The following is a 1,153,433-nucleotide window of genomic DNA, read 5'->3' as shown; positions in this document are numbered from 1 at the left end:
TCGTGTTTGCTCCCAAGGGAGGGGTTCCTCTAACCTAAAAAATCCCCACCTCAGCGCCACACGTACTCCGCTACCCTTATAGAGGCTTCTTGTGTGCAGTGCACGCCTGACCTATTAGGGGGAACCCTACAGTTCTGAAGTCAAGAAATTCGCATCCGATACCGTCACAGAGCCGTCTGAACCTCTGGTTTAGACCTTTACTCTGCTCCAAACTAGAGGCCCGCGATCAACCCTGGGTACGATGCTATAAATAGACTGCTTAACCTGCAGTCAGCGTGCAATGGCAGTTGCCTTCACCAGAACAGCCAGCCGCTGAAAGGGGCCGAGGATGGCCTCAGAACCCAAGCGGCAGGCGTCATTCGTGCCGACATGTGCCACTACAAGCAGCCGGTTGCACCCAGTGTGCTCGATAGCCACCGGCAGGGCCTCCTCCACATCACGGATGACACCTTTCGGCAAACATACCGAATGCACGCTGGAATTCTTTCCTGCCTTGCCTGCTATATCCCTGAGGGGCTCCATCACCCGCCTAACATTGGAGCTCCAATGGCTAGCATACCCACCGTCTGTACTTGTCCGGACTCGGCAGGAAAATCGACCGCTGGCCCGACAGAAGAGGCATCCTGTGCTCGCTCAGAGTTATCATCAACACTAGGAATCACCTGTTGCTGAGACGTAGGGAGCCAGCAGCACGGCCTGCTCCCTCTTTCGCCTTCCGCCCAGTGGCACGCGAACCCACCACTGACTGCGACCCCACTCTGGAGCGGGCCGCGGTGGCCGTGCGTTTCTAGGCGCGTCAGTCTGGAACCCCGTGACTGCTACGGTCGCAGGTTCGAATCTTGCCTCGGGCATGGATGTGTGTGATTTCTTTAGGTTAGTTAGGTTTAAGTGGTTATAAGTTCTAGGGGACTGATGACCTCAGATGTTAAGTCCCATAGTGCTCAGAGCCATTTGAACCCACTCTGGAGTGAGGACGGAGCGGTCGGATGTAGCGTATCGGAAGCCGCAGCCACGTACGGGCCACCAGGGGATTCCAGTGGCAACAATGGTGTCGCAAGTCTCTTCACTGGCGCTCCGACGTCACGGTAACTTCGAGCATTAGCTAGCAGCTTGTCGACGGTAGCCAACGCAACTTCCAGCTGTTTACGGACAGCAGCCAACTCTCCCTGAGTCCGCTCACAACAATCCCAGTCCATAACTATATCATATTGTGTATAAAATAAATATATGGTCTCAAATGGCGCTACTCAGATTGAAAATATACCAAAGGAGAATAAAGTAGCACTAAGAGTTGGTGTGCAGGTTTCTCAGTGAACTCTGAGACCGCAAGCTATTAAACAGAAATAAATTTCTCTGCACGGAAAATTTACACTAGGAAGCCGCCCTACACAAGGATATTCACAAGACTTACGCAAAAACCAAAACTACGATTAATTTTCTAACCACTAGCCTGCACAGTAAGATACACACGTACAGTTCACTTCTTTGCAGAAGCACGTGAACAAAAAACAAAGTCTAAATTAACTTACAGTTTATCACACAAGTGCTGCTGCTGCCGGCCATTGTGGCCCAGCGGTTCTAGGCACTTCAGTCTGAGACCGCACGACCTCTACGGTCGCAGGTTCGAATCCTGCCTCGGGCATGGATTTGTGTGATGTCCTTAGGTTAGTTAGGTTTAAGTGGTTCTAAGTTCTAGGGGACTGATGACCTCAGCAGTTAAGTCCCATAGTGCTCAGAGCCATTTGAACCATTTTATGCTGCTGCTGCTCTGCTGCGCGTCCTCTCGGCTCAGCGGCTGCCACTACACAGGACTGATCCATTGTATCACCCGTATAGGTCCTGCCACGACGTCTCTACGCTTGTATTTACGAGGCCGTTCAATAAGTAATGGAACACATTTTTTTCTGAATGTTGTTTGATTTTATTCAGGGTCCGACATAATGTGGCGTCCTTGTACCACTTTACTGGGAGGGCCTGTGTGCCCGCCTGGTACCACTCCACTGGTCGACGCCAGAGCCAACATCTTGCTGGATCCATAACCTCTCCATCACCGTCATACTGCTTCCTGTGGAGCACAATTTTCATGGAGCCTTTGTTACTCTTTGTGGTCTTCTATTAGGCGACGAGAAACCCAACGTCCGCACACGTTTGAGCACCCCAACTGGTGGACAAATGTAACAGCACTACCAACAGAGACGTCCATTGGCGCAGCGAGGTGTCTGATTGTCATCCGACGACCACCTCAAATTAGCGTCTCCGCACGGTCCAACACTGCTGGAGTCACAGCTGTGTGCGGATGGTCGGCACACGGATGATCGGACATGTCTGCACTGCCTGGTTAGCATGATGACAGATGCCTCGCCCTACAGCTCACCGTGCTTTTGTCCACCGCCATGTCTCCGTAGACATTCTGCAAGCGCCTATGAATATCTGTGACTGCTCTCTGCCCGGAACGTACCTCTGTTGCACACGCCATTTTGCAGGTTACGTATAGCGCAGCCACCTATCGAGACTACATGGAACTATAGTGGCCGAAGCGGGAATGTTCCACTATATCCTAGAACAAATAGCGAATTTTTTCAACCCAAGTAGGCTTAGAAAAAAGTATGGAGTATTACTAACATAGAACGCCTTTTGTTCAAGCAATAGGGCCCGACCCCATACTAAAATGTACGTTTTGTCGCTGTGTATTGCGGTTAACTGTTTATCATTCAAGTGCAAGTGTAAGCCGCGCGGGATTAGCCGAGCGGTTGCCGGCACGGTAGCTCAGCGTGATCGGTCAGAAGGTTAGCTGCCCTCTGTAATAAAAAAAACTGAGTTAATCGATCAATAACGAACTTAAACGTATGTCTTACGACGTCCGCCCCGAGCTGATGCAACGAACGAAAGCGAACAAAATGGGATTTTAAAAAAAGCGGTGTAAGGCGCTGCAGTCATGGACTGTGCGGTTGGTCCCGGCGGACGTTCGAGTCCTCCCTCAGGCGTGGATGTGTGTGTTTGTCCTTAGGATAATTTAGATTAAGTAGTGTGTAAGTTTACGGACTGATGCCCTTAGCAGTTAAGTCCCATAAGATTTCACACACATTTGAACATATTTTTGCAAGTGTAATCATTTCGTATGTGTGGGACTATGAACCTGCCAGCCAGCGATGATCGCAGTCTGCCTTGTTCTCCTAGGTGTAGCTGTTTTAATACCATCAGTATACAAGTTTCCTCAGAATTCAGACGAAACTTCAGAACGAAATTTGCAATAATTACGGATAACTCTTGTGTGCAAATATGTGTGAAATTATGTTACATATGTGTTTAAAATATGTAATTCCAACATTTTTTTTAGGAAAGGACTATGTTGATAATTCTTATTTCAAATTTCTGTCACAGTTCAGTGTAATTTATACTGGTTACTAGCAAAGTGCTTATCAAAGGAAAATTCCACGCACAGACTTGGGTTAAGTGCACACAACACAATCTCGTACAACAAATGTGGAGTAATCTTATTACACGCATGATACAGGTGAAACTGCACTCAAACATCAGAGAGCTTCTTAGTCAACACACATATATTTAGATATGCCAATCACGATTCTGTATGTTATTGTCATAAACATGAAAAAAAATGAAAGAGCTTCCTGTGGTAAGGGGGGGGGGGGGGGGGGGGGGTTGTAGCATGACGTCCAGTGATGCTGATAATTGCGTAACTGAAACTTCCTGTCAGATTAAAACTGTGCGCTGGACCGAGATTCGAGCTCGGAAACTCTTGCCTTTATCCGGCAAGCGTTCTCCAGACTGAGCTACCGAAGCACAACCCACGATCCGATCTCACAGATTTCTTCCAATGGCACCTCATCTCCTAAATTCTGGAATTGCGAAACTCTCCACCGTCCGCGGCTTAGGAATGAGCGAGGAGACTGGAATAAGGGGAATAGAATGGAGGGGATGGATGGGAAGGGGTAGGTATGGACATGGGTAAAGTGGTGAGCGGTCAAGACTAAACGTCAGTTCGGTTTGGAATGAATTCTGTCTCTTGCTGGTACTACAGAATGGTGCTGAAAATTTTGTGCACTGGTGAGACAAGAAATGAGGTGATTCTCCGCAGACTCGGCGAACAGAGGAACATTGGGAAAAGCTGACAAGAAGAAGGGACTGGATGACAGGAGACGTGCTAAGACAACACAGAATAACTTCAGTGAAAAGGAACCGGAACGGATAAAAACTGTATGGGTAGACAGAGTGTGGAATACAACTTTAATTGAGAAAGTAAGGTGCATGTGCTTTTCCGAAATGAAGAGGTTGCCACAAGATATTATCTATGAGGTCTTTCCCATTTAAGTTGCTCGTAATTGTAATTCCTAGATATTTAGTCGAATTGACAGCCCTTAGATTTGTGCGGTTTATCGTATAGCCAAAATTTATCAGATTTCTTTTAGTACCCATATGGATAACCTCGCACTTTTCTTTGTTTAGTGCTAATTGCCTTTTTTCGCACCATACATAAATTCTCTTTAGATCATTTTTGTAATTGGAATTGATCGTCTGATGACTTTACTAGGCGGTAAATTACAGCATCATCTGCAAACAATCCAAGGGCACTGCTCGGATTATCACCTAGATCATTTACATAAATCAGGAACAGCAGTGGGCCTATGACACTACCTTGCGGAACGCCAGATATCACTTCTGTTCTACTCAATGATTTACCGTCTATCACTACGAAATGTGACCTCTTTGAGAGGAAATCAAGAATCCAGTCACCCAACTGAGACAATACTCCATATACACGCAATTTGATTAATAGTCGCTGGTGATGAACAGTATCAAAAGACATCTGGAAATCTAGGAATCCATTGAAGTTTTGACGAAGGTGGAAGACTGTGATCCAGATAACACTCTTTTTCTTTCTTAGTACGTACTGAATCTGGCCTGGTTAGTAAAGCTGTTACAAAACAACCAGTAAGCCATTCTGTCTTAGATTCAGTTTATACTTCTGGCTGAATGACACGGCCATTAGCCTAAACTATATTATCGCTTTGTCATTGGCTGCTTCCTAAGGCCCTTATTTAATTTGTCGTTACTAATGAGGGCAAATCCGAAACAGATTAAATATTTTACGAAAACATTCTTCTTTACATGTCGTATTCTTGCTATGAGGAACAGAACGCCTAAGTCTGGTCTTCTTTATTTCATCGGCAGTTCATTAGTCTCTCGATGCATGGCAATAACAAGCGAAAGTACAAAACTACCGTGCACAAAACCGTTACTACTTTGAGACCGCGGCTAGCGAAGACGTCCGGTCTTCTGCCGTGTCTCCCCAGTGGTGTAACCGCAGACTGCACGGGACTAACACGCCTGTTGCCTGAGTTGAACTGTCCGCCATGTTTTCCTCATAGTGTAGAATATTCATACCTTTTTCACATATGGTTCACGATGCGAGTGGAGATTTCTAATTAATATATTGAAGAATTAGTCCTTAATATGGGTGGCTAGTCAGCTAGGAATTGAACTAACTACAGCAAAAATGGTTTTCGCAAGTTTAGATTTCCTAGTGACCCTGAATAAAGAAAAAGATGAGCCATAAACTGCAGGAGAGACAATTGGGAACCACTCGGCACTTAGTTGTATATTGCAAATACATGATGGTAACAGTAGTTATAAAACTGAAACCATATGTGCGAAACTACGTTTCTTTCCAATCGAAAACTATACTGAAGCAGTTCACAGTTCGTCTCACCATTTTTTCGTCGCTCAGATTTTTTCGCATTTCGGAAAGTGAAGCGGAATATTTTTGATTTATTTATACGTCTTACATACGTACACTTACACACACACATACATACATACAAACTGAATAATACTTAACCACATTTTTACATAGACACTGCAGAACGACTGATAATTCAGATATTTTTATAACGGATTTGTCATCGTGCACAAGTATCATAACCTCAAAAGAATAGAGTTTTTACCACGACTCAAAAAGCAAAAAACCTGTTATGAAGTACACAAAATGAATACCGTTTAAGCAAAAGATGAAACTATTAATAAAAATTCGTTCCACTGTAAGATGAAACTATACTTTCTTCCCATCTCTGTTTGCGGCATTTCGAGTGAAACATAAACACCTCTTTTGCAAGTGGCTATATGCAGACGAAACTAATTAACAGACACAGGTTTTTACTGCATAACTCCCATACTTGAATATATTAATAATATTTACAAACTATTAATATTTACCAACTATTTTTACCTACTATCACGGAAGTTCCGAGCCTACGTTTTATAGCCATATAATATCAGATTTCAGCTTTTCTGTTATATGAAAAGGGTATTCTAAATATATCTATAAACATTAAATACTGCTTGGTTCACTTCAGACGGGCAATATCAAATATTTTATAAGAAATACCAAGTTGCGTTAATAGGTTAACCACGGACGAGGTAAACACCGCTGAATCCTCAGAGATGGGGAAAACATGGCGGAAGATTCAGCCTGTTATATAAGAGCTCTTCCCGGGACCATCGAGGTATACGGGCTCTGCGACGTACCTCAGAGCACGTTACTTTACAGGTCTTTCGAGGTGCAGCGACCGTCTCCAACGGGTAACGATTTACTGTTTCAGACCACTTTGCTACTTCCTAGCTGCGGGTTTAGACTCACGCTCTTGGTAACATATGGCAACATTAAGGACTTTATTGGGTAGCTTTCCATCGACATACTGACTTCCCACTTGGTCACGGACGCAGCCGAGCCTTCGCGGTGTTTGTCAGGCAAGACAACTAGTGTGACTTAACAAGATCGTTCCGGTGCCCGTGTTCCCTGTGGGCCTTGAGACAGCCTTTACTGACCCATGATGGAGCAAAATGTGTTTTCCGTGGAAAGCTGGAATACAACTCTTTGTTAAGCTGGAATACAACTCTTTGCATCACGAAAAAATGCTTTTCAAAAGGAGCCGGGCAAATATTTACTTAATTCGGCGTACATAATTTGAGATGTGACACCCGAAATCATTCCCCCTGGTTCTCCAAGTGAACAACTCTCACTTCTCTAATGACCAAATCCTGCATATACAGAGTGGTCCATTGATAGTAACCGGGCCAAATATCTCTCGAAATTGGCTTCAAACGAAAAAACTACAAAGAACGGAACTAGTCTGCTTGAAGGGGGAAACCAGATGGCGCTATGGTTGGCCCGCTAGATGGCGCTGCCATAGGTCAAAAGGATATCAGCTGCGTCTTTCAAACTAGGAACCCCCATTTCTTATTACATATTCGTGCATTATGTAAAGAAATACGAATGTTTTAGTTGGACCACTTTTTTCGCTTTGCGACAGATGGTGCTGTAATAGTCACAAACGTATAAGTACGTGGTATCACGTAACATTCCGCCAGTGCGGACGGTATTTTCTTCGTGATACATTACCCGTGTTAACATGGACCGTTTACCAATTGCAGGAAAGGTCGATATCGTGTTGATGTATGACTATTGTGATCAAAATGCCCAACGGGCGTGTGGTATGTATGCTGCTCGGTAACCTGGACGACATCATCCAAATGCCCGGACCGTTCTCCGGATAGTTACGTTATTTAAGTAAACAGGAAGTGTTCAGCCACATGTGAAACGTCAACCACGACCTGCAACAAATTATGGTGCCCAAGTAGGTGTTTTAGCTGCTGTTGCGGCTAATCCACACATCAGTAGCAGACAAATTGCTCGAGAATCGGGAATAAAAATTATCTATGTTGAGAATGCTACATCAACATCGATTGCACCTGTACCTTATTTCTATGCACCAGGAATTGCATGGCGACGACTTTGAACGTCGTGTACAGTTCTAGCACTGGGCACAAGAGAAATTACGGGACGATGACGGATTTTATGCATGCGCTCTATTTGGCGACGAAGTGTCGTTCACAAACAGCGGTAACGTAACCCGGCATAATATGAACTATTGGCAACGGAGAAACCACGATGGCTGCGACAAGTGGAACATCAGCGACCTTGGCGGGTTAATGTATGGTGCGGTATTATGGGAGGCGCTACAGTCTGGAACCGCGCGACCCCTACGGTCGTAGGTTCGAATCCTGCCTCGGGCATGGAAGTGTGTGATGTCCTTAGGTTAGTTAGGTTTAAGTAGTTCTAAGTTCTCGGGGGCTGATGACCTCAGAAGTTAAGTCCCGTAGTGCTCAGAGCCATTTGAACCATTATGGGAGGAAGGATAATTGGCACCCATTTTATCGATGGCAATCTAAATGGTGCAACGTGTGCCGATTTCCTACGTAACGTTCTACCGATGTTACTACAAGATGTGTCACTGCATGACAGAATGGCAATGTACTTCCAACATGATCTATGTCCGGCACATAGCTCGCGTGCGGTTGAAGCGGTATTGAATAGCATATTTCTTGATAGGTGGATTGGTCCTAGACGCACCATACAATGGCTGGCATGTTCACCGGATCTGACGACCCCAGATTTCTTTCTGTGTCGAAAGTTGAAGGATCTTTGCTATCGTGATCCACCGACAACGCCTGACAACATGCGCAAGCGCATTGTCAATGCACGTGCGAACATTACGGAAGGCAAAATACTCGCTGTTGAGAGGAATGTCGTTACACGTATTGCCAAATGCATTAAGGTTGACGGACACGATTTTGAGCATTCATTGCATTAATGTCGTATTTACATGTAATCACGCTGTAACAACATGCGTTCTCAGAAATGATAAGTTCACAAAGGTACATGTATCACATTGGAACAACCGAAATAAAATGTTCAAAAGTACCTACGTTCCTCATTTTAATTTAAAAAACCTACCTGTTACCAACTGTTCGTCTAAAATTGTGAGCCACATGTTTGTGGCTATTACAGCGCCATCTATCACAAAGCGAAAAAAGTGGTCATACTAAAACATTCATATTTCTTTAGGTACTATGCCAATATGTAATAAGAAATGGGGGTTCCTATTAAAAAAAAAACGCGTTGATATCCGTTTGGCCTATGACAGCGCCATCTAGCGGGATAACCACAGCGCCATCTGATTTCCCCCTTCAAGCTAGACGAGTTTCGTTCTTTGTAGTTTTTTCGTTTGATGCTTATTTAGTGAGATGTTTGGCCCGGTCACGATCAATGTACCACCCTGTATAGTAAAACTATTTTAAATTGAGGCTACACATTAGAGAGAGATCATAGAACTCACTATGTCGACATGTTTACTTTTTTAGATCGTTGTTTCTTAGATGTTCCTTGTCTTAGGAAACTCAATGTATTTACACATGTGGAGTTATAGATTTACTACGAGTTCCAAACGGGCGTCAGTTTAGTTTTATTATCATTTTTTTTTCATACGCCGATAAGTGAAGCGATAAATACGCTATCGTTATTGCTGTAACGTTTAGACCAAAATGAACTTCAGTTATAAACCGCTCATCCATTGCCTTCACCATTACATTTAGAGTTCCAGTGACCTGTTTTACGTATCTCATGCAAAAATTTAAGCTCGTGCAGTATGACATGAAACCAGAGCGACTCCGGGCTATGCGCTCTGACCGTGCCATCTCGCAACGCACCGAATAAAACCCGTTTAATATAACCGCATGCAGAGGACGAATACGCATCTTCAAATACTGATCGTGACACGCAACGCAAGTTTGCTGTCAGAAAAAGAATATTTTTGTTTTCAGGACTGACGCAAAAGAAAAACAAATCGCTGAACTGTGAATGACCTTTGACAGAAAACAGCGTAAAAACAACAGTTTGTGTGGGGAGCGCGCATCAGCAGCCCCTGAACATACACGCTCAGTGTACAACATATTCCTCACGGCAAAATTATTATTGCCATTTATTTTTATTTTTGGGACGCGGGCATCGTCGAAAAGCGACAACAACACTAGAACCTGCATTAGACACTTCAGAGAGCACGGACTGTACACTTTCACGGTAGTGCTTCCTTTGTTATTCGAAATTAACGATTTATTCGATCTTCTTTCATCCACATTGTAGAAATCTATGAAAGGTTGCATGTAGTCGTAATGTCTTTACTGGGATATGTGAAGTGGAAGACAAATTTAGTTGTCTGTAACAGTAATATGCTGCACGGTGGGGTCATTAACTAATGTCAAAGCAAGTTTACAGATAATACAGTGGTTCCTGAAAGTACCGCATTCCCAGTACAAATATAATCCTAAAATTGTTGATACTCTAATTTACTAGGCGTAGAAAAAGTAGTTGACTTGGCCTTTCATTTATGTTATTCGATAAGACAGCGAAAGAATCACAGAAAGAGATTAAACTTTTAATGACCCTATCCTTTTCTTCTATTAACCGAAATCCAAAATCCATAACTCAAAATTTAGAATAATTTCTTCCAGTCCACAGGGTAAAAGCACTAATGAGGCTTATGAGAATAACAATATGTCTTGTAACTTATAAAACGAGTCAAATATCCCCAAAGCATTCCGTCCTATTCACTTTGAACCTGAATGTAAGTTCATCCAAATCTCAGTTACACTAATTGGTATTGTACAATTCAGTTAATTAACTCATCTTTAACACTTATTCAAATAAATGTTCAAAAGTACCTACGTTCCGCATTTTAATTTAAAAAACCTACCTGTTACCAACTGTTCGTCTAAAATTGTGAGCCACATGTTTGTGGCTATTACAGCGCCATCTATCACAAAGCGAAAAAAGTGGTCCAACTAAAACATTCATATTTCTTTAGGTACTATGCCAATATGTAATAAGATTGTGCTCCCTGCCGCCGTTGGATAAGCAGCTGCAGCAGCAAGTCGTATAACCCTAGCTTACTTATTTGTTAGATAGTTTAATTAATTTCTTTGCGTGTTTTTGGGTACTTGCATTGTTAAATTCATATATTTCGGGCGTATTATAGTATTTGACAGTCGTATCATCGCGCTTTAGTGTTTACTTGGCAGATTCTTATTTAAATTGCGTGTGAGTTTCGTATAGGAGGTGCAATTTCTAGTTGTAGTTACTGTAATCGTAAATTCAGCAGATTGTAGCGCAGTCGTTAGGCATTTGTACAGGTTAGTTGATACATTCTTTGCGTGTTTCGCTTGCGTTATCTAAGCACGGACTCGTGTTTCAGTAACTGTTGTTCAACATCGATTAGAATGGACAGGGACTGCGATTGCTGTGTTCGGATGAGGGCTGACTCGGCATCCCTTCGCTCACAGCTGCAATCGGCGCTGACTTCGGTCGCGCAGCTTGAGGCTGTTGCCAATGGGCACCACTGTGGGGAGCCGGACTTGGGTATCACGGGGATGTCAACCTCGTCCCGTCTGTCCCCAGATCGGTCTGCCGCTGTGGTTGCCCCGGTTGCTGCCCGCAGTGGGGCTGAGCCCTCGCCTGTGGTTGATTGGGATGTCGTTCCAAGGCGTGGCAGACACCGAAAGGCGTCCCCGGAGGCTGATCAGAAAGCCTCCCCGGTGCGTCTGACAAACCGGTTTCAGGCACTGTCTCTGGCTGAGCCAGATGCAGCTGCCTGCCCTGTTTCAGAGGATCATTCTCAGCCTTCAAGGTCCGGGCAATCGCAGAGGGTGGGCTTACTGGTAGTTGGGAGCTCCTATGTTAGGCGCGTAATGGGACCCCTTAGGGATACGGCGGCTAAGGAGGGGAAGAAATCCAGTGTGCACTCCGTGTGCATTCCGGGAGGAGTCATTCCTGCAGGTGGTGGCACATGTCGGCACTAATGACGTGTGTCGCTTTGGATCTGAGGGAATTCTCTCTGGATTCCAGCGGCTATCTGATTTGGTGAAGGCTGCCGGTCTTGCTTACGAGATGAAGGCAGAGCTCACCATCTGCAGCATCGTTGACAGAACCGACTGCGGACCTTTGGTGCAGAGCCGGGTGGAGGGTCTGAATCAGAGGCTCAGACGGTTTAGCGACCGTATTGGCTGCAGATTCCTTGACTTGCGCCATAGGGTGGTGGGGTTTCGGGTTCCGCTGAATAGGTCAGGAGTTCACTACACTCAGCTGGCGGCTACACGGGTAGCGGAGGCTGTGTGGCGTGGACTGGGCGGTTTTTTAGGTTAGAAGGCCTCGGGAAAGTGCGGGATGGGCTGCAATGTCAAAGGGTGCTTGGCAATTACAGGACATGCTTGGATCAAGGAACAGTCGGAATTATAGTTGTAAATTGTTGTAGTTGCGCTGGAAAAGTCCCTGAGCTTCAAGCGCTAATAGAAAGCACAAAAGCTGATATCGTTATAGGTACAGAAAGCTGGCTAAAGCCTGAAATAAGTTCTGCAGAAATTTTTACGAAGTCTCAGACGGTGTTCAGGAAAGATAGATTATGCATAATTGGTAGTGGAGTGTTTGCGTCTGTCAGTGGTGGTTTATCTTGTAGTGAAGTCGAAGTAGATACTCCGTGCGAATTGGTATGGGTGGAGGTTATACTTAACAGCTGAATTAAGTTAATAATTGGCTCCTTCTACCGACCCCCAGACTCCGATGATACAGTTGCGGAACAGTTCAGAGAAAGTTTGAGTCTCGTAACAAATAAATACCCCACTCATACGGTTATAGTTGGTGGGGACTTCAACCTACCCTCGGTATGTTGGCAAAAATACTTGTTCAAAACCGGTGGTAGGCAGAAAACGTCTTCCGAGATTGTCCTAAATGCTTTCTACGAAAATTATTTCGAGCAGTTAGTCCACGAACCCACGCGAATTGTAAATGGTTGCGAAAACACACTTGACCTCTTAGCCACAAACAATCCGGAGCTGATAGAGAGCATCATGACTGATACAGGGATTAGTGATCACAAGGTCGTTGTAGCTAGGCTCAATACCATTTCTTCCAAATCCATCAGAAACAAACGCAAAATAATTTTATTTAAAAAAGCGGATAAAGTGTCACTAGAAGCCTTCCTAAAAGACAATTTCCATTCCTTCCGAACTGACTATGCGAATGTAGACGAGATGGGGCTCAAATTCAAAGATATAGTAGCAACAGTAATTGAGAGATTCATACCTCATCAATTGGTAAGAGATGGAACGGATCCCCCGTGGTACACAAAAAAGGTCCGAACGCTGTTGCAGAGGCAACGGAAAAAGCATGCGAAGTTCAGAAGAACGCGAAATCCCGAAGATGGGCTAAAATTTACAGACGCGCGAAATTTGGCACGTACTTCGATGCGAGATGCCTTTAATAGGTTCCACAACGAAACATTGTCTCGAAATTTGGTAGAAAATCCTAAGAAATTCTTGTCGTATGTAAAGTACACAAGCGGCAAGACGCAGTCAATACCTTAGCTGCGCAGTGCCGATGGTACTGTTATCGACGACTGTGCCGCTAAAGCGGAGTTATTGAACGCAGTTTTCCGAAATTCCTTCACCAGGGAAGACGAATGGAATATTCCAGAATTTGAAACACGAACATCTGCTAGCATGAGTTTCTTAGTAGTAGATACCTTAGGGGTTGCGAAGCAACTCAAATCGCTTGATACGGGCAAGTCTTCAGGTCCAGATTGTATACCGATTAGGTTCCTTTCAGATTACGCTGATACTATAGCTCCCTACTTAGCACTCATATACAACCGTTCGCTCACCGATAGATCTGTACCTACAGATTGGAAAATTGCGCAGGTCGCACCAGTGTTCAAGAAGGGTAGTAGGAGTAATCCATTTAACTACAGACCTATATCATTGACGTCGGTTTGCAGTAGGGTTTTGGAGCATATACTGTATTCAAACATTATGAATCACCTCGAAGGGAACGATCTATTGACACGTAATCAGCATGGCTTCAGAAAACATCGCTCTTGTGCAACGCAGCTAGCTCTTTATTCGCACGAAGTAATGGCCGCTATCGACAGCGGATCTCAAGTTGATTCCATATTTCTAGATTTCCGGAAAGCTTTTGACACCGTTCCTCACAAGCGACTTCTAATCAAGCTGCGGAGCTATGGGGTATCGTCTCAGTTGTGCGACTGGATTCGTGATTTCCTGTCAGGAAGGTCGCAGTTCGTCGTAATAGACGGCAAATCATCGAGTAAAACTGAAGTGATATGAGGTGTTCCCCAGGGAAGCGTCCTGGGACCTCTGCTGTTCCGGATCTATATAAATGACCTGGGTGACAATCTGAGCAGTTCTCTTAGATTGTTCGCAGATGATTCTGTAATTTACCGTCTAGTAAGGTCATCCGAAGACCAGTATCAGTTGCAAAGCGAATTAGAAAAGATTGCTGTATGGTGTGTCAGGTGGCAGTTGACGCTAAATAACGAAAAGTGTGAGATGATCCACATGAGTTCCAAAAGAAATCCGTTGGAATACGATTACTCGATAAATAGTACAATTCTCAAGGCTGTCAATTCATCTAAGTACCTGGGAGTTAAAATTACGAACAACTTCAGTTGGAAGGACCACATAGATAATATTGTCGGGAAGGCGAGCCAAAGGTTGCGTTTCATTGGCAGGACACTTAGAAGATGCAACAAGTCCACTAAAGAGACAGCTTACACTACACTCGTTCGTCCTCTGTTACAATATTTGCTGCGCGGTGTGGGATCCTTACCAGGTGGGATTGACGGAGGACATCGAAAAAGGGCAGCTCGTTTTGTATTATCACGTTATAGGGGAGAGAGTGTGGCAGATATGATGCACGAGTTGGGATGGAAGTCATTACAGCATAGACGTTTTTCGTCGCGGCGAGACCTTTTTACGAAATTTCAGTCACCAACTTTCTCTTCCGAATGCGAAAATATTTTGTTGAGCCCAACCTACATAGGTAGGAATGATAATCAAAATAAAATAAGAGAAATCAGAGTTCGAACAGAAAGGATTAGGTGTTCGTTTTTCCCGCTCGCTGTCCGGGAGTGGAATAGTAGAGAGATAGTATGATTGTGGTTCGATGAACCCTCTGCCAAGCACTTAAATGTGAATTGCAGAGTAGTCATGTAGATGTAGATGTAGATGTAGAAATGGTCGCCTTAACAAAGTAGTTCTCAAGAAACAAATTTGTAATGAAAAAACTCTGTCATTGAAACTTCCTGGCAGATTAAAACTGTGTGCCAGACTGAGACTCGAACTCGGGACCTTTGCCTTTCGCGGGGAAGTGCTCTGCCATATTTTTTTTTTCTGTAATCTAGGGTAGCGTACCATTTGTTTCTTTTTTGTATCTTATTGGGTGCAGATGATTTTACTCCGTCCTTTATTTTTTCCTACTACTTTGTTTCTGTCATGAACAAAACAAATTTGTCGTGTACATCTGTCTCCATGTTTAAATAAAGATAGCAGTAATGCAAAGAAATATGCAAGATACGACGTTGTGGAAGTGTAAATCAGATATAATTTAATGCTTTAACAGAAAAATAAGACTTGGTATGAATGTGACTCGAACGTTGCCGGATCTGTATCTTTACTTCTCATGGCATTGCCTTAACTCACTTTTTTTTTTACTCCTGACTTTATTGTGGTGTTTTTAGCGCGTTAGCGCTCTTTTTTGTTTTTTTTTTTTTAATTTTATGAATATATTTTTTGTTGTAATTGTAAATTTTTTTCTACCAACTTTTTTTATATGGAAAAAGGCGTCGTTCAGTGACGACAAACAAAAGTAGAATGTACATCCTTAGCAATAACAAAACAAGAGTTCCTTCTAAACTATGAAGTAGAATTCAAAACTAATAGTATGATGAAAGGTAATAAAGAAAGAAAAATGTAACCAAATCCGGCACGCCTTTCCATGTGCATGGCTCATCTGCGTACAGATTCCATGTTCCAAATTGATAAAACATTTCGCAGCGTGTGGAGCCCCATGTCGGCGGCCATCCTCTGCCCGGTACTCCCCAACTGTGAGGGGGGTTATCGAAGACACTGCGCAAATAGTTCGCAAATAGCTATCGGTATCGGGGTGTACACTCAAGTGTGCTATGACTGACCTGGAGAAATTGCCAGTAATCAAGTACCATTTTCTCATCATCTCGAAGCAGGTAGTATATGGACATGCCTTTAAACCATGTGAGAGCGTGAGTCTTCGCAGGTGGGAAATAAGTATCCTCTGGACAAAGGAGGAGCCGTGGCTCAATTGTGCGAGGCGCGAAACGTCGGTAGCAGGCGAGGATCTTCTGCACTAGCAGCCATACCTCTAACGCCGATCCACATGTTAAACGGTGTTCGTCAGTATCCACGAGGTGGCAACGTGGGCAAAGGGGCGAATCCGTCATCCCAATAGCGTGCAGCCTTTGTCATGTTACGACCTTCCCGTTCACCACCTGGTACCACGCGGCTCGTACCCGCGTGGGGATGAACGACTTCTGGACCGCTCTCCAAACTGCAGGCCATAGGGTGGTTGGGCTTTTCCTCTCAATCATATTGCGAGGGATGATGGACCTTAGCAGCAGCCAGTGAACGTCTCTCGCCTTGGGAGTGCGAGTGTTGGGGAGGTCTGGGTGCACGTGACTATACTCAAGAATAAATGCCGAGAGGTGCGAGAGTGATGGTGTAATGTGGGCAATGGTGACAGGTAGCAGAAGAGACACCGGCAGCAATTCCTCTAACAGATGTTCCGTAAGGGAAGCATCTTTGTGGGTCCACAATTTCATCACTGTGCACAATTATAACGCTGTAGCTCTCGCTCGTACATTTGTAAGTCCCAGTCCGCCACCACGCGGGGGGAGGGGAAGTGTTTCGTAGCGAACTTTGAATAGGTGTCCGGCGGTAAGGTAATATCCAAACGCTGCTTGAAGTCTGTGTGCCATCGCTGTCGATATCGGTAGGACCTGACCCATGTGGATCATCTTAGTCGCCACGTGAAGGTTGAGGTATTCCTCACGCTGTAGGAGGTCCATCTGTCGAAGTAGGTTCCGGCGAACTTCTGTGTGTATTGCCTGTAGTAATCGTGCATAGTTCATGGCAGCCGGGCGGCGCACATCCTGTGTAAATGTAATGCCCAAGAACCGGATCTTGTTGACTAGTGGGAGTGGGGCTAAAGCGTCCTCCTGTAGACCTCTCCCAGTGGGCATCGCTGCCGACTTGGCCACATTCATGAGGCTGCCCGCTGCCAATCCATAGCGATTGATCCATTGTATCACCGAGCGTACCTCGTCACCAGATCGGACAAGTAACAGAAGGTCATCAGCATATATCCTGCAGTGAAATGTGTGATCCCTCAATGACATGCCCGAGAGCCTGTTTTTTCAACCCTCCGACAAGTGGTTCGAGTGCGATCGCGTAAAGGATCATGGAGAGTGGGCATCCTTGGCGAACTGACCATCGGATCGGAAAGGGACCCGCAATCCGTCCATTCACCAGTACACGGGATGCAGCTCCACGGAAAAGGCGCTGAAAGATGTCGAGAAAGTCAGGCGGGAAGCCCATGCGGGCCATAACGGACAGAAGGAACGTGTGGTGAACTCTGTCGAAGACGTGATCGAAATCAATGGAGATCAGAGCAGCTCGAAGGCGACAGGATGTGGCGATGGCTATTAAATCCCTGCATTCGTTGGTTGCCGTTTGCATGTTGGTCACTCCGCCCTGAGTCGTTTGCTCCATGGAGAGGAGTGGGCGAAGATTTTATAGTCCGCGTTGAGCATTGTAATTGGCCTGTAGTCCTCGACCGTCCGACCTTTGGAAGCCTTATGTATCGGTATGAGGAGACCTTCCACGAATCCAGGTGGAACGTGGGAACCGGGGTCATCAGTTCTTGATACATGGTGGTCCATCGAGGCATTATTAGATCGCAGAAAGTCCGATAAAACTCTAGCGATAGTCCGTCTGGCCCGGAAGATTTGTCGAGTGCTCCCTTGTTAAGAGCGTCCTCGATGTCGTCCCGTGTAAGTCCAGCTAACAGCGTCGCCGCTGCTGCATCGTCGAGGGTGTGCGATACGTGCTGCAGTATGTCGTGCCCATCCGCTTCCTCTGTTTTCACCTCGCCGTAAAAGCGGGGATAATGATTTACAAAGTCATCTGTAACCGTCGCCTGACTCATTACGACCCTACCACCTGGCAATCTGAGGTCAGTGATCAGCTGCTGTCGGCGTCGGCGGCTGTCGAGCACGATGTGTTGCATAGACGGGTTTTCTCCTTTCGCTCGGTCTTGACGTCGCGATCGCACGACGACCCCCTCCAAGCGGCAATATTTTACCTTTAATTCGGCGGCTTTCCATTTGTCGGTTTGGAGATGGTGGTTGGCTGGCGAGTTCGCGGAGCATCGTGTAATAAAAGTCCAATGTGTGACGATGCCAAGCTGCGATATCTTTTCCGAACTGTGATAGCACACGTCGAAACGCTGGTTTGGCACATTCCACCCACCATGCTAGAGTCGAAGGGTATCGGGGAAGACGACGTTCGCAATCTATCCATGTTTTGGTGATAATCTGACGGCATTCCGGGTCTTGAAGATGTGTCACATTCAGCTTCCAGGGTCCTCGGCTGCGCCATATCCGCTGAGGCTGTAGAGTGAATGTGTTTCATAAGCGCTATGATCGGAGAAGGCAAGCTGCCAAAGTTCAGCGTCCAGTACTCCCGGAGCTAGAGCTCGTGAGATATAAATGAAGTCTAGGAGACTGGCTGAGTGACTAGTAAGATATGTCGGCCCCGGACGGTCACCGTGCACTGTCTCCCACGTATCGATGAGAAGCATATCACGAACCAGGAGCCGAAGTTCTTGACAAGTCGAGAAATGAGGGACTTGGTCTTGGGAGTGGAGTACACAGTCAAAGTCGCCGCAGAAGATATATTAATCGAAGCGACTGATAAAGAGAGGGGCGATATCCTCGGAGTAGAACAGCCATCGTTCGCGGCGTTAGTTCCTGATGGAGCGTAAATCTTAATGATGCGCGTGCCCAGTGCTGTGATCGCCAGCCCCCTTCCTGACGGAAGGTAAGTCACTTCTTCGATGGCAATTCCGTCGCGCACTAGTATTGCCGTACCGCTGCCATTTCGGTCCGCCGGTGACATATATGTCACATAACCGTAGAAAGCTGGGAGGGCCGCTATATACACTTCTTGCAACAGGGCAATGTCAACATCCGAAGAAAGAAGCATCTCACGCAGCAACTGGATCTTCACTGCCGTTCGTATCGTGTTGAGGTTAATCGTGGCGATACGATAAGCTTGTTGCCGAACCGCAGGTACTAAGTTATCCATTAAGACTGGAATTACCTGTGACGCTTCTGACTGTATTGACACCTCCGCATCCCCCCAAACCTCACCTGCAGTCCTTTCTAGAGAGCCGGCGCCAATGGCGTGGGCCCTGTTGGCGTAACATGCATGGTGCCATCGTCGTCGTGGTCATCCGCCCACGTCGGGGAACTCAAAGCCAGATCGGTTTCCCTGTCTTCCTCAGGAGACGGCATGGGTGCTTGCACTCCAGAAGGTGGTGGGCAGCATCTGTCCTGCGTATCGGCATCCGATTTTGCCACTGTAGATACGTGTGGTTGGTGTTCAGTTCCGTTCGGTGGTGCCACACTGCAACAAATGGCAGCTGCCTCTGTGGTAGCGTCGTCATTGAAGGTGGAGTCGTCGTCCTATGGAGGCTGTGTCGCATCCGTTCGGAAGTTGCTCTACGCCTCCGCTTCCGTCATTTCGGAGAGCGTTGCTTCCTGGTGTCTCCTTCTGTGTGAGACCATGGCAAAGATTCACGACGTTCCGGCACAAAGGCAGCCGTACGCACAATAAGCGAGTCTACGACCATGCTGTCGTCATGTATCGTGTTTTCCGTCGACGGGGACGGCTGCATCGGAGTTGAATCCGTAGCTTGTGGAACGGGTGTGTCGTCATGGCCTTGTATTGGATGATGGAGCCGCGACCCAACAGTGGATGTCGGCTGTCGTCGTGAAGTGGTAGCTGTCTTGAGAGCTGCTACATAAGTCACGGGAAGCAGCGTCGGCTGCGACGGCAGGTCCGCGGCAGCCGGCGGCAGTCGACTTATTCGACGTTGGATACATTCGGATCTGAGGTGTCCCTCCTTCCCACAACCAGAGCAGGTCTTCGGATGCCAATCGTACATGACAATGGCACGGCAGCCATTGATATTCAGATATGAAGGTACAGGTCTTTTAAGTTATATTCGGAGCAGGCGGACTCCGTTCAGCACAGGATATGTCTGGAATTGCGACCATTTTTCCGCAATATGATCATGCACCGTGCCGTAGGGGCGCAGCGCTGTCACGGAGTCCTCCGCCGGTAGTTCGAAAGGATGTTCGAAAAGTGTGATCGTGCGAAGTCCCATGCCAGAATAATCGACGTGCACAGACCCCACATTGCCATCAGCATGGCAGAAACGGAGGCCCTGTTTCGTTTCCCGAAGGATCCGTTCACACGTTGCGTCGTTGATGATCTTGACATATACGATACTACTCACAACGGACAAGTGAATGCCGAGAATGTCGGTCGCCGGGATTTTAAATTCTTCTCGTAGAAATCGTTCGACTTCGAGTGCTTTAGGCCGTGCAAATTCGTTGCGGAACGTAAATTTGAGCGTCGATTTTCTGTACTGGTGCGCCATAGTGATCTATATGCTGAGTACGGCACGCGCGAAACGGCCGAGTACGATGTAAACAACACGAGCGCTCGCTACGCGGCAGGATCACAAACAGCGCGTCCTCACCGCAGCACAGCCAAAGGCCAACTGCTACCGAAGCAAGACTCACGCACGGTCCTCACAGCTTTATTTCTGCCAATATCTCGTCTCCTACCTTCCAAACTTTACAGAAGCTCTCCTGCGAACCTTGCAGAACTAGAACTCCTGAAAGAAAGGGTACTGCGGAGACATGGCTTAGCCACAGCCTGGGGGATGTTTCCAGAATGAGAATTTCACTCTGTAGCGGAGTGTACGCTGATATGAAACTTCCTGGCAGATTAAATCTGTGTGCCCGAACGAGACTCGAACTCAGGACATTTGCCAGATGGTAGAGCACTTGCTCGCGAAAGGTAAAGGTCCTGAGTTCGAGTCTCGTCGGTCACAGAGTTTTAATCTGCCAGGAAGTTTCATATCAGCGTACACTCCGCTGCACAGTGAAAATCTCATTCTGGAAACTCTGTCATTAATTATTTCTGATTAAGAAAAGAACTGAATATTCGAAAGTTGTTTCTCGTACACAGTTGCTAACCAGATAACTACTGAAATAAGTAAAGTGCACCCAGATCGTTACCCAGCTCACTCATAGGCAATCACTCTCCGAAAGCTCAAAAACCAAGTTGGACGTCAATAAACACCGTCTTCTTCCCAAGCTCAGTTTGTAGTATTGCGGGACACACACCTCAGACAGAAGATAGTACTTAGCACCGAACGATCCGCCTGATCGTTTAATGATGCTAATGTTATAGTGGAGACCTTTGAATTGAAAAGTTTGACTGGACTACAGTCTGACTGTAGAAGCTAACTTTAATTTTGAAAAGGGATGTAACTCATGTGTAAACAAGTATAAACTCTAATTAACTTGGAAAACTGTTGTGACCCAAAACGCGAGAAAACGCATTTACTGTTTTCTGAGTAAATCAACTAAAATTATTGTGTTGATTTTAAAGGTCTCTCTTAATATAAACTACCCGTACCGTGTAAAAACTGACAATGATAGGCCCTAATGCTAAAAATGTGCAGCTTCAAAAACAGGAAAACTTAGTAGACTGTCTGTTTCGTGTAGGCAAAAACAACAATAACTGATCAACTTTAACATTGGTATGGACATAAATTTGAAGTTGTGTTACTGCATTAACTGCGTTACAGTACTAAAACCCTTTCGTAACTTCCACATACGACTGTGATCTCTCAATCATTTTTGTATGGTGTACACTTTTGATTGTAGCAAGAAAAGCAGATTAACTAATTAAGTGTGCATCTTTTCTAACTTTAGTTTGAATAAACAGTAAAATAGCTGAATTTACTATGATAGTAGTAATACAATGGAAAACACCGTTTCTGTCAAATACTTTCGACAAAATACCATTCGCTTTGTATACTGTTCGAAACATGCCGTTAAGTGGATAATTGGGCTGGGTCTTAAAAAAACTACTGTAAGTAGCCTGTATGTTGGCAGCGCTATAGACTGTGTTAATATCGCTGACAACGCTCTGCGCCCTCGGCAAGAGATTCTGTGGTTGGACGGAATAGCAGTTAGCGAGTGGGTAGGGAAGTGTATGGACTTCATATTCTTAATGGAGACTCTGTGTTGGTAGGACATGCGTTGTAAACTGAGATGAAATGATGTGTTTACAAGAAAATAGCAAGGAAATGAATGATGATGGATGTTTGGTTGATAATGTTTGGGCAATGGAATTGTTGACAACTATATAATTTTGGAACTGGATGTCACATGAATTACGTCAGTATTTACGTCATTTTAAGACAAATAATTATAGATATTACAAGTAGTATGTGTTTATCATCGTTAGTACCTCAAGGTAGATGTGGCAACAGCAAGCAATTAACGCTTATTTTCACCTGGGCAGCGGGTCAGGTGTCGAAGTGTGGCCGTGTGGGCGCCAAACAGTTAGTCTGTACTGAGATGCGTCGTCCATTTAGTGGTGCCGTTACGAAAGTTCAGAAAGCATCAGGTCGTAGAGTTTGTGGGAAGACTGTTCGACGCAGAGAAAAACCAACCAGCACATTGCTGTGTCTACATATTAAGGTACCACATGTAAAAATATCTACACCATGTATGTAAATGACCTCGTAGGCAGCGTCAGACGTTCCATGAGGCTTATTGCGGATGCAGAGGAATCCCAGTGCTAGGAACATGTAGCGAAATACAGGTAAATGTGCTTGGTGCAAGACATTGATCCTTAACATGTAATGCAATTCTCATAAAAAGGCAGGAAGATTCGTTATTTTGTGATTACATGATTGCAGAAACATTATTGGAAACAGTTGCATCTTATCTGGAAGTATACATACGGAGCGAGTTAAAGTGAGACGGCCACATAAACCTAATCGCCTTTAAGTCAAATACCAGTGAGGGTTACACTGGAAGAATCCTCAGTAAGAGTAGTCCATCCATAAAGAAGGTAGCCGACAGTACCCTAATTCGAAGGACTGAAGGAGGAAGTAGAGAGGATACAAAGAACAGCACGTTTCGACGTTCATCTAGTAAGCATGAAACCATCTCGGAGAGCCTCATCCAACTCCACTGCCAACGGTACGAAAGAGATGACGTTCATCGTGGTGTAGTTTATTGTTAAAGATCAGTGATTCAATCCTCTTCTGCATATCTCTCAAAAAGGCCACGACATAAATTCAGATAAATTCGAGCTCACACGCAGGCATACCAACTATCGTTTTTCCCGCGCACGCACCATAAGGCGTCTTGCGGTGTATAAATGTAGATGTAGAAGTCCCTGTTCCATCGCCCAGGTTGAGTATTTCGTGGTTTTCCTAAGTCGTTTAAAGTAATTCCAGGATGGTTCATTTGAAAGAAAAATAAAATAAGGACACTCCACGTTTGTCTTCAGCCAGCCTGTATTTGTATTGGGGGAATGGAACCTATTGCATTGGGGGCGGGGGGGGGGGGGGGGGGGGGGTGTTAGTAACCCCTGTCCAGACACTGAATTATTTGTTTTCGTTTGCGTAACTGCTGCCGGTGAACGCTGAAATGCTTTGTAAACAGGCCCCAACTTCTTCTTTGCTTCCACTCCTTCTGCACTTGGGCCAGAGTTCCATGTCTAAAGACATCCGTACCCATGTAATGTTACAGTCTGTAACGGATATACACAAATTTACCATTACCACAAGAACAAAATATATTCCAATCTCTCTTGCGTATCTGTATAAAATGTTTTGTTTGAACTGTTTCGTGTAGATTCATACTACGTACGACTGTTTACTATTATTACTGTAGCAATGGAAATTATATAGCGAGAAATTAAATGATAATGTAAAAGTTTATGTATAATATTACTCTGAATAACATCGATAGTTACATATCATTGGCTTGGGGAAGTGTGGTAACGTGGAAGGCGCGAGGAGTTAACACAAGAGCCAGAGCTTCAGCAGACAAAGGAAAAGGCTGTAGTATGCTGTCAGTGAAGTAAGAGCGAGTGAGAGTTGTCAGTGTGCAACGTCAGAACTTAGAGCAATTAATAGTTTGACGGCAGTGTGCAAAGTCATAACTTAGAGCAATAAATAGCCTGACTGCAGCTTACGTAATATGAATTGTACTAACTCAGCAAAAAAACTGAACAGTGGGTGCTCTGTGGTTATTATTTTGAGCATAAAGTAAATTTGGTTAATTGTAATACGAGTGCATTGTTTGGTAGTAATGTGGTTCGTGCTCTCGTTAAAGTGTGGGTAATCTACAACTGAGGCAAGAAGAATGTTAGAGCAAATGGATTGTGACGGTGTTCTGCTCTAGATACCTATAACAAGCTGCCAAAAACAATCTACATCACTTACAGCAAGAGGATTACAAATGCACACAACAGTCTTAAAGAGAATAATATGCTTACTCGCGCATTACCGTTATTAAATGGAGACGCTGTTAAGAGCAGCTACTATCTGATTACACAATTCGTCAGCCATGACCACCAAAAGGAAAGATCTAAAATTCTTGTACTTAGAACTGTAGCGGAGTGAAATTGAGTGTGTTTTGATTATTTCAAAAATTTAAGAATATTTAGTGTTTGTCATTTAATAATGATTACCCTATTAATCCTGCAAATTCAAGTAACACTGTGGTTACTTTATTTGCTTAATTAATGAATTAATTTTTAGCATGGCTTTAATGTAGCTTAGGGAGTGTGCAATTTTTCAACCTTCAGCCATTCACATAGCAACACTTATTCAAAATATTGAAATGATAAGTAACTGATTTAATGCATATAAGCTAGTAGGCATCCACGGCCGGTGTCATTTCGAATAAAATTTTCTTGGCTAGTGGACTCCGTCATTATAAAACAAACCTTATTATTGTAAGTAGCCTGTTTGTATATTGGCAACGCTATAGACTGGGTTAACATTGCCGTCAACGCTCTGCGCCCTAGGGAAGAGAATGTGTGGTTGCACGGACTTGCAGCTAGCGGGTGAACAGAGAAGTGTATGGACATGATACTCTTAGTGGAGACTCTGTGTTGGTAGGACATGCATTGTAAAGTGAGATGAAATAGTGTGTTTCCAAGAAAATGCGCAAGGAAATGTATGGTAATGGACGTTTAGTTGATTTTCTTTGGGCAGTGAAATTACTGTCAACTATGTAATTTTGGAACTGCATGTCACGTGAACAAGGTAAAATTTTCTAAATACACTCCTGGAAATTGAAATAAGCACACCATGAATTCATTGTCCCAGGAAGGGGAAACTTTATTGACACATTCCTGGGGTCAGATACATCACATGATCACACTGACAGAACCACAGGCACATAGACACAGGCAACAGAGCATGCACAATGTCGGCACTAGTACAGTGTATATCCACCTTTCGCACCAATGCAGGCTGCTATTCTCCCATGGAGACGATCGTAGAGATGCTGGATGTAGCCCTGTGGAACGGCTTGCCATGCCATTTCCACCTGGCGCCTCAGTTGGAGCAGCGTTCGTGCTGGACGTGCAGACCGCGTGAGACGACGCTTCATCAAGTCCCAAACATGCTCAATGGGGGACAGATCAGGAGATCTTGCTGGCCAGGATAGTTGACTTACACCTTCTAGAGCACGTTGGGTGGCACGGGATACATGCGGACGTGCATTGTCCTGTTGGAACAGCAAGTTCCCTTGCCGGTCTAGGAATGGTAGAACGATGGGTTCGATGACGGTTTGGATGTACCGTGCACTATTCAGTGTCCCCTCGACGATCACCAGAGGTGTACAGCCAGTGTAGGAGATCGCTCCCCACACCATGATGCCGGGTGTTGGCCCTGTGTGCCTCGGTCGTATGCAGTCCTGATTGTGGCGCTCACCTGCACGGCACCAAACACGCATACGACCATCATTGGCACCAAGGCAGAAGCGACTCTCATCGCTGAAGACGTCACGTCTCCATTCGTCCCTCCATTCACGCCTGTCGCGACACCACTGGAGGCGGGCTGCACGATGTTGGGGCGTGAGCGGAAGACGGCCTAACGGTGTGCGGGACCGTAGCCCAGCTTCATGGAGACGGTTGCGAATGGTCCTCGCCGATACCCCAGGAGCAACAGTGTCCCTAATTTGCTGGGAAGTGGCGGTGCGGTCCCCTATGGCACTGCGTAGAATCCTACGGTCTTGGCGTGCATCCGTGCGTCGCTGCGGTTCGGTCCCAGGTCGACGGGCACGTGCACCTTCCGCCGACCACTGGCGACAACATCGATGTACTGTGAAGACCTCACGCCCCACGTGTTGAGCAATTCGGCGGTACGTCCACCCGGCCTCCCGCATGCCCACTATACGCCCTCGCTCAAAGTCCGTCAACTGCACATACGGTTCACGTCCACGCTGTCGCGGCATGCTACCAGTGTTAAAGACTGCGATGGAGCTCCGTATGCCACGGCAAACTGGCTGACACTGACGGCGGCGGTGCACAAATCCTGCGCAGCTAGCGCCATTCGACGGCCAACGCCGTGGTTCCTGGTGTGTCCGCTGTGCCGTGAGTGTGATCATTGCTTGTACAGCCCTCTCGCAGTGTCCGGAGCAAGTATGGTGGGTCTGACACACCGGTGTCAATGTGTTCTTTTTTCCATTTCCAGGAGTGTACATTGTTTGCTCATCAACAAAATCTTTCTTTCGCTAACCATATGCCTCCAAGTAGTTAGAGTCTATAGTAGTCAGAATCTTTTTATTTAGCTGGCTGTAGTTGCTACTTGCTGTTATTGCCGTAGTTGTTGTGTTATGAAGATTTTCTGTGGGGTACGTGACTCACGAAAATGCATGTGGTTTGCACCGTTGAGATCCGTGATTGAAATGAGTTTAAGCAGTTAACAGAGTTGGAGGTGTTCTCATATTTCTTTAATTTTATGCTTTTGGGTATGTTTTATTGTTAGGATTTCTTGCAATTCAGGGCCATTCTTTTGTGTTAATTATTGGAAGTCATGTTGTCAATGTATAGCAGTCAGACTGCGTTGGGCTTGTGTATTGTGGGTAATAAATCTTTAGATTAACTTTGAGTTGTCTTTGTCAGGGAAAATTCTGTAGATCAGTGTTAAATAAAAAATAATTGAAGAGATAGTTTCAGCTGTCGACCCTTAGCCGAGGATACTTCACTTTAATCTTCTGATTTCCTTGTAGTTTGAATAATTAGTGCATAATTAGAAATTGTTTATTGTTTACTGCTAGCGCGTAATTGTATGTATGGAATTTCCTTTGTAGCTGCAGTTTCTTATTTTTGTACAGCATTGTCATGAGCAAAGTAGTTGTGGCCTGCATGTGGGTTAGCACTAAGTATCTCGCAGTCGCCTTGGCAACTAATTAGATATTTATTATTTTCAGTGCTATTTTATTGTTTCTCTTATTTTTGCTTTTCAAATTGTTTGTGTGTTATTGTGTAAAATAGTGTGATAATCATGGCGAGTGAAAAGCAAATTGCGAAATGACAGTGACGACGAGTGTAGCTTCTTAGCACCACCTAGTAGAAACTGACTAATGTTCAAGACAATAATTTGGTAACTGTGCATAGGACATGGCCTAGACAGTAAATAATGGGATAGAAATTGAAAGAATCAGTGAATAGGGAACAGTTGGCAATTGATTAGTCAGTAACAGTTCCCCCCCAAGGAATGCGAAATAACAGATCAAAATCTTGCAAATACCGCAGATTTAGGTTTTGCATCAATATACTTTTCTCAGTTAAGCCAAGACACACTCTCTGATTTTTAAAACACAAATATTGCCGGTGCAAACGAAGCGACGAAAAACACAAAGAACATGTTTCGGTCAGTAATGCATTGTTATTACAAATTAATTCAAAAAATTTGTTCAAACAGACCAAAAGCTTCAAAAGTCAGACACAATCGAATATAATCACAAACACAGAAACAACTTCGAAAGTTAGACACAACTGACGAAATTAAACAAACACTTAAACAAATACGTGAAGATTTAACCGCTGAGATGCACAAAATCAAATCGAAATATCAAAACAATTCTGAAGACGTAAAAAAACTAATTTGTGAGCATTTTAAGCCTATTTTTTGCTACATAAATATATATTACAGAAACATGAAGCAGCAATAAAAGAACTGCAGACCATGGTACACGAAAATTACGACACCTTGACACTCTAAAACTTGGCTCAGTAAAACACATGGAGGAAATCAGCACATTATCGGAAAAAGTAGCCGAAGTTTCGGATCAGTTAACAAATTTATCTACGAAGGTAGACGATGATTTGAATGATAGAAGAACGGTAGCGTTTACTAACACAGAGCAGTACGTGTAAATTAGGAGAATGTCAGTTTCCAGAAGGTCATGAGTTGTCCATGAAACGTGTTCTAAAATTCTACAACACACTCCCGCCAGTGACAGGGCCTAAAGCGTTTTTTGACTGTTCGACGACCGTTCTTGAAAACAGGAATAAGTTGCGCTTTGGTATTTTAGCCAATAACAGTACGCTGCTGCTAAAAGAGTTCATTCGTATACTGTTTGTAAAATCGCGTAGGTATCGTCAGGTCCAATGTCCTTCCCTGTGTTGAGCTATTTCCGTTGATTTCCTCCACCGCGGTCACTTATTTGGATACGTGTTATATTGAAGTTCGGGCAGTGGTTTAAAAGAAGAACCGTAATATGATCTTCCTCAGTTTAGCTTTCGACTTTCTGTGTCATTGTCCTCCGCTTCGATGCCATTACGGTCGCAGAGAAAGTGGAGAGATGGCTTTGATCCGTTTCCTAATTTAATATAAATCAAAACTTCTTAGGATTATCTGTAAGGTAGAATTTCACTTTCGAATCCTTTGAAAACTTCATCCATGGCTTTCCTTAATCGAATTCTGGCTCTGATCAGTTTTTGTTTCTCTGTGGCCCTTCGGACACTTTTAAATCTGCTGTGTAATTCTGTTTTCGGAGCAGCTTTCTGACATAGATGTCCAACCATTGCATAACTTTTCTATCCCTTAGAACTAGGCACGCACCTGTTTAAGGTCTACTGTACAATAGCTTACTCATGAGTTCTGTCCATCTATGCTCAATATTACCAGCCCTGAAATCTGACGTCTCATTTTGACTGCTCACTTACGCTTGCCAAGCATAAATATCTATCTACTTTTCTTCTCATTCCTAATTAGAGCCGTATTCAGTGAGGTTATAAAGATCTTACTATAGCTGATTCTCTGTTCTAAGTTAATTGAGTAGAGAAGGTCGGAGTTTTTGGTATCCAGGAGATCTAAGTTGTTACCTTCAGAGATCAGTTCTAGACTAAATGTGCAAGGTAATTTTTGACTAACAAGTCACACGATGCCCTGTCCCTGTTACCCGTTTAATCACTTGTCTGGACCCTTCACCTCCCGAACTGAAGTCCAGTGTCTTGAGCTACAGAGCCACGTCGACAGGTGAGATTTCTTCCATGCTGAAGTTAGCGCTTCACCTATATACCGGGATAATTCGCTCTAGGAAAAAAACCAAAGAATTAAGCTGGCTCCTACAGAGATTTCTGTGAGTGCTGCTCATAGCAATCGTTGGTAATATTGTCCTGAGGTGTCTAACAGTTAAATAGAAAACTGCCGCTTCAAAATTAGGATTTTTCTGTGTATTATATAATGGCAACAGCAAAATATAACATCTGATCGTACAGCTTTACAAACATAACACTTCTGATTTGAGATTAAGTCAGGGGAAACATATAACACACACCTCTACGAAGCACACTTCACACAGTGTCACTGCTTCCGTTGCAGCCAGGACACCAGTTGCACCACAGGAAACATTCCCAGTTGTCCACTATAGAATGTTTTCAGAATCTAATTCGTTGCAGGTGTGCGTAAGTGGCAGCACTAGTATTTCCCCGGTGGCCATACTCCTAAACCAGCGTTCTAGAGAAATCTGTGTAGAGCAAGTTTTGATTAATGCAGTCCACTGACTGCAGCAATTCCTGCCATCTTGAGAATCGGCAGTGGTTGATATAAACATTATTCTTCGGCCATCCCTGTCTGAACAAATTTTGAATTGTTGAATACACCTGTCTGCACTGTTAATTCATGTGCTAAACGGTGTTATTTGACGCATGAGAGAAAGTAACCTTGTAACGATCCAGAGAAGTTAACGCATAAAAGTAATCTACTGTTTCTTTCGGTCAAACTTTGTGCAAGTGCAACAAACAGTTTTAATCACAGCAACTTTCCATAGCACAGCGAGTTTTCAGTTTGGTTGTTAATGTTCATTGTCTCCTATATCACGTGACTTCGGTAAGTTCAAATGGTTCAAATGGCTCTGAGCACTATGGGACTCAACTGCTGTGGTCATCAGTCCCCTAGAACTTAGAACTACTTAAACCTAACTAACCTAAGGACATCACACACATCCATGCCCGAGGCAGGATGCGAACCTGCGCCCGTAGCAGTCGCACGGTTCCGGACTGCGCGCCTAGAACCGCGAAACCACCGTGGCCGGCCTTCGGTAAGTCCTGAGACTTAAAAGTAAGTGTCGTGCAGGTTTTTAATTACACCAGTAATACACATCCTGTAAAAAAGTACCGTGGATTTTGTACACATGTTTCATTTACATCTAAGCGCTTTTGAATTACGCCGGTAACGCAGACCCCGTATAAAAGAACCATTGTTGTACACATGTTTCATTAACTTATAAGTTGTTTGCATAGGATATCTGTACGAAATTCGCTTACAACACTGAATAGCGAAATGAAACGGCATTTCGCATGTTTATCGTTGCTACGTTTATTTTACAGGTTTTGTACTACACTTGATCGTAATGCTAAGCCTATGTTCTGATGAGGAACGCTGCGGTGAGTTTTTGATGTGGCTTCATAGAACAAGAGTCTGAAAGCGCGCAGAAAGACATCGAATTGGACTGTACGACGTGAAGCAAATTAGCAAATTTAAACCTCATGTTCGTCCACAACTTTCGTAGACTTTTTTTTAATTCTTGCCTGCAGTGTCATCTGCTAGTGAAATGCCAATTTGATACCAACAAAGAATATTGAACAAAATGCTACTGATGAGTGTAACGGCATAGAGCACTGTCCGGCCCACAATCGTAACTAGGGAGCAGCCCCTGCCAGCTGTCACAGTCAAGTAGCTGCCTGCCTGGCGACCCCGGCAACAATTAGATGTTTCCAAACCAAACTTCCGCAAGTAGACGGCTGGTTGCAGAAGCTTCTGCGGCTCGAAACACTAATGTGTGGAAACCGTCTAACCTCGGTCATTGGCCCCGCTCAAGAACCTCCCGTGTGACCTAGACACGCGACATCTTACACGTAGTGAGTACCCAACAATTGTATTTAAATCGCCTGCACAGTCGAATAGGCCCATCGGGCGCCGCCTCGAGATCGTCACCGTTCTACTGGCGCACTCATAATTGATACAGCAGGACCATGTTGTTCCAGACGATGCCGGACTTACCGAAAAAAGTGCCACTACCGCCCCTGGACCGTTAACCGACGACCACCCGGCGCTGCCGTGGAAGGGTCCACCGGCCATCCGCTGCTACCCTCTAGCAAACGGCCCGAGTATGCCCGTGAGAAAGAATGGCTTGACGAGAAATAAACTGTCTCTTAACAAATTTTTGAATTTAACTTTTAAGTCAAAAGGCTTAAACTCATCTTTAGGACGAGAAGAACCGCCGCCTGCCGCATTCCTAGGACAGCCCGGCGCCGTCGTTAAAAGACGCCGCTGTTTGCCTCATGCCGCTACCAAAGCCGTGTCCAGAGCTCCGGGCGCAGCGGCCTATTAGTCGAGACGGCGTAAGAAACTCCCTGACAGCTCTCAGCGCTGTTGTCACCTTCCAACGGCGAAGCGCTAGTAGCTGCAGGCGAAAACACGAGCCCTCTACAGAGCTGTGACAACACTGACGCATGGCCATAAGGACGTTTACAAAATCACGTTATGTTATTGGTTCAGATAGGCCCGCAAAGCTGCCGCTTTCACTCCATTGCAACTCTCAGGGATTAACTTACGCCGACACGACTATAGCCGGCCGTGGTGGCCGAGCGGTTCTGGGCGCTTCAATCTGGAACCGCGCGACCGCTACGGCCGCAGGTTCGTGTCCTGCCTCGGCATCGATGTGTGTGATGTCCTTAGGTTAGTTAGGTTCATGTAGTTCTAAGTTCTAGGGAACTGATGACCTCAGACCTTAAGTCCCATAGTGCTCAGAGCCATTTGAACCATTTTTGACTCGACTATAGTTAGTATGCAATGAGCCAGCATTCACCATATAAGCAGGCTCCCATCCCAGCTGAGAGCAAGTGCCACAGACCGCTTGCTGTGCTTGCTGTTCCAACGCCAGAATATTAAGAGACGGCGCACCCACACAGTGTTTTAAGTCGAAGAGAATAATAAAACATCCCCCAGGCTGTGGCTAAGCCATGTCTCCGCAATATCCTTTCTTCGAGGAGTGCTAGTTGTGCAAGGTCGCAGGAGAGCTTCTGTGAAGTTTGGAAAGTAGGAGACGAGGTACTGGCGGAATTAAAGGTGTTAGGACGGGGCGTGAGTCGTGCTTGGGTAGGTCAGCTGGTAGAGCACTTGCCCACGAAAGACAAAGGTCCCGAGTTTGAGTCTCGGTCCGGCAGACAGTTTTAATCTGCAAGGAAGTTTCAAGATCTGATATCTTCACAGTCGCTGTCTCTCTGCATCCGCCCAGGGCGTCCTCCAGTCTCCCTCGCCACGATCCAAACCCAGGACATCTCAAGTGGGAGTCGAGCACCTCCTGACAAGCACGAAGACAGCTCTCACTACCCAGCTGTGTTCATTGTAACCCTGACCTGCTACAGCTTTAATTTCTTTATGGCTAAAATTGAATTTTCTTGGGGGGAAAAATTCTGGAATTTGATTTTGACGCAGAAACGATTCAGCAACCAAAAGGTATTTGTCACATTGCTCTGCGTTCGTTTAGCGATTATTGTAGTTTGTTATTTTTCAGTTTCATTGATTTTGAGTATAAGGTGAAGCAGATGATTAATCAGTCATATAAGGTGTTAGCAAGTTCCATTCACTTCTGTTAGTTACAAGGACATTTTGATTTTATAATTTAAAAGGAAAAGTGATAGCAAATTTGTACTTCAGTAAAGCTTGGTAACTGTGATAGGGTTAAAAAAGAATGAATAATTTTATTGAAAGGAGTTTCAGTGTTAGATTTACAAGTTTGGGAAAATTGAATAAGTTCTACTTCCATTTACAGTCGTTCTCCCCCCTTTCCTAAATCACAAATATTTTGAATACTTTTTAAATGCAATGAATACTAAGAACAATGTTAGCAAATGATCAACGAAGAGTTGATAGGGTGTTGTCTTTCTTGACAAGCGGCAACTTGTAACACACAACGTACCGTTTTTCTCTTTCAGCTTCTTATATCGCAACAGCATTTTCATTAACAGCTGTGCTGATCCAGAACAGAATCGAGCATCCTTTATCAGAAACTAATTACAAAACTCATTTGGAAGAAGACTTCCTTGCTGCGTGCAGTGAAATAAATTATGCTTGAACACACTCTCGACAGGTAGTGTATAGTCGCTGTGAGTGTGCTTTTCGTGACAGGATCAGTTTAAACTAATACTACCAATGTTCAAAGTTCCTTTTATTAGAAATTTCCAAAAGAAATAACTTCCACGTTATTATAATTTTCCAACGTTAAATATTTTGATTTGATATTTTCACTTGTTTAAATAAATTTGTGCCCTACAAAAATGCTGCTTGTGAAATGTCAATGTGACAGCAACAAAGTAGACTGAACAAAATGACACCCGTGAAGGAGTTGGTTTTGACCACGTTGACCAAGTGGTGAAGACAATAATCAGAAGCAAAAATCCAACAAATTGTCCAAAACGAATGCACAGCATGTGTGTTGTGCTAATCTGATTTCCGTTCCTTGTTATTACCGTGCGCAGCCTCAGCGAGTCAGTTTTTAATTGATTTTCTCTCTCTCTCTCTCTGTCTCTCTCTCTCTCTCTCTCTCTCTCTCTCTGTCTCTCTCTCTCTCACACACACACAAACAAACAAATCTATGCTCCTTAAATGAAATCTTAAGTTGCCAGCATAATATTAACTTGTTTGCTTGTATACTCGTATTTGTCACATCAAATTTCTTCGCTGCAATTCTTAGTTTGTTTTCGATGAACATGTGTAATGTTGACTTTTATGCCTATATTTTGCAACCTCTTTGCAGTCGTTAAGGTTACATGATGAAGACCATTAAGATAATGAAGTTTCAGCCTCCAAAATGATTATCAGAGAATAATTTTACTTTGTTCCCTGCCTCTCTCACCAATATATCTCTAACTGGCATCTCTTTTAACCATGATTGTGAGATGCAGTGTCACCTGAATACGGGCTGAGTCTCGGAAATCGGTGAAGTTACAGTTGCAGAACAATAATAAAGTGTCTCGTGTTTGTGACTAAATAAAATGCCCATGCCCTAAATAAAATTAAGAAATCATTTGAACTTGAAAAGAAAAACATAAGATTTTCCTGTTTACGAAGTAAATGTCGTATGCTACTCGGTTTTACAAACGTCTCGAGCCCAAGGAGACACATTAGGCTCCTTTCGAAGTCGCTTTACATGTTAATGTCCCCAGATAACGCTCACATCCAGCTTGGCTAAGCCGTTAAAAGGTTTAAAAATGTATTCAAGTAAATCTTTGGTAGGTCTCTTCTTCATTTTCAGTTTTAAAAAAAATACTGCATGGAGATTTAAAAGAAAATCGATATTAAAAATTTACTGGAAAGCATAGATATATCGTACTCTTCCTGGCAAGCGTAAGGGACTAAGCTGAGTATGATACTGACAGAGACGTATTCAGTAACAAAACTGATGAAATAGTAGAAAATATAGGGTTGCGGAAAACTAATCAGTTGGCCCCCTAGATTAATCTAAGTTCGAGGACAATGAGTATTACTAAAGAAAGCCTAACAGGGTTTCATTAGCAGTCGAGAGTTTGGGAAGAGCTTCAGTGTTGATTCTGATACACCTTCAGGCTACCCACTTACGTTCTATAATTTCTGAGTTTTTTACGAGGTACTCAGTTTCTTCGTACCTATAGCGACCTTGTAAATTATATATGAGCCAACACCACTGTGCACCGTCCTGTTCCCTTTGTTTGTCTTGTCGTGGTTGCCTCCCTGTTCTGCTTATGCTACACTTTACGAGATCTTTTGTTTTACGTTCCATTGCTCCGTCAACGACACTCCCCCGTTAGAGATCCGTTTTATGAGGCTGTTCTCGGCCGAGCGAAATTTGCAGTTAAGACTTTTTTAATAGGATGGTAATGGACGTTGTTATTATATGCTTCCCCTGTTACCTTTAATGATTTAGGCAACTCACAGAACGCTGGATGGGCTGTTGAAGTACAACTCGAATCACCTCCACAATTCTCTATTATTTCAATTTCGTATAGCGCGCGGAAAGAACGAACACCTATATCTTTCCGTAGGACCTCTCATTTCCCTTATTGTATCGTGGTGACCGTTTATCTCTGTGTATGTTGGTATCAACAAAATATTTTTGCATTCGAATGAGAAAGTTGGTAATTGGAACTTCATGAAAAGATTCCGTCGCAACTAGAAACGCCTTTGTTTTAATGATGTCCAGCCCAAATCCTATATCATTTCAGTGACAGCCTCTCCCATATTCCGCGATAATACAAAAGGTGTTGCCCTCCTTTGAACTTTTTCTATGTACTCTGTCAATCCTATCTGATAAGGATCTTACACTGCGCAGTATTCTAAAAGAGGACAGACAAGTGTAGTGTAGGCAATCTCCTTAGAAGGTCTGTTACATTTTCTAAGTGTTATGCCAATAAAACACAGTCTTTGGTTAGCCTTCCCCACAACATTTTGTATGTGTACCTTCCAATTTAAGTTGTTCGTAACTGTAATTCCTAGGTATTTAGTTGCATTTATGGCCTTTAGATATGAGTGATACATCGTGTAACCGAAATTTAACGGATTCCATATAGCACTCATGTGGATGACCTCACACTTTTCGTTATTTAGGGTCAGCTGCCAATTTTTGCACCATTCAGATATCTTTAATAAATCGTTTTGCAATTTATGTTGATCTTCTCATGACTTTATTAGTCGATAAATGACAACAAACAACCTAAGACGGCCGCTTAGATTGTCTCTCAAATCGTTTATACACATAAGAAATAGCAAAGAGCCTATAACCCTACCTTGGGGAACGGCAGAAATCACTTCTGTTTTACTCGATGACTTTTCGTCAATCAATACGCACTGTGACCTCTCTAACAGGAAATCACAAATCCAATCACATAACTGAGACGATATTCAATAAACATGCAATTTCACTACAAGCCGCTTGTGTGGTACAGTGTCAAAAGCCTACTAGAAATCCGGAATCAATTTGAAACCCTTTGTTAATAGCACTCAGCACTTCATGCGAATAAAGAACAAGTTGTGTTTCACAAGAACGATGTTTTCTAAATCCATATTGACTGTGTGTCAATAGTCCGTTTTCTTCCAGGTAATTCATATTATTCGAACACAATATACTCGTATGTTCCAAAATCCCACTGCATATCGACGTTGATGATTTGGGCCTCTAATTTAGTGGATTACTTATTCTACTTTTCTTGGATATTTGTGTGACCTGTGGAACTTTCCAGTCTTTGGATATACACTCCTGGAAATGGAAAAAAGAACACATTGACACCGGTGTGTCAGACCCACCATACTTGCTCCGGACACTGCGAGAGGGCTGTACAAGCAATGATAACACGCACGGCACAGCGGACACACCAGGAATCGCGGTGTTGGCCGTCGAATGGCGCTAGCTGCGCAGGATTTGTGCACCGCCGCCGTCAGTATCAGCCAGTTTGCCGTGGCATACGGAGCTCCATCGCAGTCTTTAACACTGGTAGCATGCAGCGACAGCGTGGACGTGAACCGTATGTGCAGTTGACGGACTTTGAGCGAGGGCGTATAGTGGGCATGCGGGAGGCCGGGTGGACGTACCGCCGAATTGCTCAACACGTGGGACGAGAGGTCTCCACAGTACATCGATGTTGTCGCCAGTGGTCGGCGGAAGGTGCACGTGCCCGTCGACCTGGGACCGACTGCAGCGACGCACGGATGCACGCCAAGACCGTAGGATCCTACGCAGTGCCGTAGGGGACCGCACCGCCACTTCCCAGCAAATTAGGGACAATGTTGCTCCTGGGGTATCGGCGAGGACCATTCGCAACCGTCTCCATGAAGCTGGGCTACTGTCCCGCACACCGTTAGGCCTTCTTCCGCTCACGCCCCAACATCGTGCAGCCCGCCTCCAGTGGTGTCGCGACAGGCGTGAATGGAGGGACGAATGGAGACTTGTCGTCTTCAGCAATGAGAGTCGCTTCTGCCTTGGTGCCAATGATGGTCGTATGCGTGTTTGGCGCCGTGCAGGTGAGCGCCACAATCAGGACTGCATACGACCGAGGCACACAGGGCCAACACCCGGCATCATGGTGTGGGGAGCGATCTCCTACACTGGCCGTACACCTCTGGTGATCGTCGAGGGGACACTGAATAGTGCACGGTACATCCAAACCGTCATCGAACCCATCGTTCTACCATTCCTAGACCGGCAAGGGAACTTGCTGTTCCAACAGGACAATGCACGTCCGCATGTATCCCGTGCCACCCAACGTGCTCTAGAAGGTGTAAGTCAACTACCCTGGCCAGCAAGATCTCCGGATCTGTCCCCTATTGAGCATGTTTGGGACTGGATGAAGCGTCGTCTCACGCGGTCTGCACGTCCAGCACGAACGCTGGTCCACCTGAGGCGCCAGGTGGAAATGGCATGGCAAGCCGTTCCGCAGGACTACATCCAGCATCTCTACGATCGTCTCCATGGGAGAATAGCAGCCTGCATTGCTGCGAAAGGTGGATATACACTGTACTAGTGCCGACATTGTGCATGCTCTGTTGCCTGTGTCTATGTGCCTGCGGTTCTGTCAGTGTGATCATGTGATGTATCTGACCCCATGAATGTGTCAATAAAGTTTCCCCTTCCTGGGACAATGAATTCACGTTCTTATTTCAATTTCCAGGAGTGTAGATCTTTCGTCGGGAAACGGTTATATATGATTGTTAAGTATGGCGAAAATTCATCAGCACATTCTGAAAGGAACCTAATTGGTATATACGAGATGCATTCTTGTTCTAAGGCCTCCGATTTTTTTTCTCATTAACTACTCACCCGAAATCGATGAAACTGGCGTTACTTCTCGACGTAATCGCCCTGCAGACGTACACATTTTTCACAACACTGACGTCATGATTCCATGGCAGCGGCGAAGGCTTCTTTAGGAGTCTGTTTTGACCACTGGAAAATCGCTGAGGCAATAGCACCACAGCTGGTGAATGTGTGGCCACGGAGAGTGTCTTTCATTGTCGGAAAAAGCCAAAAGTCACTAGGAGCCAGGCCAGTTGAGTAGGGAGCATGAGGAATCACTTCAAAGTTGTTATCACGAAGAAACTGTTGCGTAACGTTAGCTCGATGTGCGGGTGCGTTGTCTTGGTGAAACAGCACACGCGCAGTCCTTCCCGGACGTTTTTGCTGCAGTGCATGAAGGAATTTGTTCTTCAAAACATTTTCGTAGGATGCACCTGTTACCGTAGTGCCCTTTGGAACGCAATGGGTAAGGATTACGCCCTCGCTGTCCCAGAACATGGACACCATCATTTTTTCAGCACTGGTGGTTATCCGAAATTTTTTTGGTGGTGGTGAATCTGTGTGCTTCCATTGAGCTGACTGGCGCTTTGTTTCTGGATTGAAAAATGGCATTCACGTCTCATCCATTGCCACAACCGACGAAAAGAAAGTCCCATTCATGGTGTCGTTGCGCATCAACATTGCTTGGCAACATGCCACACGGGCAGCCATGTGGTCGTCCGTCAGCATTCGTGGCACCCACCTGGATGACACTTTTCGCATTTTCAGGTCGTCATGCAGGATTGTGTGCACAGAACCCATAGAAATGCCAACGCTGGAGGCGATGTGTTCAACAGTCATTCGGCGATCCCCCAAAACAATTCTCTCCACTTTCTTGATCACGTCGTCAGACCGGGTTGTGCAAGCCCGAGGTTGTTTCGGTTTGTTGTCACACGATGTTCTGCCTTCATTAAACTGTCGCACCCACATGTCTCCTTCAACTGTCGATGAATTTCAATAAGTTTCACACCACGCAAATTCAGAAAACGAATGATTGCACGCTGTTCAGGTAAGGAAAACGTCGCCATTTTAAGTATTTAAAACAGTTCTCATTCTCGCCGCTGGCGGTAAAATTCCACCTGCCGTACGGTGCTGCCATCTTTGGGACGTATTGACAATGAATGCGGCCTCATTTTAATACAATGCGCTTGTTTCTATCTCTTTCCAGTCCGGAGAAAAAAAATCGGAGGCCTTAGAAGTTGAATGCACCTCGTAGTCTGGACCAGAAGACTTGCTTTTATTAAGTGATTTAAGTTGCTTCACTATTCCGAGGATATCTACTTCTAAGTTACTCATGTTGGCAGCTGTTCTTGATTCGAATTCTGGAGTATTTACTTCGACTTCTTTTGTGAGGTCTTTCCAGAAGGCTGTGTTTAGTTACTCTGCTTTGGCAGCACTGTCTTCGGTTGCTATCGCGCAGAGAAGGCACTGATTGTTTCTTGCCGCTAACATACTTCACATACGACCAGTATCTCCTTGGATTTTCTGCCAGGTTTCGAGACAAAGTTTCTTTGTAGAAACTATTATAAGCAACTCGCACTGAAGTCCACGCTAATTTTGAGCTTGTGTAAAAGATCGCCAATCTTGCTGATTTTGCGTGTATTTAAATTCCACATGTTTGTTTCGTTGTTCAGACCCGTTTTTTTTTTACCAAAGAAGATCAGTTCCGTCGTTTGTTAATTTATGTGGTATAAATCTCTCAATTGCTGCCAATACTATTTCTCTGAATTCAAGCCACTTGTGGTCTACACTTATAATATTAATTTGGAAAGAGTGGAGATTGTCCCTCAGGAAGATGGCAAGTGAATTTTTATCTGCTATTTTGAACAGATATATTTTTAGTTTATTTTTGGAGGATTTGGGGGTTACAATATTCAGTCTCGCTAATACAGCCCTGTGTCCGCTAATATGAAACGTCCCCTTAGAAAAATTATGATTACTCCGCTGGTAAACTTCTACGTTATTTAATACAAAGACAGCTGAGTAAAACTGATGTACTCAGGCAGTTCTCTCTTTACTTATTCTGATCATCACTAAACTGATACACAATATTTTTTTAGCGCAACACAATTTGACTTTCAATAATCCCTACTAAAGAATGGCCCTGACTAACAATAACCTATACCTTTCATGAATCATTTACCTCACAAAAATTTTCGTTACTCGGACTACTGCAATACATCGAGCGCCAATACTGCCAGCTAGATAAAAGATTCTAACGACTGAAGGCACTAACTACTGATAGGCATAGTTAGCAAATGAAAGATTTTGATAGAGAACAAACAATGTATATACCTTAACAGTGTTCAAAATTCATCACATACATATCTATCAATTAATAACATCCATCTTTACAAATTTCCTTTTTCTGGCGGACACACGTCCAGATCGTCCGGGCATCTCTCTCTTTCCACATCCACCACTACTGGGGTCTCACCTCCAACTGCCCAATAGTGATGGGGAGCTCGTAAATGAGTCGTTCAAATGAACCCTTCACTCCAGTGAAGTGTGAACTAACTACTTAGTTTCAATGAAACTGGTACTTCAAACTCTTCACAGATAGCACACTCCACACTTTTTCTAGTTCACTCACTCTCTTCCCCTCTCCCTCCCCCACTACATCGGTGCTACGTCACTCACTCTCCTTCATTCCGGTCTCCCTCTACTGCCTGTCGACGAATCGCGCGGTGTTTGTGGGGAACGATAGGTTTACGAGTGGTTGCGGAGGTGAGCGTCGAGGGGAATGCACTGTCAGCTGCTTCCTGCAGTGCTGACATCATTACCCGTGACTATTTGTGCAGTTATACTTTGCGTCTACCGTTGGCAGCGCTTGCAGACAAATGAATATTAAAGATACAAACGAAGAGGCTGGCTGTGTGAGCACGCACAGTTAACATGAAAATAAAATGCTTACCTTGTGAGTCTGGAACTGAAGCATACGTGGGATCCACGCTTGAAGGATAATCGTTCATGTAGGAATGTTTATCTCTTGCACATTATTGAAATAATTACACTAAATGATAATTTGAGGATGGTCCTAATTAAATTTTAAAATAATACACTCGCGAGTTCCTAGCGATTGTATAAGCGTGAACAGACACGAAAACTGCTCTCTGAATAAAGTAAAGAGGGATTTTACCTGACATCGTACCAATGACTACAGGTGACAGTTTACGTTTAGAATTTGGAGGGTTATTATTCTCAACAAAAATAAGATCTACAGAAAAACTTCTGAATAATTACTTATTGTAGGTGGCAGTGGTAAACATACTCATTCTATTTTCGATTAAATTTTGAAAGGAACATAAAATTGGACTGCATTTCGTTGGTAGCCCTAGTTTTCAGTCCGTGAATAGAACAAACAGTGTTTCACTTGGCAGGTACAGACTTTTTTAGGCGCTTCAGGAGAAAATGTCGAGCAAGATTAAACGTAATACCTTCTTTATATTTGACAGGCTTCTCTGTTTATCTTTCATTTGTCCCCTTCGACCATGCTCTATTTAAGTTAACTCAGACGCTGTAAGAGCGTAAGACGTTGCGTGAACGTTACTGCACAGTTCGGCCATCTGTTGGTAAAATTATGAAGTATTACGAAGCTTTATTGTACGACCGAGGCGAAGCGAGCGTAGCCGGGCGAACTAGGCAACTTCGCGAGGCTTCCGTACTTCATGAATGAACTACTTCACTTGAACGATTCTCGGCAAAGAGTGAAATGAATGAAGCAGTTCATGGGAATGAACGAGTTCGACCCATCTCTACTGCCCAACGCTATGCGCTGTTCACATCCAACTGCCCAATATTTTTTATTTTTCGAGATAATTCTTAGTTACAGCCATAAGAAGTATAATTTTAAGAGAAATATTGTTCCAAGTTATACAATTCTAACTTTTACAATTTTACTTGAGGCTTAAGTGTATATACATAGTCGGGACTACCCGAGACTTAAGTATTTCAGTAATTAAGTATTTCAAAAAGGTGGGTTAAGCCCATTCCTTAGTTATTGCATGTGTAACCTAAATAACTCATTAAATGAAACTTAAAAATTTCAAATTACATTACTAATGTCCGCATTAAGCGCGGGAACTAATTATTTCACCTTATATTACAATAATATTTCACCTTATATTAAAACTGTGTGCCCGACCGAGACTCGAACTCGGGACCTTTGCCTTTCGCGGGCAAGTGCTCTACCATCTGAGCTACCGAATTACAATAGCGAACATTCCAACAATGAGTCCAACCAGCCACAGACTGCACTCACCACAGTCAGTGATTTTTATACAGGGCGCTACGTGGCGTTACCAACATAAAAACCTAAACAGCCTACTCACGACTAATCCCTGTATCCGTTTTGATGCTCGTTATTAACTAAGGATTATTTGTTGCTAAGAGATCAAGTGTGTTTTCCCAACCGTTTACTATTCGCACGGGCTCACGAGCTACGGTAACTGCAAGAAATAATTTTCAAAAGAATGCTTTTAGCACAATTTCGGATGATGTTTTATGCGTACCTCCGTAGTTCTACATCTACATCTACATGACTACTCTGCAATTCACATTTAAGTGCTTGGCAGAGGGTTCATCGAACCACAATCATACTGTCTCTCTACCATTCCACTCCCTAACAGCGCGCTGGAAAAACGAACACCTAAACCTTTCTGTTCGAGCTCTGATTTCTCTTATTTTATTTTGATGATCATTCCTACCTATGTAGGTTGGGCTCAACAAAATATTTTCGCATTCGGAAGAGAAAGTTGACTGAAATTTCGTAAAAAGTTCTCGCCGCGACGAAAAACGTCTTTGCTGTAATGACTTCCATCCCAATTCGCTTATCATATCTGCCACACTCTCTCCCCTATTACGTGATAATACAAAACGAGCTGCCATTTTTTGCACCCTTTCGATGTCCTCCGTCAATCCCACCTGGTAAGGATCCCACACCACGCAGCAATATTCTAACAGAGGACGAACGAGTGTAGTATAAGCTGTCTCTTTAGTGGACTTGTTGCATCTTCTAAGTGTCCTGCCAATGAAACGCAACCTTTGGCTCGCCTTGCCCACAATATTATCTATGTAGTCTTTCCAACTGAAGTTGTTCGTAATTTTAACACCCAGGTACTTAGTTGAATTGACAGCCTTGAGAATTGTACTATTTATCGAGTAATCGAATTCCAATGGATTTCTTTTGGAACTCTGTGGATCACCTCACACTTTTCGTTATTTAGCGTCAACTGCCACCTGACACACCATACAGCAATCTTTTCTAAATCGCTTTGTAACTGATACTGGTCTTCGGATGACCTTACTAGACGGTAAATTACAGCATCATCTGCGAACAACCTAAGAGAACTGCTCAGATTGTCACCCAGGTCATTTATATAGATCAGGAACAGTAGAGGTCCCAGAACGCTTCCTTGGGGAACACCTGGTATCACTTCAGTTTTACTCGATGATTTTCCGTCTATTACTACGAACTGCGACCTTCCTGACAGGAAATCACGAATCCAAACGCACAACTGAGACGATACCCCATAGGCCCGCAGCTTGATTAGAAGTCGCTTGTGAGGAACGGTGTCAAAAGCTTTCCGGAAATCTAGAAATACGGAATCAACTTGAGATCCCCTGTCGATAGCGGCCATTACTTCATGCGAATAAAGAGCTAGCTGCGTTGCACAAGAGCGATGTTTTCTGAAACCATGCTGACTAAACATATATTTTCGCCAACATATCGAGGGTAAATTAAAGTCACCACCAACTATAATTGCATGAGCCGGCGAACATTTCAGAAATTGTATCATCTGAATTGGAAGGTCGGTAAAAGGATGCAATTATTATTATATTCCGGTTGCCACCAATGACTTCTGCCCATACTAACTCTCAGGAACTATCTACTTCAATTTCGCGACAAGATAAACTGTTCTAACAGCAACAAACATGCCACCGCCAACCGTGTTTACCCTATCCTTTCAGAAAACAGTTAGGTTATTCGCAAAATTGCGGCTGAGCTTATCTCCGGCTTTAGCCAGCTTTAAATGCCTGTAACGATTTGAGCATCAGTGCTTTCTATTAGCGCTTGAAGCTCTGGTATTTTCCCGACACAGCTACGACAATTTACAACTGTTGTACCGATGGTTCTTGTATCTACGTTCTTTCTGTGTTCGGCTTGCACGCTTTGTGACTGAAGCCCTTCATGTATTTTCCCGAGACACTCTAACCTAAGAAAAACACCCAGTCCACGCTACACAGCCCCTGCTATCCGTGTAGCCGCCTCCTGTGTATCGTGGACACCTGACCTATTCAGCGGAACCCGAAACCCAACCACTCTTTGGCGCAAGTCGAGGAATCTGCGGCCTACACCGCTGCAGAACCGTCTGAGCCGCTGAGTCAGACCCTCCACTCGGCTCTGTACCAGAGGTCCGCAATCGGTCCTGTCGACTATGTTGCAAATGGTCAGCTCTGCTCTCTGCTTTCATCTTGCAAGCAATAATGGCTTCCTTTACCACTCCCCCGCTCGAAACTAGAGAGTTTCTCTTCTCATTCAAAGTGACACACATCATTGGTACCGACATGAGCCACCACCTGTATATCTTTAGTATGTTGCAAATATCGGATGGTCGTTAGTTCATGGTAATTTGCTGTGTTGCAAATATTCAATTGATTTCATTTCGTGGTTTATTTCCCTGAAGCCGTCGAAATATCAGCCGGCAAATGCGCACGCAAGCCAGAAACATGTTCGTCGTGTCAGTGAGACTGACGAAGAGTGTAGACTGCGTTTGCAGGCAAGTCGAACAAGAATTATGCAATGAACACTTTCTTTTAAACCGGCTGCGAGAAAGAACATGCTAATCGCGCTGTAGAAACATGTGGTATTGTTTTCCTTGTCGCAGTCATGTTTAAAAGAGAACAGGAAAGTTGTGTTTATGGCTGACTTTATAATCCTACCTGCTCATAGATTAAAACTATGAGAAATACTATCATTAAAGCTACTATCCTCACAGACTCATAAGCTGTAAAGGTCGCTCTTCCACCCCGTGTACTAATCATTCCAACCGATTTACTCATTCATTTTGACTTCTCTTCCAAATCAAGCTTCCGTTTGCAATAACAATAAGGGGAGGGAGAAATGATCAATGAAAGGGGGGGGGGCGGATATAAAGAAGGGGTATAAGAATAAGTACAGAGAGATGAGGCAGGAGGAGATGGATAGATAGTGTGTGAGATAAGAGATGTACAGAGAGCGGAGCGAAGTTGATAGCAGAGACAGAGAGGAGGAGGCAGAGATGGACAAAAGGAAGGGGAAGAGGAAAAACAGAGGGGGATGAGAAGAAGATTAAGACGTATAACCAATTTCCATACATATTTAGCAATTCCGAAGCATTACCGGATTCGCTAGTATTGTTATCAAATTCGGCTGAGAACCGCGGGCCTTATGGATTCTTGATTCGGGTCATATAAGGCCCACGCGCTGCAGTTTGACGATCACTGACCTAAACAATGAGGAAAATGAAATACCTTCCTATTAAGCCCATCCCATCTCACATCTTGTTCCGATGTCCCTGTAGCGACTGAATTTCTCTCTTACGGAAATGACACCTTGCGAGGTTACAAACGTTTCTTGAAAAGACAGATTCTCACTCCCTATGACACATCTCATTAAGAGATAGAATGCAAATTAAAGACGAGACCTCAAAGAACAGTCAATTCCAACAGCATTAGGTAACAGTGAGACAAAAATAGTTATCTAAACGCCATTAGTGCAAACAACATCGTGAAGGTGGTGATAAGCACGTCTCTTGGAGATGTCTCTGGCTCAAACTACTTCTAATTTTAAACGACTAAGCTGTTCTGTAACCTGCTTGTTCATAATCCATGCACCACGTCAGTGGCAAATGAATTTTTCTGGTACATGCAAATGCGTTATTCTTGGAGACGAAACTGCTTACCTACCATCACAATCACTCACTAAATAAATTTATGTTTGTCCTTTGTAACTTTCTTTAACATTTGTATTGATGGGAATATGGATTAAATCCATTACAAATTGCATTTTTTTGTTATATTCAACTGCTAGTTTTCTTACAAATGTGCCAGATTGTGCACCTACCGTATTCAGAAGGAAAAATATAAATGTCTTACTAGTTTAAAATGTTTCTCGATACACTCTCGTAAATATAACTACTTCCTCCATCACTAATTTGTTTTTCAAGTAATACTATGGGATGAAAACACTTGCCTGTGTTAGTGAATGGTATAATTGGCAAATAAATGCTACCTTGAAACTTCCTGACAAATTAAAACCGCGTGCCAGACCTTTGCCTTTCGTGGGCAAGTGCTCTATGAAGTGATCCAAACAATAACTTCTGTGAAGCAAGGCAGGTAGGAGACGAGGTAGTGGCGGAATTAAAGCTGTAAGGACGGGCCCTGGCACGTGCTTGGTAGCTCAGTTGGTAGAGCACTTGCCCGCGAAATGCGAATGCCCCAGTTTCGAGTATTGGTCTGGCACACAGTTCTAATCTGTCAGGAAGTTGCAGATCACCGCACACTTCGGAGCAGAATGAAAATTTCACTCTGACAACATCCCCCAGGCTGTGGCCAAGCCATGTCACCTTTCTTCCACGAGTGCTAGTCTTGCAAGTTTTGCAGAACTTCTGTGACGTTAGGAAGGTGGGAGACGAGGTACTGGCGGAAATAAACCTTTGAGGCCGGGTTGTCAATAGTGCTTCGGTAGCTCAGTCGGTAGAGCACTTACCCGCTGACAGCAAAGGTCCCGAGTTCGGGTGTCGTTCTGGCTCACAGTTTTAATCTGCCAGAAAGTTTCATATCAGAGTACACTCCGATGCAGAGAGAAAATTTCGTTCTGGAAATATTACCTTGTCTTAATGCATATCTGAAGGATTTTGCAAAGTACATCGTAGAAACATAGACATTGGAATGCAGACAACGTCGCGACAATAATCGTAAGTCTCTCCATGTGCAGGAATCACAGCAATTGTGCGAGTATGGGACGCAGACAGACGGTGACGTATAAAAGTCTGAGTCGACCCTGGAGGCGTGCTCGGATGGGGCGACCGCTGGCGTAAAGCGGGAAACTGGGTTTCAGTTCCTGCTACCGTGGATTGCGTTAAGGACTACACACCGTGCTGTTACAAGTGGTGCAAATGAACTCTCAAACTTGCTGCTGTCTGGCTGTATAGCAGCAACTGCTAGGATGGTTAACAGTATGATTTATTCACGCAAACGTTTTTGAGCTAGCTCAGATTTAGCGATAGACCACTGTTCTCCCTTGAAACGCAAGGGCTTAGCGTGCCATCGGCATGGAGATCTTTACAGACGAAGTATAATTAGTGTCTAATTTGGTCGCAGTTCGCATAAGATTATGAATGTACCATTTTGTATTTGTTAAGTCACCATGTTTATTGCAATGTCCATTCTACGTAGTTTCGGAATTTATTATTTATTCCTGTTCAAAATTTGAAAAGAATCGATGAATCCATAGTGGAACACTACGTAACAGTTGAAAAATGTTTTTATGGAGGATGGTCGGAAGGCATCTAGCCCTGAAAAGTTTTTATGCACACCAAGGAAAAAATAAAAAAATTAAAAAAATAAACGCACCACGACAGAATTATCCGAAGGAGACGGATATCGTTATAAGTGTTGTAAATGTACAAACAAACAAATGATAAATTTTAGAATAATTAGACGATTTATTCAAGGAAAAAGGCTTCATAAATTGACCAAGTTAATTACCCGTTGGTCCACATCTGGCCCTTACGAAAGCAGTTATTGAGCTTGGCTGTGACTGATGGAGTTGTTGGATGTCCTCTTGAGGGATACAGCGCAAAATTCTGTCCAAATGGCTTTTTAGCTCGCCATAATCCCGAGCTGGTTGGAGGGTCAACCTATAATGCTCCAAACGTTTTTGATTTGGGAGAGATCCAACGAGCTTCAGGGTCAAGGTTAGCTTTGGCAGGCACTAAGACAAGTAGTCGAAACTATAGCCTGTGCAAGTGGGGATTTTGTTGCTGAAATGTAAGCCCGGAAAGGCATGACTGGACTCGCATTCGGGAGGACGACGGTTCAATCCCGTGTCCGGCCATCCTGATTTAGGTTTTCCGTGATTTCCCTAAATCACTCCAGGCAAATGCAGGGATGGTTCCTCTGAAAGGGCACGGCCAACTTCCTTCCCCATCATACCCTAATCCGACGACCTCGCTGTCTGGTCTCCTTCCCCAAACAACCCCAACCCAGAATGGCTTGTCATTAAGGGCAACAAAACGGGACGTAGCATACAGTCTACGCACCGCCGTGCTGTAGGGGTGCCGCAGATGAGAACCAAAGGGTTCCTGCTATGAAAAGAAATGGCATCCTAGATCATCAGTCCTTTTTAACGGGCCGTATGGCGCGTGATATTCAGGTTGGTATCCCATCACTGTCTGTGACGTCTTCAGATATGTTTCCGGGATTAAATCTCATTGACTACAGTGCAATTGTCTTCACTGATGAGTCCCGCCATAAGGCTCGACAAAGAAGGATGATGGTCTGGTTGTCTCCCGCGGCAGCCTTATACATTTGACATATCCTAGAATACTGCTCAATTGTATGGGACCTGGACTAATTACAGCTAACAGGGTAAATAGAACGGGTACAAATAAGTGCAACACGAGTAGTCACAGGTTCGTTTGATCCAAGGGAGAGACTCAGAAAGATGCTAAAAGAACTGAACTGACAGACGCAAATGTATCTGGTTACCTACATAAACTTTTATCCAGAGGAACCCTGCTTAGAAAGTTATTAGAAACAATTTTATGTGATAAATCTAGTAATATACTGTAACAATAGTAGACTAATTAAAGTTCACGCAGCCGCGTGGGGTAGCCGAGCGGTCTGAGGCGTCTTGTCACAATCCGCGCGTCTTCCCCCGTCGGAGGTTCGAGTCCTCCCTCGGTCATGGGTGTGTGTGTCGTCTTTAGCGTAAGTTAGTTTATGTTAGGTTAAGTAGTTTGTAAGCTTAGGCATCGATGACCTCAGCAGTTTGGTCCCATAAGACCTTACCATAAATGTCTTTTCAAAGTTCACGCAGAGTCGTTTAAGCAATCGTTCTTTTCTCGCTCAGTACGTGAATGGAGTGGAAGGAATCGCAAATAACTGGCGCCATGGTATGTACCCTAGGTCATGAACATCACTGTGGTTTGCAGAGTACAGATTTAGACGTAGATGTAGATGGAGAACCCTTCTTCCAGTTAGTGTAGTGCCGGCAGCGCTTCTCGGATACTTTTCTGGTGTTGGGCTCCGCCTCCAGAACTCACCCTCCATCACACGCATCGCAGTAAACTTTCTGCGACCGAGAAACCTCGTCGCCACTACGCCAGTCAGACAATAATCTCAGAGTTGCGACCGCACTGCCCTGAAGTCTCCACACAGTCCTCGACCAAGGGAAGCTACAAATCTTGTCCCTTCCCACAGTGTCTACTGCTGCTGGATGGTGCCAGAGTCTAGAAAGACAGAAGCGAAGAAGGAAAACAGTGATGACAGACTGATAGAATTATTTAGATTACAGTAAAATTATTATTTGCACTGAGTTAGTAATAAACTTCCCGACTTGTTTTCGTATCGGACGAGTTTTATTCATATATTTTAATTTATTTTGTTAGGAACCAACGGATGCCAGTGGGGTCTGCCAACGAACGCATGATGTTTCCTTTCTAAATTTACTTCTTGATGTTTTACTAGTTACTAATTGTGATCGATGCTCTTTAAAAATCTAATCAGTGTTGCACATTTTTTTAAAAAAAATTCCATCACTCGCGTAAATACACTACTGGCCATTAAAATTGCTACATCATGAAGATGACGTGCTACAGACGCGAAATTTAACCGACAGGAAGAAGATGCTGTGATACGCAAATGATTTGCTTTTCAGAGCATTCACACAAGGCTGGCGCTGGTGGCGACACCTACAACGTGCTGACATGAGGAAAGTTTCCAACCGATTTCTCACACACAAGCAGCAGTTGACCGGCGTTGCCTAGTGAAACGTTGTTGTGATGCCTCGTGTAAGGAGGAGAGATGCGTACCATCACGTTTCCGATTTGCTAAAGGTCGGATTGTAGCCTATCGCGACTGCGGTTTATCGTATCGCGACATTGCTGCTCGGGTTGGTCGACATCCAACGACTGTTAGAAGAATATGGAATCGTTGGGTTCAGGAGGGTAATACGGAACGCCGTGCTGGATCCCAACGGCCTCATATCACCTGGGTGCACGAATGGCAAAACGTCATTTTTTCGGATGAATCCAGGTTCTGTTTACAGCATTATGATGATCGCATCCCTGTTTGGCGACAGCGCGGTGAACGCACATTGGAAGCGTGTATTCGTCATCGCCATACAGGCGTACCACCCGGCGTGATGCTATGGGGTGCCATTGGTTACACGTCTCGGTCACCTCTTGTTCTCATTGACGCCACTTTGAACAGCGGACGTTGTATTTGAGATGTGTTACGAGCCGTGGCTCTTCACTTCATTCGATCCCTGCGAAACCTTACATTTCAGTAGAATAATGCACGACGCCATGTTGAAGGTCCTGTGCGGGCCTTTCTGGATACATAAAATGTTCGACTGCTGCCATTTACAGCACATTCTCCAGATCTCTCAACAACTGAAAACGTCTGGTCAATGGTGGTCGAGCAACTGGCTCGTCAAAATACGCCAGTCACTACTCTTGATGAATTGCGGTATCGTGTTGAAGCTGAATGGGCAGCTGTACCTGTACACGGAATCCAAGCTCTGTTTGACTCAATGCCTAGGCGTATCAAGGCCGTTATTGCGACCAGAGGTGGTTGTTCTGGGTACTGATTTCTCAGGATCTATGCACCCAAATTGCGTGAAAATGTAATCACATGTCAGTTCTATTGTAATATATTTGTCCAATTATTACCCGTCTATCATCTGCATTTCTTCTTGTTGTAGCAATTTTAATGCAAGTAGTGTACAATGGGGAACTGAGAAGTAATGTCTCCGATTTTTTTATTTGAAAACTCTTAAAGCTTGTTAATAAACTTTATTCACATTATATGCGAGTATCTCGATGCTTTATCTCTACATACTCGTAGCCTTCTGTCGCTAGAGGGATCCGAACTGTAGCGTCTAACATCGTCATGTGTTACGTAATTATGTCGGTGTTTGAGAATTATGTCGGTGTTTGAGAAACAGTCTACTGAAATCGAGAGTCGAATTCGAAGAGTTGCTGCACACATGGGGGACCCTTCCCTTGAGCATGATAAAGGCAGGTGGCACACGACCGCTGTGACATCTTCAGCAATCTGACACCTTAGATGCACTGTCATCGCTCATTCTTCATACTGTCCCGACTTGGCCCCATCCGATATCCATCTGTTTCCAAAACTTAAAGAACAGCTTCGAGAAGTTCAGTTTCATAGGGATTAAGCGGGGTAAAAAAAGGTGAGGTTGTGGCTCCGCCAACAATGTAAAAAACTCTACAGTTACGGTTTCAAGCAACTGGTCTCTTGTTGGAAGAAATGTTCGTCGCCAGCGTGACTCTTGAGAAACAAGTATGTAGACACGAAGAATAAAGATGTACAACATTAAGAGAGTTTCTTTTATTAAAAAAACTTAAAATGTTTTCACACAAAAAATTGGAATGCCTTACTTTCCAGAATGGGCTCGTATATTTAGGATACTTAGTTCCGATTTCTTCCGAATATAAATGTAGTTTAATGTATTTGCTGTCTAATGCGGCATTTGAACACTCCTGTATCTGTTATTGCACATTCTTTGTTTGGTGCCTTGTTTCTCACAAGTTAATGATGTTGTGTCAGTTTCTTTCATACACTCCTGGAAATGGAAAAAAGAACACATTGACACCGGTGTGTCAGACCCACCATACTTGCTCCGGACACTGCGAGAGGGCTGTACAAGCAATGATAACACGCACGGCACAGCGGACACACCAGGAACCGCGGTGTTGGCCGTCGAATGGCGCTAGCTGCGCAGCATTTGTGCACCGCCGCCGTCAGTGTCAGCCAGTTTGCCGTGGCATACGGAGCTCCATCGCAGTCTTTAACACTGGTAGCATGCAGCGACAGCGTGGACGTGAACCGTATGTGCAGTTGACGGACTTTGAGCGAGGGCGTATAGAGGGCATGCGGGAGGCCGGGTGGACGTACCGCCGAATTGTTCAACACGTGGGGCGTGAGGTCTCCACAGTACATCGATGTTGTCGCCAGTGGTCGGCGGAAGGTGCACGTGCCCGTCGACCTGGGACCGGACCGCAGCGACGCACGGATGCACGCCAAGACCGTAGGATCCTACGCAGTGCCGTAGGGGACCGCACCGCCACTTCCCAGCAAATTAGGGACACTGTTGCTCCTGGGGTATCTGCGAGGACCATTCGCAACCGTCTCCATGAAGCTGGGCTACGGTCCCGCACACCGTTAGGCCGTCTTCCGCTCACGCCCCAACATCGTGCAGCCCGCCTCCAGTGGTGTCGCGACAGGCGTGAATGGAGGGACGAATGGAGACGTGTCGTCTTCAGCGATGAGAGTCGCTTCTGCCTTGGTGCCAATAATGGTCGTATGCGTGTTTGGCGCCGTGCAGGTGAGCGCCACAATCAGGACTGCATACGACCGAGGCACACAGGGCCAACACCCGGCATCATGGTGTGGGGAGCGATCTCCTACACTGGCCGTACACCTCTGGTGATCGTCGAGGGGACACTGAATAGTGCACGGTACATCCAAACCGTCATCGAACCCATCGTTCTACCATTCCTAGACCGGCAAGGGAACTTGCTGTTCTAACAGGACAATGCACGTCCGCATGTATCCCGTGCCACCCAACGTGCTCTAGAAGGTGTAAGTCAACTACCCTGGCCAGCAAGATCTCCGGACCTGTCCCCCATTGAGCATGTTTGGGACTGGATGAAGCGTCGTCTCACGCGGTCTGCACGTCCAGCACGAACGCTGGTCCAACTGAGGCGCCAGGTGGAAATGGCATGGCAAGCCGTTCCACAGGACTACATCCAGCATCTCTACGATCATCTCCATGGGAGAATAGCAGCCTGCATTGCTGCGAAAGGTGGATATACACTGTACTAGTGCCGACATTGTGCATGCTCTGTTGCCTGTGTCTATGTGCCTGTGGTTCTGTCAGTGTGATCATGTGATGTATCTGACCCCAGGAATGTGTCAATACAGTTTCCTCTTCCTGGGACAATGAATTCACGGTGTTCTTATTTCAATTTCCAGGAGTGTATTACTGTGGCAGGACATAATTGATTCCCTTGCGTTATGTCGCAACGTGAAAATTCGTTCCATTCTTTGCATCTTTTTACTCATAGTTCAGTTCCATTTTCCGTTCGTTCATGGATACTGTTTGACTGATACTGTTAGTGAGAGATAACGTCACGAGTTCTAGTACTCGTACTTAATACACTGACATACTATTTTCGCAGTAATACAAGGGGCGTTCAATAAGTGACACAACACTTTTTTCTTAAAGCTCGATGGCTCGATGGTTTTATTCAGGATTCCAGTACACATTATTCCCCACTATTATTTGGCTACAGCACCCTATTTTCCAACATAATCTCCGTTTAATGCGACAGCCTTACACCACCTGACTAGGAGGGCTTGTATGCCCGCATGGTACCACTCTACTGGTCGACGCTGGAGCAGACGTCTTGCTGCATGAGTAACCTCCCCATACTCCACATTCTGCAGCCTTCATTGGGCCAAATAGATAAAAGTCGGAAGGTGCGAGATCCGAGGTGTAGGGCGGATGAGGAAGAACAGCCCAATGAACTTTTCCTAGCTCCTCTCGGGTCCGCAGACTTGTGTGAGGCCTAGCGTTGTCAAGGAGAAACAACTCCGCCCAGATGGTCCTTCCTTGCTCTGTATTTTCTTCTGTTATGCGGCGATTAACCCAGTGGGCATACACCTTTGATTAATCACCTGGTGGAAGAGTGCGTCATCACTACCAACAGACCTGTCCGGTTGTGGAAGAAGGCGTTTGATTGTCACCTGTCGATCACCTCTAATGAGAATGTCCAGCACTGCAGAAGTCTCGGCCGTGCGGGGTCGGCCGGCACGCTGGGAACGGACAGGAGGTCACTGAGATCTTGTTGTGATAATGACAGACGCCTCGCCCAACGATTCGTCGTGTTTTTGTTCACTCCAAATCTCCGTAAACATTCAGTAAGCAGCTACGAATATCTGCGATGATCTGGTTTTCCGCCAAAAGTTACTCAGTGACAGTTCTCTCCCTGGAACGCACCTCCGTTACAGATGCCACTTTCTACGCCTACATCTACATTTATACTCCGGAAGCCACCCAACGGTGTGTGGCGGAAGGCACTTTACGTGCCACTGTCATTACCTCCGTTTCCTGTTGCAGTTGCGTATGCAGTGCGCGCTCGAATCTCTCTAATTTTATATTCGTGATCTCCTCGGGAGGTATAAGTAGGGGGAAGCAATATATTTGATACCTCATCCAGAAACGCACCCTCTCGAAACCTGAACAGCAAGCTACACCGCGATGCAGAGCGCCTCTCTTGCAGAGTCTGCCACTTGAGTTTGCTAAACATCTCCGTAACGCTATCACGCTTACCAAATAACCCTGTGACAAAACGCGCCGCTCTTCTTTGGATCTTCTCTGTCTCTTCCGTCAACCCGACCTGGTACGGATGCCACACTGGTGAGCAATACTCAAGAATAGGTCGAACGGGTGTTTTGTAAGCCACCTTCTTTGTTGATGGACTACGTTTTCTAAGGACTCTCCCAATGAATCTCAACCTGGTACCCGCCTTAACAACAATTAATTTTATATGATCATTCCATTTCAAATCGTTCCGCATACATACTGCCAGATATTTTACAGAAATAACTGCTACCAGTGTTTGTTCCGCTATCAAGTAATCATACAATAAAGGATCCTTCTTTTTATGTATTCGTAATACATTACATTTGTCTATGTTAAGGGTCAGTTGCCACTCCCTACACCAAGTGCCTATCCGCTGCAGATCTTCCTGCAATTCGCTACAATTTTCTAATGCTGCAGCTTCTCTGTATACTACAGCATCATCCGCGAAAAGCCGCATGAAACTCCCGACACTGGCATAGCGCCAGCACCTATCGTAACGTCATGAAACTATATGGACGGAAGCGGGAATGTTCTACGATGTCCCACAACAAATTCCACAGTTTTTCAATCTGAACTGGATAACAAAGTCTTGCATTACTTATTGAATGCCCCTCGTGCTGTGAAATTCACAACTAAAATTGCGCAATCATTATTTCGAGGGATTTATGCTGCTGCACTGGGTGCCCAGTACTTTATGGCGGCTGACGTATTGTAGGCCAGTTGCCGATGCCCAAGCAGCCTTGTCTCTTAATTTCTCCAGCTCTGTATGATACATCGTGGCAGCACAGAAAAAGTCTTTCTGCAATATTTTTGTTAAATTTCCCTCGCCGGTAGTAAGCTTGTGCGCTCAACAATGGTACATGTTTAAACGCTCCTGTAGTTAACAATACTCTTGAGGCTTCAAATTGAACATCAACGGTTGCCATAACGTTGCTAGACCTAAAACGTACGAACAGTGTAATCAATAAATGTTCATTAACGAACGGAAAATTAAACTGAATTGTAAACAACCGAAATAATGGGAAGAATTTTCATGTTGCAAGTCGCCGTCGGAGAATCCATCTTGTACTGCCTTAGTAAAATCAAGAAAACTGTAAGAACAGGAATAAATCATGCGAAGCAAACCAACAATCTAAAATTTGCAATAACAGACGCACATATAATCAAAATCAACTGAGAAAGCAAATAAATGTTATAAAATGAGCTCACTAGACAAAATATTAGCCGTCCTCTTACAGGAAGAAACTGGTCTTTTCGAAACGCTATATCAGTCGATCACGTGATCCTCCACCTTTGATGTACGTCATCGCAGTGAATTGGTGTGCACGTGCCAGTCGATAGTATGGAATCAGCATAGTAAATGAAATGAGAGTATAGTATCGCTGGCCGGAAGGCCCTATCCGGGGGAACTTCGGCCGCCATGTGCAAGTCCTATTTCAGTCGACGCCAATAGACATTATTGACTAACATCTGTCTTTAATTAAAAGACTAAAAGACTAATAAATAATCAGTATGGAGGCATATTTACTAAAAAATGTAGATATAAAGTAGCTCGTTCCATATCATTAAGACCTATCGAAAAAATGATACGCAGAACATAAAACTAACTAACTAAGCAACTATTTAACTATTGGTATATCACAAAGCATTGGGTAGACTTCTGTACTTTGAAAACCTCAAAACGAAATTGAAAAGCAAAATGAAGCAGATGATGCATTGCAACTGTGATATGTTTGGTTAATTCTGAATAACTGACAGGTACTAGCGATAAATATTCGGGGAAAAGAAGCAAACTGGTTATTGGTTGAAAGGTAGGCCTATATGTTACACAGGTTAGGCTACCATAACCAAAAAATGACTTTCGTACATGTTGAAGCAAAGTATCCATTTTACAGTATCTAAACGTTTGAGACCATTCTCTTAATTGCATTTATAGTATTGCACATTGCTGGAACACGTTTAAAAATTATATCATGTTTTTACACTGTAGTTTGCTATTAACGTCACGCACTGAATGACGTTTAATACGTAAGACTACAAAGTGACAAGGATGTGTAAACTACAGTGACACTAATGCACTGACAATCTAATGAAAAAAGAGCTCTATTCTGAATGGAGGAACACCTTCTGTGTCTTTGAAATTTCAGTAATCGTTCCATTTGTTGACATGCACAAGACAGCATGCCTTGCGTCTTCCCTACAAAGACCTTTATGATCTGGCAAAGAGCACGTACGTAACATTTTTGCAAATGTGAACTTTAAAAATTTTGTGCATCCAAGTTGAAAGCTAAAAAGTAACCAACAATAAGCAGTACCTGTAAGCAAATAAGCATTGGTTTTGGGGCCCCAGCTTCATTTTCCATCTATTCAAATACAGTAAAAGTCCAGTGAAATGGCTTACGGAAATATTTTTTTTCATATCACTCACTTCTCTTCCTGATTATTAGAAATATAGCAACAAAAAACAAGTTACATTAACGAGGCCAAATATTTTAAACTACTTTAGATGAAGGCAAGCTCCGCCCACTCTGGCTTTAAAACAACGTAGAGCGTAAGTCTAAAGTGCCATCTCCCTTCTGTTTTTACCCCCATAAAGTTAAATAAAACTGATTGTAACCATACAATGTAGCTGGTACACCTGTCAAATAAGCTGTCACATAATTCCTGCTCTAAAGAAAAAGAAATTCAGTGCGGAAAATATCACATAACTAGTCATGTCTAGTATAATCAGCATTTATTACTCCAAGAACACTAATGGAGTTTCATTAAAACAAAAGACATGACCGTACCATGATAACGTACGGTTGTCAAACCCATATGACTTGCTCAACAAATTGTAGAATAGTGTTTTCTAATTAATGTTTACCTATAATGTTAGAAGTTTTGTACCAAAATTATGTACCATTTACTTACAGATAATCTATTGCTGTTTGCTGAAATAGGCCTATTGTAACGAATAAAACGATCTGACCTAGCAGCGTTTTTGGAATCGTAATTAAATAACATTTTCAAGTTGTTTGTAATCTCGATGTTAATGCGTTCTGAGGAAATTGCATATTGGTTCAATAATTCTCATGTTTACCAGATCAGACTCTGTCATCCTGCCAATATTAATGTAAATTATTCAACTGAAATGCCCAGGTCCTCCTACCATAAGCAGTCTTATCAAATAAAGTTTCCATTGTGTGCGGCAGTTGATTTTTCAAGTAGCCTGTTAACTATAAAGAGGTAATCTATCATTTTACTTGATCTGAAGTGATGGAATTAGCGTTAGTCTAATCCGCATAACAACGGAGCACCTGTTGAGCAAGTGGTCGTCTTCACAGCATCCCCGGCTTCTGGCAGTACTACCGTTATTTAACAAAGATAAAAGTGTGTCATGTTTTATTGGTAATATTTTAATAAATGCTTATTCAAACAATGGGAAGTCGAACTTGGGAGTCCAAGAATTATGAAAAGGATAGATAGCTACTCACCATAAACATAGCACGTTGAGTTGCAGAGGGGCATAGCGAAAGGACTGTAACACGCTGAGCTTTCTGCCAAAACTCTTTCATATAGGAAAACTAAAAGCAGGCCTACCACACATACACATGACTGCTGTCCCCGATCTTCTTTCTGACTCAGTATGCACTCCGCCTTCAGGCCACAAGTGGCCCATCGGAACCAACAGACCGCCGTGTCATCCTCAGCTGAGAATGCGGATAGGAGGGGCGTGTGGTCAGCGCACCGCTCTCCCGGCCGTTATGATGGTCTTCTTTGACCGATGCCGCTACTATTCGGTCGAGTAGCTCCTCAATTGGCATCACGAGGCTGAGTGCACCCCGAAAAATGACAACAGCACATGACGGCCCTGATGGTCACCTATCCAAGTGCCGGCCACGCCCGACAGCGCTTAACTTCGGTGATCTGACTGGAACCGGTGTATCCACTGCAGGAGTGCCGTTGCGTTTGTGACTCAGAGTAATACGTTATTAGTAGAATGTTATCGGTTAATGTCCTTCGTCGGATCAAACATGCGAAAATTACTTGCAGCTAGGCTACGGTTGTACGATGGGTGCCGCAACAGATTTTGAATATATGAAATTGTTACGGCAGCTGTATGAGGGGTTCATTAAACTATTGAAAATCAGAACTTTTGAAACCTTCTCTCTCCTCTTTGTTTTTGTTTTGAGTTTCAGATCTTGTAGTAAATCCGTAGCTGCCACTCACTGTTTGATCTGTCAGGAGAGTAATGAATCAGCAGTGGCCCTTTAATATCCCCAATTACTGGATATTCCCATACAGGCTCTACCATTCATTCTGTGGTCCGTAGTGATGGATTTTTGCCGCATTAGTTGTTACTATACAACTGAAAAAGTCTTATATTTCCTGTTCAGAATGCCTTAAACTTGATTTCAACTCTTCCAAACATTGCTGTTTGTGTTCGTCTGTTAGCTGACGTGGTACCCACAGAGCATAAAGTTTGTGGTAATTTAGAGATTCATGGACGGCTGCCAACGCTGAACCGGGGCTAATTTTCAAATCAAGCGCAAAATATCATCATTTCTGGCGTGACAGTCATCATGAATCATTCGTTCAGTTTGTTTGATGTTTCTGTCAGTTATCGAAGTGGATGGCCTACCTAAATCCTCTTCGTCACAGACAGGTACAGCCCACTTTTAACAAGATAAAGCCACTATTAAATTTCTCATTCATTAAAAAGCAGTCACCATACTGCTGAACCATATTTTAAGAACACTCCCCGCACCTCAGTACGGACCAGAAAAATGCCCATACTCACTGATTTGCCATCGTATTATTTGTAGTAAATGGTGTTCCATACATAGTGTTGTGGATGCAAATGTCGAAGTTGGAGAAAGTAAAAAAGTAAAACCAAATAAAAGGAATTTTTGGCGGATGAAGTGGAATATTCGATACTAGTCATTAAATTTGACCAGCGACGTAGGTAACCTGCGACAGATTTAGTAAGCAATTAGGCGATTAAAACGTGATAGCAGGGGCGATTTTTTCAAACGCGCTACGCTTTAGGTTATTCTGTCATCGAACAGGTGTTTTGCTTTCACGCTCATTGGATTTGTCAACTCACAATCAAGCTGTGAAAATACGTATCAAAAGGTGACGTCACAGTAGCCATTAACAGTGCGTCACCGGTCGAAGCCGGCGAGTAATATTGAATCTTGACCCGTTTTCGCGAGGGAGGGTGGGTGGGTGTTCACATAGTCGCACCATGGCCTGTGCACGTACGCATTAGACAAGTAGTGAAGTCCATGGCGACCAACATCAGCTGACTCATTGTTAGCGTCATTTGGGGTCCACTTTTGTAGTTGAGAGCGTAGTGTCGGCGGCAGCTGACTTGCCTTAATGTCACTTGCTAGTGTATCTGCTTCAAAAATTCGATTTTTTTTCATCTTAAATTAATGTTTAGAGTTTTGTGAACAAAATCGTAGTTAAATGAATCGATTTGGACATCGTGAACATATTTAAAACCAAATTTAAATATATGTCAGTATGCGTCAACGACCCTGTTTCCGATGCGGTCGGATGTCAAATGGCGTAATTATTATTTGCGTTGACGTAAAAGCGTCAGACGCGGAAAGAAACAAGGTTTCACAGTACAATTGAAGGAAAGGAACGGTAAGTGTTTAATTTTTAATTACATTAGACGCAAAAACAGATTTCCTCTGAGTTCCTTTAATCCGTTTTTCAGTCTGTATTTCCGTCTTTGAGAGCGTTTTTCCCTGGGAAAGTAAGAGTGTATTAAGTTGGGTCGGTGTTCGCTTGGTGGTGTCAAAGTTTGAAGCGAATATTATGCAACTGGAGGGCTTTAAGAAAAATAGTGAGTAACATATGAAATGTACCTCTGAGCGGAATTTCCCGAGAATCAAATCAAAACTATTTGAGCTAGAGGTCTGAAATTTTTTTGTGATATTTCAGGCTAGCATTTGGAGAAAGGTAGACTACAGACACCAGTGTACTATCACCAGGAGGAAAAATATACCCTTATCAATTATATAAAAAATCACCTTAATTTTGATTGTCTATTTTATGTATTTATAGTATAGATGGGTAGATCACATAACTAATGAGGAGGTATTGAATAGAATTGGGGAGAAGAGGAGTTTGTGGCACAACTTGACAAAAAGAAGGGACCAGTTGGTAGGACATGTTTTGAGGCATCAAGGGATCACAAATTTGACGTTGGAGGGCAGCGTGGAGGGTAAAAATCGTAGAGGGAGACCAAGAGATGAATACACTAAGCAGATTCGGAAGGATGTAGGTTGCAGTAGGTACTGGGAGATGAAGAAGCTTGCACAGGATAGAGTAGCATGGAGAGCTGCATCAAACCAGTCTCAGGACTGAAGACCACAACAACAACAACAACAACAGTATAAAAACTATTGGTTGACATCGTTCGATTGTAGTCTAGTTTTTCGATAACAATGTCATGAATGTGTGCACAAAGTTTTAAGCGCCTACGAAAAGTATTCAATAAGGCTATAGACTTCAAACATAGACTGGCTGAAAAATATTTAAATAACTGACCGACGTATATGTTTCTATAATAAAGTACATATCGAAGCTATTCTGGTTACTCAAGAGACTCATGGGTTCAGCAGTAGAGGGTAGGAGGAGTCGGGGCAGACCAAGGAGAAGGTACCTGGATTCGGTTAAGAAAGATTTTGAAGTAATAGGTTTAACACCAGAAGAGGCACCAATGTTAGCACTGAATAGGGGATCATGGAGGAATTTTATAAGGGGGCTGCGCTCCAGACTGAACGCTGAAAGGCATAACCAGTCTTAAATGATGATGATGATGATGATGATGATGATGATTACTGCTTGTCCAGCCGTTCACTGGCAAGTTACCTTAAAGCTGCTGCAGTTTCTCCTTGCTCGGAGATAGTAATAAGATTCGATCTCTGTAAGCCATGTCTTTACTGCCATAGAATGAAATTCTATGAAGTTGCCTCAGTAGACACAAACTGCACGCCCGCGAGTTGGACGATGAGGTTCAAGCCTGCGAGCCAACTTGTGTTCCACTTAAACCCTTACGCACATATGGATGTTATCATTGCTCCTTCAGAAGAGTATGACACTATACTTGAGCATTGGTTACTATTTATTCTATTGACTTTGTCATCTGTAGCTTCCGTTTCGCTACAATATGTTGATGGTAACAAGTTGTGTTCAAGAGCTACGTTTTCACATCATCGGCACTAACACTTCGCCACTGATTGGCTACGCGGTTCGCCTTTAGCAGTAAAATACTATTCGTATCCCCACTCCCATTCAAGTCGGCTTACATTTCTTTCCTCCCCAGGAGCTCGTTAGCGGGCAAATGAGCCGAGCGTTGTATTTGCCTTAAAGCATGTCAACACCATTAGGGGCTCAACACATCGGCCGGTGAAAACAATTAAGAGTATCAGTCTAGATATCCTGATACATTCCGTAGAGAGTCTTCTAGTCACGTGGTAACGTCTGACAGACACGTCAGGCGAAAATGAAGGCATTTCTCAACTACTGGAGCCGTAGAAGATATCGGAGTGGATGCTTGGGTTTGCTTCTATTAGGAAGGAACTGGAACAAGATCAGGCAAATGCTCACAGCATGCAGCACAAGCTAGAGTCTTCGTTCCTTTTTCCTCACGTCCTGAGCAAAAAAAAAAAAAAAAAAAAAACCGCGGTATGTATATCATATACAGTAAGACTTTTAAACATCAACAGGACATTCAGTATTAACATGAACAGTCTGCTTTTGTCTTTGTAAAGGTGGCCTCTATATTCTTACACTCTTACTATGGTATGTCACATTATTAAGATGACACCAAAGCGCCGGGAGCTGTCGTAATGAAGAATCAAGCAGAGGCTCAACCTTTGGCTTGCTTAAATCTACGTACTTTTTGCACTGTGTTGGAAGTTCTTGTGTCAGCATCTGGCTATCTTAAGTCTGTTTACTTTTCACGCTCCCCAACCAGGACGGGAAACATTCTACGACCTGGACCAGGCGCAGAGCCAATTACAGGGGTCCAAAATACAAACCTCTGAGAATGCACAAGAATAGATAGTTAGTAAAGCCACGACAAAATGTACGTCTTACTGCATGTGCCTCAAGTTATAATTCTTAACTGATCACAGATAAAGTTCCATCCACAGCGGGATAACGGCAAGTGGTCAGCTGAGGACCCTACCAAAAGTTCACAGCAACCGGAGTTCCCTCCCGCTCCACCAATGGCTTCGTGGTCCTCTATAGAGGACGAGATGCGGCCGTCCCACGGTCCATTGTTCGAGGTAGCTGCAGGATAATCCCTGAAAGAGCGTGCAAAACATTCTGCCTGTTTATGTCCCCAGAGGAGGGAAATTCTGTTGACCAAGGCCATACATAGTAAAGAGAAAAACTACTAACACAATGAAAAGTTTGATTAAGCGCAGAGAAATGAGTTATTTACATTGGTACAAGCTACTCCCGAACCACTCACGTAATCAGTCAGCAAAACAAGTGGGAAGTCGACAAATAAAAACCAAATTAGAAAGTAAATGAAACAAGAGGCTCTTGCATGCAATTCAGTATGTAAATAGTATAAAATGTGAGAAGAACACATGTAACATGCGGACGCTTCACAGGACAACAACACGAGTTAAATATTATCACATTGTATTTTCTAATGGCTAGGCAGATAAAATATCTATTTTTCTTTTAAGTGAAGCAGCAATGGTATTTAAACGATTTTATTGTCTTACAAAACATATTTTTTCATATTTTCCCTTACCAGCTTATGAGACCAGTAGAATGCAATCATGGGACATAACTTTAACGCGGAATTAACCACTGATCGTAGATCTCGGAAGACAAGATCTGGCATATGAGGTAAGACGACTTCTCAGGTTATCATTAAGCGAAGTCCAACTAAAATCGCTACGAAGATGAGGACGTGGATTGTACGAACGCTACTGAAAGCGGGAAAACTGGACGTAGTGAAAGACTAGATGAGGAAGGGTGAGATAGATATATTAGATATATGTAAGGCAAGACGGGAAGGGAATGGATATTTCTGCAGCGGTAAGTTAGAGTAGTTAAAATGGTGGTGAGAAAAGAGGAAAGCATGGACTGACAGTTATTAAGACAGAAGTATGATCAAATAATGTTTGCAGGAATTACCACGTCAGCGACCTGTTAATGATGGTAAAAACAGTACGCTTTTGACATTGGCAATAATTAAAAGGTGTTTCCCAACGTCGGCTGACGACGTGAAAGAATTAAAGACTATGTATGAAGATACTGAAGATCAAAACTTACTTAAAAAGAGATAATGTCTCAATAATTGAGTGTTTTTGATGCAGCAGTAAGATCCCATACAGACAATAAGAATAGAAAACTTTGGCTTCGGGGAAATTTTGTAGATTTCTGCAACCGAAATGATGTAGTTAATACAAAAACATTATTTGAAGTCCTACCTAAAAGAGCGTACACGTGGAAGGTGCAACACGAAAGATGATTTCGTTTAGATTATATGTCAATGAAGTTAGGCTACATGAGTCAGACAAAATTATACCACAGATGTTATGATCTAGGCAAAAACAATGACCTCACACTTCTATTAGCCAAGCATAGCACTAGATTTCAAAGAACCAACAGATCTATCAAAAATAAATGGAGAGTAGAGTTATTGTAGAAGAAGCAATACAGAAGACTTTGAATAAAGAGCCAGTAAAGTAGCTAATAAAAATGGCGAGCCAATGCTAAGGAATAATCTCAAGGTGGGGATAGTCGATGCAACAAATGGGGTTTAGGAAAAAGAAAACAAGAACCTAGAAAACATAGGGCAACAGGAGTAATACTAAACCTAATTCAGGAAAGGAATAATTTCAGAAAGGAAAACAGCGTATATGAAAAAATAAGGAGGGGCTATTACTTATTGGCGATGATGAGATATATACTCATTGGAAAGAATACATAGAAGAACTGTACCACTATAAAAACTTCAAGAACGGAAATAATATAACTGAAGACATCAATGAGTGTGAAAGAGAAATACAGGGTCCTCGAATCATGGGACATGAGTCTGAAGGAGTTTTTCGGTAACAACATTAAACAGCAATTATCCAGACTAATAAATGACTGCTAAGAAAGAGGAATGATGTCAGAAGACTTCGCGTACTACACCTAAAATAAAATAAGTTACATAACACTATCAGGTCATCAAGGACCTCCAAAATGCTCGTTAGTACCATTAAGAGCAGAACAAACGGAAATAAAGATACGTTTATTGGATTAAGATATTTATTGGAACTGGATAAGTATATTGGATTTAGAGAAGTCAGAGAAACAGAAGAAACAATTTTGGTCTTGCACGCGCTTTTGGAAAGAAGTATGGATATGAACGGAAGAATTTATCTTACTTTCATTGACTTAGATAAAGCTTTTGATAATATGAACAAGGTGCTACTCTTTAGACTATGGAATTCATAGGACTAGGCTAGAAGGATAAAGGAATGAATAATCAACTGTATCAGAACCAAAGCACAAAAGCCAACAACAAGAAGGTAGAGAAGAAGCAATGATAAGAAAAGGGATTAGACAAGGATTGGTTCACAAGGAAAAAGTCGTCGTGTAAAATTATCATCACCTTATATTATTTCATATATGACTCACAATTATCTCGTAGTACGTGATAGTAAATTCCTGTTAAATAACGTCAACATACGGACAATAACTACTTTCTATCAAATAAGACCCCCGTAGGTCAACCAGCTTTCGACAGCAAGTAGGGACAAGAGAGAAGAATAATTGTAACTTCCGTAGACCATAGATAACATAGAGTGCGAAAGCAAAAATCTCTGCCTTTTTGGCGTTTTAAACCAACATCTAAGTAACGTGACACGGGGCAGGAAGTTAAACTCGTTGCAGCAAGCCGAATCTCTGTCATTACACGCTATGCGAAGTGGAACTGACAGTTTTTCTTAATTATACCTGAAATTAAGCGTAGATTATAATAATAAAATGACTTGTCGTATTGATATTAAGCTGGTACTGCGAACTGCTGAAAGCAAGGGACAACTACAGCCGTAATTTTTCCCGAGGGCATGCAGCTTTACTGTATGATTGAATGATGATGGCGTCCTCTTGGGTAAAATATTCCGGAGGTAAAATAGTCCCCCATTCGGATCTCCGGGCGGGGACTACTCAAGAGGATGTCGTTATCAGGAGAAAGAAAACTGGCGTTCTACGGATCGGAGCGTGGAATGTCAGATCCCTTATTAGGGCAGGTAGGTTAGAAAATTTAAAAAGGGAAATGGATAGGTTAAAGTTAGATATAGTGGGAATTAGTGAAGTGCGGTGGCAGGAGGAACAAGACTTCTGGTCAGGTGACTACAGGGTTATAAACACAAAATCAAATAGGGGTAATGCAGGAGTAGGCTTAATAATGAATAGGAAAATAGGAATGCGGGTAAGCTACTACAAACAACACAATGAAGGCATTATTGTGGCCAAGATAGACACAAAGCCCACGCCTACTACAGTAGTACAAGTTTATATGCCAACTAGCTCCGCAGATGACGAAGAAATAGATGAAATGTATGATCAAATAAAATAAATTAATCAGATAGTGAAGAGTGACGTAAATTTAATATTCATGGGTGACTGGAATTCGGTAGTAGGAAAAGGGAGAGAAGGAAACGTAGTAGGTGAATATGGACTGGGGCAAAGATATGAAAGAGGAAGCCGCCTGGTAGAATTTTGCACAGAGCACAACTTAATCATAGCTAACACTTGGTTCAAGAATCATAAAAGAAGGCTGTATACATGGAAGAAGCCTGGAGGTACTGACAGGTTTCAGATAGATTATATAATGGTACGACAGAGATTTAGGAACCAAGTTTTAAATTGTAAGATATTTCCAGTGGCAGATGTGGACTCTGACCACAATTTGTTGGTTATGACCTGTAGATTAAAACTGAAGAAACTGCAAAAAGGTGGGAATTTAAGGAGATGGGACCTGGATAAACTAAAAGAACCAGAGGTTGTACAGAGTTTCAAGGAGAGCATAAGGGAGCAATTGACAGGAAATGGGGAAAGAAATACGGTGGGACAAGAATGGGTGGCTTTGAGGGATGAAGTAGTGAAGGCAGCAGAGGATCAAGTAGGTAAAAAGACGAGGGCTAGTATAAATCCTTGGGTAACAGAAGAAATATTGAATTTAATTGATGAAAGGAGAAAATATAAAAATGCAGTAAATGAAGCAGGCAAAAAGGAATACTAACGTCTCAAACATGACATCGACAGGAAGTGCAAGGTGGCTAAGCAGGGATGGCTAGAGGAAAAATGTAAGAATGTAGAGGCTTATCTCACTAGGGGTAAGACAGATACTGCCTACAGGAAAATTAAAGAGACCTTTGGAGAAAAGAGGACCACTTGTATGAATATTAAGAGCTCAGATGGAAACACAATTCTAAGCAAAGAAGGGAAAGCAGAAAGGCGGAAGGAGCATATAGAGGGTCTATACAAGGGCGATGCACTTGAGGACAATATTATGGAAATGGAAGAGGATGTAGATGAAGATGAAATGGGAGATACGATACTGCGTGAAGAGTTTGACAGAGCACTGACAGACCTGAGTCGAAACAAGGCCCCTGGAGTAGACAACATTCCATTGGAACTACTGACGGCCTTGGGAGAGCCAGTCCTGACAAAACTCTACCAGCTGGTGAGCAAGATGTATGAGGCAGGCGAAATACCCTCAGACTTCAAGAAGAGTATAATAATTCCAATCCCAAAGAAAGCAGGTGTTGACATATGTGAAAATTACCGAGCTATCAGTTTAATCAATCACAGCTGCAAAATACTAACCCAAATTCCTTACAGACGGATGAAAAAACTAGTAGAAGCCGACCTCAGGGAAGATCAGTTTGGATTCCGTAGAAATGTTGGAACACGTGAGGCAATACTGAGCCCACGACTTATCTTAGAAGCTAGATTAAGGAAGGGCAAACCTACGTTTCTAGCATTTGTAGACTTAGAGAAAGCTTTTGACAATGTTGACTGGAATACTCTCTTTCAAATTCCGAAGGTGGCAGGGGTAAAATGAAGGGAGCAAAAGGCTATTTACAATTTGTACAGAAACCAGATGGCAGTTATAAGAGTCGAGGGACATGAAAGGGAAGCAGTGGTTGGGAAGGGAGTGAGACAAGGCTGTAGTCTCTCCCCGATGTTATTCAATCTGTATATTGAGCAAGCAGTGAAGGAAACAAAAGAAAAATTCGGAGTAGGTATTAAAGTCCAGGGAGAAGAAATAAAAACTTTGAGGTTCGCCGATGACATCGTAATTCTGTCAGAGACAGCAAAGGACTTGGAAGAGCAGTTGAACGGAATGGATAGTGTCTTGAAAGGAGGATATAAGATGATCATCAACAAAATTAAAACGAGGATAATGGAATGTAGTCGAATTAAATCGGGTGATGCTGAGGGAATTAGTTTAGGAAATGAGACACTTAAAGTAGTAAAGGAATTTTTCTATTTGGGGAGCAAAATAACTAATGATGGTCGATGTAGAGAGGATATAAAATGTAGACTGGCGATGGCAAGGAAATCGTTTCTGAAGAAGAGAAATTTGTTAACATCGAGTATAGATTTAAGTGTCAGGAAGTCATTTCTGAAAGTATTTGTATGGAGTGTGGCCATGTATGGAAGTGAATCATGGACGATAAATAGTTTGGACAAGAAGAGAATAGAAGCTTTCGAAAGGTGGTGCTACAGAAGAATGCTGAAGATTAGATGGATAGATCACATAACTAATGAGGAAGTATTGAATCGGATTGGGGAGAAAAAAAAAGTTTGTGGCACAACTTGACCAGAAGAAGGGATCGGTTGGTAGGACATGTTCTGAGGCATCAAGGGATCACCAATTTAGTATTGGAGGGCAGCGTGGACGGTAAAAATCGTAGAGGGAGACCAAGAGATGACTACACTAAGCAGATTCAGAAGGCGTAGCATGGAGTGCTGCATCAAACCAGTCTCAGGACTGAAGACCTCAACAACAACAACTAGTACAGATTACCTAATCTTTCCGAAATTCCTAATATTAATGCGATGGTTATCGTTATTACACGTGGCCATTTGAAAAGTACAGACAGTTCTTTTCATGAGCGTCAAAACAAAAATTATTTGGCGAATGCCTATTTTTTGTTGCACTGTCAGTCTTAATTCACCGCTTCCGGAGGAGTAGGTTGCAGACGATCTTTCGGTTAGACAGGCAGCATTATTTTTTTTTATGATTCCTCATCAATATGTAATAAATGTTTTATCACCCTTTTATAGGAAATGAAATCTCTTTATATCCATAACGTGCACTTTTCCTATAATAAGCGTTTATATTTTATGACTTTTGCTTAATCTAGTACAGATACCAAAACAGTGGACATAATATACTAGAAAATATTCTAGAGAACTGCAGCAATGAGTAAAATATTAACCTTCTCTCATTTTGAAACGTTAGTCGTTCATTCAGATTTACATCTAAGGATCAACACACATTCTAACTTCCTATTTATGGAAATATCTCGGCATGTATTTTACAGTAGATCACTTCCACAACTGAGATTCTCATCAGTTTACCTAATGCCCAGGATACAAAACAAGACTTACCTGAGCATATGTGATGGTCTTTCCTTCAGCTTCTAGTAAAAAGCAAAGCATTTGACCTGTAACAAAACAATCATAAATTGTGCACTAAAATGCGTAATGGAATACGTACTCGGCTTCGTGCCCCGAGTCACATGACTTAGATGTTGGTTTCAATAAAAAGACGTCGTGCGCAGTCTACGTTATCCACGGTCGACGGTAATTTCTAAAGCACAGAGTCTCTAACAGTCACGGAACTTCTATCAACACGTGCTATTGCGGCTACTGTCCATTAAACATAATCTCTGGCGTGACTTTTATCAAACTATATACTGTATTACAACGTTCCCTTCAGGAATATTAATGATGAAGGCTTTGTGCCTCATGACATTTCCAATAAATTTTGCTTTTCTCTTTTTCATTTTCTTGAAAAAATTTTCCATCCGTTTACTTCCCTTAAGTTCTTCAGGTTGCTTTTCCTTTCCGCCCAGTTCGTTCTTGTCATGTTTCGTCATATCCACGTTTCACCAGCTTCAGATTGATTCCTTTACAGTTTACCCAGAGACCAACTTTTCACTTCCATGAAGCAGAGTACAGCTCACAAATAATTTTGCAAAGGATTTTATCATGTCTGTATTGATATGTTTGGTGGTTAAAATGCTTCTCTTAGTCATGAATGACTGTTTTTCGAACGCACTCATTCTCTGCACTCCCATTAAGCATCTGCTGTCCACTGTGGCTATACTACCGAATAACGAAATTGTTTCACATATTAAATTCCGAAGACATCAATCTTATATTGGTTTCAGTTTCTCCCATATTTTCCTTTTTTCCGTTTTCTAACTTTCAACTTGTATAGTTTAAGAATGTCTAACAAGACCTGCAGCATTCTACACTTTTCTTTTTCTGAACGTAGACGATAGCTCGGAAGAATTTCTGACTGATGACTGCGAAACTAGAATCTGCCACACGGCCTTTAAACACAACTGACAGCCACGCATTACTTCGCGGCGAATAATAGCTCCTGGTGCTAAGACCAGTTTATTCCCAATTACAGTTAGCAGACTCTTTGTTCTTATGGATGAACTCTATCGTTAAAAGTATCTTAAGTTTATCTCAGTAGAAACGTTAACTCGAAGAATAACAAACCAGAAATGTCTGAAATTACATTACCAATAATTACGAAATGGGCAGTATAGAGAACGAAGACAGTCTGTGTCAAATCTTGATAGCCAAAATGTTGGAAAGTGCTGGGAATGAGCGGAAGAGGATGGCCTGGGATGAAATATTTGGAACACCGAGAAAAGGGCGTTTAAGGTTTTTGTAGGTCCAATCATGGGAATGGAAGAAGGAGATTTTTGGGTTTGAAAATCAAGTGTTGCACTATATCTGAGCACACTGTACACGCTCACTTCAACCTTATTATTTTGGAATGTGTAAGTTTAATCCGGTTTACCGCCAGTAACATGTAAAACTCACTAATGACCCTTAGTGTTTATTTATAATGCTGGTCTTCAGCTTACGTGCACTAATCATTAATCGACATAACGCAGCTCTGAAAAACACGATTTGCGGTCGGACACCTTCAATACTTTTATGTCCGCCCCCAGTAGCTCAATGGTCAGCGCGACAAATAGTTAATCCTAAGGGCCCGGATTCTGTTCCCGATTGGGTCGGAGATTTTCTCCGCTCAGGGACTGGGTGTTGTGTTGTCCTAATCATCATCATTTCATCCCCATCGACGCTCAAGTCGCCGAAGTGGCGTCAAATCGAAAGACTTGCACTCGACGGGAGGCCCTAGCCACACGACGTAATAAATATAATACTTTTATAACACCATTCACAATTTTTATGTGGTTCTCCTCCCTCCAGCGAATGCTCTTCCTCCCATGCCATCAATACCGCAACTGTAGTTTTCTATTGCTCGTCTCTTTCAACAGCGGAACACTCCGCCACTTACTTCACTACATGCTACATTAAATCATGTTTCCACAGTCTCCAAGTCGACTATCTTCAGAAAAACTCGACTGGCTTCCTCTCTTCCATGTCTCTCAAGATAATACACAGTTAAAATTACGTCCGGACTCCAAATGGTTGCACATCCCCATTAAAATTTCCGATTCACTTTCACGTCTCCATTTTCCTATGGCTACTTACAGTTTCTTGTTTTTTGATTATATATTAACTGGTCCGTCGCATAACGGACACTTCCCGCACAAAGAAAGCGTGTAACACCCCTCTGTTCTTCCTCCATTGGTGTATCACATGGTGCTACGTCTTACCTGGGGGAGTGAAAGGAACAGTGAAAAGTAACCATCCTCTGCTAACGTGCCATACAACGCCCAAGAGCAACAAATGTAACATTTATTATGACCTACACAAAGGTAGGTATAATCATCAGGACTAACATCTCCCCAAACACGTTGTCCAGATATCTGGAATTGGACCTTTTCATTTGAGTGAGCTTTATACAAACGAGGGCTCCGATCAGTCAGTAAATAAAAACCTCACTAAAACTCCAGTGAAGTTTTACGCTGATGTGTTACGCAGTATCTATTGCTTGTCCGTCTATCGCGTCACGCCGCACTTTTCAGTACTGAGCGCACAGCAAGCACGTAAAGATGTCTAGAACAGCAATCTCTCCCACCTAGTGTGAGTTCCCGCTGAGAAGTTTCCCCTGATTTCATGCAGCCCCCATAACGTAACTGTGATGCGTTTCCTTCTTCGTGACAATTCTCGCTCGCACACTGTGGGAACTACGAAGACAATATTTTCGATGGGAAGTGTTTGATCACCCATAATACATCCCGTACTTGGCACTCTCTGATTTCATCTCTTCATTCACATGAACTGCTGGCTATAAGGACAGCATTTTGCCACAGACAACAAGCTGCAAAAATAAGTTGGCGAAAATCACAGGGAGAGGATACTGATGACTGTCTATGAGCTTTGTTATGAGCCTTCATTTCTCTTATCTTGTCTTCATGCTCCTTACGCGAGATGTATGTCGGTGGCAGTGCGATCGTTCTGCAGTCTATTGCAAATGTAGGTTCGCAATATCCTTTAGAGATCAACTATATTTTCCTAGAACTCTCCCATTGAGCCGAAATCGAAAATTCGCCTTTCCTACAATCAGCCTTAATTACTCGTTTCATTTCATGTAACTCTGCAATGTCACATCTACAAGTTTAGTGGACCAGACTGTGTCAAGCAGCACACCACTAGTACTGTACCCAAACACTACAGGATCTTCAGTCCTACTCGCCTTTAGTAACTTACATTTTCGCATATGTAGAGCCAGCTGCCATTCGCCGCAACACATAGAAATTATATCCAAGACATTTTACTTCGTTCTACATTCTTCAAACATGACAACTTCCCCCCACTATAGCGTCATCAGCAAATAGTCGCAGATTACTATTCACCCTATCCGTCAGATCATATATGTATATAGAGAACGACAGCGGTCCTAGTAAACTTACCTGCAACACTCCTGATGATACATAAGACCCCGCTGAGTACCCACTGTTCTGGATGAGATGCTGGGTTCTATTGTTTAAAAAGTCTTTGAGCCACTCGCACATCGGAGAATCTGTTTCTTATGTTCGGACCTTTTCTAACAATATGTAGTATAGCACCATGTCAATTTTTTTCGGAAATCTAGGAATATGGAATTTGCCTTTTTACTCTTCATCCAAGGTTTGTTGGATATAGTTTAAGAAAGGGCAAGCTAAGTTTCACACCACCTTAAGCCATTGTGATTTGTGGATATACGCTTCTCTCCCTCAAAGTAATATATTATACTAGCTGACAAACCAGGCATTACCCAGGTATTCATTTTGCCAGTTTTCTATTAAAACTCAAAATAAAAATGAGCTGTGTTTGTAGAGAAGTATCGAAAAAAATTCATTTCCGTGTATCCGTGAAAACACCTATGAAATTATGAAACGGTCGTACAAAAAATGCATAATTTACAAATGTGTAATTGCAGTATCCATATTAAGAAACATGATCCAGGATAGTTTCCATACCCTGGACTCAGTTGCTTCGTGTTTCTGCAGCGCGATTTTGTAAATGTCTCTATGTCAATGCCTGTTCATAGTTCTATATACTGCTGTGGTTTTCAAAAGCGCTGCCAAATGACAGGTATTTCCTTAAGTTTACTCGACTGTGGGAGTGTCTTAGTTGCAAAGAATAAATTTTTTTAAACTTCATGCATGTTGTCACATTTTTTCACGTAGTTCAGTGTTTGTGACGTCACATCTCTTGAAATACGTGTCATACAATGTTATATTTGTGTACGTACATTCAGTGGCATATGTGAATACTGTCAGTGAAATACGTTTCGAATAGAGTAAGTAGCACAGAAGTAATAAATTTAAATGTCTTAGCTGATGCAACAGTGTTGCACGCATCTCAATGTTTATAACGTCATATCTACTTATAAATAAGTCATAAGATGATATAACTTTGAAGATACATTCAGCGGCATATGTGGAAAGTGTCTGAAAAATGTGTTGCGAATAGATTTGGTATAAAAGAAGTAGTAAACTAAAACGTGATGCACAATGCAGCAATTTTTCACGGATCTCAGTGTTTGTAGCGTCGCACCCCCTGAACGCTGTGTGCCACTATGATATAGTTTCGTATGTGTATTTAGCGGCATATGTGGATACTACCCGCGAAATTTATTGTGAACACATTTACTACCTAAGAAGTAATTCATTTATACGTCATGCATTATGCGGCAGTTTTTCAAGCATCTCATTGTTTACGACGTCATTTCACAATGATAGGTAGGTTCAGGAGGAGATGTGGAAAACTCTCTCTCTCTCTCTCTCTCTCTCTCTCTCTCTCTCTCTCTAACACGTAAACTGTTTGGAATCTTCGAAGAGTTGAAATATCCATTCAGTTTTCGAGGTTTTATGAAACTTGTTTTTTGAGAAAACTGTATATACACGTACTCTAGGAGCCGAAACGTTATGACAACTTGCTTAACAGGGAGTAGACTGAGATATAATATTAGCAATCGATTATATGAGAACAATGTCGATCGCAAAAGGCTGCAACACACTTGTTGATTCTAACCTAACTTGACATTATGTAAATTCAAATTTTTAAATAAACAAGACATGTTTCTAACATCAATACAACGCTGCTAACTGTTCGCTGACTCCGTAGATACTAAATGAAACGCCTGAAACTGTATTTCTACTTATATGTAAGAAATCCATATTTCGAGTGCTGTAAGTAGGTAAATCCGTCATTCCATATTCTGCTACCATCAATTGAGATTCTACAACAAGAAAATATCGCGATAGGAAAGTATGTTTCATGGGGAACCTACTCTTTTGGCTAATTAAAAACTACACCTTGAATGCACAAAGTAATCAACTGCGCAATTTTGAAATCCGATTAAACGAAGTTTCCAATTATATAAGTCATTTAACTAATGCTAGAAGACAAAAATATTGTTTTACACCTACAACTAGGTCGCAAACACTTAAGGTGAATTAAGTAGAATTCTCAGCCACGTATGTAATAGCTCTTTGGAGCAGGGTGTTTTCCCTGATAGACTGAAATATGCCATTGTAAAACCATTGCATAAAAAGGGGGATATGTCGGATGTCAACAACTACCGCCCAATCTCTCTTCTGACAGCTCTATCAAAAATTTTTGAGAAAGTAATGTATTCAAGAGTAGCCTCCCATATTTGTAAAAATAAAGTACTAACAAAATGTCAGTTTGGTTTTCAGAAAGGCTTTTCAACAGAAAATGCTATATATGCTTTCACTGATCAAATATTAAATGCTCTGAATAACCGGACATCACCCATTGGTATTTTTTGTGATCTCTCAAAGGCCTTTGATTGTGTAAATCATGGAATTCTTTTAGATAAGCTAAATCATTATGGTTTGAGTGGGGCAGTGCACAAATGGTTTAATTCATACTTAACTGGAAGAATGCAGAAAGTTGAAATAAGTGGTTCGTGTAATGTTAAAACAGCTGATTCCTCAAACTGGGGTGCTATCAAGCACGGGGTCCCACAGGGTTCGGTCTTAGGTCCTTTACTGTTCTTGATATACATTAATGACTTACCATTCCACATTGATGAAGATGCAAAGTTAGTTCTTTTTGCTGATGATACAAGTATAGTAATAACATCCAAAAACCGAGAACTAAGTGATGTAATTGTAAATGATGTTTTTCACAAAATTATTAAGTGGTTCTCAGCAAACGGACTCTCTTTAAATTTTGATAAAACACAGTATATACAGTTCCGTACAGTAAATGGCACAACTCCAGTAATAAATATAGAATTTGAACAGAAGTCTGTAGCTAAGGTAGAATTTTCAAAATTTTTAGGTGTGTCCATTGATGAGAGGTTAAACTGGAAGCAACACATTGATGGTCTGCTGAAACGTCTGAGTTCAGCTACGTATGCTATTAGGGTTATTGCAAATTTTGGTGATAAGAATCTCAGTAAATTAGCTTACTATGCCTACTTTCATTCACTGCTTTCGTATGGCATCATATTCTGGGGTAATTCATCGTTGAGTAGAAAAGTATTCATTGCACAAAAACGTGTAACCAGAATAATTGCTGGAGCCCACCCACGGTCATCCAGCAGACATCTATTTAAGGATCTAGGGATCCTCACAGTAACCTCACAGTACATATATTCCCTTATGAAATTTGTTGATAATAATCCAACCCAATTCAAAAGTAATAGCAGTGTGCATACCTATAACACCAGGAGAAAGGATGATCTTCACTATGCAGGGTTAAATCTGACTTTGGCACAGAAAGGGGTAAATTATGCTGCCACAAAAGTCTTTGGGCACCTACCAAACAGCATCAAAAGCCTGACAGATAGCCAACTAACATTTAAAAATAAATTAAAAGAATATCTAGATGACAACTCCTTCTACTCATTGGCTGAATTTTTAGATATAAAGTAAATAATAATAAAAAAAAAACTTAATCATTAGTGTCATGCAATATTTTGTGTAATGTAATTTCTTGTACAGACATCTTTTATTAACCTGACACGTTCCACATCATTACGAAGTGTCGTATTCATGATCTATGGAACAAGTATTAATCTAATCTAATCTAATCTAATCTAATCTATTAACATAATATTTTGACGTGTTAATCTCAATATTTTGTTATCCATAACTTTGGAAATATGACTGTCGTATGAAATATAAGAACAGTTTTGGAGTCAGCACAACAATTGTTTCAACACAACACTTCATACTCATTTTAAATTTTGTAAAAAGTACACTTATTTTATTTTGTTAAGATGGCAGAACGGTTTGTGGATAGAATGGATGAGTTGAATATTATTGCTGCCACATTGTACACATTACAATGAATATATTTACAAATTGCCATCCCTTTTTATGTTAAAAGCACTATTAATTAAAATAATGCTTTTACCAGACAGCTGGCATCTAGGATGAAGGACGAATTTATACTTTGTTTTCGTGACCTCACAGCCCGTAATATGGTGAGGAGGGGAATGTCTGTACATACATTTTTGAGAGTTACCAACAACAGTTCAGTGTGAGTTTTCACTGGGGTAGGTCGTTACTTAAAATAAGTAAGTTGGAAACTCTGAAACAACATAGCCGACTTTTTTTGTGAATGGTGATTTCTGTGAACGGTGTTTACTAATAAACAACGTACTCTGAAATAATGTTTCAATTTATTTATTGGTTCTTGGGACATAGCACCATTAACACAAGTGAACCTAGGGACCAGTCTCCTGGGACGTTCTGCAGCCAATATTATCCAGCGTTTTAATCGATGAAATTCATCACTGTAAATGGACTTGTAGCATCACTTATTTTATGGGGCCACAGATTTTAATCGATTTTGGACATTCACTGGTTGGAAACCCTACAAGGGTCCCTTTGGAATGCAACATAGCATCGCCACTGTGTGGCGTGGATTTGATAAGCCCTTGGTAGGTTTTCCAAGGTATGTGGCATCATCTTTCTACGTACAGGTCAGGTATTATCGTCACTGGGGGAGACATCAATCAGGACTGGAAGCAGGTGGTCCGCAGAAATATTCACATAGTCTGCAGCTGTAATGGTGCCTTCAATTTCTTGCACAAGCCCCATGGCACACCAGGTCAATTTCTCCCATTGCACAATACTGCTCCCCACCGGCCTGCAGTGGTGCAGTTCAGATTTCGACCCACTGGCCGCCCGAATACCGACCTGTCCAGACACGACCATCGACCTGGTGTAACAAGGAACGTGGTTAGGCCAACCACACGACACTTTTCTATCAATCCACGGTCCGATCTCGAGATTCCGGTCCCCATAGCATTCGTAATTGACAACATTGTTGTGTCAATAAATAACACAAAGGGGCCATCTGCAATGAAACACGATGTGCGCTGAACAATATGCTCCGAAACACTTATGTTTGCACAAAGTTGTACTCTCTTGTCAGACATACCACAGATTACCACAGACGCCGGTTTACAGAGCGCATGGTGCTCAGAAGATCCTCTCTGTGATGAGAAGAAGACGTTCAACAGTTTCTCGCTTATTCTCGCTTTTATCTTCCTTGAGCCACTTTCCAAAGATGCGCACGATAGTTAAAAGTGAAAAGTTGGCCAGATTCACAATTTACGGCTCGTCAGTTTTTGGCTCATTATTTTATACTTGTACTGGGTAGATATTATTAAAGTGCAACCAGTCACATAAGTCCAGTGTGTGCTGTAATTATCGTACTGCAGCGAAACTTGGAAATATATATTGCATTATGCGGAAGCAATTTACGCTGGAACAAAAAGTTCCAATTTTGGACACCAGGTGCATATCAGGCGGTCCATAGCATCTCACGGATGTTTCTGGTCCTCAGATTGAAGAAGTAGTGTAAGAGGTGGTTAATAACAACATTAACATTATGCCTTTCTCACTTGTTTGGCCTTTACCGCCAACATTCCACGGCCCATGTCTTGTATTCACAGTTCCATATTTTCATCTGACGGCCAAAATTGGAACTTTTTTCCAGTGTAATCGGTTGCACATTAACGCATTATAATATCTACTAAGTTTCTCAAATGTATGGTATTTACAGCATACGCTCAACCTTTGTAAGTAGCTGCACTTTAATTATAAACATCCGGTACATTTTAAGAGAGGGACAAGAAGCAGGGGGAATTCACTGCTCCTATCCTGGACTGTCAGGGTGTTGGAGAAACTGTGGAGATGACTGCAGTTCGTCTAGCCTTCTGGTAGGTATATTAAGTTTGGTTCATCGTCATTCGAAATCGAATGGTTGGCAGTGGTGAGTTCACGGTACTTGGGCCAAAGGGGAACGTGCTACTGGCCGCTAGGCTGTCCCATGACACCTTAGGAACAGATACTTGTTACACATTGTTGTGACCATATCTGAGTCACTACTGATATCTCACTTGTTGGACCTCTGGCCGATCTGCCTGTTCGAACCATATGTTGTTATTAGAAGTTTCGGCGTTTGGCCTTTAATGCAGTCCCTCTAGTATATAGCTGTCAAATATAGTATGTATATTCGCTACATTTAGCGGTGATGTCACTACAAGACGTGAAGTAGCCTCCTATGGTTGGTTCTGGACAGATGCTCTGAATGACGCCTATTGCCTAGCGACAGCTGAAGCGGTGGAAAAGGCTAGTCTCCCAAGTAGACTGCGAACCTGACTAGTGATTTGTAGCATTTTAGCATTAATCAAACGTCGTCGTTGGGCTCGAACGCTTTTGTGATGATCTATGATGCAAATTTCTTGACCATTACAATCAGATATAGAAATAAAGGGCCTCTTAATTGGTCATACGCGCTTTGCGCACAGGGTGGAGCTTTCCCGGAGCGAAACTATTACAGTCTGGCTCCAAAGAGGAAATTATTTGTAGCTAAGGAACCAAAACCAAGCTACGCAGACATCAAATTACAGGAAAGCGTTAAAACATAGGAAATATCAGACCTTATGAGCTGAGAAAAAGTCTAAATACCCCATTATTTTTATCAAGAGTGTAGCCCAAAATGTAAACATAACGCCAGAAGACACATTTTTTTAACTTTTGTAGGCTATCGAGACAGCTTTAGAACAATTTGAGAATGTATTCTTCGACAAATGTTGGAGACAAATCATCCAAGAAAGATTGAGACAGGAGGTACACAATGTACAACTCAAAACTTGGTAGCATGCGTAAATATATGGAAAAGTATATCAGTAACCCCCCCCCCCCCCCATGAACCACGGACCTTGCCGTTGGTGGGGAGGCTTGCGTGCCTCAGTGATACAGATAGCCGTACCGTAGGTGCAACCACAACGGAGGGGTATCTGTTGAGAGGCCAGACAAACGTGTGGTTCCTGAAGAGGGGCAGCAGCCTTTTCAGGAGTTGCAGGGGCAACAGTCTGGATGATTGACTGATCTGGCCTTGTAACAATAACCAAAACAGCCTTGCTGTGCTGGTACTGCGAACGGCTGAAAGCAAGGGGAAACTACAGCCGTAATTTTTCTCGAGGGCATGCAGCTTTACTGTATGATTAAATGATGATGGCGTCCTCTTGGGTAAAATATTCCGGAGGTAAAATAGTCCCCCATTTGGATCTCCGGGCGGGGACTACTCAAGAGGATGTCGTTATCAGGAGAAAGAAAACTGGCGTTCTAAGGGTCGGAGCATGGAATGTCATATCCCTTAATCGGGCAGGTAGGTTAGAAAATTTAAAAAGGGAAATGGATAGGTTAAAGTTAGATATAGTGGGAATTAGTGAAGTTCGGTGGCAGGAGGAACAAGACTTCTGGTCAGGTGACTACAGGGTTATAAACACAAAATCAAATAGGGGTAATGCAGGAGTAGGTTTAATAATGAATAGGAAAATAGGAATGGCGGGAAAGCTACTACAAACAATACAATGAACGCATTATTGTGGCCAAGATAGATACGAAGCCCATACCTACTACAGTAGTACAAGTTTATAAGCCAACTAGCTCTGCAAATGACGAAGAAATAGAAGAAATGTATGATCAAATAAAAGAAATTATTCAGATAGTGAAGGGTGACAAAATTTTAATAGTCATGGGTGACTGGAGTTCGGTAGTAGGAAAAGGGAGAGAAGGAAACGTAGTAGGTGAATATGGACTGGGGCAAAGAAATGAAAGAGGAAGCTGCCTGGTAGAATTTTGCACAGAGCACAACTTAATCATAGCTAACACTTAGTTCAAGAATCATAAAAGAAGGCTGTATACATGGAAGAAGCCCGGAGATACTGACAGGTTTCAGAAAGATTATATAATGGTACGACAGAGATTTAGGAACCAGGTTTTAAATTGTAAGACATTTCCAGGGGCAGATGTGGACTCTGACCACAATTTGTTGGTTATGACCTGTAGATTAAAACTGAAGAAACTGAAAAAAGGTGGGAATTTAAGGATATGTGACCTGGATAAACTAAAAGAACCAGAGGTTGTACAGAGTTTCAAGGAGAGCATAAGGGAGCAATTGACAGGAATGGGGGAAAGAAATACAATAGAAGAAGAATGGATAGCTTTGAGGGATGAAGTAGTGAAGGCAGCAGAGGATCAAGTAGGTAAAAAGACGAGGGCTAGTATAAATCCTTGGGTAACAGAAGAAATATTGAATTTAATTGATGAAAGGAGAAAATATAAAAATGCAGTAAATGAAGCAGGCAAAAAGGAATACAAACGTCTCAAAAATGACATCGACAGGAAGTGCAAGGTGGCTAAGCAGGGATGGCTAGAGGACAAATGTAAGGATGTAGATGCTTATCTCACTAGGGGTAAGATAGATACTGCCTACAGTAAAATTAAAGAGACCTTTGGAGATAAGAGAACCACTTGTATGAACATCAAGAGCTCAGATGGAAACCCAGTTCTAAGCAAAGAAGGGAAAACAGAAAGGTGGAAGGAGTATATAGAGGGTCTATACAAGGGCGATGTACTTGAGGACAATATTATGGAAATGGATGAGGATGTAGATGAAGATGAAATGGGAGATACGATACTGCGTGAAGAGTTTGACAGAGCACTGACAGACCTGAGTCGAAACAAGGCCCCTGGAGTAGACAACATTCCATTGAAACTACTGACGGCCTTGGAAGAGCCAGTCCTGACAAAACTCTACCATCTGGTGAGCAAGATGTATGAGACAGGCGAAATACCCTCAGACTTCAAGAAGAGTATAATAATTCCAATCCCAAAGAAAGCAGGTGTTGACAAATGTGAAAATTACCGAGCTATCAGTTTAATCAGTCACAGCTGCAAAATACTAACCCAAATTCCTTACAGACGGATGAAAAAACTAGTAGAAGCCGACCTCGGGGAAGATCAGTTTGGATTCCGTAGAAATGTTGGAACACGTGAGGCAATACTGACCCTACGACTTATCTTAGAAGCTAGATTACGGAAGGGCAAACCTACGTTTCTAGCATTTGTAGACTTTGAGAAAGCTTTTGACAATGTTGACTGGAATACTCTCTTTCAAATTCTGAAGGTGGCAGGGGTAAAATACAGGGAGCGAAAGGCTATTTACAATTTGTACAGAAACCAGATGACAGTTACAAGAGTCGAGGGACATGAAAGGGAAGCAGTGGTTGGGAAGGGAGTGAGACAGGGCTGTAGTCTATCCCCGATGTTATTAAATCTGTATATTGAGCAAGCAGTAAAGGAAACAGAAGAAAAATTCGGAGTAGGTATTAAAAGTCCATGGAGAAGAAATAAAAACTTTGAGGTTCGACGATGACATCGTAATTCTGTCAGAGACAGCAATGGACTTGGAAGAGCAGTTGAATGGAATGGACAGTGTCTTGAGAGGAGTATACAAGATGAACATCAACAAAAGCAAAACGAGGATAATGGAATGTAGTCGAATTAAGTCGAGTGATGCTGAGGGAATTAGATTAGGAAGTGAGACACTTAAAGTAGTAAAGGAGTTTTGCTATTTGGGGAGCAAAATAACTAATGATGGTCGATGTAGAGAGGATATAAAATGTAGACTGGCGATGGCAAGGAAATATTTTCTGAAGAAGAGAAATTTGTTAACATCGAGTATAGATTTAAGTGTCAGGAAGTCATTTCCGAAAGTATTTTTATGGAGTGTGGCCATGTATGGAAGTGAATCATGGACGATAAATAGTTTGGACAAGAAGAGAATAGAAGCTTTCGAAAGGTGGTGCTACAGAAGAATGCTGAAGATTAGATGGGTAGATCACATAACTAATGAGGAAGTATTGAATAGGATTGGGGAGAAGAGAAGTTTGTGGCACAACTTGACCAGAAGAAGGGATCGGTTGGTAGGACATGTTCTGAGGCATCAAGGGATCACCAATTTAGTATTGGAGGGCAGCGTGGACGGTAAAAATCGTAGAGGGAGACCAAGAGATGACTACACTAAGCAGATTCAGAAGGATGTAGTTTGCAGTAAGTACTGGGAGATGAAGAAGCTTGCACAGGATAGAGTAGCATGGAGAGCTGCATCAAACCAGTTTCAGTACTGAAGACCACAACAACAACAACAACATCAGTAAAACTCTTTACGGGGCGAACCCGTGACCATGAAAGAAGTATTGCATATCCCTATACCGAAACTACCTGTCCCGGTCAGGGAACAGCTGGTAAACGTCTCTGAAGACGATCAACAAAATTTCTAGCCACTGTAGATTTCCTCGGCTTTTACACAGGAAGATCGAAAGAAGCGTAACACAGATAACTGTAGCTACTCTCCGTCATATGTGTGTGTGTCGGGGGGGGGGGGGGGGGGGTCGGAGGGGTGAATGGGGAGGGGGGTAACAAAATCAATGAATCAATGGTAATGGTAACGGGAATCGAAAAAGTAACGATTACCGTAACAAAAATGTATTAACAATGGCAATGGAGGTTATAGGCAACCGCAAAATAATATTGCGTATGAGAATTAAAACGTGAACGACAACAGTTAACAAGATGGTAACAGGAAGAGACGCGGAGCCGTCATAGGGAACAATGACCTTAATTTCCAGCCATCAAAAACAAGTGGATACAATTCTGATAAGTGGACAAATAAACAGGCAGGTCAACCTAATCCGAGTTGGGGTCCACCTGCTGGATCCAGTCAATACCGGAATAATCCGAAGCACATTAACGTGCAGGGAGAAGATTGTCACATGATGCAACAGCATCAAGAACAAAGAAGTAAGAATCGTCCAAGTGGTAGACGATACCTAACCCGGCCCATCTATACATATAAATTATAGTCGACCACCCCATCCTTTACAGTTGTGGTCTTGAAGAAAAGTGAAGAACCTCTATGAATGATATAAACATGTTGCGAAACAACGACGGCCTGTATATACGCAATGAATTATGCGCTGAGCCGAAAGTCTGTAGTGAGACGCGTAAATCCGTGGTGCAAGCTGCAGTGCACGCTAAGACAGGCAGCATACTGATTACTGTGATTTTAGACACAGGCAGCCGGCCGGAGTGGCCGTGCGGTTCTGGGCGCTATAGTCTGGAACCGAGTGACCGCTACGGTCGCAGGTTCGAATCCTGCCTCGGGCATGGATGTGTGTGATGTCCTTAGGTTAGTCAGGTTCAATTAGTTTTAAGTTCTAGGCGACTGATGACTTCAGAAGTTAAGTCGCATAGTGCTCAGAGCCATTTGAACCATTTTTTTAGACACAGGCCAACGAAAAGTGTCATGAGCTTCGCTTTATATCAAGAGTTATGTAAGGTACCAGGTTTTCCTGTACAAGGTTGTATGGCAGTCGGCTCAGTTAGCGCCGAATTAAAGGTATTCAAAACACAGGTGCAGATCGAGCTTTTAATGGGAAATGGAGTCTTCACATGCACGTTCATGGCGACAAAAAATTTATTAGTGGCCTGTATCCTGGATTGGGATTTTATCATAGAGAATTTAGCAAAAACAATAGTACTGGAAGAGATACATAGCAATTACTGCCAAAGTATCTATATTAAGTGTACCAGACTTCAAAATAGTTTTACGTAAACAGTAATTTGCCCATTCAGGGATAGTGTAGCTCACGAGTTAGTCAAAGCACGGAGATAACCGTCATTAATTCAGCAGAAGGTGGCCGAGTCCAAGTGTATAGATACGCAGCAGCAGCAGGCACAATTAATAAGTTCATTAAGCAATTATACAGAAGTCTTTTCTGAGAAGCCAGGAACTATCAAAGGCTATATTTATAAGATGGAGGTGTATTCACATGAAACATACTGCAGCGCAACTTGTTCCGTCTCTTTGACGAAAAAGGAAGCGGAACCAGAGAAATCAGAACGATGTTAGAGTGGAATATTACAGAGCCTTCCTACTGCCCGTATAGCAGTCCCCTACTGCCTATAGCAAAGGCAGATGGAAGCGTAAGGATAATTGTATCGGTACTCAGCAGGCCGGAAAATCTGGAGGACAAAGAGTTAAACAGAGTTACACAAACCTACAGCCCTAGACAACATACGCGATGGGTAGACTACTTGTGTGAATTTCAGCAAATACACCATCATTTGTCCCATTCTGCCACTGAGAATACATCAGCGGAGATTATGTTAGTTGCTAGGAAGAGAATGAGTAAGCAACCCCGGTACCTGAGCCAGTAACTCGAGAGGCAAAGATCAGTCAAACTTTAATTAAATCAACTCAGGAACGAGAAAAATGCAAAAGTATGTATGACAAGAAAGTAAAGAGAGTAAGAGACTATATCCAGCGAACCCATCCCAAGGCTTCGAGCCTTAAAAGGCAGCACAAAAGATAACAAATGATGTGCACTACTCCCTACAAACTTCTACAGATTACCCATGGGGGCAGCTTTAGGCTGACTCAACTTGATAGTATGCCTGTCAAACACCCGCATTCGTGTAAGGATTTCAAAAAAATTATAGGCCTTTCTAGATAATATTTGTTTTCTTAGCATATTTATTGTTGTTCGACATGTATATATTGCGCATCACGACATATAGGCAAAAACCTTACTGACAGAGAGCCTAACTCTTGCATATTCATTTAACAGCATATGTTCTAATGTTTGGCGTGATAGTGTGCGTTCCATGTTACATCGGATTATGAACTCTTCGTCAGAAAAAGGTGAAACTGATAAAGAATTAAGAATATTAGAAGCCGTAGCTGCAAAATAACGGCTACAATTCAAACATGATTAGCAAAATGTTCCAGAAGAAAGAAAGGAAAACGGTTAATAAAAAATGGCGAAATCACACCAGGTAGAGAAGTAAAAAAAGAAAATTTAAACTACACTGTCATGCCACACATCGAAGTGATCTCAGATAAAGTTGCACGTATGTTTCCGTATCGATAAAGCGTTGAATGACGTCATCCATCACAACACGCAGGAAGAGTCGCCTTTCAATAGATCCGGCATTTACAAAATAAACATCGGAATTTTTACATTGGCCACAAGGGGAGAAATTTTAACAAACTGTTTAAAGTACATGTCAGTCACAACGAAACTAATTCGTCCGCATTTAGTACGCTTCTGAGAGAAAGTAGCCACTCCGCGTTAGACGTAAACAAAATATTAAAACAGAGCAGATAAGGGAGAAACCATGGCTATCTTGGAAGAGATTAGGATATACGAGTACATTATAAAGCACCCAGTGGAAATCTTAAATGAGCAGATAGACTTGGAAAAAAGATTTTTGCAAAGTTTTAATCGTTTTTTGTGTTCCATGTGAATTAAGCAACAAAAGTGTCAATGCGGTTTTCTGACTCCTTTGATGCGACCAGCCACGAATTCCTCTCTTACGCCAACCTCTTCCTTTCAGAATAGCATTTGCAGCCTACGTTCACAATTATTTGTTGGTTGTACCCAATTCGCTGTCCTCCCCTACAAATTTTTCCCTCTGCATCTCTGTCGAGTACCATAGACGTTATTAGCCGATGTAACAAACCCCTGTCACTTGTTCTTGATAATGGTATCCATATGTCCCTTTTCTTCAACGATTATGCGCGGAACGTGATCGTTCTTCATCTTATTGGTCGACCTAATTGTCAACATTTTTCTGTAGTACCACAACTCAAACGATTTTATTCTCTTCTGTTCCGGTTTTCCCACAACCGATGTTGCATTGCTATACAATGCTATGCTCTTAATGTACATTATCAGAAATTTAAAATTATGGCCTTTGTTTGATACCCCGTAGACTTCTCTTGGCCGGGAATACCCTCTTCTCCCGTACTAGCTTACTATTTATGTGCTTCTTGCAATGTCTATCATCGGTTATTTTGCTTCCTAGATAGCAGAATTCCTTAACTTAATGTACTTCTTTGTTCATCAGTTTTGATGTTAAGCTTCTCGCTATCTCAACACCTATAACATTTTCCGGTTTTTTTCTCAGTCCATATTCTGTTCTCACTAGACTGTTCATTCCTTCCAGCGGATCCTGTAAGTCTTGTTCGCTTTCACTGAGGATATTAATGTTACCAGCGAATTTTATCATTGATATCCTTTCATTCTGAATTTTAACCCCACTCCTGAACCTTTCTTTTATTTCCGTAATTGCTTATTCGATGTATGGTTTGAACTGTAGGGGCAAAAGACTATATACTTGCCTTACAGTCTTAATGTTCCCTCTTGGCACTTGTGCATATTGTATGTTATTAGATATTCATCTCGCTTTACTTACCGCTCTATATCATCATATACTTTCTCTCTCTCTCTCTCTCTCTCTCTCTCTCTCTCTCTCTCTCTCTCTCTCTTGAACTTCTGCTTGCGATATCGGCATGTACATCTGAACTATCGTGGTCGTCATTGCTTTGCTCTCGAATCTGATGAGAACAATCTTATCAATGAACTGTTCACAGAGCTAAGAATGTGCCCTACCTTCCTATTCATGAGAATCCTACTCCCGTCACACTGTTTTCTGCTGCTGTTGAAATTACCCTATATTCGTCTGACCAGGAATCCTTATCTTCTTCCCATTCCACTTCACTGACCCTCACTACAGAGAGATTCAGCTTTTGCATTTTTCTTTCTAGCTTTCCTATTTTCTTCAAATTTCCTCCTCACCCCGATTCGTAGAACGTCACTGTCTCGTTGGTTATTCGATCGTTTTCTCATAGTCACTTCCCCCTTGGCAGTCCCCTCCAGAAGATCCGAGATAGGGAGTAACCCGGAATCTTTTGCCACTGGGAAGATCATTACGACACTTTTTTTCAATTGCAAGTCACAAGTACTGTGGATACATAGTATGTATCTTTAATGCAATGTTTTCCATTGCCCTCTGCGTCCTCATGCCGTTGATCATTGCTGTTTCTTCCTCCTTATAAGGGCAGTTTTCCACTTCAAGGGCAGTAGAGTTCCTTGAACCTCTATCTGATCTTTCGCCCTCTTTGGCAAGGCCGTTGGCAGGATTTTTAATCAAAATTTAAGCAATGGCTGGATTCTAAGCCGATACCCAGGACGTTCTGAACACAGGTTATTATCTTCATCAAATCTGTTCGGTAGCTGTAGAGGAATATCGTATTTCTGAATAGAAGTTGTTTTGTAATTTTATTAATGATGAACATTATTACTTATAATATACTGCTTTAGGAAAACTAACATATGAGACCATTTCAGAGAAAAAAAAATTAAATGCTGGACTGATGCATGTCTTTGTGCAGTATTAACGAATGTAAATTATGTACTAGTTGAAAATATTGTAAAAAGTTCTATCAATATTGCTAATAATTTTAACAGATGAGAGAGCGGCGTGACATAGGTCTTTAAACAGGTACTAGAACTTTTTTAATACAATGGCGAGAGACACTAACGTTGTACGACTACATGATTTGCGTAATGGCAACGAGCATAGAGGCTATATTCAGCAATGGCACACAAAAAACAAGACTTAAAAAAAAATTAATAATGCTTCGTAGCATACTTGCAGTAATAACGAATTTTTTATTGTAACGGTAATGGTTGAAGTAATGTTAAAGTTTATTATATCAAGATTTTAATAAGAATTAACGACATGTGCGCAACACATGATTGCAACTCCTTACGGCAGTAGCTTCGTCTCTACAAATGACAGCTCGTAGCAAACTCTGTGGATGATGCATGTTTTCCCCAACCTGTAACTGTTATGGCTATGTATGAATGCGTAAATGTACACTTTACGCTGTTAAACGAATATGCATGGCCTATTAATCTGGCTGTCAATAAGGTTTTTGCCTACACAACGTGTTGTGAAAGTTGTGCTTCTAGGGTGATTCGTATGTGCAAGACTATATTTGTGAGTATTTGTCCCCGCAGAACGCGAAACAAGCTTCATAAATGTGTCACACACATCGCCAACTTCATGTAAATAATTTAAACAACAATTGTAATACTCAAGCATAATGTTTTATCAGTAATGCGGCGGCTTACTTATTTATTGTATTCGTACAGTTTCTATTATACTGCAGACATCTGCAAATGGCGTAAGGGCAAAACTGGCCAGTAATGTAATTCATATGTATTGTCCATTAAAGGAATAAATGTGACACATACGGTGGTTAAAATGTTTCCGTAATTATGTCTTGTGTTTTCTTCATTCTGGAATTGGGACGTCTGAGACTGTTAACGTATATTAACCAATATTTTATATTTCAACTATTTTAATTCAAGTGATTTAATTAATTATTAATTAGTCAATAGTCACGCAGGGTGGCGAGTTACACTAACATCTTCTGTGTGGAAAGTACTGATTTGCATGTAATAACAGCAACTAAACTATACCACCAGCTACCAATTTCTTCATTTCCATCTCAGGGTCAACATTGAAACCTGGAGAATTCATGAATAAAAGAAGTGTACGCCTGGCAATGAGGATAACAGCAAACCGTGAGTAAATGTATAAGTTGTCTGTGTGTTGAAATGTCTTTCGTTGTTTTCATTATTGTTGTCTTGGGAGAATCAGTATCAGTGCTAAATAATGAGCAAAAAAAAAAAAAAAAAAAGGTATGTGCTTATGTGCTGACTGCACCTCCCTTTCCTGGCAGTCTCTTCGCCTGACGAAGCTGTCGCATATTTTCACACCCAAGTCTTAAACGTTGACATAGTGGAGCAGTGCTTCCCCTTACAGCCTTGTTTCGTAACTGCAAACCGTAGCCGTGTTTTTCGGTGCTGTAGTTTCAAATGGTTGTTGTGACACTCAGCGCCCAGTTCATCGCGAGCAGTCTCCAGCCTCCAGAAAAGTAAATCTTGTGTCAGGCAGCATCGAGTGAAAAGGCAACGAGCGCGACGGTGAACGGCAACAGGCTTCTTTCTGTCGTCGTTTGGATGTTCCATCGATCCTGGAATGGCGATGGTGAATGGCGGAGCGTTTCCTGCAACAAGGCCACCGCCAGCATTTTCTCCCACCTAAGCTAGTGCTATTCCTCTAAAGTTGTAGATATCGACAGATCGGTAAATTCTAGCCTTCTTCCTTCCTCCTTTCCTTGCTTCCTTCATTTCTTCCTCTCTTCTTCCGTTTCAGAGTTCTTTTCGACCAAGGAGGATATCTGAAATTAAATCGCTACTGTTGCTACGGCAGAGCTGAGTATTTGGTTATCGATGTTCTTTGCGGCACACTTCATGTCATTAACTTTAAATTAAACTATCCGGGCCATCACTGAACGACGTACTCTCTCTCATAGGAGGACTTACATTTTTATTTTCAGTAAGACGAACACGCTTTCCTATGATTACTAAGAAGATGGAATCATACTTAACTCTGCATTATCTTGTTGCATATCTACACGCATGGCCGGAACGGCCTACCAAGGTGTAGCTAAGGGGAAAAAAATCCTCCAGAAAGGAGATTTTTTTTCCAACAGGAAGTAAAATTTTCCAGAAGTGGATCTTCACAGATAAATAGACGCTCATGCTATATTTAATGATCTTAACATGATATCGTAAGCAGAAATAGTTCAGAGGGAGCATACTACTTAACACACTACTCATCCTACACATAATTCGAAAACTATAAATGAAAGCCTAGAGATAGTTCGGTAGGAGTAACGATATTTCAGTGAGTTGAATTCAAGCGCCACTTACCCAAATGAAGTAGGAGCTCTCACAATTGTTCCGTTTTACGTTAGTTATTTCGACCCATCCTGTCCGTGACGGGGAGTACCATAGGGAGGTTCTGAATGTTTTTAATTAATATACAGGATGACTCGAACTCCACCGACAAAATGTTCTGAAGTTTTTCTTGGGTATTTTTTTAGTATCTTTGTGTAAAGGAGCAGTGAACTCCAATCAATCGCCACGACGTAATTGCATTTCTTTTCATTTCATTCTCTCATTTATCTTCGCATACGTTTTACACTAAATATTATGTGCACAGGAATGTAAATTTTGACAGCATGCGCTGAGTATCTTGTTCGTAAGTCAACTACTTCCATTTACTCACAGTACTCGCTTTTGACAACACTAATGACCACTTTACTTTTCCGCTTCAAGCTTGCGTTCAGTACTTCTCGGTTCTGTCTCAGGTTTTATTCCGGCATTATTAGCTTACGCCAACAATGTTGCACAGCGATGTAGGTACGTTTACTGATGAAAATTGGACCTATATTCACCATATGTACAGCTTCTCTGAATGCAATGGGAAAATGGCCCAACCACACTATACTGAAACTTTTCTGCAACTCCGGCAACCACATCACAGTACTTCAGCGTCAATGGGTTGTTACAGTACTCTGTTTTGTATTGTATGTTTCGGCGATCACGTGTGACTTTTTTTTTTACTGTTACGAAAGTTTTTTTACAGAAACAAATGTAACTGGGATTATCAGTGGAACACATCTTAAACACATTGTTATTCAGTGACGAGCCATCCTTATACCAGAAGACTCAGAAAATATCCCCTAACTATCTTTGATATGTTGTCGATGAGGTTCAGCTTCACCCTACCTACAACACTCGTGGTACCTGGCATGAGATGCGCATTCACGAGATCGAGTGGAACCCCAATCACGCGGCAGTTCAGTGGAGTGCTGCTCTCCGCCAAGATCTAAACGCTGTCTCCACCTGAGTGCTGCGCATGAGTAGAATTACTATGGATAACATGAACAGTGAGAGGACTCCAACAGTCTCTAGATGATCTATTTGACCTTTAGGCGCCCTAAAAATAACACGACCAAACTCAGCTACGCTGAGATGACAAAGATGTGGGATACCGATATGCACATATACAAATGGCGGTAGTATCACTTAGATAAAGTACAAAAGGCCAATGCATTGGCAGAGTTTTCATTTGTACTCAGGTGGTTCGTGTGAAAAGGTTTCCGACATCGTGGATAAGCCCCACGACGGAAATTAACCGATTTTCAAAGCGGAATGGTAGTTGGAGTTAGACTCTTGGGACATTATATTTCGGAAATTGTTAAGTAATTCAACATTCTGACACCTACAATGTCAACATGTGCCAAGAATACCAAATTTCAGCCGTTACCCCTATCACAGACAACGCAGTTGCCAACAGCCTTCACCTAAGGACCGAGAGCATCGGAGTTTGCGTAGAGTTGGCAGTGCTAACATACAAGCAACACTGCGTGAAATAATCGCAGAAATCCATGTGATACGTACGACGGAAGTATCCGCTAGCCCAGTGCGGCGAAATTTGGCGTTAATGGGCATGACAGCAGATGATCGGCGTGATTGCCTTTGCTAAAAGCACGATGTCGCCTGCAGCACCTGACCTGGGCTTGTGACCACATCGATTGGACTTTGGACGACTGGGAAACCGTGGACGGTTCCGATGTGTCCCGATTTCAGCTGGTATGACCTGATGGTAGGGTAAAGTTTGGTGCAGACCCCACGAAGCCACTGACACTGTGTAAGCTGATGGTAGCTTCGTAATGTTGGAGCTGTTTTTTTATGTGGAACGGAACGGGTTCTCTGGTGCAGCTGAACCGCTCATTGACTGGAAATTGTTATGTTCAGATACTTGGAGACCATTCACAGTCATTCATGGAGTCCGTGTTCCCAAATAACGATAAAATGTTTATGGATGATAATGCGCCGTGTCAAAGGGCCAAAATTGTTCGTTATTTTGAAGACCATTCTGGACAGTTCGAGAGAGTGATTTGGGCACCTATAGAACATTTGTAGGACACAATGGAAAGATCAGTTCGTGCACAAAATCCAGCACCTGCAACACTTTCCCAATTATGGACGAGTATACAGGCGACATGGTTGAATATTTCTGCAATGGACTTTCGATGACTTGTTGAGACTATGCTAAGTCAAGCTGCCGGGCAAAAGCAGACAGAGAGTGATATTTCGAGGTATCCCGTGAGTTCTGTCACTTCAGTGTGTGTGTGGAGTGTGCCAATGAAGGACAAGGGAAGACCTGGATTGGAACCAATGGTATCGGTTTTTCTTCATCGATGAGTGCAGGACTCGTCTGACACCTAGTGGCCATCACAAAGTGGTTGGAGATGGTCAGGTACAGATGCATATCTCCGGCAGTAAGTCCGACTGATTTAGGATGGAGTTGGATGAGTAATATTTTAGGCTGTTGTGATTAATGGGTGCCAAACGCCTCTCATGACAGCTGTAATGGATTAGAACACATCCTGTGCTCCGTGCCTTACCCAGAGAGCTGGGACTCGAGCCTTGATCGTTGCTGGATAATGCTCTCTGCCCCTTCAACAACTTCAGCTATAGGGAGCCACTTCTGTGTGTCAATGGCCTGGACATTAACCAACCTTCAGGAAGCATCTGCGAGTAGACCTTATACCTTGTGAAGATGCTGGGCTTTACTGCCTCAGCCTCTCGGTCAGCAGCCATCTTCAAGACATTTCCCTGTGATACAAAAATGACCCCTTCCACAGAGTCAGCGCAGTGCTGCTGCATTTAAATCCTCAGTCCGGCCTGTCAGAAGGTCAACCAGCTGGGATATGCTGCTGCTCCCAGTCTGGGTTTGTTGCAGCCTTGGAGATATACCATAATTATGTTGCAGCTGCCAACATCATCTCCGGCCTGTAAACGAAATTCTACTGCCTAACTGTCCTTATACTTAGCAGCTCTGGTCTCTGCCACCTCCACGAGACTTTTCCAACGAAATCAGTCTCATGAGTGGGGCATGACGGGTTATCACCCTTGTCCATGAAGTTCGAGTTTGCCAGCTTCCCACTGCTGCTCACGAGCCATAGCTCCAGAGTTAGACGCCACAACCTGCCGCAAAGTTATAAGACGCCACTGGATGTCTTGTCTCGTGTCCATAGCAGAGTCATGTGAAGTGCGCTGACGATCACAGGCGACTCAGCATTAGCGTTCCAGCCACGCCGGGCTAGTGCGCCACTTTCTGAGCAGCAAATGCAACCTGCCGGCTGTTTAGTTTACCATTTTCGTCTGCCCCTGCGAGTAAATATATATTAAGCAGATGCCAAACTACACTAGAAATAATGGCACAACTAAATGACTGTTTGAATTTAATGGACTAATAAAGAACTGGAATGTTCACAGATTGTTTGTCTGCAGGTTCCCACAACGTCACACTTGTCTCCCGAGCCATCAAAAGAACTCAGGATGCCCCAGTTGAGAATCGAACCACTCCTGACACACTCCAACACGGACCCCCCAACAGGTGTCAGTCACTTGTACCCCCGACGTTACATTTTGGTGTCAGAAATTTGATCATCTAGAGAAGGCGATTCATCTGAGACATCAAAAAATTTGAGAATCTGCGAAGACTTTAGATTGTCACTCTTGGTTCTCGTATATTCCGATGTCTAATACCTGTTCCGTGTCTGCTCTTATAACTAGATATACCTGTGTAATAGCCTGCAGGAATAGCCGAGCGGTTCTAGGGGCTACAACCTGGAACCTCGCGACCGCTACGGTCGCAGGTTCGCATCCTGCCTCGGGCATGGATGTGTGTGATGTCCTTAGGTTAGTTAGGTGTACGTAGTTCTAAGTTCTAGGAGAATGATGACCTCAGAAGTTAAGTCCCCTAGTGCTCAGTGCCATTTTGAACCTGTGTAATAATTTTTGCTGTTTTACATGGAGGACGTTATCCACAACTTCTGCTGTTTTACTTGAACTTGTAGTTCATAATGTATAATTTCAATTTTTACATAATGTGATTTCATTCCTTCTGAACAGACGTGGTCTCGGCTTATCACAATTATGCAACGGATTGGCTGTACACCTCATTTTTTGAAACATTCTGGAATCTCTGCATCTTTCGTAGCCTTGTATCCTGATACCACTATCCTATTGTTGTTCACTATATCGGACTTAGATACAATTTTGTTTGGTAAAGGCTCGTGGGCCAAACCACTAACGCGAGTAACATGCAAGCATTGTAATTTCCCCACATCAAACTGACTCGTGCACCAAGTTGGAGAATGTAATTTGTTGTGTATACCACCGAAAACGTCATTACACAAGCCAGTATCAGCAGAGTACATGCCTTAGTGGGTGCCAAGAGGACTTCAGGAAAGACCAGAATAGCCATAAACTTTCCTTGTAAATAGTAGTTTTGTGGAGTAGAGAGAGTACTGTCAGCTACACCTACTCAGCGTCCCGCCTCCCGAGCAGCACGTGTATTCTGTTAGTAGGCTGTTTGCTTCACCTTTGTCGCCAATAAATAGTTTGGGTAACAGTATAGAAGAGCTTTTAGATTAGACTTATATTAATGAAATAAGTTGTTCCACCGAGACTTTATAGAGACGTTTAGTGCATCTTTCGAAGTCTCCATAGCTGTCCAGCCCGGTCCCTACACAAACAGAAGGGATAAAATAAAATTAATACGCTGTTCCAGTCACAAATTGAGGTTGCTTGTATAATTACAGGTTCAGAGGTAGTAGGCACGTGGCTGCAGAGCCCTTTATTAAAAAAACGATGAATTTAACTCACTTGGTTATGCATTAAAATTAATTTTTTCAAGCCATATGTAACTACAGATGACTTTCCCAAGTACAGGACTGTCAAATGATGGGGACGGAGTAATTTCTGGATTCATCTATCAGTTAATTCATAAATTACTCTAAATGGCGTAGAACTGCAGAAGATCCAGTGGCCCATGTCTTCAAAAATCTACGCCAAGGATACGGTTGAATGGTGTGACACCGGCCTCTTCGATAGCTTCACGCCAAGCGCCAGCCTGACCTGTAATATCAATCTGGGCGTGGGCGGATTGAACAGCCCCTTAATTGAAAGTCTAAGCGACCGTCGCCATTCCCTACTCCGCTCATGTTGGCAGCAGGTACCTTTCGCTCTCGGCGGTGAAGCACACAGTGAGCGAGGAGCTGAGTTTACAAAACTACTGACAGCCACCTTCTCGGTCTCAGTTCGTTGCAGTGCATGGAAAGCTCAGTCTGTTGCAGTGGTGGTAGGCTCAGTTCGTTGCAGTACTCAGTACATTCTAGGCTTTATTTCGTGAGCAGCACTTCATGTGTTCGTTTCCACCCCATGGAGACAGCCACGCATAATTATGCTCAGTTTCTATCAAGTCATTCACGACAGAACTCTCATAGCAAATCCGGCCGTATTTAAGATGCAAATATTCGGTTTGCACTGCTAGTGATCAGCATCACGGTCTTGTCAGTGTTAAATCGGTAGTCTTTGCCGTGCTACCCCAGCCTGTGTCGTCGCAACATAGTGCCACGTGTGGCTCTTTGCCATAACTTGTGATTCGAATCATGGAATTTATCTTTGTTAAATTTCATGAAAACTCTCGCTATGGACTGGACTAGTTATCGTTATCTTTGCCCGTATTTCATGTCCTTCCACGTACTTGTGGTTTAGCTCATAGCACGTCTGTGGATCGCCTGTGGAGTCCGAATTGTGGACTGTCTAGTTACCACGTATTTGTAAAGAGACTGCCACTCATTTCACTGTATTTACGAGAATATATCTGCTTTTCTGTTAGCTTACTGTAACTGGTCTGCAATTTCCCCAGGTTCTCTTCATTAACTGATTAATGAAACCAGCCGTGTAAATCCCTGCAGTAAGTGAAGAAGAATCAGACGCTATCGCGATCTCGAGAACGGCAGATTATCGGATGAGCTTCTAATCTGATGGTGGGGAAGACGGTGACAGGCAGAACTCATTTATTTCTTTCATTTCGATTCCTCCGAAGCCAAGAGAAATGACCAAACTAGAGTGCGAGTAACTGTGTTTAGCAATATGGTAGATACAAACGAATGGTCGTTCAGCACAGACCAAGCAGTACAAGGAAACATTTGTATGCTGGTTGTAAATAAGGGAATGTTTTGGAAGCATACTCATATTAGGTGACACGGTCGCAGAGCCAAGTGCCAGAGCAGTCAGGAATCCTTCTCAGTCCTTCTTAGTAGGCCAGTGACGGGGGGAGGGGGGGCGGACATTGGCACGGCTGGTACCAGCACGTACTTTGTGACACGCCAAGGCGCCGCAGTAGAGATGGACAACGCTAAGGACATCCTTTATCGACCATTCGTACAAATGTCTTACGAGGTCGAGTTACGATGGATTTTCAGCGAAAGGCGTTATGTCAGCCGAACGTAGAGAGCCGACTTTTTAGACGGACACTGCAGATCGCTATCTCGCAAGTGAAATGAGAGCCTCACGCTACGCCTTTCAAAACACTGGCGAAAGCGTAGCTCTTACAAAAAAATTTATTTAGGGACACAAGACCTCTGGACAAGGAATGGTTCGTCTAAACGTTTTACGGAATCACACACAAGCACAACAGTGCCTCACAGGCTGAGGAGAGAGACAGGAATAGCAAGGAATTATTTTTTTCAAAGGAGAATGGTAGAAGAGCAATCGTGGGTGCACCAAATAAAACATAGGACAGAGAAAGAGATCCACACTCTCTGAGCAGCATTTTGATCAATCAACATACGATTATAAAAACACGACCAAGTGAGGTTTCCTTGCTAGACACCCTCATAAAGGAGTCACTTCACTTCACTTGTTCTTCTTGCTTGTTGGTCCACTTCAGAACTTGTCGTCTAATCTCCTGAGCACTCCTGCCGCTCCGCCATCTTCATCAGCCTCAGCCACAAGCAGTTCGGGTGCGTTTTTGAGGACTTAGAAAATTTTAGGACCATCCAGCACTTTTCCATACGAGGCGGTCGCTGGCGCTGCTACTGATTGTGGTCGCAGTTCTTTAGTAACCGACAGCTGTACCGCACAAGATATAGGTAACGCCAGGTTCTAAGCCTTACTAGGAATACTTGCCTTGTGAATTCATAAGAAGTTCGCTACCAAAACAAAAAAGGTCCGACGTATTGCTTTCACTAGTTCTACGTATTAGCTACAGTAGTTCTATTCTTAAAAAAATCCTAAATGGCTCTGAGCACTATGTGACTTAACATCTATGGTCATCAGTCCCCTAGAACTTAGAACTACTTAAACCGAACTAACCTAAGGACATCACACAACACTTAGTCATCAGGAGGCAGAGAAAATCCCTAACCCCGCCGGGAATCGAACCCGGGAACCCGGGCGTGGGAAGTGAGAACGCTACGGCACGACCACGAACTGCTGACAGTTCTATTCTGTGCTAACCAATCTCACGACATTCATCCAGTACTTGAACGATTTATTCTCAGTTTTTCCTTCAGCCCTCAATTTACATTGATCAAATTTGAATTCACGCAGCTTGCTATTATTAAATGTTCATTAGGAAGTTCACAGAAACGCATCCCTTCCATGAAGTCAGCACAAGACTGCTGCATTTTAACCACCAGGTTTAACAAATAGCGAAATCAACCAGCTGGGCAGTGCAGCTGCTCCCTGCCTCTGGGGGAGCCATGCCACAACCTCGCGTGTATTCCACAGACTGTTTGATTCGGCTTTACAGCCTGTCGCTTCTAGGGTTCACCGAAATTACTGGCACAGGTCAATGTGTTAATAAAGAACTGTTTATGTCTACTTATTGTCTGAAACTAAACGTCCACATATTGTGTGTCTGCAGCTTTCATCAACAGGACAGCTATTGGGGTAGGTGGCAGTGACCATGTGATCATTATCACGACATAAAGGCAGATCTGGGTATGACAACCAGACGGTGGGGAGAAGCAATTATGTGCAAACATTTGCAACAACACAGAGCGAAGGAGTTGAGTAAGGAGACCGGTGACAATGTACAAGTTACAGACTGAGTGAGATTACAATCACGAGACGGGATGGGGAATGGCCGGCAGAGTAGACATGCCCTCCAAGGTAAGTGACATAATGTGTGTACGCCAACAGATGAAGCTAAGCAGCGGCGAAGTGAAAGTTAAAATCATACAATGCAACTTCAGCTGCGCCAACATGAAGCGAGATACTGATTGGTCGGAGACAGACATATATGGCGATAAATGCTAGGACACGTGGGAGGCAGAGTCGTTGCATTTCAATGCTTTAGGGAATGGGACAAAGTAGACGATTGAGGATATAAAGTTATCAAACAAAAATAAGTAAGTTCGAAACCCGAAGCCCTATTGATGGAAGAGATCAGGAGGGAATTAATTAGATCGTTATTACTATTCCCAAAATGAAGTCAGTAAAGGACTAGCAACATGAATAACGGAAATTCTTTATTATAATTCCGTCTCAGTTTTATTAAGCTACCGACTAATTTCGAACTCCCAAGCTCATTTTCAAGCCAAGTCTATTAAAGGTTAAATATAAAACATGTATAAGAACAATAAAAATAAAAATTAGAAAACACGAAAACCTAATTCTTAAAATTTCGTAGTTGGTCACTGAATTGTAACATACCTGCTAATAATGTTTGGTTAGGTGACAATGAACTCACACATAGGTAATAAACACCTTATACATTGTCACATAGATCGGCAGACCAATTTCACAATGTAGCTGTATTCATGAAGTGCACCTGAACTTGACTGAGGATTAGCGTTGAACACAGTTCCTCAGGAAAACAAGTGATATCGTTACAACCAGACATTCAGAATTCGAAATTGATTGGGTTCTCGTTCGAAACTACCAGATTTTTCCAAAGCATTTGTTAAGAAAGAGAAGTTTTACATGTTACTTTCAATTTGTTAGTTTGTTCTTTGTGTACTGTAATAAATCAGAATTGAAATATGTAGACAAGTGTATAGTGTAAATGCAAAACGCCAGTGAAGAAATGGATACTGCGAGACATTTTTCGGTTCTTGAAGGACCTATTATAATATCAGAAAAATTTATGGGAAATGTATACAAACTCATCACACCAGATTCAGACAAAACATATGGAATGAGATACGTAAGGAAATGTTAATAAACTACAATCTAAGAAAAGAGAGAGAAAAAGATGCAACACGAAGGAATTATCCAAGAGGAACGGAAATCGGTAGACGTGATTTACACGTACAAACAAGCAAATGATTACAGTTTCAGAAAAATTGGATGGCTTATTCAACAGAAAGAACTTCACGAACTGAGCAAGCAAATAAAGCGTTGATCCACTTCTAGCTCTTAGGGAAGCAGGTATTCGGCTTGGTATTGAGTGACAGGGTTGTTAGATGTCATCCTACGGGATACCGTAGCAAATTCGGTGCACTTGGCGCTTTATGTCGTCGAAATCCCAAGACGGTTGGAAGCCCCTGACCTTACTGCTCCAAACGTTCTCAACTGGCGAGAGATCTGGCCACCTAGCTGCCCGAGAACTTCGCAAGCACAAAGGCAAGCAGCAGAAACTCTCGCCAGGGACAAGCGGGCATTATCTTGCTGGAATATAAACCAGGATAGGGAGTGCTGCGAATGACAGCCAAAGGTGTCCTACTATGGCGCGAAATAGTACGGTAAGCCATCACTATCGGTTTTCGGATCGTTTGGCGGGAGACAGTCAGGATGGTATTCCACCGCTCTCAGGGGGGTCTCCAAAAACGTCAGTTTGATACCAGTCTTGATTTAAAACTCCCGTCAGTGCTCCTCTAAATCTTACCCTTTCGTCTGTATCTATGGAATTTCTGTTACTTTCTGATAGCCCTATTGGGAGTCTCGAAGGCTTTCGTGATTCATACGCTATTTCTAACAGAAAAGTTCTCTCGCAGGCCCTGCTGGTCCTCTGTCCAAAATCCTTCGAATAATTTCGCTGTTGTTGGAGTCAAATGTCTTCGTGAAACCCACGAAGGTTACTATCGCCTTTTTCTTCTTTAAGTCAATATTTTCTGTAAGATGAAGCTCTGTTCCTAGCATTCGCTGCCACTCATATACCCTGCTTGATAATCCCCAACTGTACTTTTCAATTTGTTCGCCTACTCTCTTGAGGAGGAGTTTCCCCACCGCTTTATAGCCAGTGTCTAGTAGTGCTATCCTCTTCAGTTGCTAAATACATTCTAAAGCCAAGAGTCGTAAATAATTATTTACTTAAAACAACCGGTTTCGACAGTATTTATTATCATCTTCACGTATTAAAAAATCTTTTTGTTATGAAAAGGGTTTATTTTAAGTTGAACCTCACGCCAAGTATTCATGTGAGGTACAACTTAAAATGGACACGTTCTGTAACAAAACGATTTTTTCAGACCTAAATATGACAACAAAGTCTCTCTAAACTGGTTGTTTTAAATAAAGAAACATTATGCGATCTTGGCCTCAGAAATTTTTTAGCAAGTAAAACAGGTCGGTCCTCCTGCCTTCTCAAATTGAGAAAACTGAATCCTCTTTCGTTGTCGGCATGCTTCTCGTCCCTCTTCAAACGTAAATCATTGTATAACAGTCCAATATAATGAAGCACACACACTGCACTGATCTCAATGCCACTGGGTCATTATAGTGTAAATCTCCATACTTTCCTGTTAGAAATAGCGTATGAATCACGAAAGCCTTCGTGGTTCCCGATAGGGCTATCAAGAAGTAAAACAAGCTGCTGTAGCCTCTGACGAGCTTGTAACCTGGTAAATTCAATTCGCCATTGCGGCAAGTGGGAAGTCGTGTAAGTGGTATCAAACTTTGGAGCAACCTCAGTGAGGCGCTCTGTGCTGTCGTAACGAAACACTCGCCCGAGAGGGCCTAGCGCCGGCTGATTACAGAGGGGCGGCTAAGCCACGAGCCTCGGGTGCCATCAAAGGGCACCCGCCAGCGGCAGCGGAATGCAGCAGGCAGCAGTCAAAGCAATTAGCGGTATTAACTGAACGCTGCGCCGCTATGACCAATTAACATTTCCGCTGTATTATCATCAGCTATTATGACACGTAATGTAAAGGCTTTATTAGATCACAGCACAAATGATGTCAGGAGAGATAAACCGCTCACCTACATTAATTCCGAAATGAAACCTACTTATCCGTTAAAAAATGAACGAGTTTTCATTTATGTGGAACGAATATTCACTATATACGTGATGTACCGGGTGATCAAAAAGTCAGTATAAATCTGAAAACTTGACACACATGCTTGGAATGACATGCGGTTTTATTAGAACTACGTCTACCGTTATCGGGCCTTTTTTCTTCGAGGAGATGCGTGATTCTGGTTTTGTAACCGCTACCGTGACGGGTGAGAGGTACGCCGATATGTTACAGAATCGCATCATCCCCGGCCTAGCTGATAAACACCTGCTGGAACGTACGATGTTTATGCAGGATGGCACTCCACCCCATATTGCTAGACGCGTGAAAGATCTCTTGCGCTCGTCGTTTGGTGATATCGTGTGCTCAGCAGCCACTTTCGTCATACTTGGCCTCCCAGGTCCCCAGACCTTAGTTCCTGCGATTATTGGCTTTGGGGTTACTTGAAGTCGCAAGTGTATCGTGATCGACCGTCATCTCTAGGGATGCTGAAAGACAACATCCGATGCCAATGCCTCACCATAACTCCGGACATGCTTTGCAGCGCTGTTCACAACATTATTCCTCGACTACAGCTACTGTTCAGGAATGATGGTGGACATATTGAGCATTTCCTGTAAAGAACATCATCTTTCCTTTGTCTTACTTTGTTGTTCTAATTATTGCTATTCTGATCAGATGAAGCGCCATATGTCGGAAATTTTTTGAACTTTTGTATTTTTTTGGTTCTACTAAAACCTCATGTCATTCCAAGCATGTGTGTCAATTTGTACCTCTCTATCTACATTATTCCGTGATTTATTCAGTTTTCAAATTTATACTTACTTTTTGATCACCCTGTATATGGAATACCTACGTCTGTTTTTAAAAAAAGTGTTGTGATTACTGTCCTTCGCTTCACATTTTGCACGCACACTAACAAAGTAGTAGTGTCTCATTATTATCATCAACTACACTGTTGGCTATCAAAATTTCAACACCACACAGGACAGCAAAAATCGAAATTTTACTCATTGTATACATCAGCTGAAAAATGTTCGTATCGGAACAAAGGAAAGGCGAAAATGCTCCTATTTAAAACACTCTGACCGAAAAGTGTCGTACCAGATGCCTCATTCTACCTTCCTCAATACCTTTAAAAATGTTCCCAAAAATTTTGGCAAGCGAATATGTTCCAGCTTAAGGAGATATTGAAGTAAACTTGTCTACCGCCTTGTCTAGCAGTACTGTTTTCCAACTTGTTCACAACTAACGTTCGTACAAGTTTACATGTATTGTGCTGTCTGTTTACATGTACATTCTTATTTCCTGCAATGAAACAAGGAGGACAAGCGTGATTACCAGGAAGTCATGATGCAGTTTTTCTTTACTTTACTTACTCGTATTTACACTGTCCCATGACAGAACGTGCTATAAATCAAGGACAGGCCCATTCATTACTCAGTGCTATACAAAGACGTACAGTACAATACGATGGAGCAGTATCGGTACAATATTTCCTGGTCGCTGAATTGGAAGTGGAGGTCCTATTCTGTGGGCTACGAGACACGTGACATGAATCCCCTTTTTTTCCAAAGAGATATCTGAAGTCACTTGTGTTTGAGATCCCGGTGGATACAGAGATGAACTTAGTTGCAGAATTGTAGCTGTCTGTGAAGTGATTCGAAACACAGAAGGGATATTTGTCGGGGTGCTTCAGAATCTTGTTCCCCGATGTCACGCTTGCATTGATTTGATGACCGTCAGTTCCAACACATTTTGAAAGATACAGTACAAATGGTACGTTCATTGTGTCAATGATGGTACTCGCAACTAACGAATGTAAATAAAAAAGTACACAGTAATGTGATTTTATTCGTATTATCTCCACAAGCTAGCTTCTCCGACCCCAGGTTCCCCACATCAAATTGTTCAGGGGAGCATCCTCTATGTCCTGTTAAATTTTTGCACGATCCTACGGACACACCCTGTATTAGTTGAATGACATTTTACAATTCATCGACCACATGAAGTAAAGATAACACCTGAAATTATTTAAGCGTTTCGAGCTACTTTCACAGCAGCCTACATATTATTATTAGTGTAGCGTTTTCCACACGAAGTCCGGTGGCAATATGATGCCGTTGCCATGTGACAATGATGTTGATCTTTTAGTTGACTTGCGGGAGAACAATTGCCAGTTTACTTTGGTGCGAACTATTGCAGAAGACAAACACAGATGAATACAAGCTAAGTGATGGTAAGTGAAGTGAAAAACTTGGAGTCGCAGTGAAGGCAACTCACGGAATCTTCACACACCTCCTCGCACCCGTCTTGTCAACCTGTGTTCAAATAGTTACGCTGCACAGCCAACAGCGGATTTAAGTGGACGCACACTTCCAATCATCAGACAGTGGCTTCCAGTTCCTCACAGTGTCGCAGGATCCACTGACCCCTCCAGTGTGGGTGTGTATTAACAGACAGCGCCTGGAGTTCGTTCACCGCCAGCGGGACCAGACAGGACATACAACTACTTTACTTCGTCATCGTTCACTGGAATCAGGAATAGACCAGTGTTCATAGTTATTGAAGTTGTCGCCACATTTGATTACCATATTTAAGTTACGTAATGTTCGAAGTTTTAATAAATTATTGTTAATTGTATCTTAAACTGTAACGCCAATACTATTCTGTTCCGTTTCCAGTGCATCACCTTTGCCCTCGGCTGTTTTTTGCTCCGTTCGTATCAAGCCACCTCATTTCGTCAACTGCTTTTTGTGGTAATGGGTTTTCTTCCTGCCATCTTTCATTGGATGCCAAGCGTATATTGGTCAACACAAAATCTTCCGCAATACTGGCAAGTTTACCAACGGGGCCCTTGAAGTGTGGGCTCGGAGGACTCTATTTGCCGAGGTTTCGTTTGAACGTCTTATAGTAGTCTCTGATGTTCTTCTTGAAGTCTTCTTCAATATGTATCCGGTGGTTCTTGTCGAAAGGAAGCGGGTAATTTTAGCAGTGTGTTTTCTCGCATTCAGGAATTACGTCCAGTTGTCTTCGTTCTTCTGTGACTTTTATTCTGCCGCACAAGTAGCCATTGTGTCAAAATCACATCAGAATGCCATATCTACTATGGATGTTTCTTCGGTTTCTTTAGTGGAGCTATTTCGCTAGCTGTTTTCACTGATGTTTCTTGCTGTTGCTCCCAGTTACCTGGCTCTTGAGATGTTTTTAACAGCTGAAAGCTGGGTTCAGAGGTGTTTCACACTGACGACGATACTTCAAAGTTTTTGAGTCTTGGATCCCGTAGTACTCATCAGATCCCTGACTTAACTTCCCGAAGGGTTAGTTACCCAATCTTCCACTGAGTAGCTTATTCCTGGAGTAGGAGCGAAAGATATTAGTTACATTCTCTTGCTGAACCAAGCACATTAACGTTGAGGACGGTTTGCAGTGATGCATCACATTCCCATTAACCAAGAACCACAAGGAATGATCACTTGTAGTTTCCAGTGACCATTTTAAAGTTTTATTACAGGTATATAAATTTTGTTGATCCACAGGCAAAATTTATTTTTCTAGTTAATAAACATTACTGTGTTGACTTTCATACTTGTGAGTTTAATAAATATTAACGGAACCTCCGTTTTATGTGTTTTCCTTAACAAAGTAATCCCTCAATGCCTGCAAATTAAATTTCTTATGCTTCAAAACGGCGGAATCACAAAGTGAAATGAGAAACCCACGCTCTAAACTTAATGAGACTCTGTAGCTCAGCTACATTTGCGGTTGGATGATAATAGCTGTATATGATTTTATACCACTATATTAGTTTATGTTGAATTTCCTATTAAGTAACAAGTTACAGAGCTTGAGGGCACAAACGCTTGTCCTAACAGCTTTGTCTGATGCTAATCCTAGAACATAAATCTCTTGGAAAACTAAGTAATCTGTAACCACATATCCATTAACGTCCTTTGCCGTTATCATTACTACGTTTTTCTTAAAAAATATTACAAAACTTGATTGTAATACTTGATTCATAGCGATGTCTATAAAAACGCATTTAACATCATTGCATTATGTAGTCAGATACATTCCTACATTAATATTCGACAGTCTGACCAGCTTGTTAAATGCTTTGTGGGAAATATAATCGAGAATACATCACTGGAGAGGTAAATTGAAAAGAATATAACTCAATATTATTTGATTAGGGAGGACAAATGTTATTTTTAAGTTTTTATAAATTTATTAATGTCATAAGTTCACGTGGTATTTTAAGAAACAACAATAAAAATGTATGTTGTAAGTAGTGTGTCAGAACCTCACATTACATTGAAAACAATCTAGTGTACTTAACACTATTCTTTTCATTGTGTAAGCACTCAGATATCGATAGTAACAATCTAAGGGCGAAACATGGGAGCGCGATTCTAAGCATTGTTGAGAGACAAGGTCTGTCTGGGAGACGGAAGTAGTAGTGTTCGAGGGCTGGGAGACAGAAGACGTGTATCATGCTGCCCTCACGTCGGTGATGGCAGAACTTACCAAACTCAAGGCCTGATTTCATTTATATGTTGTTGTTGTTGTTGTTGTTGTTGTGGTCTTCAGTCCTGAGACTGGTTTGATGCAGCGTTCCTTGCTACTCTTACTGTGCAATCTTCTTCGTCTCCCAATACATACTGCAGCCTAAATCCTTCTGAATCTGTTTGGTGTATTCATCTCTTCGTCTCCCTCTACGATTTTTATCCTCCACGCTGCCCTCCAATACTAAATTGGTGATCCCTTTATGCCTCAGAACATGTCCTACCAACCGACCCCTTCTTCTTGTCAAGTTGTGCCACAAACTCCTCTTCTCCCCAATCCTATTCAATACTTCCTCAATAGTTACGTGATCTATCCAACTAATCTTCAGCATTCTTCTGTAGCACCACATTTCGAAGGCTTCTATTCTCTTCTTGTCGAAAATATTTGTCGTCCATGTTTCACTTCCATACATGGCTACACTCCATACAAATACTTTCAGAAACGACTTCCTAACATTTAAATATATACTCGATGTTAACAAATTTCTCTTCTTCAGAAACGCTTTCCTTGCCATTGCCAGTCTACATTTTATATCCTCTCTCATTTAACTACTTTAAGTGCCTCATTTCCTGATCTAATTCTCTCAGCATCACCCGACTTCATTCGACTACATTCCATTATCCTCGTTTTGCTTTTGTTGATGTTCATCTTATATCCTCCCTTCGAGACACTGTCCATTCTGTTGAATTGCTCTTCCAAGTCCTTTGCTGTCTCTGATAGAATTACAATGTCATCGGCGAACCTCAAAGTTTTTATTTCTTCTCCATGGATTTTAATACCTACTCCGAATTTTTCTTTTGTTTCCTTTGCTGCTTCCTCAATATACAGATTGAATAACATCAGGGAGCGGCTACAACATTGTCTCACTCCATACCCAACCACTGCTTCCCTTTCATGCCCCTCGACTCTTATAACTGCCACCTGGTTTCTGTACAAATTGTAAATAGCCTGTCGCTCCCCGTATTTTACCCCTGCCACCTTCAGAATTTGAAAGAGATTATTCCAGTCAACACTGTCAAAAGCTTCTCCAAGTCTACAAAAGCTAGAAACGTAGGTTTGCCTTTTCTTAATCTAGCTTCTAAGATAAGTCGCAGGGTCAGTATTGCCTCACGTGTTCCTATATTTATACGGAATCCAAACTGATCTTCCCCGAGATCGGCTTCTACCAGTTTCTCCATTCGTTTGTACAAAATTCGCATTAAACTGACAGTTTCGTAATTTTCACATCTGTCAACGCCTGCTTTCTTTAGGGCTTGGAAATATTATATTCTTCTTGTAGTCTAAGAGTATTTCGCCTGTCTCATACATTTTTCTCACCAGATGGTAAAGTTTTGTCAGGACTGGCTCTTCCAAGGCTGTCAGTAGTCCTAATGGAATGTTGTCTACTCCTGGGGCCTTGTTTCGACTTAGGTCTTTCAGTGCTCTATCAAATTCTTCACGCACTATCATTTCTCCCATTCCATCTTCATCTACATCCCCTTTCATTTCCATAATATTGTCCTCAAGAACATCGCCCTTGTATAGTCCCTCTATATACTCCTTCCACCTTTCTGCTTTCCCTTCTTTGCTTAAAACTGGGTTTCCATCTGAGCCCTTGATATTCATACAGGTGGTTCTCTTTTCTGCAGAGGTCGCTTTAATTGTCCTGTAGGCAGTATCTATCTTACCCCTAGTGAGATAAACTTCTACATCCTTACATTTGTCCTCCAGCCATCTCTGGTTAGCCATTTTGCACTTCCTGTCGATCTCATTTTTGAGACGTTCGTATTCTTTTTTCCTGCTTTATTTACTGCATTTTTATATTTTCTCCTTTCATCAATTAAATTCAGTATTTCTTCTGTCACCCAAGGGTTTCTACTAGCCCTCGTCTTTTTACCTACTTGATCCTCTGCTGCCTTCACCACTTCATCCCTCAAAGCTATCCATTCTCCTTCGACTGTATTTATTTCCCCCATTCTTGTCAATTGTTCCTTTATGCTCTTCCTGAAACTCTCTACAACCTCTGGATCCTTCAGTTTATCCAGGTCCCATCTCCTCAAATTCCCACCTTTTTGCAGTTTCTTCAGTTTTAATTTACAGTTCATAACCAATAGATTGTGGTCAGAGTCCACATCTGCCCCTGGAAATGTTTTACAATTTAAAACCTGGTTCCTAAATCTCTGCCTTACCATTATATAATCTATCTGATATCTTCTAGTATCTCCAGGGTTCTTCCATGTATACAACCTTCTTTCATGATTCTTGAACTAAGTGTTAGCCATGATTAAGTTAAGCTCTGCGCAAAATTCTACCAGGCGGCTTCCTCTTTCATTTCTTACCCCCAGTCCATATTCACCTACTACGTTTCCATCTCTCCTTTTTTCTACTACCGAATTCAAGTCACCCATGACGGTTAAATTTTCGTCTCCCTTCACTATCTGAATAATTTCTTTTATTTCATCATACATTTCTTCAATTTCTTCTTCATCTGCAGAGCAAGTTGGCATATAAACTTGTACTACTGTTGTAGGCGTTGGCTTCGTGTCTATCTTGGTCACAATAATGCGTTCACTATGTTGTTTGTAGTACCTTATCCGAACTCCTATTTTTTTTTTATTCATTATGAAACCTACTCCTGCATTACCCCTATTTCGTTTTGTTACGGCTATCTGTGTCACCGAGGCACGCAAGCCTCCCCACCAACGGCAAGGTCTATGGTTCAAGGGGTTCATTTATATAGCCACGAGAAATTTAGATAGCTTAACTACGCCTGAAAATGAAATTCAAGGTAAAGTTCGCAAGCATAGCACAGAAGCAATTGCAGGGTTAGGCTCGTGATTGTTAGTCCGAGTTTGCAATAATCCCATGTTTTGCTTGTCAGCTAAAGAAGCCCCCTTATGCTCCAAATAATAATAATATGCTCCACATCTAATTAATAAATAAACGTTAATGTAACTTTGAAATTGAAATAATTTGTTAATCTGGCACTCAGCCATTATTGATACCCATGTCATTGTCATGATGATTCTGAAGTTTTAAATAGACTTAATTCATGAAATCCCTTCTCACAAGTTACTTAGTAGTTAACAAGACCCATACAAACTCTTTTTTATTACATTCATTCTTAGTAACAACAAGTTTTAGCCTCTTCTGCTGTATACTGCTATGAATTGCTGTAAAACACATGGAGAAACGCAATCATATAAAGAGGTGTGTGCAAACTTAGGGCCAAAACAGAGACACTGACACACCACATCATGACATGTACTCTAATCAAGTATATTCTGATGCACAATTCAGATTCTATATCAACTGAAAATTCTTATTCAAATATGCAATCAGATAGCTTATCCAAATGTTACTTTTAAGCTTTTGTTGTATCGATCTGTCGAGGGCTTAAAGAAAAGTAAACCTGACACTCATACAACACGCACACAGTGCTATGTAGGTTAGATTCCGTTTACTGATAGCTCCAGTTGCTTATTGAGACCAGTTTCATTAACGAACATAGGCTTAGCTACACACATATTTGTTGCATATACGTTACAATGTACTTTTATAAAACTTCTTCCATTTCACAGATCATTATTCCTTGTGCAGTTAGGAGGCCTGGAAGTCATTCTTGTTGTTGTACTCTTCAGTCCGAAGACTTGTCTGATATGGTCCTCCACGTTGGTCTATCCTGTGCAAGTTTCTTCAACTGCGAATAATTTTGAACCTGCTTACTGTATTCATCTCTCGGTTGCCCTCTATAATTTTAACACCCTCCCCCCCCCCCCCACACACACACACACACGCACACACACATTCCCAGTACTAAACCGGTAATCTGTGATCTCCCAGATGGTGTCCTTTCGATCGATCCCTTTTTTGCTAAAGTTATGACAAAAATTTCTTTTTTCCCCCAGTTCTATTCAGCGTTATTCTCTAGTACCACATTTCAAAAGCTTCTAAGTGCTGATGACCGTGTTGCTTAGCGCTTCCATCCACAAACCATCATCAAAAAGTTCTATTCTCTTCTTGTCTGAACTCTTAATAGTCCACATCCAACTTCAGAAAACACTTCCTAAAACGTAAATCTATACTGTATGTTAAAATTTTCTCTTTTTCACAAACTCTTTTCTTTCTGTTGCCAGTCTAAATTTTATATCTTCTCAACATCGACTACCATCAGTTATTTTTCTATCCAAACAGAAACTCATGCGCTAATTTTAGTGTCTTGTTTCCTAATGTAATACCCTCTGCGTTCCCTGATCTAATTCGACTACATTTCACTACCCTTGTTTTGTTTTATTTAAGTCGATCTTACCTCCTCCTTTCAAGGCAGCATGCATTTCGTTCAATTGTTCATCCAAGTCTCTTGCTCTCTCCAACAGAATTACAATGTCATCAATAAACCTAAAAGTTTTTATTTCTTATCCCTGAACTTTAATTCCCTCTCCCAAATTTTCTTTGGTTTACTTTACTGCTTACTCGATGTATAAACTGAGATAGGCTACAACTCTGCCTCACTCTCTTCTCAAATACTGTTTTCTTTCTTTGGTCCTCGACTGCCGTCTGGTTTCCGTACAAGTTGTATACGATCTTCCATTCCTTGTATTATTTTCCTGCTACCTTCAAAATTCCAGAAAATGTTCTAGTCGACTTTTACAAAAGCTTTCCCCAGATCTACAAAACTATAGACGTAGGTTCTCTTTTCCTTAGCTTATCTTCTAAGCCGTAGAGTCAGTATTGCCTCGCATGTTCCTACATTTCGCTGAAATCTAAAATATGGCAGTGGCAGTTTTTCCATTGTTCTGTAAGTATTTCGTATTATTATTTGGTAGCCATGACCTATTAAGCTCATAGATCGGTAATATTCACACCTGTCTGCACCTACTTTCTTTCGCATCGTAATTTTTAGTCTGAAGGTATGTCGCCTGTCTCATACATCTTGCATACTGGATGGAACAGTTTTACCCAAATTAATATCAGTTAATGACATAAATTAATGTTCAGCAAGCCTTCATTCGAGATTTCACTAGAGGTCAGTGTGGATCAGGAAGCTAGGCGTTACTACTTCCTCTCTAGTATGCGACTGATGGGTGGATGCTAACGTCAGCCCGTAGGTTAGACTGATGTAAGCTCTAGTACTATTGAATGTCAGTCGTCGATTACACTAGACACCTAATTGGTAACGGATATCAAATAAATTTTCGTACCCTGTATTAAAAAGTACCTTGACCATTCTACGCAACATACTACAACATTCTACGCAACATACTACAAACGATAGAGAATGTAACTACAGCACAATCATAAAAAGTAATTTGACAACAAAGAGTTAATACTTTCTAAGAAGACAAGATTCGGATAAAGTACAGAAGTTACTTATTATTTACTCGTTTGGGGAAAATCCGTTTATTACTATTGCTTGGGATTACTATATAATTTTAAGACACCACAAAGTAATCAACACTGGCGAGGCATATGTTTCAGTATGTCACGCCAATATTAATTAACCACACAATGGCTTCATAAAATCTTTTCCTCGAAGTTTTCCACACTCGATCTTATAACTAATAAATTAGAATAACCATCATTAATCAAGCTAAAATATTTTTTTTTTCTAGTCAAAAAAGAGCAGTTTACAACTCCAAAGTAGTTTCGCATATTGCTAGCAGCAAGGTTCAAAGAAGAAAACCTCTGTCTTACCTTAGATCCATTTTCCGCAAATATTTCCTCAATCATATATCAATAGACCTTACAAAACCGTTTAATCAGTATTTACCTCCGAGTTTTTTAAAAAATTTACACCGCGAAATGCGTGTACAAGCTTTATTATTTTGTCTAGTTACTTTTAACCAAAGACCATTACTAACACCGTCAGCGATATTACTCCGGTTGTCAAGATAATGTCAGTATCTCTATGTCAATGTTTACAAGGGTACGAGATTTCTCGTCAATAAATTAATGTTTATCTAACGACTTTTTGTATTGCAGGCTCTATGTAAGTAGTTAATGGTCTTTGATAGGATTATCATTAGCAGACACTTGTAATACTTATCATCCTCTACTGTATCACAAAGTTTGTAACACTAAATTGTAGCGTTACTCTCTCTTTCTTTCTTTTCTTTTCTTATTTTTTCTCGTTACTGAAACTTGCTTCTCTACCCAAGTCACACCAAGTTTAATGAATACTAGTTTGTGATCTTTCTGTGTAATAGCCTTACTTATCAATCTAACCACAGTTTCTTTATTTGTACATAAAATACTTTCGTATTCTCTTTACTTGTACTTTTTCTGATAGTAACACTATTCAACGTTATTTCCTTCTCTCACTTACAACTCAATTACCAAATGAACCTCTCAACAGGAATTCATTTTTAACACATCCACCTTCTCAGCTACTGATTCCTCATGGTTACAGTTAACGGTATACAGCTAACAACGAGTGACTTATATCTCAAATAGCTGGATAGAAGTCTAATCAAGTTCAATAAATAATAAAATAAAAGGAATAACTAAGTTACCACCACTGCTTAAACTTAATTAGTGATGTCACGAAGCTGGACCTTTACAGGCGTTGTCTTCTAACTACGACGACTCTTCCTCGAAAATTAATCCCAGGGTCACTTGTCAAATTCTGTTAACCAGAAGTCACAGTGGTTCCAAATAAAATTATCAATTCCTATGTAGCAAATGATCTCATATCAAAATGGATCTCTGTTAAAATGCGGATAATTACGTACGAAATTAGAAGTCCAGTGTCATCACCTTGACTCTATTATATCTAATAGTATACTCTGCGAGTAACCTCGTACTCCAGACAGTCTCTCACTACAACTTCAAGCCCATACGACGCCTCTATCCTCACGAGTACGTCAAACAAAATTCAAATGCGTATCTGGACAAATCAGACTCTTACCGATAATACTGCAATGGACCTGCGCAATATGCTTCGCTTGAAGTCTTTCGTAATTACTCATTTTTCTTAGACCAACACTTTTCTATTTCTACTGACAATTAACTAGTTTTTCTTCTGTAGGCTTGCTGAGATCAGCTACTCAGTAGCTTGCAAATAATGCTAAGGAACTTCCGTCAGTCGGCTTTACGACTAGTTCAGTCACAAAACTCTCAAAGTCAGTGATGAAACCAAATTATGACGACCAAAAATACATATTCCCTCCAAAAATGAGCATCTAATATTTTCCCCGGGAAACATCCGTCGTATTAGTTACCTAAGGATTGTTTACGATATCTGTTAACTTACTTAGGGTAGCAGTGGCTCCTACTCGTAACGCAGTTAAAACTAGATTACTGTGTGGCAACATAACACCATTTGGAACCATTTAGACTAGTAAATAAACATCATTAACAACATTTTTAACAGATAATGTATTTATTTTCGTGGCCATTTTGACGTCGGATAGCAGCCGCTGCACTGACTGCCCCTAGCATCTTTCCCGTACGGCATTGCGGCGTGTGATTATCTTTGGTCTCGTCCACTGTCGCGACGTAATCTCTCACATCTTTTTCTTTCTGCACCATTATAAATATGACAAACATATCACATCTTCACACTAGCACACTAATAATTACCATTCCACTTACTAATAAAAAGCGAAATAAATCAGTAATGACCCCTACATTTCAAACCGGCATATTACAAGGCCTCCTGCTCACTTTAGTGTATTACAGTTTCACATCTTAATATCTTATGAAGGCATTCTTTTGAGAACTCATTTCTTTATCTCTTTACACACTATTTAATCCATTTCTTTTGGATCCTACTTTGCCTGTGTAAAACTTATTAAAATTGTTTGAACTGAACTCATTCTAAATTCCAATCCTTAAGAAATAAATTTAACTTTTTTGTACCAAATCTTCCTTTTACATTGCGTTAGTTTCATATAGATTCTGACTGATTTTATCAGGTCATTATTAACATTTCAGACATATTATTTAAACTTCATGCTCCAAAGACATCCAGTCAAATTGCTCATTATGCTCTAATCTTATTCACACAGGTCCAAAACCCATAACTTCGTTGCACCACTATACTTCTATTACCGAACATTTTCCTCATTCCGTCATAAGAGTGAGCCAAATACTGAGTATTTGAGATTAGGTTCCATCTGCTCCAGACTTATCATCTTCCTTTAAAATTGCAACACACTTTTATTTGTCAAGGACTTTCTCACTAAGTAATAGCATCTTAAACTATTCTGGGCCATAACTCCTTAAATCGATAGTATTTCGTACCAGGTTGAGCACCCACATATATTACACCAAACTACAAAAAATGCATCATAGTACTCGTCTAACATCAAGACAGAACATATACATTAAGACTAGTATTGAAACCATAGTTACCACCAAGGCAATAATACATATACTACTAGGCACTAAGATACTTCCCTCTATCATGAGTCACTGTATGAATTCTAATTTTTTAAATCAGCTCTCCTATGCCCTTCTTCTTCATACTTTCGTATTGTCCTTCGTCATTTTATATATCCGTTCTCCGTTAAATTGTCACCTCTTCTTCTTATCACTACAGTACACTTAAATTCCGTAAGCTGTCGATTAATAATCTTCTTATGTCTTATCATATTTTCTGACTGTTTATTTACTAATTTGATAGTACATCGTATTCTTCAACACCAAGTGATTTCAGCATAGTCAGAATCTTTCTAGTTTCCTTAACTCTGTTGGTACCTTTATCTCGTTACCCTCGTTACCATGTTCCTTTTTCATGTCCATAAAGGTAATTGAAACTGAGGTACTTTTTTCTGCATCTAGCATGTCATCGTTACCTTTACTTAGAAAACCTTCATGTATCTCTAGAGAGACAGATACATACTTCCTAAACCTCAATGAAAATCTGTTCCCTTCATGACCATTCCCAATCATACCTACTTTTTCAACACTCCAGTCGACTTTATGTTGCACAAGAAAAATTACCACATCCTTCATTAGCTAACACTATCAGCACTAATTAACACACAGAAATAGCATTTAAGTTAAACAAATAAAGTCCTATAAATTATAACATTTTTGTCTAAACCTTAACAATACCATCGTAGTTCTGCGGCTTCCATGAGGAGACAAGAGTCTCTAACGTCCATCCTCATAGAACCTCCTTAAAGAACAACCTTCTCATATGCTCTCGGTCTCCGGCCTTCTATTTAAAATTTTTCTTCTCATAAAGCTTTCTATAAGTCAATGCCTTGAGTGATAATTTCTGAACTAGGTCTTTACTAGCGCCTTAACTGTACGATATTTTACTGTTATTAAATGTTGTAACTTTGCAGAATTTTTTTCTCACAGTCCCAGAACAGCTCTATTATGCCCAAGCTCTTCAGTAGTAATTGGTATAGATTCTGTTTCCCTAGTCTCCCCAATCTCAACCAGATTCTCATATTCTTGTGGATAACTATCCACTGTAAACTTAGTCATTTCTCTAAAAAAGTTCTTCAAGGAATTCGCTGTATTGGCTCTTTCCACCAATACCTTGCCCTCCGTTAGATGCTGCTACGTATTGTCTTCAGTCTTGTGAATGGTACTTGCCTGCAACTTTATCTGAACTTACATCATTACTTAAAGTTTTAGGTTGAGCTTCAGATTATTTATTATTCTTGTAAATTTTCTCATTCTTTCAATAATAATCCCATGAACACTACCTGTAAATTTTTAACGTCATTAACTCCATTAGGAAGAGCCACCAGATCTACTAACAGAGATCGCATAGCCATTACCTTATTTCCTTCTTCATTATATTTCGGATTAAACTCTGATTGTAGGTTTTCTGTATCTTGTCTTGCCTCCTCCAGACCAGTATTCATCGTACAATCCAACTGTTCCCTGTATTTTTTAACATTTTCAAATCCCTTTTTTCTGGAAAACAGCTGTTTCAGTAACTTTTTCACGTTTTCCTTCATCTTCACTTACTAATCAACTAGTATCTAAAAATGCTCCTTACTTAACACACAGATTACTAGTACATCTACCAACTACCAAGAAAACCTTCCTAATAATTCTCCAACACAAGGCAGACAATTAGCTACCGCTATGCTCCGTCTGCGTACGCCTCGGAAGGTGCTAGGGCAGCAACCAATCGTCGTGCCATGATCAGCCGACAGGATATGGAGCGGCATGTGGTCAGCACACTGCTCTCCCAGCCATTGTCAGTTTTCGTTACCGGAGCCGCTACGTCTCAATCAAGTAGCTCCTCAGCTGTCCTCACAAGGGCTGAGTGCTCCCTGCTTGCCACCAGTGCTCGACAGATCCGGGCACTCACCCATCCAAGTACTTGCCAAGCCCAACAGTGCTTAACCACAGTGATCTGTTATCACTGCAGCAAGGCCATTGACTGTCACCTTACAACACACACAAACAGGAAACACAAAAAATATATACTGTTACAGTTTTTCCTTACTCGTATTTCAACCTGATTGAAGCTCTAGAATTTTCCTCTAGTCTTCTATGCTTGGGACTACAGCATCTCTTTGTCTGGCACACTGCTTTGCTTTTGCCACTCTGCACACACTTATTATCTAACTTCGACTATTTACTTAGGTCAGAACTTGTGTTATATTAATGTTCCCTTCAGTTCCACGAACTACTTCGTTATACACTCCTGGAAATGGAAAAAGAACACATTGACACCGCTGTGTCAGACCCACCATACTTGCTCCGGACACTGCGAGAGGGCTGTAAAAGCAATGATCACGCGCACGGCACAGCCGACACACCACGAACCGCGGTGTTGGCCGTCGAATGGCGCTAGCTGCTCAGCATTTGTGCACCGCCGCCGTCAGTGTCAGCCAGTTTGCCGTGGCATACGGAGCTCCATCGCAGTCTTTAATACTGGTAGCATGCCGCGATAGCGTGGACGTGAACCGCATGTGCAGCTGACGGACTTTGAGCGAGGGCGTATAGTGGGCATGTGGGAGGCTGGGTGGACGTACCGCCGAATTGCTCAACACGTGGGGCGTGAGGTCTCCGCAGTACATCGATGTTGTCGCCAGTGGTCGGCGGAAGTTGCACGTGCCCGTCGACCTGGGACCGGACCGCAGCGACGCACGGATGCACGCCAAGACCGTAGGATCCTACGCAGTGCCGTAGGGGACCGCACCGCCACTTCCCAGCAAATTAGGGACTCTGTTGCTCCTGGGGTATCGGTGAGGACCATTCGCAACCGTCTCCATGAAGCTGGGCTACGGTCCCGCACACCGTTAGGCCGTCTTCCGCTCACGCCCCAACATCGTGCAGCCCGCCTCCAGTGGTGTCGCGACAGGCGTGAATGGAGGGACGAATGGAGACGTGTCGTCTTCAGCGATGAGAGTCGCTTCTGCCTTGGTGCCAATGATGGTTGTATGCGTGTTTGGCGTCGTGCAGGTGAGCGCCACAATCAGGACTGCATACGACCGAGGCACACAGGGCCAACACCCGGCATCATGGTGTGGGGAGCGATCTCCTACACTGGCCGTACACCTCTGGTGATCGTCGAGGGGACACTGAATAGTGCACGGTACATCCAAACCGTCATCGAACCCATCGCTCTACCATTCCTAGACCGGCAAGGGAAGTTGCTGTTCCAACAGGACAATGCACGTCCGCATGTATCCCGTGCCACCCAACGTGCTCTAGAAGGTGTAAGTCAACTACCCTGGCCAGCAAGATCTCCGGATCTGTCCCCCATTGAGCATGTATGGGACTGGATGAAGCGTCGTCTCACGCGGTCTGCACGTCCAGCACGAACGCTGGTCCAACTGAGGCACCAGATGGAAATGGCATGGCAAGCCGTTCCATAGGACTACATCCAGCATCTCTACGATCGTCTCCATGGGAGAATAGCAGCCTGCATTGCTGCGAAAGGTGGATATACACTGTACTAGTGCCGACATTGTGCATGCTTTGTTGCCTGTGTCTATGTGCCTGTGGTTCTGTCAGTGTGATCATGTGATGTATCTGACCCCAGGAATGTGTCAATAAAGTTTCCCCTTCCTGGACAATGAATTCACGGCGTTCTTATTTCAATTTCCAGGAGTGTATGTGCTGAGTCTTGTCAAAATTTAAGGAGAAACCATTTTCCCTGAACCATCTGTTGATGTTTTCAAATTTGTTGTAAGCTACCTTCTCACAATGACGAAAGGTATTGCTAATAATTTCTGTTCCAATATCATGTGCAGAGAGGACGAAATTTGTTCATCTGACACTGTAAGTGGAAGATCAAAAATGTAAGGAAGAAACAGTAGGCGACTCAAAACTACAAGCCTGCTCTACAACATATCTGAGTGTTTCAAATTGTGAGTGCCATATAATTGATTTCCAACTTAATTTTCAGTCATGCAAACACAAATTTTTTAACGTTCCTTGAGAATCCCATGATCCATACAGTCAAAAGACAAGTCATAATATATTCCCAGTGGGACAACTTTCGGTTCATTGATTCTAGTATATCATATGCTATGGTTAGTCAGCAGTTGGTTCGTTGATAGTCCTTTTTGAGATCTTGACTGTGCTACTGAGTATATTTCTTCTGTACTATCTATACTAACAGTTCATAAATTTTATTCTGCATGATATTTTAAAAACTAATTGAAAAAACTGATAATAATGAATACGATATTCTGGTTCAGTAGCTTTGCAACAGAATATTTTTATGTGCTAGGAAAGTACCACTACTAGAAGATTCGTTATATTATTAACTTCATGTATTATAAAGCTCAGATCACCATTTGATTATTTTATTACTGATTTCATTGTAACCAATTGAAGATCTGTTTTTAAAAGAGTTGATAACAATGAAATCTTGTTTTGCAGATGTAGATTGTAGCTAAATTTCGTGAGACATGTTTCGAACCATTTTTGTTAAGGAACTCTAAACTGTTCACAAAGGACATGCTCAGTCCTAAGTTATATCCACTAACAAAATATCGGAAATTTTGTGATTATCTTTGATCAGTTAATTATTTGTTTTAAAAGAAATTCCGTTCTTTCTGTGGTTCGTTTTCCAACCTCATTTTCTCCTATATTTCAGGTAATTTTCATCTTGTTCCTGAAGAAAATGATTTTTTCTTGAAAGTAGCTCTGTCGACATCAGTTACGATTTTAAACCACAACGTAGTAAGGTGGTTTCACCATGTCATCATCTGTGTCACACAGTGATCAATAAAGCTTTCATTGTGTTTTGCTGAATATTCTGATTTGTACTCTGGGATTTGAGAAAATTAATTGGCTTACTGTAGAAAATTGAAAATCAGTCAGAGAACTCACAAATAAGAGAATCTGCAACGGGCGCCAAAAGGTATTTATTTCAAAAGTCGTACAGGCAATTGATGTGCAGATCAAACAAATTAATTAAAGGATTACAAATGTAAACATCTACGTTCATTACCATATCAGTAATACAAATATAATTCCCAGGGCCGATTTGACTGATTATAGGCACGAATTATTAATTGACATGTAGAAGGGTGGAATGGACCACCTCGCCACTAAACGGTTTCAATTTTTGCGTGAAGGCGTCTGGGGTAGATGTAGGGTCCTTGCGACAAATCGAAAATCTCATTGTTGTGCAGCAATGAGTTATGTAATATCAGTACCCAAACAACCACAATTTTTTGCGAAACAACATTTAATTTCCGGTCAGGAAGGTATTTTTGAAGTTCAGAGGTGGGACAGGCAGTTTAATCATCATTGCCTTAATTTCGATTCTCAGATCTTTATATTAACTGATGTGCATATATTTTAGTCTCTGTACTCATTTTATCTTCTGACTTTGAAGTACGAGCGGATAGCAAGCTTTCAGCCACTGCTGTATCTAAATGTTATATGGCTGTCCACATATGGCACTGCTGCCAGAAAGAGAGAGAGAGAGAGAGAAAGAAAGAGAAAGATTAAGGTAACATTAACGGGGATATTTCTCCTCGTAGATATTTTCTGCAGTTTCAGTGAGGACAGTGTGATCATTATTTGCCTATACAGGGTGTTCGGGTATAAGTGCAGATATTTTCGTTGATGACTGATGACACTATAACTAAACCACATTACATCAGTATTTACTTCCTTTGCAGACTAATAATTATAGTTATTAGGAGTAGTATATTTTATGTTGGTTGGTACCTCAAAGTGCATGTGGCAAGAGCAAACCATTAATGCTTATTTTCCCTTGGGCTGCAGATCAGGTGTTGAATTATGGAAGCCTGGACCCGAATCGGCCAGTCTGTACTGAGAGATGGAGACCACTTAGTGATGCAGTTACGACCACGCAGGAAACGTTAGTTACTAAATTATTCGAAGTGTTTTGCAGAAAGACTGTTAGACACAGAAAAAACGACTAAAACACCGAAGTGGATACATATTAAGGTACCAATGATCACAATATCTGCACATAACACGTCACAAACCCTGTAGAGAAATCAAAGCAGGGTCCAACTGACATTTTTAACACCAGTTCAAATGAATGGAAAATTTTTAAATAATCCCCAGCTCATATACCTTTTCAATTAATTCTGAGATTTCTAATTTATAATATATGTTCTTATTCTTTTGTTCAGGGACGTCACAATTGACAGCCGGCAGCTTTCATCTTCCGTGTGTAGCGGCTTGAAGGCAACGGCCAAAAACGGCAAGTGATTCCGTCTTTCGCAGTGACGGGAAGCTTCGACTACCCCCCCCCCCCCCCCCTCCTGCCGACCACCTCCACAGGTTTCTCGCTCCGCGGAATCAGACGCTGTGCTACTGAGCTCGCGCTCTCAGCGAGCGACAGCTTTCCGCAGTAATCTTCTCGAAAAGTGTTGTTTGGAGGCTGAAGTCAGACAACGATGTTGCAGCTTGCTGTAGGATGCTTAAAAACTGAAGCACCTGACTGCAAGAATTCATCCATTTAAGGTCGAGCGGAAATAAAATATGTCTCAAAGTAGTAGGTATCTGACTGGCACTCAGTCCCAAGATGCAGTTGGCAACTAGCTGGCATGCCTCCAGAAGGCAAACTGACTCTTCTCTTTCCCGCCGGCTTCCCGAATATCCGATTGACTTCAAGCTCTGATTGAAGGAATCACTCTGAACCTCCCCCTACTACTTACATATCTCACATAGTGTCCGAGTTCCCGACGTATCAGTGTTGTCAATGGCAGGCCAGGTTTGCAATTCCATCCAATGGCTGACTGGCGTTTCATGATGAAGCTTCTTATTATTCGTGCGGTGTGAAAATTTCTTATCTTGCTGCGGCTAGTATGAGATGCGAGTAATCCCATTTTGTTCTCACGTGTAAAATGTGTCAGTTCCTAGTGCTTGCTGCAGTCTTCCCAGAAAATAGTTCAAATGCTTAGCTGCATTCCTAAGTTGCCAGCGAACCAACCATACAACAACAAACCCACTTGCATATAACAGGAACTACTGTACTTCGTTCATATACGTGCAGTGGTTCTTGACTTAGGAGCATCTGTCTTCCCTGTTGTACTTTGCTCAGCAAACCACTTGAGAAGCTATCTTTGAGCCAGGTCCTCGAATGTTTCATGCACAGGTTGCGGCTTAAATGGCCCCTTCTGTCCTCAGCGTCCAGTGTGAAGTGCTATTGGAACAAAACGTTCCAAGTCGACTGTGAATGTATTACAGAATGCACTGTATTTCACAGTGCATCATATTAATAGTAGGCCTTCACATTAATATTAGTTACTTCTTTGAGATGCTAGAACCTTATACATTATGAATGTGGTTTTGCATATGTACATCCAAAGACCACCTGTGGTGTCAGTTTCCTAATTGTTGATCATAACATCCACCAGAAAGTACATTTCATTTTTTAAGACGTTCAATAAAATCCGAATACCTCTTACTGTTGTTATGCTACTGTAGGCGTAACGTTATCCATCATTAACAGACCAGAAATGGAAGAGCACTCAGAAACAGAGGTACGTCGAAGGTGCAATATATCGATGAAATCAAAAATTACTTTACTGAGAATAATAATCGAAGTGATTTTCTTAGAGGGATGGGGGCTTTGAAAAGCGAAATTTTCTTAGTATGAGGAAGTAGGAGGGCAACGGTTACCTATTCTGAAACCAATATCTGTCCGTATGAAATGCATTAAGGTTAATGGCGTTCAGCTGAAACCCCGTATAGCTGTGCTGGCGGATATATTTACGGTTAACTGATAACGGTAAAAAGGTGTGTAATTTATATCATGACAATTCGTCTTGACATCTACATATTGGTATCCCTTTCGCGATAAATGAGAAGTTAATTTTCCTCGCTCGCTCGGATGAATTGACAATTGTCGGTTCCCACAGTCAAAACAAGTACTGCACAGCAGCTGTCTAAACACTTAATCTGGACCACCCGAATGTTCAATCTGTTGTGTAATTACTGGACAGGCGACAAACCATTAATGTTCAACACAGAGGGCAAAAGGAAAAACAGGACAATAACGCAATTCCCCCCAGAGCTCGAGATATTTCAGATGTAGATGCGAAATAACACACGCTGTGAGAATCGCTATTTTGTCGTCCAATATACAGAAATCAATTCAGCCTCGCTGGTCATATGAATAATATAGTGACTCTACCTGTGGCGAATTTAACTTTGTGGTCTAAATGGTGTTCTAAAATAAAGAACTAGCGTGATACAGTATACAATATTACTCAACATCTCATAACCACAGATACAAATGCTGGACCAGTGTTAGCACATTTACTGCTTACATTTCGAAAAAAAAGAGAGAGAATGAAGATAAAGATTTAACGCCCTGTAGACGACGAGGTGATAGCTGATCAGAAGACAGCATAACTTTCCATCTGAAGGCCGACAGTATCAATAGGGATCACGGTAATGACTGTAACTTTTAGCGCTCAAACAGTGTCATATGCTGCAGCGCCGCGGGGAGGAAGGGGGGAGCGTGAGGGGGGCGGGGGGAGACATCAGTTCTCCATTCGAAATTTGTGAAGAGTCTGTATTGTGCAATATAAAATAAAATAAAATAAGATAAAGTAAAATAAAATAAATGGGAAGTAACTGATGTCTAAGGTAAGTAAAGATACGTACCAACTAACTCAAGGGCAGCTCGTTTTGTATTATCACGTTATAGGGGAGAGAGTGTGGCAGATATGATACACGAGTTGGGATGGAAGTCATTACAGCATAGACGTTTTTCGTCGCGGCGAGACCTTTTTACGAAATTTCAGTCACCAACTTTCTCTTCCGAATGCGAAAATATTTTGTTGAGCCCAACCTACATAGGTAGGAATGATCATCAAAATAAAATAAGAGAAATCAGAGCTCGAACAGAAAGGTTTAGGTGTTCGTTTTTCCCGCTCGCTGTTCGGGAGTGGAATAGTAGAGAGACAGTATGATTGTGGTTCGATGAACCCTCTGCCAAGCACTTAAATGTGAATTGCAGAGTAGTCATGTAGATGTGGATGTACTAACTGGCATAGCCCACTTGTCAGCTTTTAATGACATCAAAACAATTAGGTTTGAGCCAACAGAAAAAAATAAAAATTATAGGTCTGATAAGTTAATACCTAAAACTCGAATTTACCTTCTCACTTCAAAAACCAGGCAGCTTGGGATTTTACACGTTGACAGAATGGTTAAGCATCACACTACCAACCCTAATTTACAGTATTCACTCCTTAGTCGCTTAATGATGCGAAAACGCCAAGCTACGTCGCGTTGCAGAGTCAGCTATAGGGTTCTCTTTAACCGTTTGAGTCACAACAATATAAAAAAATTTGAAATGTTTCAGAAAACTGACCTTCATCATCATAGTAAGCAATTACGAAGATGTTGTTATTGCTTTTCACAGTCTGGCGCAGAGACGCCTCTATTGCTGAAAACTGAGTCACAATGTGATGTGTTGTTCACTCTAACAGAAAATGCGGAAAATAAGCACTGCACAATGAAGGCAACAAACCAATGTTCACAGTAGGGACGTACCTAGGGAGGCATTGACCCCAAAGATAAGGTGCTTTTAGAATTAAAAATGAATAGAAAAATGATGAAAAATAAAATTGAGAAGGAGATATGGAAAATTATATGAAGTTGAAGAGTTAAAATAAATCTTTCTCAACGTTCAAACAATGAAAGATCGTTTTCTAAGTCATTCTGACATAAAAATGCGGGCGTCATGTACGAGGGTAAGTCAATTATTATCTGCAATTTATTTATAATTTTCTTTATTTAGGTAGTACTGTCGTTTTACGTTGATGGCGTATGCTTTATTTATTTATTGTTATATCTTTGCAATTTTCAAGCTGCTAGGTTAGTTTCGTTATCGCTGCCGTGCTGTTAATCATGGCTGCTCCGTTGTCTATTTGCACCAAAGAAGAGCAATGTTCAGTGATCCGTTTTTTTGTGGTCGGAAGGCGTATCAGCGGCCGAAATTCATCGAAGACTTTCGGTACAGTACGGAACAGTGTTTCACCACAACGGAGTGTCTATGAATGGATTGAAAAATTCCGAAATGGTTGCACAAGTGTTAGGCACAATGAAGGAGCCAGACGACCGTTTACAGCCACAAATGAAGAAACTATTGAGCGTTCACGTGAAACGATTCTCTTAGACGATTAACTGTTGACGAAGTGGCACGTCGTCTGCAAATTAGTCACGGTTCTACCTACGAAATCATCCACAACAGACTTGGGTTTCATAAAGTTTGTGCAAGATGGGTCCTAAAACAACTCACACAGTTGCATAAACGAACGCGCTTGGACATCTGCAGAAAATATTTGGATCGCTATGGTAACGAAGGGGACAACTTCTTAGACAGGATCATTACTGGTGACGAAACACGGATCCATCGTTACGAGCCGGAGAGTAAACGGCATAGTGTGGAATGGAAACATCCTAATTCGCCATGCAAGAAAAAGTTCAAGACCCAACCGTCCGCAGGAAAACTGATGCTTACGGTTTTTTGGGACGCACAAGGTTCAGTACTGGAACACTATCTGGAAAGAAGCACAACAATAAACAGTCTACGTTACAGTAAGATGCTTACTGCCAGACTAAAGACTGCAATTCGAAGCAAACGCCGAGGATTGCTGTCAAAGGTGTTGCACGACAATGCCCTCCGCATACTGCTGCCCACAACATTGAAACGCTCCAGAAACTCAAATTTGAAGTTCTGGATCATCCTCCATATAGTCCCGATCTTGCCCCTTCTATCACTTGTTTGGTCCACTCAAACAGGCATTAAGGGGCCGTCGATTTGCCTCGGACGAAGCAGTGAAAGAAGCGGTGCATTCCTGGCTCGCAGCTCAACCGAGAACCTTCTTTTATGAGGGCATCACGAAGCTTATACAACGATGGACCAAGTGCGTTGAAACGCAAGGAGACCTACGTCGAAAAATGATGTTCTTGTAAGTTTCCTATTTGATGACAATAAAATTTTATAACTACTTTGCGGATAATATTTGACTTACCCTCGTAGCTCATTTACGCTTGACAAAGATCGGTCTCCTTAGGATTCTTAGGATTGAAGTGATACAGACTTAGTGCTTTATTACCAAGTATTTTCCATCTACACAACATATGGCAAGGTGCAATATATAGTACATTATATAATAAATTTTGTGGTTTGTCATAGTAATAGCTATTATACGAAAAACCGCAAGGTGCTTTTTTAAATTTGTTGCATGTACGAGGGTTAAATTAGCACTTTTTAGCTATTGATTGACAACTCTTATTCGCAATGAAATAACTCGTTTTAAGAAATGGAGTAGGTGACAGATGCATAACTAGCAATATAACCTACCACCTGTGACAAAAATCTTAAAAATGAGGGACTTACGTTTTTCAGCGACATTTCTTCGTGACGTTACTATTCCTCTTCTGTTTCTAGTAGAGCTAATGTCGATAAGAACTTAATTTAAAGCCATACGGACGTGTCTGACAGAACCCAAGTCTGTTGCAAAAGGTGAGCGTAATTGTTTTTCCTAGCTAATTATATTTGAAATTGCTTTCGTCCTACAATGAGTTGTAAATGGTAATCTGGTTTGTAAATACTATCAGTACGAGAAAGGTGGTGCAAATAGTCAGAGGCTTGTTTGACTGATGAGGGACTGTAAGAGTGTAACTGAGATATTGATAAATCTTAACTGGGAGAACTCTGAGCAATACACTACAGATCTATCAAGAACCTGCTTGGAAATTCCAAGACTTGTCTTTCATTGGAGAAACCAAAGTTGTTGTTCAGCCCCTCATGTGTGTGGCCCGTGGAGATTTTACAGATAAATTTATAGAAATGAAAGCTCGCACAAACTCTGAGTGTCATTTTTTTGTCCCATGCTCCAGCTGTGAATGGCAGAGGAAAAAACTTTAACCTACGACTCAGTAAAGAGTTTCCTCTGCCATGCAATTTATAATGCTTCGCTGGGCACATATTGCTATGCCGATGTATAAGTTATGTAGAAAATTAAAGCATGAAATAAAATATTCACTTTTCTAAAGTAATGGACGATTTTGCACATACAGAAACCAGGACCAATTCATTTAAGAAGACAAAAATGTATGTCACTAAACAAATACATGTCATTAATAGTTTACATTATATGAAAACTTACGTACTCCTCTAAAATTATCTATTCATTTTAGTTTTGTGTTGCAGTAGCGAATTATGTACTATTCCAATTTTTGTGAAATTATTAATGTTTTAATTAATTGTTTTATTCATATTTTTAATCTCAACTTCTTAAGAAGATTGTCCTACTAATTAAATAAAGATATTCGTAAGAATGACTTTGGTTTTGTATTAAAATGTACCTAGTGTAGTGCAAAATATTTATTATGTACAATGATGGAGAGACAGTAGGATGTTTCGTGTATGGACAATCGGGGAACATTGTTAATACTATACAGTAGCACTCAAAAGTATTTTGTGCTTACGCTGTAAGCAGTATTGTTTGGATGCAGTCGCAAGAGAGCAACACATATAACTGTGTCACTCTGCCAGGAACTTCATGCCACTGTGGTTACACATCTAGTAAACAAGCAAGAACATACAATAACAACGTAAGTATTTATTCCTTTGGCTCAAAAATATTTTGCTGTGGCCGAGCGGTTCTAGGCGCTTCAGTCTGGAACCGCGGGACTGCTACGGTCACAGGTTCGAATCCTGCCTCGGGCATGGATGTGTGTGATGTGCTTAGGTTACTTAGGTTTGAGTAGTTCTAAGTCTAGGGGACTGATGACCTCAGGTATTAAGTCCCTTAGTACATAGAGCCATTTGAACCATTTGAAAACTATTTTGTGATTTGCGTTAGTGGTTCGATATTGATTAACTATCGTAGCGCAGGTATTCTGCCTGTGTTTGTTTATTTGTAGAGACAACTAAAAGCACTCCAAAGCGCAAGGAATACTCGGTTGATTTGAAACAAGCTGTTTTGGATGCTTCGAAGAAGGGAAAGTCGCAGTCTAATGTTGCAAGAGATTATGGCATATACCAACGACTAATAAGCGTTTGGAATAGACGGCGAAAACAGGAAGGACAGTAGCCAGTCAGTTACGGTCAGTTCGTCCTGGAAAAAAGGAGGAAGGTCAGAATGATTAGTAAGCAGTCAATTTCTGAACCAGTGAAAACGGCTTGAAAAATTAGGGATGATCTGGAGCAGCATTACGAATGAACGTACATGTTTCTACCGTAAAATGTCGCCTAGCAGCAGGTGATTTAAATAGTAGATAACCATCACGACAACTACCCATAAATGCAAAAAATCGGAAGGCAAAATGGATTGTTTTCTGCATAGCAAGATTTTAGAACAGAATACGGTGAGACATGGGCTGGAAAACGAATACGTATGCCACAATACTAGATATTTCAGCAGGACAGTGATTCAAAACATACCTCTAGCCATTAAAAAAATAATAAAAAAATGAAAAATAAACCTTTTCCATAATAATTTGAACTTTTGGAGGGGTCAAACGAGAGCCCGGACCTAAACTTAACTGAATACCTCTCCGATGCATACTCAAACAAGTATCAACTTACTGCTGCATTATTGGACGAATGATCGAAACTGCAATTTAACCTACTCTGAAAAGTATGTAGATTCAGTGGAAAATAGGTGATTATCTCTGGAACGTAATACTAGTTTGTTCTTCTGATTCGAAAATAGTTTTGTTTTACTTTTACGTTCTTAAATCTATAAATTACTTGAGCCAGCAGAACTATTATTTCTGTTTCGGTGTAAGATAACTTTGTTTAAACCAAATTTAGCTTTGATTTAAGTGGATTACAACTACATACTTGTCAATTACATACTGGTGTTTCTCTTGTATTACCCACTTACCCTTATGTAATTGTAGCTAATGCTTTCTGCAAAACAACTTGAGCGCTGTTATATTTCACTTCAAAATTTTTGAAATAAAATAGACGTTTTAAGGTTTTGTTGCCTAATTCTCTTTTGACTCAAATTGGAGGATGGCAGCTGGAATACTGGTGCAATAAAGTGTGTGTGTGTGTGTGTGTGTGTGTGTGTGTGTGTGTGTGTGTGTGTGTGTGTAGGTGAGGGGAGTTGGTGGGTGACTGCGAGGGACCATATGTGGCCGACGTTTTGTTGCGATGGGAATGCCGTTGAGTAGGACTAGACATGTAGGGGGAGGAGGGTAACCCATTTTATGTACTTGCCCTGGATCTTCATCAGTGTAGTTACGCCCCTGATAGTGTGTTGTTTTAACCTCGAGAGAGAGACCCCATAATCTGTGAGAATGAGTACTTCTTGGAACATGACTGTCTGTTGTCACTATTGGACACAACTCAATAGCGACTGATAAACAGCTTGCTGTGGACAATTTTCGACCACATATATCAGTAACGTACACTGAATCAATGGGGGCTGGTTGCACATCGTTACTTTTTAACCAAAATAGAAATACTAAACAATCCTTAAACTCTTTTTCCCACTATCGACAATTTTGGTATAAAACAAAAAAAATAATAAATAAATGAAGTGTAAATATATGAGAACGATCCCTTACGATGGAGATGTCCAAACAACTACTTGTTTGGACTTTTGACCATATCTTTATTCATAATAAGGTAACATATTTAACCAAAACGGCCCTGCTGTGCTGGTACTGCGAACGGCTGAAAGCAAGGGGAAACTACAGCCGTAGTTTTTCTCGAGGCCATGCAGCTTTACTGTATGATTAAATGATGATGGTGTCCTCTTGGGTAAAATATTCCGGAGGTAAAATAGTCCCCCATTCGGATCTCCGAGGCGGGGACTACTCAAGAGGACGTCGTTATCAGGAGAAAGAAAACTGGCGTTCTACGGATCGGAGCGTGGAATGTCAGATCCCTTAATCGGGCAGGCAGGTTAGAAAATTTTAAAAAGGGAAATGGATAGGTTAAAGTTAGATATAGTGGGAATTAGTAAAGTTCGGTAGCAGGAGGAACAAGACTTTTGATCAGGTGACTACAGGGTTATAAACACAAAATCAAATAGGGGTAATGCAGGAGTAGGTTTAATAATGAATAAAAAAAATAGGAATGCGGGTAAGCTACTACAAACAGCATAGTGAACGCATTATTGTGGCCGAGATAGATACGAAGCCCACACCTACTACAGTAGTACAAGTTTATATGCCAACTAGCTCTGCAGATGACGAAGAAACCGAAGAAATGTATGATCAAATAAAAGAAATTATTCAGATAGTGAAGGGTGACGAAAATTTAATAGTCATGGGTGACTGGAATTCGGTAGTAGGAAAAGGGAGAGAAGGAAACGTAGTAGGCGAATATGGATTGGGGTTAAGAAATGAAAGAGGAAGCCGCCTGGTAGAATTTTGCACAGAGCATAACTTAATCATAACTAACACTTGGTTCAAGAATCATAAAAGAAGGCTGTATACATGGAAGATGCCTGGAGATACTGACAGGTTTCAGATAGATTATATAATGGTAAGACCGAGATTTAGGAACCAGGTTTTAAATTGCAAGACATTTCCATGGGCAGATGTGGACACTGACCACGATCTATTGGTTATGACCTGTAAATTAAAACTGAAGAAACTGCAAAAAGGTGGGAATTTAAGGAGATGGGACCTGGATAAACTGACTAAACCAGAAGTTGTACAGTGTTTCAGGGAGAGCATAAGGGAACAATTGACAGGAATGGGGGAAAGAAATACAGAAGAAGAAGAATGGGTAGCTCTGAGGGTTGAAGTATTGAAGGCGGCAGAGGATCAAGTAGGTACAAAGATGAGGGCTAGTAGAAATCCTTGGGTAACAGAAGAAATATTGAATTTAATTGATGAAAGGAGAAAATATAAAAATGCAGTAAATGAAGCAGGCAAAAAGGAATACAAACGTGTAAAAAATGAGATCGACAGGAAGTGCAAAATGGCTAAGCAGGGATGGCTAGAGGACAAATGTAAGGATGTAGAGGCTTATCTCACTAGGGGTAAGATAGATACTGCCTACAGGAAAATTAAAGAGACCTTTGGAGATAAGAGAGCCACTTGTATGAACATCAAGAGCTCAGATGGAAACCCAGTTCTAAGCAAAGAAGGGAAAGCACAAAGGTGGAAGGAGTATATAGAGGGTATATACAATGGCGATGTACTTGAGGACAATATTATGGAAATGGAAGAGGCTGTAGATGAAGATGAAATGGGAGATTCGATACTGTGTGAAGAGTTTGACAGAGCACTGAAACACCTGACTCGAAACAAGGCCCGCGGAGTAGACAACATACCATTGGAACTACTGACGGCCTTGGGAGAGCCAGTCCTGACAAAACTCTACCAGCTGGTGAGCAAGATGTATGAAACAGGCGAAATTCCCTCAGATTTCAAGAAGAATATAATAATTCCAATCCCAAAGAAAGCAGGTGTTCACAGATGTGAAAATTACCGAACAATCAGTTTAATAAGTCACAGCTCGAAAATACTGACGCGAATTCTTTACAGACGAATAGAAAAACTAGTAGAAGCCGACCTCGAGGAAGATTAGTTTGGTTTCCGTAGAAACGTTGGAACACGTGAGGCAATACTGACCTTACGACTTATCTTAGACGCTAGATTAGGGAAGGGCAAACCTACGTTTCTAGCATTTGTAGACTTAGAGAAAGCTTTTGACAATGTTGACTGGAATACTCTCTTTCAAATTCTAAAGATGGCAGGGGTAAAATACAGGGAGAAAAAGACTATTTACAATTTGTACAGAAACCCGATGGCAGTTATAAGAGACGAGGGACATGAAAGCGAAGCAGTGGTTGAGAAGGGAGTGAGACAGGGTTGTAGTCTCTCCCCGATGTTATTCAATCTGTATATTGAGCCAGCAGTAAAGGAAACAAAAGAAAAATTTGGAGTAGGTATTAAAATCCATGGAGAAGAAATAAAAACTTTGAGGTTCACTGAAGACATCGTAATTCTATCAGAGACAGCAAGGGATTTGGAAAAGCAGTTGAACGGAATGGATAATGTCTTGAAAGGAGGATATAAGATGAATATCAACAAAAGCAAAACGAGGATAATGGAATGTAATCGAATTAAGTCGGGTGATGTTGAGGGTATTAGATTAGGAAATGAGACACTTAAAGTAGTAAAGGAGTTTTGCTATTTGGGGAGCAAAATAACTGATGATGGACGAAGTAAAGAGGATATAAAACGGAGACTGGCAATGGTAAGGAAAGCGTTTCTGAAGAAGAAAAATTTGTTAACATCGAGTATAGATTTATGTGACAGGAAGTCACTCCTGAAAGTATTTGTATGGAGTGTAGTCATGTATGGAAGTGAAACATGGACGATAAATAGTTTGGACAAGAAGAGAATAGAAGTTTTCGAAATGTGGTGCTACAGAAGAATGCTGAAGATTAGATGGGTAGATCACATAACCAATGAGGAAGTATTGAATAGGATTGGGGAGAAGAGAAGTTTGTGGCACAACTTGACCAGAAGAAGGGATCGGTTGGTAGGACATATTCTGAGTCATCAAGGGATCACAAATTTAGTATTGGACGGCAGCGTCGAGGATAAAATTCGTAGAGGGAGACCAAGAGATGAATACACTAAGCCGATTCAGGATGTAGGTTGCAGTAGGTACTGGGAGATGAAGAAGCTAACACAGGATAGAGTAACATGGAGAGCTGCATCAAACCAGTCTCAGGACTGAAGACCACAACAACAACAACATATGAATAGTGGCCTAGTATCTAACTGATAAACGAAGTGAATAATAACTTAAAACATCAAAGAGAAATCTAGCTACATATTGCAAATAGAGCATTTACAGACAATACGCGAGTGTAGAATATATGCTTGACGCCGCTTATTAATTCAGAAAGAATCGGTAGCAGAATTTTAAAAGTTCGTCACACAATTAAATCAAATTGTTATAACGCACCAAAACCGCCAAAATTCATAGCTGCTTACAAACAGCTAAATCGCGATAAATTTCACTAAATTAACCTTGAAATTTTTAAGTTCCATCCAGATTCAAAGTCCCGGAATATTTCTAAGTGTTTAACTCACTATCATCAAATACCTTAAATCCCATTAACTCAGCATGATTAACCAGCGGCGCCGTGGTTTCACATCGCGATACGAAACCTTACCAAACTGAAGACAACCCGACTAAAGACCTCTAACTCTGCTCTGCTTGCTTGTTTAAATGACCAGTCAAATGACTACTACTTTAGTCAATACATTGTCTTACAACATGAGCACCATTCGATAAATTTGCACTTAAACTTTGCATGTATACACTGTGTGATGTCCGGAATTAAAAAAAATGGGAGGGTGGTAATTTTTTTGTTTTTTTGTTTTAAGGAAAGAAAGAAAAAAGGGTGAATAAAGGTGAAGGGAAGTGGTTCTATTTTTACTGGAATGAACTTATTGATGGACATCACAAAAATTTATTTTACCTATTTTTTTTTTTTTTTTACTCATCGAAGAAGACAACACAACACATATAAAAGAAATCATCACACTAATTATATTATCCACAGAATGATCGTTTCACAAGACACTTTCTAGCTCGACTGACTCTTAAGACTGAACAAGACTCGACTGACTCTACTCTCTCTCTGGACCACAGCCTCTTCACGTCCCTCTGGACCAGAGATTTCAACTTTAATTAATCGTACAGCCGCTGGGCGCGCGCTTGGCGCGTCATTTAAATGGGGTTAAACGCACACCGCGAGAGGCGTGGGCTAGCGGTGTCTTACAGGTATCGCCACAACTGTAACACAAAAAAAATCGTCGTACCCCTAAGGAATTATCCGAATGGGACGGAAATCGGTAGATGTGACGTACATTTCAAACAAAAGATTGTTGTTGTTGTTATGGTCTTCAGTCCTGAGACTGGTTTGATGCAGCTCTCCATGCTACTCTATCCTGTGCAAGCTTCTTCATCTCCCAGTACTTCCTGCAACAGACATCCTTCTGAATCTGCTTAGTGTATTCATCTCTTAGTCTCCCTCTACGATTTTTACCCTCCACGCTGCCCTCCAATGCTAGATTTGTGATCCCTTGATGCCTCAAAACATGTCCTACCAACCGGTCCCTTCTTTTTGTCAAGTTGTGCCACAAACTCCTCTTCTCCCCAATTCTATTCAATATCTCCTCATTAGTTATGTGATCTACCCATTTAATCTTCAGCATTTTTCTGTAGCACCACACTTCGAAAGCTTCTATTCTCTTCTTGTCCAAACTAGTTATTGTCCATGTTTCACTCCCATACATGGCTACACCTCCCCCCATGAACCATGGACCTTGCCGTTGGTGGGGAGGCTTGTGTGCCTCAGCGATACAGATGGCCGTACCGTAGGTGCAACCACAACGAAGGGGTATCTGTTGAGAGGCCAGACAAACGTGTGGTTCCTGAAGAGGGGCAGCAGCCTTTTCAGTAGTTGCAGGGGCAACAGTCTGGATGAGTGATCTGGCCTTGCAACATTAACCAAAACGGCCTTGCTGTGCTGGTACTGCGAACGGCTGAAAGCAAGGGGAAACTACAGCCGTAATTTTTCCCGAGGACATGCAGCTTCACTGTATGATTAAATGATGATGGCATCCTCTTGGGTAAAATATTCCGGAGGTAAAATAGTCCCCCATTCGGATCTCCGGGCGGGGACTACTCAGGAGGATGTCGTTATCAGGAGAAAGAAAACTGGCGTTCTACGGATCGGAGCGTGGAATGTCAGATCCCTTAATCGGGCAGGAAGGTTAGAAAATTTAAAAAGGGAAATGGATAGGTTGAAGTTAGATATAGTGGGAATTAGTGAAGTTCGGTGGCAGGAGGAACAGGACTTCTGGTCACGTGACTGCAGGGTTATAAACACAAGATCAAATAGGGGTAATGCAGGAGTAGCTTTCTCTAAGTCTACAAATGCTAGAAACGTAGGTTTGCCTTTTCACATTTCTGAGGAATCCAAACTGATCTTCCGCAAGGTCCGCTTCTATCAGTTTTTCCATTCGTCTGTAAAGTATTCGTGTTAGTATTTTGCAGCTGTGACTTATTAAACTGATAGTTCGGTAATTTTCACATCTGTCAACACCTGCTTTCTTTGGGATTGGAATTATTATATTCTTCTTGAAGTCTGAGGGTATTTCGACTGTCTCATAAATCTTGCTCACCAGATGGTAGAGTTTTGTCATGACTGGCTCTCCCAAGGCCGTCAGTAGTTCTAATGGAATGTTGTCTATTCCGCGGGCCTTGTTTCGACTCAGGTCTTTCAGTGCTCTGTCAAACTCTTCCCGCAGTTTTGTATCTCCCATTTCATCTTGATCTGCATCCTCTTCAATTTCCAGTACATCGCCCTTGTATAAACCTTCTATATAATCCTTCCACCTTTCCGCCTTCCCTTCTTTGCTTAGAACTGGGTTTCCATCTGAGCTCCTGATATTCATACAAGTGGCTCTCTTATCTTGAAAAGGTCTCTTTAATTTTCCTGTAGGCAGTATCTATCTTACCCCTAGTGAGATAAGCCTCTACATCCTTACATTTGTCCTCTAGCCATCCCTGCTTAGCCATTTTGCACTTCCTGTCGATCTCATTTTTTACATGTTTGTATTCCTTTTTGCCTGCTTCATTTACTGCATTTTTATATTTTCTCCTTTCATCAATTAAATTCAATATTTCTTCTGTTACCCAAGGATTTCTACTAGCCCTCGTCTTTGTACCTACCTGATCCTCTGCCGCCTCCAATACTTCAACCCTCAGAGCTACCCATTCTTCTTCTTCTGTATTTCTTTCCCCCATTCCTGTCAATTGTTCCCTTATGCTCTCCCTGAAACACTGTACAGCTTCTGGTTTAGTCAGTTTATCCAGGTCCCATCTCCTTAAATTCCCACCTTTTTGCAGTTTCTTCAGTTTTAATTTACAGGTCATAACCAATAGATTGTGGTCAGAGTCTACATCTGCCCCTGGAAATGTCTTGCAATTGAAAACCTGGTTCGTAAATCTCTGTCTTACCATTATATAATCTATCTGATACCTTTTAGTATCTCCAGGATTCTTCCATGTATACAACCTTCTTTTATGATTCTTGAACCAAGTATTAGCTATGATTAAGTTATGCTCTGTGCAAAATTCTACCAGGCGGCTTCCTCTTTCATTTCTTCCCCCCAATCCATATTCACCTACTACGTTTCCTTCTCTCCCTTTTCCTACTGACGAATTCCAGTCACCCATGACTATTAAATTTTCGTCTCCCTTACCTACCTGAATAATTTCTTTTATCTCATTATAGATTTCCTCAATTTCTTCATCATCTGCATTGCATATAAACTTGTACTACTGTAGTAGGCGTGGGCTTTGTGTCTATCTTGGCCACAATAATGCATTCACTATGCTGTTTGTAGTAGCTTACCCGCACTCCTATTTTTTTATTCATTATTAAACCTACTCCTGCATTACCCCTATTTGATTTTGTATTTATAGCCCTGTATTCAGCTGACCAAAAGTCTTGTTCCTCCTGCCACCGAACTTCACTAATTCCCACTATATCTAACTTAAACATATCCATTTCCCTTTTTAAATTTTCTAACCTACCTGCCCGATTAAGGGATCTGACATTCCACGCTCCGATCCGTAGAACGCCAGTTTTCTTTCTCCTGATAACGACGTCCTCTTGAGTAGTCCCCGCCCGGAGATCCGAATGGGGGACTATTTTACCTCCGGAATATTTTACCCAAGAGGACGACATCATCATTTAATCATACAGTAAAGCTGCATGCCCTCGGGAAAGATTACGGCTGTAGTTTCCCCTTGCTTTCAGCCGTTCGCAGTACCAGCACAGCAAGGCCGTTTTGGTTAATGTTATAAGGCCAGATCAGTCAATCATTCAGACTGTTGGCGCTGCAACTACTGAAAATGCTGCTGCCCCTCTTCAGGAACCACACGTTTGTCTGGCCTCTCAACAGATACCCCTCCTTTGTGGTTGCACCTACGGTACGGCCATCTGTATCGCTGTGGCACGCAAGCCTCCCCACCAACGGCAAGGTCCATGGTTCATGGGGGGAGGAACAAAAGATTACAAGTTCAAATATTGGATGATTTTTTTTTCAAGAGAACAAGCTTTACAAATTGAGCACGTCAGTAACGCGCTGGTCCACCACTGGCTCTGATACAAGCAATTATTCGACTTGCCATTGATTGATAAGGTTGTTGTACGTCCTTCTGAAGGATATTCTCTCCAATTGGCTTTTTAGATGGTCAAAATCCCGAGCTAATTCAAGGGCACTGCCCATAATGCTCCAAACGTTCTCAATTGGGAAGAGATGGGGCGACATTGGTGACCAAGGTAGGATCTGACAAGCACGAAGACAAACCGTAGTAATTCTCGCCGTATCATCACTAATGGGGACAGTCAGGTTGCTATTCCTCCACGACACCGCTTCAGCCTAGAATTTCATTGAGTAGAATTGTCTTCAGTGATGAATCCCACTACGAACTGAGCTCCGATGACAAGGGAAGAGACAGCGACAGGATACCAACCTGACAGTCGGCTAGCATAGGGCCCGACAGAGAGGAGTCATGGCCTGATGACGTAGCAGGATTCCGTGGCACACTAACGGCTCTGTGGTACGTTGACAATATTTTACGCCCCGTTCATGGCAAGTCATCCTGGGCTTACATTTCAGCAAGATAATTCCCGCCCACATGCGGTGAGAATTTCTTCTTCTGCTTTTCTTTGTGCTTCCAAATTCCTACCTCGGTCAGCAAGGTCGCCGGATCTCTCCCGAATTGAGAACGTTGGAAGTATTATGGACAGGGTCCTCCAACCACCTTGAAATTTTGACGCTCTGACGCGCAAATTGGAGAGAATCTGGCACGATATCCCTGTAAACAACATCCAACAACGCTATCAACCAATGCCAAGCCGAATGACTGCTTGCATAAGGACCAGAGTTGGACCACCGCGTTATTGACTTGTGAAGCTAAATCTTGCATTTGTACATCACATCTACCGATATCCATCCCATTTCCCTCGTGGTTTGAGGTTTTTTGTCTTAGAGGATACATTTTACAACACGTGATAAACATTCATGTTCAGTTTGGGACTTCGTAAGAAAACATTTAAACCCAGATCTTGTAGTAACAACCAACTTTAAGAGATATATTCACCACTTCCAACGGTGCAGCCTTAACTAGACAAAACATCAACTTTAAATAAATATAGTACCCAATTATAGCTAAATAAACAGGGAATCAGTAGAACAATTCACAGGGATCCTCGTGTTAGTTTTGTTGTGTCGGCAGAAGAGCCAACACCGTGTTACTAGTGGAGGCCGAAATGCACGCGTTCTAGCTCACGCAGGTTGACATGAGGAGGGAAGGACTAACTATACTGATGTGAGGTCTGGAACATGACAAGGAATTAGAATTCAGAAAGCGGACGTAATTAGTTTGATACTTAACTTTAATTCATTAATGATGAACGTCGCTCTTGACGGTACATATTCACAATATTGTCTGTGCAGAATACATTCGTAGTAACTGAAAATGGGGCCTTGCTAGGTCGTAGGAAATGACGTAGCTGAAGGCTATGCTAAACTGTTGCCTCTGCAAATGAGAGCTTAACAAAGTCGGCTGTACAACTGGGGCGAGTGCTAGGGAGTTTCTCTAGACCTGCCGTGTGGCGGTGCTCGGTCTGCAATCACTGATATTGGCGACACCCTGGTCTGACGTATACTAGCGGACCGCGGCCGGTTTAAAGGCTACGGCCTAACAAGTGTGGTGTCTGGCGGTGACACCACAAGTTTTAATGAAATGTGTTCAAGTGGACAAATCTTAGTTTAGGCACATTTCTGTATACTATTCAATAACCTGTTTAAAACTATTTCCTCATTTGTTTACCAACGGAAATGATAGTTTGGGCCGGCCGGAGTGGCCGTGCGGTTCTAGGCGCTACAGTCTGGAGCCGAGCGACCGCTACGGTCGCAGGTACGAATCCTGCCTCGGGCATGGATGTGTGTGATGCCCTTAGGTTAGTTAGGTTTAATTGGTTATAATTTCTAGGCGCCTGATGACCTCAGAAGTTAAGTCGCATAGTGCTCAGAGCCATTTGAAACAATTTTTGAGCGTTTGGTCTCATTGGCCGGGAGACCCTTACGGGGCAGGTCCGGCTGCCTTGGTGCAGGTCTTATTACATTCGACGCCACATCGGGTGACCTGCACGCCGGATGGGGATGAAATGATGATGAAGACAACACAGCACCTAGTCCCTGAGCGGAGAAGATCCCCGACGCAGCCATGAATCAAACCCGGGCCCGTAGAACAGCAATCCGTCATGCTGACCACTCAGTAGTGATACAAACGATTTGCTATATCCATTACCGATATCTACAACTTTTAAACGATGTGACATATTTGTTCTTTGTGTGCCTACTACAATTTTCATGAATTTTGTAAACAACAATAATTACAAATTTAATAACTTTATCAGTGTCCGCCCCCGGCAGCTGAATTGTCAGTGTGACGGATTGTCAATCCTCTAAGCCCGAGTTCGATTCCCGGCTGGGTAGGGGAATTTTCTCCGCCCAGGGACTGGGTGTTGTGCTGTGCTCATCATCATCCTATCATCCTCATCGACTGCAGGTCGCCGAAGTGGCGTCAAATTAAAAGACCGGCACCCGGCACCATACAAATGAATGAATGAACTTCATCAGTAATGCATGATTTACTTTTCATGGGCTCGTCTCACCGCTGTGATACATAAGCTGTCATTAGATTGACCACAGCATATCTGTAAAGCATTATAGGTAATGCCAGTTAATATTACTATTTTTAATCTTTATTCTCGGTCACCGGGTCAGCTTAGCTCGCTGAATGAGCACGCAGGCTGAGTTCACACGGTATCAGGATTTCTGGCTGCCGACTCGCTGGTATCGGCTAGCTAGCACCAGGCCTGGGCTATAAAGGCGGCCAGAGTTGGAACCGCATGTTTGACAAGCATCTTTGCGCAAGCGTGCTTGCCCAAGCATGCTTGAGTGTGTATAGAATAAATCTGCGCAGCCATTAGGACTGTACAAGCAGCTTGCTGCTTGATCGAATTTCGATTATACATCTATGTGCAAGCGTTCAAGCTTGTATGTGCTAGAGAGTGTGTACTGATAATAGGGAGACGTGTGCAAGCGTTTAGTAGTTGTCCGACATGATTTACTTTTTGTATGGCACAGTTGAACTACATTCTGTATAAAAGTTGTACTGTAATGTAGATCAAGTCCAAGAATACAATACTACATGAAGAAAGAGAGAAGAAAATAAACAGTACTGTGTGTCAGTTGACAGTTTCCTTAGCATGTCTACCACGAATAGGTAATATGGTAACAGTAGTTGTGGTTCTTTGACATCTCTTTTTTACAGATATAACGTTTTCTCATTAGTTCTTAATAGAAGTTAAAAGGTTGTCAAAGTCAGCACTTCGTAGTTTGAGCTCGACATTTCCTGGTAAAGAATCTAATGCTTTTACAAGCATACTTGCACCGTGTACAGGCTTGCGCAAGCGTACTCGTCAAGCATGCAGTTGGCTGTGTGGCAGCCTCTAAGCCGCTGCTGTGTACACCTCCACGACTGACTCCTATAGCTCCCCTACATCACGGCAACTTGCCGGCCATAGACCGCCTAACCAAGTATTCAGCACTCACATCACTCTTAAGCTATCGCCACACGGGATTAGTTACGTTGACGTGACGCTCTACGAGTTTTGTGACGTCACTGACTGCCATTTCACGCTCAGGAGCCATTTCGTTATGTTAAACACGAAAGAAGTTCTGCGATATTTCGGCAACGTACCACGTAAAGTAGCATCAATAAGAAGCAAGAACGCTCTCTGATGTCACGTGCAGAACATGTGTGGCGCCGTATTTGTCCTGTTTAACTGAAACCATATATGGTTAGTTTTATGCTATAACCTACACTCTAAGAAGATATGCTGTTTAGAAGCGCCGGCACGTTGACTATCTCGAGAACGCGTCGCTACTGGTACGATTTGTTGTAATGAAATGTCGGGAAACGTCATACTGACGATTAAAGAATTTTCGTATTTAGTTACTTTCGTTTCATAACTCACTGGTTATGAAAGGACGCCATTTTAAGGCAACGGCACATTCAAGATACATCAAAACTGTGTCGTTCTTGGTCGTATTTGTTATCATTAAATGAAACTTAAGAACATATCGGTGATTAATCCTACTTTTAGTTTGTTAATGTCAATGGTCATTGTCTCATTTAAAGAAGTTTATGTTTTTAAAGAAAATACACTTTCTGAGTGTTATTTCAATCTGTTTATCGGCTAGCAATACGAACCCCGACTATCAATTTATTCTGTGAAAACCGCACGTCAATAGCATTCTACATTTCCCCAATATTTTCAGTGCAAGTTTTAGACGATTCACCCTGGATACCATTCTCTGTCCCTCCATACAATTTTTGTTCTTGATGTCTCTCTCCAGTACAACGGAAGTTATTCCGCGATATCTGAACACGTATCACCATCCTGACCCTTTTCTATTCAATGTTTTACAAGTATTCTCTTCCCCATCGATTCAGTGCAGGATTTGCGAGTTTCTTATCGTACAAATCCACTTAGTTTACGTCATTCATCTCTTACTACTCATCTGAAATGCTTCGTTTCCACTACCACACAATGCTGTTCACCGGACGTATATTCTCAGAAAGTTCGTCCTGTAATTAAAACCACTTTTGATACTAGCATACTTCTTTCACTGAGGAATATTCTCTTTGCCTACGCTAATCTCCTTTTTGTTATCTTCCTTGCTTCGTCCGCTGTATTTGCTTCAGCACCAAATTCTCTAATTGTTCTCTTCATTGTTTCTCCTTCCCCTGAATAACTGAATGACATTATTTTAGGTTTGATGGTTAAGAGTCTGAGGAAAATTATACATGTTGCATCAGCGTCTTTTGTTACAGCATTCACTCACCTATCGTCATATAGTCTCTGTCTATCATATATCTTGAAATCCATTAAAATATTTCCTTGGTCATTTGCCAACCTTTCACCTGGATAGATATCACACCCACTTCCATTTAATTTTGATTACAATCGCAATTTCATTTCTAATATAAGAATGCAGAGTCTCGCGGTGGTAACATTGAATGAAAAGTCCTCAGGTTTCCAGCCGCGCCAGGTGATGAAAATCACACTATCTTTCGCCCAAGCGCTCTTTGGCCGTTGTCAAGTGGTATGGCTGCAGTGACACATCTAATGCCGAATTTTTTATTTATTGTTATTTCATCCAGTTTGCTGTACAATATTCCGCTCTTCAACCACGAGCAATTTTAAAAATAAAACGAGGTGAGAAAAACATTAGAATGCTTTTTTTTAAAATTAAAAGTAAAAGACGGACCGCTAAAAAAAAAACAAAAAAATATGTAATTTTAAAAACACATAGTAGAATGCGGAATCTTCTCTAAGAAAAATCACTAAAGCACTGCACTTACACATGAATTCTAAAGGATCTGGAATGGGAGAGAAGTCATGTTCAGAAAAAACATAACAGTTTTAATGACTAGAAATAGGACGTTCATATTCACAGGACATGTACATAGTATGTTATGCAGAAATGATGAAAGCATTTCAGTCACCTCGGTTCAGCGTGTCTTGTTCCCTAGTAGGCACGGGATCTTCATGGGCCCTGAGAACTTGTTCTATGCTTGATGGCATCGACGCGTAAGGCCGTGGTATAACCATCCATGTTGAATTCACCTGGTTCCAAAGTTCATCTGCGCTGGTTGGCTTTGAGTCACAGTGCGGCACCCGTCCATTCACCAAATTCCACAAATTTTTGGTTGGCGACAAGTCCGGTGATCTGGGGAGCCAGGGCAAAAGGCTGACATCCTGTGACAACAAGAAGGTACGCACTAATGAAGCAACATCTGGTCGTGCATTGTCTTGCTGAAAAATGGCGTCTCGGTGTTGTGCGGAAAGGTAATACTATGGGTCACAGGATGTCATTCACTTAGGTCACTGAAGACTAAGAACTCTCAAATGGTTCAAATGGCTCTGAGCACTATGGGACTCAATTGCAGTGGTCATCAGTCCCCTAGAACTTAGAACTACTTAAACCTAACTAACCTAAGGACATCACACACATCCATGCCCGAGGCAGGATTCGAACCTGCGACCGTAGCAGTCGCACGGTTCCGGACTGCGCGCCTAGAACCGCGAGACCACCGCGGCCGGCCACTAAGAACTCTCGTGGATATGATGGAGTGCCTAGCAGAATATTAAAGCACTGTAAGGGTGTAGGGGTTGCACGCAGCTGTGCGGTACGTTAACACGTGATCGCCAGCCGACCTGTCTGGAATGCTGACGATGCGCTTGGTCAGTAGACGCGCGTCTGGCCGCACTGCGACGGACAGTATTAACTAGCGCGGCCCCGGGCGCGATTATGTCTCCTTTCTTAGCTCACCATGGAGCCTTTCGATACGACCGTAATTAGCCGGTGTTAGGATGTCAGACACAGTGATGACGGGTGCGCGTAGCTTGCGTGTTTCATAATCCGCCTTTGTTAATAAAACTGTTTAAAATTACTGCACATGTTAGCCCTGTACTTACCCATATTCGTAATTTTTCCTTTAGGAATGGTCAGTTTCCTGAACGAATAAAGTACTCAGTACTAAAATCGCTTTATAAAAATGGAGAAAGGGACAATGCAGACGAATTTAGACCTGTTTCTACACCATCAGTGTTTGCTAAAGTTATTGAAAAGGCTGGTATGTAAGGATAATTGATCATTTTATATCTCATAATTTGCTATCAAATGTACAGTTCGGCTTTAAAAGTCGTTTAACAACTGATAATGGTAAATTCTCTTTTATCTGTGAAGTACTGGTTGTGTTAAACAAAATATTTCGAACTCTAGGCATATTTTTTAATTTAAGTAAAGCGTTTGATTGTGCTGATCACAAAAAAATGCTCCAGAAGTTGGACCATTATAGAATACGGGGAGTAGCTGACAATTCGTTCACCTCCTACCTTAACAACAGACAGCAGAACGTCATTATTCACAATTTGAGAATGGCTGTGATGTGGGGTCCGAGTGTGGTACGGTCAAATGGGCCGGAGGGTGAGGGGGGGGGGGGGGTGCCCCATGGATCAACGTGGGTGTCACTCCTGTTCCTAATTTGCATAAATGATGTGCCCTCGAGTATTACGGGTAACTCTAAAATATTTCTGTTTGCTGATGACACTAGCTTGCTAGTAAAGGATGTTGTGTGCAACATTGGCTCGGCTTCAAATAGTGCAGTTCATAACATAGATTCATGGCTTGTAGAAAATAAACTAACGCAACGCTAAATCACAGCAAGACATAGTTTTTACAGTTTCTAACACACAATTCAACAAAACCAGTCGTTTTAATTTCACAGAATGGGCATATGATTAGTGAAACGATACAATTCAAATTTCTAGGTTTTCAGGTAGACAGTAAACTATCGTGGAAATCCCACGTTCAGGATCTTGTTCAGAGACTTAACGCTTCCATTTTTACAATTCGAATGGTATCTCAAGTAAGTAATCGTTCGTCACGAAAATTGGTCTACATTGCTTACTTTCATTCGCTTATGCCGTATGAAACGGGCGGTTCGGGCAATAAGTAGTGTAAGCTCGCGAACCTCTTCTCTTCGCCTGTTCCGTAGTCTGGGTATTTTGAAACTGTCATCTCAATATATATGTATTCTCTACCGTCGTTCCTTATTAATAATATCAGTTTGTTCCCAAGAATAAGCAGCTTTCACTCAGTTCATACTCGGCAGAAATCCAACCTGCATTTGGATCGGACTCCCTTAACTCTTGTGCAGAAAGGTGTGCAGTATACTGGTGCATCCATTTTCAATAAGCTACCACAAGAATTCGAAAATCTTAGCACCAACCCACGTGCTTTCAAATCGAAACTGAAGAGCTTCCTCATGGGTCACTCCTATTCTGTTGAGAAGTTCCTTGAAAACGTAAGCTGATTCTTATGCTATATTGTTGATAGCGTTTACTTAAACTTATGGCTTCACTTTTTGAGTTCATAAACATTGTATTTTTATGTGTTATTCGTTTTATGTTGTAATTTCATGTTACAACACGTTCCGTGACCTCGGAGATTTGCTCCTCAATTTGGTCCTATGGAGCTTGACGTGTAAATAAAAATTAAATAAAAGTCACACTGGCTACGGCGGACTGGTGACGCACCAGCTGTGATTTTTGGTTGTACCCAGACGCAGCCCACACCATAAGGCTTCGAGTTGGCGCTGTATGTGCTGTGCGGATGCAGTTATTGTGATGGCGCTCCCCCTGTCTGCCGGCCATCAGTTTCAAACAAACGGAACCTAGATTCGTCCGAAAACACTATCTGATGTTATTCCTGTCCCTAGTGACGTCGTTCCATTGCCGTCTACCTCGTTTCTGCACATTCGTCAAACGTAGGCGGAGAAGAGGACCATGCGCACGTAACCCATGTCACAATAAATGGTGATGGGCAGCCACCCCTGTTAGTGCACGATGTTTTACACTGTTCCGTTGTTGCGGGGAGGACGCAGATCTGTCCTGGAATTCCACTCGGATGAGGTGTCGATCTTCTAGGAGGTGGTATGGGTGACACAAACTGACACATCTCGTCTTGTTCTACGGCCTTCCGTGAACTATTCTGCGCACGTCCGTTGCACTGCCGAAACACACACTAGCAGCAATTTCCCGGATCGATGCGTCACATTCTCTCATGTCAATAACGCGCCCTCTTTCAGACCCACTGGTTTAACGGTACGCTCCGTGCGTACGAGACATCCTGCACTTCTGGTCAAGTCACACTGAGCCGCAGGCACATTTTACAGGTAGGTGGCGCTGCACCGCGATATCGATGTTGACCTGGAACTCGCGGGTCATCATGGTTCAAATGCTAATCATTTCTGCAGAACATACTAATATACGTACCCTGTGAAAATGAACGTCCTGTATCTATTCTTTCAAGTTGTTCTGTTTTTCTTTTTTTTTCTGGAGTGTATATCGCGAATGGAGAATATGTACCATAGCCTTGAGGAGTGTGGATAGAAAAGCTAGAAGTCTGTTGGGTAGGGACACTACGGAGATGAAAGCAAGTGTTGGGGTGGATATCGGGAAGGCAGTAGGTGGGAAAGGTAGAGGGTGAGGAGGATTTTGGTGTGGGGGCCGGGCAGTGGTAATAGGAGGAAAGGGATTGGGATGCATGGAGAGGGAAAAGGCGAAATGACCCCGATATGAGGAAAGTTAAAGTTGGTAGGAGGGATCAAAGCTGATGCAGATCTCATTGTCTGAAAGAGAGAGTTGGTTGCAGTTGCGTTGGGATAGGTTATGGTAGGTGTGTAGGTGTAGGGACGGTGGGGCGTGTTTGTAAAGGCGCGGCAGCACACCTGGGTTGGTGATCAGAGGGGGTATAGGAGATGTGGATGTGGATGAAGGATAGGCAATTCATAGGCTGGTAAAGGATAAATGTGCGGGACGGTAAACAGATGCGGAGTTCATGACGTTCGTGGATTTGGAAGAGTTCGAGAGCTTTAGTGGAGCGGAGATCCATGCAATATTTGCGCCGCAGAGTATGGATTGGATTAGGCATTTAGATGTGTGAAACACGCCGAGATACCGTATGAACATTTATGACGATGCCGCGAGCGCCAGAGACGTCACATCTGTCACCTAGTGTATATAAGGGCATACCAGCAGCCCACTGGCAGTAATGCGGCTTGAAAATAGTCAAGGATTATTTGGCAGAAATCCCGTGAAATTTCAGTCAGTTGAAATGGCCCGAGAACTTCTTATCCATACTTTCACTTGACTGTTCCTCTAGCCATCTGATTGTTTTAGTATCTTTAATAGTATGGGGGATTGGAATACGGTTGTAGGGGAAAGAGTAGAAGAAAGGTGTAGGGAGAATATGGGCTTCATGTTAGGAATGAGAAACGAAAAAGACTAATTGAGTTCTGCAATAAATTTCAGATGGTAATAGAGATTACTCTGTTCAAGAATCACAATAGGAGGAGGTATACTTGGAAAAGGCCGGGAGATACGGTAAGATTTCACTTAGACTACATCATGGTGAGGCAGAGACTCTGAAACAGATATTGGATTGTAAGGCGTACCGAGGGGCAGATATAGATTCAGATCACAATTTAGTACTGACGAAGAAGAGGAAGATGTTTAAGAGACTAGTCAGGAAGGATCAGTGAGCAATCCGGCCGCGGTGGCCGTGCGGTTCTGGAGCTGCAGTCCGGAACCGCGGGACTGTTACGGTCGCAGGTTCGAATCCTGCCTCGGGCATGGGTGTGTGTGATGTCCTTAGGTTAGTTAGGTTTAAGTAGTTCTAAGTTCTAGGGGACTTATGAGCTAAGATGTTGAGTCCCATAGTGCTCAGAGCCATTTGAACCATCAGTGAGCAAAGAAGAGGGATGCAGAAGTGCTAAGGAATGAAGATTTATGTCCACAGTTGCCTAAGGCTATAGATTCTGCAATAAGGAATAGCGCAGTTGGAAGATCAGTTGAAGAGGAATGGACATATCGAAAAAAGGGCAATCGCTGATGTTGGAGAGAAAAATGTAGGTACAAGAAAGGTAACTTGATCGACGAAAGAAGGAAGTACAGAAATGACCCGTTAAATTCAGGAATACTGAAATACAAGTGACTTAGGAATGAAGTAAATATAAAGAGCAGGGAAGCTGAGGCGAAATTGCTGAATGAAAAAACTGAAGAAACTGAAAAAGAAACACTACAAATGCAGTAGGAATTCTACTATTAAATGGAAAGGAGAGAGCGGATGGGTGGAAAGAGTACAATTAGGGTCTCTATGACAAGGAGTACTTATCCGATGACGTCATAGCAGTAGAAACACGAGTCGACAGGGAAGAATTAGAGGATCCAGTACTAGGGTAGCTCTGGAAGACTCAAAATCAGATAAGACAGAAGGAATAGATAACATACCATAGGAGTTTCTAAAAACTTTGGGGGAAATAGCAACCAGACGATTATTCAATTTAGTGAGACTGGCTACATACCTTGAGACTTTCGGAAAAAAAACTTGTCGATACAATTCCCAATATTTCAATAGCCAACAAAAGCGAGAATTATCGCACAGTCGGTTTAACAGCTACTGCTTCTAAGTAGCTGACAAGAATGGTAGCCTCGCGGGGTAGACGCGAGGTCTTGGGCGTCCTGCCACTGTTCGTGCGTCTCCTCCCGTCGGAGGTTCGAGTCCTTCCTCGGGCATGGGTGTGTGTGTTGTCCATAGCGTAAGTTAATTTCGGTTAGATTAAATAGTGTGTAAGCTTAGGGACCGATGACCTCTGCAGTTTGGTCCCATAACATCTTCCCACAAATTTTCAATTTCTAACAATGGTAAGCTAAAGAATCAAAAAGATAATTGAGGATCTGGTTAGGTTAGTAAAGATCAAGGCACCGCAGAAGCAATTCTGACATTGTAATTGATAAAGGAAGAAAAATCAAGACACGTCCATAGGATTTTTCGACCGAGAAAAAAAGCGCTCGACAATGTAAAATGGTGCAAGATGTTCGAAATCCTTAGAAAAATAGACGTAAGCTATAGAGAAAGAATGGTAATAGACAATATGGAGGAAACAATAAGAGTTGAACACCAGGACGAAGTGCTCGGGTTAAGAAGGGTGTAAGGAATGTAGTCTTTCTCGCCTACTGTTCAAAAATGGCTCTGAGCACTGTGGGACTTAACTTCGGAAGTCATTAGCCCCTAGAACTTAGAACTACTTAAACCTAACTAACCTAAGGACACCACACACATCCATGCCCGAGGCAAGGATCGAACCTGCGACCGTAACGGTCGCTCGGTTCCATACTGTAGCGCCTAGAACCGCTCGGCCACAGCCTACTGTTCAATATATGTCTAAGAAGCAATGATGGAAATAAAAGAAAGATTCATTTGTGGGATATCAATTTTAAGGTTCACTGATGGCTTTGCTATGTTCAGCGCAGTGAAGAGGAATTACAGGATCTCTTGAATGACATGAATAGATTGGTGAGTACAGAATAAGAACTGAGAGTAAATCGAAGAAAGACGAAAGTAATGAGAAGTAGCAGAAATAAGAACAGCGAGAAACTTAACATCATAATTGATGATCACGACGTAGATGAGGTTAAGGAATTCTGCTACCTAGAAGCAAAATAACCCGCGACGGACGGAATAAGGACGACAAGAAAGCACACCAGCACTGGCAAAAAGGACATTCCTGGCCAAGATAAGTCATATAGTATCAAACATAGGTCTCAATTTGAGGAAGAAATTTCTGAGAATTTGCGTCTCGAGCACAGTATTGTATGACAGTGAGAGATGGACTGTGGGAAACCAGGAAGAGATGAGACTCAATGCGTTTGAGATATGCTGCTGCAGAAGATTGTTGAAAATTAGGTGGACTGATAGGCTAGAGATTCTCCGTAAAAGCGGCGAGGAAAGGAATATATGGAAAACACTGACAATAAGAAGGGACAGGATAATAGGACATCTTTTAGCAGATAAGAGAATAACTTCCTTGGTAATTGAGCGAGCTATAGAGTGTAAAAACTGTAGAGGAAGACAGGATTGGGATACATCCAGCAAATAATTGAGGACGTAGGTTGCAAGTGTCATTCTGAGATGAAAAGGTTGGCACAGAAGAGGAATTCGTGGTGGGCCGCTTCAAACCAGTCAGAACACAGAGTTGCTCGTTGCGTAATCCTCAGTTTTTGAATGGTTTTTCCGAATCTGTGTCTTAATTACATAAGTCAGACTGCTTTAGCGCATAGATTTAAAACTTTCTGTTTCATACATACCAAAAGCTCTGTTTGGAAAATTGCATTTAGTTTTTATAAAGCGCTGCAGACCATTTTTACCCTTTGGTATATTTCTTTTGCTTTCGAACCGTCGTTGTCTTTAGTTTCACTAATTAGAGAAACTCAACAGCTGGTTATATGTCTTCATTATTAATACGTACAGTTTTCTTGTACTTTATTTCAGGCTTATTGTAAATGATTCACAGTCTTACTCTAAAACTTGTCCTGTCAAGTCCTTCCATACTTTGTCGAAGTTTACTTGCGCCGGAAGTAAAGAGGAAAAATGCCACCATCCACACCCCACAAAATATCTTACGGTGCGCGATGGGGGGTAATTCTAGTATCATTAACATTTCAATCCTTCCTGCTCCATATTCACATAGTGCATGAAAAGAACGATTGTCGATAAGCTTCCGTAGCTCTAATGACTCAGAATTTCCCGTGGCAGTCATATTGCGAGATGCGTCTAAAAGGCAGCAATATTCTGCCTGACTTCCTCTAACGTAAACAGCAAACCTTTACATGACGCAAAAAACCTCTCTTGAAGCGTCTGCCACTCGAGCTTTTCGCGCACTGTGAAACGCTTTCTCGAAACACTCTCGGACATACTAAACGAAGCAATGACGAAAAATGCTACTCTTTTAGGGATCTTCTCTCTATTTTCGCTATTAATGTTACCTGGTATGTGTCCCAGACTAAACAGCAATTTTCGAGAATGGGTAGAATGTTTTGATAGCAATTTGTTTTGTGAATGAGTTACATTTCCTTAGGACTAATGCAACGACTCTCAGCTTCGTATCTGCTTTGCTTATAATTAGTTCCATGTGTTCGTTCTACTTTTGGTTCCTCAGGGTGGCTACTTCTAGGTATTTTACTGTTGTCGCCGTCTCCAGTAATTCATCTCCAATAGTGTAATCGAATCGCAGTGGGTCTTTCCATCTATTTATGCACAATACTACACATTTATTTACGTTGAAAGTCAGCTGCAAGATCGTACACCGAACATAGTTCCTCTGCATGTCCTCTAGCATTTCACGACAGTTTTCTGGTATTGTTAAGTAACAAGCTGTGGCATGGCCACGAATAGAACGATGATCCCGAAAGATTAGAATAAATTTCTTTATTTAACGCCTATGATCACAAACTTGTAGGTCCTCAGACTATCGGTTTCGATCAGCAATGTCCATCTTCAGATCTGTTCTAAATACATGTCCTTACATAATAGAGCCATTCCAACTAATACGACATGGACCTGGGCGCCGACATTTAAGGCTGTATCGATACTCTAAACCAAGAGAGCGTCTTAGTTCTATTAGACTGCTATTTCCTAGAGACCTTGTTGCTTTTCGTCTTCGTAACGCGAGGATAAATCCGTAAATTTCAATCATTTTCCCCTCCTGATAGATATGAAAACTTCTTCAAATACTGTTAACAATAGCATTGATAGTATGGTAGAAAGTTCCGTTTGTAGAGTGCATTTAGTTTTTAAAAAGCGCTGCAGACCATTTTTACCCTTTGGTATATTTCTTTTGCTTTCGAACCGTCGTTGTCAAGTTTTCCTGTCAATATAGAATTTCATCAATCTCCGGACTTCCGACGGTATCCTACTACGAGAAGGAAATGAGTCAGTTTTTCTGTATTCCCGAAACTAGCTGGAACGATACCACAGCACATACTGCAGCAACTGGTCTTCGGAAACCGTTACCATAGAAGCTTGTTCCTCGGGAATGTTGCTGCTCAATAGAACGCCCCCACCTTATTCGGCATAGGACGATAACAAGTCATCTCACCTACCGCCAATGCTCAATGTATAAAAGCGTGGCAACTCATGCTAAATGTCATGTCCTACGGCAAAGCAACCTAGAGCACGATTCTATATTTACATGTCTCATGTGGGTGAAGTTGCATCTTGTCATTTAGCAAAATGGTTCAAATGTCTCTAAGCACTATGGGACTTAACATCTAAGATCATCAGTCCTATAGGCTTAGAACTACTAAACCTAACTAACCTACGGATATCACAAACATCCATGCCCGAGGCAGGATTCGAACCTGCGACCGTAGGAGCAGTGCGGTTCCGGACTGAGGCACCTAGAATCTCTCGGCCACAGCCGCCGGCTGTCATTTAGCACTAACATCAAGTAGTTGTTGCATATTTTATGCTTTTCATGCGATTTCAGGTACATCACTTCTTAAGGAAATGGGACAGGATAGAGGAAAGTGTAGAGCGTCCACTGGAGACTAGTTATAAGGTTGTTACTGGACAGTAACCTGGTGCCCAATCCAGAGTCGCTAATTAATCAATAAATTAAAGGTCTAGAACGGAAATAATAATTCTTATGTAATTTTAATGTACTAGTGACCTGACTCGGCTTCATTCAAGTAGCAACAAATATCTTTGGTTGAACGACTTGTCTGGCATAGAGGTAACAAATTATATACACAAACCGTCCTCGTGACCCATATAAAAATCTCTACAGTAGTTCCTGAGATCAGTCTTCACAAAGAGACAGAAAAACGCAGCGAGGGACTTCAATTCATGATATGTGGTGACAGATATACAGTTTGGTAAGAAACATTATTTAAAGGCAGTTACCGGTTTCGGCCTTTTAATTACGAGCTATCGTCAGAGTTTGCACTGTCACAACAAAAGTATGCAATATTACATAGAGCAACCAATGTTATCTTACAAATGTACCCCATTATTCTAATAGTTGTCACTCACTCCTGATACAAAACTTGAAACAGCCGCAGAAATATTAATTTATAATATCAGTATAGTCAACGGTGTTACAAATGACTTATATACATAATTTCCACAATTTTACTGTTCTTCTTAAGATATATTTTCATACTAAGCTCCAAATGTTTCTAAATTATTTGTAATAAACCATTTCCTCTTGTGAACAGTGATGTATTGCAGATTATCCACAATAACAAAATGTGACTAAATTGGCACCGATTCTGTAAACAACGCCCCTTTTATCTTTAATGAGAGATATCGACCTCCAGTGTTATACAAGTGTCAAGTACATCTTTGATAAATGACAGACATATCAGCCTGGATGTCTCCATGGAAACGGCGTTGCAATACGTATTTACAGGCACAAAAGATGGCACACATATTACAACGATGTATTTAGTTCTTTCTAGTGTTTTGTAAAGACTTCAAACAACTGGCTACTAATACAAATAAGTCAATATGTATAAATTTCGTACTAATACGCCATGCATTTGGTTACATTATGAATAACTAGCAGTAGCTATAGAACTAACGATCTTATAGTGCTAATTATTTCATCCAGACGACGCTCTAGGCCTCAGTTAACGAATTACACTAGGTTCTCATGCACTTTGTGTGACTGGCTCTAACACAGATCAAGAACCATAAATGAATACAAACTCGTTTCTTGATCAATTAAATTTAAACGATAAATATTTGAGAATGAAGACTCAAATGATACGTAAGTCGCTCCTCATTGGCTGACGGTGATGCCTTAAGCTCCGGAGCGCCGTCTGTCTACCCGACATAACTCGTGGCTGCTTGGCCATCAGCATCAGTTACAGTGACTGAGCCATCCTTAGCGTGTCAGGCGCCATCGATGTCATCCAGATCGGTTTAGAGTACACTTTCATAGCATTGGCTTCTCTGTGTATTGTAGCACTGTTCCTTTTATTATTGCAATGGAAACTTTGATGATGGCTCGTAATTTAAAAGCCGAATCCGGCCAGAAGTTAACACCGGCTGCAATCAAAACTGCTTTTAAATAATTTTATCACAATAAGGTCGCTGTTTTCGAAAATGTTACGCAAAATTATGGTCAGAAATAGTCTGAAAAGCTTTCAAGGATGTTGCAGGGTAGGTTATGCGGGGAAATGATTGTTCAGAAAAAAATTTGATACGAGTTAATTAATATTGAAATTAGACAATCAGGCCGTTTTGTGCGCAAATTCAAGCGGCCCGCCGGACGCAGTATCAGTTATGCAATTCTGTAGGCTTTCGTGGCCGTTGTCATAAAATGGTTCAAATGGCTCTGAGGACTATGGGACTTAACATTTGAGGTCATCAGTCCCTCCGGCCGTGGTGGCCGAACGGTACTAGGCGCTTCAGTCTGGAACCGCGCGTCCGCTACGGTGGCGGGTTCGAATCCTGCCTCGGGCATGGATGTGTGTGTGATGTCCTTACGTTAGTCAGATTTAAGTAGTTCTAACTTCTAGGGGACTGATGACCTCAGATGTTGAGTCTCATAGTACTCAGAGCCATTTGCACCATTTTTCCCATCAGTCCCCTAAATCTTATAACTACTTAAACCTAACTGACCTAAGGACATCACACACGCCCAAGCCAGAGGCAGGAATCAAACCTGCGACCGTAGCGGTCACGCGGTTCCGGACTATGGCCGTTGCCACTGAAGTTAAAATCTTCTGGGTTATTAGGCCGCGTCATATTTCTACTAAAATGATCGACGTTTCGACCCCTCTGCTGGGATCTTCCTCAGGATCTTCTGGTGTCCAATACTGCTAGCAGTAGTGGATCCCAGCAGAGGGATCGAAACGTAGATCATTTTAGTAGAAATATGACGTGGCCTAATAACCCGTAAGATTACTGCTAGTAGTAGTGGACACCAGACGATCCAGAGGTAGATCCCAGCAGAGGGGTCGAAACGTCGATCATTTTAGTAGAAATTAGACGCGGCCTTATAACCCAGAAGATTTTAACAGTATCAGTTGTTCTCATAGCCCACGATACCTCTCAGCCTTTGGCTCGGGCTCGATCCTTTCTACTGTCCCAAGTCTGATTTTTGCATCTCTATCATATTCCGTTTTAGGAAACCAAATTGAAGTCACGTTTGACGACACCGTCTCTGACGGGACGCTTGAAATTGCGCGCTCAACGGCCTCAGGGTCAATATTGTAATAATCGTGTACAAATATGACAAAAATAATATATAAAATTTGTAGAGACTGCGGAGCGGAAATGAAATATCTGTATACTGTTGCATCACATCGTTATGGCAGCGTTCCAGCATTTCGTGCAATCGCCGGCTTCAGCACACGCAACAGACAGATGAGCCGGCAGTGAGTCAGCCACTTCCACAGGTACCTGGAACGATGCTCTCTGATGTGCTGCCCACTGCTATTGAAAGATGTTTAGCAGAATGATCACTCGGCATCTGAAGTGGCCCACAGATGAGCATTCGGTTATCATCTGGCATACGTGGAGGGCAAGATTGTATTCTGAAAACTTCATCGTTCCCTTGCACCCCTTTCTGATACTTCTAGCTTTAGTGTCATAATAAACGTCTCATGACTGCGACCTCCTGCTGTGTTGTGGAACAAGTCAGTTTTACAATTATAGTACCTTTGCTCACTAAAAAATATGGAAACATGCTGACCATTTACACGATTGACTCAACCTGTGGTTTTTATCAACAGACAGTGATTTATAATTAAGTATAAAATTTAAGTTTTTAAAAACTCCACTGTATACAAAATACAATGTATTTTTTCTGTTTTTTACCAAGACATGTTTTGACATCTGTCATTTTCAGTGGGTCTCATTTTGATTCCGTAAAATATTATTCAGGGATAGGGATTTCTTATCTGTTACCTAGAAACTACAATATCAGCGTTTTTATTTTGTTATTACTACTGCCTTTAAATTGTTTGACTTGGAATGATGTATTTGTGTAATGTAGCATACTTTCATGGTTAAAGAATAAAAAACAGAAATATGTTGAGTTTTGCAACAGAAGGCGAAGTTTTTAAAAATCCAAATTTAATTTTCAAAAACTGAGAAATCGTCAAGAGCTTCCAACCCCACGAGATCGTAATTACGGAAGTTTAACGTCTCTCTCTCAACATCACACACATACACACACACGAGCGCGCGCGCGCTCGCGTGCGCGAATAACTTGTTCACAAGACGTGATTTCTATTTGTGCTTGAAGTTAATTCTATTATCTATTAAATTCTCTACTATTAAATACTCTACGTCAGTAAGCTCGCGTTCAAAGGTATTTTAGTTTGAATAGTTCACTCCTTTCTGTGCGGCACTGAGTGATCAGTAATGTAATTCGTTTCTCCTTCAGTTGTTATATTTATGAATGTAATTGTTGTTTCCTAAAAGTAAGTGATAGTTGACAGATTGTATAACGGGTTAAATACACTCCTGGAAATTGAAATAAGAACACCGTGAAGTCATTGTCCCACGAAGGGGAAACTTTATTGACACATTCCTGGGGTCAGATACATCACATGATCACACTGACAGAACCACAGGCACATAGACACAGGCAACAGAGCATGCACAATGTCGGCATTAGTACAGTGTATATCCACCTTTCGCAGCAATGCAGGCTGCTATTCTCCCATGGAGACGATCGTAGAGATGCTGGATGTAGTCCTGTGGAACGGCTTGCCATGCCATTTCCACCTGGCGCCTCAGTTAGACCAGCGTTCTTGCTGGACGTGCACACCGCGTGAGACGACGCTTCATCCAGTCCCAAACATGCTCAAGGGGGGACAGATCCGCAGATCTTGCTGGCCAGGGTAGTTGACTTACACCTTCTAGAGCACGTTGGGTGGCACGGGATACATGCGGACGTGCATTGTCCTGTTGGAACAGTAAGTTCCCTTGCCGGTCTAGGAATGGTAGAACGATGGGTTCGATGACGGTTTGGATGTACCGTGCACTATTCAGTGTCCCCTCGACGATCACCAGAGGTGTACGGCCAGTGTAGGAGATCGCTCCCCACACCATGATGCCGGGTGTTGGCCCTGTGTGCCTCGGTCGTATGCAGTCCTGATTGTGGCGCTCACCTGCACGGCGCCAAACACACATACGACCATCATTGGCACCAAGGCAGAAGCGACTCTCATCGCTGAAGACGACACGTCTCCATTCGTCCCTCCATTTACGCCTGTCACGACACCACTGGAGGCGGGCTGCACGATGTTGGGGCGTGAGCGGAAGACGGCCTAACGGTGTGCGGGACCGTAGCCCAGCTTCATGGAGACGGTCGCGAATGGTCCTCGCCGATACCCCAGAAGCAACAGTGTCCCTAATTTGCTGGGAAGTGGCGGTGCGGTCCCCTACGGCACTGCGTAGGATCCTACGGTCTTGGCGTGCATCCGTGCATCGCTGCTGTCCGGTCCCAGGTCGATGGGCAAAGTCCGTCAACTGCACATACGGTTCACGTCCACGCTGTCGCGGCATGCTAACACACGTGTTAAAGACTGCGTTGGAGCTCCGTATGCCACGGCAAACTGGCTGACACTGACGGCGGCGGTGCACAAATGCTGCGCAGCTAGCGCCATTCGACGGCCGACACCGCGGTTCCTGGTGTGTCCGCTGTGCCGTGTGTGTGATCATTGCTTGTACAGCCCTCTCGCAGTGCCCGGAGCAAGTATGGTGGGTCTGACACACCGGTGTCAATGTGTTCTTTTTTCCATTTCCAGGAGTGTATGATGTGAGGGAGTTGTCAAAGTTTCGAACTGTTTAAGGTGTGTCTAGAAGAGGTTCTAGAGAGGACACCACATATCATCCTTATTATACGCTTGTGTGCACTTTCTTTCTCAATGATGATTTACCCAAGAATACGTCATCATACATTAGTGTACGAAAACGGAAAAAGTAAGTCAACTTTTTTACATTTTCGTCTCCAAAATCAGATTTTGCCACTAAAGCAAAAATTGCAATAGTTAGACAATTAAATTTTTAACATGTGATTCCGAGTTTCGCTTTTTTCTCAATGTAAACATCTGTCAACATAGAAAATGCAGTTTCATTTATTGATTTACCTCACACAGTACCTCACTCTGAGACCCCAGCATCCACATGCTAGATACTCATCACATAGTACTCAACGTCATTTATAGAAGTTGCTCATACATGGGTAAACGAATCTACAAAACTTCGAGAAAATGTTATTCCGACCGTGTTCCGCAAACCTGGACACGGCGACAACGATGTGACCCGAGAGTGCAGTGTTCGTCTTTTACACTAGGAAAGCATGTAGAGTCGGTTGTAAACTAAGTCGAATTTCCAAAACAAGTATGTTAACTGGCAGCGCAGAATTGGTGCTGATAAACTCGGAAGCAGCATGTGAAGAACACGCTCTTCTGTTGTCCACTGTAACAATTCTAGTTCACTAGAACTGGTGCAGTCCACTTCTCGTCGATCTGCCACCACACGCTGACATGTGAGAAGAGTTAGACACGACCAGGAAATAAAATAATTTAAACTAAACTTTCTGCCACGGTGCTGACCAATAAAAAAAATTCCGGTGAAAGAGAGCTGCTGTTAATCCTAAATACAACCAAATTCCTGTCTGCAGTAATGTGATTTCAACTGATATTCAGCTGAATAAGAAAACGAAAACGTGTCATAGTTACTTATTTTAACTGTACGTCTAGTGGGCTGACATCATCTGACATTGGCACTCTCCCTCTGAAAGGCGTTGTTATGAAAGGAAAACGTTAACAATTAAAAACAGTGACTGCTTACGGTTTTTTCCTGTATGTATTGATTGTTAATAGAAAGGATAAAATGCTTAAAGCCTTAACACGTTGCGTTTTTCAGCTATGAAGTGTCTAGTACCTGTATGTCTTACGACTGTCGGGCATCGGACGTAGAACAGGGGGGAGCGAATCATGTTTCAGCTGTCCCCATCATATCGCCTGACGATGACCCTAATGACTTCAGATGCACCACCGAGATAGGTGGCACATTGCTCAAAACACTGGACTCATTTCCAAATCCTCAACTGAACAACAAGTCTTCTGTTTCCTGTTGTTACGTTGAATCGATCTAGGCTAATGCCGGGGTGGTTTCTTCGAAAAAAGTCAGATTGATTTCCTTCCCCGCCTTTGTTCTATACGACGTTACCACCAACGACCGTCACCAATGACCTCGACATCATAGATGCGCTAAGCAACCGTTTTCCTGTTCTTTTTTTTCATTTCAGAATGCGTCTGTGGATGTACGGATGCAGAATCCATCCTTAAATTTAATTATCGGACGCTGTACTGGTTGACCAAGATAAGGAGACCCCGTGTTATTTTGACCGTGACATTTGAAGCTACCTGAGTGTTGTTATTTCTTAACACTAGGGCGGCACTCGAACGAGTTCACGTGACGTCTAGTGGAAATTTGGTGATTCTTGCTACGTTGTCAATAGTCAGTTTGAAGCCTGTTGTGAATACAGTTCTGCTGATAGCCGTTTTCAGTCGCACCAAAGAGTGTTCATTGTTGAAACTTTTTTAGGATGTAAATCGTTTTACATGAAAGGTTCACGATAAAATATCCAGAGATAGCTGCTTCTGCAAAATGTTTTGTGCAGAAATTGATCCTAAATTTAGAGCAACAGGTTCTGTCGTTAAGGCCAAAGGTAACCGTGTAAAGAATGTTTGTTCGCCGCAAAATATTGAACTTTTTGACGACACTGTGGTAAGAAGCCCACGGAAACCAACTACACGTCCGTACTCCCAACTAAATGTCAAACGATCGTCATGTCAGAACATGTTGAAGCTGATGATACAAGTATAGTAATAACATCCAGAAACCAAGGACTAAGTGATGTAATTGTAAATGATGTTTTTCACAAAATTATTAAGTGGTTCTCAGCAAACGGACTCTCTTTAAATTTTGATAAAACACAGTATATACAGTTCCGTACAGTAAATGGCACAACTCCAGTAATAAATATAGACTTTGAACAGAAGTCTGTAGCTAAGGTAGAATTTTCAAAATTTTTTTGTGTGTCCATTGATGAGAGGTTAAACTGGAAGCAACACATTGATGGTCTGCTGAAACGTCTGAGTTCGGCTACGTATGCTATTAGGGTTATATCAAATTTTGTTGATAAGAATCTCAGTAAATTAGCTTACTATGCCTACTTTCATTCACTGCTTTCGTATGGTATCATATTCTGGGGTAATTCATAGTGGAGTAGAAAAGTATTCATTGCTCAAAAACGTGTAATCAGAATAATTGTTGGAGTCCACCCACGGTCATCCTGCAGACATCTATTTAAGGATCTAGAGATCCTCACAGTAACCTCACAGTATATATATTCACTTATGAAATTTGTTGTTAATAATCCAGCCCAGTTGAAGAGTAATAGCAGTGTGCATAGCTATAACACCAGGAGGAAGGATGATCTTTACTATGCAGGGTTAAATCTGACTTTGGCACAGAAGGGGGTAAATTATGCTGCCACAAAAGTCTTTGGTCACCTACCAAACAGCATCAAAAGCCTGACAGATAGTCAACCAACATTTAAAAATAAATTAAAAGAATTTCTAGACGACAACTCCTTCTACTCATTGGCTGAATTTTTCGATATAAATTAAGGGAGGGAAGAAAAAACTAACTTAAGCATTAGTGTCATGCAATATTTTGTGTAATGTAATATCTTGTACAGACATCTTTCATTAACATGACACGTTCCACATCATTACGAAGTGTCGTATTCATGATCTATGGAACAAGTACTAATCTAATCTAATCTAATCTCTCTTTCAAATATGCCAGCATACGAAGTAAGACTGATGCAAGCATTAGAAGGTACGAATTACGCGCAACGACAATGCTGTTGCGAATGGTTACTCATGCACGTCACTGATGGTTATCTAATCCAGATCTTTACTTCAACTCAGACGAAGCATGGTTTCACTTTGGCGGAGATGTGAACTCTCAAAACACACGCTGTGGTCAAGAGACAATCCCCATGAACACTTTTAGGCGCTTCTGTATGATTTAGAGGCAGGCATTTGGAGTACAGTTTCAATGCAATGGACTGTCTGCCCTATTTTCTTTAACAACTCTAAAGTCCATATAACGAAAATTTTGCAACCATTCATAGCACAGATAACTGAGGAAGAACGAGGGTATGCGTTTTTCCAGCAAGATGGTGATACGGCCGATATTCCTCGATTTTCAATGTTATACGTCCATAAAGCTTTCGGAGAAGAACGTAACAGTTTCTTCAGGTTTATGGCCTGGCAGATGGCCCGATCTGTCTATCTGTGTTTTTTATCTGTGGCGTAATTTAAAGAGTAAATTATATAGTAACAACCCGTGTGGAATTGAAGAGCTGAAAACAAACATCGCAACGCGATTGCGGAAATTACACCAAATGAATTAACTTAAGTTTCCAAAAACTAGCTAAGTTGTGTATCGAGGTTTTTGATGAATATTTTCAGCAGCTACTGTCAACTATCGACCTACTGAATGTTCAGTACGTTGTTTTTCGTAATAATAATTTACTACTTTGTATTCAGTATTTACAATAAACAAGTGAATAGTCTGCGTGTTGTTTGCAAGGCATAAGACCTCTTTCATTTTGGCCACCCTATACAATATACATAAAACAAAATAACCTCTCGTCGAACACATAGGAAATAAACAGTTAGAGAATGTTAATAGCAGTTGGATTACCATAACAGACTTCAGGACATTGATTACTGTCTATGGCAGCACAATTGTGGATCAGATAGTTTAAATGAATTTGTATGAACTTTTTAAACTGTACGACCTGCCGCTCCTTTTCATTAAAACTACTAGAAATAGTTTAACAGCGTCAGATAATTTCTGAAAAGTGGTTATTGTTCAGTTTCCTAAAATGGTAGGAGTACAGTAGAATATTCTCATTTATAACTCGAAACATTCAGCAACTTGGTGTTGACCTATGAGTACACTTTCCTTGTCATGCATCACTCTCAGTGCATGCATACCGAACATGGTAGCTTTTGGAGATATTTGTGTTCAATCGATACAGATACTAATACGCCGGATGTTTGTTTCGTTTTATCTTGACTCTTAATACGTACTGTATCTACTGAATGCCACAGCACGGTTGCTACTACGACGCTGATGCTTGTTTTTGTAATCCATACATCACAGTATTGCGTGAAAGGCGTCTTTTACTTCATAGAAAACTGAATAACGAACTAGTACAATCGTGAAAAAAATACAGGACTCATTTAAAAGTGTTATTGCGTGTCACTGGATGAGACAATCTAGGGGCTGAGAGCGGAGGACAGGGCTCAGAACCCGCCACCCTCCCACCAACCAACCTGAATAACTTTCTCCGTGGTTTCCCTAAAGCTCTTAAATCGAAGACCGCGGTCAGTTTCTTCAGTATTGCTCAATGTGAATTTTTAATTGTTCGAATATTATAGCACACTAAACTGTTCTGTTTGATATAAGCAATGTAAATTTTCCCCCTCAATCATAAGTAAGCATCTGAAGATGTTTCTGTCTTTATTCTGAGGCTGGCATGGTTTTATTACAGTAGGAGCGAAGACGAACTGGCCTTTCATGTATTTTAGAAATCAACGTCTTTGAAATATAATACATTAATTGTCAGTGGTGGTGTGACCACACTTTCAGATACAATGTCATCAGAGGTGTTATACCCTTACAGTCGTTTCAGCAGTATACAGCTGCCAGTGACTCTTATTTAGATGCTATCTATTCGCATTCTCAGTCCTTGGCTACAGAATTCCCTTACGGAGGACAGATGCACAAAATATGAAGGAAACAAAAAAAGGCTCTCAGAACAGTAACCACTGTAAAGATTTATGTAAAATAATGAGTATTTTATTTACACCAGAGGAGTGCATTTATCACTCCGTTAAGTACATCAAAAATAACCTTGATAATTACGACACAAACCACTCTGTTCACGACCATGAAACAATATCCAGTAAGCAACATCCAGTCCGAACGATCATTTACCAAGAATGAATAAATAGGTACTCAAAACAGTAATTTCTATGAAGCAATAAACTTATAAAATAATTTGTGCCAAAAGATTATTTAAAAAGGCAGTTATATAGTGCTCGTTAAGCAATACATTTTGTACAATATAGGACCACGTAAATACCACGGAGTTGGGACGTGGTAAAAAAATTAATCACAATTTTGATTTGTTCCGTTAGAAATAGTTGGTCAAAGTCTGCGGCTATAAAACAATTGGTTTACTTACAAAATATTTTTATTTCTGTTACCAGCCATGATTTCCTTTTATTCATATTTTGCGCAGCCCGTTTCGCGAAATGATTCCGATTTCAGGTGCGTTTTCTGTGTGCTACTCTGTTTATCCGTGACACAAACCGCACCACAGAAGCTAAAGACAAAGACAAAGGTATATCTAGAATCCCAAACATTGCTAATATGTCACAGAAGGTTGCAAATATCTTATCTTCAAAAACCATAAAGTGAATATTGGGTTACCTACATCTAATGAACCATAACAGTAAGTAAGACATAACATAAAGAGAAATAATGACCCATGTACAGACTTGGCTCCAAGTTCTGCCAAGGACAAATAACCCGAGATTTCAACACCAGGTACACAGAGCACATTAACGCCTGCACACAATGGACACACATCCTCAGCAATAACCACACATACACAAACGCCCATGACACAAGAGAGCCTTTGGAAAAGTGGAGCAAAAAGTCGTACTCTAATGACTAAATGAAAGTCATATAATGATCTGTTTGAAGGACTGGAGATATAGCCATATTACAAATATATGAGAATGAAATACTAAATAAAAACTGGAAAATGTAGGAGTGAAGTTCTGCAGATGCTTCGAAAGCGTAGTTAAAGAAAAACTGGGACGCTTAGAAAAAAATTCCATTGTGAAAAAATATATAAACAAATAATGCGAACTACAGCCTTATCTCTGTTGAGTTCATGTTAAGATAGGTTTGTAATTTTTTTTTATTAGTAGAATAAAACGTTCTCGGTTTTCAAGCCGCATCAGTTCCAATAAAATACTCGAGCTTTCGATGACCGTCTCCGCCATCGTCGTCAGGAGTTCACTGACTGCCGGGGCTGCTACAGTTTCTCGCTTTTAATTAGGTTGGTGCGTAAGTTCATAGCGTTTATTGTTTTTCTTGTTGCTATTCCCATGGACATGGGTTTCTCTATCGATTGTCATTTTTTATTTGTATTTCACTGTTACTATTTGAGTTCAAATATTCTTATTTTCTCATGTTGAGATCGTGAGTGGAGCTGTGTGCGCTAGAAAATGGGGTGCTAAGTGCAGAAATCGCAACATTTCCGACATATTCTTCTGTTTCAGTTTTGTTGACTGGTGACAGTAACGAAGGCAGCCATAAACATTTGCGTCGTATATGAGAATAATGCCATTGGACAAAGCGAGACAAGAAACTGGTTTTCTCGTTTTAAGGGGGATCGTTCTGACAACAGTGACTTTCCACGTTCAGAAAGACTTTTGGGCTTTGATGAAGATGATTTAAATGAATTAATCCACAATGATTCAAGTGAGCCTATTAGAGAACTGGCAAATGTTATGAACTGCGATTAGTCCACCAACGTGCAACGTTCGCATGCAATGGGGAAGATTCGAAAATGAGGTCTATGGGTACACCATGCTCTTACCAAAATCAAAGAATCAGCTGGTGGCCACACGTGCATCTGTGGTTGCTCGTCATCAATTGGGTCGTGAACAGCATAGACCATTCCTATCCTGTTTCGTTACTGTTGAGGAGAAATCGTGTCTTTGTGTTAACATAAGCAAAAGAAAGGAATGGTTGAGCCCAAACAATGCAACAACTACCAATACAAAGACCTGAGCACATCCTAAATAGATCAGTGTGGAGTACTAGGAATTGCTTCTCCAAAGTGTAACAATCATTCCTGACATTTATTGTGAACAACAGAGGCGTCTCGCAGGAGCAGCCCAAGTACAGCGACCAGGAAGAGTGTGTGAAGTAATGCTATTCCACGACAACGCCCGCCCGCATTCTGCTAGACTGACAAAAAACACCATACTGGAGATGGATTGGGAAGCCATACCGCACCGACCTTATTCACCTGTCCTTGCACCCTCGGATTTTTAGCTTTTCTGATCTCTCTCGAATAACCTTGACGGTACACCACCCTGGATGAAAATGCGCTCAGAACATGGCTCGACGCGTTCTTCACCTCAAAACCACGTGATTTCTTAAGTCGGGGGTTCGAAAAGTTACCCCAGTGTTGCCAGACTGCTGTAAATAGTGAAGGTGAATATATTATTCATAAGTAAAGTCTCTGTTATGTGTATCTGTTGCCGTTATTAAACTTAAAGAAAAACGCTACGAATTTATATAGTAGTCTAGTGTGTGTAAATTTCCTATTTCCATTGCCTACTGAGCACAGAAAATTCTGTGTGGTGTTTAATATGTGTGGGTTTCTGACCACAAGAAAACTGCAAATAGAAGTTCATCCTAAATTTGACCACAAACACCATAATATAGCATTTCACACATGGAATACATCACAAATAAAAGCCGTATCATACAGAAAACGCCCCTAAAAATGGGAAACATTCCCAAATGGGTGAGAGACTGCAGGGCTCTCTCACGTCTGATACAGTGTCATGCCGCTTAATGTTAATAGGGAAGATAATCCTTATTACGATCTGACTTCATAGATCATGATGAAATGGTGGGGAGTAGTTAGCGCTCTGACTTCTGTGCTCTAGTGAAGGAATAGCAGTAAGCTTTACTGAAGGAATAGCAGTAAGCTTTACCTGTGTTCAAAGTAATAGGGTGCCGATTTAAAGGGCGGCCGCTGTGGCCGAGTGGTTTTAGGCACTTCAGTCCGGAACCGCACTGCTGTTACGGTCGCAGGTTCGAATCCCGCCTCGGGCGTGGATGTGTGTGATGTCTTTAGATTAGTTAGGTTTAAGTATTTCTAAGTTCAAGGGGAATGACGACCTCAGATGTTAAGTCCCATAGTGCTTAGAGTCATTTTAAGCTTTTTTTGCCGACATGAACGACTGCAGTAAAAGAGTACGGCGACCGATGGCCGAGGGAAGCGTGTTTTTTTCTGCGGAACCTGAGTGAAAACATTTTCTGACGGCTGAGTCCCGCTGTCTCACTGTGCAGACACGTTTGGATGGCGCCGGTCGGTCGGCATCCATGTCGAGGTAGGCTGACTAGCGCCGAGGAGACACCACTGCAATGGCCAAGGCACTGAAGACTGGCAATAAAGCAGAGGATGGGCCCTTGTTAGGCATGAAGTCGATGAGACGACTGTGAGTGTTCTACGAACTTCCGTGGGACAGGTCACTGGCGCCCAGACTTCCAGACTCTGTTACAAAACATACACTCCTGGAAATTGAAATAAGAACACCGTGAATTCATAGTCCCAGGAAGGGGAAACTTTATTGACACATTCCTGGGGTCAGATACATCACACGATCACACTGACAGAACCACAGGCACATAGACACAGGCAACAGAGCATGCACAATGTCGGCACTAGTACAGTATATATCCACCTTTCGCAGCAATGCAGGCTGCTATTCTCCCATGGAGACGATCGTAAAGATGCTGGATGTAGTCCTGTGGAACGGCTTGCCATGCCATTTCCACCTGGCGCCTCAGTTGGACCAGCGTTCGTGCTGGACGTGCAGACCGCGTGAGACGACGCTTCATCCAGTCCCAGACATGCTCAATGGGGGACAGATCCGGAGATCTTGCTGGCCAGGGTAGTTGACTTACACCTTCTAGAGCACGTTGGGTGGCACGGGATACATGCGGACGTGCTTTGTCCTGTTGGAACAGCAAGTTCCCTTGCCGGTCTAAGAATGGTAGTACGATGGGTTCGATGACGGTTTCGATGTACCGTGCACTATTCAGTGTCCCCTCGACGATCACCAGAGGCGTACGGCCAGTGTAGGAGATCGCTCCCCACACCATGATGCCGGGTGTTGGCCCTGTGTGCCTCGGTCGTATGCAGTCCTGATTGTGGCGCTCACCTGCACGGCGCCAAACACGCATACGACCATCATTGGCACCAAGGCAGAAGCGACTCTCATCGCTGAAGACGATACGTCTCCATTCGTCCCTCCATTCACGCCTGTCGCGACACCACTGGAGGCGGGCTGCACGATGTTGGGGCATGAGCGGAAGACGACCTAACGGTGTGCGGGACCGTAGCCCAGCTTCATGGAGACGGTTGCGAATGGTCCTCGCCGATACCCCAGGAGCAACAGTGTCCCTAAATTGCTGGGAAGTGGCGGTGCGGTCCCCTACGGCACTGAGTAGGATCCTACGGTCTTGGCGTGCATCCGTGCGTCGCTGCGATCCGGTCCCAGGTCGACGGGCACGTGCACCTTCCGCCGACCACTGGCGACAACATCCATGTACTGTGGAGACCTCACGCCTCACGTGTTGAGCAATTCGACGGTACGTCCACCCGGCCTCCCGCATGCCCACTATACGCCCTCGCTCAAAGTCCGTCAACTGCACATACGGTTCACGTCCACGCTGTCGCGGCATGCTACCAGTGTTAAAGACTGCGATGGAGCTCCGTATACCACGGCAAACTGGCTGACACTGACGACGGCGGTGCACAAATGCTGCGCAGCTAGGCGCCATTCGACGGCCAACACCGCGGTTCCTGGTGTGTCCGCTGTGCCGTGCGTGTGATCATTGCTTGTACAGCCCTCTCGCAGTGTCCGGAGCAAGTATGGTGGGTCTGACACACCGGTTTCAATGTGTTCTTTTTTCCATTTCCAGGAGTGTATTTGCGAAGGCACGACGCTTTTAGGGTGTTTATGGCCCTTCTTTGGAAACTTCGAAATGGACGCAACAGGGGGATAACAATCTTTTTATGGAGGCCTGTGGTTCAGTCCTGGTCATGTTGTGTGTCATGGAGTAAATGCCTGAGAAAGAGGCCGTGAAGCTGAATCTTTTTGTTTCTTTTCTCCCAATTAACTTTAAAGTACCTGATTGGTCAAATCGGTGTATGCAGAGCACGGACCAGTCTCCCATCTTCGAACGCTGCGCTCCATCTCGTGATTGGCTTGTGCTAAAGCGGGAGCAATCTAAGATGTAAATGGGCTTTTTTATCGAGCTGGCAAGGAGAGCGGAGAAAAAGAGAAAAGGTCACTCTTGTACTGGCGCTACGCTAGTAAAGAACTGCAGTTCTCTACCTAAACTGTGAGACTTGTGTCCTTCGCAAGTGTGCCACTTAGAGCCTGTGGCAGTCATCTTCTGAGCCATCAGAGGTACTGCTTCCAGCATCACGCACACAACGAGTACTTATTTGTCTTGAGTCGGCCGTCTAAACATTTGATGTATTCAGTCACGCATAGTCGCGGGACGGAGTCAAATTGGTTTGGCAGATCAGCAAACGGGTCCACTTGCAGTTGGCATCCACCAGGGTTTCAGAGGCTCATAGAACACTACCTGTGTTCCAAATTACTTGCATTTTTTTGGGCGCACGCCATTAATAACAGATTGCTGCCGTCCATGACTTGCAGTCACCGAACGGTTATTGGTGTGCCGCACTGACTAGCAGATGGGTAGAGTATTCGCTGCTACGGCGTAGGGCTCCAATGTGTGTTTCTCGGGACCCTGTTCTTTCGAACCCTATTTTTCTTTTTGGAATAGTAGAGTACAGATGCTTGATGGTGGCGTAGTTTTTGTGCCATTCCCAGGATTCACGTGTATGAAGTCAGGTAAAGCGATCAGTGTTCTGATTATTGTCGTGTGTCGATCCCCAGCTGATCACTTTGACCACCATAAATCCCATATTAGTGAAAGCGTTTGTCAAATGAAAACGTTTGTGTGACGTTTCTTTAGTCAACTTTTTTTGTCTTGTGATGTTAAGAACGAATAAATCTATTGTCATTAAGATCACAGTTCCTTCCAGTGTTCTCATTAACAGTACCTTGCCATTTTTATTAAGTCCAGATTACAAAAGAAAGTATCAAGCTTTCAAGGCGTAGGACAAAATATAAATAAAAATCGTGACTGGTGGCAAAAAGAGTTATTTTATAAACAGACCCTTTGTAGCCCAAGGTAATAATAATAAAACACTTTTGCAATACGTTTTTTTGAAAAGCCTTGTACCATAGTTCTGCAATGAATAATACTGACATCGTATCCTCTTTCTGAGCTCAACACCTCTCGTATTATGGAGAGAGGTTATACAGTTCTTGAGGTACGAAAATGGGAAGTTGGGGTACACAAAATGGAAACAAAACATCATCTTCATCTTCACTTCAGCTGAGGGCGTGTGTATAGAGTATGTAGTGTGAGCAATGATTAGTCAGAGAAATAAGTGAACAGTGTTATTATTTTGAACCAACTTCTTTACAAAAGTTTATAAAAATTTTTTTAAAAAATTAGGAGTGTTTTTCATTTTGCATTGTCTTCCACCCCGTTTCTTCCTTCACTGGCCCAAAAATCTTTCTCTCAAACACCATCAGTTTCTCTCTGTCCCTCTTGGTGCCATACAGCATTTCTATGCCACATAACAGCACTGGGGCAGTTATTATATTATAAGCTTTCCTTTCAACTTCTGTTGAGATTACCTCTGATTTCGTGATTGGTTCTAGGCTGTTACATGATCTGGAAGCATTATCAGTTCCATGAGTCAGTTCTACAACCGAGGTATCGCCCCAAGTATTTTAAATTCTTAGCTGTCTTCAACTTCATCAGACCACTGTTCATCCCAAGGAATATTGAGGTTCCGCCTTCTTCTTAGTCCCATCACTTCTACCTTCCATGTGTTCAATCCCACTTTTCCTGCGCTGCTGCTCAATTTCTCTACTGGCTGTATCATTCCTTATCTTGACTCTGAAATCCACCTTGTCGTATCCCAGTTCGTATCTCCACTTCTTTGCCATTCCTCCTTGACATCTTAGTTTAGCTTTCGTTTCTTTTGTACACGCTTTTACCAGGTTGAATAATTTCTTAGTTGCTCGAATTACTCAGTTGCTTCAAACTTCCTAAGCTTATTGCTAGGTTTCAATCTGTGGATAATACAGTATGCGTTTGAAAAATCAAATACTGGTTTGTGAAATTCACAATACTTCTCTCGTACATGTCTCGCAGTAACTGAATGTCAGTTGTATATTTTCCTGATCTGAAACCTGCTTGGTAATTCCCTGCTATTTCCTCGAAGTATGACTACGTTTTTTTCTTTATTATCAACGATAAGACCCTGTAACTCTTATTAAGCAATGACTTTCCATTGTAGTTATAACAGTTTCTATTACTTTTCTACTTGTAGATTAGTACAATGGCATCTAACTCCCATTCTGTTAGTATCAGTTCCTTCTGAAATGCCATGGGATTAGGGCCTCCCATCGGGCAGACCGTTCGCCTGGTGCAAGTCTTTCGATTTAAATTTTAAGATTGCCTCCAATACGAGCTACTGTTCACCATAATAAGGAGCCTAAACAAAAATTTTGGAAACTTATGTTACTATTACCAGAATAAAAGTCATAGCTGGGGCGCAACATTCAGCAGGCGTCTGTGTCAAACACTGCGCCGTTACGGGGGACTCTAGGACCAGCATTTCTGAAAAGTAATTGTTTGACTCAGCTTCACGCACACTACGAAAAGCTACAAATAATAAATGGTCACATTTTCACATTGGTTCAGCTTGTAAAGTAAGCCACCAATCATTTATTTAGCATACAGTATTTTCTTGCAGTAACAGCTTCAATAATAGTCAATAATAGCCCTACAATGGTGAAATTATAAACAGGTCAGTCCAGAATGGATACAATATAGTATGTTATTTTTTGTTCTTTAGGACCCTGGACACGCATCAATTTATCGGCCGATGGACCGATGGAATACGAGGGCGTGCTGAGATGCAATTCCTCTAAATTTTATGTGAAAACTGTTACAACTTTTGAAAGAAAATAAACTTCACTAAAATTCTTTATCTTTCTTCCTAATACCTACAAATTTATTTATCAACATAGTTAACCTGGCGCGAACACATTTCTCCTGATACCAGTTTGTTGATACCGCCACTATGGAATGTTTGACTTCAACAATATCAAAGTGAAGTCCTCGAAGGTGTTCTTTAAGTTTTGGAAAAAAGATGATAAGCGCATGGGTCGAAGTCGGGGCTGGGAAAAGCGGATGGGTCCAAGTTGGGACTGCATAAGAATGGTCGAGACAGTGAACCCAATGCTCGGATTGTTGCAGAAGTCGCAGCGCTCGTGCCTGGTCTGGCATTGTCATGTGAAAGACTTAGCTGATGGACTTTTCTAATTCGAAACTCGATTACAGCACGCTGTCTCTTTCGCACCGACATAGTTACGTTATACACCGCCATGTTGCATGCTACAGTTCGCTAGAAGCAGTGTGTTGCAAATACACACATGAAAAAAAAAAGTTTTGGATCACTCCGGTTACCAGAACTCCTGAAGATAGACGTTGGGACTGTGGATGTTGTATCACAGACACAGTTGCTTTGACTATTCAGAGATGTCACTTCACCCGCCCGAACATATAAACAACCATGCATGAGCAGCGCCTATTAGACGGAGTGGGTCCGACAGCCGATCAGTTCCAGTCATTTCACATAGCTCGTGGTGTCTATAGCTCACCATGCCTAGACGGTCAATACCGCAGTTCGATCGCATCCGCAATGTTACTTTGTGCCAGGAAGGCCTCTCAACAAGGAAAGTATCCAGGTGTCTCGGAGTGAACCAAAGCGATGTTCTTCGGATATGGAGAAGATACAGAGAGACAGGAACTGTCGATGACATGTCTCACTCAGGCCACCCAAGGGCAACTACTGCGGTGGATCACCGCTACCTACGGATTATGGCTCGTAGGAACCCTTACAGCAACATTACCATGTTGAATAATGCTTTTCGTGCAGCCACAGGACCCAATCGTGTTGAGACTCAAACTGTGCGCAATAGGTTGCATGATGCGCAACTTCACTCCCGACGCTCATGTGAGGTCCATCTTTGCAATCACGATACCATGCATCGCGCTACAGATGGGCCCAACAACGTGCCGAATGGACCGTTCAGGTTTGACACTATGTTCTCTTCACCGATGAGCGTCACATATGCCTTCAACCAGACAAATATTTGAGATGTATTTGTAGGCAACACGGTCAGGCTGGACGCGTTAGAGACACTGTCCAGCGAGTGCAGCAAGGTGGAGATCCCCTGCTGTTTCGGGTCGCATTACGTGAGGCCGACGTACGCCACTGGTGGCGCCGTAACAGATGTACGATACGTGAATGCCATCCTCTTATCGATAGTGCAACCATATCGGCAGCATATTTGTGAGGCATTCGTCTTCATGGACGACAATTCGCACCCCCATCGTGCACATCTTATTAATGACTTCCTTCAGGATAACGACATCGCTCACCTAGAGTGTCCAGTATGTTCTCGAGACATTAACCCTATAGAACAGACCTGGGATGGATTGAAAAAGGCTATTTATGGATGACGTGACCCACCAACCACTCTGAGGGGTCAACGCCGAATCGCCAATGAGGAGTGGAACAATCTGGACCAACAGTGCCTTGATGAACTTGTGGATAGTATGCCACGACGAGTACAGGCATGCATCAATGCAAGAGTATGTGCTACTGGATATTGGGGGTACCGGTGTGTACAGCAATCTGGACCACGACCACCACCTCTGAAGGTCTCTCTGTATGGTGATACAACACGCAATGTGTGGTTTTCATGAGCAATAAAAAGTGCGGAAATGATGTTTATGTAGATCTCTATTCCAATTTTCTGTACAGGTTCCGAAACTCTCGGAACAGAAATGAAGCAAAACTTTTTTGGCGTGTGAGTTTATACATGAAGAATTAAGATGAAGAACGTTAATAATGTTTATTTCATTTAACAAGCTTTAAGAATTTGCACATAAAAAATTCGGAGGCATTACTTTGCAGCAAGGCCTCGCAATTTCGTGGCAACGTACACACTGCCCTACCGACTGTAGTCAGCTATTTCAACGCCGCCCAGTTTCTATCCTTGGATGCCAACTGATTTTACTGAATTGATTGAGGTTATGTTCCACAAGGGGGCCCTTAATATTACACAGACTCAAAAACTGGGATTTTTCCCTAGTGTTTAGAGCTAACAGCACCAAAAATGCCAAAGATAAAGCACTGATTAAAGAAATGGTTAATGTAAGAAACGAAATTCACCAACGCTCGGTGACTTGTGGAGATGCGAGCCGATGATTTTCGTGATTATTTAAGAAAGGATAAAACATACATTTCAGAGCCGGAGAACGCCATAAAAGCCATATTTGACGAAAAATAAGAGTCATGAAAGAACCTGTAAGCTGCGAGTACAGGCTGCAACCTACATTATAGTTTGTACCCAAGACCTCAAATTCAGTGCAGTCGTATCACCAGAATTATTACTTAAAATGGGTCCTGAAACCTGCAGTATAATTTGCAATTCCCTGATAAAGTACACTGGGTTAAATTAAAACAAATCAAGCAAATGATGATCATGCAAAATTTGTGAATTTATCTGTATATGTAGCAAAAAAGATGTCCCCTATACGTTTAACAATCACGTTTCTGATTAGAAGATGAAAGACTACAAATAGTGACGGTACATATCAAGTAACAAACAGAGAAACAGATACACAATAAATGAAGTATTTGACGAATATTAGAGCTGTAAAAATTATAATTTTTGTTCTTCATACCAGAAGGTGTGGCCATTGGCTCGATTTTTCAATACTTCTAACAACGAAACAAGTACAAATAAAAGTGTTTCGACTGTCTATTCCCTTTTTTAAGTTTTAATATCTTATACATAGCGGAAATGAAATCTACTCTGTATTGCGGTGTTAGATGTAATTTCTCATAAATCAAAAATCTAGTACCTCTTTATGTCGGTTGTCGGTCTCTTATACACAAAAAATATATCTTTTATTATGTCCGTGTGTCGCACTCTTATTCATAAAGTGTAGATATTTTACTGTGACCGTATGTCGCATCAAACCCTTTTTTATGTGTGCAGCCTTGTGATTGAAGGTTTGTGGGACTTGTGCCGTTCACTTATGTAATAAAATGAAACACCTCCAGCCGTCCTTTCGGTGTTATTTCTTACATATCAACCAGTTTCGGTCACTCAGGACTGTATGCATGAACAATAATGACAGCATCATCAGCTTACGAAACTGTTGTCCGCTTTGTCTAGATTGAAGGAAGGAACGGAGATTTGGTTTAACGTCCCGTCGACATTGAGGTCATTAGGGACGGAGCACAAGCTCGGATTGTGTCAAGGATGGGGAACAAAATTGGCTGTACGGTTTCAAAGGAACCATTCCGGCATTTGCCTGGAGTGATTTAGGGAAATCAGGGAAAACCAAAATCTGGATGATCAGAAGCGGGTTTGAATCATCGTCCACCCAAATGCGAGTCCAGTGTGCTAACCACTGCGCCACCTCGCTCGGTGTCTGGATTGAACCCTTTAGTGAGTTACGTATATGTTGTAGGAGAGAATGTGGTATTTTATGCGTTTCCAATACATATCATTAATTTATCATGTGGTTTATTGTTCAGATATTTTTTGTTACTTCATGGATTTACACTCTTGAGGTATCCTTTATACTGTACTGCATATTCGTAGTCCAGTGCTACTCTTTTTGGTATGGTATGATATAGATGATCAGGGTGTGACTTCTAGTGGGTATAGTTGGCACAGGGTAGCTACCTTAACATTTGTCTGTCTATCCTCTAATTATCCTTGAAACCTCAATGCCTGTGACATTTTCTGACGTTATTATTGACTGATTCTTTACTTGTTTACACACGCTCTACAAAGGTTCGCGTAAGTGATTGTCTTACACCGTTACAAATTTTTGCGACATTACCCAGTAGTGTACGTTGGTTGTATACAGGCATTCCATGATTTGTTTTATGACATAAATTTTACAAATATCCTGGCTATATTTGACCACATTCGATACAAGGTGTGTGGATAGGTCATACACATTTTTTTGTGTTTTGTGTTTGATGACCGCTTTGTCTGGATAGGAATAGTGGATTACAAACATATTATTGAGTATAATACGATTTTCCATCGATATCTAATTTTTTGTTATAACATTGGATACGTAACAAGTTTTTTCGCCTTTGATGTTACTTATAACGTAGTATATGACCTATGGATACTTTACGTTATGAGGATGCATATTATTAGTTAGTGACATTTACTTGAGTTAGATAAATTTTGGTATTTGATTTATGATAGTGCATGGTGTATGAATGCATTCACATATGAATGTTGTCACCCTGAATAGCGTCTTATGGACATTTCCATATGTTGTGCATACGTTATGATATAAGTGGTTTCAGAATTTGGTCTTTTGACAAGTTTTGGACACACGTTTTATGCATATTACGCAAGTATGCCCCTCTACAGTGTGTACTGAGCATTTTGTAACTATGACATGACATATAGATGTATTTATAATGTGATAGATTTATGAACATTTACACTTGGATTTTGTTGATATTGTCCTTGTGCAAGGACTACTTGCACAGACACTGATGAGTCAAAAGCCTGTGACCACCGCACACCGTGACGTTGAATGCCACCTAATGGTGTTAAGGGCACGTGACGCAGTAACAGAAGTATGTAAGCGGAGCAGACACGGACGCGGCATCCCCCAAGCGAAGCTATGAGCTTCAAATAGGGAAATCCACTGAGATAAGCGACTTTGGTAAAGACCTCATTATTATTACGCAGGGCCTGTGAACTAGTATCTCGAAAACTGCGAAGCTAGTCAAATGATCAATTCCGACTGTCGTAAGAAACTACGGGAAGAGATAGAAGGACAGTGAAACTACCACTCGGCGCTAATAACTGGACGTCCACGACTCTTCATAGAACATGGGGTTCGGTGGCTTGTCTGCTCTGTAAAGTAGGGTAGATGTTGATTTGTGGCATCGCTGTCGAAAAAGCACAATACTGGTGCACGCATAAGTGTTTCGGAGCAGAGTGTTCATCTTACACTGTTGAACATGCAGTTCTGCAGCAGACCATCCCTACGTGTCCACATGTTGACCCAAGGACATGGTCAATTACTATTGCAGTGGACCGTCGATCAAGCGAAACGTGTCGGATATCTGGGTGATTCACATTTTTCCTACACTAGGTCGACTGTCGTCTCTACAAACGCCGCTATCGAGGTGAACGGCGGCTCGAAACGTGCAGTTGGCCACGGATGCAGGCTGGTGGGAGCAGTATTATGCTATGGGAGACGTTCTCCTGCTCTTGCAAGGGAGCTGAGTGAGCCGTTGGGGGCTCGCAGTCGATTTCGCGTGCCTTGATTTCAGGCATTATCAGTGGCGCTATTATTGACAGCGCGAATCGATTTAGTTTTGTCGCTAATTATCTTTGGCATAGCGAGTCCTAAAGTAGGCCTTGAGCAGCGTTGCTGGGGCAGGAAGCGAGAGGCAGTGAGTGACAGCGGACGAGAGGATATCACGGGCCAAGTTCCGGACGTAGCGGGCCAGTCGGCCGATAGCTCCGTTAATGTCAAGACATGATGAAACCAGTGAAGTCAGAGTTACGACACTGAACTAAGTACGGCATCCTTCTGCCCGTGTCTGCTTATTTGTCCGGCTTTGATACTCCATGCTGCGTGGCGCTGGGAGCTGCACTGGATGTCTCCAGGATTATCAAATGTATGGCACATCTTGCGTTTATGGTCAGCATTTCTCCTGCGACGATTTGCCCGCCTGCGTTTGGTGGTTTGCTGAAAAATTTGTTTGAGCGTAATAATCTGAACTAAGGCTCTGTTCTTTCAGATTATTTTATTTCTGATCGGTCGACTATTTAGCTGAATATGTAACTGTACCTGTATTGGGTATTCGTGTGTACCACTAAGAGATTCATTTCTACACGCAGATTGAAAGATTAAATTAAATGGTTAATCTTAATGTTGGATTTTCCCATTGATATGGCCGTCTGCTTTCTTGTGCCGTAGTAATCTGGGAAAGTGTTTTAGCAATAAGCCGTCCATCTGAGAAAATATCCATTTGCTCTCGTCATTTTATCAATAACATCAATTCTTTGAAGGCAGAGACCTCGGAATTCGAGGTTAGTCACCCCAGTCGTGATCAGGCTAACCAGATAACTGTTCTTGTAGAGCAGTTTCCCGATGTATCGACTACTAAGTTGAGTTCAGTACAAAATCCGCCTGGCCGACGGTATATCAGTACGGCAAACGTATCACCCCACATCTCCTAAGATGTGAATACTGACACAGAATATTAATGATATGCTGTGGGATGGAGTTATTAGACCATCAACTACACCGTATCCTCCTATATTTCTCGGTCGTAAGAAGCACTGTGAGGTTATAGGCCATTAGTCGATTATCAAGCCCTTAATGAGAAGATTATTTTGGAATTAGTTCCCCTTCCTCATATCCATATTTGTTACACATGGTTTGCTCGTGCCTGCTATTTTACCGTAATTAATTTAAATCAAGCTTACTATCAGATCCTTTTTGGAGAGGAGTCTAAGCATGTTACTGCATTTTGTACGGATTGGAATCTGTATGAATGTAATGGGATATCTTGTGATTCAGAATTATTTTTGATTGTTCTATTTGTTTATTGATGCTTTTACGTGGTGATTAAATGAATGTAACCATTCAAACAACAAAAGACAGTGATATTCTGGGTTCGCCCTTCTAACCTTCCTTGTCCTATCTCATCCTGTGTTCAGGGAGCAGAACGTGGCTGCGTTCTGTTCAGGCGAAGGGGGAGAGGGTTAGAACTGTCTTCCCCATTAGCGACATTTGCCGTCTGAAACTCGAGAATTTCTTTGCTTAAATTTTTTGTGCTATTTCAGGTAGCCACTTATTGTCGTGAAGGCCAAAGGTTGTTTGGGCGTATCGTATCTCAAGCATGAACACTTTGAGTATGAATTATATGAATGGCGCATTTTGTGGAAGGTAGCTTTCCGGAACAACCGGCCGGGTTGCTCGCAGCATTGGATAAGCCTCTTCACATTTCCCTTGAGACCGTTGTAGAGGTAGGTGGTGCTATTTCTGCTGCTTCTGTAGATTCGGAAGAAGTGGCTCGAAATCTGAAATTTGTAGAAGGCAGCCAACCTACTTAGGGGCAATTGTGCAGGGTCCAAGCCCATTTGCTCACTGCAGTAACCATCTTGCTGATATAAACTGTCTTGAGCTTAATGATCAGCAAAGGGAGCCTTTTAGGCATTTGCTGCGTTAAGAGAAGAATCGACAAGCTAGAAGTGGATCACTGAGTTTGGATAGAGATATGGATAGTTTGGACCAGTGCAGTACGGCCAAATATCAGTTACCGATATTGCCCCCCCTTCTTGCAGCGGTGTACCGTAGGTCTCTAGAAGAGCGAAGCATTCCAAAGGATTGGAAAAGGGCACAGGTCATCCCCATTTTCAAGAAGGGACGTCGAACAGATGTGCAGAACTATAGAACCTATATCTCTAACGTCGATCAGTTGTAGAATTTTGGAACACGTATTATGTTCGAGTATAATGTCTTTTCTGGAGACTAGAAATCTACTCGTTCGAGTATAATGTCTTTTCTGGAGACTAGGAATCTACTCTGTAGGAATCAGCATTGGTTTCGAAAAAGACGGTCGTGTGAAACTCAGCTCGCGCTATTCATCCACGAGACTCAGAGGGCCATAGACACGGGTTCACAGGTAGATGCCGTGTTTCTTGACTTCCGCAAGGCGTTTGACACAGTTCCCCACAGTCGTTTAATGAACGAAGTAAGAGCATACGGACTATCAGATCAATTGTGTGATTGGATTGAGGAGTTCCTAGATAACAGAACGCAGCATGTCATTCTCAATGGAGAGAAGTCTTCCGAAGTAAGAGTGATTTCAGGTGTGCCGCAGGGGAGTGTCATAGGACCGTTGCTATTCACAATATACATAAATGACCTGGTGGATGACATCGGAAGTTCACTGAGGCTTTTTGCAGATGATGCTGTGGTGTATCGAGAGGTTGCAACAATGGAAAATTGTACTGAAATGCAGGAGGATCTGCAGCGAATTGACGCATGGTGCACGGAATGGCAATTGAATCTCAATGTAGACAAGTGTAATGTGCTGCAAATACATAGGAAGATAGGTCCCTTATCATTTAGCTACAAAATAGCAGGTCAGCAACTGGAAGCAGTTAATTCCATAAATTATCTGAGAGTACGCATTAGGAGTGATTTAAAATGGAATGATCATATAAAGTTGATCGTCGGTAATGCAGATGCCAGACTGAGATTCATTGGAAGAATCCTAAGGAAATGCAATCCGACAACAAAGGAAGTAGGTTACAGTACGCTTGTTCGCCCACTGCTTGAATACTGCTCAATAATGTGGGATCCGCACCAGATAGGGTTGATAGAAGAGATTGAGAAGATCCAACGGAGAGCAGCGCGCTTCGTTACAGGATCATTTAGTAATCGCGAAAGCGTTACGGAGATGATAGATAAACTCCAGTGGAAGACTCTGCAGGAGAGACGCTCAGTAACTCGGTACGGGCTTTTGTTAAAGTTTCGAGAACATACCTTCACCGAAGAGTCAAGCAGTATATTTCTCCCTCCTACGTATATCTCGCGAAGAGACCGTGAGGATAAAATCAGAGAGATTAGAGCCCACACAGAAGCATACCGGTAATTCTTCTTTCCACGTACAATACGAGACTGGAATAGAAGGGAGAACCGATAGAGGTACTCAGGGTACCCTCCGCCACACACCGTCAGGTGGCTTGCGGAGTATGGATGTAGATGTAGATGTAGATTGAAAACAGGTCGGTGCTCGAGGTCTTAGTTGTTTGGGCTGTGATGCATTTGCTAAATTATCTAACCCGATCGTATATTTGTTTAGTAGTATTTGCAACATATTCATTGGTCACTTAGATCAAATTCGACAACTGTTGTGGTTACTTGTCCGATCTGAATTTCTGAGATATTCAGAAATCAACGCAACCTAAGTGAGCTCAGAACTCATATAATAGAGAGAACGCTATCACCAAGTACGTGCAACGAACTTCAGTGGATACACTTATTGGCAAGCGAAAGCATCTGCCGAGGCCTTGAGTCAGTATACTGAGCGTATTGAAATTGTTGTCTCGAGTTTGAATATGGATGTTACCAAAGAGGACTGTATCTCGAAAATTTTTGGAAGCCATGAGGCAGGAAGATCGGACGCGTTTTGCATTTGCGCACAAGCCTATGACTTTCTCTGAGTTCAATGAGTAACTTGGTTCTATCGAGGCACTTAGATTTTCAGATGAGCAACGACATCGGGGTAAGGGTTTTCAATGTTAAACTCATATCCGAAATGGCAAACACCAGCAGTCGCCTTCTGATTCATTTCGGTGCGGTGCCAGTAGTCATCTCCAGCGCGAGTGCGCAGGTAGGCATGGTCCGAGGCCTAATATCTTACGCCATTTGGTGCCGCATTAAACTCTTCCAAGAAAACTTCACGCTTAGTGTGCGTGTATTCGTGTTCTTAATAAAATTGCTGTTTCGTACGTTTGTACTCGGATTAACTGGGAACCTCTTTGCCTGCATCTGGAATCTGGAAGTTCCGTTTCCTTGCTCCACCATATAATTTCGTAATTTATGTAGGATGCCCCCTATGTACTCCTCTTCTCAGAGATATCGCGTGGCCAGTGGACAAGAACTGCCTCTGGTGGGTTCTTCTAGAACAGTTTCCCGATTTATCGACTAGTAAGTGGGGTGTAACCTATCCGATTCAATACAAAATACGTCTGGCCGACAACATCCCGGTACAGCAATACTCCGTATCGTCTCTCACTTCCTAAGATGAGAATATTAAGATAAAAGATTAATGACATGCTTTGGGATGGAATTATTAGACTCTAAACATTCATGGTGGTGTCTGATTGTTCTATATCGTGTCTCCCTACCACTTTCGCGCAACGACGCTCTGAGCGTGTTTTTTTAGGGAATTGACTAGTTTGAACCTGAGGACCTGTTGTTGGCAAGGAGACGCCAGACCACACATGACATGTAGAATTCAGAAGAGTTCAGTGAGACTAGCGACGACATAACCAAACACTTAATGATCTCAGCGTCAGCTCCACTCCACTCCCTGTAAAAGAATCTTAATACTAACTAAATTTAGTGGAAAGGGTTCAAGGCTTTCCTATTTTTAGTTAGCTGGTAAAATAACGTCGAAAAAGCAGTTAAGTTTACCATTGGATATTTTATTCTACTCACAAAACATCGTTTGTAAATTGCACTACGGATAAAAGGAAATGTTTCAATACAGGATGGTAAAAACCAACTGCGTTCAACAAAAATGTGAACGAATATTCCCTAAATGGGTTTCCAAGTTCTACAATCGATCGAAGGATGACCTATGCCATATCACATCTATAATCTAGGTTTAAATTAAGTTTCACAAAAGAGAAAACTATCAAAATGGTCTACAGTGACCCTCAATTATCTTTAATTACTTATCTAGCCTGTCGTAAATTACAGTGGCTGATGTGGCTTCTCAATAACTATATAACAGAAAAATTATCGCGTTTCAGATTTTTACTTCAAGTGGCAAATGTGAACACCATGAGTTTTAATTGACGATCGGCACTAGTATTACGCAAAAAGGGGGTGTAACAGATGAGAGTCCTGCAGTTCTGAGTGAAGCCTTTTGCGCTCAAAAATGCGGCATCGCGTGCGTACATTACCTTATCGGTGTTTAGGCAGCGTCAGGGCAGCGGCGGGCAGCACAGCTCCGCTCACCTCGCCATCTCAGAAGCAACTCTCCCCTAACTTCTCCTTACTACAATTTACCGAAGTTGGTTTAAAAAAAAACTATCTGACCAATCAGGGTCTCAATGTTAACCTTAAGCTCCGCCTACAAAAATTCTGTCTATCCAATGAGAAACGTTATAGATTTCGTGGTGGGGCAATATTTTTAAAGTTTGCAACGTAACAGAGACGCGAAAAAGTCTCACGATAAAAACTGCAACTGGTGTGGTTCTTTTAGCGTTATCTAAGATCTATACTGTTCTTCTGGAGGGCACTATCTTTTAACATGGGCTGGGGGTGGTCCTAATGTAACAGACATGCAAAAAAAGTCTCACGCTGAAACTTGCGCTTGGTATTGGCCCTTTTGTGTTATCGTAAGATCTATACTGTTTTTCTGGAGGGCTCTAGCTTTTAACATGGGCTGGGGTGGTCCTTGACGTAACAGAGACGTGAAACAGTCTCACGCTAAAATGTGTGGGGGGGGTAGTCTTAGAGGTAGGCCGGCGACGTGGGTGTCCAGTCCGTCCCTTATCGTAGGGCCTTCTAGCTTAACACGGTTCTGCTCTCGGCTTCAGTTCCCGTTTCTCCCCTCGTAACTGCGTCTGCCTCACGGTGGGAAGGTACGACATGCATTTAGGTATTCTTGTGTTAGTCTGTGGTATTCCATTTGCTTACTCGTTACTCGTATTACTTTGGTTAATTTAATGTCACGATTTATTCGGAGCTATATGACATACTACTGGATTTGCTTATCATGTCAGGGTTGCAAACCATTGAAGAGATCCGTATCTGTAACAGCACCAGAAAAACAAGCAATTAACGAAGATATTACGCATTTTTGAATCCAATTACAGGCGGAAAGTAACATAAGTGAAATCAGACAGCCTGCACCGCGGGTACGCGAAAGTTACAGTGGACAATATCCAATGGATCTACCACAACAGGAAAGAACGACGAGAGAAATCATCAGAAACAAAAGTGGCGAAGAATCGCGAATTTCATATGGTACTATGACGAAGTACGACAACGATCATTTCCAAGGAGTCAGAAAATTTCAAGACTTTCGAGAAGGAAACTCATTACATCCATGAACTTTTATTGATCAATTCCGAGTAGGATCACCAGAACACTGGACGCTAGCACACAAATTAGAATTTATATCTGCACACATGTCAGGAACAGTCGCAGAAACCATGCAAAATGTTGCAGCGACATGCCGATCGTACGAAGATTTCAGAGAGAAGTTTCTCGCACGATATTGGTCCAGCGAAGCACAGAACAGAGTGAAGTACGAATTATTACAGAACCCATATTTTGAAAATTCAGGAGAGAAGAGTCCCGTGAAATTTTTCGAAGTAATGGCAAACAAAAATCAATGCTTAGATGTACCATATAGTGACGGAGAGTTGATTAAATTATGCGCGATGAAGCTACCATTGAAATACCAGCAATCATTAGTAGGTCGCAGAGGCAATGACGTCGAAGCATTTAAAGGTATTCTAAGGGAACTAGAGTTCATATTTTCGGAAGATGACGCAAGAAAAAGACGAAGCTCACGTGAAAACGAAAGCAAAAAGCAGTGGAATCCACAAGACACAGTACGAAGAAACAATAATTACGAAGCACGTGATAACTTCGCACCAAGAAACGACAATAGATTTCAACAAAGAACCGATTATGGATTTAGAAGAGAATATGGCAATAACTATAATTCACCCAGGAACGGCAACAACTATTACAGAGGGAATAACGACAACCGGAACGGGTACTGGAGAACCAATAGACCGACAAATTATCAACCAAGAAACCACTATCAACAAGCTGAACAAGAAAAGCGAATACAGATAGAAGACGTGGAGGTAAGACCACCAAACCCCAACAAAAGTTCGACTTGACAGCTAAGCGCCCATGCCAAAGAGAATGACGCACCGACCCAGGACAATTGCAGCACCTTGAACAGAGAAATCAAAATCTTATCACGAGAAGAGAAGAAGAAAGAAACATATCCGCAGGGACCAGATGAAAACGAAGAAGAGAAAATAACAATATCGTGTTGGGACGAAATTAATTGGGAGAATACTGACAAAGAAGATGAATTATCAGAGACATGCACAACGAATGTAGGAGGAAAGGACGAAGTAATGAATATTGCACAGCTATTTGAGATGGAAAGCAGGGAAAGCGAATTCAATGAGGATAATGCGCAGTCGACAGAAGTTGAAAATAAGTTACAAGTGGGCACACAACCCAACGTATATAATGAAGGAAGTTATGAAGCGATAATTAGAGCATTTAGATGCGATTATGTGGAAGTAGCGACGAAGAAGGAGAATATAGACGAGGATGAGGAAAAGGTAGAGGATGCAGAAGAAAGCGTAAATGAAGGAAGAAATAGAGAAGAGGAAATAAAAGAGAGAGAAGTAGCAGTCGAAGCTCATCCTACAGAAAGTTCGAATTCACAAGGGAAATTCCTAAAAAGACTCATGTGTGATTCAGTGGAGGATTCGTTGATGCAAGAGGAAGAAGAACAGAACCAATCCTTTCAAATTCAACCAATTGTGAAGGCAACGGTAAAGCATATCCCAGTCAATATTGTAATTGATAGCGGAAGTGATCTGACTGAGATCTCAGAAAATTTATTCATGCAGTGTAATGCCAATGAGGAATTGCCAGTTCTGAAAACACGTAAGATTAAAGTAAGTGGTCCTATTAGAAACAATGCTGCGGAAGTTACCAGACAAACAAGGTTAACTCTTTCGTGCCAAGGTCAAAAGATCGAAGCCAACTTCGTGATTCTACATCTACATCTACATGACTACTCTGCAAATCACATTTAAGTGCTTGGCAGAGGGTTCATCGAACCACAATCATACTATCTCTCTACTATTCCACTCCCGAACAGCGAGCGGGAAAAACGAACACCTAAACCTTTCTGTTCGAGCTCTGATTTCTCTTATTTTATTTTGATGATCATTCCTACCTATGTAGGTTGGGCTCAACAAAATATTTTCGCATTTGGAAGAGAAAGTTGGTGACTGAAATTTCGTAAAAAGGTCTCGCCGCGACGAAAAACGTCTATGCTGTAATGACTTCCATCCCAACTCCTGTATAATATCTGCCACACTCTCTCCCCTATAACGTGATAATACAAAACGAGCTGCCCTTTTTTATGCCTAAACTAACTGTAGATTTGATTATAGGTGCAGATTTTTTAAATGAGAGACAAGCGATAATAGATATGGGGAAAGGTAGCGTAACATTCGGGATTGTCACAGTTCTCTTTGAGCAAAAGCTAAAATTAGAAGAGATACCAGTTATAAACAAACAATTAAGAATGACGTGAGATAAAGAGGATGAAGAATTAGAATGGTATGCACAAAAGGGGGAATCGCCTCAACTCATGTTAGAAGTCCTAAAGAAATCGACGAAAAACTGCAAGTAGTTCAAGGTATTTCGAAACACAGTAAAAGAGAATTAGAGCATATTTGACGAGATAAAGCAGAGGTATTTTTACCTAAGACTGGCAGTATTAAACACTTTCAGTATAAGTTTGAAGATTAATTTTATTACTGGTAAATAATCAGCACAATATTTCAATATTATGTTGCAGATAAGATCGTCAGGAGAAAGAAGAATGAAGAGAGAGGAAGGTGGGAAAAAGAAAGTAGTTTCAATAATAACACCAATAGTACCATAGCTTAAGGTGAAGGGATAAAGCGTAGATAGTCTAACAACATGAAATACTAAAATACTATACACCGCGACACTACACAAAAATAAAAAACGAATTTGAGGATTCTTGAGTAGACGTTAAGACTCCAAATATCTTAGAATTGTAACATGGAAAGGGTGCCGAAATTTGTAAAGCTTTTTAAGAAGGCTTAAAACAAGTAGATACTAGATATATGTTAGATGATTATAAGTAAAACTTTTTGTAAGAACCATTGTAAAAACTCCAGCAAGGAAGAGATGCAACGACCCACAAGTTGTAACGCGAGATGTATCAAGAAAGAAAAGGATGTAATCAGCAAGACACGATTCCTACATAGCAGGAGCATCGAGAGAAGGGAAAGGACAGCGAAACTAACAGACGGCCCTTGTACAGAAAGTGGGCAATAAATTTGCCCACTAGGAGGAACCCTGCTGGGGTGGAACACCGAGCCACACAGTGACAGACCCCTGCAGAGACGCGACGGAACGCCGAACGTCAGTATGGACAGACAAGAAGACACCCCACTTTCGCCGCTCGTAAACCCCAGGGCGCCCCCGATTAAGCGGAGTGAGCAAAAAACGGCCGGACGAAAAGACCGCTTGCGCAAGCCACCGCTGGCAAAAAATATGCGTAAAAGTCACACTACTGCTATTAAACAGCACGCTGATGCACGAAACTGAAGGAAACTTCAACAAAGCAAAAATGACACGCCCAAACAACTTTTCAAACTGTTACTAGGACGAGAACTTCAAAGCGACTAGTTATCAGTAAATATTTCCATATCCTGCCCAGAGAAGAACCAAGAAGCAAGTAAGAAGCAGAGAAAAAGTGGGAAAAACAGAAGTTGAAGATTCGCAAGATTGAGACCAAGAAAGAAGATGGGTGAAGAATAGACGACATACCTTCCCAAATCCCTATTCTATTGTAAACTAGTCGTCTGCGAAGTAGTACAACGACAAACGACGGCTTTCAGCGACACATAACGATGACTTTCACGCATACAAAGCCAGTAAACCACGAGATTCTGGACTCACAGCTCCATTCCATTATGGGACCTCCATAACAGCAACACACACTTGCAAAGCCAACAAGGAGCGACGAACGAAGCTGTACATCAAATACTTGCCCACATCCATCTCTCTCAAGTCCATCACCTTCGTGCAAAAACATTCGCCAACCTCATGCTTGAACATTCATAGGATTGTGTGAGTGTGTGAAATCAAATTATGTGATGTAGGAATTGTGCAAAAGAAACGTGTGAAAAACTAAATAAGTTAAGCACACCAGACAGCTAATAAACCACAAAATAACAGTCATTGACTATGGACTTAAGTAAAAGATAGACTATCGATAAAAACAAGTCATCAGTTCTGAAATGGACAGTATATAAAGAAACAATATGCCACTTATTTTCTCCTCATGAAAATAAAAGAATAACTATATTTTACTTAGTTTCTCCTTATAAAAACAAAGAATAAAAAATTATCTTGTTGGATGTTTTCATTTTTTTAACATTTGTACCATTTAGTAGGATAATATCTCAATACTTGTGTATGTATATTTCTTTGTCAAAGCAATTCTTGGAAATAATTCTTCTTTGTTAGTGTAATAATGTTGAAATGAGTGTCTAGAAACAAAAACATTTTTCACTTGTACATGATATTTACAAAATGTGTTAGGAATAGATTTTACCTAATTACTATATTTATAAAAATAATGTTTCTAAGAAAATCGATGTGAAAGATTCCTCACTTTCGATAACAAACTTCTTAAAAAACAAACATCACACTTAAATAAAGAAAGAAAATAATTAAAAATTAATAATAGTATAAAAATATTCTTCTCTTGTCATTTTTAATTATAATGTAAAAGAATATAAAAATATAAATTAGTAATACAAACTAGCATAGAACAGAATAATGTGGCTGAACAATATGCAACAAAATTTAGATAAATTAGAAAATTTTTGACTGACTTAGACAACGATTTAATCATTGCCTAAATTCAGTGCAAAAATTAAGTTCGAAGGGTGGTGATATGTAAGGTGTCAGGCAAATCCTACCCTTCCATGAAAACCCTGACATGATAAGCAAATCCAGTAGTATGTCACATAGCTACGAATAAATCGTGACATTAAATTAACCAAAGTAATACGAGTAACGAGTAAGCAAATGGAATACCACAGACTAACACAAGAATACCTAAATGCATGTCATACCTTCCCACCATGAGGAAGACGCAGTTCCGAGGGGAGAAACGAGGGCAGAAGCCGAGAGCAGAACCGTGTTAAGCTAGAAGGCCCTACAATAACGGACGGAGTGGACACCCACGTCGCTAGCCTACCGCTAAGTCTACCACCCGCACGTTTTAGCGTGAGGCATTTTCGCGTCTCTGTTAGGTCAAGTACCACCCCCAGCCCATGTTAAAAGCTAGAGCCCTCCATAAAAACAGTATAGATCTTACGATAACACAAAAAGGGCCACTACCACCCGCAAGTTTTAGCGTGAGACTTTTTCGCGTCTCAGGTACGTCAAGGACCATGTTAAAAGATAGAGCCCTCCAGAAGAACAGTATAGATCTTACGATAACGCTAAAAGGACCACACCAGCTTCAGGTTTTAGCGTGAGACTTTTTCGCGACTCTGTTACGTTGCAAACTTTAAAAACATTGCCCCACCACGAAAACTATAACGTTTCTCATTGGACAGACAGAATTTTTGTAGGCGGTGCTTAAGGTTAATATTGAGACCCTGATTGGTCAGATTAAAACACAGCCAGATATTTTTTTAACCTACTTCGGTGAATTGTAGTAAGGAGCAATTAGGAGAGAGTTGGTTCCGAGACGGCGAGCTGGATGGCTGGTGCGCCGGCCGCTGTCGCCCTGACGCTGCCTAAACACCGACAAGGTAATGTACGCACGCGATGCCGCATTTTTGAGCGCATAAGGCTTCACTCAGAACTGCAGGACTCTCATCTGTTACACCCCCTTTTTGCGTAATACTAGTGTCGATCGTTAATTAAAACTTATGGTGTTTACATTTGCCATTTGAAGTAAAAATCTGAAACGCGATAATTTTTCTGTTATATAGTTATTGAGAAGCCACATCAGCCACTGTAATTTACGACAGGCTAGATAAGTAATTAAAGATAATTGAGGGTCACTGTAGACCATTTTGATAGTTTTCTCTTTTGTGAAACTTAATTTAAACCTAGATTATAGATGTGATGCGGCATAGGTCATCCTTAGATCGATTGCAGAACTTGGAAACCCATTTAGGGAATATTCGTTCACATTTTTGTTGAACGCAGTTGGTTTTTACCATCCTGTATTAAAACATTTCCTTTTATCAATAGTGCAATTTATAAACGATGTTTTGTGAGTTGAATAAAAATGTCCAATGGTAAACTTAACTGTTTTTCCGACGTTATTTTACCAGCTAACTAAAAATAGGAAAGCCTTGAACCCTTTCCACTAAATTTAGTTAGTATTAAGATTCTTTTAAGGGAGTGGAGTGGAGCTGATCCTGAGATCTTTAAGTGTTTGGTTATGTCATCGCTAGTCTCACTGAACTCTTCTGAATTCTACATGTCATGTGTGGTCTGGCGTCTCCTTACCAGCAACAGGTCCCAGGTTCAAACTAGTTAATTCCCTAAAAAAACACGCTCAGATCGTCGTTGCGCGAAAGTGGTAGGAAGACACGATATAGAACAAACAGACACCACCATGAATGTTTAGAGGTTGTGTATTTAATTATCTTGATGGTGTAGTAGTCTGTAGCCTCTACTTTGATGAACATCTATTTCATATTGAGCAGGTATTGTTAAAGCTTCGATCTGGCGGTTTAACTGTCAGGTGATCGAAATTTACTCTCACTAGGCAGCAGATCTCTTTCGTGCGTCACCTGGTTTCCAGGGATGGTATTAGGGTTGATGAAGAACGGACTTCCGATATGAGAAAATTTCCTTCCACAAAGAAACAAAAGGGGTGACCGGATTCATTTGTGTGGGTAATTATTTTCGGAAGTCACCACCTAATTTCGCCTAGTTTGCTGCTCCCCTTAAAAAATCTGAGTAAAAAGTGATAAAAGTTTGTTTTGGGAGAGAGTGAGCAATCCTCCTTCGAAGCCGTTAAGACCACACTCAGGAACCGTCTCGTATTCGCTATCTCAGACTTCGGAAAGAGATTCATAGTGCTGGCTAATACTTCCAATGCCGAAGTTTCTGCTGTATTTTTATAGGAAGGTTTAGGTGAAAGGCGCCCTCTAGCTTCTGTCCCGAGGAGATAAGTAGGTCCTGAACTTAAATACTCGCCCGTAACTTGTCGCTCATAATTGCTCGTGTTTATTGCATTTGTCTATGCGTGCTATTAGTTGGTGGTTAAATAAATGTAACCATTCAAATGAAAAACAATGCTGCTGTTCTGGCTTCGCTCTTCCATGCTTTCCTTGTCCTACGCTTCTATATTTAGGCATTTCACTGTGGTAGTTATCGACGACATGCTGACAACTGCGAAATGCCTGCATCCCTTCATGCTTGATGTCTCCCCCGAAGACGATGTCATTTTTCATCAGAATAATTCTCCCTGTCTCGGAGGCAGAAACGTGCTACAGTGATTTGAGGATCATTTTAGTGAACTCTCGTAGATGTCTCGGCGAGAAAATTCGCCTGGTGTAAATCCTCTGGAACCCACGTGGGTCGCTATAGAGTGCCATCACTGCATATGCAAATCAGCGGCCAGTTATTTACTCGAATTACTTGACCTATGCGTACACATCTGATGTCATATATCTCCACAAACCAACCAACAAACTGTCGGATCCCTGATACGTAGCATCAGTAATGTATTTTGCTCTGAATGTGGAAGCACAAGCTATTAAGCAGCCGGTCATTACGTTTTGGCTCGTCAGTGTAAATGCATATATGTTGTTCATCCTGTACATTATATTGTGTCCATATATTCTGTGTATTGTATGACAATGGTCTTCTGGTATTTTTCTGGACATTCGTTTTATGCTTACGACGTAAATATGCATACATAAGGTTTTTACCTTAGCATTATTTTTCAGCTTTAGCGTGACGTATGCGTGTATTTATACCATCATTTTGACAGTTATACTTGTATTGGCACTTAGATATTGTTGATGCTGTACTTGTGCAAGGACTAATTGCACATATATGCATATTTTTTGGTTTACATATATCTCATATTGTAGTTACTTCTACGTATCTATCAATTTCTGCAGTTATTTTTGTAAATTAGTAGATCACCTTAGGATTTTGCACTTTGATGTATCATCCAAATGACCAGTTTTAATCGTGGAATATTTAATTAATGATTTCATTAATTCAGAGTAAATTTTTTCTATGTATAGAGTGGAAATTCGTTATGGTATACTACACATAATTTTGTTTTAGATACATATGTGACAATGGATCTGTTGGTTTTATGAAATGATTACTGTAAATATACTTGTATAGTGTTGTCCCAAATGCTTATTCTGTTTTGAATCTGTCTTTGTATTTGCACTGGGTTGTTAGCTCAAGATGCTATCATTTCTGTTTATGCACACAGACCTGAAGATGTTTTATGAAGACACCGAAACTGGTTGCTATATAAAAAGTAACATCGAAGGGACGGTTGGAGGTGTTTATCGAAGGGATGACTGGATGTGTTTCGTTTTATTACTTTTTTTATGTCATCAGTTTGATGGGGTCCGCCACTAACTCCACTCCTGTGCCAACCACTTCATCTGTAAATAGCACTTGCAAGCTACGTCCTCAGGTATTTGTTCGATGTGTCCCAATCTCTGTCTTCCTCTACAGTTTTTACTCTGTGCAATTCCCCCTAGTACCATTCAAGTTATTCCCTTCTGATGTCTTAACAAATGCCCTAGCATTCTATCCTTTCTTCTGGTCAGTGTTTTCGATATACCCCTGTCCTTGCCGATTCTGGGGAGCACTTCCTCAATGCTTACCTTATCAGTTCACTTACTTTTCAACATTCTTCCGTAGCACCATATCTCAAATGTTTCGATTCTGTTCTGTTCCGCTTATCCCGCAGCACATATTTCATTACCATACAAAGCTGTGTTCCAAACGTACATCATCAGAAATTTCTTCCTCAAATTCAGATCTATATTTGATATTAGCAAAAATTCTGGGCAAGGAATGCCTCTTCTACCTGTGCTAGTCTGCTTTTTATGTCATCCCTGCTCTGTCCGTCATGGGTTATTTTGTATCTAGGTGCAGAATTCCATAACTTCATATACTTCATGAGCACCAGCCCTGATGTTAAATTCCTCGCTATTCTCATTTCTGCTGCTTCGCATTACTTTCGTCTTTCTTCGATTCACTTTCACTCCATATTCTGTATTCGTTAGACTGTTTATTCCATTCACTGAATCCCGTAATTCTTCTTCACTTTCACTGAGGATACTGATGTCATCAGCGAATCTTGCCATCGATATCCCTTCACCTTGAATTTTAGTTCCACTCTCGAACCTTCCTTTTATTTCCGCCATTGCATCGTCTATGCATAGATTGAACAGTAGAGGTGACAGACTAATCCCTGTTTTACACCCTTTTTAATCCGAGCCATTCGTTCTTGCTCTTCCACTCTTATTGTTCTCTCTTCGCTTGTGCGAAAATTGTATATTACTGGTCTTTCCCTACAGATTTTTCTCAGATTTTCTAACATCTTGCACCATTTTACATTGTCGAACGCTTTTTCCAGGTCAACAAATCCTATGAACGTGTTTTGATTTTTTTTTAGTCTTGCTTCCATTATCAACCAACCGGCAGCGGTGGTCGTGCGGTTCTAGGCTCTGCAGTCCGGAACCGCGGGACTGCTACGGTCGCAGGTTCGAATCCTGCCTCGGGCATGGATGTGTGTGATGAACTTAGGTTAGTTAGGTTTGAGTAGTTCTAAGTTCTTTGGGACTGATGACCTAAGATGTTAAGTCCCATAGTGCTCAGAGCCATTTGAACCATTATCAGCCGCAAGTACAGAACTGTCTCTCTGCTGCCCGTTCCTTTCTTAAAGCGAAACTGATTGTCATCTAACACAACCTCAGTTTTCTTTTCCATTCACTTGTGTATTATTCTTGTCGGCAATGCGGATGCATGAGCTGTTAAGCTGTTTGTGCGATAATTCTCTCAATTGTCTGCTCTTGCAATCTTCGGAATTTTGTATATGATGTTTTTTTTCCGGAAAATCTGATGGTATATCGCCAGTTTCATACATTCTACACAGCAACGTAAATAGTTGGTTTGTCGTTTTGTTACCATTTCCCCCAAATGATTTTAGAAATTCTAGTGGAATGTTATCGATTGCTTCTGCCTTATTCGATTTTAAGCTTCTTTAAATCTGTATCTCTTCTATATCCAAACCTCTTTTGAATACTCTTTCTCATCTATATCGACCCCCGTTTCTTCTTGTATCACGTCATCAGACAAGTTTTCCCACTTATAGAGGCCTTCAGTGTACTCATTCAGCTATCTGTTCACTTCTCTGCATTTAATAGTGGATTTCCCATTGCACTCTTAATGATAGCACCCTTACTTTTAATTTCAGCCGATGTTGTTTCCACTTTTTTTGTATGCTGGGCGAGTGCTTCAATCATCATTTCGTTTCCGATTTTTTCACATTTTAATGCAGCCATTTCGTTTTAGCTTCCCTACACTTCCGATTTATGTCATTTCTAAGTGGCTTGTATTTCTGTATGCCTGAATTTTCCTGGAAATTTTTGTGCTTCATACTTTCATTAATCAACTGAAGTATTTCTTTTGTTATCCATGGTTTCTTCGCAGTTAGCTTCTTTATTTCCAACTTCTTTGATAGCTCCCTTTAGAGATTTTCATTTCTTTTGAAATGAACTGCCAACTGAGCTATTTTTTTTATCGTAGTATACAGCTAAAAGCGTACCTCTTCATGCCTTAGTGCTTCTGTATCACAGTTCCTCCTGATTAGTCTCTGAAACTTCAGCCTATTCTTCATCACTATTAATTGTGATCTGGGTCTATATATGCTGCTTGGTACGCCGTACAATCCAGTATCAGATTTCGGAATCTCTACCTGACCGTGATGTAATCTAACTGAAATCTTCCCATGTCTCCCGGCTTGTGATTCTAAAACAGAGAATTCGCTATCACTAATAGAAATTTATTGCAGAAGTCACTTTGTCTTTCTCCTCCCTCATTCCTACTACCTGTCGTCTACTCCTTCCCTACAGCCGCAGCCCAGTCCCGCATTACTATTAGATTTTCGTCTCTCTTTGCATACTGAATTAACCATTCAGCATCCTCATATTCTTTCTCTCTCTCTTCATTTTCAGCTGCCAGCTTCGGCCTGTATACCTGAACTATCGTTGTCGGAGTTGGTTTGCTTCCGATTCTGATGAGAACAATCATATCACTGAACTGTTCACAGTACTCACTTCCTGCCCTACCTCCTTACTCGCAACGAATCCTACTACTGCTGCTGTTAATAGTACCTATATTCATTCGACCAGAACTCCTGGCCTTTTTCCATTTCACTTCACTGATCCCCACTGGATTGAGTTTTATCATTTCCCTTCTCAAATTTTCTAGCTTCTCTACCACGTTCAAACTTCCGACATTCCACGCCCCAATTCGTTGAAAGCTATCCTTTCGTTGATTGTCCAATCTTTTTATCATGGTCACCTCCTCCTTGGCAGCCCCTAATCGGAGATCCGAATGGGGGCTAGTCCGGTATTTTTCGCCAATGGAGAGATCATCATGACACTTTTTTTCAACTATGGGCCATATGTCCTGTAGATGCACATTATTTATGGTTTCTGCATCCATTCGCCGTTGATCATTTCTGATTCTTCCGCCTTTAGGGGAGTTTCCACCCCAGAGGTAAGAGAGTGTCCAGAACCTCTAGCTCGCTGCTCCACCCTCTTGACAAGGCCGTCGACTGAATGAGTGTAACTTCTTACGCTGGAAGTCTTCGGCCACCACTGCTGAAGAAACCATTACGGACTCGTTAAAAAATGAAGCAAATGCTTCATTATTTGCATCCGTATTGCTGCGCTCCTCTCACACGTTTCCCACAAACGTCTGCAGCCTTTTAACTCCTTTAGTAACTCTGTCATCGCCTCGCACTTTCGACGAAATTCTGTCGAGCTTTGAGGCGACAGCACTGCACACGGCACAGTTTGTTGTTTCGAAGCATACCGGATGGGGTAAAGTGGGGGGCGAAGAGGGTAGCGCGGAAGAGGAGAGGTGGTTGCAGTCGGGTGGTTATACGCAAACGACCGCCAGACTAGAAAAAACTCTCGGTGTTTCGGCGACCACGCCTACGTACGAACAATTTGTCCGTTGGACGGCCGATTAATTTGTGCCTGTGTAGGGCCCTTTAAAAATACGTGGGCTGGTGGGTTGTGTAGTGCCTCTTGTTCCATGGCAATCGTTCCGTGCCTCCACCGCGTCCACATATTTTCCGAGTACTCCATTCCACGAAATACGATTATATGTGGTGGCTCGCCAGTCCTTTGCGGTATGCATGCTACACATTTCCCCACAATTATTGATAAAACAATCTTTTCCTGCCTGTTGTCCTTCTACCTTCTCTGAGTAACCGTTTAAGATTCATTATCTTCTCTTTTACGTTTTAAGATTAAAAAAATGCAACTGTCTCAAGGAGAAGGTCACCTTATTGGCAAGTTATGTGGCAGATTGTAAAAAATTGTAGGTCCACAAGATAACAAATTCAGAGCAAATGAAACATACACGTGTACTCAAACGGTCGGAACTGTATACAGTGTACCCTCCTATGGCGGCAATGAGAGAATCTATTCTCGCCGTACTAACGATATTAAAGGTGCCGAGTGGCATCCCGCCGTAGATTCTCGCAAGCGTCTTGTGTAACAATTCGGCAATATTTCTCGCAAGCCAAAGAGAACGATTAAGTTCCCGCATCATATCTCGCATATGTTCAGTTATCGAGATCTCTGGTGATTTTGCTGGTCAGGGCGACTGCTGTACATCACGAGGGGCAAAAGCCGTATATAAACATGAATTGATATACTGTAACAGCACGCTACATCCCTGTCGAGGGAATATGAAGAACGAGCTGATTAAAGATTACCAAAAGTAGCCGGTATCGATTACTTTATCCTGCAGAAAGACCAAATTTGACTGCGAGCTGAAACTGATGCCCCTCCCCCACACCCCGCCCACCACTTCATGACGACTGGTATCGGACCTGTTCGTCATGGACAAATGCACTTTGGAGGACGAGGAGGACGACGGTTCAATCCCGTCTCCAGCCATCCTGACTTAGGTTTTCCGTGATTTCCCTAAATCGTTTCAGGCATAAGCCGGGATGGTTCCTTTGAAAGGGCACGGCCGATTTCCTTCCCAATCCTTCCCTAACCCGAGCTTGCGACCCGTCTCTACTGACCTCGTTGTCGACGGGACGTTAAACACTAACCACCACCACCAAGCACTTTGGAATAAATAGCTCACCAGCTCTACACCATAAACGTGTGCATCATACAGAACCTACTCTCATCGATGAAGTCAATGGATCGCCATTCTGCTCTCCAGTCAACTCTTTCTCGACACCAGAATATCCGTGCTGGAAGTTTTTGTGGTGTCAGTGGTACCCTGGTCAGAAGCACACGTGACCTCAATCCTGCTCCAAGCATACGGTTCCCAGTGGTCCCTGATGATACAGCAGGTGCAACATTTGACCGAATTTCGTCTCTGGATGGTGTTCGGTTGACCACCACTGTTCACGCTATGCGTCTATCTTGAAGTGCGTCTTTACTAAGCGGACACCCAGAGCCTGTTCTCCAGGTGTGAGCTTGTTCCACAAAATACTATTGAAAACAGCGACAGATAATCTATACATTATGCCCAACATGTGCAACAACCCGACGATAAGTCCAAGCTGCTTCCCACAGTCCAACAACACGACCGTTTACAAATGGCTGAAGCTGTTCAACAGGAGTACATACCCATCGGTGGTGCGTGGTTGTACCATAGAAGGAATCTTATAAACAGGTGCACCTCTAAACACAGAGTAGTTACTGCCTACAGAATCAGAACAGAGGGTGCACAGACAGGCATCTTGAGCGCCTTCTGATCGTCGATTTACGTGACAAATGATTCACTAACATTACAACGATTCAGTATGCACATATTATATTCTGGTGCCACTGAACATAGTCCTTAAAGGCGTTGCATTTTTCCCGGCAGTATATTCTAGGCTGGGAGTAGGGGGGTTTAAACCACATGTGTAATTGTACCGTCACAATACTGATGTGTTTCTTCGTACCTCCACACAACTTATGACAAAGAAATCCAGTGTCGCCATGGAAGCGGAACAGACATCTTGAACCACGTACGACAGCGCAAGTAACTGATCCCCCTTTAGCCCTCTGGCAGGAGGAAGGAATTAACTAGGATTAACCAAACAAATTAAACTTAAATGGAACGTCACTCGAAAAGGCTGTTGGGGAACTGCGAGTTTTTTTTTTTTTTTTTTCAATTGGAGGCCGAAGCCACTTGGTGCAATGATAATTTTTTTTTAACTTTTGTAATGGCCAGTCACAGGGAGAAGAGCATTGATGGACACTAGAGGAAAACAAGTGCGAAATGGACCTCGCCATTTCTGCTGTTGATATATAGCCCCCGTTGTGGGTACCTCTGATGGATAGACTCTGTTGGAGTCAACAAATGGTCACTTCCGCCGTCTCCTCCTCCATTAATGCCGTATGATAAACGCACTAATAGCCTGACATAGTCCGATAATATGCCTCAAAGCGCAAGAAAATTTATATACCTAGCCAAAATGATCCTCAGATGACGAAATGTGGACCACCTAATGTAAAATTAATTCGCTTTAAACGCATTCATCAGACATGCTCCGTTCTGACCTATTCATTTTCATCTGAACCTGGAGACTGAAATAATAAAAAAAAATCTTTCAGTTGTTGACAGCTCAATCGGATATAATTAGTTCGGCATTAAAATTTGATTCTGTGATACGTTTGTTTACGCTGCTTGCAGCTGGCGCATCTAATTATATTTTTGTATTTAACAGGTGTTGCCACACTGAAGTGCTCATTTTAATTAATTCGCTCACGGAAAATGGTGCTCACCTTGTATCAGTGTCTTTGTAACTGCGTTAATATTTATTTTTTTTTATTTTCGAATTTGATTACATTATTTAAATGGTGTGCAGGTACTTTTGCCGTTACGATTATTGTTTAAGTCGTTAAAGTCAAATAATACACCTTTAGTCGCATACCATGCTCTTCTTTTAAATCTTGGTGACATATTTTCAGGAGTTTAACATCATTTAGTCACAATTATTTGTCTATAGCAGTTTAAATTTATGATGAAATAATTATGACCAAAATAAACTGGTTTTGTTATTCGTTGCACAGACTTTAATTTCGTGTAATTTACGTAGTAAAACACAGTCAGCTTATTCCACACGATTACCTTTTGACCACCAGTGTGCGTTATATTTTTTGTAAGCGTGTCTAACAGTGACTGTACACAGCTGTAATGCGTATTTGTCCCTTTTCTAAGACGTGGCAATAGTTAAGACGATATGTTCCCATAGACTTCAGATGTGACGTGTGTGCTGTTTATGGTTGTAACTGTTAGATTGTAATCGGTTTTGAGAAAGAAATATCAGTAGAATTACTGAAGTAACTGTGGCTGTTTAAATCAGTTTGCTCACTTATGAAGCTTCAGGATGGGTTTTCTTTGTACAAAGGTATTTCGAGTTGTACTAATAATCATTTCTACGAGAAGTACAGTGAAAATGATATGAATATCTTTAATCACGTCTTTATTTAAGTACGTGGGGTTACGAAGTCTAATTTTGCTTCTGCTGAAGTGTGTTCCCAGTTCTGTATCCTGAAGTCTTGGCAAGTACTTATTTTTCACTTTTGTGGTATGGCTACAATTTTATTCATTTTTACATGTGACATATCATCTTACTTTGCTCATGTTGAGCACCACATCTTACAATTAGCAATTTTGCTGTCATTATACACTCTCCATATTCTCAACTATAAGTAAATCACTTTAAGTTGTTTATTCTGCTATTACTCAATTATGTGATAGCATTCCGGAACTGGGCAATAGCATTCTGGAACTGGGCAACACCTTCAAACAACGAGCGCGTCTGAAGTAGTCCTACTGAAGAATACCAGAATGTCATCCATTGGCAGTAAATTCCCTGCACCACCAGTCCTTTAAGAAATCGAACTTCCATATGTAAAACAACTACAAACGTCTGATTGTTTTACAAATAAGTTAATGTGATAATCCCTTAGTAGTAAAGAACAAATACATTGAAACTTCAAGCATGACTGTGTTGTTGTTGTGGTCTTCAGTCCCGAGACTGGTTTGATGCAGCTCTCCATGCTATTCTCTCCTGTGCAAGCTTCTTCATCTCCCAGTACCTACTGCAGCCTACATCACTCTGAATCTGTTTTGTATATTCATCTGTTGGTTTCCCTCTACGACTTTTACCCTCCACGCTGCCCTCCAATACTAAACTGGTGATCCCTTGATGGCTCAGAACATGTCTTACCAACCGATCCCTTCTTCTAGTCAAGTTGTGCCACAAATTTCTCTTCTTCCCATTTCTATTCAATACTTCCTCATTAATTATGTGACCTTCCCATCTAATCTTCCGCATTCTTCTATTGCACCACATTTCGAAAGCTTCTATTCTCTTCTTGTCTAAACTATATATCGTCCACGTTTCACTTCCATATATGGCTAGGCTCCATACAAATACTTTCAGGAACGACTTCCTGACACTTAAATCTATACTCGATGTTAACAAATTTCTCTTCTTCATAAACTCTTTCCTTGCCATTGCCAGTCTACATTTGATATCCTCTCTACTTCGACTATCATGGGTTATTTTGCTCCACAAATAGCAAAACTCATTTACTAATTTAAGCGTCTGATTTCATAATCTAATTCCCTCAGCATCATCCAATTTAATTCGACTACATTCCATTATCATCGTTTTGCTTTTGTTGATGTTCATCTTATATCCTCCTTTCAAGACAATGTCCATTCCGTTCAGCTGCTCTTCTAGGTCCTTTGCTGTCTCTGACAGAATTACAATGTCATCGGCGAACGTCAAAGTTTTTATTTCCTCTCCATGAATTTTAATTCCTACTCCGAATTTTTCTGTTGTTTCCTTTACTGCTTGCTCAATATACAGATTGAATAACATCAGGTATAGGCTACAACCCTGTCTTATTCCCTTCCCAACCACTGCTTCCCTTTCATGCCCCTCGACTCTCATAACTGCCATCTGGTTTCTGTACAAATTGTAAATAACCTTTCGCTCCCTGTGTTTTACCCTTGCCACCTTCAGAATGTGAAAGAGAGTATTCCAGTCAACGTTGTCAAAAGCATTCTCTAAGTCTACAAATGCTAGAAACGTAGGTTTGCCTATCCTAAATCTATTTTCTAAGATACGTCTTAGGGTCAGTATTGCCTCGCGTGTTCCAGGAATCCAGAGATCGGCTTCTACTAGTTTTTCCATTCGTCTGTAAAGAATTTGTGTTGGTATTTTGCAGCTATGGCTTATTAAACTGATAGTTCGGTGATTTTCACATCTGTCAACACCTGCATTCTTTGGGATTGGAATTATTATATTCTTCTTGAAGTCTGAGGGTATTTCGCCTGTGCCATACATCTTGCTCACCGGATGGTAGAGTTTTGCCTGGGCTGGTTCTCCCAAGGCTATCAGTAGTTCTAATGGAATGTTGTCTACTCCCGGGGCCTTGTTTCATTTTATGTCTTTCAGTGCTCTGTCAAACTCTTCACGCTTAGAACTGGTTTTCCATTTGAGCTCTTGGTATTCGTGCAAGTGGTTCTCTTTTCTCCAATTATTCTGTAGGCAGTATCTATCTTACCCCTAGTGATATACGCCTCTACATCCTTACGTTTGTCCTCCAGCCATCCCTGCTTAGCCATTTTGCACTTCCTATTGATCTCATTTTTGAGACTTTTTACTGTATGCATGGCGAAAGTATAGTAGAAAATAAGCTTTTTTTCCTATTTTGTGGACGAGTATCTGCGAGAAAAAGTTTCAGATAGAATTGATATTATGTGTAAAGTTTGGTGGGAGATCCTCTGTGTCCCATTCTAAAATACTGGATGAATATACAAGTAGCCTGTGTAATTTTCACGCCTTGAGTTAGGCTGTCTCAAGGCATACATGCAGTTTGTAACTTGATTACTTGTCTTACTGTGTCAAATCCTGAACGCTGGAGGGCATGCTGAAATGTAATTTTTTATCTGAAACACTTAAATGTTTTCAAATAAAACGAATTTTATTAACATTCTGTATCTTCACTCTTCAGCTCCACATATCTGCAGCACTTTGCCGCTAGAGGGTTCTGAATTGGGCCGTGAACATGGCGGTGTGTAGCGTAACAATGTTGGTGCATGAGAAACGGCGTGTTGTAATCGAGTTACGGATCTACATCTACATCTACATCCATACTCCGCAGTCCACCTGACGGTGTGTGGCGGAGGGTACCCTGAGTACCTCTATCGGTTCTCCCTTCTATTCCAGTCTCGTATTGTTCGTGGAAAGAATGATTGTCGGTATGATTCTGTGTGGGCTCTAATCTCTCTGATTTTATCCTCATGGTCTCTTCGGTGAAGGTATGTTCTCGAAACTTTAACAAAAGCCCGTACCGAGCTACTGAGCGTCTCTCCTGCAGAGTCTTCCACTGGAGTTTATCTATCATCTCCGTAACGCTTTCGTGATTACTAAATGATCCTGTAACGAAGCGCGCTGCTCTCCGTTGGATCTTCTCTATCTCTTCTAACAACCCTATCTGGTGCGGATCCCACACTGCTGGGCAGTATTCAAGCAGTGGGCGAACAAGCGTACTGTAACCTACTTCCTTTGTTGTCGGATTGCATTTCCTTAGGATTCTTCCAATGAATCTCAGTCTGGCATCTGCTTTACCGATTATCAACTCTGTATGATCATTCCATTTTAAATCACTCCTAATGCGTACTCCCAGATAATTTATGGAATTAACTGCTTCCAGTTGCTGACCAGCTATTTTGCAGCTAAATGATAAGGGATCTATCTTTCTGTGTATTTGCAGCACATTTCACTTACACTGATTCGAAGAGTTCGTCCACACATCGCGCATCCCGTCCTTCGGCATGACATTGATGACCACACATGAGCGCTGTGGGGTTCACTGTCATCGATCACAAGCCGTATAGTCTCAACTTGACCCCATCCAGTTTTAATCTGTTTCTAAATCATAAAGAACACCTTCAAGGACTTTGCTTTGATAGTGTAAGAAGTGGTGCAAGCAGAGATGAGGCTGTAGTCCCGTCAAGAACGTCAAACATTCTACAATGACGATATCAACAAATTTGCCTCTCGATGAGAGAAATGTGCTCGTCGCCAGGGTAACTAAGTTCAGAAACTAATAAATAGCCATGAAGAATAAAATTGTATAATGTTAATAAGGTTTGTTTTATTTAAAAACCTGAACAGTTTTCACATAAAATATTTGGAGGCATTATTTCTCAGCACGCCCTCATAAGGTTACACGCCCTTAACGAGTAGATTATGACAGCATTTTAAATTTTTAAAATCGGCGGTTATTTATATAAAATATTGAAAATCAAAGTTTAGTTGCCCCTGGAAACCATTAGATAGAATGCCAGCAATTGGGATTAAGTGACTATGTTTGGCTTTACGTTTCACAGGTCTCCATACAGTTTTGCATCCTCAAAAATGGTTCAAATGGCTCTGAGCACTATGGGACTCAACTACTGTGGTCATTAGTCCCCTAGAACTTAGAACTACTTAAACCTAACTAACCTAAGGACATCACACACATCCATGCCCGAGGCAGGATTCGAACCTGCGACCGTAGCAGTCGCACGGTTCCGGACTGCGCGCCTAGAACCGCGAGACCACCGCGGCCGGCTAGTTTTGCATCCTCTTTTGATATAATGCCATATCTTTTCCCCCATATGTTTTTTGCTGAACGTTCCTCATTTGTTTTGCTTGGTTTGCTATAGCTGAGAATTTATTGTATGTTTTTACATGTCTGCAGTATTTTACAAAACTCTCGTCGAGGTAGTTCTTTCTAGCATGCTGGACAATGGCTGTTTGTGGTTCTGGAGATAACACGACTGCGTGAATTTATCGGCTTTACTGTTTGTATTGCATCTTAATAGCTAAGCTCTTATTTGTGGGAGCTGCTATAAGAGTCGATCAAATACCTGCTGTTCGAAGGTCGTACAGTTCCGAATCGGTATGCCACTTACTCGAAAATCACGATAAACATAGAGGCAAACATCCTACCGACGCACCGGGTTGAAGATAGCCGTTTGGTAATCACCACGTTCTGCTGCATGAAGAAGTCCGTAACAGCCTGTTTCACATCTTCGTCCAACAAAAATCGTCGACCATTCAAGGCCTATTTTTAACAGGGGATCTAAGGCGTGATAATCACAACTACAGGGCTTCTGCTCGGGTGTCTCCCACTTAAGTCGGTCCGTAACGTACGAAGCTTGCTTTCCAGATCGACCGGTGTCCTGTGTCGAATCGCCACCACACGGAACTTGGCACACTATTCCACAACAGAAGTTTTCGACTGACATGCTGACCCATACTTATTCTTCATTATCCGATGAACGTGTACCGATCTTTGTCCTCCGGCAGCCAAGAAAAGAACAACAGCACTTTGATCCTATTTGGACGCATTTGGTAATAACGTCGTCATGGTTCACGTTTTCGCATTTACCGCTGAAACGATGGAAAGGCACGAATGCCACATTAATCCCTTGGCTACATTTTGGTGCTTCTATACTGCTATCGAACTGGCGCCAACGCCCTTGAACAAACTGGAATCTGATAAAGAAACTAGAATTGTAATGCAGAAATAGGAATCCGAACCATATAAAGAATTTCTTAATGAGCGTAAATTATACATTAGGCTTAAGGTAGATTGTAAGAAAAGATTTTTACACTCGACTTCCTGCAAGAAACAATCATCAAGTGCCCACGGCAATGCGGCGGATGACAACTGAAAATGTATATAGGACATAAATGGATGAGATCAACAATTTTCTACGATGCGGATGCGCCGGCAAGGGCATGAGAACGATGGCGTTTTGTAACCAAGCCAACCCTTGTACCTTATTGCGGCGGGAACCTTGCCGTGATAAAGAATGTACAAGGAGGGTGGATGAGCAGCAGAAGATCAGTATAGGGTCCAGGCCTTGCGAAAATTCACTTCCGACCGATACTAGAATTGGAAGGACTTCAGGGAACGATGGTCCACAAACAACGAAACAGCTTGCAGCGTGCGAAGTAAAAACAAAAGGCCTTGCCGAAACCCCAGCTTGGCTGAGGCACGGTTTAGCAAAAAATTACGTGTAGAATCGCACTGTCGCCACCAGACTGCGATATCATATAGAACTACATAGCTGAAGCAAAAACAGGCATTCAATGCTGAACTACACGTCCAAATCAGCGATTGAAGCACTAACAAATGTAAAACTTCAAAGCAACTAGTAGTCAATAATTTCCTGTATACTGCCCAGAGAAGAAACAAGGTTCAAGTCTGAAGAAACGGAGATGCTTTGAAGTACAGCACATGAATAGTCCCAAGACTGATGTTGAAGAGAGAAGATGGGCGACAATGTTCCGAGATACACTTTTCCAAATATCCATCCTATTGTAAACTAGTTGTCTGCGAAGTGCTACACAAACATAAATACACTCAGGGATGTCTTGAGAAGAAAAATATACGGTTGTAAAACCAATACTCCATGAGACTCCGCACTAAAACGTCTACACTATTACGAGGGCCACACCAAACTGTGGAATCATCCTGTTGGAAAATTCGACGAAGAACGATGCTGCCCAGCCAAAGGTTTGCTAACTAGCATCTCACACAAGTCCTTGAGCGTCCTTTGAGTTGTCTAAGGAATTTGGCTGTCTGTTGCGACATGGAGCAGCCATTTGCTATGGTGGACACTGAAGTTGTCTGAGCATAGTTTTCTGGTACTGTTTTTTTTCTATATCGATGCTTTATATCTATTGGCAACTTACATTAGTTGAATTGGTTTTACTTCTAGCGTTTGGACCATGTCAAGTGAATGGCGTTTTGTCCGTTCTGTGAAGCATGCTCTTCTTGTGAATGTTTAGATACATGTTGTTACTGAAATTATGATGTATGTTAATGTTGCTTTTGTGTAAATTATCTCGAGAAAAGATTGAAGCAGTGCATTTTTCCTCAAATAACTGTTTCTATCAAAGCGCGGAATATTGACATTTCTTCCATACGAAGAATTCCGAAAATTGTGAAAATCATGAAATCTTTCGAAATATGATCAAACTACACAGTAGTGGAAGCCACACAGGAAGAGCATTTGTCGCCAGCTCGTCTCACCACTCGGAGCGCTGCACTTGCTAAGCGTTTTTTAATGGACTCATTCGCTCAAGCACCGTGTTGACAGAGCGCCACTGTTTTCGTTAAAGTGAAATCATGACATAAATCTCGTGTCAGCACTCCGTGTTTGGTCTGCGACTATTGTGTCTCATCACAGCATGACGTAGACATTCTCATATATTCGTCTCCTGGTAACAGCAGACTAAGTAAAACCGTCGACGTATAAGAATACCTCTTTTGGTCAATTTTGAAAAAGAGAAGCAAACGGCCCATAGCACACTGGAAATAAAGACATATATAATTTTCTTCCGAAACTGCAAATGGTTTTTTTTCTAGCAGTGTGATTGTGATACACACAGTGACCGACTAAGTGAAACTGCAGCAATATATTACCGTTTAAAGGAAAAATTTTGCAATATTGTGAAATTTGACATTTTCTCTTCATTCGTGTGTAAAGTTAGGCTTGTGAAATCGGATTACTCTTTTTCAGACGTCTTATATTAATACTTACGTGCAATTAATATGCTATATAGAAGAAATAATACTGGAGACATGTTTCTCATATGTTTTTAACAACGAATGACTTCAGGGTCAGTCAATTTTTCAAGTATTTCACCATAGGCGTCGACGGCGAAACCATTTGTGGTTCGTTCTGGACCAAAAAATCTTGGATCAGTTACCTTCAATTTAGAAGTCTTAGCCTTTATTCCCCATGTTTTGGCTTCTGGTTTGACAGTTTTTAGCAGGTTGACACCATCCATTATGTAGGTTCTTCCCTTATGTTCAAATATTTCATTACATTCACTTTCAAGATAAATACCTTTAAATCATTTGATATATCTCTATTTCTCTTCCTAATGTAATGTGTATACCGACACTCTTCTAAGGTATCTCTGTGGTAGTAATTAGCCCATCATCGGCCTGTATAAAGTAATGGCTGGTATTAGAAATGGTAGAATCTAAACAGCATCTCCTGTTCGTGGCTTTTAAAGCTACTCTTCATAACGGTATGCGTAAATGGTGTAACAGCCTAGGCTTAAGAATTGTCGATCTGTTCTTTTGTGTGGCCAGTAATAATTGCTTTAGCTCTGACTAGCACCCTTACTATTGAAGTCATAAATTTAGTGATACCTGCACAGATATTCAAATTCTGCTCTTAAGCTGTTTTCATCAGCGTGTACAGTCCCCACTGAATGCCGTCCTCCGATCAAACTAAAATCATTTGATCGTCTGCAAAAGACTCACATCTACAGTAATATCGTTAACTTTCTCTGCTTTTTTGATAAATATCATGTTGTATAAATCGTAAAAATCATCTAGATTTTGTTTTTAAACTAAACTGACCCAGGTATTAAATTTGTTGCTTACGGAAACAGTCAAGCTGCATATTGTTATGACTCTAAATTCAAATCGACGAGATCAGTTGTCGCTCCACCATTCCCAAACTAGCATCGTCTGAGGATGGTGCTCTGGAGATGAGTGCAAGTCAAGCAAACCGAAATATTAGTGCATATATTACGACATTGTATTTAATCGGACCCTACAAACCACTGGCAACGGCCTTGCCGCAGTGGATACACCGGTTACCGTCAGATCACCGAAGTTAAGAGCTGTCGGGCATGGCCGGCACTTGGATGGGTGACCATCCGGGCCGCCATGCGCTGTTGCCACTTTTCGGGGTGCACTCAGCCTCGTGCTGCCAATTGAGGAGCTACTCCACCGAATAGTGGCGGCTCCAATAAAAGAAAACCATCGTAGCGATCGGGAGAGTTGTGCGCTCACCAGACGCCCCTCCTATCCGCATCCTCAGCTGAGGATGACACGGCGGTCGAATGGTCCCGATGGCCCACTTGTGGCCTGACGACGGAGTGCTACAAACCACTCACTGACCATTTCTGTACTTCTAGCCTATTAGCTAGTACTAGTGTCTTGTGGTTTGCTGACTGGTGTAGTTATTTCGACGTGATTTCACTTCGGTGATTTACGTATCAACGACGTTGATTCGCAAGTCATCCAACGTCCACAACGTCTTATTCGACAATACTGCGACACAAGCACACATTATAAAGGTAATATTCAGGAGACATCAGGCTAATGCCTTGTAAATGCGCTCCTAGCCATGGTAATGGCCTCAGTTCAGCGAGGAAGAGAGACCACAAGTTTCTTCACGTAAACCACTCCAGAAGGAGGCAGTCATGCTTGATTACGCCCGCAGATCTAAATGATTGCATTTCTGTGGGTTTAAGAGCGGACGATAAAAGCAAAATGAACTGTATGAGACCGACGTAAGAAGCATCCGATGAGTTTGTAAAATTTTGTCAAAAGAAATGACTAAAGGCGCTAAGATGTTTCGGTCTTAAGTGAAGTCCGTAAACGGATCAAAATCATCTTTGCAGTCGCTCAGTGACCCCACTGGCACCGAAAAAGAATATAATTGACAGAAGGCCGTAATATTATATTTGCTCTTCCGAAATTGTTGCATCGTAGTACAGTTCGTTCTTTCAGTCATTATCGCAGCATATAAAATTAACTAAAAGTGCTCCACAGTTGTAAGGCAACTTGGCGGGATGATATACCCGTGAGGTTTTACAGAAATTAAGTGAAAGAACTTGCTGCTCTTCTAGTAGTAGTTTATCGTAGGTCACTGGAGCAACGAAGGATGCCTAGCGATTGGAAAAAGCGCAGGTCATTTACGTTTAACATAAGGTTCTTAGATCAGATGTGCATAGTTACCTGCTATGCTGGTTACGTCACAATGTTGAAAAATTATAAATTATATTTTATGCTCAAGCATTATGACCTTTCTGCAGAACGAAAATGTACTCTATAAATATCTGCGTAGATTCCGCAAATAGTGATCTTCCGGAACATTGCTCGCTCCGTTCGTCCACGAGATATACTAGGTGTTTCAGCACACATGTTACAAAGTTTCAAGAGAGATAGTGTACAATTAGACGACACAAAACACGCAAAAAAAGGATACGAACAGGGCAGAAAAGATGGCTAGTGCAGCTAAAATTCCTGGACGGCTCTGGTTGGAGTACGCGGCATATGACGCTACGTGAACCGCAACGTCAGATAACGCAGTATGTGCGCGAACGTTGCAGCTCCGCTCACTGTGCAGCTTCATTTCGCCCGCCGACGGAGTGAAAGTAGGACGTCACGTTACACGAACCCGGAGCTCGCTGATATGCATCTGGCATACGGGGTCGCTGTTCTCAGTGGGCGAAGCGCACAGCGATTGTACGTCCAATGTTACTCCACGAGGCAAACTCCCTGCCACACCTTCCTCGCACGCTTGTACAGGAGGTTGTCCGAAAGGGAATCCTTCAGGGGGGGGGGGGGGGGGGGAATGGGACGCAACAGTGTGGGGGAACTGTTACAACGCTAGCCAACGAGGTGTCTATGCTGGGGCTGGTACAGGGCAATACCGGTGACACTGCGTGGACCATCACTAGTCACGTCGAGATTTCTCATAGGAACGTCTGGCGGATTCTGCAAGACAAATCCATGGGCAAGAACCCATGCAGCCCACAGACGATTTGCAGTTACTGTATGGACCGGTATCATTAGGGATCACCTCGTCAGGCCACACCTGTTGGTTCAAATGGTTCAAATGGCTCTGAGCACTATGAGACTTAACAGCTGAGTTCATCAGTACCCTAGAACTTAGAACTACTTAAACCTACCTTGTCAGGCCACACCTGTTGGTTCAAATGGTTCAAATGGCTCTGAGCACTATGAGACTTAACAGCTGAGGTCATCAGTACCCTAGAACTTAGAACTACTTAAACCTACCTAACCTAAGGACATCACACACATCCATGCCCGAGGCAGGATTCGAACTTGCGACCGTAGCGGTCGCGCGGTTCCAGACTGTAGCGCCTAGAACCGCTCGGCACCCCGGCCGGCCACACTTGTTGCCCAACTTTTCTTCAACAAGTATTGCCGCAGATTGTTTTAGCATGGCGGAGCCCCCCTCACATTACAGCCTTGATGTACATCCCCACCTGAATTCAACATATTGTCAAGATTGATCGTCCAGGGTGGTACTGTGTGTAGACCAGTAAGATCGACAAACCCCACTTGCTTTCATTACTTTCTCTGGGGATACGTCAATACAATGTTGTGCCAAATCCCCGTTAACGGTGCTGAGGAACTTGTTGTACACATCGTGGCAACTGCTGAGGAAGTCTGGGATACGCCCCATATTTTCCAGAGCATCAGATATTCCACACCCCAGAGACGTGAGGTCTGTATCACGGTCTGGCATCGTAATTTCGAATCCCTTGTTTGGTGACTATGGTCGCCTGTAGTTGTTCTTGTCTTGGTTTCTGGTGTACTAAGCACATTAAACACATTTTCTCACCCTGTTCGTGTCCTTCCTTTCCTGTAATTTGTGTCGTCCCTACCGCACAAGGAAAGCGTTTCAGATCACGTATTGATTTAATAGTTTCCATCGTATAGGTGTACTATATCTCTCCTGAAAGTTTGTAAACGCTGTGCTGAAACACTCTGTATAAAGAAGGATAAACAAGGGCGCCCAGATTAATGCCTCCTTCATTGACTTCTTGAAGGCGTTCCATATCACTGAAAAGCCAAAACACCCGCCTCTACATTGGATGCCACCTACTGGCTTTGTGAGCACGTGGTGCGGTAGCAAAATTATTTAAGCGAAGCAGACACGGACGAGGGATCTCCCTGGCAAAGGTATGGGTTGTAAATTGGGAAATCCCTTGAGATAAGCGACTTTGACAAAGGGCTGTATTTATTATTACGCAGAGCCTGTCAAAGAGTGCCTCGAAAACGGCGACGCTGATCAAATCTTCATGTGCTACTCTCGTGATCATGTACGGAAAGAAGTAGAAGGACAGTGAAATTACCACTAGGCGCTGAATAGTTGAAGATCAACGACTCTTCACAGAACGTGGGTTTCGGAGGCTTGTCTGTCTGTGAAGTAGGGTAGATGGTGACTTGTGCCATCTCTGCCGAAAGAGTACAGTGCTGGTGTATGCACAACTGCTTCAGAGCACTCATGGTGTGTGACAATGTTTCGACACATCGAAATTAAACACGTAATCAGTTTGTATTTGCCATACACTTCTTTATTACAAACATATTTCGCTTACCATATTCACAGTGGCAAAAGTGTCTCACCAAATTTCATTAATTAAAACAATGTTCATAAGAGCATCATTAATCAAATATGACTGCCGTTACTAAGCATCACAAGCTTCATAACTTACATTGAAACTCTTTTTCATATAATTCACATCAAAACTCTAAAATACTTCCACAACTAAGGGGATGCATTAAGTCCAACAAATACAGATATTTCAAAAATTGCTTAGCTAACTTTAATTAATTAAAACCAAATTCATAAAACCATAATTAATCAAATCTCAAACATGTGTCAACTAACATAGAAACTGATTTTCATGTAACTCAGGACCCGGCTAAGAACATTAATCCACTTAGTCTAATAAGCTCAGGTCTTTCCAAAACTGGTCTTAAAATTTCCGACAAATTAACAGGATTATAATACATTCAGTATAATAATAACATACGAAATCGTCTTAACATGGGACCGCCTCAACTTTACAATAAATTTGTAATGGAAGTGAGCAAACCGAAAGGTTCTAATAAATACAGGAGATGCACGGACCAGATGGTGAAATAAAAATATACTCTATAAGTAAGCTTGCGGAAAACCACAACGCGTCACCGGCAAGATGGAATTGCCGAACTTTAACCAGGTAACCAGAGACACCGATCCAGGTCCGTAATTTTCACTATTCCACCGTGATACCTCAGTAGGAGCTAGCTCGCGTCGACCACCGCCAATTATCTGAAACATAAACACATCAACGGCAGGCAACATTCTGACGCAAGAGATAAACAAGGATATTAACCCAACCAGTTATCAATGAACCTTTAATTCTACGCATCACAAATGAACCTTAAGCAGACTTAACATACGTGACAGTGGCTCTTAACATTTGATTAGACAACCCCTAAAATAACAAATAAAATTATAAAATAGAAAAGGAATTAGGGGAAAGAATTCGGCCTGCTTCTGAATGCCAGGCACAAACTTACGCACTACTCGGTACGCATTAAACACGGCTTCATGCCTATTGGTTGTGCGTCACCAGCACTCCCTTAAATGCCGTCAACACATCAGCCAGCAAGATCAAAGGTAACTGAAACAGCCAAGATGGTTTCCAGTGCACAGTGGTATTCAATTATCATAAACAGAACCCAGCAATGAACACTTTGACGGCTCCAGTTCATTGAGTTTGAATCACATGCGAGAGATACGAAGAAAATCTGTCCTTCACGTATCCAAGAAACCCCAATCACCGTCGGCAGCGGATCTGCATTACAACGGCTAAACACGCCGCAGCAGCGGCCCACGCTCCTTTCCTTCGTGGAACCGACTCGGGCACTCGCCACGCTGCATACAGGCGCAACGCCACACGTGACTGTCGCTGACACAGCTGATACCCGAACTCTGAAGCTCTGCTGCAGACCACCCCTATATTTTCACATGTTGACCCAACGACATCGTCAGTTACGGTTGCAATGAGCATGCGACCATCGGAATTCGACCGATCAGTGGAAGTCTGTCGGCTCTTGAGTGATCACATTTCTGCTACTCTAAGTCGTTGGTCGTCTCCACAAACGCCGTCCTCAAGGTGAAAGCCCGCTAGAAACGTGCAGCGCGCCAAGGACGCAGGCTGGTGGGAGCAGTATTACGCTGTGGGAGACATTCTCCTGCGCTTACATGGGACCTGTAGATTTAATCGAAAACACGCTGACAGCTGCGAACCACCTGCATCCCTTCATGCTTAATATCTTCCCCGATGGCGATGACATCTTTCAGCAGTATAATTGTCCGTGTCTCAGAGCCACAACGGTACTACTGTGATTTGAGGAAAATTATATCGAAGTCACGGCGACCAAATTCGCCTGATGTAAATCCGTTTGAACCCATCTGAGTCGCTATCGGGGTTCATCACAGCTGACGGCCGCGGTGGCCGAGCGGTTCTAGGCGCTTCAGTCCGGAACCGCGCGACTGCTACGGTCACAGGTTCGAATCCTGCCTCGGGCATGGATGTGTGTGATGTCTTTAGGTTAGTTACGTTTAAGTAGTTCTAAGTTCTCGGGGAATGATGACCTCCGATGTTAAGTCCCATAGTGCTTAGAGCCATTTGAACCATTTTTATCATCACATCTTAAGCAGATCAGCGGCCCGTTATTTACACGACTCGCGCGTAGTCATATCTCCACAAATCTCCCAACAATCTGTCGGATCCCAGACACGGAGAATCAGTGATGATTTATTTCGTTCCAAAGAAGGACAGACAAGCTATTAAGGAAGTGGCTATAATGTTTTGGCTCATCAGTGAAGTTCCGCACTGTGAGAAAAAATGGCTTACACATTATGGTGCAACATTTGGGAACGGATAAAATTTACTTGCTCAACACTTCGTTCTTAACGGTATAAAATCCGCAAATGTGACTACAATTGTAGGAAGTGTTATGGGTTTGTTGCTGTTTACAATTTATATTAACGGTCTAGTGCAGGGCCGCCCACGTATTGCGTGGACCAAGGCGTGGCCTGTCACACGGCTTTGCTCGATCCTTCTCAGAAGTACACGGAACAGCGCTACATTTCATTTAGCATTCCGGTGCAGCATTTCTCGGTCGGCGCAACTCTCTGCGCGCTGTTTACCCTTTACTATTTGTTCGTTGTATGAAGGACATTCACGGCTCCATGGCTGTTTGCGAAAAAAGACAGGCTGGCGACCTACACTCACAAACCTTTGAAATGAATGGGAATGACAGAAGAGAGAGATGACAATCCTTAATTGGCATAAGCGACATGTACTTCTTATTTGCTACGAAACATTACAGTACCACGCAGAGAGACTTTAAACGCAAATAAGGAGCAAAAAATTACGACGATCAACAGACGAGATTCATTGTTCTGTACATCAAGGCGCGCTTTGTGCTAAATTTACAGGCATGGAGCACTTGAAGAACTAGGTGATACGAATAGTAGAATTCCTGGAGTCGCACCAATCAGTCCATTATCAGTTGCAACTATTTTCAATGGAAATTAGTGAAGAGTACGGAGACTTTACATATTACTGCAAAGTACGTTGGAGACAGAGTGCGGTAATGAAAATTAGAACGCCCGAAATGGATTCCAGACTTGGCGTTTTAAATGGACTTGATTGCACACTGCCCACAGTAAAACACTTTCTGATTTGATGGGGAAGCAGAATTTAAAAAGAAAATCGCCCTACAGAAGAGACGCATTCTAATAAAGGTAGTCCAGTTTCCTAAGCTCGCAGGCGCTAAAAATAGCGCAAGGTTTCATGAATTCGTTGTGGGCTTGCAAGAATTACAGAGCATAGTTTTATAAAGCTTCTGAGGCTGTTTTAGAGACCGTTTGCCGTTAAGAGCGCCACTTTGCATGTGCAGATGTAACTGATTGACCTGCAAGGTAATTACAGTTTCAATGGCATATCTTTTTACGCTAAAACTGTCCATGACGACTACATCGCTTTCATCAGCTAGATTTTTCAAGTCTCCATAATGAGGTTGTAGGAGTGCTGCAGCGTTTCGTTCGACATATTTGTGTGAAAGTCCTTTTTTAAGATTACTAAACTAAATAAGTCACGATTACACGGCAACTTGAGTGCGAAACTCTGTGAAATTGTCTACGTCTGTCTGTATGCCGACAGTTTGTAGCAGATAAAAATTATATTCTCTCTTCAGTGCGTCAAAAATAATTAATTAATACTGAAAAATTGTTTTGTTTGTGATCAATGTTGTTGAGGAATACGAAACAAAGTCGCATGCTGTGCGACTGCGCTGACGTTTAAATGCGGAGGGATCGCTGTTTTCCCCTCTTCCCCTCTTCGCGCTCAGACAGCATGGCGTGGCGGTGGGGGAAAGTGAAGCTGATTGCTTTGGCACTCGGGCACCGGCATTACACATGAGCCGAAGGCTCGACTAACCGCTGGTCTAGTGGATAACGCTGGAGGCTTGAAACGTCCCCTCTGAAAAATTATTACAAGACTGTGCTTAAACTGACACACAATATTTTTAGCGCAACGCAATCTGACTTCCAAAAATCCCTACAAAAGAATGGTCCTGATTAACATTAACCTACACGTTTCACAATTCACTTACCTCACAAAAATCTTCGTTACTCAAGCTACTGCAATACAGCGAGCGCCACTACTGCCAGCTAAATAAAAGATTCAAACTACTGAAGGCACTAACTACTGATAGGCATAGTTAGCAAATGAAAAATTTTAATACAGAACAAACAATGTGTTTACCTTAATAGTCATAATATATATATAGCAGTTCATGACATCCAGTCTTACAAATTTCATAACTCCGCCATCTCTCTCCCCACGTCCACCACTGCTAGCGGCTCACCTCCAACTGCGCAACGCTACGCGCTGTTAGCATCCAGCTGCCGCTGCCCAACACAACAATGGCAGACAACAATGCAAACCAGCCTCAGACTGCACACGGCACAGCCAGTGATCTTCAGACAGAGTGCTACTTGCTTTTACCAATAAAAAAACCTAAACAGCCTACTTACAGGCTCCATGACACTACTGCCAGACCATTCTGTTGTCAACAGCAAGGTTGCAATACCAAAGGACTAGCGACATTCAGAAAGAACTGCACAGCAGACGACTGGTGCTAGGTGTGCCAGTTGACACTGCACGTAAATTAGCACTGCTGCACGTGCTGCACTCGGTCACCTGAAGAGTTCTACTATGAATGCACTATCGATCAGTAACTGGTGTTGTGATGCTCACATGCATTATCCTAGGCGCTCAGTATTCGATAGTACCTACCCCGTGTACGTCTCTGCCGCGTTGCTGGGACTCTGGAGGACGACTGCTCGCGAGACGGTGCGTGAGTGGCGGCAGACTGTAATAAAGGGGCGTGCTCAGCAAGCAGTGGTAAATAACAAGCTGGCAGTGGTGCGAAGCGCTGATGATCCGGTTGTGCGTAGGATGTGCAAGTACGCTGTTGGGTCGAACACAGCTGGAGGGCAGCGGCCTGGCTTGTGGAGTGTTACTGGCGCCAACACGCCGGCTGATGTTTTAACTCTCAGATATTCTATCGTTGGAGCAAGCGATTTTGCTCTAGGAGCAGTTGCGTACCCATATTGTAAAATATTCCGGAGGTAAAATAGTCCCCCATTCGGATTTCCAAGCGGGGACTACTCAAGAGGATGTCGTTATCAGGAGAAAGAAAACTGGCGTTCTACGGATCGGAGCGTGGAATGTCAGATCCCTTAATCGGGCAGGTAGGTTAGAAAATTTAAAAAGGGAAATGGATAGGTTAAAGTTAGATGTAGTGGGAATTAGCGAAGTTTGGTGGCAGGAGGATCAAGACATTTGGTCAGGTGACTACAGGATTATAAACACAAATCAAATAGCGGTAATGCAGGAGTAGGTTTAATAATGAATAGGAAAATAAGAATGCGGGTAAGCTACTACAAACAGCATAGTGAATGCATCAGTGTGGCCAAGATAGATACGAAGCCCACACCTACTACAGTAGTACAAGTTAATATGACAGCTAGCTCTGCAGATGGCGGAGAAATACACTCCTGGAAATTGAAATAAGAACACCGTGAATTCATTGTCCCAGGAAGGGGAAACTTTATTGACACATTCCTGGGGTCAGATACATCACATGATCACACTGACAGAACCACAGGCATATAGACACAGGCAACAGAGCATGCACAATGTCGGCACTAGTACAGTGTATATCCACCTTTCGCAGCAATGCAGGCTGCTATTCTCCCATGGAGACGATCGTAGAGATGCTGGATGTAGTCCTGTGGAACGGCTTGCCATGCCATTTCCACCTGGCGCCTCAGTTGGACCAGCGTTCGTGCTGGACGTGCAGACCGAGTGAGACGACGCTTCATCCAGTCCCAAACATGCTCATTGGGGGACAGATCCGAACATCTTGCTGGCCAGGGTAGTTGACTTACACCTTCTAGAGCACGTTGGGTGGCACGGGATACATGCGGACGTGCATTGTCCTGTTGGAACAGCAAGTTCCCTTGCCGGTCTAGGAATGGTAGAACGATGGGTTCGATTACGGTTTGGATGTACCGTGCACTATTCAGTGTCCCCTCGACGATCACCAGAGGTGTACGGCCAGTGTAGGAGATCGCTCCCCACACCATGATGCCGGGTGTTGGCCCTGTGTGCTTCGGTCGTATGCAGTCCTGATTGTGGCGCTCACCTGCACGGCGCCAAACACGCATGCGACCATCATTGGCACCAAGGCAGAAGCGACTCTCATCGCTGAAGACGACACGTCTCCATTCGTCCCTCCATTCACGCCTGTCGCGACACCACTGGAGGCGGGCTGCACGATGTTGGGGCGTGAGCGGAAGACGGCCTAACGGTGTGCGGGACCGTAGCCCAGCTTCATGGAGACGGTTTGCGAACGGTCCTCGCCGATACCCCAGGAGCAACAGTGTCCCTTATTTGCTGGGAAGTGGCGGTGCGGTCCCCTACGGCACTGCGTAGGATCCTACGGTTTAGGCGTGCATCCGTGCGTCGCTGCGGTCCGGTCCCAGGTCGACGGGCACGTGCACCTTTACGCCAACCACTGGCGACAACATCGATGTACTGTGGAGACCTAACGCCCCACGTGTTGAGCAATTCGGCGGTACGTCCACCCGGCCTCCCGCATGCCCACTTTACGCCCTCGCTCAAAGTCCGTCAACTGCACATACGGTTCACGTCCACGCTGTCGCGGCATGCTACCAGTGTTAAAGACTGCGATGGAGCTCCGTATGCCACGGCAAACTGGCTGACACTGACGGCGGCGGTGCACAAATGCTGCGCAGCTAGCGCCATTCGACGACCAACACCGCGGTTTCTGGTGTGTCCGCTGTGCCGTGCGTGTGATCATTGCTTGTACAGCCCTCTCGCAGTGTCCGGAGCAAGTATGGTGGGCCTGACACACCGGTGTCAATGTGTTCTTTTTTCCATTTCCAGGAGTGTAGAAGAAATGTATGATGAAATAAAAGAAATTATTCAGATAGTGAAGGGAGATGGAAATACTGACAAGGCTATAAGATGAGGCTATAAGATGAAAATCAACAAGAGCAAAACGAGGATAATGGGATATAGTAAAATTAAGTCGGTTGATGCTGAGGGAATTAGATTAGGAAATGAGGCACTTAAAGTAGTAAAGGAGTTTTGCTATTTGGGGACCAAAATAACTGATGATGGTCGAAGTAGAGAGGATATAAAATGGAAACTGGCAATAGCAAGGAAAGCGTTTCTGAAGAAGAGAAATTTGTTAACATCGAGTACAGATTTAAGTGTCAGGAAGTCATTTCTGAAACTGTTTGTATGGAGTGTAGCCTTGTATGGAAGTGAAACATGGACGATAAATAATTTGGACAGGAAGAGAATAGAAGCTTACTTTCTACAGAAGAATGCTGACGATGAGACGGGTAGATCACATAACTAATGAGGAAGTATTGAATAGGATTGGGGAGAAGAGAAATTTGTGGCACAAGTGACCAGTAGAAGGGATCGATTGGTAGGACATGTTCTGAGGCATCAAGGGATCACCAATTTAGTATTTGAAGGCAGCGTGGAGGGTAAAAATCGTAGAGGGAGACCATAGATGAATACACCAAGCAGATTCAGAAGGATGTAGGTTGCAGTAGGTAGTAGGAGATGAAGAACCTTGCACAGGATAGAGTACCATGGAGAGCTGCATCAAATCAGTCTCAGGACTGAAGACCACAACAACAACATAACTTTTAACTTGCATCATTTGAAAAATGGGAATTTCCTGAGTCCTTGCATGGCACTAAAGGCCTTTACATAGGTTTTGCCCCGCCTCTATCATGTGTGGCGTCTTTAAGTACTATTGTGAGTAATAGCCTTTTTGAGGTACATGATTCCAGATGTTCATTGGCTGCTCTTCCCTTGCAACGTTCTCCCTTAAACTGGTTGAGATGGACCTGAACTCACCATCATCTTTTCCATCATTTCCATCATTTCCGTGGGGTCTCTGTCTCACTGCGATGCGGGGTCGGCCATGTTACTATAGACTTGGCAGTTTTAGTTGCAGAGGGTGGCCGACTACAACACCATTTTCGAACTCACTTAAATCTTGATAACCTGCCATCGTAGCAGCAGTAACCCATCTAACGACTGCGCCAGACACTTGTTGTCTTATATAGGCGTTGCCGACCGCAGCGCCCTATTCTGCCTGTTTACGTATCTCGGTATATGAATACGCATGCCTACACTAGTTTCTTTGGTACTTCAGTGTAAATGGTCTCCCATCATATGCTCAAGAAGGAATATTCCTGAATGAGATTTCCACTCTGCAGCGGAGTGTGCGCTGATATGACACTTTCTGTCAGATTAAAACTGTGTGCCGGACCGAGACTCGAACTCGGGACCTTGGAAGGTAGGAGACGAGGTACTGGCAGAAGTCAAGATGTGAGGACGGGGCGTGAGTTGTTCTTGGGGAGATCAGTTGGTAGAGCACTTGCCCGCAAAAGGCAAGGTCCCTAGTTCGAGTCTCGGTCCGGCATACATTTTTAATCTGCCAGAAAGTTTCAGGAATATTCCTCTTTGCTATCGGTGAGTTTATTACAATCAAATTTTAGAACATTGGCGCTTGAAAATGAATAAAATGGTTCAAATGGCTCTGAGCACTATGGGACTTAACTGCTGAGGTCATCAGTCCCTATAACTTAGAACTACTTAAACCTAACTAACCTAAGGACATCAAACACATCCATGCCCGAGGCAGGATTCGAATCTGCGACCGTAGCGGTCGCGCGGTTCCAGACTGTAGCGCCTAGAACCGCTCGGCCACTCAGGCCGGGTGAAAATGAATACATTTTCTCGAAAATTAGTAACTGGTTCTCTGCACATGGATTGTCAGAGAACTAAGATAAAACAATCCATCTTTAGTAGAGCAATGCTTAAGTCCTCACCTCAACATTAGAACTTACTAATTCATTAGGGCCAATCAATAACATTCCACATTTTTAGGCGATTATATTAATAATGAAGTTTAATCTGCAAGTGATCTGGACGTCAAATGTTACACATGCTCTTAAATATCTAAAATCTGCATTTTGCCATTGATGATAATATCGGGGTTTTGAGTTTAAAATCCCAGGAAGTAGACTTACTTTTCGGTTTTCGTTTGCTAATTTCTTATGGCATCATAGATTGGCTAACTCGAGGGAGGTACTTGTTGAACAGGAAGATGTTGTCTGCGCCAAAACTTCTTGTAAATTCTTTAAACAGTTGGTTATCTTGACTACAGAATCAGATACATTTACTATATTACGTAGTTTATTGTCAAGAATCATTCATAATTCGCAAAAAACAACAACATTTACAACTAAACTACGAAATGAGTTACACTTTGTGCCACTCAGTCTTAGTGTGGCACAGAAAGGAGTGAGGTATTCAACCACAAACCACTTAAATCAGTAACCCAGTGGAGTAAATAATTTAACATATACTAAAATTCACTTGAAACACAAACAAATTACATCTGTTTCACAACTTCTTCTACTCCATAGAATTTCTGGAAGTGTAATAACATAACATGTCTCAGGTTCCCTTAAGTAAAAGCTTTGTTGGCAAACAAAAAACTGAACGACGCCAAAATGCTTGTAAATAAAGCAATAAACAGAGAGTTCAGTGATTCAAAAGTAAAATTTTGTGTTCTGACCAAATATGCTATGATTTTTGGTTACATAAAATCAACAAGCGGGCTGAAATCATTTTTTTCCAGTTACTTAGCGATTATTTTGGCATAGAAACGGAGGAAGATAATGAGAAGGCAGAAGCACTGCATTCCTTTTTCTGAAGTCATTTCACAGTGAAAGATCAAAATATAGTTCCTTTCTTCAACCATGCATGAACCCCAAAATCGTTGAGACAACTGGTCGACAATTAGTAATTCATTTCAAGTAGCTCAACAGTTGAAAGGCAACAGGACTGAAAGAGAGATCTGTGAAATTCTACGTAGTCTACATCAACATACTTGCTCCTTTTCTAGAAACAGTTTATCGTAATTCGATAAACCATTGAAGGTAGCAAGCGATTGGAAAAAAGAGGTAGTCTTGTGCATTATTAACATTTTGGAGAACGAAACTTACTTCACAGAATTCAACAAGGACTTCACAAACAGAGATTTTCTTAAACTCATTTCGCTCTGACGACCATTGATACAGAAGGGTGTTCACCTTGCTGCCATGTTCTCTGAATTTCGTAAGGCATTCGATATATTTGCAACCATGTGTGTGGGGGTTAGAACCTTCCAGCTCCCATAGGAGCGACGATATAGGAAAAAATATTTTTTTAATCCCTGACTTGTAGGTTACCCTGTAGAGAAGGTACATTACATGGGAATGGTATCGAACTGCCTTATCGACCTGCTCTGCGGGGCAACAGCCGATATTTCTTTGCTCCTTATAATTAAGAACAAAATTTTTACTTGTGTGATAGCAATAATTTCTTTCGTATAACCGGCATAATTCATACTCTATTATAGTAATGATTTCACTATACAACTGTTTCATGTAACCAGGTAATGCTCAATGGTCTGAGGAAACATTAAGATGAAAGGAGAACTGAATTGATACCACCAGCTACTGTTCCAGTTGATGACCTTCATCTCGAGAAACTAATCATTAAGATGGATCCTACCACAGGCGACGACATCGCCTGAACCACATCCTTTAGTCCATCTCACGTGGTCACTGTCTGCCGTAAAATCCAACCAGTCCCATAACACAACCCCTAATAAACTCTATCGTATATTGTTTGTGAAACAGAAACGAAACTTTTATTTTATTGCGACCATTTTATATATAATACCGTCATGACGATATGTTAGCTACATGAACAGTTAAAGTGATAAACCTCTATATATATGTATGACAAGTCATGTAAAATATTAATTATAAGAAACATTAATCGCAAGATCCCAAACTGCTAAATCTAAATACAACAAGTTACGGCAGTAAATGTTAATTGTGTAGTATGACAACTCATCTTTTGAAAAAACGGTAATTATTAAGTTATTATTCTATAAGGTGTACCATATATACTGCCAAAATGCTACACAATATGTAAAGATTATGTGTTTAAACAGGTCTCATAGTAAGAAAACCTCGTCTGGTTTATTTGTCTAATACTATTCACAAAACATTACAAATACTGTTAATAAAGTAATTTCTAATCTGACTTAATATAACTACTACTGTTATGTAGATACACTGCACTTAAAGGACAGTCCCTGAAGAGTGTGTTAAATGGCTTTTCCAAATTCTGTAACAGACTTTGTCCTGTCCATTCATGGGAGCACTGTATAAATTAATTTACATAGCAAGGTCATAAATCTGATCATTTTGAGAGTCTAACTAACTCATATTGTTGTACTGAATGTAACTGTGACTGCTTTTCGATTATCGTCTGTATGAAAAAAGTAAGAAGTATATCTTCCTTCTTGTCACTTCTTATCTCACATCCATCACAAAGTATGCACACCATTTTCTTGCTTTCTACAAATTTTCCTTTAATTAGAGAAGTAAATCACTTGTGCTATGTTTTTATACCTTTGAAAACGAACGACTATCCCTTAGTAATAACATGTAAAGTCTTTTTTCGTGTTTCAGTTTTTAATGACTTTGGGAAAAGATTGGTTTGGTGCCACATTGACTGAGCTCAATCCATGTGCCATTGCATGCACATTTAATTTTTTATGAGTCGAACATTGTCTCTCAATTTCTTATCACGAAGCCTGATTACCGTTTTTATTTGTGTAATGCATATCATTCTGCTGCATCGTATATAATATTATTGTAGTCTGTCGTCACCAAGCTTCTCTGCTCCCTGACAACGACACTGCACCTGACTGCAAAGGAAAGAATGATGTCAACAGGTAACAGCGCGTTTTCGCCATTTTTACCTGGATACCTTACAGGGGCAAGGAATGGTGTTTGAGCGACTAGTGTGTAATCTGCCCTGGTGACAGGTGTGTAGTATTGGAGAAGTATTGACCTGCCTTATCAACCTGCTCTGCAAGGAAACCGACATGTCAAAAGTAAGAGACAGATATCAAGCTCCTGAAAAGTAGGCTGCCAACCATGACATGCATGTTGTGAGAGTAGTACCAGCCTATTTCCCAGGGACTACACGTGTGCATAGACATGGCTAGGCAAAGCTAAGATGGATAGAATACTGCCCGGATAGGGATGTAGAGGATTTGGGCAGGAGGTTTGGCCCAAGAAGAAAAGAGGGGATGCACAAAGAGAGGTGGAGGAGGTGATGAGTAGGGACTGGGAAGGGAGATGGATGGAGAGTAGAGGCAGGAGGAGATAGAGAGGTGGGAGGATGGTATCAATAGGGAGAGTTGGGAAGGAGGAAGTAGACTCAGAGAGAGATAGAGAAGATGCTAGACAGACAAAGGGGGGACGAGATGGAGAGGGAGAGGAAGGGGGGGAGACGATGGACAGAGAGAGAGAGGAGAGAGCAGCCTACTGAGATATGAGGGAGGAGAAAGAGGTAGGGATGGTAGGGGATGTTCAGAGACAGGGGAAATGAATGCAGGGAGGTGGAAAGGAGGACGTGTACAGCAGAGGGGCAAATAGACAGGGAGACAGGGATGTAACAGAAGGACACACATGCCGTTAGGATAGGGAGATGGGGCAGGAGGCGATGGACAGGTACAGAGACTGGGACAGGAAGGATGTGGACAGAGAGACAGGTGCAGAAGAGATCAGCAGACATGCAGTGAGGATAGGGCGAGAGTGGCAGGATGTGATGGGTAGGAATAATGGAGCAGGGGAAGTGGGTCAGACAGAGGTGGGTCGGACAGAGGGAAGGAGAAGGAAGTGCAGACAGAGAAATGGGGACAGGACAGAGATACTGGGAAGGAGAGGAAATGGACAGATAAAGATGGGAAGACGCGGTGGACAGAGAGAATTGGGGAGAAGAGTCGATCACAAAAAGGGGGTAGGAGGAAATGTGTGCAATATATGTTTCTAGTGCATACACACGTGAATCCAAGGAGAGGGCTGGTAAATGTGCAGATGAGCTGTTGGGTAATGACGGAAATTCCATGAGGATTTTCAGGCGATTATGTTGTGCACAGTAAGTCTGCAGAGGTAGAAGGCTGTGACAGAATACAGGAAGACAGGCAGAGTATCGGCGATTGGAGCAGGGATTGGTAGTTGATCCTGAACTTGAATAAATGTAATGCATTGCATATATACAGGCGAAGAGATTCTTTAGCGTTCGATTACGAAAGATTGGAAACAGGAAGAACAGTAAAATATCTTGAAGCAATAGTTTGGTCCGATGTAAAGTGGAATGACCACATAAAACTACATTTAGGAAAAGCACATGCCAGACTAAAATTTATTGGAGAAATCTCAAGGAAATTTTTATCCATGAAGGACTTGTTCTTGAGTATTGTTCATTAGTCTGAGGTCCGTATCAAGTTAACTATTTTTCAGAACTTAGTGGACACTAGCGCTCGTACATAATATTTCAATAAAAGGCAGACCAAATTTTTTTAATTACTGATAACCGGTTTCGGTCCATACGACTATCCTCATCACAAAATTTTCTCAGATATGTAGCATTCATTATGGGTCATATATAATAAACCTTACCCACTTTAAAAAGCTAAGAAAAACTTGTGCATACAAACAAACCACTGTAATACATGTTTTTATGCAATCAAGACATTTTTAATTTGTAACTTTTACAAAAATTTTGTATTGAGATCATTAACGTATAAGCAACGTTAGCTACCATATAAAATTACCACATGAAGTGCGGAACCGATGCGTGGAGACACTGTGTAGTACTGGCTGGCACCGGTCACGGTTTGCTGACTAGCTGGCAAAGACTAGTACAATACAATGTTCTTCTAATACACAGTAGTTCTTACTACAAATAACGAAAGAAAATGTGTACGGAACGTCGCTTTCACTACGCCTCCCTTTGCTAACGAATCAGCAGTTCATGACAATCACCTGTCCGTACTATATAGCAGCTTCGTGCAGTTTACTCTTCGCTTCAACTGGGTAACATATCATTTTATGCCATAGATAAAGTTGTTTTTATATTAGTTTTTAAGGTGGATAAGTTTTGTGAAAGGTGGACCAATATAAATGTCGTATATTTCAGATCCTTTTGTCTCATAATGTTATTGTGGACAGAAAACAGTTACCAGTGAGTAAATTTTAAAATAAAACAATTCGATGTGGGCTGCTTTTTATTTACAAAAAACTTATCAGGGTAGATTAATGTTGGTGACGGAGAAGATCCAACGAAGAGCTGCAGGTTTCACCTTGGGTTCATTTAGTAAGCTATAGTATATGATGGAGACGCTGAACAACCTCCAGTGGCAGACTCTACAAGAGATATTTTGTGCATCATGGAGAAATCTACTGTTTAAGTCCGGAGGATGTACGTTCCAAGAAGAGTCTGGCAACATACACTCCTGGAAATCGAAAAAAGAACACATTGACACCCGTGTGTCAGACCCACCATACTTGCTCCGGACACTGCGAGAGGGCTGTACAAGCAATGATCACACGCACAGCACAGCGGACACAACAGGAACCGCGGTGTTGGCCGTCGAATGGCGCTAGCTGCGCAGCATTTGTGCACCGCCGCCGTCAGTGTCAGCCAGTTTGCCGTGGCATACGGAGCTCCATCGCAGTCTTTAACACTGGTAGCATGCCGCGACAGCGTGGACGTGAACCGAATGTGCAGTTGACGGACTTTGAGTGAGGGCGTATAGTGGGCATGCGGGAGGCCGGGTGGACGTACCGCCGAATTGCTCAACACGTGGTGCGTGCGGTCTCCACAGTACATCGATGTTGTCGCCAGTGGTCGGCGGAAGGTGCACGTGCCCGTCGACCTGGGACCGGACCGCAGGGACGCACGGTTGCACGCCAAGACCGTACGATCCTATGCAGTGCCGTAGGGGACCGCACCGCCACTTCCCAGCAAATTAGGGACACTGTTGCTCCTGGGGTATCGGCGAGGACCATTCGAAACCGTCTCCATGAAGCTGGGCTACGGTCCCGCACACCGTTAGGCCGTCTTCTGCTCACGCCCCAACATCGTGCAGCCCGCCTCCAGTGGTGTCGCGACAGGCGTGAATGGAGGGACGAATGGAGACGTATCGTCTTCAGCGATGAGAGTCGCTTCTGCCTTGGTGCCAATGATGGTCGTATGCGTGTTTGGCGCCGTGCAGGTGAGCGCCACAATCAGGACTGCATACGACCGAGGCACACAGGGCCAACACCCGGCATCATGGTGTGGGGAGCGATCTCCTACACTGGCCGTACACCTCTGGTGATCGTCGAGGGGACACTGAATAGTGCACGGTACATCCAAACCGTAATCGAACCCATCGTTCTACCATTCCTAGACCGGCAAGGGAACTTGCTGTTCCAACAGAACAATGCACATCCGCATGTGTCCCGTGCCACCCAACATGCTCTAGAAGGTGTAAGTCAACTACCCTGGCCAGCAAGATCTCCGGATCTGTCCCGCAATGAGCATGTTTGGGACTGGATGAAGCGTCGTCTCACGCGGTCTGCACGTCCAGCACGAACGCTGGTCCAACTGAGGCGGCAGGTTGAAATGGCATGGCAAGCCGTTCCACAGGACTACATCCAGCATCTCTACGATCGTCTCCATGGGAGAATAGCAGCCTGCATTGCTGCGAAAGGTGGATATACACTGTACTAGTGCCGACATTGTGCATGCTCTGTTGCCTGTGTCTATATGCCTGTGGTTCTGTCAGTGTGATCATGTGATGTATCTGACCCCAGGAATGTGTCAATAAAGTTTCCCCTTCCTGGGACAATGAATTCACGGTGTTCTTATTTCAATTTCCAGGAGTGTATGACGTTTTCCGACGTAGGTCTTGTGATATGACCACATCGAGACAGTCAGAGAAATTAAATCTAATTCGGAGGCTAATTGATAGTGATACCAGAAGTACCCTCTACCATACACCGTAGGGTGACTTTCTCGGAATATTTACCAATGTAAATAATATGTATGTGTGTGAGGGAGAGAGACCTAAATATAAATCACTATATGAAAGAAAGTAGCATAAGATAGTCGTGTAATTGATCAGCAAGTTTTCGAATTGTTTTGCTGTTAAAGTGTGCTATAGCCGTAAGACTGACTTGTTCCGCAATACAGGGAGATCAAAATTGTGATCCATGCAACGTGCAGATATATAAACTAAACTTGACCGGTACGCTCTTACTCCTATTTGATACAGGCGTCAAACACCTGAACAACTGGCCTTATTTTGCCAATATTCCATCAACGAACCGTAGTGTGCTACGCGCTTTACCTACGATTGGACATTGGGTGACACAACCAGTTGCCAGAAAAAAACATGCCAGAGTTTTGGCGGAAAACCCTTGAAGAAATGCAGTTCAGGCACGAAGGAAAAGGCTTACGGAGCACTCTTTCGAGCGTTTGATAAGCTTTTAGTAAGTACGTAAGTTTAGTCTTAAAATTTCGAGAGTGTGCGTTCATAGATGAATCGGACAGTATATTAATTCCTGAGACATACATCTTACCACACGACCCCAACAATCACTGAAATTAGAGCTCATATGGGGATTTACTGACAGTCGCTTTTCCCACGTATCTTTCGCGAATGTTACAACAGAGGGAGATCATGATTGAGGCGTCAGGACAGACAGCAATGGAGGTGAATTTAGGGAACTGATTTAGTTTCTCGATGGTGTACACTGTTCCGACGTAACATCGAGCGCCGGCAAGTCGGGCTGGAACGTGACAGGCGGGAAGGTCGCGCGACGACGTCAGCCTGCAGAACGTTGACTAGGACGACGACACCATGACTGGAGCGGCATCTGTACGAAGATAGAGTAACGGCCGCCACAGCTAGCCTCGACAGCACTGGAAGAGCCGCACTAGAAGACGAGCCGTGATCCAACGATTTAGCCGTGACTTGTGATCTATATTTATTGCCTGCTTGGAGACTGTGTATATTTTTTATTTGCATGTCTCCAATTGCTTGCGACACCTCATTGTAAAAGGACAAAGTTAAGTATTGTCAATACAATTTGCTGTAATGAACTCCATTAATAAGATTTGCTTGTATGCTATCTAGCTATCCGAGAAAACAGCTTCCTAGGCACCCTATATTGCGCTAGTGGGCATGACACCACATATGCCAACCACCACCCACAATATAGTTTTAGGTTGCTTCATTCAGGAAGAACGATTGACGCTGAATCCCATAAGATACAGGTCCCAAAAAAGGTACAGATTTTTTTTTCTCCTTTTAATTGCGTTGGTTATTAGAAGAGGTGCCAAGATTGCTTATTCTGTTGTTGGTGCTATTTTTTAAATATAGTCCATTATGGTTAGTCCATATCCATTGTTTAGTGTGATAATGTTAATCAAATTAATCTCAGCATCGAGACTTTCATCAGATAAAGTAGTGAAACGGAAGAGTAAAAAAAGGTTCTTTTGTGAGGGTGTGTTGAACAGTACGATACTATCTGACCAGGGCAGGTTTCTTCACGAAAAATACTGAAAAAAACTTTTGTTATCAACAAGACAGACGTTAGAACACAAACATTTATTCACCTTTAGTGTTATGAAAACTATCAGCTTTTGTAGACACAAATAATATTACAAGATTACTTTACCTGCATGTGGATAGAGGAACTTTATTTCTGTTGGAGTGTGGAAAGTAGTATCCAGAAATTTTTCAGGAAAGAAGCATTAGTCAACTCAGTTTGTTCATTAACGATGTGGTCAGGGGACTTGTTTTTGTGTGCGTGTGTTTCTATTTCTTTTAACAGATTTACTGTCTCTCCCTTTTCTGCTAATTGTAATATTTTCATGTTTTTCTCAATGTTTCGCACTGAATGCTTTTCTTCAGCAATGTGGGCTGCAAATGTAGACTTGTTTCAATTGACAAGTATTAAAGTACCAAGGTGTTCTTTGTGTCTAATTTCAGAACTTCTAACTGACAAATGTACGTTTTTGGCATGAATCACACCTGAGCATGTATATCGTGATTTACTGTTATGGTTCTTGGATGGATTTACATCATGGATTACTTTTTACTGTAATGTACTATTAGTAGCGAAGTTAATTTTAATGGTCTTCTTGTTAAGTAAGTTTGTTGTTTGGTATTATAGTTGGCGTACATGTGGGATAACAGTATATTTAGGTTTGGCTGTTGTGAATGACTGACTTGCTTTGGACTGAATGTTATGTGAGTTGTCATTCTGTGGACATCTGGATTATGTTTTCATTTTATCGTGGATTTTATCTGTTATTACAGGATTGTTGCCATTACTATAAACTACTTTTTAATTACATTTTATTTTAATGATTTGTGGGATTCATAGTTACTTTTTGCATTCGGCTTAGCCATTTCATGGTGGCTGGCTTGACACGATCAGTTGCCAAAACTGGCGTCTGTGGTGGTATGTTTTCTCTAGATACTAAATTGAAGTTCATGATTACTATTACGAATTTTAAGACCAACAAAATTTATGCTTAGTAATCTTCCCTGAACAAAATTATACTCTCTTTTTATCTATGCTTAACTGTGAATATAATATTCTTATGCCTTTTGCTGAAGTCTGCTGCCATTGCATCAGGTTAAATGTTTTTACCATCAAAAACATGATTGTATCATCAGCATATCTTCTGTAGCAAATTGTTTTTGTTTTTGATATGTTGGTTAGTTGAGACGTATTGTTCTTCTATATGGCTGATGTAAATATCAGCTAATATGTCCAGCGACGAAAATGTAGCTGTCAGTGTGATTTGGACGCCTTCGGCAAGTCAGTTAATATCCCAGCCAAAGTACTTCCCATGGCCAAGCATGGATGAAGTTAAATTATTTGTGCTCCAGGACAAGTGCAAGCACTTCTATGAGTTTTCAGGTCCCTGCAGTGCTGTTTTTTTACACTTAAGCAAATTTCTTCCTATAATGTTAAATGTCTCATTAACAGCGATGCTCATATATAAACTGAATATGTCCAGCGATGAAAATTTAGCTGTCAGTGTGATTTGGACGCCTTCGGCAAGTCAATCAGCCCATATATGTTATTTATGGTGTTACTATTCCCAAAAGCATACAATCTGGCAATGAAGTTTCTGACTTATAAAGCATACACAACGTTTCTCAAGTTAATTGTTGGTTGAAAGTAGGAATTTTTTATGGCATTTTGGTTGCACATGCAGTTTTGAAGATGAAGGTTTCACTGTTGTACTGTTGCATACTTCATATTTGTTCAAAAAAATTGCAATTATATAGTGACTTACAGAATTTAGTTTCAATTTTCATTTTGTTATCACACTTTACTTCAATAAGGTTGGTGCTACAACGAAAGCGTAAGGTTTTTTTCTGTATATTTTTCTTCATGCAGCATGACTGTAGAATTTACTTTAACTAAGAGTGCTATTCTTTCAAGCAAATTTTTGTTAATATTTTTCTGATATTTTAGTTCAGTGCTTCTATAGGCATTGTTTTTTTAGACGTTTCATTATCAGTTTACTTGACTTAAAAGTAAACCAGCCAGTGCATTTTTTCTCACATGTGTCTAGTTTAGCTGTGTCACACGCAAGTTTTGTATTGTTTTGAATAAAGTGATCGAAAACCTATTTGTGACTGGTGCTGCTGCACACTATTAACAATGGGTTTGACATATTATCCATGGTCTTAATGCATGTCTTTATTTGAAAAAACTATTTTAATTTGTGTTTTAGGCATTTGATTGTGATGTATCTTTGAATTACACAGCTGATAACTACAATTACTGGCATTAGTTAAAACTACGATAAAACATAGAAAATCAGTTCTGTGTGCATAAATATTATGACAGTGGATACTGTGTTATATACCTGACAGATTATTAATTTATTATTGTATATGTTGCATCTGTTTCGAACACTTACTTGTGCTCATTCAAGCTCTCCATCATTACGTATCTGGGTAAGTGTTCTACCAGAATGAAACATCTGATTAATCCCCTGTTACATATGGGCTCAAACCAGGATGTGTCCTCACATCAACACTGTCTGTCCAGCACCTTGCAGCCATGCTTTATAAGAAATTGTCTGTAAACAAAGCAGGAGTAGAACTTCAATACAGATTTGATGGAGGACTGTTTAATCAGTCAAGACTCCATTGCAAAAGGTTCATAAGTCGGTAAATAAACTGCTACATGCAGACGATAGTGCTTCTCCAGCTCATTCGCCCATAGAGACTCAGCTGTCTATGAATCGTTTCAGTTGTACATATGAATGGTTTGGCCTGACCACCAACATCTGGAAGGCAAAGGTACACGCACAACCAACTCGTTGAACTGCCTTGCTGGATGTCAATATTTAAATTTCCAATACACATTTGCAAGCAGCAGATCACTTCCTCTATCTAGGAAGACAGTTATCAACCAGTTGCTCATCGGAAAAGGACGCGGAGAGCGGAATACGTGCAGCCCACGTTGCTGCTGGATGTCTCACACATCAGGTCATCCTGAATAAAGATGTGACGCTGTGCACCAAATTGTGTATCGAGCAGCTGTTGCTCCTGCCCTGCTCTATGTCTGCGAAACGTTGACGCTATATCGCCATTGTCATAAGAAACTAGAACGCTTGAACTAACAGAAGCTTCGATGTATTATGGTCAAATGGATTGACTTCTTATCAAACACAACTGTTCTTGAGTAGGCCCGGCTGCAGAGTATAGAAACCACCACAACTGGTCACCAAATCAGATGGCTTGGACATCTCCAGCAGATGACGGACGATAGATACTCTCGACACATATTTTACACTGAAGTGAGCACAGGTAGAAGACCTCAGCGGTGCTAATCTGAAGCGGTTTAAGGACTATTTCAGGTAGAACCTAAAGAGACTAAACAGTGACCCGAGTAAATGTTGTGCAACAGCAGAAGATCGTTCTGGCTGGCGGGTATCTACCTCAGCTGCTGTTTTACATTCTGAGGGGGAACGTCGGAAACTGAAAAAATTAGAAACGTCACAGATGCAAATTTCACCAGGCCCAGTCACGACCTCAACCCTGTCACTGCGCATTTACTCTCAGCGACTCCCGCCCCGTGCGCTATATTTTCACCCGGTGCGTATATATACGACTGTAGCAGTCTACCGCTATTATTGAGATAAAATGAGACGCAAAATCCAGTATTGTCGGAGTAAATCGTTTCCTTTTTTTTAAATCTTTGTTCAGAAAGTCTTATGTTGTTCAAAAAAGGTACTTTATTAGGAGAAAGAAATACAAAAATATTACATTAGTAATACTTCAAAGTCTGATATCTCTCGAAACAAAAATTCAAACATAAATTTACACTACATTTTACACAAATGTATCTTGTGTCACTTCGTTTATCATGTTTTGCACATACAATACACCTTCTCTGTGCGGCCTTCTTCTTTGAAGTTCCTGGGATGAGCGAGATAAAGTGGCGCTCGGTTAGGCGTAAGGGATTGTCACCATCAGCCAATCTCCTTCCACAACGTCCCTCTGTTTGCGGTTGGTGGTGAATCTCTAGGATATCATTGATAAGTTTCTGTTGAAAATCAGATACTGAAATAGTTCGTCCCGTTTGAGTTTTATATAATGCATGCGCATTGAGCAGAGACAAATCCACCAAATGAAAAAATACTTTTTTATACCTTTTTACAGTTTTTCGTACACATTCTACTGAACTTAGCATCATGTCCCTCCTGTGGCCCCATATTTTCAGTGTAGGTTACGATGCAAGCTGGTTTTGCTTTTGGTTCATTCGTGGTTCTGTAAGTTTTGTCAGTCGCTGTAATTTCGCTTGAATGAAGAGTCGAAAGCATCCTCACTTCCCGCTTGTCCTGCCACTTCAGAGCAAGAAGTTTATCTGTTGACATAAACTCGATCTCGCCTTTTCTGAGTTTTTTTGATAAAGCAGGCATGTCTTTGCGGTTTGTTCTCACAGTTCCACAGGCATTAGTCACTCTGTCATGCAAATAAGAAAATAACGTTGGGCTAGTGTACCAATTGTCAACATATAATGTGTGACCTTTACCAAGGTTATGTTCAAGTAAAGTGAGAACAATGCTTCCAGGTATTCCAACACTTACAACAAAGTCAGTTTCTTTTTGTACGTCTGTTGCTGCACCCACATAAATAGTAAAGTCAAGAATATAACCAGTTTCACAATCACGTAACACAAAAAATTGTACACCAAATCTGGGGCGTTTGGAAGGAATGTACTGCTTGAAGAAGACACGACCTTTGAAGAGAACTAAACTTTTGTCAATGCACAAATTTTTAAAAGGATAGAAAGCACCTGGAAATACTTTTCTTAAGTGATCCACAATTCGACGTAATATCCAGATTTTGTCATCGCCAGGGTCTTTACTGTTATCAGAAAAATGTAACATTCTAAGTAACATAAGATATCTATCTCTCGGCATGATTTGCGCAAACATTGGAGTAGACAGTAACTAATCATTGATCCAATAACTGATTATTTCATTTTTTCTCACTTGAGCCACCAGAAAATTTACAGCAAGAAAACAGTAAACTTCGTCACTGTTTGTGTTTTTTCAACGTCGCAGTCTTGATTTTTCACTGGCATCATTGCAAAGGTGTTCAAAATATAAATTACATTGCTCAGCTATGTAGCTCACAATTTCCTAGCTAAAAAAACTTGGAAGCAGTCACACACAGTACATAAATCATCTAACTTGACGATTTTGCAACCGGATCCACTGTTATCGAAATTATACACTTTAGGCTCCAAATCAGAGTCTTTCCATCTAAAATCAACTGTGCCGCTTAGGAGATTTTTCAGGCATACGCTCAGGCTCTTCTTCGGAATCGGAGAAAGAATCGACGATAACATCAGAATCTCGATCTGCATTTACTTCTCAACGTTTGTTGGTTCATAAATATTTTTTATATTTGTGGTGACAGATTGAAAGTTTGCAAAATAATATTTCAGAGCTAGTTCAGAAATGTAAGGACTATGGTATGAAGATTAGCATCTCCAAAACGAAAGTAATGTCAGTGGGAAAGAAATATAAACGGATTGAGTGCCAAATAGAAGGAACAAAGTCAGAACAGGTGGATGGTTTCAAGTACTTAGGATGCATATTCTCACAGGATGGCAACATAGTGAAAGAACTGGAAGCAAGGTGTAGCAAAGCCAATGCAGTGAGCGCTCACCTACGATCTACTCTCTTCTGCAAGAAGGAAGTCAGTACCAAGACTAAGTTATCTGTGCACCGTTCAATCTTTCGACCAACTTTGTCGTACGGGAGCGAAAGCTGAATGGATTCAGGTCACCTTATCAACAAGGTTGAGGTTACGGATACGAAAGTAGCTAGGATGATTGAAGGTACTAGTAGATGGGAACAATGGCAGGAGGGTGTCCACAATGAGGAAATCAAAGAAAAACTGGGAATGAACTCTATAGATGTAGCAGTCAGGGCGAACAGGCTTAGATGGTGGGGTCATGTTACACGCATGGGAGAAGCAAGGTTACCCAAGAGACTCATGGGTTCAGCAGTAGAGGGTAGGAGGAGTCGGGGCAGACCAAGGAGAAGGTACCTGGCTTCGGTTAAGAATGATTTTGAAGTAATAGGCTTAACATCAGAAGAGGCACCAATGTTAGCACTGAATAGGGGAACATGGAGGAATTTTATAAGGGGGCTATGCTCCTGACTGAACACTGAAAGGCATTATCAGTCTTAAATGATGATGATTATGATGATGATGATGATGATGGTGGTGACAGATTTATCTACCAGCTTGTCATCGTCATTATCTGTCCTCCCACAATCAGCTGGATTGGGCATGATGATGTCCTCGTCGTCACTTTGGTTTAGAATACTCAGCAGCTCATCGTCTGTAAACGGATGGTAACGTTGCGACATTTTATTCGGTAACGCGGAAACGGCAGCACACAAACTAGGTAATATAGCGATACGAATGAACTCAGCAAAAAGAGAATTCAGCATTCAATAGTCGTTCAGGTATTTCCTAGTATTCCAATAATTAAACTGCATACTTGCGCAACAATTACCTCCGACGCGCTGGCCCGGTTGTAAGTGTTGTACGTAACTATACGACTGTAGCAGGGAACCGCTGCAAGTATTTTTTATAACAAATAGTATATATACGTCTGGAGCACTAAAACGATTAGCGTATATTTACGTCTGGAGCAGTGAAAGGGTTAATCCTTTATTATGTATGTATCATCTATGTGGCCGCTTGTTTCCTGCCAGGATTTGCCTGCAAAGTCATCAAAGGCATCTCCAATCTTATCTGCGGTGTAGCAAAGGTCATACAGGACGTAAGTGATAAATCGGACATGACTATCACCCGACGACAGCGATGACGATCGTTATACTCTGAGTAGTAAGAAAATGATGAAAGGCAATTCTGAATACACAAATACTGAGGCAGTGAATACCACCTAAAACACTGTGAGAGCTCTTTGGCATCACACACTGTGAATTGCATAAACTAAAGATAAAAAGGCAACATGATAATCTTTTTTCCTTAATGGACTTCAGTCCCCTGATGACTGTCAAGAACTGCATTGCCATTCCGTCTGCACCAGCTTAAATCAAAGTACCGGGTTATCACAAAGTCAGTACAAAATTGAAAACTTAATAAACCACGGAATAATGTAGATAGATAGGTAAAAATTGACACACATGCTTGGAATGGCATGGGTTTTATTAGAACAAAAAAAAAACAAAGTTCACAAAATGTCCGACAGATACGCTGGACAGCAAAGCGTCAGTGACTGCACATGACAATCGTGTATAAAAGGAGCTGTAATGAGAGAGAGAATCAGATGCGCCAGCAGTCGCAGTAAGTTGACGTTACCTGAAAAGGCGCTTTTAGTGACGCTGTATTATCAGAATGGGGAATGTGCTAGCTCAGCGTTACGATCCTATCGCCATAGGAAGGGGATTCGAACGGGTAAAGGTCCGTTGACAAATGCAGCTTTGGCAAGAATGATTTCGAAGCCACGGGTTGTTCAGACGATAGACCCCGTAGTGGCCGACCGAACACAAGGCGTAAAGCTACTGAGACAGTTCAGGAAGAAATGGAGACTAACGGGTTCGTCTATGCACGGGGAAGTCACCGCTCGTGCAGACGCACGTCGCACCGTCATTCCATACACTACTGTTTGGTTGGCACTTAGGCATACCCTCCGATGCTATCCGTACAAAATCCATCGGCATCATGAACTGTTACCTCGCGGCTTCGTGAAGCGGATGGCATTAGAGGTGTGGGCGTTTCAAAAGATGGCAGAATATTACGATTGGTGTTCTGGACCGACGACGCTCATTTCACGCTCCGATGGTCTGTCAACGCCCACAACTGCAGAATTTGGGCTACCGAAAATCCTAAAACGGTCGTGGAAACTCCATTACACGACGAGAAAGTCCCGGTATGGGTTGGATTTACCACATCTATCGTTATCGGGCCTTTTTTCTTCGAGGAAATGCGTGATTCTGGTTTTTTAACTGTTGCCGTGACGGGTGAGAGGTACGCTGATATGTTAAACAATCGCATCAGTCCCAGCCTGGCTGATAAACACCTGCTGGAACGTACGATGTTTATGCAGGATGGGCGCTCCCATATTGCTAGACGCGTGAAAGATCTCTTGCGCGCGTCGTTTGGTGATTATCGTGTGCTCAGCCGCCACTTTCGTCATGCTAGGCCTCCCAGGTCCCCAGACCTCAGTCCGTGCGATTATTGGCTTTGGGGTTACCTGAAGTCGCAAGTGTACCGTGATCGACCGACATCTCTAGGGATGCTGAAAGACAACATCCGACGCCAATGCCTCACCACGACTCCGGACATGCTTTACTGTGCTGTTCACAACATTATGCCTCGACTACAGCTATTGTTGCGGAATATGGTGGACATATTGAGCATTTCCTCCAAAGAACATCATCTTTGGTTTGTCTTACTTTGTTATGCTAAGTATAGCTATTCTGATCAGATGGAGCGCCATCTGTCGGACATTTGCAGAACTTTTGTATTTTTTTGGTTCTGACAAAACCCCCATGTCATGTGTGTCAATATGTACCTCTCTATCTACATTATTCCGTGATTTATTCATTTTTCAAATTTATACTGACTTTTTGATCACTCGGTATCTTAACACTGGATAGTGCGATCGCACTTGGCTCATCGTGTAGTCGGTGATGGAGGAAATTTTTATCTCGAGTTTTGACTCGAGAGTGAAAGACACGATTCTAGGCGGGTCCTGACTTAACTCTCAAAAGCCTAATGCTGCATTTACCTACAATGCGTTCGCTCTTGTAAAGACGTCTAGCCGTTTCAGACGAAGTGTAATGGGTATTCAGCAGTCATTTACAATGTAAATGACATTCTTGAAAATAGAGGATTGAATTGTAATTTCATTACAACTTCCTATTTTATAATTTGTCTTTTTTCGCTGAATTCAGTATTCCGCCTAAAGATGACAAGTAAGAAATTCGTTAAAACGTTGCTTACCGATGATGCTGCCACTATATGGTCCACCAGAGAAGATTTTAAAGACTACTCATTTAACACACGATGCCACGGAAGCAAAAACAGGTAAGTTGGTCTCTGAAGTAATAAACAAGGTTCCGTCTGAGGGTATACTTTTATATTTGGAACAACACGGTACCAATGCATTTTGCTGACAACTATAGTACATAGGCTTTCCAGGAATTACGCTGTTCCCTTATTACTACACAGGTATGCGAACACCAAAAATTTGTAACAAGTAGCTTCTGTCAAAAGTGGCCTGTATTTTGTCTACTTCGTATTTTGAAGTGACAGTATGTGGGCAGGAACGCATACCGTCCGATGAAATGATGCAAAATAATTTATGAACGTATAAAATAAATAACATTCTTCGACTAAATATTGCGTTTCTTCAGCGTTTTATAAAACACGAAGACAAAATTATATTATTTTTTCTAAGAGAAGTTTTTTGTTTCTTTCAGTATCAGCTAACTTACGTAAACTGTATCAGTCCTGTAAGAGGAGTATAATTTTGTGTGCATCCTTTTCAGTGTGGAGACCTTTGGACATATATATATATATATATATATATATATATATATATATATATATATATATATATATATATATATATATATATATTGTTATGGTCTTCAGTCCTGAAACTGGTTTGATGCAGCTCTCCATGCTACTCTATCCTGTGCAAGCTTCTTCATCTCCCAGTACCTACTGCAACCTACATCCTTCTGAATCTGCTTAGTGTAGTCATCTCTTGGTCTCCCTCTACGATTTTTACCCTCCACGCTGCCCTCCAATACCACATTGTTGATCCTTTGATGCCTCAAAACATGTCCTACCAACCGATCCCTTCTTCTGGTCCAGTTGTGCCACATACTTCTCTTCTCCCCAATCCGATTCAATACTTCCTCATTAGTTATGTGATCTACCCATCTAATCTTCAGCATTCTTCTGTAGCACCACATTTCGAAAGCTTCTACTCTCTTCTTCTCCAAACTATTTATTGTCCATGTTTCACTTCCATACATGGCTACACTCCATACAAATATTGTCGGAAATGACTTCCTGACACTTAAATCTATACTCGATGTTAACAAATTTCTCTTCTTCAGAAACGCTTTCTTTGCCATTGCCAGTCTACATTTTATATCCTCTCTACTTCGACCATCATCAGTTATTTTGCTCCCCAAATAGCGAAAATCGTTTACTACTTAAAGTGTCTCATTTCCTAATCTAATTCCCTCAGCGTCACCCGGCTTAACTCGACTACATTCCGTTATCCTCGTTTTGCTTTTGTTGATGGTCATCTTATATCCTCCTTTCAAGACACTATCCATTCCGTTCAACTGCTCTTCCAAGTCCTTTGCTGTCTCTGACAGAATTACGATGTCATCGGCGAACCTCAAAGTTTTTATTTCTTCTCCATGGACTTTAATACCTACTCCGAATTTTTCTTTTGTTTCCTTCACTGCTTGCTCAATATACAGATTGAATAACATCGAGGATAGACTACAGCCCTGTCTCACTCCCTTCCCCACCACTGCTTCCCTTTCATGTCCCTCGACCCTTATAAATGCTCCCTGGTTTCTGTACAAATTGTAAATAGCCTTTCGCTCCCTGTATTTTACCCCTGCCACCTTCAGAATTTGATAGAGAGTATTCCAGTGAACATTGTCAAAAGCTTTCTCTACGTCTACAAATGCTAGAAACGTAGGTTTGCCTTTTCTTAATCTTTCTTCTAAGATAAGTCGTAGGGTCAGTATTGCCTCAGGTGTTCCAACATTTCTACGGAATCCAATATATATATATATATATATATATATATATATATATATATATATATATATATATATATATATACTTGTTTATTACGAGACAGTAGTACACTGTAGCCATTCAGTATCAAGGACGACGTTTTCACTGTCACAGTAATCATCCAATCGTCCAACAAACACGCTACGTTGTTGCGAGTATGACGTGATATATTATATGCCAGTGCTGATGATAGATAATTTCCAATAAGTTTCGGCAACTTTCGTGGAGCGTTAGTTAATTACATGTGTGCATATAATCGTTAACGCACACCGCAACAGCGTTTTGGTGACGACTAAATTTAATATGAGCACTGCAAATTATACTGCTGTCCGACCACAATGTTTGTGTATGAGCGCACTTAATTAGCATTCGAGGTCAAGTACCGCAAATTTATTACAGGACGTTTCTGTTAACACCGACGTGTATTTTGTTTAGCCTCCTCTCAAACTGATGTGACAATATGTGGGCAGAGACGATTAACTTGTTATTTCATGATTGTGTAGAGAATTACACATGTCGTACTTAACGCTGCTCCTAGCTTTCCGTCGACTGAAAATTCACTACAAGCTAAAATTACTATTTAAACAAACTGACGAAATTCGAAATATGGTCTCACGCTAGAGACACCGTTATTTGTCATGCAGAGACAATTTACATGTTAGTAACCCCCATCCCACGCTCATAAAAACTCTTGAAAGGACTACATGAGCCGGCCTGGGTGCCCGTGCGTTTCTAGGCGCTACAGTCTGGAACCGCGCGGCCGCTTCGGTCGCAGGTTCGAATCCTGCCTCGGGCATGGATATGTGTGATGTCCTTAGGCTAGTAAGGTTTAAGTAGTTCTAAGTTCTAGGGGACTGATGACCTTAGAAGTTAAGTCGCACATTGCTCAGAGCCATTTGAACCATTTTTTTTTTACTATATGAGTGTCACAAATAACTATAAATCTTTTTAAATAATGTTTCAGAAAAGGAAAGAAAAAGGGAGAAAGGTAAGGGAACAAAAGAGAAAGAGGATAGAGGTAGAGGAAAGAGGAAGAGGAGGAAGAATGGAAAAGAGCAGAAAGGAAAGAGAAGGAAGGAAGGAACGAGAAGAAAGTAGAATTTACAGCTGTGTTTGGAATAGATCAACGACAGGATTTTCGAGGTCATCTTAGTACTGAGATATCAACAGACCATGCACCCTGCCTTTACCTCATATGAGTAATGTGTTAAGTCACAATTTACTGTTGATTATCGTAAATTGAGAAACTGAAACGTTGTAGACTTACAAGTGTTATGTGTAACTTTGACAAAACACTAATATTCCATCGTTTACCCTGTATCACTGTTACTAAGAAGACTTTGTCAGTCTGTAGATAGTACGATTCTCTTTGGGAGTACTTGGTCACAGGCTCACTGATGGCCTGACAATAACAAGTAAAACTTCCTGGCTAACATAGACATTTGGTGCCACATATCTCCGGGAGCCTACAGCTATTCGAAGCTACACTGCTGGCCATTAAAACTGCTACACCACGAAGATGACGTGCTACAGACGCGAAATTTAACCGACAAGAAGAAGATGCTGTGATATGCAAGTTATTAGCTTTTCAGAGTATACACACAAGGTTGGCGCCGGTGGCGACACCTACAACGTGCTGACATGAGAAAAGTTTTCAACCGATTTCGCATACACAAACAGCAGTTGACTGGCGTTGCGTGGTGAAACGTTGTTGTGATGCCTTGTGTAAGGAGGAGAAATGCGTACCATCACGTTTCCGACTTTGATTAAGGTCGGATTGTTAGCTATCGCGATTGCGGATTATCGTATCGCGACATTGCTGCTCCGTTGGCCGAGATTCAATGACTGTTAGCAGAATATGGATTCGGTGGCTTCAGGAGGGTAATACGGAATGCCCTGCTGGTTCCCAACGGCCTCGTAACACTAGCAGTCGAGATGACAGGCACCTTATCCGCATGGCTGTAACGGATCGTGCAGCCACGTCTCGATCCCTGAGTCAACAAATGGGAACGTTTGCAAGACAACAACCATCTGCGCAAACAGTTCGACGACGTTTACAGCAGCATGGACTATCAGCTCGGAGACCAAGGCTGCGGTTACCCTTGACGATGCACCACAGACAGGAGCGCCTGCGATGGTGTACTCAACGACGAACCTGGGTGCACGAATGGCAAAAAGTCATTTTTTCGGATGAATCCAGGTTCTGTTTACAGCATCATGATGGTCGCATCCGTGTTTGGCGACATCGCCGTGAACGAACATTGGAAGTGTGTATTCGTCATCGCCATTTGGCGTAGCACCCGGCGTGATGGTATGGGGTGCCATTGTTCGCATTGACGGCACTTTGAACAGTGGACGTTACATTTCAGATGTGTTACCACCCGTGGCCCTACCCTTCATTCGATCCCTATGAAACCATACATTTCAGCAGGATAATGCACGACCGCATGTTGCAGGTCCTGTACGGGTCTTTCTAGATACAGAAAATGTTCGACTGCTGCCCTGGCCAGCACATTCTCCAGAACTCTCACCAACTAAAAACGTCTGGTCAATGGTGGCAGAGCAACTGGCTCGTCACAATACGCCAGTCACACTACTCTTGATGAACTGTGGTATCGTGTTGAAGCTGCATGGACAGCTGTACCTGTACAAGCCATCGAAGCTCTGTTTGACTCAACGCCGAGGCGTATCAAGGTCGTTATTACGGTCAGAGGTGGTTGTTCTGGGTACTGATTTCTCAGGATCTATGCACCCAAATTGCGTGAAAATGTAATCACATGTCAGTTCTAGTATAATATATTTGTTCAATGAATACCCGTTTATCATCTGCGTTTCTTCTTGGTGTAGTAATTCTAATTTCCAGTACTGTATTAGCAATTGGATGTATGGAAGATCGTTACTATTTGGTGATGAATTGTTTGATCGTCTTTTAGATACTTACTCGTGCCTTAAAGAAGAGTGTAGACAACAGTCAGACTAATAATACAACGATGTGTCTGTACGTACGAACCAAAAAATGTATTGTAATTAGTGGTTTCATTTTTCAACTACGACTTGTAAAAAAAATAAGAATAAATCAGTACTAGCAGTGGTTCGTTATTTACTGTCACTTTCATCTTTCACATTCTCAACAGTGTCAACTGAAGTTCGAAAACCAATGAGATTGGAACATGAAACTGGATGTAAATACTGTCTCCTTATATCATAGAATCCACATGTTCCTAAAACATTATGTACGGCAGAGGCAGAGAGAGAAAAGTAATTGCAAATTAGATCAAATGGTTTTTTTTAATAGAAAGTCATCTTGAATATGGAGGGAACCCGACGACATAATGAAAGAGCGCTTCGAAAACCTTTCTCTTCTAGAGTGATAATGAAAGAATTTTACTGACATAAATGTTTTAGAAGCGAGATGTCTCTGACAGTCAGCAACCTTGATGCGCCTAGCCAACAAGTTCACTAAATCCTACAAGAAAAGTACAGCTGTTTCTGTATTTCAGTACAAGCAGCATCTGTCTTGGTAGCCTTAGCACTTACTGATACATGTATTGACAGTTCGTATTAAGATTACCAAATTGAGTTTTCTAATTGTCAAGTTCACTGAGATTCAAAAGTTTGAAGAAGAAGCCAGTAAAACTTAAATAGGAACTAGAAAAACTTAAAACAGAGAGACTGGCAAAGCGCTGTGCTCATAAAACAGACAACCTAGCTAAAAAAAATTTCAACATGGTGGAGTAAATGAAGACCGGGGTCAAATTAAATCTGGTATATACAAAGCAGCAGAGAAGATAGTTGGCAGAACTGAACCCAAAAACGAGAGGAAATGGATTACATCCGTTATTATTGAACTTATAGAAAACAGGCGATTATACAAAAATGCAACTGACGAACAAGGAAAAGCTGAATACAAAACACTAAGGAATTTAGTTAATAAAGAAGCTAGGAGAGCAAAAGAAAATTTTCTTGAAGAAATGTGCAGGGAAGTGGAAGAAAATACGCAAAACGAAAGAACTGATTTAGCCTGCAGAACAGCAGATCAATTTTTTAACAAACTTAAAACAACACTCTCAGGCACAATAGAAAATAAAGAGGGGAAAATGCTGTTTGGTGAAGACATGGTGAAGAGATGGAAAGAATACATAGAGGAGTTGTATGCCAGAACACCTCTTTTGGAGGAAGTAAGAGAAAGAGAAGAGCAAGTAGACGAAGATGACAAGGGAGATGTCACTCTGCAAGACAACAAAGCAGCGGGTATTGATAACATCCCTGCAGAACTAATAAAGAATGCTGGTGACAGCATGAAAATGATGCTGCTTCAACTTATTAGGTCCATCTATAACACAGGAGAGATACCGACAGACTTCCAGAAATGTATCATTGTTCCTATACCAAAGAAGCCAGCAGCTACAAAATGTGAACAGTAACGAACTCTAAGCCTAATATGGCGTGCATCAAAAATTCTCATAAAAATAGTTCTGAAGAAAATTGAAGAGAATGTGGAGGATATGCTGAGTGAAGATCGGTTTGGTTTCAGAAGGGGATTGGGAACATGAGAGACGATTCTGACATTGAGATTCGTTATCGACAAGCAATTACGGAAAAATAAACCTTGGAAACCACGGAAAAGGCATTTGATAACGTTATCTGGCAAAAGATGTTCACAATGCTGAGGAAAAGTGGAATAAAGTACAAAGACATCCGTGTGATACTCAGTTCCTATAAGAATGAGGTGGAAGTGATGAGGAACTGTCACAAGGAGCAAAAAGCAAATATCAGAAAATGGGTAAGACAAGGATGTGCTCTCTCTCTCTCCTCTTACATCCAATGCTTACATCCAGGAAGCTATAGACCAAGTTCGAGAAACCACTGAGGTGGGGATCAAAATTAATGGGCAGAAGATAGAATGCTACGTTATGCAGATGATATTGCTATAGTCACGGAGACAAAAGAAGATCTAGAGTAAGTTTTCAGAACAATGGATAAAATTCTATACAAAAATCAGTGTGGAATGAGAATAAAACAGGAAAAGACTGAAGTGGTGGTATGCAGTACAGGAGCAGAATATGAATCTCTGAGAATTGGAAGAGAGGAGCTGGAAGTGATAGAGGAATTTACTTACCTGGGAAGCAAAATCACAAGGGATGGTAAAAGCCGGAAAGAAATTGCGGGCAGAATAGAAAAGGCCAAAATTGCGTTTAATCGGAGAAGGAACTTACTCACCAGCAACAACATCAGTCTGGCAATAAGGAAACGTATCATGAAAGATTTCGTTTAGAGTGTGGCCCTCTACGGATGTGAAACTTGGACAATTGGAAGAGAAGAGAGAAGACGGCTAGAGCCCATGGAGGTGTGCTGCTATAGAAGGATGATGAAGATCAGCTGGAGAGACAAAGTAACAAATGAAGAGGTGCTTAGAAGAGTACAGGAAACCAGATCTCTGTGGAGGCACATCCAAACAAGAAGAGACAAACTTATAGGGCACATCCTACGACACAACAACATCATTGGAACAATAGCAGAAGGAGCTACTGAGGGAAGGAATCGGCGGGGGAGACCAAGAATATCATACATGCAACAGATCATGAATGAAGTTGGATGTAACACATACGTGGAAATGAAGAGGAAGGCAGACAGGAGAGAGGAATGGCGCTCTGCTGTAAAACAACCTCAGGGTTGAACACTAAAAGAAAAAGTTGCCAAGACCAGTATCGAAGCAATCTTAAGTGCTTCAAAATCAAATAATGCACGAGACTACGTAAAATCATTAAATGTGTCCGTCGTTATTTCTATAGCCAATACGGTTATCTCACAGAACAAATACCCTGAGATTTACTACTTAGGAAGCCACATACCATAAAGACGCTCACCCTTGTTAGCCTTCAATAAGGCAGATACCCTTCACAGTGCCTGTCACCCAATTCCGGAACTTGTGTACCCTGCAGCGTTACTGACAGCAGGAAGTATTCGAGACGCACTGTTCGTCCGTTAGCCAGAAAAGTCCCGTTTTATTCGTCAACGGCGTAGCACTTGCTTGTCGATGACGTCAACACTACTGTAAACTGTAGGTTCGCTTAGACACACGTCGGTGGGGACAAGAGGATGCGCTGGTTTCCCCTGGCTGTGCGTCAGCAGATGCACCTGTCATGAAAGCAGCTACACTCGTGTTTCTGAAGGCAGCTGTGCCGCGTGGAAATGGTCGGGAAAGTGAGGAGTAGTAGGGTTACAGTTAAACAAGGAAAGTTTAAGCACTATCGATGACACGAAAGAGTAATTTGTGAAGCTGTTGACAGCTTTAATACCAACTTTTAGTACTCGTGAGTCCACTCAAAAAGTTATTGACTGTGGTATCACATTCGTCTTGCGTCTTCCAACGCTTATATGGCTTCAACGAAATTCTATATTAATACCGGTCAAGGTAGTTGAACGGGTCCCTTTCGAGATGCGGGAAGGTAAACCTGTCCTGGATCAAATCCGTCCTGCGGATTAACGACGGGGCCTGGTGAACCTCCCCAGCCTGGATGTGGTTTTAGAAGGTTTCCTCGCATCTACCTAGGTAAATATCGGGCCAGTATCCATGTCCGTCCTCAGATAACCGCTAAGCAAGCAATTAGAAAACTCTCTGACATTTGCCTGTGAGATTTACACAAGATGCAGACAGATGGGGTTCATAGACCACGGTGATCCCGTAGAGTAAAGGGAAAAGGCAAAGGAGTTGAAGACGAAAACTAAATTGCAAATTAATTTGAATTTCGTACATAAATGTGTAGTGCTATTGTTTCAGACTGCTATATTTTATTGATACTCACGCGATTGTGAGTTTTCTAAAGAATTTGTGGTTTATTGAGTGAGGGAACACGAGCACGCGAGTGAGGTCCGATTATTCCGAAGTTTCCTGTATAAATTCCAAGGAATATACCGAGTCCGATCATTCAACAAGTTCAGGGCTGTGTTCCATTCGCTTTCTTCTCAAGCCCAAGTTAGTGATCTGTTTGCAATGACTCCAATGTTGACGTGATTTTGATAAATGTAAAACTAAACAACTGCGTACGTTCCACAGCATTACTTTATTTAGTTAACCAGTTTTCGACTTACAAGGCAAACCTACTTTTATAACATTTGTAGACTTGGAGAAAGCTATTGACAATGTTGACTGGAATATTCACTTGGAAATTCTGAAGGTAGCTGAGGTAAAACACAGGGAGAGAAAGGTTACATACAGTTTGTAGAGAAACCAGATGGCTCTTCTAATAGTCGAGAGGCATGAAATGGAAGCAGTCGTTGCGAATGGAGTGAGACAGGTTCATAGCATATCACCGATGTTACTAAATCTGTACGCTGAGCAAGCAGTAAAGGAAACCAAAGAAAACTCAGGAGAAGGAATAAAAGATCAGGGAGAAAATAAAAAATGTAGAGGTTTGTCGGTGACATTGTAATTCTACACAACTTGGAAGAGCAGTTGCACGGAACGGGCAAAAACGAAAAGAGGGTAGTGGACTGTAGAAGAACTAAATCAGATGATGCTAAGAGAATTAGGTTAGAAAACGAGACACTTAAAGTAGCAGCCGAATTTTGCTCTTTGGGAAGCAAAATGATTGATGATACCCCTGCTAGAAAAGATATAAAATGTAGACTGGTAATGGCAGGAAAAGGCTTTTCTGAAGAGGCGGAATTTTTTAACATCAAGTATAGATTTAAGTCTTTTCTATAAGTAATTGTATGTATTTTACCCCTGTATGGAAGTGAAACATGAACGATAAACAGTTTAGACAAGAAGAGAATAGAAGTTTCTGAAATGTGGTACTGCAGAAAATACTGAAGATTAGTAGGATAACACACGTAACTAACGAGGAAGTGCTGAGCAGAGCTGTGGAGAAATGAAAATGGTGGCACAACTTGACTAACAGAAGGGATGTGTTGATAGGACGCATTCTGAGACAACAAGGTCAGCAGTTAGGTATTGAAGCGAACTGTGGGGAGAAAAAAGTAGGAGAGAGAGACCCAAAGATGAAAACAGCAAGCATATTCAGAAGCATGTAGAACGCAGTAGTTATTCGGAAATGAAGAGTGTTGCACAGAAAATAGAGTAGCATGAAACCTGCATCAAACCAATCTTCGAACTGAAGACCATAACAACAAGGCCACCATCAGACTATAACAGACCAACGTCACCAAATAGGATACAGTCCTGGAGCAACACTTCGAAAAAGATTTTATGTGGAGAACGTGACGCGCTAAAAACGAGTAAACATCATCTTTCATTGTGCAGTTGTCATAATTCTCAATGCTTAAGACAGCAGCCAGTAAATGTGAAGGGAACAAACAAAAAAATATTAAGAGTAAACACTCAGAGCAAGTAAATGGTTCACATGGCTCTGAGCACTATGGGACTCAACTGCTGTGGTCACCAGTCCCCTAGAACTTAGAACTACTTAAACCTAACTAACCTAAGGACATCACACATATCCATGCCCGAGGCAGGATTCGAACCTGCGACCAAATAAATGGTTCAAATGGCTTTGAGCACTAAGGGACTTAACACCTGAGGCCATCAGTCCCCTAGAACTTAGAACTACTTAAACCTGACTAACCTAAGGACATCGCACATATCCATGCCCGAGGCAAGATTCGAACCTGCGACCGTAGCGGTCGCGTGGTTCCAGACTGAAGCGCCTAGAACCGCTCGGCCACTCCGGCCGGCTCAGAGCAAATAAGAAGTATTTGTTTTCCTGATTGTGTGTGTGTGTGTGTGTGTGTGTGTGTGTGTGTAGGATGAGATGGAAAAGGCTGACGACAATATGAACGGGTATATTGTACTGTGTGTGTGTGTGTGTGTGTGTGTGTGTGTGTGTGTGTGTGTATGTGTGTGTGTGTGTGTGCGTGGGTGAGTGTGTGTTTAGAATGAAGTGGAAAACGATGGTAACAATATAAGAAAATATATTGTTGGAAGAATTCAAAGTCTGGCGGCGACAACACTTAATAAAAAGTTATCTGATTTCCAGCAGCGTCAAACGATTAAAATATGACGAGTTTTCGGCCAAGCAGGGAATAGCCATTGTGAAGTAGAATGACTGCCGGTTGACTGCTGCTACGCCCCTTATCCAAACTAACTGCTGGCTGTGACGTCACTGGCGCTTGCAGCATCGCCAGATATGGGCAAACATTGATTCGGCGTTCGATGTGTCCCTTTCAGCCGCCGGATCGCTGAATCCCACGTCCTGCTGAGCTGCATGCCACCTACAACACCCTAAGTGGAGAAGGGCGCCGGCAGCTCAGCAGACATAGGCTCTAGCGATCGTGCAACTGAAGAGGGCACATCGAACACAGAGTTAGGTATGCGCATATATGGCCATACCGCAAACACCAGTGACGTCACAACCGGCAGCTAGCGTGTATAAGGGGCGAACCAGCAGTCCACCGGCAGTCATGCCACTTGACAATGGCCAGTAAGTGCTTAGCCAAAGGCTCGTGTAATTTTACTGGCTTGATGCGTCTGGGATCCCGAAAATTTTTGTTCAAATATATTGTTGCTATAGTCTTCACTAATAAGACTGGTTTTATGCTTTTCTCCATGTTAATCTATATCATGCAAGCTTCTTTGCATCTGTGTAGATGCTATAATCCACACATATGTGATAGTGTCCTATCAACCTAACAACTTCTATTAGTCAAGTTGTGATATTAATTCCCCCTACCCCCTCCTGATTCGATTCAGTACCGTCATTAGTTACTCGATCTACGTATATAATCTTCAGCATTCGTTTGCAGCACTACATTCTATCCTGCCTGTATTATTAATCCTATACCTTTCATTTCTGTACAATCCTACGTCCCGGACAGATGTTTTGTGAAAAGAGTTCCTAACACTCATGTTCAGATTCGATGCTAACATTTCTTTTCAAGGAAGCGTTGTTTGTCATTGCAGTTTGCGCTTTATATCCTCTTAACTGCTGCCGTCGTCAGTTATTTTACTGCCCAACAGCAAAACTAGCCCTTAAACTTTTACTATCTTGTTTTCTGGCGTAATTCCCTTAATATCACTTACTTCAACAATATTACCCATGTTTTACTTTATTTTTTTATTTTAGTTCATCGTATAACTTCTTTTCAAAATAGAATTCATTCCGTTAAACTGATCTTCCAAGTAATTCACAATATCTGACAGATGTTACTGCCATCGTCAAACTCTGAATTTTAATTCCTTTTCCAGATTTTTGTTTCGTTTCCGTTGCTGTTTGATCTGTATGCAGATTGAATAACATTTGGGTAAGTTAAAACTCGCTTTCCCTTTTCAACTTCTGCTTCCTTTCCAGGCCTCTCGAATCGTAACTGCAGTCTCCTTTCTCTGCAAGTTGTAAACAAAAATACGTGTTTCCAGTCTGATTACTTAATCTTTTAAAGAGCGCACAGAGTAGAACATAAATAGGGTCTCTCTTAGCATTAATACCGTGGTGTTCAGCTCTCATACCTGTTGGAGGCTGCACTTTATAGGGAGTCCTCAAAGTCAGATGCCATATTCAGTTCTGTAATCTGCAGCTACGTACGTAATCTGTGATCTAAAGCCCATTACTTTCGCATTGTTACTGCAGTACTCACAAACACTAGCGTATTTATATGCGTAGCGTCTGTTCTTTTGGAACGGGCAAACACCATTAACGATTTTGACGAAACAGAAATTTCGCGTTAACCACTTCTGACACTTCTGACATCTGAGTTCGATGTGTGGTGTCTGTTCTTTTGGACATGTACGAAAGAACAGATACCATCCATGATTCTGACAAAACAGAAATTTCGCCTGAACCACTTCTGACATCCGAGCTCGCTTTCTGTTCAACCAAAATTCCCACATTTCGCACGCTACAGACGTGGTCAGTTATGCTTATCGCTCGCGCATCGCATGATTACCGCCAGAGGTCGAATGAAGAAAGCATCCGCACTGAATGTATCACTGTTGGCCGTCAAGAAGCATACACAACGATGAGCCAAAACATTATGACCATATGTTTAATAGCGTATTGTTCCACTTTTAAAACACACTACAATTGAGTTTCTGCTTGGCATGGATTCTATTAGTTCTTGAGAGGATTCCAGTAGTATATAGCACCAGATGTCGACGCCCAGATCAAGCAGTTCCCGAAAATTATAGGACAGTGGTTTACGTGCACACAACTGGCGCCCAATATGTGTTCCAATGGGCACAGATTAGGCACATTTGCTGGCCAAGAAATAATGCTCCTCAGACCACTGTAGTACGATTCGGACTTTGCAACACGGACAGTTATTATGTTGGAAGATGTCATCGCCATAGGCAGAGACTTCAAGCACGAAGCGATGCAGGTGGTTCGCAATAATAATCACGTAGTTCGCTGCTGTGGTTCAAATGGCTCTGAGCACTATGGGACTTAACATCTGTGGTCATCAGTCACTTAGAACTTAGAACTACGTAAAACTAACTAACCTAATGACATCACACACATCCAAGCTCGAGGCAGGATTCGAACCTACGACCGCCTTGAACCGCACGGCCACGCCGGCCGGCTTTTGGTTCATCAGTGTAGTTTCTTCGAGCGATGTCTGTTGTCTCGGAGATCACTCTTCATTAGACCTCTTGCGGGAATCAGATGAGACTGCGAGCAATGAGGGTAATGGACGAGAGACACTACATCTGTAGTCTACGACATGTAGGAATTTAGGTTGGGCAGGAAGCGAGCTCGAGTATCCGAAGTGGTTGAGGTGGCAGCTCGCGATAAGTGCGAAATCCAGGTGAGAGTCCCGGTGTGACACAAATTTTCACTTGTCGCCATTCGATTTATTTCGATGCCTGATTGTGGTTGATGTCGAAATTTCTCTTTCTTTAGGTGCTAGTATACTTGTCGTGTCAATCTTTATTGGGGATTGTGGCTCTGTGGCTCATACTGTTGCCAGCTACTGCATTTAGTTCACAGATGATATTATCCAACGTACTGCTCTCCAGCTGTTCTATTGGTGCTTCACTAACTTCGACGCCTTTTTATATACAGCGTGGTCCATTGATCGTGACCGGACCAAATATCTCACGAAATAAGCGTCAAACGAAAAGACTACGAAGAACGAAACTTGTCTAGCTTGAAGGGGGAAACCAGATGGCGCTATGGTTGGCCCGCTAGATGGCGCTGTCGTAGGTCAGACGGCTATCAACTGCGGTTTTTAAAATAGGAACCACCATTTTTTATCACATTTTTGTGTAGTACGTAAAGAAATATGAGTGTTTTAGCTGGACCACTTTTTTCGCTTTGTGGTAGATGCCGCTGTAATAGTCACAAACATATGGCTCACAATTTTAGACGAACAGTTGGTAGCGGGTAGGTTTTTTAAATTAAAATACAGAACGTAGGTACGTTTGAACATTTTATTTCGGTTGTTCCAATGTGACACATGTACCTTTGTGAACTCATCATTTCTGAGAATGCATGCTGTTACAGAGTGATTACCTGTAAATACCACATTAATGCAATAAATGCTCAAGATGATGTCCGTCAACCTCAATGTATTTGGCAATACGTGTAACGACATTCCTCTCAACAGCGAGTAGTTCGCCTTCCCTAATGTTCGCACATGCACCGACAATGCGCTGACGCATGTTGTCAGGCGTTGTCGGTGGATCACGATAGCAAATATCCTTTAACTTTCCCCACAGAAAGATATCCGGGGACGTCAGACCCGGTGAACGTGCCGGCCATGGTATGGTGCTTCGACGACCAATCCACCTGTCATGAAATATGCTATTCAATACCGCTTCAACCGCACACGAGCTATGTGCCGGACACCCATCATGTTGGAAGTAGATCGCCATTCTGTTATGCAGCGAAACATCTTGCAGTAACATCGGTAGAACATTACGTAGGAAATCAGCATACATTGCACCATTTAGATTGCCACCGATTAAATTGGGGCCAATTATCCCTCCTCCCATAATGCCGCACCATACATTAACCCGCCAAGGTCGCTGATGCACCACTTGTGGCAGCCATCGTGGATTTTCCGTTGTCCAACAGTCCATATAATGCCAGGTTACGTTACCGCTTTTGGTGAATAACGCTTCGTCGCTAAATAGAACGTGTGCAAAAAATCTGTCATCGTCCCGTAATTTCTCTTGAGCCCAGTGGCAGAACTGTACACAACGTTCAAAGTCGTAGCCATGCAATTCCTGGTGAATAGAAATATGGTACGGGTGCAATCGATGTTGATGTAGCATTCTCAACACCGGCGTTTTTGAGATTCCCGATTCTCGCGCAATTTGTCTGCTACTGATGTGCCGATTAGCCGCGATAGCAACTAAAACACCTACTTTGGCGTCATCATTTGTTGCAGGTCGTGGCTGACGTTTCACATGTGGCTGAACGCTTCCTATTTCCTTAAATAACGTAACTATCCGGCGAACGGTCCGTATACTTGGATGATGTTGTCCAGGATACCGAGCAGCATACATAGCACACGGCCGTTGGGCATTTTGATCACAATAGCAAGACATCAACATGATATCGTTTTCCGCAATTGATAAACGGTCCATTTTAACACTGATATTGTATCACGAACCAAATACCATCCGCACTGGCGTGATACCACGTACCTATACGTTTGTGGTCCAACTAAAAAATTCATATTTCTTTACGTACTACACGAATATGTAATAAAAATGGGGGTTCCTATTTAAAAACACGCAATTGATATCCATTTGACCTCTGGCAGCACCATCTAGCGGGCCAGCCATAGTGCCATCTGGTTTCCCACTTCAAGCTAGACAAGTTTTGTTCTTTGTAGTTTATTCGTTTGATGCTTATTTCGTGAGATATTTGGCCCGGTCACCATCAATAGACCACCATGTATACATAACTCTTAAACTGGACTTAAAGGCTAAGACAGTCGCCGCACCAAGGTTATCCACTAGGGATGTTGTACAGAGCGGAGTGAATCAGGACAAACCAAACTTCGCCGCTGTTATCCGCTTTGGTTATCGCTAAACTGCGGAGGCATCAGTTATGTAAACAAATTAGGATTAACTTTGCTAGATATCCGGAACTGGGTAAACTGCTCTCATCTAATAACAGATAGGATACTGACTGTTAGGGCGTAGCTGTTGGGCAACTTAGATACTCGCCGAGTCAATCAATCGGCTAAGATCTTCTACGTACCTGAATCTGTGGACAAAAGTTTTTATTTACAGTTGATGAAAGCGACAGTCTGGTTCATGTGCGCTATCATCGAGAGGAACAATTTTGCTTCCGTCTCTGTGCGTAATTTAGTGAGTTGGAGATTCTGAAGTTTTGTTTCTATGCGACATGATAACACACTTGCAATTTAAGGAAAGAAGAAGCTAATTTTGAAATCAACATTAATTGTCGAGCACAGATAGTTATCATATATGAGCGATGGGTAGCTAAAACATTTGACACAATTATAATAGAGATTTAATAAGCCTAGTCTCGTAATATAAGCAGCCTCTCTGCCTAATGTTTTTGTGTTGCTATGGAAATTTAGTATTACATTTACAATACAAGGAAAAGGATTGATTACTACTCACCATGGAGACGACACCTTGAGTTGCAGACAGGCACAACGAAAAGACTATTACACTTTCAGGTTTCGGCGAAAGTCTGCTTGAGAAAAGGAAACACACAGATTTCATGAACACAAGCAAGCGCAGCTCCCGCACACGTGATGTCCATCTCCGGAAGATCGAACCAGCATTCCAGTTTAATGGACATAATCCAGCAAAGCAGATGGCAGACTGTGGAGTAGCTTCCCATACCCAACTCACTCATCAGTGGCGCGCTACTGCACTGCTCAGAAAAGCGCATGTTTAGTAAGAGTTCACTTGCGATGTATCTGCATTTCGCGCTATTTCAGTGGTCAGTTTTGTTTCATGCGGATCCACACATTGTTGAGGTGACTCCAGTAGTCGAAGAGGAGTGCCATAGCCCTAATTCCTTACCGAGTACCAGAAAGGTAGCGCGCCCGGTTAGCCGATCGGTCTAACGCACTATTTTCCGGGCGGGAATGCACGCCGGTCCCCTGCACGAATACGCCCGGCGGATTAGTGTCGAGGTGTGCCGGCCAGCCTGTGGATGGTTTTTAAGGCAGTTTTTCACCTGCCTCGGCGAATGCGGACTGGTTCCTCTTATGCCGCCTCAGTTACACTACATCGGCGATTGCTGCGCAAACATTGTCTCTACGTGCGTGTACACCATAATTACTCTATTATACAAAGTTCCAGGTGATGGGGGGGGGGGGGGGGGGGTCCACTGCGGGGTCGAACCTCACAATAACCCTGGGTTCGGTGTGGGGCGGCGGTAGGGTGAGTGGACTGCTGTAGCCTGTTAAGGGGGTGTGAACCACTGAGAGCTGTGGTGGGGACGAAGCTTCTCCGTCGTTTCCAGGTCCACAGTTCAATACAATACAACACAATACAATCAGAAAGGTCAACAGACCTTAAACTTTTGTTTTCTTGTGTCTTCGGTTGGATGCGTATGGATGTGCTGAATTCTTGGCCATACTTTTTAGGCCTGAAACTGAGAGAACTTTTTGGTGTTCAGCTTCAAGTCCCCTAAGAAAAGTATTGCGTACTTAACGTATAATTGTTCGCCTCCGTATCTGAGTTGGTAGCGCGGCTGACTACGAAGCGGAGGACCCAAGTTCGATTTTTAGTCTTGCGTGGGAGTTTTGCTCAGTGGTGTACTGGACAGGGCGCACTCAGCCTCCTGATAACGACCGCGTAGCTACTTTACCGCCTAGTAGTGGCTCCAGGTCATGAAAACTGACATCGTCTAGGAGTGTGGAGTGGGGAACCCACGCTTCTCCAAACCGCAGCAAATTATGCGACTGGCCGAAGATTAAGAAGGGGGTTGGTCGGTATAGATGGGCCCGCCAGGCTCACGCCGGAGTTTATGGACTTAGAGTACAGCTAATATGTTATTTGCAACAGGATCGGCAGCAACCACAAATTGTGTGAATCATAACATCCTACCACACTGACTGCCATCGGGTGGATTGAAATATCCCTCTTTCCGTGGCACATTTTTGGATGTGAAACCATTTTCAGACGGTCTGCATTATAACACATGATAATGGATATAGTTGGGTTAGAGTCCAAACAAATATCAAGTCACACAATGATAAAACCTCATGGGGACGGCAGATATACGCAACCGAAGATGTGGAACCAAGTTTATGCTGAATAACAGTGATGTAGCATACGACTTGGTTAAAAAAATGGGTCTGAGCACTATGGGACTTAACTGCTGAGGTCATCAGTCCCCTAGAACTTAGAACTACTTAAACCTAACTAACCTAAGGACAAAACACACATCCATACCCGAGGCAGGGTTCGAACCTGCGACCGTAGCGTTCTCGCGGTTCCAGACTGTAGCGCCTAGACCCGCACGGCCACTCCGGCCGGCCATACGAATTGGGCGTGTAAGAACCACTCTGCGATTAGGTAAGTTCTTGTACTGTAAACCTATTATGTCCATATTAATAGACCGAGAGAGGTGACGCAGTGGTTAGCACACTGGACTCGGATTCGGGTGGACGACGGTTCAAACCTGCGTCCAGCCATACAGATTTAGGTTTTACGTGATTTCTCTAAATCACTTCAAGCAAGTGCTGGGACGGTTCCTTTGAAAGGGCACGAACAATTTCCTTCCGCGTCCTTGACACCATCCGAGTTTGGGCTCCGTCTCTAATGACTTCTATGTCGACGGTACGTTAAACTCTATCTTCCTTCTCTCCCCCTTCCATATTAATGGGCTATACTATAGAATCTGAAATTTTCTTCGCAACTAAAACAGTGTTGTAATAAGAACAATAGGGTAACTTTAATCCATCCAACGGCAGGTACTGTGGCAGACTGTTAATTCTCAGATGATGTAAATCTCTTCAGTCGAAGACATTTGCATGGAGTATCTAACAACGTGCCTTTTTATATCCCAATTAAATCTCTTCTTACAGCTTTCCATGTCTTCTAGAATAACCGTATCCTTCAAATTTACTGCTTACTTCATGTTTTTCCGAGTCATCTTACGACCCCCGTCAATGGCAATCATCAGTTGCCGACCAGCTAAACAGTGTGTGGCCGCACACCCTTCACCGTGTCCGTTTCTCGTTTAGAAGTCACACTAAATTACTTGGCTCTTCACTTAATTCCTAGCCTAGTTGAGATGTGGCCGTACTGAAAGCCTACTAGTTTTTGGAAGCCTCATGCATTCTTTTGTACACAACTCATCTGGGATTAATTGTAGTTCTTTCACTGTATCAATTTATTTTGTATATCATTTATTTCGAATCCTCAGCCTACTTTCGAATCACGTAACTATAAAAAATGTTTTTTACTCTGCAGCGGAGTGTGCGCTGGTATGAAACTTCTTGGCAGATTAAAACTGTATGCCGGGCCGCGACTAGAACTCGGGACCTTTGTTTTCTGAGTGCAAGTGCCGTACTGGCTGAGCTACCCAAGCACGACAGACGAGTCGTAATCATATATTGTTTCGCAGTACCTCAAATCCTACCTTCCAAACTTCACAAAAGTTCTTCAGCGCAAGAGAAGTTTGGAAGATAGGAAATGAGGTGCTAGCGAAAGTGTGGCTGGGAGGACACCTCGTCAGTTGTACGTGGGTGGCTCAGTCGGTGAAGCTGTTGCCAACGAAAGGTAAAGGTCCGGAATTCGAGTCTCGATCAGACACAAACTTTTAATCTGCCAGGCACTTTCATGTAACTATACAGGTTGGCGCCGAATTCCACAGACAAAATTTCGAAGGTTCTCAAGGATATTTTGTATTTTTGGCATAAGGAAACTGTGGTCTCCGGTGGCTCGTTACAGAATAATAACATATAGTTTGATTTCTGATACCCATACATATTTGTAACTGTAGCAGCACTAAAAATACGTATATCTGTACGAAAGTGTAAACGTCGACAGTATGTGCTGGGGTTCTTGGTCGGAAACAAATTAGTTCCGCTCACTCTACTTGCTGCTGACCATAGTAATGCCCACTTTACTCATCGCCTTCTGTCCCGCATACAGTGCTGCTCGGGTTCGGTTTAGTCGTACATTAACAGTGATGCACGACAGCGTGAACAGATTTTGGTGATATTACAGGTTTTATTTCACTGTAGTGGAGGCATTTTCACAGAAACAAATCTAATACTGCGCCGCCGGGATTCGGGCAAGCGCACTGCCCTCTGACCGAATCCGGTCGAATGCTTAAACAACGGGAACCGGCGATGCGCCGGCCAGCCTGTATGTGGGTCCCAGGCGGTTTCCCATATCCGGCTCGGCGGGTACCGACTGAGCTGTTACCCCACCCCCAGTTACGCGACTGGCAAACATTTAGAAAACGTTAGCACACGTTTACATGAGATAATAGCAGACGCAGACGAAGTGAGGCACACCGTCTCGGTGGAAAAAGAGTGACGACAGGAATGGCATTAGACCACCCTATAGCACCAACGTTGCCACATCCAAAAATTAACATTCCGATCCCGTGAAGCCACGGCATAAAGGACAGGAAAATGAAGGAGAAAAAACCGAATAAATCATAACTGCATTGTTACTCTGCAACGAGCAGCCGGTGATCACGTATCCCTTAACCGCAACACACAGAAAATATCCCTGAACAGTCTCCGACATTTTGCCACTGGCTTTTTGATTCACCTACTACAGCATACAGACAGCAGCGGCACATTTGAAACGCTCATATAAGTACGAGACGATACACGAAGACAAAACTCCGCTTCACGAAGCTGGCTGTTACTTTTCCGAGTTATCAGAAGGGAATGGCAGAAGTTTATATTCACCTGAGTACTTCTCATTGCGACTGCACAGTTGTTTACAGTCTGGTACCGCACCGAGAGACGTTGCCACGGCATTCACTCCAGCAGCGGTTTTCGGAAACGTATTTTCTGGTCTAACAGTAAGGGGCGAGTCTGCGCGTATATTTACATTTACATCCACGTCTATACTCCGCAAGCCACTTTACGGTGTGCGGCGGAAGGTACTTGGTGTACCAGTGTCACTTCTCCATTTTTCTGTTCCAGTCGCCTTCCGTTCGTCAGAAGACGGATTGCTGGTAAGCCTCCGTGTGCACTCGCATCTCTCTAATTTTAACTCCATGATTCTATCGTGAGTTATGCGTAAGAGGAAGCAAAACTGTTTTTGACCCTTCTAGGAGTGTATGTCCTCGACACTTTGACAGTAGACCATACTGTGATGTACAACGCCTCTCTTACAGCGTCTGCCACTGAAGTTGGCTGAGCATCTGCGTGACGCTTTCGCGCTTACTAAATAAACATGTAAAGCAAAAGTGCTGCTCCTCTTTGCATCTTCACTATTTCTTCTACGCATACAAATATACATACATACGTACATACATACATACATATACACTACTGGCCATTAAAATTGCTAAACCACGAAGATGACGTGCTACAGACGCGAAATTTAACCGACAGGAAGAAGATGTTGTGATACGCAATTCATTAGCTTTTCAGAGCATTCACACAAGGCTGGCGCCGGTGGCGACAACTGCAACGTGCTGACATGAGGAATGTTTCCAACCGATTTCGCATACACAAACAGCACTTGACCGGCGTTGCTTGGTGAAACGTTGTTGTGATGCCTTGTGTAAGGAGGAGACATGCGTACCATCACGTTTCCGACTTTGATAAAGGTCGGATTGTAGCCTATCGTGATTGCGGTTTATCGTATCGCGACATTGCTGCTCCGTTGGTCGAGATTCAATGACTGTTAGCAGAATGTAGAATCGGTGGGTTCAGGAGGGTAATACGGAACGCCCTGCTGGATCCCAACGGCCTCGTATCACTAGCAGTCGAGATGACAGACATCTTATCCGCATGGCTGTAACGGATCGCGCAGCCACGTCTCGATCCCTGAGTCAACAAATGGGAACGTTTGCAAGACAACAACCATCTGCGCAAACAGTTCGACGACGTTTACAGCAGCATGGACTATCAGCTCGGAGACCACGGCTGCGGTTACCCTTGACGCAGCATCACAGATAGGAGCGCCTGCGATGGTGTACTCAACGACGAGCCTGGGTGCACGAATGGCAAAACGCCATTTTTTCGGACGAATCCAGGTTCTGTTTACAGCATCATGATGGTCGCATCCGTGTTTGGCGACATCGCGGTGAACGCACATTGGAAGTGTGTATTCGTCATCACATCTGGTCTGGAGGTCCCACTGCCACTTTTATCACTGCCATATAATCACATATTTGTGTTCTCGCCTTCCACACACTGTTTACTATGTTTCTGACACTTTTTTGTGGTGGACTATTGTTCTTTTGTCACTCGATACAAGTGTTTCGTCGTGCACTGTTTTTTACAACGTAAATATTGCGAATCCATTACATGTTTCATCTTCTTTGGTATGTTTACCTATTTGTTGCCAATCTAACGAAGTATATGTTCGAGACTAACTTCTATTTATGATGTTTATACCGTGTGTGTGTGTGTGTGTGTGTGTGTGTGTGTGCGTGTATGACTGAGAGAGAGAGAGGGGGGGATAGAGCCTACGAGCTTTTTTGTGTTGTGGTGGTGGTGGGGGGGGGGGGGGGGGTGGAGGAGGTGTATTAGCTGTTAGCGAGTGGTTGAAAACTTATTCTGTAGATGGGTTCATGGATGAGTGAGTGTAAAGATGTTGGGTTCTATTATTATCATTATATTGGATTTTCCCCTCTGTTTTGGTTTTATGTATGTGGTAATTTTCTTGCATGGTTAGGAGGTCTTTTTTATTGTTGATTCTAATTATTTTCATGTCGTCTTCTCGAGTGGTTGGTTTGTGGTGATTTTCTCTTAGGTGTTCTGCAAATTTGAGTGGTTTGTCCCATATTGCCAAGCTCTCATGTGTCCTTTGTATCTGACATCAAATGTTCTCCCTGTTGGCCCTATGTATGTGTCCACCACAAAAAAGAGTGAGAAACATGGCGAACAGCGTGCGGAAGGCGAGAATACGAAGATGTGATTATACGGCAGAGATAAATGTGGTAGTGCGACCTCCAGATCAGATGTGAGGGAATGCAGATCAGCAAATCGTAAGTAATTACTTTAAAAAAATCGTGAAGTGAACTGTTTAATAATCTAAAACTAACAAAACTGTATCGTTATAGATCCCACTGATGCCTTAGGACAGGAGAAGGTGAAACGCGTATGGAATGAACAAAGTAACTAGCAGTAGGAAAAGGCAGTTTTATTTACAAAACAAGTATTTATATGCTTGCTGCGTAGGATGGCCACACAAACAAACTTGTTAGCATAACAGCAATTCCAATACTGTTTCTTATGCACAGGTACTTTTAGTAAGTAATTTAGTCCTTTCAAATACTATTGTGTAGAGTAGGCATACAGTAAAGGCTGTCCTTCCTCCAAACTACATCGACATAACGTTTCTTTCATTATTATTGTTGTTGTTGTTGTTGCTGTTGCTGCTGAATGTAGGCGAAATGCTACGCAGGCAGCGGAACTGTACAGAGAGCGATATCCTGACAAGAACCCACCTTCCGGACGATGTTTTCTCGTCTTGTTGTGACGCTTCGGGAAACGGGAAGCTTCAACCCACGACAACGCAATCGTCGTTGCACTCGCACAGACAAAGCTACCGAAGTTACTGTTCTCGCTACAGTTGCTATGAATCTACATGTGAGCACACGACAGCTTGGACATGAGATTGGCATTCCTAAAACCAGTGTACATCGTATTCTTACACGTCACCGGCTCCATCCTTACCATGTACACACCTACATCAAGAATTGCATGGGAATGATTTCCTGAATCGTGTACAGTTCTGTTAGTGGGCCAACCCGAACTTCTTCTCCAATGTTATATTTATCAATTAATGTTTCTTCTCAAACAAAGGACAGGTAAATACAAGGAACATGCATTACTGGTACAGCGACAACCCACGATGGCTTAGACAGGTGGAACATCAGCGTCAGTGGAGAGTTAACGCCTGGTGTGGGATGCTTGGTACTACAATTATTGGCTCTTATTTCAGCAATGGTATTCTAAACGGCACAGCGTATGCCAACTTCCTCGGACGAATTCTTCCTCCTCTCCTGGATGAAGTGAAGCTAAGAACCAGAATGCTTATGTGGTATCAACACGATGGATGCCCAGCAGATAATGCCTTGCGTGCACGTCGTGTTCTGAACCGAAGGTATCCTGTCAGATAGATTGGTCGAGGAGGAACAGTTACTTGGCCTGCTAGGTCACCTGATTTAAATCCTCTGGATTTTTTTCTTTGGGGATGCATTAAAGTCGTTGTCTATCGTGATATTCCAACAACTCCAGAGAACATGCAGGAACGTATCGTACTTGCTTGTAATTCTCTTCAGCAGGCAATACTGTAAGCAGTAAATAATTATTTCATTCAACTAGTGCACCAGTATATCGGTGTCCAGGGTCACCATTTTGAGCACCTTTGAATGTTCTACGCCTGGGCAATGTACAGGAGAGTCAAAGTCAATTTTTTGTTATGTTTTTACTTGGTTTTTACTTTTCTTCTGACAACTCCAGCAAGTGGATGAGTTTGTGACCCCGGTCTCAAAATCAATGTGTTATGTAATTAATAACGTTGCGTTTCAGTGAATGGTACATTGTGACACATTTTTGAATAGGTCTTTAGGAGAGGAATTGAACTACCGAATAAAAAACAGGGTGGCATTTAAAAAAGTAATACCACTGTTCACATCTTTGTAAAAAAAAAAAAAAAAAAAAAAAAGCTACAACGAAATAAATCACGCTGATTGATGACCCCCTTACGGCTAAAGAACATTTGCTTGAAACATTTTGTAATTTGCATCTGGACAAACAGTTATTTAGGGAGGTCAAGATAAATGGGACACCTTGTACTGTAACTAGCCGTACATCATGATCAAACAGACCATTCTTCAAAGGTCAAGTTCTCTATCGGACGCTCTCAGAAAATCTACATTGAAATCCCCATAAACAATAATTTGCTTTCCTCTGTGTGACAGATAGCACAACGAAGAATCCAAGTTTTTCAAAACTAGTTGAAAATTTCCTAATGAGGACCTATACACTGATACAATTATAAAAGTGCCTTATTTAGTTGAAGCTCACACGCACATGCTGCTATATATTCCTCTACACAAAATTTTTTAGTTTCCAAATTTTTCATATTATGACGGATTTTAACATATATAGTGTCTCTGCTTACAAGTGCTGTTAACTTATATCCACTTACATTTGTCATTTCCATACATGTGACTATATTATGTTCAGACAGGCACAGTACGTCTATTCCACCCTCAGTTTCTAAATCTTTTAAGATGTAGTATACTAACGCTATTTTTCACTGTGTTTTTATGAGAATCTTGTGACATACTAACATTATTTTTCAATGTACTCTTATGAGAACCTTGCGAAATTTCAACATCTCTAGTAACTGTCTGACTGAGTTTCACATTAAGCTTATTAGATGATTGCTCTTAGCCCAAAAAAGAAGTCCTGTCTGGTATGCATCCCGTACTGTAGAGCACTATCCGCGTATTGGTTGAAAGAGTGTTTTGTAAGCTATTTCCTTTGTTGACGAACCTTATTTCCTGAGGATTCTTCCAACGATTGTCAATCTGGCATCTGCCTTATTCGCGATTAATTCTGTGTTTTTGGTCATTTTCAGTCGCTCCGCACGCGTTATTATAGATATTTTATGGAACTAACTGCTTCCAGTGATTGTTCTCCGATTTTATAATCACACAATAATCTATGTTTTCACTATACGTTACATTTCTTTATGTTAATGATCAATGTTCACTCCCTGCATCAAGCGTCAATCCTCTGGGGGTCTTCCTGTATTTCACTGAAATTTTCTAGCGTCGCCATTTCTCTGTATACAACATCATCATCCTTCAAAAGCCTCATGTACTAGGTCATTTACATGAATCGTGAAATGTAATAGTCCTATAACACTCCCCTGAATCACACCAGAAGCTACTTTTATGTCTGAAGTCTTCTCGCCTTTCAGAATTACATGCTGTGTTCTGTTTGCTAGAACCTCTTCAGTCCAGTCACCCAATTGGTCTGATATTTCCATAGTCTATTTCCATACACTCATACTCTGTTCATTAGCCGGCAGTACGGAACTGTATCGAATGCCATCCTGAATTCAAGGAACACACCGTCTACCTGGGCGCCTGTGTTTACTGCTCTCTGCGTCTCGTGGACAAACAGAGCTAGCTGAGCTGGGTTTCACACGATCATTGCTTTTGGAACCCACGTTGCTTTGTACAGAGGAGAACTTCAATCTCCAGTGATGTCACATCACGTGATCACAGAACATGTTCCAAAATACTATAACAGACCGACGTCAGAGATAAATGCCTATAGTTTTTTGCGTCACTTATTTCGATATCTGTCACTTTGTCATTCGTGCGACGATTATAGTCTGATTTTCCTCTGCGAAATAGTTTTGGTAATAGACGTTTAGTACTTCAGCCTTTTCTGTGCCGTTACGGTCACAGAGTGTCTCGACAGATGGCTTCGATTATGTCCTGCAAGATTTCGTGTTTTGACAGCGCGCGTCTCACAAACGTAAGGAGGAAATGGAGGAACTAGCCCAGCCATGGCGAAGGAACTAGACACCAGCGGACTGTTCACAAACTGGACAGCGGGGCAGTCCGGCGATGCTCATTAATTCGGCTCACGTTATCTGGCTCAGCTCGCCAGTTGGGAGCCCGGAGTTTAGCGCATTACGGTATCGGAGCAAGCTATCCCGACATTCCTCCGAAGGAAGGAAGCTTAGAGTTCAGCGTCCTGTCCCCATCGCGATCATCCCAGACGATGCGCTGGCTTAGTTGCTCAAAGGTGTGCGGAGGAACAGGGCGTAACTTTACGTTGTCGACAATGTCAAGTCAGCCGAAAGTGATTTATGGAGACTGCAGGAAACCAAAGCCAGGTTATTGCAGCAAGTATATGACCTCGTTCCCCTCTAGACTGGCCCTGGTAAGAAATTTATCATCAGAATTCGTCAAGGAAATATCTTTTAGAGTACTGATATCCTGTACTGTATTGTCAACTAAACTTTTTCTAATTGCTTCTTAGCTTCTGAAAATAAGCTGCCCTTGGTAATACACCTCATTCTGGCCCCAGGCGAATGACTTTAATTTTTATGAAGATCGTTCTTCTAATACTGATTTCATGAACTGTATTATTAGTTTCAAAAATATTTCAGTATTTATCATAAATTTCATTTTGGCATTACATGCTTTACTTGCGAATTCAATACTATCTTACACGAGCTTGACAAACAGCTGCTGCATTAATTACTATTTCTCAGTGCATCTATGTCTAAATGAAATATATCATAAGTGGTATAACCAATTATTCATTTCACAGAATTAATAGCACGAATAGGAATAATCTCCATAAAAATTATAAGTCACTAACTTTGGGCCACAAAGGTGACCAGTATCCGTGACGTGCATTTCCAACAGCTTACGGCAAACATAGGAAGTTTAGCTACCAATATAGTACGGGAAGAGCAGGATTTAACATCGCGTCCACAACGACGTTAGTAGAAAGGGATCGTAAGCTTCAAGAGCAATAGGAAAAAAACCGATCGTGCCTATTGAGATGAACGGTCACAGCATTTACCCTAAATGATTGCGTAAACCATGGAAAACCTAAATCTAGAAGTCCAAAAGGGAATTTGAACCAACATCATCTTGAATGTGAATCCAGTGCCTTACCTCTCCGCCAGTGCGCTCAGGTGCTCATTAGGCGGCTGCGGAAGGATCTAATCTAATCTACAGCAGCAGCTCGTAATTATAACATCTGTCTCTGTGGTAATAACTTTTGGCAAATTAGATACGTTGATATATATGATTACATTCCTGAATCCAGCTAGTGAGACGACCTCCAATGCGATACTACTACGGTTTTATTGTAGACCTATTAATGTTTTTTGTCTGCATACCAATCTTCACTCTCTTTTTCCATCACAACGACGACTCGTCAGTGTACGCTAGATTAGGATCCTGAAGACAGTACGCTGCGAAACTCGTGTTGCTAGTCTAATTAATAAACAAATACTGAGCGGAAAACTATGTTTGATTTATCGTAACTAACTGGAGTGATATCTCTCACTAGTGTAAATTTAACAATAGATTTACACCTGCTGGATCTAATTTCGGCTAATATTGGAGATAATATGATTTTTATTTTCCAGGGCAGATAAGCGGAATATTTCTATAAGAGAGCGCGTTCCGCAAAACCCTTCTTCTGCACAATATATAAATGATTGAAGAATATAATTAGGACAGTCGTTGAAATACTGAGCAGAAAAGTACAATAATCAACTCAGTTAGAAGCATAGAAATATAACTTTTTTAATTAACAGCATCTCGAAATGTGACTTAAATATTTGATAATATAGCTGCGTCTAAATGAAGTAGAAAGGAAGTAGATATTTCTGGTCAGAAGAATATAGAGTAATATCAGTAGCAGCTGGAAATTGTATAACGTAGGTAACTCTCGTCATGAATAGAAAGGTAGGGCAGGTAGTAAGATATTGTGAACAGTTTAGTCATCGCTATCGATAATAAATCAACATCAACAGTGGTTCAGGTATGCATGCCGTCATTACAACCGGAAGATGAAGATATAGGAAGAGTGGACGTGGACGTTGAACACTCAACACGTAAAGGGAGAGATAATCTGGTAATCGTGGGGGATTGAAATGCGACAGTCAGAGAAGTTAAAGAAAAGAGTTACGGGAGAATAAGAGCTAGACAGAACAAATGAGAGAGCAGAATCACTGAGTGCTGCAATACCTTTTCAGCTAATAATAGCGAATACACTGTTCAAAAATTGCAAAAGGAGAAGCTGTACTTGAAGAAGACCTGGACACGCGGGAAGATTGCAGCTGGATTACATCATGGTCAGACAGAGATTCCGAAATGAGATATTGGATTGTAATGCACACGCAGGTGCAAAATATGGACTCAGATAACAATTTAATAATGACGAAGAGTAGACTGAATTCTACGAGACTAGACCAGAGGTATCTACCTGGAAAGAAGTGAAATACTGAGGTACTCAGAAGTGATGAGATTTGTTTGAAGGTCTCTAATGCTGCGGACGGCATCACCCTGGACAGCAGACGGCGACGTGCGAGCCGATGTGGTCAGCATTCTAGCGTTCTGACGCTGACTCTGGCCCCGAAGTTGGGCGATATATTGCTGACGGCGTAAATAGCCACACATACTGGTGTAGACGCGCAGGTCAGTACGAGATGCACCGGAGTGTGCACACTCAAATTGTGAACAACGCAGACAGCGACAGTAAACAGCGGCAACGTGTGCCCGCACGGGCGATGACTGACAGCAACAGAGGTTGCCCGCACCGGGCAACTAGCAGCAATTGTGTTTGCCCACGTATGTGAGAGGACTGGGCAGCGAAGTGGCCCAGGCAAGAACTGTGGACCGCCAGGGTAGTGGGCAGTGGTGGAAGTTATCCAGCCGATGGCCAACCGGCTGGAAGACACAAAGTCAACAGTGTACACCGTTACCATAGGCAGTAACCTGCAGCAAGTGGAGACAGTGTCCGTCGGCGGCAGCTCGTTCTCTCATTTCTAGTCGTAGACTGGGGTACAGCTCTCATCGTAACTGGCTGCTGGTGTCAGCTGACACCGACTGTCGAAAATGTGTAGTATTTATACGAACTCGGTCCGCTAACGTATCTGAAACGGTAGCAGTATTCCTCTCCCCCTAAGTCACAACAGAAGAGAGGTGCGAGTCGTAGCCGTTGGGCAACCATGACGTCACTACCCAAGCCGTTTCGCTGTGACAGCAATTTCACGTTTCAGAGTCCTGGCCGTGCCGTGTTGGCGTAATAATTTCGCCTTTCTGGAGCGGTTTCTGTGATTTCAGCACAATCCACTTACTCAAAATACCTAACTCGCCCCCTGCCACGACCTACCCCACGAAGTCGGTCACGGAATTTTTCTGCTTTCACAGGCCGGACTTTCGTAGCGTTGACTCTGGCCATAGGACAAGAAAGGGTGAAAACGTTTCACTGAGTCACTGTTACATTAACATATTGCACATTTATAAACATTTTCATAGTTTTAATATTTTCATAGTTTTACCAAGTTTACAACCTGTTCTCTGTATAAGAACTGCTTTTAAAGTTCATATAAAATCCAAACAATTATCAAATTAAGAAATCTGAAACATGGTAATCATTCATAACAGGAATCCAGAACTAAGAAAACTTTCAACACTGCTCAAATAACCAAACTTGCCTGTTATTTATTTAGGAACTTAACAGATCTAAGGAAATTAAAGTTTACTTAAATTACTTTAAGACGGATAAGAATTACTCATCAGGTTATGTGATTGCCAAGGAAATCCTGACACAGTAATTGGCACTGACCTGATATTTTTTTACCGTTTTCTCTGTACAAACCCATAATCTTACTGAAAGTCCTCATTGTAGAAATTAAAAATGTTCGAGACAATTACGCCAGATTGTACTGTCAGCTGAAACACTATAAAGATAACAGTGAGTTGTACAGAGCTCTTCAGACTTTACTAAACTCACAGATAAACATTCGAAATGGCTTGGTGTGGCAACCACTAGTGAACATGGCAAACGCTCTATCCATTTGAGCCACCGAGGGGACAGATGAACAGCGCGACCTCAGGTACTTATCCCTTGCAAGTTGCCCGTGAGACCCACATTCTCAACTGTCCTCACTCTATGTGCGTAATGTTCTTAACAGATATTTGCCCATAGAACAGAAGTAATTATTTTTGAAAACAATACTGGAGACAGTCATCGATCAAAATAGAATATTTGAAATTAGCTGTAAAACAGTCTGGATCGCAAAGGTACGTTTATTACAAGGTGACAGGTTTCGATCAACATATAATCATCTTCAGACCTTCAGAACCATATTTATTGACAACCGCTATACACTGAGCTGGAACCACTGAAAGACAATTCGCAGGACGATCCACAGAACTGTAGATTGCCTACATCTCTGGAAAAGATCTGACAACACATCTCATAGCTTGTTGCAATGACATCGCTGTGAATGGTAGACTTTTAAAGGCGCACTGCATTCATTACCACAGGTAGCAGTGCCAGTCGCAAAGGGGATGTCAGCAGCTGGATGTTTATGCATTTTGACTTGCTTTGTTAGCACGACTGAAGCTTATTTTTTGTAATTGATTGGGCAGGATAAGAATATGGTGATGCAACAAGAGGTTTTTTATGTAATCGGTAGTGTATTTATGGGTATAGATAACGAATAATGGCTCTTCTGAATGGGAGAGTGATTACAGCTGCCTTTTTCCAGGTAGCGTCGCAGCCAAGCATGGCCACAACGTGCATCATAGTTCTAGCAGTTTTTACATGTTCATTAAGGAGGGAGTAGACCCATTGCAGGATAAAAGACTGGAGAAAGGGTTACTGTTCTCCAGACGAGAAGAAGCCATCCTAGCCAGCTTTCGTTGGACTGTAAAATTAACATTCAATGTCTGGGAACTGAGAAACGAAGTACAGGGTTGCAGGAAACTATAAACCATGCGGTTCATGGACCATTGACTCCTACACTGTTACGTCCTAAACGATTAGTGGCTGGCCTATACGGAAGGCCCAGAAGGAACTGTCAGCTGAGCTAGAACTCACCGCGACATCGCACTAACAAACACAGTTATTATTTTATCATGTTAAGCCGGTTGGAATCGATACCGATCGTGCTCGACTCTTTGCTCTGGTCTGACTTCTGAAAACGTGTATCAACGCAAAATGTTTTGCAACCCAGCCCGCCGGGGAAAAGAGAAAGCCTTGGAGAATCCCGTACAAATGAAAATGAATTCAATTTCCTTGGAAGGAAAGAATTATTTGCTGATGTGGGCAGATGAACTCGTTCGTTGTCAGAGAGAGTGTGACACGATGCGCCCCAAACAAGCAGTCCAGACCGATGCAGAGGCTAGCGAGCTGAAATTATTTCTAAGAAAAGCAGGAGCTGTAGGACGCTCAAAGGATATACTGGCACCATAATTTCATTATCAAAGGGCAGGTGAATTCTGGGTATATTCCATTTACAAACTTTAAGTGGTTGTTGCTAGTTGCTAGTTGCTATGAGCAAGCTCGGCATAGGGGGTATGATATTAGTGGAGCTGCAAGGCACTGATTTGCTAATTAACGACGCGACTTGTGACGTCTCAGGACCAACTTTTCGTCTTTCAGCTACCGTAGCTGTGACTGTTATTGTGACTGCAACGCAGGCTTTGCTGTACTAGCTAGATACACCCTGAAATCACTTCCGCCCCGGAACGAATCCTACCTCAACGACACCTTGGCATCCGACCTTCTCATTTGATGCACAACCTAAGAGCAACTCAAAAAGGACTCTTTACTGTGGAGAAGGTGCTCAGCACGTGCAGCAATACCATAATGATCGGCATTGGAGATTCGTAACGACGAGCGTCTCATTTTAAGGTACCATTGTGGCTGTGACTGCTTCTTACAGCCTGTGTATATCTGAGGCTAACAACCACCCACCCAACTGAGCTCCCAGTGCATCGGTAGCCAGTTGACTGGTTCAGTCTTCAAAACTACTGGTTCGCTCAGTAAACAGCAAATGAACATTGTGGTTCATGCTGGATTAGCATAAGAGGAATTGGAATGCACTCTACACATATGTCAAGCTATGAGATATGCTGTCGAGCTCTTTTACAGAGATGTAGGCAGTCTACAGTTCTGTGGATCGTCCTGCGAATTGTCTTTCAGTGGTGCCAGCTCAGTGTATAGCGGTTGTTAATAAATATGATTCTGAAGTTGTGAAGATGATTATATGATGATAGAAACCGGTCACCTTGTAATAAACATACCTTTGCGATCTACACTGTTTTACAGTTAATTTCAAATATTCTATTTTGATCGATGACTGTCTCCAGCACTGTTTTCAAAAATAATTACTTCTGTTCTATGGGCAAATACCTGTTAGGAACTTTAATTATGTAGAGTGTGGACAGTTGAGAATGTGGGTCTCACGGCCAACTTGCAAGGGATAAGTACCTGAGGGCGCGCTGTTCATCTGTGTCCTCGGTGGCCGGCCGCGGTGGTCTCGCGGTTCTAGGCGCTCAGTCCGGAACCGTGCGACTGCTACGGTCGCAGGTTCGAATCCTGCCTCGGGCATGGATGTGTGTGATGTCCTTAGGTTAGTTAGGTTTAATTAGTTCTAAGTTCTAGGCGACTGATGACCACAGATGTTAAGTCGCATAGTGCTCAGAGCCATTTGAACCATTTTTTTGTGTCCTCGGTGGCTCAGTTCACAGTCTGCCTTCGGCAGGGCAACAGAGCGGACGCGTACGTGTTGACTTCGTGCGGCGCGCCAGCTCGCCTTATTTACTTTCTGACGGCCGTTGCTTAAGTGCCGGCTTACCTTGTACGATCCATGGCGAACCATTACCGTAAATCAATACTCCAATTTACTTTCTCCAACGATTATGCCCGACCCAAAGCACTCGAGGTGGAACGTTTTCTGCGAGAGGAAGTGAAGATCCCGGCGACCGATATTATCGGCATACTTTTGTCCATCGTGAGCAGCACGGTCTATGTGAAAATCATTAACAACGCGGCGTGCGAACGTATACTACGTTAGACCAAGCAGGGGCTCCGCTTCTGTCACGCTGATGGCAATGTGGGGGAGCTAACCGTCGACCACGCAGGCTTAGCTATGCGAACGATACGCATTTTCGAATTGCCATTCGAACTTCCTGCTGAGGAAGTCGTTGCGGCACTACGCCCATACGGCACAGTCCACGGCCACACTGCGGAGAAGTGGACACAGTTTCGGAAGTGTCCTGTCCTAAACGGGGTCCGGCAGGTCACCATTGATCTCCGAAGCCACGTCCCGTCCTACTTACAGATCGGCGGATGCCGTGCAATAATTATATACGATGGCCAGCCTCGGACCTGCTTCTTGTGCGGCAAAGAAGGCCACCTCAGATCCGAATGCCTACAACGGCGTATTACGCAACTTCCAGCTGCCGAAGAACCACCCACGTCGCAACCTACGGTGCTACCGGTGACCTAAGCCGCTGCTCTAGCTTCTCCTACCCCTTTGCAACGTCGCCCGGTCACCACAAACGACGCCACCAACGAGCCCGACCGGACACCGACGGAGAGCGCCTCGGAAGACCCGCCGCCTCGGCCGCCCATCGACGCCGCTCCGAAGGTGCCGGCGCAACCGGATGCTGCCCCTGACCTCGGAAACACGGTGGAGATCGACTCGCTCATCGTCCCTACAGCGGCCTTTCTGCCAGAACGACGCGACTCCCTTCCGTCGTCGGACACGGAGGGTCGCACAAGGAAACAACGTTCTCCGAAACGTCGCAAGCGAAGACGTCGCACTGTTTCTGGCCAAGAGGAGACGTTACAAGTCGAGGAAGACGTAACCGTCGACCATCACGAGGCCTCAGAACCCGCCACTGCTGACGAAGACGTTACGAGCGTGGAGACATCTGTCGGCGTGCCTACGCCCCGTGCTGACGCTGAACTAATCATGAACGTATCACAGGCGACACTACACCGCGCACCATTACAACATCTTCTGCAGACAAAATGGACGATACACCAGTTTCCGCTCCCACGGCGTGGCACGAGAAGGAGGTCGAGGAGCAGGACCCGTTACGGGGCCCTGCGCCGTCACGGTCGCACCGCTAATCATGCTCTCCCCAGACTCCCCTGCGGACCAGCGGGATAACGTTCCGCTGCGACGCCCACACCCTTGCGCAGACGGCGGAGTGGACCAGCCTCCAGCAATCCGACACCAGGCCTACCGGATAGCAACCATCAACACCAACAACATCCGTTCCAGGGTGAAAATCCGCCTTATGCAGGAGATGTTCTGGGCTTCGGATACTGATTTCGCCCTTCTGCAGGAAGTTCACTTGGCTAGTCTCCCGGATATCAATGGCTATACCGCCCACGCCTCCACGAGTGATCCTATGGGCCGCGGAGTGGCCATCTACGTCCGCCACGGGATTTCTGTGACCGATGTCGCCTTCCTTCCATCAGCTCGGGGCATGGCACTCACTGCCATGGGGACACGCATCATTAATGTCTACGCTCCCTCAGGCACCGACCGACGACATGAAAGAGCCCAGTTTTATTCCGAGAACATCGCTCCCCTGTTTTTAGGGCGTTATGACCATTGTCTACTAGGAGGTGATTTTAACTGCATTCTGCATCCTAAAGATCAGATTCCCCACTATACTACATGACAGGAGCTACGTATAGTGGTGCGAGACCTCCTGCTTCACGATACTTGGCAAGTTCAACGCGGCGACCTTTCTGGCCATACCTTTCTTACAAGTTATTCCGCAAGCCGACTAGACAGGATATGTGTCTCACAAACTCTTAGATCTGCGATACGGGGTGCCGAACGCTGGCCGCTGGCCTTTTCTGACCACTGCGCTTACATCTGTACGGTCCTCCTTTCGCCGCAATCAGTATGGCGCAGCCGTGCGCCATGGAAACTCAATACCTCACACTTGCATGACCTGGCGTGTCGCCAACAAGTCACTGAAACGTGGACAGCCTGAGAACGACGCCTTCCCCGCTACCACTCGACATTGACATGGTGGTTGGACTGCGCCAAGCCGGCGATCCGGAGGACACTGGTGAGATACGGGAAGGACATGGCCGACTGGCATCGCACCACTGTTGACTTCTATTACGCGATTCTCCGAGATCTGGATGCTCACCCGCCAACCCCGGACAACCAGTTGGAACGGCAAAGAACTAAGGCGAAGATAACTGCGCTGGCACGCCGGCTCAAATGGCTCTGAGCACTATGGGACTAAACTGCTGTGGCCATCAGTCCCCTAGAACTTAGAACTACTTAAACCTAACTAACCTAAGGACATCACACACACCCATGCCCGAGGCAGGATTCGAACCTGCGACCGTAGCAGTCGCACGGTTCCGGACTGCGCGGCACTCCGGAAACTGCTATGGGTCGTGATACGGACGCGGCGCCACGATCCCGCGGATTTAGAAATTCCATCCATGCATGATATAGTGTCCAACAAACGAAGGCGTCGTTGGCAGATCATCAGCACTCTGACCACGCCTCATGGAACGCAGGTGACCACTCAGAATGACATCGTCCACGCATTCGTCGAGCACTACCGTCGTACTTATAGTGATGGAGACACTGAAACTGCAGCAGACGACTCCATTTTGCATTACGTCACGCGCATCTTCCCCCACACGGACGCGGATGCTTTGACAGTGGCGGTCACGCTAGACGAAGTCAACAACGCAATCGTCAAGAGTGCAGTCAACAGATCGCCCGGCATTGACGGCTTACCGATTGAATTTTACCGTAAATTTCGGGACCTCATGGCACGACGGCGGACGACTATGTTTCAAGAACTGATTACATCTGACCAAGCAATCCCACCCGCCTTTTCTAGGGGCATCATTATACCAGTCCACAAACCAGCCCGTGGTTTAATGGTCACGAGTTACAGACCGCTCACCCTACTCAATGCCGATTCCAAGATTTTCGCGCGCTTACTGGCAATGCGGTCCCGAACTACACTCCCTCATATCCTCTCGCCAGAGCGAAAGACGCCTGGCGGACAGGTTAACATACAGACTGCCACAGGGGAATGCAGCGACTTAATTGCGATAGCGGCGGCCTGCAGACTCCGGGCAGCGGTCGTCGCTATAGACTTCGATAAAGTGCGTCATCGTTTCCTGTTTTCGGTGGCAGCCCGAATGGTCATCCCCCCTCCGTTTCTCGACGTCATCCGGCGTCTTTACGACAGTTCCAGTTCACGTGTCCAAGTCAATGGACGATTAGAAGGGCCGGTACCTATCTGCCGTTCGATACGGCAGGGGTGCCCCCCCTCTACCCTCCTGTATTCCATTGCCCTTGAGCCCCTTCTTGGTGGCTTGACGACCAAGCTCTCTGGCCTCACCCTACGCCAACACACTTTTCGCTGTCGGGCATATGCTGATGACCTCCTCCTCCTCATTCGCTCCGGCTCTGAGATTCGGGAAGTCCTCGAATTGATTACCCGTTATGGGGCTGCCGCTGGCAGTGCCATGAATGTCGCCAAATCTTCTGCAATGCACATTGGACGAGGCCTCCAGGAGGGTGAAGTGGCACCCCTGCCGCTTGTGCGGACTTTCCGGTACCTGGGCATTACCTTTACCCCCACGGTCACACGCACAGCGGCAACGAATTTCCATCGCCTGTTACACGTCATCCGCAACGACGTCCGCCAGAACCTCTTGCGCCGCCAGGACACACTTCTACGCGTTGAGTTTATTAATCTTTATGTGGGATCAAAATTGGTTCACATTGCGCAAGTTCTCCCTCTGGCGTGAGGTTGGTCGCTCGACGGCGCGTTCGGCGCGGGCCCGCCCGTAGCCGGCGCGCCGTAAGGCACGGAGGCTCGCACTGGGGCGTATCGCTTCCAGACGGGCGTGCCGCGGCACTCCTCACAGGGGAAGTGATGTGTCTCTTACAACCTCTCCTTCCCAAGTGGCTCTTTCCGCCTTCCCGTGGTGCCAGACGTTAAGCTCGGCATTTTGCCTTGCGACAAAAGGGAGAGCTGCGACCCAACCCGATGCGAAAGCGAAGGGTGCGTGGCACAGGGGGAGCTGTGTCGAGGGACGAACATCTGTCCCTTTCTGTTCGCAGGGCCCAGACCAGCAGGAGCTCTGCATGCCGGCGACTTCGTTTGTCGGCGTGGGATCGCGGCGCGAGTCGGCAAGGGTGCTTCGCCGCGCCCCTGGGTAACCGGGGCGTGTTCTGCCAAACCCAGGAGGTGGTGACATCGCCTGGGCCAGGTTAACTGGGTCCAGACCGCCGAACGTCTGGGGGACCGGCCCGCCACCTGAGTAGGAGTGGGTCCTTGGCCGTAAGGTGGAAACTCGGGCTAGTAGGCGGCGAAGGGCGAGAGGTGCATCCGCCTCTCCGGAGTGCGGGGTGCAATTGCCGAGGAGCGTCGCGTGAAATCGCCGATGACGAAGCCATCGATGGGGACCAGTGCGCTGGCAACGGCGTGCTGAACCCGGCAGTTCGATAGGGCCCTTGACCTTGGGGCGAGGTCGGTGGGCGAGCTGCAAGAAGTCCCCCCCCATGCCAGAGGAGCCGGTCCGGGGCAAGAGACGGGCTCCCACTTTCTTCTTTATCACTCGTTAATCATGGCTTCAACTATAACGAGTGATTCGAGTGCGCTTTCGAGGGCTTCCGCTGTGCCTGATCCCTCTCCACAAGACGAGGTGGGGCAGGCAGACGTTGATACTGAAACCGTCGCACAGAGGCATAACAGAATCGCCCTGTTGATTGATCAGAATGTGAAAAATGGCAAGATCAGTCAGGCTGCCTTGACCATTATTAAGAATGAACTTTCGGCCTGGGCTATTGCCCATGCAAAATTAGAAGGCCGTTTAGAAGAATTAGAAAAAGAAAACAGCAGGCTGCGAAAACAACCAGCCAAATCCTGGGCGGCAGTGGCTGCGCAAGCGCCCATTAAGCCAACTACCACAAAAGATACAATCGACAGGGTAGCAAAGAGACAAGACACGGCAGTTTTTCTTCGGACGCTGCCAGGACAGGACACAAGTGTAAAAAAGCTACAAGAACTTTTAACTACCACAATAGATCCTGTAAAGGACAAAATAAGAATCAAGAAAGTTAAACCCAGCAAGAACTCTGTAATAGTAGAAGTAGCCTCAGAAGAAGATAAGGAAAAACTACTAAAAAACCAAAAACTGAATGCAGTAATGAAATGTGAACCTCCACGGAAAAGGAATCCTTTGGTGATATTGTATGACGTGCCAACTATAATGACTAACGACGAGTTAAGCGAGACAATAAGGGGACAAAATTTTGAAAGCATGAACGCGGAAGAATTCAATAATAAATTCAAACTCAAATTCAAAACAGGACCCCGTGATCGGGACGTTGTCCATCACGTGGCCGAGGTGAATCCACAAATGTGGAAGCAAATTACTGGAATGGGCAGACTATATATCGGGTTTCATGCAATTAATGTAAGGGACTACATCGTGGTACCTCGTTGCCACAATTGTGGGGACTTGGACCACATTCTCAGGCACTGCACCAGGGGGTCGGCGTGCTCCAAGTGCGGTGACAATGGACACGTACGAAAGGACTGCAAGGCTGCCAGTGTTTGTATTCCCTGTAAGAGCAGAGGGAAAAAACCATGTGGAGCTACAGGACGGAGTTGCCCTACATACAGGATGTTAGAACAACGCCTAATATCCAGAATTGATTATGGTTGAGTCTGACACAACCTACAGGATGCCAAAGCGAAAATCCCCGAGCAAGAGAAGGAGGGATGCTATGAGGGCTCACAAATTCAGGGAATTTTTGAGATCGCTTTCGAGCTCAGAAGTCGAAACAGCAGACACTGCTGTCCAGACAGAGGCATTCATGGTAGACAAAGGACAGCAAACTGAATTTCCCATGCCACTCATGGCTCCCTCCCCTCGAGGCCGGGGATCTGAGCCGAAAACAGACCATCCACGGCAAGGGCATCCTGTGGTAGTGGCAACACCCAAGGAGAAAATTGAAAAACCATCCATACAGGAAAATATAGTCACAAGTTCGAGTGTGGGTTGCACCACTGATACATCAATTGTCAGGCTTCCGCCTGTCGATCCGGTGAGGGTGTACCCAAACCTCGAATTTACGATGCAGCTGGCAAGACTGGAGCAGCCGGCAACCCTGACCACTGCCTTGAGACATGTGGTCCGAATTGGACATGAGAACGGTAGAAAGGTAACCTTCTCGGTGATGGAGGCTGTAGATAGAATACAGCTAAAGTCGGTGAATCTCCCCACGGACTTCGGAGCCCTGCGTGACCTGCTAAAGAAACTGTTTGAAAGACGAGGAGAGAAATTTGACTTAGAGGATATATACGTCCAATCAGTGTTGGCAAACGGAAGAATAACTTTCGATCCGAACAAGACCTGGCCATATGACCGAGTACACACATATTATCCATGACGACTAGGACATCTGTCGGCCAACTAAATACGCACAACAGTCGACTTGTGATGCAGGAACTCCGTAGGGAAGTGGAGGAGAGGAGACTGGATGTACTCTGTTTGCAGGAGCCTTACTCTCTGGCTGGCAAAATTGCTTTTGTGGCCACCACATGGCAAGTCATCAGCTGTGGGGATGCCCCCAAAGCAGCTGTGGTAATCACCAACAAAAAACTGCAGGCAACCTTACTTTCGCAGTACTCAAACAGTCACTGCAACGTCATAGAACTGCAATCTCCAGCAGGCACTATAATACTCATTAACATGTATTTTCAATATGGAGATGATATCGACATACATTTAGACCACCTAACAAGAGTAGCTATGGCGTTGCAGGGACGAAGAGTTGTCATAACTGCGGACATAAACGCGAAGTCCCCCCTATGGTACAGTGGCACAAGGGACGAAAATGGTGGAAAGGTGGAAGAAGTGATTATGTCGTTGCAGCTTGTGGTGGCAAACAAACCGGGAAACTCTCCCACCTATGCGGCGGGAGGGGGGCAAGGCACGAACATCGACGTGACCTTGGTCACGCCAAATGCGGCAAACCTAATACAGAACTGGAAGGTGATAGACAGTGCCACCACAAGCGATCACAACCTTATCACTTTTACCTTAGGGAGCAGGGAGTGCCACTGGGCCATGGGGTGGGAGGTGCAGTTGAACTTCAGGAAAGCCAACTGGGAACGCTTAGCCAGAGAGTGTGACATTCCTCCGTTACCGGATGGTGACAGACAAATTGACATTGACAACAGAGCTGAGGAACTGGTGTGTGCAGTGACTAGAGCGATGAAGGCGGCCGTGCCAACTAGGAGGAGGGCCATGGCGGCCTCGCCGACACCATGGTCTCCTGAGCTGCAGGAGCTGCGTCAGTCTGTCAGAAGGCTGCGGAGGCACTACCAGCGCAGTGTCGTCTGGTGGGAGAAGCAGAGATGGTTACTGCTATACCGGGAGGCAAAGGAAAGATTTCAAAAAGAATTAAAAGCGGTCCGAGTTAGAAGCTGGGAGACATTCGTGACCAATCAGCTGGCCTTGGATCCATGGGGGATTCCGTATAAACTAGTAAGAGAAAAGATCCGCTCCCCTATGATGCTGTCCACAGTCAGGCATGGGGATGGGATGACGGACTCATGGCAGGAGACTGCTGAGGTCCTACTCCGATCCCTGTTGCCTGACGACGACAGAACAGAGGATACTGAGGAACAGCGACGGTTGCGGGATTTAGATCTGGGCGACTATACAAATGATGAGGCAGTCCTCCCCTTCTCGGAGGAAGAGGTCGCTGCCCTCATAAAGACAATAAAGAGAGGGAAAGCCCCCGGGCCAGACGGCATTGTGGCGGAGGTGGTGCAGTTCTTGGCCCCACAACTGGTCGCTCCTTTAACCCAGCTGTACAACGAGTGCCTTCGGCAAGGCAAATTCCCGAGGATCTGGAAGGCAGCAAACGTTGTAATCATTAAGAAAGGCCCCGATAAAGATCCAGCTGAGGCAAAGTCTTACAGACCCATCTGCCTTCTGGATGTGCTCGGGAAAATCCTTGAAAAGCTGCTTGCTGATAGGCTGACTGCCCACCGAGTGCTGCACGGGATGAGCGACAGACAGTTTGGCTTCAGGCCTGGGCGTTCCGCATCTGATGCGATCGCCCTGGCGGCCGAGGTCTGTGGTTCGGCCCCGTGCAAGTACATCGTCGGCATCATGGTGGACATTAGTGGCGCCTTTGACAACCTGTGGTGGCCTTCGCTCTTCTCCTGCTTGCGGGAGAAAGAGTGCCCAGGGCCGCTATACGGTTGCCTTAGGAGCTGTTGTGTAGATCGGGAGGTCTGGCTATCATCCCCTAGCGGGAGGATTGGAAAACCCATAACAAAGGGATGTCCCCAGGGTTCCGTCTTAGGTCCCCTATTTTGGGATATCCACATGGAGCCACTCTTAAATGCATTGCAACAAAATGAAGATGTGCTAGAGGTGATAGCCTACGCTGATGACCTCCTTCTACTGGTTGGCGGCCGAAGTCGCGAGGATATTGAACCAAAAATAGATAGAGCCATGACGCAACTACTATCATGGTGCCGTAATACCAAGATGACCATCTCACCGACCAAATCAACCTATCTATTACTAAAGGGACAGTTAATAAGAAACCCGACTGTAAGAATTGAGGGCACACCAGTACTCCGACGACGAGAGGGACGTTACTTAGGGATCATCATCGATGAAAGGTGGAACTTCGGAAAGCACATTGAAACCGTGACACAAAGAGCTCTGCAAATTCTCAATAACCTCATCACCATAGGTCACAAAAGATTTCATCTCCCCCCTCACCTTATCAAATTGTATCATAATAGCATACTAACATCAATAGTGGGTTACGGCGCGGGAGTCTGGGCACACAGGCTCACGAGGGTTGTGCCCGCCATGTCGGTGAGAAGGGTTCAAAGGAACATGATATTAAGATCTGTGGGGGCATACAGAACATCTCCGGGAGGGGCCCTATTAGTAATAATGGGGCTTTGTCCTCTGGATATCAAAATCAGGGAACAGGGTGCTTGGTATTGGGCAAAGAAAGGGGACATAGAAAAAGTAGAAGACATCTTGGGAGTTAGGGTTAGGGATAAGGGCGAGATACGGAAGAGGGGTGAAGAGCTATGGCAAGAAGTTTGGGAGGCAGAGGAATCCGGCAGAAGAACTTTCAGCTTCCTGCCGAATGTGAGGGAAAGAATGAGCATGGGTTATTTTGAACCAACTAGGGGTTTGTTCCACTTTCTCACTGGACATGGGCCTTACCCGACGTATCTATGTCGGTTTGGGAAGAGGGCAACGCCTACGTGTGACTGTGGTGCATCGGAGGGAACTCCCGACCATGTGGTCTACGAGTGCCCCCTTTTCGATGATGTAGCAACTACACTTAGACAGCAACTACCCAACTATGACACTTATATGTTATTAAGACAAGACGAGACCTTTCGACTGCTAAATCAGTTGGCAAATGAGGTATCACGAAAGGTCCTAACTCAATATCTGAGAGAGCTTTAAGACTTAAAAAATTAACATACTAGGTCAATACCCCAATCCCGTACCGCCTGTGCGTGGACTGGTCGACTGGTAAAGTTGGAATCCGCCACGTGCAGGATAGGGGGAGAGGGGCGACCATACCGGATTTGACAACGCACCGATTCTGACTTAGAATAGTTCATTAGGTTAGGAAATTAGAATAGGAATTAAAATAGAAACCTGCAGCGAATAAAAGTATTGGCCTGCCCTGTGCCAGGGCGCGTTCACCGGGGTTAGCTCGGTGAGCAAGGCACACAAGTAGGATTGTATATTTACTGGCATGTTTGTAACGCTGCAGGCAGTAGAGACTAGTGTAAGTAGTAATATTAGGAGTAGCAGATTTGTTAATTAGTAGGTCTGCCCATTCAACTAACACACTGTCTGTAGATTAGAATTAGAAATGTATAAGCCGTACCTAAGTAATGTATTATATCATGACCCACTAATTCATAAGGTGGTGGGTTTTATTGTATAAAATATTTTGTAAGTTCTCCCTCTGCCAAATGTAATTGGGCGTAACCTTCAGGCGGCTTTTGGCTATTATCTCACGGCTGGTTCAATGTTTAAAGTCCGTTATGAGACACTTACCTTGCCCTCACGGTATGGTAGCATCGGGCTCGTCAATGTCCGTACGCGAGCTGCAGCCTTGTACATGAGTACCATGAGAAAACAGTGGATGGGCCAGGGTACGTCTCTAACACGCAGCTTGCTTGAGGTCCTCCTACCTGCTACCACCTCACCACCGGTGTCTGTCGCCATATCGTGCCTTATCTGTCCCACATTTCGACCTTTTTCGTCGACTACAGTTACATACATAACAGTCTCCCAGATACACGCCCACCTAGGACTAAGGATTTTTACAGCCTGTTGCTGCGCTGTGTTCCCCGGAATGTGATGGAGACCAAACATCCCTCCATCCAGTGGCCCATAGTGTGGACTACCGTCCACCAGCCCTTCCTCCCTACGAATGTGCGGGCACTGTGGTATCACATAGTCAACAGGAAATTTGCCACGAAGCAGCGCCTGCACAACATTGGCTTGTCAGAATCCCCTCTTTGTCTCCTTTGCCAGCAACTGGACACTGATGAACACTGTCTGACATGGGCCTCATCGCAAGATGTATGGCGCTTCGTGCAGCAAATCATTGCCTGCTATCTCCGGGTGCTACCAGACACAATCGAACCTCGATTGTTTCTATACCCGGAGGACCGACATTTTCCCGCCGCCAAATTTCATGCTATTGCGTCGGTCAAAGGGTGAGCGGTCGCTTATCTCTTTCATGAGGGACCTAAATCCCGCCTCGAATTCTGGACCTATTTACGAACAGCCCATACAGCTCTCGAAAACACGCCACGTTACCGAACATTATTTGCTAACTATCTTCCAGCGGTCTTTGTTAGACCTCCTATTGAGTTGGGGGGGGTGCCTGACTCAGAGGGCACCCACCCCTCCTACCCCGGCGGTGTCGGAGTTTCAACCGCCTACGATCTATTCTACTTCTTACCTCCGCGGATGGGAGAGCGCGTCGCAGATTGCGCGGATTTTCTTTCTTTTTGCTTTTCCTTCTTCCCTTCTTTTTCTTTATCCAGAATTTATATTTCTTTTCTCTTTCGCCAATGTTTTCCTATAATTTCATGATATTAGTGAATCTTACAAAAACACACGCAAATAAATAAATTACAACGCCTTCCACTACTGTTGAATCCTGTGTCTCCCACTTCCCTAAGCACCACAGGCTCGGTGGTGGTGAGGAGGACACTGTGGCCAGGCCTCGGGTTTCGACCACTGCCCACCTCGCCCCCCGAGCCCCCACCGGTGCACTATATTTTTAAAAAAAAATTTAAAAAATAAAAAATAAAAAAATAATAAAAAAAGACTGATGATAGTTTCAAAAAAAAGATGGATAGAGCGTCTGCCATGTAAGCAGAAGAACCCTAGTTCGAGTCCCGGTCGGGGCACACATTATCAGCTGTCCCCATCGAGGTATATCAACAACACCTGTCAGTAGCTGAGGGTTTCAATTAACTCTCATTAACTTGGTATGTGTCTTGGTTCCGAATGACGAATTTATTGCTTTTACCCTTGAGGGTATATGGGCTTTTATCACAATAAGATTGCTATTCTCCGACAATGTTATATAAAATTATATGGGCTTGTCACCATCGCCTATTGACCTGCTCCTGTGGTTCCAAGCTTGGGGAACAACACGAAACTTTTTGAAGGATGAAAATTTCGGGGCTCGATTGTTTTTCAGTCACGATATTAAATTATTTTTTAGAAAGTAAATACTCTATTATAATTATTTCATAACATTCTAATACTGATTAAACGATTTACCAATAACTTTTTCAAAAAATAATATCGTTAACATGTGAAACAATATGGTGGGTGTTACAGCTTATGTAACGAATGTCTAAACAGCTTCCTCACATGGACCACCCACTAAGCCATATTTTTTACCATCCATCTATGACATGATGGTGGTGAAGGGCTGCAGTCAACTTCCGCAAGAGGCTGGTCAGACTCGCTGAGACATCAGCCGGGCGAGGCAACATGTTCGGTACCTCCGAGGTGTGGCACTGCCTCAGGCCCTGATGCAGGACGATAAGCGGCAGCCAGAGTAGGCAGCTGAGCCAACTGGTTAAAATATACAGCTCGGTACAGGATGTAGCAGAGCACGCAGAACTTTTTGACCCCTGTACATAGGGCAGCTACTCAGTGGTGACGTGTGTCACAACAGGAGATGACAGACAGCAACTGGGTTTGCTTACACCCTTGTGATGAACAGCAAAAGAGTTGGCGCACACAGGTAATGATGTCTAGATTGCTAGATGGCCCAGGAACGAGCCTTGATCCCCCAGGATAGGCGACCGGCGATGGATTAGCTAGCAGCTGGCCTGCCATTGGGAACGCCCCAAGTCAGCAGCTTTTAGACATGGCACAGACAGCACAGCTCTACATCTATCTACATTTATACTCCACAAGCCACCCAACGGTGTGTGGCGGAGGGCACTTTACGTGTCACTGTCATTACCTCACTTTCCTGTGGTGAAAGCATCTAATAGTGGCTGCTTGTTTTCCCATTTCTAACCATAGATTAGTGTACCACTCCTCGTAGCAGGCTGTTGGTGGAGGCTGCCACTGACTGTCTAAAATTCATGTTATAATTTAAATAAACTCGGCTCGCTATTTTTACTGAAACTGTGGTGCTATTCTCTCTTGTCACAACAGAAGCGAGGTGCAAGACAAGGTCTCTGCCCTAAGTTTCGTGTTGTGTTACAGTTTCACAGCCCTGGCTATGCCACAGTGGTCTAACACACTCACCTTTCAGGAGTGGTTTCTGTGGTGCCAGTATAATCCGCTTACACCGTCTCACGCAACGACATCTAAACTATAGGCGTAGCTAAAATATCGATTTATCGATACTTTTTCTATATGTCATCGGTATATCGGCTGTTTCATTGATTGGCTGATTTGTGGGAGGGGGCCAAATGGCGATGTCATCGGTCCCATCGGATTAGAGATGGATGGGGAAGGAAGTCGGCTCTGCCCTTTCAAAGGAATCATTCCGACATTTGTCTGAAGCGATTTAGGGAAACCAAGGAACACCTAAATCAGGATGGCCAGACGCGGGTTTGAACCATCGCCCTCCCGAATGGTACATACGGGAATGTGTCGGAAATAAAATAAGAAATGCATGTCGGAACCAAAGAGAAAAGGGCGGTATTCTCCTCACTGAGCATTTTTAGCCAAATTTAGGGGACCAGTAATTCAGAGTGGTTTCGTAATATCTCCACTTGGCGTGTCGCTTGAAAACAACCCAAGAAAGACTAGACAGAGCACGAGTACCCGCATACGCCGGTCGAGAACGACTAAAAAGGCTATGAAGTGCGGCCCTCCATACAATATACAGTAGATCATCAGTTATGTAAATGAGGATCCGGGAATAGCTTCAGGACTAGCGAGTTGACTGAGATCGGGTTTGTCTTCTGGGCGCGTTTACATATTCAAACAGCACCATACTGAACCTATTTCCGCTTCAGACGCATGTGTTAAGAGAAAACGTCGAAAAGAAAGTACACATTGTTAGACAGGCTAAGTAACGTTTGCTAAGCGCTGCACTTCACGTCAAAGTCAGGGTAAGTCAGTAAGTATCTGTAGATTGGATGTAATTGTCTTTAGGCTGGCTACGGCTTTGTGTGCTCAGCAGCCGCTAGATGGCCGCGTTGTCTTCGTCTGTAGTAACTTACAGCGACACCACATCCGTTAACTTTATGTTGTTACGAGGCACGAATTTCTATTTGTACCATAGAAGAAAAGCGTTCGCTAATCGTTTTTCTTTGTTTATTTATGTTTATCTGAAGGTATACCAGAAGAAGCAATTCACAGAAGACTTTCAGCGCAATACGGATACAATATTTTGTCACGGCGAAGTGTTCACCAGTGGACTGAACAGTTCAAAAGTAGTCGAAAGAGCGTGAAGTATGAGAAAAGATCTAAGCGTCCAACTGCAGCCACAACTGGTGCCAATACTGAATAAGTCCGTGCTTTACATTCTGAATAGCACTTGTTGACTATTAATGTGGCAAACCATATGCAGATCAGTCATGATTCTGCATATGAAATCATCCATAAAATGGTCAACTTTCACGAAGCCTGTGAGAACTGGGAACAAGTTGATGTAGATACGAGAGTAACCTGGTGAAAATCTATCAGCACATATTGGACAGTAATGCTAATGAAGGTGATACGTTTTAGGAACGAGTCGTCACTGGAGATGAAATATGGATTCATCACCTCTAACCAGTAAGCAAACGCCAAAGCATGACCTGGAAGCACCCCGAACCTCACATCGAAAAGAAATTCAAGAATCAACCTCGTGCAGGAAAACTGATACTCGTAGCCTTTCGTGATTCACGAGGACCAGTCTCGGAAAAGTACCTTGAAAAATAGTCAACAGTAAACTGCGAACGTTACACTAACAAGCCGTTAAACAATTTAAAACCTGCATTTTGCAATAAACGAAGAGGTCCACTATCGAAGGCGTTCTTTTATTGCATGAAAATACACGTCCACATACTGCCGTTCATACTGCTCTCACTCTTCAGGGGCTGCGTTTCCAGATGTTTGACCATCCTGCATACAGTCCCCAATTTACCCCGTCGGACTACCATCTAATTACGCTTTCAGAGACCATCGGTTCAATTCCTACCATCAAGCAAAGCAAGCGGTGCATATGTTTCTTGCTGCAAATAGATTGCCTCTACATTGTTGTATGTGGTCGACGTCGATGACCTTTCTTCCCGATCAGCATCACTCATATATGCGCGGTCTTGGACAATTGTTCGCACCATTTCATTACGGCTGAACGCTTGGTCCGTATACTTCCAGAATCTTCCAATACAATTTAGGCCTGTAAGTTCTGCCCCATGAACTGCACTGTACCGTGTACTTCAGCTCTGGAATATGTTTCCAGTTGCCACGTCATTTCACTGGCACGCTCTGACCCACCTGTTATCCTTACCGCAGCAGAACTGTGTCTCCAGGAAATGCGGAACATATGTACTGTCTTCCGACCATCCCCCGCGCTTGTTTTGCACTGGTCGTAGCTTGAGATGGCAAGTATAATTTACTTTTCAAGTCCTTAGGCACAAATATAGGCAAATGGTGCAGTTTTGGCACCACGACAAATGATTCATTAACAAATAGCTGTACCACTTCTCCCTACTACACAGGGAAACAAGTTAGTAGCGCCCAGCAGTACAGGTAAAGTGAGATGTTGTTCTTTGCTGTCTGGTACATGCCAAGCACAGTCCAAGTAAAAATATCACGACCTGAACGTTCGATTTCCAAAGTGACTATTTCATTCTTGAGCTCCTGTTTTGATTAATGTTTATATCGGGTTAGCACCAATAATAATGATAAATAGATGCTGCGAGAGCAAAAATTCTGTTGTTAGAATTTACGTTTCGCGCTCAGCTATCATGGTGTCGTTTTCTGTACGCATTATCCTCATATTTCAACTGTTCTGTCTAAAAAAGTATTGTGATTTCATAGAGAATGATAACTTCGTGGACGTGTAAGTTGGAAGATTTCATCTTTCTCTGTTTTACGGTAAGCTATTTCGTCTCTGCTAATCTCTAGTCTGTTGGTTTTTGGAATGCAATCATTAAGGTATCCGTTTTCAGTACCTTGATACTTGACGTCATATCTCTGAACCATCTCATTCGGTGACATCGTTAGCGTAAAATGTTTTAAGAGTGAATCAGATTTACTCTTCGACTGTCTTCACTTCATACATCTACATTTACATCCTTACTTTACACCCAGGGACCTTTCTAGGAAACTAGAGCACTGTTGACAAAATGAAAGTCCAGATTTGTGTCCCGAACTTCCCTACAACCTCAAATTGCCAGGAAGTTCCACAACAGTACGTTGCAGTTCCCTGTCACTTCAGAAGACGGCAGTTACTCGCAAATGAAATAAACTATTAAGCTTTATACATGCGTATCAATTTATTTATTTATATTTTTATTTTATTTTTTACCAGTCTTCTGACTAGTTCGATGCGGCTAGCCATGAATTCCTCTCCTGTGCTAACCTCTTCATCTCAGAGTAGCACATGCAACCTACGTCCTCAATTATTTGCTTGACGTATTCCAATCTCTGTCTTCCTCTACAGTTTTTGCCCTCTACAGCTCCCTCTAGTACCATGGAAGTCATTCCCTCACGTCTTAACAGATCTCCTATCATCCTGTCTCTTCTCCTTATCAGTGTTTTCCACATTTTCCTTTCCTCTCCGATTCTGCGCAGAACCTCCTCATTCCTTACCTTATCAGTCCACCTACTTTTCAACATTCATCTGTAGCACCACATCTCAAATGCTTCCATTCTCTTGTGTTCCGGTTTCCCCACAGCCCATGTTTCACTACCAGACAATGCTGTACTCCAGACGTACACTCTCAGAAATTTCCTCTTCAAATTAAGGCCGATATTTGTTATTAGTAAACTTCTCTTGATCAGGACTGCCCTTCTTACCATTGATAATCTGCTTTTGATGGCCTCCTTGCTCCGTCCGTCATTGGTTATTTTACTGCCTAGAGAGTAGAATTCCTTGACTTCATCTACTTCGTGACCATTAATTCTGATGTTAAGTTTCTCGCTCTCCTCATTTATACTACTTCTCATTACCTTCGTCTTTCTTCGATTTACTCTCAGTCCATACTCTGTACTCATTAGACTACTCATTCCGTTCAGTAGAACAAGTAATTCTGCTTTACTTTCACTTAAGATAGCAATGTCATCAGCGGATCGTTTCATTGATATACTTTCACCTTGAATTTTAAGTCCTCTCCTGAACCTTTCTTTTAGTTCCACGATTGCTTCCTTGATGTACCGATTGAACGGTAGGGGCGAAAGGCTACATCCTTGTCTTACACCCTTTTTAATACGAGCGTTTCGTTCTTGGTCGTCTACTCTAATTATTCCCTCTTGTCTGCTGTACATATTGTATATGACCCGTCTCTCCCAATAACATACCCCTACTCTTCTCAGAATTTATAACATCTTGCACCATTTTACATCGTCGAACGCTTTTTCCAGATCGACATATCCTGTGAACGTGTCTTGATTTTCCTTTAGTCTTTATTCCATTACTAACCGCAACGTCAGAATTGCCTCTTTCGAGCTTTTACCTTTCCTAAAGCGAAACTGGTCGTCACCTATCGCATCCTCAATTTTCTTTTCCATTCTTCTATATATCTCAGCCAACATTAAAGGAAGTAAGAGATGCAATCAACAAATTGAAAAACCATGAAGCACCAGGATCAGATTGCATAACTGCAGAATTAGTTAAAAATGGGGGACAGAAAATGGTGGAAGTAGTCCACAAAGTGATAACTAAAGTATGGAACTCAGAGATGATACCCGAAGAGTGGCAGGAGTCGATTCTGATCCCAATATTTAATAAAGGTGACAAAATGGATTGTAGTAATTATAGAGGGATATCGCTATTACCAGTATGTTCCAAAATTTTCTCTAATATTTTGCTAATCAGGCTTACACCATCGGCAGATGAAGTTGTGGGGGATTACCAAGCCGGCTTTCGGAGGAACGGATCAACTATAGACCAAATATTCACTCTGCGTCAAATTTTGGAAAAGAAATGGGAATACAATAAATCAGTTCATAATCTTTTCATAGATTTTACAAAAGCATGTGATTCAGTATTGCAATCAAAATTGTACAGAATTCTTTGGGAACTTGGAATACCAAATAAATATGTTAGACTTATAGAAGCGAGTTTGAAAAACACAAAAGGTAGAGTACACGCAGGGAAATTGGAGTCAGAAGAATTTGTAATAAAGAACGGACTTAAGTAGGGAGATGCCCTGTCTCCGCTACTTTTTAATTTAGTCCTAGAATATATTGTACGAATGGCAGCAGATAATTCAGAGGGTGTGGAGTTAAATGGAAATATTAAGATATTAGGGTATGCAGATGATCTAAACATCATTAGCGATAGGAAAGAATCTGTAACAGCAAATGCGAATGCGTTAATCGAGGCTAGTGAAGATGTAGGGCTAAGGATAAGTGAAGACAAAACTAAATACCTAGTTACTACTAGAATGCCAACAGCAGTAGATCAGGAAATGTTAAGAGTTGGAGACATGCAGTTTGAAAAAGTGAACCCATTTAAGTATCTAGCCGTGGACATCACTTCGAGAAATGATATTGAATCCGAACTGAAGAAGAGATTAGGGGAGGGAAATGCGTGCTACTTCTCACTGAATAGATTACTTTCATCACGGATGTTGTCTAGGAATTTAAAGATTAGAATATACAAAACTATTATTCTATCAGTTATGCTGTATGGGTGTGAGACTTGGTATCTCACTGTGCAAAATGAAAAGCCGTTTTGAGTATTTGAAAACAAAATTTTGAGGAAAATTTTCGGAGCGAAAAGGGATGACATTAGCGGAGAGTAGCGAGAACTGCATAACAAAGAGGTTCACGAACTCTATTCAAGCCCTGACATAATCAGTATTATTAAATCACGTAGGCTGCGATTTGGCGGGTCACGTAGCTCGAATGGGTGAGGGCAGGGCAGCGCACAGAGTACTGGTAGGGCACCTAGAAGGAAAACGTCCTGTGGGGAGATCGAGGCGTAGATGGGAGGACAATGTGAAGGCTGATTTGAGGAGCCTAGGTACTGAAGGTGAATGGAAGGAAATAGCCCAAAGTCCGCAGCTCGTGGTCGTGCGGTAGCGTTCTCGCTTCTCGCGCCCGGGTTCCCGGGTTTGATTCCCGGCGGGGTCAGGGATTTTCTCTGCCTCGTGATGACTGGGTGTTGTGTGAAGTTCTTAGGTTAGTTAGGTTTAAGCAGTTCTAAGTTCTAGGGGACTGATGACCATAGATGTTAACTCCCATAGTGCTGAGAGTCATTTGAACCATTTGAATTTGAAATAGCCCAAGACAGGGACAGATGGAGAAAATATGTTGCTGTGGTAATGGACTCTCGAGTCCTGTATGACCAGTGAGTAAGTAAGTATTCTTCTATATACACTCCTGGAAATTGAAATAAGAACACCGTGAATTCATTGTCCCAGGAAGGGGAATCTTTATTGACGCATTCCTGGGGTCAGATACATCACATGATCACACTGACAGAACCACAGGCACATAGACACAGGCAACAGACCATGCACAATGTCGGCACTAGTACAGTGTATATCCACCTTTCGCAGCAATGCAGGCTGCTATTCTCCCATGGAGACGATCGTAGAGATGCTGGATGTAGTCCTGTGGAACGGCTTGCCATGCCATTTCCACCTGGCGCCTCAGTTGGACCAGCGTTCGTGCTGGACGTGCAGACCGCGTGAGACGACGCTTCATCCAGTCCCAAACATGCTCAATGGGGGACAGATCCGGAGATCTTGCTGGCCAGGGTAGTTGACTTACACCTTCTAGAGCACGTTGGGTGGCACGGGATACATGCGGACGTGCATTGTCCTGTTGGAACAGCAAGTTCCCTTGCCGGTCTAGGAATGGTAGAACGATGGGCTCGATGACGGTTTGGATGTACCGTGCACTATTCAGTGTCCCCTCGACGATCACCAGAGGTGTACGGCCAGTGTAGGAGATCGCTCCCCACACCATGATGCCGGGTGTTGGCCCTGTGTGCCTCGGTCGTATGCAGTCCTGATTGTGGCGCTCACCTGCACGGCACCAAACACGCATACGACCATCATTGGCACCAAGGCAGAAGCGACTCTCATCGCTAAAGACGACACGTCTCCATTCGTCCCTCCATTCACGCCTGTCGCGACACCGCTGGAGGCGAGCTGCACGATGTTGGGGGGTGAGCGGAAGACGGCCTAACGGTGTGCGGGACCGTAGCCGAGCTTCATGGAGACGGTTGCGAATGGTTCTTGCCGATACCCCAGGAGCAACAGTGTCCCTAATTTGCTGGGAAGTGGCGGTGCGGTCCCCTACGGCACTGCGTAGGATCCTACGGCCTTGGCGTGCATCCGTGAGTCGCTGCGGTCCGGTCCCAGGTCGACGGCACGTGCACCTTCCGCCGACCACTGGCGACAACATCGATGTACTGTGGAGACCTCACGCCCCACGTGTTGAGCAATTCGGCTGTACGTCCACCCGGCCTCCCGCATGCCCACTATACGCCCTCGCTCAAAGTCCGTCAACTGCACATACGGTTCACGTCCACGCTGTCGCGGCATGCTACCAGTGTTAAAGACTGCGATGGAGCTCCGTATGCCACGGAAAACTGGCTGACACTGACGGCGGCGGTGCACAAATGCTGCGCAGCTAGCGCCATTCGACGGCCAACACCGCGGTTCCTGGTGTGTCCGCTGTGCCGTGCGTGTGATCATTGCTTGTACAGCCCTCTCGCAGTGTCCGGAGCAAGTATGGTGGGTCTGACACACCGGTGTCAATGTGTTCTTTTTTCCATTTCCAGGAGTGTATATTCTTGTAAGCAACTTGGGTACATGAGCTCTTAAGCTGATTGTGCGATAATTTCCGCACTTCTCAGCCCTTGCCATCTTCGGAATTGTGTGGGTGATGCTTTTCCGAAAGTCAGAAGGTAGGTCGCCAGACTCATACATTCTACACACCAATGTGAATAGTCGTTTTAGTGCCACTTCCCCCAATGATTTTAGAAATTCTGATGGAATGTTATCTATCCCTTAGGCCTTATTTGATCTTAAGTCCTCATAAGCTCTTTTAAATTCTGTTTCTAATATTGGATCCCCTATCTCTTCTAAATCGACTCCTGTTTCTTCTTCTATCATATCAGGCAAATCTTCCCCGTCATAGAGGCTTCCAATGTATTCTTTCGACCTATCCACTCACTCCTCTGCATTTAACAGTGGAATTCCCATTGCACTCTTAAAATTAACAACCTTGCTTTCAATTTCCACGAAGGTTGTTTTGAATTACCTGTATGTTTAGTCAGTTCTTCCGACGATTGTTTCTTTTTCGATTTATCCACGTTTTGCTTGCAGCAATTTCGCCTTAGCTTCCCTGCACTTCCTATTTACTTCATTCTTTAGCGTCTTGTATTTCTGTATTCCTAAGTTTACTGGAACATTTTTGCACTTCCTCCTTTCATCGATCAATTGAAGTATTTCTTCTGTTACCCATAGTTTCTTCGCAGTTACCTTCTTTGTACCTATGTTTTCCTTCCTAGCTTCTGTGATGGCCCTTTTTAGAGATGTCCATTCCTCTTCAGTTGTACTGCCTGCTGAGCTATTCCTTATTCCTCATTATCTACAGCCTTAGAGAACTTCAACCTATCTCGTCATTCCTTGGTACTTCCGTATCCCACTTCTTTGCACATTGATTCTTCCTGACTAATGTCTTAAACTACAGCCTACTCTTCATCATTACTATATTGTGATCTGAGTCTATATCTGCTCCTGGGTACACCTTATAATCCAGTATCTGATTGCGGAATATCTGTCTGACCATGATGTAATATCTTCCCGTATCACCCGGCCTTTTCCATGTATATCTCTTCCTCTTGTGATTTTTGAACAGAGTATTCGCTAATTCTAGCTCAAACTTGTTACAGAACTCAGTGAGTCTTTCTCCTCTCTCATTCCTTGTCCCATGCACATATTCTCCTGTAACCTTTTCTTCTACTCCTTCCCCTACAACTGTATTCCACTCCCTCATGACTATTAGATTTTCATCCTCCTTCACATACCGCACTGCTCTTTCAATATCCTCATACACTTTCTCTATCTCATCATCTTCAGCTTGTGACGTCTTCAAGTATACCTGAACTATCGTTGTCCGTGTTGGTTTACTGTCGATTCTGATAAGAACAACCCTGTCACTTAACTGTTCACAATAACACACTCTCTGCCCTACCTTACTATTCATAACGAATCCTACTCCAGTTATACCATTTTCTGCTGCTGTTGATATTACCAGATACTCATCTGACCAGGAATCCTTGTCTTCTTTCCCTTTGGAAATTTTCTTGTTTCCCTGCCACGTTCAAGCTTCTGAAATTCGACGCCCCGACTCGTAGAACGTTATCCTTCAGTTTATTATTCTGTCTTTTTCTCTTGGTAACCTCCCCCTTTGTAGTCAACTCACGGAGATCCGAATGAGGGACTATTCCGGAATCCTTTGCCAATGGAGAGATTATCATGACACTTCTTCAATTTCAGGCCCATGTCCTGTGGATACACGTTACGTGTCTTTAATGCAGTGGTTTCCATTGCCTTCTGCAACCTCATGCCGTTGATCATTGCTGATTCTTCCGCCTTTAGGGGCAATTTCCATCCCCGAGGACAATAGAGTGCCCTGAACCTCAGTCCGCTAGAAGCCCTCTTTGACAAGGCCGTTGGCAGAATGAGGCTGACTTCTTTTGCCAGAAGTGTTCGGCCGCCAATACCGATTATTAATCAAAATTCAAGCAGCGGCGGGATTCGAAACCGGGACGGAAGACGCTACCCCTAGACCATGGAATCTATAAAAAAATAGTTAACATCTTCTGAGTTATGAGGTCGCGTCATGTTTGTTCTAAAATGTTCGACGTTTCGACCCCTCTGCTGGGATCTTCCTCAGGATCCTTTGGTGTCCATTACTGCTAGAACACTGTGTTCTAGCAGTAGTGGACACCAAACGATCCAGAGGAAGATCCCAGCAGAGGGGTCGAAACGTCGAACATTTTAGAAGAAATATGACGCGGCCTAATAACCGAGAAGATTTTAACTTCAGTGACAACGTCCACGAAAGCCTGCAGAGTTAAAAAATACACAAGTTAAATTTCAAAAGGTTATCACAGGAGCTATATTTCGCTTATGTGGTCCGACTAGCCTAGGGTAGTATCAACAGCAGCTGAAAATTGTGTAACAGAAGTACGATTCATCATGAATAGAAAGATAGGGTAGCGGTTGAAGTATTGCGAGCAGTTCAGTGAGAAGGTAGTTCTTATCAGTGTCCATATCAAATCAGTGAGCAGGCCGCGGTGGTCTCGCGGTTAAGGCGCTCAGTCCGGAACCGCGTGACTGCTACGGTCGCAGGTTCGAATCGTGCTTCGGGCATGGATGTGTGTGATGTCCTTAGGTTAGTTAGGTTTAAGTAGTTCTAAGTTCTCGGGGACTGATGACCATAGATGTTAAGTCCCATAGTGCTCAGAGCCATTTTGAAATCAGTGACACTAGTTCAGGTATAAGTGCCGATGTCACAGGCAGAAGGTGAAGAGAATGAGGAAGTATGTGAGAATATTGGACTATTAACTCAGTATTTAAGGAAACATGATACTTTAATAATCACGGTGGGGAGGGGGGGGGGGTGGATTGCGGCAACAGGGGAAGCAACAAGAAAAAGTTTTGGGGGAATAAGGGCTAGGTAGCAGGAATGAAGAGCAAAGAGACTAATTGATTTCTGCAGTAGTTGTCTCGCTATTAACAAAGAACATACTGTTGAAACATCACAAGTGGACGTGGAATGCTTGAAGAAGGCCTGGAATCAGCGGAAGAGTCCAGCTGGATTATAATAGGGTGAGACAGAGATTCTGGAATGAATATTGAATTCTTACGCGAAACCAAGAGTCGATATAAGCTCAAATCACTACGTACAAATATTGAAGAGTGCAGTGAAGAGTGAAGTTTAAGAGAATAGTGCGTATTTATCAATAGAGAAAAAATGGGACACTAGTAGTGAGGAATGATGAGATGTTTTCGATGTTCTCTAAGGCATTAAATATTGCGATTATGAATACAACAGAGTGCAATCCAGTTGAAGAGGAATGGACGACTCTAAAAAGGGGAAATCACATAAGTTGGATATACGAATATACACTCTAAGACAAAAGAAACGATGCACCACGAAGGAATTACATGTACAGACAAGAAAATGATAACAATTTCAGAAAAATTGGATGATTTAGTCAAGAGAAAGAGAATCGCAAACTGAGTAAGTCAATAATGCGTTGGTCACCTCTGGCTCTTATGCAAACAGTTATCCGGCTTGGCATTAATTTAATTCGTGCTAAATTCTGTCCAGCTGGCAGCGTTAGATTGTCAAAATCCCGAGTTGATTGGAGGTCCCTGCCCATAACTCTCCAAACTTTCTCAAGTGGGGAGAGATCTGGCGACCTTGCTAGCGAAGGTAGGGTTTGGCAAGCACGGAGACAAGCAGTAGGAACTTCCGACCTGTGCAAGTGGACATTACCTTGCTAAAATCTAAGCCCGGGATGGCGTGCCTTGAAGGGCAACAAAATGCGGCGTAGAATATCGCCGTGATACCACTGCTTTGTAAGGGTGCCGCAGATGACAACCAAAGGAGTCCAGCTATGAAAAGAAATGGCACCGCAGACCAACCGCTCCTGGATTTCTGGTCGCATGACGGGCGGCCAGTGATGTTGGCATCCCACCGCTGTCCGGACCACCTTTAGACACGTCTTCGACCTGGAATCTCATTGACTGGAGGAGAATTATTTTAAGTGATGAGTCCCGTTTCGAACTGAGACCCGATGACCAGCGAAGACTACATCTTTCCGTCCCATTCGCATAATTCCTTAGTGGTGCGTCATCCTTACCTTCCTTTTGAGTGTAAGTGCAAGGAAGGTAACTGCGAAGAAGTCTTTGATAACAGAAGGCTAATCTAGCTATGAACCTTTATCCTATGCAGAAAATAAGTTTTTTAGTCCGGTAGGGCTACCAAAAAGCTTCCATCAATCTCCTAGGGAAAATATAAATCATATTATTATAAATATTCCTCGGCCTTTACCCCAACAAGTGTAAATTAATTCTCAAATACATATAGGAGAAACACACCATTTCAATATCTTATGGTAGACTAACAATAATTTTCCTCTTCAGTCTCTGTATAACACACTACTGGACATTAAAATTGCTACATAAAGAAGAAATGGACATGATAAATGGGTATTCATTGGACAAATATGTTATACTAGAACTGACATGTGATTACATTTTCACGCAATTTGGGTGCATAGATCCTGAGAAATCAGTACCCAGAAATCCACCTCTGGCCGTAATAACGGCCTTGATACGCCTGGGCATTGAGTCAAACAGACCTCGGATGGCGTGTACATGTATAGGTGCACATGCAACTTCAACACGATACCACGGTTCATCAAGAGTAGTGACTGGCGTATTGTGACGAGCCAGTTGCTTGGCCACCATTCACTAGACGTTTTCAGTTGGGGAGAGATCTGGAGAATGTGCTGACCAGGACAGCAGTCGAACATTTTCTGTATCCAGAAAGGCCCTACAAGACTTGCAACATAGGGTCGTGCATTATCCTGCTGAAATATAGCGTTTCGCAGGGGTCGAATGAAGGGTAGAGCCACGGGTCGTAACACATCTGAAATGTAACGTCCACTGTTCAAAGTGCCGTCAGTGCGGACAAGAGGTGACCGAGACGTGTAACCAATGGCACCCCATACCGTCACACCGGCTGATACGCTAGTATGGTGATGACGAATACATGATGCTGTAAACAGAACGTTGATTCATCCGAAAAAATGACGTTTTGCCATTCGTGCACCCAGGTTCGTCGTTGAGTACACCATCGCAGGCGCTCCTGTCTGTGATGCAGCGTCAAGGGTAACCGCAGCCATGGTCTCCGAGATGATAGTCCATACTGCTGCAAACGTCATCGAACTGTTCGTGCAGATGGTTGTTGTCTTGCAGACGTCCCCATCTGTTGACTCAGGGATCGAGAGGTGACTGCACGATCCGTTACAGCCATGCGGATAAGATGCCTGTCATCTCGACTGCTAGTGATACGAGGCCGTTGGAATCCAGCAGGGCGTTCCGTATTACCCTCCTGAACCCACCGATTCCATATTCTGCTAACAGTCATTCGATCTCGACCAACGCGAGCAGCATTGTCGCGATACGATAAACCGCAATCGCGATAAGCTACAATCTGACCTTTATCAAAGTCGGAAACGTGATGGTACGCATTTCTCCTCCTTACACGAGGTATCACAACATCGTTTCACCAGGCAACGCCGGTCAACTGCTGTTTGTGTATGAGAAATCGGTTGGAACTTTCCTCATGTCAGGACGTTGTACGTGTCGCCACCGGTGCCAACCTTGTGTGAATGCTCTGAAAAACTAATCATTTGCATATCACAACATCTTCTTCCTGTCGGTTAAATTTCGCGTCTGTAGGACGTCATCTTCGTGGTGTAGCAATTTTAATGGCCAGTAGTGTAATTCGTATGGAGTGTAGCCATGTATGGAAGTGAAACATGGACGATAAATAGTTTGGACAAGAAGAGAATAGAAGCTTTTGAAATGTGGTACTACAGAAGAATGCTGAAGTTTAGATGGGTAGATCACAAAACTAATGTGGAAGTATTGAATAGAATTGGGGAGAAGAGAAGTTTGTGGCACAACTTGACTAGAAGAAGGGATCGGTTGGTAGGACATGTTCTGAGGCATCAAGGGATCACCAATTTAGTATTGGAGGGTAGCGTGGAGGGTAAAAATCGTAGAGGGAGACCAAGAGATGAATACACTAAGCAGATTCAGAAGGATGTAGGTTGCGGTAGGTACTGGGAGATGAATAAGCTTGCACAGGATAGAGCAGCATGCTCTGCGTCTCGAAACTTCCACCCATTGCCGAGTAAAAGCTGAGGATGAAAACATGGTGAGCGTTACAGCGATATAGACCAAGGACGAAATTTTCCTGGAAGGTATCGGGGAAAATACAAGTCCCTCGGCACTGAGCTTTCTTTCCGTGTTAACGTAACTGTTGCCGATCTTATTTTGAACAGATTTTGTGTTTGTGTCACTGCTCAGCGTGAAGGTAACCTCGAGCTTGACACTCACGCATTATCAAATGTTTTCCGTTAGTAAACGAAAATCCCGTTACACTTGCACAAGCACCAGTTTGTGCTTTAGAATATGTGGACGATTTTGTTTGTTTCGGCCGCCTTTGTCTTTGTGATAGTGGAAAAAAAGGAAGGAAACGAGACATGTGAGATAAAGAATTGTTAATGTAAAGATAAAAGTAGTCTCAAGTTAACCCACACAATTGGCATAATTATTTCAGGTTGGATACAGAAACACAGTTGGATCTCTTATTACTTGCGACAACGTCGACTGAAATCAGTACGCACTAGTAGAGAAGCTGTAACACCACGAGGAAGGCGAATAGTAATGCTGCAGTTCTCGCGTGCTGTAAAGGGTTATGAATATTTCACATACACTACCTGCACACATCTATAATATGAGAGAGTTGAATCACGTATTTTATCTCTTTGTACGTGCATTAATTAATACATTCGACATCTTGTTCCTCTTATCGTTGGTTCTGTAAGAATTTATATGTTTAACAATGACTTGTCAACATCAGTAGCGAGTCGAGAGCTGACAAGACCATCTTTCGAGGCTGTGATTGATCCTGTGCGTAGCTGCACAAGGAAGCAGCAAGTGAAAGTGTTTGCAGATGTTCGGGACAAGGAAAGCGTACTGGTTGCATTTCCTTTTTCATATTTATGTGAAAAGTGCAGCCAGATGAATCCAGTAACAACGTTGACAAATATTAAAATCTTTACAAATTGTTATCAATATTTCTCTATGTAAACTCACTTCCTGCACTCCCCCTCCCGCCCTTCCCCCTCCAAACTGCGTGCTTCTACCGAACTGAGCGGCGGAGACACAAGACAGCAAACAGACCATCATTAAACCTTAACTTTCTGATCTATGTGGCGCAGAACCACCGCACCGGTAGAACAATTGACGGGTGAGTTAGGAGCTTCTATAGGCTAGGACAAGAATACACGCAGGTAATAGTGGAACCAATTTGCGTCTACAGTGACCACTACAAGAAATTAAAAAGAAACTTGTCAAAAAGAACGCCGTTGTGTCGTGAAAGGATTTGCATAAAAGAAAGAAATAAAACACATTATAGAAACACTCGCTGGCCCTTTAAATGATGGTGGAAATCTTATACAGCAACTTACATGCTCATGCGGTAGTGACGTAAGGACACAACTGAGCGGAATTCCTCCAAACATCAGCCGGCACTCTGATTATAAGAGTTTGCGTTAAACATTGAACTTCAAATTCTCATTGGCCAACTCATTTACTGTACATGATTTCGAGCACCAAAACTGTTCAAATGTGTGTGAAATCTTATGGGACTTAACTGCTAAGGTCATCAGTACCTAAGCTTACACACTACTTAACCTAAATTATCCTAAAGACAAACACACACACCCATGCCCGAGGGAGGACTCGAACCTCCGCCGGGACCAGCCGCACAGTACATGACTGCAGCGGCCCAAACCGCTCGGCTAATGCCGCGCGGCCTCGATCACGAAGAAAAAGCTCCTGTGTCTCAAGTTATACTGTGATTTAATATTTTTTGACACTTCATTTACATAGCTAGCAGCAGCTGTTTGTGAGCTATTTCAGTTGTTCCTCAAATCGCTAAGCAAGTTTTTGTTAATTACCCTTATTACTTTCAAACAATTACCTTTTTTGAAACTTCCTGGCAGATTAAAACTGTGTGCCGGACCGAGACTCGAACTAGGGACCTTTGCCTTTCACGGGCAAGTGCTCTACCGACTGAGCTACCCAAGCACGACACACGCCCCGTCCTCACAGTTTTAATTCCACCAGTACCTCGTGTCCTACCTCCCAAACTTCACAGAAGCTCTCCTGCGAACCTTGCAGAACTAGCAGTCCTGGAAGAAAGAATATTGCGGAGACATGGCTTAGCCACAGTCTGGGAGATGTTTCCAGAATGAGATTTTCACTCTGCAGCGGAGTGTGCGCTGATATGAAACTTCCTGGCAGATTAAAACTGTGTGCCCGACCGAGACTCGAACTCGGGACCTTTGCCTTTCGCGGGCAAGTGCTCTACCAACTGAGCTACCGAAGCACGACTCACGACTGGCAGAAGTAAAGCTGTGAGTACCGGGCGTGAGTCGTGCTTCGGTAGCTCAGGTGGTAGAGCACTTGCCCGCGAAAGGCAAAGGTCCCGAATTTGAGTCTCGGTCCGGCACACAGTTTCAATCTGCCAGGAAGTTTCATATCAGCGCACACTCCGCTGTAGAGTGAAAATTTCTTTCCAAATTACCTTTTTTGTTTTTTACAAAGCTAGACCTTGAGGTGGTCAGTTTAATAACTCATTTCTCCATTATCCAATCTTCGTTTGGCTATAAAAATTCAAACATTATCCTTCAGATCACTAATATTTTTTTCTTTATTACCCTGAATACTTTCGAAGAATTAAAGCTTTTTCTGCAAAAGTAGGCCCCTACGATGGTTAATTTGATATACTATTTGTCCATTTCTTCCGGCTATGAAAATTCGGACAAAAATCCATTGATTAATTTCTAGGAAGTCTTTTTCTCGCTCCGCTCAAACATTTGCCCAGTAAGATTTTTTTTTTTTTTAGTAGACCTATATGTCGTTTCTCCACCGGTTACACCTTTGGTACGCTTGCAGGAATGAAAATGACTCCAGCGTCAAGCTACTTGGAAAACGCTAATTCTTGAGCGAAATTATGCTACCAGACGGTCAAGCACGCGTACACCAAGCGCTCGTCACGTGTGTTAATGTGTAGCTAACAGCCGGCTGTTGTTTTCGAAAGCGTACCACCTGGGTAGTGGTACCGGGGGCAGCCCCTGCGCGACGTGACGTCACGGTGGTCAAGAGCCGCCCTCTGTCGCCGTCACGAAGTGCTCCGCCAATGGCAGCTCCGAGCGGGCCCGGCGGGAAGCCTTCATGGTAGTCGGCGGCGACACCGGTGGGCCATTGTAGCGGTAGTGGCGGACGCGTGCTGATCTGTCGAGGACGCGCGCTCCTGCGGGCCTCCACGGCAGACGACGCTGTCTCTGCAGCATTCAGCCGACATGTTCGTGACACAGTGATCGAGACGACAGTGTTAGGTACCCACCAAACGCCCCCGTCACGACAGTCATTCCCCACAGACTAGCTGATTCGACAGATCTCTGAACAGCCACTGCCATGGAGTCTGTGACACTGGCGGCGTGCGGCGCACCGGAGGGCATCAGGACCGAAGTGTTGCTCCAGGCAACCGCTGCGGATCCGGGCAACGAAGAGCTGGGGGTGGCGACCTCCGTGCACGGGCCGTCGAACGAGGTGGCGGCAGAATCGGGCGAAGACCTGACCCCGGAAACCATCCGTGCCGCCGAAGAGCGCTTGGACAAACTTTCGTTACGTAGCGTCTCTCTCCCGGCGGCCCCTGTCCTCGTGTTCTCGATCGACGGCCCTATCAAACGTTTCGTCGAGGTACCTGACGACAGCCCTCCGCGGAAGTCTGACAGACAGGACAATGGTGGAGATAGGGAGCCACTCAACTTGAAGATGTGGATGGTGAAGAACATGGCGGCGCTGGGCTTGGCATTTATGGTCCATTACATAGCGATGAAGGGTGCCAATAACCTGCAGAGCTCTGTCAATGCGGAGGGCGGTCTCGGCACCTCGGCGCTCACAGCTTACTACTCCGCATTTATTTTCTCCAACGCATTCTTGCCCGTCATCATCATAAGGTATGTTCGCTTCATAGTTAATATATTTCTCAATTCTAGCTATATAAATAGTACAAATTATGTCCGAATTATATATATGAAACTTCCTGGCAGATTGTCATATAACTGCAGATAATTACCAGGTAATTTGTCTCATTGGAGGTACGCAGTTCAATCGCCTCATATTTAAGAGTATGTTTCTGTGTCTAATTGCTGACTTCTCCATTTCACTGCACAAAATCTGAATTTCTGGCCTTTTCGCAATCGCATGTTGAAAATTATGAACATGTATACCCAAATCATGCGGTCACGTAAATGTTTGTATCTTTACACGACGGTAATGACGTAAAAGTTTAAGATGTAGCTTGTAATTTTCCGCAATAATTGTTATATGTGCTTCAAATTCATTAAAATTGCAGGAGCCCGCGAGGATTAGTGACATTTAGTATTTTGATATTATTTCGTCGTTTCAATACTAACATTTTCCTAACTTATAAACTGTGTGCTGAAGTAGTGCCTTTCAGAAACTTTATTATCCACTTCTTAATCGGTGGTAGACAGTACAGTCCTCACTAAATTTCCTTCGTAGGGTTTAATGAGGCCTGGTTTCAAAATTGTCGCTATTCATAGTAACGTTGTCTTTTTGTGTTAACTTAAACGTAGATTTATCGCATGTACGTATTACTACGTATTCACATCTCTACTAGCTACGAACTAACGAGATCACTCCATTGTTTATCTGGGATAAGTAGTTGGCACAACGGCATTGCCGCTGGGTGTCGTAATTTTGGCTGCATCTGTAACTTTGTTTACACTCGCTGAAGAGGTATAACAGCATTTGTTGCTGTTATTGACCTGACTGCTAGCTGTCGATGTTAACCGTGGCGGCAAGAAGAAAAATTCGAGTTACTCGTTCGTTAACTTAGCCGTCCACCGTAACTATACATGTCTCTACTTACTTATGTCAAGTTATAGTCTGCTAAAATCATGACATGAGTGCAGTGTTAACTTCTCGAAGTTTGATGCGTTACTGGTAAATCGGTATAGCAGTCCGAATATAGTAGTTTCGTAAATGGATGTTACCCTTTTTTCTGTTGGGTATGTAACTTGTATGGTGTCACGATAAAAGGTTGTGGAATTTCAATGAAATACCACGCGGAAAAAAACTACTCGAAGCTACCAATATGTGGTGCCATAGTGTTGTTCGTGAGAAGCGTAGGTTCAGATTACCGAGCAGTCATTAAACTGTCGCAGTATTCGACATATAAGTAATGCATGTACCGGAGAAGCCTTCTTTCGAATTACTTCAGTTTAGTTGAAGTCCGATGCTGTTTCGCCTCTCATAGTGGGTGGAATAGCTTTTCATGGTTTTCCCAAGGAACTCAGTAATTCTGTGGGAAATATTTCATTACCCTGCAAAATTCTTCTTGCAATATATCTCGTCTACTTCCGTTTCCCATTCAGTGCCTACATTTCCTTTGTATAGCTCTGTGTGTTCCTTATAGCTGTCCTTTTGCTTGCTACAGGTTTGCCATATGGACTTTACATTCATACAGCTGCTTCTCTTTCCTCCAAAGGTCTCTCTAAAATTCCAGTAGGCAGTATCTATCATTCAACTCTCTTCTATAGCCATGAATTTGTCGTATAGCCATTCCTGCTTAGCTATTTTGCACCTCCTGCCATTATATATATATATATATATATATATATATATTATAGTCGCTTCAGTTCCTGCACGTTTGTACTTTCATCAGTTAATTATCCCGTGTGTTATCAAAGGATTTCTATTGGGCTTTCTCTTTGTCGACTTGGTCCTTGAGCTGTTTCATCTATACTCATTCGATTATATTTATTTCAATTTCAGGCAATAGTTGCCAAACACTAGCTTTGAAACTATCATCCCCTGGTTCTTTCAGTTCATCCACGTCTTACCTCAATTTGCTACGTTGCTAAAACTTCTTCAGCTTTTAGCTACAGATCATACTGAATATTCAGTCCAGATCGGCCCCCTGAAAATGTTTCGCAGATTGAAATCTGGTTTCGAAATCTTATATAATCTGAAACCTGTAGTTGCGATCGACATATACAACTTTTCGTAACTACTCATTCACTGTATGTACATACCCTCATGAAGTCGGTTGTAAATAACCCACTACAGTTAAAAAGTGATGTGCATAATTAGAATACCTTAAGAAAAAATGGCATTCATTATAACACACTAAATTGACTTTAACCCAATTGTTACAATTTTTTCATTTACCCAGTTAAGTATTCAGACAGCAAAGTTCAGTCTGAAAACAAGGAGTTTTCTCTTGATGACTCTGTTCCGAAGAATTTCTATTTTTATAACGTATAAAGGGGTGGTGGGTTGGAATTACTGATATACATCGCTGTTTAAAAAGTAGAAATAAAAAATAAACACTTGTAAATTATCAGCATGTAGCCATATTTGCATGAACAGTTAATCATTCTCGAGATTGATCCGTACGCTTCTGCGTTTGATTTAGGCGGAAGTTCTGTTGGTGATACACCGTTACCTCCCTCTGACCTTCGAACTGACTTATTCAGCCAGTAATAGAACGTACAGTTTATCGTGGCCTCAGAACCACGATGCAAGTTGATATTTTTTCAGTTTAACAAACACTGCCTGAAGTGAAAGAAGTGACATACCAAAAGCCTAGGAGTAACCAGGCATTAAACCCATGCCCAAGTATCTGAAGCCTGGTATTTTACCGCTGAGCCATCGGCACACATTTTACAGACGACCGCATAATACAGACGTAAAATCACTCGTTTAACATAATTACAATTAATCAAATGATCCATGGAACATGAAACTAAAATGATTCTGAAACAAATTACTAAATCACACTCTGTGCAGAATTCTACCAGACTACTTCCCTTTTCACTCATAGTAATTTTCCTTATCTTCCATCCCCAAATATCGAATTACAGTCGTCCGTCACAATTAAATGTTAGTCTCTTTACCGAATAATTTCGTACATCTTCTTATACATTAAATCAGTCTCTCATCTGCGGAGCTACTGTAGTTGGCGTATAAACTCCGACCTCTTGATGGCTATTGACTTCACGTCTATCCTGGTTACGATAATGCTTTAGCTATGCTGTTCTTAGCTTGGTGGCATTTATATTTCCTTATTCACTATTAGACCTATTCCTACGTTACCCCTTTTTATTTTGTTATTGTAATTCATTATTTCTGAGCTTCTTGGCGTTTTGATAATATAATGAAATAATAAGCAACTAGTTGCACAAAAATTTCTGTATCGGTTCGGTCCACTTAGTGCTCTTTTTCATAAGATTATACCTATCGCATTGTTTGCCAGTGTCAACAATTAGCTGCATACAGCAAAATGCTATATGCACTTTATTATTGACAGTCGCAAATAATGGGATAGTTATAACCTCCTGAAGAACAGCCTAGGTGTCCGAAACTGATAAAAAAACTAAATTTTTTATGAAACTGTTTGCTTAATGTTTCATTATGACTGCAGTTGCTGAGGATGGATAAAATACTATTTTGTTTCAATAGTTACTATTCTCTAACTCACGCTAGCAACTTGGAGGAAGTCTAAGACGGAGTACTTGCTAGGTCGTAAAGGCTTTTCTGAAAGCATTTGGCACTGAAATTCTTACATATAGAGGAAGACTTTATCATTGAATTTTACGGAGATTGGTGCAGTGTATAAGAGAGAAAAGGCAGTAGCTATTTACGTTCCTCCTGTTAATCACATATTGTATGCTTCAATATAAATGTGAGCTGTTAACAAGTGAGAAGTTTGAGGGAAGTAGAGCATGAAATTCATGCATGAACTCTGCAGCTCGTGATATTTCAGGTATTACGTAATCCTCCGTAATTTCAAATGATAAATCTGATCATCAATAGCGAACATGCCTGCATCATCAGATGAAGACGACTGTCAGTTCTAGAAATATTCCGCAGAACAATTAGTTTTCCTTTAAATTGGAAGTCCGGAAGTTAAGCGTTTAAAATACTTTTCCTGTCATTTTCCTTAACCATCAAAGGTAATGATCGGCACTTCACTATTTGACATGTGTGAAACACTACCTTACTCGGTGACTGGGGATGGATGAAGCGTTAATCTTCGAAACGACCTGACATTACAGCTTTCTGCCTTTAAGATACTGACCAGCAGCTGTTTTCTCATGCAACGAATTGCCTGTAGTTCTGATAATTCAGGCGGTTGGTCTTTGGTTTTAGTTTTATTTATTGATTCATCCAGGGATCATCTCATGAGATGGGATTTATAATACAATAATACAGGTGATCGGAGTGGCCTTGCATACTGAAACATCCCAATATTTGCAAAAAATGATCTAGGAAACCTAAATCGGATGCCATTCTCTCGAATGTGTATCTTTAACAAATGCACTGTCTCATTTGGTTGTTCCCTATTGTACAATGTGCTTCCGATTACAGACTATTTGCACAGGTTAACTTAAAACAAATATAAAAGTTTCACGCTGCATCACAACGCACGCAATGGACGCCCGCTGGCGAGTCAGACTAAAATTTTGTGGTGTACCCTCCTGCACTCCGTATTGTCTGATCGGAAAACTATCTCCAGGCCCATAAACATGCACATCCATGGTCCATGCATGTCTCCACCTCCTTTCCGCAGTCCGTCTCGAAAACTGAGCGTGCTCCCCCGCCCCTCTTCCAGTATCAGTGAGATGTATATATCAGGAGGATTATAGAACATTAAAGTCGCGAATTTAACATTGATTTTGGGTGTACCATAAGTGTTTTAACAGTTAAGATTATGATACTGAGAATGGAAACAAGTGCACAGCTCTAGAAACCGTTAAGATACAGTTCCTACTCATTGCTCCAAGTGCGTTTCACGTTGAGGCACATCCGTGAAGCTTTCTCAGGAGGCCTGGTGAGTTTTTGGTACATTAGCTTAATCAAATGTCAGCTTAAGTGTCTTCAAAGAAAAAGTCGATGACGTTCTGGTATTTTCCCAAGGCGTTACGGAGAATGCCAGAGGGATAAATGCTACTTTGTCGCTGTTCACTTGGAACACTGGGTAATACCTGCTCTAATCATTATTTTACCTTCAGACCCGTTGAAGTTGACAGTGTTCGTAACGACTATTTAGCGGACACTACTTCGTGTCTTCTAAACGTGTACAGGATGCAGAAGTCGATCAACTTGTGTGTCCGACGAAAGGAGAAACGTCCGTTCGGTTTGTGAATATTTTGCACTGTAAATATCTATATAAAATTAATCATTAACTATGAGTGAGATTCTGTGAGCTAACTTTTGATCTCATTTCGAAGTGTCAACCACCACTACAGCTAGAAATACGGACCGCTTTCTTCGACGAAGAATTCATTAAAATAATACCAACTATATAAAACACATTGGATACTGGGTACAGAAAAGTGTTGCCAAAGAAAGAAATCTAACACATAGCTGAAACACAAGAGTACATACATTACATATTGGCGTACAGGTTGAACACTGATTCGTCAATGGCATGCGGCATTAGACATTAAAAAGTACTTAAGCTGAATGTCAAATGCCTTTCCACCTTGTGCAGATCTCCAGCGTTCTCCAGCTCAGGTGTAACACTGTAGTTAAGAGTATGTTGTCTTTGTTACTCATAGAAAAGGGATATTATCAATAACTTCCAATCTACATTTGATACTGTTATACGGTCTGATACAAAGAAACTCGGTAGTTTTCTCGCATGTCACTCATTGTATCACCGACAGCTTACGAAGTTTCCTTAATACAGAGGTAAAGAAACAAGACGACTTATGTTCTACCTATTTGTGCTAAACCATGCTCAGCTAGAAAGTAATTATTGCGCCAGGACGTAAAATTGAAAACTGCTTGAGTTCCTTTAACAGATCATTTTAATCACGATGACAGTAGAGTGAGGTACATTACTGCGTATATGGATAAATGTATATTACTAGATTTCCAAATGGAAAATTCTAGTCTTCTTAACACTATTGAGGTATGTTTTGTAGTTAGGTGTGTCGTTCGATCCTGAAAGAGTTCAGTCTTTCAACGAGACTAAACAGTTACACAACCCTCCCCCTCCTCACCAAAGCGGGATTTACATTCCCTGCCGGAGTAACCCCTTTTACCCGTGGGTGTCCATCTCTCAGCGCGAACGGAGGCATTTCCTACCATATCCTTAGCGTCAATCGGACTGTCAGATAGCAATGAAGCTGAGCACAGATTTGGTGTACGACAGCAAGGTACTGTTTAACTGAAATCTCGGTCCCCTCCCCCTCATTCTGACACGCTAATAATGTAATAGATGGCGTCCTAAAAACTTTTCAAGATGCCTTTTCCTTCACAATAAATTACTGTCCTGCTGCGAAGTCTAGTTCTCATAAAATCATGCTGGTGCATTTTTTATTTCTATATCGTCGGAACAGACTACTATGCTAGCTTCCAAACTTACCTGAACGTAAAATAACTATCGTTTTTCCTTATCTCCGAACAGCTGTATTTCATTCCACCAACGGCAGTCGTTTTGAAAGCCATAAGGTTCATGCTCAGGCACATCATGCAGGAATATATGTATTAAATTTCTGCTAGTGTGCAGTATTACGTAACAACGGAGCAGAATCTATCCACTAAAGGGGATCGATGACCAAGTAGTTTGGTCCCTTCCTCTTGTAACTTCCCCTTTTATATTGATTCATTGTAAATGAGTGATGCTCAGGTTCCGGCTAGTTCGCGGTAGAATGTTTGCTAGGAAAGTAACAGAACTGTCTCGCTCCACTGTATTTACGCCGTGTGCGTGTTAGTTGTGCTGGCTTGCTCTGATTAATATTTGCTCCCCGACTTGTATGAGCCTAGTTGCACGTAAATGCATACGAATTGAGATTATTGCCCTAATCATGATTATAGTCTATATACATCTAGAGTTCATCTGTGAAAGTTTGCAATCTGCGTGGGCTAAGTAGTCAGAATCAGTACGATAACTTTCTAGAGCGCTAAAGAGTATCTATGAATGCTGCGCTCCGTTGATAATCTGTGTTGAGGCACAGATAAAATGGTTCATGGGCACGTAATATTAAATGGGGTGAAAGAAATTTCACATTGCACGTTCACTTTGTTGGTTTTCTAGTCTTTGCACATCCTATCGTTGTCTTAAAGACGTATCCTTTCTTTCAGATGGATATAATTAGTTACGTAAATTCAGCCAAAGAGTTTACAGAAAGATCCAGATCACCCTATTTACTTTCACGCAGTTTAGGTATATTCCTCACAGTTTACACTATCAATCATTTCCTATCAGTTGAACTATTGTCTGTCAAATTGGGTCCAAGTTAAGTCTTTCGTTGATAATAATCAAATTAAGACATATTCGGTTAGTTTCCTAGCCTGAATTACTTCAAAGATATTTTAAAGTTACTGATTTACCTCTTTTAGTTATTAACCATTTCTAGCAGATCGCAAATCTCCAGAATGTAACGAACCATCTCGTATCACCTATCAATATTACGTACGAGAGCACAAGTTCAATTACGACACAAGGCAAGCCCCAGAAGCACATCAAAAATGTAAAACTTTAGCTTCTGTATTTCGGAGTTCCCTCAGAGTACTCACAAGTACTCTTTGAGGTCACTTGTTATTTTCCGTGATGTAAAAGTCTACCACCTTGCGGTCTATTTTACCTTGAAACTAAGGGATTTTATTTCTTTTTTATTCTTTTCAAAACATTAAGTTACTATGTTACCAATATTTTTATATTACTTTCTTTTCAGTTTACTTGCTACTAGTCATGCGATGTTAGTACAAAGGGACTTTTTTCTTTTTATGAAATATGGATTTTGGGCGCCGGGCTTGTATCGGATTGTGAGGACTACATTTGTATTTTTCATTTTTGGGTGCAAAGGGTAGCGGCTTTACACTCTACCTCCCCCCCCCCTTAAACCAACTAACCTATCAACAAATGGGAGTTGATACAACTCAACTGGCAAGGTCAGCTACACTGGGGAACAAAACTTAATGAAGAAACAAACTTCCTCATTTATCACTGCCAAGTAAACATAGCAGGCACTCCATCTTCAGGCCACAAGTGGCCCATCGGGACCATCCGACCGCCGTGTCATCCTTAGTTGAGGATGCGGATACGAGGGGCGTGTGGTCAGCACACCTCTCTCCTGGTGGTTATGATGGTTTTCGTTGACTGCAAGTAAACGTAAATCGACGAATATTTGGACAATGCTTCCAAAGAATCGTTGCAGTATATGACAGCATGTAACTGAACGAAATACGCAATGGAACGAACAGGAAGGGCACTTCCATTCAACGATAATGACACTAAAGTCACCACGATTTATGGTGGTTCAAAAGGCGTGAGTGATCCTTAATAGGGCGTGTGATCACCCCGGACGGCACTGCATGTTCTGCAACGTTCTTGCGTGCTGGCCACGAGGTAGGTAACGAGTTCTCGTGGTACGGCACTCCATTCCCCCCACAAGTGCGCTTGACAACTGCTTGATGGTAGATGGTGCATGTGGACGTGATGCAATTAGTCTCTCCGACGCATCCGAAAGGCACTGTAAGAGATTGAAGTCGGGGGAAGGTACAGGCCACTCCATTAACTGAATATCCTCAGGTTCCAAGAGCTGCTCCCCCTGTACTGTTCGAGGCGATAGTGCATTGTCATCCATAGAAGTGAGGTGCGGTGTGGATGTATAATGTTGCATGGGGATACTGATCTCTAAATCTTTGTGCGTGGTGTGACAGTCCATTAATATTTTCACATTGTACTTCTTCCCCATGCGCATTCGGCCCTCATTTCATATCTATGAATGACAGTGCGCGACCGCAACAAACAACGCGGAGGGAAGATATGTTGAAACGAGAGGATATTGACGAACGGACCGGCATGGGGCCCTATTCTGTATCGTTCATATCGATCGGTGTAGTTGGTACGTTTCGGTAGTGTCATTTCCTGTTCTTTATCGAAATATCCCATTCAGCTTCTGAGACCTGTTACCGAAAATTCCTCCCACCTACTTTACGACAATTGTACCGAGAGGTTTTGGATTTCGGTGTGGCCCTGTCTATCGGTGAGCTGTGGTTTATGTACACCTATAATTTATTTTAAACGTATTTAGCGGTTTTAGCTTTGGATTTAGTGATTGTGTTACTAAATAATCACCAGAGGACGCATCCGGTTGGAAAATGAGTTCTTAATAGACTATTTTCCTTTGTTAGAAATGTGGCTAGATTGGCACTGTGAATGATTACATCCAAAAAAAAACTCTTTCGGTCAATATTCTTTCCAAATACGTGTTATTTTTATGCGAGTAAGAGTTTAAAGCCCATTGAATAGCAAGTGTGAACTGATGTTACTAGTGACTTTGTGTACTTTTCCCCACAAATGGTTTAGTTAGTAACTATCAAAACGTGTTTACAACTTTCAAGTAACAAGGGAAAGCAAATATGTGAAGCCTGATATTAGAAACTTTCCAAACTATTACGCTTTTCTAACTTACGCAGCATCGTTTGGCAACGAAGTCAGCCAACGTTCCTCCGGAATAGTAAAAGAATTAAGCAACGTGAAGCTCTAGCCCACGGTTTCAAGTGTTCGGCTTCAGAGTCGTGTGTTACACACCTCTGTCGGCGTCGTACCATTCATACGGAATCAGAACATTACCTTAAAGGCTATCCACTTATTGCAGTGGAAACATACCGATTCTTAGGACTGGTTTTAGATGCCCGATTCACTTGACTTCCTCAGCTCCGTCAGCTTAAGCGGAAGTGCTGGCAGCACCTCAAAGCCCTCCGCTGCCTGAGCAACACCAACTAGGGTGGAGATCGTTCTACGCTGCTGCTGCTGGATCCAATGGCAGTCACGATACCGTTGATTGCAATGGCGAAGAGGGTTACGCTCGTAGCAGATCTGTGAGAGATCTCAGTTTCCTTTAGGTACTGGTCGCTGAGGACTGAACCGCTGAGGAGCCGAAACAATCTGAGGGGCAGTAACTTCTGGATGAAAATGGTTTAAGGGGGGGGGGGGGGGAGGTAGAATGTAAAGCCGCTACCCTTTGCACCCAAAAATGAAAAATACAAATCTAGTCCAGTTCCGCAGTGTATACAGAATGTTATAACAGAGGACTTGTTCAATCCCGCCTTGACTATGGGAGTCTGGCTTGGCGGCAACCTCAGCGTTGCATTTACTCGACCCAGTGCACCATTGCAGCGTTGGGCTAGCGACAGAAGCTTTTAGGAAGAGTGCGGTGATCAGGCCTCCTGGTGTAAGCTGGAGTCCCTCCATTGCAGCAATTGCTCTCCAGTTACGTTGCACACGATCGTAGTTCTCCTGCGCATCCGAATTACCGTCTCCTTTTCTCGCCGACGGCAGTTCAACTCCCGCGTCGGCGGCCCAGGTCAGGGTTCACAATTCAGTTTGTGTGCCCTCTCTTCTCTCCGAACTAGTACTTTCCTTTACCACCTATACTGGAGGTTCATTCGTGAACACCCCCATGGTGTACACCCAGTCCGCGGCTTCGGCTGGAGAGCTTCTGTAAAGTTTGGAAGGTAGGAGACGAGATACTGGCAGAAGTAAAGCGTACCGGGCGTGAGTCGTGCTTCGGTAGCTCAGATGGTAGAGCACTTGCCCGCGGAAGGCAAAGGTCCCGAGTTCGAGTCTCGGTCGGGCATACAGTTTTAATCTGCGAGGAAGTTTCATATCAGCGCACACTCCGCTGCAGAGTGAAAATCTCATTCTGGAAACAACAATCAATTTGATTTTATTTCAGTTGCGTTTAATTCAGTAAGACACTAAACCAACTCACTTGCTTTTTAACATTGTGCGACTTGATAAACGATGGACTGCAGACCTAACGCGTGCATCCTGGTGGATTACACTACGTTAAACCCTTTTTACTATTTCGATTAAACCACCAATGTGTGTTAATTTTGTTTTGAGCTGTTACAGTTGATACGTCTGACAGTAATGTGAGAACGGGTTCGCAGCCTTAACTGCACAGTAATGAAATTAAATTGATACTTAAATAGATCGAATAACAGCTATTGAAGTAGAATAACGTTCCCACAGTTAGTGATGGCTGCAGGCCATTTAAAACTAAAATATTCCTGCAGAGGTGTTCTGTGTTTCCTTAAGATACGTGAAAGTAGTTCAATGAAGGTGGAAAATTACACCACAAACGGTGTGAACAGAAAGGGAAATCGACAGTTATGACACCGGTTAGGAACCACGTCGGCTACTGAGGTCGCGCGCGCGTCCTTGAGAATTGTCGTGAAGAGGAAGCGTCGACAAACACGAGGCAGGCAGATAGGTAGAAAGCGCCCGGAGACTGCGCGCCTCGATTCGGACTTACGATAGTCTAAGAGGTGAAAAACAGGCTGTTTTTATTTCGGCTAAATGGTGTCCACAATCGGGAATGTCTAATAAGACAGCCTGCTACTTTATCGGCTTGACGACTGCCATTAGACATTATCGCGGCAGAGGCTGTCTGCTGCCTCCGATAATTTGCTACTTTAGAGACTTTCAGTGGCTCTCAGATTTAATTATTGCTCGTTCGATTGAAGACAAATTAACTTATGTTGCAAATTTAATTGCAAGGAAACTGCAACTGAAGTAGATCATCTGTAAAATGAAAAGTCCACGTGATGAAGTTTAGCTAGGAAATAGTTCGCTCCGTTTCAAAACGGTACTTGAATTGGGCTTGTTAAAATAATTAGAAATTTGTTAAATATACTGTTATATCCTCATAAATGCGGCCGCAATTGATAAATGTAGTGGATACGGAAATTCAAACAGCAAAATCGCAATTGTCTACTTGAACTAACGTGATTAACATTTACGTTCTCGAGCAAGGGCTCCATCATGCTATACAATTGCACCTAGAGCACACGAACACAGTATAAAAATTGCGACATCTTAGCAGAAATAGACTAAACCCAGCCATCCACCGCAAACAAATTGATTTGTCTGGAATCTGTAGTGTGCAATGCTTTCACCCATCGCCAAAAACTTATCGCTGTGTTCTTCGATCTACGGAAGGCCTATACCACCTTGTTATAACATTCTGTATACGCTGCGGAACTGGACTAGATTTGTATTTTTCATTTTTGGGTGCAAAGGGTAGCGGCTTTACACTCTACCTCCCCCCCCCCCCCTTAAACCATTTTCATCCAGAAGTTACTGCCCCTCAGATTGTTTCGGCTCCTCAGCGGTTCAGTCCTCAGCGACCAGTACCTAAAGGAAACTGAGATCTCTCACAGATCTGCTACGAGCGTAACCCTCTTCGCCATTGCAATCAACGGTATCGTGACTGCCATTGGATCCACTATCTCACCGACACTGTTTTGGCGACAGCTGCCTGCAACACGGTTCTACATCATTCTGCAATGCAGAGCATAAACTACAAAGGCATACAGAAAGTAGGTAACTAGTCCTTGAATCTCGCATATAAATTTTCTGCTGCGAAAACTCGCATCATGCACTTCTGTAGTCTAAGCACCAACACCGAGAACTTTACCTCGGTAGCCAGTTATTTGAAGTCTTTGAAACTTTCAAATTCTCTTGCGTCTTATTTGACAGTAAGTTAACCTGGTTACCACATGTATAGCATAGCATGGAAAATTGCACGAAGAAACTTAATGCAACTAGATTTCTCAGCACCATCTCCAGGAACGCACATCACACGTTTCTCCTGCGATTCTACAAAGCTGTGATGTTACTTCCTGACCTTTGGATGTGTTGCTTATGAGTCGGTATCAGTCAGCGCTGAACTTGTTAGACTCTGTCCACCGCTGTTTGCAACTGGGACTTCCCGTATAATCCTTGTAGACAGCTTGCGGATGGAAGCTGGTATCCCACAACTAATAATCAGTCGCCAGCAACTCTTGGCGAACCTGCTGGTACGATTGTTAGATATCTGCCCAACCGTGTTACTCCACTCGGTTCCGCAACAAAGAGTTTACGAATGGCCCAAAAATTAGTAGACAATCTGGAAGCTCTGTGCAAAGATCTTGTGTCCTCTCTGTATTCCGAGAGTCGCCTCCTAGTACATCCAATCGTACGTACAAAGTCCTATGATGCTGATCGGCTTGCGTAGCACTACGAAAAATGCAGGTATAAGCATTATTAGAACCCCTGTCCGTTTGATTCTCCATAACTACTCATATTCGACTTGGATCTACATTGATGAATAAAGTCAGTGTCATAGTCGGTTTTGAGCTAGTACAAGCAAGAGGGCACGAGATGTTTTTCAGAGTGCAGAGAATGTATCCACTCTTAGAGTTGGTCTATCAAGGGCTTCGCAGTACTTTAAATCTGTCGCCACCAAGACTTCTTGGTTGGTAGTGACGCCACGAGGTGCTAACAAGGCATATCTCAGTGCTACCCCAAAATCTTTCGGTCCCTACCATCAAAGATCTATCAATTGGCGCACACAGCTCTGATATGACAGTAACACACAGCTGGACACCGAGCTACGTGCGTTTTCCGGGAAATGAACTCGCAGTCAAATTAGCTAAAGAAGCAACCCAGAAGACAAACTCGGAGCACCGGGCACAGGCTTAAAATTGCAACTGCGACATAACTTTTTGATAACCTGCGTATGGAATGGCAGACTACCACAATCTTCAACAAGCTGAGAGCAATTAAGGGCGCCACCAAGGCATACCATACTTCTCTTTACGACTCTCCGAAAGATGTCATACTGTGGTGACTGTACATCGGCCCGCCAGACTTAAACCACGAGGACTTCTCTCAATGCAACTGTGTTGAGCCTCTCACAGTTGCGCCGAGTGCGGACTGTGGGTTGATCAACCAGTCTCTCTAATTCTGGTGCTAGCTCATGATGGATTAGCAGGGTGGTCGTTGGGAGTAACTGAAGTCGCAGCCCTGCCTGGCTTCAGGCTGGTTTCTTCTGCACTACCGTGCGTTTTATCTACTTAAGAGGACATGCTGGAAACTGTCTCCGAATTTATGTGAAAAACCTTAAAGCGTTGTAAACAAAACAAACTTTTAGATTCTTCATCTTAATTCATCTCCACATATTTACTTCTCAACTTTGTCGACGAACATGTATCTCCCAACAAGACTAGTTTGACACCGTCGCTGTTGAATGTCTTACTTTGACGGAGCCACAACCTCACCTCTGCTTGCAAAGCTGCGTCACTATCAAAGTGAAGTCTTCCTTGGTATGCTTTAAATTAGGGAGCCGATGAAAATCAGATGGGGTCCAAGTCGGGACTGTATGGAGAACGATCGATGACAATGAATCCAAGGCGTCGGATTGTTGCAGATGTCCCAGGGCTCGTGTGTGGTCTGGCGTTGTCATGCTGAAAGAGATTGCTCAATGTATGGAAGAACTCTTCGGTTTTAGCAAGCTGTTTCTCACGCACAGGCATAATTACATTACACAGACATGTTGCTTGATACAATTCGAAACCCTGTAACGGCAGAGGGTTGCAAATATGTATACATGAAGCACAAAAATGTAGAATGTTAATAACTTTAGTTTTATTTAATAACCTTTCTCAATTTTCGCATAAAAATTGAGGCATGACTTTCCAGCTCGCCCTGGGAATTTGTTTAATCTGTTGTTGTCAGTGCGTCTGCACTTCCATTCCCATAGCTTCTCGTCCTATTTTATCTGTAATATGACGACCATTGAAGAATGGCCAGTCCCCCAGGGGCTCAGCATTCACTTGCTGAGTACGGGCTTGGCGACCCCGGGGTCCTGAGCTGGGGACTGGTCTGCGCCGCCAGTGTCCTGACACCGTAACCCCCGGACATGCTTCAGCGACCACCGTACGGCGCGGCGGTGAAACGTTGTGTGCTGCGGGGAATGGTAATCTTGGCTTGACCGCCTGGATTGCGAGGAAGGCCAACCTCTATAAAAATCCCTCAATCTTTCGGTGTGCTCCGCGCCTAGAAGATGCATGGCTGTTGGGGTGGAACAGTCGCAAGCGGGCAACCTCTGGGGCACCTGCCGCACCCCAGTTGTATAAGGCTTACTCAGGCACGCGGGGCTCTGTCTGAGCGGACTTTTAGTTCCCTAGCTGCTCGTGGGACCACAATGGACCCTTCGACCTCTACTTTTCCCCCTACCAGTGGCTTGGGTGGGCCGCTGGTTGGAAAACACACCCAATCGAAAAAGCGGCTACGCGCTGCGAGTCCTCCAGCGCCTGGTGTTGCTAGAGATTTAACAGAATGTAGTAACGGAGCACATGCTGATCATCAGAATGTGTTTTTGATTATTAAAAGGAAGGAGGGTAGCTTTGAGAGGGTTTCTCCCTTTTACATCCACAAGGGTCTTGAGGGAATTGCAGGAACGCTGAAATCTGTAAAGCGACTGCGCAATGGGACTCTGTTAGTTGAAACTTCTAGTTCCCGTCAAGTCGCTGCCCTTCGGAAAGCAAATTGTCTAGGAGAGTACGCTGTCGAGACCGAGCTCCACTCCACTTTGAACTATAGTAAGGGTGTTGTGACGTGTAGGGACTTGGTGGATATCCCCATAGACGTGCTAAAATCTGAGTGGGCTGACGAAGGAATTGTTGACGTGCAGCACATTATGAAACGAGTCAATGGGGACCTCGTCAAATCTGACTCGTTTATTCTCACATTCAGTTGCCCGAGACTCCCGGAGCATGTTAAAGCGGGGTTCTTACGTTTGTCCGTACGGCCATATTTCCCCAACCCAATGCGCTGTTTTAAATGTCAGCGCTTTGGGCATACTACGTTGGGGTGCAATGGAATAGCCACGTGTGGTAAATGTGGTCAGCCTGCCCATGACGGAGCCGATTGTTCCTCGCCTGTGAAGTGCGTGAATTGCTCTGGGAGTCACCCTGTCTGGAGCCGGATCTGCCCCATCTATCTCGAAGAGCGGAAGGTACAGGAGATTAAAACCTCTAAGCGCATCCCCTATGGTGAGGCCAAGAAGATCTTTAAGGCCATGCAACCTCCTGTTTTTTCCACATCTTTCGCTTCCGCTCTCAAAAAACCGGTACAACTGGCCACTGTTGCTACACAAACGGAGGTTGCTAGTGTTAGCACTAAAACCTGCGCTTGCCAGTGCACTTGTGCTGCTGCGGTTGTTTTGCAATCTGCGGCTCTCCCCGCTACATCGGACAAGGCCGTGGTTGCTGACATTGAGGTACTTCCAGCCTCCCCCCATATGGCGCCTTCTGCCCAGGCGAGTCAACCTCCAACTGTTGACAAGGCTCTGCATTCCAAGCCCCCCAAGACAAAGCCTCAGAAGCTGAAGGTTCTGCCACCTGAGGAGACTAGTCAGCGTCGGTCCGATGATGATGCCATCGTACTGTCTGACATCTCCCGTGGGTCGTCATCGGATCTTATGGACATTGATGTCGACCGGGGGCGGTCTTCTCGCCCCAGGAATAAATCTCCGGCCAGTACGGTCTCTCCTCCAAAGCACAGAGGCAGGGTGAAAGTTCAGCCACCCTGATCACTGGCTCCCATATTACAGTGGAACCTGAATGGTTTCAGGACGCATGTGGCCGAATTACAACTCCTCATACGAGAGTGCCCCTTGTGCTTATGTCTCCAAGAGACACATTTTCGGGCCACTGATTCTCCTTCTTTACGCGGCTATACCGCATATCGAAAAGATGATCTGACGGGGCAAAGGGCAAAGGGTGGTGTTGCAGTTTTTGTCCGTGATGTGCACCCCTCATCTGAGCTCCCTCTCGTCACCGACTTGCAAGCAGTTGCAGTTGACATTCTTGTGGGTCGGAGGCTCACAGTCTGTTCTGTTTATTTACCACCTCCGGATGCGATAGACACTGAGGCTCTCACGGACCTTATTAGCCAACTCCCTCGCCCATTTCTTCTTCTGGGGGACTTCAACGCTCATAATGTCTTATGGGGCTCTCCGACTACTTGCCCCAGGGGTCGCATTCTGGAAAGCGTCATGATGTCTGAAGAACTGTGCCTCCTCAACTCTGGTGCTCCCACTCATTTCTGTACTGCTTCCGGATCGTCATCGGCTATTGACCTTTCCTTTTGCTCTCCTGCACTCGCGGATTCTGCTCTGTGGGAGGCTGCAGCTGACCTCCATTCTAGTGACCACTTCCCCCTCTGGATTCGCCTCCTGGATGAGGCTGTGGCATTACCAGTGCCGCCCCGGTGGCACCTTTGCAGAGCTGACTGGACACTTTTCAGCCAACTGGCTGTTTTGGAACACCGTGCCAGCGTCCACGAATGGGTAGACCATGTTGCAGCCGTGATCTCTCATGCTGCTGAATTGTCCATCCCACGGTCATCCGGTCATCCCAAGAGGCGTCCTGTCCCTTGGTGGACCACTGAGTGCCACTCAGCCATCCGCGCCCGCCGTGCAGCACTGCGCCGCTTCAAGTGCCGTCCCTCAGCTGACAATCTTGCGGCCTTTCGAGTGGCAAGGGCCAGAGCGCGGCGGGTGATTAAAGAGAGCAAACGACGGTCATGGCAATCGTTCTTGAATTCCATCTCTCGCTCCACTAGTTCTACGAAAGTATGGGAAGCCATCAGGAGGATTTCCGGGAAACTCAGCCAGCTACCTGTCACGGCTTTGCTGCATCAGGGATGTCTCCTCACGGCGCCGAGAGACATTACCCAGACACTGGCCATGCATTTTGCGGAATCTACCGCCACTATTAACTGTGATCCAGATTTCTGCCGCTACCGCACTGCCGTCGAAAGGGGTCACTTGGACTTCCGGTCTCTAAATTCTGAACCCTATAACTGCCCCTTCACAATGTGGGAACTGGATTCTGCGCTGTCTGTGGCTCATGATACTGCGCCTGGTCATGATCAAATGCGGTACAGCATGCTGCGGCACCTGTCGCTGCCATCCAAGGAAGTTCTCCTGAACTGTTTCAATATGATATGGTTATCTGGCACGTACCCTGACTCGTGGAGGGAGGCAATTTTGATTCCCCTCCTCAAACCAGGGAAGGACCGAACGCATCCCAGTAGTTATCGGAGTATTGCCTTGACGAGCTGTGTTGGGAAGACGTTGGAACGCATGGTCAACCGCCGCCTGGTTTGGCTGCTCGAGACCAGGCAGCTCCTTAGCCCCTCTCAGTGTGGCTTTCGGAGATGTCGTTCCACTATAGACAACTTGACCCTGCTTGAGGCCGCCATCCAGCAGGCCTTTCTACGTAACCAGCATTGTCTAGGGGTCTTCTTTGACATTAATAAGGCGTATGACACTACTTGGCGCCGCCTTATCCTCAATCAACTCCATGAGTGGGGCTTTCGTGGCCGTCTCCCCATCTTCATTCGGTCCTTTCTTTCTCACCGCCTCTTTCGGTATCGGGTTGGTAATGTGCTATCGGATTTGTACGTGCAGGAGAATGGTGTTCCTCAGGGCAGCGTTTTAAGTGTCACCCTCTTTGCCGTTGCTATTAACAGTATCACGTCCACTATCCGGAGTCCTGCCCAATGCTCCTTGTTTGTGGACGATTTTGCTGTTTTCTGTTCTTCCTCCAGTCTTGTCAGTGCTAGTCGGCAGTTACAGCTTACGATAAAGCGCTTAGAGGCATGGACTGCAAAGACGGGTTTTACCTTTTCTGCAGACAAATCTGTGTGTGTTCATTTTAATCGTTCTCGGCGTCTTTTTACCTCCCCTGAATTGCGTCTGAGGGACACCGTTCTTCCTTTTAGAGACACTGTGAGGTTCCTGGGCCTCACTTTTGATTCCAAGTTGTCGTGGTTGCCTCACCTTAAAGACCTCAAGGTGCGGGCCCTGAAGGCACTGAATATTTTGAAGTGTCTGAGCCATCGGTCCTGGGGAGCAGATCGGGCGCGTCTGCTTCAGTTTTATAGGGCTTTCGTCCGATCGCGTCTTGATTATTCTTGCACCGTGTATGGGTCAGCAAGGCCTTCGTATCTGAAGATCCTTGACGCAGTACACCATGAGGGTATCAGGCTGGCCACTGGTGCTTTCCGTACCAGTCCCATCCCCAGCCTGTGTGCTGAGGCAGGGGAACCGCCGCTCGCCATCCGGCGGAAACTCCTCATGGTGCGACGGGTGTGTCATTTCCTTGCCTGTCCTACCTCCCCTGCGTACCCTACCGTTGCCCGACCGCCTATGGAACGTCTCTTTTCCAGTCGTCCCAGGGCAACAAAACCATTTGGGATTCGTGCCAAGCATTTGCTTGAGTCCCTTGGTGTGGAGCGTGTGGCCCCCCAACGACAAGGTTTTACTCGCCTGCCTCCCTGGTTGCTCCAGAGGCCCAGCATCCTTTTAGACTTGTCGGAGAACCGGAGGAACTGCACTCCGGCGTTTGTTTTTACCTCCTTATTTTACGATATTTTAAATCAGCATCCGGACCATGTACCTGTATTCACAGATGGCTCTAAACAGGGGGACACTGTTGGTTGTGCTGTTGTTTTCCCTGATCGAGTCGTCAAGTTACGGCTTCCTGCGGTGTTTACCATCCTCGATGCCGAATTATTTGCAATACTGCGGGCATTGGAGCAGATGAGATGTGTTCCCAGTATTAAGTTCCTCATCTGTTCTGACTCCCTGAGTGCCCTTCAGACCATTCAACACTTGTACCCAGCGGATACGGTCGTCCAGAACATCCATGATGCCTTACTCCACCTGCAACGGCAGGGGAAGGAGGTTTCTTTTTGCTGGGTGCCGGGGCACGTGGGTATTAGGGGCAACGAACTGGCGGATGTGGCTGCCAAAGATGCATGTTCCCTCCCTCACGTTGTTGAATGTGCCGTCCCCCTCCATGCTGTAACCTCCCTTTTGCGTTTTCGTGTTATGCATCAATGGGAAGAGGAGTGGTTGGCAGTTTCTGACAATAAGCTGCGTCTGGTAAAGGCCACTACGCGACCATGGCGTACGTCCTACCAGTCATACAGGCGGGATGAGGTCCTCCTCACTCGCCTCCGCATTGGACACAGTCCCTTCACGCATGGTTTTTTACTCCGGCGGGAGGACCCCCCAATCTGCAGTGCTTGTGGCGTCCAGATTACTGTCCGCCACATTTTACTTGACTGTCTTTTATTCTCTGACCAGAGGGCGGTGGTTTCCTTGCCACCGGATTTGCCCTCTATTTTGCAAGACGACGCAGCGACTGTGGTTAAGGTTTTACGGTTTTGTGTCCTGTCCAATCTGTTGCCTCGGATTTTAGGGAGAAGGTTTTAATGTGCTGCTGGGTGACTGGCTCACCCAGTTTTTAGGTAAGAGGTCCGCCAGTCACGATTACCTCCTTCTTTCACTTCGGTATCTATTCTCTTTTCCTTGTGTTTCCTTTCCTTTTTTAGTGTGTTTCTTCTCCTCTTGTTTTGCCTCTGTATGTGCGCATTTGGAACTGCGTTAGGCCTGTGTCTTTTAGCCGTTCTCCTTGTTCGGCGTCCGTCTTCGTCCCTTCACCGCCTGTGTTCCTGTTTCTATGCGCTTGGGCGCTGATGACCACGCTGTTTAGCGCCCGTAAACCTCAAACACACACACACACACACACACACAAGAATGGCCAGCAACAAATTTTAGCTGCCGAACTCTGTCTCTTAAATATCATCCGCAGCTCGTGGTCGCGCGGTCGCGTTCTCGCTTCCCGGGCACGGAGTCCCGGGTTCGATTCCCGGCTGGGCCAGGGATTTTCATGTGCCTCGAGATGACTGGGTGTTTGTGTTATCCTCATCAGTTCATCATCATTCGTGAAAGTGGCGAGTATGGGCTGAGCAAAGGTTGGGAATTTGTAAAGGTGCTGATAACCGCAAAGTTGAGCGCCCCACAAACCAAACATCTTTTAAATATCGTGCTAAAGCTGTCATGCACATTTGCAACTACGGTACGGTTACAAACCCTGGAACTGACAAATCTCCTATTCTCGTGTCACATTTTCCCCTTACTTTCCTGTGAACAGAGGGACTGATAACAAAGTACTTAAGTCTCTACAAACTCTTTACTGTCATCAAAACTGAGTCTGATGTTAATTATTTGAACTAAACAGTATAAGTTGAAAAATTATTAAAGAAATAGTTTCTTCCTCGGACAAGCACAAAGGCCAGGGAGAATTTTCATTACACATACTCAAATAATTTATATTTACAACCTTTCTATGGAGGTCTACTGCCTCGAAAAAAATTAGAAATGCCGCCCCCACGGTGGTCTAACGCCGTTCATTGGTTAAAAATGCGTACCGCATGATGCGGACTCCGGCAGTGTGGGCGCAGCGTACCAGCTGAAATCCGCTGCCATTCCGAAAAGTACACAAATCTAATAAAGCTAATGAAACGCACACAGAATTCGGAGCGTCGCACACGGTGAAACACCTCGCAAATAAATTTCAAGAGCGGAATTTATGAAGCTACGCAGAGAAATAATAGTTCATCGGAATGCAAATGGAAATGAATGCAGAGCTTTGCTTCCTGGACCAATTTAGAATCATCAGTCAACTACAGAATACATAATGAAAACTTAAGTGCCTTGCAGAAACCAGATGCGTTTTTTTCTTTCATACAAAGGACTCTGTAGCTAGACTGTGAAGTTCATTGTAAAAAAGACCGATCTCTGCATACTGACAAGTTGGTGCTTTTCGTGCAGTTATCAACGGAGTGCCGTCGCTTTAGATGCACTTTGTGGCATAACTGATGGAACAGAGAACACGATTTACCGACGCATACTGATTCAGTTGATTTCCATAGGAAGCAAATTTCTTTAAATTCTCATTAAAAAAGAAAACACTGCTCCCTAATGGGAGTTTCAGCTTTTGTTATGGGCGCCAGGCCGTAGGGATTTTAAAAACATTTTCATTAGGTTTCTATAAAATTCTGACGAAGTATTTGGTAGGTAATTATTACTACATGATTTAACTTGCTGTAACTCTGCCTTATAAATTATATGAAGGAATGTCACTTCCTTACTTTCTGAATGACCATTGCAGTGGAAGCAGTGGGTGGTTAGACTTTTACTAACAGCGATCCAAAAGTGGGCGGAAGATAAAAAAGATGGACAATCGCCGTTGTATATAAAGAATAGCAAAGGACCTGTAGCAGTTCCCGGGGGATCGCTGGTCATCACTTCTGTTTCACTCGATGTTTTCTCTAGACTATTCCGTACTGTGGCCTTTCCAACAAAGAAATCACGAATTCAGCCGCACAACCTAAGAGATACTCCGTAGGCACACAGTATAATCACAAATAACTTTAGAGAAAAGGTGTAAAAATCGTTCTGGAAATCTAGAAGTATGGAATAAATCTGAGATCCCCTGTCGATAACACTCGTTACCTCGTGCAAATTGGAGCTAGTTGTTTCACAAGAACGTTATTTTCTGAATCCGTGCTGACTATGTCAATAGTCGGTTACCTTCGAAGTAATTCATAATGTTGGAACACAGTATATGTTCGAAAATCGTACTGCAGATCGACGTCAGTGACGAGTCCATAATTCAACGGATTACTCCTATTTCCATTAGGGGTGAGACCTCTGCAAATTTCAACTCTGTTGCTACGGATCCTTCGTCTAGCGAGCGGTTGTATGAGGCTGCTAAGTACGGGGCAATTTAAGCGGCATACTGCGAAAGGAACGTCATTGGTGTGCCACCTGGACCGGAAGAGTTGCCTTCAATAAGTGCTTTAAGGTGCTTCCCTACACAGGTTATGTACCTCTAAGCTACTCATGTTCGCTAAAATATCTCACGTGGTTCAAACCATGTTAGAAAATATGAAACTGAGGCCTGCTGGAGGTGGAAGAACTGTAATACTGCATGCCCAAAAAAGTTGCAAGAGCCATCGATGTACGAATTTAAGGATGCACCAGTATCAGTCTGTGAGACTATTGCAACAAATTTCCGTAACCATAAGGGAATACAAAAAGTACTTGTCAGTTATAGTCTCATACGTCGTAAATGGTATTCCCTGTACATGCATCATCTCTAAAAGCAACTTAAATCCACCATTCAGAGATATTCTTAGTAATTGATTCTTTTATTAAAATATTGCAATACGTGAATAAATATGAACAATTTGTCAGCTGAGTTAAGTTATTGTGCGGTGTCACTAAAGTGCTGATTTTGACTTAGGTTGCTTCAGCTTCTTCCCACTGCAGAACAGCTCCCTGCTCGTTAGCTAATTTAAATATTTGCACACAAGCATCCTAGCTCACCTGTTACCAATTCTAAGAATTCAGCACTTGCTAAATAACAAGCCTTGCCCCCCATTACAAACGTCTTCCAGTTAAGTCCCTCACATCTTGCGTACAAACCGCACATTCTCATATGTCGCATTTACAAAGCATGTGGTGTGAAAATAACACACTAAATCCCAATTAAGATTGTATTGTAAAATGTCATCTTCCTGGAATAAAAGCTAAAATCTGATTTTTTTTCTGGACAACATTTCGTTTCCATCCTCTTACTACACACTACTTCTCAGCTGAAAGCGCCATTATATTGTTACAAAGGCAAAGATACCACCAGCGTCATTTTTCACCATAGCTGAAAATTTCACCCGGCCGTAGTAGCCATGCGGTTCTAAGCGCTACAGTCTGGAGCCGAGCGACCACTACGGTCGCAGGTTCTAATCCCTCCTCGGGCATGGATGTGTGTGATGTCCTTACGTTAGTTAGGTTTAATTTGTTCTAAGTTCTAGGCGACTGATGACCTGAGAAGTGAAGTCCCATAGTGCTCAGAGCCATTTGAACCATTTATTTGAAAATTAGTATTTCGCAAAGCAGAAAGAGGTGTATAATATAGTGGCGAATGGTTTCGATAGATAAGGTTGTGTGTTTTAAAATTAATGACTAACTTAAAATCGTACTACTACAGTTCGTAGGTTTCATAGATTATATGCGTAATATTTTAAATACAGAACGCAGACAAGTTGCAAATGCACTTGTTCTAAAAGACACTCATGAAATCACAACACAATGTCTACATTTACTTCTCTCTGAAAATTTAGGTACAAATTTAGGTACAAATTTAGGTACAAATTTAGGTACAAATTTAGGTACAAATTTAGGTACAAATTTAGGTACAAATTTAGGTACAAATTTAGGTACAAATTTAGGTACAAATTTAGGTACAAATTTAGGTACAAATTTAGGTACAAATTTAGGTACAAATTTAGGTACAAATTTAGGTACAAATTTAGGTACAAATTTTGAAACAGAGCGTGAGACTTGCAGTCTCGTAGACTGTAGGCAGTAAACTAGTGCACCACTTGCGTTGTATAGGAGCTTGTACTGTGCATATATAACACGAAATTCCGTTATTGAGCTGAAAATATTTCTCATTTATCTTGCAGTGTGTTAAGTCCATCGCTTGGATTTAGTTGTAAACATGTTAAATTTCAAACGGAAGCTTTGCCGTTCCGCGTCCTTTTATTTTGTCACGAATTAATCAGTAATGGTCCTTTGAGGTTGTTGAAGAAATACGTGAGCAACAAGATATTTAGAAATGGTCCTTACATTACTGAAAGATTGTTCCAGCTGACAATTACTTTCGGTATTACTGATTTACCTCATATTAAACTGGATGCTGCGGCGACTTATTTTAATGGATGAGCGTCACAGCGAACAGACAATAGAATTTTCATTACGCACAAGCCGTACAGAAAGAGCTTAATACATTTCGCCATTCGTGAAAATGTAATTATCTTCTGGCATTCGTATGTCTGCATTTATATTCTGCAAATCACTGCTTGTACGTGAGGGTGGGTGCTTTTTGTTACAGCATATATGAAAGCTAACCCAGTTCTATATAGCGGTGGCGCGTGGGAGTTACGTCTATTCATCTTCTGTGCTAGCTGTTAGTAGTGTCCCATCTTAGCATTTCCTAGAGAAATTTTCCAAACTCGGGTTCGCGGAACGCTGCTGGTGTTAGTAATGATTTAAAATTGGAGTAATCATTGAATTAAAAAAGTTTCTCATTCTTAATTTCATTAACCTTCGAAATAAACAAGTTGTTCCATCAAAGTACCAGGCTTCTCAAAGTGTACCGTTAAAGAAAAAGGTTGGGAACCCCTGCCTTGGAAGAATATGTAAGCTGTAGAATATTCTTCTTATTTGAAAAAGTACCCAATTTTATACGTAGGCTAGGCAGTATGAATTTTTCCTTCCTCATTTGCATTTCCTATATTCTACGGATCTGTGATAAGTGTCTTCCAAACAATTTAAAACATACGATTCGCTTGACACAGGTAGAGAGAGAAAGAGAGAGTTAATCCTTTTATTCACCAAATCATTGATAAGAGAAAAGTAATGTCTCCTAACTATGTATGTGAAAACTTTGAGGATTTCAAATAAAACTAACGTTACTTTCTAAATTTTGTTCTTAATGTCTAGTCCTTTATTTCTCAACTAGTCACCCTGGTGAGCAACACATTTCAGCCAGATTTAATATTTCGTCCTCAGTGCAGCAAAATAGATTCTCTGCCTTAGCTTGAGTTGAATGTTTCTTTTATCGTTGCTTTCACTTCTCTAACGGATGCCTTTGAAGTTTTCATTCTACACCAACTCCATTCCTTTATCAAATCTTAGCTTCAATACAGTCAACTGGAGAGGTAAAATTGATATCGAAATGATCTTTCAAAACTTCATCACTACCCTTTCTCTTAATATTGTAAACGCTGCTTTGTGGAATGGCAAATCCAACTTAGAATAGATTTCTTGGTTCACCTTGGCCGGCGTCGTCCTACCAATAGCGAATAAAACAGAACGGCTAGAGTGTCTCCATCAGTCCTTCAGTGCAAGTAAAGCCCTTGGTTCCCTTTGTATTACGAAAACCGAAAGGCGGTATGTACTGCAAAGATCCAGTGGAAGTGTAACCTCAGTTAAGTCCTATATGATAACTGCGCTAATACACACTCCCGTCTTCTGTTAAACTGCGTCTATAGAGGCAACAAGTTCTGTAGCTACCTCGAAGCCCAACTGTTCTCTGTTCGTCTATTTTGGTGGACGCGTCAATCCACTAAAAGTAAACCTCCCTAGGCTGACTCAAGAAGGCAATGGCGTCGTTTACAGCTACAGAAAGTTGTCCTGATTCGAGCACTACGAGGCGGGAAGTGTTACCAGCGAAACGAAACTGTGCGCTATGTTACCAGAAACTCGCAACTGTGAGTACCGTGATACAGCAGTCAAAGTTAAAGTGGCTTTAATACACGTTTACTCCTTTTTCAGACGCCAGAAGATAAAGTTCAGTAAAATAAAAAACGCCTGTGGCGAAAAATATTATAAATGATGCAGACATAGTGTGTATTGTTCCATAATCTGTACTCACTTTGACATAGATGCGTATCTGGCTAACTATGCTGACAATCGGTAGCAATGTCAGAAGAGTTGCCGAGACAGAGTAAATGCACTAGATCAACGAACATTGCGCAAGAGAGACCACGTAATCAATTAACTACGGATCCGGGTTGGAGGATTTTCAAGAGCGTGACTGATCGCAATTTCCTTCAGGTGTATTAAGACATAAATGTCTAAACGTAACCATGGTGAAAGCATTGGTAGCAGGACACTGTTCAGCAACACAATACTTAGATCCAAGGAAATCACACAGAGGTTGTATATGTAATGCCAAACTCGACAGGTAGTTAGACAGGAAACGTAATCATTTGATCAGCATAGTGCCAATTTGCATGGTGAACTTATAGCAAATACAAGTGTGCATAGTGTGTAGCACAGCTGATACCTCTTGCTAATCCCTTGGGCCACAGAAGTAAGTTCCCTAATTCGCTGAGATCCTGATGTATTACCATTACTGGAGTCAATGTAGCTGCCGTGTGTTACGAGTAAACTGTCAGATATTTACACGGCTAACGCGTATTTGAAACGTCACTTAAGTGATGTCCACGCTCTACGTGCTCTAAAGGGCACACGAAGTATATTGATGTACCTGCAAGCAGTGGGTCAGACTCTGTTAATATCAGCTAGGCGGCACAAAATAGCAGCGATGTTTCTCGTCTCATTCCCTACCTTCCGTAAAGACAAGAAAATAAATTAAACTGTCAATTCGCAAGAGCCGCCGGACGTCTTGATGAATAACATTTTGTTTTGGAAACACTCCTAATTACATTGCAGCTTGGGAAGCTATCAAGTAGAGAGTACGATAAACCCTAAAGAAATAAGAGAAATTATTAAAACTTCAACCTAGCAGGACCTCAGCAGTATGTAAATAACCTAAAGCCTAATGAGACTTCGACACACACACTCACTCACTCACTCACTCACTCACTCACTCACTCACTCACTCACTCACTCACTCACTCACTCACTCACTCACTCACTCACTCACTCACTCACTCACTCACTCACTCACTCACTCACTCACTCACTCACTCACTCACTCACTCACTCACTCACTCACTCACTCACTCTAGATCTTTATTATGTATTATCATTTTATTGCAGAAGACTTCTAAACTCGGAACCTGAAGACCTTCATGGTTATCCGGCACTGGCAGAGGGATTCGGGGAAGGGGATTCGGCTCTCCTTTAGTCCAGGCATTCTGTGACGGCCCAGTCTTAATATTTTAAATTTTATCTCCTGAAAACAAACAATATGAGCTTATGGGCATTTAACTTTTAAATAGTTTCTTTCTAATGAAACTAGATCCAAGAAGGCGAACACTGTCAAAACAACAAGTTTCAAGAAATTGTTCTCTTAAAAGAAAAGCTATAGCTTCCATAGAAAAATGTTAAAGGACATCAGTTTGTTGACAATGTCAATCAATGAATACGCCATCTGTTGAAACATTTTTATTTTCGTTAGGGCTTGAAAATCCTGAAGTAAGGATCACACATGAAATCATTTGGATTGATTCCTTGTTTCGATTAACAATTTAGCCCTCTTCGTATCATAAAACATTCTTGATTAGTGTTGTATCAGTATGGCTTCACACGTTCTTGAAATATTTCTTAAAATGTTAACATCAGTACAGGAGATAATTAAAACAGGTTTTCATCGTTCTGGACTGAGCAATTGAACGATGGTCGGAACACAGGTGCCTTACGTCGCTACGATTTACTGACTTACACAACCAGTATTTACATCATTTCGTAACACAGATAATAACTTATGTTTCTGTAACATAGTACAAATTAATAGTATAGATGCCAATTACAAAATCCAGGAAATGCAACATGCGGAATATACTTACTAAACACGTGTGGCCGGTGCTGTAACATGTATAAAAGACGATCTGTTACTGAAGGATGTAAATACTGATTGTATAAGTTCCTAAGTTGTAATGGCATGACGCCCTTGTTTGATGACCATCGTTCAATTATACTGGCCACAAACCGTGAAAAGCGGTTTTTAGTTATGTCATGTACGGATATTGTCATTTTAGAAAGGTTGTAACTGTGTGTGAAGCCTTAATGGCACCATCACTGAAGTTTCATGATTTAAATATGGCTATGTTGTTAACCGAAACTAGTAATCAATCCAAATAAAGAAGATTCCATGCGCGATCATCACTTCATGGGTTTTCAATGTCTAACATAAATAAAAATAAAGTTGCAGGGCTGAGAGATCCAGCAACTGTTATTTTGTTTTTTATAAGTGTCCAATGCTTTACGGTTCGAGATGTATGGAAAAGTTAATAATCGGGTTCTCTGTAACGTTAGCATATTTGCTATCCACTGTAATTATACCCCGCGATAAGTCAAGACAGAACATCTTCGAAAAAAATTTTAAAAAATATTATCAAGGTTCTAAGATGTTACTCCAGGCGCCTGTGAAATGAACGTGCGCAACGGAAATACTTAGTGTGTACCCCTGAAGCAGATCTTAGTATCTGTTAAAGGTGATTATCTCATTCTTGCTCTTTAACATATAAATTACAACACGAACATAAATGAATAAGGGAGCTAATATCTACCAAATGATAAATGCTGTTTCTCCTTATACATTTTTTATATTCCAAAGCTTTATATATCAATGTCCAATGGACATAAAGTTATAAATGTATTTCCTAACTAATACGATTGGTCAGTTTATAGCGACGAGATCTAATCTAAATGTCAGACGACTGACATCTAAGTACCAAATACTAGAAGACATTACTTTCAAAGATCGTCTACAGTGGTGTGCAACCTCAGTGTAAATAAAATTTACGTGATCAGAGCTGTTTAGCTTTACAGTCGTAATAAGACGAAGCAATAAGCAATATCACCGTATGTACTGCATCCAGTGCGTCGGAGTGATGGTTCTCGTCCACGTCTGCGACAATGGAAGGACCTCCAGCCGCCACAATATAGTTCTCGGCTGTCCCTCTTATGCCGTCTCAACTCCATCCGTTATCGGGGGTTACGTCTTGCGACCGGAGCATTTTATACTAGTCCCGTCGAGAGTCTTTATGCTGAAGCTGCCGAATTACCATTGACCTACCGGCGCGACGTACTGCTTTGTCGGTATGCCTGCCGGCTGTTGTCAATGACTGACCACCCCTCTTATCAGTCCTCCGTCGATTCTCTCGACCGTCAGTATGGGTTGTGTGTCTGCCCTGCTGCCCCCTGGAGTCCGCTTTCGTCGCCTGCTTCGACAATTGGATTTTGCCCTCGCTACCACCTTCAGAGAGGGTGAGAGCCCGACACCACATTGGCTCCAGGCTCCGGTTCACATTCATCTTGACCTCAACTCGCTCCCGTAGGAGGGTACTCCGGATGCAGTGTATTGCTCACTTTTTGTCGCACTTCGTGCGCGACTCGCCAGTAACACTTTTATTTACACTGATGGCTCCAAAACTGACAATGGTGTCGGCTGTGCCTTTGTCGTCGGGGACGTCACCTTTAAATACCGGCTCCTACACCAGTGTTCCAGCTTTACGGCCGAGCTTTTTGCTCTCAATCAGGCCGTTCAGTACGTCCGCCGCCAGCGCCATTCTCCGTATGTACTCTGCTCTGATTCACTCAGTGCTCTTCAGAGCCTTGGAGCTCCATATCCGGTCCATCCCTTGGTGCAACGGATCCAGCAATCCCTCCATTCTTTTGCTGACGATGGCTCTCCTGTTGGCTTTGTGCTTTCCAGGCCATGTAGGAGTGCCTAGGAATGAGGCTGCTGATGCTGCAGCCAAGGCTGCAGTCCTGCTGCCTCGGACAGCCTCCCTTTGTGTCCCATCGTCTGACACTAGTGGGGTTGTCTGTAAGAGGATTGTCATGGTGGGATACTTGGTCGTCACTTCAAGAAAATAATCTCCGGACCATAAAACCGTTCCCAACAGCTTGGACAACCTCCTCCCGACCATCTCGGCGAGAGGTTATTTTGTCCAGGTTGCGGCTTGGACATTGCCGGTTTAGCCACCGCTACCTGCTATCCAGACACCCCGCAGCGCAGTGCCCTCGTGGTCACGCATTGACAGTGCGCCATGTTTTACTCTTATGTTCCCGTTTTAATAAATCCTTGTTGTCCTGTCTCTGCCATCTACCCTACAGGAAGTTTTAGCCGACGACGCTCGAGCAGCTGCTCGTGTTCTTCGTTTTATTACTTTGGCGGACTTGTCAAGACATCTCTTTTAATTATTTTATCAGCGTCTTTGTAAGAACTTTCTGGTCTCTCCCCCCCCCCCCATACACACACACACACACACACACACACACACACACACACACACACACACACACACACACACCCCTTGAGTTTTACCAGATTACATGTGCACTTACATTTGTGACTGGGCGCTAATGACCTTAGCAGTTGAGCGCCCTAAAACAAAAAAACAAACAAAAAAGCCACAATATAGAACTCTTTCAAACACTAGAACGGTAGAAGGCGGTCCTCAGAGTATTACAATGTAATACGTCTTCTCCTTTCTGTGTTCTACAGGCAAACGCGAACTCCTAGCCACAAGGACGGAATTCAGATAACGTCTGTACATCAGTATAGACAGAACAAGGGCTCAATCACTGAACGCTGCATACTCAACTCCCTACCCAGAGGCGAAGTCCAGAATCGTAAAAGTTCGCAACAGTACAGTGTCTAACCGTTCTAACTATAAAATCTTCTTAGAGCAAAGACAGCAAGTCCGTCTGTACCAACAAAAGCTGATACTGAGCGCCCGTCAAACCCGGGCGCTCAAAACGGACTACTTCTCTCCACCACTGGCTTACCAACAATGTTCGGCTCCTCTCCCTCGTAACTCAGAAGCCCAATCATATTCTCGAATCCACGGAATATTCTCCCCCTACAGATCCTTCCGAACACCGACCAACCATATTTTAGTCTTTAGTCTTTCTGTTGTCCAGCGCGGAAAGTTTGCGAGGAAATGCCTATACTTATACAATGGTACGCTTCTCTGAATAAAAAACCTCGGAAATAACCCAGCCTGCAATTTCCGAGGTAACGCTTCCTCGTTGCTCTCTGTTGCATCCAAGATTTTCAGAGTTTCCGAAGTATTATCCGGTTATCCTTCCGGCCCTACTTAACACCGGCCGGCCACCGCTGTATTTTGCTTCCGCGCTCAGGTGCCCAGACCGTCCGTCTTGGCACTTTGTGTGTGAAGCAGGACCAACACACCTGTGCGGGCTTTCCCACCCAGGGCTTGAGTTACACCTGCCGTTACATTTGAACTGGCGTTCCAACCTCTATGTATAGGCAATCATTCATTACGCTGTTTTGATAATAGACACTCCATCACCTTCCATGCAATAAGCGTTAAAAACTATTTACAAGGTGTACATGACAATGTCAGTCTTCTTTAAATATTCATATATAGATATAGAGCCTATCAAATGATGCCTAATCGATATTGTAAATAAAGCAAAGTATGTAGATGACACTTTTAAGGTGCGAAATTATAGCCACCTTAGAAGGTATATCGATATGTGAAAAAAGGCACTGTCGATAATTGGCTAGGCGTTCTCAGTGGATGGGCCTACAGTAAGGGTTTTAGACTTGTTTTCTTCACGAATAGTTCCGCTACTCTTCTAGTAAACTACCGTATTATTAGTTGTAAAAATGAAATATTGACTTTGAAAAACTTGTATTTGTTATGTATGTTTTAACAGCCAGTTTTTATTTTCTGAAAATAGCTTTTAAAGAAAGACGCTTACGTTCTTCATGAATTTAGGAAATTTTTTATCGGGAGCTTTCTATTTTAAAAAAAAGAATTATAGTGAATGCCATTAACATTTTACAGTGATGCACTTGATGGAACTTAAAACTGAATACTTGAGTTTTCAAATATTTTATTGGTTTTTAGTGTTAGTAATAGAGTAACAAAGTGATAAGGGTGAACGCGGAGTGGGTCAGCTGTAGCAGGTGGCGGAGTGGAGGGAACCGGCGCACACTCGCACTGAAATGTAAATTACATAAAAATTATTTCAGGGGCTGTTTTGCTGCTAAGGAGGCAATGACCATAACATTTCTATTATCTCGTCAACCTACCCCAAAGTAGAAAAGCATTTTTAATGTAGTCCAGAAGCAGAAATATGAAAGATTATGCAAGCGCGGGCCATTTAGGACCAGTTCCCCTCTTGGCCGCCCGCTGCAGCTGACGCACTAGGCGCTGGCACGCATTACTGAATTACTAACACCAAAAATCAGAGATTTGTGTTTATTGAAAACGTAATTATTCAATATTATCTTCCATCAAGTGCATCGCTGTAAATATTAACTGCGTCCACTAGATTTTTCAAGCTAGTTATTTCGGATAGAGAAGGCTGTAGGAAAAATTTATTCTTTAAATTCATGAAAGTTAGCAACTTTCTTTTATAAGTTATTTTTATAAGTAAAAATTTGGTTGAAAACATGCAACGAAAGTGCATGGTTTTCGAAGTCAATTTTTCATCCTTAAAATGACTAAAGTAGTAAAAATTACTTAATAGAGTGGAGAAAATAAGCCTAAAACCACTACACTATGGCCATAGGCTGAGAAGACCTAGCCAACTACCGAGAGCGCCTTTGGTTTGTTCTTTTTTCAAAAAGATACACGTCTAAAAATTCTATTTTATTTCTCAATTATCTTTACTTACGGCGGTCTATAATTACAGCGAATACGAAATACGGAGAAGTTATTGTTGACCAGTTCTAGAGAATCTGATTTTTAATGGTTTTCCGGTATCTCGGAACGTAACGAAACAGACGATCATTCTAAAAAATCAGAAAAACCGTCAATGGATCTTTGAGTCCTACAAATTTAAGATTTCGATAGACGCTATAGTTTAAGAGGAGCCATTTTTTGCTATTTTTTCGGATTCTTTTTTTTCATGTTCGCCGTCTTGTATCGAGTTCATGAAAAAGAAACGAAATTTTAATTTCTGGAATCACTCCTCCATAACGCGTGGACTACATGTCGGCGTGACATGCAAAGGCGGCTCTCATGGCTCTCCGAAATGTTAATGTCCTGTAAAAACTTGTTAAATTTGCTATGGAACAAGGTTACATTAAGATTGGCTGTAAGGAACGGCTCAGTATCACTGAAAGATTAAATTCAGGCGTTACGGGTGATGTCGACCACGCTCGTAAGGAGGGAGGCGAGAGTGAAAGGGGTGTCTTATTAGTCATCCAAGGGGTGTGATGCGATGCACCATGATTCACTCTCCTGAACCATCCTTGAGCTGAGAGACGCATCAAAATCCGGCTCGCTCAAATGCAGAGTGTTCTTTCCTGATAATGTGCCCATACTGTTTTTCATACTCCATCGGTCGCCCAATAAAAAAAGAGGCCACTTAAGTCGAACAAGGTTCTCGGTCTCGACGGAAAGCTCCTTTCGTAGTTGATGCCTGCCGAGAATCTCTTGCCCAACAGTGTGGCTGAAAAAGAGCAGGTAACGAAAAGGGAATTGAAGATCAGTACTGTCGAGGTCAGTCTGTTGCATGATCCTGGAGTACATCTTAGTGTAAGTTCAAACATTAGCACGACATTTTGTAAACAGATGCATGTGAAGAGAGATAATCTGTCTTCCTAGATCTCCGGAAGCCGACTACTACCAACAAAGATCTTAGCAAATATCTGACTAGCTGGGAGGTATTTGGCTAGCAGAACCCAGTGTGCCATACTTAACGGATCTTTCACAGAAATGAAAGCAACGTCGGCTGTTCCACAAGAAAATGTAAAACGGCCTCTAATGTAGTCAGTATACATCAAAGATTTATTAGGTAGGGTCAGCAGCACTAAAAGATTAACGGATTGTGCTGTTGTGTACAGGAAGAAATCGTCGTTATCTGACGATACGCATACGCAGAAAGGTTCCCACAAAACTTCAACTTGCTGTAATGAATGGTTGCTCTCCTTAAGTGAGACTGAATGTAACATATAGCCTATATTCAAGAGAAAGAACTGGATAGTAACAATTACAGGATTAGTTGTGACCATAATGAGTACGTCACATAGTGAAAATATTGAGGGGCACTGCCCCCAAAAGGAATGGAAATAGGAAGATCAAGTAAAATCAGAAATTTAGAAATACTGGTAAAGCTTTGAATACTCACAAAGCTGGCACGAAAACAGACATGTGACAAATTCAGAAAAGATCTGCTTGGATGGTCGCAAGACGGCATAGTCCATAACAAATGTCAGGGGACATAAATGAGAAACCTCGCGCAACATTGATGATTAAATTTACAAAACTATAGTGGAAGATACTGTGCGGCCGTTGTACTGTTGACGTATTTCGCGTACCGCTTGTGAAGTCGCATTTCCCTCGCTCAATACGTAAGTAGAATAAGACGAAAGCGATGCATCCCCACCATGCAGTGTCCCCTGGCTTGAGGAATATACAGGGTGGTCAGAAACGGTCGTTAAAATTCAACAGTGCAGGGTAGGTTTTGCTGAAAAAAGGTCGTGAAGAAACAATTCGATACCTGGCCCTGTTTTCGAGTAATTTAGCATGTTTGTCACAGGCCGGCGCATGCGCAAACCTACCTTACAGCATCCTTCCAAGCTTCTCACAGCTGAACACCCTGATATGTAAATTAGTTTCGGTAAGAGACACTCTACATTTCAGTCAAGATCAAACACATCCACACAGTCCTGTACCGCTGCCGTAGATTGTCACAAATTTCTCAAGTTAAGCCCGATGTTCGTTGGTTTAGCAAGAAATTCCCTATTTTCCCGCGCTAATTTTCTCCTTCAATATTGTTTAGAGTGGTATTGGCTATTTTGGTTCTAAGGCAATAGACTTGCTTGTCTTCCCTTACTACCTGCGCCCCCAGTTTAAATGTTGACTTTATGGCACATATCATTTCCGCTTCTCCCAGGCGCGGATCCGCGGTTCAGTTCTATGGGGAGTGTGTTGCTAACGAGGGACAGACAGCGGGTTCTAGTTTTACTGTTTACCACTCCTCCCTCCTCACAGTACAATCAACATAACTTAGCCTTAGCCTTACCCTTACCCTTAATTTTACGATTTTAATAACAAAATGTCCAAAACGTTGCATTACAATAATTTATGATCACAAAATTTATAAAATACTGGTGGTGAAATTGAGAATGAAAATGTTAAATACAAAAAAAACATAAAAATAAAACGTCCTAGAAATTGCAGTTCACAGAAATACAAACTAAGGAAAGCAAACCTCCAGAGAGAAGGGCTTGTCTCGCAGTTAGAGCTACAACAGCAGCCTCGCTCGGCTAATACTCATAACCTTACTTAAAAGGCGTAAAAGTTGCAGTGAGCACTTACAGTGAGCAGTATTTCAGTGAGATTGTGAACAATGGTGTGCAAAGTGTGTTTATGGGCGTGTAAATAGTGGGGAATGCTGTTTAGTTCAGTCGTTTCCGCCCAATCTCAGCTGAGTCAGTCTTTCCCTTATTCTCGACTTCCCATAGGTTGACTGTCCTGCTTTTGAATTCACGAACCGCGTCGGATCTGTCGTTGCTGGGAAGTAGGTCAGTCGGCCTACGCATGTTTCGCCTCTGCAGGCGGCCAGGCATAAAGCCTAACACTTACGAACGCAACTGAAATGTCTTTGTTCTGTAAATTTCTAGAATGGCTTGCCGTTTTCAAACTAGATTCTGTTGGTGCTTCCTTCTCCAAAAGTGAGTGGTGAAATTTGGAAATCGTGTATTTAAATAGGTACTACTGACAAAAATGTCCCGAGAAGAGGTTAGCTTATTTGGAGTAGGGGAACGAACAGCGAGGTCAGGAAGTCGGCCGTGCCCTTTCTAAGGAACCATTCCGGCAGTTGACTGAAGCAGTTTAGGGAAATTACGGAAAACATAAATCAGTTCGAACCGTCGTCCACCCAAATGAGTCCAGTGGGCTAACCACTGTGCCACCTCGCTCGGTTCCGGAGAAAACATCGTCAGGTTTGTAATTGTGACGCATACAATAGCATTAGTGCTGTTTGTATTTCACGTTGCTACCAGACCCGGTAGGCCATACAAGGGGTGTAAGCAGTCAGTTTGAGTGATCACTGAAGCATTCGGACGTCGCGTACTCAAGCGAGACAGCGTTATAAGCGCTCAAATGTTTCAGAGGGGTGTAATTGTGGGTCTTCATATGGCCAGTTAGTAGCCGTGAAATCTCCTGACGCGACGCATTCAGTGTGCCAGTGGCCCGATGTCAGACTGCATGCATACCCGTAACGGTGCCAGTCGACCATGTCTGACCACAAGGAAGGATCAAAGTATTATTTGCCAAGCAGTCGTAACACTTTCACAGTTGCGTCTGTCATCTGAGAATAAGGACTGGATATTTCGCAACATTGTCACCCTGTACCATTGGTCCCAGATTTCCAGCAGACTGTCTAGGGAATTACGGCCCCGTGCATAGGTTGCCGTTAATACAAGGCAAATGGCTGCGTTTGGAATGGCGCTGTGACAGAAGCATGGACTGCTGTTGAATGCCGACGTGTAGTGTTTAGCAATGAATCGTCTGCACTACCCTCGATGACCATCGTCGGGAATTATGGTGTTGGATTCTTAGTTTTGGTGAGGCAGAGTGATGCTGCTCCTGTCACGGGCCGGTACGACTTCAGGTCGTTGCTGGCAGTGATTGTAGTGCTACCTCTCATGGAACATAATGTCATGCTATTTTTGTCCACACATTGCATGTGTCTATGGACAGTCTGCATGATGTCAAGGCTCCCATGGTCAGCACAATACGCAAAACTGATCCCAAAAGAGCATGTATGGGACTAGCTCGGACGAAGTGCCAGTATCCAGATATGAAGGAAGAGTTACTGAAGTTGGGGGTATGTTTGCCTCAGGAGGGGATACAATTACTTTTCACACCTATCCTAATCAAAATCAGTGCATGTATACTGGCCAGAGGGTGCACCGTCATACTACTATGTGTGCTCTTACTGCCGAGTTCTCCAAAAACTTGACCAGATTCCGTAATCAGTGGAGCTTCATTTCGTCGCCTTCTCGGTACTTTACTTTTCTCAAGCAGTGTATGAAATTTAGTAAGTTTTAATTACTCTGTCCAAATCGGATTCTCAACGGACTTTTCATTTCATTCATCATGCCATTTAATTCTGCCTTACATTTTTTGTCCCTGAAGGAGTGTCACAGGCCTGTTTCTTATACTGAAGACTCTTGTTGGTCCCCCACCCTCCCCCCCCTCCCTGCCCCCCCCCCTCCCCACCTACCGAGGGGGATAGCCACTGTTTGGAGGGTTAGTCCTTGGCTATCATGAGACCTCAGCCTTTACAGCATTTTTCCCTTCTGTGCTGCATATCTATCCTCTTGCTATCCTTTTCTGCTCCCTTGAGGAACCTGTCTGGATTGTTATTGGGAATGTTCTGAATTGTCTGCTGCTAAGAGTAACGTGTAATACCCAGCCTCGGGTTGACAGGTAGGGTTTGGACATACCCCCTGGAACAGGCCAGGCACAGAGAGGTGTGATTGCCTGAGCTGCAACCTTCCCAAATCGGCGATTGGTCCCTCTGTCAGGTGTTCAGGAAGTATGACCATAGGTGTGAAAAATCACTTCAGGACGGTACGACCCCTTCTGAAGTGGGCCCCAGTTAGGAGCACACCATCGGAGACGCTGGCAATCATGCGGATTTTCTTGCAATGGGTCAATCATCTTCTCAATCAACATCTACAAAAAGCAAACGTAATGAGGCTAATGACTCACACTTCCTTCTGCACCACAGTTCCTCATGGTCTCAAATACTGAAGACACAGTCCTTCACCACGGTAAATCCTTTTATTATTCAGAAAGGTGTTGATGCAGTTGCCGGCCCTGTGAAATCCTGCTCTCGTTTACGGACTGGGACTTTGCTTTTGGACAATACTTCAGATTCTCAAGCACAACTGCTTGCTGCCTCGCCTATCCACGGCTACAGTGTTTGTGTCGAGGCCCACAGAACTTTAAATTCTTCCTGTGGTGTCATTTACACCCATTCACACCAGGCTGCTCGACGGTCTAACCAAAGCAGAAATCCAATCTTACCTGTCTGATCAGGGCGTCATTGCCATCCATTGTGTAATGCTATAGGTAGATTCCTCCTTAATGCCCCCCCCCCTGCACTCTTTTCCTCATCTCTGATAGTGGTGCTTCCATCCAAGATCAAAGCAGGCTATGAAATTATCACGGTCCTGCCTTACATTCTGAACCCAATGCGCTGCAAGTGTTACCATTTCAACCACACACGAACGTCTTGTTGACAACTAGCGGTAGGGATGCGCATGAGGAGACTGTCCACTACCTTCTCCCCAATGGATTAACTACAATGGCGGCCATGCCGCCGCCTCCTCGGTATTGTCCCATATATCTTGATGATCCGGCTGTCCAGGTAAAGGAAAAAGGGCTTTACCCAGTAGCTCGCAAGTTACTGGTTAGTCGCAAACCCTGCATTCTCCCGTCTGGCACCCATAGTTCTGTTCCTGTTACCCTTCACTCCATAAGGAGATGGCTACACAGACGTGCGACCTCCAGTTGAGCTCTGAGGTTGTGAAATCGCCTAGTGTCAATGTAGCATCACCATCCCCCTGTCCAGCTGTCAGACTCTTGCTTCAAGGGGCGAAGCCACCAACTACACAACCAGTAAGCCGGGAAGGACAGGTTAACGCCCTGGAAGATGTCCTCTGTCCCTTCAGCAAACACCCAAGTCTTCCTCTAATCAGAAAGGCTCAAAGAAGTCCACCAAAGGTAACCAGTCTTCTCCTTCGCCAACTCGAAGATCCTGTTCGACGGTGTCGCCGTGTGATACCTTACCACGGCGGCCTCCATGTCGCTGTTGCGTACCATCAACCGTTTTTCAGTGTTGGAGTCCACCGACCAACTGCACAAGCAAGCCGATGCTTCTGTGGACCCCGTGGAGCACGATCCTCCTGCTTCTGTGTCTGTAGTAGACTATCTACAATGGCTGTCACCTGGCGGCCCCTGAGTTGACACCCCTACACCTCTTCCTCCTCTTGACTGTCATCTAATGGAGCGTTTGTGGCCTCCAGTCGCAAAAAGGGTTTACAGTTGCTTTTAGTATCATACCATCCCCTGTACTCTGCCTTCAGGAAACTAAATTCCGCCCTTATGGCCGCTTTGGGCTTGTACATTTCCTACCAATTCGTTCTGACCTTTCCCCTGAGGTAGGCGTTCCACCACATGCTGCTCATATGGGATGACATTTATAGTCAACCCATCTGCCTGACGCCAGCCTTCAAACTGTTGCACTTATCCTTTTCCTTCCCCACCTGACGTTTTCCCTCTGTATCATTTATGTCCCTCAGTCATTCGATGTCACCAGGGCAGACTTCATTCAGCTTACTCGGCAGCTACCTCTCCCATTTTTTGCAACTGTGTGACTTCAATGCACGTCATCCACTTGGGCTCTCCCAGGGCCTGTCAGAGAGCTGACCTCTTGGCTGACCTTCTCAACCAACTTAACCTCCTTTATCACTAGAGCGCCCACTTTCCTTTCTGACTCCTCGCACACCTATTCCCATTTGGACCTATACTTTCGCACTGCTCAGGTTGCCAATCATCTTGAATGGTCCGTTCTTTCCGACACCTACTCAAGCGACCATTTCCTGTGTTCTATCCGTTTCCTGACTCCTACCCCCATACGTTTGCACGCTGAAATGGCAGCTTACTAAGGCTGACTCGCACCTTCTCTCTGGCGACGTGGAAAGAACAAGAGTTCCCCAGTTCTGATGACCAGGTACAATCTCTCACATTGTCCTTCCTGCTGCAGGACGGTTCATTCCTGGCACTTCTTCACCACGTCAGTCTCCCAATCGCTTTGTGGACTGAGGCATGCCGCGATGCAATTCGTGCACAAGACAGAAATTCATTCGCTAGGTCTTCCAACAGTCACGCTCCTTCCTCTGTTGTGTAGGGCCGAACTTCAACGGCTCTGGGACCAAGACCCATTCCCCATTTCCGGCCTGACAGTAGCATATCTTGTCCTCGTGGACTCTATTGCTATCTACAACACCTGGAGCCACCATTTTGCGGCAATTCCGCGCTCTTTCCTCCATCGGAAACGAGCAGAGGCGGCCTAGGTGAATCTTGAGTACTTCAATGACGCCTTTACAATGAGGGACATAGATCGTGCTCTGTTCATCCCAATGTGCCTTTGTCACTGACAGCTTCTGGCACACTACTCAGTATTTACAGGCAATCACCTTGCTGTGTACCAAGGCACGGAGTACATCCGGCGACACAGCCTTTTCGATTCTGTCCTCTGCTCAGACTCACTCAGTGCCCTTCAGTCTGTGTGCTGTACACTGCCCATCCCCATCTCTTAGTGCACTGGGTCCAGGAAAACTGTCCACTGTTCAGTCTTGGTGGAGCCAGTGTGATGTTTCTGTGGAGTCCTGGTCATGTCAGTCTGGCCGGAAAGGATGCTGTTGACGCTGCTGCCAAGGCTGCAGTCCTCGTGCATCAGCCCACGAGTACCTGCATTCCCTCTGATGAGCTCTTTGTTGCCGTCTGTCAGGAGGTGGTGTCCCTTTGGCATCGCCAACAGTCGTCACATCACGGGAATAAGCTCCGGCCTATTAAGCCTCTCCCGCAGCGAGATCGTCATGTTAAGTAAGCTGCGTATTGGGCACTGCCTTTTTAGCCATCGTCATTTGATAAGTGGCGCTCCCCGCACCACCTAGTACATATTGCGCCCAAGTTTTAACCGTCTGCTACTTCCTGACGGATTTCCCACTTTTTAACCTTTCACATTCCAAGTTGGGTTTGTCGTCTGAGTTATTGGCCGTTGTAGTAAATGACGTGCAGGCTGTCGATCGCGTTTCACATCTTATCCGCCAAAACAATATGACGAAAGCCATTTCATTTTTAGTTTTGTACCTCCGTTTCTGTATGGTGACTTGTTTTAGCCCTTCTTCCACGTGCCTGATTTTTGGCTGTATTTCATTATGTCGATTGGGACTGATGCATAATCGTTTCTGACTCCTCTGTCTTTGTAGTCTATAGCGTGACTTGGCCGCGTATGACCCCAGCTGTTTTTTTTTTGCGCCTTAAAACAAAACAAACTCCCAGCCTTTGGTACATAACAGACTTGATGAGGAGTATGTGGCTGTGCCCGGACAGGTGGCTGGGCTGTAAGTGGACGATGGCGGCGGGCATCTTGGGCTACGTGCCGTACATGGCGGCGCAGTTCTGGCCGTCGTTCTGGACGCTGGTGCCGGGCGGCCTGCTGGCCGGCCTGAGCGCGGGCCCGCTGTGGTGTGCGCAGAGCACCTACCTCAGCCACGTCACCGGCCACTACGCAGACGCCACCCCGCCGGCGCCGGGCCGCCGCGACGCGCTCATGGTGCGCAGTTTCGGCGCCTTCTACATGCTGTACCAGATGAGCCAGGTCTGGGGGAACCTCATCTCCTCTGCAGGTCAGTGCCCTCGCATTCTCTGTAATACTGACGTTCACTGTAATGGTGCCATGTGTAAGGATTCCCAGGTACAGTAACGTCTGTCTGGGTCAGCTTCGGCTTACGAAACCACCTGTCAGCGTTAAACATTCTTTGGTTACTCTAGTGACGAGCGAAAATAGTGAAGTGATCTCAATTTTATAAGGTCGCTTTAGTTATAAATGTATTTTCCTTGATTTCAATTTTGTGCAGTTAAATTTAGTTACAAATTTATTTTCCTTTTTGTTGTTCTTGTGGTCTTCAGTCCTGAGACTAGTTTGATGCAGTTCTCCATGCTACTCAATCCTGTGCAAGCTTCATCATCTCCCTGTACCTACTGCAACCGACATCCTTCTGAATCTGCTTAGTGTATTCATCTCCTGGTCTCCCTCTACGATTTTCACCGTCCACGCTGCCCTCCAACGCTAAATTTGTGATCGCTTGATGCCTCACAACATGTCCTACCAACCGGTCCCTTCTTCTTGTCAAGTTGTGCCGCAAACTCCTCTTCTCCCCATTTCTATTCAATACCACCTCATTAGTTATGTGATCTACCCATCTAATCTTCAGCATTCTTCTGTAGCACCACATTTCGAAAGCTTCTATTCTCTTCTTGTCCAAACTATTTATCGTCCACGTTTCACTTCCATACATGGCTACACCCCATACTAATACTTTCCGAAACGACTTCCTTACACTTTAATCTATACTCGATGTTAACAAATTTCTCTTCTTCAGAAACGCTTTCCTTCCCATCGCCAGTCTACATTTTATATCCTCTCTACTTCGACATCATCAGTTATTTTGCTCCCTAAATAACAAAACTCCTTTACTACTTTAAGTGTGTCATTTCCTAATCTAATTCCCTCAGCATCACCCAAGTTAACTCGACTACATTCCATTATCCTCTTTTGCTTTTGCTGATGTTCATCTTATATCCTCCTCTAGAGACACTGTCCGTTCCGTTCAACTGCTCTTCCAAGTCCTTTGCTGTCTCTGACAGAATTACAATGTCATCTGTGAACCTCGAAGTTTTTATTTTTTCTCCAAGGATTTTAATTCCTACTCTGAATTTTTCTTTTGTTTCTTTTACTGCTCAATACACAGACTGAACATCGGGCAGAGGCTACAAACCTGTCTCACTCCCTTCCCAGCCGCTGCTTCCCTTTCATGCCTCCCCCGCCACTTTTATAGCTGCCATCTTGTTTATCACGTTTCAGTTGAACGCTGTAAGGCCAAGGTTAATTATTTCTGCAAGTTCGATAGGAAGCCGATGACTGGGTCAGTCAGGTCACGAAGTTTTATGCCAGAAGTCCATTCTACACTCATGCTCATAAATTAAGGGTAACTGCAGAATATGGTGCCACACAACATGGCACTAAACAAAACTGGCGCTAATAGCATAGGCACATAGGGAACACACACGACACAGATCTGCAAGTCCACGGTATTGGTGAGAAGTTTAGAAAACAGTCCCGAACACATGTGCTACGAAACGCCACTGTTTTCCGCGCATGTACCCTGACATCAATGTGGGGTATGATTACCATGCACACCTACACAGGCCGCACAGCGGGTCGGCGTACTCTGGATCAGGTGGTCGAACAGCTGCTGGGGTATCTCCTCCCATTCTTGCACCAGAGCATGTTGGAGTTCCTGAGGTGTCGTAGGGGTTTGAAGACGGGCAGCGGTACGTCAACCGAGACCATCCCAGACGTGCTCGATGGGGTTTACGTCTGGAGAACAGGCAGGCCACTCCATTCGCCTGGTATCTTCTGTTTAAAGCTGCTACTCCACGATGCCAGCTCGGTGGAGCCGTGCGTTGTCATCCACCAGTAAGTAGGTGGGACCCACTGCACCCTTGAAAAGTTGGACATACTGCTGCAAAATGACGTCCCGATACACCTGACGTATTACAGTTCCTGTGTTAGACATGCAGGGTGAACGTGCACCAATCATAGTCCCAACTCACACCATCAAACCACGACCTCCATACAGATCCCTTTCAAAGACATTAAGGGGTTGGTGTCTGGTTCCTGGTTCATGCCAGATGAAACCCCGATGAGAATCACTGTTCAAACTATACCTGGACTCGTCCGTGAACATAACCTGTGACCACTGTTCCAATGACCATTTACTGTGTTCTTGACACCAGGCTTTACGGGCTCTTACGACCAGGGGTCAGTGCAATGCACCTTGCAGGTCTCCGGGCGAATAAACCATGCCTGTTCAGTCGTCTGTAGACTGTGTGTCTGGCGACAACTGTTCCAGTGGCTGCGTTAAGGTCCCGAGCAAGGCCATCAGCAGTACTCCGTGGCCGTCTGCAGGCACTGATGGTGAGACATTCGTCTTCTTATGGTATTTTACACTGGATGTCCAGCACTGTAGCGTCTGGACACGTTTTCTGTCTGCTAGAATCGTTGCCACAATCTTGACATCACACTTCGTGGCACAAGGAGTGCCCATGCTACGACTTGCTATGTTTGACTAGCCTCCATTCGCTCTAGTATTCTACCCATCATAACGTTATCAATGTGTTCTTTGAGCCATTTTCAACACAGTCACCATTAGCACGTCTGAAAACGTCTGCACACTTACTCGCTGCACCGTACTCTGACATGCACCAACACACCTCTGCGTACGTGGACTGCTGCCAGCACCACCGTGCGACGACCGCAGGTCAAATGCACCACATGGTCATACCCTAGTTGAGTTAAACCCGCAAATCTCCCACCAGAGTTGTTTCACCATGTATCAGCATTATCCTTAATTTATGAACATGGGTGCAGTAAGAACAGACGGATAAATGGGAGACCTAAGATTCTATCCGTCAGCTTTAATGTATCACGATCATACATCACCCCAAGCATGGTGCGAAAATATAGACATCAAAAAAAGAATCTTAAGAATTGGTAGCAAATACTGAAGCTAACGAAACAACCAAAGGAAAATGGATGCTTTGCTTGGGGACAAACTATGATCTAAAATAACCGCGAAATCACGCTAACAGTAAAATATGCAATTTTAAACTAACAAAAATGTAAGAAACAATGTTTGATTTCATTGATGCAAACACAAACTCAACGGAAACCAACTGTAAATGGTATCGCGAAACTCACGTTACTTATTTACTTCGCTTTGAAGACAATACAAACCAAAAACATAGCAGTACAAAAATCCAAAGTAACCAATAAACATTTAAAAAAAAGAACTAACGAAACAGTATCGAAAACGTCGCTACCTCTGTAGTTCAATTGAAAGTACAGATACCGCTATAAAAATCCAAAAACCGATAGCAGTACAAAATGTAGCCAAGAAACAATAACTTACGAAATGTTGTCTCTGAATAAAACAAAGGGTTAGTAAACTGAAGCGACAAAGAAACTGGGACACCCATGCATATTTAAACACCCAGATCTGTAAACAGGCTGAATACTAAGCTGTGGTTGGCAACGCCTATGTAAGACAGTTGTCTGCCGAAGTTGTTAGATAGGTTACTGCTGCTACAATTGCACGATATAAATATTATGTGAGTTTGAAGATGGTATTACAGGCGGCGCACGAGCGACGGTAAACAGCATCTCCGAGGTAGTAACGAGGATTTTCCCGTGCGACCATTTCCCGAATGCACCGTATCAGAAATTCTCAGACGTCGCTGCGGCTGGAAAAAGATCCTGCAAGAACAGTACTAACGATGACTGAAGATAATCGTTGAACATGACAGAAGTGCAACCCTTCCGCAAATTGTTGCAGATTTCAGTGCTGGGCCATCAACAAGTGCTAGCGAGCGAGCCATTCAACGAAACATCTACATGGGCTTTAGGAGCCGAAGGTCCACTCGTGTACCCGAGATGACCGCATGATAAAGAGCTTTACGCCTCTCCTGGGCCCGTCAGCACCGACATTAGACTGTTTGACTGGGAAAATGTTGCCTGGTCGGACTAGTCTCATTTAAAATTGTATCGAGCGGATTGCTGTAAGAGTATGGAGACAACGTCATGAATCCATGGACCCTGCAAGTCAGCAGGGGACTGTTTAAGCTGGTGGAGCTTCCGTGAAGGAGTGAAGCTATGCAGTTGGAGTGATATGGGCCTCCTACTACCACTCTAATAGGTGACACGTACGTGAACATCTTGTCTAGTCACCTGCATCCATTAGCGCCCTTTGTGCATTCCAATGGACTTGGGCAATTCTTGCAGGACACTCCACACATACAAAATTGCTACTGAGTGACTCCAGGAAAACTGAGTTTAAACACTTTCGCTGGCCGCCACACTCCCCAGATATGAACATTATTGAGCGTATCTGGAATGCCTTGCAACGTACTGTCCAGAAGAAATCTACGCCCCCTCGTATTCATGTGGATTTATGGGCAGCCCTGCAGGATTCATGATGTGAGTTCCCTCCAACACTACTTTAGTCAGTCGTGTCCACGCTACTTCGTGTTGCGACACTTCTACGTGATTGCGGCGGCCCTACGCGGTATTAGTTTCTTTGACTCTACAGTGTAGATTAACATACTACAAAACTCAGCTTCAATCTTTCCAAGTAAAACACGAGGAATAAATTTTATATTCTAAAGGAAAAGAAAGCAGGTGTTGACAGATGTGAAAATTACGGAACTATCAGTTTAATAAGCCACAGCTGCAAAATACTAACGCGAATTGTTTACAGACGAATGGAAAAACTAGTAGAAGCCGACTTCGGGGGATTAGTTTTGATTCTGTCAACATTCAAGAGGAACTCAAAACTTACTTATTAGGGACGGCATAGCCACCATTGTTGTGCCCCTCCCATTTCTTTCTTTCTCCCCTCCATCACAGCTTCGAATTTTACCGTTCTATTTCTCTTCCTCTAACCTATCTACCTCTTATATATCTCTTTCACCCCGTTCTATCGTCTTACGTCTCAGCTCGATGAGAATAACTCACAAGCTGCAAGAACATAACGAGAAAATTCCCAACTAACAATGGGACTGACATTCAGAAAAGAAAAGTGTTTACTTTCATATACATAGTCATTATTATTATATTATTATATTATTATTATTGTTATATTTATATTATATTATTATTATTATTATTATTATTATTATTATTATTATTATATTACTATTTTATTATTGATTGTTATAATTATTTTTATTGTTATAATTATCATTGTACTACTGTTATAATATCTATTTTTTCTTTAACATCAATACTGCATAATAGGCTATATGTCCTTAATGTTATGTAGAAACTGTAACTCGTTCAATCTGAGTATGCCTCGCCAATATGCTGCTGATATGGTTGCGCTATCGGTCGGAGGATGGCATTCACGTATAGCACAGCCGTTACGGTGCCTTCCATCAGCACCAGCGGCATACGTCGGCCTCGCATAATGCCACCCCGAAACAGCAGAGAACCTCCACCTTGCTGCACTCGCTGGACAGTGTGTCTAAGGCGTTCATCCTGACCAGGTTGCCTCCAAACACGTCTCTGACGATGGTCCGGATGAAGGCATATGCGGCAAAAACTGGTGAAGAGGACTTGATGCCAATCCTGAGCGGTCCATTCGGAATGTTGTTGGGCCATCTGTACCGCGCTGCATGGTGTCGTGGTTGCAAAGATGGACCTCACAGTGGACGTCGGGAGTGAAGTTGCGCATCAAGCAGCCTATTGCGCACAGTTCGTCGTAACACGACTTCCTGTGATTGCACGAAAAGCATTATTCAACATGGTGGCGTCGCTGTCAGGATTCCTCCGGGCCATAATCCATAGGTAGCGGTCATTCACTGCAGTAGTATCCCTTGGGCGGCTTGATCGAGGCATGTCATAGACAGTTCCTGTCTCTGTATCTCCTCCATGTATGAACAACATCGTTTTGGTTCAGTCCGAGACGCCTGGACACTTCCTTGTTGAGAGCCTTTCCTGGCACGAAGTAAAATTGCGGATGCGATTGAACTGCGGCATGGTTGAACTACAGACAACACGAGCTGTGTACCTCCTTCCTGATGGAATGACTGGAACTGATGGGCTGTCGGACCCCCCTCTAACATGCGCTACTCAGGCATGGTTGTTTACATCTTTGGGTGGGTTTAGTGACATCTCAGAACAGTCAAAGGGATTCTCTCTGTGATAAAATGTCCACAGTCAACGTCTGTCGTCAGAAGTTCTGGGAACAGGGGTGATAACTTTTTTGATGTGTGTATTTATCATAATGGATCACTTTTCCGTATCCACACACATGATTGTTTCTAAATATCAAATCCGAAGACTAAATCAGAGTAACGACCCAATCAGTCGTCATATATTCACTTTCCTTACAAACAGTACTTTCAATATGTCTGTTATCAGTAAGCTGCTCTGTCACAGCTGTAATTTTTGCTCACAAACCATAATTCACGCTGTTTGCGCTACCCATAATTCATTATCATTCCTAGAGCGCGCCTCTCTCCAATGGCAAAAGTTACCCACACTCAGCGTGAAACGTAGTAGCTTACATACAAATAATGAAGAAAATTTTAATTGGTTTCTCAACCCGTCCCTTAACCTTATTTAAGAGGACTTCATTTTGATTCCACTTCTGTACCTTTGTTTCACTTCGTCTATTGTTAACTCATTCCCATTCGTGCCGAAAGAAGAAAACAAGTCACCCTGCGTCTATTTCTACATATTGAATCACGTCAGGGCACAGTATGGCCTGTGATAGCATCTCATTACATCTCACTGATCGTGACAGTTACCAACAGAAATTAAGGGCAAACTGAAATATTACAAAACTGCATAAAGAAGCAGTGGCTAAAGGTGACATTTTTTGGGTAGGCTGAGAATTAAAAGTTTCGAAAAAAATTGTAAAAACAGTATCTTGTAAAATAGAAACATTGCAAAGTAACTTAATTACGTGTTTCTGCTAGGGTTGAAACGACAGGTATTTCTATAAATAAATGCATAAGAATATTGAACAGCTACACATTAATCAAAATATAACACATAGTAACCGTTACATGTTCCTATAAATTTGTTCTATCGCTGTCAGGTGAAATCGTGTGAAACACTACCTCTAGCCTAGGTAAGAGCTTGAGCTCGGCAAGAATGAAGATCTAAGTTATTTCAGGTAAGCCATATCAAGCTGAAGCCACTCGAGGATCAGCTTCCATAGAGCTACCAAATTTCACGGATATTTTGTTGTAAATAATGTATTTCAGCTATCAGTCACCCTTTCTAAATTTTGTCAGATCTAGATTTCAGCTAGAAACCAGCCATTCTCAATGCACTATCATTTTTTATCAATGCATGTAATGCCTGTTGGTCGGGCTTCTTCCACAGTTCATTGAATACCACAATATTCAATGAATTGCGGATGAAGCCCAACCAACAGGCATTACATGCATTGATGAAAGATGATAGAGCATTGAGAATGGCTAGTTTCTAGCTGAAATCTAATCTGCCAATAAAATTTAAAAAGGGCGACTGATAACTGAAATATATTATTTACAAGTCAGTATAACAGTCGCTGCGTACAGCAGCCTTCTGAATGGAAGGTAACCTGATGGATATTTTGTTACTACATTTTACCTGTCTTTCTATATCTCAAACATTGCCAGATAATTTCAATGAGAGTGACTGGCTGATTTTGTGGGTCATTTCTCGATGTGACAAGATAGTGTTCATTAAGCTGAGAATGTGTGCAGATGGCCCTGTGAACACGACTGTTACCTTGGAAAACGCTTTGTTTACGGCAGGCGCATCATGAAAATTTAAGAGAAAATGTAACCTTCGGTAACCGCGGATGTTGACATAAATTGTAATGACTGTTAATGGTAAAATAAGTAGGCTCCACTCGTAGTACAAAAAGCACCCAAATACATTTCAGAACCACCTCTGGCTTGAAATACCCCTCCAAATACTGTGGGTTGTTCAGCACCTTCTCTTGAAGAGGTCAAAACTTAAATCGCCGAATGACATTACTTGCCTCCAGTCACCTACTGCCCAATTAGTGTTCTTCGACCCATTGAGGACGGTGGTGGTGGTGGTTGTTGTTGTTTGTGGGGCGCTCAACTGTGCGGTTATCAGCGCCCATACAAATTCCCAACCTTTTTTCAGTCCAATCTCGCCCCTGTAATGAATTATGATGAAATAACACACACTGTCATCTTGAGGCAGGTGAAAATCCCTGACCCCGCCAGAAATCTATCCCGGCACACCAAGCTCGGGAAGCGAGAGCGCTACTGCGAGACCACGAGCTACGGATTGAGGACGTGGAGCTTAGTATTAATAGCATACAGATCCCTAGCTAAGTTAGCTCTGAAAATATTATAGATAGATCTGCATTCACTGTCTGTAGCAATTCCTATCGGTTTTGAAAACGATCGTCATCAGAGGGTAGGACATTAGTCTCTGGTTCCTGTCAGTTGGGATATTTATAAGACTGCTGTTCTTACGCCATGTTACATGTCTGAGAGTGGTACGCCATTCCTTGAAGACACATTAGTGAGTGTTGATACTCCAAGAAAGCAGGAATCTTCACATTGTGATCATGGATGCTTGTGTTAGTGCCACTCGACCACTTAAAACCAGTTGCACATCATCTGCAGCCTCCAAAGTGATCAGTCTTTTAAGAAAATTTTTTTGTCTCTGAATAGCTTCTACTACAGTTCAGCATTTCTTCTTCCTTCAAATTACTGAAATCTGAAATACCAGTTAATTTAAATAATTGATACTGCAGAGGCAACCACACGCTACATGATCCAAAGTGTCTAGACACCTACTAGTGGACACAAGTATGGGGTGTCTGAATGTCTGTGGAAGAATAACAGCCCATTCTTCCTCTAGAGTCGAAATCAGATGTGGTATAAGAAGTTGGGACTAGAGTCAATTCAACGTTCTACTTCATCTCAACGCTGTTCCGTTTGGTTCTAGTCGGCACTCTCGACACGCTAGCCAATTTCACTAATGTTGTTGTCATACTGTTTCCTCGCAGATTGTGTTTTGACAGTCACGCTGATAGTCTCGGAACAGTTTCCCTACGATGAGTAGCAAACACTACTTACTTAAGTGCAGTAAGTGACCCACACCCTAACTACGAGAAACGTCTCCACCCTATAACGCCACCTCTTTTCTGTACTGTTTGCACGACACATGAGGCCAGTATCCATTTCCAGGCACTCGCCATTCCCAAACCTATCGGTCTGGCACAGGGTATAGTGTGATTAATAGCTCCAAATAGTTTCCAGTCATTCGCTGTCCAGGGGTTACAGTGTCTGTGATGGATTTGTTACTCAGGAGGCAGCCAATGACAAGTAAGATCTGTCTCTGAGGTCTCCTGACCAGACAGTTCTGCAGTTGCTGGTTCTCTACTGACGACACAGTACTCGCAGCCTCCTTATAAATTGGCAGGCCCACTTCTTTCTATTGGTCAATGCCGGATGCCGTAAGTTTGTTTGGATACTTTCGATCGGACAGTGCAGCTACGGAAGGGACACTGATCCTCCATACATTCGTCCCAATCATCTTGCAACTTGTACAGGACAGGGAGTAAACAAACGAATAACTTACCCAATGATAAGCGACAAGTATGCTGCTTTGCTCTTCTCACACACGTAAAGCGGCCACCTTATTCTGCTGCAGTGCTGTCCTTGGACGACCACGCTAGCGAAGCGGTGGCGCCCACGACGCCGGCGTCGCCGACGCCGCGCTGGTCAGGGGCAGCAGCGTGGCCGCGGTCGCCACTCAACGCGACGCAACCCAAGGAGGTGTGCGGCGCGCGCTTCTGCCCCTTGGCGTCGCGCGGGCCCGAGGCTCACGGGCCTCCGCTAGAGGTCTCTGGCATATTCGTCATCACCGCCATCTTCATCGGCTGCATCGTGGCCGCCTCCGCTACCGTCGCCATGTTCGTAGACGCCATAGACAGGTCAGTATATTCAAAATTGCTTCTTTGCTAACGTGTAATCAGTTGGCTGCAAGAAGAGGACTTAATAAAGAAATGAAATTTAGAGCTGTACCACATTTTCCGTGTTTTGTGATATTTCCAGTTAATATAAAGACATTAATCTTTAGTCACAGTTACACATCCTTCATATGTAGAAGAGTCTATTAGATGCTACATGAAAGGATTTTAGATATGCACACTGCTTGGATTCCATTGTGCTTGGCTCAGAAAGTGATGGTCAAAGACCATTGCTCATCCTTCCTGGTTATAAAGACGTCTAGAGTTTGGGTGAACACATTGATAATGTATAATGCTATCTCAGATACACAGTATATCTTTGTCACAGGAGTGCCAGTGGATGACGGTCAAGATAAATTTTTCTTATATGTACGTGGTGCCTGTTGTTTCGGACATGTCCTAGACTGGCCAACAATCCCTTCAGTGCAGACGCAAAGCAAGCTCTAATTCTTACAGGTTCGCAGTAATGCCTAGAGTAATAAGGATAGTGGGCAAGGGTACTAAGTGACCATTCTCACATCAGACCTCCGTTAATTTGTAATAATCGTTTGCTAAAAAAGCTTTCTTTCGTAACGACTCCTTTTTGTTTGGATTTTCTATGGTTTTGTCGTACCAGATCCGTTTTTCTCCTCTCACTTCAGTAAAACTATTCTCATTCGTTAATATTACGGCAAATTCTCGAAGTTCAGATATGTTAAGTACGTTTACACTGTCTTGTAAAACAAGTAAACAAGAATGGTTATGAAACTTCGTGGCAGATTAAAACTGTGCGCTGGACCGAGCCTCGAACTGTAACTTTTGCCTTTCGCGAGCAAGTACTCTACAAACTAAAATCGATGCACACTACTCAACAGAATGAAAATGCCATTCCTTAAGAACGAAAATCTACGATGCACAGTTGCTGTCAGCATGTTTATAGCAGTTGTTTCCTCTTTTATTGTGTAATATATCATTCATGCTGAATTTTTATTTAATTATATATGCAGAAATGGTTTTAGACTCTTAATGCACTCATCCGACTTACGCACATGTCATTTGACAATAAGAACGTTTTTACCCCACAACACACCTTTTGCGTTAGTTTTAAGCAACTGTTAACAACCTGCAATCACTTTGAGGCGACAGGTTTGCAAGATTTAATAATATTGGCTTGTTTCTACTAGCCATGAGACAAGTAGTTGCAAAACCACTTTACGTAAAATCATTGTTACTGCCTTTTTGTTCCAACATAGACCAGAAGACGATCTGCAACGCAGAATGAAACCGGTAGTCTGTAAATAAGTGATCCATACGGTGCTTGTTTAATGAACCGTAACAGAAAGCAAGAATTCTAAGACACGGCGTCAGTTACGAACTGTAGAACCGTTTCGTTGATACGTCAGAGCGTCGGCAAACATTCTTCCAAGAGGGTGGAACGAGGGGCTGCGAGATTCAGAAACTGTCAGTTCTGATATAAATGATTCAGCGAGCCAGTGTGTGTCACGCCCCTAGAGAAAAACATTCTCAAATAACTATGTTAACGTGAATGCCGTTTCCTTTTTGATTCAACGATCTAAAAGCGCATATTCATATGATCAAAACCACACTGTTCGTAGAGTTGCGAAAAGACCTAGGAGATACTCAAAGTTTCTTTATTCCCATAACATTAGACTGAGAAAATCCTGCTGAACGTCAACAAAAATAACCAAGAGAATTAAACAGGTCACGCTACCGTGCAACCTTGACAACTGGATAAGGAATGAGGTAGCTCCTACAGCTCGTTGCATCCCACCGCCAAGACAGTTCGGTTCCAATTCCTGGAAAGGACATTTTTTCAGTCGAGATTTTACTTCTCCTTATTCTACCACAGAAAACAGTATTGTTCTTTCTGTGCCTCTTTTAGTCTGTTGCAAAGTTATTCCGTGTTAAACAATGTACAATGAGCGACCCATCACATACCTTCTTCGTCCTCAGGCAGGTAGCAAACTGCTATCGTGATTCCGCTGTGGGAGTGGGATGCCCTTAAGGTTATGAAATTGAGTTGGATGCACACTAGGCCTATTGCTTCCTTTGAATTCCGCTAGGAATTTTCCCTGAATTTCGCATGACAGGACGCTGGATTAGCTCCTTCCATCAGCTTTATAACAGATATGAGGAAGTAGCGGAAAAGATGTGCAGTCTTCCTGAAAGCAGAAAATCACTGAAACCGCCACCATACCATGGAATCGGTGAAGTGTTCTATCAACAGTGTGACCACGAACACAGCAACTCGATGTGGTATGGACTCAACAAGTCACTGGAAATCCCCTGCTTAAATGTTAAGCCATGGTGCCTCTATAGTAATTTTCAATTGCGAAAGGGGTGCCTGTTCAGGATTCTGTGCACGAAATGCTCTTGATCCTCCCACATACATGTGCAATGAAATTCATTTTGGGTGATCTGGGTGGCCAAACCATTTGCTCAAATTGTCCAGAATGTTCTTCAAACCAGTCACGAGCAAATGTTACTCCATGACGTGACATGACATAGTTGTTTGGCAACATGAAGTCCTTGAATAGCGGCAAATGGCCTCCAAGTAGCTAAACATAACCATTTTGTCAATGACAGGTTACGTAGGACCATAGGACCCAGTTCATTCCATGTAAACACACCATTATGAAGCCACCTAAAAGACCAATTGGTCTAAGAGTAATGTATGATTAGTAATGAAAACATTCTTGGTATGAGTTCAAAATCTACCATTACTTGAATTTTGATTAATAATCAACATTGGAGCTTAAGATTTCCAACATAAAAATCCTCATTCTGCCAATGGCCTTGTTAAAGAGGGCAGAGGAACAGACAGGTTCAGGGCACTCTTGCTCTTGGGTTGGTAAACTGCCCCTAAAGGTGGAAGTTTCAGGAAAGATCAATGGCATGAAGATGCACAAAGAAGAGGGAATGACTTCATTAAATGCACATAATGTGTATCCACAGGACAGTGGCCTGTAATTCAAAAGTGTCCATGATGATCTCTCCATTGGCAAATGAATCTGGAATAACCCCCCCCCCCCCCCCCTCCCCATTCAGATCTTGGGAGTGGACTGCCAAGGGGAGGTTGCCATGAGAAAGAGATTGAGTAATCAATGGAAGGATAACATTCTAAGAGTTAGGGCATGGAATGTCTGAAGCTTGAATGTGGTAGGGAAACTAGAAAATCTGAAAAGGGAAATCCAAAAGCTCAGTCTAGATATAGTAAGAGTCAGTGAAGTGAAATGGAAAGAGGATTTCTGGTCACAGGGGTATAGGGTAACAACAGCAGCAGAAAATGGTATAATGGGAATGGGATTTGTTATTAATAGAAAGGTAGAGCAGTGTGTCTGTTACCATGGACAGTTCAGTGATAGGATTGCTCTTATCAGGATCCAGAGCAAACGAACAACAATGAAAGTTCAGGTATTCATGCCAATGTCACATGCTGAAGATGGAGACAAAGTATATGAGGATGTTGAAAGAGTAATACAGTACATAAAGATGATGAAAATCTAATAGTCATGGGGTATTGGAATGCAGTTGCAGTGGGAGGAGGAGGGGAAAAGGTTTCAGGTGAATATGTGCTTGGGACAAGGAATGAGAGAGAATGACGACTAATTGACTCCTGTACTAAATTTCTGCTAGTAATAGTGAAGAAAGTCACAAGAGGAGGTGGATTACAGTTAATTGCATCATGGTCAGACATAGATTCCAAACTCGGGTACAAGATTGTAAGGTGTACCCAGGAGCAAATACGGTTGAGATCAAAATTTAGTAGTGATGAAGAGTAGGCTGAAGTTAGAGGCTAGTCAGGAAGAATTGATACACAAAGCAGTGGGATATGGAAGTGCTAAAGAATGCTGTATGATTAGATTAGATTAATGCTTGTTCCATAGATCATGAATACGACACTTCGTAATGATGTGGAACGTGTCAGGTTAATAAAAGATGTCTGTACAAGAAATTACATTACACAAAATATTGCATGACATTAATGATTAAGTTTTTGTTTTTTTACTTAGTTTATATCTAAAAATTCAGCCAATGAGTAGGAGTTGTCATCTAGAAATTCTTTTAATTTATTTTTAAATGTTAGTTGGCTATCTGTCAGGCTTTTGATGATGTTTGGCACAGAAAGGGGTCAATTATGCTGCCACAAAAGTCTTTGGGCACCTACCAAAGTCAGATTTAACCCTGCATAGCGAAGATCATCCTTTCTCCTGGTGTTATAGGTATGCACACTGCTATTACTTTTGAATTGGGTTGGATTATTATCAACAAATTTCATAAGGGAATATATATACTGTGAGGTTACTGTGAGGATCCCTAGATCCTTAAATAGATGTCTGCAGGATGACCGTGGCTGGGCTCCAGCAATTATTCTGATTACACGTTTTTGTGCAATGAATACTTTTCTACCCCAGAATATGATGCCATACGAAAGCAGTGAATGAAAGTAGGCATAGTAAGCTAATTTACTGAGATTCTTATCACCAAAATTTGCAATAACCCTAATAGCATACGTAGCTGAACTCAGACGTTTCAGCAGACCATCAATGTGTTGCTTCCAGTTTAACCTCTCATCAATGGACACACCTAAAAATTTTGAAAATTCTACCTTAGCTACAGACTTCTGTTCAAATTCTATATTTATTACTGGAGTTGTGCCATTTACTGTACAGAACTGTATATACTGTTTTTTATCAAAATTTAAAGAGAGTCCGTTTGCTGAGAACCACTTAATAATTTTGTAAAAAAACATCATTTACAATTACATCACTTAGTTCTTGGTTTTTGGATGTTATTACTATGCTTGTATCATCAGCAAAAAGAACTAACTTTGCATCTTCATCAATGTGGAATGGTAAGTCATTAATGTATATCAAGAACAGTAAAGGACCTAAGACCGAACCCTGTGGGTCCCCATGCTTGATAGCACCCCAGTTTGAGGAATCAGCTGTTTTAACATTACACGAACCACTTATTTCAACTTTCTGCATTCTTCCAGTTAAGTATGAATTAAACCATTTGTGCACTGCCCCACTCAAACCATAATGATTTAGCTTATCTAAAAGAATTCCATGATTTACACATTCAAAGGCCTTTGAGAGATCACAAAAAATACCAATGGGTGATGTCCGGTTATTCAGAGCATTTAATATTTGATCAGTGAAAGCATATATAGCATTTTCTGTTGAAAAGCCTTTCTGAAAACCAAACTGACATTTTGTTAGTACTTTATTTTTACAAATATGGGAAGCTACTCTTGAATACATTACTTTCTCAAAAAATTTTGATAGAGCTGTCAGAAGAGAGATTGGGCGGTAGTTGTTGACATCCGACGTATCCCCCTTTTTATGCAATGGTTTTACAATGGCATATTTCAGTCTATCAGGGAAAACACCCTGCTCCAAAGAGCTATTACATACGTGGCTGAGAATCCTGCTTATCTGTGGAGAACAAGCTTTAAGTACTTTGCTGGAAATGCCATCAATTCCGTAAGAGCTTTTACTTTTCAGTGAGTTTATTATTTTACTGATTTCAGAGGGAGAGGTTGGTGGAATTACAGTTGTTTCAAACTGCGCAGGTATGGCCTCTTCTATTAATAGCCTTGCCTCTTCTAGTGAAGATCTAGATCCTATTTTCTCCACAAGCTTGAAGTTATGTGAAGAAACCATGGATAAGAGAAGAAACATTCAGCTGATCAATGAAAGAAGTACAAAAATGTTCAAGGAAATTCAGGAATGTAGACATGTCACTGAGGAATGAAGGATATAGGAAGTGCATGGAAGCTAAGTTGAAATGTCTGCATGGAGAAATGTGAAGAAATTGAAAAATAAAGCCTTCTTGGAAGAATGACTCAGCATGTAGGAAACTCAAACCAAGCGTCATTGGAATTAAAAGCAAGGGTGGTAGCATTAAGAGTGCAATGGGAATTACACTGTTAAATGCAGAGGAGAGAGCGAATAGATAGAAAGAGAACACTGAAGGCATCTGAGGGGGAAGCTGTGTCTGATGGGATAAAAGAGATAGGGAATCCATTATTAGAATCAGAATTTAAGAGAACTTTGGAGGACTTTAGATCAAATAAGGCAAAAGGAATAGATAATATTCAATCAGAATTCCTGAAATCATTGGAGAAGGGGCAACAAAGCAACAGTTCAATTGGTGTGTCGAATGTTAGTGTGGTGACATATCATCTGGCTTTCAGAAAAATATTACCCACACAACTCCGAAGACTACAAGAGCTGACACATGTGAGAACTATTACATGATTAGTTTAACAGCTCACACAGCCAAGAGTAATACACAGAAGAATGGAAAATAAAATTCAGGATGTGTTAGATGACAATCAGTTTGGCTTTGAGGAAAGGTTAAGGTGCCAGAGAGGCAATTCTGACATTGTGATTGATAATGGAAGCAAGGCTATGGAAAAATACACATTCGTAGGATTTGTTGACCCAGTAAAAGTGTTACAATGTTAAATGGTGCAAGATGTTCCAATTCTGAAAACGATAGGTATAAGCTATAGGGAGAGATGGGTAATATAAAATAAGTGCAAGAGTGAACGAATGGATGACAGAGATTAAAGTGCTTGATTTAAAAAGGGTGTAAGACAGGGATGTAGTATTACTCCCCTACTGCTCAAACTAGGCACTGAAGAAGTAATGATGAAAGTAAAAGTTCAGGAATGGAAAGAATGGGGAGTTCTGTCTAGAGTTGGAGAGGAAAGGAATATGGAAAACACTGACAAGGCGAAGGGACAGGCTGATAAGACATTTATTAAGACATTAGTTGATACATCACAGAATCACTTCCATGGTACTAAAGAGAGATATAGAGAGAGATTCGAACAGCAAATAATTGAGGACTTTGGTTGCATGTGCTATTCTGAGCTGAACAAGATGGTACAGGGGAGAGATTTATGGTGGACATATCAAATGAGTCAGAAGATTAAAGACTCAATAGGAGCCACCACCAGCTTGCACTAAACCTTGTTGACAACTACAGTTCACAGCTTAATGGAGTCCATACTACACTCGAACCCTACAAACAGCTCTTACCAATGGAAATCAGGATGCATCTGACCAGGCCATGGTTCTCCAGTTCTCTAGGGCCCAACCAATAGTCACAATCCCAGCAGAGCCAGTGCAGGTGATCTCATGCTATTAGCAAAGGCACTTGCAAATGGTCATCTGCTGACATAGTCCACTAATGGCAAATTTCTCCACACTGCCATAACAAATATGTTCATTGTATATCCTGCTTTGATTTCTGCAGTAACTTTCCACAATGTCAGTTGACTAGCACTGACAGCTCTGTGCAAATGACACTGATGTTGGTCATTAAGGGAAGGCTGTCAGCCACTCTATTGTCCATAGTGAGAGGTAATATCTGAAATTTAATACCATAAGACTATTTGTACACAGTGCAGCTCAGAATATTGAAATTGCTAACAATTTCTGAAATGGAATGTCCCATGGAGATGGTTCCAAGTACCATTCTGCATTCAAAGTCTGTTAATTCCAATCATGTGGCCATAATCACATTGGAATAAAGGCTCTGCTAATGCAACTACCCTTCTACACACCTTAGTTCTGAGAGTTCCAGAACCTGTACAGATAATTGGAATAAAGATCAACATAAACATAATTTCTGCCCTTTTTATTGCTCCTGAAACCCACACAGTTTATGTTGTACCACCGTGCTCAAGACCTTCAGAGGTGGTTGTATCTCTAATCCCTAATAGTATGTCCTCTTGCAGTGATGCATTTGTTGTGGAATACTATCGAAAAGTTCATCAAGGCATTGTTGGTCTAGATTGACCCACTTCTCAATGGCAAATAATACATGTGAAGGAATTGTGGGGATGCTAATCCAACTTGGTGCCAAGTGCTACAAGAGATGCATTGTGATGATCTGGAAGCTCAATATATCACTTCCTCCTACACATCCCTATATATTGTGAAAAGATCAAAACAGTAACATTAGAGAATCAAGCTCACAAAGCTTATCTACTTTTTTCCATGCATGTCTGAGGACTGAAACATTTGAAAGTGAAGTGTCAACAGTACACAAAATAACCTCTGCTTAAAATGTAATCACCTCTCATGGTCTCTAGAAATACTTGTTTCGAAGTTTCTTGAAGCTCATGGTCTGGGTGTCTCTCTCTTCACTACCTTTATCTCCACCTTAGAGAAGTCTTACACTCCCTGTAATGTCAGGATCAGCTCATCTTGGTTAATCATTTCTACTACATGATGTGGTTAAAACCTCTAAGAAGACATATCATTTTCTCTGTAAAACTTGATACTTTACTAGCCATGTGAGGTTGCTGCCACTGGTTGTGTGTTTTAACAATTGTATCTTTATCCATATCTGAATCATTATTACAATAATATTTCTGAATATAAATTTTGTAAATAAAAGTTTAACATTTGTTTACATTTCTTACATAGACTTTCAGGTGGACACTACAGTAGTCATAATTTGACTATATTCCATTATTTAGATCCAGGTAGCTCAGTTTCATTAACTCAGTTAACAAATACTTTTACAATGTGCATTCATTGTTAGGCAAGCTCACTTGCAAACCTAGAGTTAGTAACAAATACTAAGATGTGGTCAGTATCACAGCCATTCTGTGTCCTCCCTCTACATTACTTTATCCGCTACACAGTGGAATGTAACTCAAAGTATGGACGCAGATATAAAAAGCTACAACAGAATATATCCAGCATATGGGTGTAGCTTAACTACTGGTATAATGGTTATACAGAAAAGTGCTGTGATGGTGCTGTAGACATCTAAGTTGCAGGGGGATACTAACCTTGCACCAGTCTTCATATGTTTCTGCATTGAGTTTTCACTGGCTCATTCATCCTGAGCAGTGTCTACACTTGGATCATTTCCTGTCCTTTGGTCTGCAGCCTCTTTCTGTGTATACTATTTTGCAGTTAATCCCATCCCTTTTCTTACCAAGTGTCCTCACTTGGTCCGTTTGTGGACAAAGATAAATGTATGTAATAATGTTGGATGAGATCTCATGTCCACATTACATACTACTTAATTCATAGTAACAGTTAACACAAATCAGAAATTAAACACACCGTTCAAATGCAGAAAAAATGGTTTCTCAACGTCTTCCAACAGTATCGGCTTTGATTAGACATCTGCATTTTGGTATTACAGCATATGTGACTGGCTACACTTCTGTTTTTTGCTTTCATTTCTTTTTTCCACCAAAACAAAGAGAAATGTCAGCATTGTGACAAAGACTGTTCAAGCAGAATTGTGGTTACTAATGAAAGGTAAGTCACTTAAGATGGGTGTAAAGTGCCAACATTTACACTGTTTCTTAGTAAAAGAATGAGGTATGTCACTTACCATAGACATAAAAAACTTTGTCGTCATAAGCAGGCATTTAAAAGTTCAGCTTCTAAATTCAAAAAGGTACTGAAATGGAATGACTGCTTTATCATGGAACATGGGCCTAAACTTTGTTGCTGTCAGTAGTGAAGGACAGTGTAATGTTTAGGAAGAGGTATGTGGGCAAGCCACTTGAATTGCAAGCAAATGTGTAGACATTCTAGTGAGGAAGTGCTCAGGAAAGTGTGTGAATGGTGAAAGAGGAAACTGGCTGTTGATGCACACAATGGTAGTGATGCATTTTTAAGATTCCTGTAAAGATGGAACATGGACCAGCTGGTAATAATATTCTACACAATTCATTAAAGTTTACTTCACATTTATTTTAAATTGTCATGGCTTAGGTATGCGATAGAGAAAAAAGCAGCAACATATAATGAAAAATTTGATATAAATTTTAAATGCCACTGCAAATGGAAAAAATGTATGAAGAACTGGACAAAGAATAATATAAATGTCACAGAATAAGTGTTTCTCCTTAATGTCATAACGACAGCAGAGTTCAAATTCATGGCAATCTGTTTGTAGATTTAATTACTATTTAATGTCCTAAGACAACAAAATTATGAATCTAGAAAGTCTGACTGTAATAGCTGTTGGCATTGCTGGATATGTAGATGTAGCTTCAAAACATACAACTTTTAAAAAGTCACTATGGTGGTTGCAATATATTTGTAAAATATATTTAACTTTTCAATTTTTAGGAAAAAACAAAATGACAAAGGATCTTCAGGTGTGAAGCTCTTAGTAACAACAATGAAGTTATTGAAGAACCGCAAACAACTTCTCCTCCTCCCAATAACAATGTGGCTTGGTGTCCAGGATGCTTTTGTTTCTGCTGAATACACATCTGTGAGTAAATGCCAATAAACACACAGCATAAAAAGTAATTTAGTGATAGAATGAATCAGTTATAAAGTCTTGTTGGATAATATTTCATTCTGCTCTTCATGAATGTATTACAATGAAGGAAGTTAATCATCTTCCTGTTACTACAATCCATATTGCGACTTCCAGTCTCACAAATTTATAACATCAAAAATGCATGGCTAGCACTATTTTGTACAAATAATATTGATAAAATGATTCATGATTTTGTTTGTAGCTCAATATAGTAATCGCCAAATTTTTGTTAAACAGAGAAAAATTCTGCTATGTTTCACACTTTTACCCAATTAAGTCGGTGGTACTAAAGTAGTCTTCATATAGTAAAACTCTTGCATGACAGTCCAGGTTCTTGTGCTGTATGTGAAATCTACACTAACAGTGTTTCCCCACCATAAATGGCTCAACTTTTTTGTGAGGAAGTGCATGATGAACATGAGGATCCTTCCTTTCCTACAATAAAATTTTCCTCAGATTCTGTACAGTAACCTACCTCACTCATTGAAGTAAATTATGGCTTTATCTGCTTTGGTACCTTCACTTTACATAACACATTTCAGTTAACTTCCATTTGGTCTTGATATCTGGGTTTGACCTCAGTCTTTAACACAATGTTTGGGCCTTGTAGAGGAGGTGCCCATACCCACCAAGGTAACCAGTCCATGTGTTGAGCTTTTAAAGTATCTGTGCCTGATTCCACAATGGTTGTGCTATTGATGCCTGAGCTGTTGCCTCCATTTTCATACCAGTTTTAGGTCACTGGGACTCTGGATGCTGGATATCGTGCCAGGTGGTCTTGGCTGTAGTTAAGTGCACCTATGTGAGAGCTTTTATTTGGAACAGGCAGAACCATCACAAATATATGCCAACATGAAATGACTAAATTTGTCAGCTAGTTACCCTGAGCCTCTTCATAAACTGCATATTAGTGCGGATATAACCCTAGGAATTTTCATTCATTGGCCACACCTTAGGAAGAAAACATTGTCCAGCAACTTTCACACACTACCTCCACTCAGCTCCTGGTTTGTACCTAATCATATGGAGGGTCTTTCCCCTGTACTAACCGTTTTTTTTTTTTTTTTCTTTTTTTTTTTTTCTTCCATGGTGGCACTGAGAACGTATTTGGTGAACTTGCTTAGATAATAAATTGAGAAGTGATTCCATCTTAAGATCACAAATCCAACCTAGTTTTATGCGTTACAATCTTGTAAACTTGTAACAAAATAAATAGTACAGTGATTAATACACAGAGAGGGGGTGACAGGCTGTCCCTTCTCATGCTTCCTGTAGCATAATCTTTGGGAAAAACTTCCTACACCTGGACATAATAGCAACATTCTCCTTCAGCATTCATCAGTGACAGTGATCCCTTTTGGCAACAAATTCGGAAATCCAAGGATCAGCAACCAGACATTAGCCAATAGACAAATGAGCCATTGACTGAGGTTCCCAGGCCTGCCTCTGCTTGTCTTCTGCCTTATCTACACCTACAGTGGATAAGCTCTCACAAGAATATCAGCTGCCACAAGTTGTGAAACATGATGATGATGATGATGATGAACTTTGGAAGTAAAAGATGTATGAATGCACATGACCTTAGTGATCTCCATTTGTAACATTTATCTCTAAGCACGGCACTTACTTTGAGACAAACACTCAGTCTATTTCTCTTTCTCAGGGATTTTGAAGTGCACCACACCCAGTGAGCAATACCATGACATCTGGAGGGAACTTTCTGATTCACAAACTTCTCTCCTGATTTTGATCTCTCTTGAATTACAGGGCTCCTAATCACTTCAGTGCCATCCATGGTGTTTTAACTATAGAACTTGAAGTCTCTTCCCCCAATCTCAAGGCTTCACTACAACTGTTATTGGACAATGACCTATCAGGGGGGCTCGCCACTCTTTGGCGGGTTCATGCTTGGCAACCACAGGGCCCCAGCCTTTGCAGCATCTTTTCTCTTCCATGCTGCATGTCTATCTTGCTGTGCTTTATCCCCCCTCTTGAGGAACATGTCTGGGATGTTTTTGGGACTTCTGAATACTTTTGATGTCAGAACAGTCTTACCTTTGTTTTTCATTCCCTTTTCCTTTCTTTGTTCCCTTCTCCTCTCATTCCTCTGCTTTGGCATTTTATGATCCTCTTTCTTCTTCTTCCTCACTGTGCACTCCTGAAGGCCGGCCCATGCATAACAAGTGACTGGGTAACGCGTAATTTCTGACCCGGGGTCACTAGGTAGCATTTGCATGTACCCCTTGGTAGAGGTCTGGCCCAGAGATGGACCCTACCCACTGCACCATGGTTCCGTGTGGTCTCACGTACTGAAGACAGTCCATCTGTTTATTATTCAGAAAGGTGTTGATGCAATTGCCAGTCCTGTGAAATCCTGCTATCATTTACGGAATGGCACTTCGCTTTTGGAGACTACTTCTGATTCTGAAGCACAACTACTGCTTGCTACCACACTTCTCCATGGTTACCTTGTTTGTGTTGAGGTCCATAGATCTTTGAATTTTTTCCATGGTGTAATTTACACCAGGCTGTTCAATGGTCTAACGAAAACAGAAGTCCAATCTTATCTCTCTGATCAGGGTGTCATTGCTGTCCATCACGTAACAAGAAAGGTAGATTCCTCCTTAGTGCCCACCTGCAATTTTTCTCTCCTTTGACAGGGTGGTGCTTCCATCCAAGATCAAAGCAGGCTACGAAATTCAGTCTGGCCATACATTCCAAACCCGATATCTGCAACGAGTCTCATCATTTTATCCACACTAGACTGCCTTGTCGACACCCAACCAAATATGTAACCTGTGGTAGGGATGCACACGAGGGTGATTGTCTGGCTCCTTCTCCCCGCTTATCAATTGCAATGGCAGCCATGCCACCTATTCTCGGAATTGTCCATGTTCCTTGATGAGAAGGCTGTCAAAGAGATTTGGATAAAGAAAAAAGTGCTTTACACAGTAGCTCGCTAGTTACTGGGTAGTTGCAAACCCTGTGTTCTCCCATCTGGCACCTACAGTTCTGTTCTTGTTACCCCTCGCTCTGAGGGACATGGCCATGCAGACATGCAACCTCAAATTCCAGTCTGAGGTTGTGAAATTGCCCAGTGGCAAGGTAGCTTCACCATAGCCATCAAACTCTCACCTCAAGGGGGTGAAGCTACCAGCTACACAAGCAGAAAGGACAGTAGTAGTACTCCTGTGAAGACTGTCCATCCCTCTAGTCAAACAACACCTAAGTCTTCCTCTAACTGGAAAGGATCAAAGAAGTCCACAGTCTTCTCTTTCACCAATTCAAAAATCCTGTTCGACCGTGTTGCCATGTGGTACCTTAGCCCGGCCGGCCTCTGATTCACCAGTGCGCACCACCAACCGTTTTTCAGCATTGGACTCCACAGACAAACTGCACAAGCAAGCTGATGATTCTGTGGACGCCATGGAGCAGGACCCTCCTGTTCTGTGCCCTGTAGTAGTGACTCCACACCAGCTGTCACTGGGTGGCCACAGAGTTGACATCCTACATCTGTTCCTCCTTATGACTGTCCTCCAATGGAATGTTCTCAGTCTTCTGTCACACACACAGAGGATTTATGGCTGCGTATAGCATCACAGCATCCCCCTGTACTCTGCCTTCAGGAAATGAAGTTGAACCCTCATGACCACTTTGAGATTCCACATTACTTATTGATTCGTTTTGACCTCACCCTGACATCAGCATTCCATCTCATGGGGAGCATGATGCTGCTCATGTGGGATGACAGTCACCCTATTACCCTGACCACCCATATTCAAGCTGATGCACTTTGCCTTTTCCTTCCCATCCTGACTTTTCCATCTTTACCACTTATGTCCCTCCATCATTCAATGTCACTACGGTAGAATTCCTTCAGCTTATTGGGCAGCTACCACCCCAATTTTTGCTTTTGAGTGACTTTAATGCACATCGTCCACTTTGGGGTTCTCCTAGGACCTGTCAGAGAGGTGCCCTCTTAGCTGACCACCCTAACCAACTTAACCTCTTCTGCCTTACCATTGGAGTGCCCACTTTCCTTTCTGACTTCTCACGCATCTATTCCCATTTGGACCTACCCTTTTGCACTGCCCAGCTTGCCCATCATCTTGAGTGGTCCGTTCCTTTTTCTTCCTGATGCCTACTCGAGTGACCATTTCCCATGTGCTCTCTGTTTGCTGACTCCTACCCCATCAGAGTACATGCCAAAACGGCATCTTACTAAGGCAGCTGGCAGCTCTACTCCTCCCTGGAGATCTTCAAAGAAAAAGATTTCCCTAGTTTTGATGACCAGGTGGACTATCTCACCAACATTATCCTTACTGCAGCAGAATGTTCCATTCCCTGTACTTCATCTTTAGTCCATCAATGGGCTGGGACACAGTGTGCTGAGGCATACCATGATGCAATTCATGTGTGGAGATGAGCTCTCCACATTTTTAACTGTCATCCTACATTGACAATCTGCATTCGTTATGAACAGGTGCGTGAAAAGTGTAATCATATTCTTCAGGATAACAAAGGGGCTAGCTGGATTTCATTCATTAAGTCTTCTAACAGTTCCACCACATCTGTTACGTGGGCCACCCTCCAATGGCTTCCTGTATCAGATGCATTCTGCCATTTGTGGCCTCAGTCACAGACGATGTTATTGTGGGTGCTGTTGCTATCTCCAACACCTTAGGGCACCATTTTGAAGCAAATTTTGAGCTATTTCCACTATCGTCCTGCATTCCTCCATCAGAAACAAGTGGAGGTGGCTCAGGTGATACCCTTTTCTTCTTTGAATCGTGATTGCTACAGTGCCGCCTTTACTATAAGGGAGCTAGATCATGCTCCCAGTTCATCCAGATCCTCTGCTCCAGGGCCGGACACCATCCACATTCAGATGCTGCAGCGCCTTTCTCTTGTGGGCAAGCACAAGATGAAGTGTTAGTTCCTTGGCACATCCTGATAAGCACTTGTGGGAGACTTCACCAACAAGGTTACCCATGCTGCTGAAAATACTATCCTGTTTTTATGGGCCTAGTCTCTCACTTGCCAGTGCCATGGAGGACCAAAGATGTTGCAACAGCTAGTTAGTTTCATCGAATGGCTATATGTGATCTCAGGTGACATCCTCCAGACGTACTCCATCACTTGTAACTGGCTCTGTGCTAAGTAATGCTAGGAGGGCTACATCTCCTTCTCGGGAATGTATTCAGCTTCATCCCAGCTGTGAATCAAGCTCTGTAATTGATTGGGTTGCCAAAGATAAATAGCAGTCGGGGTTCTACTGTATACCTACCAATGTGTCATTTCCTACCAAACATCCCTGTAGCAGCTCCCTTTCTTAGCAAGTTGAATATGGACTGCAACCTGAGTCTAAATTTTTATGTAGTTAGACTAGTGTGAACTACTGTTATTGTGGGCCTAAAATAAAAATACCTTGAAAATATTAATTTAAAAGCATGAAAATCATAACTGAGGCCAGGATATATAACTTCGGCAGTGGCAGGGCTGCGCAGAGGCATTGGGTTGCTACCAGGATCCTGATCTATGGTTGTTCATGAAATTTTATTACTACTCAATTCATACAGTCATGATGGTGCTCAGGCATGCTCAGAGTCCCCTCCCCCAACCCTTGCCCTCCTCTGCTAAGGATACATGCTGTTTATGGTGTGTAGAGACATTTGCTGTCAGCAGGTTGTCATATAGGTGCTGACCACCACCACCACCACCACCACCACCACCACCACCACCACCACCACCACCCCCAGCAGCAGCAGCAATGAGGGTGCACAGTGCATCCAAGACAGTCTGGCTACCTTAAGATGCAGGGTGCTGAGGCACTCAGAATCCAGTCAGTGTCCCTATGCTAGGGAGATTGGTTTCATCTACAATGCTCGCACATGCAAGTGGCAACAAGCAATGTCAGTGGCAAAATGAGTGAGCACCAGCACAGCCCTGAGCTCTAGCTGTATGACACCAAGGTAGGAAGTAGGTGGTTGGCCTGCTGGAGACACACTAGGCAGAAAGCACTAAGTCGTCAGCATTGGATTTAGTGCAGCTGGCAGTCCAATTGCTAGCAGGGGCAGACACAGTGGCAGCTAGTAGACACACATCAATTTGTGAGTTGGTGTAGCTCTCTCCTTGTAGATGGAGCCTGCCAGATTGCATATATCTATCAAATAATGTGAGTTTATACAGTCTTGACTGGCCCTGTTGTGCCAGAGTATTGATTCCTATTATGTAATCCATAAAGATGCCCTACCCCAGCTGTGTGGCACAGACATCCTGCTATTCACTGTGCTGATAGCATTACACCTCTAGCCTGACATAAATTCACAGTGCTGTGGGGATATTTCTTGCTGTGTGAACATGTCAGACTTGTTATAATTGTTGGTCCAACCCTATTCTGCCCTCCTCCAACAGGCTTTTTGCAGTGGTACTAAGCAACATCTGCTTTATTCAACCATCAGAATAAAATGCACCTGATTGTAATGTTCCATTACTCTGAGCCTGGATCATTTCCAAAAGACTAAATTATAAAACACTGCCCCATATAGCAATTAGAAACAAAAAGAAATAGCACCCTCTGCAACAATTGGAAGTACAATAATCTTTCCCTTAATTTAGTTTGTAATAGAAACCATGAACTACTGAGAACAAAAAGTGATTCATACATAAAAGAATATTTCATAAACTGTGCCTGGTGGGATTAAGTCATAAGTTTTTAAATCAGTGGCACAGAAGTAGCATTAGCCTTTGGTTAATACCCAGATCCCAAATTAGGGCAGATATGTTTAAAGTACCTAAAGTTTCACTCACATGACCTTCCAGCATCTGTTCCTCTGTTCTTCAGGAGTACCAGATCTTTTGCTGTGTATGTGTAGTTTTTTACGGTGAAGCTTAAAACCATTAACAGGATCCTGCATTTCCTTCAGCAGACCTTGCTCAACTATGTTTTAGTTTGTAGTGACTCAGTGACCTCTCTCAAGGCTTAACCTTGTCATCCTGTGTTATCTGCTATTCATGACCTTTCCTCTGATCTCAATCATACTGATTGCTCAGTTTATATGTGTGGGTACCAAGTCGTGGGTATCCCAGGAATGAACTGGCTTATTGGCTAGAGAAGTGATTACTTGCCCAGTATTCACTTTGATGATACCAGGTGTGGATTGGAGGGTGCAAGTAAAGGTGTCCCTTATTTGAAGGTGGAATGTGTGGGAGGGTACTGTGCACTCCACCCAATCAAGGCTACTGGTGCTACATAGTGCTGCTGCTGCTGCTCTGATGGATTCTGCCATCCTGTGTTGTCCCTGCATTGGCCATACCAAATTAGCAAAGTTTTATTTTATGCAACAAGTGCCTTCCCCCCCCTCCCCCCCCCCCTTCTGTACAGCCGCACCTCCATCGTCGTGGAGGCTTGCCTCTAATATGGGAAGATCATTCATGAACAGTTAAGCTGGTTTTCTGTATTCTGCATGAAAGTGATTTTCATTCTCAGATGTGACATTTTAAATTGCATTTAGGTTGATCACAGGGTGATGAATTTTGGTTGTCTACTGCCCCATGTTGGGTCTGGGAACCCTAAGGACTACCTTCTTTGGCAGCTGTCTTGGTCATCCAAATTTTACTCTGTTTAAATTGCTTTTGAATGCAATTAGCACCTTCTGTCTCATGTTATTTTCTGTTTTAGGTGTGGTACTCCAATGAATGGTAAATACTGTTGGCATATTTAGCAACTTCACACAATGGATTGGGGGTGGTATGGCTGTTAAAGAAATGCTTGTGACATGCAGAGCTGGGGGACACTTGCTCAATTCTACCCAAATGCTGCCTGATTATTTCTCTCACTTCGTTATCCAGCTGAGAACCATTACACTGTTAGCCTCCTCACTTATGCTTTTACAAATCTGCAGCCGAGAAGGCATTCTTTAGTCTGCAACCCTCTTCATCCTCAATCAGGTTATTGGTTTGGCAGGTGTTTCTCTTGCCATAAATGAGTGCTAGGGGACTGCTTGCCTGCTCTGACCTAATTATCAGTGATCCTTAATCCTACTTTTAAAAAGTAGCAATGAGGCACAGCAGTGATTAATTGGGTAAAGATAACTAATTTCTGGTTACTGGCAGTTTCCCTTTTAAAGATGTCAGCAAACAGCATTTAAAATTTCTCACATGGAACAAAACTACTACTGAAAGATTGTTAATAAGTAAATGTACAGAAACAAGATTTCTCCTTTTTTGTGCATCGTACTATTTCTAGGAGTGCCTTTAAAAACTACTAATATTGCTGGAGAATGAATAACCTAAGATACGCATTTGAGAAATGCACATTAGGATATTTTTGTGGCATTTAATGAGAGGTCTTTCAGAAAAGACCTCATGTGAATTTAAGAAGCAATAGTACTCCTTGATTTTTATTCCACTATAGAGTGAAGGTACACTTTTTAATTGGTCAGATCAAATGGAGACTGGCCAAATTGAACAGGAACATGTTTAAGTACTGTGATGTTGAAGTTGATCAAACTTTGAAATATCATTTTCCCTTTCTACTTATTTTATTTCTAGGATAGGTAAAATATTGATTATTGGTTTTACTTACAAAATAAGTATTAAAATAATTCCTTCTTATGAACAGGCATATGTTACGTGTGGATGGGGAATCCAGAACATTGGATATGTGATGATATGTTTTGGTGTGACCAACTCAGCTTCAGCACTGTTACTTGGATGGGCCGTCAAGATCACTGGCCGCCTACCCATAATGGTGACATCATTTGCCCTTCATGTGGCCATATTAGCAACATTATTAATCTGGTATCCACATCCAACAAATCACACAGTTTACTTTGTCATCGCTGGTCTGTGGGGAATTACAGATGGGGTGTGGCAAGCACAAGTCAATGGTAAGAATCTCTCTCAATAATTCTTCTAAATTAATGTACTTACTCTCTGAAAGACAGCAGAGGAATAAAAATCAGACCAGTCTGTACAAAGTTGATGATGATGATGATTCAATATTTTGCAAAAGAAGTAAACAATTAAGTAGTGATTCTGAACTGTTAGCTTTTTGGCATCACTGTGCCATAGGTCAGCTGACTCCTTGATTGCATTTACCTGCTTCATAAAAAAGGTTTGGATGTGTTCTCAAATTTTAACTGTCAAATTTGTTAAATGTTTTATGGATAGTGGCAGTTTTCCTTGCTCACTACTGCAAGTTTTAACTACATAATACTGCTGGATATGAAATTCCAAATAAATAAACCAGTAAGTAATACTACATGTATATGCTTTAAATAATGATTCAATTAAGGAATGATATGTTTAGGTGCCCACTTCCTATATCTCAGCAGGACAATGTAGCAAGTGAATAGCCTGTGACCAGTTATATTCAGTTGTTCTTCTAATGGCCACACTTATATTAAAATTAAGTTTTTGTATACTATTCATTCAAATAAATGAAGCCATAGAAATCATTGACAGTGTCATTATTTTCTGGTACTAAATTTGTAGAGTCATTGCAAGATAAATTGATTTCTGGCAATTATGGGTAACCATTTTAAATAATTTTTGGTAATCATTTAGTTAAATGACCAAAATTTAATAAATGCAAATTGAAAACACTTCCATTTAAAAAACAGAAAATTTCTACTGCAACACGATCATTTTTGCTTCTTTCCTACTGATGTTTTGAATTGCTACTAACAAAAATACTTTTTTAAAGATTTTCTGCAATTCATCAGTCTGCTATGAATGATTATTGTGACTAATAAGCAGAGTGAGACAGAAGCAATGTTGCAGACAATACTCAAAGAACTGATTACACAACTGATGGGTACAATAAAGCAGTTCTGATAGTACTTCATGGTGACTGCAAAACATTATTTTGTAGACTATTCCGCATCACTTTCTCCTTAAACACAGTTGCAATGTTAAAAACTGAAAGTTTTGAAAAAATAATCAGACTATAGATACTATGAAATTATTGCTACTTAAATTATATGACCATAGATGATCATAATATCCAGCTTTGATTCGTGCATCTTTGCCTATTTTAGTTTCTAGTAGATTGCAACTAATGTTTCCATCTCCTCTTAGGACACCAAACATATTTTGCATCTTCTGGTGAATATTTGCATATCAATTTAAGTATTCATTCATCTTGCTTTTGGGTGTGTTCATGACATTTCTTTCTGTACTCTTCTATTCATCTGTAGTATAGTGCTGATGTACATTTCATTTCAAATTTCTTACAACCACAAATGCCATCATTCATTAACTACACAAACTGAATCTGCTTTTTGAGAAATAGGCTGTCATAATCACGTTTTTATGTTCACAGCACTTTATGGACTCACCTTTCCTGGGAAGGAGGAGGCAGCATACAGCAGCTTCAGATTGTTTGAATCACTTGGTTACATAATTGCCTACAGTTACAGTGCATGGCTTTGCACTTACATAAAAATATATAGTGTGCTTGGTTTGTTAGTCCTTGGATTTGCTGGGTATCTAGTCATTGAAATAGGAGTGATCCACAAACAAAAAGCTCTTGCAAGTAGTTAGTGGTTAAAATTTAAAAATGAGTAATAGCTGTAACATCTTGAGCTCATGTACTTCAATCAATGACAACTGTTTTTACAGTAAAATAAAATAAGTTGTAAGGATTTTCTTTATTAGAGCCACTGCATGGTAGGTTGTCATTGTATATCATTATGAAGATGTCTTTCAGTTTATTTTGTGTTTGTAGAGCCTAAAATGTTTTTCCCTGAGTGTCAGCTTTCTTGCAAAGATATTATTAAATGAAATGAGAGGGAAAAATTTAACATTGTGGTTTCACTATGACAGTGCTCTTTCAACATCTTAAAAATATAGGTAGCCAAAGGCAACAGACAGTAGTTTTAAGTTATATGATGTAATTTGTTATTTTATTACCACTGCTGACTTTCAGTTGAGCTGTATCTGCACCTTTAAGCACCACTGATGTAGTGTTACTTCCATGTACAATTGTTTAATTATATTTAAGTTAATTTTAATTTTATACTTAATTTTAATAATATTGTGTGAAAATGTTAGTTTAATGTCTTTCTTCTGTTATCATTACATCCTGCTTATTAAACCATTTAAATATGATGAAAAGGCCAGAAATTTCAGTTACACACTGTCTCAGAAAAAAATCAGTCCACAAAAAATTCTTATGTACTCAGAGACTCAAAATGATGATTAAATATTACACATGAGTATAATTAATGAAAAAAGCAAATTGTTATGTTAAGGATTGAAAATGTGCTTTTCAATGCTAAACTCAGTCAGCATAGTTATGCATGTGTAACACTGCCAGAATTATTGCCATCAGTAATACTGTATATAGTGATGAAATCCTTGAGGCCTGTGTGAAGCTACATCCCTAGCCCTCTTCACTGACACTCTCCAGTATCAATTGACTTAGGCTAGTATTCAATCCTAGACCACCAAAATTGTAAATGGAGGTTTTCTAAATATACTGGCAGGAGATGAGACACTGTTATTTCTGTTAATTGTTTAAGCATGTGTATCTCTGTGATAATTTGTAATGTTGTTCTAAATGTGCCTAAACCATTTATTCTGATATCCTTGTACTGATAAATTATAAGTTCTTGAAGTAATAAAATATTTAACTCTTTCTTAATCACCTTAATCTTTCTTAATCACCTTAATCTTTCTCATACCTTCCACTACATTCTACTACTACTACTACTACTACTACTACTACTACAAATACATTTGAAAACTTAACAGTAAGAATAAAATTTACCTCCACTATTCCCAACTTAAAACTACCATTCTTCAGGAGCAAAGTATGAAGTAAATAAAATATTTGACCACCATATTTGTCAATAAGCTACATAAAAAATTGGAGAGCTTCAGGATTAATGTAAAAGTCAATCACGAAAAGGTAACAGAAAATGGGCTTCGTTTCACTGAGATTTTTTGTAAGCCTATTAACACTATCCCATCACAAAATACCTCCATAAAACTCAAGAAACATGGAAATAAATCGTCAGTGAACAGTAAAACAAATACTAGAAACTGGAAACAAAATTCAAAACTACTATGTAATTTATAGCCGCAACTGTAAACAACCACTAATTATTGACTTTGTGGAATAATAAAACCTGAGTTCACTTCAAAGCCAACACACTATGTAGTGCTCACTCTCTTTGAGGGGTCTGGAAGAAAATCAGCTACAGAGTTCAGTAATTAATAGCTCACAATGAAATTGTTTGATGTTTTCAATCTCCAATGTGCTGACACATGACTCAGCAAATACTTCATTGCAATGGTTATTGTGAGAGACATAACATACAGCATTGAATTAGGATATCTTGACATCTTGTAATGATGATGGTCCTGTGTATTTGCTGTCTTCATTCAGAATAGGCTGGTAAAATATTTGCATTTTCATAGAATGGTAAAGACATTGGTTTTGTTTAATCAATGCTACTCTACATCCTATTAATAGCTGCCGTTGTTGAAAGTTCATGGAATCACAGGGCTGAGAGATGATACACAGTTTCATAGATGTATTATGAGGTAAATGTAGGGAAGAAGTTAGAACATAAGTACGGTACTTACAACCACTACTAATATATTAATGTTCCTTTGAAAGTTCCTAAGGGAAACACTCTTTGGGATTATGGAATAAATAGGAATCCAGCTCAACTGATGAAAGCAACACAATCATGTGTACTTAAAGTAGAATAGTGGAATGTAATTAGGAAATTACAGTGAGGTACACCACCATAGTTGCAAAAACAACAAATTTACAATGTTAAAGGAGTATGTAAAGATTCTATATGATGAACAGTTACCAGAGCAATGGAGGATAGGTTGTTGAAAAAACAAGGGACATAGTAATTCGAGCAGTTAGATAGTGGGATATAATTTTGACTGTCTCAAGGAGCTGTATTAAGAGCTACTAAATTTAATGTGAAATAAAAGGGTCTAACAGACACCCAAAAGGTCAGTTTTTCCAGATTTTATGCCCTTTGAGTAAATGTTTGATTGTAACAAATGCTCATCTGGTATGGTACAGTCCTAAAGTGTTCTCAAGAAATTATGGTCCAAAATGTTCTAAAAGCACAGGCATATTACACAGAAGTACATGCCACTGAACAATAGCATTAGCACAGATGGCTTAGGTAGAGTACTATGTCTGCTTATACTGCTTTTCATTATTCATTCATTCATTCAGCCACCAATCAACTAATTCAATTAAAGTTAAAAAAATTTGTAGTACTTAAAGATTAACGTTATTTTCAGTTTTATTTGGAGCTACAAATTTTTTGTACATTATACCACAGTTATTGAAAGGCAAACCTGTGGTTCAATTAATTTTCAAAGCAGACTTCTCAGTCTTTGGTTGTTTTGTATCTATAATGAAAACAATGTTAAGTCCACTCATCAAAACCAATCTTGTCAAAATACTGTCTTAGCCTGCCTGGCTATCTGTGTGGTCTAACATACTGCTCCCCAAGCAGGAAGGCATGTTGGTCCTGGTACGAATCTGCCCAGTGGGCTGTTTCCCCTTATTCTGCCTGAGTTCCACTATGTCAGTGATTGCTGCACAAATACTGTCTCCACATATGCATACACCATAATTACTCTACCACACAAACATTTGGGGTTACACTTGTCTGGTAAGAGGTGTTCCTGGGGTCCACTGGGTCCAAACTGAACAATAACCCTGGGTTCAGTGTGGGGCAGGTGGACTGCTGTGGCCTGTTGTGCGGTTGTGAACCACTGAGGGCTACAGCAGGACAAAGCCTCTCCATCATTTCTAGGACCCTGGTTCAATACACAATACTGTCCTGGTCAATCATGAATAATAAGACTTCATAAAATGTAACAGCTATTGGTTCTCTTGTCAACATTTATGGATGAAACATAGTATGCATCATCCAGTAATTAACATCTTCATTAAAAACTTGCTTAGAGGTTGTGTAGCATTCCTTCTGTAATGAGACCTCACTTCAGCTTCCCTTTAATCAGCATAGTTACAACAGCAGTGTTATCATCAGTCAGAGATGTTGCTGGCCAAATCCTGTGACTCTCATCTTTCGTTGACACACTTCTAGAAAACAGTTTGTGAATCAAAGATATGCTTCGAATGAATCAGGTATACTGGACTCTTGTTGTTGAAAGTAATGATGCTATATACCACTGGCTTTGTAGGGCTACTGTGGGCTATCACTTTAATGTTATGTAGTACATTAGTCACTGCCCAATGCTAATTTCATCAGTTCAGAAAGGTTTATAGTTTACTTGCCAATGCTCTGGAGACTGATAGCAGTGACTGATCATGGGGCTGCGGGGTCACCACATCCCTAAAAACAATCATATGGATGAAAATGGTTAAAATGGCAAATTATGAATAATAGACTGGCAGGGAAGTGGAAGATTGGAAAAGGGCTTGTGAATTACTTGCTGAAGCAGAAATGTGGTGGTGGTGGTGGTGGTGTGAATGTGTGGTTGAAACACAGTATGAAAACGGGTCCAAATTATCATCAGAAGGGTGGCAAAAATAAAAATAAAATTACATTACTTTTGGGGGAAAAGCTATGTGGACAGTGCAGAAATTGTGGTTTGTAACATTACAAAAATGACCTATGAAGAACCTGAAGTTGTTCATTGGGGTTTCAGTATATATAGTAAATAATAGTGTTTCACACAGTATGTAATATTAATCTCCTTGTACCTTTACGTACATGATCTGCAAACCACAAGTTTATAGCAGAAGATATTTCCCATCATATCACACACATGGGTTTCTTCCTATTCCATTAGTCTGTAGAGTGCAAGAAGGAGGACTTAAAATTCTTTACTCTTATTACTCATCCTTGTCTTTGTGTACATTCAGCACTGCCTGTCAGCACCATTTGGTATGGGACTAACACATGATTAGTATTCTATGATTAGACACACAAGTGATTTGTATGTATTCCCCTTCATACAATGACTAAATTTTCCCAGAATCTTGCCAGTGAACTGAGTCTGGCACCCACCTTTCCAATGACTGAGTTCTTGCGGTAATTACACTTCATGTTCTCCAAAGTTGTCCACCCAAGCATTGTTGTGATATACTGATAAAGTAGACAAAAGATAATGCTTGTATGCATGTGGATGATGGAGATCGAAATACCATATGATGAGATAAAAGAAATAAACGGAATAATTAGAACACGCATCAGGCTAGCTGCTACAATACCTAACAACCAGTGGTGAGGGCTGAAATTCAACTGTGGCACAAAATAACACTACTTGTATGACAAAGCCACGGTTTACTCACGCCACTGTCCTTTAGAAGTTTATTATATATCATCTGAGGTAATTCAATTTAGTTAGTTCCTAAAGAAATTCACCATGTCCAATAGTCACTGATTTTCACGACGATAACATTCCACAGTAATTGGCACATCACTGTTTCGACATTTTGGCTTATAGAAAATGTGGGTTGTCAGAAATTTAGAAATATTCATGGACATCATTCTCCTCATGCAATGTGAATCCCATATATATAAGTACCGTATCAAAGAGGGTTGTAAATTACATGAAATTATTGTGTCATGTTGTGCATGAAAATTAAAGTAACAAAAGTCAATAGTCAAGTTAGAATCCAGCAATGGTTATGACAAAATCTAATTGAAAGCATGATTGCCTATGAAATTATAATTTGTCTCCTCCAGTAATTACCTTCTGATAATTTAAAGAACTTTCATGTAAAATTTTAATTCCACAGCTATCTTTTGGTGTGGGATATGGCATGGAATTATGCTCATTAGTCCACAAAGGTTTAACTTTTAATTAAATGTGACTTTTAATTAAACTGCTCTCTAGGCAAGCTAATGGATCAGTGAAATCAATGCAATCAAAGCAAGAAAGTGAATAATGAATTCAAAAGAAAATTAGTCTAAATAAGGACTTATTTTTAAGTAACTGTTAGATAAAAGTAGGTAAATATATGGCAAGATAAAAAGCTTATTTATTGCACAATCTTATATCTTTTTAATATGAACATTTTGTTGTTGGTTTTTCAGTCTTGTTGTCCCCTGTTGTATCTTTTAAATATTTGTATATTGTTGTCTTTCCCTCTAGCTCACTCCTGCATTTCTCAGAGTTCCTAATGCCTTGCACCATTTTACATTGTTGAACATTCTTTCTCGTTTAGTGAACCTTACAAGCATGTCTTGATGTTTCTTCAGTCTTGCTTCCAGTATCAAATTCAGTGTCATAATTGCCTCACTGGTGCCTTTAGTTTGACTAAAGCCAAACTGATCATCATTTAACAGCTCTTCAGTTTCCTTTTCTGTTCATCTGTATGTTATTCTCATCAGCAGGGGATACATGAGCTGTTATGGTGATGCTGCTTGTGCTATAGTTCTTTCAGTTACCAACTCTTCTTATCATCACAAATGTGTGAATAATATTTTTTTGGAAGTCTGATGGTATGTCATCAGTCTTAATGGTTCTACACAAACATGAAAAATTGTTTGTCTGACTAAATGTTATCTATCTCTTCTGCCTTGTTTAATCTTGTGTCTTCCAGAGCTCTCTCAAATTCTGACTCTAATATTGAATCCTCCATGGCTTCCGAATTGACTCCACATTCTTCTATCATGCGATTGGACAGTTGATGTATTATTTTCCTCTATCAGCTCTGTCCTCTGCATTTAACAGTGGAATTATGACTGCACTGTTGATGTTGCTGCCCTTGCTTTTAATTTTATCAAACATTGCTTTGATATTTCTTTACTCTGAATCACTTCTTGTGACTAGCATTTCTTTTTCAATTTCTTCACATTTCTCATGCAACCATTCTTCCTTCTCTGCCCTGCATCTCCTGTTTATTTCATTCCTAAGTGATTTATATTGTTGCATTTCTGTCTTTTCGTGGACACTTTCATACTACTCCTTTTGTCAAGTGAAGTACTTCTTCTGTTACGCAAGGTTTCTTCACAATTACCTTCATTGTGCCTATGTTTGTGCATCCAACATATGTGGCTGTCCTCTTTAGAGGTGCTCACTTCTTAGCTCAACTACCTATTTTGGTATTCCTCATTGCAATATCTTCATTCTTAGTGAACTTCTGTGTCTCATCATTCCTCCATACTTCAGTATCCCACTTGCTTCTACACTGGTTCTTCCAGACAATTTTCTGAAACTTCAGTCTATTTTTTATCACTACTAAAGTGTATCTAAGTCTACGTTTGCTTCTGGGTACTCTAATGTTCTGACAACTTAAAGTGTGAGTGTGGGTGTGAGTTATACTGATTTATTTCCCCAAACCACATTCCACTTCTTTATGAGGTGACATATTTGGAATTTTGCAACCCCTCTTCTTTGTGGGATAGTCAACTACTGGAAAATCTCTTGACTTCTTTTCTGTTGAATAGAGCTAGGTACAAGAACTTCTAAGCCTCTTTCTACTTATAAAATGAGTAGACACACAAATTTTCCTTTTCATCAGTTAACGGCGTATTTGACTTTCCTGCACAACATAATTCACACTTACAGCATACATAAGCAACTTTCTGTAAATACCTCATACCGACAAACTTTAGAAACAAAATGAGCTACAGTTAAAAGAAAGTTGGCTTGACTACCAAGACTTTCTGAAAATGAATCCGAAAATATATGTTGCCTCCACCAAGGCTGAGTCAAGAGTCTACAAGAGTACTTTTTCAACTGTTCTTGTTATAATTAACAATAGTCAATGACACCATAAGCACAGATTGGTGTGTAAACTCCATGGTTCCTCATTACACACTCACTAACACATCTATGGATTGCCCAACAGACATTTGTTGGTGCCATTCTTCCCACGACTAATTTTAAATATGCGTACACAAACATGTGATACACCGTAGGTACAATTTTACCATCCCACACTTGTATCTAGAATATCATGTATTCAAGATGGTAGAAGGCTGAGTGGTTCTAGAATTTACACAGAAATTCTCGAGTCACTAATATCCTCCTTCCCCCCCCCCCCCCCCCCCCCCCACACACACACTCAGATCGAACACGCAATATTTTATACATAATCATTATGCAAGTAATATCACTCATAATAACATTCCATGTCTTAACCATATACATTTCTTACATATATTTGTGTACATCTCTCTCCTTTCCATAACATTTCTCTTTCCGTGATTTCCCTAAATCACTCCAGGCAAATGCCGGGATGGTTCCTTTGAAAGGGCACGGCCGAGTTCCTTCCCCATCCTTCCCTAATCCGATGAGACTGATGACCTGGCAGTTTGGTCTCTTCCCCCCCATACAACCCAACCCCAGCCCATAACATTTCTCTGTCCTTTCTGGGACAATCTTTCACTTATTGTTTCTCTATTCTTTTCTTACTTTACATTGTTATTAAAACATGAGCATTTACTCATGGTCTTAGTCAGCCTTACTGAGGGCCAACCTTTATCTTTTACGAAAATGCAAATTATGCTCACACATGTTAATGGTAATTAGTCAGACATGAATAAATGAATTTTAAGGAGTCAGATGACAAAACAATAGGGGAAGTAAAAATATCCCAGCTTACTTCATCACATCAGCCCCTCATTGGATTGACCAGACTGATATTGCATATAGTTAACTGGGCAATTCAATGACCACAAGTGACCCGAGACAGTGGGTTAAAAATCTACACACAAAAAAAATATTACATAAGAAATCTTATCAAAAACTACAGTACATATGTTTTTTTTTTAAGTCCCACTTATATGAACTGGCCATACACACTATTTACATACAGTGTATTGTACAATTGCATGAAATATTTACTAGTTATACTTTTAATAAAAATTATGCATCTTCATCATAAGTTATGTCCTTTTTGGTTAAACAAGGATAACATACTAAGATACTTATCACTTTATGCAAGTCCTGTCTTACTTTAAAAAAAAAAATAATCCTCATTGGTGACAAAAGTTAAATTACACTGTGCATTGCATTTCACTTTTGAGACAAGCACTTTCACACTTTTAATGAGTTTTTACACATTTTCTCATCAAGTTGTCCACACCTTCAACAGACCCAAGTGGCAGTCAGGAAATGCATTGCTGTCAGTTCCCTTGGAGGTGGTTCTCCTCTGCTGCAGTACATGAAAAATTAGACAAAATACCCTACTTTAATACACTTACTTTTTCTTCTAACTGAAGTCTGAGAAAAAAAAATCAATGGAGTAGGAGGAGTTGGCCACCAATAAATCCTTTAGGTTGCTCAGCTGCGGATGTTCTGCCAACAGGATTGTTTGAATTTCATTGGTTGTTAAGCTTTTTATGGCTGCTGGCAAGTTATTTAAAATGTGTGTTCCTGAATAATGCACACCTTGTTGTACAAGAGTAAGTGACTTTAAATCCTTGCCAAGATCATTCTTATTTCTAGTATTGATTCCATGAACTGAGCTTTTGGTTTGAAAAAGTGATATATTTTTAATGACAAGTTTTATTAAAGAATAAATATATTAGTAAGCTGTAGTTAGTATCCCTAGTTCCCTAAACAGACCTCTGCAGGATGTTATAAAGGTTCACATCACATATAACTCTTATTGTGTGTTTTTTTGCCTGGAAAACTTTAGCTTGGCTTGATGAATTACCCCAAAAAATAATTCCATTTGACCTTATGGAGTGAAAGTAAGCATAATATGTAAGCTTTTTCATTTTTATATCCTAATTTGCATTGCAAATAGTGATTTATTTAGACGCTTCAGCAGTTCTGTGGTGTGCTGCTCCCAGTTGAACTTATTATCAAGCTGTAATCCCAAAACCTTAACACTGTCCACTTCGTCTATCTACTTGTCATCAAATGCTAGGCATTTACTTGTGGGACACCCCTTACAGATTCCGAATTGCGTAGTGTGTTTTTCCAAAGTTTAGTGACAAAGAATTGGCTACGAACCAGTGATTAATGTCCACAAATATTCTACTAGCTGATCTTTCTAAGACTATAATTGATTTCCTATTTATTGCAATATTTGTATCATTGGCAAACAAAACAGACTTGGCTCTGATAACGTTACTGATGAGAGGTCATTGGTATACACAAGAAAAGGTAAGGGCCTTAAGATGGAGCCTTGTGGAATCCCACATGTAATTAGTTCCCAGTTGGATGATGCCTGATAGCTTAATACATGTCTCTTTCCTAACAACACTCTTTGTTTCCTGCCAGAGACATAAGATTTGAACGATTTTGTAGCATTTCCTGTTACACCATAATATTCTAATTTACTTAAAAAGATATTGTGATTTACACAGTCAAATGCCTTTGACAGATCATAAAATATACCAGTTGCCTGCAGTTTTTTGTCTAATGAATTAAGTACATTTTCACTTCCCAATATCAGAACCCTTTAGAAATCCAAACAGTGACTTTGACAGTATGTTATTTGTGATAACATGCTTACAAAGCCAATTGTACATTATCTCTTCTAAAATTTTTGAGAGTGCCAGAAAAAGAAAAATTGGACAGTAATTTGATGATATTTCTTTATCTCCCTTCTCAAACAGTGGCTTAACTTCAGCATATTTCAACCATTCAGGAAATATTCTACTGATAAATGACTGGTTACACAGATAACTTAATATGTTACTTGACTCAGAATCACATTCTTTAATTAACTTTGTTGATATTTCATCATAGCCACTAGATGCTTTTGATTTTAAAGAATTGATGATGGATACTACTTTTGCTGGGGTAGTGAGTGTCAAATTCATATTATGGAAGTTACTTGAAATATCTGGTCTGAGGTATCCCATGGCAGCATCTACAGAAGCTGACAACCCTATCTTTTCAGTGACAGTTATAAAATGTTTGTTAAAAAGCTCTGTCATGAATGTATCATTTGTTCTTAATGCTCTTTGCCCCTCTTCATGTCTGTTTCTGCCAGTCTCCTCCTTCACCATATCCCATAGTGTCTTTATTTTTTTATCTGATATGACTATCTTTTCCTTGTAATATATTTGCTTTGATGTCCATATTACATTTTTTAATATTTTGCATTATTTCTTGTAATGTGCTACAGAATCAACATCAGAACTGTTTCAGATTGACAGATACAGTTTTCTTTTTGTTTTACAAGATACCTATATTCCTTGAGTAATCCATGGCTTTTTTTAATTCTTTTTGTTTTACAAGATACCTATATTCTTTGAGTAATCCATGGCTTTTTTGAAGACTTTGCTCTAACCTTGGTTAGTTTTGGGGGGGAACCAGTGTTCAAATAATGTAAATACTTTATTAACAAAGCTTTTATATTTTTCCTTCATGCCATGAGCATTGTAAACATCACTCCAGTGAATGTCTCTGAGGAGTGTCCTAAAATAATCAATTAACATTTAACAAAAGGAACTGCATGTCATGGTTTGAGAGACCACTGACTATTGGTTTTGTAATATAATTTTGTTCATTGGACTTTTCTATAAAGATATTATCAATGGCTGTTTGCGAGCAATTGGCTACCCTAGGTGGAAACTTGACAGTGAAAATTAAGTTGAATGATAGTGTTACTAACTCAAATAAGTTCTTATAGGGAAAGTCTTTAAGGAAATCCCTACTGAAGTCACCAGCAACCACTATTTCTTTGTTTTTGGTTGTTAAATTGGTCAGTACAGCTTCAAGGTGGTTTATGAACAGATTAAAGTTACCTGCTGGTGCTCAATATACATTTATTATTACCAAGGATTTTTTATGAAATTCTACTCTCATTTCACATGCTTCCACATGCTGTTACAAGTAAAATTTATGAATGTCTATGTTCTTAAATTTATGACAGTTCCTGGTGAATGTGGCAACTCCTCCTTTCTCCATTTCTACTCTAAAAAAATGAGTTGCTAACCTAAATCCCGTAACACTTGAAAGTTCTATACCAGTGGTCACATGATGTTCAGAGAGGCAGATTAAGACAGCTGGGTTTGAGGACTCTAATTCATCTGTGCAGATAATTAATTCATTAATTTTATTTCTCAGTCCTCCGATATTTTGATGCAATAAAGAAAGCTGACATTTCACATTGACTGAGTTAAAATTTGGTAGAGTTGAAATTTCTGCTGATTGTTGAAAATTCTTAACCAACAGTTGCTTATGCTAATGTAATATGCTAAAATGGTGTGTTTTTGGTTTCTTTCTCAAACTGAAGGTTTGTCTCAGTCCAAACCTGTCTTAAGATTTGGTTTCTTTCTGTCCTCCCTACTCTAAAAAAGGGTCTTTTCTTAACCCTATAACCACTGATATTTTATCACTCATGACAGTGCCTCCCCCCTTCAACTTTCCTGTAATTTTCCCAGCCAGTTTACCCTTCCCTTTCCTGTTGAAGTAAAGGCCATGCCTAGTATAATCCCTACTATTTCGAGAACCAACAGGAACCACAACTATGTGAGACCCTGCACTCGACATAAGCAGCCGTTCCAACTCCAAATTAACTCTCCTGACAGAAGAGTTCAAATGAGGTCACCCATGGTGAACGAGAATAGATACAAACTCAACATTAGTATGCTTTGATGTGGATGCAACCTTAGTCAGATCACACTCTATACTGTACCCAGGATCACTATCAATACTATTACCTGTCTCACGCACTATAACCGTAGTGTCTTCCTGAGTGAAATACTTCCAAAGTGATCCTAAACCCTCTGTCACCTGCTCCAGACCGGCAATAGGTTTAAAAAAGTTGGTGATCTGGTATTCTGATCGTAGTTCATCCTGCAAAAGTTGCCAAACACATCTTCCATGGGAACTACCTAACAACAACACTTTCTTTCTCTTTACTGATTTCCCTACATTCTCACTTTTCAATTTTCTGCTGAAAGTTTGTTGTGCCCTGTGTACACCTGCAACTGCTTATGGCTCACCAGCTTCTAACTGAAGCAATGGGTCAAATCTATTTTCCACATTCACGATGAAAGCTGTCAGACAAAGTTCTAGGCCTGTTCCTCCTGTTGCCTGTTGCGACTTCCCACCTCTCTTTACCCTTCTTCCTCCTCAACCTATCAACACCTCGCCTGACCTTGTCTAACTCAGCATGAAGGGCAGCAATTTTCCTCTCCTGTTCTATTATCTTCCTATTTTTACTACATATCCTACAAAATCACTGATGAGTCTCATTTACTTCCCCTTCTCCCATGCCACTACATTCATCCACATGGAAAAAACTACAGTACCCATCACACCAAAGACCTGACCAAACATATCTATGGCAAGCCAAGCACTTTTCACTAATGATAAATGTAATACTTTATTAAGAATAAGTCATTTAAATTACAGATAAATACAAAAATATGATTCCACAAATTTGGTGTACAGACAACTGTATGTTAACAAAAACAACAGTGCAAAGTTTCTGAAACAACAACTTAAAGCTTATGCTACATTCCATAAATTTGAGTTAAATAATGAAGAAGTACACTACAGCTCAATTGATGGAGAGAGCAAAGAACAATTAAATGAAAGTCTATAGATTTGTTGCAGTAAAATGTAAACAGAAAATATGACTATAAAATGACCGTATGATCTTTTCACATTTTCTGCTATATTATGTAAAGAAATGTGAAACCTTTCATGGTATGCTTAAAAAGCTCATTAATATACCTATTTACCACATAATCAGTACTAAACTAAATGTTGTTATAATCTAAAATGACTTATCTTTACAAGAACACCAAAACTCGCATTGATCACCTGGCTGCAGGGCTGTCAACAACTGCCCTTCTTCTCCACTCAACTCTTATTCAACCAGAAAAATTAAATCCTCACAAAATCAGAAAATGTTACCAAATAGTTAACTTGTCAATTTATTCATGTCACTCTAGCACCACAATTATCAGTTAATCGACAAAATTATTTTTTTGTTGTTCCAGTATTACCACGTTAAGCTCATAATTCCACAGAACACAAACAGAAGTTTTCGGATAACCTATAGATCCGATGATGCAGTATTATATGACTTGAACCTCACTAAAGTATTGCTCTTTCTGTTGAGCTCTCATTCCCAGCTGCAGTGTTATGAATTGCACATTATACAAATTACCCAATGTTGCCTAGTTCAAAATTTAGATCCTCAAGATAGTTACACCACATTTGTTTTGTATACAGTTATCTTTCTCATTACTCAACCTTTCTGTCAGTTTCATTATTTTTACTTACATTTCTTAAGTCGATATCAAGTGGAGGGCATTCCCAAAAAATATCCCTCTGCAGAGACAGGCTCCCTAAACATTAAGACCCTAACTTTAGTCATTATTTTATTATTTCATCATTATTTAATAAATAAATACCTGCTCTGCTTATCTGATGCGAAATTGGTTCTCCTGAAAAACCTCCACAGTAAGAGATCCTTATGCTAAGCAAACTTATCCCTCATTACCAATCAGACAAAATTATCACTTAGAAAAACTATTATTTCACTGTACTCCATCAAATTGCTTAAGATTGTAGCCTGAAGTGTGATATACATACAGACCTTGCTTAGCCTTTTCATACACATTACTCCAGGCAACTATGTTTAAAGTTATAATTCCTTAATGTTGGAAATTGCTATACCATGATACACTTCTATAGGCAGATAGTTATCTCAATATACTGACTGAGCTGAACATAAACACTTCTATTATACCACAGTTAATATTAAGATCTAGTATTACAGATGATATTTACTGCACATTATCTCTGCTGCTACACCCATGAGCAGAATACTTCAGATGTCAATTATAGTTTTCAGATAATCTGCACCTTCTCCTCCACATATTCTGATACCTATCATTTTCTCTTTACCTTACCTTTCTGTTTGACAGAAATTCTTTAACCAGTTTACTTTGTTCCATCGTCTTATGATTCCATTTCTTATAACTAACACAATATAATACATATACAGATAACACTGGAGAAACCTTTTCCAAAATGTGCCTACACTAAAGTATCCAGCTGTACAAAATCACATGGAAGTTGAGGATAGAACATTTCTGATTCACTTATAAACTACAGATAGGATAGGAGAAGAGTTTGACTGTTTCAGGAAACACGAAAAATGAAACAGACAGCTGGGTAAGCATTATTGCCACATAATGAATCCAACACAGAATCCCCTACTTGCTTGTACCTCTTACTTCTGGTTCAATGCACACTCCATTCTCCTAACAAAATCAATACTATCCAAGCTTAGAAACATTTTAAACTCTTGTGGATTGATATTCAAACATCTAATGATATACATGCAAAAATTTCTCTATCTCATCATTTACTTTGCTATATTTTTCTTTGGTTTTGATGAGGACAAGGTCACCTATTCTGAAATGAGTCAGATTCAACCCTTTGTCATGTCTTCTCCTCCATCCTGCTGCTTTCTTTTTCATCATCTCTTTAGCCACTCTGATCTTTTTGTCTTGTGCTACTTCACTTACCTGAGGGAAACTCACCTCTTCTCTGATGATGTTGCTGGGTCTCTCATTGAACATAAGCTCACATGAAGCAAATCCTGTCAATTTGTTCCATAAGTTGTTGATAATGTTTTCAAAATGTCGAATATGACCCACCTAAGCAGTGTCTTTCTTATTATAATAAGTAAATAAAATAGAAAGAAACTTCCACATGGGAAAAATATATTAAAAACAAAGATTCCAAGACTTACCAAGCGGGAATGTGCCGGCAGACAGGCACAATGAACAAAACACACAAACACACACACAGAATTACTAGCTTTCGCAACCGATGGTTGCTTCTTCAGGAAGGAGAGGGAAAGACGAAAGGATATGGGTTTTAAGGGAGAGACTCGTAGTCTCTGCTGGAAATATCATTTTGCCATGAAGAAAAATAATCCTGATCCCACTCAATTATCCAACTCCCCAAGACTCTATCCAAATTGAACCCTGCCTGCAACAGTTCCATCCTCCATCACAGCGGGACCCACCTCCTCTTCCTCAAAATCACCCTCTCCAAACTTTCCAGGAATTTCTCACTTCCAGTCTCGCCTCTCAATCTTTCTTGAAAAACCTTAATCCTACTCCCAACATCACCACAGCCGAAGCCCAGGCTATCCGTGATCTGAAAGCTGACCGATCCATCATCATTCTTCCGGCTGACAAGGGTTAGACGACCGTGGTACTTGATCGTCGGGAGTATGTGGCTGAGGGATTGCGTCAGCTTTCAGACAACTCTACATACAAAGTTTGCCAAGGTAATCCCATTCCTGATGTCCAGGCGGAGCTTCAAGGAATCCTCAGAACCTTAGGCCCCCTACAAAACCTTTCACCTGACTCCATCAAACTCCTGACCCCACTGACACCTCGCACTCCTACCTTCTACCTACTTACTAAAATTCACAAACCCAAACATCCTGGCCGTCCCACTGTAGCTGGTTACCAAGCCCCCACAGAACGTATCTCTGCCTACGTAGATCAACACCTTCAACCCATTACATGCAGTCTCCCATCCTTCATCAAAGACACCAACCACTTTCTCGAACGCCTGGAATCCGTACCCAGTCTGTTACCCCCGGAAACCATCCTTGTAACCATTGTTGCCGCTTCCCTGTACATGAATATCCCACACATCCAGGGCCTCGCTGCAATGGAGCACTTCCTTTCACGCCGATCACCTGCCACCCTACCTAAAACCTCTTTCCTCGTCACCTTAGTCAGCTTCATCCTGACCCACAACTTCTTCACTTTTGAAGGCCAGACACACCAACAATTAAAGGGAACAGCCATGGGTACCATGATGGCCCCCTCGTATGCCAACCTATTTATGGGTCGCTTAGAGGAAGCCTTCTTGGTTACCCAAGCCTCCCAACCCAAAGTTTGGTACAGATTTATTGATGACATCTTCATGATCTGGACTCACAGTGAAGAACAACTCCAGAATTTCCTCTACAACCTCAACTCCTTTGATTCCATCAGATTCACCTGGTCCTACTCCAAATCCCATGTCACTTTCCTAGACGTTGACCTCCATCTGTCCAATGGCCAGCTTCACACATCCGTCCACATCAAACCCACCAACAAGCAACAGTACCTCAATTATGACAGCTGCTACCCATTCCATATCAAACGGTCCCTTCCCTACTGCCTAGGCCTTCGTGGCAAACGAATCTGCTCCAGTACTGAATCCCTCGACCATTACACCAACAACCTGAAAACAGCTTTCGCATCCCGCAACTACCCTCCCAACCTGGTACAGAAGCAGATAACCAGAGCCACTTCCTCATCCCCTCAAACCCAGAACCTCTCACAGAAGAACCCCAAAAGTGCCCCACTTGTGACAGAATACTTCCCGGGACTGGATCAGACCTTGAATGTGGCTCTCCAGCAGGGATACGACTTCCTAAAATCCTGCCCCGAAATGAGATCCATCCTTCATGAAATCCTCCCCACTCCACCAAGAGTGTCTTTCCGCCGACCACCTAACCTTCGTAACCTCTTGGTTCATCCCTATGAAATCCCCAAACCACCTTCCCTACCCTCTGGCTCCTACCCTTGCAACCGCCCCCGGTGTAAAAATTGTCCTATGCACCCTCCCACCACCACCTACTCCAGTCCTGTAACCCGGAAGGTGTACACGATCAAAGGGAGAGCCACGTGTGAAAGCACCCACATGATTTACCAACTGACCTGCCTGCACTGTGACGCTTTCTATGTGGGAATGACCAGCAACAAACTGTCCATTCGCATGAATGGACACAGGCAGACAGTGTTTGTTGGTAATGAGGATCACCCTGTGCCTAAACATGCCTTGGTGCACGGCCAGCACATCCTGGCACAGTGTTACACCGTCCGAGTTATCTGGATACTTCCCACCAACACCAACCTATCCGAACTCCGGAGATGGGAACTCGCCCTTCAGTATATCCTCTCTTCTCGATATCCGCCAGGCCTCAACCTCCGCTAATTTAAAGTTGCCGCCGCTCGTACCTCACCTGTCTTTCAACAACTTCTTTGCCTCTGTACTTCCGCCTCGACTGACATCTCTGCCCTTACTCTTGCCTAAATATGTCTGCTTGTGTCTGTGTATGTGCGGGTGGATATGTGTGCGTGTGTGTGTGTGCGCGAGTATACACCTGTCCTTTTTTTCTCCCTAAGGGAAGTCTTTCTGCTCCCGGGATTGGAATGACTCCTTACCCTCTCCCTTAAAACCCACATCCTTTCATCTTTCCCTCTCCTTCCTGAAGAAGCAACCATCGGTTGCGAAAGCTAGTAATTCTGTGTGTGTGTTTGTGTGTTTTGTTCATTGTGCCTGTCTGCCGGTGCTTTCCCGCTTGGTAAGTCTTGGAATCTTTGTTTTTAATATATTATTATAATAAGTCCTATACAGCCTATTAATCACTTTCATAACCCTGTAACTCATGTTACTTTGTGAAAAATAGGTAGAAATAATTATGTGTTTTATCTTGTGTATTGCCATACAGTGTTCAAACCTCTCTGAAACAAATTGTTGACCATTGTCAGACAAAAATGATTTTGGTACCCCTACATTGTAAAAGTAATCAGATGTCAACTTCTCAATTATGGTACTAGCATTTGCCTTCTTAAAATTTCATACAGTTTTACTTATTCTGAGAATGTGTCCAAAACAATGAAACTATATTTACAACCTCGTGTAGATGTAGACAGCGCTTTTAGTAGATCAACTGTTATAAGCTCTTTAGGTTCACTTGGAAGGACAGAATGCATTAAGCCTATTGATGGCACACCAGTTGTCCTTACTCTCTGACATTTCTCACAGCTTCAGGCAAAAATAAAACAATGGAAAATCCAGGATGGAATGTAACAATACCAGAGAAGGAAAGTTGCTACTCACCATATAGCGGAGATGCTGAGTCACGATAGGCACAACAAAAAGATTCACACAATTATATCTTTCAGCCTTTAAAGCCTTGGCAGCAGTAGATGCACATACACACACTCACACACACACACTCACGCAAGCACAACTTGCACACATGTCTGCAGTCTCAGAGAACTGAAAACACACTATGAGCAGCAGCACCAGTGCATGATGGGAGTGTCAACTGGGTGGGGGTAAGAGGAGGCTGGGGCAGGGAGGGAGAGGGATAGTATGATGGGAGACGCGGACAGTGAAATGTTGCAGTTTAGACAGAGGGCAGGAGAGATTGTGCAGAGGGGGTAGGGGGTAAGTAGCAGAAAAGAGAAATAAAAAGAAATTAAAGGACTGGGTGTGGCAGTGAAATGACGGCTGTGTAGTGCTGGAGTGGGAACAGGGAGGGGGCTGGCTGGGTGAGGACAGTGACTAACAAAGGTTGAGGCCAGGAGGGTTACAGGAACATAGTGAGCCGTGTGTGGCTTATGTTCCTGCCATCATGTATTTTACACCCTGTTTTTAACATACTTCCACCTCACTATGTTAATTTAAATTACTGGTGTCACTGAGTTGCTGCTTTGCCTAGCCGTGAGCAGCACTAGCACCATGTATCAATATATCCCCTCTCGTAGTATCTTTGCTTGACTGCTTATACTTCCCAGTCATTGTCTGTCGTAAGCCAGTTCGGGTCATGAGTTTGGGCTGCCAGTAGTTGGAACACATCTGGAGTGCAGCTCAGACCTACCAGTTGTGGAGTTGCAATGTTGCACTAGTGCAGTAGGGTTGGAGCAGCAGTGAGGTCTGCGTTGACATGGCTCACCCGACCATTGCCGCTACGCATCACTTGGGCCAGGCCACGGTCTTGGTGGATTGTTGGTTGGTCATCCTACTAGATGACATGTTTTGGCTCACTGATCATTCATGAGTCGGCTGTGTGTGTGTGCGCATTGACTCCTGGTTTGTCTTCATGTGTGCTTAGTTACTGTTGGGTATAGTTCAGGTCTTTGTGCAAGTGTTTGCCAGGTTGTGTGTGTAGATTGACTATTTTAGATGTTGTTGGCATTCTGAGAGGAGTTGGTCAGTTGGTGCAGACCAGGGAGGATACCTCCATGTGGTGCAGTTGGCTGGGTCTACTGGCAGTCCCTGTGCAGTGTTGGAGTGTGTGTTGAGCTGTCTCATCGCTATGAGCTTCATGGCTCACCGACCCAGGACGTCAAAGTTGAGTGGTTTCTTAAGTACCTTTATGTAGTGTGGTTTGTTTTGGTGGTTTGCTGTTGGGGAGGTTTTCCTGTGAGCAACACCGAGTGTTTGTATTGCTGAAATTTAACTGCCATCCAGTGGAATTAACTAGATTGGATGGCTACAATTAAAGTGCACCAGTGGAATTTTCTGCCTTGTGGCCATTAGTGTTCCAGTTACCTGCTTTGGCCACTAACATAATTTCAGGAAGTGTCCTTTCCTCACCCATTGTCGCTGTCCAACATGGTATGTAGTCTTGACAGCTTCATACAAATACATATTTGATTGTGGATAAAAATGTCCATAACATTTTGGCGTTTGAGTTCTCATGTACCAATCGATGGCAAGCAAGTTCTTTGTTGGTCAGTCTGTGGCTGTCCCTTGTTTGGGTTACCAATGGATCAAATGTAGTTTGGCTCACTACCTGTCTCACATAAGTGAACAAGAGCAGACCAACCTCATGGAGGCTTCTGAGTGCTGTTGTATTCACTGCCTTTCTCTTGGGTGTTTAATTGGCTGTTTATAATCTACCTTAGCCAATGATTTAAGAAATTCTTGGTTTTACTGTGTTTTATGTAAATCAAAGGCCTTCAGCCACATATAAGTAAATTTGAATTCTGGCTAGTGGATATTTGCTGAAAGGTTATTACCATTGTGTTGTCTTCCTTTTTGCTGCGCTTTCAGCCACTTGAAACTTAAGGCATATGGTTATATATATATATTTTTTTTTTTAAATTGTGGAAAATTAATTGTGGGCCTTCAGCCTCTTGGAACATTATTCTTAAAATTTCCTTTCAAGCTTAAACATTGTGGCCTTCTGCCCTTAAAGGTTTATGGTACTTTTTGAATTTTGGAAAATCAATTGTGGGCCTTCAGCCACTTAAAGCCTTATTCTTAAACTCCCCCTTAAGTGAAAGTATTGTGGCCTTCTGCCTTTGAAATGGGCATCTCACGTAGGGTGTAATACATGGAAAGTTCCCACCTGCACAATTCAGAAAAGTTGATGTTGGTGGGAAGGATCAATATGGCACAGGCTGTGAAGCAGTCATTGAGATGAGGGATATCATGTTTGGCAGTGTGTTCAGCAACAGGGTGGTCCACTTGTTTTTTGGCCACAGTTTGTTGGTGGCTGTTCATGCAGACAGACAGCTTGTTGGTTGTCATAGAATGCAGCATAGTGTTTGCAGCTTAGCTTGTAAATCACATGAATGGTTTCACAGGTAGCCATGCCTTGATGGGATAGGTGATGTTAGTGACCGAACTGGAGTAAATGATGGTAGGAGGATGTATGGGACAGGTCTTGCATCTAGGTCTATTACAGGGGTATGAGCCATGAGGTAAGGGATTGGGAGCAGGGGTTGTGTAAGGATGGATGAGTATAATGTGTAGGTTCAGTGGACAGCAGAATACCATGGAAGGAGGGGTGGGAAAGATAGTGGGCAGAACATTTCTCATTTCAGGGCATGATGAGAGGTAATCGAAACCCTGTTGGAGAATGTAATTCAGTTGCTCCGGTACTGTATGGTACTGAGTTACAAAGGGAATGCTCCTCTGTGGCCAGACTGTGGGACTTTGGGAGATGGTGAGAGACTGGAAAGATAAGGCATGGGAGATTTGTTTTTGTACAAGGATGGGAGGATAATTATGGTCTGTGAAGGCTTCAGTGAGAGCCTCAGTATATTTTGAGAGGGACTGCTCATCACTGCAAATGTGACGACCACGGGTGGCTAGGCTGTATGGAAGGGGTGACAGCTGTTGAAGTGGAAGTATTGCTGGTGGTTAGTAGATTTGATATGGATGGAGGCATTGATGTAGCCATCTCTGAGGTTGAGGTCAACATCTAGGAAGGTGGCTTGTTGGGTTGAGTAGGACCAGGGGAAGTAAATGGGGGAGAAGTTGCTGAGGTTCTGGAGGAATGTAGATAGGGTGTCCTCACCTTTGATCCAGAGAGCAAAGATGCCATCAATGAACTGGAACCAGGTGAGGGGTTTTTAGGAAGGATTCCTCTAGATAGACCATGAATAGGTTGGCTTAGGATAGTGCCACGTGTGTGCCCATATCCGTACCCTGTATTTGTTTGTATGTAATGCCTTCAAAGGAGAAGTAATTGTGGGTGAGGATGTAGTTGGTCATGGAGACTAGGAAGGAGGTTGTTGATTTGGAATTCATAGGGCATCTGGAAAGGTAGTGTTTGACAGTAGTAAGACCATGGGCATTAGGAATGTTAGTGTACAAGGATGTGGCATCAACGGTGACGAGCAGGGCACCATGTGGTAAAGGGACAGGAACTGCGGAGAGTCGGTCAAGGAAATGGTTGGTATCTTTTATTTAGGAGGATAGGTTTTGAGTAATAGGTGGACTTTAGAAAGCATGTAGAAGGTAGGAGCATGAGGAGTGGTAAGGGTAAGTAGAGAGATGGACACTAGGGGGTGGTTGTGGGATGGGCCTAAGGATTTGCATAGTGACTGCAGATCCTGCTGGATTACTGGAATTTGATCACTGTAGCATGGTTTGTAGGTAGAAGTATCTGACAGCTGATGGAGTCCTTCTGCCACATAATCCTTGGGGTTATAAACAACTGTCGTGGAGACTTTGTCTGCAGGTAGGATTATAAGGTTGGGATCAGTTTTTAGATGGTGGACTGTGGTTCGTTTTGCAGATGTAAGGGTAGTTTGCATGTTGAGGGATTTGGGAAATGATGGTGAGGCAAGGTTCAAGGTTAAGAAATTCTGGAAAGTTAACAGGGGGTGGTTTAGAGGCAGTGGGGGTGGATCATGGTTGGATAAAGGCATGAAATGAGTTAGGCAAGGTTAAATATTGGTCTTTGCTTGTGTCTGATTGGTCAGGTTGTTGGTGAAAGAGTGTTTCCACTGTAGGGACTGGGAGAAGGAGAGGTCTTTAACGAGTCCTGCATGGTTGAATTTTGGAGCAGGGCAAAAGGTGAGGCCTTTGGAAAGGATGGATATTTCTGTGGGACTAAGGCTTCTGGAGGAAAGGTTCATGAATGTGTGGCGGGTCTGTTTAGGTTCTGGGTTCTGTGTGGTGGTGGGAAGGAGTTTTGGAGGGTGGGATAAGTGTAGTAGGTCTATGATTCAGGATTTGTCAGCTCTGAGGGGGCATGGGGGAAGTTTGGGGGTTGTAGAAGTGGTGGACAGTGGTACTCTGAGGTGGTAATAGGATGTCAACAGGATGGAGAGCTTTTTGAGGTGTCATTGTGCATGTTGCTCAAGTTCCTGCAGGGCAAGGGTTTCAATGTGTGTTATGGGTCCAGGAATTTGGGATTACATAACAGGAGAATTTTGTGGATGGAGAGAAGGTACTGCAAGGAGGATTGTGCTTGGTTGATATGGTTTGTTGGTGAGGGCTAAGGATTGGCAGAATCTGAACAGGTGGAGGTCATTGTGGAACGAGGGATGGCAACCAGAGATGGGTAATTTGATGGTAAGGCCATTAGGGGGAATTTCATGAGCCAACAGCAATGCAAGAACAGTATGTGGTACTGGGATCTGGCTAGGGATAAGGAAACTTTCCTGTATTAATGCAAATGGTAGGAGCAAGGGCCCATGATGGAGCAAAAAATGAGAAAAATTACGTAAGAAAGTAGAATTACGTTCAAAAAATTACACTAAAATATGCCGAAATAAGTATGAAAAATGCGAAAAGAACAAAATGGATGCACAAGGGGAAAAAGCGAGATGAAATCCTTATTCTCCTCCCTTCTTATTTGGTTTCAAGTCCTTTTAATAAGCTTCTCACCCTTCACTCCCTGCAAATAAAATAACCTTACTCATTCTTCACAGTTTTCACTACTGTCAGTATCCTTCTTCCCTGCTGGCATCCTAGATAATGCATAAGTTAATATGATGTGTTTCAGCCTGCACTTGTGAAGATAATTAAAAGCCTTATAATCTGTACACACTATGGTCTTACATCCATGCAAATAGTACTCAAACTTTTGAAATCCAAAAATAATTGCCAATGCTTCTAATTCTGAAATGTGATAGTTCTTTTCATGTGGCTGCAATGCTCTATTAGCAAAATCAGTAGTTTCGTGTTTGACCCCCATCTCAGCAGGTACTAATTGGAAAATTTCTGTCCCCAAACCACAAAAACTTGCATCAGTTCTCATACAGAAAGGCAGTGAAAAATTTGGATGTCCTAACATCTTACTGTATACTAATTCTTTTCTCAAAACTCTGCAATGCCTCTTCACACTCTTCTGTCCAGTTCCACCAACATTCTTTTTCAACAAACTACCAAGGCAAGAACAGTTAAATGAAGTGAAACATAGCTTTAAGATCCTTTTTGTTCTTTGGGAGTGGGAAATCTGCAATAGCAACAAGCTTTTCTGTATCAGGCTGTATATCTTCCTCATTAATCCTGTGACCTAAAAATGAAATTTCATTCTTTACAAATTCAGATTTGCTTAATTTTACTTTCATACCTCCCCTATACATAGCTCTCAGTACTTCATTGACAATCTTACAGTGACTGAACCATTCTGCACTTGCTACGAGGATATCATCTATGCAGACTGTTATTTCATTGATTAATACCTCACCTAGCACCTTGTCAATTAGCTCTGATATATATATATATACACACACACAGACACACAGACAAGGTCAGACCAAAAGGCACCACACAGTATTGGTAACACTTACCTTCATGTAAAAATGCTGTATGTGGCCTAGAATCCTTGGCCAAACTGATATTCCACTAGTCACAAGTCACATCAAAAGAAGTCAGAAATTTACATCCATGGAACTTTTGCAAAATTTAATCTATGTTAGCTGGTTTGTCACTCTCTCCTACTACAATTTCATTTAAATTCCTGGCATCCAGAACCAACCAGACACCACTGTTCTTTTTCTTTACAACCACAAGTAGGGTGAAATTTCCTGGCAGATTACAACTGTGTGCTGGACTGAGACTCGAACTCGGGACCTTTGCCTTTCACAGGCAAGTTCTCTACCAACTGAGCTACCCAAACACGACTGAAGCCTTGTCCTCACAGGTTTATTTCTGCCAGCTCCTTGTCTCCTACCTTCCAAACTTTACAGAAGCTCTCCTGCGAACGTTGCAGAACTAGTACTCCTGAAAGAAAGTGGGTTATTATACCTACTGATTGACCTTCAAATAATCCCCCACAAGACCATCTTTTGAGTTTCTTTTGTCACTGCTTCCTTTTTTGAAAATGGAATAATATAAGGTTCCTTGAAAAACATCTCATGATCCTTAAACTTCTATTTGCACTCAAAATCTTTTACCAAACCTGGTCTGTCCAAAAATGCCTCAAAGTTGCTCAGAAGAATACCTTTTAATTCCTCTCTTTGGCTATTTGTAATACCTTCAATACCCTCAACACTCTTTATTATTTCCAACCTTACTCTCTCCTCCTCTTCCTCAGTAACCTACTCAGTGGACAAAACTCTTAATGGCAAATCTAATTCAGTTTGCACACACTCGTCCATACCTCCCAAAAATGATACTTTGTACTTAAAACTAAACTTACCACCAGCAAAATCAATATTTGCACACCATTTGCACAAGAAAATAGTTCCAAATATTACATTAATGCTGAGATTTTGAATCACCAAGAAATTACACTCCAACAGCTGTCCTGCCAATTCCACAGTAATACAACCCCTTGTTTCACACTCTTTGATAGCTTACCAGTAGTGCAAATAACTTTATTCCAGACACATGCATCACCACCACACCATCTGTGTTCTTAGAAGATTCAAAAAATAACTGTGAAATGCCATTCAAATCACAACCACTGTCCAGTAAACACTTAACATGTATATGTTATACATGTGCTGTTATTACAGGGTACCACACTTCCTTTTTACTTACCATGTAATTTTCTTCATACAACAAATGCTCATTAATCCTTTCCCTGGAAAAACTATCATCCTGCTTACCAATATAATTATCAGACACAGTGAAATGACAGTTTGCAGGGTCCTCTTCCTCATTACCACTCTCAAGTTCTAACTCTTCATTAAGCCTAATATTATCTTTATTCTTTCTTTACTTAGCACATTGCCATCATTATCAATTATAAATTCAAATACCTCATCCTCATCACTGCTGTATTCACCACTGCTATCATCATTATAACTACTGTCAGCATCAGACCCACTGTCACTTTCAATATCCTCAAATACTTGGCTAATTAGTTGATCCTTGTTTCCAAAGCAAAACACCTAAATTCCTTACATTCTCTTAAAAATTTAGCATCCATTTTGACACTTTGGACATCCTAAGCAACAGCAACACACACTGTCTGATCACTTGATTTTACTATAGTAAGTTCCCCCTTAGTTTTATGGAATAAACATTGCTACCCACACCATCATTCAGCATCTCACTAGAATTAGAAGTTACACTCGTCTTACTACTATCATTTACAGTACCCTTACCTGTGATTACAAGACATTTATATACACATGGCTCTTCATCACTACCTGCTCTAGTGTGAGCCAAAATTGGATCATTATCCAGTTTAAATGGTTTGATCAAGAATTAAAATCATCTCCATTTCTTTTACTAGAATTTCTCCCACCATTACTGTGTCCATTCTGGCTATCCTCCACCCAGCCATTCCTTGAATTTATTCTACAATTAGTTCTGTTCATTCTATTGTCATCAAAATTTCTCATAGGATCTTCCACTGAGGGCTTCACCCTCTCCACTTTATCAACATAATTCAAAAAATCACTAATATTACCCATAGGGTTAGGTACAAGTAGTTCTCTAACCTTCTGAGGCAACTTAGTTTATAAAACCATAATTATTGATTCACTACCTAGCACTTTGTCCAAATATTTCAGTTTGTTTACCCAAAGCTGACAGAAACCTTTCACAGTACTCATAGTACCCTTCCTAGAGTCAAATCTCTCTCCTCCCCAAAATTCACTCAACTTTCTCTGCTGCTTATCTTTTGATCAATATTCATCTAAAAAATGCTTTCTCAAAGCTTTTCCATGAAGTACAGCTATCAGCTACCCAAGTTGCGCAACCATAAGCATCCCCTTTCAAAAAACCTCTCACAAATGACATTTTCTCTTTGTCATTCCATGTTTCAGACAAATCATTGAATTCTGTAATGAAATCCAGTGGATGCACTTCCCCATATGGTTCAAAATTATTAAGTTTCTTACAACTAACAAATGAAGGACTGTTTGGGACACTACATACTCTATGCTTTAGATTTTGCATCTCTTCCATCTTTTTCTCTATTTTAGCTAATTTTGAATCTATATTTTTATTCACTTTTACCAGTTTTTCCTATCCACTACTGCACACTTGGTTTCTACCTCCATTTCAAAATTGTCTTAAATCTGATCAATTTGGTTCTCAAGTTTAACCCTATTTTCAGAACAAAATTTCCTGGCTGCTTTGACTTCATCTTTACACCATTTTCCAGCAGCCTCCACCCTCCTACTATAGTCACCACAAGTTTCTGTCTCTCTTCTACATATTTGCTACTCATTAATGTTAATTTCTCATTACTATGCTGCTCTACTTTTTTTATCTTCTCATCACAATCTTTAAATACTGCCTCAGTGTTCTTATTTAATTCTGAAAGATTAGAGCTGACTACCATAATCTCCTTTTTAATTTCTTTCTTCAGTTCATCCTTTAAGCTAACCATGTCAGTTCTGATGCTACCAGTTTTCTTTTCCATCCTTATAATGTCTTTTTTCATGCTACTAATGTCTTCTTTCATACTACTAATTTCTTCTTTCATATCCACATTACTCAGACTACTCATAATTTACCTTAACATCACTTCCACATTTCTGTCTACCATTAGCTTTTGCTCTTGCTGACATTTGCTACTAGATTCCTCCGCTTTAGCCTTGACGATCTCATCCACTTCAGTACTGTTTTCGTCTCTTTCGCTCACTTCACCACACAATGCAGATGGCGCTTTTATCATTTCATCTACAATATGACTTCCATCCCCAGCATTCAGAGTTACATTCATGTCTGATTTATAGCCACTATCATCTACAGAACCAGTCCCTTGTTGTTCATTGTCTCCCATCGCACTGTCTTGTTTGTTAAGGCCATTCATTATGCATTACTTAATATAAAATGGCTTTTGCTATGAAATTAAATTATTCTTATTCACTTGTCTCTTGCTGCTGCTGGTGGTGCTGCTGTTGCTGTTGTCATCTTGATTTGTCATCTGCATGGCTGCTGCAAGTTGTAGTTCTCCCAGTGAGGCGTCTTGTTTAGACTGGGCAGATGAGTCCACCTGCATGCTGATTGGCTGCTCCTGCACTCAATGGCTGCTTCCATAGAACCCACTCGCTGACTGCCTGCTGTGCTACTGTGACCATGAAACCCATGCACTGGTTGGCCATTGCACTTCCTTCGTTAAAATCACTAGACTGTAAACCGTTCTTGAGCTCACTGTTCAAAGTTCACGAGTCCAAGTTTATTGTGCCCATATAAAATTGTCCTCACCCGGAAGGGCACCATATGTGACATTTGCCTGCTTTATGTCTTTATTGATGGTCTTCGGTGTTAAAGTAAAGCATTGTTATACTGGCTGAAAAATAGGGGAGTGTAAGTTCAAAACTGAATACTTCAAATGACATACCCAACAGTTGCAAAGTTGCTTTTCATAGTTCTTTACTTTCAATGTTCACAACCCCCTCCACACCCCCCCCCCCCCAACCCCCAATAATACATGGTTAATCAGGCCAGTTCACTATTCGTTAATTTCAATAAGCTGCAGTAATAGTTTGCAGGCATATCTCATCATACTTCTACAATAGTTTACTGTTGAATATCCATGAGCAATAAAAACCTAACCACACAGTTATTGCAGAATAATACAGTACGTATTGAACAGACACTGTCATTGCTTTAACACATGGCCTAATTGTGTTACACTTATTCCACTATTAAGTTGTATTGTTGTTATTCTAACCAGCACAGATTCCTCATCTGAAAATCGGCTGTGGACTGACTGACTTGGGACCAAAAATTGGGTCTTTATATATCATCACAATAACAGGTACTGAAACTACACTCTGTTTGATGTTTAAGTTACAGAAATTACAATTGAAATATAACTCATTCAATTAACTGAATACAAAGAAAATTTCCATATTTTTAACAGTTTCTTCTATTACAAGGGTTAAATTGTATTATTTGTTTAAATCATGAAATTAACAGATACTCTTAAGCAAACTATACTTCTGACAAAACTGGTAGTTACTTTGGAATTAATTAAGGACTGTCTTTGCTAATATGTTTTCAAATAGAGCAAACAAATACTTAAAGAGTCCTAGTGATTCTTTTTCCAAATATTCATAATTATTACAGACTTTATACTTAATTATAATACAACAGTAGAGTCTAAGTCACTAAAAAATTACTTGCTTCGCCCTATAATGAAAGATATTATTAACTAGTAATAGTCAAAATAAATTAGGAAATTGATGACATACAGAAAACTGAGCACAAAATTAGATCTGATGCTGTATTCTCTAAAACCTTTCTCTTTTATGAGAATGCAGATTATACTCACATATGTTAATGGTAATTGGTCAGAAATGAAAAAAATTAATTTTAAGGATGCAGATGGCAAAACAACAGCTTGCTTTGACACACTCTTCAGGAAAGGTCTTGTGCTCAGATTATTCTTAGGACCAAATAAAGGCTGAAACCTGAAGTGATAATCTCTGAGTTATTTAGTAAGTTGTGGAACATGTATTGGAAAGACAGATAAGAGGCCATGGCAGGGAGAGATTTCGTTGCATCTGACAAAAATATTGTCCTCATTGAGGTCGAAGTTGAGTGTGGCAGTGAAGTTATCTGGTCGTGTATAATAGGCGTATTTGAAACCAAGTTAATTGCTGGATGTTTTTTAGAGACACCCAATTCTGCTGTGACAGTTCTAGAGTCATTCAGAGAAAGTCTATGGTCAGTAGTGCATAAATACCCAGACCATGTAGTGCTACTTGGAGGTGACTTTAACCTACCAAATATAGACTGGGATGTCTGTGGATTCATTGCAGGGGGGTTCAGACAGACCAGCATGTGAAATACTTTTGAACACATCTATGAAAAATGTATTTAGCAGCTAGCTTGGCAACCCACACATAATGGAAATATCTTAAACCTTGTAGCTACAAATATGCTGGTTGTTATTGACAATGTCAGTATAGAAAGAGGGATTAGCGATCATAATGTCATTATAGCAACTGTGGTTACAGAACTTAATAAATTAGCCCAGAAGTCTGGGAGAGTATTGCTGCTAGATAGAGCAGATAAGCAGCTGTTAGCATCTCACTTGGACTGTGAATTGACATCATTTAGTTCCAGTAACATGGACAAAGAAGAATTATGGGCAAAGTTTAACCAGATAGTAAATTGTGGTCTGGAGAGCTATGTGCCTAGTAAGTGGATAAAGGATGGAAAAGACTCACCCTGATTTAATAACAAAATTTTGAATGTGCTGAGGAAGCAGAAGCTGTTGCACAATTGATTCAAAAGAGAATGCACAAATGGTGATAAGCAAATGTTAATAGAGCTTTGTGTGTCTATGAAAAGACCTATACATACAGCATACAACAACTACCACTGCCATACCTAGCAAAAAATCTAACAGAGAACCCAAGAAAATACTGGTCCTATGTAAAATCGTTAAGTTGTTGACCAGTCTGGTGTGGTAGTTGAAGACATCAAAACGCAAGCGATAGCTTTAAATTTCTCATTCAAAAAATCATTCACACAAGTGAATCAAACAAACATACTGTCATTTGACCATCAGACAGATTCACATGTGGACAACATAGTGATAAGCATACCTAGCCACAAAGAGACAATTGAAAGATTTGAAAACAAATAAATCATCAGGTCCAGATGGATCCCAATTCAGTTATACAAACAGTAATCTACAGCATCACTCATGCAAATCTCAGCTTGGTCTTTTCTCACATGGCATATTGAAAACTATGAATGAAGGGCAACAGGCAGATTCCACATTTATATATTTCTGAAAAGCATTTGACACAGTGTCCCATTGCAGACTGTTAAGGAAGATATATGCATATGAAATAAGTTCATAGTTACATGATTGGCTCGAAGACTTCTTGAGTAATAGAACCCAGTAAGTTGTCCTCAACGCAAGTGTTAATCAGAGATGAGGGTATCACCAAGAGTGCCTCAGGGAAGTATGGTAGGACTGCTGTTGTCCTCTATATACATAAATGATTTGATGGAGAGTGTGGACAGCAATCTGTAGTTGTTTGCTCATGATGCTGTGGTGTACAGTAAGGTGTTGAAGTTCAGTGACTGTAGGAAGATACAAGCTGACATAGACAAAATTTTTAGTTGATGTGATGAATGGCAGCTAGCTCTGAATGAAAAAATGTTAATGTTGATGGAAAGGAAAACAAACCTGTAATGTTCAAATACAGTATTATTCATTCCCTGTTTGAAATAGTCTAGCAATATGAAATAGGATGAGCATGTGAGAACTGTGGTATGGAGGTAATGTGGTTGAAATCAGTTTATAGGAAGAATTTCAGGAAAGAGTGTTTCACCTGTAAAGGAAACAGCATATAGCATGCTTTTGCAACCTATTCTTGAGCAGTGCTCAAGAGTTTGGAATCTGTCCAGATCGGATTAAAGGAAGACACTGAAGCAGTTCAGAGGCAGGCTGCTAGATTTGTTACCAGTAGGTTTGAACAATATGTAAGAGTTATAGAGATACTTCGAGAACTCAAAAAGGAATCCCTTGAGCGAAAGTAACATAATTCTCAGGAAATACTATTGACAAAATTTAGAGAACTGGCATTTGAAGCTGATTGCTTAACAATTCTGCTGCCACCAGCATACATTGTGTGTAAGGATCATGAAAATAAAATACGAAAAATTACAGCTCATAAAGAGGCAAATAGATAATCATTTTTCCTTCACTCTATTTGCGAGTGGTACAAGAAAGGAAGTGACTAGTAATGGTGTGGGAACGCTCTGCCATGTACTGTGTGGTAGCTTGCAGAGTGTCTGTGGAGATGTAGATATAACTGTTCATAATAATATCATAGTGGGAGCTGGGTACTATTCACTTTGGGGGGCTATTTATCTGGGATCATAATGTTGTACATTAAAACACTAATACTTGTGATACATTTTTAGCAACATTTATTGAATGGAAGTGAAATAAAATAAAGTAAATACAGTAAAGAAATAAAGGAAAGTAAATACAGAGAAGAAATAATACTTGAAAAAGGAGATGATTTGAAAATGGACATGTTATAAGAATAGATTTTGGACTTAAATAATATAACCAACAATTGAACCTCAGACAAGAGCACATGTAAATTAAGAACTGGTTTTATATTTATTTGTTTAAGAGTGTAGTTTGTTTGAGTACTTTGTCTTGCTGGTCATGTGAGGGAATATAGTGAAATTATTTTTCAGAATGACAAAAACAGTGTGTGACAAAAATGTAGATGACAGTGGATTTGTGGGGGAGAGGGAATGCTAAATCAGTCTTCAGAAGAAACAAAGAAATCAGATATGACAGAAATGTGCAGAATACTAATGGCAGATGAAAGTGAGCAGTGTGAATTCCATTGAACAGTACGAATAATTTATTAGTACACACATCAAAAAAGTTTTACATCACCATGGTTCCCAGAACTCCTAAATGTAGATGTTGACTGTGAATATTGTATCACAGACACAGTCCCTCTGACTGTTCAGAGATGTCACTAAACTCACCCAAAGATGTAAACAACCATGCCTGAGCAGCGCCTATTAGATAGAGGGAGTCCAACAGCCAATCAGTTCCACTCACTCCGCCAGGAAGAAGGTACATAGCTCACATTGTCTGTAGTTCAACCATGCCTAGATGGTCAATACCATGGTTCAATCACATCTGCATTGTTACTTTGTGCCAGGAAGCGCTCTCAACAAGGTAAGTGTCCAGGCGTCTTGGAATGAACCAAAGTGATGTTGGTTGGACATGTTGATGACATGCCTCGCTCATGTTGCCCAACACTACTACTGCAGTGGATGAGTGCTACCTTTGGATTATGGCTCAGAGGAACCCTGACAGCAATGCCACCATGTTGAATAATGATTTTCGTGCAGCCACAGGACATTATGTTATGACTCAAACTGTGCGCAATAGGCTGCATGATGTGCAACTTCACTCTCGACATCCATGGCGAGGTCCATCTTTGCAACCCCAACACCATGCAGCATGGTACAGATGGTCCCAACAACATATCGAATGGACCTCTCATGATTAGCATCATTTTCTCTTCAATGATGAGTGTCGCATATACCTCAACCAGACAATCATCAGATACACGTTTGGAGGCAACAGGGTCAGGCTGAATGCCTTAGACACTCTGCCCAGTGAGTGTACCTGTAAATAATGTTGAAAGTGTATTATGGAATTTGTTTAGTGAGGAAGGGCATGTATCAGTGAATACTATTACTGTAGATCATAGCACTGATCATCAGAAACTTGTGAACATCTTGAAAACAGTGATATTAGGGTATCATAAATGAAGAAAGTGAAAGAGATAATGATACTGGAATTTTTGAAGAAGAGAGTGAGATTTATGTTGAAATAAATGAGCAAGAGCTGACAAATTTCATGATGGTGAAGTTTCATATGTGGATAGGATACTAATGAAACTATATCTGATTAACAGTTGTTTCCTGTTGGTGCTTGTTGAAATGAAGCAATAACGTTAGGATAAGTATGACATTAAGTGTTGACCTGAGGTGTCAGTCTGCCATAATTATAAACTTACATAAATTTTGTAACAATCTTATTTCATTTATCTGGCCATTTTAGAGCTTACTTTACTATACTGATTCATATGCTGACATTAATTTTGTTTTGACCTTAGCAAGTATACAAATATCTCTTTGCTGTTGTACTGTTTCTAATCAATATTTGAACATAAAAATAAAAAATTCTCATTTTTGTAATTCTGAATAGCTTTAAGAAGAAGTGAAACTACTTTGTTAGTATTTATGGAAATAAACTCAAGCAAATATTAGGAACATTTTCCAATAATCTTCATTATGTAAGCAAAGTAAGAAAAAGCATTGTTATTGAACATATTTTATGAATTTCAATACTAAAAGCTAAAGGCCTTGTAAAATGTTATATAATACATATATTTTTATTTCTAATAGTGGATGATGTAAACAGTGATTGTCAGAAATATAAATAAAACAGTGACAAATCAGCCACCAGTGGCTCATTTTCTAAAAGATTTTTGTGAGATAGTTTTGTTACAGTTTTATGCTAAAATATGTGGTTCTGAAAGAGAACGTCATGTCAAACTGAATTTATTGAAATTTTTCATGGGACTACCAAATCATAAGTTACATTGTCAAGAACTTGGAATAAGTTTCGGTGCGCAGATACTCACAGAATATAGTCAAGAGAATAATAAGAATGTGGAGGGTTAAAGTATTAATGATGATGGTAACTTTAATCTTTATGGTACAAATAATCTTATGAGTTATGAATGTGTGGGAAGTGTGATTGAATCTGTTTGTTCTTATGTTGAAACTAGTGAGTGTGGCCATCTTGTACCAAAAGGGGAAACAGAGGAGTTAATTGTAGTGATGAGGCTGAAGAGGCTGATTATGTTTCTATAATTTGTGAGTTTGAAGAGGTTAATATGACCCTACAATTTGAGAGACTGGTATGGTTGATAATGACTCTACAATTTCTGAGGCTGACGAGATTGATGATTTGTATATACTGTAAGTGATCATGTTGTAGGTGGCATTGATGATGATTTGGGAGGTGAGATTTTTTTACCATGAGTTGGATGGGATGATTTATGTGAAGATATAAGATGCTGTTTGGAAGGAAAATGATGATGCAAAAAGGCATGATGTTTCACAGGTGAGGGAAGGGATGCATATGATAGGGTGATACAAGAAGATCATATGATGCAGGTGGATGTCAGAAAAGCAGAGGAAAACTTAACTTGCATTGAGTACAAGGTTTAGAAAGTTGCTTGGGGTCATTACAGAAATATGTATAGTAATGTTAATGTTGTTAAGGAGGTAGAGAAGATTTGCAGTGAACTACATCCAGTATGGTAGAAAGAGAAAAATAAAGGTAATTTAGGGAAATCTAATATGCCTGAGCTTTCTGGCCAGTTTCTGATAACAAATGTGACAATAATCAAGATGAGTGTGATATTCGTTATGGAGATGTAGAAAATGGTTTGTTATTTAAAAAAGAAGGTAGAGATGATGGGGAGTTACAAGGGAGTCCTTACATCTTTAACAGTCTTGAAGTGGTTGCAGCATCAGTGACTCCAGCCATAAATATAAATATTAAAAAAGGTAGGAAGATTTTTCTGTTTAGCAAAAGTGACAGAAAGCAGATTTCAGAGTACTTGATGGCTCAACACAAAAGTTTTATCTCAAGTACAGATAGTGTTGACGATCAGTGGACAAAGTTCAAAACCATTGTACAATATCCATTACATGAGTATGATCCAAGCAAAACCATAAGAGATGGGAAAGAGCCACCGTAGTACAACAACCAAGTTAGAAAACTGCTACGGAAGCAAATGTCTAGACACACTGTGAGAAAAATGGTACTGAAACAGTGGATGACAGACTAAAGGCTAAAATAATAAATGTCTTTTTCCATAGCTGTTCCACAGAGGAAGACTGCACTGTAGTTCCTTCCCTACATTGTCCCACAGATGACAAAATGGTAGATATCAAAATAGATGGTAGAAGGATAGAAAAACAATTAAAATCACTCAAAAGAGGAAAGTCTGCTGGACCTTATGGGATACCAGTTCGATTTTACACACAGTATGTGAAGGACCTTGCCCCCCTTCTTTCAGCAGTGTAACATAGGCCTCTAGAAGAGCGTAGCATTCCAAAAGATTGGAAAAGGGCACAGGCTATTTCCGTTTTCAAGAAGGAATGTGGAATAGATGTGCAGAACTATAGACCTATATCTCTAACATCAATCAGTTGTAGAATTTTGGAACACGTATTATGTTCAAGTATAATGACTATTCTTGAGACTAGAAATCTACTCTGCAGGACTCAGCATGGGTTTTGAAAAAGACAATCATGTGAAACCTAGCTCGCGCTATTCATCCACGAGAGTCATAGACATGGGTTCCCAGGTAGATGCCGTGTTTCTTGACTTCCACAAGGCATTTGATACAGTTCCCCACAGTCATTTAATGAACAGAGTAAGAGCATATGGACTATCAGACGAAGTGTGTGATTGGATTATAGAGTTCCTAGATAACAGAATGCAGCATGTCATTTTTCTGAATAAGAGTGATTTTAGGTGTGTTGCAGGGGAGCGTCATTGGACCATTGCTATTCATAATACATATAAATGACCTTTTGGATAACATCGGAAGTTCACTGAGGCTTTTTGCGGATGATGCTGTAGTATCTCAAGAGGTTGTAAAATGGAAAACTGTACTGAAATGCAGGAGAATCTGCAATGAATTGATGCATGGTGCAGGGAATGGCAGTTCAATCTCAATGTAGACATGTGTAATGTGCTGCAAATACATATAAAGAAATATTCTTTATCATTTCACTACAATATAGCAGGTCAGCAACTGGAAGTAGTTAATTCCATAAACTATCTGGCAGTAGGCATTAGGAGTGATTTAAAATGGAATGACCATATAAAATTAATCATCGGTAAAGCAGATGCCAGACTGAGATTCCTTGGTAATTCCAAGGAAATGCAGTCTGAAAACAAAGGAAGTAGGTTACAGTACACTTGTTCACTCACTGCTTAAATCCTGTGGGATCCATACCAGATAGGGTTGATAGAAGAGAGAGAGAAGATCCAATGGAGAGCAGTGTGCTTAATTACAGGATCATTTAGTAATTGCAAAAGCATTACGTAGATGATAGATGAACTCCAGTGGAATACTCTGCAAGAGAGATGCTCAATAGCTCATTATGGGCTTCTGTTGAGGTTTCGAGAACATTCCTCCACCTAGGAGTCAAGCAGTATATTGCTCCCTCCTACATACATCTCACAAGGAGACCATGAGGACAAAATCAGAGAGATTAGAGCCCATACAGAGGCATACCGACAATCCTTCTTTCCACGAACAATACGAGACTGGAATAGAAGGGAGAACCGATAGAGGTACTCAAGGTACCCTCCGCCACACACTGTTGGTTGGCTAGTGGGGTATGGATATAGATGTGGATGTAGAACTGGAAAGGAAACTGTTTGGTGGGCACTGGTAGTTCAATCGTTAGAATTTCTGAGAAGTTGAGGGTCAGAATTAATAACAGTAAGAATTGTATTGGGTAACATGTTATTGGTGTCAAGATTAAGGGAACTTGTGGGTGGAACAGTAAAACAGCAAAGTTTCAAGTGAGGCTAGATTTTGAACTTCATGGTGTAATCTTTGTACAAGGTTGTCTCGACATTCCTGAGCTTAAAGAGAACTTAACTGTGGGGACTGATTGAATAGTAAAATCAAAAGTATGTTTAACATGGAAAAAATGGGGCACTCATTTACTGAGTCAAAGACTGGGAAAAAATATTATTAATTTTAAATAGTAGTGCTTAAGTTATCAGTTAAAGGGGATTGCTTGTAGTAAGGACAGGGGTATCTAATTGAAGAAGAAGATAGTAATATAGAGGAACATGATGAGGATAGGTATAAGTCAAAACTTAATGAAGCTAGTAAGTGTGAGCATGAACAAAAAAGAGAATTAAAAGAATTTTTATTTGAATATCACGACATGTTTAGTGAGAAACCTGGAAGAGTGAGGAACTGGGGACCCAGCCCTGTACCATTTGCTTCTGTCATTTAGCGTTCTGATGGAACAGTTATTCTCTGACTATTCTTTTACTCTATCTTTGATGCTGAATGTCAATTTTCATTTTATTAATTCTGTGGTGAAGAATTTGAAAGAAAAAACCTTGTCACATAGAAAATTTATTGAATAACAAAAATGAAATGTTAATTTTACAAAGACACTCAATCTTTCTACCAAAACTTTATTTTCTTCCTGTATTAATTTCGTCTGATTTGTATTCTGTGGGTTTGTCAACTACGTAACTATATACCGAAAGTTATGTCACAAGTGGTGTTACATATGTGGGACACATTTTGCTTGACATAGGAACAGTTTTAGAAGTTGTAGATTGTACACATTAAGAAACCTATTGAAATGTGAAAATACAGCCTCTTAATATGGCCAGGAATGAAATAAGGATAGGCTTGACCAATGGGTATTTGGCACAGTTCATTCACTGGTACAACAAACAAATTTATTTTTCACTGACTAAATTACATTAAACTTAATCAAGATTGTAATTAAACAACAATTGATATGATTAATTAATGATAACTAGTGAATGAAAGAAATGTCAATTATAACTCACACACAGTCACTGTTTGCCAGATGATAAGACACAGGACTAATGATACAAACTTCAAGTGGCTGTTTAAGAAATAAAAATTACCAAATCTTCATAAGCAGAAGACACCAGTTAAAAATTAATAAACTGAATTGACCACACAATAGGCCACTGTCAAAAGAATTCTTACACTAAAGTACAAAGTGACCAAAGAAGGGGAACAAAATATGTAATACCTCATAAAATATATGTGTTAGCAAGACATATAGGGTTGCACAATAATATTCAAATAATTAAAAATTACATTTATTAAGAATGACTGATGAGATCTCAACCACTAGTAAAATGTTTAAATAACTGAAAGAATCAGTAAGGTTAAAAAAAAGGATGGGTCTTTTAATTAATAAATAGAATGACTCAGAATTGCTCTAAAATTTCAATTTATCTATAAACAGCTGCATTAAGGGCTACGACTGTGCTTGGAAGAAACAATACTGCAGAAGACAGAAAGCATGAACTTTTGGTGCCCAAGGCTTGTGCACAGAATCGCATAAATAGGTGGCTGTGTAAAGCTACTGGCTCCAGAATGGGTGGACTTAACAAGTATCAGTAAACAGCACTCACACTAGAGCACAATCAGTCTTAACAAAACCCTCTGCAGCACAAATAAATTCAAAATGGTTCAAATGGCTCTGAGCACTGTGGGACTTAACATCTGTGGTCATCAGTCCCCTAGAACTTCGAACTACTTAAACCTAAGTAACCTAAGGACATCACACACATCCATGCCCAAGGCAGGATTCGAATCTGCGACCGTAGCGGTCACCTGTTTCCTGACTGAAGCGCCTAGAGCCACACGGCCACCTTGGCCAGCAAATAAATTCAAGCTCAGGTCACAGCAAAAATTATATAAATAATGATTATGCTCCCATTAGTTAATGCAATTTCTTATGGTGTGGTACTTGAAAATTAACAGTTTTTTTTAAGAAGTTAGCAGAAAATTTAAGACACCACTTAAGTTGGCTTAAGGAAATTTCAGAACTGATTCTTGAGTTTCTCCCGGCATATTTGATAATCAAAATATCCATGGGTGCACTGCTGGTCTGTAGTGTACTACGGCACAATATTTCGGCGATCATACATGTCACCATCATCAGCATCAGATGATGGCGAAATGTATGATCGCCTAAATATTGTGCCCGTTGGACACTGTAGACCGACAGGACACCCATGGATATTTTGAATAAATTTCAGAACTGATTGATTATTCAAAATAATACTGGAAGAATGATTAAGCCAACCCTAAACCAATTGTCTTAAATTCTACTGCTGCTTAGTATTTACACAGTCCAGGGCAAGCTCAGAACAGATGATGTGTCCTAAAACAAACTAAAATTTCCATATAAGCTACTTATATAAAATAAATACATTATATACATGACCTGAAGCAGAATAAGCAGTACTTTGGCCTCAATGTATAAGACACAGTGGAGCAAAATCCTGAAAGACAGTTAATGTTCCACCAAACAACTACAAGATGAGCACAGCATTTATCCAAAATGTTCAAATTAAACACAAGCCAGACAGTTCTTAACACTAATCCTGACAGCATTTGTACAACTTGAAAGTTGACTTTAGCACCAGGAACAGACAATCTGTGATAATATTAAAAAATGAGCAGTACCATGCACCAGAACTAAAAATGGCTCAAATGACTCTGAGCAGTTTGGGACTTAACTGCTAAGGTCATCAGTCCATGAGAGCTTAGAGCTACTTAAACCTAACTAACCTAAGGACATCACACAAATCCATACCCGAGGCAGGTTTTGAACCTGCGACCGTAGCGGTCATGCAGTTCCAGACTGTAGCACCTAGAACCGCTCAGCCACCCTGCCCAGTGCACCAGAGCAAATATCAGCTGATAGTTATTTGCTTCAAGGAAGATGAGAATTAATATCAGGCACGTAGAAGTACTTAAACTCAGATAAATACTACACTGCCAGTGAACTTCACGAACAAGCATAATTGTGTAGGTGGACACTAACATTAACTCTAATTAAGGGTGCCACAGACTTCCAATAAGATGAAAAGCAATATACAAAGAACTAATTAAAATATTTAACATACCATAAATTCTTGCTTATACAATTCAGCCTGCAAATTCCATGGAGGGGTGAGCTGCAGTACCAAAATTAGAACCAGAGCATCCAGAAATTCCAGTAAGCATGCCTCTCACATCTTGGCAGATTTTCAGTAATCCACTCCTGAAGTTCCTTGGCACTGCAAGCCAAACACATGCCAACCTGACCCCCTGCATATCCTTCCAGGTTTATGCCAACAGAGAGACAGGTGAGTGGTGGCAAAAGACCTTTTTTCTGCTTGGTTGCTCCATTGATACTCTTATCATTGTGCAAACTGCCATAGTGCCCTTGCAGGGCCAGTAAGGTGGCCCTCAAGCCCATGCCAGAGACAGCTGCACTTGCTGGGCAACATCTTAGAGCCAAAGATACACAAAATTTTTATTATTAATTGCACAATCAAATGCTAATTCTTAAATTTATTTCTGGAGTCATTTACAAAATAATGATATATTTTAATGAAAATTCTTCTTTGGTCAAGAAAGTTTGTAAACTCAGGCACAATGAAAAAACTGTGATGAACAAATATAATTAAGTGGGTGCACATTACATTACGTGTAGTGATGGCCCTAAGAAATATATAGGACAAACTGGTAGGTCATTTAGAGTAAGATTTCAAGAATACCTTAAATAATCCCCTCTCTGCATTAACAGTGCACCTACATGAAGAGGAACACAACATCTCAAGCCCTTCACAAAATTTAAAAATACTTCACAAAAAAGAAATAAGCAATATTTTGAATATATGAGAGGAAGTGAAAATTTTTAGACATGAAAAAGAAACCATACAGTTCATGTTGAATAACTAGTTGGAATTAAAGTAGGATAGCATTCTGGCTAATTTTGATTGTTTGTATGATTAGGTGCTAGTATGTAATGAAAGTCTGTGCTATTCTTGCTTGTAAAGGTAACAACACAGCACTCCTATTGTACGTATATGATGTCGCACTGTCCACATGGGCAGCTTCTGTTCTGACAGCCAGCTAGTCTCTCTTTGTCTTGCCCTCTACTGAGCTGCACTGCCATCATACTGGTAAGACATTCTCAACTGATTCTTTCTTCATTGTAATTTGTGTGTGCCATGACAAATCATGTGAGCAGTGACAATTCCTTACCACCAACCTGGCCACTTTTTAAAAGAATTTTATCATATGCTCACTTTTAATTTTTTTCTTTTTAAATGAGGGTAAATTTTTTTAAAAGAATGGAGAACTTTTACTTTATCTTTCACTTGTCATAGTACTGATGATATTCCCTGAATAATAAATTTTGACAAGGAGTGATGGGTATGCCTATAATCTTTTAACATTGTGAGTATATTTTAGGCATTCCTTTACTACTTTCAGTATCCACAAAATATGGTGACACTGTACTTTACTTTATACTGTATAGGTTCACCTGATGAAGCAGCTTAAAGCCATCAAACTGGTCATGTTTTAATAAACAACAGTTTTACCAGTTGTAAGTGGAGTTCTTCCCAACACATCGGTTAGAAAGGACAACCATCTTAATTTCCATCATCTACACATTAAATTCATAATCTACAATGGAAGACCACTAATCTAAATGTATATGGTACACTTATGTCATTATAAAAGTAATATAATTGCTTAGACACATCTGACTAATCACCCGATTTCTGGGTGACACTAGTAGAAAAATTGTCAAAGTATATGACATTACACTGTCCACATGGACAGCTTCTCTTCTGCCAGCCAGCTAGTCTCTCCGTCATTCAAGTGCGTTGCTTTTGTCTTGACCTGTAGTGAGCTGTCCTGCCATCATACTGGTAGGACACCGCCACCTGATTCTTTCTGCATTATAATTTGCATGTGCCGTGACTAACCATGTTAGCAGTGACAATTCGTTATCGCCTATCTGACCTCTTTTTAAAAAAGTTTTATCATCTGCTCACTCTAAAATACTTCCTTCTTTCTTTTTAGATGCATACAAATCTTAAAATAATGGCGCACTTCAACTTCACCTTTCCACCTTTTGCTCGCCATAATATTGACGATATTCTCTGGATAGTAAATTTTGACTAGGAGCAATGAGTGTGTCTATGATCTTTTAACAATGTGAGTACATTTTAGGCATTCCTTTATTAATTTTAATATCTGCAAAGTGTGGTGACACTGTACTTTGCTTCATACTGTGTAGGTTCACCTGATGATGTGGCTTAAAGCTGTGAAACTGGTATTGTTTTAATAAACAACAGTTTTACCAGCTGTAAGCAGAGTTCTTCCTAACATCATGCTTTTCAACAGCTCTGGTTGCGAAGAATATAAAATACTTTCTAACCAATGATTGGTCTGAACTTAAAATCACCTACACATTGGGTGACATGTCACAAGGAAATCTTGTCAAAGCATCATTCTTTTATGATAAAAAATTGCACAAGACACTACAATAAGTGTAAACTTCCTCCATTTGTTGTGAGAAAACAAACTAGATGAAATTGGTGTTAATTTTAACCATGACATACGTAAGTGAACCCTTAGATGTCAATGTAGTCTTGGGTACAACAAAGTTTTAGCTTCATGCCTCTTGCTATTATGTATACATAGAGAACCTAAACCAAATGTCTTATAGTTTTTGAAAGCGTAGGTTTTAAAATTATAAAAAAAATATTTTGTAAATTTTTTTAATATGTTATTTTATAAAAAATTAATTTAAAGTTAATGTCAAAATTATTTTGTTCTCTGACTGGGCTTTTATATATTGTAAATAACAATTGGATTTTATTTGGCACAAAATAATTATATGGAATAATATACCAGTATCCATGCTTTTGTCCAATGGAAGACAGTATTATCTAATCACCCCACCACAGTGGCATATGTTGGGCTTATGTAACAGTTAGAATGTTAACACTGGTTCTCTGTCAATTACCAGCTGCAGATCTGTGTTAGCAGAAAATTTACATTTCTAGCTTTCGGAACTTTGTTCCTTCGTCAGGGAGGAGAGAGGGGGAAAAAAGGGAAGAAGGGAAAGTGGATTAAGTTACTCACAACCCAGGTTATGAAGCAACAGGGAAAGGTAAACAGGGAGGGTAGCAAGGATGGAGGCATGGTTGTCAGAGGGAAGCCAAAGATATTCTACTGTAAGTACTGTGCCAGCTTCAAACCAAAGAGGATGCATACAGAAGTAAAGAGGTATATAGTATAAAGAGAAACACAACTATGTAGGATGAAAAAAATGTGTGAATGGCTAAAGAGGAGAAGGAAAAAGGAGAAGACTGAAGAGCAAATGGGAGTAATTTAGTGTCAGTCAGTTCAAAATATCAAAAACTTTTGAGGGTGTAGCGATAGTAGAAAATTATCCTTCTGCAAGGTGGCACTTGTCAAAAAAGTTTATGAGATGTTATGAAACAATGGTATTGTTTGTTCTTAGTTGGTACTTTTGGTCACTATGTGTAATGAGAGATGTATTTTATGCATTGCCTTTGTAGCTGTCTTTGTAAATATTAGAATAAATCTTGAGAAATACCAAACATTTAGTGGTGACCCCAATGTGATCGCAATGCCTGATGAGTTAAACAATCATGCCAGCTACAGCATATGCATTAACCTTCTGTGATGTGATACATACAAGTAACAACTGTGCCACTTACTTCTCACACAACTTACAGAGGGACCTAAACTATACTCATGTCAGAACCAGTAGCTATAAGCAAGATGCCAGTGATCTCAGTAGTCAGCTGCATATCTGTAAAACTGTCTTCCTTTTGGCAACAAAGCCCAATGCTTTGGTTTGCTCAGTTGTAGAGCCAGTTTGTGTTGGCACATATCACCACCAATGAGATGGAGTACAGCTATGTTGTTGCAGGACTAAATGAAGCAATGGGCAGTGAAGTACATAATATCCTAGCCATGCCCCCAGCCATGGAACAGTATGCAACAATTAAAAGCACACTAATCAAATGCCTGTGACAATTAGAGGCCAAGAGACTGGAGAAATTGCTACACACAGAAGAGCTCAGTGATCACACATAGTCACAATTATTACATCATTTGCCCACTATGGTAAATATTACAGTCAGTGATGACATACTGAGGAGCATCTGGCTGTCATGCCTGCCTGTGGATCCACAAAAAATACTTAACAGTGCGTTCAGGAGATTTAGACGCACTTACAGAGACAGTCTATCATATAGTGACAGTGTATCTGTCTGCAAGTGTGGCAGCTGTCATATGACAACCAGAGAGTCCCACCACAACAACATTCGAATCGCTACTGGCACAACTAGCAGATCTTACAGCACAGGTTGTGGCTCTGCATGCAAGTACCAATTGAGGTTGGTGCCATTGTTCCACACTGGGTCATAGCCATTCAGCATCAACCATGAGAGTGTGTTGGTGCCACAGGTGATTTGGTACAGAGGCCAAGAAATGTAACCCACCATATGAAATGGGAAGCAACGACAAGGGCTCAATGACGACAGAAACTGATTTAACAAATAACAATGGTTGCTTTTTCATCACTGAGCAATACACAAAACAGCTATTCTTGGTGGAAACCGGAGCAGATGTGTCACTTTACCTGGCCAATGCCTACCTCACTATAGTTGTGGTGACTGTAACCTGTTTTCCACCAATGGCTCCACCATTAAGACATATGGACGTGTGATGTTAGCTCTCAATCTGAGTCTCTGACATTGATTTAAATGGCAATTTGTAGTTGCTGACATAGTGCATCTGATATTAGGAGCTGGCTTTTGTCATACTTTGGATTACTTCCAGATCTCAGACACCACCATTTTCTGGACACGACAACCAATCTAAGCAGCCAGGGTCAATTTTATCACAGTTACTGTGCCTTATTATGAACAGTAATGGGTGATTCATTGCATAAGACTCCTTCAGCAGTATCCAGAGATTATGTGGCAGCAACCCAACCTTGCACCAGTAGAACACAATATGGTGCACCATCTATTAACAACTCCTGATCAATCAGTCCACACACAACCATGGCTTTTGAGCCGGGTAAGTTTAGAGCAGAAAAACAGGAACTGGTCTTCATGCTAGTGCAGGGAATCTACTGACCATCTAGCAGCAACTGATCTTCACTCTCCACATTATGCCAAAGAAAACTAATGGATGGGGAGCTCTTGTGGTGATTACCAACAGCTCAACAAAAAGACTGTTCCCGATTGATACCCTGTGCCCCACACTGAGGACTTCACACACAACACTTGTGGTAAATACATCTTCTCTACTATAGATCTAATGTGGGCTTACTATCAGATACCAGTCACACCAGAGGACATCCCCAAAAAGGCAGTATGCATTCTATTTCAACTTTTTCAATTTACCAGGATGCTATTTGGCTTATGCAATGCTGTCCAAATTTTCCAGTGGTTTATGGACAAAGTGACACATGATCTTGATTTCTGGTTCATCTATATTGATGATGTTTTACTTATGTCCAGATCAGAGACAGAGCACCTAAAGACTTTACATCAGCTTTTAGACTGTCTTCATGCACACGGTTTACTTATAAATCCACTGATGCGTGTTTTCAGAAGCAGTACCTGGCCCACAACATCTACACACATGGAACACGGCTTCCACAAAAGAGAATAGGGACGATCTTTAATTACCCAAAAGTCATAACAGTATATGATTTACACCAATTTCTAGGTGTCATGAACTTTTATAGGCAATTTGTTCATAAATGTGCCTTGGCACCTTTAAGTGAATACCTATGAGGGATGCATAAAGCTGGTGAGGAAGTGTAGTGAACTGATGCAATACCAGAGGCTTTTGTGAAACTGAAATCTGGTATCACAGATGCTACACTGTGGGCTCACCCAGCTCCACAAGCACCTCTTGCCCTCATGGTTGATGCCTTTGTGACAGGAGTCAGTGTATGTTGCATCAGCAGACGAACCAGTCGTGGCAACCATTGGCATTTTTCAGCAAGAAATTTTTGATGGTACAACATCACTGGTCCACATAAGGCCGGATGCTGTTTGCTGAACACACCACTGTTAAGAAGTTCTGGTACACGCTTGAGGGGCGGCAATTCACCCTAGTTATGGACAACAAACCTCTCAAGTATGCACTTCAACAAAAATTTAAAAAAGCCTCACCATGCCAGCTCAACCATTTAGATTTCATTGGACAATTCACAACTAAAATTGTATACATCAATTGTAAGAAGAAAGTGGCAGCTGATGCTCTATCTTGCATTCATGAGACCACAAACACTGTGGACTATGAAACCATCAAAGCAGCACAACAGCTTGATACAGAGCTGCAAGAGATTTTGGCAGAATACTCCTGTCTACAGCTCCGACACCTTCCACTGCCAGTGCCAAATGCCTATACATACTGCAATGTGTCACCATCAAGAGCACATCCCTTTGTGATGAAAGTTCCTTCCAGCAAGCCATTGCTTCATTGCATCAGCTGTCACACTCAGGAGTCCGTGGAACCACCAAGCTGGTCAAATGAACTTCTGTATAGCTGAGTTTGAATGCAGGCTATAAGGCTTACATACATCAGTTCACTGCTTGCCAGTACAATAACATTACGTGACATGTTAGTGCACCACTTAGCACATTTCACCACCCAATCAATATTTTGAGCATATACATTTGAATGTAGTAGGACGTTCCCCACCATCTGAAGTGTTCGGCCATAATAAGTCAGTTCACACATTGGCCAGAGGTTTTTCCCATAGCAGAAATCACAGCAGGGTCTGTAGCTACCACCTTTTTCTGTTGGTGGATCACTGGATCACCCATTTTGGCATTCCTCTACGCATCACAACTGATCAAGGTAGACAATTTGACTCACATCTGATCAAGGCCCTCACTTTGCTGCTAGGAGCAAAGAGGATTAGATCCACAGTGTACCATCCATCAGCAAATTGACTTGTGGAACTAGTGCATCAAGAGTTAAAGATGCCCTACATTTTCACAACTCACAATGTTGGACAGAGTCAGCACTAATCGCTCTACTAGACATCTGTGCAGCTGTAAAGGAGGATGTGAGAGCCATGGTAGCCAAGATGGTATATGGAAAAATGATTCATCTGCCAGGTGAATTTTTTTTACAGTACTCTGAGTGCTGTGGTCAAGGCCTTGAACTTTGTTACAAAACTGCAGTCACACATGCAGCAACTCTGCCCCATGGCACCAAGAGAACGACAGACTTATCATTCATTTGTATTCCATGAGTTGTCAAGATGCAAACAAGTTTTCATTTAGCACAATGCCATGCGCAAACTGTCACAGCCCACTTATGGTGGACACTACAATGTGCTCAGTAGAGGCAACAAACAGGTTAAGGTGGACATTGGTGGTAGCCTGACGACAATTTCAGTTGACAGACTTAAGCCAGTTTATGGCATTACCTCCACCAGTTAGGACAAGGCAATTGGACAAACCAATACAGAAATGTTGGCACGGATTCCCATCCCAAACCCAAGTGTAGGTGCAATGCCACCTAGGTTAACCAACAGTTCTAGTGACACCAAAGAAGCAATACAACTGGAAGCACTGCAAAGCAAGTTGTTATGCAGCTGGGGCATTATATGAAATTCAGCCAACAATATCATTGGCACAGAGGGTTGGGGTATCCTGCAGTGATAGTGGAAAATTATCTTGCTGCAAGGTGCCACCTGTCAAAGAAATTTGTGAGACGTTATGTGGTCATAGTGTTGTTTATTATTTATTTTTACTTTTGATCACTATGTGTAACCAGAGATGTATTTTAAGCATTGTCTCTGTAGTTGTGCTTTGTAAATCTTGGAATAAATCTTGCCAAATACCCAACAAGGGCACATCAAGAGCTGAGACTGAAATATAAAACACTCATTGGGAAATATTGCCTAAACCAAGGCAACACTTTTGTCAATGGTCATCACACACACAAAATGTGATGTGTGCTGAACAAAAGGTGCAAGAAAGCACTACATGTAAGTACAGTTCCAGTGATACCACAACAAATAAATTGTTGCCTTAAGACTCTGATTGTGGTCATGTAACAAATACAGTGACATGTCTTGCAATAAAGAGCCAAGACAGAGCTCTTCAATGTAAAGATTCACCAAAGGACTCTTACTGTATGCCAACACTCATAGAAAAGACCAGTCCGCATACATTTGTGGAAGGATGTGTTCAAAGCATGCCATTTTTGGCTATGCCTTGTGTCATGTTAAATGCAGTGGCAGAGAATATTACAGCAGTGACTATAGGTAATTGCAAAGACACACATAAAAATGAAACCAAGACAGCCTCATGGCTTATTGCTGAAACTGTGACTGACATCATCACAAGAATGCCAGTGACATGTTTTTCCACAATGACTGGGTCCAAAGAAAGAAGTTTAGTGCCACAATTCTGAACTAAAAACCTGTATGATAAGTTTAACTATTCATATTTGCTAGATCTAAGTACAGTGAATCATGATGAAAACACAAGCCATGGATTTCACATGAGCGAAACAGAAGGCCAAGCTAGTTTGCTATATAAGTGAACCGTATCTCAAAATTAGTGAGGATGAGGATTCAGTTTCCATAGATGACAGCCATAAGGAGTTTTTAAAACAAAGAACCATCATACTATTATTCATGAATTCATGAATGTAGTTCAAATATCATGCATTTTTTTCACTTGAAGAAAAGAAAGCTGGTGAAATAAGTGAGAAGTTATTGGTACAAAGTCCTAAAACCCAAGTTATTGCCGTACGTTATTGTAGAAAATTAACTTAAATAAATGTGATTTTTGCGAAGTGGTAGTACCATTAAAAAGGATGCACTTAAATGTTCAGTAGCACAAAAAATAAATTAGACTTACTGCAAGTGTTTCTAGAGGAACACTCACCATACTTGGAATAAACTCCAGTGAAATCATATAGATTAAATTACAGTGGTAGTCATCCTGGTCTATTCTGACCACTAGTGTGCAGTCCAGCTTTCATGGTGGGTGATAGGTGGTAGAAGATATTTTCATTAGGTTTACATAAAATTATGGCATAAAGTATTTAACAAGTAATTAAACAATGGAAAATCCAGGATAGAATGTAACAATATTATGAAAAGGATAATTGCTACTCACAATGTAGAGGAGATGCTGAGTCACAAACAGGCGCAATGAAATGACTATTGGAAAGTAAGCTTTCAGTCAACAAGGCATTTTTCAAAATTAGACAATATGCACACACACACACACACACACACACACACACACACACACACACACACACACACACACACACATACATACATACATGACCACAGTCTTTGGCAGCTTCAGCTGTGTGTCTGTGAGTTGGATTTGCATGAGTGTGTGTGTGTGTGTGTTGTCTCATTTTTTAAAAGGCCTTGTTAGCTGAAAGCTCACTTTCTGACAGTCGTTTCGTTGTGCCTATTTGTGACTCAGTATCTCTGCTATATGGTTAACACCAACTATTATTTTTGTAACATTGGCAAGCAATTATTATTGTCTGTTTTAACAGGCTGCAACTCTGTGTATGTAGTAGTTACTTCCCTACTTTAGAAATTACCATTTCGGTGGAACAGGAGGGAATTAGAAAATTTTAGTTCTAACAGAGATAAAAAGACTGGATTGCAAATGAAAAAGGTTTACTATCCCTGGAATAGAAGGTTACTTAATAGCTCATAGTTATAGCAGGCAATGACGTTAAAAAATTTCTTTCATGAACTCCACAATGAAGAAGAATCAAACAAAATAACTATTGCTGTGTCCCACAATAACAACCATAAGTCACTTAAGCACTAAGTGATTGGGGTGTATTGCCTAGCAAATGTTGATGTAATGGTGTTTATGAATAGACTTGGTAGTCCATTAGGTCAGATTTGTCCTAATGACCTTACTATACTTCATGACTTTAACATGCACATATCAAAAAAAAAAAGTTTTGCATCACCCCATTTCCCAGAACTCCTGAAGATAGGTGTTGACTGTGGATATTTTATCACAGATACAGACACGAACCCTTTGACTGCCAAAAGACGTAAACAACCATGCATGAGCAGCACCTATTAGGTGGAAGGGGTCCAACAGCTGATCAGTTCCAGTCATTCCACCAGGAAGGAAGTACACAGCTCATGTTGTCTGTAGTTTGACCATGCCTAGAAGCTCAATACCATGGTTTGATCATGTCTGCATTGTTACTTTGTGCTAGGAAGATCTCTCCAGGCATCTTGGAGTGAAGCAAAGTGATGTTGCTTGGACATGCAGGAGATACAGAGAGACAGGAATTGTCAATGACATGCCTCATTCAGGCCACCCAGGGACTACTACTGCAATGGATGACTGCTACCTATGGATTATGGCTTGGAGAAATCCTGGCAGCAACACCACCACATTGAATAATGCTTTTTGTTCAGCCACAGGATGTTGTGTTATGACTCAAACTGTGCCCAATAATCTGCATGATGTGCAACTTCACTCCTGAAATCCATGGTGAGGTCCATCTTTGCAACCACAACACCATGCAGTGCAGTTTAGATGGGCCCAACAACATGCCAAATGGACTGCTCAGGATTGGCATCATGTTTTCTTCACCGATGAGTGCCACATATGCCTTCAACCAGACAATTGTCATAGAACTGTAAGGAGGCAACCCAGTCAGGCTGAACGCTTTTGATGCATTGTCCAGTGAGTGCAGTAAGGTGGAGATTCCCTGCTGTTTTGGGGTGGCATTATGTGGGACTGATGTACGCCACTGGTTCTCATGAAAGGCACCATAATGACTGTATAATATGTGAAAACCATCCTCCAGCCAATAGTGTAACCATATCGTCAGCATACAGGTGAGACATTCATCTTCATGGATGAAAATTTGTACCCCCATCAAGCACGTCTTGTGAATGACTTCCTTCAGGATAATGGCATCGCTCAGCTAGAGTGTCCAACATGTTCTACAGACATAAACTCTATCACACATGCCTGGGATAGATTGAAAAGGGCTGTTTATGGATGATATGACCCACCAACTACTCTGAGGGATCTACACCAAATTGCTATTGAGGGGTGGGACAATCTGCCCAACAGTGCCTTGATGAACTAGTGGATAGTATGACATGACGAATACAGGCATGCATCGATACAAGAGGACATGCTACTGGGTTTTAGAGGTACTGGTGTTTACAGCAATATAGACCACCACCTCTGAAGGTCTTGCTGTATGGTGGTACAACATGCAATGTGTGATTTCATGAGCAATAAAAAGGGCAGAAATGATGTTTATATTGATCTCTATTCCTAATTACTGTACAGGTTCTGGAACTCTCAGAACTGAGGAGATGCAAAACGTTTTTTGATGTGTGTAAAAGCACTTTCTAATAGTACAGTAAACTTCAAACTCAATGATGAACTAAGCTCTTACAGTCTCATATATACAGTAATACCAGACACTAGAGTAACTAAAGCATGTTCCATTGGAATGGGTTATCAATTTATATGTATAGATATATTAAAAACAAAGATTCCAAGACTTACCAAGCAGGAAAGCGCCGGTAGACAGGCACAATAAAATAACACACAAACACACACACAAAATTTCTAGCTTTCGCAACCAACGGTTGCTTCTTCAGGAAAGAGGGAAGGAGAGGGAAAGACAAAAGGATGTGGGTTTTAAGGGAAAGGGTAAGCAGTCATTCCAATCCCGGGAGCGGAAAGACTTACCTTAGGGGGAAAAAAGGATAGGTATATACTCGCGCGCGCACACACACACACACACACACACACACACACACACACACACACACACACACACACATCCGTCCATACATGGGTCGCATGGCAAAAGGTTCTGTACTTCTAAGCAAAAACACAGAGAGAAAAGAGACAGTTAAAAATACATGAACAGACCTTTAACAAAAAAATCCATGCTCAGGCACCAAGGGTTTGTATGATATTTAATATTCACTTCTATAATTCATTGTATTGTCTCAATCCAAGTACAAATGAGCTAAAAATTAAATTGGTGACTTCATGTCTGGACACATTGTTATATGTACTGTATTGTCTTCCTTTTCTTTACATGTTTATTGGATACTAAAAACTGGATACGAGACCATTGGAATACACTAAATTAAGATCAATTGTATGTCAACACCTGAAATAATGCTGCAGTTGTGGATACAAGGTAAGACACCACATCTTTAAATCAGCAATCTTGCCCAAGCGCTTTGTATTATCATGGCTTGCTTGGTAGATCTATCACAATTTCCCATTTCCATAGCAGTGATTTAAAGCTACATTGTGGTTACCAAAATGATTTTAATTATTCATACAGTGCAACAATAGTTTTATCAATTCACAGTATGGCTGACTTTAGTTCTGTGTGACATAGTATGGTGTGCAGCCATTAGTGTTCAAAATTCCACCTTTACTTTGACAACTATTTTCTTGTTCAGACATTGTTGCACAGTGACAGTAATTTTTACATTTATTCTGACTACACGTGTGAGTTTGAATTTGTATTGTGTCATACATTATGTGTGGCATGGTATTGACCAGAAAACAATTAGCAAAGATGGAGAACCAAAGACTGCAAACACAGATGCAATTCGACTCTGACACGACATTAAGTAATGATAGTGACATTACAACTGACTCAAATAATAATGAGTGACACATTATTGATGATTCTCATGATGCAGATTTAGAAAATGGACTGTCCACCAGTAATATGCCTAAATCTAGTTCCGAACCTATTTTGGTATCTGATGTCAAGTCTAACGAAGTGGCGGGAGAGGAACAGTTGCACATCACTAATATTGTCAGTACGTTTGATGCTATTATGAATCAAATGACACAACATAAACAGGACATTGATGCACATATTGACCAACAGATGATGTCTATATGCACAACTTTGAAAACAGCTCATGATGAGATGAAAACATGGCATGATGAAATTAAATCAGATAACTCAATTAATTAATTCCAAAGTAATTTCCAGTTTAATAAAAAGTATTGTTTGTGTAATGATATCTGTTAATTTCATCATTTAAACAAATAATTCGGCCTAAACCTTGTAGCAGAAGAAACTGTTAAAAAAAACAGAATTTTTCGATGTATTCAGTTACTTCATGAGTTAAGTTTTAACTGTAATTTCTGTAAATTAAACTTCAAACAATGTGTAGTTTCAGCACTTATTGTTGTGAGAATATATAAGGGCCCGATTTTTTATCCCAAGACAGTCAGTCCACAGCCGAGTTTCAAACGAGTTGGTTAGATGAACAACAATGCATCCATGAAATAAAGTGTTACACAATTAGGCTGTGTGTAAAAACAATGACACTGACTGTGTCCATATGTACCTTTCTATTCTTCAACACTTGTGAACTTTGTGGTTAGGTTTTTTACTGCTTGTAGATGTTCAACAGCAAACTATTGTAACAGTATGTGGATGTTCACCCGAAAACAATTAATGAGGCTTAAGGGAAGTTAGAACATTAGTGAGTGCACTGGCCAAATTAGATTGTATATGTGTATAAGTGTCAAAATTTAATTGTTTTATATTTCAGAAAATACTGTTAGTACTAACCCATGTATGTTTTAGTTCTCATGTTTAGTCATTGTAAGATTGTTGGGTGACATGTCATGGCAAAAAGGTTCCGTACTTCTAAGCAAAAAGTCATCCAGTTCAATCCACCACTGTCTTCAGCTAATGTCTTATTGTGAAGTACAATTTTAATCAAAACAGGGTTAAAAATACATGAATGGGCCTCTAAAAAAAATCCATGCTCCAGCACTGAGAGTTTGTATGATATTTAATATTCACTTCTATAATTCAATGTATTGTCTCAATCCAGGTATGAATGAGCTAAAAATTAAACTCTGTTGATATTATCCCACACTCATCTGACCAGAAATCCTTGTCTTCTCTCCTTTCACTTCACTGACCCCCACTATATCTAAATCGAGACTTAGTATTTCCTTTTTCAGATTTTTGAGCTTCCCTACTGTGTTAAAAGTTATGACATTTCATGCCACGACTTGTAGAACAATATTCTTCTGGTGGTTATACAATCTTTTTCTCACCTTACATTTTGACAGTCTTCTCCCAGAGATCTGAATGGCTGATTAGTCCAGAATCTTTTGCCAGTGAAGATATCATCATGACACTTTAAAATCACACGCTACATATCCTGTGCATACACATTATGTGTCTTTAATGCTGTGGTTTCTATTTCCTTCTACATCCTGAAGCCACTGATCATTGCTGGTTATCCCATCTTTTGAGAGTAGTCTTTACAATTTCCACTACAAAATTGAAAATTACATTGTTATTGCCAAACACAAAAACACATCCGATCACATGTGAGGTGTGCCCACTACTACCAATCTGTGGAGCTAACAATATTCCTAAGAGTTTACAAATTCTCTTGACAAATGACTTTCTTTTTATTTACAAATGAATCCAGAAATAAAATAACAAATATTGTCAGACTGCATAATTATTAATAGAAATTTTAAATGTGCTGAATAATTCATAATTTCAAATACTTCTAAAAGAAAGTAATTTTAACTGTACATACAAAGCTAGCACATATTGATTGTAACAACAAAAATAAAGTTATTTCATTTTATACATTTCTGCCTGAATGAGATAATACTAAACCTTTTAAAAAGGTAGAAAGTATTTTTGGTATCAATAACTTCTGTAGAAGAAAGTAATGTTAGAGGAGAGTGTCCTTTTACAGTGGCAAATTTGCTTCTCACAATATTGTTACATTGTGACATTCCCTCCTTGATTTTCCATTGTTAGAACAAGGACTATGTTACTGGAATGTCTCCTGATCTAGTAAAAGCTTTTTATTGTGTTAAGATCACCATATTACTTGACAAACTGTGGAACCTTGGCATTGGAGGAACTGGCTATGAGTTAATAAAATCCTATATGAGCAATAGAAAACAATTTGTCTTTTTTGAAACAAACAGTGAATCTTTCAAATCCAAAATTACTTATATTGAATATGGAGTGCCTCAAGGTTCTGTCTTGGGACCTCTCCTTTTCTTGATTTACGTTAATAATATACAGTATTGTTTTCCTAACTTTAAAAATATATTTTATGCAGACAATACATTAATTGTGTGCAAACATGAAGCCTATGACAGTCTGGAGGTGTTGTACAACAGTGTAACCAATGACAACATTATTTAATTAGATAGATAAAAAAATCTACTCCCCAAGTGGTGGCAAAACAAACATAAGGACTACTGTAATTGGCAAGCTTTCAGAGCCAGTGGCTCCTTCTTCAGGCAGAAGGGTTGAATGGAAAGGAAGAAGGGTGAAGGAAAAGGACTGGAGAGATATAGGAAAAGGGGTAGATTTAGCAAAGTCACCGAGAGCCATGGATCAGGGGAGACTTACTGTATGGGATGAGAAGGGAAGACTGATTGTTGGGGACTGCATCAGACAAGATTTGAAAACCTGAGAGCATAAAAGTGGAAGACAGGATAATATGCAAGCCAGATATTACTACTAAAACATCAAGCACGAGTTACTAAAAGTGTAAAGCTAAGTGCATTGTACATAACAGAGGTGGAAGGGGGACAGTGAAAAATAGATGGGAAAGACAATGAAAGGCATAGAAAGCTAAAATGGAATTCAGCAAAGACTAGTTACAGTGAAGAAATGCTGAAATGGAAGAAATTAACGTAAATTAATGCCAGGTGGGTGACGAGAACCAAGGACATGTTGTAGTGCTGGTTCCCTTCCCCCAGACAACAGTTTCTTAGAACTCTGCAGGTTGGAACTAGCACTACAACATGCCCTTGGTTCTTGCCACCCACATGGCCTTAATTTATGCTAATTTCTTCACTGTAACTACTCTTTGCTTCACTTTGTTATTGTTTGCTACATCTTTCATTGTCTTCCCTGTCTATTTTTCATCATTCCCCTCCCACCTCTTTTATGTACAGTGCACTTAGCTTTACACTCTTATTAACTTGTGCATGGTGTTTTAGTAGTAATCTCTATCTTGCATATTATCCTGCTTTCCACCTTTAAGCTCTCGGGTTTTTAAATCTCATCCAATGCAGTCCCCAACAATCAGTCTTTCCTTCTTATCTCGTCTGGAAAGTCTGCCCTGACCTGTGGTTCTGGGTGACTTTCCCAAAAACTACCCCTTTTCCTAGATCACTCCAGTCCTTTTTCTTCACTCTTTGCTTTGAAGACTGCAATATTGGAATGTAACACAAGGAAACAAATAGAATTTGGCATGAAAATATCATGGAGAAGTTCTTAGGTATCACAGTCCAGGACAACTTCAAATGTGACATGCATATAGATTCCTTAGTCTGTAAGCTGCCAGGGACTGTATTTGCCATAAACATGATTAGCAAATATTGTGACGATATGTTTGTACTATAAACTCCTTATCATGCACCATTCTCATCAAATTTAAACATTGCTGTAGGAGTGTGGGGTGCAACATCTCAAGCCAACCTAAGCACATTATTAACACTACAGAAAAAAGTTATCAGAATTATTTGTGTTGCTAAACCTAGAGAATCATGTCGGAAGTTGATCCCAAAATTAGGTGTGCTTACCATTATAGGTGTACAAATATTGAAAATTATATTGCTCATGAAAACAATACATCCAAATTTCAACTGCGTCTTGCACCAGCATGATACAAGACAAAAATCTGGATGCCATGAAAATAGCCACCAAACAGCTTTACATGAAAAAAAAAATGCACTTCATGTTGGGCTGAGCCTAGCCAATGCCCTACCAAAATGTTTCACAGCCCTTCCTACTAACAAATTTAAAGTCTAGCTAAAAGGAATTCTAATTGAAAAGCCTTTTAATTCCTTAAATGAGTACTTCATCTTTATGAAAATGATTTGCATCTATCTCAAGTTCATAGTTTTAGGTAACTAATAACTGATCTAATGTTGTTTGCAACATTGTTATTTGTACATTACCAAATGTAAAATTTATTAATATATATATAAATCTTTAGTTTGTAACTTATGAATTGACATATTCAGAAGAATAATCTGTATGACATCCTGAAACTGTATTATTTTTAAGGATTGTATTGTATTATTCAATGTTGAATAAATATTTTTATACTTATTGTTATTATGTATGTTTGTTATTATGTATGTTCGTAGACTTAGAGAAAGCTTTTGACAATGTTGACTGGAATACTGTCTTTCAAATTCTAAAGGTGGCAGGGGTAAAATACAGGGAGCAAAAGGCTATTTACAATTTGTACAGAAACCAGATGGCAGTTATAGGAGTCGAGGGGCATGAAAGGGAAGCAGTGGTTGGGAAGGGAGTGAGACAGGGTTGTAGCCTCTCCCCAATGTTATTCAATCTGTATATTGAGCAAGCAGTAAAGGAAACAAAAGAAAAATTTGGAGTAGGTATTAAAATCCATGGAGAAGAAATAAAAACTTTGAGGTTCGCCAATGACATTGTAATTCTATCAGAGACAGCAAAGGACTTGGAAGAGTAGTTGAAAGGAATGGACAGTGTCTTGAAAGGAGGATATAAGATGAACATCAACAAAAGCAAACTGAGGCTAATGGAATGTAGTCGAATTAAGTCGGGTGATCCTGAGAGAATTAGATTAGGAAATGAGACACTTAAAGTAGTAAAGGAGTTTTGCTATTTGGGGAACAAAATAACTGATGATGGTCAGAGTAGAGAAGATATAAAATGTAGACTGGCAATGGCAAGGAAAGCGTTTCTGAAGAAGAGAAATTTGCTAACATCAAGTATAGATTTAAGTGCCAGGAAGTCGTTTCTGAAAGTATTTGTATGGCGTGTAGCCATGTATGCAAGTGAAACATGGACAATAAATAGTTTGGACAAGAAGAGAATAGAAGCTTTCAAAATGTGGTGCTACAGAAGAATGCTGAAGATTAGATGGGTAGATCACATAACTAATGATGAAGTATTGGATAGAATTGGGAAGAAGAGAAGTATGTGGCACAACTTGACAAAAAGAAGGAACCAGTGAGTAGGACATGTTCTGAGGCATCAAGGGATCACAAACTTAGCAATGGAGGGCAGCGTGGAGGGTAAAAATCATAGAGGGAGACCAAGAGATGAATACACTAAGCAAATTCAGGAGGATGTGGGTTGCGGTAAGTACTGGGAGATGAAGAAGCTTGCACAGAATAGGATAACATGGAGAGCTGCATCAAACCAGTCTCAGGGCTGAAGGGCCACAACAACAACATTATGTAACCATTGAACTCCTACAGAGCTTAGCAGAGGATAGAGAAGTGTTACCTGTCGTGGAAGGTCTAGAAATTACCAGCCATGAAAATGCACCACAGAGTGATGCCAATCATGAGCACATGATGCCACTGCCACCTGCAGTATTTGACCTACAGGATTTTCTAATTCGAAAGCTTAAGAAAAATGGCTAACAATATAAGAAAAGTGAGAGTTCACTTAAGGAAACCAATGAAAGAAATGAGCTGAGAATTCAGAAAAATGAAGAGAAAAATGACAAATAGTTTAAGACTAAAGCATGTCTCTAAAAACGCTAAAACCTCTTAAGGAACAGTGAAGAAACCAGAAACATACAGTTTGAGAAAACTAAATAACAGGCTAAAAACTTAAACAAGAACCTAGACAAACAGATAAGAACTGTGAATCAGAAACTAGAAGATCATATAAAGAAATATGAGGAACAGAACAAGACTTTGGACAAGGAGATAGATGACAAGACATAAAAGGTCAAGTCAAAAGCAGGACCTTAGCACAGGAAACTAAAGGGACAAGAATTGAATTAAGGAAAGACATCAGTGACAAGACAAAGACTACTGACAGTAATATGTAGAACATTTTCGGGCAGGAAGGCATGCTGCTCCCCAGCACGAATCCAGCCAGCGGATTAGTGTTGAGGTCCGGTATGCTGGCCAGTCTGTGGTTGGTTTTTAAGGTGGTTTTCCACGTGCCTTGGTAAATGCAGACTGGTTCCCCTTATTCTGCCTTAGTTACACCATGTCAGCAACTGTTGCGCAAACACTTTCTCCATGTACATGTACACCATAATTACTTTACCACATGAATGTTGGGGTTACACTTGTCTGGTGTGAGACACTCCTATTGGGTGTCCACTGGGGCTGAACCATACAACAACCCTGGTTCAGTGTGGGGTGACAGTGGGTTGAGTGGACTGTTGTAGCCTGTTGTGGGGTTGTGAACCACTGAGGGCTATGGCGGGGATGAAGCCTCTCCGTCTTTTCTAGATCCCCAGTTCTGTACAATACAATCTGTAACATTGAGGCCCACACAAATATCAATGTTAATACTAAAGATATTATATAAGGTAAGTCATGCAGGGAGGAGTACATAAACTTGCAGAACAATACAGTGGAGAAAGTGGTAGAGAAAGTCAAAGTTTTAACCACCAGCACAAAGCAGGTATTGAATCATAATGCAGCATCTGACAGAATGGTACCAGTAAAAGTAAGCAAACATGCTGAGGTAATATATTTAGTCCAATTTAAGAATGTGCAGGCAACCGTTAATCACAGTAACCGAGGAGCGTTAGACATGCTCCTGAGAGAAAAGGAGAGTAGTACTTTTTCGAGATGAGAGAAGTGCTGTCACATTCTGATCCACCAGTAATTACCATTCTGACCAAGAAACAGGGAATGTCATTTTAGAGGGAAAAAATAAAATGTTGTGAATTTTGTGAATGAGGGACTCCAAAAATATGCTTTTTGATGTGTAATATCCTAATTTAAGATTGGTAAATTTCTGCTTCATTACAGCACATTTTGAAATTTTCTACAAAAGGATATAAATAAATATAAAGTCAACCAAAATTTGCTTAAAAAGTGTTCAGCGAACTCAAGCAATTTTATTTATATTCTATTTCTATTATCAAACATGAAAAACACACAGAAAAACATAAAAGCTTCAGCCAACAATATTCATCAAAAACTGCTTCAATTTGTTCCTAGGAATCATTCTCCTGCTTGCTTCCTCACTTCTAATGTATACTTCTTGTTCCTCATGAGTATGCACTTCACAAGAAGTTTCTGTTACTTCTTTCAGATGCCTCTCTATGGACTGTCCATGACATGGCCACTTTGGAACTTGCTTTGGCTCTTGTATAAATTTTATTATTTCTGATAGTTTGAGTTTACAAGTAGTGGAGGTTCATACACATTTTTCTGGCCAACCCTTCAGTTCCAAAAGTGAAGTTGCATTTGGATTTACTGGAGGTATTTTCCTAGGTTGAACAGATAGGTCTCCAGGCGTTTTATCAACTTCATACCTCATTTCAATTTTGTTCTGGACCGTTGCTTTCCTTTCTTCTTACCAGGAAAGTACTTGGGCTCTAACAAACACAAATACACCAAAATTGTGTGAGAAATAATGTAAAGGTCTCTTATTGCACAAGTGATACTCCCGCATCTGCAAAACTCTGCAGTCATCAGTTAGAGGCCTCTGCATATACCATGCTGCATTGCACACTGACCTGCCGGTACACCAGTCGGAACCAGTAGGGATGGTGCAGTGTGCCTCTTAAGTTTCATTTCGTGACATTATTTGTGTATTAAAGTATCAGATGACTCGGTGATTGGTAATCAATCCTGCTAATGTATTGCGATTAGCTGAGATGAAGTTATGAAGAACTCTTCTTCATGAAGGTGGTATGGGCGTAGAAGACGAATCATTTGCAGGTTTTCTGGTATCTATTGTAGTGCAGAAATATGAGCATAAGTTAGAAACAGATACTGTTGTAACACTAACACATACTGATGATGATAGGGATGATAATGATGAACAACTCATTGCAAACAGTAGTGCTACAGCAAGTGTGGGGAGAGGCGTTGGAAGCAGTGACAGTGAATATCAACCATCTCCCAAGAATAAGGTTAAAGTTGCAAGTATCATCATGGCGTTTGATGACAACACACTGGAGAACATGTACAATGATTATTACATAAGAGGTTTCGACACATACGACAAGCTTGTGAAAAGATACCCTAAACTGAAGTCTAAAAGCAATATTAAAAACATACTGGATTACATGGCAAAGAAAAGAGAAGGAAATACAGTTTTCAAAGGAAATCATACACTGCAGTTCAAGACCATCAAGGAGCGTGTAAGGGTGAAATTCGATGAAGTGCGAGAATGCAGTTCCGCCATTCATTACTGGCATTTACAATATTGGGCATTGGACGTAGCCATAAATCTCAGGTGTACAAACTTTACAGCTGCAGTAGTATTTATTACTAATTTGAAAAAGGAGTTTAGGATAACATCATGCCATATCACTATGCTCCAAGCACGAAAAGATAAGGATGACAAAGAAGAGCTGATTGAAAGAGCTCAAACGTTTTTTGCTGACGTCAATGAGCATATCACGAGAGAAAACATCAATATTAGTTCTGTATGGAACTATGATCACAGTCAGTTCAACTATGAACTTTCTTGTGACAGAACACTATCCATGAAAGGGGAGAGAAACACTGTCACGATGTTGCAGTCAGTTAACTGTGCAACACATAGTTACATGATCAATGTTGCTATATCAATGGATGGACGATTGGCAAACAAACTCTATATTTGCTTCCAACAATCCAGTGGAAAGTTTGGACCAATCATGTCAAGGGAAATAGAAACGCGGTGCCCTCCAAATGTCATTGTCGATGCAAGTGTGAGTGGGAAGATGACAAAACAACATCTGAAGATATTTTTCCTATCAGTTTTGAATCCACATTTGTCGAGAAAGTCATTAGTACTTTGTGACTCCTGGTCTGGACATAAGGGTGAACGAGTATTACTGGAAGCATCTGGCAGAAAACATATAGATTTAAAAATCATTCTGCCTAAAACTACAAAATATGCACAACCTCTGGATGTGTATTTCTTCAGGCAATATAAAATATATGCTAAGAGAATAGGAGACTTCATTAAACTATGTTCCAGTAATATGCAGCCGAAATTGCACAACAGATTCTTTATCATGAATATGCATTCTGTCATTTACAATCAGTTATCTGCAGGAGCATACAGACCTTCAACATTGATGTTATAGAATGTGCAAATACGCCATGCTATCAACTTGCATTTCTTCACTGTGCATTTTGCAGTCATTCGTATTGCTCAGAGCATTTTATTGACATTCCGCATTGTAATGTAACCGTCTACTGAAGAGTGCGATACCACCCTTACCGCCCTTGCAGGGTCAGTGCTCCAATTTCATTTCTATGATTTTTTATTTAATATTATTGTATGTAGTACTTAATTTTGCCCAAATCTTTTTTATTATATTATTCTATAATGTGAACTTTATTTGTTTATTTCTGGAGAATATGTTGGCACCAGTGTGAGCCAAAGACATTCGTGTGTGAAAGGTAGAGAGTTGGACATTGTTAAGGTGACGGTTGGAGTGAGTTAGTTGGACTGTTGTGGGGAGAGCGTGTTTTTTTGAGGTGGACTGTTGATGGGAGTACGGAAGGAAGTCTGTCGTCTTATATAGAGAGTATCTATAAATATTATCTGATATGAAGATGGAAATTATTGTGAAAAAGTTAAATTAATAAAAATGAAGAATCAATAGTAAAACAAAAAGCGAGTACCAGTTTTCATTAGCACACAAAGACCTGGACCTAATATTAACAATGTTAGATGGATGGAACGCACCATGGCGAGAATCAAGACAATGAGACGAAAATCAGCATCTAAAGGTAAGGTATTTTAATTAGTTTTAGTATTCTGTGATGTATCATTCTTTTGTCTAAATATTAAGCTTAACATCATCTGTTGTAGATACAGACCACCCAAGCTGGCGGGGTGTCGTCAATTGATCATCATAATCTCAGGGTTTGAAATAGCATTTAAATGAATTGAAAGTTTGTCGCTTGATATTTGATTTTCATCCCGGACAAAAGAGGGTACATTACAGCATTTACATTTATAGTTAAGATTGCTGCATTGCGTATGGCATCTACAATTACATCTAGAGTGATATCTAGAGCATGACTGCAGAATTTTGCACAAAAACGACATCCACCTGCACATTCAGAGGTACATAATGGTCCTGCAACCAAACGTTCGTACAGATCTGTTTGTTCAAGCCCAAGTACTTTCCTGGTTAGTCTTCCGAGCATAAAAGTGTCTGAAGCACCATTTCACTAAATTCAAGTCACAGTTAACATATGAGTGGCAAAAAATATCTTCTGGGATTTTAGGATCTTCAATTGAAAAAGAATGTATTGGGATCTTTCCACTTGTGACGAAGCAAGCTGGGATATTTGTATTTCCCCTCTTGTTTTGCCATCTGCCTCCTTAAAATTCGTTTTTTTTTCTTTCATTTTTGACTAAGTACCCATAACATATGTGAGTATAATTGGCTTTTTCATAAAAGAGAAAAGTTGGCCCACAGTTTTAAAGAATATTATACCAGATCTAATTTTGTGCTTAGTTTTATGTATGTAATTGATTTTATAATTTATTTTGACTATTCCTAGTTAGTATCATTTGTTAAAGGGTGAAATCAGTAACTGTTTTGCAACTTAAATTCTATTGCTGACTTATAAACAAATATAAATTCTATAATAATTATAAACATTTGGAGGAACAACAAATAGCATTATTTAAGTATTTATTTGGCTATATTCAAAAACATGTTAAAAAAGCCAGCCCTTAATTAAGTAATTACCAGTTTTGTCAAAAGTATTATTTGTGTAACAATATCTGTTAATTTCATCATTTAAACAAATAATTTGGTGTAACTATTGTAGTAGAAGAAACTGTTAAAAAGAAAGAATTTCTCCACATTTTCAGTTAATTGAATGAGGTATATTTTAATTGTTATTTCTGTAAATCAAAAATCAAACAATGCATAGTTTCACTGCCTATTATTGCGATGATATATAAGGGGCCAATTTTTTGTCCCAAGACAGTCAGTCCATGGCTGATTTTCAGACGAGGAACTCATATTGGTTAGACAAACAAGAATGCATCAACTTAACTGTGAAATAAGTGTAACACAAATAGGCCATGTGTTGAAACAATGACAGTGTCTGTTCAATAGGCACTGTTTTATTCTGCAAGTACTGTGAACTGTTTGGTTAGGTTTTTACTGCTCATAGATCTTCAAAAGTAAACTACTGTAACAGTATGCTGATGTATGCCTGGAAACTACAAATGAGGCATATCGAAAGTTGCCAATAGTTAACTGGCCATATAACTGTGTATTATTTTGGGGACGGGGTCAACATTGGAACTAAAGAACTGTGAAATGCAAATGTGCACCTGTCAGCTACATCATTTAAAATAGTTAATGTTGACTTTCCACCCCCCATTTTTCAGATATTATAGCAATGCAGTATGTGGACACTGAGGGAAATCAACAAAGAAATAAAGCAGATGAAAGTTACACACTCTAGAGAAATTTGATGTAATTGTAAACCAGCAGAAATAGCAAATGCCAATAACATATTCCACAAGCAGTTGCATTGCCTCCAAGTCATTGCCTTTAAGGTCATGATTTGACACCAATATGTGACAAATCTTATTTGCAGTTGTTTACTACTGAGAGAGGATTACAGGACCAATTTCTAGTATTGCCAGATCACTTCTAACTGCACTTTCCCTTATAGCTTGCATTATCCTATAACAATAATCCTGATCTGTAGAGAGATCTTTGACAATAGTGTCACTCAATGGAGCCAAAGGCTCTGGAAAGAACATTTTGAAAAATGAGGGTTTTATTTGGAGTTCTATTGCACCGTCAAGCTTGTTGACAATCTTACCACTCCACTTATTGTTAGACAAAGTTTTCCCAGTCAACCATTTGAGTGTATGGTGCAAAGGCAGCTCAGTGGTATGAAGAGTACAAACTAATCACATAAGTATATGATTCACTTTGTATCACTGCAATGCATGCCTCCTCATACCCAAAAAGTGTTAGTCACTACCAGTAGCATGCAACCTTTCATCATTGCTGGTTTTATTTAAAAAATCTGAAAGTTGGTTAGCAATAGTTTCAGCAGGTTTCCTTCTCTTTCTCTAAAGTAAAATATCAAAAATACTTTCCACCTGGCTCAAAGCTAACAATGTAATACTCTTCTTACACAATACTAGAAACTGATGATTTGAGTTATCTGCTTGTAACAGAACTTTAATGGAATCTTGGCATCCATCAAAGAAGATACATTCGAATTTTGGCTATCCTACATTGAGCATTTCTTAGGCCCTTCTTACTTTATTGTGATGAACCACAAGTCTCCTGTGTCCTTCAGTAATTAATCCAGTATCTAAATGTGGAGCTTTTGTATTGGCAGCTATAGAACCTGGACCAAAACTGTACCTATCCTCTGCAATGCAACATTGTGCAATTATAATGTATTATATTAACTTGTACTTGAACTAGAAGGTACATCAGAATCATCACATGGTATCTGCAAAAGATCTTCAGATTCTTCATCTTTAACATCAGTTGTCTCTTCATCTTCTTTGGAAAAAAAACATTTCATTTACTAATAATGTTAATTCTTACTTCCTTTTCTGTTTGTATTCAGGAATTATTCTTAACTCATCTACTTGCCTCCTCTGTTTTTGAAATTGCATTCTTTGCTTAGGTAGATCTGGTAACACAATTTGATTTTTTCCAATGGATCCATCTTTCTCTCTTTGATCTTTATCAAACATTAGTTCTTTGAAAGGGTTCTTCACATCCTTACAACATGATCAAGAGATGTACACTTCATCTTCGCAGTCAGTACCACCTGAGCATCAACCCTCAGATCCTGAACATAGTTTAATTTCACACTTGCAACTGAGGATTTCAAAGAGCTTGTCTAATTTTGCTTTGAAAGGCTCTTTTTCTCTTCCAGATTTCATATGCCAAGCGATAATTTTTGATCTTCTCCCAGTTTTCTTTTATCTTCTTCAGGACTGTTTCTCTTAAATTGAAGATTGGTACCACAAAACAGCTGTTTGCTACATTCCCCTGTTCAAGCACTTTTGGATAAATATCCCTTGCAAGACTGGAGCGCATGTCTTTGAACATCACACAGAATTGGGAGTTCAGAAGGCAACGTTTCTCAACCAGTTCTAATGAAATTACTCATGTGAGTGGAGTTGCCAGTCTTGTATTCCTTTTACTAGCCATGGTTCTTGATTTTCAGATTTGACAAGTGGAAGAAACTATTAGTGTCTGGAAAAATAAAGACAAGAAAATGTCGCTATGTGTACGATATTAATAAAAAGACACTCTGCTGCAAATGAGTGCTGCTAGTTTAAAAACTTTTACAAATGGCATTAAAACAGTTTTCAGATTTTCTGATGTATTCTTATCCTTAGAGCAGAAGTGTAGACAAAAATTATGATAACAAGGGACTTATCAGAAGAAGACAGTTTGCTGCAAATTTTATATGAAATATTAAAATATTGTGAAACTGAAGTAGCTGTTTACCAAGCAAAACGTTCTAATAGCCTTTTCTTGTAAATATAATTGGGAATTGTTAACATAAACACAACTTTATGACACCCTTAATTTTTTGAAAAATTAAACCAAAATATCTGACATGCTCTAACATAAAAATGTTACCACGCAGCATGGATGAGAAGCAAATTAGGAAGCAGTTCACGTTGGTAAAAAAAAAGTTTTCATTATTTCCAGGTGCTACAAACTGCACCTGAAGCTCTGAGTTGAAGAGTTCCACAAAAAATTATCAAAATCATGATCACATGCTTTAAAAATTAAATTTGTATTTGCTCACTTCAGACAGGAGGCAGTGATGAAAATGTGACACACTGCAGGACAGTGCAATGCTTATGAAGAATTTGCATGTGCCTTTCCCAAAGAATATTGGTCAAAGGAATGCAAGAACAATAAAGCTGGGGATAACGATGACAGAAAATTACAGAGCTGAGGTGACTGGATCCCCATGCAGTACTTCAGAGAAATGGTAGGGAGTAACTGGTTTCTAGATGAACCTTATGGGCCATTGGAAATCTTGCACGTTTGCTTGATGAAGCTCCCACTTCAAATTAAGGAAGAAATAAAGATTTCTTGCAGAGACATGCATGACATTTGAGGATACCCAAGTTATTGATTTCACTTTGATGTATGGCCTTGTCCCGAAGGTGAAGGTGGATCTGATTAATAGGAAATGGTAATCTAGTTCCCAGTGCTGGTACGGATTTGTTTTAATTGAAACCTTTTTTTCCCCTCTCTCTGTTATACATGCCACTTTTAAAAGAGGAATTTTCCTGCACACGAATGTTCAGTGTTATTATATCAATTTACAATAACTGTGCTAATAAAATGCCATGGTAACTGATGTCTAGTTAAAGCATCTTGGTCAGTCCTACCATGATTCCTGCTACTCAGGCACAACTACTGCTGGTTCCTGGAGAGCTGTTCAATTCAATTTATTGCGTGTAACACATAATTTTACATGCAAGTGCATTTTCAACAAACTATAAATTTTTTACAATTACAATTTTTTTAGTTTGCATTATTTCTTATTACACTGTAATTCATGATTAATTCAAGTTATAAGGGCAGTTTTGGATAAGTCACTGGTTGACTCACTTTTTAAAAGTATCTCCTGTCAATATCTTAACTTCATTTGGTAACAAATTATTAAAAACACCTCCTTTGACATATGGGCTTTTTGCTGCTAAAGTTAATCTTCTATCAACCATATGAAAATCTTTTCTATGCCTTGTCTCACTGTTGTGAATATCTATGTTTCTTTTTGTGCTCTTAGTGTCTTCTTTCACTAAAATTATAGTTTCTAGTATATATATGGCACAAACTGTGAGAACAGTGTTTCTAACAAACAGAGGTTTGCAAGAACTTCCTGATTTTACTTTTTCTATTATCCTCAAGACTCACTTCTGCAGTATGAAAAGCCTTTTCACATTAGTTTGGCACACCCCACGCCACAGTACTATTCTATAAGACAAGAAATGATACACTAATCTATAATATACCATCCTTAAGGTTTCAGAATTAAGATAAGGTGATAATCTTCTTAATATGTATAGACTGGGTGTTATTGTTTTACAGGCATAATCAGCTGGCTACCTCCATGAAAGTCAATTATCTGTGCATAAACCCAAGAATCTACACTCTGTATAGGTTTCTGGTAGAATTTCATCGATCACAGTATTTTTTTCTGTTAGGACCACTTGGTTTAAAATGAATAATATTAGTCTTTTCTATGTTTACCTTCAGATTCTCTCTTATCTTTTACTATTGAACGTTAAATGTTTTGCTTTGCATCCCTCTCTAGGAACAGTTCCATCTTGGTAGCAAGAGCATGTTTGGGTATTTGGAAGCTTAATTGAGAAAGGTAATTGGGCATCATTTACCATCAGTTTAGGGTGTTACATGGTAGATTTCATTTTTTTATGTAAAATTGTTGTGTGTCATTGCTAGCCACTTGTTTATCATTTTTTGCACTGTTGCAGGTATCTTGTCTGCAGTGGCATCCCATGGTGTGATCAGTGTTGGCATGCTTAAGAAGGAAGAGCTTAAATATGAGTTAAAAACAAGAGGACTCAGTGGAGAGAATGATGTTAATGAATTGTACACTTGGTTGTGCATGACCCTGGCTCTTCGTGTCCAGTCCTCAGCAGAATGGGTTGGACAGATAGTTCTGTGCATCAGAGAATTAGGAGCAACAGACAAGAGTATTGAGTTTCTCTCAGTAGGGGCTCCTACCTGCACTCATATGTATCAGGTGCAAGCCCAGATCTCACATTGGTTAAATAGAGTAGAGGACTTGAAGGTAGTGGTCAATAATGTGGCTAATACAGTTTAAAAGTTGCTTTGACGACTGCACAAAGAAGGTTGAGTTCTGTGGAATGGAAAGAGCATCACATGGGGTTGATGGAGAAGCACAGATGGGAGATAGAGTGCAACAAGCTGTTACTGAAACTGCACAAGATTTAAACAGAGGTTTCCAAAGTTTTGCTAAGTTACCCAACCCATTGTTAAGTGTGCTTCATGGTGTGGTGCTCATCACTGATTCTATGGAGAACCTTATAAAATTCCTGTGATTTTCAGTCAATTTGGAGAAACAGATAAGAATTTTTAAATTTCTGCGGCAGGTAATGACACAGCTCATTTACCCGCTATCTAAAGGTTTGCTGATTGGGTCTGTCTGTATGCCTAGAAGTAAGAGAGAGAGATGTGTAAACTGAGGTCCACTCTCCTACAGAGAAGATTACCCCCATAGTTTAGGAATGAGTTGATTAACAAAAATTTCTTTCATGTCCAGCTGGAAAGGGAGCCCCTTTTGCACCACATTTGGGAAGTGTTTATGGCAGCACAAGCCCTTGAAGTGGCTTTATTTGAAGCCAAAATAGTTTTGACCATTGTTCATGGAATACATCCAGAAGATCAATTCCATATTTTGTACATGGATGGATCCTCCATATTTCAAGAATTAGAATTGTTAATTTCTGATGTTATTGGCATTTCACAAGCCAAGGCAAAATATGGATGTAGGGGAGATGTTAAGCAAACTGAATATGGGATTAATTCGGAATATGTTGCCAGTATTGCTACTCAATCCAACAGATGTTATTCTGTGCAGAGTAGGTACTTTTCCTGGCAGCGCAGTCATCAGTTGAGTATGGCACCAAACAGCTGACACCAGAATATGGTCAGATAGAATAGCCAAAATAAGATACCACTTGCCTATAATCATCTCAGTGTGGCTAGAAACCTAATGTTGCCATTTGCCTGCACCCATATTAATTATGAATGGATATATGGGTTAGTCCCCCCCCCCCCTCCAAATCATGGACCTTGTCATTGGTGGGGAGGCTTGCATACCTCAATGATACAGATAGCTGTACCATGGGTGCAACCACAATGGAAGGGTATCTGTTGGGAGGCCAGAGAAACATGTGGTTCCTGAAGAGGGGCAGCAGCCTTTTCAGTAGTTACAGGGGCAACAGTCTAGATGATTGACTGATCTGGCCTTGTAAATTAATAAAAATGGCCTTACTGAGCTGATACTGTGAACGGCTGAAAGCAAGGGGAAACTACAGCCGTAATTTTTCCCGGGGCATGCAGCTGTACTGTGTGATTAAATGATGATGGCATCCTCTTGGGTAAAATATTCTGGAGGTAAAATAGTCCCCCATTCGGATCTCCGGGCGGGGACTACTCAGGAGGACGTTGTTATCAGGAGAAAGAAAACTGGCATTCTATGGGTTGGAGCATGGAATGTCAGATACCTTTATCTGGCAGGTAGGTTAGAAAATTTAAAAAGGGAAATGGATAAGTTAAAGTTAGATATAGCGGGAATTAGTGAAGTTCGGTGGCAGGAAGAACAAGATTTCTGGTCAGGTGAATACAGAGTTATAAATACAAAATCAAATAGGGGTAATGCAGGAGCAGGTTTAATAATGGATAAAAAAGATGGAATGCAGGTAAGCTACTAAAAACAGCATAATGAACACATTATTGTGGCCAAGATAGATACAAAGCCCATGCCTACCACAGTAGTACAGGTTTATATGCCAACTAACTCCACCGATGACAAAGAAATTGATGAAATGTATGATGAGATAAAAGAAATTATTCAGATAGTGAAGAGAGACGAAAGTTTAATGGTCATGGGTGACTAGAATTCGATAGTAGAAAAAGGAAGAGAAGGAAATGTAGTACATGAATAGTGAATGGAGTTAAGGAATGAAAGAGGAAGCCGTCTGATAGAATTTTGCACAGAGTATAACTTAATCATAGCTAACACTTGGTCCAAGAATCATAAAAGAAGATTGTATACATGGAAGAAGCCTGGAGATACTGGAAGGTGTCAGATTATATAATGGTAAGACAGAGATTTAGGAACCAGGTATTAAATTGTAATTCATTTCCAGGGGCAGATGTGGACTCTGACAGCAACCTATTTGTTGGGAACTGTCAATTAAAACTGAAGACACTGCAAAAAGGTAGACGTATAAGGAGATGGAACCTGGATAAATTGATAGAACCAGAGGTTGTAGAGAGTTTCAGAGAGAGTATTAGGGAATGACTGACAATGGGGGAGATAAATACAGTAGAAGAATGGGTGGCTTTGAGAGATGAAATAGTGAAGGCAGCAGAGGATCAAGTAGGTAAAAAGTTGAGGCCTAGCAGAAATCCTTGGGTAGCAAAAGAGATATTGAATTTAATTGATGAAAGAAGGAAATATAAAAACGCAGTAAATGAAGCAGGCAAAAAGGAATACAAACGTCTCAAAAGTGAGATCAATAGGAAATGTAAAACGGCTAAGTAGGGATGGCTAGAGGACAAAGTAAGGATGTAGACACATACATCACTAGTGGTAAGATAGATACTACCTGCGGGAAAATTAAAGAGACCTTCAGAGAAAAGAGAACCACTTGTATTAATATCAAGAGCTCAGAAGGAAAACCAATTCTAAGCAAAGAAGGGATAGCATAAAGGTGAGAGGAGTATATGGAAGGTCTATACAAGGGCGATTTCCTTCAGGGGAATATTATTGAAATGGAAGACGATGTACATGAAGATGAAATGAGAGATATGATACTGCATGAAGAATTTGACAGAGCACTGAAAGACCTAAGTCAAAACAAGGCCCCAAGAGTAGACAACATTCCATTAGAACTACTGATAGCCTTGGGAGAGCCAGCCCTGACAATACTCTACCATCTGGTGAGCAAGATGTGTGAGATGGGAGAAGTACCCTCAGACTTCAAGAAGAATATAATAATTCCAACCCCAAAGAATGCCGATGTTGACAGGTGTGAAAATTACTGAACTACCAGTTTCATAAATCACGGCTGCAAGATACTAAAATGAATTCTTTACAGATGAATGGAAAAACTGGTAGAAGTCGACCTCAGGGAAGATCAGTTTAGATTCTGCAGAAATGTTGGAACAATTCAGGCAATATTGATCCTACAGTTTATCTTAGAAGATAGATTAAGGAAGGGCAAATCTACATTTCTAGCATTTGTAGACTTAGAGAAAGCTTTTGACAATGTTGACTGGAATGCTCTCTTTCAAATTCTTCAGGTGGCAGGGGTAAAATACAGGGAGCAAAAGGCTATTTATAATTTGTACCGAATACAGATGGCGGTTATAAGAGTTGGGGGGGCATGAAATGGAAGAAGTGGCTGGGAAGGGACAGAGACAGGGTTGTAGCCTATCCCTGATGTTATTCAATCTGTATATTGAGCAAGCAGTAAAGGAAACAAAAGAAAATATGGAGTAGGAATGAAAATCCATGTAGAAGAAATAAAAACTTTGAGGTTTGATGATGACATTTTAGTTGTGTCAGAGACAGCAAAAGACCTGGAACAGCAGTTGAAAGGAATGGACAGTATCTTGAAAGGAGGATATAAGATGAACATCAACAAAATCAAAACAAGGATAATGAAATGAAGTCAAATTAAGTCAGGTGATGCTGAGGGAGTTACATTAGGAAATGAGACACTTAAAGTAGTAGATGACTTTTGCTATTTGGGGAGCAACATATTTGATGGTCGAAGTAGAGAGGATATAAAATGTAGACTGGCAATGGCAAGGAAAGCGTTTCTGAAGAAGAGAAATTTGTTAACATTGAGTATAGATTTAAGTGTCAGGAAGTCTTTTCTGAAAGTATTCGTATGGAGTGTAGCCATGTATGGAAGTGAAACATGGACAATAAATAGTTTGGACAAGAAGAGAACAGAAGCTTTCGAAATGTGGTGCTACAGAAGAATGCTGAAGATTAGATGGGTAGATCACATAACTAATGAGGAAGTACTGAATAGGATTGGGGAGAAGAGAATTTTGTGGCACAACTTGACCAGAAGAAGGGATTGGTTGGTAGGACATGTTCTGAGGCATCAAGTGATCACCAATTTAGTATTGGAGGGCAGCATGGAGTGTAAAAAAAAATAGAGGGAGACCAAGAGATGAATACACTAAGGAAATTCAGAAGGATGTAGGTTGCAGTAGTTACTTGGAGATGGAGAAACTTGCACAGGATAGCGGAGCATGGAGAGCTACATCAAACCATTCTCTGGACTGAAGAACACAACAACATAGGGGTTAGTAGATTTGGGAAGCTCTGTGTCACTACTCAGTTATGACTAGTATGTTAGACATATGCATATTTGTAAGCTTGAGCTGTTGCACCTGGCATCTGTAAGGTTTCATGCTGCCAATCGTCAGCAACTGGTTACTGTCAGAGCCTTGCAAGTCTGTTGCAGTTTTGCAAAATTTTCTTAGCCACTTTGGATCATTATGATTAAGGATTTGAGTTTATTAATTTTAGTCTGTGACTTTATGGATAAAACTGGATCACTGTTGGTTTATGGTTCACTGTTGTTTTATTTCAAGTTCATGCTCACAACTAATTTGGTCTTTCATCATTGTAGGAGTGACCACAGGGTACGTCTGGTAGCTGCTAGTTATGGGGAGCTTAATTTTCAGCATCCATTAGAGGTGGAGGCACAGCACATGTGTCAGATATTACAACAGTTTCCTCACATACAGACTAAAAACTTGGGATGAGTAATAAGGTGGAATACCATATTCAGCTTAGTGTGATACTCCTGTTAGATAGTCAGCATATCATATGGCCCCCTGAAAATGAAGGCCTTGCATGCCAAGATTGAGTATAAGTTGGGTGAGTATGTTATTTGGCCATCCACTTTGCCCCATATGCCTGCAATATTTTTAGTTAAGAAATGTAATGGGGCAGGGGTTAGACCTGTGATGGACTACCTTGTGTTAAATAAGAAGGTGATGTTAGAATCCATTCCTTTGCTAGATCTCCACCATGGTTTTACTTGGTTCACTGGTGTGAGGTACTTCACAGTCCTGGACCTCAACCAAACCTATTAACAGATTCCCATAGTGGAGGCTTCTAAGGCCTTTGCTACAGACTATAATTTGTATGAATTCCATGGAAGCCACACTCTTTTAGTGCCTGTTGGATGCCATCTTGCAGGCCATAAAATTCTGGTTCATATACAGTTATTTAGATGATGTAGTCACATACAGGAAAACCTTCTCTGAACAGCTGGAGCTCCTCTGTCAGGTTTTCAGAAGGTTGGGAGAGGCTGGTTTAACCACAATGCCATCCAAGGTCAATTTGGTCCATCAAAAAATCTCATTTAGGGCATTTAATATCAGTAAATGGGGTTCCAACAGATTATTCCTATACACAAGCCATTTTGAATTCCGTCCTCCAAAGAGTAAGAAGGGGTAGCCTGGTTTGTGTGAATGATTACATTTTTTTTAAAGAAATTCCCAAATTTGCTGAATTAGCAGCCCCTCTGAATGTACTGCATAGGAAAAACAAGGAATTTACATGGACTGATACCCAAAAGGGGGCCTCTGATGCCCTTAAGCATGCAATGTGCAATGCTTAGGTTTTACAAGTCCCTTATTTTGACTTGCCTTTCATCCTTCAGACTGAAACATCAAATTCTGCAGTTGCAGCCATGTTGCTGCAAGAGCATGACAATCAGTGATGTCCTGTGGCTTAAGTGTTGTGTGCCCTTACTACTGTTGGGGCCAAATATTCCACCTACAAACTGGAGGCATTCGCCGTACTTTTGGTTCCAAAAAATTTTTATTCTGCCTAGAACACCATTCCTTCATGTTGGAGATGGAAAACAAAGCCCTGTCATGGGTGCTGGCACCTCCCGCAAGACCTGTCAGATTGTGAGGTTGGCCATCAGAATATCAGTGTTTAAGTTTGAGGTCAGCCACATCAGGGGTTCCAACAATGTGGTTGGTGATGCCCTTAGCAGAAAGTTTGAAGCTGATGCTGAGGAGGACCCTACAGAAGAGGTAGCCCAGCTAGTGGCTTTGGTGACTGCGGTTATGGGTGAAGTGCCTGAAAGTTTTGGAGATCTGGGGCCATGCCAGGATTCAGATCCTAATTTAGGAAAGATTAAGCAGTGAATCCGGTTTGGAGAACATATACCAGAGTACCAGGAGGTGGGGAGGTGGGCTTCGGAAAATCTCTCTTCCTAGCAAAGATGTAAAGCAATTAGTTAGACAGTGTTAGGAATGCAAAAGATCTAATCCCAGTTTCAGACGTAAGTGCAGCTTTCTTAACTCCACATGGACAGAATTTCCCAGATAGTGACTTTTTGTCAAATACATAGGCCCACTTTCCCACACAAAGTCTGGTTATAGGTATACTTTTGTTGCTATTAATGCATTTTCTAGGTTCATGTGGTCAATATCCAGTGTTGTTTTGGCAGCGGGAGCCAATGTGAAACTGCTATGTAAAATCATTTCATGGTTTCGTCATCCTGTTACACTGATGAGCAATAATGTCTCAGCTTTTGTTTCCTGAGAAATTCACAGGTTTTGTTAAAAAATGGCATGAAGCACATGACTACAACATCTTATTAGCTACAGTTGTCCTTTCTGGAGAGGATTAATAGGAATTTGAAGATTGTGCTTATTGCTTTTCATGCTGGCAAAATGGGACTAGTCTTTGCCATGGTTGAACTTCGGGTTTAACATGGCAAGACACAAGTTGAACCCAGATAACCTGATTTTGTTGATGTTTGGGCATCCAGTTACTTCCCATCTTTCTAACATATGGTGGGAATCTGAATTGTTGGCAGAGGCGGTATTCAGGTGAACTGGCGATGAACTACACCCAATATTCCTTGGGCTCATCATAAGGAGGCACTCCATTTCAACCAAGGCAGAGTAATGAGTTTTAAGGTTGTTGAAATTGTAGATGTGCATTATGTCACAGGGCATTGAGGGAAGAGCAGGAAACCCAACAAGTTTACCCCACTCTCTATGGGACCAGTATGTGTCATCAAGTTGTCCTGCTTGGTTATGCTGCAGGTGCGAGATGAGGCCTTGAGTGCCATGCACAGGGTGTGCATCAGCCATGTCAAGGATGGCAAAGTGGGGTATGGACTGTTTGACCTACTGTCCCCCCCCCCCCCCCCCCCCACACACACACACGAGTCCAGTTTGTGGAGTTGTGGGGGATGTTGAGCCGATGCCGCTCACACATTGTTGTCAAATCTTATTTTGATATTTTTGGTGATCTACCATGTCCACAGTCTTGCCTCCTTGGACAGCATTGGTTTTGAAATTGTAAGGGAAGGAGTGAGCAGGTATCACTTGGGTGGTGGGTGGTGAGCATATTTGTGGTAACGAGCGTATAAAGAGTGTGCCAAGATGGCGTCTGTTGAGAGCTGCACGTGGAAGCTTGCTGGCTTAATGGACCTAGTTGTGGCTGTGTGACATTAGATGCCCACATTATGCTGGAGAGTGGGCAGTTCTGCTTGACTCAGTGGGGATTGCTAACTCAAACTGAAGTGGTCTTCTGCTTTATCAACTGTGGATATAAAGCTGAGGCTTGGAATATTGACTAAGGGTTTCTGGCCACAACAGCTCACTGGCATTGTATTGCTTCTTGTGGTCATCTTTGGCAATTCTGATTGTTTCAAATCAATTAGCATTTAAGATTTGCTATGTATTTGTTTTGTGTCGAACTTGTCTCTTTGGTGATCCAGTGCTGGCTCAACCTCTCAGTTTTAATGCTAAGTTACCTTTGTACATTTTGAGTACCAAGATGTTATTGGTTATTAAACCATGGGCTGTAACCTGTCTTACTTACAGGGTATATTTCATATTATAGACTAGTATATTCTTAGTTGAACTCTGATAAGAAATTTGTTTCAATCACTGAACCATACACTTGTGTTTCCTCACTTGTTCCGGGGAGCTTTAAACTGTCTCTACGGTCTGAAAGTTACTAGTGCTTATATATTTCTATTCTCACTTATATATATTGGCACACTGCCTTATGACTAGTAAATTCTTGTAGGGTATACACTTATGTACATGCAGGTTATAGTGTTTCACATAGTTATACATTCATCTGTGTGGTGAATCATCCTTATTATCACCCACATAGAAACTAAATGGTGATGTGTGGCTGTTCTGGCTGGGCATTTGTGAGAGGGGGGAGGGGCTAGTTGGGCTCCCTGTTGTCCAACACCACAGAAGATCCATAGCGTGGGTGTGGTCTGGTGATTGTATCGAATGGTGTGGCCATTGTCTATGTGGGTTGTCTGTTGAATGAACACTTTTGGATGCACCATTAAGTGCAGCCTTAGTAAATTTTGTTATTCACTTGTATTGCTTTCTTATTTCAGTCTCAAAGTTGCGTTTCAGTATTAACTGCTGCAGCTGTTGTAGTTTTGTTGTTTTGATGTTTGACGGATGCCCAAGTTTATGATTTCAATTTGAACTATTTCCTGATTTCTCTTTTATACTTGCCATTTTTTAAACAGGAATTTTACTGCATTGAATGTTCAGTGTTATTATACCAATTTAAAATAACTGTGTTAATAAAGTGTCGTGATAAATTATGTTTACTAACACAGGTCATAACCCACAACACTGAGCATAGAAGCACAATAACCATTCAATTTTAAGAGACACTATTTCAATTTATTCCAAAGACTGCATTTAGAAATTAAATGTGCACAGCCATGACCTGATCATATACTTGGACTTACATAGAGTAAGGTCACCAATGCGGTGTACATCCATGTGGAACAAATGAGGAAAAACATTACTCTGTGGATGATCCTGCATCGCAACCAGGTTGCCTTAGTTCAGACTCAGACCCATCCGCTACAGTGAACTTAAGCTACTTTAAGAACCATATACCTCTCTCATCCAGACTGTTGTTGTGGTCTTCAGTCCTGAGACTGGTTTGATGCAGCTCTCCATGCTACTCTATCCTGTGCAAGCTTCTTCATCTCCCAGTACCTACTGCAACCTACATCCTTCTTAATCTGCTTAGTGTATTCATCTCTTGGTCGCTTCCTACGATTTTTACCCTCCACACTGCCCTTCAATACTAAATTGGTGATCACTTGATGCCTCAGAACATGTCCTACCAACCAATCCCTTCTTCTGGTCAAGTTGTGCCACAAAATTCTCTTCTCCCCAATCCTATTCAGTACTTCCTCATTAGTTATGTGATCTACCCATCTAATCTTCAGCATTCTTCTGTAGCACCACATTTCGAAAGCTTCTGTTCTCTTCTTGTCCAAACTATTTATTGTCCATGTTTCACTTCCATACATGGCTACACTCCATACGAATACTTTCAGAAAAGACTTCCTGACACTTAAATCTATACTCAATGTTAACAAATTTCTCTTCTTCAGAAACGCTTTCCTTGCCATTGCCAGTCTACATTTTATATCCTCTCTACTTTGACCATCATCAGTTATTTTGCTCCCCAAATAGCAAAACTCCGTAACTACTTTAAGTGTCTCATTTCCTAATCTAATTCCCTCAGCATCACCCGACTTAATTCTACTACATTCCATTATCCTCGTTTTGCTTTTGTTGCTGTTCATCTTATATACTCCTCTCAAGACACTGTCCATCCCCTTCAACTGCTCTTCCAAGTCCTTTGCTGTCTCTGACACAACTAAAATGTCATCATCAAACCTCAAAGTTTTTATTTCTTCTCCATGGATTTTAATACCTACTCCAAATTTTTCTCTTGTTACCGTTACTGCTTGCTCAATATACATATTGAATAACATCAGGGAGAGGCAACAACCCTGTCTTACTCTCTTCCCAACCACTGCTTTCCTTTCACGTCCCTTGACTCTTATAACTGCCATCTGGTTTCTGTACTAATTGTAAATAGCCTTTCACTCCCCGTATTTTACCCCTGCCACCATTAAAATTTGAAAGAGAGCAGTCCAGTCAACATTGTCAAAAGCTTTCTCTAAGTCTACAAATGCTAGAAACATAGGTTTGCCTTTCCTTAATTTTTCTTCTAAGATAAGTTGTAAGGTCAGTATTGCCTCAGGCATTCCAGTATTTCTACGGAATCCTAACTGATCTTCCCCGAGGTTGGCTTCTACGAGATTTTCCATTTGTTTGTAAAGAATTCGTGATAGCATTTTGCAGCTGTGGCTTATTAAACTGATTGTTTGGTAATTTTCACATCTGTCAACACCTGCATTCTTTGGGATTGGAATTATTATATTCTTCTTGAAGTTTGAGGGTATTTCACCTGAGCCGGCCGCGGTGGTCTCGCGGTTCTAGGCGCACAGTCCGGAACCGTGCGACTGCTACGGTCGCAGGTTCTAATCCTGCCTCGGGCATGGATGTGTGTGATGTCCTTAGGTTTAAGTAGTTCTAAGTTCTAAGGGACTAATGACCGCAGCAGTTGAGTCCCAGAGTGCTCAGAGCCATTTTATTTCGCCTGTTTCATACATCTTGCTCACCAGATGGTAGAGTTTTGTCAGGACTGGCTCTCCCAAGGCCATCAGTAGTTCCAATGGAATGTTGTCTGCTCCGGGGGCCTTGTTTCGACTCAGGTCTTTCAGTGCTCTGTCAAACTTTTCACGCAGTATCGTATCTCCCATTTCATCTTCATCTACATCCTCTTCCATTTCCATAATATTGTCCTCAAGTAAATCACCCTTGTATAGACCCTCTATATACCCCTTCCACCTTTCTGCTTTCCCTTCTTTGCTTAGAATTGGGTTTCCATCTGAGCTCTTGATCTTCATACAAGTGGTTCTCTCATCTCCAAAGGTCTCTTTAATTTTCCTGTAGGCAGTATCTACCTTACCCCTAGTCAGATAAGACTCTACATCCTTGCATTTGTCCTCTAGCCATCCCTGCTTAGCCATTTTGCATTTCCTGTCAATCTCATTTTTGAGACGCTTGTATTCCTTTTTGCCTGCTTCAGCTATTGCATTTTTATATTTTCTCCTTTCATCAAATAAATTCAATATTTCTTCTTTTACCCAAGGATTTGTACTAGCCCTCGTCTTTTTACCTATTTGATCCTCTGCTGCCTTCACTACTTGATCCCTCAAAGCTACCCATTCTTCTTCTATTGTATTTCTTTCCCCCATTCCTGTCAATTGTTCCCCTATGCTCTCCCTGAAACTCTGTACAACCTCTGGTTCTTTCAGTTTATCCAGGTCCCATCTCCTTAAATTCACTCCTTTTAGCAGTTTCTTCAGTATTAATCTACAGATCATAACCAATAGATTGTGGTCAGAGTCCACATCTGCCCCTGGAAATGTCTTACAATTTAAAACCCAGTTCATAATCTCTGTCTTACCATTATATTGTATAGAGTGTAGCCATGTATGGAAGTGAATCATGGATGATAAATAGTTTGGACAAGAAGAGAATAGAAACTTTCGAAATGTAGTGCTACAGAAGAATGCTGAAGATTAGATGGGTAGATCACATAACTAATGAGGAAGTATTGAATCGGATTGGGGAGAAGAGAAGTTTGTGGCACAACTTGACCATAAGAAGGGATCAGTTGGTAGGACATGTTCTGAGGCACCAAAGGATCACCAATTTAATATTGGAGGGCAGTGTGGAGGGTAAAAATCATAGAGGGAGACCAAGAGATGGCTACACTAAGCAGATTCAGAAGGATGTAGGTTGCAGTAGGTACTGGGAGATGAAGAAGCTTGCACAGGATAGACTAGCATGGAGAGCTGCTTCAAACCAGTCTCAGGACTGTAGACCACAAAAACAACAACAACCATTATATAATCTATCTGATACCTTTTAGTATCTCCAGGGTTCTTCCTTGTATACAACCTTCTTTCATGATTCTTAAACCAAGTGTTTTAGCTATGATTAAGTTGTGCTCTGTGCAAAATTCTACCAGGCAGCTTCCTCTTTCATTTCTTAGCCCCAATCCATATCCACCTACTACGTTTCTTTCTCTCCCTTTTTCTACACTTGAATTCCAGTCACCCATGACTATTAAATTTTCATCTCCTTTCACTATCTGAATACTTTCTTTTATTTCATCATACATTTCTTCAATTTCTTCATCATCTGCAAAGCTAGTTGTCATATAAACTTGTACTACTGTAGTAGGTGTGGACTTCTTATCTATCTTGGCCACAATAATGCATTCACTATGCTGTTTGTAGTAGCTTACCCGCATTCCTATTTTCCTATTCATTATTAAACCTACTCCTGCGTTACCCCTATTTGATTTTGTGTTTATAACCCTGTAGTCACCTTACCAGAAATCTTGTTCCTCCTGCCACCGAACTTCACTCATTCCCACTATATCTAACTTTAACCTATCAATTTCCCTTTTTACATTTTCTAACCTACCTGCCCGATTAAGGGATCTGACATTCCACACTCCGATCCGTAGAACGCCAGTTTTCGTTCTCCTGATAACGACATCCTCTTGAGTAGTCCCCGCCCGGAGATCCAAATGGGGGACTATTTTACCTCCGGAATATTTTACCCAAGAGGACGCCATCATCATTTAATCATACAGTAAAGCTGCATGCCCTCGGGAAAAATTATAGCTGTAGTTTCCCCTTGCTTTCAGCCGTTCGCAGTACCAGCATAACACCAGACTATGACACTAAAATTCACGTGTAATGGACTCGTTGTGCCTTGAACTGACATTAGCTTTTAATGATGCTTTTTCAGGTATGATGCTTTTGTAACTTTTGTACTTCATATGTTTTTCTAGAATATAGACTGATCTGTAGGTCTTACAAATGAACATTATCAATGAATTGTGAATTTTATCTGTCTCTGTCTTATATAATTACGATTTTCTTGTAGAACTTATTTTTGGAAATGTTAAACTCAACCAGATTATAATTTAATACCAACTGAAATTAATTGTACTTAATTTCACACACACAGTGACACAAGTGTACTTTGTATATAGAAATATGACTTTGATATGTGTGCTTGAAATGATATTATTTTACATGAGCTTGTTATTCTATGTATTCTACTTTATGCAAATCTTGTATTGTGCACTGTTTTGAATTTTGATTTATTTTATGTTGATATGTATAGGCTACCTAGAATTTTGAAAATGTTTTATTTAAATTTTAGAAAGCATTCTGTAATTACAGCAAAGCAGCGATTGGTATAAAATGCTACAAATCAAATAAAAACAGTCTTGATCACATACTCAGAATTTTATTCATTAGCAACCAGTTTCATCCCTTTCCTCAGACCATCTTCAGGCTTCTTCAGCCCATAATGGCTCTTGGTGGTGACAAACAGAGTGAGATCCATAGAAGTAAGCAGTGGCATCCTTACTTCTAAGGAACTTGCTCTAGCTGCTGCCACCAGCAGCCATAATGGCAGGGAAAAGACTGAAGGTGGCCTGAGGAAAGCACCAAAAATGTCTGCTAGTGAATAAAAATCTGAAAATCTGTTTGAGATTGTTTTTATTTAATTTTTAGTAGCTTGTATTTTCTCCACTGCACAACACAATTAAAGGATCACTTTTTTAAAAATTCCCAAATTGTCTCCCATTGTGATGCATAAGTTTCAAATTTGGCTCAAGGTTGCATAAATCTTCATCTCTAATTATGCAAAAGTGTAGCACCCTGCAACACCATTCTTGGGCTCTACAACACTTCATACAGCAAGCAAAAAAAGGCCACAGCTCAGAAGTTCATGTTGTAATGGGTCACCCTCCTCTAGAATCACTTTTTCTCAACAGTAGTAGTCGATACCAGTTACATTTTTCAGTTTTTGGACAGGTCACTATTATCTCAGCTGCTTTACTGAGAAATTTCATATAATTTTATACACAATATGTTACATTTCAAGCTAAAATTCATGAATAAAAATTATTATTTTGGATGTTATAATCAATAAATACAAATTCTGAATGCACAGTTAAAATTCTCTTTTTTAATTTTATTTATATACAAAAATTTGAAATTATGAATTATTTGGCACACTCAAAATTTCTTTTATTAATTACACAATCTAGTACTGTTTATTATATTTATTTGTGGATTCATTCATAGAATAACAATTAAACTAACAGAAATTCATTTGTAAAAAAAAATGTAAACCCTTTGGAATATTGTTATCACTACAAAGTGAAGTAGTAGTAAGCATGGGTTAGATGTGATCAGCGATATTTTGTATTTTCGGTAAACAATATAATTTCAGCTTTGTTAATGTGAAAATTCAAAAGACTATGCAATATAGTGAAATGTGACAAATTAAATTAATGTAAAAACAAAAATTCTGCAACAACAAGCTTCAAAATTATTTAGATCGATTCAATGATGTGGACCTAAAATGTGAGAATTTTAGGTTTAAGAATGAGATCTCCACACAAGAAGAACTGAAGCCAACTCTACAAGAAAAGACAAGTAAACTAAAAAGTTTCTTGTAATCTTTCTCCTCTCAGATATGCAGAAAAGACATTGCTCATCATGGACAACAGCAGCTAACAGGAAAGAAGGGGGGTAGATTACAATGTGATGTGTAATAATGTGTGTTAATGGAGTCACATTGGCAACAAATGTTATTGCAATTGTGCCCAGTGCCATTGTGGATGTGTCATATGATAGGAAGGTGGTCAAAGCCCTCTTACCCACATTTCCCTCCTTCTTTTGATGCCTTTGTGATAGATTTTAGAACTGTCATTCCCAGTGCTGAAATCTCGAAATTTTATCTGCAAGTGACTGAGGAAAACATTCCAGACACACTGCCACTCAGTGATTAGCATAAAGAGCATCAATGAAATCAACCCTCTCCCTGGGGCACTGATAACCACGCATTTCATTGGCAAAAAATGCAATTCACTGTGCAATGAGCAACATGAAGACATTTTTGACAATCTCAGACATTTCAGCCCTTCTCCAGGGACACTGTTTTGCTGTATCCCCATTAAATATCATCTGATTCCTTTGGTGGGCCAAACAACAACTTTTGCTCTTGTTTACAGGCTGACACTACTAGGGGCCATTCAAAACAATCCAACAAAATCTGAATGAGATGCTCAACAGGAAAGGATACTTATGCATTTTCATCCTTCCTTTTTCACATCCTCCTATGGCATGACCATAGGGGGTACAACATTAAGATAAGCGTAATAAAATGGCAAAGGCTCTGTCTAAGACCACTGATTTGGCAACACTCTGGGTGCCACCCATGCACCTTAGTTGGGCACAGACAGTTGCTCTTGTGGCTGCTGTAGTGCCTGCCTGAATATAGATAAGCACTGCCTAGGGAGGGGGGGGGGGGGGGCTGATGGGGTTGCCAAACTCTCAGCTGCTAGAGTAGCCTGGAGGCTTATGTGTGTTAGTTTCAGACAGGTACTTTTGTAGTATGGTCAACAAAGATGCATGGATGGCACCCAGGGTGTTGCTTAACTTTAGGTTGTTAGAGGGACCCTTTGCCATTTTATTCATTTGTAGCTTCATTTTGCATGGCATAAGAGGGCATGAAAAAGCAGGGATCAAAATGTGTAAGTATCCTTCCCTGCTGCAGATCACATTCATATTTTGTCTAATGCCTTTTAACAGCCCCTAGTGGTTCTAACCTGTACACAAGAGCAAAACCTGTGGCTACATTGTCCTCCAAATTGGTCCCATCACGTTTAATGTGGACGCTGCCCCAAAATGTTCATAGGGAAGGGATGAAACATCTGGACTCGAATCATTGTCAAAAGTTGTCAAGAATGTATCCCTGTTGCTCATCATACTGTGAACTCTTCTTTCATTTAGTAGCCATTAAACTCCTAATTAACTATTTTGGAGGGTGTCAAATTTATTTGTCAGCTCACAGGCCCAATTTACAAACCTCCACTTTCAAAGATGATTAGCGTCCCTCTTACAGTGTGCTGAAAATAACAAAAGTGGTTCTGCAAAAATCAGCTCTGAATTGATCAAACATGAACAACTTTAAATATAAGGTAGCAGAAGAGGAACAGGATTCTGGGTACAAGTGAAAGGATCTGATGGCAAATAGAATGAGTTGTATTCAACCATGTTGGGTCATTATGACTACTGCTGCCAAGTCAAAGAAACCCAGAAGGTGGTTAAACATTGCCAAAGTGAAAGTAATCCTGGACTTAAATTCCCACCAGGTCTGATTAGGTCAGGCAAAAACACACATGATCTAAAGCTGCTTTGAAAAGCTACCACACTGCAGATTTTTAAGAAAAAATACAACTAGGCATACAGAAATTTTAAAATTAAAATTGATAACCTAAGCAATAGAGTACTCCGATGATCTGGGAACCCTCATATGAAACCTCTCTGGTTTCCAAATGCAATTTAAAAAACTAGGAGACACAGAGACTTGCAGTTTGCAGCATCATGTAAAGCAGTTAAAAAACATTTGTGTAGATTTTTTCTAAAGGATTCCTTTTGTTTTGTTTCAGGTGCTAAATAATTATTAGAAATGACTGCATCTTGAGAGAGAGCCCAATGAGTGATACGGTAAGTAGAAACTAAATCAATCATTGCTGTCCAAAGGAATTTCTGACATGAATTTCAAATGGAGCCACCAGATCTCCAGATAATTAAAGCATGACAAGTTCCTAGCCACTGGGAGTGTAAACAGACAGTCAGGTTCTGGCATAAAATATACATCTGATGATGTATCTCATGCACACCTCCCACGAGACCCACATTCTCACCTTGTGTGTTCGCACATTACATTCGTAGTGTCCCACCCCAACACACTCATTACTCGTGGAAGACATTCTTACCACGTCTCATAAGAGTTTGGGGAATATGTGTGCATCCACACAGAAGAAGGTCATGGCCGGTATTGCCAGAACTATATACTTACATGGATATGGTGTCTGTTGTTTCAGACAGACACCATATCCATATAAGTATGCATTTCATGTTATGTTATATGTTAATGAGTCATTTATATTTTCATTTTTGTATTTCTGTACTTTAATATATTGTGCCAGGAATAATAGCATTCCACTTGTTATCCTTTCTTGACTTTCTACTGCAATACTGTCATCTCCTGTTATTATTGAGCCTAGATATTTAAATGCTTCCATGCTTTGATATTCTTTCTTATTTATTTTTATTGAAGTATCTTGTTTATTCCATCAGAATTTCTCATCACCATACACTTTGTTTTGCCTGTATTCATTTCCAACCCTAACTTCCACAACATACCTTCTAATGCGGTATGATTATCCTTCAAAGCTCTGGCATACCTTGGAATTAACGCTACATCATCAGCGTACACCACCAGCTGGGGCTGCTGATTAAATATAATACTGATCACTTTGGATTTGTTGGCATATGCCAAATCAGCTTCTCTAATCCTAAGTTAAAGAGCAGCACAGAAGTAACATCTCCTTGCCACAGCCTCTGCCCTTCTTCCCCCCACCACCCACCTTTGCATGGAACTCTCTTGACAATGTTTGTTCTAGTCTGATCTTGCAAACTGTTTCTTTCAGTGTCATTTCCAACAGCTTAATTAATTTTAGTGGGCTTCTAAAATCTTATTCCTATCTAGGCTGCTTGTTTAAAATCAAAATATAACTGATGCAGTTGCTTGTTATATTCATAAAATTTCTCTAGCATTTGTGTCAGTAAAAATATTTGGTCCATAGTGGATCAACTTCTGAATCCAGCCTGATAATCTTCCAGTACCTTTCCACCTAGCTTAGAGGCTAAAATCTTACTGAACACCTTATATTTCTTACCTTAGAGTGTATTTCCATGACATTTACTCCGTACTGACTTATCACCCTTCTCGTGCAATACCAAAAATCTCAAATGTTAACTCAAGGCTTAGCCAACTTTACTTTGTTATCCAGTACATTCATTTAGTTAATCAAAATCTGATGTGAGAAGTTTACCTACAAACTGTGCTAACTACAAATATTATAATTGTAATTTGTAAAAAGACAGCAAACAACAATAGCTGAAAGTAATCTTATAAAAGAAAGGCTTCAGAGAGCCATTTTAGTTGGTTTGCAGCAGGTTATAAAGTGAACAATATCTGTGTCTAAAAATAATCCACAAATGAACTATCAAAAATTAAAACGTGTGCAGTGTGCTGAGTTTTATCTAAATTTTGCATCTGGGAGATATTTCTATATTTCAGTGACTGTTTCCCAGTGACTGACTGTGAGTTTGCAGATAATCTGAAGAACTGTGCAGGACTGCAATAATGCATTCTGCAAACTGTGACAGTAGTATTGAACAATGAGCTGTGTTATGCCAAAATATTTACTATGCACATCATTTTTCATTTAAATATACTGAAGCTGCACAGAAATGATTTTTCTGTTTTCCTCAATGTAGCAACAAGCAATGCAAAGGAACTCACAATTGATCTTAAGCAAAGACTGAATGAATTCAGAAACACAAATGTGATTTTTCTTTCAGTTGCATAATGTCCAGACACACTAAACAGGTCCTGTGTATATAAGGGAGAGCAAAAAGCAAACAAGAGATTCAAAATATCTGATTACTAGCAAGATTTTACAAGTAGTGGGGAAAATATTAAGCCTGGAGCATGATAGCTAGAAAGTCATACCTCTCATGTACAAAAGTGATGTGTTTAAGTCTAGAAATAAGAAATGTGTAGTAACATACCTATCCAACAATATGGAGCAACCAAAGAAATATGTCAAAATTATAGGGTGCAAGAAGCAGACAGCAACATAGGAGGAAGCCACATGAATGGATATCCAAGGGATAGAAAGCACTCAAAAGTCAATGAGACAAAAGAAAAGTCCCAACACCTGCACAGATTTTTTTTTTTTTTTTTTTTTTTTTTTTTTTTTTTTTTTTTTTTTTAATGGACAGAATCTCTCCAAACGAAGCTGAGGTTAGTGGTGTAGTAAAAATGTTCTTAGGAAATTTGGATGTTATTTTAAAATCCAGTATACATTTAAACTGCAGTGACAAGTATCTCTCCATATACCACCAGTCAAAAACCAGGTTTTACACTTTGACATTTTGCTAAATAGTGAGCTTCATTTTGTCAGCATTCTATGTCTGTTGGAAGACTGGTTAAAGGCAGATTATATTGATTCATTTTTATACCAGACCAGACACTTGAAGCAGAAATCATAAAAATGGAATTATTTTGATTTTAATTAACATGAGTCGAAACGCAAAACTGTTGACCGATTTCAGTACCTTGTTAAAGCAATAGTCATAGAAATCAGTGAAGCAAATATAATTGTCATGTGTATCTATTGTTCTCTAAATGGAAACCTACACCTTAACACTGATTTTTGTGCAACAAGCAGGACAACAAAATTATTGCCCCTACGTAACAGATATTTTTGATTTAAAAACAGTAACAACTATGAAAAGAATTACAAAAACTACTGCCATTATTTGCACCAAATACTTGTTAATACAACCTGTACTGCCAAATGTGTGAATACAAATTTTATTGATCATGAAGCTGAAGTGGTAACCCTCTCAGGTTGTTGACTTTATAGCCACAAACATAAAAAGAACTGTGACTGCAAGAAGGTTCAACTCACATAAGTAGAAACATTCAGTCACTTATAATCAAAAGAAAGCGTGGAAGAAGTTTCTCAGATGCATGTGACCAATGAAAGATGAAAAGTTCTAACATTACTTTGAAAAACCGTTTCTTCTCAAAACATTGGTTGTAAGAAACAAAAATCTAAAAGCAAATATGCAGGTAACAAGAAGCACAAAAATCTCAAACAACACAAACAGAGAATAGCTCAGTTGCAGAAAAAAACTACAACATACCCCCCCCCCCCTCAACAATTAAATACATTCAGATTTATAGAAGAGTCATATACCAGGCAAATAATAATTTATAATCATGAGTTAATATCAAAGTCAGAAAATAAAAGCAAAGTAATAAAGTAGGCAGAAAATAGTAAAAAAGGAAATATCACCTTGAACAGTGACAACAAGAGTTAACTGATCCCCAAACAGATTGCAAATCTCTTCAGGCAGTGTTATGCAGACAATACAGAAAATGTAATAACTAACAATAAGAGTGGGGATCCAAACAGTCACCAGAACAAAGTAAACTCTTGCCGCCACTCAATCTGTCTCCATGAAATAACCCCAAGTTAAAATCATTCACACAGAAGAAAACTATCAATAAATGTTCTCTTGAACTGATGATATTCCTGACTTTATTATAAAGGAATGTATTATAAATATTGGAATACCCCTAGCAGACATAATCAACCTACTCTGTTTCAAAAAGGACCTTTCCTGACTGTCTTAAAATTGCCTAAGTGATCACTATTCATAACAAAGATGTCAATGAAAATTGAGAAAACTGTAGACCAATCTCTTCATTATCAGGTTTTGTCAGAAACCACTGAAAAATCGTGTATAACAGATTAATAAAATTCCTGGACAATAACAAAATCCACACTGATGGCGAGCATGGTTTCTGGAAAAACAAATCTGTGACTAGTGCCATCTACAATTTTTTACATACCTTTCTAGGACTAATGGAAAAGATATACAATTCTGCTGATATTTTCTTTGGTCTAAGCAAAGTTTTTGGAATCTTAAGCCACAAAACCCTACTGGAAAAGCTCCAAAAGTGTGGCATTAAAGGCACTGCATTAAAATTATTTTCCTCATACTTAACAATTCAGAAACAGGGTATTGTAATAACAAATGAACTAAATGATAGCACTAGAATATATTTCAAAATTCTTCTGGCACATGGGTAATGAGAATTCATTTATTCCATATGTATTGGCAGGCTAAATAAAGATATTTATAAACATCCTTGTTTCAATCAATCTAAAATATACTTTAGCAATCTACATCCCTCATAATTTTAACATACCTAACATTTGTTTGTGATTTCTTTGGAATCAGCTCTCTGCCCTCCAAGTCATCATTTCCCCCTTTCAAAATGGGAAAAAGATTGTAAGATCCATTCATGTACTCCTGTGCAGCCTCAAAGTAGCTATTCCTCAACAAGTGTGAAAGATTACAAGTATATTGTGCATATAACTAAAAAAAAATAAAAAAATAAAAAAATAAAAAAATAAAAAAAAGCGGATGAGTCAAATCCAGATGTAAGTAATCATTTTGTGAACTCCTACTTGAAATACAATTATTCAGTAATATATTTTTATGTTAACTTCTGCCACGATATTTCCATTCACCCTTACTTAATACAGAACATTTCTTGAGATGTGTCTCTAGTTTAATATATAATTTTTCTTTGAGATACAAATCTGTGGATGTAATAATTTTTATTTCATTTTATTGGCTAATTATTAGCAATGAAAATCACCATAGCAAACAAAAGCACTGTTTCATATGTCATGAGAACTCCATAACACTTGTTGTTCCTTTTCCCCTTTTTTTCTAATTGTTGAGGCACCAGTCAAATCGGAAGCCCAGTACCTTACAAACATAATAATGACATAAATTTTCATTTGTAACTATGTTTCATTTGGTTGATGGTAAAGTTTGTATGTTGTTTGATATAAATTTTAGCACTTTGAAATGTAACAAGGACTATGCACATGACTACAGTAAAATTTATCAGAAACATTGTACTTCAGAAAATCAAAACAGTTACAACACATAATTCTTCTCAAAAAAAGTACTCTGACAGTGTGCAATTTAGTTTTATCCTCTTTTTTAATAAATAAAAAGATGAAATGTCTATGTATTACAGACTTTGAATCTCTGGTAGCATAAGCATACAACAAATAACAGCACTCAAATAAGTGTGTGGCAGTTAGACAGGTTTCTGTCAAAATGTATGAGTGCATAGTATGTTTGGGAAATGGAGCTGAAATTAGTTTTTAACTTAAAAATATAGTAGGAACTTCGCATCTAATATTGGCTTACTTTCATATTGCTTCCGTTACAAGTTTTGAACCTACTGCTGATTTTACATGTCTTACAGAGCTACAGATACCAGATATTCTTTAAGCAAAACATTTTGTTGTAACAATTCTCACACAGTGTAAAGATCTGATGAAATAGCTGTGGATTTAACCATCCATTTACTTTTCTCATTGTGAAACATTTTAACAAAACATGATTGTTATGAAAGAAGTAAGAGAATGGAACATGTATAAGTATGATATTGACTAGAAGAAATAAAGTAAAATAATTTATAGTTTGTATGAATCCTGCTTTTCTTCATGGATATGAAAAATTACCCTGATTCTAATATAAGAGGGTTGGAACTTTATTAGCGGCAACTATTTATTTATAGCTTGTACAAAGTAGATACGTATTTCAAAGTTTTACTGATCTTCAGAGTAGTCACCAGCGTTGTGTATAACCCATTGCCAGCAATGTTGAAGTTGTAGGATGCTCTTAGCAGTGTCAGTTGTGTTGACAGTTCGTGCAGTGCAGTCTACTGCCGACGAATTTGTAACACTCCTGAAGCGAATGGTGTGAAGTGTTTCCTTCAGTTTAGCAATTGAGTTGAACTCACGAGGGCTTAATTTAGGGGAGCACAGTAGGTGGTATAGAACTTAGCAGCCCCATAAGTCAAACAAATCAGTAACAGATTGCACTGTATGTGCTTGAGCATTGTCCTGCAAAATAATGGTCATGTCCTGCAGAAAGTGTCACCACTTCTGTCTCTTTGCTGTTCATTTTTGGAACAAAACATACGACCAGCTTATAGACAGAAGTGATGACACTTTCTGCAGGACCTGACCATCATTTTGCAGAACAATGCTCAAGCACATACAGTGCAAGCTTTTGACTGACAGGGCCGCTATGTGCTATACCACCTACTGCACTCCCCTGACTTAAGCTCTTGTGAGTTCAACTCAGTTTCTAAACTGAAGGAAACACTTCACAGCTTTTGCTTCAGAACTGCTACAAATTCATTGGGCAATAGACTGCGAAGTGTGAACTGTCAAAACAACTGACACTGCTGTGAGTATCCCACAACTTCCACATCACTGCCAATGGGTTATACACAATGCTGGTGACAACTTTGAAGTTCAATAAAACTTTGAAACACACAGCTATTTTGTACAAACTGTAAAAAAAATAGTGGCCACTATTAAAGTTCCAACCCTCATATATGCAGCATGAGCAGTACTTATAAATATCTTGTTTGCAAGCTCACTTTATTCATATTTTCTGATGCAGTTTGACTGGAAAGGTGTCCTTCTCAGTAATTAAAACTTTTCTAACATCTGTCAGTCAGTTACTGAATACATACAGCCATTAATCATCATATAGTTGGTTCTTGATAGAGAAATACTAGGGCAAAAATGTATTATACAATTTCACAGATTAATTTTTGAAACAACTTTTATTGTCCCTGCAATAAAAAGATCAAGAATTTCACAGCTCACATTATCCAATATGTCATCAAGAAACAAAAGATATAAATAATACATGTCATTCTCACTGATGATTCCATAAACATAAGACTAGAAGCTCACCACTCTGTTTATGTGGAAAAAAATTTCCAGATCATAACACTTGAAAGAACTGTTAAAATTGCTTGACTTTTTATCTACAACTGTGCTACATTTACAGAGTTCTTTTAACAGTGTCCCTTCTACTAATTCACAATTTAATGTCAGTTTTTCCTGATATATTGCCATTCTTTCTATATACTTATCTACACTGTAGTCATTGCTTGGATGTGATTGACAAAAATGTATGTAGTGAGTTCACACATGTTTGTTCAGTAAATCAACAGTCTGTCAAAGCCTGGTTATGAAGACCTATGGCACAGTTCACACGGTTTATGTTTCATTATAAGAGTTCACATATCATCTCACTAATTTCTGACATCAACACTCTTTGGTTTCTTCAAAGTAACTTTGTAGAGCATTTGTCAGGCACCATCACAGTAGTGTACACCACAAAAGCAGGCACCAATTAAGCCACACCTTTAGACATCATACGAACAGTATTCTTGAGGGCCTGACGTTTGTTGCAAAACCAAATACGTATCACCTCACGCTCATATCCCAACTGATGGGCAAGTGCTGTAATTTCAGTTCCTAAAGAAATAAAAAAAGATAATATTAGCTGATTTTGGATTTCAGTGCTTAAAAACAGTGTAATATTTAAATAAAGTATTTTAAGGGAGTGCAAACTTAATATGCACATGTAAACAATTCATTGTGGGAACCATAAATTAATTTTTTTTTATATAGGTTCATGTTTGCAGCATACTTGCTAATGACAGATCTGAAATAGGTTACAGCTATTTAATCATAAGTAGTGAATTCCACAATTCTTGACAGAAATTTCTGTAATAGATGACTTGAGCTCTTTTTGTAGCATTCATACAAAGGCATGGTTCTGGATTTGAGTCCTGGTCCTCCACTTAACTTCAATCTGCCAGAAAGTTGTGTTAGTCATTTTAGCTATTGTGGACCCATGCTGAGCAATTTTGTTTTCAAGAAATCATTAACTGTGCTCATAGATGGGTACATCATGGTTAGTGCACAAATATTGTTCGTTCAGTAATATTGCAGTAGTGCATATGAGGTGCAATCAGCCTCTTTAATTAAACAGAAGATGATACTTGCATTTTAAGTAATTTATTGTGTGTGTGTGATTGAAGTAATATAAGTAATTCATCACTTCTGTAAATTCACAAAAATAATGTAAAAAATGGTTTTGATCTTTGTTTTCCATTCACTGCTATTTTTCTACATTATCCTTAAGTTATACCTCAACCATAATAACAAAATGATTGACAGAAAGCAGCTGACTGCTATCACACCAACAAAAAATCTAAGAATGAGAGTGGTCTCACCCTCAGTTCTTTTCACTATTCTGTATTGTTCTTTTATATCATGTGTCTGGAACCAGTGTGTTGCAGAAAACGTGTGGAGCTAATTTGCTTATTTTGTTTCTGTATGCAGCATTTTTAATTTGCACAAGATGATGTCTGGAGTTAGCAGCAAAATCTACTGGAATACTGCCAACTGAATTCAACAATGCATGCTAATAAGAGAATATGTTGAATGAATCCAGTAGAGAGCCAAACAGCTGTAGCTGCTGCAGCCATATTGCAGCCACAGGTAACAGCAAACAAACACCACCCTTCCCACATTCAAAGGTGCAGAAATGTCTGTCACTTGTTTCTTCTGATCCAGATGCAACAACATTTTGTAAAGTCATATTTAATCTCAAAAATTAATAGTTCTTGTAAAATTATCCTGAATACAAACCCATAAAGTAAAGTGTAGCAAAATTGCAGTCAGATACTATTCTTCTTAAAAGAGGTACAAGACTAAAAGCAAGATGGAGCAAAGAAAATGAAATGATGGTACATTCCTTCTTGCTTGTATAAATCATATGCTAAAAGATCAAAGTCTTCGTTCTAAACAGAGAGAATGACCCTGGTGCAATAGTGGGAGAGGTCTGACTGCACTGTAATCATTTGCAAAGGTGTAATTTAAATGTTTATGATGGTAATCTCAGATATGGGTTTGGCTGGATTAGCTACATATCGTTAAGAGACAGTTTCAAAATAGTGTGTATGATAAGCACAATTTTATGTGACTCACAAGAAAACTATCTTTGTTTCATATATTATAAAAAAACATTAATGTGTGAACAATCTTCAACCAATTCTCCTGGAGTTAAACTCATATATAATATATCATTCAGAGTGCTCACCTGATGGATGTGTGTTTCTTTCAAAGTGTGCATTTAGCAGTTCGAGAGCTTGAGGAGTGAATGATGTACGACGTTTTCTCTTTTTTGAGGGCTCCACTCCAATGAACTCTGTTAGGTGATTTTGTCCACTCTTGTATCTGAAAGACAAATATTCTTGTTTTATGAAAATTGATAATATTTTTCTTTCATGGAATGATATTGGATATTTGGAGCTCTGATGGATGGTATAGGAAATTTGCTCCGTTATCTATGTACTGGGAAATAGGCTCATTTTTACTGTAAGTGTGGTATACTGGTGACAACACTGTACGCAAGGGGCCTTTTGGAGTGAAAGACATACTAGCTGTCATCATTTCTAGCTCATGTGCTTCATACAGGTGTTTTAGGACCATCAGATTGGTGGAGATTGATATTCCAAAACGTGGATCATTAAGCAGAAGAGGACAAGTTAATGCACTGGAAGGCAAGTGTGTTGGGGACCTGGAGGAATAATGACAAAGTATAGCTTGGTCACATGTTCAGATCACAAAGATTTTATCAAAATGTGAGTCAGAGGTTCAAGGTTTTTTGGTCAGGAACAATGCCTCTAGACAGCTTCCAAAACAGGATGTCAAGAAGGGAACCACAGTAATTCCCATGTTTCAAGGAAAAGTTGTTGGGTAAAAAGATGTCATTCGTCTTTTTTATGGGACTAAAGGAACTGGGATTGGCAGGAAACTGGGGGATATGATAATGTTTAGTCAAAACTGGAGAAATGATACTGTTCAGTCATAGCAAGGCAATGGGCATGAGGAATCCAATGCTTAACTTGCCTACCTGTTCATTCTCATAACAATTTTACCTCACTTTGTCTAAAGATTTTATCAAAATGTGAGTCAGAGGTTCAAGGTTTTTTGGTCAGGAACAATGCCTCTAGACAGCTTCCAAAACAGGATGTCAAGAAGGGAACCACAGTAATTCCCATGTTTCAAGGAAAAGTTGTTGGGTAAAAAGATGTCATTCGTCTTTTTTATGGGACTAAAGGAACTGGGATTGGCAGGAAACTGGGGGATATGATAATGTTTAGTCAAAACTGGAGAAATGATACTGTTCAATCATAGCAAGGCAATGGGCATGAGGAATCCAATGCTTAACTTGCCTACCTGTTCATTCTCATAACAATTTTACCTCACTTTGTCTTTCTTGAGATTTTCATTGCAATCTTCCCAGTCTTTCCATTTCTAATCCCTCCTTGATGTTCTTTATTTGTGGTGATTGTCTACTGTCACACTATGGTTTTTTTTTCAATTACATATTTCTAGTATCACTTTAATTCTTTGATTGAGGAAAATCATACAATCGTTAATTCAATAGTATTCATAAGTACCTTTGCAGCTTCAGAAGATGGGTGCACGCAAGCTACAAGACATACAGAAGCTGACATGTATCAGTGGTTGAACATCCCTCCAAATTTTTAACTCAATTTACAGGTGTAAAGCATGACAGAAGCCTGCTTTGGAAATCTGTTCATTGAGTTGCCTATCTATAAGTGTGACCTAATATGATACTATAGTATGAGCAGATGACCTGCCTCCATTTTCTGACATACCTGACCCCTAGCATAACTATGCTATAGTGAGTATTACAAATCAGAGGGTGGAGAGATACTCTGTCCATTAATATGGGACTTTTTCTGTGTCTCTTGTAGTCTTTGCAGTTTTTTGGGCTTCTGAAATTCTGAAGGTACTTATGAATAACATTGCATATTGGCATTGAATTTTGCTGAAATGAGATTCAAACCCTGTGGTTTCAGGTCAATACCAAATGAGTTCCTTCAAAAGCCCAGTGACCATTTCCTTTCTCACTCTTATCTGACTCTTGATGTCAGCAAGATATTAAAAATCTGAAGTCCCTTCCTTTAAGACTATGAAAATTGCAATGTTCATTCATTTATTCATTCATTCATTCCACATGTTCCACAGTTCCCACCAAGAAGGTGAAACTTTAGTGATATGGAACAAGCAAAGGCATACATTAAAAAAGACAAGTATACCACAAAAACTTAATCTATAGACTGCATTAGTACTGATCAGCACTATTCATACTAATGCCAGCTAAATTTAACTATGTAAATTAGAAAGAAAGCTGATATTTAGAAATATCTGGTGTCCTTGATATATTAAATAACTGAAGTTTCTCTTCTATTGTTTTGCTACAGAATTCTTGAGCATATTTTTTGTTTGAATTCAATAAATTTTCTTGATGGTGAAATGCTTCTACTCACAAATCAACAAGGAGTAGAAAGCATCGCTTGTGCTGAACACAACTTTCCCATTTCTCCCACAATATTCTGTGAACCATGGATGAAGAGCAACAGGCAGATTCCAGATTACTAGATTCCCAGAAAAAGTTTGACACAGTACCACACAGTACCACACTCTTAATGAATGTCTGAGTATACAGAAGAGGTTCTAAGATATGTGCTTGGCTCAAGGACTTTTTAAGTAATAAAACCCAGTACATTATCCTTGATGGCGAGTGTTCATTGGAGGCTAAAGTATCATCAGGATTTCCTCAGGGAGGTACAATATGACTGCTCTTGTTCTTTACACAGGTAAATGGCCTGACAAATATGGTGAGCACTCTACAACTGTTTTCTGATGATGTTGCAGTGTACAGGAAAGTGTTGTCTTTGAGTGGTTGTAGGAGGACACAAGGTGACTCATATAGAATTTCTATTTGACATGATGAATGGCAGGTTAATCGAAATGTGGGAAAATGTAAATTAATTCAGATGATTGGGAAAAACGCTCAAGTAGTATTGGAATACAGTATTAGTACTGTGCTGCTGGAAACAGTCAAATCTATTAAATATCAAAACATAATGTTGCAAAGTGATAAGAACTTGAATGCGCACATAAGGTCAATCATAGTGAAGGTGAATAGTCGACTTCAGCTTATTGGAAGAATTCTAGGAAAGTATAGTTCATCTATAATGGAGATCATGTAACTATCATTTTTGCAATTTCTTTGTGAGTACTGTGTGAATGTTTGGCACCCCAGCAACTTCACATTAAAGAGAAACATTGAAGCAATGCAGAGGGGTGCTGGTATATATGTTACTGGTAGATTTGATCAATATGTATTACAAAAATGCTCTGTATACTTATACATGAACACTTGGAGGGAAGAAGATCTTCTTTTGATGAAACACTATTAACAAAGTTTACAGAACTATTACTTCCAACAGAATGCAAAGCATCCCTACAGCCACTAACATATATTTTGTATATGAGCTGTGAAGATAAGATAAGAGAAATCATTGTTTGTATGGAAACATACCGTCATTTTTCCCTTGCTCCATTTGCAAGTGGAACAGGAAATGGAAAGCCTAGCATTGGTATGGGATACACTTCACCATGGTGGCTTGCAGACTATGTATGTAGATGTGAATGTAATATTTATTTGACTTACTGGCATTTTTAAAGAAAGTACTTATTTACATCTATAAACTCAGAGATCCGTTTAGAATATATTACTACTGATCATGTGGCAACAGAACTTTTCAATCCTTGAACCTAATAAGAAAGACTAATGATGTTCGCTTTTAATTTTCTTTTGGACCGGTGGCTTTCACAAAATAAAATGGAACAAAAACACGTTAGACTAGGTGTCCTCATCTTACATTAAAATCATAACTTTTCTCAGTGGCTGTCCCATCTCACAACACACACAGCTCTAGGCCACATCCTGCTGGTTTGCTGTGGGCTCCAAGTGTCAATTTGGTGCTTATTCAGAGCTCACAACAGCCCCTGGAGCTCTGCATATGCTCTCAACTTGACACTCTTGGAACCAGTAGCAGATTAACAGGACATGGCCTGGAGCTGTGTGTTGTGTGAGACAGGTCAGCCATTGAGAGATGTTCTGATTTAAAATTAAGGTGAGGACTCATGGTCCAATGTATTTATATTCCATTTTATTTGTGAATGCTGCAGTTGTGTTTGTAGACTTTTTAGCATTTTAACTTCATGAGCTAAATCGTACAAGCTGATGATTAGAGTATTGTCTCTTGAAACGTATTACTGAGTTGTGTGAAGGACAACAATTACAACTGAATGCTACTAATTCTTACTGCAAGTTAACGCAAACTTACATATTTGTAGTGATCTAGTGAGTTAAAATGCAAAAATAGCTGGATCAAGCTATATTTTGGACCTACCAGAAAGTCTATGATAAGTACTATGTGAACCCTATTCAAAAATAAGTAACTGAAAAGCAAAAGCAAATGAAGGAAGTCTCAAATAGTATCAGCTGCCCTATGTGCAATATGAGAGAATACTTCATAGGAAGTAGAAGGATATACAAGCAATGCAGAAAAATAATCAAAGCAAAAGCAAAGATAGGAAATTTAAAAAAGGAATCATAATACCTGGACCAGTGCCTGTCACTGAATAAGGATGACTTCATTTGCAAGTTGCATCAGGTTTGCAAGAGAAACTGGAAGTGACCATCTTGTTACAAAAAATAATGACAAAACTTAAATTTCACATAATGACTCTATAAATGAAATGAGAAATTTGGGGTTGTGATAGTTGCAGAAATATTTGTGTGACCATAAACATGAATATAAAATACTCTCTATAAGTTAATGTATGGAATTTGCAGTCTAAAATTGTTTGGAGTTATTCTATCAAGTGCACATTAGTTCATAAGACAAAAGAATTTCTTCTTTTTGCTTGCATGACCGATAAATGAATCAGGGATGGCAGAAATAAAATTTCAAAATAATGTCACCTTTGTTTCAGACATACCTGTTTCACCATCTGGGAAATAGATATTGATCTTATTTTATATACTGTTACCAATTGCTTTAATACTATTTAATAAGCTTGTTTTAGATAGCCTAGCCTGTGACTAAGTATTTGTGTTGAAGAGACATGGACTGAGACCGGCGTTCCAACCTGCCTCCAAGATACAAGATATGTTATGTCTCATTAAGGACAACATACGTTTTTGAGTTCCTGGTGTGTAAGGTGTCCCCTGTGAATGTGGAGCATTTACACAGAACAAACTATTCACAGTGTTGCTGAGCAGATTACTCATGATATATCAAACAAAGAGAACTTGAGAAGTCGTTCATGGCTGAACATTGCCTAGAAAATGGACATAAAATACAATTTGGAAAGATGAGAGTTTTGGCTCCAACATCTTCCTACTGGGTTTCTGTTATAAAGTAAGTGAAAATTGTAATAGAGACCAAGTGAACACACTTATTAGCGCAGGAAATGGGGCTTTGGATATCATGCAAAAAAAACATGGAGCCTTGGCACTTGTAGGGCCGAAGGAGTGAAAGTTTCATATGTGACGCCAGCCCCTCATACCAAGTGATATCACTGAGTCCCATGGGAGGACAGAGCTACTGTGAGTACCCAACTTGCCTTCTGCACATGCATCACTTCGGCCTTCTCCAGGAAGTTGCTATTGTAGCTATATATGCAGAATACTGTGCCAGCTGTGGCAGTCAGTGACTATAACTGATAATGATGATGATAGAGCAGACAGCTAAGAAAAGATCAAGTGTTTTATTCAAAGTGACACAGCTTGTAAACTGAGAAGTTTTTACTGAAGCATACCAGCATGAAAGGCACTGAGGCACCCTGTGATTAAGTTGGAGAAAATGTCCAGGATAACAACTGTAATTAAGAAATGACTTTTAGACCAAAGAACTATTCCAAATTTTTATCTAGTTGTAGTGTAATTCCTATTTCAAAAAGTATTTTACTTATATTCAACTTGTGTAAGAGAAAAGCTTACCTCTCCTCTGCTTCTTTCATCCACATTTCTAAGACAGGTTTGATTTTCTGTGCACTCTTCGGAGTTATGTCTAGCTTCTCAAACCTACAAATGCAATTTTTTGTGTTAGTATACCATCATTTACATTCATAGACAATTTCATTAAAACCGTATTATTTACATGCATCAAATTAAGTGGATTTCATGCAGGAAGGTGTAAGTCTAATAGCAAGATTCATTTGTAAGTTGTATTAATTCTATATATTAATGTCAATGAAAATGAAAACTATATATTGATAACCATAAAGAATAACCTCTCTAGCATCTGTGTAAAGTTCTCATATTGATCATTTTATAGAGAAGCTCCAATGATTGCCTTAGTATGAAAGCTAAACAACTTTTCAGTTATACTCCGTGTACTTAAATGTTGTTTGTGACTATTTATCCAAAGTTAATGGTATTCTGTTGTTATTGAAGGTGTAAAAGATTTGAGTAATAGTGTCATATTATATGCTTATTTCTACTCTTAGATTAACTTTTTTTCAGTTGCAGACTCTTAGAGATTGTGTAATTGACCAGTTTTGATCGGCGAGGGAGAAGAGATGAACTGTAACATTGCTCAACCAACCATCACCCTGGAATGTTTTCAGGGAAGCCACATTTGTTAAGGTGGCTATCTAACTCAGTTCTTCTTTTATGCCGTGGTTACAGTTTATGAAATGTTTTTGTCTTAAAATGTAGTTGCTCATTTCTCTGTAAACAAAAATTAATCATTCGAAGCACAGTTCTCACAGGTACAGTGCTTTGTTGTATGCTCTCCTTATCAAAAACTATCATGACTGATCTTAAATTTTAGCTGAGTTTGAATGTATTACATTTCATTAAAAATATGTTGTAGGTCAAATGAAGGTAAATGCAATTTGTTCAAATAATTACTCATGATGAAATGTAATTAGTGCATGGGAATATTAGATAAAAGCATTTTTAGTTGAATCAGCTTTTCATCAAAACAGTTACATGATACATATGTATAGTATATTGCATCTGCTTGGAGGGAAAAAGGAAAGCACTGTGTAAATTGACACCTAGAGAAACAAATGTCTTTGTCAGATATAGATCTTCATAGCTCATTAATTTTCTCTAAAATAGGCTCTTTTAAAATTGTATGTATTCTGTGCTGTCGTTTGCAATTAATCTGGTTCCCTACAATATAATAAAGAATCATTACTGCAGTCTGTTCCTGCATTACCATAAATCAGTGTAAATAAAATAAAATAATTGTTCTTATAAATATGCTCTTAATAATTGACTGATATCAAGTAAAAAAAGCCACATAGCAAACTAAATTCTAGCAAATACATGCACATCTAATTTATAAAAACATAAAGAAAATAATTCTGATTACAGGTAGCAAAATCACTTATATTATGAAAGCAACATGCAGTTATAAGAAGCACTAAAAAGGAGTTAAGCTGAAATGGTTACTCAGAGGCCAGGCAAGAAGATTGTATAAATTATTTGACATGCACCAATTTACAGAACAACTAGACTCATACTACATGCATAAAATTAACATCCAGGGTTGCCAAGCAATTTCAGTCTCATAACTGTCATGTTTATTAAAGCTGACTGTAAATTCTACTGAAATATTGCTGATCAACTGAACAAGTAAAGTTACTGTTGTAGTGCACAGAATCTCCATTTTACTCAATAATAATGTTGGCAACCCTGAAAAAAATATTCACTAATGCCAATGCCCTGGCTCACTGATGAAATAAACATAAATCAAATGATGTGTCAAAAATCTTAGGAAATTTAATTTTATATAATGTTTAAAAATCCAATGCTAAATCCCTTGCAACCATCACAATGTAATGGACTGTGAAATTTTATTGTCTAAATAATTTTCCTCTTTCCAGTCTGTTATTAACAGGCACATCATATGAAACAGCATTCCAAAAAATAACAAACATCAAAACAAAAGTGAGTGGAGGGGTATTGGCTTTTCCAACAAAAACGTAATCCACTTTGTTGTGAAGATTACGCTTAAGTTGTTTGAAGTTTGCGTGCTGTAAGTTTTAATTTATTTGTGAAAGGGATTAGGCTGAAACAGTAAGATATGTTAGGTGCAGTAGAAGTAAAGAAGATAACCAAACGTATGAGAATAACACGTACATAGCCTGTTGCTGTGACGCAAGGTGTGCAGCACAGTACATCTGAGTGGCCAGGGCACTGGGGACAGAGTAAAACACACTTACTGAGAACTTTATTGCCACTTGCTTTAACTTTTTGCCACAACACATGCCATACTAATATTATTAACTTCTTGTAAAACTGCAGACACAATTATATGGTAACGTGGGAGGAATGTGACATCTGGCAGACTTACCAAGAAAATCTGTATTAATAAGAATGAAAGTTTATACATCTTGCATGTTAGTGTGTTGCTAAAGAGACAGTACTAATCTCCAGAAACACATTACATTAATTCAGCAGTCACCTATAAATACTAGTTGCTTTCCGATTTTGGTTCGAATAACTAAGATCAGATTTTAGATCTCTTCTTTTGTGCCCAAAAGCTTTCCTTCAATGGAGTTGGAATAATTTCATAATGGTCATTTTTAAAGATACGCAAATCATGATTGAGTTCTCTTAACATTTCTCATTTACAGGCAAAATAAAAAGAAATGCTCTCACTTTCCAACTTTCGCAGCCCATTACCAGATGCACTAGAAATAATTTTCGTGATACATTCAGTAAGTTCCAGCCCTTCATAAAGCATATAAATGAGTATTGAAATTAAATGACGTATTCTTTGAAATTTCACGAACACTGAGTACTTCTTTAGCTCAGTATTGCTTTTTAATTTAATTTATTTCATCAATGTCATATTCTGTCAACAGAGATACCACAAAAATTGAACCTTTAGAGGTATTTGCTTAAAGGAAGATGCTTACCTTTGGGAAACATTAGTAGTGTTGGCTTGAACTGCTGTGCTTAGTATTTTAATATAAAACAATCTTTTGTGTTTCTTAGCTTTGAGATTTAGTTCACTTACAGCAGTATGTGCACGCTACCACTAACAATGCAAAACTTGACAAACCCTCTTCAAAAAACTTGTAGCCCCATACTTTTCATACAAAATGTAATGATGTTTATGAAATAAATTAATTTTTTCTATCTCTTTACAGTTAATGAAACATACAATTGAGAGACAAGAAAGCACCAACAAACCTGACATTATTTCTATCTTACCATAAATATGTAAAGGCCTGGTCAGAACACCAACAATTATGAAAAGGATAGATTGCTACTCATCATAAAGATGAGGCACATTGAGTTTCAGACAGGCTCAATAAAAATATTATTACACACTGAACTTTCAGCCAAAGCCTTCTTCAGAAAAAAAGGGAAAACACATAAGCTCACACAAGCACACACATCTCATGCACGTACAACAGCAGTCATAGGTGCATGAGGTGTGTCTGTGTGAATGTGCACGTGTTTCCCTTTCTTTTCTGAAGGACACTTTGTGCAAAAGCTCAGTGTGTAATAATCTTTTCATTATGCCTGTCTGCAACTCAATGTGTCACCTCTACAGTGAGTAGAAATCTATCATTTTCATAATTGTTGATACTACTATAAATTATACAGTACATCCATTCTTGTTTACAAAGTGTAATGGATAAGAACTTCTTTCATCTATATTTACAAATAACAGAAGCAAATTGGAAATGATTATAAAGATGTGGTTTATATCACTCTTGTGTGTATGATAAAATTCACACAGATGTTATGGAAGCTATCATGAAAGCTTTTTACTTATTTATGAGTATGATGGACAAGAATTATCAAACAATGGAAACTCCTGGTTGGAATATCAACAACATAAGGAAAAAAGAGACAGCTACTTACCATAAAGATGAGACATTAAGTTGCAGACAGACACAACTAAAAGACACTTACATATTAGCCTTCATCAGAAAAAGAAAGAGAAATATACACACATTCAATCACACAAGGAAGCATCATCTCCAGCAGTTTGGACCAGAATGAGCATTTGGTCTGAGCTGCCACAGATGAGGATCATGTGTGCATGAGGTGCACTTGACAGTATGAATGACTGTGTGTGTGTGTGTGTGTGTGTGTGTGTGTGTGTGTGTGTGTGTGTGTGATGAAGACTATGGTCAGAAGCTAATATGTGTCTTGTAATTGTTCCTGTCTTCAACTTACAGTGAGATCTTCGTGGTAAGTAGCAATTTATCTTTTCCTTACAATGTGGATAGGAATGAGCAGTATTTAAATCATCCTATCATTCCTTCAATTTACGTAATGTGGCTGCCCACCATTCAGTTTAATGCTCTCTCTCTCTCTCTCTCTCTCTCTCTCTCTCTCTCTCTCCCTCTCTCTCGCTGCAGTTGAGTCAGTAATCTTCAGACATTTAGAAGATGGTTGTGAATGTCTACATACATACTCTGCAAGCCACCGTATGGTGGTATGTGGCGGATAGATTAGAATAAGAAAAAAAAAAAAAGGAAACATAAATAGCTGTAATTTCATGGAACAATTTACATTAATTTCTACACAGTTCCCAATTACTATTAAGAAGTTGTTTGTATAGGTTATTATCAAACAGAGAAGTGTGTTCCAAAATGGCAGAAAAACATTGTGTTACAGATGAAATAAAAGGAATACTACAACTGAAATTAAATGAATGCTGTACTATTTGCTAGTGCATTAGGCAAATATTAGCAGCAGGCTGTAGAAAGATCTTATGAATAAAAACCAAAATGAACAAAAATAAATAGGGCTAGCAACATCAATTGGTACAAATTCTCGACATATGCTAATAACACCTTTGTACCAAAAGATTAATATGTGAAGACTTTGCCTGGTTACATGTATGGCACCAATTTCATGATGATAAATATAAAACTTCTGGACAGATTAAAACTGTGTGCCAGACTGGGTCTCCAACCTGGGACCTTTGCCTTTCGAGGGCATGTGCTCAACCAACTGAACTACCTAAGTACAGCTCAAGATCCATGTTCTCAGCTTTACTTCCGCCAGTACCTCATCTCTTACCTTCCAAACTGGTACCGGTTGAAGTAAAGCTGTGAGGATGGGTTGTGAGTCATACTCAGTTGTCAGAGCTCTTACCCGGAAAATCAAAGGTCCCAGATTCATGTACCAATCCAGCACACAGTTTAAATCTACCAGGAAGTATCATAACATCACAAACTCAAGTGCACAGTGAAAATTTATTCTGGTAACTAGACCTGCCTGATTCATATTGAATGATTTGAGATTTCAGACCACATTTTATTGAAAGAACATTAACAGTGTATCTGAATGTAATAATAAAATCTATTATAGCTGCAAGAATGTGAGGTTCAAAGAGACACACTTACATAAGTGATCATAAAATGTTATCACCAATGTGCACTACTGATAATGGAAGCAAGCAAAGATCCACAAGTTTTTAAGAGCAAATGGACAAATGTGATGTTACCTATGCACTTATGGTAATATAACAATTTTTTTTCTTTTTTTCGCTGTGCCCAAAACATATTTTACAATGGTATGAAAGGACCATTCTGAACAGACTAATGATTTAAGTGAAGATAGCCAAAAGATGTAGAAGAGCAACTGAAAAGTTCCAGAGTTAGATGAAAAAGATAAAGGTATAAGAACTATTCAAAATTAGTGTCTTCTTCTAGAACTGGATAACTTCTAAAGAAAAAAAAAAAGACTTAAAACATAGGTGGCCAAAATAGAAATTTGAATTACACAACATCAGCTTCATCAAAACAATGTAGTCTGTACATTACCCTTCTCATAACTGTATCATTGCATAGTTTTAAGTCTCTTTAATTCTTTCACATTTCATTATTTTATTTCAGATTGGCATTTAAGCCACATGATTTCCTTTTCTCCATTTGGGTTTATCAGGAGCTCTGAATATCTTCCAAATTATTTAAATGTATATACCCTGACAAAAAAAGAAAGAAAAAACCTGCAGCACCAAGAAGGAATTGTGGGACATGAACAAAAATTGGTAGGTATTTTTCTACTACTGAAAGATGATGACTATTCAAATTTCACACCAGTCACATTAGACTGGTGCTAGTAGGGCCACTATGAGGATGTAAATCAGGTTTGATTTACATACACACTGTAATGGTCATGAGTATTAGTTTATCTCTGAGATGGGACTTGGTGATTTGATGCTAGTCAAAAATGCCTTTAAAGCAACAAAGACACCATTATAAGGATCTCACAGCATTTGAACAATGTCACGTATTAAGGCTATGAGAAGCTGGATGTTCCTTCTGTGATATTGCAGAAAGGCTTGGCAAGAATGTAGCCACTGTACATCATTGCTGGCAGTGGTGGTCATGGAAAGGTATGGCCACAAGAAGACCAGGCTCCAAACGACTGTGCGGCACTCCCAAGAGGGAGACCACTATGGTCAATGTACAGCTCTGGTGTACTGTACTGGATCTGCAGCAGCAATCCCAGCACTGCTTGGCACCACAGTGACACAACGAACTGTTACAAATAGGTTACTTCATGGAAGCCCCAAGCCAGATGACCTGCAGTATGCTTTGCACTGACCCCAGATGAAATCCAGGGAGTGTTTCCCAACGGGAAAGCACTCACCCACACACAGCTATTGTAAACCAACATTCTCTATGAGTGGCCTGTTTGATCACCAGATCTATCTCCAATTGAGCACATATGGGACATAATCGGAGGACAACTCCAGTGTCATCCACAACTACCATTAACCATCCCTGTATTGACCAAACAAGTGCAACAGCCATGGAACTCCATCCCACAAAATGATATCTGGCACCAGTACTACACAATTCATGCACATCTGCATCCTGGCAGTTAAACTCATTTTTAATGTACCAGCACTTCACGTTTCCTATAGATCTTCTTGCCCTTACATTAATTAGACAAATGTGATCTTGAAATTTCATTACTCTGTATTTATTATCTTTTGGTGTTGTGATTTTTTTCCAGCAATGTAGATACAAATATTGCCTGTATGAGGTTCACTCTGAAAATTTTGAAGGTATAATCTGAATTTCTTCTGTTGTTTTAAAACTTTGTTTAATATTTTCTAAAATTATGCTTCTGTGTTTCGTACATATATGCCTCCAAGGAATGCTTCCTAGCGCACACAATTGCTTCTAATGGCTTAAAACACTGCCTTTTGATGCTATCTTAAGTTTTGGAAACATAAATAAATCAGATGTGACCAGATATTGGCTCTGAGAGGGATTCAGTGTGTCTATATTTCAGAACCATCCAGAAATTTATGTTTTGGCTGCACTTTGAGTTGTTACATTGTTGTGATCAAACAATATCCTACACAATAAAACCTTTGACTATTTCCCACAGATTCTTTAAAAAAACAAAACCTAGGAACACATACCCCATTATGCCAGTCTATTTTTATAGCCGTACCTTCTTTAGGTGTGACTGTGCTGATGTCTCTACTTACAGTGAACACCATTCCCTTCCCCCACATTTCCTGCTTTCCTCTTGTTAGATGACTGTCATCTGTCTTTCTCAATCTTTCTCTGAGCACACAAAGTGCATTTTCTACAGTAGATGTATCTAAACATGTGAATTAACCTTTATTTGAAGTGAATTTATTTATTTCTGAATTCGTTTTTCCAATGGACAAAACACAAAAATGGTCACTTGAAGGTCTCCCCATCATGTTTACCAGCATTGACTCTTGAAACTGAGTCACCAATTACAATTTCTAATACTGAGTTTCATTTTTCCAGAATTAAACAGATCAAGATGATGTTGATGGGACTTTGTGAACTGAATAATGTGCTATCTGCTCACTGCACAACTTCCTAACAAGAAGGCTCTCATGGGAGATTTTAACAATACCCACCAATTTAGCCCAAACAATAAATTTTATGCACTGATGGGTGTAGGCTTCCTCTTCAATCTATCTCTGAGTGCTCAAAGTGGAGTTTCTTTGAGAGGAGATGTTTCTTTTGAAGGAGATTTGTTTATCTCTCAATTCACTGCATCAGTGGATAACAATGGCCAATGAAGATGAAGCATCCACAAATAGCCAATGTAAAGGCCCAAGGAAATGATCTACACTAAAACCCAGTGCAAACTTATAAAAAATACTGCACAAAAATGCTCCTGGTTTATTTCCACAGTTGACAAAAAGTCAATACATTAAAGTATATTCATCACTTTTATTGGTGCACATGGTTGAAACATGCAACAACTGTTACATTGCATTGATCACACAAATTGGTACACTGGCTCAAATGCTGGACTGCTGTTCGAGAGGAGTGATTTCATTCCCCAGCAAGTCCATGACTTGCAAATTAATTAATGGAGTTGTCTCATTTTTGGTGAAAGTGTAGCTTAAAGTCCAACTTAAAGATATCACTGCAGGTGTTCGAAATGGTCACTATTAACATCCACATACAAACGATGCCACCAAACTGCAGCACGAACTGCTGACTGCAACGTGTTCTGTTGGATATTTGCACATGAATGTACGATGGATTCTCGAAGTTCATCCAGTGTACATGGCTTTTGTCAATAAACCACATCCTTTAGTGTTCCCCACAGGTAAAAGTCCAGAGGAGATAGGTCTGGTGAATGTGGTAGATGCTCCACAGCACCTCTATGGCCTATCCATTTCCTGGTAGATTTTCGTCAAGATATGCCCTAACACGATTTTGATAGTGGGCTGGGGCACTATCTTGTTCAAATTAAACTCTTCCATCTCCATACAAGTTTCGGATGGCAGGTAAAATGGATGTCTGAAGCTTCTGAAGATACAACTCTCCAGTAACTGTGCCATCAAAGAAGAATGTCCCAATCAAGCCCTGGTAAGACAATCCACACCACACATTTACTCCTGGCAAATTCACAGCTTTGTCTACATGGTTGTTTGGATTTTTGGTGGCCCAGTAGATGCAATTGTGGCAATTTACTGTACCATTGAGTTTGAACTGTGCCTCATCAGACCACACAATCATCTCTGCAAACACTTCATCATTGCGCACCATGTTAGTAAACCACTCGCAGTACTCCATTCTATGATCTGTGTCGTCCTCATTCATTCTGTGTAGCAATCATGGGATGTAGCACTTCCACTTTTCTGTCTTCAAAATTGGCCGAACTCATGAGTGGCTCACTCCAGTTTGATGGGCGCACTGTCTCACAGACTTCTGTGGTGAGCAAGTGAATTGTTGTTATACACGACAGGAGTTAGCTGGGCTTGTTACTGTTACAAGTCATCCAGATTATTGTTTGTGCACATCTTTAATGCAGCCTTCGGCTTCAAATTTGTCTCGAATGTGACAAATCATTAAACGTGTCGGTGGCTCTTTTTGCCATTGAACCTCATTAATGTTTTTGTACTTAAAATACCACTCCAAAACTGCTTCCTTTCATCAAATGTAAGCCTTGCACAAGCCATGTTTACTAGAGTAACTAGATGCAACTAAGAACAAAACACTGACTATCTGGTGACTGGCATCTGACAAAACAAAACAACGCAATACAATGCTTGTGAGGTGATTGCTGGAACTACAAACTATTACACTACCAGAGATGAGACAAATCCACCAGTCAGTTTGCCAGTTATGGACTTTTAAACAGTGGATACATTTTTTTGGACCCCTCTGTATGTACTTTAGAGTGCCTTGCAGAATTTGGATGCAGATGTACATCATTGTTTTCAAAATGAGTTATAGAGTGTGTTTATAGAATGTGTTTTCATTAGTTATGAATGCGTTTGTATGTATACGTGGACTGCATTTTAAACATTGGCTTCTTGGATAGGAAATGCTAAAATTTAGAACATATAGCACTAATAAAATTATTCAGTAATAAATCATGGATGAGGGAGATACTGAGAGAGATTGTACTGTCATCTTCAACCATAATGCACATCCACATGTCTTTACATATGCACTGCAATTTGGACATATGCTGCAAAGGCACTGTCAGGCTGCTTTTCAGTCATTCCTTGCCTTTGGAGAATTTAAAGCATGTGCTATGGGTCTCCATAAACTCTTGCTACATAGATAAAAATATCTGCAGTCATCTGAACATGGAGAAGGTCTTACCACAAAAGAGTTTTAATCTGGAACTCTAAATCACTCTTCATAATCTGTTTTTGCTGACAATGTTACATGAAAGTTACTAATGATCTGCAGTTTTAGTTATTGTCCCTCAGAAAAGTTCTCTTTGTCAAACTGATATTATGACAGTCTAAATTCCATGGTACAAACAAGACAGAAACAAAAAACAAAGGAAGACAACACACCTGCAAATGAATGTTTGGTGATTTAAAGGCATGCTTAAAAGCTCAGAACATTGCACTAACTTTCAAGCTTCTACTCTGATATCAACTCACACCTTTCCTCTTTAATCTCTCTCTCTCTCTCTCTCTCTCTCTCTCTCTCTCTCTCTGTCTTCTGCTTTTCCTTGCACACAAAAACACACATTTACAAAGATGTACAATGTTCTGTTCATAAAACTGTTATCAGCTTATCTGTGGAAAAAGGCAATTGTATTGTGTTTCCTCAAACCTTGCATGCACAGGATGCATAGGATACATACAATCTTAAAATCAGTACCTTAACATTAAGGCAAAAATAAATCTGACATGATATAATGTACTGTACTGGACACTGGTATGGAAAAGTACCAGACATGCCTCGTGAGCTCTGGACTTGTGTAAACTGAATATCACTCAATGCTTTTTCAGTAATAACATGACCATTCAAGTCCATTTGCTAATTCAGTGGGCAGAGTGAACTACTGTCAGAAAATAGTGTAATTGATATGATACTGGAGGACTCCAAAAGATAAAGGAAATGACCATAACGTATCGAGGGGATTTCTTAAATTTCTAAGAGAAGCGAAATCTGATGCACCAGTTTAAATACCACAACTCAACAGGAATTTTGTTAGAAATGACCGTTTAGCATCAGGTCTTGCCCTACTTACATCAAACATCAGGCTCCTAAGCCTGTGAGTAAATTAACAACTTTTAAAGATTTCAACAACATATAATAAAACTTGAGATATATTACAGAGGACAATGTGATATCATGATTTCCTAAACTGTGTTTGCAGTTAAGCACAGTTATAAAATTATGATTCTGTTTTGCATTGTGTGACAAAATTTTGAAATCAGCACTACAGCAGTATGTTCAGAACACTAGTGATGTGGGAAAGATTTAGGAATATAAGGGAATTCACTTAGGAAAGGAATTGTTTGAAACTCTGGAAGAATCAGGTTTTATGTATGTTCTGGTAGTGAAGAAAATAGTTGAAAGTCATTTATAGTACTGTTTAGCTTCAAGTTGCACAAACGGTATCACAGTGTTTGTGTGACCAAACACTGCAAAACATAATAAAAGAATTTTATTTATAAAATGATCACCGCCTTCCCATAAGGCAGTACTTCTAGTCTATATGAGAAAATGGTTTTTTCATGTACTGTGTTTCCCTGTTTCATATTTCATACTATTCTGTTCTACATGAATTTCATATGAGTCATTAACAGATCATCATCAACTGTAGAGAAAAGACATAACAATATTCTGTTTGGTGTACAGTTCCATTTTCAGCTAGCTTAATATCCATGAACTGCAGGCAGCCAAAATTCTCCTCCTAGTAAAAACCTGGTTATGGCAATAGCTTTGCATAACCTTTCATTGTGTTTACTAATGATTTGCAGTTTCCACAGAACAGTGAATTTTGAGAGGATCATGAATGTGATATTGCGTCCATAAAATTCTAGTTACACTGCGTAGAGGTTAAGGAATCATGTACATATTTTGATCGGCCACAGAATCTGAGGTTGCTAATACATCATGCATTAGAAATGAAAAACTGAGTGTAGTCTCTAACCTGCAAATGGCACTCTGACTGTATGCTGGACCTTCTGTGATGCTGAGAGCTTGCCCCACTTGTGTCTGAGTAAGACCCAGAGAAAGGCGTCGCAGCTTGAAAGCCTTGGCAAATTCCTTGATTTCATCCAAGTTAATGCCATCAACGACATTGCCACTTGTTTGATTGATTGTTGGTTGATCTATGACCACAGACATTGAAGCAAATTCAATCATCCAAAAATTTATTATTTAATCATAACTAGCAAATACAATCAATGAAAACAGAATCATTTTCTATCTCATGTGAGGAAAGAGGTTACAGCATACACAGAACTGATGGTCTCAGGTATAAGACATTGGTTCTTAATATGTTATGACATATAAAAGTTCTCATTTTTTACCTATGTAAAAATGGATATATTTATATTAAAGCTAGTTATGTCTTTAAAATTATATTTTTATAATGATGCAATCAATATGTGATACCCAAATTAATATGTGTTAATACTACCACCTGTTCTCTCATTCTGGTGTCAGAATGATCTGTCCCTCCTTTCTAACATTCACCAATGTATCCTCCTCTGCCCCCAGAGGAGTTTTTTGTGCTTTAATACATGTCTATCACCAGTACTTAGGATAGCCCCTTCTGAATTTTTAATAGCATAGGGTTTATGAAGCATTTAATATGTTGCTTCCTTTCTACTCATCAAGCATTTCATCCAGAATGGAGGGAATTCTTTTGACATTAACAGCATGATATCATAATGTGGTTATATTCTGTTCAGTATGTAGGTAGAAGTTTTTGATTAATGATTTTATAGTAACATTACTTTTTAAAAGTCCTTTGTATACACAAGCAAACTGCCACTTTAGTTTTTTACACTGCTCTGGTTTCAGAACCAGAAATTTGACATATAATCAGCTAGATTTTGACAGCCATAAACAAATTATTCATGTAGTAAAACACAATGAAAGAAAATTTCTCTAACACTGGTAATAATAATCAATCACATTTCTAGGAATTAAAGTATAAATTAATATTTGTTATCTTTTTTATGCTTTTGTTAACACAAGTAAAATTAATTATATATCTTCATTGTGACTATTTGTGTCTCCCCATTAAAGTGTGTCTACCACAGAAACAAAGATCCATGAAAGACGTGTGACTTTTTAATGTGTGATCTTTACTCACACTAAGATAAGAAAATATAGCAGGACCATTGACTGAGAACATACAACTTGACTGTGGAGTGTGGATTATCAGAAGTATTAATATGTGACCTATGCTTCCCATCTACTGGTACACCAATTGTGTGTGAGCACAAACTCTGGTTTTGAGAGCTTCAACAACTGAGGGTCATGCTGATCAAATTCAAAATCCACTGTAGTTGAAAATACTGTATCTTTTTGTATTGCACAGCTAAGTTTTGAAGCTTATATCTCCATCATCAGATGGAGATATAAGCAGGCTGGCCAGTCAGTCATAAAGGATTAAATGTACAGTTGTATGTCACATGTGAGCCTGCTTTGCCAGCCACCATGGAATTGTGTATAGGATAAAATCTGCATTAGTGACATATAGTTTTTCTTCCCATGTTTTTGGTTCAGATTTGTTGATGAATGTGTGACTATCTAAAATATGTGTTATAAACTACAATTGCTTATAACATTTTATTGGTGAGAGGAATGAGAGTTCCTCATATACTTTGCATATTTGTCTATTTTCAGTTAAGTATTTTACTTTAAAAATTTTCAAAAACCTTGTCTACAGATTAATAGCAGCATACCAAGTACCCCCCAAAAATATTGAAATAAATTCAAAGTGTTCTTATCTAGCTATACCATTTGTTTGTTATCTAACTGTCTTGATTATCAGCCCTTATATACCTGCCATTTTATGGGCAGTAATGTTCCAGCAGATAACCCTGAAGTCTATTGAACACAAAATAAATTTATTCTCCTTATTAAAAGTGCATCCACCCAATTTACCTAAATAAATATGAAGTATAACTAGGTGACATTTTAACTGAAAAAGCGGCAAACCTGATTTCCCTGACAATACTTAAGTTACACAACATTGGGAGAACATAACTCTCTCTCTCTCTCTCTCTCTCTCTCTCTCTCTCTCTGTGTGTGTGTGTGTGTGTGTGTGTGTGTGTGTGTGTGTGTGTTATAGTTACATATTTCTATAAAAAGTGTAGTTAATTACACTGTTAAAGTAACATAAATAAAAACTGAACAAAGGAAACACAAAAACATCATATCAGAATAAAATTAATGAGACATTAATCTTACTTGGAGAATCAGCAAGGAAATCAGTTGTGGGACTGCTCCTGTTGTGCTGTGAGTTGCCATTGGTGGAACTCTTGTGCTGACTCTGATTAGATATTTGTGGTGTTGTAGTAATGGTAATATCAGAGTTATTAGCTGCTAATCGATTTATCACAGTCATTGATGTTTCTGAACCATTCATCATGCCATTGTGATGATGATGTTTCTCCTGCAAGACCTTAACAAAGACAGACAAGGGTTCAATAAAAAAACTGAAAGATATTTATGGAAGCAAACATATAAAATGAATCATATTTATAATAGATGGATTATGCAATCAAATTCATTGCACTATTCTAAATTAATATGGGCAACAACTACAACATTCAACTGTTTGACATTTTTGTCATGACACAAAATGTTAGCTGAAATGGAAAAATGTAGCAACCAGGATGTGGACTTTTAACATTTCTTGACAAGCATAAATCTTAATGTAAGAGGAGAAATCAAGACTGTTGCAGTTTCAAAATAACTATAGGAACAAATGTGGTCAACATCCTTGGTAAGAGCTCTTGTATGTGTTGTGTAGTAAATTTCTCTATAGATATGCCATTCATTTCACAAACGTCAGTTACAATGTACAATACACCACCTAGCATCTACTTCTGTCTTGTAAGTGAAGTCATGTGGCCTTCTCCAAAATTAATCCAAAATATGTCCCTCCCTTGTGTTTCCTTCATCATTTGCTTAAAACCCATATTTCATATAAATACTTTGTATTCTTGTTATAGTTTACCCAGGCTCTCAGATTGGGGTGGGGGACAACTCATATTACATCTGGGGTGAATGAGAAAACAGATACAAGTTTTCATGGCAAATAGTTCTGGGTGCACTAGTCAGTATCCACTTCATGTCCCAACTTCATTTAAACTGATATCAAATTGATATGTCTCTATGTTTGACACAGTTTGATGTAAGTTCAGTTCACAAGATTTATTTTTGGTGCATGGTGTGAGAGGTGGTACAGTTTCCCTTCCCTGTTCTCTCAAAGGGTACACTCTTGGTTTACTACCTGACGTTTTGTGGTGCTTCCCCAATTTACTTAAGGCATTACAAGTATCTGAAATCTTTGAGCAGTAAGTTATAACAACAAATCCTTAACTACATTCTGAAATTAACATCGCTTCCATTTATAATTTTCTGCTGTTCTCACGTACATTTTCATAACCAATAAAATTGTAATATATTGTCTGCTGTCGTACCATTGGAGTTTCATTATCACCACAACCACAGCCATTATCACCATCAGCTATTTGGCTTCTGCTGCCTTATAAAGGATTACTCAAACTTCTCCATGATCTTCAGCTACACACATCTATTTTGAACTTTAATGTTTTCTAGTGGTATATACTCACCTACCTTTAGATCTCTTCTCAGTTTTTTCTTATCTCTTGGAATCAAGCCAAGTACTTTCTCTATCCACCTATCATAGATTTACTCACCTACATGTCCTGTCCACCTCTATGCTGCTTATGATTCATTTGTTATTGTCTGTCACAGTTATTTTCATCATCTATGTCTCTCCACATTACCAGCCCTCAGTATTTGAGTGGTATTTCCGTGGAATGTCCATGTCTCACTGGTACAAATTAGAACTGGTAATACTTCTGATTGTCAAGAGATACATCAGAAGCTTAGTCTTCAAAGCTATAGTAAGTTTAATGAAAATACCTGAGGACATTTTTACTCTTTATGTTTACAGCATTTCTCTTATATCCATCCAATTGTTGTAACTCTTCAGGCTTTCCCGGCGATCTAATGACATCTTGGGTTGTCGGGTGTTCTGCCGGATATCAGCGTCATACTTGCACGATATGATGTCATTAGATCGCAAGGAAAGCCTGAAGAGTTACATCAAAAGTCTCTACGGGGAGGAGATGTATCAGAATATCAAGAAGCTTGACAAGCTTCAGCAGAAGAAGGGGAAGATGCTGAGTTCACTCAGATTTTTGCTGAGGTGTTGAGATGGGGAAGTAGTACCAGTATTTGCCAGAATTAAACATCATATCAACTCCAGAGTGGCAAACAAGAAAAAACGCAGAGCCAGCATGGCACTGGTGAGAGAGAGGATTCGAGATATGCGCCACAGGTTAGATGTTGTGGCCAGGGAGCTGTTACACATTCATCTGTACATGGCAGCCTCCTTAACAAGAGAAGATTGGGATTGGGTAGACAGTGCCTCCTGGTCTTTAGCTGAGTGTACTAGAAGGAATGCCTCATCTTGCCAATCTGCAAAGTTTGACCGCATGAGTAAGAAAGCACAGCAGATGGAAGAGACACGCACTGTGACGAATCTGAGTGGCATACAGCTTGATGATGCAACCTTAAAGTTACTCAGCAAGGGTCTCAACTTTGCTACGAACCCTAGAAACGTACCCATTTCAGGTTTCGTCAGTGCAGTAGAGCAAGCTGCAGCCACACTTCCACCTAATGTGGCAGAGGAAGTCCACCGAGAGACCTGCAGGGCCCTCACCAAGGCTAGGCCACTGAAATCGAACATCACAACCGAGGAGAGGCTTGCACTCAAGAAACTCCGGGAAGACAACAGCATTGTGGTATTGCCAGCAGACAAAGGGAACTCCACTGTCATCTTGCAGCAGGTGGATTATAATGAGGAAGTATGCGAACTTCTGGAGGACTCTGCATACAGAATTCTAGAGTGTGACCCCACGGACAAGGTGGCCAAGAAGACTAGTGCTCTCTTGAAGGAAACAGGGATGCCCGATAAGATCATCAGACAACTACGGGAAAAAGCGCCAGTGCCACCTAGACTGTATGGTCTGCCCAAAATACACAAGGAGGGCGTGCCCCTACGTCCAATTGTCAGTAATATTGGGACACCTACATACACAACAGCCAAGTACTTGAAAGGTCTCCTGTCTCCGTATGTGGGGAAACGTATTCACCACATCCGCAACTCAGAAGATTTCCTGCAACGCCTCAAGCAACTGCACATCACAGATTCGGACATCATGGTTAGTTTTGATGTGGTATCGCTGTTCACCAGGGTCCCACTGAAGGACTCACTAGAACTGATTGCAGAGAAATTTGACGGTGCTCTGTCGGACCTGTTCAGTCATACACTGACATCCACGTATTTCCTGTACAGAAACCAATATTACGAGCAAACTGAAGGTGTAGCTATGGGCAGCCGACTGTCCCCTGTGGTTGCCAACATGTTTATGGAGAGTTTTGAGGAGAGGGCATTGGAGACAGCCACATTTAAACCCACATGCTTCTTTAGGTATGTGGATGACACCTTCGTGACCTGGCCACATGGGATGGACAGGCTCAATGAGTTTCTTGAACATCTTTACTCATGCCACCCTAATATCAAGTTCACCATGGAACTGGAGAAGAGTGGCCAGCTGCCATTTCTGGATGTACTAGTCCAGAGGAAAGCAGATGGAACAATTGGTCACAGTGTGTACCGAAAACCAACACACACTGATTTATATCTGTAGGCCAGCAGCTGTCACCACCCTGCACAGAAGAATGGGGTTCTGAAGACTTTGGTCCACAGAGCACGTGCCCTGTCAGACCGAGAGAATCTACCTATAGAGATAGAACGTCTCAAAACAGTTTTCTCCAAGAATGGATACACAGACAGACAAATTGAGAGGGCACTCCAACCAGCCACTATACCACAGGTTCCTGAAGAAGACCCAGATGGAGCAAAGAAGGTGGCATATCTGCCCTATGCTGGCTCTATTTCTGCCAAAATCAGTAGGATCTTCCATAAACACAATATCAAGTGTGTTTTCTGTCCATCCAACAAGATCGGGGGACTACTGGGGAGTGTCAAAGGCGACCTGGGGTTACGAAAACCAGGGATTTACAATATACCTTGTCAATGTGGCATGTCCTACATTGTCCAGACGACAAGAACTGTGGAGATCAGGTGCAAAGAACATCAGAGGCACACTAGATTAAGACAGGTAACTAAGTCAGCCATTGCTGAACACTTTCTAGAACTAGATCATGCCATGAAGTATGGGGATACCAAGATTCTAGCACAAACACCCAGATTTTGGGACAGTGTTATAAGAGAATCGATAGAAATAAAAATGGCTGACGATCTTATGAAGTGACACAGGGTACCAGCTAAGCAGAGCCTGGGATCCGGCTCTGGAATTGTTAAAGGAGCAACGGGGCCAGCTGCAACACTACACAAACAGAAGAACCAGAGACATGGAGATGGAAACCGAGTCCCTGACAGACTGCCAGGCGCACCAGACGGAAGGTGGAACACCCAGAAGTGGGACTGGTGGGCGCGGACCGTAGAGGGAACATCCAGAGCCGCAGCGGACGAAAAACGGAGCGGCAACGCTCCAACAGGTCGTGGTGAGCAGGCGCGGACCGCAGGGGGAACGCTTGGTACCCCAGACCATAGATGAAACCCCCAGGAGCGGGTCTGGTGGGTGCAGACCACAGAGGGAACACCTAGAACCACAGCGGATGGAAAACAGATCAGCAACGCTCCAGCAGGTCGCAGGGAATGGGCGCGGACCACAGAGGAAGCGCCTGCAGCCGTTGGTGGAGGGAGAAGGCCATAGGCATAAATACTGGACCAGGTCCACTCGAGGAGCAGTCTCAGGTCGCACCTGATAAAGGTTACAGGCTACGTGACCAACATATCGTGCAAGTACGACGCTGATATCCGGCAGAACACCCGACAACCCAAGATGTCATCCAATTGTTGTTAACTGCTCAAGATAAAAAAAACTCGTTAATTTGGTCTATGACTTCATTATTGATCTGCACAATTTTTATATGTTCATTAATAATCACTTCAGCCTTATTTTAAGATGTGCTTTTAAACTTGTGCTCTAATGTTACTTCATTAATTGTTATTTACTCACTATGGGCAAATAGTACAATGTAAACAGCAAAATGTGGGCTGTTCAGGTCAGTTCCATTAATATATATTCCTTCTCTTTTTCCAGATTAGGAATTAGAAAACTTTCTCTAGCACTGTTCTGAATAGGTCTGGCAGACTGGTATCAGCTTTCCTCCACTTTCAATTCTAAATTTTCCTCTAAACTGAAGAAGCATTAAAGCACTTATAGCATTGGTGTACATATCCTTAATATATAGTAACAAAGGATTAATCAGTTTCTGGTTTCTCAAGAGCTGTACATACAAACTATGTTCAATTCCAGTGAAAAGCTTCTTCAGCTTGGCAAAGTCGTAATCCATACTCATTCATGCATCATGTAAATTCATTCAAGGCTTACTAATTATCACTTGTGCTAGATACTCAGATAAAGCCAGTTCATTCATTTGCTTTATTAAAATTCAATGTCTTTTCTATTGCAGCCTGCTGCATACTGCTATAGTGCATGCAAGTGTGATTGTGCCAATTGTAGTGATGCCACACATGTGTATTTAAATCAGCCACCAGCTGTATCAGTGCAGGCTGGCCACTAGAGGCCACCTGTAGCAAGCATGCATATGGCCTCTGCCAAGCTGTCTACTAGCTACCTGTGTCTGTATACACAGGGAATAGCATCAACTCAACTCTCACTATGTTCTTTTAGCTTGTACTGCTCACATCAGTTGTTCTGTGTATCTCTTATAATTCAGAGATTTAAGAATAAAGCCATATTTGTGTCAGTTTTGTATATTAACTTGAATACTACATAATTGGTGATCAGTTTGGATTGGTTTCCGTGTGTGCAGTCTTTAAGAGTGGTTTCATCAGGTTTAGTCATTACAGACATCATGCTACTGGCCCTGATTCAACAGCTTATTTCAATGCGACCACTTATAAGCTTTCATTAATAGACAGGGCACCACTGTGTCAGTCTATCCATCCACTTTTCCTCTGTGTGATGATTCAGCCATGGATTGGGAAGCTATGAAGAAAGACTCAGACAGTATTTTTGGCTTTTGGTTTGATAGACTTGAATTTGTACAAAGCTTTATTCCACCTAAGGTGTATTAAGTACTGTTCCAGCTTGCCCCTTTACAAGAACCAGTAACTCTTACTTTTGATCACATATGCAGTTTATTGTTCAACTAGTATCACAAACAAATGCATGTCACAGCAGCGTGAGTTGTATTCTGCTGATGCCACAAGAAAACTAATCAGTCAAAAAGGGCTTGGGCAGCCAAACTTCACAGCCACAGCTGTAAGTGTCAGTTCATTACTGATGCCCATAATGACTCTTATGCATACTCTCACGTGTGGTGCAATTATATGTTTAGCTTCAAACAAGGAAGGGTGCCAATAGGCTTTACTCTTTGAAACCCGCATTGACATAAGTTTTGCAAATAGCACAATCTTTTGAAGTTTCTTATGCAGTGGGTTCTATATTGTCCTTTCTGTCTTGTCCATCATGAACATTTGGCATGCCCCAAAAGCTGGACTACTTGTAATGCTTGCCAGAAGAAAGGCAGCATTGCCTTCAAGTGTCATTCACCAAAGGTTGTTCAGGATATGGAAGTAAACTGTGTGGCTACAATGCTTTTGACTTCAACTTTGTTTATCAAGTTAAGTGTTTTTTTGCAAAATGCTCTGGCTTCAGATCAACACAGGTGCTGCAGGTATGTTACAGAATTCTCAAGCCTATGTGAGTTTAGGCTTGATTCCATTGACACTGTATCAGCGTGGGCTGGCCACTAGACGCTGCCTGTAGGAGGTGCACACACAAAGAGTCTCCACTGCACTGTCTACCAGTGACTCGCCTCTTTACATGCAGAGCAGCACTGATTCACTGATTTAGTTTTGTTCCACTCACATCAAATGTTCTGTGTATTGTTTACATTGCACCTTCTGTATGATTCTTTTGCCTTGTTATGTGTGGAGTTAAGAGAAACTTATTTCCATTATTGTTCAGGGATTTGTGAATAAACCCATATTAGTGTTACCTGAATAGTTTTCATGTATTACCTGGGTACTACAGAGTGAGTAATGATTTGGTGAAATGCTTGTACATTATGGAGTGAAGGCTAATGGGTCTACAGTGTTTTGTAACTTTAGTGTCTCCTTTCTTGTGAAGAACAATTATAGCATGGTTCTAGTTTTGAGGACTTGACTTCCTCTGCAGGTATTATTCTTGTTTATATTTACTATTAAGTTTACTATTCAATTTACAGTTGTGTATTAAGGTGGAGCTGCTACAAGTTGTGTAGCAGCAAAAATTAATTTGAATGATGAAAATTCTGTAACAAAGTGATAACTTCATTGCTTGATTTTGCACTGTTGTTGCTTGTAAAAATGGATGGATGATTAAACATAGATATGGAAACATCTGACATGGTAACCATTCTCATTAGGAATGTACACTATCTGACTAAAAGTGTCTGGACACCCCTGGGTAGTGTAGAATTGACCACTAGATGTCATAAGAAGTGGATCCACAAGTATTAAAAGAGGAGGCACTGACTATTGTGCTCTCAGAAGAAAAACAGTAAAAGCAGAGTGAGTTAGAGGGCTCAGTGACTTTGAATGCAGACTAGTTATTTGATGTCACCTGAGCAACAAGTCAACCACAGACATTTCTGTCCTTCTACAGCTGCCGAAGTCAACTGTTGGTGATGTGAGTCTGAATCTGAAAAGTGAGGGAACAATTACAGCTAAACCAAGACCAGGCAGACCTCATGTACTTGGCAAACAGAGATGAGCATTGCAGAGACTGGCTGTAAAAAAAATCACATTAAATCAGTGAAAGGAATCACCCAACTGTCCCAAAGTGCTATCAGCAGTCAACTAGCACAAAACTGCTTATAGCAAGTTAAAAATAATGGGACATGGTGACCAAGCAGTTCCCCATATGCTACAAATTTCTTTAGTTAATGCTAAGTGATTTTTGAGATGGTGTAAGAAGCAATACCACTGGACAGCGGATGACTGGAAATGAGTAATATGTAGCGACAAATCATGCTCTACTGTGTGGCAATCCATTGGAAGTTTTTGTGTTTGGCAAATTACTAGAGAAAGTTACCTGCCATTATGTGTAGTGCCAACAGTGAAATACATAGAAGATAGTGTTACAGTATTAAGGGTGTGTTTCATGGTTAGGATGTGTTCCCCTTATTGTACCTAAGACCATGCCAAATGAAGATATGGACACACTTTACAGCATTTTTAACTGCATACAGCAGAGGAAGAGTTTAGAGAGAATATTTTTTTGTGTTCGCATGACACAAATCATAAATCATTACCTGTGGGCAATAGTTAGTGGACATAACATTCCTTAAATGGAGTGGCCTGCCCAGACTCCTGAGCTGAACATAATGGAACACATTTGAGATGAAAAGTGTGCTTCAGGGTGCCCTGCTGAGTTGTTGTTTCCATTTTACACACAAGTTTGAACTACTGTTGGTCACACATTGCTATTTATAGCTGAGCTCATTTCCTGACACCTGCTACATTCTTTGATGTTCTATTTTCAGAGTCAGCGTGGGTATTCTGTGAAACATAAATTCTCTCAGCATCTTCCAACTCTGGTTGGTGTCATTCTCAGTGAGATTTTAACACTAAGCATTATTTAAACTGGAACTATTGTCTCAATTTATTGGGTTTTATGAAAGCTTAATTTTGATAGACTACTTAATTATGCTTTGCCAACCGTTGCGGCTGAGCAGTTCTAGTCACTTCAGTCGACTGCTACGGTTGCAGGTTCGAATCCTGCCTCGGGCATGGATGGGTGTGATGTCCTTAGGTTAGTTAGGTTTAATTAGTTCTAAGTCTAGGGGACTGATGACCTCAGATGTTAAGTCCCATAGTGCTTAGAGCCATTTGAACCATTTTGAGTTATGCTGTCCCAGAAACTTGGTATTTGTACCGCAATATTGATCTCAACGTATTTCATTTTATGATTACGTTTGAGGCAGAACTTGGCCATTTAGATGGTTGTTTTACTCAGGTGTGTCACTGATGTTCCTTGCATCTCTCCTTGACTGCTCTGTCCCATGTAAGACATGCCACATTCGTATGGAATGTGATACATGCTCAGCTATTGGACACCTAAATCACCTTTAACATTATAAAAAATACTTTTTATCCTAGATGAATGAAGTGGTTCACACTAGATGCTATTTTTCTATAGGAGTCTACAATCTTTCTGGATATTTGGCCACCTTAAGGTAGATAAACCATTTTTGTTTTCTCTTCCTCGGTCTCAGTCTCAACTTCTGTCTCACACATTCTTGATTTTGGTCACACTGCCTAATCAAGTTGGTGATCTGAGTACCCATTTCTTTGGAGCACTATTTGCAGGTGTTGTAATTCTTCAATGAGGGTTTCTTTTCCTGAAAGTGTTCAAGCTATATGGACCAGTGTCTTTGTCTTTGTGACAAACTGTGTTGGTTCTAGGCATGGAGACAGAAGTCATTACAAGTGGGATCTCTTCATACTCTGTGTCCCTTGGAAATGTCCATTCTTATTAATCAATGCTGAGAAAACCTGAGAGATCACATTTGGAATGAGTTAGAGCATCAACTTTGCTCCAGACCACAGCATCCAAACTTTCTCTGGTTTCAGCTCTTAAACAAAATGGCCAGCCACTCTTCCACAGACATCCATACACATCATTGAAAATGTTCCCTGCAGAGTTCAAGCTGCTGCAAAGGTGGAGGGTGGAAACACTTCATATCAATATCCACTAGTAGATGTCTAGATACTTTTGATCAGATATTTCATCTTGCTCTCATGGAGGTAGAATGGAAGAAATACAAAAGTAAAGGAAGAAGAGAAGAAAAATTATGTGGGAAATATAAAACTCACATGTAATAAGAATCATCACAATAACTTTAAGTAAGTCTGGTGCCTCTTGCTACTTAGCTTCCATCTCCAACAATACAAACATATAAAAATCTGGTTTCTTTTACCTGTTGAGATACCTCTTAGTTTAATAAACTCATCCAGAAAAATTAATAAATATCCCTACACACAAGTGTGTGTGTAGAGCTTTTTCAGATTTTTTTGGTGATGCACAAATAATGTTATAGCTTATTTCCAACCATTTTGATTAGCTGCAATCTAATGAAACAGGCACAAGAAATTTCAGAATTTTTGTAGGTCAGCTAACACTTTGTTTTTACTCCTGTTACTGAAAACTGTATGAATAGCAATACATGTAATATAGAAAATATTTGTTTCAAATAATTGATAATTGATGGAAAATAGTACCGGGTAATGTTGTGGCTGTGAATGCTGTTGTGCACGTTGTTGCTGATGTTGATGCTGCTGCTGCTGCTGCTGTTGTTGTTGCTGTTGCTGCTGCTGTTGCTGCTGTTGTTGTGCTTGTTGTTGTGTTTGCTGCTGTTGCTGCTGCTGTGGTTGCTGTTGCTGAAGCTGTGGCTGGTGCTGTGGGGACTGCTGTGGAATCTGAGATGTTGCCGGCCCTTGATGAGGATGTGGATGGGTATGAGTATGTGGTGGCTGTGGAGGAGCAACCATTGCTCCAAGTAATTGTTGAGCAGGACTTGCACCATTGCTTAGAAGGTGAGGGGGCAGTGTTGGGGCTGCTCCCTGGCCTAGTCCCAGTCCAGCGGCACCAGGAGGTTGAACTGTAAATGATATAAATTTAAGTGCAATACGAATCTAATAGAAATCCCTTAGCAGTTAAGCCTAACAATCTTAATTTTGACTGTTGGTTGCTTAGAGATATCTGCACTGTATGTCCTGACTCAAGTTTCATGTGAAGGAGTCTTTAAGTTCTAAGTAGACTGTGGTAATCAATTTATGAAGTAAGTACAAGAAACAGGAAAAAAAGTTGAAATGTAACTAAAAAAGTTAGCAAAAATGAAAGAATGCCCCACAGATCAATCAAGTATAAGAAATTCTTTAGTAGGCAGCAAAGAGCTATAGTAACTGAATTAAATACTGAAATTTGCCCAGACTATAGTACTTATTGAAGCAGTGATCTCTTGAAGATTAAAAGACATCATAACATTGCTTGGTTAGAAATTAGTCAACAGTTATTTCTGTCATGCATTTTACTCTCTGTCCTTTATTTTAAAAAATGAATTTAAAAATTGAGATGCTTTATTGATACAAATTAATTTTTTTAATATATTTCCTAAGTAATATCAGGTGTTTCAAAATGAATATAGTGGTTTAAAGGCTTTGTAGCATTTATTACAGTGTGCTTGCATATATGCCATTCCCTGGATATTTCATTAGAAAATGCTAGTAGCAAAGATGGCAAACAAAAAGCTTTTTATATCTTACAGTTTGCAAGGACAGAACCTGTTGCTACAGGGCAATGTGCATTCCATATTAAGTTATGCTGTCATCCTCCAAGTAATAATAACATCAGTAGAGGGTATCACTAGTGAGAAGACACCAGCTGTCTGTGCAAAGAGAAGAGTATGGAATGACTAAGAGTGACTGAAGTATGTGTTGAACAAGTAGCCCCAAGAAATCAGTTTGGAAGGCTAGTTGTGAATTAGCAATTCCAGTGAAATTAGAGAGTGGACTTTTAGGGAGTTGCTTACAAGTATGTCCTTATCGTTTGCAGTCATTACAAGCTCTAAAGCCCACAGACTTCAGTTTATGTGGCAACTCTGCAAGCCAAACGTTGTTGCATGATAATGAAGACTTTTCTGGATAGTGTTATCTTCAGTGATGAACTGACATTTCACCTAGATCAAAATGTGAACGCTCACAATGTGTACATCAGGGAGGGTCAGCATATCCCCATGAGATGCTACGTTTACAATGAGACTCGCCTCAATTGAATGTTTTTTGGGCCATATCCTGGCCGTAAGTTTTTGGGCCTATAATTTGTGATGTTCTTTAAGTTATTTTATAGTTTACATAATTCTTTGGTTTTTTAAAAGACTCAGTGTTAATCTAATAAAATACCACATGTTGACTCTTCATAGTATCATATGATCAGTGAATGACTTAGTTTTAGGTTACGGTTTTAGTATTTTCATTGTTTTAAGCTGTTTTAATGGTATTATTTTTACCCACTCTTACACACACATCTCGGCGTACAAGTACTGCCCTCTTGTCCAAAACTTTCATTAATCTAAGAGACACAGCAGTTTGACACCAATTTACTAGTTACATTTGTAAAGTACTGTCTAATGACAATCAGCAGGATTTGTATAGTTTAGCTGTTATGGAGATGAATTTTATGTTTCATATGTGCCTATTGGTTACAGTTAAATGTGCCACTGCACCATTATGTATGCATGTATCGAACTGTGGACCTAGAAATGATGGAGAGGCTTTGTCCCTGCCATAGCCCTCAATGGTACACAACCCCACAACAGGCTACAGCAGTCCGCTCACACCACCGCAGTCCCCAATGTTTGTGTGGTAGAGCAAGTATGGTGTACGCATATGTGGAGACAGTGTTTGCACAGCAATCACCAACATAGTGCAACTGAGGCAGAATAAGGGGAACCAGCCCGCATTTGCTGAGGCAGATGGAAAAAATCATTCATAGGCTGGCCAGCACAATGGAACTTGACACTAATGAGCCGGGTGGATTCGTGCCGAGGATCGGCATGCCTTCCCACTCAGGGTGCAGTGCAGTAGACCACATGGCTAGCCAGGTGGGCAACATTATGTAAGTAGTAAGAGTAAATAATTTGTCACATGCTAGTGGGTTATTTTTTCAGTTTTTCTCTATACCTATAATTTAACATGTATATCATGTTAGCAATTGCAAGTCTAATCATTGATCCTTCTGTAGAAGGCATTTTAAAGATGTGGAAACCTAAGTCAAGCGGTTTGAATAAGCTTTTCATTTCTGCAACTGATTGGCTGAATTTCACTTTACACTCATGAAATAACTTACGTTTCTTATGTTGATGTTCTATGGCTCTTTCCTCAATTGGAAGAATCTAAACTTTATTTGGCAACAAAATGGTGCACTGCTTCACTGGCTCAGTACATTTCTGGTTAAACTACATTGCACTTGACTGCTGGATTAGCCACAAGGGGCTGGATGACAAAGCATGTTTCTCATGGCCACCATGTTCATCCAGTCTGATGCTATGCAATTTTTACATTTGGGGGTTCATAAAGGATCATTTGTATGTGCCTTAGCTGTCGGTTGATCTACCCAACTTAAGAAACAGGGCTGAAGCAATTGTTGCAGCAATTACTCCAGACACATTGATCAAAGTTTGAGAAGAACTCACGTAACAACCTGAAGTGTGCTTTATGATGAATGGTGCTTAAGTAATGCTTGTAAGATAAGCTGTTTGAGTTGCTCCATCATTTGATGTGTTAATTATAACTGTAAATTGAATGTAACATATGCTACATTAAAGCACCCAGTATTATGGATAGAATGGGTTCTGATGTATAGTTTTTCACTTATACTTCAATTTGTTATACATTAAGAAGCATTTGTAATGGTTTAGTGTTTCATTATGTGTAACATGTTAAAACTGTGTGCAACAGCAGAAAATCAGATCCCTGTCTTTTATAGGCAGTGCACTACCAGTTACGCAATTCAAGATGTCTCGTTTATTGAATCAGGGCTTCAGCTTATCATTGCCTCTAGTTTCACTATTCCAAGTGAACATACAACTACAGCAGCACACACATGACATTGAGTCAAAGAATTAATTCTTTGTAGTGGGTTTTGTTTAAAGCCACAGACAACAGGGAACCGAAACTGATGACTTTTCTGTCATTAACTTCTTCAGTTATTAAAAACCTCCTTCTTTTAATTCTACTATGTATTTCATATTGCAATGACATCCTTTTACTTATTTGTTTGTTATGAGCCTTCTTTATTGTCATAGTGAACTAAAGTACATCCACTGAAAATAGGTTTCTCAAATATCATCCAGTGCAGACCCCAACAATCAGTTTTTCCTTCTCATCCCTTCCAGTAAGTCTCCCCTGACCGAGGTTCTTGATGACTTTCGTGAACTCTATCACATTTCCTAAGCCTCTCCAGCTGTTTTCCTTCACCCCTCTTCATTCCTCTTCAGCTCTTCTACCAGAGAAAGGAACCAATGACTGCGAAAGCTTGCATATGTAATACCTTTTTCTTATTCGTATGTTTTCCTGCCACCACTTGATGAGTAGCTATTTTTTCTATCCAGTTACATCAGATTTAAGGTTTGCTACTCTCTGGTCAGTACACTGATGGACAAAACATGGAACAGAAGACAAATTGCAGTTATTGACATCAAGCAAGGAACCCTCACCCTCAAACTGATGAAAAAATTGGAAGTCTGATTAAAAGCTCCCCAGAAAACTTGGTTTTAAAAAAAAAGAGAGAGATCATGGAAAGTTATGTAAGACATCAACAATAATACTAAAACTGCATGAACAAATTCCGATTATAACAGTGATAAATAGAACAAGGGAAGTTTCACTCAGAAACTACGATAAGAAGTAATAAAGTATTAAATGCTCAACATTCTTTTCTGTCATTTTTGACTGTTTAACAGTAGCTGCTGTTCAACAAAGAAATACAGCCATCAATTAACAATTATTCATAGAATAGAAGAAATAATAGAAGAACACCAGTTGGATCTATATTTTAATTATTACATTACTGAAAGAGAGTGTCAGTACTTTTTATGGGTCTCAATGCTGAAAATCTGTTTATGAACCACTTGAATTACATCTGTATAAAAGAAATAGCACATTCCTTTATCTATGCATCCATTCACTGTTTTAGATATCATTTTCATGATCCAATGGGAAAATGTCTTAGTGAAACGTTCAAAGACCCTTAGCTTTATTCCTGGTCAGTCCTAGGATTTGTTCTAATTCTGCATTGGACGTCCAACTTTAGAAATATTTCAGGTATGTGAAAAAGGCACACTACACTATAAATCATCTTTCATGTTAAAACAATACATCCACTTGCAGCTGGTTGACACAATTCGAAACCTGAAAGCTGACAACGGTGTACAACCTCCAGTAGCACCATACTTAGAAAAGCACTATGGTACACAAACCAGCCAAAACAGTCATTGGCATCTGTAATTTACATTGAAGATTTTTAAATTGGCCAATGACGAACTATATTTTTTCTCCAAGCAGTGTCAAGAAAGTTATCAAGTTTACCAAATTTTGTATTAAAGTATCAGTTATGGGTTAAATGGGGCCCAGTTCAGAAGGGTTTATACTGGTTTATTGGCCATTACTCATCAACAAGTATGTTTATTACAGTCCACGTAATAGGGAAAAATTTCTTGTCTTGGTTGCATAACTAGAGATACTTAGCCTTTTCTTTCTCACAGATATATGCATTAATCATTACACTTTTTTCAAACACATATGAAGTAAATCTCATACAGTACTCTACTTGAGGTTGCACAATATCCATAACATGGTGGTAACATATATCTCCAAGATCCTATAACTTTTTGCATGTTGTAGCACATAAAATGGAGGCTATGATAAATTTACTTGACCATTTATAAAACAATTTCCAAATTAAGATACAATGAAAATTGTTTAATGCTTGTATTTTAGTACTTTTTGCCAATGACTTAACTTATCTTGCAAGAAAAGTGTTTCTGAGTCCTGCCATAAAATTTATAGCTTAGTTATTACAAAGAGAGCATTAAACTTGTAATTACTGTACCCATAGGATGAAACTTTGTGTTTCTTTGTTCATGTAAGATGTGAATATTTCCTGATAGTTTGTTGGCATCACTGAAAATTATGGCCTTCAATATCAGTGAATGTTAGGAATCATTTACATAAAATACAAGTAAAAAAAATCAACTTTTGAGTAATACACATTTGCATATTATGAAAGCCATCTGAAAATTATTAGCACCACCACAAACTGACATCATTTTTGAAGAAAAGAAGGTTGATGATTTACCTGTTGCAGCAGAAGGTGGAGTCAGCAAGTGATGTGGCTGTGCCAAGGTCTGCAAATTTGCTAGGGTCGTTGTCACCACTTGTCCATTGCTTAGTGCAAGGTTTACCATCTGCCCACTTGTTACATGATTCACAGGGATTGTCAGTATGGTCTGTGTAGCAATACCTGCATTATATGAACAACACATGTTTTGTTATTGTGTGTCAAACACTAGTAGAAGCTTCATGTAGTTTAATGCACTGAAGCGCAGTCACAGATTTCTCCTTTTTGTGCAGTTTTAGACTTGAAAGTACATATACACCTGAGAGAATTTACGGAACATATAGACTTCATCAAAATGTTGTAATAAGATGCTCTACTTCTTATTTACAAAAGAGCCCACAGGCATAATCACACATGAAAAACAAAATGTTGCATTGTCTCTTCATTTGAATAAAATATTTGATCTTATCAAGATCTGGTCTGGTCTTGTCAAAATGGAAGTTCTATTCTTCCTGCTTGAGTAATTAAAATGTTTAATATCACACAATGGTAGCAATAATATGTCAGTTTAAAAAGAAAACATTTTACTAGTCTGTTGCAGTTTGTATCAGATAAAAAAATGATACGATTAGGTGTGGACAAAGAGAAAGAGAAAATACGATGTCAGTTCCAAAATACCAAAATATTTATAAAAGAATCAGATGTGTTGTACTATTGGTATTTCTGTCACTGGCTAAAAATGAAACCAATAGAATAGGTGCAAATGTTACAAAATAATGGTGGATGTTTCTTCTTGCTACAGAAATTTAAATTTCAGCTAGTCTAATGAGAACTTAAAGTGTAGAAATATATTCACTGGAATGCTACATCACACATTTGAAAAATCATATGTTATAACTTCTTCACATAAAACATAAAATTGTGAGAAAAGTTTTGCATACCCTCATGGGCTGTATTATTTACAAGTATTTTCTTTATTTTTATGAAAAACCTCTTACACAACACTGTTTCACCATAAGAGCCTGCTACACACACACACACACACACACACACACACACACACACACACACACAACATCTTTATAATGGAGATAAAAGTAAGCATCCCTTCTCAGTGTTGAATCTCCAATAACTGTGAACAGGACAATACACCTAGTGTATATTGTTCTGGTGTCAAAATGTCTTAAAGGGTCATTTCTCACATAGACAGTGCGTACAGTGTCACTTTATGGGAAAGAAGTTTGTCAACACTGGAAGTTCCCTGCCAATTTGATGCACACAAAAGCCATGCATCATCCTAGGAACTCACATTGCATGACCTCAGGATGGTTGCTGTTGAAGAGTGGGATAGACTTGAGCAGTAACATCTTAACTGCCTCATGGACAGCATGTCAAGGAACATCCATGTCTATGACAGTTCATTAGGTGGGGCAACAGGGTATTGGTTCATATCCAACAGCACATTTTGATTTCATAGATATGTAAAGATTTGCACTTTTGAGCAGACTGTCTTTATTTGGGCTATTTTTTTGGCAATAATAATGATGTATGACTCTATGGCCTGGCGCACATCTTTTACTTGCATGTTTTTGAACAGCAGCACCCAATGTTTTCTGGTGGTCACCCACTCATTGGTGACCAGGATTTCTCTGATCCCTGATGATCATCATAGAATATGTGGTCACCCTTGTCCAGACAAGAGGTGGGTCAGTCTTATTTTGAACCAGTGTCACATACAGATATTAGGTGCCCCTTTTAGCTATCAAGAATAGTTTGGGCCTGATTATGCTCAATTTGGATCATCAGTCGAGAACGGTGTTTCCAATCTGGCAAGGTCATTGGCAAATTTTTTTGGTATTATAAGTTTCATTTTTTCATTCATTTCTCCTCTTGGAGCCTACACATAATCGCATATCTCAGGTCATGCAAAACATTTTTGAGCTGTTTATGTTTATAGGAACTGCTTTTACCTTGTGATGTAGGTATGAGAAGTTGAGCTCCTTGTATTCCCTGGATAAGCTGCCCTGAAGCGAGTATGAACTGTGGCATGGCAGCTGGCTGTGGAGCTGCCAGCAACTGTGGCTGAGCAGGTGACAGCAGCGGAGAGCTGCTTGCACAGGAAGTTGGTACTGCACCACCTGAAACAGTGCACATCAATCAAGAGGTCAAAGTACCATGTATTTTGTTTTTTTTAAGAGAGTCATTAGACGTTAATTAAGGATCATCTAGCTGAGACAACAAATCTGTTCCCAGTAGAGAAGTTTTCATATCCTAAAAATCTTCCTGATAAAAGTGCAATTGCAGCATGCTTGTCACACTGATTGTATTAAGGATAAACCAATGAAAAATGAAAATGATGGACAAAAGCAGAAATCAGATTAGTGAGTTACTAAAGATGTGAAAAGGAATAATGTCCATGGTATTTTGGGAAACTTCGGTGGGTAAAAATACTAGGGGGAGATAGGGATTTGAATATATCCAACACATAATAGAGGACACAGAATGCAAGCATCACTCTGAGATGAAGAGGCTGGCATAAGAGAGGAAGTTGCGGTGGGCCACAGCAAACCAGTCAGAAGACTGATGAAACTGAAGTAGGCAGTGGCTGAAAAAGTGAAACAATCCCACTGGCAAGGGAGCAGTATTCCAAAAGAATATCAGATTAAAGAGACATCGGAAGCAGACTGTCACGGCAGAACAAATCTTCCTTGCATATGATCTGACAGTCAGCAATTTATGAAATATTATTGCATATTATTCACTGAATGAGAATTTCGTGACATCAGCTGCAATGGGTATAGATGTATTACCCATCTGTGAAGTATTAGTGCATCTACAGACATTGCAGCTGATGACATGAAAATCACATCCTAACCTGGTTTTCCTGTTTATATGTCACAACTGTGTAATATATCCATACCCATTGTCACTGATGTTATGAAATTTGCATTCAGTATATAATTTGGTATAATATTTGATACAGCCACTCCTCATCAAATCATATGTAAATTTCAAAAGTCAAGATGAGATATACAATGATAAAAATGGTCTCAGTTCCCTGTCGTGTGTCATCCTACCTTAGTGGGAATCAAGTAATGTAGCAAGCTCAAAGAAAGATGTACATGAGACTATGATCTAAGGATGTGGACTATGACATAAGGAGTTTTTGGTCAGAATGAGAAGCACACACTGGTAGCTGAAGCTGATAAGGCAACTGCTAATGATAAATAAGAAATACAGGTCCAAAGCCAGGTCTGACAAAAATTTTCACCTGTCATAATTGGATAAGACATCTACAACCATTGCAGCTGATGACATGAAATTCACATTCAGCAAATGACTTGGAATAATAAAGCTTTTTCATGAAAAGAGCAGAGCTGGACTCAAATACTGATACAAAATGAAAAGATAATTTCTTGAAACCGTTAGTCTGCACACAGCACTGTGTGGAAATGAAAACTGGACTACAGGAAAACTAAAGAAGAAGAAACTGAAAGTATTAGAAGGAGCTTAAAAGTTAAATGGAAAGATTATATACAAAATATGAAGGTACTAAAAAGAAGCATGAAGTAAGCTAGATTAAAAAAAAAAGGCAGAAGAAGGAGTGTTTCATACAGTATAAGGAAACTGCCAGCATACTTGCAAAACACAAACACACACCTGCTCCACTGACACTGAGGTTGAGTGGCGCATTGAGCAGTGGAGAGCCAAGCCCAGCAATACCCTGTAGGCCAGCTGCCAGTGACGCCACCTGTGGCAATGACTGCTGCAGTGATGCGAGGTTCTGCAACGTCACCATACCTGCCACTGAAACACAACATGACCTGTCATCACTTCTGTGTCTTTTCTACAAACCATTATCAGCTCTTGAAACTGTTAATTTTTTTTTCTCTTGTCCAGGCAAAGAATAATGCACCTCTTTAAGAAAATACCTGCTAAAAGTATGATTTTGAATAGTGGGAGCAAAGTGTGGGAAATGATATCTGAGAAAGCAAGAAACAAATAAAGTGTGATGGATCTATGTCCACAACTCCATGTTTTCTATGCAAGAGACCATTTTATTCACATCTTGGAGTAGCATGTCCAGCTTATTTGAATAGATATCACACTGTTATTATCTACAGAGGCCATACAAATTCCCTGTGGTTTGTGCTGTCATAACAAGTTAAGTCTGTAAGTGTGAGGTGGATTACTGATGACTGCCTTGTAGGACTAGTTTTTCTCCCACTAACCCACACAGATAAAGCATATCTGCCCTTTCTGCAGTACAGACTTTCTCTCCTGCTGCACTGTCTTCGGTTGTATGGAAGGCCATTAGCTGCTAAATTATGGTGCTCTTATCCACTTCTGCATTACAGTGTACCTTGAAAACATCTTCATTGAGCATTGGATCAGATGAGGAATTCCAGTTGTGTGGCCCTTCTGGTCACCAGACATCAATCCTTTGAACTTTTACCTGTGGTGATACGTTTCATGTACTGAGATGTGCAGACATGGAACACTGCATTCATGCTCCCTTTAATTCAATTCAGATGCAGGCTGTTGCATTTCAATAAGTGAAGTGGCCCATATTGTGATATATACATACATGCTCAAAACTTCATGGAGGCCACTTTTGACACCTCTTGTGGGAGACATGGCAAGTCACTGACCACTGTAATAAGCTGTAGAGGGTGCTTCATACTACAAATAATTCCCAATAGCATGTCAACCACATTTTTCCTGACAGCCATTTACTAAACCCCCACTTCCCAAGCATCCAGAAGTGCCGCATGCACAACATGGCATGGACTCGACTAATGTCTGAACTAGTGCTGGAGGGAATTGACACCACAAATGCTGCAGGGCTATACATAAATCTGCAAGAGTACAAGGGGGTGCAGATCCCTTCTGAACAGCTCATTGCAAGGCATTCCAGATATGCTCAATAATGTTCATGTCTGGGGAGTTTGGTCACTGGCACAAGTGTTCCTGGAGACACACTAGCAATTCTCAGCATGTGGGGTGTCACATTGTACTGCTGGAATTGCCCAAGTCCATTGGAATGCACAATGAACATGAATGGATGCAGGAGACCAGACAGGATGTTTACTATGTGTCATCATATCTAGATGTATCAGGAGACCTATATAACTCCAACTGCACATGCCCTGCACCATTACAGAGCCTCCACTAGCTTGAACAGTCCCCTGCTGACACGCAGGGTCCATGAATTCATGAGGTTGTCTCCATACCCGTATACGTCCATCCGCTCAATACAATTTGAAATGAGACTCGTCCAACCAGGCAACATGTTTCCAGTCATCAACAGTCCAATGTCAGTGTTGATGGGCCTAGGCGAGGCATAAAGCTTTGTGTTGCGCAGTCATCAAGGGTACACAAGTGGGTCTTTGGCTCCAAAAGCCCATATCAATCATGTTTCATTGAATGGTTCACACACTGATACTTGTTGATGGCCCAGTGTTGAAATCTGCAGCAATTTGCGGAAGGGTTGCATTTCTGTCACGTTGAATGATTCTCTTCAGTTGTCATTGGTACCATTTTACAGGATCTTTTCCAAGCCGCAGTGATGTCGGAGATTTGAAGTTTTATCAGATTCCTGATATATACTCATTAAGTCATCATACAGAAAAATCCCCACTTCATCACTACCTCAGAGATGCTGTGTCCCATTGCTCGGCTGCTGACTACAACATCACGTTCAAACTCACTTAAATCTTGATAACCTACCATTGTAGCAGCAGTAACCGATCTAACAACTGCGCCTGACAGTTATTGACTTACACAAGCGTTGGCAACTGCAGTACTGTATTCTGCCTGTTTACATGTCTCTGAACTTGAATGTGCATGCTTGTACCAGATTCTTTGGCGCTTCAGTGTGTATTCTAATGAATTTTTCCTGTAGTTAGTGTCAACCATTAAAATTGTTTATACTTTTGAATACATTATTATAAGTAGTTGCTAAGTCCAGAGTCTCTGCTACATGCAATACACACAGCAGCTACATGAAATAGAGACTTATAAGGTATCTACACTCCTGGAAATTGAAATAAGAACACCGTGAATTCATTGTCCCAGGAAGGGGAAACTTTATTGACACATTCCTGGGGTCAGATACATCACATGATCACACTGACAGAACCACAGGCACATAGACACAGGCAACAGAGCATGCACAATGTCGGCATTAGTACAGTGTATATCTACCTTTCGCAGCAATGCAGGCTGCTATTCTCCCATGGAGACGATCGTAGAGATGCTGGATCTAGTCCTGTGGAACGGCTTGCCATGCCATTTCCACCTGGCGCCTCAGTTGGACCAGCGTTCGTGCTGGACGTGCAGACCGCGTGAGACGACGCTTCATCCAGTCTCAAACATGCTCAATGGGGGACAGATCCGGAGATCTTGCTGGCCAGGGTTGTTGACTTACACCTTCTAGAGCACGTTGGGTGGCACGGGATACATGCGGACGTGCATTGTCCTGTTAAAACAGCAAGTTCCCTTGCCGGTCTAGGAATGGTAGAACGATGGGTTCGATGACGGTTTGGATGTACCGTGCACTATTCAGTGTCCCCTCGACGATCACCAGAGGTGTACGGCCAGTGTAGGAGATCGCTCCCCACACCATGATGCCGGGTGTTGGCCCTGTGTGCCTCGCTCGTATGCAGTCCTGAATGTGGCGCTCACCTGCACGGCGCCAAACACGCATACGACCATCATTGGCACCAAGGCAGAAGCGACTCTCATCGCTGAAGACGACACGTCTCCATTCGTCCCTCCATTCACGCCTGTCGCGACACCACTGGAGGCGGGCTGCACGATGTTGGGGCGTGAGCGGAAGACGGCCTAACGGTGTGCGGGACCGTAGCCCAGCTTCATGGAGACGGTTGCGAATGGTCCTCGCCGATACCCCAGGAGCAACAGTGTCCCTAATTTGCTGGGAAGTGGCGGTGCGGTCCCCTACGGCACTGCGTAGGATCCTACGGTCTTGGCGTGCATCCGTGCGTCGCTAGGGTCCGGTCCCAGGTCGACGGGCTCGTGCACCTTCCGCCGACCACTGGCGACAACATCGATGTACTGTGGAGACCTCACGCCCCACGTGTTGAGCAATTCGGCGGTACGTCCACCCGGCCTCCCGCATGCCCACTATACGCCCTCGCTCAAAGTCCGTCAACTGCACATACGGTTCACATCCACGCTGTCGCGGCATGCTACCAGTGTTAAAGACTGCGATGGAGCTCCGTATGCCACGGCAAACTGGCTGACACTGACGGCGGCGGTGCACAAATGCTGCGCAGCTAGCGCCATTCGACGGCCAACACCGCGGTTCCTGGTGTGTCTGCTGTGCCGTGCGTGTGATCATAGCTTGTACAGCCCTCTCGCAGTGTCCGGAGCAAGTATGGTGGGTCTGACACACCGGTGTCAATGTGTTCTTTTTTCCATTTCCAGGAGTGTACATGCAGGTGAAGCCATTCTGTCTGCAGCGCTTTTAAAAACTGTTGAAAGTGCTTGGCAGAGGATCCACACAGTAGACACAATGATGAGATGATTCCAAAGACAATAACTGTTTAAGGTCCTGGATATCGCATTTTCAGCCGTCTTCCAACACTTCACAATGGAGTAGGAGCATAATATTACTGAATAGTCCTATGTTGTCTAGGAAAGGAAACCACCACGTAAAAAATAACGCACTCTCGAGGGCTGCTTGATGATCAAAATGGTTATGAGTGGCATCCATATGAGTATCCCATGTCGTGGCATGAAAAACTTTTCTGGAGTATGCAGTCCACAAGACAGCAAGAACACTTTTATATTCTAGAAGCAATGGTTTCAACATATTTACTCTCCCGCGTGTCAAGCTCAACATGGACGACTTCATCTACCATATGAATATAAACAGAAGTAAGAGGCTGTCTACGGGCGTGGTTACTTGATACGACAAAGGCTAGCAGTTACAGTCGTGACTCACTGGTGCCGTTGAGGTGGGCGGCGCTGGCAGCGGCGACGGCGGCCGCTTTGGCGGCGGCGGAAGGCGAAGGATCGGGCGAAGGCGGCGCCGAGTGCGCCGGTCCGGGGCCCAGCGAGCCGGGCGTCGAACCGCGGCCGCCTGGCTCCGGAGACGCGCTACTCTCACACGTGTCCTGCACAACAGATACACCACATTCTCACCACAAACATACCTTCTCAGTTCAAAGCGCGACATTTGCAGTTCGTGCAGCTTTTGGAAACGACGCAGCGACTCATTGGAGGTCAAGACCCGTTCAAACGAAAGTATAACATGTAAGGCAATATGATTTCAAAGTTACGATACAGCAGTGGTACTTGGATTCATTACCGTTGCAAAAAAACTTTTACCGGCAGAAAATTAGATTCATGTTCAATAACAGATGGGATTACCACGTGACAAACAACCTCATTCCAAAAAGAGTCCATGTTAACAGTAGCGAAACCGAAACTTCCTGTCGCATTAAAATTGTGTGCCGGGCCGAGACTCGAACTCGGGACCTCTGCCTTTCGCGGGCAAGGTTCGCAAGAGAGCTTCTGTTAAGTTCGGAAGGTAGGAGACGAGGCACTGGCAGAAGTAAGGTCCCGAGTTCGAGTCTCAGCCCAGCACACAGCTTTAATCTGCCAGGAAGTTTCATATCAGTGCACACTCCGCTGCAGAGTGAAAATCTCATTCTGGAGTACCGAAACCATTACCTTTGGCCACCATTTGAAAAATTCGCTTGCAAGTGATACCTGATCCCTCTCCGAGTATGTTACAGAAGACTGTGCTCAAGAATCTATGAAGACTCCGAAAGAAACATATGACATAACATTGATAATCAAACAGTACAAAACAGTAGACATAAATTACGAAATATCTGTACCTGGCCACAAATTGTGAACCATATAATTTTTACATTTTTAAATGTCATTATCTTGTAAGTAAAACAAACGAGGTCAACTAACCACAAAAACAATTTTTCTAAACTTTCGATTCTGTAAACTTTGTTATAACTTCCTTTAAATTTACTTGTTCAGCAATTTCATGCTCAACTACCAGAGCGCCCAAAAGGTAGTCGAACGTAACTTTGTAATGTAACTCAGTATACTGTTTAGTTTTTCTTTTATACCCAAAAGCACGGATACTCCAGAAATTTCCTCTGCTAGTTCTTCCCCATTTATGTCAACCGAATAACCAAGAGCTAAAATACATTCTAAATGCTTACTGTGTTTTAGCTGCATTTCTTTGGCCATTGTATTTAAAACGTATACATTGCATAATAATTGCTACGATTACTAATTTGTTCAAATCTATCACCTAGTGCTTTTGGTGCCTGATTGATCCTAATTTTTTTTTAAATGTATTTTATATTGTTCTATCGCATCTTTGATGGGTTTCTCTCATGCTACGTATGAGAACTTCCTTTTTATTCTTACGGCGTATGAGACAGGCGAAATACCCTCAGACTTCAACAAAAATATAATAATTCCAATTCCAAAGACAGCAGGTGCTGACAGGTGTGAAAATTACCGAACTATCAGTTTTATGAGTCACGGATGCAAAACACTAATACAAATCCTTTACAGATGAATGGAAAAACTGATAGAAGCCGATCTGGGGGAAGAGCAGCAGGGATTCTGGTGAAATGTAGGAACACACGAAGCAGTTCTGGCGCTAGGGTAGGTTAAGGAAAGACAAACCTACGTTTACAGCGGTTGTAGACTAAGAGAAAGCTTTTGTCAGTGTTGACTGGAATACTCTCACATTCTAAAGGAGGCGGGGATAAAATATAGGGAGCGGAAGGCTATTTACAATTTATACAGAAATCAGATGGGAGTCATAAGAATCGAGAGTGGCGAAGGCAAGCAGTGGTTGAGATGGGAGTGAGACAGGGTTGTAGCCTATCCCCGATGTTATTCAATCTGCATATTGAGCAAGCAGTAATGGAAACAAAGAAAAATTTGGAACAGGAATTAAAGTCCAGGGAGAAGAAATAAAAACTTTGAGGTTTGCCGATGACATTGTAATTCTATCAGAGACACCAAAGGAATTGGAAGGGCAGTTAAACGGAATGGATAGTGTCCTAAAATGAGGATATAAAATGAACATCAACAAAAGCAAAACAGAGATAATGGAATGTAGTCGAATTAAATCAGGTGATACTGAGGCAATTAAACTAGAAAATGAGACACATAAAGTAGTAAATGAGCTTTGCTATTTGAAAAGCAAAATAACTAATGATTGTCGAAGTAGGGATGATATAAAACGTAGCCTGACAATGGCAAGAAAAACGTTTCTGAAGAAGAGAATTTTGTTAATATCGAGTAGAGATTTAAGTGTCAGGAAGTCCTTTCTGAAAGTATTTGTGTGGAAAGCAGCCATGTATGGAAGTGAAACATGAACGATAAACAGTTTAAACAAGAAGAAAATAGGAGCTTTTGAAATGTGGTGCTACATAAGAATGCTGAAGATTAGAAGGATGGAGCACATAACTAATGAGGAGGTACTGAACGGAACTGGCGACAAAAGTAATTTGTAGTACAACCATACTATGAGAAGGGATCGGTTAGTAGGGAACATTCTGGGGCTTGAAGGAGTCACCAATTTAATGCTGGAGGTGTATGAGCGGGGGGGGGGGGGGGGGGGCTGGGGGGGTAGGGGGCAGGAAAGGGGTGAAAACCGTAGAGGGAGACCAAGTGATAAATACAGTGAGCAGATTCAGAAGGCTGTAGGTTGCAGTAGTTACTCGTAGATGAAGAGGCTTGCACAGGATAGAGTAGCATGAAGAGCTGCATCAAAATAGTCTTTGAACCGAAGAGCACAACAGCAACAACTATCGGCATTAGAACACAGAAATATCGACAATTCTTTTATTTACTTTCTGCAGAGACTGTAACTGTCAACACCTCTTGCTACTTTTCACTGCTCAGCTGTGTTTATTCTTTGAATTTTTTCAAGTCATTTTCGACGCAAATACAGCTTTATCTTCAGGCACTGTAGTACTGTTAACGGTGTGATATACCATGGTAAGTATATTCTGTTATTGTACCTCAGCATATAAGACTGCCAAGTTCTTCTAAGATTGTGGGTCGTTTGAGTGATACAGTAAAACCGTTTCGATCCCCGAGGAAAAATACACACGGCAACTTCAATCAAGCTAACACCAGCTGCATTAGCTTACAGTTTGAAAATAAAGATTTCTTTGTATACAGAAAGACAGGAAAGTGCGAATCACCCAGCACCTCGTTGTTATACTTTCACGTTAGTAAATAAAATCAACATGAAAGAAAGTTGTTCCATTTTCTCGATAGTAAGTAAAATTAATATGACAGAAAATCATTTAACTATATCTCTTTCCTTTTTTTCATGAAATGGGATTATAACCTTCAAGCCATACGGAAATTCAAGTGAATGTTGTTTAACTCTTCGAAGTGAAATTAGATGTCAATTGTCAAGCAGTACGGTAACAAAACGAAAGAAATTTCCATCGAAGAATGTAGTTACAATCGATTCTTGTTAACTCGAACCACGGTAAATTGAATTTCTCGATAAATCTAACTAAACGTAGTGTCCTTAATGAAAAGATAAACTGTAGAGTAGAAATTAATAACGGCCTAAGTGCCAATTTTTGTTTCAGTTAGATCCGAAAAACCAAGCTAAGTCAGTTGCCAACAACCAGAAAAGCGGACAAAGTCCATATAAGACCCGAAAGATAGCATGAGCGGTTAAGTGCCGACGTGAGGCTGAAGTGGGCTAAGTGCCACAAAGCTTTGTAATTGTTAGCAGCGAGTGACAGAGAGTTTGGTCAGATTGGAAAACGTAACAGGCTGCCAGAATGTCAAGTACCTAAGGACCTTGTAAAACTTCTGGAGAATTCGACATCAGACAGTCCATTTGTGGTTATTATGCAGCAGACTTTTTATTTTAATAACGCAGCCGATATGCATATTAACATAACGAAAATAAATGTTTCCAAATGTAGTTGGATTCAAGTGAAAAAAATTGCACCTTATGCCGCCAAGATGAGAACAAAATTTAACGAAATTGAAGACCGCTGCACCTGCAAGATTTTCGACAAAGGGATTACCACTGACGTAGTAACGAACTTTGTTTTACCGCCACAACACTGTAAAAACAACTTGTGAGCTGAAAAGAAAAAGGATCTGCAATAGATGCTGCCGTATTTGAAAGCAGTTAATAGAACCTTTTTCGAAACGTTAATCAAATAAAATTACTTTGTACTCTATAAAATTAAAAGAAGGGTTAAAAATAATTTTATCACAGGGTAGCATATCTGTAAAATGTTTATTATTAACAATGATAAATGCTTGAGATTTCTTTCATTGGCACTTCCCAATACCTCTACGGCATTTAGTAGCTAGTTCTGCGTTTTCCAGAATAAAATATTTATTTTCACTGATAAAGGGAAAGCGATTTAAAAAAAATTTCAAATGTTTTGCGACTCTGACTGTAGGCAATAAATAAAAAATACTGTTGATGTTTTTTAATTAAAATCTTTTTCTTAAAACAAAAAAGAAGAATAACTCTGAATCAGTCTTTTGGCACTCAGCCCGTTATTGATTTCCAGACTACAAGTTGTTTTGGTACATTCCATAAATCGAAGCGATTGCATTACATACCACAACGAAGCACTGTAAATTTGAAGTTAGCAATTATCTACCACTCGTCAAGTGTTTCGACATTCAACTCTTCACGACGTTTATTTGTTTAGTCAACAACAGATATCGTACTACAGTACGCAAACCAATTGCAAAAGTAGTTCCCGGATAGCAGTGCCATATTCCAGACAGGAGAAAATGTGACTTTTGATGATTTCGTACATTTTAGTGCTTATGTGGAAAGAAGAAAAAGAAAGCAAAGTCGATTCGATCTGTGACTTCAAAAGATTTGAAATCGTCACTGGGAAGATGCGCTTATACTGGCGTACTGCTTTACAGTGAATCACGACTTCGGTGACAACAGAAAACCCGCTTGGCCATACGCGCTGGAGGTTGCGGCGTAGAAAAAGTCATTGTTGTCTTTTTTAACTTTTTTACCGCATATCCTCGTTTCGTTTAATTCTTGATTTCAGTTTCATTAGTCAGACTACCGTTAAATCGAAATCTCAATTATTCGAATGTTTTCTGAAATCCGTTGAACTTTGAATTAACGATACTCGACTGTGTTTATACACTTCATTATCGCCAGTCACGACTCTGCAAGTAGACCCAAGTGGAAAGCTGTCTGAAACGTCTAATGGACCATTTCCTGAAGACCCCGAGACCATCTGTCACCATAACGTCGCACCAAGCACGGAGATTCAGAGGGATGACCTGTAGTCATGAATCAAGTGATAATCTGCAGCTCTCTGTTAGACATGGAGCGTACTTCACAGCTCGTACCGACTCCCATAAATAAAGACGCTGCTTGTAAACAACATTCTACGTACGGGTAATAAGTGAACGTCAGGAGAGCATCTCATTAGCACCTTCGTGCCGGCGAGAATTATGGTTAGACGGGAGAATGGGGGATCGATGGGCGCTGTTGTCATAATATCCGAGAAACAGAGGAGCGTCTCATTAGAGGGCTAGCCGGAGCAGGCAGCCTAATTCAAGATAAACAGAATAGTGTCAAAGCCATTGCAGGCGTCCATTATGGTCGGACGGAGGCCTTAAGCCGTGACGCTTTCCGACACCAGGCGTATATTTTACAACGTCGTTGTTCCCCAGAGTGGAAGCGCTCCTACACGGCGAAACGTCGAACGCAAAGGGAACAAAGTTCGTTTGCTGGTCCAGTTTCCAGACTTAGTTTTTCAGTCGTTTTCGCAACTCCTTTCAGACGTATGGCCGCAACACCTTTTTACAAAGGTCTCCGCTCTTTCTGTCCAGCGCCAACTAACTAGTCTGACAAACTTCTATCCACGCCACAATTAACAGTGATACAATTGTCTGGATTCCTCACTTTTCCGACATTTATTGTCACTGCACACGCGGCAGGTCGCTGCGCTGTGTACACTGCTATTCAGGGGCTCCGGCATCAAGAACCGAACAAAGAGATAGACAGTTAGCTTCGCATATAACAGGATGTCACTACATCCGCCTCTTTGTTGTCTCTCCCTCTGGCAGCAGGTGTTCTTAAGCACTCTGCTAGCAGTTGTACAACGGAATTTACAGCAAAATAGGTGGAGATAAAACTACGTGTTTGTTCCCAGTTACGACGCAACACAACGGAGAGTGCTTTAATGACGTCGGAAATATCCCTTTCGAACATCGTCATATTTTCAAAATAGATTCTCCACCCTTTCGCTCTTTTTTCTGTCGCTTCCTTGATAAACAGACATATGTCTGTTAATAGTTCGTTTTTCTTGTAGTCTTTAAACAGCCCTCACAGAAATCAACATCAGAGATATTCTAACAATTTAGCAAGTTTTTCTTTTAAACTGTAACGTACAGAGAGCGTCTCCACAGAACTCGCCATTAGAGGTGTACGCAAAATTTAGCCAGTTTTAACATCTGCAGAGAGGAAACCAACATTTGAGATACTCATAAAATTTAGTCAGTTTTAATATATACAGAAAGGAAGCTTCCGGTAAAAAAAATTATGGTTCCGTATTTAAAAATACTGAAACAGCATACAATACTTGGGGACATGATTCTTCGCGTAAAGACTAGGAGAAATATTCATATCTACGTGGATCCAAATAAGCTTAGCTTTCGAGCTTCACACATGGCATGCTTTAAACGCAACTGTTCATTACACATTTCATTTTCTTTATTTTACGAGTAGTTGGCAACATCACACCCAAAGTGACAACATTTCACACGATACTATCTTTTATTCGTCGACACACAGAATTCTGAACATGCATACATCTAACGTAGTGCTTGCTTTCTCGCACACTTTCACATCGCAGTCAGCTGCTGCGTAGACCGTTCTGATGTAATCCTACTGCAGTTAGTACAATGGGTGTAAGTCAGGAGGATGTAGACGCGCTACGGTCGCAGGTTCGAATCCTGCCTCGGGCATTGATGTGTGTGATGTTCTTAGGTTAGTTAGGGTTAAGTAATTCTAAGTTCTAGGGGACTGGTGACCTCAGATGTCAAGTCCCATAGTGCTCAGAGCCATTTGAATCATTTTTGATGCAGTCGCCAAGGAACTGGTCAATCGCTCTAGTGATAATTGACTATTTCGTAACTTTAAAACCAAGCATTACCTAGTCCATGTTGACAGAACCTCCCTATCTCTGCAGGAGAAATGCGATCCCTGTGTACTGGTTAGGCTGTTGATAATTTTTAAAACATTGTGAATCCGATATATCGATATTTAAAACCAATCATTGTAAGTCTTCGGTGTATCGAAAAAGAATCTATTATCACAGGAAAAATGTCAGCGTATCAGCCCATAAAAACATCGGTTGCACTTTGTAAATATTTATTATTAAATATTCTGTACATCAACGAGCTAGCAGTCTACCAACCCCGGTTACACAAAGAATTCAAAGAAAAACGTTTAATTTGAAAATTTGTAAGTTAATAATGGGACTTTGTGTAGATGAAAAGCTTGTCTTACAATAGTTTTTTGTTCGACTGTTGTGTAGTTAATTATCAACTGTGTACATGGTGCACTGTGATGCAATATTTCATTCCAGTTGACCTCTCATACTTTATTTTCAAAGTTTGTCATTGGCTACATGTCGCAATAAGCCTTTTTTCATGCTTTTGTAGGAAAATAGCGTGGTGAAGCTAAACATTGCAGTTTCCGTTGGTAGCGCCGATTACCTCAGGATTTCCCCTCATACGTCTCCACCCGCCACAAATCCCAATCTTGTCATATAGATTTTTGTTCGTAATTTTCAGCAACTGTTTCTGAAGAATGCTGATGTGAATAATTAGTACACTACTTCCGTTAAAAATTGTTTTTAATGCGACTCGTGTGCTACTTCTTCACACAGGAAATACTGTTTTTCCAGTCTGAACACCACCACCCAGTGAAATCGGACTTCTTCTTATGTGCCACGTATACTTGCATCACACAGAGGAAGACTGGACGTGATGAACGCTCAAAACGTGTTATAATTCCTTCACACGGTAAAGGTAAAATTTGTTCTACTACAAGTTCAAAAGAACAATTACAAACATTTACCGAAAATTGCAAATAAAATATAATACAAAATAAAAACATCGGCAACCGACATTGCCATTTTGATATCGACATATCGATATATATGGTCCTGATATTTCGCCGATTTGTATCGATAAGTCTGGAGAAATATCGATGTATCGGCATTTCACCAATAGCGCTGATACTGGTCACTATTTCCGATGTAGCATGTGTAGCGCAGATTTTGAGTTCATCGCCATGAATTTCTTGTGTGCTTTCTCGGGCTCCTAGACGTTTCACATCTACTGCAGTAATGGAATATTTATTTCCATAAAAAGTATCCTGTGTCCACAGTCTGAGTAATGGGTAAAGCAGAGGATATACGTCGGAGCACTGGCTTTTCCAACGGTGGGGGGTTGGGGGCTACGAGTCTACAAACATAAACTATACTGCAACAACTAAACGAAATGTTTAGCGGAATTATAGAAATAATTTGTACATGTATGTGATCCGCGCCTAATAGGATTAACAGGTGATACTGGAGCTGAACAAAGAAAGGCAACACGGGATGGTCACAAACGTTTTTGCGTAGGACAGCGTCATGATGATGCTGCTGAAAAAACTCAACTGGCAGACGACTGAAAATATACGTATATCAGATGAACGCCTACTCACGGAGTTTTAAGAACCGGTTTTAAGTGACGAATCTACAGTCCTTTACGCATCGCTACCATATGGATTACAGTGACTATATTGGACTAGTTACAGCGCGACCAAAGGCGTTTAAGTTGTCAGTGTTTCCACGCTCCATTTGCCAACTGAACTGGAAGAGTCCCTAATAACTGGTATCTTCTGCTATGCATTTCACAGTGGTATGAAAAGTGCACTTGTAGCTGCAGGTATATGTACATAGGTCTGAACATGGAAACCGTAGCTTTGGCATTTACATACAGAAAGCTGCGTATGCTTGAACCAACGTAAGTAAACTCCTAAAGAAAGACAAGAACCTATAATTAGCGGCATGGAAAAACTGAAATATTTGTAGATGAAAAGAAAATGATGAAAATGTTTTTTGCTTAAGGCAATTACATCAACTTCTTTTATAGTATGTATCGTCATCTACTGATGCTAACATCATCTGAAATGACTGAAATAAAAGAGGTGACCGTAATGGTAACGTGACCTTCTTACGAAACAACTGAATAGCAAGTCATTCGGCAGGAACTAAAGAAATATTGTGCCGAGTTTCTTCCTGTACCGGTGGGAAAGCTGCAGCCAGGGTTTCGCTTTCGGCTGATGACCGAGCAGTTTTTACGTGAGACGCGCGGACGTGTCGAACCTTCGCCCTGATTAAGCAAGAGTCGGCAAGCTAAGCAAAGCTCACTTCGCATTTGCGGTGTCGCTAACCTCGAAGGCGCGTTCGGAAATTAAACACTGCACACTGCTGAAACGGCATCAGCAGAAAACGCTATTTAGACGATCTGCAAGAAAGAGCGCGGAAGCAGCAGACAGTGTTTCATCCATTTACAAGGCAGGCTTACAGTGCGCCTCGTCATGCAGAGAATACGTTAAAATAAACTGGTTATTACCGAACGATAAGACGCACGGATGGTGACAGGGGCCACGTAATCAGGAGCAGAACTAGACAACCCCGTCCGACAACCTTAACTTAGATTAATCGAGAATTCTCTGGTCCACTACCGTCGTGTAGATTCCACACAGCGCGGTTATAATTAAGCTTTCGCTACTTGGAAGAGCCTCCTTGAAAAACAAGTGATCATAGAACAATGAAACATTGTGGAAGCCTTTGTAAGGACATGTGGAAGAGAAATAGCAAATAAACCATTGAAAGAAACCCCTTTTAATTTCCACTTGCGAGGAGATTAAGGAAAGGCAAACCTACGTTTCTGCCGGCCGGGGTGCCCGACGGTTCTAGGCGCTTCAGTTTGGAACCGCGCAACCGTTACGGTCGCAGGTTCGAATCCTGCCTCGGGCATGGATGTGTGTGATGTCCTTAGGTTAGTTAGGTTTAAGTAGTTCTAAGTTCTAGGGGACCTCAGATGTTAAGTCCCATAGTGCTCAGAGCCCTTCTTTTTTTTAACCTACGTTTCTAGCATTTGTAGACTTAGAGAAAGCTTTTGACAATGTTGACTGGAATACTCTTCCAAATTCTGAAGGTGGCAGGGGTAAAATACAGGGAGCGAAAGGCTATTTACAATTTGTACAGAAACCAGATGGCCGTTATAAGAGTCGAGGGGCATGGAAGGGAAGCGGTGGCTGGGAAGGGAGTGAGACACGGTTGTAGCCTGTGCCCGATGTTATTCAATCTGTATATTGAGCAAGCACTAAAGGAAACATACGAAAAATTCGGAGTTGGAATTAAAATCCATGGAGAAGAAATAAACCTTTGAGGTTCAAAAATGGTTCAAATGGCTCTGAGCACTATGGGACTCAACTGCTGTGGTCATTAGTCCCCTAGAACTTAGAACTACTTAAACCTAACTAACCTAAGGACATCACACACATCCATGCCCGAGGCAGGATTCGAACCTGCGACCGTAGCGGTCGCACGGTTCCGGACTGCGCGCCTAGAACCGCGAGACCACCGCGGCCGGCCTTTGAGGTTCGCCGATGACATTGTAATGCTGTCAGAGACAGCAGAGCTCCTGGAAGAGCAGCTGAATGGAATGGGCAGTGTCTTGAAAGGAGGATATCAGAAGAACATCAACAAAAGCAAAACGAGAATAATGGAATGTAGTCGAATTAAATGAAGTGATGCTGCGGGAATTAGATTAGGAAATAAGACTCTTAAAGTAGTAAATGAGTTTTGCTATTTGGGGAGCAAAATAACTAATGATGGTCGAAGTAGAGAGGATATAAAATGTAGGCTGGCAATGGCAAGGAAAGCGTTTCTGAAGAAGAGAAATTTGTTAACGTCGAGTATAGATTTAAGTGTCAGGAAGTCATTTCAGAAAGTATTTGTATGGAGTGTACCTATGTATGGAAGTGAAGCATGGACGATAAATAGTTTAGACAAGAAGAGAATGGAAACTTTCGAAATGTGGTGCTACAGAAGAATGCTGAAATTTAGATGGGTAGATCACATAACTAATGAGGAGGTATTGAACAGACTTGGAAAGAAGAGAAATTTGTGGCACAACTTGACCAGAAGAAGATATCGGTTGGTAGGGCATATTCTGAGGCATCGAGGGATCACCAATTTAGTATTTGAGCGCAGCGTGGAGGGTAAAAATCGTAGAGGGAGACCAAGAGATGAATACACTAAACAGATTCAGAAGGATGTATGTTGCAGTAGGTACTGGGAGATGAAGAAACGTGCACAGGATAGAGGAGCACGGAGAGCTGCATCAAACCAGTCTGTGGACTGAAAACCACAACAACAACAACAACAACAACAAGAACAGGGTAACATTTGTTAATTGCGTACCACCTTTACGTTCCAGGTTACAAACGTTGATTAGTGTGACGACCATTTGAATCCGCGACAGCCTGGAGCCACGCTGGAGATTGCTCTACTGCTGCTAAAAACATCTTAGATGGGATGTTGGCTACTTCCCTCGCTATGCTCATCTTCAACCTGCAATGTGTGTTAGTGTCCCTTCGATAAACCCTGTCCTTCAAGTAACCCCACATTCAGAAATCACTCGAGTTCAGATCTGGCGATCTTGGTGGCCAAACAGTTGGGAACGATCGGCCAATGATTCGGTTTACTCGAAATGTGCTGCGGAGCAATGCGTCGATAGTCGCGAAAGCCAACAGCTCTAACATAAAACAGCTTTACGAGTAAAGCCCTGCTTACCTCGTCCAGACCTACGTTGACCGTAACTGTAATGAACTCTGTTGCTTGTGTTACTGCCGTACCAGTAACAGCGCCTAACGGCAAGTCATGGCACTAAAATGTTGGATCCCCGTACGATAAATAATTTTCCGCCTACATTGGCTCAAGTAGCGAATGTTTAATTATAAAAACTGTGCACCCAAAGAATGGTAATGAAGAACGTTCTAAGTGCCATTTTTTTTTCAAAATTGCGTTTTCAATACTACTGTGTTTTCGGTACTCCGTTGCACGATCCTAGATTTGTTCCAAGTGTCAAATCATGAAGAAAATGTTACAAACTAGAATGTGCACGGTCTTTGTGCCAAATTAGAAGGTGCATGATCTTTGTGTCAAGCAGTGCTTCCCTCAAGACTTCCAAACTTCATTCCAATGCATACAACGGACTTCTTTGATTTTAAAGATGCTGCTGAAACATGGTTGTCGCTGCGGTGTAAGATTTCCACATGCACTATGATCACAGTGTCTCATACTTACCCATCTCACATAGCTATAAGGGATGCTAACTCAGAAGCACAAGAATGAATAAATGTCAATCCATTCAAATGAGCAAAGTTCATTACAGATCTATATTACGCCGTACTCCATCTGAATGCCCACCCATGTTTATCAGTGGCAAAACGGAAAAACCTGTCGACGATGTTGCCATTCCGTCCTCAACAGCATAGGGAGCTTTACAGTGAACTTTGCTACATCTGATCACAAGAATGGAATTCATCAATAAGATGTGTTTTTCGTGTTTGCACAGGAACATCTTGATCAAGCTTCTGAAGACAACTCACACTATGTAGTTCAATAAAAATTGCCTAGTTCATAATGTAATTCCAAACTGTACCAAAAACTCTGTGAATAGCATGTCATCTGCACCAAAGAAAGGGAAAAAGAAAGCGGCTTGGAGAAAACGGTGTTTTGCATAACTGGCGGACCTTACATCCAACAAGAATGGAAATGCTTAAGAAGAAGAAGTCAGTACTGTAGAATTTTTTTGCCGTTTTCTCATTAAAAACGTAAACGAAATAGTTTTTGTCGACTAGAGTTTTGCTAGTTAAAATATTACTGCTCTATTTCTGTATTTGCATTATCACACAAATAAGACGTGGTGCCTACGTATTAATGCACTTCGAACAAAAACTTTCTTATTGGCACGTAGAACCAGTCAGCTTCCTGGTACGGCACATAGAACGTTCATAATAAATAATTATTTAATTTTTCTCATTATTTTTTGCAGTGATGAGGTGAGCAGCATAATTTTGTGGTATCAGAATAATTCAATTTTTTTGGCTACAAATAAATTTTGTAGAAAAGGAGGTACATCGTTTTTTTGAGTCTCCTGACAGTTGTGAGATTTGGCACCTAGAACTTCCATTCTTCAAATAATTGGCGAGGTTGGATGCTGGCGGATATTTGGTGACCGTCGGTAATTATAGTGAAAGTGATTCATCTGTGATCAATAGGCAATTAAAATGAAAGCTGTCAGACGTTTACAATAACTAAAATCCCGTCAATACTGCCATAAGCCAGAACCCGGCATTACAATAAAGATGTAACTTCTATATGTCCCATCTAACGATGAGCCTGCAAAAAAAGGCTCGGAAACTAGATTATGGGAAGAAACAATTATTTTCAAAAGTGGTTCACAATAAATTCTGAGTCATGTGTTCTGGACTCCTGCTCGGCCTATACCCTCTGTATCGCATCCTAAACGACGTCAACGGAACATAGCACTGTAATCCTTTTTTCCTTCGAATCGTTTTTCATCTGAATGTAGACTAGTAAGAAGGACCAATATGTATTTGTACGTCTAGAGAAAGCTTTCAACAGTACTGATAGAGCCACGCTTCTGGAAATTTTGAAGATTGTAAGGATAAAATGCCAACGACCTTGCCGCAGTGGTAACAACGGTTCCCATCAGATCACTGAAGTTAAGCGCTGTAGGGCTTGGCTAGCACTTGGATGGGTCAACGTCTGGATCTGCCGACTGCTGTTGGCAAGCGGGGTGCACTCAGCCCTTGTGAGGCCAACTGAGAAGGAGCTTGACAGGAGCAGCGGCACCGATAACGAAAACTGACAACGGCCGGGAGTGCGGTGCGCTGACCACATGCCCCTTCGTAATCGCATCAAAAAATGGCTCTGAGCACTATGCGACTTAACTTCTGAGGTCATCAGTCCCCTAGAACTTAGAACAAATTAAACCTAACTAACCTAAGGATATTACACACACCCATGACCGAGGCAGGATTCGAACCTGCGACCGTAGCGGCCGCTCGGCTCCAGACTGTAGCGCCTAGAACCGCACGGGCACTCCGGCCGGCCGTAATCGCATCCGGTGTCGCCAAAGGGCCGAGGCGGCCGGTGTGTACCGCTGGTCATTCAAGGCCTGTTCGGGCAGTGTTCGTTTATAAGAATAAAATGCAGAGAACGAACGGTCATAATAAACTGTACAGAAACCATACTGCAGTTATAAAAGTCGAAGGATATTAAAGGGAAACAGTGATCGAAAAGGAAATGAGAGAGGGTTGTAACCCATCACTGATGTTACTCAGTTTGTACAATGAACAAGCAGTGAAGGAAACGAAGGAGAAATTTGGGCAAGGAACTAACGTTCAGAGAAAAGAAATCATAGCTTTGGGCTTTGACGACGATATTTTAATGTTTTAACTCTGTCGGAGACAGCAACGGACTTCAAGAGCAGCTGAACAGAACCGACAGTGAAAACAGATTATAAGGTAAATCTCGACGATGGTAATGGAACGTACTCGAGTTAAATCGGGCGATTCTGAGGAAACCAGGTTAGGAAATGACACACTAAAAAATCAGAACGGTTTTTCTATTTGTGCAGCAACAATTAATGATGGCCGAAGTAGAGAGGATATAAAATCCAGACTGGCTATAGCAAGAAAAGCATTTCTGAAAAAGAGAGGTTTGTTAACAGTGAATAAATTTGTTAAAAATGAATAAATCTGAGTACTAGGAAGTCCATTTTGAAGGTATCTGTCTCGAGTGTAGCCTCGTACGGAAGCGAAACGTGGACGGTAAGAAGACAATAGCGCCGTACAGAAAAAATTCAATACAATAAAGGGCCATGAGACAACCACAACATTTATGATGATGCTAAAATATTACTTTCAATTACAATTCTATAACTGCCAAAAAAACGGAAATGAGGGAGAGGTGTAGTTTAATGTCTAGTCGACATCGTAGTGCTGTGGAAGAAAGCCTCGCAGCATTCGCCTAATGTTATTTGGGGTAATCACGGAAAAGATAATTCAAGATAGACAAAAGGGAATTCTACTTTGCCCAATACGAGTACAGCGTGGTTCCGGAAGTGTCTGTACTTCGGAGTCTTAAAGATAAGCCTTTTGTATTGTAAGTTGGCAAACCAGCCCCAGCAGGAGTGGGCAATATTTGGGGATATGGCAGGAAAGATCATTTAAGAAAAAAACTACATATTAACATACGTCCTACTACGAATAGTTTCAGAGGTAGAACACATTTAATGTATACTGACAATTATTTTCTGTACCATTTAATACATTGTCATGTTTACAGACGTACCCACGTATAACAGAAGGTAGACGTCACAACATGCTCAAAAAAATACACTCCTGGAAATTGAAATAAGAACACCGTGAATTCATTGTCCCAGGAAGGGGAAACTTTATTGATACATTCCTGGGGTCAGATACATCACATGATCACACTGACAGAACCACAGGCACATAGACACAGGCAACAGAGCATGCACAATGTCGGCACTAGTACCGTGTATATCCACCTTTCGCAGCAATGCAGGCTGCTATTCTCCCATGGAGACGACCGTAGAGATGCTGGATGTAGTCCTGTGGAACGGCTTGCCATGCCATTTCCACCTGGCGCCTCAGTTGGACCAGCGTTCGTGCTGGACGTGCAGACCGCGTGAGACGACGCTTCATCCAGTCCCAAACATGCTCAATGCAGGACAGAGCCGGAGATCTTGCTGGCCAGGGTAGTTGACTTACACCTTCTAGAGCACGTTGGGTGGCACGGGATACATGCGGACGTGCATTGTCCTGTTGGAACAGCAAGTTCCCTTGCCGGTCTAGGAATGGTAGAACGATGGGTTCGATGACGGTTTGGATGTACCGTGCACTATTCAGTGTCCCCTCGACGATCACCAGAGGTGTACGGCCAGTGTAGGAGATCGCTCCCCACACCATGATGCCGGGTGTTGGCCCTGTGTGCCTCGGTCGTATGCAGTCCTGATTGTGGCGCTCACCTGCACGGCGCCAAACACGCATACGACCATCATTGGCACCAAGGCAGAAGCGACTCTCATCGCTGAAGACGACACGTCTCCATTCGTCCCTCCATTCACGCCTGTCGCGACACCACTGGAGGCGGGCTGCACGATGTTGGGGCGTGAGCGGAAGACGGCCTAACGGTGTGCGGGACCGTAGCCCAGCTTCATGGAGACGGTTGCGAATGGTCCTCGCCGATACCCTAGGAGCAACAGTGTCCCTAATTTGCTGGGAAGTGGCGGTGCGGTCCCCTACGGCACTGCGTAGGATCCTACGGTCTTGGCGTGCATCCGTGCGTCGCTGCGGTCCGGTCCCAGGTCGACTGGCACGTGCACCTTCCGCCGACCACTGGCGACAACATCGATGTACTGTGGAGACCTCACGCCCCACGTGTTGAGCAATTCGGCGGTACGTCCACCCGGCCTCCCGCATGCCCACTATACGCCCTCGCTCAAAGTCCGTCAACTGCACTACGGTTCACGTCCACGCTGTCGCGGCATGCTACCAGTGTTAAAGACTGCGATGGAGCTCCGTATGCCGCGGCAAACTGGCTGACACTGACGGCGGCGGTGCACAAATGCTGCGCAGCTAGCGCCATTCGACGGCCAACACCGCGGTTCCTGGTGTGTCCGCTGTGCCGTGCGTGTGATCATTGCTTGTAAAAGCCCTCTCGCAGTGTCCGGAGCAAGTATGGTGGGTCTGACACACCGGTGTCAATGTGTTCTTTTTTCCATTTCCAGGAGTGTAGTTCAAATGACTCTAAACACTTTGGGACTTATTATCTGAGGACATCAGTCCCCTAGACTTAGAACTACTTAAAATTAACTAACCTAAGAATATCACACAGCCATGTCCGAGGCAGGATTCGAACCTGCGACCGTAGCAGCAGCGCTGTGCCAGACTGAAGCGCCTAGAACCGCTCGGCCACTGTGGCCGGCTTACAACACGCGTTTTACAAAGTATAAATTGAAAACCATGTATTTTAACACATTCGCCTCTAATCAGTTCACAATAAATATTTGAATATTGCACCGTCAGTTGCAGTGCATTTGTGGACTCCTGGGAGAACATGTTGTGTTTCTTACCTGAATGCCTTCGCACGTTCTCTAATGAGGACAGCAGCGTTCATGCTGCGACTAAGCAGTTCATCTCGCATATTCATCTTTCGTTTGTACACTTCAGACTTCATCCAAACTCACATACATGCTAAAACAGTTTAAATACGCCTATTACATAATTACAAAGAAAATAATGGCGTAAGATCTGGAGATCCTGGTGGCCATGTAATTGTGCTATCACGCCTAATCCAGGATAAGTGCGTTTGAGATTATTTCCTCATACGTCTCGTAAAATTTGTTTGGATACCATTATGAATAGGCCACACATCCGTATGAAGGGTTTTGGTTCAAATGAGCGTTTCTGTTAGACCCTGAATACTGACCATACCTCTTCGGACAAGCTGCTTGGCTTATCTAATTGTCTATGTGTGATTCCCAATCTTGCTAACAAGACTGGAAAGAGCAGCAGTGTTATTCACAACCTATGTATAAATTACGACATGTTTTGTGTAAGGTTACTTTCTCGCACAGAAATACCTGATTTCGTTGTTTAACCGAATTTTTTGAACTGTGTGTTTCGTTATTTTGCGCTGAAAAACAATATATGTTCCACACAGGTCCACTTCTGGTCGCTTCTACTGGGTTCTTACGAAAAAGTATTTCAACATGTTCCAGTACAATGTTCCTGGACAACAAACTGTAAAAAATGAAAAAGAATTCAACAACCAGTCGCAAGTCCTATGCGTGTTTTTGTTGCAAATCTAGATTTCAGCTATTGAATAGCTATCTTCAGTACGAACATCAGCACTTAAAAGATTGAAATATTGTGCAATAGTAATGAGAAAGTTTGGTAACGTTTAAATCGAGTCATATAGAGTCGTCAAGCTTGTGACAACACGTGTCACTACACGACTCGAAGACGAATGTGGCCAGATTCTAACTGAGACTGTCTTGTGTATAGAGCAAAGCCCTCTGTACCAGTAACATCAATGCACAGTTACCAGTACAATTTATATATAAAACTGATATTAAATTTTTTAAAAAACTGAAACCAATTAACTTTCATTAATTTAACGATTTTGGCAAAAAGGAAATTACATGCTAAAAATTACAGCTACGTAGTTAGTGGAAAATTAACATACTAAATAAATATGGAGAAAAACTTTATCATATTGTAAAACATTTTAATGAAAATTTTTATAATTTATAACTTTGTAATTTAGTATATTAAGAAAAATTAAGCACTTGAGATTAATAACAAGAAAACGATTATTTTTACTTGAAGAACTGTTTTCTGGCGTCTGGACTACTACGCAAAAACACCATATTCCTCGTGTTATCAATCTGAAGTAACTGACAGATCGCCAGTGAAATTTCTTACAACATATAGTACATACAAAGCAAAGTGTGAAAATGCAAGAAAACCTAGACCATGTGAGAGAAAGCACAGAAATTTACATGATAGGCTGAGAATAACTAAAAATCTATTGAACAATTTACGACATTTAATTATAGGAAAAAGTAGGAGAGCAATATGAATCTTGCCGGGAGTGTACTAAAGGCACTGAAAGATTCATCGCGAATCGGTTTTTGTGTGTGCAGTAGCTACTTGAATCTGAAAAGAAACCAGCCATCGACCTCATCTGAGTCTGAACGAGTGAAGCAGTAAACGAGAAACTGACACGCTAACCATTTATCCATCGCCAGCTCCAATAATAATAAGAACAATCACGTACCTGTGTAACGCGAGTTTCTCCCGGCGTGTAAATTGTTTTACAGATATGATGACGATACTTTTGTGTTTTGGCTTTTTAGAACATCTGATTTCAACCCACCTGACTATTCGCTTCGTGATGGAGGTGGAAAAAGATGGCTGATGTCCGTTTCTTGATGTGATGGTCTATTACAGAAAACAAAAAGGTTGATAATGTCACCATCCAAAACAGTGTGAAGTGATGCTTCATACCTTGGTTCATCGGATCCCCGTTATCGAAGGCCCTAAAAGTTTGTCAGCTGAGTTAGCAAATCTCAAAGTCACCTTCCGTCAGAATGGTTATAGCGAAAGACAGATCAGACTGGTGTTGCGCTATCGATTAACCGTGAATCGGGTAAGTGATGATAATACGAGGGCTATTCGCTCCACGCTGCTCTGCAGCTCGTGGTCTGTGCCCCAAAGTGTTGTCTTTATAGTACCAGTTCACGTACGGTGAAATGAAACTCAGAGGGAGCCATATCCTGAGTGTACGGTGAGTGATCAAACATTTCCCGCCGAAAACGCTGCAGAAGCATCTTCATTACCCTAGCAATGAGCTGCCGAGGACAATTATCACGAAGAACGTAACGCGTGACAGTTACGTTATATAGGCTGCCAGAAATCAGGGGAAATCTCCCAGTAGGTACCCATGCTTGGTGGAAGACTCTTTATTTTCTAGGCATCTTTACGGGTTAAAGCTGCGTGCAGAATTGAAAAGCACGACGTGACACGATCGGCGAGCATGCTAGAGACACTGCCCAACACATACGTGCAAAGTTTCATTGGACTTTCACTGTGGTTTCCACTTTGTGAACGAGCGGACCTTAATATACGAATAGCCCTCTTAAGGAGGTAGCACCTCAGTCTGCTGCCCTTACGCGTGAAGCATTTTCAGCAGGATTGATCGTACTTTGCACAAATATGATGTGAAATGTACTTTGCGATCGCCATCTACTGTGCGATTAGAGGTCTTTTGTGATCCATAAGAGATGATTTTGGTTTGCATAATGTGAACGTCTCTTCCTTGCAGCTATAACATATCATATATTATCGGTCAGACATCTGGACCATGAAGGACCTTCGAGGAAATTCAGCTATTTCAGAGCATTGCGTTGTGCACCGGTCGTCCTATGGAATACAACAACACGGAGGTTCCTCTGGCATGCACTTCCAGCTGGAGGATCGTGTTCTTAAGGAAGCAGTTGAGATAAAATTAGTATATGACCTTATAGATAGAGATTGAGATTACTGCTTAAATTCTGCTTAAAGTCCTGCTCCCTCCATGGTCAAACAACAGACGGACAGAGTTAAGGCTACTTCATCCGTTGGTTGCTAATATTGATTATCGACAACTTCTGACGCTGGTCATCTTTGGGGTGTATGAGTGGTGGCGATAGTGTTCACAGAGTTTGTCTGTGTTATCTCTGCTTTCTTGGAGAGCGCTTTCTCGTTGCATTTGTGTCTAAAAAATGAGTCTGTGCGCCTGTCGAAATATCGACGGTTGTCAGAGGCGTCGCCGTAAGTTATTTGAACAAATCACATAATTATCAAATAATATTGAAGGAAATACGAATACGGATTATTTACAAGAACCGAGCACGTTTCATATGTAAATGAAGAAGAAGAAAGAATAAAAAGTATTTTTAGACGTGTAGCAACACTCTCACTTTGCACATGTTAGTTTACTATGTTGCCTGGAGAAACACACTTGTAAACACACTGTAAACTGAGATACGGAAATTATGGAGCTTTTCTGAATTTCCTACCAAATCTGGCCGCCCTACGAGGTTCACCGAGCGAGGTGGCGCAGAGGTTAGCCACTGGACTCGCATTCGGGAGGACGACGGTTCAATCCCGCGTCCGGCCATCCTGATTTAGGGTTTCCGTGATTTCCCTAAATCGCTCCAGGCAAATGCCGGGATGGTTCCTTTGAAAGGGCACGGCCGACTTCCTTCCCCGTCCTTCCCTAATCCGATGAGACCGATGACCTCGCTGTCTGGTCTCCTTCCCCAAAAACAACCAACCAACCAACCCTAAGAGGTTCGCGGTAGAGCCCTGCGTACTTCCTGGCAAGCACTGTGCTGCGTTGTATCAACCAACAGTCCTTGATGTATCACGAAGTGTGAAGTACACGCTGTACATTCCTTTACGCCTTTGTGGAAGTGGCGGCCATTCTTCAATGTGTTCCTCTTCTGCACCAGCTGGCCAGTGAAGTAATCTCCTCATAAAAATTTAAGGTGCGTCAAAGAACATGTTAACTGAGTCGCTAATGGCAATGTCGCCGTCCTGTGACGCGAGAAATTGGAAAGCCCGTCTTTCGCGCTGTTTTATTTACTGTTCTCCCCATTTTTTTCCCCGCTGTCCTGGCCGCAGTAGCATTTGAAATTTAAGAACGAATATTTCTGTTATTTATCCGGCGAGCGGACACGGTATCGGCGAATTGCACTCGACCGTGTTGTATGACTTGTAGATGTAGTGTGTAGGCTTTTTAAATAAAAAATAGAGGGGGGGACCAGGAACGACGGCAGACGAAATCGAAAGGGGGTGGGAGGAGTGAGTGAGTGAGCGAGCGGAAAAAAAAAAATACGCGAACTGCGCAGGCGGAGCGAGGGCGGGCGGCCTGCGATCCGATACGCGCCAGTGTTTGTTTATTAGCGGGTTCTGTTCTGTAGTTGTGTGCCAATAAAACAGGCCGCGTGACAGGTAATCCAACGAGCCCTGGAGACAGCGGCAGCGGCAGCGCGCCGCGGCGAGGCGCGCCCCGGGCGCCAGACAGCCGGCCTTCAAAGCGCCTGTCAGCGCGCCAAGTTTTCGAAACACAAACAGTTGCGAGCAGAAGCGGCCGCCGCCGCTACGGTTGGCTACCCTGCGGCTGACCGAACGCACCCCCTCCCCCACCCCCGCACTCCAATCCCACCACCCTCTGCCGATCCACATCCCCTTCCGGATCTCCCGCCGGCGGGGCCCACTCGCTCTGTGTCCAAGTGGATTTGCAGACAACACATGCTCACACACGTACATACAGAGAGAGAGAGAGAGAGAGAGAGAGAAAATGTTGTAATTGAATATTGGAAACGAACTCCTTTCCCGACACTTCCAAAGCGTGGTTTTAATCCCCTTTGCTCATCGTCGGAATGAGGTGAGAGCGAGATACAATATATATATAGGCATACATATATCTGACGAAATTTCCAATCAGCATTTTCGTATGCACGTTTCGTTTGTCAAGAACAAAAAGAGGGACCAAAAAAAATTGAGGGAAAGAAAGTGTCCCGGGGCGCGCCGCCAGAATATCGAAGGCAAATGTAAATTATTTATTTAGAATAAAATTATTATTGAACTTCGGAAAGGAACGAATGATCAACAGACTCCGAATGGAAACCAATATTCTCTTGCGCTATGACATTTTTGTTTTCGTTTTGTTTTCGCGCAGTCTTTATTTGGCGCCGACCCTCCGGCTGCAGAGAAACGTGCTGGATGTTGCAGTCATAACAGTGACGCGTAGCAACGGTTCCTGCAGAGGCGATTCCAGTGATTCTCGACTGCAACGGCGGGTGTCGGCAATATCTGCAGCAGAAGTTATAGAGATCAGACAAAATCACCTCTGTCAAGCAAATATCGTTGTTTTGTAAGCCAACAGCAGCAGCAGCAGTTACCAATAACGTTTCTAATTAAACACTATAAACAGTTTTAAGATCAGTAGGGAACATTAATCTTGGTATGCCACAAAAATGGTACAAATGGCTCTGAGCACTACGGGACTTAACATCTTAGGTCATCAGTTCCCTAGAACTTAGAACTACGTAAACCTAACTAACCTAAGGACATCACACACATCCATGCCCAAGGCAGGATTCGAACCTGCGACCGTAGCGGTATGCCACACCCACTCCTGCAGTTAAGCAGTGTACGTATTACTGCCGGTCTATGTTTTTCCCATATCGTTTCCTTCGCAGCTAAATTTGTTAATTCCTACTTACGAAGGAAAACATCGTTCTATTCTACGACCAGTTTCGGAGTTAGTTTTTGATGACTTATTTTCCAAGTACATATGTTATTTTTATCTAATTTATTTACTTTTCAGTATTACGTTAAATATGAAAGTGGAACTATAATAACGTTATATTTATAGATATTACACGCCACATTTCTTTCCATTATTGTGAGAAAGAAACTTTTACTTCAAAATCTGTTGATCACTCTGCAATCAAATATAATTGAAAGATTTTTGAAAACGAACAATGTCTTTACTATTATGTCTTCTTTCAGTATACTACAAAATGGTTCAAATGGCTCTGAGCACTATGGGACTTAACTGCTAAGGTCATCAGTCCACAAGAACTTGGAACTACTTAAACCCAACTAACTAACCTAACTAAATACGATTTGTTGCGCAAAAGTGTCAGGAAATGTGATATCGACGAATGCGACTGTTACCAGAGAGGAGCTCGTGGTAAGTAGGGTATTTTCGTCTGACGTCGTATCTAGAGCATCAATTCTTTACGCGAAAAATAAAGTGCCGCTATAAGGCTATGCGCGAAACTCACTCTTGGGAAAAAAGTCAAGCTCCAGTTTCTGCATTAAATAGCTCTCAGCTACCAGTAATGGTATACAGCTGGCTTTAGATTTCCGACCTTTTTTTTTAATAGGAGGACGAGGGAAATGCCAAATTTTGCTACATTTCATACGAGCAAAGCAGCGATTTCGCGATAAAGCCATAAAACTAGCCGAGTTCGCATTACGTTCCATTTGTTCGTTTATGCGAAATTTTCATGTTCTTAAGTCATACCTTCTGTGCAGTGCCATGTGCTCTCGATACGAGCTTTGCGTACGTATTCCACTGACAGAGGTGATTTTATCTGACCACTGTCTTCTCAAGCAGACATTACCAACACTCGTCGATACAAGTGAGAATTTTTAGAATGAACTTTGTAATGACTGTGCGTCAGCTTAGTCAGCTTAACGTCTGCTACATCAAGCTCATTTCAGTTTGCGATAGATGCTCTGAGAAAATAAAAGGAAAACAAAGATGTCATAGTACAAGAGGATACTGACTGGGTAAGCTAATTTAAAGATCTAAAGAAGGCAAAGGCAGACCCACCCCAATAAGACGACGCGTAGTAAGGCGCTGTAGTGTTCAAACGAACCTTCGGGCTGGTTAAGACCATCTAGCGTCCGCGTAATTTTGATCCTATAGGCTCAGGGAAACGTGCATATGCTTCGATTTATTTGTTATGTGAGCCGTGCACAAGATTCGATATACGATCACATTATAAGGGGTAGTCTTAAAGTTTTGATTATCACATCGAAAAAAGTTACGTCATTATTTTTATTTATTGTTTGCTGGTTAAAGTCTGCAGTCCCGGTACGTACACTGAAAATCGCGCAACAAGTAAAAAAATATAAAAAATAAATAAAAAAATAGAGCAGCCAACTACATTTTACAAGTGTGTGTCGCCGGGATTTCAACGTATACCAGACCCGCAGACATTTACCAGGAAAAAATATAACGACGTAAATTTATTTTTTCGAAGTAATAACTAAAAAAATGTATGAGTACCAGCCGTGTTTTCTGTAAATCCTGCACGAATATACAATGGTTACCTTTCAAAACGATCTATGCTGTCAAAAATGGTTCAAATGGCTCTGAGCACTATGGGACTCAACTGCTGTGGTCATCAGTCCCCTAGAACTTAGAACTACTTAAACCTAACTAACCTAAGGACATCACACACATCCATGCCCGAGGCAGGATTCGAACCTGCGACCGTAGCAGGCGCACGGTTCCGGACTGCGCGCCTAGAACTGCGAGACCACCGCGGCCGGCCCTATGCTGTCACCTTTCGAATGTTGGAGGGGCGTTCAATAAATAAGGAAACAAGTTTTTTTCTGTTTGTTTCGATCACAGCATCGTGGGCTATTCCCTCTTCAGCCCCAATAGTATCATCAAGTCCCGATAGGTGGCGGTTCTATACGTAGCCTTCAAAATGGCGTCTGTGACGGAGGTGTATTCCAAGCAAAGAGCTACGAACTGAATTTCTTTTGGAAGGTAACCAGAGCATCGCAATTATTCATAGTCACTTGCAGATCGTCTACGGAGACTTGGCAGTACACAAAAGCACGATGAGTCCTTGGGCGATGGGTCTGTCATTATCGCAACAAGGTCGCGCAAATCTATCTGATCTCCCGCGTGCCGGCCGGCCGTACACAGCACTGCTACCGTCAGCAAATTGAAGAAACTTCTTCGTCTCAATAGCCACAAAAATCGAACGAACTTCTTCTCCACGACAACGCAAGACCTCACACAAGTCTGCGCACCCGAGAGGAACTCATAAAAAATCAGTGGACTGATCTTCCTCATACGCCGTTCAGTCCGGATCTCGCGCCATCGGACTTCCATCTGGCCGAAAGAATGATGCATCCCGCGGGAAGCAGTGCGCGGATGACGGGGAGGGGAGTAAAATGGTGTATTGAAATCCCGAATACAATCAAGCAGCTTTCAGTTAAAAAAAAAAGTGCTTCAGAAAATAAGTGTTGCATCACTCATTGAACGCCCCTCGTGAGTCCGTTTCGTCCTGGGAAACAGCCGAGTGCCTCAGTAGTACCACAGCATCACAGCAAGAGAAAAGAATTTTGCTGAGTTTAGGGTAGGTAGACGGCGCTGCAGGGAGGTGAGCTGTAGTAGTCAGTGGCCAGGAGGGGCGTCGCGTGCGGGCAGCGGCAGCGGCGACGGCGGCGGCAAGTATAGCGGCGCCGACTGAATAGACTGAATAACCGACGAGCGGAGGTCGCGTGACGCAGCTGGCGCGCGCCGCCGCCGGGACGCGCCACTTGCCGACCGCCCCGTGCGCAGTTGGTGCTCAGGTTCAAACAATTACACAAATGAGTTTAAATTGGATATAACGTATTAATCAAGGTAATTACCAAGGGTACGCCTGTGCGTGCGTATGCGTGGCTGGTTGGGCACCGTGAAGCGGGGTCGGAAGGGGGGGGGGGGGGGGGGGGACAGCAGCGGGTCGACGCGACGTCCACGCGGACTCACGTCCGGCGTCCAGTGGCCCCTACGGTACGGCGACTCCGGTTCGATGGTAGAAACACAAGTCAGTCACCCGAGACACGTGGACTCCAAGCATCCCCTGTTTAACCCTCGAGCACGTGCGCTTTTGTAATAAGTACAACAGCAGCAGTTTTTATGCCAAATCGATGCCTTAACTTTGAGCTATTGCCCTATTGCTGCCCTGTATTCCATTGCTTATGTTTCCTCGACAATGTTAAAGTGGTTTCAGTTCATTTGATTAGCTGTCTCGGTTTGTTTTCTGAACTGTAAGCAACGACGTGTCGAATGTTGTAAAAAGTACAACGCGCGCCTGCTGGTGTGACAGTTGCAGTCAATGTCCAGAGGAAACTGAACTACGAGGGTCACTCCAAAAGAAATGCACATTATTTTTCTAAAAATACAGCTTTCATTCTGCATGTATGAAAGTTTTACAGTATGTAGATGCATCCTTCCCGCTTGTTTTCAAACTTAGTTCAACCCTTTTTCGTGAGTGGCGCCGTCACAACATATCTTCAAGATGGTTGCTACACTTGACGTTCGTCAGAAGCAACGTGCTGTCATAGAATTCCTGTGCTGTGAAAACGAGACAGTGGGAAACATCCACATGAGTTTGAAAAAGGTGTATGGAGATGCTGCTGTCGATCGTAGTACAGTTAGTCTGTGGGCAAGCAGGTTACGTGATGAAAGCGGGCACGGCAATATTGAGGATTGTCCTCGCAGCGGCAGGCCTCGTACTGCACACACTCCAGACAGTGTGCAGAGAGTTAACGAATTGGTGACTGCTGACATACGCATCACAGTTAACGAATTGTCATGCTACGTTGGGATAGGGGAAGGAAGTGCTTGCAGAATACTGAAAGGGTTGGCGTTAAAAAGTGTTTGTGCCAGGTGGGTTCCCAGGGTGCTGACAGTGGCTCACAAAGAAACAAGGAAAACGGTGTGCAGCGAACTTTTAGAACAGTACGAGAATGGTGGAGATGAATTTCTTGGAAGAATTGTGACAGGTGATAAAACATGTCTCCATCATTTTTCACCAGAGACGAAGAGGCAATCAATGGAGTGGCATCATGCAAATTCACCCAAGAAAAAAAATTAAAACCACAACTTATGCTGGAAAAGTTATGGCTACGGTGTTTTTCTATTCCGAGGGACTCTTGCTTGTGAACATCATGCCACGTGGAACCACCATAAATTCTGATGCATATGTGGCGACACCGAAGAAGCTCGACTGAGACGTGTTCGACCACATCGGAAAAAGCAGGATGTTTTGTCGTTGCACGACAATGCATGGCCACATGTCAGTCAAAAAACGATGGAAGCCATCACAAAACTCGGATGGACAACACTGAAACACCCGGCTTACAGTCCTGACCTGGCTCCATGTGACTATCATCTCTTTGGGAAACTCAAAGACTCTCTTCGTGGAACAAGGTTTGAAGATGATGACTCCCTTGTGCACGCTGCCAAACAGTGGCTCCAACAGGTTGGTCTAGAATTTTACCGCTCGGGTATACTGGCGCTGGTTCCAAGATGGCGTAAGGCAGTTGAGAGGGATGGAAATTATGCGGAGAAATGAAAATATTGTTCCTAAATGATGTATCTATACACTGTAAAACTTTCAAACAGGTAAAATAAAAGATGGATTTAAAAAAAAATAGTGAGCATTTCTTATGGAGTGACCTTCGTAAAAACTTAACTATACCTGCTCGTTTTTGTTTTTTTCGTTTTTATAGATGCACATTAAACTTTACTTTCGTTACAGCGACATCTGAATATATTTATTCATTTCATTACTTTGACGGTTTATTCCAATTCAAAGGGTGTATCAAACAAAGAAATTCGAAAACTGCACGAAGTAGGTGACAATAAAGTCTATCCAGACTTTTCAGACTTGGAGGAAAGTAAAGTAGATTTGAGTGATGAAAACACTGAATAGGACCATGTCTGTGAATCTGAACTTGAAGGTGAGGATGGTGATGATCCTGAAGAGACAGCAGATGTACGAGTGTTCTTTATTGAAAAGGTTTCACGTTGGTGTAAATGTGAGTGTGCTAAAACATCAAAACCTACAGAAAAAACATTGTAAAAATTCCACCAGATCCGAAGAGAAAGATGAAGGGTATGACTGATGAAGTTAGTGCCTTTTTGAAAGTAATGCTGTGGTGTATCAAGAGGTTGTAACAATGGAAATTTGTACTGAAATGCCGGAGGATCTGCACCGAATTGACGCAAGGTGCAGGGAATGGCAATTGAGTCTCAATGCAGACAAGTGTAATGTGCTGCGAATACATAGAAGAAGATTCCTTATCATTTAGCTACAAAATAGCAGGTCAGCAACTGGAAGCAGTTAATTCCATAAATTATCTGGGAGTACGCATTAGGAGTGATTTAAAATGGAATGATCATATGAAGTTGATCGTCGATAAAGCAGATGCCAGACTGAGATTCATTGGAAGAATCCTAAGGAAATGCAATCCGAAAACAAAGGAAGTAGGTTACAGTACGCTTGTTCGCCCACTGCTTGAATATTGCTCAGCAGTGTGGGATCCGTACCAGATAGGGTTGATAGAAGAGATAGAGAAGATCCAACGGAGAGCAGCGCGCTTCGTTACAGAATCATTTAGTAATCGCGGAAGCGTTACGGAGATGATAGATAAACTCCAGTGGAAGACTCTGCAGGAGATACTCTCAGTAGCTCGGTACGGGCTTTTGTTAAAGTTTCGAGAACATACCTTCACCGAAGAGTCAAGCTGAAAATGCTCCCTCCTACGTATATCTCGCGAAGAGACCATGAGGATAAAATCAGAGAGATTAGAGCCCACACAGAAGCATACCGACAATCCTTCTTTCCACGAACAATACTAGACTGGAATAGAAGGGAGAACCGATGGAGGTACTCCTCACAGTACTCTCCGCCACATACCGTCAGGTGGTTTGAGGAGTATGGATGTAGATGTAGATGACTTTATTGATGAAATCGTAAACTGTACTAATACCTATATAACTAAACAGCGAGACACACATCAATTCTCGCGCAAAAGAGGTGACGAAACAATGGCTGTGTTCGGGACTTTTTTCTTTTTTTTTTTAAGAAGAAGAAGAAGAAGAAGAAGAAGAAGAAGAAAATGCCATCATGGTAATGTACTGGAGCTCCGGGCAGCAGCTGGAATAGGAATGCTTCTGCTTAGGATTAGTTACAGTAAGTTTCTATTTTTTCTAAGCTGTATGGGGTTTGGACAATATCGGGTATTTAACGCTCCTGAGGACATAGTGAAAAGATACGTGGTGCCTATAAAAAGTTCTAATAGGAACCTTACAAATGACAACTGGTACACAAGCTACCTCCTTTCGGAATATTTTCTGCACAAGACTTTCACCTGCATTGGTACAATGACGAAGAACAGACGTCAAATTCCTCCAGAATTTCTCCCAAACAAAATAAAAAAATTGTAAGTGCAATGTTTGGATTTCAGTAGGATAAGACCTTGGTTTCATACGTTCCTTGTAAAAACTGCTCATCTCTCAGCGGTCTACGCTGCACAAGGTGGTCAGTCAGGCTTTTGACAGGCGAGCACATTAATGCGACAGAACAGTTCATTACCAGTTTAGGCGATTATTTTTCAAATAATAAACAGTTTACTTCCTTTTCTTCCATGTGTCTCGTTTTCATTTGACTGTTGATGGAGTGAGGTGGCGAAGTGGTTAGATCGTACATCCGTAATCAGAAGAACGCCGGCTTTAGGTTTTCTTTCAGTTCTTAATCACTTTGGACCAATCCCGAGATGGTTCCTACCCTGTATTCACCCCAGCACGATGTAATGTGACCTGGTCGTTGAAGGGACGTTAAACCCTTGATTTCTCTTCTGTTAAAAGAGTTCCACAAGCCAGGGTCAGGTGGCATGAGAACTTCTTCGCCGAGATAGCCCTGTTGCAGAAGCAAATCTGTTCGAGACGACATAACGCCACTTCGCATTTTCTGAGGCAGGCGCCGACGTGTCTCTAGCGTGAGTTCACAAGAGACAGTAGAGAGACGTTAAGCGTGTCGTACGTCGACGCGTCGTCGGTGGGAGGCGTGATGCGGCTGAGACTAGAGGCGGAGATCACAGGCGAACTGGATAAAGCGAGTTAATTGGCAATTACTTTCCGTTCACGTCAGCTTATGCAGATGGTGCAGGAAGCTGGGGTAAACGCCCCTCCTCCTTTTAAGACCAGGAGCAGGTGCTGCAGCCAGTCTGTCGTCAACACAGCGTTAAACGGGCGCACTGCGATAGCACGCTCCTTCTTGCCGCCGATATCCTCGTTCTGCGACACCAGCCTTAGAACTCTCACTGTGGCCAGTTCAGTCACGCAACCGTCTAACTGTAGAGTTCGCAGCAGACCGGTAATGTGAGGAAACCAGCAATCTGCGCAAGACAACTGCAAGCACCACTTCGTACGACGGATGTTCAGTTAGTAGCGCAACTCAATGTTTCCTCAGTCAGTTTCGATTGAAAAATATGCGGAATTTGTTATGGGGTATCGTGGAATATTTCCGCTTCAGCCACTATTGTTTCATGGAGTTCCGATAGGTGACGGCTCTATACGTAGCCTTCCAAATAGCGTCTGTAACAGAGGTGCGTACCAAGCAGAGAAATGTTATTGAGTTTCTTTTGGCATCGCAGATACTCATAGGCACTTGCAGAATGTCTTCGGAGGACTAGAAGTCAACAAAAGCACGGTGAGTTGATGGGTGAGGCGACTGTCATCATCGCAACAAGGTCCCACAAACCTGTCCTACCTCCTACGTGCTGCAAGCCTCACATGCAATGTTGGAACGTTCAGACACTCTCATTTGAGGTGATCGATGTATCACAATTAAACACGTCTTTGCTCAAACGGACGTCTTTGTTGGCAGTGCTGACACACTCGTCCATCAGTTGGGGAACCCAAAAATGTGTGCCCATTTGGTTCCTCGCCGCCTAACATAAAGAGCATCGCAGGACTGTCTTCGCGGAATTGCTTGGGCGCGTTACGAGGCTGATCGTAAGAATTTTTTACGAACATCGTCACAGATGATGAAACATAGGTTCATCACTTTGGACCGGAAATAATATGGGAATCCATGGAGTGGCGGCACACTATCTCTGTTCCGAAGAAAAAGTTCAAAGCCGCTCCTGCAGTCGGTAAAGTCATGGCGAAGGTCTTTTGGGACTCTGAAGGGGTTATTCTGATGTCCTCCCTCATGAAGCAATGATCAACTCCAGAGTGTATTGTGCTACCCTCAAGAAGCTGATGAAACGAATTCAGCGTGTTCGTCGCCAAAAGAACGCTAGAGAAATTCTTTTTCTCCATGACAACGCAAGGCCTCACACAAGTCTGTACACACGAAAGCAGTTCACAAAACTTCATTGGGCTGTTCTCCATCCAATCTCTAGCCCGGATCACACACCTCCCGACGCCCTCTGTTTTGCCAAATGACGGATGCACACCGTGGAAATAAGTACGTGGATTATGTGGAGATCATTGATGCTGCAAGACGTTGGTTCCGACGTCGGCCAGTAGAGTTGTATCATTCGGGCGTACAGCCCCCGCCCCCCATTACGGTGGCGTAAATCCGTATCATTGAACAGAAATTATGTTGAAAAACAGTGATTTGTTGTCAAAAGAGTGGGGAATAACAAGGTGTATTGGAATCCTGAATAAAACTGTTGCATTACTTACGGAACGCCCCTCGTAGATCACTCGCCTGCGGTGGAAGACTTTAACAACAAAGGAACGAATCAGTTTTCATGTTTTGGACTATAATCGAAAACATAACTGAATAACTCAAAAAGATAAAAAAGTTGGCAGAGAACAACGCGCTACAGGTCATCCACGATTATAGGCCTATATCGCTTATGTCAATCTGACGAATCTCTGTCTCTCTCTTTTCCTCTCTCTCCCCTTCTCCCTCCCCCCCCCCCTCTCTCTCTCTCTCTCTCTCTCTCTCTCACACACACACACACACACACACACACATACACACACACATATGTTCGATTTTTATCAGTGATAATGAACGACATAATCTTATCTCGTGGTTCGAAACAGTGTTTTCACGAGATTTCTGTTGGTTGCAAGACAAACCCCTGAACTGCTAACCCCTTCCGTCGTAGTTCCAGTTGGAAATCCTTCTTTGCCACTAACAGCCCTTCTGAAATTTCGCTGGAAAGAACCGATCTCTCCAATGTCGTAGAAAAAGAAAAAATTGTACTATATTTCAAATTTCTACAAAGAGTGTATCAAAGTCCTTGCATCAAACGTCTAGGAGCTATATATCACGTCATGGCTAACTATTTTTGTTAGAGACACTAGGATTCCTTTCACAGACTAATGAGAATGATGGGATTTCACCGAACTAGCGAAGTCTATTAACCAGGTGTCTGCATTTGATGGTATCTACCTCTGTAAACTGATTAATTTTCAACAATAAAATCTTATGAATGTGTGTCTCTAATCAAGTTAAGATATTTTAAAAGCTCGGCTTACCCCCTTTCACGCGGAGCAGATGACTGAGTTATAGGCAACACACATTGCATAGGAACTCCGCAGAGAACCTCCACCCTGACATCTCTCAGGGCAAGAAACGATTGTGTACGGGGCAATCAAAAAGTTTCCGTTACGAGGCAATACAAACGGAACGAGTCAGGCAAAGTCGCCATGAGCACTGAGGCAATCATCCCACAGATGCACCAGGCTGAAGACACCCTCTTCATAAAACACCGTGTCCCGCTGCTGTCCCGCTGCTTGAACAAGTCTTTAAGTGCCTTCTGCACATTTTCGTCCAACAGGAATTGTCAACCCTTCCAGGGCTCTTTTAAGGAGCCGAAGGCTCGTTAATCGCATAGGGAGAGGACTACAGAGCGGGTGTTCGAATGTGTCCCACCTGAGTTGGCGTAACTTCTGCTTTATGATATTTATCACACGGGGACATACGTTATCATGAAGCAACAGCTCCCCTTGTCGGAGCTTTCCACAACACATTCTTCATTCTCCGATGGATGTCTGCCGGTGTTTGTCCTTCTTCGATAACCAAGAAAAGAATTACAACACTTTGGTCCTGTTTAGCGTCGCCATAGTTTACGTTTCCGCATGTACTGCAAGCGCGTCCACGAGACATGAATGTCGGTGCTTATTTACTCGCATCAGAGTCGCGCTACGAAGCAATACGCTGCAGCAACGCCCTCAAACCGAAACTTTTTGATCGCACCTAACAGAAGACGCCTGCCGTCCCCGGGAATCGTCAGCGAACGTTTTGTCTCAAACAGCACGTAAGTCCCCATGACGTGATCTATTACAACTAGACGTTTTAAGCGAAGTCACCTTGTCTGTATTTTTTTGGAAACCGAAAATCTCTATAGTGATTAACATCAGTTCTGCAAACAACATCTTGTGACACTCAGCTCGCTTTATTCGTCCGCAAATTTCAAAAGTCTGTTTATCTGCGCTGTTGATTCCTTGACTTCCGCAAACTGTTCCGAGGCAGCACTGTACTGTCTTCCAGTGAGCAAAATACAGCTTACCTGATAATGGACAAGCTTTGTGATTGGTTTGAGATCTTGCTAGCACATCATCACGTAGTTACAACGGAAAGAAATCAGCGTTTGTGGAAGTAGCTTCCTGCAAACCCCAAGTGAGTATTGTAGGGCCGTTATTGTTGACGACATATGAAAGTTATCTGGCAGATAACATGGGAAGTGCCGTGAAACTGTGGGCAGACGAGGCTCTTGTTCATTGGAAAACTGAAACGCCAGAAAGTTAGAACGAAATCAAAAAGGTCAGTACAGGATAAAAACTTGGTCCAGAGACAGAGAAATGACACTCAAGATAAATTAATTTAACTATGGCACATAAATATTGACTTTTTTATGCTTGATGGTAAGGCAATCCCCAACGGGAAACCCTTCTGCTCAACTGCCAGCTCACGTGGTATCTGGCCGAAAGGAACCGAGGCTGTATAATGGGCCGAATCTGAAAGAGAACGCTCTATCCCTAGGAAAAAAAGGCTAAAGACCCGTTACTGTTAGATTACACGACTGATTGTTGAAAAACAACCATAAAATACCTAGGATAGACAGGGTGGTCAGAAACAGTCTGACATTCTAAGGGTATTTCAGGGTACGTTGTGCTGAGAAATAGCTGCTAAGAAAAAAGCCAATCAGGCCGTTGTCCGGAACCGTGCAACTGCTATGGTCGCAGGTTCGAATCCTGCCTCGGGCATGGATGTGTGTGATGTCCTTAGGTTAGTTAGGTTTAAGTAGTTCTAAGTGCTAGGGGACTGATGACCACAGCTGTTAAGTCCCATAGTGCTCAGAGCCATTTGAATCAGGTCGTTACTCTCAAAAAGCCAAGCGGCCCACCAGAGACGGTGTCGCCAAACATATTCTTCGTTTCGTTCCCTAAAACCTAATAAGGCAGCGATACAAAAATAGGAGATGGGATGATAGTAAGGATCGAAGCCGAGCCAAAGGCTGAGCAGTCTCGTGCGCTATCGGCTACTCTATGAGTATAACTGATATTAATGGTATCTTGCGGGCCGCCTGAATCTGAGTGCGCAACCGCCTGATTGGCTAATTTCAAAGCTAATTAACTTGAAAACGGAGCCAAATATCGATTTTTTAACAATTATTTTTCAGTAGAACCTACCCTGCACCACCATTACAAGCTGTATATCTTGAATGACCTAAGAGGAAAGAGCACGTACAAGTAGCTACGGCAAACAGAGATAACAGATTGTGACTGCACTGACCCTACAGAAATGTAATTCACCCACGAAAGGGGTACCTTACAATTCTCTCCTTCTGAGTGTTGCTCTTCTGTATGGCACCTGTGTCCAACAGGATTAATAGAGGTGATACAGAAGTGTCAAAGAAGAGCTGTACATTTCATTGTGGATTCGTACAGTAGTTGCAGAGCTTCAAGGAAATTCTCATCAAACTCCACCTGCAGACGCTAATAGAAAAGAATTGGACATCAGTGAAAGGTTAACTGTCCAAATTCAGGGAGCAAACGTTCCAAGGAGAGCCGCGTAAACAATTACTTCTACGTGTACATTTCGCTAAATGGCCATGATGCGAAAATCGGAGAAATTAGAGCTCATACGGAGGCTTACCCATCATTGTTCTTGCCGCAACCAGTCGCGCATGGACAGGATACGTAAGAGAAAAATGGTAGCTGTATGCGAATACCTCTCCGCTGCACACAGTAAGGTGGTTTGCGAAGTGTAGATGTATAAGAAGGATTAAAATGGAAACGAACCAGAGGCTGTAAAATGAAAATCGCTGGTGAGATCGTAACAACAATGCTGCTGAAGAAAGTATGGTCCCTGGAAGAGCGACGATGTCCCGAACTCGGCGCTGGAGGGATACGAGCGTGACGTCACAGCAGGCACGTCATCTACACTCAGTCGTGTTGAAAATGGTGAAAAGGGGTTTAGCGCGTAGTCCGGGGAATGACAAAAGTGAACGAAGAGCACTGTATGACCGTTGCAAGAGGAAATGCGTTGCACAAGCGATTCAACGAAGGGCTGATGTCGTTGGCCGACGACGCATGATCTGGAACGGCATACCGCATTAGCGATACCATTGTCCAGAAGGTGGATGCCCTCATTATTGAACACAGGCCAGCTACGGTGTCAGCCATTGCTCCTGATGTTGGAATGAGCGTCGGAATTGCAATGGATGCGCAGTGCCTTCCGTACACTTGTGCCCGTCTCCGACGAATTCCCAGCGCTCCTTTCTCTATAAGGAAACGCTCTACACCTCCTTGTTCCTCTTCTGAAGCCTCCATTTCTTCTTTAAGCACTATTCAATGCATTGGATGGACGACAAGTGCATGTGCTCGCTCTGTCAATGACATGTCCCTTTAGCGGCGAATCTAGGGACTTGCCATTCTTGTAGGGACCACGCCTTCTTCCGCAAGCAGTGGCATTGCGATTCCTTCACCGATTTCCACATTACAACCGCCGGCTAGTTTCTTTTTGAAAACGCCTTGTAAATGTAGAAGACACTGTGTCCTTGACTCGGTTATTCTATTTGGGGGTGACTGATTTCCCTGTCTTACTAACAATCGCTCTAGGTGTTGGTCACCAGGGTGTCTCATGAGGAGTAGCAAATATTTTAGGGGCTGGCATTATAGACTAATTCGAATAAAACATTCGATACTAGACGTGTCAGATTTTTATAACATATCGTCATATAAAGGAGGAATGTGATTTTCCGGTCTAAACAGGATTCAAATTTTATAGACGAGTTGGAAAGGAACGGTCATGTAACTTTTCTTTCATCCCTGTCTTTCTCTGCAGTTTCTACCCTCTACAGGTCCCTCTAATACCATGATAGTTTTTCCCTGATGTTTTAACGGATGTCCTATCATCTTGTCCCTTTTTTTGTAAGTGTTTTCCACACATTCCTTTCCTCGGCGATTCTGCGAACAACCTCTTCATCCTTTCCTTATCAACCCACCTAATTTTCGTTCCCCTTTTCCCACAATCCATGTTTCACTACCATACAATGCTGTGCTCCAAACGACCATTCTAAGGGATTTCTTCCTCAAATTAAGGCCTATGTTTGATACTCGCAGCCGGCCGCGGTGGTCTCGCGGTTCTAGGCGCTCAGTCCGGAACCGCGCGACTGCTGCGGTCGCAGGTTCGAATCCTGCCTCGGGCATGGATGTGTGTGATGTCCTTAGGTTAGTTAGGTCTAAGTAGTTCTAAGTTCTAGGGGACTGATGACCTAAGATGTTAAGTCCCATAGTGCTCAGAGCCATTTGAACCATTTTTGGCACTCGCAGACTTCTCATAGCGAGGAATGTCATTTTTTTCCAGTGCTAGACTGTTTTTATTGTCCGCCTTGTTCCTTCCGTCATTGGTTACTTTGCTGCCTAGATAACAGAATTCCTTACCGCGCGACCGCTACGGTCGCAGGTTCGAATCCTGCCTCGCGCATGGACGTGTGTGTTGTCCGTAGGTTAGTTAGGTTTAAGTAGTTCTAAGTTCTAGGGAACTGATGACCTCAGAAGTTAAGTCCCATAGTGCTCAGAGCCATTTGAACCATTTGAAGAAATCCTTAACTTCATCCACTTCGTGGCCATCAATCCTCACGTTAAGCTTCTCGCTGTTCTCATTTCTGTTACTTCTCATTACTTTCGTCTTTCTTCGATTTACTCTCAGTCCATCTCCTGCACTCATCAGATTGTTCACTCCGTTCAGCAAGTCCTGCAATTCTACTTCACTTTCACTGAGAATAGCAATGTCATCAGCGAATCTTATTATTGATATCCTTTTAACATGAATTGTAATTCCATTCTTGAACCTTTGTTTTTGTTTCCGTCATTCCTTCTTCTACGCCGGCCGCGGTGATCTCGCGGTTCTAGGCGCTCAGTCTGGAACCGCGCGACTGCTACGGTCGCAGGTTCGAATCCTGCCTCGGGCATGGATGTGTGTGATGTCCTTAGGTTAGTTAGGTTTAAGTAGTTCTAAGTTCTAGGGGACTGATGACCACAGCAGTTGAGTCCCATAGTGCTCAGAGCCATTTGAACCATTTCCTTCTTCTACGTATTGTTTAACAGCAAGTGTTAAAGACTACGTCTCTCTCTTACACTCTTTTCAATCAGAGCACTTAATTCTTGGTCTTCTAGTGTTATTGTTTCCTCTTGGACCTGTACATAGTGTATATTACCCTTCTTTCCCGATAGCTTAAAACTATTTTCATCAGAATCTCGAACATTTTGGAGCATTTTACATTGTCGAACGTTTTCTACAGGTCGACAAATCCTATGAACGACTCTTCATTTTTCTTCAATCTTGCTTCCGTTATCAACTGCAACGTCAGAACTGCCTCTCTGGTCCCTTTACCTTTCCTAAAGCCAGACTAATCGTCATCTAGCAGATCCTTAATTTTCTGTTCCATTTTTCTGTATATTACTCTTATCAGCAACTTGGGTGCATGAGCCATTAAGCCCACTGTGTTATAATGCTAGCACTTGTCGGCTCTTTCAATCTTCAGAATTGTGTGGATGCGTTTTTGCGAAAGTGTGATGGTATATCGCTAGTCTCGTAGATCCTACACACCAATGAGAATAGTAATTTAGTGGCCACCTCCCCAAATGATTTAAGAAACTCCGATGGAATGTTATATATCACTTCTGCCTTATTTGATCTTCCAAAGCTCTTTTAAATTCTGATTCTAACATTGGATCCTGTATGTGTTCCCTATCGTGTCCTATTTCTTCTTCTATCCCCCTCACAGAGGCCTTCAACGCACGCTTCCCACCTGCCTGCTCTCTCCTCTGCATTCGACAGTGGGATCCCCAATGCACTCTTAACTTCATTGAAGGTTGTTTTGCGTTTTCTGTATGCTGATCAGTCCTTCCGATAATAATTCATTGGAAGGGGTGGCGGGTGCGGGTGGGTGGGTGGGGGGAGGGGGCGTTCCCTGGCTCCTTCAATCTCCTGATGTAGCTCGCTGGATTTCAGTGCCCGGGGCCTCTGCGAGGACATTGATTACAGAACAAGGATTCGTGATCTGATAGATCTGAGACTACTGATCTATGCCGCAGTAAAAGCCATAACACCTGTCATCCTTATGAACATGTGGCGAAAAGTGGAGTACCGTTTCAGTATCTGTGGAGCTACTGACGACAGTTTCGTTACCTGTGGAGCTCTACACGGTGCCCACATTGGACTGTACTAACATGAATAAAAATGTTTGAGCTCCTGTGTCCAATGTTGGACAGATAAACTTATAAACCTTTATAGGTACTGAAATATAAACAAATGTTTTTATACACCTGTAGTCCGGACACGGTCTACAAATACTGTTTTGCCCTAGGGCTACATGGACTTCCCGGACACACTGTATTGGTATCGGACTGTTCTCTTCTTCGTCATAATCTTCTTTGGAAGAAGACGAAAACGAGTAGAGGTAGTGGAAGATACGTATCTTATCATTAAATAACTACATATTTTTAATAAAAATCTATCAGGGTTGCAAATGCCAAAAAAGACAGCATTTTGCGGAGAAGTTACAACGCATATTACAGTGTCAGTTTCGTAGCGTCGCGAGAACAGAAAAGCAATCTGTTGCCCACGTTGCACGCCTGTACGGGTGCTACAAGCGCGTGCAGAACAGGTGCGGCTGGCCGCTCGCGCCGTACTGAGCGTTTAACGCGCAACGAGTGGTAGCAACATATCTGCGATGCGCATGCGCACACAGACTTTCGCCGTGAATTAACTGCAAGCGAACGCATCGCTGCACCAGTAGCGGGCCAGATAACGGTCTGTGCAGACGCTCGCGTGGGCGAGCGGGCTCGTTGCACTCACTGCGTGACTTCGCTACCGCTGCCGAGGCAGAATGCAGCTTCGGGGCGCCGCATTCATTCTGACACTCTCATCGCAAAGCGGGGTCATTCCGGTGCCTGGCGCAGCCACGCCCAGTGAATACCGACGGTCCAACCACCACGTATTTGTTTTGGAAACAGACGCTGCACTGCTGCGTTATTTTATATATTCGTCATTCCTTCTGGCTTGGGGAACGTAGCGAATCTTTCAGGCATTCACTACTGCCATCAGCCAAGTCGTTGGCAGTGCTTGTCGCAGCCAGTGGTCATACCGGATCCTGGCTCACTGGGCCCCCCAAATTACGATCGCAGCCTACATCTTGACTACGGCAGGAAAGATTGCTTGAAAACGGAGCTACACTCCCGAATTTAGCAACAATGAACAAGGAAATAAAACAGAGACACTCAATTCGTGAAACTCTACCAATGCAATATCTAAAGTTAACTTTATGGGAGAAGTACCTCAGTCATTACTTTTAACTGCGTTCTAGAAAAAGTTGCAAGAATCTGGAATTTTGAACTAACAAAAATCATAAAACTGAACCAATAATTTTTGGAAAAAACAGTTGGAATTAAGGTAAACTTCTTGGATTATGCAGATATTTTCAGAAAATCCGACAGAAGCCGTTTCCCAAATAAATCTACTGGCAAAAATTAGCAAAAAGGCTGATCCTGAAATCTGAGCTGAAGAAACGAAATTCATGACAAATATAGAAAATACACCAAAATACATAGAAAACCAAAGATGTAAAATAGAGTGAGTTAGTAAATTGAAATACCATGGAGAAACTGCAACAAAATGGACTAGAAAAATAAGAGTTGATAAAATAGAAAGAGCACATTATTTGATAAAGAAATGTATCTGTAACAATAAATGCATATTTAGGAAAACAAAACTAAAACATTATACTACAGTGGTAAGACCAGAGAGTTTATGTCCCTGTGAGAACTTAACGGTGAACAATAAGTTGGTCAGAATAGTGAAACTTCAATGAGAATTATTAGAAAAGTAATGACGCAATACAAACCACACATGGTTGCAAAATGAAAAGTAATGAGGAGATCTACGAACGTATAGAGAAAATGTCAGAAGTATTGGCAAAGCGTCGATTAAGCTTTCACGGACACCTTTACCGAATGAGTGAGAACAGGCTAACGAAGCAAATATTCCTGTATTTGTTGAAAAAGAAATCACCCCCGCCATGAAAATTTGGTGTGGTGTGGCAAACGTACATGCGATGTGAAACAACTTGCAACGCTGATATACCAAATGTTGTAATATTTTGAAGCATAAGATCCGATGATTACTGTACAGTTCTGTCGAAATGTATCATCCAATAAAATGCTTTTTTAGTGATCTTGGATTGTGAAATTTTCTTCAGTTACCATACATTGCGGATCGCCTCCACACTGACCGTGTGATTACAGAAACAAGAAAAGTACTAGAAAGAAGCAACATCAACGCCAAAGAATCGGAAACATCGGAAGCAAAACCTGATAGTAAAATACTACGTTTACAAGACCTTCAAGACAGAAGAAATATGAAATCGGAAGCTTGGGCAGGAGAATGGAATAAACAAGGAGAGAAGATGAACGAGCATTGGTTAAACGGGAAACAAAGTCAAAGAAGTAAGAGAAATTAAAACTGTTACGTGATTCTAGTCACTCAATGTGAAACTAAACGTCGTATCTTTGGAACGTCTATTTCCAAGACAAATACCTTATCAGGTGCTCACCTGCCAATATAACTAGCCTTGAAAATTAACAGAGACGATCATAACTAACAATGTAGTTCCTGTCCGGCAAACTGTCAGCAAATCCGATCTCCTTAAAAAAAGAAAAAAAAGTTATATGGCTGTGCAGGTGCTATCAGGCTTTAATAGGAAGGCGAGGTCCTTTAAGTTTCTAAGGAAACTAACGGAGAAAATTAACTAAAATCACGCCAAACTAGGAGGGGGTCACTAGCAAACGTCTCTGGGATGTGCTAAAAAGATGGAAACTGGTTCGAGTACTGCTGGTGGGTAAATTTCGTACCCAGTATTTTGCCGGCAAGGGCCAAAGATCATCAGACAGTGTGGGAAAGTACTAGATTAAATACCATATCTCTCTGCACTACTTGATACGCTTTATTTCATGACTGGAATTGTAGGATAGTATTCACCATTATGCAATTCATCTGTTCATTTGTACCACCACGAAAGCAACCAAGAACCTATACGCTCAATTTTTATCAAATTATTCGCGGTAGAGCGCTCGTAGCAAAGCCGACACTGTTTAAGATAGAAATATTGTTTTGCATCGCAAGAGATTACCCTCACCATTTTATTAGTATTAAATCGGTAGACTTTGACGTTCTGCCCCAGTCTGTGCGCACGCAAAGTGTTTCTACTTATGGATTTTAACTTTAATCTGTGATTCGAATCCTGGAGTTCGTCTTAATTAAGCTGCATCTAAACACCCTGGACCGGAAATGTTATCGTTATTTATGTTTGCATATTGTATCTTTTTCATGTACTTGTGGTCTGGCCCACAGCAAGCCCGCGGATCGCTTAGGTAGTCCGAAATTGCGGGCCGGCTCGTTACCAAGTAATTGTATCGTGGCTGCCTCTCAATTCAGTGTGCTTACCGATTATATCTCCTCATCCTCTAATTTTCTGTTAATACAATGTTGTATTGCCCTGTTCTCTTATTACTTTCAATCAGCAATCGAAATCCCTGCAGAGCGTGAAGAAGAACCCGACGCCATTACGGTCCAGAATTTGAAGGTAGGTAAGACGCTGACAGGCAGAACTTAACCTTTTTTTCCCCTTCTATCCCTCCGAAGGCAAAAGAACAAGCAAATTGCAAGCTTCAGTGTGGTGACCCGGTTGGGACTAATCTAAAGGAGTAAGCTATGAGTTTCATCCGGTCTCTTGATTTTCACAATTATCCATGAGCAGTGCTGTGCAAAATACGTCATTGTTATAGGCGTCTTTCTACTGTTATTATTGCAGAATTTGGCCAATACTAGATCCCTTAGAACCTAAGACTATGGGACGTTGTTTTTCTTGTTATCTTACCAGAAAGCTTGCATGCGTTTCTTTCAACGCTAGTTCGATCTGTGTCATAACCACTCAAAATAACCGGTTTCTGAAGTAACCGATTTTTATTTTTTTATTCATATTATTTTCTGTAAGAAATGGAAAAATCTAACAATGATTGAAAAATTTTGAGTAACTCAGTTACAGCATACGTAGAATCAGAATATTAAATTAATTAGGTAAATAAAAAAAATAGTCCTTCCATCGTTCACTGCTTTTCTCGAAATGAGATAAGGGATTATATACTGCAAAAAGTGACGAGTACCGAATCTGATCGTTTGAAAATCTAACATTATGTTGTAATAGAGGATCATATCACTATTTGGACATTACGAAAAGTCAGCGCGAACAGGTGAAAACTGAGGTTAATTTGTCCTTTTTCAAAAGCCACAAGCAGGTAAAGGCTTATTAAACAGACACAGCAACAAATCTGCTACTTTCTATTTTTAATGTAAACTATGAACGAAGTGTTAAGTTTTATCCTTGAATGACATCGCAAGTTTTTTGTGGCTCCTCCCGTTTCTATACTTTATAAGCAAATGATTCATTGTACATCACTGATACTGCACTTCGTAAAATACTTCCAGTCTAGGGAAGGTGCCATTCTTCAATACAAATAAGGCTCGGCGACAATAATGAGAAACTTCCACATAGACCAGATGGGGCAAGTCTCGCACTCTGCACGTACTACACACGCAGCAAAAGGCAACGCCACATAATAACACGTTTGTAACACGTACAATATTGTCTCAGCATTGCTGTACCTATTATTATGCTATTTGTTTGTTGTTCGTTTCTGTCGGCATTGTTACTAAAATAGAACTGATCGCTTTTCCCACCTTCTGTAATAACGCAATATTCCAAATTAGTGGAAAATTTACGAAAAAAATTACTTCTTTTTTTTAAAAAAAGTGGTAGAAAGAACCAAAAACTACACCAATGTTGCTATGGCTAATTGATATTTCGTTTTTTCCACAGCTATAGTAAAAAAAAATAAACTCCTTTTATAACCAAGATGAAACAAATGCTAAAAAATATTGGCCATTCAGATTTAAAATACCGCTATCCATCCCTACTATTCCCTTAATAGGCTCGAAACTTCTACTGTGCGCTGTAGTGCCGGAGAGAGGGCGGATGTTTTCTGCTCTGCCAGTAAGTATAGGCACAGTAATGAGAACAGATGATTGTTTGGTTTGTCGGAGGGGCGGCGGCGGGCTTCTGGGGGAGGCAGACTGATCGCTTTCCATCCGCACAAAGAATACTCCCCCTCCCCTCCCCCCCTTTCCCGGCCGTCCCCTCCCTCGTCACCCCTTCTCGGACGGGCCGGCAGGCTCAATAAGAGCTCGCAATCAAATCCGCACGCACAGCGCCTGCTCCCCGCCTCTAGCGACCGCAGTCTGCACGCCTTGCTGTTAACGCCGTTCACTTTGCGCCTTCCTCCCGAGACTCACTCAACAGAAAGGGAAGGAGGTCAGAATTTTAACGTCTTTTCGACAATGAGGTCGTCGCGTCGGAGACGGAAAACAAACATAGATAGAGAAAGACAGGGGAACGATTAAACCGTGACCTTTCCCCAAGGTTATTTTAGCCCTAGCCTTTAATCCATCGCTATCGACATGAGGTAGCGGTTGTTCTACAGGGTCATTCAAAAGAACAGATTTCAGTTGTTTATTGCAGACACTGCGCATGTCAGTGGATGGAAGAAGGTTCGCAGTTTTATATTCGCACAGAAACTGTAAACTCAACATGAGCACGGTGCGTTGCTCAAGAAACGTCGAAACAGTAATCCATTTCATTCCGCACAAGAATCAACAGGTCCCTGTTTATTGAATCGACAGCTTCAACAATTCGATGTCTGAGCCCTTGAATAGTAGCTGACATGGGCAGGACAAAGTCTCTGTGTTCTATGCACCCTCACAGAAAAAAATCGCAAGGTGTGAGGTCTGATGAACTGGAAGGCCAATAGTATTGAACAAAATTTTGTTTTCCAGCTCTTCCAGTAAATGCTGGAGGATGGTGTTGTTAAGATACCGTCGCACCTCAAGGTAAAGGTGAGTTTGGACGCCACCATGCACAAAAATGAAATCGCTTGAATCTTCGTAAAGTTGACGAAACAACCAATTTTGTAGCGTGTCCAGATATGACATTCCTGTCAAAGTTTCCTCCACAAAAAAGCCGATTAATTTTGTGAACAGAAACGCCGCGAATGGAGCACGTGGAGGAAGTCTATTATTAGACCCTTTTGTGTGGTCGAATCCCTCTAATTTAACTGAATAACTTCTCTAAATTTTAACAGTAAACCGTACAATAAGGTGACAAATTTGTGGAATAGCGATATGCGCATATACAGATGGCGGTAGTATGGGGTACACAAACTGTAAAAGGGCTGTGCATTGGCGGAGCTGTCATTTGTACTCAGGTCACTCATATGAAAACGTTTCCGACGTGATTGTGGCCGTACCCGGGAATCTTAGTTGGAGCTAAGCGCATGGGACATTCCTTTTGCCGGTCGGGGTGGCCGAGCGGTTGTACGCGCTACAGTCTGGAACAGCGCGACCGCGACGGTCGCAGGTTCGAATCCTGCCCCGGGTATGGATGTGTGTGATATCCTTAGGTTAGTTAGGTTTAAGTAGTTCTAAGCTCTAGGGGACTGATGACCTCAGAAGTTAAGTCCCTTAGTGCTCAGAGCCATTTGACATTCCTTTTCGAAAATCGTTGGGGAATTCAATATTCCGAGATCAACAGTGCCAAGAGGGTGCCAAGAATACCAAATTTCAGGCATTTCCTCGCACCACGGACAAAGCAGTTGCCGATGGCAGTAACAACTGAGAGCAGCGGCGTTTGCGTAGACTTGTCATGCCAACAGACGAGCAGCACTCGTGAAATAATCCCAGAAATCAATATAGGACGTACGGCGGACGTATCCGTCAACACGGTGCGGCGAAATTTGGAGTTAATGGGCTATGGCAGCAAACAACCGGCGCTACTGCCTTTGTTTACAGCACGACATCGCCTGCAGCGTCTCTCCTGTGCTCGTGACCGTATCGGTTAGGCCCTAGACACTGGAAAACCGTGGTCTGGTCAGATGAGTCCCAATTTCAGTTGGTAAGAGTTGATGGTAAGGTTCGAGTGTGGCACAAACTCCACGAAGCCATAGACCCAGGTTGTCAACAAGGCACTGTGCAAGCTGGTGGTGGCTCCATAATGGTCTTGCCTCTGTTTACGTCGAATGGCCTGCATCCTCTGGTCCAACTGAACCGATCATTGACTTTAAATGATTATGCTCGGTTACTTGGAGACCAGTGACAAGTTGTGGGCTTAATTTCAATGGATGACAATGTGTAATTGTTTTGAAGAACATTCTGGACAGTTTGAGCGAATGACTTGGCCACCAAGACCTCCCGATGTAGATCGAGTGTGCACTGTAAGTATCGTATGGCGTCGAAACTTCGTAGATATGCTAATGCGTTAAAGCCGAACCGATTTACGCTGGAAAAAATTTGGTTCCTACTTTGGTCACCACGAGCAGATCTGGCGTTGTACACCGTGTGTATGACGGTACGACAAGCACGCTGTCATTTGATAAGCCATAACGTAAATGATCAGTGTGACTGTCGTGAAGAGAGACTGTACGCTGTTAGTGAAACTGTTTAATGTGAACGGCAGCAGTTTCACTGTTGCGTTGAGACAGTACCGCCAACTGAAAGACCTGAAGAGAGGTCCTATGTTGTTAAATGGCTTAAAGAAGACGATAATGAAATTTGAAAACACAGGTGTGGCACCTGGAAGAAGAAGGCGTGCTATGCCGGTGGAAGCTCTTAGACGAGATTGCTGTTGCTGTAACTGACCATTCCGTTCGTGCCCCAGGTAGTGCTAGTGATCGTTCAGTGTCACTAGAATTGCCCATTCCAGGGTCAACAGTACGGAGTTTTGCGGCTATTTTACACTGGTGCTCGTAGAAGATCCAAACAGTGCAGCAACTGAAAGCTCATGACCCGCGGCAACGTTCTGAATTTGCTGTTCGGTTTCTGGTACGGATCGAAATCGAGGAAATATGGCCGCGCAATATTCTATGGAATGACGAGGTACATTTTACACATTTTATTCTACAGGGTGCAGTATATGAGATACTGTTAAACCACGTGTTGTGCACGAGGAGCCATTACACTCTGCGTACTCATAAGTATCTTTATTCTCGGTCCGTTCTTCCTAGCAGACAGTACACTCAGATGGCCAGTCAGGTTTACCGTGAGATCTCCACGTTATCGAGACCTCCTTGTACAGTATGTGATTTCTGCGTTGGAAACTGTGAGAAAACAAGGCTGAGCTTGATGGGCACCTGGAAGAGGATGCAACATCTCGTCGACATCTTTGTTGCTGTGTATTTTTTTCAGCACTAATTGGTTCCGCATTAGCCCATTAGAATATCTACCATACGATGCTTGGTTTCGCTGCCATACGACAATTACAGCCCATACTGGACGTACGTGAGCCGGCCGTTATTGCCGTGCGGTTCTAGGCGCTTCAGTCTGGAACCGCGTGACCGCTATGGTCGCAGGTACGAATCCTGCGTCGGGCATGGATGTGTGTGATGTCCTTAAGTTAGTTAAGTTTAATTAGTTCTAAGCTCCAGGGGACTGATGACCACAGATGTTACGTCCCATAGTGCTAAGAGCCATTTGAACCATATGAACCTCCGTGAGTAGCTGTACTTCACCCAGTGTCGATGAGAACCTTAAAATATAGGCAGCCCCTTACCTCTCGGACACAGTCGGCACGCTCGCTTCACTAAACGTACATGCAAATTGCTCCCTATGCACATTCAATAAGCCTTAAAGCAATGTTCACATAACACAGCATTGCATTTCTTTATTTTACTGTCAATATATAAAAGTAATCCCACAAAAACCGCTAAAACAAGAACAGCGTTTCTGCGAATACAGCAGCGTACTTTTACCTTTAGTTGGTCCAAATGGTATCAAGTTCACGTCACCTGAGTCAACATTCGTTCAAGAGGACTATCTAGTGTACAAGTGTCGGTTATACACATAATTCTTGAAAAAATCGGCGTAGTGAGTGTTACGGTGGTGCACATTGCTGTATTAGACAATTAATTCTGGTATTGAGACTGCTTTGTGATTTTTAAAATTTGTTTTAAATGAACGCGACAATCCGTCTGTAAACGCGATTCGTAAAGGACAGCTGTAGGATTCGGTGCAAGCATAAAGTGTGACCCAAGCATAGCTGTGGCATGCACAGAAAGTGTGCTCTGGTGCGCTGTGAACCAAGAAAAGTCCAGAGGACGGAGCTGCGTGCGTCCCTACTTGCTGTATAACGCCGCGACAGCGGTTAAAATTCATTGCCAACTTGTTGCTGAGCCAAGGTGTCCCTCTGCTTCATGATAACGCCCGGCCTCAGTGCTGCGGGCTACGGAGGGTGTCTGTTTCAGTTTACATTACACTTTGAGGTGCAAACTGAATATACTCTCAGATATAAAATCTGCATTCAGAGTTGAAAACTAATGCAAAATATTTGGCGTACACTTCTTCAATGACAAATATTGGTCCTACGCTTATATATATATATATATATATATATATATATATATATATATATATATATATATATATATATATTCTGTCTCGACTGAATGACGAAATGTGGCTTGTAGTATCCAATTCAGCTGCAGTACTAGGAAATCCGTAGAGTACAGTGGTTCGGCTGCAAATCGCGAGTAGTCAAGCAGCTCAGAAATAGCACAATTAGCTACTGTTGATGCCCTAGAACATGGAGCGAGGTGGCGCAGTGGTTAGCACACTGGACTCGCATTCGGGAGGACGATGGTTCAGACCCGCGTCGCCATCCTGATAAGGTTTCCGTGATTTTCCTAAATCGCTTCAGGCAAATGCTGGGATTGTTCCTTTGAAAGGGCACGGTTGACTTCCTTCCCTAATGTAAAGGGACCGAAGACCCCACTGTTTGGTCTCTCTCCCTCATCAACCAACCAATCACGAATTCTCTAAATCGTTTAAGGTAAACTTCGGAATATTTCCTTTGGGTAGATCACGGTGGAATTTCTCTCCCTATCCTCTTCCAGTCCAAGACGGTGCTCCGTCTCTAACCACCTCGTCGTCGATGGAACGCTCAGCTCAATCTTGCCCTGTATTCTAGTGTTTGTAACACAGTATCTCACAGAAACGTTGTCATGGTACTGATATGCCCTAAAATCATTCTTTTAATTAACAGTGATCAGCAGAGTAACGATATATTTATAAAAAATGTCACTGGCTTCGTACCGCTTCCATATGAAGCGAGGACAGAGTAGTATGCCAATTTGCGTCATGCTTATCTTTTCTTCCATCCTTCCTTTATATCAGAAATCGGAAAGAGAATCTTTCGCGTCTGTGATTTTATGAGACACAAAATGTTAACCTTAACAAGCAGAGAAACAATGTCAGTTTTTAAAACCATTACAATAATACTTTGTGTATATGCAAAAGGTCCGAAAACAGCTTTTCAGAAAAAAAGTTGTTCGTAACTTCGTAAATACCACTGACTATTCGTATTAACAGATTGAGAAGGTAAACGTTCCTAGCAATTTAAAATTCTGTGGAATTACTAAAGCCACGCTCTGCAGCAATAGCAGTACTTTTTTTCTTAAATTGTCGTATTGCCAGCTGACAATTAGCGATCTTGTTAAACGATTTTATAATAATTCAATACGTAACAACCGCTTACATATAAACGGCGTTCGAAGGTACCTAACCGTATTTTTTGCATAGTCTGTACGAAGCTCTTTAGTGGATGTATCACATGTGATCACTGATGGCCCTTGTTACGAGTCCTTGTTACGATTCAAATTTCGAGCTTCCGCTATTTGGATTTACAACTAATAGTGTTCCGCATCGCATTTCCCTCTCCGTTTAATTAATTCAGAATTAAGCTTTGGTGTATTCTGCGCAATTACACTTCGGTGCTGCAGTTTATGGCGTTTAAACGCAGTAATTAAATAACCTAATTATGTAGGTGCTCTGTCAAATCAATCCTCTCAAGACCATTGAAAGTCCTCTGTGGACGTGAAACACTGATAACGGATATCTGCTATTTATTACAATCGTTCGGGAAATACTTTTCGATCTTATTTATACCTTTTGTTACATAAAGAAATCAGGATATTTACAATTAAAATGCAATAGAAAGTAGTCCAATTCTTCTTTTCTTTATAGCTTCAGCTATCCCAAATTCAAACTGTTTGTATCTGCATGATTATTCGGAAGCAGTTCTTCAAGTCATTACTAGCAAAATGCTACTTGTCTATGCTTCGACAGTGTTTGTTATTCTCTGTTGGGAGATATCTGTTTGCAAATCATACTCTCCGTTGCCGATATATACATCTCTGCAATGATAATTGTTCAATTCCTGAAGTGTCCTCATAGCGTCCGATTCTCAATTTTATAGCTTTGTACCGCTGATGCAGAATATTCTTTCCTGGAATACGGATAATGATAGCTACTTGCCTTTTCGAATGTAACCGGACGACAGCAAAGCTGTGCATGTTTATCGTTACGCTGTGTGAGAGACGCTGCGAGCTCGAACGCGACAGAAACGCGATGTGTTTTTGAATCGTGCTCTTCAGTTCTTTAGTATATTCATTTCTCGGAAGACAATTAAACACAATATTGACAGTAGGAATTTGAGTATTATTTCTGTACGTAGCAACGTGATACGGGCTAGTCTGTCAGTCAGTCTGCCTGTTAACCTGAACAGAGACAGGGGCAGTTCGACATCATTTCTCCACGCAAGCGACTTATTCAAATGTCTCTGAGCACTATGGGACTTAACATCTTAGCTCATCAGTCCCCTAGAACTTAGAACTACTTAAACCTAACCAACCTAAGGACATCATACACATCCATGCCCGAGGCAGGATTCTAACCAGCGACCGTAGCTGTCGTGAGGTTCCAGACTGAAGAGCCTAGAACCGCTCGGCCACACCGACCGGCAAGCGACTTATTATCAGGCGTCCCCCCCCCCCCCCCCTACTTTCCTTAGTATAGTTTCACCCGTGTCAGTTTACACTACCAGTTGTGATACGCGCTGTATACAATACTTGTACCGGGGAAGACCTGGTGTCGCTATCAGTTTGGTGCCCCCGTTGGCGGCTTTGATCACTTGGGCCTTAAACCGGCCCTGAACAGAGAAACAGCATTAGTTCGAGATGCGTCGATGTCTTTTAATAAATCCACAATTTGCAGAGTTCGTTATCTGGGTAGTGGCTTCCAGTTGCGCATGTTACGGATTCATGTGCGACTCTTCGGTATGTTAGCGTGCAAAACTTAAAAACGAAAGTAACTTTCGCTTGACGTGTCACTGCCAAGTAACACAGATTAATGAAACTTAGACCATACATGGAAAGAATTGCGACAGTATAGCACAGACGGTAACTGAAATAAATACGCATTGAGACGAACAGAAACGATATTTTCATTTAAAGACACTAATCACACTGAAATAACGGCGATTAGGGATGTACCCCCGAACATTACAAAAGGCGGGACATGGCCAAAGAAACTGGAACACCTTCCTAACATCGTGTAGTGCCCGGCAAGCACGCACAAGTGCGGCAACGCAACGTGGCATGGAATCGACTAATATCTGAAGTAGTATGGAGGGAACTGACACCATGAATCCTGCAGGGCTGTCCATAAATCCGTAAGAATACAGCACTTTGCAGTGCATCCCAGATATGCATAAATAATACTCATGTCTGGGGAGATTGGTGGCCAGCGGTTTAAACTCAGAAGAGTGTTCATGGAGCTATCTTGTAGCAATTCTGGACGCGTGGGGTGTCACATTGTCCTGCTGGAGTTGACTAAGCCCGTCGGAATGCAAAATGGACATGAATGGGCGCAGGTGATCAGGCAGGATGCTTACGTACGTGGCCCCTGTCAAGAGTCGTGTCTAGACGTATCAGGAGTCCCACATCACTCCAACTGCACACGTCCCACGCGGAAGCTGGTGCTGAAGGCCCCAGGGGAGTCGTAAAGCTTTGTGTCGTGCAGTCATCAAGGGTACACGAGTGGGCCTTCGGCTCCGAAAGCCCATATCGATGACGTTTCGTTGAATGGTTCACACGCTGACACTTGTTGATGGTTGAGCTTTGAAATCTGCATCAATTTGCGGAAGGGCTGCACTTCTGTGACTTCGAACGATTCTCTTCAGTCGTCGTTGGTCCTGTTCTTCCAGGATCTTTTTCCGGCCGCAGCGGAATCGGAGATGTGATGTTTTACCGGATTCCTGATATGAAGTCACAGCTATTTATGATGTTCCTTCGGACATAACAAACGGCGGGACAAATTTCTTAATAGTGTGTGTGACCACCACAGAGGCAGTCCATAAGTTTTGTAAACACCAGTGTGTTTTGCAACATGGATACACCACGTTCGTTACTTTCTTCACTATAATACTCTTCTATGGTGTCTCTGAAACCCTGAAAAACTGTCGACTCTGTTGCAGATGCTGAATGCACTTGGAATATTCTGCGTGAGATACAAACCCGATAGCGTCAACGGGTTTCCTTATTGTAACAACAGTGAGATTTCCCTAGACCTCATAATTATCAGAGACAAGCTGGCCAGAAATGAACGATACAAAACCTTTTCATTCGTCAACCATTTCAGTTACCAAATAGGCATGACAAAGTATTTATTGACCTGTTATTTAATAGAGTATAAAGTAGTTCCAGTTATAAGTGAATTGTTTAATCACTGACAACTGCTTTCATCTTTCAACGGTGCCATTGAAATGCCGTGTGGCTGGGGCCTCCCGTTGGGTAGACCGTTCGCCTGGTGCAAGTCTTTCGAGGTGACGCCACTTCGGCGACTTGCGTGTCGATGGGGATGACATGATGATGATAAGGACAACACAACACCCAGTCCCTGAGCGGACAAGATCTCTGACCCAGCGGGGAATCGAACCCGGGCCGTTAGGTATGACATTCCGTACGCTGACCATTCAGCTACCAGGGGCGGACAACAGTGCCATTTTCTAGTCGTAACAGAACATGAATCGGTACAGACACATAATTCCAGAATGAAATCGGTCTTGGATGGTTACACAAAGCAGTCCCAAGGGAACTCTTTAGTTGTCTCATAATCGAGAACAGACGAACCTCTATGTAACGTACTCAAGATATAATGTCCATGTTTATTCAACGTTTTCATTCTTACAAAGCACAAATCCATCCCTCTGAGTTTTTTCTTCAAACATTGTTTGGGGGCTGGGCTTTTTAAAACACTTTCATGCCACTGTAGCCCGCACTCGTGGTCGTGCGGTAGCGTTCTCGCTTCCCACGCCCGGGTTCCCGGGTTCGATTCCCGGCGGGGTCAGGGATTTTCTCTGCCTCGTGATGGCTAGGTGTTGTGTGCTGTCCTTATGTTAGTGAGGTTTAAGTAGTTCTAAGTTCTAGGGGACTGATGACCTCAGATGTTAAGTCCCATAGTGCTCAGAGCCATTTGAACCATGCCATTGTAAATTGTAACTATCTCTCATAAAACCAAGGTTTTGTATCAGTAGTCACATATTCAGCCCAGCCAGATTGTAAATTTGACTCCTTCGCATGGAAATCAAAGACAATATACTTTTAAACTGTGTACGGAGCTTTTACAATACCAAGTCACCATTCTGTTCCTTTGCGCGGGAGCAGTTGTTTAAAACACCAGATTCAATCTTGCAGTTTAGTAGGCTTTCAACACCAGATTCAATCTTGCAGTTTAGTGTAGCCTATCAGCACGGTTCTAAAAAAGAATTTTTTTAAAATTTAAACTGAGCACTCTGATTTTATTTGTTTCGGATTATTACTGCTGTCTCGTTACATCCTCATGGTCACTTCATATTTTCCCTTCGTAAGTGTCATTACATTTTTATTGCAAATCTGTTTCATGGATGTATATGTAAGTCGAAAGCGTGCTTTGATGCGAATGTGCGAACGAAAGTTTCTATTTTCTTTTATATGTGTGTTTGAAAACTCTGTAATACATAAACACACATATATGTATCAGGTGCTTCTGCATAGGCTTTTACAGTGTTCTGCATTCGTTGTGAGTGGAGTTTTGTTACTCGATTCTGTCTTTGGCGATCTGGGCTACGAGAAGTCCGATAGCGGACAATTTGAGTTGATAAGCCTGTCATACATCGAAGTCGACAGCTATATTGGTACCTCTGTCTTTAAAATAAACACACGGGTAACGGTAACTATTCACAATGGGTCGAATTTTATATAGTACTTAATAGATATTAATAAAGAGATCTGCAAGATTAATTAGGGAAAGTCTGTCGGATCACAGTCTCTTCTCCACTTGCTGGCCAAATACTGACGAAAATTTTGCCGCCATCAGGACATGAATAGCTTCCACCTTCAGGTCAAATGCCAAAGCATCGCCGCGGGTGAAAGAGCTCGGCTAATGTTGTTTTACCTAAAATTGTGCGTTCTCTGCAATTTTTGAATATTTATTTACAATGCGAGGCAAAAGGTGACAGCCCTGACGTACTGTGAGACCTTGAAAGAGGGGAGCTTCCCGACTGTCCTATTGTCTAGTCTGTATTACAGCAGCACTCTTTTCTGTCACTGTCCAAGAAAAGCATACCTGAATGATAGCGCCATCGAAGCTGGAATTATATATCTGATCGTCGCTGCAGCAAACATCGATTACAGAAGTCAGTATTTATGAGTAAGTAAGCTTATATGTGACTAAACCTACTTTATACGAAACTGTAAGCGTGTAAACGGATCGGAGTGATGGTGCCAGGAATTCGAACTGTCGGCATTTGCGTGGCTGCGTGCTTATAGGTATTGACATTTCCAGCTGATTACGAAAGAAAACTCATCCTAAATTAACAGAAATGGTGCCGTTGCGTGTTGTCCGTCTAAACAGTGAATTAATGAGTCTAAATAATTCCATCCAAACACAATTCCACAACCCAATAAAGACATAGGCTACAAGGGTTCGTTTTTTTTTTTTTTTTTTGTACGAACAGTGTTTGAAAAAAACTAGTAAGTCTAAGATTACATAACAGACTAATTATAGAGGCTAATGATGTTTCATCCCAAAACTGTACTACACAATCACGAGGACTCTCATACATTTTGAAAAGACTACTGTTAACTTCGTGAAATGATCTGCGCATGTGCAGTGATTACAATTAAACAAGACACCACAATAGACTAGAACGGATCATTTTGTGGGACACAGACGTCTGAGCCTAACACGTTGTAAATGCCTCGAAAGCGGTCACGATGACTGCGCAGTTTGACTGACAGACACTGCTGCGGTACAAATGATTTTTTTCCGTTGAGTGTCGGTCATCAAACGTCAGTATCAAGTCATACAACTAAGCTTAATAACCGCCACAGTGGCGTAGAGGTTAAGATCAGCTGATGATGTCGCCACGCCTCACAACAGATGCCCCACTACTGTGTCAGGATTTTCTGTAGAGGAAACGTCTGGCCTGGCACGGGGCGGGAATGAAATTTCTCTTATCTTCGAGGAACCGACTAAAATGCTGCTAAATAAGCAGTGACGTTGACATGACGCAGAGCGCTTCAGTCGCATAAGGCGTGAAATAGGTGGTGAAACCTCTTATTAAAATATTTCATTGTGAAAGCATATTTGTAGCTAAAATCTTTGAAAATTAGTATCTGTGTTTCACAGTTTTTAGAAATTCAACCCTAAAAGAGTGAAACAAAGCTAGAATGATTGCCTGAACTATTATTGCCCAGCCCAAACCACTAAGGATATAAACTTGAAGTTTGGAGAGGGTGTCGAACCACTGAGAGCTATTGTTATTTAATTTTATGAACACAAGACGATAACGAGGAGCTACAATTTACATGCACGTACAGTCAGGAGCTCAACTCCACCGACACATATAAATCCCTAAATTTATAGCGCATAATTATAGTTACTTGATTACGCATCATAAAAATTCCAATGTGTGTCAGTGAATTGTGACCGATGGTTTAGGCCAAAAGTTAATGAAATATTGTTTAAAAAAATTATTAATAGCTTTTGCACATACGACGTTTCAACATTTAAGTATATAACAGCCTGAAACGGCTAAAAAATTGTCATTTACTTTTATTTAACTTGAAATTAAATCCACGAACTAAGGAAGTTAAAATACGAGTACGTCTTTCAATGAGAAAGGATAGTTTACAATACAAATCATACTTATTCATTTACTATATTCTAATGTAGAAGAATAAAATAAAAAGAAATCTTTTTCTTATTTGTCCTTCTGCCAAAATATCTTACAGGAGTTTATATACTTTTATGTGTACTGTCGATAAAAAGTCTGAACGCTTGTTTGTATGGTATTGCTATAGTACACCAGACGCTGCATTACTACCGTAGTTTCTTGATACCTTCTGTCGTATCCGAAGACAAAGTGGTTATCATCTTCCTCGCTGCCGGAATTCATATGCAAAAGATGGGATCATGCTGAGGCGCTAGAGATGTTGCTGGAATCTCCCCTGATTGAATCTAAGTCGTGCCGTGCCATTGTCACTGTAACTTTTGTTCTATATTTGGAATTTGATATGGAGGACGTGATGAGAGGTAATGTGCCACAGCAGCAGTGTGTCTCCATTTAATTTCCCAAAGAACGCGTTAGTTTTTGTGCCATTAGGTCCTGATTCTACTTCTTGTGGCACTACCGTATACAGACAGATCAGGCATACATATGTAAAGTGCCTCAGACTGTCTAAATTATAATTTTACAGCTAATTCTGTCTCTATAGGGTTCAAATGGCTCTGAGCACTATGGGACTTAACTTCTGAGGTCATCAGTCCCCTAGAACATAGAACTACTTAAACCTAACTAACCTAAGGACATCAACACACATCCATGCCCGAGGTAGGATTCGAACTTGCGACCGTAGCGGTCGTACGTTTCCAGACTGTAGCGCCTAGAACCGATCGGCCACCCTGGCCAGCCTGTCTCTATACAACGACATATTTTTCCAGAATATTTCACATCATTGTACCGCTGGATTATACATCAAGCGATCCTGCTCACATTAATTACGACAATGCATCTCGGCATTTGGCAGTTGTAAACTACTCAGTGTGTACTGTTTTGATCTGAAGATGTGTATAGGCAAAAATAGTTGTTGTTGTTGTTGTCTTCAGTCCTGAGACTGGTTTGATGCAGCTCTCCATGCTACTCTATCCTGTGCAAGCTGCTTCATCTCCCAGTACCTACTGCAACCTACATCCTTCTGAATCTGCTTAGTGTACTCATCTCTCGGTCTCCCTCTACGATTTTTACCCTCCACGCTGCCCTCCAACGCTAAATTTGTGATCCCTTGATGCCTCAAAACATGTCCTACCAACCGATCCCTTCTTCTAGTCAAGTTGCGCCACAAACTTCTCTTCTCCCCAATCCTATTCAATACCTCCTCATTAGTTACGTGATCTATCCACCTTATCTACAGTATTCTTCTGTAGCACCACATTTCGAAAGCTTCTATTCTCTTCTTGTCCAAACTAGTTATCGTCCATGTTTCACTTCCATACATGGCTACACTCCAAACAAATACTTTCAGAAACGACTTCCTGATACATAAATCTATATTCGATGTTAACAAATTTCTCTTCTTCAGAAACGCTTTCCTTGCCATTGCCAGTCTACATTTTATATCCTCTCTACTTCGACCATCATCAGTTATTTTACTTCCTAAATAGCAAAACTCCTTTACTACTTTAAGTGTCTCATTTCCTAATCTAATTCCCTCAGCATCACCCGATTTAATTTGACTACATTCCATTATCCTCGTTTTGCTTTTGTTAATGTTCATCTTATATCCTCCTTTCAAGACACTGTCCATTCCGTTCAACTGCTCTTCCAAGTCCTTTGCCGTCTCTGACAGAATTACAATGTCATCGGCGAACCTCAAAGTTTTTACTTCGGCTCCATGAATTTTAATACCTACTCCAAATTTTTCTTTTGTTTCCTTTACTGCTTGCTCAATATACAGATTGAATAACATCGGGGAGAGGCTACAACCCTGTCTCACTCCTTTCCCAACCACTGCTTCCCTTTCATGCCCCTCGACTCTTATTACTGCCATCTGGTTTCTGTACAAATTATAAATAGCCTTTCGCTCCCTGTATTTTACCCCTGCCACCTTTAGAATTTGAAAAAGAGTATTCCAGTCAACATTGTCAAAAGCTTTCTCTAAGTCTACAAATGCTAGAAACGTAGGTTTGCCTTTTCTTAATCTTTCTTCTAAGATAAGTCGTAAGGTCAGTATTGCCTCACGTGTTCCAACATTTCGACGGAATCCAAACTGATCCTCCGCGAGGTCTGCATCTACCAGTTTTTCCATTCGTCTGTAAAGAATTCGCGTTAGTATTTTGCAGCCGTGGCTTATTAAACTGATAGTTCGGTAATTTTCACATCTGTCAGCACCTGCTTTCTTTGGGATTGGAATTATTATTTCGCCTGTCTCATACATCTTGCTCACCAGCTGGTAGAGTTTTGTCATGACTGGCTCTCCCAAGGCCGTCAGTAGTTCTAATGGAATGTTGTCTACTCCGGGGGCCTTGTTTCGACTCAGGTCTTTCAGTGCTCTGTCAAACTCTTCACGCAGTATCGTATCTCCCATTTCGTCTTCATCTACATCCTCTTCTATTACCATAATATTGTCCTCAAGTACATCGCCCTTGTATAAACCTTCTATATACTCCTTCCACCTTTAGTTAATAAATAAAATAATTGTGATCATAACTATCAAAATTTCTCTGAATCCACAGATTAATGTCTTGCTCGTCACTACGGCGGAAGTTGTGAGTCCTGCCCTCCAAGCCGTCAGTATCTGGAAACGGAGAGAATGTAAAGAAGGCGAGAGACGGTGCGGAGTCGTGTGCCGTGAGGTCGTATCGAGAGATAAAGGCACCGGGCCGCAGCCTGGAGCAGGTTTGCCGATTCTTTTGAGTAAGTGTCGCTTTTTAGCTTTTGCTCTGAGCAGCTCACAACTTGTGTGGTCGATTGCGAACATATATAGCTTCTTACGTCAGATTACTTATTTGAATCTTCGATCCGTTTTTAACTTCCGTTTGTGAGCTTCTCAGATTTGGAAAATCACTTGCGGTACCATTGCAGTCTTTCATTTACTTTTGAGGTACCTACCACCTGTTAACACAGCAGTCTGTCTCAAACAACTGCTGTTGTTTTGAAGGTCACTTCTTGAACATCTAGAAAACCATGGCGTCCAGCGAAAGCGAACCCCAGTACAAAATTGAACACATTATATTTCCTATCTGTAGGAATGCGTAGTCCTTGAAGGCCAGGTATAGAATTGTGGGTTGCATAAAGCGACATCGGTGGCGGCAGTTGAATGACCCTGTACAATTGCCTCCTTTTCACTCGAGTGTTTTTCGTAATAAATGTCTGTATTATTTTTCACTGATTCATTGTACCTAGCAAAGAAGTGCGTCTGAAAGTATTCAGTGGCTTTTTTTTTCGGTTTCCTGCGCCCAGTGACTCTACATTCGTTCACTGCATTTCTTTTTATGTTCTTCTGTCCTTCCTGCATTTTTTTCTTTCGCCCTATGATCCCACAGTAAAATATTTCTTCAGAAATGCCATTTTTTTAGTCTTTGCTAACTTCCCTCAGCTAGTTTTTATGGTTTTTCATCGTGAGCCCGTTTTCCATTCAACGTAGGAGATTGTAAAAGCATAGTCACCCTTTCTGGGTGGTAGCTGTGGATTTCTGTGTAACTCGATAGATCTCTGGAGATTTATTTTTTATCCGAATCCCATTTTAGCATTTTGATCCCAAGATTTATTGGTGAATTTTTCCTTTCCTGAGTTTCGATGATTTTATTTGGCATCTGCCACTAACCAACATGGATCCAGATGGGGAAAGAGCTTTTGTTTAACATCTGCAATGTAATGTGATTTTCCCCTTTGCGATGAAGTTTTTTATCTTGTCTATTTCCGGTGAGTCTGAATGCTCTTTGAAATGTTCCACATTTTTCTTCGTTAGCTTCTCGATTTAGGTCCGCCGCTTCAATAATTTCTGCTACAAACGAGACATGCACAATAAGTAACGCATGACTTTTTTTTCGAAAAGCTGGCTGGTTTTATTTAGGTTTCCAATACACCGTATTATAGGCTACTGTTTGGGCAACAAAACTCTGTTTTTCAACATAATCTCTGTTCAATGCGACGTCCTTACGCCAATCACCGCATGGTATCACTCTACTGGTCGACGTCGGGGCCGACGTCTTTGTGCATCATTAACCACCCCATCATCCACGTACTGGTTCCCGTGGAGTGCATCCTTCACTCAGTCAGACGAATGGAAGTCAGTAGGTGGGAAATCCGGGCTGTAGGGCAGAAAACGAAGAATAGTGCAACGAAATTTTGTCAGCTCCTCTCGGATACGGAGACTTGTGTGAGTCCTTGGGGAAAGAAGTTCGTTTGCATTTTTGGAGCGACGAACACGCTGAAGCCGTTTCTTCAATTTCAATTTCCTTAGGGTAGTATAATACACTTCAGAGTTGGTCGTTGCACCGTGAGTGAGGACGTCAAACATAATAATGCTTCCAGATACCCAGAAGACCTTCGCCATGAGTTTACCGGTTGAAAGTGCGGGTTTGGACTTTTTCTTCGGAGGTGAGTCGGTGTGGTGTCACATCATGTATTGCCGTTTAGTTTGTGGTCTGAAGTGATGAACCCATGTGTCATCGCCTTTGACGATGCTCGACTAAAAATTGTCATGAACAGCCTCGTAAGGCGCAAGCAATTCAGCACTGATGGCACTTCGTTGCTCTTTTTGGTCTTTTGTTGGCCGGTGAGGAGCCCAGCTGGTAGTGGACGAATGTGTTAACAATCTCAACATAGACGTCCAATTTTCAGCAAGGTGTTTGATTGTTGTTGTATTCTCCAACAGTTTACTGAACGTAACTTCTTCTACAATACAATACTGGCTGTACAATAGATGTAGACGTCCGTCGATCTAGCTGGAGATCTGGTTCCTCTCGGTCGGATGGTACTTCGATCGGCGGTGCAGTATAGCGGCTTCGGTGATATCTCCTCGGAGACTCTGCTATAACGGTTGCCATTAGCAGCGGACGAAGACTGGTCCGCCTTCGACCGGCCGGGCCTATATAGTGAGCTGGAGCCAATAGATACCCGGCGTAGGAATCCGTGGCCGGATATGTCGCGGGGACCTCTGCAAGAAAAAGTTCCTATTAATCGACTGGAACCTTCGGCGTGTTTACCTGATGTCTTCGCCTGTTTGGCTGTTGGTTTGTTTCCCTCATAGCGCGGCTGTTATGCGGTGCTGCCTGCCATTTAGGGGAACCCGATGGCAGACAGTACAATTGTGATCCGTCGATCATCTCGAATGAGAGTGTCCTCACGTTCCAACATTGAAGGAGTTACAGCTGTTTGCGGCCGGACGGCACGCAGGAGATCGGACATGTTTGCACTACTTCATTTCGATGATGACAGACGTCTGGCCAACGACTCATCGAGCTTTCGTTCACTGTCGTCTCTCTGTAGACATTTTACAAGCGACCATGAATATCTTCAATGCACTGGTTTTTCTTCAATAGAAACTCAATTACAGCTTTCTGTCTGGAACACACCACCGTTACAGCAGCCATTTTGACGGCTACGTTAAAGTGCTGCCACCTATGCGAACTTCGTGAAACTATAGGGGCTGAAATGGGAATACTCCACAATGCCCCACCATAAAAAAAGGTTCAAATGGCTCTGAGCACTATGGGACTTAACATCTGAGGTCATCAGTCCCCTAGAACTTAGAACTACTTAAACCTAACTAACCTAAGGACATCACACACATCCATGCCCGAGGCAGGATTCGAACGTGCGACCGTAGCAGTCGCACGGCTCCGGACTGCGCGCCTAGAACCGCGAGACCACCGCGGCCGGCGTAGAAGAAGGAATGACGGAAACAAAAACCGCATGGCCACCGCGGCCGATCCTACGATAAATTCCGTGTTTTTTCAATCGAAACTGGCCGCGAAAAAATGTGTCGCATTACTTACTGAACGACCCTCGTACTTGAATACGTCAAGTTGGGAGATTTTGACAAATTTGTTGATTAAAAGTTGATTGTAGAATCGCGATCCATATAGTGCTTTTGCTCATTATTATGATGTTGACAGGCTGCTTTATTACTTGCACTGTCAGTACAAAGAACACCAAATCCGACCGAAATTAAACGAGTCGTGACGAACGAGACAAGGTGCGGCACCGTCTGCAGTTGGGATTAAGATGTCTCCTGCTGTGTGAAATACAGGCGGCCGTGAGCCGCGGTTGTTCTCATTTTCAGCTTAATGGATGGGCGGGATCCGACGCCCGCTACGTTCCAGACGCGCCAGTATTACGTCCTAACGTCTGTGTCGGAGGGGCGGCCGTTCTTTGCGGCGAATTCATCAAGTTATCAGGCGGAGCGCGCAGTGCCTTTATCTGGGCGGCCGCGGGCGCGCTACCTGTTTTACAGTGGGTCTGCGGCGTGCAGCTGCCGGACAAGCACCCATTGTCTAGGCGGGGCTGATTAGTTGCGCCCCCCTACCCCCTCCCCAGCCCGCGCCGGTCGGCTCCGCTGCGGCCCTCCTCTCGCTACCTTATTTAAATGCAAATGAGCTTCATTTCGCGATATTAATGCGCTCCCTGCCTGCTACTCGCCTTGATTTAGCGGGCGTGGGAAGCATGTCCGCGCGCTTTCCGAGCGCGCACATGCATACGAACTCAACGCACACACCCGCAATCTACAGACGCACATACGCGCACGCACGTCCCCTCACACGCGCGAGGCGCGCGTGGCGAGTTGGGTTGTAGGGTTGGGGGAGGGGGATGGGGGGGGGGGGGAGAGCGGGCGTCCGCCTCCAGCGCTGCCACTGGTTGTTTATTGGGCCCGCAGCTCCCGGACAGCCGATGAAAAGTTGTAGTCGTCGCGCTGCGAGCGGGATTTCGCAGCCAGCTGCGTGGGTGGGCCCAGGGCGACCTCGGATTAGCCGCCCCGCTTCTCACACGTGCCTGTGTGTGTGTGTGTGTGTGTGTGTGTGTGCGAGAGAGCGAGAGAGAGAGAGAGAGAGAGAGCTTGTACTGCTACAGAGCCCGACTGACGCGTGGATGCAGGGTACTGAGACGTGGCGATGACGCGGTGTAGACCCGCCGTGAACACCGCAACGCCCTCCTTGCATTCTCCCGTGTGGAGAACAACTACCTAGACATGGTTTCTAAAGGCGTCTTCACACCTTCAATTTGACTACGTTATTTATGTTATGTAAACTGAAGGGGGAGGGTGGAGAAAGGAAAGGGAAGCGATTACTGACGTCAGCTGCATCGTTCATGAGAATCAGCGAAGACCAGTGAAAATGTGTGCTGGCCGGGATTTGAAACCGGCATCTCCTGCTTACTAGGCAGTTGCGTTAACCATTGCGCCATCCGGACACGATGTTTATCGGGAATGCGCAGGGTATCTCGGCGCGCATCTCAGCCTACCTATCGCCACCTGATCTCACTCCCGGGTCATGTCCTCTACGCTCGCTGCGTCGAGATTCATGGGTTCATCGCCCATCGAGGCGAATAATTTATATGAATGTGAATTCATATGCAGTTTATCATTCGTGGCTGCTGGTCTGTACTATTACAGAGGGAACAGCGTTCACCTACGCGATGGTCTCGTCTTTTGCGACGATACACTGCGCAGTTCCCTCCGGCGGTCATACAGTTCGCACATACTTGCCGTCGTCAGTCATCTTGACTTGACCGTTTGCCGCCACGACCTAAGTGACAAAAAAGGTGAGCTTTCAACTTTTACTCAAGTTTACCAGAATCTTCCTGAACTTTGGGAAATAGAACGTGCGTCAAATTCTAATCGGGGCACAAAAAAAAGCTGCCACCTACGATGTTTTAATAGAGAAACTGAAACTTCTGAAGGCTGGCGCTACTGGTGATTGGGAGTAGTGGAGGAAACAGAGAATGTCGGATTCATTTTCGGAAAAAATAGATTTTCCAGTAAACAAGAGTCTTCAGACAAACAGTTTGTGAGATAATTGCGAACGAGTGGTCCACTAGCTGCCACTGGCTTCAGTATAAAATATTCATGTACATCTACATGATTACTCTGCAATTCACCTAATTAGGTGTCTTGCAGAGGGTTCACCGAACCACCTTTAAGCTACTTCTCTATCGTTCCACTCTCGAACAGCGCGCGGGAAAGACGAACACTTACATCTTTCCATGCTATCTTTGATTTCTCTTATTTTATTATGATGATCATTCCTCAAAAATGGTTCAAATGGGCCTGAGCACTATGGGACTTAACTTCTGAGGTCATCAGTCCCCTAGAACTTAGAACTGCTTAACCTAACTAACCTAAGAACATCACACACATCCATGCCCGAGGCAGGATTCGAACCTGCAACCGTAGCGGTCGCGTGGTTCCAGATTGTAGCGCCTAGAACCGCTCGGCCACGCTGGCCGGCGCTAGAATTGTTACCGGTAGTTTCGAACAACACGCAAGTATTCCGCAGATGCTTCGGGAACTCAAATGGCAATCCCTGGAGAGAAGATGTTCCCTTCGAGGAACACTATCAAGAAAATTTAGAGAACCGGCATTTGAAGCTGACTGCAGAACGATTCTACTACCGCCAACACACATTGCGCGTAAAGACCACAAAAATAAGATAGAGAAATGAGGGCTCATACCGAGGCATATAGACAATCCTTTTTCCTTCGCAGTATTTGCGAGTGGAACAGGAAAGGAAATGGCTAATAGTGATACAGGACAACCTCTGCCACGCTCCGTACGGTGGCTTGCGTAGTATCTATGTAACAGTAGAAGCTAGAACAACACATAATTTCAAGTTTTTTCTGCTTACGCTATATTTTAAAAAACCAGAAAAAATGGTTTTTCTTTTAATATTTAGTTCTGAAATACGAGGAATGTCTGTGTAGTACTTATTTAAACGGAAATAACACACCCATTTCCTCGGTCACTAAATTTATATCTATTTTTAAAAAGATCGTACTAAGAGCTCATGGAAAGGTAATTTGTATCTGAAGGAGGAGGGCGGTGGGAGGGGCGGAGGCACAAAATGATTTGTCGCTCTTATGTTGAAAGATGTTCTTGAACCGGTCCTGGACCCACTGTCACTTTATCGTAACGAACACAGCATGGAAGACCAGAACTTGGAACGGAACTGAGGGGAAGCTCAGTGTATCGTACAGTTCAGGTAACTGTAAACTTGAACGGAAACCTGCGCAGCTATACTGAACGTGTGCAAGACCCTTAATACTGACAACTGTCACCAACCACATCTTTCACTCTGATGTTAAAAAGGCGCACATGCGATTCAGAGGACATGTGTCTATCGTCTGATACAATGCTCTAATAAATATTAGAACTCCACAGCATTACTGCACGATCCATCAGTGCAGTGAATTGTGTTCTACAGCATGTGTTCTATGTTAGTGTCTTGGGGAACTCAAGACTCTGCATTGTAGAGGATCATGTATCGCCATGCCGCGTCGTTTGTTAGACAGTTAACGGGGACGGCTGGAGCATGTTGACGTTACTGTGAACATGAAGAATAACCAACACGAAACTGCAGAGAATAGCGGAAGGAAGAAGTAACCATGCCATGAAAAACAATAAATTTAGGAGTTTCTTAGGCTCTAAAGTGGCCTTCTTTGGAGCGAATTTGGAGGTATGAAAAACAAGACGAAGGCTTAGGAAGTAGTTCGTTCATGTTGTCGGAGACTGGTGGAAGTATATGGGGTAACATGTCTTGTGAGTTAAAATTTTGATAATGATTTAAAGGATTGTTAGTTTAAAAACTGTCATATAAAATCTATGTTATATACGTAGTTTTCTGCATGAGCAAACAAGTGGTCGTGAGAAAATGTCCAACACAATAAAAGGAAGAAATAATAGTAAAGAAGGAATAGATTATTGTAACCAGATAATCACTCCATGAAAATTACTGTACCTGCGCCCACAGTCCCGTAACAGTTTGGGAATGCAGCACTTTCCGCCTGGAGTGTTATTAAGCGTACTTACTCGCCACGATCGCGATTTCGGCCTGTTACACTATTTTCATATGACAGCTCACTATGACGTGCGTCAACCCCCCCCCCCAAAAAAATTAAGTTTCTTTATAATTATTTAACCTGTTGTCAGACAAAACCGATGGTGAACCGTCGAGAACTATGTGGACTGCCCATACGTCAGCAAATGAAGGACATCACGCTAACGTACGATGTACGGGTAGGTTTCCTTCGATAACGTTACACATGCTTCCTACACGAAATGTTGCTTTCTCTCTCTTAAATTTTTGTTAAGAAAGGCACAATAATCTCTGAAGTCTTCATAGGACATCAGACTTTCAACAACAGGAAGGTTTTTTTTCATATTTACTTATTCGAAAATCGGTATCGAAATTCATACCAATTCGGTTTATACTCCAAAAAGGTTCCATCAACTAAATTTTTCGAATGAACATCAGATGTATTCCCGACGAGGCTGTTATCTGTCAGTCTGCATACAACTGACACAATGGTACAAAACAATTTACTGACGTAGTCACTTTTAAATACGTACGATAATACTGCATGGTATTTCTGGAGAACCCAGGCACTGCAATATCGTATTTATCCGCCGACACCGGACAAGCAACTTTCTATTAAAATGAGTCCCCTGTACGGGCATATACATAATGGATGTACACTGCAGGTTGTAGACACATACGGAAGTTTCGGCCTGGTAACGAGTCATTCTAGGGTAGAGTAATGGTAAGGTGACCAGCAGCTGGAAATCCGGGTTCGAGGCCCCCTCAGCACAAATTTTCATTGTCGTTATTCCATTCTACACCTGATGGTTGTCCTTATTATTTCATGTTCTTTTCTCTGCACGCAGATAATTTTCAATCTATCAGCTTGAAAGATCTTGTAAGCTCCTTCCCTGTTATCCACTCAGTGACGTAAGTTCTCATGTGAGTTCCATGACGAATCGGGATCAGACCATCAACTGGTGCACAGAATCGCACTATTTAACTCACTTTGGCTCTAAACGAGCTTTATGACGTGCCTAACGGTCTAGATGAAGAACGCAGGGACCAGAAGGGACAACATGCTCCGTTAGAAGCAGATCGTCAGTCGCTACACTTCCATAATATCATGGAGCTTTCTGTAGCAAAAGCAAGTCACACGAAATAGCAAAGTGCTGAGCAACGATCTTCTGTGTACACCATGCTGGGCGGATGTCTTCCTGGAGTTAGTGAAACAGTAAGAGTGCCTCATCGGACCAAGCTAATAGTTTCCATGTCGAAAAGCTCCTTTTGCAACAACTTGCAATAAGCGTTAGTCTTCCGAAGCCCTTCTGCATTATCCGTGCAGTACGCAGGTTACGACTAAGCCAAAGGTATTGCATATTATGTTTCAAATAGCTGCTGTGCTTTAGACATCCAAAGATGAAGCAGAGTTTCACTGTTTACCTACTAGCTGTTTCACCATCATCCATCCACTGTCAAGTGGTTCTAAAGGTATGTTTACACTGGGATACAGGTATCGCAACTTATATGAGCGTCAAGTCAGCTTGACATGTTGCGGTACAGCATCTCGTATAAAAATTCACTCAACTTGCTTGCTGACCTCCCTGCGAATAAAAGTTGCATATACAATTTGTAAGTAGCTTTTTCGCGATATACACGACAAGTTCGCAGAAGTTGAGCATGCGCAGTACTAGTCTTTCTTGGCGCCGTGCCGCAATGTTTGTTTACAAATGCCTGTTTGATCTTGAGCATCCTGTGGAGTCCGTTGCTGTACTGGATGCGCCTTGTGATATTGTGCTTTCTTCTTTCTTTCCATTCTTCACCGAAAAGGGCAAGCGCACCAGCAGACAAAAATATAAGTCTTCAACATTATTTTGGGAAGTCATCGCGAATTCCTAACATCTACATCATCTAATGCACTGACACAAATCACCAGGTGTAAACGCATGATCATACATGTGTGACTTGGAAGTAGCGCTTTCATAGAAGTCGCATGTATGTCACGAATACTTGTGCCCATACAAGTCCCAGATGTAAACGTACCTTAACGACGGCACCGCGTGAACATTCAATCTGTACGATAAGGACCGACGGTATGCAAACAAGTGTCCTGCTAAATAACAGCATCAAGCAGAAAGTCATGTTGTGAATTGTACTGCATTACCGGCCGACATAAGCTGTTTTCCAGCAAAAGAAAAAGAAAATGCTTTCCGGTGGAAAGATTCTAAGGGCAAGGTTAAGGAGTACAGAAAAAAGTTAATAGCAAACATTAAACAGCTAGTTTCACTAGAACACGCCGTTCGCCATTAGTAACTGCGTGTAATGGGTGTGTCAGTTGCATTGTAGTCTCTGAGACAACTCAAGTGTTGCGAATGTTTCTTTCCTTCCACTAGAGAAGAAACGAATAGCAAATGTCTGAATCACTTCCCATTCGTAGCTGGACCAAGGCCACTCGTATATTATGCCACAAGCGCCCCGAGTTACAACACGCCCTTCGCGGAATTGCCTGGTTCTAGGCGGAACAGCGGACGAGTGCGGGTCACACAGCCGCAGCCTGAAGTTCTCGAACCCGAAAATGTCAACCGCCCTCGGTGATGGCAGGTCCCTCGGCCAAACATAACAGACCTCTCTGTATTGGACATCCGTCAATTAGACTTGTTTTCGATAAATAATGTCGGGCCATTTTTTAATTGGCAGTTTATTTTGTACCTCATTTGTTTGCTGTTCAAATAAAGCCACCCCATCACGGAGGCGCTTCTATGGCTGCCTGAGAAATTTCGTTCATTTTTCAGTACCTATCCTGCGAATTCCAGTGGAATATATAAAGTAACAGCTATTACACTTTTCATTCTACTCACGACTGGTCTATTACACTTTCGTGGACTTCATGAAAACACCTTTGCGATACAGTTAAAAAGTATGGATTTTCACACAGGCTACAAATTATTTTTCGAAGGAAACGTTACGTGTCATTATGTCAACAAAGAACTGCAGTAGACACATTTAGGCTCAATTACATGCTTAATCACCGTACATCTTAGGTGTAGCTATAACGAGCATACGATGTTCCTGACTCTTGAGCAGTTTACAATTCGTGCTGCAGATTTTTCGGTCAAAACGTTAACTAGCTGACTCCCTTCTGCACTATAACAAATACTCCTATTAGTGAAAAACAATCTTTAAGCTGCTGAAGAAGTATCTCTTATTTAATAAGTAGTAAGAATCTTACTTTTTCCCGCACCTGACATTAGTTCCTAAACTGGATATTACATCATATTCCCAAATAACTCCAGATTAAGCGTTATTATTTTAATTGTTATTATTACTTGGTTATTGTTCCTAATATGAATTACTTTTTCAATGGTCCATACATACATTCCAGGATCGCATGTCAGTATTACGGTGGTCGTGCACAGTAAACTAAATAATGTTTACCTTTACTTTTACTTCCTCTTCTTCACCAGGTGACGCACAAATTATAAGTTTGGACCTCTGAAATAATACGGAGTATGTGACCCACTTTATCACTGCTCTAGCATCGCAGATTAGAAAATGTTCATTAGTTTTTCCCATGCCAGTAAGTGATCTTCCAAATACGTTCTTCTCGCGATACGCTTTTCACCAAGAACAGAAAACATTAAAAAATTTATATTTCTTCATTATGCACAACATAACAACATTCGGAGCATTTGTGTACACAGTTCCAATATATCTGCTGATGACATTCTGAAAATATAATAACGATTTTGAAGGAATTCATATACTTAAAACAGGCTACTGTTGTATTTAGTACATACACATGGTTACCTATATACTCGTACATTAAGACACACATGCACGCACACCAGTTTTAACCATTCTTTGGGTGAAACATTCCCGTCTCAGCTTCAAACCACTTTTCCCTAATAATTTTACAACATTTTTACTGTCTAAACTACAAAGTCTCTCCCATTTATTCCTAACTGACGCTTCCCTTGTCCCATTACCAGCTATGGTAAGTCCTGTACGTCACTGCACTAGTTTCTGAGTCACGTTTAGTGAAACTTCTGTTAGGAGCAGAGATAAACGGAAGTCAACTCGCAAGATACTACAGAGTTTTCTGTCTGATGGAGGTACTCTTCCAAGCCTACGAAAAAATTCTTCAATGCGTTTTGTTACAGTATTGAGGGGCTGCCAGGAAGAATGGGAGGTAAGTGTTGGCAGAAGTGATCAGTTTCAGACGATTTAAACAATAATTACCACATAGCACGCCATCTAGCGGTGAAGTGTCATTCTTGCTTTCACGTCCGGGAAGCATGACACTTCCGCGGTTGTTGGCCCATGGTTTAAATGAAGTTCAAGACGAGTTCAAAATTTTGAACACGTAACAGAAGGGAGAAATTTTCACTTAATACACGATGACGGCTTTCTGGACACTGCCGTCATCACGGAGAGTGACACGTTTCCATTAATCCACGGTCCACTGCCTATGATCCCGTAGTCACTGCAACTGTCACTGACGATGTAGATGCTGTACGCCTTGTCGCCGGCTCTTAGTTTCACCGTCTTTCAGCCACTTTCCATGAACACGACGGTAGTATGTGAACAGCCGATCAGCATCGCCGTTTCCGAGCTGATTCCCAGGCGCTGCGCCACGATCTGTCCTTTGTCAAACACGCGTGTCTCCATTTGGGACCCAATCGTCGCCAGAATGATTCCCCATACGTCTTTGCTGGCTTATATACTTACATACTTATATATACACATACGCATATATCTATACCTATACTCCGCCAGCCACCTTACGGTGTGTAGCAAAAAGTACTTTGAGTACCAGTGTCATTTGCCCCCTTTCTCCGTTCCAGTGCGGTTTGATCCGCGGAGTCGACTTAGCATCCGGAATCGACTTAGCATCTCCGCAACGCTTTCACGTTTTCAAAATTAACCTCTAAAGAAACGTGCTGCTGTTCCGAGGACCTTATCTATTCCTGTTTCCCCTATCGATCATATCTGGTGCAAATCCCAGACTGGAGCAATATTCAAGTAATGATCCTATGTTGATGGAATAAATTTCCTGGCGACCCTTCCGATGAATCTCAGTACGGGATCTGCCTTATCTGTGATTAATTTTTTTGTGATCGTTTCACTTCAGATCGCTCCGCACACATACTCCTACATATTTTATGGAAGTAAGTGCTTCTAGTGATTGTTCTGTAAACTTGTAATCATACAATAATGGGTCTTTGTGTCTACGCATTTGCTATAGATTACATTTCTTTTCGATCTTGAGGTTCAGTTGCCACTTCCCGCTCGAAGCATCGATTCTCTGCAGGTCTTCCTGCATTTCGCTACGATTTTCTACCGTTGCAACTCTCTGCATACAACACCATCGTCCAGGAAAATCCTCAATGAACATTCGACGTTATTTACTGGGTCATTTATACAGGCTGCCCAAGAAACGTGGCGTCAGACTTCGGGGGCGGGGGGTAGAAATTACGTTTAGAACAAATTGAGGACAGGAACCCGTGTCTGGAAAAGTCATCCAACGACGCTACAGAAGTTCGAAGTTATAGGAGCCAGCGCCTGCCATTAGGCCACCTCTTCAGCAGCAAACGTGACTTTGTACGCCGACAGTCCATAGGCGGAACCTCTCGCAAATGATGTTTGTTATTGAGTGATCGCGACTGATTGCCACGATAGCCAGTGAAGGAGGATAAACTACCTGTTGTGTAGACAGTTCTTGACTCCTATGACTGTGTCGCTCTGTTGTGGATGATCGTTTTGGATACGGGTCTCCATATATAGTTTATTTTGCTCCTGTATACTGAAAAAACTCGAGATTTTACACGGTTCCAGGAGAAAAATAAACTGTGTATGGAAAACCTTGTGTTCGAAACTGTCATCCACCAATGTAACTAAGCGTCGAATTCATAGGAAACAATGTGTGTCTACGTAGAGCCTAGCTCCATCTTCTCCACTGGCGATCGTGGCAATCAGTCGGGATCACTGAGTAATAAACAAATTCAGAGACATTCTTTTTACAGCCCGTCAGAGTACAAAGTCACGTTTGCTGACGAAGGTGCGGCCTAGTGGCGGGCGCTGGTGCCTATAAATTCGATGCTCTGTAGCGTCGCTGGATTCAAATGGCTCTAAGCAGTATGGGACTTAACAGCTGAGGCCATCAGTCCCCTAAACTGAGAACTACTTAAACCTAACTAACCTAAGGACATCACACACATCCATGCCCGAGGCAGGATTCGAACCTGCGAGCGTATCAGCCGCGTGGTTCCGGACTGAAGTGCCTAGAACCGCTCGGCCACCGCGGCCGGCGATGACGTTTCCAGACACGGGTTCCCGTCCTCCATTTTTTTCTCAAGACATCCTCTACAACAACTCGAAGTGCGTCGCAATATTTTTGGGACACCATGTACGTATTGTGAAATAATAGTGCTGTAACATTCCGTTGGCGTCCACCCGAAGTCACTTTTACCTCTGAAGACTCCTCTCCGTTCAAAATGATAGGCCTTATTGTAGAATAAGAAATCAGGGAGCCTATAATGCTTCCTTGGGGAGCTCCATACACAGGGTGATTCTTATCAACGTTTTAAAACACCCGAAGCGCTGTAGATGAAGATGAGACAATTAATATGACACATGGGCGGCAATGTTGGGAAATACCCCAAAAGTGGATGACAAATGTTGAACATTTGACGTCGCGAGATGTCGTACCTCGCCGCACGTGCAGTGGTTGGAATTGTCGATCGTACTCTCTCCGGAGGGGGGAAGTGCTGCACATCATTCCACTAGGCTGCTCTGTTTTCGTTCTTGCATTATCCGATGTGATGTGATAGTGCTCGCGATATTGGTAATACAAGACTACGATTAATCGGTTTACATTTACGAAGATAGAGTAGCCTAGCGGGACGATATAGAGCACTGCACCCACCAGTGAGAGTAGGATCGACAAGCCCGACCGCTGCACGTGCGGCGAGGTACGTCATCTGGTGACATCATCACGTTGTTGCATTTACGCCACATCGCCGACCACGTTTATCATATTTTGTTGCTGTGTTTTAACGCAAGTATAGGATGATTTTGTTACGGGATGGTAGCAAGCAGGTAGGATCACAAAGCAGGTGGTCTCATAGCGTGAGAACGGCCAGGTGAGCAAGAGCAGTTTCGTACTGGAACAGAGAGACGCAGTGCTAATTCACCTACGGCGCTGGGCGCGAAGAAGCGAATGTTTTATTCTTTAGTATTTATTCTTTTCATAATAACATACAGCTCCAACCGTGCTGATGACGTTATTTGCCCTGAAAAAATGGTTAATAATAATTTCAATACCACTCAGTTCATCTTGAAATGATAATTAGAAATTTTAGTTACTGTCATTGCTTCTTGATGGTTGGTTAGTTTAAAAGAGAGGGGGAAGGGATCAAACTGCGTTTTCTTGATGGACGAGATGGACCAATCACAATTGCGTCCTGAGAGGCTAGGGGCAAAACTGCTAAGATAGCTCACTACTAGTCTACGATAGGTTTTCGAGTAGGTAATACATGAATCTGGGTGTACAATCTGATCTCATGTAAGGAAGGGACAGTTTTTTGTAAAATTGTCTTGGATGACGTACTTGTCCGATGTGTTGATCCAAGTCAGTCTACGATCGGTGCTCGCATCTCGTGGTCGTGCGGTAGCGTTCTCGCTTCCCACGATCGGGTTCCCGGGTTCGATTCCCGGCGGGGTCAGGGATTTTCTCTGCCTCGTGATGGCTGGGTGTTGTGTGATGTCCTTAGGTTAGTTAGGTTTAAGTAGTTCTAAGTTCTAGGGCACTGATGACCATAGATGTTAAGTCCCATAGTGCTCAGAGTCATTTGAACCATTTTCTACGATCGGTTTTCTGAGTGGCAGCACATGAACTAGGGTATGAGGTGCACCTCCGTGTAAAGACGGAATTAATTGTTAAATTTGGCTCGGAAAACGTATCTGTGAGATCTCATGTTGATTTTACGGTCTTGTGAAGTAATGTAACTATTGCGGTGCTCGGTAAATAACGATTAATGACCGGGAATCTTGTAGAATGAAGGCTTTCACGACCGGGTGACATGGCTGTTGATATACTTTCCGGGATGTGAGGTCGTGGTCCAAGAACTTTTCTGCTCCTCACGTTTCGTCCAGGACTGCGCTGGACTTCCTCAGAGGCGCTGCTCCGCAGCCGCAGCCGGCAAGACTCAGCGGAGCAGCGCCTCTGAGGAAGTCCAGCGCAGTTCTGGACGAAACGTAAGGAGCAGAAAAGTTCTTGGACCACGACCTCACATCCCGGAAAGTATATCAACAGCCACCGGGAATATTGTTATGAATATTAACGACAGACTAGCTCTCAAAATCTTTTCTTGATTTTTTGGCTTACGTAAATAGAAACAAAATCCAGCGGCAATCCTACAATCCGCAATTTCAGTTTTAATGGCACTGAATTCTTTCCCATTTGTCATTTGTTTATGCACTGTTTACTGCATGCACATACCGGCCGGCGACCAGCGGAGTAGAAACGACTTGGGACGACAGCTATATGGTTCCAAATGGTTCAAATGGCTCTGAGCACTATGGGACTTTATATCTGAGGTCATCAGTCCCATAGACTTAGAACTACTTAAACCTAACTAACCTAAGGGCATCCCAAACATACATGCCCGAGGCAGGATTCGAACCTGCGACCGTAGCGACCGCGAGGTTCCAGACTGAAGCGCCTAGAACCGCTAGACCACACTGGCCGGGACCACATTATAGTATTTGAGGGTAACAATTTTCATGGTTTGGGGATTATAAGCGACGTACATTCTTATGAATACTTTACAACGTGGTTAACACTTGTCATCCACTTTTGGGGTGTTTGCGTCCTCATGTGTCTCACATTAAATTTCTCGTCTCATCGCCTTCTACGTCGCTTCTTTTTATTTTTTTTTCTTTGTCATCGCCTTGTATAATTCAGTATCACAGATGACTTCCCGTCAGTTAGTAATAAGGGTTGTTTTTTCTGTTGCGTATTAAGTCCACGCTAGGTGTTGGTGACGGGAGGAAAATGAACTGCAGTGCCTTTCCCAAATCGCGATCTCCAAGCGTGGGGTGGGTGGAGGTGTTACGAATGTCAAGAGCAGCGACGCGCAACGACGCCACCAAGACGACCGGCCACCGCGACGTCCCCAGAGGCGAAGGGCCAAGGATGCGGCGAGCGCAGACACAGTGTTTCGGAGGCGACGTTCGACAAACAGAGGCGGGCGTGTTTTGCGAAACAGGCGGCAGCGGAAGCGGCGGCAGCCTAGCGGCCACCGACTGGACAAACACGTCGCGCAGCACGGCGCGGGCCGTCCGGCTTAGGTCAGAAAATTGCTTACAAATACAGCGGCGCGCGCGACGGTGACCGTTTAAATAAACACGCCGGCAGTCCATATGTATCCTTTGTCCATTCCACACTCACTTCAATACAAATCATAAGCTACCACTGCTTCCGCAGGCGGGGCGCGGGAGCGGGTGGGGCGCCGAGGGGGGTGCGCGGTGGCGGAACGAAATAAAAGTACAAAACAAGCGAAAAAAATAAAACCGTGTATACACGCACCCTTACACAGCAGCCCACACACACATAGTCGGAGATCGGCGAACTTGTGTATACTGTAGGCAATCCTTGCATCTCTGCCATATTTTTCCTTCAATTAAACAAAAATATTATGAAATGGTGGAAAATATTTCAATAAATTACTTGTCATGTAACGATAGCCTCCTGCTCCGCCCCCTGCTACCGCCGCCACGCCTCCCGGTTCCTCTCTCTCACTGGCGGCCCTCCTACGGGCCAGTAAACAAATAAAAAAACAAACACGCGCGGGGGCAATCTCTCCAGTTGTACAGGGAATGCAATATTTCGTTTCTATTCCGTGCCGCCCGCCCACACACGCACACACACACACGCTGTCCGCCCGCTCTGCCCTCTTCGACACACCCGCGCGCTGCCTATAATTCTCCGCGTCTCACACGGACGTGCACCACGTGTGTTCTCGCTGCGGCTGTGTGCGAGCTCCGGTCGTCGCCGCCGCCCCCGTATATACGGGTATGTGTACAGCGTGTATTTTTCTTCGGCAGAAATTCCATAATAATTTCCGGCCGGTTTGGCGCTCGGCTGGCGCGTCCACCGGCAGAAGCTCTCGGGTCCGGTAGGAGGCGAGCGTGTATGTGTGTGCGTAAGTGTGTGTGTGTGTGTTTGTGTGAAAAGGGGATGGTGAGACGGTGGGAGTAAGGGGTGGAGGAGGGGGGGGGGGGGGCGGCGAACTGAGTGCCCCCAGGCCTCCTCTCGGGGACGCTGCTGCCGCGACTACACCTCTCGCCATATTGTTAAGTAAATACGCCCGTTATATAAATACGGCACTCGGCTTTTCCCTGTGTATGGTGATTACACGCGGCTCTGAGTCCGGTTATGTCAGCTGTGTTATTGTAATGAACGAGTGCAGGCGAGCGCATTGCCGGACCGGGCGACTCCTGAGGATGGGGGCGGCAGCAGCGGTCTGCTCCGGCAGGCCGACGTTTTAATATTGACCGAGTGATTTTCTGGCAGCATATTAAAAATTACATATACAAACACACACGCAGGCGCGCGCGCGCCCGTCAGGCTTCGCTTCGCTCGCGTTCTCTTATTTGTACCTAGGTGTAATTAGAATAACAAAAGTTATCGTTTATGTAACTCTTTCCTCTCATTCCCCCCCCCCCCCCCTCCCCCACTTCCTCCCCCGTATGTACGCTTTTCTGCCGACCGAGGAAGAAAATTAGCTACGAGTCACACCGCGAGCAACGGGCAAAGCGAGCGGACGAAATTGAATTACGAACGTTGCAAAATGAGTTCTTTTTCCGGTTCTTATGTAATAAGCTCCGATATCGGACTGTATTTTTAGTTAATATGGCAGGTGAAATGGGGGGAAGAGGCGGTGGCAGAGCCTCCATTATCGCGCTTAATGAAAATGTGACAATAATTTGATCGACTCCTGTTTCCATAATTACGGCGTCGGCATTAATTCACAAAGGAAATTAGGGATAGCTGTATTTATCGACACTTAACTTTTCCACTTCGTTTATTTATTGCCTGAAATAAACATTCATTAGTTCGCGCGCTCGCGCCGTTGACAACCGTGTTTCGCAGACGAAATTAGGAAACAAAACACACGACGCGCAAACGGGTGTGCTGATTTCTCTTGTGATGAGAGCGTTCTTTGGCAAGTCTATGCAGAAAAAAAGCCGAACGTCGACGATCGTGCGACGTTCCGAAAGGCGGTGGCATTTTTACAACCAACTAGTGTTACCTTGTCCTCGCTGGTATTGTATAGGTGACGCTGTGTAGTGAAAACGATATGATACTCTACAATAGTATCTTTTTATCTCTTTTTTTTATTCTATGTTCATAATAAACAATCAGTCAAAGAAGCAAAGAACCAAGAAGTGAAAGGGCACCAGAAAACAGCAGTAGCTATATTTTTAATATCCTTCCTCGCTCTCTCGAAATCTCAAGCTTCAATCTTTCCCGATTTGCAATTTTCTCTCCACTTCTTTTTCTCCTGTTTGTTGCTCTTACTCCTCTTAAACACATAAAAACAACACTTTCTAGGAGATATGTGAAATAATGTAGGCAATTTTTTGTCAGCTCGCCACTGTATCAAACAAAATATTGTATGAAATTCGACGGCGCTTCTGGCCTGCATTCAGTCGCCGCAGACCAAGAATAAAGTTATATAATTTTTTTTTTAAAAAAATTCCTTTAGACATCGGTAACAAATGAAAATGAGTCAGCAGCAAACATATATTTCCTAGAGCAAGCGCTTAATCATTATCAAGAGAAGCATGAACGATAAAATGTTAATAAATCACAACCACAAAATTAAAGAGACAGTGACATAATTGAAATTACTACATTATCTGCAATCTTGCCTTGAAATAAATTCAGTGGCGAAGCGTGTAAATTTGTGCCGGACCTGGACTCGAACCTGGATTTCCCGCTTTGCAGGAACGGTCCCCTTAATTTTTCGGCTATCCGAGCACGCCTCCCATCCAGCTTTTTTTAACCAACACAGGTGTTAAAAAAGTATAAAAATTAAAGTGAATGTAATGTCTCCTGGTCCGCTGTATCTATATTTACGTAGAATCCCCTGTTTATTATCCTCATTGCTCACAACCTTATACAGATTTCCGCAAGAGGTCGGACGAAGAGTGCATCTTCAATCAGTAATCATTAATTGCCGTCAAGGTGCTTCTATTTATATGTGTGGTATCTGTTCATTCGGACATGATATTACTCAACCTAAAGTTCTCAAATACAAGACTTTATGCTAAATAGTTACAAGTATGTAGATCGGAGCTTTCTAAACTGTCTCGACAGCCCGCGGTGTCGCGAGTATGTCGCGAGAGTAGTAAATTCACATTTGCAATGCTCGTCAAGCTCACGTGAGTCACTGAATTCGTGATAGTATTAAAAAGTTATATGTTAAAAGGTGTGTAATGTATATTAAACTTTACCTAGAAATGAAATAGAACAATTAATATTTGTTTGCGGTACTATCTGCTAAAATAGAATCTACTTTATTAATATTAGTGAAAGGGTTTCTCGTGAAACTGTACATATTAGGGAATTCACCACGAGGAAAGCTCTGATCTAGAGAAATAAGACTACTATCTAGTCTGCGTAGAAAAGAAATAACTTCAGTAATTTGGGTATATTTATTGATACACTTTGTGACAAACTTGGTATGTAACGTATCAAATTTGTTTATTTGTAACAGACAATGGAATTGATTTTCTTTCGGTTAGTTTACTTTGTCGATTAAGTAAATACAAAGAAAAAATAAGTTTTTTCTTTAGTAATGCTGCATCTTATTCTTCCCTATATACGATAGCTCGATAATGTACAATTGAGCAATACGAAGATACGGTAGTATCGCCTACGAGTCAATGTGATGATGCAGAGGTTCTGCGAGAGAGTACACTCGGTTATATGTGCAGGTTAAAATATCGTAAATACACTCGGTTATATGTGCAGGTTAAAATATCCTGAGAAGTCAATCATGGTTCTGTGAGTTATATCAGTACAGAGATCAAGATGCACCAACTGCCGGAATTTGTGATTTATTTAATTTGAAAACACAACACATTCGCGAAAACATGATTCCATTACCGAGCACTACGTACAAGGACAAAACGAATTATTATCTCTCATTCTGTCGCATACACTATCTGATGAAAAGTATCCGGAAATCTATTGGTGGACAATGATATGGAGTGCGTACACTCTTCGCTTTGGCCAAACCGATGTGGCCATGCGGTTCTAGGCGCTACAGTCTGGAACCGCGAGACCGCTACGGTCACAGGTTCGAATCCTGCCTCGGGCATGGATGTGTGTGATGTCCTTAGGTTAGTTAGGTTTAAGTAGTTTTAAGTTCTAGGGGACTAATGACCTCAGAAGTTAAGTCCCATAGTGCTCAGAGCCATTTGAACCATTCTTCGCTTTTATAACGGCTTGAACTGTGCTGGGGACGCTTTCAATGAGGCGTCTGAATGTCTGCCGAGGAATGAAACCAGTAATGGTGATATTTGTGTAAAGATATAGCAATATTAAAGATGGGTAGTTGCTGTCTCGTTCTTTGTAAGAATCGATTTCTAAAAATTTTCTTATTGACTCTTAGAACCAATCAGTTTCCTGGAATAGTACTTAGAACGTTTTTAATAAACTGTTTTCTTGTGTGTCTCATTATTTATTGCGATGATACGGTGAGCAGCACAATTTCTAGCTATCAGGATACCTTCTCAATTTTTTGTGTACAAATCAGCTATGTACAAACAGAGATATACTGTTTTTTTCATTCTCCTGACAAATACCAGATTTGACATTTAGGTCGTTTTCCACTTTCAGTCTTCGCCTGTTGACTAAAGAACCGCGTTGGATTCGTTGTCAGCAGCAGGTACTGTCAGCCTGTGAATGTGAGCCTTTCTCTGGCTCAAGTTATCTCTGCATCAGGCGAGTCTACAAACGCATCCAGCACTCAATCGAGCAAGTGAAAAGTGTCTTGTGCTAGGTAGTAATTTCGCCAATTTCGAGAATGAAAACGTGGTCCAAGTAGCTTGTATTCTTTTTATTATCTGTAACATCGGCCAGTTTTAATTTAAGTTTAAGAAACGTGCTTGAAAATGAACCGAGGTTGAAATCGGCCTATCACACAGATAATAAAAAGTATACAAACTACTTGACAATGTTTTCACTCAAAAACACATTGAGGTTGTAGCCCCACATAAATATAACATTTTGTAGATTTTTTGCCATATTGAGAGTCTTATAATGCTATTTTAATCTCCTAAAATTATCTAAGAAATATGAATATTGAGGTACACTGAGACAGAAAGATGCACCGTTCGTGCCTCAGACGGGCGAATCGGGACTGAGTGACCGCCGTGTCACTCTCAGCCAATAGCGTCATTTGGATGCGGTATGCACACAGCTCTCCTGGTCATCAACGTGTTTGCAGACCTTCGAACCGCTCCTGCTAATTCAAGCAGCTCCTCAGTTGGCATCATGAGGCTGTTCCAGTCCTCTCAACAGGGAAAACTCGCTGACAGAAGTCAGTCACGGTGAACACTCTGTTACAGCGTTGGACGTAGGTAAAAATATAGGTCTGTGAAAATCTGTCACATATTGTTACAGGAGAGAGTATTGGTAAAAGCTAGAAGAAAAGGTTTCGACAATGAAACACTGAAGTGACTGAAGTCATAAAATTGCGATATGCACATTTACAGATGGGTGTAGTATCTCTACACAAGGTGCAAGGTGGGGCAAATAAAAGTTGCTTGGAAGAGTGGATAAGATTTGTGGCAACATTAAGGAAGGAGGAAAAGACCTACAGTTATTTCCAACAGGGAGGAACAACTATCCATACACCCAGACGGATCTTAGAACACATTTACACATTCTTCACGCCAGACAGAGTTATTAGCAGAGGTCAGTTTGGTCACGGCATTAGGTAGCCACCTAGGTCACCTGATTTGTCAGTATGCGATTACTCTGTGTGGGGAGCCCTCAAGTCTAAGTGTATGGCAACAACTCTCATAGTCTTCCCCATGGACGATGCAGTGGCTGACGGTCTTTGCTTAACGACTGAGAGCAGCGGCGTTTTCGTGAGTTGTCAGTGCTTACACCTCATTGACAGTAGCTAGACTGGACTGCGTAAAACTTGGACTGTGTAAAAATTGGGACTATGTACGGGCGCTGATGACAGCGCAGTTGAGCGCCCCAAAAACAAAATATAATCATCATCAGTGCTTACAGCCAAACAACACTGCCTGAAATAACTGCTGAAATTAATGTCGAACGTACGACGAACGTATCTGTTAGGACAGTGCAGCGTAATGGGCTGTGGCAGTAGAAGACCGATACGACTACCTTTGTTAACAGCAGGATATCGCCTGCAGCTCCTCTCCTGGTCTCGTGACCGTGTCATTAGGACCATGTATGACTGAGAAACTGTGGCCTGGATAGATGAGTACCGGTTTCAGTTGGTAAGAGGTGATGGTAGGGTTCGAGTGTGGCGCAGACATCACGAACCCATGGGCACAAGTTGTCAACAAGGCACTGTGCAAGCTGATGGCGGCTCTATAATGGTGTGGGCTGCGTTTATATTGAATAGACTCTTTCCTCTGTTGCAACTCAACCGATTATTGTCTATAAAGGTTTATGTTCGGCTACAGGGAGACCATTTGCAGCCATTTATGTATTTCATATTCCCAAATAACGACGGAACTTTTATGGGTGACAATGCAACATGTCACTGTTCGTGATTGGTCTGGACAGTCCTAGCGAAGGATTTGGGCACTCATATCGCCCGACATGAATCACATCGATCATTTGTGGGACACAGTCGAGAGATCAGTTCGTGTACAAAATTCTGCTCCGGCAACACTTTCGCGATAATGGATGGCTGTACTGTAGAGGCAGCCTGGCTCAATATTTCTGCAAAGACTTGTTAGTCCATGCCACCTCGAGTTGCAGCACTGTACTGGGCAACAGGACGTCCAGCACGATACTAGGAGGCATCTCATGACATTTGTCACTTCAGTGCAAGTCCAGAAACTAGCATTTTTGAGATATGGATTAATTTATCATTTCTATTTGTCTGTAACTTATAAGAAGACTCTACAGGCAGCGATGTAGGGTCTACCACGCACCGTTAAACATCCTTCAGCTCTTCTTCGTAACGAATCACACATTCTTTCAAATAAACCTGGCCCCATTCCGATTGGGTTACATCCATTGGTCACACACACCTGTAACATCTACACATTTTGTCGATGGGTTGGGCATACACCAATGCTTTTAAATGTCACAATCTCCAGAAATCCAACGGATTCAAGTCCAGTGAACAGGGAGGTCATTCTACAGCGATTCCTACACCAATCCATCGCCCACAAAATACTGTGATGACGTCAGATGTGTCTGTTGAGTCCCAGTCGTGATTCTGGAAGCGCAAGAGGTAAGCTCGTTATAAAACAAATCTTTGTTCATAAAGACGAGCTTGTGCAGTGCTCGTTCTTTTCTCTGGCTTCGTAATGTAACTGACAGTTGAGTCTGGCCGCTGTATGACACAAAAACACTGCTACATTGAGAATGAAGAATTGTGCGTACAACAGATATTTGTTTTTTGTGAGTCGCCTAACCATGGAAAAGTCGTAGGACAGTGAACGATCTTGAGACTAAGTCAAGAGTGATATTAACAGTTATTTATTTCCTCTAATGATTGACACAAAATTGCAGTAAAATTACCGAGACAAAAATACTCTAAAACACAAATCAGATTACGAAAAGACTTACACTGTGGGATGGCAAAAAGAGTGTGAAAGGCTGTATGGAGAAAGCGCGACAAAATCCCCTCATCAGGCCAGCTCACAAAATGAAAGAAAACAACAGAACAAGATTTCACGAATTGTAACTAAACTAAGTAAGTCTAGTTGTGTGGAAAAGTAAGCAAGTAACAAACTGCTCAGAGTAGAGATCATCCTACTACACGGTGCAACATTCATATTTCGTTCAAATGACTCTTAGCACTATGGGACTTAACATCTGTGGTCATCAGTCCCCTAGAACTTAGAACTACTTAAACCTAACTAACCTAAGGACATCACACACATCCATGCCCGTGGCAGGATTCGAACCTGCGACCGTAGCAGTCGCGCGGTTCCAGACTGAGCGCCTAGAACCGCGAGACCACCGCGGCCGGCAACATTCATTCTTCTCCAAACCAGCGCCAGTCAGCGCAAGACGGCAGCTGGAAATGACTCCCTCTCAACAACAGCCCAGAAACGATTACTCTCTACTTTGAAAAACTATTACATGGACGGTACAACACAATGCTGTTATCGATATGACAACAAATATCGCTTATTTCCCGAAAAAGAGGGTAACGCAGCAGAAACTCTCCCCTATTGGTGTGACAAAATGCACATTAACAAACACAAGGTTTGTACCAGCCTGGATTTGATGGGTCCTCTACGCCAAGCGAAATGGTGGAACAACTCAATTCGATTCGGTAGCAAAAATTTTGAACTGAAAGAAATCGTCTTTCTAAGGCTGTCTAGGAGGTGCCGTGGCATCTCTATCTGCGAAGTTCGTCCAGAAAAGGTCAAAAAACGTCAAACTAATCTCTAGAGGCAGCTGTGGCAGCAAAGCAGCCATTGCCCACAGCTAGGCCAGGCTGCTGGCACTGTTTCTCAGAAGCAGAAAGGAGGCAACAGAATCATTTTCGCGATAACGCCCATGTCAATGGGGAGGCGCGCCTCTCCTAATGAGATTCACTGACTGCCGTCTGCCGACAACAGGAATCTGAGACCACACTGTCAGTCTCACTGCGAAGAATGTGAAGCTTTTCTCTCAAGCAGACAGGTGCAATCCTAACAAAATAGTTAACATGAAATAGTGGCAGAGAATAAACGATATCGCATAGCGATATGTGACATTAATATCACAAGTTTCTGTCATACGATCGGTAGGAAATAATGTGGTGGGCTGATCGTGCGTAAACCATAATCATTGTATCCCTGCAAGGATAATGTTCTCCATAGCACAGGTAATTCATCTCAAAAAATCAGTTATACACAACATCTGTTAATCTGGCCATATGATCTGTCAGTGACCCTGACGCCTTCCGCCTGTGACTGCTGCAGGATTTGCAGTTACCTGTAGTGAGGTAATTTACTACGCCATCTCTAGTGAAACCTACCTCCTCTGTAAACAACAAAGAGGCTGTGAACAGTGGATCTTCAGCCCTTATCTCAATGGGTGTGGTTTCTGAACGCACAATTATGGGAGTTTTCCTTCTAGTTTTGTCCAATACTACCTTTTGTACAAATACGAATATGTTGATACCTTTTCTTTCTTTTTTTCAAACACTGTATAAACGCTTTAGTAAAATGTTCTTTGGGGACGGAGGAGCTGCCATGATCAGGCGCCCAGCCCAAGCTCAAATGCCTTCAGAAAAGACTTCCAAACATTTAAATTTATATACGATACATATAAGTAAAAGTCTTAAGTGCGTGAGTCACTTGTTTATTTTTCCACTCCACATTTCGATGGTTCACACCGTCTTCAAGCAGAGAATTTCCTTGTTAAATTCTTTAATTAAGGCTGCTACTGTCGGAGGGACCCTGTGCACTAAAGCAAAACCACGACTGTAACAGGTTCGAACCCTGCCTCGGGCATGGATGTGTGTGATGTCCTTAGGTTAGTTAGGTTTAACTAGTTCTCAGTTCTAGGGGACTGATGACCACAGATGTTAAGTCCCATAGTGCTCAGAGCCATTTGAACCATTTTTTTTTTTTTACTGTAATAATAAAATTATCCAACTGAAGATGATGGTGTGAATTATCGAAATGCACAGTGCGAATTTAAACATGTGGTTTACGCAGTAAAATCTCTTACTTATATTTACAAACAGTCGCAGCCCTCACAGACAGTGCCGTCAGTTATGTCGCCGCCTTTCGTACAGCAGCCAGCGCGTAAGGACTATAAAGATAAGATCGAGAAATTAGGGCTCATACGGAGGCATATAGATAGTCCTTTTTCCCTAGTGCGACCTGTCCTTGATTACTCCTCGAGTGTTTGGGTTCCAGGTCGGATTGATGGAAAGCAACGAATCAGTTAAGAGGCGGGCGCTAGATTTGTTACCGGTAGTTTTGAACAACATGCAAGTGTTCCGGAGATACTCCCGGAACTCAAATTGGAATCCCTGGAGGGAAGATGTTCGTTTCGAGGAACACTATCGAGAAAATTTAGAGAACCGGCGTTTGAAGCTGACTGCAGAAAGTTTCTACTACCGCCAACATACATACAGTGCGGCCGACCGCATAACGGCCGATACCGCACAAGTCTGCATTTTATATTCCGTTTATGTTGATCATCATCGGTTATTTTTCTGCCCGAATAGCATAAATGATCTACAGAAAGACAGCGACGGTTACTGTAGTGAATAAGGGAAAAGAGTTACTGTAATAAATTATGGACATGCTCTGAGGCGCCATATTGGCTCATTTCCTAATCAAGCGGTTTCACACTTTTTGGCTCCCTTGCCCTGAACATGAACACCTGCGGCACCTTTCGCACACGACATTCGACTCGAAATGTGGGATAAATGAGTTTAGGTTTCGGGAAAAATGCATAAGGGTAGTTATTTATCAACTGTTGACATGACATACCAACTTTTAATATTATTACATCTTACTCCTTTCGCACATGATATCCGACTCGAAGTGTGAGGTAAATGAGTTTAGGTTCCGGGAAAAATGAATAAGAGTTGTTATTTATTAACTGTTGACATGAAATATCAACTTTTAATATTATTACATCTTATTTTTACAACGAAGTCAGTGGGAAATGTGAGCTTGTTTCTTCATCATCTAGGCACAACATTGCGAACTCCGACTGGTACCTCTTTCTCCACATTCATTCGCTGTCTTTATTCCGCACTGATGACTGAAAGTACTGAGAAACCAGTCTAACAGAAGTACGATGTTGCAAAATGTACCAAAACTCTTAGAGTCTTGTTATTTACTTGCGAATAATCCTTTATCAAGCTCCAAATCTCAAACGTGATGGGGAAACTAATTTCACTTCAGTGTGGAATCTGAAGAAAATAAATTGGTGTTGTTCTTCAGTGGTAAATGTTGATGGAAGTACTGTTCTGAAAGGGTCTTTGATCCGGTAGTTTTAACAAACTTCTTCTGGAAAGTACATCAGTTAGTAACCATTTAGTTCAGTTAAATGATTCACAAATACATAATTCACTTCTTCATTCAAAGTCACTGTCTTCTGTTTGATGAGCAGCGAAAACATAATGCATGTCTTTATCATCCAACTTTTTTGTCCACAATATTCGTTTCGTTCTGAAGGCTACAATATTGCCTGAAGGTTGTAAAATGTTGGTGTTATTACGATGAGTAGATATTTTCTAAGAAATGAGTTTGTCACAGATGTTACGAAGATACTTCAGTTCAAAACACACTCAGTATCTACAAACATCTCGGAACCCAAAGGTTTCTCTCTCACTACCGAGTTCCTATATGCTTTCACAAGACAATCGCGCCAGAATGACAGCGGGGTTACTGTAGTGAATAATGAAAAAGAGTTGGTGTAATAAATTAGGGACATGCTCTGAGACCCCATATCAACGTAACTGATAGTTAGTGAGAGCGTTAAAGCGGCCGCTTCCGCGAGATTGGGAGCCGCGCCGGGCCCAGATCGAATCGGTTAAAAATGGTGGCCGTTGTGTCACGCAGCATGGATGTTGTTTTTAAACTGTTTTGCACATCCAGTTAGATAAATACCGGGCTGGTACCCACGTCCTGCTTGAGACACATGATATGCAAACAATTCGAAAACATTCTCACACTTGAACGTGAGTTTTACTCTAGACACAGAAATTGCATCCTTGGATGAAACTGGTGGCATCAAATGGGCATCCGACCACCAGTTACCACTAACATTGCCATAACCAATATTACTCGCCGACTCCGTAGACGTAGGGACATGCGGAATAGGAGAAGAATAGGAAAAAAAGAGGCTCGGTAGTGCAGATTCGCCTTCTTTGACCCACACTAACTAGCACAAGCGTTCTTCCTTTAGTCGGAAAGCAACAAACCAAATTATTATTTTTACGACACCACCCCGCGACCGTAGTGTAAGGCCGCAACGTCCCTGGAAGGAGCGACGCAGAGTTTGGAGACCCCTGTCCTAATCTAATTCCCTCGGCGTCGCCTGACTCAATTCGACCAATTGATAATGGCCCTTATGAAATTTACATCTACAGATATACTCCGTAAGCCACGTGCGGTGTGTGGTGCAGTGCGTGGCGTCGTGTTCTCTGTACCATTACTAGTCATTTCCTTTCCTGTTTCACTCGCAAATAGAGCGAGGGAAAAGGTATGAAACCTAATTTCTCGTATCTTACCTTCGTGGTCCTTATGTGAAACGTATCTTCGCAGCTGTAGAATTGTTCTGCAGTCAGCTTCAAACGCCGTTTCTCTCAATTTTCTCAACAGTGCTCCTCGAAAGCAATGTCGCCTTCTCTCCAGGGATTCCCATTCTAGTTCCCGAAGCAACTTTGTAACACTTGCATGTTGTTCGAACCTGCTGGTAGCGAATCTGGCAGCCCGGATCTTAGTTTCTTCGATGTCTTCCTTTAATCTGACCGGGATTAAAAAGGGTTTAAGGCAGAAATGTAGTCTGTCGCCCCTGTTGTTCAATCTATACGTCGAAAAAGCAATGACTGACATAAAAGGAAGGGTGTAAGAGAGAGATTAAAATTCATTGATGGCATTCTTATCCTCAGTGAAAGTGGAGGTAGATAGTGTTAAGGAATTCTGCTACCTAGGCAGCAAAATAACCCATGACGGACGAAGTAAGGAGGACATAAAAAGCAGACTAGCACTGGCAAGAAGGGCATTCCTAGATAAAAGAAGTCTACTATTATCAAACATAGAACTTTCTGAGAATGTACGATTGTATGTATGGTAGTGGGACATTGACTGTGGGAAAACTGGAAGAGAAGAGAAATGAAGCATTTGAGATGTGGTGTTACAGATAAATGTTGAAAATTAGGACCACTGATAAGGTAAGGATTGAGGGGACTCCCTGCAGAATCGGTTAGGAAAAGAATATGTGAAAAACACTACGAGAATAGAGAGGGTGATAGGACATGTTACGACGTCAGGGAATAATCTGCATGGTACTACAGGAAGCTATAGAGGATAAAAACTGTAGAGGAAGACAGAGTGTGGGATATATTCAGCAAATAACTGAGGACGTAGGTTGCAAGTGCTACTCTGAGATAGAAAGGTTGACACAGGAGGAGAACATATGGCGGGCCAGATAAAACCAGTCACAAGACTGACGACTTAAAAAAGAAAAAGAAACCCGACCTGGTACAGATCCCAAACACCTGAGCAGCACTCAAGTACTGGTCGCACTAGTGTCCTTTACGCGGTCTCCTTTCCCAAAATTCTCCCTATAAACTAAATCCGGCCATTCTCCTTCCCTGTCATAATCATCGCATGCTCGTTCCATTTCATATCGCTATGTAATACTAGACGCAGTTATTTAAACGACGTGACTTTATCAAGCAGGACACTACTAACGCTGTTTCCGAACATTACGTGTCATTTTCCCTACTAGTCTGCATTAAACTCCTTTTTTATATTCTTAGAACTAGCTGCCATTCATCACGCCAACTAGAAATTTCGTGTAACTCATCTTGTATGCTCTTATAGTCACTCAACTTCGACGCCTTCCGTATACCACAGCGTCATCAGCAAACAACCTCTCCGCCATATCATTTATGTACATAGAAAACTAGCTTACCTCCCGCTGCTTCGCTCGCGTAAATTGTATAGTCTCCTCATATATTTTTTTTATTTTTCTGTAACAGATTTTTTATGTTGTTCACAATTTGCAACAATTTCTAAACTTTTCATGCCAATTAAGGCCATATAATCATGGTCTTTTCCGCATGTGCTTCTGACAAAAAGCCATTCTGCTAGCCGGAGTCCAAGGATTTTGTTAATCATGTCTTTCGCTTTCTTGTGGTGATATTTCCATAGAAACTTTCATCCTCTAACACATATTCCATTATCTCTAGCCGAGTAGTGAAATAACAATTTTAACTTTAAACTTTTTTAATATAACAAAATATTTTCCAAACAATTTTCATCCCCTATTTCACCCCTTTAGACGCTGAATTTCCAAAAACACTGAAACACGTATCATTTTATTTCTAACTGAGAAGTCAAGTAGCAATTTTCATAGCTATAACTTTCAAAACGCTTTAGTAGTTCTTCAATACTGATGTATTTCCGAAAAGACTTATCATCCACTATTTAACCCCTTGAAGGTTGAATTTCCAAAAATGCTTAAACAAGTATTTCTTTATTTTTGACCGAGAAACTAAATACCAATTTTCATAGGTCTAGCTTCAAAACTGTCTTGATAACGACTTTTTTGGAAGACCTTTCATCCCTTCTTTATTCCACCCCCTTTAGGGGCGGAATTTCGAAAAGTCCCTTCTTAAACGACTGCTACAGCATGAGATCCACGCCCTCTCCAAATTCAAACTTTCTATCCTTAGCATTATGAGCTGGGCGATGAGGAGTCAGTGAGTGAATGAGTCAGTCGGGACATTACCTTTTATATGTAGAGGTAATAGTCGTACTATCACATTTCCCTGGGGCACTCCTGATGATACCCTTGTCTCTGATGAACACTAGCCATCGAGGACAACATCTTGAGCTCTGTTATTTAAGAAATCTTCCAGACACTCACATATCTGGGAACCTACTCCATATGCCCATACATACCAGGTTACGCTTACAGAAGGTGAGAAATCAGCTGTTAAAGTAACCGCCATCGCAGCACACATCTTGAGCTCTGTTATTTAAGAGATCTTCGAGCCACTCGCACATCTGGGAACCTACTCCATATGCCTGCCCATACATACCAGGTTTCGCTTGTAGTAGGTGAGAAATCAGCCGTTAAAGTAACTGCCATCGCAGCAAATGCCGCTCGAGACGGCATCCGCGGCGCTGCCGGCGCTGCAAGCACGGCACGGCGGGCTGCGAGGTGCGCGCGCAGAAAGCGGCGAAACCCGGCCGCGCCGCAGCCCGGGCCGACACGCTGCGATTAGCATTCGGCCTCCCCGAGTACAGATTGTCTAATGAATAAACATAACTCAATCCAGACATTATGCAGCCCGCTTCCGTGTTCGGCACGTTCCAATTAGAACACATTTCAAATTCGGCCGGAGCGCTGCGGCCCTCCACCGCGGCGCCCCGGCCTACCGCTCCACGCCACGGCGTCTCCATTCCCAGCGACGAGCGCAAGCGTCAGCTTTGAGCAGCTGGCGGTGGACTTCCCTCTTAAGAGTTACTTTGGCCAATAAACAGCTGGAAAAGTCAATGTCGCGGCACTTACATAGTAAGATATTAATTATGCTGTTGCACAAAACCAAACGCTGAGGAGTCATTTCATTATGGAATCCTCCTTTGACAAGTTTAACCCTTGAATGCATAGTAGCTGCGCTCGCAGAAATACATGAGTCTGTAAGACTCCTACCTAAAAGAAAATAAAACATGTTGACACCAACAGAAATATTATCAGTTTTTGAAGGGGATGATGACAGAGAATGAATAAGAGAGTACAATAACGGGGAAAAAATCGCAACACCAAAAACTAATTAATATAGAGTAATGAAATTTCTGGAATACATTTGTTTAGTTAACATGTTTAAACAATTAACACTGTGTGATAACATGTTAATATAAGAGCGAGACAAGCCATTGCAAATGTGAAATGCTGGTACACTAATAAGCGGTGTAACTGCCAGAGTGTTGAATGCAAGAATGCGTACGTGCGTGCATTGCGTTGTACATGTGCCGGATGTCAGTTTTTCGGACGCAGTTCCACGACTGTTGCACTCGATCGGTCAATACAGGGAAGGTTAATTCTGTCTGTAGATGATGCTGGAGTTCTCGTGCGATGATGTTCCATACGTGCTCGATTGGAGACATATGGTGATCGAGCAGAGAAGGGTTCATGTCGACACTCTGTAGAGCACTCTGGGTTATAGCAGCTGTATGTGGGCGAGCGTTATCCTGTTGGAAAACACCCCCTGAAATGCCATTCATGAATGGCAACACGACAGGTTGAATCACCAGACTGACGTACAACTTTGCATTCAGGGCGCATGGGATAACCACGAAAGTGCTCCTGCTGTCATAGGAAAGCGCATTCCATACCATAACTCCACGTGTAGGTGCAGTGTGTCTGCAGACGAGTTGCAGGCATTAACTGGCCTCCCTCTAACCAACACAGGGCCGTCACTGACACAGAGGCAGAACCAGCATTAGTCAGAAATGACAACGTACCTTCACCTTGCTCTCCAATGAGCTCTCGCTTTTCGCCACGTAAGTCGTAAATAGCGGTGGTTTGTGGTTAGTGGAATGTACACTACAGGATGTCTGGCTCGGATATGTCCTTGAAGTAACCGGTTTGTAATAGTTCGTTAAGTCATTGTAGTGCCAACCGCTGCTCATATTACTCTTGTAGATGCAGTGCGACGCGACAGAGCCAACGCTGAAACCTGTGACCTTCCCTCTCGGTAGAGCCATGCAGCCGTCCGTAGCTCGTCCTTCTTGTAACTGTACATATCGTGACCACCGCTGCCAGTAATCATATACAGTGTCTACATTTCTACCAAGTCTTTCTGCAATATCCGGAAGGAACATCCGGCTTCTCGCAGCCTTATTTCACGTCCTCGTTCAAACTCACTGAGCTCGTAATAATAAGTGTCTTTATCGCCTTAAAGGCATTCTTGACTAACGTTAACTCATCAGGTCCAATACCAAAGGCAACTAATGCTTCCAACCGTTACAGCGTTTATTTAAAGTAAACCTGGTTTGTATCCTCATAGTGACGTTACTAGTGACGCTCTTATGCGACTGGCTTGAAATCTGAATAATCATCTTCGAAATGTAGAAACACCACTACCAACTTTCGTGTATATCGCACAACTCCTTGGTTTTACGATTTTTTTCCCGCCGGTGTAATTGTTATAATGTTGTGACCTTTATTTTAGAGTAATATAAAATACAGTATCAAAGTACGTTGCAGTTTTCCTGAGACTGAGTAAAGAACTCGCGGTTTTAGCGATCATCACCAGAAGATTTGCTCATTAAAAATAACACTCTTCAGAAACAATTTCACCGTGGCCTTTCACGTATTTTGTGTGCCTCTGCGGAATGTTTGAGCACTTTTTCTATCCTATCGATATGGACACTTGAAGCATCATTTTTCTGGTGACCTTCCAGTTTCCGTAATCTTCATGTGTTTTCATGCCTTCAAGAGGTCTGAGATGCCGATTCTCCTCTCTATATAGGAAAAATTCTCCTTTTATCAGATCTGCTCCAAATGCGTGGAATATTGATGTGAAAATAATGCAATATATTTATTGCTGCTACATTTATTACCTTTGTGCATAAGACAAAATACAATCTTCTTGACTGCCCCTTTTAGGTGCATGTACATGACTTCTGGTAAAGACAATCACCTCGTGATTTACTTTCAATTGTTTTTACGTCACCTACACTAGTAGCAGAGAAGCAGATAACATAGCGACATCATATTTTTTTCTTTCTGTCCACGTAACTTACGATTTTCAAACTGTCTTTCCAAAAAAAAAAAAAGATAAAACTATAGTATTTTATCCATCTTCAGCACCTGCAGTTATATATATATCGAAATAATCGACAAATAACGCGATAGTAGCACACTAAGTGCATGAAGCCGGTTAAGAAATTAAATTTCTTTTATGCAGCTGATTGCTGATTATTTCGATAGATCATAAAACTACTCTGAACGTAGAAGCCTTAATTCCTCGTGGAATTTCATTTTCGTTTTGCTTCAGTACCTCTTACTGGACTAGGAAGAATTTTCATGATATTGTGCTCACGTATTTTGCTCATTGGTGGCAGTGATTTACTCTGTTGAGTTCCATCATTGCCGATCAGTTATTAAGTAGTCTGTATCATTTAATTCTTCACTGCTTGTTTCACTTGGGACGCTAGCGGACGAGAGTTCATTATCCTTGGGACCATTAGTGTCTGAATTTACGCCATCTTCCTGATAAAATACAGCTTCATCTTCTAGCCATTCAGTAATAGCTGATTGAAAATTACGATCACTTATGTTGAGTTTACATCTTTTGTCTCTTACACGTATCAAGCTATACATGTTCGAAGTAAAGAATAAAATTAATTTACATAATGATTCTGCTTATGAAACTGAACTGATGTCTTCTGAAACTATTTTGGCAATGAGAAATACACTTACCTCCAAGAGAGTACTCGACTGTAGCTTTTACAGTACTTCTGACAACAAAGATTATGCCTGTGCAGCACTGATAATTGTTATTAGAAACTTCCAACTTTTGTCCATCATTCAGATCAATGATAAATAATTGGAAAGACTTCTTGTTTGATAAGAGATGGTCTAAAAGGCCCCCTGTCGTGTCCTGTCGTGTTTTACGCTTGAAGGAATAGAAAATTCATAAAATCATATAATTAATTTTAATTTCAATATGTAACATATTTGCGAAGAAAGTAAAATCTATTTCCAACGATTACGCTGGATATTAACTGACATAAACTAAGTTTAAGACAATTTATTGAGAAAACTAGAGGTCATCGCATGTAAAAGGTATCTGTTGTACATCGAAGTGTTAAATGCGAACATTTTACGTTATGCTTGTTGTGACCTTTACGAGAATCAACGGAGGAGTGAAAATGCCAAACGTTTCAATTGTTCTGGGTGCTATTCCATCTCTTCCAAAACGTGTTGTCGTTGCTAGTGTGTTTTCGGTACTCTGTTGCAATTCCATAAACTGGTTCAAAGTACCAAAACATGGAGAAAATGTTTCAAACATTCATTACCTGATGGGGCATGGTCTTTGTGCCCAGCTCTGCAAATCACTCTAGTACCAAATGCCGAGAGACCACGTCTCCCCATCTAGTTGGTACACGGTTTGTGTGGTAAGAAAAAGCCTCGTAAGCTTTTGTTTGTATAAATAAAACATTTTAGTAATGGAAGGAGATAATTTGGGTTTAAAAAATACGTAAGACGTGAACAGATAAAACGACACGTGCCTGGAAAATTTTATTTAAAGCCATTTCTTCGCCAACAGCACAGAGAGTTCTACATTAAACTTTGCAACATTTGATGCCAAGAATGGAGCTGCATAAGACGCAAAAGTAAATCCTGCAAGATTTTTCTTCTTGACTTTAATTTTGCTATTCTCTTGTAAAAGAAAATTTAAAAGATATGTAAAATTGTTTTGATGATTGTCGTTATACTAGTTAAAACATTACTGCTAATATTATGTACTTGCACTTCACAAATAAAACACAGTGCCTCAGTACTGATGGTTGTGTTGTTGTGGTCTTCAGTCCTGAGACTGGTTTGATGCAGAACTCAGAAAAGGGCAGTTGCTTGGTAAGACTCTTAGAACCTCTTAACAAATTATTTATTTTCTAATCTGTCTCATTTTTTGCGGTGATGAGATGAGCAGCATAATTAAGTGGTATCAGAGTATATTCTCTCGTTTTTATGCAAATAAGTTCTGTACAAAAGACATACATTAAAAAGATTTATATTAGTTGTTGATTCTTCTGGCAAATGTGAGATTCGGCACTTAAGAGCGTTTGACATTCCCATTCTTCAATTAAAATTATAATTTACTGTCATCTGTCACACTTTATTATTATTTCTACGCACCTTTCAGAGAATGGATTTATGTCAGTTAAGAAGGCCTGTATGTATATTGGTTCTCTAGGACGTCCTGACCGAGTTTTCAGAGGATACTGGGAGTGGAGGAAGCAAGTTCTGCCCAACGAAGTGCAAGACATGGAAAGCCGAAGCGCGAGCGATGCTGTGAGGTTACAGACTACTCTTTGATCCAGCAGTACTGGCGCTACCTATGTCCTTACTCATTTGGCAAGACACGTAGGTACTGTACTTTACTTTAAGGTCGCTAATGCTGGCAGCGGCCAGACGCAAAACACTTGTGAAGCGAGGACCACGCATTTCTACCGGCCTTCAGTCAATCCAGAGCTAGGGAGCTCTCTTTCAGGGCGTTGTGAACATACATACATACATACATACATAAGGACACAGATATGTACATATTGCTTTCTTACGAGGGTTGGATCTTAAACAGTGGCAACTATTTATTCACAAGTGATAAAAAAGAGTTACATGTTTGCCCCTTTTACTGTCCTTCAAAGTAGTCACCAGCGTTGTGTAGAACCCGTTGCAAGCGATGTGGCAGGCGTAATATACCGTTAGCAGAGCCTTCTCTGTTGATAGCAGTCTACTGCCTGTCGAATCTTTGGAACAGTTCTGAAGTGATTCCCTCGAAGTGGTTCCTTCATCTTCGGAATCAAATCAAAGTCACAAGGACTTAAGTCCGGGGAGTATGGTGGATGGTACAGTACTTTCCAGTCCCATCGACCGAACAGAGCAGCCACAGCTTGGGGTGTATGCGCCCGTGATTGTCGTTCAAAATGATGGGTGGGTTGCGCAGAACGTGACGCCGCTTCTTTGGCAAAGCTGGTCGCAGGTGATGCTCCAAAAACTAATAGTAATACTGTGCATTTACGGTCTGCCGTGGAGGAATGTAAAGTGTTAGGATAACACTACCACAATCGTACACGAGAAGTACCATAACTTTAGACCGCTCCATTCGCACCATCAACAGAACAGGCTCTGCTAGTGGTATACTACGCTTTCCACATCGCTGGCAATAGGTTCTACACAACGCTGGTGACTACTTTGAAGGATAATAACAGGTCCAAACATGTAACTCTTTTGTATCGGTTGTGAATAAATAGTTGCCAATATATCCGTTCTAACCATCGTAACTGACATAAATGTCGCTGGTGGTACAGGTGTAACGTTTCAAAATGTGTAGTGGAAATAATAAATTTGTTGTGAGTGGTTACAGTAATTTGTAGTTTCAATTGATGAAACAAGAGTAATAGACTCTAAACGTAAGGTGGAATAAAGTTGACATCAACAAGGAGGTAAATTTCAGTACCAAAATCCGACGTCCGAATTCACTTACACAGCCCATTGGAGGGCGATTTACAGTTTAACGAGGACTCCGAGCCACAGTGCAGTCACATCAACAAACATTGCAAGATGTGAAAGATGAGTTAAGTGGCACACAAAAATCCTAGGACTGGCTAGTAATCCAATCCTTGGTGTTTGGATCCGTAGACCCGCACCTAACTGATGAGTGTAATCGAATTAAATTAGACGATGCTGAAGGAATCAGACTAGGAAATGAGACTCTGACTCACTAAATGAGATAGACAAATTTTCTTATTTGGGCAGGAAAGTATTTGACGATGTACGAAGCAGTGAGCATATAACATGCACACTGGTCACAACAAAAAAGCGTTTGTTAAAAACAGAATTTAGCCAATATCTAATACAAACACAATTGTTAATACATCTTTTTTGAAATAATTTGTCAAGAGTACCATCTTCTACGAAAGTGAAACGTGGACGATAAACAGTACAGACAAGAAGGGAACTGAAGCTTTTGAAGTGCGTTGCTGTAGAAAAAATGCTGCACATTTGATGGGTAGATCTAATAACTAATGAAATGGATCGAGAAGAAATGAAATTTGGGTAAATGAAGGGATCGGTTGATAGGACTAGGAACAAGCAATTTGGTAAGTGAAGGAAGAGTGGAAGGCCAAGACTTGAACGCAGTAATCAGGTTCAGGTGGACGTAGGTTATGGCAATTTTGCTGTAATGCACAAACGGTACAGATTACAACGTATACTGGTGCGAACAGCTAATTAACTAATTCCCCCCCCCCCTTTCCTAACACTATACCGCTTAAGGCGAACACTCGGATAATAAGAACGAAATTTCGGCCCCGACAACCATGTACATGATGATATACTATGTGTTATCGGACAACACTTAGTTCGGTTAGCACTGATTCGTAACAGCTTTCTGGTACGTTGCGTTATTAGATATTTTTTCATTTAACGTGAACTTTTAAATTTTTTCTCATTTTTTTCGTTATGTTTTTCTGGTGGGGCTGCGTGAGTAACATTACTCGACGCTCGCGATCAACAATGACAGCAATCGCGATGCCACAGCGTGATCAATAAGTTTCAATCAATAAATGCAATTCTGTTCTCAGGTATCAACAATTGCGATGCCAACAACGTGAACAATACGTTTTAGTCAACAAATGCAATTCTATGCTCAATTATACGGTTTTATATTTTAAAACTGAGCTAGTGACGTTACAAGCAGTAATAGGGGAGTCATGGCCACGAGAAAGCACAGAAGCATAGATCTGCAAATAAATCAAAAATCCTAGACGAAGTAGGCCATCTTCAGCCTTTGGATCAAGGCCTTATTGCTCTTATGAAGAGTCGTATCGCAAGCGCCGTGAAAGCAGCAATTCACGTTGCTGAAAAGGAGAAGTGGAAACGCAAACTCGGAGTGTGCTTGATGCAATAACAGTTATCGCCGCACCATGGATACCAGTGTCACCAAACTTACAGATCTCTGCATCCTGGATATGGTGTGACGTACAGAACTCTTTTAGCAAAGCGTGGACACATGAATACGCTAATCCTCTTGACGATTTAGATGATACCACTTCAACCGAAGAATGGAATACTATACAACACGTTGCGAACCTGGGAGATAGTTTCAAGAAGTTTTCCAAAGCAGACGATGTTGCCGAGTGTGCTCCAGTGAAATCTGATGTCAAAAGAGGTGTGTCTGAGGGGAAATAAACGTCACCAGAAGAAAGAGAAAAGGACAATATCATTACGCCTACTCGCCACAAAGTGTTACACGTCTTCGACACTGCAGAACGTTTCGTTGCAACATCCGACATGGGCGCTAGTTCTACGGAACACATTTATTTTTTGTGTCATTACTGCAAATTGATATTACGCTGGAAACTTCGTTTTTAATCTTCCGAGATAAGGGAATAATGAGTACTCGCCTAGTGTTTTCTATGACGATGTACATAATATGCTTTAGTACGTATGTATTTATAAGCGTGTCCGGGCTAGAGGTATACAAAAACATTTGTTTATATTTCAGTACCTATTACAGTTTGTAATTAATTTGTCCAATATCGTACAAAGGAGCTCAAACCTTTTTATGCATAATGGTGCAGTTCAATGTGGCCACCATTCATACATAGCTCGAATCCGTTGTCTTAAAACTACCAGATCTCGGACTCTTGTTTTGTAAACCATGCCCTTGATAAACCCCCATGCACCGAAATCCAGCGCAGTCAGATGGGGAGATCAAGGAGGCCAACCAACGGTGACCCCCTTCCGATCCAACGTTCAGGAAGCGTGTGGTGGAGAAACGTAATATCCCCATAATAGGAAGAGGAGGGGGAGGCGCCACCCTGCTGTAAAATGAGTCAAGAGGCATCTGTGGACCTGCACAGTTCGCCAACACGTCAAGATAGTTGTGCCCTGTCACTGAAACGCTGGCGCCATGTGACTCAGCGCTGTGAGGATCACATCTTGGAGAGTGTTTCTATCGGTTGCGTGTCTACCCAACAACATAAAATATTGAGTTCGTTATAAGGATCCGTTTGTGTATATCTCTAGTTCGGATACCCTGTATAGCATTAGTGGTTCATGTGTAAGTAAAAATGTATCCCAAAAATAGAATTTTGAGTCCCCAGTTATCAAGAATTACTTTAATACGAACTCCTGATATTTTGTTCCCTTGGGATTCGTATTAACGAGGGTTTTCGGTATATATCACAACCAGTTAAGGATTATTTAATCTAAATAATTATTTTTGTTTGTGCATTTGTACGTAATAAACATTATTCTGTAACTTGGCCACACACGGAGCTGGGATTACTTGTACCCCCTTTTCTGGGGAGAAGGGGGCGGGGACTCGGCAAAGTCATGGCGATTGTGACCACCGAGTGGGTTTAACTTCAAATTCTTTTGTCACAAAAGTGGCAAGTTCTTTTGTCAAAAGAGTGACAACTAGCATTAGCGCAAACTAAGCTGACTATCGGTGCCCATCCCCTATGGCTGAAAACCCTTCCGAAGTGCTCTGCAACAGGTACTTGCTGTTTCCCAGGATTGCTGCAATGATCTGCTTATTGTGTGAACATGAGATTTGCTCCTTGCTTACGTATGAGGTATTACAGTTAATATCTGAGAACGAAATAAATAACTGTAGACTGAGATTCCCTAAAAATGACAAATGAGATTTTTACTGGGCAGTAAGGGAAATTTCAGCCACAGCCTACAGACCGTAATTTATTCTGAAGTTTTTTTCTGCTATTTTTAGAGACCACGGTTGGATGAGACCGAAAAATCACTTTGCGATAATGCCTACTCAAGTCTGGTGAAATATTTTTCTAGAACGACTGGGAAAACATCGTAATGCTACCTGCGTGTTTATTTTGTATTGGCAGAAATGAGAAGATAAAACAAGCAATAAAGAGCGTGAACTAAGTCAAACAAGCAGTGCTATCTCCCTCCCCCCTCTCTCTCTCTCACACACGCACACACACACACACACACACACACACACACACACCACACACACACACACACTGAAGGCACATCGGAGAACAAAATCCGTTCTGCATTTCGCACGTTTGCCGCTCTGCCGAGGATTGAGGACGACAAAATGTTTATACTTGGTATAATATCCAGCCATTTTCTGTTCTATCCTATTCAGTTGAAATTAATGCTGTTTTTTTCTTTGTCCTTAATTCCCCCAAATAATGAAGTCGAGTGTGTTTCTTAGCAACAACAATCTGAAGTCCCTCCCTACAATTAAGACTGAAAACAAAAACCAACGACGGATACAATGTAAAGTAACGTATTCCACAATGTTAGATTCTTATGGAGGCCTGTATTCAGTCGCCACAAGAATATGAAGTAAGTGCGGACATACTGCGGAAGTTTGGAACCATCTGTAAGGAATCCCTCGCCTGTTCTTGTCTGTCTGACTTTTGTATCACAACACCTCTTCTTCCAGTAGTTCATTGATAATTAAAATTCATCAACTCAATTCTCACCAGCTTTGCAGAGCCAATTTCACCTTACGGAAGGAAGCTGTTTATTATGACACAGTTAAGTAAGGTATGAGCCTCTTCGTGAAGCGAACCTTCGTTTATACCGATTTATCATCCTTCCCGTCACTTGTGAAAATATATGTTGGTTGTAAGGCAACAGTACTATTCTCATTCCATGGCTTCATGTTTGTGTAAAGTACTAACCATATATCATTTTCTTTATACTCTTTTATAAATAAAGGTTCTGTCACACTTCCCTGAAGCGCACTAGACAGTTACTATGCCATTGTGGCTTTCCTCCCGTCGGAAACGGAGTACTGAGGTAACTGTGCCAACCAATCACCAACGTATTCGCGCACAACTCCTCAAACATTCGACAAGGACATACTTGACTTACGAAATGACCGTGTTAAAACAGATCAAAGATAATGTTTTTTAAGTTAGAACCGCCTGCATGGAACTGAATAAAGGCAATACTGACACAGAATTAACAAATCACCAATATAGATCTAAGAGTTTCGGTTTTCACGTTATTCTGTTGACATCAGGGCAGACAAATCAAGTCAGTTCGAACTTCCCAGGCTGCATATTTTCATTCATTTTTTCTGCAAATCGAGGAGAAATTTAAAGCACAAATTTCGTTGACATTCACGATAAAAATAAATGCGCTCGCAAAAGCTATGAGGCACCCACAGTGCACACACTTTCTTCATCTTCAAATCCTCATTGATGATGGGTTGGAGGACTCCCTTTCATAGACCTGGTCCCTTCTTTAGTTCCAGAAACGTGAATCGCCTATGCCCCATTATCAAGCCACTGACACACTGGACATTGTTTAGTTTGCGTACAATTGCTGGACGCACAGTGTTTCTGCATTTTTCAGCACAGTCCCTGCTATCTCCGAATACTGATACCTAATGAAACACGGATTTGCGACTTATGTTACCGATGTCCACCAGCGTAACTCGGAAGCCGAAACACATCGACCGAGGTAGCGCTGTAGTTAGCACACTGGACTGGCATTCGGGAGGACGACGGTTCAAACCCGTGTCCAGCCATCCAGATTTAGGTTTTCCGTGATTTGTTTAAATCACTGCAGGCACATTCCGGGATGGTTCCTCTGAAAGGGAACGGCCGACTTCCTCCCCCTTTCTTCCCTAATCCGTTGGGACCGATTTCGGTTTCTTTTTCTCCTGGAATCCTCTAAAATCACCAATGTTTTTCGGTGCACAGAAGAAAAATAAACAGCGTCAGCGTAAAAAGTCACGTCTGCTGCTGCAGCGTTGGCCTAACGGCAGGCGCTGGTGCCTGTAACGTCGTTGGATTACGTTTCCGGACACGAGTTCCTATTCTCAATGTGTTACTCAAGACACTTCTACATCCCGTCGAAGTTTGTTGCAACATTTGTGGGATATCCTGCACATGTGTGTGTGTGTGTGTTTAGAGAGAGAGGTTATAAAAATCTTATAATGATATATGGGATGACATGCAGTTGTCTGGACTGGACCTAACCTGATGTTTAGTACAAGAAAAATAGCTTGCAAGCGAGACAGAATTGGAGGAGTGGCGTGAAGGACAGATTTCTTTAATAATAAATGATTTAGGTAAAGTTGAGCGACAGGGTGTACTGTTAAGACATCGTACTCGTCTTATTATTTAACATGGTCAACCTTGGAGATAAGCGACATGTTGTTAACATTGTTCTCGCATTCAGGGGAATCATTTCAAGTTCCAGGTTGTCTGTTACTTCTCCACACTGCTTAAGGCAAATACCAGAACTGTTCCTTTCAAAACACAGCCCATTTCCTTCCACTATTCTTCTACAATGCAAGCTTGTATTTGGTTGCTGATGACCTCTCCGTGTTTAGGACCCTACAACTTAATCCACCTTCCTATTGCAACACTAGATTCACGAAAGTGAGACATGTGGACATATGTCACTTCGGAACATTTAGAAAATGCTCTGCTTGAAAGCGTCAGTTGTGAGTGGTCCTCCGCAGAGCAAGCGAGTGCCTTCTTCAGGCAGCTGCGGAGGCGGCGACGCTGGGCTGCACGCAGACGCACCGCGCTGCGTCAGCCGTTGCGCTCGGCGCGCTCCCACTTGTTTTCGCCCTGATTTCGCAAACGGCTGGCTTAACTTATACTGCGCAGCGGTGCAGGCGATGGATCTTTATGCCCGGGGCCGGCGGCTGCTAACCTCATTTACAAAGACGAATTCAGAATTCTGTAATTAACTTTACCCTATAATCATATGCAAATTGAGAGTCGGTAATTGCCATCGACAATATTTACCGAAAGAAGCGAACAGACGAAGGTATAATTAGTGAGCAAAGGGAACGAAGTAGGGCCACGAAGGGGTAACGGAAAGGAAGAGGAGAGGGGTACGGGGGAGGTGGAGGAACAGGAGGGGGAGGAGGGCTGCAGTAGGGTTGGTCGGACAGCAACCCCCGGCGAGCCCGAATTACATACAACTTCCCAGAAACTGCGAGTGGTAGTTTCAATGTCCGCCGACACATACCAGTTCGTTAGCATGCCATGAATAATTCATTCGCGCATAAAGGCAACCTTAATTACCAATCAAAGACAACGTCTTTGGAAACTTCTTTCCTACGACTCCCCGAGCTCCTCCCGGCACTAAAGTTCCGTGCCGGCCATTATAATTATTTCTACCCTCATTAACAATTTTTTTGGTGCCCGGCCGCGCTGACACCCCGGCGTCCGGGCCCCCGTGTAATAGGCACGGGCGCGGGCCGGTGGGCGGGCGCCGTTCCCACCATTGCGCTTGTAATTTTCCGTCATTTGTGTGTCACCGCGAGTGATGTATGGCGGCTAAATTTGCAGACGCGCCCGTCCGGCGGGCCGGCCGCGGGGTGAAATAAACGCGACGTGCCGCCTCTATTTGCGCAGTCGCCCACTTACATTACGGCCGCCGCCCGCCGTCGCCACCTTTAATTCTGCTAATTACAAATGTGCCACACTCTATGACCAATCATATTAATTAATTCTAATTAGGCGCAAAGCCGCCTGCAAATTAGAGTGCGCGTCGCGACGGCAGGAATCCGACTGCGGCCTGCGAAGACGCGAGCGAGTTCTGTTCCGGTCCTCGTACGTATACCGCGCTGCTGCACTCCACGGATCGGGTCCTCGCTTCTTCTGCTCCTGCCGGTAACACCTGCGCAGTAGTTCGATCCCTGTCCGGCAGTCTTGATTTAGCAAAATAACTCTCTCAGCCCTCTGGCCACTGAACTACTATTAAAAATCAGTAAAACTGTCTCGATCGCAACAGATGACCCCCTCTCCCCCCCCTTTTTTTTTTTTTTAAGCCTGTTTTGCTCTGTATTGTAGACCACATTCACGCCGTAAGCACCATTATGGCAGCTAAACACCATGATGGTTGCTGGTGGCGGTGGACGGAAGAAGATCTGCAAGAACACGGACGTCAACTGTTTTGCTGATCTTGTACCGACCGCCATCACCAGCCACCATCATGGTGGTTAAGGCCAGAAGATGGTCTAAATTACAGACCGAAACCGGTTGCACTCACTCCGTCTTACAGCCGGTTTTGCTCTCTGCTGTAGACCACATTCACGCCTAAGCACCATTATGGCGGCTAAACACCATGTTGGTGGGTGGTGGCGGTGGACGGAACAATATCTGCAAGAACACGGACGTTAATTGTTTTGTTCGTACCGACCACCGCCACCAGCCGACATCATGGTGCTTAAGGTCAGAAGATAGTCTACATTACAGACCGAAAATGGTTGCACTCACTCCGTCTTCAAGCCACGAGTGGCCTACCGGGACCATCCGACCGCCGTGTCATCCTCAGTGAAGGATGCGGATAGGAGGAGCGTGGGGTCAGCACACCGCTCTCCCGGTCATTATGACGGTATTCTTGACCGAAGACGCTACTATTCGGTCGAGTAGCTCCTCAATTGGCATCAGGAGGCTGAGTGCACCCCGAAAAATGGCAACAGCGCATGGTGGCCTGGATGGTCACCCGTGCAAGTGCCGAGCACACCCGACAGCGCTTAACTTCGGTGATCTCGCGGGAACCGGTGTATCCTCTGCGGCAAGGCCGTTGCCCCGAAACTAGTTGCCAGGCCAAATAAACATCGTTGCGACCGAGACTGTTTCACTAAATTTTAATATTTTACACCGATCGCTGTTCACTTTCCGTTGAAACAGTGCTTTCTAAAACTGATGTGCTAGTTTAGCTTACATCCCATAGTTTGTAGTGTACTATATATCACTGTTTATGGTATTTATAAAGGAAGTGTTGATTAGATAAACTACAAATTATAACGTGTAAGCCGTAACGCATTTCTATGGATGTTGAGAGAAGCCTGGGATACAATTTGAGTGATATTAGATGCATGCTGCCGTAGGTAATGGCACTAAAACAAAAGGTGCATCCAAAATTCAGTAGTAATTAAACTTTTATAGATAAATAAGAACAATTTCTAATACCGGTTTACCTAGTGTTATTCGGTGTTGGCATGAAACCGGAACGTCCTCTTATTCAGAATGTTCCACAATTCACGTTACACACTTTTAGATATTGTAGAGGGGACTGAGTAGATAAACTTTTATACAGGGACCCATGTCCGGAACGTTTAGCACGCCGTTTACCACACCTTCGGTTTCTTAAAAAAGGCCTTGAAGGGTTGACGATTCCTGTCGAACGAGCATTTGCAGTAGGCAGTTACGGACTTTGTTCATGCACATGATGGTGTTTTACCAAACAGCTGTCTTCAACCCGATGTGTCGCTGGGATGATTGCCTCAATGCTCATGGCGTTCTTGTCTGATTGGGATACCGATTCTGGACTTTATGGCCGTCGAAGGGAAACTTTTCGATCGCCCGTTATGTGTATAGTAAAGCTAGGAAACTGACGTGAAATGCTTGAAAACCTGCAGAGGATTGGCGCTAGATGCAGATATGGGTATTTGACCTTCAACACAAATATAAGTACCGCCGAGAGCTTAAGTAGGGAGAAAATCACTTTGTGTATGATTACACGATTGCCGAACGATTATTGGAAGTACCCACTGCTGTTACATATCTGGGAGTAGGTGTATGGAGCTATTTCAAGTTGAAAGACCACACACAACTAATTGTGAGACAAGCAAATCCCAGACACAATGACTGGAAGAACGTGTAGTCCACTCACGAATGAGGTAGTTGACACAACACTGGAATATTATTTGTCAGTGTGAGACCGTTACTAGACAGTGCTGATACATGAAATAGAGAATATACAAAATAAGCAGCATGTTTTGTCATATTCTCGTTTAGTATGCGCCAAAGCACCACAGAGATGCCCATCCATCTCCAGCGACAGCGCTCGAAGAAATTTTTGGAAATTTGTAGTAAGATCCTATGGGACCAAACAGCTAAGGTCATCGGCCCCTAAGCTTACATACTACTTAATCTAACCTAAACTAACTTACGCTACAGACAACAAACACACCCATGCCCGGGGGAGGACTCGAACCTCCGACGGGGGGAGTCAAGCGGACTGTGACAAGGCGCCTCGTGCACAGCGATGTTGTCCACTGTTAGAAATCCGGGAGCGTATGTTTCTAGAAGAGGCAACAAGTAAAGTACTTCCACCTTGGAATTTCACGGAAAAGATCATGAAGATATAAGGGGCAATCAAAAAGTTTCCGTTCGAAGGCCGCACAGTCCACAATCGGTATGCCAATCAGGCAAACTCGTCGTGATCAATGAGGTAATCACCCCATCGACGCACCAGATTGAAGATACTCGTTTGGTAAAACACCGTGTCCTATTGCGTGAAGAAGTCTATAACTGTCTGCTTTACATCCTCGTCCCATGGGAATCGTCGACTTTCAAGGCCTTTTTAAGGGTCCGAAGACGTGCTAATTGGATGGGGAGAGATCAGGACTATAGCGCTGGTGCTCGGGCGTATTCCACTTGAATTAGCGTAACTTCTGCTCTACGACATTTGCGATATGGGAAAGTGCCTTTTCATGAAGTAACAGCACCCTTTGGGGCACCGTTTCATAACGGTGATTGTCGACGGACATGCTGCCCCATACACATTCTACATTCTCCGATGGATGTCTACCGGTATTTGTCCTTCGACAGCCAAGAAAAGAGTAATGGCACATTGGTTCTGTTTGGACGCATTCAGTAATAACGTCGTCATAGTTCAGGTTTCCGAATTTACCGCATACTCGTCGGAAAGGCACGAATGTCATACTAATTCCTTTCTAAAAGTCGCGCTAAGTTGCATATACGCTACTGTAAAGGCCTCAGACGGAAACTTATTGATCGTCCATTATAATTTACAGAGATCAGACTCGCCCGAGGCTTACTTACAATTGTTATCTCCATCCACCATTTGCGACTGTAATAGGGAGGAAAGTGACAATGATGTAGCAGTGTTCTGCGTTCCGATCCAGTCTGTGTAGCCTGGCCACCAAGAGCTGTTGCAGGACGATGTAATGCCGTAACTGGTAGCACATATAAATTCATAAAATAAAATAAACTTCTACAAATCATACGGCTGTTGGTAAATTATTGCATCAAGAAGTTCATACCAGCCGTAGTCCCACGATCCATAATGGATCAATAAAGACTCACAGGAACAGGTTGAACTAAGTTTGAAAACAAGCGGGAAAGATGTATCTACACACTGTAAAACTTTCAGACATGCAGAATGAAAACGGCGTTTTTACAAAAATAGTGTGCATTTCTTTTGGAGTGACCCTCGTATATTTCACTGACGCCTTTCGACTATTTTTTAACGTACCTGTGCCACAACATGTGATGCAGTGGTCCATGTTTCCCTCTGACACATTTAAAAACGCTGAAACCACGGTAAAGGGGTTTTAATAAACCTTCCAGTTTGCAACTGATTAGCTGTTTACTATTTCTACTAATTGAAGACTCCTCGTAGATATTTATCTTACGGGCGAAGTATTATTACGTTGTATAGTAACCTACGTGCGTCGTGTGTATTGCAAGCTTACTGGACCACGGCAGTCTTCGCCGACGCGAAAGAAAAGAAGCATTTCGACACATATCTGCAGATCCGGCACCTGCAAGTGCTTTGCTACAGTTTATACCGCTAAAATATTTATTTTCCTGCGACGGAATTGGAGGGTAGCAAAAGGAAAAAGCTGCGTACGAACCAAGACAGTCGGCAGCCGTCCTACTTGGCGGACCGTTCAAAAGAGGGTTCTCCTCGGAAGCAGGGGGTGCGGCCGGTTCGGTAAAGGAGGCGGCGGCGGCTGCGGATTCGGCTGCGACGCGGCGCGCGCGGCTGCGGGCGCGCAGACACGGCCACGGCCGGCCGCCTTTGTGATCCAGCGGCGCGTGAAGCGGCTGGACGCGCCGCCGCTATTAATAGGAGGACGCACCTGCACGCTCGCCGCCGCCCCGGGGCCCGCGTATTAAAGCGCGCGTTGCCCCGGCCCTACTGCTCCCTGCCGACCTGCTTGACTTCGGTCGGGCTCCCCGTTCGTGAATACTTTCGAGTGGAGACGCTCAGACCTGGAAAGGAGAGCATGCGGACTGGCCCTCTTTCGGTTTCTTCATCTTTCGGGAGTTGAAGGTCCTATGGCAGTACGATGCGTTCCTCAAAAACACTTGAGAAAATCGAGTTTACGCAGGTTGGTTTTATTCAGGATTCCAATATACCAAATTATTCTCCACACTTCTGGCTACAAAACCCCATTTTTTCAACACAACTTCGGTTCAATGCGAGTTAGACCACCTCACGGGGAGGGCCTGTTCAAATGGCTCTGAGCACTATGGGACTTAACTTCTGAGGTCATCAGTCCCCTAGAACTTAGAACTACTTAAACCGAACTAACCTAAGGACAACTCTCACATCCATGCCTGAGGCAGGATTCGAACCTGCGACCGTCGCGATCGCGCGGTTCCAGACTGTAGGGCCTAGAACCGCTCGGTCACCCCGGCCGGCGGAGGGCCTGTATTCCCGCATAGTACCACCCTACTGGTCGACGCCGGAGCCAAAGTCTTGCTGCACCAGTGACGTCCCCATTATCCGCGCATTGCTTCCCCCAGACTGCTTAGCTCATTAGGCCAAACAGTTTTTCCCCCCTTACTGTTATTTCATCCCTCTCGCCCCACACGAGCAAGGGGTGGGCTCTCAGCAGTGCAATTCTCCGCTCTTCAACCAAACAAATTTTTAAAAATTACAGTGAGAAACATGAACAAAACTCGGGGTTGTTTTTTGTTTCAAATTCAAAATCGAAGGCAGACAGTTAAAAAATGGAAATATGTACATGTTAAAAACACATCACAGGAAGGCGAAATTATTCTCATAGAAACACCTAAGTACTACGCTTTTACTTAAAAACTGATGCATCTGATCTAGGATGAGAGGTATTCCTTAATGTTAAAGGATTTGGGTAGAAAGACAGTGGTCTGTTAGATAGGAAAAACTATGGAGGTGCGAGGTAGAAGCTCAAGTGGATCGTGGGAAATACAGTCTTTGGCGAAGACAGTGGGTAGGAGTAGTGTGTCTTGTACGTAAGGCAGTGGTTGCAAGACGGAACAAAATGGCTTTAAGCATCTGAGGTCACCAGTCCCCTAGACTTAAAACTACTTTAACGTAACAAACCTAATGACATCACACACACCAATGCCCGAGGCAGGATTCGAACCTGCAACCATAGCAGCAGCGCGATTCCGAACTGAAGCGCCTAGAACAGCTCGGCCACAACAACCGGCTCGCAAGAGGAAAGCGATGAACGTGGATAGAGAGGGAAAGGGGAAAGGAGCCCTGATGTGATGTGGAATAGGCAGAGAAGAGTTAAGGTTGGTAGGCGGGATAAATATCAGGGAGGATCTCGATATCTGGGAAAGGGAGTAGGTTGAAGTAGCGTTGGGATAGGATATGGATTGTATGTAGCTGTAGGGACGGAGGGATGTGTTCGTGAAATCGCGGCAGCGTATCAGGGTCGGTGATCTGAGGGGAGATAATGTGGTGACTGGCATCTAGTATGCGGACAATATAGGAGATGCAGAGATGTTCGATGTGGGTGAGAAGGAGTGGGAATTTGAAATGGTATAGGATCCATGTAGGCGAACATAATGTGATGCGGAAAACGAGACAGAGTGCATGGCGTTAGAGTATTTGGAGACACTTTTAGAACCTTGGTTGAGCGGAGACCCACACAACATTTGCTTAGCAGCGGGTAGGTCGGTTCAGGACTTTGTAGGTGAGGGGAACAGTGGAGGGGTGTAACCCCCTTCGGCCAATTAGTGGTTTCAGTACTTTTAGTTTATTGTGGGCTTTCTGTTGCATGTTTAGTACATGACCAAACAGGTAGTCCTTCATTGCTCTTTACTATCTTCTGTTATGAGGAACCCAGCTAGCCCACACCTTTCGCACAACAACTGGACAAATGTGTCAGAACTACCAAAAGGGACACCCAGTTTTGCAGCGAGATGGTTGGCTGTGATCTGTCGATCACCGTGAATGAGAGTGTCCGCACGTTCCAATATTGCAGGACCCACAGCTGCGTGGATCGGCCGGCACGCTGCAGCGTTACAGACGCCACTTTGAAGGCTAAGTATAGCACTGCCATCTATAGGAACTTCATGAAACCCAAAACAACTTCCATACATTTTAAACCGAAACTGGCCAAGAAAAAAATGTGTTGCACTACTTATTGAACACCCCTCGTAAGTAACTTCCAGCGCTGTTAAAAATAAAATAAAATATTACAGAATTTTGAACACACCCGTCCGTAGATAGGTGCGTAGCGTTATGGTTCAAATGGCTCTGAGCACTAAGGGGACTTAACATCTGAGGACATCAGCCCCCCCAGAACTTAGAACTACTTAAACCTAACTAACCTAAGAACATCACACACATCCATGCCCGAGGCAGGATTCGAACCTGCGACCGTAGTGGTCGCGCAGTTCCAGTCTGAAGCGCCTAGAACCGCTCGCCCACTCCGGCCGGCAGCCTTCTCGTCATGCAGTCGCGAAGTTCTTGTCCGATACTCGATTACGCAACTTATTTTACTTTTATATGAATTCTATATATACTATAAAATTGAAATGCCAACTAACAAAAACTGAATCATTATTTTCTGGAAAATATATCATACTTTATTTTTATTAATCACGTGAAAATGTCAGTAAAACCCTCTTTTACCAGGTCTAGGTGGGATCGTATGTCATCCGGACTAGCGCAAAAACAATTAGAACGACACGCGTTACATGCCCTAAACAAACACGTCATAATTATTTTCAACATAATTTTTTATCATATATTGATAGAAAACGTAATAAACTGAGTTTTTCGTATACTGAAATAATCAGCAAGTCTTTTTTTGCAGCTACATTCGTATGTCATTTGTGTACAACAAGATGACGTAGGCTTTTAACCAGCATTAGCTCACCAGAAGTAATTTTCACCTGGCGTTTCAAATAAGTCATTATTTTATTAATTGTGTTGTTGCTCTGTACGTGTCACAATGTCTTCAGATCAAGCGCGAACATCGTTAGCTAAGCCATCACCACTGTTGTCATTGTCAGACGACGAAACGGCAATGATTTCGTCATCAGAAATCATATCGTAGCAGCTAGTCATTTACATAATTAACTTTCATGTCTGAGCATCCTTTTTGTCCATGGACTAGACTACCAGCTTCCTTTTCTTCATGATGGTCAAATACTGTACACAGTTGGTATCCTTAAAAAAAGGCTCAACCGACAAAAAAATATTTGGTGTAAAATAGAAAAGAAAATATTTTTTTATTTCTAGAGATTACGAATAAAAATAAAATCATATTAAAACAGCATTACTACTTATTGTATTTCAGAGTCCATGCAGACCATACAGAATCCGATTTACTTCTGAAAATGACGGGGAAGGAAAATGCCCCCTTTTGTTTTCTCCCAGAGAATCTTTCATACAGTTCCGTACCCTTGTCGAATATGGAATACCCGAACATACAAGGTGTGCCCGGAGATTGGTCAGCATTCAGGGATTTGACACCAACGATGACTTGAAGCAGAAAACTTCATATGGACATATGCTAGACCGAACAGTTTCTGAGATAGAATATAATTTATGTACATTGGTCATTCAATTTCTGTATTATTCAACACATTGTCAGGTTTCCACATGTACAAATGAATAAAACTTAGAAAACACTATGAAGGCGTTTTACAAAGTATCAATTGAAAAACACGTATTTTTACCACATTCACCTCTAAGAAATACCATACACGTCACATTACAGTTGTCGTGCAATTCACAATAAATGTTCGAATATTCCATCGTTAATTTCAATGCATTTGTGTACTCTCGACGAACATTTTGTGTTGCTTGTCTGCATTTTCCCTTATGAGCGCAGCAGCGTTGATTATATGACCAAGAAGTTCATCTCGCATATTGATCTTCCATTTCTGCACCTCAGACTTATCACAACGCCACAAACAAAAATCTAATGGCGTTGGGTCTGGAGATGTTGGTGGCCAGTTAACTGTACTAACACGAATAATCCATCGAGTATGGTTAACGGCATCAGCCGAAAGAAAAAATGGTCAATAAATTTACTGTATCTCGGAAACTATTCGAAATAGGGCATACGCACATGTGAAGTTCTTTGCCTCAAATGGTCGTTCATGTCACATCCCTGAATACTGCCCTTGTGGAACACCCTACGCTGAAGACATCAGAGCTAAGACATTTGGTATGCCACTCTAAATGCGGAGATATCATCAGAAAGTATGGTAACATCGGCGAACATCAAGGTGGTGTTATTCGACCGTTGCTCTTCAAGACACAAAAGACGTGCCACATAGTATATGTATAATTCTGAGGATACTAGCAGACGATGTACGTGTGAACACGGAATAGACATTTTTAGGACATCAAGCGCTGGCGATAGAGCTCTATAATTACTTAGAAAAACAAATGTATAGGAAAACATCAAAGACAATAATATACAAAACAACAGTGAGACCAATTATGACATACACAGCTGAGACAAGGCCTCAAACATCAGAAGCTAGAAGACTTTTGGAAACAATGTGAATGAAAAGACGACGTTGAGAGACACGGAGAGAAGCGAAAGCATTAGAAAAGGATGTAAAGTGAACTCAGTTAATGAGCTGGTACATCAGAGAAAGCGTGAATGTAACGAACGCACGGACAGGTTGATGTACGGAAGATTGTGAAAATCTTAAGAAATAAATCAGCAGCTGGTGAAAGAAATACAAGCCGTCCAAGGAAAAGGTGGAGGGGTTACCTCAGTGTAGTCTGAGGTTCACTGAAGGAAACTAGCTGTAGCCGAAGAAGAAATGAAGAAGAAGAAGAAGAAGAAAGAAAGAAAGAAAGCGAAGCGCTTGAGATTGAGAATAGGGATTATTTTTGCGGGAAGAACTGTTTTCTTTCGTGTGGACAACAATGCAAAAAAATCACCATATATCTTTTGTTGTCAATCTGAAGTCATTGACAGACCATCAGTGAAGTTACGTTACATAATGAATGCAATGCAAGAAAATCGAAGATTTCGGCGTAGTTACGAGTCAATTTATGTTTCTTAATCTATGGCCACATGAGTGAAAGTGCAGAACAATGACAAGAGAGGAAAGAGTAATAAGACATCCAATGAAGAAAACTTTAATATAAATGGCGAAACAAGGGAAATTAAATGGCACTATCAGCAGACGAAATATTAATAACCCCTTAAAAGAGAAAACTGGTCGCTTTGGCGTGCTGTAGATGTTATGGGATTGGTATGAGGCAGTCACGCGACTATCTACTGCTGACGTACGTCATGGAAATTAAGTTTGTGAGTTTAATACTTGACGTTAAGCACGTAGGCGAGACAAAGTGTAGAAAAAAAGATTTGAAAACATGTGTAAAGTTTGTTGTAATGCGCAAAGTGCGCTCTTTCTCAAATGATGGATGACTATAACGTAGGAAATCTGCGTGCCTTGAGTTACGCTGCCTTAACACTATACATAGTTTGTAACGATAATACTTTTCTTACCGCGCTAAACGTTTAACATAAGATGATAACTCTTAATGAATCTATTATGACAGCATTTGAAATCGTTAAATTAGCTCAGTAGTTACATGAAATGTGTAAAAATCAAATGTTTATTGCCCCTGGAAGCCGTTTGTTGGGCAACCTGCAACTGAGATTGTGCCTTAAAATGGTTCAAATGGTTCTAAGCACTGTGGGACTCAACAGTTGAGGTCATCAGTCCCCTAGACTTAGAACTACTTAAACCTAACTAACCTAAGGACATCACATACATCCATGCCCGAGGCAGGATTCGAACTTGCGACCGCAGCAGCAGCAGCGCGGTTCCAGACTGAAGCGCCTAGAACCGCTTGGTCACAACGGCCGGCTTTGTGCCCCAGGTTATCCGTTTAGTAAAGGGTTGCTTTTTTGAAACCACTATAATTTTCTCCCACTGCGACGAAGTAGCGTGAAATTTGGCTCAAAGGGGCGTACAGCCTTCCTCTGTAAGGGTGAAAAGCATGACGCCCTGAGATATTACCCTCGGGTTCGGCGGCTCTTCAGACAGCAAAGCGTCGACACATGCGGAAAAAAATGGTCAGAGCTCAGAAGTTCTTGTGATGTGTAAGCTGGGCTAATGATGTCACATCAAATTTAACCACAGTTCTGCCAGCGCCAGCGTGAACGTGTCACGCGATGGGAAGGTGTCCCCCCCCCCCCCCCCCTCCCCCACATACCCACATCTCATCCCTTCTCTTCACGCCTGTATGATAGAGGTAGGAATCGCGATGCCCAGAGTTGAGATCACGCGGTTTTCTTAAGGGTGGTCGAGGAAAACATGTCAGTCACACCGCCGCAGAGAATCGACACGAAAAGGACCGTAGGAGTTGGCATAAAGAGCGTTCATCTACAGACGTTTCGCGGTCACAAATGACAGTTTGCAGTGCGATGTGGAGGGATAAATGCGTCTGGAACACCTTTGTACATGATCTGGCGCTCTGGTATACATCCTGGGGAACCACTAGAACCTTTGAAAAGCATTTGACGAAATTTGAAGGTAGTCCGAAGCAGCAAACGGATTATGCTTTTTCAGTCCTCGTGATTCGGGCAGCCACTTGTGACAAGATTTGGGGAGGAAGGGGGAAGGCGTTGTGACATTGCCATTTGTTTAAATAAAACACCAAAAGTTCCCTCTAACTCTTTCCCCACCACTGACCCCTTTCCAGTGACATCCTCGGCGACACTCGCGCACTTTCGTTCAGCTCTTTAAAATTTTTATTGATTGGCGACACCATGGCGTGTTGTGTGCACCACGACCAAATAGTGGATAGAATTGGAAGGAAATCAGCATTGGCCGTATTTTGTTATTTTATTGTCAGCAAAATCGATTTTCGGTCACTTGGTAACCATCCTCAGTGCTGTAATATACAATTAAAATTGGTAGGCACTGGTATCAAGCCATAACTACAAGCTTAGAGCGATCAAATAACCCGCGCCCGGGTTCCCGGGTTCGATTCTCGGCGGGGTCAGGGATTTTCTCTGCCTCGTGATGACTGGGTGTTGTGTGACGTCCTTAGGTTAGTTAGGTTTAAGTAGTTCTAAGTTCTAGGAGACTGATGACCATACCTGTTAAGCCCCATAGCCCCAGAGCCATTTGAACCATTTTTTCGATCACATAAACTGAGGCCGCTGTTTACATGCACCTGTACACCGAGGTCTGCTGTACAGGTGCATGTAAACAGCGGCCTCAGTTTATGTGATCGCTCTAAGCTTGTGTTTATAGCTTGATACCAGTGCCTACCAATTTTAATTGTATATTACAGCGCTGAGGATGGTCACTAAGTGACCGAAAATCGATTTTGCTGACAATAAAACAACAAAATACGGCCAGTGCTTATTTTCCTTCCAACTCTTTAAAAATGTACCTGTACGGAGACAGCCCTTGACCGATTTGCTAGGCGCCTGTGTACAAGCAACCCCTCTTCCAGCTGAGTGGCACTGCGCTTCTGCCCTAGCAGATGCTTGTAGGCGACGGAATCTATGCAAATGATCGTTTCAAGGGAAGCGGTGATTTCATCGACGCCCTTTATGCCACTTTCTGAGGCCCCTTCGTGGCGATTCTAGATTCTAAACACCGATGTGCCTGAAATGCTTTCGTCAGCCATCCATAAGCAATACGGAGGGAGGGGGGGGGGGGGGGTGCTGTGGTATTGATCATCGTCGTGGAGGCATAAAAGAAGGGGTGAAATGTGGATGAAAGGGGACACAATGCGTCCGCTTGGCACTAGGCTGGTGAAACTGATGAACTGAGCTACGGCCTCTTTTTCGTACGTGTCCACTCCCTGCTGTTTGAATCGTCGGCGAACCCGCGGATGACGCCGTAGGGCGCCACGCCTTTGTACCACTACAGAGTAAGGCTGTAAGTAGCTTCGTGCCAAATTTCTAACTTCTGCGTCGCAATATGGGAAAATGACTGGATTTCAAATTAGTGACTCTTTAACTCTTTCGTGGGCAAAATTATTGAGCAGTTTTCTTTACTGAATGGAGAGCAGATAGCAGTTAACACATAGGTATATTTATCATACAGAATATCAAATTTGCTCCAACTGTGAAAGTGAGGTCACACAACAAGGTGGGAAGTATTCTTCCCACTGCCCTTCCTTGGAGTTAAATGACAAAAACATCTTTTTCAACATATGTCATATTTATTTGATAAATTTATTTTTCTTGTTACAATGACTGTTCACAATTACTTGCCATGAAATTTTCTGAAACATGGGTGTATGCAAAGTGGTATTTGACAATATGCACAAACACAGCGAGTGGTCTTTTCCGCAGCTTTGGTACTACAATGACGGCACGACCAGTAGGTTTCTTTTCAATGGGTTGATGCTCCCCTACAGCCACATGACGAAAATCGTCAAGTACTTTACCCCTTTTTGCCAGAAAGACAGGTTTTTGTCCACGCCTTTTTTGGGATGAGAAGCCAGCGATCAATTGTCTGGCTAGATGGATCTTGTATGTGGGCTGATCGTGACGTCCACTTTCTCTTTTACTTATTTTTCCACAGGATAAAACTGTTCACTGCAGCAACGTCCACCAGGAAATAAAATATTTTCTGCCAACATTTTACAGAACGTCTGCCAGTAGCGTACCTTTCTCGTAACTGATCAAACTTATCGACGCCACCCATTATTTTGTTGTATTCTGCCACAACTTCAGGACAAGAAATCTCTGTACTAGTACCATCCTTGTTTTTCCTTTTCACTGTGGCTGTTTCTCATGGGTCATGAATTGAGGACAGGAAAGTGACTGGACCGTTATCCAACCATTTTACTGCAGAAATGGCTCCTTTTGTTTTAAACTGGAATTCCCCTCGTTCCAATTTTACGTTTTCCTTAATAAATTTGGGCAAATCAAAAGTATTTACCTTATACTATAGCTTTGAGGGAAAAATCACAAAATGTCACGCAAACAGCACTGAAAGGCTCATCTACAGAGCAATGCCTCTGCGCGAAGGTACAGCAAAAACGGCGGGTACTTCCGATTGGAAGCAGTACCCTATACCGTTCACTAGGTGGTAGCACCATACAGACGTGGGAACCGTGAATCCCACGGGGTTAGGAGCGAGTTCACAGTGGGAAGTAGGGATGGGCAAACTGAAACACGTAACTGTTTCGAAACAAATGAAACAGTACAATGTAACGTTTCGATACGCTGGTTCGAAACAGTGAAACAGTTTGTGTTTTGCAATCTAATAAACCTACACATTTTATTATCTTCAATGTCTACTGTATGTCAATATAAACACAAATGAGGTGCGAGAGCGCTAATCATATCGTAGAAAGTATGAAACTATCACTTAGGCGTCTTGCCAGTTTCGTATTTCCTGAAGCAAATGCGCTGCTTTCGTGTCGTGTGACTTCCATACTTTTCAATTGGCTGAGTACAGCCGTAGCTGAAGGCAAAAGAACCACCACGAACGGAACTGCAAAACTGCAGAAACAACGGATATGCTACTGGGATTCCCACATTCCGTTAGTACGGGTAATATACCCTTCTCCTAATTCCCATGCACACAAAGGGAATCATTGTGGATAATAGATTCACAAATAATTCGAATAAATAACAAAATATAACAGAAAATATTTTGTCTTTCGAGATGTTTCGAACCGTTACTATAAATTCACCATGCTTCCCAGCCCTTCCCGTTCACCATTACACTATCAGTGATATACCAAACAGATTGCTTGCAATTATAACTACATCAAATTTATGTATATGTCTAATAACTGACACTCTACGCCTTTTTTTATTCAAAATGTTGTAGGCTTACTTGCGTTTCTTAATATGATTACTCTACATGACCAGAGAAACGTATGTTATAAAAAAAAAGTGTAATTTAACTGGGTGATTTTCACATATTTTTTATTTTGAATGTGAATAGTGTACGTTGTTTTATTGTTTGGTTAGTGTTTATTAATACAACAAAAAAATGGTTCAAATGGCTGTGAGCACTAAGGGACTTAACATCTGTGGTCATCAGTCCCCTAGAACTTAGAACTGCTTAAACAAAATTAACCTAAGGACATCACACACATCGCCGGCCGCGGTGGTATCGCGGTTCTAGGCGCGCAATCCGGAACCGTGCGACTGCTACGGTCGCAGGTTCGAATCCTGCCTCGGGCATGGATGTGTGTGATGTCCTTAGGTTATTTAGGTTTAAGTAGTTCTAAGTTCTAGGGGACTAATGACCACAGCAGTTGAGTCGCATAGTGCTCAGAGCCATTCGAACCATCACACACATCCCTGCCCGAGGTAGGATTCGAACCTGTGACCGTAGCAGTCGCGCGGTTCCGGACTGAAGCGTTTAGAACCGCTAGTCAACCGCGGCCGGCATTGATACAACACAACAGTTGTCTACAGGGAAATGAATAAATAAAGCAGATGTTACCCCATTTCGCAATAGGACAGTCAGATAGAAACGAAGCTTTATTTTCGGATATCTTAAGCTTCATGCTATTGCTTGTCAAAAAGATTTCTACACTCTTGGAAATGTTTCACGAAGTGGTATGTCGTGTTTCCGTTCCTGTGCCGAGCCCGAATCTCGTCCGACAGAGAGCGGAATGAAACATCGCTGTTTCGATACAATTAGTCGGTTCCAAGCACAGGTGGACTGAAACAGCCTATTTTGAAACAACGATACAGTTTCTGTGTCTGGTTCGAGATCGAATCTGGTCCGGTTATCCGAGACAGGGGCGGAATGAAACACCACTGTTTCGAAACAGTGAACCACAGCCGTTCCGAAACACTGAAACAGTTCCACGTAACGAAACACTGTATCGAAACATATAAACAGTGGCCAAGTATAGTGGGAAGCACGTTTCCCACGGCTCACGAAATGGTTAATTTTTTGCCCTGTGTAGATATTCCTGCTTTTTATATCACGGAAGGTATCTGATAAATTCACTTTGACAGCTGGTTACTGGTCTAGGCGAAGTGGCGCCGTTTCTGTTCCATTTACTGTGAACCCACCACCATTTGACGCCGCCTTCACTCCGCTCACGCCCGGTGTGAATCAGCCTTAAGTGGTTTCATAAGTCTGGAACGGGCTGAGGACGAAAAGCAGCGACGCGCCGTGCGTGTTGGGAGAGGCGGCGCGGCTGCAGCACGTGGGGCGGCGCGCCCCGCGGTGCCACTTGTGTGCGCACTCCTCTCCTCCCCATTGTTCTCGCAGCCCTCCCCGCACGGGCAGTGTGCCGTGCTCTGTTTTTGTGCGGACCGCCGGCAGCACAGACGTCGGCACGGGTAGCGCCGCCGCCTCAATGACGCCCTGGGAGCGGCGATTAGCGACGGACGCTGGTCGCGCCGCTGCCACCGCCGCCCGCTCGTGACAAGGCGCGCCGTCGCCGGATAAAGCGCCCGTAATAAACATGGACCGCCCTCGGCTGCTCTGCCCCCATCCGGCACCCTGCTGCAATTACCTTTCTTGTTCTGCGCTACACTACTCCTCCGAAACACTCCTTGGCCAGAGTCGAAGCCAGGATTTTGGTCGGATGAGGGGGGCGCTGACATCATAGAAATTTTGTATCACAGTGCTGACATCAAATTCGCTAAAGGAAGGTGTTTTCTTATGTGTGTGCGTGGTGTCTGTGCTTTTGAACATGTCCGAAGGAACAGACACTATGCACCATACACCTGTAATTCACGACCGCCCTCAGTGCAGATGCACAATTACGTTCGACTTCCTGCGGGAATCTCAAAGTAGCGAACATGGAGGACATGGGCAGTGACTGAAGATATGCGGAGCTACGTGGGAATATGGGTAGAACGTGTGGCGTGCTGAGATAGTCCGCGCAATTGCAATAAACCATGGGTCCAGATAGCGCAGTGGTTTACGCAGCTGCCTTGGTAATCAGGAGACCCTGATGTCCAGTTCCAACCTGACACACATTTTCACTCTTCCCCAATGAATCCACATAAAGTCCCAATGAAGCTGGCATCAACAGTTTCTTTCCTTCCTTCCCCTCCACCTTCAATTTACTTATTTAATCTATTTTAATACCAAGTACAACAACAAGAAAATTTTCAGGGGTGTTAAGTCTGAAAGCTATGTTGCAAAGAATTTCTCTCATCCTATTTCTTATTTCTTTTTTTGTACAACTGGTGTAATTCTGGCGGAGAGGGGGGGAGTAGAGAAGTGGGGGGGGGGGGGGGGGGCACTGCAGCCCTATAGACCCTCTCCCTCCCTAGATTCGCCTTTCACAGTCTCCTCCATAGCTGAAACTCCGGCGGTAGTTCTAGATTTCGAGGTAGCCGCTCACGATCTGTTCACCCTAGTAATACGGGACATCCATTATTATATCTACGTCTACACCTACATGTACACCGTCTCATGAAAAGTATCCAGACACCTATTAATGTATCAGCGGGCATTGATAACGGCTACATCCACCGCCTTCATGATGGGCTCAATTCAGTTGGGGACGCTTTCAATGAGGTGTCTGCATGTCTGTAGAAGAATGGGAGCCAGTTCTTCTTCAAGAGCCGACAGCGGAAAAGGCTGGGGTCTGGAGTGAAGACAACGTTATAACTCGTCCCGAAGGTGTTCCATTGGGTTCAGGTTGGTATTCTGGGCAGGCCAGTCCAATTCAGAAATGTTTTTGTGAGTGGTGTAAAATTTTGCCGATATGCAACAATATGATAGTCTGTAACTTTTTGACTTACAAGATTTGTAATCGTAATTAAACACAATACATTAATTTTATGTATATAAACTGAATTGATTAAATGTAGCTAAATTTTACAATTAATCGTTTAACATTGCGAGCAACAGAATAAAATGACACGTTGTTGTCAATTTCGCATTATAGAGAGGTGTCCACACATTTTTGATTCAATAGCATATTTCCGCAATCCAACTTGTCTGGCGGACGCTACTTTTAGCACCATATTAATTCCCGCAACCTGAAGTGGTATGCCGGATCTCCATGATACCAATTTCTCTGATCTCGTCGTGGACATTTTGCGAAACGTATGTGGAAATGTGAACCAAAACACTATGGCGACTGCCCATGCGAGACTGAAAGCCGCCATGTTGCGTAGAGGGTACACGACGCCGTAAAGAAAATATATAAGCGGAGCAGAGACGAACAGGGCCTCGTTCTTGCGATGTCACACGCGGCAAAGACAAAATACACTGCTGTAAGAGACTCAGTCCGGAACTGCGCTGCTGCTACGGCCGCACTTTCGAATCCTGCCTCCGGCATGGATGTGTGTGATGTCCTTAGGTTAGTTAGGTTTAAGTCGTTCTAAGTCTAGGGGACTGATGACCTCAGATGTTAAGTCCCATAGTGCTTAGAGCTATTTGACCCATTCTGAACCAAATTCGCCAGCTCTGAACCCGATGGAACACACCATCAGGAGTCAGCTTTCCGCCCACAAACTGTTGCCCATCATTTAAGAGAACTGGATGACCTGTACGTAGACATCTGCTGCCACGTATCTCCGCAAACCTACCTGAGGCTTTTCGAATCGATGCCACGCAGTATCGCTGAAGCGTTGCAATTCGAAGGTGAATTCATCACGCTTAGTCATCATATTTCGGATCATTAGTGTATGCGATACATGAAAGAGAGTTAAATTAGAAGTTAGCGCCATCTTGCTTGCTACCCTTTACTTACACTGAAAGTAGTTGTATAATTTCAGGATGTAGGAAAAACTCTTTGCTCATAAAACGCGAAGGTTCAAAAGCTATCTTGACTAAAGCCGTAGTGTAAGACGTAGCAACAGTCAAAAGGGATGTCTGAAACAATGGAGGCAATGGTGAGAATGTTAGCGATGTAGTCGAAATCGTGCATCCGTACAGGAATCTTTCACAATATTTTTCTTCGATGTTTATTAGGTTTTAACGACTCGTCAGCGGTGAGATCATTAGAGGCGTGGCACTAATTCCGTTTGCTGGACAAGGCCCCGGGGACGGAGCAGGTAAGGAAATCGGCCGCAGCCTTGTAAGCCCATATCTCGCCAAGCTTCTTGAGTAATGTACGCGGACTATAAATTGTGATGGCTGTAGCAAAATTTGAAAAGGATTCCACTGTCATACTAATGCTTCACACGAATCAGAAGTTCTGTTGCTTTGCTGCCTATTTAATAAGGTGGCTGCGGTGGTGTAATGCTTAGCGCTGCTCGTTACAAAAGCGGGTGTCGGGTTGCAATCGTCTGGTACCAAAACATGGGCTCAAAACTCATACCTCAAGATTGAAGAGCTATGGGCACTCGTTCAGTAGAAGACATGGTTATCACAGTAGCGTAGATGAATAAGTGCTCATAGCTCTTAAGGTATGCATTTTAGATCCAATGAACATTTGACATTTTAATTGCTTTGGTCCGTACTACACCCCTGAAAGTTGCCTATCCTACAATCTTAGAAACAACAGTGTTCGTACATGTAGACTCATCAAAAAAAGTTTTGCATCACCCCGGTTCCTAGAACTCCTGAAGATAGACTCTGACTGTGGATATTGTATCACAGACACAGTCCCTCTGACTGTTCAGAGATGTCACTAAACCCGCCTAAAGATGTAAACAACCATGCATGAGCAGCGCCTATTAGACGGAGGGGGTCCGACAGCCGATCAGTTCCAGTCATTCCACCAGGAAGGAGGTACGCGGCTCGTGTTGTCTGTAGTTCAACCATGCGTAGACCGTTCATACCGCGGTTCGATCGCGTTCGCATTGTTACTTTGTGCCAGGAAGGGCTCTCAACAAGGGAAGAGTCCAGGCGTCTTGGAGTGAACCAAAGCGATATTGTTCGGGCAAGGAGGAGATAAAGAGAGACAGAAACTGTCGATGACATGCCTAGCTCAGTCCGCCCAAATGTTACTACGGCAGTTGATGACCGCTACCTACAGATTGTGGCTCGGAGGAACCCTGAGAGCCACGCCACCATATTGAATAATGCTTTTAGAACAGCTACAGGACGTCGTGTTACGACTCAAACTGTGCGCAATAGGCTGCATGATGCGCAACTTCACTCCCGACGTCCATGGCGAGATCCATCTTTGCAACCACGACACCATGCAGCGCGGTACAGTTGGGCCCAACACCGTACCAAATGGGCCGCTCAGGACTGGCATCACGTTCTCTTTACCGATCAGTGGCGCATATGCCTTCAACCAGACAATCGTCGGAGACGTGTTTGGAGGCTACCCGGTCAGGCTGAACGCCTTAGACATACTGTCCACGAAGTGCAGCAAGGTGGAGTTTCCCTGCTGTTTTGGGTGACATTATGTGGAGCCGACGTATGCCGCTGGTGGTCATGGGAGGCGCCGTAACGGCTGTACGATACGTGAATGCCATCCTCCGACTGACAGTGCAACCATATTGGAGCATATTGGCGAGGCATTCGTCTTCATGGACGACAATTCGCACCCCCATTGTGCACATCTTGTGAAAGACTTCCTTTAGGATAACGTCATCGCTCGACTAGAGTGGCCAGCATGTTATCCAGACATGAACCCTATCGACATGCCTGGGATAGATTGAACTGGGCTGTTTATGGACGATGTGACCCCCCCCCCTCCACCCAACCACTCTCAGGATCTACGCCGAATCGCCATTGGAGCGGGACAATCAGGACCAACAGTGCCTTGATGATGCCACGACGAATACAGGCATGCATCAATGCAAGAGGACGTGGTACTGGGTATTTATTAGAAGTACCCGTGTGTACAGCAATCTGGACACCCACCTCTGAAGGTCTCGCTGTATGGTGGTACAACATGCGACGTGTGGTTTTCATGAGCAATAAAAAGAGCGGAAATTTTCTATACAGGTTCCGAAGCTCTCGGAACCAAGGCGATGCAAAACTTTTCTTGATGTGTGTATATCTCTGTCAGAGGTAACAGAACGATTTTTGCTTACAACTTTCGATTCAGTCGTTTCTAGAGGAGGATTCGTTCTCTTAAATTGATACATTTGCCCTTCTCCATCATCCCTGAAAGTCTACGACATCACCACGGCATCACCATGTACAGGTGTTTCAAAGTCTTTGCGTTAAACGTCTATGTTGATAGGTCACTTGTTGATAACACAAGCTGCGTTTTCGACAGACAGGATAAAAAAATGGTTCAAATGGCTCTGAGCACTATGGGACTCAACTGCTGTGGTCATCAGTCCCCTAGAACTTAGAACTACTTAAACCTAACTAACGTAAGGACATCACACACATCCATGCCCGAGGCAGGATTCGAACCTGCGACCGTAGCAGTCACACGGTTCCGGACTGCGCGCCTAGAACCGCGAGACCACCGCGGCCGGCACATACAGGATATTAACACGAGTAAACGTCTTACTAATTTCATGGTTATGGTGCCTTTGTGCCTTCGTTCATATTTAGACGTCTCGGCGTCACTGATTAATGGCATACTTCCGGGTTTGGAGCTGAGTTATTTCAGGCCCAATGGTCATGAGCTGCTGCGAGTTACATATACTCGCTTTCCTGTACCCAAACGAATAATTCGATCGTACGCTCGGAGGCACGCCATTACTTTCGCAACTTCGCGAACTCGGATGAAGTTGGTGCAGTAATTTATATATTAACAAAAAATGTTTTCCACTGGAAGTCCTACCACTATATGACTCAACAGCAAATTTTTCTACAAATTTACACAGTGTCTCGTAGAAATGAAAACGCTATGAAAATGCACAAGCAGCGCTTATGTTTTTAAAAGTACTGCAGGTATCTGGTCTTAAATTTATTGCAGGCATCTGGTGGTGAGTTGTTGGCGTATGAACCAACAAAAAATAAATCGAATAGCAAACTAGTATAGTGGGTGTTATCTATTTTACAAATTTGTTACCTTGGACGCACGACAGTGATAGAGGGGACCGGCAGTGAAGCTCATTAAGAAAACATGAATCCACTCGTGTAAAAGGTTTAATGGGCTTTTTTTTCTAATCAAAATAGTCTGCAGAGAAATCGAGCCGAATTATTCCTGAATACAAATCTTACAAATCTGTCGCTGTAGCAACGCGCTCATTCCACTCTGGGCAGTGGGGCAGATTTATAGTCGGCCTACAATGAGTCTGGCAGACAGAAGCTGTTTCTTAGGTCTTTCATTTGTTTACCAACAGTGACGTTGGAAGCGCAGAATGCTTCTTAGATGGAGTATGTGGCGAACTGGCGGCGGGCAGCAGCGCAGTGAATGGGTGATTTGTGCTGCCGCCACGGCTCACCAGGTTACCGAGTTTCTCCAATGAGCGTGTGGGGGAGGGAGGTGGAAGAGGAGGAGGAGGAAGAGGTAAATGAGGAGGTGGAGGAGGACAGGCCGCTGGCGAGGGTGAGGAGGGGTGCAGGAGGGAGGGGCGGGAGAAGCGGGGAGGGATCGGCAGGGGACAGAGAGGAGCTGCGAGAGGGAGAGAGAGGGAAAGAGAGAGACGATAGCCGCGCCGCCATCTCATTTGAATTGCTAACTAGGAAACCTCCATGCAATTATTGGATTAATGTAAATTACGGTAGAGTTAGAAGCGCGGGGGTATAGGATAATTAAAATCCGTTGATTAATATGTAAATTTAATAAGATTACAGCGTCGTGCACACGCTCTGCAGAGAGGGCGCCAGCCTAGAGGAGGCGAACAGAGGGCCAAAACCTAATCTAGACTCGGCGGCGCTCCGGCGCACTCACGCAAGCGCGGGGTTGCTGTGGCGGGAGGGAGGGAGAAAGAGAGAGGGAGAGAGGGGGGGGGGGGGCAGGGTAGTGGCAGAGGGACACCGGGAGTGTGAGAAAGAGAAAAAAAGGGGGCACAAAAAAGTTAATCCGGGCGCAGTGTACTAATGTGGCTAGCAGAGGCGGCGGCGGCCACGCGGTCCGCAGTGTGGGGGGAGTGCCTGGCTGGCCTGCCGCGGGTGTTATGATGACGAGCAACAACAGAAATTAAACACGGGACGCTTCCTGCGGCTGCCGCAGATTTCCTCCGCTGGCGCGCGTTCGCGCTCGTTAATCTTGGCGCGGACCCACCTCGGGCTGCAGCCGGTCGCTTTGGCCGGCTCTCTCTAGGGTTTCCTCTCGACTGGGCAAGGTATTCGCAGGTGCTTCCGGCTTTCTTCGGGCGTAATGTGCGGAATTAAAGCGACCCACGTTACGAATTGCACTGGCCGACATTGTTGCTGACACTTCCAGCCGTACACGGCACCACTGTTGCTTTTACCTCCAGCGACTGAATCATCATTCGCTATAGTTAAATTACGTCTGTCACTTGCTGCTGCAGCGTTGTCACATCGGCAGCCGGCTACCACTCGGTTATAGGTAGGGTGACCAGATGAAATTGTCCAAAAAGGAGGACAAACAGCTTCAAAAAGGAGGCCAAACAGCTTCAAAAAGGAGGACAAAGGAAGGAAAAAGAGGACACATCAAACGGGTCAACTGCGGGTGAGGATACCACCCATCAGCTTTGGACAAGTCACCTGACTGCCGGGAATTCCCGGCAATACTAGTTGTTAATTATATATATGAAGACAGTAAATGTTCTCGAAAGAACAGATACTGTAGGCGACCGTGCAGCTTTTTCCTTGGAATAAAAGATGACTAACCGACAGGTGTTGTCGCTGTACCTCGATGAGGGTTTCTGTTAGTCATCATTTAGTATTTAATTGTTACTGATGGTCAGGCGGTGGTTAACTGAACAATATTTAAAAAATCAAAAACATTGATTGTGGTGACAGTGTGGCGTCAATTGTTTTGTTATGTCAACAACACGGAGTTGTTGACAAAGCGAAAAACGTAAGACCATTCACCTCCCTTCATTCGACGCACCGCTACCATCATCTTCAATTCAAGATGCAGCTGACGATATCTAACTGTACTTTAACCTTCCGAATACAAATAAATTGAATGACTAAGAAACAATTAAATAAAACCATGACAGTTAATCTGTCGAGTTATTTCTTACCTTTCTTGGACGCTGAGACGTACGTTCCAGCTCCACATACCTTACATTCCGCTTAAAATTCATTTCTCCCTTTCTTGAAAGCCGGATATTTGCAGGAAAGGACATTAGACAATGCATACTTCCGTTTATGCATTGCCAAATATTTTACGTAACTCACTCGGTTAAAAATTACACTCACAAATCACATGGACACTACAAGAAGCCGAGCCAAATACAAAGCGAAGATACGAAACGAAAATTTTAAACAATCGATATTTGCATTCACTTATAGGTCGATCAAAGATAACGTCGACGATCCTGGTGCGACATACTAACACCGACTTCGAGCGTGTTTATCACGAAGGCTGTGCTAATAGTTAAAGTATTTAAGAAAAGAGCAATAGAACGGGACGAATTGCAAATTTAACTGTATTACGCTCAACTTCGCGAAAAAGCCGGACACTGTAAAAATCCGTCCGGACCCCGGACAAAGAGCTACAAAGGAGGACATGTCCGGATTAATCCGGACGTCGGGTCACCCTAGTTATAGGTGGCACAGAAACACGGTGGGTCGTTTCACAAATGCTGTTAATGTGTTAATACGGAGCAATGCTGGAAGCAGTCGCCGTCGACAGCGAACTGTAATTTCTGGCTATCATTCATTGGTTACCTGAAACTGTCCTTACACTGGCTACACAAAATGCCGCTTTATCAACCGATGAACAGTTCTGTTTGGCACTTGGTTGTAGATTACAAACGATGCTGGCATCTTCCGGGTTAAAAATGTATTATAAGAAGAAAAATAACGGAAAAATAAAATAGTCAGTAAAACTATGAAAAGGACGCGGTAAAGTATTAGAAATTAAAAATATTACATTTAAATTAATTAACTGAATAGAAATAATAATGAAATTCTGTCCTTCACGAATTTCGAACCTACGACCTTTCACACGACAGGTTCTTGTGATAACCACAACGCTGCGATAGTAACATCGTTGAAAGCTTTACATTTATGACTCATTCTGCACTCGTGGCGTGAACAATTCGTACGTAACTGTCGAGCATCCAGAACTCGAGACTGGCTTTTCGTGCGCCACCATGTATGTCTTTCCTATCTTTCTGTATCTTAAACTTCCTTAAAAATATACACACTGTCTGACAAAAAAGTTGAGGAACCAGAAGATTTGGTCGGACGTCATTGTAATTTCGCTCATGTACACATCATCGACAAATGTATAAATGGTTAGAGTCGCATTTCTCTATGACCAGTAGAAGGGCCACAAGGGTGCATTACTGTGGTTCGTGTTTAGTCTTGTTAAAGTGCCCGGTGAACTATACGAGGGGGGTGACCGGCATCAGATGCTGAAGGACACGGAGATGCCGCGTACTCATGTGAAACGGAGTTATCAGCACCTGATACGAGTTTTAAAGGGACTAATTGCGCTCGCCATTAGAACACGTCAATGCGTCCCAGTGCCAGTGTCCAAAGTATCAAGACCCAGTTACCACAGTACTGGGCCAGTTTGCCTCAGGAGCGAACAGAATCACTTTATGATGGCATTCCCAATCAAATCAATGCATGCATTTACGTCAGGGAGGTGCGTCATGCAGATAAGTGGGCTCAACTGCCTAAGTCCTTTGTGAATTTGAGTCGATTTTGTAATCATTGAAGTAATGTCACATACAATCTCAAACTGTAAAGTTTCATTTCGCTCCTTCCTTTCCTTCTCGGTTCCTCACTGTTTTTCCTGCCAGACGACGTATTTTAATACTAAAATTTCCTCTTACCTCCCTCTATCAATAATTTTTAATTACAATACGCTGCAGAGACATGCCCTCTAAACAGGTCACTACACAAGTCACTTTCACGTACAACGGGGTAACGATGTGTTTTGTCAAAATTACAAATGTAGGCAAAGCATACGCAACAGTTAAGAAGCGCACAACCCGCCCCTGTAATATTCAGGCGGTGTGCCAGGAAATCGCAAGTAACAGTTAAAAGAAAAGGACCTTACTACAAACTATTGGAGTACCATTCGATGATCTCCAAAAATGGTTCAAATGGCTATAAGAAATATGAGACTTAACATCTGATGTCATCAGTCCCCTAGACTTAGAACTACGTAAACTTAACTAACCTAAGGACATCAAACACGTCCATGTCCGAGGCAGGATTCGAACCTGCGACCGTAGCAACAGCATGGTTCCGCACTGAAGCGCCTTGAACCGCTCGGGGACAATGGCCGGCGAAATTACTAAAACTTAAATAAGTAATTATATGTCAAAAAATTATTTTTTATAAGGGAACTTCTTGCTACTGCCAGTCTACATTTTATATCCTCCCTGATTCGACCATCATCAGTTATTTTGCTGCCTCAACAGGAAAAATGAGTTACTACTTCCGGGGTTTCATTTCCTAATGTAATTCTTTCGGCATCTCTGTTTGTATTAGGCGAAAGTCAATTACATATGTTTTACTTTTATTTATATTCATCTTATGACGTCTTTTCAAGACGCGATTATTTCCATTCAACAGTTTCATGTCCATAGCAAACCTCAAGATTTTTATTTTTGCTCCCTGAGTTCTCATTCACTTTCCAAATTTTACCTTAGTTTCTTTTACTGAATTTTCAACGTACAAGCAGAATAACAACGCTGATATTTTACAGCTTTAGCTCACTCACTTCTCAACTAATTCACCCCTTAGATACCTCGCGTCTTCATTATATTTCCGATAATCAGAGTAGTCTCGGATAATCATTAGGTCATTATGAAATTTGGCTGCGAGTGTGTTTACAGTGATGACTTCACGTTTAAAGAAAAGGAGGGTAAAAGCTGCCAGTTATCTCTGATGAATATCGTTTGTGTTTATGAGCTGTGCCTTGCCCACGCAGCCTTTGCATGTCTGTCAAATCACGCACGTGTCAGCCCAGAACACATCTCCATTAATCAGGCTAACAGAGGTACGCTGCAATTAATAGGCGTGGTTCGTCAGCACTTGCAGCATGAATAAGAAGGCGTCCCAGGCTATGAAATATCTCAGTTCCACAGTGAACCAGAGTTCCTAAACAATTGTCAGATACACCAAAAAAAAGCCAGCAAATTACAAAACAATACTAAATAGCGAAAATAAAAGCAAAGCAATGTGGAAGGTTGTAAAACAAGAAACCGAGACAGAATCGCAGTAACTTTCTGACGAGAGACATGAGTACGTCGATAAATGTTCCACAGAAACTGTCAGGTTTTGAGAATGAATATTTTTCTGGTGTAACAGATAAAGTATAACAAAAAAATTTAAAATTAAATGTTGTTTCAGTAAATAAATTATGTGACAAGTACAATGATGTTGTTGCCCACTACACAGTATAAAGTCAGGAAAACAGTAAAGGAATTAAAAATTAATATGTCAGCAGACATGGGTGAATTGGCAGTCTCTGTGCTTAAAGGCTCCATCTTTACATGTGGAATCATTTTTATGGGGTCCCATAAATAAAAATGGAAGAAGTCTTCAAAATACAGGAAAGGTCAGTTAAAAACTGTGTGCCGGACAGGACTCGATTCTGGGTCCTTTGACTGCCACTGGCAAGTCCTCTATCGACTGGGCTAAATTATTTTTTTAACGATAGCGATACAGCTATTGCTTCATAAAACTGTTAAATAAATAATAAAAACTTACAGCCACATGCTTCTCGTGTAAACAGAACCAGAAAAAATCTGCTACAAAGTGTGTGATCAAACATTTGAGCCCCACACTATAATTTGGCAACTACGCTAAGAAACATGCTTTAGAAAAGCGAGTGATGGCATATCTTAATACTTGACATATTCATGCCATCATCTGTAAGTATGTATAATCAGTGTAGCATCCTTAGGTTGCACAAAAAAAAATGCTTACCAGTCAGAAACAATCACTCACAAAACAGCTCCTCAGATGCAGAGTGACATTTTTGAAATATTTCATTACCTGACATGTACGTTCACTAATGAAGTTGTCACATTTGATAAGAAAAGTGTGCCTGTAATTTACGTAGTCAGTCGATTTCCATTCCTCTCGGTACATAACACAAAACCATTGCAACATCGTATGTATCATTCCACGTAAGGTTATCATTACTGTATACTGAACAGTCGAAGGAGGCTTCATCCGGTGGGTCGGGTGGTCCGTTCGCCCTGGATGCAACTGTTTGCTTCCCAGCCGTCTTATGCAGCTCGTCGAATTCTTTGACATGCAACAGAGAGATTGGCGCGATTTTGTCGTCGTTCTTTCCTCTTTTATATAATTTGTTATTTGAGACAGAAGTTTTTGATTCTGCTATCCGTGCACGTTTCAACACCCTCCCTCGTAGCTTTATTTCTGCCGATACCTCATCTCTTGCCTTTCAAACTTCAGAGAAGTTCCCCGGAAACTTTACGGGACTAGCACTCATAGAAGAAAGGATAATGCGGAAACTTGGCTTAGCCACTGTCTGAAGGATTGCTCGAGTCAGGTAGGAGAGACAGTTTCAATCCTCCACTACATTTCATATCAGCGAACACTCCGCTGCATAGTGAAAATTCATTCTGCGTACGGAAAAGGACCATTAGAACAATAACCGAAAACAGTAACCGAGCTCCCTGTAAAGATATATTTGCATAGCTGGGGGTTCTATCTGCAACAGCATGTTGTGAGCACACTTAACGACCGATTATGCATATTACGAAGAGCTTCAGCTACTATTTCACAATCAGCAGCATTCGTAATCACGGAACAAAAGCCAGTATAAATTTACATTTACCAAGAGTAAACAAAGAAAAGACACAAAACAATATTTTCTACAATAGAAAAAAATTTACAGTAAGTTTCTCAACGATATTAAAGGAACAACTAAAATCCAAATTCATACAACAAAGTTAAGGAGTACTTTGTTAACACACAGTGCGAAATTATAAAAAATTACCATTATTTAACAATAAACAACTGTTCGTATACAGTAAAGTGTCATAATTTAATGTATCTTACTGCAAAATCCTATGTCCCGGATCTTAGATGGGAATTCTAACCGCTTCCCTTTTTCTGGTGCTCAACATCTCATTGGTTGTGGTGAGGTGATGACTCAAATTTGTGGGTCTCTCACAGTGGTCAACAGGAAGAATTCCATGGTATGGCATAAGTATCACCAAGGTCCTGATGTGTGTGTGTGTGTGTGTGTGTGTGTGTGTGTGTGTGTGTGTGTGACAGTGTAGTTTGTGTTTGTGCGCAGTGTGGGTAGTGACCAGTAATACTGAATGCATAAATCATAATTCATTTTTAAATTGCTTGTTTTTTCACTTAAGATGACATGTCTAATCCCATTTGTAAATGATATATGGATGAATAACTTAATAGCAACCTGACGGCCAAATGTTATTGAATGATGGTGCTGCATCACATAGTGAGCACTCACTATGTACCTACATGTTTAGTTTGACGTTGATATTACATCAGAATATTTTATGATCTGAAGATGGCAGTAGGTGAAACCGGTAATGGGGAAGTGTAAAAGTTTGGGTGATCAAGACGGACCTGTAAAATAAATTGGAGCTATGCGTTTAGTTTATGGTCCATCACGATGTCAGACTGAGATTCACTGGATAAAGTCTCAGGAAGTGCAGTCTGTCCACAAAAGGAAGAAGCTTGCAAAAGCCTCTTTCGAGCAATATTTGATTATTGATCGTCAGTCTCGGATCCGTACAAGATAAGATACATAGTGCAAATAGAAAAGACCCGAAGAAGAGCCGCACGTTTCATTATAGGTTTCTACCGTCCAGTCACATAAGTGTGACCACCTGTCAAAGGCCGTAAGACGTGCAGGAAGAGAGTCAACGAGGTTCTAGAAGGTACGGACAGTGACGTGTAGCCCTGCCGATTCCAGTACCGTGGCCAGATCACTAGGTTTCTCGCCTGAGGATCCATGGCGCGAACAGCCCGATCGAGATGGTCCCACAGATTCCAGACTAGGTTTAAATCAGTGGAGCATGGTGGCCAGGCGAATGTGGTAAACTAATCTTGGTGCTCTTCGAACCATGCACGTACGCAGCGAGCTGTGTGACACGTTGCATTGCCCTGCTGCCACACACCATTGTGCTCAGAAAAAAGAAACTGTTCATAGTGGTGGAAATGGTCCCCAAGGATAGATGCATACTTGTGTTGACCCATTGCGCCTTTCAAAATGACGAAATCACCCAAGGACTGCCACGAAAACATTCCCCAGACTGTAAAGCTCCCTCTTGGCTCCAGAACGTTTGCTGTCGGACGTTTCACGGCGTGCAAGTCAAAGGCCATCTGTCACATGGAGTATAATAAGTGATTCGTCTGGAAAGGGCACTTGTCGCCATTTACAGGACGTACTGGCGTGCAAATTCCAGCGTTCGACGTCGACGAACAGTGGTCAGCATGGGCACATAAACCAGGCGCCTACTGCAGAGGTCCATACGCAGCAACGTTCGCTGAACGGTTATTGAGGAGATACCGTTGGTAATCCATTGGTTCATCCGGGCGGTCAGTTGGTAAACAGTTGCTCCGTTATTCGCCCGTACATATCTATGCCTCCGTTGGTCACGGTTGTCATATACGGCCCGTGATGCGCCAGCGTTGCCTCGGCGCCTGTTTTGGATAGCGCCATTTTGCCACGCACGGTACATATTAACCAAGACTCCCAATGAACAGTTTACAAACTTAGCCGTTTCGGAAGCGCTTTCTCCATTGATCATGCCCTTCTAGACGTCAGACATATCGCTCCGTTTCCGCATGACAAAGACTGCACTGTTTTCCACGTCCCCTCGACACGTTTTATATGCCCTACACGGCCAGAGCTGCTTCCTGTTGTCAGTGAGTGACGTCGAACATAGGCGGTGGTCACATTAATGTGAACTGGACCGCGTAGTTGGTAAGAGCGAAAGCGTCACGGAGGTGCTCAGCCAACTCAAGTGACAGACGTTGCAAGAGAGGCGTTTACTTTTTCGAGAACATACCTTCCTAGAAGAGTCAACCAATATATTACTCCTTTCCGCGTATAACTCGCGAAAATAAGATGAAGGTAAAATCAGAGAGTCTCGAGCTCACACAAAGGCTTACTAACAATCGTTCTTCTCACGAACCATTTACTACTGGAAAAGGTAAAAAGAGGTGTTGGGGTTGGGGACAGTATTACACAAGTACCGTTAGCCACACACCGTAAGATGGCTTGCGGGCATAGATGTATATGCAGATGGAGGAACTATTGGATGCAGAAAAGTTGCGCAGTAGGCGTTACCATAACTGGAAGACATTTCTCACCTAGCATAAAAACTTGAGAGAAACTCAATCGCTCAGTCCACAGTGAGCTGGCCGAGATTCTCGAAAAGAATTGGTCGGACTGTTAAATTTAAATAGGCGGTACTGGACTGTAGAATGTCCAAGACGAATGAGTGGAGACTGTGGTAGGTGTGTACTTGCTGCATCATCAGCAAATGACGTGTGCTAGTGGTTGTGAACTCACGCAATTCAGTATTGTCAATGGATTTCGTTATAAATCATACACTGAAAGTGGCAGTCGTCGCTTAGAACAACTGCTATGAGCTGAAATTGTTACTGTAATATCTAAATTGTTTATGTACACGAAAAACTAACATTCATTTCCTACTCTTAGCACCTGATCTCAAAATACTCACTTTGGGATTCTCTAGAACACAATAATTTTTATCGTAAATGCTTGGTGCAGCCTATATATACATTCTTCCTCGGAGCCAACCGCGAATTCAACACAAACTATTGGTACTATATACCCTCAAACATGCGCTGCACAGTGGCTGGTGGAGTATATATTTAAATGTAGAAGCCATATTACTGAGCTTTATGCTATTACCTATTTTACAAGGGGGTAAATTCGGAAGATAATGGTATTGTGATGCCGACTATGGAGATTGCGAAATTTGCTCGCTCCATCCTGTACTTAGCTGACTACCTGTGTTGACTTAGCTTTACCAGTGTTGTTTGTTTTCTCTTGTTGAATACGCGTTCAATTACTACCTTAAGACAACAAACCAAAGGAGACTGTGTTCTGAATTTATACCTTTGTCGCACGTCAACGGGCAACAGCTCTGTGCCGTTAGCTGCGAGTGTTTCGCGAACCATTACCTTCGTCGCGGTCTCCTGCCAGAGAGACATCGTGCCTTTCAGACGTTGGAGGCTAGCTGCTCGCACACGCACAGTAGACCCTTGTGCGCCGCATTTGCAGCTGACAACTGTAACACATCGTCAGACTAGTCCCACTTAGAGGCGGCTCCTGTTCGGCTCACGAGAACTTCCCTCCACTTAGGGACACGGCATCGAACGAAAAGTATCGATACTTTACTCATGCGTAATTAAGTACTCATAAAAGTATCGAAACAAAAGCATTGATATCGCGAAGTACCGAGACACTTTAACAAAAAAAAAAAAAAAAGGAGAAGAAGAAGAAGAAGAAGACAGTGGCGATTCTATTAGCTCCCGTCTCTTCAGCTATGATTTTAAAATGTAGCAATAACAGAGAGAGAGAGAGAGACGGTCGATTTTCACAAGTTTTAAATAGAACAATACACAGACTTGTCAAACTTAGTCTGCTTTCATATATGTTCTGCCAAGTAACGTAGCTCGATGAAACTTCGACCATACATGGAAACAACAGTTACAGTACAGTGCGGAAGGTAACTGACAGGAATACGTAATGACACGAACTGAAATGACACCCTTATTAGAAGAGAATTACACTGAAGGTGCCGAGATTCATGATGGTTCCGTGAAAATTACAAAAGGCGGATCAACGTTCCTAATAAGGTATGTGATCAGCGTGGGCGGCAGTGTTTGCTCTGCAACATGCTCCCATGTTGGCCAAACAGTTGATAAGGAGCTCTCGGTAGGGCGTTCCATTCCTCCATCAGTGCAGTTGTCAACTCCGGGATGGTCACTGGTGTATGTAGACTTACTGCAATACGTCTTCCAAATGCATACCACAATTGATCGTTGTGATGTAAGACGGGGCAATGGGTTGGCGAGAACATTCGCGGAATATCCTCTCGTTCCAGGAGACCATCTATTTGCGCTGTTCAATGATGGGCCTAAAGTTGAAGTCAGGAGCAATCTCACCACTGGAAAGACGCACTTGTGGAAGGAGCACAGTACCACAATAAAACTGACCGTTTAGTGTATCGTGTTCAAAGGTTTGGAAGTCAGTACGCCCATTCATCATTGCGCTACCCCTCACCATAAAACTTGGATCACCAAAACTATCATTTCGACATCGCTGTACGTACCCTCAGGCGGAAACACGTATTGCTCCCAGGAACACTGTGGAACATGATCGTTTTGGTGGTTGACATGCTTTGGTGTGGGAGGCATAATGTTGCATGGGAGTACTGACCTTCAAATCTCTGCACTTGGTACACCCACCGGCCAACGTTATTGTGAAGCTGTACTCCTTCCCCATGTGTGTCTTTTCTGGTGCGCATTCATCCCAGACTTCATTTCTAAGGATGGTAATGAGCGATCGCCTCGAACAGCGCAGGTGGAAAAGCTCTTGGAACGAGAGGATATTCGGCGAATGGACTTACAAGCCACTTCCACCGACTTACATCTTATCGCGAACTGTCGGATACGTACGTCCACATGCGCCAACGACCATCCAACAGATGTTAACCAAGCTTTTGGAGGAATGGAACGCCCTAACACCACAAAAACTTACCAACCTTGTGGCCAGCATGGGGGCACCTTGTAGAGCATTGCCTTCATTCGTGATCATACACCCTTTTTAGAACCATGTTCTGCCTTTTGTACAGTCCATAGAACCTTCATAAATTGAGCTTCTCTTTCAATTACCTTCTGTACTATGCTGTAGCAATTCTCTCCATGTGTACTCCAAGTTTCATGCAACTATGTTACATGGCAGAAACACATCATGTGAAAGTTACTTTCGTCCTTACGCTTTGGACACCAGTATACAAACTACAAATCAAGCAATGTTTTTATTTTCATTAAAGATACAAAAAAATAGAACATGCAATATGAAATCGCAGAGTATATTTTCGGAATCATAAAAACATAAAGTAAATATATCAAAACTTATCTAAACTTCCCATTCCTCCTCCGAACGGTCACTCAAATCAATATTTTATCCAATCGTTTCATTGACAGTTCGTTTTGCGACAGTGAAAACGTACTGCCTGTCATTAAGAACAAACTCAGCGAGGGCACTGATGTCGCTGGAGTCGTCAGTCACTCGTTGGGAAGCTTATACAACTAGAGGGGAAAAAACCTTCACGTGTTCCCATTCGTCTAAAGGATTAGCCCACAACCGTGACACAGCTGCTGCCAAATAAAGGCTCATTGCATCTTTTTCATAAACCAGAGTGGATTCGAAAACTGCTAGTGCTCCACCTTTTTTCTTGTCTTTCCTGTGTGCTAACATCTTATGATGACTGACGAGATCCTATACCGTTTGAAGCTGCTAGAAACGTAAGGGTCGCAAATAATTTCGTACACTCACACTGTCGTTCAGTTGTTGGCCTCTTGGTGCTCGCACGTTCAAATGCTGAAAGTGTTGCAATTGTGTTATTCGTCCAGAATGTTGGGAAAATAACTAAGATGTAATAAATCATTGCTAGGGTCATTCGATACGATGCCTTGCAAAGTCCTGGTATGTGGAAAAGCATCATCAGCTGGAAAAAGTATGGATATCGAGGTAAAAATTCTCTATACCAAGAAGTGTGGATACTTTTTCCGTGTCAGTTCCCCTTCTGCTAAGCTAGTAAGATGCGCCAGTTATTATTATGCCCAGCTCTTCTTCCAGCTACGCTGAGAGGCTAGAAGAGCCTGCCCAAGATCTTGAGGGGCTGTCGGGAGGCTGCGGCAGGATGGTTGTGAAAGAGGGAAATGTGTAGGGAACAAAGCACAATTTCTTAAGAAGTAAAGCGCAAATCTATTGGAAAACTGTATTTATTAATCACCAAACGGCCTAATGCTACCACTTTTAATGTACTACTTGCAATGTATTTAACTAAGAGAATTTAGTTTGCATGGGGCATGAACATATTATTTTGCTGTCAAGCAGCTAGTATTCATAAGTATTCACTTTTTTATCATTTTCTTATTGGTTGGTAAAACGAGGAAAAACCACCGCGTTTGAATGTTGTACAACGCTAGCGGAAGTTTTCAAGGTCCGGAGTCACGTGGCATTTTCAGTCTAAAGGAATTTTTTTCTTGGTGGAGGGGCAGCATCAAATGGTTCAAATGGCCCTGAGCACTATGGGACTTAACATCTGTGGTCATCAGTCCCCTAGAACTTAGAACTACTTAAACCTAACTAACCTGAGGACATCACACACATCCATGCCCGAGGCAGGACTCGAACCTGCGACCGTAGCGGTCACGCGGTTCCAGACTGAAGCGCCTAGAACCGCACGGCCACACCGGCCGGCTGGGGCAGCATCTCTCTTCTGCCACACACTGATTGCACTATTCTTGCCTAGAGGCGTAGGTAATCATTGTTTTTACGCTTTGCCGGCCGCGGTGGTCTCGCGGTGCTAGGCACGCAGTCCGGAACCGTCCTGCCTCGGGCATGGATGTGTGTGATGTTCTTAGGTTAGTTAGGTTTAAGTAGTTCTAAGATCTAGGGGACTGATGACCACAGCAGTTAAGTCCCATAGTGCTCAGAGCCATTTTTTTACGCTTTCTATCATATTACCGAGTGGTAAGCTTTTGCAATGAAAATTTGAAACGACATTACACCACAATTTAAAGAGCACAGCATCTCGTCAGCATAGATCCTAGTCAATTTCGGTTATCTTCTTACGTAACAAATCTTATCCATAATGATCACTATGTCAAATTTTATGATGGCAGTGAAAATCGATGTCACATCCACGACTGTGTAAATTTAATCTCTAAACTCGCTACGTATTAGAGATCGCTAACACGCACTTAGTGCGTTGTCGCTCAACAGCGAAGTAGCTGGCCGCAGTTGGAGGAAACGAATTAGCATTAGTTCTTGAATATCAGAAAGTCTGTGCTAATCCTTTATTAAATTCCACAACTCTTCACAACATCTCTTCGACCGCAACCATGTGACGCCGTTTACAATGATGCGCCTGAGGGATGTGGATTTTAAGTTCAGCGGTACCCTCATTGCTATTCGAGAACAAACGTCGATTTTTTTCTTTCAGGGCTCTACATTTCATTTCTGTGGACACCCTTAACAACACAAACACAACAGTACCCCGGCACAAACGTTCATTGCAGCCATGCATGCGCCTCGGTAGACTAAACTAAGTGAAGAACAAGAGCATGGCCGGCTGGAGTGGCCGTGCGGTTCTAGGCACTACAGTCTGGAACCGCATGACCGTTACGGTCACAGGTTCGAATCCTGCCTCGGGCATGGATGTGTGTGATGTCCTTAGGTTAGTTAGGTTTAACTAGTTCTAAGTTCTAGGGGACTGATGACCACAGCAGTTAAGTCCCCAGAAAACGCATGGAGAAACGTCACAATGAAACGTAACATATGATTCCATTAACACATATTTTTACTGCTCTCTTTAACAATTACTCATTTCAAACATTTAATGTTTTACTCATTTTAAACATTTAATGTTCTTTCATTCCACTACATGGAACACTTCTTCACAGTATTTAAGAAGTCTTATAATTTCAAAAATGCCTTGCCGAAATAGGTGCGAACTTCATAAAACGTTATTACAACATAGAAGCAAAGCTTCTACTGATCAGTTGCAGGCATCATGTTACTGCAATTGTTCTCAGAAAATTCATCAGTTGGGTTCAAACAGTAGCGAGCATTTCACAAAAATTCAAAGATCGCCTTTAGATTATTTAGCAGGTAGCATAAGCATTGCAATGAAAGTAAATACCATCTGGTTTACTATAATTTTTGATGAACTGGTTTCAATTTGATAAATGTATATCTCCAGTCTAGTGCTGCAAAACGCAGTTATCCACTTGAATGGCTGCAGCATGTAACTATTGATCTCAGTTTCTCCTGACAGTGTCTTCAATTCACCATCTTCATCTACATGTTTACTCCACAATTCCTAATTAAGTGCCTGGCACCACCTTCAGGCTATTTCTACACGTTCCATTCTCGAAGGGCGTGTGGGAGAAATGAACGTTAAATCTTTTTGTGCGAGCTTTGATTTCTCTTATGATCATTTCTCCCTACGTAAGTGGGCGCCAAAAAAATATTTTCGCTATCGGTGGAGATGGCGATTGAAATTTCAGGAGAATATCCTGCAGCAACGAAAAACGCCTTTGTTTTAACGACTGCCAACACAATTCATGTATCATGTCCTTGACAACCTCTTTCCTATTTCGCAATAATACAAAACGAGGTGCCCTTCTTTGAACTTTTTCCATGCACTCCGTCAGTCCCATCTGGGTCACCACACGGCACAGTAAGGCCGGACAAGCGTGGTGTTAGCCGTTATTTAATAGATCTGCTGAATTTTCTAAGAGTTCTGCCAATAAATCGTAGTCTTTGGTTTGCTTTCCTCACAATATTATCTATGTAATCGTTCCAATTTGAATTATTCGTAACTGTAGTCCCTAAGTATTTAGTTCAATATACAGCCCTTAGATTTGTGTGATTTATCGTGTAATAACGGACTTCTTTTAGTACTCGTGTGGATAACTTCACACTTTTCATTATTTAGAGTCAATTGCTGCTCTTCGCACCATGCAGATATCTTGTCTAAATCATTTTGCAGTTGATTTTGATTAAGTGATAACTTTCAAGGCGAGATTTAAGCTGGGGAGTTCCGGTAAACAACGTTTAGTTTACTTTAGTGGCAATGTCACCAGTGACATTACTACTGTTATCGCTTTGTGAAGGTCTTGATTACTAAAAAAAATAGCAGAGGTTGAGCTTACCTTGAAAGTACTTTAGAAATAATGGTTTCAATCTTTGTGACGTTATCACTTGTCCTTGAATAGAGAAAATGATATAGGATATGAGAGAAACGCTGTATAAAAACATGAGGATTGCTCAGACGCACTAAGACAAAGATGCACAGCGGCAAACGAGGCAGGAATTTGAAACAAGTTGAGTGAATTGGCCGCGGCCCGAGAATAGCCGAACCCATTTATGACTGCCACTTCTTAGCTTATTTTAGACCGTGCAGAAATAGGTCATCTTCAGCGCTGCAGAGCTATCCGGACAGGACAAAAGTTTCGGGACAGGTACCTAATACCGTACGCAAATCAGTACATTTCGACGTACTGCAGTAACTTCACACTGCGTCCGTCCAGTGTCGAGACGGAAGACGCTTCTCCAGTAATAACGCCACTCCAACCGTGATTTTAATAAGCTGCCACAGCGATATCGGTTATCATGTGAAAGACGCAGGTTATATGGTATAGAAAATACTCGTAAATCATTTGATGACTAACGACCACAGATTGTAGAATAATGGTGCACGGTTCGAAATAAAGCTATTTATGTCGAATGCAGCATTTACGAGTACCACTGTTTCAGTCACTAAAAGACAGCAGTTTTTACAAATAATGGACGACAAGTATAATGTAAAGCAACCATAAAATGGTAACGTAATAAAGACAAATTGATTTTAGGGTTGTTAGATAACACCACGTTATACCCCATGCCGCTTGGCAACTGAAAATACTAATTGCGCATTTTATAATGATTCTCTGCTATTCCAATCTCGATATACAGACTAGCATTCGCGTATCTGACGATCCCGGTGTTGTTTCACAATCGAGTAATAAAACAGAAAAAAAACTGAATCGAATTCCCAGTGACGTTTTGAGTATGAGTGATTTTTAGCTTTATGGCGTGATTCACCTTAGGAACTAGACGTGCATGAGAGTTCATCCTCGTCACTTTCGAGAGCAACAGTTTCAGATGAATATCGACTGCAGTCATCATTTACTTTTGCGACTCACAATGAATTACGAATAACATGAATGACTTCTGTAAATACCTGTACTGGGAGCTTCTACAGGTAACGAACATACTCGTATTTTAAGAGGTGATAGTATGAACCATTAATGCTACTTTTTCTTAATAATAAACGTTAAAAAATTTCAGTGCCACATCGAATGTTGCACAAGTTTATGTAATGTTTTCCTTCCAAACTGCTCCATACGACCACCTTAACATACCGTTGTGTAAGACAGTTTCCCTCTAAAATACCCCTGCAATTCAAATTATTCGAATTCACATCTACAGTGTCAGTTCTCAAGTTCTGGTATCTCGCAAGTATTCTGCATGACGGCGAAATCCTTACTTTGAGGCAAGCTATTTTGAAACTTACATGAATAGCTCTTCATCCATAGTTAATTATTTTCAGTGGCCATTTCGTACTTGATATATGTATGAAGAATGATTCAGAATTTATTGTGCTAAACGAAGCTGTTACACATAAAGGAGACTGGAAGAAAGGAATGAGTTGCCTGAAGAAGGTAAAGGACTGTGTGTGCAGGTTGAAAATGGGAACGGGAAATATGTCGCACTTAGACAAAATGTGCAAGAACATTCTTATGTTAGAGTTGATGATTACTGACCTCGTTGATTGAATGCAGGTACGGCGAATGGTCAGATGAACGGGCACCATAACCAGAGTGTCCCTGAAACAAAAACAAGTTGATAAGCTGCCTGCCTCTGCCGTTGATAATAAATAAAAAGTTTGACTGCAACATAAAAGAGTATTTCTTCACTTACTTACTGACAGACATACACATCGCGTTCTCTCTCTCTCCCTCTCCCTCTCTCTCTCTCTCTCTCTCTGTCTCTCTCTCTCTCTCTGTATCAAACACACAACACACATACACACACACACACACACACCTTCATACATGCACTGTTATTCCACGAAGGGAATATTGTTGATATGAGCAGTATTTAAACCATAATTTTCTTCTGTCGCTGCAATAGTAGCTTACATTTTCTTTGTGTAGACATATAACATTTGTATGTAATCTTTGTTATCAATTATAGATAAAGTCAACTGTAGTCCCGGGGAATACGATTCTTTTTAAATCTATCTCTCTTCACTAAATAATTCCAACTATCTTTTTAAGTCCGTTGGTTTTGTTATAACTATTGACAAATACTACATTTCATTTTTCCCAATGAATTTTAGTTTTTAGCATTACTGTCAAAACTCACGTCGATTACTTCACAAGTGGTGGTGTTTTAGAGTCTTACTGGCAATATTTGTTTTCTGTGAACGATCAAGTAACTTTCTCTGGCATCCCAGAAACTAGTGATAATTAATAACTCAATGAAATCACTTGTATTGAGTTTTACACGACAACGTATGTACTGCAGAACTGACGGTGGATTTCCAAGACAATTACAAAGATGTATTTCACTGAAAAAAATACGGCAACCAGCCACTTTTTAATGCGTTTTTTTTTATTTACGCCAATATGCATTTCGGTATCATTATCCACGGCCACGGAGCTCAACGGTCCAAATAAAATGGACAAATTGTTACAAAGATGTAGTTCTTCTCCGATGGTATCGAAGGTGTTGAACTCGGCAAAGGAAAACTTAGTTTTAGCAATACTCATAATAGAGTGTACGCGGGAACAACCCGAATAACGCAACCACAGAAGAAATGGTTGCTGTGCTTGTCTTCCATTCGCAACTGCTGACCAGTCTGCGCTCAGTGCTGTGCCAAATACATTAAGCCGCTTTTGTTGCTGCTGCTGTTGCCCAATTGTGTATTTCGACTTTTCATGGTCTGTCCTGCATCGTTACTAACAACATTACCGCTCACTACATTTGGTGCCATGTTAATCTCCAAGTACACATGTCGGAGCATAACATGAACTACTCATATTCAAGAAGGTATAATTCATTTTATGTTGTTCCTTGCAGCAGCACATCTCACCACCTACATTATTACTGAGGACTCAGCTACCATCACAAGCAGAGACATAGTTATTAGCGCATTTGTAACTGGCTGCCGCGTTTTAATGTTCGTAGCTGTGTCCACTGATAAATAAAATATAGAGGAAATATATTCTTCTCGCATTTACTGATAGCAGAACTGTAAAATGCTATTTATTTTCTAGAAACACGATTTCGTTCACGGACTGTGTTGCTGTTTTGAATACAGATTGTGCCACTGATAATTCGCTCCTTCAAGACGCTGTTGGGTGAGGAATAAAGTAATCAGATTTAGTATAAACAATAAAAAATCGTTGTACAAAATATTGCTGTTGAAAGAAGTGCTTTTGAAAGAATGGCGACATTTTTGAAAACTCTATTGATTCTGGAAATTCAAGGAATGCAAAAATGTTGAAAACTGAACAAGTTCGCATCAGATAATCAACTTTTCCTAATACGAAAGAACATTGATTGGCCAGATGCGAGTAGGAATAGCACACTGAGGGTTCCGTTAAAGCTTTACCGGGAATCGTGAATCTCGATCATTTTTGCCTGTTATCGACGTTGATACTGAAAATATATGGGTTCTGGGATTTCTAAGATTTTCGAGGATGTTGTGATTTCAATAATATAAATGTGAGAAAGTCATACAGGAGGCGGGCGACTATTACTACACATATCAAAAAAACGTTCTGCACCACACCGGTTTCCAGAACTCCTGAAGATAGACGAGGAATGTGGATGTTGAATCCAAATTCAGTCCGTTTGAGTGTTCCAGAGATGTCACTAAACCCGGTCAAAACGTAAACAAGCATGTATGAGTAGACCCTATTAGACGAAGGGGTCCGACAACGATTAGTGCCAGTCATTCCACCAGGAAGGAGGTACACAGCTCGTATTGTCTCTAATTCAACCATGCCTAGACGGACAATACCGCTGTTCGATCGCGTCCGCATTGTTGCTTTGTACCATGAGATGCTCTCAACAAAGGAATTGTCTGGGCGTCTCGGAGTGAACCATGGAGGAGATACAGAGAGACAGGAACTGTGGATGACCTGCCTCGCTCAGACCGCCCAAGGGCTACTACTGCAGATGACCACTACCTACAGATTATGGCTCGGAGGAACCCAGACAGCAACGCTACCATGTTGAATATGCTTTTCGTGCAACCGCAGGACGTCGTGTTACGACTTAAACTGTACGCAATAGGCTGCATATGCTGGATTTCACTCTCGACGTCCACGGCGATGTCCATCTTTGCAACTACGACACCGTACAGCGCGGTACAGATGGGCTCAAAAGCTTGCCGAATGGACCGCTCAGGATGGGCATCACGTTCTCTTGACCGATAAGAGGCGCATATGCATTCAACCAGACAATCGTCGGACACGTGTTTGGAGGCAACTCGGTCAGGCTGAACGCCTTAGACACACTGTCCCATGGAAGTGTGTGACGTCCTTAGGTTAGTTAGGTTTAAGTAGATCTAAGTTCTAGGGGACTGATGACCTCAGATGTTAAGTCCCATTGCGCTCAGAACCATTTGAACACTGTCCCTGCTTTTTTGGGGTAGCATTATGTGAGGCCGACGTACGCCGCTGGTCGTCACGGAAGGCGCCGTGACGACTGTACGATACGTGAATGCCATCCTCCGACTGATAGTGCAGCCATATCTGCAGTATATTGGCGAGGCATTCATCTACATGGAAGACAATTCGCGCCCCCATCGTGCATATCTTTTGAATGACTTCCTTCAGGATAATGACATCGCTCGACTAGAGTGGCCAGCATGTTCTCCAGACATGAACCCTGTCGAACATGCCTCCAGACATGAACCCTGTCGAACATGCCTGGGATAGATTGAAAAGGGCTGTTTAAGGACGACGTGACCCACCAACCACTCTGAGGGATCTACGCCGAATCGCCGTTGAGGAGTGGGACAATCTGGACCAACAGTGCCTTGATGAATTTGTGGATGGTATGGCACGACGAATATAGGCATGCATCAATGCAAGAGGACGTGCTTCTGGGTATTAGAGGTACCGGTGTGTACAGCAATCTGGACGACGACCCTTGACGGTCTCGGTGTATGGTGGTACAACATGCAATGTGTGGTTTTCAAGAGCAATAAAAAGGGCGGAAATGATGTTTATGTTGATCTCTATTCCAATTTTCTGTACAGGTTCCGGAACTCTCAGAACCGGGGTGATGCAAAACTGTTTTGATGTATGTATAATAATCAGTAGTTCTCTATTTTGGATGACTGCGTCGGAATGATCAAAGTCAAACATCAAAAAAATGGTTTCAGTGGCTCTGAGCACTATGGGACTTAACTTCTGTGGTCATCAGTCCCCTAGAACTTAGAACTACTTAAACCTAACTAACCTAAGGACATCACACATATACATGCCCGAGGCAGGATTCGAACCTGCGACCGTAGCAGTCGCGCGGTTCCAGACTGTAGCGCCTAGAACCGCTCGGCCACCCCGGCCGGCAAAGTCAAACATCAGGCAGGAATGATTTTCACTACAGCCGACGTAATCGTCTTGAGAGAATTCTGCTGGAAAGAGGTTACAGAGGAGCACGCAGAGGCTTTGGAAGATGGAGGAGAATGTGATGCAAATGATGTAGCTGTCATCTCTACAGTTTCAAACACTTTTGCAGTAACTGATGTTAGTGTGGGTAACACTGTCACGTGAACCTGTGTGTGAAACGTCTAGAAGAGATGCAGCAGATATGGTAGGCTGTTTGCCTGTTCTTGAAGAGTGAATCAGCTGCAAATGTGGAGTTATATGCATGGTCTAAAGTTAGTTGTGAACCCCAGTCGTCCGAGAAATGGCTTTCTCGTGCAGGTATATGGTTATTGGCATAAGCTGACATTGATAATTTCATGTTGTTTTTTTTTTTTTCGAAATGTTTCAACGAAGAATTTGTGTCCCTGATTCATTGGTATGGATATTCACCACCTCATAACTCATAGTGGACTAAGATATACAAACTATTGTCAAAGAGGGCGTGGTGATATACTTTTCTTCTTTAGGGGCAGCAGCATAATGTGTATCAGATAATGACATGATTATTAGAAAGATGCACCAGAATACATGCTTGTAATAATTAATCTTTATTAACGACAGACTTTCGCGGCATTATCGCCATTGTCAAGTACCTGAATACGAATATAAGGGTGAATGTCATTTATATTAAAGTGACTATTCTGTACTCACGTCTACAATGATGTGCCTCTATGTTACGTCGTTAGAGAACTGTCTTATAACTGTCGGCGTTTTAATTATATTGTAAATGACGTAAATATATGGAAATAATTCTTAATGATGGTTTGATAACAGTTTGACAGTTCTACTCTTACAACGTAATACGTTTGCAAAGATTATGCTGAGGGACAGGCGGACAGCGATATTATTTTATTAACTGAATTCCGTCGTGATTATCTTTGGTTTCAAATTTATACATTTTCGTGTTCTAAAAGTTCAGTATGGTATTTGAGGTAGCAGCCTGCTTGTGTGTAAATTCTGTAAGCTCATTTAGTATTCCTTGTGCGTACTTTCTCGTGTGTAAATAGATTTTCAGTTCTTGAAGAAAGTTCATTGCGAGAACTTTTGGTATTCTGCGCAGGATTCTGAGAGTATCTTCGATTGTATCAGCAATGTGGTTTGGTTTTTTAAATGTAGAAAGAAGCTCTAGTCTCGCTGTTTCTAAATGTGTTTTTTAAAACCGGCGTCAAATTTTTCTTCTATTTGGCCAATGGAAAAGTTACTACAGATGCTACAAGTGATTTTATATGTACCTAGGTTATATTCGTATGTTCTAGCGTTGACGTAACGTAATGCGTCGTGGTGGATAGTACGTTTTGCTACTTTAAGCTTTCATACCGTAGTCAGGTCGTTATAATTAACCAACATAGGTTTGAACAGGGGACTACTGATTACACCATTGTTGCGGAGCACGGTGTGCGCTTGAAAACCACTGCTTTGCGTTACGCCGTTTTCCCCCGCTTTGCGCCTCGGGCCACGTGGAATTTGAGCGAACCGCCACGCGGTGCGCGCCATCTGTTGGTCGCCGCCCAAAGCTCCTCCTCGGCGCCCCTCGTGACGTAAGGCGTGACGCCTTCTATTCACCCTTCTTGCCTCGTACCCCGCCTTTATGGCCTAGCATAATTACTAAATTTAACCAAACTAATTAGCCAAGCTGCTTGATTAATGTTAACAAAGACGCTTTAAAACACACAAGAAAATACACACGCAGCACTGTTCCCTCTGTGCTGCTCCCACTTAAAGGTGAAACCAGCACTGTGCTTTGCAGTGACAGGCGTTTTATTAAAAATAAAAGACAAAAAAAAGAGCAAAGAGAGAGGGAACTGTTAATTAAAAGACGCGATATAACAGGGAAGTGTGAAGAAGGAGGGACGCGGCGGTGAAGGGAAGTTTTATTCTGATAATTAGGGCTACAAAAATATTAATGACTTGACTCCCTAATGTATCCAGTCGAGAAGCGAGAGGTGGGCTGGAAGGGGCAGCAAGCGATTCACAGGCAGGAATGTCTGCGCGCTGGGACTGGGGAAAATTGCCTGCAAAAGAGCATCCCGCCACTTCGTCAAACAGAAGTCGCGGGACTCTGTTCCAGTGAACTTTTGCATTTAGGTATATCGCTTCTCCTGAGTACGAAATCCGAGTAGCAAAATTGTCATATTCAGTATTCATACGAATATAAGAGAATATTAGCGTTGTACGAAAAACGATGTAGGGGAACGAAACGTAGTCTTGTGGTGCATTTCCCTAACGATGTTTTTCTTTTGTTTGTTTTGACTTTCAGTTATCTGAATATCACCTATTTACAGTCTCTGACACGCTGGCGAAGATGAATGTCAGCAAATTGAAGGTGGGAGACGCAAATCATCGCAAAACGAAAGTCAACCTTAGTAATCACTTACCATGCACACAGAGTGTGAATGATGTCATTACCACTATTAGACCGCTTTAAGGGTAGCTAGCTTGTCGCATTTCCTACCGTTCGTCAGGACTTCACAGATAAACATTCTCCCAAAGTAAACTGTGTACATGGAATTTCAATGTTAGAAATAGTTTGGGGAAGAATTCCTTGGTTCACACGCACGAAGTGACCATTTCATATCTTCGCTGGTGATTGTTCTTAGAAATCCAACAGACCCTATTAATTTTTTCTTAATTCTATCATAGGACAATCAGATGTCTTTAGATTTCCCCAGCATTCAAGCCTTTACTTCAGAGACTTTTTGAAAGAGCATGTCTGTTAAAATTAGTTATTAGTGTGGAAAAAAGATAGAAATCTAACAGAACCTATTAATTTTTTTCTTAATTCTACTACAGGACAATCAGATATCTTTAGATTTCCCAGCATTCGAGCCTTTACTTCAGTGACCTTGTGGAAGGACATGTCTGTTAAAATTAGTTATCAGTGTGGAAAATAAGATACTGAAGAATACACAACACCAGTGCTTTAAGAGATGCAATCATAAAACTAGACAAATAACGCAAGTAACTATATAAAAGTGTCTGTAATTATTTTATGTCTAATTTAATTGGGAACCGTGTGCAGCACAACCTTATTATTGTCAATATTTTTGGATAAATGGGAGCATCGGTGGTAAATACTGAAATACTTTATTTTACAATCAGAACTAGGTCTAAAAAAAATTATAGAGCCCTCCGTCCCTATCTCAACTGTAAATGCAATTTTCTCATAAAACGATTATTTAGATCAGCCGATTACAGGAGAAACATGTGCCATCATAGAAAATTTTCTTACGTTTCTTACAGCATTTGATGCTATACGCAGTTATTTCTAGAAAACTTGTAAAGTTTCAGTGAAATTCTGAAGAAGTTTTTAAGTTCAATGATGGTAACAATATCCTTAGAGTGTATGCAAGTCCGAACGATCAGTGTACCGTCAGCCTGGAACAATGAGAGTAAGTGAATTGTGGCTTGTCCCTAAAATTCTCAGTAACGTTGAGTATTCGAAAATTCCTTTATACAAACCATCTTTTCATCATGCGATCAGTTCAGTCCTGACTTGGAGGCATTTACCATATTTAGAAACAGTCGTGAATTACCTTTGTTTCCGTCATACAAAGCCACTCAAGTGTTTTGCCTGGTAAAAGACAATTCTTGTACATGGCAGTCTCTCAATTCCATGTCCCTGTCTCTATGACTTGGATACCACTGAGAAATCACTCAGTTTCGGGCTACAAAACACGATCCATGAACCATTATAACGAGTCTACTATTGTTATTATTATTATCGTTATTATTATTACTTACGATATTGTAGTCTTGTCCATTATTTATTTACACCATAATGTAGGCGTTTGCAGAACACTGGTCTAAAGTAAAAAAAGACCTGAAGAAACTAATCTGCTCACGTTAATATAAACAAATAAAAAAGAAGAATACAGAATCTTCCAAGATCATAATGCCACTATTCGGATGCAAATATGGCCTTTATTAACTTCCCGGGTGAGTTGAGATGACATTTCTAGCCTGCTCGCTATAGAAACTAGACCTATGTTAGGGAGCTACTGAAGTCAGTATGGAAAGGAAAACAAAATTAATGACCTAGTGCCCTTCCGCATCATCTCTCAAGAATCGGAAACAAGTTTCCCTGTAATAAATTGTAGTAACTTCAGAATTTGTATGCATCTAACCCCTGGAGAATGCATTCAGCACTACGGTTTGCATCATATGGAATCACTGTACAGACATTATGACTTGGCTTATCTTAGGAAACAGGTTGGAGAAAGAACACATATTTAAGGCTACCTTATATATATTTAATCTATGATTACTTCAGAATTCCACAGAGCGTACTACTCAATATTGTCATTGGCTTATATATATATATATATATATATATATATATATATATATATATATATATATATATATATATATATATATATCACACTGACAGAACCACAGGCACATAGACACAGGCAACAGAGCATGCACAATGTCGGCACTAGTACAGTGTATATCCACCTTTCGCAGCAATGCAGGCTGCTATTCTCCCATGGAGACGATCGTAGAGATGCTGGATCTAGTCCTGTGGAACGGCTTGCCATGCCATTTCCACCTGGCGCCTCAGTTGGACCAGCGTTCGTGCTGGACGTGCAGACCGCGTGAGACGACGCTTCATCCAGTCCCAAACATGCTCAATGGGGGACAGATCCGGAGATCTTGCTGGCCAGGGTAGTTGACTTACACCTTCTAGAGCACGTTGGGTGGCACGGGATACATGCGGACGTGCATTGTCCTGTTGGAACAGCAAGTTCCCTTGCCGGTCTAGGAATGGTAGAACGATGAATTCGATGACGGTTTGGATGTACCGTGCACTATTCAGTGTCCCCTCGACGATCACCAGAGGTGTACGGCCAGTGTAGGAGATCGCTCCCCACACCATGAAGCCGGGTGTTGGCCCTGTGTGCCTCGGTCGTATGCAGTCCTGATGGTGTCGCTCACCTGCACGGCGCCAAACACGCATACGACCATCATTGGCACCAAGGCAGAAGCGACTCTCATCGCTGAAGACGACACGTCTCCATTCGTCCCTCCATTCACGCCTGTCGCGACACCACTGGAGGCGGGCTGCACGATGTTGGGGCGTGAGCGGAAGACGGCCTAACGGTGTGCGGGACCGTAGCCCAGCTTCATGGAGACGGTTGCGAATGGTCCTCGCTGATACCCCAGGAGCAACAGTGTCCCTAATTTGCTGGGAAGTGGCGGTGCGGTCCCCTACGGCACTGCGTAGGATCCTACGGTCTTGGCGTGCATCCGTGCGTCGCTGCGGTCCGGTCCCAGGTCGACGGGCACGTGCACCTTCCGCCGACCACTGGCGACAACATCGATGTACTGTGGAGACCTCACGCCCCACGTGTTGAGCAATTCGGCGGTACGTCCACCCGGCCTCCCGCATGTCCACTATACGCCCTCGCTCAAAGTCCGTCAACTGCACATACGGTTCACGTCCACGCTGTCGCGGCATACTACCAGTGTTAAAGACTGCGATGGAGCTCCGTATGCCACGGCAAACTGGCTGACACTGACGGCGGCGGTGCACAAATGCTGCGCAGCTAGCGCCATTCGACGGCCAACACCGCGGTTCCTGGTGTGTCCGCTGTGCCGTGCGTGTGATCATTGCTTGTACAGCCCTCTCGCAGTGTCCGGAGCAAGTATGGTGGGTCTGACACACCGGTGTCAATGTGTTCTTTTTTCCATTTCCAGGAGTATATATATATATATATATATATATATATATATATATATATATATATATATATATATATGCCATTGAGCCGTTGACAATGTTGAGTAGTACGCTCTGTGGAATTCTGAAGTAATCATGGATAAAATACAGGGGGCGAAATTTTATCTACAACTTGTACAGAAATCAGACTGCATCTACTAGGGCCCAAGGAAATGAAAGGCAGGATGTAATTGAGAAGGGAGCAAATGCAGCTGCTGCCGATATGTCATATTACTGAATCTGTAAATAGAGAAAACAGTAAAGGAAAGAAAATTAAGACATATGGGGAAGGAATTAAAGTTCTCCTTTTTTTCGTGCCACACCTGCGCAGGGTCGGCACGGTTAAGAACGCATTTATCATAGTTAATTTAATAGGTGGCCGGATGTCGTCGCCGGTCCACGCCCCTCCCCCCGTTATCCACGTCGGGGCAACTGTCTGCGTGTTGTGTCACTCATGTGAAAGTGTGCGAAAGTTTTCGAAATGGTTGCGAATCGTGTAACTGACGCGGAACCTGGGATCAGCCCGATATTCACCTAGTGGGATGTGGGAAACCGACTGAAAACCACATCGAGGCTGGCCGGCACACCAGCTCTCGTCATTAATCCGTCGCACATTAGGTGAGAATCCCCCGAAAAGTGGCCATAAATAAAACAAAGTCTTTTACCAGGTTGCCTAGAGTTATGTTGGGACTATTGAATCTCGGCGTTAACAGCGGCCCAAGGTTGAATTTCAGATCCGACGCGGCATTTATTTGTGGACCGCGCTCAGAGTTACCAGGGTGGAAAAGTACTGCGTCGTTCGGATGAAATATTTTTCTTCAGCGACATCACACCAAATTTTTATAAACGGAGGCTGTTCCACGAGGCATTTACTTATTTGCAAATATTTATTTTTTATTTAATCAACTTCTTACCGGAATGAAAACAAGAAAATTGCAAAACGCGGGCGAAAAAAGGAGATACGGTTTAGATTCCACTACATTGTATCTTTTTCATTCCATACGTTAAGTATGTACTATTATTTTTGCGTACCTGCCTTAAAATCAAGCTACTAACCGTAACTCCGGCTTTCAGCTATTTTTTAAGTGACAATTGCAAAATAGAAATTGATGTCGAAAAATTTCAAAGCTACGCCATAGCAGCAGCCAGACATTATGTCAAAGAGTACTCATGATACAACATGCCAAGAGGAGCCCCCCACGTGCTAAACGCAATTGCTTCTACACTTTTGCCAATACATCAGCTGTTGAAAGATGCGCAGCCATCGACAAACAAATTAATAAGGCAATATCGCCTAAGCTTTGCTTGAAAGTCTTCTCGCGTGAAAAATATGGATGATGTGTTCCGGCGACTTCTAGCAAAAACCGTTCTCTCTATTTCTTCTTTGCGGAAACCATCTCCGAGGAAAGTGAAAACTTTCTCGTTGGAAGCTGTCGCGTTTTGTTTGATTGTTCCAGCAGCTTACGAGGAGTCAGATGCTGCAGATGATAATGAGGATACAGATATCGGTGACGAAGAACATGAAGAAGCAAATGAAGATGAAGAACAAGTAGTACAAGAGGAAGAAAACGTTACTGATACATATTTCCTGTGATAAAGACTGTAATAGAGGCAGTTTTGTAATAACGTTTCCCATTAAAATAATGCCTGTTCACCGAAAACATTTTTGTTCACGTCATTAATTTTTTCCAAATTCTTATCACCATACTGGATCCGCCACTTTGAATTGTTCAATTATGATATAAAAATCGTTACAAGAAGAGTCAGAAACCCCATTGCACACATTTCTGGTCATATTGGAAAAGTTTTGAAAATTTGGCCAGGTTTTCAGGATTCTGGCCCAATGTGGCGCCGCGTGAATTCGATTCGGCTCTGGCTCACCTCCCTGTCTCGGAAGCGGCGCTTTCACACGCACGACTGTTCAGAGGGGTTGGGAAAAGAGTTAAAGTTCAGGAATAGGATAAACAAAGTTAAGGTTAGCCTCTATCAGAGACGGAAAACCACTTGAGGTCAGTTGAAGAGTCTGGATCGTGTCTTGAAAAAAGGTCGTAGGATGAACATCAAAAGTAAATAAACGTTAATGGAATACAGTCAAATTATATTAGGGGATGTGGTGGCAATTAGGTTAGGATGTAACACACAAAAAGCAGAAAGACAAGCTTTGCTATTTATGCAGCAAAGTAAGTAACAATAGACGAAGTAGAGGATATAAAACATAGACTGGCAATCGAAAGAAAAGCTTTTCTGAAAAAGAAAAAGACTATTAAAATTGAATATAAATTTAACTGCCCAGAACTTTGTTTTAAAGCATCCGTCTTGAGTGAATTTTTATATCGATGTGCAACGTGGATCATATAAGCAGTACAGACAAGTGTAAAATAAACGTGTTTGAAACGTGGTGTCGGCCGAACTGGCCGTGCGGTTGTAGGCGGTACAGTCTGGAACCGCGCGACCGCTACGGTCGCAGGTTCGAATCCTGCCTTGGGCATGGATGTGTGTGATGTCCTTAGGTTAGTTAGGCTTAAGTAGTTCTAAGGTCTAGGGCTGATGACCTCATAATTTAAGTCCCATAGTGCTCAGAGCCATTTTTTTGAAACTTGGTGTTACAAAAGAAATGCTGCTGATTGGATGTGTTAATAGAATACAAGCCTCGCAAGGCCCAACGGAAGCGACCGACCGCCGTGTCATCCTCAACTACTGGCGTTATTGGCTGCAGGCACGGAGTGGCATGTGGTCAGCTCTCCCGACCGTTGTCGTTTTCGTGATCGTAGCCCCTACTTCTCCGTCAAGTAGCTCCTCAACTGGTCTCACAAGGGCTGAGTGAATCCCGCACGCCAACAGCACTGGGCAAACATGGACGCTCACCCTTCCAGTGTCAGCCAAGCCCAACAGCGCTTGACTTCGGTGATCTGACAGAAACCATTGTTAACACTGCGGCAACGCCGTTGACTGGGTTCATGAAAAGGTCCTGAAAAAAAACTGAAGAGAAAATAACGGCGAAACTCGAATAAAGGAAGGGACTCATTCTGAGGCATTAAGGAAGAGCTAATTTGGTGTGCGGTCGTTAAAAATTATGGGAGACAAACGCTTGACTACAGTAAACAAGTTGAATTGAATATAGGTTGCAGCAGTTACACAGGTATGGAGAGGTTTGCACAAGACAGGGTAAGGTGGAGACCAGCATCGAACTATTCTTTACACCAGAGACCACAACAACAGCAACAGTGTGACGAAATTTATTTCGGAAGAGGAACTGTGTGACCACCAGCCTTCAGCCTGGGAAGAAGGTGAATCACCTGCATGTGCGTCGTTTCTTTCACAGATCTGACAGAAACCATTGTTACCACTGCGGCAAGGCCGTTGACTGGGTTGATGGAATCTTTCATGAAAAGGTCCTGAAAAAACGGAGGAGAAAATAACGGCAAAACTCGAATAAAAGAAGGGACTCATTCTGAGGCATTACGAAATAGCTAATTTGGCAATGGAGGGAGTGCGGTCGTTAAAAATTATACGTTTCACGTACTGACACCTCGCTGGGCAACAAATTGACCCCTACTGGCTGTCATTGGCCACAGTATTTGGAAGTTCTCTGTTTCGTAGTCGTCCCGCAGAGGCACCACGCCCTCGTCTATCGTGACATCCCTCCAAGCCACGTCGGCCGCCGAGCTGTGCGCCGAAACAGATGAAATAGCGGGTGAGGGAGCGCTAGAGGGGTGGGGGATGCGAAATTGTCTGATACACAACTGCCGGACCGTGCCCGGCCGTCCGCGTTCCAATCACAACTGAAATCTCCCCAAAGGCAGGGCCAAACTACATTATGCCGACCGAGTCCATCTTGGCGTTTCCATCGCGCCCACACAAAGACAGCGGCAGGAGGGGAGGGGGCGCTGGGCAGGGGGAGAGGTAGAGGGAGGGCCTAGGTGACAGTCGCATCGCATACGGGACGGGTGCCTGCGGGACACAACGCTGCCGCCGAGACGCCCAGAGCCAACAACGCGCCAATCGCCGAATTACTTTAAAGCGAATTACCGTCAAATATTCATGTATGCTAATTGCGCGGAATGCTACACCAGTCTAAACGAACAATTGCATCATTAATTAAAGAGTCAATTAGATGTATTTTCAATGTTTCATTAGTTTATAAAATACGCTTTGCATGTGTGCCTACGAATTCACTGTTGTGTTTACCACCAAGACGTGGACTGCAGTATGGCCAGGCCAGCACTATTTAAGCATCATATTTTTCTCGCACGTTATTTACGTACACAGATTCAGCAATATGAAAAAAAAAAAACATCCTCGTACGTGATGCGGTAGCTGTTGGAAACAAGGACAGTAGAGAACTGTCCGTAGTTAGGCTATCATACCATTTGTCTGAAGCGATTCAGAAAAATTATGGCTATTTATTCCAAGATACACGGATAGATTTCGAACGTAAATACCTCATGAAACGGCTGCTCTGTCTCTACCCATTAGTCACAGCACTAACTTCTCTTCTGTTGCGATCCTCTCCTTTTTACGCAGTGCATTATCAGTAAAATGTGAAATAAATTAAGGTTTAATGTCAAATCGATGACGAGGCAACTAGAAATATAGCAGATGCTTGGATTAGAAAAGTACCAGTAAGTCCCTACCCCCGATTCTTCAAAGAATCGAACTCCCATCCACAAAACGGCACATCTTCCGAATTACGTCTCCTACTATGATATAATTTTGTAGGTACGTTCATTCAGCGGTATATGCCGATACTGCCCGCAAAACGTGCTGCGGATAGCGTTAGTCGTGCTACTGCATGGACAGCGAAAATGAAGTAAGCGACAAACTTCTTTACCTTCATCATTTTGTGGGGGGATGTCAGTGAGCTGGTTCTGAGCACTATGAGACTTGACTTCTGAGGTTATCAGTCCCCTAGAACTTAGAACTACTTAAAACTAACTAACCTAAGGACACCACACACATCCATGCCCGAGGCATGATTCGAGCCTGCGACCGTAGCGGTAGCGCAATTCCAGACTGTAGCGCCTAGAACCGCTCGGACACTTCGAGCGGCGATGTCAGTGGGAAAGAGTTTCGTAAAGGTATAAAATTATGTGTAAAGTTAGAAGCCGCTTAGAGCTCTCATTCTCTAATACTGGATTAATATAGTCTGGGTTATTTGCGCGCGAGTTACACGACTTTAAGCCATACATACAGTTTCGAACTGTAATAATAATTATGCTAAGCCTTTAACATAGAAATATTAAAAATCAAATTATGGCACAGAGGCATCCGTGCATATTCATTTGCAATGTGTTCAGACCAATACGTAAAAAGAAAAATAACGACAGAATAGTCTGTTTCCCGTGGGTAGTTTTCCGGAGCACCTCGATATATGGTGGAGCACCCGTTGCTCAGTTGCAGGTTTGCATGCCTCGTGGAATATCATCGATGAGACCATCGAGCAAGCCCTGTTCCAGATTGTCCCACTCTTTACTGGCGATTTTGGAAGCCGATTCTGCGTAAGTCGAGCAGAGTAAGTGGTCGTTGTCGACATCCAAAACGAGCTCTTTTCAATCGATTCCACACAGGTTCGATTGGGTTCATCTCCGGTGAACAGGAAGACACTCCGTTCTAACGATCCTAGCATGCTGAAGGAACGTGTCCACGAGAACAGCACGGTGAGCACGCGAGGTATCATCCATCAGGATTAAATTTTCACCAAAATGTTGGCGATACGGCCGCTCTATTTGTTGCAGAATCTCGTTCCTGTACCGTAGAGCAATTGTCTCCAGATATGTTGTCTGCGAGTGTCAGGGTACAAACAAATCCGAGGATAGTCAGTAAACAACAGCTGACGCCAATCTTGGGGCGGCCTTTACGTGCGATTTTTTGTCCTCATGTAACGGAAACAATGGAATTGTGGTGTCTGACGTTGTGCTTACTGTGGTCGTCGGGAACGGAGATTCGCATCAGCCCCACTCAAAAGTCGTAGATATCAATCATCCTATTCACCTGTCGAACGTGGACGGCCTGTGTGGTGTAAGTCCTCAAGACTGTCAATTGGAACCAACTGCATGACCTCCACACATCACTTTGACTCCGGTGCACACATCGAGTTACTTCCCTGGTTGACAAGCTTTCTTCGCGTAATGTGATGATATGGACCTGGTCATTGGTCGCGACTGTCCTTCGTGAGATCATGAAGTTCACTCTAGTGTTCACAGAAGTCTCTAATGCGACCCTACTGATGCTTTGTTTTTAACTGGAAAGCTGCAATAACAGATGTAAAACTATCGTAAGCTATCATAAGTAAGAGTAGACTACGGCAGTTTTCCTAGTAACAACGATCAGTTAAGATCGTAAGCACGTTACATGTGCATTACGTGTGTTGGAGACCTATCGGATGTCACCTCATTACGATCCCTCTTTTTTTTTTTTTGCGTATGCGTTGAGTGCCTACTAGACTGCACTAGTAAGCAGAAGCTGTGAATCGTCTGGGAACTGAATAAGGGTATAGAGGGGGCACTTTTGTTCTACGCCGGCCGCTGTAACCGAGCGAGTCTGCTGCTACGGTTGCAGGTTCGAATCCTGCCTGGGGCACGGATGTGTTCGATGTCCTTAGGTTAGTTAGGTTTAAGTAGTTGTAAGTTATGGGGACTGATGACCTCAGATGTTAAGTCCCATAGTGCTTAGAGCCATTTGTACCCTTTTTTTGTTCTACGTAGTTGTCTACCTCACTGTTACTTAAACAAACATTATGTACGGCAAAACTCGAATTATCAATGTTTAATTCAGGTTTTATTCCACAATTTGTAAACAGAAACAGAGGGATGTTGTAGTAAAAATAAAAAATACTTCAGGTTTATCGTATAGCGCTAGGAAATGCAATTTCCTGTAAAAGGTCAAATAAAATTTAAAAAAAAAACATAAAACGAAAACTTATCAAACCAAGCTTCAGTACTTCGTCGAACTTATTCATTAACAAATTTCACACTTATTAATAACAACAGGAAACTCTTGCCTTTGGTCATGACGAAGAACGTTCTAGAGTATAAAATAACGGCAAAAATCATAAATATTTTTTAATATTTGTTCATGTAAACTGTACTTGATAAAAATTAATTGATTTGGTTACATAAAAGGGCAGAAGTTACAAAATAAACTAATTTCTGTTACTTACAAAATGTCTGTGAGGCCATAAAATTCACAATGGACTAACACCGAACGATGTGCTGTTCTAATAATGTGCAAAATAAAGAACAAAGAAATGTCGTCAGCTCGCAGTTTCTCTCTCAAACAGTCAATTATGTTTCTCCCTACCAATGGTACTAGACTACTGGTAAATCTATCACTTATTACTCATTTATGTACTGTACGAAAACCACCGAACCGAAATTCTGGTAGAGCGCAACTCTAGTTGCAATCCATCCGAGAGCGGCATTCTGTCCGTAGGTAACTGTGAGTATGTTTACAAAGGCAGGGGTGACTTTCAGATGGATACAGCAACATTCACAATAGCAACACACCTGCATGACATATCGAGGTGATGCAACACTTCTGTTGATGCGTGTAGGTGGGGACGGAAATCGACTGTGCGTTTTGCAAGTAGCCATCCCCTTTCGCCCCAAGCGACTTGAAGAACCCACGGAAGGCAAACCTGGAATGCCTTACGGTGATTTAAAGTGCCTTTCTCCAGAACGTGAGTCCAGTGTCGTACCACTGCATCACCTCTCTTGGTAATAAAACATGAAGTTGGTTCTCATCCTTACATCGTCTGGAAACGAACTGGAGGGAATTTGGGTGGAACTAAATCCTTAACCATTCACGCAGTTCCGGGATATAATTGGTGGTAACTGATCTAAACACATTTCAGACAGTCTGCTTGTGTAGCGTATCACAAGTACTGTTAACAACTACGTGACAAGTGAGTAAGGACGGTTTACGGAAGCAACAACATCCCGCCGACAATCACGCGTTTTGCTCGGTTTGTCTGCGGATTAAGACGCATGTGTTGGGAGCGCGGAGCCCTCATATTTGCTGAGTAATCCCCGTATTAAAGCTCGGGGCGAGTGGATCTGGCGGCGGGAGAAAATGCGGTGGACTGCGGTAGGTCGCGCGCGAGGCTTACGTGGGACTTGATGAATGGGGCGCCCTGGCACGCTCCCACTCCGTTGCTAGCATACGCGTCAGCAGCAACACTCGGTCCTCGCACTTCTGCCACCACACCACTACTTTCGTCCTTTTTTTCCTCTAGATTTCCATATGGTTCTACATATACTTGTTGCTGCAGTCTTCAGTCCGAAGACTGGTTTGATGCAACTCGCCACGCTAGTCTATCGTGTGCCTCTTTGTCTCTGTATAACCACTGTTACCTAACAGTCTCAACCTCTTCATTGTGTTCAAGGCTTTTTGGCTCTCCTCTTACTGTGCTCAAGTCTTTTTGGCTCTCCTCTACAATCACCTCCCCCCCCCCCCTCTCCCTACACACATGTCACTATTATCAAACTGACGACTCCTTAAAAAAATGACATTTTCGAATGGCATTGTTGGCCGAGAGAGCCAGTTTGGGATTATCGGTCATCTGGTGTAAGTCTTTTTATTGACGCTTCTTCGGAGACTTGCGTGTTGAGGATGAAGATAAAACACACATCTAGACCCGAGCGGAGAAAAAAAAAAAACCTTTTTTCTTTAACAATGATAAATATTAAATTGTATAAAGTTTCATGGTTGTTAAGGAAGAAAGAGCCTTGACTTCTTCAACAATCTTCCTCCACATTTTTCGTTTGTTTGCTGCTCTTTTCCATATATATTCGTTATTAAGGAACGTTACATTATTTTCATTTCAGATTTCCTTTTAAGCTTTCTTCCTCTATTACATTTTCGTTGAATATCCTTTCGATGTTTACAGTTTCCAAGTGTCTGTTTTTGGAACGGTTTCAGTCCTTAACGTCAATTTTTCTCATGTATGCGTTTTTTGTTTGACGATTAATGTCAACAAATAATAAATTTTGTCTTTCTAGCACAAAGATTTTTATACAACACAAATGTATGGGAGTAAGTTGGCAGTCTGCACTGTAGCTAGTCTGCAGGGGAATCTGTAGTATATTTTGATTTTTGGAGTACTTCATAGTTTGGAGGACCTTACTGTATGTGGGAAGGGTGACACCGACATTTATCACAGTGGCAATGCAAATTAAAAGCATTTTATGGATATAATATGACTTACAACATTAGCATTATTAAGAATTTGACAGAGAGACTATGATACATAATGAAACCTAAATGAAGGGAACATGGAGAAACACATATTGAGGGGTAGTTTAAGTCAATCATCTTACGTTTAGAGTGATTAGGCATGAGATTTCAGAGTAGAATTTAGATTTTTGTATGAGCGCGTTTTAGCATAGTAATTTTGTTAAAATAGATTTAATTTAAGCAAATGTAAATTAATAAAGCGAACCCAGGATCCCGTGATCGAGAGTCAGCAACGCCGACCACGATTCCTTCATGCCACAGGATACTTCTTATCAATCTAGGTGTTATTTTTGTTAAGTTTTGCTTTAAACATATTTTCTCGCTAACTGAATTCAATAGCCCTTTATCAACTATCCTATCTATAACAATTTTCACTTTCCTTCTATAAAATCACGTTACATCTGCTTCTATTCTCATATTTTCTGTTCTTTTTATCGTCTACATTACACCTTTGTACCAGGCTACGCTACAGACAATAAACTTTCAGAAAACACTTCCAAACATTAAAATCCAAAGTTGGCACTAAGGAAGTTACCTACTTCAGAAACGCTTTTCTTCCTACTGCCAACGCATGTCTTATATCCTCTTTATTTCTGCCATCTTCATTTATTTTGCTGTCTAAATAGAGAAACTCGTCTGTTACTTTTAATGCATCATTTCCTAATCTAATTCCCTCGGCATTGCCTAATTTAATTCGACTACGCTCCATAACACGTGTTTCTAACAACACTGTGTCTAACAATATCACATAAAGTATGATATTCTAATGGAGCAGAGTCGCCTGCTATTTTATCCGTTTCAACCGTATCTAACGTTCCTCGTCAGCTCACTGCGGAAATACTAGCCTTAGCCTTGCTGAGAATCATGCATTACTACTAATTAGTAACGAGTAACTGCTAAATAGTAACAATGCATGATTCTCGATGAGGCTAATACTACTATGCTGCACATTGTTATAAAGATGACCATTTGATACAGATGAAATCTGTCACGTAAGAAAATCTATAAATGTAATTCTGTAGGAAATAAACATTTTAACAAATATATGACATATACTGTGTTTTTTTGTTTGTTTTATAGTCGAGTTGGTCACTCCGATTTTCACACGAAAAACTGAACTGCCAAAGCGGCTCGAAACCGGAATACGCAGTTAATAAAAAACTGATAAATTACGTGGTATAGCCAATTTAAATTACACTGACGGAAAAAAACTCAACAGCAAGAAGGAGTTGTGCGACATAAAAGAAAGGTGATAGGCATGTTTCTACATCTGAAAGATGATGTTTATTCGAATTTCACGCCAGACGTATTAGGGGCCGTTAGTAGAGCAACTATGAGGATGCAGATCAGGTTTGCTGTAAATACGCGTTGTAACGTTCGTGAGCGTTAGTTGCCTTTGAGATAGGTCGTGATGAGTTGGTGTTAGTCAATAATCCCTTTAAGACAACAAAGACGCCATTATCAATACCTCACTGAGTTTGAACGAGGTCGTGTAATAGGGCTACGAGAAGCTGTATGTTCTTGCCATGATAATGCACGAAGACTTGGCAGAAATGTAGCCACTGTACATGACTGATGGTGCTGGTGGTCATGAGAATGTGCGGTCGCAAGAAGGACGAATAATTACTCTACGTTAATTATTTTTTGGTGATGTGATATTTTTTCGTTAGTGTATATCCACGCGGGAACTGCCTTTGTCATTAGAATATGCTGGAGGATAAAATAATAGTGGATCATGTTGACGGCTGTTCCAGATTCTATATGAATAAGAGTTAGACCCAGAAGAACTCTTCCCTCTTCTTTTTTCTCTAACATCTCTTTACCTCGTTGATACTTTATTTGTCCACTAAGTTCTAACATACTTCTACAGCATCACAAAGAAATGTATGGCACATCTTGATTAAAAGTAGGGGACAGTTTTACAGGACACATCACGAGACGTCAATGAATAGTTAGTTTGGAAATAGAAGGAGGGTACAAATAGTAAAGGGAGACCAAGGCTTGATTACAGTATATTTTTCCAAAAGGATGCAAGTTGTAGTTACAGGGAGATGAAGAGACTTGCTCAGGATAGACTAGGGTGGAGAGCTGCAGCCCATGTTCTTCAGACTGAAGATCGCAGTTACAACTTTCAATTTTTGTAGACTAAATATCACGGGAACTAACCATTGCTGGAGACTTGCATTCTCTTGGATATGTTCAGCTGCTAGAAATATGGCACCAGTTGAAGCCTATGCGGAAATATTCTCTTACAACAAGCTTTCATTTGAGATACTTACAGTTCTCACACATTTTTCACATCTTACTGACGCGATTATCTGCCCGAGTCGTATACTACTCTAAGGAAATCCTTAGTACTGATGGATGTTCTCCTAATGTACTCGATTTCTCTTCAATTAATTGGCAAGGATTACTCTGTATGATTTATCAGGCATAAGGAAAGTATCTTCAGCCAAAAAATCACCTTCTTCGCCGAATCATAGCTGAAAGCAAGTTGGTCTACGCTTAGACAGTTCCTTCGTGTAGTGCGCATCCGTCGGCCATTGCGATACAGGAGCGGTAATCTAGTTTCTAGGACATTACCGACCACGGGTCGCGACTAATTAATGAAGCGTGTTCTCTGGGAAGCCTTATATTAGCGGCCAGAGTTGGCCGCTACTCCCTGTGCCAGCAAGCGAGTTAATTAAGCTTAATTACGAATCGAGCCACTGCTTGACCGAACGGCGACTGTCGAGTTAGTTGCAAGAGCGGTGCGCTGTTTTCTTACAGCCGCTCAAATGGCAAGTAACGCTCGCGAGAGGTCCGGGTCACTATTCTGTACTGGCTATAGAAATGATCCCTTCCTTAGAACAGCGAACAGCATAGCTTAAGAGACGAACATATCTGCTACTGCGGATACCTCTCTTCTTCCCAATGGACTTATACAGAAATCAAGAGAGGCAGAAATTTAGTACCAGCAACACAAATCTAAGTGACGGTCAACCAGCAAAAAAATTTCGTAGATAATTCGTAATGTAAAATGAATCCAATTTGTTTCATTCCTTTAAAAAGAATTTAGCGGATCGCTTCTGGTCGCAGGTACCAGTAGAAGTCCCTTCTTAAAAGTGATCAAAATGTTGTGCATACATTTCAAAAGGCGGTGGCTGAGAAATTTTTTCTACTACCTGCTCGTTAACTTGTGAAATGCAGCAACAGACAAAATGTTTCATTTTCCTCATGCATTCATGCCTCGCGCTTTAAATCACTGAGATTTTGAGTATATACGACCAGTGATAAAAATGCTTATACTGAATAGTGTAAAGATTGCTTCAAGAAGCTAAAGAAGACAATTTTGCAATTCTAGCCTAGAAAGAAATGAACTTTTTTAAATTGTCCTTCACAATAATTTCGCCTGGTAAACAAAATTGATAGTATTGTTTAGCAGCAAAAGCAGAAGCACAATATCAGGGTGCCGTAAAATAGCAATCCTGTAATATCAATAAAAGATAACGAGAGAGAGTCTTTCTGATTTAAAATTCGAAAAAAAATAAAGCAATGAAATTTGAACATAATAGGAAAGGAAAAAGAACAACAGATGGATGATTCTCTGGAAGCTTTCACTTTCAAAGAGCACTCTATAATGCAAAACACTTATCGTTAACCCCACTCAATAAAGATTTTTACGTATGTCAAAGAAACTGAAGCGAACATTGAGCACTCGTCGAAGTAAACTAGCAATCTCAAATGATTTCACAAAAAGTACGCCTATACCATCTTCACCAAGATACGGATATTAACTTTGTATATTGTAAATTTCTCAGCTGTATCTTGCACAATGGCGAATAAAAAATCTCTCCTGTGGCGGACATATAATAGCTATAGTAAGAACGATATCTATACAGAAGTAGAAAAAGCGAAAGCAGGGTCTAAATTAAACAACCTTACATCTTCACCAAATCTTTCAAACCTCTCAAATTTATGCAGTTTTGTCATACGATGACATAGCTGGAGACCGTGGCTGTTATTTGAAGACAAATGTTGATGGTGTTGAGACAGCAACCAGCCACAAATTTATTTTCGGTTCCTTTATTTCAAAGGTAGCGTTACCGATTTCGAATCATTACGATTCGTCTTCAGACGGTTTACATGCTTTCATTAGAACATGTGGGCCTTTTTTTTTTTTTACAGATTCTAATGAAAGCTTGTAAACCGTCTGAAGATGAATCGTAATGATTCAAAACCGGTAACGGCACCTTTTGAATAAAGGAACTGAAAATAAATTTGTGGCTAGTTGCTGTCTCAAGACCAACAACATTTCTCTCAGATTTAAACTAACAACTTCTACTTGGTGTTAACTTGGCGACACCAGCAATTATTTTTGAGATCTAGTTTGAGTTGTTCTTTCCACGGTAATGCAGAAGCAATAAGCAGAATTAATCAGACATACCTCACATTTCTCAAGTTGCGAAAATATGACTTTTTTCAGTAATTTCCATTTTCGAAATGAACTACTGCATGCCAAGGCTCTCTGCGGTTTCGAAGAGTTCTACCACCGAATCCGTGCAATACACCAACGGCGCACGTACTCGTCGTCTTCAGCAGATGATGCTGCAGTTAAGTAGTGTCATAATCGTGTCTATTGACAGAAAGTAACCAGAGGGACGTAAAATGCAGGATTCGAGTCCGGACGAAAATACGTTACCACTTATTAGGTTGATGAAGCATACGCTCTGATGAAGAACGAAACATTAATTTACCTTAAGAAATACTTGCACGTCATTACTTTAAATATTGTTCGATTGCAACCGAGCTATATCCAGCTGGACGAAGAGAAATACGGAATATCTACAGGTAAAGACGATATGAAAAGCAATTCGTCTGAACAAGCCGCTGTAGCGAGTTACAGAAAAAACTAGTAGCAACAGATCTAAATTACTGCAAGGAATCTAGGAATGCGCCACAGAGTTCGACGAAGTTCAACTGTAAGAGCAGTGGCCATAAGAATAGATTATAGAGTTATTTTAAACCGTCGTTCTTACTACATGTTGTCGGTCAGTTGAACGTAATAATCATTCTGAATGAGGCACAATGAAGAATACGACCTTCGGTGATTTGACAGTCATTTGCCGGTTACTGACGTAATTAGTGTTTGCGTGCCAATCCACATAGCTGTCATGCCACCAGCGAATACAGTTCACGGTCTCCCGTATTTCTCAGTGTGCGTTGAGAGCGGAGCCAGTTATTACGTGGACGTGATTGGCGTGGTTTGTGTATTCAGCTTACCGACACTCAGCGCATATAGGCAGCGGCTCCGCATTCCTACCAGACGTCGGCTCATCTACTTGCGGATATGACTCCTAACTGCAACACATACACCAAAGTTGCAGCGTGGATTTCGTCTGCCTAATTTGACAAGAATCCAAAATTTGGCGGCTCCAGAAGTAGGTGGGTGACGAGATGGGAGCCCAAGAATGTGGCGTAAGACAAGAATGAGAAGTTCAGGAAGAAAATCTTTCGTGAAACTCGATAATAATGTAGAAGAACACTGAAACCGTAATGAGCGAAATGCTACTTCGAACCGGAGAACAACCTTCGGAATCACGGATACTTTTTACGATATTCACTCGCGTAAACATCTTGCTTATTCTTCTACATATGCACAATTGCAAGAAGCATATTTGGTGCCGTGGAAAAATTTCTTATCACCCTGCCGCAAAGAACTCGCCGGCTGTGATCAGCCAGTTTGAAGTTTTCAAACCTCTACGGACTTCACGACGTTGACTTTGTTGATATGAGGAAGAGATACAGGGTCAGAAATGAAAGCAGGTGTAATAAATGTATCAGCACGGCGTTTCGAATCGTCTAGACACAGCAGGATTATTATAATTTGCAAAGTATACTCAATGAACAGATGAAAATCATCCATCCAATCTTCCAATGATCGCGTACCGAAACGGAGAGTCGCACAGAGAGGGCACAAGTACTGAATTCGATCTTGTGAAATAGTGTCACTGCATAAGAGGCTAATATGGTTCCTACTATCGTACTAATGCCAAAGTTACAGATGTTGAGATAAGTAATCGTGAAACCGAAAGATGACGGAAGTTGTTCAAACTAAGAAAGATGACACGGTCCGATGGGATACTCGTACAGCTCCATGTAGAATATGCGAAAAAGTCGTTCCGTTTCTAGCACATTTTATCTTAGGCCGCTGCAGTAACCAATCCTTCTAAGCGACTGGAAAGCACCATCAGGTTATTCCTTTTTTTCTGTGTGAGTTGTCAGACAGGCACGCATAACTATATTACTAACGTCAATCCATTGTAGAATAAACAGTAGAACACGATTAATGCTCAAACATTATGGCCTTTTTTGTGACCGGAAATCTACTGCCCGGAAATCAAAATTGATTACCGAAACAGCCTTCTAGTGAAATCTAATCCGCTCTTGCCGTTATTGTGATCCTGGTAGCAGTAGATAATAGCGCTCAGGTTGATGCTGTGTTCTTTGACTTGCGGAACGCATCCGATACAGTAACGCTCTGTCGCCTTGTGGAAGATATAACTCTACAGTAAGCCTGGCCAATTTTGTGACAAGATTGAGTCTTTCTCGCAGATATAAATCAGCAGGACGGATGTTTGGGTGTCAGATCTTTGGGTGTACGCCGAAGAAATGTTATAGTGCAGTTGTTGCCCATGATATACATAAAAACGACCTATCTGATAACTAGAAATATGTACAACATGGAGGTCTCCCTTAGTAACACCAAAGTTACGGCCTTCATCACGAAAGACCACAAGAGAGTCAAAATTTCAATACAAAATACAACCCCCGAGCATCAGTTTTCAGATACCTAGGATACAACTTCAGCAACGTTAAAGAATACATTACGTAACACAAAATCATAAACTTCACGAAAGTCACCTTACACTACACAAACAGCTAGCTACACACTCTGGGACAGGAAAATGTCTGATGATATTCTAAGGAATTTCCAAGTGAAACAAATTCTCAACACCGTGCAGAACTACCGAACATCTGTGAAAGACCGTAAACTACGGATGAAGACCTGCCTCATCCTTCGAAAAATCTTGAAAACCAATGCAGAGGTAGAAGAGATGTAGGGAAGCCAGCAAAGACATGGGATGGTTGCAGGCCACTAGGCCAAATACTGGGTCCTCAAGGCCTGCTACTGGATAAGAAGAAGAAGACGAAGAAGAAACTCCAGTGGAAACATAGGAAACTCAATGACGCTGTTCGCGGAATATGCTGTCGTACATAGCGTTGTCATTACTTTGTACATCTACACCCCACAAACTACTTTATGAATTGTAGTGGAAAAAAATTTTGTTTTCGTTGGAAAGACACGAAAATCCGGTTACAGTATGGTCGGCCTTCATTGACACATTTTATGCTTTCAGTAATACCGCTGGTTTTCGGTGTCGATATGTTGGATCACTTTTAGGTACTTCAATGTTCCGGTTCAACAACACCGGTACAGGTACGTCTGAAGATGAAACCGTTTAATTTATAAGTCGTTCATTCGAATTAAATACTGTCAATGAAACAGATGAAGGTATTATCCAGTAAAGTTAAAAGTAACTTACTGCATTTAAATAGGCGCAAAGACTTATTATTGTTCTGTTATATGACTAGCGATGAATCACATGAAAATATCTGAAAGAGGGCGTCTGAAATGATCTACTATCTTCCATATTATTTTTGAAGGGGAGCTGTGTATTGGTCATAATCCGATAATGTATTTGCTTCGGAAACAGAAGATATATGCTACTAGTTTCGGGGTCATAGTCGCCTTATCAAACCCTCATTCATGTAGACGCCGTCGAACTGGAATCTGGCACCATCATTAGTCTATCTGTGATCAATGAGGATTCCAGCTCGACAGCTGTATACATGATTTAGCGACTGAGTATGGGGCTACCATATCGAAATATATAATACAAAGTGTAGTTGCGGACCTTCTGTATCCAAAGGAAATGTAATTATCACAGGAATTCGACAGATTCTTAGTACTGGGTGGGAAGCTGGGACACTCATCCGATAGGACTAAAAGAGGAGGCAAACAAGAGTCAAAGACAAGGGGAATATTTCGTCACGGATTCTTTTAACTAGCACAGGAGCTATTACAGAGCTGCTCATCCTATTGCGATGACGGACGCTACAAGAAAGGCATTGCGCGCAGCGCAAAACTTTACTATTGAAATTCAGTGACCGTACTTGCCAAGAAGGGACAGACAATATATTAGTTCTTGTCACGTACATCTCGCGAAATGAACATGACGGGAAAATCAGACAAATTCGATTTCATACGAACGGCTACCGACAGTTGTTCCGCCCGCGCACCATCCGCTAATGGAATATGGTGGGCGGGGGTAGGGAATGTGGGAGAGGGAAAGAGGGGATTGGTAGTCCTTACGCTTGTGACAAACATATGTAAATGTAGATGACTGTACTGCTACACTGGCGAGTGTAAGAACTCTCGGATGGAGGACACGGAAACAGGTGTCCCCGGCCATGAATATCAACTGAAAAAATTGAAAACAAATAAGTCGTCAGGTCGAGATAGAATTATGTTTCGGTTTACCGAGCGAGGTGGCGGAGTGGTTAGCACACTGGACTCGCGCCCGGGAGGACAATGGTTCAGACCCGCGTCCAGCCATCCTGATGTAGGTAAATCGTTCCAGGCGAATGCCGGGATGGTTCCTTTGAAAGCGCACGGTCGTTTTCCTTACCCGTCTTTCCCTAATCCGAGCTTGTGCTCCGTCTCTAATGACCTCGTTGTCGACGGGACGTTGAACGCTACTCTCTTCCTCCTCCGCCTACTGTTTCGGTTTTACAGATAGTAATCTTCGGCATTGGCCTCATACTTACCTAGCACGTATCGCCAGCGCAAAGTTACGAGCAATAGTAAAGTGCGCAGGTAATTCCCACGTATAAGAACAGTAAAAGAAGACACCCGGAATATTACAGACTATGTCCAAAACTTTAATTAGCTGCGTCATTCTTGAAAACTATCTACTTTCAAATATAGGAAGTTTCATTGAGAGAGTAAGGCTTGACAAATCAACCCGGATTTACAAAGCAACGCTCGTGCGAAACTCATCTTCTCCACCAAGATATCCTGCAAACCACGGATGAAGGACAAGAGGTTCTCAGATATGTGAGTGGCTTGAAAACATTTTAAGTAAAAGAGCTCAATGCGTTGTCCCGGGTGGTGAGAGTTCATTTGAAACATCGGTATCGTCTGGAGCACCTAGGCTAGTGTGACATAACCGCTTTTGTTCTCTATATACATCATCAATTTAATGGATAGGATGAGCTGCTATGTAGTAATATACGAACACAGCATTAGTGGTATGCAGCTCGACACAGGCGCGTCGATTAAATATCTAGGCGTAACACTGCGAAGCTACACGGAATGGAACGACCACGTGAGTAAAGAAGGCGAATGGTCGACTTAGGTCAACTGGAACAGTTGTAGGAAAACGATGTGACCCATTGGTAAGTACTACTCGAGTGTTCGGGATCCCCACCAGGACGGATTAAATGAAAGCATTGAAGCAGTTCATTGGCTTGGTCAAAACATGGTTCAAATGGCTCTGAGCACTATGGGACTTAACTTCTGAGGTCATCAGTCGCCTAGAACTTAGAACTAATTAAACCTAACTAACCTAAGGACATCAAACACATCCATGCCCGAGGGAGGATTCGAATCTGCGACCCTTGCAGTCGCTCGGCTCCAGAATGTAGCGCCTAGAACCGCACGACCACCCCGGCCGGCTCATAGGCTTGCTGCCAGATGTCTTAATGGTAGGTTTGATCAAGACCGCGAAGACAAGATACATCAAGTTTCGTACGCAAGCATATAGACCAAGGGTCGTCAAACGTTTTTGCTCACGAGGCAATACTGACATCGTGACGCGGCACCTCGGACCGCATATAAACCAGTCTTGTTATTAATTGATAACCAACTTAGTATGTTATGAGCCCACAACTGACTAGCTATTACAAGGTCGCGATAAACTGGCTGCTGGCCCCATTACTGATCATAAAGAGTCAGAACCTTTCGCAACACTTCGTGCGGACTGTTCTTTGTTCCAGACCGCTGCCTTCCTCAGCGACTCCAATGATGTGTCACTGTCACTGCATGACGAAGAACTGTTTTGATGTCTGTGTGAGCAGGTGACTAATTGATTAATAACAGTAATTGTTAATAAATTTAAATACATAATGAAATGTGACACATGATCACAATATTTTATTAAATCATGTGAATTATTTTTCTTCTACTAGGTTGCGTTCTATTACAAGAGTCTCAGTTTATATTCCTTTCTGCGAATATGTGACGGATTTGAAGATCACCTTGGTAATATGCATTCAAGAATCCGTGTTACTTCCGTGTCTAAGTTTAAAGCAGTGGTCATCAAACTTTTGTGCTTAAGACATAAGGGCCAAGGAAAGAATGCGATGGTGAGGGGCGGGCGGAGGTAGCCACTCAAACAAAACTTACAATTTTGACGAAACCATAATATGCAGATTCAAAATGTGTGAGTAATAAGCTTCTACCACGAAGCCAGAGACTGATTCAAGAAATGTAACGTAATTAATTCAAGATTGTCACAAAGGGATAGAAACACGGATGATAGCCTGGTAATCAATCAAACATTTGTAATATATTGGAAATATATTATTTTTCTGAAGGCTTTCACAGTGACGAATTTCCCGCATGTAAGTGGGTACTGTGGCCAGTGCCGTCGCAACTGGATCCCATGTTTATTGTTCCGATTTCTAGGTACTTTTTCTGATAATCTTCGCACCCCAGTACCTGAAAGAATGCCAAGTGGCTGCAGCAGGCCTTTTTTTGTATTCAGCCAAATATAACAGGCCAGAGACTGTTTCAAGAAATGTAACGTAATTAATTCAAGATGGTCACAAAGGGATAAAAACACGGATGATAGCCTTGTAATTAACAAGTGTTTAGAAGTCAATTTTGTCTGTTGTATTACACGTGTTTTTTGAAAGCGACTAACTGCTATTGGGGTGCACACTTTTGCCACTTGTTATTAAGTGGTAATCTACATAAATTAGTATGTTGTTTTAATTAATAACAGTGGCTGCAATATGAAACACGATGACAAATATTTACTAAAACTTTTGAATGTCTTTTTTTTTAGTGATTGCATTGTATTACAGTGGCATTAATTTGAATTCATATTACTTGCTACAAGCATGTATTAGATTTGAAGATGACTGTCTCTATAATGCGCAGTCACAAATACATTTTATTTCCGTTTGAGATTTATACCATAGCAGCTGATCGGTGCTAGCTGCACAGATATCTTAGTCGTCAACATAGAAATACAAACAATAAAATATTTTCCCCTCTCACTTCTTTAATCTTGAAATGGCCGCTCTACATATCACTCTGCCTCTGACGAAAGAGGCAAACTTTACTTACCTCACGACCAAAATCGAGAAGGAGGAATTAGTGTAACGTCCCGTCGACAACGAGGTCATTAGAGACGGAGCGCAAGCTCAGATTAGGGAAGGAGGGAGAAGGAAAGTGGCCGTGCCTTTTAGAAGGAAAGATCCTGGCATTTGCCTTAAGCGATCTAGGGAAACAACGGAAAACCTGAATCAGGGTGGCCGGAAGTGGGTTTAAACCGTCGTCGCCCGAATGCGAGTCCACGACCTAAATCGCCAACATCAAATAAATTTGAGCACATCTTGAAATGTTACTGTGTCCGTAAGTATTTTTATTCGTCACTGAGCAGGATATGTACACTACTATGAAGTTATTAACGTTAGTTGACATTTTTGAATTCTGCTGTTAGTTGCTACTGCATGTTATTATAAAAATACGACTGGCAATCGCCGCACGAACACTTGATTGGGGCTGCATGTGACCCGCGAGGCGCAGATTGACGACCATTGGTTTATACCATACCACCTGATCGGCACGAGTTGTGAACGCCCGTGAGCCCGTCAGCACATATAGACTACTGGCCTTTAAAATTGCTACACCACGAAGATGACGTGATACAGACGCGAAATTTAACCGACAGGAAGAAGATGCTGTAATATGCAAGTGATTAGCTTTTCAGAGCATTCACATAAGGTTGGCGCCGGTGGCGACACCTACAACGTGAGGAAAGTTTCCAACCGATTCCTCATACACAAACAGCAGTTGACCGGCGTTGCCTGGTGAAACGTTGTTGCGATGCCTCGTGTAAGAGGGAAAATGCGTACCATCACGTTTCCGACTTTGATAAAGGTCGGATTGTAGCCTATCGGGATTGTGGTTTATCGTATCGCGACATTGCTGCTCGCGTTGATCGAGATCCAATGACTGTTAGCAGAATATGGAATCGGTGGGTTCGGGAAGGTAATACGGAACGCCGTGCTGGATCCCAACTGGCTCGTATCACCAGCAGTCGAGATGACAGGCATCTTATCTGCATGGCTGTAACGGATCGTGCAGCCACGTATCGGTCCCTGAGTCAACAGATGGGGACGTTTCCAAGACAACAACCATCTGCACAAAAAGTTCGACGAAGTTTGCAGCAGCGTGGACTATCAGCTCGGAGACCATGGCTGCGGTTACCCTTGACGCTGCATCACAGACAGGAGCGCCTGCGATGGTGTACTCAATGACGAACCTGGGTACACGAATGGCAAAACGTCATTGTTTCGGATGAATCCAAGTTCTGTTTACAGCATCATGGTGGTCGCATCCGTGTTTGGCGACATCGCGGTGAACGCGCATTGGAAGCGTATATTCGTCTCACCGTACTGGCGTATCACCCGGTGTGATTGTATGGGGTGCCATTGGTTACACGTCTCGGTCGCCTCTTTTTCGCATTGATCGCACTCTGAACAGTAGACTTTACATTTCAGATTTGTTACGACCCGTGGCTCTTCCCTTCAATCGATCCCTGCGAAACCCTACATTTCAGCAGGATAGTGCACGACCGTATGTTTCAGGTTCTGTATGGGCCTTTCTGGATACAGAAAATGTTCGACTGCTGCCCTGGCCAGTACATTCTACAGATCTCTCACCAATTCAAACCGTCGGGTCAATGGTGGCCGAGAAACTGGATCCTAACAATACGCCAGTCATTACTCTTAATGAACTTTGTTATCGTGTTGAAGCTGTTTGGGCAGCTGTACCTGTACACGCCATCCAAGCTCTGTTTGACTCAATGCCCAGGCGTATCAAGGTCGTTATTACGGCCAGAGGTGGTTGTTCTGGGTACTGATTTCTCAGGATCTTCTAACCCGAATTGCGTGAAAATGTAATTACATGTCAGTTCTAGTATAACATATTTGTCCAATGAATACCCGTTTATCATCTGCATTTCTTCTTGGTGGAGCAATTTTAATGGCCAGTAGTGTATTTGTTTCGACAGCCTCAATGCGGTGTGAAACAATAGCGACATTTAGGGATCGGTCCCAAAAGAAATTCTCCGCAGTGGCCTCTCGGTGAACACAGCCCGTGCGAGGAGTGGCAGCAAAGAAGAGACGCTGAAAATGCGAGTCGGCGGCTGTGGACAGCGCGCCGTGCGGCAGAGGCACGGCGTCGACTTTTTCGCCGGCAGGGGAGGCGGCCGGCGGTGCGCAGCAAAGCCAACAAGTGCCGGGCCCGGCCCTAATATTGTGCCGAGAATCGGCCACTCGAGTGGAGGGAGTCGTTTATTGATCTGAGTGGACGACGGTCGGCGGCGGCGGCGGCGGCGGCGGCGGCGGCGGTAGGGCGGGCTGCAGCTCGCCAGGGGCAGCGCCCCTCCGCGTCTTGACTGGCCGGACCTCGCGCCATGCCGACCTGCAACCCGGCTGCCGGCTGCCGGCTGCCGGCGATGCCCGCCGCCCCACCTGCCCGTCAACGCGGCGCGGTTTTCGCTCATTACAACTCTTCCTCAGCTGGGTCACTGTTCTAAAATGGGACGTTCTCCATGTTGCCGCATTATATACATTGCGGTTATCATTCCCATACTGACATATACATCGACAATAAAATTTTGTTTGTGGTATTAGGGGTCATAGTTACGACACACAAACGCACGCACACACGCACCCACACACACACACACACACACACAAACACACACACACACACATACACATACAGGAAAATCTTGTATATTAATAACCACCTCAGCTGTATTTAGTTCTTCTTTACTTGATCATACCGGTTTCGTGGCACTAAAATCCACATCCTTAGTTGAAAAAAATGACTAAAATATAAGAGCGGAAAAGCAACCGAACTTTTTCCCCAACATTCGTTGTCCCTCAGAACCAAACACCGCTAAAAGGCGGAATGTCATAGGGCAGATTCCAATATAGTGGATAGTTCCGCTTCTCCGATCTATACGGAATCGCGAACAGGGAATGCGGCCGCGTGCGTACTCAGTACGCGGTCGCGTCCGCTGTTCGTGATTCCGTTTAGACTGGAGAAGCGGACACGTCCACTATATTGGAATTCGACTGTTTTATTCTATGACATACCGCCTTTTAGCGGTGTTTTGTTCTGACGTACAACAAATGTCGGGTTAAAAGATTTCGGGCTTGTCCACTGTAATGTTTTAGTCATATGTTCACCTAAAGATATGGCTTTAACGCCACGAAACCGGTAGTGATGCAGTAATGAAGGATTAAATGAAGAAGACACGGTTGTTAATAGCTGTCGTTGCCCTACCTACAAGGTTGTGGTTCCAGTGGCTCCGAACACAATCGGACTTAACTTCTGAGGTCATCAGTCCCCTAGAACTTAGAACTACTTAAACCTAACTAACTTAAGGACATCACACACATCCACGCCCGAGGCAGGATTGGAACCTGCGACGGTAGCGATCACGCAGGTCCAGACTGTAGCGCCTAGAACCGCTCGGCCACCCCGGCCGGCTACAAGGTTGTTTTCAGACAAGAAAATGAACAGTGTGATTATTACTAGCGTTAAACGGGCATGGATGTGTGTGATGTCCTTAGGTTAGTTAGGTTTAACTAGTTCTAAGTTCTAGGGGACTAATGACCTCAGAAGTTGAGTCCCATAGTGCTCAGAGCCATTTGAACCACTAACGTTAAAAAAACCGAAGCGGGGTGGATGACGATAAGACAACTAATTTAATATAAGACACATACAGCCGAAAATTTTGGGAATTACCCCAAAAGTGGATGACAAATGCTGAATATGTGAAGTCACCAGATGACGTATCTCGCCGCACGTGAAGCGGAGATAAGGGGGCATTTTTGAGCAGGTGCGTGAAGGGGTGAATAAGCGATGCAATATTTGCATTCAAGCAACCTGTGCAAATTTCGAAAACCTTTTGTAAATGTGACCTGTTGTAAACTCAGAAGTTACAAAATTATTTTTCTCGCAGTAACCAAGCAAAAGCTGCTTTTATTTTGTCTTTCTTTCCTTTCGCCCTTCTGTTTTCGTTTACAAATTTTGTTTAGTAAAGAAAATATAGGCCAATTACTGGTAGCGACGCAGTTCGGAAGCTTATTTTCATTTACCTGTGACGTAATACGATAGATTTTTATTATATTGTAGTTTGCGGTTAACCAGCAGAGACCGCGAGACTGGCGAATATAATAATAAATCTTACCTCAATGTAGTCATATAACTAATGCAATGCAAAAAAAGAAAGAAAGAAAGGAAGTGCCTGCCAGACACGTGACACGTTCCCTAAGCCCTACGCGCTGATTGCTTGATTCGGGTTGGGATGATCAGGTATGACAGAGACTGACAGGCTCAAACGCTGCACATGTGCTGAGGTAGGGCATCTGGTGATGTATATGTTGAATTTTTGTGATCCACTTCTGAGGTATTTCCCGACATTTGCGCCTCCAATGTGTCTTATATTAAATTGCTCGTCTCAGCGTCATCTACGTCGCCTCTGCGGGTTTTAAACGTTAATAAGAACACCCTATATAACACCTTGTTATCCCTTTAAGTAGGTATGTCGGATATATCCGAGCATGGCCTACTGGTTCTCACCGCGTTCGACGGAAATTTCCGCGCGCAATATTCTGTGACGTGTAGCTAACGGGAAAGACGAGTTTCAGGCCGGCAGGTTTTATAATATTATCATTTCTACCTTCACCAGATGGTGCCTCCCTTTAGTCAGGATAATGCTTGGCAAAAAAGTGAAGAACTCTGGAGTTATGGTCAGATGTCAGTGTAACTTCATGCACGTACACACCATCAACGGGTATATAAATGATTTAGAGCTGCGATTCTCTGTGACAGGTAGAGTGACCACCAAAGTACATTAGTGCGGTCGGTGTTTAGATGTTTAGTGTTATCACCAGGCCTCTACAACTCGCCTCCAATCATTCCTATTATCTTTAGACTTCCTTCAGTTTCAACAAATTACTAACAATCGTATTTAAAACTCTTCATTTCCATTAACTAATTTAATTTTGATTTGTAACTCATTATTATTACTTCGATTTTCATTACTGAAAACAATGTTTGCTTTGAATAAGGAAGAACATGAGTTATCGTACAAAAAATTGTAAAATGTACGACCTGTTTCTGGAACATTGCGCAACAGGTCTGTAGATATGCAATAAATGAAATGATTGAAGAGTGGCATCCTACCAGGCTTGGTAGGGTTTACAAGGGGCGTGAAATACGTCAGATGTTGAGTGATCACTTCGAAGGTCTCTGAAATGCCACGTACTCGTGTGAGACAGCGTTATCAGTACCTAACACAGTTTGGAAAGTTCCTCATTATCGATCTCTAGTTGCTTGGTGGTTGAATCGTTTAATATGTGGTCTTGTGGGGCATTCGGATGTGGAATGGCCCTGTTTGGGATTGCATGGGAACTTGAGTGCAGGCATATTCGTCATCAAGGTTCCACGTCTGACCAATTACAATAGAGGAACCCTTCACAATATACCTGCTATTCAAGAACAAGTGGTGCTCTCGTCAGCATTCTGTGTCCTCCCGCACCAGTAGTTGGAGACTAGCAGCAACCAAACTATAGGATTATCGTCGCATTCGTAGGCTGCCTTTAACACCACAACACAAACGGCTGTGTTTGGAGTGGTGCCGTAACAAAGAAGCCTAGGACGCAGATTAATGGCACAGCATTGCGTTCTGTGAAATCGCGGTTCTGTAGTACCTTGGATGACAAAAGTCGGCGAGTATGGCGGCGATATGGAGAGAGGTCTCATACTTTCATTGTTTTGGAGATGCACAGCAGTGTTACTCTTAGATTCATGTTGTGGAAAGCCATCGGGTATGGCTTCAGGACACGGTCTGTAGTGACTCCGACGGCACAACGGTACGTCGTGGGCATCCTACGTCCTCATGTGCGTCCTCTCAAGCGACAGGATCGTCATACCATATTTCAACAGCACAACGATAATCTATACTTGGCACATGTTTCTATGAACCTTCTGTGCGGTGTTTAGGTACTTCTGTGTCAAGAAAGATCCCCATATCCGTCTCCGATAGAACATGTGTGGGACCAGTTCGGACGTGTACTCCGTTCTATTGCCGGCATCCAGGACATCGCAAACCGGTTATAACGGTTGTGAGTCATCTTGCCTCAGGATAGAATACAATGGCATTATTGCGTACCTCCCACACGAATCAGTCCAAAGGGGACGCAACGTCATTTTTTAAGTGGACTCATACTGCATTCTCGTTGGAAATTTGACTGGATTCTGTAATCACTGTAATAACATTACGAACCTTCTCAACCAGTGGTTCCATTTCGTTTCCTCCTCCACTTCTGAGTGCTAAACTTTTTTGTCAGACGCTGTATCTTCTGCACTGTGAGATAGTTCTTATGGATATATAAGGGACTATATTGTTTATGCTGCCAAGGAGACATTTTATGACAGTCATTAGCCTAAAGAGAAAGTATATACTCGAATTATTTTCAAGTCTGCTCACGATTTGCTCATATTTTACTGTATTTACCTCGACAACTGGTACACCAGACCAGATTTGGTTGCAATCTAACTAGTAAAAACACGGTCGCTGTCGGCTCAATGAGGCAAAACAAAAAAGAGTTGCTTTACTTCATGACAAATGATAAACAAGGGGAGAAATTCAGAGTATGGCGTGGTCCAAAAGTTCAGACCATAGCAAGAACACTGGAGCCGTGGATAGGAGCAAATCACAATTCCAAAGCAACCAAGTGGCGAGGAGCAGAATGAACAAATATTAACAAAGAAGTTTTCGACGTTTATTGGACGTTGCATGCTTCAATGCGATGTGACATAAAAAAACTTTTAAAAATCATGGCATGAAAGTAAGCTAATTGGACTTTTTGATTAGTCTGTGGAAACAATCTGTTGTATCTTCCCCTGAAGGGTCATCAACTGGACACACAACTTGAATATTCTAATCGGTTGGTCTTACAGCCAGACATTTTCCAGAACATTTTTCCAGTATAATGAAGAAAAGAGCAACAACGAGATCTGCAGTAAGCACGAGAAGACGCCTTCGAAAAGAGACATCTTATTGGTGTGCATAATGAGAAGTTCCTCTATGTCCAGAACCAAGTTTTAAAATACTTCACTCTGAAAACGACCTGTAATTATCTGAATATGTACTATCATTCTCTTCTTTAATACCGTCTAGTCTACGTTAATTTACTTTAGCTTTGGCCCGTAAACTAAAATCAACAAACTAATGTACAGGTGGGCGAGTAAGGAAGAGACAGAGGAAATTAGATAGAGGAGCGCACACGAAAAATACCCACTTAAAAGGGTTAAGATATCCGATATCATTAATGTAATAGTGAAGTGACAGTGAGCTTCTCAGAATTTTATCTCAATAGAGATATGTCATGAATTTGGTCAAAGTACTACTACATATAGAAAAAACTCCTCGGTCTGAACACTCTGAACGCTCAGAGACGCATATTTAAGAAAAGCAGTCACAATTTTTAATTACTATCTCGCTAAAAACACATTGTTTCCGAACGCGCATTTGCAGATGACGGTGTGACTGTGGGCGAAGCTCTGAAAGAGGTGATACATATCGATTTATGCTAGAAAGGAGCACACTAGATTTACCGGTCAACGATGAGAAGACAAAACACATGGCAGACGCCATCAGTATAGACGATCATAATTTTGAAAGAGTCGAAACATTCAAATACTGCACTGTCGAATAAGTGTGTGGTTGAGAAGGAAATTCGACAAAGAATAACGAATACGAACAGGCTGTGCTACAGATGTAACTCTTCAGGGTGTCCCAACGATTTGTCGACATGCTGAATCATCGGGTCTTCCGCCGGTTGCTCACGTCGTTCTCGCACGATATTTCGACGGCGTAGCTCACTTTCTTTCTCAGGTGCTCTTGAGACTGGTCCTTGGGTGGTTCTGGTTAAGTATTTGTGCTTCGATAATGCTAAGCGCTCCGAAAGCATCTGAAGAAGTTACGAGTTACACCGTCGAAATATCGTACGGTAACGACACGAGCTACCGTCAGAAGGCCCGATTATTAAACATTTCAGGGTGTACTACTTTTAAACCACCAATACATGTCAAGCAATGTATCCCAGGAGAGCAAGATACAGCTGTACATGTCACTAGGGTGACCGGTTATGTAGTGTGGTTGTGAGATATGGGCGTGTACGGCACACAGACAATGGAAGAGCACATCCTACAGCCAGCATTGAAGATGCCTGTCACAGAAGTAAATTGGCAAACACATGTAATCAATTTTTGTCATGTTACAATTCTATTTACTCACGATTCTGGGGCTGCATGCATCGATTATTTCGTTATGTTTTATGTTTGAGTATTTGTATATTTTTTCTTCTTCCAAGGGCCTAAATGGCCTGTTTGTGTGCAGTAAATGATAATGGTCATGAATGGATGAATTAGAGCAGACCTAGGTTACAGAAATCTGCAATTTGTCGTTCAGGAAACGTTACACATCGGAACACGTGATTCTGAAGTCACTCAGTGTTTTCTTCATGTGAGGAAAGAGGAAGAATTCATTTTTAACCCTTAGAAGCACCAGGTCTGTGTGCTGGGCAGAAAGAACGGAAAAACTCTGTGTGGCATTATTCTGTGTTTTTGTGTTTTACGTTTTAGTGATTGCATATTACCAACTTCTGCAAATTTGCGAAATTATTTTCAGAAAACAAGATAGCTGCAAACAGACAGAATAATTCATAATTACATTACTACCATGTAACGAATTACCAGAGACCACATGGGCTGCTCATACCAAAAGGGTCAGAAAATACGAAACAGCATCGCCTGTGTTATTAAGAAGCACAGTGCAATATTCCTTCAGGTACCGTAATGACTACAGCCGTCAAGATATACAGAAAATGTATTCGAAATTGCGAATATGAACCACCGTCGGCTGTATTGACAGTGAAAATTTCTGCCAGAATTGTACTTCTTAATAACACAGGCACTGATATTTCGGATTTATTTGCCATTCCAGGCCCTCGACTCTCAATAAATGTGTCTTGCGTGGACGAGAATATACGTAACGTATTAGTGCAGGTTATGACATCTGGACGACAACATATGGAACTTTGAAGTCTGGTCGTGATTCGTGCACGGATAGCCGAAACAGTTAAGGCTACGGCGCGCGTAAAGCAGGAAATCCGGTTTCGAGTCCCGGTCCGGCACAAATGTTCACTGTCGTCATTCCGATATACAGCCGATAGTGGTTCATATTCACAATTACGAATATATTTGCTGTAGTCAGAAAATGCCCTGAACAACCTCAGAATGTGTATCGGTGTAGTCGGATTCAGCTTGTAGAGGTATGTACTATCTCCGTGCTATGAGCACAATACCTTATGTCTGATTAATGACTATGACGGCATTTTCTTGGACCGGACTGCACGTTGGACGGTGCTGGAGCGTTAAGCTAGACAAAACTGCTGTTTAGCAAGAAAGACGCTTCCCAGCGCGCGATCGCAGGCGCGGCACGTATGCAGACGAAGAGCAGTCGGGATTTGTGCGGCCGGCGTGTGTCCGGGCATGCAAAGGACTCAATCTGCTTGCCGTCCGCGCAGAGATAGCCTTCCCTGTTATTCTCCCGTGTCCAGCTCCTCCCCGTCCAGAAACGTCCCCTTGTCATTTCCGGAAATAGGCTGCCTGATCCACCCCGCTTCTTCTTCCCTCCGCAGACAGGGTTTCGAAAGCCATGGCAGCCAATTTATCCTGCAGTGCCGCCCCACTGCACCCCACAAGTCATCTTACGAACTTGCCTTTGTTTATCTGCTATAGTCTGGTTATTCACCAAATGGTATCCCAGTGTACGTGGACGTTTCGCTAATACAAACGTGTTCTAGCGTTACACGAGTACTAAGTGAGTACGATAGCACAGATGCTGACTGGTTCAAACCTCGTTATTTGATCGCATCATGGTACACAATAGAAACTGTAGTTTCTGTTGATACTACATATGGCACTGACCACGAAGGGGCAGCTATTTATGGTGCTCCATTGCAGCTGCATGTACATACTGCTGGGTCATAAGTCAAGCAGAGAGACTGAGAGTCAGAATTTCGTTTATAGTTGCAACAGTACTCCACAAGAAGACCCCGTATGAAGGATGGACGAAGAGTGTTTCTCATGACATCGTTATAGAGAGAGAAGATTGTTAATGGAGTACCTCGAGATTTATAGGCAGGAGCTTCTCAGTTACAGGGAAGCATGTCCTATATTTACCTTTCGCTAAATAACGGAAACGAGCTCTTGGTTTGGCTTCGTAAAACAACGAGGTCGTGGTGAAAAGCGCTGCCTTTGAATTTTTTATGTGAAAACTTCTAAGGCTTTTTAAATAAAACCAACTTATTCTACATCTTTATTCTCCATGTCTACATATTTGTTTCCCATCATAGCCACCATGGTGACGAGCACATTTCTCCAAACCAGACACCTCTTTGTTCATACTGTCACTGTATAATGTTTAACTTCGTTGACGGAGCCACAGCTACACTTCTGCCTGCACCGCTTCGTCACAATAAAAGTGAAGTCCTCGAAGGAGTTCTGTAAGTTTTGGAAACGGATGAAAATAGGATGGGGCCAAATCAGGACTGTATGGAGGACGATCGGTGACAATGAATCCAAGGCGTCGGATTGTTGCAGATGTCGTAACGCCCGTGTGTGGTTTGACATTGCCATTCTGAAGGAGAGGGTGCCCCATGTGAGGACGAACTCTTAGAATTTGTGCTTTCAGTCTTCTGTGGTTAGAATCTCGATTACAGCGCACTGTTTCTCACTTACAGGCGTACTTATGGTACACACCACCATGTTTCATGTTACAATTCGGAGCCCTGTAGTGGAAGACGTTTGCATCTTGCGTCAACAAAGCGGGAAAGTCGAGCGAGTAATATGCATGACATGTAATACCTCAACCGGTTCTGAGTACAGAATAAAAAATTCGGACCCATTATTTTTCAGTACGCCCTCGTGTCTTACTGCTGCCTATCACAGAAACACCAATGATCACATTGGTGAGGTAATAGGTAGGAGTTCTCGTAGCCAGATTGTTTCCGAGAACGTTTCGTTTCTATAGCATGATGGTAACAGGAGATAGAGTTTTAGCCCTTTTATTTCTTAGTCCGATAACATGTGTCATCTCCCCAGTTTATTTCTATAGTTCATTGAATTCAGCTTTTAATCTTTAGATGTATTTTACTGCAAATTCAGCCTTTGAAATGACAAAGTATAAACGTATACAATTAAATTACGAACATCGTATTCCAAAGTATTGAACACAAGTTAGAGGTTGAAAAAATTGCCAAATGTAAGTTTTACCTCCCAAGATAATAGCAAATAACGTGAAAAAAAACATACATATGGTATTAGTTGCGGTATACTGCAATACAAACGAAAGTTAATAAACAACACGCTTGACAAACGTCACGTAATTCGCTGCAGCATAGTAACCAAGAACAGAAAGAAACAACTACATGAAACATTAACTGACATATCACAATGCTTGTAGAATTTGGTATTACCCAGAATTTTGAAGAGGAGTGGTTCCACAGCCATAAGTGTAATTATTGAATGAAGTCATCCCCTTTTTCTAAAAAAATATTTCATTTATTCTGACTGCAATTTTGATACACAGTTATTGTCGATCATTATGAAAGAAAACAGTCATTATCGATTATTCTGAAGGCGAACAATCACCAGATAAAATACTCTGTTGTTAAAAACTAAGTACCTTTAGAACTGAAAACATAAGGGTACTTTCTTGGGATACTGAAACCTACTTTACAACATAAAATTGTGACATGTTGGAACATGGTTCCCAGTAATATGAAAACAAATACGTACCTGTGGTCGTGTAAATCTACCCAATGCTCCATGCTCAGTGTCAGTGTAATCCATATAGCTAATACAATAGTAGCGAACACTTAAGACGAAAGTAAAAACAACATTTACCATGTCTACAGAAGCACAATGCTCATGTAGCCAACATGGTGGTTGGGTTACAATGGCGGTAGCTCAAAAGGTAGGTTTTGTAGGACTTCACAACATCGTCTCTCGCGCTGTCCACCGTCTGTTCAGACAAGTCCGGTTGGCCCGAACGTTTTTAACCGCGCAGTTTTCATCCTCCTCGAATTTATTCTTCAATCTGGCTAAACTTTTGTGGATTGGTGATGTGAAAATTGCCACTGAAATATCTTTGCTCACTAACTACCGATTGGTAACAAGCAAATCCTAGCATACAAAATTTTTCCCTGCATTTCTACATCTAGATGACTTCTTTGCATTACTTCTTTGCAATTTACATTTAATTGCCTGACAGAGCAAACCATCTTCAAACTATTTCTCTAGTGTTTCACTCGCTAACAGCACATGGGAAAAATGAACGCTGAAATCTTTCTGTCCGCGCTCTGATTTCTCTTATTTTATTACGATGATCATGTCTCCTTATGTAGATTGGTGGCAGTAAAATATTTCGAATGCAGAGGAGAAAGATGAAGACTGAAATTTCGTAAAAAGATCTCGCCGCAAATAAGCGAAAAAACAAAAAAACACACCTGTGTTTTGATGAACTCCACCACAACTCTCTTACTACATCTGTGACATTCTCTCCCCTACTTCGCGACAATATAAAACGAGCTTTCCTTCTCTGGATTTTTTCTATGTCCTCCGTCGATCGTAACTAGTAAGGATGCCATACCGCGTCGCTTTACTCTAGCAGAGAACGGAGAAGCATGGTGTAAACACTCTCTTTAGTAGGCCTGTTGCATCTCCTAAGAATTCTGCCAATAAAAAGCAGTCTTTGGTTTGCCTTCTTCACAACATTATCTATGTGATCGTCCCAAATTAAGTTTTTCATAATTGTAATTCCTATATCTTAGGCTGAAAAGACAGCCTTTAAATTTGAGTGATTTATCGCGTAACCAAAATTTAACATATTTCTTTTCGTACTGATATGGATGATCTCACTCTTTTTTTTTTTTATTCAGATAAAACTTTCACTTTTCATACCATAAATTAATCGAATCTAAGTCATTTTGGAATTGTTTTGATCTTCTGGTGAGTTTGCTAGACGATAAATGACAGCATCATCACCAGACAATCTAAAATTGCTGCTCAGATTGCCTCCTAAACTATTTATATGGATTAGGAAGAGCACAAGGCCTTTAACACTGATTTGGTGAACGCAAGATTTCTCTTCAGATTTACTCGAATGACTTTCCGTAATTTACTACCTACTGTGGCTTTCCGGCAAGAAATCAGGAACCAAGTTACACAACTGAGATGACACTCGATGGACATTCAATTCGATTAGACGTGTCTCCAGAATGCAGTTTTCACTCTGCAGCGGACTGCGCATTGATATGAAACTTCCTGGCAGATTAAAAATGTCTGCTGGATCGAGACTCGAACTAGGGACCTTTGGTTTTCTTTCAGAAGTGCTAGCTTTCAAGTTCACAGGAGAACTTCTGTGAAGTTTTTAAGGCAAGGGACGAGGTAATTGCGGAAGTAAAGCTATGAGGACAGGTCGTGAGTTGTGCTTGGATAACGCATTTGGTAGTGAACTTGTCCGCGAAAGACGAAGGTCTCAAGTTGGAGCCTCGATCCAGCACACAGTTTTAATGTGCCAGAAAGTTTCGTAGATGAATCTTGTGAGAAACGGTGTGAAAAGCCTTCTGGAAACTTAGAAATATGGAATCAGTTTGAGACCCACTGTCGACAGTACTTTTTACTTCCGCCGAATAACGAGATAGTTGTGTTTCACAAGACCTATACTTCTTGAATTTGTGTTGTATGTCAAGAGCCCGTTTCCTTCGAAGTAATTCATAATGTTCGAAAACAGTACATGTTCCTAAATCCTACTACAAATCGACATCAGTGATATGGGTCTGTAATTCATCGGATTACTCCTATTTTCTTTACTGAGTATTGGCGTGACCTGTGAATTCTCAGCAATTACGGCCGATGACGCCTCAGTTGGCAGTTTTCCAAACTAACTTGCCTGTACCACGTTCAAAAGAACTTTCAAATTTCCAATGCACGTACTGTATCATTTGTTACGTTATGTTTAACCATTTAGTTATACCGATTCCGTAAAATATTTCTCGGCTCATTTTGAAACGTGTTCTCGGAAGTTTGGGATTCGAGAGGATGACGGTTCAAATCCGCGTCCGATGATCCAGACTTAGGTTTTCAGTAAGCAGCACTTGCCTGGAGCAATAATCGCTCCAGGCGAGTGCCGCGATGGTTCCTTTTAAAAACGACATGACTGGTTTCCTTCCCCATCCTTGATACAATCTGAACTTGTGCTACATCTCTAATGATCTAGACGTCGACGGGGCGTTAATCCTAATCGTCTTTCCTGCTGATTCGGAATTTTGGGATTAAGGTTCCCAGCAATGCATACCGTCTCTCACTGCAGTTTTTTGAGCGTTACCGTAACACTCTGATGTTGCTTAAACAAGTCACTCGTGAATATTGCAAGTATTCATTTAATCTTCTGTCTCTTCTGGTAATCCAATTTGAAAAGGGGTCTAAGAGCAAAAAATAATACTCAAGTAACGATGGTCGTGTAAGCAACCTCTTCCGTGCGTGAGCTACATTTCCTCGGGTTTCTTCCAAAAACTCTGTGTCTGTCGTAAGTCTTCCCCACGGCTCCATCCAAGTGATCGTACCATCATAAATCGCTCTGCACAAAACTATATCATCTGCGAAAACAATAAGAATGACTACTTTCCATTGCGTACTCTTCACCGTACACCATAATGTGGGTTTCAGAGTGAGGATGTACGAGGGCCACACTTTCTTTTCTAGTTGGTAAAGTAATAAATTTCACTCACGCAAACCTTCATCTATAGTCCACTCCAGTCACAGCATACTACACAGCATAGGGCCGCATTGTATAAGTTTAAAAAAATGTCCAATATTGAAATTCGTATAAGATGGCTTTCTGTGATTGAATTTCTTCCTGCAAAAGTTGGAACGCCCCATAGACTTTCTGAAAGGCTTAACAAGAAGTTTGGAGACGATACGGTGGACGTCATCACCGTTGGATGATGAGCTCGTTGCTGTATAGAAGCTGAAGGCAAACACAGTTGTCCAGAGCAACGCGGAGCGGTCGACCAGCAACAACAGTGACTTCACACAACGTTCAGCATGTGGATCAAAGCACTCGTTACGACGGCCGAGTGACAACCGATGACCTGTGTCACCAGGTATCCATTGGTAAAGGCAGTGTGGTGGGAATTACTGAAAAACTGGCTAATCCAAGATTTGTGCACACTTGGCTGAAAGTATTGCCCCAGCCATCATGTCGCCCGGGCCTCGTGCCATCAGATTTCCATCAGTTCGACCCACTCAGATAAGCTTTTTTTTCTTTTTTTTAAAAAAAGAAAAACGGTAACAAGAGCGGGTAGCTATACAGACAACTCATCTGTATTTTATGACACTGCGAGTATCAAAATATGTTATGAAAATAGCCGTATGTTTTGACTCACTGACTTAGAACAGGGCTTGCTGAGATTTCGGCTCGCGAGCCCCGCTCTGTCTCAAGTGCCATAGACTCATCGTGGCTGTAAATTTCCCCTGCCGCCCTGGTACGCTGTACGAATGTGAAGAGGAGGGATGGCACGAATGCGCCACATTTAAATGGCAATGAAGCCTCACCGCATACGACTTGCTTTTATATTTCACATTTCACAGTAACATAGGTCGCAAATAAAATTAGTTTTCCGTATTATTTAATTATTTTTGGCGCGCTCAAGACAATTTAATTTTTATCTGGTAACTGCCGGCATAGAGACAGACGCAAACAGTTTCACAGATTTTGACACTCAGATTATCACGTAATGGTGAATTATGCAGTTTCGTAATCTAAAAAGGTCTCTCACACACATATATTGATCGAGATATTGTAGCAAGTTTGCAACCACATTTTGGAGACGTGGACACTCTACCTGAGGGAAACAATGCAGACGTCTTGTACCGTTGTATAGTAAAAGGATTTGTTTCTAAAACGAGAATTACATTGTAGATCATTCAGTTATATCCGTACAAGCACAGGCGAACTTTCAACTGAAACGACAAAGTGTCTCGAAAGCAGATGTAAGACTGACATAGTCCTTGTAATCCTTTCCAAAGCCACAACGTATTCTTCAGACTGCGCGTTTAATTTAACGCCAGTGAGCTGAGGGAAATGGACTGTGTTTATCAGAATTTGTCCCTTCTACAACGCGATTTTCTTTTTAAATGCATCCCCACCAAATCAAAAACAAGTTGTGCCATACTGTGGGCACTGTGCAGTCAAATCCTTTTAAAACGTGATGTTTGCACTCCATTTCGGACGTTCTAATTTTCGTCCCTGCATTCTTTTTCCTAAATAAATACAATTATAGGGGATTTTAAATCGAAAAATCGTCCCAGGCATACCCCTTCACTTAACCAACGTACTTTGCAGTAATACAGAAAGTCTTCATACTCTAAGACAGGTCTGCCGGCCGGAGTGGCCGAGCGGTTATAGGCGCCACAGTCTGGAACCGCGCGACTGCTACGGTCGCAGGTTCGAATCCTGCCTCGAGCATGGATGTGTGTGATGTCCTTAGGTTAGTTAGGTTTAAGTAGTTCTAAGTTCTAGGGGACTGATGACCACAGCAGTTAAGTCCCATAGTGCTCAGAGCCATTTGAACAATTTTTTTCTAAGCCAGGTCTATCGAAAACTGTTGCAACTGACAGTGGAATAATGCGTCCGACTCCAGAAATTTTAATATTCGTACCACCAGTTTCTTCTTGTGCTCCATGTTTTCAAAGCTAGCACAATGCTTCTTGATTTACAGATCAATGAATCCCGTCTGCCGATTGTTATCATTTTTTGCTCTTTCATCGTCAATTAAATCTTTAAATTCTTTCTGCATTGTATCTTAATGTCATTTCATAGCAACTTTGCAGTACCCGTCGATATGGGAGTGAATAATTTGAGATGTGATCAAAAAGTACGGTGAACATGAGTAATTTCATTAGAAACCAAGTAATAAGCTCAAATGGAATTTGATTTAATCTCCTCCAAATTACAGTCCTTGGCTATCAATGCACTTATCCCAACGGTGAATCTCTGACTGGAAGCATTTCTGGAAGGCTTCTTTTGAAAGAGCATTCAGCTACTCTGTCATGGCCCTTTCAATGCCAGGAACGGTGTCAAAACGATTCCCTTTAAGGGTGGTTGTAATGTTTGGGAGAAGCCAGACGTAACATGGTGCCAAATCTGAGTAAGGCGGATTTCGACAGACAGGAACACTCTTTCCGGCCAGAAACTCGCGAATCAAAAGCGAAGTGTGGCACGGCTCGTTGCCATGATGAAGAAGGAAGCCACTGACACTTTTTTCGTTTCTCTTTCTTCGTACATCGTTTCGCAGACGGCGTAGAACGCTCTTGTAAAATTAAACGTTTATAATTGTTCCTCTTGGAACGAACTCTGATCGCTCTACGCCCTCAGTAAGCTCTCGAATAGTTATTTACCTGTCGGAACGAACAAATTTTGCCACTTTTCACAGATTTTCTTCTGTTTTTGTCGTTAAAGGACTACCCAAATATTGCTCGTCTTCTGTCGACTCCTGTTTTTGTCGTTAAAGGACTACCCAAATAATGCTCGTCTTCTGTCGACTCATTTCCGCTTTTAAATCACTGAAACTACTTCACTACTTGCAAACACTCTTCGAATTCACAGCAGTATTGTCTTACACCAAATTCAACAACTCATGAGCCTCTTTGGCATTGTTTTTTCACTTGAAACGGAATTTAATGTTCAAGCGTTGTTCGAAATCTGTGATGCGCGACAGACACGGTAAACCCAACTTCTTTCCAGCGTCTCTGGACGCTGACTGACAAGTGAGAACGTGCTCTTACTTGACGTTGCTTGACTCAAAGGATCAGGCTATCGGACAAATTACAGTTGCTGCTAAAAAAAAAAAAAATCATTCACCGTATTGTCTGAGCACGGCTCGAAGATATTGAGCATTCTCATCCCTCTCTTCTGTCATTCTCATCCATTTTAAAGGTTTGTGACGATAGATCACTAGACTGCCTCTTTTTGTGCAAGCGGCATTGGACATGTGAACGTCCTTCAAACCACGAACAAATAGCGAAGGGTAAAAAGCACTGATACCAAGATTCTGCCGAACTGAAAAGAGATGTGCCGACCGAAAATTGCCACATCGCAATACTAAATGAAATCTCGCGCTGTACCGGGTACAGGACCGAGCAAGGCCGGTGTGCGGTATGGCAAACTGTGGCCGTCCCTGACGCAGGAGCTTTATTTCTTTCTAAGGGCGCGTAGACTTTGGTATTTGACATAAATTTCAGTTTGATACCTGTATGTCCTGAGAAAAAGGGACCTTAACGGACGGACAGACACACGGGCAACAAAGTGATCTCATAAAGACTCCTGTGTTCCTAGTCGAGGCACGCAATCGAAGTGGAGAGCGCCTCGTCTTTGCTTGCTAACTTCCCGATCGGTTGCTGCTTTCGCAGGGGATAGCTGGTGCTCGTGGTGCCCATAGAAAACGCGTTCTTAGAGATTAGGCCGGGATGCCGACTTAGTGGAGACAGCCCACCAGGCCTCCCGGAAAGCAGCAGGTGCCGGCCGGCGTCCGCCACTTCCCCAGGCAATCCGCTGTTTTCCTGGAGATTTCCGGGGGTCGGCTTAAAGCTGATTACACTTCTTCCAGCAGAGTCGCCTCACGCCAGAAGACTTTTCCTGCTAGCGAGTGCCCCTCTCGACGCAGAACCTCCGTGAAATCCGCACTGCTGAAGAGAGGCTTGGGTTACACCGTCGTGATGGTCTAATTCTCACTCGAGAGCTTGTTACGAGTAATAAGGTGTTTTAGGGAGCATAGCGAAATCTGTAAATAATTACGAAAAAAAGGTCGTTAAAGAGGCTGATGTTTGAAGATGTTCCCCTCCATGAATATATTATGATCCCGCCACGAGATGACTGTTGTCAGAGGGGCGAGAGACAAGGAAAGAGGAAAGGGTCTAAAAAATGGCTCCAAACACTGTGGGACTTAACATCTGAGGTCATTAGTCCCCTATACTTAGAACTACTTAAACATAACTAACCTAAGGACATCACACACATCCATGCCCGAGGCAGGATTCGAACCTGCGACCGTAGCAGCAGCGCTATTCTGGACTGAAGCGCCTAGAACCGCTCGGCCACAACGACCGGCGAGGAAAGGGTCTGTGTGCATGCTTAGCGCGAGCAGCGGAGTTCTATAAGGTAAACATAAGACGTTTTATTGTTGGTAATTGCACCAACCTTTGCAGTTCAGGCTGTAGCGTCGACACCAGCTGATACTACTACACGCCGCTGCTGTTTCTCCTGGCGCATGTGCAGTACAGACCACGAAAACTAAGTTGGGAGTTTGTGTTACAAACAGGTTATTACGAACCTAGGAAAGTTGCCCGGAAAAGTAACTTTCACTGCCCTCTAAATTAAATACCATAACATTTCAAGAAAATTTATTGGAGCAATATTTAAGCTACACAATCATCACTCAGATTTTGATCATTTATCATATCTGTTAACGAATCGACAGAGTCCCTTCTCACGAATACTCTGAAACCTCATACTGCAGCCAGCCTGTGATACTCGTAGCATATTCAAGTTCATCAGATGCAAAGCGCTGGGAGCCAAGGCACTTCCTTCGTGTGCATGAACGTGTGAAAATTAGTCGCAGGAAAGTCTGGGCTGAAGGAGACATTTTTCGTCAGTTTTCTGTACCAGTTCGTCGCTGACTGTAGACATTTCACGTTGTGTGCGATCGTTACCCATCTATACTACTAAATGGCCTAAACGATGCACGGTCCCATTTGCGGGTTATCTAATGACTTTCAGAGCTGCTCTCAGGAATATCTGCTATATCTGGAATAAAATTCGCAGTCCAAAAAAGAAAGGGAAGCATCCAGAGGGTAAAGAGGAAACGAAATACGTTGAGAGCGCACGTGATGTTATTTCAGTAATTAGATAACTTAGTCAAATTTACAGTGAACTCTGCAGCGCGGACCCACTTGCACTGAAGAGCCAAAGATACTGGTACACCTGCCTAATATCGTATAGGGTCCCCGCGAGCACCCAGAAGTGCCGCAACACGACGTACACTTGCCCAATATCGTGTAGGGTCCTCGCGAGCACCCAGAAGTGCCACAACACGACGTGGCATGGACTTGACTAATGTCTGAAGTAGTGCTGGAGGGAACTGACACCTTAAATCCATAAGAGTATGAGGGGATGGAGATCTCTTCTTAACAGCACGTTGCAAGGCATCCCACATATGCTCAATAATGTTCATGTCTATGGAGTTTGGTGGCCAGCGGAAGTGTTTAAGCTGAGAAGTGTGTTCCTGGAGCCACTTTGTAGCAATTCTGGACGTACGGAGTGTCGCATCGTCCTTTTGGAATTGCCCAAGTCCGTCCGACTGCACAATGGACATGAATGGACGCAGGTGATCATACAGGATGCTTACGTACGTGTCACCTGTCAGAGTCGTATCTAGACGTATCAGGGGGCCCATATCCTCCAATTACACAAGCCCCACTCCATTACAGGGCGTCCACCAGCTTGAACGGTCAGCTGCTGACATGCAGGGTCCGTGGATTCGTGAGATTGTCTCCATACTCGTACACGTCCACCCGCTCGATACAATTTGAAACGACCTCGTCTGATTAGGCAACATGATTTCAGTCACCAACAGTCGAATGTCAGTGTTGATGGGCTTAGGCGAGGCGTAAATCTTTATATCGTGCAGTTATCAACGATACATGAGTGGGCCCTCGGCTGTGAGAGGCCATGTCGATTAAGGCCATGTCGATTAAGTTTCTTTGAATGGTTCGCATGCTGGCACTTCTTGATAGCCCAGCATTGAAATCTGCAACAATTTGCGTAACGGTTGCAGTTCCTTCACGTTGAACGATTCTCTTCAATCGTCGTTTTTCCCGTTCTTGCTGGATCTTTTGTCATGCCGCGGCATGTCGCAGATTTGATGTTTTATCGGATTCCTGATATTCATGGCACACTCGTGAAATGATAGTACGGGAACGTCCCCATTTCATCATTGCCTCGATGATGCTGTGTCCCATCGATCGTGCGCCGACTATAACAACACGTTCAAGCTTACTTTAATCTTGATAACCTGCCATTGTAGCTGCAGTAACCGATCTAACAACTGCGCCTGACACTTGTCGTCTTATATAGGTATTGGCGACCGCAGCGCCGTATTCTGTCTGTTTACATATCTCTGTATTTGAATACGAAAGTCTATACCAGTTTCTTTTTGGCGCTTCAGTGTAGTAGTATAACGCTGCATCTTTTCTGGCCTGTAAGCACCCACTAATCCTGCGGCGAAGTGAATGATAAAGCCTTTGTATCCTCTCCTGACGCAAGGTAGCCAATAGCTTACTGGTTCTTGATATCCTGGATATTTACACTGGGTCGGAGTAGGTATCTAAGCTTGTCCCTCATATGTTCTACCTGGTGATGTTGCTGGCCACGGAGGTACATCGACATCACCCAAACAGTTCAGAGATAATCGTGCCACGTGACGACGAGTATTTCCCTGCTGAAAAATTTCTCAATGATATTGTCGAATGAGAGGTAGCACATGAGGACGCACGATGTCTGTAATGTACCTTTTGGGTCATCGGAATTACCCAGCCCTGACCTGAAGGCACCCTCGATGACTCCCCGAAACCTTCGCTGTGCTTTTCCGAAATGGTGGAAGAATCGATCTCTCCGCATGTCGCCGCCATACTTGTCGACAATCGTCATTTGAGGGAATATAGAATCTAAATTAGTCGCAGAACAGAATGCGACGCATTTCCTCAGCAGTCTATACTTCTTGGTAATGGCACCATTCGGGACGTGCCCAGTTTTGTTGTGATGTTAACGGCAGACTATGCATGGAATGAAAATTCCTTAGCACGGCTGCTGCTAGTCGCCGTCTAATGATGCGAGGTGACACAGAATGTTGTTCTCGGGTTTGTGATATGCTTGGCCCACAATACGGTGATCCTGTCTTGCGGTTATCAGACGTCGTCGACTGGAACCTTGGCGACGATTATGCCTACCCTCTTGTTCGCTTGCAGTTCAGCATCGAGCCACTGTGACATCTGGATGCCCCACAAATGCAAATACTGCATGATTCGACAGCCAGTCAAATGGAGACCCACAATGAGGCCCCTTTAAAACTCTATCAGCCGCCGGTAACGCTGTCTCACACGAATAGACGTCATCTATGTGCCCTTCACAGAGATCACTCAACATCTGACGCAGTTCATGTTCCTGATATGCCTTACCAGGCACAAATTACGAGCCATACCCATGCAGTCAGCTGACCACTTTACTTCTCAGAGAGAACTGCAGCTGTAATCATTTGCATAGATGCTGATGATGAGTATGCGCAAGAAGTTAAATTGACATCAAACCATGTCTTATGGGTGCTTCACTTTATTGTGAGGAACTGTGACTACATATGCGGTTGATAGATGTCTGAAGTCGTTGGTAAGAAAAGGAAGGGGGCAGTGAGTAGAAAAGTGTTGCAGGTGTGCAGTCAGTCAAGCCTAGAAAGCTCGAGAAGTAGCTGCGACTGGCTGGCAGCTGGCCCCCTATGAATCGATTCGTTGAATTGTTAATAACAAATTCAATGACTTCTTACAGCCGCTATAAGATGGGTGTTGTGCATCACAGACAGTTTTACTGTTGGGATTCCGAAAGCGTACGTCAAGAAAGAGTAGGACAAGACATTACTTCTACCCACAAACTATTATGCCAACGGTCTTGCGGCAGTGATATCACCGGTTCCCGTCAGATCACCGAAGTTAAGCGCTGTCGGGTTGGGCTAGCACTTGGATGAGTGACCATCCGGTCTGTCGAGCGCTGTTGGCAAGCGGGGTGAACTCAGCCCTTGTGAGGCAACTGATTGACAAGTAGCTCCGGTCTCTAAAACTGACATACGACCCGGAGAGCGGTTTGCTGACCACACTCCCCTCCATATCCAAATCCAGTGATGCCTTGGGGCTGAGGATGATACGGCGGCCGGTCGGTGCCGTTGGGCCTTCAGGGCCTGTTCGGGAGGAGTTTAGTTTAGTTTTTACAAACTATTATGCATTACCTGATTAAAAGTACCCGGAAGCCTATTTGTGGTCATTAAGGTGTGGTGTGTCCACTCTTCGCCCTGATGACGTCCTGGATGTCTGCTGTACATACTTTCAGTGAGGTTTGTGAATGTCTGTGGAGGTATGGCAGTCCATTTTTCCCCATGAGTCGAAACCAGAGAAAGCACGGATGACTGACGGTAGGTTTAGGCGCGAATTCGACGCTTTAATTCATCCCAGAGGAGTTCCATTGGCTTCAGATCGGGACTTTGGACAGAATAGGCCATTTCAGAAATGTCCTCAAAGATACTGCTTTATAACAGGTACACCAGAGCAGGGTAGCACAGTGGTTAGCGCACTGGATTCGCCTTCGGGAGTACAACGGTTCAAACTAGCGTCCGCCCATCCTAGTTTAGGTTTCCCACGATTTCCCTGAATTGCTTAGGGCAAGTGCAAGGATGGTTCCTTGGCAGCTCATGCATCCAAGATGCTGACAACAGTAACATGCAGAAGAATGGAAAAGAAAATTGGGAATGTGTTAGATGAAGATCAGTTTAGCTTTAGGAAGAGTAAAGGCACGGGAGAGGCAGTCCTGACGTTGCGGTTGATAATGGTACCAAGACTAAAGAAAAATCAAAACAGTTAATAGGATCTGTTGACATGGAAAATGTGTTCGACAATGTCAAATGATGCAAGATTTTCGAAATTCTGAGAAAAATGGGGGCACGCTATAGGGAGAGGCTGGTAGTATACCATATGTACAAGAGATAACAGGGAGTAATAAGAGTGGACGACCAAAAACCAAGTGCTCGGATTAGAAAGGGTGTGAGACAAGGATGTAGTCTTTCGCCCCTACTGTTCAATCCGTAAGTCGAAGAAGCAATGATGGAAAGGATATCAATGATACGATTCACTGATAATGATGCTACCCTGAGCGAAAGTGAAGCAGAATTACGTGATCTGCTGAATGGAATGGGCAGACTAATGAATACAGAACATGAATCGAGAGTAAATCGAAGAAAGACGAAAGTAATGAGAAGTAGCAGAAATGAGAACAGCGAGAAACTTAACATCATTATTGATGTTCACGAAGAAGATGAAGTTCAGGAATTCTGCTATCTGTGCAGCAAAATAAGGAATGACGGAAGCAGCAAGGACGACATCAAAAGAAGACTAGCACTGGCAAAAAGGGCATTCCTGTCCGAAAGAGGTCTACTAGTATCGAACATAGGCCTTAATCTGAGAAAGAAATTTCTGAGAATGTTCGTTTGGAGCACAGCATTGTATAGTAGTGAAAGAAGGACTATGGGAAAACCGGAACACAAGAGAATAGAAGCATTTGAGGTGTGGTGCTACAGAAAACTTTGAAAATTAGGTGGACTGAGAAGGTAAGGAATGGAGATTCTGCGCGTTGTACTGTTTCTTTTTTTTTTTTGCAGTGGAGGATTATGGAGGTGTTGTGTACATAGTCCCGCGTAGTCAGCGGGTACACAACTTTCCCACTAGAGCGCGCCCCGCTAAGCACAACAGCGCAGGCGCAGCGCTCGTCCGTCTGCGCACTACGAGATGGCGCTGCCATAAAGATGGACCAAAGTCTGCTTCCGTCGATCCGCATATTAATATGTTATGCAGCCAATGAGATTGCTGCTAACGTAGAACCTTTTCTCCTCGCGGATCACATTCGCGCAGTGATACCTGAAAGCGCGATGTATTATAACGAGTGTACAGACTTCCGATTGGTCAGCCTGCAATTGTCTGCACTAGTCTACATTAGTCAGTACCAGTCTATAGTCAAGTTTCCGTCTGCGACTAATAAGATTGCCATATTCCTGTACATAGCAATGAAGATAAATGTATAGACACTTTGTCCAGTATCAGAGATATGTGAGAATAAGATTAACGTACCAAGACCAAAGAACCTTCAGATTGTCAATTGTAAATAGCATCCAGAATCAAGTTAAGTAAGGTTTATACTTGTTATTATTTTAATAAATGTGTGTGAAAATTAATCAAGTTGGTCACCGTCAATCTGCTATTCTAAGTGTGCAAGTGGCATTTCTATCGTCTGACCTAACGGCAGAAGATAAACACACCACGATAAGACCACGAGACATTTTGCTGACACTGACCTACTTCGTTAGAGCGACCAAGACAAATAATCTGATGGTGTGTGTACCGAAGGTCTTACAGTATGCACACTATAGGAGGAAAGAGGATTATGACCCCCACCCCCATCCAATTCCCCCCCCCCCCCTCCTTTCCTGGATCAACACCTTAAAATTTGAACAAAACCGTATTACGACACTGGTCACGACAGACTCGCAAAGCAGCCTCAACCTATCCCACGCTGCCAGGTATCGTCTCTGGCTGAACAGCCCTACAATACCTAATGTTCTCGCCATAAATGTTACTGAACTTGTCGGGACGCGGGAGTGATTCTGGTCAGCAGATGGCGCGACGAGATGACGACGACGGGAGCGGCCGCGGCGACCGGCGTGACGTGCAGAATATGGGCGGAGCGGCGGGCTGCAAGTATCGCCCCTTCCGGCGCGCTCTCTGGCGGCGTGTGCCGCTGACACGCGACACGCCGCGACAAGCGACAAGCGGCGCCGACAGGCGACAAGCGCGACCGACCGGCCGCCCCTCCCCTCCCCCTCCCCACCCCCCTCCCCTCACAACGCCCTCCACACCTGGCGGCCAGCCGCGCTCTCCAAATGACATAGCGTCTGCAATTATGCCTCTACTACACTCGCCACCGACGGCCCGCCTCATTATTAATTTTGCGACGACGAGAGCGCGAGCGGAGCGCGCGACGCATGTATTCGTGTGTGCGTGTGTGGGTGGGTGCGTGAGAGAGGTGCGTGGATGTGAGGTGTGGGATGGCGGGGGAGGCGAGTGCGGCGCGGCCGCGGCAGCGCGCTGGAGAGCCAAATCTGACACGTGTCAATGCGTGGCAGCGAGTGCATGCTGGAGGCGGCCGGCCGCGTGGCAGGTGCCAACGCCGCTCCAGCAGCGGCCCGGGCTGACGCACCGCACACCGCTCCAAGTGCTGCCCGCCATTACGCCCTGAATATTTAATGCTCCGCTTAATACGGACCGCGGGCTGTAAGAAAATCTCACGCCTCCGGCGTTTACCTAAATCGCAAACCCGTGCTCTGCGTCCGCTCGAAAAGTAGTGCGTCGCGCAGAAAATTCCCGGACATGAAACTATGTTACTTGTACGGCATCTATGAGAGCCGCACTTCACTTGCGAGCGTGGAGCCTCTTATCAGCGCCATAAGCATATGAAAAACGGTAGACAACACGTAGAAGAGCCAATGCCCTCGCGTCAGCTCTGCCGCACAGGCGAACTAGGCGGCGGCCTGAAATCCGTTTTACATGAACGACATTCTGGTTAAAACTGACCATTCGTAAACCAGCAATCAATGACAATGTGTCTACGACGTCAGTGATCTATAGAGAGTGCCGAGTGCAGAGTTCTAAATTTTCGAGTACGCTGCGCTCTGGGCATGTCCAGAAACGGGAGAAAAAAAATTGTTCAAATGGCTCTGAGCACTATGCGACTTAACTTTATCACACACATCCATGCCCGAGGCAGGATTCGAACCTGCGACCGTAGCGGTCGCTCGGCTCCAGACTGTAGCGCCTCGAACCGCACGACCACTCCGGCCGGCGAAACGGGAGGCTGTGAGGGCGTCTACTAACCTCTGAAATTAACCTATTCTGGCCGAGCACAATCCTGTTGCAGAAATGGATTTTGGTTTTCGTGTCTTATTCATCTTTATTGTGTTATCTGCTTCGTTTTCGTGACACAATGAAAAGTTACACAAGATCTTCGTACTTTTTCCCACTGGTGTTCTACAAAAGAGACGAAATATCTCAAAGAAAAAAGGCATTTACGTTTTACAGAGAAAAAGTCCACACTATTAATTAAAAAGAACGTAAATAGTTAAACGTATTTTAAGGAAAATTATTTCAACAGCAACTCAGAACTATTTAACAATAAAAATAATTTTCGATGTTATTTGACTCTCAGCAAGAAAAGAAAATACAAAGGTTACAGCAAAAAGGCGCCCTTTGTTGCGATCTAGATACTGGTTCAAATGGTTCAAATGGCTCTGAGCACTATGGGACTCAACTGCTGTGGTCATTAGTCCCCTAGAACTTAGAACTACTTAAACCTAACTAAGCTAAGGACATCACATACATCCATGCCCGAGGCAGCATTCGAACCTGCGACCGTAGCAGTCGCAAGGTTCCGGACAGCGCACCTAGAACCGCGAGACCACCGCGGCCGGCTGTAAGATACTGTTCGTTGTGTTTGCAAATATATATTTTCTTCAACAAATAAATCTGTATGTTCTGAAATTCATGGATGAGAATTTTCGGAATCTTTCAATTCCCAGAATTGTACAGAATTTATCAGATGACCTGTGACAAGAACCTCGTCTATGAATTCTGCTTTGATCATTAATAAACTCTGTTATCATTGTTTTTTCCTACATTTTGTACTATATTTACATTTTTGCATAAAAAGGGTGGTCCCTCATAGGCTCACTTTCTCCGTTCGGATGCGAAAGTGCATAGCAGGCAGCTCTCAAAACACATGCATATTTGCGCTGATGTGTAAACGAAAAAGGACCTTTCGAAACAGACAAGACTCAGTGGAGGAATAAAACACAGGTGGTGCTGCAGTACGGTTACTTGTCTGCAATAGTCAACTGAGACGAGGAAGACGATCGTGCAGAAGTGCCTTCTCGCTACGGTGACAGTGGCACCGACATCGGTCGACCCCGTCGACAACCGACATCGGCCGAAGAGCAATCTTTACAAATCAGTACGTCAGTAGTTGCGCGGTATTATTTGCAACCGATCTCAACTCCCGAACGCACAGACTTCTAACGACAGTCGGCGGAATTCAGATCAGTTTATTACCTTCTGTCGAACAGGGCGATGTATCCGGAGATGTCATCAGTAATGGGGACAAGAGGATTGGAGTCGGAGGTTCGGGGGAATTCCCCAGAATTTTCCAAAAATATTGAAAATAAAAAGAACATTGTATGATAAATACATTCCGTATATTTCACCTGTTTTTCAGTAAAACAAAACATTCAGCAGCAGGACTACCTACAGAAAGCATTCAAACTAATCACATAACACAACCGGAAATTTTCTTAAACAAAAAATCATGACTAGAAACTATCTTTATTTACTCATAAAAAAAACTGAATACACTTTGTAAAAACAAGTATAATGCTCCCCAAACAAAGAATACAACAATGAGTATATCGCTAGTGGTTTGGGAACTGTGGTTGCAGTTGCTAAAAGAATACTCTGGCAGACTTTTCCTGTCTAAAAGAAGCAATTACAATAAATTTTACATTTGACTACCCATGCCTGAAAGAGACTAAACGTGCTACGCTATTGCTTTAGACTCGACAGTGACGTCACAGCGCGAACGTACGCCAGATCGCAACATAACTATAAGTTCACGCACCGACAGTAGTCAAGTGAGCGATTCACCACTGTGGCAGGGAAGTGTTAGGTATATTACATGGTCTGTGTTAAACAGATTTAATTACTTTTGAACTAATACAGGTTCACAAAATAATACAACGAAAAACACAGTGCTGTCAAACTACCAAAATAAATAAAATAGCTATTTCCGTAATTTTAGCATAAGATCGCAGTTTTATCCTAGAAGTCGTGATAATTATGGACAAATCATGCGAAAGCACATGCAAAACATCGACTGTGAGAAATTTTGACGTGAAAAACTCTACCCGCTTGTTAGTCGGACTTTCTTGTAAGACGAAATACCGTTAGATTTGAATCGGTAATAACTACGACACTAGTAAAGCATAAGCAGTGGTTGAGTCCACAATGGGTAGATCATAATTGTACGTATTTATTGCAAAGTATTCGTTTTCCCTGTGTCATCATCGTACCAGTGTAGGCATATTTGCGTGACTGTTACGAATTATGGTTCAAATGGCTGTGAGCACTAAGGGACTTCTGAGGTCATCAGTCCCTAGAACTTAGAACTACTTAAACCTAACTAACCTGAGGACATCACACGCGCCGGCCGGAGTGGCCGAGCGGTTCCAGGCGCTTCAATCTGGAACCGTGCGACCGCTACGGTCACAGATTCGAATCCTGCCCCAGGCATGGATGTTATTTAAGTAGGTCTACGTTCTAGGGGACTGATGACCTCAGAAGTTAAGCCCCATAGTGCTCAGAGCCATTTGAACCATTTTGAACATCACACACATCCATGCCCGAGGCAGGATTCGAACCTGCGACCGTAGCGGTCGCGCGGTTCCAGACTGTAGTGGCTAGAACCGCTCGACCACTCCGGACGGCGATACGAATTAGCTATGTGTAAAATTATAAATTGGTGTGACGTGGAAAGGCGTTTACCTAGAAAACTGACTCGGCTGTCTTATAAAGAACGTACGGAGTCAACTAACATACAAAGTGAGGCAATAAAAATATTCTCCAAAATACATGACATTGGTATTAAACTGAGAATGACAAAATATTAAAAGATGTTGTCTCAAATGACTCGTAAATATGAAAGGAATTAGAGAAAACTCAGTCCGCAGCTCGTGGTCGTGCGGTAGCGTTCTTGCTTCCCACGCCCGGGTTCCCGGGTTCGATTCCCGGCGGGTTCAGGGATTTTCTCTGCCTCGTGATGACTGGGTGCTGTGTGATGTAGTTCTAGGGGACTGATGACCATAGATGTTAAGTCCCCTAGTGCTCAGAGCCATTTGAACCGTTTGAACAGGAAAATCGTGTAAGAAGAAACACAGTGTCGGAAGGAAGCCAAAAAGTCTAAAAAGTGAAGAGGCAATATGAGACCTACGTCAGCGATGAAAGGAAAATAGAAAAAACAGCTCAAAGCGATTACGTAGTTGGTCCATCGGGAATACAACGGTCAGCGACAGTCCAAACTTTTGATTCATCTACTCTGTAACTATCATGTAAGGGACAATCAAAAACTTTCAGTTTGAGAACATTCTTGCAATGTATATCTAAGACCAGCGCTACACCGATGCGGGTATAAAAGCACCGACATATAGGCAAGGAGTAAGTATGGTCTTCAAAGGAAACCCTTTGATCGCCCATTATACGTCTCTGTAAAATCACTGTATTAAGAGATTGATAATTAAATTACATATTAATATGCATAATGTGTTAGGTGACGATCAGTTCGGTATTACAAAAGGTAAAGGCATCAGAGAGGCAATTCTGACGACGCGGCTGATAATGGAAGAAAGACTAACGAAAAATCAAGACATGGTAATAGAATTTGTCGACATAGAAAAAGCGTTCGATAATGTTAAGTGGTACACGTTGTCCGAAATTCTGAGAAAAATAGGGGTAAGCTATAGGGAGAGACGGGTAATATAATAAGAGTGGACGACCGAGAACGAAGTGCTAGGATTAGAAAGGGCGAAAGACAAGGCTGTACTGTTCAATCTGTACATCGAAGAAGCAATGGTGGAAAGGATGTCAATGGTACGATTTGCTGATAACGTTGCTACCCTGAGTGAAAGTGAAGAAGAATTACGTGATCTACTGATTAGAATGAACAGTCTAATGAGTACAGAACATGAATCGAGAGTAAATCGAAGAAAGTCGAATGTAATGAGAAGTGTCAGAAACGAGAACAGCGAGAAACTTAACATCAGGATTGATGGTCACGAAGTAGGTGAAGTCAAGGAATTCTGCTGCCTCGGCAGCAGAACAAACACTGGCGGACGGAGTAAGGAGGACATCAGAAGCAGACTAGCACTAGCAAAAAGTGCATTCCTGGCCAAGAGAAGCCTACTAGTACCAAACCTAGGCCTTAATTTAAGGAAAAAATTTCTGAGGATGTAGTTTGGAGCACAATATTGCATGGTAGTGAAACATAGACTGTGGGGAAACCAGAAGAGATGTGAATTGAAGCATTTGAGAGTGCTGGAGACGACTGTTGAAAATTAGATGGACTGATAAGGTAAGAAATGAGGAGGCTCTGCGCAGATTCGGAGAGGAAAGGAATGTGAGGAAAACACTGACAAGGAGAAGGGAGAAGATGTTAGAACATCTGTAAAGGCATGAGGGAATGACTTCCATGGTACTAGAGGGAGCTGTCTGTAGAGGAAGACAGAGATTGGAATAAGTCCAGCAAATAATTGAGGTCGTAGGTTACAAGTGCTGCTCTGTGATGATGAGATTTGGATAGGAGAGGAATTCGTGGCTGACTGCATCAAACCAGTCAGAAAACTGAAAAAAAAGCACTTGTGATTTTATCTCGTAGTTTTCACGAAAAATCTACGGTGTACATCCGAGCTGTGCATACAGTATTTTTTTTTAGTTAAGCAGCCCGTGGCATCCCGAGGACGAGAAATATAGTAAAAGGTATGTTTCCCGCGATCTATGGTTTGAAATTGCTGCTGTATCCGAAACTACAGCCTCATTTCAGCGTCGTATCTGTACTTAAAATGGTGCAAATTTGCAAATTGGTGGGGCATTCGGATGTGAGAGTGGCTCGACGTTAGACTTCATGGGAACGTGAGAGCAACGTTCTAATGGACCGCGTCTGACCATCTCAAGGGACAATCGCCGTACTGTGCACCAAGCACATCGTAACTGCTTCACTTCAACGCCTCCCTTTCGAAAACAGGTAACGGGCTCCTGCAACATTCTGTTATCCCACACCATCGGCAGGAGATTAGCAGCAGCAGACAAGGTAATTACATCCCATGCCTAGGCTACCGTTGACACCACAACACAAACGGCTGCGTTTCGAGCGGTGCCGTGACCGGGAAACATGGACTGTTAATGAACGATGACAAAATATGTTCCGCGATGACTCACGGTTCAACACTACCCTGCTTGACGATAGCAGGCGCGTTTGGAGCTGACTTACGGAGAGGTCTCATTCTTCCAGCGTAGAGAGGCATAGCGGAGTTGCTTCTGGCGTCGTAGTGTGTTGCGCTCTCGGGTACGACTTCAGGTCACAACTGGTAGCGACTGAGGGGACTCTTTCGGCACAACGTAATCACGAACAACCTGCGTCCTCATACGGCACAGTATCGTGGTGCCATTTTTCAACAGGACAACGCTCGTTCGCACTTGGCTCGTGTCTCTGTAAAGTACGTGCGTGATGCTGTGGTACTTGCGTCGGCAGCTGTCTCCGGAATAACGCACGCGGGACCAGCTTAGGCGTCTCCTCCATCTCAGTGCCAACGTTCAGGATATTAGGGACCTGTTACAACAGTTGTAGGCGTTCCCCACCAGGAGGATCTGCAGCGAATTGACGCATGGTGCACGGAATGGCAATTGAATCTCAATGTAGCGAAGTGTAATGTGATGCGAATACATAGAAAGATAGGTCCCTTATCATTTAGCTACAAAATAGCAGGTCAGCAACTGGAAGCAGTTAATTCCATAAATTATCTGGGAGTACGCATTAGGAGTGATTTAAAATGGAATGATCATATGAAGTTGATCGTCGGTAAAGCAGATGCCAGACTGAGATTCATTGGAAGAATCCTAAGGAAATGCAATCCGACAACAAAGGAAGTAGGTTACAGTACGCTTGTTCGCCCAATGCTTGAATACTGCTCAGCAGTGTGGGATCCGCACCAGGTAGGGTTGATAGAAGAGATAGAGAAGATCCAACGGAGAGCAGCGCGCTTCGTTACAGGATCATTTAGTAATTGCGAAAGCGTTACGGAGATGATAGATAAACTCCAGTGGAAGACTCTGCAGGAGAGACGCTCAGTAGCTCGGTACGGGCTTTTGTTAAAGTTTCGAGAACATACCTTCACCGAAGAGTCAAGCAGTATATTGCTCCCTCCTACGTATATCTCGCGAAGAGACCATGAGGATAAAATCAGAGAGATTAGAGCCCACACAGAAGCATACCGACAATCCTTCTTTCCACGTACAATACGAGACTGGAATAGAAGGGAGAACCGATAGAGGTACTCAGGGTACCCTCCGCCACACACCGTCAGGTGGCTTGCGGAGTACGGATGTAGATGTAGATGTAGAATCGTTTTATGCATACAGGCCAGAGAGGGTGCTACGTCATACTCACAAGGGGCTCATACTGCCAAGTTCTTTGTCAATTTGACTGATTATTGTAATTACTGAAATAACATCATATTCTCAACCTATAAAGTTTTATTTCGTTTCCTCCTCCCATTGTGGGTGCTTCAGTTCTTTGGTCTGTCAGCGAACATTTAGAAAATTAATAAAGTCTGTGCGGATTAGTTCTCCTCTTTTTCTCGGGAGTGTGCATTACGCTTCAATTTTTCTATTCTTCTTATCAGAAGTTCACTAGCTTGACTTGTCAGACTAGTAGTAAGATAATTTTCACACTACTCCGCACATACGAAGCATGTTCAGAAAACAAGAATATTATATTTTTATATTTTTAGAGGATGTATATTTGAAAAAAATACAGGGTATTGTTGATACACTTGTTGACTATTTTCCCATACAATCGCCATCCCGTCAAATGCACGTGGTGAGGAGTGGCACAAGCTTTTTATGCCCTTCTTGAAGAACTCTCCCGTCAGCTCCTTTTTTCACTTCAGAACCTCTTTCTGCACATGCTCGTCGGTTGAAAATTTAATTCCAGTCGTGTGTGTCTTCAGGGAGGTAAAAAATGATAATCTAATGGCACCGAGAGGGCCATGATGGCAAAGACTGTGCGAGGACGGGCGTTGTCGTGCAAAACTCATCTCGTCATCGTTTCAGTCCCTTTGTTTTCAATGTTTCTTGTGAGTTTTATAGGATCTTACAGAATCGTTTTGCATTGATGGTCGCCGCTTGAGGCAGAAAAAAATATAATGTCCCTAACCATGGAAGCCATGGTTTTTTGCTCGAAATTGTGGTTTTGAATTTTATGGCAGGCGGAGAATTAGTGTGACGGCACTGTGACGACCATCTTTTTGTCTCAGGGGCATCATGAGCCACCCACTTTTCATCTCCACTCACAATACAGCTCAGAAAAACCTCATCTTCCGATTCAAGTCGCTCAAAAAACTTACGGGCCCTATGACCGGATTTTTTTCTTGTGTTGCTCTGTCAGCAGTTTTAGGACGCATCTTGAACACAACTTCCGCTACCCCAGCGTTTCTGTGAGTATCTCGTTTAAGAGAGTTGTGGAAACATTGTAGAAATTTCATCCACTGTCAATCGGGCAGTCTTTACGAGCAGTTTCCTCAATTTTTTGTACCATCAGTCAAAATGGAAGGTATCAGATTCCTTTGTTCGACATCAACATTTGTTCTACCTCCATTAAACTCCCTACACCACTTAAACGCATTCGTTCCGTTCATAACAACTTCGCTGTAAGCCGTTCAGATTCGCGAAATAATGTTCGTAGGTGTTATTCCTTCTGCGAGTGGATCACAGACCGGACTTGGCGGTATTTCTTACCGACATCTTTCGCACAATTGGACACTGCAACGTGAGTTTACGTACTAACTTGTTCCTGCGATGCTCGCTCTGGTCAGGGGATCCCCCTCTACCACTCATTGTTGCCAGTCCTCAAAAACCAAAAAACCACAGCACGTAATGTTCATTGTATAGTTACTTTCTCAACCTGTCTCGTATCTGAAATTTTAAATACGAATGACTTCATTGCATCGGAAGATATTTATGGAACGTGACCCACTTCGGATAGTGCTGTGATGTGTTCGCTTTCAGGGATTCCGGGACATATCGGTTGGCGACAGTGGTGCGGTCGTGGCGTTCGCCAGCGATCGGGCAGCGGCTTACGTAACGCGTGAGCTGCGCCGCTGGCGTCAGCGTCAGCGGGCATAATTAATCAGCGAGCGTCCTCAGCCATGCGGCGCCGCTGCGGTAATTTGTACGGGCTCCACCGCCACCGCCACCGCCACCGCCGCCGCCGCCTCCGCCGCCCCCGCGCCACTCGCACAGTCACCTGCCTGACAGACGTCTTTCGCAAGGCCTCTCCCCACTGTCACGAAGCACGCTGTGCCCGTTTCGGGACAGGCGAGCGATTATGGCAAAGACCTAAATAGTGACAGGAAACGTAAACTCGAGGAACGGTTTTACGATGTAGCTCATAAACCTGCCCGTGCCGACCTCACTGACTCAAGAAAATGCCAAAGCACTTAGAAAGAAAGACTGATGAAATGGAGATTTCTTTTCAGGGAGACGCAAAATCTGTGTGGGTTCCGCGTTTCTCGACTTCCGAACAGATTGCGACAACTCCGAATTGTCGCCTAGTAAACACGACACAACGCCGCACTTTATGCAGGTAAGCCAGGTACACATTCTTACAAGCTCATCAAGAGACCTGTGTACTGACAAGAGAAGGAAGTATGTGCTTTCTTGTAATCGATATGTCACAGTGTGATAAAACACTGCGGCTACCGAAAGGCTGATGTGGTTGTGGAGGTTTTCATTACAAATACTGGTACTATGTGACTCCAGTTTAATCTATTCTGTGCCAGCCTCATCATCTCTGCCTATTTACTGCAACCTTAAGTGTCGCGTCCCGACACAGTTTCCCTACACCACTTTTTTTTTTTAATTCGATGTTATCTGCGAGTTGCAAACAGGACATAACGAGAATTTTGGTTTTGTCAGACTGATTGTGAACCTTCACACTGGGGATGAGAGGGAGATGATCTTCTTGGTTGGGATGGGTATTCGGTTAAAACAGTTTAGTAATTCTTGTGGAGCTGACATGATTAATCTGCAGCAGTAGCAAGTTATTACTTGTAGTCAATTCTTTTATTGCTTTTCATCTTTCCTTTATCAGAATCGACTGCTTTCGCTGCCACTCCGTCTGCTAACTACTCGCCACCTGGCCTAAATCATAAGCCATCAACACACTGAAAAAATTCACTATTAATCATTACTTCCCCGAATGCGTAATTTCTATGAAGCGCGTGGTCACCAATTACATTTGCTTAAGGGCTTTGAGAACACCAAAGTCTACCACAGAAGCGCCAGCGCTAAGATAAAAGTAAAGCTGGATCCGAGGAATTCTCGAAGTGTGAGAAACTTCCGAAATTGACTGTCCATTGTTTATCGTCAGGCTATCACAATCCGATAATGCTTTCTGTAGAGCCATAATCACTTTATCTGAAATTCCGGAACATATTTTAGAGTTCAAGTCAGGTAAATAATAACTCTCTGACTCTCCACTCACATTTTCACTAGTTGGTAACACGGTTGGACTTCTTTTTCTACGTACACTACCATCTCATACTATGCCGCAGCGTAGGACTCATTAAACCGACAGCGGACTGGGGAGACAGCCTTCGACGTCATCAAGGCTCTCCAGCAGTAAGATTTCAGGAACGTCTCGCACTTTCCAACAGTGAAGTGGGGAAATCAGTTTACGTCACACGTTCAATAGCACCTATCTAACAACTCAGCTCCATCAACAAAACATGACCGATCTGTCTTCCAATGATTCTCAAAACTAAATTATTGCTATCCCTTCCATTTACGAATGTAACTCAGAGACGGAAAAGACACAGCAATACAAAAATCTACCTTTTCTGTATTACTCGTAGGACATGTTCAGAAAAAACGTTGATTGTTCATGAAGAGCTACACGCTGTCAGTGAATTAAGAAACTTCACGAGTATACCTTCCGATTGTGTGTGCTATGTAGGCGAAGAAAACGCTATCAAAAATGATCAGCTGATGGGAACACTCTGGAAACACTGGAAAGTCAATTTTTTGACAATGCTGTTATATATTCAACAAGTATTGTCAATTTGTTTATTCGCTACTTACACGAAACCCTCCTAAAATATAGCCCGCATCTCGTGGTCGTGCGGTAGCGTTCTCGCTTCCCGCGCCCGGGTTCCCGGGTTCGATTCCTGGCGGGGTCAGGGATTTTCTCTGCCTCGTGATGGCTGGGTGTTGTCCTTAGGTTACTATGCATATTCTGCTAATCTGAATATGAGGTAACATTTTCCCCACTTTCCTGCTTCTCCTTACTGATCCGGGATCTTATAAATTACTAACACATGATCCAGTCACATTAATGTGACCACGGCTATGTTCGTCGTCAACGTACAGTAACCACTCACAGACAGCGGTTAGCAGCACTAGTAGTGAAGGGTGCCTAAAGTGTGTCAGGGAGCAGGAGGTAAACACTGCTATCGCTATCGCAATGAGTAAACAGAGCGATTTATCTGACGTCCAAAAGGCATCAAAACTGGTTTTCGAGACAAGGGAGGAAGCATTTCAGAAACGTCTAAGTTCGTACGCTGCCTGCTGTTCATCGGCTACGAAGGCTGGAATTTGCACGCCAGGACCCCAACTGGAAGTCCACGGAAAGCAAACGCCCTGCAACAATCGTCGGAAGGGTCCAGGCCGGACGAGGGACCATTATGGTCTGAGAAATGTTTTCGTTGCATCCCTGTGTGATCTAGTCATTCAGAACGGCACAATAGATCAACAGAAGTATGCATCTATCCTTGGGGACCGTGTCCACCTTTATTTTCAGCTATTTTTCCTCGGAAAGAGCGTCTACCAGCAGGACAATGCAACGTGTCACATAGCTCGCAGTATACATGCATCGTTCCAAGAGCGCCAGGATGAATTCACCAAACTCCCCTTGCCACCAAACTCCCCGGATTCAAACCTAATTGAGAATCTGTGGACCATCTCGATCTGACATTTCGCGCCATGAATCCTCAATAGAGAAACATGGCGCAGCTGGTAACAGTACTGGAGCCGACATGGCTCCACATCCCTGTCCGTACCTTCCAGAACCTCATTAGCTCATTTCCTGCAAGTCTCGCAGCGGTCGCGCTTTTCACGGGTGGTCAAGTTAATGTGACTGGGCAGTGTAAAACGGTCGTATCGGTTTGAACAAGCTAATCTCCAGAACTACTGGACGGATTTTCTCAGGTAACTTTAGCGTAGCTTGGGGCAACTTTGTTTTATTTCATCAGAATTGTGTCACTGAAAAGGACATATTGTGATTTAAAGTTTTATCTTCAAGTGTCGTGTCTCTCTGTTTGTTTGCTTGAACACGCTGATCTCCAAAATGACTAGACGAATTTTCACGGAGTTTCCAAACGAGGCTTGAGTGTAGCTAGGGTCAACATACATGCTCTACTCCATCAAAATCGGAATATGGAAAAAATGATATCGTAATTTAAAGTTCTGTCTAAAATCGCCTGTCAGATTAGTTGTTTAAATGTTTCATCACCACTGCATAGTACACCAAAGAAACAACAGATAGCTTCGTAGTGCACCAAAGAGCTAGCACATGGCGCTGATAGTTTCGTTTCAACTTAGTAAAATGCGTATTTTCAGAAGTCAGTGACAGAATTAAGCCAACGGCTTTGCCGCAGTAGTAACACCGATTCCCGTCAGACCACCGAAGTTAAGCGCTGCCGGGCTGGGCTAGCATTTGGATGGTGACCATCCGGTCTGCCGAGCGCTCTTGGCAAGCGGGGTGCATTCAGCCCTTGTGAGGCAAACTTAGGATCTACTTGATTGAGAAGTAGCGGCTCCGGTCTCGGAAAGTGACATACGGCCGGTAGATTAGTGTGTTGGCCACATGACCCTTCATATCCATATCCAGTGACGCCTATGGCTGAGGATGACACGGCGGCCGGTCGGTAACGTTGGGCCTTCATGGCCTGTTCGGGAGGAGTTTAGTTTAGTTTTTAGTGACACAATTAAGCGCTGCATGCTATTCTTAACGAATTCAAACTAACAGCGAATTTACGCAGCAGGGACATGTAGATTTACTGATTTCACTCATTACTTCCCTTCTTTCGGCAGATCTTGTTTACATTCTTGACGAGGAAAAACTGATTTATTAAGTTTGCTTTATGATTTGTCTGATTTCGTTTTGTTTACGAAAAAGGATGACTCTAAAACTGCCGAGGCTTTCTGGAGACACCACAACGGCTAAAACACTGAGGACTATTCAGTCTCAAGAATCCAATGAAGATCGTGAGACGACTCTTGCTGCGCTTGAGGACATTAGGTTTTAAGTTACTCTTTGGAAACTCATTCCGAAAACGAGGCGCGACGTAATTCTGATCGAGAGTGTCATGCATCAGCTTGCACCTCAAAGTGCTTCTTTCCCCAAGGCTTAAAGTGATTTCCCTCCAATGTAATACTACATTACAATAATTTTATTTTATAACTATAATAAGGACCACAAAATTTTGTAACTAGAAAATTTTCCCAATGTACACAGGTAGCTCCATTTGTTTCCGTTGCCCTCAGCGGCAGGTAACCGCTTCCTTGAGTCCGGTTACTGGACAACATACGCCATTTGGTTGTTCGATATCGTCCTGCAGTTATATTAGACTTTTTACCGTAGCCTTGATGCTGAAGGAACAGGTGATTCACAGCAATGAGCGCCGCAGCTGACGAAATGAGGAAGTCATCAGCCGGCTCCCTCGCGTAAGGCGTAAGCAAGCAAGCCAGCGCGCGAGCAGGAAGCAGGGGAAGCCATCGACTGGCGTGAAAGGGGGTGCGCCCTGACCGAGTCGCAGCGAGCAACAGGAGGGAAGCAGCGCTTTGTCCCACATAAACAAACCGGCAGACATCCGGCGGGCGCACGCCGCCGTCTTTTGTTTGTTGTTGGTAGAACGCCTAGTCCATCTACAATACTGAAGAAGCTTTAGACGCTGCGTTAGGCGCACAGGCGGTGTGCAGTGGTTAGCAATAGGTAACGTAGATTCACGCGAAACAATGATTCCAGTCTCTCGGTTGCGACAGAAGTGATGTGGGATGCTGATGTGCAATTCAGGACATCAGCACCGACCTGAAGATAAGCAGAACGCTTGATCTAAAGACAAAGGGAGTAAACACAAATGAGTTCTGCAAGGTCACGGTAGTTCCTACAGTGGCACATTTCGCTTCGTTATTTGTATTCCGAAGGCAATAGTAGCTAAAGATTGCGACTGAGGAAAATTTTTTGATAAATGGGAATTATTTTTTTCTTATCTTCTCCTGTATAACAACTCTTTTACATTCAACTTTCGATGTTTGTGGGTGTGTAGTTCCTACATCATATCGTTACCCACACAATGTGGAGTGTGTGAGTAAGATTTCGATTTATGGTATGTCTTTCCCGCTTGTGATTAAAAAATATAAATAAATAACCAGTTTTCAGCATCTCTACTCATATCTCCATATTAAATAATGTTGTAGGATATTTTTTATATCTAAAGATATAAAGAGATCTTGCTCAGATGGGCTGTTGGTGAATAGCACAAGAGAAACATGAATGACTGACATAGTTACGCACAGTTCGAGTAAGAAGGTTGTGTTATAAGGCCCAGCGTGCAACATCACAAGGAAGAATGACCGTCTACATTTAATTGAGGTTGCTTGGATCGCTCTAAAGTTGCAACAGTGTAGGTAGAATAAGAAATGAAATAATCACATAAAGCTAGTTGTAGGAAATGCAGATGCCAGGTTTAATTCATTGGAAAAATCCCAAGGAAACGTAATTCAACCACGAAAGAAGTGACTTACAGAAAACTCGTTCTCCTGTTTACTGCTCATCAGTTTGGGGCGTTTACTATGTTCGTTTAGAAGAAGATACAGAGAAGGTCCAATGAAGTGTAATTAGCGCTACGGGGTCACGGGGATGTAACTGCAGTGACAAAAACGACGAGAAATGCGTTATGCATCACGAAGAAGTTTACTATTGAGTTCCCGCGAGAGTACGGTCGGAAAACATATTTCTTCCTCCCGCATCGATGTGCGCAGCTCGACAGATGCCATCAGACGGTCAGTTGCAAGATGGAATGGCGCACCGTGGCCTTCAGCGATGAAAGCAGATTCTGTCTGCACGCGCCAGCCGGAGTGGCCGAGCGGTTCTAGGCGCTACACTAAGGTCGCAGGTTCGAATCCTTCCTCGGGCATGGGTGTGTGTGATGTCCTTAGGTTAGTTAGGTTTAAGTAGTTCTAGGGAACTGATGACCTCTCAGCAGTTAAGTTCCATAATGCTCAGAGTCATTTCTTTGTCTGCATGCGAGTGATGGTCGTTTGTGTGTACGACGTAGACTTGCTGTGCACTGACTCACTGAGTGCGTTCGCCCAAGCTACACTGGGCCCACAACAGACGCCTGGTGTTCGATAAGCTACAACTCTCGTTCGTCTTTCGTGTTTGTTAACGGGACACTAACCAGCGTTTTGTACAGCAAAATGTTGTTAGATCCGTTATTTCCCCGTTCTTGCAACAGGAAGGTCATGTGTGTTCCAACAGGATAATACTCACCCACACACTACTCTTGAAGCTCAACGTGCTCTGCAAGACGACCAGCAACGTCAACCAACAACTCCTACAGATATAAGTGAATAGGTCGAGTGGGCATGAAATAATGTATCCCAGAACACTATTCACAATTTGCGTGATCGCTTGCATGCCGGAGTCGGCGCCTACGTTGCTCCACCACGTAATAATAAGGGTATTTCAGCATGGGTCCATACCAGATACCTTGGATCCGCTTGTGCTATTGATCTGTAAATGTAATCGTTCCATGTACTCCATATGTATTGTTCCAACAATAGATCTTTAGTGAACTGGAAACCTCCAAAGTGGTGACATAATTATTTCCCGGCAGTGTATATGGACGCTAGGTTGAAAATCGTAATAAAAGATGGGATTTTACTTCTATAGAAGAAAAATTTATATTTGTTGAAACGAAGGTAAAGGGTTAATAAATCTTTAATTCTGTAACTGGTTGGCTGTTATTTTCCAATCCTACCACGACACTGTAAGGCGTCTTTCGGGGGACAGTTGTATGAGAGTATTGGGCGTACGCATAGCAGCAGGAAGGCCAATACATAACAATATTAAACCCAAACAAACATGTTCTATAACTATCGGACAGAAAGAAAGCGAGGAAAATCCAGGATTAGAATCGTTTAAGAGCATCTGTGGGATGCGCAATGAGTAGATTGAGGCCAAAACAGTCGGTCCAAGCAAAACCTTAAAAGTCGAAAGAATATCAGACCCTATCTGATCAAAAGTATCGAGACGTCCCCAAAAATATACATTTTTCATGTTAGGTGCAATGTGCTGCCACCTGATGCAGGGTACTTCATATCGGCGCCCTCAGTAGTCATTAGACATCGTGAGAGAGCGGAATGGGGCGCTCCGCGGAACTCACGGACTTCGAACGTGGTCAGATGATCGGGTATCACTTGTGACATACCTCTGTAGCCGAGATTTCCACACTCCTAAACATTCCTACGACCACTGTTTCCGATGTGATAGTGAAGTGGAAACGTGAAGGGACAAGTACAGCACAAAAGTGTACAGACCGACCTCGTCTGTTCACAGACTGAGACCGCCGACAGTTGAAGAGGGTCGTAACGTGTAATAGGCAGACATCTGTCCAGACCATCACACAGGAATTCTAAACTACAGATCCACTGCAAGTACTATGACAATTAGGCGGATTTCATGGTCGAGTGGCTGCTGATAAGCCACACATCACGCCGATAAATTCCAAACGAAGCCTAGCTTGGCGTAAGGAGCGTAGACATTGGACGACTGAACAGTGGAAAAATGTTTAGTGGAGTGACGAATCACGGTACACAATGGTGCTATTTAAAAACGACGTACTGTCGCTACGAAGAATGCTATAAGAAAGACAATCATGCTGGGTAATGTCGCCCTCGTAGCTAAACAATATTTTTTTGATACATTTTTGATTTTGCTTCTGGACAGACAGTTATTTGGGGTGCTTGAGGTAAATGGCATGCCGTATATAAAGAAGATTAGGAGGTGGCATGTTGACGAAGATGTGGTGAATGCACATAGATATAGCAGTAGGGAAACTGTGTCATCAGGAAACCGCTGAAAATCTGTATCAGGATGGCCGGAAAGGATTTGAGGCTTGCTCAGGGTTAAGCAAAGCTCGTGTATTTGAAAAAAAAACGTGGATAAAATTGGATTTTATGAGACCTATCGGTCTTTTTTTTCAAAACTTTTCGTAGATGACAGCTGTTAGACATTTTCAAACAACTACGCTTGTGCCATCAGCTGAAGAATTGTATGTTATTCTCTACCAGTTTCGATTACTATAATAGTCTTCACAGCAGATTTTTTTTCATATTGATGATAAAATGATTCGGTTTATATTTCTATCATTAATCTGTTCAAAACACTAACTCGTTTTTAGAAATACTTTGTAAGTGCCTCTTTTCTTGCCCTGCCAGCACTCCATTAATTATGACTAAAAGTACGAATTAATTTAGGAGAGGAAAGACCCAAGATATCAGTGAGCATCTATACATTTCTGCATGCTTCCAAAGAGTTGGTGGTAAAATGTAATTTAGAGTCATTAAGATTCTACTTTATGTTAAAGTTTATTTCTGTAAGTGTAAATGTTATTTAGCTGTTTTTCTTATAGTCCAAGAACAGTTAAAGCACAATATTACTAAAATAAATTTTGTAACAGTAAATAGTTCCTTCAATAAATATGACGATTCTTTTTTATTTGTGTAAGGCTAAGTAAGTAACGTTTTGAGTGTTAATTAAATTTTCATTTATATACTCCCTCCGAACAAGCCTGAAAGGTCAAATCGTACCGATCAACCCCTGTGTCATCGTCAGCCGACAAGCGTCCGTCGATGCGGAGATGGAGGGTGCTGTTGTCGACACACCGCTCTTCCGGCCGTTGCCAGTTTTCGTGACCGGAGCCGCTACTTGTCAATCAAGTAACTCCTCGATTGGCCTCACAGGGGCTGAATGCACCCCGCTTGGCAACAGCGTTCGGCAGTGCTAGCTAAGTCGGACGGAGCTAACTTCGGAGATCTGTCGGGAACCGGTGTTATAACTGCGGCAATTACATATAGCTGGGTTTTATTACGTTTTTGGTGGTTTTCAATTTTTTTAAACCGCATAGGGTTTTATTGGATTTTTCGTGTTTAAATTTTTTTAAACCGTATGGTCTTTGTTGGGCTGGGTTAAATTACAGGAACTTTGAGCTTGCTCCTCCAGGATACTAGTCCAGTGTCTTGCTTACTGCGACACCTCAGTCGGTTAGAAGAAGGAGAAAGGTCATCGTGGGTTACCGATATCGATTGACATTATTATCAAGGATCCGCCCTGTGATACTGAAATCTAGTAAAATTTTTCTTAATTTTTTAAACACGACGAAAACAGAATTGCTGTCTCACACACGTCAACTGCAACAGTTACAAGCGACTTCAACGGAAGCAATTCACGCTACACCGGAATCTGTAAAATATTTCCCTTCCGTGTACGTAAAGCGACAGAGCTTCTGCATTTTCTTTTTTTTTTCTTTTTTTTTCGCCCGGTGTTTCGACGTTACGCCGGCGTCGCCGCCAAGGATTTGGCGCTCCGTGTCCGCCCGGAATTAATATTCGCGCGGTGCGGAGCGCCGTAGGTGTTAGGTCCATCTGGGGCCCTCTACCGTACTGCCGTGTTGCGATCCATCGCCTAATGAGAATTCATGCCCAGCGCAGCCGGGCAGATCTTGCCGACGACTTCTAATGACGTGGGGAGGGAGGCTGGGTGGTGTGGGGAGGAGAGAGTGGAAGGCTACGTTTCGCGGATACTCACTTCTCCCCCTCCCCACCGCCTCATTCTGCCACCACCCTAACCGGTAGGTCTTTCGCACTGCCTCTCCCCCCACTGCGACCCCCGTAGCACCTCCGGCGCAACCCAACCCTCGCGCTCTCTCACCGTGCCACGGCCGTGCAATAATGATGATTTATTTTATGGCTAAAAATTATAGAGGGAGTCATTGCATGAATAATGTTTCGAGCTACTCGTAGTTTGCGAAGGTTTACTGTAACGAGTGCGGGGCGAACGGGGAAGAGGAGAACAGCGTCCGCGCGAGGGTAGCAGCGGTGAGAGGAGGAGGGGAGCGTGAGGGTAGGAGGAGGAAGAGGAGGTGGTATGTGGCCGGCCGAGGGATGAGGGCGGAGAGCCGGACGATAAAAAATGACGCCCCACCCTCGAGTTGAGGGAAACGCCTGCGTGCTAAATCATATTTTCGCATCGGGATATATGGCAGCAACAGAATCCCGTGATCCCCGCCGATGTCGGTGCGCGCTGCCGCCGCCGCACACGCTCTCTCGCGCCCCGGTGCCATATAGTTTATTACAACGGGCGGGCAGAAAGTGGCGGAGCCGGCCATTGCATGATTTAAGCATGTACAGATCGGCAACCGGCGTCAAGAGCCTCGTCCTCCCCGCAAATTTATGGGCCGACCGGCGGGAGGTGGCGGTGGCGCTCGCGTTCGCTCGGCGTGGAAAAAAAAAGCGAGGGGGGAAAAAAGTTACAGATACATTTACATATTTTTGTAGTTGGCTTTCGCGTAATGTTATCCATTTCTAATAAATTATGGGCGGCGTGAGGTAGCGATATATATAGCGGAACAAACCTCCGTGTCCTGCGGGGGCGGGGGAGTGGGTGGGGGTGGGGGTGGTTGGTGGGGATTCGTCTGCCGCGGACAGAAGAAGGGTTAATGTGTTGCCTCCCCCGCCCGCCAGCCGCACCTAGCGGTGGTCGGGGCGCGGTTGCAGGAATCGCGTCACTCTTATCGGATCTCGCAAACTCGCGGCAAAAATCGACAGCCTGGAGGTAGTATGCCCGTAACGTCGAAAGGCCACAGTTTTCATAACGACGCTTTTGGAAACCGAGTAATATTGTTACTAGACGAGAAGAAATATTTCTGCTCGGTGGAAACTATACAATTTGTTCTGTGATGCACATTTCCTGACGCTACTCTTTCGAGATGTTTACTAAGAACAGGTCGTAGTATGACAAAATACTATTCTCTTCGTTTGGCTGTCATTATGCACAGCACTAGCTTAATTCCTTTTTTTAGTGTTCGAATCCTTCTCCTTTGTCAAAATACTAATTCGTTTTCGGAAAGGATTCTGCCTTGAGGAAACAACTTTGTTGATTTTTCACCCATACACGTTTCACAATGTTTACAGACCACATTAGTCTATGGTGGCAAGTATTTATTTTATTCAGTGGCCGGTTTAAATCGTAATGATGATCTTCAGACAGCTCTGTGTTCTTAGAGTTAACAAAAGAGGCACATAAGCAGCTGTAGCTACAGTGCACTAACGACGGCACTGTGGTTACCATAGTTCCATCATGTTTATATACCAGGTGAGGATGCCACTCAAGTTTATCTATATTTTTCGCCCCTTTTGTTAACTTCAGGGACATAGATTACTCTGGAGATGATCATTACGACTGAAATCGGCCACTGAATAAAACAAATAATTCCGATCATAAACTTCTGTGGTTTTCACTTGTTTTTCAACTCTGGATTGGTGTTATCCTCAATGTGACCATGTCAGCCCTCATCGTACATGTTTTTCTGAAGTTCCACTACGTAGCTGCTGTCATTTGCAATACAACCGATATAATGTAAATAAATGTAACGTACAGCGTATATATAGCGGAAAATATCCACTATTATACAACCACTACAGATGACAAACTGCTGAAAACAGTATCTACGGTAAATATCTAGGAGTAACTATCCAGGGCGACCTTACTTGGAATGACCACATGAAACAAACAGTGGGGAAAGTAGACGTCAGACTGAGATCGATAGTAGGAATCTTAAAGAAATGTAACTCTTCCACGAAAGAAGTGGCCTACAAGGCCCTTGTTCGACAGATTCTTGAGTATTGTTCATCAATCTGGAAGCCTTACCAGGGCGGGCTGATAGAAGAGGTAGAGAAGATCCAATCAAGATTGGCGCGCTTCGTCACGGGCTCAGCGCGAGAGCGTTAGAGAGAAAATCAACAAACTCCAGTGGCAGACACTACAGAAGGGGCGTTGTACATCACGAGGAGGTTCACTATTGAAATTTCGAGAGAGAACTTCCACGGAAGAATCAGAGAAATATTACTTCCTCCCAGATACATCTCGCGAAATGACCTCGACGAGGAAATTCAAGAAATTAAGCTAACACAGAGGCTTGCCTACAATTATTCTGCCCAAGCGCCATTCGCGAATAGAACAGGAAAGGCAGACGGTCAGCTCAAGGCAGAATCCTTTTCCAAAAATATTTAGTTGAAAGCAAACATGGGCACAAAAACTGAACTTTTAACCTAAAGACGGTGAAAAACATGCATCATCTAGAATTTTTTACACTTAACATTCAATATTTTTAAAAATTCATTTTCAGTGATTTTAAGGACAAATACATCATTTACTGTTTAAATTAATAATATGAACAGTATATGCGATAATAGGGCAAAGAATCAACATTGGTCCAGGAAAACTTTGTCGCAAAAAAATCTTGGAAACACGGAGAGAAGTACATTTTGCTCAAGTATCTGGAGTGTCCGGCAAAACTTTCTGTTACCACCTCTACATATTAAGTTGCGCCCAACAAACCTGTGAAACCCTTACCCAAAAATGAAGAATGTTTCAAGTACCTCTGCGAGAAGGTTATTCAGGTGCCTGAGGCGAAACTGAAAGATTGCGCGTTTACTTGAGCGGACATTCGAAAATCGATGTTCGAGCTCAACTTAAAATTAAAAGAATTATTGCCAGATTGATTTCGGTATCATTCAAGAAACCAGTTATTCAATAAAAACGAATGCATGATATTTCTGTCGTAACCCACATGGTGAGAACTTCAAGACGTTATGTTGTTTCGCAAGCATCAAGATTCACTCTTTGGAAAATAGTTTGATTTTTCCCTCATTTCAGGGATCAACAAAATGAACTTTTTGTTCAAGAAAAAGAGTGATCAAAAGCAGTATTAGGGCTGCTGCAATACCAACATGATGCAAGATTACCATTGGTACAACAGACAATTCATCCGAAGATGCTATAAGGAGAATAGAGAATGGAAATATATGCCGATGTTTTCATGTTTATGCTTCAATAATACTCATATCGAAAAAACTAGTTACTTCTGTTTAAAATGAACGTTACGGCCTCATAAAGACTTCCTGGTTTAATGAATGTGTTGTGGTGTCTCAGTTTTATGTATTTTATTGTTATTATTATTTACGTCTGGTTCCTACTGGACCGCTCAGTGTACAACAAATGTCATTTTCAGAGTTTAGTTTTAGCTTTTCTCTGTGCCTATATTACATTCATTCTCTCAGAATGAGCTCTTTTCTGCATGTGACGCCAATCAGTTGCGGTCTTTTTGGGTTTTTCTGCCAAGCACACTGTTTATTTGTAAATTTTATGCCTAAATTCTTTTCTAATCTGCCAAGCTGTGTTATTTCTGCGTTCTTCAGGTCTTCCATGTGCTGCTCGATTCACTTTACTGTTTAAATTTTAGCTTTTCTGCCTATCTCGCAGACTGCTACCTGTCTAGTTATTCTGGTTAGTTCCATCCTTCTAATATAGAAATGAAGTCCAATGCTTCTTGGCAGAGCGTAGGGGAACGAAGCGGGAGACCCGCACCAGGCAAGGTCCTAATGGAGGTGGCTTGCCGTTGCCTTCCTTCGACCGTGATGGGGATGAATGATGATGATGACGACGACGACGACGCAACAACACCCAGTCATCAGGGGCAGGTGAAAATACCTGACCCAGCCGGGAATCGAACCCGGAACCCCGTACTCGTGAAGCGAGAACGCTACTGCCATACCACGAGCGGCGGACCGTTCTTATACCCGTTGTATTTTAGCCTAGGTTTTTTTATATCCGAACAAATGGAATAATTTTGGTATATTTCAGTTCCTTTACTTGTTCTTACAGTTAGTCCGTATGTTCCTTCTACAATATAATTGGGACCAAATTTTTTTTGTATTACTTTTCGTGCTGTCTTTGGCATTTCTTCAACGTCTCTCATTTTATTGCGTTATTAGTGTCATTTTTCATTTATTTATTCTTCATAATTACAGCCTATTATCTGAAAAGCTAAAATAGGCCATACAAACACATTTCTTTGGACAGTAATACTTTTGTATTAACTATTTATTTCTGATAATTTAAGAAAAACTACTACTTCAAAGCTACAGTGAAACCCTTAACCAAATAACCAGATACTTATACCACTACACGCACTTCAGGACTTGTAGTCTGTTTGTTCATTTATTTGGGTGCATTTTACTTGTAGATGGTTGTTTCCACTACTGGATCCGCCTTCATACTACCCCAGTCAACAACCATTGTCTGTTGGATTCCTTGAGCGACGGGCAACACGGCAGCAGCGTTTCCACTGCAGCAAGTATTTCCACCCATCATTTTTTCTCCCATGATCACCTGCACCACCGCAGTGTAGATGTTTGGGACAGTATTTCATTCGGTGGTCGCCGAGCTCAGTTATCTTCCCTCCATCTGCAGAGTAAATCGTCCAGCCTGGATAGCAGCATGTTGACTTATGGCTGACTGCCTCATGAAGTCTTCCTTGGCCTTCCTGGATACTGCGGTTGCAGTATCGTCCAAGGTGCAGTCCTTAGTGCTGCTTTGGGATGCAAGATCCTCAACATTTGACGGCCATTAGCGGCTTATTATTCATATACCGTGTAGTGTCACAATGTGTGTTCTGGTGTGCACGCAGAGCCGCAAGGGCCGTTGGCACTCAAATAATGTATCAATCCACTCAACCGCTTAAGAGATCTTATTTTTAATGTTTCCCTCACGTTATGGAGAAATTCGTATGTTCTCCCTTTCGTGCGTGAAGCGTCCTATTCATTTTGATATAGTTGTAATGTGTGGTCTTTTATTGCCGTTTTCGAACTGGCCTCTGTTCCAAGCAACCTTCGTACTTGATTGCCTTCCCCTAGCCAGTAAAAGAACCCCCTTTTCCTAATTCCCGAATCCAGTGGGCGAATTCCTGGAATTACTAAGAAAGCAACATTCGGGGTAGCGCAGTAGGAGCCCGTTAATCTTAGTAGCACTCGTCGTTGAACTCTTCTCGCTAATGAGGCTAACTTTACTAGATGCAAATCTATGAACCCAAACGCTCGCATCATATCCTACAACTGATGCTAATGAAGATTGGTGGTATACTCTGTTTTAAGGGAAACCCCAAATTGCCTATCTGCAATGGCTCTGATTTTAATTCATCACGTTTGTACCATTTCTGCCTGCTTCCTCTATATGACGTGCAAAGTTACGACGTTCATCCAGAAATACCCCTAGATATCTAGTTACCTGCGCTTCTCCAAATCGTTACATCATTTAATTTTATTTTAGGGTTTCTCATTCGGTTCCCTAATGACGATCTAAAACTGCGACACTAGCCCTCATGTTCGTGGCGCACCGCATTACATTTGTCTTCTATAATTCTGCCGGAGTCACCACTTACAACGGACAGCGCTTCATCTGCAAATGTCACCAGTCCCCTTACGTTATAGCTGCCATGTAACTTCTGTAGTATGGGCTACGCGCTACATCCCAAAACTCTGGAACACACACTGATCCCTGCGGACAGCCTTCTGTTATTGTTTTCGTTATTTTCTTTCCTGGCCATGTTAAAGAGGCACGTCGCCGAGTCAATAATCTTTCATGCAGCTGTACAACGCTTCTGAACACTCCACCTCCATTAAGGCGACCAAATAAAGACGGCCACCATAGGATATCAAAAGTACCAGCAATATCAATAGTCATCGCTAGAGCGTACGTAGAACGTTACTGTTACTAATTTCTTGCTTTAAAATTAGATGGTACTTTCTTTGAGATACGGGATTCGAATTCTGTAAAAGCGGTATTAAAATCTGTGTGTGGCCATCCGGATTTGGAATCTCCGAGGAGTTCCTAAATGAACGTTAGGATGGTCGCAATCACTTCTTGCAGACACTGGAATAATTTCTATCGCGACCGCAGACTCCTTGCGTTACCTAATCCTGTTTCTAGTAGTGCGTATGTCAACGAGATAAACTTTCGATTTCACTTCCGAACGGTTAACCTTGGCATCTGTGTTAGCAGATATTGTTATCCGCCAAATCATTAATAATCGTTAGTAGTGTCCCATTTCCACATCCTCGAAACGCACCAAAAATATCAGCGTCTATAGACGTATCTTCGTCCTAAATGTATGCAAACAAAATATAGAGTTCATTAACAGTGTATACACTTGTTGTTATTTGACATTGTTAAATCGGAAGATGGGCGAACTGTTATGTTAAAATAAGTAGAAAAAAACTCATTTGTCAAGATCGCTAAGACTCCTTCATTGACTAGTAGTTTCAGCTGATGAGCCATCTTCAAACAAATAAAAATTATTACTCAATTCAGCATGTATCAGTCACCAGGCATTACACATCGTCATTCTCAATGGAGAGATGTCTTCCAAAGTAAGAGTGATTTCAGGTGTGCTGCAGGGGAGTGTCGTAGGACCGTTGCTATTCACAACTATTCACAATATACATAAATGATCTTGCGGACAACATCGAAAGTTCACTGAGGATTTTTGCGAATGGTGCTGTGGTATATCGAGAGGTTGTAACAATGGAAAACTATACTGAAATGCAGGAGGATCTGCAGCGAATCGACGCATGGTGCAGGGAATGGCAATTGAATCTCAATGTAGACAAGTGTAATGTGCTGCGAATGAGATCCCTTATCATTTAGCTACAATATAGCAGGTCAGTAACTGGAAGCAGTTAATTCCATAAATTATCTGGGAGTAGGCATTAGGAGTGATTTAAAATGGAAAGATCATATAAAGTTGATCGTCGGTAAACCAGATGCCACACTGAGATTCATTGGAAAAATCCTAAGGAAATGCAATCAAAAAACAAAGGAAGTAGGTTACAGTACACTTGTTCGCCCACTGCTTGAATATTGTTCACCAGTGTGGGGTCCGTACCAGATAGGGTTGATAGAGATAGTGAAGATCCAACGGCGAGCAGCGCGCTTCGTTACAGGATCATTTAGTAATCGCGAAAGCGTTACGAAGCTGATAGATAAACTCCAGTGGAAGACTCTGCAGGAGAGACGCTTAGTAGCTCGGTATTGGCTTTTGTTGAAGTTTCGAGAACATACCTTCACCGAGGAATCAAGCAGTATACTGCTCCATCCGACGTATATCTCGCGAAGAGACCATGAGGATAAAATCAGAGAGATTAGAGCCCACACAGAGGCATACCGACAATCTTCCTTTCCACGAACAATACGAGACTGGAATAGAAGGGAGAACCGATAGGAGTACTCAAGGTACCCTCCGCCACACTCCGTCAGGTGGCTTGTGGAGTGTAGATGTAGATGTAGATATCTGTTAAGCTGAATCGCTCTTGTTGACAAGGACACACTAAAGCAGGTACTCAGGATGTAAGTTATTTAGACATGACGACCTACTTTTAGTTTGTACATGATACGAAGAGAGATTGAACTCAGCAAATAGTGACTGTGTAATGCCTGGGGGTTGATACATGCTGAAGTAAGTAATAATTTTTATTGATCTGAAGATGGTTCGTCAGTGACCTGAAACTAGTAATCAATAAATGCGTTTTAGCTATCCTGACGGCGGATTTTTTTATCACCACGTTTTTGTTGTATACGCATGTTTTCACAAATTATTGTAAGAAAACAACAAATTTTTTCAACTCGCGCTGAGTTGCAAGGCGTGCTAACAGAGGCAGCACGACATGGCCCTCCACTCGACGCGCCTCCCGAACCAATGGTTCGGTAAACAAAACAGGCGAGAATAAAAAGTCGCGCTTGGACGGTGTTTTCGTTAGTTGGAAAAAAAAAGAGAGCGAGCCCGTCGCAGGCTCGTTCTTTGACAGATAAGCAGCTAATACTCAGCGATTCGCTTTGATTTACCGAGCGTCGCGCGCGCCTCATTAGGCAGATGGATGGACAATGAAATCAAGCGCACTCGCGTGCACGCAGAGACGCGCAGGTGCAGGTGCGCTATACCCTCTCCTCCCTCTCCCCCCCCCCCCCCCTCCGCCACACCCCTGGGGGCCATCGCGCACCCGTCCTTCTGACTCCCACACATGGCGGCTTTCCTATCGGCGGCGGCGCTGCACGCGCGGATATTCGACGACTAAGTTTGAATGCTCGGCAGCCGCCGTAAATCTTTATTAAGCCCGGCGCTTTTATTACTTTCTGTATTGTTGTTTTATAATTAAACGATCGGCCCGGCGCGCTCGACTCGCCTCTTCTCGTCGTTGCGAGCGACGACGTAGCTGGCGCCTGTTGTTTTTGTTTTTTAAGCTTTGTTTTTCGAGCGGCGGCGCGGGGCTCCCGAACGTGCGTGCGTGCGTGCGTGAGGGCGTGAGCGGGTGCGTGGCGTGCGCCGGTGCGGCAGCCGCCGTGCTGACGAGGCACAACAAGGCAGCTTTCCCAGATGTGAACAAGGCGCACACTTGTCCTAATCGCCTCGACTCACAAAACTGGGCAGTCACTCAGTATTTAGTCTGAGTGTCTCTGCCGATGACTTCTCCACTGTGTCTTCTACGACAAGTCTTTTGACTGAGTAACCGAGTGACTGTGCAACAAGAACACAACTTTTCGGGCTGAATCACAAATAGCCTCTGTCAGGATAAGGGTGAAAGCATTGTTATGGTCCACTGGGCACCGTCAGCTGGATTAGTACTGGCCTCTCTCTACAACTTTTACCTTCCACAGTTCCCATCTCTGTCCTATCAACTGATCGCGTTAGTGAGTCATGACGTTCTAACATTTTCCTTCCCCCCAGTTCGATATTTTGATCAGACAGAATAGGCATATTATAAGCGAGACGGAGCAGTTCAAGTTCCTAGGCGTTCGGATAGATAGTAAGCTGGTGTGGAAAGCCCATGTTCAGGATCTTGTTCAGAAGCTGAATGCTGCTTTATTTACCATTAGAGCAGTAACTGAAATAAGTGACAGTTCAACACGAAAAGTAGTCTACTTCGCATATTTTCATACGCTTATGTCATATGGTATTATTTTTTTGGATAATTCTTCTGATTCAAAAAGAGTATTTTTGGCTCAAAAACGGGCTGTTCGAGCTATGTGTGGTGTAAGTTCGAGAACCTCTTGTAGACCCCTATTCAATAGTCTAGGAATTCTGACATTGCCTTCATAGTATATATATTCTTTGATGTTGTTTGTTGTTAGCAATATTAGTTTATTGCCAAGAGTTTACAGCTTTCACTCAGTTAATACTAGGTAGAAATCAAATCTGCATGTGGAATGCACTTCCTTGACTCTTGTGCAGAAAGGAGTGCAGTATTCTGCTGCAACCATTTTCAATAAGCTACCACAAGAACTCAAAAATCTTAGCAGTAGCCTAAACACTTTTAAGTCTAAACTGAAAAGTTTCCTCATGACTCACTCCTTCTATTCTGTCGAGGAACTCCTGGAAGGGCTGAAAAATTAAGCAAATTCCAATGTTACATTGTTGATTTTCTTTATTTAAACTTACGAATTGTCGCGTGAATATGTTACTTATATTTCATTTTATCTGCTTATACTATCGTGTTATAGCTTCATGTATTAACTCATTCCATGACCATGGAGACTTCTCCTTAATTTGGTCCCACGGAGCAATAAATAAATAAGTAAAATAAATAAAATTCAGGATCTCTTAATTACTTATACGATCTATCCGTCTAATCTCCAGCATTTCAACAGCTTCTATTATCTTCTTCTCTGGAGTGTTTATCGTCCACGTTTCACTTCTGTACAAGGCTACAGAAAAGACTTCCTAACTCTAAAACTGTTGCTCATATAGCAAGACTCATCTACTACATACAGTGTTTCAGTTCTTAATCTAGAGGGCATGCTGAAAAGTAATGCCTCCGATTTTTTATGTGAAAACCTTTAAAGCTATTTAAATAAAACAAACGTTATTAAGATTCTACATTTTTATTCTTCATGTATACGTATTTCTCAGCATAGTCACGCTGGCGGCGAACACATTTCTCTAAGCGAGAGTCCAACTTGTTGATACCGTCACTGTACAAGGTTTGTTGACGGAGGTCGGTCGGGGTGGCCGAGCGGTTCTAGGCGCTACAGTCTGGAACCGCGAGACCGCTACCGTCGCAGGTTCGAATCCTTCCTCGGGCATGGATGTGTGTGATGTCCTTAGGTGATGTCCTTAGGTTAGTTAGGTTTAAGTAGTTCTAAGTTCTAGGGGACTGATGACCTCAGACGTTAAGTCCCATAGTGCTCAGAACCTTTTGAACCATTTTTTTTGTTGACGGAGCCACAACCTCACCTCTTCATCATTATCCAAGTGAATTCCTCGAAAGTGTTCTTTACGTTTTGAAACGGATGGGGCCAAGTCGGGACTGTATGGAGGACAATTAACGACAGTGAACCAAAGGTGTCGGACTGTTGCAGATGTCGCAGCGCTCGTGTGTGAGCTGAAGAAAAGGTGATCCACGTGTGGACGAACTCTTCGAATTCGAAACTGTATCACAGCACGCTGTTTCTCGAAAGACGAGACATAGTTCGTAGTTACATTACGCACCGTCGTATTATACGCTGCAAATCGGAGTCCTCCAGCGGCAGAAGGCCGAAAATATGTAGACGTGACGAACAGAGATTAGAATGTTAATAAATTTTGTTCTATTTAAAAAGCTTTAAGAGTCCTCAAATAATAAACTCGGAGCCATTACTTTTCGGCGCACTCTCCTCATTCCCTCAGCATCACCTGGTTTAATTCACCTGCATTCCGTAAGCATTGTTTTGCTTTTGTGGATGTCCATTTCACAAGTCGTTTTCAAGGCGCTTTCCATTCCGTTCAACTCACCAGTTGTTTTGCTGTCTCTTACAGAGTTACAGTAACATCGGAAAACTTCGAAGTTTTTATTTCTTCTCCTGAACTACGCACCTTTCCTAATTTCTTGTCGGTTTCCGTTGCAGCTTCAGCTAATATTGGGGGTAGGCTACAATGTTATTTTACTTCCTTCTCAACTACTACTTCCATTTGATGTCTTTCGACTCTTACAACTGCAATATGGTTTTGGTACAAAATTCCACGAAGTTTATCTCCGCTACCTTCAGAATTTCAATGAGTGTATTCCAGTCAGCATCGTCAAACGCTTTCTCTAAATCTACAAATGCTATAAACGTATGTTTGTCTTTTTTCAACCTATCTTCTATGACAACTATATCAGTATTGCCTCGTGTGTACCGAAATTTTTCCGGAAAATACTCTCATAAAAAGAGCTCCATAAAGTTCTGCGAATGTTACTGCAAAACAAAGCAACCTAAGTACTCAATATTAGCTGCAATAGCCTTTCGGCGACATTTTTTTTTTAAACCACAGTGAAGTATCAGCGAATCCCTCATTTGGAATCGATTGAGGGGTTGATGTTACACGTCTCTGGAAGAAAGGACGGAAGATAAATTAGGATTTAACGTCCCATTTACGTTGAGGTCATTAGAGACAGTGCACAAACTTGGAGCGGGAAGGAAATCGACTGTGTCCTGTCACAGGAGTTACCCTGCATTAGCATTAAGCGATGTAGGATAATCATGAAAACCTTTATTTGGATGACTGGACGTGGATTCGATCTGATGACCTCCCAAATCCGAGTCCAAAGCATTACCACTGCGTCACATCGTTCGGAACAAGTCTTTACCAGTTCGTCAGTAAGCTACAGCGTATTGCGTACTGCGATTGTGAAGGCTGCTTGCGCTATTTCGGATCTAACTGGCAACACCATGTCACACCCTTATTATGACGATGAGACATCCAAAATTTTGCGTTCACGATGCCTCATACACATTCGTTAATTTGTGCGGTACAGACCATGGACAGCTCTCCTGTTTACTCAGATACCTCATCTGTCTGGGGCAGTGGCCGATTTCTGTCAGGAAGTATCGCACTTGTTGACGGAGGATCCGAACTTTATGGATCATCATCAGTTTCCTTTCCCTTCAGTAAATTATTGTATCAACCGCAAAAGCGATGTTTGCATGCGGTTTCTGTTCTGCTGACTTGCATCCAATGACGATCGTCCTCGGTGCAGTTGTTCACGATTCATAATAAAGTTTCACGTGGTTGTGTTGCATTTTAAGACAAGATCTCCCTCCCACTACATTGAAGGGACACAGTCAAAGAGTCCTTGTAGCTTATTCTGTTCTACTTTATGTGCTGCTTCTCACATGCGTCTACATGAGTAAGCACGCATGTCGATACATATTGCCAGTTAAATATCAACTCATACTACATTTAGATGGACTTTGCATGCATGCGATGTATTCTCGTAGGAACTTTCTGCCGCCTCATGAATCGTGAGATCAGAAACGCGATCAAAGACTGCTTTACGGGAGGAAGGGGAACTTGCCCACAATGATTCATTATGTGCTTACGTTTCAACACATTTAAATCAAGTGTCATTATCAACTTTCTTATTCCATTTGATTTGAATCGTGGGAAGAAGGACTGTGGTTTTTCCTCCATATAAACCCGCATTTTTCTATATTTACCCTCTTGGACTTTACGCGAGGTGTACTTATGGGGAAAAATATAAAAGAGTATTCTCCTAGTCTGACGATTACATTCTCCTGGAGACGACATCGTTTACCAGATTCTTCGTAATCTGCGCCCTGCTCTCTGAACGCCGGTCAGACTGAAAAATACAGAAGATTCACTTTTCTTTACCTTGTGCATTACCTTCTTACGCAATAAATGGAAAAGGCGTGTCACTTCAGAAAGTCTCCTCTTTTTCACTCATTCTAGTAGGTGGAGAGTAGGTTAAGGAGAGCCGTGACTGAGATAATGTGGGACTGAATTTCCAATTGCTCCATCTTGATTGCACTCAGAGGACATTTATTCAAAACCTCCTACAGAACCTGGGAATCAGATCTATATTTAATGCTTGGGTGACACTTCTCCGGTTAAAAATATGTACTTTTTGGCATCTACGTGTATCGTTGCATTTAGGGGGTGCAGTAGGTGATTTGGCAAAATACGCCCGGAAGTTTCAACTGAAGAAAATATACGGGATGTTTCCAAGTCCTTGCACCATATGTCTATGGATGATAACTTGGAATGGGGAATATGGTTTGTTGGAGACAAAATGTTCGCTGACGCTTAGCTTCCGAAACGAGACTTCTTTTATAATCGCTTATGCCCCTGAGACGCGGCAAGATGTAGGCATTGTCTGGCGTTCGTATGCGATGTGAGTTGCCTGTAACACAGTCTTGAGCTTCATTTAAAAGGGATTAGGTTGAGCTTTTAAATACCTTTCTCCTCTTAGAGACACTCAGTCTCAATATTTTCTTGTTGAAGGAATGTCAGTCTATCAATTTGCTCGGCTAGATGGAACGCACAGACAGCACACCTGGTTAGTAAACTCTGCTAGTTCGGTGAAATCTCGATTGCCAAGGGCAAGCGAATTGTATAAAATGATACCTAGCATCCACAGGAAGCGCGAGCAAACGTTTTGTCTCTAATGTAAATTGTTCCCTCCCTATCATTCCTAGACGTTTGGTGCAAAGATTTTGAAATAGTCTGTGTACTAGAATGTACTTGTCTACCTCCGCTTGAGCGAGTGGGAAGTATACAGTTTATGAAGCGCCTTTCTTTACATCTGATTTAGATTCCAAGACGGCACTGCTTTATTAATATAGTCCTACTCAGAAGTATCCTCGATCACACACCGTAAGATATACATTTATTACGGTTTCAGTGGTTTCTGCTGTGCTAACGACGATTCCGCCCTTTTGGATGGGGACGTCAAAATCTTTGTTTCGGCTAGAGACTCACACAGTGTATCAAACACGATAGTTCCTATCGAACTCTCTTTGACATTCGGATGTTTAAGGTTGAAAATTGGAAGTTACATGTCCGGTAAAACCTCATCTTCAAAATTACCGGAGGCGTTGTCGCAGGTGCCTCTTCAGTGTGGAGGTCCGACCTCTCGGAAACGGAGCTTTGTTACATCCCTGCTGCACACAGACACGTAAAAAACTTGCCCATAGGAAGACTACACACTTTTTCGCGAGTGACTGCCTAGTATAAAGCACGCCTGAAGCTCGCCTGATGGTGTTACGTTCCCTTTTTTTCGCTGTAACCGCAGATCTCTGCAGAGTGGACAGAGAGACGGCGGGGCGTTTCAACCGACTGAGGCTAGACGCCAATTTCTTGCAGAGCCACGCTGTCCGCTGTCCGCGACAGCCGCAGGCGACGCGAGCGCCGAATATCTGCGTCATATCGGCGCTAAAACAAGTGCCCTGCAGGCGACACCTCAGCACCACTCTTTGTGCGCGACGCACGTGCGCCGTTCGTCCCGGCCTGAATCGAACGTTAATTGAGTGATAGCTTGGTGATTCATCAGCCTTCGAATTCAAACCAAAGCCTCACCCCCGGTTCCAAACCCTTCTCTCGCCTTGTCGTATCTCCGACGCAGACAAGCGCCGGCCAACCCCCTCCCCCTACACCGCCCGTCGCCCGCTCCTCCCCATTTCCCAATCCCTCGCGCTTTTTCTCTCAGTTCCTCTTCCACCGCGCCACTTCTGTCCTCTGAAAAATCCCTTTTTATACAAACCTTTTACCGTAAAAAATTAAAAACCCTTTTTTACCTATTAAAGATATAAAGAACTAGTACACTAAAAATTCAATTGAAAAAAGTGCGAGATATTTTTGTCGATTGAAGAGGAGAGAACCTGGGTGGCAGGGCGGTGAGTGGGAGCAAAGAGAGAGGGGGAAGGGACGGGGTTTGTAAGGCGAGAGAATTGTGACGGGGGTTGATTCGTTTTTGTTCTCGTAACTGATTTTTCGAGCACACACACACATACGAACACATACTCACACACGTGCGCGCGCACGTAGACACACACGCACACGTCGGGGGAGGGAAAAAAATAAAAAATGGAAAAGCCTCCCTCATTCCCTTCTCCGCGTGCAGACAATAGATGTGTGGTCCTGTATTCTCATCGAGTTCGCTTGGACTGGATTGGAAAAAACAGATAGGAGGTGGGCAGGGGTGGGGGTCGTTAGTGGGGCGGGGGGTTGGGGCCGGCCGTAGAGGGGTGCTGTGGCGCGCCGGGCACAAAGAGGGAAAGAGGGAGGGACGCGAAGCGCGGAGAAGCGGGGGCGGAAGGTGCCGCGGAGGCGGCGGCGGCGGCGGAGGGTGCGGCCGGCTGCAACCGTTGATTAGGAGCGGCCGAGGGGCGCCGTGTGGTAATGAGACTGGATTATAATTATGATAATGAATTTTCGAGCGAGCGCGTGACGTGTCCGCGGCGAGGCCTCGCGGGGTACAGTCGCAGGCGGCCGCGCCGGCCTCGTCGTATTTTGAGCCGTCGCCGCCGCAGGCGTCAGATAAGGCGGACGCGTAAAGAACCTGCGCGGCGCGGGAAGCGGCGTACTTGACACCCGATGCGGGGGAAAAGAGCGGAAGAACAACGCCGCTTGGTACCGGCTAAGGAAAGCACCGTTCAGTTCCTACATCTACATCTTCATCCATACTCCGCAAGCCACCCGACGGTGCGTGGCGTAGGGTACCTTGAGTACCTCTATCGGTTCTCCTTTCTATTCCAGTCTCGTATTGTTCGTGGAAAGAAGGATTGTCGGTATGATTCTGTGTGGGCTCTAATCTCTCTGATTTTATCCTCATGGTCTCTTCGCGAGATATACGTAGGAGGGAGCAATATAGTGCTTGAATCTTCGGTGAAGGTATGTTCTCGAAAACTTAAAAAAAAGCTAGTACCGAGCTACTGAGCGTCTCTCCAGCAGAGTCTTCCACTGGAGTTTATCTATCATCTCCGTAACGCCTTCGCGATTACTAAATGACCCTGTAACGAAGCGCGCTGCTCTCCGTTGGATCATTTGTATCTCTTCTATCAACCCTATCTGGTACGGATCCCACACTGCTGAGCAGTATTCAAGCAGTGGGCGAACAAGCTACTGTAACCTACTTCCTTTATTTTCGGATTGCATTTCCTTAGGATTCTTCCAATGAATCTCAGTCTGGCATTTGCTTTTTCGACGATCAACTTTATATGAGCATTACATTTTAAATTACTCCTAATGCGTACTCCCAGATAATTTATGTAATTAACTGCTTCCAGTTGCCAACCTGCTACTTTGTAGCTAAATGATGAGGGATCTATCTTTCTATGTATTCGAAGCACATTACACTTGTCTACACTGCACCATGCGTCAATTCGCTGCAGATCCTCCTGCATTTCAGTACTATTTTCCATTGTTACAACCTCTCGATATACCACAGCATCACCCGCAAAAAGCCTCAGTGAACTTCCGATGTCATCCTCAAGGTCATTTATGTATATTGTGAATAGCAACGGTCCTACGACACTCCCCTGCGGCACACCTGAAATCACTCTTACTTCGGAAGACTTCTCTCCATTGAGAATGACATGCTGCGTTCTGTTATCTAGGACCTCTTCAATCCAATCACACAATTGGTCTGATAGTCCATATGCTCTTACTTTGTTCATTAAACGACTGTAGGGAACTGTATCGAACGCCTTGCGGAAGTCAAGAAACACGGCATCTACCTGGGAACCCGTGTCTATAGCCCTCTGAGTCTCGTGGACGAATAGCGAGAGCTGGGTTTCACACGACCGTCTTTTTCGAAACCCATGCTGATTCCTACAGAGTGGATTTATAGTTTCCATAAATGTCATTATACTCGAACATAATACGTGTTCCTTTTTTTTTAACGTTGTTTTTCCTATAATGCTACGGGCCATTTCAGCCCATTTGTCATATGGAAGGGTTCTTCGGGTATTTTCACGCGGCGAAGACGATAGCGATACGGTAGTCATTTCTGTAGACGGATTTAGGAAATGCGTTATTAAACACAATTTAACACAATTTCCAAAATTCCTTAGCGAAAAAATGTAGGAAATATTCCAGAATTCGAACAGACAAGAACTGCCAAACAGGTGTGGGAGAAACCGACCGGTTAAAACCGATTCCAGTATTTTGGTTCTGAATAACCGTTATTTTTCGGTATTTTTTGTCTACGTTGTATCGGGTGTTTTTCTTCCTTCCTTTTCTTTTTTCCGTTTGGGTAATCTAAGGACCACGCGCTAGTTTCAGTCGTTCCTCCTGTTAAAATGGCTCTGAGCACTATGCGACTTAACTTCTGAGGTCATCAGTCGCCTAGAACTTAGAACTAATTAAACCTAACTAACCTAAGGACATCAAACACATCCATGCCCGAGGCAGGATTCGAACGTGCGACCGTATCGGTCGCTCGGTTCCAGACTGTAGCGCCTAGAACCGCACGGCCACTCCGGCCGGCGTTCCTCCTGTTCTTCTGTCTCCTTCCTCCAGTATTCTTTCATCTTCTCACTGTGTACCCTTTTTTCCCTCCTCAGACCACTCTGACCCTGTGTTCCTTCCCTTTTTAACACTTTCCTGTGCGGCTGGTCCCGGCGGAGGTTCGAGCCCTCCCTCAGGCATGGGAGTGTGTGTTTGTCCTTAGGATAATTTACGTTAAGTAGTGTGTAAGCTTAGGGACTGATGACCTTACCAGTTAAGTCCCATAACATTTCACACTTAACAACAACACTTTCCTCTCGGAAATCTATCATTCTTTTGCATCTTTTTCACTTATATTGTTTCTTTACAAATCTCTCCTAACTTCTTAAAACCAGGCTATTGTTGATTTCTTGTCACAAAGATATATTCCAAATAAATGTCGAAAAAACAGCTGTCGCCTATTCCGTAGTGTTTCAGTTATGTTTCGTGTGTTGCAATATAATTCTTTCTTTACTTCTTAACTTCCATACATCTGTATTTCTTACCGAACCAAGTATTTTTACCGTCGTTATCTGTCCAATGTCTGTTACTAGGATTTCTGAACCATTTTTTAGTTTTGCTTTTCCACGCAAAGTCTTAAACTTGCTTTGTTGGCTGTTTCTTCTAAGAGATTTATTTGTACTTCTGCAATTGTCAGGTTTTCAAAAAGAATGGCAAAAACATCCGCAAATGTTTTTATTTCGAATGCTTTAGATATTTCATCCTGAAACTTTACTTTTGATTTGGTGGCTGTGAGCGTTTCACGAGTAAGCTTTGCTAGCTTAGACTTAATGCCAAATTCTCGGATCACTTTATCTAGTGTTTCTCTATGAACTGAGTCAAATACCTTTTTAAAATGTATAAATGTTATTATATGTCAAATGGCTCTGAGCACTATGGGACTCAACTGCTGCGGTCATCAGTCCCCTGGAACTTAGAACTACTTAAACCTAACTAACCTAAGGACATCACACACATCCATGCCCGAGGCAGGATTCGAACCTGCGACCGTAGCAGTCGCACGGTTCCGGACTGCGCGCCTAGAACCGCGAGACCACCGCGGCCGGCTATTATATGTCTATAGAGTTTGTAAGTAATATGTTTTTATTTTTATAACAACTGGAAAATAAAACGGAATAATCAATAAGCCATGGCAGCAGTGCTAAAATTCTTCGTTTACAACCAAACATTTTTTTAAAGAATGGGTAATTTTTATTCGTATAATTTGCTTTGCTTTGAAATACTGCAGTATTATAAAAATGGGAAAAATGATCAGTGCTACTTTAATGAAAATATCGACAGAAACGAGCAACAAATACAGGGCATAAAAATAGACACAACCTTGCTGAGTCAATAATGTACCTGTTACCATGTGGCGTGGCCTATAGATGGTACGCATGTACATGCAGTGTGCAAGACTTGACCCATCTGGTGTATATGGTAATTCCTCACGGTCGTCGTCGGACATCAGTTGTACTACAGAATGGCACCATCCCTAGTGGAAGTTAGAGTCGATAGAAGAGTACCGGGGATTTTTCGTAGTAGCAGCCACTTATCACTTTTCGAGAAAAGCACCAAGCGCTGGATGGACTAAGTTTTCTTTTATTTGCCTATTTAATTTAATATTTTGATTCTGTATATCTTGAAACCGAGGGAGTCAATGTTTTAAAATTTTTGTTCGATTTCTACGTTTATTACAGGAAATAATAAGAATAAAAACCAAAAATTGATTATTTTGGAAACCTGTTATTTTGAGCGGTTATATTAGTCCGGTTAAACTGGCTTTGAAAAACATCGATACAACACAAAACCGGTTGTTTCAGCGATAAGTGCCATCCCTACTGCCAACAAGAGAAACTTAGAAGCAGCTTAAAGCACTTAATAAATTCAAGACTTCTGGTTCAGACAGCATAACAATAACGTCCCTTTCTCAACCATCACATTTCATCTCTCGGAAAGAGAACTGTTCCCAGTAGTAGTTGGAGGAAAGTAGATTTCATGTTTGCAAGAAAGTCAGTGAAATGATTCATGTAAGTGATCCCTGCAGCTTCCGTCCAGTATAATAGACAGCCATGTGTTGTAGCAACTTAGACCGTATTCTGAGCTCAAAACTCACGAGGTAACTAGAACAGAATGACTACCTCCACGCCATCTATGGTAGATTCTGAATACCTAAGTCAAGCGAAAACGAACTCGCGTTTTTCTCTTATGACATTCTGAACCAAGCATCAAGGTTGTGGTGTTCCTCGTCTTACGAAGAGTATTTGTATTTACGTAGCTGTATGTGCAGTGGCACACCAATAGTTGGTTGAATGCCCTCCAAGGGAATAGCCTTTAAATAAATGACGCTCCTCACTTTTATTAATTGATAATATCGTTTTCACAGTGTTTGGAGTGAGGTATGAGATAAATGTATTTTACATTTTTAATCTTCAAGTAAGCTGTACCGAGTCACTATTAACTGTTTAACTTATTTGTCTTGTAGCTGTGGAAATCGCCGGTGAGAACCAAAACCGGCAATTTCTGATTGAAATTGTGTGTGATTGTGCCCGGAATATAAACTATATTAAAAAAAAGTACGTTCCCATTGTCGTGAATCTGTTAATTTGCAATTTTGCAACGGCTGACCTCAAAAGGCTGCATGTACGTATAAAGTTTTGTTTCAAAGTTGAGAAAACCTTTGCAGAAACGCAGGAAATGTTGACATAAGCTTTCCAAGACAATTCTTTAGTTCAGACACAAACTTGTGATTGGTGCAGTTGTTTCACAATAGCGCGAATATCGACCATTCCAGTCGACAGTCATCTAGCATCACGCCAGAAACTGTTCAGAAAGTAAGAGATCAGATTCAACAAGATGTCAGACATACCTTTCAGCATCTCAGCACCTCTGCAACACCTAGGGAATAAATTGTGGTACATGTGAAGGTCCCCGTCAGAAGAAATAAAATAAGGCGGATATCTACGAAGTGTGTTACAACTGTTTTAAGTTACGACTGTTTTAAGACGATCAAGCGCAACATCTCGTCGCAGCCTGCAGGGATCTAAAACGACTACTTCGGTATGACCCAAACTTTCTTTTAAAGGTTTTCACTGCTGACGGATCTAAAACTAAGCAGCAGTCTTCGCAATGTGCCGACGTTGAATTTCTCACTGCAGAGAAAGACACAGTGGGGAATATCCATAAAAGCTTGTGCAAAGTCTGTGGAGAGTTTGCTGTTAACAAAAGTACAGTTAGTTGCTGAGCACGGAGAGTGAGGTCATCAGAAGGTGGTTCGGTGGAATTCTACGATTTGCATCTCTCGGGGAGACCATCCACGGCTGTCACACCTGACATGTTGCAGCGAGCCGCTGTTGTTTGAGCCATTAAAGGATGCCATTCGTGGAAGACATTTTGAGGACGATGAGGAGGTGATTCACACAGTGAAACACTGGCTCTGCCACCTGGACAAGGATTGGAACCGACAGGGCATACACGCCCTCATTTCGCGCTGGAGGAAGACCATAGAAAGGGATAGAGATAAAGTGCAAAAATAGGGCGTTTTGATAAAACATTCATTCTTTCGTGTATGTAATTTTCATTATGTTCATTAAAGAATTGAGAAGAAGAAATGCATTGCATTAGTTTCTGGGCAATCCTCGTATCTTCCGTGTGAAAGAATTTCGGAAGACCGAATTCAGTAAACGACTTTCTGTTTGCTATCTGCCGTTTCGCCCACAGCATAGTCACAGAGTAACTGAGTAGATGATATGAAAACAGTTCACTGACTTTCCTTAAGACCAAAACCTCTTAGAGTTTTTTGTCGGACTGGATGACAATATTTTACTTTCATTGTAACTGACTGCTCGTCTCATTGCTCTCCTTTTGCTCATTTTTGCTTCGTCCATCTTTTGTTTGTCAGCTAGGTTTTTGACTTCTCTTGAATCTGTGATGAAGTTCTCTCAGTTTACGAAGCAGTTTTCTAACAAGGCTGTTCAACCACAGCGGGTCATTCTCATCCCAAGACCTTGCTCGGAACATAACTGTCTAAAGCACATTAAACAATGCTTTTAAGTTTTTCCACTTATGCTCCACACCACCTACCTCAGCACTGAATATCTGACGTTGACTAATCAGACACCCTGGAACTTGTACCTTCTCACTCTTGCTAAGCAAAAATATTCTTCTCTCTCTCTTAAAATTTTTTGTAATAGCCGTAGTCATAGTTGATTCACCATCTTATGATCACTGATAGTTTCCTCTGCGCTACATGATGCGATAATTTAAGACGTGTTTCTTGCGAGGAGGTCTAAGACGTTACTTTACGAGTTGGTTCTTTAACTACCTGCTCGATGTAATTTTCACACAAGACAGTCACAATAACTTAGCACGAATCCTGTCTCGGTTACCAGCTTTGATAGCATGACTCTCAATCTATACCTGGCAAGTTGCAGGCACATCGTACCATATCAGCATGACCAGGACTTCAATAACCGGTGCTAATTCTGGGACCTCCATCCCAAAGATGAAATTCGGTTTGAATAGGCGAAAATCTCTTACAGCATAAAAAATTTCAAGCATTGTCGCCGAGGGTACTAAACACCCTAACAAATACAGACTAAACGCCCTGCCGGCCAGAGTGACCGAGCGGTTCTAGGCGCTTCAGTCTGGAACCGCGCGACCGCTGCGGTTGCAGGTTCGAATCCTGCCTCGGGCATGGATGTGTGTGATGTCCTTAGGTTAGTTAGGTTTAAGTAATTCTAAGTTCTTGGGGACACATGACCTCAGATGTTATGTCCCATAGTGCTCAGAGCCATTTGAACCATTTTGAACTAAGCGCCCTGACAAAGGCAGAGTTCCAAGACGCACTTCAAAAGTGGCAGGAACATAGTGGTCGGTACAGAATAAGATCTATATAAAACGTAGTAATGTTCATCCGATGGCTGCGACAACAACACAGAGGAGAGAACTTGGGGGAATGTGAATGGCGCACGCATCATATCAGTAACAATTTACCTGCACGCTTTTAACTCGCTTTTTCCAGTAGGACCGTATTATTAAAGACTTTGTTTTATTTCTAACAAACACTAAAAGCTGCTGGAAAAATATTCATGTATTAATTATAAATTTCGATCGTCTGATCATCTTCAGATACCATAACATTGCTTACAACAGCCTGCGTATCAAATAAAATACAACCTATCCTTCTATGCTGGAGCCGGTAGTAAAATAATGACTTCATTCTTTCTGTCGCCGCAGTAGAACTCAGAATGCAATAAACACGCGATCGGCCGGCCGTGGTGGTCTAGCTGTTCTAGGCGCTCAGTCCGGAGCCGCGCGACTGCTACGGTAGCAGGTTCGAATCCTGCCTCGGGCATGGATGTGTGTGATGTCCTTAGGTTAGTTAGGTTTAAGTAGTTCTAAGTTCTAGGGGATTGATGACCACAGATGTTAAGTCCCATACTGCCCAGAGCCATTAGAACAATTTTTTTTTAAACAAGCGATCAACAAATTTTGTTAAAGTTAATATCTTAACTCTTAAGCAATAATACTTGCTTTTGAATATATTCTTCCTTCCTAAGTCTATAATTTCAGCTGACTTCACTAGCTTCATATCCTCGTTCGATAAGAAATTAGAAACCAGTAAAGTTTTTCTGTTGGAAATGTTTGTTTCCAGCGCGTGCACTGCTTCCTTGTGGTACGAAAGGGAAATGATAACCCGTAAATCAAAAGGAGATACTTTTGTTTTCAGAATGTAATATACGGATTTAGTCTTACAACCTGTTTTCTTTCTGTTTTTTCATGCAAACCCTCAAATACACGTCAATAAAAACAGCGGCGACGAGAAAGGATAAATATCTGTTCAAACTAAGGTTTACATTTCTATCTCTCGGCTTAAGTAATCGGATTGATAGAATGATTTTTGTTTTTCGTCACTATGGTAGGAAGATGATTAAATTTAGCCGAGAGATTTCTGAAATAGGATTAAGCGATCACGTTTTAAAAGTTCGATAACGCACACTGCCTCTAGATAATCCGCGCTACTAACCTTTGTCCTAAATACCAAAATAAAATATTAAACTTCGGTTGGGGACATTAGTAAAGCTTTAACTCATTGGTTATTACCTTCACCGCAGGCGGATTAGGCTTTGCCTTACTCCATGTCCACTCACAACAAATTCTGTATCTTTTCGTTGGCGCAGTTTGGTGTAGAGGATAACCGAACAGCAAAATGAGTTACATCGGTACTCTGTGATTCATACAACCACTGCTCCCTCTTGCCGCCCGTCTACCAACAGAATCAATAAGTCTTTCATTTCGTTCTTGAAATCGTGGAATATGAACACTTTGACAAAACAAATGTGTAACAGTTGTAGTTTGTAACACAGTACATATCGAAATACTGAATTTGAATTTGGGATGTGGTGTGTGTGTGTGTATGTGTGTGTGTGTGTGTGTGTGTGTGTGTGTGAGAGAGAGAGAGAGAGAGAGAGAGAGAGAGAGAGAGAGAGGGGGGGGGGGGAGGGGAAAGTGGCCATTGAGAAAGGTGAGGGAATGTGGTCAGTGAGAAGAGACTGAATTCGTGCGGCTGGTCCCGGCGGAGGTTCGAGTCCTCCCTCGGGCATGGGTATGTGTGTTTGTCCTTAGGATGATTTGGGTTAAGTAGTGTGTAAGGTGTAAGCTTAAGGACTGATGACCTTAGCAGCTAAGTCCCATAAGATTTCACACACATTTGAACATTTGAACTGAATTCGTGTTGTAGGTATAAGGAGATTCAGAGCCACTAAATATGGTTCAGTTTTCCGCGATTTTCATATATCACTCTAGGAAAATTTGGTTTCATTCCATAATTCCGCTGCCAATTCTTTTCCCTAGCTTTGTTTAGCTCAGTTAGTTCTCAACCGTTGTTGACAACGACAAGTTAAACTCCATCACACATTATTCTGAAAACAGCAGTTCCACAGTAAGATTGTGACGACTGTTGATACCAGGTTCCAGATAGACATTTTGGCTACCTAAAACAAAGAGCATTTGTGAATGGTGCTGCGAGCTTCACACTAGTCGCAACGAATAACGTATAAAAATTAAAACAATAAACTATGGTTGTGAAATTTTTATGCCCACAAAAGCACTTCGTCAGTTGCAGATCCACAAATAAAACACTTCTTCGAAAATAATGGAGAAGACAATGTTCCATTATTTGTACTGTCGCTGAAGTGCCGAGGGATGTGGTGGAGTGGTTAAGACAATGATCTCGCATTTGGGAGAACCTAGATTCAACTTGTGGTCTGCGTACAGAAATTGTTTTCTGTGGTTTTCCTAAACGAATTGTGGAGAATGCCGTGATAATGTCTTCGAAAAGGGCTGTTTTCCTGTCCTATTCTTTTGCTCCGACTACAATGAGAGAACGCTGAATTATTCATTCCTCCTTCGAGTAAACTAATGTTGGCAGAAGCTCAACAGCAGATACACGTATCTTTCATCTGTGCATTGGATTACTACGAAATTTCAAAATAATTCTAGTTGGAAAACAGGAGCGGCTTATTTATTTCTGAGGTACATTCTTCAGTGATGTAGATAAACGACTGGGAATATACAGAAGACATTAGTCCATACAGTTCGCCGCCTCGACACTCCATAGGAGGTACGAAAACAAACATTTATCACTACCATGTTGTTGTTGTTGTTGTCTTCAGTCCTGAGACTGGTTTGACGCAGCTCTCCATGCTACTCTATCCTGTGCAAGCTGCTTCATCTCCCAGTACCTACTGCAACCTACATCCTTCTGAATCTGCTTAGTGTACTCATCTCTCGGTATCCCTCTATGATTTTTACCCTCCACGCTGCCCTCCAATGCTAAATTTGTGATCCCTTGATGCCTCAAAACATGTCCTACCAACCGATCCCTTCTTCTAGTCAAGTTGTGCCACAAACTTCTCTTCTCCCCAATCCTATTCAATACCTCCTCATTAGTTATGTGATCTACCCATCTAATCTTCAGCATACTTCTGTAGCACCACATTTCGAAAGCTTCTATTCTCTTCTTGTCCAAACTAGTTATCGTCCATGTTTCACTTCCATACATGGCTACACTCCAAACAAATACTTTCAGAAACGACTTCCTGATACATAAATCTATATTCGATGTTAACAAATTTCTCTTCTTCAGAAACGCTTTTCTTGCCATTGCCAGTCTACATTTTATATCCTCTCTACTTCGACCATCATCAGTTATTTTACTTCCTAAATAGCAAAACTCCTTTACTATTTTAAGTGTCTCATTTCCTAATCTAATTCCCTCAGCATCACCCGATTTAATTTGACTACATTCCATTATCCTCGTTTTGCTTTTGTTGATGTTCATCTTATATCCTCCTTTCAAGACACTGTCCATTCCGTTCAACTGCTCTTCCAAGTCCTTTGCCGTCTCTGACAGAATTACAATGTCATCGGCGAACCTCAAAGTTTTTACTTCGTCTCCATGAATTTTAATACCTACTCCAAATTTTTCTTTTGTTTCCTTTACTGCTTGCTCAATATACAGATTGAATAACATCGGGGAGAGGCTACAACCCTGTCTCACTCCTTTCCCAACCACTGCTTCCCTTTCATGCCCCTCGACTCTTATGACTGCCATCTGGTTTCTGTACAAATTGTAAATAGCCTTTCGCTCCCTGTATTTTACCCCTGCCACCATTATCACTACCATAAGACACATATAAATACAACGTTCGTGACACCAATTTTGCAGAAATTCAGTCTTAGAACTACAAGTAATAAGACGAAAATTCTTAAACAATAATGAATAGTATACATCGTGGAGTATGAGGCCTTTCAATGCCTACAAGTTATTCTTCAACATTTCACTTGTGCTACAATTGGACTGTTTCCTATCAATCGTCCTACGTATCTAACTGTAGAGCCTTGGCTGTGGCCGAATAGACTAACTGGGACCTCTATATCTCGGAGGTCCTTGGGGGATTCTAAGAGATTTTTGACAGCACACCTAATTTGTGTTTTGACAGTTCCTTTGTGCTCATTTCTGAGAGGCGTGGTATTTTGTACCCTAACGGCCTTGCCGTAGTGGTAACACCGGTTCACGTCAGATCACTGAAGTTAAGCGCTGTCAAGCTTGGCTAGCCGCTGGCGAGTACTGTTGGCAAGTGGGGAGCACTCAGCCCTTGTGAGGCCAACTGAGGAGCTACTTGACTGAGAAGCAGCGACACCAGTCACTAAAATTGACTACGACCGGGACAGCAGTGTGCTGACCACACGCCCCTCCATATTCGCATCTGGTGGCGCGTAACGTCTGAGGATGACACGGCGGCCGGTCGGTACCGTTGGGCCTTCTATATTTTTTTGTAGTATTTCGTGTATCTTGGTGAATACCCACATTCAATCCGCTTGTTTAATTCTGCTACAATCGTGCACGTTTTAATTTCTCATAATGCTGTGGAATGAACAACTTTCAAATAAAATCAGGGTTTCTACTTGAATTTTGTTCTTATTTCAAGAACACCGCTGCTGGCGCCTGTCACTTTAAGCAATCTACTGCATTAAATTTGGTGTCTGTTTCCAATTGATTGAGCCTATTTAAGTGTAACACAATAGGCGTTTGCAGCTTGTATTTTTACGGCTCTGAAGAAACAAGGTACACAGTCTCACACTGCAAATCGTAAATTATAGCATCGAAAGAACAAGTAAAGAGTTTTGTAACAAATCGTTCGAGGTTGCGGTTTATGGATGGAGGTGTCAATAATTAGACCAAACTTTTGAAATTTAGAAAGAAGTATGTACGAGGAACGAAGCTGCTAACGCGTCGCGGTTGAGAGCTCATTAGTCCTGTTAACGAGACAGCACACAGAATTAGCTGCGTATTACACAGAGTCTCTTTGTTGTTATTACAGATAACGCAAAGCAGGCGAGTCACCATAGGTGTGCTATAGAACAAGATAATACAAAACGATGACGCCACTTGCCGCAGGTACTATTTTCAGAGCCTCCTCTTAGCTGTTGAACCATTTTGCTAGATGCAACAAAGCGGTGGGGGTCTCACATGACGCCTCTCATGGCATGAACTTACGACAAGACTCAGGTGTAATAGCGACGAACAGGTAAGGCCTCCGGCAAGGGCTGCGATCTGCTGATAGCTCGTGGTGGCCTGTGCTGCGACTCCCTTGTCACTGAGTGACTCGAGGATTGGAGGACAAGAACGGGACGTAACAATGGACGAAAGGCAGAGCGGTGAAGTGTTGTATCAAAATGTACTGCACCCCAGTTTTGCTACAAATATAAACCTAACTCAAATAACGTTGACTGATTTAAAAGTCTGATAACACAACTTTGACTTCTGAAATATCGCGACAGCTTCGATTGGAAAGGCCAAAGCTAATAGGCTATGGGAGTGATTCGCTCCTGATATACTAATACGAACGTAAAAGTGTGTCTATTATATTATCACGACTAAACCGCTGAATCGATTTTGATGAAATTTGGTAATGGAGGCAGCTCGAACGCAAAGGAAGAACACAGGCTACTCCGGAAAGTGTCTAGTACAAAATATTTACTCTTCGAGCTTTGAACTTTATCGTTTGTGAAAATGCTTTTTTTGGTTGATGCGTTCTACGTAATACGATTCAACGTAATAAATACAACGCTTGTATTACCCTCTGCTGTGCAAACCTCTTAAATTCCGACTAAATATTGCAACCTACATCCATTTGGATTTGCTTACTGTATTCACTGTCTTCTGTTACCAAAATGAAGATTCCTCGATGCCTCAGATTGTGTCGTGTCAACGGATCCCTTCTTTTACTCACGTTTTGCCATAAATATCTTTTTTCGCCAAATTCGATTCTGTGCCTCTTCATTATTTACTCCATCTGCCCATATAATCTTCAGCATTCCTTTGTTAGATCACATTTCAAAAGCTTTTATTCTTTTCTCGTCTGGACTGCTTATCGCCCACTTTTCACTTCCGTTCAAGGCTTTACTCCATACAGATACCTTGAGGAGAGAGTTCCTTACACATAATTTTTTCCTCTTTCTCAGAAACATTGTTCCTGCTACAGCGAGTCAGCATTTTACTTCGGGTTCAAAAAAATGGTTCAAATGGCTCTGAGCACTATGGGACACAACTGCTGTGGTCATTAGTCCCCTAGAACTTAGAACTACTTAAACCTAACTAACCTAAGGACATCGCACACATCCATGCCCGAGGCAGGATTCGAACCTGCGACCGTAGCAGTCGCACGGTTCCAGACTGCGCGCCTAGAACCGCGAGACCACCGTGGCCGGCACTTATACTTCGGGCATCTTCAGTTATTTCCCTACCGAAATACCAGTGTCGATCCACCAGTTTTAGTGCTTCATTTCCTAATCTAATACGTTCACCATCACCTGATTTAATTCTATTACATTCTATTACTTTTGTGTTACTTTTGATGATGGAGTGATATAACAGTAAAGAGGAGAAATTGACATGACATATGCGCTCACTCGTCACGTGGTTCACGCGTGAATGAAATGGGAGAGAGGTCAATATATTATACGAAGGTTAAAATTTTAACAGTGGGAACTATTTGTTCACAACTTCTAGAAAACAGATACATATTTCAAAGCTTTACTGTCCTTCAAAGTAGTCACCATCGACGTGTGCAGCCCGTTTCCAGCGCTGTGGCAATCTCAGGATACCCTTAGCAGCACAGTTGTTATAATAGTTCAAGTGGAGTGGTATATTGGCCGACGAATCTCTGTAACAATTCTGAAGCGAATGCCACCAAGGGCTTCCTTTATCTTTGGAATCAAATTGAGATCACTAGAACTTAAGTACGGAGGGTGTGGTGGATGGTAAATTACATCTCAGCTCCATGGGGCAAATAACTCACTTCCTACGCAATACGCAGCCGAGCATTGTCCTGCAAAATGATGGACGGGTCCTGCAGAAAGTGTCACTGCTTCTTCCTCTAACCTTTTCACGTTTGGAGCACAGCCTGCGCCCAACTTAGAGAAAGAGAGGCGGAACTTCCTACACGATCCGTCCATCATTTTGCAGGACAGCGCTCGGGCGCATATGGCGCAAGTTGTGACTAAATTGTTCGATAGATGGGGCTGGTAAGTGCTGTACCACCTACCGCACTTCCCGGCCTTCATGATTCCAAAACTGAAGGAAGCACTTCATGCCATTCGCTTCAGAACTGTTACAGAGATTCGTCGGGCAATAGATCGCTCCACTCGGGCTATTAAAACAACGGGTGCTGCTAACGGTATCCTACGACTTTCGCATCACTGGCGACTGGTTATAAACAACGCTGGTGACGCAAAACTCTGAAACATGTATCTATTTTGTGCAAGTTATAGAAACGCTGTCCAGTCACATTAATGTTAGCATCCGTTACAAGCCTGAATAACCACCTTTTCTAGCGCGGACAGCTTCGAGACGTCCAGGGAAAGAGTCAGTGCCGTTCAGGAAGGCACGAACGAGAATACGGAGCCATGCCGAATCTAGTGCCGTGGCCAACTACGCTAGATTTCTCGACAGAGGATCCATGGCACGTAGAGCCCGATCGATGTGGCCCCACGCATAATCGACTGGGTTTTAATAGGGGGAGTTTGGTGACCAGATGAAAGTGGCAAACTCATCCTGGCGCACGTACACTGCGCGCTGTGACACGTTGCATTGTCCTGCTGGTAGACGCCACCGTGCCGAGGAAAAATAACTGCATATAAAGGTGGATACGGTCCCCAAGGATGGATGAATACTTGTGTTGACCTATCGTGCCTTCCAGAATGACGGTATCACCCAGGGAATGCCACGAAAGCATTCTTCAGACCATAACGCCCCCTCCTCGGGCCTGGAGCCCTCTATTTACAGACGTTTCACGCCATACAAGCCAATGGCCTTCCGTCCGATGGAGCGTAAAACGTGCTTCAACCTGGTGTTCTTCGAAGCAAGCACGTGCACTGCGAGCTGTGTGACACTTTGCATTGTCCTGCTGGTGGATACCACTGTGCCCAGGAAAAACAAACTTTATGTAGGGATGGAGATGGTCCCCAAGGATAGATGCATCCTTGTGTTGATCCGTTGAGTCTTCCAGAAGGCGAGATTATCCAGGGAACGCCACGAAAACATCTCCAGATCATAACGGGCCTGTTCCTGACTGGAGCCATTCGACGATTGTTGCAGGGTATTTGCTTTCTGCCCTCGGGAGTACAAAACTGGATTCTTCTGAGAAGGCCACCTGTCGCCACTGAGCGGACTTGCATTTGCAGTGCTTGCGTGCAAATTTCGCCGCCGATGAACAAGTCAGCATAGGTGCACTGAACGGGACACCAGCTGCAGAGGCCCATACGCAGCAAAGTTCGCTGAAAGTTCGTTGAGGAGACACTGTGGGTAGCCCCTCTGAGCGGTCAGATGATCAACAGTCGCACGTCTACTTGCCCGTACACATCTCCGAAGCTGTCGTTCACTCCTGTCATCTATGGCTCATGGTGCAGAACAGTTTCCTCGGTGCCGGTATTGGTTGCATCATTTTTTTCCATTGACGGTACCGCGGCGGCCGTGAATTGTTTACAGGATTCGCCGTTTCGGGAGTGCTTCCACCATCGGGTTGAAAGATGATGACCGGGCCCTTTCGGACATCTGGTACATCGCTCCGTTTCAACATTACGACAACGAATGCACTGTTTTCGGCGTCCCTCCCACACGCTTTATATATCCTCCATTTCCAGTGCTACCACATGCCGTCTGCTAGTGTTTGTTGCACGTTGACGTCAAACATAGGCGGTGGTCATACACTACTGGCCATTTAAATTGCTACACCGCGAAGATGACGTATCACAGACGTGAAATTTAACCGACAGGAAGAAGATGCTGTGATATGCAAATGATTAGCTTTCCAGAGCATTCACACAAGGTTGGCGCCGGTGGCGACACCTACAACGTGCTGACATGAGGAAAGTTTCCAACCGATTTCTCATACACAAACAGCAGTTGACCGGCGTTGCCTGGTGAAACGTTGTTGTGATGCCTCTTGTTAGGAGGAGACATGCGTACCATCACGTTTCTGACTTTGATAAATGGTCGGATTGTAGCCTATCGCGACATTGCTGCTCGCGTTGGTCGAGATCCAATGACCGTTAGCAGAATATGGAATCGGTGGGCTCAGGAGGGTAACACGGAACGCCGTATGGGATGTTAACGGCCTCGTATCATTAGCAGTCGAGATGACAGGCTCTGAGCACTATGGGACTTAACATCTGAGGTCATCAATCCCCTAGAACAACTTAAACCCAACTATCCTAAGGACATCACACACATCCATGCCCGAGGCAGGATTCGAACCTGCGACCGTAGCGATCACGCGGTTCCAGACTGAAGCGACTAGAACAGCATCGAGATAACAGGCATCTTATACGCATGGCTGTAACAGATCGTGCAGCCACGTCTCGATCCCTGAGTCAACAGATATGGACGTTTGCAAGACAACAACCATCTGCACGAACAGTTCGACGACGTTTGCAGCAACATGGACTATCACCTCGGAGACCATGGCTGCGGTTACCCTCGACGCTGTTCAGAGACAGCAGCGCCTTCGATGGTGTATTCAACGACGCACCTGGATGCAAGAATGGGAAAACGTCATTTTTTCGGATGAATCCAGGTTCTGTTACAGCACCATATTGGTCGCATCCGTGTTTGGCGACACCGCGGTGAAGGCACATTGAAAGCGTGTGTTCGTCATCGCCATACTGGCGTATCACCCAGCGTGATGGTATGGGGTGCCATTGGTTACACGTCTCGGTCACCTCTTGTTTGCATTGACGGCACTTTAAACAGTGGACGTTACATTTCAGATGTGTTACGACCAGTGGCTCTACGATTCATTGGATCGCAGCGAAACCCTACATTTCAGCAGGATAATGAACGACCGCATGTTGCAGGTCCAGTACGGGCCTTTCTGGATACAGAAAATGTTCGACTGCTGCCCAGGCCAGCACATTCTCCAGATCTCTCACCAACTGAAAACGTCTGGTCAATGGTAGCCGAGCAACTGGCTCGTCATTCATAAAGAAAAGTGACTGGCGTATTAGCACAATACGCCAGTCACTTTTCTTTATGATCAGTGGTATCGTGTTGAAGCAGCATGGGCAGCTGTACCTGTACACGCCATCCAAGCTCTGTTTGACTCAATGCCCAGGCGTATCGAGGCCGTTATTACCGCCAGAGGTGGTTCTAGTATAATATATTTGTCCAATGGATACCCGTTTATCATCTGTATTTCTTCTTGGTGTAGCAATTTTAATGGCCAATAGTGTGTTAATGTGACTGGATCGTTAAATAGTTGCCACTATTATAGTTCTAACCTCGTACACTGAAAAAGCGCCGTCTGCCTCCTACTTTATACTGATTTTCAATGAATAAACGTTGAGGTAGGAAAGGAGGGAACACACGGAATTTTGCACACTTATTTTCTGCCCAACACTAGCGACGTAAGCTCTGCTGTGAGTCCTCAGACGCGTCACGGCTGAGCGACGCAGTGACAGCGGCAGGCGCGCGCCGAGTGGGTCCGCTGCAGATTCGGACGGGTGGCCGCCAGCTCCCGGCGACAACCCCCGTAAATCCTGGAGCTGGAAGCGCGCCGCCGCGCCTAAGGCACATAAATTACCCAGCTGCTCGCGGCCTTCCAGGCCTACCCGAACGCACAATTTTTCCGAACAAAAAAGTGCGTTTATCATATTGTGCGGTCGGTAAAAACGATACATAAATTATCAATACGCCAGTGACGCGTCGGACACGTGGCCCGTACATAAATCATTTCAAGTGAGGGCCCGGCTCTAGCGCACGCGCCCGACCGCTCGCCTCCGATTCCAGACGCGCGAGTGTTGTTTTTGTGCTGTTATCATTACGGTTCGGCGCCAGGTGGAACCAGCAGTCGCGGTATTTGCGTGCCTCCGGAGTGTCAGTAATACATTATATCAGCATTACGCGGTGTGGAAAGATTATACAGCACTCGTCATCGCGAATTCAAATCTGAGTATAGTGACAAAGTGCAGTACCAATAACATGGTACTCGTAGCTCAGAGGAATGAGATTCAAATCTCCGTCTCGATGATCAGATTAAGTTCGCCGCGATTTACTTTTAACTGTGATGGAGAGGACAACCATTTTGGGTCCACTCATATTTCTCAAATATGTGGATTAATATCTATTTAACATTCAAAAATAAAATTGGTAGCACGCATCTCGTGGTCGTGCGGTAGCGTTCTCGCTTCCCACGCCCGGGTTCCTGGGTTCGAATCCCGGCGGGGTCAGGGATTTTTTCTGCCTCGTGATGGCTGGGTGTTGTGTGATGTCCTTAGGTTAGTTAGGTTTAAGTAGTTCTAAGTTCTAGGGGACTGACGACCATAGATGTTAAGTCCCATAGTGCTCAGAGCCATTTGAACCAAAATTGGTACTTCTTCCCGACGATACTAGTTAGAAGAGACTTGGTGTGATATTTTCCAAGGAATTATTAAGTGGTTCTCTGGAAATTGACTGTCCCCAATTTTTTAAAAAAACACGCTACATTCATTTCCCTTCAACAAATATTCATGCCAACAACTGGTGTAGTACTTGAGCATGAGGCAGTAAACAGGTAGACTGCTCCACATTCTTGGCATATATATTGATGAAACCTTGAACTGAAAGAAGCATGTTACTGAGTTTTTCAAACAGTTAAGTTCAGGTACTTTTGCACTTTGTATAATTGGTGATTATCTGTCTCCTGACATATTTGGCATATTTTCCACTCCGTAATGTCTGACAGAATTTTCCTGCATAACTCATAATTTAGAACGAAAGTATTGATTGTACAAAAGCGAGCAGTAAGAATAATATGTGGTGTTCGCCCACGGACGTCATGTGGGTACCACTTCAACAAGCTAGGCCTTTTACATGCGCCGTCATAATACAAATATTCGTTAATGAAATTTTTCATAAATAATCCATCACAATTTGAGAAGATTAGTGATGGGCACACCTACAACATTAGAGGGAAAAATGACCTCTGTTACTCCAAGTTAAAGTTTTCAGTAACTCAGAAAGGAGTTCAATATGCAGCAACGAAAATTTTTGATCACTGCCTAATAACATAAAATGCCTGACAGGTGGCGAAGCAAGTTTTAAATCTAAAACCATTTCTCCTGGGCAATTCATTCTATTTCATTGACGAACTTCTAGTTAAAACTGGTAGACAGTTAAAAAAAGTAGTAGCATGAGTAGGATTAAAAATAATTATGTGTTCATTAACGTTAACACTAATCATGTATACATATCCTGTAAACTGACACGTTCCACATCGTTTCGATAAAAGAATCGTTCAGATGATCTACGGAACATGTAACTCACTAAGACCATTAACTCCAGTGCAGGCGCTGACTCGAGGAGGTGTGGGATGGGTGGTGAGGATGTTGTCATGGGAGTCAAGACCATCCCCTCAAAACAAAGCAAACGCGCCGTAGTAAATACTGATGTAAACAAATTACTATGATTATGATTTATAGATTTTATTATTATTTTTAAAACCATAGCCATATGTACCATGTTAAATGTTTAGGTGGAGGTGACCTCTATAATTCCAGCTGTGTTAATCATAATTGCTCTAATTTCCACAACACTCAGGTGCTAAATATAGTGGTATGTGTAGTACAGTGACGTCTATCTGAACAAGAACTGGAGATTAAACCACGTTTAAAAAATCGATAAGCAGAATTAATCTCGCTATTCGGAGGCTATTGTTGTCCACCCGATATTATGGCCTAATGCAGTGTTACGTCTCTCCATACATAGCGATCACATGTAATAATTCTCTTATAGTAGTGGACAGCTGTCATTTGACAGGCTTACAGAATTTTAAAAATAATTCTGTACACGCAAAGAGATGCGATATGTATTTACTAAAACGTCACCATGAAGTCTCACAGGAACTGGAAATTCCCTTCACAGAAACATCTTAACATAGCTTCACGATATTTAATAGTTTGTACCCTTTCATACATTACTGAGGTATATCTCAAGGACGTAGTGTGTTTCCTGCTGGGGCATCGAGGAGTGCGTAAATCCCAGCGGTTTGAAAATTCTAGCGGTGGAGCTAATTTTCATTACATCTATCTGACCAGCGAAGCCAGAACAAAAGGTGGCTTATAGAACTTCGTAAATTTCCTGCATTAAATTCCAAACCTCTCATCATTGTCTCATGGAGTCTAGGCTTACCATACGTAACGGAGACTTCGTCGGGACGCTCTAAGATGTGGGTGTAGCAATGAAGTAAAAAATTTAATTAATATAATCACTTTTTATTTAGAACATAATTACAGATGTAGTTGGCATACCACATTTTTCGGAAGGTTTCAACTTTTTCGGCAAGTCTTTTTTGGCTTTTACGTATTTATAACACTTAGTGCAAATCAGCTTGTAGTTAAACTGGCACTGTAAGATTGATTCCACAGCACTTGGTAGCAGTCGATTTCTTTCACCAGTCCACAGGGCTAACATCAGCGAAAACACTGTTTCCAAAGTAGCCTTGTGTGCAGGAATAGAAAACAAATGTTTGCATAATTTTTGCAGCTGGCATTTGCGTTCAGAATTTTCGGTTTCCTTAAGAAAGTGAATCTACCCTTCTTTCACGGAGTATTTAAACTTCCATCCTTCCGAGTGACGCCTATTTTCTAAAAAGCTCTTCAGATACACATATGCGCCTGAAAACAATTGTCGTCTGAAAACTTCACATCATTTTTAATCGGGCATACAATAGCGTTTTCAATCATCATCCAATATTGCGAGTTTCAAACAGCGTCATCCAATCAATTACTTGATATTTATTAAAAGAAATAGTCTCTTTCTGTAAGTAATAATATGTTGTGGTATAGATAACCATAGTCTCTTCCTCAGATTTCGATATCAAATTATTTCTTGGTTAGTGTTCTCGATTTTTTATTTGTTCGAATACATCTTGGTTTGCATGCCAATAAAATTGGCGGTCTTCCTTTCATTCAGACATCTTTGAGCGTCGATTAATGCATATATTTCTTATTTCAATTATCGAGACTTTATTCTTCCCCACGCTTTTGAAAAAATCTGAAATTATTTGAGATGGCCTGTCTTTGGCGTCAAAAAACTGTTTTAATGGAATCCAAAGCTTAAGAATTATCTCAACTTCGGGCGTTAATGACAACCATCTTGTTTTTGAGTGAGATAGAAGAGTCTGACGATTGACATAAACGGATAAGCAGAACTCTTTGAGCTGCTCTGTCCTAGCCGTGGATTTTGAAAAATAATTAAATATTTTCATGATGATTATTTTAATGTCGACATTTAAGACTCCAAAAGGAGAGAATATGGGCAGGGAATCCGACTCCTTCTACTTTCTTTCCTAGTTATTTCTTAATCTACTGAAACACAATCCGCTGGCCACATCGATGAACCACTCTGAAGTTGGTACTGATATAGTCTCCATGAAAGGCGATTAATTTATCTAACTGAATTTGCAGTTGTTTTAAAGTGTCTAGACAAAATTCGCAATTGTCTCCGATGTCTTGTTATTCAACGAATAAAGCTTTAATAGCATATTTTGGAGTCTATCAGTTTCGATAACGTATTGAAGAAATAAAGGAATATCTTTTCAGGTTTGTGATTCGGTGCGTCGGTGCCTATACCATAACATGAAATTTCTTGCAATCGTTTTATGCATTAAGACACTCCCTATAAACCTGCAGCAAACTCTTCAGATTTACCAACTTGTTATCGTTGTTCATATTACGCTTAGAAAGAATCGTCTGATCAGATCGCTATTCAAACGGGAAGTGCCCGTTTCTTCCGCGTCGCGCTCCTTAAATAGTTCCACCCGCGTACTGTTGGAAGAGTCTGTTATTTTCTTGAATGATGGCGCTAGGTATAGAAGGTGTCGGCATCGTTTATACAGGATACATGACATGCAATGCCATCTGTAAGACGATCTTGTCAACATAAACTTGTTGACATAAATAAATAAAACTGATAGAGGCTGCATTTACATGTTGCGCTAATAGATAGCGTTACTTCAGAATTTAACCAAGCTCGTAACAGTATTTTACAAAATCGGAACAAAATTGGCTGTTGTCGGGATGTCGGGACCATAAATCCCATATATCCCGATATTTCGGGATGGATGGCAACACTACCTGTGACACTCTTGATGGTGATTAGTCGGCAGGTCGGGGATGTTAAGCTGCGAGGTTGCACTTGTGCTCTTCAGAAAGAACTGGTTATTCGTGGTTTTATACTCTCTCTTTGTTTCATCCATAGCGCCACAAACTCCCAAGCGCTTACCACAGTCTTCAGTTCGATACAGAGACACACTAAACAATTCAAAATAGTTCTGGAAAAGTCTAAGGTAAACTTATTTGACTTAGATATTTCACTGGCCAAACGAGAGGGATTTCCGTATTGATCAACAAGCGGGTACTGCCTTTATCTTGCGTTTTCCATTCATTCATGGCATTCTCTCCTTGGCATTCCAAATGATATATGTTCTGCATTTGGATTAGAGGTGCAGCGATTTATCCTCTGTTCAGTTAAAACGTATACTTTATTTTAATAATCTCACCTAATAACTAGCTTCTATATTCTATTAACATAGGCGCGACGCTGTTGCTACAGCTGGGTTATGAAATCCCCTTCCGTGCTATTTGAGGCTTCCAGTTTCCATTCAGGTAAATAGTTCAAATTAATTACGTCAAATTGAAGAAAGCTGAAAATTAAAGGTATGGAAGGAAAAACTAATACAAAAGGTAGATCCATAGCGGATAAAACAATCCATTTATTAGAAGCACCTGCATTTTATGATGCACATTATCACTCCAGCATGAATTGTTATTTATTTAACTTCCTGTGAAGCTGATGCGTTTTTTAGTCGGATCATCACTTGCAACGAATCATGGGTACACTCCTGCACTTCCCGATCTAAACAAGAAAGTCACATACGCCCAAAATTTTGTAATGGACTTTTCGTTCAGACAGTTCGATAAACATTTGCCCTCTGCTTCTTTTGGGTCATTCTGGAAGGTAATGCAGGATCGAGCGGCTCATAAAAACGATTAACTCGTGCTAGACTGTGTTGACGTGAGTCAGTTATAAAGCATTTACTAAGAGATTACATGAAATAGAAACACATTTCTGGTTTATTCTTCTACCTATTTAAATTTGTAGTACAGCTCAAATTACATACAGACCAAAGTATTCTATTCTTAGTCGATGATGGTAAAATCCTGGGCTGATGCATTAGTGTCGCAAGCACATCCTTCTTTTACTTGTAAAAAGGAGGGAAGGGTAATATCGGTTTAGTGTCCCAACAACAACAATATCGTTAGAAACGAAACATATGTTCGGATATGAAAAGAATGGGGAAAAAATCGGCAGTATCTTTTCCAAGGCAATTCTTGTAGCTTTCGACTTATCCAATTTAGAGGAAACACGAGAAACGCAATTCTGAATGATCGGACGGGAATGGAACCTCAGAACTATCGACTGACACTCCGGTGCCTTGTACACTACTCCAACTAGCACCGTTCTTGCTTCTGAAGTCCTGATGCTAAAATACCCCTGATATGCAGAGGTTACTTCTCACTGCACGGGCACACAAATGTCTAAAGCGTGAGTGTAATACCATGTGTCGTTACAGTCAGTTCTGAGAGTATCCACAGAATAATGTGTGGCGAAGGAAAAAGGAGTTCATGGACGTGACGTACGTGAAAGGTTTCAACGCCGGTAATTACGAAGGGCACCATTAACCGTGGAAAGTTCCGACGTCGGTTAGTTACTACGCCCATTACGTGCGCCACGGCATACTAGTCACGCCATGCGAATTGGACAAGGCGTAACTACTCACAGCCCAGGAACTTCTTGGCGATCAAACGAAGCGTCCACGACGCGGTAATTAGCAGCACACTCTTTTTTTCTTAACGTAGGGTTTCTACTGATACGCTGCTCACTGTTGAACAGGAGCTTGAGCCTTTCTGAGTTGATGGCGTGAGCACTTTCAGGAGGTAACTGTGGCAGCATGTGCAAGTGATACTGAACAATAAATGAGAATTATCTTAAGGATATCTGCTCCGTATTCTCTGCCCATAGACTGACCACATGGGCTCGAAGAAAGTTAATATTATTAGAGGCTCTATCTTAGCTGGCTTTAGGAGTAAGGAAAGACTCAGTCATGGCATTGTTAATGCAAAAATATCAACATTCAACATTTAGGTAAAACATGTAAAACCTAATTCGGCATTGTTGGACAGGAACGTAATAAAACTCGTACCTCCAGAAAACGTGTCCAGTGTCTCTGCCACACGAGCACCCAATCGACAAGAAGCTCAATAATGTACGAGTGCAAGTCAGGTGACTGGATGAGATTCGAGGTGCCGAAGTTCAGCCTCATATTCGCAAGGCGACGCGTTGTAATGCCTGCCACTGCCCTCTTTCTTATTGTGCTAGTCTGTCCACGTTTAGTGATAGAGATTTAGTGTAAGGTAGCCTTCACTGTTTGATGCAGTTAATTGCTTCCTCTTCGTTTATTAACAGATATCATTCCCTCTTCATCTAAGAAACGTGTTATCAGTTAGAAGACCACAGATAAGAGACGAGAGGTCGAGCATTACGATCAAAGACTGTTCTTTTTGAAACTAGGTTTCAATACGAAAGGAAGGTACTGCGTATTCTCAGTTTGAAGACAACAAAGATAATAAATCACATCAACATGACAACTTAGGAGAATATTGGAAATGTTGATTCCCATACTACTGCTACGTGGGCACGTAGAATTTTGTTACCTGACCATATGCTGGCGAACTGTGCTGAACAGAGAGCATCATCATCTTTCAAAATCACTATTAATTGTATGACCCTGAAAGGCTTTTCAAGGAAATCTTCAACAAAAGTTTCTTTTGGTTCCAGGTCTAAGAATATGAGTCACAATGACTGTTGGGTGATAAGATGACTTACGATTAAACGGAGTTACAAAACGATTGTACTATGGTGCTAGCAGCACCAGACAAATCACAAGACAATGGGAAAGAAGACCCTGCCAGGTCATTAGACCCTTACAAAGTTTATGGAAGCAGCAGACAATCGGGAAAAAGCTCTTACTTTGTGGAGCTAGCCTGATGGGGTGTACTGTAAGAAATTCATATTTCAGCTAGGCCCCCGGATTTTTCTGCACAATTTGTATTCAAGTACGTGTGTGGGACGTCACCATAAAAATACAGTTTAAAAACTGGCTGTCGTTTAATTAAGATAATGAAATGAAACTGGAAACTGTAATTTGAAACAGTGGCTACACCGATGCAGAATCGCCTCTATGTTTAAGCAAAGGAACGCAGTCAGCGCAACAGATAATCTTTTTTTTTCAAAAAATATCTGAAAAACTTAAGTCTAACAAACTATTAGATATAATTTGAAGAATGGGTCATGAGAGTTAGTCTCTTCCAATCAACTCACATGAAATGGAATGCTTATAACTTTGCGAAGCACGCACTACTTTTTATCCGTAATAATATTATTAGAGCCGGCCGCGGTGGCCGTGCGGTTCTAGGCACTTCAGTACGGAACCGCGTGACTGCTAGGGTCGCAGGTTCGAATCCTGCCTCGGGCATGGATGTGTGTGATGTCCTTAGGTTGGTTAGGATTAAGTAGTTCTAAGTTCTAGGGGACTGATGACCTCAGATGTTGAGTCCCATAGTGCTCAGAGCCAATATTATTAGAACAGCAGCTCGTTCGACATGACAGGTCAAAACTTAACGTAATAATTTTTCAGAAAGAGTTTAGAAGATTTATATGTCCTCTGGAGGTACATATCTTTTAAATGTCTCAAATGAACCACTTAAATTGTACATGGTTATCATTTCACGTGCTTATGCTTCTCGAATCACATATAGTAAATCACGTGGGAGACATGCACCTGAAAAATGAGTTTTTAAGCCCCGGAATGCGTCGCATAAAATTAATACTGTTATCTTACCTCAAAATATGTTAGCGAAGAATTCGTAAGAATTTACAAATGTGAGCAAGGAGGGGACTTTAACTTCAATTCCTGTCTTTCACGGGCAATGTCCTTTTTCGGCCACCAGTGTCTGCCTGACTGCTTCAAACTGACACAGTCACTTTTCTATTCTTGCTGAGAAGTCAGACTTCCCACTACATCCAGATGCTAGTTAAACATCAGCGTAACGTTTGAAAGCAGGGAAAGAGAGACAGTGACAATATGAAGCTTTGACGTAATCCCTGTGCCGTGAATGGGTGATTCTGAGATAGAACACTGCTGTGAAAGTGTTTCGAGTCACATATAATTCAAATTCGTCCACACTGCTGGGTCTCGGAATAATTCTGATCGTGTTGACCCCTTCCTAATGTTGGTGAATGACACTCTTCCACCCGCATGTTCCATATAACCACGCTCCAGCAATACAGTCTCTTGCCCTCTTTAGTAGTTCAGAGAGATTTCTCTCTCGGTCTACAGTGTGCCTGACCAAGTGTACTGTGGACTAACTAAATTCAGATTAATCTGCTAACAGCCTGTATAACCTCAAGCAGCTACGTCCATACATCACTTAAAACATAAAATGTTGCACTACGGAAAATAATATGTAAATTTAAAGTTCAGTTTTACTATCGCAGCCATACCGACAATCTGTATCAACGGGTGATCCACTGCTGCCCGATACTTATAAAAAGCTACGTAATGTATGCGACGGCAGTTATCATTTTGTATTCTCCGTAATGGACACGGAGTCCACGCCACTTTACACGCCGGTCATTTTCGTCTTCTGAACGAGGACAGAACAGCTGTCCATCGCACACCTGGACGATCCTCCGTTAATGATCAAATTAAAATACAGAGGCAAATCTCTTCGTAGATCCGTGTAATGCAGCGAGTGTGGTTGTCCGATAGAGGCAGAGAACATACAAAACCAGCTACATTAATTACGTTTGCCGTAAGCGACGCGAGTACAGTCAGCCATTTGCATCCCGTGGAGGAATGTCTTGAGTCGTCTTTGCAGGTAGTGCTGCACGAGACATCGTACTGTGAGAAATATTCACGAATTATTATTATCATATTAATAGCGTCCACATTACCGAGGCGACCAAAAGCAATATGTTCAAAGGAAGTGAGTTTATAAATCTGTCACGCTTCATTTATATGCTAAATACCAATGAAATCAGCGAGAAGAGCTGTACCCATTACTTCGGAGAAAATGATATGCATGGGTTCATAGCGAGAGACCCTATATTAGGGACGTATATTCGTCGCAGGTGCCCAAATAGAGCATTAAGTCTTCACAGGTAATTTAACCGACCTAACACCTGATTACTCTCATTATTCGTGCTTCACGACAGTCACGCTCATTTTCATGGACAATTCCGGTTCGGCAAGACAACTACTTCATAAAGAAATGGATTTCACATAGCAAATTTAGTAATATACCTTTTTCCGTAGAATTCATGAATGATAACAGAACCTACTACATAAATTTTTATCCCTCATCACGATATCCCTCGAGAACAGAGAATTCGTGCGAAACGAATTCTGAATTACATAAGCTGGTGAAAAATCCTTTGTTAGCTTTGCATTTTGTAGCAACAAGTAGGAATGAAGCATTTCTCAAACCGGTGGTTGCTTCAAGCATCACGCTATTTCATTGTGCAACTGAGACGTTTAAATAAATAAAAGTAAATTAAAAAAAAAAGAGGCTGGATCTACCCATTGTGACTCTTTACAACGAGAGGCAGAGAAAAAGACTAGAGTATCGCCAATATGAAATAAGAGAGAGTAAATCATTTCTCATTTTATAGATGCAAACAATCAATATTATGGCATAATATTTAACAATCATCTGGAGCGCTAGAATTGTTACCTGCGAAAATTTGGCGAATACCTTGGATACAAGTGTCGTTTAGTGTCATCAGGACTCAAATAGTAGATTTTTCACATAGGCACATAATAAAGGAACACGTTGCCTATTGTATATGAAGATGTATAAAACAATGCATTTCATAAGTGCAGGATGGAAATTATATTACACGTTGTATCATAGAGTTCTGTTCATCTGATACATACGAATTTATATTTTCGAATATTTAAATAAAGATGAAGGCGGATATCGCCACAGGTTACATACAAAACTCCTTGTTACACGCTGATTACGCTTATAATGTTGTACCAGTGTCAATTTTTTCCGCTACTACACGTTAAAGGTTAAATGTGGCTCGAATAAGACAGACTGATCGGTAACACCGCAGACACGAAGATAAAGGAGATGGAGAAGGCGTGATTGGACAAGGAGACGGCAATGAAAAAGAACCCGAAAATGAGAAACTAGTGTAACATTACTGACCTCAGGAAAAGACTCACGCTTCCTGCTTTGAACGGACTCATCTATTAGAGTTATATGTGTCACTGGAACGCTGAAGTATTACTCGTTATCGAAACTACAAATGCTTTTGTGAAGGAGAGAGAGCAGGGGGCGTTAGCAGTAGAACAGTAAATGGCTTCTTTCCCACAGTATTCGTTTGTAGGAGAAAGCTGTGCATATTATCTTTCTACACGTCGCTCACTGAGTCTTCCACGACCAAGGCGATGCTTGAGAAGCGTGAAAATTGTGCGTGACTGTTGAGAATGGATGACTGATTGAGTGTAGTGTTGTGTGCATTTTTGCATGCAGTGTGTGTCAGTGTAACCATCAAGTTCAACGGCGCATCGACAACTGTGTCACTTCCTCTAACTTCACGAGATATTGCAAGAACTGCTGTTGTGTGGAGTAAGGTTCAGAACAGAGCAATCACTGGTGCTTTCACACTACTTCTTAAAGCTTCACAGCAGGTAAACTGCGGAGGCGATTTTGTTTCAACCCACGTACTTTGACGCATACTCGTGATCACAAATTTTACGCCACCACCTTGCTGGTCAACTACACCCACAATTACATTGCTAACCTACAAACCATCGCGAATTTCGTGACTGAGGGTACATCTCAATGTACCACGTAATAGGGTTTCTTCCTGTTCTATTCGCATACGGAGTGCTGGTAGAATGGCTGTAAATGCCTCTGTGTGTATTGGCATTTGTCTAAACTTGCCTTCACAAATATTACTGGAACGATGCATAGAGGAATTTCTAAATTCCACGCCGGCCGCGGTAGTCGTGCGGTTCTAGACGCTTCAGTTCGGAACCGCGCGACTGCTACGGTAGCACGTTCGAATCCTGCCTCGGACTTGGATGTGTGTAATGTCCTTAGTTTAGTTAGCTTAAAGAAGTTCTAAGTTCAAGGGGACCGAGGACCTCAGATGTGAAGTCCCATAGTGCTCAGAGGCACTTGAACCATTTCTAAATTCCACACTTATAATAGTGGTTCCTGAAACTTTGTAAGCAGGCTTTCGCGAGATAGCTGACGTCTTTATTCATGTTTGTGCGAGTTCAGATTTTTCAGAGGTTCCTGTGACGGATAATGAAAACTCCTTTGGTACTAAGAGTCGAATTGGCTGTGCCTCTGTCACAAAACAACACCAATTTGCATTAACAACATTGTCCACAGAGGACAGTGTGGTCAAAGGTACATTAATGACATGCTGTTGACGTTTCGTAAACAGAAAATGGTTCAAATGGCTCTGAGCACTATGGGACTTAAATTCTGAGGTCAATCAGTTCCCTAGAACTTAGAACTACTTAAACCTAACTAATCTAAGGACACACATCACACACAGCCATGCCCGATGCAGGATTCGAACCTGCGACCGTAGCGGTCGCGCGGTTCCGGACTGTAGCGCCTAGAACCGCTCGTTGACCTCGGCCGGCAGTTTCGTAAACGTTTCATCGAAGTTCACAATGTGTGTCCAACGAGGCAAAATCGTCTTGGAACTCTGCGGTGTCATTTTCTCACAAAGGACTAAACTCGCAGCGCAACGAGCAAAATGCAGCACCGAACAAACGAGTCGTAGCTTCAACTATGGTATACTAGAGGCTTGCAGCACGCAATTATCGGAAGTATTCCGGTTTCTGCCGACTGAGAACTAGGGAAACAAGAGTGTTAGTTCATAAAGCACATCTTGGAGTCTGGTGTAGTAAAGACTGTCAGACACGCAATTTATCCGACGTATTCTATTTTCTGTCAACTGAGAACCGAGGAAATAGCCTGGTAGTTGATGAAGGGCATTTTGCTGTACAATACGAGCTACACCTCAAAAGTGTTTATTTTCCAGACTGGTATTTGGGCAGTGGTATATAATATGCACGTTTACATCAAAAGACATGTTACTCAGGTCACTGACCATGGGTTATATGCTCCAATACCAGTCTGATATATAAATATTTTTCAGGTGCAGTTCATGATGTACAGAAAGATGTTCATCACCCAACACATACATGGTGCAGACAGTTCAACATACAAACTTTTCACAAGGCTTGTGGTGTACTGACCCTCGAAGGACTATTTTTTTCACTTGCAGCAGTTATTTTGTGACCTACCACCAAATTTTTTTACGATGGGTCGTGTGGCCTATTAGTTGCTGTCTGGTTCAAATGGCTCTGAGCACTATGGGACTTAACTTCTGAGGTCATCAGTCCCCTAGAACTTAGAACTACTTAAACCTAACTAACCTAAGGACATCACACACATGCCCGAGTCAGGATTGGAACCTGCGACCGCAGTGGTCACGTGGTTCCAGACTGTAGCGCCTAGAACCGCTCGGCCACTCCGGCCGGCGCTATGACTGGTTCCATGCACTGAAGGAACTAGTACCTAGTACATTAGTACCCACTAACTCCACAGCTGGCCGAGCGATTCTAGGCGCTTCAGTCCGGAACCGCGCGACTGCTACGGTCGCAGGTTCGAATCCTGCCTCTGGCATGGACGTGTTTAGGTAGTTCTAAGTTCTAGGAGACTGATGACCATAGCTTTTAAGTCCCATAGTGCTCAGAGCCATTTTTTTAACTCCACAGCCACACGCACCATTGCCCGTGTCCCGGCACGTTGAGGCAGGTCATACTTATATCCTACTTGTTTCCTTGCTTTCATGACTCTTATTTAATGTCTGTAGCATTGTTTATCTTGAAAATCTTATTAAAATGAATAAATAGGAAATTTGAAATCATTGTTATAATAAGAAGAAAACGTAGATGATAGGGAAGGGTGAAAAGTGACAGAGCCATCACTTTAATATTATTGCAGTATTTGTGAAACATAATTTTGTTTAACGCGTTGACATAAATGATAACATCAGACATACAAGCTCCCAATTTTTTAACTTTCAGAATTGTTGCAATAAAGATAGCACTGCATATCAGAGTGTCTGTGATAGCTACAATATTTATATCTAAAATGTGACATAATTAAACACTATGTGACAGATGTACAATCTATAATCTAAGGATGTTCAGTATTGAGTTACAATTTTGTCTCTAGTATAAGATCCACTTTGCTATTATTTCTACATTTTATTAAATCTGTACATCCACAATGATTTTACCTAGAATGGCTTCATTTTTAATAATGTGCTGTAATACGCACTGTCATAAGTGCATTGCCTTATGCAGATTTTTATAAAAAGGACGACGTTATAATGCTGAAAGTCGACCACGCCATATGCTCCGAAATTCCGCTAACTGGCGTGGAAAGAGTATACAGCATATAGCCATCGGCTGCAGTTTATCTTACCTTCAACCGATCGAGATTGTACGCTACACCGCCAATGCTACTGGTTGTCACGCGACTTCGTCTGGTACACCCACTCCGCAGTTTCACCTCTCGCCTTCATCTTAACTCGTCCCAATGTTTCTATTTCAACCATGCATATGTCGTATTTTAAATCAAATGCATATATCAAGAAAAGCCTTTCTGAAAAACGGAAATACGTAAGCATTAAATATAAATTAAAGCACCTTCAAGGCCGGATCGAGATTCGAACGTGGATAAAGGCTGGAAATAAATTTCAGTGCTAGGAAATCTGTTCTGTAAGTATTTACCTGGAGTGGTAGTGATACGTGGACGACGAACGATAGAGGCAATAAGAGAAAATAGGTCTGTTTCAATGGCCATATTCTGCAGTAGCTATTACAAATCACTTATCGTTTGTTGTTTTTTTATGCCTTGAGCGTACTGCAGATTAAGAGAGTGGTTGACCGGAATCATATTGATTTTTATTTATGAAGCATCATCAGTGGCAGTTCTGTGAAAATAGCATCTACATTCCAATACTTACAGGTATAAATATTTTTTTTTTCCTTTTAAATGAGATGTACAACTTAATTAGAACGTTTATTAGTCCTGTCGGCTTCACAACTTGTAAAATAGAATAATAAGAGCCTTAACTAAATTGCGCAGCATATTCAAAAGCACAACCTTGTTTTTAATTTACGAGTATCCATATTTAGTAACATGATACGGATGCTATGTTTACAGAACGGTCTGTGGCGATGCTTTATCAACAGCCTTTTTATCATTGTGATCGATATAAGTTGAAAACTTTGAACTATTAATGCCGAGAGTATTATCAACTGCCTACGAGGATTGGAAGTTCCGTGCTACGGACGCATTTCTCTGGAATAAGTAACCAAATTTGTATCCTTGGGGACTCTGTGTGAAGCGATTACAGAGATCGGACGTGTTTTATGTTGGAGAGATTTTGCTATTGCTGTGGAACGCTATTAAGCTCCATTGTGAATGTTTAGTTAGTCGATGGCACAATAAACAAATTCAAGAAAATAATACACATTCAAGGTGTGTATTTACCTATTTATAAAAGATTTGACAAACATTCTTCACATATCACGTGTCGCAGATCGATCGGAGGTGCAGTGTGGGATGATAGCGCAAGCCTGCATCTTTTCGCGGTCAATATTCTTCTAGAGAATGTCTCAGAAGCAATAAATTTTTCGTTGATAAAAAAGTTAGACACACCAATCCATACGCATCATACAACATAGCACATCATACAACATAGCACCTAGTTGTGACGAAAGTTCTTCTTAGCGAAATAAATATTTTAGAGATTTCAGGTGGAGCAATTCCTACGAGGAGTATCAGCGAGATCGACGCTGCGGGACATAGTATATCTAGCTCTCCTGTGGTATTCAAAGGCAAAGACTTATGTTCTTTAGCTTTTAAAAGACTGAAGCTAAAACCTAAACAAAACCTCTGGAAATCATAACTAAAAATACCAAAAATAAATAAGAAACAGAGAATTTTCTTAAACAAAATTTCTTAAATAAATAAATGAAAATATAATAAAATAAGTACGCAAATTTAGAATGATGTTATGTATGCTGTATTTACAGATCCACTACTGGTGATGATTTATAAATAAAAGCGATACTTTCGTCACATGTCCCACTTTGATTCCTGCGGTTATTTCACACAGTGCTGTTTGTCTGTTAGCACTGACAAATCTACACAAATGCCGCTGCTCTCGGTCGTTAAGTGCTGTTCGTCGGCCACTCCGTTGCCCATGGTGAGAGACAATGCCTGAAATTTTGTGTTCTTGGCACACTCTAGACACTGTGGATCTCGGAATATAGAATTACCTAGCTATTTTCGAAATGGAATGTTAATTGCGCCTAACTCCAACTTCCATTCCTCGTTCAAAGTATATTAATTCCCATCGTCTGGCCATAATCACTTTGGATAGCTTTTGTCACGAATCGCCGGAGAACAAATGATGAGTCTGCCCTTTTATACCTAGTTTATGGAATACTACTGCCATGTGTATATGTCCATATCCCTGTCTCATTAAATAACTTCAATGTATGAATACTGTAGATTAGATAGCTAGATTGGATGACTACTGAAGAAATACTGAATCAAAGGGGGAGGAGAGGATTTTATAGCACAACATTTCACGTTCTGAGATATCAAAGCATAGATAATTCGGTAATGTGATTGTATGTGTGTGTGGGAAAGGGGGTAGAAGGGGCACGGGGTGGATATAAACTGTAGAAGGTGACAACGTCTATCATTAACAGTTCTAAGGTGATATAGTTTGGAGGTTAGCCTAGGGTGTAAAGTCATCGAACTGAAGCCCAGAACAATAAATTTGATTTTTTTCTGGAAATCTTCTGTAATGGATAATTATGTCTGAATATTAGCAATTTTTTGAAAAAAAAGAAAGAAATTCAAATAATTTGTAGCCCGAAAAATACTTACTGAAACAAACTGCTAAAGATTACAAAAATTTGAGTGATAAATTTTGGGTCCGTGCAACAACTATTAAAGTACGCGTGGCGAGAACGATTCCGAGTTTGTAGCACTATCCAAGGCAAGCGTTCCTTGTGCCCTGCCTGGAAGGCGTGTGAGAAGGGGTGGTATCGGAGGCGTGGCGCGTGGTGCGCACATCGGCGCTTTCCCGCGCCGGAAGTCTGTCTGATAGCGGCCACAATGGCGCCGCAAATGCACGGAAGCTAGCGCTGGTAGCGCGCGCCAACAACAGGTAATTGTTGATAGCGGCTTCCGCGCCCGGGCGCTGGCGCTGCCAGCCGCCGTTAGTGTCCGCCGCGAGCAGGCGGCAACGCTACTGCACCGCCGTCCTCGCACATGTACTGGAGTCGGAGAAAGAAGATCTCTAGATTTGCAGTGGCCTTGGTGCGTCTGCTTCGCGTGTCTACTTCAACTAATTAAGTAACACGATTTTGTACAAATATGTGTCTATGAGAACGCCTCAGTCTTGTAGCTCTACAGGATGTTACAAAAAGGTACGGCCAAACTTTCAGGAAACATTCCTCACACACAAAGAAAGAAAATATGTTATTGGACATGTGTCCGGAAACGCTTACTTTCCATGTTAGAGCTCATTTTATTATTTTTCTTCAAATCACATTGATCATGGATTGGAAACACACAACAATAGAACGTACCAGCGTGACTTCAAACACTTTGTTATAGGAAATGTTCAAATGTCCTCCGTTAGCGACGATACATGCATCCACCCTCCGTCGCATGGAATAACTGATGCGCTGATGCAGCCCTGGAGAATGGCGTATTGTATCACAGCCGTCCACAATACGAGCACGAAGAGTCTCTACATGGTACCGCGGTTGCGTAGACCACAGCTTTCAAATGCCCACATAAATGAAAAAGTCAAGAGGGTTGAGGTCAGCAGAGCGCGGAGGCCATGGAATTGGTCCGCCTCTACCAATCCATCGGTCACCGAATCTGTTGTTGATAAGCGTACAAACACTTCGAGTGAAATGTGCAGGAGCTCCATCGTGCATGAACCACATGTTGTGTCATACTACATGTTCTAGCTGCACAGGTAGAGTATCCCGTATGAAATCATGATAACGTGCTCCATTGAGCGTAGGTGGAAGAAACTAAAATGAGCTCTAACATGGAAATTAAGCGTTTCCGGACACATGTCCACATAACATCTTTTCTTTATTTGTGTGTGAGGAATGTTTCCTAAAAGTTTGGCCGTACCTTTTTGCAACACCCTGTCTAGACGATCACTTATTCCCCTGTAGATGTTTGCTCTTGGCAACTGGAAGTTGGCCAAAGTGCTGTCCGTTGTTAGGTACCTTCTTTCATTGAATCTACTATAGGCTCCCGGTTTTATTCCTCAGTTACATGTCTCAGTTACCTTTTCAGAATGCCCAGGTTGGCTTTTTTTTATTTTTGTGCGTTGAACGGGGATCAATTTACGAACCGATTTTATCGCTCTATAAAAGTGATATATTTAATATTCTCAAATAGTTCTTTCAGCATGCACTGCTGTAAAGCTTAGTCGATGTACTGAAGCAAGGTAAATGAAATTATCTTCAACATTATTTCGTTTAGTCAAAATTAACTACAAACAAAACTGGAACATTCAGTTATCTAGTACATAGTACATGTCTTGTACTTGAACAGCAATTGGGAGGGGCGGAGAAGGGGAGAGTCCATTGTTAATTGGTAAATGAAACTCCAGACCTTTTTTTGTATACGCTCACTGTTAAGAGATTCAAGCCAGATATTATGGATCCTCTCAGAAGTGTGTCTTGTGACAATTTTATATTATTAGTAGTAGCAGACTGTGGACATTCCAGCGCCGAAAAGTTGACTTCCATATTTTTATGAATTTTTTGGGGCAATTTATTGGCAGAAGAAGCAATACAATGTTCCGAAAAGTGTCATAATCCCTATTTGAGGACTTCTTGTGGGTAGTCCTTTAGACAGATGTGCCTGTTGCCATATGTGTCACGATACAGTTCTTCCCCAACGTGGTTTTTTTTGTCAGTAATGAACTGTAGTTGCATAAAGAACCATTACTTCAATGATTCTGGCTGAGAAGCCAATCCTTGGAAATAACGAAGGTTAGGAGTAGAGTAAGCAGCCATTTGATAAGCTCTTAAGACTCTAATAGACAATATTAAAACAAACTAATAATATTTAAAAGTATACCCGAAACTTTTTAATAATACCTGTTTGCCAGAGCAGGACTCTAACGCGGTCCTATTTAACGTGAAAAATGCTCTTTCGGACAGACCTATCAAGAGGCGACTTACGATACGTCTGCAGAATTTTAATGTTGTCAGAACTTCTCTTCCAGCTTCCACATTTCACTGATATATCCCTGTATACCTTGATGGTGTAATATTTGTTGAATAATTGATAATTCTCTAGAATATGGGTAAGCCATGTTTCCCCGAATATTCTTAACAACTGTATTTGAGTCTATGTGAACTTTTGTTTACTGTAAGATTAAACTTAAACGAAATTTATCATCGCAGGCTCGAGGGTAGCTATCCAATTAGTGAGCACGCAGCCGTAGCAACACTTCATATATCTAATTGAAGAATGTAATTTGCAACGTATTAACCAACGGCACAACATGTCAAGTCACTAAAAAGTATTGTATGAATGATCTGTGAAACAAGTAATGAACATAACCAAGTAAACTAAATTGGTTACCGCTTGTACTTCATAACATTGTACAAAATTTAGGGTTTGAAAGTTATTTTAGCTAATACTTATTACAACACAAAAATTATTTTGTAACGGGTATCAACAGTCCTCGAAAGAAGAGTTTGTGCACAGAAAACTAGAAATCATGATTTCGTCTGCTTTATAACTTCCCTTCGTCGGAATACACTGATAGGAAAATCAAGGTCTCCAATGACAGTTGCTACAATATTTTCACATTTATGTGACGAAGTATACCTGGTGTACCAGTGTCGTTTTTCCAATTCTACTCCATTTGGAGATGCACACAACTCTCCTTGCACGAAAATTTTGGAAACTGCCCCCTGGATTCCTCTGACTCTCAATGTTGTATCTCTGATTCCCAAATCTATATATGAACTTGGACGAGAAGGACAATTCCAAAATAAAGAGCATGAGCCCTGGATTTTTATTGCCCATTAAGTATTTACATATCTAAAAAGGGCTATCATAAAATGTAACCGTCGATAGGTACCATATGAGTCTACTTGGGAATGAGAAACCAGACATTGTAAAAATAACGCTTCAGAAAAACTGTGACTGGTTGATGTTTGTTAAATAAATCATTGGATTATTAGTTTTATTTCATTGATTGATCTTCGATGAAGTAGTCGAACAAAATCTGTTCTTTGGCGAGGCATTTTAATATTTATAAATTCGAATCGATTACATCCGGATGCAGAAATATAACGAACTGTACACATAAAATGGTGGAAGAATATATGTGATTTCAAAAGAGCTAACACTGAGAAGAAAGATAGAAGGAAGACGTTATACGATATTAGACTGAAGCTTGTGCTCATGTAGTGTGTTTGATACCCGCCCCAATGGATGAGCAATCTGCACCACTGACTGTCATGCAGAAGATTCGAGTTTGATTTCCGGTACCGTCCGAGACTGTTTCTTGATGGGGGGTGGAGGTTGGGGTGGGGAAGTTGATGGGGTTTACTAAGTGTCGTAATGTCAATTGAGAAGCAACTTAAATCACGGCCCTAAGATAGGAAAGGTGACAACGTGTGGAAGAACAGTGTGTTAGCCACATGCCTCTCCATACCACAAGCAATGCCGCCGGTAGTAGAGAATGAAAAGACGAGCGACCTGAATCGAAAACCAGTGTAGGTGACGCGGTCCATAATATTGTCTATGGAAAACCGGTGAGGACATTCAGAATAGTTTCTAATCTCCTATACAGTCTGACTTAGCCGTCAATGAACTACTCGCATGCCCATCCTATGGAAAACCCTGCTAGCACATCTGAACTCATGCCGCGGTTACGCACATGCCTAGACGATTCCTGGTTTGCTAAAAAGTCCTGCTCCAACGTCTTGCTGAAGGCGTGACATTTTGAAGACCAATTCGCCATCTAGATTGCGTCGAGGCTAGTTTAGACTCTGACAACAGTACTTGGCTGTTATTTCTGGGTATCCATTTTACTTCATAGGTTTCATAGACGTCACTGTAGAAAAAAGATGCAATGTCTCAGTTGTGCGACTGGATACGTGATTTCCTCTCATAAAGGTCCCAGTTGATAGTAATTGACGGAAAGTCATCGAATAAAACATAAATGATATCTGGCGTTCACCAAAGATGTGTTACAGACCCTTTGCTGTTCGTAATGCACATAAATAATTTAGAAGACAATCTGAGCCGCCATTGTAGATTGTCTGTTGCTAATAAAGTCATCAGAAAGAGAAAACCAATTGCAAAATGGTTGAGAAAAGACGTCTGTATGGTGCGAAAAGAGACAATTGACGGCAAATAATGAAAATTGTGAGGTCATCCACAAGAGTACTAAAAAGAATGCGTCCTGTTTCGGTTACACAATAAATCACAAAAATCTGAAGGCCGTCAATTCAGCTACATTACGTTCGGTGTCAAGCACGGAACTGTTAACTGCAGTATAGTCATGCAGAGGTAGACAGAGCTTGATTTCGGTTGGAACGTGTCGGTACGCAGTTACGGCAAATTCCAGGTTTTTTTTTTTTTTTAACTCACTGGAACAAGTCGGAACCGGAGATTTAAAATACTGTAGTACACATGTATTGAGTAGCAACGTACTTAACTACAATTTGCCGCAGCGCCGAAACCAGTGAACGTGGGATCACCAACGTGATGCGATGGGCAGGAGTGCAGGGCGAGGTTCTGTGTAACCAGATTAACATGTTGGTTAATGTAATGCTTCAGTCAGAAAATTTAAGTTTCCGGAAAAATCATGGTGAGCTTTTCCAAAATATGCAAACGTACACCCAAAACTTCCTCTTCTCCGATCAGCTGCAATGCAACTGTTTAAACATTGCGGCTGGCAGCAGTTGAAAACACGACACACAGTCACGACGGCTACTGACTTGTGCCGATTTGTATTAAGCAAAACTACAGAGTAACGTGAGGTTGGTACATGCGGCAGACGGAACACGTGTTATTTATGTTAAATCTTGTCGTTTATTGTTTTGTTTATAAGAAACTATATTTTAAAAACCTGAATTCGGAATAGTATTTTGTAAAAGTAATTTCCCATTGTAGATTTTACCACAAGTTTTCAAAAATGGCAACCTGTGATTTTTATGGCTGGGGGTGGCGGGGTGAGGGAGGAGCGTTAAAGAGGTGTGTTCCGGCACCTAAACTTCTTGAAAATAAACCTTCGATGTAGAGCTACAATTTTTGTATGGATGATTCATTTCACGGTAACTAGTTTCTGACATAGCCCCGGCCGACAGCAGCGAAAATTCCTCGTGCAAACTTGTATTGAGGAATTTACAGCATAGAAGTCTGCTTCATTCGTATGTGGCACTCTTTTTGCGAGAAATCCTCGCTGTCGTCTGACGGTAGGCCGAGGCACTAAAGTAGTTACCACGATATATCATCAAAGAGCGTAGCTCGTTGCAGTTCTTTCTTCTGTGATAGTTATGAAAACAAACGCAGTGTTGGAAAATAATGAAATACAGGGTGTCCGAAAAAACTTTCCCTGATTACATGAATTGATAACTTAGGCTAGAAGTAAGATACAAATATGAAACTTGTGTCGAATTGTTTACAACTATCTAAGTTTTTTCTGTTTTAGGTTCGCAGTACGTAAGTAGTGAATGAGGCGTAGTGCCCAAGAAGCCATGTTAACCAATCAGGAGAAGGCACAGTGTGTCCTGTGGTACCATGAGACACGATCACCAACCGCATTGCAGAGACACTTCCAGGCAACATTTGGAAGGTATCCACCTGATGTCAAGAGCATTAAGGCCTGGTATGAGAAGTTCAAGAACACAGAATCGGTTGTTGGCCTTCCGAGGTCTGGTCGACCAAGAACATCAGCAGACATGGTGGAAGCTGTAAGGCAGTCTTTTCTGCGAAGTCCGAACAAATCGGTGGGCAGGGCCTCACATGAATTACAGATGCCAAAAAGCTCTCTCCATGACATTTTACACAAACGTTTATTGTTTCGTGCATACAAAGTGCAAATCGTTCAGCTTTGTTGCCCAATGACAGTACACGTCGATATGACTTTGCGGTCGAAATGCTATCACTTATTGAGAATGGTTATCTCAGACGGATTGCCTTTGCCGACGAAGCGACCTTTTTTGTCAGTGGAGTAGTGAATCGCCATAATGTGCGCATTTGGGGTTGACAAACCCCTGGCGAGGTCATGGAGTGCACCAGAGGCAGTCCAAAGGTGAATGTTTGGTGCGCGCTATTGCACAATCGAATTATCGGGGCATTCATCTTCGCTGAGGCTACCATCACACCTGCAGTGTTGCAACTGTATGCTGGTTTCAGCAAGACGGTGCACCGCCTCATTGGGGTTTGGACGTTCGTGCCTATCTCGATATGACCTTTCCTGAGCGATGGATTGGTCGTGATGGGCCAACGGTTTGGCCTCCACGCTCTACTGACATAACCCCATTAGACTTCTTTTTATGGGGTTATGTCAAGGAAGAGGTCTACCGAACACGTGTACCAGATCTTGAAACCCTGCGGCAACGGATAACCACAGTCGTCGCGTCGATCCCTCCAGTGATGTTGGCTAACGTGTGGACGGAAATTGAATATCGCCTAGACGTGCTACGTGCTACCAAGGGTGCTCATGTGGAAGTTTACTAATGTGTGAAAAAAAACTTAGATAGTTTGTAAACAATTAGACACCAGTTTCATATTTGTACCTTACTTCTAGCCTGAATTATCAACTTATGTAATCAGGGAAAGACTTTTCGGACACCCTGTATAATTAAATATCTTTGCAGGCTGGTTGTACAATGACTGCCCGGCATCGTTATGGGTTTTCAAGACAGCAAACTCAGCTGGACTTCATACTGAGTACGATTCTGAAGCAGATCGTATGAAGTCTTCGGCTAGGTAACTCTTCAGCAACCAGGAATAATTATAGTACATTTGTGTGTTGGAATTGTACGGCTGTTGTTTGTCGTAAGTGATACAGTTGAAACAATATAGAGATACCAGAGGAGACGCCTGGACCGACCTGCTTGCATCAGAGGCGACTGTACGCCGCGACGCCCGGGAGTCCCCTTACTCTCCCCCCTCCCCCCCCCCCCCACTCCACCCTTCACGGGCACTGCCGGGCTCCCCACACTAGCGGTGGTGCGCGGACAATACAGCCATTATGTATGCACGCTATGGCAGCGCCGACCAAACTTTCTATACGTATTAAACCCTATTTACTTGCGAGCGCACTCACACACGCATCGGGCCGTTAATTTATTCTGGAAATCTGATTAATTTCGTTCGCCGGCGCTTCAGCGGCCCGGGAGGGGCGGCGGTGGGAGGTGCTGCGGCGGAGGCGGCAGTAGCGGCTCTCCTCCTCCTCATCGTCCTCTTCTTCCACCTCGTCCTCCTCCTGTCCGCTCCTCTCCGTCTCTCTCGCTCTTAATTTACACAGATGCGTTCTATTTTTTTTATTCCCGACTGGCCAGTCGGCCACGCCGCGCAGTGTCGTGCTGCAGATGTCACAAAACTGCTGCTGGTGGAATGGTAAGGGTGGCGGGACAGGAAGGGGTGCGGGGTTGAGTGGCGCGCGAGTGAGGGGTGCAGTGGTGGGGGCGGAGGGGAGGGGGCAGTGACTGGTCGCGGTTCAACAGGAGGGGGTTGAGGGCGGGGGGAGGGGTAGGAGGAGGCAGTCATCGCAGTCCACTTGCCGGGATTAGTTGGAGAGCAGCCGCGAGCTCGAGGAGACGCGCCGGGCTTCGACACCTCCCGCCCAAGGCGGAGCGCACGGCCACGCATTTACAACTCATTACCATCCTTCCCCAAACGCATATTTTGCCTCGGTTCTGCAATGAATGACGCCACAGTATCCTTCGGCTCCGTTTCTGTCTGACGTCTAGTTGCTGCAACAACAGGCGACCGACTATTCATACTACATATATTCTGCAGATAGTGCTGGGTATTTTGAAAGTGCTTCAGGGTATTTAAAGGACACCATAGAACCACCAAACACTTTTGTAATGAATATTTAACAACCAGTTTTTGATCAAGTGCCTGTAATTCCATCTCGCACAAATGTAGCAATGGGACTGCGGCTGGTCAATGCTTTGCAAGAATAGATATCCAGCAGCCGTAAATTTATGAAATAATTTTAATACTCTACCAGTTTCGGCATCTCATTGGACTCATCTTCAGGCCTCTCTGCACGAAACGAGATAAGCCATCCAGTCGTCTGTGCTTACCAAAGGAACCACTAGAAAAACTAATAATTATCAATGAATTTCGCCAGTAGCAGTGTAATTGAGATGTAATTTTGACTGCCAGTTTCGGCATTCCACTATGTTATCTTCAGGCCCCATATGCATCTATCAGAAATAAACTATACTGTCATACTGTGCCATATATTCCTGGATATCGTGAATTCAAAACTGTTTCCCAAGTGCTTCATTCGAATACATGATTACAGTGAAGTCTTCGAATGAAGCACTTGGGAAACACTGTTGGATTCACGACATCCAGGAATATATGGCACTGTATGACAGTATCGTTTTTTTTTTCTCATGGGGCCTGAAGATGACATGGTGAAAAGCCGAAATTGGTTGTCAAAATGAAATAACATCTCAATTACACGGCTGTTAGCGGATTTCATTGATAATTACTTGACCAGCTGATGTCCACTGTCCACGATGGATCAACAGCGATTATAACAAACTGTTTCCCTTAGATGTGTTATCAATATATGCGGACATCTCACAACATCTATGTCTATGCATGGTCTGAGAATACAAAGCACCACAAATATCAATTTAGCACTTGAATCTGAAATCCTATAGTTGTATGGGGTCTGCACTTCGTGGGGTAAACGGCAATCTGAATAACTTTTAGTGATAACAGACTGCTTTTTGAAATCGTACACTTATTACATACATATCTTACCACAAATCAACATATCCATTGATATCATATGGTAATCTGGCAAGTGCTAAGCTTACTTTTTCTAAGTATGTAATAAACAACAGCAGTCGCTTTCACTTGAACAATATATATATATATATATATATATATATATATATATATATATATATATATATATATAGTGTGTGTGTGTGTGTGTGTATACGCGATTCGCACTCATAAAATCGATGTCCACATCACACTGATATTAACGGATCCGCCTTACGCCTATACATCTATACATGTATACATAAATGGAGTGACCGATCACAAATATTTGGATATTATAATTGTTATTAAGTTCCTATATCACTTGATATTTCTAACTGCTGTAGCTATGTACTAAAAATATTGTAACGTCTTTGATACGAGCTGTAATCAGTAAAAAACCGCAAATCAAATAGTGATCAAATCCCGTTAACAACCCGAAATCGTAATGTCCGCAATTACTGACCTGAGACTCATGAAGGACGCGCCACATCAAATGAAACCATGGTAAGTTATCTCATAAGAGATGATTTACCGAGGGTCGTGGCAATCAATATTTTTACAACTGGTAACAGCGTGGAAACTGGTGGAAAAAATAAAAACACATTTGCCTCTGAAACGTTTTGATGATTGGGCAGGAATCAGCTGTGGTGACCATAAGAAATCCATTGTTACCCAAATCGGGTTTTTTGACAGGTCGTCGGTACACGGATGAGTGGCACCGAACGAAATCCACCACCAGTGGCGATTCCTCCCCTTTTTTCCAGAACGACAATGCTCGTCTCTTCAGATCACTTACGCAACAAGATGACGGTGGCACTCGAACGACGTGTTCAATATGTCAGCTTACCCTGGGAGCTGTATTGCAGCGAGATCGGAAACTCAGATGACTCAAACTGGAAACAGATCCTTCTCGAGATAGGATAAAACGTCTCTTACTATCTCCTCAATGTAATATGTAGCTATAATGGGCGTCTTGATCGTTCGCAATGACTACGCCTTAAATCTTTCCACCGATTTACTCGTATTAACATAAAAGTAAAACTGATTATTTGGACCATCAGAAGACATTAGTGCATAGATTTATGGTTTTTTTGACGAACGCTTAGCCGACTTGTAGCTTTTATGATACAGAACTGTAACCATTTTGCTCACACCAATTTTCATTTTATGTCTGTGTCTTCGACCACAGTGCCTTCGTGTACAGTGTCGTTACTTTTTACTGTGCTCTGAGGTGTCTCAAAATATATACTGTCACTGTTACGAAGCGTACCTCTTACAGTCACTTAAACAGTTATTAGTGCTCTTATACCCTTACTCAGCGTTAGTAAATGGGAACAATTACAGAGCTGGAGGACTAATTATATGGCTTATTATTGTTTATCCATTCCTGACCACAATCAGTCGATCTTGGAAGGCGCCGTTAATCTGCACAGCAGAGAGCTCATGATTTATTTGCCCGTCGTCTCAGCCACGGCGCTATTGGCTGGCACAGTTTACGACTGCGTTCTCAGACACGCTGATGTAAACCCTGCACTTATGCGCAGTTAATCAGATCAATCGTCACGCCGAAGCAAAGACTGCTAATGAGATACTGTCGCCGTTTCTATTCGTGCCAAATGCAGCAACAGCCTGTTAAGAAACTGTAGTAATTTAGCGTCAAATAGAAACTTCAGCTATCGTTATGTGTCATTTATGATTCTTTTTTAATTCGAAAAAGTACATACCAATCCAACTGATTTCGAGCTATCAATCCTTCTGCCAGCCGTAAGGTAGGACCGTAGGGAAGTTATCATAACAAAGCTTGGTCATTTCCCGTAAAGTATATAGGTTCATTAGGAATTTCAAAAAAACCAACTCGCATTTTCTAAGCGAGATCGCTCGCATGTGTAGTGCGATGACGTTCGAAAATAAGGTTTTCAACACTAGTACGTTTCCTCTAGAGAAAGACCTGAGGTGATGTAAATATCCTAACCAACACATCTAGTGCCAGCATCCAGATGTTAAAGCAGTACCTCATGTGACTACATGGAAAGTTGTTGAGAAATACGCTGTTGTAGAAGAAGTTAAGCTGAGCGTTTCTTTTGGTGCTAATTGAAAACAGTAACTAATGGGTCAGTACTTTTAATTCCTTAACGATCCTGGTTGTTACGAGTACAATACTGCACAATCAAACATCACTTTCATCCAGAAACTACATTCATTTGCCACGAGGAGAGAAGGGCGACCGTAACTTAGCATATTAACATGTCTCAGACGAAATCGAGCTACAAAATTCGAGAATAAACTAAATCCAAGTATAGGTCTACATGTACGATACACTGCCATTTTAATCTGTGTTTTATAATTTTTTACGTTGTGGAATTCTTAATAGTCAAGATCGCAGTTATAATTTAATTGAATACTAGTTTCGACTTATCTAAAAGCCATCTCCAGATGCTAATCAACTTTCTTTACTATGCATTCCCCTGTCTTTGCATATTTATCTTATTACTTGACATTGTCAAATTTGGAGATAAGCGATCTGTTGTGTTCAAGCTGTGGATTCGGAAAAACCTTTAACAGGCCAGATTGCACGTGAATGGAGAATACAGAGAACTGCTTAGGATCTGCTGATGGATTATAGATAAGCCGAACCTTAGCCAATAAAATTATAATTGCGATCTTGACTATTAAGGGTTTTCCTGGATCGACAGCTTCAACACAACAAATCGATTATTACCAAATCTGACTACGACAACAATAAGCTGTTTTATTACGATGTGATGTATACGAGACAATGTAGCTTAGCTATCAAGAGACCATCACAAGACAAAGAAAATACAAGAGTTTGTTCAAGATATCTAGCCTAGTCCGCGACGGCACAGAAAACCTTTTTGCAGACTGAACATAGCACGGTATCCTGGAAAAAATTAATGTACCATATTAGTAGCGCACAACGAAAGTGTGCCACTTTCAGAACTCCTCAAGTTACACATGAATAACTTATTGGGTAGTATTAACTGCGATCTCCGAATTTTTGTAGTTGACGCATTCACACATGCATGATTTTTATCCGATGTAGTCATATGTGGACAACATAGCATCCTGGTGTAAAACAGTTCTCTAGATCTTAAAGTAAATAAATGTGAAGTTTTGTATTTTAAAATACTTTTAAAAAAATATAGAAACGTTTCATCACGCGATTAGCAAGTCGCAACTATACGCAATCACTACATCTATCTACATACAGGAGTAAAAGAACGCGCGGATATAAAATGGAAGGATGACATACACTGAGCTATAGGTAGATAAGTGGCTGGAGTCACTTTATTAGTCTTATACTGGGAATAACCAGTTTATCTACAGAAGACATGACTTTCAAAACACATGTACTACTTGTAACAGAATAATGCTCATGCGTGAAATTTACAATCAGGTCTTACCAACACCGCACGTCGTTACAAAATGTAACAGAAATGACGAAAATTTTTTTTGCTGATAAGTTCTCTAATAATGATACCAAATATATCGCGAAAACCAACTTTAAACATCTAAGTATCAGATTTCAGGGCTTAGCTTACGATTATTATTGAGCCCTCTTCATCGCGATTCTGTAGAGTCTATGATGGAGACAAAGGGAGCAGCTATAACAGCACGCATAGACGCATATAAGCAATCTGTCAATCAAACAAAAAAGTACCATCTCATGCGGAAAATACAGACTTAGGTGTGGACAATTTCAAGGCTCCTTCAAATTTTTTACTTCCCGACAGAGATCTATGAAGCGTTAGCAGGTACGAAACTAGTGACAAATGAAACGCTTAGTTTGTCTAAATTGGAGCCAAATTTATAAACAAGTAATGCGCATCAGGCAGTAGATACCACTTACGTATAAAACATTTAAAGACACAGGGCGTCTGCATAAATTATAAAAGAGAAATTTGCCGAAGAGGTTCATGAGATGTCCCACTAGCAACAAGATTATCTTTTGACGGACATACTGTTAACGGTGGAACAGATAGGAAACACTCTCGGAAAGGGAGGTAATCACTACAATAATTTATCGTAAGTCATAGTCCCATTCCCAAGCTGTCACTTTTAGGAACACAAGCCTTGTGCTTCAAGTTGCTGAAATTACATGGTGCATCTGAAAAGCTCAGAACATGAAAACAGGGAAACAGAATATACAAACGCAAAAGGCTCTTTTGGCAACGCTTATAAGGCCGCAGAAAATATCAGTGCCGAAAATCGACCGAAAAATCGATGTCGCCGTCGAACTAAAAGGCTGGCAGTCGTGCACCGAAACCATGATCGTTGCTTATCCTATCCCTGATCCTATCCCACTGACTGATGGCTGGGAGAAAATTATTTTGATCGCGCAGGTCAATGAGATATTCTGCAATTTCCATTCCTGTTGCCTTCTACTTGTCAATGAAATTGTGCTGCATAAATCGGAAACAAATGTTCCGACTTTCTAAATGATGGCGCTAATACAATTCTTGCTTTGAAACTTCCTCGCGCGCTGAAACTGTGTGCCTGACCGTAACTCAAAACCGGAACCTAGTTTGGCGGACTTAAAACTACAAGGTGAGGTTATGAAACTTGCTTGGATAACTAAGTCTCTCAGCGGTTTCGGTCAGAGGGATAGCTGCCCTCTGTAATAAAAAACTGAGTTAATGGGTCAATGATGGACGTAAACAAGCGTCATGGGACGACCGCCCGGAACACACAGAACGAACAATAACGAACAAAATGAAATCAACCAAAACAAAATCGTAAGGTCACTGCCCGTGACTGTCAAGGTAACAGTTTTGAAGCCCGGCCCTCCAAGCAGTTTTAACCTACCGGGAAGTTTCAAAGCAGAAAGATTTATCCTGGAAACTATTACTACTCGCCTCCAGTTCCCCAGTGTTAGGCATATTTTTTGGCCGCGTCTTTTGTACTTGTTCGACGTCATCCCCCGTCAATCTCGCTGACTACCGATCCTATCATTGCGCGTCATCGGCAGTTTTCTTTCCATTACGAAAACATTTTAGCCAGTCGTAAACACATTTACTACTCACAGCATCTGTTCCGTACACTCACACCCATCCTGATGCGTTTCGGTCGCAACACGCGAACTTCTAAAAGCCCCTTTTGCACCAGTGACTTTCTTGCGTCAATCGACTTCACGTGGCAAGTGCGTCTACTGCAGCACCTCTGGTGTATAATTCCTGTGCTGATTCTCACTTGTCACGTTTACACGTCGGCGAAAAAACTGGATATATTCTGACAGCTCTCTGCGGTGCATTTTTGTACACTGAAAGTGAGTTTATTTTGGACAGTCATTACTACAAAAAATGAAAATATGAAAACAGACTTGAGGAACTAGCAATGACAATGGAATTTATCAGTGCCCCATGCAAAACATAATGTCGAAGTTTTTTACAAAAGTCGCATAATTTCTCCACAATGCTGAGAACTGAAAGAATAGGAAACGTTTTGTCCAAACATTTCATAACATCAATATCTACTAGTATTAACATGATAAAATGTATACCTACAAGCCCATCAAAACAATAGTTACAACGCAGTAATTAGCGCCTTTTTATTTTATATTTTGGGTCTTATTTTCTTTCTAATTGCCAAATAAGCTCTATAACAATATTTCTCTTTCAGAGTTTCGGGGTCTTTCACTACTGAAAAAATTTTCATTGAAAAGGTTTTTCATATATTTACGTTATTGTTTATGTACAGTACAAGCTCTTTCTTTGTCCCGGTGTTGAAACAGCTAAATACCTTTTTACATTCAGGTATTCGGTCTTTTTTGTGGGAAAATACAAGTAGGAAGAGTGTCAAGATCTCGCGCAACCTCTGGGATGTTTCGGGGAAACAAAGTAAAGATTAAAAGAAAGATATAGAAGTCACAACAAGCACAAAATGCGTCACTATAACGTCAGTGAGTGCAGTGAGAATACCTTAATATTTTTAAAAATAAAATGCAATCGTCAGCTGCACATAATTTTTCTTATGCTTTGCCGGTTTCGACAAATACATTTGTCATCTACGGCAAACTACAAAATTAGGGATATTATAAATATTTACACCTTTGCTACACCTTTATGTGAAGTATAAGAAGTATACTACAGAAACTTACTTTAGTACTGGTTTATTAGATGTCAATATGATCTTCATGATCTGTCGAAACTGGTAAAGCATAATAAAACATTGTATTTGGAGCTGACGACTGAATTTTACACTGATATATTTACTACAGCCATAAATAAAAAGTAGCTTAATGTATCACAAAATCAAAGGACAAAATAAAAATTAAAAAGACACAAAAACCACAAAATCCATAACTGTAATACACGTGAGCGCGGCGAGAGTAGTTTACTGCCAATTTCAGCGGATAGACGTCACGGTCTTCAGCATGCACAGGATTTTAATACTCTACATTCTGCACAGTCACCTGATCCTAAGGCACTCTCTATGTGGTTGGTGGCTCCTATACACGCAGAGAGCTGACGCGCACCCTCCACGAGTAGACGATATTGACCATAAAACCGCTCGTGCAAAACTATGTTTGCCCTATGGATAACAATCCATTCGGGAAACATTTGGAAATGTTTAAAAAAAGATTAGTGAGACACAAAAGTACAAAACCATTACTATAACATAGGTGGGTGTGTCGAGAGTAGGTTTACTTCTGATGTTAAACAGACGACAGCACATGCCCTGTTTCTGCACATGCGCAGTGTCCAACATACTCTAGATTTCAAAACTGTACTCGCGGCACACTCAATTGATCACAGGCTCACTCGCTACGCATCTGATCTACAAGCAGGCACGTCGCACGCTACCACCTTGAGTAGTCGATTTTGGCCATAAAGACACTCGCGTAAATCGGGCTTGACAAACGTTTGTCCAATAGGTAACGGTCCATTTGGCGAATGTTGAGACGAATCTCGTAATGTAGGCAACAGCGCGGCACTCGAACAGCAAGTAATCAGTGTGTTGTCGCTCACCGTTCTGCACACCATCTCGGCAGAGCTGCAGACGGACGATGCGCCCTCGGCCGCGGCCAGAGCACGATTGCCGGCGTGGCGTGTCTTGCGCGCGCTGTGTTGCAGTGAGTGACACTTGGGGTAGGTGGGGCGGAGCGGAGCGTCTGTTCGCCCCCTCGCTCCGCGGGGCCGCTCCCCCTCGTGGGTGGCTCATATAAAATTAATGGGCACAGTTCTCTCGAACGATTTTGTGCGCCCGCGTTCTGTGAAATGACGTCGTAATTATGCGTGTGTTCGCGCAGCGGCGGAGGCCGGGGCTAACGACGACGGCGTGACTCATGCGTAGCTCCTGGGCTGCACGCGGCCAGCGCGCTCCCACTTTGTCTCGTTTTATTGCTGGCCGCTGTAGCAGAAGCGCGGCAACTCTAATGGGATCTGCGGCCCATCGTCCGCGCTGGCGTGGCCTGATTTGATTCCCCAGTCACAAACTGGTGCGGGTACAAAAATCGTCCCGTCTCCGACGAGAGATAAGCTTACGTCACTGGTGCTAAAAATCTTCTGAGTTATCGGCCTTCGTCGTACTCATCTAACTCCTCCGATACTTGATGGGACATATTTTGTGTTCAGACATAATGACCTTTCTAGACTCTGAGGAGCTCATCTGCAGAAGCCAGCACGGGTTTAGGAAACGGCGGTCATGCGAGACACAGCTGGCCCTCTTTGTGTATGATATACAACAGGCTCTAGATACCGGCTCCCAGGTTGATGTCATGTTTCTCGACTTTCGAAAGGCGTTCGACTCAGTTCGGCACTGTCGCCTGCTGCAAGAAGTGCGCGCTTACGGTCTATCCAGTGACATATGCGGTTGGATAGAAAGTTTTCTAACAGACAGGCAGCAGTATGTCGTCCTGAACGGGGTAAGTTCAACAGAAACAAGAGTAACTTCAAGTGTGCCCCAGGGTAGCGTAATAGGTCCTCTGCATTTTACGATTTACATCAACGATCTGGTTGATGGTATTGACAGCGGCCTTACACTGTTTGCTGATGATGCTGTAGTCAACAGAATGTAGTATCACATGAATGTTGTGAACAAATCAATAAGGATTTGTAGAAAATAAATGTGTACTTCTAATAATTTCCGGGTATGCAGCCGGATCCCGTCGACATTCTGCCACGATATTTCGGCTCAGAGACGTCCGGCCATCATCAGGTGAGTACACAACTACTGAAGAGCCAGACGACAAGAACTGTCCATGAACGATGTACAGAACATGAAAGATACACCCGTCTGCGGCAACCGTCAAAATCGGCAGTAGCAGAGCACTGTATTTCATTGGGATATTCAATGGAATACAATGGAACAAAAATTTTAGCTCCGGTTTCCGGATTTTGGGATTCCGTAATCAAGGAATCAGTGGAAATACGTCTTGCCGATAATCTTATAAATCGTGACAACGGCTTTCAACTGGATAAAACTTGGAATCCTGTTATTAAAATTATACATTCACAGCGGAATAGACAGCGTCATTCGATACTCAATGACTAGATGATCTTTTACTTTCACCATCGAGGGCAGCACGAACAACTCGGCTATGCCGCGCATGTCAACACGTGCGCGAGAATCAGTATAAATACCGCGACTGCACCTGGGCTCTTCAGTAGTTGTGTACTCACCTGATGATGGCCGGACGTCTCTGGGCCGAAATATCGTGGCAGAATGTCGACGGGATCCGGCTGCATACCCGGAAATCATTAGAAGAACAAATACGCCGGGAAAATTTCAGAAGTCACAATAAATGTGTAGTGTAACGACTGGCAGTTATCTCTCAATATTAGTAAATATAACCCATTGCGTACAACAAGGCGAAAATCCCCATTAATGTATGAGTACAAAATAAATGATCAGTCTTTGGAAGCGGTAACAGCAGTCAAGTATCTGGGTGTGACTATTCAAAATGATCTCAAATGGAATGATCAGATTACACAAGTAAGGGGTAAGGCGAACTCTAGATTGTGGTTTATTGGTAGAATCCTGAAACGATGCAGTCCTTCAACAAAGGAAGTAGCTTACAATACGTTAGTTCGTCCAGTTTTAGAGTATTGTTCGTCTGTATGGGACCCTTGCCTGTTGGGTCTCATTCAAGAACTTGAGAAGGTCCAAAGAAGAGCGGCAAGATTCGCGACTGGTACATTTAGCCGTCGCGAGAGCGTTACAAATCTCATGGAAAGTTTGAAGTGGGACACACTTGCAGATAGACGACGCGCTAAACAGAAGGGGCTGCTCACTAAATTCCGAAGTCCAATCTTCACCGAGGATGTAGAGCATATATTATTGCCACCAACTTTCAAATCATGATGATCATCATTCAAAGATAATGGAAATAAGAGCTCGTACTGAGGCGTTCAATCGTTTTTCCCTCGTGCGATCCGCGAGGGGAACAGAGGGTGGGGGGGGGGGGGGGGGGTGTAATATGACTTTGCGCGGATTGTGCCCTCCGCCACACACCACTTGGTGTCTAGCTGAGTATATATGTAGATGTAGATGTTTCAACTCCCCAATATGGCTGAAAATTTACTAGTTCGACAGGCTGCAGATGACAATATCTTCCTCTGCTAAGTGAAACTTCTCCAGTGGCGGATCCGAGAGGAGTTCAGGGAGGTCATCATACCCCTTCACTCCTCCCCCAAAGAACATTTTACTAAAAGTGCTTTCATTTTTACATAAATTCCTTCCACCCGTAATCCTAAACAGCACAGAAATAACTTTTTCTTCTTTTGCAAAGAACTTGGTGATAATTCTCGATCATCACTTAGGTTGAATTGAACACACAGCTGCAGTCTCTAAGGAATTGTCATCATTTTATTCAGTACAGAAATACACTGGGGGGAAGGCGACGTTCATTTCAAAGATCACTATTGAGAAAATTTAAGGAACCGACATTTGAGGCTGACTGCAGAACGATACCACAGCCGCCAAAGTACATTTCACTTAAGGACCACGAAGGCAAGATTAGAAAGATTAGGGCTCACACAGAGGCATACAGACAGCCATTTTTCACTCGCTGTATTTGCGAGAGGAACAGGAAAGGAAATGACTAGTAATGGTACAAGGGACCCTCCGCCATGCACCGTACGGTGGCTTGCGGAGTATGTATGTATGTATGTATGTATGTAGATGTAGATAAAAACGTATTTCCTGTCGAGCTTAAAAAGAAACTCGCACAGTTCCTAATATTCCCCATACTTCATTACGGCAATGATGTTCTCCAAGGGCTTTCGTCTAAGACCTCACTGTAGCTGGAACTGGCGATGACTGCTTCTGTGCGATACAGTGGACGGCTGGAAACGAGAAATTTGAAGTGATGAACCACACTGTACGCCGTGGCAGGGAGAGTCTGATTTCGGCGGATGCCTGGAGAATGTTACCTGCGTTATGCGTAGTGACAAACAGCATTGGGATGTTTTTGTTGGGTAGGGTGTGGTCCCTTTATTGTGCTCAAGGAAACGATAATTGCTGAAGATATGAACGCATTAGGGGAACAGCTCGGAGATAATGACTGTTGAAATGAGCATGACAGTGTATCCTGTCATAAAGCAACATTTGTGAGGCAATGGTTTGTGGACAATAGCATCCTTACAATGAACTGGCCTGCCGAGAGTTCTGACCTCAATCCAATGGAATATCTTTGGGATGAATTAGAATGTCGAAATCGATCCAGACCCCAGCTTCCAACATCACTACCTTCTCTGGTTTCGGATCTTGACGAAGTACCAGCTGCTATTACTTCACAGAATTGCAGTCAACTCACTGAAAGTATTCTCAAACGTCATAAAGGTGATGAGTGGACATACCCCATATTAATGTCCACTAACAGGTGTGTCCTCGGAGTCTTTCGCGGTGGAACGCTTCAATAAAATCTTGTCGGTTTACAAGCAGTGTCATTTCGAATAAAACAATCGAGCTTTCGCTAGTTGCGTCCACCACCGTTGTCAGGAGTTGAAATCACTGACTGCTGGGGCAAGCACGGTGTTCTGCTTGCACAGAGGTAATGGCAGCGTCTGAAACCTTCCAGAACACCGTGCCACCCCCGGAAGTCAGTGTTTTCAACTGCTGACAACGGTAGCGGAGAAATCTATTGAAAGCTTGATAGTTTTATTCGAAATTACACGGCTTGTAACCTGGGAAGATCTTATTGATATACTAATAGACGTCGGTTACTTTCGTTCAGATAGTTTATTTCATACTTGGAGCAAGCCAACAAGACGTAAAGTGTAAGTGATGTAAGGACACAAATCTCCCCTATACTATCTTGGTTTGTGAAGTTTCTGTGTACACTTTAAACTATTGCTAAATCGTAACGCGCCGTAATTTTTGTTATAAGTAATGCTGAAGTTGCCAAGTATTAAGACAAATTACGTTCCAATTTTATCTGCTTGACAAAACAGTCTCAACTGCCTATGTGAAGCGTCTCATACACAGTAACAGCCCTCGCCCATCTGTACTGGATGTGTTTTTTCACGAGAAGTGAATTCCATTTACAGTCTGTTAAGGAAGAGCTTGGACGGCATTACACAAAGATATGATTTTGCGGTTGCTGTGTTATTCTGATTACGATGTAAACTTCCTTTGGAAATGCATGCATGCATACCACAGCCTTTACGAAACACATCAAATGAATTGGCAGTTGTGAATAAGTACTACCATCAGCTGTAGTATGGAATGACTACAATGAAAATTTATGTCAGTTCGGGACTCTAACCCCGATTTACCGCATATCGCGAGCGGTCGGTCGCCTTACTGTTTGACCATCCGTGCACGACTACGACCTGACCCAAACCCGAATGTGTCGTCAACCATGTGTCTACGACCTGTACTCGTACATCCATTATATATATTCCCATATAGGTCAGACGTTGTGTGCATGGCCGGCTGTTGTGGTCAACCGGTACTAGGCGCTTCAGTCCGGAACCACGCTGCTGCTACGGTCTCAAGTTCGAACCCTGCCTCGGGCATGGATATGTGTGATGTCCTTAGGTTAGTTAGGTTTCAGTAGTTCTAAGTCTAGGGGACTGATGACCTCAGATGATAAGTCTCACAGTGCTCAGGGCCATTTGAACCATTTGTGTGCAAGTGTGATTTTGATTATGATGTTGAGTCCCTTTGGACGTGCATGCCAAAGGCTAAGACGACCGCTCGTGATAAGCGGGTAATCCCGGTTCGAGTCCCTGTCTGGAACACAAATTTTCATTGTCGTCATTCCATTCTACAGCTCATTGTAGTCCTTATTCACAACTGCGAATTCATGATGTGTTACACAAAGATGGTAAAAGATATCGCCTTACTTCTTTCACAGTCCACTAGAGGGAACCTTTGTCCTTCTTGCAGTGTCCATAAAGCATTAGTTTACTTTGAATTCTTGACTGAAACTGGCAAATGTTGACCGACAATTTAAATGCACAGCAGATGTTACAAATTTGCCAAAGATGCTTGACGTCGACTGCCAAACGTTGGTTCATTTACAAAAATGAAGTTTGGATATTGCAGGAGGCCAGCACCGCAGCAGGCTTTGCAGCGACCGGAGAAAGGAGGAAGATGTGCTGGTATTGGATTGGTCCTTACAGCTGCCTGATGCTAATCCTGTTGAAAATGTATGGTCTTAGATCGAAAACCAATTTCAAGAAAAATGATCCTTACTTTGAAACAGCTGTCAATGCAGATAAGACGCGTTTGGAGCTCTCTTCCATCTGAATACGCGGAAAACTTGGTTTCAAGCATGCCTTGGAGATGCCAAGCAAATGCCGACGCTGCGGTTGATTGGACCTATTATTAATTTTAATTTCATTTTTCTTTTGTTGATATGTAATGTACACTACTGGCCATTAAAATTGCTACACCACGTAGATGACGTGCTACAGACGAGAAATTTAGCCAACAGGAAGAAGATGATGTGATGTGCAAATGATAAGCTTTTCAGAGAATTAACACAAGCTTGACGCCGGTGGCGACACCTACAACCTGCTGACATCAGGAAATTTTCCAAGCGATTTCTCATACGCAAACAGCAGTTGACAGGCGTTGCCTGGTGAAACGTTGTTGTGATGCCTCGTATAAGGAGAGGAAATGTATACCATCACGTTTCCGACTTTGGTAAAGGTCGGATTGTAGCCTAAGGCGATTGCGGTTTATCGTATCGCGACATTGCTGCTCGCGTTGGTCGAGATCCAATGACTGTTAGCAGAATATGGAATACGGAACGCCGAGCCGGATCCCAACGGCCTCGTATCACTAACAGTCGAGATGACAGGCATCTTATCCTCATGGCTGTAACGGATCGTGCAGCCACGTCTCGACCCCTGAGTCAACAGATGGGGACTTTTGCAAGACAACAACCATCTGCACGAACAGTTCGACAACGTTTCCAGCAGCATGGACTATCAGCTCGGAGACCATGGCTGCGGTTACCCTTGACGCTGCATCACAGACAGGAGCGCCTGCGATGGTGTACTCAACGACGAACCTGGGTGCACGAATGGCAAAACGTCATTTTTTCGGATGAATCCAGGCTCTGTTTACAGCACCATGATGGTCGCGTCCGTGTTTGGCGACATCGCGCTGAACGCACATTGGAAGCGTGTATTCGTCATCGCCATACTCGGGCGTATCACCCGGAGTAATGGTATGGGGTGCCATTGCTTACACTCTCTGTCACTTCTTGTTCGCATTGACGGCACTTTTAACAGTGGACGTTACATTTCAGATGTTATACGACCCGTGGCTCTACTCTTCATTCGATCCCTGCGAAACCCCACATTTTAGCAGGCTAATGCGCGACCGTATGTTTCAGGTCCTGTACGGGCTTTTCTGGATGCAGAAAATGTTCGATTGCTGCCCTGGCCAGAATATTCTGCAGATCTCTCACCAATTGAAAACGTCTGTTCAATGGTGGCCGAGCAACTGGCTCGTCACAATAAGCGAGTCACTACTCTTGATGGACAGTGGTATCGTGTTGAAGCTGCATGGGCAGCTGTACCTGTACGCGCCATCCAATCCCTGTTTGACTCAATGCCCGGCGTTTGAAGGCCGTTATTACGGCCAGTGTTGATTGTTCAGGGTACCGATTTCTCAGAATTTATGCACCCAAAATGCGCGAAAATGTAATCACATGTCAGTTGTTGTATAATATGTTTGTCCAATGAATAACCGATTATCATCTGCATTTCTTCTTAGTGCAGCAATTGTAATGGCCAGTAGTGTATTTCATTTAGCTTGATATGAAATAAATGTTTCCACTGATTAACCCGACCACGATCTTACTTAACAGACAGTAAATTCAGCAGCAGGTTTCACAGTAATTAATACTAAGTTTCTCTTCGTGATGGAAGAAAGGGATCTAAAAAAGAGGGAAAAAGAGAGGACAGAAAATAATTATTCTCCTAATTCTCATGGGTAATCCGTCCTTCCGCAGCATCCCGCGGATGCACGCGGCTGCGTTAAGGGTACATTAGAATTACGTACTCGTAACCTACGGCGCCACAGCCTTTCTTCTGGCCTTTTGAAATGCACCGGCTGGGCAGAGGGCGTGCGCAGCACGGACGACACGGCCAGCGAAGGCGCGGCGCAGACGAGAAGAGGCGAGGCGACGAGGAACAGGCGGCGGAAGCCGGCCTAATGACGATTACTAATGTATGTCCAGCGCGCTAAGCCGATTCGCGGCATTCTTATGGAGATGCGGGGACCCGGATTATCTCATTTGAATACAATGTACCCTTCCGCCGCGGCGCCTGGGCTCATCTCCAGGTAGCAGTGCGCGGTGGGCGCCACCGCTCATCCCCGGGGGCTTTCCGCCGCTTGCCTGCGATAACACACGCGTCCGCCGCCCAGCTCTGTGTTACACAGCGGACGCTCGCTGGCAGTGTGCTGTTTGCGGAATACGTGCTCGATGTCTTGGCGAATACGCAGACTAAAAGATGGGACTCGCAGAATTAAGGACCTGTATCCCTAACATTTGTTTTTGCTGTATTCTTTTGCGCATTCAGTGTTCAATACAATGACAATGACAATGTTCGCCTGACTGAAAATATTTCCTGACGCCTATGAAAAATGGCGTTGTGTCTTGTCGAAACCGATCGTATTTGGAAACTAAAACAAATCTTGCTACTGAATTTCTGTAATTGTCATCAATTATCTACAGTTTCCTCGAGGAAAATACGTCTCTGTAAAGAAATCCAAACACATCCCTCAAACTAACGTCTTTGTTCGATACTACAAATAGTTCAACTGGCTCTAAGCACTATGGGACTTAACATCTGAGGTCATCAGTCCCCTAGAACTTAGAACCATTTAAACCTAACTAACCTAAGGATATCACACACATCTATGCCCGAGGCAGGATTCGAACCTGCGATCGTGGCGGTCGCGCGGTTCCAGACTGAAGCGCCGAGAACCTCTACGCCACAGCGGTCGGCTTCTATACTACAAATTTGATTTTTTTTTTTTTCGTTATTGAATTTCGATTGCCCCCGAAGGGGGCGGGCTTGCAGCAGCTTAGTATGCCGCTCTTCAGCCTACAGACTTTGTTTTTAAAAGGTGAATGTAATATATAAGAAAAACAGGCGATAAAATCGGAGACTTAAATGGTAACATGGCGAAAACATAGTGGAACTTAACACATAGAATAAAGGGACGATGATGCTAATAAAATACATATGAAGTAGACAGGTAAAATAATAGACAGACAATTAAAAAACACGGCGACAGTCTGGTTTCTGTTCGCAAAAGACATAAAATTCACACCTAGCGACAGCATGGTTTCTGTTCGCAACACTTGGAAAGACGAAACAACACTGAACATTATTCACTGGAACGCTGCACTAAAAGGTTGTTAATATGTCATACCAACGAATTTGTGGGAATGTACACCTATTATATTGCATGGAAGGTAATCGGCGACTGTGAGTGTTGTGTTGGCTGAAGAGCCAACACTGTTTTACTAGAGAGGACGAAATGCACGCGGTTTTGCTCACGCAGGTTGGCATGAGGAGGGAAGAACTATACTGACGTGAGGTCTGGAACATGACAAGGAATTAGAATTCAGAAAGCGAACGGAATTAGTTTGATACTTAACTTTAATCCATTAATGATGAACATCGCTCTTGACGGTACATGATTCACAATATTATTTGTTCAGAATTTGTAATTAATTGCACCAACTGAATACGGCGCCTTGCTAGGTCGTAGCAAATGACGTAGCTGAAGGCTATGCTAAACTGTCGTCTCGGCAAATGAGAGCGTATGTAGACAGTGAACCATCGCTATCAAAGTCGGCTGTACAACTGGGCCGAGTGCTAGGGAGTCTCTCTAGACTAGACCTGCCGTATGGCGGCGCTCGGTCTGCAATCACTGATAGTGGCGACACGTGGGTTCGACGTATACTAACGGACCGCGGCCGATTTAAAGGCTACCGCCTAGCAAGTGTGGTGTCTGGCGGTGACACCGCAGTGAGGAAAGTGGAAAAGAAGATAATAGAAGCGTCTGCGACGCAGTGTTACGGTCCAGTCACATTAATGTGATCGCCGACTGTGTTCGACGTCAACGCGCAACAGCTAGTCACAGAAGCCAGCTGGCGGCACAGGCTGTGGGGGGACGCAGAAAAAAGTGCAGTCGTTGTTGTAACGCGTAAACGGAGTGATTTGTCTAACATCCAACAGGCATGGTCTTTGGCTTTAGGGCCGAGGATGGAAGCATTTCCGAAACACCCAAGTTTGTAAGCTGTTCGCGTGCCGCCGTTGTTGAAGTATACCATGCATGACAAAATGGCGCTATCCAAAACCGGCTCCGAGACAACTGCGGTGCACCAGGGGCCATAAGTGACAGGGGTGAACGATTGTTGCGGAAATGTGTGCGGCCGAACAGACGCGCAACTGTTGAGCAACTGCCCGTGCATGGCTCAAGCTGTTTATATCTCAGTTAATCCTGTATATCGGCTTTGGGCCTTGTCGATAATTTATGGGTAATAGGTATTATTATTTGTGCTGGTTTTGTGTAGTTTATTTGGTTATTTGGTACTCAGGATTAATGTAAGTTCAATTTTACTACCTGCTGATTTAGTTAAAGTCATGTGGGTATCGCTGATCAAAATTTTTTTCATGCTTTGGTTTATAGAACTGGCCTGAGGTATCGCAGCTTCTGCTGTGATACGCATTCCATTGAATTCCATGTTTGGCTATTTAAATGAGACGAACGCTACTTACTTACGACAGTTCCTTGTACTTCTTTAATTTAATTATGGGTTATTTATCACGTTGTTTTATACCTGAACATTGCCTGTACTGATCTTGTACGCTTACAACTGCTAATTGATATATTAACTAAATGTTTATGGAAGCTTGAGGTATTTCTTGGAACATGCGTTAACTGAAATGTTTTTGTCTATTCTATTAGTAGGTCTAACTGCACTCAACTGCTTTTTATTGAGTTTAGTGTGAGACAGAAGCTCTGTGCAATGTTACATTTCCAAATCTCAACTCAAAATTGGTCAGATTTCAAATATTAAATCTTTATTGTTGCCTTCCTTGCATTCATCTGTGTTTGTCAAGTTTAACGTGTTAAAAAAATGGTTCAAATGGTTCTGAGCACTATAGGACTTAACATCTGTGGTCATTAGTCCCCTAGAACTTAGAACTACTTAAACCTAACTAACCCAAGGACATCACACACATCCATGCCCGAGGCAGGATTCGAACCTGCGACCGTAGCAGTCGCGCGGTTCCGGACTGAGCGCCTAGAACCGCGAGGCCACCGCGGCCGGCGTAACGCGTTAAAAGAAACTCATAATAACAGTCTTCTTAAGTAAATTTGTCTTTCCTAGATGAAGTGTTTGGCTATGTCTTTTGCTTTGAAATTGAATTAAAAACAGTCTTGAATGGAATAAAATATTTTTTTGCAATGGTAATGTGTTTTTAATGCGGTTATAAAATATTTTATCGATACCGCTGACATTTTTCACGAAAAGTGTTCTCAAACGTTATGTTTTTCAAGGGCTGGCAACTTATCGCTCCCAGACCGTCGCTTGTTTACCTATTTCACTTTCAATGAATGTCAGTACCCGCTTTCATACAACTAATTTTGATGTGTTCGTTCCTCTTGAGATGCAAATTATCGTTACATTTAATATGGCAATTATTTCTCGTCGCAACACAGACGAATAGAATAGAAAGTGTACGAATAGAAACTCTACACCTGCTTATCGAGTTCGTACGTAGACGTAGGAACTGGCACTGTTTCTCGGAAGTGATAAATTTTTGCTACAAAGAAAAGGCGTGACCTAAATCAGATCTGCACCGCCTTCTCACAGGTAGCACTGAGTATCTGCGGCCGAATGACTTGTATGGCGTAGCGGCAACAAAATGTTTACAGTTGTGAGCGTGGGGTTGATCTGCTATTCTGTTATTCTGCGCAAAAATTATTATTTATCTTGCAAAATTTCTGAGAAATCACAATTGCACTTTTAGTTATGAATTGAACAAGTTATATCCTGGTTCTTTTTGGAATGTGAAGTTACCTATCAAGGATAGGATTCGCTAATGATTCTATACAAAGTTTGTTGTTGACTTGGCAGAATGGCTGAGAGGCGTGCCTACTCAACTTGAATAATTATCCTTTAGACTGTTGCTAGGTACAGTCGAGGCAGTGAAGTGTACTGTTGTGGAGGAAATATGGGGCTCGCAGTAGCTGTAGCGCACAATACCGTAAGCTGCGATGACTGCTGTCTGCGCCGCTCGATGCTGACAAATTAAATAACTCTCGTTCTATCTGGATTGACCTTCGTCAATCAAACTCTCCCTACGCCTTGATGAAGTCAAGGATTATTATTCGCCCCTAGTCTAACTATTGGCCTGGTACATCGGTCAGATAACTAGTCCACCGCGATGCCACTCAAAAATTCGCTCGCAGGCATTTAACTATATCTCTGTTCCTTTACACCGCACAAGAAGTGTGTTGGCCAACACAGTGAACAACGCTTAACCACAAGGACTCAATATGGAGTTACACTTCGATTCGCTCTCGACAGAGGTGCTCTGCCAGTGAAGTACTGGGGAGAGACTCGTTCCTCGCTCCAAGAGTCAGATGTGAAGGGGTATATCTTTCGGTCCCTTCCATTACTCCTTCAGCTCAAAGCGTCAGAAATATCGTCTGCCAATCAGCATTGCTCTTCTAAAACGGGAGAATGACGTTTCGTTTAAGGCGACCAATCCGGAATTCCGTAGCATTGGCGTTTGGTGTTTGCTGTTTCCCTGTGAAAATCTCTGAAACTGCATGCTATGTGTAAAGAATACGTAGGCTGGCTGCTCCCACACAATGTAGCGGAATTTGCTTTTAAGCCGAACAGGAGGTCGTTCCCCCTTTTCACTCGGGCCCATGCTGTCCGCTCCACGGGCGGTCACCGGCCGACATAGGCTGGGTCGTCCTCTGAAGGGACTGTCGTCCCGTTGTGCGGTTTGCGTCTCCCGAACTAAAAGCTCCTGTGACCGTCGTGTCTGGAATGTACGTGTGTACGCCAGCCACGGTGCGCACTTGCGATTTATTAGTTATTTGCATATCGTTTACATGAATTCATACAACATTGACTTTATCTTACCGAGTTTGGGTTCGAATGAAGCGTCTTGATGTGCGGAATATGATTGTGATGGCGGAATGTGTAAGCAATGGAGGTCAGGAGACCACGACATCTTACACGGTAATCTTTCATGTGAATTATTCCGTCTATTAGTGAGAACTGTCATTAAAACTTCCACTACCGTGCCTGAGATCAGCCTTCACATACAGACAGAAACACTCGTCTGGAGACTTCAGCTTAACAACAAAAGGGGCGATCAAAGAGTTTCCCCTTGAAGGCCATACAGTCCAGAATCGTGATGCGAGTCAGCAAAATCGCCATGAACGTTGAGGGAATCGTGATGCGAGTCAGCAAAATCGCCATGAACGTTGAGGCAATCATCCAACCAACGCATCAATTTGAAGATGACATATTGGTAAAACACCATGTCCTGCTGCATGAATAAGTGAGGAACTGCCTGCTGCACATCACCCACCGCTAGGAATGGTGGGCCCTTCAAGGACTTTTCTAGGGGACAACAAGCGTGATAATTGCATGGGTAGTGATCTAATCCGGAAAGTTTCATGACTAGATTAGTAAAAAAAAAAAAAGTGAACAGAGATCAAGACTACAGCGCGGGGTTCCAACTGTCGAATCGCGACCACCATGGAATTTGGCGCATCATTCCACAACGGTGATTTTCAAGACATGTTGCTCCATAGACATTTTTCATTCACTGATGGATGTCTACCAGTGTTTTTATTTCGGCAGCGGAGAAAAAAATAACAGCACGTTGGTCCTGTTTGGATACATTTGGTGAAAACATATTCATAGTTCACATTTATCGCACGCACGTCTTAAAGACATTGAATGCCACACTGATCCTTCGCCAAGATGTCGGTGCTTATATACCCACTTCGGAGTGGCGCCGCATTGCATGTTAAGCTGCAGCAACGCTCACACACGGAAACTTTTTGGACGCTTCTTATATGTATAGATGTGTTGTCACTTCATGTGTTTAATTCTTGAATTTGTTAAATATGCTACTACATTTACTTGCAATAGGACTGTCGGCACTGATTATTTTGTAAAAGTGTGTAGTAATTGTGTCTGTAAAATGAACACTTATGTTGATTTATGCATGCCACAAATTTAGCAGATCCTGTTGTTGGGAACGGAAGTAAACGCCACAGAAACGCAATTACCATTAGAATATAGACTGACGACAGAGTTTCTAGTGATGTATAGCACTATCACCATGTATAGTATTTTCGGATCTCGATACACAGATATATTTCCATTTTCGACGAACATTAACGACCCGCCACTGTTGTTACCTGCCATGCTTCTGCACGATAGTGAATGGCTCCTGGCTGTTACTTTTTTACTGTTACATGAATGATGTCTCGCAGCCAGAAGTATTTCTTCCCGTACGCTAGTAATATTTTCTTTCTGGGTTATGTAAGTACACTAACGTTAGAGTGATATCTAGGGACACAGAAGCTCTTAATCTTGGAGGTGTCAGCTCAGCCATCGAGAAGAGGGCCTAATTAAAGAACAGAGCTGACGTCTGCTTAATGTTAATGCGGCACGCAAGTAACTGGCTCGTATCCTGAGCGGCCCCAAGGCACGGGGTTATCACGCGCCCCATATTTCCCCCACACTTCTCGCTTCACTTAATGGGGTTCCTTTACGCCCCCGGGACACAGATACCACCCAGTCCCAGTCGTCTCTACTAGAAGCGACTCCTTTATGATATTCCTCTTGTTGCACTCGACTTTAAAGCCGACGGCCTCATCATGACGTAAGTAAGATCCATCTGTATTATCACTAATTAAGGTTTTTTACAAGCACCAATTTTTTAACAGGTGTCTCTCCCGAAATGGTGAATTAATACAGCACTTACATCTTGCTTCAGCACATGTCAGACGTTAAAACCCTGCGACACGTATAAATGCCATCGTCAAAAGTAAGTCTTTTCGCTGTGGGAATACAGTGACGCCAGACGAGAGTGAATCTCTGTACGTGGTGAAAAGATGTGAACTACATGAAGTGTTGCCACTTTAAGCATTATTCCTGCAAATCGTTACATGTAATCAGTGTACGAGAACGTTGATTTGTGACAATTTACGTGAGTGAAGCTAACAGTGGTAACCATACATGTAATTTACATCATTTCACCACGTACAGAGCTTCAAACTCTTCTGATGCTACTGTATTCCTCCAGTGAAAATGCAATTTTTGACGGTGATATGTATACATGTCGCAAGATTTTAAAGTCTGACGTGTGCTGAAGCAAAATGCAATGTATTATTCTCACCATTTTTGTATGTACTATCGTGTATATGACATGTTTGGGTAGTTCTTTATATACGAGTACAATCTGTGCTTCATTTCTGTATTATTTCAGCTTTTGCAGCACCACTTGGAAATTCCAAAATTGCAGTAGTGAAATAAATAATTTCTACAGTCAACCGACTGTGATGTCCTTTAAAAAATTCTTCTTGACTGTGAACCCCCTCCACGAGACGTTAATCATATTGGTTGTTGTTACAAGGCTTGGTAAGTCAACCATCTAGACTTTTGCGCCTGCAACTATTGAAAAGGCTGCTTCCCCAGGAACCACCTGTTTGTCTAGTCTCTCCACAGATCTCCCTTCTTAGTGATTACATCTATGAGGCACTCAAGCCACCCTTCCTAGGTAAGATCCATAGTTCATGGGCCCCTAGTACATGTCACATTACAATGCGGAAAGAAGAGGAACAAATAAGTCCCATGAAAGCCCATGAAACGTGAAAAGGAACCGTTCGTGTTCAAAGTAATTAGTAATATGAAATATGGGGATGTGTATCTGTGATCAAAGTAGAGCACCAACGTGTATGTGACATTATGTCCTAGCAGCTACTTTTTAACTTTCCTTAAAAAAGAAATCATTTGAAAGTCATGAAGTTGTAGCATAGTAAATACTTGATGCATTTGGTTTGCCTTTGAAGTTTCTTTCCCAAGGTAAGTAAAATAAGGTGCCTAATAATACAGTAATCAGAGATAATTTAAACACAGCGTGTTAAAAATGTACGACGCCAGCTGGGACGAAAGGGCCGTTTATTCAGCGCACGCGCGTTGCTAATGCCTTGGCCGCCGCTATGGACCGGACTTGAGCGCAGACCTCCGACTAGCAAACGTAATTACGTCGAGATCGCGATGACAGCGATTGGAAGCGGATGGCGGCAACAGCAAGGCGGCGCCGGCTCACGTCTATCGGGCTATCACTCACAGGCAATCCGGCAGCGCGTTGTCCGCGCGACGCGCCTATTGACTCTAGCGATTGGGGGCTGTGCTCGCACTTCGCGCTACGCGCTTAGTCCTCTAATCCCGGCGATGGCGCCAGATCGCCAAGAGCAGCCCGTCCACTCTCGGCACCACACCGCATGCTCTGCTCTCTCTAACGGACACCCCTCCGGTTTAGGTACCACATATTTAACTGATAAGCGGGGAAGGAAAGAAGGCCCACGACAGTTATTAAAGCTGAATAATGGAATCATGACCACAAAGAATTAGTTCTTCACCTCCAGCTATTCCAATATGTGGCCAAGCGAAATGGCGGAGTGATGACACAATGAGCTCATACTTGAGAGCATGGCGGTTCAGATCCCCATCCAGCCATCCGGATTTACGTTTTCCGTGATCACCCTAAATCGCTGAACGTTGTAACGTCCCCTTAGAAAAGTTAATGAATCACTGTGCTGATAAACATCTTACGTTATTTGATTTTCAAACAACTGAGCAAAACTGAACGTACTCAGACATTCACTGAAGTGACACAATATTTTTAGCGCAACGCAATCTGACTTTCAGTAATCCCTCCAAGAGAATGGCCCTGACTAACAATAACCTTTACCTTTCATGAATTCTTACCTCACAAAAATCTTCGTTACTCGAACTACTGCAATACAGCGAGCGCCAATATTGCGAGCTAAATAAAAGGTTCTAACTACTGAAGGCACTAACTACTGATTGGCATAGTTAGCAAATGAAAGATTTTGATAGAGAACAAACAACTTATTTACCTTAATAGTGTTCAAAAGTCATAATATATTTCAATTCATGATATCCAGTCTTACAAATTTACTGTCTCTGATGGACACACGTCCAGATCATCCGCTCTCAAAACTCCGACATTTCTCTCCCCACATCCACCAATACTGGCGGCTTACCTCCCAACTGCGCAAAGAACTGCCCAACACTACAATAGCCAACAACAATGCAAACCAGCCACAGACTGCACACAGCACAGCTAGTGATTTTTATACAGGGCGCTACGTGGCGTTACCAATAAAAAAACCTAAACAGCCTACTTACAACGTAAATGTCGGGATAGTTCCCTCAGAAAGGGCACGGCCGATATACTTCCCCGATCCACACTAGTGCTCCGTGTCTAACGGCCTCGTTACAAATGCAACGTTAAAAATTTGGTTTTTTTGGTACTTCTTGTTCCCTACCCTTCCACTGTACAGCCAGGATTCTTTCTGCCAACTACGAGGTGAGTTGTACTGGAATAGAGGCAGTTCCGGCCGGGAATATTTCGGCAGGTAATTTCCAGTTCTGGCACTTGCAATAAGTCAAGGGTAACAACTAGAAAATTTGGATAGAACTGAGTACTGAGAACTATTTTTACGTTAATTCTGGACAATATGTCCCAGGTGGGACGTATGAAAGCCTAGTGCTTATATAATTTACAGAGGATGAAAAAAAGAAATGAAAATACCTAAACACAACACATTACCATGACAAAGCAGTCATGTAAATACCTCAAAGTTCAAGAACAAAAGATTGAAATAGTAAAGGAATTCAAATATCTCGGAGAAAGGAGTAGTTGGAATAATAGAGGAAAGCTAAACAATGGAATCCAGAAAAAATAAACTTGAATTTTGGCCTTCTCACAAACAAAAAATACATACACCAAAAAATCCCTTTCATGGGGCTCCAAAATTACACATTACAAGACAGTGATTAAGCCAGAAGCATTGTATGCATCAGAAACACTAAACATGAATTTCGAAAGCCAAATGGAGAAAATTGAGCTAAAGGAAAGAAAAATTTTAAGAAAAATAATAGGACCAAAATTTTAAGACAATAAGATTATACACATCAAAAATGAAACTCTCTACAAAAAAACTGAAAAACTTTCAAATACGATACGAAAAAGGAGGATAAATTTTTATGGTCATCTTCTCAGAATGAATTCCAAAAGATTAACCAAACAAATCTTTGACTTTTTCCGTAATCGAAAAACGAAACCCAACTGGTTTAAAGAAACTGAGAAAGACCTAGTAGAATTAAAGATTTCAGAAAATTCACTTATCGATCGAACAGCGAAAGCAATTACTAAAGATGAAATCATAAGGTTCCAAGACAAATCTACACAAAAGTCTAAACCCTTCATCTCGGAAGAAGAGAGGAAAAGATAAGGAAGAATGAAGAAATACTGGGCCCTAAGAAAAGAACAACGCACAAAGAAATGATTGATCCAGCGTACACCAAATAGGGTGAAAAGAAAGAAGAAGACCATGACTAACACGATGTAGGAAACCGATGCCATTCAACATAGCTCCCAGTCGTATTATAATGGATAAATATAGGTGCTATGTGGTTTTCAAGGGAATCTTAAAGAATTCCTCCTGCAACATAGTGGCAAGTTCAGGTAACGATGATGTAGGTGGATAGCGATCATGCACTCTCTCTCTAAAATAGACCGCAAAGGCTCAATGATATTGTGATGTGGCGACTGTGGTGACCAGAGAAGATGAGAAAATTCATTCTTGTGCTAAAAAAACCAGCCCTGGAGGACGCGAAATATATGAACAGAGTCCCTATCGTCTTGGAAAGCAGCATCACCACTGGGGAACATTGTGCCATGGGGTGGATCTGCTCAAAATGGTCATGTTATCCTTGGCAGTATGTGACCGTGCGGAGTAACTATGAAACCATGGGGCCCATGTAATACCACAACTTGGCTGCCAAATCATCACCGAACCACGCGATTCATTTATTCATTCATTCACGGGATGTAAACCGAGCCAGAAGTTGCAAACAGTGTGCAAGAAGACTCATCTGACCAAATGACTTGAGGAAGGAGCCAGATAGGTCGCTGAAAGCGCAAAAATTCAAATGGCTCTGAGCACTAAGGGACTTAACTTCTGGGGTCATCAGTCCACTAGAACTTAGAACTACTTAAACCTAACTAACCTAAGGACATCACACACATCCATGCCCGAGGCAGGATTCGAACCTGCGACCGCAGCAGTCGCGCGGTTCCAGTCTGTAGCGCCTAGAACCGCTCGGCCACCCCGGCCGGCCTCAAAGCGCAACATGAGGTTTTAAACACGGCACTGTACACTGCTGCCATCAAAATCGCGCCACGATGAAGACGGCATGTAAGAAATGGTAAAATGGCAGGAGGTGGACTAGATCTTTTGATATGCAAATGATTAGCATTTGAGCACAATCGCACACCGTAGTAGGTAGGAATGAAATCATATGCGCTCTGAACATAAAAGAAAGATTACGCAGTGGGTTTCTCATTCAGAAATCGCATCTGAGTGTCGGTTGTTTGCAAGAAAATCGTATTATGCCTCGTGGTACGAGAAACTTCTATCACCACATGGCGGAATATGGCAGCGGCACGATCGTGGCCTGTCGAGACGCCAGTTTATTATTCCGCGATGCTGTTGCTCGCGTTGGTCGGGATCCTGTCACGCGAATATGGAAGCGATGATTATAGGAGGGGCCTGTATTCAGTGCCTAGTAGGCTCTCAACGGCCCTAAGCGACTAGCACCCGAGAGGCCTCTTTTCAGTTGAGTACCATTTCTGAGCACATTATGACGATAGGTACATCCTTATGAGAAAGCTCCGGGGAGAACAAGTTTGACAGATTACATTCGTTAGTGTCACATGGGCTTAGGACCTAGCTGCGCGGAGTGGCCGCGCGGTTTGAGACGCCATGTCATTGATTGCGCGGCCGCTCCCGCCGGAGGTTCGAGTCCTCCCTCGGGTATGGGTGTGTGTTTTGTTCTTAGCATAAGTTAGTTTAAGTAGCATGTAAGTTTAGGGATCGATGACCTCAGCAGTTTGGTCCCTTAGGAATTCACGCACATTTGAACATTGTGAGCTTAGGACCTGGCATGATGGTATGGGGCACCGTTCTGCACTCAACACAAACACCTGTGTTTTACATAGCCTGTAATTTGGACAACAGCCGTCCCGTTTCGGAGTTATTAAGGCAGGTAGCCGTCATGGGTTCCCGAGAGAGTGACAACGCCACTCCTCACCCGTCTCTACGGTTAATCAGGTGTAGCGTAAAGTGCAAGCAGTGTGGAATGGTATACCAATATCTGTCATCCAAGCTCATTTAGACGTGTTACCAGTCCCGGTTAGAGCACTTGTTGCTGTCAAATGTGCAGCTTTGAGCACTAAATTTAGCACCATGTACCTCTCAAAATCATATATAAATTTAAATATGTATTCTTACTGATCTATCCTTCGCAGGGGTCCGCAGTCACGTACAATTTTTTGAAAGAAATTGCTGCCATATATCTGTTAATTGTCAATTTATTTTGCGCTTGTAAAATAAAAAGAACAATTAACAGTCCAATGGCGGAAATTTCTTTCAAAATGCATTGTTACTACTGTACTGTGTACATACAATAAGTTATTCGTTATCGTCTATCCTTCCTGGTTTGCAATTTTAGTGGTCAGCAGTGTACGTACAGGGTGATTAGAAACAGTCAACGTTGCGCCGTTTCCGAGTTATTTAGCACTGAAGTTAGCCAATCAGGCCACTGCGCGCGTAAATTTAACCACATGCATGGGCTAAAATGCGGTACTGCACTGGCATCTATTGGTCTATAAGTTAACACTTGCTGAAGTTACTAATTACCAGTTAACATGTGCCGTTTTCGTAAATGATAAATGAAAGCTAGGTGTAAAAAAGCTATGTTTGTTCAGTTTGAGGCAGGCTGCTGAAATTTGGGCCCGCGGCGACCTGATCTTTTAACTTCAATGCCAATTAACTCGGAAAGGGCGCATTGTATCGAATTTTATAGACATGCTAAGTTATTTGATTCTCACGAAAACAATCAAGTGACGTAGAGAGAATACAGTAGGGTATATTTAAACTTCCATACTACTTTTCACGGCAACTAATATTTACAAAGCTATTGCTATTTTTTTGTAGTTCACAAATGTCAATTCAGAACATGCTACCTAATGCATACATACAATGATCACACAACTGAGATTCCCTAGAGGTGCTTCGTCTTAACGAAACACGTTGGTTGCAAAATGCAAGAAAAGTTTAAATGTTGGTAACGCTTCCCCTTCTTACAAAAGGCATTGCACGAGCATCTAACAAGCCGTAATGTTCAAATGTATTTTCTGAATGAGGGACCTACAACTTAATCTTCCATTAAATATAGCATTTAGATGGTGTTACTCTTTCCCTTTTCCAGCAGTTGTGCTGAGATGATAATATTTTGTATTTCCGAGCACCATGTCAGTGGAGATGCTACGGGTGTTCTCGGGATAAACCAGATTTACATATCTATCAATTTTCGCGAGGTAACCACTGGTTGAAAACGAGGAGACCAGGCAAAGTGAGAGATCTGTTAGGGGAGGAAATACAGACCTTGGGAGAGGTGAAAAAGTGGAGAGCGAATTCATCGCTAAAGGAGTTGTACCGATGTCTTCAAAAAATCTCGTACGGTACATGTATTGTTCCTTAACATCAAGGAGCGACTGAGAATGAAACGTGTCTATCATAGCCGAAGCATGGTTCACTTCTTAACCGGCCATCATGTGTGTAGGGCAGGATCAGGAAGCTGATTGTGCCTGTGAAGAGTAGAAACCACAGAACAAATACTTACTTCTACCCTGTAACCGTTGCTTGCAGGAAAGACAAGTAGCACGCTCAGACAAGTAATAACACAATGAGCTAGAGACCAGACCTTGTCGACTGATTCCAACGACTGCGTAGACAGAACACGTAGAGCGCTGCGTATAGAGCAAGGCAGCTAAGAGCAAAGGCGGCGAGTGACTCGTCAGACAATAGGAGGGAGACATACGAGGGGCGTTCAATAAGCAATTTAAAACATTTGTTTCCTCTGCCAGTTTCGGTTGCAAAAATGGGTAATTTGTTGTGGGACATCGGGGAATATTCCGCTTCAGCCCTTACTGTTTCATGAAGTTCTGATAGGTGGTGAACCTATACGTAGCCTTTAAATAGCTCGTCCACCAGTTGTGTCAAAAAATGATTACGGATACTTGGTCAGTGTTAGTGTTGATCACCTGACCAGCTCTTTGAATTCATTATTTCTGTAATACAAATAGAAATTGGAATGTCGTGCATCCATTTGTATTTAGTAATATGAACTACTGGAGATATTTGCACGATTATCATTCGCAGGTCTGGTAACGATAGAGCATCGTTATGTGTTTGAAAAGTTTCGTATTATGTCTTTCTGAGATACTCATTAGCGACATTCTACAAATCTAAACTCTTTCCAATTTTCCTTTCTTCTTAAAACGGAAATTGTGTCGTAATTAGTTTTAAGTTTAAGAGTACGTAACATGTTTACAGTTTTGTTAAAGTAATAAGATCGCAGTTAGAATGGTCAGCAGCGTGTTTTCAAAAGAGTCCATTTGCTGTCCAGGAGCGCATATGGCAAAGCGGGTGCTTCCCCCCGACTGCAGCGAATGAACTGCAGAGTGGGCGACGGCAGCGCCACCAGCGGTGGACACGTGAATGATGTCGCGCCGTTTCACTGGCGCGCGCGCGCGATCCGCTGCCGCAGGTGATTATAAAGATGGTAAAAGCAATTGCGCGCAACTGGTCGCCGCCAGTAATGATGACCGGGGATCATAATAATTAGAGTATTTACAGCAATAATGGGGAGCAGTAACAGTTGGCCGGCCTGTCGCGGGTGCGATTAGGGCGGCAGTTGCGCACGGCCGCGCATGCGCCCTGGCAGCGGGCTTTCTTGCGCGCCGCGCCGGCGCGGCCGGATAAATCATCGTCATTATGGGCCGGCCTCAATAGCAGTCGGGCAGGCGGTCGCGAGCGCGGGCGCGCCGGCCTTGCGGCATCAGCTGGGCGCCGCAGCACGTGGCGCGTTTTGTCACGCCCGGAATGGCACAAAAGGGCCGGCCCCGCATAGGGCAGCCGCGCCAAATGAATACGCCCGGATATCGGCCGCATTGTGCTGGAGGCGCCAGATTCCGAAGGACAGAAATAGATATTGGGTAAACGCCCTGGTCGCGCGCACGCGACCCCCACAATGGCGCCCGCGGCTCCAGCTGATACCTGTCCCAGAATGAGCTTTCCCTGTGGATAATAAACACGGCCGACAAGTCGAGAACAGCAATTTGTACCGACACAGGGCGCTGTCAGCGGCTCTGAAATATCGCTTCTAGATTGGATCAGTCGACCGGACGAGGCACTGAACAGCGACGGAACACCACACATGGTGCTACGCGGTCTGCGAATGTATTTCCAGACGAATTCTAAACAAATTTTTTTGTTACAACGGCCCACACGAAAATAATTCTTTGCATGACAGTAATCTGCTTCGGCGGCAGGCGGTACTTGGATTGACAATGCTTTATTTTTTGATCTCCACACTGTACAGTATCGGCTTTGTGGCCATTTTCAGGGTCCTCAACTGTATGAGGTGGCTCCAGGCCTCAGGTGTCACAAATACATTTCTCAGCTGAAGTAGCTTTTAACTGTACAGCTAAAGGAGTTAGAATTTGAAAAGACCTGCTAAGTTAGCTAGACATTTAGTTTGTATTGCTGATGGCATTTGGAGTAGGGTTGCCAGAACTCCCGATTTTCGCAGCATTTATAGACTGTTACTAGCGATGTTGGCCAGGAGAGAGTATCTCAGGAAGATATTGAGTCTTCCGCTCCTGGAAAGTCACTCCCCAACCAACTGCTACTCCCCATCCGAGAACGATGACGTCAGGAATAATATGAGACTATCGCCTTAAATAGTGTGGCCGCATATCTACATAAGTTCTATTTTTTTTCTCCTGCTCTCCAGTCTAATATCACTGTCTAATGTACACTTTTTGTGACTCTCGGGCGACAGTCACTATTCACGTATAATTACAATTCTGAAATATTTGGTATAGACAGTGTTGAACAGTTTTTAGGTAGGTCAAAAATTGCATTATAGAATACGCACCTGTTCCCCTATCTTTTATTCAGGATAATCGATTTCGATTCAACGTATCACCATCTTCGTGTCTCAAAAGCATTCACACAGTTGCAACAGCAATTGTAGCTTATAGAGTACAAGTGTAAGAATTGCACAGATGAGCTGCTTTCGAAGCCCGAAAATGGTCTGATGGTGGACCGAAAAAAATTTTCTTCAGAAATAATATAGATGCAGCTGTTTATTTTACATTGCTAATTTTAACTATAATTCTATATATAAATTTACTATTTTAGGTTTGTTAGACTTCCACTATGTGCGTTCGTATGTTTATGTTGTATCCTGTAAAACGTAGTGGTCAGTATTGTTTCATGCCTAGGATAAAAGATTCAGTTGCGTTAGTAACTAGTAATTCTGCTGTATCATTTGATCTTTGTTGGTACTTTACACGTAATGTTCATTCTACGCCGGTCTATCTTCGCCTGTGTCAAAGTCGTCTGGTCTGCTGCTACCGCTGCTATTGTACGTCTCGCAATATTGTCTTTTGCGTCATTCGTCACCTGTGCTCGTTGTCGCGTGTACTCTCATTGCTGCAAGTAGTCTTTAGGTAACGCTACAGATACTCCGCACTGTAGCTGAGATCGGTCCACAACGTCTGGTATCTAAGAGATTATGTTACGTCGCTGTGTTCGTGTGTGTGTGTGTGTGTGTGTGTGTGTGTGTGTGTGTGTGTGTGTGTGTGTGTTTGTGCCTGTGAGGGAGGGAGGGGGGAGATACAGAGAGGGAGAGAGAGCGTGCTAGTTGTCTTTACTGCGGTAGCAGTGTAGAAGTATGCGGTCTGGCATTCCTCTCCCTCCATAGGTAAAATCAGCCTCTTGACTAAGCCTTACACATATCAATTGCGTGGGGTATGCACCGAGGCCCGTCAAGAATTGAACTATGCCCGACGTGTTTCACCTGTAACCGCTCCCCCGTATTTGAAGAGGGACGCATATACTTGTAGTCTTTCCAAACTTGTCCCTATTCCTTTTCCACGAATTTACTATCCAGTTCTTGAGCTCTCTAAGGGTCTTGTGAGATGTCCTTCAATGTGTGTAGTCTGCTGTTTTCAGTCAATAATTTGTCATGCGAACTTTAATAATACACATCCCGAGCAATACGCAAAGTGCCTCCAGCAACGTGGTGCCAAAATCTCCAATAGCCGTAGGAGCCCACAATTGTTATCTGCAACTACCCCGTCGGTGCAAGGCATTAGCAGTGGTGCAGAATCTACGTGCCCATATGATACCAGAAAAACATATAGTTCAACTGAGAGTGCAGCGGTATGTTCTGATTATAAGCATGGGTAATCTAGTTAACATTGTATATCCTGACAAGTATATCCAACGACATGCATGGTTTTTTGTAGTTGTTTGTGACCGAAGTTGATACTCTACTATCTTCTTATCACGTTTATGTTAACGTTTTTTCATCTATTTGGACATTACGGTGGCTTTACTAGTTAATTTCAACGCCATGTAGAGGGTTTTATTTTCGCAATGGCGCGTCTATTTCTATAGGGTGGGCAAATTAAAACTGGGGTGATAAATGTTTCATGCATCTGTCCCACGTGTGGATGACGTAAGTTGGGTTGCCTATTTTATGATGCATGTAATATTTTCCAGGCCATTTTTATTTTGCCTTCCATGTAGGGTACTAGTTGCTCGCCGTTTGCTGTACTCCTGATATTTTGGCTCTATCGAACTGGCTGCTATCACGAGCTCATACGAAACTGCAACTGTGCGATCGTCCGCTTCCGCTGGTATTAGGAGGGGTTGAATGGTGATGTTCCAGGAAATGAGTATGTACGTCTATCCTTGCAAACATCCCTCGGTGATATTCCTGACATCTTACGAGTCCCCCCTGGCCACTCGGTGACTTGTTTCTTCAATGGTCAAGAACACCATCATAGAAGCCGCTGGGAGATACACGTGTCGAAGGCGTGCAAACATCGTGGGCCACCTGAAATTATCGGATGCCTCTGCCATATCTATTAGTAATGCTATTGCGATTTCTCTTGTGCTGTTTACTATTTGAATTGCCTGACTAACCGCGTCACACTGAAAAAATCTAGCTATACTCGCCTCTTCTACTTGTCCTTGCTGCATAATACAATCCGTAGAGCGACAGACTCGTGAAAGGAAATGCGGCAAGACGAAGATCCATCTGGGGTGGAGTCCATTATAAACGAAAAGTAGGAAATTATTTGCTGGTAGAGGGAATATATGCATAGCGCCGTAGTTAGCTTAGTCAGTTAATTAAAGAGAAACCAGACGTTGTACTGTTAAAAAAAATAAAGAAATGAAATGTTCGTTGGGCACTGCTGCTGCTTTACCAAAATCACATGTATAGCTTTCATCATGCTGTAGACTAAGAACACGAATCTTTCGAATAATATACAGGGTGATTCAAAAAGAATACCACAAATTTAGGAATTTAAAACTCTGCAACGACAAAAGGCAGAGCTAAGCACTATCTGTCGGCGAATTAAGGGAGCTGTAAAGTTTCATTTAGTTGTACATTTGTTCGCTTGAGGCGCTGTTGACTAGGCGTCAGCGTCAGTTGATGCTAAGATGGCGACCGCTCAACAGAAAGCTTTTTGTGTTATTGAGTACGGCAGAAGTGAATCGACGACAGTTGTTCAGCGTGCATTTCGAACGAAGTATGGTGTTAAACCTCCTGATAGGTGGTGTATTAAACGTTGGTATAAACAGTTTACAGAGAACGTCAACTACCCGAGGCGATGGATCGGCCGCCAGGCAGCCCGTGACAGAGCACTTCATCACTGGCCTCCAAGAAGCCCTGATCTTACCCCCTGCGATTTTTTCTTATGGTGGTATGTTAAGGATATGGTGTTTCGGCCACCTCTCCCAGCCACCATTGATGATTTGAAACGAGAAATAACAGCAGCTATCCAAACTGTTACGCCTGATATGCTACAGAGAGTGTGGAACGAGTTGGAGTATCGGGTTGATATTGCTCGAGTGTCTGGAGGGGGCCATATTGAACATCTCTGAACTTGTTTTTGAGTGAAAAAAAAAACTTTTTAAAAACTCTTTGTAATGATGTATAACAGAAGGTTACAAACCAGTCTCAGGACTGAAGACAACAACACAACACACATTATGTTTCTTTCATTAAATACAAATTTTTAAAGTTGTGGTATTCTTTTTGAATCACCCTGTACTTCATAGCTGTACATGTAGTCCATTACTAAACCAAAACAGTTCTTCGGTACAGCGAAATAAGCCACTATAGATGAGCCAGTTTAAGTTGATCCTAGACAGTTGCAAAGGACTGGGCATGGCAGCTTCACGGGTCTACCTGAACCAATAGCGTAAAGCGATATTGTAAACATCTCCACGGCAACACCTTAGTGTTGTCACAGCTCTGTGAACGGTTACTGTTTTCGCCTGCAGCCGTTAACGTTTTGCAGTTGAAAGTTTGTGACAGTGCTGCGAGCTGCCAGGGTTCTTCTTATGCCGTCTCGAATACAGCCGACATGATATCAGACGTAACCACTTCTGTTCGCCACCTTGTCTTTAGCTCATGGTTCAGGATGTAACATATCAATAAAGCAGATCTCTGTGCTGCAAGATAAAGCAAAACTTTTCCTCGAACAAGTAAAACGTAAGGACCTGTCATATAATATAAAAGCTTACGCAGACAGAAAATCACTATTATTCTGACAGTGAAAATGTGAAATTTAAGCGAGGAATCCGCTCTACCGTGTGAACATGGAGTTAGAGACAAAACTAGTTACATAGAAAATTCATTCGTTCAAAACAGTGGCTGGTGCAGTTTTTCCACAGTGATACAGTTTTATTTGTTATTAAACTCATGTCATAATGAAACGAGTTGCTTACTCGGTACACCCTGTATGCGCTTGAAACTTAATCATTTTCACTGGCGCCAACCGCTAAGCCGCGACCACTACTACAAAATTTCTCTGATAACCATGCTGGTGAGCACACTGAAAAACATATCAATACTATTTTTTTGTGCGACAAATCTTCCGACTGTTTTGATGCAGCCTGCCATGACTTTGTCATGTGCAAAGCTCTTCATATCACAGAGGCACTTGCATCCAATATTTTCAGTATTATTTTTGGTTATAGTGCAATGGTTGGATATAGTGCAATTCTATCTTCCGCTACAGTTTTTGCCCTCTACTGCTCCCTCGTGTAGAATATTAGTTATTTTTCTATGCCCTAACACATGGCCTATCATATCCTCGCTTCTTCTTGACAATATTGTACGCTGGTATAAGAATCGGTAAATCTTCGATTCGCCTAATCCTAAATGTGATATTTGCAAGGAACGAAAAACTGACAGTTATTTATTCCTTCCTTTAACTGTGACTTAGGAGCAGTGAAAATCAGAAAAAATTTAAAATTTCTAGACTTACTTGTAAAGCCGCCGGCTGTTGGCTAGGTATCCAAGAGCACCTGAAGGTAATTCCAGAGACACTACAAAGTTTTTCAGACTCCATGCCACCTCCAATGCTAAGTCTTCACAAACAATACGTCAATCAGAACCTTAACTAGCCAGTATGAAGTGAAAATATTGTAAACACCTCTACATTTAATGCATTAAAGGAACACGGTTGAGTCGCGAGCAGTTTCAAATTTATGTATCTTCAAAGCTGAGCGACTGTTGACGAACAATACTGAAACAACGTCTGCAGCGAAAATGGCTTCGTGAACAGAATAACATTTGCTGGTAATCATCTGCTCGATACGAAGCTTTTGTGAGGTTTTTTTTTTGGAATGTTTTTTTTTTCGACGTGTCTATTGTGCCTGTTTAGATCTCATTTCCAATTACACGTAATTCGAAGTGCAATATTTCTAATAGCAGCATTAACTCTAGCAAAGGCGCCAGAGTGATATTTTGAATAGAAGGACAAGTAACATCTTCCAGTTAAGCGTCAGAGCTATAATTTAACGCGTGCCGCGGTAAGGGCTAATGGACACCCAGCAGCGAACAATAACTTTATTGGTACATCGTCGAGTCGGTAGACAATGGCGCTCTCCATTAGAACGGCAATAACGGGCGGAATTAAGACGTAGCGCAGTGGCGCGGTGGAGATGGGATCTGGCGGCGCGGCCGGCCAGGGAGTTCGGCCGGCGTCGCGGCGGTGCGTGTCGCTTTTATCAGCCGTGTCAAAGGCTTGTAATGACGCCGACAAGGCGCCGCCCGCATTAGCCGGTGATAGATTACAAGGCTGATATTGCGCGCTCTGCCCGCTATAATCGAGCCGTGTGTTTTCCTCCATCGACAACAAACGGACGTGCGGAAGTAATTAAATCATTATTGGCGATGCGTTTAGCCTGGCGCAGGCGACAGCAGAGCAGAGGTGGGGGGAAAGGGGGGGGAATGGGGGGCATGAGTAAAATGTAAAAAGATATTTTAGAAATCTCCCACTTCTCACACTGCATGGAAAGTGTGGTGTGCGTACTGTAAGACTTTCGGTACACACACCATCAGATTATTTGACTTGTCGCTCTAACGAAGTAGGCGAGTGGCAGCAATATGTCTCGTGGTCTTATCGTGGCGTGTTTATCTTCTGCCTTTAGGTCAGACGATAGAAATGCCACTTGCACACTTAGAGTAGCAGATTTACAGTGACCAACTTTAAACACAACTTGATTAATTTTCACACACATTTATCAAAATAATAAAAATCTTATATATTATGTAACTTGATTCTGGATTCTGTTTACAATTGACAATCTGAAGTTCCTTTGGTCTTGATACAAAGTGTCTATACATTTTTCTTCATGGCTATGTACAGGTATATGGTAATCTTATTAGGCGCAGACTCAAACTTGACTATAGACTGGTGCAGACTAACGCAGACTGATGCAGACTAATGCAGACTGACTAATCGGAGGTCTGTACACTCGTTATAATACCTCGTGCGTTCAGGTATCACTGCTCAAGTGTTATCCGCGAGGAGAAAAGGTTCTACGTTAGCAACAATCTCATTGGCTGCGTTACATATTAATACGCGTATCGGCGGAAGCAGAATTTGGTCCGTCTCTAAGACAGCGCCATCTCGTAGTGCGGAGATGGACGAGCGCTGCGAGTGCGCTGTTGTGCTTAACAGGGCGCGCTCTAGTGGGAAAGTTGTGTACGCGCTGACTAAGCGGAACTATGTACACAACAGAAAGAAGGTGACATTTTTCACTTTTGCTGTATTTTATTGGTACACAATTATAAAACTGACGCAGCAAAGTGAAAAAAAGCCACACTCTTTCAATAAATTTATTGCTATGGTTCCCACGATGAAGAAAGTGTCTTACATGGGCAGTAAGTCGAACGGAGAGGTTCTGTTCTGGCGCGCACACGCACACACACACGAACACAACAATAGAGGAGGAGATGGAAAAACACAGTGGGGGAGTGGAAGGGGTGGAGGGAGAAATATATATGCACTGCCATACGATGAAGTCGATTCAGACAGATTATTTAGTACGATGGTGAGTGAAATGAAAACCTTAAATATGTTTTAAATATTATTTATTTTGCAGAAGTGGAACAAAGCTGTATCACTTTTCAACATAATCTCCCCCATGGTCAATGACCCCCATGGTCAATGAAAGTCCTCCAGCGCTTACAAAATGAATAAATTCCTTTAGAAAAAAAATCTTTTGGTAGTCCGCGCAGCCACTCGTGCACAGCGTGGCGTACCTCTTCATCAGAACAGAACTTCTTTCCTCCCAATGCGCCTTTGAGAGGTGCAAACATATGGAAATCACTTTGGGCAAGGTCTGGTGAGTATGGTGGATGTGGAAGACACTCAAAATGCAGTTCTGTGATTGTTGCAGCTGTTGTACGGGCTGTGTGGGGGCTTTGCATTGTCATGTTGCAAAAGGACACCTGCTGACAGCAATCCATGTCGCTTCGATTTGGTTGCAGCCCGCAGATGATTTTTTAGGAGATCTGTGTACGATGCACTCGTGACAGTGGTCCCTCTGGTTCAAATGGTTCACATGGCTCTGAGCACTATGGGACTTAACATCTATGGTCATCAGTCCCCTAGAACTTAGAACTACTTAAACCCAACTAGCCTAAGGACATCACACAACACCCAGCCGTCACGAGGCAGAGAAAATCCCTGATCCCGCCGGGAATCGAACCTGGGAACCCGGGCGCGGGAAGCGAGAACGCTACCGCACGACCACGAGCTGCGGACTGAGAAATTGCTTGGAAACTTTCCTCATGTCAGCACGTTGTAGGTGTCGCCACCTGCGCCAACCTTGTGTGAATGCTCTGAAAAGCTAACCATTTGCATATCACAGCATCTTTTTCCTGTCGATTAAATTTCGTGTATGTAGCACGTCATCTTCGTGGTGTAGCAATTTTAATGGCCATTAGTGTATTAAACTTTGCTAATTATGTACCATCCATTTGTCTTTGACAAAGATGCAAATGCTTTGGTTTGTGTAGAGTCTTTGTACTTATATATCGTGTACGGACTTAGTGGGAGCTGTGGCGAACGGTGATCAAGTCATTTTGTGAGGCTACAAAAAGCAGACGTATTGTTTGAATTATTAGTTCACATTCAGTCATTATAATGACGGAGTTTCAGAATGTATACATTTAAACATTCAAATGCTTTGCTTTATTTCGTAACTTGAGATTTATCAGATGTTCACGATCCTTACATTTTCTATGTACCAGCTTAGAGTGCGGGCATTATCATGCTTCTAAAGAAGACGGCGAAGCCAATATCAAGACAATTAGCTAAATAAAAAGTTTATATTTTAGTATGTGGATATGCCATTTAGTGCACCTCACTTCAGACTAATAATTAACGTCCAGATAGAAGACAAGTCACTGAACATGCAGCGTTGGAAACGTATATTACGACGTCCTATTTCCTTCCCCATCTTTCTCCAATACCAGCAGGTATGTGACCCTAATGACCTTGCCCTCGACGTGAGGTCAAACTTTAATCAAGTGTGACTATTTCCTGTGCTATGGCGTTGTCGTGCAGCACATGATGCCTCTTTGGGCTTTCAAATTTTTCCTCGTCCCACATTTCCTCCTGGCATGACAGACAGTAACTTCTTTTTTCTTAAGATAAAGAAACCACAGCGTTGCAGACATTTTTAGATTGACAACAAACTGATTTTCTGGGAGACACGTGTCCTGAACCGCCGAAATAAGGACTTCTGCAACCAAGATCTCCGCCAAGTCGTCCATCATTGAAAAAACATGTCTTATTGGATGGCGAATACAGCGACGGACTAACATGGTCACAGTCTTATTTTTTCGTAGTGATAATAGAAACTTTATAGCACGCTACATAGCTCAATACATGTTAATGGTTCGAAATTGTCAAATCTAAAAGTAACTTCAGGGGTACCCGAAGGCGGTGTCATAGTGCCGCTCCTGTTTAGTTGGATAGAGTAAGGTTATTCGCCGATGATGCTGGTATATAAAAGACTTCCCCAGAAATACACGCTTGAAGAAAATATGCAGATGCTAGTCAATGCTGCTGGTTGCGCTGTTGTATTTGACCACCAATGGCACCTGTGCAACGTCATCAATCCGTTCCAAGCGTCAGTCGCGGTCAGAACAGTGTTTTGTTCGTTCTAATCAGAACGTGGTTCGTATGGTAGGTGGGAGGAAGCGTAAGTGTTTGGTGTTTCAAGATGTACTGTATCGAAGATTTATATAACGCTGACGAAAGCGCGTATTCAGTGACTGTGATGATGATGTCTGGTTTGTGGGACGCTCAACTACGCGGTCATCAGCGCCTGTACAAAGTCCCAATTTTTACGCAGTCCAATTTTTTACTCAATCCAGTCTGTATGGCCATAAAATGATGAAGATTCCCGTCTGCTCATGCGCCCTAAGTTACATTTATTTCTTTCAGGAGTGCTAGTGCAAGGTTCGCAGGAGAGCTTCTGTAAAGTTTGGAAGGTAGGAGACGAGATACTGGCAGAAGTAAAGCTGTGTGTACCGGTCGTGAGTCGTGCTTCGGTAGCTCAGATGGTAGAGCACTTGCCCGCGACAGGCAAAGGTATCGAGTTCGAGTCTCGGCCGGGTACACAGTTTTAATCTACCAGGAAGTTTTACATTTATTTACTTATTCTTAGGATCAACTGACAATCCCTGCACCATATTTCTGTCCTGTGAAGTTGTTCCTGCATTTTGCTTCTCTGTAGACAACAGTATCCTCCACGAACAGCCTTAAATAGAGCTTCCGATATTATCTGCTAGGTAGTTTGTGTATACGAACCAAGTACGAGTGCTGTGACCTATATGCTGTGCCATGACCACGAGGCTAGTTTCACATAAAGCAGATCGCTACTACTGTCACACAAAAACTACTGCTTTTTACAAACTCTTCCGGTTTGCTGACATTCATTTTAGGATAGGCTCTTTAAACCGTTTTGCAATTTCTATAACATTATTTCCACCTTTGTACTGCTGTAACACGTGAACCCATAGTCTAGAGGAAGAACGTGCACAAAATGTGTCCATAAATAGCGCTATATATGTCTTCCCACTTTATCATCTTTCCCAAACTTAGGCCACCCTGTGAAGCAAACTCCTTAATAACCAATCTTGAAGTAGTTAAAGTAACTTTTTTATTTGTGGTGATCGCTTTCGGTTAAGCTATTTTCAGATCAACTGTTAAACAGAAGAATAGAATAAGCCATGAAATATATATCACATTTCAATAGCTGATGAATGGGAATATACAGGTAAGCCTTACAACAACTTTTCCAGTGTTTATTTAGTAGTACCTTAGAGTAAGCACCAGTCATATGTGTCAAATATACAATTTGTCACTGACCGGAAGCTAGGTTGGAAATTATACATAGTTAAGCTTCGTCCACATAACCTCATGTATACGTCAACGAAGGATTAACCAGAACAAGCTGACCTTAAAATCAGATTGCTGAAAATTTTTAAAAGTTTGAAATACGATCAAAAATGTATCCTCGCGTGACTTACCTTTCTGTGTATATTTTATAACTGTAAACATTTTAAATCTACTATACCTATGACAACAATAATTCTCGCACATTAAGTAACCTCCGCTACATACTTGAAGATGGCTTGCGGTGTATAGATGTAGATGCAGATAATTCGGTATTCGGTTCACTCATTCCGATACCTTGAAAGAGTAATATGTCATTCATCAGATCAAATTAAGATTTGACAATGAGAGTCCAGAAAAACCAAGAAATATTTTGTCTCTCATAATTGTTCACGGATGTAAGCTGTCTCCCTTTTTTTCACTTTACCTCTGTCACATCCGCTATTCAAACACTTTTTAGAGAAACTATCTACAAGAATTTTTCCAAGCAGAAAATTCTTGACTGCCAGTTTAAGACAAAATAAACTGTAAAGAAATCAAAACTAGACATTTGCATTTGTCCTTATTTAATTTCTGTTATTGGTGTCATACGGTCAGTCTCAGTGTAAGATGAATTCTGATTGGTTTATTCATTAGAGGCATGGTTCGCATCATTCAGAATTGCACCACAGTGTGAAACTGAATGAATAATATAAACATAATGGATCGCAAGACTGGCAGGCTTCAAGCTTCTCTCTAATGTCACCCGAATGGTTGAGGAGGTACACGGCTACAAATATGACTGCAAATAAAATCACGTAGAAAGTTACTGTAGGCGTTTAATGTGATCTGGTCTCGTCAGCAAAGATGGCACCATAATATGTTTGCCCATTTTGTTTGCCATTTTGTTTCATGGATACCTTCGAATTAATATAGAAATCTCTCATCTTGGGTGATGCTGAGGATACAGTCGCAAGTAAACGAAAAATCGACGTGCTACTGCGTACTGAACAGGGATGCAGAAGGAACTCGACACCGAACTTTCGAAAGACAAGTGCTGGCATTCGCTTGAGGTGACTTATGCCACGGAAATAACTAAACCTTAATCAGAGTCGTTGAATAAAAACCGGATTCCCGTTCCTCCAGCTTACGAGTTTAATATCATAACCACTGGTTTACCGAGGTCTGTAGCGCAAATGTTCGTGTGTTCTATTGGTGAAATATAACACTATGACGAGCGTTTAATTGATTCCTAAACCACAGACAGAGATTAATCGATCACGAGATGTTTTAAATCAAGTCGGTATTCGTGATTATATCGAGTCTTGATAATCGAACAACTTTCTATTCGTATGACTATAGAAGCTGACGAGCAGGGATCTAGTTATTTTATATAAAAACGGTTCCCCTTAAACGACACACGTACGCTGTGAGTGAATTCGGAATGAAACGATAAATGTATATGTTATTAACATCGCGCTCTGTATGAAGATGTGGGTCCTCGCAATTTCGTACCCACACTCACTTTAACCGCTTGCTACAAAACGTTACTAAATCGGTGACGTAAAAAAAAAAAAAAACCGCAATGAAATTCGCGCAGCTATTAGCCGACGATCCACCGGTTAGGATCTGTGCATAAATGATGGACCAACATGGTGAAAAAAATTGCAGACTGGAGTTCTCCCATTAATCCTATTTAAAATTCATGTACTTATCGACTATGCAGTCCTCGGACGTTGATCTGTTTACTTTGTTTCATTATCTTTCCGAAATTTTATTAGACTGTTGTATAATTTATAGGGTTTTTATGTATCGAAAAGAATAATATATCGAATGTCAGCGGGCGAACGGTCAGAAGCTATCTTCAGTGCGCTAGAAAATATTGAACTTTCATTGCCCAAGCGCTTTTTTGGTTGGTTCAGTCGCCATATTTATGCAAATTAAATTGCACGAGCAAAAGAAAAATTTGTTTTTGCTATCAACGGTAAGGATCGCCGTAGTTCGGAATACAGTTAGGAGAGAGAGTGGAGAGGGGCTGGATTATTCCGACACGAAACAGCCCCAGTCCGTGTTTTTACAAGTTCCCCAACGCGATAGGTATCTGGAATAATCTGCTCTCGCAAGAGGTGTAATAAGGGCCCTCGCCAGCGGAACGGCACTCGACGCCGCATCCATTGTAGAATGCATCCGTTTCTACTGGGTTATGAATCAGAAACTGTTGCGGCGTGTTTCCTCAATCCTGGCAGAGAAGAAACGTGTTTTCCGAGGGACCGTAACAAGGTGAAAAGAAATTAATCCTTGCAGTGAATGGCAAGTGACGTCTCTCCACAGCAACGTCGTAACATTTTCACATCTGTAAAATGTTGAAAAAGGATGGTCCATCTATCATCTACGCGACGAAACTAGAACTACGAAAATACAAACTCACTCTTTGTGATGAGTCTGTATAAGGTATTTGACTGTCCCAACTACAACATTCTTTTAGAGAACATAAGGCATTTGACTGTCCAAACTACAACATTCTTTTGGAAAAACTTTAATTTTATCGTTTTTGAGGTGCAAAGACAAGCGACCACTTTATATTTAACTGATAGGAAGCAATGGGTCATGCAGCACTCATGATGAATCTTCTTCCGAGTGTGGGAAAATTAGCATGGTGTTCCACAGGGTTCAATTTTAGGACCACTCTTCATGTAGCTAAATATAAATGGCTTTCCATCTTACGCTGATAACGCAGAAATAGAGCTATTTGCTGGTGATGGACGATTTAAGCATCACAATCAAACCCAAAAGAGCTGCAACAACAGAAGGAAAATAGTGTTACTGATTGGTTCTCCGTATGTGTTGTATCACTTAACTTAGAAGAAAACACAGTTCATTCGACTTTGCACGAGGCAAGATATGTAATGATCAATAACAAGACAGTAAGAGGAAAAGCAAATATGTAAAACGTGATTGTTCAAATTTCCTCGTGCGCATATTGATGAGAACTTGAGCTGGAAATCACAAATGATCTGTCTTGACAAACGCTTCAGATCAACAACGTTCAGTCTACGTATAATTGCTGATTCTGGTGATGAAAGCATAAAAAATAGCTTACTTGGTGTAATGCTAATAATTTTCAGGAGCAGTTCCACATGTTGAGAGAAAGTAAAATTCTTCAGGGTATGTGACTGCACTGTCAGTATCTAAAATTGTTCACCATTGTGGCCACTGTTACAAAGGCCTTCGTCAGGGCATTTGTGCGGACACCCCGAGGGAGGCCATTTCCAACACTGGCCGAAACGTTGGAGAAATCCACAATGCGGTCACTTACCCTGATTTTATGGACAGTAACAACGGCCGCCGAAGCTCACGCTTATATGTATCTTAAAAAATTAAGTATTCAAACAACTGTACCACAATACATTTATTCGCTTAAGTTGTTATGAGGCACTATTTGAAAGTACTGTAGCATTCACAAATGTAACACATGGAACAAATATAGAATTCACTATTTGTAAGCTAACCTCAATCTTGAGCAAAGAAAACAAATTAAACAATAATGAGAATATTTGATCACCTGTCTAGTGAACTGAAGGTGCTGACAGATAACAAAAGTTTTACAACAAATTGAAGTCATTACTTTGAAAATAATTGTCAGTGTCTAGATCACAAGGCACATTTATTCAAAGGTAACCGGTTTCGTTCATTACAGAACAAGTCATTCTGATGGACAGTGGCTGATCCGAAACCGGTCACCTTCGAGTAAATGTGCCTTGCGATCTAAACTGTTATAATTATTTTCAGAGATTATAATTGGATCAATTCAAAAGGAATCATTTCTGCTTGACAACTCCTTCAATTTCTGTGTGTGACTGAATTTCACCTATCGAAGTTAGGTGTACGTTAAGACTGAAGAAAATAAAAAAAATAATTCAATTATGTAATTAGCCAACATTTAGCCGTGTTTTTGCACAGAAAATATATCTTTTACAGATAAAATGTATCTTATTTGTAAATTTACAGACACGTTCCGCATCTTAACGAGATGAAAATATGATCACTAGAACAAGCAAAAACTGAACTAAGTTCTCAACGATCAGAGTTATTGTTTTGACGCTAGGGAAAACCGTGTCGTGGTGATCTGAAACCTCTTTCCCAATGAGAAACGTAAGTCTCACCTCTAGTATTATTATTTTCTGACTTCGTTAAAGACATTGACAGTACATGGAGGTATAAACTGAAATGTTGCATTTTCCGGAGCTACAAGTTTCATTAAGCCATGGAATACTAATTTTTCTTGTGGAACTGTCGCTTACAAAATCTCTACAGTCTGGGACCACTGGTAACTCGAATAACAGGAACAGATGAAGACGACTTCCTAAGTAACTGTGCGATTCTTTACAAGTTTACCAAGCGAGGAGGCGCAGTGGTTAAGACACTGGACTTGCCTTCTGGACTAGTGAGTTTCAAATACCCTTCCGATAATTTAGGTTAAATTTTTCTGTGGTTTTGCTGCAAAGGAGTTTAAAGGAAATGCAGGGACGATTCTTCGAGAAGGACGTGTCCGATCACCAATCCTATTCCTGTCCTTTCTGAGTTTGTGTTCTGTCTGTAATGATCCCATCATCGACGTTAAAAACTGATCTTCCTACTTTCTTTAGCAGGTCGTGTTGTCAGTGCGAGAGGTTAAGAAAAATAATCAAGGATCTCCCAATGGAATATTCTACAAAATACGTCATACTCCAAACCCCTCTTAAAATTTAGACCCCACTGGCTTCATTAGCTTTAAGAAACAGGTACTAGGCGAATAGGAAACAATAATTTCACTGACGAAGTGGCGTTGACACATATTATTCGTATGAGGCATTGATAGAAAATAATGAAGGCAACTACCGAAAGGACAATTCTATTTTTCACCCTGGGTGTTATACAATCTGTGTTGTTTACACCACCGTAGTACACTACAGTGCAGAAGTAAAAAGGCATAAACTCCGCCCATAGGCCCTGGCGGACCCATTGGTTACGACCGACCGCCATGTCATTCGCCGCCAATAGCATTATTGGATGCAGTATGGTGGGCAGTGGGCTCAGCACATAGTACTCTAGGTCTCTGTCAGTTTTAGTGAGCTGGGGACGCTACCGCTCGGTCACGTAGTTCATCAGTTGGGATCACGAGGCTGAGTGCACCCCGTTCCAGTTCACCCACTAAGGAGAAATCCCTGGCAGTATAGGGAATCGATCTCGGATCTTCCGCACAGCAGTCAGCTACCCTAACCAGTTAGCTAAGGAGGCGGTTATAATATAGCAGTAAGCGCTTGGAAATGTCAACAGCTGATAGTGGTGCAAATAACAGTGATTTTATAACAGCTACGGTGGAAAATGGAATCGTCCTACAGTAAATTTGTGACTGTGGCAGCCGAAATGAAAAACAGCTTATTGAAACGATTAAAAAGCGCCCTGCTGTCGACGAGTACGAGCCATAATCGGAGGTTTACCAACACTTGTTCTTCCCGTGCAACATTTGTGGCTAGTGCAGGAAAGGTAGTAAGTGAGAGTGCTATATGAAGTACCCTCCACCACGCACCTTAGGTGACTTACGAAGTGTTGGTGTGGATCTAGAATACGCTGAGCCCATAACAACTAAGTGTTCCTCTTGCTGAAAGAGACATCTGTGGTTTCGAGCGTCATACTGGACTAACGCGGCTATTTAGTGAATTTCAGTCAGTTGTTGAATGATAGCCAGTCTTCCTCTTGTAGTTCTTCACCTTTTCATAACCCTGCCTGCCTCCGATGGTGGGACGAAACAACGCAACTAGAGGAATTAATGGTACAACGATGCGCTTACCGAATGAACATGTTCTGCCTTGGCGTGATTGATGGTTGTAAGGGCGTGCAGTAATGATCCTCTGTTGGTTACATCTTTATGTATTAGTTGTCGACGCTATCTGGTGATCAAATATGGAGAGAACGCCTGCACGTTGAATAAGAAACCCCTTGAAACCATTGACGGTAAAGCATTATTTTCGCCGACTTTTTCACAGCTCTCTGACATGTGCCATAAGAAATGCCATTCTCCTAGCTCAATCGAAGCAACGACTTCCTTGAAGAGTTCTCCTAGCGTCCTCGAACATTATCAGTAACCTCTGCACCCAATGACGGTCTATGTTTACCATTGTCGCTGTTTAGTACACCAGTTGCGTCCAATTTCCTTAAATTCGATAAAACTGTTCTCTCTGTTGGAACATCAGGCACACTGGATTCTTTTCGGAAAGTCCGTTGTGTTGTAAGCAATGAGCCTGTCTTAGTACCTCATGAAAGTAGCAATCAGCTCTGGAAGTGCGCATTGCATGTTTCTGCCAGCTAAAGACTGCGAACGAATGACTAATTTGCTCGTTATTGTCACGCGACTCGAATTACACGCTCACACATACTTCACAAACCGTGGCCGACGAGGCTACGAACGAACTAATACGAGCACGCCATTGTACCGTACAAAGGACCTCATGTGCAGAAACAACAATCAACTTTCCAACACCGAGGATACTTCCTATTCTCCCAGAGCTACTGAGATCATTTAAGCAAACGTTCCCGTTTCTAAGAACTTTTGGAGGGAAATTATGACCTACTGAAATAGTTCCGGTTTATATAGATCGCCGTGTAGTTGAAAACACTGTTTTGACAGAGAAACAATGCTATGGGCAAACACGATGGTTGAAAATGTGAGAGTTATGAGGGAATATTTGAGTACAGGTGTTGTGAGCAGGCGGCCCATTAAAAGAACCAACGAGGAAGTAAATTTAGCGAAGTCACAATTATGCGTCCGATGATAAGAAACGCCTTCAGTGCCTCAGGAAAGATTCTTGCTACAACTCACACTTCGTCACTTGCTACCCACGTGTTGGACCCCCACCGTGGAGCATTTGCAGGCCCAGAAACACTCCAAGGACAAAAAGCTTATTATCGCGGGGGCAGCGCTTCTCTTCGTCGATAAATGATGCAGACCCTCAGCCTGTTCTAACCCCCCACTCCATCCTGGCAGCGCGATGACTCACAGCGCGAGCGAACAATTAACTATGCCTCAGTCAGACGTAATTAACAAAAGTACTCTAAGAGTGATGATGACGCATAAAGAGACGAGACTTTTCATCTACCTCCTGCAGTGCGGCCAACTTCATTCGGTACCAACTGCGCGCAAACAAACTTCACTACAAGTGCTTCCGCCTGTCCCTCCACACGAAAATAGTGCCGCGTCAGTAATTAATTACTACGCGCCGTAAAAGATAAACAACGGCACTTTACGGCTTCGAGCAAGGACGCATCTAATTCATAAAACTCGTCGTTCAGGGCGGAAGTCAACGAGGCTGATTACCGTTCTTGAGAATAAATTTGCGAAGCTGCGTTATGTCCTCGCAATGCTTAGCTACGACACCCAGACTACTATGATACCCATTTACGGAAGTTAGTTGCAGAAATCATAGACACCCCAGAATGCTGGATACATCATAGTGTGGGTAAACAAGGTAATCGAACATGTAAGTTTATGTGGACTGTTTAGCTAAAGCATTGTAAATTATAGTGAGTCGGTTCCACTGCGTTCTGAGAACTTCTCTACTTTCACACGGGCATCGACTCGAGAAATGATGTCGGGCAGTTGTCACATATCTGTTGATATTTTGCGGTGGTAGACCTATAGTTAAAAATATAATTAAAATATAAAGCATGACTCATATGTGGTTGTATTTGTGGTAAATTATAGTCTTTATCTATTGACAAACCAACGTGCGAAGAATTTAAAACAACTGCCCTTCTGCCATGCGTTGTAACTAGTCGATTTTGAGAGTGTAGCACGTGTGCCTGCTCCTGACATCCCTGAGCAGCCATAGCGTACGGATCTCCGTGCCGGCACGTTCACACGAGCTCAGTCCGTCAGTTCACCTGATGATGGCGACATGTTTGATCGCCGAAATATTGTGCCCGTTGGACACTATAGACCGGCAGTACACCCGTGGATATTTTGATTATGGTGAACCGGTTTAATCTATATCTGTAGCCCCACACGGTATACATGAACGTTCAGGAAAAGTTGTCTCACGGATTTATCGGATATTCATTTCCATATGGGCCCACAGCACACAGCATAATTTTGTTTCTTTGCGCTGCACGTTCCTTATCTAGGGTTGATAACACAACTGACTGTCTACATCATGTTCTCCGTAGACGTTCCTCATAATCGGGTGTGTATCGACAGTTTTACCTCAGGCTCAAGTCACAAATTGTGCTTCATGAAAATAACGATAATGCGCTTCATGAAGTGTTGGAGTAGGTGTGTGAGAGGCATTCTGTATCCGTTCCCTATGTTCTGATTCTAGTTTCACATTAATTACAAACTTCACAACTGTCAAAAGACACAATTGTCAGGACCTTTATATGGAAAATTTGTGAATTAACATTAACAATAAATATAATCTTAAACACAGTATTAATTAATATTTCACAACATAAAGTGAGAATATTACGTTTACATAGGAAATTCAAGATGTTGAGACTTGGTTAAAAAAGACTTATGAGACCAGGGATTTGTCTGCAAATTTTGGAAACTGAAGAAAACTTAACAAGCCAAGATCGCCAAAAAATCATTTATTTGGAAGACCGGTTTCGACAGAGCTATGCTGTCACCATCGGATCTTATACTTCTGAATTTTTACGACATATTATTTATCAGTGTTACAAATCTCTTCACACTGCATATACACTTCCCACTATCATGAAGCTCACCACACATCAGCATGTCAAATGTAAAAATATGATATGTCGATGTGTGATGTTCTTATGGTGCATATTCAATACAAAACGATTTATAACAATAATAATATGTTGTAAAAATTCAAAATTTTAATACCCGATGATGACAGCATCTGACGAAACCAGTCAACCGATAAAATGCTCTTTTGGCGATCTTGCCTTGTGAAGCTTTCCGCAGTTACCATACACTGCAGGTATCCCTCAGACTGACCATGTTAGGAATATACCAAACTCCAGAATGTCAGATCAAACATGTTTCAGCAACCTAAATTTCCAGACTGTTATTTTATTATGAAACCAGTTCCGGCGATACATTACGCCATCTTCAGGTCTCTTGGCCGATATGTAGGAAGATTGCAACGACGGTTCCGGTCAAACCGAACCGAGGTGCAATTCTTCCTAGACGTCGGTCAAGGGACTTGAAATGGCCTAATTTATCGCCGAAACTGGTAGCCCAATAAAATAAGTTTGGAAATTTAAACAGCTGAAAGGTGTTTGAATTGACAATCTGTAGTGGACAGCCGAGGTCCCGTAGCCATCTCTGAAAAGATGGACATACAGCTACTAAACTTGGTCAGAACGGGTTGAAGGCACAATGGTACCGACTGACCGCCGTGTCATCCTCAGCCCACAGGCATCACTGGATGCGGATATGGATGGGCATGTGGTCAGTACACTGGTCTCCCACCCATTGCCAGATTTCGTGACCGGAGCCGCTACTTCCCCACCAAGTAGCTCCTCAATTCGCCTGAGAAGGGCTGAGTGCACCTCGCTTACCAACAGCGCTCAGCAGACCGTACGGTCTCCCATCCACGTGTTAACCGAGCCCAACAGTGCTTAACTTCGGTGATCTGACGGTAGCCGGTGTTACCAGTGAGGCATGGCACATCTGACTTTCACAAACACCTATTTTTCTCAGAACTTTGTTTCTATTCTTTGGACCCTTGTCGATATCAATGCCTCCATTAATTCATAATGTACTAGCGACCGACCACGCATTATCACGGGTAACACTAAAAACCTACACCCGAATGCTTTATCTAGCGTAGCGGTAATTTTCTTTACAGGGAACTGCATACAGTTATGATTAAAATTCAGAGACCAATCTTCGGTAACTTTACACTGAGGTGACAAAAGTCATGGGATGACAATATGTAAATATACAGATGGCGGAAATATCGCGTACACGAGGTATAAAAGGGCAGTTCATTGGCGGAGTTGTAGTTTGCACTGAGGCGATTCATGTGAAAAAGTGTCCAACGTGATTAAGGCCGCAAGCCCAAGCCAGCAGCAGAGTTTGCGTAGTGTCGTCAATGCTAACAGAGAAGCAACACTGTCTGAAATAAACGCAGAAATCAATGTGGGAAGTACGACGAACGTATCTGTTAGGATAGTGCGGAGAAATGTGGCGTTCATGGACTATGGCAGAAGACAACCGACGCGAGTGCCTTCGATAAAAGCACGACATCGCCCGCAGCGCCTCTTCTGGGCTCGTTCGATCCTAGACGTCTGGAAATCGTGACCCGGTCATATAAGCCCGATTTCAGTTGGTAAGAGCTGATGACATTGTTCGAATGTGGCGCTGATTCCATGAGGCCATGGACCCAAGTTGTCAACAAGGCACTGTGCAAGCTGGTGGTGGCTCTAAAGTACCGGGGGTTGTTTTACCATGGAATGGACTCGGTCCTCTCATCCAGATGAAGCGATCACTGACTGTAAATAGTTATGTTTAGGTACCTGGAGATCATTGGCACCCATTCAACGAAGCAACTTTTATAGCTAAAAATGCGCCATGTAACCGGGCCACAACTGTTTGCGATTGGTTTGGCGAACATTCTGGAGAATTCGAGTAAATGATTCGGCCACCCAGATCGCCCAGCATGAATCCTACGGACATTTATGGGACATGATCAGGAGGTCAGTTCGTGCACAAAATCCTGCACTAGCAGCATTCCGTAGCTATGGACGCCTACAAAGGCAGCGTCCAGGCCACATCGAGCTGTTGTACTACGCCTAGCAAAAAGGAGGTCAGACGCCATATTAGGAGGTATCCAATGACTTTTGTCACCTCAGTGGATACCATCGTTTTCATATAACTTAAACGATTTAAGCAGCATACACCAGGAAAGTTCTCAGGCGGCACAAATGTTACCTGTTCCACATTATTTTAATTGCGTTTGGAGTGAGATCCTGCGGCAGCTCAGTTGGCCTCCCGATAGTGCAGCTCTGGTCGGCCTGGTGGCGCATTCGGTTGAACTAGCGATTATCTCCTGTGCCGATTGAAACGATATCGGTATTTTAACTCTGAATAATCAGTATTTTTCGAAATGTGTTTGGTCTCGGTTATAACAGGTATTTTTTCTTTTTCCCAATAACTGGTATATTGCCATAGCAGTGGGCTAAAATTTTTAGTTTTTGATAAAACATTTAAAAAAAAAGTTTGGTACGGCGTTATGTGGCTTCTGAAAGACTGATATCGTGCTTGAAAGGTACTGCTTCTGACGAAAGACGTCAACTTACAGATCAACACATTAGAAAGAGTATTTATAAACAGACTGGACAATAGACACTAGCCATTAATTCATTATTGAAATTTTAATTAGTGTAATGAATTTGTTAATGTTTAATGGTAAACTTTTGTACTATCTAAAGTGTTCATCTGAAGCTTTTAAAAGACCATTTTTGGTATTGTTCTGTAAAAAATCCCGCTTAAAAGTAAGGATAAATATTTGACAGAAAAATTCATTCTCCATTCGAAATAGTTAAAGGAAGTAATTGATTTGCTTCCTGGTGTCTACATAATATAGCTCTCTCTACTTGCAGCCCTTAGAAATGAACAACTTAGCACGAAAAATAGAGTTCTCCAATCTCAATTTTCACCCTTTACCACTGATTATTAGCAATACCCAAATAGAAGAATGATTGTCGATTACAACGCGATTTTTAACAGAGATTTCAAAAATTAGAATCAGAAGGAGAATAATAGTAATTTTTTTGTACTTTTTACACCCTCATTACTTTTCGAGAAAGGAATGAGTTTTGTTTTATTTACATATTTTATTCGAATTTTGATTCTATATATCTCGGAACGTACAATGCAGAAGTGTGAGGGAGTTGCAGAATTTCTCAACCTTCGTCCGATGTCTACGTTTACTGTTGAAAAATAATAGCAACAAAAAACCGAAAATTGGTTATTTCAGAACCCGAATACTTTAAGCGATTTTAACAGTCAGGTTAAGCTGTAGATGAAAATAAACAGTGTAACCGTAAACCGATTTTTTCCGCGATAACCGCCATGCCTAACCTTAAACCTTCCTCATGTTGTACCACAGACCGCTGGATGTCAATGGATCGTATTGACAGTGACCGACGTTCTTAAATCATCATAGTTCAGCCAATATGCACGAAATATTTAAAAATTATACACACAAACCTTCCTCGTGAATCACTGTATCTCTTAGTAAAAACAGTTTCATAGTTCCTACAGTAATTCCTGAGATTAGCCGAAGATACAGACAGAACTTGAGATAGGGAACTACTATTATATTTATGTACAGACGTCAAAAATACCATTATGAAGCGACTGCAGTTGTACAAATGTGGAAAAATACTCAGCTTCGCGAAAAGAATATTACGTAGGGTGCGGCAGCGAAAGCAGAACAACAAAAATGTACCGAGGTGCGATTTTCGCTAGGTTATAGCGAAAACTGTATCGAATTTTTTGGCGTACGCAAGCAGTTTTTAATGTTTATAGGTGTCAAATTATGACGGAGACTTTGGTTTTTTTAATGGAACGGTATACCTTTTTGTGTGGCGTTGGGAAGATTTTTCCAAGAGTTTATCGACGGCATAACATGTGTGGAACTCGATCAAGTAGTAACAAGATAACAGTGCACAAATCACTGTCACTCCGTCAAGAGAAGAGATCCCACAAACGCTTGAACTCCTGTGCCAAATTTAAGTAAACACGAACTACCCTGCAGTTCCTGTTTTTACTTGTGAATCTGAAGCTCTGCAACTTAGCGAAAACAGAGTGAAAGCTGCAATTCCGTATATAATGCGACCGAAAATGTGCGAACATGAAGGTACGTGAGTCTGTAAATAGGAGTTGAGTTGCTTTCGTTCGATCAGCAACTGTAATATAGCATACTGGTATTGTCGACAGTAACCGAGGACACTAATTTAACGTGTAGAGATGCATGGCATTCACGGGTAGTGGTCATACTGCATAACCACCTTCGTCCGTAACTTGTCGCTAGTACTGCGCTGTTCATTGCTTGGTAAACAAGTCGTTTTTACAAAAACATCGACTTTTCATTGGCCAACAGTATTTTGCCAGTAGTTCCTACACCGGTGTTGCAGACACATTTGGTAGGTAACATCCAGATACCGCAGTGCCGAACATTTCATCAGTAACGAGATTAATTGCCTATTTCCGGGAACGGATATCAGTTGCAGACATAAAGAGAACCAGGAAACCAGCAATTTTGACGAACGCTAAACCGGTTGAGGTGAGAAATCATATTTTTTTACGGTAGTTCTCTGGAAACGGGGCCGAGGATAAAAATGTCGTGCGTATCATGTTCGTAGTGTGTAGAAATTGTCGGCATCAGAAAAACAAAAGAGTAAATTCGGCCTTCCATCCATGGAGTCGCAGAATTGAACCGTGTGTTCTTCATAGATAACGCACGGTGTTGCCTTATTGGATACATGAACAGTCAAAACACAAGAATTTGGTCAACCGGAAATCCACATGCCTCTCATGAAAACATCCTGCACTGTACGGTACAATGTCCCCCATGGTTATGCTGTGTTCCAAGACGTCAGTGTCCCTGTTCACACAGCTCGCATCGTCCAGGACTGGTTTTGCGGGCACTAGGATGAATTTTCGCATCACCCCTGGCCACCACGGTCACCAGATCTCCATATTATTGAGTCTTTGTGATGAACTCTGGAGAGCAGTTTGTGTGATCGCTATCCACTTCCATCATCGCTATATGAACGCCACTAATTTGCAGGGAGAAAGGTATTTCTGGAAACTGTTTAGAATACCAGCGGTTTCCCTACATCTTATTACACCTGGCAATACGTTTTTTGTTGTTTTTTTTATTTCCATATTTTTATCTAGTCACCGCACCTCTCTCCCATTTCGTTCACAATGTCAACAGAACATTCGGCGTAGTTTGTATTCCATGATTTTATTTTCGTAAAATTTGTGATCTATTTGCAAACAAACCAAAAGAAGAGAAAAATAAACCACAAAAAGACTTTTTTTATTTCCATATTTTTATCTAGTCACCGCACCTCTCTCCCATTTCGTTGACAATGTCAACAGAACATTCGGCGTAGTTTGTATTCCATGATTTTATTTTCGTAAAATTTGTGATCTGTTTGCAAACAAACCAAAAGAAGAGAAAATAAACCACAAAAAGACTTCGGCACCTATGGTAATAAAAATTATATTAACGTAATGTGACTGGTAGTAGTAACCCAGATATTAATATTCCACAATATTCACAGTCTTTATATTCAGCGTACATGCCTACAACCAATTAAGAATAATAGTACAGTTCCGCGAATGTCAAGTACAGTTGAGGGATTTTTTACTCCAAATCCTAGTGAACATATGTTCTCCAGCTAATGTAGAAAAAGGATTATTTCATTTTAGCTTACTTTTTATTCAGATACTAGAGAATTACACACGTGACTTCATTCACTATCTTCCTGTCGATATCGATTTCTGGGTCGGTCGCTGTGACTGAGCGGTTCTAGGCTCTTCAGTCCGGAACCGCGCTGCTGCTACGGTCGCAGGTTCGAATCCTGCCTCGGGTATGGATGAATGTGATGTCCTTAGGTTAGTTAGGTTTAAGTAGTTCTAAGTCCAGGGAACTGATGACATCAGATGTTAAGTCCCATAGTGCTTGGAGTCATTTGAACCATTTCGGGATGTGTGAATCGTTTTCTTTATAACGTAAGTTCTAGTGGAGTTCAGACTTTTAGATTATAGCCAGTAAACCATTCCTGTGCCTGAGCAGTTCCTGACTTGATTGTATTCAGGACTACCGGGCTAAGGTCCGTGACCAGAATATCCAAAGCAAATTGCAGATTACAGTATGCGACAGAAGATCTTAAGACTCTGGTACCTCACGTGCGTACAGTAGGGTTATGTGGCTTGTGGCGGCTATTGGCTAAGTGCGAGACTACGCTGTTAAAGGTCTGTGGTTCAGTCCTCGTTCAGTACGAGAATTTTTATCCGTCATTTATCACTTCTGAGACACTGGCACTGTAAAGTATCGAGTTAACGCATGGTTTGGCGTCCACGGCAAACAGCAGGTCTCCTTATAACTGGCTACGGAAGTAAATTCACAGGTCTGAGAAAGCTGAGGGCTCAATATCCATCAGGATCATGCCTAGTAAATGCATTATTACTTATTAATCGTATGGCATGTGTTACGAGCTTTTGAATCACAGGAAGAGCTGTACATATACAAAGATTAATATTACATTTCAGCACTGCTATCCAGTATAACATTACTGACAATAGTTCTAGGCGATAATGAGATATTTTAAATAGTTTAACACTCCGTTCGTCATTGCCAGGAAATCTTCAAAATGACGTTTGTAGACACTTGCGGAACATGTCGATACAGTATGACCACGATCTGATACCTAGTAAACCACTGTGGTGTTCAAACCAACAATGTTGATGATCGCTTTAACTTGTTTTACGTTACGAAGAGAAGCAGTTCGTCGGAGCGGGAGGGGGGGGGGGGGGGGGGGGGGGAGGGAGGGAGGAAAGTACTGTGCCTTCAGAAGTGACACTTTTTATACTATTTCTTCCAATAAGCAATCGACAAATGAATATTTCTTCATCCGATGCGTAATGCTAGTGAAATGTAGCGGATATTTTTTTTTTTACGGAAAAGAAAAACATGTACCAATTCCTTTAAAAGCACAACGTTTCTGCATTGTTCTAGAATGTTGGTTAAGCTACATCAAGGCGACGTACTGAGGTTACAAGGAAGAAATAATTCACAGTTAATTTGTAACCATCACTGACAAGTACAGTGCAAATTATTGACTCAGGCGGAATGATTAAAAACGGGCCTTGGCGGTAATAATCATCCAATTGAAAAAACATTTCGGAGCATTAATACGGGGTTGTCGGTGGCGGTCAAATAATTTATGTGGCACTATTCAGTCGGCAACAACCATGATAAACTGCCGCAGCCGGCGAACCAAGTAATAGGAGACGGAAGAACCAAAGTCGTAAAAAGCAACATCGATTTATACAGCACGACCGTCTGAATTATTGGCGCCGCCGCGCCGTCTTCGGACTCGGAGAGAAAACACGCGGCACAAGTGCTGGTTAGTCCTAATTGTTGTAATTGCGGGCAGTAAACAGCAGCACCTCGTAATGAGGGCAAGACGGATGGCTCACAATTACCGCAAGTGGTCGGATGGTACGGAGTGCCAGCGATGCTCACTTCTCGCCGAGCCTTGCTGGAAACAACAGCTATTCCCGGCCAGTGCAAAAGACGTCATATGCTGTTTTCCACAGACTAGTCAGCACTGCTTGAAGCCGGTTGCCATTTCGTCTGATGTTCACTGCCTCGTGAAATGTCCTCCTTCTGCTGTCACTGATTGTAAGAATCATGGGTAAAATGTGGCAGATGGCCAATGCATGCCGTTTGGCATTAAATGTGCACCTCCACGAAGGTAACATGCAACAGACATCAAGGCGGCAGGAAGTACGCTACGTGCTTCGATATCCAAATAATTTAGAATTTCAGCGCAATAGCACGCAATAATAAGGAGTAGAACCATCTATATCAGTGGTCATCAAACATTTTTGCGCAAGAGCCAATGTAATTATATTCTAAAAATTATCCCTGCACAATTCTAGGAGTGAATTACGTTTCCTACTTGACTATCTATACAGGGTGTTACAAAAAGGTACGGCCAAACTTTCAGGAAACATTCTTCACACACAAAGAAACAAAATATGTTATGTGGACATGTGTCCGGAAACGCTTACTTTCCATGTTAGAGCTCATTTTATTACATCTCTTCAAATCACATTAATCATGGAATGGAAACACAGCAACAGAACCTACCAACGTGACTTCAAACACTTTGTTACAGGAAATGTTCAAAATGTCTTCCGTTAGCGAGGATACATGCATCCACCCTCCGTCGCATGGAATCCCTGATGCTCTGATGCACCCCTGGAAAATGGCGTATTGTATCACAGCCGTCCACAATACGAGCACGAAGAGTCTCTACATTTGGTACCGGGGTTGAGTAGACAATAGCTTTCAAATGCCCCCATAAATGAAAGTCAAGAGGGTTGGGGTCAGGAGAGCGTGGAGACCATGGAATTGGTCCGCCTCTACCAATCCATCAGTCACCGAATCTGTTGTTGAGAAGTGTATGAACACTTCGACTGAAATTTGCAGGAGCTCCATCGTGCATGAACCACATGTTGTGTCGTACTTGTAAAGGCACATGTTCTAGCAGCACAGGTAGAGTATACCGTATGAAATGATGCCGGTGAATGGAGGAAGTACAGTACATACTCACGAAACTAATTTGAGCTCTAAAATGTAAATTAAGCGTTTTCGGACACATGTCCACATAACATCTTTTCCTTATTTGTGTGTGAGGAATGTTTCCTGAAAGTTTGGCCGTACCTTTTTGTAGCACCCTGTATACTCGCAGAATCGATGCGCAAAGTAGTACAGTACTATTACTATTCCATGAGCGCATAATTACACTTTGTAATATATTCTCTTTGGTGTGTTGAGAGAACTTCTAGGATCTTCTCCGTGCCGAATAGCCGCACTGAATAATTGAAATTTTTCTATCGAGATTACTGGAAGAAAGAGATTGAAAATATATTGTATAATACTCAAGAAAATATATACTGAGCACTTACATCAAAGGTGTTAAGGAATTTCATTATATATGTATTCTCTAATGGGAAATTTGCACGGAGCTGTTCAAAAATGGCTCTGAGCACTATGGGACTGAACATCTGAGGTCACCAGTCCCCTAGACGTAGAACTACGTAGACCTAACTAACCTAAGGACATCACACACATCCATGCCCAAGGCAGGATTCGAACCTGCTAAGGTAAGAGCAGCGCGGTTCCGGACTGAAATGACTTGAACCGGAATTGGAAACGAACCTGCAATTATTAGATCCAAGAGCTCCATTATTTAATCGGATAATTAAACTCTATCAAAGCAAACTTTCCGCTTGATCTGCGGTTTCCCGACTGACTACGCAACGCAAGAAAATCAAGACATTTTATTTACACAGGATTGCAGATCGCTTCGAATCATCGAGACTGCGGACTTAAATATAACTTCCTTGAGCGACTGTAATGAATACGATATGGCTGTTTATGAATGAGATTATTAATAAAATGCTAATAACTAACTTTCCTCATCACCAGCAACCAGTATAAACACAGTATTAATTAAAATTATACCAATAGTGACATTGCGAAGTAAGGACGGGAAAAACCGACCGGTTTAAAACTACACCGGTACTTTAGTTCTCAATAACCGCTATTTTTTGGCATTTGTTTGGTCTCTGTTGTAACAGGTAAATATCAATTAGGCGAAGCAACAGTGCTAAAACATTTTAAAAAGGAGCAATTTTAATAGCAAAATTTCCATTGGTTTGAACATTGCGTTATAATAGAAAATGGGAAAAACGATCAGTGCTATTATTATAACAATGCCGTCAGAAACGAACAACAAACACGTGATGCGAACTGTACGGCACTCCTGAGATAATAATTTCCCTATTGCCGTGTGTCGTGGCTTAAGGTAGACGTATACGTGTAGTGAGCAAGACTTAACACCAGGTCTAACGGTAGTTTGTCGCTGTCGTCGCCGGACATACGTTGCACTGCAGAATGGCAGCGATACAAAATATTTTTTACGAGACGACAGAGCAGTGAAACACAATATTTCATTTTTTAAAAAGATCAAAAGATTTGCCTGCCACTTCTATGAAATAATAAACGAGGGCGGAAATTATGGTAATAGCAATAAATTATAAACAACAGTTCATTTATAGTACACAATAAAAAGCAAAAAGTAGCTGATCTGCTGCCTGTGTCTACAAATACGCCTTTATCTGCGTGTAGCGTTTGAAAACAGGCCAGTTAACATAAAAACGGAGTTCTTCTACCCTTGTTTCCATCCCTTAGCGCTGACTATTTGTAATGCCCATATAGAGGTATGATACCCGAGTACAACATCATTTTTGAGCAGAGTTTCAAAAAATTAGACTCTTTAGGAGAACACTGGTTACCCTTTTGTAGTAATCAACCACTCATCACTTTTCGAGAAATGCATTGAGTGGTAGACGGGGTAAGTTTTCTTTTATCTGTAATATTTCTTTGTAATATTTTGATTCTATGCATCCTGCAACTGAGAACGTCAAAATTTTTCAAACTTTGTTCAATTTCTACATTTGTTACAAGAAATAACAGTAATAAAAAAACGAAAATCGGTTACTTCCGAAAGCGTTTATTTTGAGCAGTTTTAACAGTTAGGTTAAAGTGGCGTGGGAAAAAAGCGATGTACCGTAAAGTTGTGAGGCAAAGCTTCGGGACTCATATGTGTTATCTTATTATTAACTGGTAATCTTCATAAATTTGTTTGTTAAGAGCTCCCAAAAGACTAGATATAAGCAGAGCCGAAAACGGCAAAAAAGTCTAGCCGAAAACGGTCATATAAATCTAATAAATGATTTAGTAGCGATCTTGGCGTTTGAAAGTTTCTGCAGAGTCCAAGCTACAATAACAGCGCGGTAATTTGCCCCCGATCCCCAAGTACTGATAGTTAACTCTCTGTTTCAGACTGTTGCCACCCTCAACACCAAAGTTGTGGCAGTGTAATCGCCTGACGAACTGTTGTTGTGTTAGTTGTGTAAGCGGTACTTTAATTTATCAAAACAGTTCAAATGGCTCCGAACACTATGGGACTTAACTTCTAAGGTCATCAGTCGCCTACGACTTACAACTACTTAATCCAAACTAACCTAAGGACATCACACACATCCATGCCCGAGGCAGGATTTGAACCTGCGACCGTAGCGGTCGCTCGGTTCCAGACTGTAGCGCCTAGAACCGCTCGGCTACCCCGGCCGGCAACAGTAACAGTAATTGTATTGATATTTACATGCGTTATGCAATATGAGATGCGATCTCAAATGTTTGCTAAATGTTTTGAATAGCATTTTTCTTCTACTCATTGCTATGTATTACAACAGGCTGCATTTAATTTCGTATTTCTTTTGCTAAGAATATGTACCGCATCTGAAGAAGACCATTTGCTACAACGCACATTCACGAATCGGTGTTACTTCAGTTTGAATTTTACACCGTAGTATGTGACTGTGCAAGGCACACACGTCAATTAGTAGTGAACACGGGAGCACAAACAAGAAAACATTCACCCTCTCATCCTCTAATCGGCTGACTTTACTTAGCTCAAGATCGAGTTCACCAACGTCTGTTAAAATTAAAATGTTACTGTCTGCGCAGAGGTATCTTTTTTTCGTAGCAGAAAAACTACGCTAAGAAACTTTTGACGCCACTTCACGTTTTTCGCCAGTTAGTTGCTAGATGCATCTATCTACGTGCCTGTATAATTAAAAATCAGTTGCGACATGTACGAAAGATTATTGTCAGGACAAGGTATGTATGAGAAAGAATAGAAAATCCAGCGGTGAAGTCGGTAATTAATATCAATTGCCACATGTATGAAGTACCATCAGTTAAGAACGGCTCGACAGATTTGGTAGATTTTCGTCTTTGTAGGCTTCGTAATTTTCAGGATAAGGTTAGCATAAAAGAAAATTTTTGGAAAATGCACTGGAAAAGTCGTAAATTAAAATTATTTGTAAAAGATCATCATTTGAGAAAGGCCCGACTAATTTAGTTCTTTTTTTCGTAATTGTGGATAAAATGGTGGTTTTGATGTGAAAAAGAAACTAAAAAAAATTGTGTTCCGTTTGACAGTTCGGCTGTCACATGTTTTCCTAACAAAAATGCAGTTTGTCACTTATATGTATAATGTGTAAATACACATGAAATATATAAAGGGGTAACGTTGAAACAGAAATTTTTACGCGTGACTCTAATGAACGTTTGAACGAACATACGCTACATATTTTTGTAATATATTACATAATATGTAATGTACAGAGGGGAAACGTTGTTACTAAAACTCTAGAAGAGATGCTGACGGATTTACTTCAGATTTTTACACGATACTTCACTGAACATTCGGACATAAAGTGGCATAGAGCATGGAGGAGGAGATGGATAGAGGCGGGGTGAGAAGGTTAGACAGGTGGGGAGGGGGAGAGGGGCAGGAAATCTACGGAGAGGGGGAGGAGGGATGAGCAGATGGGCAGAGAGAGGAGGGCAAGGAATTTAGGATTTATATGCAATTCCCATACATATTTAGCAATTGCGAAGCATTGCCGGATTCGCTAGTATCATTACTGAATGCAACGGAGAATGTCGAGCGGCGCGATTATTTAATTGGGGCCGCGGGCGGCCCGCCGGCCACAGTTCGACGACCACTGATCTACATATTCTATAAGGGAAGATTACGCAGTTGATCTCTCATTCAAAAACGACAGCTGACTGTTGATTGTTTGTGAGAAGATCGTATATCGCCTACAGGCAGGAGAGGGAATCCAATGATGGCAGGATCGTGGCCAGTCGACACAATGATATAGCTTACGCAATATTGCTGCTCTAGATGGTTAAGATCGCGTGACTCTCATACGAATATAGAATCTATGGATTCAGGAGAGCCATACCAAGGCCTTGCAGGATCTCCAATGCCCACGCAACTAGCGTTTGAGAGGAATGACGTATTGTTCGCCCGGTCGTAATCATTGTACAGTCCCATCAAGAACTTCTGAGTCATGAAACGGACTTACTAGAGCAAGGCGAGATGTATCTACAAGGAGATGATGCCAGTACAGTGCGCAGGGTTGTCGGTGGGCACAATATCGTCGTGAAGGGAAGCATCAACAATGGTCACCGTGCTAACGGTCAGTGGCGTAGCGTATGTCATCGCGCTGTTGGTGTGGATACTTGGTATGCTCAAGGCGCGTCAGCATCCAGGCTCAAGGCATGTGAAGTGGCTGGACGATCCTACATGTACAAGTGAACAGTATGTCCTTCCTCCTGGGTGCTTGTCAAACTCCGGTATGTCTAGCACGAGATATAACACGATCTTCCCATAAACAACCAGTATTCCCATGCGATTTCTGAATGTGGAGGCAGCTGCGCAATCTTTCCTCATCTAGAGAATATAGGTGCTGGTACTCCTACCTACTGTGTGCTGTTGCGCTGAAAGTCTAACCATCTGCATATCTAAGCGTTTAGTACACTTCAAGTGAATTTGACGTTTGCCGCATGGGGCCAACAAGATGTAAATCATTAACGATACAGTAGCGAGACTCACAGCTAAACAGAATTTTGAAAACTGAATACAATTTGTTCGATGAAATGCCGTTTCGTCAATATCCTCAATCTTGTCTTATTAAACTATCGTGTGCGATATTTCACGTTTGTGCAGAGAACGACGTTTAATTTGTAGTTAGACACCTCAGCTTTTCAATCAATGTACTTCAACCTGATAGTACGAGTCGAGGGAGGCAGCAATAAAGGAAACGTTAAATCAAGCAACTCTATTTCAGAACCGATTACTGTACCTGCACTATTCTTTGCAGTAGTTATTTTCCGTCAGTAATCTAAAATAATTGCATTTGTTGCCAGTAATGTCCTTACATTACCTTTTTAATCAAAGATCTGCCATTTGCTTAGTTAGGTTCTGCCTGCACGATTTGTGTAAGGGGCGATCAAAAACTTTCTTTTCGAAGACCGTACTGCCAAGTATCTGTATGCTACTCATGCATAATCGCCATGAGCACTGAGGCAATCATCCCTCCGTTGCACCAGGACAAAGATAACCGTTTGGTGAAACAGAGTGTCCTGCAGCGGGAAGAAGTCCATAACTGCCTGTTGCACGTCGTCATCCGACAGGACTCGTCGACCCTCCATGGGGTGAGATCTGAACTACAGGGCGTGTGATCGAGTTTCCCCACGATAGTTGGCGTAACTTTTGCTTTACATAGGGAAGTGCGTTATAATGAAGCAGCACGGAACGTGGCGCACCCTACAGGCGATGTTGCTCCATATACATTCTTCAATCTCCGATGGATGTCTGTCGGCATTTCTCCTTCGGCTGCCACGAAAAGAAAATAGCGGGTAGGTCCTGTTTGGACGCATTTGGTAAAACGTCGCCACAGTTAACGTTTCCGCATTTACCTCACGCTTTTCAAAATGGTTCAAATGGCTCTGAGCACTATGGGACTTAACATCTGTGGTCATCAGTCCCCGAGAACTTAGAACTACTTAAACCTAACTAACCTAAGGACATCACACACATCCATGCCCCAGGCAGGATTCGAACCTGCGACCGTAGCGGTCACGCGGTTCCAGACTGAAGCGCCTAGAAACTCAAGCTTCTCGGAAAGACACTAAATTACTGCCTACATATCGCTGTTTATACTCGTATACGCGCATCGGACTCACACTACGTTGTAAATACGCGGCAGCAACGTCCTGAAACGGAAACTTTTTATCGCTCTTTTATGTCAACCGAAATCAAATCGTCGCTCCACGTTATGTAATTATGAGCGGAGGGCTACATCTACCAGAAATGTTGGGCTTAATTGAGTCAGTTCTTAGCACGAGTATGTTTTGAAATTGAAAGATTGGGAACGCGGTTACTTATGTGTAGTAGACTTGTCACGGGGGCACACCTTGTAGTTACAGAGAACACATGAACAATATGGAGAGTACCGTTTGTTCTAGTATGAAATAGTGTACTGTCATATCAGTCACAGCAACAAATCCCTGAGGTGATTCACACTGATTTTTTTAAAAAGAGTACTGATGGCAAACTCGTTGTGAAATGGCAAACTCGTTGCGAACTTAGCTTTAATTAGTATTCAACAGATGTGGCGCCCACTTCCCAGAACTCGTGATTTATCTTTTATGTAAAAAGTACTGTACGCTTTCTTGTGATACACTTATGACGCCAACTATTTCAGAGATCTTGAATCGCTGATATTCCAACAACATACTGTGCTCTTTCTATAGTGGTAAGGCAGATTCAGTAAAAATATTACTTTATTGGGAAGGGACAAGCGTACTGTGCTCATATCGAATATGTCTTGCACCGAACTACGGAAAGAAAACCAAATATCATCCAGCTTACGTGTACTTCTTTAATCCTAGTATACGGATGCACCAGAGCTGCGTGACTCGCGGGAATTAGAGCAGAACGTGAACAGCTGCTGGCAGCTGGCGTGTCGAACACCGACCAGCTGTTACGCTTGCTAACCGAGAGCATTATCACCTCCCACCGTAACTTGTCAACTGGCAGTGAAAGTCATTTCTGCACTAAAACTACAAATATGTAAGCGCGAAAAAGGCCGCGGTTTATTGACTGTGGCGAAGACTGAGGATGAGTTAGATGGAATTTTGTACCGCCTTCTGGAATATAACTAATAAAACAACCCCATCAATGTATTGAATGTACACTGCTGTGAGATCAAAGGTCTGTCAGTAAGCAGCAGACGAACAGTCTGTCAGTTAGACAGAAAGTCTGTCTAAAAGTGAACAGCGTTTCGCACCTATATCAGATTCAGAAAAGTCCGTCAAAAGTGATCTTAATTAATCTTTGCCCTGACTAAGTTACAGTAATTTATTAATGATTTATGTATATGCATTCCACAGAGTCCGCAGCTCGTGGTCGTGCGGTAGCGTTCTCGCTTCCCGCGCCCGGGTTCCCGGATTCGATTCCCGGCGGGGTCAGAGATTTTCTCTGTCTCGTGATGACTGGATGTTGTGTAATGTCCTTAGGTTAGTTAGGTTTAAGTAGTTCTACGTTCTAGGGGACTGATGACCATAGATGTTAAGTCCCATAATGTTCAGAGCCATAGTGCTCAGAGCCATTCCACAGATTTGAACCCACTACGACCAAAAAATAAGAATAATTTATCTTTACTTAAACACACATCGAGAACGTAATAATTTCTATTCGGCGTGATGAATGGCAGCTTGCTCTCCATATAGATAACTTACGTTAATGGGGATGAGTAGGAAAAGCAATCGCGCTATGTTCGAATGAACCATTAGTGGTGAGCTGCTTGACACAATCACGTCGATGAAACATTTAGCTGTAACGTTGCAAAGCGATACGAAATGGAACGAGCACATCACGTAGCAGGAAAGTCGACTGCTTTCCTGGGAGAATTCTAGGAAAGTGTAACTCATCTGTAAAGAAGACCTCGTATAGAACACTAGTGCGAACCATTCGTGAATACAGATCGAGTGTTCGGGTTCCTCACCAGTCAGACTAAAGGAGGACATGGAAGTAGTTCAGAGGCGTGCTGCTAGATGATTGCATTTCGGGAGTGCTTCGCGAACTCAAATGAATCTCTGGAGTGAAGACATTCTTCTCGTGGCCGACTGCAGAACGTTTCTAATTCCGCCAGCGTATAATTCGCGTAAGGACCGAGAAGGCAAGATAAAAGAGATTAGAACTCGTACCGATGCATATAGACAGTCGCTTTTTCCTCACTCTAAATTCGTATGGAACAGGAAAGGGAAAGATTAGTAGTGCTACAATATGCACCCTCCGCCATGCACCGCGTGGCTTGCGGAGTACATTGTTGTTTTATTAGTCGACTACAATATTAGAATTTTTATCGTGACATGTAACGAAGACACACTGTCACCTGATAGTATTGCCACGACTGCCTTAAAATCACAGTGTGGTGCACTTTTCTTGGCCACACCTCTACTTGTTTTCTGTAACGTCAATGTATTTTTCCGATATCGGTCACGGGAAGTCAAGTGTAGTAGTACCGTTGTTTGCTGGTAGACGTAGAATCTGCATGACACTATCCCCTTTCCCACACTGTGTTCACGGACATGACCAACAAAGGACAGTGGCAGCGCTACTAGAGAGTGTATCACGGAAAGGTATACTGCTGAAATTCCAAGAAGATATGGTGCAAGAAGAGTCGGGCAATATATTACTTTCTCCCATGTATGCCTGTATCTCGCGAATTGACGACGACGAGGATACTGGAGCTAATAAGAAGGTTTATCGATAGTCGTTCTTACCATGAAGCAATCGCGAATGGAACGGGGAGGATAGCAAATTCACTCTGGTACCAAAAGTACCCTCCGCCACATTTCGTAAAATTGCTTGCGCAGGACATATGTAGATGTAGTCTGATATCAGGAACTGTGCTGTCACATAGTCACATTCACTATAATATTTCTGAGAGCTAAATGGAACGACAGCGATTTCTGGTGACTGTCTGTAGTGATATAAGACACGAAACTACAAGAGTAAGGACTACATCACACAAAAGTTTCATCACATTTGGATGTGATTTCAATCACCCCTGTACTGGTTTTCTGTAACTTCAATGTATTATTCCGATAACGGCCACGGGAAGTCAAGAGCAGTAGTATCATGCTAAGAAAATAATTAGGTTGTAGTAAACATAATGAAACGGTTCACAAGTGCGGTATCGACCAGCGGCAGTCGACCGCACTAGTCACCGCCGCGCTTCCCACAAACGCCGCCGCGATCAAGGGGAGCTGCTCTCACGCTGTTATGCCGCCGCCAATAATCTATCTGTGAGGGACACCCGTGGCTTTGCCACCCTAGGCGAGAATTGAAAAATGCTGTGCTCTCTTTTTTTTCTGCTACCACCAGTCTCCACGATTCCCCCTCCCCCCCTCTCTCCTCCACGACCAACAACATCCAACGGCACAACAAGGCAATCTCTTGTTATAGTTTTAATCATTAAATGAAGGTGACCAGTTGTCCCTATACTGGGGACAGTCCTCTGTTTTCATGCCTTGACATCAATTCCTTTAAAAAAAAAAATTTTCCCTTTTTCGTCTTTCTACTCATTTCTTCAATTTTTTCACTGTTTGGTTTGAAATTAATTTTTTCCGACCATTGCTGTCTCTTAAACTTTTGCCGCCTAGTCTTGCATAAGGGTAGAACGGCTCTGGAACCTGCATTAACGTTATGAAAAAGGCTTCTCTCACTCACTTGTGACTTGTTCTTGCGATTCAGCGTTCTCATGTACTTGTAAGCCAGGGCTTATGGACTCTGTAATATCGTTCTTAACGTGAAGCCAGATTGGACAATTGAGAACCTGTTTATTTGTCTTAACAAGGAACTTGTATAGTGTACTGCTACCAGAAAGATGTGTATTCATTCTTACTAATATCTCTCCCATTCTTAAGACGAAAAAAATTGGACTTATCGACGTAGTGTGGAATATTCCAGCTATTGTTAAATTAGTCCACGGTGGAGCTGTCATTGCAACGCGAATCGCTGGGACATTATTGCGGAAGCATGCTGCAAGCCCACAATAAAATGGCGTAAGGTTTGGAGCAGCAAGATACCAAAGTAATAGATAACGTGTAAAATTATTAGACTGATAAACTGAGCGATTCAGTTTTTGTAAAAATGTTCAGATCGACATGATATTTTTAACAATGAAAACATTAGAATGTTAGTTATGGCAACAGCGTGTGACTTAGCGCAAGGCCCGCAGCTGTTTGCTGCCGTTTACTAAACAGGTTTATGGCGTGTAAAAACAGAAAATAATGTGAACTAGCTCTTAAACACCCTAAAGCAGACGCTTAATGGAAGTGCTGTTTTGTAATTACACACAACTGTAAACGACGCTGAACGAACTACTGACTCGTTTGACCCTAAAATGCTTACTGTCGAGGAAAAATAAAACTATTCTGCCAGTTCTATACACTGTAGTAGGACCATACATTTCAGTGAATACTGTATCGTGTTACTTCTAGTACTTTGTGAATCAGTGGAAACATCTGATTTACCTGGTGTTACTGCGATAGCAGATCGGATTACTTGCCTTACTGCAATGGATGCCGTTTCCGAGATATGAGTAACATCTATCATCTACATCTCGATAAACATTCCCAGTTTGGGATGGAGGCCATATGATCTAAGGATTTTTAGAAGTGTGTGTCTATGAACACTATTATACGCTTTTTTTAAATTTATGAATGAGATGAATAAGAGCAACAGCTTTGTCGCAGTGGATACACCGGTTCCCGCCAGATCTCCGAAGTTAAGTGCTGTTGGGTGTGGCAGCCACTTGGATGGGTGACCATCCGGGCCGCCATGCGCTGTTGTTGTTTTTCGGGGTGCACTCAGCCTCGTGATACCAATTGAGGAGCTACTCGACCGAATAGTAGCGGCTCCGGTCACAGAAAACCATTGTAACGACTGGAAGAGCGGTATGCTGACCACACGCCCCTCCGCATCCTCCGCTGAGGATGACACTGCGGTCGGATGGTCGCGATGGGCCACTTGTGGCCTGAAGACAGAGAGCTAATGAAATGTATAACTGTTTCTATATACGTTATACTCCATTATTAGTTTCGGCTAAGAATTTGGTCAACAACATAGTGAATAGCTTCTGTATGGTCGAATCCTCCCTGATATTCTCCAAGTTGTGACTCCAGAATGTTTTTGATCCAACTGTAAATTATGCGGGAGAAAGTTTTGTATGTGGAGTCCAGAAGGGTTATTCCTCTGTAATGACCTGGATTGGTTCTACCGCCTTTTTTAAATAATGGACGGATTATTCCTGAGGTCCAACGCTATGGAATTTTCTGTGATCCACATTTCAATGAGATGTTGGTGGAGATTTATGACCGCAGGTTTTCCAGCGTTCTTCCAGATTTCTGCAAATATATGGTCTTCATTACATGCCTTGTAATTTTTTAGTTCCTGAATTGCGACCTCTACCTCACTGATAGTTAATCTATTAGGTTTGGGGTCGTTAAAATAGGTCTTCAGTGTCTACTTGAAATGTTTCCAGTGGGTCATAACAATTTAAAAGTTTGTGTTACATTACTTTAATGTACCGGTAACATAACCAAACGACGAAATTATTGTAGGCATGAACAGATTTGTTGTAGGTTATTTTCAAGCTAAAGTAATGTGGCTTGTTCGGTAGCGAAGATAGAGTGCGAAGTAATAAATGTCCGTTTAGCTCTATACCTTAAGATAAGAGGCTCATCATTTCTTGACCTAAATACGAGTGTGTGGAATGTCAGACCTATTGTTTGACTGGACTGAAAGTTAGTAACAATCAGAAGACAATAGGTAATTCGTAACAGAGAGAAATCGTCAAGACATAAAAGTAAGATTGGGGTGCACCGCAAGGTATCGTTATAGGACCTTTCCAATACTTATCAACAACATAGTGAATAGCATCGAAATTCCGATAGGCATTTCGCGAATGATGATGCTGTACACAGAAAAGTCGCAACTATAGAAAATTGTAGTGAAGTGCAAGGAGACCTGTAGCGACGCTGGGTGCAGAGATTGGTGGTTGACCCTCGACGCGTATAACATATTGCGAATAAGAAGGCATAAATACACAATATTAAATATATTACTGTTATAATTCATGACATGAGGGCTTTAAAAAATTCTATGGTGACAACTGAAAATTTGTGCCAGACCGGGACTCGAATCCGGATTTCCCTCTTTACGCAATCATTCGGCTTAATCGCGTTGGCTACCCGAACGCGCTTCCCACGCAGCCCAGATTTCGAACTTCTCACACACTACTTCCGTAATGCCCCTCCCCCTCTCTCTTTATCTATTTTCCTCGTTGCTCGCAGAACTCGCAAGATTCCCGCAAAAAAGTTGGACCTACAATGTGTATCCGAAAGAACAGAAACCACAAAGTCATGTTTGTGCGGCCGTGTGTTCACACGATGAAAGAGAAATATCGATGTCAGCCGTATGAGGGCACTGAAATAATTCAATGGCGGCAAGTAAAAATTTGTGTCGGACTGGGATTCGGTCCCGGATTCTCCGCTTCCCGCTTTACGCAAGCGGTCGCCTTAACCGGTTTTCTTCACTACAATCCATTTTTTTTTCGTTTTTTCTGCTGTTCGCTACGTTATTTCATTCGAGTCACATCCTCCAAGAGACTGTCAAGTGCCACAGGTCTTAAGACGCTACGCCGCTTCGGTTACCCATGCACGCATACGAATCTACTTCCGTAACGGCCCTCCCTGTCCATTCTCCTCATTGTCCATGGCATCTCGCATGATTCCTGCAAGACGTCCGACCTAGGGTGCATCCACGCTAAATATGTTATTAAATGCCGTCAAGGTTTAAATAGTACTGTTGTACAAAGGGTTCGGAAATTTCCGCTACGAACTTCGAAGTCTTGTGGAGGGGAGTGAGTGAATAATATTTTGAATAGGACGGCTTCGATTCAGGTGCTTAACTTATTGACTTGTGCTTGAGGAACTGAGTTAGGGGTGACGCAGCACAATTATTAGAGAACAACTCGAAAGGAAACAGAATGGAACATCCATTTATCACTTAAACACATTATTTTTGTATTAATACTTCAACATTACGTGGTTAGCAATTTTTTGAGAACATTTGTGGTGGAGAAACAGCTGTCTAGCTAGAAGAGCTAAGAAAATGGACACAAACAGTCTCGATCGGAAAAAAAACATTTGTTTCGACGGTACGCGGTTTCGATAATTTTTGACCATCCTCGTTACGACACCCGCTCCATTCACCGCCACCGCCTAACATCATGGTATGAGAGTCTGAAGAGGGTCAAAAACTGATCAAAATCGGTTACCGTCGAAATAATGTTTTTGCGATCGACATTGTTTGTGTCCATTTTTAAATAACGTGCTTAAATTAATCCAAAACAAAAAAAGAACTCCACGCACAGAAAAGTACTGATGCAGACCAACAGCGGCTCTATGTGGTGACCACCAATGCTTTACAGATATTGTACACCTCATCGTTTCTACCCTGTTGCATACCAGGACAAGCAACTCTGAGACTTCTCTCATTTCCTCAGCAGACGTGGACGCATTACACATTTGAACGGAAACCGTCATATAACGGGAAAGGTATGTTTTCGAAAATGGGTTCACATTCGAAATATTATAAACACTACAAGTCCTAGAAGTTTGTACTGGGAATTTCCGAACACCCTGTAAGTGCGTGTGGTGTCTGTTCTTTCGGACAAGTGATGAACATTTCCACAAACGTGCACCATGCAATCTCCATTATCGCCAGCGTATTAATTTTGAAGGTCTAATGGCCATTTCAGAACTGATCACTCGCCGGCATCATGCGGCTGCATCTTCCGAATGCTGAATGCAGAGAGAGACAAGGTGGCGTTGTTCCGCCGCCCGAGGGCTGGACCATCCCTGTGATAAAGAGTCGGAGGCCCCGTGGCGAAGGCCGTGCGAGGAGCAAGACAAGAGGAGACAGACGCCTTTAATCAAAGCGGTGGCGGCGGCTGCGGAGGAAGAGGAGGTGGGGGGTGGGGGTGAGGGGAAGAGGCGCCAGTGCTGGTCCGCGGCAGCAGGCAGCCAGTGTCCGAGTTGTTTAGTTAGCGCTACAGTGCGAGCCAGCGTGAAATTACATGTGCGGGCGGGCGTCCCTTCTCCGCCGCCTCCGCCTCGGCCCGCGCGTTCCCCGGGGTCCTGATGGACGGCCCGAGTTAAGGAGAATACATTACCGGCCTCCTCAAACAATGGCCAGCAGTGGCTCGCTTCTGTCCCGCCCGCGCTAGTACCGTGCTCCGCCGTCGTGGCGCTGCCGCTGCGCGCTTATTTCGCCGCCCGCCCCGCTTCTGTTTGTATTTCGCGTTCTTCGCGCTCCTTCGCCGAGTGTTGCGCAACTTGTAGGCGCTCCCCCTGCACTACACTGCGGTGGCACCAAGTTTCTCGCCCGTCTTGGCAGCCACGCGGGGACACGCTCGTTCGTCATTAAGTCCTCGCCTGTCCCCATTGCACTTACTCCCTCTCGCCCAGTACTGGTCACAAGACTGACGATGCATAAATTAGCTACTTGCACCGTCGTGTTGAGTTTGTCAAGAAAGCAGAGAAAGCAATAATTTAATGCTATTTTATCGAAAACTGACATTTCGAGCCCATGGCTGTGTACAAAATCCAGGTTGATTCTTGCAGAGAACAACAACTAGCCACTTTTTATAATGCTATTTATTTACATAAATGGCGCCGTTATCGGTTTCGAACCGACTGGCTCGTCATCAGAGGATTTGTCCACGTTAAGATACATTTTTCTTACAGTTTACATTAATGTTCACTCTTTTATTCCGCCATATGATGAAATTCCTTGGATTGGTGTACCTTACAGCCAAACCATGACGTGAGAAACTGTCTATTTAACAACAATTGTGCCTCATAACCATTTCAAACGATATAATCAAACTATTAAAGTGGAAAAGTTTTAGTTACGTCAAAAATTCCGCGCCGTTACGTTGTAATGGTCACTACTTGTTTTCATGCAGCAGCGAAGTCTATATGAAGGGCTTATTTCAATAGTGGTACAAGTCCATTTTTGTTCATTCTGAGAAACATTCAAGTACATATAGTGCAGTTGAGATACCAGAAATATTCAAGTATATGTACTTGTCTCAACTGCAAATTTTTCAGCGCTCATTTAACTTTAGGACACTGTATCTCAGAATGAACAAAAGTGGATTTCTACCACTATTGAAATAAGCCCTTCATATGACCGCGGACTTTTCGACGTAAGTAACTAAAACATTTTCACTTTAATGATTCGTTTACACTGGAATCGTTACGTGGCATAATAACAGTTACATAGACAGTTGCTCACATCAATTCCTGCGAAGGAATTTTCGCCATACGGAGGAATAAAAAGTGAAAACTAATGTAAACTACAAAGAAAATGTATCTTAAAGTGAACAAGCCGTCTGATGATGGAGCCGTGGGTTCGAAACCGGTAACGGTGATATTTATGTAAATAAATAGCATTACAAAAAGTGGCTGGTTGCTGTTATCTTCTGCAACAATAATTTAATGCCCAAAAGGCGTAACCAAGATTTATTAACTGTTGTGATCGGCTTCGGCCGAATTTGTCTATTTTAAGGTTAAACACTGATGTGTACAGGACTTTTGCTGTTACTGTTGTCAGCTGATGCGCATTGTTTGTCGCGGTAGGTGCCTTGTCGCTCCAGCTTCTAAAGGCTTCCAGCATTGTTCTGTACTAATTGAGACGAGATATAAGTACTGTGTAATCAGCACAGTTTTTCTGAACATTAATTAACGTTTATAAATTTCTGCAATTTACGCGAGAGAAACGGGGTAAATATGGTTTTTGACTGCATTAATTTCTACTGTAAATATTTCGATTTAATATTTGGTCATTGACGTAAATACGCTTGTGTGGTCGACGTATGATCATCAATTTACGATTTTCTTCTGAGACGTAATTGTAAATTGCAACAATTTTTCGCAGAATCGGAAAAGCGAAAAAGACTTCAGCGATCGCGCAAATTAATTATGAGCTGCCAGAAAAGTGATGCTGCATAATTTTCTAATACCCACTTACAATTCTGAGAAAAACTGCATGCAAATTCTCTTGTTTCGCATTAATAACACTTATTAAATTAATTACTTAAATTATTCAGTACACGGTGGGAGATATTTCTTAAACGTAACTATCTCGTCGAAAATTAATAAAAAAATTTAATTGCGAATGAATAAATGTGTGATTACTTTCGTGTTGTATCAAACTATCTTCGACAAAAAAACTGGTTTTGTTCTTAGTATTTTCAAGGTTAACAATAATTCCAAGACACAACAGACGTTTTAAACAGCATGTGCTTTTTTCTTCAATAACACAGCTTTCCTTAAACTGGGACACGGATCCCAGATATTGTTTGTAGAAAATACTATGAAGGAAAATACTATCGTCTAATCTGAGGTATCTTCAATTCAAATAATGTTTTGATAACTGACAGCCATAAACCAAACAAAAAGCAGCCAAAAACAAATATAAGATAGGGAAATGGAATTGTGCGACCGATAAAAGCACACTAATGCTTCTTGTTAAATAAAAATAATATAAGGTAATTATCTGTCTCAGTTAATTTTATATTCTTCTACGCTGTATTTCGAGGCCTCACACACTCACCTATGGGTGGATCAGTGACTTACATTAGAATTATTTTCCTAGTTGCAGGCAATTGTCTGTTTTAACAATAATGCACTGTAGCGACGTTTTTCAGGTAAATTTGGTCATGGACCTCGGGAAAATACGGTGGCCTTAATAGATTTATTCATAAAACGCTAACGCCTCACTGTCTGACGTACGTTTAATTGTGTTACAGCACGAAATCAGAATTTGTGATGTTCTTCTTGAGTATAGTTCCAGTTATGTGTAGAGAGTTTTCGAGTAATCTGTATGATCAGTTTTTATTTTCTTCGTTATTGTCTAGCATAATACGTTTCTCAATCTGCTGTTAGTTTTCCACGCGACCATCTACACGAACCCCACACAAACCTAAATTCACGACTGTTTCACTTGGAGGACCGAGACGTCACTTCTACGTCTGTTTCGAAGACGGACTGTGCCGAAATGTTCCTGCAGCGCCGCCTTGCTACGAAGCGTAAACACGGGAAAGTTTTATACCCTTTTACGCGGTCATGTAAATGAATATATTCACTACTTGTAAATAAAACAATTATAAACAAGGGACACCTGGCTGCAGCCGTTCTCATGCCTATTGCCGGTTAAGAATTCATTGGCCTAAGTGAGACTTGGGCATGTTCTGTCACCTACGCGAAACACTGACAGCAACACTGAAAAATTCAGTGGCTAAATGCAACTAAAAAAGGGTGTATAAGCAGATTTATAATTCAGTTCGTGATTTTCGGTTCGTGATTACCCCAGAGAGATTGACTTGCGGTGAGTTTATTATTTTTTGTGAGGAAGGGAGAGGAAATAGTAGCGAATAAGTTCATACTGTCTCACTGAGGACTGACAAATACTTTCTGCTGCGTTTATCTAGTACGGGGAGGAAATAGTTGAATTCCCAGATTTATTTATTGATGTATTAAAATGTTGAATTCCCATAGTCGTGTGCAAGACAGCTTCTTTCCTTTATGAAACACTCTCAAAATAAAAGCTCATAAATTCATCACAGGAAGACAAAATCACATGGGTTCGATGCTTTATAATATTTTTTCATTGGCTGCATTTATCTTTCTTTAGCTCTCAATGTTTTGTACTTCGTTACTGAGCCAAGCAAGCCAAAAGCAGTGCAAGACGGCAGAAACACTCGAGCCCTAGGAACCGGCGATAAGAAAACAGGGAATTTTTGTTTCGCCTCGGTCACAGCAAACCATAGTATACATGTAACTAAAGGAACAAACATTAGATAAGATCTTCTGAAATATCTCTAATAATCAAACTGATATCGGTTGAAAGTTAAGTTTTTCAAAGTGTACTCAGTTATTCTTTTTGTGATGTAATTTTTATTTCCACAACTCTGTGGACCTAAGTTCTGCAACAGACTACTGTGTAACCCATACTGTCCTAGTGACAACATAGGTTTGTTAAGAACGGTAGCATTAATAACACACGGATCCCGAAGCATCCGTTACCGCTAAAGCACTAATAAGTTCATTATAATGAGGTTAGATTATATCCATTGCACGGCCTTGACGCTATAAATACTGTTACAAATTTTCTGCTGTTCCTTCTGTTACTCTGAGTTATATTAGAATATGCTATGTACTTCGGTATTTCTAATATGCGTGCGCTTATTTTCCTTTCGAGAGTTAAAATAAACGCAGATTACTTGCCACAGCATTAAAAACTGGAAGTTACAGAAGTAACATTGAAAAATGAACATATTAGAGGACAATTCTTCGTTTGTGTGACCATGGTGCTCATTATTGCGGTATAATTACTTAAGGTATTTTAGACCTGCGTTTGCAGCTAGCAAATGATATACGTTTCGCTTTATTCATTTAAAATATGCAGATGAATGTAAGTTCAACAATACGAAAATTCAGTCAGTAAAATTACACTTGTGTATGTTATGAAACGAATTACTTTTAAATATAGATTGAAAACAAAATTTGTAAATGTGTTTGATTCTATACCACTGACGAAGTTTTAAGTGAATAAAACAAAACATGTATGGTACAATAAATAAGCGTTTTTAGTGTTTACAAAGACAAATTTGAAACAGCTGAAATAATTATTGGAAAAAGTGAAGCTGTACAGAAAATAGCAATAATACAAATGTCATAAGTAGATGTACGATATGAAAGGAAAACATAAAGAGTTATTCTTAAATGTTAACTATCGTTTAGTTGATATTGTGTAATGGAGAGGGGGAGGGGAGGGGGTGGACAGCGATCGAAGACAACAATAAGTGAGACAGGTGCGTGGGCAAAATATCGTAGCTTGTAACTGTCTGAAGTAACTTGCAGCTTGAAGTATTAACCGTTCGACTTCGAAGAATTATCAGAATTCCGCCAACACGACCTTCTTTCTCTTCGTGTGTTCTGTTTAATTGAATCCTCGTCTTCCGCAAAGCATAGAATAGCATAATCTCGCAGTTTCTCTTTTCAGTTTCGGAGGAATGTCATTGCATGAAACAGAATATTATCATATTACTGTAGGCGGTATCGTGTAAATATATAACTCTCTGGGTCTTTTTAAATTAGAAAGTTCAAATTTCTCTCGTAACAGGAAATGTACCGTGCTTCATTCCCTTTTGCATTCTTGGAATCGTATCAAACAGAATAATGTTCACCGAACCATATATTATATCTCTGTGGAGGCCGTACGAATAGCGGCAAAACACTGAGAGACAATCCAGAGGTTGGTGAAGCGGCATAAATTTTCATCATAATTTTCCTGTGAAGAGGAGGAGGAAACATACATAACTTTTGATCAGCAGACTGCATCAGCGTCGTGTGTTGAATTTCACCGCTGTAGACCATGTCCTTTGAAGTGAAAACATACGTCGTTCTTCATAGTGAACAGTTCTTCGGGTTTAAGGTCAAAGCCTCTTTTAGAGTTACAAGCGAGGGGATGGTGAAAGTCATTTTCCAGTTTCTTCATACAAGCTATTTCAAAGAGTCAGCTATTTATCTGTGCATGTCAGTGTGCTATATATCGTTGTATTCGTGTTGTTCGGTTGGGTATGGAAAGAAAGAGAGATGTTGAAGTCAGACGTAGGTGCCTATCCTACTCTTCCAGAGTGCACAGAGAGCCAGTGAGCTGAACACTTTAGACAGCAAACCACCATCAATCGAGTCACATGGAACATTTACATTAAAACTATTTTCTCGTTTCTGCTGATGGCTGTGTGTTCCACTAAAATTATCTACATCTTCCTTGACGTTCTTCGGGCAGAAGATTTAATCGAACTAGGATGCATTTCATCTAGTAGATGAGCAAGCTGTGTACGTCCTGTGAAGACGTACTGTGAATGAAATAGGAAAGACAACGATTGGCATTAAATGCAGTGTTTCGTTTTGTAGGAAGGAAACTTGCAACCCATACTCGAGCAAGGATGTTAGTTTGTGCATATACACGTTGGTGAGTGGTAGCTTTAGGGGCATGCGACCGTCCTCTCACATTTAACCGCGCGTCCTTTACAAATTCCTATAAAGGGAAAGATGGGACTAGATATTAGTGTTAACAAATGACAGGCATTAATAAATTAGCTAAATAAAAGTCACAAGGAAGTAAATTTAACAATAATAATAATAATAATAATAATAATAATAATAATAAAAAGAAGAAGAATAGCAAAGTGACACTGACAGCAGAAACAATGTAAAGATCATATCAGGTAACACATGTTTATGTTGAGGATTTATTATAATGCAATTGGTGAAAGAATGGTATATATTTGTTAAGGACTGTGGATGTGATTGAACAGAACCAGAAAAAAATGGCATACAGGAAGCTGCTGGAATGTGTATAATGAAATGGAAAGAAACTGGTTAAAGGAGATTTGTGACTTTGAAAAATAAAGATGAGAAATAAGCCAGAAAGAAAAAGAGAAAGAAGTAATGAGACAAAGTACGACGATTCTCTGGACTTCATGGACGCTCTGTTTACAAAAAGAGCTGGAGATCGCGCATTAATTGCACTTCTTTCATCTAAAACATTTTTCCACGTTTTCCAACTTACTTTCTTTTCTGTCCACCTGTTCAGCATAAATTTTACATTCTATTTTAAACCAACCACTGATACACTAGAGACTTGAAATTTTAAGTACTGCTTAGAACTCATTGGTCTTTTTTTGTAGGGGTGGGGGTGAAAATGCATGATAGTGCCTGACTTCTAGGCTGCTCTGCACGACTGGAATGTTATGTGTGTAGTACTGGAAAGTGTTTCCGGGGGTGTAAGTGTAGACAAGCATGGCTGAGCAGAGAGATGGGTTGGAGGAGATGGATAGTGAGGCCGTACCACAACACCGGCGATCCGCGCGTGGCATGCATAAGTTACACCAGCCACATGCTCAAACTCGCCGTCGGTCGCGTAACGAATGGCTACTACACTATCACCAACACGCAGGACAAAGTCCTCGCCCCACCTGTACCTGCTAGCAGGCGCAGCACATACCCACGTAACTTACTTAAAACATCTTCTGACGGAAGACCGTATCAGGTCTTCCTCTCTCGGGAGAGACAGGAGGCTTCGAATACCTCCATACACTTCGCATTACTTTCAATAGAGGCGGCTGGAGCTGGCAATGGACGTTGTTCGGCCACATATTCCATCTTGTGAACAACTGTCTCCGTTACGTGCATACACTCGTGCGGGACAGACTAAGTCTTTTCAAATGAAACTCTATTGTTCTAGAAACCTTTTCAAGTCTCAAACATCTTGATGTGTATATGCAGACTGAAGCGATCAGGAAAATTTGTGTCGAGTCCAGGATTTACGCCGGGTCTTCTGCTGACTAGGCAGACGCGCCATCCTGGCACAGTGGCTATGAATAGCTGGAGGGACTACCCTGGAACATCACCTCTTCAAACCAGATTCCCATTCACGCCACATCAAACTTGGTACTCCCCCTAAACTCGAACAGTGTTGCAGAAGCTCTGCAATTGCACTGGAATAGCATCTCAGCATCATTGATGTCTCGGACTTGAAAGTTCTCTGGTACTACAAGGTTTCATTCGATTAAAGCATTTATGCCTGAGTATCAGTCAGGATCCCTCGTTGCCTTCGATGCTGGGATTCTGTTCAACCACAGTTGGAGAACCTGTGCAATGCTCTTCGAGTTTAGGAGGAATGTCAACCGGGCTGAAGAGAGAATAGAAATTGGGATTGAGGAGGGAAGGGTGTTCTAGGGTAATCCGTGCAGTTGTGCAAAGCCACTGTGCCAGCGTGCCGTAGTGGTTACCGCATCTGTCTAGTGAGCACGATACCCGGGTTCGAATTCTAGCCTTAGTACAAATTTTCATTCGACACTTCAGTCGGCATATATACATCTACAGGGTGTTACCAAAAGGTACGGCCAAACTTTCAGGGAACATTCCTCACACACAAATAAAGAAAAGAAGTTATGTGGGCATGTGTCCGGAAACGCTTAATTTCCATTTTAGAGCTCATTTTAGTTTCGTCAGTATGTACTGTACTTCCTCGATTCACTGCCAGTTGGCCCAATTGAAGGAAGGTAATGTTGACTTCGGTGCTTGTGTTGACATGCGACTCATTGCTACCATCAAGCAGGCATTGTTGGTGATGTCTTCATTGGGACCCATGTTCTTCCACCTACGCTCAATGGAGCAACTTATCATGATTTCATACGGGATACTCGACCTGTGCTGCTAGAACATGTGCCTTCACAAGTGCGACACAACATGTGGTTCATGCACTATGGAGCTCCTGCACATTTCAGTCGAAGTGTTTGTACGCTTCTCAACAACAGATTCGGTGACCGATGGATTAGTAGAGGTGGACCAATTCCGTGGCCTCCACGCTCTCCTGATCTCAACCCTCTTGACTTCCATTACGGGGGCATTTGAAAGGTCTTGTGTACGCAACCCCGGTACCAAATGTAGAGACTCTTCATGCTCATATTGTGGACGGCTGAGATACAATACGCCATTCTCCAGGGCTGCATCAGAGCATCAGGGATTCCATGAGACGGAGGGTGGATGCATGTATCCTCGCTAACAGAGGACATTTTGAACATTTCCTGTAACAAAGTGTTTTAAGTCATGCTGGTACCTTCTGTTGCTATGTGTTTCCATTCCATCATTAATGTAATTTGAAGAGAAGTAATAAAATGAACTCTAACATGGAAAGTAAGCGTTTCCGGACACATGTCCACATAACATATTTTCTTTCTTTGTGTATGAGGAATGTTTCCTGAAAGTTTGGCCGTACCTTTTTGTAACACCATGTATATTTTGTTACTAATCGATCGCTCTACGAAGACTTTCGGCGCAGTGGCCGCCAGAGTAGTTGCGTCGATAGAAGGTGGAAGGCGATATATGACTTCGGAAGGACATCCATTTGTTTCTGGTAGTTATCAGCCTTATCCGTCAACATTGCTTCGTAGCAATAATGTTAAATCATTTCGAACTCAAGTAGATATATATTTCTGTGGTCTCTAACTCAGCGTGTTATGTCCACTTTCGTTTACGAGTACGTAGGTACCAACTCAGCTTCGTCTGTTAGCTAAAACTGACCATGTTCGCTGCGTAAAATAAGCTGTATCAACCTATGCCATTCGACTTCTGTCGGTGCAGCTAATCCCAACAGCCACCGGACAGACAGTCTTCTTAGAGTGAACTATGAATACTCTACCCGCTGTTTTATCACCACAACCTTTTCATGTTCTTCTATTCGAACAACATGGGTATGTTCGTTTTCAACAAAGTAAAGTCCTAAGCACTCTATAACATAGTTTCTAAAAAAAAATCTGTTTCAAGAACGCGACTCAGGAACAATCTGTCCCAAAACCTGGGAACAAATACACACCTTACTCGCTCACCTCCCAACACAATATATCTGTATTTGCATATTCCTTGGATTAGAAATAAAACTAAAGAAATGTATTCTACATTTCATATGATGGCCAGTTCTTGGCGGAAAACCCGAAAGGAGGAAAAAGTTGAGCGGCAACAAGATGAAATGGGTAATGGGCAAACTAACAGTCCTATCTTACAGAATAATTGAGTACGACATCGAATGATTGAATCGGCATGAAAGATGCATATCATCCGTTAGAAACCTACAAATACAATCTTTTCGACAAAAAAGAGTTGTGCAGGAGAGGAGCGCTGGAAGGAAGCCCCTGTTTGAATGTTCCCTGCATGTACTGGGTGGTTATAATTAAAGTGCAACTACTCACGGAGATCCAGTGTGTTCTGTGATTATCGTATACCAACGAAACTTGATAGATATGTTAATGCGCTAATCCGGAGCCGATTTAGGCTGGAAAAACATTAGTTCCATTTTTGGTCACCAAGTGCAAGTCTGGTGCTGTAGAGAATCTCTTAAAAACCACCGGTGACCATATCAAACAAACTGTGTAAGCGGTGATTAATAATAAAATCAACATTATGCCTTTCTCACTTGTTTGACTTTTTCTGTGCGCGTACCGTTCCTAAACCATTACATATTCTAAATATCTTTCTTGCATTCACTGCGCCAGATTTGCACCTGGTGTATCAAACTGGAACTAATTTCTTTCCAGCGCAAATCAGTTCTGCATTAACGCATTAGAATACCTACTAAGTTTCGCTGGCATACGACCATTACGACCCACACTAGACCTTTGTGAGTAGCTGCTATTTAATAAACAGCCGGTATTTGATACTCGACATGTATTATAGATTCAAATATTCAAGTGTTAAGAACGATGATGTAGTGTGGAATATACTTGAATGACATTTAAGATATTGCTACCAGACATTAAAACTTGCCAGTTTACTAAATTTAACTGCAGAATGGCATTTGTGCCCTGTCATTCCAGCTTTCGTCAGCTTAATGTTTTCACTGAATAAATAACGCATGGCAACATAGGGACGGTACTGGCGACGACACGCTATCTTGAGGTTGAAAAGAGAACCAAATGTTGTTACATCTCTCGCTGACCGTGCTGTTTTGCGTTCTGGAGTACCACGTCTGTTTTTCGCCACACCACTCTTCGTGTCGCGCCAGTGTTTCACGCGATAAAAATGAGCGGAGACAACAGTATGTAATGTGGCGCGTTATGGTGGCATTTAATGTCATTTCCCCAGGGTGCGGTTAAATGACAATTCAAAATAAATGGTTTAACTTTTTGCTCTATTGGTTAATCAATTTATAAACGAAACAGCAGCGCGTTACATGTTAACTGCACAGTTAATGTCATTATGCTGTTTAAATTAGAGGTTTCGCTGGAGCAGTAAATACGAACAATACATCAAGCTCAAGTTTTTACTGCGCCCTCGGCGTGCTATATTGCCCGACAACGGGCGACGCGTCGTCACACGGTAGATGGCCGATCCGTGTACTTGCGACTAGCCTCTCCCGAAAAAATTATTCAGCTATTTAACTCTAATGGTAATTACCGTAATGACTCCAATTTTCTGTAGCGTCGCACATTTACATGTAACACGAACTGACTGCGCGGAAAGAGTGTCCGCCAGCTAATAAGCTGCGCCCCGCGCCACATTCGGAAAGCGCCCAGTAATCATTACAAAAAAAAAACACAAATTTCAACCCGTTTGCCTTTCACAGAGTAAATATTGTATTGGCTGCACAAAGTACTGATAGCAATAATCACTGAAAACCATTAAAAAGATTCCGCGAAAGGAAGGTTCTAAAAAATGCGATACTGCTTCAAATTAGCGACCGAGTTCTGTTTTCTCAAATTATGGAATCCAGGCCGGGAGATATACCAAATACAGTGAAACACGTTTGGTGTGAAAATGTTTCAAACGGAAAATCCGCTAACGTGAAATACTACAGGATGTCCTACCATCATTTCAAAAAGCCACAGCCTGGAAACTATTAGACACAGAGAACCGTGGTTTGTTGTAAAATGTTTAGCATCTCTCAAAGTATTTTCCATTGTCACTTGTTGTAGAGTTGACTTGGAGTGCATTAAAAGGTGACAGATCAGGAGAAAGTACAACGTGTCACCTGTTATGCAGAATCAAAATCTGTGAGAACGGTACTGCGGAATTATCGACGTCGTTATGAGAGGGCACTACCGGCAAATACGAGAATAATGTGGAGGTTCAAAATTTTAAAAGAGATAAGCAGTGTCAAAGACCTTCCTCGAAGTGGACGCTCCTGTGTCTGAAGCACATGTTGACAGTAAAAGGCCAATTATCTGTGTCAGTCACGTTTTATTTATTTCCACGGCGAGTTCCGTTGGCGTAAACCCTCATCGCCGCGGGGGTAAATAAAAAGTGATTGACATAGACAGTTGTTTTAATTTACCTTTTATTGTCATAAACAGTCACAGTTTCCTAAACACAATCCAAAATGTACGACATAAAGCGATGTACAAGGTGCATTTACATGCAATCCCCAGATGACAATTGGCTGCGAATCACGCGAACTGCAGGAAGCAAGATCAGCCGTGCGTACAAACTGCAAATGGTCCAACATTGCCGATATGCATTCGCAAGTTCCATGCAGGCCTCCATAGACGCTGACAATTACTGCCTGAAGAAGTGTCTATTTTCATATGAAGCAACGTTCCACGTTTCTGAACGTGTTAATAGTCGCAACATTCGGGTTTGGGGTTCCGAAAACCCACACAACACAAGTGAACACATTCGTGATAGACCGAAGTTTAATGTTTGATGTGAACTAATGCACGATAGGGTGATAGGCTCTTTTTCTTCGCAGAGAAAACCAAAACGGGGATGATAGGCTCATTTTTCTCCGCAGAGAAAACCATAACGGGAAATGTCCTGCAACCACAGATGGCGTAGCTACAGCCGTCCGTCATCTTCCACCGTGATGGTCACCTCCACACTGGAGATTCTTTCCCAAGGGTTACCTGGTTACCTCAAGGATCGCGTGTACATACTGTGACATCAGTCGACGACACTGTTACCCTTCGTGTAGGACTCAGTGAAGTAACCACAACTGCTGATTTTGCAATTTTGATCTACAAGGACAATTCGTATATTGCCTTGATGTTCTATGAGCGACGAGCGGGACACACTGAAATTTCGGCATAATAATAAAAAACAACACAAAAATCTCTGAGAGCTGCTAAACGTTTTACAACTAGCCACGATGCTCTATATCTTATTGTTTCCCAGTTGTAATTTTTTAAAATAGTACTGGGGCTTCATTGACACCCCGCATTCGACAAAATACTGAGTTAATTTCACACATTTTTTCTTTAACACGGAAAAAAATTGTTTAACATGAAAGATTACGCTTTTCGGACGAACAAATACACTTCTACATCTACATCTACATTCATACTCCGCAAGCCAACCAACGGTGTGTGGCGGAGGGCACTTTACGTGCCACTGTCATTACCTCCCTTTTCTGTTCCAGTCGCGTATGGTTCGCGGGAAGAACGACTGTTTGAAAACCTCCGTGCGCGCTCGAATCTCTCTAATTTTACATTGGTGATCTCCAAGAGAGGTATAAGTAGGGGGAAGCAGTATATTCGATACCTCATCTAGAAACGCACCCTCTCGAAACCTGGCGAGCAAGCTACACTGCGATGCAGAGCGCCTCTCTTGCAGAGGCTGCCACTTGAGTTTGCTAAACATCTCCGTAACGCTATCACGGTTACCAAATAACCCTGTGACGAAACGGGCCGCTCTTCTTTGGATCTTCTCTATCTCCTCCGTCAACCCGATCTGGTACGGATCCCACACTGATGAGCAATACTCAAGTATAGGTCGAACACGAGTGTTTTGTAAGCCACCTCCTTTGTTGATGGACTACATTTTCTAAGGACTCTCCCAATGAACCTCAACCTGGTACCCGTCTTACCAGCAATTAATTTCATATGATCATTCCATTTCGAATCGTTCCGCACGCATACTCCCAGATATTTGACAGAAGTAACTGCTACCAGTGTTTGTTCCGCTATCATATAATCATACACTAAAGGATCCTTCTTTCTATGTATTCGCAATACTTCCTTTTAGCAGTCGCGAAACCATCAACATTCAGTGGCTTTTCTTTTTTTCTTCGTTAGGCTGACGTAAAATTTGTTCCCCAATGCTGCTACTTCACAGCTAGTCTTTCGGTACCACCACTGTCAAAAACAGTCAATTCTGGATTTTGTCTATGGGTGCGACGTAGTAGATGAATTGCGTGTCGACATCAGTGAACGCTGCGTCAAAATATTTTCGTGTTTTTAATTTGGTTTTAAATATATTTATTGTATTTTATATTTTTAACCGCAATACCAGAGAAATGGGGACGAAAGTAAACAGGTCTTTCGCCTAAAATGGAAATGGGAGTAGCTTAATGCTGTTGAAGAACGGAGGTCGAAAACCGAAACCTGTAAAATAGTTTGGTAACGACAACTCTCCACTGAGGACGTTAATTAAATATGAGAGATCAAATTACGCCAGTGTGTGGGGGCAATATGCTTGAAATTAAGCAAGTGTGTGAGGGCAGTATTCTCGAACCATACAAGAGACGTATGAGAAGGACTAAACACGAAGATGTAGAAACTGTGTTACTTGTTTTGTTCAAACAAAGTAGGTCTATGAGAGGCTCCGTATAATGGCCTTTATTGCTGGAAAGAGCTGATGAACTTGCAAAACTAATGGATACTCAATTTTCTGTTAAAATAGGTTGGCTGGATCGAGAAAGAGAACGTCACAGTGTTAAAATGTTTGCGATGAAGCTAAAAAAGTGTTACCGACTACGACTACAGATTAGTTGCAGTCATTTTGCCTGCGTACTGAATACATTCGGTATGACGCGAAAAATGCCAACATCAACAAAGACGGCTTATTTGACACTGCTTGTTTTACAATACCTTTGTCGTTTAACGGATATGTTTTCGGGGGGTCAAGTACTCTAAGGAAAAATTACGGTATTCGTGGGACGCAATTCGGGTGGATCAGATGTACATCCCCTATTGGCCACCGAGAAAAATTTAAAACCGCGATGTGTTAAAAATGTAAGAACATCACCAGTCGAATATCTGGCGAACAAAAAGCGTGGATGTCGACCGGTATGTTCACAGACGCTTTTCAGCTGGGGTAAATAGTAAGACTATTCTTCTCAAAAAACAGTAATACACTTTATATAGCTTTCAATTCATAGTATGCACCTGAATGCGCAAATTTTTGTAGAATCTAGAATTTTACGTAGCGGAAAACACAGTAATTTTTTTACTGTTATGTCGTTCAACATAAACTTCTTTTAACGCTAAGATATTTTCAGTTTCGTATTAAACTTTTTTCACGGTAGTTCTATACTTAGTATTACAGAGCTTCATTAAAATTAGGTACGAGAATACTCACGTCACTGATTTCTGTAACCAAAGTTTCAGTCTGTAGCTCTTACGAGATCGCACTTCTTACGATGAATGTAATGGTGAAATGAACGTTTTATGCGAAAAAAGAGGCAAGAGTAAGAGAAATGCAAGTGTTTCACGCACAACATTCCATAGTCCCTACGGAAAATTTCAAGGAGCTTCCGGAGTGAATGAAACTTCGTGTTAAGTATATTATCTAACTGGGTGACATTCATCGAATTACATTAAGACACTAAATACACATAATTGTTCATGTGTATGTGTATGTTGCTTACACGCTTCTTATACTACCACCGAGCAGGTGTAAGAAGTATGTAGAAATTAGAGCAGCGGCAAAGCACGCGATTTATCAAGACTGTGGTAGCATTGGGTACTCTAGATATTGACTCTAGTAGCACCGAGAATCTTAGATACTGTCAGTGTCGGAAACACAGCAAAGGTTTTGGGAGGTTTTACGTCATATCCCTGATAGGTTGAACACAGCTACTGGAACATTAATGACCGGGTAGTACGTAAATAACGCTCAATATTACATTCCATATTTTGCATAAAGTAAAGAAATTTTGTCTTTCCATTCTTATTACGTCACATTTAACAGTTTTTGCAGCTCCAAATAACGTTAACGCTGAAAACAAAATACAGTATGGATAACTGTGCATAGCAACACTGCTAGTACTGAGATGCATACTGCAGACTCGATAGGGCACGACTTATAATTGCCATTACGACCCATATAAAAACTTCGGATATAAACACTATGATAGCTTGTACATTTCTGAAAATGGTACAGGGGCCATTTGCAAATTAATGATTACTTTTCATAATGTATATGTTTCTCATATTATTTATTCTGTTACTTTTGCGAAAGACAGTACAGTTTACTGCTCGTAAACGGATTTTTGCATTTAAAATTGAATAGCATACGACTGAACTTCTCCATGACAAGTGCAGCCATATCAGCGGTGCCATTAAAGGCAGAGAAAATTAAAGTCATGCTTACAATTTTACAAGCAATCCAGACGTACAGTGTCGTTTATGTATAGATATTATCGTAGTATGCGCAGCGCAGCAATCAAGTGACGCAACTGATGCAATGCCGAAATTTTACTGTGATAGTATGAAACTATTGACATTTTCCTCAGTGTTAATCACGTCTTGGGGCAGAGGTCGCCTTTCTGTTAACTTCTGCCTTAAGCCGACGGTAACAAGCCTTCTTTTACCACTTAATCTACCAACAAAGTTGCCTCATATCGGTACCACTCTCGTTTTACTAATATCAATAATAATAATATTAACACTCAGACAGAACAGTGACTGTTGTACATGATCTTATATCGCCCAGTTTTCTCGCTCAACTCAATATAGATTTTGCTCTATGTGTGATGCTGTGAAATAAGTGATCTGTTTGTCGCCCTTTTCTTCACATTCCATGGCATGTTTCCCGCGCTTGCTAATCGCCATCAGCTTGCTTATCGAGCGTCAAAGAACGATAACCGATTTTTTATATTTTTTTACTTGACTTGAAACATGAATTGTGAACTGAAAAGCCTCAGTTTCGTGGTGGATGGGAGTTGGTAGTTGCGACCCCCACAAGACATTGTTTCAAATCCTCGTCTGGCTACCACCTATGTTGATTCCGGAAGTCAATCCCGTCGTATGCCTGAACGATTTCTTCCACAAAATTGTTTGCTGCATCATCTGTGTTAAAATGTGTCTGTAATCCGATTATAATAATCTCTCTTCAAGCAATGGTGCGCCAGTATCATTCACTTTGACATCTGAATTTAACGACGAAGTTCTTCAAAATTTCGTGGCAGTTTGGTGAAAAATTCTGTAAGTTCACATCAAATTTCATAGATAAGTAATTTTGGCATGTACGTTATTCGCTCAGAATGTCGATTAATCTTCAATATACAGGGGAAAGCAATCCCTCCAAGCAACTGCTATTTTTAAACTGATTTTAAAACATTACAGTTCCATTTTCAATGCAAGCCGTTTCATTTTAGATCTTGAAGCCTTTGAGGATTGTCGATGAACAGTGCTCTGATACGGGGTGTGCATACTACTTGCACAGTTCAAATAAAGTTTTTTTTAAATTGGAAACGGAGTTAAAATGTATCGAAACCGATCCTTAAAATAAAAGTACCTAGTTGGCGATGGAAGAACTTTTTTTCGTTATACAGAAAGCGCTGTCTAATTCGTGTGAACCTGTAATTCCTGAAGGATTTTTTTCATAGCAAACTAGAAACTAAACCGGAAAGTGATGAGAGAAATAATTACCCGAGTTCTGGTGCAAAGTTATTTATTTTTATCAATGAAAGCCATTGTTGAATATCGCGTATCCTGAATAGTATATTTTGCGCGTAGGTTGAACGTTGAAATTTCACACCACGTGCAATATAAGTTAACCGTTGCTCCACTAAGGTTTTTCAAATGTTCAACTGTGCGTCAATTTCTAAGGGACCTATTTGCTGAGGTCATCGTTGCCTAGACTTACACACTACTTAATCTAACTTAAACTAAGAACAACACACACACCCATGCCCGAGGGAGGACTCGAACCTCCGACGGGAGGGGCCGTGCAGTCCGTGACATGACGCCTCTAACCGCGCGGCCACTCCGCGCGGCTAAGATTTTTCGCTAGTGTTAATTTTTTGAGTTGACTTTTACTACTATAATTTTGATATTGATAGTATTTGAATAATAAAACTGAGTGAGTCTCTCTCCCCCCTCCCTCTCTCCCCCTCTCCCTCTCTCTCACTCTCTCTCTGCCGGCCATGGTGGCCGAGCGGTTCTAGGCGCTACATTCGGGAACCGCGCCACCGCTACGGTCGCAGGTTCGAATCCTGCCTCGAGCATGGATGTGTGTGATGTCCTTAGGTTAGTTAGGTTTAAGTAGTTCTAAGTTCTAGTGGACTGATGACCTAAGAAGTTAAGTCCCATAGTGCTCAGAGCCATTTGAATCTCTCTCTCTCTCTCTCTCTCTCTCTCTCTCTCTCTCTCTCTCTCACACACACACACACACACACAAAAGCGCGCGCGCAACTTCACGAGTTTCTGCAGCTATCGTAACCTTCTTTATGATTACATATCCAACTGCTTCAAAGTAATCAATTATTTTCTTAAGAGTATTTTCCAATATTAAAATGTAAATGAATAGTTTTCGAAGTTCTGATTCTTCGTTTTCGTTTAGATTAGATTGCAAAATAAAAACATGTAAAATATACGATCATATCAGGAATGAGAGCATTAATTCTATAAAAGTAAATATGAATAAGACAAAGATATGTGTTTCGTTACTTTGAACGAGCAGCAAGGTTACTAGAGCTCAGTTTTGTCCATTCATAACGATGAAGCAATAGTAGAGTACGAATTATAATTTTTAAACGACAGTGTGATAAATGCCAACAAAACAATGAAGCCATAAGTACTCGATTAGCATCAGCGAGAAGTGTTTCCTTAAAAGTTTAAATGTTAAACACCAATTTGTAATCAAGAGTTAATATGTACGAAGTACAGTACTACATGGAAGTGAAACTCGGGAAGCTTAAGGGCTTTGAAACCTGTGACGAAGAATAACTGTCTACTACTAATAATTTTGCCTACCACCTGAAGAGGAGGAATACAAGAAGACGATGGCATAAAATAGTGTGTAAGAAGTAGATCGGACAGGGCTTAGTTAAGACGCTAGGGAATAACTGCCATTGCACTAAAGAGAGCCGTAGAGGGAAAAACTGTAGAGGAAGACAGAGATAAGGATATATATAACAAATAGTTGAAGACTTTGGAAACGAGTGCTACTGTGAGACGAAAGTATTGGTAAAGAAGGAATAAATTTTGGTGCTTTGTGCCAAGTAAGCCAAAGCAACGATGTATAAGAAATGGAAAACACAGGATGGAATAATGACAATATTATGAAAAGGATAGAGCGCTATTCACCACATAGAGGAGATGAGTCGCAGACAGACACAACAAAAAACTGCTGAACACGTTAACATGGGGCCAAGAACGCCTTGTACTGAAGTAGGCAACACACACGAACACATAAACATACATTCATACATTCACAACTCGCGTGTGTGTGTGTGTGTGTGTGTGTGTGTGTGTGTGTGTGTGTTTGTACGTTGTCTAATTTAGAAGAAGGCCTTCTGGCCGAATGCTCACACGTTTAGCAGTCTTCTTGTTGTGCCTGTCTGCGACACTGTGTTGTGTGTAGCAATCTATCCTTTTTATAATACTGTATTTATAGTGTAAAAAAATTATTTTATATTTTTTGTTTTGGTTGTTACGGCATTACATTGATCGGCAACGAAAATATGAAAAAAATCGCGTAACTGTTGCAAGCAGTGCGATTTTGGACTGCATGTTGTTCCATGGTTTTGGTCAGATGTTTGAGCTTAGAGAAAACCCCTAGGAATTACACAACTGATTTGTGTCTTAATATTCACAGCCAAACAAAAGGTATAAAGGAATATCAAACCGACGAGCGTGATATTTAATTTTGCAAAAAAAAGGTTTAACTGCTTGGCAGTAATCAGGATAACTGAGAAAAACTTAATTAATGAGGTGACGGAAAATTGAAATATTGTACAAACACCTGTTACGTAAACGAAGTATCAAAAAATGTCAGATCAAAGCATTAAGTGAAACCTCTATGTTTTCTCTTTATCTATATACACTTAATAACAACAGATAATAGTTCCATATTTGAAAATATTTTATGCTATCTCAACAACATATAAAAATAAAAAATTAACAAATTGAAAAAAAAAAGAACCCGTCAGATGGTTCGAGATATGATTTGTCTAAAAATAAGAAATAAAACAAATTGAGAGTGCCTTTGAATGATGCTCGAAATCACGCGTTCCTACAACAAACGAGGTGCCGACTGACAAATTAATTTGATTAACTTCTCATGGTTGGGATTCACAGTCATATAATATTGCTTAAAAGACATAGTCGCCGTTGACTGTATGAAAGTCAACGGCGACAATGATATCTTTTAAGAAATGACAAATTAATGTTCAATATTAAACTTATAATCTTGTAATTTTAAAAAGGCAAATCATTTCGCAAAACATTTGACCAGTTTTTAAATTTTTTTTATGCATTATCCAGTGTTTTTCTGGCATGTATTTATTCCAACTTTCTTTTAGTCCATCTCCTCCCTCCATCTCTTTCTATCGGTGTCCACCTCTCTCTCTATGTATGTCAATTTCCTCCTCCCCCATCTCTCTCCACGTTATCACCCCTATCTCAATAGGTGGTTGCTGGTTCTTTATCCCACAGTATTTCTTTACAAATCGTAAGTAATGTGTGTACCAGATTTGGTTGAAATCGATCCAGGACGAGATACAGGACAACCTTTCTGCTTTGGCTTTGCCAATGAACAATGATGGAGTACATGTTGATAATAGTGAAAACGTACTGCTCGCATTCTCTGTGTTGTTGTGCATCTCCCCACAACACGTTCCCTCATTCTCAAATAGATCAGCTAAGATTTGAGGTGGAGCAGCAGTGTGCAGAGGAGGGAAGGGGGCAGAGGGCGAGTAAAGAGTAAATTTTCCCTTGGCTCGAACTATGGTAATTAAGCTACCGGGTTGCAGTACCATTTTTTGCACTTCGCAGCAGTCAATGATCCATTGCATTATTCTTCTTAGGCTGTAGTAGCAAAGGTGTTTGGCGTTCGTCTATTTTTATTACCTGCTTCGGCTCTTTTTCCTTCGTAGCCATTCCAGTGGGAGGAGAAACGGCGAGCTTCTTAAGCAGCGCCGCGAGTCTGTTTCGCTAAGTAAGCGCAGTGTCGGCCTCACGGTAGCGTGGCGCCCGCCGAGCCGCGAAGACGGCTCCACCCTCGGGCCCGACAATAATCTATCTGCCCTCCTCAGACGGAATCCAATTACAGGTGCTGCAGCAGCTTATAACGGCCGTAAAGAATGCCGGAGCAACAAGTGTTACAGAGTGGCTCGGAAGTGCCGACGCCACCCTAGCAGCCGGCAGCCTGCAGCCCGTCCTCCCCTGCGAGCCGCGTCAGCTGTTACGCAAATCACACACCACAGAAAGCTCACTGATTTTGTCGGTGGGACTTCTGTCAGTACGTGCCGAACTTACGGCGCGAGTAACTTACCGTAAAGCACTGGGTGCCCGTAATTAAGCTATATTATACAGAGAATCTTAGCAAATAGGTGACTTCCTCTATGATATTTGACAAATAGACCCCAGGACGTTATTCTGGGCGGCTGGACAACGCACCATCTACAGAAACTAAAGTAACTACAGGTACGTATAGAGTTGTGAAATTACCGAAGGCTACTGTAGACAAGTAAGAACAGACTACGGTAGTTTTCCTAGTAGCTTTTATGAGTTAAGCTCGTACCCGTATACCTGTATGTGTTGCATACCTACTGGCGTTAGCTCATAACCATCGCTCTCTTTAAGTATGCAATCAGTGTCTTGATAGATTCCCCTACAAATCGGAAGCAGTAAATCATCTAGAAAATGAGTGAGGATATATAATGGGCTGCATAATCTACGGAATATTGATGTTCTGCATCGATATCTTCCTGTGTGTTATTTAAAAGTAAACTGTTTAAAGCAAAATTGATCATTATCTATGTTTAACTTAGGTTTTATTCGAATATTATTAGTTTGCTACGTGAAACTGGGGGATGACGCAATAAAAGTAAAGAAAACAATAGAGTTTTATCGTATAGCGCTAGAAAACGCAATTTCCTCAACAAAAAGATAAAATAAAGAAACGCCAAACAAAATATATCAAACATCGATTCATTTCACACTTATCAATGATAACAGGAAAAACTTGCATTTGATGATGATGAAGAACGTTTTATTGAGTGCAAAACAACAACAATAGTTATTACGTATATTATTTATATGTTTGTGCATGTAAACTGTAATTGCATCAGAAGTAATTATTTTGGCTAAATAAAAGCGCAGAAGTTACGCTATCGACAAATTTTCATTTCTAATGCAATTTATATTCTATAAGAATATAATACACAAAATGATCTAACACTGAATGATGTGCAATACAAATTATGTTTAAAAAAAGAAAGAAAGAGAGCGGAAGAAGCCGTCGGCTCCCAGTTTCTTTTCCTGCCAGTGCTACCAATACCACTGGTAATCGTGCCTTTTTTACTACTTTTTCACCGTGTGTCGGTATTTTCACAGAAACAAAGCCACGTGAAGTATAAAAAAAATGCTCATAAATCGTTATTAGATTACTAGTCTGTACAGAGATACTGGGGACGATCACGTGTCCCTTACAACAAAATACCCAGAAAATATCCCTGAACAACCCCTGAAATTCTTTCTGTGGAGTTTGTTTTGTACAAATACCACTCGAATATTTTGAGTACCAAGGACATTATAAGCAGTCGCTATATAAAGGTGGTCAGAATCAGTCTGAAACAGTTTGCTAAAGTGTTACCGGGTGGGCTGTGTTTACTTTCATGTTAAAGAAAAACAATAATCATAATTAAGTTGCTATTATGCGAAATATAAGATTTTATAGTTTAATAGTTACATTTACATATGTATTGTTTGAACGTAATAAACATTCAGAAAGCAAAAAAGAATGCAATTTTCTAATGTGTTTCTTTTCCACTGTCCTAATCACTTGGTATTTGCAAACTTTTGTTGGGTAGTGTAGATGCTGTCCTCTCCAGTTCTGTTTAAGATATAGTTCGCAAAATTTGCTAGGACCCACATCAGTATTGTTTTCCGTTTTTGGGTAATACTCTGAGCCAGGCTAGAGAAATATGTCGGTGTTGTAATTGGTTTCTGAGCTCCTTGTGAGTATCGCTAATCTCTTCCTGACTGCCCGTTCGTCTGCGGGGCCTCTATAAAGAATGTAGTGCAGCTTACCTCGGTCTTGACGACGACGGGCGCGTCCGGGTCGCGCTTGATGGGGACGGGGGCGATGGGGGCGGCGGCGGGGGCGGGTGCGGGGGCGGCGGCCAGCATGGCGTCGCCGCTGTCCTCCTCGGGCCCGTGGCCGGCGCCGCCCTCAGCCATGTCGGCCTCGCATCCCGACTCGTCTGAAACACCCAACAAGCCTACGTCACACTCTGCCGTCCCTTACGTCAAATCAACGAAATAGTTCCTACGGTTTCTACTGAGAAGTAGAACTACGGTACATGGGAGTATGCTCTTAAGGAATCCCATGCTTTAAAATATGTAGGCTTTCCAGTTTAATAGATTCCCCGTTGGAGAATATTTGGCAGAAAGTAATAATAAATAGACGATAAATTAAACACGGGAAGGTGGTGACCTTTCACTAACTCTGTTTTAGTTATGTTCTACGGAAAAATTGACAATTTAGAAAACCTGAACGAAAATACAGGGTTTCAACAACAAGGTTGGAAAGAGGAGGCAAAGATATGAAAAATCACTTCACAGGAAGGATATTACATACAGAAGGTGATAAACAAAAATGAAAATATTCTCATTGGCCAAAATAGTAACAACAGAAGACCAATATTCAAATTAGTTCACAGTCTAACATGAAAATATATTTTAAACATTAAAACAAATAAATAAATAATAAATAAGTAAATACAAATTTACTGACACACACACACACAAATTAGTCCCTCATCATCCACCCTTCCTTCATACCCTCCCCAACACCCCACTACACTCTCCCTGGATCCGTCAATTAGTTCCTAGGATCCTTCAGTCAGCTCTATATTGTGATGCCCATGGCAGTGCAAACACGTGCTATTTTCTACAGTATAGGTTATGTGCAGAGAAATATTTACTAGAAGAAACCTATACCACGTACATTTTGCACATATAGAAAACAAACTGGTGGATGAACAGGTCATAAAAATGAATTTAAGTAAAAAACACAAACATGTAATTGTAAACAGAAATAGCTAGATATAAACAAACTGCAAAGAATAATTACAAATCTCACATCAAAATACGCGTAATTAACTAACTTTAAATGCGGTGTATAACCGCTGAAGATGCCTAACATGAATAGTAGAAGTAAGTCTGGCATAAAGAAAAAATTTCAGTTGTAAAAGACGGAAATTTTCTTATCTTTGTGAGAGAATATAATTGGAGTTACTATTAGAAACTAAGGGAAAATGCGTGCAAATATTAACACGTAATATTGGAATAAACTGTCTTGCATTTGCTGATGGCTTTGCTACAATTTCTGAAAATGTGACATCTGTTGTAACACAAATTCATCATTTAGTAGAAACAGACGGAAGAGCAGCTTAAGAATTTCTGCGGGGAAAAAATTTAACAGTCATTAAAACAAAATAGATATTAGACAAACACATAAGGAAAAAAAAGTTTAAATATCTCGGGGTGATAATCCAAAGAAATGTTTTGGAAAAAGCTGCTATAGAAGAAAGTAACCATAAACTAGAAACGGAATTTAGTGTAACTAAAGGTTTTTGCAGTTATAAACGCCTATCTAAATTGCAAAAAAATAATGCATTATAATACAGTACTCAAGCCAGAATCTCCAGGCAAGCGAATGTCAAGGATTAAATTACAGTTTAGATAAACTATAAATACGAGAAAGGTGGATTATTAGAAAAATATTACGCTGAAAAAATTATAGAAGGCTGGTACTACGAAGTACCCCTGAAATTTATCGAATAACGGAAGACGTATCAGAAGTACTGAGAAATAGAAGGCTAATATCATTGGAACAGTTGTATCGAGTTGAAGACTGTAGATTAACCAAAAGTATCTTCAAATATTTATGGAATAAAAAGTCAACAGGAAGTTGAATGCACGAAGTAAAAAAGCGTTTAGAGAAAGAAATTATAGAAAAGCTGAAGGAACAACCGACACAGAAGTTTTTAGGGAAAAGATGTTGAATGTGGAAGGGTTTAAAGGTAGAAGAATGAAAAGCTCTCGTTGATATGGTATGAAGACAGGAAGAAAAAAAAACGTAGCGAACAGATGAAAGAATACTGGTAGAAACGAAGAACGAATAACGTATTGAAATTGGCACTTGGTCTTTAGTCCGAAGGAAAAATTTACAAGACGCACCATCACTCCCTGAGGGACACTCCATGCTTGCAAAATTTTTGTAATTTTTTTAAACAGTTTTCGATAGGTGAGCGCACTGCATAAAAAACTGGTAACGAAATGTCGCTGGTGCGAATCTCACTAGTAGTAACATTAATTTTACCTTTATTTGAGTTCCGTATGACAGACTGACGAACCATATCTTTAGTAAAATTAACTAACTAAGAGGATAAGCAGCATTGGTTTGCACAAACGCTAAATGGCCTAAGGTAAGCTCAAAAAATGGTTCAAATGGCTCTTAGCACTATGTGACTTAACATCTGAGGTCATCAGTCTCCTAGAACTTAGAACAACTTAAACCTAACTAACCTAAGGACATCACACACATCCATGCCCGAAGCAGGATTCGAACCTGCGACCGTAGCAGTCGCGCGGTTCCGGACTAAAGCGCCTAGAACCGCTCGGTCACCACGACCGGCCCTAAAGTAAGCAAACGTCATATAATAAACATACATAACAGGAATTTATTAAGGAAGAAAATTCAGAAAGCGATCTTCAGGGACGAACAAGAATGATAAACAAAACAGCCTCATAACATTGAACACTTCCGCAAGGAAAGAACATTATAAGTGAAACGATTGTTTGCGGGGGCGGGGGGGGGGGGGGGGGGGGGGATGAAGAAAGCCCTCAGCAACAATTGAAATACTGATTTAATGTAGATAAACAGATAAAAATAAAAGTACATGAATGAATTTCACATTTACCAACAAACACAAAAGCTACATAACAAATATAGAATCATAATTTTGCAATAATAATAACATCTTTTTTATTTTTAATTGCGAAGTGCATGAAAATGTCAATCTTCACAATATGATTAAAATTTTCCTCAAAAATGCGGAATATCCTATAGTAAATGCAATACCTTTTTATTTACAGAGGCTAATCAGTATTACTGATTTACATACCTTTTGTTATTGTAAGAAGTGAGCATTTCGAACATAATAACCGTAAAATTTTTTCCTCTTTTATTCTTGTTTATAGGAGGAGACTTTAAAGTACACACTATAATGGCAGGCCAACTAACTTTTACTGAGTTCTGCGAAGCACTTCAAAGTCACATTGATACACGACGCTATGTTTCAACATTGTTACCAGGTCAGTACCAACAACGGTCGAAATGTTCTACCAATCGTTCAGTTCCTCGAGGGCAGCAGTCACAGAGCCATTCTATATCTGCTGTGTGAGCATCCTCATCGTTCCAAATTCTCCTCTCCCCCTCCTCCCCCCCCCCCCCCCAACACCCCCAAAAGAAAAGGTTTCTTTCAATTACCGAGAACATGGACATCGCATGGTACAATATCTGGACTGTAGGACGATTACTTCCAAACTTCACATAAAAAACGCGAAGCTATGCTTGTGTTGTGTGCACTGTGTAGGGCGTTGCATTGTCGTGCAGAACAATGCCTTGGCTTGACTTACCCCGCCTCCTACACGTTTTGTACTCAAGCAATGTACCGTCCCCCGTACTTGAAGTTGGCAGTACCTTTCCAGTTGCCACACTATTTCACTCGTATCCTGTGCTCTGTGATTCACCTGTTACCCGTAACGTAGCAGAACTTTCTCTTCAACAAACGCGGAATATGTACCCCTCTCTTCTGAGGATGCGCTACACTTGTTGCGCAATAGTCTTCAGCTTGGGGCGACATGCGCAACTTATTCTGATGCTGCTACGAACAAATGTTTCGTACTTACCAGCGCTCGGAAGTCTTCTAATATTCAAAGGCAACTCCGTGAGGATTCATCGGACAGTGAGCTTCAAACCGTGAAAGTATGGAGGAAATCGAATGAGCCAGTTCTTAAGGTCCTCTTTTGTTGTATTTCTGCTAACGGAATATAATATTCAGAGCAAAATAAACAATAGTTTCTTGTAACACGGAACTGAATCGTGATCCAGTTGTAGAGAAGGCGATAGGCAGGATTTGTCTCAGAGAATTGCGATAGGTGGAGTGTCAATGAGATGTAATTGACTTATTCACTGGAGCGCAGCTCCAACGCCTGATACCGCTCCCAGTATAGACCGAGAACAAGTGGTGATTTCGCGAGAGCGCCTGTACGCTTTTCCGCGATCCGTAACTTCCTGGTGTTTGACAACTGATGCTCTCTTATCAGGAGAGCTATTTCAGTCGAAGCCTAGAAGCCGAAATAAATAATATTATTCAAGAGTTCCTGCTGTTCTCACGTACGAACAATATGCTTGCGGTAACGTAGCATTCTTTATCTGTATCATACATAACAGCAAGTGCATGAGGGTTCGGGACTTTTTCTATGAACTGGGCTCACCTGTGCTCAGACACAAACCATGTAACAGCGTTTAACATTGGCGAACGCTGCATTTCCAAAGAAGGGATACAACAAATGATTCTACCGAATGCGCTTTAGATACGGCAAGTCAACATCTGTCAATACGACAGTCGTGTCGCTACTGGAACCAGGGATGTCTTATTACCTAGAGCTTAGGAAAAGAATGAAGTACAGTCTATACTCTCACAAGCCATAAATATCAAACGTATTTCCCTGTGGTTTCTCGGACATGCTCTCAATAGGAACACTAATTTCATAAATTCTGTGGATTGAGTCTAGAGAATTTCCACTTTTCTGGAGCAGCTGGTATCAGTAACTGTGCCGAAAAAAGACGAAATTTGCTGAGAAATTATTACGCCAGAGTAAATGAGTGACATTAAAAAAGGTTTCTCTTCAACGAAATCGTCTCGGGATGAATATTTATTCACAATGGTACAAAAAATAAGATGCGAGGAATGCTTCTTGACAAAGGTACAATACTATTTTTATAATTATACAACTTCCCAACATATCACTATATTATGAAGATGGCACTCCCTCCGCAACTTCTACACCTACAATTACATCTATAATACAAATGTATTGCTTGTGGACTTTGAACTGCCACTGTCCTCGTTTCTGGATTTCTGATGTTCTGGCCTGGGCAATGAACTAGATCGCATAGAAGCCGCCGCCATTCTGATTTGGTTATAGTCATTACTGGCCCAACTAGGTACGCATTTGGGTCTATGCTGATGGAGCTCGTTGCTACTGTGGGTGTGCTGCATGAATAGGGCATGGCCCACGCGTGAGCAGTTGTCTATTCGCAGAATTTAACCTGGTGCTTCCGGTACTAAACTTATCCGATATTCTGAACCACTGGGATGCCCAGGAAGTGTTACCTGTCTTCAGTCTTTAATTTAACCAAGCACTTATCACGACTGAGTGTGTATGTGGCGGTTGTATAGTATACGGTCTCTTGGGGGTTTGAAAGTGGAGTCTCAGGCGCTAGTTATTTTACGTAGTTTTAAGTTGTCTTCCTTCTCTGTGCCAAATTAAACTTTAAATTCTGAGCTAGGAAGGTGTTGTTGAAAGCCATGTTCTCCTGCACGTGGTAATCACTTTTTGAAGTATTATTTGATTGTTCACTAGCATGCTGACTTTCCTTAAAATATGAAATACATTGATTATGTGGGTAGAAGGAATTTTATTATCACGCGTGTGAAGGCTTCGTGGGACTACAGATTATAATCTTATGTTTTGGCCAAGTCTTGGGCAAATCCTAATGTGAATTAATTTTCAAGTTATCTTAGTAACCGCTGTATATAACATTCTGTGAATTGTTACGAACGATCCTACGTATTAGTTGACGGTGATGGGTAAAGGAACGTTCTTTCAAAGGAGTGAAACAAGCATTCATTGTAAACGATGTAAAGCTTAATTGTTGTGCTACACAATTCTTTAAATTTTGATTATTTTGCCATCGGAATATTTTTAATGAATAAATGTTGAGCTACCATTCTGCACTTTATTAACCCAGTTGTCGCTCCCACGAGCGAACTATGATACACAGTGCTTTTTTTTCGCGGCCTTGTGTTTATTCATCTCTATTGAATCGTAAATACCTTGCCCGCTTAATGCTTTTCGTATTCATATTTTATTTGTTGTATCATAACGAACTCGCTTGCAATTTCACATTGTTGTTTGCCGAAAGCATCGATACAATCCTTATTTTCTTCTCGTGGTGACATTTTGCCAGAACAGGGATATCCTTTAAGGACGTGGTAAGGAAAGACATGTCAGTAGAACAGTTGGAAATAGGACTTCTTCAGTTTCCGATTTTGGATGTTGCTCCCACTTCCACAAGGGACGAAGTCATATATTTATTCATTTAGAATGCACACCAGATGCTCCGTTTGTGCTGAATTTTTATGCATTTTGGAATATGCGTCTTTTCTGCGCTGTGCCAAGTTATTGTCTTTTGCTATGTCTCTTAAGCGGAAACTGGTAGTTACTCCAGACAGTGTCACGAACTAATGCTCAAACAATGTGATGTTGAAGTACAGTTGCATAGTAATAGGTTCGTGAAAGTGTCATTTATCTGGTGCTACAGGGGTTGATCAAGATGGAGCCCTGAACGATCAGATTCTGCGTTTGTCATTTCTAGGAGTAATTATACACGGTGATTCAAAGAAACGGGAACTTTTGGAAGTTGTGTTTGTAGCCGTGGGCGATTGGTACCACTCAATCACATACGCCAGCCTGTCAACGACACCTTGTCATTTAGTTAGCGTGGACGCTAGGGGTGGTGCGCAACGTGCATTTGCGATCAAAGCGTTTTGCAATAACAGTGAGAGTTTGGAGGGGATACGTAGAGAATTTTGCCGTTGTTTTAATTTGGGAAGCCACGATCGGGTTCCTTCAGCATATGCAATTAAAACATGGATACGCAATTTCGAGGAAACTGGTTCGGAAATGAAAACGAAACCTTCGGGACGTATGCGGCCCCTTCGTACACCAGACAATATCCAAGCTGTTCCTAATACTGTCATAAGAAACCCACGTTGGCCAATCCGTCGCCACTCAACATCTTTACAGTTGCGTAGTTCAAGTGTTCGAAGAATATTAGTAGCCTACAGGATTTGCAATGCCATCCATACAAGTTGCAGCTCGTCCAGAAACTGAAATCCAACAATCGTGTTATGCGAGGACAATTTGGTGAACTAATTCTTCAAAAGATATACGAGAACGAGTACTTTACTAGCAAACTGTGGATGTCTGACGAAGCCCATTTGTTAACAGGCAAAATTTTAGATATTTTGGGCATAAAACAATCCTACGGAGCTACACCAGCGTCCATTGTACAGCAACTATGTTACCGTGTGGTATACTATGTTATCATAAGATGTGACAGGCTCTTATTTGTTTGAGGACGAGAATGGCCATACGTTTACAGTCACATCGAAGCGTTGCGTCGCCATGCTTGAAACCTCTGTTGTGCAACAATTACCGAGATTTACACACACTGTTGACGCAGCCTGGTTTCCACAAGATGAATCAGCTATGAATATTGATGACTGCTTATGCTGATTGTTTGATGAACATGTAATTTCGAGAAATGGAGACATTCAATGGCCTCACGGATCCTCTGATCTCTCAACTTATCATTTCTTTTTGTAGGTTCACCTTAAAAGCAAAGTGTTCCTTAGTAGACGTGTGACAGCGAAAGAACTGAAAGCCAAGATACGAGAAGCAAATACCGAAATTCCAATTGAGACGTTACATGAGACCATTAACAGTTTAACGAAGGGGCTGCAGAAATGTCTGCATAGAAAAGCAGCTTATCTGCAAGACGTCATCTTCAAAAATATAAATTAAGCTGTATGTATTCTAAATAGGCATTATGTTTACTGTTCATGGCATAAAATTTTTTTAAAGATGATTTGTTTCATGAAAATATTTAATTTTCAAAAGTTCACGTTTCTTTGAATCATCCTGCATCTAGCACGTAAGAGGAAAATTTAGTTTCAATTTGCTGGTTAGCGTTTAGGCAACGGCTGAGTGCGTGTCTTCGTAGTTCTTGATACAGCGTTGTTACCGAAAGTGTAAATCAGGGGTGTCCAACCCGCAGCCAGCGGGTCGCATGCGGCCGAAAGAAAGTAAGTATGTGCACCAAGAAGTGATCCTGTATCACACGATCGGTAAGAAGAATCCATATTATTCCGTTTACGCAAGTTATGAAAACGCGAATATTTTCAATTTGAAACTCCGCCACACGACAATATGTGTCAACCAAAAGTATACACTTCCAACTTCCTTTTTTTCCAGCGGTCATATTTAGTGTAGAGTGTGTTATGTGCGACCCAAAAATACTCTTCTTCTTCCAGTGCGGCCCAGGTAAATTAAAAGGTTGCACACCCTGGTGTAAATCTTTATCTGAATATACCGTACCGTACATCCTTTTAATCTAAATGGTAAGATTATCTTTTATGGTCTTCGTTCAGTCGAACGTCCAGTATAGTCTGATGCTAAAATTATACTCCACCTAATATAAGAAACTACTTCAAAAAATACCAGTGGCTATTGTACAGCGCGTTTCTTCTGTTCCTGAGTAGCATAAAGCCGCTAGTTCAGGTTCAGAAGAAAATCAGGAGCTGATTTGTGGCGTTAACCAGGCAGGGAGGTATTATTACGCATACTGCGCTGTCTCCTGTTATTGGATAGCAACAGGTGTCGATGAAATTGATATATTTTACCTCTAGGCTGCATTGGGGGGGCAGGCCACGTGTCGTGTTTACGCTGCGTAATCGGACTACGGAACTATGCGAAAGATGGTTGTCAAATCGTCACACTGCAGAGGACGTTGAATAATTTAACATACTGTGGATATAGCTTACTGCTGTCGCCTCGAAAAGTATCATCTGCAAACTGTGGATGTGAGAAAATACAAGTCATTTCTAAACGGGAATCCCGCTCTATTGGACCAGAAGCGACAGATTTATCTTCAGGTGGCACCACCCGTTTTGATTCCCTCTTTTACTGTTTCGCTGAGTACAGGGTACTGGCCGTTGCTCGATGCGATTACAATTTCTTTGAGTGGTGTGAACACAGCAGGTATCGCCGATATCTCACGGTTAGGAAAACATTGCGAATGGCCTAAAGAATCTCTCGGTTCTAAACGGGTAAGGTGTTTGTTTTGAATAAACAGGATGACTAAAAAGTGACCGGTTACTATTTTACGTCACTTAAGAAATCACTTGCACTGTTATAAGTAATCTGGAGGGAACATCTTAGCTTCCAAACACTGCACTTCATACATACAACAGCTCAGTGTTGTGAATGGTACGTTTCAGTTCATCAGTATCCAGGGAAGAATAATTTTACAGCCTTTCTTAATCCTCAGATTAGGCTTTCTTAACGAGTGTTACTGCCTCGTCGTGTAAAACTCCAGAGAAAAAAAAAATTAAGGAACGATTTAACGTTCTGTCGACGTCGAGGTCACCAAACCTAAAACGACCAAGTAGATGAGAAATCAGCTATTTGCTACTACAGGTCTCAGTCGATAATTCGTCCGTCGTGATATGGGGAAATCCGCGTCGGAATGGGAAGCCGGCAATTTGAACCTTCATTCCTACTGAGAAAATTCCAGTATTCCAATTTCTTCGCCAGCTCGCTTGGTGTTTGAACATGACTTTCATACGTAAATGGAATTAGTTGAAAAGCTACATAACAAGTTCTTGGTTTACTTGCTTGTACAGCGTTGATCTAGTGGCATAGAGAGAAAAACTAGAAAACTTGGTCACGCATCGACCTACGGGGACTCTGTGATCAGTAAGCAAGTAAGCAGTTGAAATTAGGTTATTAAAACATTTTCCATAGAGACACTGGCTACGCACTATGCAATGCATGGAACCGTGAACTGAATGAAGAAAGAATACAGAGGAAGACTACTCGAAGTTTACCGCCTGATGCGAAGGATGGTGCTGCAAGCTTCAGCGAGTAGAGAGCGCAAAGAAAACCTGTGGGTGTAGAAGGCGCCACCTCAGTAGGCAACATTCCTGGGGTGTCATCATGACGTAAACCAGTCAGTCAGGCTCCGTCCTATGGGTTTGAAAAGTGGTAGCCTCACCAGTTCACTGTTTCCGCTCCACTAATCACCAATCCAGGTACCCTGATGCGCCGCTAAGTCATTATTCCACCTTCCATACACCTCTATGCTTTATTCATCCTCTCCCGCCAGAATTTTAACCAACTTCCACTCCCCAACGATGAAATCCATCCAGAGATATACCCATCTTTTCAACCCTAATCACAGCGCTCCACCTCATACCAATTTTCTCCTACCCATTCATCCTCATTGCTGACTTCTAGTCACTAAATGCGGTTGTATAGGGCCTCATAGTCATATCCATCATCGCACCTTCATCATGACAATTTTTTCGTATGTCACCTTGCATCACCATTACTCCATAGCATCATTTACGTTCAAAAGTGATTGTATTTCAACTGTAATATAAAATCGGCAAATGGGTCTTAAAAACCCATCAGTATTTTCATTCATGCGTATTTTACAAATGTCGTTTATTGTCACTTGTTTTTACGTAAAAATCGTCACTATAGTCCACCTATGTATTTTTTAAATCATCTATAACTGTCATCTTTTGAATGTGTTAACCATTTTTAAATACAATTTGTGTAACCTTTGGCTGAAGAGCTGTTTTTGTCCGCCTCCAGCCCGCGCCATTCTGGGGAATTGAAAAAACCAATAAAAAAAAAAGTTCGCAGACTGACGTCACTGAACTGTTAACGGACTTTCAATGAAACTCCGTCAGCTGTCAGCAAAGCACTTGTGTAAAGAAACTGTAGAAAAATCAGATGCTAGGTTGAGACTCATTGGGAGAATCTTACCAAAATGTAATTCAACATAAAATGGGCTTCTAAAGAGGCTGCATTGCAAAGAGTGACGACGGCCGTCGTCATTGTTGTGCCTGTTTGAACGTCGTCAATGTGAACAGCAGAGGGAATATAGAGGGACGAGTCTGCATCACGTTGCGGCCTAAGAGAGGAGTTAAGCTCGGCTGGCGGCAGCGGCGGAGCGCAGAACACACACCGCAGCTACTTTGCGCGCATCGAACTAAGTTGTCCGACGGCCGGCGGAGGCCCTCCAGCTGCCGTAGCTACACCGCCACTCCACAGGGGGCCGCAAAGTACTCGAGCAACATTTCAAATGCTCGCCCTTGTTGCTCTTTGGATGCCAACTCTTCTCCCTACTTCCAGACGGGTGAGTAAAATGAAGTCCGCCCTACGAGTAGGGGACCTGCAGGGCAACCGGTGCTCGGGAAAAGCAGAAATCTGGACACACTTTCTTTCATATACGAGTCAAATTACGTAAATTTTGGTGAGGTTTATCTGTAAACGGAAACTTGGCAATGTCCTTACTTCGTCTGTGCTGAGTTCTGTAATAGTGAAACAGTACAAGGTGAGTCAAAGAGAACTTTAAAACTGTGGAATGTGTAACGAATTTAGGAGCTAATTTACTGAATCTGTAGATGTGTCATTTTGTAACAAACAACCTCAAGTTTGATTCACATAGTGCATCAGTACCCTGTTCGGCCACTAGGTTCAAATGGTTCAAATGGCTCTGAGCACTATGGGACTGAACTGCTGTGGTCATCAGTCCCCTAGAACTTAGAACTACTTAAACCTAACTAACCTAAGGACACCACACACATCCATGCCCGAGGCAGGATTCGAACCTGCGACCGTAGCAGTCGCACGGTTCCGGACTGCGCGCCTAAAACCGCGAGACCTCGGCCACCAGGAGCGCCAGTGTAATGCACAGATAAAATGGCTACCTTCACTGTTGCGGAGCGTGCTCGATGTTAGTTTGGTTTCATGAAACGAACTTTAATTCCTCAATAAAGATAACTTAGATGGGATGGTTTACTACCAGCAAGACGGTGCACCACCTCATTTCCTCACGGAAGTTCGAGGTTTCCTCGATAACCGCTTACCATATCGATGGATTGGCCGTGAAGGGCCAAATATTTGGCCGTATCGCTCCCCACACTTGACACCACTGGATTTCTTTCTCTGTGGTTTAATTAAAGACCGTATGTATTTTCCTCCCCTACCAAACAATTTAACCGACCCGAAAAATCGAATCTAGAATCCTGAGGTTGTTTGTTACAAAAGACACTTCTACCGATTTTGTAAGATATCTCAACAAAATCAATTTCTGTGTCGTTCCAAAGTTGTCAAATCCATTTTGGCCTTGCCTGTATAAAGATAAATATGTTTCGGAATACTAACGTTCCGAATTTTCTGAAAACGAAACATATGCAGTATTAACAAGAGTTAATCTCGGTAATGATAAGCTGAAATGGCTGCATAAAAAATATGAAGAAATCGAAAAAGAAAGGAGTGGTGGAAGGGATGACTCAGCATCAGAAAAGTCAAAACAGTCTTCGGTGAAATCAAAAACAAGAGTGGTAACATTAACAGTGCAATGGGAATTACACTGTTAAATGCAGAGGAGAGAGCGGGTGAGTACGCTGAAGGTGTCTATGAGGGGAAGGACTTACCTGATGACGTGATAGAAGAAACAGGAGTTGAGAGGGAAGAGATATGAGATCCCAGTATTAGAATCAGAATTCAAGAGAGTTTTGCAAGATTTAAGATAAAATAAGAGAGAAGGGATCGATAACATTTTTCAGAATTTCTAAAACCATCGGAGAAAGTGGCAACGAAACGACTATTCACGTTGGTGTGCAGAATTTATGAAACTAATGATAACCCATCTGACTTTCGGAAAAGCGTCTACACAGATCCGGAGCTTAACAGCTCATGCATTCAAGTTACCGACAAGAATAATATATAGAAGAATAATATATAGAAGAATGGAAAAGATAATTGAGGACCCGTTAAATGATGATCAATTTGGCTTTAGAAAATGTAAAGATACCAGAGAAGCAGTTCTGACGTTGCGGTTGGTAATGGAAACAATATTGAAGGAAAATCAAGACATGTTAATAGAATCTATCGACCTGGAAAACCGTCCGACAAAGTAAAATCGTGGAAAATGTTCCAAATTCTGAGTAAAATAGGGGTAAGCTATAGCGACGAGTAATACAAGATGTACAAGAGCCAAGAGGGAACAATACGACTGGATGACCATGAACGAAGAACACGTATAACACAAGGCGTAAGACTGGGATGTAGTCTTTCTCACCTGTTGTTCAGTCATACTTCGCAGTGACGGAAATAAGAGAAAAGTTCAAGAGTGGGATTAAGGGTGTAAGGATATCCGTGATAAGATTCGCTACCTTCAGCGCAAGTGAAGAATAATCTCAGGATCTGTTGAGTGGGATGAATAATCTAATGAGTGTAGACTATGCATTGGGAATAAATCGAATAAAGACGAAAGTAATGAGAATCAACAGAAATGAGAACAACGAGAAACTAAACATCAGAATTGATCACGAAGCTGATTAAGTTAAAGAATTCTGCTTCCTAGGCAGCAAAATAACGTATGACGAACGGAACAAGCACGACATAAAAAGCAGACCAGCACTAGCAAAAAGGCATCAAACGTAGGTCTTAATTTGAGGAATAAATTTCGGACAATGTACGTTTGGCGCACAGCATAGTAAGGTAGTAAACCATGGACTGTGAGAAAACCGAAACAGAAGAGAATCGAAGCATTTGGGATGTGATGCTACATACAGTGTTGAAAATTAGGGGCACTATTAAGGTAAGGAATGAGGAGTTCCTCTGAGGAAAGGCATATTTGGAAAACATTGACAAAAAGAGATGACGGGATAAATGGACTTTCATGGTATTAGATGGAGCTGTAGATAGTAAAAACTGTAGAGAAGATAGAGATGGGAATACATCCAGCAAATAATTGAAGACATAGCTTGCAAGATGAAAATGTTGACACGGGAGAAGAATTCATGGCGGCCTGCATCAACCAAGTCAAAAGACTGATGACTCAAAAAAATGATAATCATCAGCAGCTCCATCCCAGGATTGAAAACCTCATTGCCTTTTTTAGTCACCATCGGTTCCTTAATCTTCTCGAATTACTTCCAGAGGAAAAACAGGATTAAGCAGTCCCTTCAAAGTTTCATGTATTCTCGTACTTTATGTGTTACATTGTAATTCAACCGTTACATCGTATATACTCTATTCCGTAAGTCAGAAATTCCGGGAGTGCACATTCTGGGAAGAATTGGGATAAGTATTGCTTCCTGCCACTTATGTCTCGCGAAATGACCACAACAAGGAAATGAGAGAAATTAGACCATCTAGTTCGAATAAAAGTTGGCTCCTCCATATTTGTTATCGGAATCAAAATTTGGAAACCTATAAATGAGAGACGTTCGAAGCTCCAGCCCAGCGAAACGATGTTTGGTTGTGCTGTTAAGGGATATTTCGTGGAATGTAAAATACATAACGAAGAAATATGGAGAGCATTAAAGACAGGCAAACCTTTTACTATATAATTTGTTCTTCGTAGTCGTGCGGTAGCGTTCTCGCTTCCCACGCCCGGGTTCCCGGGTTCGATTCCCGGTGGGGTCAGGGATTTTCTCTGCCTCGTGATGACTGGGTGTTGTGTGATGTCCTTAGGTTAGTTAGGTTTAAGTAGTTCTAAGTTCTAGGGGACTGATGACCATAGATGTTAAGTCCCATAGTGCTCAGAGCCATATGAACCATTTTTTTGTTCTTCGTATTTTTTGTTCAGTACATTAAATTCCATAGGACATCTCTTAAGGGTTCGAATAAACGTCGTTTCGCTCGGTTGGACTCTTGTTTCTGTAAGTGTCCAAGTTTCATTTCCGCACAACAGAGAGGGAACGTTTGTTATTTACTGGAAGTATATGTTCGAATCCTTCCTTGTTTTGCTTTTCTGGACTTCAGGTATTGAGTGTGGTCGTTGATCAGTATATCTATGCACATTTAAAATGCGTGTTACACATTGGAAGTCACACACTTCTTCAAGAGTATGATCTTCGAGATCTGGAAAATAATTGACTTTGAAAGCCACGACTTTACTTATTTAAATACTTTGTCCGTAACTTTGACTTAATCTTGTAATATTTCTCCTGCAAATAGGTGACAGTTCTTGGTATATAATCTACGAACGGCACGTATAATAGTATTGTGGATTCTGCGATAATTAAAATAAAATACAATTCTCGCTGTGTTATTCGTCTATCTCAAATCTTGCAATACGCAGAGCAATGCACAGCACCGTTCGCACACTCCATTATTAACTCTAAACTATTTTGTTAGGAGACTGAGTAGAGCTTATATTTTAGAAGTGTTATGATTAAGGCTTTCAAGCTCTACAAGTAGGTGTCTGGCACATCCTTAATGGATGCAGGTGAACTTCACGATTGCTCTCTTTATGGTGTAAATTAATAACCGCTACCAGTATCAACAGGTGATTTCACGTAATACACGACCGGTTTTAGGTGGTTTACATTCAGGTATATGTTTCCATACTTGCAAAGTTGGAGATTAATAAAGCTGGTGTACCTATATCGTTTTGACAGTACATTTGTCACATTTTGTGTAAAAATATTTCGTTTTTTTATATGTTAACTACACGTTAGTCACCATGCTAATTATTGGTGCTTCCACGTTGTGTCTTTGTAAGGAGTGGTACCTTAGATGTTGGTAACTTCAGACACTCATACACTCACAACACCCTACATGCGTAACTGAAGTTACCAACATCTAAGGTGCCACTAAGTTATCAAAGACGTAATATGGAAGCACCAACAATTAGCACTGTGACCATTATCTTGTAGTCGAATTGAGTCGGGTGGTAATGTGAGAGTTGGATTAGGAAATGAGACACTTAAAGTAGTAAAGGAGTTTTGCTATTTGGGGAGCAAAATAACTGATGATGGTCGAAGTAGAGAGAATATAAAATGTAGACTGGCAATGGCAATCAAAGCGTTTCTGAAGAAGAGAAATTTGTTAACATCGAGTGTAGATTTAAGTGTCAGGAAGTCGTTTCTGAAAGTATTTGTATGGAGTGTAGCGAAGTATGGAAGTGAAATATGGATGATAAGTAGTTTGAACAAGAAGATAATAGAAGCTTTCGAAATGTGGTGCTGCAGAAGAATGCTGAAGATTAGATGGGTAGATCACATAACTAATGAGGAGGTATTGAATAGAATAGGGGAGAAGAGGAGTTTGTGGCACAATTTGACAAGAAGAAGGGACCGGTTAGTAGGACATGTTCTGAGGCATCAAGGAATCACAAATTTAGCGTTGGAGGGCAGCGTGGAGGATAAAAATCGTAGAGAGAGACCAAGAGATGAACACACTAAGCAGATTAAGAAGGATGTAGGTTGCAGTAAGTACTGGGAGATGCAGAAGCTTGCACAGGATAGAGTAGCATGGAGAGCTGCATCAAACCAGTCTCAGGACTGAAGACCACAACAACAACACGATTATTATACATTTAAACATGTAAAAAACAATTTTTTTTACAAAAGTGTGACAAATGAACTGTGAAAACGACATGAATACACCAGCCTCATTGATATTCAACTGTGACTGGCATGTACCTGAATGTAAACCACCTGAAGATGGGCACAAGCTCGAAACCGAATGTGTGTTAAATAAAATCACCTTATATTGTGACTGGTACCGGTTATTAATTCACAACCTATATCCTTTCTTCTTCATTCCTGACAACTCAGCTATCAGAACATTAATAAAAGGATTTATTGCTCTACAAAGGCTAATTCTACAAGAATTACTTAGTACAATCGTGACCTGTGAGCGGCCAGAATGAAGTTGTTCTTTTATTTCTGCTTCCATTTTCAAGCTGTGCACGTGTCTTTCCCAGCTAACTGCGCACGGAATCCACGCCCTGTCGCCATTCTTGCTCATGGCCTCTGATATTTCCTTTACAGAGTTCGCTATAAAGTGAACAAACAGGTTTCTTACAAGCAAGCAGCTGTGTCAGCTCCCTAACTCCAGGTTGATAAACGTAAAGAGATAAAGAGAAATAGGCGGAAAATGAGATAAAGAGAAATAGGCGGAAAGTAACAGATGTAATGTGTAATTTAAAGAAAGCAAACAGGAAAGAAGAAAAAGGTTCAGGGCATAGGGAATGATTCACTTTTACCGAAGACTCAGTCGGTATTTAATGTAAGGAGAAACAGTTCTAAGACGATGTTAAACGCACTACTTTTTATTGCAGCATTGCAGTTTGTTATTAAATGAAGCGCTTAGTTCTGATGTTCAGAATATCAAGTATAATTATAACGTATTGTGTTGACGTAGTGAAGGGAAAAGATACTGGAGTGAATATTTCTTTGCTGCCTACGAAAAAGGGGAAAGACACGTCTCATGTTTACCCTAACACGACAATTATTCTCTTACGAATGGTCTAACATAATTATTCGTGAGCCGCAAGACTGTAAAAAATATCATTTCACGACTACTCAAACCTATCATGTTTTCAAATTCAGAAAATAGTTAGTTATTGTCATAGAAGAAAACATAACAGCTCATCGTAAAAATCTCGGACTGCATAACATCCTGAATTTGAGAACTAACAATTTGTAGAGCTACATCTTGAAATGTTTCTAAAAATATATGACAGAATATTCCAAATAAGTGCATCCGTAATTTCCTGTTCTTTAACATTTCCCTTTCTAGTTTGGATGTTTTTTCTACGTAGCTAAAAATATTTCTTTGTCAGAATCAATGAAAATAGCCTGATGATTAACACTAATAGCTAGGGAGTTTCTCTAAAGCAAGTACCGTAAACGAATTCTAAAACAATAATAAAGTCAGTTAAGAACTTAAATACTTTCAGGAAATAATACGTTGTTTTTCAGCGTCACAGCGAACGGAAACAGAAGTACAGTAAATTAAGCAAAAGGCGGTACAGTGTATGCTGGAAGCAGAAGAGATAACTCACGTCCCATAATTTTATCCTTGTCGGTGTCACGGGAATTCTAGACTCTCATGAGAAATTGAAAATTATCGTTAAACAAGGATACCATGTTCGCCATTAAAATATGATTTCGATGAATTAGAAGTTTCTGTATTACCGGGTGGTTAACACGGTAGTATCTGATGATGTGATGAATCCTATTACAGGTATCCTTAGTATTCTGAAGTTGACGAACTGAATTATAACTAGCAGTAAGACTAGAAGAAAAAAAGGAACGCGAATATAAGATTTTCCCCTCCCTTTTTCGTATTAACGTAGTAAAATAATGTTCACGTACGTGACTCACGCCCTCGTGATTTCAAGATAACTTACGTTAACGACAGTCTTGCATTCAAACAAGCAATCAAAATCCTATATACGTACAAATACGACTTACCGTCATGCTGAAAGCGGAATGGATTTGATACTTCTGGAGATTAGGGAGCCGGACGCCATCCGTTCTTCCATTGTCTTCCAATATCTAGCATCCATTACAATGAAATAGTGCAAAGGTTAACGTTGATTAAAGTTACAACCAGAGATATTATTACTTGAGAGTCAGCAACATTGTTTGATCGCAGTCTGTCTTATACAGTCACGATACTCCTGCTCATTTTTGTTACACATTGCGACAGCAGCGTTCCAAGCGGATAGAAAGCTATATTTCTGAATATGATATCAGATGAGTGCGAATAGTGTCGTTTTTACCTGTTTGGAATATATTTTTTGTCAGAGAGCGTATGTAGTGCCATAAAAATCTGCATTAACTAAAAACTGACAAAATATTTGTTTTTCTTTAGTTTTCTAAGGACTCCAGGAGGTATGAACGGTACATTATGGACAGTTTATTTACGATTCTCTCGTAACTTGCAGATATTTACTGAAGAATATAGTTTTATTTTAACAACAAAAGTAATACTGAACGACGAAAGACCTTACCTTCTGCTGAAAGACGACGCACATTTACGCAACAATATGAACTTTTCTTCACAAGATCTCAAGTCAAATTAGTAAATATGAAAAGCAGAAAGCTTTTATGGAATACAAAACCTGTATTATTTAATGTACCGAAAAAGCCGCCACAACTTTAGCTGAGGGGGAAACCACGCGTACTTGATAAAAAAACGTCAAAAGCAGTAAAACTTTTTCCCAATACAGAAGAAATCAGTTCCACAATTGTTGCTACATCTGAGTCACAAACGACATGAATCTTCAAAGCAGTCTCTTTTGAAGCAAAGGTAATTACATTTACAAAAATATTCGTTTATTAGAAAATCGTGCGAAGTGTGAGAATGTGCCTATTTTAAACTTCATAATAAATTCCCGCACGTCAAGCAAGGCGGCTACCGTAATAAGAACGGACAACAACAGAAATATGTGCTTCTCATGCATGAAATGTCTGTTTATATTCTCTTGTCTCAGCGGAGTATGCAACAATTTTACACACATTCTAAAGTATTTCTCCCTGATTAAGTTGTAACTTATGTGACTGAATCACTAAGATTCGGCTGTTTTACATTTATTTCACGACCATTAGCGCCTCTCGATAATTTACTAATCCACGGTAATTAGTATATTGTTAATTAGAATAACAGTAATTAGGGTCACTAGTGTCGTTCCACATGTCAGACAGTAACAGTTTTCAGAGCAGTGAGTGTCGCGACTGTATATGTTGGACTGTGGTTTAATGGAAACGATCTTGGGTACATTTCCCTGTATCGGGGAAAAACTAGGTCTTGAAAGTCTACATTAAGGTACGTATCCCATTTTCACTACGTCCATTACGTATGCTGCTTTCAACGTAACTATGATATGGCTGCTAAAGATAGAGATATTTATTAGTGTGTACAAATCAACTTGAGATATATTCTTGCTTTAATTGCTCAGCTCTAAATATTTCGCTGCTATTTGTTCTGAGCTCATAGGGCCACTTCTCTTCATTTTTATATATAATTTTTTCTATAATAATTCTATGTTTAACGACAGCTTTTAGCCGCAAAAAATATTTCTTACACGTTTCTTGTTACTGAAATGATGACACCTGAAATTAATGCTTGTACCCACATCTACGGAATCTACATTCTTTTGCATCTTCGCAGAAATTAGGAATCCTCCCAACAACGGAATATCTTTTTATGTTCCCAAAAATTTCGTATAACTGTATTGCTTGTTAAGAATTTGAGTCCGAATAGTAACCCACTAACGCAAAACGGAAAGTCACGTGACCCATGTTGCTGCCTATTTTTCTTAGATTTGGTAAGTGGAAACAATATCTGTGCATCTACGAGTCACTACAACAGATACATGATGTAACAATAACTATCATTTCAGCCGTGAATGATAAAACCTAATGTGCAGAAGATTATTGACAGAACTGCCCGGTCTAAGGTGCTGCAGTCATGGACTGTGCGGCTGGTCCCAGCGGAGGTTCGAGTCCTCCCTGGGGAATGGGTGTGTGTGTTTGTCCTTAGGATAATTTAAGTTAAGTAGTGTGTAAGCTTAGGGACTGATGACTTTAGCAGTTAAGTCCCATAAGATTTCACACACATTTGAACAGAACTGCCCTTGCAGGTTATTAGGCTCTAGTTCTCCAGGAATAAGAGACATTTTATGAGGATGAATGACACTAGGGGTAACTACAGTAATATCTGCCTAACCTTCATTCCTAACTGCTTTGCAGCCCGAGACTACAGACATCATTAATTAGTCTGTATAATCTAGGAACGTTGCTATCTGTGCTCCACGGGAATCCTACCGGTCACCGCAAAATCTCCTCTCCGTAATGCAGCTTGGATCTGATTTCGTATTTTGCTTCCATTCTTGTGAATGATACTCGTCTTAACTCTCACGCAAAGGAAAACTATGGGACACTGAGATTCTTTTTCAACTTAATGAGATTTCAGCAGCATGAAATGGTTCCGTATTAGCGATGAATCACCTGACCGAGCGAACTAAAGCTTTCTGATTACTTCCTGACGAAAGAAACTCGTTAAACGGTGTTATTTTGCTGTTGATCACTGTGAAAATGCAGCGCCCATGAGCGACACGCTCCTCGCGATTAGCCACGAAAATGTTTTTGCTTCACACCCCATTACACAACTTCCTCACAGATTTCACATCGGGATTAGGCCGCACGATGAAATAACGATCGCTAGCGTCCAAAATTGTCATAAAAATAGTGAGCCGCGCGGCGATGGCACTTTATTTCCTGCAGGGAACGAGTGTTTCCTGAAACGAAATTTGGAGTAAATGGCGTCCGAAACGCCAGCAGATGAGTAGTGAGGTATGCCCCTCTGCGCGTTAAGAAATTTGATTCGCGAGTCACGACGCAGTAAAGCAGAATTCTGAATTATTAAATCTCAGAATGAAAATCAAAATAATAATGCAGTCATCTGCCTCACCTTTTATATCTTTATAATCTCCAATGAAGGGAAAGGTTTCAGCCATGAAGTAATTCAGGGTGCCACACGAGAGACCGACGGTTTTGAGCTGCGTAGTACTGAGGGCGCGGTGGTGGAAGGTGGACGTGGTAGGGGTAGTTCTGATCCACCCAAGACGCCATTTCATTTACTCAGTCACTATGGAGCAGTGGGACTTGCTACGTCGAGTGTTTGTCTATAACAGTTTCGTGAAAAGTGGTGAGTCTATTATTGCTACGCAGCGATTATTTCGTGCACGGTTTAATGTCGGTCGACATGGAGCTTTCCGAGCCGTAACACAATCCTCAGATGGGTGGAAAACTTCAGATCAACTGGAAACATACTGGATAAGAAGCATCCTGGCCTGAGACACCAGAAAATGTTGAAAGCGTAAGGCAAGCGGCAATCAGAAGCCCAGGACGTTTAGCTAGACATCATGCTAGTGAGTTACGAATCAATTGTGAATCGGTTAGACGAATTTTCCACAAAGAACTAAAATTCCATCCCTACAAAATGCTCATTGTCCAACAACTTAAGGAACCTGATTTTGCTGTACGAGAAGACTTCGCTAACAGAATGCAAGTGATTTTGAGATCGAATGAAAATGAAATTTTATTGATAAGCGATTAAGCTCATTTTCATTTAAACGGGACCGTGAATAAGCAAAACCTTCGTTACTGGGCTCCAGAGCATCCACACCTTTTCCACCAGCGTCCTCTACACTCAGAAAAAGTAACAGTCTGGTGTGCTCTTGGCTTTGTGGCCATTATTGGACCTTATTTTTTTCAAGAGAATGGGGCTAAAGTTACTATTAATTCGGTTCGTTACAACAGTATGATTGAAACATTCTTGAAACCAGAACTAAGAAGACGACGAATCCCTTTAAAACGTGCTTGGTTCCAGCAGGATGGTGCAACATTGCACACCGCAAACACTTCAATGACAGTTCTTAGATGCATCTTTCCTGGCCAGATTATCTCACATTTTGGCAATGTTTCTTGGCCTCCCAGGTCTACCGAATGTTCCTTGGCATCCCAGGTCTACCGACTTGTCAAGAAATCTGGGTGAGTTGAAGAATGCAATCATTCAAGAAATTGCTGCCACCCCTGCAGAGATTTTAGTCTGTGTGATGGAGGTTTTTGAGAATAGAGTTGAGTCCTGCATTTGAAATGATGGACTTCACCTTGACGACATTATTTTTCACAAATAACTTTGTTAACTAAAATGGCAAATAATGAGCTTTGATTTTGTGTAAATAAACATGTGTTAATTTTACAGTTGGCTGAGTATTATTTCATTAAAAACCGCCCGTCTCCCGTGTGTCATCCTGTAGTGGTAACATCGGTCACAGCATTCAACTCTATTGGTTTTGTAAAACTATGGAAAACGCAAATTGGGATGGCTCGTTGAGGGAAAGAAACTAATACTTTCTGAGCACATTTTTTGTATGACCTCCTTTGGTTGTGGTGAATTTTAGCAATGCAATTGCACTGGTTTGCTGTTCAGATCCCCAATTGATGTAGAAAAACCATGTTTCACAATCAGTCATGGTGCGATGTTATGTCTGTAAATCAAAAGTGGTGAGGTTGTAAGATCACAGGTTAAAGTAAGCACGAGATTAGCCGTGAAACGCTGATTCATTAACAACCGGCATAACCGCCAGGATGTTGAATGCAAGCATGCAAACGGTTATGCATTCTGTTGTACAGGTGCCGGATGTCAGTTCGTCAGCACAGGGACGGTTAATGCTGTCTGTGGATGACGCTAGAGTTTCATCTGATTACGTCCCATACATGCTCAATTGGAGACAGATCTGGTGATCGAGCAGTCCAAGGCAACATGTCGACACTCTGTTGCGCATGTTCGGTTACAACAGCGGTATGTGATCGAGCGTTATTCTGTTGGAAAACACCCTCTGGAGTGCTGTTCATGAATGGTGGTCAAAAGGTCAAATCACCAGACTGACTTACATCTTTGCAGTATGGTTGCTTGGGATATCCACAAGAGTGCTCTTGCTGTCATGACATCGCACCCCAGATCATAACTCCAGGTGTAGATCCAGTGCATCTAGCACGCAGACAGGTTGGCTGCAGGCCCTCAACTGTCTTCCTAACTAACACACGGTCATCACGAGGCAGAAACAGCTTTCATCACAAAACACAGCGGACCTCAAACTTGCTCTCCAATGCGCTCTCGCTTGACACCACTGAAGCCACAAACGACGGTGGTTTGGAGCCACTGGAGTGCACGCTACAGAACGTCTGGATCGGAGCTGTTCTTGAGGTAACCGATTTATAACAGGTCACCGTGGTGCCAACTGATGCTGAAGTTGCTGCTGCGGATACAATACGATGCGCTAGAGCCATACGCCGAACAAGATGGTCTTACCTCCCGGCAGTGCCACATGGCAGTCAGGAGTCTGGTCTTGCGACCGTCTGTTCTCGCGACCAGCGCTACCATCAATCATGTACAGTGGGCACAATCCTGCCAAGTATTCCTGAAAATCGCAGAAGGAACATCTAACTTCTCGGAGGCCTTTTACACGAACTCGTTCTAACTCACTGCGGTGTCGATAATCGCGCTTTTGTCACCCTGAAGGCGTTCTTGACTAACATCAACTCACCTTGTCCAATCTCAAAAGTAACTAAAGTTCACGATCACTACAGCGTGTATTTAAAGCAAACCTGATCTGCATCCTGATAGTGACGCTGAGTTTGAATTTATATCAACTTTCGTTTGTGTCACACAGCTCCTTCTTGGTGACGCGATTTTTTTCCCGTCACTGTCCTGTCACATTTCTTTGGATTACACCTGAAACGGACTATACATTTGTCGATTTTGTTGCGTTAAGAGCGACGGGTTGAATACTGTTCGCAAGGAAGTCAGTGAAGAGTACTGGACAGCGGTGGGTGGATTTTTGTGCTATTGCACTGACAGTACGAATATTTTCTCCTTTCTTTTAGTAGACGAATCATATTTTGTAATCAGTCAGCCTCATATAAACTCAATGGCGAAAACTCGTCGGAAGAGATTGTGACACAAGTCTGACGTCGGCCGCTGAGGCCTGTGCACTGCATTTGTCTCCTTACAGTCCTGGTAGAAACGAGTTGCTAACGTACCACACTCAAATGAGCGGCGAACTAGCTCAAAATAGACCGCAGATGGCCCCGAATGCCTCTGCGGAGGCGATGCGAAGTCCTTTCGTCCAATACTTGCGGTCGTCGTGTGCGTCAATTTACGCCTTTGGGAACACTGTGACAGCGGTTTTGAAGGTCCAAGCTAGGCATTGTTGACATCAATACCTCGATATGCCATAATGGATGCGTTTTGCAACTATCATAACCCTATACTGAAATTCGGTTACCTCATGACGTGCTGCCTTGTTTACTAGCGGCATACGCAATATGTAGTCGTCAAACGCGGATGTCACACACGGTAGTGTCTATCTGCAAACTGAAGGGTGAGTAAGCTAGCCTCCCCCCCCCCCCCCCCACCCCTCAATCTCTCTCTCTCTCTCTCTCTCTCTCTCTCTACCTAGCTACACTCCGTCTTCAGGCCACGAGTGGCCTACCATGACCATCCGACCGTCGTGTCATCCTCGGGTGAGGATGCGGAGGGGTGTGGGATCAGCACACCGCTCTCCCGGTCGTTATGATGGTATTCTTGGCATCACGAGGCTGAGTGCACCCCGAAAAATGGCAACAGCGCATGGCGGCCTGGACGGTCACCCATCCAAGAGCTGACCACGCCAGACAGCGCTGAACTTCGGTGATCTCACGGGAACCGGTGTATCCACTGCGGCAAGGCCGTTGCCCTCTACCTAGCTACAGGAAGGTTATAATTAAACTTTGATTACTTGAACCAGTGAAAACGGAAAACCATTTATTGTACGGGCACCCAACCTCATAGGAATGATGTTCACACCGTGTGCTGCAGGATTTGCGTTGTTAGTAGTGACAGTGTCATAACTTTCTGTTAGGCGCCATTTACCGGTACGACGAAACTGGGTTGAAACACAAGCATCAGTGTGCACTACAGTTATAGACAATCAGCATAGGTCTGGAGAAGATGATCACGGCTTTACTTGTAAAGTTGCTTTATCAAAACAACAGCAATAGAGCTGCCGTTCTTCGCGAGAATCGGTGACTTAAAGGACTACAGAGAGGTCATGATTCCTCATCGAGGTTTGTAGAGAATTAACTGACGATTTGGTAATTGCTTCCGGGAGATGATTCAAATGGCTCTAAGCACTATGGGACTTAACATCTGAGGGCATCAGTCCCCTAGACTTAGATCTACCTGAACCTAACTAACCTAAGGACATCACACACATCCATGCCCGAGGCAGGATTCGAACCTGCGACCGTAGCAGCATTGCAGCTCCGGACTGAGGCGCCTAGAACCGCTCGGCCACAGTGGTCGGCCTTCCGGGAGAGGCCGACGGCCAGTTGCACCCAAAATGTTTGTAGAAGGTACTGTTGCCGTGACTAAGAATGCTTGGCAGAAGATGAGAGTAGTGAGGGTTATAGCTAACATTCCACCTGAAATGTTTCGGGCAGTAGTGGAGCAGTATCTAGTGCAGTTCCAGGATGTCGTCGATGTAGATGGTCGTCACATTGAGAAACTGTTGCTCTTTGTAACCTAGAACGTAAACATGGTAAGCAATTAATAAATGTTACCCCCCTCAAATGGAAATTAAAATCTGTTTCTCTCAATGATTTATTCGTTATTTCTCTACCACAGGCACTTAAAAATGTCTCGACGAAGTCTCGTTGTCCTGCGATTGCTCGTTTCTGTTGGGGCCCTCCCAAGTAGCGAAAGTTTAACTATGACCACCGTGTACATCACAAGAAACAACTACACGCTGTTTCACAAGGTTATACTGACCGTCCAGGAGAAAACGTTTTACATCAGTTCACTGCAAAGTGACCACAGGGCTCTCGAGACCTTTGTTATTCAGTAAATACGGTAACATTACACGGAATTCCGTAATTAGTAACTATTACAACTAACGTAGGAAACGCCCATAGGTCTACGGCAGTTGTGGCGTTTTTCCCGGAAAAGCCACTTTCCCAACGCATTCACTCCTCGATCTTCATTTTAGATAGACAACACATTTTCGAACGGGATGACCCTTCCCGTAAATTTTAGCCATTCATCTTATTTAATTAAAGATAAGTCGCTCCAATTGCTTCTAATAACTTCAGTAAGTCCATTTGAAGTGGCTCTGAAACTGCTATTGAGGATGCATAATATGATGGAAAATTCAAAAAGAAATTATTGTCTGAAAGAATGATTCAGCGAAATCAAAACAATCAACGGTGAAATGAAAGACTGCAGTTTGAATCCGACTGTTAAACGCAGAGGAGAGAGCGAATAAGTGGAAAGAGTACATTGAAGGCCTATATGAGGGGAAAGGAATTCCCTGATCACGTGATAGACGAATAAATTGGAATCGACATGGAAGAGATAGCGGATACAGTATTACAGTCATAATGTGAAAGAGCTTTGGAAGACTTGGGTTCAGCTAAAGCAGCGGAGATAGACAGGATTCCATCGGAATTTCTAAAATCACTGGGGAAAGGGGCAACCACACGACTATTCAAGTTGGTGTGTAGAACCTATGACGCCGGCAATAGACCATAGCATAGACACATTTCCGAAGATAGCAAGAGCAGGTAAGTGCTAGAACCATTGCACAGTGAGCTTAGCAGCTCATGCATCCAAATTGTTAATAAGAATAATATATAGAAGAATGGAAAAGAAAATTGAGGATCTGTTGGATGATGACTGTGGCTTTAGCAAAGGCACCGTAGAGGCGGTCCTGACGTTGCGCTTGATAGTGGAAGCAAGACTAAAGAAAAATCAAGACTATGCCCTTTTTCTCAGAGTGTCACTGGGCACATGACATTTTAAAACCTCCTGACTTTCATTCTTTTTATCATTTGGAGTTCTTTCTCTATAACACAATGTAAGTTAGATATTCTTTGTCTACTTCAAATATACGTATATAAGCTCTTTCATCACCTATTATCTAAAATATATCTATCACAGTATGCAACAACAAAGGCAGTTTCAGATACACTTGCAAATCACTTAATGTAAAGGCCGAAAGCGGACGTGAATTTAATGAAATTCTTAACAGCGTACGGAGCAGCTTTTCATTAATTGAACCCTACAGTTGTCCAATCAGCACCCTCCGAGCATCGAGAAACTAATAGTTTATTTCTCCACGTCCGCAGACAGCACGAACTCATTTTAGAAGTTCATACCAGAAGCTCAGAAATAAACCGTATGCGTGCTGTGCCTATCAGACAAAAACCCGTCCTCAGGGGGCTGTTGCACTTGCAGTAGCAGGAACCTGGCGCCGACTGATTGGTGTCGCCCCGGCGGCCCAGGTCCGCTAAGTGCCGGCGAGCTGCAGCGACGTCCCACCAGGATTCCAGAGCGTTCCGCCTCCCTTCATCAATAATGTGCACACTCTTGCCCGCAAATGTGCCACAATTAGTGCGAACCACATGGGCCAGCAAGGTTTGGGGCACAGGTACATTACCATGACAGTTCAGTGTTCCACGTATCTTCCAGACTGCGCTTGTTCTGGTGACCACAGCAAGGCAGAATTGTTTCAGCTTCTCAGATTGTCTTAGTTTCATACTGATATTGTACTCCTACCTGCGTTCATTATGAACATACCCTAAAGATAATGTAATAATAATGAAATAATCACTTGCATGCCTGGATGAACAGGCGAAGGTGACGATAGACAGCCATCCGAAATTACCTCAAAATACATTCGCTGGATAGGTACCACATCCATACTTAACACAGCTGAAGCCAAGGTATTCGCATACAGTGAGTTTATTTCGAAGAAACTTCGGACGGCTGTCTATCGTCACCGAAGTTTATTCATCATATGTAGGTGCAGATGTAGACGTACATGCGGGGGAGAGAAGGACGATAACATCGTGTCATTCTCACTAGTGCGGGATACAGACTACTGCTGCTTGATTTAGTGATGAATGTAGGAGACTATGGAACAGAGAAGTAGACAACGTGACATATGGAAGTTTGAGTCCGTCTGGGAGTCGTGTTCGGATAGGTTAATGGTTAAGGCGACCGCTCGCGATGAACAGGAAATCCGGGTTCGTATCCAAGTCAGGCCCAGATTTTCGTATGTCACCAATAGCTGGTACATCTATACCTATTACAGCTGAACCCATGTTATTTGCATTCAGCCACTAATGAGTTTAAATAATCAAGCAGACAGTGGAGAACTGCTCTGTGATTTAAAAATGTAACTGAGCAGCGGATTTACTCGAGTGCATTAGGTACCACACGACGGAATGGTAGCACACGACGTAATATTATCAACAGAGTTATGCTGTTAGGTCCCCGTTCCCACTTATAGTAGTCACTTCAAAACCGCATAAGCCGACCGGGGTGGCCGAGCGGTTCTAGGTGCTACAATCTGGAACCGCGGGACCGATCCGGTCACAGGTTCGAATCCTGCATCGAGCATGGATGTGTGTGATGTCCTTAGGTTAGTTAGACTAAAGACCTCAGAAGTTAAGTCCCATAGTGCTCAGAGCCATTTTTTTTTCAGGCCCCGCGATGAGCAAAACCTCAGTTGATAATCGAGATTTCTTGTGTAGACTTTGCGACTGGTTACAGAGAAGTTCGCATCTGCAGTACAGGGAGTTGGCGACGGTCAGCGGCGGGGTCGCAGGTAGGTATGAGGAGCACAGGTGAAGCCCGAACTGTGTTTCCTGTAATAAACAGGGGCAGCCACCTTCATATTCAGTTGGATGATGTGCCGAGAAACTTTGCATCGACGGTTGAAGCCGCGAAAAATTCTTGATAACAGAAGTGAAGTTGGTTGTCATGGAATATCAGCCTGTAATTCAGTTTATGCGTATTTCACATCTAAGACCTGCACAACGCTGTTAATGTGGTAATATTCCGCTTTCACATACTTCTATGAAGTTGCGCAGGTTTGGCAAAGCAAAAGATGCGAAAATATTTTGTTGACACCGACCTACATAGGGAAGAAGGATCACCAAGATAAAATAAGGAAAATCAGACCTCGTACGGAAAGATATAGGTGTTCATTCTTTCCGCGCTCTATATGAGATTGGAATAATAGAGAATTGTGAATGTCATTCACTGAACCCTCGGCCAGGCACTTAAATGTGATTTGCAGAGTATCCATCCAGATGTAGATGTAGATGTAGATGGTCACGATAACCCTCACCAAGAGCCAAGGTACAAATGGCCGGCAAAGTCATTCGAAATGAACATTTTTTGAGATTCTGCGTCGGTTTTACGGTAAGGATTAGATTACAATTTCCCGCTGTTGGGACAACATACCTCATAGCTTAACGAAAGGTACAAAAACGCATATAAAATTAACTAATATACAACGTGACTAATGAAAACAAACATTTATAGACTGGCTAGTACACCGCTGTCAGTAGTGAGTGGGACAAAAGACCTGCACCCCATTTCAGTAGCACTGGAACAGTGGACGACATAGTTTCGCGTGTTCGCATACGATAGCCCTGTCCTAAACACCAGGCCTGTCGGCAGTAGGGCGGATATTTCGACGACATTTTAATCTCACAGCTCCACGTCGCAATACGATCTTCCGATTAGTTACAGCTTTTGGGACACCAGGGAACATCCTTAAGGAAAGTCTTCATATACTGATTCTAAAAAAACCGATTTCACGTGGAAACATTGCTATTGCCAGAGGGTAATTATCAGCAGTCGCATGTACGCTGTTTACGAACGAGCCTTCAGTGTTGGTGGTTCAGCAGTTCAAAGGTATGAACTTCCAACACCGAGCAGACTTCTCTGCGCCTAAGCAAGTGATTTTTGGAGATTGTCCAAATGCAATAGTAGTTATGAATGACGAGGCGCATTTTCACTTAAATAGATCAGCTAACATAGAGAAATAGCGTTTTACGCTCCTAAACAGTCGTACGTAGTTCATTAAAGACCTTTTCACTTCCCACGTGTGACCCTGTAGCGTGCGGTAGTTGCTGCTGGTAATCGAGCTTTATTCTTTTTAGGACGGTGTAACAGTGACAGTGACCTCCTTACGCTATGCACACATGCTTAACACTTTCTTTCTGCCGGACTTGCAGAGACGACGGATGAACACGAGGAGAGTTTACTTTCAACAAAACGGGGCAACATCGCGCTCTACAAATGAATCCATGGCAGTTGTGAAGAACATTTTCCCCTGGGCGCTTCAGTTTTCGTTTGGATGAGATGCTGTGGCCATCAAGATCACGTGGCTTTTCCGCTTTCGAGTTTATATTGTCGGGGTATTTGAGCGATAGTGTCGAGGTTTACAAGCCTCAACGTTTAATGCGGTTGAAAGCTGCCATTACAGATGATATTTTAATGATTAATTTGAGGCTAACGGTCGTCCACTGCCATATTATGCATTTTCATTCAGGTGTTCCCTTTCGGTAGCCAAATGAGTTTTCATCTTGATTTCTTTCCAGCTAGTCGCGTAAGAACTTTGTGAAAGACAAGCCTTCACTGATTTCTGTCCTGGTAAAGCTTTTCTCTCTCCATTGCGTCTCACGTTACTCAACTCCTCTTAAGATCTCTTTTAATCTGGCCTGCCTAGGTTGCATTCGCTTTAAATGATGTAACCACTTCAGTCTCGCAGCACTCATTCTCTCCTCCACGTTGAGGTCACCATCAGGTCTCTCCTGACACATTCGTTCCTGGCTCTGTTTCTCCTGCTTTTTTTGTAGAGTTGATCTAAGGAATTTCATTTCACTCGCTTGTATTTGACTCTCTTCTCTCATATTTATGACACAGCTCTCCAGACTATACCTCTTGATTGAGATTTTATACATAGTTTGTTTAGCTCTTAGACGAACTCTCTTTTCCAGATTATATTTCGTACTTGGTGGAAGAAGCTGGTTCATTTTGTTACTCTGTTTAAAACTTGTAGTTTGGCGTTTTCATCACTTGATAGGACTCTACCCAGATAACTGAAGTCTTTTCACATTCAGCCTTATCTCCTTCACGGTGTGGGTGTCCTGCTCATCTTCAGTGCCACTGTCTTACTCTTACTTATAGTCAAATTGTGTTGTTTAAATTTTTTATTCCAGTAATGCAGGCTCCTCTTACCCTCCATTTCGGACTCTCCCCAGATGGCAATGTCATCAGCAAAAGCAATGAGTTCTTCATTTTCTATTTCTTTGATTTCTTTCATGATTGTGTCAATAGGTGTAAAGGAGAGTAACAGGGAAAGCCAACTGCCTTGCTGAATACCCCTCTATGTGTTACATGATTTTGATCTTCCGCCCTCTACAGTTGTACTGCTTTCAACAACCTTCATACAGTATTTCTACTTTTTTAATTAATTTATCAGAATATCATTTTTCTCAAACTTTACCATATCCCTTGGCATACTGACATATGCTTTTGCAAATCCATGAACGCAACTATTTGACCCTTACCTTCTTCCCAACACTTCTCCATTAAATGACGGAAGAAAATTATTTTTTCTCCTGTTATTTCTTAATCCATGCTGTTGTTCCTCAAATTGATATTCTAGGACTTTCCCACTCTCTTGTTTATGATTTTTCTATTGAATTAAGACAACGTGACAGCCGTGTGCACATTTTTTTACTTCCTTTTTTAATTACTGGTGTTATAATTCTTTTACTCCGCACTTTGTTCTCTTTTCATATCACCGCAGAATCCGATGTAGCCATTGTATTCCTTGGATTTTAGGTGCTTTAATTATTTCCGTGTCAGCTCATCTACTCTCCCACCTTCCTACCTTTCATCAGTTTAAGGGTACTTTCAGTTTCTGCTCAAGAAATTAGGTGCTGTTCTTCTTCTACTCCGGTGACTTCGTTGTGACTGTATTGTTCATTTTCCCTACTCGGTAAGGTTTCAAAACAATTCTTCGTCACTTTCCTGATGCCTTCCATGTTCCTGTTTCAACCGTTTTTATATCTTCTCTGCCAAATCTTTTACTTTCAAAAACCTATATAACAGTTTTTGGCTCCACTTGCTGCCTCCCTGTAGTTTCTAAGCGAATATTTTCCAACTCTTCTCCTCTATTTTTACTCCCTTTGCTTGGAGTTTCTTCTGTCGGTATTCCTGCTCCATCTTTGTCATCCTGTGTTCATCTTTTTGCACCAGACATATGTGTATCCTCTTGCAAAGACTTCCATGACACCTATACGGGGGAAACAAGGAGCTATTGAGATTCTATACAAACAAAAAAAATTTAAAAAAATAAAAAAAAAGATGCCAATAGTGGTCTAAATGGGCCTGGGTTACTGTTTTATACAGCTAGAAGAACAATTCTCTGCGGAACTTTAGGGCGAGACATATAAGGCAACATAACATATTAACTACTCTAGGGAAATGAATGAAAGTATGGGGGCATGTTGGCAGAGGTCACCCAGTCGTAAGTGGGAAGTTGGAACTCGGTGTGAGGTCAGGTATGTGGGCTGGCCCCACAACACGAGGCAGTTGAAGGAATGGGAAAAGACAGTGTGTGTCGATCAGCGAGCTGTTACGGTGCGCTGTGTTGGTGTTCTTCATTACAACATGCCTCGAGATATTTGAATGATCTTACACGAGGGGAGAATCATTGGGGAAAGAACGAAGTGTAATGAGTGTAGCCCAGTAGTTTCGTACTACTCACGACATTGTTTCATATCCACAGGGAGTGTTGCGAACTAGAGGCTCTGCTTGGCGAGGTAGAGGAGATGACCGCTACATTGTGCAACAAACAAGGATACACATTAAAGAGCGGAAGCAACTTATAACAGTTTTGTTGTACACGGACGAGCCAAAGGAACTGGTACACCTGTCTAATATCGTTTAGGGCCTTCGCGGGCACGCAGAAGTGCCGCAACGCGACGTAGCATGGACTCGGCTAATGTCTGAAGTAGTGCCGCAAGGAACTGACACCATTAACCCTGCACGGCTGTCCATAAATCCATAAGAGTAGCAGGTGGGTGGAGATCTCTTCTGAACATAAAACTTCGTGTCGTGCAGTCATCAAGGATACAAGAGTAGACCATCGGCTTCGAAAGCCCATATCAGTGATATTTCCTTGAATGGTTCGCACGCTGAGACTTGTTAATGGCACAGCATTGAAATCTGAAGCAATTTGCGGAAGGGCTGCACTTCTGTCACGTTGAACGATTCTATTCAGTTATCGCTGGTCCCGTTCTCGTAGGATCTTTTCCCGGCCGCAGCGATGTCGGAGATTTGATGTTTTGCCGGATTTCTGATATTTGCGGTATTCTTGTGAAATGGTTGTACGGGAAAATCACCACTTCATCGCTGCCTCGTAGATGATGTGTCCCATTGCTCGTAGCCGACTGTAACACCACTTTCAAACTCACTTAAATCATGATAACCTGCCATTGTAGCATCATTAACCGATTTAACAACTGCGCCAGACTCTTGTCTTTTATCTGTGTTGCCAATCGCAGCGCTGTATTCTATCTGTTAGCATATTTGTGTATTTGAATACGCGTGCCTATACTTTCTTTGCAGCTTCAGTGTATGTCAAATATGTAAGACTTGGTAAGATCGTGCAACATTCCGCAAAGGCTACCGTCTGCATGAGGGACAATATGGGGGTCAGAATTACGTGGAAATTACAGCGTGGCAACGTGCTGACGCGGCCTTACGTCACAGCGTCACCTACGTCAGAAGCTTTCTATTGTCTGAACGAGGTTCCAGTATATACAGCAACATAAAATTTCTGTGGCTGTGATTGGTTGAAAGAGTGACGTAGAAGCTCTTTTATTTCGGCTCGAAGGTCGTGGAAGCGAAAGCTGGGGTCGCAGTAGACGGTCGATTCGGTGGTGGCTCTCGTCAGTGGTTGTGATTTATCACTAATAATATTGTTTGGAAGCAGACTGGTTGCGGAAGCCACAGCAGACGGGCGTATATCGTGTGATGCTTTTCAATTGTAGAGATATTGTTTATGATTGCGTAGTCGCATGCCAGTCTATAGCGCGACAGCAGTAATGGAAATAATTAAAGTCTAACGTGATCACAGTTGCTCAAAGGTATAGATAACAAATATCTTGTGCGACGTATTCAGTGTATAATAAACTATGAAGTGATTAAATTCACTGTAATCATGAAATACCGTCGCTTGAAAAAGTGAAACTCTGTGCTCTTTACCGCAAACCGAGTGGTTAAGGATTTCCTCGTTTTATCACCATTACAGCACCACTTCTGCCGCACCTGTATGACCCCACGACTGAGCGCAGCCAATGCAGCGAAACGGGCATCTCAGAAGACGTAAGATTAGTGGTTTTTAGAAAGACCGCGAGATTTGCACTTCTCCAACGACAATCTGGTGTGTACGGTTGCTCTGTTACAAAGAGATTCAGAGGTTCGTCTTGTCAACGCAAGGAAACTGATGTAAATTGCAGTCACATTTAACACAATTGTAAGACATTTCCAGGGGCAGATGTGGACTCTGACCACAATCTATTGGTTATGAACTGTAGATTAAAACTGAAGAAACTGCAAAAAGGTGGGAATTTAAGGAGATGGGACCTGGATAAACTGGAGGAACCAGAGGTTGTACAGAGTTTCAGGGAGAGCATAAGGGAACAATTGACAGGAATGGGAGGAAAGAAATACAGTAGAAGAAGAATGGGTACCTTTGAGGGATGAAGTAGTGAAGGCAGCAGAGGATCAAGTAGGTAAAAAGACGAGGGCTAGTAGAAATCCTTCGGTAACAGAAGAAATATTGAATTTAATTGATAAAAGGAGAAAATATAAAAATGCAGTAAATGAAGCAGGCAAAAAGGAACACAAAAATCTGAAAAATGAGATCGACAGGAAACGCAAAATGGCTAAGCAGGGATGGCTAGAGGACAAATGTAAGGATGTGGAGGCTTATCTCACTAGGGGGCTTCAGAAAACATCGCTCTTGTGCAACGCAGCTAGCTCTTTATTCGCACGAAGTAATGGCCGCTATCGACAGGGGATCTCAAGTTGATTCCGTATTTCTAGATTTCCGGAAAGCTTTTGACACCGTACCTCACAAGCGACTTCTAATCAAGCTGCGGAGCTATGGGGTATCGTCTCAGTTGTGCGATTGGATTCGTGATTTCCTGTCAGGAAGGTCGCAGTTCGTAGTAATAGACGGCAAATCATCGAGTAAAACTGAAGTGATATCAGGTGTTCCCCAGGGAAGCGTCCTGGGGCCTCTACTGTTCCTGATCTATATAAATGACCTGGGTGACAATCTGAGCAGTTCTCTTAGACTGTTCGCAGATGATGCTGTAATTTACCGTCTAGTACGGTCATCCGAAGACCAGTATCAGCTGCAAAGCGATTTAGAAAAGATTGCTGTATGGTGTGTCAGGTGGCAGTTGACGCTAAATAACGAAAAGTGTGAGATGATCCACATGAGTTCCAAAAGAAATCCGTTGGAATTCGATTACTCGATAAATAGTACAATTCTCAAGGCTGTCAATTCAACTAAGTACCTGGGTGTTAAAATTACGAACAACTTCAGTTGGAAGGACCACATAGATAATATTGTGGGGAAGGCGAGCCAAAGGTTGCGTTTCATTGGCAGGACACTTAGAAGATGCAACAAGTCCACTAAAGAGACAGCTTACACTACACTCGTTCGTCCTCTGTTAGAATATTGCTGCGCGGTGTGGGATCCTTACCAGGTGGGATTGACGGAGGACATCGAAAGGGTGCAAAAAAGGGCAGCTCGTTTTGTATTATCGCGTTATAGGGGAGAGAGTGTGGCAGATATGATACACGAGTTGGGATGGAAGTCATTACAGCATAGACGTTTTTCGTCGCGGCGAGACCTTTTTACGAAATTTCAGTCACCAACTTTCTCTTCCGAATGCGAAAATATTTTGTTGAGCCCAACCTACATAGGTAGGAATGATCATCAAAATAAAATAAGAGAAGTCAGAGCTCGAACAGAAAGGTTTAGGTGTTCGTTTTTCCCGCTCGCTGTTCGGGAGTGGAATAGTAGAGAGATAGTATGATTGTGGTTCGATGAACCCTCTGCCAAGCACTTAAATGTGAACTGCAGAGTAGTCATGTCATGTAGATGTAGAAGGGTAAGATAGATACTGCCTACAGGAAAATTAGAGAGACCTTTGGAGAAAAGAGAACCACTTGTATGAATATCAAGAGCTCAGATGGAAACCCAGTTCTAAGCAAAGAAGGGAAAGCAGAAAGGTGGAAGGAGTATATAGAGGGTCTATACAAGGGCCATGTACTTGAGGACAATATAATGGAAATGGAAGAGGATGTAGATGAAGATGAAATGGGAGATACTATACTGCGTGAAGAGTTTGACAGAGCACTGAAAGACCTGAGTCGAAACAAGGCCCCGGAGTAGACAACATTCCATTGGAACTACTGACGGCCTTGGGAGAGCCAGTCCTGACAAAACTCTACCATCTGGTGGGCAAGATGTATGAAACAGGCGAAATACCCACAGACTTCAAGAAGAATATAATAATTCCAATCCCAAAGAAAGCAGGTGTTGACAGATGTGAAAATTACCGAACAATCACTTTAATAAGCCACAGCTGCAAAATACTAACACGAATTCTTTACAGACGAATGGAAAAACTAGTAAAAGCCGACCTCGGGGAAGATCAGTTTGGATTCCGTAGAAATACTGGAACACGTGAGGCAATGAGGCAATACTGACCTTACGACTTATCTTAGAAAAAAGATTAAGGAAAGGCAAACCTACGTTCCTAGCATTTGTAGACTTAGAGAAAGCTTTTGACAATGTTGACTGGAATATTCTCTTTCAAATTCTAAAGGTGGCAGGGGTAAAGTACAGGGAGCGAAAGGCTATTTACAATTTGTACAGAAACCAGATGGCAGTTATAAGAGCCGAGGGACATGAAAGGGAAGCAGTGGTTGGGAAGGGAGTGAGACGGGGTTGTAGCCTCTCCCCGATGTTATTCAATCTGTATATTGAGCAAGCAGTAAAGGAAACAAAAGAAAAATTCGGAGTAGGTATTAAAATCCATGGAGAAGAAGTAAAAACTTTGAGGCTCGCCGATGACATTGCAATTCTGTCAGAGCCAGCATAGGACTTGGAAGAGCAGTTGAATGGAATGGACAGTGTCTTGAAAGGAGGATATAAGATGAACATCAACAAAAGCGAAACGAAGATAATGGAATGTAGTAGAATTAAGTCGGGTGATGCTGAGGGAATTTGTTTAGGAAATGAGACACTTAAGGTAGTAAATGAGTTTTGCTATTTGGGGAGCAAAATAACTGCTGATGGTCGAAGTTGAGAGGATATAAAATGTAGACTGGCAATGGCAAGGAAAGCGTTTCTGAAGAAGAGAAATTTGTCAACATCAAGTATAGATTTAAGTGTCAGGAAGTCATTTCTGAAAGTATTTGTATGGAGTGTAGCCATGTATGGAAGTGAAACATGGACGATAAATATTTCGGACAAGAAGAGAATAGAAGCTTTTGAAATGTGGTGCTACAGAAGAATGCTGAAGATTAGATGGGTAGATCACATAACTTATGAGGAAGTGTTGAATAGGATTGGGGAGAAGAGAAGTTTGTGGCACAACTTGACCAGAAGAAGGGATCGGTTGGTAGGACATGTGTTGAGGCATCAAGGGATCACGAATTTAGTATTGGAGGGCAGCGTGGAGGGTAAAAATCGTAAAGGGAGGCCAAGAGATGAATACACTAAGCAGATTCAGAAGGATGTAGGTTGGAGTAGGTACTAGGAGATGAAGAAGCTTGCACAGGATAGAGTAGCATGGAGAGCTGCATCAAACCAGTCTCAGGACTGAAGACAACAACAGCAACAACAAAAACAACATTTAACACACAGGCACACAATCTCACGGTCTACAGTGGCAGGACGGGTGCGTGATGGTGGTCTCTTTGCCTGGCGACCAACTCGTTGTGTTCGACTGACACCCACACATTGGCGACCAGGAGTGTAGGGACTGGACCTATGAGAGGTCACGCGGCCTTCTCGGATGAAAGCAGATTTTCTGAGTAGTGATTCTGGGCGTAATATCGTATAGCGAGAGTCGGGAACACGTAATGCCTCAAGGAACATTGTCGAACGTGATGGTCCAGCTGTTACGATGCCGAGGCAGAACGTTGGTGGGGCGTGCTGACCTCCAAATCTTTGAACATCGTGATTCACTGGTCAACGTTACTGTGACACTGCATTCCCCATGAGCGTCTTTTCAGGGGAGCATTCGATCCTGACTTGATTTTCATGGATAACAGTGTGCGAGTGCATCGAACTGCGCAGATGGAGGGACTCTTGGAACGGGAGGATATTCAGCGTATGACGAATGGGCCTACCTGCCCCTTCCGCCGACTTAAATCCCATCGAGCAAGTGTGGGGTGCGTTGGGGAGACGTGCTGCAGAGCGTGTACATGCTCCAACCGTCACCCAGCAGTTGTCAGTCGCGCTGGTGGATGAATGGAAAGCCCTACCAAATGGTTCAAATGGCTCTGAGCACTATGGAACTTAACATCTGAGGTCACCAGACCCCTAGAACTTACGAGGGGCGTTTAAAAAGTCCGGGAGATGGCGCCACCGGCGCGTATCGAGGTCCTGTTTACTTAGTTACATCTTTGGAAGGAACACACACCAAGTTTCAGCCATATTGGTCTATTTCTTTGTGTTTGGCATTCGTGTGAATCAAGGAAGTCGAATGATTTTAAAAAAAATAGACGAAAAAGAATTTCGTGTGATGATTAAACATTATTTTATGAAAGGCAAATCGCCTCAGGAGACTAAAGAGAAGCTTGATAAACATTACGGTGACTCTGCCCTTCGATTAGAACAGTTTATAAGTGGTTTCAAAATTTTCACAATGGCCATAAGGGTACAAGTGATGCTGAACGTTCTGGACGCCCTGTGGAGGTTACGACTCCATAAAATCACTGAGAAAATCGAAGATATGTTGATGGATGACAGAAGAGTTAAGATGCCATAGATTGCTAGTGCTGTGCGCATCTCGAATGAATGGGTACATAATATTTTGCATAAACATTACGACATGAGAAAGCTATCTGCAAGAGGGGCTCCGCGATTGCTCACGCTTGACCGAAAACGGAATCGTGTGAAGTGTTGCAAGAATGGTTTGCAGCTGTTCAGGAAGAATCCGCAGGACTTTTAAGCGTCGTTTCGTCACTGTGGATGAAACATGGATACATTACTATACTCCTGAGACCAAACAACAATCTAAACAGTGGGCTACCAAGGGAGAATCTGCACAAAAAAAAGGCGAAGACCATTCCTTCGGACGGAAAGGTTGTGACGACTGTCTTTTGGGATTTGCAAGTGATAAACCTCATCCACTATCTGGAAAGAGTAAAACTATTACAGGTGCATATTATTTATCGTTATTGGACCGTTTGAAAACCGAGCTGCACGAAAAACGCCGGCGATTGGACAGCAAAAGAGTCCTTCACGAGAATGCAGTCGCACAATTAATGGAAATAGGATTCCAATTCGTTTCACATCCTCCCTATTCTCCAGACGTGGCTCCCTCGGACTACTATTTGCACTCCAGTTTGAAAAAATGGCTGGTGGGACAAAGATTTTATTCAAACGAGGAGGTGACTGCAGCAACTAATACCTATTTTGCAGACTTGGACAATTCCTATTATTCGGAAGGGATAAATAAATTAGAACAGCATTGGACGAAGTGTGTAAGTCTAAAAGAAGGCTATGTCGAAAAATAGAAAAGGTGTATCCCAAACACGTAAATAGTTTTTATTTTCGCACGGACTTTTCAGACACCCCTCGTAGAACTACTTAAACCTAAATAACCCAGGGACATCATACACATCCATGCCCGAGGCAGGATTCCAACCTGCGACCGTAGCGGTCGCGCGGTTCCAAACTGAAGCGCCTAGAACCGCTCTGTCACAGCGGCCGTCAACGCCCTACCACAATACCTCTTTACCAACCTTATGGCTAGCAGGGGAGCACGTTCCAGAGTATGCACTGTCGTCCTCGACGATCACACACTCTATTAAGAACCGTGACCCGCCTTTTTTACTGTCCAGGGTCATCATAAATCGTGGTGACTTTAGTGCAATTATTGTCTTTGGTTAAAAGTTTCTGTTCGTCTCATCGCGTTTTTTTCTTTCAGTTACCTTCTGTACTATACTGTACCAGCTCTTTCTATGTATGCTCAAACTTTCATAGAGGAAAGTTACTTGGCAGTGACTCGTCAGGCGAAAGCTAATTTCGTCCTTAAGTTTTACGAACCAGTGTAATTTATTTTAAGCTCATGTAGTCGAAAACAACAATAATTTCAGCCTCAGTGGACGGAGTCGTCGACATGTCGCTCAGCGCAAAACGCAGAACTGCAGTACAGCGAGGGTCTCGCTGCGAGGGCTAACGAGCTATTCTTATGACTGTTGCCAGGAAGACGCAGCAGCTGCGAGCGAGGGACACGTTAGCTGCCGTGGTTCCTGGAACCTCTTATTCTGGGTTCACGGAAGCCGGCGCAGCTTACAGGCGTGGCACAATTAACACGGCGAAGCTTGCGACCTTTTCAGCGTCAAGTAATTGTAGCTCCCATTAAATTAATTCGTTGGTGCGCGAAATCTAGACTGTTCCGGCAGCTGTAGTCGGTTCCAAGCTCGTATACGTCTCTTGCAGGGCGTGACCAGATCACTACCAGCCGCACAGGAATTCTGGGCAGACCGGGGTAACAGGGCACAACGGGAATGTGATGTTTTCTAGACTCTAGAATGCTGCAACCTGTTTTTGTGTCATGCAGCTATGATTCCAAATGGAAGGTGCGACGGCAATTTTGCTTGGTTTTGAGTGCGACTGGTAATTGAGCGGTTCTCTTTTACGTTTTCAGCTCTATTTTTATAAATTTTGGTGGATTTCAAAGCAAGGTAACACGTTAATTGTACGCCCTTAAATGTCATTTTGCCTTAAAGCGCATTTCGTTATTCCCAGTTACACAGTTGACAAATACCGACGAGACCTTTAAAAATGTGTTCAATGCAGAACAAAAAGATGAGCTGGTAGCATACCTGAGGTCAATGGAAAAGGCCGGCCGCGGTGGTCTAGCGGTTCTAGGCGCTCAGTCCGGAACCGCGCGACTGCTACGGTCGCAGGTTCGAATCCTGCCTCGGGCATGGATGTGTGTGATGTCCTTATTAGGTTTAAGTAGTTCTAAGTTCTAGGGGACTGATGACCACAGATGTTAAGTTCCATAGTGCTCAGAGCCATTTGAACCAATGGAGACTTTTTACTCCAACGATGAAACATCCCACTGTCAGTTCATCAGCCTGTCCACTAGCAGTAGGTAATGGCTTACCACACATATTTGACAAAGAAACATGTCTATCTGGACAGGACTGGGTCATAGGACTTACTATTAGGCACCCTGTGCTGTCTATTCGCAAGCCGTAGAATACATCTGGTGCAGGAGCGATGGGATTCAACAAAGTAATAACAGCAATTTCGTGTTAAACATTAAAAATAATTGTAAGTTTTTCAAAAAGGAAATGTTTTCTTATTCTAACGGATTTTGTTGATTATATCATATACCTTAGTCAAAGTTTTTCATGAAACAACTTCATGTCTACGTTTCAAGATGATTTACCTAACAATTTCAACATTTATGCTATAACTGCCGAAAGCAACTGCCTTATCCTATTCGGCCACGTGGGTGAGATAGGACGGGAAATATGAAAGAATTTCTTTGAAAAAATGTAAAAAATATGTAATATACAGTTTTAAGTAATTTTCAAGTAAGGGACGTTAAATTATATTACAGGGTGATTTTTTTTTTGCCTTTAAGAAGTGTTTTCTTGTGCTCGTTTATGTTACAGAAATTGTTGAAGTATCCTGTTCCGCCCACAGTTCCCCCGTAGGTTTCCGTTGGTCTCACAATTATCTTTCATTTAAGTATCCTCCTCCGTAGTAGTCCGCGCGACCCACAAATTTGTGTAATGCCGATCGAAAGACATTGAAAGAATTAGATATCAGTAAGTAATGCAATTAAATGAGGGAAACATGGACAGGTATAGGTGAGGGAAAGGTTAGGGCTTTGTTTTCTAAGGAGCCACCACGTTATTCGCCTCTAAGTGAGGAAACCTGCATAGAACTAAAGGGTCCATGTTCGAATCCTAGTCCGTCACAGTATTTTCAACGTACAATGATGGCAGCAAATACTCGGCTTAGGGGAAATTACTGGGTTGGTGCGTAAGTTCGTAGCGTTTTTCCATAAGTTTAATAAACATAATAAGTAATTAACAGAGACTTGCGTCATCAGTAATATATTCTCCTTCGCTATTTACAACAGGCTGCCAGCTCCGGAGTAACGACTGTAGAAATCACGTGCTTCTAATGCGAAGAACTCGTCGAGCCATGTTGAGAGCACATTTTCACCCGGAAAGGAAGTTCCCTGAATTCTTTCGATAGAGAGTTGAAAGGTGAAAATCTGAGAGCGCAAGATCAGGTGAATGAGATGGGTGCGGAATGACTTCGTAACCCAACTCTTGTATACCGTTTTTTGTCAGTCTAGCAGAATGCAGGCCGGCGTTATAGTGGAGTAGCATCACTGCACGTAGCCTTCCTGGTCGTTGTTCTTGGACTGCGTCTGCAATAAGTCTCAGCTGATGACAATAAATATCAGCAGTGATGATTACAAGTCGGGGGAGTAATGCATAGTACACCACAACGTCGCTGTTCAACCAAATGCATAACATTATCTTTTGGGGATGCGCACATGTCTTCGTACGGGGAACTCCTGTTTTGTTTGGACTCCACCGTTCCTTTCTTGACCTTATATCATCATAAAGACACCACTGCTCGTCATTCGGAACGATACAGAATAGGAATGGTTAGTGTTTTTCACGAGCCAATTGATAATGGGCAAGTAGAGATGCATCCGCTGATTTTCGTGATTTTGGCTTGGAGCATACACATGATTTTTCAACCCATTGCATGCAAACGCTGCACGATAGTGGAATGACCACAGTTCGTCACATTTACCGGTTCTCGAGTACACTGACTTGAATCATTGTGGATTAATGGGTTTAAACGATCTCCTAAAAACCCAGAGGTCTTTCTGAACGTGGGGAGTCTCTGATGTAAAAACAATCGTCCTTAAAAAGAAAAAAAAATACTTGTCGTGCTCTGTCAAATTGTATTATTTCCAAACAGAGCGCAGATGTTTCTAGCTACTGGCCGGTGTGGCTGAGTGCTTCTAGGCGCTTCAGTCTGGAACTGCGCGACCGCTACGGTCGCAGGCCCGAATCCTGCCTCGGGTATGGATGTGTGTGATGTCCTTATGTTAGTTAGGTTTAAGTAGTTCTAAGTTCTCGAGGACTGATGACCTCAGATGTTAAGTCCCATAGTGCTCAGAGCCATTTGAACCATTTTTTTTTGTTTTGTAATCTAAACTGAATGTTGAGAGCGCGTGCTTAACATTTGCTTCACAACCACTCTTTAATCCGAAAATAAACAGTTTTCAATGCTGGCACAGTGTCCACATGAAATTAAGTCATTTTAGTTTCTCTCTGCGAAGCAGCCCAATCGTTCGAATGGAAATGTTTTGTAGCAACAGGAAACTCTTTTTTTTATCTCGCTTCACAGTGAATACTTCAAATAAATGTCACCCAGCCAATATAGTTCGCATCAGTTTGAAACTTCATGAAAATATCGACGCATTGGTGTACTGTAGGCCTATACTGAAACCATAGTACTTAAGAAAATTGTCAGGTTTTATAGACTTCCATCTGTATTCTCCAACTGGTTTACAATTAGCCGAGCATTAGGCTGTCCGTCATTTCCATGGTGTTTACGAACACCAAGAAAAATTTGGAAAGATATCTACACTTCGTAACACTTTTCAGTAATAAGTATATGGCTTTCAGATTTTCTAAGGAACACATATTTAACAAATACCCAGAAAAAGCCTGAAGAGTCGCTTTTCAAAAATATCCTAACGACTAACTAACTGCATCTGCCGTGTGCAAAATAGTGTTGTCATAAGCATCACGTATTTAGAGCAGACAGATTTACCACAGGAATGTAACTTAGTTTCCGGAGCTCCACTGTGAAGCCATTTCGTAAAAGAGAGCTTCATGTATCTGAGCGACGTTAACAATAATTACTTTAATGGATCGAGTATGAGGAATGAAGTCTGCAATATAAAATACAATGAAATTACGAAAATTGATTAAATGAAGGGGGAGTAATGAAGTACCTGTTGATCCGCTTGGCTATGTAAATCAACAGGTATTTCAAAATCCATTGTCGAGATTCGCTGGTGCAACATTAGCGCATTTTTCCAATGCATGTGAAAGGGGTTGTGGGGCTTGTATGTAATAACTGTCTTCGGGAACGCACTGTAACTTATTTCTACATTCACCTACATATAAAATCTTTATGTGAAGTACATTTTTCAGAGTTTTTCTCATTTCTCACGAGTGAGTAACGCCCTGCTCGGATTATAGTTCACCGCCGTGTTGTTTCAGACACTTTTTCACCATAAACTTTTGATTTGTTATGAAGTACTGCCATTTACGTGGATCAAAGAGACGAAATCACGCAACTTTTAACTACTATGATGTAGCTAACGAGGAAAATACTTTTCACGATATAGTCTTTGAAAGAAAAGAGAAAAAAGAAGAATCACTATTCTAGAGGGTCTTCCACAAAAAGGTTTACACACTATGAACTTTAACAACTGAGGAGGTATTAATGATAACTTGATCAACTTGCGATTATATGGTACTACCATTCGTTTCTTTGCAGTTGCCTGTAACCACACGTAAACAGCAAGATGTTTGGAAACTTGTCCTTGGAGCATAGTAACCTGATTTTAAAGTGCTGTTGGAAATTTGAAAACATGAAAGAAGAGCAGAGGCGTTGCCGGGCAGAGCTTGATACTGCCCCACCGTCACGTGTTACAATAACGGAACTACGCGACAAAATTGAGAGGGAGGGGAGTGTGCGTGATATGAAGAAGCGACGATGTGTCAGGAAGAAATCAGTAGCGGACGAAAGACAACATCTCCAAGTAAGGTCATAGGGCAAGCTGCGCGTGAATTAGGTGTGACCAAATCAAACGTCCATAGATTTTAAAGCAAGCAAAGTGGAAATCTTACATCACCAGGTTGCTGTACGCGAAGAATGACGGTGATCCGGATAGGCGCGCCTAGACTTCTGTGAAATTTCGCAAATGATTTTGCAGTAATGAATATTTGACTGGTGTCATTTTTTGATCTGACGAGGCGACGTTTAAACTGAATGAAACCATCAATCGCCATAAATGCGCGTATTGGGCAAGAGATAGTCCACATGCTACAGATGAAAGAGCTGTTAATCTTCCTGGTTTATCAGTGTAGTGTGATATGAAACTTCCTGGCAGATTAAAACTGTGTGCCCGACCGAGACTCGAACTCGGGACCTTTGCCTTTCGCGGGCAAGTGCTCTACCATCTGAGCTACCGAAGCACGACTCACGCCCGGTACTCACAGCTTTACTTCTGCCAGTATCCGTCTCCTACCTTCCAAACTTTACAGAAGCTCTCCTGCGAACCTTGCAGAACTAGCACTCCTGAAAGAAAGGATATTGCGGAGACATGGCTTAGCCACAGCCTGGGGGATGTTTCCAGAATGAGATTTTCACTCTGCAGCGGAGTGTGCGCTGATATGAAACTTCCTGGCAGATTAAAACTGTGTGCCCGACCGAGACTCGAACTCGGGACCTTTGCCTTTCGCGGGCAAGTGCTCTACCATCTGAGCTGTCAGAGAATTTGGAAGTCCATTCTTCTTTGAACTAACAGTGACAGGTGTCAACAACACAGTGCACCACAACATTATTATCGTGACGTGCAACAATTCCTAGATGAAACATTTTATTGAGAGGTGGGTAGGCCGACGAGGCAATGTCGAGTTTCCACCCACATCTCCATACCTAATACCGTTAGAGTTCATCTGTGGGAAACTCTGAACGAACCGCCTATGCCACGCTGGATGAGATGAGATAGGCGACTGCGACTGCTTGTGAAGCCATTCCAATGGCAACCATAACGTGTATGTGTCGATATGTACGGTAGCGTTGCAGATGTTTTTGCTACCGATCGAGGACATTTTGAACATTTTCAGCAACAAAGCATCATCAGTAGTGTCGTGAACATCAAATATGACTTAAAAAGTATAGTTATTGTTATCTTCATTCGAACTATTAGAACACACTGTTATTTCGATCGTGAATACTTCAAGACTGCCTATCCAATCGTTGGCAATCAAAACAAGAGATAACTGATACATTTCATATGTACTGATCTGCAGGTCATAGAATTACACGCAGGCGGTGGACGGGTATAGAAGTAGAACACTGCAACTTTCAAAAGTCATCCGGCATATTCGAAGTACTGCTGGTGGCAGTCCTAATGGACATTTCATGACTGTTTACTAGTAGCTGGCACATAACTACTTCTTCGCGTTAGTTACTTTAGTCCTCGAAATGTAGTCGCAGATCGAACCGTAAAGTAAATACGAAGTACTCGTAGCATGTTTTCAACAATAGTTTTGCATACATTGTATTTAACGCGACAACGTTGTTGTCCACAGGAAGGTTGCTTCACCAGAAGATTAGAGAAATGCAGGAAGACGTGCAGAGGAATGATGATTAGTAGAGGGTCTTGTAACTGACCTGGGAGTATTGTGTGTGGATAGATGAAAGGATCGATAACTATTGGATAACACTATTAGCGAGTTGTTGTTTTGGGGAAGGAGACCAGACAGCGAGGTCATCGGTCTCATCGGATTAGAGAAGGATGGAGAAGGAAGTCTGCCGTGCCCTTTCAAAGGAACCATCCCGGCGTTTGCCTGGAGCGATTTTAGGGAAATCACGGAAAACCTAAATCAGGATGGCCAGACGCGGGATTGAACCGTCGTCCTTTCGAATGCGAGTCCAGTATCTAACCACTGCGCCACCTCGCTCGGTACTATTAGCGAGAAATCGCTAGAAACAGTAACTATCGTGAAAAAGCGACCTACAGTGGAATGACTGTACAAACAAATCCAGTAGTACGAAGAGCAGATGCCAGACTGAGATTCATTGGGAGAATCATAAGGAAACGTATGTCATACACGAAAGACGTGGCTTGAAAAATGTTTATTCGACCAATTCTTGAGTTATGTTTGTTAGTCTGGGATCTTCTACCAATCAGAATTAATAGGAGAGAGAGAGAGAGAGAGAGAGAGAGAGAGAGAGAGAGAGAGAGAGAAGGAGGGAGGGAGGGAGAGAGAGAGAGAGAGAGAGAGGATCAAACGAAGAGCGACGCGAGAGCTTCACGGAGATGTTCAACAAATTCCAGTGGCACACGTCACAAGAGAGGCCTTGTGCAGCATGGAGAGGCTTACTGTTGAAATTTCGAGAGTGCATATTTCAAGAACACTCGGTTAAAAAAAAAATTCCTCTCACGTTCGTGTCGCGAAATGGTCATGGCGAGAAAATCGGAGATATTAATAAGTTTCCTTTGATTTACGTGTATGGTCACAAACTTTTTGTTAACAGATTACCGGTTTCGGTTTTTAATTACCATCATCAGATCTGTCAACAAAAAGTTTGTGACCATAGACGTCAATTAAAGGAAACTTAATACGTATACGGGTCACTGTTTTTTCGCGACGATGTTTTCAGCTTCTGATCGGAGATATTAGATGTCACAAGAGGTTCACCGACAATCATTCTTCCCATGCGCCATTCGCGAGTGGAACAAGAAAGGGGGGAAAATACAGTGGTACAAGTATTATCTGCCACACACCATTAGGTGACTAGCGGAATGTAGATGTAGACTGAGAGATTGTCGGTGAAGTTTTATGATGTTGCGTAACAGAAGTCCTGTGACAGTGCTGAGGAGAGCCGCAATACAGGCGCCCGCCATACTTCAGCGCACCTCTGCCGTGACGACAGCTCTAATTAACATAATGTCTTCAACAATTAGCCTTAATGATGAACTTGTTGTTTGGAACCACGTAGTCAGCTCTCATCACAGACCTTTCGTCACTGAGCAGTCATCTGCATACTTGGGCTTGCTGGTGTACTTACCTTCCTGCCACGTATGTACTCTGCGCTTTACATTCAAACGTCTGTCTTACATCAGTTCGTTTAGTGTTATGATTTCAGGTATCATTAGCGATATACAGAATAAGTTATCGACTGTTCGAGCAGTACTGGCGTAGGATCCTCGAAAAGCGATGCGTGCGACACATTTTGCGATTCGAGTCTCTTGTGGACAACTTCAGTGTTAATTTTCTGTCATCGCATTTGACACCTGCATGCAAGATGCGGTAATACTGGCTCACATCCTCCCATCCACGCGCTTTACATTCAAACGTCAGTCTTACATCAGTTCGTTTAGTGTTATGATTTCAGGTATCATTAGCGATATACAGAATAAGTTATCGACTCTTCGAGCAGTAATGGCGTAGGATCCTCCAAAAAGGATGCGTGCGGCACATTTTGCTATCTGAGTCTCTTGTGGATAACTTCAATGTTAATGTGTCATCGCATTTCAGACCCGCATACAAGATGTGTTAATACTGGCTCACATCCTCCCATCCGCGCATTAACGTGCGTACAGAAACGAAAAAAAATTCTCTGTCAAATTCAGAAAAGAAAGAGAAAGTTACTAGCAGCTTTCGTGGGAGTTTGCACGTTTAGCAAATGTTGACGAGCTGATGATCACAGGACTGGAGATACACTGATGAGGCAAAACATTATGACGACCTGCTTAATAGCGTGTTGGTACATCTAAGGAACGCAGTACAGTAACGATATTGCGTGGCATGGATTCGAAAAGTCCTTTTTAGACTTTCGGTATTAAGTGGCACCGGACACATGAGCAAAAGTAATGCAGTTTTCGTAAATTACAGGCTGGTGGTTTGTCGACACAGAGCTGGTACTCGATAGCGTCCCAGATGTGCACCATCGGGCTCAGATCGCGCGAATTTGGTGGTCAAAACGTCAACATTAGTTCACTATCATGCTCCTCAAACCAATGCTGCACGGTTCTGATTTTGTGAGAGGACAGTTATCGTTGTCGGGCAAGACATCAAGCACGACAGGTGGTCCGCAATAATGTTCACGTAATGCAATGCTGCCATGCTGCCCTACCACGGGTCCCAAGTCCAGGTGAATATCTCATGCAGTGCGACACTCCCCTCCACCGGCCTGTGCCATTGGCCGACGCATGTTCCGCGTAGTTGTTCGCCTGAAGGACTGCGTATCCAGACACGACCATTGGAGCAGCGATGAACAGCGCTTTTGCATGGTGGTAGGCGTCAACGATGGCCGGGGCGGTGCTGTCCCTACTGGGGTACCGGTTATTCTTCGTGTTCATCAGCCCCTGTTAGCACGTATTGATAGAACGTCTAATATGGGACCGATCATCGAATGGACACGTAAAATTCTGCTCGAAAAATAATTTTCTCTGTAATGTCAAACAAACTGCGGCTTATCCGTCGACAGTGGGTGTCGCAAGAAAGACGTGATGAGCAGAATTTGCTCGGGCTGATTCCAGCTACACACTGCAAAAACAGAATTGGTGAAATACCAGAGATAATGCGGTTGACGGCTCTTAAGAGGGACACCATGTACAAGGTGTTACAGTATTCCATATTTTGAGAGATGGTGATACGGACGAAAGCATGACAAAAAAGTTCAGTAAACGTGGCCTCTAAAATGCATACTTTAAGAGCTGTGAACACTTGTTCATTTTCGCTAGTGTGGAAGTCTCTTGGCGACAGACTAATAGGACCTAACATACCACCAAACAGGTATTGTCAGTTCTTTACTAACGAATTGCCTGTCCTACTAGGGGAGGTAACATTCCAACAATAGCTGGATACGTGGTTCATACGTGATGGAGCACCAGCCTACCCTCTCCATAATGTCCAAAAAACCCAATACACATATTTCAAGGGCAATTTATTGATGGGAGAGATCGACTACGCCGGCCAGCTCGTTCCCCTGATGTTAATCCTCTGGATTTTGTTGTTGAGGGCCCACTTGAAATCTTTGCGATATACAAGCCACGTGAATGACGTACAAACACTACACGAACGTGTCATCAATGACTGCCAGTGCATCAGACGTGGAGTTTTTCACACTGTGTGTGATTCCCTAGAACGTCGGACAGAAGCCTGCCTTACTATGAATGGATACTATACTGAACACCGCCTTTAACAATGGCAAGTCGTATGTAATAGCAAATAGATTACACGAAAAGCTCTTCTAACGTGTTCTTATTGGTTTACTGCATTCTGTAGGCCACTCGTAATGGCCAAGAGCTTGCAAGAGAAGCGATGTCTTTCACACTGGTGAAGATGAACAAGTGCCTATGTCCCTTAAAGTATGTCGTTTAGGGCCTGTTCTTACCGCACACTCACTTTTTCATTGTTTTGGTCCATATTACTACCTCTCCAAATACTTTTTTTAATACCCTATACATACTTTTTACGCACAATTTTATGTACAATGCATCGTAGTTGTAACGCTTCTGATACGAGCTATGTCAATGCATATTATAAAAGTGTATATATGTTTCACATCTTCACCTATACCACTTGACCAATTTCAACTAAACGTGGTGCACAGGTCACTTACTGCCTGAAGAGAATCACTGTAGTGTTAGAATCATCTACCTATCAAGGGGGTAGGGGGTGGTGAAACAGCAGTTAAGCCCACGATGCATGGATAACCGTGCTATACGAGTACTCATCCAATATTTGTGAATGAGAGCGCTTAGTGACTTGCAAACATCGTTACACATAATATCAAACCTTTGTGAAACTTCTAGCTGAAAAGCGCCACAAAATGATGAAAAAGAAATTGTCGATTACTACATTTTTGCTGCAGTAAAACTGCGTCATGAAATATGACTTTTCAATTTATCTCTTCTTTAGTACTGACTGTATCCACGATACATTTTGAAGGCAGCATTCACAAATACCACTCAATGTACAAGGAAACATCTATCATTGTTCATCATAGTGCAGGATATATGATGTCATAAATACTGAGAAGTGTGTAAAACTGTCGCATCCTGCATGACATTTCAATTTAGTACTTATTTTCTACTAACTCTATTCACAATACATTTTGCACACAGTAGACACGTAAACCACAGAAAGTACCTACGAAGTCAAATCATTGTACGACACAGAGCTCAGGAGACGCTACGTTATAGACATTGCGTGAAAAATGGAACTGCAGGGCGAAATTCGCTAGACATACGGATGAAATATGCTTGCAATATACAAGTATGAAGTATATTAAATGTGCGTGAAACATACAGAGAACCGCAAAAGAAACTAATACAGGCACGCGTATTCAAATACAGTTATACGTAAACAGGTCGCAATTTTTATATCGGTTACTGTTGATACAACGTCAGGTTATCTAGATTTAAGTTACATCGTGTTACAGTCAGGACACGAGCTATGGGACACAACATCTCCGAGGTAGCGATGAAGTGCGTGACTGCTACGGTCGCAGGTTCGAATCCTGCCTCGTGCATGGATGTGTGTGATGTCCTTAGGTTAGTTAGGTTTAAGTAGTTCTAAGTTCTAGGGGACTGATGACCACAGATGTTAACTCCCATAGTGCTCAGAGCCATTTGAACCATTTTTTTTAGCGATGAAGTGGGGATTTTCCCTTGCGACCATTTCACGAGTGTACCGTGCATATCACTAATCCGGTAAAACATCAAATCTCCGACGTCACTGCGACCGGAAAAAGATCCTTCAAGAACGGGACCAACGACTAATCAAGAGAATCTTTCAACGTGACAGAAGTGTAACCGTTTCCCAAAGTGCCGCAGATTTCAGTGCTGGGTCATCAACACGTATCACATGCGAATCATTTTACGAAACATCATCGATATGGGCTTTCGGAGGCTCTGTAACGGTGTGGGGTGTGTGCAGTTGGAGTGATATGGGACCCCTGAAACGTCTAGATAAGACTCTGACAGATGAGACGTACGTAAACATCCTGCCTGGTCACCTACATCCAATCATGTCCATTGTGCATTCCGACGGACTTGGGAAATTCCAGTAGGACAATGCGACACGCACACGTCCAGAATTGGTACAGAGTGACTCCAGGAACACTCTTCTCACTTTTCTACACTTCCGCCGGCCACCAAACAGCCCAGACACCAACATTATTGAGCATATCTGGGATGCCTTCTATCTACATCTACATGTTCATAAGAGATCTCCAGTCCCTAGTACTCTTAAGGATTTATGGATAGTCCTGCAGGACTCATGGTGTGAGTTGCCTCGAGCGCTACTTCAGACATTTGTCGAATCAATGCCACGTCGTGCTGCGGCACTTCTATGTGCTCGTGGGGCCCTACAAGATATTAGGCACCTGTACTAGTTTCTGTGGCTCTCCAGTGTATTTGACATGTGCGTACGTAGGCAAACCGTGGGTAAAAAGCTCGCTCTAAACACCTGGAACGATTTCAAAAAAATTTTGTACACATATTAGTTACAATTTGAAAAGAAGCGCTGTGAAGAACCACTAACGTCCTATTGGGGTGAGCGTGATATCGTGGAGAGAGAAGGGAGGGGGAAGAGATGCACGCTTATAGTGTGGGGGGGGGGGGCAGAGGGAGACTTACAGATTGAGTGGGAAGGGGAAATGGGCAGAGAGAGCAGAGAGGAGGAGATAGACAGAGAGAGGAGATCGACAAGGACGAGGGGAGGACGAGATGGATAGAGACAGTGGGAGAAGGATATGGACAAATTAGGAAGCAGGAGGAGATTGTTGAAGAGAGGGGGAGGAAGAAATGGAATTTGAGGGGAGGAGGAGGAGATGAACAGAGGGGAAAGGATAAAATGGACGGGAGAGGTGGCGTAAAGAGCAGATGTACAGAGCGGAGGAGAAGATGGGCAGAGAGAGGGGGGAAGAGCAGATGGACAGAGAGAGGGGAGAGAGGAGATGGATAGGGGAAGAGGGAGGAAAATATTGGCAGAGAGATGGAGAGGAGGAGATAGTCAGAAGGGGGGGGGGGGGAGTAGGAGACGGTCAGAGTGAGGGAGATGGAGGAGATGGAGACAGAGAGAGAGAGAGAGAGAGAGAGAGAGAGAGAGAGAGAGAGAGAGAGAGAGAGGAGAAGGAGGAGGAGGAGATGGACTAATAAAGACTAAAATAAATACATACCCAGGCAAGGTTGGGTATTCAGCTAGTAAGCTAATAAGTAAATAAACATCTTAAAAAGGCGCTGTGTGTGAGGTTGTAAATTTAACCAGCGACTAGAGGCGGCACCGAGCCGAGGCGGTGAGTGCGTTGTCTGGCACTTCCATCAGACGCGTTCCTCCAGCTCCAGCCAGTGGACCGAGTGCAGTCGCCTGGAAGAGACCGCGGCGACTCGCAAGGAACCCGTCAAGAGCTTCCCCGCGCCGCGCCGGGCCGTGCCGCACTCCGCCGGCCCACTTGCGGGTTAATTAGCGTTGATTAATCCGAATTAACGATTGCGCAATCAATTATTTGGCGTAATGCGCCGCCGTGCTGCGCAAACAAACGACACTACCTAATTGCAGCACGCATCTAATTATGGTTAATTATGGAACCTTCATTAATGTAATTGTTCAGCTCTCGCCGCGAACGTACGAGCGCTTTCTTTCCGCTGGCGCTACACTGGTTAATCGAAAAAGGGTTTTAGGGCCTGGATATAAAGAACGTGTTTTGTGAGATCAAGCTGGCAGCGCGGCAACGTCCGTCCTAATGAAAACGCGAGCTCTCCGCCCCCGCCACATTTCTTGTTCTAATTGCACGGAGTGGAAAGGAAAATTACTTCATCAGTTAAAAGCCAAGACATGTCGCTCTTGAAAACAGTAAAATTCTCCTATGTCACCCTGTACCTCTAACTACGAAATAAATAGTTAAATGAAATGAGTTTGGAAACACATTTCAGTGAATGGATGGATTTCAAATTGTTGGGCACTAAACAACGTGGTCATGAGCACCCTTTCTCAAGATGGTGGTACCTGTGTATGAGTAGACAGTCTTGTTAAAACGAAAAGCAAATGGCATAAAGTACAGCCACAGTAATAAAACAGTTTACATACGATCTCCAGTGTATCTGTTGATACTGTTGTAGTACGTTAATAGTATTAATAAAGTTGTGGAAAACATTAATAAGGCTGGTTGATCGCTGAACTAACAGGAGGAGGCTGCCCACAAAAAACATTGGTCCAATTAAATTTGGGCAGGAGTCCCAATGCCATACCAGTGTCCACATTTCTCTTATTGGAAAAATGTCGTATTACCTCCTCGAGTTGACGGTAAAATACTTTATTTACACAATCAGTTTCAGTCGTCTGAAAGGCCGTCAGATTCATAAAAGTACCGTCTAAGACCAAAAGGATCATCATCATCATTTAAGACTGATTATGCCTTTCAGCGTTCAGTCTGGAGCATAATCCCCCTTATAAAATACCTCCATGATCCCCTATTCAGTGCTAACATTGGTGCCTCTTCTTATGTTAAGCCTATTACTTCAAAATCATTCTTAACCGAATCCAGGTACCTTCTCCTTGGTCTTCCCCGACTCCTCCTACCCTCTACTGCTGAACCCATGAGTCTCTTGGGTAACCTTGCTTCTCCCATGCGTGTAACATGACCCCACCATCGAAGCCTGTTCACCCTGACTGCTACATCTATAGAGTTCATTCCCAGTTTTTCTTTGATTTCCTCATTGTGGACACCCTCCTGCCATTGTTACCATCTACTAGTACCTGCAATCATCCTAGATACTTTCATATCCGTAACCTCAACCTTGGTGATAAGGTAACCCGAATCCACCCAGTTTTCGCTCCCATACAACAAAGTTGGTCGAAAGATTGAACGGTGCACAGATAACTTAGTCTTGGTACTGACTTCCTTCTTGTAGAAGAGAGTAGATCGTAGCTGTGAGCTCACTGCATTAGCTTTGCTACACCTCGCTTCCAGTTCTTTCACTATGTGGTCCATCTTGTGAGAATATGCATTCTAAGTACTTGAAACCGTCCACCTGTTCTAAGTTTGTTCCTCCTATTTGGCACTCAATCCGTTTATATTTCTTTCCCACTGACATTACTTTCGTTTTGGAGATGCTAATCTTCATACCATAGTCCTTACATTTCTGCTCTAGCTCTGAAATATTACTTTCCAAACTTTCAATCGAATCTGCCATCACAACTAAGTCATCTGCATATGCAGGACTGTTTATTTTGTGTTCACATATCTTGATCTCATCCAACCAGTCTATTGTTTTCAACATATGATCCATAAATAATATGAACAACAGTGGAGGCAGGTTGCAGCCTTGTCTTACCCCTGAAACTACTCTGAACCATGAACTCAATTTACCGTCAACTCTAACTGCTGCCTGACTATCCATGTAAAGACCTTTAATTGCTTGCAAAAGTTTGCCTCCTATTCCATAATCTCTTAGAACAGACAATAACTTCCTCCTAGGAACCCGGTCATATGCCTTTTCTAGATCTATAAAGCATAGATACAATTCCCTGTTCCACTCATAACACTTCTCCATTATTTGCTGTAAGCTAAAGATCTGGTCCTGACAACCTCTAAGAGGCCTAAACCCACCTTGATTTTCATCCAATTGGTCCTCAACTAATACTCGCACTTTCCTTTCAACAATACCTGAGAAGATTTTACGCTGATTAAAGAGATACCTCTGTAGTTGTTACAATCTTTTCTATTTCCATGTTTAAAGATTGGTGTGATTACTGCTTTTGTCCAGTCTGATGGAACCTGTCCCGACTCCCAGGCCATTTCAAATATCATGTGTAACCATTTAAGACCTGACATTCAACTGTATTTGATGAGTTCCGACTTCATTTCATCCACCCCAGCTGCTTTATTGCACTGCAATCTATTGACCATTTTCTCCACTTCCTCAATGTGATTCTATTTCCATCATCATTCCTATCCCATTCTACCTCGAAACCTGCAACATTACTGATCGTATTTTCACCTACATTGAGCAAAATATTCCCTCCATCTGCCCAAGGCATCCACAGGATTCACCAGCAGTTTACCTGACCTGTCCAAAATACTTGTCAGTTCCTTCTGACCTCCATTTCGAAGACTGCTAATTACACTCCAGAATGGTTTTGCAGCAGCTTGACGCAATGTCTCCAACCTGTTTCCCAAAGTCTTCCCAAGATTTCTTCTTGGATGCTGCAATTATCTGTTTGGCTTTGTTTCTTTCTTCAACATAACTTTCTCTGTCTACCTGAGTTCTAGTATGTAGCCATTATTGATACGCCTTCTTTTTCTTTGTACAGGCTGCCTTGACTGTGTCATTCCATCAAGCTGTTTGCTTCATCCTACTTTTACATACTACTGTTCCAAGACATTCTTTTGCCACTTCTAGTACTGCGTCCCTGTACCTTGTCCATTTCTTTTCCAATTACTGTAATTGGCTACATTCAACTAACTGGTACCTTTCTGACATCGCTGTTATGTACTTGCGCCTGATTTCCTTATCCTGAAGTTTCTCCACTCTTATCCTCCTACATATGGACCTGGCCTCCTGCACTTTCGGTCTCATAATCCCAATTTCACTGCAGATTAAATAATGATCAGTGTCATCAAAGAATACACAAGTGTCCCTCACAGCCTTTCTGAATTCCTGATCTGTCATTATATAGTCAATGACAGATCTGATTCCCCTGCTTTCCCAAGTATACAGGTGAATGTTCTTATGTTTAAAAAAGGAGTTTGTGATTACTAAGCCCATACTGGCACAGAAATCCAAGAGTTGTTTCCCGTTCCTGTTGGCCTCCATATCCTCTCCAAATTTACTCATAACCTTTTCATACCCTTCTGTTCGATTTCAAATCCTGGCGTTAAAATCACCCATGTGCTAAACACTGTCCTGGTCCTTTACTCTAACACCTACATGACTGAGTGCCTCATAAAAACTATCCATCTTATCTTGATCTGTCCCTTCACAATGCGAATATACTGACACAATCCTAATTTTCTTGCTAGACACTGTCAAATCTATCCACATCAGTCGTTCGTTCACAAGGATGGACATACAAAAACGTAAAGAGTGAAACCACGTCCAGACGTCGTGGGATTGCGCAACCGCCTCTCATTATAGATGTCTGACGTCGTAGGCTGCGCAGACTGGTAAAACAGGATAGGCGGAAAACTGTGATGAAACTAACATTTGACTTTAATGCTGGGCAGAATACAAATGTGTCTGAACATACAGAGCACTGAAACTCCCAACGATGAGTCTCCGCAGTCGACAACCAATCATGTGCCAATGTTAACACCACAACATTGGCAACTACGACTGAAATGAGCACGTGACCACCGACACTGGACGTTGTTACAATGTCAGAGCGTTGGATGGTCTGATGAATCCTGATACTTTCTTCTTTATACCGATGGGATGGGCCGAGTCCGTCGTCTTCCAGGGAAATAGCTCCTTACATTTGTACTGCGGAATAGAGACAAACTGGCAGCGGTTCAGTTACGCTCAGGGGAACATTCACGTGGGCATCCATGGGTTTAGTATAGCTCGTGCAAAGCGCTATGATGATCAAGAAGTATCGTAGACTGATTGGAGATCGCGTAGCCACTTTCTTGACGATCATGTTTCCCTAGGGCAGTGGCATTTTTCAACAAGATAATGCGCCATACCACAAGCCCAGGAGCGTGATGGAGTGGTTTGAGAATCACAGTGGAGAGTGCCAATTGATGTGCTGGCCCTCAACTCGCCAGATCTGAATCCGACCAAACACATCTGGGAAGTGACTGAAAGTGGCGTCAGAGTTCATTCCCCATCCCTGGAATTTTCGGGAATTAGGTGACTTGCGTTAACAGATGTGGTGCCAACTCTCCCCACCGACCTACCAAGGCCTCATTACTTCCATGCCTCGACGCGTCGCCGCTGTTATCCGTGCCAAAGGTGAACATACCGGCTATTAGGTAAATGGTCATAAAGTTTCGGGTGATAAGTTACAAGAGGTGTGGGGCACCACCTATTAAAATATATTTCTTGCTATTGTTTCGTCATTGCCCAAAACTGAGGGTCTGTCTCTCTGTAGACCAAAGGTTTCCCTCCTATCAGCATACAATAGACACAACGTTAAAGCTTGTTGTACTATGAGTGTGTTGCCGCAAACACTGTATTCTGGTGGACCTCCATACTGCAAGAGATGCGTCATTGGCAAGTGTTTCATACGAAGACAAGAGTGCCATGGTCGAAGAGTTGGTTCGGTCGACTGCAGCTTGCTGTTGGCCATTTCAGCCACTGTCTTTGTCACTCAGCCAATACCCTCTTTGTCACCAAAGACACACTTTGTAGACGGATGTTAAGATAAACTGTAGTATTTTCCTAGCAGACTGCTTTCGCTCCTTTGTCAGCTTTCCCCTTCCCTTCGATTATCATATGTCAGGGTCGCAACAGAAGGCCACCTCTTTCTTCTGCCTGTGCACCATCTGAAATATCCTGTTTGCGGGGAATATGCACCTCATGTGCTCCAGTATCTTCTTGACCGCCCACAGCTCTGCACAGCACACCGATAAATGGCTTGACAGGCGGATTTTAATGGTAAAATGTTGGAAGATGGCACAGGACCCGACATTGCCCCCTTGGTTTGATCGACGGGTAAAAACCACCATGTTCTCGCGTTAGTCCAAGAAAATGTTGTTAAAATCCTTTCTAAAATTATAGAAGGAGAGATGGTCTTGTTGTACTCCTTCGAGTAGAGAGGAGGGGAGGGATGTCAATCATCCAGGGAGAGTATATTGGGAATATATGTCTGCTACATCAAGCTGCTCGAGATAGTCCTTCGCACAGACAGAAATAAGCTCAGTTGGCCGGCGAACGTGTAATAAATTTCAGTTCCTGTAAATCTATACTGTCTATGTTGATGAGCTGGCGAGGCACAATAGTAGTAAATCTAAGGTTCGCTGTTCCTATTCTGTAAAATTATCGGTATATTTTACGTTACTTAATCAAGACCAAATATCTTTGTGCATTGAGGAAGTTTCTACCCGATCCATTGATCTTCTTCAGGAGCTGAGACTTGTGTTATTATACGTATCCGCTGCATAGACTGCAGCTAGCCGGTGAAGTACTGTTAGTGCCCGTGGCGCCACTATTTAAAGCCGAGTTCGACTCCCGGCTCCCGCTACGCTCTTCGATGCTCATTTATTACTCTTTTTTCGCAGCCTTCACTGTTATTCAGTGAAATACACATTCTCTCAGCATTTTTCAGCAATAATAGGCTGTGACCGTTGGTGACGTCTTAATTAATCGAGTGTCTGAACTCAAGTCTTCCTTAAATTAACACCACCATTATTGGGTTTCCGACATCTTTATTTCTATTGACTCGCTGTCCCAGAGACATGAAGCCTTCACCACGATGCTGATGATATTTCATTGCATGAATTTCCAGGAGGCAGCTTATTTGCTTGATTGTTTTAGTCAGGTATTATGATATTATCTAGCAATTATATAATTAATATTATACTTTATTAATATTATGGTAATGGTTATAAAAAGGTTCGCAGCACATGCTGAAGGTGACTGGATTGGTTGCCGAAATAACACGCAGAGTAATGGAATCAAGAAATCGGTTGGACACTCAAAAGCACACAGTTAATAGCTGAAACCGAGAAAAACCGAGAGATCACAATGCGTTGTTTCTTCATCTCGGCTAGACGGCAGAATACGTCGCTAGTATTAGACATATTCTGTGCATCACTTATGTAGTATCGTGTTATAGTTTCATACGGCCGTACAAATATTATAAATGCGAAAGTAACTCCGTCGGTTATGTATTCACAACTTAACCGCTCAACCAATTTCGATGAAATTTCGTATGTAGGTAGCTTGAACCCTGAGGAAGAACAAGGCTACTTAAGAAACCAAACAAAAAAGGACAAATCGACCATCGCTTCTCGTCACCCTCCTATTCGGAGTCAGTGGTTGCGGGTATGGAGGGGCATGTTGTCAGTACAAGCTCTCCCGACTGTTGTCAGTTTTCGTGACTGTAGCAGCTACTTTCAATAAAGCAGCTCTTCAATTGACCTCACAAGTGCTGAGTGCGCCCCACTTGGCAATACCGTTCGAGAGACCCAGACGGTCGCCTGCCCAAGTGCTAGCCAAGCCCCACACACCTTAACTTTGGTGATCTGACGGGGATTGGTGTTACCTACGCAGCAAGGCTCTCAGCCTCACTGAACATAAACCATGTTACATCCGTTGTATAACGTACACGCCGTATAACATATAGCTACTTCAATAGCATGATGCATAGATTCATGATCCATTCCCCTCCGCATGCACCGCTTGGCAGCAACGCTGTGTGTTCCGCCGAATCGTGCGTTGTGGAGGTAGGAAGGAGTTGGGAACTTTAGGAGCTAAGCTTAACCCAAAGAGACAGACACGAGAGGGTAGATGTTGGTACTGCACGTACAATAGCTTACTTACTATCACTCATCATAACAAAACTACTGATACGTAAGTGAAGCTACAGGAATGGCTAATATTCCATAAGACTAATTTCGAACGGAACTGTTCATTTTCGAAATACTGCCTGTTTCTTTCTTAAGTTTTATGAAATAATTCCATACTAAGTAGACATTAGAGCTGTGGCTCTTCAAGCTTTCCCGGCGGATATGTTGTAAATAATGTTAGTCGCCGGATTACGTTGTGCAAATTCCACAATATTTCCTCGGAGCAAGTGTCCAACATCTTCAGGTGCTGATGGCTAGGTACGACTGACGGTATGCGCACGTCGACGCCCCGTTTCTAGAACACGTGAGCGTAGAACGCGCAGGCGCGGAAATCGCGCATGCGCAAATGATTTGCAGATACATATTCAGACGGCCCTGCGGAAAATCGCAGAGCGGCTCTCCTTCGCGTGCGCTGTACGCTGTGTTTAATAACAGTGCGGCCAGACGTTACTCACCAAAGACCGCACTAGACCAATGGTATGATGGGCCTGTTATCGAAAAATCTTGATTTTCGCGTCGTGATTTAATACCAGCCAATGCAGGGTTCCAGGCTGTGCTCAGTTGAAATTCCGCATCCCGGTTGATGAGATTATCGGCTGTACGGATATGTATTGCTTCCTTAATGACGCAATCCCAGAAAGATGATGCCTGGCGTAAAGCTTCCGTCCTGTATTCAGATAGCGTTCCCCAGTTGCCGACTTTTCTGGTTGGCAAAGGCGTGTATGACGCTGATGTTCATCGCAGCGTTCTTGTACTGTGCGACATGACTGGCCTATATATGCTGCCCCGCATTGACAAGCAATCTTGTACGCTCCACAGTTCCTCAGGCCAAGACCATCCTTACCCGAACCCAAAAGGCATCAGTTTTGCAGATTAATGACATATCTTCCGAGAATTCTTCCGATTCTTGACGGCATGGCATCAAAATATGGCAAAAAGCCCGAAGTGTTGGGTGTATTCGTACCTTCTACATCTACATCTACATGACTACTCTGCAATTCACATTTAAGTGCTTGGCAGAGGGTTCATCGAACCACAATCATACTATCTCTCTACTATTCCACTCCCGAACAGCGCGCGGGAAAAACGAACACCTAAACCTTTCTGTTCGAGCTCTGATTTCTCTTATTTTATTTTGATGATCATTCCTACCTATGTAGGTTGGGCTCAACAAAATATTTTCGCATTCGGAAGAGAAAGTTGGTGACTGAAATTTCGTAAAAAGGTCTCGCCGCGACGAAAAACGTCTTTGCTGTAATGACTTCCATCCCAACTCGTGTATCATATCTGCCACACTCTCTCCCCTATTACGTGATAAAACAAAACGAGCTGCCCTTTTTTTTTGCACCCTTTCGATGTCCTCCGTCAATCCCACCTGGTAAGGATCCCACACCGCGCAGCAATATTCTAACAGGGGACGAACGAGTGTAGTGTAAGCTGTCTCTTTAGAGGACTTGTTGCATCTTCTAAGTGTCCTGCCAATGAAACGCAACCTTTGACTCGCCTTCCCCACAATATTATCTATGTGGTCCTTCCAACTGAAGTTGTTCGTAATTTTAACACCCAGGTACTTAGTTGAAATGACAGCCTTGAGAATTGTACTATTTATAGTGTAATCGAATTCAAACGGATTTCTTTTGGAACTCATGTGGATCATCTCCCACTTTTCGTTATTTAGCGTCAACTGCCACCTGACACACCATACAGCAATCTTTTCTAAATCGCTTTGCAACTGATACTGGTCTTCGGATGACCTTACTAGACGGTAAATTACAGCATCATCTGCGAACAATCTAAGAGAACTGCTCAGATTGTCACCCAGGTCATTTATATAGATCAGGAACAGCAGAGGTCCCAGGACGCTTCCCTGGGGAACACCTGATATCACTTCATTCTGCTGCATAGATTGAACTCGCCTGGGCCTGAATGCATTACGTACCAGCCTCTCAGATTAACCGTTTTGTCGTATTAACCGTTTTGTTGTATTTCACTCGACAGCCTTTCAGGATCAGATACCACATGTGCTCTATGAAGTAACGTGCGTAATGCAGTACCGCATTGTGCAGGATGATGGCAGCTTGTGGCCTGCAAATATAGATCTGTATGCGTTGGCTTGCGGTAGACGCTCTGCCCCAAGGCTCCATCTACTTCCGTTCGTACCAAAAGATCAGGAAAAGGTAAAGTACCATCTTTTTCCTCTCCCGTAGTGAAGTTCATATTCGGATAGAGCGAATTCAAATGCTGAAGAAACGTAGGTAGAATATCAAGTCCATGTGGCCACACCACAAATGTATCATCCACATACCGCAGAAAACAAGAGGGTTTGACAGTGGCTGACAGTAATGCTTTTCTTCAAAGTCCTCCATAAAATAATTGGCCACCACAGGAGACAGAGCGCTCCCCATGGCGACAACATCCACTCGTTCAAAACATTGGTCATGAAATAAGAAGTGTGTTGAAGTAAGCACGTGTTTAAATAATGCAACTATGCCCTCCACAAACGTGTTGCTAATCAAACAGGGATGCGGGATTTCAACTGAGTACAGCCTGGACCCTGCCTTGGCTGCTATTAAATAACGACGCGAAAAATCAAGATTTTTCGATAACAGACCCTTCATAACATTGATCTAGTACGGTCTTCGGTGAGTAACATCTGGCCGCACTGTTACTAAACTCAGCGTACAACGCACGCACAGGAGAGCCGCTCTGCGATTTTCGGCAGGCGCGTTTAATATGGCCCATCTATCTGCAAATCATTTGCGCACGCACGATTTCCGCGCCTACGCATTCTTCGCGAGCGTATTCTACAAACGGGGCGGTGACGTGCAGATATCGTCAGTCGTACCTAGACAACGAGCCAGGTTGAACCACCTGAAGATGTCGGACAGTTGGTCCAAGGAAATATTGTGGAATTTGCACAACGTGATGCGGCGGCAAACAAGACATTAGAGCTGTCTGTTCTTGGCACAATTGACCTCCATGTGCTAGGTCAACTCAGCATATTCGACCGAGTGTCAACTCCTTGCAGTTTATTGTAACATACAGTGCAGCTCTTCGAGTAGACTCCATCATCTGTCAGTTTACGACAGAAAAGGAAAAATGACATTGTGAGACATTTTCAATACTAAGCGTAATTTCTCCTGATAAGCGACTCCTAACTTTTGTTTCTAGAGAGACTTCAAAATAAAGATGTCACCAAGCGAGGTGATGCAGTGAGTTACCAGACTGGTGTTCGTGAGGTGCAGAGTCGAAATCCCGCAACCAACCATCCTGATTTAGATTTTCTGTGATCTCTCATTTAAATAGAATTGTGGAATGATCCCTTCCACAAGTTCACGGCCCATATACTACACAATCTTCTTGAAACCAAGCAAGAGTATTTTGCTAATGTTCTCTATGTAGTCTAGAAGGTAAATGCCAACCTTCCTTACTTACATCTAAGGAAAATGTTGAAAATCACTTAGTAGGGCTCCACATTCATAACAGCTGGCTCGAACGTGTCCTATGAGTACTGTTTTTCTCCCGGTCACATATCGGTTAAATAAATTTCCAGTCGAGACAACATTCATCAAACGGAGAGCTCTGAACAGAACCGGTTCGACAACAATGCTGCAATCGGTGGAACAGATCCGGAATGCTAATGAGCAGCGTGTAAAAACAAATCTAGATTAGCATTTCACGCCGCGGGAGGAAATATGACGTCTGGGTAATGCGGCTGCCTGCTGTGGAGAAAGCGCGCTGCAGCCGGGGACGTGTGTATCGCTGGCGGCTGCTGCTGGCGCTCTCTGTGATTTACGGTCTTCCGAAGTGAAACTACTTCTTACGTGCTTCTCTAAAAAGGAATGTCAAAGGGAAGGTGGGGCGGCGGCGACTTAATGAGGCCTGCATTGTTGCCGTGGCAGCATTCTCGCTATTTTAATCGAAGGCCAGACGTATTCCTGTGCAGATGATGGGCGGCACGCAGGTGCGCCCTTTGTGTCTGGTCACAGCAGAAGCGGCACACGACTCGACGGTACAGGGACTGCCTTCGGGAACCAACAGCTACTCACAAGGGACACTTTCTACCTCGAATGTTCGGAACCGCACGAAACCATGCTTACAATAACACTATCATGAAAAAAACAAAAAAACCAGTGGCCTTGTCATTTCCAGGCAAAACGTTGCATTCTTCACAAACTGACATTTTAATAGAGAGGAACAAAGCAAAAAGATATCAATGCCACAGGGGCGCAACTACACGTAATTCAGTGACAGTCGGCGTATCACATTTTCAGTCATCAGTGCCAAAAACCCTCTGCTTAATGTAATTGTAATGACGCAGGACACACCTGATAGTGCTTGTATTAGTCCTCATAGTACAGATGCGAGCTTTTGATGAAGCGGTTGATACAGAGTGGAAGAAAACACTGTGCACATCCCAAAATGTTCAAATGTGTGTGAAATCTTGTGGGACTTAACTGCTAAGGCCATCAGTCCCTAAGCTTACACACTACTTAACCTAAACTATCCTAAGGACAAACACACACAACCATGTACGAGGGAGGACTTCAACCTCCGCCGGGACCAGCCGCACAGTCCATGACTGAAGCGCCCCAGACCGCTCGGCTAATCCCGCGCGGCACATCTCACTAAAGCCACGTTTTTACATTCCAAACCAATTTCACCTCAACCAGTCGAATATCAAAAGCCACACCAATTTCATTTTGAAATGATAGTATGGGTATGTCAATGTCATAACCTGCCTTTCGCCAAGCGTATTGCCACATAGCGTATACTTTAGTGCAAGAAATTGATTGTAAATCACAGCGTGAAGTTTGATGATGAAATAACGATCATGTATCTTCGGTTGAGGCCTGTGACACTGTAGTCTTACTAATTCTGCAATACTTCTGATATTTATCTTACATAGCCGAAAGAAGTAAACTTGAAGAAGATGGGAAAGGTGTTGTTGCTTTCAGTTGCAATATCTTCAACATAACGTCTTTGTAGCAGGGTACGATCTGTATGACTTGACCAGGAATCACAGAGCAATTGGCTCTATCCACTTGTTACATGTTTGTTAGGAAACGTTTCATGTGTTCAAATGGCTCTGAGCACTATGGGACTTAACATCTGAGGTCATCAGTCCCCTAGACTTAGAGCTACTTAAACCTAACTAACCTAAGGACACCACACACATCCATGCCCGAGGCAGAATTCGAACCTGCGACCGTAGCAGCAGCGCGGTTCCGGACTGAAGCGTCTAGAACCGCTCGGCCACAACGTCCGGCTGTTTCATGTGTTCATTAGTCATTTTTCCACTTTTGTTTGTCTGCATTGGAATGTTTCGTGGAGAGGTTGCTTCAAGATTCTCTGAAATATTTTAGTTGAAAGTTCCTTGTGCCTCCGGAAAACAGATGTGCAACTTGTTTTCTAGTTTGCCTGTCACTGATGAAGTCATATCAGTGGTGTAGCTATGTGGACAGCTGTGGACAGACTGTAACACACTAGCTGTAGTTTTTCTCTCCTCCGTGAGATAGTATTAATGAAAACATTTCATACTGGAATTTACTGTGGTCACTGTTCCAAACATTTCCTTTCTCCACACCGTGCTCTGTCATAAACATGTTCATTTTCTCCACAAATTGTTGTGCCTTCTGACGAATACTATTATCGTCTTCTATGTCCTTACGTGTGAAAAATGCAGTAACATGTCTGTATGAAATGCCATATTCAGCCTTAAGGTTGTCGATAAAGGATATAGACGTTTTGAAATTGTCGAAGCCAACCATTTTATACACTTCTAGTGCCCACATTTGCAGACGCCAATAGTGAACTGTAGATCCATACGACCTTGCTCTGTCAAATTGCGATATTAAATGTTCGATTGTAATTTGTAATTGCGACGGTCTGTTTCCCTTGAAACGAACTCCTGTTCATCTTTTCTAAAAATGGTTCAAATGTCTGAGCACTATGGGACTTAACTGCTGTGGTCATCAGTCCCCTAGAGCTTAGAACTACTTAAACCTAACTAACCTAAGGACATCACACACATCCATGCCCGAGGCAGGATTCGAACCTGCGACCGTAGGGGTCGCGCGGTTCCAGACTCAAGCGCCTAGACCTGCTCGACCACCCGGCCGGCAGCTATGAACACTTCCTAGACTTGATGTCTACAGAGGGTAAGCGTGTAGTATGCCAAGTGATGTGCAGTGGTGAAACAGGTTCACTATTTGATCGAAAGCATCCGGACACCCCTTAGTACTGCAGAATTGACCACTAGATGTCACGACAGACGGCACCGGCTGTGTAAAAGAAAGTGAGAAGTATTATGTAGTCAGAAGAAACAGTAACAGCAGAACGGGTCGATCAGTAGTGCTCAGTGCCTTCTAACGTGGACTTCTCAGTCATCTGAGTCACAAATGTCACCTGAGTGACAAATCCATCATCGAAATTTCAACCCTTATAAAACTTTACATGTTAATTATTGATGATGTGATTGTAAACTGGAAATGTGAAGGAAGAAGCACACCTTAACTAAGGGCAGGCAGACCTCAAGTAGTGATGGGCAGGGACCGACAAGTATTGCAGTGGGTGGTTGCACAAAATCGCATGAAATCAGTTGATGCAATCACTTCGGAGTTCCAAGGTGGTTCAAACAGTCCAGTTAACACAACGGATGTTCACAGGAAGTTAAAAAGAATGGGATGCAGTGGCCAAGCATCTCCTCATAAGCCACACATTTCTGTACTGATTGCTAAGTGACGCTTGAGGTGGCCCAAAGAACGACGCCACTCGACAGTGTAAGGGTGCGTACGAGTGATTTGGAGATCTGAACTGCTGTACTCTGTGGCAGTCCGACTGAAGGGTTTAGGTTTGTCGAATGCCTCGACAGTGTTTGCGAAGTACAGAGGAGATGGTGTTGCGGTATGAGAGTGCTTTTCGTGATTAGTGTCTCGTCCCATTATTGTCCTTAAGAAAAAACCTAAGTGGTGAAGGATATGAACATCTTTTACAGCATTGGTATTGTGTACAATACAGCAACGTGACAGTCATAAATCAGCATTTGTGGTGACCCCATTAGAACACTTTTCGGGTGAATAAACTTCAAAATAAAAAGTTCAAAACCCCAGCGATCAACAGATATTGACACCTCACTGAAAGTGACCCCAGCAGAGTTCAAGCCGTCATGCAGGCGAAGGGTGGACACAACCCATATTAGCGTCCACTAATTGGTGTCTAATACTTTAGATCTGATGGGGTACACAGGGTGTATTATAACTAATGGCGAAAACTGACAAGTGAGAAATTATACGATAACTGAGCAAAAACGGTCCATTTGATCCCGATTAGATGGGGACTTCATCGAATGTTAATATTTCAAAACAGATGTGTGTTAATCACGACAACATTTCATACCAAAGTCTGTGGCAGCTCTTAATTACACATCCTCAATTAAGTCGCAAATTGCTCGTTTGTGGTTCAAATGGCTCTAAGCACATCTGAGGTCATCAGTCCCCTAGACTTAGAACTACTTAAACCTAACTAACCTAAGGACATCACACACATCCGTGCCCGAGGCAGGATTCGAACCTGCGACCGTAGCATCAGCGCGGTTCCGCTCGTTATGGATGAGTATTTATTGTAACCTGTTGCTTCTATTATCATATAGTTTAACCCTTGTTAGTTTTCGCTATTCATTTTGATACATAAAACCGTAGGTAAGGCAGATGTCAGGCAGTGATAATGAATATGCAGCTGTATCACTAGGATCCATCTACTGGCAATAACATCTGGAGGGTTTGGTGACATGCTTATCACTTTCAGGCAGCAGGCGGCCACATGGAACAGGCTCAGACTTAATCCTTGATTGGTGTTCACGTCTTCTTATTTTCGCGGCTCTGTGAGAAGAGACCCACAGGACATTGATACCCGAGCTGAACCGACTACAGTTTTACGTCAAGGACAAGCGACGCGACATGCTGCAATGAAACAGATCATCGTCCTAGAGAACCAGAGGGCAAGCAGCGCATAAGACGCCGATGCAGATGCATGGTGTCTGAGCATTAACGAAACTAAGTCGATGGAATAATCATGATTTTGCTTGTCAGCATAGAAACGGGACTACTGTTGAACAGCAACAGATAGCCTCCTATAGATGGTCATCTTTTCAGCATCATACAAGGATGAGACATGGATGTGAACCACGAGGAACTTAGGAGAATATGTACAACAGTGGAAAAATTACATATATATATATAACATCCAAAAGTGTGAACCATCATAATGAGAAAAACCGTAATTGGAGCAAAGCTCTATAAGGCTTTGACACATGGGCAATGGAGAAGGCAGAAATAAAATTAAGTCATTCTACTGCACGAGGAAAAATGGATCACCTTGTTTTGACGAAACCTCTTTCAATGTAGTTTTCAGCCACTGGTAAGACAGAAAATGTCGTTTCTGGTTCCACTGCCTTATGGCACTTTATTTGAACGGACTTCTGGATTTTCTCCTTAAACGTCCTGTTAACTATAACACACATTCTTTGAAGTGTCTCTGGCAGAAAGATATATACAACCTAAGTAGCGCAAACTGCGTATTTGTTCTATAATGTATTATTAATATCTGTCTTCATTCGTTGTTTCTCTCTTGAAGCCATCGTTATAGCGACAGTTACAAAGTACATATCTTGACATTTGATTAAAACTGTCGCTCAGCCTTCTACTTCTTGTAGCAGCAGAGATACCTGATAAGAAGCGCAAAGGAATAAATAAAACTAAGGAAAAAAATACACTAATTTGCGTGTCATAAATGTCCCATTTTCAAGACTACGTTTCCATTTGCAGACTGCACACACAACAGCCACTTGGAGCTTCTCTGTGAGCGTCGGAAATGACTTGTTTTTCGCATTATTATTAAGAAGTGTATACCGGGTGTCTTCACAAGAAAGCGTCAACAGTTGCCGCTCGTGTTTCAGTAACTTAGGAAGAACTGTTAATAACGAAAACACGCGCTTTTTCTCTCAAATTTTTAGCACAAGTTACGGAGAACGACTCCGCATTAAGCTCGAGAGAGCAAGTCCCATGAAATGAGATTGCGTTTACTCCACTGGAATAATCCAACTGCGGTCACCCCGTTATTAAAGCTTTTATGCGGTGTTATCATTATAAAGTATTACATCACCCTTCCCTTAAATACCACGTATATTTCAAACGAACCGTGCACGCCTCCTTTCCGCTGTGTCCCACGAACATATTGTGCGTAATTGCAAGCATTAACCTTGTTAATTAAACAACTCCGGATTTTCTCACTCTACTGTGTCCCTCATAAAAGCAAATATTTTGCCATGTCTCAGGTGCACGCATTTCATTTCTGCTAAACGCCGTACCACACGTCGGCCGGATCTCGTTTAAACTTTGAGTTTATTCTACAGCCGCCCACGGATGATAAATATTCTTACGTTCTGCACGTATTGCGTATATAGGTTGTTTGCGTTGTGACTGTATTAATTTCCAGGGTTTATGGAAGAGAGAGGTATCAGTATGAAATAATAAAATCAAAGCTGTCCAGTCATGACGTCTAAATTTAAAAAGCTGTGAACCGTCAACATTTGCGGCTGCCTATCAAAATTTAATAACAAAATTCAAGTTAATGATATTCAAAACGAAAATTAAAAATGCCCCAGAATTATTAACCACAAGACATGTTAGACTCGACAAAGTGAATAAGTGTAAGTACTTAGGAGAAATAATACAGCCAAACTGTCTAGGTAGCGAAGCAAAAAAAAAAAATTAGACTCTAGAAGATGGAGACGACTTACCAGGTAACGAAATGACATTTAAAATAAAGAATCACTCTCAGTAAAACAAAACACCAACACTACAACGCTATCATAAAAGTCAGAGAGCCTTAATGAAGCAGAATGCTTAGTCCTTAAAAAAGGGGAGAAATTGAAGGAGGAAGGAAGAAAGATTAGTTTTAACGTCCAGTCGACAGTGAAGTCATTGGAAACAAGATAGCATTACGAAAGCATGGGGAAGAAAATCGTCCGTGCCCTTTTCGTAGGAACCACCCCGGCATTTGCATGGGACGATTTAGGAAAATCATGGAAAACCGAAATCTAGATGACCGAACCGGGATTGGAACCGCCGTCCTCCCGAATGCGAGTCCAGTGCACTAACCACTGAGCTACCTCACTCGGTAGAAACTGAAGCGCTACAGAAAAGGAAAAAAAGTTACTACGGAAAATACTCGACTCAAGAAAAGCCTGGAGGTCACTGATAAGGAATGAATAAGTCTACAACAAAACTGAAAAACTATCTGACTCTCTCAGGAAAGGAAGGACGTCGTTTTGTGGTCACTTGGTTCGAATAAACCCGGAAGGCTGGTTAAAGAAACGTTAGATCATTGACAAAAAATCCCAAAACGCTAATCAGTAGTTTCAAAGAAGCGAAAATTCAGAAATTAACATTATGAAAGCAGAAGTTCTAGACAGACCTAGTTTTCGAAACAAGATTAGGAAGTTTAGGGGCTTTTAGGAAAATGTGTGAAAGTGCATCGTTGTCAGTACAGATGAAAGAAGCAAAGAAGCAAAGATCACAGTGAAAAAATGAAGAAATTCCGAAAGAAGTCAGGAAAGCAGATAAAATTGCAAGGAAGAAACTTTACGTGATCCGCAGATGGCAAAAATAGAGGAAAGCTATTAAGAATGCGTCGTCCTTAAACTTCGATTATGTTAAGAAAAAGTCGTATTTCCTTAGTGGTACTTGCGGTGTCATGATCACTACGTCCTTTTCCGGGAGGTACTCCTCGTTGTCTTCTAGTATCCCTCTTCAGCTGGTTCCGAAAACGATAACTGAGGAGTGTTCGGACGCTTGAAACAGTGGATCCCTGTAATCGAAAATGCTTCCCACTGCCAAACCCACAAAGTCTGTTTAAGATATTCACGGGCACCAGACCACACGGAAGACAGACCAGTCTGCTGTAATTCTGAGCGCTCAGCAGCTACCAGACACTCACTGGGTAGAAATGTATCAATAGCTCGGTCAGTTATCTGCGTGGAAATTTACGTGGACATAGATACCATCTTTGAAAATACATCACAGCAGTAAAACAGAACCTTATGTAACATAATATTAAAGAAGAAAATAGCACTTTTGAATTATTAATTCAAAAGAAGAAAATATTTTTGTTAAAATTATAAACCGGTAAAAGTATAAGCTACTTCTTGAAACAATTTTAACTTTTATTCTCATGCATAAAATATGTGTCTTGAGTAAGGTATACGTGATGATGTGGGGTAGTTGTGTGCTGTGTTGGCGGTTTTCGACATTTGTTCACAATTCAATACTCTGTCAAACTCAGATGTGGAACTTATCCATCTTAGCAACTGTCGACGTATCCCTGTCATCTGTCTGTTCTTTCCCTCGCTTTCGTTTGGTTAAAACCTTCATTTTCCACTTCTCTGGTATCACTTTTTCTCTTTTTGTACATTGCGTCACTTTGTCCTGCATCCCACTCTTTTTCAATTTCTTTTTATGCCTTACTCATCCATTCTGAATTTGGCTCTGTAATTCTTGTACACCTTACAATGACCTACACTTTTGACTACCCAAAACATCATTCGTATTTTTATATTTTCTTCTTTCAGGGGTAAAGTGGCGTATTTTATAAACTGATCTTGGATCTTTGCCCTCGCTCATGCTGGCGAGTCCAGTTCAATTAGCTGTTTACTTCCTTATTATGACCACTTTTTCTTCAGTTGAACTAACTACAACATTTTTTCTTGGCCTCCCACGATTTCTTATCAATATGCCACTTACTAATACATTCGCATTTGGATTTGTCTTTATTCTCTGAAATTTGGTCTCCTGTTAATTATTACTAAGTTGTAATCTGAACTGACATCCGCATTTGTGTATGCATTACAACCTGGCATTCACCATTCTGATCCAGCAGCCACAAGAAATTAAGATTGGAAGGTTGGTTGATGCGGGGGAGTAGACCAAACAGCGAGGTCATCGATCCGAGACAGGAAGGAATTAAAGACATAAACTGCGAGAGGTCATTTATTTACACACATGGGAGAAGTTAAAAATTCATGCTGGACTAGGATCTGAACCCTACTTGTTAGGCAGATGTTCTGAATACTAAACCATTCAGACACAGTGATCAATGTAACTGCACGGACTACAGTAGCACAAATGTAGTTCCTCTTGTGCATTACTCTTAATGACAGCTAGATTATAATGGTGTCTTTTGTTTCGGACATGACTGAAAGACTAGATTCAACACACACCCACACACACATTAAAAAAAATTTATGCACACCAAACTTGAACTTTTACGGGAATCGGCAAAATTCTGCGAGTAATGACGATAATGAGCAAGGGGCTTTGCATTAGTGGTGTGTGGATAGGTTGAGAATTGTGAGTTGATGAGAGGTGTGCTAGGCTAGTCAGTGTTAGGATGGCTTAGTGGTCAAAGCAGCATTACAAGCAAGAAGCCTGGTTTCGAATCCCGGTCTGGTACAAATTTGGACTTCTCCACAGATTTAAATCATTGCCCACTTGCAGCATCTGTGTGTAATTCCTTCGTGCCTTTACTTAGTTTGTTCGGCCTTCTAGACTGGCCTACGTCTGGTAACTTCGTAGCCCAGGCGCGCCCCATATATCCTTTACATCAAAATATATTCTCTTTATTTAGCGTCATTTCCTATTCTGTCATTTAACGTCAGCCCGGGATCCCACCTAATAAGTCCTCACCGCCCGGCCTCCTGCACGAAGGGAATATTTGGGGAATGAAGGGAAATGTGTGGGTGGAGAAGCAGCTAAAATTTGTAGAGGGAGGGAGACCAATACAGTAAGCCGTTCGAATGGATGTAGTGTGCCTTAGTTGTGGAGATATGAGAATACTTGAGCACAGTGACTAGGGAGCAGTTCTCGGAGTGATAATGACAACAACGTCAGTGTTCGTATTGGGGGCCGACGTGCCGCGCCGTTGGCCTCAAGACTACAGAGGCGGCGTTCGCTGTATCGACAGCGTCTCGGCCGCGGGTCTGGCCAGCGGCCGGTGCCCGCTGCCTGCCTGCCTGCCCCGCCGCCGCCGCCGCCGCCACCGTCATTAGCGGCGGGTCATTCCTCATCCGGCCGGTAATAAGATTACAGCTAATTACTGCTCCTGATGTAGCATTAGGCATAATTAACGGCGATGGAGTCCGAAAATTCCGGCACAGCCGTAACTCGCCAGCAATTATCTCTACAAGGCCGAGGTTTCTTTTATTGCCGCACAGGGCGCCCTGCAACGCCGCCGCCCGCTGCCTGCGCAACCATCGGCTTCGCGCCGTGAGCCCCTCCTGCCTGCCGTGGGTATACCATCCCGACTACCCCCCTTCACACTGCGCGACTGTGAATACACGGCCACTGTTAACAATCACGAGTAGCGTATGCGCTAGAAATGAAAGGTTTCGGTGGCTTTAAAAATATTCTTCTGCTTTACTTATTTATGGATCCGCCATATCACGGAAGCAATATCCGCCAACCGTAACCGAAGTAGGTGTCGCACGACTGAATGTTGCCACACCTTGGCGGTAGCCCGATCGAATACTCGTGATGGAAGAAATTTTCGCCGCTAGCACACTGCTGGCCATCAGAATTGCTTAAACACTATCGCGGTATGCAACAAACGCCACACTCGCATGATGTGCACTATATCCTAGAATACACAGATATTTAGTACACTACTGGCCATTAAAATTGCTACACCACGAAGATGACGTGCTACAGACGGGAAATTTAACCGACAGGAAGAAGATGCTGTGATATGCAAATGATTAGCTTTTCACAGCATTCACACAGGGTTGGCGCCGGTGGCGACACCTACAACGTGCTGACATGAGGAAAGTTTCCAACCGATTTCTCATATACAAACAGCAGTTAACCGGCGTTACCTGATGAAACGATGCCTCGTGTAAGGAGGAGAAAAGCGTACCATCACGTTTCCAACTTTGATAAAGATCGGATTGTTGCCTATCGCGATTGCGGTTTATCGTATCGCGACACTGCTGCTCGCATTGGTTAAGATCCAATGACTGTTAGCAAAATATGGAATCAGTAGGTTCAGTAAGCATTACGGAACGGCGCGCTGGATCCCAACGGCCTCGTATCACTAGCAGTCGAGATGGCAGGCATATTATCCGAATGGCTGTAACGGATCGTGCAGCCACGTCTCTATCCCTGAGTTAACAGATGGGGAAGTATGCAAGACAACAATCATCCGCACGAACACTTCGACGACGTTTGCAGCTGCATGGACTATCAGCTCGGAGACCCTGGCTGCGGTTACACTTGACGCTGCATCACACACAGGAGCACCTGCGATGGTGTACTCAACGACAAACCTGGGTGCACGAATGGCACAACGTCAATTTTTCGGATGAATCCAGGTTCTGTTCACAGCATCATGATGGTCGCATCAGTGTTTGGCGACATCGCGCTGAACGCATATTGGAAGCGTGTATTCGTCATCGCCATACTGACGTATCACCCTGCATGATGGTATGGGGTGCCATTGGTTACACGTCTCGGTCACCTCTCGTTCAGTTTGACGGCACTTTGAACAGCGGACGTTACACTTCAGATGTGTTACGACCCGCGGCTCCACCCTTCATTCGATCCCTGCGAAACCCTACATTTCAGCAGGATAATGCACGACCGCATGTTGCAGGTCCTGTACGGGCCTTTCTGGATACAGAACATGTTCAACTACTGCCCTGGCCAGCACATCCTCCAGATCTCTCACCAATTGAAAACGTCTGGTCAATGGTGGCCGAGCAACTGGCTCGTCACAATACGCCAGTCACTACTGTTGATGAACTGTGGTATCGTGTTGAAGCTGCATGGGCAGCTGTACCTGTACACGCGATCCAAGGTAGGTTTGACTCAATGCCCAGGCGTATCAAGGCCGTTATACGGCCTGTGGTGGATGTTCTGGGTACTGATTTCTGAGTGTCTATGCACCCAAATTGCTTGAAAATGTAATCAAATGGTTCAAATGGCTCTGAGCACTATGGGACTTAACTTCTGAGGTCATTAGTCCCCTAGAACTTAGAACTACTTAAACCTAACTAACCTAAGGACATCATACACATCCATGACCGAGGCAGGAGTCGAACCTGCTACCGTAGCGGTCGCGCGGTTCCAGACTGTAGCGCCTAGAAAAGCTCGGCCACTTCAGTCGGCTAAAATGTAATCACAAGTCAGTTCTAGTATAATATATTTGTCCAATGAATACCCGTTTATTATCTGCATTTTTTCTTGGTGTAGAAATTTTAATGGCCGGTAGTGTATTTCGGCACAACTCAATAAAGCAGGTAGGAGTTACCCCAACTACAATGTCTACATCAACGGGGTGACAATTATTGAACGATATGAAGTAAAATCTTCATAACTTCTTACAGGTTTGCGTTAGGAAGTTCAGACTGCTTGGTTGGTCGCGGGGCATGATGAGAATTAATATGTGCTGTATGGTTTGGTTTAGCGATGAAATTCACTTTCATGTGGATGGGTTCGTCAATAAGAAAAATTGGCACATTTGGGTGACTGAGAATCCCCATTACGCGATCGCGAAGTCTCTTCAAACTCAACGGTTGACTGGGTGGTGTGCAATGTCCAGTCACGGAATAATCGGTGTGACATTCCTTGATGGCACGGTGATTACCAAATTGTACGTGAAGGTTCTGGAAGATGATTTCAAAGGTTCTGGAAGATGATTTCATCCCCATTATCCAAAGAGACGGCTGATTTCGACAAGATGTGGTTCACGCAAGACGGAGCTCGACCTCATCGAAGCAGAAGAGTGTTTCATGCCCTGGAGGAGTAGTTTGGGGACCGCATTCTGGCTCTGGGTTACCAAGTAGCCACTGGCATGGGTCTGGATTGGCCGCCATATTCTCCGTATCTGAACATGTGTGACTCCTTCTTGTGGGGCAGCAATAAGATCGTGATACGCCTCGTGTAACAAAGAGAAACTTCTACCATTACGTGTCAAACGTCGATGGCAGCACGAGTGCGGTCTCGACATTGCAGTTTCTCCGCAGTACTGCTACTTGCACTATTCGGGACACCACGACTGTCTTGCAAATACGGAATACTTGGGTTTAGGAGGGCCGTAATAAAGCGGGACTTCAAGGGCGCCACGCGACTAGCGCTGGAGAGGATAGACATATTGTTCGCCCAGCCGTGCAGGATCGTAAAACCCGTCACGCAGCTTGTCGAAAAATAGACTTGTTTTTGGCATGACGAGTATTAACACTGACAGTGCGACGGCGTCTGGAGGACCATATACTGTAACTGACCATTGTTGCAGCTTCGCTTGACACGGTCACAGATTGAGATGAGCCGACATTGAATTACCCAACGACAACACTGGACAGAGGAGTCTTTTCAGACGAGTCCTGATATTGTGTAGAGCAACATGGTGTACGTTTCCATTTTGAGGGGTTCTGAGGAGAACGAACTTCGAGATTTCATTTGTCATCCTCGTACGGACACAACACCTGGGATGATGGCAAGGCTCGTCATTAGATACACAAAGGAGCCACCTCAGGTTCGGTAATTTGAACAGCAGTCGCCACAATTGAAATGTGTGAAGGCTGATGTCTCTATGACGTCATCTTTTAATAAGGCAACGCAAAACTGCATTTTGCCTCTTTTGGCCTATGTATGTATGTTAACCGGGGACCTAGAAACGACGGAGAGGCTCCGTCCCCGCCGCAGCCGCAGTGGTCCACAACCCCGCGACGGTTACTGCAGTCTACATCACCCCTGCGCCGGCCCACACCGAACTCAGTATTATTGTGCGGTTCGGCCCCCAGTGGTCCCCCCCCCCCCCCCCCCCCCCCCCCCCTCAGGGAACGTCTCACACCAGGCGAGTGTAACCCCTATGTTTGCGTGGTAGAGTAATGGTGGTGTACGCGTACGTGGAGAACTTGTTTGCGTAGCAGTCGCCGACATAGTGAAACTGAGGCGAAATGAGGAAACCAGCCCGCATTCCCCTAGGCAGATGGAAAACCGCCTAAAAACCATCCACAGACTGGCCGGTTCACGGGACCTTGACACAAATCCGCTGGGTGGATTCGTGCCGGGAACCAGGCGCTCCTTCACTCCCGGAAAGCCGTGCGTTAGACCGCACGGCCAACCGGCCGGGCGCTATTTTGGCCTAACATACATCGATACTTAAAAATTTCTCACAATGCGTGTTTTGCGTGAGGGAAATTCACTCGATTCGACCCAAAAAAACAAATTGATGTGAATTCCATAGACCATAGTCAGAAGACTGTACGTTCGGGAGTTGACATCGGTTGCACTGAAATCCTGCACATACTGGCGTACTGATTAGAAAAGATCGACTGTCTCCGGTCGATGTCGGCCGTCGGCGAAATCTCTCGATGTCGGTGCCAATGTGACTGCAGCCTAAGTCGCGATTCGGTGTTGTAGCGGTAACTGAATTTTCCATGTGACGTCTTCAGCATAGTGTGGAGGAATGAGAATGACCGTTATAGAATGCGCCCGGCACAAGATTCCCTGTATGGTGGTATACGGTGCACAAGTGTCGTCAATGTAGAGTATGACAAGAGGGAACGAGGAGTTATCGCGAGCTTAACTGCCGCGAGGCAAGAAGAGTCGTGCGGCAACAGGTGTTAGCCGAGGCTGTCGGCGAAAGAAAGCTGTTGAACAGTGCCACGCTCCTTAAGCACGTCTACAGGTTCTCCCCTGCTTTCTAACTCAATTATCGACTTGAAATATTCTTTTAATTGCTCACACTTCGCTGTTAATGTAACCGTATAGTTATCGACCTAAGCATATTTTACTGAAGCGTAGAAGAGTGAAAATTAACATAATTGGATAAGTTTCAAATAACAGTTTTCTGGTTATAACATCATACACAATCCTGTACAAGCAATTTTGATTACGTAACATATAATTAACTCTTGTAAACAGTGTCGTTATTTATGCAGAATCTAAGGCGCTATAGTCATCTACTGTGCGGCTGGTCCCGGCGGGGGTTCGAGTACTCCCTGTTTGTCCTTAGGATAATTTAGGTTAAGTAGTGTGTAAGCTTAGGGATTGATAACCCTAGCAGTTAAGTCCCATAAGATTTCACACACATTTGAACATTTTTTATGCAGAAGCTGTTGTTTAAACTGAGTGTCTTTGGTTCGCTAAATATGCTATTTGACATACTGATTCTTGCTGCTTGTGTGACGACTGAGCAGTTTTCCCCTGTTCTAAAGCGAAATCGTACGATTTTCCGAGGAAAGTGATGCCTCACAAAGCATTTGTAAAGCCTGCAGTGGGATATTGGTGACGTGTATGTGATCAATTTCAGATCAGACTCACAGGAGACGTTTAGTACAAGGATAACAAGAACTGTCATAGCATTGTAGAATGATGCGGACATGCTAAAAACCATCAGCCAGCAGGCACTGAAGAAATACATCGAACTAGTAGTGTAAATCTGCTTCGTAAGTTCGAAGAACTGAATTTCAAGTCGATATTGTCTGAAGATTGTAGATCACAGAACGAAGGTTTAATGAAAAATTGCGTTAAGGAGTGCTTCATTATGACACGAGAGAAACATATAGAAGAACTGCAAAATTCTTTGATTCTTTTCATGTTCTTTAGTAAGGCTGCGTGTGTCACAAAATGTTTAACAGTGGGAAACATTGCTCACTCAATATATTCCAAAAGGCCACATTGTTAAACGAGTCATAAAATACACTGTCTCATCCCACATATTATTTCATATAGTGACTAAAAAGCCAAAACTAGAAAAAAGTTGCTCGGTATACATGTAGATCAAGAATTCAGCCGCAAAGGACTGCAACGTCCACGGCTTTGTGAAAGAAGCCTTTTTATCAAATATTCGCCCAATCGTCCATCGTTTCGTTCATTTCGTCATTTGAATGCCGAACTATACAACTGCCCATACTTTTCATGATTTTCCACATTTCTATTGTTTGGGGACAGGAAATGCAACGTTGAGTTCACTGTCAAATTCGTCGTCGTCGTCCACATCCATGCGGTGTTTTGAGCTCTGAAGAACTTTCAAAATATCTACGTCCGTCATAATTGTTGCTATACACACCTCATCACTAAAGGGAAAAAATTCTACCATGGATACTGTAGGGCAATGTAACACTGTATAAAATTTCCACATTTCTCTACTATATCGCATAAATTTTTCTGTAGCGCCACTGTTTAAAAAACAGTACACACGAAACCATTTCGACACAAAATTCAATGATTTCCACCCACAATGAATTGTCTTCGAAATACGTATAACAGAATTCGAAAAACAGACTAAAGTGTTTTGACAGTGGCAGTATCCAAAGACAAGCGGTAACACAGCACCACTGTAGTGCGGGCATTTTACCATAGAAGACGGTCGCCACTGTAAACAAACGAGAGCTTAGACCGTCATCAGAGCCGCGCGGGATTAGCCGAGCGGTCTAAGCGCTAGAGTCATGGACTGTGCGGCTGGTCCCATCGGAGGTTCAAGTCCTCCCTGCCACACAAATTTGAACATTTGAACCGCCATCAGGAAGGTGAGGTGCTGGGGAACAAGCCCTGCCTCCCTCTCGCGGCGCTCAAATGGTTCAAATGGCTCTGAGCACTATGCGACTTAGCTTCTGAGGTCATCAGTCGCCTAGAACTTAGAATTAAAACCAACTAACCTAAGGACATCATACACATCCATGCCCGAGGCAGGATTCGAACCTGCGGCCGTAGCGGTCCACGCGGCGCTGACAGCCATCGTGCTTGATCACTCTTTCTGCGAAAGCAAAACTTACATATGGTCGTAGGGATCACCGATTCGCTGTAAGTCCATCTCCAGTTTATTTTATAAGCTACCGGTTTCGCCGATACAGTTAAGCCATCGTAGTAATCCATCATCAGGCCCGCTATTCTAGTCAGTGGTTGAATTTTCCAGTGACAAAATGCATGTACGACATGTACGAAAAATGACCAGTTTCTCAACCAGCACGACTTCAGAACACGTCAACACCTAGAATTCGTGTATACTTTTATTTCATCGTTGACGTGTGCTAAACTCGTGCATACATAAGCTGGTGCGAAGACTGGTAGTTTTTCATATATCACGTACATACATTCTGTTACTGGAAAATTCATCCACTATCTAGAATAGAGTGCCTGATGACGTATTATATCGACGAAACACCGGTAGCCTAAAAAATAAACTGGAGATGAACTTACGGTTGACCGCTTTTTTGAATACTTGTTACATACAAATCGGTTTACGTTCTGCCATCCAACATAGCAACAATGGATGCATTTAACATCCTTCCTGGTGTCGTGGGAGTTGTCGGCTTGGTTGACACTGCCCAGTAATTTAAACACCTCCGATGGCCACCAAATTCCCCAGACATGAACATTATTGTGCATATCTGAGATGCCTTGCAACGTGCTGTTCGTAATAGATCTCCACCACCTCATACTTTTACGGATTTATGGACAGCCCTGCAGGATTCAAGGTATCAGTTTCCTCCAAGTCTAAGGCGCTGCAGTCATGGGCTGTACGGCTGGTCCCGGGGAGGTTCGAGTCCTCCCTCGGGCATGGGTGTGTGTGTTTGTCCTTAGGACAATTTAAGTTAAGTAGTGTGTGTTGTGGTTGGCAGGAGAGCCAACTGGGTTACTAAAGGAGGCCGAAATGCACGCGTTTTAGCTCACGCAGGCTGGCGTGAGGTCTGGAGCATGACAAGGGAATTAGAATTGAGAAAAACGGACGTAGCTGGTGGAATACTTAACTTTAATCCATTAATGACGAACGTCGCTCTTTATGGTACATGATTCACTACATCAATAGTACGGACACTGGCGCCTTGCTAGGTCGTAGCCAATAACGTAGCTGAAGGCTATGCTAACTATCGTCTCGGCAATTTGTCAGTGAACCATCGCTAGCAAAGTCGGCTGTACAACTGGGGCGAGTGCTAGGAAGTGTCTCTAGACCTGCCGTGTGGCGGCGCTCGGTCTGCAATCACTGATAGTGGCGACACGCGGGTCCGACGTATACTACCGGACCGCAGCCGATTTAAAGGCTACCACCTAGCAAGTGTGGTGTCTGGCTGTGACACCACAGTGTGTAAGCTTAGGGACTGATGACCTTAGCAGTTAAGTCCCATAAGATTTCACACACATCTGAACATTTTTTGAACAGTCCATAGCACGTGGTGTTGTGGTGCTTCCGTGTGCTCACAGAGACCATACACGATATTGCGCAGTTGTACCAGTTTCTTCTGATCTTCAGGGTATTTTGGAAACAAAACGGTAGTTATTGTGGTTATTATACTGTCATTAATTATTGCTAATTTATTTGTTAATGTGAATGTTGGTGTGAAGGAATGCAAGATACTAGATGAAGCAGTTTTGTCTATTAACTGAGGAAACGTTAGCATGAGAACTCCGACGGTACAGAGAAAGTGAATTACATTCTCATGGGAATTTTGCAATGTACAACTAGCCAGTTTATGGGATTGGGGAAAACAGGGAACATTTTGCGATAATTCTGTTATTTGAAGAGAGAGTTATTTTGATATTTGTGGAGTTTCTTAATTTGTTGATTTAGTAAATTATTCATAAACGCTATTAAGATTGTATTGGTCAAATGTAAAAGATGCTGGATTGCGTGGTTTAATACTAATACCGGATCGGTTGTGATGTGTATCAGCCAATCAGAGGATAGTATGTTAGGGTGTATTTTGTGGGCTAAAGGACTGCTTTGTGAAGCCTAAAAAAGTGCAGTTCGAAGCTCAGGTATCATCTTGTTCGGATGCGAATATATGGAGTTCTGAATTGGTGTGATGACTTTGCAGAGTAATGCTTCTAACTTGACCGTGGAGTGCAGCAGGCGGATGCGAACATGTGAGAATCACGAACACTGGAATTCCGTTTTTAATGTGTAAACTGTGACTTTTGAATAACCAAAATCTACATGGTATGTTATGCAAGCCGTGACCGCAAACATTCGTAGTGGTCAAATTGTGTAATATTTGAGCGTGCATTCTCTTACACATAATCCTTTTGGTTACGGGTTTGATTAATTGCCATAAGCAGTTTATGATGAGTATCTGTAATTGAGTGAGAAACTAGAATTCAAGATTAGCACGGGCTTGGCAGTGTTCTATATCAAACAGGTACCAATGAATTGAAGTTTTGACACATATACTACATATCAATCAACTGTTCAGTTAATCTGGTACTGAAAATCATTTGTTGCTCCTGTTGGACTCGCATAACGCTACTCGTTCTACTACAGCTTTTCCAATAGAGCAGCATCACTCGTTTTTAACAGGGATTGCGTGTGGACTGGACTGCTGAAGAAGAAATCACCGTAAGGTGAGTTGTAAGTAGGCTGTTTAGGTTTTTATGTTGGTAACGCAACGTAGCGCTCTATATGAATATCACTGACTGTGCTGTGTGAAGGCAGTGGTTGGTTTGCATTGTTGGAGTATATGCTATTGTAGTGTTGGGCAGTTCGCTGTTAACAGCGCGTAGCGCTGCGCAGTTGGAGGTGAGCCGCCAGCAGTGGTGGATGTGGGGAGAGAAATGGATATCATGAACTGATATATATATATATATATATATATATATATATATATATATATATATATATATATATATATATATATTATGACTCTTGAACACTGTTAAGGTAAATACATTGTTTGTTCTTTATCAAAATCTTTCATTTGCTAACTATGCCTATCAGTAGTTAGTGCCTTCAGTAGTTTGAATATTTTATTTAGCTGGCAGTAGTGGCGCTCGCTGTATTGCAGTAGTTCGAGTAACGAAATTTTTGTGAGGTAAGTGATTTGTGAAAGGTATAGGTTAATGTTAGTCAGGGCCATGCTTTTGTAGGAATTATTGAAAGTCAGATTGCGTTGCGCTAAAAATATTGTGTGTCAGTTTAGTATTGATCAGAATAGGTGAAGAGCGAAATGTCTGAGTAGCTTCAGTTCTGCTCAGCTGTTTGAAAATCAAATAATGTAAGAGGTTTTCCAGCACAGTAAAATATAAATTTTCCTAAGGGGACGTCTCAGAGTGAACATCATTTCTGTAGGACGGGCTTATAGAAACCGCGATGTTGCACTACGCAGAACCCGCTACAAGCAACACCTCAGTACGAGAGCAAAGGCTTTCGATTTTCCATGTCGTCTTTGGCGAGTTTCCTGACAAGAAAGTGTTTCACAGGTACGTTTGGAAATGGACTTGCGAGGCTGCATAATGGACGGCAGTCACGTATGCAAATGGTGGGGCTAATCACACAGCTGGGGCGGCGAGTGTGCCTGGAGAGGCTGGGCCGGCATGCAGATCAGATAATCACGGTTTTGCGCCGGAAGTCGTTAGAGTGGTGGGGGCGCCGCGGGCAACTTTCTGCAGCGCTTCCGCGCCCTCGCCGGAAGCCGGCCCGCGACTCGGCCACAGCTCGCAATAGCGGCCGGCGCTGCAAATTATGCAGGCGAGACCGCGCCGCGGATGGAATGACTTATAAAACGCACGGAGTGCCTCTTTTCTTACCGTTGCAGACAGACGTACCGCCGAAACAACTGGCCTAATTCACGGTTCGGCTATTGCACCTTTCTCTCGTCCACAGAGAGTTAAAGACGCACGGTACTATAAAAGCTGGTTTGATGGACGTTGGTCACACAATAAGGAAGCTTGCAGTAAAAAGGCGAATTCGAACATGATTGTTCAAATGTGTGTGAAGTCTTATGGGACTTAACTGCTAAGGTTATCAGTCCCTAAGCTTACACACTACTTATCCTATATTATCCTAAGGACAAACACACACACCCATGCCCGAGGGAGGACTCGAACCTCCGCCGGGACTAGCCGCACAGTCCATGACTGCAGCGCCTTAGACAGCTCGGCTCATCCCGCGCTCGAACATGATTCCTGGCTGCAAGACCACAACGGGGCTGTTCGGCTTCCCAGCAGATTGGGCTTGCAGTCGGCAGGAGGAAAGCTCGGCTATCCAGACAGTCGCGAATCCAATGGTGGGAGGGGAGAGGAATCGTGCGGGTCATGACCAGAACCGTACTGAGGCGGTCCCATGTCTTTCACTGAACCACCACAATTACCCCTCTCACCCGAATCCTATGGTGCGAGGCGAGAGCGATCGTGGAGGGGGGGGGGGGGGATGACCAGACCAGCACAGAGGCTATCAATTGCCAAAGATGCCCCTCACCCAAATTCAAAGTTGGGAGGAGAGACCAATCATGGAGATCATGACGAGCTGTACCAGGATTATCCCATGCCCCTAGCTAACTGCTCAAAATGGTTCAGATGTCTCTAAGCTCTATGCGACCTAATATTTGAGGCCATCAGCCCCCATAGATTTAGAACTACTTAAACTTAACTAACCTGAAGACAACACACAAAGCATGCCCGAGGCAGGATTCGAACTTGCGACCGTAGGAGCAGCACGTTTCTGGACTGAAGCGCCTAGATCCGCTCGGCCAAAGATTTTGTATCACTTGAAAATTCTTACTCAAATACGCAGTCAGGTAGCTTAGGTATTCATTGTTACAGGTTCATTTGTTCCTGTAGTTTTTCATACTCAAATACGCACCGAATGTTAGTCTTAAGTTTTTCATGTAACGATCTGTTGAGGACTTAAATGACAGTGAAACACGCACACAGTGTTACGCAAGTTCGATTCCGATTACTGACAGCTTAGGTTGCTTATCGAGTTCATTTTTACAGACGAACATGGGCTTTGTTTGTTGTAGGTACACTAAATATGGCGAACTCTGTTGCTAGACGACGCCATTGGAAATCATAAAGACGCAGTCAGATCAACATTACACACATAGAGGTTACAGATGCGCTGCCTTGTCACTAATTATACAGTATATATACTTTCTTTTTCAGTAATAACTGCGTATTATTGTCTATGTTAATTATAAGAATTGCGCGTGACATATTTTACGACTCATTGTCGAGAACTAAGACGTAGGAACATTAGTTTGCGTGTGACTTTACTGATCCTAGGTTGCAGGCAATTTATCTTGCGTTAGCAGAACTCATTACCTCTGGTTCATAAGCGATTTTGTAACGAGGTAGATTCGTTGGTGAAAAATTATTTTCTGACATACTTTTTGTGATTACTACTAACGATGGCTCACAACACGAGATACACTAGTCACATTAGGGACCTCAAGGAACTACCAAATGCAGACACCACTAACGTCGAGATTAACTCTCCATAATATTCCCAGCCTTCAGAGACTGAAGCGGAAAATGTTCTCACGGATAATGAGATACAAGTTTCTACTATCTCATTACAAGGGTCAAACAATGTAAGGGATGACTCAGACGTAATGCAGAAAGCGCTGCCGAATTAACAAATAGTGAAGTATCACAGCACAATGACACATGAAGATAAATCTTTTCAGAGGTAATAAGTTCAGAGTCGTTAAGTCACTCTGAGGTACAAGCAGCTTCTCATACGGCTTCACATAACAGTAATGTTCAGTTTGATACGAATGACTCATTGCAAACACTGTTTGAAACCATATTTAGCAAGTTCCAACAAGATACACAAAAGTCCCAACAAATCATGCTTACAAAATCCCAACAATAGACACAAACCATGTTTACCAAGTCTAAAAATAATGATTCAAATGGCTCTGAGCACTACGGGACTTAACATCTGAGGTCATCAGCGCCTTAGAACTTAGAACTACTTAAACCTAACTAACCTAAGGACATCACACACATCCATGCCCGAGGCAGGATTCGAACATGCGACCGTAGCGGTCGCGCGGTTCCGAACTGCAGCGCCTAGAACCGCTCGGTCACAGTGGCCGGCTCAGAGTCTAAACAAAACACACAAACAATCATAGAAGGCTTGACAACTCAAATATCACGACGTCGCAGACAGAAAATAAAACGATTATAGAATGCTTGCAAACTCAAATCGGTAGATTGATACGTCACAAACAGACATGCCCTCTCAAATCACGACGTCGCAAACAGAAAATAAAACTGAACTGAGTAAACCCTAAAGTGCAGACTTTAAAACTGAAATTAACACCGTTGAGTGTGCAAACTCAACAAACAGAAAGAATCTCAAGGATTGAGCAGGTTTCCAAAATCACAAACAGGACGTGTGAACTGCCGTTAAGGCTGCAATATCAAACAATTTGATCACGGATCTCAAACAGCACTGCAATTAAAATGCCTGTAAAATTACAGAAATTAGCACCAAAACAGATTCTGTAGAAGAAACTGTTCATTGTACTGTAGAGCAGTCAGGTACATTTTCCAGAAAACTGATGACCTAAGGATAAAAGTTACAGGCTTGCTAACAACGTAGACGCAAGCTCTGACGCAACTGCCCCTGTACTGTACACTTCTCCCAAAAAGAAGAATACTTAAAAATGAAACGTGTACAGTAAGGGCAAATAAATGCTCATCAACACGAAAGTAAAAAATAGGTTAAATTCTTTGGAAGTGGAAGTGGGAAGTGCTAGACCAACCCCTATATAGTCTTGATTTCAGTCCCTGTGATTTCAACGTTTTTGGGTCACTCAAGAAACACCTCGGCGATGCCACTACGCATCGGATGAAGAGGTGCAACAAGCTCTGACAGAGTGGTTCCATGCTCAACCCAAGAAGTTCTTCTTCAAGGGTATTCATCATCTCGTGTCAAGGTGGGATGAATGTCTCAACAGCCATGGTCACTATATGTAGCTCTAGCCAGTAATAGAGAATGGAAACGGGCCATTAAAAAAAAAAAGGAAAAACAAAGAAAACCAGTACAAAGAAAGAAATGTGGCTTTCTACAATATAAACGTTGGGTGATGGTAAGTAGCGTAATTTGTAACATTTTCTGTTTTTGTGCTCAGTGGCTCAATTTGTTCGTGAAGAAACTGTGCATGACACTGATGCGTTTACGTAGAGTGTGGTGTAGTGTTTGTGCAGTAGATAGCGGCAAGAGAGAAGGAAAGCAGAAATACACGATGCCGGCAGACAGCTTGCTGGTCTCAAATAGCAAAATGTGATCCGTAGAGTAAAAGTTCCTGCCCGTCACACGGATCAGAATCAACAGGTCGCACATCCTTACGCAGTTAGACATGGCAGAGAGGGTCCTAGACCTTCTGGTGACGAACTGACCCGAACTATTTGATACAGTTAACGCAGAACAGGGAATCAGCGATCATAAAGCGGTTACAGCATCGGTGATTTCGGCTGTAACTAGAGATATTAAAAAAGATAGGAAGGTTTTTCTGTTTAGCAAAAGCTACAAAAAGCAGGTTTCAGAGTACTTGACGGCTCAACACAAAAGTTTTATTTCAAGTACAGGTAGTGTTGAGGATCAGTGGACAAAGTTAAAAACCGTCGTACAATATGCATTAGATGAGTATGTGCCAAGCAAGATCGTAAGAGATGGAAAAGAGCCACCGTGGTACAACAACCGAGTTAGAAAACTGCTACGGAAGCAAAGGTAACTTAACCGCAAGTATAAACATAGACTAAGCCTTGCGGACAAACGAAAATTACACGAAGCGAAATGTAGTGTGAGGAGGGCTATGCGAGAGGCGTTCAATTGATTCGAAAGTAAAGTTCTATGTTCTGACTTGGCAGAAAATCCAAGAAATTTTGGTCTTATGTCAAAGCAGCAGGTGGATCAAAACAAAATGTCCAGACACTCTGTCACCAAAATGGTAGTGAAACAGAGGATGACAGACTAAAGGCCGAAATACTACATATCTTTTTCCAAAGCTGTTTCACAGAGGAAGACTGCATTGTAGTTCCTTCTCTAGATTGTCGGACAGATGACAAAATGGTAGATATCGAATTACATGACAGAGGGATAGAAAAACAATTAAAATCGCTCAAAAGAGGAAAGGCCGCTGAACCTGACGGGATACCAGTTCGATTTTACACAGAGTACGCGAAGGAACTTGCCCTCCTTCTTGCAGGCGGTGTACCGTAGGTCTATAGAAGAGCGTAGCGTTCCAAAAGATTGGAAAAAGAGGACAGGTCATCCCCGTTTTCAAAAAGGCACGTAGAACAGATGTGCAGATCTATAGACCTATATATCTAACATCGATAAGATGTAGAATTTTGGAACACGCATTATGTTCGAGTATATAATGACTTTTCTGCAGACAAGAAATATACTCTGTAGGAATCAGCATGGGCTTCGAAGAAGAAGATATTGTGAAACCCAGCTCGCGCTATTCGTCCACGAGACTCAGAGGGCCATAGACACGGGTTCACAGGTAGATGCCGTGTTTCTTGACTTCCGCAAGGCGTTCTATACAGTTCCCCACAGTCGTTTAATGAACAAAGTAAGAGCATGTGGACTATGAGACCAATTGTGTGATTGGATTGAAGATTTCCTAGATAACAGAACGCAGCATGTCATTCTCAATTGAGAGATGTCTTCCGAACTAAGAGTGATTTCAGGTGTGCCGCTGGGGAGTGTCGTAGGACCGTTGCTATTCACAAAATATATAAATGACCTTGTGGATAACATGGGAAGTTCACTGAGGCTTTTTTCGGATGCTGCTGCGGTATATCGAGAGGTTGTAACAATGGAAAACTGTACTGAAATGTAGGAGGATCTGCAACGAATTGACGCATGGTGCAGGGAATGGCAATTGACTCTCAATGTAGACAAGTGTAATGTGCTGCGAATACATAGAAAGAAAGATCCTTTATCATTTAGCTACAATATAGCAGGTCAGCAAACGGAAGCAGTTAATTCCATAAATTATCTGGGAGAAGGCACTAGGAGTGATTTAAAATGGAATGACTATATAAAATTAATCGTCGGTAAAGCAGATGCCAGACTGAGGTTCATTGGAAGAATCCTAAGGAAATGCAGTCCGAAAACAAAGGAAGTAGGTTACAGTACGCTTGTTCGCCCACTGCTTGAATACTGCTCACCTGTGTGGGATCCGTACCAGATACGTTTGATAGTAGAGAGAGAGGGAGAAGATCCAACGGAGAGCAGCGCGCTTCGTTAGAGGATCATTTAATAATCGCGAAAGCGTTACGGAGATGACAGATAAACTTCAGTGGAAGACTCTGCAGGAGAGACGCTCAGTAGCTCGGTACTGGCTTTTGTTGAAGTTTCGCGAACATTCCTTCACCGAGGAGTCGAGCAGAGTATTGCTCCCGCCTACGTATATCTCGCGAAGGGACCACGAGGATAAAAACAGAGAGATTAGAGCCCACACAGAGGCATACCGACAATCTTTCTTTCCACGACAATACAAGAGTGGAATAGAAGGGAGAACCGATAGAGGTACTCAAGGTACCCTCCAACACACTCCGTCAGGTGGCTTGCGGAGTATGGATGTAGCTGTAGATGTAGAAGTCTGGAGGCTGACTTCCGCGCAAAGCACACAGGACTATAGTAAGAAGTGTTGAAAATCTTGCGGTATGCTTCCAAATACTGCCAATCTTGTTAGATATACAGGGTGATTGCGTGATGATGTTACAAACTTTCAGGTGTTTGGAGAAGGGTAAATGCCTGAATTTGAAGTAAGGGTAAATGTGTCAAGTCGAAAGTTATAAACGAAAATCGTTCTGAAACCTCTTTTTTTTCTTATTTTGGTCCACATTAACAACTCTGAAACTTGCGTACCCTACAATCTTAGCAACAACAGTACTGGTACAAGTATTCCACGGTCGGTATCAGAACGACTTTCGCTTATAACTTCTCGACTGCGTCGTTTCCTGACCAGGATGCCTTACCTCCTTACGGACACACTGTACACATGTATATTATACCTAAGTGAGGATGGGTACAGGAAAGAGGAGAAATAATGTGTTGTGCACTTGGGGTGACTTTCGGCAGTGAAAGTGCGTGTTTAAAGCAGTTTTTCACAAACAGTTAAGCGGAGACACATTCCCAAGTTTACTGTTTTTAACCGATCGGAAAACACGTTATGCAATATGGTTTAAGACGCTTGCTCATGCTTTTAATATTTCTCACATCCTGCCTTATGATAGAACGTGAAGTTGCATTAACGTGTCTCAAATTAAAGGTACGAAATATCCTTAAAATAGAATTGCTGATTATATTATTAGGAGAGATAGAATTCGCTTACGAGCAATGAAAGGAACCACACAGCTTGCTTCCTGCGCTATTGAACTCCAAAGTTCTCCGTTTAGACAACTAAATTTCTGTACTAAACTTTTATAGGCACGTACTGTCGGGGCCCAGAGTCATCTGGGAAAGTGACTACGATAGCAAGCAGGTTGGAAATTTACAGTGGTGTGGTTGGGATTAATGGTCTTCCAAAAATGAATGCACGACGTTTTTCAACTGATCTTATCTTCTTCAAAGGAGACCATTGTGGCCTAACGTGTATAATAAGTGGAGAACCGAAGCATTTAGGAATCCTTTGCAGATCCTGGTACATACACCACTCAGTATGTATGTTATCTACCTCATTAAGTTTGCTGATACATTAGTCGTATCAAACACAATACAGGAAAAACATTTCAGTTTATTTTGTAAGCTAAACTACTTGAAAAAGAATAAAGAAAGTGTAATTTACTATCTGGTACATAAACGACTCGGTCGCGCGGTAAGTTAGTTTAAAGATTAAGTAGCGGGAAAGCCTAGAGACCGATGACATCAGCAGTTTGGTCCCTTAGGAACTTATCTACCTGCTTACCCTGGTTCCTTCAATAGTGGACAAAGAGTTCTTTTCCATCAATTCCTTCAAGTAGAATTTTAAGGAATTTACTGTTGGAATGTAACTCTGAGCATCGGTATGCTTATTAATAATTTTGTCAAGCTTTGCCGATTCGTCACTCATACGTAAACTTCAGCAATTATCTTTCTTTTTGCCTTTTTCACCCTAATGCTTTGTAATAATAATCCATGCCATTAACCTGAAGAAGCTTTGTCCCTACTGAAACAAAAAAAATCGTGTTACGAGGCGTGTGAGACACGTAATGAGACAGACAGCAATGTGAGCCATCCGCCAACATTGTCTCGCTCTGTTTGTGCGGACCGATGTGTTAATCCGTTACAGATGCTCAGTCCCAGTTTCAGCTCCGTACAACCATCATATGACTTTGAGAGCGCCATCAGTGAAACTGTGTTTTTGTTGTGTATTACGAAAATGGAACAGCGGAATTTAGAGAAATGTTATGCCATCAAATTTTGTATTAGACATGGGGAATCCGCGAGTGTGAGCTCTGAAAAGTTGAAACAGGCGTATGGGGAACATTCCTTATCAAGAGTACATGTTTCGATGGCCAAATTATTTCTGGAAGGACGAGAACACGTTGAAGATGAACCCCGCTCAGGGAGACCTTCAACTTCAAACAGCTGACGGAAACGTCGAACGTGTCCGTGCTCTTGTGAGATCAGACTAATATTTAACAATAAGGATGAAGGGTGACCTGTTACTCTTAAACAGTGTCACCATACATAAACTTTCGACCGCAGATTTGCGCATGCGACAGGTTTGTGTCGAAATGGTGCCGAAAAACCTCACAAATGAGCAGGAGGGCAATCGAAGAAACGTGTGCGTTGATCATCTTGAGAGGATTGTGAATGACCACGGATGGTTCAGTCATATGATGATAGGTGATGAATCCCGGATTTTTTAGTACGATTCTTGGGCAAACCGGCAAAGTGAGGAGTTGCACGTCGAGACACCCCGTCGACCAAGAAAAGCTTGAATGAGCAAATGAGAGATCAAAACAATATATTTTTTGACAGTAGCGGTATCGCGCATAAAGAATTTGTTCCTTGAGAGCAAACTGTCACCCAAGTGTTTTACAAAGACGTCCTTGAAAGCCTCAGCAAAATGGGGAATCGAGTGAGGCCGGCTACTGCAGCCAAGTGGATGCTGCATCGTGACAACGCCGATGTCACACGGCCACTTCCATCAAGGAATTTTTGGCCTCAAAAGACATTCCTGTTGTTCTGCAGCCACGCTATTGACCTGATCTGAGTCCTTGCAACTTTTTTCTTTTCCCTAAATCGAAAAAGTCTTGAAACGACGTCGTTTTGGGACTCTGGAGCAAATTCAACAGCTTGTGACCGACATTAAAAGCCTTTCAGCGCTGCCGATTCGTTGACTTGGAACAATTTCTCTGGTATATAGTAACAGAAGAGAAGTACTTTGAAGGGAACAATATCGTTGTTTGAAAAAAAAAATAACAGTCGTAGATAAAAAAAAGTCAGCCTTACTACTTTTCTGACAAACCTCGTATGTTCCTATGGAGTAACGAACAATTAAGTAATACGTATATACATTTGCACCAGTAAGTGAAGTTATCGCAATTATTTACTGAATATATCAGTTTGCTAATACTATTCACACGTGATGCTGCCTCATTTCTTTGGTGTCTCGAGATTTCAAGATCGTTGCATATTATTCGTCTCAGAAGATTGACTTCTCAAAGCGGTATGTGGCAGCTACATCTTGCGTATTGAGAACTAACCTCGCCATCGGGGGAACAGCAATGAAAGGATAATATTAACTTGGGAAAGTACGCACCGATAGAGCAAACAACGTCAGCGTTTCTCTTCTTTATAGACTGAGTGCCTGAATTGTACTCGCCATAGCGGATCGTCTAAATTATGAAGCCATCCACCTGTCGAGCACAAAAGTTGAACACATCGGTGACGGCAGCAGCGAACAATGGAAACGCGGCGGGGTAGGTGCCAGGACAATTCTTGGCTCATCGCTCCAACATAATTATGCGCTCGTGAGAATTCCACGCCAAGTCTTCAAGACCGGACAGTGTTTGGCTATTTTTAGCTCCAGGGCAATGTAAGTGATACTTGGAGGAAGAGCATTTCTATTGTTGACGCTCCTTCGCGATGAACATCAGAATCTTCTGCCAATGCGGTTACATCTGAGAATAATATGATCATTACACGAGATAAAAAACCGAATAATGGATGCACTACCCCACGTATTTGATCTTTCCATTAAAATGTAAAGGGTGTTCATAAATTATTCGCTGGATTACAAATCGTAATAACTTTGGCGGATTAAAAATGTCGGAAACGCGTTTTACGTCATCCCTTATACTGTCTCTGGTAACGTTTGCAAATTTGGTCTCTTCACAACGTTCTGTACAAGCCGCTCACTACACTACTTGTAATTGTAGGTATAGTATGCAGTGTGATTGTATTGCCGCTGAAAAAGAGAACCATACAAACGAAACCATAAACGGAAAATTTGGATTTTTTTCATAACGTATTTTCACAAAATTCGAGGATTTTCATAACCTGAAAGTCGTCTATTGCGCTTGTTAACGGTACCGAACAGAAACCAAGTTTCCTCGTCGCTAAAAACAAGACGTTGCAAGATTGCTCTTTATATCTTCCGGCTAGAGCGTTAATGGAAAATTCCACACGTTTTACAATATTATCTTTATTGGAATATCTTTAACTTTTTCGTAAATTTCGGCACAATTACTTTTGTGGGGGATATGGATAAACCTTTTCCACATTAATGTCACTACTATGTGTGAAGCATGTGACCCATCTGAATGCTTTCGATGAAACGTGTTACCACATTCAAGAAACTATTTCAACCAGCGTTTCGTTGATTATCTCGTAAGGCATTTAAAATTTTTTCCTGTATCAACATAGAACATTTAATTTTCCACAGTCACAATATGCACTTAATCTTCCCTTCGATAGTTGCCATTTTTACTGCCCTCTCATATTGTAAAACCGTTTTCAGGGTTACCAACCGCAAGCAACGAGCTACTCCATGTTTCGCTTACTATTGTCTGGCAACGTTAGAGGACTTTCTTTCACTCGAAAATGTTCTTTTAATGCAAAATTATAATCCAGGTAGTACACTATGGATTTTCTTTTTTGATAACTCTGCAGTTTATTTTTGAAATTTACGTTCATGTTGAATCTTAATACTTCTTAGAACCAGATGTCAAGACTTAGATAAAATTGTTCTGTCTATGGGGTTTGGAGTGAAAAAGTGCCAGGGAAAAGAGGCATCATGCGCAAATGAGACAACACAATTACAAAAAATGCATATTGCATTACACTTTTATGAAAAAATGAAGCATAGCATTGTAATGGCGAGTGGTTCAATCAGGCGAAACATGGATTCTTCTGTAGGGATACAAGTGCAGATATCTCTGTTGGTGACTGGGGAAAGTACTGAACTATGTTACATGAGTATTTGCTTCATTTGGAGACAAATTATTATAGCTATTGTCAATTGAACCTTTTTAGGTTGATTAGTACCTCCAAGTACACATGGCGCAAGCGAGCCATTAATGTTCATTTTCCCGCGACAGCAGGTCAGCTATTGTAATGTGGACTCATGGACGCAAAACGGATAGCCTGTACTGACATATGTAAACCACTTCTCCACGGTGCAGTTGAGCCTGGGCAGAAAACATCAGGTAGTAAATTATATGACGTATCTGCAGGAAGGCTGTTCGACAGAGAGAAAACATCTAGCACACTAAAGTGCCTTCATATTAAGGTTCCAGTAATCATAGTATCTTAACCTATACCCCTAACATACTATATATTATTCTGTGAATAATTTAGCAGTGATAGTGTGTTAGAAATATCGTCAATCTCAAGTGCTTGGATAATAGTTCCTTGGTTTTGCCACTTCAGATCTGTCTGAATATTGAAGCATTCAAAAACTGCCGCTGACTTCGTCATAAGGAGTTCGCTACTGTACTAATAGGCAGCGTAGTACTTTTATATGCAGTTTGCCACAATAACATCATGGAAAAATCATGAAATCACCGAACTTCCATATGCCTCCAGAGATCCTGTTGCTATCTGTGATGGAAGAACATTAGCAGCAACACTGACTCCGTCAGATTATACGTAGACAATTCTGCTTATTTTTCTGTAGCTTTTCAACATCGAGTGACCGTTTTCATTCTCGTCTTAAAGATGTAGCCACTTCGCCAGTAGAAGATGCCGTTGCACATTATGATCCTGTCAGCTTCTTTAGTGACAAATAGCAGTAAGTAGATACAAGGGAAACGATATTCGCTTTATCAAACGTAATCGTATGTTCGGCTATGAAGCTGTGTTTTGCAACAATACATTTGCCAGAATCACGGTATTATGATATCTTACGTCCCTAGTGACGATTGTAGCTGCTATAGCTCAAGCAAAATAAGGTGGCCTCTGCGCAGGAATGCTTTATTGTCCTGAGCGATGGACGAGTCCATCCTGTGGTTCCACAGGGGTCTCCTCCTCAACTGAAGGTCGCCTGGAGGCTTCAGCACCCCCACAATTCTCGTTGCTATCTCTTTACTATACAGCATGATCCTGCAGTCTCTGTTTCCGGTAGGCCCAAGGAAAGTGTTTCGTAATCAAGTACATGTAATTATGTGGAACGCCATTAGACTCATGTCGAAAGCGACAAATGAGGAAGCAAAAAACCTCATTCAAAAGTGTGCTTGAGAGGATTGGAGGAACCACTAGCTGTTCCAGTAGCAAAATAAAGAGAACAATGAAAGAGGAAAGCAAACAGCCGGCCGGGCTGGCCGATCGGTACTAGGCGCTACAGTCTGGAACCGCGCGACCGCTACGTCGCAGGTTCGAATCCTGCCTCGGGCATGGATGTGTGTGATGTCCGTAGGTTAGTTAGGTTTAAGTAGTTCTAAGTTCTAGGGGACGGATGACCTCAGATGTTGAGTCCCATAGTACTGAGAGCCATTTGAAACATTTGAGGAGAACAAACACAGCTACAAGCACTTCCCAAGGCTTCACTGCTTCATAGAAGATGCAGAAGAAGGAGAAGAAAAGTTTATATTTAGCTAACACTGACGAACAGTTTGTCAGGAGACAGGTACATAATTTCCATGTGACATGTATCCTTTATTTTACATTGTAAGTGTTATAGTACATGAGACTGCCCGTTATGCTGCATTTTTACCATTTTTCTTTGATGAGGTTTCTTTGTGGCAGTGCATGATCAAATTTGTTTTGTTTTGGTTGAGTCGTTGTTTATATGACTATTTATTTGTAAGCCTATGTTTGTCGAATTATTGGTCATACTGACGTAATCCGTTATTACGATCGTTAGCAGACTTTTTAGCTATAGCTTACAAGTTATACAAGATAGACCGTCCGTGCGAGAAGTTCCCAGATTGATTTTATTCCCGGCCTACAAGCGAGGATAATCGCTATTTCTCTTGAGTTAACTGCTAATATTTGCTTTAGAGAACAGATAATTCAAAATGGAGAAAGAATGATTATAATGGTGAGATTAACGACGAAAATCGGTGGAGCCTGTGTTGTAGGTCTATTGTTAACGCGATGATGCATGACAGTGGGAAGACGATTAATCTGTTTTGTGCGTCAGAATTAACTTTGCAATAAAATGACTCCTCTAAATCGGCATCTGATTTGGTTATAATATAATTAAATAAAGATGGATTCGTTTTCTAAAACATGATGTTAGCACTTATGGCTGCGACAGTGGTGGCCAATCCATTGCATCAGCGTGCTAAGACGAACAATAACGAATATTTGCTGAAAAAAAATTAAAAATTATTAAATAGGACAAGGAATAAATTAAATAATACAGATGAATAAAGTAAATCTTCGTGTTATTGAAATTCGTCTAATCGAAATTAACATTTTAAGGCACTACTTTTTGTTACTTCTGTTCAGTAAGACGGCTACGACAGAAGAGTACGAGTACAAGAGTCTTGATATGCTAGCATTTTTAATGAAACAAAACCATATCGTAAATAAGTCACAAACACATCTTTGAGATCGGGTTGGTTCAAATGGCTCTGAGCACTATGGGACTCAACTGCTGTGGTCATCAGTCCCCTAGATCTTAGAACTACTTAAACCTAACTAACCTAAGGACATCACACACATCCATGCCCGAGGCAGGATTCGAACCTGCGACCGGAGCAGTCGCACGGTTCTGGACTGCGCGCCTAGAACCGCGAGACCACCGCGGCCGGCTTGAGATCGGGAAGCTGTGGTAATACAAAATGTGCGATTACAGATGTCAGTGTAGTAACTATGGGGGCAGCTTGAATTAAGAATTGTAAACAACAGATATACATTCCATCAGTCAGTTGTGAGCAGGTATTGTTGAGTAGTGGACGTGCGGCTGTAGTATGTCACGTTGTTGTGTCACAAATACGAGCAGCAATGGAGCAGGTTGTCTAAATTAAGTGCTGAAGACAAGTCTCCAGAATTTTGAGAAGATGAGAGACGTATACGCAAAGTTTGTCTCCAACACTTCCACTCCCGAATAAAATCAAACACTCACAGACTCCTGCCGCGACTTGACTGAAATGAAAAAAAACGAACACTTCCTTTCTGGAAAAATCGCGACGGGTTACGAGACTTGGGCGTTATCAGTATTAACCTATCACGAAACGATAAAGTGTAGAAATTAACATGAAGGGTCAATGATCTGACGACGTAACTGACTTTCAGGACAATGTGACGTTTAAGTTGAACAGCGTCCCAAAGAAGGATTCGAATGGCCGTTTCACACTGTTGTAGGAACGTCCCTTACTACGTACTCAAGCGGGGGTGGGGAAGACTACGTAGAAAACCTGAAGCATCAAAACCACAATCTTAGCTGTTCTAATTTTTTTTATTAGTCCAGTCTCTAAGTTTTGTGGACTGGCGGAGTGTGGATGGGCTTCAGCTGTTGCACTACACCTTCGTTACCATACGCGGCGGTCCTTCACAGCGGAGCTCCCATCAATAGCACTGTCTTACTCTCTCTACCATCAATAGCACTGTCTTACTTTCTCTACCGTGCTGTCCTCGCACGTACAGACCAAGTTACTGTAATTGTTTGTGGTCTACCACACTCCCAAGGTACTGGTGTGCTGCGCAGGGTATTGGCGTGTTACGTAGGTGCAGAATGTGACAGGTTTCCACTTTTAAGAATACTATAATGCACGCTGTTATAGTGTCAACACTTTATCTTGTCAGTCGCCCGCGAACGTGAGCCAACGAGAGTTTCGATCGCCACGTGGAGACGGGCGGTGCGGAGGAATAAGCTCTGCCCCCCTCTCGCAGAGCTGGCAGCCTACACGTCTGATTAACGCCTCTGCGAAAGCAGGACTGACACCTTCATGGTGTCGTGAGAGTCGTGAAACTTTTTTCTTGTCGGTGCACTAAATCACATGCGCGGCCGCAGTCAGAATTAACATGCTCTGAAGATGTGTTGCACGCAAGACAAAATTACAAGTGGTACTGTTCCACGGACTAATCGGAAACATTTAAGGGCGCTCTCGGACTATTCCTCTTCACTGTAAACTATTCAGCTAGTTTAAATAACGGCCGCCAGCCCCCGCTTTTAGCCTACCCGAGAGACGGGGTTAAACTTACCACTACTTCAAAGTCAATAATTAAAACCTCTTTAGCTACCCGACTACTTTCAGGAAGATTCGAAGATCCGACCAGTGGACTGGAATACGTAAACCGGTAACAATTGATACACTGCCGCTACGGCGATCAACATTTGATTATGGTTTTAAGGGAGACCATGATTTTAAGGAAGATTTAGTCGCAATAAATTTGAACTGCACAACAACATCTAATTTTCTTGGAATGGCTAACAATGGAGATAAAAATATTAGCTACTTTCCTTACATACTTTTACTATTATTTGGTCATACAACATTAAATTTGGGGTAACTTGACAAACAGCGAGAAACTGTACATGATGAGAATTTATTCACTTTACAAATACGTAGAAACACAGGTGAAAGCTGAACGTTATACTGGTTACGATTATGGAAAGACGACTATGCAAATAGGAACATTGTGTGTTACCGGACCAGTTCTTTCGAAGCGTTGCCAAATTTTGTTGTGTAGTATGAGTTAACTGGGGAATAAGTAGCGTAATGAGTGTGGTTAAACAGGGACGTCTCTATAGACTACTGTCGCGAGTCCTTGTTACTTCCTTGATACTTCCGTTGTTGCCGACCCGTACGAGACGACAGCATCCGTCGGTTGCCAGTACTGGCCGAGAAACAAGGAGACATTCTCCCTCTCAAGAACTTTCTAAACGCGTAGGGGCTACGCCATTCTTTCTCCGCTGCTCGGCATTTCCTTAGGCTAAATCCGTCATATTTCCATAGAAGCACGTACAGAAAAAATATTAAGTCGACAATAGTATCGATTAGTATATGAAACTCCTTGAGATCAGTGGGTCAGGGGAATCAAACTAGCAATAGAACTTCGCGGGACTAACATTTATAACAGTAATCTCTGAGGAAATATACGAGGGAAACAGGCGGTCAACAAGGGAGTCGAGAGCATTAAGAAAAAGTTGCTATAATACTGGAGATCACGGGAAATATTGGAGAGTTTGTCAGTGGCCACTCTGAACATCCGCCAAATATCGTCACAAAAACAGAATATAAAACAGTGCACATTCAATAGGGAATGAGTCACGCAAAATATCACTCTCAAATTTGCACGGAAATTTATTGGCATGAATTAAACCTAGCCAAGTCGACCGCATTTCCTTAACACCACGTCTAGCTGCCTAATGGCTCCTTACTCCACTCTAAGACCTCCTCCTATTGAGCGAGTACGCACTGATCACTCGTCGAGAAAAGGAGGAAAGTACCTAAGCAGCATCTGACGCCCACACAGAGGAAAGCACTTTCGAAAGCTTGGTAGACTTTCATTACCGGAAAAGTACGATCACGAAGGATTATTTACATCCGAAATGATAACCACTTTAAAACACAATATCCGCTCCAGATGGTCCATGACTTGCTGCCTATAACCGCAGACGGCTGCCGGTAAACTCCGTGACTCTGGAATCCCACACCACTCCTCGACGGTATTTAACATTCAGGCATTTCATCCAGTCAGAATCAGGAGCAGCATGTAGGCCTCCTCGTTAACCATTTGCTGCTCGTGCGTACAGCGCTTCTGTAAGCTTTTTCTGCAACTGATGTTGGAAACACCAGACGTCTTGGGGGAAAACTCTCCTAGACATACATGCTCCAATAGAAACTCTTACAGGTGGACTAGGGAAAAACTGAATCATCAGCTTTTGGCTGAAGATAGCTTCCTTTTGCCAGAACTCGATCCTGGTGTAGACAATACCCAAAGGAAAGGCACACTGGCATGGCCAGGAAATGACACGTCACAGTCGAACAAGATCCCTGTAACCGAAGCTCCAGCCCGACCTCCACCAGTAGTTTAGTCAACCATAGTTAAAAACCCCTCCCACTTAAAGCCGCCAAGTTAAAGTGTCCGCCAATACTACCACACCTGCCTGTTTCTCAGCCGTAAACACGAGGGTCCTGCCACCCCGCCCAGGTCTTCAGTCCGCTTTGCCGGGTAATAATTGGAAGCGGGAAACAGTCCAGAAACAACAGTTATACAGTAGTTATCAACTTCCAATTTCTCATGTTTCAGGCGTCTTCTAACTCGCGAGCACATTTGTTATGATAACCTGCTAGTCGATACCTGAGCCCTGTAGTCAGTCCTTGCTGACCTGTGGTAATTTGTCTTAAGGACGCTGTTTGGGTGAGTGGTGGCTCGGCGGAAAGACATTCTGCACGTCTAGTGTGATCAGCATGGTCTCTGCGTTTGAATAAGGTACAAACGTTCTAGCCTGTTATGTGGTGTGTTGGTTGTAAAGAGGAAGCGTAGCTACTCGGAGGAATAACGAAGCAGGAAGAGATGGATTGGTGATTACAATCTAAGTTTGTGTGTGAAATACTGAGAAGTGCGACATGTCTTTCTCCGTGCAAGAGCGACCAGATACGAAGTAATATATGCTTCAAATGTGTTGCTTGGCATGCCACATTGATGCTGGGTATCCTTGTCTGTATTGAGGAATTATGAGTGGACACGCAGTTTCGATTAGTGTGCTGTCTGAATCCGCTTTCTTTACGCTATGCATTTGTTTCGTAAGCGTGCGATGTAAATCTGTTCTTCAGAATACTTTGTGAGCCAAGTCTTTGTCACGCTGTGACTGATGCCACGTGATCCATCTAACTTTGTGTCCGTAAGGTAAAACGACTAGTGGAAGAGTGACAGTGAGGTTCCGGAAGGTACTGATACTGATGTGGAGCAGGCCGACTCCTGTTCCGTGGCCAGCTGTGCTAGGTTTCTTGGTTCAGAATCCATGGCGGGTACAGCCCGATAAAAATAAATGTACATGTCGTGTGGCTAGGGCCTCCCGGCGGGTAGACCTTTCGCTGGGTGACAGTCTTTCGATTTGACGCCACTTCGGCGACTTGCCCGTCGATGGGGATGAGCAGAGAAAATCTCTGACCCAGCCGGGAATCGAACCCGTACCCTTAGGATTAACATTCTGTCGCGCTGACCACACAGCTCCTGGAGGCCGATTACAGAGCGATTGAGTTGGTCCAACAGATTCTCGACTCGGCTTCAATCCGGGGAGTTTGGTAGCCAGAGGAATACGGCAAGGACAACACAACACGCAGTCCCTGAGCAGAGAAAATCTCCGATCCAGCCGGGAATCGAACCCGGACCCTTAGGATTGACATTTTGTCGCGCTCACCACTCAGCTACTGGTGGCGACTACAGCCCGATTGAGTTGGTCCAACAGATTCTCGACTGGGTTTCAATCCTCGGAGTTTGGTAGCCAGAGGAATACGGTAAATTCATCCTAGTACTTTTCGAACCACTGCGAGCTGTGCGACACGTTGCATTGTTCTGCTAATAGCTGCTAACGTGCTGAAGAAAAGCAGACTGCATGTGAGGGTGGACATGGTCCCGAAGGATACATGTATACTTGTGGTGATCCACCATGCCTTCCAAAATGACGGTATCACCCAGGTAATGCACGAAAACTTTCCACAGACCATAACGTTTCCTCCTCCGGCCTGGTCTCTTCCGACGATTGTTACAGGGTTTTTGCTTTCAGACGTTCCACGATGTAAGCGCCAACGGCCATTCGATGGGGCGTGAATATGTCAGTCATCTGAAAACGCCACCTGTCGCCACTCAGTAGACGTCCAGTTTTGGAATTGGCGTGCAATTTTCAACCTTCGTTGGCGATGCACAGTAGTCAGTTTGCGTACATGAATCACGATCCTTCTGCGGAGCCTCAGCGTTCGCTGAACAGTCACTCAGAACAGTCGTTGAGGAGACACTGTTGACAGCCCCTTGGTTCATCTAGGCGATCATTTGTTCAACATTTGTACGTCTATTTGCCCGAAAACATCTCTGCAGCCGCCGTCGCCCCATGTCACATATGGCCCATGGTGCACAGCCGATGCCTCGGTGACAGTTCTGGATAGCACCATTTTGGCAGGCACGGTATACTTCTACTATTGTGGCACACGAACAGTTAACAAACTTAATGCCGACCGTTGTGGCCGAGCGGTTCTATGCGCTTCGGTCCGGAACCGCGGTGCTGCTTTGGTCGCAGGTTCGAATCCTGCCTCGGGAATGGATGTGTGTGATGTCCTTACGTTAGTTAGGTTTAAGTAGTTCTAAGTCTAGGGGACTGATGTTAAGTCCCATAGTGCTCAGAGCCGTCTGAACCATCAACAAACTTAGCCTTATCTGAAATGCTTCCACCTCTGCGCGTCCCCCCCTCCCCCCCTCCGACACGCTTTATATACACTCCACTGGTATGGCTGCCACCTGCCCTCTGCCGTCTATGACGGATTATTTCACGTTGACGTCGACCGTAGGCAGTGTGGTCACATTAATGTGACTGGACCGTGTCAAATGGGCAATATAATCGGGGACATTTTCTGTAAGCATGTCTATATGCACTATCAAAAACAGTCTTGATCATAATTTATTTATTACGGTGACCGCTTTCGACCACTACTGTGGTCATCTTCAGACCAATGAGTAAGAACCTCCTTCTGATGGAGAATTCTCCAGCAGAAGGAGGTTGTTACTCATTGGTCTGAAGATGACCACAGTAGTGGTCGAAAGCGGTCACCGTAATAAATAAATTGTGATCAAGACTATTTTTGATAGTAAATATCTATAACACTGTTCACTGTTCAATCCCACAACGTATTCAAAAGTAATGTCTATATGCACTCAGACTTGACACAACACGCGGGACCCTTACACACCGAAGGGTCACCAACCCCACCGCGGGTAGCTTCTTGACAGCAGCGCCGCCTCCCCCTTGGGGCGCATGAACCGCAGTGCGTCGCGGTGTGCACTAGCTGGAAGTCCACTGTCTGCGGCCCAGAGCGCGAGCCGTCTCGAGCCGCAGGCAGACAGAAGGCGAGCAGGCGTCGCGCAGCTAATCGCGCCCGTGACTCACCCACTCCCTGATTGAAGACGGCGCCATTACGGGATCGTTACGCGACATTGAGTCAGCGGGCAGCGGAGCCGCCGCTAAGCGTGTCACAATTACCGGGAAGCGTCGCGGGGGTCACACCACACCAGCGCCGCGCCGCGCCGTGGCCTTTCCGTGAGTCACGGCCCGCTTATTACGGGCCTCGCGACGAGGCGAGTAGCGGCGCCAGCAACCAGGCCCTCCTTCCAGCGTCGGGCTTTTTCCCGATAGGTCGCGCACAAGCATTTTGGTCGCCGGCACCAGAGAAGTGCGTGGATTTGAAGTGGGCGTGAAAGTGCATAAGGCTCCTGAGAAGAATGGCTGCGGGAAGTGAGATGTGCCAACAGTCATTCCCTTTTTGTGAAGTCACATATACTGCAACAGTTGCTAAAATTTTATTAGCATGTCGCGTTTCCGCAGCATGCTGCCATCATCGGGTACATTTACAGTTACTTTTACACTGTAACAAAAATGAAGTAAGGTTAGCTTCCTTTTCTGTATGTTCCAGTTCGATTCATTTTAATTACAATGATAAAGTAACTGTACATCCACATGATGGTGGCAGCATGCTGCCGAAACGCCCGTGTTAATAATATATTGGTAACAAGAGACTATTACAGTATACGTTATTTCACAGAAATCTTAAAATGGTTCAAATGGCTCTGAGCACTATGGGACTTAACTGCTGAGGTCATCAGTCCCCTAGAACTTAGAACTACTTAAACCTAACTAACCTAAGGACATCACACACATCCGTGCCCGAAGCAGGATTCGAATCTGCGACCGGAGCGTTCACGCGGTTCCAGACTGTAGCGCCTAGAACCGCTCGGCCATCTCGGCCGGCACAGAAATCTTATAATACAATCGCAGCACTCAAACAACATCCGTATAGCATGGCTAATTTTATTTCCTTATTATGATAAGTTGATAATATTTTTTTGGGATCGTCTAATTACAGGTGAATGAAGCACAGTTTTTGTGCCACATGCGTTTCGCATTTATATTTTGTAAGGCATCTTCAGTGGCAAACTTCGTGGATGCCGGTCTATATGTTGTGTTTTGTTCCTTTCTTATTGCGGTTCTGCTTCTTACAACTGCAATTTGAAATTTCGTTCTCAGACTTTACAGCACTAGGAACTGAAACGAGTGTTCAATTCTAGTGCTGCGAAGTCCGCAAACAAAATTTCAAATGTCAGTTATAAGAAGGAGAACAGCAACAAGAAAGGAACAAAAACGGAACATGTAGAGCAATATCGACGAAAGCAGACAATGAAGATGCCTTACAAAGAATAAGGGCGAAACTCGTATGACACAAAAACTGTGTTTCACTCAGCTCTAATTAGACGGTCTCAAAATAAATATTATCAACATACCGTAATATATGCAACTGATGACGATAGGACTACAAAAGCTAAAAAAGTCCTTCCCTTCGATCCCTCTCAACTCGGGGTTGCCCACTGTCTCTGAAATTAGCTGTCCAAAACTTGTCTTCTGTGTGTCATGGTTTACCGTTCATGATCTGACTGTAGCTTTCATTTTTTATTTACAGCACGTGCCCAATGCGAAATTTCTGTGTAAAATATGCATTTAAACATCCCATCTACATTAAAAGCCAGAAACGGGCGACAAAATTCTACCATTTGCGATGACTTAACTGAACAGATGCGCCTGTTGTAGACGACATTCAGTCGGATGTACTGATATCCTTGGGAGTGCCAGCTATGAGATAACTATCCACCTTGGTGTGCAACATATGTGTGACAGATGAAATACCCTCAGATTTCTAGAACGACTCCAAAGAAACCGGTGCCTATAGTTGTGAATATCCGAATGGACCGCTCAGGATTGGCATTACGTTCTCTTCACCGATGAGTGTCGCATATGCCTTCAACCAGACAATCATCGGTGACATGTTTGGAGGCAACCCGGCCAGGCTGAACGCCTTAGACACACTGTCCAACGAGTGCAGCAAGGTGGGGTTCCCTGCTGTTTTGAGGTGGCATTATGTGGGGCCGACGTACACCACTCATGATCACAGAAGGTGCAGTAACGGCTGTACGATACGTGAATGCCATCCTCCGACCGATAGTGCAACCATATAAGCAGCATATTGGTGAGGTATTAGTCTTCATGGAGACAATTCGCACCCACATCGTGCACATCTTGTGAATGGCTTCCGTTAAGATAACAACATCGCTCGACTAGAGTGGTCAGCATGTTCTCCTACGAACATGCCTGGGATACACTGAAAAGAACTGTTTATGGACGACGTGACCCACCAACCACTCTGAGGAATGTACGCCGAATCGCCGTTGAGGAGTGGGTCAATCTGGAGCAACAGTGCCTTGATGAACTTGTCGATAGTATGCCACGACGAATAAAGACATGCATCAGTGCCAGAGGACGTGTTACTGGGTCTTAGAAATACCTGTGTGTACAGCAGTCTGGACCACCATTCTGAAAGTGTCGGTGTATGGTAGTATAGCATGCGATGTGTGGTATTCATGAGTAGTAAAAAGGGCGAAAATGATGTTTATGTTGATCTATATTTTCTGTACAGGCTCCGGAACTCACGGAACCGAGGTGATGCAAAACTTTTTTTTGATGTGTGTAGATTCAAGTGTTAGGAAATCTTTTTTGAAGTTATTTGTCTGGAGTGTATCCTCACATGGAAGTGAAAGTGGCCAAAATGGTTCAAATGGCTCTGAGCACTATGGGACTTACCTTCTGAGGTCATCAGTCCCCTAGAACTTAAACTACTTAAACGTAACTAACCTAAGGACATCACACATATCCTTGCCCGAGGCAGAATTCGAACCTGCGACCGTAGCGGTCGCGCGTTTCCAGACTGTAGCGCCTAGAACCGCTCGGCCACCCCGGCTGGCAAGTGGACGATAAACACTTCAGACAAGAAGACAATAAAAGTGTCTGAAATGAATGCTACAGACGAATACTGAAGATTAGATGGGTAGAGTGTCCATTTCAGACGGCACTTGTCGAGAAAGTCATCGAGTCATATAGGGCACGTTAAAAGGTATCTAAGCGGATACTATGCCTTCATACTTTTATATGGGACGCATTCTACCAGACATAAAACTATCTCTTATCACCCTGTCCCGACTAGGTGATACGGTAGTTTCCCTGCGAATAGCGAAACATGAAATCTCCTCCCATATATTGCCGTTGGATCCACGCCATCGAGAAGAAAACCTTAGAGAAAGGAAGAAACATCCACTACGAAATATTTGAAGGAATGCTCAATCCAATCGATCTTCCACGTGCCGTGTCCCATCAGCTCAAAAAGATTCGAGACAGGAATAATAAAAAAAGAGAAATTAAGATGGTAGTTTTAATGCACCACGTGTTCTTCGTAGTCTGCCTCATCCCCATCCCCCCCTCCCCCTCCCTCCCGATCGCGGAGTTCATAACGTCCACAGAACCGTAAGAAATTGTCAGGAAAGTCCTTATTTCGGAAGTTGCTCGCGTGTCGCATAGACTTGACGATCTGTCGACAAAGAGTTAACCTTCATGTGAATTTCTGCACTTTGTCGTACTGTTGTAGGTACTGATGAAACCCCGGTCTCCTTCCCCATGATTTTTTTTCCAAGGAAAGAATGTCGCGTTTTGCATTTCAGCCAAAGCACGGCAGGTGTCCACCGTGGTGGTTTTTGTTCGGGAGTCGAGGTGTGCGGCACAAACTTTGCCTACACATTTTTCGTCTTCGCAACATTCTGAAGAATATCTTGAACCCGTAATGTAGTGATGTTGCTCCAATGCGATCAGTGACACAGCAACGTTGACACACGATGACCGCACTTCCACAACTTAACAGAAAATGGTTCAAATGGCTCTGAGCACTATGCGACTTAACTTCTGAGGTCATCAGTCGCCCAGAACTTAGAACTAATTAAACCTAACTAACCTAAGGACATTACCCACATCCATGCCCGAGGCGGGATTCGAACCTGCGACCGTAGCAGTCGCACGGTTCCGGACTGCGCGTCTAGAACTGCGAGACACCTTAACAGTGTCTGCTCACAGAAGACTGGTCGGATGTATACCTGACTGATAGTTCGGTAATTTTCACATCTGTCAACAACTGCTATCTTTGGGATTGGAATTATTATATTCTTCTTGAATTCTGAGGGTATTTCGCCTGTTTCATACGTCTTGCTCACCAGACGGTAGAGTTTTGTCAGGACTGGCTCCCCCAAGGCCGTCAGTAGTTCCAATGGAATGTTGTCTTCTCCGGGGGTCTTGTTTCGACTCAGGTCTTTCAGTGCTCTGTCAAACTCTTCACGCAGTATCTTATCTCCCATTTCATCTTCATCTACATCGTCTTCCATATTGGAACACGTGAGGCAATACTGGCCCTACGACTTATCTTAGAAGAAAGATTAAGGAAAGGCAAACCTACGTTCCTAGCATTTGTAGACTTAGAGAAAGCTTTTGACAATGTTGACTGGAATACTCTCTTTCAAATTCTAAAGGTGGCAGGGGTAAAATACAGGGAGCGAAAGGCTATTTACAATTTGTACAGAAACCAGATGACAGTTATAAGAGTCGAGGTACATGAAAGGGAAGCAGTGGTTGGGAAGTGAGTAAGACAGGGTTGTAGCCTCTCCCCGATGTTATTCAATCTGTATATTGAGCAAGCAGTAAAGGAAACATAAGAAAAATTCGGAGTAGGTATTAAAATCCATGGAGAAGAAATAAAAACTTTGAGGTTCGCTGATGACATTGTAATTCTGTCAGAGACAGCAAAGGACTTGGAAGAGCAGTTGAATGGAATGGACAGTGGCTTGAGAGGAGTATATAAGATGAACATCAACAAAAGCAAAACGAGGATAATGGAATGTAGTAGAATTAAGTCGGGTAATGCTGAGGGAATTAGATTAGGAAATAAGACACATAAAGTACTAAAGGGGTTTTGATATTTGGGGAGCAAAATAACTGATGATGGTCGAAGTAGAGAGGATATAAAATGTAGATTGGCAATGGCAAGGAAAGCGTTTCTGAAGAAGAGAAATTTGTTAACGTCGAGTATAGATTTAAGTGTCAGGAAGTCTTTTCTGATAGTATTTGTATGGAGTGTAGCCATGTATGGAAGTGAAACATGGACGATAAATAGTTTGGACAAGAAGAGAATATAAGCTTTCGAAATGTGGTGCTACAGAAGAATGCTGAAGATTAGATGGGTAGAACACATAACTAATGAGGAAGTATTGAATAGGATTGGGGAAAAGATAAGTTTGTGGCACCACTTGACCAGAAGAAGGGATCGGTTGGTAGGACATGTTCTGAGGCATCAAGGGATCACCAATTTAGTATTGGAGAGCAGCGTGGATGGTAAAAATCGTAGAGGGAGACCAAGAGATGACTACACTAAGCAGATTCAGAAGGATGTAGGTTGCAGAAGGTACTGGGACATGAATAAGTTTGCACAGGAAAGAGTAGCATGGAGAGGTGCATCAAACCAGTCTCAGGACTAAAGACCACAACAACAACAACAGTTCTAGGTGCTCCCGTAGTTGCTGCGCTGACTTCGTGTGTACTCTTGGAATAAAATCAGTCCCGGAGATTTTTTGACGGACGATATATGTACCCGGAGTGAGGCAAATTTGGTACTTTATTTATATTTACTTGTCGGAGAATGATTCTGTATCATCAACTCGGCCACAATAAACCTGTTATACTTAATATCCGCTCTCTGAAGTGATCTTTCCAGCATTAAATGTTCGTCTCGCCGAGCTGCCTTCAGCGTAAGCTTGGTTGTAGCAAATATTTTACCTCCTTCCATTTAGCTGATAGATGCCCAAATCAGGCATAATCCGCAAGCGTGATACTGAGACAGCTCATTCTTTTATTTCTATTATCTCGCATATTTCTCTATAAACTGTTGCCATGGACACACGGACGGAATGCTGAGACACCTAATTGGACAGGATTTCTCCCATCGTGCACTTTGCACAAATTAAAATAGTATCAGCCTGTATTTACCACACGATTATGAAGCCTAGTTTTGGATGATGGTATTGAATTTGTGCTGCATATAAAGAAACCTGGTTGCTGCACAGAGCTTGCAAGTAACATCAGTGCGGCTACACCAGTTTCTATCTCCATCAAACGAATAGCCAACCATCAGCATTGTAATATGACCTGGCCTCATGGCGACAATGAGGACACGATTGTGGCCAGCCTAGGACACCGAAGCACAATCCTACAATCAAAAGCTGTAAGGCACCCCTCTCCTCCTTTGACAGCCGAATTTTTTTAATGAACATTTCTCGCACCGTCAGATCTGGAACTTGTTATACACAGATCTAGCGTTAGTTAACGACCTATCTCCTTGTAAATTTTGGTTCATTCCACCTATTGTGCGATGTGTCGAAAACGCGTGTACAGCCATTTCCGTGAGAGAAATGGAGAGTAACGAACGTTTTGACGGGAAGCAAAAACTGTGGTTTCTCTTATGTCAGAATGTAAATAACACCGTATGGAATCCGTATTCACTTCAGAATCAGAACTTTGTCTCTGTAATATAATAAGACAGTGCTCTCGCGATGTCGCCTTAAAGGCTTCCAGGAACACTGCAAGTAGTTGCTTTTTAATACGTGTACCGATGCAGCTCCTTCCAGAATCGACAGAAAGATATATGCGAGCGATACTTTCGCAAATTCATTGCGAGTATAATTGACTACTTACATCCACATTAAAAGGCGGTGAAGTTTTACTACTAAAACTTCTCCGACTTATTCGATTTACTGCTCAGGAACAATGCCTTTTGCTGCTAATAATAGTGTGTGGTTTTCAAGTGTAAAGAGTGTACATAGAAGCAGAAAGAAGAATATAGGCCTGTCGAGGAGCAGTCGTAAAAGTACTAGCAGAATGTAAAATAGATGAAGTGGTTTCAACAGACAGTACCCTCTTACCCTCTCAGTGAAAGCGTGAGAGTATTTGGCACTCAAGTAAATAATGGATCAGAACTTAAAGCAAATCAACTGTAATATTGATTCCGGAAAGAGTGGTAATAAATTTGGAAGCAGCATTGAAATAGAACAAGAACAGAAAATCAGAAACGCTAGGTAATTTCAGTCGTAGATTATAATGCTTCCATTACGGCAGATAAGACCTATGTCCCGAAAGTCGGAGAGCTTTCTTTTGCATTAAATTAGCTTTTACCACTTTATTACACGCGCCATTTGTATATAAAATCTCATTAGGACACTAATTAATCTGTTAATCAGGAAATTCTAATTTCTATTTAGATTACGCAGTGCTTTACTTGTCTGTAGTGCGATATAATTATGCTGTTTACTGGAGCTGAACTCGAAACTGTACATAAAACTAAAATACGCATTCTTCAGTCGTGTTTTGAATGCCATTGTTTCTGTTCAGTGGGACACACTAACATCCAAAGATGGCATCAGCCAGTTTCCGGGAGAGCCTGACGTCATTATGTAACGTGCTATGGTTAATGAACGTCTTGTAAATACGACTTACGTAAGAACGCAGCAATCGTGATCGCTGAGCCTCATGAGAACGCTACGGACCTTCGAGGGTTCTGAAGTTCTTCTCATTTTCATTATGCTAAGATGTTCAGATAAACACTGCCAAATGTTATAAGCGCGTGCGCTAGTTTCCTTGAGTTGGGGCCCAAATCACGTAAGTTAATACTATCCGAGAACCTGTCGAAAAAACTCATAGCGCGTGTTGATACACTCGATTCGCCGTAGCCCTAGAAATCAAAAGTCTTATTTCCTCAAGGACAAGAAGGGTGGTGCGTGAAACTACATATACAATAGCCTCTTCGCTGTTTTAGAAGCTAAGATGTGCAACTTGGAAGACAAACACAAAAACGCTTTCTATATCTGCATCACGTGGCTACTCTGCAACTTACACTTAAGTGCTTGTCAGAGGATTTATCGAACCACCTTCACAATAGTTCTGTGTTTGTTTCCACTCTCGAACAGCGCGCGGAAAAACGAACATATATATATCTTTCTGTGCGAGCTCTGATTTCCTTTATTTTATTATGATGATTGTTTCTCCAGCATCAACAAAATATTTTCGCATTTGAAGGAGAAAGTTGGTGATTGAAATTTCGTGAGAAGATCCCGCCGCGACGAGTAACGCCTTTGTTGTAATTATGTCCCGCATCGTGTCCGTGACAGTCTTTCCGCTATTTCTCGATAATACAAAATGTTGAGCCCTTCTTTTAACTTTCTCGATGTGCTCCGTTAGTCCTATCTGGCAAGGATCCCACACGGCTCAGCAGTACTCCAAAAGATTGTAGTTTAGTAGATTTTTCACCTTCTATGTGTTTTGCCAGTAAAACTCAGTTTTTGGTTCACCTTCCTCACGACATTTTATGTGTGTTCTTTCCAATTTAAGTTGCTCGTGATAACAATTCCTAGGTATTTAGTAGAATTTAAGGCCTTTAGATATGACTGGTTTATCGTGTAACCGAAGTATAACGGATTCGTTTTACCACCCATGGTGGATAACCTCACATTTCTCATTATTTAGCGTCAATGACCAATTTTCGCACAATACAGATATCATATCTAAATCGTTTTGCAGTTTGTTTTGATCTTCTCGGGACTTTACTAGACGAGAAACAATAACATCATCTGCAAGAAACATAAGTCGTCGCCAAACGATATTTTATATATGCTCGTTTGCGTCCAGTAAAGTTTCTTAGTTTTGTCATTTAAAGCAGTAGCTTCAATTTTAAGAACACACAGGTAGATCACTACTGATTCCTTGATTACCGATTCCCGGTAGTGCATAGCATTGTCGCCAAACGATATTTCATACATGCTCGTTTGCGTCCAGTAAAGTTTCTTAGTTTCGTCATTTGAAAACAGTAGCTTCAATATTAATTTCACTGTTAACAACAATCATCAAAAACGGGTGAGAAATGTTGTTATTACTACATTAAGTAGACACAGCAAAGACTCAAGGAAAATATTTAAGCATCGTTAACTGTACCCCCGCCAATACAGATTTCAGAAATTGAAGTGATATGAGCTTAAAAAAACTATAAAACTAAGACTCTAAAGTTTAATGTTTGAAAACAGAGCACACAGATATAACTATTTACACACTTCACTGACCGAAATTCATGTACCTATATATCCAATACACCTGCACACGTACTAAGTAGTAACAATATCTGCCCTATTCTACAGGGTTGCCGAAATAAAATTTGACTTGGTAAAGATCTCATGCCCAGAAAGAAAGGCAACTCAACTTGCATCATGTGGCCTTGCTATGGACAACGTTAAGTTGGGTTGCCTTTCTTTAGGGGCATGAAATCCTTACCAGGCCACTTTTATTTTGGATACCCTTTAAAAACGTACCATGTAACTTTTGTAAACTGAATAACTTCCTTTCAGCAAGAAGGGCCAACTCGATGCAAGTCCATTTTGCAGAGGATGCCAATTTGTGGGTTGCGTATGTGGAATATTTTGTATCATGTTTTGTGCTATAATGAGTATTTTTTCTCGGTTTTGCCAGGTTTTGTCTTTTAACGGTTTCGCGGAAATATACCCTTTAATAGCAAAGCAAAGGAAATAGACATAATTTTTTCTTGATCTTGGTCATACGGCGTACAAATGTAATGTAGTTGATATATAGAAGATTACAATATTGGGTGCAGTTTACTTAATCCCATGACTGTGTATACTTTCGAAACCTAACAAAGACGAGGTAGTCCTCTGTAACAAGAATACTATGGATTCGGAAAACCCTTCGCAAAAACTATTTCGCGCAACTTTTACTTTGCAAACCGACCAGTGCTTTTGTGACTTCTCGATTAAAGGCTGCCTCCCGAACACAACATCACATGTGTGTGGCTATCGTGAAAATCCGTTTGATAAATGATGCAAATATGCTGGGGCTTTATTCTGATCGTCATCTAAGTGGATCTCCGCAGTCGTTGTGATTTTTGCAATCGTTCATTTTACGTGAAGCTTATATCTTGAATCCAATCAATTTGTTCCCTGAGAAACGTGCAGTAAAATGGTACTCCAAAAATGATCAAATTAAAAACTAAATATTTATCCTCTACAATTACATATTTATCCTCTGAGATAAGAAACAGATTATAACCAAATAAAATGGATGAAACAAGTTACAAGAATGGGCAAATATTAACAGCGAGATGGCGCACTTTTTCATGATTATAACCTATTGTTTTTTGTTTTTTTTACGGAATATCTTCGGGTCAATAGCACTTGCAGGCCAATCAATCATATTTCAGATTTGTAAGAAAAGACAGTATGAAAAATTTCGTTGTCGTGGGTTGTCCATTTGACAGTAAGCGTGCTTTTTTTATTAAAAAAAAGAAAAGTAAATAAACAAAAAAGAAAGGAAGTACCGGATTATGGGTAACTTAGAGTTAACGTGACGGCCACTGGGAACTGAGCACAGACTTCTTTCAATAATGTAATTAACATTATCTTAGATGCGTTTACTGTCACTTGTTCACCACTGCAAACTACAGTTGCATTTACTATTATTTAGATTTTCAGAAAATCTGTCGGATGTGACTACGTGCAATGATTCTTTTTAACCAGCAGTTTAACGCACACAAAGTGTTGCGTATACAAGTACGGTATGTTAGATTCTAAGTACAATACATGCTGTGTTATAGTTAACTGTAACCGATTCCGAAACACAACAGAGCACTTGCGCAATACCCACAGAAACCTCCTGCTTAAAAATCAGTTCCAGTTTACGTTTAGCCTTTGATTTATTCTTAAAGAGGTGCGAAACTTCATCCCTCGATTGGGGTCTCCCCTGGACATCGTAAATAGATACTTACGATTTAACTTCATGTGTTACTAACAATTTTCTTTACCCATATCTTCGTTATTCTTGTTCCCATATTCACCGCTGTATTTTACTGGCATCAATATTTTAATTGCGCTATTCCCCATCTTTTTACATGTTTTCTATTTCTCGTGTCTCAGTCAAATTCAGGCGTATAATTGCATTCTGGTTTTATTATTATAAGGTAGATCTGTAACTTTGCTTGATAAGAGATAGATCATGTTTTGCGCACATCTTTAGTCAACTAAAGGCTTTTTCCATTTTCCTTGCCGTGAGTTATTAGCCTACAAGTCACGGCCCCTCTTCTGCATTACCTACACCAAGATATTTTAATTTTTACGTAATCTGTATTCATAAAATTTGGAGGATCTTTTAGACGTATTATACATTCTGTTTTTGCGTAAGATATTTGAAGAACTGCTTTTTCTGCAATTCTTTTCAAAATAATGATTCTCCTTATTGCCACTGCTAACAGTGTTGCAAGATCACTTTTATAATGACTACTAGCTGACAAATCCGGCATTTTCCGCGTGTTCGTTTTGCCAGTTTTCTATTAGATGCGGAAACAAAAAATAAAGTTTGTTTGTAGTGTAATATCGAAAAAAACATTCATTTCCATGTATTCGCGAAAACACCTTTCAAATTATGATAAACTTTACAAAGAAATACACATAATATACAAACGCATAAGAACAGCTGCTTCGCGTGTCTACAAAGCGATTTTGTAAAGGTCTCTATGGCAACGCCATTTCATAGCTCTATAGAAGGCTATTGCTTTCGCCTACAGCAGTTTGCACTTCGCAGTTAAACGCTGTCAGAAGTGCTGTTAGGTGTCAGGGATTTCCTTAAATTGATTCGACTGTGGGAGTACCTTAGTAGCAAAGACTAATTTATTACAAATTTAGTCATCTCAGTGTTAATAACGTCATGTTTCCTGCACTAGGTGTCTGTCATACAATGATATAACTTTGTAGATGCATCTACTGGCATGTGTGAATACTGTCTGCGAAAATTTATTGCGAATATTAACGTCATGCATGATGGGGCATTTTTCTACGAATCGCATTGTTTATGACTAAATTATGATAGGTATGTGGTTCTTACCCTTACAGCGATTCTTGCCTGACATTAAGGGGTATGTGCACCGAGTTTGAATGAAATCGGTGAAGTGGTTTAGGAAGAGGTGTTGAAAAGACACACACAGACACACACACACACACACACACACACACACACACACACACACACACTTCCGTATTTAAAATATGTATGGATTTGTGTACGTGCTGTATTATCGTTTCGAATCACTGTCGCAATATTTTGCAGGTAATTAACGTTCAGTATACTCAGATTTAGATTGACTCTAAAGGTAGCTTTCCCTCAATACTCTAACAACTAATGATGATTGTGCACGTCACCGCGCTTTCATATAATGCTAATACGACCAAAATTCTCGTTTCCCGACCAACGAACAGGGCTCTGAAGGCAACAAGTGGTTTTCTGTTGAACTTTTCACCCTCTACGAACCACATTGCCAGCAAGCAGAGCAAATTACGGAGTCATACAACGAGCATTTACACCGTGTGACTGTTGTCATTTATGGACAACGAGGTTTACTTACGGATCACGCGTACCGCGCAAAAGCTGCTCCAATAATGACCGGACTTTGGGACGGAAATGTTTCCAGCACATTTAATGCACCGTTTGTTTGAGCACGAAACAAAGAATAACCGCCATTGTACCGTATTCACGGCGCACACACGAAACAAAACCTTGATTTGCCCGTCTCTTTTCCAGAGATGTTTTGCCACGGATTTATGGCTAATTTGTGTGCGACAATTTTTTTCCCGCACTAGTGTGAAGAATACCGAGAGAGGACAAATTACTAATGTGGATACAGTGAGATTTTAATGCTGGAAACGGTTGCACTGTAAATTTTAGAGTGTTTTTGGAGCAACAGAAACACAGACTAAATCAAGTGCTTATACATGAGAATTTAGGTTTGTAAGTAGCTAGTGAATGATGAAGTATGACAAAATAAAGAAAAGTATTTTGTTTCAGTGATGATGCATTACATATTTTTTTTTCATTATTTTATTGGTCTATCCAACTGCATACAAGCTGTTGGAGTACTGCTTGTAATCGATATTAAGTATTCGCAAAATCCTTGAATGGATACATACAAACAGTTTTTGGAACTTTAAATGACACAACTTCCTTGATTTATTAAATATAGTGTCATTAATTGTTGATCTTTCCACAAAAAATTGTATGTAGCGCAATGGCATATATTCAAATAATTTAAGATGCTACTTTCGTTTCTCAGTTACGTACCAGTGTATGCGGAAACACAGTACGCATTTAGTAGATTTCTGTTGAACTTGTAAGCCATTGTCCTCTGCTGCTAACAACATTGAGCGAACGGTTGTTACCTACTGATGCATAATCTGCCAATTTGCACATGGTGACCATTATTGTGGGCAAAAACTTTTACACTGCTTTCTGCGGTAATGGTATTAAGCTCAACCGGTGCGGTTTCCAAGTTACTCTCAGAGACCACGATAAATACGTGATGGTAGTAAGAAAGTAGTCATTAATTTTATTATAACCTATTTTCTTGATTTAGTAGTTGAAATGCGAAATGTAAAAACCGCTACTACAAATGTGAAACACCTATGATGACAAATGGAAAAACGGGGAACATGTAAAATTATAACCCTGAATATCACTCCATTTACATGTAAATTACGCATTGTGCTCCATTCTTTTTTCAAGTGAACCAATTACACAATATGTTTTAGAGAAAAAAAATTTTCTTTGGAATAGACTGAGTCTGAAGATGAAACTATTTTAGTTTAATTTTAAAATTAGCTCTACTGCCAGGTGTTTTAAATCATTATGTGTGTGCTAAGGGTTTTTTAAGCAGTAGCTATAATTATAGTTATGGGTATCGTTATTTCTTCGAATTATTTCATGAGATAATATACGAACAAGAAAGCTGCCGTTGAAATCTCTAACGTCGGGAACAAGTGCTTATGAGAAGAAGGTGAGTGTGCACGAGCATTAATTTTACTGCGTGCGTCTATATGTCGAAAATTTCCATTCCCCGAAATCAATTCCACCGAAGGAAAATAAATGCCTCAATTTACTGAGGTGGTATACTGTCGCACTTGTAATGGCACAAAGTGTAAAAGTGGCTCATACGAGTTTGCTTAAGTACTCTAGAAAATGGTTTGTTCAACTGTCGTCAAAAGGTACACCAAACATATCGAAGATTCTGCCTTAGCTATTAATTCTTTACCGTGTACCACATTTATAATTGTTGTTATGTCTTCTGATGTACAGATTAACAGGTGGCGAATCTGTTATTTACCAAGTAACACATATTGATTCGGGGTTGCGTAAAATTGTTAGGTGGAGTAAATAGAGGCACTGTCTCATCACTCCTATTCAGACTAGCGAACAGAACTTTAAAGTGACTGCGATCTTTCACATGACTTCCACCTGTGATGTAATAATTTGGTTGTTTATTATTCTTTTGAAGGTATGTTTCTTCTTAGATGCTGTCTTCACAATGGTTTTTGTGAAATCCGTGCATATGCTCAGGAATGTACCAACGCATTGTCACTGTCGAAAGGGCCCCTTTCTCCTGTGTGAATAGCACTATAATTGTACTGGCGCGCGGATGAGTAGAGTAAGCCTATCGACAACGTCCTTTCAACTTTTCTAAGAGGCGTACAGAATGCTGCTTCTGATGATAACGAGTGACTTGTTCCAGCCCGGGTGCAATTCGAGTTTTCATAATTTAAATATGCATTACAATTTGATTAAATTTTGAGTTTTACTTAGATTAACAAGTCATTAACTTAGATTCACGTGCGATGAAACGTAATGCCACACGACAGCCTGTATTTTTAGTAATTATTCGTAGATTTAGAACAATTCAGAAGAATTTCGTGTTCGTTTACTTGTACTTGCTCAGAATCAAAAGACACAGACACAAAAATCTGTTCTCCTAGAAACTGTAATTAGGGATGAGCAGTGATGGGCCAGCTACGGTGCGTTTTCCGTTATTTGTGATGAGTACAAAGGCAAATATGTTAAACACACCTCGTCACAGAAGTAAGTCGTTGCAATGTGATGATGACAGTACCGCGAAATTATGAAAAAGAAGAAGTGTATGTTATGATTACGTAGTGGATGCCCTGTCAAAATTTACTCGTGAAAATGTACCCAAAGCGTTAATAAAAGCACAGTAAATATTAAAATTGCGAAAAATTCACCAGAATATCCGTAACGGTTGCGATCACTAATAAATAACGCGTAGAATGGGCAGCATAACGAAATGAACACATGTGTTTTCAGGGTAGTTGCAGATAGCTTACGAGGTTAACCGTATTAGGATATTCGATTATTGTCTTTCTTGTGTAGCGATAGACTGACATTGATAGCTCGCTTCAAGTTAAAAATACACTAAATGACACCCCTCCCAAGAATCGCCAGGTTGATTTTTCTGATATTTCGGCAGATTTTGCAATTTTGTTTTTGCAGTGTGTATGAGTGAGCCCCAACAAACACTGCTCCGCACACCTTTCATGTGACGCCCAGCGCCGACCGGAAGCGTCAGTTCGTTTCCCTTCACTAAGAAAATTATTTTAAAGGAGAATTTTAAGTGCCCATTCGATGGAGTGGTACAGAATTAGTCTATTACAATATTTGTCACATCGATACGTATTAACAGGAAGAGTAAAACACGAAGAATATAGTAGTACTCTAGCAGCTACTGAGCAGCAGTCAGCCCGGGTCAGGGAACTACTGTGTCTACTGGAGTCTGGTTATTCTCCGTGTTCTACTGCCCCTGTTAATTCAGTTCGATAAAACGAATACCGCAGTGGACTAATCTCGAACCGCTGTATGGAAAATATATATAAAATTCCATTTCAGAAAATCATTTTGTTCGTACTTTCCGTAGAGGGTAGAAGTCACATGAAAGATGTGATGAACAGTATGTGTTTCGACTGACTGTAGCTACACATTGCAAATATCTGCTTAAACGTTAGAGAAAATGCACCTGAGGAGTCTTAGAAGGGCTACTTAGTACAAGGATATGTGTAGTATAGGTACGGAGTATTCGCATTTAGATGACAGCGCTGTTTCGCGATAGGTAGGCCGTGAAAATAAGGGGACCTAATGTTCTACTTGCAAGACGTCACCTTACCTCGAGAGACATTTGGAGAATGACATGATTATGCAAAGCCTGTTTCGGAGGCTTTGCGACAATAAATGCGGCACTCAGGGAAGAGCTGTTGTTAGAGAGCCGATTTTAAATATTCTATATCTACATGGTTACTCTGCAATTCACACTTAAGTGTCTGCCAGACGGTTCATCGAACCATTTTCATACTACTTCTCTACCATACCACTCTCGAATGGTGCCTGGAAAAAAGGAGCACCTAAATCTTTCCGTTCGAGTTCTGATTTCTCATATTTTATTGTGAATTGCATTTCTCTCTACGTAGGTGGGTGTCAACAAAATATTTTCGCATTCGGAAGAGAAAGTCGGTGAGTGAAATTTCGTAAATAGGAAACCGCTTCTGTTTCAGTGACTGCCACCCCAACTCGCGTGTCATATCAGTGACACTTTCACCCCTACTGCGCGATCACACGAATTGAGCTGTCCTTCTTTGCACTTTTTAGATGTCCTCCGTCAATCGTACCTGGTGAGGATCCCATACCTCGCAGCAGTATTCCAGCAGAGGACGAACAAGTGTAATGTAGGCAGTCTCTTTAATGGGTTTGTGGCATCTTCTAAGTGTTCTGCCAACAAAGCGCAGTCTTTGTTTCGCCTTCCCCACAATATTATTTGTGTCCAATTTAAGTTGCTCGTAATTGGAATTCCTAGGTATTTAGACGAATTGACAGCCCTTATATTTGTGCGATTTATCGTATACCCAAAATTTATCGGATTTCTTTTCGTACCCATGTGAATGACCTCGCACTTTTGTTTAGTTCTGTTGATTCCTTACGTCAGTTCAAACAGAATTGGAGGTAATTCCTTTTAGAAGGCCTCGGTCGATTCTCTGTTGATCCCTCTGAAACTAAGCTTGGGCTTTGTATTGAATCCAACGTTGACGGGACGTTTTATTCTGACGTATCTCAGCTACTTTTACAGTGTACCATTTTATTAATTTAAAATTTTTTTGTTAATTCATATCGTATTTTAAGCAAATTTTAATCAGTACGGTGTCGCTTGTCTTTGCCTCACTTATTTGCAATAAGTGCTCTGAAACTCGGCTACCATTGCTAGAAACATTTGCACTTTAATCTGTTGTGAAACGGTCAAGACACTGAACTGACGTTCGGAAGATGTACGACGTAGACTAGTGTATCAGACTAACCATCCTGACTCTTCTCTTCCGATTCCTTAATTCGAGTTACATAAAACGCTATTACTCCTGCTTTACCAAGGTGATGGACATTTTGCATCTTATTCCTCCCAAAGCAATTACTTTATTTACTGATTATTTCTTGCAAAATCTTTGAGAGACGAAAATTTTGTCTCTGAAAATTCCTGACATGTACAGTGTGCTAACTCTAATATGTTTGATATTTGTTTTCTAATCGCTTCCTCTACAGTTTTTGCTCTCAGAGGCTTCCTGTTACGATGGACGACATTCACTAATGTCTTAACACATGTTCTATCATCCTGGTACTTCGTATAGTCAGTGCTTTCCACATAGTGTATTCTCTTTTCGTCGATTCTGCGTAATTTCTCAGTTCTTATCAATCCACTTAATTTTAAGCACCCTTACTTAACACCACAACTCAAACAACTTTGATTTTCCTCTTTTCCACTTCTCCTACAGACCTTAGTTCACTTCCATAGAATGCCGTGTTCCAGAAGAGCATTCTCAGAAATCCCTCCATTTAAGGCCTCCGTTTGATGCCGTTAGACTTCTCGCGCTTACTGCCTGCGCTCGTCCTCTTCTGACACCCTCGTCGCTTAGTCCATCGTACATTATTTTGCTTCCAAAGTGACAGAATTCGTTCACTTAGTCTAGTAAAATGGCTCTGAGCACTATGGGACTTAACTGCTGAGGTCATCAGTCCCCTAGAACTTAGAACTACTTAAACCTAACTAACCTAAGGACATCACACACATCCATGCCCAAGGCAGGATTCGAACCTGCGACCGGAGCGGTCACGCGGTTCCAGACTGTAGCGCCTAGAACCGCACGGCCACAGTCAAGTAAAGCGTCTCCAATTTTCGTATGTTAACTTTGTCGTTAATTTCATTTCTGCTGCACCTAAATACTTCGATTTTCCCCAAATCGATATTCTGTGTGTTTTGTGATTGTTGATAGATTTTGATCAGTGATAATATACGACAAAAGAAATTTTCTAATCGATTTCCATACTCGACCGGCTCAACCGTTTCAATATGTCACGAAGTTAGCAACATACACCCTGTTTCAGAATGAAAGACTATATCTAAAAGTTGCAGAATCAATCACGTATTCGTGTCTTACCTCCGTTGTAGTATTTGCTATCAATATAAAACTGTTTTATGAAAAATTCCGTACAACCCTTTGTTCATTTATTGTAGTTTGTAAAATATAGGTAACCAAATTTGTAAGACAAGTTGACTATAAGGAGTTCCATGCACGCAGTAAGAATAAATACTGTATTTTCTACGAAGTGATTCGTCTGTAGAGCAGCTTTACTCAGTAATAGCGTCTTTGAAAACACACAGTTTCATACGTAACAAGTATCACAAACAAATCATTGGAAAGAAATAAAATTGTCAGTACAGTAGTAAGTTTACTTAAGAAGCTCATATATACTGATGTGGTGCTCTTCTATTACTTTCATGCATTTTACCGACTTTTCTTTCAGTAGAAACCTCTGTCGGGCCTCTGGATGTGCTGAATTTGCAGTGGACACACAACCTCGTCTAAATTCATTTATCGAGTAACATATGGCCGCCGGCCTGTGTGGCCGTGCGGTTCTAGGCGCTTCAGTTTGGAACCGCGTGACCGCTACGGTCGCAGGTTCGAATCCTGCCCCGGACATGGATGTGTGTGATGTCCTTAGGTTAGTTAGGTTTAAGTAGTTCTAAGTTCTAGGGGACTGATGACCACAGATGTAAGTCCCATAGTGCTCAGAGCCATTTGAACCATTAGAACATACGGCCTTGACCTTTTAGCAGAGACGGTATCAACTTCAATTTCCATCAACACAGATTTTAAATGCACGATTAGATATTTGACGATAATCACTTACGGTCTGTGCCCTCTAAAAAGACTCTTGGCAAAGTGGTTGATGCGAATAACTGAATCGATACCTGCTACGACATTGACTCATTTCTGGTCGCTGCCAACATAATTTGCGTCTTTTTTTACACTTGTATTATTTTTTTTGTCACTTTCACGTATCCATGTGTCCTTCTACATGTACTCCATGTAAGCACGACAACCGTATATTTGCAAATAGATAATTCAAATTAGGTGTCAAGAAATGCTACATACTTCTTGTCAAAATATGTATAATTAAATAACTTTCTTTATACCACGGACCGTTGATGATTCCTAGCGTGAACTGGCAAAACATGTTTTTAGACAAACAAAACATTTAATTGTACAAGATCGAATTTTTTCTTATCTACCTCCACGACAGATTTTACATAGTCTCGAATTTTGAATGCATTAATACTAATATTCTTTGAAAGAGTACAGGATATAGGTCAAATAAAACGCATTTAGTATATGAAAGTCCAATTTCACTATAGAATATTCTATATTCATGCAGTTCCTCCAGCAAATAATTGAGGGTCACTGTGACCATGGTGCAAACTTAGCATGACAATTTTAGTAGTGTACACTACTAGGGTTCAAGGAATAGATAGGTTGTACATATTCGGGGAAATGTTTTTGAAATGGTATCATATTTGGGAATTTTTTTGTCCACTGCGAGAGAATTTCGAAAACTGAATCTGGAAACGCTTGACGTGCCATCTCAAAAAAGCTCGCATCAGGCCATCTGGTGAAGGTCGGGCAGTGAGACTCTGACTGGCGGTAGAAGGAAGAGCATTCCACGAGTGGAGTCTCCTCGTGGTCGCCGTGGAGACGCGCGCTCGTATGAAAATAAGTAATGGTGCCGTAACGAGAGGCATTTATAGAAAGAGCCGCAATTAAGGTAAATTGTTGTGGCCGGCAAGGTCGCAGCCCTAGAGGCGCGGCTTTTCTGCCTCCCTTCTGACGGCCCCCTCTCGCGGGCTTTCACTCACACTCTTTCTCTCTCTCTCTCTCCCTTTTCCCCTCCTCGCATCGTTTTCATCTCTGTGCCCACTCTTACCTTTCTTTCTTAGTGCTTCCCTCCGATTCCTCATGGAGCTAAGATACGCGAGTTCATCGGCCCAGCACAAATGAAATACTCGCTAGCGTGATTGGGGTAAAGCCACTTACGATCGCGTCTCGGTCGAGTGGTAAATAAATTACGCGCACAGTTTGTTTGCCGCGACGTTGCTGAATATATGTCTGCAGCTACGAGATACCGTACTGGCTTTTTGTTTGTCGCCGCCGTTGCAACACTGCCGGCTCTTTACGACTCAATTATTCTGTCTCGACTCCAGTGACTTGTTAGAATCATTCAAGAGCGAAAGCTCACATGGCGAGTATTCTCTTGTTGACAAGCGCCTTAATGAAGTTGGCCTCCTCCAGATTATGGCTATTCTTCTCACCTTGTACTAAAATTATTACAGATCGGTTAAAGACATCAAGAAAAATACACAGTGCAGAGATATTGAAAGAAATCTAGAAAACTAATTTTCTTTGAGCTGTCACAATAGAGCCTCAGCTACACACTAATATAAACTGCTTTTCACTTCAGATTTTGGTTCCGTCTAGAATTTTATGTACTGACGACATCCGGGTAATTCCGACGAAGAGAAAGAGCTCGTTTGGCATGGATCATTTGCTTCTGGATCTGCAGGTCCATCTAAGTTGATAAACGAAGGGATCGCGTAGTTAAAATGAAGTGTGCGATACCAGTGACTGTATACTGGCCTGTATTTCGAGTGTGCAAGAGGTGAGATTCTTCCTACGCGGAGGTCGAGGTCACAGGGGCCTGGAAATAGCATAATGTAAGGCCGTATCTGGTACCAAAAATAAAATAAAATTGAACAACCGAAAATCCAGGATGGAATGTAACAATATTATGAACAGTATAGTTGCAACTCAGCATATAGCGGCGATGCTGAGTCGCAGATAGACACAACAACAAGACTGTTACAAAGTAAGCTTTCGGCCAACAGGTCCTTTGTCAGAAATAGATGACACACACACACACATATATATATATATATATATATATATATATATATATATATATATATATATATATATATATATATATGACTGCAGTCTCTGGCACCCGAAAGCTTATTTTCGGACAGTCTTTTTGTTTCCAGAATCCGATTTTCACTCTGCAGCGGAGAGTGCGCTGATACGAAACTTCCTGGCAGATTAAAACTGTGTGCCCGACCGAGACTCGAACTCGAGACCTTTCTTTCGCGGGCAAGTGCTCTACCGACTGAGCTACCCAAGCACGACTCACGCCCCGTCCTCACAGCTTTACTTCTGCCTGTACCTCGTCTCCTACAACTTTACGAAAGCTCTCCTGCGAACCTTGCAGAACTAGCAATCCTGAAAGAAAGGATATTGCGGAGACATTCTGGAAACATCTCCCAGGCTGTGGCTAAGCCAGTTTTTGTTGTTCCTATCAGCGACTCAGCATCTCCACTATATCGTGATTAGCAACCATACCTTTTATAATATTGTTACACAAAATAAAATTGGAAATATAAACGGCTGAGAGTATTCTTGATTTGACATTTCATTTTCTTCTTTGGTGGCAGCACAGCCTAGATAAATTTGCTTTTACATCAGCACTTAAAAATGGGCGATTCCCGCAACTACGAGTTTTGAATAAAGTATGCACGATTTTAAAATACAGCCCCGTGGAACCATGCCTTTCTTCATTCGGCACGGTTAGAAAATACATAGGCATGAAATTTTGGAATGAGTAATCGCGGGCTTTCACCTGAAGTGAGAACCTACATTATGATGGCTGGATGGGGATTCGAATCCCGCTCTTGATGAATACGAAGCCGGTGTCTTACCACTGCGCTCGGGTCGTTTCTGCGGAGTTTTTGGAAACTCAGCAACTTGCGTTGGCACTGTTGTTCCCGCAAATTTATGTACCAACTCGAAAAGTCACAGTAGAGCACTTGGTGGTATGTGCTTTCTATCATTTAGCGTTCTTTTCTTCTTTCATTTCCAAATGGAACTGTGGAATTAAGAAAAACTCGCAGTAGCCGCAGCATAGCTGCGCTATAATCCATCTTAATTACTATTCCTGTCAGATAACAATTTTGGATGGAAACCATAGCCTATTTTAAAGCGGAATCCAAAGACAGTGCGGAGAACAAAGTAGTGATCTAGTTTACCATCGTGCAAGAACGCAATGCTGACGCCGCGTAATGGTGTGCAAGTCTCCCCAAAATTTTTACAGTCTCAGTAAGATATACAAGGAACAGGTCTGCCACACAGTGGAAATGATCCATCTAATCACCCCTCTGTACAAATCTCGGACGTACAAAGCGTTGAATTATAATTCCTGACTACAAATTTTTCGCGTATCTCTAATCCACTGTAATCAATTCCTAGCGGTGCCTTCAACAAGACAAAGTCCTCTTACAAAAACCTGTCAACGGGACGAAAAATCCTGACAAAAAGGGGTTCCTGGGAGAGCACGCTGAAGACGATATTGTCTATACAGCGAGAGCTTTTTTCAATCTTTCAGTCAATGGAGAGGTTAGTTTGACCAGGCCTAGACGGTAGAGCTAATTTTTTTCAGGACTCACCACAGCCCATATCACTACAACAGTAGTAAGACAAAAAAAGGAAGAATCTAGTGCGTTTGTGTAGGGATCAAAACACTAGTCTGGTACTCGAAGGAAGTGGGTTTGAACTCCCCCTTGTCAATTCTATAAGGGATAGTCAAATGAAAACAATATAGAAGAAAAAAGGTAAGTAAACTATTTATTATTTCAAAAGTGATCGTCATAACTGTTAATACAGTTATCCCACTGTGATACCAGCCGGCCAATTACTTCCTAAAAAAATGTTTCCTATTGCCTACGCAACCATGTTGTATCCAGGCGCGCACCTATTAGCCCGAAGCAAATCGATTGCCACGAATGTGTCTTTTCAGGACATGCATTTTCAAGATTGCATGAAGAGAGGTCGGCACTGTACGGAGGATGTGTAAGGGCTTCCCAGCGAACCTTCGGCGTTGTACTCGAAACAAGTCGATTTCTGTATTTTTAGAGCCATGAAGAATGACGTTTGTGGACGTCTATTTGCATTGGACGAAGAGGAGCACTCTTGAATACAGGGTTCCATAGTCAATCGCAAACATTTACGATGAAAGCATTGACTGTATTGCCTCGCAGAGGGATAAATGTATTAACAGCCGTGGCGATTACTTTTTGAAATAATAAACAATTTACTAATTTTTTCCATCTGTTCCACTTTCATTTGACTACCTCTTAGAATTTAGATTCACCGCAGCTTTCCAAAGCCACTTACGGAAAATGACTATTTAGTTCTAGCAACAAGTGCATGGCCAATTTTCTCTATCTTCATTTCAAGCTAAAACCCACAAAAGAGTAGTTTTTAGTCCCGTTGATAACGATTCCAGTTATACACTGAGTGGTGACAGCGCTCAACTGCCACCCCACCCACCCCCTCACTACAAAAAAAAAAAATGTAGAATGTACATAAGGAAAATGACAGTGAGGCAGTAACGCACCCCTAGCCTCGCCAAGTTATGAGCCCACAATGCTAAGAAATACAGGATGGTCTCTAGATTTCTTACACGGTTTCAGTAATGTCTGCCACCGAAAATATGACTTGCTGCACGTTGCAGGCGTAGCCAGAGCGTCACTTGTGATTCCCTGTCTTCTTACGTCAGTCTCTCGAGCGCCACGGGCCAGAGTCGCAACGAAACACACACACAGCCTCCCAACAAAACAGCGCATTAAGCAATAATTCACGCACGAACGACGTCGCAATTAAACAGTCGCACGCGCCGCCAGGTAGACCAGCCCGTTTGACAGCGTACGCGAATTTACTTTGATATTAAAATGCGTTCAGTTATTGTCGGGATTTAATTTAGTTAATGCTATTTCCAAAGTGACGTCGCGTGCAACACCTTATTTACCAAAATAAATTTCATTTATTTCGCTACCGTGCCATGTTCTGGCATTAGCACCGCGATCGACTGTAACAATTTTTAATTTTGCACAAAGCCCTGTATACAAAACCGTTCTTTTTTTGTCACAAGATTAATAAGCATTTGTTGCGTTCCTTTGTTAGCAGATATCGATAATAATAACACTAAATACCTTAATATTTCTGTGTGCACATGTGGCATTCGCCCCGTTCGCTCAGATGAGACTTATTCTCAGCCGGCGCGAAAACTATACACTTCTTAAACTTTCCTTCCTGTGACTGTGGTCTAGTTACCCTGCTCAGGTATCCACCTCCCCCTCCACCCACCCCCCTGCGCCACGCGGACCTCACCAACCCCTTTCCCACACCACATCTGTTCTTCATATAACAGGTTCCACATCAAATCTTCCCCAATATTAATCTGTCAGCTATTGCGCAGGGGTGTTCATTTCCAAAAGCTGTCATTTGTGTTTCTAATTGGTTACGAAATTACATGTCATTTCCATTGAGAAACATAACAAGAGTGGTGGCCATTTTATGAAAACAAAAAAAGCTCTTGACACAAATTATTTTTACATGGCACTAGGTCAGACCAACAGGTTACTATTCGGGAAGATCCAGGTGTGACCGTTCTAAGTTAACATTTCAGCACTTTCTCTGTCTCACTTTAGGATGGGCTCACCTTGATTCTGTCAAAATTAATCTCTTGTTTAATTTTGCTAACGAGGACTTAACTACTAGCCTGCCTCTAAAGGAAATTCTTCCTACTGTCCGCTAGTGTATTCTCAGCTCATACAAATTTACATTGTAATGAAACAGCTTAAGAATCTCTCGAATTGTCTGCAATGTTTTCCTTGTCTACTAGTCTAATCACAGTCGTCCAAAATTACTTCTATGTCCGAGGATGACTCACCAGCCTGCAGTATTTCTGTTTGATTGTCTTCACATGATGAAATTCCTTGCTGTTGACCGTGCACAGTAACCTTACAAGTTTCGAACTCATTAACAATAGACTACACTCAAACACATTTGCAAATGATTACGGAGACAGAAATCAGAGGCTTTCGGTCAAAAATTTATGTTTCCATAATCATCTGGTTTTACCTGAAGATGGAGTTTTAGGCTTTGAAACAGGTAGTGCAATAAAAAGTAATTACTGGCAACTGATGCAGATCTCTTTATTCTATTAATATGGGCCTTAGTTGTCGATGTTCGCCTGATCAAATATTTAGTATTTTTAATGTCTGAAAAATAAACAACATAAAATTGTGTATGTAATAGAACATTTTTTCATGCTTTTCAATAAAAATAAACAAGCGGAAATTACTTTGAAAGACTATTCAATTTGAAATATTTTCCACAGTTGTTTAGGAGATAATACACAATAATCATACATACATTGTCAACAAATTTAAATGTTAGTTTGGTGAACTTTTCTAGACTCAATAATTGCAAAACACATGTGAATTCAGACTGAAATTGGCATGCTTTAGAAGTTTTAAGTGCCACTGAAATATTTCATCTGAAGCATCCAGAGTGCCCCAAAAAGTGGTTTCAGTTCATAATCTTTCAACTTTTCCCAAGGCATCTTCCCTTTAGACCTGCATGTGATCTATACCCTACATATTGAGGTCCCCCTCCCCAATTTGTAGTGCTGGTGACTCCCGTGAAACTATCATATTTAGGAAACTTTTAAACCGGTTGTTGCACGTAGAATAGCTCGCGCAAAGTCGCAACATTCAAGTAGCTTAACTGATAAACAAAACGTCATTTTCAAATAAAATTATGACGGAAGACATGGGGTATATGCAGGTGGCGATTGTCAAGCCATTGTCGTATCGTATAAATGTGTGGGGTCTTGTTTCATCTTAGATCTGTCAGTCCTCTGTCAAATTCTTCCCACAGTATCACAACTCATTTCATCTTCATCTATTTTATCTTCCCTTTCTATAAATACCTTCAAGTTGCCTCGCAACATCCCTATGTATATTGCTTTCATCTTTCAACTTATCTTTCTCTGTTCAGTACTGTCTTGCCATGTGAGTGCTTGACATTCAAACACTTGCTTCTATTTTCGCCAAAGATCTCTTTAATATTACTGTAGGTGGTATCTATTTTTCTCCTAATTGTACATATTTATACGGCCTTGCATTTGTTCTCCAGTCAACTCTGCTTAAACATTTCGCATTTTGTGCTAATCTTATTTTCATGTCTGTATATCTTTTCGGCTCATTCATTTTCTGCATTTTTATAGCTTCTCCTACCGTCAATTAAATTCAATATCTCCTGTGTTAATCAAGGTTTTCTACTAAGCCTTGTCTTTTCACCTATTTGACCCACCGTTGCCTTCATCATTTCATCTCTCAAAGCAACCTATTCGTCTTCTACGGCATTCTCTTCCCCTTTTCCAGTTAAACGTTACTTAATTCTCCTTCTGATACAATAATCTTAGATTCTTTCAACTTATGCAGGTCCCATCTTCTTACGTTCCCATCTTTTTGAAGTTTCTCCAAGTTTTAGGTTCATAACCACATCAGATGTGGTTATATTCGACATTATTTGTTTTTGAGACTATGCTTAAGTGAAAAGCTAAGTACCTTGTAATGTGCAATTAAAAATACTAGGGAATAATTTTCATGCTTTCTAAATTTTTTCCTGAACAAGAAATGCTGAGGTATGCATTTGCAAAACCAGTGTGTTTATTATTTTTCGTGGTACAACACAAGTAGTCTCTTGAAGTATCTTTCACTCAAACATTTTCTGGTAACTCAAGAGAAAAGACATTATTTTGTAAAACTGATCACCGGAATATCGAAAGACTAAAATGTGAAAGAAACGATTCTCGTAGATAATAGTGAAATCTTGACTTTAACATCCAGTGGAAGAAAAATTATAACGTACATATCTGGCCTGCAACAGCTGTGCTTTTAAAATACAGCGTAGAACTTTACTGCGAAATCTAAGCGTGCTTTAATCAAATTCACGACTGGTTCACCTTTCAAGAGCGCAGTTAAAATAAAGAATACCAAATGGAACGAGACGCGACTTCACGAAAAGTAAGCTTTAGGTAATCCTATTGATACCTTAGAAAGGAACCCAAAACTTACATACCGGTAATTTTGCAAAGACAAATTGTAAAGAAGAAATCATTATCAATCTCTAGTGACTAAGCAGACAATGTCTATAACGTTGTCCTCTCTTTATTCATGTGTTAACAGCCGATATGTATTGTTTCTTTGTTGGTACGCAATGTACACAACATCTATCTGTTCAAATTTAGTTAATTCCGTATGTTTTTAATAACATCACATCTTAGAAGGATGAACAAAAACTGTTCGCTTGCATTTGTGCAGGACTAGCGCCCAAGGCTTAGCGGCAACAGCTGTGTATACTCAATAATGACACACCGTACCTTGTTGGAAAGGTCGACGTTTGTTAAGGGATTGTATAAGTTAATAAGTATTTTTGGTAATATAATGTGTGTGTGTGTGTGTATATATATATCGCACAAACTTTGAACTCTAGGTGAAGGAGAGAAGGGAGAAGACAATATCGTCTGTCACATATCTTTCTCAATTTTTAAAAGTAAAGAAGATCTGGAGGAAGAATTGCTACTGTTTGTTCACGGCCTCTTAGCCCGGAATGAAGATTGGAATTCAACGTACCGTCAATGACAAATACGTTAGATACGAATCACCAGCTCTGATAGGATAACAATGTGAAGGAAATCGGTCATATCCTTTTCGAAACATACATACCAGCATACACCATAGCCAGTTTAGCAATACTACGAAAACCCGAAATTTGCATGACGTGGGGACCAATCCCGTTGCTGCTGAATGCGGGTCCAGCGCGTTAAGCTTTCAATCACGCCGCTGAATTATGAACTATGCACTGATAAATGAGTCAGTTTGTGTTTCGCAAGCAAAATTGGCAGTAGTCTGCACGTAAACATGACAAAGTGTTGTCCACAAGAACTACTCCCGAAGCTTCCATCTTAAAGTCTAGTCTCAGCTCCTTCAGGCAAGTACTTAGTAATCGCAATAGATATTTCCTTTTATCACTCTGGACTCATCAGTGGAGCTGCCATACGCAGACGAATAAAAGAGATTCTAACGAAATGAGAGCCAAATTTCTTTCTAATTACGAAGAATTCAGTCGCACTAGCATCTCATTTTTAAAACACTTTCAGCTACTTAAAACTATTTGTAATGCATACAGTTTGTTGCCAGAAACGTTCCCGGAAAAAAGCTTTAATACTGAAACTGAAAAACTTGATGATGCAGTCGTAATCCCATCGTGATACGGCAGTTAAAGATATTTCTGTGCGCCAACGAGAAACAACAGATCTAGATGCGAAGATAAATTCCTTTGAATTTTTGTGGTTGTTTTCACAAGTCGTGCAGATCGAGTTCTCGAGCTGCAAAAATTAGTCAGTAGATACTCAGTGGGCTTGTAGACCTAACAGAGCAACGAACTGAAAACGTCAAGATGCACATGTTCGTATAAAGGAATGTGAAGTTCGATTCGGACTGCAGTTTGTAACATCAATTTCGTCTCTAATAAACTCGACGTTGTTGGGACGCTACATTCTAGCATTTATGTTTAACCATTACTTTGAATTTCTCGACAAACACTGCTTCTACTAGGAGACTAATTATAGGACGATATATCGGCGTGTTGCGCTTCTCGTATCTCTGATCTTCCGGAAAGATGACGGTTACCTCGTCATCTTTGACAATGCTTCCTGCAATAAAAGTGCGCTACAAATAAACGACAATGATTTTTATTCCTCGCAGAACATCGATATAAGCGAAATATTTTACAAGAGTTTTTTGACTTTAAATACAACATGCCTTATATGGGCCAATACAGCGTGTAATTTTAATAAGCGACATTACTGTTGGTAAGCGTGATTCTTGTAGTACCATTCTTCAATCTTCCAAAAGATTCATTGCGTAGTTGTTTGTTAGTAGCTGTCTTCAGTGATTGGAGACACGCGTTTCGTGGAAACAGATACATATGAACATTGCCGAATACCGTGAAAAAAATGACAAACCGAGTTCCGAGAAATTCACGGGGATTTCACCAGCACTCAGGATCCCTTACGACGAAATGAATAATGGTCCTCCATCGACTCCATGCCATAAATATTTCCCCTGTTTTACTTCTTACGTACTAAACAGAAAAATATACTTAAAAGAAGAAACTTTAGTCGAATGACATTGCTGTGAAGAAATAATGTGTAGTGCGGAAGAAAATAGGAAACAGTATGTAGCAAATGGATTATGCCCAATGAAGGGTATGCTGATAGGTACATTTCTGTTTTTGGAAAAAAAACTTAAACACAATGAAACTTAGCAAATATATATCATTCGCCGCGTCTATGATCCGCAAGATTGCGTTTAAAACAGGATACAGGTCAATATGAATTATTTATTTACTTCTTTATTTTAAATGCGTTGGACTCTTACCTCCTTTGCAGTCACCTTCGTAGCATTGGAGAAATACTAGGTTGCAATCATCCTTGGTTTTTCGAGATTTTCTAATCTATCGTTGATAATTCCCTTGTGACTGGATGTGCAGGGTGCAAAGGTGAAGGAAGCAGGGTTGCCAATCGTACAAATTGTGTTTCCGGTATTTGAGGGTTGAAAAAGAATTTTCTCATACAGCCGTTGCACAGAACGCTAAAATTCCATATTTAATATTTATCTTGTAATTTAACTTATTTGTGTCTCGTGTGTCAAATTACATCAATGTTATTCCTCACTGTTACTGATTAATATATCTTGGCTTATAATACGACTGCCAAATTCACGCTACGGCACATCGCGTAACTTATTTGTTAGTATACATTTAAGTTTGAAACTGCATTTTTTAAACTTTGGCGTAAGTCAGTTTTTAGAGCAACTTCACGAACATAATATTACTAATAAATACTCTGAAATTTGTAAAGTTACATTACATATACCAACCAATACTAACTTCAGCTGCGAACCAACTGCGGTTGTGCGTAGACAGTCAACAGGCGACAATTGACATTATTTGTTTCTTGTACGAATAGGATTAACATCGAAGTAATAATATCTAATTCATCTCCTAGGCGAGTTAAGTGGTATTATACAAAAAGATGGAGCAACTAATACCGTACTTTAAACTATATTGATTGACATAAGTTTTCTGATCGCTATATGTGTATGTCCTTTCATTAATAAAATAACAGCTAATCGAGATAAAACTTTTGAGTTATTATTGGTGTCCCTTATTGAGGTGTATTAGAAGATGGCGACTCTAGAAGGTCTAACAATACCGTTTCCACAGTCCATCAAGAACGAAGATAATTGACTGAGCGCAAAAGTAGTTTTTAGATGTCTGTGTCCGAATCAGCAGATAAAGAAATGTGTAGAATTACAATTTGGGAACCAGAATTGGAGATTGGCAGCGCCTATGTTGTTTGTTGAAATAAACAGAAGTGAAAAAATATACTCATCTTAAATTCTCGTTGTTGCTGATGTTGGCTCGGCTTCTCGTTCTGTAAAAAATTCGGGGTATCATCTCTGCGGAGGCCCAGGTCTTGACATGTTTAAGAATAAAACATTCTCCTGATAACGATGATTCGTCGTAATGTGTCCATGAAATCAATTCTCTCAGTATCCAGACTTCGTTCATTTATGTAAAAATCAAATAGGATAAACTTGTAAACTTTTGAAATAAACGCTTTCCGTGCCTCCCCAAGTCCGATCTATTCCATCATTTCACATTGATTCTTTCCGACTATCCCGAAAATTATAAACAATGATGTTACTTGCGATAGTACAAAGAGTTTGTTAGATGAGAGTGTAGTAAGACTGCGATAACCTTCATACAGAAAATATTATTCGGAATACAAACATATTGTGTAAACAACGAGTGATTAGGTAATCTTAAACACAATCTCTATAATTTATTTCTAATAATACTAATAATTTAATAATTGTAAAGAACGAATGAATAATTGTAAAGAAAGAATGATTAGATAATCTTAAACACAGTCTCTATAATTTATTTCTAATAATTTGTGTATTGCCAAAAGTAGTTTACCTGCCCGTAATTGGTAAAGGAAGCTAAACTGACTACTTCGGACAGTTAGAGTTTTCAGAGATAAAGCGGAAACGTAAAGGAAGGTATTTTCAAAACATAAAGGTAAAACCATAACTTGATACTTAAATTTCAAATAGTAACTGCCATAGTACAAAGAGTTTGGTCCTGAAAACTCACGTAATGAAAATAAGTTTTGCAATTACAAACAAACATAGAATATGAATGCTGTCGAATCGTTCGTTTGAAATAGCTGTATCGTCATGTCCTACTGAACAGACGTCACTAACATAATAAAATGGAACACGTGTAGCCGACGTTCTGATGTTATTTTACTATATGACAACCAGTTACGGTGACCCAGTACACCGTCTTCAAGCCTTAGCTGACGCCAAGGGCGTAAACTCCGATTGTATACACGATCCCATCAGTGGCCAACACGTAAAATACTGTGGAAGCCAGTTCATAGATGTTGACCACTACACTTTACCTTGAAGAATTTTTTCCGCTTATTTTCTAACCATGTGTTAAAAATGCGACACGTAAATCAGCGGAGGAAATTTTGTGAATATTACTTCATCGTCTTGGAAGGGAATTAAAGTTCAGGGACAATAAATAAAACTTCGAGATTTGCGGATGACATTGCAATTCCTTCAGAGGTAAAGAGGTTGGAAGATCAGTTTAATGGAATGGGTAGTTTTGTTGAAAAGAGGTTATAAGATAAATATGAAATAAAGAAAAAGACGTGTAAAGGAACATAGTCTAAATCAGCTGACGATGAGGGAATTAGATTAGAAAATGTGACGACAAAATATCTGCCGAAGCAGAGAGGACATCTAATGCATACTGAGAATAGCAACGAAGCGTTGCTGAAAAACGCAAAAAATGTTTGTATTGAATATAAATTTAAGTGTTAGGAATTCTTTTCCGGGAGAGACGGGGGTTATTGTCTGGAGTGTAGCGTTGTACAGAAGTGTAACGTGGAAGATTAACAATTCAGACAGAAGAGGGTAGAAGGTTTTGAGATTCAGTGCTAAAGAAGACTGCTGAGGATTAGATGGGTGGACTGGATAACTGCTGAGAACGTAGTGAATCGAATTGGGGAAACAATAAATTTATGGCACAACTTAATGAAAAGAAGTGTTCGGTTGATATGAGTCATCTTGAGGAATCATGGAAAGTCAATTTAGCAATGGAGAAAAGTGTGAGGGAAGAAATTGTAGAGGGAAACCGATGTTTAACAAAAGTTAGCAAGTTATAATGGATGTAGATTGTGTACTCGTTATGCATGAAACATCAGAATGAAGGAAGAAAGATGATAATCTAATGTGCCATCGATGGCTAGGCCATAAAAAGAGGGAGGGGGGGGGGGTAGAATGGGAAATAAAATCAAGCGTATGCTTCACTAAGAAACAATCCCTCTGTTACTCTCACAATTACTTGGGGCTGAGTTGAAGCAACTGCAACGTCCTAATTGAAATTACTAAGGAAACAAAATGTCTTTATAACAGGAACGAGATTGCATTTCTACTTTTCTTATGTATGCTATTTTTTAATTGGTTTCAAAGATCCGGGGGACAACTGGAGACAATTCGTGTTGGATCTTGGAATGTTGTTGGCTTGAAGATCGTTATGCACACAGATCTGGCCGTTCCCTCCTCTTAGGCACTCCATCCTTAATTTGGTGACCCGATCTACGAAAATTACACAGTTCACTCCAAGAATTACGTTTATTCGAAAGAACTTCGCTCATCCCGATCACGAATCCGCTGTTGCACTGACCGCATTAACTTGCTGGATGTCGCTACTACACAATACTCAGACGAGATAGCAGATGCCTTAAAAATACCTCATGCGGTATTTGCAGTTTTGAAAATGTAGATAGTGGCAAAATTAATTGAGTTTCGTGGATAATGTTTCCTGTCCTTGCACAGGGAAGATTCTGTCTACACGACTTCTTTAAAAGTAACTTTCGTGTATTGTGGATTATTGAGACGATGCACGAGTAGAACGTGGCCAAGACTAACCGTTAGATCAGATCGATGATGTGGAAGTTTCTTGGCGAGTAATGGTCTGACTTTTGCATTTTTTTTTAATCGTGGAGGAAGGTATCGCCTTGTAAAATCTGCATCCTTTCTTGGTATACAGTGACATGGAATCATGAGATTTCGCTCATAAAAATCACACGCCCTTGATCAATGTTTCCACTTCACAGTTCCTCGAAACTTGTCAACACAAATTTGTGTTCCAGTGCAACTATCCTTTCTGCTGCTATATTCGTTACTAAATTCGTTTTTCTTGTAAGTTTGAGTGTAAATACTAAGTGAGTGTGACTCTATGGTGGCAGTTGTCCAAAGACCATTTTCAAGCCTGTTCTGTCATCATTTCGTACATTGCCTTTTACATCTTCCATGAGACGCATAAAAAAAAGAGTATGACAAATGCTATCAAATTTCTTCTTTTAATTTTTCGCGTGGTACGTGTTTCGCTTTAATACAGGGTTGTTCTTCAGATGAGGAGTTCTAGGAGTTTCTTTATAAATAACAAAATTTTTCAGAATTCTCTGACATCTTGTTGTACAGTAACTATCACACTTCATTACTTTTGTCACTTGATCCATACCACACACTCTATTTCAGTCAGGCCAGTTTATTAAGGCCGAATGAACTTCTGAATTTTCTTTACTTTCAGTCAGAAGTACGAGAACCTCACCGGTCTCCAATTAGACAGCTGTGAAGATACGGAAATTTGTCAAAGTTAATTGTTCAAACTCGATTTATATACTTCCACTGAGGATTTTAACACTTCATTCGATTGTGAACAGACAATGCCCTGAAGGTATCGTTGTTTATCTTATTCCTTCATTTTCTTGGCATAAATTAAGAATTCGTGCTTCATTAAATAAATAGATACAAGCTACTCACTATCCAGCACACCTTAATGTTTTTCGCTATTTTATTTATCATTCCACTCGCAAAAGCAATCATCTCAGCAGCCATTTCCTTCGACACTGCGCAATAATGTTCTCCTTAAAACTTCCTGTTTCAAAGAATTTTTTTACACAAATATGGATGACGTTGCAGTTCTCAAACATCCAACTAATTTTTGTCGATGTCGCGATACCTCATCAACACTTGAGTCCCTTCTTTGAAGTAAAGATTCAAGTGCAGCTCACAGTAATTCGTAACGAATATTATCAATAATCATTATTGTGCTGCTGGACAATTCATTCTTTTCATCAGACTTACTGTTCATTCCACCTGTCTTCTCTTTGCTCTGTCTTTTTTTTCGTCTGCTCGTTTGAAATGAAGAATTTCCTCTTTCATTTTCCCGCATTACGGTTTGTCTAGCTGTATTTGATGACGACTCTTTCTGTTCATATTTCCTTAGCATCTCTTCATATTTTAGTCCATCAGTTTGTATTTTCTTATGTGTTCTTACGATTAGCGAAGGAAACATAATAAATGCACCTATTTAGAATTATTTTCGTCATTAGGCTTTCGACTGGCTGGTAACACTTTCACTCTAGTTTATCTTATGTCAATAATTTTATCATTACATATCCACCACATACAACATCCTCTATAATCAGTTTTATACATTATCCAATCTCCATCTCTCTTTTTGCAGCCGAAAGTTAACAGTAGCTAGATGCGTTAGCTAATGACCAACTTCGTTGGTAAGAGCTTCCCACAGATAACGTTCCTAATCTATTCTTTTCAGTACCATTTCGTTTCGTAGTCTATCCATAAACATTATTTGTAACGTCCTGGACAAACAGGCAACAAACGCTTCGAGTTTCTTCTTTCACTGTTTTTCCCATCACCTAAATTTGAATGTGAATGTGAAGGTGAACCGTCAGAAATGTCATCTTCACGCCGATATTAAATACTAGTATAAATGTGCTGTAGAAGCGAACATTCTTCGGCTGCAGAACTCTGCTTCTTGATTTTGTCACTAAGTGTAGTTTTAATTGTTCCGCCCTATCTGCTGAGTCTTCTCGTGTTTCGAACTTTTTGGCAAGTTCTTACATTCTTTTCTGCTACTCTTCAGCAAAATCGTTTTTGAGTCCATTATCCAAATTTCGCACTACATATATTATCACTTCTTCTCAATACATCAAAATTCTATTAAACCTTGGTCATAAAGTGTATGTTATCTTTTCCCTTTTGCACTTCTATTTTCTCTTGAGTTTCTTCCGCTTAGTTTTAGAAAACAGTTGCGATAAGAAGCAACTTTGTCTTAACATGACCATGTTTATGAATTTCCCACGGTCGGGGTTCACAGTCATGTAGAATTATTTAAAAGACATATTCCCCGTTGATTGTAGAAATTATTTATTTCACAATTGCAGTTTCGGCCCTTGGGCCATTTTGCTTCAGCGCATGTTTGTCTATAAAATCCTCCGACGTTATTTTGAACATATTATTCGACATTACTTGTGGTAGGATTGAGTGTACAATAACTTTATATTGAATGTATTGTGGTTATCATTTATAGCCTATAGACTGCTTATGGTCGGCCATCGTATTCGGTCATTACGTCATGCTGCAAGAGAGAGTTTCAACGTCTGCACTGGCGGTGCGACCGCCCTCGTAGCAGAATAAACACTTCGGCGCATTTCACTGCGTCTTCTCGGTGTCGAGAGTTTGTTTGTTTCAATGCACAACTAAGATTGTAGCCGCTGTCCTGCATGAAGATGTTCTCACACTTCTAATTTGAAATGCTTCAATAGTAGAGTCCCAGAATGTAGAAGCGTGGAACAAAATTTGAGGATCATCGGATATTGTTCTGTGTTTATCGTGTAACTGTGCTCACCGACTGCTGATTTCAGCTTCTCGATTTTTAATGAAGTAGTCAGTAACGGCACCGGCAGACTGACCGGTTAGAGGGTTCTGCCTCACGAAGAATAAATTTCGGGGACTGTAAGATCGAGACTGTCCTTAAACGGACGCAGCACCTCGTCCATCTTCTCAGATCATCAGAAAATAGTTCTTAACGCCTCTTCTTCTCATGACCCTACGTTGAAGTACCACCACAGAGACCAAGAAAGACAACAGATAGATCGTGATGTGACTGTTCAGCATTTCGTGTTACTTTTATGAAGACTTGCGCCGACCAGTTACAAACTGTGATTGGGCTACAAGACGCCACCACAGCAAGAGCCCTGACGGGCAACTGCTCCTTACGGAGGCGACGTAGGATTTCGTCGAATACGTGAAGCTTTACTCAGATTTGTCGCGACAAGAAAACGAAGAATGTCACTAGTAATATTGTCTGCCGGGTTATTAATATGTAAAATGAACGGCAGGGGCCCTACAATCCTTCTTTGAGGCATCCCTAAAATTGCTTCTACAACTCTCGCTGACCCTACAGCAAAGGTAACGTTCTGTGTGCTCCTCTCCAAGAAATAATCAGGCCAGTTACAAATTCCGCTTGGTACTCCGTATGACCTTAGTTTCGGTAATAAGCGTCTTCGTGTAAAGGTAGCCTAATGGTTCTCAGATTTTTAGCGACATTACCCGACGCTACCTCCGACAGTTTCAGCTTCATTCGTTGCATCTGCTCTCACGAACTCTGCAACTTTTACCTGCTCAACGACCGAACTCCGAAATTTGTCCCAAAGTCGCCACTACCCCCAGCACCCGAACTAGGCAACGTGCACTAGACCTGTGATTTTCTTTTGGCCAACCCCCACAAAACGTCGGTAACCCAACTTGTAGGAGTGAAGCAATGTTTAGCTACAGAGTATTATAGCATTTTTATTACATAACTGACAGAAAGATAAATTATTATATAAAATATCCTAACTGACAAAGAATGATGGTAACTGTTTAAAGAAAATTACACAATTCAATACCAGGTACTCATACTCGTAAGGTAACATTTAAGCATTCTACGAAACAGACTTCCAAAAGTGCAGTCTGCCCGTATCAGTCAGTACTGAGCTTTTTTGTTCTGGATGAATATTTGTATATCTTTGGTTTGCTTGTCAGGTTTTGGAACAGAACACTATTTAGACGAATGTAAGAGTCTACTCGTACTCTTCTCCGGTCACTAACAAAAATGTAAAAGCTACGGCGAGCCGATCATTTCAAATGGGAACGAATGAAATCTAAAAAAAAATGGTTCAAATGGTTCTGAGCACTATGGGACTGAACATTTGAGGTCATCAGTCCCCTAGAATTTATGACTACTTAAACACAACTAACCTAAGAACATCACACACATCCATGCCCGAAGGAGGATTCGAACCTGCGACCGTAGCGCTCGCGCGGTTGCAGGCTGAAGCGCTTAGAATCGCTCGGCCACAACGAATGAAATCTCAGCACGTATTTGTTATTCTCCAAAGCGCAGAGTACTCGCCTGCCCAAATAAATCTGAAAGATGTATTTTACTCGTCATTATAGTTTTCTATGGCACAGAAACCGAACGGCATGTATACGCTCTTCCGGACTAACCATCATTATCATTTATCTCTTAGTTCTTCATGTAAGTAAGAGAGAAGGAATAATGAAGACACTTCTCTTATCGGTCTACGTGCGGCAGCGTGCGGACCTAATAAGTTCCAAGGCGATGCGCGTGAAAACGGGATTTTCCGGTGTTCGTACTTCAGGTGCTACTGGTTATAAAAAGGTAGGGTCAAGTATTTTGGACTGGCCTTGGGCTAGGGATCGTTTGCATACCGAAAAAATGATCGTCTTTGTGCCACTATTCTACAGTACAGTGTCAAACAATGAACGTTAACACTTCTTCCTGCGTAGACAAATGGAGCCAATCAGTTGGTTCTTTTTGCATTTGATGTGGTCTACGGTGGGCTTGATGGGACGTATGGAGGGCATCATTAGTTCCTGGAAGATTCCTCGGAAAACCCCACAAAGACAGCTTTTTACTGCATTTTCACCGTCACCAGCGGACTAAAATCCAGCCTAGGATTCCAAGACGGCTGTGTACAGCAAATGGATAAAATTTTTACGATATATTCGTAAGATACCGATCCCGAACAGCTTCCAAAATTTTATAGGTATCTTTATCCGTTTCCAAGGTACATAAGTTAAAAATTACCCTACTTATACAAGTATAAACAGGTATGAAGCGAAATCTTAATTACCGCGGCAAATTGCTCATTTTAACGGTATTTTCTCTAGGCATTTATCTAGAAGAATGACCCCTCCGTTTTCAAAAATCTTTATCCGATATTGCGAAACTCCCCAACAAGTTGTTTTGTGGCTACCAAAACACAGCCCTTGATTCCAAGACGGATATGCGTAGCAAATGGCTGTAATTCTTACGATGTATTCCTAAGATTTCGATCTCTAACAACCTTGAAACTTTTCCTCATATCGTTATCCACTTCCGACACACAGAGGACCCAAGTTACTCTACTCGTAAACGTAAAATACGCGCGTAAACTTAGTTGTGAGGCGATAATGTAATTTCTAAAGTGATGTCGCACGGAGAAATATGCCGTAAAGTGTCTCCATTATCATCTGGGAACTTCATATTGCAGTACTGAAGCACATGCAAAGTTTTTTGCACGTACAATACGGTCGGAGATATAAAATTAGTTTTGCATTATTTCAGTTTCACATAAATGTAAACTCTCTAAATTTTAGTGATCAATTATTTCTTTTCGTATGAACTGCATGCCCTGCTGCAGCAGAGAAAATAAAGGAACCCAGCGGAAAAATGCTCCTATCCGAGTACAGAAAGATGTGAATATGTTCCTGTGTATTTAAAATACTCTGACTCAAAAGTGCGGTGTCAGCTGTCTCATTCTACCTTCTGCAGCATCTTTGAAATTTTTTCTAAAAGTTTTGGCATGCCAACATAATCGTTCTTTTTTATGTTGGGAGAGAAGAGCAAAGAGATGGAAAAGTAATAAATCCTGGAAGATAGCAAACAATGGTTGCGTCACAGAAAGAGCGAAGGAAACAATGTCACTGTGGCGGAAACAGTGGGACACAGTGGCAGTGGAACATAGTTGACAGTGACAGAATAGTGCTAGGAAAAGAGTGAAGGAAACAGTGCAGGGAGGGGGGAGGGGCTAGGAATGAAGAGGAAGAGAAAACAGAAGTGTGTGAGAGCCAGTGATAACGAGAGATAGAGTATATGCCAATGACAACGAGGAAGAGAGGGAGCCGGCCGTTGTGGCCGAGCGGTTCTAGGCGCTTGAGTCCGGAACCACGCTGCCACGGTCTCAAGTTCGAATCCTGCCTCGCGCAGGGATGTGTGTGATGTCCTTAGTTAGGTTTACGTAGTTCTAGGGGACTGACGACCTCATATATTAAATCCCATAGTGCTTAGAGCCATTTGAACCATTTTTGAAGAGAGTGGTAGTGACGGTGAAATGAGACGCTATCAGTAGTAAGGAAAGAATGAGATATTAGCACGAGAACAAAGCAAGAGGGAGACAGTGACAGTGAGCGGACACTGTAGTAGTAGGACAGAATCAATGTACCACATATTTGTGTCTCTCTCCATTCCAGTCGCGAATGGATCGCTGCAATAATGCCTGCATAAATGCATCTTTGCTTGCTATTATTAGTCAATGTTGCCTTCGCGGCTCCCACTGGAACGAAACGCAGGGAGATGAAGGATATCTTTTGATTCTTCACTTGAAATTGATTCTTGAAAATTTGCAAGTAGGCTTTAATGGGGTAACTTACTCCTGTCTTCAAGAGTGTGCCAATTAAGATTAACATTTCGGCGATGCTCTGCCGCGAGTCAAACGTGTGACAATTCGTGCCACCCTTCTTTGAATATGTTCATTAGCTCCAGTTAGCCACATTTGGTGTGGGTTCCACACACTTGAGCTATTTTTTGAGATCGGTCACAAGTGATTTCTAAGCAGTCTGTGAAACTGTCGTTTTTCATCGAATATAAATTTCTTGAGCTAAAGAAAACATGCCATAAGTTAAGGTTCAATAAAATGTTTGCAACACCTCCTGCCAATGAACCGAAGTTTCCCATTTGCACCGAGGGATGTGGCGCAGTGGTTAGCACACTGGACTCGCATTTGGGTGGTCGACGTTTCAAATCCGCGTCGGCCATCCTGATTTAGGTTTTCCGTGATTTCCCGAAATCGCTTCAGGCAAATGCCGGAATGGTTCCTTTGAAAGGACACGGCTGACTTCCTCCCCCATTCTTCCCTAGTCCGCTGGGAGAGATGATCTCGCTGTGTGGTCCCCTCCTCCCCCCCCCCCCCCCCCATCCGAATCAACCAACCAATCAACAAACCTCCTACCCTCACACTCGATAGTGAGCCTGTCCCATCTGCTTTACAGGCAGTAGCCTATGTCATCATCCCATTTAATACCTCTTCAAATTGTTATATTACGATTTGACTGATTCTAATTGTCAATCACTGACAGTCTATTTCAATTGCTATCGCTTAGAGAAGGCATTGACTGTGACTTGCCGCTAGCATACTTTACGTACGACCACAATCTCTTTGGATTTTCTGTCAGGTTTCGAGGTAACGTTTGGCCATGGAAACCATTATAAGCCTCTCGCGTTGATGTCCGCGCTAAGTTTCGGGATTCTGTAAAAGATTGTCAATCTTGGAGATTTTGCGTTCGTTTAAATATGGCAAGCTCTTTTCGTTGCTTCTGCAACAGTGTTCTGACCCGATTTGTGTACCAAGGGGGATCAGCTCCGTCGTTTTCTAATTTATTTGCTACAACTCTCTCAATTGCTTTCGACACTATTTCTTTGAATTCGGACCACATTTGGTCTACACTAAAATTGTTAATTTGGAAGGAGTGGCGGTTGACTCTCAGGAAGGGGTCAAGTGAATTATTATCTGCTTAATGAATAGGTGTATTTTTAGTTTATTTTTGGAGGATTTGGGGGTAGAATATTCAGTCTCGCTACGACCACCCTGTTTTCACTAATCCCTGTATCCGTTTTGATGCTCGTTATTAGCTCGGGATTATTTGTTGCTAAGAGGTTAAGTGTGTTTTCATAACCGTTTACTACTCGCGTGAGCTCATGAACTAACTGCCCTAAATAATCATCAGAGAATGTGTTTAGCACAATTTCGGATGATGTTTGATGCGTACCTCCGGGCTTAAACATTTATTTTCGCCTGCATACCGAGTGTAAATTAAAGTCACCATCAACTATAATTGTATCAGTCGGATACGTATTTGAAATTAAACTCAAGTTTTCTTTGAATCTTTCAGCAACTATACCATCTGAGATGGAACTTGGTTAAAAGGATCCAATTATAATTTTATTCCGGTTGCCAAGAATGATCTGTGCCCTTAGTAACTCAAAGGAACTACCTTCTTCAATTTCGCTACCAGATAAACTACTTATAATAGCAACAAACTCGCCACCACCAACTGTGTTTATCCTGTCCTTTCGGAACACTGTTAGGTTGTTCGCAGAAATTTCGCCTGAACTTATCTCCGGCTATAGCCAGCTTTCAGTGGCTATAGCGATTTGAGCATCAGTGCTCTCTATTAACGCTTGGAGCTCTGGTCCTTTTCCAACACAGCTACGATAATTTGCAACTTTTATACCGATGATTCTGTATCTACGTTCTTCCTATGTTCGACCTGCACCCATTCAGACTGAAGCCCTTTTTGTGTTTCACCAAGACCCTCTAACCCAACACAGAAACGATAAGTTTTTTTCTCAATTTAACTTTTATTTTCCAACATTCTCTCCTTGTTAAGTACGTATTCTTCTCCCAGATATGCTACCATCTCTTTAACCCGTCCAAATAATAAGTAGTGTCTTTCTCAGCAAAACAGTTGTTCACGAAGGTGATTTCCTCTTCATCTGAAGACGCTGCGTAAAACATATGTCGATACCTATCCTCGCCAAACAAAAATCACGTGGCATGCGTAGTTGTGCGTAACAGGGATGCTAAGGCGTGCGATCTCGCGATACATAGCGTGGCACGCCATTTGTGTCTGACGAGGTGTACACGCATTTGTTGTAGATGCACCTGAGAATGAGCAAGGCTTGAAAATAGTGGTGATTAATAATAAAATACCATTTTAACCCATTTGCGTAGCACGCAAAATACGTAAAAGTTACGACACCGTAACTAAACAGAGTTTAGTATTGAATATGTCGTTCGGGTAATTCCCTATACGTATCTATACGATTGTAGAAGGGAACCTCTGTAAATATTTTTCGCAGCAAGTCGTATATATACGCCTGGAACATTGAAATGGTTTGCGTATATACACGTTTGGAGCAGTGAAAGGAATAATATGCAGGGTGGCGCTCACTGAACAGTTGGTTAAAAGAAAACAAAAGTAACAACAAGACTTAGACAAGAGAAAGTTTTACCCCATTAAGTTGTTTTTAAAAGCTGGCCGTTGTGGCCGAGCGGTTCTAGGTGCTTCAGTTTGGAACAGCGCGACCGCTACGGTCGTAGTTTCGAATCCTGCTTCGGGCATGGATGTGTGTGCTGTCCTTGGGTTAGTTAGGTTTAAGTAGTTCTAAGTCTAGAGAACTGATGACCTCAGATGTTAAGTCCCACAGTGCTCCGAGATATTTGAACCATTTTGTTATTAACAAATGGTGATAATTACGCCTTGCCCAGTTGGTACGCAATGCAATGAGAAACGATACAAACAAAATAATCATACAAGTTAGTTGTTGAAAGCGTGATCTGTGAGACGTGTTTACAGCTATAGTTTTACAACTGGTCACGATGTTAACGAAGAAGAAAGGATTTTCGCGTTAAAAACATTTTATAGAAGTGGTGCTACAGCAGTTGTTAATGAATGGGAAAGACATTTTAGATCAAATCCACCGTCTAGAAAAACAGTACGACATACGAGATGAATATGAAGAACATGGATTTGTTATGGATGCACCAAGATCCGTCCTCCCAACAACAGCCACAACTGAGGAAAATGAGTTGCGGGTATGTATAGCTGTGGTTCAAATTTCACGCAAATGAACCAGACCATTAGCAAACGAGCTGGATTTATCACGAAGGTCAGTGCACATAACGTTACAGAAACAGAAGTTTGAAGTTTACATTCCACGTTTACGATATGGATTACTTGAAGATGATCCAGATTGACAGTTTCAGTTTTGTGATTTGCTGCGTGACCAACAGAAACATGATCCTAGTCTGTCCAATAAAACTTTGACGAGATCAACAAATATTTTGTTGAGCCCAACCTACATAGGTAGGAATGATCATCAAAATAAAGTAAGAGAAATCAGAGCTCGAACAGAAAGGTTTAGGTGCTCGTTTTTCCCGCGGGCTGTTAGGGAGTGGAATACATGTACATCTACATGACTACTCTGCAATTCACATTTAAGTGCTTGGCAGAGGGTTCATCGAACCACAATCATACTCTCTCTCTACTATTCCACTCCCGAACAGCGAGTGGGAAAAACGAACACCTAAATCTTTCTGTTCGAGCTCTGATTTCTCTTATTTTATTTTGATGATCATTCCTACCTATGTAGGTTGGGCTCAACAAAATATTTTCGCATTCGGAAGAGAAAGTTGGTGACTGAAATTTCGTAAAAAGGTCTCGCCGCGACGAAAAACGTCTATGCTGTAATGACTTCCATCCCAACTCGTGTATCATATCTGCCACACTCTCTCCCCTATAACGCGATAATACAAAACGAGCTGCCCTTCTTTGCACCCTCTCGATGTCCTCCGTCAATCCCACCTGGTAAGGATCCCACACCGCGCAGCAATATTCTAACAGAGGACGAACGAGTGTAGTGTAAGCTGTCTCTTTAGTGGACTTGTTGCATCTTCTAAGTGTCCTGCCAATGAAACGCAACCTTTGGCTCGCCTTCCCGACAATATTATCTATGTGGTCCTTCCAACTGAAGTTGTTCGTAATTTTAACACCCAGGTACTTAGTTGAATTGACAGCCTTGAGAATTGTACTATTTATCGAGTAATCGAATTCCAACGGATTTCTTTTGGAACTCATAGTAGAGAGGTAGTATGATTGTGGTTCGATGAACCCTCTGCCAAGCACTTAAATGTGAATTGCAGACTAGTCATGTAGATGTAGATGTAGATTTACCAGGTCTATGGATTTTTTTCCTATGCGGTGTCGACAAGGACGCTTCTCAAAAGCCTCAGACCACTGCTGAACTAAAAGACTACAGTACATAGCGCTTTTCGTGATTTAGACAAAAAAATGGCTCTGAGCACTATTGGACTTAACATCTGAGGTCATCAGTCCCCTAGAACTTAGAACTACTTAAACCTAACTAACATAAGAACATCACATGATTCATGACAGAGGCAGGATTCGAACCTGCGACCGTAGCAGCCGCGCTGTTCCGGACTGAAGTGCCTAGAACCGCTCGGCCACTGCGACCGGCCGTGATATCACACTATGCCACAAAATGTGTACCAGTGTTTCAGAAAGACTTCAGATATGTATTAATGAAGACGGAACACAGTTTGCAAGTGTTGTTTGTATTTTTAATGAAATATAAATTCAATGTTGTGTTTAAATCACTGCCCAGTGCCCAGTGACTTTGTGCCATCCTGTTCAGCCTGGTGGAACATCATAAATATCCAACGTTGCTGGTTAGTCGGTTGGGGTGTAAAGGGACCAGACTATTTGGTCATCAGTCCCTTTTTCCTCATGCAAACAAGGCTCTAGTAGCGCCAAAAGGAGTCGGGGAAAGGCAAAGGGCGGAAAATTAACGAGGAATCATACGGAAAGAGAAAACGAAAAAAGCTAACCACAAGGGGAAAACGTACACCCAAAGAAAAAATAGTGGAAGGTATTACAATAATACAGCAGATGACCGACGCTGGTACCGACCGGAGTGGCGGAGCGGTTCTAGGCGCTTCAGTCTGGAACCGCGCGACCGCTACGGTCGTACGTTCGAATCCTGCCTCGGGCGCGGGTGTGTGTGATGTCCTTAGGTTAGTAAGGTTTAAGTAGTTCTAAGTTCTAGGGGGCTGATGACCTCAAAAGTTAAGTCCCATAGTGCTTAGAGCCATTTGAACCATTTGAACCGACGCTGGCTGATCACAAGAATAAAGAAGGATGAGCCAGCCACTCTGCAACACACTAAAATTTCCAGCCTAAAAGAGATGAGATGAATACACATAGGGACAAACAAACAGCAAAGAAAGAATGCGGTAGATTTAAAATGGACGGTGGGTGGAAGCCTGGAAGAGAAGGCCAGACGCCCACACTTAGAATGTGTGATAAAAAAACCCCTTACGAGTAAAACAACATCAGCCATTGAGCCATTGTCGCCCAACACCGGAGGCAGGGTGCTGGGAAGGTTAAAAGTCCGCCGCAGAGCGGCTAAATTGGGCAGTCTAGCAGGATGTGGACAACGATCTGGGAGCCACAGCAGGTGGGTCCTCGCGACGAAGGATGTGCCCATGTGTTAGCCAAGTATGACGGATGCGGAGCCGGTAAAGAACAACGGAGGCCCTACGAGTGGCTCGCATGGATGACCGCCACACTTCTGTTGTGGAGACCAACCAGGAGAAGATGAACACAAGACACAGATACACATTAACCGTCTTGAGGTACATGGCTGAGAAGTTCTGCCTGGAGGAAAGGTAGCGAGCGGCGCGGCGGGCAGAAGCAGCAAGTGTCGGGGGGCGGAGCACGCGGCAGCGCCAGCTGGCGGCGTCGGCAGCGGGGCGCGCGACGGCAGGCGCCAGCCCAGCCGCCGCCGGCGGTGCCCAAGTTTTTCGGCCGTGTCGGAAGTAAAGCAGCGGCGGCGGCGGGCATGCGCCCTGGTGACCTGCTCAAGAAGGCGGTCGGGAGGGGGGAGGGGGTAAGGACGAGGAGTCTGCCGGCGCCGCGCCGCGCTGCGCCTTGCCAGAAGCCCGCGCGCCGTCGCAGCCGCCGCCGCCGCCGCCGCCGCTCCCTGTCGCCTCTCGCCGGCCGTCGCGGCGCTCGTCTTCTCCGCCGGCGGAAGTCGGCGCGCAGCTGACGTCGGCTACTCGAGACGCCGTGCGCGCCTCCGGTTTTCGCGCTGCGTGCTTACGTGACGACTAGCGAGTGTGTGCGTCTGCTATGTTACTGAGCGCTTGCGGTGCTTAGGTCTACTCGTGCACAGAAGATCAGCTAATTTACCCGCTTAGATCTGCCAGCAAGTGCACCGTAACGCTATTCTTCATACTATCTTAGCGTCGTTGCGTACAACCACCATGAAGACGCATAAAATCTTAATTGTTCTACAACTATTTCCAACATTATGTCATCGTCTGGTAGACTTAAAAATTTTAAAACGGCGTAAAAATATTACATATCCGTGATTTTAAAATTTGCCAAACGTGTATATACTGCCGCGCAAATAAGTGGGCTGAGTGTTGTGTTCCAGATCCAGTCATCTGAGCTAAATAGATTTATAGCATATTTTAAAATTATGGACATGTAATATATTACATCATTTTAAAATCCTAAGTCTACCCCACGATGACATATCGTCGAAACCACTTACAAAACAATAAAGCTTTGTGATGTTTATACGTAATATGACTATTTTTTTTCAAAAACTAAGGCGCATAACATACAGAAGATTTTACATACTTTTTAAAATTACTTTTTCTACATTCAAATGCTCTCTCTCGCATAAAATATAAAATGACTACAGATTTATTCCGTACTTGTGTTTTTCAACTCTTAACATTCGCAGAATAAAAAAGGTACCACGCATTATTCAAATATGGATTTTTTAATTGTAACTAAACATATATCAAAGCTCATCAATGAAATACACGGAGTGAATTCCACACGGTTGTAACCCTGATTTTGACAGTGTGCCTAGATTAGTGAACTGTATCAATGCACTTTTCTGTTGACTGTAAAATGTGTTTTACTGTTGACGGCAGTGACGTGGGATGGTCTGACTTGACTGTATGCAACAGTAAGAATGTTCCCATACAGGCTATTGCCAATCATTTCAAGATACCTGAAAATTATTAAAACAGGCAGTTAATATAGATTTATTTATCAGTAACCTCAGCAAAGGACTTTCTCGCGTCTACGAGTGCAAGACTGAGTTTCTAGTCGTTTGACGAAAAAAAATGTAATGGGTATCATCACACCGGCAAGGAAAGTACAATTTTATATACATCCTACGAGCGCTTTTTCTGTGTTGTTTACAGTAAAACAAAAATTCCAGCACTAGTATCACTGTCAGTGCCGAAAATCATCACTGGCCTATACAGGGAACGTATCGGAGCTCACCAAAGCACTCGTTTGCTCGTGTAGGCTCAAATTTGATTTAGCAGTCGTTTAAAAAAACTGCTTATTCGGCGTGACGAAATTGCGAAGAACTGTGCGATTTTGAACACGTTATCGTAGCACTATATTATTAGAAATTATCCTCAGAATAAACGTGTGCGCGGGGAAACAACAATTGAGTGATATGTCAGTGGTCTGCACAAAATGGGAAAGACCCATAGCGTCACATTTGTACTAACCTTGTGCTTAATAATTACAAAAAGTGTTACTTCTCTGGCGTCAACACCAACTCTGCCGCTGCAAGTAATAATAAAAAAACACATTTCTTTTCCTTTGATGCATTTTCCAACAAAGACAAGCTCTATTTAATGGAATAAACGTATACAGACAGCTATGGAACTTGCTAGGAATTTTATACGGACAGTTTTCTCTTCTTGTCATTCGAACATTATTATTCCATCATTACATTTAACTTACATGTATTACACAACACGCACATCTGCAATGAGTTGCGTGTGACCAAGGTAGCGACGAGCATGAACATTTGAGTTAAATATTTTGAGCTTCTTAACAGAAGTTTTGTTGTCTGGGAAACCAAAATGTTAAGGAGTATAAATAAATTTCAATTTCGTCTGTTCGACTGCGTATTTTGCCTGTATCCATGACACCTCGTAATCATGTTAAGAATTTCAGTTTAGTAATATTACAAAAATATGTGACTTACCTTGTGTTTACATGTGTGGGTGCTGTCCTGGCGCTGTCTTTACGTCTATACGTGATCATTTCGTAATATCACACAAGAGAAGAGAAATGATATGAATTGCCTCCTTCATAGATTTTACAAAATTGAAATTACAATTGTGGGAACATGGCTACAAAAACAGCGATTAAGTTGAAAGACATATGCCGTTTTTTCTCCGTCTAATAAAACATTTCGATCTGCTAGTACGTTGTTGAGGTTTGTATAACAATAAAACTCCAACCAATTGTGTATCTATATCTTTTTTTTTAGATAGCAGTAAAGCACTTTCTTTCCAATGGCGTTGTTAGAGCGTGTTGGAAATATATGTTGACTGTAGCTAATTTGTCAAAGATAATTTCTGTAAAAGCTACTTGGGATGCAAGAAAAGACGCTGATCTTAACAGAAGTAAGAAACTACGTGGTTCACTTGGCTACGAGGTTTATTCTAATCTATGTGGACCACAAGTCTGCCTTTTAGTGCTAAGCGCCTGATACATTTTTCGTGGTGCGCTGTTTGCAGAAATAATTTTTGCAGTAAAAATGAAAAGTATATATACTACTAAATAAGAGCAAGTTGTTCAGAAATAACAACTGTATAATAGCAACTATACTACAGTGAAGGGGTGCTTGTTTCACGTGCGTGCATTCTATTGTACGGGCGTAGGTGTTCAGCAGACGAATACAGTTCCGTTAGCCGCAGAAACACGTGGCTTCACGTTTCCAGCAGATACGTGATGCTTGGTCAAGAGCAGAATTCGAACCTCCCCAGCCTGCCCAGTCCAAGATCAGAGCGTTATTTACGACAGATCTCTCGGGTGGCACTTTTCGCTCTCCCTCCGCCGGCCGTCGTAACGGTCTGTGTACAGACGGCGGGCGCAGCCTCAGCCGCAAGTATAATGAGCGCCTTGCAGTGACGTCGGCCACTATTACTGCTGAGTAATGGTGTTATTACTCCTCCGCAAGACAAAGAGTAACGCACGAGGCGACGGCGCTGCTCCGTGGGATTGTTGAGCCGGAGGAACCTAGCGGACCCATGCCATACACACGCACAAACGCTCACACACATACACATACACACACAATTCGCAATTAGCTCCACAGGGGAGGGACACATTAATAATTCTAAATTGTTCCTGACTGAATCGATTATCGTGTTAGCTTTCCTGAGGTAAATGGCTATTTCGAAAGCGCAGCGCGGCCCTCGAGAGGGAACGAGAGAGACAGGCAGAGACAGAGGGGGGGCGTGGGGGAGATAAGTACGTGGCGCAAAAAGGGAACAGGCTCCCCCCCTCCGCGCGAGTAGCATGGTAATTGCGCGAGCCGCCGTGTCTTGTCCGAAGAAATTACACTGTAGCCTGCGGAACGGCCGCGAAAGTGCACCGGTTGTTCGTTTGACAGAGTGAGGTCGTGCGCGCTGCGAAGCGGACGTGCGGGGGACGATTTGTGCCCGTTTCGCGAAAACACAGGCGAGCGAGTTTTAGCAGTTGACGCTCTGATGAATGGGCGGCTTCCTCTGGCCAGTAATTACCGAGCCCACTTTCTTATTTCCCGGAAGCTTAACGAGAGGGAATTACAAAACACTCCTCCGCCTCTCCCTCTCTCGGCCTCCTTTTCTCACGCCTGCCAACCATCGACTTCTCGAGATGCAGTTCTAAATTAGCCAGGCCAAATCTATGGCGTATAATAAGTACTATTACCGAGTCGGATGTTTATCATACGGTAGGAATGTTTTCCCGCCAGCCTGGGAGTAACTTACAAGCGTGTCGCGCTGTCAGGGCTATTATCCGCTCGGGAAGGGACGCCCAATGGACGTGCGACGTTTGGGAACGGATCTCCACCGAATCGCTTTACCGGCGGCGTGTCGGTTTCGGCGGCACATAAAAGTCAATATTGTTATTCGTATTACGGTGCGGCGGTTTAATCAGTGTCATACAAAACGCACGCGGCGCCAGAGCGCGCGAGAGAGGGGTAAACTGCCACGCTGCCAGTTGGCCATTATTACGTTTAATTACTTCTGTAATGCAATCAGCGATATATGGCGGGTGCAGCGTCAGATAATTGAAAATGCGTCATTGGACTTACTTGAATAGCGGAGCTAAATTACGGTAATCGCAGGAATTCGGACGGGCAGTGCGAGCGCGCGCGCGACTTTGTGAAATTGCCGGACCTGCCTTTTACGTTCGCTACGGTGGTCTGGTTGTGTGAGAGAGGCAGTGGTCTCGTCCTCTCTCTCTGTCTCTCCTACCGCCTCACTGTCCGCACCTCCTCCCCTGTCGGGTCTTGCTGCGCGCCGCAATTAACGGAACCACTAATGAACAGTGCGCTAATCGACATTAATCCGTCTCCGTCGGCGTCGTACAGAGGCTGCTCGCCAGACGAACATTTACGACCCACAGACACACGCGTGCTTGCACGCACGTGAGACGGCAAACGCGGAACAGCTGACACGTGACGCGCCGGCGGCGAAGCACTCACCTGAAGTACAGAAGGTCTGCGAGTCCAGCTCAACGCGTCGCCTCGACGCCTCCGCCGTTCGGCCCTCCTCCGGCGAGGTCCGTCTCGTGCGTCGCTAGAGTCTCAGCGACTGTCAACAGCAGGCGCGCACTCGGCGACAAAACAAAACACGCTGCACTTCCGCCTCAGCACGTGACAGCGCGCCGGCGTCGAGGAAGGTGGGGATAAAAAAAAAAAAACAACAACAGCGATCGAGTCTTGTGATTCGTCGGCCAAAGTCAAGTCAGAAGAGCTCCGTAGAGGACGGGCCGGCTCGCCACGAGTGTGGAGCGTGGTCTGCGAGCGCTGTCACAGGCGTCGTCCCATCACCGGCAGCGGTCACGTGGCGGGGGTGGTCCGCAGGAGGAGCTTGTGCGTGCGCGCAGCCGGCTCCGCGTCCTCCGCGCAGCGCTCACTTGACGCGACTGAGCGCGCGCCACCACGCTGCTAAGACAGAGCCATCTAGCAGGCGGCCGGGGAACCCCCTCCTCCCCGGCACGGCCCTCCCCCTCCTCCGCCGCGGCCGCCCGCCCCCTGCCCCCCGCGCGCCCCGCTGACGCCCTCCCGCAACGTCCCCCACGCGGCGCGTGATGAATATCCCCCACCCTGGGTCCCTCTTCGGCCAACCCTCTTTCTGTACAACGCACAAACGGGGTCGCGTTTGCGCATGACCGAGAATTATAATTAGATTCGTAATGTCCAGTTATTATTCTTCGGCGCTACTAGCCGCGCAGAAAACATCCGGCCGGCGGCGAGCGCGCGCGCGGGTGGGAACAAAGTGTGCGTTCTCCGCAAGGAGCGAAGGGGCGCGCCTTCGTAGTACAACGGGACGCATCGCGGGCGACTACCGACCATCGGGCGTCGCGAAATATCCCCGATGTCTTGCCGAGTGCAATGTGCGATAGTACTTATTTCGGTCGCATTTCCTAATTTATTTTCACACTCCACTTGCCACGCAGTTTTAACGTAACAACCCATTGTTGCCAACTTCCTATAAACACTACAGGATATTTTGAAGCCTTCTGTCTAAGCCCGTATTAGTTCAACTGCAACAGGCTGTGAAAACTGCCTTAAGGAATGTTACATTGTAATTTTACGGTACCTGAAAAACATTTTTGTTTTGACAGTGCTCATTTCTAAGTCATGGCATCATCGTCAGGGCTTCAGGACCGCAAAATGATTGATTAAAACCCTATTGGAAAGACAGTGGAAGGACTTTTTTTATCACGTCGTCCAACACTTACGGTTTTTATCTTAGAGCCATAGATATTTTGCTATCATTAATTCCCTCAAAATTTCTTTTCTCTGTTCCACATTCAGTTGTTCTTGTGGTTGCTGCGCTGGGTATTTTCGCTGCCGCAACCGTTTGCCATCTGCAGTTTTTCGCCGAACTGTTATTAAAATGTTCTCTAGTACGAATATGCGACTATGTCTGAAGTTTCTCCGAGCTGTTTGCAGTAGTTCCAGTTTCTCTATTTGTAGAAGACAAATTGATGTGATATGTACTTATTTTCGTCACTCAGTCTGCCTGAGGAATCTTTGCGACAATGTGCGTTTCTTCGGTAACGATTGTAACATTTGTCACCACAACAGAACCACTAGAAACAGTAACAAAATGGCACTCGCGAAAAGTAATCACTAAACTCATATCTGGAAAGAAATAACGGTAGGCGTAAAATTACAAATGACAAAGGGAAAGCAAGATGAGCTCCTTCCACTGACAACAGAGAGCTACTTTAACGACCAATGAATAGCATTCATTGATGGCTGAGTACCACTACGAAATATGTCTCCGTCAAAGCGTTGAACAGTAAAACTGTTGTGTTCGAAATGCTGACTTCAAAAGATTTTAATTCGCTGTTTTCTGACAGTAAGCAAATGTGTCGTGATAAATGTACAACGTACTACGTTCGTAAATGGATACATCCTAAGACGCGATAGCATTTCATGTTTTGCTCTGTTGTCAACTGTTTCCGAAATACAACAAATATTAGAATCTCTGAGGAATGCAAATAGAACCGAACTGCATGTTTCTTGATCTGTTTAACTGTCAATTTCCTTTCAAAAACCACGTTCCAAAACTTCATCCTAAACCTCAATATTTTTGCAACTCGTGTAGGCAGATCTGATCCTAATCGGAATATGTAACATGTTCTCCTTTAACATATCCACAAATATTTGAAACACGAAAAAGCATTTCCTCGTCTTTATGGAATTATAAAAAAAATTGTAAAGGAATAGTGATAATAAAGTACGCAGTACTCCACTAAGTTACTACCGCGTACGCTGTTCTTATCTCTCGGAGATGCCAGTCTGGAAAACTCTTAAAATGAAACTTTCCCTTCGGTATGGTTCATGTTGTCAGATCCTAACTTACTTTCGTTTCTCCGTGGAACGCTCTGTATTGAGGGTGTCCTATCTAAGATGAACATCCTAAATATTTAATTAACAGTTCAGTTTTTCAAAAGTAAACATACACTATAAACAACATTATACAAAGGATCGAACAAGCTTAATACTCGCAATGTTTTTGTCTGCCGAGTACTTTTCTAACAGTATTTGATATCCCATGAAAAGATACCTGCAGTGATACAATAAATGTCAGTGCTTACAGCCGAACTACCCGAAAAAATAAGCGGTGATGTAAAGTCCACATCTCAGTTATAGCACCTTCCTGTGACAGTCATGGTGCAAATGAGCTACTTAGCTAAGCATGTCCATCACATTTAACGTACTGACTTTGTTTACGTTACGATTTGACTGTGAAATTAACCTGTACCAAGCTATGCTACACATTTATCACGAATGCTCGTCAAAATATTGTGCCAATTTGAAAAAATTTGAAAAAATTGATATCTTTGCAGAAAAAAACGGTAACGAAACACCGAAATACTCTCCCTTTAGCGTCAGGTGGTTTTGAAAAGAAGTTAGTGTCTAATTAAAGGTAGTTTCTCTCATGAATGTGCAAGGAAGTAAAAGACCCCATTTTTTATCTAAATTTCTTTCTTTTACCTTCTGACAAGAAAAATTCAAAGTGTTGGGACACTGAAATATTTAAGACAGAGTACAGATAATTGCGGTTGACAACTGTTATGATCTAGGGATTAAGTTCGTTATAATCCAATGAAATCTACAGATTTTTAAGAAAAGAGTCTAGTCATCTAATGATTGGACGAACTACACAGAACGCTTTTTGTGGGTTTGTTTCTGTAACAAAGACATTATCGTCATCTATCTTCGAATTGATTTATATGCAATGTCTATGTTTGCTTTTTTATTTGTCCTCGCGTAACTCGCTGTTGTTCTCAAAAAATTAATTTATATCAACTGCTTCTGTTTCGTTAGAAACCACACATTACTAGTATACAGTGTTATGGGATTAGCCATAGTTTTCAAATAAGTTCTTAGCCAAACCAGAAGAAAGAGAAAATCTAATTCCACGTAAATATGATATTTTCTGCTTTGCAGATGTGCCCAATATCTCAAATCCTATACAGGAACAAAAATAATTTTCCTGCATTTCAGTGAAAGCAAATTGATACCTTCTGTTGCTCTTCAAAAAAGGTTCAAATGGCACTGAGCGCTATGGGACTTCATATCTAAGGTCATCAGTCCCCTAGAATTTAGAACTACTTAAACCTAACTGACCTAAGGACATCACACACATCCATGCCAGGCAGGAATCGTACCTGCGACCGCAGCGGTCACTCGGTTCCAGACTGAAGCGCCTAGAACCGCTCGGCCACCACAGCCGGCTGTTGCTCTTCACATGAGTTTCTGATAGAGAGTACACACTTTCACACTTCTTTAAAAACGGATTTGATAAAGAAAATGCTTCAGGCTGTAAAAATACCAACAAGAAATGGTATCGATATACGTAAAACCTGGTAAGAGAGATGTGGAAATTCTGTTTTATACCTTCAACGAAGTGTTTTAAGACTATGTCGCCAATGTATTATATAACTGACAATGTTGTTGTCGTATTCCGGCTGTACAAAAACCACTCAAGTTAACGTTGCAATCAGTAAAATCCATGAATAACTGAATTGATCTATGATGTCAGCCTGAGACGAGACACAGATTTTGCCGCGAACACTTGGCCAAACTCCTGAATATCAGACTGCAATGGCAAATCCGTTTTCTCTTCTCCGAAGACAAATTTCGTAAACATCGAAAAAATTAGTCCTAATTCAGGTTACTGAAAGGCGAGAACAGAATGTAATTTATCTTTGGAAAGTCTTAACCCAGCAGTACTGTAAAAATTTGTATTTCAGAAGACATGCAAATCGAATTCTCGGAATGTGTTGCAATAAAAGTTGCAAAGGCGTCAAGTGTAGCAGAAAACCCTTTTCTTACAACAAAAAAATTTGCGTCTATACATCATAAGAACCTTATTCCACCTCAAGAAAAGCACTCATTAAGCCGTCTGAAGCAAGTAACAGGAGGTGCAGGAGACAATGTGAAGCAGGTGCTTGAAGAGTATCTAACTGTAAGTTTCCTAGTAGGAATAGGCGTTACAAACCACGATAACACTGTTTTGTCCCCGAAACTGTTGTTAATGTTCATGTGACAGATAACTGCTTTAATTAGCTGTAGACATTTTATTTCACATCTTCTTCACAATTTTATTTGCACGGCTAAATTGTCTTCTCACTTGGAATTGTGAAAAGCGAGTTCGTTTGCTTTTGCTAACTTTTAAAGCTGCTAATAAGCGCCTGTGATTTCACTAAGAACATTACCGTCTGTAACCATTCAAAAACAAATACGGTGACGGAGAAACAGGAGATATTTAATAACGACACGCAGTGATACCTGTATACTGTAGTGTATGGGAGCTGCTGTATATCAGGCCAAACTAACACGTGACATCAAGGGTACACAAAGAATGGCGGTCGAGTGATAACAGGTTTGCTTGATGAGAGAAAAAATGAAACAGAAACGTGCACAGTCGAGAAACCTTGTCCTGTTAACGTGAGCAGCTGGTAGTCAATAAATGATTGGCGATATGTTAAGAAAGATCTCGATTACTCAAACTAAACATTTAAAATATGATTATGATAAGCGAGATATTTTCGCGATATACTGGTCTGTCGCGATCAGGTGTGTCGCGAGATTTTTATGTTCCTCATTAAGAGTAATAAGTTTATTTTAGTGCATGTCTTATGTTTATGTTCATATGTTCCTTTTCAGGAGTGTTACGCAATAAACTTGTATCTCAGAGTCGTTCCACAATAAATAAGAAACGTTTTTTATAAACGTTCTGTGTTGTCTTTTGCATATGGGAAAAATACCATACGTAGGTGTGTCGCGAAAGTCTGAAATATATTTTGGTACGCCGAAAAGGAGAAAAAATTGAAAAACATGGCATTAAACAACGGTGGGAAAAGTTTATCAAGTGACGCACATTGCTTTATCCTGCGATCAGAGACTCACTACGTGACACCGAAAATAGCATTAAGGTACATCTGTCCCTGCCGTCCCTTAATAGGAAAGAGAGTTGAGTTTAGTAAGGTGTAAATCGCATATCAATCTCATTAAAATATTTTTCACTCATCTTCAGTATATCAGAGACTTCTTAATTGAACCAAAACTTTTCCAGCTGTACCAGGAAAGATACACTTAAATAGACATTTCTGTCATAGCAATAGGAACAACAATTACACTCTCTTTTATCGGCCCATAAATCGAAACCATAATGCCATGCAAACATGTGATACACGTGAGCTTTAGTGTTGTACGTCAATGAGTAATAGATACCGTGATTGGTTATTTAACAGAATTTCTGTGGGCGCTATAGTGGTTACGTATTACCTGATACACTAAAAACATTTTCTGATTTTCAATGGTAATATTCTTTAGAATTAAACGACCAGTACGAATTTCATTATTGTTACTTTGTAATCTGTGAACACTGAATAAATTTTCAGATGCCTAGGTCACTAAACTCATTTATTCATATAGATGACCCGTTTTGGCAATTATTTGTTGCCATCTTCGGATCTGCAAAAGATGGGACCGAAAGTGCCAGGATACAGCACACATATCCAAAATTTGCAATACATGGAATAGCAACATTCCTACGTTTAGATCATTACATAATCTTCTCCTTCAGTACAGTAAGTGGTGCTATACAATGTATGTCCATGTTGGTATCATGAGCTGTACTAGAAGTCGATATGTCAGTTTTAAAATAACGACTATGTACATATATATATTATTGCGCCGATTACAAGTGTTCACATTCTTCGCCACATTTCGAGTGACAGATCCCAGTGTAAACACTCTTAGTGATATATAAGTACATCAGATGGTGCACTGATAGTACAAATCTATATTATCATCTCACATTAGATTAAGGCGTGGATGTACTATTTCATATAATTACGTATGCTTATTATCATAACATATAAACAAAGTCAGTATTCTACAATGTTTAAAAAATTGTCTGTAAACCAATGTGCGACATTCATAAAAAGTAATTTATACATAAATCTTTTTATGTTATTTCCGAAAATTTTTAAAAGCATTTCAAAAACATTCGTAAAAGTTCCTTACCAAATTTTTACTTATACAAAATCGCTACCAATATAACAACCTCTTTTTTTTCATCAGTCTACTGACTGGTTTGATGCGGCCCGCCACGAATTCCTCCCCTGTGCTAACCTCTTCATCTCAGAGTAGCATTTGCAACCTACGTCCTCAATTATTTGCTTGACGTATTCCAATCTATGTCTTCCTCTACAATTTTTGCCCTCTACAGCTCCCTCTAGTACCATGGAAGTCATTCCCTCATGTCTTAGCAGATGTCCTATCACCCTGTCCCTTCTCCTTATCAGTGTTTTCCACATATTCCTTTCCTCTCCGATTCTGCGTAGAACCTCCTCATTCCTTACCTTATCAGTCCACCTAATTTTCAACATTCGTCTATAGCACCACATCTCAAATGCTTCGATTCTCTTCTGTTCCGGTTTTCCCACAACCTATAACTACTTAAAAGCTCTCTATGTACAGCTAATGGTACCACATGACGGTACATTATGGTACATCCTGTAACGGTTCGATATCTACAGGCACGAATACGGTGTTTCTTCAAGAATGCACCCAAGATATGCATACCAATATGCGTATCAACAACGCAGCTATTTAATGTTTGTGCATTTGTTGTCAGTTACGCCGTTTACGTAGCTCACGATACCAACATGGACATATATTGTATAGCACTACATAACTGCACTGATGGAGGAACTTAGGTAATGACATAAATATAGGTATGTTGCTATTCCATGTATTGCAAATTTTGGATATAATTAACTGAGCTGTTACGTTATTTGCTGTATCCTAACATTTTCAGACTCAACTTTTGCAGATCCAAAGATGACAACAAAGAATTGTCGAAACCGGTCATCTAATATGAATAAATGATTTTAGCGAGTTGGACAGTTGGAAATGTATTCAGAGTTTTCATTACAACAGACAGCCCCCGCGCTGACGTCAGAAGAGGACATACTTTGCAATCCTTCTCTGAGTCGTCTTCCTGCGCAGATTTCAGTGTAATAAGGTAATGTCAAGAAACTCTTTCAGGGCGTACTTTATAGCGCTTGGAAGTAACAAAACAACAAACGTCGTTTTCAAACAAGTGACGGATTCTGTCGACTTTTTCAGATGAACTAGAAGAAATTTATGAAGCAAAAATGCCGTAGTCCTAAACCGGATACCACCTGTTACACATTTGTTGCTTCTCAAAACTTTTCTTTTGTCATTTCTATTGCACATTCTTTTTTCCGTACATATTTTGGCTTTTCACTTTCAAGTTGATTCACTGTATCTAGTTATTTCATTTGGAGAGCATGGCCTGTGCCGTTACACATAGCGTTAAGTAAGAAAGCACAGTTCTGTAAATCGCCTCATACTTTTGTTTCTTTCGGCTCAAGATTTGAAAATAATAGGGATAGAAAAATAGATATATCTCTGGCAACAAGAGGTACGTATTATGCTGTTGTAGAAATTGCTGTTGCAAAGATATTTGGCCCATTCGACAAACAAAACATAATTTTAGACACTGCATTTATTTTGTTTGACTATTCCTACTATTCCATAAAGAGGTCGTACATAGTTTATCTACGTTTGTCTGTGAGTATGTTTTCTTTTATGATATTAAACCCTTGAATTTACTATAAATGTAAATAGAAGTATATTTAGACATCCTAGAACACATGTCGCTGTACGCATTACATTAAAATATTCGCCAATTTACTACATTATTAAATTTTGATTTGCAAATAAGAAAATCTACGGTTTTAGGGAATAGGTAATTCGATATGTGTCGATAAATGGTACTAAACTCCGTTCGAATAGGCCTCGGAAGGTCCAACGCTACTGGCCGACCGCCATGTCATTCTCAGTCGATAGGTGTCACTGAATGCGGAAACGGAGGGACATGTCGTGAGCACACCGCTGTCCCGTGTGCTGTCAGTTTTCGTGACCGGAGCCGCTACTTCTCACTAGGAGATGGTTCAAATGGCTCGGAGCACTATGCGACTTAACTTCTGAGGTCATCAGTCGCCTAGATCTTAGAACTAATTAAACCTAACTAACCTAAGGACATCTCACACATCCATGCCCGAGGCAGGATTCGAACCTGCGACCGTAGCGGTTGCTCGGCTCCAGACTGTAGCGCCTAGAACCGCACGGCCACTCCGGCCGGCTCACTAGGAGAATACAGTAGTTACATCACCCAATTTCTGAGGAACTTCTCTCTGTAGAAGAGGAGTAATAAAAGGCCATCAGGTCTCTCGGTTTACCCGTAGATACTCGATCGTTTCCGACAAAAAACGACGGTCAAAATTTTCGAGATTTTTGCGAGGTACTTTATGTGCCTTTTACCGCAAGATATCGTCAGACGAAATGTTGACTCAGACATTAGCGTCGCGGATTCTTAACTTTGCGTCTCATGATCGAAACCAGATTGTTGTTTTTATTTATTTTATTTTTATTGTTTTCATTTATCTACTCATGTCCGTAGAAGGTTACTTCACGAATATTTATTATAAAATTAATGGATACAAGGGATCCATACTAATTGTAAAATTACAAGTAGACTTCACAATAAGAGTCATACATTTATTCATTTATTATACAATATTCGTTTATATGGTATGTTGAAGGGTAACAATGTTTTTAAATTCTCATATTCTCATCTTTCATTCTCACATCAATTCTTTTATTAATTCTTGTATTATATTTGTGTGTTTATTCTGCAGGAAGATTTGGTGCAATCCCTTGGATAACACCGATCGTAGAGACATTCGAAACAAATTTTCCGTACCTCACAAGCATCATGCGAAGGCAGGTTTGTCAATGAGACATTTCTTTGTAGGAATTTCACTGGGGAAAGAAATTTGCTTAACAGTGGTGAAAATTTCGCGTGTCGGCATTTATTTTGTGGGAAACAATGTATAATGGATCACTTTGCGGAAACTGGCGCTCGTAATTGATCAGGAATCAAAATACACTACAGGAATTTCACGGAAAACAATTTCACATGATTTCCCCCTTTTTTTTGGAATTCATTCATCTGACATACAGTTAGTAGACAAATAAGGACAGTGGAATATCATTATACATTTTGTGTGGTGATCTTTTACAGACACGGATATACAGGGTGTCCACAATGAAACTCCAACATTTGAACTCATAAAATCTGAGAGGAAACACAATTTATTGACGAACAAATACAGGGAAATCATACAGCAGCTCATCAAGTTTTCATACGCAGGTGGACCGTTCAGTACACTTGGACATGGGCGCCACGGGTAGAGCGAAGAATATCAAGTTTATAATCGATTTCGTGCCATGTGTTGCGGAGCATCTGTTGTGTGGCAGAGTTGATGACAATTCTTGTGCGCTGTTTCTAGTCTTGCAGGTCCTTTACTGGTGTAGCGTATACCCGGTCTTTCAGACAACCTCACAAGGAAAAAAGTCGAGGGGGGTTAAGTCGGGCGAACGTGGGGGCCAAGGAATTGAACCTCCACGGCCAATCCATCGTTGCGGGAATGCGTCATTTAAAAATTTTCGGACATCAAGGCTCCAATGGGGTGGTGCAACGTCTGTTGAAACATCACATTTGGCTGCAGGTCTGTTATCTGTGGCACGGCAAATTGTTCCAATATGTGCAGGTAGATGGCTCCATCCACAGTCGGCTCCTGAAAGAAAAACGGCCCAACAATGCGATTTTTCATCAAACCACACCACACATTAACTTTCGGACTGTCGCGCATGTGTTCCCTAGGTGCATGTGGATTTTCGGACCCCAAGAGGCGCACATTGTGATGATTGACAGCCCCTGACACGTGAAAGGTTGCCTCGTCAGTAAACATCACGCGTAATAAAAATGTCTCGTCCGCGGCAATGCGATCTAACATGGCACATGCAAATTCTTCTCGCTTTGGTAGATCGTCAGGCTTGATTTATTGCACAACCTACAATTTATAAGCGTACGAACGTAATCGCTGATGAAGCACTTTGTGCACTGCTGAACGTTTCATACGACGTTCTCGTGCTGCCTCACGCACTGACCGTGCTGCCTGTCGCACTCACTTCTGTGGACATTGTTCGAATGACCGCCGCACTTGTTCCACATGATGCTCGCTGAACCCAGGCTTACCACCACTATGCCCTTTCGCAACACTCCCAGTAGCCAAAAACTGATCATACCACTTCTGTATAATCTTCAACGACGGGGGCGCTTTGTTGTAAACTCGACGAAAGTTTCTTTGCACTTGGGTCGCAGATTTTGTCTCTGCACACCACCAGACCACTTGTGCACGCTCCCTCATATCCTCCATTTTGCTAAACAATTGATTGCAGCTCCACTACGGCCACTTGACGTATCAAATTGTCACACCATAAACTTCTCGAGTTGCTCTGTCTGCTCCTTCAGGATTCACAGGTTCACCATCTGAAAAGAGAAAGATATAGGATATTAAAATGTTGGAGTCTCATTGTGAACACCCTGTATAAATGAAAACCAAAAGCAAAAGTAATAATCAGGTTTCGAACACTGGTCGCAAAGATAAGAAGCCGTAGCGCGAACCACTGTTCCACTACTTCATGTGATGATATCGCGCGGTAAAAGGCACATAAAGCACCACGAAAATAACTCAAAAAATATTGACCATCGTTTTATCAGAAACGATTGAGTATCTACGGATAAGCGGAGACACGTGTTCGCTTATGTTGAACCCTCTTCCATTGAGCGAGATTTCTGCGAAATCGTGTATGGCACTTCCCGTGTTCTCCTCGTCAGTCAAGTGGCTCATCAATTGACCTCACAAGGGCTGAGTGCACTTAGTTTGCCTATAGTGCTTGGCAGACCCGGACGGTCACCCATCCGAGTTTTAGCCGAGCCCGACGCCACTTAACTCGGTCATTTGATGGGAAGCGGTGTTATCACTGCGACAGTGCCGTTAGCTTTGTCGGTGAATGATTCTAGAGAAATAAGTGATTTTTGGCGCTGACGTGGGTGGTGGTTTCTCCTATTTGGTGATGGTTTCTCATATTTCTCAACAGGATAACTCAGTTTCCAGTGTTGTTGCTAGACGCTTCAGCATCATGACATCATCTCTTTGAGCGAAAGTGCAGGAAAGTGAGAGTCTATAAAGTGGTTACAACAAAACGGCACTCATTTAGATTCCCTGCTATTTATCGCCGTACTTACTTGTTTAAATAGTGATGTGTTTTCCGCATAATTATGAATTAACTCCAGAATCCCCTTTCTTTTAATGAATACCAAAGACGTCGTTAACGAAACAATGTAATTTTGCACACATTTGCCACAATCAACTCTGCGATTAACGAAAGCAGTTTCGTTTGGTTAACTTACTTCCAAGAAGTGCGTAACAAAAATCAAAATTCCTATCGACTTATTCGTCTTGTTTAATGTAAAACGAACTCGTAGGAACTTCGAAGAACCTTGAAAAGTACTGTTGGGTATTTCCAACGGGAGCACAGCACAATTCACTATGTGGCAGTAAAACAGCAGACAGCTGAAATCATAAATAAAGTAGTTTGCGATACGCTATACAACTAGTACGTAAGGTTAACTAACAGAGTGGTTTCGAATTTACTGTTCTAGTAACGATACCTTTCCATTAAATCCAAATAAATCCACGAAAGTTGCTTGACTGGAGAACGAACACTTCGCTTAGTGCTGTATTTCAGATTCACCGACTGCAACGATATGTAACTGTGCACTGAACCGGTAACTCAAATATATGTCGACAAATAATACCGTCTGGCAGTTCAAAGTGAAAGACTAATAATGTGCGCTTGCTGAAAATGTGATCGTCATCCTAAGGCGTCAGGGGCAGTGAGATAAATGAAATAATAACATTTGACCTGACGTATCCATTCGAAACAGCCAGACGAAATTAAGTAATAACATTCCACAGGGCATTTCCGATACGAGAGTCAATAAGGATGTCAGAGAACCGAATTTTCGTTTCCTCTTTACTTGCACGCTGTGGCAACGAGGTCGGAGAAGCGATGTAGGCAATGAACAACTTCTTAGAAAATTTCCAATAGTGTTCTTCACCTGTTCTTTACTCCAGTTGACAAATGACAAGTTCAAGAAACTGACAGTGCCAAATCACAGTTCGACTTTTCAAGTGCCACATGTGGTGTACTCACAAAAAATAGGTACGGCAGAAACTTTTCAGCGAGACACATCGCTTGCAATTTGAATAGTGACCCGTACAGTTTTTTTTTTGACGATATCATCAGAGATTACAGATAATGGCGAGTACTGCGTAACTCAACGTTTGCCTCAAATTATTTCCATCAAAGCAGTGACAATACTACAACTACTGCTTCAGTAAAAAATTTAAAAAAAAGTTCACCAGAGAATAGTACATCTCAGGACCTTTGCTACCTCACTCGCTGACGGTAGCAATTGTCTTGATGAAGCTTTTGCGATGAAATTTGTTATCTTCTTGGACCAACATTAACATTTAGCCTTCCAGCTGCGGTAGAAGATACGTTTGGAAGCAGATGAATGCTCCGAAATTTGGCTGTCCGTCTGCAGTTAACAGGATCATCTTAGACTAACGTGCCCACAATATCACAACTAATGTCATCACAGAAGAGAACTGCAGACAAATGTCAAGTACGTCGTGTAGAACATAGATCAGAGCGAGAGATTCGCTACTGATGCCATGTAGGCACTTAAGAAAGATTTTAGCTTTGAACTGTCTTCTAAGACTACCACGCACTGTGAAACAATACGGTATTAACCGTATGTGAGCTTCATAGATCCGTAGGCTATAGAGGAAAAATTTTGAGATGTTTAATACGCAATCATAGCAATTTAGATCAGTTTTTGAATTAAAGCTTATATCGAAGAATTTAAGATTTTTGATTCTAGTGTATAAAATTTTACTGCACAATCACTGACTTAATGCATCGATGAGATTTAAAAAATGAAGAGAATTGATATCATTACAGTATGAAAAACGATGTATTGGCATCACTACGAACAAATGTTTACTTTTTATAACACAAACACAAAGAGGATATTCATGTCCGTACAAAAATTATTATTTCAGTTTTGAAAATAGTGTATTTTACTGTACGTACACATGTAGGATCATAAAAGGAATGTATTAACCAGGAAAATTTTACCTATATCGCCTTTAAACACAATACTTTCCAATAATCCACCTTAAAACGAGAATTTTAATGGTTTAATGGTTTGTGTATACACTTAAAATAATTAAGCAACTTACAGTATCTTTATACCTCAATGTCGTGATGTATCACTTTCAGCGCTGAGAAATGCCAAAACGTTGTACCTGTCTTATAACATAACTTTTGAAGCCTGTTTTTGATCAACTTTAATTTTGAAAATGACTCAAAACCTTTTCTTTTCAAATTTTATTTTAATTGTGCGCGGTCCTGGCTCTGTAGTAATACATCGTCTGATGCTGTACCACTACGTAGTGTGATTCTTAGCCACATATGTAATAGCTCTCTGAAGCAGGGTATTTTCCCAGATAGACTGAAGTATGTCATTGTTACACCACTGCATAAAAAAGGGGATACGTTTGATGTCAACAACTACCGCCCAGTCTCTTATCTGACTACCTTATCCCAAATTCTTGAAAAAGTAATGTATTGTAGAGTAGCTTCACATCTTTGTAAAAATAAGGTTAAAAAAAAGTCAGTTTGGTTTCCAGAAGGGTTTTTTAACGGAAAATGCTATATATACTTTCACTAATGAAATATTAAATGCTATGAGTAACCGGAAGTCACCCGTTGGGATTTTTTGTGATCTATCAAAAGCTTTTGATTGTGTAAATCATGGAATACTTCTAGATAAGCTCAAGTACTGTGGTATAAATGGGACAGTCCTCAAATGATTTAAACCATACCTAACAGGACGAGTGCAGAAAGTTGAAATAAACAGTTCACATAATATGGAAAAAACTGGTGATTTCTCAAAGTGGGGAACAATCAAGAACGGGGTGCCGCAAGGTTCGGTCTTGCGTCCTCTGTTGTTCTTAATATATATTAATGACTTGCCATTTTATATTCACGAAGATGCAAAGCTGGTACTTTTTGCCAATGATACAAGTATAGCTATCACAAGAGAGACAAGAATTAACTGGTGAAATTGTAAACGATGTTTATCAGAAAATCATTATGTGGTTCTCTGCAAATGGGCTCTCATTAAACTTTGACAAAACACAGTATATACAGTTCCACACAGTAAATGGAATGACCCCATTAATAAACATAGACTTCGATCAGAAATCGGTAGCTAAGGTAGAATATTCAAAAGTTCTAGGTGTATGCATTGATGAGGGGTTGAACTGGAAAAAACGCACTGAGGATCTGCTGAAACGTTTGAGTTCAGCTACTTATTCTATTTGGGTCATTGCAAATTTTGGCGATATGCATCTGAGTAAATTAGCTTACCACGCCTATTTTCATTCTCCGCTTTCGTATGGCATCATATTCTGGGGTATTGAGTAAAAGAGTGTTCATTGCACAAAAGCGTGTAATCAGAATAATTGCTGGAGCTCATCCAAGATCTCCTGCAGTCACTTATTTAAAGAGCTAGAGATCTTCACTGTAGCCTCATAATATATATATATATATATATATATATATATATATATATATATATATATATATATATATATATATATATATATTCACTTATGCAATTTGTTATTAACAATCCGAACGAATTCAAAAGCAATAGCAGTGTTCAACACTAAGAGAAAAGATGATCTTCACTACTCAAGGTTAAATCTAACTTTGGCTCAGGAGGGGGTAAATTATGCTGCCACAAAAGTCTTTGGTCACTTACCTAATAGCATCAAAAGTCTGACAGATAGCCATATAGCATTTAAAAAGAAATTAAAAGAATTTCTTAATGGCAACTCCTTCTACTCATTAGATGAATTTTTGAATATAGTAAGTGGGTAATTTCCCAACATTAAATAAAAAATAAAAAAATTGAGTGTCGTGTAATATTTTGTCAAATGTAATAGCTTGCATAGACACCTTTTATGAACCTGACACGTTCCACATCATTACGAAGTGTCGTATTCATGATCTATGGAACAAGTACTAACCTAATCTAATCTAATCTCTACGTAGTTTTGATGTCATCACTATATGTTGTCAAGTACTCATATAATGTAGTTTGTGTTTGCTAGTGAATTTTGTGTTATTAATTGTTTTTTTACAAAAATTACAAAAACTACAAAGTGTTTGTCGTTTTTATTTGTTGCATTCTTGACGAGGGGACTTGCCATAAGGAGATGGACCTTCTCGATGTGGTACGAGGTTTCTCCAAGGCGCTGCTTCGCATCATGTTCGAGTCGCCAGCCGTTCCCCGGAGAACGTCCTGAAGCTTTGTCAACAAATACGGGGCGTTCAAAAAGTCTCTCCGCAGTGCCGTATGACTGTTAGCCGTGCGTGTCGTATGATTGTTCGCCTGCCTGGGTTACTTTCCTTCATGTGGACTCTCCCAACATTCCACTGTTTCGTTTATCTCAGCCAGCGTCAGTAGTGTCGTTGGTGTGTGTCGTTACATGTTGACGTCAACGTTTAAGTTTAGTTCCTTTGTTCGTTTGTTTCGTTTTTGTCACTCTTAATATGCTAACCATTGAAGAACGTGTGTTTTTAGTCGAACAAGTGTTCAAAGCTGGCGGTAAATACACAGTTAGAGTACGTCAAACATTTAATTCAGTTTTCCTGGAGACAACACTCCCACATCGCGATACTGCGCGAGATTTGATTAACAAATTTCGAAGTAGGGTTCAGTACCAGATGCACCGAGAAGTGGTCGTCGTAGCGTCCTGTCTGAGGATAAACTACTCGATATTTCCGATAAAATGCCCACGAGTCTGAACAAGTCTGTAAGAAAACTCACCCAGGAAGCGATGTTAGTGTCGGAACGGCCCACACAGCTGTAAGGAAAAAATTAGATCTTTTCCCATACAGAATGACAGTCGTGCAAAAACTGAAAAATACTGATCATGGCAAGAGACTGCAATGTATTCAACAATAGGGGGGGGGGGAGGGGGGGACGCTTTCAACATTTAATGTGAAAATTGGTATGTAAAAATGAATATTCAATAAATTAATAACTTGTATTTCACTGAGTTTGATTTCGGTATATTCACTGCGGCACGCGGCACGCTTGGCTAACAATCATACGGCACTGCGGAGAGACATTTTGAACACTCCGTACATTACCCACCTTTCGCTTTCAACAAAAAAAAAATATTCATGCGTCGTTGTATCAATTCTGAATTAACCACCAGTGCTTTCACATACTTTCTGATCAACTTGAAGTTTCATTGGGAGGCATTTATTTGTATATTACGATGTGGAATAAAATTACTTGAAATGCTAAAGATTAAAAATCAACTGTTCGTGTGGTAACTTACTCTGAAACTAAGTAAATGATTTATTTTGAAAGTTATCTGCTGGGTGGGTGCTTACGAGGGCATGTTTAAAGTAATGCCTCCGAATTTTTTATGTGAAAACTCATTAACTTTCTTGAATAAAACAGGCATTATTAATATTCTGCATCTTTATTCTCCATGTCTACATATTTATTTCTCAACTCAGTCACGCTGGCAACGAATTAATTTTTTGCGACGAGAGACCAGTTTGTTGATACTTGCGCTGAACTGCCGATCCTGTCGCAGCAACTCAGCAACGATGTCTGCAGGAAGGGAAAGAAAGGCAATCTGCAAACCAACAGGCTTCACAACAGCCTAACCGTGTACGCAATATCGACGGTCCGCCGCAGATCAAATTATAAGTTCTTTTTCCAGTTACTTGAAAAATCCATAAAGCAAAACATTGAGCTGTAGCAGATTCAATCCAGATGATAAGGATAGACGCAGCAAAAATTCACCAGTCCGTGTTGTAGACAAGTTTTACGTAAGGAATTTTTTTTGACAGTTCAACGAAGTCACAGAGTTTCTATATGTTCGTTGTGCGGTCTGACATTCCTTGATATCTTTGCCAGAATAAATTGAAATTCTCCTAATTTTTCCTTAAATAATTAATTAATGTCACTAAAGAATCAATATTGTTCTCATTTAACAAAATATTCCACTTTAAACCGATCTTCTTCACCACAATCGCCGATAACGTTATAAACAGAATTTTTATACACTTCACAGTATCGATTATTTTCAAAATGTCAATATGTGTCGCCGGCCGGATGGTTCTGGGCGCTTCAGTCTGGAACCGCGTGAGCGCTACGGTCGCAGGTTCGAATCCTGCCTCGGTCATGGATGTGTGTGATGTCCTTAGGTTAGTTGGGTTTAAATAGTTCTAAGTTCTAGGGGACTGATGACCACAGATGTTAAGTCCCATAGTGCTCAGAGACATTTGAACCATCGACAGACTTTGGTGCCATCTTCAGGTCTTAAAAAATCTTCTTGTTATGAAACGTGTTTGTTTTTATTTTACTTTAGTCCTCACGCCAAGTTTTCTTGTGTAAAGTCTAAATGAACGACCTTCATAATAAAGAGATTTTTATAAGATCTGAAAATGACGGCAAAGTCTATCGAAACCGGTCGTTTAAAATGAAGAGATATTTATGCGATCTTGACTGGTGAATGTTTTTAGTCAGTAAAACAGATCGCACCTTCGGTCTTTTCGAAACGAGAAAATTCAGTTAAGAGCAAGGATCACTAACTTTTGTTAAAACATGTAGAAGACGAAACAAATTTATCAGGACATTTAACTGGCACGTCGAAGACGATATGTAGGAAGCGAAAGAAAAAACTGAAGTAGGAGTAAATGATAAAGGGACTGACTGACTAAGAAGAGGGCCACAGTATAGGGTGATTCAAAAAGAAACAAAAGATTTAAATTGTTTATTACAAACTATGAAAGATACAAACACATTTGCCCATGTCACTGGATAGAGGAAGACTGAAAGTTTTGCGTTCGCACAGGCATTGTACGATACACTTAACATGAATACCATGCGTTGCTCGAGAAACATCGAAACGGTGGTCTGTTTTATCCCGCACATGAATTAGCAGGTCCCTGTTTGTTCAAAAAATGGTTCAAATGGCTCTGAGCACTATGGGACTTAACTGCTGAGGTCATCAGTCCCCTAGAACTCAGAACTACTTAAAGCTAACTAACCTAAGGACATCACACACACCCATGCCAGAGGCAGGATTCGAACCTGCGACCGTAGCGGTTGCGCGGTTCCCGACTGAAGCGCCTAGAACCGCTCGGTCACCGGGGCCGGTCCCTGTTTGTTAAATCGACAGTTTCACCAATCCGATTGCTCAGCTCTTCAAGAGCAGCTGCCGTATGTGGGACGAAGATTCTATATCTTATGTAGCACTTCCCTCTTCTCCCCCCCTCCCCCCTCCCCCCACACACACATATAGAGAGAAAAAAAAATGCGAGGTGTTAGGTCTGGTGACCCAGATGGCCAAAAGCATTGAACAAGATCTTGTTGTCTCCCTCTTCCAATGCAAAGTTGTGGGACGGTGTTAATATAACCCCACATGTCTAGTTAAAATTGAGACTTGGGGTTGTCATTCATAAAAATGAAACGTTTGGAATCTTCCTGAAGTGAAGGAAAGAATCAATTCTGCGGCGTGTACATTCCTGTCACAGTTTCCTTCTCATGAAAGAAAGATCTGTAAACTCTGTTAACAGAAACGGCACAAAACGCATTCGTTTTCGGTGGCCGCGACGACAGGACTTTGTGACGCCCAAATTCTTACATTATGGTGGTTTACTTTACCCAATAGATGAAACGTCGATTCGTTTGAAAAGACGAGCCGTTCGGAAAAAGCATTCTCTGTCGTATCCTGGAGAAATGAAATGCAAAATTCGTACGATATGTTATGGTCGCCGGGATGCAACTGCTGAAGTAATTGAAACATATAAAGTTTGATATGCGGGAATCGTTCAGAACACGCCGCACCGTTGTTTGAGGAAGTTGAAGTTCCTCTCCTGTCCGTATCGAGGACGCACCTCGGATACGCTCGACATTTTCATCAGACGTGCATGGCTCTTTCCTTTCAATATGCAACCAACTTCGACGAATTTTGTATGCCGGTGATAAATCTGATTGTGCTGAGGCGGCTTCTTGCTGGAGCCATGGTGTAATGCACGTTGCACTTGAACAATAGATTGACTTCGCGCAGATTCCAACCACGAGATGATTTCTCTTGTGGTGCAGTCGACATGCTGCTACAAACAACAGCGCAGCCATGTCACTACTTTGAACCTTTCTCTCTTCAGTGACATCCACAATGTGTTTCTATCTTTCATAGTTTGTCTGTGATAAACAATGGAAATCAGTTCTTTCTTTTCGAATAATCCGATATTTTGAAATCTGGCAAACAAAACTTCACAAGACAGATGAAGCACGTAGTCATAGCGATCTGACTAATGTAGCGAAGAAAACATATCAAAAGAAATCTTATAATCTTATCCACTGAAACAAAATCGGGGAAATAATTTGCATTTTTCCTAATTGAAACACTTATACAATTAAAAACGAAAAGACAAAACTTGCAGTGCTTGAAATACGCTGCTAATGAAGAACTAAAACACTCATGGCTTATACAGAGATGAAGATGGTAGCACGAAATAAGAAGAGGAGTATAGCGGCAAACCAGTTTGCAAACGAGCGTAAACAAAAGGAAAAGGGCACATTATTTTTCAGTTGATTAATAAATTTTCGCATAACTACACCTTTTGAAGATATTGATGTACGCAAAGGTCGAATTTCAAGGTCTGATATACCACTGTGTTCGCCTGATGACTGGTTGACATTTATTCGTAATTTTAGGGTTATATTAAATTATTGTCAGAGCTTAACTTCTTTTCTTGAATATCGGCGCTTCACAACTAAAATGATTTATTAATTCATTACTGTTCTTATTTTAAAGCCAGGGTAGAATATTAATAATTTTTCAAAGAAACTTAGTATTACACGAGGAAAAATCTGTTCAGTGATCGGTGTAAGAATACTGGTGATAGTTCCAACACATCCAACTGCCTCTGTACGCCTTCATGAACAGAACTAGCACATTTCTTTCAGTAGTGTTCACGGGCATGAAAACACGATCGCGACTGTTAAATGTTTCAAAACTGAGTCTAGTTGCTTTGAGCGCATCAACGGTACTGGCAAACGAACAAAGGTTTTCATTGCAGTCGCGAACGTTCTACCATTATACACTCCTGAAAATTGTTCCAGGAAGGGGAAACTTTATTGACACATTCCTGGGGTCAGATACAACACATGATCACACTGACAGAACCATAGGCACATAGACACTGGCAACAGAGCATGCACAATGTCGGCACTAGTACAGTGTATATCCACCTTTCGCAGCAATACAGGCTCCTATTCTCCCATGGAAACGATCGTAGAGATGCTGGATGTAGTCCTGTGGAACGGCTTGCCATGCCATTTCCACCTGGCGCCTCAGTTGGACCAGCGTTCGTGCTGGACGTGCAGACCGCGTGAGACGTCGCTTCATCCAGTCCCAAACATGCTCAAAGGGGGACAGATCCGGAGATCTTGCTGGCCAGGGTAGTTGACTTACACCTTCTAGAGCACGTTGGGTGTCACGGGATACATGCGGACGTGCATTGTCCTGTTGGAACAGCAAGTTCCGTTGCCGATCTAGGAATGGTAGAACGATGGGTTCGATGACGGTTTGGATGTACCGTGCACTATTCAGTGTCCCATCGACAATCACCAGAGGTGTACGGCCAGTGTAGGAGATCCCTCCCCACACCATGATGCCGGGTGTTGGCCCTGTGTGCCTCGGTCGTATGCAGTCCTGATTGTGGCGCTCACCTGCACGGCGCCAAACACGCATACGACCATCATTGGTACCAAGGCAGAAGCGACTCTCATCGCTGAAGACGACATGTCTCCATTCGTCCCACCATTCACGCCTGTCGCGACACCACTGGAGGCGTGTTGGGGCGTGAGCGGAAGACGGCCTAACGGTGTGCGGGACCGTAGCCCAGCTTCATGGAGACGGTTGCGAATGGTCCTCGCCGATACCCCAGGAGCAACAGTGTCCCTAATTTGCTGGGAAGTGGCGGTGCGGTCCCCTACGGCACTGCGTAGGATCCTACGGTCTTGGCGTGCATCCGTGCGTCGCTGCGGTCCGGTCCCAGGTCGACGGGCACGTGCACCTTCCGCCGACCACTGGCGACAACATCGATGTACTGTGGAGACCTCACGCCCCACGTGTTGAGCAATTCGGCGGTACGTCCACCCGGCCTCCCGCATGCCCACAATACGCCCTCGCTCAAAGTCCGTCAACTGCACATACGGTTGACGTCCACGCTGTCGCGGCATGCTACCAGTGTTAAAGACTGCGATGGAGCTCTGTATACCACGGCAAACTGGCTGACACTGACGGCGGCGGTGCACAAATGCTGCGCAGCTAGCGCCATTCGACGGCCAACACCGCGGTTCCTGGTGTGTCCGCTGTGCTGTGCGTGTGATCATTGCTTGTACAGCCCTCTCGCAGTGTCCGGAGCAAGTATGGTGGGTCTGACACACCGGTGTTAATGTGTTCTTTTTTCCATTTCCAGGAGTGTATGTAGTACATACTTCGTAGGATAGAGGCTCGAGGGTGGATAAGCAGGTAGCATGTGATTACGCCACATTTTTTTATAAAATGGCTCTTCTACATTCAGTTTTCTGAGGGCGTAGATTTTTCGTTATAAGTATTGACAAGAAAATATAATACTGGCGGAAAAAATCAGAGCAACAAAAAATAATTACTGCAGAGTAATGAAATTTCGAGAATACATTTTCCAGGTAACATATTTAAGTGATTAACATTGTAAGATAACAGGTTAGTGTAAGTGTGAGAGAAGCCGTTGCAAACGTCAAATGCTGTTACGATAATAATCGGTGTAGCTAGCTGCCAGAATGATGAATGCAAGCATGCAAACATGGACGCATTATGTTGTACAGGTGATGGACGTCAGTCTGTGATATGAAGATCCATACTTGTTGTACTAGGTCGGTGAAGTGTTGTTTGTGGATGGCGCTGGGTTTGTCGTCCGCTGATGTCCTCTATGTGCTCGACTGGAGACAGATCTGGTGATGCAGCAGGCCAAGGCAACATGTTGACACTCTGTAGAGCATAGCGGGCTTCAACAGCGGTATGTGGGCGAGAGTTATCCTATTGGAAAACACCCCCTGGAATGCTGTTCATAAATAGTAGCACAAGAATCACTAGACTGACTTACAAATATAGAGTTAGGCTGCTTGGACAGCCCCGAGAGTGCTCTTGCTGTCATTCGAGGTGTATTTTCAGTGTGTACAGCACGCAAACAGGTTGGTTGCAGGCCAGCTTTCATCATAAAACGCAACAGATCTCCACCTCCAGTGAGCTGTCGCTTGACACCACTGAAATCGCAAGTGGGGTGGTTTGGGGTTAGTGGAATGCACGGTACAGGTTGTCTGGCTCGGAACTGCCCTTCATGTAACATACTTGACAGTTCGTTGTGTCACTATGGTGCCAACTGCTGCTCATATTGCTGCTGCAGATGCAGTACGACGCGCCAGAACCGTACGCCGACCACTAGGTCTTCCCTGTTGATAGTGCCACATGGCCATCCGGAGCCCGGCGTCTTGTGACAGTACATTCTTGCAACCGCCACTGCCAGCTATCATGTACAGTGGTTACATTCCTGCCAAGTGTTTCTGCAATACCGCAGAAGGAACATACAACTTCTCGTAGCCCTATTACACGACCTAGTTCAAAGTCGGTGAGGTGTTGATAATGGTGTCTTTGTTACCTGAAGGCATTTTTGACTAGAATCAAGTTACGACGTCCCGTCTCAGAGGTAACTAAAGCTCGCGACCATTGCACTGTGTATTTGAAGCAACCTTGACTTGCATCCTCATAATGGTGCTGAATGTTCAAATACGCGTGAATTTTTAAGGGCAAAAGTGCTCAGGTTATCGGTCCCTAGACTTACACACTACTTAAACCGACTTATGCTAAGAACAACACACACACCCGTCCCCGAGGGAGGACTCGAACCTCCGCCGGGAGGGGCCGCACAGTGCGTGACATGGCGCCTCAACCACGCGGTCACTCCGCGCGACATAATGGTGGTACTAGCGCCACTCTTATGCAGCCGGCGCGAAATCTGAATAGAAATAATCTTTCAGATGTGGAAACAAGCCTACAAACTTTTGTCTAAGTAGCAAAACTATTTTGGTGTTGTCATTTTTTACCGTCAATGTCTTACAGCTAATGTTGATAAGCAACGAAGGCAAAGAGTACTGCACTGTGCTTACATCGTGCAGAAAACCAAAAGATGAACCTTCGTAGAGCGAGACCAAGAGATTAGTTCACCTGGTCCCATCCAATGTGTTAGCCATTAAAATAAGAAGCGTTGTACATAACTCTAACTTGATTGGAAAACTGATTATAGTTCCAAGATGTAAAAACGATAATGTAATCGGTTGTACTATTAACACTGCACAAATAAACAGTTATTGTTAAGAATTTGAGAAAACTGCAAGAAAGGTTACTAATTTCATGTCAAAAATGGTTCACTTCTTACTCATAATTTGAAAAATTGCACACAACGCGGAGACGAACCGAAGAGATCTCAGCTTTCAGTGCAACTCTTCTTTAAATTGGTAGCAAAGAATTTTTGCGCAAATCATTGTAGCACTTACCATAAACTGGTGATTTATTTGGCGATGATTATCACGTTTGGCGTGTGGGGCACTCAACTGCGCGGTTATCAGCGCCCATACGAAGTCCCAGTTTTTACTCGGTCCAATTTGTTACACATTCCAATCTGGACACAGTCACGAATGATGATGATGAAATGATGAAGACAACACACACCCAGTCCCCGGACAGAGAAAATCCCCAACGCGGCCGGGAATCGAACCCGGGACCCTGTGATCCAGAGGCAGCAACGCTATCCACTAGACTGCGAACTGACGACAATTTATGGGGCGATTTACTTCCTTTCCGTAATGCACTATGTAGAAGCAGCACACCAGCGACGAGTGCTTAATAGCGCACTATCAGTTTCACGATTTTAGGAATGCCTCCACCACGGTAACATACACTGTGAGGTTTTACTTTTCTGAATGAAACTGTTTTTTGTTTGAGACGGGTGGGAGAGTGCAAGTGTCTTCCAGTGATGGCTACAAAAACTTAGCTCCAAAACGATTGTTGTTAGGTTTTATTTAAGAACAACAAAAATGAAAATTATGTTACAAATCGTAGAACTCATTGTTAGTTCTATAACTGTGTAAGTAGGCTGTTTAGTTTTTTTTATTGGTAACGTCGCCGCCACGTAGCGCTCTGTGTGAAAATCACTGGCTGTGCCGTGTGCAGTCTGTGGCTGGTTTGCATTGTTGTCTGCCATTGTAGTGTTGGGCAGCGGCAGCTGGATGCTAACAGCGCGTAGCGTTGCGCAGTTGGAGGTGAGCCGCCAGCAGTGGTGGACGTGGGGAGAGAGATGGCGGAGTTTTGAAATTTGTAAGAATTGGTGTCATGAACTGATATATATATCATGACTATAAAGGTAAATACATTGTTTGTTCTGTATTAAAATCTTTCATTTGCTAACTATGCCTATCAGTAGTTAGTGGCTTCAGTAGTTTGAATCTTTTATTTAGCTGGCAGTAGTGGTGCTCCCTGTATTGCAGTAGCTGGAGTAACGAAGATTTTTGTGAGGTAAGTGATTTGTGAAACGTATAGGTTAATGTTACTCAAGGCCATTCTTTCGTAGGGATTTTTGGAAGTCAGATTGCGTTGCGCTAAAAATAATATGTGTCAGTTTAAGCACAGTTTTGTATAATTGTTCTAAGGGGACGTTTCAACTGCTGAATAGGAACAAGTGTTGTGAACCTTATAAGTTTACTACAGTTTATTTGAGACAGTCGACAAACTGTAAATGGAAATTGATAAGTTGTTAATTAAATCAAATCTCTCTGAGTACTATGGGACTTAACTTCTGAGGTCATCAGTCCCCTGGAACTTAGAACTACTTAAACCTAACTAACCTAAGGACATCACACACATCCATGCCCGAGGCAGGAGTCGAACCTGCTACCGTAGAGGTCGCGCGGTTCCAGACAATAGCGCCTAGAACCGATCAGCCACCCCGGCCAGCTGTTAATTATTTTGCATTGTTGATAGGAATACAGTCAGAAGTAAAACCACAGCTGTTTACCAACAGACTCCCTACTTGCGCTCTGAAATTTTTCTCATCTGTTTTTTCTCATTATTCTCACTAATGTCGTTAACAATTTTCGCTTTCGCCAAGTGCAGTTAGGTGGAAAGACCTGAAATATTTTTGCGAGATTATGTGCTCCTATCGTAACATATGTGAACATTTTCTAAATGCAGACTGTTTATCTACTATCCACGGTGAAAATCATTTTCATGCTAACACGTATTTTTTACGTAAACCATTTACTGCAGTATCTAGAACTAATTCAGTTAACTTTAGTTTTTGTCTGTATAGTTCTGTAACTGAGTGAGAGCAATCAATTTTAGTGTAATCGATAGACAGTTTTGAAGAGTAGGGGCTGGAGTTACTTTGGGGCTGACACTTTTCCTGATTGAGATTGATGTAATCTTTAGTCCTAAGATTGGTTTGATGTAGTTCCCCGTAACAGCCAATCCTGTGCAGTTCCCTTCTTCTCTCCATTAACTGCTGCTGTCTCGATCTGTGTGAACCGGCTTACCTCTTCACTCTCAAGCACCCCCCCCCCCCCCCCCCCAACAGCTCAGCCCCACATGCACATTCGCACATTTCCTCCAATTACCAAAGTGAAGTACCTCGACGCCTCAGCATGTCCTACCAACCGATCTCTTTTTTTTTCATGAAGTTGTGCCATAACTTACGTAATGTAATCATATAATCTTCGGTATACCTCTGTAGCTCTACATTTCAAAAACTTCGATTTTATTGCCGTTTCAACTGTCAGTCGACCATTTTTCACTTCCGTGCAAGGCTCCATTCCACAAAAATGCCTTCAGAAAATACGTCTTAACAATTAAATTTACGAAGGCATACTGAAAAGTAATGCCTCTGAATGTTTTTTGTGTGAGAAGTTTTTTAAAATAAAACAAACTTCATATTATAAAATACTAATAAATAAACATAGTCCGGAGCACAACTTTTTATTTTCACGCAACTGGTGAGAAGCTCCAGATCTGGAGATGATCTGCAGAGAGGTAGCCGGTAGTAAAAAGTTCTGTCCCTGATGGCGTTTTAGTGTAACGAAAAAGATCGCGGTTTCTGAGACGTGGCATTAATTACGTCTTAGAATACTCTTCTCCCTGAGGACGGCCGCTGCAACTCTCCGAAATGTGTGTATATTTTAGCATTTTAAGTATTTTGACTTCAACAACGATAATGATGTGCAGAATAAATTTGACAAACTTGAACTGAAACTATAAAAAAACTGTAGAGAACAAGATGAGGAATCACAAAAAATTCAAAGTTTTGCAAAAGAATGGTTATGGCTGTATTTGTATGGAGTGTAGCCATGTACTGAAGTGAAGCATGGACGATAGATAGTCTGGACAAGAAGAAAGTAGAAGCTTTCGAAATGTGGTGCTACAGAAGAATGCTGAAGATTAGATGGGTAGATCACATAACTAATGAGGAGGTATTGAATAGAATTGGGGAGAAGAGGAGTTAGTGGCACAACTTGACAAGAAGAAGGGACCGGCTGGTAGGACATGTTCTGACGCATCAGGGGATCACCAATTTAGTATTGGAGGGCAGCGTGGACGGTGAAAATCGTAGAGGGAGACCAAGAGATGACTACACTAAGCAGATTCAGAAGGATGTAGGCTGCAGTAGGTACTGGGAGATGAAGAAGCTTGCACAGGATAGAGTAGCATGGAGAGCTGCATCAAACCAGTCTCAGGACTGAAGACCACAACAACAACAACATCTTGCTCTGTGGCAGTGAATTTTGGACGAAAAGAAAACAAAAACTAAAAGCAATATACAACCAATATAAATGAAATGTTTAAGATCTGTCAAAGGTTGCTCAAGGAGGGAGCTTATAATAAATTAGAATATGCAGAGTAATTACGAATGTTTAACTCAAACGACGAAGTGGAGGAATATATGGGGAAATAGAGGTAACGTCCTAAACGTAAGGAAGTATACTGTCATTGTAAACAATTACAGACCTTGAAGAAAAAGAGATCCTGGATTACCGACAAAAATATTGTCTTAAAAATGTGAAGTCGGAACAAGTATGTTACCTAAATATTGAAGAGAAGGAGAAGAGACGCTGGAAGACCGCGAAAAATATTGTCTTAAAAATGTGAAGTCGGAAATGGCTTATTGCCTAAACTTTGAAGCGAAGAAGAAGAGTAAGAGGAAGAAGAATATAATCACCAGTGGTTCCGCTAACGAGAGCAGTTCAGCTCCACCAGTATTTTCGTTGTGTTAGCGAATGTGCATTGAGCGGGGTGTTAATCATTCCCAGAACCAAGTGTTACTTCGTACTGAAGTTGCTACTTAACATTCGATTCTGGCCTCTGTGTAGAGTTTTAAGCAGGAGGATGTGTGGCCCTGAAAACTCGAAAATGAACACCCATGAGCAACTGATATAGAAGAAGGTAGATTAGATTCTAACTCCCCGTCGTTGGCGATGCCGTTAGAGACGAAGCACCATTTCAGACTGGAGAAGAAAACTGGCCGCCCCTTTCCGAAGGAAGCATCCCGGCTTTCGATTTGAGACAAATCACCAGACACCGACTTCCTGAAACAGGGTCCGGTGCCTTACTGCTGCACCATCTACATCTGCATCTACGTCTACACCTACATTCCGCAAACCACTTCCTGACTCCCTTTTGCAGTCGCCAGTGGACGTGGAAGGAACTGTTGTTGGTAAGCGCCCATCCGGCCGCTGTGGCCAAGCGGTTCTAGGCGCTTCAGTCCCGAACCGCGCTGCTGCAACGGTCGCACGTTCGAATCCTGCCTCGGGCATGGAAGTGTGTGATGATGTCTTTAGGTTAGTTGGGTTTAAGTAATTCTACGTCTAGGGGACTGTTGACCTCAGGTGTTAAGTCCCATAGTGCTCAGAGCCATTTGAACCATTTTTTGGTAAGCGCGCATGTGAGCTCGTGCTCTCTAATTTTCCTTTCATGGCTATTTTCACGAGGTTTGCGTAAGAGGAAACAATTTATTGGGTGATGTTTCTAGGAATATAAGCTCTGGGAATTTCTACATTAAACCGCAACGTGTTGCACAACGACCTTCCTGTAGCATCTGCCACAGGAGTTGGATGAGCATCTTCGAAACGATTTCGCTCTTACTAAACGAATCTGTGACGAAACGCGCAGCTCTTCTTCGGATCTTTACATTTTCTTTTTCAATCCTACACGGTAAGGGTCTCAGACTGACGACCGGTCCTCAAGTGTAGGTTGAAAATATGTTTTGTAAGCTACCTCCTTTGTGGATGAACGACAATTCCTGGATATTCTTCCAGTAAATCACAGTATGGCATTATAATTTTCCTACGATTACTATTATATGGTCGTTCCACTTTATTTTTATTTTATTTATTTAACCTGATTTTACATAGGATCAGGGTTTCACATATACAGTACCTTCTTACATCACAGTTACTTAAGAAATAACAATTTTAATGTGACAAATAATATTGAAATAATTTAAGTGTACATAGTGACAATGTGAGTAAATAATACTACGAACTAATAAAATTAATACTGGTTGTACTTTTACTGCTACTGCTGCTGCTCTCACTAATAGTAATAATAATGATAATAATAAGCATAATAGTAATGACAATAATAACAATAATGATAATGGCAGATATAAAAAAACTTACAAGTGCAAAATATAGATGTTTTCTGATATCGTGTGTTACGGCATTCAGTCGGCGCCGGCACGCCAATCAGGAACGACAGGGAACAGAAGGTTGTGAGAAGCAGTCAGCCATTCGCACGCTGACCGGATCTCCCTTCCAGAACGACAATGCTACAGCAGGCCCCTAGGTGAAGAGGACATAAGCGACGCGCCCTACTGGTGGCAGCCCAATTCAATAGCAGCTTCAAGATTACCCACTTGGGTAGCAGCGTCAACGTTAGGCACTTCGATAGCAGTTCAGGAAAGACTTTTTCCAGTTGGAGATAGCAGTCACTGCAAAGACTGATTAATTCGTATGTCACCCTTTGCTTGCGACACATCTGTATAACTGCCACAGTTAAGTACCTGTAATTGTCTTTTTGTAATAAAACTCATTAGTACGAGTTGTTTGATTGTTTGTCTAGCGAACCGAGTAGGCAGGATTTCTAGACGCAACATAGTGAATTCTGGGGAGTGGAAATCTAAAGAGACTGCACCAGCTAAGCATACATAAAAATGAGGAAGATCTAATTGAGAAAAAGTTGTCCAGGGGTAACGACTGCGAACAGGGGCAGTGGTAATCATTATAGTTGCTTTAGTAGATGTGTAATTAACAGTCTTCTGTAGCTGGAGATGTTACTCAGTTCACTAATATTGTGCGGGAGGTTATTCCAGGCTCGGGTTCCTGCTACTGAAGAGGACTTCGCGAAAGTGGCTGAACAATGGAGTGCGACAGAAAGGATTTTGCTGTGATGGGAATGGGTGTTTATGCCATGCTGTTCAGACAAGAGCATTAGCGTCGAGGAGAGCTATGGCGGTCAGTGTACGTTCATAAGAGAGTAGAGGAGACAGAGGGCACGAAAATCTCTGCACTTGTCTCCATGCAGCCATGGTAGCTGTGCATATGATGGTGAAATATGATCAGAGAGTTGACCATCACTGATATAACGAACACACGCATTCATAGCCCGCTCCAGGCACCGTGAGCTTTCCTGAGAAACTCCTTGCAGGGTGACATCGCTGCAATCAATAACCGGAAGTATAACTGTTTGTACAAGTTTCTTTTTCAGGTCAAAGGACATAGCATTTCATATTTTTGTAGGGTGAGGAGAGATGCTCATGCTTTCCTGCATTTTGCAGTTACGTGCTCAGTTCAGTTTAGATTTTCATTTAATATTACTGCTAGACTCTTTGCTAAGGAAGAGAAATTGATGTTTGTCCCATTTACGATTAATGATGGTAGGGATCCCAGATATTTTGGGATAATGATCCTAGAATGACCAATCAGCACCGCTTGTGTTTTGAATAGCTTGAGCTTAAACCCTGTATCCTGCGCCCATTTTGATAGTGAACACAGGTCGGTACTGAGATTGTCGATAGCCTTCTTCAGGTTTATTGGTTTTGCACTTCGCTACAACTGGAGGTCTTCGGCGTAAGTGGGTTATTTGCAGCAGGAAGAACAGATGAGACATCATTGATACAAAATGAAAAGAGTATAGGACCTAATACCGAAATATGGGGTTCGCCTGATACTACCTACTTCCATTGGGATTTTCTGATGTCGGACATGACATATTACTGACGAGACATCAGGTGAGAGGGAAATCATTGCACTACACTTTACGAGAAATTTAGGCTGTTAAGACTGGCAAGTATAAGGCTTTGCTGGTGTCTAAGAAAAACGTGACAGTCGACTTTTGAGCATCTGTGCCAAGCTTCAGGTCATCTGTTACCTTTATTAAGGCGGATGGTGTGCTGCGATGCTTAAATCACTCTGTAGGTATACTCCCAGCTATTTAATACATGTGCTTCCACTGAGTTTTTCGTAATATTGTAATCATACAATTAATAGTCTTTCCGCCTAGTTATACGCAGTATGTCACATCTGTTCGTGCTGAAGGTTAACTGACAGTCCTTGCATCAAGTGTGGATTCTCTGTAAGCCTTCCTGTATTTCACTGCAGTTTTATAGTTACGTAACCTAATTATATGTTGGTCTGAACCAACAATATCTTATTAATTTCCCGATGCATTTTCCTTGCTTTTGTGTTCCAGAAAATATACAATTAAATTACATAAATGCAACTATGAGCGCTACTCTCGTTCTATACTTATGTCGGTCCCACTAATGCCTCCAAAAATATGGAAAGCCACTTTCAAAGGCATCAGTAGGAATTTCGCTAATAACTTTCGGCTCGGTATTTTCCGGTTCAGTATCCCTTCATATATATACCCCTCTCCGTCACCTCTGAATGTTTGTCACATTACTACGGAATCACCATGTGTACAGGGTCTTTCAAACGCCTTGCATCAGAAGTCAAGGGATGAGAGAGCTCGTTATGAGGCACAGTTTTCCTTAGAGGCAAAGTCTTCGCTTCCTGGCAACCTAGGCATCCTTCGGTATTGGTTAGGTATTCTGCTGCATCTATACGCACTGTGTATTGCCCTTAATCCACTCATTTCTTCCGCCACAGAGACTGGGACGAGAAAAATTTAACCGTTTGGTTACACTTATTCTTATGGTTCTCTTACTGAAAATCACTCAATCATTGCACCGGAGTACATTGCATGCAGCCCGTCTTGTTAGTAGACACCAATAGTTCGGTCAAATTACCTCGTCCCAGAGCCGACCAATACCAGAGGAACCTGGAGTCACCAAGAGGTCTCAGCGAACGTTTTGTCTCTAACATGAGTTGGTCCCTACGACGTGATCTATCACCACTACACGTTTGATAAAAAGCCTCTGAAACACATTTTACATAACAGGGTGTCTGTGATTAAACACATTATACATAGCTGGGTGTCTATAGTTAAAGTTCTAGTTTTGAAAACGCTGTAGAAGAAGAACGGTTGCTCAGAATGACGTCAAATTTGAGCAGCGTGTAATTGACGTAGGAGGAAAAGTCACAAAAGAACGAACGAAACTTTGACTAATAGATGGCACTGTATGCGTCAGAATATGCACACCAACAGAAGCGCGGGACACTGCCGGTCCTCAGTTTGCGTCCGAGACGCTCAACATCACTGTCTCCATGAAGGACCGTGTGCTGCCGTTACGAGAACGGTGACCTTGCAGAAGTTCCATACACTCAAGTATATGAAAAAAGGCATTGGTCCGATGTCTGCTACGGGTCCGGAGAAAATGATTACAAAATCCGAAAAGACAGGTCATTGGGAAGTGCAATGTGAGAAGCCATTTGATCGGACGTCTGACGAAGACGTGGCCACAGCATTGCAGTAAGGGTCGAACGATGGAGTGCACCCTTGCGATGGACAGGGAATTGTCCGAACGTCGGACGCGCCTGCGAACACGGTGCTTAAAATCCTGGGAAACATACTGTATCGCTATCCATACGAAATCACCCGTATCCAGGAGTAGCATACTGCTGACTGACAGGAAAAACGTCCGCTATGGAACTCCTTTCTAGCATGACAGTGTACAAAGAATGGCCATGGTAAATTCTGTGGACAAACGAAGACCATTTGCATCTCAAAGCACACGTCAATATGCAGAATTGCAGAATATGAGCAACGGAAAGTCCGCACGTACATAAACTGGTACCAATTCATTCTGTAAAGGTGACTGTATGGTGCAAGTTGGAATTCCTTTCTCGCATGACAGTGTACAATGAACAGCCATGGTAAATTCTGTGGACAAATGAAGACCATTTCCATGTCAAAGGACACGTCAATATGCAAAATTGCAGAATATGGGCAACGGAAAGTCCGTACGTACATAAGCTGTTTCTGAATTCTAATGTTTGTTTTCACGATGTTTTAGAAGCTGGTGGTCTTTCTGGTATCACTATTATCCAGCCCTTTAACCATGTAGTGAGCTCCAGTAATAGTAAGACCCTAGCGTTATCTACCGGGTGATCAAAAAGTCAGTATAAATTTGAAAACTTAATAAACCACGGAATAATGTAGATAGAGAGGTAAAAATTGACACACATGCTTGGAATGATATGGGGTTTTATTAGAACAAAAAAGTTCACAAAATGTCCGACAGATGGCGCTGGACAGCAAAACGTCAGTGTCTGCGCATGACAATCGTGTATAAAAGGAGCTGTAATGAGAGAGAGAATCAGATGCGCCGGCAGTCGCAACATGTTGACGTTACCTGAAAAGGCGCTTTTAGTGAAGCTGTACTATCAGGTTGGGGAATGTGCTAATTCAGCGTTACGATTCTATCGCCATAGGAAGGGGATTCGAACGGGTAAAGGTCCGTCGACAAATGTAGCTGTGGCGAGAATGATTGCGAAGTTCGAAGGCACGGGGTGTTTAGACGATAGACCCCGTAGTGGCCGAACAAGCACAAGGCGTAATGCTGCTGAGACAGTTCAGGAAGAAATGGAGACTAACGGGTTCGTCTATGCACGGGGAAGTCAGCGCTCGTGCAGTCGCACGTTTCACCGTTATTCCATACACTACTGTTTGTTTGGCACTGAGGCGTACCCTCCGATGCTATCCGTACAAAATCCATCCGCATCATGTACTGTTACCTGGCGATTTAGTGAAGCGGAGGGCATTTGCGGTGTGGGCGTTTCAAAAGATGGCGGAAGATGACGATTGGTTGGGTAATGTGTTGTGGACCGAAAAAGCTCATCTCACGCTCCGAGGGTCTGTCAACACCCACAACTGCAGAATTTGGGCTACCAAATATCCTAGAACTGTCGTGGAAACTCCATTGCACGACGAGAAAGTCACGGTATGGGTTGGATTTACCACATCTACCGTTATCGGACCTTTTTTCTTCGAGGAAATGCGTGATTCTGGTTTTATAACTGCTACCGTGACGGGTGAGACGTACGCCGATATGTTACAGAATCGCATCATCCCCAGCCTGGCTGATAAACACCTGCTGGAACGTACGACGTTTGTGCAGGATGGCGCTTCACCCCATATTGCTAGATGCGTGAAAGATCTCTTGTGCGCGTCGTTTGGTGTGCTCAGCCGCCACTTTCGCCATGCTTGATCTCAGTCCGATTATTGGGTTTTGGGTTATCTGAAGTCGCAAGTGTATCGTGATCGACGGACATCTCTAGGCATGCTGAAAGACAACATCCGACGGCAATTCCTCACCATAACTCCGGACATGCTTTACAGTGCTGTTCACAACATTATTCCTCCACTACAGCTATTGTTGAGGAATGATGGTGGACATATTGAGCATTTACTGTAAATAACATCATCTTTGCTTTGTCTTACTTTGTTATGCTAATTGTTGCAATTCTGATCAGATGAAGCGCCATTTGTCGGGCATTTTTTGAACTTTTGTATTTTTTGGTTCTAATAAAACCCCATATCATTCCAAGCATTTGTGTCAATTTATACCTCTCTATCTGCATTATTCCGCGATTTACTCAGTTTTCAAATTTGTACTGACTTTTTGATCACCCGGTATATTCCATCGTAGAAGAAATTACAGCTTCCCTTCAGTAGTTCTCTGTTATCGAAGCTTATTTCCTAGGGGACATCAACTTAAACCATAAATTATATGTGTAGTATAACATAGTCAGACACTTGTCTTTCTTATTGGTTAAGAGCCCCTACTAAGTTCCTGGGAGAGTGTTCCGTGTCGATGGCTTCTCGCCGCGTGGGCCTGGCCTCGCCGCGTGACCATGTCTTCGCAATATCCTTTCTTCCAGGAGTGCTAGTTCTGCAAGATTTTTATTTAAGGATAGTACACTAAAAAAGTGTAAGTCATGGATGCAGTCTCTTCTCCTACTGTTCTGTCTCTACATCGAATTATAGGAGTACCGAATAGCATGAACCATCTAATGTTCAAATCAAATCGCTCTGAGCACTATGTGACTTAACTTCTAAGGTCATCAGTCCCCTAGAACTTAGAATTACTTAAACCTAACTAACCTAAGGACATCACACACATCCATGCCCGAGGCAGGATTCGAACCTGCGACCGTAGCGGTCGCGTAGTTCCAGACTGAAGTGCCTAGAACCGCTCGGCCACTCCGGCCACACCTTGCAAGGTTCGCAGAAGAGCTTCTGTAAAGTTTGGAAGGTAGGAGACGAGATACTGGCATAAGTAAAGCTGTGAGTACTGGGCGTGAGTCGTGCTTCGGCAGCTCAGATGGTAGAGCACTTGCCCGCGAAAGGCAAAGATCCCGAGTTAGAGTCACGGACGGGCACAGAGTTTTAATCTGCCAGGAAGTTTCATATCAGCGCACACTCCGCTGCAGGGTGAAAATTTCATTGTGGAAACATCCCCCAGGCTCTGGCTAAGCCATGTCTCCGCTATATCCTTTCTTTCAGCAGTGCTAGTTCCGCAAGGTTCGCAGAAGAGCTTCTGTTAAGTTTGGAAGGTAGGAGACGAGGTACTGGCGGAAGTAAGGCATTGAGTGCGGGGCGTGAGTCATGCTTGGGTAGCTCAATTGGTAGAGCACTTGCCCGCTTATGGCAAAGGTCCCGAGTTCGAGTCTCGGTCCGGCACACCGTTTTAATCTGCTAGGAAATTTCAAGGAAATGTTGTTGTCCAAGGGTAAATGATGTTAATTAAAGAGGCCTAGTGCTTCCATGTTATTTACCTGAGCCAGGTAATTCCAGATTTCAAGTCCCAGGACAATTAAAAACCGATATCATTTTGATTTTTACGCAGGTTTTGGCAACAGGACAATTAAAAGCCCATATTTCCAACCTGATGCGGTACAACTTTGCCGTGGTGGAGGTGCTTACCTAATTAACAGTGTGACAACTCTTGACTGTAAAACTTGTGCAGCGGGCCGGCCGCTGTGGTCAGCGGCTCTAGACGCTTCACTCCGGAACCGTGCTGCTGCTACGGTCGCAGGTTCCAATCCTGCCTCTGGCATGGATGTGTGTGATGTCCTTACGTTAGTTGGGTTCAAGTAGTTCTAAGTCTAGAGGATTGATAACCTCATATGTAAAGTCCGACAGTGCTTAGAGCCATTTGAACTATTTTGCATTTGTGCAGCCAAGCACATTGAACAGTACGGATGGTTTATCGTGCAACTCAAACCATAGCCGTCGTATTGCGATTCATCTGTCATTTGTAGCCGACCACCCTGACGTTAAGACGCTTGCAGCGCGATCTGTTGATAAAACTTTCATTAATCTTCTTTCCCAGTGACTTTTCCCCTCTGAGTCAAAAACATGCTTCTGCTGGCAAGTATCAGAGGAGAACTACGTATGTAGACATGTGAAGTTACGCAAGGTGCATTTTGGCTACGTATAGCTTTACTTGTAACAATCCTGTCTGTAACTGTTTTTGACAAAAATGTGTGGCATGTGCAATATACTTGAGCCATGCCGGTGTTGCTGGCGTTGCCTTTCGATTCCTGGCGCCACTAGCTCGGTCTATCGTGTGATGTTCCTCTGGTTTGAGGCCACTAAGTTTTTTGCTCGAAATTGTTGATGGGGAACGGGCCGCGTTGTGGCGTGGCGAGTTGGCGAGTGGTAACGGAGCGGGGAGGACGGTGTGAGAGGTCCGCCCGGCGACTCAGGCGAGCACTTGAGCAAACGTCTGGGCACGGTGTGCGACGGGTGGTCGCTGGCCATATTTGCGGCTCGATTTGAATCCGTGGCTGACTGAGAGCGCCGGCCAGCCAGTTCTGGGAAGTGGCCCTCCGATGAGAGAGTTGAAGTCAGCTCCGCTTTGCTAAATTCTGGGCCCACTTTAGTAGCTGACATATTTAACCACCAGTTAGTTCCTTGAATTGTGGCTGTTGTTTGATTTTCCAGAGTCGATAATGGCCTTGGTTGTGTGATATACCTTTTGCATTTCTTACTTTTATGTTTTCATCCTCTTTAAAAACAAAGAGAAAACATGAGGTGGTAGTAGCCCAGCGTAGAGCCTGTGCCTACCGTCAGGTATTTTTGACTTTCAGATGTTAACAGACAGAGCAGTTGTTGTTCTTGTACGAGTTGTTGGAAGGAAGGTTTCGCTCAGTGAGTGAACGAGTGAGAACCGCCATTTTTTAGCGAGTAATTGCAGACCGCCATTGTGTGTATTTCTATGTGCATCGAACAGAAATATAGTAGTGTTTTATTAACAGAATTTTTGTGAGAGTTATTATGATTTCAAGTAGTAATGCAATAAGAAGAACGGAAGCCCACCTGTGTACTTCGGAAAATTTACGAAGATCCGAATATAACAACACGGCCACAGTCAAGGAGATGGCGATCGGACATAATATTAATAATTGGTACGCATAAAATACTATGAAGACGATTTATTTATATAAATATAAACTAAAATGATTCCTTTCCCGTTACAGGCAATGCCTAGCTTATTGTCCTTGTCCTTCATGCCAAAGAATTAATCTCTTTAATTCATCAATTTTAAAAAAGCCACACATTCTAACATTTTATTATCATTCATTCCCTATCCTATTATATTATCATTTTATTATATTATAGTTGTCTGTTAACAAGATATCTTAAACTATGTGAGCCGATGGTGTTTCCTGAGCCGGACCGATAACGTGTTTCTTCTATGCTGTGGCCTGAACCCCCATCGTCACGCAGTACCTGTATGGCTGGGTTTTAGCCGACCTTCCTGCCAAACGTCTTCCAACACCAGATAATTACCTTTCTGTAGGAATATGGGAGGGTGCCGTTTTCGAGACACCTATGGGAACTGCAGACGCTGTCGCTCTGTTAATACCAATATGGCCACCGAGTGAGATCACAGGTATTTTCTTCGTCCGTTAAAAGAAATTATTTAAGAGGAAATAGTGTCAGATTTAAATTTTCTTTGTTTTGTATACTTGCTGTAGTGTCCGTTCTTGTCACACAACTGATAATTAGCGTCCCAGCAGCGCTTGTTCTTGAAAAAAACTTTCTCTTGAAAAAACTTTTTCTTTAGCTGAAGTCCCGCTAATCGCGACATAACCCGAAGTTGTGCGTGATGTAGACACAAAAAATTCTAGCCAAGTTTTCTTGATAGTGCGAAATTCGTTTAAAAAAGACTGCTACTAGTTTCATCAGTGTCTATTGTCGCAATAAAAGTGTAATTAAACTTTCTAAACCGTAGTTAACTAACACATTTCGTATTGTTTACTAGTTACATAGACGCGATCTAGTCCTAATTTTTCCGAGTTATAAACGTTTAAAAACCTGATCAAACACGCCTGATAACGTTAATTGTCTGAAAGCAAATTAATTACAAATTCATTCTTCTCTCATTGTATCTCTAAATCAGTACAAAAAATACAACCACCGCACATTGTGTGGTTTTTTGTTTACACACAACCAATCTCGCGTCCTTGAGAAATTTAAAACATTCTTTAAACTTAATTATTCTTCCTAAACTGCCATGAGTGAGAAATGTGGGAGCTGTTATAGAGTAGTGAGTAGAGGGATTTGTTGCCAATCTTGTAGGAAGTAATTTCACTGGCGGCGAGGGGGGGGGGGGGAGAGAGGGAATGCAGTGGGGAGAATGTTGGGGGAAGAGGAGAGCTCTCTCCTGGAACTGCTGAGTATGCAGTAGGAACATTTTGATTGGGGAATAGGAAAGGAAAATCTGTGCCCTTCAGGCACAGTTGGAAGAAGCAAGGAAGGAACTCATAAGGATCAAGGGAGATAGGGGGAGGAGGGTGGTTGGGAACTGGCAACTGGTAGGACGATAAGAAGAAAGAGAACGCGATCTGACAGTTTTATCATCAACAAAAATAAACAAGTATCTACCACTGCTAGAGTTAAGTGGAGAAGAGCCTCAGGTAGAACAAGGAGCAGGAAGTATGAAGCGCACTTCAACCGAGGCCAAGAAGCCTAGGAATGTACAAAGTGTTAGGAAGAAGAAAGTGCTGCTGCTAGGTAGTAGCCATGGGCGAGGTGTAGGCCCTCAGTTACAGGAAAGTTTAGGGGCAGCGTACCAGGCCACCAGTATCTTCAAACCAAATGCAGGGCTAAGTCATGTGATAGAGGACCTAGGGTCTTTATGTAAGGATTTTACAAAAGAGGACCATGTAGTGATAGTGGGTGGGGCGGGAAACAGTTTGGGCAGGGATGGGGCATATGAAATAGGTGGTGACCTGGACAAGATAGCTTCCCTGACTCATGGCACCAATGTACACTTTGTTTGAGCTGTTCCGGCGTCATGATCAGCCACGCCTTGATGGAGCTGTGAGGCGAATCAATGTGGGGCTGGGGATGGCTCTGAGGACGGCCAACTTTGCTCATGTTTCTCTGGTGCCCGTCGGGACTATCAACAGATGGGGTTCCACTAGGCATGGCCTAAACCTAAACAGGACTGGGAAGGGAAGATTGGTACAGCTGATTCATGAAAGCGAAGGGGGTGGATCTTGGGCCAAACATGCTCAAATACCTGTTTTCATAGGTAGGAAAAGTAGGTCTTTTTAGGATAAATCCAGACAACAAGTTCTCCTGCATAAAGAGTACCTCCAGCACTTTAAAAAATACTGAAACAATCACTCACAAGACAGATTTTAACTCCTCAAACATCACATACACCAGATGTCACAAAGAAAAACAAACCATTGGAAAGATAACATGGGGCATTTCACAGACTTGACAATCCTCCATCAAAACATGCAATCAATAAAAAATAAAATACAACTATTAGTAGTTGAGCTCTAATCTTTGAACTGCACAGTAGTTTGTATTACTGAGCATTGGTGTAGAGACACAGAAATCCAACATGTAATATTTTCATTGTATGAAAAGGCAAACTCTTACTGCAGAACTACTTCAAGGGGTGGAGGATCATGCATTTATATCAGAAAAGGAACACATGACATGACCTCAGTACCGTAAGTGAAGAGAAACACTTTGAAATATCAGCTTTTGAATTAACAGGGCCTGATACCACCAAGAAATTAATCATTTTGTGTGTATAGATTTCCAGTGGTAGTGTGGACACTTTTTTCAATAAGTTAGAAGAAGTTCTAGATAAAGTCTCAAGTATGTAGGTCAAAATAATTGGGTGGGGACATTAACATCAACACTAACATCATAAATGAACCCAGCAGCACCTTCATAAACATCCTTCAAAGTTTTGGCATGTCCCTATTGGTCAATAGGGCAAGAAGTGTTACCACAAAGACTTCATCAGTAATTGACCATATGGCCACAAATATGGACAGGGAAAAATGTGATGTAGCTGTAAAAGATCTCAGACTACCAGACCATCTCTGTTAAATAACAAAAGTAAAGTCATTCCCTAAACTACGAGCCTACAAACGGCGTCTTTCAGAAATCAAAATAGAAGATTTTTCAGAAGAACTAGAAAAATAAGGCTGGGATGAAGTGTATAAGGAAACCAATGTAAATATGATATTCTCTAAATTTTCCACAGTGTTGAAATTGAACTTTGAAAAGGTATTTCCAAAAGTATGCATTCTGTATCGGCATCTCACAAAAACAGGTGGATAGCACAGGTATTAAGTAGTCCTCCCAAAGACATGACACCTCAGTTCCATGAAAAAGATTCACAATAATCCAGAATTATTAAATTTCTATCAGGAACACAAAAAGATCTACAGTAAGGTGCTGATTGCTGCAAAAAGTCATTTAATGACAAAATAATATATATGCAGAGAATAAAAGGAAACCAGTCTGGGATGTTATAAAAAAGGAAACAGGGAGAGGCAAAACAAACGTAGAATAACATACTGTTAAGGGAGGAGGATAAAGTAATAAGTGGTCCACAGCACTTAGCAAACTATGTAAACGAACATTTTTCAAGTGTTACAGAGATGTTACAGCAAAAATTCCCCCAAACAAATATAACACCTCTAAATAATTTTGCACTAAATACAATGATGTTACTTCCAACCACAGAGAATGAAGTTAGTAAAACAATTCAAAAAATAAAAAGTCAGTAAGCTTAGAGGAAGTACCAATGTGTGTTCTGAAACAATGCATATGGATTATACAAGGCCCCTTAACAAATATAATTAATGAATCCTTCACATCAGAAACATTTCCAGAGCAGTTAAAATAGCCAAGAGTTGTACCTTTGCTTGCGAAAGGTACTGCAGAAGACATTCCGACCCATTTCCCTGCTGTCAGCATTCTCAAAAATAATAGAAGCAATTATGAAAGACAGATTAATGAATTATCTGAATAAATAAAATCTTTTAAGTGAATCACAGTTTGGTTTGCAAAGTGGCAAAAACACGGAGTCAGCCATAGTAGAATTCACAAAAGTTGTATTTGATACTCTTGATAATTATTAGTGTGTCACAGGCATATTTTTGTATCTTTCTAAGGCGTTTGATACAGTCGGCCGCAAGATTCTATTACATAAATTAGAAGCATTAAGAATAACAGGGATAGCTAACTACTGGTTTCGATCATACCTAACAGATAGAGTACAAAGAGTAGAGATTTTGCATACTCCAAATAGATCTAAACATTTAGTAAAACACTTATCAGAACCAAAATACATTAATATAGGGGTTCTGCAAGGTAGCATAACAGGACCAATACTGCCCTGATATACATCATGACTTTCCCAGTAGTGTTCCTCATGGTGAAAAAACCCTCTTCGCTGATGACAGCAATATTACAGTCACCGAGAAAGCAAATTAAACGTTCAAGGAAGTTTATGATTGGTCAATAAGTAATAAAGTGACATTGAACATAACGAAAAGTAACGCCATGAATTTCAGTTTGAAGAGTAAAAATGACAGTGTTATATTAAATGTAGATGTCACTTCTATAGACTGTGTAACAAATGCAAAATTTCTAGGAATGAATATTGATTCTTAGTTGAAGTGGTGTGAACACACAAAGGTACTTGCAAACAGAATGTCATCAGCATGTTATGCCCTTAGAATCCTATCATCTGTGTTTAACATGCAGTGTCTTTTAGTTACATATTATTAATATGTACACTCAATTCTTAGCTATGAAATTCTTTTTTGGGGAACAAATGCATAACATATAAACACAGTTTTCAAAAATCCAGAAAAGAGCCACAAGAATAATAACCAAAAATACTAGTCGAGCTCATTGTAAAGATCTGTTCGGAACACTGGGGATTTTAACAGCTCCATGTGAATACATTTACCAGTCAGTTGAACACAAACAGCTCTGTCCATGGCCATGCAACAAGAGATAGACTCAACTTACATTTACAAAGAAAAAACAAACATAAAACTCAAAACAGTGTCTCCTACCAAGGAATAAAACCGCACAATGAATTACTAAAAGAGATTACAGAAATTGCCAAAATACACTTATTTAAAAAAGGCAGCTGGGGTACCTGTTATGCAATACATTTTATCTGTTAAAGGATTACTTGCTAAAACAGAGTAGGGGTTTGATAAAAAATGTTATACAAATAAATAATAATAATAATGATTATAAAATATCCAACATTCCACATAACAGCTTCACTTTATGTTTTTTTCCTTCTTTTGCCTTTCTAGAAATGCTTACACTCAAGCTATGTATAGCACAATAGTAACATCTCTTCCTCTTTCTGAGATCTCAACATCTCACTCATTGTAGAGGGATGCTGACTCAGTTTTTCAGGATAGCAAATGGGAAGTTGTGGGACAGAAAATGGCTCGGAGATCACCAGTGTGTGTGTGTGTGTGTGTGTGTGTGTGTGTGTGTGTGTGTGTGTGTGTTTGTGTGTAGTGAGTGAAGTGTTACGAAACGATGTGTGTATAGTGTGTGCAGTGACTGATAGTAAGATATGAGTGAACAATGTGGCATTACATTATTTAATAAGTTATTTTTGTATATCAGGAGTAAATCTAATGATTGTCTCTAACTAGAAGTCTGTAAATACATGTGTATACGAATAAGCTTATTTTAAATTGATCTAAATTTGTGAATACTTTGACATGTCCTATATCATTGTAAAAAGATATCTATGGATGAATAAAGCTACTACTACTACTACTACTTATAATAATAACAATTATATTGGCTTAAGAGATGCCTGCGTCTCAAAATTTGCAGTAGTCAAGGCTATGTAATTGGGTTTGTCAGTCAGGTTTTCCTTCTTCGCCATCCTTGTAGACGCGGTGGCATCTTCCATTGACGTGAGTATACCGTTGGGCCAGTTATTGTTGCTTTCAAGTAATTAACCTTGCTGTGCTACTGATTCTTTTGCAGGTCTGTACCCAACGAAAAGGGCCTTGGAAGACAGATCCTCTCGTTGTAAGCTTTCTTGGCCTTCCTATTGGATGTACTCTTGTGTTCCTAGGCAATTCAGACTCTTGGTAACTTAAGTGGAGCAGTCATTCGTGAAGGCCTACCAGTTTTCTATTTGGTAGTCTTGCTTAACTGGCTGTTATCATTGAAGGCCTGGCTGTTTTCTATTTGGTAAGTTTACTTAACTCAAGATTTTATTAAACAAGAGCTGCCTGTTCACTTTTAATTAAATTAAAAGCTATTTCATAATTTGGATTAGCTGAAACTATCATTAATCAAGGCCTACCTTTTTTAATGCACTGTATTTGAGATCTGATGTCTTAATCTGTGTAGTAATTAACTGAAATTGTGATTGCCAAATGCCTATCTATTTCAGAGGTATTTGTATCAATAAAGTAGTAACAGGAAATGACACATGGGCCCTAACCTTTCTCCTTACATCCCTTTATCCATAATTGTAAGTTTCAATATTCTCCACTAAACTGTTAACATGTCATGAGTAAGGAACGCACAATGGAACATGACGTACTACCAAAAAAGGTATTGAAGATGTAAAGATGACTGTTTCAACCGTCGAATAAGAAACAGTTTTGAGCGCTATCTGGGCTACAAAAAAATCTTTAAAGTTAATACAGATCGATCCTTCTCATTTCTCATTATGAGAAACTTCAATGAAATCCGTCTCTTGACGCTCTTGCTAACCAAATCTCTTCATGGCTTACTTTGTATCCCAATTTACATCCGTATTCACTGACGCTATAACGGCATTATGATCGCTGATTCTTCGTTCTACGCTAACAAAATCTAAGGAATCGGGTCTACTTGTCCCAGCAGGTCTAAGATGTTACTTCAAGAGTCAGTTCTCTGATTAACTGCTCAAGTTAATTTTCGGATAAGGCACTTAGAACGGTTTCACATGAGTTTCTGTCTCTACTACTCATCATAATCAGTTGGGCCTCCCAAGCAGATAAGTCAAAACATCCACCTAAAAACATGACATTCCCACAAAATTTATGTGAAATAATCTCCAAATGTCCTCTCACCTATTCCACCACTACTTCTGTTGAGGCAGGGGGTCTATAAAAGTCCCCTTTAACACTTATCTTAACCTCATTAGATATTTTAAAATTTTTCATTGCTATCAACACACTTCCACCACCGGAGTTCAGAACTTAATTGCTATTAAACTCTGGTTTGAATTATCTTTGTGTCCCTAGTATTATACGGGCTTCGTTACCGTTTGTAAGCGAGATTACTTCTGGGACTTTTTCACAGATACTCCTGCAATTAACTGATACTACATTAATATTTTCTTTCTCCGGTATACTGTGACGAATGCTACTATGTCCGGACTCATAAGGGCTTTTAACGGGCCTGTGGAGGGACATCTTTGTCCTAAAAAAAACACACACACAAATGCACACCACATGTACTCTGCTACCCAAGTATTTAGTTCCTGAGAGTAGGCACTTGACCTATTTGGGAGGGGGATCCTAGATTACTCTACCCAATAGCAGATGTCGATAAATCCGCTTCCAAGACTGTCACAGAATGGTCTGAGCCTCTTCCTCTCAGCTACAACCCAGAGGGCAGCAATTGGTCCTGAGAACAACTCTACGAAACGATATCTCTGGTTACATCCCGTGAGCGAGGCTAGCTGTTTTCATTAAGTCAGCCAACAGCCTGTAAGAATATGGTCTCTGAGTCCATGTGCCAGGCGTCATTCATGCCGACATGAGACACGATTTACAGTCGTATGCACCCAGTGCGCTTAGTTGCTGCCGGCGGGGCCTGCACCACATCTCCGACAAGATCAGTACTGGCCTTGTTTTCCGACCTGCCCTCTATTTCCTCGAGGGGCTCAATCACCCGCCTCACATTGCAGCTCCTAAGGACATGCAGTCCCACTTTGTTCTTGTCAGGACCTCTTTGGAGGATGGGGCAAAATCACAACAGGTATGGCATCTCGTGCTGGTTCAGACATAGTATCACCAGTAGACGTTACCTCAACTCTGTTTTTGAGGCGTAAGGGGACAGCCGTGTAGGTAGAACCCAATTTCATCTTGCGCTCAGAGATTTGCGATCCTGCCTTTTTTTTTAGTCGCATTTAGGCAACCGCCGACTGGCCGGGACGTGCGAACCGGATAGCACAGGAGCATCAAACGTAATAAAATAATATCAAATAGTAAGCTCGTGTCAAAGAACTAACACAGCTGAACACTAATCAGGAAAGGTAGGTCTATACTTGACCCAAAATTTGGCAACTTCAAAAACATTGTTTTAGTGATATCAACTTTAAACTATCACAAAGCCCACCTAAGATAGATGCTTCAGTGATCTGTATGAGCAAAGTCACGTTTTGATAACGATAGTGCCTTTGCCACAGCCTGTGAATATATAATCTGCAAAAAGCTGCAGATCCTGAAGAATACAACTAGCACAGATGGGGGTTGGACAAAAACATGGACATAGTGCGAGAAACGGTTGCTTGAACATAAATGCAGATGCTAGCAAAGCGTGCAGGTTTCGGTGCTGTATTTGACCACGAACTGCATCTGTTCAATGTGCTCAATACGTCGCAAATGTTAGTTGTCGACACTTCAGTGTACTGTGTAGTTGTGAGTGCATTAGGTCAGAGCTAAGCGAATTCGAAAGTGGGTAAATTCTTGGTGCTCTTATGGTGTGTGTTCCCGTAACCAAGCTGTTCAAAGTGTTTGATGTTTTAAGAGGCCCTTTATCTAAGATTTATACCACAAACAAGGAACGTGGAAAAATAACATCTCCTAAGTCACAACACAGACAGAAGTGTGTGTTAAGTGATGGTGATGGATGGCCATGGAGTAGGAGTGTGACCAGGATAAGAGGGCGACAGCTGCAGAAGTCACTGCGGATATGAATATCGCACTTGCAAACCATGTCAACACCAAAACAATCTGGAGGGAACTCCATCAGCTGGGAATTGCAGGGCAAGCCAGAATTCCAAAACCACTTATCAGTGATGCAAATGCCAGTAACAGGAAAACGTGGGGGTGAAGCCATGAAACTTGGTCTATGGAGAAATGGAAAAATGTCATTTAGTCAGATGAGTCTTGTTTCACACTGTTTCCAACATCTGGCTGAGGTTACGTCCCAAGAGTGAAACATGGCGGGGATTGATAATGATTTGAGCGGCTATATCATGAGCACCATGATAAATCTACAGTCGCATTGCTGCCAAGGATTATGTGACAATTTTCGCTCATCATATCCCTCATTTTATTACAACGTTTTTGCCTTGTGGTGATGCTGTGTTTCAAGACGACAGAGAGCCTATTCACACAGCTCGCATAGTCCAGGATTGGTTTTGTGAGCACGAGGAAGAATTGCCGCATCTGCCCTGGTCACCACAGGTACCCGATCTCAATATTATTGAGCTTTTGTCGTCTACTTAGGAGAGGAGGGTCCGTAATCGGCAGCCATCTGGATCATCGTTACCTGAACGTGCCAGTATTTTCCGTGAAGTACGGTATAAGTGTCGCAGCGGCCCCTTATCAGTTAGAGGGCCCGCATGAAAGACAAGCAAGGTGGGCTGCCGTCCTCCCTTCAAGAGCACATATCAAAACATTTCCAGTGACTGTAAACATCAACAGACCTTTCACATAAACACGGCACTACTTCGTGAAAAGCCATGTGACAGAGTAGCAAGTCACAGAATCGGTGTTATAACCACGCCTGCAGAGTCAGACCTACAGGTAGGACAGCTCTAGCCAATACCTACGCCAGCTATAGCCCAGTAGACACTCACTGTGCCTTCTGTAGAAATTTGTATCTTGTTGCGTGTAATGCCACTTCTGGAATTGTGTAGCATAGTATTTTGGTTGTTACAATTTTTTTCATTGTCTTGTAACTTTTATCTGGCTCTTGCCACCACAAGAATTATTGTGTTTCTTGTTGTTCTTGAGTTTGAAAATCAGTGAACGCCAAGAAGGCGTTTTAGTTAAATAAAGTGTGTTCAAACTTGATATTTAGTTCTCTCCTGACAACTGCAGGACACTACGATAAGATTTCCCTGGCAGTCATATAGATCTGTATTTATTTATTCCAAGACGACTGGAAGCTGTTTTGATAGGCACGCCAATGTGTCTCGCTTCCATAGTGTTTCCAAATATTTGTCCACTCGGCGTATCTGAGCGAAATCAGATTGGTACGCCAAAGGAATGTATAAACTGCATGAACTGTTAATTGCAGAATGTGAGAGAGGAGAGATTCTTTGAGCAGTCCCATTTACGGCACACACAGCACTAGCTGCCATCGCGTCCTTGTACTCCAGGCACAGCCTTCCAACAACATCGGCTGGCACGTTCTCCAAGTACTCGACGCCGCTGTCTCCCTTGCTGTCTTCGGCTGCCAACCAAAACTCGGCTCCACAGGTGCACACTTCAAGTCCAGGCTGTTTCACTGCTCTCCAACAGACTCATGAATGTTCTTGGAGACAAGATGACACTGAAGGGTTCGTGAACCTGGCGCCGCTATCCGTATGGTGGCAGCCAGCAGCCGTCCACTGCGTCGGCCTCAGGCTCCTACTGCTTCACTGCTCGCAGCGAGCCACGAGGAAGACACCACTCGGGAACCCAGACAACACCGGGTAGCGCACGCCGGGTTCAATCGACGCCGCTGTCGGAGTGTAGTCAGCCAGCAGCCGACCAGTCGTCTTCCTCGGCTGGCCTGACGGGATGAAGCACGCCAGTCTTCATTATTGTAACGTTGTCGCCAGCTCGTCGAGAACGGGGACGCGACAACGGTGGCGCTGTCCCTGCTACTTTGCTGCTCTGCACGGCGCCTGCAACAACGGGTGGACACAAGCTACCTTCATTCCAAATCCCGAAGAGAGCGGGACTCTGTGTCGCAAAATCGCAGCACATTGCTGCTATTTAAAGCTGTATAGTTGGATTGCTCATGAGAGCATTCTAGGGGTAGCAATTTATTTGACGGCTACGAGAGCCTGAACAATTTAATTACATCTAGTTTCCTTCAAAAGGCTCCATCTGTCATCTGCCACAGGCACTACAAAGTATTTGTAGAAGCGCCGACACTGTACAGAAGTAATTCACTTTAATATCTTTCTACAAGTTCTCATCCTATTAGTTATTCCTCGACAAAGTGAAGAAGAAAACTCCACACAATAAATATTGATTTACCTTAATGAATAAATGTTATTAGACATCAATTTCAGTGATATTACACCCATCAAAAAGAGATTTGCATCAGCCCGGTTCCCAGAAATCCTGAAGATAGACGTTGACTGTGGATATTGTGTCAGAGACACAGTCCCTTTGACTGTTGAGAGATGTCACTAAACCCGCTTAAAGATGTGAACAACCACGCTTGAGCAGCGCCTATTAGACGGAGGGGATCCGACAGCCGATCAGTTCCAGTCATTCCAACACGAAGGAGGCACACAGTAGTTCAACCACGCCTACACGGTCAATACGGCGATTCGATCGCGTCCACATTGTTACATTGTGTCAGGAAGGGCTCTAAACAAGGGAAGTGTGCAGCTGTCTCGGAGTGAACCAAAGCGATGTTGTTCGAACAGGGAGAAGATACAGAGAGACAGGATCTGTCGTTGACGTGCCTCGCTCAGGCCGCCCTACTGCAGTAGATGACCGCTATCTACGGATTATGCCTCGGATGAACCCTGACAGCAACACCACCATGTTGAATAATGCTTCTCGTGCAGCTGTGCGCAATAGGCTGATTGATGCGCGACTTCACTCCCGGCGAGGCCCAACTTTGCAACCACCACACCATGCAGCGCCTTACAGATGGGCCCAACAACATGCCGAATGGACCGCTAACGATTGGCTTCACGTTCTCTTCACCGAAGAGTCTCCCAATTGCCTGCAACTAGACAACTGTCAGAGTCGCATTTGGAGGCTACCCGCTCAGGCTGAACGCCTTAGACATACTGTCCAGCGAGTGCTGCAAGGTGGAGGTTCCTTGCTGTTTTAGGGTGGCTTTGCATGGGGCCGACGTACGCCGCTGGTGGTCATGGAAGGCGCCTTACCGGTTGTACGATACGTGAATGCCTTCCTCCGACCGATAGTGCAACCATATCGGCAGCATATTGGCGAGGCATTCGTCTTCATGAACGACAATTTGCGCCCCCATTGTTCACATCTTGTGAATGACTTCCTTCAGGATAACGACATCGCTCGACTAGAGTGGCCAATATGTTCTCCAGACGTGAACCCTATCGAAAAGCCTGGGATAGATTGAAAAGGGCTGTTTATGGACGACGTGACCCACCCCACGCTGAGGGATCTACGCTGAATCACCGTTGAGGAGTGGGAATATCTGAACTAACAGTGCCTTGATGAACTTGTGAATAGTATGCCACGATGAATACAAGCATGCATAAGTGCAAGAGCACCTGCTACTGGGTATTAGAAGCACCGGTGTGTACAGCAATCTGGACCACCACCTCTGAAGGTCTAGGTGTATGGTGGTACATCGTGCAAGCTGTGGTTTTCATGAGCAATGAAAGGCCAGAATCGCTGTTTTATGTTGATCTCTATTCCAATTTTCTGTACAGGTTCCGAAACTCTCGGAACCGAGGTGATTCAAAACATTTTTTGATGTGTGTATGAACAATACAAAGTACTAACTTTGTAAAAGCGACAAAGCTTTTCCCACACCAAATTTGTCTTCAAGGCTAGCAAGGAAATCATGAAATAAATTTCTCTGTGAGAGAGGTTTTTAAACCGACTGAAGAGTCGTCATGTGTATGAACATACAAGGGCCAGTCGCACGAAGACGAGAGAGACTGTACAGGGTGTTCGGAAATTCCAGTTACAGACTAGAGGGGAGTGGGTAAATAATATTTTGAGTAGGAACCCAACCCCGGGAAAGGTACCGTATCCGTTCTACGACGGTTACAGTTCATATGTGTAACGCGTCCTTGTCTGCTGAGGGAAGGAAAACGGCTCGGAGTTGCTTGTCCTGGTATGAAATAGAGTAATTAGGATGACGTGTACTGAATGTCCGTCAGAAAATGTGGTTTCAGTATATGGTGCACCACCTCACTACTTACGTGTGTTAGGAGACATCTCAACAGACGATATGGTGAAAGGTGGATAGGCCGAAGTGGTCCAACCACGTGACCGCCGTGATCGCCAGATTTAGCTCCTATGGACTACTTCTTGTGGTGTTGGATGCAAAGTTTAATTCACAAGACTCCTATAGAGACAGAGGAAGATATGATGGTATGATTTCTGGCCGCTGCACTAGAAATTTAAGAGAAAATTGTCTGTACAACGGTGGTGGTCGCCACATTGAGCCGCTGTTCTAATGCATCAGAACAATTCTATACCTGCAGCATTCTAGGTTATTTTTTTATTTTGGGATAACGTAAACTCGTAACGTTTAAGTGTTATTACAAACAAATGTGATTAAGTGGTAAATGGATATTCCTTTATGTTTCCTTTCGAACTGTTACCTAATAATTGTATTGCGTCATGTCTAATTCAGTTCCTCCAGCGGAAGTGGATGAGTTAAAGGTCTGAACTCAAATCGCCGTAGCAGAGAAACGGCACGTTTTCGGACATGGGTTCCTATTCAAAATGTTATGTAATCAATCCCCTCTACAGTTGGCAAGGACAGCCTCATAGTTTCATTGTCTCTTCTGTCATTGCTGCAGTCGATGCTGCTGTCAGACAAGACCAATGGCGGACGATGTAAGACATTGTGTTCATGTTGGGAATAAGTCACGGTATCGCTCACGTCATCGTGACAGATCGTTTGAAGTTCAGAAAGATCTGTGTGTAGTGGGTTCCCCACAGCCTGACGGAGAAACAGAAGGTGAACAGTGTGACATCGTTGCTGCATCTGGAACGTTATTACCATGAGGAATATCCTTCTATGTCGCCTCCATCCGGGAGTAGTGCAAGGTATCCTGCACTCTGTTTTCAGTGAAATGTCCTGTTATTTTTAAAGCCAACAGCCTCGGTGCAGTGGTAACACCGGTTCCTGTCAGATCACCAAACTAAATTTCTGCCGGACTTGTCTAGTACTTGGATAGGTCGCCGTCGGGTCTGACGAGTGTTGTGGGGAAACTGGGTGCCCTCAGTCCTTGTAGGGCCAGTTGAGGAGCAACTTGATTGAGAAGTAGCGGCACCGGTCACGAAAGCTGGCAACGGTCGAGGGAGTGGTGTGCTGACCACATGCCTCTCCGTACCCGCATCCGGTGAGGCTTAAGGGCTGAGGACGCCACGGCGGACGGTCGGTACCGTTGGCCCTTCAAGGCCTACTTGAAAAGTGTTGACTTTCTTTTGTTACTTTTAAAACGAAGTCGACTCAGTTCCTCTTGGCATTCTTATAACCATTCCCCAAAAATAAACGTATATGGTCCCCTGTCAAACAGTATAGCAAATGCTCTTTTCCTCTCCCATTTGCAGTTCTTATTCTTTTGATTTCTCCGTCAGTCACGTCACTTTCTTTTCCCAGTCTCCATAATATTATGGTTTATTACGTTCCTCCTTGGCTCCCTCTTCCACTCCTTCTACCACGTCGATTGCTGCTAGCCCTCATAGTTTGAAACTACCTCCCTGTAACTTGCCTCTATTGTGGCACTCATGAACGATTGTAAAATGTGCCTTTCTAGGGTTCCATACCTCAAGCAGTAGAAACAGAACCCTTATCCCTTTTCTGTCCGTCTGTCTGTCTGTCCGACCGTTAAAAGCCCTTTTTCTTATGAACAGGTAGAAGTATGAAGTTAAAATTTACGTAACATACGAAGGTCTACAGTCTCTTGGCGCCGTAAGAAATTGAAGCTCCTAAGTCAATGCAATCTGAACGTCCATTTACTCCACATATTTTGAAACTCGCAAACCTATAGGTGGTAGATGGGGCACAGGAATTGGTGGAGTAGAAATACGAAGTCTAATAGATGATACGCGTTTTCATTTTTAGTTTATTCCAAAACACATAAAACTAGCTTCACTAGTATTAGCATAAACATTGACTAACATCCAACATAATGAACTTATTACAGTTAAATCAATATTAAATAAAGCGGCAAGGCAGCAACGTTACAAGGCGTCGCACTCTTAAAAAATTCTTCCTCTCCTTTGTTTTTTTTAACTAACACCAGTTAAACAACAATATTATTTTTTCTCCCTTTTCTTTGCCCCACTATCATTTAGATAGATACAAATGCTGGTTAATTCATAAAAAGAATTTGAGACTACTGTTAATACCAAATTACCAGGTAGCAGCAACAAAGATAACAAACAGTTTTTGATGTTGCTGGGCAACAGTCATACAATATTTTTTAAATGAACACCGCCATTTGACTGTTTAGTCAATACAAATGGCGGTGTGTTCATTAAAAAAAAAGATAACAAAAATTACTAATCATAAATCAATTTAACGAGCCATTCGTTTTGAAAGATTTGTGCATAACAGCTAATAATAAAGGACAATCCTCACACAAACGTTACCTTACTCTGATCTCAGTCTCAATAAGGTCAAATCTAGAAGGAGGGAAGAAATCATTTTACACTTTGGAACAATCTTACTTCTAAAAATCTTTCTGGTTACCATACATTAAACCAACTGGCATAAAACGAATTACAGCTGAACAGATAAACCTGACTTACACCACTTAGTATTAACTAAAAACATTAATCCCTTTGATAAACTTTCATCTTATGGAAAACTACAATTACCAGCACTAATAGCAAAAATATAATAATAAAAATTCAAGAGATCACAGGGTAGTTGTGCATGGTCAGTTGTGAGAGCACAAGCAGCTTAAATTTTACCTGTATGTTTGAACTATGGTATTCTCATAATGGCTCCTTTAATATGCGGCTTTAGCCACCACCAGAAATATTAACCCACCAAACAGTTTTGAACTCTGCTTCAATAGTATTTGTTTAACATGTTAACTGGGACAGTACCACAGTAACCACTAGCAAAAAAAAAAGAACTGTACAACTCTCAGCAGAGATGTCACCTTTAGAGTAACAAGAAAGCACAAGCCATTTCCTTTCTATTTTCTTAACGCTACGTTCAGAACGGCCGGGGCACGGTCAGAATCAAACAACCGGCTCGGACGAGGCACCAAATAGTTAAAACTATTAATGCCGGACACACCGGCGCTAACGCCCTAATAGCGTTGTGCACGAAGCACTTGATAGTCAGATGTGGAGTTGTGAATGTGGCTCACCGTTTAATGTGTTCGAGCAGCGCAGCAAGGCAGCAACTCCGTCTCTTCCGCGGACCGGCTACGGCGCGCTCAGACAAACACCGACAGCCCTTAGCAGCAACCACGTCTGCTGCACGCCCTCAGTCAAACACCAGTTCTGTTATCACGAAGATGCCACTCCAAGTTGTCCCACAGAGCCGCGCTGCCAAACTAACCGTCATGCACTCGCTGCCCTCTGCCCAATACTCGAAAGACGCCGCGACCTCTCTTTAAGCCGCCGCCAACCGGAGGCAGCGGCAGCCAGCGAGCTTCTACACCCTCGAGTTAAAGCAGCGTGAACCAAGGATATCGGCGGCAGTTATGGCTCAATAGCGTACCTCGCATTGGCACAGAATTAGTAAATTTAACAAGTACCAAGGTTTCACTGTAGAAGTGAAGGAAAAAAAATCCGCAAAAGTTAATCCGTAATTATAGCACACGGAAAAATTTTTCGTCATTTGTTTTCAGGCTGTCTGCTCGTTAGTATGCTAAGACCCCTTTTCCTCAGAAACGGGTGGACACATCAAGTTGAAAATATGTCAAATAATAAGTGCTATAGTGCCTTGGGGTTGTCATAACAGACAAAAATCGTCTAAATTCTCGATCCATCGGTGATCTGTATACACTGACAAGCCAGAACTTTACGACCATTGCCCACTGCGAAGTTGGATTCCATCTGGTGGCGCCGCGGGCAGACAAGTGACACGAAAAAAAAAGAAAAAAAAAGAAAAAGGGGGGGAGGAATCCTCTGAGACAAGCGACTTTGACTAAGGGCAGATTAATATTACGCCGAGTCCTTGATCGAGAGTCTCAAAAACAGCGAAGCTGCTCGGATGTTCACCTACTACAGTCATGAGCATTTCTCGAAAGAGGTAGAAAGTCAGTCAACTACCACTAGCCCCTAAGTGATTGGACGTCCACGACTCTCCACATAACATAGGATTCGGAGAATTGTCCGCTTTGTGAAGTAGACTGGGATGTGATGTATGGGATCTCTGCCGAAAGAGCACAGTGCTGGTACACGCACAAGTGTTTCGAAGCACGTCGTTCATCGTACATTGTTGTAAAATGAAGCTCTACAGTAGACCTACTATATGTGTTCACATGTTGACTCAAATACATCGTCAATCACTATTGCAGTGGACGCGGGTCCGTCGTGATTCGACCGTCTATCAGTGGAAAGGATCTGAATTTTCGGGTTGCTACGTTAGGTGGATGACCGTCTCCATAAACGCCGTCATCAAGGTGAACGGCGCCTCCACGCGTGCAGCGTTCCACGGACGCAGGCCGGTGGGAGCAGTTATTTGTTATGGGACACATTCTCCCGCGCTTGCTTGGGACCTGTGGTAGTAATCGACGACACGCTGACAACTGCGAACCACCTGCATCCCTTCAATGCTTGATGTCTTCCCCGATGGCGATGTCATCTTTCAGCAGTATAATTGTCCTTATCTCTGAGCCACAACCGTGCTACAGTGGTTGGACGTGCATTATAGTGAACTCAAGCTGACGCCCGCGCGACCAAATTCACCTGATGCAAATCCTATCGAACCCATCTGGGTCGCTATCGGGTGCCATCAGCGCGTACGGAAATATGCAGCCCGTTATTTAGCGAATTACATGACGTGTGCGTAGTCATGTAACGCCACCTCCACAAACTTACCAACAAACTGTCAGATCCTTGATAAGCAGAATCAGTTGTATATTTGCTTCCAGGCTTTTAAGCAGGTGTTCATAAAGTTTTGGCTGATCAGTGTACATACATAATTAAGTCTGTATGCAACCCTCTCTGCACGAGTCCTCCTCATACCTGGCCAATATTTTTCCTCTTTCTGCCTACAGTGATTACTAATTGTTTTATAATGTTGTATACTAGCTATAACTCACGCTTGCTATAGAGAAGATAATGCAAAAGATACTATCTGACGAAAAGTGTCCTGACACTAAGTAACGCGGAACTGACCTCTAGATATGATGAAAATCGGATAACTATTTATAAAAGGAGGAGTGAAGTATCGTGTTGTCAATGGAGAACCAGCAGCAGCAAAATGGGCCCGTCAGGCTCAGTGACTTCAGATATGGAGTAATCACTGAATGTCACCTGAGTAACAAATTAACTAGGGGCTTTTCATCCCATCCGACCTGCTCTAGTCGACTTTTGGTGATGTGTCTGTAGACAGGTGAAAGAACAAATACAGCTAAACCAAGACCAGACAGACCTTGTGTACTGTCGGACAAGAATCTTGGAATATTACGATGGGTACTGTAAAAAATCACATGAAATCAAAGGAAGGAATCACTCGTGAGCTCGAAAGAGCTAACAGCTGTCCGGCTCGCAATACGAATTGGATGAAACGGTCGTGCAGCTTCTTGTAAGGTACATATTCCTGTAGTCAATGCTAAGCCATTCTTTGAGGTCGTGCAAAGAGCTACGTTAGTGGTCAGTGGACGACTGGAAACGAATGATACGTAGCCACGAATCACGCTGTGCCATGTGACAATCCAATGGTAGGGTTTGGATTTGACGACTGCCTGGAGAACGTTGCCTCCCGTCATGTGTGGCGCCAACAGTAAAGTACGTAGGAGGTGGTGTTACGGTACTGTCCTTCAAAAAATTCTAAATTCGGATGGGCATGAACACATTTTATACCATTGTGTACTGCGTGCAGTAGAGGAACATTCCAGAAACGACGTATCTATCATCTTGACAATGCGTCTGTTAACAATAACATTCCTGAAATGGACTGATCCACCCAGAGACCCGACCTGAATCAGATAGTGTACATAGGATGCTGGTTAGAGGTAAGAGAGGATTAGATGGCCCTACCCTTACGAGGTTAAATAAATCAATAACTAAAATAGTAACATGAGAAGATGCAATGAAGAGTGGCAAGTTTGGTCACGGGACCATCTGATAAGCGCCAAAGTATTCCGGAGATACACAGCAAACTCCAATGACAGGCACTACGGGGAAGCTGTTGTGTGTACCACAGTGTGGTCTGTTACTGAACTTCCGAGAGCGTATGTTCCAAGAAGAGTTTGGCAACATGTTGTTTCTTCTGATACTGCCTTCCATGAGTTCCTCTTCATCTCAGAGTAGCACCTGCGCACACCGTCCTCAATTATTTGTGAGATATAATCCAATCTCTCTTCCCCTTCAGTTTTTACCCTGTACGGTTACCTTTAGAAGGATGGACCTTATTCCCTGATGTCTTAATACACGACTCATCATCTTCTTCTTTGATTGAATTTTCACTGAACAGCAGATTATGCGATGATATGAAACTTTCTGGCAGATTGAAACTGGGCACTCAAATCCAAAATCTTTGCTCTTCGCAGGCAAGTACTCTAACCTCTTGTTTCTCCCGTACCTTCTCGGCCTAGCTTCGGTGCCGTTAGTGATCTTCTCTGGAACTGCAAAACTGAAGTTGAAACTCTTGATAGCTAAGTAAATAAAAATCTTTTCTTAGGAAAGAATCGAAATTTTTACTCGGAACTTGAAAAGTATTCTGCAGCGACAGAACCGCCACAATGAGTTGCTAAACCTGCTTCAGATGATTGATCTGAATGTCCATGAAAGCAGGCAGGTGTTCAGCTAGTGAAAAATGAAAAGGAGTTAAATTTGCGAACTACAAAACTTTGTGTCTTCCGGATGTGTACAGCAGTTTCCCATGGGTTCCTGAGTCGTGTGCTTATTATATATGCTATAATAAAATTAAATAAAAAAAGAGAGAAAATCCACTTGCAGGCAGAGTGAACGTCTCGTCACTCCATCATTCTCCTTATGACTGCGTCGTTACGTTAGTTCTTAAAACCTTAAAAAATGTAGAGTAAGCAATAAACTTCTGTTTTCGTACAAACTGAAAATCCTACTTTCGAAGATCACTTTTAGGAGGATTGTTATGCTTAAGAAGTCTACTAAAATATTAATACTCAGTCCACTAATGTCATGTGCGTTAGAGGACTCTTTTCGCTTGTTCTAGGTGTGCACGTTTACGACAGTGCAAACTTCAAGAACTTTTGAAAGCAATTCTTGTATCTGAGATGGTTTTGTGACTTGCGATGCTCACCAGTAATAGAGAATATGAAGTCATATAAACAACTAAGCCGCCCGAGTACGAATCACACGAGCTGTCCTCCCAGCTTTCATTCCGACAGTACGCCACCCACTACCTCTAAAATATCACAGAAATTCTCCCGCAAAACTTCTGGGACTAGAGCACCTTAAAGAAAAAGTCCTGCTAAGACATGTCTGAGCCACAGCCTAGGAAATATGTTGATCACTTGCCTGCGAAAGACAAAGGCTGGCTTCGGTCCCGGCTGGTTACGCGATTTTAATTTGCCAGGAAGTTTCATCCTGTTCCCTCTTCTTGTCACTACTCTTCTTATGTTCCTTTCCTCGCCGTTTTTCCAGAGAAACTCCACATTTCTTATTAGTTCACCTGCTTCTCAAAACCCTTTTGTAGTGGTATATCTCAAACGATCACATTCCCTTTTTTCCGGTTTTTCGCAGTCCATGATCCATTTCCGTACAATGCACTGCTCCGAAAGTATATTCTCAGAAGTTTTTTTCCAGAGTTCTAGTAGACTTCTTGTTGCCTGAATGAGATTTTCACTCTGCAGCGGAGTGTGCGCTGATATGAAACTTACTGGCAGATTAAAACTGTGTGCCCGACCGTGACTCGAACTCGGGATCTTTGCCTTTCGCGGGCAAGTGCTCTACCATATGAGCTGCCGAAGCACGACTCACGCCAAGTACTCACAGCTTTACTTATGCCAGTATCTCGTCTCCTACCTTCCAAACTTTACAGAAGCTCTTCTGCGAACCTTGCAAGATGTGGCCGGAGTGGCCGAGCGGTTCTAGGCGCTTCAGTCTGGAACTACGCGACCGCTACGGTTGCAGGTTCGAATCCTGCCTCGGGCATGGATGTGTGTGATGTCCTTAGGTTAGTTAGGTTTAAGTAATTCTAAGTTCTAGGGGACTGATGACCTTAGAAATTAAGTCACATAGTGCTCAGAGCGATTTGATTTGAACATTAGACGGTTCATTCTATTCGGTACTCCTATAATTCGATGTAGAGACAGAACAGTAGGAGAAGAGACTGCATCCATGACTTACACTTTTTTAGTGTACTATCCTTATTATTCTCTCTTCATTATTAATATTATTATTATTATTAATAGTCTTCAGTCTCCCGACTGGTTTGATGCTGCCCGCCACGACTCCCTCTCCTGTGACATCCTTTTCACCTCAGAGTAGCAGTCACAACATACATTCTCAATTATTTGCTGGTTGTACTCCAATCTCTGTATTTCTCTACAGTTCTTACCCTCTGCAGCTCACTCTAGTACCATGGAAGTTATTCCCTGATGTCTTAACACATATCCTACCGTCCGTCCACCCTTCATGTCAGTGTTTTCCATTTGTTCCTTTCCTCTCCGATTCTGCAGATAACTTCCTCATTGCTTACCTGATCAGTCCACCTAATATTCAACATTCTTCTGTAGTACCACTCTTCAAAGGCTTCGATTCTGTTCAGTTCCGTTTTTCCCGCATTCGATGTCTCACTAACATAGAATGCTGTGCTCCAAATGTGCATTGTAACAAATCTCTTACTCAAATTGAGACCTATGTTTGATTCCTGCCTTACACCCTTTTCAATCCGAGAACATCTTGCGCCATTTTACACTGTCGAACACTTTTTCCAGGTTGACAAATTCAATGACCGTGTCTCGGCTTTTCTTCAGTTATGCTTCCATCATGGAGCACATCACAACTGCCTCTCTGGTGCCTTTACCTTGCCTAAAGCGAAACTGGTCGTCATCTAACAGATCCTCGAATTACTTTTCCAATCTCCTGTATATTTTTCTTGTCAGCAACTTGGATGCATGAGCTTTTAAGTTCTTGCTCTTTTTCTAATAGTCCGGGGTATATCCCCAGTCTCATACATTCTACACACCAACGTGAACAGTCGTTTTGTTGCCACTCGTATGTCTGTGTTGCTGAATTTCCCTGAACTTTTCTGTACTGCCTTCTTTCGTCGTTCAACTCAAATATTTCATCTGTTGTCTATGATTTCCTCGCATTTGACTTACTCGTAGGTACGATTTTCTTTCCAACTTCTGTGACTGTCCATTCCTGTTTAACTGAACTGCCTACTGATCTGTTCCTCAAAGCAGTATCTGTAGCCTCACAGAACTTCGAAAGCGCCTTATCACTCCTCGGTACTTCCTATCCCACTTCTTTGCGTATTGACTCTTTCTTACTGAAGTCTTCAGATTCAGCCTACTCTTCATAACTACTCAATTGGGATCTGAGTCGACATACCCACCGAGTGAGGTGGCGCAGTGGTTAGCACGCTGGACTCGCATTCGGGAGGACGACGGTTCAATCCCGTCTCCAGCCATTCTGATTTAGGTTTTCCGTGATTTCCCTAAATCGTTTCAGGCAAATGCCGGAATGGTTCCTTTGAAAGGGCAAGGCCGATTTCCTTCCCCATCGTTCCCTAACCCGAGCTTGCCCTCCGTCTCTAATGACCTCGTTGTCGACGGGACGTTAAACAATACTAACCTAACCTAACCTCGACATACCCTCGTAGATACACTTTACAATCCAATGTGTGGTTTCGGAATCACTGCCCGACCGTCATGTAACCTAACTGAAATCTTGTCGTATTTCCTCTAGTTATTCTGAGTAGAGTATTCGTTATTACTAACTGGTATCTTTTGCAGAACTTAATTAGTCTTTCTCCTCTGTTGTTCCGAAGCCCATGTTATCCCGTAACCCTTCCTTCTGCTCCCTCCCCTACAACCGCATTCCGATTCCCCATGTGCCTTAGTATTTCATCTCACTTTACTTACTGAATTACACGTTCAATATCCTCGTACACTTCCTCTGTCTCTTCATCCAACTACTGTGACTCCTGCGTGTATACCGGAACTATTGTAGTAGATGTCGGTTTGCTACCGATTCTGATGAGGACAACCCTATCACTGAACTGCTCGCAGGAATTCTTTGTCCTTCCTGCCTATTCATAAGCGAATTCTTATACCATTTCCTGCTGCTTTTAACATTACCTTGTACTCGTTTCACCAGAAATTATTGTCTTATTTCCATAGCACTTCACTGACCCCCGCTATATCTACACTGAGCCTGCAGTTTTCCCTTTAAGATTCTTTAGCTTTTCTACCACTTTCAAATTTCTGACATTCCAGGGCCCGACTCGTGGAACGTTGCTCATTCGTTGGTTTCTCAGTCTGTTTCTCGTGGTCACTTCCCACTTGGCAGTCCCCTCCCGGAGATCCGAATGGTGGACTAGCCTGGAATCTTTTACCAATGGGGAGACCATCGTGACAGTTTTTCACTTACAGGCCACCTGTCCAGTGGGTTCACGTTGTTGTTATTGTGATCTTAATCCGAAGACTGGTCTGATGCAGCTCTTCATCCTACTCTAGTCTGTGCAAACCCCTTCTCCTCCTACTGCATCGTACATATTTCTGAATCTCTTCAGTGTTGTAACACCGAAAATGTAGATAAAATACCTTCTGCACCATCCAAAATTTTTCGCCGTTTAGTATTCGTTGATAACTTGTAATATGCTGGTAATTTTTAGTCTTCTAGCTTTATTACAGAAGCTGTATTAAATGCGTGTTGGATGCAATAGTGTTATTTGTGAACGTACATAATTAATTGTAATTATAGTGTAAATATTGCAAATTGCTGGATAATCGCCAAAGGGACTTTATTTAGCAACGACGAAATGGCGGTAGCTGTGCCGTTGCTTATCTTTGCGTATGGAGAGCGCTGCTAGAAGAGGGGAGACAGCAACTTGAGTATTGAAAATGTATAGAAGTGTTTGTAGCGCGCTCTCGTAGGCGCGGTGTGAGCCTTGCCGGCTCACATCTATCAATAGATCGTTATATCGTGGCAGCAGGCCACAATCTTTGGTGGTCCAGACGAGGAGCTTTGATCGGCACGAAGGTTGGCAGTATTTGCGGGCCGTAATGGAAAGGGCACTTGCGGGGTGCAAGGGCGGTTTACCTCTGCTGTCTGGAGGCGATAGTAAATGGTTTTTGGCAAAGTGCAGAACTATCTCGCGAAGACGGCATTCTGGATTGGCTGTAGTGGCGCTGGGACTCTGGAAATTTCCCTGTTCCGAGCATGTGGAGGTACTGAGTGCCACTTCGCTACCGATTCATTAAATGTTGTAATGAGACTCTTCCTGTGGCTTCTGTGCCTTGTTTGTTAAAGTCGTAGTGCTGCAACTAGTTTCTCCTTCCCGGAAGATCTGCTGTGTATGGTGTTTATGGGGTTAACTTGGAAAGAACTGACGGTTACCTTAATGGAAGCAACCATGTTTCATTACAGACGTCGCATGTGTGGAATTTATGTGGTCTTCTTACAGAGCCAGTGGAGTTACTTCAACCTGAACTGGCTGTTTGAATTGGTCATATTTCGAGTGGCTTACCTTGGACCATGTTGAGGGCTGAAATGTGTGTTGTTCTTCCTTTCAAAAACAGTGAAGTCTATCTTAATCAGAGTGCCTTTCCGCTGTAATCGTTATGGTTAAGCATTTGCAAGACATTTTAATGGGTATAGTCTAATTTAATCAGAGTGCCTTTCACTGTCATAATTTTAGTTAAGTATTTGTAAAACTTTTGGTGGGGTTGTGAGTTGATTCACCCTGATGTTTTCTATGGAAAATACCGCTAAAATAGGAGTGTACTTTTTCACTCTATTATTACAGACGGCGCGGAAAACAAAGTTTAACATAATTACATTACATAACATTAATACTTGTTCCATAAATCATGAATACAACGTTTTGCAATCATGTGCAACGTTTGAGTTTAACCCAAGTTTTCATTACACTTTTTTCTTTTTTTACTGTTACCACTTCATATCTAAAAATTCATTATTGAGCAGAAGCAGTTGTCATTCAGAAATTCTTTTAATTTGTTTGTAAATATTTATTGGCTGTCTGTTAGACTCTTAATGCTGTTTGACAAATGAACGAAGATTTTTGTGGCACCGTAATTCATCTTTTTCTGGGCCAAAGCCAGATTTAACCCACTATGTTGAAGATCATCCTTTCTTCTAGTGTTGTAGCTATGCACTTTGCTATTGTTTTTGAGTTGGGATCGGTATTAATAGCAAATTTCGTAAGTGAATATATGTATTGCGAAGGTACTGTGAATATCCTGAGTTCCTTATATAAATGTACACAAGTTGATATGGGGGGGGGGGGGGAGGCTCCAACTGTTATTCAGAGTACACGCTTTTGTGCAATTACATCCTTTTCTATTAATGATGAATTATCCTAAAATACGACGACATATGAAAGCACTCAATGAAAATAAGCATAAAAGGGTAATTTACTGATATGTTTGTCACCAAAACTTGCAATAATCCTAAGAGCATAAGTGACTGAACCTGTTTCAGCAGATCATCAATGTGTTTCTTCCAATTCAATTTATCATCAAGGCACACACCTGGAAATTTTGAATATTCTACCTTAGCAACAGATTTCTGTTCAAAGTGTATATTTATCAATGGTGTTACGCCATTTGCTGTTTTCTCAAATTTTAATGAGAGTCCATTTGCAGAGAACCACTTAATAATTTTCTGAAGTACATTATTTACAACTTCCTCAGCTAATTCTTGCTTCTTGTGTCTGAGTACTATACTTGCATCCTCAGCAAAAATAACTAGTTTTGAATTTTCACGAATGTAGAATGGCAAGTCATGAATATATATCAGGAACAATAACAGACCCAAGACTGAGCCCAGTGGGACACCATTCTTGATGCCTCCACAATTAGAGGACTCTGCTGATTGTTGCAGGCTATCTGCAATATTAATTTCAACCTACCACATTCTTCCACTTAAATACGAATTAAACCAATTTTGCACTGTCCAACTCATACCACTATACTTAGTTTATCTAGCAGAATTTCTTGTTTCACATAGTTAAAAGCCTTTGAGAAATCATAAAATATCCCAGTAGGTGATCTTCGATTATTCAGAGCATTTAATATTTGATCAGTGGAAGCATATATAGCATTTTCTATTAAAAAGTCTCTCTGAAGACGAAACTGACATTTTGCTAGTGCTTCATTTCTACAAATGTGTGAAGCTACTCTTTAATACATTACTTTTCCAAGAATTTTGGATAAAGCTGTCAGGAGTGAGATTGGGCAGTAGTTGTTAGCATCAGACCTGTCCTCTTTTTTTATGCAGTCGTTTAACAATAGCGTATTTCAGCCGATCTGGAAAAATGCCCTGTTTGTGTGAACTGCTACATATGTGGCTGAGAATCCTACTTATCTGTTGGGAGTAAGCTTTCAGTACTCTGGTGGCAATGCCATCAGTACCATGTAAACTTTTACTTTTGAGTGAGTTTATTAATTTCCTAATTTCAGTTGGAGAGGTGGGCTTAATTTTGCCTCTACCATACACAGTCTTGCATTTTAAAACGTGTTTCTGGAGCCTATTTTCTCTGCAACACTTAAAAAATGATTGTGAAAAATATTTTCTACTTCTGAATTTTTCTTAGCTAATTTTCCAATGAGTCTGGTAGAAATAGTCTTCCTGTGCTCTCCATTGCCCTGTTTCCTTTTCACAACATTCCAAATTGTTTTAATTTTATTATCAGAGGTGCTAATCGCAGACAAAATGCACATGATTCTGGACTTCTTAATAACTTTTCTTAATAATGTGCCGTAGTTTGACTGTTTCTGGATCATAACTCCTTCTGGCTATGAGATTATTATCCCTTTTCTGTTTACAAGATATTTTTATCCCTTTAGGAAGCGATGGCTTTGTAGATGGTTTCTTACAATTATGTTTCACTGTTTTCGTGGGGAGACTGTTTACAAATATACTCATAACGGTATCATGAAATAGGTTAAATTTTAAATTAGCATGAGGTTCCCTGTTCACCTCATCCCAGTCTTACTATTGTAAGCTTTCCCTAAAATTTGTGTTAAATTATTAATTGAACGCATTATTTTGGAGGACTCTTTTGTATTACCGTGTAGAGCTATGTAATATACTATAAGTAGCTGCGCATCATAATCAGAAAGACCTTTCTTAACAGGAAAAGTTTGTATTTGATTAAATTTATTTTGCTATATAAAATATTATCAGCGAGCCGCTTTCCTATAACATCTGAGCAGGAAAATCAATAACTAATGTCAAATTGAAGGAACCAAGTAATACTTCAACGTTAGCCTGTCTATCGGACTGTTTCAGAAAATCCACACAAACAATACATTTCTGTAAGCAGAGTGTTTTGGTGCTTATCATAGCATTCGCCAATTGGAGAGCAGTTTTTTTTTTATTTATTTATGTTTGGCTCTTAAATAGTAATATAATGAAATATGTGTGCCCTTTGTAAAGCAGCGTACTGTTACCAGTTTTCTAAGATTAGCTTTTGGTCTATTGTAATTCACCTAGTGCAGGAGCTGCTCCATCCACCAGCACATCTGTGAGTGGCAAGTTCACACCACCCACCCCGTGTGTCGTTTTATCCCGCCTGTCGGCGCGGCTGAATTATAGCTGTATAACTTCTCCCGGTTCTGACCTTATCACCAGCGGAGGTGACGCACTGCTTATGTTGTTACAAAATGTGCTACAAACATTTAAGATATTATTTTTAAAAGTCAATTGAAAAATTATGTAAATGGTAAGGTTTTGATTATTAATATGCAGCTTGCCTGACTTTAGAAACCTGTTAATGTTTGACAAATTAGTTTCTTGTTTGAATGTTGTTTTGCTGAAGTCAATTCCTAAACCCATGTCTTCGTTAATATCCGACAAGTTGTTTAATCTCTTATTTACTTTTAAAAGATTTTTACTGACTTAGTAAGTCGTTGACTTTTATTTACATAAAAGATTATGCATGTTTTCAGCTGTGAACGCTGCTTTCTTGCCTTCTGGCCCGGCCTTAACGATCAACGGCGCATTAAGCATGTTTAGCGTAACTGTACCCGGTTCACGGTGTGCAGTTATGGAGGCGCACCTATTTTATTAACCAGTGAGTACTGAGAGCACGGCCGGTGTGTATTTGCGGAGGAAGCTGCAGCTCTAAGTACCGCCTGTCCCATAATTATCCGTGTCTCCGGCGATGACTCGTGGTTCTCAACCAGCAGCAGCAGCTCAGCATCGTCGACAGCTACGTTCTTCGTCGTCCGCACAGCTGCGACATCGTAAGACTGTTAAGTGACAAACTAATATTGCACAGACATTATCCAGTGGCATTTCTTTAACTAAAATTGACTAATTTCCTTGAATAACAACCTGCAATATTTAACTCTTGCAGGAGGGCAGCTGTGCTACCGTTGTCCTCACACATTATTATCAATCAGGGTCCCTTTCTTTTCCATGAAATTGATTAAGTATTTGCTGGTAGTTTTGTTGCTAATGAACAGTTCGTCTAAATTTTGCTGCCTCCGTATTTGTTCATTCTTGTATTGCGTAACACAGGCTCAACTAATTTCCAAAATTGAGTATTAACTTCACTCATTTCAAGTAACGTAAAATTTCACTGGAAAAGCTAATAACTAAAGATACAGAAAAAAATGAAGAGTGCACAATTTCATTTATTCTGAATTTAGCTTAGCGAGTGACTTCTACGGGCTTGATATGTATTCCATTGATCTTATGTTACAAGTAAAGCAGTTGCCCATTTGCTTAAATCCAGTTCAGTCTTTCAATAATTACAAGTAAATTGCTAGCATTTTCCAAATTTTGCATTACGTTACGCTGAGATTTCAGGAAGTCATTTTAAAGTTTCAGTTACAGGCAGTCATTTATTTAATCTGCAACTTCAGTTCACTTTGCTTTCAAAATTTGGTATTTCAGAACAAGTAATTGCAAACTCAGTGTTTTCTGACTTATTTATTTTCTTGCGAAGAAAGTGATTATTTGCTTAATTTTCTTTGCCATTACCTTTCTTAAGATTTTGGATATTCATTGCCCTGTTGGGCCGACGACCGTCTGATTAACCATTTTTTGCTAATCAGTATTTTTTGTATATTCTGTTACGTGGTACCCTTTTCCCCGCTGTGTGGTTCATGACTGACTGCACTAAATTCCACACATTTCAAAATTATTATTAGTATTTAGATTAGGTTCAGAATAGATGCTTCTTTCAGAACTATTAGTACTATGCCTAGCCTCCAGCAACGGGAATTATTTTACCCAGTGCACCACATTAAGCATGGGGAACAGAAACTTCACCATGCAACACTATCTACGATCTGACAGTCACAGAAGATTCCATCAATTCAAAATTTTGCACAAGAGACATAAAATTAAGTGAGTACGCTAATCAACGCGATCTGACGGTCACAGAAGGTGCCATCAATCCGAAATCCTGGCAGGAGACGCCTCAATGAAAGGCAGCACTGTTTGGGGACTAAATAAAAGTGACTGAGAATGTATGCAAAATCTAGTTTACTGACAAGATTTATTTTCCCAAAAACAAAGACTGACATAATTTGTGCAAAGCACGTTATGATAGAATATCGTAAACAACTTACAGGTGGTTTTAGACCACAATGGACAAGGATCCTGGGCGGCAAAAATGAGTCAAGTACTCTGGACCTAAAACTGTGGATATCGCAAACTGAATTGATCTGACACTGAGCAGACTTTGATCTATAATCTACAGATGTCTATATAGGTGCTGCTGAGGACAAGTGCCGGCCGGTGTGGCCGAGTGGTTCTAGGCGCTTCAGTCTGGAATCATGCGACCGCTACGGTCGCAGGTTCGAATCCTGCCTCTGGCATAGATGTGTGTCATGTCCTTAGGTTAGTTCGGATTAAGTAGTTCTAAGTTCTAGGAGACTGATGACCTCAGATGTTAAGTCCCATAGTGCTCAGAGCCATTTGAACCATGTTTTGGAGGACAAGTGGCGATTATGATTCGTATGGCCTGACAAGACCAGAGCAGCAGTACGTTACCCTGTTTGCTTCGTGCAGTGATGTAACGTGCAGCTGGCGAGATGTGTGTGGCGATGACGAGGCGTATGGTGGCACCTGTGAATCGATCGCGGCCACGAAAGAATGCAAAATCTCACGGTCTAGCGGTCAGGCAAATGCATCGCAATTTACTCTCTACCAGAGCCCTGAAATCACCGTATGTTTCAGTGGGTGACGTACCTGTTCGGTGGCCATACCAAGGACCAATTTGGCACACTTGTACGACAGAGCGCACAACAATACCAATCATAAAGACTAATAAACCAAAATACGAATAAGTGTGCCCTCGGCAAACGAGTAGTCCCAGACGTTTGAAGTCACACTGTCGGAACAGAAAGAACTTCACCACAGGCTCCACAGTCTAATTACTAGCAAGTGAAGTCAGTCTTAGGACAGGTCCCAAGTACCAACCACAGATTCCAGAGCTTCGACCAGAAGTTGCTTCCAGACTGAGGTCCAGAGCCGGAGTGCCTCGCATCTCTCCCAGCCGAAACAATTCCGTTTTTTCCGAAAAATGCACAAACGACACCGCCTTCGCCCCATCTTGAGCCAATCACAGGGCTTTAGAGTGGCTAAATCTCCCCTCCTACACCACAGCACAAACTCATATGGAACCAGCGCAGGGGTTAAGAAACCTGTGTCTCTAGAAAAAGACGAAACCTTTAAATACTGGCTTTCTTTTATTTTTAGCGGTGGGAGAAGATTTTTCACGTCGCTTCCTGTGGCAACAAGCGAACAGATACAATCTTCAAGATCTTTATCCAACTAAAATGCCTGTGCCTTGGGACATGTTAGTCCTAGTCATGAGGTGTAATAAAGATTCTATCTCTAAACGTTTCTCAAACGCCACAGCTTCTTTTACGACTGAAGCGGCCGATAGTAGTGAGTCACAGGCCTATTTGCAGTATCGTCGGAAACCAAAACTTATAAATTTTTATTAGGTATAGTGAAGCGCACAATGCTCAGTTTATCACTCCACTGTGTTGAAGCATCCCTTCAGTCCAGCCTTTGGCTGGCGACAATGCAGGTATAGCGGCATTGTCCAAATGTAGTTCTGTCTCGACTACAGGGTGCTCTGTCTGCCATGTACAGCTGTGGGCCAGTCTGCCAAGTTTTACTGAGGATGGACTCGCTGCCACTTGCTTTCAACTTCCAACATGTAGTTTCCACGAATTAAGAACCATAAAAATACATCGTTCTTTTAGCGCCCTACCAGGCTCCATCAACGTCAGCTGAGCCTGTTAACTTTCTAGAGTCTCACTAAAGTTGCGTACGTTGTAACAAAATCCTGTTAACTTTCTAGAGTCTCACTAAAGTTGCGTAGGTTGTAAGATAATCTTTATGAAAAATAGGTGAGAGAGTAATTGTCCTCTCTCACACAGCTCTCCATGCTACTCTATCCTGTGCAAGCCTCTTCGTCTCCAAGTAACTACTGCAACCTACATCCTTCTGATCTGCTAAGTGTATTCATTTATTGGTCTCCCACTACGATTTTCCCCTCCAGGCTGCCCTCCAATACTAAATTGGTGATCCCTTAATGCCTCAGAACATGTCCTAACATATGATCCCTTCTTCTAGTCAAGTTGCGCCACAAATTCTTCTTCTCTCCAATTCTGTTCAGTACCTCCTCATTATTATTTGATCTACTCATCTAATCTTCAGCATTCTTCTGTGGCACCAGATTTCGAAAACTTCTATTTTCTTCTTGCCTAAACTATTTGTCGTCCATGTTTCACATTCATACATGTGCTGCACTCCATACAGATACTTTCAGAAAAGACTTCCTGACAATTGAATCTATAGTCGACGTTAAGAAATTTCTCTTCTTCAGAAATGCTTTCCTTGCTATTGCCAGTCTACATTTTATATCCTGTCTACTTCGACTATCATCACTTATTTTATTTCCCAAATAGCAAAACTCCTTTACTACTTTAAGTGTCTCATTTCCTAATCTAACTCAGTCAGCATAACCTGATTTAATTTGACTACATTCCATTATCCTGGTTTTGCTTTTGTTGATGGTCATCTTATATCCTCCTTTAAAGACAGTGTCCATTCCGTTCAACTGCTCTTCCAGATACTTCGCTGTCTCTGACAGAATTACAGTGTCATTGGCAAACCTCAAAGTTTTTATTACTTCAGCATGGATTTTAATTCCTACTCCAAAATTTTCTTTTGTTTCCGTTACTGCTTGCTCTATGCATTGCGGACAGGCTACAACGCTGTCTCACTCCTGTCCCAACCACTGCTTCCCTTTCATGCTCTTTAACTCTTATAACTGGCATACGTTTTCTATACAAATTGTAAATAGCCTTTTGCTCAATGTGTTTTACCCCTGCCACCTTCAGAATTTGAAAGAGTCTTCCAGTCAACACTGTCAAAAGCTGTCTTTAAGTCTACAAATGCTAGAAACGTAGGTTTGCCTTTCCATAATCTATCTCCTAAGATAATGCGTAGGGTCAGTATTGCCTCTCGAGTTCGAAAATTTCTACGGAATCCAAACTGATCTTCCCCGAGGTCGGCTTCTATCGGTTTTTCTATTCGTCTGTAAAGAATCTGTGTTAGTATTTTGCAGCCGTGACTGATAGTTCGGTAATTTCACACATGTCAAAACTTGTTTTTTTTTTGGGATTATTATATATTCTTCTTGAAGTCTGAGACTATTTCACCTGTGTGATATATCTTGCACAATACGGTAGAGCTTTGTCAGCCTTGGCTCTCCCAAGGCTGTCAGTAGTTCTAATGGAGTGTTGTCTACTCCCGGCGCCTTGTTTCGACTTAGGTCTTTCAGTGCTCTGTCAAATTCTTCACGCAGTGTCATATGTCCCATTTCATCTTCATCTAAATACTTTTCCAATTCCTCCCTCAAGTACATCGCCATTGTACAGACCCTCTATATACTCCTTCCACCTTTCTACTTTCCCTTCTTTGCTTCGAACTGGGTTTCCATCTGAGCTCTTGATATTCATACAAGTAGTTCTCTTCTCTGCAAAGGACTCTTTAATTTCCCTTAGGCAGTATCTATCTTACCCCTAGTGAGCTATGGCTCCACATCCTTACATTTGTCCTCCAGCCATCCGTGCTTAGCCACTTTGCACTTCCTGTCGATCTCATATTTGAGACGGTTGTATTCTAGGCGCTTCAGTCTGGAGCCGCGCGACCGCTACAGTCGCAGGTTCGAATCCTGCCTCGGGCATGGATGTGTGTGATGTCCTTAGGTTAGTTAGGTTTGAGTAGTTCTAAGTTCTAGGGGACTAATGACCTCAGATGTTAAGTCCCACAGTGCTCAGAGTCATATTTTCTCTTTTCATCAATAAAATTTAATATCTCTTCTGCTACCCAAGGATTTCTACTATCCCTTGTCTTTTTACCTGCTTGATGCTAAGTTGCCTTCAGTATTTCGTCTCTCAAAGCTACCCATTCTTCTTCTACTGTATCTCTTTCCCCCGTTCTTGTCAATCGCTATATACATTACCTTCTTTAATTTTAATATCCACGGAGTTGACACTGTATATTACTACACTGTATATTACTACTACCAATGTAGGTTGCAACTGATGGTGCGGGTTTAAGACGCGAAACCGGTTGTACAACAATAAAATAACATTTCTCAGACTGTCTGCGGAATTCTTCTTAACATCACATTGTGATGTATCGATATAGATGTAGAATCTTAAGCTACAACTTTACTAAATATGGGCGGATCGGGTCGCTCTTTGACAGGAGCAGTACTTTCGGTCACGTGCTACAGCAGCACGGAGACCGTGCAACGCGGATGCGAGCGCTGCGGGCAAAGTGGTCCCCGTGACGTTTTCAGGATGGCTGTGACACGGGCCCCAGCGGCTCGCGAAGATAGGCACCGCTGCCCACCGGCCTGTGTTAAGGCCCTGTCGATAGCCCACGCTGCGCTCCCCCTGGCAGTCGCTTCACTTTGCCCCACCCACAGATAATGAATCGAGGGAATCCGTTTTGTGCGAGCACCCGCGCATTGCCTTCGGCTGAAATTACCTGCTGCTGCTGCTGCTGCTGCCTTTTGATATTTTTACGTGTTTTGTATCGCGATTTCCGTTTGAGCGACATACTGACAGATGTGTTGTGCGCTCAAGCCGTGCTTGGGGATAGCGCCAAGTGAAAATGAAATGTGCGCCTGATCGCTTATGTTAACCCCGATGTGCGTCATGTTGTCGTTTTCAAACCTTTCGTTTAATTACGCCAAAGCCGTTTGTGCGCGTGTCTCTGGCCACGTTTGATGGAAGCAGATTTTTTTCTGTGAGTTGCTGTAACGGTTTATTTCCAGCGCGTATAAGGCATTCCTGGTATCAACCTACATCAGTTCGTTCTGTTATTCCAAACATACTCCACAACTATTGAAACACGTGTGTTACATCATTCTCGAACGTTGTGCTTCCATCTTTAGTAGTTTATGGTTATAGGCACTCTTCGTCTAACGAATTCATCTCACAAAAAAGCTACGAAATGAAATATTATTGCGTGAACGCAAAATGAGATGTGGCGGTCGTAGTCGCAGCTGTATAATTTCATTATCTCCCGGTTTACGACACAAAAATTTTATAACCTTCTTGACGCATTTCGGCCACTGGTCATCTTCAAGAGAACGTGAAATGGATTGATATAAGTGTCTCCTCAACGTTGGCAGTACAACTCACAAGTGCGATGAGTTTGTCTATTGGTTTGCACGAACAGTATTCACGTTATGAAGCAGGGATTGGACACAAATATGGGAACATAGGAAATGCAATATATTACCAAGCCACATTTGTCAGTTTTGCTTTAGGAATGGTCAGTTTCCTGACCGATTAAAGTACTCAGTAGTAAAGCCGCTTTATCAAAAGGGATAAAGGGGTAATGTAGATAATTTTAGACCTATTTCTATGCCATCAGTGTTTGCAAAAGTGATTGAAAAAGCTATGTATGTAAGGATGATCTATCATTTCATATCACACGATTTGCTGTCAAATGTACTTATCAGCTTTAGAAGTCGTTTAACAACTGAAAATGCTATATTCTCTTTCCTCTGTGAGGTACTGGATGGATTAAACAAAAGGTTTCGAACACTTAGCATATTTTTTGATTTAACTAAGGCAATTGATTGTGTTGGCCACAAAATATTGCTCCAGAAGTTGGACCATTACGGAATACGGGGAGTAGCTCACAATTGGTTCACTTCTTACTTTAGCAACAGGCAGCAAATGTTCATTATTGACAATGTTAATAACGGCTGTGATGTGGAGTGTGAGTGGGATACTGCCAAGTGGGGGGGGGGGGGGGGGTGACCCAGGGATCAGCGTTGGGACAACTCCTGTTTCTTAGGTATATAAATTATATGCCCTCTAGTATTACGGGTAACTCCAAAATATATCTGTTCGCGGATGACACTAGCTTGCTAGTAAAGGATGTTGTGTGCAACACTTGCTTGGTTTCAAATAGTGCACTACATGACTTCAGTTCATGGCTTGTAGAAAATAAACTACCGCTAAATCACAGTAAGACCCAGTTTTTACAGTTTCTAACACACAATTCAACAAAACCTTACGTTTTAATTTCACAGAACGGACATATGATTAGTGGAAATGAACAGTTCAAATTTAGAGGTGTTCAGATAGATAATAAGCTGTCGTGGAAAGCCCACGTTCACGATCTTGTTCAAAGACTTAATACTGCCATTTTTACTATTCGAACGGTATCAGAAGTGAGTGATCATTCAACACAAAATTAGTCTACTTTGGTTCTTTTCATTCACTTATGTCGTATGGTATTATGTTTTGGGGTAACTCTTCCCATTCTAGAAGGATATTTTTGGCTCAGAAACTGGCGGTTCGGGCAATAAGTGGTGTTGGTTCACGAACCTCTTGTCGACCTCTTTTCACGAGTCTGGGTATTTTGACATTGGCCTCTCGATACGTATATTCCTTATTGTCGTTTCTTGTTACCAATATTAGTTTATTCCCAAGAATAAGGAACTGTCACTCGGTTAATACTCGGCAGAAATCAAACCTGCATTTGGATCGGACTTCCTTAACTCTTGTGCAAAAAGGTGTGCAGTATACTGCTGGATCCATTCTCAATAAGCTGCCACTCGAATTTAAAAATCTTAGCAGCAATCCACGCACTTTCAAATCGAAACTGAAGAGTTTCCTCATGGATCACTCCTTCTCTTCTGTCGAGGAGTTCCTTGAAAAATTAAGCTGATTTTTATTGTACTGCTGATAGCGTTTACTTAAACTTATGGACTAACTTTTTTAAGATTCATGAACATTTATTTTTATCTCTTATTACGTTTATGTTGCAATTTCATGTACTGACACGTTCCATGACCTTGGAGATTTGCTCCTCAATTTGGTCCTACGGAACTTGACGAGTAAATAAATAAAAACAAATGCAGGAGAATCGTTGGCATTCAAAACAGCCTCCAGTCGTCTTTGAGTGGATACATACAAGTCCTATATAGTTTTCAGAGGAATCCTAAGCCATTCTTCTTGTAAAATAAAGGGCAAGTTCTGCTAAGATAAACAGCGATCACTCAGACTTCTGTCCAAAGTAAACCACAAAAACTCAATAATATAGAGATCTTCTGACTGGTAGTAAGGGGTGATTCTAAAATTCATACTAGTACCGAGCGAGGTGGCGCAGTGGTTAGCACACTGGACTCGCATTCGGTAGGACGACGGTTCAATCCCGTCTCCAGCCATCCTGGTTTAGGTTTTCCGTGATTTCCCTAAATCGTTTCAGGCGAATGCCGGGATGGTTCCTTTGAAAGGGCGCGGCCGATTTCCTTCCCATTCCTTCCCTGACCCGAGCTTGCGCTCCGTCTCTAATGACCTCGTTGTCGACGGGACGTTAAACACTAACCACCACCACCATACTAGTGTGAACAGGGGCCCTGTTGTCTTGGAGAACACCATCACCGTTGGGGAACAAACACTGTACCATGTTGCGGACTCGATTAGCCAGAACGGTCACGTAACCCTCGGCAGTAATGTGACCGAGTACTCAAGGGGTACTTGAAATATCCGATATATATCACCCTTTGGACGCAGACTCAGCCGCAAGCTGGAAACAGCGTGAACGAAGACTCGTCCAACCAAATGACGTTCTTCCGTTGCTCCTTATTCGGTTTTTCCTTTATGGGCATTTTTCAGGGATGAGTGGTTTTGGAATTTCAACTCGCCCTGCAATTCCCACCTTATGGATTTTCCTTATTGCTGTTTTGTTACTGACAGAGTTTGCGAGTGCAGCATTCAGTCCTATAGTGGCTTTCGCAGTGACTCTTAAAACACCAAACACTTTTTCTCCGCTGCTTACAGAAACACGAACTATTTCAGACTTCACTTATCTTCGACATAATCCACTCACAGTTCTACAGAACTCTGTTTTGACAAAGATTGATGCCTGTATCGTATAGAGGATATTGTAGAGCAGCAGTTCGTCTGCATTTATGTTGAAGCATGCATATTTTGAATCAGTCTGCTCTCCTGTAGTCTACCGAATCGTTCCACCAGAAACTTTTATTTTCCGTCCTCAGTGGGACAAATTTATTTTTGTCCATCATTCGTCTTTCTTACTTGATTCCACCACTGTAATATTGTACCTATCGGTTCTTACATTCCTCTACCATGACAGTATACAACTGCGTCTCACCGATTTTCCTACTTACTTCGCAAGTCACTATAGCACGATGTACTGGTTCCATCTCGTGGTTTACAATTTTTGACCGTGATATTATTTATAGAATTCTTTTCATTTAACTCGGTCTCACACACATATTTTTATTCATAGTCTCGGTTTTGAAGTCGTTCATCGCACAATTTGACTACCGACAGACAGACTGCGAGAAAATGTCAATTATCGATCCGAAAAATATGCTAGCTGTAGTGTGTGACATTCTGTTTTCCATTTTTTTTTACCGACAACTTTGACGATGAATCACTCTGTTTCATGTAATTTTCGAGACAAACGTATCAGACGTATATACAATGAATTTATAAAAATAATTTAAGTTTTCTTGAAACATGGTGTTAAGATTTTTCATGTTTTAAACAACACAGTATATTACATACAGAATAGGACACACAAAACGAAAAACATATTATAGGAAGATAAGATAGTCAACTTCATTTTTGTTACCCAGAATAGTAGCATTTATTGATAACACGAATTCTTATAGATTAGAAAAGATTAAGAAGTACCCGTTCATTTAAGATTGAGATTCGTTCTTGCATTTGGATGAATAGTAAATTGTTAGAAATTTTATGACTTTTTCAATTGAAATATTAGTTGCTGAAATTCAAGATACTGAACCCTCTGTCGATGTAGATCAAGTTCGTTATAAAAATGACGAAATTCATATTTTCACTGAAATAATTACCTAACGGGAGGACTCACGAAAAACACTTAAAACGATGTTGAACATCAGGGCCATGTAACTCTTTGCATAGTGAGATACGGAACTTATGTCTATGAACAATTCGCAAAGCTTTTTCTTTACTAATATGTCTCCTTTACAGTAACAGAGCGGTTGACATGTTGGTAGCAATGTGGTTCTTCTTGGCTCACTTTGATAAACTTCTTTATTTCTTGGTGCCCTGTCAACCTGTTTTTCATCTATCAAATTCGTTCTAGACATGAAAAGGACTTGAGACTTAATAACGATTCGACAACGTGAACGTTCTATGAAGAAGATACTGTAAGTTAATTGCAGTTACACTGCATCTTCTCAAATGATCTGTAGGGCAATGCAGAGTCAGCAAGAACCTTAGTTTTCAGCAATTCGTTTTACCAGTGGCGGGTCAGGCAAAATTTTACCAATGTGCTACAATGTGATGGCCTATAGCTTTTTTACTTACAATGGTATTAATCGTAACTAAGTTGATTATATAAACTTTACGTATATAAAATGAACTGTTTAAATATATTTAAATTTTATGATTAATCGATTAACATGATGAGGAAAAAAATGAAATGGAAAAGAAAAGAGGGTTTCTAGCACCAGGAATCGAAGCCGAGCCGACAAATTGTCAGTGTTCGTCACTGTTCCAGTCATTCGGTCTGGGAGACCGACATATGACACCCCTTTACGTTTCTCAGTGAACATTTCACCCAGTTCTTTCTTTTTTTCTTTTTTTTATTGCAGAGAGCAGCGAGCTATCTAACCGGACACGCTGAGCTTCTACCCCAAGTCCACTAACGTGCCACGGCCAGGGCGCCGTTGTCACACTCTACTGTTGCAAAGTAAGATACGTGCAGTTTCAAAGAAAAATACTGCACATCACAGCATGAGCAGTCGGAAACAAACGGCTGCGTCCCTTCTCTGAGTTGATCACAGTGCGGCTGATAATCGTTGCAGCACTCGACACTGGTTTCAACTTATTGCGGAGAGAGCGCTTCAAAACACGTTTTCGTTCAGTTTATTTGCCTACCAGCGCGTTTTCGAAAAGAAACGGCGAAATTTTAGTGCGATTTGCAACTTGCACTCGAAGAGAAATGACGTATCCCGGTATTCCGGTGTGTTTACCTGCTCTCATTCAAAGAGAAATGGTATAATCTTAATGTGATGTTTACAATGTGCTGTAGATCATTAGAACTTGATAAGTGGCCGCCACTGCATGTTACTACTTGGAGCCGTAGATATTACCAGGTGGCGTGTTATTCAACATGATGTTACAACAGAAGAATATTGATGTGAATGTGTGTTTACTTAGTACGTTCTTATCAGATAGAAGACATTGTGAATCGCTGACTCCGTCGAGACAAGCATTGCTACTTTGAAGCCAAGCCACAGCGTAATTTTACTAAAAGTAAGATTCTAGAACGCCGTATCTCCTTCACCCATCTAATTGAGTGCAGACAAATAACACTACATTACAAGCCGCTACATTTCCAGCAGATTTTTTGTAACGCATTCTTATTGGTCAATAAAAGTGGCAGGAACGTATTAAGATCTTAATTATCGGATCACGTGGTGTAAATTTCTGGTTATAAACTAGTTGAACAACTTTACTGTACAGTGGAAGCTACTAGGAGTGTGCAACCACCTTTCCTGTTTGCTTATCTCTCTCTCGTTTGTCCCCATATTTTGTCCTGTGGCTTAGCTATTAGTTGACAGTGGATATCTACCTTGCGAAGTAAGCAGGAATTATTTACACGTACGTATTCAGTGATTTTCACCACCGAGTCTCTTCACCTAAAGGAAAAGATGTAGAACAACGGTGGCAGAGTGGAGGAAGATGGACACTAAACATTTTTTCAGGTTTGATCCGCTTCAACAATATGTAACTGTGCATGCTTTAATTAGCGTTTTCACTGAAAGTAGAATCTTTGAAGTTGTTACGCTACGTCAAGTGAACTATTAAAGTTTCTTTTTACACAATCGACATTTGGACCCTTCTGTTGGAATGCTTCTTTAGTACCTTCTGGTGTCACCATTTAAGTGAACTTCATCCTGACAGCCCAGAAGGTTTTACTATTAATATGAGGTGTAATCTGCCCACAGGCTTCTTAAAGGAATAGTAACGACGTTAATAATGGGTGGTTTACGAAATCCACAGATAACTTAAGCCACAAAAAATAGATATCAGTTCGAGCTAAATTTCTCCCCATCAGCCTTTCTTCTCTTAATGTTTGACAACCACTACGCACGCAAAACGTCTGTAGTAAAAGTACAACAGCCGAAAGAGCGTGAACGAGCTATCTGCTTCCGAATTTCTCGTTGTAAATTAGAAATACAAATGCTACGTGTCCTTTAACTGGTGAGGCGAAAGAAAAGATCCAACTGATAAATGTACAGTATGTCGTGTTCTGTTTTGTAAAATGGTTTTCATTAGCACGTTTGAAATTTTCTGCGTACGGAAATCGTTCGAAAATATTGCCAGACCAAAAATTCTTTGTTATGTGTGTTTATGGGGTGATAGATATCATCAGACTTTCGGAAAAGTAAGCGTTCGACAACGTAAAATGGTCTAAGATGTTAGAAATCCTGATATAAATAGTAGTAAGCTATAAGGAAAGATAGGTGATACACAAAATATATATAAAAAAGATGTAAGACATAGATGTAGACTTTCACCCCTACTGTTCAATCCAAACAGAGAAGAAGCAATGACGGAAATTAAAAAAAAGTTCAAGGTAAGATTAATATTTAGGGTGAAATATCAATGATAGAATTCACTGCTGGCATTGATATCATCAGTGAAGGTGAACAAGAATTACGAAATGAATATTCTGAAGACTACAGAATACGGACTGAGTGTAAACCGAATAAAGACGAAAGTAACGAGAAGTTGTAGAATTTAAAATTGCGGTAAACTTAACATAAAAATTGGTGACCATGAAGTAGACGAAGTTAAGGATTTAAGGATTTCTGGTACCTTGGAAACAAAATAACATGGAACCGCGCACCGTTACGGTCGCAGGTTCGAATCGTGCCTCGGGAATAGATGTGTGTGATGTCCTTAGGTTAGTTAGTTAGTTTATTTTATTTTATTTTATTTTATTTTTTTTTGTCATCGGTCTACTGACCGGTTTGATGCGGCCCGCCACGAATTCCTTTCCTGCGCTAACCTCTTCATCTCAGACTAGCACTTGCAACCTACGTCCTCAATTATTTGCTTGACGTATTCCAATCTCTGTCTTCCTCTACAGTTTTTGCCCTCTACAGCTCCCTCTAATACCATGGAAGTCATTCCCTCATGTCTTAGCAGATGTCCTATAATCCTGTCCCTTCTACTTATCAGTGTTTTCCACATATTCCTTTCTTCTCCGATTCTGCGTAGAACCTCCTCATTCCTTACCTTATCAGTCCACCTAATTTTCAACATTCGTCTATAGCACCACATCTCAAGCGCTTCGATTCTCTTCTGTTCCGGTTTTCCGACAGTCCATGTTTCACTGCCATACAAGGTTTAAGTAGTTCTAAGTTCTGGGGGACTGCTGACCTCAGAAGTTAAGTCCCCTAGTGCTCAGAGCCATTTTTGAACAAAATAACGTGAAAATGGCGAAGCAAGGACGACATTAAAACAAGAGTAGCAAAAGAAAAGCCAAGAAGGTCTATCAGTATGATACATAAGCCTTAATTTGAGGAGAAATTTCTGAGAATGTAGGTCAGGAGCAGAGCATTGCATGGTAATGAATCGTGGGCTCTGTGAAAACCGGTCATAGCGTTGAAATATGGTGCTAAAGGAATGTGGATTGGTTCAAATGGCTCTGAGCACTATGGGACTTAACAGCTATGGTCATCAGTCCCCTAGAACTTAGAACTACTTAAACCTAACTAACCTAAGGACATCACACAACACCCAGCCATCACGAGGCAGAGAAAATCCCTGACCCCGCCGGGAACCGAACCCGAGAACCCGGGCGTGGGAAGCGAGAACGCTACCGCACGACCACGAAAAGGGATGTGGAAAATTAGATTCTCTGCAGAATCGACGAAGAAACGGACATATGGAAAACACTGACAGGAGGAATGAGTATGGTGGTAGAACATGTGTTGGGGCATCAGGGAGTCACTTCCATGGTAGAGATTAATATATGTAGAGGAAGACAGGTATTGGAATACAGCAAAAAAATAATTGACGACGTTGGATACAAGAGCTACTCTGAGATGAAGAGAACTATGTCGGGCTGCAGCAAGCTAGGCAGAAGACGTATGACATAAATAAATAAATAAAACCAGTTGTGAATGGGGAAGGGAAACAGAAAGGAATCACACTGTGCTGCCACATTTACAAAGGAGGCCGATAAAATGATACAAATTAATAATTACTTACACTAGATTAAATGAAGGACTTGAGGCTAAAAGTTAATTAAGAAATGTGCAGTTGTACCACGTCAAAGGTGGTACCTCACAATGGACCCACAAGTAAGGATGGTCGCTGTCTGATGCAGCAACGAATGAGGGTCGTCAGTGCACACACGCCCTCAGGAGGTGGCATACGCTGCCACTGCAGGAAGAGTACTTCCGTCAGAGCGCAGTGACGCTCAGCCCCGTCTGCAATCATCACTAAAGATGACAGCAGCGTCTCACTGCAGATACAGCAGCGTCTTACTGCAGGTTCCAGCAGCGCGAGTTGTTTTAGAACCTAACCTATTACGTGTAAATAGGCGGGAAAGTCTATTGTTGTATGGTTACACCATAGCAGTAAAATCAATGGAAGCAGTCACATCCATTATATATCTTGGAGTACGATTACGGAGCAACGTGAAGTGGAACTACCACGTAAAAACAATCGCCGGTAAGGCAAATGTCGGACTGACATTTAATGGAAGAAGCCTCATGAAGTGATGAACTGTAGTTCATCCACAAAGGAGGTAGCTTACAAAACCCTCGCTGGACCACTAATTGAATACTGCTCGTCAGTTTGTTCAGATGTGTGTGAAATCCTATCGGACTTAACTGCTGAGGTCATCAGTCCCTAAGCTCACACACTACTTAATCTAAATTATCCTAGGGACAAACACACACACACCCTCATGCCCGATGGAGGACTCGAACGTCCGCCGTGACCAGCCTCACAGACCATGACTGTTGCGCCCCAGACCGCTCGGCTATTCCCGCGCGGCTAGTCAGTTTGTGATTTGTACAAGTTTGGAATGGTGGAGGAAATGGAGATGAAGCAAAGAAGAGCACATCGTTTCGTTACAAATCCACTTAGTAAACGGAAGCGTCACGGAGCTTCTCAGCTAACTACATTGGCAAATGATACAAGCCAAGTGTCCCAAGAGCATACGTTACTAGACTAGTCAACCAGTATGTTGATGACTCCTACGTATATCTCGCGCAAGGATCAACAACAAATGAAAATGAAAGATTATTTTTGCTGGTCCCACAGAATATGTTAGGTCAAAATAAAACATTTTTCTGTAAAGTGATTCCCAGTTAGATTACAAATATTTTATTTGGCTTGTGTTGGTGGTATTTTTTCATTACAGGCTTGTTACGGCTAACAGGCCATCGACAAGTGTAGATATCGATGTTACAATTAACATAGCTTCTTACGTCTATGTATATTACATATTAAGTTGTTTTATAATTTTTCTAGACAAATATCTGCTCTAAAAATTAGTGTGAACGTCACTCCATATAGACGTGAGCAAAGTTGTGAAACAGCTTTCTGTGAAATATCCATAGACGTATGTAAGCTGTATTAATTGTAACAACAGCTACACTTCACGATGGCATAGTAGTCGAAACTACAATGTTCAACAGAAGATTGGAATATTATCGTAAAATGTAGTCTACGATACTAGAGGTCTGACAGATCTAGGCACGTCGTCCATTGTCCACGGTGTTATTACTGATATGCTTTGTGGCCGCTTCGCAGGCACGTAAACACACCGCCGCCGCAGCGGCACACCGCCAGCGGTCCTGTATCAACAAAGAATAAATTCAGTTTGTGTTCAGAATGAAGGTTATATGTCATTCAATGTGGTGTGTCTCTGGTGTTGAGAAAGTACAGGGAGACGGGAAATGTGAACGATAGACCGCACAATGGTCGTCCTAGTATGGCAACATCAGTGAAGGATCGTTTTCTCCAACTGTCGGCTAACATGCGCCCAACATCAGCTGCCAAAATATTGGAAATGACTTCTCCCGAGCAACAGGATTCGTATCTCAAACCAAAGACTGTGTGGAAGATTGAATCAGCTTGTCTCGAATGAGAAAAAGCCCACAGTTGCACTAAATTATGTTTATTTTAAACCTTGACCATGGTTTCTGCTATAATAACATAGCCTTCTTCAGAAGTCCTAAAATATTATCAAAATAACATCTAGACCAGTGATAAAATCTACATATAAACTTCAAAATTAGGTAAGTGATAACATATTACTTACATACACAACAATAAATGAAAAATGTCTTAGCCCAGCTGCTACGTCAAGACCAATAAAATAACTTCAACAGACATAAGCCTGTTTCGAACGTAAGTAAAATTACGTATGGCACCGTATGTCCACCGCCACTACCTCTGTTACACTGGGCGCACGTTTGTTAAGTGTGCTGCATCCCGCGCACCATAGGTGGCGCTCACCACAGTGAGCTACGTCGCACTGTTTATCAGGCAACTAGTCACCATGTACTACCATAAATTAATAACAAGCCTACATGTGCAATTGAAGGACCATATACTATTAATACGAATGTCTGTCCAACAGATGAAATACTGTTGCATATGATCATTAGAGTGGTAGAACATTAACAACTTCATATCATAAAGTTTGCCGTATCACTATTTGATGCATGATTCAGAAACGAGACTATCATATGCAAATATAACTTACGTTATAGGCTCTAATAGCTTATAGGGCTAATTCTACCAGCCGACCGTAGTCGTTCTACATAGGCACACTACCAATGATTGACCTTATTTCTACGAATAGCACCATAGTGCATGAGTGCGGTAACATGATACAAGATGGGAAAGGGCGCATTAACATATCTGTCACAACATAAACCACTGTTAACTCTATGACAAATTCCTACTGCAACACTGTTCTAAAACATTAGTTTATCTCAAAAGATAATCATACAAACATATAGCAAAATCGAGTAACTATCAGCACAGTCTAATATATACAGTCGCGACACTCAGTGCCGTGAAAGTTGTTACCATTTGACAGTTCAAGTGACGCTAGCGCCCCTAGCGGCCAGAGAGCTCGCCTTCCTCTGACGGCAGATGCGACGTAAATATAATGTTTGTTTTTTAATTCTTTTTGTACATAATTTACAAAATAGTAAGTATATTTTTGCGTCACAAGTGTTAGGAGAACAGCGAGAGACATAAATGATCGTGAAATATAAATAAACAGAGCACGAACTTGAATGAAGGGACAAAAGCTGCAACACATTCTTGAAGAAATAATTAAGTAGCAGCATACAATCGCACTTATTCCACTGAAAGTAATAGAATACACGCTGTGTACGCAACATATCAAGTATATAGATGCTCTTCCTTGTGTAAAAATGAAGCGGCACATCACTTTTCATTACGTTCTGCTTTGCAGGAAGCCTGCTTCCAAAAATAAAATTTCCATCTTATTCTTTGTGGTATCAGGTTATCTCAATAAAAAGCAAGACTGTTTTAAAACTTTATTATATCCCATTGATATATTTAACGAAAATAAAATTAAATGAATGAGTCAGTCCTAACACTTTAGCAACCCAAATGAGCCAGCTTCATCACTTTTTTATTTCCTCTCTTGCTCCTACAGACTAAGTCTTGATTCCGGAATTTAATAATGTAAAAGGCACTTGTAATGAAGTTCTTTAAGGATACAGGCCCTTTAACAAAATGTGCAGTAAATATGTCAGAAATATCGTTTACGTTTCGGAAAAAAGCTGCAGTAGCAGTAGCAGATGATATGGTGCAACAAGTAAAAAATATCTCAATGCCGGCTGCTACTGTATGACTCAACACACGAACTGCAGTGCTTACCTTCATTTTTGAAAATGCTGGCAGTTGGACAGCTCTTTTAGTAAGCTTGGGGGCCAACTTGTACTTCCTTTCAGAATCACTTGAGTACAACTGACGAATGTCTTTCCATGAAGCAGTGCCAATCCATCCTTCATCTGTTGTGTGGATAAGGTTATACCTGAATAAATTATTTCGTATGCTTTTTATCAAGTGTGGGGTGTCATAAAAAAAGTAGATCTTACTCCCTTCGTGTACTAAGCATGGGGTAACTGTTGTGATACCCACTCTGTGCCTTCACTCCACAAAATTCGAGCCTTGCTCAGTGACACGTGTTTTGACAACCAAACCAATCTCTGTGAGTTTTTTGACAACTTCAAAAACTATGCGCGTCTGATGGATGGCTCCAACTGGTCCTTTAGAGAAATAATATACTTATGGCTGTTTAAAATTTGAGAATATGCCGTTAATCATTATAACTAATGCAGTATTGGCAACCACAGATGTACGTATGAAACCCATGTCTTCAAATACAATAACACGATCCCTAGAGCTGTCATATACCAAATTTTCCATTAGTGACATCTCATCCATAGACAAATTAACAATTATATTAGTTTTTGGTAACTTCTGCACTTTCTGCTTTAAAAGATGAACTATGTTATTATTTATCCCACAATTTAATTGTATATCTTCCACATACCTAGTGATGAAAGGCTAAAACAGTGTAATAAAAAACTGTATGTCTGAGTACTATACAACAAATTAAGTGCAAATAATTTAGTTTCATATTTCCATCTCGCACCACGTTTTCCATTCAATGGTATACTGATTTGGCTTATCAATAAATAGAGAGCATCTCTTTTCACGTACTTAAAACCAATACTTTTTAAACTGAGCTTGTCCTTTTGTATTGTGCCCTATGACGTTGCGGTTACAGTTTATTCTTACGATGGGCACGTTCCTTGTCACGTAGTAATTTTGTACAAAGTATAATGATTTGCACGTTTATACATTTCACACGGTTTTCCAACACGCGAATAATTTCACGTAATCTAAGCATTTCATCTTCAAAAGATGTCTGTGTTGCAGATTCCGTTGTTAGTGATTTTATATATGGCTCTCGTGTAGGAACATTTGTGGTAGCTGCTTCTTCTGGGTCAGGAAACAGTTTTATTGTTTTAGCAGTAACACCTTCTCGTTTGTATGGCAATTTTCTCTTCATCGTCACTAGTTGTGGCTTATTCGGCACGCCAAATAACGTAGGAACTGCATTTCATACCAATGTCTTCTTTTCCGCGCTCATGAAATGGTTTGACTCGAAATGTCATGCACAAAACTTCACGTTATTGTGCAAAGAAAGGACATCTTTTTGCAGCAGGTCCTGTCTTCTGCTATTTATTAACCATTTATTGCTCCTAAAGAAGAAAAACAAATTCAGTAATTCAATACAGTATAGAAAAAAACGTAAATTAAGAGCGCTCTAATGTGACGTTTCATATCTCTCAGGTTCCTTAGGAAACCTGAAGAATGACAAATGTGGTGCCTTATTCCTATTATTAGTGCAACTATTGAGCTACAGGCGCTGCCTTTCGTGAAAACCATGTTAAAAATGAATATAAACAATACTGTTTACATTTACTGAATACCGTATTCAGCAGCGTAGCTTCTCCACCGCTTCGGGCGCTGTTGTCGCGGTGTATAACAAAAATAAGCGAGAGTGTCGCGACTGTATATGTTAGACTGTGCTAGTAGTGCCTATCTGCTGCGCCCAGTACGGGCTGAAAACCTTCAAGGAAGCTGGAAGTTTTCAAATAACACTGATCATTCAGTAAATTCATACTGTCAAACTTTTTGTATTTGTATATCTGCACCGCCTCCGATACATCTAATTTCATACCCTTTGCTTCTTTACACAATAGTTCGGTGTCGTTAACAGACTGGGGCGTATGTTCTTCTTCGATGATGTGTTCAGAAAACGTCGACCCATTCTTATTCATACCCATCCTCGACGGCGTATGTTCTTTGTATCTTATGGCTATAGACCTACCTGTTTGCCCTATGTGATACGCTGCACAATCATTACATTTCGATTTATAAGCTCCTGATTGCAATAGCTTATTACAATTGTTATTGCTGAAACGAACAAAATTCCGATTTAAGTTATTATTGGTGGAAAATGCTACATTACAGTCGTGTTCAGGGAAAGGTACATTTCATAGAAACGGAATAGCTATAAATCTCTTACGTTCACCCCTGTTGTTCACCGACCTCATCAACGTCGAAACTGTCTTTTTCATTTTGCGCTCAGTTATATTATCGCCTATGTTGGGGTTATAACCATTATTACCGGCAATCTCTTTTAGTGTAAATACTTCTTTTTGAAAGTTAGCCTGGGTAAGAGGTAAATTTATTGCCTGTGTACACGCGAATTGAAAAATGCAGTTTTCTGCGCCCACGGATGCGAGGACCTGTTGGGAATGACGCACTCTGTAAACCTAGGCTTTCGATAAATATTAAACTCTGTCCCATCGTTAAATACCAAGTAATTGATCTCTCTAGCATTATTCCCTAGTTCCATAGTGAACTTCATTTTTTCATGCATCAAATTCTACCACAAACAACAAATCATCAACATATCGCGCATAGAATCTAATGTTATCATTAACGTTCATAGCGCTATTGAAAAAAAAAACATTTTTTTTTCGAATTGACAAAAATTCTATGCACGATATGTTGATGATACACCGTACTCTAGCACTGTCTTCAGAGATGCAGCATCAACCGAATGCATTCCCAATACAGGCCCCAGTAATGAATGCAATTGAGCGTGCATGGGACCTGTTGAAGGTGGCCATTGCACAACGTCCGAATCCACCTGAAAATTCTCAGGTCCTCACTGACGCTACCACTGAGGAGTCAGACCTCATACTTTAAGGTAAACTTGATGGTCATATCCAGAGCATGCCTTGCAGTATGGAAGATCTCATTCGTGTGTTTGGACGACATGCTAACTAATAAAGACTGATAATCATCCTCATGAGGCAAAGATTTTCAGTGTTTTTGTTTTCAAGATGTACACTTAGGCGAGGGCTTGCTTTGTATTGCAATGATTTTTGTGACTAACCAAAATCGTTATTGCTTTTAGAAGCAATCATGTTTATTTTGTTGATAAGGTGCTGCACAAACCTCAGTGGGTGTAGTATAGGAAGTCATTGCAGTAAAATCTACGATATTCCAAACTTGAGGTGTGTAGTCTGTAGTGAAGAAATACAGCCAGTACAACCCGCCAGGGTAGCAGAGAGCGCTAACACGCTGCTTCCTGGACTCGAGTAGGCGCACCAGCCACGGATCGAATCCGCCCGACGGATTAACGACGAGGGCCGATGTGCCGGCCAGCCTGGATGTGGTTTTTAGGCGGTTTTCCACATCCCGCTAGGTGAATACCGGGCTGGTCCCTATGTTCCGCCTCGGTTACACGGCTCGCAGGCATAGGAACACTTTCGGACTATTCCATGGATACACTCGAGGGTGTGGCGGCAGGAAGGGCATCCAGCCACCTCTTAACCATTAACATGCCAAATCCGATTAACGATGGCTGCCCCTGCGGCAAGGCTCAAGCGATAGATAAAATATGGCCAGGACAAGCTAAATACAATATTTTGCAGCTAACTGAGAATCAGTTCATATAGGAAATTGGAGGAATTCTAGCTCACATAAAGGCTTACCAACAATCGTTCTTCACGCGTGCCATTCGCGACTGAAACAGGAAAGGGCGAACTGACAGCGGTTCACTCAATACTGTCTGCAACACATCTTAAGATGACTTGCGGAGTATAGACAAAGATGTAGATTTGCTTTTGTCTATGACTCTTATATTCGCTTGGTTGTAATCTCATCAGTCCTTAATTTGTAGACCTATTCGTGGCTTGATTATAATCACTGTGACTGAACGAGAGACCAAGGTTAATTACGGTTGCAGATACGAGAAGAAGCTGATTCCTACATTACGGTCAGGACAGGAAGCCGGAAGGCAGGTGGCTATTTTAGTAAGAACAGCGTCGCGACGGAATCTATTTTAACGCCAGTGATAGCAATCGAAAAGCTGTGGGACAAGCAGAAACTTATCGTAGTCTTAAAAAAAAATGTGCTGTTTGTGTGAAGAACAATTATCGTTTATCACCTGCGTTGTCTGTCCTAACAGTTTCAATAAACCTGCAAAATACCCCTCGAAAGAAGTTCAAAGTATTCTATTAATTTTTAATAAGACAAGATATTGAAGTTACTGGTATACTTCCGTTGTTGACATGAGTGGTTTTCTACGTTTTTAAGGATTCATGGTACATGAAATTTATCAAAACAGTTGTCGCTTCCTCGTGACGTGTTGCCTTAGGCTGCGTAACGCTTCCGCTGCTGCTGCGGCGGATCTTGTGAGAGAGTTTACCTGTAGCTGGCGCAGCGCGGCGCGGGCGGCACTTCTTCACTGGCAGCAACAGGTTGCTCCTCCCGCTTGTCTCGGGCGGAAACGCAGAGAGTGTTGCCAAACTTCTGCCATAATTCTCTCAGCCGGCATTCGGCGGCACTCTGCTTCAACCGTTTCTTCATGTTCGCCGAAAGATGATGTCAGTCGAGGCTGGAGACACATGTGTTTAAGACCTGGTGACGACAGCAAAGTGTGCTGATGTGTTTTTCTTGGTTATAGAATAGCTTCGCCACTTGTTCAGACAAAAGATTGCCAGATTCTTTTTTTAAATTTTTTTTGTCCGTCGTAAACTAAGCTATTTTACCCGATAAAATACATGAACAGGAATCTTTTACATTTTGAGATTTACTGCCGACATAGGTTGATCCAAATGTAACGTAAGCAGCTCCGAGCCCAACATTATGATCATCAAGATCATCAACATCAAATATTATGCCTACTGTTCCGATCATTCTCAGAACCGTTCACACCATCGTTTTAAAAGGTGCTCAGTTTCGCTTTTCACGGGTATAGCTCTAGGGAGCCTACGTAAATAATTTATTTTCCTTTGTTACTTTGTTTTACTCGTTATATGTGGTAGTTAATGTCACAGATTCAAAAAATAAATGAGCCTGGACAAAAATGTTTCAATGTATTTGTTTACAGTACAGGGCTACTATAAAACATTGACAACGGCCTTAGCGCGGTGGTAACACCGGTTCCCGTCAGATCACCGAAGTTAAGCACTGTACGGCTGTGCTAGCACTTAGATGGGTGACCATCCGGTCTGCCGAGCGCTGTTGGCAAGCAGGGTGCACTTACAACTTGTGAGGCAAACTGAGGGGCTACTTGGTAGAGAAGTAGCGGCTTCGGTCTCGGCAATTGACATATGGCCGGGAGGGCGGTGTGCTGACCATATGACCCTCCATATCCGCATTCAGTGACGCCTGTGGGTTGAGGATGACACGGCGGCCGGTCGGCCCCGTTGGACTTTCGTGGCCTGTTCGGGAGGAGTTTAGTTTTAAGTTTTTTTCTACTATAAAAGATTCATTCGGTTTCAAAACTCTGTATTTTCCAAAGTATTACAATATGTACGAGTATGATCGATGCGTGAATGGGACTGTATGCTCACCAAGTTTGCATTTTGCGTTCTGCAAATGATGTACAACTGCCCCTCTGGTCACACGACACACGTCCAAGCGGTAGTCAAGTGCGTTCCATACCTTATCTAGCAAAAAACTGTCAGAGGTCGCAACAGCAGTATTGATGCGTTCTCTGAACTGTTCCAGTGTCCTTAGCAATGGAGGTGTGGGCGCGCGCGTACACATGGAAGAGGATGTCCTCTACTGAAATAGAAGTACTAGCGCTCGGAGGCGCTTCTCCTTCTGGCTTGACGGGTAGGGGAGTAAAATTCCTGGAGTTTTCGATTTGCTTGGCTTTTGTGCGTTTCTTTTTTTGTGATTTTTTAAATTTTTTAATATAAGAAATATTAAAGGATAGTCAGAGGGACAGTAAGAGAAGAGGAAAACGAACGGCCTAAGTGGCTGGCCGATAGGTTTCGACAATGAGTCCCGCCCCGTCTGACGATGGCCTCTCGTGGTTTCGCTACTGAAATTGGGAGCGTTAGCGTTGTTGGCAGGCGATGTATTCCCTGGCGTGGGAATCTTCCTTCTTCCTACTAGAACGGTACTCTTCCTTCGGACAGTACGTCCCGGTCGCGGGGCGTGAAAATCGGTTGGGAGTTGATTACGGCTAACTCTTTCCTCGTGACCACCTCCTGCAACATGCAACGATATTTGTGGTGGTAGAGCGGACGGTGGGGGAAGGGAGGCTTAGGCAGGTCGGGTGGGGTGAAGGGGTACGGGTAGTCCAAGTGTGGGTAGTACCCGTCTCGTGGTGACGCCGCAGTCTCCTTGAGGAAGGGCTGCAGGCTACGCACTCCTCGGAGTTGTAGGTACATGGCTCCTCATCGTGAGAGGAGGCGGTCGGCGCCACAGTGCCGCTGCTTGCGGCTACCTCCTCAGAGGGGGGCAGCCTAGGCGTCACGTCATCTGTCTCCATTGGCGCAATCTACTGCATTGGTGCAGGGGGCGAGGCGGTGGATCTCTGTGTGGTGACGTCGACCCCCACCGGCCGACTCACAGGGGAGACGGAGGCAGGAACCGGCGGCTTCTTCTTGAGAGCTCGCAGCTCTTCACACAGCTGCTGGAGCTACCGTTGAACAGCTACGAGCTCTTCCTTTAGTTTGGCTCTTTCGGCCGCAAACTCGGCTGGGAAGCTGGCCACAGCTTGATCAGTGGAGGCTTCGAGGCGGCGGGGGGCTCGCACCCCACGCCACGGAGAGCGGAGGGGGGGGGGGGGGGGGGTGAGCCGCCGACTTGGTGGCAGACACCGCCGGCCGTGGAGCGGCGAGCTTCCATGCAGTATCTGCAACTGCGTGGGTTTGCAGCGTGTGAACCGCCGCAGTTCACGCGGTTGCTGGCTGCACCACGTGGTCTGGGGCAGTTGCGCGTGTCGTTCAGAAACGCGACAGCGTTCGTGCAAGCACTAGCCATGTGCCCCATCTGCTGGCACTTGTAGCACTGTACGGTGTCCAGTGCCCGCCGTTTGCGTTTTTGCTGCGGCTGGCATTTGCGGCCGCGGGTGCTCCGCAACGCTTCGATGAGGAGCTGGAGCGGAGCTGTCAACTTGCTTCCCTTGCGTCCAAACATTGCGAATCGGAGCGTAGCGGCGTGGAGGTGCGTGCGCGACGGCGTCCGGTGCTGCCTTGACGACGACGACTATGACGTGGAGGTGCGTAAACAGGGGTCCTTAATATACGCTCCACTACCCCCCCCCCCCTCCCAAAGGACAAGTCACGTAGCGTTAGGTCAGGGGACCTGGTAAGGGGGGGCGGGGGGCAGAGGAACAGTGCTAGTAATTTTCACCACTACTCCCCATCTATCGAGACGAAAGTTCGTCTTTTAAGTAGTGACGATCATCTACGCTACTATGAGGGTTGCCCCGTTTTGTTGGAAGGATACACTGTTTACAAGGCGACTCTTTCCCGAAATTCCTTCTGAATGCACGTTGCACTGTTGTTAGCAGATAAACCTCTCACGTATTCCAGGACACAAAATCTCTTGCTTGTGCCGTTTTCTCGAGGCACTGCACATAACGCCAGCTGCTGGACACGATGAAAAGTCTGTGAGTTCACTGTTCTATTCACGCATCAATCGTCTTTGCACATGTAATACTTTGGAAAATATAGAACTCTGAAACCGATGACTCATATTTAGATTTTCTGTATATGTTTCATACTAAGAGAGCCTCTTTTCAACTATCGATACTGAACAATCGAGTCGTAGGGCGGTGACGAGAATGTGGATTGTTGAAGTGGCGCGGCTACTGTCTTTTGTTTTCGTGCCTAGATACACGGATAAAAGGCTTAAATCGATATATGCACCATATTGAGTGATCTGCAGGAAGACAGTGGTAAACACTGTGTAAACTGTCAACTGCGCGCTCTGCTTCGTGTGTGGGTGAGCTAAGAACGTTTGCGCATGTGCAATAGACACAAAACGGTGGCTTACTAGTGAAACAATGCGACGTGGTTAAGTCTTGAACTCCGGCATACCAAACTTTGAATTGAAAGTTTATCGCAGCTGCTACGGCGTAGGACATTGTGCAGATGAATCTGAACCTGTCAGTGCCGCCTGTTTTAATTGTGCACACTTTGGAACTGTCTCTCATCAGGATCACGTCGACATCTGCGACAGTGCAGGAGTGTTACTGTCTGCAACAGATGTACATAGGATCTGGAGACATTATTTTCAGCATAAAATCACAATACAGCAGCATAGCGCTGCATTTTCCTGACACTATCTCGAAAATCTGCAACGAGCTGATGTGTAGGCAGAGCGGAGATTTTACAAACAGACTGCTACGTAAAAGCAGGCCCTCATTTGCTAAACAGTATGCAGAACGTGTTTTATTTTTCGAATAAAACGTTGTTCCCGTCGTAATACCGTAATTTCTCACTTTGACGAAACTGTCATTGCAACAATACCAGTATATGAACATAGTTTTCGTTCCACATCCCTCCCAATAATTTTTCTGTTCTTTAGTAAAATAATAGTCACACCTAATCTCATAAATGCAGTGCATTTGTCATATTTCGCTCATTCTGATTTCTCAGGTAATAAATAACTTTACGAAGTGAGAAAATTTGCAAACCACCGTTATACAGCGTTCGCGCGAAGCCATCACAAGTGTGATTTGTTGTGATTGGCAGAGAACCGCAACCCACGCTATATTTGAATTTGACAGCTGGTGTACACGTGTTAGGGGCTGCTGCGTCCACAATATTGCGCGAGTTGCATGGGACGGGCGCGCCAGTGAGGTTCGTGTAACAGTGCATTTTAGAGTGCGTTTATACTTATTATTCAACAACATTGCTACTGTATACTTGTGGAAGTTATAGTTAATGCAAGAGAATGATCTTTATTTAATTTTCTTGATGCAAGTTTCTCATGATTGAGTAAGGGTACACATCGAGTATGTAAGTACAATTTTATTGCTTTTGAATTGCGCAGTCAGAAGTTAAAAGCTCAGTTTTCGCATCCCTACAACAGTAACAGAAGAGGTACAACTTTGTATAGTTTTAGTAGGTTCTCTTTACCAACGTTACATTTTTGTTCGACGCGTTGTTCCATAGAAATGATTCAGTATTCGTAGCTTCATTTCAGTTTGGTGTGATTTTCTGTACAAATATTTAAATTCAATTATTTGTTCTATTACTTCTCCATTTATTAAAATTGTTGCTTTATTGACACTAATTCTCAAAATGACGTCACTTTAGTTTTGGCTGTGGAAATCGGCATATCATACCTAGCATCATGTTGCTCCCAAGAAAAGTAAGAGAAAATTCTTCCGTTCGGTATCGTTTCTACGTACATGCCATTCAGAGAGGTTTGGTGAGGTCATGTGCAGTCAAACAGGTACTGCTGAGCAGCGCCCTTTCCAAATCCCAAAATGTCTCATCAGTCATCACATTCCGGGGATCTAGTTCCAGCTGACTTTTTGTGGAGATGGTGATGAATGGGTCGACTGTGGCCACAGCATGAGGAACAGATTCGTGATAATAGTTGAGCTGCCTTAACAACGATTTCAGCTAGCTGGTGTTGGTGGGAGTATGAAGGTATTGTGTAGCCTGATATATGCGGAGTAAGGTGAATGCTTGAGTCGCTGAAATCGTGGCATTAATATTCAACCTGGGGAACGAAAAAACAACACTTATCCTTGTTACTTATTACTGACGTTAGCTAATAGAACAACTATGAAAATCACGCGAAAGTTGTTGGTCGGGTCCTGAGTGTACTTGCTGGCCACCAAGATGGCATCCTAGTAACTCACCCTGCCTGGGACTTGCCGGTTAGATGCTCCATGTACTGCTGAAAAATCACTTGTCCACTGGCAATGTGTAAAGGGACCCTACTATATTGGAAAAGATCAATCTGAGCGTTGATAAACAAAAAACTGCGGAATTCTGCACTCAGCAGATGCTGGACATTCACATTCTCAATGGTGACGTAGAAAACACCGTGATACTGAAGAGGGGGGCAATGGTCCCCATCCTAGGCGTAGGACACTCATTGACGACCAACTGGACGTTGATGGTGGACTTGAAGCTACTACAGATGAGCAGTGCCCCTTTGGGCTTCTCAAAGTTGATTATGGGGAAGTACCACCGCTTTGGGACACAGGAGAGAGAATGCCTTCATCCAGGAGCCACTGGAGATCTTGTCGAAGCTTGTCCTGAAGAGCGAATGGAAAATTCTTGGCCTTATGGAATTTTGGGGTTGTGGACTGAAGGATGATGACATGCACCTCAAAATCATTAACCCCTAAGGCTTGGTCAGAGAAAATCAAACTTACGTCTGACAAGCAGGATTTCAGGTGGATGTTAACGCCAAATGCATAGACAGTGTAGTAAAAACCATGAAGCCGGCCGGGGTGGCCGTGCGGTTCTAGGCGCTACAGTCTGGAACCGCGCGACCGTTTCGGTAGCAGGTTCGAATCCTGCCTCGGGCATGGATGTGTGTGGTGTCCTTAGGTTAGTTAGGTTTAAGTAGTTCTAAGTTCTATGGGACTGATGACCTCAGAAGTTGAGTCCCATAGTGCTCAGAGCCATTTGAACCATTTGAACAAACCATGAACATCAACAACCAGCACATGAACTAGATCCATGCTAAGAGGATGATAGTGCCTGTTACATTTATGATCAGGATTTTGGCCTGGAGAGAGGTCAAGTGTCTTACCCAGGGCAATAAAATAGCCACTTACCTTGATGAGGGCATTGCTGTAGTTGCACAGGGGGCTGAGGAAGGGCTATTTGGGGGATTGGGAGCATACGTGGTAATACACCTTCCAATCAGTGATGGTCACTGGTGATCCGGCATAGATCTGCAGCCTATGGGCACGTCATTGGTGTTCACCATGATGTGCAGCGAAGCACAGCCAGTATGCACTGATGTCCAGCTTCTCAAAGCCTTTCATGTCTGGTGGAAGGGGGGGGGGGGGGGCGAGGGCTGACCCTGTGAGCGAAGTACACCAAAAACCTGATGACATCTGACACGTTTCGTAGTGGTGTCTGGACTTCCAACAGGCAGAGCACTTTGCACAATGGGAGGGAAACTGGTGCCATTGGTGGCTAATGAAACATTGACTACAGAATCGAAGATGCTGCAGGCGGCGCCAGACTGCTGAGGGCGCGCCTCCATTCTACGCATTCTTCTAGAGTGAGGTGCGTACCTGAGCCAGAAAGTGGCACATCACCCAGATGGCGCACCCCCAACAAAACCGATTGGATGTCTCGTAAATATATACAGTCATATAAATTAGCCATACGATTTTATGTCTTGATTTCACTGTGGCCCAGTGTTCTTTAACATTTAAAGGATCTATTTCTAGTAATTATAGTTAGATGTAATAACTAAGCCCCATTGCTGTTACTAATAAATAAACTGCAAGTGTTGCTGGGTGCGATGTGATCGTATTGATAAATAAGAATTTTTATTCTAAAAATTGCTTGTTGACATGTTTTGATTTCCTCGATGAGTAATTTCGACAGGTCTAGCTGTCATCTTCGGATCTTCTGGAAATATTACTGTGCACGCATCGTACAACCATAACGAGAGCACGCTCCATTTATAAAACGCAGGCGCCACATTGGTATGTAAAATGAGTTAAAAGCAGCAATATTATTTCCAGAAGATCCTGAGACGACAGCTAGTCCTGTTGAAACCGGTCTTTGTAGAAGTAAAAATGTTTCAAAGCAGAATTCTTGTTTATCAAAAATAAATCAACGTGCGGAAACAGACTATATAAGTGTAACATCAAAGTTGATGTCTTAGCAGCATATGCGCAGTAAGCTACTCTTAAACCATTAGGATCCCACTCTGTGCTGATGTTAGCGTCAAACGTTGGTTCTTGTTGCTAACAGGGGACTGTAATATACCCCCCCCCCCCCGTTTTATGTTGTTGCTCCTGTCCACGATGGTGAAAGGTTTTCAGAAGATTCGAGAGGAGTAAGATTTACTTATTTTTTCTCGCACAGTTGGCTCCAGTTCTTCATGTCTAGGTGTCTGATTCCTGAAGCTAACATTCTTACATTTTAGGTTCTCGTGGTTCAATTTACAGGGTGTTTCAAAATTGACCGGTATATTTGAAACGGCAATAAAAACTAAACGAGCAGCGATAGAAATACACCGTTTGTGGCAATATGCTTGGGACAACATTACATTTTCAGGCGAACAAACTTTCGAAATTACAGTAGTTACAATTTTCAACAACAGATGGCGCTGCAAGTGATGTGAAAGATATAGAAGACAACGAAGTCTGTGGGTGTGCCATTTTGTACGTCGTCTTTCTGCTGTAAGCGTGTGCTGTTCACAACGTGCAATTGTGCTGTGGACAACATGGTTTATTCCTTAGAACAGAGGATTTTTCCGGTGTTGGTATTCCACCGCCTAGAACACAGTGTTGTTGCAACAAGACGAAGTTTTCAACGGAGGTTTAATGTAACCAAAGGACCGAAAAGCGATACAATAAAGGATCTGTTTGAAAAATGTCAACGGACTGGGAACGTGACAGATGAACGTACTGGAAAGCTAGGGCGACCGCATACGGCAACCACAGAGGGCAACGTGCAGCTAGTGCAGCAGGTGATCCAACAGCGGCCTCGGGTTTCCGTTAGCCGTGTTGCAGCTGCGGTCCAAATGACGCCAACGTCCACGTATCGTCTCATGCGCCAGAGTTTACACCTCTATCCATACAAAATTCAAACGCGGCAATCCCTCAGCGCTGCTACCATTGCTGCACGAGAGACATTCGCTAACGATATAGTGCACATGATTGATGACGGCGATATGCATGTGGGCAGCATTTGGTTTACTGACAAAGCTTATTTTTACCTGGACGGCTTCGTCAAAAAACAGAACTGGCGCATATGGGGAACCGAAAAGCCCCATGTTGCAGTCCCATCGTCCCTGCATCCTCAAAAAGTACTGGTCTGGGCCGCCATTTCTTCCAAAGGAATCATTGGCCCATTTTTCAGATCCGAAACGATTACTGCATCACGCTATCTGGACATTCTTCGTGAATTTGTGGCGGTACAAACTGCCTTAGACGACACTGCGAACACCTCGTGGTTTATGCAAGATGGTGCCCGGCCACATCGCACGGCCGACGTCTTTAATTTCCTGAATGAATATTTCGATGATCGTGTGATTGCTTTGGGCTATCCGAAACATACAGGAGGCGGCGTGGATTGGCCTCCCTATTCGCCAGACATGAACCCCTGTGACTTCTTTCTGTGGGGACACTTGAAAGACCAGGTGTACCGCCAGAATCCAGAAACAATTGAACAGCTGAAGCAGTAAATCTCATCTGCATGTGAAGCCATACTGCCTGACACGTTGTCAAAGGTTTCGGGTAATTTCATTCAGAGACTACGCCATATTATTGCTACGCATGGTGGATATGTGGAAAATAACGTGCTATAGAGTTTCCCAGACCGCAGCGCCATCTGTTGTTGACAATTGTAACTACTGTAATGTCGAAAGTTTGTCTGCCTGAAAATGTACTGTTGTCCCAAGCATGTTGCAACAAACGGTGTATTTCTATCGCTGCTCGTTTAGTTTGTATTGTCGTTTCAAATATACCGGTCATTTTTGAAACACCCTGTATCTAAATAATTTTGAAGAATGTCTTTGGAGAATTTTTGCTTTCACGGTAATTTGTTGTGTATCATTTTACAACATGACACTGTCTTTTAATTTTCACGTTAACAAAGCCGAAATTACTTTGTTCGTCCAGAATAGAAAAAACATCTGATGACATCAGAGTCATGCTTAGTACTACTTCACTCTACGGTAGTAGCAATATTCCAAAGAGTTTACAATTTTTCATTACAAATCAATTTCTATTAGTTCAGCTTATTAATTTATATATGAATCTGGGAATAAACGTAATGAACAGTACTAGATTGCGTAAGTAATAATAGAAATGTCAAGTGAGACAAATACACTCCTGGAAATTGAAATAAGAACACCGTGAATTCATTGTCCCAGGAAGGGGAAACTTTATTGACACATTCCTGGGGTCAGATACATCACATGATCACACTGACAGAACCACAGGCACATAGACACAGGCAACAGAACATGCAAAATGTCGGCACTAGTACACCTTCTAGAGCACGTTAGATGGGACGGGATACATGCGGACGTGCATTGTCCTGTTGGAACAGCAAGTTCCCTTGCCGGTCTAGGAATGGTAGAACGATGGGTTCGATGACGGTTTGTATGTACCGTGCACTATTCAGTGTCCCCTCGACGATCACCAGAGGTGTACGGCCAGTGTAGGAGATCGCTCCCCACACCATGATGCCGGGTGTTGGCCCGGTGTGCCTCGGTCGTATGCAGTCCTGAATGTGGCGCTCACCTGCACGGCGCCAAACACGCATACGACCATCATTGGCACCAAGGCAGAAGCGACTCTCATCGCTGAAGACGACACGTCTCCATTCGTCCCTCCATTCACGCCTGTCGCGACACCACTGGAGGCGGGTTGCACGATGTTGGGGCGTGAGCGGAAGACGGCCTAACGGTGTGCGGGACCGTAGCCCAGCTTCATGGAGACGGTTGCGAATGGTCCTCGCCGATACCCCAGGAGCAACAGTGTCCCTAATTTGCTGGGAAGTGGCGGTGCGGTCCCCTACGGCACTGCGTAGGATCCTACGGTCTTGGCGTGCATCCGTGCGTCGCTGCGGTCCGGTCCCAGGTCGATGGGCACGTGCACCTTCCGCCGACCACTGGCGACAACATCGATGTACTGTGGAGACGTCACGCCCCACGTGTTGAGCAATTCGGCGGTACGTCCTCCCGGCCTCCCGCATGCCCACTATACGCCCTCGCTCAAAGTCCGCCAACTGCACATACGGTTCACGTCCACGCTGACGCGGCATGCTACCAGTGTTAAAGACTGCGATGGAGCTCCGTATGCCACGGCAAACTGGCTGACACTGACGGCGGCGGTGCACAAATGCTGCGCAGCTAGCGCCATTCGACGGCCAACACCGCGGTTCCTGGTGTGTCCGCTGTGCCGTGCGTATGATCATTGCTTGTACAGCCCTCTCGCAGTGTCCGGAGCAAGTATGGTGGGTCTGACACACCGGTGTCAATGTGTTCTTTTTTCCATTTCCAGGAGTGTAGTTCGTTTTCGTCATCTGTAAATGGCAGGAATTACATCTCGAGCCTAATTAACAAAATATAGATAATTGATCGTTTAGCATTGTTAGAGTGCTTATTTCTGCAATTTCAATATCGATGTGATTTTTATGTGTTTAGAAAATGTCTCAACCTTGTTCTAGCGAAGTAGGCAATATTATAGAGTGTTTGATGTTTTGTTAAACTATTTCACATTATAAATTGTGTTTTGCATTATTATTACCAGTAGTTCATTGTAGGAAGAGTATAAAGACTCGGCCTCGAGTATTGCTAGAGCAGTAAGTGTTGGACCCACTAGAGGACGGATCAGTGCGTACAGTTGAGATAAGTTCTTGGCGCATGGTTCAGGTGTAGATTTACCATATTGTCTGAAACAGCATATTAGAACAGTGCAGTGACGGAGTATTTCGGAGTGTTAAACAGTTTGATTTAATATCGCAATAGGCAGAATGATATGTGACTTTATATTCGTATTTTGTTGAGTATTAGTGTTCAACATGCAAAGGTCCCCACACACGCATTTCTATCAAATTACTGCATTTGGACTATTTAATATCGCCAGTGTAGTATGTGCTACCATCGGTTAGCTGCAGTATTAACAACGAGGCTCATTTCACCAAAGGTTGATCATGAGCTCATAAGATATAGGTTTTGAAGCGAATGAATCTTCGTACTTACTTTACTTCAGTTGTGGCCTACATCAGTGTAGTGAAATCCATTATGGTATCCTTTATTTATTGAACAAGCATATTTTAGCTCATCTGTGTAGTCGTCGAGGGACACCGAAGGCAAGATATTCACAGATATTTAAACCATTTTTAACTACTCACTAACCGGTGGGACGTTACACGCTGTTCTGACGGCTGCAGTGCGGTTTGTGTACGTCACAGGACGTTTAAACATCGTAGGTATGTTCTTTAACTGTCGTAAGCACGGAATATGTTGGAAAAATAATAGATCGACTTTCTACCACCAGGTGGAAATATGATTCTGCAAACATTCAGAATGTGATGTGGATACAGGAAAAGACGAGAAACAATCAAACACATTATGACGGTGGTCCTGGCACATGTATTAGAATTTGGTCACGATTTATAACATGTGTTCAATATTGTGTCCCGCTTCAGGAGCTTGCTACTTCCGTAACACTTCATGGTCGATAGTTACACGCAGTATATCCGATGTAATCAGAGGAATATGTCATCGTATGCTGTCCTTCAAATCAGGAAGAGTCCGAATATATCCCCGATAGACACGATCTTTCAGGTATCCCCACAACCAGATGTCACATGGAAGACCACCCATCTTGAATTTGCTTAGAGATGACGAGGTTGTTACCGATAGTTTCTCGAAGCAAATATTTCACTTGTCACGTGGAATATTGTATAACCGCATCTTGCATGAAATGAACGCAGCTGGGTCCTTGTAAACCTGGAATTACGAGTTGCACAAGAGGGTCCTTATCACGTGCATATCCGCCAGGTGTCATCACCTCGAAGGATAACGGACAGAGAACGAAACCACACTACTCAGTCGCATAAGCAGAGTGCCGTGGATGTTCGGCACAACATGTAGAACTCCATATGCTACAAGGCTGTGCGTTCACGGCACCTTGAAGAGTAAAATGTGCCTTGTCCGTCAAAAGAATACTTCCCAACCACATGTCATCGATTTACATTCGTTCCGAAAAAGAAGGGCAAAGTCAAGGCAATGTAGCCTATCTTTGGGCGTAATTTGGTGCTCATTCTGAATCTTGCAGGGATACCAGTGTGAAATTCTCCGCCAAATCCTTTGAACTGTTGATCACGGGAGAGACAACTTCGGTGACACAGTTCGAGCACTTGCTGTAGAATTTGAGGCATGTTCTACAAGGTCGCCTATAGTTACAGCAACTTCATCAACAACTGCCAAGAGAATGGCCCGCTTCCCTCTCCTTGCTCCACCTTCCAATACACCAGTTTCTTCAAATTTCTTGCTCATATACTTTATCCCACTTTCTGTTGGCGATATTCCCGCATTACAGTGCTACTATTGCTGCTGCTGTGATCAAACAACTTTACCAGCAGTACACAGTCTTTCTTCTCAATAGGCACTCGTTTCGTACCGAATACTTCAACCTTTTTAACTCTTTACACCATATGTTACTTCACAAAAGAAATCAACACGCGCCGCAAAGTGATAATCAACATACTGATGTCAAAGCCGCAAACATTTCACATTCTGGCAGCTTACAGTGCCATATTTTCACATGCTGACAGAAAGCGAAACTATTATTTTTCCAGCACACTCCGCGAACGTTCTGATTAATGAACAGCCTATGATGTTTCAGTATCCTGCGATGTATACAGCCCGCACTGCAGCACTCAGTACATCGTCAGTTTAATTGTAACCACCTGGCTCATGTTGAAGGTTCAGTTTAATAACTTCATTACATTACAAAGGAGATCAGCGAATGAAATTATAGAACACATTTGTGACAAGTTTCTAGGAGATGGCATAAAACTGGAGAACTGCTATGGAGAAGGATATGATAATGCTGCGACCATGGCTGGACACATTAGTGGTGTCCCCAGACATATTTTGGATATAAAGCAGTTATTATGTCATATAACAATCATGCACTTAAGATGTACAGATGTACAACTGTAGAAACAAAACTGGTGAGCTTTCTTGGCACTCTGCAAAATGTGTACACTTTTTCTTTGGCTTCACACGTAGGTGGGGGGTACTTAAACAACATATGGCAATTAATGTGAAGCGATCTTATGAAACAAGATGGAGTTGAACGCATGAATCTGTACATGTGCTTGCAGAGCACACTGAAAGTAAAATTGAAACTTTGCAGATCTCGAGGGGTGGATCAGAAGAGGCCACAGAAACCAGATAAGACGAAAGAGTTCATTGGTTTGCAGCTTGTTTGTTTTCATTAAGACCTATCCTTACTTTGTATTCCACTATTTTTGAAGCCCAGTGCTCGCTGAACTGAGTGAAGCTCAAATATGCCTACAACAATGCCGGCTTGGTCTTGGTCAGTGTGTTCAAAAGGTGGAAACACTGACTATTTTGTGAGACAATGCATGATTCATTAATCATAAAAGCAACTGAGAGAGACACGAAAATAAGTCATACGTTTGATATTTCAACACAAAGAAGAATCGGAAGGCAAAATAAAATGTCTGGCGAAAAAAGTATCGAATCTCATTTTAATTGGATTTAATTTAATTCACTGTGCTCGTCGGGAAGGGCTTGCCGCAGTACCATGAGAATTAAAAAAAACCGTGCATTACAAATAAATATAATGTACGTGATGAGCTATTTACCTTCCTTCAAATTCAAATACTATTGGATGTGGGAAAAGAAGAATGGCTTGTTCGAAACATTCGGCATTGATGAGAAAAAAAATTCCGAATTTGAATTCTCCAGCTGTGGTTCCTGAGGTACATCGTATTAGACGCCACATTCCTTTATTTAAAGAAGTTCATTCAGGAGAGAACAATTTTGCATTTACAACTTTGGAATTATGGAGCTGGATAATTAAGAGGAAATGCATGAGAGTTTGATTAACGTTGTTATGGCACTGGGATTTTTTTAAGAATCACTGTGCCAAATGCTGCTTGTGAAAGAAGAGTTTCTAAATTAAAGCTAATAAAAACCTATCAGGCATAGACCATAAATCGGAAGATGTTGAGTGACATTTAGAAAAGATTGCTGTATGGTGTGTCAGGTGGCAGTTGACGCTAAATAACGAAAAGTGTGAGATGATCCACATGAGTTCCAAAAGACATCCGTTGGAATTCGATTACTCGATAAATAGTACAATTCTCAAGGCTGTCAATTCAACTAAGTACCTGGGTGTTAAAATTACGAACAACTTCAGTTGGAAGGACCACATAGATAATATTGTCGGGAAGGCGAGCCAAAGGTTGCCTTTCATTGGCAGGACACTTAGCAGATGCAACAAGTCCACTAAAGAGACAGCTTACACTACACTCGTTCGTCCTCTGTTAGAATATTGCTGCGCGGTGTGGGATCCTTACCAGGTGGGATTGACGAAGGACATCGAAAGGGTGCAAAAAAGGGCAGCTCGTTTTGTATTATCGCGTTATAGGGGAGAGAGTGTGGCAGATATGATACACGAGTTGGGATGGAAGTCATTACAGCATAGACGTTTTTCGTCGCGGCGAGACCTTTTTACGAAATTTCAGTCACCAACTTTCTCTTCCGAATGCGAAAATATTTTGTTGAGCCCAACCTACATAGGTAGGAATGATCATCAAAATAAAATAAGAGAAATCAGAGCTCGAACAGAAAGGTTTAGGTGTTCGTTTTTCCCGCTCGCTGTTCGGGAGTGGAATAGTAGAGAGATAGTATGATTGTGGTTCGATGAACCCTCTGCCAAGCACTTAAATGTGAATTGCAGAGTAGTCATGTAGATGTAGATGTAGATGTAGATGTAGACATTGCAAAAAATAGAGGTAAATTTTAACCATGTAACTGAACAATTTGCAGGAACAAAATCCAGAAGATTTTAAATAAATGCTATTTATATACGGAAATGTCTAATTTTAATGTTATCTGTTCTCTGCTTTGTTATACTTGTCTTGACACCTGTAAACTGTTGCACTTACGAAATAAACATTAGTATTTACGGAGATGTAATTTGATTTTATAGCTATAACTGTAGGTCCATGAAATAAAGTTTTAAAACTTGGATTCGTGACAGCTTATGAGTGGGCGCTATAATTTAAAATGCCCCAGGCGCTTATATCTCACGACAAACCACTACTTGCTGCAACTCACATGAGACGACTTATTACTGAGAAGTGATGATTATCGTCTTTGTTTTTAAACTCTACAGTTATTAGCACCAAAGATTTAATATCTTGGCGAGTGCTACAAAACGTGGTCTCACTCGACCGCATGTTCTACAGTTTAGTCTACCTGCGGTATATTTCATTCCACATAAAGGGCGTTCACAAAAAGGAGACAAGGCACATCTGCCAACTATCTCGACGCTGTCCACTCGGGTTGCCGACTGCACTTTTTCCCTAGTAAAAGAGGCGTTCACAGAATGAAAGGACAAGGGAAAAAGCCTGGCCGTCCTCAGGCCTAATGACTTTCTCTTTTCTTTGGCAGAATACTAATTTTTTCGTAACAACAAAGCATAATTTACTAGGAAGAACTCAGACTTTACAAATATTATTAATTTAAATAATTAACTATGTATCATTAAAATCAAAGTGCAGTTACTAATTACAATCTACTTTTACAATGACTTGATAACACTTTTCCCTATAGTCATCATTAAACAATCGTTACTAAAGCTTTTGAAAAAACGGCAATACATTACGTCAGAGTTTCTCAAGGTGAGGGTAATTAAGCCTGAGGGATAAAATTTAATTTTCTTAGGGGTGAAAGCAAGCGAGTCCAATTGTGTTTTTGTCAAGAAAATAAATTATTTTTAAAAGATCTTCACTATTATTACTGTTCCGTAAGATTGTAATAGTGACTACGCAAGTTACTAATAATTACGTTTTTCTTTCAAATACTAGCATTAACGCATGACACAATGTTGTGAGGGTTACAGCTTGTTAAACGAAATATGAACATCTTCCTCACATGGTCCAACCAGTACACACATAGTTGGTACTTTGTACCATGCATGTGTGGCAGTAACATTGAGATATATACGTCGCATATTCTCTAATATATAATGGAAATTTCTTATCCGAGTTGCAGGTAGTTTCCGCAATAGACCAGAAATTGCTTTGTTATTCACTTCACAACAGATAAACCAAGCAATTTACAGCACAGCAGTAACAATATACTGTAATGTCTACTACACTGCTGTAAACGCCTACACATTATTATTATTATTATTATTATTATTTGCAGTGGTCAGACGTAAACCATAGATATTCTGATGTCTTCCAAGTTTTGTCTGTTCAGAAGCCAGTGGCCCATCAATCAAAAATGGCTCTGAGCACTATGAGACTTAACATATATGGCCATCAGTCCCCTAGAACTTAGAACTACTTAAACCTAACTAACCTAAGGACATGGCACAACACCCAGTCATCACGAGGCAGAGACCCCGCCGGGAATCGGACCTGGGAACCCGGGCGTGGGAAGAGAGAACGCTACCTCACGACCACGAGCTGCGAACGGCCCATCAACCAAGTAATTTACAAACATTAGGCGTAAGTATAGTCCACATATTTTAATTTGGTTGTTTGGTTGATTTTAAGTGCGGGTACAAGGGTGTGAGTGAAATAAGTGTCGATAGGCAGAGGAGTGGTGCAGAGGATTAGTGTTTTGCGACAGCTGTTTACCCTCAATTTTGATAGTTAGCTTTATGCTCTGAGAATTAATTTTAAGTAACAATTCATGGCACTGGGAAAAAGACTGTTAGAAATGAGCCATACCTCAATTACTCATTTGTTAGCGATTTAACACTTGCAGAAACTAAATTAACTTATCTTTCATTTTTAAAAGAAAGGCGTTAAAAACATATTTTTCATTCGAAAGTTTAGTTACGTCCTAATATTGCTGACAACGGACGGAGGGGAGGGAGGTGGGTTACTAAACAGCATATGATTGCACTGAGAGGTAATTGTCTCAGAAATGTTGGGAACCACTTCACTACGTGAATGTAAGATTGAACGATTTTCCGTTACAGGTCATTACCAGATATGTGTAACTGAGGAAACAGAAGATCCAAAGAAAAGCAGCTCGTTTCGTCACAAGTTCGTTTGTTATATGCGGAGGGGTCACAGAGGTGTTCATGCTATATCCAGTGACAGACGTAGTAAGAGAGCTTCGAATATCATATACAACCGTGCCCTCGAAGAAAGATTCGTTCAAAAATGGCTCTCAGAACTATGGGACTTAACTTCTGAGGTCATCAGTCCCCTTGAACTTAGAACAACTTAAACCTAACTAACCTAAGGACAGCAGACACACCCATGCCCGAGACAGGATTCGAACCTGCGAACGTAGCGGTCGCGCGGTTCCAGACTGTAGCGCCTAGAACCGTTGGTCTCTGCGGCCGGCGAAAGATCCGTACCCAAAGACTGGAAAGTTGGAAAGGTCACATCAATATTCAAGAAAGGTAGTACGAGTGATCTACTAAATTACAGGCCCATATCGTTAACGTCGATATGCAACAGGATTTTAGAACATATATTGTGTTCGAACATTATGAATTACCTCGAAGAAAACGGTCTATTGTCACACAGTCAACATGGGTTTAGAAAACATCGTTCTTGTGAAACACAACTAGCTCTTTATTCACATCAAGTGTTGAGTGATATTGACAAGGGGTTTCAGATTGATTGCGTGTTTCTGGGGAAGGCTTTTGACACTGTACCACACAAGCGGCTCGTAGTGAAATTGCGTGCTTACGGAATATCTTCCCAGTTATGTGACTGGATTTATGATTTCCTGTCCGAGAGGTCACAGTTAGTAGTAAATGACGGAAAGTCATCGAGTAAAACAGAAGTGATTTCTGGCGTTCCCCAACATAGTGTTATAGGCCCTTTGCTGTTCCTTATCTGTATAAACGATTTGGGAGACAATCTGAGCAGCCCTTTGATATTGTATCTCCGTTTACTATGATTCCGGTCAATGAAGTTATGGTTTACATAACGGAAGTTTTCCCTTAAGATTTGACCGTTTTGTTTAGACACTGTCTCACATCTAGTCAGTTTCAGTGGGATGAGGAGTTTTATTAGCAAGTGGATGGTGTTGCCATGGGTAACCCGTTGAGCCCTGAGATTGCCAACTTTTACATGGAGAAATTTGAACAATTAGCGTTGAATAAAGCAAATAAGAAACCATGTTGTTGGTATCGTTATGTAGACGACACATTCGTTGTTTGGACACACGGTAAAAAAGCCTTAGATGAATTTTTTTGATTATCTTAATAGCACAAACCCTAAAATTCAGTTTACCATTGAAGTGGAAAAAGACCCGGCTATTTCGTTTCTCGATGTGTTAGTCATAAGACAGACCGATGGCAATCTAAAGTGTTTCGAAAGAGAACACATACTGATAGATACTTGCATAAGAACTCCAATCACCACCCACAACAAGAAAGAGATGTAATCAAAAGTTTTGTGGACAGGGCAAAACGGATTTGTTCGCCGGAACATCTGGACACGGAACTGCATCATCTGAAACAGGACTTCTAAAAGAATGGGTACTCAAACAAAGAAATTAATAGAGTTTTAAGACCTAATTACAGCAGGCCAAAGGACAAGGATGGTACACAACAATGGGAGAACACGGCGTCTTTACCTTTCATTAGTAAAGTTACAGATCGAATCGGCGAAATTTTGCTGAAACATAAAGTGAAACGCCGGCCGCGGTGGTCTCGCGGTTCTAGGCGCGCAGTCCGGAACCGTGCGTCTGATACGGTCGCAGGTTCGAATCCTGCCTTGGGCGTGGATGTGTGTGATGTCCTTAGGTTAGTTAGGTTTAAGTAGTTCTAAGTTCTAGGGGACTAATGACCACAGCAGTTGAGTCCCATGGTGCTCGGCGCCATTTGAACCATAAAGTGAAACCGGTATTCAAACCTACCAGAAAAATAGGACAAGTACTTCGTCCTGTTAAATATAGAAGGCCACCAGTATCATCTAGCGGTGTGTATAAAATTCCGTGTACCCGTGGCAAGGTCTATATTGGTACTACGTAAAGAAGTGTGAATACGAGGGTAAAGGAGCATAAAAGTCTTTGCCGATTGGGTAAAATAGATAAATCGGCCGTTGCGGAACATGCACTTGTCTGGTGACCATGTAGTTAACTTTTCTGAAACTACAGTTTTAAGTGCTACCACGAACTATTATCCACGACTGTATAGGGAGGCTATTGAAATTTATAAACATGAAGATAATTTTAATAGAAGAGAAGAGGCCTTGAAATTAAGCGAGATATGGACAGTGGCGTTACAGAATCGATAAGTGATTTTTATCTATGACGGACTTTGACTAGTTTTCTCTCTGCTACTATGTGCAAGCTAGGCCACGCCCACTTTCCTCGGTATTTAGGCCGCTCTCCGACCCCCGACTCGTTAGTCGGCAGGACTCAACAGGACCAGCCATACCTCTGAGGATGTCCAACGTAGTATTGTACGAAAAGTTAGGAATAGAAGTATTCCATTGACCACGGCCATATAACCCGGAAGAATTATCAACAACACTACCATCCGGTCGTGAAAGCCTTCATTGTACAGTCCACTTCTATTGTTTGCAGATGACGCTCCCTTTGATCGACTAATAAAGTCATCGGAGAATCAAAACAAACTACAAAACGATTTAGAAAAAAATAGCGGACTAATGCGAAAAGTGGTAGTTGACCCTAAATAGCGAAAAGTGCGAGGCCATCTACATGAGTGCTAAAAGGAACTCGTTAAATTTCGGTTACATAATAAATCAGTCTAATCTAAAAGCCGCACATTCAACTAAATACCTAGGCATTACAGTTACGAACAACTTAAATTGGAAGGAACACATAGAAAATGTTGTGGGCAATGCTAACCAAAGACTGGGTTTTATTGGCAGCACACTTAGAAAATGTAACAGAGCTACTAAGGAGAGTGCCTACACTACGCTTGTCCGTCCTCTTTTAGAATACTGCTGCGCTGTGATGGATTCCGTACCAGATAGGACTGACGGAGTACATCGAGAAAGTTCAAAGAAAGGCTGCACGTTTTGTATTATCCCGAAATATGGGGGAGAGTGTCACAGAAATGATACAGGATTTCGGCTGGACATCATTAAAAGAAAGGCATTTTTCGTTGCGACGGAATCTTCTCACGAAATTCCAATCACCAACCTTCTCCTCCGAATGTGAAAATATTTTGTTAACACTGACCTGCATAAGGAGGAACGATCAGCACGATAAAATAAGGGAAATCAGAGCTCGTACGGAAAGATATAGGTGTTCATTCATTCCGCGCGATATACGAGAGTGGAATAATAAGAGGATTGTGAAGGTGGTAGGATGAACCCTCTGCTAGGCACTTTAATGTGATTTGCAGAGTATCCATGTAGATGTAGGTAGATGTAGTTTATCTTTAAAATTCAGAGATCGCACGTTACTATAAAGTCAACCTATACGTCGCTTCCTCTTACGTATTTCTTGCGAAACGACTGAAGGTGGCCGGCCGTAGTAGCCGATCGATTCTAGGAGCTACAGTCTGGAACCGCGCGACCGCTACAGTCGCAGGTTCGAATCGTGCCTCGGGCATGGATGTGTGTGATGTCGTTAGGTTAGTTAGGTTTAAGTAGTTCTAAGTTCTAGGGGACTGATGACCTCAGAAGTTAAGTCCCATAGTGCTCAGAGCCATTTGAACCATTTTGAACTGAAGGTGAAAACAGAGAGATGAGCTCACACAGAGACTTACCAACAATTATTCCTCCCGGGCATCATTCGCGAGTGGAACAGGATAAGGGGAGAGGGGGGAAAAGTGACAGTGGTACAGAAGGTACCCTCCGCCACACGCATTACTGTAGCTTGCTAAGCATAGATCTAATGACTTTGCAGAATTGTGTGAGGTGCACACCAGTGGCCTCAATCTGTAGTGCGGTCACCAGATCACTCCTGGGACACTATGGCTAAGCAAACGCGCGATAGTCTCCATGAATGGGCGGTGGTTCAGTTAGCATCTACCTGAAGTGCTCCCTCACACTCTCGATATCTTGAATGATGTGGGTGCAGTCTATACAGTATGTCCCAGACGAGTGGTCAATATTTAGGTGTGTGACGGAATGATCGTTAGAAGCATGGAGTCTACTAAACATTGGCTCTAAAATGCATGCAGTAAGAGTTATAAGCACTTGTTCATATTCGCTACTGTGAGATACATCTCTTCTAATGAATTGTCAGTCCAGTTACAGGTTGCCTACATAACGGGTTCAAGGAGCAACAAAAATTCAATTTTCAGTATTTTGCATCATTATTGACCGAATTTAAAAATTTTAAATACTGTCATTATCTAGTCATTAAGAGCTCTAACCTCATGTTAAAAATTTAACACAATAAGACAATTATTACAGCTACCAACTGTGTGTTTGGCTTGAGTTAGCGTAACTGACATAACAGTGCGCAAATACCCGGGCTATCTTCACCCATTATCTGAGAATGACAGCCCTTAGCGATTTCCAACAAACTTTACACCTAATTTCAAATCTTTACGAAACTTTTTGACTCTGACACCGTCCACCATAAGAAAGTAAAAAGTTATCTCATACTACATTTTTGCTGTTCATACCGATAAACGACAGCATCAGGCATGATATTTTAATTATTCATTCTTCACTACTGACTATATTCGGAACACACACTTGGCACACAATATCCAGATACCCTACTGAATGTATCTGGAAAATTTTATTATTGTACGACACATGATTTAGAATGCATAGTTAAAATGGTGCACAATAAAACTTCAACATCGTGCATGGTGTTTTAATTTATTACTTCTTTACTGACAATTCTATTTGGAACACACTTTCCAGGCAGTATCCAGATATACTGTCGACTTCACTTGGAAAATTATATCATTGTACGACACACAGATCAGAAGAGACAACGTCATAAAGTTTGAGATGCATGGGAAAACTATATTTTGCTTAAAATGGACCAAACATTACTCAGACTGTACTCATCCACTGCCTTATAATCAGAGCACTTAAAAACTTTTAACCAATTTCAACCGTAATTTCAATCCTTTTCTCACGTTTTTCTCGCTTACGCGCTTTAAGACAAATGTGTAACACATTAACTCGTTTGTAAAGTAATTGGACGTTTGAAGCAATTTTATACGTGAGAGTATGATTCTTTTAAGGATCACGGGCTAATTGGTAGTCTTACTCGGAGGTAGTTCAATCGCTGTGCTTTATGAGCAGCACCATTCAAGGGTATGCAATGCGAAATCTGCTGCTGTCAGCAACTTTCTGGTTATAACGACCTTCATAGACCACCAAGGTTTATTACAACGGTTTTAAGGAATACTTCCGGTTCGATCGTTTAATGTATTTTGATTCCTTACGACGTCTTGGTAATTGCTATCATCAGATCAAAACTTGTTACTGGTAGGACCTAGTTCAGTGATAGTCACAATAAAATCTATATTCAGTTTAAGACTTTTATCCATTGCAGTAATTTCTGAAAACCTTATATTCAGTTTAGGCTTAGGCTGCATCGCAAATAGAAATGAACTACAATTTTCGAATTTAAGTTCTGATCTGATGGTGACAATAGCTGAAACATCATAACAAACGAAAATACGTTAATCGATAGACGACATTACTTATTGAATATTCACAATGGTTGGAGTATTTTTCAAATAATTTATTCCCTTTATTAATAGAACATAAAGAAGTCACACAAGGCTTGTTGAAACGGACAGAGAATAGCTTAAGGTTAAACAGAGAAAAAACAGAGGTGGCGAAGAGTAATAGCAACAGGAATAACAGCTTGATCAACATAAAATTAGTGAAAGACACAATGGCGAAAGAAGTGAATGATTTCTCCTGTCGTTTAAACAAGATTACACTGGGCTGCCAAAGCAATGAAGACATCAGAAGTAGATTGTGAGAGGCGAAGAAAACTTGCTTCAGCGTAACAGCTCGACTGATATAACATATTGATATGGAACTCGTGAAGAAGTTCCTGAAGGCACTGCGTGGAAGTGAAACATGAGCCATTGGAAACAACAAGATGAAGAAACTGACTTGCAGTTTGGTCAAATTGGAGGATGTTAAACCTTAAGACGACAGATAAAATATGAGAGCAACAGTACAGAAAGAATAAGTGAAGATAGAAGTGATAGTTAAACTGGTGCTGGAAAGAGCAGTACAGGGGGAAAATAGCAGCGGCAGACCAAAACAAGAGTATGCTAAACAGATATGATGGATTCTGGATTGTACGGTCAAGAAGAGATGCAAATTGTCTTTACGACTTCGTAACAAAGGTAAGGAGAAGCGGGCTACTGAGTGTGCGGCAGCTGTCATCGAAGGAAAGCTAGATAGGAGCACAAATGGTTAGCGAACAAATTTATACAATGAACAGAAGATTGACTTAACTTGTATTTCTTCAAGTTAACAAAGACTCATTGCGCATAATGCCGCAAAAAAATAGAGTCCAGTTCTCAATGCCAACAAGAAAGACGTTCTCTGGATTAAGCACAAATGATGGTGTGGGAGCCACGACTGGGAAGGATCTGCATAGCTAAGTGGTTCTGAGGACGAGTGGTAGTGTGTGGCTGTCACTGGCCACTCTGTATCGTGGGTGCAGAGGGTGCTCATGGTACGGAGCTGCAGGAGCTGTGGCTCAGCAGGCGTTCACCTATGGATCCGACGGATCTCATGCAACTGCTATTGTCGTCTGATGGGAACTTGCAGTTCCATTGCCAACTTGAAGACGCCGATAGGGTGGTGGTGATACAGGATACCACTGAAACGGCTAGCAAAAGATAGGAAAAGATGGAGGTAAGCATTAATCCAGTCAAAAGAGAGATGTTATAAGAAAATAAGACCAGCAGACAGCCATAGTCGTCACTGGAGGCTACAGTATGGTGGATCGCTGCTGTCATTGCTACGAATAACAGTTCGATGAACCCTTTGCCAGTAACTTAAATGTGATTTGCAGAGTATCCATGCAGTGCCATGTGTTGCTAAGTTAGTATGTTCAATCCAATTGCTAATACGTTCATACATCATGTGTTGAAGTTACACAAAAACAGCGTCTGTAAATAATTAATATACTTCTGTTGTAATTTTTAATACCTATATAATGTGAAATACGTTCAAATGCAGTAAAAATGCCTTATGTGAACTAGAGTGGCTGTAGTATTTCCTATTTGCTACCACAGTTATCTTCATCATCATATTCATCAGTCAATTCAGTCACTTGGTGACGAAACCTCTGTGAGTCAGAGTGCAAAACAGTCACAGAAACTTCTTCCATTTCCCCAGTCTTGGGCTTCCTGTTGCCAGCCGAATCCAGCTGTCTCTCCCGAGTCTCTGTCCCATCTGTCTGGTCTTCAATTTGGTCTTTTTTGGTAAATTGAGCTCCAGTCTAACCTGTCATACTTTCTTTGTGTGACACGTCCAACCCCTTGCCAGTTTAATGGGGGTAGGACGTCAAACGGGCCGATTTGGAGCAGGAGAGGCACCACAGGACATTTTATTTTCTACTGTCTATACTTTTGCAAATAAATTTATAAAATTTTCTCAGCATGACCAGGAAGGATTCAGGATTCACAATCATAGCAGTGGAAGAGCAAAAACGTAACAAAATAAATATTTCTTTAGATATGAAATTTCAATATTTTTTCCTTTACTGTTGGCTGCATTTGTTGCTATAGGTGCATTTTTCTTCACAAGTAAGAGAGATTCTCTGATGAATTTTGCGCAGCATACAAACCATACTTACAGGTGTATGAAACTCCAGAATTTTCCAAATCTATAAAAATCTGTGGTAAAAATTGAGATAATTAACTACAAAATTTGATTTTTTTCTAAACTTAACAGCTCATTCAGTTTTTCATAAATTAAATGGATTCTAGAGTTTCATAAACCTGTAAGTACGATTTGTATGCTGTGCGAAATTCATCGAACAGTCTCTCTTACTTATGAAGAAAAGTGTAACTATAGCAACAAATGCAGCCAATAGTAAGTGAATAAATGATGAAATTTCACATGTAAAAAAATTGTTTTGTTATGTTTTTGAACTTCCACTGCTACGAGTGTGAATCATGAATCATTACTGGTCATGCTGATAAAGTTTTATGAATTTACTTGTAAAAGTATAGACAGTGGAAATTAAAATGTCCTGTGGTGCCTCTCCTGCTCCAAGTCGGCCCGTTTGACGTCTTTCCCCCCTTGAGGTATTTTCGTTATGTCACTAACACTTATTACACGTCTGACATCTACTGCTTTCCTTCTGTCTTTCATTGCGTATCGCAACGTCTTTGAACTATTATGAGTTTTCTAACATGAACTCATTTAAGTCCATTATTTTTTATTGGTTGAGAACGTTTATCAAAACTGCTTTCTTCAGCTCAGACGACATTTAGCGTTGAGAACTGAATAGTATCTTCCGTCATCTAGCCAGCCCAATTCACTACATAGAAATGTTCCTGATATTATGTCTCCTTTCATATTTACAATTAGACTCAGCTAGACAATAGGAAAAGAAGCTATAACTGACATTACACAGGGTTCGATTTTATTTCACTGTTGCTATCGCTCTATGGTAATGTCCTTTTATTATATTAGAATCAGGGAATCAGGTGGCACACTTAAACTTTTTATTGCTGTCGAGTTGAGGAAAAAAGCACCGACAGAGAAGATAATAATTGAAGTTGTTGTGAGAGGTGTTACTGCAACTACTTTGGGAGAGGGAGGCTCGTTGCAAAAAAAAAAAAAAAAAAAAAAAAAAAAAAAAAAAAAAATGCATTTAGTCTTTATAACACCCCAGATATAGAGACCATAATGACATACCTATTGGCGGCAAAAGATATAAAAATGAGACATTCTGACCTTGACGGCAGCTACTGCCATCAAAATATTAACACTATTGAAAGTCTGACCAATAGAAATACTAGGGAACTAACAACATCTATTCTGCGGAAAGAACTACATGAAAGACTATCAAATGATCACTTAATCTACGAAGCATGAAACTCTAAATAATAAATTCAAAATATATGCCTTACGAAGATTAAAACCCAGACGAGATAAAGTGATCAGAGATAACATTTATCCAAGAAAAGAGCTGTAGCCTCATCGAGCTATAAGTTCGCTGCGACTACAATGAAAAACTTCACTGGAGATGTTTATTCGCTCTCTTGTAGACATCGCGATAGAAACACGCTTATTGGCCGATACTAGATTGTCTCAGATCGATCTCGAATTTTAAAGTTTTTCAAGTATCGTCTTGACGTATTAGCCAGACAATGGAACAGATATTATACGCGAAGGAAAAGTAACTCGTGTGATACTTAATCAATTCCGGGACTTAATCGTCATGATCTGTGATCGTCAGGAACATTGAAGGACACAGCAATATACCAAACGCCGGCATAAACTCTACAAATAGACTTGAGTTGGCAACATACACACGCAATCATGAAGAATTCACAGGTGCGCCTTGTTGTCGGAAGCTGTAGTCAATGTCAGAATTGCTGATGTAAATTGTAGCTTCAGTGCCCTGAATGACAGATCGGTGTGCTTTTCAGTGCAGTGGTTGGATAATTCAGAAGTTCAATAAACTCAGTTGTAACTTTAATACTTCGTGTCGTCTACATCATTTAATTGAACCTTATTGTGTAACTGTAAATAATTATTTTCTTGATAGAACGCCGAAGCTAAAGGTGATTGAGTGATATTAACAGTGAACAGTAACTGAACATTTTATTACGACGCTTTCTGTACGTTATTTAGAGAATACATTATCTCTGGATATACGGCGTAGGAATTGTTGAATTAGTGCCGTAGCGACGCGTTAACGACACTATAACACTTCACAAATCAACATTCTCGCAAGACTATAATGTGGCATCTGCTTGAATGGTTGAAATTATATTTCGAGATATCATATTATCTACGTTTGAACATTTATTTGCAAACAGGGCATAAAAACTACTGTTATCAAGTTTCGCGTAAGCTTATAAGCCCTTCGCAAACACGTGAAGGATATTTGGTTTATTGTTTCAGATGAAGGGAGTTCTTGTGGTACCGAGTGGTGCAGTCGCTGTTTGTAGGTAGTGAAGAAGACAGACATCCTTCGAACACCATTGCTTCAATTATAAGCGAGAGCCGCTTATACATTTCGGCGTGCTGCTCCATCGATACGTGGATATCTGTTAAATGGAGATACTATCTGATACTAGCCAAACTAAGCGAGGTGTTTGTTTCAACAGTTACAGATCGGATTTGTCTCGATCGGCAGACGCCGACCGGTGTCAACCAGACTTGAACAACCATCCACATCGAGCCGACACACACACAAGCCACATCTTTTCTCTTTAACGTAGCGCTCAAAAATAGTAAACAGGAAGGTATTTTGTTGTTTCTTGCGTATCTAAATCAATGAAAAATCATACAACACCCTTATCAAGGCATCTATGCTAACCTATTTTTGCGATGAACAATACTGCCAACGCCAGTGACAAATAAATTCTAAGTTGAAGTATTTTTCACGTTTTCATTTGTTGATCTTTTACAGAACTGTGTAGTTTGGGAACTTCTTACTTAGACAAAAATCATTCGTAGTGCAAAAAGATGTAACTGTTGTCACATATGTGGTTCACAGACGTCCCCCCTGTAGATATTTTTAAGTAAATAAGAAATTTTAATTTCATTACCATAGCATATTTTTTCAATGATGAAATTTGCTGTGAACGATTTATTTGAATCTGCTAGTGATATATCTGTTCACAAACAGTACTAGAACGAGGGACGGTCTGTCTAAATGTGTGTACCGCTTTTATCGAATTGTAGCGTTTCAAAGTCTATTGTTAATCGTGCGGTAGATTTATGGAACACACAATTAAATTAAATTGGTGAATTTCATTACGACTACTCTGCTTCAACTTCATACAACTCACGACTGTGGAGATTGTGGTGATGATGGCGACTATTGAAATTAAGTGGAAAGAGGGAACCTAAACATGGCTTTAAAAATTATGACATGCGTGAATCGTACTTCACTTGCAAGACATAAGCAAGAGGCTTTTGCTGGCTTATATTATCGAGAAGTATGTAAAATAAGGAAGTTTGCATGTAAAGTCAGTTTGACACCTTGATCTTTACCATGAATGGACACTCCACCAGGAGTTGCGTGCACCACGACCACATCAGTATGAATACCAAAAGGAGCGACAGCATTGGTGGCTGAAGCAAAAACATTTTTTTTCTAAAGAAAATCGATTTCAGTCACTGCGTGACCATCATCAGCTTCAGTATTAAAACGCTGTGGACTCAAGCACTGTAATTTCACAGGTGCAGTTGTACCTGCGGTCAGACAAGTACTCTTCATTGATATGTGCAGATGCTGCAGTCGTACTACTTCTACGAATGGCGTTC

At 42.1% G+C, this 1,153,433-nt stretch overlaps 2 protein-coding genes and 1 pseudogene across 5 annotated transcripts; 2 read left to right on the top strand and 1 right to left on the bottom strand.

The window, feature by feature from the left end:
• Positions 1-205,797: 205,797 nt before the first annotated feature.
• On the top strand, positions 205,798-205,915 carry LOC126356864 (5S ribosomal RNA; annotated as a pseudogene).
• Positions 205,916-299,132: 93,217 nt separating this feature from the next.
• LOC126354717 (UNC93-like protein) lies at positions 299,133-373,538 on the top strand. The gene is made up of 6 exons (XM_050004567.1): positions 299,133-299,940; positions 341,322-341,617; positions 351,247-351,529; positions 361,690-361,837; positions 370,512-370,779; positions 372,216-373,538. The coding sequence occupies exons 1-6, from the start codon at positions 299,396-299,398 to the stop codon at positions 372,434-372,436; spliced, it is 1,761 nt and encodes a 586-aa protein (XP_049860524.1). The 5' UTR covers positions 299,133-299,395; the 3' UTR covers positions 372,437-373,538.
• Positions 373,539-464,505: 90,967 nt separating this feature from the next.
• On the bottom strand, positions 464,506-1,036,392 carry LOC126354364 (POU domain, class 6, transcription factor 2). Of its 4 annotated transcripts, none has more exons than XM_050003945.1 (14): positions 1,035,913-1,036,392; positions 881,082-881,254; positions 652,421-652,483; positions 510,600-510,771; positions 506,291-506,437; positions 504,601-504,768; positions 502,649-502,813; positions 497,014-497,393; positions 486,840-487,053; positions 484,564-484,744; positions 474,808-474,864; positions 472,654-472,737; positions 466,861-466,997; positions 464,506-465,227 (listed from the first exon to the last, which is right to left on the bottom strand). In XM_050003945.1, exons 2-14 carry the CDS (start codon positions 881,229-881,231, stop codon positions 465,103-465,105), a joined length of 2,043 nt encoding a protein of 680 aa, XP_049859902.1. In that variant the 5' UTR covers positions 881,232-881,254; positions 1,035,913-1,036,392; the 3' UTR covers positions 464,506-465,102. The 4 variants fall into 4 exon arrangements, with proteins under 4 accessions (XP_049859902.1, XP_049859903.1, XP_049859904.1 ...); XM_050003946.1 differs by lacking the exon at positions 1,035,913-1,036,392 and adding an exon at positions 899,423-899,528; XM_050003947.1 differs by lacking the exon at positions 474,808-474,864 and having other exon boundaries at positions 1,035,913-1,036,377.
• Positions 1,036,393-1,153,433: the final 117,041 nt, after the last annotated feature.

This window comes from Schistocerca gregaria, chromosome 3, assembly GCF_023897955.1.
Source record: "Schistocerca gregaria isolate iqSchGreg1 chromosome 3, iqSchGreg1.2, whole genome shotgun sequence".
Taxonomy (NCBI): domain Eukaryota; kingdom Metazoa; phylum Arthropoda; class Insecta; order Orthoptera; family Acrididae; genus Schistocerca; species Schistocerca gregaria.
The sequence above is the reverse complement of the archived record's forward strand: the minus strand, read 5'-3'. Positions and strand labels throughout refer to the sequence as shown.

Coding starts and splice junctions, on each gene's coding strand:
- LOC126354717 (XM_050004567.1), top strand. CDS start 299,396: ATGGAGTCTGTGACACTGGCGGCGTGCGGCGCACCGGAGGGCATCAGG. Junction 299,941..341,321: donor TTGCCCGTCATCATCATAAG/GTATGTTCGCTT, acceptor GTGCCCGGACAG/GTGGCTGGGCTGTAAGTGGA. Junction 361,838..370,511: donor TTTCTGCTGAATACACATCT/GTGAGTAAATGC, acceptor TCTTATGAACAG/GCATATGTTACGTGTGGATG.
- LOC126354364 (XM_050003945.1), bottom strand. CDS start 881,231: ATGGCTGAGGGCGGCGCCGGCCACGGGCCCGAGGAGGACAGCGGCGAC. Junction 652,484..881,081: donor CCGTCGTCGTCAAGACCGAG/GTAAGCTGCACT, acceptor TTTTTGTTTCAG/GGACACTCTGGTTATGGTGC. Junction 487,054..497,013: donor CACAGCCACAACATTACCCG/GTACTATTTTCC, acceptor GTCTTTGTTAAG/GTCTTGCAGGAGAAACATCA.